This window comes from Fistularia commersonii, chromosome 26, assembly GCF_037954325.1.
Source record: "Fistularia commersonii isolate RoL2024-O1a breed Wild chromosome 26, RoL_Fcom_v1.0, whole genome shotgun sequence".
In the NCBI taxonomy this organism is placed as follows: domain Eukaryota; kingdom Metazoa; phylum Chordata; class Actinopteri; order Syngnathiformes; family Fistulariidae; genus Fistularia; species Fistularia commersonii.
The window spans coordinates 9,295,485-10,448,917 of NC_141309.1; the positions used below are offsets into that span (position 1 = coordinate 9,295,485).

Sequence of the window (1,153,433 nt, forward strand, 5' to 3'; positions counted from 1 at the left end):
GTTGTGTGTATCACGTCCATGCCCTGTGAGACTCCTGCCAATCGATTCAAGGTGAGAACTGTCGATTAAACACCCTGAGCCATGCTCTATACCTAACCCCAGGGTGATTCAAACTCTTACACACACACACACACACACACACACACACACGCACGCACAAACACAAGCATGCACACACCCACAGAAACTCAAGCTAACAGACATATACACACACACACACTCACACACACAGACTTCACTTGTCATCCATCAATACCTCCATCGGGGCTTTTATTGATCCCCTCTATCCAGCCTTTTCACCCCATGCAGTACAACATCAGGTCCAAGACTACATTCATGCAGGTTTAATTTCTGACAGATTTACAATAAAGCTCAAGTTATTATTTAACTCTTCCGGCTGCAGTGTGCACTTTGATTTAGCACCCTAGAAGGGGATGAGTTACAGCTGACACAGAGAATCTGCCGGGGCTGGAATGGTAGGCACCCGGTTCATAACTCAGCCGCCAAATGTGTGGTTAGTCAATCACTTGATCTGTAATCACAAATGCTGCCAGAAATTACATGAGTGATGAGCTGTAATAAAAGCACTTACTTTTCCTGCTCTGTCTCTTAAGTGTTATTGGCAGACCCCTCTTTCCCAGGGGGCCGTGGCTGTGAAACAAAATCCCGATATAAACTGCCTCATTGGTCGCTGCCTCACGCTCTCTCTCTCTCTCTAGTGCACTGTATGTGTGACTGTATGTTTAAACGCACGCTGCTTCCGCTGCAGTGTAATGCAAATTTATTTTTGACATTCTTTCTTCCATTCTTGGGTTACCTAGCTTCAGGACAAATGATCCGAACTCCAGTAAAAACAGCCATCCACGTCATTTAAACTCTAATGTCTGCAGAGGTGTATGGCGATGGTGAGAATGATAGCCTTTGGTCTATGTTTTGCCGGTGATATGGATCATATTTATATATCCTTTTTTTGTGTGTATCTCATGTAACTCAGATGGTCCTGATAAGTTACAGCATGTAACAGATTTGATCTTCTGAATAAGTAGTCAAAGATCCCACGGCTACAAACCTCTTCGAATGTCTGTGCTTCTACCATCACAGCCTTTTGCAGGAGGTCACTCATGACAGTTTTATTGATACACACCTCTGTAATAATTACATAGCATCTTGCATGCACTATTGATCAGGTCTATTGATAAAATCATATTTTACTGTAGAGGTCTGGTGATTTGATGCATTACAGCATAAATCTCTTCACACAAGCAGCAGAGCTGGAATTCCTTCTGCTGAGTGATTGATGTTCTAACATGTGAAAACACATACACACACACTCACAACCACTCATATCTATTTCTACCTGTTTCTTGAATGGAGAGTTAATATATGTGGGTTAATGACAGTCTAACAGGTAATCATATCTATATCTTTAGTCTATCTGTACTAATAGATAATCATATGAGGATGACTAGTGGAATCCCCATGCTCATAGAATGTGATATATAAGATGGGGTGTTTATGGAGTCACTGCTCCATCTTATCATGATTTATAGTGTCAGTGGTAGATGAATCTGCATGGTGGAAAGAGATTCAAGTCATTCAGAAGCTGAGTTGAATCGGAAAAGATGCATGTAGCATTGTACTCAGCCTGTCCTGAATATGAACATTTCAAACTGTTGCTTTGTTCCTTGCAAGGATGGGCGGATAGATCTTTTATGAGTTCATTTAGAAGAAAATTTCATCCCCAGTATTTATGGTAGGAATGCTATGATTCAAGCTTATCCCTGTGGTCAATGCGATGAAATGTATATGATTTCCCAGGGAAAAACATGCTCTATTTTATCATACTCTTTTTTTTGTGTTAATGAGGTTTTCCCATGGCTGTTTTTGACTTGAAATACATTCTGACAGAGGACTAAACATGGCGTTTCAGGTGTCAAGTATACGAGTGCATATGGTGTCACACATTAGCACCCTTTGATCCAAAGTAAGGAATAACATGATCTGCGTAATAAAAAAAGACTGAATTTATTACTATTGAAGGGAAGAAAAATATGCCTGTATGCTCCAGGTCAAGAAGCAGCTTATTAGACCATGTTTCCACTCTTGCCAGCATTTCAAAAGCATGTTTTCTTTTTGCTAAATTCTGAATCACTTGGGGGTAGTTTGAAAAAGCCTTTGGCGTACCAGTGACAGGCTGTTTTCACATTTAAGGAGCAAAAGGGACACAGGGAACATATTCATGTTCAATTGACCTACAATCTCCAAAAGCTGGGATACAGAGTTAATCACGAGCCCCATCAAGGCTCCCCCAAAGCAATGGCTCCTCCAAAATGTTGAACTGCTTGCCCGTGGCAAAGGAATGCCATTCTGCAGAGGACAGAGAGTGGAAAATGACCCTAATCGACCCTGACTGGGCATGGTATTGCATCATTAAATCATACCACCAAAACATGCACATAACACATAATGCTCACGTTCAAGATATACCTATATATACAACATAGCAGTGTGAAATGCTAATATAATGTCTGTAAAAATGCAACACTATAGCCAATTTGTTCCCCAGAGCTTGGGCTTGAAGGCAGAGCAAGACAAAGGCAGTTTTTAATCTTAGCAGGAAGCATTTCGTGGCGATTCTCAGTGACATTGTGATTGATATAACTGAGTAGTGTATTTACTGAGTCTGACAGGATAGGAGAAAGACACTGTTTTCTTCTCATATGTATACGTATCTCCCTCCATAAATCACTGCCAATGGGATGCATAAATGTGCATGATCAAATACTGTAAGGCTCCAACTCGGGCAATTCCACTTTGACCTTTATGTTTGATATTGGTCACTGGTGCTAAATGCATGCCGTGACCTTTCTTGACCTTGAGCTATTTATATGTAAAAGCTGTGAAGTCTGATGTTTATTCAGACAGCATACTGTATGTGAGCACAGACACACTAAACCAGAACCGTTGGAAGACAACAGCCTTTAAAGTTACACATTCTGAGCATAAGAAGTTTGCGTTATTGGTAATGACCATCAAATGAAGAACATATTTCTCATTTCGTCTTCATCACTTTATGTCTTTATTGCTCTGATTCCATTACCTCTTGCCCAGCAGCACACAATGTCTGTCCTAACCTTTGACTTGAGCCAGTGCTTGAAAGGTTTTGCTCTTTGCCCTCTCCCATTTGACCTGTCTGAAATATACCTTTATAATTACCCTTTTCACTATCAAACACACATATGAGAGGATAGAGGGGCAGGAGGCCAAAGTCTGTCCTGTGACCTTTTGGCCCTTTGTTCATCCATTCTGCTTGGAGCAAGGGGGCCAGCTTCCTCCACACCCCACCCACAATTCTATACTGTATTAGTCTACATGTCAGTGTTATTGATGGTGCTCTGGAAATATTTTATTGGTCAGTCGCAACCTTTGACTGGGGCAATGCAAACACTAACTCCCCTAAAGCTCCTTATTGACATGGATATATATATATGATCAGATGCCTAATAGAAGTATAGATTTAGAATGACTAAAGACAGCCATTTGGATTTTAACACTGGGGTCAGTATCGCTTTTTCTTCTGTGCATATTTAGGATCAATAGGAAAAACACAGCTTTTTATCATGAAAACTTTAACAAGTTGCTTGCAAAACATATTTTGTGATTCGTAGCGATAAATACGTGGTGTAGAATTTATACTAAAAATGGGATTGTTGGTGGTGCAACACGTGCCAAGTCCAAACTGCAAAAGGAAAATGTCATATTATTTCACAAAAGTGTACTCTAATCTCTCTCCATGCTCCTTGCCTGTCAAGTTATTCCACACAAGTCTCTTAATCAAAAAGAGTGTAGCTTGCATTGAAGCATCCACAATTAAGCCCGACCACAGCTGGACAATTACCTTCCAACTAACCTTTTCTGGAGGCACTTATAAATGTAAGGACCTCTGAGTATAGATGCGCCCTGAGTAGAGCAAGCACTTCAAGAGGGCAGACGGAGAGAGAGTGAGGGATGTAAGACATGAAAATGGAAACGGAGAGACAGGCAGAGTTGGAGAGAGAAAGAGAGAAAAAGGTAGAAACTGAGAAAAAGACAGTATCATGATGAGATTACCTAATCCTATGTCTGAGAGCAGTATTTGAGGGACCTATTGGTGTCAGACATTAGGGGGCTTTTGGGAGGTTTACCCAAGAGAGGCCAGCTTAGCAGGAGGATCTAGTGGAACACCATGTGACCAGTCCTCTGTCCCCAAGCACAAACCTCAGTCTGCAGCTTTGTAAACAGTGATAAATTGATTGTGGGGAGCTGATGAGATTTACCTGCATCCCAGGTCATTATCACATCGTTCAGTAATTCAGTCCCAATCATCCTTGGCCTTTTAATGATTTAAACTCTTTTCCATGTTGTAATTGTTAATGCAAGTTATAAGATTGCCTATCAAAAGGTATTTGCCAGTATTCTGGTGGTTAAAGATATACCAGAATTTCCAATCTGCTGTCCCTATAATAAATATCAAAACATTTTTGCTGATCATATTTGATTTCCTAATATCTTTTCTTCAAGCAGTTGTCAGTGTCTCAATCTACCCTACTGCACATTTGGGTGAGTTTTAGCACTACATGATATCTGATCCCAAAAGCCCGGCAGGGCAGCCACAGCAAATCAACAATGGATTAATGGATCTGGTTCTGCACATAAATCTCTGTGGGATTGGAAAGCATTCGAGGACAGTCAGCCTGTAGTGGTGTGCTTAATGTTACTGGCAGTTTGGGTTTCCCATCGTTCAAAGCTCTGACAGGGTAGTAAAGATGTGGCAGCGTCTTATGTCTGCATTAAATCAGTGAATGTCAGGAATGCTGAAATGTCAGATTGCTGTGCTGAGGGCACAGTAATGCACTGATCCGTTGGTACATATTTGTTTGTAAATAACTATTTTCCATTATCATTAACTTACACTAAAATGACATCGCCATCACAACCACGGAAAAATATATCTGTTGTCGGACATGCCCTTATTCAACGGTGTCAGTGCAACCCTTCACCCTTAGCCTAGTGTGGTGAGGCCTTACCATAGATCACTGTGGTTAATAGTTAGCTGCTCCTGCAGGTGTGTAGGGAATGGCAGTAACTGCTTCTATTACTGGAGAGAATGACCCAACTCTCACAGCCCCCTCCAGACAGCACTGTCATTACCCATCCATTGTGAGGCCTGAGAGGGAGCTGTAAGTATGGCAGACTTATGGCTTTGTTAGAGTGACTGGATGATGTCCTGCGCTTCAGTGCAGGATAAGGTGGAGCAGTGGCATGGACGAATAATCAGATGGACTGATAGAGATGAATCAGGAACCCTCTGACACAACACCTCAACCCCCCGCGTGTGAGTGCAGTGTAGGCTGGAGGGTTGGAAGGTTTGTTTGGCTCTATTTTTACAAGAAATGGGTTGATTTGTCTTAGGCCATTACCGTCTATTACTGCTGCAAGTCTTGGGGAAAAGGTGGGAAACGGCAGATGCTGGCATTCTGCCTAAAGAGAAATCAATGAAACAAATTAATCCTTCGCAGGCAGCGGTGACACAGTAATCCATCATTCAGGGGGTGCTTTTACACTCTGAATCAAGGAGCGAGGCAGGAGGGTGGAGAAACTGGGGGTTCAGGGTCTGTCTGCTTCTTGGTTGTGAAGAGGTGGGGTGAAGTGAGACCAATGCCCTGGGGGACAAGGGCAGACATCCACGCTCCATAACACTGGGGTAACGGTGGGTGGTGGCGAGGAATCAAGTAGCTCTGAGCCCTTACTTTACATCTTTGAGCTGCCTCTGGACATACAGCGCAAGAGGCGGAGCAGACGAATGTGAATATAGTCAGCCAAACTGCATCATGGACATGGTCATGGCTTACACATGCGCCCACACATATCATTCCTGTTGCATATTGGTTTCTGCCTGCTTTTACCACAAGCTGACGTGTAAGCACGATGGGATCATTTTATCATTTATTTAAAGTGGACTTAGAGGGATTATACTGATGGTTAGCGTTGAGGCATTGTAGAAATGTTGAACAAGGGAGGGAGAAAGTGAGACAATGTGGAGGAGGAATGTTCACAAGATATTCAGGTCGAGCAAAGATTCGAAGCTGTCAGATCTACAGCTTCATTATGTTAGGTACGGTTTTTCTCCTGTTTTTGAGCCGTTAGCGTTTTTCTCCATAACGACCTGTTCTTTGACATGATGCTTTAGCACATATCCAAGTGTTCCTACCTACATGCGGGAAGAATCCACTGCTTTCTTTCCTGGGAGGCCAAAACAACACAAAAAAGCAAAAGCTCCAAAAGCTGTTTACACGCTACTGGATTCTGCTTTAAAAAAAAAACAATGAGACTGCAGGTTGATCAGTATGGCTGAGTCATTTGATTAGCAATCCTCTCAAGAAATATTCCTGACCAGACCAAGATCCATGTGCAGCAGCTGTACCCTCCAATGACGCACTTACCAGCAGAAATCAAATAATATATCAGTACATTTGGGATTAAAAAAAAACAGAACTCATATTTTGAGTTTGATGCGTTTTTATTAAGATATTTGCTGTGTTGCAGTGTGTTTTAGTCATATTACATCACCATGGAGGCAAGTTCAAGAAATAGATCAACTGAATTTTACTGTATCACCAAAATGCATCAGCCCTGTGGTCCATTGTGGTTCAACTGCAGTTCTGCTGGTTCTCATCGGCGGTGATTGTCTGTGTTTTTATTACAATGACTTGTGATGGAAGTTGGCAATGCTTGGAGAAACCGGGGTCGTTCCTCAAAAAAGTGAACAACTAGAAACATTATATGCCTTGTCATCATAATAGGAGGTGCCACTTACCTTAACTACCCTGCCGAAGAGGAATACCAGTTTTTTTTATCTCCCATAATACACAGGTGGTAACAGTCTGTGAAGCAGCATGTTAGAAAATCAGAGAAAATAGTGGGTGGAGGACAGAGTAGGGAGGAGTGAACGAATGTGCTGCGAAAAAAAGGAAGGAAGGAGGGAGGGAGAGGCTGACATTGGGCAAGGGTGGGAAGCGGCAGAGACGAGTGGTGAAGGGAGCAGCAATGGTCAGAGAGTGAAGAGGAGGCATGGAGAGAGGAAAGGGGGCGAGGGTGGGCCAGCAGTGATGTGAAAGGATGGAAAATGTGGGGATATTGCAGTAGAGCGGGTGGTGTTAGGGAGGCAGAGTGAGAAATGTTGCCGGAAATGCTGGAGCCAGCAGCGTGTGTAAAAACCACACTGCAACATTTCTCATCCTTGACATCACTGACAAGCTTTTCACACACATACACTCGCTCACTCACACACGGACACACATAGGGAGAAGAAGCATACAACCACACACACACACACACACACACACACACAGTGCACTTTGAAAGTACTAGGGTGTAACATTCTAATCTTTTACACACTTTTCTCTCATACTATTTTTCTTCTCTTGTGTTAACAAGGCAGATGTTGGGGATATTGAATTTTATCCCAGCATGTACTTTAACATTCCCACAGAAAACACAATAAAAGATGGCTGTGTGTAATGAGAACTTTCTCCAACTCAGACTAAGTGAGAGGAGAGAAGAGGTGAAGAGTCACGGATATGAGGCGAGTGGAGGAGGAGAAGGCGAGAAGATTGTTGTGGAATGTTTGCAGTTCTGGCAAGAACTCTGCCATCTCATTTGTCAGGGCTTGACCCCATTTGGGGTTAAAGGTCAAAGGGAACATCTGAGAAACTTACTTAGCCAATACACACTGGCAAACGTGTAAACACACAAACATGTACGAGTGCGTCAGTGAGAATGTCTCTGCTTTGCGCTCCTTCATCAGTCTTTCTCGTACGAGCCAAGTGCATTTGTATCACTATTGTCCACTTGTTTAGTTCATTATTTTGACCTCGTGCTATTTTAAATATAAGCCACCAGTTTCCCAAAGAGCGGGATTATCATGGAAATAACAAATCACTTCAAAGGAATTTAAACTGCAGGACTTTTAATTTCTTAATGGTGCAGCTTTAAGTGAACATTAGCACATAATAAACACTCTTAACAATTTTAAAAGAGAGCGGTGTGAATAAAAGAGTTTAACTGTGAAATTTAATGAGGAAATCCTCTCCAGTTCAAAATTCATTATGTTAAGTTGTCTTTTTGAAGTGTTAATTAATGTTATATCTATTTTAATATGAGTACAATTGTCATTTGAGGGCTTTCATGCCAAGTGATACACTTATGCAAACACACACGCACACAAACACACTGCACCGACTTGTGGTATCACCAGCACTGTCCTATTATAATTCACTGTTCAATTATCAAACAACACTCGCCATAAATTACGTCTCATCCAAGTGTCAGTCCTTACACCACTCCGACACGTCCTGCCAGGCATCGGGACTCGTCGCTGCCGCGCCGCTCTGTGCCTGCAAGTGGACACACAGACACCCACAGAGTAACAAAAGACAAGGTTATTCAAACCATCCTCGTCTTCATACTGCTAAACTAAAATGAGAATTACGCAGGCAGAGGCACCACTGTATGACATTTTATTTTGCATCTTAAAATTTGTGAATTGGGTTTAATTGCACATTGTTAAAGCAGCTGACTTACTATGAATAGCAGTTCTTTTGCTCTGTTCTTGTGCTCTATCTGGAATGAAACAAATTGTTCTACTTTTTTTAGGTTGCAGCCTCATCTTTTTTTTTCTTCTCTTAAGACGTACAAGTCCCGTACTTGCTGATATTCATGGCTAGGAGACGCATCTGAAATCCTACATCTTTGTCATTCTTTGGCCAAAGACATCAAGCAGGTGCTATGAATAATTTATCTTAAGAGTTTCACACTGATAAGGTCACAATCTGCCAGGATTGGACACTGAACGTAGGGACGCTTTCACACCTTCACTTCACTGTCTCTCACACACCTGTGTCCATGCAAACACACGCCAGACACACCTTTCTGGTTAGAATACCAAAAGAAAATCTCCAAAAAGCTTTACTCACCATGTGGGAATATGTTGGCATTGTCAGACATTTAATGGCCTGTGTTACTCATCGTGTAATTGTCCACTAAACTGTTACATTTTATGATAATAATAAATAAAGAAATTGTAGTTCTTGAGTTAGTAAAACTTTATTTGCAACTTTGTGTCCCTATATGTCTTATATTTATTTGCGGCACAAAGTTCTTTTAGGGTTGTTAAACAAAAACACACTGGAATATTTTCTCTTAATTGCTTGTGCTGCTCTGGGTTGAAATAGTTTTTTTACTTTTGTTTTTTTTTTTTTCTCTCTGTGAAGATGTGAACTATACTTCAGCAGCAAACTCAGTCACTCTCAGCTCCGCCACACTCAAGCTTTAGCTACACTACATTTCTAATTAAGCCCCTGCTATTTTTTGTTTTTTTTCAGAGAGAGAGAAATAGAAAGAGAGGGGGAATACAGTGCTGATCATGTGCCACTTGGTTAACAACTAACAGATTTCAAACTACTAAGTAAGTTGATGTAAAGAGGCAATCCATGACCAGCATTGTAAACAATCATATTTGTTTTTCCAGCAAAAACCAACCAACTTTAATGAACTACACCAGAAGTGATTTGTCTCCTGCAGGAATGTGTCTCCAGCTCCAGTCTGGTAAGAAAAATGGGGGCAAGACATCTTATGAGCGATACGCACGTCTTTTTTGTCGTCTTCTCCTTTCCTGTTTCCTCCTTTGACAGTAAGTCTCGTCACATTCCCCACCCCCTCGACCACCACCATAACAATCGCGATACATCGTCAAATTGATTTGCACTCTCCTGTGTCCGTCGGTAACCTCGCCCTTTCTCTTGTTAACTGAGCTCTATTTCTACTGTGTTGTCGGATAATGTGAGGATGGGATGAAGGGTAATCTGCGTGCAGAATTCCTAAAGCTCCCTTATCCTTGTTGAATTTCTTAAGAATTCCACCTTTGCCCTCCGGTTTCCCCCTGAAATAAATTACTTTTAAGGGGGGAGATGCCTTTTATGCCCCCACGTTTCAGTAGCTTTTATTATTATCATTATTATTATTATTATTATTGTTATTATTATTATTATTATTATCATTATTGCTGTTATTATTATTACTGATACTATTAATATTAATAAGTATTAATATTTGTATTAGTATTATTTACATAGTCTTAATTCAATTGACTTTGTTTACGTTGTATCTCCCTTTGGATAGTTTCACAGGCGTTATAACTGGATAATTAATGAAAAAAGAAGAATGTGTAAACGAGTCTCCAAACGTGCGTAAAAAATGAATACAATCGACCCGTTCATGATAAACGACATTATTTATTCACGTAATCGTTCTGATCATTTCGTCATTTGCAATGTTGCGTTCAGGTGCCAGCAGTCACAAAAGCTCCATATAGTGGGAGCTTAGTGATTAATTCTGACAAACTGTTTCCCTGCCCTTTAATTGTACTTTATTTTATTTTAGCACTTGCTTCTTTTTTAAGCTTCGCTGCTGATTGATAGAGGCTTCCTTCCACGGCGGATCCCTGGAAAGCACACACACACACACATACAACGCACACACACACACGAATGCACACGTACATGCAAATGCACGCGCGCCGTTTCTCCTCATCTAACTCCTGGTGCTTAAAGTTTGGATTTTGTTGTCTGCTGCAAAAAAAATACAGTGTTTGCGCTGCGGAACCACCAGGGTTTGAGTGCTAATTGATTTATAATCTCCGTCTCTGGGACCATCCGAAGTAATTAGCACATGGGCTGTAAAAAAATAGAAAAAAAAATGATGGTTACTGAGCAATAAAGCCATTGCGCATAGCTTACACTGACAGTAACCCTAACTTCAGTCCAAACTCAAAGCTAATTGGAAAAGTCATTGCAGTTATTGTCCTCCATTATTGCCTTAGAAACTGTGGGCTGAAGGGATGGGCAAAAGCCACATTAAATTGATAAGAAAATAAACAAAGGGGCCGGTATTTACTCACAGGGCCTCCAAATGTCATCTTACGGACTGGAGGCTATTATCTCTTTTTAGGGTAGGAGACAACCTTAACTACTTGACACACCATTTGTGGGCCTGTGATTATTAATCAGACAATACACAAATGTAACAGCAGCTATCATCGTATTGCAAAAAATCGTCCGACTGTGTTTGTTCTATTTAAATTGCAACGTTAATATGCACTGCAGATACACGCTTTTTTTGTCTTATGGTTGCGGATTCAAAAAATAATTAATAGCAATGGTGTGCTTTGCCTGTTAAAGGCTGGAGTCTTGCAGGGCCTCCAGCCCCAGAGGCTTGATGATGGTTTGCACTATTTCTCACGAATGGCCTTTTCCATTAAGAGCGATTAGATTATGTCTATTGAAAGTTGCTGATCCATAGGGGTGGGGGGCAGCGGATAAAAGGCGATCTCAAGTGACCTTCTCGTCCCTTTCACACCAATCTGAGCCCCCGGAATCATTTGGGGATCAGATTTGGGAAAAAAAAAAAAAAAACGCCCTCACGCACAACCTCTCTCCTTCTTCCTCCCTTTTCAGTACTCAGAGAGAGAGAGAGAGAAAGAGAGAGAGGGAGAAAGGGTAAAGTCCAAACACACACATTAGTATAATAATATTATTATTCTAAAAATAATTGTACTTTCTCTTTAGAGCAATATACTTCATGACAATAGGTATATCCGACCGTTTAAAACATTTTTGTTTTAAATGTCGTCTAAAAGGGGGGAGGGGGTGCAGGGAAAAGTTTTTCCGCCTTCACTGTACACTCCTGCCTCTCGTCTCAGTCCATGTTAACAGCATCGTATGATTCACTCGGGTGACTTTTAAAGTTGCATCAAACGATGTGGGCTTAATGAAATAGACACGACCACTGCCCCCCCCCCCCCCGCGCAACACACACACACTCACACACACACTCACACACACTCACACACTCACACACACACATACACACACACACACACAAGCTGACCGAGTGAGACGTTATGAATCAACATACGGACCGTCGTGTCAGTGAGAATACGTAGAAAGCAGGTCCATGGGGGGGGGGTCCATAATCCGGGTTAAATTGATGTTTTCTGGTAATGAGGGCGGGTTAGGAAGCAATAATAAATCCGAAAAAAATATATATATAAATTGAAAAAAACTGGCCCCACACCTCCGAATGTAACAGTTTACCTCGAGCGTATATATTATAATGTACTTAACTTTACTATTCATGGGATTATGTTTAACTGACACACTTCTGCAGGGTACGGGAAAAATGCACTTCGTTGCAACAAGTGTAAAACTTATTTTCGCAGGATACGTGCGGCACCTCTCGTCTCATTCTTATCACAGAGAGGGGGTGGGAGTGGGGTGGGGGTGGGGGCTGCGAAATTCGAACATTAATTTATTCCGCTCGATTTCTTGTATTGTTTTAATTGTACTGGCAGATGTTGAAGTCGCCAGGATCAGCTGGATGTGGCCCTCTGGCCTGGCGTCCGGAAGCATAACACTCGTGTGTGTGTGTGTGTGTGTGTGTGTGTGTGTGTGTGTGTGTGTGTGTGTGTGTGTGTGTGTGTGTGTGTGTGTGTGTGTGTGTGTGTGTGTGTGTGTTGCACATGGACGTGTCCTGACCAAGACCACCCCCACCCATCCACCCCTGGAAAATGAATCAGGCTCTAAGCCCAGACAATGTCTTATTGACCCTCTGCTACGGTTATGTGATTACACACAATCAATAACAAACAGACCTCCACTATTTATAAATATTTTATATTTTGATATGTTTTGTGTTTTTCAATGAAAAAAAATGAAAAAATGGGTGGTGAGATGGTTGTGGGGGGGTTGCTTTGCACTCGTGACCTCAGTGTTTTCCCAACTGTTTGTAGGTTTCAGCCGCGATAAACGTTCGCGGTGTTTGCGGGGGGCGCGCCATGTCAAAACTCTGTGTCCATTCAAACCTTTGAGCGTCAAATCCAAAAAACAAACAAAAGCGGATGAAAAAAATAACTAATAATGTGGAATGACAAGATTTTGAAGAAAAAGGAGGCGGCTAAAAAAAAAAAACTCAGAAATAATTTACTACAGAAGAAAACTGTGTGTTATTACAACGTAAGCAACTACTAATTACTATTTCAAAATAGTAAAACCCCGTTGAACGATATTTGTCGGTGTTGTGATTATCTAAGTGACGATTTGCGTTTTGAAAAATTAAAAAAGGAAATATAGACGCGCCTCTTTTTACGAAGGGGACCGGGCTTGGTTCGGAGATGTGGATTACCGGCGAAATCATCAGTCATGTTGAACTTCATGCACCCAGAAAGGACCGGGGTAAAGTGCCACAAAGCGCCGTTTCTGCAGCGCAAAGCTGTTAAACGCGTAGTTTGCCCTCGTTTATTTTATATCACTTTTCATGACGATCCGCTCCCGACAAAATGTCACGTTGCGTTCCCCCCCCCCGACGGTCGGGGAAAAAAAGTTCCAGTAACCCCCCCTCCCCTCCTCCCTCCTCCAACCCCTGCGCGCATCCGATGTGCGTGATTTTACAAGAAGCCGTAATCTTATAACTGCCCGTTTTGCATCCGGTGATGGAGTAGCAAAACTCGCGCGTCGGGGGTTTGGGGGGGCGAGGGGGGGCGAAACCGTTGGGGGGTCTCCCTGCGTCAGCCTTTTTAATCTGGTGACACTAACGCAGAGACAAACAACCCGCTATCGATCTTTTCATTATGAACAAACAACATATAGCCTGTGCAGGTGAGCTGGACGGTGTGAAAGTAAGAGAGAGGGAAAAAAAACTACCATGTCCAGCGGTAACAACCCTGTAATAACATCGGTACTATCTGATGGACAAATCGGCAGGGTCGGAGGGGGGCAGCCGGGTGGGTGAGAAAAGCCTCGCCGTGCGTTTTATAACGCGGACGGAGCCGGGGCAGATGTCGACCGGTGCAAAAGTTGTGACTGTGACAGAGCCGGGGGGTCGGTGTGAAGTGAGGAGGGGGGGGGGGGTCCCCGCAGCCTGACGCTGGGAAGGGTGTATGGGTCGGATGGGTGGGGGTTGGGGTGGGGGGTTCCTGCGTTTTAAAGTCGCGTAAAGAGAAGCGGGAGTTTAAAAATAGAATTTAAAATTAAAAAATAAGGAGATGACTTGCCTTCTCGGGGTCCGGTTCTCAACGGCGCGGAGAGCCGCTCCTCCCGATGGTTTTCCCGCAGTCGCTCCCGCGTCTTCTTTTCACGCCCCGCTGTCCACTTTCTCCCTTTTCTCTCGCCGTTTCCCCGCTCTTCTCACAGAAGCATCTGTACCCCCGCTCCCCTATTCGCTGTCCCCCTCTTACTCTACTTCTCTTGCCGAGCCCCCCTTTTCCCAATCTGCGGAGTTAAATCTTAATGATACACTAACAGAAAAGGAGAGAGGGGGAAGAAAATGAAGAAGAAGAAAAAGAAGAAGAAAAAATCTTTGTCCGGTATAATCTTATTGGTTTCACTTTTTTGAAAAAGCAGGACGGACACTGCCGGGAACTTTTCAGCGGAGTGTCTGAGAGAGAGAGCTCTCTTAGTGAATACTTTACAAAAAAAAAAAACATCCCTCCTGTGCCTTTTCAAAGAGCGCACTTGCATATTTACGCGCCATTCTCTGCGCTAATACCTCTGTCTGCTGGGAGATTCCGTGCGCGGCTACTTTCTCTTAGTTCTCTGTTAGTTAAACCCCCTTTATATGTAAAATTATGCTTATTTTTCTCAAACGCTCGTGGAATTCCCCGGAAAAAAACAAAAAACTATCAGGATTCGCCATCATGAAACACGGATGTAGTTTTAATACTTTTTGTTTTTAATGACTTATTGTTCCAAACACTGGTGTGTCATTTCACCGTTAGACGTGCCTCTTATGCAAATTAAGCTCTTTTCTGTATTAATGTATATGTATATATTTATTGAGAGGGAGGGAGAGAGAGATAAATGCAATACGAGGCGATGGTTGGATGTCTTTGGAGTCAAACTTCTGCGCTTTAAACGGTCGTGTTCGTGGGATCCGTGCCCCTCGACGGGAGGCTTGTAATTGTACAATGTACGCTAGATGGCAGCGCGATCCAGACATTTTTTCTAGCGCTGAAAAGGTGGAAAGCTGCAGAATCCCTGATACCCCGCACAAAAAAAAAAAAAAATGAAAAAAAAATATCCCGAATAAATTCACACGATTTGGAATCAGTGTCGTTATTAAGGCGTAATATGAAAGTGGCTCTGCGACCTCGAAACCTCTATAATGTCGGTATATTCCTTTTTTGACACATTTGGCCGTGGACTCGGCATCCTGTTTGTGTAACACGCTGCCCACCATCACCACCACCCCCTCTTTTTTTCTATTATGCATCATTCTTTCCATTTACCTTTCCAATCCGAAGCTGTGAATTGTTTTAAGTTTTTCAATCGGCGAGGCTGTTTCGCCGCCGCGGACGCGAACGTACCGCAATGCGCATTGCAAAGACAAAAAAAAACATAGGAGATATAAACCCGCTTCTATCTGGTAGTGGCATCGGTTAATGTTATAACAAAGATGCCGCTTTGAAACTTTAGGGAAAAGAAAGAAAGACACACACACAACAAAAAAAAAATCTGAACCTGTGTACCCCTCGCTCCCGCTGCGCACAGTTTTGGAATTATTTGTCGTGCGTAAAAGCTTTGTCCCCCTGCATTGCCTTTACCCCCGATTTTTCTGCTATTCTATCCAGGGTTTCTTCCTCTTTTGGTGACAATAGACGGCCCATACTAATCAGGTTTCAAAGTAAATAGCAGCGCGGGGCGAGCTCAATGTAAATCGTGCCTGTCAGACCCCCCCAACACACACACACACATACACGAACACACACCCCACCACCATCACCACCCTCCTCCCCCTCCCCCCCTCAAGCCCCTCCAGTGGTAGATGACAACACTGCAAGAAATATCCGTCCTCACTCATCCGTCGGGTCCGGCGGCAGCGAGTGAGCGGAAACCTTGGGGTGTTCTGTTTTTTTTTTTCTTCTCTTCTTTTTTTCCGACCCCCCACCCACTCACCCACCCGAACGGGACACCGAATCGCCTTTTCAGGATGCGGCGCTTCCACTTGATCGAGCCGCCTCCGCCGCCGCTGCTGCTGCTGCATTGAATTTCACAGACCTTTCGTTCCCCCGGAGCGGAATCCCCGGCGCGCCACAGCCGCCGCCGCCGCCGCCTCGCTCGCTCGGTCGCCCGCCGCAGCCCCGGAGACACCCGCCAGCCGCGCAGCGACCCCTGCGAACCGCGATACTGTGGGAAAAGGAGCGGGATTCTCTCTCTCCCTCTCTCTCAACCGCATTTTCGCTTTTTTTTTTTCCTTGCCAGAGGAGTAAAAAAGAAAAAAAAATTGCAGACTAGAACCGGTGACTTCTCATCGGTCGACGGACATTTTTTGCAGTGAATTGAACGGAGGGGGGGGGACTCTAACCAATGGAGAGAAAGAGAGGGCTTGGCTATAACCTTAGCCTCCCATTTCTCTCTCTCTCTCTCCCCGACCCCCCCTCCTCCTCCCCTCCCTCTCTCCTCCTCTATGCAGGGCTCTGGCCAGTCAGTCGCCTTTGATTATCAGTCTCCAGCAGCCCCTCTCTTGGCTCCTTGACATGAGCACCATATAAGGCGCAGCGATCTCCATAGAAACGTGTCAGTTTCAATAGTAGTGTCAAAGTTCACTATATACAGACATTCGCGCAGATCCCCCGTTTCGGAAACATTGCTCTGCTGGTCCTCCCGTTTAAGCGCATTCTTTTTTTTTTGTGGGGGGGGTCTCTCCTTCTTCTTCTCCTTCTTCTTCTTCTTGAATATTCTATTAGTTGTTGGTGATTTTCTTTTTTTTTTTTTTTTTTTTTTTGGTATATTTTCCCTGCGTATCTCCGTTCCCTCCTGCCGGAGAGCGAGTGGGAAACTATACATGGGCACTTCGGTCGGCGACGCGGTTTTCTTTCGCTGCCGGGCGAGATGATGAGGTTTATTTAAGAATATAGATGTAAAAAAAGCGAGAGAGAGCGAGAGAGAGAGAGAGAGAGGGAGAGAGAGAGAGAGGAAGAGAGAGAGAGAAAGAGAGAGAGAATCCTGCTCTTCAGTTTTGCTCCCCTCCGACACGGCGCAGACGGGAGTGTGAAGGAACAAGAGGAAGAAAAGAGAAAGGAATTTATCTCCGCTGCACTTTGGATCGAGTGTCTTTTCAGCAACAACAAAAAAGGCTGTTGTTGTTTTGTTTTGTTTTTTTACTCTCCTTTCCTGCGTCCATGTGAATCGCTCCTGCCTTTTTAGATTTTTTTTCTTCCTCCATTGTGGCTATTTTATATCAAACTGCAATTTATTACGTCTGGACTCGGGTTTTTCCTGCAAGATTAGGGATTCTCCTGAATGGCTGACTGCAATTTCCCTTGGAACTGGCCTCCCGATACTTGCATATCCTGATCGGGTGCCTATTCAGCCGACCCTCCTCTACTTTGAATGTATTGATCGCGTCGTGCTCCTTCTCTGCCCCCCCGTATGAGACTGCGTGCACCGATTTGACTTTGCACTGCCCCGGTCTTTTTTGAGATCTCTCCCCCCCATCCCTTGTGTTTTTTTTTCTTCTCCTCAACGCTTCATAAACACCGGCGATCATTTCGCTTTACAGCACTTTCCGGGGCCGAGATATGGCAATGGTAGTTAGCGTCTGGCGAGATCCGCAGGAAGACGTGGCCGGAGGACCTCCGAGCGGCCCCAACCCAGCAGCGCAGCCGGCGAGGGAGCAGCAGCAGCAGCAGGCGGCGTCGGCGGCGCCGCACACTCCGCAGACCCCCAGCCAGCCGGGACCCCCGTCCACGCCGGGGACCGCCGGGGACAAGGGGAGTCAAAATTCTGGACAGAGTCAGCAGCATATCGAATGTGTGGTTTGCGGAGACAAATCGAGCGGCAAACACTACGGCCAGTTCACCTGCGAGGGATGCAAAAGTTTCTTCAAGAGGAGTGTACGGAGGAACTTAACATACTCATGTCGAGCCAATAGGAACTGTCCCATCGACCAGCACCACCGAAATCAGTGCCAATACTGCCGGCTGAAGAAGTGCTTAAAAGTGGGAATGCGACGGGAAGGTGAATATACATATATATTTTATAAAAAAATTAAATATAAACATTTCTCCTTATCGTGTATCTTATAGTAGGCGCACAAGGCTGCCATGTTGCGTTAAGGTCACAGGCTGTATGGCCGGGCATGCTGCAGTCTCCATCTATGTTTTTGAGGGATGTTCGCCGTACTGATCGCTCTCTCTCCCGTTTCCTCTCTATGTCTATGCAAGAGAGGACTAAAAAAAGGCCAGTTCAGCCACGTCCGTGTGTGAAGACCCCCACAAACATCGCTGCCCCCCCCCCTCCAACAAAGCGGATTGTCTGTAGATGACCCCCTTTTTAATATTTGATTTGGTTTTTGGTGCGGGTCTGAGCTGTAAGCAGACGGACCCGGGTCCGAGAGCAGGCCCTGTTTACATATAGGCGTTGGAGCAACGACAGGGATTGTGTGCGTATGTGTGTGTGCGTATGCGTGAGTGATTGTTTGTATACAGTGTACATGACCAACAGTCCCTTCCATTACTAATTCATAATTGAAGGCTACGGAAGGGGTTTTCAATGTGTGTGTGTGTGTGTGTGTGTGTGTGTGTGTGTGTGTGTGTGTGTGTGTGTGTGTGTGTGTGTGTGTGTGTGTGTGTGTGTGTGCGAATTGAAAATGGAAACACCACAAACCCACGTCCCTCTTTGCTCCACACACCTAGCAGACAGCCCAGACACGCCGCTGAACTTGTTCGTGGCTCATTGTTTTTGCCCGCTGCTGCATTACAGGCCACATAAGTTCCCATTTCGTGCCAAGTGTTTTATGGCAATTTATGCAAAGCATCCCTCATTTAAAATCTATAATTTATGAGGCAAACTACGAGCCCGCGTGCAACGTACGCAGCGCTATGTGAATGCTTTACTATTATTAATAACATTGGCCAAATCCATTTTAATCCAACTGACCTTTTCGTGTAACTAAAATCTATAATTGCCATAATATTGAACCGTAATTGTCAGTCTCATTCGTCATGTGTTTTACTATAATTAATTTACATAAACACATATGAAAATGTGCTTGAGTGTAATTGCAAATACAAACAAGTGTAGACTGCATTATGAAAGTGTGCGTGGAAATAATATCCATATAGTATCGATATATAGTCATGGTAGTGAGATTTAGTAGTGGGTTACATGCGTGTACGCGCGTGCGTGTTTGAAGTAGAAAGTGTTTGGACATTAAAAAAAATAATTTCCCAAAAAACAATTCTCCTGCGTCTTTGAACGCGATGAGTGTTAAGAGCGGATGTGGTGATAATCATTTATGCTATCCATAGATTTATTCGCAATAAAATAGAAATGTCAATATTTCTGTAGCGTTTTGGTGTTGCTGGACGCAACCAGCAGTTCCATGCAGGTTTTTCTGGGGGGGAAAGCGTGCCCAGATTGAGTGTGTGTGAGAGTGTGTGCCGTTTCAGAGCAGCAGCTTGACGCTTGTTCTACTCGTGAACAATGTTTATCAGTCCTGGATGCACATTTCCTCTTTTTCTCTTTCTTTTTGTCAGCGGTTCAGCGAGGACGAATGCCTCCAACCCAGCCCAACCCTGGCCAGTACGCGCTGACGAACGGGGATCCTCTGAATGGCCACTGCTATCTGTCCGGATACATCTCGTTATTGCTGCGGGCAGAGCCCTACCCGACGTCCCGGTACGGGAGCCAGTGCATGCAGCCCAACAATATCATGGGCATCGAGAACATCTGCGAGCTGGCGGCTCGGTTGCTCTTCAGCGCCGTGGAGTGGGCGAGAAACATCCCTTTCTTTCCCGACCTGCAGATCACCGACCAGGTGTCCCTTCTCAGGCTGACGTGGAGCGAGTTGTTTGTGCTTAACGCGGCCCAGTGCTCCATGCCACTGCATGTGGCCCCTCTGCTCGCCGCGGCGGGCCTCCACGCCTCGCCGATGTCCGCGGACCGCGTCGTGGCTTTCATGGATCACATCCGGATCTTCCAGGAACAAGTGGAGAAGCTTAAGACCCTGCACGTAGACTCGGCAGAATACAGCTGCCTGAAGGCCATCGTGCTTTTTACATCAGGTGGGTGTCCGAACGTGTTTATAATCACGCGTGGGCCCCCGGTGTTATTGAAAGTCAACGGCGTCCGCGTCAACCTGGTCACAAATCACCCTTTACGAGATGTTTATGTAGCCGGTGGAAGAGCTACTCTGTCACCACTTCGCTTTCATGTCCTCGCACACGCGTTCCCGTGTCACTTGGAGCCGCAGCGCAAGAGCGCGTAAACAAACCCAGGCTGCGGGAGCGCATCACGTCTGAGGCGCAACAGACAGACTTTATCCCCGTGTTTTCAGCGTGACATCCCGACAACACCCTCCGGGAGGGGGGTATGTGCCTTCCCCCTTTCCCATCGGCCGGGATCGCAGCGTTTCGCGGGCCGTTCATTTAAAGGAAACAGGTGTCAAATAATTACGCGTAAAGGTAAAATAGTTCCATCCGCGGAAGATTTATGACGGCTGACGCTTTGTGCAGGGTGTTCGTGTCTGCTTTTATTTCGTGTTTGGGTTTTTTTCTGCATGTAGAAACACGTGTCTTGTGGGACAGGAAATAATTCTAAGCAGACTGGGATCAAAAAAAAAAAAAAAAAAAAAAAAAAGATGGATGTTGACTCATGTCAGTGCATCGCTTCTATGGGACACAAAGCAAGACTTCTGTTGGAATTGTGTGCACGTGAATATATGCTGACCCGTTCATTTTATTAGAGTTGAGGATAGCAACACCACCACCACCACCACCTCCACCACTCTCAATACAGCAGTACAATTCTTAAGTTGCAGCGTGAATATTGATAAAGCTTCATAACAGGCAGACGGGGACCAGATTCCGATTTACTCACCCCTGTGTGTGTAATGTAGACGCGCCAGGACGCGCGGTTCCGTCCAGCCTGCTACCCACAGGGAGTTTTGTGGATGGGAAGAACCAGGACAAAGAGCCGATTCCACAGAGACCGGAGTCTGGCTCGGAACTTAGCACGAAGTTTGTCTCATCCCTGCCTCGGACTTTGACCGTTCTAAAAATAAATAAATAAGTCAATAAAATAACATGTAAAAAAAAATATGCTATTGTGAACACCATTTACAATTAGACGCCTTTGCGATGCAATGTTCCGTTTGATCGCGATGTTTTAGATTTTAATTGATATTTAATTAATTCCCCAATGCAGTTTCTTTAAAAAGCGTCCAAGCTCCAGTGGCTAAACTTGTCATGTAGCATTTCTGAACAATTACTGTTTCATTATTTCCTTAACGTTCTGGGCACCTATTAACGCATAGGTGCATTATATTATATTATATTATATTATATTATATTATATTATATTATATTATATTATATTATATTATATTATGTGCCTTTACTTAATTTCTTATTGTTTATTTATTGACTCATTATAAGCTACATTGACTTGGGATGTAAATTATATCAAACCTTTTAGCAAAGCCACCCGGATATTGAATTCCAAATGGGTGAATATCCTCAAAAAGGTTTCCCATCTTTAACGATCGGCAGCACTACACGGGGATTTCCAACTTGTTTTGAATTTCATTTATGTATTTGATTTTAAGATTGTCCTTATTTCGTGATGGGAGTTCACTCATGTGGTTTGCAACATGACAAACTTGACACGGCGAATCTTTCAAAAAAAAAGTTTGCCGAGAGGTCAGCGCAATAAATAAAAATACACACACATAAATAAATAAATCAGGTACTTGGACTGAAGTGCCGAACCGCAGTAATGTGGCAGCCTGCGAGATTCGCTTTATTTAGCCTTCAAGTAGTGTGTAACCGTGTGCGCTGACATATTTGACCATAGTTTCCTATCACACTGCGTTCAGAAAGTTCACACACACCAACAAGCCCCAGTGTTTTTTTTTTCCCCTCAACTGATCATTTAGTTTGGTTGATAGACTACTGCTGTCGGTGGCTATAACAAGTTCCGTGGCACTTTGCCAAGAGCAGCATGGATTATTTGCCTTTAATAACTTCAGTTCTGTCAGTATTTGATGCATAAATAATGGTGGTGGCTCCGCTATTTCGCCAAAGCCCGGGATGATCGTCTGACATTAACTGCTTATTCACTGGTGCACTTTGCCTCTTTGGTAACCTACATAAACAGTCGTTTGCAAATGTGCAGGCTCTGGCTCTACGCTCCCATGGCCCCGGCACATTGTGGTTGTGGGGTGCAGGGCTGCAGGCAGGCCTTATGGAGGACTGAGGCGGTGTCCAGCTTTCTGTTGAGGCAGAAAACGTTGAATGGCAGCCTATTTCTCTCTCTCTCTTTCTGTCACTCTCCCTCCATTGAGCGCAATCCTCCCCCACGTGCAAAAATTGGTATTTTGTTTTAAATTTTGCTTTAAATGTAACAATCGCTTTCCAGAACATATGCTTGGATTTGAAAAAAGGGACACTTACTCAGCTTTAATCCAGTGGATGACGTGTGTGTGTGTGTGTATTTGTGTGTGGGTGTGGGGGGGGGGGGTGCATACATGGGGGTTTCTGACGACAGGAGCGGGGGTCACAGTAAATCACCCCGCGATTTAAGCGATGCCACCCCCCTGCTCTCGGGTTCATAAGGTTATGGCGTCTGGCCATGGAGAGCAGCAATAACCGAGGGATATTCTTAAAACCGTTGCTGCAAGCCGAACCTGTTTGCAGTGCGTTGTTTGTGAGGAATGGGAACACACACAGACGGGTTTTTTTTTGGAGATCCCACGTTGGGACAAGGATGTACAAAGGGGGTTTACGGTTCTCGCGTTTACAGCCGTTTTAGACGCGGCAGAATGGGAGGTTTGAAAACAGCTTTCAGTGGAACAGCCAGACGCGTCATTGGACAAAAAGCCCGAGATGGTTGTTGTCTATAGCGGCTCTCTCTGCTGCACAAACACACAAACGCATAGAGATGGATAGAGAGACGCACGCACACAAACAGACACACACACACTCCCTGTGACTATTGACTTTACCTCCCTGGAATAGATGTGACGGTTTCCAGCGGCCTGCGGAACAGGCTCGGCGGAAAAGCGGGCCAGGGGAGGTCTATGGAGAGAAGAGCCGGCGGAGTGATTTAACAGCTTACTGCGGAGTAATTAGGTCACATTACAACCGGCGCAATTTCAGACTCATCGCTGCCGTTCATGTTTCCTTAAATCTTGACTCTCTAGAGTCCGGACATTTTAAGAGCAACGGCCTTTTCTCGGGCCCTGGCGCCCACCTCCCACCTTTGCTCCACCACCCCCCAACCCAAAATACACCCCAGTGTGTGCGCTGCACCGATTTGTATGACACGGAGCTTCTTGCTTTTCTATTTTCTTGGTGTTTTTTTTTTAAATATATTTATTTTCAAAGCGACTAAAGATATCCTCTGCTGACCCTTGCGCCCTCACTCTCCCCGCACCCCCCACACCACACACACACACACACACACACACATCACCCCACCCACAACCCCCTCTTGTTTATTTTGTATGACAGTTGCACTCGCTCAGTATGATGCAGCATGTTTGGGCAGCGTGTTTGCTCATTCCACTTGCTCAATATCCACGTAAAGGGTGATGGTGAACGATAACCGAGGGTTGGCGGCTTTTTTCACTTCGATGTAAATATGACAGTGTGAGGCACACGTGCCAAAGCTTGACCCACGCGTGGCTTACGCATATCATGTGATTTATTATTTTTCTTTTTTTTTTTTTTTTTAAATCTACCATTACATGTCGAGGTAATGATGGAGTGAAGTGAATACCTCTTATGTTTTTTTTTTGTTTTTGTTTTTTAACCACGGTCGTGTTGCGCTTTCCAGCCACCCCTTAAAAAAGCTTAGTGGTATTTTATCCCCCCATTAGAGCAAAATGACGTCAGTTTAAGGGGAATTTTTTCAAGTCACGCTTCTGGATGCAGAGTATGTGACCGTTTGTGTGCGTGTGTTTCCCAGACGCCTGTGGCCTGTCGGACGCCGCTCACATCGAGAGCCTACAGGAGAAATCTCAGTGCGCACTGGAGGAGTATGTGAGGAGCCAGTACCCGAACCAGCCCAGCCGCTTTGGCAAGCTCCTGCTGCGGCTGCCCTCGCTGCGCACCGTGTCCTCGTCAGTAATCGAGCAGCTGTTCTTCGTCCGCTTGGTAGGTAAAACTCCTATTGAAACCCTCATCAGGGATATGCTATTATCCGGGAGCAGCTTCAACTGGCCTTACATGTCCATCCAATGATCCTTATATGAAAGTGGAAACAAAAAGAGAGGAAAAAGGACCAAAATTCACCACCCTCAACCCCATCCTCCTCCAAGAAGACTATATATAGGACCTTTTCTGAGACACTTGGAAGACATTACTTTTTTTCTGTCTTCTGGAACTGAGATGGAATACATTATGTACAGAAAAATATTCGAACTGGACTTTACACCTGTGTAAATCCGCCCTCATCTTCAAGAACAATACTCTTCATTTTGTAAAATACTAGTCTTTATTTTCCTTTTTTTGTAAAAAAAAAAAATACAAATAAAATGAAAAAACATCATATGCGCAGTAAGAAAAAAAAGAATCCAGACTTAGCGGGAAAATAATGTTTCCAAGCAATTATAAAAATTGTCCTGTGTCTATGTACCTCTCTGTTTTGTATTTTTTCTGGTTCTAAACCAGGGTTTCTGTGATTCTATACTAATAATTTTTGATATAACCTTTTGCTTCTTATAATGAGTGCGATATATGTTGTCGAAGCTATGTTCTCCAAGAATTAAAATTGAAGTGAGAATTTAAAAGCAAGAAAATAAAGAAATTTAGACAAATAAGAAACAGTCTAATCGCTATGACAATATCACCACTGATGGTTGAACTTTTTCCCCAATTGAAACGATGGACCTGCAACAGCAGCAAGCTGATCTCCAGGACATTTTTACTGAAAGGACGTCTGGGGCGCCTTTCCCCCCTCCCTCCCCTCTGGCCATGAGTGCGTGTGGAGTCGATCATCAGTCAAAGAGGAGAGACATGAAAATCAAAAGCACTTTTAATATATCATTTCAAATACATTTTGTTTGTTTCGTCTTGAAAAAAAAAAATTCATTGTTTCTTGAATTTTATTGGTTGTTGCCTTCAATTTGCTTATTCCATGATGCAGCTTTTTTTGCAGAAGGGTCGGTTGATGAAGTTGTGTGATGGTGACTGTACTATTAAAAAAAAAACAACAACAAATAGGCAACGATTTGTGTCGTCCTCGAGCATTTTCCTGAAAGTGAATGTCCAGAAGCACAGGCTTTTTTTTATCATGTGACCGGGGCTCCTCTTTCTCTTTCTCTTTCTCTTTCTCTTTCTCTTTCTCTTTCTCTTTCTCTTTCTCTTTCTCTTTCTCTTTCTCAAACTCTCTTTCTCAAACTCTTTCTCTGTCTCGCTGAGAAACACTGCAGCTCATCTTCCACTGAAACCCAAGTCTGATCACAATGTTTGCCCACGCACTTGTGAAAACGAGGTGATGCACGGGATTAAGTGTGGTGATAACACAATAAGTACATACCTAACATTTTGGCAGAACCAAAATGACATGCCTGTTTATGGGAACACAAAATGAGGCGGGGGGCTTGGGGTTAGGGGTCTAAACGTGAGGATCCACAGCAGCGAGCTCTCTGCCATCCTGCGAGCACATTCATGTTTAATTTTTTTCCAGACAGCCAGGGAAGCCTGCGCAACACCCTCAGCCACCTCTACTCTGCCTCCTGGGGCTTATCCAAGGTGATCCCCCACCACCACAACCTTCTATAAACCAAACAATACTGCGCTCATCCCCGTTTAAAAAAAAAAAGAAAGAAAGGGAAACAACTACCTTGATAGAGCATGCCTCAATATTGATGTGGGCGTCGTTTTGGCAAAAGGGTTAGGGCCCCGCCGCAAAGCTGCTGTGATATGCGTGATCAATCTGGAAAATGTATTTTACAGCATGTAAGCCAGTCGATAGGAACACCGAGTGTGATGCATTGTGTGGGAATAGAGTGGAGAGAGAGAGAAGGAGAGAGAGAGAGACTATGGGAGACAAAATGAGAGCGGGATGGGGGTGTGTGAGAGGGGAAGGCAATCGTGTGTATCTGCGTGTGTGTGTGTGTGTGTGTGTGTGTGTGTGTGTGTGTGTGTGTGTTAGAGAGAGAGAGAGAGAGAAAGAGGGAGAGAGACCTATGTTGAGAGTATATGTGAGTTAGTGCTATCGAGACATATATATGTTGGTTTGATACGTTCACAATATAATGAGTTTTTCGATAATTGCTCAATGTGTTAGATGGGGTACATGGGCTTCCTGTCTGTGCGCTGGTCTCCCTCTGTGTGTGTGTGTCTGAATTCACGACCACCTCTCAAGTTTCCATGTCTCCATATTCTCTGCAAATGACACAGGAAGCCCAGTTAAGGACCCAGATCTATCTGCGCTGTCATAACAGCGTTGCACTCACACCTTGAACGTGATAAAATTGCGAGGCGTTATGATGAAGATTTTTTTTTGTTGGTGTGACAATTATGAAATTTGGTTGTTAGTTCCGCCCTTGCAATCATCAGATGTGTTGCGTGTGTCTTATTGCCCACATCCTCAGCTGCTGACTGGCACTGGTGAAGGGACAGGCGGATGAGAGCTCGTTGCAGTCTGGATTTGATATCACCATATATGTCATTCGCCTTATAGGGGTTGGTGCGCATGCGCGTTTCCGTGCGTCGACCGCCTCATTTCCACGGCTTCAATACAAATGTATTAATTATCACGATCGGGCGAGAAGCCTGTGGTGCTCCGGGTTCAGGAGCCCCTGCGATTGTCCTCAAATGCTCCCGCACAGGCAAACTGTGTTTTTTTTTTCCTTTTAATTCTCATGATGAATATCTCTGGAGCCATATTGGGGCCATTAGCTCCAAATCGACGCAGTCGCAGCGCAGCGCGGGGGAGAGGGGGAGGGGGTCAGTGTTTAAGACAACTTGTTGGTCCTATAGGCATCTGGACAAACACAAACCTCCTTATTTAATTGGTGAGGATGAGTCTATGTGGAGCTCCGGGGCTAGTGGGTGTGGGGGGGCATCTTTCTGATTTACTCCGAGGGCAGAGGATGGTGTCTAAAAATAACAATCCAGCTATATCCAGCAGAAACAGATCACTAATGAAGAGCTGGAATTATCGGCGTATTTGTCTTTGGGAATGGCGCTCGTTTCCCGGAGATATTGCCTGCGGGAATAAATGTTTGTTTGTCAGGGAACGACCGCGGCTTTCAACGTGACCATCGCACCGGTCCAGGTCGTTTTTTGTTTTATGTAGCTCCGGACTAAATTGTTTGCTGGGGTTATTAAACGCAGCTTTCAGCCGATCGTCTCCACATAATGTATTCTAAATCCCTTTTGAGTAACCATCTTTTATCCTCTCGCTGAGAGCATTTTGTTGTACAATTGTTACACTACGGGCTATATAAAGCAGTAGTTGAAAGCAGAAATGGTGGCATGTGTTCCTAATTAAGGTTTCAAAACACACCAGGACACACAGACGAGCGAAAGATTTTTTTTAATTTTTTTTATTTTTAGGCTCTGGGCCGTTTTTGACGCGCCTTTGACAGACGCGCAAATCAGCGCGTTCAGGAGCGCTTTCAAAATATAGGCATAACGAGTTTCCAATATCAACCATACTTTGGCTTATTGCTGCACTCGTCATTCCCAGACCCTTAATGCGATGACAACGTTATTAGTACTTAGATTTAATTGAATAAGAGGGAACGGCAAAAAAGCTACTTGGGGCGACGTAAGTGCGCTGTCAGATTGGGCTCTAACTGCGGTGGGTAAGGGAGATGGATATGTGGTACACTATAGGCCCCATTTGTGTCTCTGTAATTTCGGAAACTCCGGTTACCAAGTGTTACTACAAAATGAGTTCAACAACCATTTACCTTTGTCTGGTTTCATTCATCAAACCACAAGTGGAGGACTCCTAACACGGGTGGGGGGCTATTTGTTTGCTTTACACAAGCAGCTGGGTGCGATTTCACGTTTGAGATATCTGTCTGAAAGCGAAACATTTATTATCCTAAGATGTCAGCGGACCTATCCCCCCCCCCCCCCACACACACACACACACACGCACACAAGCCCCCTCAATGCAAGTCGACGGTTTTGCGCGGCGGTGGAAATATCCTATTGGCGTTACACGTCACTTCATTTCACTTACAGCGGCCCATGCGTTTCCCGGTCACATTTGACAAATACTGTTGTTTTGAGACAATAACCATCTCCAAGCACCGGCTCCGCCTGTGTGAATGGGGGCGCTCTGAAGTATGACGCGGCTTATTTCTTACATTGTCTCGGCTTTAACGGCGATGACAACACGGGACGACAAGTGCCTCGCCGTGTTTACCACTCGCTCGCCTCGGCTGCGCAAGATGGCTGGCGACGACGCAACCGAGCGGAGGACTAATGTGTAAAATTTAATAGACGCTCCATTATACCCTCGGCGTGCACGGAGCTGGCGTACGTGCACGTGTGTGGAGCTGATAGGCCACCCTCAAACACTGCCCTATACCATGTGAAATAGGTTTCCCCCCGACTGTGGACGGTGATGTGAGAGGCGTCCCCCATCACCTTGTGTGTGACTTTACGCGCGTGTGCTCATGGAAGTCTCATCTTTATGCAAACGCCAGATAATATTTTATTTATTTCATTTTTGATTTTTTTTTTTTTGTCCTTCTTTTTTATGTTTTATTAGATTTATTTTAACTATTGAGATCCTGCTCTGTGTGCGTACGGACATGCTCCTTGTATCTCCGCGCGTAAAAGCGTGGCCCGGGTATGGGTGGTGTGTGTGTGTGTGTGTGTGTGTGTGTGTGTGAGTGCGCGTGTGTTTGGGGCGAGTGTGACTGTGTAAGCGGATCCCTTTGTGTTGATTTAGGAAGACGCTTGCTGTATATAACGTTCAAGGCTGATAATATCATTGCACGGCCAGATAAATAAAGCAATGGCCAAAACCATCGGGTCAGCTATCGATCCGCTTTCTCCTCTCCCAAAGAGAGAAGGAGTGGGGCAGGGTGGGAGGTGGAGGAGAAGGAGGAGGGTGGGAGGGGGTGAGAAAGCGAGCGAGAGAAAGGGAGAGAGACCTTTCTCATTAGCATTCCACAGCCATGGACTAAACGCTGACAACTAACAGAGATATCCAGCTCTACACCACTGCATGCATTTCCCCCTTTTGTCCTCTTCTTCCCCCGGCCCTTCATTTCCAGCGGACAGATCTCTCATCACAGCCAACACATTCTTATTTATGCTTTCTCCACTCTTTTTTTGCACGAATGGACCCCGTGCACAAGAGCGAAAAAAGGGCTCCCAGTAAAGGAGAGAGAGAGAGATTGAGAGAGAGAGAGAGAGAGAGAGAGAGAGAGAGAGAAAGAGGAGGTGGTGTGTGTGTGTGTGTGGGGGGGGGGTGATGTTGTAAAAGCTTTGCAGAAGTGACAGCGCTAAGCGCACCGGCTTTACTTTGGAGAGATTGTGTGTGACTTGACAAAACACAAGTGGGGAGACGTTTTAAAATTGCAACCGTAGTGCCATTATGTAGCCTGGTATGGGGGGCAGCTGGTGGGGGTGGAGGGGTATGTGTCTTTATCAAAATGTTAAGCGACATCTATTTTTATTTCCAGGTAGTTTAGTTGGTATATTTAAAAAAAAATGAGTGGCTTTATTTTCTTAAAAAAAAAACTTATTTGCGGGTGTCGCTGAGATCTGTAGAACCGAGGAAACGCACGTTAAGGGTCACCAAAGTGAAAGTCAAAACACAACAACCCGTCGGACGACCTTTATTAAAAACTTTTTAGGGGGTGAATAGATCGGAGGTTTATGCGGGCATTCCCGATGACATCATCTGAACAAGCCTCTGTCTTTTGCAGATGATTTTGCAGATATCTTAATATGCGTTCAAGTCTTGCCCCAACAATGACAGCTGTTCATCTGATCGTAACTTCTTTCAAAGTTCTCTCCCCTCCCACCCCCGGGGCCCCCGGTCTCTGTCTTGCTTTGTTGTTTTAAAATATGCATGTCTCTCCGGAATGCCAGTCACGGGTCCAAACTGTGTGTCCCAACCTCCCACATGATGAAATGATCCTTTTAAAGCGGGGCTCAATATGTCTCAATCTGCACTCCTCTTCCCTCTCTAAAGCGTCTGGGCTCCGGACGCGCAGGCCCAGAAATATATTCATTAAAGCGCGCAGTTTTTTTTTTCTTTTCTTTTTCTTTCCTTTCTTTTTTTAAAGCGGAGAGAAAGAAACGCTTGGATCAAGTCGCACTTTGTCAACGACGGATGGATGAAGATTCACGGCAGGAAAACAAAAAAGTAAGACTCGTTTTGACTCTCTCTCTCTCCCCCCCTCGCTCCCTCTCTCTCTCTCTCTCTCCCTCCCTCTGCCAATCTGTCTCTCCCTTCTAAGTGTGTGTGTGTGTGCGTGTGTGTGTGTCTTTAGCACCGTGTTCCGCGTGTTCTTGAAGCGGAGAAAGCCAGGGGGAGTGAGTGAGTGAGAAAGAGGGAGAGAGAGAAATGTGAGAGAAAGGGGAGGAGGGATGTAAAGTATATACGTAAAAGTGAAAGAGGATGGACGTGTGTGTGTGTGTGTGTGTGTGTGTGTGTGTGTGTGTGCGTTCGTCAGCGCAGAGAAAAATTAACCAGCACGTGTCGTCAAACTTCAAACTAAAGTATTGTGCGCGTCGTGCGCTGTATAACTGCACGTTTGTGCGCCGCGGCGCGTTTACACCGTGTCGAGAAAAGTAGTCCATGAAAAATCGGAGGGTAGTTTTCTGTTTAAGTGATCCGGATGGAAACTGTGCTTTAAAAACGGTAAAAGAAAAGCGCTAATGGGATGAAACAGTGTTTGAAGCTGGGGAGACTATTAATTCCTGTGTGTCAAGTTTGAAGGGAGGGTCTCTTAGCAACAGGTGACGGGATTATAAAAGACACGATGACGTAGTAAACGTGGATACCTGACGATTAACCGATCAAGTAAACGCCAACTTTACTGACAATTTGGAAGCAGTTAACCCACTCCCACCCCCAACCCCACCCATCATGCTATCATCAGCATCCCACCCCACGGTGCTTTCAGTAAAATCAAAGTAAGCAGTACATCCCATCATAATCCGCCGCACTAAAAAAAAAAGGCAAACACTCACACACTAACACACCGGAATTGACTGTCATTGGGAGATCTGCGCAAACAAATTGATTTTAATGACTGTGGTCGTTTATTAAAATCCAAATGCATTTTAATGGACATCCCAACAGTATGATTATATCAACATATGGGCGGCCGTGCAGCGAGGCCGGACTTACATACCTGATAACGCCCGGGTTTTTCAGCAATATTTACGGCTTCTCTTTCTAATACACTCCAGATGGTGTGTGTGTGGCTGTGCCACCGCAGCCAGGGAGCCCTGCGCATTTTTTTACTCTCCAGCATTTTGTTCCAATTACATCAGCGCTTAGGAGGACTTTATTGGTTGCCGATTTTTGGTTTGATAATAATAATAATAATAATAATAATAATAATAATAACAATAATAATGTAAGAAAATGAATGCCTTTTAAACAAGGAATTAACATGACTTGGGACTTGGGTGGGCGTCTTTGCGCGTTCGATCACGAGAGAAGGGGAGTTTCTCTCGAGTCACTCCACCCCCCACCCCCCACCCCTACACACACACACACACACACACACACACACACACACACTTCGCGGTGTGATGAATTAATATGTTATGAAGACAAAACACACAGGCCGCATTCACGCCCGAGCAATCTTTGTTGTCCTCCGTGCGGGTTTTCAGTAAGTCACTCAGGCAGAATAATGCTCGGAGGTATAATACACTGAGCCTGGATCGTCTCTCGCCCCCCACCCCCCACCCCTGATTGATCCACTGACAATAAATTGGACGGCTTTTTAGCGCATCCAGCCCCCTTTTCCCCACTGAACACGCGTGGATTCCATTTGTTTGAGGATTTGCTCCGTCGACCTCATTCTTCGCCTAGATATTATTAGTATTTGCTAAGCAACGCCGGAATGAAAGGAATCCCGTCTAATGTTGACAATTATCCATGTGTCACACACGTTCACCTGATGATCTATCTATCTATCTATCTATCTATCTATCTATCTATCTATCTATCTATCTATCTATCTATCTATCTATCTATCTATCTATCTATCTATCTATCTATCTATCTATCTATCTATCTATCTATCTATCTATCTATCCATCCATCCATCCATCCATCCATCCATCCATCCATCCATCCATCCATCCAGTTTGTATTTCTGTATTTGATGTGTCATCGGTAAGGTCTCCCGCCCAGTGGTTCGCTGTGTTGCTCACCGGCAGCTGTGGTTCTGTTATGATTGACTGAAATGATGCATTGAAGGGTATTTTTCATCTCTGCCACGGGGAACCTCTCCTGACAGTGTAAGGTTTCCTATTCACTCCCTCCAGCCCATGGCTGATCCTCTCTCTCTCTAGCGCGCACGGCCACCTCAGACGACATGCGGCATGTTGATAAATACATGTCTTTTTTTTTCTCCCTCCATCTTACTCAGCACCATCCATCAAATTTGTATGTCCGTGTTCCACTGCCGCGCCAGAGGGAAGGGGAGGGGGCGGATGCCAGTAGTGGCGCAGAAATGCTTTAAATCACCAACTTGGGATTTCCTCTCCCTCTCTCTCTCTCTCTCTCTCTCTCTCTCTCTCTCTCTCTCCACGCAAGATAATGATTTGATCGTTTGCGGCGCGGTGCGGACACGCCGACTCGCGGGATCTGGTCTGCGATCGGCGGAGGCGCTCGGGGGTTGTTGTTTTTTTTTTTTTTTCTTTTTTTGGGGGGGAGGTGGTCTTTTGTTTGTTCTCCGCGAGTTAAAAAGAAAAAGAAAAGAAAGGAAAAGAAAAAAAAACCTCTTGCACTATAACCACCGTGTTTTGATCCCAGTAATACGGCGGACGGAGCATCGCTCTGCTTTGCCCAACGGCTTTGGACGACTCCACAGAAGCCCACCCCCCGTCACCCCCGTGGTTGTGGGGTCTTTTGTGGCCCCCACATACCGCCGCTGTGATTATAGAAGTGCCTCCTCTCCCTTAAAGAAGCAAAGCTCTAATCCAGCCTGTGCCCCCCCCCCCCCCCCCCCGCACACACACACACAACCCCTCCACACCCACACACACACCCCAGCCTGCTGGATTGAAATGTACGCGGGGTGCGCGGGGGCGCGCGGAGGACCGAGTGGGGGTCGTCGGGAGCGAAAAGGAGAATGGGAGGGAGAGTAAAAAAGAGGAGGGGGGGGGCGGTGTGGCCCTTTCCGTCTTTTTGAGTGACACGACCCCTCTCCTCTCTTCAAAGGCCAAGCAGAAATAAACGCATCTCATTTGAATGGCGTTTTTTTCCACCACCAGGATTTCTAGAGCGGGGACGTCTCTCTCTACCTCCCTCTCTCTCTCGCTCTCTCTCTCTCTCTCTCCGTGTGTGTGTGTGTGTGCTTATGTTTTCTCTGGAATATTCAATCCAGGGATGGTTTCAGTGGCGGGATATTCAATAGCCCTCATCTCTCCACATACATCATCCCGCATCCAGTTTGGTGTTTTTTCACCGTGCTCCCCCAACAAAATCACCACAAACCACTCACTCACACAGACAGAGAGACACACACACACACCGCCACCAACCCCATCCAAATTCATTTGCATCCGTTGATGATATCAGTAATGAATTGCTGGCACTGCATGATGCATAGTGGGGGGAGAAGGCTCATTTGGATAGAACTGGACCGTAGAGTGGACAGGGCCCTAAAGGTCAGGCGCCCATTCATGTCAAGGTGGCAGGGGTTCGTGTGGTTTTGAGTGCAGGGGGGTTGCCAAGAGAGGCTGGTTTTGAAAGTGGGTAATATTCGAAACAAGTGAATGAAAAGGGAGGGGAACCACAAAGCTCGCCATACTTCAAATACCCCCCCCCAACATTCTCACTCTCTGCAGCAGGGAACGAGGTCCTGCAGAACCCCAAGCTTTTGGAACGTGACGATCTTCTCTAACCCATCAGAGGGTTCCACCTGACTGATAAAACAAGGCTCAGGTGGACAGGACAAAAATGGCTGGGAGAAAAAATGAATATAAATATATCTATCTATATACATATTTTTTCTTTTTTATATACATTAATATATGTATATATATATGTATGTGTGTGTGTGTGTGTGGAGAGAGAGATATCAGCAATATAGGGCTCAAACATTTAGAAATAAAGAGATAAAGGGGAAAAAAATACAAAAATGCTTTATGTGGTGGGATAGGTGGAATATTGGATGGACTATCATTAGAAGTTTTGTAAAAGGCTGTCACACCTTCTATATTAGTTTTTCATTTGGTATGTGTCATTTCTTTTATTGTACAATTTGCAATTTAATTTATCCCCGGTGTCAGGAGATTTATTACATTATTATATTCTCATCGCTGAAAAAAATAGGTATATATAAATACCAATAGAAATTTGCAACATCTGGTAAACAATGGCTCACTGTGCAAGGACACCTACAAAACGTGCAAGTGTGGTTCATTTCCCCTTTAGTTAATAAATCAATTAATGCAGTCTCCTGCCGTGCACACGCCTCAGTCACTGGGCACCATATATCCCGAGCGTCCCCCCCACAAACACACACATAAACACACACAGACACAGTTTATCACTTCCTCGTTGTGCGTGTATAATAAAACGAGGTGAGCAGGGGAGTCATTTTTTTCATAGGTTTTTTTTTCTAAGGCTCCGGCAGTGGATCTACTTCTCAACGCGGTGTAAACTTTACTTTCCAGCACGGAGAACGGCGACGGATTACCGGGCGCTTTAACCGGGATGAAAATTGTCGCAAATTGCTGGTTGTCGAGGAGCGAATGACAGGATAACGAATATGAGAGATTTCGCCTGCGACACCTCGATTTATATATCACTGCAAAATCCCACTAATCAATCATACGCCTTTTGTATTATTACACCTTAGTGTGCTATTTAATTAATATGTCAACATTTTATATTTATTTTAACCCCCTCCACTTAACATGTATTTTTAAAGTGCCATTATACAATTCCCATCCCGCCAAAAGTGCGCTGAGTTATCCACAATGATCCCCAGTTTGCAGCAACTGTAGAATTGATGAATAAGGAAAATATCATATAATATACAAACCTATTCTTATTTACGTATTTATTCATATTTGTTTTCCCCCCCCCCTCCCGTCCAACCCCCTTTCGTTCTGGACTCAAACGAACAACAATAACAAGAGTTGGATAGAGCTCAATAATTTTCTATCTATCTATCTATCTATCTATCTATCTATCTATCTATCTATCTATCTATCTATCTATCTATCTATCTATCTATCTATCTATCTATCTATCTATCTATCTATCTATCTATCTATCTATCTAATGTACATAAAACATATATATGTATATATATATATATATAAAGACAGACAGACAGACAGACAGACAGACAGACAGACAGACAGACAGATAGACAGATAGATAGATAGATAGATAGATAGATAGATAGATATGGCATACACCGCTGCGCAAAATAGTGCCTGGGCGCTTCTCGTGTCTTTTTACCCCCTACTTTCATTAGTGCTCATCATATTGTACTCAGTATTACCCAGGTTCACTGCTGCAATCGTCTGCTTCGTATACGGGCATTAGGAATTTTGTGCGTTTTGTTTTGATTTGTTTTTCTTCGCTTGGTAGAAGTGGCGTTAGTTTTTCGATACAAGGCTATTTATCAATAATGGGAAATAAGAGGTTGTGATGGAGAGTCAGATAATTGATATTTGGGTTTTTTGGCTGTGGTGTGGGCAAGATGAAGTGGGGGATCCCGTGTCCGCTCTTCCTCCCTCGTCATGCGTTCTGGCGTGACAAGTTGCTGTGTTTTGCGCCGATCGGTTCACCTCCGGTCTGCGTCCGTGACGCTTGGCGGACTTCGACTCCGGCCGTGTGGATGAGTGGGTAGGGTGTAAGTGTGTGTGTGTGTGTGTTTGTGTGTGTGTGTGTGTGTGTGTGTGTGTGTGTGTGTGTGTGTGTGTGTGTGTGTGTGTGTGTGTGTGTGTGTGTGAGGGGGGGGGGGATAACTGAGGCAAAGCTTCAGCAAACCCACATGCCTTGCGCTGCGTCATGCGTCCTCCGCCCCACCGCCACCATCCTCACCCCTCTCCTCGCTCGCATGATACTTTAAAAAAAAAAAAAAAAAATCTCCCTCTCCGCCTTTCCAACCAACCTCCCCTTGTTTGAAAGAGCGCTAAACCGCGACTCCTTTTTTTGCGGTTTCCCTGCGCGCCGCCAAGCGTGTAAAAGCCACCCTCTCGCTCTCCTCTCTCAATCCTTCACTCTCTCTCCGCGCCTGTTATTGTTTCTACCTTTGTTTGCTAGATGGCGCCCTGCGTTATGGGACCCTCTGACACGGGAGCCGCCCCGTATCCTCTCTGGTCTCTGGTCTCCTCTTTCCTTTTCTGTCTCCTCTCTCTTCAGCCCACACAGCGCCGCGTCCGCACAGCCATTTTTCAAGCAGGAGTCTCAGCAGCTGCTAACGACTCGAACACACCGCTGTGAGCGGTGGGGGAGTTTTATAATTGCATTATCCTATGTCGACTCACCCTCTTCCTCTTTTTCTTCTTCTTTTCTTCTTCTTCTTCTTCTTCTTCTTCTTCGTCTTCTTCTTCTTCTTCTTCTTCTTCTTCTTCTTCTTCTTCTTCTTCTGTTTTTGTTTGTTTTTTTAAGCCGGGGGAATCACATCGATTAAAAGCAGTCATCAGTAATGCATTTGATTTGAACGTCAAGTGATAACTCGCGCAATATTTGGATCTCGGTAATTAATTGTTTGTTTGTGTAACATCACGCGTACGGAATGTATACTCTAATTGGAATATGGATTATGAGGGAATGAATAAAACGCAGTAATTACGCATTCTGAAATAATTAATGTCGTACAAATTTAAATAAAGACAGGGCGACTTCAGAGACTCAAAATCCGACTATATTTTTACTGCAATAAAAAATACCGATCAACGATTTATACTAAAAATGTCAAAATATTTTAATCAGGATGTTCCGGCTTCTTTATGCTCAATCTTTTTGCACAATTGAACATAATAGAACCTTAATATCATGATATTTACCATAGCAAATGCATCTTTATTTTATTTTATTTTATTTTATTTTATTTTATTTTATTTTATTTTATTTTATTTTTCAGCAATCGGGCCGTCCAGCCACCCATATAATCTGTTTTAGATTGGTTGCAACCGAGGGAAAAAAAAAGTCTATTGCATTGTTTGCTGAGTGGCCCACTCTGCTCTGAGATATACTGCTGCAGTTACACTTTCACTAAATAGCGGCTTGTCAGTGTCTGACGTTGATGAATGTGTTGGAGACTTGGAGAGCCTTTTATAGCTGTCTTTAAAAAGCGCCGTGGCCCCCAGACCGTCCGTGAACACATCAGGTGCAAAAGGAGGAAAGGGGGGGGGGGGGGCTTTTACACGCACTTAACAAACATTTGGAAGCAGCCACTGATGTCAACTGGAAACCTGCACGGTGAAATCGACTGTACACCTTTCCTTTTCTGCTCAATTCTGTACTGCACGACACCTGCCAGGTTATGCGACATACATAACTAGATATTTATATTTTAAGAGGATTTTCCCCCAATGAATCCAGTGTTTTCTAATGATCAGCCACTGTAGTACCACATATCTTCATTTTTCTTTCCAATACACAGCCAGACACATACACAAAGCGTATGTTCTCTTATTTGGCTGAAGATAATGGGCTGTGTCTTTGTACAGAGCTAAAAAGATTACATATAAAAGTAGTAGAAAGAAGACAAAACGAAACTGTTACTACACTGGAATTAAAGCTTTACGTATTATCCTCAGTTTATAATTGTATCAATTTATATAGAAAGCAGGGCTGGCGATGTGGGTAGTGTGCGGAAGGCCTACGCGCGCGAACACACACACACACAGACACACACACACACACACAGACACACACACACACACACACACACACACACACACAATTTGTATTGTCTTTCTAACCACAGGCATGGCTGGTGTGGCACAGCAGGCTCTCTTGTAGCGGATACCGCTACCGCGCCTTTTCCACCTGCAGCACCCAGAGGACACACGCGCGCGCGCGCGCACACACACACACACACACACACACACACACACACACACACAGTCACGGGTCATCTTATTCGACCAGAACTCGGCAACACGTTATTAAACCGGCGGTGAAGAGGAGCGGGGAGCATTTCAATTCTTCCTCTTCTCCTTCTTCTTCATCTTCTTCTTCTCCTTCTTCTTTTTGGAACGGGCTCGGACCTGTCATACATTATGAGTGTTTGACTAAGGCTCTCTCGGTAGTTGTTTTTTCCTCGGCTTAACAAGCCATCATCTCACGCTTGAACATAAAAGATGGAAGTAGCGAGGTGATCTCGCAGGCAAAGGGCAGGTTATAGGTTCAATTACGGGGGAATAATGCATGGGGACCAAGCGCACCATGACCTCCACGGAGATTGATCAGAAAAACACACACTCTAAAAATAAGAAATAGATGACTAAATAGACAAAAAAAAAGCTAAAAACGGGGACCGGCTCTTTGTTTTGGCTCAGTGTGTTGCGTCTTTGTATCCGCACCGAGGCCTAGAGCCCCCTCTCTCTCTGTGTCTCTCCCTCTCGCTCACTCTCTTTTTCTCCGAAATCTACTTTCATTTCTTTCAAATAATTCCACCGGCTGAGAATTTAATACCACCCCAACCTCTAATTCAATCCCCCCTCTTTTTTGACGTCCCTTTCTTTCCTCTCCTTAATCGAATTTGCCACATTTAAGCTGCTGTGTGGATTTTTTTTTTTAGGCATAAGCAGCCATTTGGGGTCTCTATCCCCCCGGAATGACAGAGAAATACCGAGGTTTGTCATCATTTCTTAAGTAGAAAAACAAGATATTTCCCCGTCACAGTGGGATTTTAACGAATTCAAATATCTCACTGCCTGCCTGTGATAAAAAAGGTATGGGGATTGTTAAGTAACTGGCTGTCAGTGTAGTTAGCGGTGCTCTGATATGGACGGTGGCTGCAGAGCCTCATCTCTTGGGGTTTTAATTAACAAGCTGTCTCCAAGCTGTAGAGCTCCATCAAACAGCCCCCTTCCTCTTCCTCCTCTTCCTCCGCCGCTAAATCCTCACCCTCCTCACTACCTCGGGCTCTCTGTAAAACTTTTTTTTTTTTTTTTTCCAAGACAAGGAATCAACTTGTTACTCAAATTATGATTGAGTGCACAACTTTCATCATTTTCTTTCTTTCCTTTTTTTTTTTTTTTTTTGCTTCCTATTTCCAGTAACTCAAACGCATAAGAATTTGTCTTCAACGCGAATCCCAGTTTTTTTTTTCTAATATTGGAGAAGGGAGCGGTTAACCTGATGGCCGCCGCTGCGCCACCGGCGTGACAATTTATAGATGAAGGTGAGGGTGAGTGGAAAAGTCGTGCGGAGACGAAGGAGGAGGAGAAGGATGATGAGGATGAGGAGATGAAAACAACTTGAAGTGTAACCGAGTGGCCGTTGTTGACATAGACGCGCCAATGTAAACGCCGGGCGCGTCTAGATTTATCCGCGAGAGCGCAATCGGGGGATTCAGAGATTTATCCGCGGTGGAAGCAGACACCACCACCACCACTACCCCCTCCTCTTACATTTTTCTTTCTTTGGATCCTTCCCTTCAGCCGGTGATAAACTTGGTTCGGGGTGGGGAGAGGGGTTGGTGGGGTGGAGGTGGTGCTCCCAACTCGGCCCAGACTTGGGGGGGCAATTTGATAGCAAGGTAAGGTCAAGACAGTGCGCTGTCCATGGTGCTGGACTGGGTGTTATCATCACATTAGACAGGACGAGTTTCAAATCGATGGCAGCCCCGGATGTCTGGAGACCGCCGGCAGGTCCGAGTTAAAGTCCTAACAGGTCCCCACCCCCACCACCACGACCACCGCTTCCTCCCCCCCGACAGGTCAAACACCTCAAGACAAACACACACACACACACACCTCTGATGCAGCCCCACAGGTCAGCAGCGCTGGGGTGGAGGGAGACAAGCATCGACCCCTTGAAAGGCTCGGAGTGGAATTTATATTTTAGCACCGTTGTTGTTCTGCGGATTCTGCGAGTCACCTTATTTCACCTTATTTCAAACTCATCACCCCCAACTTATTTACATCACCATGACCAACCCGCATGTCATAATAAAAATGATAATCATAATAATGATGAATCCGCCACACGCAGTGAGGAGAGGTCGAAAGTTTATTTTAAGTCAAAACTTCTCCTCTCCCCCTCTTCGATTATTTATTGAACTGTTATTACAATGGTATAAATATGGATAACAATTGGGAACTAAAACGTTTCCCGGTCGAAGGCTGAGATATTAATGCTTTTCATCTGTGCAAGAACAAAGAAGATAATGTTTTATGCATCTTTTGATTCATTAAGCTCACACAAAGAGAGAACAAATATACGTTGTTTTTCATTTGTAATTTTCAAATGAAACACAAAGCCATTATCGAATCATCTACTTCTGAACTCCTGATGCTGGAAATCCGATACTTAGGAAATAGGAAGTTGGAGTGTTGAGGCGAAAGGGGTTTTGTTTCTTCGTGAGCCAAAAAAAAAAAAAAAACACGGTGGAAAAGAAAAATAAAGCCGCTCACATTTTGTCACGGTGGCGATGGTTTATAAGAAAGAAAATAACAAACAAAAAAAAAACAAAAAAAAAAAAAAACAGTTCGTCCGACGGTCGTTTTTACAAATATCTCCGGCGGTTTTAAGAGACAAAAGTTCATGTGAGTGCGTGTATGTGCGTGTGTGTGTGTGTGTGTGTTAGAGAGAGTATGACAGCTCTGCAGCGAAAGGGTTGGGAGGAGAGGACAGGAAAGGAGAGGAAGAGGAGAAGAGAGGAAGAGGCCAATGATTAGAGATTCTGCCAATCTGTCACCGCCTGACAGCTTTTGCTGGAGGGATAAACAGCAATAAAGTGGAGTTGGCCGCTGTGTTGTTAAATTTACACATACACACACGCAAGCGCGGGCGTGTGAGAAAGAGGCTCGCTACCGGAGGAGCAGGTAAATTCACTCAGCTGCCCCCAATCCTCCCTCTCCTCCTCCCCCTACTTCCCCTCCACGCCTATCAGTGCCTCTGACTCCCCCCACCTAGCACGTCAAATCACCCCTTCGTGTGTCACCCCCCCCTCACACACACACACACACCCCACACACACACACCCGTCACACTCTCACCCCCACCCTCCCTGCTGACTCAGGTACCAAATGGCCGGTTGGTGGGAGAGGCAGATGAGAGGAGGAGGGTTGTGTGTGTGTGTGGAGGGGGAAAGGGGGGGGGGTAGACGGTAACAAAGTATAAAAAGTGGAGGATGGGTGTGTGTGTGTGTATGTGTGTGTGTGTGGGTGGGGGGGACTTCAGGCCCAAGTACATTAACTCGCTTAACCACGGAGATTCAACAGCGGGGCGAGCTTCACTTGAGGGGCCTCGCAAGCCTCGAGAGGCACATCAAAACACACACCTGCCAACAACACACACACACACTGTCAGTACAACCGATCTTTGAGTCCAGTGGACGGCGGTAAGTTCATCTGGAGAAGGGTGGGGGTGTAACGGAGACGCCCCCGCCCATCGAGTAATAACAGCCCAGCTCTACTTCTTTACCCCACGCACCGCAGCGGGATGAAACTCATCTATAATGTGTGATTTAATATCACGCCGCGCTCGTCTTTCTTTCCTCCTTTCTTTTCCCAAGTTTCTTTTCGTCAGATGTGTATTTAAAAAAAAAAAGAAACAAAGCTACACACGGACAATAAAGATATTTGATTTCAGATTTCAAAATGAGAAATGTAATTGAAAAGCGCTTCAGTACACAATTTGGTACGTGGAAGTTGAACGCCAACTATATTTTGGCTTGAATCATTTGTAATCTGATACGAATACAAATACTAATACTAATAGAACAATAAAAAATATACATTGTTTTTATGGAAAATAATTCAATTGAAACCCCACTCTTGTCACTAAGAATATTTTTCCCTAATAATACTGACATCTAATCAATATAGCAACACGTCCACCGACAGCTACGGTTTACTCGATTGTAAGTGTGTTTAAAAATGTAAACAATTCGTTATTTCTAGAGCAAGACTTTTTAAAAACCACATTGTTTAAAGGTGGGTTTGTTCGATTTATTTCCGGCGTTAAAAAAACAAATGTTTTATTTACACAAGTTGAAACGTGGATTCCCCCGGAGTTTGTAAACGTATTGACACTGAGAAATATCTGTTTGATTTTATTTTTAAATTACAAATAAAATAAAACCAATAACACATAACCTCAGAAAAGTTAATGACCGAATGAGATTCGAACACGCCACTATAACTGTAACGATTCCACGCATTAAAAAAATAAATAAAAAAATCGATTGAGATTCTCGAAATAACAATTCACATAACGGCTGTTCGATACATCTACCTTTATTATCGAATATCGCCTTCAATGATGGAAAATAATCGATTAATTAATTCATATTTTTACATTTTAACTTTTTAGCCAAGATTGGTTTTCTTTATTTTCTGCCACCGTTAGAGTAGACCTTTAACACGGGAAATGCATCAGTCGGTTTTATATATACTTTATAAACTGATATAAACCGTAAAATTTATAAACTCAGACAGTCTTTTCCGCCACTAATTAGGGAGAATCTTCAATATTTCAACCGGCATAACACAGATACACACACACACACACACACACACACACACACACACACATATGGAAACTCAAAGTTGATATAAAAGGCCAAGAATATCAACAATGACTGTCCCTGTGTGAAGTTTACAATCATGTCCCGGTTTAAGTTCCTGCGTCCGCAGACACGATAACAAGCACGACTAAAGAAAAAAAAATCGATAAATCGATATATTTGCCATGTGTGGGAGAGCTTCTGTTAAAGTCAAGGTCCCCTCCCCCCTAGCCTGAGGAAGGGCCCTCAGCGAAGCTCCTTCCTGTCACTGTCAGCAGGACAACCCCCCCCCCAAAAAAAAACAAAAACAAAACAAAACAAAACACCGGGTTCTCTCCCGGTAAGTCAACAACCGGGTGGGGGGGGGATTTAAAACCGGAACCGTGAGCTGCGCCCCCCTTCCCCACTCCACACCAACCCAACCTCCCATCCCCATCTATCGCCGGGGCCGAACTCAATCCCGCGTCCTAAAACTCTAACCCAGTTCTTCAAATGTATTGCATTTCAGAGGGTGTGCGTGTGTTTTTACTGCAGGAGTCTTTAGGCCGGCGGAGCATCAGAGGAGGTGTAATTGAGGGGTCGGTGAGGGGAGAGGGAGCAATTCTCCGACTGGAAGCTGCTGTGAAAGTCCTCCGTGAGGAAGACTGGGCGCAGTAAAACGGCGCTGCCAGCAGCTGTCCGGGAAATAAAAAAAAAAAAGCGCGGTTGGGATCGGATGGACCATTTGGCCAGTGGAGGAGGAGGAGGAGGAGGGTGATGGTGGAAAAACTGTTGGACCACCGCAACAAGTTCATATTCGTCAAGTTAAAAACATAAAATAAACAGGGGATTATTACTGCGTTATAAACGGGTTCACGACAGGTGAGTCTGAATACCTGTGTCGCTTGAAATGGAGTAAGTTGGTTACGAATCAAGCAGGCACCTCGTAGGATATACAAAAATTAAACTTGATATTTTAAGGATTTTTTTTTCAACCTAAGGGGCGATTTGAATAGCGCCGGGCCCGGCAAAGCACAGATGAAGGAGCAACACCTGGGCCCATGCCTTCATCCCTTTTCTCTCTCTCTCTCTCTCTCTCTCTCTCTCTCTCTCTCTCTCTCTCTGGTCACACACTTTCCCGAGTGTGACGTCCGTGGCCCCGAGTATTGTCTCAGTCTTATTAGAATATGGAGAGAGGAGATTGAAGAGGAGTTGTTTCCACTGGATTAAATGGCTTCTCTGCAAGTCAATGAATATGTAATGACGTCTAACGAAACCGGCCGCTGAGTTCTACTCGGGTACACAGAGTCTATATTAGAGAGAGAGAGAAAGAGAGCTCTTCTGCGAAGGAAAGAAAGAAAACACATAGTATACAGAGAGCCCGGGGGGTGGAGGGAAAGAAAAGAAGGGCCAGAAAGAGAAGAAGGGATACAATTTTGAATGCAACTCTCAGCTTTAAGCCAGGCATTCTCTCGCTCTTTCTCTCTCTCTGTCTGTCAATAGATGAAAAAAGTATTTGCTCACGCATTGAGGGAAACAGAGAGATGGTTTTTCTTTCGAGTCAAATGCGAATTCTCATTTCTTATTGTCTTTGTTTTGTATTTTTAACCTGCTTTGGAAATATTGTTTCTGATAAGCAGCAAAAAGGTGATTGTACCGAAGAGATGAAGAGAAGGAAGGAAGAACGGAGAGGCTTCAGCGCGATTGTTAAAGATGTTTTTTTTTTCCTCTCCCCTTGGTATACCCGATAAAACATTGATTGTTGCAGTTAGTTGACCCGTAAAATTTGGGGGTTAGTTTTCTCTTCGGAGCTGAGCATATAATTATGCAAATAGTGATCTGACAGTGATCCGCTGGAGGAGTGCTGAAGAAGAGTGTGTGTGTTGGGAGGAGGAGGAGGTATGTGTGTGTGTGTGTGTGTGTGTGTGTGCAGGGGGTGGTGTCAAAAGGGTGAAATTCCAACTTTCCCTAATGCCTGGTTCCTTTTTTTTGGAGGAGAGTTCATCTCGGAGATGGGATGGCTGGCACATCAGAACAGGCCGGGGCGGGCAGGCGTGACAACAAGTCTCTGAGGCAAAAATTGAAATATCAGGGGGTGGCAGCGCAGTGGATGGGGGGTGGGGAGGGGTGGGTGTCCACAACTTCTCTTCCAAGGAGCCCACTCAACCCCCCCAAAACTGTGACATTACACACACACACACACACACACACACACACACACACACACACACACACACACACACACACACACACTCCTACAGCCGGGCAGCTGCTGCACTGTCTGATACGATCTAGTGCGCAACCGCTTGTAACCGGACGCACCGTGTGAGGGCGACGACAAAAGCCGCGGCGACTGAGAGCCATAATCAAATCAGTCATAGCCATTATTCACCCACGGGGCTCGGCCCAACTTCCACATAGTGAAAAGACACAATTTCGTGTTCACTTCGGGGGCCGCGGAGATGGATGGGAGTCACACCCCCGCAGACACCAGGAAGGCGGAAGTTTTGGGGAGGGACGCCTCCGTGATTAATCTGACAACTCAGACCGCCGTTTGAGGATAAACGGGGCGTCAGCTCGGTTATTAAGTTTGACAAATCCAAATAATATATATGAAAACCCGCACAAAAGATGCCTCATTATGACTATAAGGCTTGAAAAGGCGGATAATTCCCCTCTGCCGCGTCGGATATTAGTCACCTGCCTCACTTCATGCGCCGCCATTACTGTGGGGGCGGAAGTCCCGCTGACACATCCGGTTACGAATCCTTCAGGTTCCGCTGCCGAGCCGTTTAATGACAAAGCGGAGTCGTGTGCGCGCTTTGGCGCGGGTGCGTGTGGCCCAGACGCCCCTCGACTACAAGAAACGGCCCCGACGCCTGCTTTCCACTTGTTGTCGGTGGGGGTTCACGGGGGAACTTTTCTGAAAGATTTAGTGAGAGGGCGTATAATGACCTGATCGGTTTCACCATGTGAGAACAAATGATGCCGTAAACCAGGCTGGAATGTGGGTTGAGTTGGGTGGTGGAGGTTTCTGACAGAAACAGGAATGACAGATTATTGCTATTATAACACTTTTACTAATAGTTAATTCTTAAAAAAACAAACAAACAAAAAAAAAAGCTCATCTCTTTAAGCCTGTCCTCTGTGACGGTTGTCTTACTGTTCAACAAAAACAGCAACAGTACGAAAATAAATAATAAAAATAACAACAACAACAACAATAATAATAATAATATTCTGTTGTGAGAAAGTAATGGCGAGCATGATGGTTTAATACCAAAGACGTATACTTCTTTGTGCAGGTCGAGGTCAGATGTGGCTCAGGATCACTGTCAGGTGGCCCTTTGCGGATGTTATGTGAGATTCAGGTTCTTTTTCACCCGCTGCTCATCTCGTTTTACTCTGTCAGCTTCCCCCGTCTCATTTTCCACGGGCCCCTTACTCTTTAAAAATAGTTTTTTTTTACACATCTACCAGGTCCACCGTGAGGGACGGACCAAAGTCAGGAAGAGATTCAGAGAATAAGCAATGAAATCTCAGCAATTACATGTAAAAGTTCACTTGAAATCAGGGGCAGGGGTGCGCATATATAAAGCTACAGTGGAAAGAGTTATTTATTGTTGCTTTTGACAGATTGGTAAATTAAAAAATCAACTGTGCAAAAAAAATAAGAAATAAACAGAAAGACTCATGTTGAGGAAAAATAGTGAGGTATTTGAAATTTAAAGAAAGAAATGTGACCCAACAGTTTCATCAAACTTAAAGTTAGTCCTGCAAAGGAATAAAAAAAAAAATAGATGTCCTTAATCTAATACAGTATGTAATAGGCCAGAAATAAATAATATCCAAAAGAGCAGTTGGCTGAATTTGTCCATTTTTATTAGCAGATTGCGCTTTGGATTTAGGCTGCTCTTACATCTTTCCTTCCATTCAAATATGACTTACTGGATATTATTAAAAACAGTGCGCAAAGCCTTGTTTATTCCTCAGGCAACAATATACAAATTATGGAGTGAAAAATGAACTGATCGTGGCTGAAAAGCAGAAAGATGAGCACTGGTAGCTTGAAATGAAACTCATCAAATCAAATAATAAGAGAACTTCTTTGCTGAAACCTGGAGAGATCGGAATCAAATTAAAAGGAAATTAGGCCTGCAACCATCATCCACAGTTGTCTCATTACAGCAGAAAGATAATCCCCGAAAGCCTTAAACCATACACACGGTGGGCAGGAGAGCCGGGATTTCAGTGTAATAGTTAAACAATAGTGGAAAAAAATGAAAGCACATATTTGAGAATGTGTCCAAGGTATCACACGATTTAGTCTCCTGTTTGAGATTTTACTAATGTCGTGACATATTAGAAATGTATTCCGTTAAGCCTTGAGTGGTTTATAAAACATGCCAGTCTGGTTGAAAAATGTTATCATGTTTTTGTCACATAGTCAGATTAAGTGCAGCCGAGCAGGAAGTCATCTCTGTCACTTCTAAATACACACAAAAAGGACTTTTGTAGAAGAGAAACCTAGATCCATTACATTTCTCCAACATCCAGGGAACTATCGTTCAGGCTTAAAATTATATTGAAATCTTGGATTTCTGACACATGTCGTGTGATATATTGAGACTTTCGGTGGGATGAGCTGGCTTAAGGGTCCTGTTACAATGACATATCCTGTTTGAGGCCTGAATTAAATTTCAAGTCCTGTTGGAGTCTTGAAATTTTAAAATTCAGCATGTGTTACGATTGTTTGATTTCTTTCTCAACATTCCATTACCTAAAGACAAGGAAAAAAATGTACACAGAGAAACATATGTGCATTTTTTGGCTTCAATTTAATTAGAAAAAAAAATGCACAAGAATAGCAGGGGTCATGATAAAATTGTAAACATAGTTAAATTATAAAACACAAGTTTAAAGGTCCCTGCTTTTGTGTACAATTTTACCAATTAAAGAGTCATAAAAACACAGCCTTTGTTAAAACAAATGTAAAGCAGTATTGAAGAGTGTGTCTGCTCGTTGTTCAAAAAAATTATGGTGAATGAGAGCTAAAAAGAAATAAATAAATCGAGCACAGACGGGGTTTAAATGACGTCTTACAGTTGGCAGAAGACACCTTGCAGCATGAGTTAAGGTGGTCCAGGCTTTAGGACCGTGGGGGGCGGGGAAGGACTTAGCAGTGCAGACTGTAGGGCAGGCGGGGCATTAGCTCAGTTCAGGCTGATGTCAAGACAATTAGAGGTGCAGCACAGAGCATTGTGCACAGTGCCTGTCAGCCTTAATCTCTGCTGCCGTGGCCTGTACCCGCAGCTAGGCCACAGCCCACGGGAAGCACCAACACTCAAGCCCTATTGCTTTGACAGTTGCACTCATCTAGAAGTAATGCAAAATGTTATTGTGATGTATACACGATGACCCCGTACTCTCGTCTTTTTTACGAGGACGGGGATATGTTTGTGCAGAGCCAGGGAGGGCCGGTTCAGAAAATATTACACTCCAGGTTAAGTGTAGAGGAAATAAACTTGGAAAGACGGACAGGAAAAGAATAAAGGAGAACGTGAGCTATAACTTCAATCTCTCTATATTTAAGGACTGTTCATTTGCTCCCCTGCCACTCCTCCCCCTACACTTGATCCAAGTGAATATCGCCAGCCCTCTACAAATCTTGGTGTTTGTTTTTTAGGGAACTGCTACGAGTGGTGACAATGTTGGACGTCTCCTCTGCTTCGTCTTCCTCTTTTGCCTCAAGCATCTCACCAAAGAACTTGAAGATGGAGTTGAAACTCATCCAAGAAGTCAGCTCTTGGCTTTCTGTGCCTACGAGTGAAAGACACAAGGAGACATTATTTTCAGGCAGTGGGGAAAGAGGAAGCGCATGATGACTATTGTCTTTGTGAAACTTTGTGTGACAGTGTACCCACCTAAAATGGTAACACAAAATTAACAAAGGTACTAATCTCATCACTCACTCAGTACATTTTATCTCCATGCTGGGGCCTTATCCATGAGAGCCATGGCAGCCTATGACCTATCAGTCCAGTGGGACAGGCTTAATATGTTATCCAAGCAGATACCTGATAATCAGCACCACTGCACGCCCCTCTTTCCATTTCAGGACTTCTAACAGAACCTGAGTTATGCACAATGGGCGTACTAAGCAAAACCAGTGGAGCGGTAGTCATTCATTCTCTTGAAATGATTGAGGAAAGCCAAGACAGAAGCTGGGGTATGGTAACTACCTCGCATATCAGGTGGTCTGGCTGTGGCCACGGGAGGCAGCAGTGCTGGGTTTCCTTCTGACCTCTTCTAGGTTAGCAGGTTCCCAAGTTTGGGCAACATTGAATCTTGAAATCTAGTATATCCACTTAACGTCTACTTAAGAAGTTATGATTTTACTGGCCCACAAGTTGGACGGGTCACAAATGACATGTTTTTTTTATTTTTCCCTCCAAGCCCGTGGGTCCAGTGGGCTGGCTATGAGGATCATTTGTGGTTGTAGTTACTGCCTGACTTGCAAGAGCTCGCTAACAATAATGCAGACAAATAATGGCTTGTTTCTATGCCTTCTGGCTGAAAAACGAAGCCACTTATCAACACAACTGTTACTCGACTAAAGATACCATGTTAAGGTGCATTTCTGGCGAAAGATTATATCCAGACGGACCAGGAAAAATTGTAATTTTTATGCAGACAGGCGGATGGATGAATGCAGCCAAGTGACAAGATGTTTTTGCTTTTAGACAATTATCCATGCACTTGTTGGTGCCTGCACTTGTATGCTGATGACAAAATAAGTAAAACTGGTCCTTTTAATTTCCGCAAGTGACCGCCTTAAGATAAAGGAATTTGGGTAGTGTGAAAACCACAGGAAAAGTTTCAGTCTCTCTGTATTTGTCAAATCAGTAGTATATTAAAAAATATTGCTTCAACCCTGGACATACTTCAGTGTCTCGCTCCCCACCTTCCCCCCTATCCTCTCCTCCGTGTGCAAAGGTTCGAATAAAAAAGGCCAGACCTCAGGGATACGATTAGGAAGCAACTTAAATGCTTTCTCACAATTGATAGGCCTCTGATGACCACTACACGCTAACTCCATGTTTATTAGATTGACCCCAGCCTGGACACATTAATAGACATTGTGCAAGTATGGTTCCTGGTGGTGTGTTTTCCTTGTTTGAAAGACTTAAGGAAAGTTCTCTATCAGTCTAAAATAAGGAAGTATGTTATATATAGTTAATGCTTCAGACCAAATTTATTGGTCAGGTCTTCAAGGAAAGCAATAAAGAAGCACTCTTGAGTGTGTCAGTTACCTGTGCAGGGTTCAATGTGGTGGGTGTCTCTGTTAAACAATAAGAAAACTCCCACACCTGCAATGTATTACTTATATCAAATTCTAGGCATTATGGTAACCACTCTTTTCACGACTCTGATTTTAACTTGTGTTTTGTCCTTTCGTTTTTACCGGCAGAAATGATCAATGCCGCAGCGCTCTCTCGTTCACCCTGAACTGGTGGTGAACTCCTGCGGAACACCGCCAGCCACTCCAACCTATCCCATCGCAGTTTGGGGTCACCAGGGGGGCGTCTCTGTGCCAACATGCAGATGAGTCTGTGCCCCTTCGATGACTCTGACGCTAAGCTCCACCCCTCTATATGACAGCCTCTTTGAGTTGAGATCCATCCTCTTTACAAGATATACACACATGCAGACATAAACTTGCTCTCACACAAGCTTAAATAGACCTATAACAGTTTCCTTTAATTGCTTAAGTGTGTCGAACCTAATGGATTATGTCAAAGCTTGAATGTGATCGCTGATTTAGAGGAGGGACCCTAATGACCAGGCTTCACTGGCCACTAAAAATGGGGCAAGGGAGATGGAGAGAGAAAGTAAGCATGACAGAGGAGGAGGATTACCTCATCTATGCCACAAATCAAAGTAATATCTTAAAAGATGCAGAAATCAATGCAGTGCAATTATATGTGAAAAGTGAATCCATAAACATCCAATAAATATTTTACACAAGAGTTCAGTTTCGAAACGAATACAATTTTTTGACTGATAAGCATGCCCTCCTTTTGAGCAAGTGATGTAACATATTGTTAAAACAAGGATTAAAAGATGACAAAAGCCCTTAAACTGTAACGGATACTATTGTAAATACAGATATGTTGTATTAAAAGTATTACTTTTAAAAACAAAGTTTCCTGTCTATTTTGTGTTATGTGTTATTTATGTCTTTTTCCTTTTATTTATATTCAAATTACTATCAATGAGGTTGTATGTGCAATTTTAACATGATAACTATAATTGTATTACTGTCATCAGGTTATCATAAAAGCAACAATATCGTCATTTATTAAAAATGCAGTAATGATCATGTTATTGCGAGACCCATAACACAGGGTATTGTCATGGGAAATGCAGAGAAAATGTATCTTTACTTCCACAGTGTGTTTATAATAAGCATGAGGCAATGGCAAGCTTAACAGAGACGATGACTGCAAGTAGAATAATGATGGCCGGACCCTTGAGGTGAGGAAAAAATACATTCATGCACATAAGAGTTCTGTGATAAAGTCTCACTATAATGCATGTAAGGAGCATGGCATGGGGTGAAAGCTCAATTTCTGTAGTACAACAATACTGTAAAGTTTAACTCCTAACGTGTGCGCCCCGTGTTTGACCATTCTGTGAGTGTTGTCTGAGCTGGGTAAGGCTGCCTCATTATATGACAGAAGGAGTATTTGATCCTGGATATTTTGCCTCCTCCTCTCTGTCACAGCCGCTGGAGCCCTCTCAAAGTAATTGACTGACTGTTTGATCTCCCTCTGACTACATTGGCACAAGACACTAAGTCACATATGCGTGCATGCACTCACACACAAAGGTGCGTGCGCACACACACATGCACACACACACACACAGATACTCACACAGTTGTGCAGATTGTTTACTTGCAAGAATCCACAGCAGAATGGCACACGCACACATTCAATCACTCATACATGTAGTTCATGTTATCTGAACTCTTCTGAAAATACCTAATAGTCACATGACTAAAGATCCCCCCCCACACACATGTACTTACCCACACACACACACACACACACACACACACACACACACACACACACACACACACAGTTGTGCACATTTTTTACTTGCAAGCATCCACAGCAGAATGGCATGCACACACATTCAATCACTCAAACATATAGTTCATGTTATCTGAACTCTTCCTGAAATACCTAACAGTCACACGAGTAAAGATTCACTCACACTCACACGCATTCTCTCACACAAGCACATGCAACCACGCATGCAAGCACACACACACACACACACACACACACACACACACACACACACACACACACACACACACACACACACACACACACACAAATGCCATTGTTATCATTTGTGTGCAGTGAAGTAAGGGAACAGAGGAGGAGAGTGTTAAGCTGTTAAAAAGGGAACAAGGAAACTCCTCCATAGCTATGGGCCATGCTTTCTTCCCTCTGCACCAAACACTGCATGCTGTTACAAATGGTAATCTGCTCTGATTGTCACAAATTTCAAAACAAATGCTAGGTGACTGAAAAGCCAAAGTGACGCCCCGAGTGATACTCCAACAGAAAGCCTGAATCAAAGCATGCCGACTATAATTAGGTTCCATCTGGGCTACATTATTTAAAGGCGCACCAGTTAATTGCTTGTGTACAAATGGCCTATTTTATTTGAATCAAACTCTTTTTTTGTGATTCGTAATTACACTGATGCAAAGCAGGCCATATCTCTTTACTACATATTCAAATTATTGAGAGGACTTTGAGGCAAGGGAAATGTAAAGTGATGATACTTTTCTTTGATTAAATTGACTTTCTTTGAACAATTATGAGTGCTTAATCCAATATATTGACATATGAGTTAAACATTTAATAAGCTTCAATTAAAAAAGAAGATGAACAATGATTTAATAATGGAGTGAACATTACAAAAACAGAGTACCTAACAGGACTGATGCACATGATATCATTGCACACAGAAGCAAACACTTTTCTCATTTCCATTCGTCAAAGTTTCATCGAGTATCTTGCATGAACAGATTATTTTCTTATTGACTTTTTTGTGATGGAAACCTGAGCTTTGTTTTATCTCGATGTGATGCAATGTAGCACAAAGTGCTGTGAGACCAGGCCGAATGTAACCTTAACTGGGCTGCTGTTCTTGGAAACTATCTGTTGCAAGGATCAGCAGCGGGGAATCCCTATCTGTATCCTGGTTGTTACAGACAGATTTCCACTCCTGATGCTCTCTTATATTATGTGGTTGCCTATGATCTGTGCACTGAATGTGCAGATAATGAGCGCATGTTTGTGTACAGTCATCTATGCATGTTGTTATTTCGCTTGCCGACATTTACAAAGGTCAAGAAATGTCTTTTTGTCCCACATGACTGTTGAAGGGGGAAGACCATGTTACTGATGGAGCTTAGGCTGCATAGAGACCAAGCTGGGGACAGCCAGTCCGATGCACAATAACTTTGCAAAAACATGGAAATATTGTCTTTACTCAAAAACAAATTCAAATCAACTTTATCCTGCTCCCCAGCACCATCAGTCAATTTTTAAGGGTTGAACACACTCATGTTAAACCTCTGTAACATAGATACAAAGGTATACTTAATACTCCAGTATGAATTTAATTTTTGATGAATTATAAGTGAACATGGTACTAAGTGTTCATACTACTGTAAGGAATATAATCAATACTGAGGTTATTGCATCACACAAGTAAAGCCTCTGAAGCATCTTAAACGCAATTCATTTTGAAAGCTCTCAGTAAGTACAATCCGTGCCCCCCCCATCTCCCTTGTACTGCTTTTAATTACTTTTCCTATTATTGTATGTTGCGGTCTGACAAAAAAAGGCAGAACTCATTACATATCCAGAGATGAGGAAGTTGAATCACTAGCTAAAGGGGCTGCTGAGGGTCTCTGCGGTTACATAGAATATAACACAAACAGAAGAGAGACATAGCAAAACAAAATTCAGTGAATGGCAAGGAAAATCGCACTTTGCATTCCATGCAATATTTGGAGAAAGAGCAAAACTTGACAACTGAAAGAGCACTCAGCAGAGCAAATTCCTTTACAAAGGGCAACGTGAAAGATGCAGTTCTTCTGTGCTTGACAGTTCTACCCTGAAATGTAATGGCTTCTTCCTTGGCCTATGGCATGCCACTGACAAGTTTCAACAAAATCATAATGGTACTTTTTGTATAATTCTGCAAGAAGACAGACAACAAACCTACAGACGTGGGTGAAGATATAACCTCCTTGGAAGAGGGAACTACTACAAACAAAGACGCTGCGGCACTGTAGTCTACTTTTTACTTCTTTCTCCTTCAGTTTCCTCCCTTCATCCCACTGGCCGCCTCCCTTCCCAGACACGGAGACATCATTGAGTGGTTTTTTTATATTTATGTGAATGAGTGGCCTTGGCTGTCAGAAAGGACCCTCGCTTTTATAGACTTGGAGCAGAGTATTTACAAGATAACCTCAGTGCAAGGACAGCACAGGCTATTTGATACCAGTGTCAGACTCTCTCCTCTCCTCCTCAGTAAAAATCGAAAGCCCAAACATGCCCTCGCTTCAGACTGAACCACTCAATGTCAGTCCTTTCATTCTGTTGTACATTAGTTGAACCCCTCTCATGTACATATATATCTATATATATATAGATATATATGTATATATACTTATGTATACTTTATGTCTGTATTGATTTGAGGTAGATAGATAGATAGATAGATAGATAGATAGATAGATAGATAGATAGATAGATAGATAGATAGATTACATTAAATGATCAGTTTGTGGCAAGCATGCAATGTTTTTGTGCATTTGCCTGTATATATTATGTGACAGAAAGATACATTTGCAAAAGATTTGTAGTGAGTGTGTCTGAGTAAAAATGCATGTGAGGAGGGGCCTTGCTGGGAGTGCCACACAGACATTAGCACTGTAAACAGTGCAGGACTCCTTCCCTGTCCGGGGCTTTTGTTCCATCTGCACCACCATTGGTTGGGACTTAAATGGCAAACACTCTGGGGCTGCTAGCTCGCCTGACACGGTTTTGTTTTTGGCCTATTGAGGGGCAATGGAGAGCTTCTGTTTCTATGCCCAGGCACAATGTGCCTCAAAAGCAGCATGGCTGAAAAGAGAGGCCCCCACAAAGATTGTCCATTAATGGAGGCACTGCATGCATGTGTATATGTGCACCTACATACACCCAAATTCACACACAAACAGTGAAACACACACTCTTGACGATGCCTAGGCAAGGGTCAGGACAGACAACCTTGCCATACACACTGATGGAAATGGCACTGCTCGTGTATTTGTGCGCATCAACACACACACACACACACACACACACACACACACACACACACACACAAACACACACACACACACACACACACACACACACACACACACACACACACACACGCACTCCTTGAGTCTATATAACCAAATCCAAGCCAAACCACACACTTGCCACACCACTCCACTATTCTACACTCACTCCTTGCTCCAATAAACACACAACCTCTGCGGCACTTCATCACAATGAGGTCTGAAACCCACACATGCACAAACTCATGCACCTCCCTGGTACCTTCAGAACAATACCAAGCATAGAAAAACACTCAAACACACACTCTCAATATGTGACATACACACATCATTCAGTCACAAATGAGGTGGAGGAGGAGGAGAAGGGTAATAGAGGCCCCTTTGCACCTGTAAGAAAGACAAGCCACATTCTGAATCAATGGTCACATAATAGACAGTCTGCAGTGTGAAAACCCCCATCCACACAAGGCCATAGTGATCACACACCTTGTACAGACCGTTACCTCATCTAAGAGGGTATGTAAACTCTAAAAGAGATAGATAAAATAACCCCTAAAAACACAGGCACATGCAGAATATTTATGTATGATCCTTATGACATTGGAAGCCATATGATATGCTAAGATAAGGATTCAACACCTTTTCAGCCCTACATCCACTTCACTTTCACAATATAATCCACTGGTGTGGCACTCTGTTTACTCTAAATGCTTCTTTTACAATGAAAAGATACCTGTTGTGCATGTATTTACAGTAGTAACTCTCATGCAACCTTTTGATACCATGCATTGTTACATACAGAGTGGGGATGATAGTATATGTGAGTTGGAGAAAACAACGCAGCAGAGGCTTTTTGAGATGAGGAGATGAGCAAAGAGGAGTGAGGTCAGGTGGGGGAGAAACAGGGCAGGGGTGGAGATAGCAGAGAGTGGGTGTTGAGGGCGGGACAGGTCTGAAATAGATCACTTAAAGGAACAAAGTGTAATTAATGGGTCGCCACCGATAAGAGGGCTCTGGTCCTATCTGGGAATGTGCTAATGGAGTTGACACACACTCAACAAGATCAGTGGACAACACCAAATTTGTGTGTGTGTGTGTGTGTGTGTGTGTGTGTGTGTGTGTGTGTACGTGCCTACACATATGTACATGCCTGTGTATGGCTGGGTGTGTGTTAAAGGACAGACAATAGATAAACAGTGGGAGGAGAAGACTGTTAAAAATGGTTTCCTCCATGACAAAGACATGCCAACCTTGCAATCAGAGAAAACCCAAACGGAAACAAACACACACACACACACACACACACACAGACACACACACACACACACACACACCTCTACATTCAATCATAATCCAAAAAACACATCTACGTGAGTAAGCTACCCAAACTCATGTAGATGTCGAGGTGCAAATCAAAACATGAGTGATGTTATTACTCTTGGCTAACCAACACACCTTCAGCTGCAGGGATGTGGTTGTTTACGGAGAGATGGAGGGGGAGGAAGCCGCTTGGTCAAGAGAGGGTCAGACCTGAAGTGTTCTAAGTGAAGCAAATTGACACAAACCTCCCCTCAAACTTCCTGCCTGCGTGTGTCCCTGCGTCAGGGGAACCCGGGTGGAGCCAAGAGAATTCTGAAAAATACTTGTGTGTATGTAGTGCTATGGTGAAATCTCTCGGGTTTGGAGCCTGGCTCAGGACGTTGGGGGAAGGTCTACAGGCGCCCACGTGCCTTGGAACAGTGAGAGGGCCTGTGATGGACAGGGCAAGACAAGAAGGATTTCCCCTGTTTGTTTGAGAGAGTAGAACACACACTCACACTCACACACACACACACACACACACACACACACACACACACACACAAGTCTGTCTCTGGAATGGATTTTGTGTGTATATGTGTGAGCCATGAGGGGAGAAGGTCAGGCATCTGGTTGGTTTTGTGTGTTGGTGTGTGCGCCTGCGCACCTCCCTCAGGGTCACAAACCCTGCGGCCATCCACTTCAGTCTGCTTTAGTCGGACAAGCCAAGGCCAACATACAGCCTGACTTAATAATTGAGACCTCTGGCTTGCGCCACGGATAAAGGCTCAGATAGCTATAATCAAAACACCAATCACATATCTTACATCTTTATGGAACACAAGTATTCATATAATTAAAGTCACCTTGACAAATCAATAAGCCTGGAATTAAGTTAATGTAACAGTCCTTAAATACAAGGGCATGACCCATGACAACAGGATGCTGTACACTAGTTGAGTCATAGATGTTGCTATCCTATGCTATCTTAAATGTCAACGGCAGACTGAAAAGTGTATTTAGTGTAAATGATGTCACGTCTGGTGGTTAAATGGGCAGAGACTGAACTCCAAACTGTCAGGACAAGGGGAGAACAGCTTCAAAGACTTAAACTCAACCCCTCTCCCGCACACATGCACACACAGATATACACACTGACGGACAGTCCATTGCTCCCAGCATATCTCTACTTTGTCCTTGGACTGTCTGAATACCACTGGAGGCAAGCATGATTTGAGAGAGCAAGTGGGAACAAGAGAGGGAGACAGAGAGAGGTGAAGAAGAATGAAAATGATAGAGGGAAGGAGAGAGAGAAAAGATGTGCCCCTCAATGACATCTAAAGAGATAACTCACTCTCCAGAGCTTCTTTTCTTTTTTGCTTTCACTTTCCCAGGCAGCCCTACTTCCACATAAGGCCTCAAACGTGAGTGTGTTAAACTTTGTGTACGTGCACGTCAGAATGAATGACTGACAGAGGTCTAAGAGGGAATATAGTCTTCGTGAAGGTGAAAAAGGTGAAATGTTTTTGAATCACAATAACATTATCTAAAAAGCTGCCGTGCAATGTAATTTGCATGCTGAATACAGAATATTGTCTCTAACTGCCGAGGAAAAAAAAAACTGCCTTCTTAGCCAGGCATCATAATGGTTGACAAAAGATAGTGGATTCAATTATAATTAACTACACAGTGATGCATGAAATCTAGTTTGTATGTTTTATATTATGTATATAAATGTCCATGTATATACATGCCACTATCCTGTGAAACTACATTTAGATGGCTTCTCAAGAAATGGTGTTTAGAATACCAAACAAACAACAGCTGGCTGGTCCCTTGATTGAAAGTTAACTTTGGGAAAACAAAGCACTGGGCCACCAACAGGTCAAAACTATGTTGAAAACACCCAAACAAAACAGTAGGAAAAGACAAAGTGGTCTATTGCTGCTACTGTTGTCAGAAATTCTCCCCCTTTGTAGGCACAGACAACTGTGGGGAAGAGTTAACCTTTTGATAAGCTGCTTCGTGTCCCAGCTGTATGCATTTTTCATTGGAATGTGTGAGCCAGAAAGAGAATAATTATCTCTTCTCGTTCCGTGGAGAGGCGAGGGGTTACAGCCCCAGTCTGGTCTTCATAAATGAACTAAGTCCTGAAATGAAGCAACACTGATGAGGGGAAAGAGGGAGAGGGAGAGAATCTGAGCTATGGTAATTTTCTAACCCTGAAGTGAAGCAAATGCGCACTATCAAACTTTCTTGGTTTTTCCAGTGGCCATTTGAAAAAGATGCACATTTACTATGTAGGAAATTGCGAGATGAAGTATTCATGAATCAGAACTGCAGCCTGATATATTTATCATTATCAAATAACAAATAATAAAACTAATGTGGACTGAGAAAAACAATCAGATTGAAGTAAAGCAGGGCAGTGGAAAAAAAATGCAGCAGTTTACTAATGTGGCAAACCTCCAGATACTTGGAATGTACTCCTGAAATAAAGCAATGTACTTATCTACTTTGTTACCATTTATGTAAAGAGATACATTTTCATGGGATAATATGTTTCTTAAGCTGAACATTTTTTTTGTGTTTTGTGACAAAACTTTTCTAATCAGTACAAGAACATCCAATTATTGCAATATATTGATACATGTATTACGCTCTGTTAAGCAAACTGGGTAACGGCACTCAGTGAACACTATAACCTCCAGATGAGTTGTAATCAGCACCCTGACAGACACAACTGGGGAAACACATACAATTTTTTTCCTTTTTAATAAAATTATGTGTGACAGCATCGAGTGACATCTCACCATTTATCCAAAGATAAAGTGGGATTGGCTTTGTGTTGGACTTATCAAACATACTGTAGAAGCAGAGACAAAACATTTTGAGCATGCATTAGGGTCTCCTTGTATATGTTTCAGGGTTGTTGGACAAAAAGAGAGCCAAAGAGTCAGTGATGGATGCTCAGAAGAGGAGAGTCATCTTCTCAATTCTCAGTTTATTGACTTGTTCAATGAGAAATGGACAAAAGTAAAAGGAACAAACTGTTCAATAACCTCACACTTGTTAGGAGGAAGGGAAGCACCTTAAAAACACAAAAGGTCAAGTTGAACTAAGCAGGAGGGGAACACTGATAAAATTATGTACAGCTCTGGAAGCTTGATTTGCCCCCCATTCACAATGTCTCACGAACAAAAGATTTAGTTGACGATATTTTGGACTTTACAATATTGGGCAATAAAATTAGCAAGCATCTTGTTTAAAAGTATAGACTTTTTTTGCCCCACCTGCTTATGCAAAAGAAAAATGACAATCTGAACCAGGTTGGCAGGAACAGAAGTGCTGAAAGGAATAGAATAAAGGAGGAAAAAATATCCTCAGTCATAATTTAAACAATCCGTAATCTTCCAGTGCTCTGTTTTCAATATATAATTTATGACTCTCAATTCAAACACAGCTTTATCTGCACTCGGCTGCTAAGTGATATGATTTCAGTTTTTATAGCACCCCTTCACCCCGCCCCATATCCCATTCAATCCATTACAAACCCCAGCCCCTCTGTATCACAGGCTGGTGCGATTCTGCACGCCTCATGCACTGAATTTCAACTGTACTGCCCCCCGAGGGCTAAAAGTAGCATATTAAACCCCTCCCTAACCCCATCTCTTTCCCACCCTTAAGCATTAGCCCTTCACACATCTTTAAGCACATGCATTCTTACGTATGTTTGCTTATAGCCATTGGCATGCACATCCTGTATGCTGCAAAAGGCAGGGGCTGCCTCATATTTTACAGCAGTTAAAGTTTCTCCCAGTATTTATTGCTGTGTTGGTAAGCAGAACTGTCCCATTTCAAAGTAGCACATTCTGACCCCTGATCACAGCCTCTCTGATGACCCCATAGCTCTTGCTGAGTCGTACCAATGCGCCACTTAGGTTACTTTGGTTTAATGGCAGCTTTCATCTTCTCCCCCTACATTCGTCAAGCAGCATACATGCACTCACACATACACACATGCACTTATACGCTGCAGATAAAAATATACATTTCTTATTGATCACTGTGCCAGGGGACAGTCAAGGTAATGTTCGTGCTCCTAAAAAAAGTGCACTTGACACAGGTTGTAACCAATAATAAAGGTCTAATGGTTTTCCAGTCTTTAGCACAGTGATCAATGCAGTGCATAAAGTGTTGAGCATTGCAATATTGATAATATCCAATTGGGGACATTGAATTTGTATTTGAAGTGATTAGAAAGGGTCTGAAATGAATATAGTTTCTTATGTTCTTGAAAAGATGATAGATAATGATAAATCATGTTGTCACAGCTAGTAAGCTCTTTTGAGTGATGCTTGTTTACTCAAGAAATTCTTGACCAGAGTTGAAATGTTAGCCAACTTAAACCAGAAAACCATCATTAAAGAGTCCAATATACTCAGTATGAAATATCAGCTGATGGACTTTTCTTGAGGTTATTAGATTATTTTAGTGCTTCAAGTGCTTGCCTACTTGAAAACAAACACTTTATGGACAGTTAACTGTGAATATCAGAACCCAGACTAAAAAAGCTCTTCATAAACGTTTCATTAAGGAATATGTAATTTTTTAAAAAGCCCAAAACTGCCAGGTTCAGCTAGGAGAGCAAGGCCAAAATAATATGTGCTGACAGCACTGCCCACAGCAGCCCAGTATTAAATTAGAATAGGCCTAATGTGTTTGACAGGGATTCATGTACCCCTCTTATTAGATTATAAATACTTGCTTTGGTACTTATGTTTGCCTTTTAGCTGACAGCACAAAGAGGGAGAGAAGAAGACATACAGGGGAGAGAGAGAGACACTTAGATTCAGCATAAACACCATGTGAGAATGTGGACAGGTGGTCAAGGCCTGATAGTCTTTATGACCAGGCAGCTACTTACTTGCTCGCATCCTGTCGTCTATCCAATGATTATTTCACTAAACAAGCAGTATGGTGATACACTATAGTCCATGGAGTGCTCCATTCAACGCCATCTCTTTGATTAATTCACACCTTAAACACTATGTTTACTTCGGATTATACGTTTACCTGAACTATTACTATTATTATTATTATATGCATAATTGACCTTGTGTATCTATATAATTAGTTGCTTTCTAAAGCAAAAAGTGAGTTTTGCAAAAAGCATATTCAATTGCATTGATCAGTATCTCTAAGAACATGATTTTTGAAATTAGTTATTTGGCAAAGTACCGAGTTAGGTTCTCATAAGGGGCAAGGATTTACTGCAGGTCTGTTCCTGTATGCACCCATGACATTGATCACAATTTAAAAAGAACCTCAAAACCTAGTTTTAAGTTCTTTGATGGTATGATTTACTACTGTCATTGCCAATAAAAGAAACATTCTTACTGACTCACACTGTAAAAATCTGGTCTACGGTCATTACGTTATGCTGCGGATAGATTTGACTTCTGTGATGAATTCCTCCTCTGCTTTTCTCTTCTCTGAAACCCTCTCCTCTTTTTTTTCCACATTTAATCTATTCATCATATAGTGCTACCTTCTCCCTTCCTTCAGAATCCTTCTCTTTACTGATTCTCTGCCATCTCTCCTCTCGTCTTTTTTCCTCAGCTATCTGCCTACATAGTGTTTGCGCTAGCAGAAAATTTCCACTTCGTCTCGAAGGGGAAATGCGTTTTTCTCTGCTTTGCTCATCTCTCCTTCTTCTTTTGTATGTTTTCCATGCTGGCAATACCTCCTATTTCTGCATGCAGCAGGGAGAGCGCTCCGTCTACGGATGTCCCATAAGGGACCTTACAGTATGATGTTACAATCTCCCCACATCCAGTGGGATCCTTTCTTGTACATTCTCTCTGGCTGCTCTTTTCTGTTTCTCTCAACACAACGTCCATGCCCTTATTCCTTCTGCTTCTCTTAACTTCCTACTATCCTAACCTCTCTTACACACTTTTTAAATCAGATCATCTGACTTTTACCCCTTTGACACTTAAAAATTGACATGCAGTCTCCTATTATGATTCATGTCTGTCCGTCTGACGCTTAAATTTCTCTATCTTCGAGATGGTTCCTCTGTTTTATTTTTATTTTTTTCCTGCTGCTGACTAATGTAATTCAAATTTTTGACAGTGAAATACAATGAGAAGCACAATATAAATTCGAAAATAATTAATGTCAGCTATAAAGGTCTTTTGAGTTATTACTAAAATGGTTTTTTGGAGATTTGTTGGCCTGTGGATTCTTATATCTATGTAATACATATGACTATTTCAGAAATATCCAAGACGTACTTACATGTAGGTACTTTTTCTTCCTGGTATAAATGAAGGGGATTCAAAATTATGGTGATTACAAAAAAACAGTGCACAGTTAATCTCTGACAATATAGAGGAAAAATTGATACATTGCTCAAAAGATTTTGTACCCTCTAATCACATTTAAATATGAGCTTGAGTGTCAAATATTAGCATATTGTCGTGAATAAACATGCCATCACTAAGAAATTTGGAATTCTTAATTTAATCTAGAAGGTTATGGAAAATGCTTCTATTTGTCGAAATACAAGCAATGAACTAAACAGAAAAGCTGGTGTAGTTTTTTGGGTAAAACTGACTTGCCATCTATGGACCAGGTCTCTGGTTAATTTAGTTTACAAACAAATGAGTTAAAATGCAGTTCTTTATGGAGATTAATATTTAAGCCTTTAAATCCACCTCACAATTTCATTTAATTTACCTGGATTTCTTTTTCTCTTTTCTAACAGTTTATACCCGAAATGTAATAATTGGGGGCAATGGACTTATTGTATGTTTGCGTGTGTGTGCGTGCCTGTCTGTGCGTATATCCGCTCTTACCAGTATGGATTTTGTAACTTGTCAGTGGCACTTTCAACATAATGAAGGACAAAAAGTTCTTTCTGGTGCACACTGTAGCATGTAAGCATGAAACAAAGACGAACACTGAGAGTAGGATACAGTTTAAAATCATTTCCCCTTTCTAAATGTTTCCTTTTTGCTGGGAATAACACTAGGGACAAAACCTAGGGACAAGGATGACGCATATGAAGATTCCAACACTCCTCTAAACACATGAAAATTTGAACTGTTCTTGAAAAGCCCTCTGCCACCATTATGGTTATGATACTGTATCTATCATTCTTTTAAAATATGGTTCATTTGGGGAATTAGTTTTATAACCTTCCATCCCTTCTCTATAACCCCCCCAAGGGGATCCAAATAACCCAATATCGGACACCAATGTGTAATGCAATCCCTCAGTGAAAATGATGAGTGCAAAGTACAGATAGGAAAAGTTTGTTGAATACATACACTTTTACCAAGGATATGCAGACATAAGATATACATTCACAGGCACACAGACACATTCACACATGTCTAATGAGTGATTGGTAAAGGATGTTTGTTTGGGTGGAACTTGAACCTGTCTGTGCCCTAGGGCCACAGCTAAGCAGGTGTTAGAGAACACACACATACACACAGCGACACAATAACACACAGAAAGTGAGAACTCCTGGACATCTGGGTAGGGCGGCACAGTACTGTCAGACTCACAGGAGCTGTCACACATTCCAGGATTAAAGTGACCCCAGAGCTGAGGGGGGCACACCTGTGCCATGGGAGGCCCCTTGTATGTTGAGGAGCTTTTCATAAGACCGCTCAATGTGACAAAGTTGTGGGCGTAATTTGCACTCACTCACTGTTAATATCAGTACTTTTAATGTCTCTCTGAGCTACCTGAACAAAGGAGTAAATGGGTAGACGAGACAGAAAGGATGACAGGAAAGCTTATCTTAGAATAATGATTGAAAAAGGCTATTAAATTTGTATGTCTGTATGTTAAACAAGCCACAAGAGTGAAAGGCTAGTTCCAGGCTGGTGGCCAAAGCTTTGTAATGCTACCAAAGTCTGTGTGTCTTTCCAGGGCTGTACAGTGAGCAGATTTGCAATTTACGCTGCTATGAGCAATCACCAAAGCCAGTCACGTATGCATGAGAGCCGAGGCTCCTGGGTTCCTTGCAGAGTTGCTTGGCTAAACTGTGAGTGTGTGTGTGTGTGTGTGTGTGTGTGTGTGTGTGTGTGTGTGGTGGGGGGGGGGGGGAGCATGGGTTGGGTGTATATGTGGTGGGGCAGGGGTGTCAAATAATCCAGACAAGGATAAAATCTTCACTTGCTTATACCCTGTGTGCACAATTATTAGGCAAGTGATTATTTTGACCCTATCATCATTTTATCAATAATTTCCAACTCCAAGCTGTATAAACTTTAATGCTTATTGGATTTCATGCGTATCAGCTAATGTGCATTTGTGTACTGAGGGACGGTCTGGCCTAAGGAGATCAACACCCTATTTCAAGGTGTGCATAATTATTAGGCAGAAAAAAATGCCAAAAAAGAGATTTAACTGACTCTGAAAAGTCAAAAATTGTAAAAAGTCTTTCAGAGGGATGTAGCACTCTTAAAATATTAATATTATAAAAGATACTGAGGCATGACCACAAAACCATCTAACATTTTGTTGCAAATAGTCAACAGGATTGCAAGAAACAAGTCAGGAAGAAAAGATGTGATTAACCAGCAAAGATTTGAGAAGAATCAAACATGAAGGTAACAGGAACCCATTATCCTCCAGTGTTGCCATATTCCACAACTGCAACCTACCTGGCGTGTCGAAAAGTACAAGATGTTCAGTTCTCAGAGACATGGCCAAGGTAAAAAAAGGCCGAAACCCGACCACCTCTGAACAAGACAAATAAGTTGAAACATCAAGAATGGGCCAAGAAATATCTGAAGACAGATTTTTCAAATGTTTTATGGACTGAGATGAGAGTGACTGTTGACGCACCAGATGGGTGGGCCCGTGGTTGGATCAGTAACGGTCACAGAGCTCCACTTCGACACTGATGGCAGCAAGGTGGAGGTGGGGTACTGGTATGGGCGGGTATTATTAAAGATGAGCTTGTTGGACCTTTTTGGGTTGAAAATTGACTCAAAATCAACTCAGAGACCTACTGCCAATTTTTAGAAGACACTTTCATCAAGCAGTGGTATAGGAAAAAGTCTTTCCTTTGATTTTTATGCAAGACAACACTCTATCACATGCATCAAAGCACTACACTGCATGGCTGGCCAGTAAAAGCCTTAAAGATGAAAAACTAATGAAATGGCCCCCTTCTTCACCTGGCTAAAACCTTCTTGAGAACTTTTGGGCCCTTCTAATGCAGGAAATTTACAGTGGAGGTAAACAGTACACCTCTCTGAACAGTGTCTGGGAGGCTGTGGTTGCAGCTGCACAAAAAGTTGATTCTGACCAGATCAACAAACTGACTGACTCCATGAATGGAAGGCTCGAAAAGAAGGGTGGCTATATTGGCCACCAAGGTTTTTTTTCTTTTAAATTTACGAAATGTTAATTTGTAAATTTTTGAGTTTGTTTATTATTCTCACTTTAACAGCTGAAAATAAACAAGTGAGATGGGAAAGTCTTTGTTTCTAATTTAGTTGCATAATAATTCTGCACACTAATAGATGCCTAATAATGGTGTATATTTAGATATTATCCTAAGAGAGCAAAAACTTCACGGTTATTTCTTAAATGTTCAGATTTGACGGTTTGTTAACATTTTGGATTGACTAAGAGCAAAACAAAAACAAAACAAAAATGAATCCTCAAAAATACAACTTGCCTAATAATTTTGCACGCAGTATAGGTCCTTACCACAAAGGACAGGTGATGACTACCCAATGATACTGAGTATTAATATACCATACATACTGAAGGAAATTTGAAAGCCAGTCAGGAGACAAGTTCTGAATACTTTCATTATTCAGATAAACTTTGACAGGTATTATATGCAACAAATGACATTCTATCATTAAGCACATTCATGAATCTTATATGACAATCTCTTCTGTGCATATGGAGCATCTTCTTTTTGTTGAAGTGGTATATTACTAGGTATACTTTGTAGAACACTGGATTTACTTCACCGTGCCAAAAAGCACAAGTGTAATCCACATTGTTTATTTAACCTGTGCTAATGTACACATAAGGAGTTTTAAATTTATGCTGTTTGGCCAATGTACAGCATTACTGAATCCCGCTCTCACCTGTAGGCACAGTAATCAGGATGCCAAAAAAATAGAGGGAAAAGTAGTTTTATAAAGTCATTTTGGTGACAGTCCTAAAAATATACAGTTATTCTTGGATGGAGAACATGAAGAAAATTGTGCATATACATGCAATTTGACTCCTCGCCAAATTGTGAAACAAAGACATTATAGTATTACATTAAGTCAGGCCTCCATGCTAACACTCAGCAGCTCAGGTAGATCATGTTGTAGAGAGGGGAAAATGGGGGACTTTGGGCTTGTGGGTCCTGTCCTGCCCTCGACCTGTAAATGCTGGCACACCCGGTCCTGCTGCTGGCTAAATAAAGAGCCCCGGGGTGGGCTGGACTGGGCGGCAGGAGAAACAGACACAGAGTCGGCATTACCCAGTTAATCTCATTAGGGAGGCAGTCCTGCCAAGCTACCAGGGGTCAGCCAGAGTGCCACGTCACTCACTGCACCTTTGGCACTCCCTACAACCCCCAGGCAGGTTTGGGCTAAGACTTATGGCTAGCCATGGTGGGGCGTTGATGGGTGGGTCTTGTTATAAAGATGGGTAAGAAGCAGTATTGCTAAGCAGTTGGGGTAAATCAGAGGTTAGAGTCAGTGGACTGTCTGCGTGAATTATTTTCAGATTTTGATGGCAAAGAAGAAATGGGATAACAGAAACATGATACATCCCCACCCCCTCAAAAATGTAGAAAGATTGTAAGAAATATGTTGAAAAAAATACAATGCAAATGAGACAGCCAAATGGAAAACAAACACAAGAGAAGAATAAAGTTAAATTGTGATGGACAAAGATATGGAGAGAAGAGGCAAAAAGAGGATGGAAAACCACCTCTGCAGCTTGTTTTAATGTATTTACAGCAGATTGCATCAGGGTGCTGTAGTTAAAAGGGCCATCACCATCCAGAAGGGTCATTTGTAGTGTGATGAGTTCCTCTTCCTTTAAAGAGGATGTGTATCAGCAGGATCATGACCAAACACACACACACACACACACACACACACACACACACACACACACACACACACACACACACACACACACACACACACACACACACACACACACTAATATACATATATATAATTGTCCATTAATGAGATACAAATGTATATGAATATATCCTCAAAGGAAAAAATAAAAAGCAAAAAGCCAACAGTGTCATAAACCCTTGCTAAATTCTTTCCTGACTCCTCCTGCCTTGCTTTTCTTTTTCTCCTTCCTTTCCCCAGGGACCACAATTTAGAGGTGATATCAGCGTGGCACAGGGGGTAGGACAGGTTGTCCTTGGTACTGAACATTTCTGGTTTGATTCCCAGCTGTTCCTAGGTTGTTGAAGTGTCACTGAGCAAGGCACTGAACCGCTAACTGCTCCTCTGGTGCTGCCTTCCGCTCATTGTTCAGTCATGATCGGAAAAATGCATGGCTCAAATTTAGCTGACGTTGCGCTTTGTGAAAAACTGAATGTGATGAATAAAGTGATTTCTCCTCAGTGTAAGGGGTAAATATAGTGGGTTTGGAGATTGAAGCACTGCCCATCTGCACAGACAGACAGGGTCATAAATATTCACTATCAGTATGACCAACATTGTGGACATGACCCATGACTATCCCCCCTTGGCCAACAGAGAAAAACTACCTTTATGCATCTAAATCTTGTCAATCTAAGTCTTTTGGAACTCTGAAATTTGTTTACGAAAGTATAACTGTTTGTAATAATCAGGCTTTAAATAGGATTTATAACACTTTTTTTATTTCTTTATTGGAAAAGCACTCAACTCAAGCACTTCAACGCATGTTGCTTTATTACAAAAAGCATAGTAAGCAAGTCATGTATTCTGCAACTTTAAGATTTACAAACTCCAAGGTCGACTAGGAATGGCCAACTGGACAGAGTATAGCATCTGAGAAGGATCTTGAGTGGGTGCCTCAGCTGTCAAGCTGGTTATGTTTTAGCCTTTGTATAGCCTTTGGAGACCTAGAGGTGAGCTAATCACCCTTACCCTCCTACATAGGGGAGGTTGGATTTTACCCAGTGGAATCAAGATAACTCCTTCATGACAAAAAGGTATAAACCACAGACTGCTCAAATTAATACTTTTTGTTCACAAGTTTTTTTGCAATAAGATTTAAAAGCCTCAGTTTAACTGCTATTGAAAGAAGAAAATGCAGACAACTTCTACTGTACTTATAGATATATAGTAAAAATTATTCTCGACACTAGAAAGGTGGAATCCAAACCTTCATTCTAGTGCAAAGCCCTGGCATGATCATTTAACTTAAATGTTCTCATCTCAGGAACAGGGCTAAAAAGTATACTAATTTCTGAATCCCAGAAGATGCCCTCCTATGTATTTTGGTATGGCATTAAAATTCCTTATTTGTACATAGGTATTGTATTTATCCATTCAGTTTTCTTTTACAGCTAACAGTATTGTACGCTGATTTCTGATGTCCGACTAAATCAGGTCCTACGCGTTCCATTTGCACCAAAATGGAAAGTGATAACCATTCATGCACAGGCAATGCAGATGCTGTATGTCTTAGTTTAATTTTATGAATTATACTTTCAACATCCTAGGCACAGCTTCAGCCATTATCTAAAGGACATTTAAAACAAATTGTAATCATTTTGACCATGCCTACGTAAACACTTTCCTTCATTATGATGCTATAATGACCTTTGACTGTCAGATAAGGGTTGTAACTACAAAAGAAAGTCCTGCTTAGCCAGGGACATGCAAAACCATTGACTGAGTTATGTTGTTTCGAAACCCAATCTCATTAATGTAATTCCTAATATGGAGGAAACATAACTCGAATGGAGAATGTGAGACAGAAAGAGAGGTAGAATAGACAGACTAAAGCAAGCCAAGTTAGCCCAACTTTGAAAGATAATAATAGGCGATAATAAGTGACGGCTATTTGACTGACAGCTTGTTATTACCCGGATGGCTAGCTAACTGGCTTGCTGCTTAGCCAAGTGGCAGGCTGGTGTGTCGGCCTGTGTCTGGATTATAGCACGGAGTTTATGTCATTGTTGAACTGTACTCAAGACCCAAAGAGTGTTTAGACATTCCCTGTAAACTGCGCATAAGAGCATCCACAGCATATCAAAGCTCCAATCAAAAACCCTCCTAAAATAGGCAGAAGACCATGTAAAGTGGGAGCCAGCTGACTAGAGTGCGAAGGGTGCTGAGGGAAAGGCTGAAAGTTCACAGCTTCAGGCAAGCCCTGTACGGTTTTGGGCCCCAAGCCAAGGCTCAGATTGGGATAAGCTCCTGATGGTTCCACTGTGAAATGGGATCAGATGTGGGACAGAGGAAGGATCGAAGGATAGAGTGGGCTTTACAGCATGAATAGGCTAGAGTTAGTGTTGAGATTTGAAATTGTTTAACAAACGGCTGTTGGAATATACTGCGGAGACCATGGATGACTGAAATGTAGTTTTATAGGGATGACACATGGCCAGAGGATTTGTTTTCTTTCAGTTAAGTTTGCTGGAACAATACAATTTGATTTGACTGCATTACCTATGCCAGTAGAAATTATAGAGTGAACAAAAGTTATATCATTGATTAGCTATCATACAGTTCCAACAATCATACAGCACCTAGTTGACGGTATTTCATACATTGAATGACCGGATAGTTGTGGTAAACACAGAAAGTAAAAGTTAAGTTGTAGTGCTTCACTGTGCCTTGGGGCCTATTACACAGCAGGTGCCAGAGTTTCTTAACTAAAAGCTGATCAAGCAAAACTTACTGTTACCTCAGTGGAAATAATCCACAGTTGAAGAGTAGGAGTGCTTATATCTTCTCAGCAGGGAAGAGAAAAGTAAAAAGTACAGGAGGAGAGTGGTGCAGAGATAAAAAAAAATAGTCTTTAGGGGAGTGAGGCTCTCTTCACTAATTTTAGTGGGGTGAATAGTACAGAGTTCAGATTAGTGTCAGAACATGATTTGCAATAAAATGCATGCGCCACTTCTGAAAATATTTTCAAATGGACGACTTTCTATGGGATCAGGCTGCTGATTTGATTCAATGAAGCTGTTTTCCCACATCAATCATGATCCTTCTTTTTCATGAAAAAGAAGTCAAGGTCATTAAATTAATCACCAATCACATAAATATATGATGATGTTGAATATGTTGTACATCTAGCTATTTCCATGTATAGTCACCCAATGTAGTTTAAATGCATTTCCCAACCCTAAACCTATTTTATGTCTCCCCGAAGAGAGCATTGTTGTATTTACATGTGCATACATTAGGTGCAAATGATGTAAAGCTTGAGTATGTAGTGGGATTGTGGAAAATTATTAAGAATAAAATCCACCCTTTCCCAATTCAGAATCGGTCGTTACCGTTACACATAAAAAGAGAAAAAAAACACACAAAAATGACAACCTCCATGTAAACAGGAGATGAAACCTACTTATTAAAAAAACCCCTGTCTTCAGTGAGTATGTTTGTGCAGAGTTGTAAACTTGAGTAGCATCGACTGGAATGTAAGCAGGTTGGTATTATCATGAATCTGTGCACACTTACATGCACTGAGTGACTGTGAAGCTCAGTAGAAGGCGTATTTGTGCCTGTTTATGTGTGAGCATAAGCAAATATATTTGTAGACAGGTGTGTTTGATGAAGATATCAGAGTAGGAGAGCCAAGGCAGCACTGGAATGCTGAGGAGAACTGGGGGTCCCAACAGCCAAAGAAGGGGATGTGTCACACTATACTAACGTATACAAACATCTTTTATGCCCTCCATTCCCTGTCGTGGCCTCTGCTCCTTCTATATGTGTGGCACAGAGAATACTTTAAAAGCAGAACTACAAAACAGTCAGCCAGGGGAATGCTCTACAGCTACTTTACACTCTTCTTCTTGCACATTTCTCTTTGCCTTGTTCTTCAGCTTCTGCGCTCTTTTTTTCTGAGTCTAACTTTACGGAGACCCTGAAACAACTTAAACTTGCACAAGCTTCCCAAATAAGCAACTCTATCTCTGTCTCTCTCGTTGCCAATGAGCAGAGGCAGAAGCCCTGTGCTCAAAAGTGATCAATTTTTAATTCCCCACCAGTTTTTCATGTTGTGTCAGTGAGATATGTCATCAAACGGGAGCCCTGGGGAGGCTCCGTGAAGGAGGAAGAGGAAAGGGGTGGAGGGAGAAGACGATGGAAGTGCAGGTGAGGAGAGCAAAGATGATAGAAGGAAGGGAAACCAATAGAGAGAACTGAATAAAACAGATCAATGTTTACAATCACAATGCAAGCATACTTTTTTTGTTTCATTGTTGCTCAAATACCTAAATAAACCATTTTATCCAAATGATATTAATATGAAATATCATAAAATATATTTTTGTATCCAGTAACAGGTTGATTCCTTGTGTAAGTTTATTTGCAGACAAGTGTTCACCCAAAATGGAAAGACGAGCTGACTTAATCAAAGCTCAGCTGATTAGGTCTCTTACTTCGATGTCACCACAGCTGCCTGGCAACACACTTTCTTGCTTTAGAGAACTGTACTTACTGGGCACAGTTGCAGTTGAAATTCTGATATTTGTGTCACAGTTGTGGTGGTGGTATTTTGCTTGTGCAGCGAGCCAATTGAGCTGACTCACATACTGCCTGTTTGTTCTGCAGTTTCTAGTGACTTGGGGTGTGAAAAGGAGCAGAAAATCTAACTGTTCCATATCAAGGAATATTTTTACTACTGCTAATGTGACTTAAATACCTTGTTCCACAGCTGAGTGGGCTAGCACCTGCTACAAGCAACAGCTAGCCTATTACAGCTGAGTACAGAGCTGTCGCTAATTTTCTGATTCAATTAGCATGCCTCAGAGCTTTCCAGGCTAATTGCAAACTACTTCACAGTTACCTCTGATTAATCACTGCCCATCTGCAAGTCATTGCACACAGAACTTGGTGGAACAAATCTGTGTGTTCTAAAATATCATCAGAGCAACACAGAGTATCTGAATAATTTGCTGTCTCCAGTTGGTCACTGAGAGGCCCTGATGTTATGTTCTAATCCTGCCAGGAGCATATATTTTTGAAACATCAAATGCAGATAAACACGTACAGCCTATTACTAAAAGGTTTCCTAAGGTTGCCAGTGTCTCCTTAAAACTTGAAGTACATAGATTACAAGTGTATGATGCGTACGCTAAAACAAGAAAGCCATAAATCTATGCTATGAATTTCACTAACATATCCTAAAGTAAAAGGTCAGAGGGAGACGTGCGAAGTCTGTACTCTACTCTATACCCATTCATTCTCAAAGCCTGTTGTATGGCGCAAAAAAAACTGACTGCAAAGGCCAGCTGATGCTCCACCAACTTCAACTCTATACACGGCACACCAACATAATATATATATATATATATGTATATATATATATATATATATATATGTATATATATATATATATATCTGTTTGTTTGTTTGTTTGACAGAATTTACAGTGTAAACACATTCACAAATGTACCCTGTGACCATGTGAACTTGAGCAATCTCACAAAGCCTGTAGACTGTACACCTTTATACATGGGAGCAGAGACTGTGCACATTAACAAAAAGGTCTTAGAAACCATAGGGCTCTCACAATAAAGACATATTTTTTTCTCCCAGCATTATATTTTATTCAAATATGCATCCCTTCTCCTTCAATGAAGTTAAGAAATAGTACATGCAATCTTTAAAAATAAAATGCTTACCCTCAACATTTATCAGTAGATTATACATGTCTTGATCACATTTTGCAATCCTTTAATTACAAACCTGCTAAATTCAAACATTTTCAGCTGGTTGACCTGATACTGTATTATTTCTAACCTTACCCAATAGGAGAAGTCAAAATGATGCAGTCTAGACCTGGAGGTCATAACCCTTCTCGAGACCCACCAGGAGACCCATCACCTCTCCAACCAAACCAGATCAATAGCTCTGTGATGTCTGGGCTGTCAGCCAGTGTTTGCTTGCATTGACCTTTGGAGCTGATGAAGAGTAACATAGGACAAATGATAAAATAGACTAACACAAATGCAATGAGATAGACAATGGGGGTAGATGTTGGACAAGATTGGCAAAGATACAGAGCTGGGAAAGAGAAAAGAGATGAAGACCAATATCAAAGAAAGAAGACCAATACCAAAAACAAGGGGGTGGAGTAGAAGGTGAGGAAAGCTCAAACAATGAGGAAAAATTACAGAAGGAGGTTATCATACAAGTCAGTCAACTATAGACATGCAGCAAATATGGGCAGGGCACGATGCTCTCAGTCCCACACAATCCTCGCCTGTGTTCGCAAACTGAGCTCTATACACAATCTAAAACCAAGGTCACAGCCATGTTTACATAGCCTTTAGCCCAAATTACATCATCCAGATACAAGCCTGCTGGTTGCATCCCAATGTCACTGACAGTAAGTGAGTTGGTAGGATTGCTATCCTGGTAAAGGAAGAAAAAAGTGAACACGCTAGTGGACAGCAGTGTGTTGGAGTCAAAAAGAGAAAAGTTAAAACTAAATATGAATCCATGTATTCTCTTCGCAAAAACTTCAATACACATATAATCATGTCTTCTCCTGGGATGTTGAGCGGGGAAACATGATGTCTGTTGTTACTGTCTCCCAATTATGATCCATACCCAAGTGGCAAAAGAGGAATGTAATATCAATATGTAAAGTCTCTGATTTGGCCGTGATTTCTATGGCTATAATAGCTTATTGACTGGCACAAGCTTAAGTATGGCCGACCTTGCAGTAGTGACCAATCCCGCGCCTTTAACACTTTAATCCAAGCATGTGCAGCTCAGTTACCAGGCCCTTTATCTGGTCAGTACTCAATCTTAATCCAACTTTCTAGCTTTGGACAAACTCTGAACACACATATCTTCTCACCATCCTCAAATAGCTCACCTCTAATAACCCCAAATTAAGTCCATGTCATCAAATTACTCATGCATCATACAGGCATTTCCCTTGGTGAGCAATACAAATGCTGTTCATTAGAACTTCAAAAATCTGCTTGTTTGCAACCATTTTCATCACAGACATTGACCCTGGCCAGATTGGCAAAATGCAAAGCATGTACGCTGTCTTTGAAAAAGCACAGGTACACAGGTAAACAGGTATAGGCTTTCAGGATGCTTGCAAAACTCAATTTCAAATTACTTGTCCTTTTGTATTGTATTAAGAAATCCTCAAACCGTTTATTTTCAATGATACAAAGTGAATTACAGTAAAGTCCGCACTTAAATGCTTATCAACTTCAACAGCGTGGATCATGAGTAAAACACTGCAATTATGATTTGGTATCATAGGAGTACTAAGGGTAAATAAGTCCAGCTGAATGATCTTTGATATTGATATAAAATGAATTTAATCAGTTTTTAGGTAACAACTAGACCATACAGTATAAACTTTCAATTTAGTACTATTAAGTACATATGTGTAATGAAAAATTATCTTTTTGCTAATTAGATTCTTGCTTGTTTTTTCCGAATTAAGGAAGAAAGTTGTTTTGGATAAGATTTGCTGCTCAATTAAACTGAAACAATACAGCATTCAACCACCTGTTGGTTTTTCGCATTAAGAGAAAACAAGGAGAATATGAAAAAAACTGCATGGTAATAGCCTGTTGAATCTTTGACGATTTCAAAACGTCTTTGTTTTGAAAGTCATGAAGCCATTTCCAAAATACAAAGAAGAGGAAACAAATGGAATGCAAAGAAGCAGATAAATCAAACGAAGAAGTGGAAATAGGCAAGTTGTGGTTCTTGGTTGAGAGGTCAGAGTAAAGTCACTGCTGCTATGCCTGCTATGGGCACTCAGCTGGAACTAAATGTGGATGCAACTGCTGGAACACTGCCAGGAACCTCTCACCCTGCTGTGCTTTCTCTCTTTCTGCTCAAGGCTCAACAGAGAGTGGGAACTTACCACCACGTTCTCCACAAATCCCATTCTCCAAATCCCCCTCCTCACCATTCAGTCAATCGTTCAGTCATTCAGCTAAACATTTTCATTAAAGCAAGCACAGTGATGATTTGACATGGATATGACATTGAATGTGATGACAATGAAGGGCAGAGGAGTGAAGATATCTGGCAAAATACAACACTCTTAGCTTTCATCACCTAACTGAGAGGGTGGTCATGGCCATGTGTATGTTTTTGCAGGACCACCATCTCTTCCATGTCTGGGAGAGACAATGAGGGCAGTAAGCAGGTTCAAACAGCTGTGAATGAGCTTGGTGTCATACACCCCATCCCCCAGGACAGAGGGAAAACACACACACACACACACACACACACACACACACACACACACACACACACACACACACACACACACACACACACACACACACACCCCATCTGTGAAAAACCAACACATGACAGAGCAAATAGGATTACAGTATGGAGGAAGGCAATGAGGATGATGCAAACACCATAATATCATTTCCTAGAAGGGACATGGGATGGGGCAGGGCAGTGTGGGGTGGGTTAGAGGTTTTAGAGGGGGGGGAGGTTCAGAGGCTTAGTTGGTCAGGGTTCAGACATACAGTGCAATGATCTAATGGCTGTCTCATTTGTGCACCAAAGCTAAGCTTTTGTTTTGAAATAGATAAATAAATAAATAAATAAATAAAAAAGATTCTGAAACTAGGCCAGTATTCAAGAGATGAAAAGCAACGCAAATAGCACACAGGCTGAATGAAATGCACTACAGTTCATAGTGTCTGAACCTTTTTTCTGAACCCCCAAAATAAGTTATTCAAAGAAAGTATGTGTTATTCAAATATATATATCACATCTTTTGTTTTAAAACACACACATACACGCGCACACAAACGCACACACAAACACACACACACATACACACACACACACACACACACACACACACACACACAAACACATATATTTGTTACAGTTCTAGTTATTGATTAAGTTTAAAGATCTGTTTTCATATAATCTAAAATGCGATTTGTTTATGCCCCCACTGTTTGGAGGTTACGTGCCACCATCCACCATCAGACTTAAACCCTTTGCCATGGACAACATGACAAATATAGAGTGTCAACTAAGATTAAATCCTACTGTTAAATCCTTCGTGTAGCCTGTCATTCAAAAGAAACACTTTCATATCACTTTATTATCATGTGATTTGTAAACTAATATTGAATGTATTAAAAGAGATTATGGTTGCATTAGAGGATTAAAGGTCTTTTAAGGAACCAGCTATGACTATGATGATCCCTCTATCCGTCCATCCATACACAACCTACATTCAAATATGTAATTCACAACAATCTTGCCATGAATGAAAGATTACAGGGTGATTTCAACAACTGCTCTACAAAACAATCAATTTCTCACTCATCTATCCTTTCATTCACACGAGCATGCATGCATGCCTCTGTTGAGTGGTTAAAGAGCCTGTCTGTGTGATAGGAAAAGGTTGATCCTGGGGCTAGGCAGGGCAGGAATGCCAAGCATGGGTTTAAGCTGTAATGTAAAATTTATGTCAAAAGGCTCATCGAGTATAAGAATAAAGCTCTGTGTTGGGTCAAGTTGGTCAGGCCTTCGGTAGGAACAACTCAGATAATCTAACTTGAATACATCCAGAACGGTCCACAGGAGCCAGCCTGACATGTGACTGGCTGCGACACCTCATGGTCAAAGTTCAATACAGATTTCAGCAAATCTGAGCATGCACGGCATGAGCTTATGTACAGCAAGGGGAGGGGGCATGGCTTGACCTCTGATCCTTACCCGTTAAGACCCTTGAAGTTTTTTACCCTGACCTAGACTTGACTCCTTCATCTGGGATGTTAGCTATACTAATTACTGGCTGATAGCTGCCTGGTGCCAAACACAATTCACCTCCCCCCAATTCTCCTCGACTCTGCTCTAACAGCTGGTGCCAACCTCACTTAGCACTCATGAAGTGTCTCAAACAAAGTGCGAGCATCCTTTGTTCACTCTGCTCTTGGCAATCCACCTCTTTTGTTCAAGATTTACTTTTTCTGTAATCTGGTCACATGTTACTCTAAGGGCAAAGTTGGGGGGAAAAGGAAGCTTTGCTGTGTCAAATCAGAAGATCAACAAGCATTCACTCTGAAAGAAAAATACAGTAAATTAAGTGGGATTAAAATAGCTATATGATTGGATTTGGGTTCTGCATCTCAGAATTCTGACCCCACCCCTTTCCAAGTAAATGACAAGTGACAGTTCACTTAATGGTTGGAAAGCCTGTTAGGATCCGAGCAAGCCAAGTTAATTGTTGCATGGACGGACACAGAGTTGTCAGCTGTTTTAACATCAGTTTCTAGGGAAAGAAACTCGCTATGCATAGCCAATGTATTTCCAGGATGTTCTAAAGCTTTCATTACCAACCAACCCTCTGTGCTACTTGTCTATGATTATCAGTGTGTGTGCTGCACATATATACTTAAGTTTGCTTGGGTAAATCTCTGTAGACCCAAATGTGTTGGAGTATGTTAGAACGCATATCGTTTGACTAAGGAGGTGGTGGCGAAGTTTAATATTTCTTGGTCTCTGGTTCACCTATGAAGCACAACTGCAATCATCTGGGAAAATGTGGAAGACATGTTAGTGTTGTAAATCATGTAAAATAGAAGGACATACCAACTGTCGCTCAGGTGTTGACTGATTTTGCCAAGCTATATTAACAGAAGAATCACTTCAGTGGTGAACAAACACTACAGACATGGAAGCAGTGGAACTGAGTGATCTAAATTAAATTTAACAGCTTCAACATAGGAAAATACAAGATGCTGCATTTATTGTCGGACTGTTTTGAGTGTTGAAAAGTCAGCTGACACAGTTTAAAGGTCAACTCAAGGTGCCTAGAACAGTGACAAGCCAGTGACAGTCAGAGGATGTTGGTGGATAAACAATATGGTTAGGGAGAAAAAAAACAGCAAAAAAAAAAAACACTTGAGGATTTGAAGCCATAGTTTTAGTGAGAGAACAGTATAGTCTATCTCATTACTCCAAGGCACAATAAGCACAACAACTCTCCAAGCACTTTATAATTGCCGCTTCCTAGGCCACAAACAAGCTTTGATTATTAACCCTTACTCCTTACTTCGTTCAGGGAAAAAAATCTTTCTCTAATTGCAACATTTCTCGAATACGGGTGGAAATAATTTTCATGGGTTGTTTGTCTCCTGTCTTGCTGGTTAAAATTGTTTTTTTTTTTATCTGTCTGTAATAAGCACATGGAATAATCCTGGGTCACACAACATATTGAAAGCCCTGTTGGTTGTGGAATCTACCATTTAGACTGAATAATTATATAAAAGATGGCAGAAAAAATGACAAATACAAATAATAAATAAATAAATATAATTAATTCCAAGGAGGATTCCTCCCTCAAATGTATATGTCATTGCAAATAGGTGAAACCAAAATATATCCTAATTCCTTGGATATTTTCTATTTTATTGATTCATAACAATCATATCAAACATGGACCTGGTTACCTGTTTTCTGAAGAGGGGTATTTTATTCTAGAGAAGAAATATTTCTAGCCTTTGCTGTTACACACATCAGTGCATAAAACACAAACGGATCTGCCTGATGCTGGGTGTTGGCATGAACTCTCAGCAATTGGGTATAGTAAGAGGAAAAACTGTGTGCAATCTTGTGAACAGATTACAAAAAGAAACGAAAAGTAACATCAAAATTAAACTTTTATTATACATTAATGAACAAGTTATCCCAAAAAAATGTTCCAAGAGGCAACAAGTTAAAGCTTTCTTTCTAAATGTCTCTTTTTTTGTGGTGGTGAGGCACTGTGAACTTTAGAGGATTAATGGTGACACTCTTACATGATTACCTGATAGATTAACCTCTCTGTGCTAATCTACTTTATCCCAGCAACTAATTTCACCTAGCGGTCGCACCTGTGACAAAGACTACATGAACAGTCAAAACATTTAAATTAAAGACTAAAATGGGATTACATATTCCAGAGATAATGACTGCATGATTTAATAACATGTATTGTCAAGAAAAGCTTGATCAGTCAAGAACAAATTTTGAGATATAAGTGGGAGTACTTGGGATTTTATTTCATGTTGGTTATTCTCCCATCTTGCACTGGTGAGGTCAATGCCATTATCATCATTGAGGTATTGTAACCTGAATAACAGGACTGTGACACTTGCTGGGTGGCATCTTATGCCTTGCTAATGTGGGTGGGATGACACTTGGAGACTATAGGATGAAGGTGATTCCTATGAGTTATAATGCTAGCACTGCTTAGGATTTGCTGTGACCCACTGAGGCTTATTGGATTAATTCCACTCCGCCGATTGCTCCCACAACCAGTGTACAGGCAAACAATCCCAGGAAGTTTTTTCTTTGCTTTTTGATGAGAGCACAATGTAAATCGGGTAAAGAGTGATTGGAGACAAAACGCTTCCCCTAAATTTTGCTTCATAGCTTTACTGCAATTACTTTGCAATCAAATGTGATATATTTATGGTTTGTGCATTCTTTTTCTAGGTAGTCTGCCACATGTTGAGGTCAGGTTTCTAAAGGCAGGGCAGATTAGAGCCTATATCATCTCAATGAGAAGAGGCCATATGGGCAAATGAGATCCATGTCTGTAAAACACTAATCTGGGGATGCCCTCTGAGTGACCAGGGATGGACACTACCCACACGAGCTAAGAGGCTTGGGGAGTCCATAGCAGCTTGTGGCCTGCTTTACTGTATTCTGTACGTTAGCTCCCCCATCTGACCCTGAGTTCTCAGAGAGCAAAGAGCTGTGCCCTGCTCATGAAAGAAGATTGAAAAACAGAAAGTAAGCTAACACAACAATCTTCCTCCTCTGCACTGGAGCTACTCATTCAAAATTAACAGACATCAATATTCTGAGTTTGTGGAAAGAATATCATTACTTTCAACATAATTTTTGAAATTATAATAAAATGTATATTTAAAAATCGTGCCTTGAATGGAATTGATTTTTTTGAGAGTATGTCCTTAAGTCACTCGTGCTGGACTCAAGATAAAGGGCTTAGAATATATAGGCTTGAATTATGCACATCATAGATATAGATGTGTTTACTTCAAAAAAAACTTTATTAAAAAAGTATACACAGTTATTAATAGGGTGTCTGCTAACATGCTTTATATTCACCCCACGGCAAAAATTAAGTAAAAAACAAAAAACAAGGCAGTGGGAGGTATAGGATGGAAAAAAAATGTAAGAAGAAAGAGGAGAGGGAGGGAGGGAGTGGGGGGGTTATTTTAGATTCTGTTCCAGTGATTGGCTGTGAGGTAGGGAGTAGAAGGACAAATGGACAAATCTGAGGTGCTAATAAGAGTGAATACAGAACGGCCCTCATGGGCAAATCTGGCACTAAGATGATAATGAGATTATAAAACCCCACTATATTGCAGCAAATTGTATAAGTGTTTCATTGAACCTTGTTGAACTTTCATTTATGCATGCCAGGCTCTTTCCCTTTTTGTCTCTTCTTTTTCTCCCCCCCTTTTTTTCTTTCCTTGGGATGATGGGTAGAGTGTGAGAAAGAAAGAGAGATTACAAATGCCTCCTGGATAGAGTTTACCTAATGCAGGGGTGAACAGAAGACCACAGACTATTTTTTCCAGACTTGCCTTTTGTAAGCATAATCAAAATATTCTAAGCTATTAAAGCAATGCCATTCTTTGTGAATTGTGATTATCAGTCTTCATCTCTTGTCAGCATCAATTTTGATATTAAGTATCTATGGCAGTAGGATGATGGCAACACCATTTGAAAACAATATCTATCCCTAATTTTATTTTCAAGCAACTGAAAACATGGAAAAGCCCCAGCTTTGTTGCTGTTAATCTCCCTCCCTTAAAGCAAATATAAATGCTGGAAAACCATTGGGGGTTGGGGTCTACCATATTTTTTCCACAGTCCTCTGTTGAATAGCATGAAAATCTACACTCATTTTATTTTATTCACTTCTTCCAAGTCACATGTAAGATATAATAAATCACTTGGTTTTACTTATTCAGAAAATACATGTGAGATAAAAGATCTGAGAAGGGGTTAGATTGAATCAACGGCTGGTTAAACAGTCAGATTTTAGTCCTTTATCATTCTCAATAATAAGCAAGAATAAAGATTCCTAAAATAGTATTGCCAATTGTCCTTATGCTCTACAAAGACCTTCTAAAATATCAGCATCTAGAACCCCCCATCTCTGCTAAAGAATGATTTATTGTTTAACTGTGACCAGCCTGTGCAATTATTACCTTGACATATTGATTGAATTCATTTCTTTCTTTGTGTGTGTACATAGACAAACAAATGGGTAACACTCCTCTCTTGGTCCTGCAGGAAGGGCTTGTCTATTGACAATGTCAGCATATCTTTGATGATTCTGATCTGGGGCGAGATACTAGTCTAACAAAAATCAAAGTGATGGAATTGATCAATAAACAGGGACAGTTGCCTAGAAGGGAATCAAAGCAGTAAATTAAAGTAGTCAAGTGTTTGATTCAAACACAATGTCCCAGTGAGAAGGCAAATTACTGACTGGCTTGTCACCATGGAATAGAACTCAACATGTTTGTATCATGTTTATACCTTTTCGCTGTGGTATTCAGTATTCTATCCCATTAAACTCCTCAGAACAGAAGAAGACACAAGGTGAAGAGATGGCAAATTAATTTGTCACGGCACAATAAGGTTTTTTGTTATAATGAATGCTATAAAGCTGTCTAAAGGCAGGAAATATCTATCTCCATTTTAACTGTGATTGTTCTGTTCTAAAGTTATTGAGACAGGCCATTCACTCAAAAGTGTTGTAAGCATCATTTGGGTGAACATAATGAAGAAGGATATGATATTTTTTTGTTATTGTGTAAATGAGTGGGGGCTGATTTGCTGAATTTCTCAGAGAGGGAGAGAGAAGGACAGAGAGTTAACTGGTAGGTGCTAGGGTTTAAGTCTTGTTCAATGAATAAAAAGGTTCCCCAATTGCTGTCTTCAATTGAATATAAGTATTTTTTTACATTTATTTCATGTGTAGATATACAGAGAGACACTAGATCAGCATTAATGCAGTTTTTCATCATCATATTGTTAATTATCTGCTCAACCTATAATCATTCTTAAAAGTGATTCCAATCAAATTTAAATTTAGTTGAGTATGATGCCATTTAAAGATGAGTTGTGTGTTTGGATAACAGTGGGCAAAAAAGTTTTCTTTTACAAAACAATGTGGTTGCGGTTTCTCGTCCATCTTTCGGTTGACTTCTATAGCTAACCACAACTTTGCGGGTGTCAAGAGCAAACAGTTGGGTTTTCCCTGCGGCTCCATATCACGTGCTGAGAAGTGCTTGGAGTCCTTTTGAAGAGAGAAAATGGGAGGAGGGCAGAGCAGAGGAGACATGGGGCGAGGCCCTGTGTGGGCAGCCTGCTTGTTTTGAATAAGAATCAGTTCTCCATGTCCAGCGTGAATCCCACGTAAGCACTTCCGACTTTTAGCGGTCCAATCAAATGTGAAGGATTTGAGTAAAATCCCTCTTGTAAGTATAAGCCCCTAAAATATTTTGTTTCATGGGAAAATAAGTAATAGCATAGGAGCAACAAGATGGAACAGGAAATTATCATGGGGTTTGTTCTTTATTTATTGAAGAGCATGCTCTTTTCTATTTGGGAACATGTCTTCTTGATGCCACATTCTGGCTTTTATAGGATCCTTCATCTTACTCTTAAAAAAGTGTCCTCCCAAAATGTGTGCATTTTCACACGGATATATCTATAAGTACAGTAATATATACACAGCATATACACTAGTGTGTGTGTGTGTATATGTATATATATATATATATATATATATATATATATATATATATATATGTATATTTTTTATTTTGATAGAGACATGTTTCATATTCCGTTCAATATGTAAAGACACAATGAAGAGATTCCACTTCCCCAAATCAGCTAATTGACACCCCTCCCCCATCAGTCTTCATAGCACATCCAAGCATTGCTCATGTTTACACACTTTGTGCAGTCCACAGTTTGGATCACTGCAGGTAGATTCTTGAAATCCTCCTTGTTTGTCCGAGTGTTGCAGAGCCAAACAATGAAGCCCTAGCTCAGACCATATCCGGTCCGTTTTCCTTTTTTTATCCGGCCCGCAAAACTATTTTCTTTGAAAAATTTAGTAAGAAATTTCAATCAATATTGAATTTAGAAACTCCTTATTTTTTCTTTTTGTTTAATTTTGTATGGATGATTACATACCAAATAACGTCGGTACCTTTATATGATCATGACTGATTTTAAAGTTGAAATAAAATGCCAAAAAATGTAATTGTTTCAATTTTCCTTTTGTTCAATTTACATGATACCGAGTTGGCCCATGCATAAAAATCAAATAAGAAATGTGGCCCGGCAGTCAAAATAACTGCCCACCCCAGCCCTAGCTGCTGCATGGACGCTACTCAAGTAGCTTCCCCTGCTCATGGTTCATCCATAATTGGTAAAAGGCAGAGAATATTTTACTGCGAGGTATTGATAAAGTATTAAAAATAAAAAAATGAATAAATTAAAAAAAAAATTACAGTATTCAATGGACAAATCAAAGTTTTGAATGAGTACACAATCATTTCTTTCAGCTTTAATGCTCCAATATCTTCTACTTCAACCAAAATCTGGATACATTAAAGTTACAGTTGATGTGAAAATGGTTTAGAAAAGTCATTATGTCCACAACTGTTCTGGCTATAATCATGTGTGTGATTGTGTGTGTGTATAAAGAATATAAGTTATGCTGCAAAAGTTGTCTGTCAGCTGTGTGAGAATGTAAATGTTTGTACTGTATGGACAATTTGTAACAGCCAGATTGAGCCACTTTCTCTTGCTATATCATTAAGATTGGGTAAAGCTCAATTTCTTTCCATTTTAACTTAATATCAAGGTAATTTTCACTTGAGGACACATATTCCTCCTCAAACTATATCATTTTGTTCTATGGAAAGCTTTGCATGAGAGCAAGAAAAGAACATGCATCAAAAAATTAGACGTGTTACAGTATCCACGTTGTGAAAGACAATGAAAGTGAGTCTCCCTCTGCAGTCTATTAAGAGTTAATTAAAGCCTTGTGTTAGGATGCTTGTACCAAAGCAGGGATATAATTAAAGCACAGGTAAGACATTAACTTACTTTTGTTAGCCATTAATCAGTGTTTACCTTCAGAGAACTCACCCTTTGTAATTAATAATCAGCTTTGACAATGAATAATCACCCCACAGCAAATTTTATGTGTAAGTGCTATTAAGTAGATTTTTTTTGTTTTCCTCCTACACATTTGCGATGGCTCTTTAGTGACCAACCAAACAAATTGTGGTGAGCAACCAAACAATAATCCCACCAGACATACATGAACCAAGGAATAGTGGAGAAATCCCACAGAGTAAAACAAAAGAAGACTAGGTATTCCCTCCAAATGCCTGTCTCTGATTTGGCCCTTTTGCGCAATGCGTTTTTCCCCCTGGTATGAAGGTTTGTGCATTGATTGGAAAAGATCATTGTTTGTAGTTACTTTAAGAAATACTCAAACAGTGGAAAAATTGTATGGAAAGTTAGTTGCTTATTTTCTTTGTATTTAGCCTGTGTTCAGTATCAAATAATGAATAATGCTAAAACTTCTTCAGGTGCTCATGACCAAAGCCCAAAGCCAGAAAATGTCCCTCTAGGGAGAATAAATTCCTTCAGGAGAGTAAGAAAAAAACAGGGAAATTAAAAAAGAAAAAAAAGTCAGAGGGAGGGAAGCCAGTCATATGTGAAGGGATTGAGTCCAGGTTTTAATGGAATTAACACCAGAAATGGAGATGTAAGCAGACACCCCTGTAATGGGTTATCCTCCATCCTTCTCTGAGCACTTCTGCCGTGTCAGTGTGCCATGACTGTATACCAGCGTTGCTTCACAGACGATTAGGAAAAACAGACAAGCTCCACGTCTTCCTAACTCCTTCTGCCAAGAGTTTACCAGCATGGAGAACACAATCATCATATCATCACTGCACCACACACTGAGGCAAAATGCATGTGGAGGAGGGGAGAAAAGGATGCAAAAGCAAGTAAGCGACACGGGGAGCGCACAGAGGAACAGATGCAGAGGCAGAAAAAGAGCAAAGGCATGACTTGTCCTTCATTCCCATTAGGCTGTCTGACCATTCCCAGTGCTTATGTCCAAGCAGACATCCATACTTTGTTAGCTGTCATACATCTTAAGTGTGTGTATGTCTGATCACATGCCATCTTGTACAGCAGCCCCATTGCCTCGGGCCTCGCTCAGTTTGGCTACACAGAGGAGCCATGGGTCTCACTGTGATGTCGGTCTCCATATGCACAAGATCTGTACGTATTAGCAAAATGGTGTTCTTTGTAGCTCAGATATCACATGGTCAGCTGATCAACTGATTGACATATACCCCTCAATCACCCCCCCCCCCCCCCCACACACACACCACATAAACTGACAGAAGAAAAGATGAATGAAGTTATATTTGTGAGTAAAAGAAGTGCTGGAGACTGATACTCTGACAGCCTCCCCTAAATCTTCTCTCAATCTTGTCACCTCCAGTGCTCTGTTGTGACTCTCGCAACAATAGCCGCTGCCTGTTGACTTACCAGGAACAAGGATACAAAAATGACAGAGTAAACCTTTGACATCAAATATTGCCACCAAAAGACCAGAGACAGACAGAGTTGGCAGCTATGTAAAATAGCCAGAGATTCACATCTCTTAGCTTTCAGTAGACCAAAATACTGTATGTTGGCTTAAAAGTTTACAGCCTATTTTCAAGTGTCAGTCAATGAAAAAAATACATCCCCTGAAGAAATTGCATTTGAATTTGCAAAGTACCAAGGGTTTAATATTGATGGCTAGCTGACATTTTGAACTGATTCACTGGTTGAAGTCAAAGCCAACCACCTTCACAGCACCATGGAGAACACCATGCTACAATGTTAAAGAAGAGATAGCTGTTTTCCAGATGCCTCCTCTGACATATGAAGCATGTGAAAAATGACCTATACATTCACCATGATGTCACCTTGGGACAAAGGAACGAATACATCCCATTGTGCACATGCAGGACCTGTAGATGGAAGATGCAAGATTGAATATGGAGTGTGTTGTCTTGATATGTGCTCAAAACACATTTTATGCTTGAAGGAAAACAAATTAAAACAGGTGTTCTACCTATTAACATTAATGCCACTGGAATGGTCCTGATTGTTTTGTCAGCTGCAAAGGGACACGCAGAGCAAGCGGGATGGGACGTCAGAATGAAGCAGGTCTTTTGTTAGGGCACACTGACATTAGGTAATGGAGAAAAAAGAATTAGTTGAGCCAACTAAATGTGTAGGAGAGATGATTATGTCATAAACTGATCAGTTTGTTGATATCAGGTGATTGTTGGCTGATACAGCAATGATATGAGTTGGGCTTAATTGAATCTAATCTGGAAATATACGTATAGCTTGGCTAACCTTTTGTATCTGTCTGCGTGTTCATGCATGTAGCCTTGTCTTTTGTTTCATTCTTCAAGCAACACTGCAGTCATCATCCTACCATTGGTTATGTTTGGGATTATTACAGTGCTCATCCATAATCCTACATTAAGGACAAATTCTCATGATGACAATGACATCATCAGAGCCAGTCAACCATACAGAGGGCACAGAAAAAGGAAGCCAACCAACACATGAGAGGATTATTAAATACATGGGGCAAATATGATGATGAAAATGTATGCAATTTAAAATATGCTAAAAATAATACAAATATAAAAATAAAATAAAACCAGTTATTTCTTTAGTTTGTGGTTGTGGGGCTCTTTGTTGCAGTGTATATGTGATTTTAATGTTACTCTTCCCTTGCTTTACTTTCTCTGGCAGTGACCCTTCTCAGTCAGTTGTAGTAGGAAGTACAATCAATACGTCACCAGCCATTACAATAAGCCCACAAGAACAATATGTGTAAAGATAGATGCCACCTTGCACTGTCAACCAAAATGATCAGAATATGTGTGTGAAGGATGAACAAAAATCATTTTAGCATCTATACCTACCACATTTAATGTACAATTTTTAGAATGGCATTTTTGGGGAACATACCTGTAAATAAATGCACTTCTGTCCCACATAACGTGATCCTTGGGATAGTTTTGTAATAGTTCAACATTTTTACTTCCATTTCACATGTACTGGTACATATAATTGACATATGTTGTCAATATTGAGCTAACATTGACAAAGTCATGTTACCTTGTGTATCATGATTAGTTAAATTATGAGCCAGCAAATAGTCTTAGTTAAAAACAAACAAATGTTAGCAATGATGATGTTAGACATTAATGCTATTACTGTAAAAGTGTGTTGAGACAATATAGGTGCCAACCTGCAGAGACTCGGGGGCAGTCTGGGAGCATGGGGTCCAGTGGTGTGTCGAGGGGTTCTGGACTTGATACCCAGTTACGACAGTGCTAAAAAGAAATAAACATATAGAAGATTTAATGTTAAAGAATAACTATAGTGAGAAGTAGCTTGGACAGCATTACGTCTATGTGGGAAAAAAAAAGCAAAAAATATGACAACAAAATATATGCGATTAAAAAAAATGAAGTTTATGAAGGGAATACAAGTTGATAAATAAACGGTGCCACTGAAAGAGTAGTTAGAAAAGTGTATAAGGTGTGTGTGACACTTGGTGGTAAAGTGTATATGTGGCTGGTTGAGGGAGGACCGGGAACAGAATTAGCAATTAAAAGCTCTCTGACATGTTGTTCAGACGTCTCCGCTTTTGTTTATTGTGTTGAGACCCTCCATGGTGAATCAGTAGGTGCCCTGGGGGAAGGGTGTCTGTCCAGTTTGCTGACCCATAACCCCCTTTAAACACCCCGTGTCCTCTCGAAACTCCCGCAGTTGACAACTCTACTGTCAGAAAAAGGCGAGCACCTCTTTATCTGTCTTTGTTGTCTTTATCTTTCTTCACAATGTTTATGTGAGGTGCCCATTATTTCAACTGACTAGGTTGAATTCAACATAGTAAGCCTGAATCCCAGTTACAAGCTTCAGAATGGAATGAAGTTAGTAAAAGCTAGGTATTCTATAATAACTGATTATGCATCATGTTGAATTGAGAAACAAAATCAAACAAAAAAAAAACAATGAACACACAAATGTATTTTATTGTAAAATAATAATAATATTATTAATAATAATTTATCCTTTATTAATACCCATGGGGAAATTCGTTCTCTGAAATTAACCTATCATGGATGAACAGTGAGGAGTTGGGTGACATCCACCAGCGCCAGGGGAGGAGTAAGGGGTTCAGTGTCTTACTTAACAACACTTCGACACACAAGGAGGAGCCAGGAATCGAATCAGGGATGTTCGTTTCAAAAGGCGATTGCTCTACCTCCTGTGCCACGCCCCCCACAATTTATTAATAAATTATAAATAGTATATACTTATTATTTATCAAGTATATCAACAAAGGTACAGTTGATAAATGCTTAACAATGGGTGGGACTATGATAAATGCAAACTACTGCCCCTGTGCTCTGTTGGAAGGGGAATTCTAAATAAACTGAAACATCCACCAACAGTGTATGATTTTACTTTTATTCCTAATAATTTGCAAAGAACAGCATCTGAAGGTAAGGCCTCAGGGGCCGTCCGCTGCATCTGACTAATGTGACATTTCTTCAGCTAACTAATGAAAAGGACTGACATAACAGTGAGTCGAGGATAAATTAGTCAGCATTGTAAAATCTAAGTACATTAAATAAAACGTTATTTAATACATCAAACAAATGTGCAAAAGGTGCATAATATGATGTCAAAACACATTTATTAATCGTGAATTAAGTATAACAAACTGTTATGATTGAATAACTAAAAATCAAAAGATTGATTGGAAGTAAATGATGTGCTTGTAATGGAGTGAACATAATGTGTTATCCAACTCTAGACAGCTGCAAGTATCTTTTCCAGCAAAACATTTCAGCTTTAAAGTGGTTTGAGTCAGCAGATGACAACTTATAGTGTGTTTTTGTCGTTTTAACTGTGCACTGTTTACTGTTAGGCCTAGGGACAGGGAGAAAGGAAAAGGGAGAAAAGGGAAAGAAGAAGGCTGAGAAGGAATGCTTAGAGAAGACGTTCCTTAGATAAGATAAAAATTCAACAGAAGAAAGAGAAAATGTAAAGAGATTAGACTGTGTAGCTGACCCTTCTGAATCACTGCTTATCTTCTCATGTTTACTTTCACCCTAGTCCATTACAGTGTTGTGTAGGTTTGTGTGCGGTTGCATCCGCGGGTCATTGGTTGAATTTTGGGGTCTCCAACATATATGGATAGTCTTGTGAATCAACCGCAGCCTTTTCCATGTTTATCCTGCTTGACCCTGACAGCGAAGGGACTGGAAAAGTGAATGGGAGCTATCTCCCACTTCAACTTCCGCAAAACACACAGACACACGCGCACTACTTAAATGCCAAGTTCCTGGAATGACATTGCGCATGCACTTTTATGTTGGCGTTTGATGTGCGAACATACAAATGTCATGTTGTGTTCTGTATCATAGGTATACTGATTTTCAATAGCTGACTGAGGGTAGGTGTTTATGCAGATATTGCAAAGCAAACGTATTCTTTCACTGTTTGTTTTTTTATCCCCCTCGACTTTATTTCTCCCAAAGAAATATAGAAACCTATTTTGAAAGACATTTTTAAAATGAAACAGCTGGCCCAAGTAACACAATCTTTATCAAATAAGCAGATGGAGAAAATCCCATTAAGGAATTTGTACAAAAGTGAATGAGTCACAGAATCTCCACAATTGTGAAAAAAATGTTTTTCCCTAACCAATGATAGAGAGTTTAAAAGGAACCTCAGTACAAACTTCACCTGAACCTTCTATCTATAATTTCGTTTTTCATCCTGTCGCTTTAAGTGCTGGCAGTTGAAGGGGCATGCCAGGAAGAGTCAAAGGAATTGAAGATTTATCAACTGAGAGATGGGAAAAAAATTGAGAGGAGAAGGATGGGAGGGAATTAGTGTTGGGAGAAGATGACAAGTCATCTTGTAAATAGTAACATATTGTGTATTTTCAGATCTCTTGCTTTGCCCTGGATGTGTTCTCTTCAGAGCCTGGGCTTGAGGGCAGCACAGCAAAGAGGCAGTGGGGCTCCTTGACTGCTACATCAAGTGTCTTATTGTACCTCATTTAATTCATTCAGTCTGTCTGGAGAAAGATGTCAGCTGGATTGTGGAGCAGTGGGCTGAAGGCAGCTGAAGCGAGGGAAGGAGTGAAGTCTTTCAAAGGGCTCTCCTCCCTCCCCCTTCACCTCTACTGTCACCACCAGTGGAGGCGGGGAGGTCGGGGTTTGAATAGATTTGTCAGGGCAACAGCACACACATGTGCACACAAACGCTTGCATAGATGCACAAACACAGTCCCAGAGCTGTGGAAGACCGCAGGCATAACAGCAGTCACATAAAGGCAAAGCCTTCTGGCTGGGATTAGAGGACAGCGACAAAAGGATGGCACATTACATTGGCTGCCTCTGACGCATAGCATCATCACTTCAAGCAGCCTGTCCACTGATCAATGGCGCCTTGAAGAAAAGTAGTCAGAGAGACAAATATGTAAACAGATTTGATTCTCCATCCACCCATGTTTCTCTGTGCATGTGTTTGAATTTAAGATGGATGAAAAATTTACATGTAGCTGCACATTCAGCACTGCTCTCTATTATATGAGTATCATCATGCTTTGCTGAGGGTTTGAACCTTTGAAAGCAAAGGTTCAAACCCTTAAAATGGCCAGTCAGAATTTACTGTTTAGCACTTAAGCTAGTAACTTGGCTAAAATCATGACCCAAGAGATATAATTGGCAAGTGTTATCTTATGTTTACACACAGGTATTTGCTGACTTTTGCAGGAGCAGAAGGCAGCATACTTATACAAGCTCAAAGAGTAATGGATAATATATGGCACTACAGTGATGACCAAATAGATCACTCAAAGATAAGATAAGATAAGATAAGATAAGATAAGATAAGATAAGGAGCTGCTGCAACAGGCTGCCGTCTTCCAGCGCCATCTTGAAAAAAAAAGAAAATCTTGAAAATCTTAAAATGACCAAACAATATTACATTTCAATTTATTAAAAAGTTAAAAAATATACTTAATTTTCTTGAATGTCATCTGGAATTGGCTGAAACTCCCAAAAAATCATGTATGAAGGACAAGTGGTAAAGTTAATGAAGCACTGATGACAATACACTTTCATCCAATCTAAAGGTAGAGATAAAAGCTTGGTATTGGGTTCCTGGATTCATTTTTTCTGAGGGTCAACAGGACTTGGACTTGTGGTAGAAAGAAAGAGTTTTCAGCACACAATAGTGGTCCTCTAAACTATGAAATATGACAAAACCTAACATCTCAGATAACAGTCCCTTGTCTTGGTCACTCTTTATGACTCCTTCTCACCTGCTCACATTTCTCTCCATGGATTAGGATGGTTTATTCATGATCATGGTGTACCGTGCATGTGTGCATGGATGTGTTTGTGTGTGCGGGCGCTGGGCAGGCCACTAGAGTGTGACAGCCGGCCAGCACAGTGACAGGAGACACCTTGGAGACAGTGACAGGCTGCCAGCTGTACACCATCATTCGCATTTCTCCCTCATTCACTCCTCACCAAGCTACTGATATATTTCCACAAACACATCTTCATCTCCTGTACTGTATTTACATTCACTCCATACACATCCGACCTGTCTTTGTTTTTCCTACGATGGATGTGCCCAGTAGCAGTCAGCAAGATTTAAAAAATTGAACATTTCTTTGCCTTTTTTGTTTTCCTGCAGATTTAGTCAGTAGATCAGCCTTCATAACCCTGACTTTGCCAATCCCTTTTCCATCATATGTTCTTTCACTTTGACTCTGTAACTCCTGTAACTTTTTTTTTCTTTGCAGTGATGTAAGCTGCCCCCCATCCGACCTATATGGTCTATATAACCTGGCACAGCAGGTGCTGATCTCGAAATCCCATCTCCTCTCTTTTACTTCACTCTTCTCAATGCGCCACCCTACCATCCAGTGACCCCTTGAACTCCAGAGGGAGGGAATTATCTCTCTGTCCAAGGAGAACAGAGCAGCGCGCTGCTGGGTTGCCCCGACCTCACATGCACCCACTCGTATGGGCACCCATAGTTATACACCAACCAGGGCATTATAAGGGTCACTGCTAGCTCCCTTCTGTGATATGAAACACCATCTGTGCTACTTTCTTTGAGTGTGTGCGTGTTAGTGTGTACATCTTGTGTGCCCATGACCAGAGTGAACAATGCTAGTGTTGTTTACAGTGAAGATCCCACTATGTTTTGCTACCTGAAAGAAATTTCCCTCAGGAGCATCATATATATCCCCTCTTGGGGAATGTCTGTGTTCATGAGTGTCTGTGTTTTAAACAGCACCAGATATGCATGGACTTGACGTGTATGGATAGTGTGCTCATTGAAACATACGAAAACTGAGCCAACAGTAAGAATCTCTGCATCCCAGTAGGATATGGGATATGTCTACTCGGTAGAACACAAAGAGACTGACCTACGAACTGACCTACGAACACCAACGAACTGACACACAAAAAGGTTTTGCATATTAGTGTAATGGTCACTGATAGAACTTTATTTTACTATTGTTTTACTTGAATTTTGTTATTAAGAAATATTTGTCTTAAAGAAATGGTGAATATCTGACATCTATAGGTGTACAGATTTCTTGATATTTCACCTTTCATTAGTTATAACATTGAGCAGAGAATAGATTTAGAAATGTTTCTTTCTCTTTGTATGCGGCAAGGGAAAAAATAGGAAACAAAAACGAAAAGACTTGTCTCATTGTCCTACCAGCAAAAACAAGGGTTATTAAAAAATACATATTGTTCTGAGTTATCATCACAAATAGAAAATCACTTAAAATTCCATTTATGCCCGGTCCCACACATCCCAGCTTAAATGAATCAAAAATATGAAAGACTAGTCAATAAGGGGGATGGCTAAATCTTGAATCGTCAACACTCAAAATATCACATAAACATATGCGTGCACACACACACACACACACATTCACACCTAACTATTTTATGTGAATGTAATATGAATGTAATAGCCAATCAAATAGAAGTGGAACGTGTGTGTGTGTATGTGTGTGTGTGTGTGTGTGTTTGACATTTGCATCTCTGGCTTTCAAGCAGCTCTGGTCTTGCTTGGTCTTCATCTTTATGTGCATACTGATGGAGCCCAGGTACTGTGTTAGGTGCAGAGGTCACACCAGAGAGGGCAAGTGCTAAACTGAGGCTACCACAATTGCACATGTGTTCAGGAATACCAGCTAACATGGACACCCAGTTTTACATTTAAAATACATGCACACAGGCACACCTGTGCACAAGCAAAAAAGAAGGATTGACTGTCTCCTTTGTTTATTGACATACACCTGCAAAGAAAAGACAAGGCTGATAAAGAAACTCAAAACATGGTAAAATATCCTTCATTCAATACCAAGTGTAGTTGTTGATGAAGGCCAAAGGTGGAGGTCAGCAGAGTTCTGCTGAGGAAAATTTTGAAAAAAAGCACACTCTGTGTGACCTCCTCTTATAAAAGCGTGAAATAAAACAATGTAATACCACGCTCAGGACACCGTGAGTTAGCATTGTTGCTCGCCTGTGCATGTAAATGCATATGGTTGATAAACTTTAAGGTTTTTACCTGTTGCATCCAGTCTTGGGTGCTTTTGGTGGTTTCTTGTAGCCAGATGTTGTGAGCTGATGCAGTCAAAGCTACAGAACATACTCTGCTCTTCAACTGCATTTCCCTCTGATTCATCTGCAAAAACAATTATCAAATTGTTGTTGGTAGTCAGTTTTGCATAATTTAAAAACCCTCAGTGCTAAGAAAAACACAGTTTCCTTCAAAGAACATTTGAACAGCCTACTAAGGAAGTTTATATCTCTAAGTATTACAATTCACTGTCAAACTTCTATAGTCAGTTAAATCCTTAACCAGGAACAGACAGGCTAGTAGACCTCTTGAAACAGGTGGACAGAGATTCAGGCTGGTGTATAACATACTGGCATCGTGAAATATGAAAGAGACACTTCGCTATAACATGTCCTTGTCACGTACAGCGTAAATCTCCATCCCTGGGCACGTTCAGATACCTTGGTCCTCATTCTTAATACCCTTTTCCTTCACATGTCACAGGATGTGGTGTCCACAGGCCCATCTTCCTTCCCCCCCTCTGAATGTCAACGCCAAGGAAAATGTCACACAAAGGACTTGTTACCACATGAAAATAGACTTCTTACAAAGCTGGTTCCACCCAAAGGAGAACCGTAGTCAAGCCTTTGGGAAAAAAAAAACATTTAACTGATACATTTAAAGAAAAGAGTAACAGGACTTGTTAAGAATAGGTTAACAATCACTTACTTTAAATATTAAGTAAAGCCAGGGAAAAATGGAAGCTCTAAATCATCATCCTCTAACTGTGCCAAGTAATACACACCACCTCGTAGTATCATTTGAAAGGCCTTGCTAGCTTACAGAACGAACTACTGGACTTGTGTTTTACTAGAAATTACCTTGATGTTAAATAGCTATTAAGGAAGGAGCATGATCAGTGCAGAGTGTGGACCTCTTCCCAGCCGAATTGCTAATTGCAGTGTTTTATGTAAGGGTGCTTGCATCTGACATTTCTTGCCATGCCTAAAACCATCTCATTTGCCTGGATTATTGATGCATTCATTACAATTGTCTTTCTGTGGTGTGGAATAAAAATTGTCAGTGCCTCTACTTCTTACTTTTGATTATATATAATATTGGAAAAATAATACAAAAATGAAAATCTCATTCACACATGCTTGTCTAATGTCAACACCTATAATCAAATAGGAGGCTTACAAATACTTTGCTTCAAAAGATTGTTTCAAGTTGATTGCAAGTCATGATGTGTAATGTAATCATTTCAAACCTGTTCCCAAACAAGCTTATATTTACTTTGTAAAAAGGCTATATTGGGACATTAGGAACACAACTCTTTTTCAGCAACAGACTAAAAACATACAACTAGCATACATCACTAAATGTGTGAGGAAAGAATTGCTCTTCTAGCAAAGCCTAGTAGAGTCAGTTCTGTGCATTACACCTGCAGAAACATGTCATGGCTGCACCTGGTTGCACAGTAATTTGTGGACTACGTGATCAAAGAGCTAGGACCAAAACCAAGGTGAAGGCACATTTGCAAACTTTCTATCAAACATGTGTTCTTTATAGTTATTTCTGTCTATACATACAGCAAACTATTTTGGACTCCGATGTGCAGGGTTAAGAAACTGCTGTGTAAGTACTTTTTTTACTGCAATAAAAGTCATTAAACTGCAATTACAAGAAAATACATTGATGGTGTGATCTCCAGCAGCCGAATACTGGGGCGAGTCGACCTTGGTTCAACCACTTTACTATCTTGCAAAACATCCTGAAACTCAAAAATCTGACCCAACCTTTCATGCATTCCTTTTTATTACATACTCCCACTAATTCTTGAGTGAAATACAGCAACTTGGGTTAACAAAATAGGTTTAAGGGTGTACCCTACTCAGAATGTTGTCACAGTAGGGTGTTTAAGAGGACTTGGATTAGGGCAATTTTAAACTGATCAAAATATTGATTTATTTTCCAAGAGATAAGGTTAAACTTTCCCAAGAATTTATTTAATTCAAAATTGCATCCATTTGTTTTTCATTCGACATATTACCTATAAATATTTTAGACAGTCCCCTTTCAAAAAGGGAAACAGAAGATTAACACAAACAAAAGGAGCTAATAAGGCATCATTTGATTTTATCTTATGTTAAGCTATTTGAAAACTGCAACCCCCCCCCCCCCCCCAAAAAAAAAAAAAACACAAAAAAACATGCTTGATAAGATATTTTAATCAGTGAACTACAACTATGGTTGACATTTATTGCTTTGCTGAGATTACACTACCAACCATGCTTAATGCAAGAGTAAGTGCTTTATCTAAATGAGTGGTTTCTGGAAAAGCCTTTGGTTAAAAACTATTCTTTGTGCGGCATATTTCTATTCATGCTATGTTTGGGTCAATTACAGAAGCCAAATCTATCTTGGTGGCATATGAATACATCCTCACTAGCTCAGCTAAATTAAAGTAAAATTGAAAGTCATATGTGATCCAGCAAATTTGGTTTCCATAGCAGAGGCAGTAGAATGGAGGGCAGAACAGATCGAGTAAAAGCCATGAATGAGAGGGGAACTTGCATGCAGAGAAAACAACATGTACATGTATGCACACCTTCATGCCATCAGTAAGAATTATGCAGTTACACATAAATCAATATATACCAGTCTCTGTGTAGCTTCTTCAACCACTCTTGGTTGAAAACATTCCTCTGGCAGAAATGGGCCTCTGGGAACAGCAAAGAAAACCTTTTAAAACTTGAGGTGTCTGTCAAGCTCCAGTTTTCTGGCATAGGGCAGATGGGTAAGTCCTTCAGTATAGAGGCTTCTAGCAAGAGGCAAGGAAACATTAAGATCGTGGAGTGACTGCCCATGGAAACCGCCGAGCAGCTGACTTAGATCCAGTCAAAACTATGGCTCAAACTGACCTCAAAACAGTCTAAGCAGATGGTAGAGTTCTACATCTCCCAGGGTATTCAACGTAAAACAGTCATACATTCATTTTGAATGAATAATTTTATTTTAATATGAGTAGAGGACTTTTACTGTGGGAGTAGTTCACTGGATATCTCTTGTATATTCATACTGTAACAAAGCACGGTGACTTGCGACAAATGGAGTGCAAATGTCAATTTATCATTCAAGGGAGGCTGAAATGTACAGTAGTTTACCAGTCATATATGGTAGGCAGACAAGAAATTAACTGTGACCAGGGGAAATGTATGAGCCTAACAATATCAATGCGTTTAAACCCAAGTACAGATATTGTTGGGCAGTGCAGCCACTTTTACCACATTTTGACAAACAGGCATTCTACAAGTGACTTGTACTGTAGTTTAAAATTAAATGTCGACTTGCTAAAAGATAAAGAGATAAACAGAAAGACAAACAAACAAACAAACAAACAAACAAATAAATAAATCACAATCGCTGTATTAAAAAAATCACAAACTTGAATTTTGAATCTCAGTTCAATATAAAGGACTCCTTGTGGAATACCATGTATAAATTGAATTTCCATGGAACTAAAGTGCTACTGTGCAGTTGCACAGATAATGGGGAAATGCAGCCTACTCTGAGAAGGAAAATACATCTAAATATTAGTGTCAAACAACAGGCAACTTTCATTTGTTTCCTAATCAAGACATTCTGGTAAGAAGTGCTTTGCACTGTAAATTATTTTTCACACTTCCACAGTGCTCATACAGAAATGGTACGTGCCAATGTTACCACTTTCACCTCACAGCAAGACTCCCCCTGATTCAAATAGATTGGCCATCCGAAGCACTTCTGTGTGGAGTTTGCATGTTCTTCCCGTGACCATGCTAGTTCTTTCTGGATTCTCTGCTATCACTTATACTATAAAAGAATGCAGTGGGTGAAGTCAAGGCTACACTGTCGGAAAGTGGGAAAGGGAGACCGAGTGGTTGGATATAACTATAAGTGATTGTTTACTATTTAGAATTTAGAATTTAGAATTTCTTTATCAACCCTCTATCTATGTCAATTGTCCTTGCTATAAACACAAACCATGTCTTATTCTGTTCTATTGTAATGTAATTTTGGACACATAGTTCCTTCTAATCATTGTTCTAAGATATTTGAATGCTGCTGACAACTTACAGCTACAGGCAGAGCCAAGGGTCTCATCAAATCCAGTTAATTTTTGATGCCACCTCAGTCAAAAATAAAAGATCAACACCAAGTAATATCAGTCACTCTTTCTGACAGCTCTCACTGCCTCCACGCCTACACACATATTGGTAAAAAATAATGACTCCGGGAGAGACCCCATTACGCAATGGGGCCGTCAGCCACAGTGATTTTGAATCCCCTGAATTTCATGTTTTATGAGCCACAATGACAACTGTAAATGGCTGTGATTTGAAACAATATCTATACATATCTTGTGCCATTGGCAGGTCAGATTATAATCCAGATGAACCTTACAAGTCACACTTAATTAAACCATTAAGTCACGTGCATCAAGTGGGTAGGGATGTAGAGCTGTATTACCCAATGACTTATTAAGAATTTTTACACCATGTAAGTCTAAGTTAGTGTTAGACTTCTTTATCCAGACAATGCCACATGCTGATCCTCTATGTTACCACAGACTGTAGCTTTAACAAGGAAACAGACCAGCTGTTGAGATCGTCCTTGTATCAGACAGGCTAAATGAAAAAGAAACATTTGGAAATATTTGGTGAGCTAAAACCAACAGGCAGATGTAGAGACATTAGCTGCCTCTTTCCTGTCCTTTTTTTTTATGCTCCAGCAGCTGGATATGTAAAATAAAGTGCAGTTGTCAGTTGGACACACGAGGCACGAGTGTAACAAACCATAAGAATGTGGAATTAAACTGTACATTGTAGTGGACATTAAAAACTGTGCAAAAGGACGAGAGAGAGGGAAGCAAGGCGATATGGCACATGTAAAAGGGATGGGAATGCTAAATAAATATGTTTCTGAACGCATGTATCACTTTGGAGATCCTCTAATCTTTTGGCCAAATTCATAACTACAGTATAAGGAATAAGGATTCCTGAAACTGGGGTTTTTAATTTGAGTCCCATGCTCAAAGGACAGTGTCTGTTCATTTCAATACCTTTCATGAAAAGTTTTCCAGCAATGTATTGCAGTCCAATGTATTGCATCAGAGTTTTTACACCACTGTGGACAAAAATGTCCTGTTCAGTTGAAACTGTCAGGGCCATTTTCACATCATAATTTAATTTGCCACAAATTAAGCCTTACATAAATCAATTAACCAATTTCTGTTCAAGCTGTTTTCTAACATTTTCCTCACTGTGAAATATTGACATTGCAATGCTATGTGATAACCTGCATGTAACTCAACCTGGACATACATGTTCTTCTGAGATGTAATAAAAAAGTTGAGTCAGAATTGATGATGTAAGTACGGACTCAGTTTAACTGGATGAACCATGAAAACATTTTTGTTTCTTCCCCACTGTCTTTTATGCCTATAAAGCATTCATTTCTGATTTCTCTGCTGAAGATCTGATTGCCATAGAAACCCATAGAAGAAAAAAAAAAATCACAGACTTCTGACATCCTGGTCAACAGTTTTTCTGGACCCCAAACTTAAGTGCCCTTACAAAATGTAACACCTAGATGTTACCTACATCAAAATTATCACACTGATGCAGACAAACACAGATGCACATACACATGGGGGATTCTCAGACCCTTGTATCTGAGATATGGCTCTCATTGAGTAGGATTTAGTGCTTTAAGCTGCTTCCTGCTACAAAAGCCAGCTAATCGTCATACTATTTGTTGGTGCAAAATCTTATTTTCACCAGTGACATATAATGTGATATCCAATGGTTGTGTATAGAGAGGTGTGTATAAAAGGAGGCAAGTAGGCATTAAAAGCATTCATATTTATGTTTAATTGACATAAATATTGAGAAATCATTTAACAGCATGCAAAGCTAATCTCTGGTTGAGATAAATACTTAATTTTTCTTCTTTCGCTGTGACGGTCTCTTGCTTGTGACTACTCTGCTAACGCTACATCTAAATACTGGCAATAATAAAGACAATTATTTAGGCCTTTGATAATTATGTGTCAAAGGCAGCGAAAGCCACAAGATAATTAGGCGAAAACTGAATGGTAATCCACAATGGAGATTCCCGTGGGGAGACAGGCAGACTCATCCCTAGAAAGAATGGAGACCAAGAGAAAAGAGGGAAACAGGCAAAGACAGAAAGATGAGAGCTCTTTAAGGGGCCTTGCATGCTGTCAGATAGTCAATGTGAAAAGCCACAATTATACATAGAGAGTGAGCGCGAACAGAGAGCAGCAAACAACAAGAAGGAAAACAAGAGAGGGAGAGAGAATGACAGAAAATGAGAGAAAATTAAAAAAAAGGACAGAGAAAATAATGTTAGAAGTCAGCAGAGACTGAGTAGGCAAAGGGGAAGGGAGGGGGGCGCCCTGTGACTATGCCATGAATAGACAAGACATCCACACGAATGTGGTTGTGCCATGCACTGCCAACAGCCGCAGATAATCTGGGACTACCCACTGAGCACTGAAGCACTGCTTAAATATTTGATTGATTAACTTTCCTATTGTTGCCAGAGAGTAACAGGAGAGCATCAGAGATGCCAGGGCAAACAACAAAAAAGACCAATAAACATGTATGTGGTTGAACACTGAAAGGTTTGAAAACACATGCGCTAACACATACACCCCCATAAATCTCAATGCTCCCAACATTGGAACAGGAGGACAAACAAACACACAGAGACATGTACACAGTGAAAGCATAGGCTCTGTAAAGACAGTGACAGAGACTGAAAAAACAAACAAAAAGCCTGACTGATACTGTGCAATTTTCTTTTACCATAAATAATGGAGTCGAGCATAACGAGAAGTTAAGTTGATGGGTCTACACTACTTTGATAACGTATTATGTTCAAATATACGAAAGGTTTCATGTACTTGACTTTAGATAGCTGTTAGTTTATCGCAGGCCATTGAGAGGTGGGAAGGACTGAGGGTGTGGTGTGTTCAGCTGCTGCACCAAACCTGTCTGTGACACATACACACACATAAACACACTCATCCCTGTTCGACCCTGGCTGTGCAAACACAGGCAGCTGGCCCCCTGTGCTACAACACCCTCCACAGGAAGAGACAACACCGGCGCTTCCTGTGGCTTTGAAGCAGCAGTCCCAGGTCCCCTGTCAGTCCCCTGCTTCCTTTGTCTTAACTGCAGGAAGGAAGCCCTCTCTAGCACGATGCCACAAGGCCCTAGGGAGCAGATCGGAGTGTGTTTGTGTGTTTTTTGGGGGACTACGCAGAGGGTTTGCTCACTAAGGTCACATGCATTTAATCTCTGAGTTTTTCCACTCTGACTCTTCAGTCCGTGAACTCTGCAGGGGGAGTAGAAAGGGAGGGAGAGAGCAGGGGAAAACTGCAATAACTTCCTCCTCTCTTTTTTCTTTCCTCTCAAAGCTTATCGGCACATGCATGATGGGTGGAAGACAAGGGAGACTCAGGGGAGGTACGGATGTACAGATGGTATGCAGAGAGCCTCTTATGGGTTAGTCCCTGCCATATCTGACTTTTGTGACTTGACGGCAACAGAGTCAGGGTGGCGGGAGTTTTTGCATGTCTTAGTATGAGTGAAAGAATGGCAGAAAATAGCCCCACAATCTTCCTCAAAATTTTTAATCTACCCATAAAGAAATTTAAACAAACAAAAAACAAACAATAGAAAAATAAGATATGCATACATGCACACACACACACATATGTACACATGCACTCATACAAATGCACACACGCGCGCGCGCACACACACACATAAACATACACACATCAGTTGTGAGGAAAAGGAAGGCCAATAAATATTTACTGACACAGCAGAAGTTGAGCATGGCTGCCCAATGATAGAAACAAAAGGAAGAGGATGACCAGCAGCATGCCAGGAAACCTACCAGTCACCGGCGCTGCACTTCACTTGTGCCCGCATGGAAAACAAGAGGAAGACGGGAAATGAGGATGGGTTGGAGGGGTCGGCGGGGGTTGAAAGCAGGGGATAATCTCAGTTGTGTGTGGCGAGTGGTAATGAACAATAAGGGAACAAATGCTGCTCACACTGTTTCTTTAATATTAATTTCACTAGAGGTTTATGAGCTGGTAAACTGTTTAATGCATACAGTCAGCAATATTCAATTTAACTTTATTATACTTCTTTTGCCATGTGGTATTTTATTAAATTACTGTTAGTAAGTGTATTCTTTATTTAGTGGTCAATTTTCACTTAGATTTTTGTTGTATTGTTCCTTACAAAAAGGCTTCCTAGTGTTGAATTGCCTGGCAACTTTTTTTTTTTTTTTTTTTTTTTACTGAATTTAAATATGACAGAATAGAATAGTGACACACATGTTCAAATATTTATAGACTTTTTGATAGAAACTACAACTAAACTTTATCAACATATATAAATCGGTAATTGTTAGTTATACCAAGTTCTAAGCAGTTGTTTTTTTTCTTTTTTTACCTACAGCACTCATAACCTTAAAAGAGACGAAACAAAGTTCTATAGCAATAGCAGTTAAGGGACTTCATACATTGTTTAGTGACAATTACAGAAATATTCTATGGTAGTTTCTAATTAAGTAACATTCCTTGACAAAAAGAAATTGCAATAAGGCAATTAATTAAAGTGCGGTGTTAATTAAAACACTGATACAATAAGCAAACCGGAAAAAGGTATATTGATAGACAATTTTGTGATCATTCGCAAATCAAGTAAACATATTAAAAATTTGGTCTTCAGAGAAAAAAAAGAAAAAGTTACTTTTTGCACTCTAAATAAAGTCTAGGCCTCTCCTGGCTCTTCTGCCTTCTGACTTGCCTTTACTCTCCCTCTTTCAAACTCCTTCTCCTCTTTTTTTGTCTTCCTCCCTGTCTCCCTACCCTACGGCAATGCTGTAAAATAGAAACCTAACCTCAATATTTTTCCTCACGGTGCTGGGACTTGCTGGCCCATTAAATTCCCCTTCCCATGTGTCAGCTTGCACATTTCCACCATGAAATTTTCGTATAATTAAAGTTTCTTAATGATTTATAAGCCATAATAATAGGCGTAAGTATTTCGGAGCAGGTTAAAGGGACACTCTTTAAGTACTCACTGGGGGATGACCCTGTTTTAACATAGTTTCGGATGGGTAACTCTCAGCCAGAGACGAGTATGGACAGTGTGAGGGAGAGTGGCATTGACAGAGCGAGGGAGGGGGGCAAAAAGGCTTAACAAGGGTGGATGGAGGGGGAGGCAGAGACCTTTGTGTCGTAACTCAGGGTGATACTGACATCTAGGCGAACCAAGGGCTGTCTGAACCAGGAAGGGAGGAGACAGAAGAACACACACGCAGCGCAAACATGTAAGGATTCGTATGCTGAGACTCATATGATGAGGGGAAAGTGATCTGTAGTAAAGTGACAGATACAAAAAATGAAACCAGCAAATAAACAAGATGGACATTTTTATTAATTTTTATCAATTTAGATAAACAAAAAACAAACAATGAAAAATGCACACACACACACACACACACACACACACACGCACAGAGGATATGGAGGAGCAAAAGAACAAAAGTACCAATACAAGAGTTAATGTCTAAATAATGCATTTTCTTGACCACTCACAAATAGACAAAGCAGCAAGTATACACTACACACAGATGTTTGCTCTCTGCTGCCTCTCTGACAGCAAACCTGATATGATTGCCACTTAGGAAATCAGTGTGTTTTCACACCACTCTCAGCTCTGCCAAAGCTAATGTGCTAAATATCCATCGGGTACTGCTGTCCATTTCTGATACACACGCACATACACACATGGACACACAAAGCCTTAGGGGCTGATACACACTGATTCCTTGTACTAACTGAGCCTGCAGTTATCATGCAAGCCAAAATGTCAAAATCAGGTGTCGACTAAATGTTTTACCCAGTTACGATGTGGAATATTCACCCAATTTAAAGTGAGAAGTTTTAAGATGTGTTACATATTAATAACTGTGGAATGCCATTCACATTCTTATCATGATACAATTACCGAAAAAAAAAGACATTTAAAAAAAAGGATGTTTCCTGAAATCCCATTGTTTGCTTTGTCAGTTAATCTTTGAAGGGGCACAAAAGTTCAAGTTGATCTGCCTGGACTGCTCATAGCAATATGGAATGCACATAAAATGAAAAAAATAAATAAAATAAGGATAGTGCCTGCTGACATGCACATAACTAACAAATCAAGAGTGTGTATGTGTGTGTGTGTGTGTGTGTGTGTGTGTGTGTGTGTGTGTGTGTGTGTGTGTGTGTGTGTGAATATGGGCTGCAGGACTTGGCTTCCCATAGGACATGTTTAAACTTCTAGGGCCACCAGACCCTGATCTGAGAGAACCCACTAATGGCAAAAGTAAAGTAAAAAAATAAATAAACTAAGTATGGGGACAGAAAAATGGAGAGGAGAGGTAAAAGACAGTGCTAAAGAAAGTGACAAAGACCACTCTTCCCTACAGTTATCATCTTCTGCTTCTTCATATTTGCTCATCTTCTGTGCTGTGGAGCAATGGGGAAAGAGACATCCCAGAAAAGACACACGGAAAAAGCAGTTCTGATCTCCTTCTAGACACGTGAAAAAAAAGAGGAAAAAGGTTCTGATCTCTTTCTACTAAAAGAAGAAGAGTGAGTGAGGGAGGGAAAACTACAAAAGGCCAGCGGAAATAAATGGAAATATATAACAATCTGAAATTAAATTCTCATTGCCACAAGTTATGATTTAAAACAGCTTTTGAACAAGAGATGAGTCAGAGGAGAAAAAGGGGAAAAAGGGTTTAGGCCATTTTACAAATTGGACAGGCTGGGAAAAATCACAAGTTCATTTGTCAGATCATGAAAATTATTATTATTATGCCTAAAGTAATCAAGACATTAGATTCAAAGATAGAAAACAATACTAAAATGTGGTATGAAGAATATAAAGGAATTACATTTACTGATTAAACACACACAATAAATCAAACAAAAGTATCTCAAACATTTTCAGTGGTACCGGTGAGAGATGTAAAATAATGAATAATTATTGGTAAATGAATTAAATATAGAATCATTTTCCATGTATAAATATGTTGTCATATATTTGTTGATTTAATAACAATATAAATCTGTACTATCAGTCTTAGTCTAGCAAAGACAGCGACAGTCAGACACTGAAGGTAGAAATTTTGGATGAGTTGCTATAGTTCTTGCAACAGTTGCCAAATTATTATTTACAAATATAAACTTATTAATACAGCAACCAATGACCATAACAATATACACAGCAATTACAGCATTAAATGAAACCTCAGCAGTGATTCCCTTGATAAAAATGTAAAATTTAGAAAAAAAGTACTGCACTAGTTGAAGTGTTTTCCAAGTGATACTGTTGATTAAAAACAAAGCCTGAGAGGTATGTGAGCACACGCACGAACACGCACGTGTGCGCGAGCGAGCGCGCACGCACACACACACACACAAATGTGCTGAACTCCATATACACACAGAGACATTTCAGTATAAAGTATATTATTAATCTTGTAAAAAAAGCAATTAAATCAAAGTGGTATATAGCCTGAAGCTATGAGGACTGTCAATTCTGCTGGAAATGCCACAGAAGATTACAGTTAGGTTTGTGGATTCCATCAACCCCGTTTTTGATTAGGGAGTCAATTATTTCTCATTACTGAAGATGCTATTTCGGAAAAAGACCTTGTCAGTCAATCACGCAAAAAGTCCTCGAAAAGCGTGAATAAACCATTAAACAGATGGGGGGCTGGGAGAAAGCACACTGACCCTTTTCCCCACCCAAACTCCTACTTGTAGTAAAATTACCTTTTTAACTATTACACCTCTGTCAGGTCTTTGTCAACGTATGGTAATTAGAGGCTTCACTGGAGAACATTTGAAAAGAAAACAGTATATTTATTAGTTTATCTTGGAGAAAGGCATTTACCCAGAGCCGAAGGTAAGTTTGAATGTGGTGATTATCTTGTCATTTTCAGGCAGTCTGTCAAAAGTGTGATGTTCGCATTAGGTGTTTGTATGTGTGTGCTTGTCAGTTTGAGTGAACAATCCCATATATGACTCCAAGTAATATACTGTTGTGTGTTTGTGTTTGTGTCTGCTAAACAAATACACACAAAATATATATAGGTGTGTGTGTGAGTGTGTGTGTGTATATATATATATATATATATATATATATATATATATATATATACATACATACATACATATATGCACCCACCTACCCACCGACACACACACACACACACACACACACACACAAACACACACACACACACACACACACACACACACACACACACACACACACAACCGCTTGTGAGTGTTTTCTGTGTGTGAGTGCTTTTGTGTGTATACACGTGTGTGTGTGTCTGCGTCTTTGGCTGCTTTCAGTGCACATTTCTCCCATCCTCTTTGTTCTGTGTTGGGTTTGACACCTTAAAACAATAGCAGCACTTCAATTCGCCCAACCACAACCCACTACCATGTACATGCTGCATTTACGTGAGCTGCCAATTAACACTGTTCAACACCCGTCATCAGCTGTCTGTTTTAAAAAAGAAGAAAGAAACAAAAAACAAAACAAAAAGAAAAAACCAAAACCCTAAACAATTTTTGCTTTTCTCATTACTGAAATACTGGAAAAGTTTGAATCCCCATTCTTTTACTGTTATATAGTAAGGTGAATAAGAATAATTCACAGGAAGCAATAACATCACTCAAGGCGCAAGTTAAAATGCCTGTGAGGCACGAAAGTCCTTGCAGTTTGTGTCAGTAGTGCAGTTGCTATTGTTGTCCCCTTTTTACCCTACTCTCTCTTTTAGTTTGTCAACCTTTGTCTAATGCTATGCTGGGTGAGCTGTGCTTGGCGTCAACAAGGCAGCCAGACGATGTGGCGTGACCCATGGGATCGAGGGGCAACATAAGAAGAGACATGGAAAGGGGGGGCCTGTCATGCTGAGAGGGTCTCAGAGGGCTGGAGGTGAGGAGAGGTTTCTCGGAGATGGCTTTACGCTCTTCTCCGTGGTCCAAGCCCACATTAGCTCGCACCCCTGCGCTCTCCACACAGTAACAGCGAATGAGGACAGAGGGGTCTGAATGGATGCAGAGCACTGGCCCTGGGTGCCCTTCTGCCTGTCTGAAAGTAGATCTGTGTCATCCATTACAGAGAATGGATTGTTTTTTAACTAAATGCAACACATATAGGAGCATAGGCAAAGGCACACAGAAACAGACAAGTTACACTTACACACAAAACACACTTCCATCGAAAACCTGCTAAGGAAAAGAGAGGTGTAGCAAAGGATAGGCAGTGCCCCCTAGTGTTTTAGAGAAATCAGCCCAAATAAACTAACCATAACCCTGAGCAAAACCACAAAAAACTGATACAGGAAACAAGCAAAAAGAAGAGAGAGGAGGGGGTTGAAAGAGGTGAGGAGTCAGAATTCATGAGTAGAGTTTCATCAGAATGTGGACAACGTTTTGATGATGGTGGGTGATTAATACAGAAGTAGCGGGACAGCGGGATGACAAAGGAAGAATGTAAAAATCATGGGACGAAGGCTAAAGGAAAGTTAAGGAGAAAAAGGTGGTTATTATACATGTGCACTAGCTGTTGTTGCTGGGTCAGGGTGAGGTAAAAGATATCTGACATGGCTAAGATGTTTTGAATGTTTGAGACCGAGGGAGTAGAAGGGGGAGAGACGCATACAGGCCATGCATAAAGCCGATGTCAGGGAAGTCCAGAGGATTCGCTGGGTGTGAAGCCACCTAATAGGAAAGCAGAATTTATATGAGACAGAGACACACACACACGCAAGCATGCGCACCCCTACACATAAAAAAGGAATGAATTATTTGGCAATTGGTCATGAGCCTTATGGCCAGTGATATGATGGGGGAATAAACATTACGATTGTGTGGGGTTTTTTTTGACAAGACCTTTTGGAGCCAAATCAACATACTTGCTCAATGAGACAAACAGTTATACATGAACATGAATATCTTAACAAAACAGCGCGATTGTGTACATGCTTCTCTTTGACCGAACAGAAGTTAGAGAATCATATTCCCACCATGAAAAACGGCCTACCCTTCAGTGAGTTCTGCAGTCAGCTCCCAGCCTGCAAATACATCAAAGGCTGCTCAACACCAGCAATCTCTCCGTTGCTCGCCTTCTGCCTTCTACTCTCTACCTTCTTTTTACTCTTTCATAACCCCCATCGTATTTCACACCACATAAAGCCTTAAAATGGCACATAAAACAGTTCATCTCTTTTCACTGTCAGCTTTCCGGGCTTAAAAAATTAAATATGTTTTACTACAAGTACATAACTAAAACACACCCCTGGAAAAAATTGCCATAAAGGATTCAAACTGGGCTTTCCAAAAGAGTTGAAGGATAAAGAGTTGGGTATAGATCAGCTAAAGAGCCAAAATGGGGTATTTCAAACTCAAGGAAGTGCAGAAAATAGCAAATGGCTAATGGTTTTCCTTTCCCATCAATCTTATTGATGTTGCTTTAAACACGGGGAATACCTGTGAGAAATAAAACTACCAGTCTGCAAGTGATGCACTGACAATAAAACAAATCTTAGAATCACACCTAAAGTAGTCGTAGGTGAACAAATTAAGAAAAGAAATCCCAAGAGTTCCAACAGTGTATTCAGTGGACTTTAAAAGACAGAAAAAAGAAAAAAAACTACAAATCACAGAGGGAAAGGGATGGACTTTGTAGGCGAAGATGAGAGAAAAAAAAGGAAAGATAGAGGAGCGGAAAGGGGAGAGGGGTTTAAACTTCAACCTTGGAGTCACTGGGTTCAGTGACATTTGCACCAGGAGCCACCAAGCCATTCTTTACAGCTTTTCAGAGGAAAAAGAAAAACTTGCTTCCATTCCTTCTCAAGACTTATTCTTCCTCCTACATTCAATGTAGAATTAATCCATTGACAAATTTGACAGCAGAGAAGACAGATGCACGGACTGGACTGAATAGCAAATTCAAGAAATGGCTGCATGACAATTTGCCAGCCCATATGTGATCACAATTTCTCTTATATAGTGTATGCTTTCTTAAGGAAAAATTAACATAAGGGTGGAAAAAATGACATGTGACAGGTGATTCACTTGAACTGTCAACATGTCATAGACACCACATTCAAACCTCGTGTCATCTGTGTGTATTCGTCACTGGTGATGGTGACCAAGGTCATAACCAACCGACACATCCAGACAAAGCAGGTGAATGCTTTAAAATACCAGACTGGAAAAAAACTGGATGTGAAAGCCTGGCAATAGTGAAAAGAGTCATGTGGGGAAAAGGACAGACAAGAGAACTTTTGTGCAAATATTTTTGGTGGTATTAGAAAATAAACAAGGAACTTTTCTTTTTAACTTCATGAATATTAACTTCATTAAATTATATGAGAGAAAGGTGGCGAGAGAGAGAGAGAGGGATTCAATCAACTAACAAATAAAAATAGAGTGTAAGGTAAAAGAAAAGAAAGAAAAACTACAAGAGGCGAGAAAGAGCAAACAGTAGAAGAGTGATAGAAGTTTAGAAGGATGTGAGTGCATTACTATTCTCCCCAATCACACACACACTAAAAGCTAACAGGAAGTGCTTGACATTTTTAGAAATGGGGCAGGGGGCAGAGTAATGATCAAGGAGTGAAGGGTAGTTTTATTGGGAATCGAGTGGGAAAGGTAAAAGACAATGAGTGCCAAAGAGAGGTGTTAGACACATGGACAGTAGTGTCCGCTAGATATTAAAATGTGAATGAAAGAACGAGAGGGGTCTGAAGAAGAGGACAGGGAAGAGAGCGAGACCTTGCCTCAGAGGTAATGAGCCGAGGGGAAAGAGAGAGGCAGACAAAGCGGCATACTGCACTCACACAGCAGAACAAAGAGATGAGGGGCATTGTGGGAGTCTGAGCCTTGTGCTGCCAGTGACGCCATGGTGGATCAACGCATCATAATCAAGGTCATAGGAGTGTTTTTCCCTTTAATACAACTCATTTTCAACCTCTGTCAACCTGACAAAATTTGAAAGAAAATGAGAAAATATTTTCTGAAAAAAAAAGAAAAAAAAAACACATTAATTATTGCGCACGTTGTTATTAAACGAATTGATTCAAAATATTACTATATGCTTGACATAAAATCCAAAACAAAAAACTATAAATGCAATGATAAATATGTAAGAGTCGAGAGAAGTACTTCTGTTGAGCAGCTACGATGTAGACTGCTGTTTTAAGAGAGAAAAGCGAGAGGTGGGGTAGAAATAACAAAAACAAAAGTGAGACACAGCAATGGGAAGGAGAGCCTTTTCTTTAGAAAATCGCAAACCGCAGAGTCGTCGGTGAGGCGACCAAGGCGGTGAGGACGAACAGGAAAGGATAAGGGATTCAGTTAGAACACAAACTCATATAAGAGTGTTGTACATTTTGAAATTTCCATTTGATAATGTGCAGGTTTTTATTGGTTTCATTTTGTCAAACCAAGACTGATCACTTTTTGAAAACTTAATCAGAGATTTACCTCAGAGACATTTGAAAAAGTAGTCTAAATACAATTAGGACTTTTTTTTTTTACCTTGTTCAGAATCAATGTCCAAACTTATGAAGATACTGTTCCTTGACTTTATCCCTTTACCCTTTTTCCTGCTTTCGCACATTTTCTCTTTTTCCTCTCTCTCTCTCTCTCTCACTCTCACTCTCTGTTTGTCTCACTTCCTCTGGCAGGTCTTATACACCAGAGCTAAAGCTGAACTCGAAGTAGCACTGTCTCCAGGAAAAAACAAAGTGATCAATGTGAGAAGGCACGGGGCGCTCATGGACAGGCCAATCAATGGTAGAAAGAACCTTGCCCAGGGCCTTATGCAAATGGAAGCACGTCCCATAACCTCGAGAGTGAACATGCGCACTAGATCAATGGGACGAGGGTAGGACCTTACAGCAAGATCAGCCACAGTCAGTAAATATGTATGATGAATCCCTTAAGATTTAACTGAACTAAAATGAACTTCAACTAGCTCTGCTTCTCATATAACAAAGTGGAAGAAAAGACATTGCACTGAAGACATGCAGTATGATGTGAATGGAGGAGGACATGAGGAGTGTTCCTTTGAGCCTTTGTACTATGATGTGCTGAGGCCAAATGGATATTTCATTTCCTTTTCTCGAAGCTGGGGGAAAACAGATATACAAAAAAAGGTGAGAGGTGACTTGTCACCTCAAAACCATTATATTTTAGATATCATGACCGAAATTACATCATCCTGGCAATATCTGTGTGTTTGCTTTGCAGAATGAAGGAGAAAAGGGATTTGACAAGATAGAACCATCGATTTTTGGATGAAGAAATGTTAGTCAACACAAATGCCCAAATGACAATTATTTAATATTTGTGTGGTAGACTGGTAAGAAGAAGGCCAATAATTTATAGAAGGTATGGTAACAGCAGAGACTGATGATGACATACGTAGTTGCTCTTCTCAAGTTACGGAGAAATGAGAAGGAACAGTATTATTAAGAAAGCAATATCAGATCATACGCATTATCTTTTTATAATAATAGTAAAGCTAGTGTGTAACTGCTCCTTTTTTAATTGTATATGTACAAGTGAATTACGTTGAGAAGAATATGACGCATGAACTTGCAATCACATACCCTGTGGTGCTGGCTAGAACGTAACCAACAGGATTGACATTTATCACTGTGGAAGAGAGGTTTAATTTTTAAAACTAAATGTTTGTGATCTTTGCCTAAGTCTACTCAGTGATATCGGGCATAAATGTAACACAACATGGGTTTGTTTTACCAGCCTTCAGATCCTGAGAATGTGGAGGCTAATGAGAGGGTTTGACTATGAGGGTGTATTGGAGATTTGTGATGTTAAAATTATTTTTCATTGCGATTTGGAAGGGATTTTCCACTTAATGTGTTGATTAGACTGTATGTCCACTGAGTGAATCTTGAGAGTTACATGAACTCTCCAAATCCACAGTCAACTCTCACATTTACTATATTAATGAAGTTATTCAGTCAGCAGTGGTTTTAAAAGGGGTGGAAATGTGAAGAGAAACAGAAATTGCATTTGTGAAGTTTTAGATATTACTCAGAGACTCAAACTGTCATCTTCTAGGTGATATTTTGATAGGAAGATGTTGACTAAAAGTAATAGCCATGACAATGGCAAAAAAAAAAAAAATTCTGATTCAAAACCGCAATGAGTGCCACAGCAATACAGGTCCCAATGAAAGCAACTTTGCAGTCATCTTTACTTGGCCTCTTTAACTATTTTTGACAAAACCTAACCGAAAGATAACTATGTGTTAAATATATGGCTTGATTTATGAGCAATGGCGAAGAAAATATATATAAGATGAGAGTCCCACAAACAATAAACTTAACCTACCATTCGAAAGAATTGCGAAAGAGAAACAATATATTAGAAACATTTCAAACCTCCACACTTCTTCAACCCTGCAAATGTAATCTTGAAACCAAAGGTGCTCCAGAAACATGGAGAGAAACACCAACAAAGGTGCAAATAATGGCGTCTTACTGAAGGGAATACTTCACAAAGCCTATTGTGCGAGTATCCTTTTCAGGCAGCAAACCCGCTGTAATTTGGTCTGCGTCATCTGCCTCTAGTCACAATGCAGCACTACAGCTTTGAAATGGATGGCAAATGAAGGCCATTTGTACATAATCACAGAAGATAGAAGAATTCAGAAACCCTACAATGTGTTGTTGAGGTGGAAAGAAAGACCTTGGTCTATCTGTGGCAGCCAGCACAGCCAAGGTTTGGCAAGGAGGTCAGAAACAAGCAAATCAATTCAAATCAAATCAGCCTGCTAGCCGTGACATTTAAACAGTTCAATTTACATCCTTATGTTAAGAGGAGAGCCGCTCTCTAAGATGCCTATTCAGTCACAAAGAAATTAGATGTCTATATTTCAGGCGCCTAATAGAGCAAATATGCTGTGCCTGTGGTGTGGAAGAAACCATGTCTTTTCATGGTGTACAAAGGGCTTGGTATTGTCTGTCATTATGAGTGAAGCACAAGAACACAGAGAGGGATAATATACATAATATAGAAAGGACTGGAAAATAACACCATACATGATATGTGTCTATTGTGACACACATTGCAAAGACACACAAGTCAGACATGACATTTACTGCATGGTTGTAGGCAAAATGTAGGAACCACTTCCCCCAAAACAGAGAGCGTGCGTCCAAACACACACACACAAGCACAAGCACACGCGCACGCACACGCACACACCGGCGCACGTCCATAGGTCCGGACACACACACATGCCACACACACACACAGAACCGCACGCACACGCACGCACGCACGCACGCACGCACGCACGCACGCACGCACACACACAAACACACACACACACACACACACATACACACACACACACACACACACACACACACACACACACACACACACACACACACACTTTCTAAGAGGTGATGGTGTATGTCCTGAGGGTTGTTGTCCTGCTGTGCAGGCTGGCAGGCACTTTTGTCATGGTGGTCCTTTTGTTTCACATCAAACAAAATGCCACAGCTTTGCATATGGCTCCACTAATTTCTGCTAGTGTGCCCCAGCCATTTATCATTGCCTCTCACCTTATCCTTCTCTCCTCCCCTAACATGGCTCTGATAGCTGTTCAACACCAAGCTGTTCTGCTTAGGATGATGCAGGCTTCTATGGGCTAATGCTGACACACAGATGTGTACACATGTATGAATGCAGATGCATACACCCATACACTCAGACAGATGTAACCCAATCAATATCTGCGTGCCCACTTTTCACACTTTGGCAGAGAGCAAATCACATCAGCACACTGACATACTCACAGGAAACTGCAGTACTACTGCACTGTGTGCAAGCCTGTGAGCTATGGAAAACCTTGAGATAAAAACAAACAGACTCTTCATCCATTCCAAAAGCACAACACAGGATAGTAATCAGAGTTTTAAAGACGAGTGAGATGTACTGTACACACAACATTCAAAGAAGGGGATTTTCAGAGCCTGAGTATGGATGTCTTCACAGGGAGGATAGTTATATTGGCAAATTAAAGTGATTTTTGTCTCTCTTGCATGTTGACTTGGGGTGAAGGTCACATTGAGAGTTTAAAGAGAGTTTAAAAATAGACAGAAATGTGGACGATTGGCACAGTATTAAGGAAAACATCACCATTTTTTGGTGAACAAACACATTTATAGCTTGGAACGTAGGTAGTATAAGAGGACAAATATCGGTTTCATGTCTGTACATTCAGCAGAGATTAGTCCAGAATGTGTATAGTTGAAGTAGGCAAAAACACAGGAGACATGGTGCTAAAAGCTTACTTCCTTCAAAGTGACACATAAAATATGTCTTATTTATTGACATGCTAGCCACTCAGGAAAAAATATCTACAGACTGACTTTGTTGCTCTCCACAATTTGATTCAGCAATGTTTTGATCAATTAGTGAACTTCAGCCATCATGACCTTCGCAAGCGCATGCAGACTGTATATAGGAGATGGGCATTGTTCAATTATCAAAGGTAGATGTTGTTTCTATAACCAAGAGTGAGGTTGCTCTTGGGTAGTCACCAATACATTCAAAAACTGCTAGAAAATGTTTGGCGTTAAGGAATTAAATTAAAACTTTGGTCAGTTCTATTAACTACATGTTAAAAAAAGCACCTGTTTGTAATGTAATGTTTGAAATTGTTCTTTTAGAGACCACCACAACCTCGCATGAAATAAACTCAGTTGAATTACCAGTGTAAAAACATAAATTATGTCATTTACCATACTATGATATAGAAGAATATGATATAGCATGAACAACAGACCAATGTGTTCTGATGCTTAGATATTTAAATATACTTATGAACAATAAATACCTTACATTTTACAAACAAAACAATATCAAACGACAACATTGCATGGGTATTGTTGGCCTTAACAAAACCAGGCACTGAATAACAAATTCATGATTAGAATCAGCAGCAAAGCCAGAAATCAGGCATTTTCCTGCTATTAATAACTAAAATCCATGTTAATCTCTTTTTAGGCAGAGGTACTTGTCTGGGATTGTGGCGTTCAAATATCATGTTCCGGAGCATAGTGGGTTTTCTATTTTTTGTCCTTTTGTTCATTGTGATTATAAAGGAAATATACAAAACGTATAATTAAACCATATCTTTTTCTCTGTTCATAAATATTTTACCGAAGGCAAAACAAAAAGTAAACCAAAAAACAAGCAAAAAAATACCACACCATTCAAAAACAATACTCTAGATATTTTTTTTAAATATATGCTTTATTTGGTGATATCAGCAAACACCAAAATATGACATCCTAACTTAAATATGTGTAGGATGTAATTGGGAACAAGTGGGAGGACTAGCTGTAAGAAATTGAAACAGGAGTGTTTTCTGCTACACCATGTGTTGCCATGCCAGTCATGAAGCTGTTCAGGCCACTGCCAGACCCAGAGTATAGCACAGAGGGCATAGTGGAAGAATGAGGGGCTGGCATTGAAGACGGAGTAAATCATGAAAAAAAGGGAACTTGAGAATGGCATAAATCATACTGTAAGGGTCTCATTGATACAAGAATAAAGAATAAGTTCACGACCTGCTCTTCCAAACGCACACAAACACGCACACAAACACACACAGAAAAAAAAAAGAAAAAAAAAAGTGGTAAATAAATAAATAAATAAATAAAATATTCAACTGATAAGTTTAGAAATAACCGGATCTATATAATCTTTCATTTATTTTTACTACATCGAACATCATAGACCATATCATTACAGGGCAAAGCTGTTACCTTCCAAATAGCCGAGTGATATAAAAGTAACTGCTTAGAGTTGTAAAGATTCACCTGGCAGTGTTTTCATCTCTGTCGTCTACCACACACCAGGTTCATCAGCAATATCCATTGGGAGAGAAAAAAATATCCAGATCTGTCTGTCTCACCTCAAGCTGACACTTGAACACAACGCACGCATTTGTGTAACACACATGCACATGAAACCAAGACAGAAGATCTTGCTGTATTCATCATAGAGTGAACCAGATGGCACTATGAACAAGGTGCAAAAATGGTATTGGTTGAGCATGTACTGTATGCATGTGACATGTTCACAGGGTACTCTTCTGTCTTTAATTATGTTTTTGAGGGGCTTTTGTGGCGACTGCTTATTTGGCACCCACATTTTTGTGACGTGGGAGATGGATGCATTCTTACATAAGATCTTATATAATGCTGTCCTGTCCTAACCAATAAGAGTGCGCCTTTTTCACTATGTGAGCAGAAAGGTTAGTTTGGGTTTGACAGCCCCTCTACACTGCAACTACTACATACACTTACCAACCCGCCCTCAACTTTAGGGACTGCAGAAAGATAAAAACCAGCATACATGCCTATGTACAAGGAGACAGCAGCATTCTGCCTCTGTCTGTTTTTCTCCCTTCAACCTTTAACCCCCTCTTTCCATCTGGTTCCTTTAGATTTGTAGGTAGAGAAATTTTGATCTGAATACAACGGGTTGACCAGTATGTGTAGATGTTTTAAAAGGGCAGCCAGAGAGTGAGTCCATGACTGGGTAAAATTTTGATGGATAAAGAGGAATGCCTGGTCTGAAAAAGGTATCAATCAGAATCAAGGGAGCAAAGAGAGCTGCAAAAGTGACCTGAAATAAAGGGAACCAGTGACAACTAGAGAAAGATTTTAAGTGTCAAGAGGTGGGAAAGGCAAGGGAAAGTAGAGAAAAGCATGCGGCCTATGTCTTGCAGCTTATGCAACTACTGTTAACTTACATTTGACATATTGATAATTAGTTAGCGTATACTTAGGTGTTTTAAAAGTGATCAAATTCCAATGAAACACATGAGCACACCACACAGGGTTGAATATGCTTTGGAGAGAAATTAATGGTTGATCAGAAAACCATTTATTAACTGTAGAAGGGAGTAGTAATTAGCCCACTGACAGCTTGTTTTCACGGGGTCTTCTCATGTGTCGAACAGTTCATTCCATAAGGCTCTGCTCATCTGCTTGTGCACATACTTCCCATCCTATCCCACTGGACCAATTTCTTCACAATTAAGATGATGGTATGTATGCATGTGTATGCATGTAGATGTGTAAGTCTATGTGAGTTTGTGGAGAGAAATTGCCCCTTTTCAAAGCACCACACACCCACACACGCACACACACACACACACACACACACACACACACACACACACACACACACACACTCTTACAGAGATGGTTTGGACATGTGCAGAGAAGGGATAGTGAATATACTGGCAGAAGGAGGCTGAGGTTGGAACTCCCAGGCAGGAGGCCAAGAGGAGGACCGAAGAGGAGAGCTGAAGGAAGGAGTGAAGAGGAGTGAGGAGGACTTGAAAGTTAGTTGATTTGAGAAAAGAGGATTAAGAGAATAAGGTTAGATGGAGGCAGATGATTTGCTATGGTGACACCTGAAGGGAACAGTCAAAAGGAGAAGAAAAGGATGCCACACACACACACCTCTCTATCCATATATAAATTTATACACATACATATAGAGATACATACACACACACACACACACACCCACACACACACACACACACACACACGCAATATAAATACAGTATGCACTGTATATATGCGCTATGTAGCGCTTTGGCCTCACAGCACAAAGGACTCTGGTTTGAGGTTTGAGTCCGACTTGTGGACCTTTATGTGTGGAGTTTGCGTGTTCTCTCCTGTGTCTGCGTGGGTTTACTCTGCATTCTCTGGTTTCTTCCTCCGGTCCAGAAACATGTGGCAGGTTAATTTGGAAAAAATGGGAAAATTACCCCGAATGAGTGAGTGAGTGAACGTTGTCTGTCTGTATATGTGGCCCTGCGATTGACTGGCGACCAGTCCAGGGTGTACCCTGCCTCTTGCATGATGGGATAGGCAGCAGAAAAGAAAGAAAAGATGACGAATTTTCAACGCTGACAGCAGAAGCGAGGATGGTCTAAAAGGAAACCCAATGATTGCATTAACATACAATCACATTGAATTAATTAGCTCAAATTACTAGATTTTGATGTTATCTTTCACCTTCTGCATCTACTGTATCTTATGCATTTAGAAATGCACTCAATGCATTAGTGCTTGCTTTAAGAGGATTTTTATATGATTCTGAATGAGAGAAAGCAGTGAGAACCTTCCTCAAGCCTTCATGAATCTACATACACCCAAGCATTCTAATGAAAGGAAACAGGGAGGAAAGTTAGATACAAATACATAGAGATACTATAGATATCTTCTTTAGGCAGCAAAAATTCTCTAGAGATTTGGAGGCTGTCATGGACAAAACACTGCATGAATATTTAGCAGCCAAATTAAAATTACAAAATGCCAAACAAAAAAAAGAGAGAAAACAGACTATTCCTGAAAACACCAGTGGGATGAGTGCCCACCTTTAATCCTCTGCAAGCCGTATTCTAACTGTCTCCTTCTTTCTAAGAAGAGACAAGAGATATGTCCTCAATAATATGACAAGTTGTTGATCTACATGTAAATCCTCCAGATCAAGAAATCAGCAGACTCGTAATATATCCCAGCTAACACATCACTGTTTCATGGGATAGTGCCTAAACTGTGCGGCTCTTTACTGTAATCTTAATGCTGATACAGGTTAAAAAATTGCGATAAATATAAGTGAGATTATTTCTTTACATCGCTGCTTAAGTTCACAGCGCAGTAATATTTTGTTATGAATTGTATATAGGTGTGGTGTAAATACAATAAACAATTTATTACAGCATTGCCAAGAAACTGTCAATTGCTGCTAGAGTGAGTAGTAAGCCTATTACAAGTATCTTACCTCACATGTTGATTTAGACATGTTTGTTTATTTGGGACATCCCTGTTTTTTCAAGTTGCTCCCTATAAAGTGGGGTAGGTTAATTTTCCCCTAATTATGAAGTAGTACCAGGTGCCAGGTATAAGATGAACTTATTTTCAGGTCTCCTTGTACACAAGCAGAGCCTGTCTCACAGACAAAGGGACTACTTAGGGTTCTTTTTATGATCTATTTTACAAAGTTAGCTGACAACCAAATATGTGATATTTCGATAGCTGGTTAATAGGTGTATATGGCTGTAGTTTATTGATTTTAAACCAAATAATTCCCTAGTCTTTTACTTTTAGCACTGCATATGCAGACCAAGTTATATCAAGTTATGTACTTATGGTGTACTGGTGGTTAATGCCAGCTCTGTCTCTGCCTATTTTGGACTTTATACCCCCATCACTTCTACAACCTTCATTATCTCATTACAGCTAACTCAATTCTTGTTATGGTCAATATATTATTTACATGCAATTAAAAATTTTGTAATGCAGCCTTTGGATTAAAAAGTTTATCATATAGTTTAGGAAAGATTTCATCTAAATTGATGTTGTACTACTTCTTTGGCATCTCATCATTTTGGCAAAGCAAGGTGGTATAGCTGTGACACAGTGTGAACCCAAATTAGCACGGACCTTAGACAGAAGGAAAGAAAAGGAGGAGATGCGCTGCTGCTCCCCACGCACATCACTGCAACTGCAAACAGTTGAGTGCAAGAGGGCCTTTACTAAACGCTACTCCAAAGGAGTTTGCTCAACATCTATAACAAATACATACAAATAAACAAATAATAATTGATATTCATTAATATATATTTTTTTCTTCATTGTTCTCCCTCCGCCCCCCCACCAAATTCATGGTGAACTACGGTGAAAATGTCAGCATAATGGTACTAATGCAAAAGCACATACGAAAAAGTATATTTTACAGTACAATATCCCCAACTTAATGATTATTGAGCAAGTCTAGAATGATTGGAGAATGAACATATATCTTTCATTTTTTATTTTAGGATGACCAAACTTTTGAAATGCAATCGTGCTCTAGCAAGAAAAGAAAAAAAAAAAACACTATTTATTTTTTCTTTCTTCTTTTCTTAAACATAAATTGCTTTGACTATCATTTCTTTTGGGAGAAAAAAATCATTCTACTACTTCTCACTTATTCTGATTTGGCTGGTCCATATTAATCTTAATGTAGAATGTTATATTTCTATGGAAATATATTATGTAAACCAAGCCCATATCAAGCAGCAGGTCTAAAACATTCTCTCCATTAACCTCCCCTCATTCAAACAAAATTATGTAAGAACAACTCATCATGAAGATGTTAGCTACAGGCACACTAAAGCCTCACTATCACGTAGTTCTAGTCATTAAAAACTCTGACAGAAAAGAAAGTGATGATCAATATCTTATGCCAAATCCCACAGGAACATCAACAAAATTAACCAAAGAGTAGAAAATGAAGCATTAACCTCAGAAGCTTTCATATATCCTGCAAAAGACCCACTGTGGGCCCATTTGGCTGAAGGGTTCAGTTATAAAGTCAACAGGACGGCCAAACTTTTATTTTTGCCCTCCCCTGTGCACCATTGATTCCTTCAAATCCATTCCCCTCCCACCATCTTTCACCCTATCCTTACACTCTCTTAAGTCAGGGAGATCAAGCAAGCTCTGCTGTAGATAAGCTCCGCAGTTGGTGTATTGTCATCCTGACACTTCCTTGTCTGGTTCTCTTTTCCTCCTTTTCCCAACTATTTGCGATGTGAGGAAAAGGTTGATGGCGTCCAAAGATAAATATTAAAAAAAACTGGTCCAGTACTTAAATAAAAATAATTCTTTTGATTTTCATTTATTTCTCGCAAGCCTAAATCTCAATCATCAACTTTTTGCTCATTGTTCCTGAGAAGTCTGATTTTGGTAATGGTCTCAATGTTACACCTTGGTGTCTGGTGTGGTATACCGCTATGGAGCTGGCTAAGCGATGTATATACTGCATGCATCATCAATTTGCTAGCTGAAGCTGAGTAAATGTGAGTTGCACATTATTTCAATTCCTGAGTTTAACCACTTCGTAAGTGACAATAGTGACATGACTATTTATCTGCGGGATAGTGAGAGGTTGAAGGGATAAGGGGAGAACTGAAAAACTCACCAGCTCAACAAAAGACAGCCCTCCATAGCTATGGGCTATGATGAAGACGTTTTTGGCGTCTGCTTTTGATACAAAGTGGTCCCACACATAGAGCACATGTTCCTCAGAAGAGCTGTTTTCCTGCAACAAAATACAACAATTTCAATGTTAAATCTATAACTATAAAATGCTGACAGGATATATTTGAAACACCTGAACGAAACTCTGACAGTCGCTGAAGCATTAAGTGAGTTACCGATTCAATTGCAATTCGACAGATTAAAAAAATCTGCACCTTGGGCGAACCAAAAAAGATAAAGGTATAAAAGTGAAGAAAAAAGAAGAGGTGGCCTGAGGAGATGTCTATAAAGACACACTTGAGCGAATCAATAAGTCTTGCATATTGCAAATGCCCTAAATGTAAAACTCAATAGGCTGGGTGACGCAACGTTTAAATCTTAATTTGTAACCCATTGTTCAATCAATGGTCCATTTATATGGCAGTAGAGGCATAATGGGAAGAAACTTGGGGAAGGTCAAAGGAAAAACAACGTAGGGAATCTAAACACATGCAAATGTAAAACACACAGTTAAATACATTAAGGCATCAGCACATACATCAAAAAACAAAATAACCTCCATATATTTTTTTTTACTCATCTGCATAGACATGGCTTCACAGGAAACACATGCAAATAACACACACTAAAAGACTTGCGCAATTAACCAAAGTTGTAAGCACTTATCCAGGACTGGAAAGAACAATAGTCAAAGTAGAGGCTAGAAAAGGGCATCCGATAATGAACTTGTGACATTGATTAGAAACTTTGATTTCCTATTAAAGTGTCTGGTTCACAATACACAGACCAAACATTCCCATACACTCCCTGGAAGGACCAGTATGTAAGATATCTGTCCTTATAGACAGCTGAATGGAGAGAGAGAGACAATAGAGATACAGAGATTATGAAAGTGCGATATGAAGCCAAATCAGATAATTTGTAAATATGAGGGAAATCCCAAAACTGTTGAAACACTGTCCTTTTTTACTTTCCATAATAGTTCCCATTTTTCAGCAGTAGAAAACAAAGTGTACATGCATATTTGCAAGCACACACATGATCACACATAATTTATGTTCTCCACAATAATGAGAAGAAGAAGAAAAAGAAGAATACAATGTGGTTAATAATCTTTGCTGGAATGCATCTATTTTGCACAACCTCGCCTTGTATGTACTTGCCCCATTTGATGATGTGCTGATATGTGTTTTGGCTGCTGTGTTTTTCTAGAGGTAAATTAACCTGTCAGAGAGTTTGTGTTTACTGTGAGATTAACACAGCGGTTGTAGTGTCAGCACCTACCTCCATACACCGAGAGTGATGCAAGAGCAAGCAACTCCTCTCTGCCCTGCCCTTCTGCCATCAACACTGTGGGTGCAGGTTTGCCCACGTGCATGGAAGGGCTGGCAGTGAGAGAGTTGTCTTTCTGAAAGGCTGCTACATCAAAGTTCTTTGAAGTCTCCCTCCCCTTCCCTCTGCCATGTCACCCTTCATCTGTGAAGCCCAGTTTATTAACCTAACTCCCTCCCTTCCTGCTTCCCCCATTTCTACCTTTTCTCCACTAATACTGCATATTCTTCCACACAGGTTTGTCCAACTCTCCACCCAGCTTTTAGTTACAGTACAACATGACATAGAAACTGTTTTGCTTAATGCGTGTTTCATACACTTTTGAAGAGTAAAGTAAATATTTCTGTTTGTATCTTCATGAGAATAATTATTTCAATCTGATTATGTTCAGCAGGTGAACGGGCCAATGGTAGTGACTCCATCATCCCACCTCACACACTTACGACATTCTTCAACCTTCACACAACAGAACAACTGACTGGTTGGCCAGGCATTGAAGTAAATTAACTAAACAGCATTTGCACAGTGTTGCAATTATTTCTGGAGGTTAATCTAGCTGTGGGGGAAGTACACTTCCTTCTGATACAGACTTCTAATCATTAGTTTTATTTTAAACATTTCTGTCTGTGTGTATTTGTTGTGGCTCCCTGCATCTGCAAACACTCTCAGACTAGTATCCCAAATGGACACCTGTTGCCAGCATCGTTCCAACGATTAATGTCAAAGGATACTTTGGACAGTTTTTATGTGTGTATTTGCATATGTGTGGGTGGATGGGTACATTTGATCTGATGTGCCACTCAGATAAATTTAAATAGTTTTTTCTCGTGTGTTCCAAGATCAGATGATCTACATAGGCTGACACTTAACCATTATCAAACCTGATGAAATCCAAGTGTTAGAAATCTGAGGCAGACACAGAAAAAGAAGATACAAGACAGAAAAAAATTAAAAACAAACACCGGATAAAGGCTAGAGCTGTCTAGAAAAACGAGACAACACTGTGTAAGATTTGACCGGATATTTATACTCTGGAATTTGCATGCAGACGCAAACATACACATTCATCTGCCAATGCATACAAAATAAAATGAACATGTATTTATTATACTTCATCATGAAATTCCATGCTCACAGCTCTCCATGTTATAGTCCCCTTTTAAGTGCTTTCATCACACGGCTTGTGATTAAAGCGGTTTATTTTCTGAGACAGAATACCTCAGCCACGGTAGAAATAATGGCAACACTTATTTCAACTTGTGTGTTTGCTGAAATCCTAGGGCTGTCCTGAGTCAGCTCACCAAAATGTGGTTTGAGACATTTGCCATTTCTTTCCAAGTAAGAAACAGATCAGTTTATGTTGCACCTTGTGTCCTCTTAAAAACAACACCAATGTTTCCTACGCAATCTTGTGAATGACAATCTACCCGACTTTTGGTAGACTTGACGATCTACCCCACTTTTAGTCCATAAGTGGTCCCCAATGTTACTTCTTTGATGAATGTGCTTCATTGTACAGTTTCAAGATTTCAAGCTCTTTCCCCTTAAGACAATAAATCACAATTGGTCGCACGCACGCACGCACTTTAAGAGTTTTCCTGTCTATTACTTGCCTTGCATTTATTCAATGTAATGAGAGGCTGGGAAAGAATAGTGGGGAAGAGCAGAGCAAAGCGTTGCAGCCAGAACAACTTTAACAGCAACACAAACCCAGTGTCTAGCCAACACGGGAAACAATGAATTTAACAACAACACAAAACACACACTGGCACACAACCACTTCAGACCTCCATGTTTTATCTTTTAGTCAATCATCAAAAGCGCACAGGAGTTAGGATGTTCAGCAGAAGCAGAAATCTGTAGATGGAATGTAATGAACAAGAGCCATTTTATTTTCAGACGCAGACAATGGGAATCAATGATGTGAGGACATAGTTAGCCTTACTGGTTGGTCTTATCTTGCTTGGGAAATCTGAAATAAATTGTGATGCAGAAAACGTGACATAAAACCACGCATTAAAAAATAAACAATAAAATCCATGAGCTTTTTCATTTTCAGCGACAAATGAATACACAGATACAAGTACGTTGGACTGTCTAGTTAGATTACCTGTCAAGCTTTTTCACTACCTTCCTCAAAAAACACACACTAGTGTAATCCTTTTTGGGTTCAAGGAAATACCTTTTTCAAATGTACCATGAAAATTGAGTACAATCTGGTGATTAAATACAAAACATTAAATAAGATAGTACATACTGTAATTTCCGGAATATTGAGCGCACCCCAATATAAGCCGCAACGGCTAGCTGATCGCTATCTTGGTCTTCCTCCTGCACACTAAAACCGTCAAAGTTGTCTTCTTCGGTGTTGGAGTTGAACAGCCTCAGAATTTAGTGGTCATTTCATTGGTTCGATGTGACGAGTATAAATGTTTTAGCGACCTGAAGCTCGTTTGGCCTCTCCCCAAAAAAATCCATAAATTAGCCGCATCGTTGCTTAAACCATAGTGTTCAAAGCGTGTGAAAAAAAGTCGCGGCTTATCGTCCGGAATTTACGGTAATTGTATGGTTTGTGTCAGCAAAATAAATAGGAGTAAGTTTGTCTGTGTGTGTCTATGTGTTTCATTATGCACCTGTTAGCAGCTGAATTCAAAACAATGTTTGGGACAAACGCTTCTTCTCCATCTCCTTACCTTTTTTTAGCACTTCTATCATCTCTTTCTTTCTTTACTCTCTTTTAAGACAGAAAAAAAGGAGTGAAGCTGGCAAGAACCTGTCAGAGATTTGATGAGTCTACTAAAATGGTAGAAAACCAGGTATGGCGCAATAGCAGCAGAGATGGGAAAATGACTTTAGCATTGTGGGTAATTAGCAGGTACAGTAGCTACGGAGAGTCTGGGATATATTGACGTGAGAGAGAGAAAAGAAGAGCGAGGTGAAAATCATGTACAAGACTAACAATAGGGGGTTGTGAGCATATAGGAGGGAGAGAGAGAGAATGAGTGGTAAAGCGAGAATTGTATGTGTTGTACAAATTTGCAGTAGGTGAGTATTCTGTATAAGGGAAGGTGAAGTAAGTGTGAAGGGGCAAGCACTAAAGAGTGCATGTCATCCCACGTGCAGATTAGCTTGCACAGACTGTATACAATAAAATAGCATGACCTTGGTGGGGTCAGTCTGCTCTGACAATATTTGCCAAGGCATTGTTTCAAATCAATAACTCATTAACAAAGTACAAAGGAAGTTGCTCTGGGTTTGTGAGATTCTTTATTAGAAAAGAGCGTCTGCAGGCCAGAAAGGTCATCATTGTGACATCTCAGCTAGCCTCACGTTGCCGCCCGGATTGTCAGGTGAAATTACTGCAAGCCATTAATTGACATAAGGCAAAGGAGAGCGGGCAGGCAGACAAGGCTGTGTTTGTTCCAGGATGACCCTGAGGTGCTGTGTGTGTGTGTATGTGTGGGTAGACGCGTGCATGTGTGCGTGCATGCTTGTGTGTACGGGCATGCGTGTCTTCTTTTTTTTTTTTTTGGGTCAGCCTGTATCCACAACAGAATTTTGTGCAGAGAAAGAAAGAGAGGGCTCAGTGGGTGGGGAAGTGGTTGGGAGGGCAGGATGGATGTGTTTGATGGTTGACCTAACTAGAAGATTGGGAGCAGGGATCTGAGACCAGCTACACTGTTTCTGCCTTGAGCAAACACACAAACACACAGGTATACGACTACACAACAGATGCACTTCACAGAGGTACTATAATTACATATACATGTTTCTCGTAATACTAATGAACACTAACTAGTTGTGTTGCTTTTTAATCACAAATTTTGCACTCCATTTTGAAAACAGCCACACATAGGTACCACCACCAAAAAGAAGTTTATAAAAACACATCTTTACTGGTCCCCAAATAATACAAATCACATATAAACGTAGCATTGAGGTAGTTTGTTCTCTGAAGTGAGCATGTGAAGTGCTTTCTCATCCTGACCAGTGCACCCCATTGGCAACATTGGCAAAGTTTAGAGGTAAATCAAGTGCCTACCTGTCCTTGGATTCACTGAAACTTACTTCTTAGCATCACAGAAGTTAAATGTTAAGTAAATCCTATCTGTATAATTGCTTGTGGGCCACAGATTTGGGCAACACAGTGTGAATGTGACAGAGAAAAAAACTGACAAATAAGTACAATGTTAAATGTATTTACCAGCATAAATAATTGTATCTAAGGCCTTCTTGTTCGTCACCACCGCTTGGTGTGTGTTCAGGTTTGTTTCCATGTGTTGCAATGAATATCAAAGATACTGTAGAACATGTTTACGTCTTCTAAACACATACAGGAGCATGGGTCTTTGGCCCATGTAGACAGTGCAGCTGGGAGTAATAGGCCTTGTTAAGGTAGGATCTAAAATGTTCCTTCCTTCCCTAGGAAATACACTCTCCCCAAGAGCCTTATTTCCACCCACTAAGAGAACATCTTACATCACTTCAATGACACAAGGGATTTAACAACGCCTTGAGTGCAAACATAATCACGCCACCCTGAAGTGTGCCTATACTTTTCTTTCAATCTGATGTTATTGTGTAATTGAAAAGTGGCACGATGCCATGTATCTGAAATTGTTAAATCATATAAATTTGCCATCCTTGAAGCTGAGTATAGAAAATACTCCACAAAAACTGTGGGTTAAAAAGGAGAGAAAAGTATTTCAGTCATTTACGAAAAATAAATGGTACTTAAAGAAAGACGAAGCGCTTTTTTTTCCCCCTTTGCTCTTTTTTCCCCTTCTTCTTTCTAGGGGCTGCTGGTCTAATCCCAGCCAGCCAGCCTTGGGTGAACTCTGTGGAAGCTTCTTAAGCCTATGAATGTGCCTTTTGTTCCTGCCATTCCTCCGCTTGGCTGACAGAAAATAGCTAACTGGATTACTGCTAAAATTCAGAGTAAAGTGAACTCCCAAACTTCTATATGGCATAGGGCTAAGAAAGCAACCACCCCCCTAACTATCCTCATAAGCATCCCTCCTATCAGACTTTCTATCCTTCCATCCCTCCCTCTCTCTTTTCTCATTCCCTCCTCCATCAAACATCCCCCTAAACATAGCCCAGTGGTGTGTGATCTGGAACAGAGTAGAAGAGGGATTAGATAAGGTTGAGAGGTTGCACACTATGAACCTAAGGCTAAAAAGTAAGAATCCTAAAAGCAGTTAAGAGTGTATTAATGTGTGTAAGGAAGCATATTAATCAACTCAACTTTATTGGGCTCCGATCTCTGTGTGTGTCTATATAGTGTGAGTCATAATGTTGGATTGCATTATATATCAAGGAATGGAGGATTATATTTGAATATGTATTTGAGTGTGTGTATTACTGAATGGCTGAATGCAGGTGGTCTGGCAGCTCAATGGGAATTAGAGAGCGAGGTGCAGAGGTTTGTGTGAGTGTGAATGTACATGTCTTGGGTGGGTGATGTTAGAAAAGATGAAAACAGCCCTGCAAAGAGAGTTTGATTTGATCCACCACCTACCCTTCCTAATCGAGGTAAAAGAGGACACACACACAAACACACTTGGAAAAACCTCAGCACTTTTTTTTCTCCACTTCTGCTCTTTTGTCTGTATGGGTGTCTTTGCAGATCTGCATGTGTGTGACAGCTTATTCTTGGGTAGACAGAGGTAGAGCTGTGGAGAGTAGAGCATGGCACAAATAGGCGTGGACAAGCGAGAGGAGGTCATACAAACTAACAACCTGCTTACTTTTGGGTCAAAGGGCAAAATTCAAGGGGCACCAACACAGAGCCAACCCGTTCACTCATTAATCTTTATTCCGACTCTTGCAGTCCCTGGAAGGGAAAGTGTATTTGTCTTGAAAATATAAACCTTTAGTATGACCCCTTGATTTCTGGATAATGACAATACTATAATGTAGGGCCTGCTGGCTTTAAATAATTTATAGAGAAGAGTTTGTAAAATAATTTCAAGTTGAAAAATAAAAAGGTGACATAAAATAAATAAAATAAAATGAAAGCTAGCACAAAAATAGCTTTTTAATGTCAGCCGAAGAATTTTCTTAAATTCCAACTATCTATTTGTCTTCAACTGCATCATATGAAGATAAAAATGAAGAAAAAATGCCATGACTGCTTAACTGCACAGAACTGGCTAAACAACACAGTCTCAAAAAGGCACTGCAGCTGTACGATGCCTTTGGCTTTATGCATCTTATCTGATCTGACATGCATTATGCAAACATGAGGCAAGCAAGGCAAGTTCAATATCAAGTTGTGAATAATATCACATGCTTCCTTGTAGGTTAGGGAAATCATTTGGGGGGTATATTTATAATCAATGGTAAATTACAAAAAGCTTAAGTCTATGGACAAAATCAAGCAGGGGAGTAGAAGACAAAGGGAGAAACAAAGAGATACTTTTTTTCCATGTAACACAGTCTACAAGCTTTATCTGTTCCTAATATTTTCCAATAAAGGCATTTCAAAGACAAAGAAATTAAAAACTTTCCCTCATACATATGGGCACCATTTTTTAATGATGCAAAAGGCCACAGTATTAATATCTGTATATGTAAAACTTGAGGCCCTCTCTAATCATATCAGACCATTTGGAAAAGAAGCTGTAAATGGAGTTTTGTCAGGGCTTTATTGCTGACAGCGTTCCGCGTCACTCTTACTTCTATACAATTTTCTACTCAGTTCTTCCAGCTGTGGAATTCTAAGATGATAAAAAAAAAAAATTAAACACACTGCGGTTAGCAGTTTTCACAAAGTAAATATTCCCTGTGAAAAGTGGTTTGCTCACCTGCAGAAACAAAATAGGACCAGATGACTGAACAAATTCTTTTTTTTTTTTAGAATTAACACCTCACTGTACGCACATTCATGTTGAGATTTTTGTGTTGTGTCTGCAGAGAGCTTAGGTTGGTTGCAGTGACTGCGTTGAGTACAAAAACCCTGCTATAGGAACTATATAGTGCCGGAAGGTGATGGTTGTTACTTACTATAATTACTGTAGTTAAGTCACAGTCGATTCTCATTATTTAACATTGCCCTACAGTAATAATACATTTGAATTAATCAATAAAATTGATTTATTGCCTCGCTCTAACTGTTTCAAATGAGTATCTCTCAACTTACAGATGAGAAAACAAGATAACTAAAACAAGCTTCCAATCAGTAAATTCACAATTTTCACTTCAACGCCAATTTTGTTGATCTGTATTGCGAAGTTTGTTGGTTATGTGACTGGGGATCCAGTACACATGTAGACAAGTGTGATGGAGTAAGATAGTGCTTCAGATAATTTCCCCACATTTCAGTGTGTGCAAAAGGAGGTGAGAAAAAAAAAAAAAGCTTGTGTTGACAGGTCACAGTCGACTCGCTAGTCCCAAAGAGTCCCCAGCTCTTGTCAGATATTCCAGACTCGGGTTCTTAAAGAACAAGCATTCAAGTTTTTATGTATTACTATGAAAATGCTCTCTTTGCTCAAGTTTGGACACAGATAAAGGGTGAGGACATTCTCGATGGCTGTGCAGAGCCAAAAGAAAATATCAATCTTATACTGCATCGATTCAGAACATGAAATTACTGTAACTGAATGAGTGCTAGTAAAAAAACTAATGCAAACGGCTAGGTCTTTGTGAGGCAACAAGTTATGAATTGAATGCTACAGGGTAATACCTTTTAGGTTTATTTAATTTTGCATTTATTTATTAATTTATTTGCAAAGGAAATATGTCTTTGCAATGGGTAACCTCCTTTGTTTGACTGCGCACGTGTTCCAGACACATGTGTGTGTGCGCATCTGTATATGTGTGAGCATGATTAGAGGGTTTACAGTCGGTGTCATATGATAAGAATTTTGCAGTGTGTTTACAGAGTGTGTGTGTTGGAGAGATAATAATCCCAGTGGTCAAAAAAAGGAAATGGCCAGAGCTATACTGACCAGCCCACCGTCTAAGAGAGAAAAAGGGATAAAAAGAGGAGTGGAAGGTAGCCATGTGGTTAACACTTGCTCACTGAGAGGCAACTGGAGCCTGGCCAACCTCTTCACACACAGGCTGACCACACAAGAGCCTTTCTCTCTGCTTTCCATCCTCTCTTCCTCCCTCATTACTGAACATTTCCTTCTCCAGCCTTCTAGGACTAACCACCTCCCACTCCCATCAGCTCCCCACCTTTTTGCCTCCTGAATCTCCACCAAAATTGCAAAAAATCCTCACTCACATATTCTTACCTATGCCTTTAATCCTACCTGCTCCTGTGACCTGCTTCTCCATTCCCTTCTTCCTACTATGTTTCCATTTGTTGAACACCTATCGTTTTACTGCCTGCCATGGCGCACAAAATACTTAGTTTCTGGCATGCTTTTTTTCTTCCCTTCATCTCTACGACCCTCCTACCCCCAGAGACGTACCCGTATTGGGATCTGCTCGGTGTCGGTCTCCCTCTGTGGGTTGCGGTACTTCTCATAAAATTCTCTCTTCTTCTTGCCATCCTTGTCATCTTTGCGCTCCTTCTTTTCAACAGGTTCATCGGAGGGATTGTTGGGACAAAGCAGAGCGGAGGAATTGGGTGTTTTCTCCACTTCTATGTAGTTCTCATTTGGGTTGAGGACTATTACACTGTAAGCTTCCTAAAACAAAAAAGGAAAAGAAACAAAGAAAAAGGATGTAGAACTACATTTTAGTAAATATCTCAAACAACATTTGCATCATTTAGAGTTCCTATTTAGTTTCCATTATATATTTCAATTCATGAACTTAACTAGTTACTTAAAATGTACATGTTTGTATCTCACTGCTATTTCTCTTCCCTCTCTTTTCCCCCTGTTCATCTAAGTGTTTTTATTTATATTATTTTGTACATTTTTTTACCCATAACAATTCAAATCAAAATAAATTTTTGAGAACAATCAGCCAAGACAGCTACCTAAGTTATAAAGAAGTCAAACGAACAATAACAACAAACTACAGACATTCATTTTCTCCTACAAAAAATAGATGAGCACTGTATTTGGTGAGCCTGCAAAAACGAACTAACTAAATAAATAAATAAAATGTGACATAACTAGTAAAACCCTGCTTGGGTTTTTCTTTTCCTTTTCTTTTGCCAGTGCAGCGCAGGCAGACATTTCAAAGCTCTTTGGTCTAATTCTTTACTGCCTCTGGGGAGCACCAGGAGTTTAATATTATGGTCATAATTTATTGTATTTACACAGGGAATATTATTCAACATTACAAATTTGGAACATTTTGTATGTATGTGTATGAGTGAGCGAGGGAGTGTGACAGACAGATTCTTAACAGGGTGTGTATTAAAATAGCCTTATCTTTTCTTGTTTAACAAACAATGTATGGTCAAGGATATATGTATCTCTGGGCTTATTGGTGCAATGAGCCCAGCAGTAATAATACTGGAGTAACAAGTTTAAAAATAAAAAGGAAAAACACTTAATAAAGTCAGAGGGGAGAGTCTCTGCGGGAACATGCTTGAAAACTAAACTGAGGTATAGGAATTTAAGGACAGTGAGTGATTTTGTGACCCCAAAGTGCATGTGTCATTTAATATCGAACGCAATTGATTCCATTAACAGTAAACCTTGGATTTGGTCACAGCTGCACACAAGACTCTGTGTGAGTGTGTGTGTGTGTATGTGTGTGTGTGTGTGTGTGTGTGTGTGTGTGTGTGTGTGTGTGTGTTCTGTGTGTGACACTGAGTGACACTTGCTTTTTATCTATGTTAAAACCTTTAAAAATAGCACTCCAAAAATGTATTTACAAATAAAAGACTTAGAGTTGAAAAAAGGAAAAGAGAATACCTCCATGGAAAATTTATAGGCCTTACCAATTAGATTTTTCTAAAAATGGGAACATTTTTGACTTACGATTTTAGATAAAGAAGACATCTGACTGAAGCAGACTGAAGAAGAATAACAAATGAGAAAGACAGAGGGGAAGTGCATTCTGGAGGAAAGAAAATGTTGTTGTAGCCTGTAATGGCTTTTTCAGCTCTTACGAAACTTTAATTAACTGTGTTTCTCATTACAAGCACTCCAAAACTAAAGCAGGAAATAGACGGATCTCCACTTTATTTGGTTTGTGATTTTTACATCCCAACTGTGAGTACAGATAAAACATCCCAAGTCTGAAATATGTAAGCTTATGCTTGAGGAGAACTGTATCCAGGCATGAGTACATACATAGACACACAATAAAAATTATGAAAGATATCAGCACTGACAAAGATCTTTAAGAGATGTGAGAGAGAGTTAAGAGAGGTGACGTCGCTCAGCTGCTTCGAAGTAATCTGAAGGCAGCACATCCTCTCTTCCTTAATAAGTGTTAACAGAGTGTGCTTGTCTTCTGTTGACGCACGCATGTGTGTGTCCCTTCTGTGCCCATCGATATCAAACCTGCCACACACCCTTTCCATTAGCACCAGTAATGTGTTGATAACAGTAAAATGACACTTTCTCACTTATTTTGATTATAAAATTCCTTTATTACTATAAAATTTTTGATCCTTTATTTAGAATTTTCCCCCTTTAACTGGTCACATTTGCAATGTCAAACTCACTCATAAAGTTGTTTTTCTTAAACATGTTGTCCCAAAAAAATCTCAGCGATTGAATATATTTATTTTAGTTCTTAAGAATATCCCATAAGACTATGGAGTCTAGATGAGATGAGTTGCATTTCACTTTACTTTATGCTGAGGGACAATTAGGGCAATTTAGCAATTTATATCGGGTTGTACTACCTGTAGTTTAATGAGTTAGTAAGTATAAAGACTGGTAACCCAAAAGGAGTAGAGCGCTAATTGATGAGGAATCATTAGAAGATACAATTTTCCCTCAGACATCACAGATACATTTGCACACATATAAAGAACATAAGACACATGAGTGCACATGCCGACAGATGGATGACCAGATGAAAAAGGAACGAGAGTGAGGGAGGGAGGGACAGGCAGAGGAAGTCTAACCAAATCCACACCAGCTTTATGGCACTGCCCACTGGTGGCAGCCCGATAAAATAACGGTCAAGATCAATTCAGTGTTAGACGAAATTCTTGTTAAAAAAAAGAAAAATAACAAAATTAATATGATCAAAAAATTATAAAATGTCCAACGTGTAAACGAAATATCTCTAAAAAGAATCTAACTTCCCAAATCACAGAGTAGGCCAGATTGACAGAAAGAATGCTGTTTCTCTAAACCGGTACCTCTCCTTTCATGTGCATTCCTGCTAGCCCCTAATCCTGAGTGTGAAACCCAAAGCCAAAGGTTAGTGGTTTAAGCAACATCAGTCCCCGTATTCTGATACGAACCCTGAATGCCTAACAATCATGTCGTCAGTGCCCTTATTCTCCTCATCCTGGCCCTTTCTGGTCACTAACTTGTTTTTAACCTTTGTAATTGAATCTTTAAATTGCCCAAGTAGCCTGATTCCCAACCTCTGGTCGCCTTGTGCTCACCCAGAGTGGCCTATAGCCTATAACCTTGGCTTTGGTGGGGCTAACACACCTCACCAACTAATGGTACTCACTCCTTCATCTGTTCAATCACCCACAAGGATATTGCTATAAAAGCGACCAGTGTTTGACATTCTAAGTCTGGAAGCAGAGGACCTTTGAGTCCACGCCATGTCAAAATTCCCTGGGCTAGTTGAATTCAGAGAGGTCTATGTTAATGTCAAGACAAAAACTACTTCCCAGTCAACCATTTCATCCTCTTCATCTTCCCTTCAACTGACTATGTGACAATAAGCAAGTGGACTGAGGAGGATCAAGATATCTGGAAACTGTGAAAATAAATTTGAAATGAGACCCTGAAAGTGATTCTGAAAAAAAGGAACAGATTAAAATAATAATATCAGTGTTCTCTTAAAAATGATGTAACCTAACAGATTGATGGTTTAAAAAAATAAAAATAAAATTAGACATTCAGACTATCCTTTCACAGAGCTAATGCTTATCATCCATGTCCTGCTGTTTTTTTGTGACAGCCAAATCTTACCTTCAACCTTTATAGAGTCAGAGCATTCAGTCTTTGTGTTTCACAATAACTATCTCACTCATATACATATGCACACTGAATTCATAGGCTAAATCTGATTATTGTGCGGTGATGTGCTGTCAAAGTCTGAATCTATAGACAAATACACATGGCAGAGCTTGGGTCATCCTGCTTTTAATACCTTTAAATCTCTCTCACAGAGATTTCTTACGTTGTGTCGCTTTGCCTTTGTCCGATATACACACACTGTCTTGAGTAAAACACACAATTGCAGTTCCACAGAGTTGAGTCAGTCTTGTCTTTCTGTTGTAGTAAGCAGTCTAAGTCTCTTCCCATGCCCTGTGGGTGCCCCTGTGCCACCACCATACTGAGCCCCTGCCCTGGGGCCAGCGGTCAAGAGGGTTGCCTCGACCCCTCTAAGGGAGGGAAAACCAACCCCCATCATGCTGCTCTGGACGCTCCTTAGCACTCCTTTGTCGGCCTGTCCTGCGTCAGATGCAACAAAGCGCAACAAAGGCCGCCGCTGCTACGGAAACCAGAGCTTGTCTCATCACCATGAAGAAACCCTTCATCATCATACCATCTAAGTAAATACTACCTTATGATTTCTCAAAAAAAAAAGACCTTTTGAGAATCTAAATGTCATCAAAAATAAATTAAAAATAGAGTATGAATTATAAAATGAACAGCAACAATGAGAATTATTTCTGATTAATTAAATTAGGCCTAGACGTTTACATGTTTCAATATCTCCCATTCTATTGTCATTATTAGCTCATTACTGGTGTGTGAGTGTCTCTGTGTTTGTGTGTGTGTGTGTGTGTCTGTGTTTGTGTGTGTGTGTGTGTGTGTGTGTGTGTGTGTGTGTATGTGTGTGTGCATGTGAACGAGTATACAAGTGTGAGGGGGAATAAATAAGATGTCCCTTTAAGACAGCAGAGTCCCTATTTTTGTAGTGGTGTTGTAATGAAATGAAATGCTCCTAATGTGCAGGAGTGGGAAGAAAGGCGGCCAAAGTGAGAGGTTGTTTCATCTTTGCGTGCAGAGCTTGGCAAAGCTTTGATGTAAGAGCTCTCATGTAGTGAGCAGGGCTTTGGGCACAGGGAAAAGGACAGCACTTGACAGGTACAAAGCATGGCTGATAGTGGTCATGGGTGTGTGCAGTAAAAAAGGTGGATAGTATGATTGTGTGAATCTATGGTCTTGTTTGTAGTTTGCTGAATAGGCGTGTATAAATACTCCTTTTAGTGCTGTACTTGTATTTTAAAACATTTCTTTATCAAAGTTCATGTGCTTGATGGCTAGGATTTGATGTGCAGTTTATGAGTGGCCATTAAAATGTGCTATTTGGGAGCTTAAATTATTAGCTTGTTATCTAGAGGCGGCGTAGATCAGGGCATGGGGTGCTGTCTGTTCTCGATAGTCTTCAATACATTTCCTAGTTTCTGCAACACGCAGCTCCTGATTCGCTTCCGTGGTTTGACTGACAGTGGAGAAAGGGTCACCCAGTTTGGCATACCCAATAAGATGAGAAGGAAGGGAGAGATGTCTGCAGACTGCAGTCACATTTCAAATCCAAACAAGCCACAATGGTTGACCGAAGAAAAAGGCAAGCTGCAAAAGAAGTTGCCGGCATTTTTTTTTAATGATTTCAGCTACTTAAGTATCCCCTCCCTTCATATTATACTGTATATGTGATGTAAAGCACATCATTCATAATCACAAATGATATGTACAACGCTCCCAAGTAATGAGGTAAGAAAGCGCTGAGAGAGGGTAAATACGGTAATAGCAAGTGCACACTCTTCCTCTGTCAGGGCCACCCTGCTTTGTGTGACCTTGTCTGTCTCCATCTCTACATGAGCTTTTCATCCATCTGATCCCCCTCTTTCCTCACTCTCTCTTGACTATTTTCCCACTCCCCTTCTCCTTGAGACTGAGATACCACACAGATCGCACACGACTGTCAGATTAAGTCACGGTGCCCCCCTTCTCATTTTAACACAGCACCAGTCTTAGACCCCCCATACCCTCGGAACACACAGCTATGCTTCTCCAAGAACAGAGGGGCAGGAAAGTAGTTGCTGTACCTCAGGGACAATGAAAAGACATGTGTGGATCTTAAGGGTGATGTGAGAGGGTATGAGATGGGACTGTCATCAGCTTGTCAGCACAAAATCCATCATCCTCTTAAGAACAGATAGGATAGGGGGGGCAGCTGGAGTGGAGCTCAACTTTATTTGATATTATTTTCAAGTTATTTTACATAACCACAACATTATATATATACAGAATGGATAAGGGGCAGGAATAGCAAGACGCTAGTATACATGTTACTCAGACTAACAACTGCAATGCCTACATGAGAGATGAATATCTTCCTTTTACCCGACATTTCTAAATTCAAGAAAGCACCCAAAACAAATGTTTATAGGAAAACCTGAAAAATGCATCTTTATCTGCCCTGTGATTAAATTAGTAAAGTTAAATAATTTAAAATTGAAAAAGTTAAATTAGAAGTAAATGATTTAAACAATTGTCTACAGTATCTATCTCCTCTCATAAAGTGCAAACATTCAATTAGGTTTCTCTGAATTTACTTTTCACTTCAAGTTCAAACACTATATTTAGTGTTTGCTTCCACTAATGTATTCTTGAACCAATTTGGACAAAGTTATTAAGACAATATGGTAATGATCTATTTCTTGATCTCAATGAACAAAAATGGTTTCAGTTACAATAGAGGCTAACCTTTTGAGCTAGTCAAGTAGTTGAGCCTGTAATAAGCAGCAAAGTTTTTAACCTTGGCATGATTGTCTGGGCTCATTTGGAAATTGTTTATATGTGAAGCTGAATATTCATAAATTAGTTCAAAGTGGAGCAGTGGGGTGGAGGAAGTGAAGAGAATAACACAGCATCTGATCCCTGATGCCTCGGCTTCTTTTCATGCTCACATTTACATTTCTTTCTCTCCAATTCATTGACTATTTTCTCTTCCTATCTTGGTCCTACCAACCTGTTTATCTACAGCACCTTAGTGAAAGGTTAGACATTACATTCACACAAACATACGGAGTAACTCATCCAGTATAGTGCCTTGTCAGTTTATCTGTATATTTAAAATGTCATTGAATGTGTGACTTTATTCAGCCACTATTTGTGCTCGGTGATTGATCAAGGGGAAGCATTCAAGTGGATGGACAGAACTTTTCACATAAACAAACACACACATACGTGCAAATAGAAGAACACAGTGTCTGGCGGCCGCTTCATCTGCTCTCACCATGACACACGGAGGGAGGGCGCAAGGTTTGGAGTGGGGGTTGCTAGATTGGGGCTGGATGTAGCATTAATCACCTTCCAGGTGGAAATTGTTACTGCTATTGATTGTGCAAGTAAAAGTTACCAAAGTCATTTGTCAACTTTTTTATTTATTTTTATACAGGAACAGTATTTTACAAAAAAAGAAAAAAATAACTGAATGAAACCCACAACCCTTATTCAGAGCTGTGTGACTACAAGTGAAATTAGCACCATAGTCACTTGGCAGTATTTTAAATGTATGAATGTTTGTGAAAGATTTCAGTGCAATTTTTCAACAATCGCACCTGGTAAAGAATAAACAGAGAACGATTAAGATGAGAGAGGTGTCAACCAGGATTGGTGCACTCATGAGCAGGCAAAAATAATTGCGTAATAAATTAATGACTCCATGGAATAGAGTTTAATATCAAAGCAAAAAAAAGTACTTGACACATCCACATTACAGGAAATAGAGTAAGTACGAAGGATCATAAGCCCATACAGGAAAAGCTATGGGGAAATAAATACAGGAGGATTATTCTGATGCCGTTAGCATTTTGATTTATACATTCTATATTGTCTCCCCTAAGCATACACATGTATTTTTAATGAGGGTACAGAGAGATATAGATCATGGAATGATAGGTGCATCCCAGCCCTCCTGCCTAACTATTTAATGTATAAATCAAGGAAACAGGAGAGCAGAGGCGGAGGCAAAGGCAGATATGCTACAAAAAAAAATAAATTAAAAAAAAAAAAAATATATATATATATATATATATATATATATATGAAGGGAGAAAACTGAGGCAATGTTGTCCAAAAAGGCCAGTAATAACAGCACAGGAGGAAAAAAGACAAATACTGACCTCAATGGGCATAGAAAGGAAAGAGTGCAGTCCTACTGTAAATCTAGATCATGATTACAATTCATTTGTGAAAAATATAGAAAAAAGTCCTTTTATCTTTTCAGACATTTGTAAGTATTGAAAAAAATTATGATTTTTTTCAAGAAAACAGAAAAGAGTGGGCATATTTATTGAAGTATCTTTCTTTTTCACTGTCTGGACAGTAAGGTGCTGACAAACATGAACACATAGTGGGTGTGAGAGACATGGCCATATGTACAGAGTGTGCCAGCCAGGGTCACTGGCATGACAGATCTGAACATTAGCACCTGCATGGGCACAGACCTGCACTCAAATTCATGAAAGAGCTATAGACAATTCTGAAGAGACATACAGTTTATCTGTCTGAAACATTTTCCGTTCACATAAAAGCAAGCAAACAAAATGTTGTCCTGGAGTTTGCTGTTAAGCATGTGTCATTTGGGGTAGATCATGAGGAAGCTCATTCAAAACGGCACTGTACTTCTTTCATTGTATTTTTATGTTGAAAAACCCAGGATGGATGCCATTTCAAAGAAAATTTGAACTGGTAAGATCTGAGATTGTTCTACTGATCCCAGGGTATTAATCTTTGTGAACATCCCAGGAAAACTTTGACCTCTTTAGATCAAGGGTTGAATCAGAAGCTGTTCACCCATGCCCTGTTATTGTGAACTAGTGCAGGAAACTGGTGTGCAATGCAAAGCATTGCTGCGTAAGGTGTTTAATATATTGTGCTCCATGTCTGATTTTTGCTATACCTTAATTATTTTTAATATGTATTGTGAGGGTATTGCACAGTGATGATAAATTTAATTTGCAAGACAGCAACAGGGTACAATGTTAGCATGCTAAAAACCTGAATGGCACAAATACAAAGACCCAACAGACCAAAAGGGACTGACTTCTTTCTAAGTGGCAACGCATCCTCGGTTCTTGAGTCAAGGAGGGTTGCCACAGTCAGTCGCAAGCTGTGTTTCAATGGCTAAGGGTAATTACTATGGGTGTTCTGTCTTGTTATTTGCCCTGCTTATTTTCACAGGATGGTACCTAGAAACAGAGGTGGTAGAAAGTGTGTTTGGTGTGTGTGTGTATGGTTGTGTGTGTGTGCGTGTGTGCGAGTGTGTTCCAGCACATTTTCCATAGTGTCATTACCACATGGCTGGGTTTATGCTCCACAGCACACACATGGGGCTACGCATGTATGTTGGAATCCCCTTCATCCTTTCACCATATGGCTAAATACACGTGGAGAAATCCATGCTACAGCAAAACCATGCATGGAACAATAGACATTTTCCTATTAACCCTGCGCAGCCTTCAAAAACGGTTGAATGCGATTAACCATGGGAAATGGCTGTAAAACACATCTACTCTCTCTGTCTACACTTCTCTCTCATACACATACTAATCCCACCCCCCCACCCAACCGTCCCCACAACTCTTACTAGAAGGTCTTTCAAATCTTCTGCGTTTTTTTAAGACCACCTGTTGCCCATTATTTTTACATACTGCTTCTCTCATAAATCATAACACTAGGTAATTAATCAAGCTGTCAAAACAGAGACTGGAGGTCACCTGGAGGGGTCGAAGGTGGTTGCAGGGCCGATGGAGGTCAGGGTCACACCACATTCCTCATTATCAAGTTGGGATAGGAGAAGGGACGAACAAACAAAAGCAAAAGCAGATGGGAGGAATGAAAAAGAGCAGGAGAGACAGAGAGACAGAGAAGGAGCAATTGACAAAGAAAAAATGAAAGAAGCTGTCAGCTGCCTTAAAATGAAGAAGGCAGCAATTGGGAGACAGGAGACAACACATAAAGAGACTGGGGGAAAGAATGGAGAAAAAAAGAAAAATGACTAAGAAAAAAAGAGAGCGGCACATCTACACAACATTCTTACTGTATATACCTGAAATTGGCTACGGAGGAGGAAAAAGAAGGAGTACAACTGGTGTGGCGTCCTCGAGAAAAAAGGAAATCGGCTGTGGAAGTATGATTGTTATCTTATTCTCTGTCCTTGTGAGCATGTGTGTGTAAGTGCACGTGTATGTGCATGTGTGTGAGTGCGTGCATGTCTGCAGATCAAGAAGATAAGGCAGGCTGATATCTTTCTGACAAGCGTGTGTATCGATGTCTTAGACCGTTGATAGGAACAACAGAGACACGAGGGCCACAGGTCGAGAGTGGCATATCACCGACTCCACCACGTACTGTTGATTAGATCACTCTGAAGAGAGTTACGCGTATATACACATCTGAAAATAATTTAAGAAAGTTAGAGAAAAGGCTGAAATAGCAATGCTCTTGAGTCTGTAGTCATTTTTATAGCACTGATCTAGCTGTTATAATGTTTGAAAAGTAGATGAAGTGGTTAAGGTTTCACAAGGTTTACTTGGTGATATAAATTGCTGTCAACATAACATTAGTTATATGTTGGATGTGACAAAGGGAATGCCTCTATAAACATTCAGCAAGATGAAAAAGCAACCAACCAAAATGCTCAGTGGGGGCATGACGAACTGCGAAAGCTAAGTGCAGTGATGACAAGAGGTTATGATTAAAAAAGAACAAATTATAAAGTGCATATGCCGTGGAAGTACTCAGGCTACATTCATATCCCCCTTCTCTTGTATGGGGCATCAATTCACAGGCGCGGCTCATTCTTTCAAAAGCATCACTCTTGAATGAGGTGCCGACCATTGCGCAAAATTAGCTGTCACCCTTTCCTCAAAATCTTTGTTAATCTTGTTTCCAGTGTTTACAGATTTATCAGCACATGCATCAATGTCAGCTCCTTGGTTACTGAGATGCATTTCTTGGGAGAAGATATAATTAAAAATGTTTGGGCTATGGGGGTCGAGGAGAGGAGTTGTTGAGGAGGTAGAACGCTAGGATGGGATGGGGGTGTCTGGGAGGAAGAAGATGAAGTCTTCTTCTCCTTGTGATACTATTTTTCTGTAAAATTCAAACACGATAATTGACAAATTGACTGAACCACTTTACTTCCGAAGAGAATTGTGTTCTTTTTTGATCACTTGAGCGATGACATATGCTGCTTACTCTTTTTCAAGGCACTGGCTATTCATTCATGGGGTAATATCTCTGACTTTCCAATGATTTATCCTCTTTGATGCTCACCTAAAGCAAGCCTTCCTCAGAGCATGAGAAATGGCTCACATGACTGACAGGAAAGGCGAGAATGGTCATCATACCACACACAAAATGGAAATTTGAGGGAAACAAATCTGGATGATTACATGAAGCAAACTGAGTAAGAGAAACATTTAAGTTGCTCAGAGAATATAACTCTAACAATATGATATATTATACTACATCAACATAGCGTTTCTTATTTCCATAATAAAAAGTAAAACATTACTTGTCCATTTAGCCTGTGTAGAGGCCACAGAGACATCATACAGAGGACATTTGACATCCAATCGTCCGTCTCACTCAAATATAAATATAACTGTGCACAGATACAAAACTACACACATAGCCTTCTGGGATTTCACATGCGATGCCAAGACATCCGGGAGAGCTGTGCCGCAAAACTCTGAGGTTTCAGGGCTGTGTGGACAGAACTCCTTGTCTCAGACATGACAGCTCAGGAGACAGCTACAGACATTGACATACACATGTTTAAAACATAGTGCATAAATGCAAACTCCTTTTGAGATGAGTGTCTTTCCCAAAAGAGTGTCAAAGAATGTAACATGGCAGCATTTGTATGCCTGAATATCTATAACATAGATTGAAAGGACGATCCCTTGAGGAAAAAACAAAACAACACAAAAGCCACCAAATAAACAAAAACAAAACAAACAAAAAAAAAAAATCTCACCTTGTATTTTGACATGCTAATATCAAAAGATCCAATCATAGAAGACAACTTTTCCAACTTGTCTTGAATAGTTATCTTTGAAATACCAACTTATCAAAATGGGAAATAGCAAAACTGTTCTTTACTGAAACTCCCAGGGCTTAGGGTACAGAACCACGATGACAGACTGCAGCCATGGGGTTTTGGGTTAACAGTAAGGTGGTCTAAGCTGTAACATTTTACCATGTCTGATAAAACATGTCAGCAGAGCGATTAGAGCTTTTTATCCACGCTCACATATTTTCTCCTCCTTCTAGACCTTTAAGTGCGGTCTGGCAGGTTTAGATGGGAGGTTGTGTATTCCCCCTCTTCATTAGTGAGAAAATGGACTCTGGTAAACGCTTGTTAAAGCCCTTACCTACACTCCCCCAGTTAATGGGAGTGATCCATTTGTGTCCGTTTCTGCCTGACAAGGCTTTACTGGAAGATTAATAGTGCGGTGTCAGGCCACGGCCACCCTCTGTCCCGTTCTCATTTCCTTTCTTCGGGGACGCACACATGAAATAATGGAGCCCTGTCTTTTGTTGTAACACCATGATTAGCCAGGGAGGAAAAACGTAAAGGAATGACAGAAAGGGAGAAAGAATAAAGCACTGGAGACAGACAACAAGTTGGCTATGGGAAAGCCCCCTTTTCTTCATGAAGTGTAGGTTTTAGGGCTATGAATTACAGGCACTTAACAATGGCAGATTGATATTAATTAATCTCCATATGAGGTGAAGACAGACATAATTAATCACTTATGGATGATTCTTCAGCTTAAAGGCCTGGCTTTATCTGGGCAAGATCCAACAAAAAGTGTGGAATGGAATGCAAGACAGAATATGAGACAGAAGTAGAATAAGAGGACAATATAGCGAAAATGATAGTTAAAAAAAAATAGAAGAGTGAGAGAGAGGATCGGGCTGATGTCCTTAAGAGGTCCATCCAGGGTTTTGTCTGTCACCCTTGTTGGGGATGATACTGTCAAGTACACTACCTCTTCACTGGCTGAGCAGGATAATAGTTCTTAATAATTACATGAACATTCCCATAAAAATACTGTCCTGTCCAGGAAGAGCAAGTCTTGTGATAATAACCCTATTTGTTATTTGGTCATAAGCTCAAAACTCAAGATGAATGAGTGTGCTTTACTTTGCAGCTTGCATAAAAAAAAAAATCTTAGATTTCTCAAATGGGCATAACAACAACTTAGTAAATACACAAATACAGACAAAGGCAGTAACCTGCACACTCCCCCTCCCCACTGCCCGAAAAGCACCCAGACGTACACACACACACACACACACACACACACACACACACACACACACACACACACACACACACACACACACGCACACACACACACACACACACACACACTTGGTGCCAGCAGAGAGTAGGGTGTTTTTCAAAGCAGAGTATGGGGGATTGGGGTTGGTGGTGCCTCATTAAATTCTTGGGATTGTCTAATTGTCTTTTGCAGACCTCCGAGAGACGAGTACATTATACTCATTGCAATTAACTAAACAAAAGAGCTGAACCGCCCATGCGCAAGGAAGACTGGGATGGCAGACTAGGCTAGGTCTGCCTTGTCCCCAGCCGTCCAGCTATCCAACCAGCAGAACAGACCACAAACACACACTGCCGGAAGAGTCCAGAGAAGCATTAAAGAACAAGAGAAAAGATATGAATGAGAGTTAGGGTGAGTTGAAGAAGGAGGACGGTGTCTGTGCTCATTTAAGACGCACCTTTGTGTTGGACCTGTCTTGTTTACTGCACTACAGCTTAGCAGTGCGAGGGTCCTATTCAGGGTCCAGGCCTTTCAGAAGCTACTGAAGGAGTCCTTAAGCCCACTTAACTACCATTTTCACACACTCTGCCTGCTCTCTTCTTTGTCCTTGCCTCCATTACATCAAACGTAGGAACAAAAGTGGGGAACAGAAACTGGGGCTGGCAGAATGGCACCCATCACAAATATTAATTTGAAAAGGTGTTGGTGAGTAGAATCCACTTTTATGCACAAGGACAACTTGGGATTTTTTTTCTCTAACTTGCAGGGAGGGGAGGGGAGTCGCAATGAGCTTGGTTTTCAGGTTAAAGGGGAGGCTGAGGACTTGCTGCACAATTATCTAAGAATAAGGGGCTTGAGATGTGGCACACTGCAATAGCCTGAGTACATGCATAGAAACACAAGCACACACTGCCTATTAAATAAAGTCTAACCCTTAAATTGGGCCTCATTCACTTGTCAGAGACTTTAGGCACAAAATCAAACTAGATGAACACAAGCGGACGAAAAGCTCATGCAGCTTCACTTAAATTTAAGGGGGAATATACAGTACAATTCCTCTCCAAAAGTGCAATTAGCAACTTACTGATGTACTTCTCTGACAATAACAACCAGGTTGGCGGTCATGGGGAGTATTGCATATTCATCCTCAAAAAATTTCATCACGTCTTCATTTTATTCCATTAAAACACTGTGACAATCGTATAACTTTTAGCTCGTTCATCTGGCACTAATGTCCACTCGCCCAAACGAGGAATTGATGCTGAGGTAAATTTTCTAAACATCAAGGTTATTCAGATTTCTCCAGATTAGTTCACAGTGGCCTTAGCCAGATGGATGTTTAATTAGATAAATGTTTGTGTCAAAGATGAGAACATCTCCTGTAGGTGTCTCTGGGAAGTGCATCAAACAATTGGATGGAGGGCCAGGAACTTGAAAACACAATACATCAACCACGGCTTCTTGGAGACACAAAAACAGACAAAAAAAGGCCAACACCAGTAAATAAATCAAAAGAGGTGAGTGGAATGCTTTAGAAAAGAAATCATTTAAATGTAGTTCTGTGAAAGATATGTGTGGACAAGTAGAACAGTTGGAAAATGGAACCTTTAAAAGTTGAAAAATGATGGTTTGAACATCATATAATCCATGGCATACCACTCTTGATGTGATTAGTTCAGAAATCCACAAGTTTCAAGGTTAATGCCTCATTCAGTTCAGGTTAAAGAGGAATGTTTTCCCTGGAATCCTCTGTTAGTCAGAACACATGGAAAAGCCGGTTGAAAAGTTTATGCTATTATTAATTACAAACGTGATTATGCGCATGTGCACATGTGCTTACAGTCACATACATGTGCACGCAAACAGACACACGTACATACACACACTCATGACAAGAAACTTCCCAAGTTCACACGGTCATGGCGAGAGAAGTGGTATGTTGAAAAGCCCATCCTGAGGGTATATCGGTCTAATCTACAGGAAACAAGCTCCAGTCTTGCACCACCACAGTCTCATATCCACTCACACTCCAGGTATCACTGACGGTCAATCAAGCCCAGGCCTGCCCTGGCCCTCGCTCCCAGCAGGCTGGCTCTCACCCAGCTACTCTGGCTGACCCCTCAAACATGTGGTCAACTTGTGCATGGCAGGCCCTCTGCACTCAGGTGTGGATGAAAAAAAAGAGCAGTAGCTAGTGCAGAATGTGACAGTTATGCCTCAAAATTAAATTTGGATATTTGTAAAGTAAAATTTAAACTGAACTATGGAAAAAGAAAAGGATATGTGTATGTTAAATACAAGAGGGAAATTATTTCTTGACAAATGAATTAAATTACTTTAAGATCTGTTTTTTCATTGCATTCATTTAGATTGTATTCATTAACAAAATGCTTTTGCAAGACTTCTTCTAACCCGTTCTTTTGCTTTCCCTTCCCTTTCTTTCCCTTCTCTGTCCCTTCTCTTCAATTCCCTTGCTTATGAGACGCAGGATATGATAGGATGATTGCTAATGTTGCCTTGAGTTTTGACAACATGATCAGCCAGAGCGAACACCCTCAGAACACGTCTGATGGGATATATATGAAAATGCATAGGAGCTGCTCATGAGATGTATGTGGTTACGCCAATGCCTTTCCAGCAGTGTAGCTGCTAATGAGATGATCAGGTATGAAAGACCCTTTATGCTACAATTTACATTCTAACACTCTCCAGTGGTGATTAGTGATTTTTAGTTAATGTTTTAAATAAGGAGATCACTGAATGAGAGACAAAAGTGAATTTCTTCCATAGGATATGTTCTCTGCCTTGCTGGTTCACAGGACTCTGACAGTAAAGACCTCGCTGTGAAGTGTTTCAAAAGGAAATATTTATCTCTATCAGTACAATGGAACAACCACAGAGAAGCCTGTCACAAGCTAAGGGATTTGTTCGGGGAAAAGTCTCACATTTTCGATGCGCTGATTTGCTGTCTCTGGGTACACTCTGGGCTGGTTGTCAGTCGATCACAAAGCAACATGTAGAGACATACAAACTTTCACTCTCACATTCACAACAGTGGACAATTAAGTCTTCAGCTAACCTACTGCATGTGTTTGGACCGTGGGATGAAACTGGAAAACCCCATGGAAGCACATGGAGAACATGTAACTCTACACAGAAAGACCCCCGTCATAATTGAAGTAAAAACCTTCTTGCTGTCAGGTGAGGGAACAACATGATGTTGCATTTTACATTTGATTATTTTCAAAATAGTCTGAAGTAAATTAACGTAAATTGACAAATACTAGATGTGTAAATGTATAACTCAGGACCAGATTGCCCGCATTGTGTTTATATCAAAAAAAAAAAAAAAAACTGTTAGGCACTGCCACACAAATAGAACAATCAGCTTATTGAGGTAGTGGGCAAGGAAGCTAAAACCATTTAATTCGTGGCAAAAATCCCTATCAAAAAAACAAAAAGAAAAACTCATACTCCTAACCAGCTTTTGATGAGCCGATAGAAAGTTGACTATGTTACTAGACTGAGGAAGAAACATTATAGATGAAGAAAAGGGAAGGAAATTGAAAGACAGAGAGGTCAATCTCCAGGTGCTGAGTAACAGAAGTTACTGGAATGGTTTTCCTGGAGTTGTTTTCTTCATCAACACAGTGATACTTAAACAGTTCACATAACCGCTTTGTTCCTACAATTTAAGGAAATTAAAAAAGAAAGAAAGGGTGCTTAAGGAAAAAAAGTTGTTCTCACTGTCATTACATTTGGAGAATGAAGAAAAGTTTAAAAAAGCAGCAGAAGATTTAGAAAAAAACAATTAATTCACCTTATTCAAATGAAACTACACGACAATGAAAGTTTCCATGTTGACATTATTGAATGTTTATCACATTTTCATGCCTTTACACGAGCAAATGGTGTGACTTTATGTTTTCAAGCTCTCTATGTATCTAACAGCCAATCACAGGAACACCTTGGGTTTCAATGCTTTTTGGAAAAATGTCCACTTGCATTCAGGTATGGACTGACTTGGCTTAAGAAGTTGAATGTCTTTGTACTTGCATCTTTCTCAAGAATACTGTTCTCTGTGGTGCTTGGAAGAAATTTCAATGAATAACACAATGAGGCTTCTGGCTGTCCTGTGTACTCCCATTCTAGATTTATAATATTTGAGAACATCTAAAGGAACTTTTCACAAACTTGACGAGAACAATCATTTACAGTAGATTCAGGGATTCACTTAATGGTCAGCTGGGGTCACACTGAAATCACCAACCAATAATTAAAGATATCTTTCATTAAGTAGTAAAAATATGTCCAAAGATCCAAAGGACAACTGACAACTTTAGTGTTGCATGAGAATATTTACACAGATTTTTTTTTCTAGTCTATTCAATATCATAATATAGGATTAGCCTGACTCAAATTTCAAATTATATTTCAAATACTTTTATCTATGAGTGAGTATTCACTGTGTATCCTTAAACAGACAAATAGCAGCTTATAGTACTTTGCAAAGCAGCGTATCAAGAGCATTAATTTTAACATACATTTTAAACATAGCAAGCTTGAAAAAAGCAGAAATATAAATCTCAGTGCTAAGAGAGTAGGAAAAAGAATGAGCAATGAAGGTTAAAAAAAACACATGGATAAAAAGATAATAATTGAACACACCATTTGCCATCTTAATTTTTGTGCGAAAGGTTTAGTAATACAATTTTTTTTTCATGTGTCACAAAGACAGTTAACAAATAGTTAGCACATTAACATAATTCAATTTTTTAAAGAACCTCAAAATGTCTTAATAAATCAAACTAGATTGTGAGGAGTATTGAAAATTGTGTTTTCTTTTACCTCTGCACACACAAATGATGAAATGAATGTATAAGAAATGTATTAGAAAAACAAGTAAATATTGTGTAGTGTCTTAGATATAAAATGCTAACTAAGGATGAAAAAAGGAGAAAAAAAATGTTAGGTGAGGATACGATCATGGCAGTGTATCTCTTGGGAAGCATAGTGGGTGTTTTGATGACAAAGCTGTCTTTTTTCCTTAGGCCCTCTGTAACTGATCTCTTCAAGTCCCTCAGAACCATGCCCTTGATCTGGGCAAACTGTTTGTGTGTGTGTGTGCGGCATGGGGAAGGGGGATATCTGCTCTCATAATTTTTGAATTCATGGTACTGAGTCACAGATGGTATGGACAGCTACAAATTTTCCAGCCATCACCTTGTTTACTTACCCAAATATATATATATGTGAAAAAGTGACATTACCCACTCTACACTAATGAGTACTGAAGGGTACAACATGCAGCAGAAATAATGGCAGTCTCCATAGAGTCTCTATGGTGAGGTTGCGTGGAGAAAGATTGACAGCAAAAGTAGAAATAACTTAAAAGTCTGAAAATATGGAATTGAAAATAAAATCTTTGATAGTTCACGTCTATAATTGTAATCAACAGACAGACAGACAGACAGACAGACAGACAGACAGACAGACAGACAGACAGACAGACAGACAGACAGACAGATAGATAGATAGATAGATAGATAGATAGATAGATAGATAGATAGATAGATAGATAGATAGATAGATAGATAGATAGATAGATAGATAGATAGATAGATAGATGGATAGATTAATCTGTGAGAGTACCTCTAACCTTACAGTATAGTGCCATCTATCTATCTGATCTGGGACAACAGTCCCTAATCCACACATCTGTCCTACAATCTGTTGCCCAAGTTCTATATCGTCCAAAAATGCATCCATAAGAGAGGCACTAGTGAGGGGAAAAAGGGCCTACAATCAGAGGCAGGGAAATGATAAAAGCCCTAAAGAGATTACATGCAGACAGTGACAGTTTTAGGGGGAGAGGGATGGTGACATGGAGAAAGGGGAAAAAAAGAGAAAGAAAATCACGTCTGTCTCCACAAAGCCTGTTGTATCAAAAGGAAGCATAACAGCCTGGAGCAAACGTCTGCTCACCTGCCAGCCAAGTCAAACCGATTCCCTCTCATTCACTTCACTATCACACATCAACATAATCAAATGCAAACATGAGCAAATGAACATTTTCAGCATCAAATTAACTACCTAAAAACATATGTATCTAACTAAGAAAAAATATATATGTCTCTACTTCCTGAAAAAAATTAATACATTCAAAAAGTCTCTTGGTACAAGAATCAATCTGTTTGTGGACTTCCCTGGGTGGTGATATGGGATGGGATGCTAAGCTGGGTAACCACCATCCTTGGTTCATATGCAGGTTCCAGTTCAATCACAGTTCACACATACTCCCACCTTTTTGAAGCAGCATTTCATCAGCTAAGGATCATGATTATTCAGGGTAGAGAAGCATGGCATGCCATCAATACAACATCTGCCCTTCCTCCCTGCTGGTCTCTCTTTTTTCATGTACAGATCTTCCTCAGAGTTAGTGCTTCAATAGTAAAACCCATGTTATGACCCTTTCTGTAGATCTGTGCCAATATTCATTCTTTTGCTGCTTACTTTGCAGCCCATCAAAGGGTAAAAAAGGCACATGCAAGTGGTCGGCATTGATTTGACAATGTGGGCCAGTCTCTTGCTTCATTATGTATTTCATTTTATAAAATGTTAAAAAAAATAATTTCAGTATACATCTTATTTAGTTGTAATGTAATAAGGTAATAATGTAGTTGTGAAAACGCAGTTGTGAAAACGCAGTGAGAAAACTGATAGCAGTGAAGATGATGTTATACCATGTAGCTGGTTGCTAAATCAAAAACTATTGTTCTGTCCTATTGATTTAAATTTTTGCACAAAAACTATTAATACATATCTGCCTGATGTAAATGTAAATTATTCAATATTAGCTCATGTTAACCAACTTTCAGGTTGACCACTTACCAAGTTATTTATCATCCGTTATTATTTCATTTTAGTCATATAAATTCAACTTCATCGATTGGTCAAACCACCTTCTTTGGCATCTTTTAGCCATGTTCACAAAATGAGTCGATTTAGTTATATGATAGCATTTGATCAGTTAATAGCATCTGTTAGCATTATTACCATCTGCTTCCTATCTATAAGAACCCGTCAGTCATATCTTAGTTATTTTAGCCACCCTATAAGATGTGTTAGCACCTGCTATTCATGTATGAGCATCTGACATTTGTGTATGAGCCTAACTTTCCTTTATAAAAAATGTGAACAAAACCACAGGATTACTTGAATTACGTAATTCAAGAAATTATACTACCCCAAAAAACACACACGCACGCACACTTAGGGCCTGTTACACTGTCAGAAGATAGAAATTTGTTCCTTCTCCAAGGGCTGGGAGAAAATAATGACATCAGTCCGTTCTCCCAGCCCTGGTTCGGGAGTTCTGGCAGCTTGTTCTCCTCTATTGTGGTCTCACTTTTTTTCTGTTGTGGTGTCCGAGGTCTACGGTGTGATTGGTAAGAAATTCGTAGTAGGCGTGGTTAATGCAAAAAAGCAGAAGTCTTGTCATTCACACCTTTTTGCAGGCTGGGAGGGTTCTACAGCAAAGGACAGTGTTTAGGATCAAAGTATGGGTCGAAAAATCTATCTGACACATTTAGTAAGGCAGTTAAAACACCAAATGGTTAGTAATTCTTGGAACAAAGTAGCTCGAACATTGTGCACAGAGAAGAGCAGCATTTCTTGCAAAAGATGGCAATACCTTTGCCACAAAATTGCAAAGGCCAAATGGCACATGCAGGGAAAGAAGAGCGGTGACCCCAGTGGGAGCAGATCGATCCCAGCACCGTACAGCTCTTTGCACCGGCTCAACAAAACAACTACCAACATGACAGTTTCATTCTGCCATTGTCGCCGTGCTGTCCATTACCGATTCAGATTCCAATTCAGGTAAGTCCCCTGAATTTGTACCTTTGTTCTCCAAATGACTCACACATAAGACATTCACATGGCAATCCCATTCAACCAAACCGCTGCACAACAACTCACTAATTAATATAACAAACCCTTACAACTTGGCCCGATGCCTAATCCAAAACCAAGCATTTAAAATACCAGAAACTCCTGACAGTCTGTGAGGACGGAAGAGGGCTCTTGAATGAGAGGAGAATCATCTTCAAGGAGAGAAACCAAGTACAGTTGCCACCGTAAGATTTGACAACAATTGACCATGACATTGACAACCATAGACTGAGAACCATTATAGACATAAGGTTGCTGCATTGTTCTTGTATCTGTCAGATTTGCCATATGCTTCACATGCGTGACATGTGGGTGTGGCCTATGAGGACTTTCCAAGAGTTTTGCTATTGAGTTTCTAGTGAAGAATGAAATGTCAAGGTCAGACCAAACTTTGTTCTTGTTTTTGCCTTGCTTCCTATAGAGTATGATTTCTTGCTTCTTGCAGAGTATGTAGAAGCATTTAGAAAATAATAGCGACAATATTATGGTATATTCCAGATTTGGGGAAGAAAATATAGGTTTCAGGATCCAGGACACTGAATAATACGTAAGTTAAATAAATAACTATATGCCAAAATATAGGGGAGATCAGTTTTTTTTCCATTAAGAAATAAAGTTTACAATATACATGGTACAAAACCAATGTAAGGTTTTCCAGGCATTGCTTTGGCCTTCCAAATTCACGTATACTACATTAAATCGTCAAACCACTTTGCTGCTGAAATGCTGGACAAAAATTAACTTTTATGCATTTATTCTGAACCAGGTCAGTGAAGAGATAACACATTGATTTCATTTGTTTGCAATTTAGAAAAATGCAAGGCAAGAAAAATGTTTTGAGAGAGTCACATATTAAGATAAACAAACTGCCATGTGCTATATTATACCTCTTAGGGGCCAGAGGTTGAAGACCTTTTTTGTTTTCTCAGTCCCTGCAGCAAACTTTAGAACTAGCTTAGCTACACAGTTTTAGTAATATTAATGTCTAAACATAACTGTGATCTTTGCAGGGACATATTCTATTGTAATATATTTATAGGACTGTGGGGTTGATAATTCACATTTTGAAACACTGACCTTTACATTTGAAGCAGAAGAAAAACAAAAGGCCTTATTTGCAACACAAAATACAGAGTATATAGAACTGAGGATAACTGAATACAGTACATAAGCAGAGATAAATAGAATGCGGTCTCGGGGGGCACGGGCCGATGTCTCCCTGAGCCAGACTCAGGCGGCACGGGTCAGTGTCTCTCGGAGCTGGTCCCAAGTCTGGATAAATGCAGGGGGCTGCGTCAGGAAGGGCATCTGGCATAAAACTTGTGCCAAACCTACCATATTTTTCACACTATAAGGCCCGCTACGCTTAAAATCCTTAAATTTTCTCAAAAATCGGCCATGCGCCTTACAATCCGATGAGCTTCATGCATGAATTCTTGTTCTGCATACTGACCTTGAACAAATATAATACATACTTTATAAATTATTGTGCACTGCGCTTGAAAATCTGTCTAAATGTTTTAGTTCGACTTTGGTAAGCAACGAAGCCGCTCCGCTTGATGATTGTTGGATGATTCCCACCCGACACAGGGACGTTGTATTAAAGTTGGTCACGGGTTGAGTATGGGTTGCAAAGTCAGACAATGTTAGATAACTAATTAGGTAGTGCTGGAATACGACATAGTTCCAACCTCACACTAACCAGGTGTCTCCTATCACTGGCAATGATAAATCTATCATAGAACAGAACGCTTACCTCCTCCACTTTTTGTAATAACGTTATGCATTGTGCATAAACAGAATTGAGGGGGGGGGGGGGGCATGGTGCAGGAGGCAGAGCTATCATTTTTGTAATCAAACATTCCTGGGTCGATTCTCCTATTGTGTTGAAGTGTTGTTGAGCAAGACACTGAACACCAAACTGCTCCCCTGGTGCTGGTAGATGGTAGCCTACTGCTCATGGTTCATCCATGATGGGTTAATTGCAGAGAACAAATTTCCTCACAGGGGTTAATAAAGGATAAATTATTATTATTATTACTGTACATTTGTGTGTATGAGGACCCCCCAAAAGGGCACATGTTAAGAGACATCATTACAAAGTGGAATTCAAACTCAAGGCTATCAGTCACACACTAGATCATGAGGATAGAGCAGCCGCAAAAGAATTCAACATAAATGAATCAGTGGGACGGAAGTGGAGGAAACAAGCAGATGAACTGAGCCTCAACAGAGAAGACCCCATAGAGTTTCCCAGGGAACAAAGCGAGATGGCCACAGATAGAGGACAAAATTGAACAGTGGGTTATTGAATGAGTGAATGGCTTGAATCAAGTTTGACTAAACTGACTATTTTGTTTTGATTTATATACATTATGTTTTATCATGCACCTTATAAGTTAGATGAAGTGATACAGAATATCTCGAGAGATGAGAGTGGTAATTGGTGCAGACTTCAATGGACATGTTGGTGCAGGGAATAGAAGTGATGAAGAAGTGATGGGCAGGTTTGGTATCCAGGATAGGAACGCAGAAAGATGGACAGATGGTGGTAGACTTTGCAAAAAGGATGGAAATGGCTTTAGTGGATACTTTTTTTCCAGAAAAGACAGGAACATAGGGTAACTTATAAAAGCGGAGGTAGGAACACGCGGGTAGATTACATCTTGGATAGACGAGGTAATGTGAAGTAGACCGGTGATTGCAAAGTAGTGGTAGGTGAGACTGGAGCCAGACAGCTTAGGATGGTGGTCTGTAGGATGACGGTGGTGACAAGGAAAATCAAGAGAACAGACAAGAGTACAGGGAGATACCACGTAAGGTAAAGATAGCGGTTGCAAAGGGAAAACAAAGGGGGTATTATGACTTGTATGCTCGGTTAGACAGTAAGGAGGGAGAGAGTGATTCATACAGGCTGGCAAAACAGAGAGATAGAGATAGAAAGGATGTACAGCAGGCCCGAGTGATTAAGGATAGAGAGGGAAATGTATTGATAGATGCTAGAAGAGTGATGGGAAGATGGAGAGAGTTTCTGGCTAATTATTCAACAGGATCTTAGAGAGAGAGGAGATGCCTGAGGAATGGAGAAGTGTGATGGTGCCCATTTTTAAAAATAGGAGATGTGCAGAATTGCGGTAACTATAGAGGGAAAAATGTTGATAAGCCATACAATGAAGTTATGGAAAAGTGTATTGGAAACTACACTGAGAGCAGAATCCAGCATTTGTGAACTGCAGTATGGCTTCATGGCTAATAAGAATACTACAGATGTAATATTTGCTTTGAGAATGCTAATAGAGAAGTACAGAGCAGGTCATAGAGAGCTGCATTGTGCTTTAGTGGACCTAGTAAGAGGATGCAACAGGGTGCCCAGAGAGGGACTTTGTTATTGTATGAAGAAGTCTGGAGTGGAAGAAGTCTGGAGTGGCAGAGAAGTTTGTTAGACTGGTGCAGGACATGTATGCTGACTGAGAGACAGTGGTGAGGTGTGCTGTTGGTGTAATAGAGAAGTTTAAGGTGAAGTTTCATCAGGGATCACCTCTGAGCCCCCTCTTGTTTGCAGTGGTGTAGGAAAGGTTGACTGATGAGGTTATCCATGGACCATGATATTGTGATCTGTAGTGTGAGCAGGGAGCAGGTTGAGGAAAATCTTGAGAGGTGGGGTTATGCTCTGGAAAGTAGAGGAATGAAGGTTAGTCACAGCAAGACAGAATACATCTGTTTGGATGAGAGAAACCCAGGTGGAACAGTGAAGCAACAGGGAGTAGAGATCAAGAAGTTTGAGAGTTTGAAGTACTGAGGGTCAACAGTCCAGAGCAATGGAAAAGAGGTAAAGAAACAGGTGTAAGCAGATTGGAATGGGTGGAGAAAATTGATAGAAGACTATCAGCCAGAATGAAAGGAAAGGTGTATAAGACAGTGGTGAGACCATGAATGCAGTATAGTTTTAGAAACAGTGACAATTACGAAAAAACAGGAGGCAGAGATGTAGGTCACAGAAATGGAGGTTCTTTTTGGGAACGACAAGGATGGATAGGACAAGGAATGAGTCCAACAAATGTTAGGTGTTTTGGAGAGAAGGTCAGAGAAGTCAGAATGAGATAGTTTAGTAATGTACAGAGGAGGGATAGTGAATATATTGGTGGACGGATGCTGGAATTGGAGCTGCCAGGCAGGAGGTCTACAGGAAGACCAAAGAGAAGATTTATGGATGTAGTGAGAGAGGATATGAAGTTACTTGGTGTGAGAGAGGAGGATACAGGCTTAGATGGAGAGGGTTGATTCGTTGTGGTGACCCCTGAAGGGAAAAGCCGAAGAAGAAGTACTTAACTTTTTTGTGATACTTTTTCATCTACAGTTTCACCGAAAAACTAGAAATATCAAAAACTAAGAAAATCGTGCTTGATGTAATCAAAGGATATACAAATCTAAAGCTAGAAAAAAAACAAAGTAACGTAAGAGATCATAATTCAGGAATAATCATTTAAACTTGACACCTATAAGTTACTGATAAAGTTCAAACACATATATTTTGGATCAGTACCCTGCATTCCAACAACACTCAGGGATGTTTTGACTCACTGTAATTTCTCATTTCCAAATCCTTAGTTTTTTGGTTGTCAATCTTAGAAATAGACACTTTGCCCAATCCTTACAGACGGATTCTTTTTTCAACTGTATCTCTGTATGATGTGAGTTGTCCACCTGGAAAATAATTTCGTTTTGACGTAGCAAAGAATCAAAAGAAGACAAACAGCTGAAAGGAGATAAGGACAAGCTGCCAAATCAGGATTAGGCCAGTTGTGGTTGTGGAGGGTACATTTGACAAGCATGTTAGAGACAGATTGAGGAATAGCTCTAAGAGCTCCATTAAACATTACATCTGGGCATTCACTAAGTTAACCACATGAAATTAAAATCACATTCTGAATAATTGCATGGAACCTCATTTAGAACATATATTGCATTTGAACTAGCATTAAATCAGGTACAAACATTTAATCAAGTTCAACATAAATAAATTAATCAATTTGAAATGAGACAGTGAAAAATTAAAGAGGCATAAGAAGCATTTTTTTAGTCTCCTTTTAAAAGGGAACCAACATATCTAAAATTATTTTGAACATTGAAAGTGTGACACTAAGAGAGAAAAAAATAGAAAAAGAAGGACAATAACTAAGATAGATTTTTCTATCTAAAATATGTCTTTTCCAATTTACTTCATACATTCTGTGAATTTAAGTTGTTATTCATCTTCAAATGACACATGTTTAGAATCTGTGAAAGTCCATAAGACTTTATGGAACATTGAATCAGTTGCTATATATCTGATTGAATGATCACATTAATAGATGCTAGAGGACATACTCATAATTCTTAAATTTTTCAGGTTTTAGACAGATCATTGTGTGGACATCTTTAGTCCATAGAGAGACCACAGTCTGGAGCATGATGGATTCTAATCATTTGAGATTTTTTTTCTTTTTAATGAGGTGATGTGAGCTCAATAGAGGTAATAAGTTAATTTACATACTTTATTGATCCCTTGCAGGGAAATTATGGTTCAACACTCCATTGTTATGATTACACACAGGTCTGACATACACACACATGCACAAATGGAACTTGCAAACTTGAATCCACTGGAGATGGAGATGTGTCAGGTGACAAGGCAGCCCTTCATAGCCATCTGGGAAAATTGTAGAGAATCAGCACTTTGCTCAAATGCACCTTGACAATGCTCAGGAAGTGCACCTCTCCAACTCCCAGTCCACACTCGGTATAGAGTGGTCCAAGCAAGTCTTGAACTGACTACGCTCCGGAATCCAAACTGAGTCCCTATGGTAGCTGTGGTAGTGTTAGTGTTGTTACCAAGTAAATCATTCCTAGGTTAGCAATAACCCGAATAAGCAAAAAAGGTAGCAATACCCTTCTGAAAAAGCTTAAATTTTCACCTCAACACTAGGTGATGATAATTTATTTATTATTAAAAAGATCTGCTACAGACAGAATGAGAGCAAAAACAGTATAGTCAGAGAATGATGATGATGCCATTTTGTCTGTTCTCATACTTTCTATTTTTCCACCATATGAGATACAGGATGTCAACAGTATGTTTACTGCCTCTTAGTCTGTCCATGAGGGAGATGCAAACAATACATTTGTTCAAAAACAATTAAAACCTGGCGAGCACAAGGCCAGTGCAAAACTCCTAGTTGCAGATAGAACTCTCCTACAATGTCTCCGCATAATCTTGTCTTGTAAGACAAGGTTGTCTCAAAAGAATACAGTCCACATTTGTGGATACTCTGGGCCCCTCTTAGTGTCGCTGCAGAATAAGTTCCCTGAGACCTGTTAAACACAAAGTACCCAATGCGGTGTTCCTGATTCATTGTTCGCACTTGCAAGTACAATAGGCACTTTTTGTCTTTAATCTAGTTGTTTAAAATACTTATATCCACTCAGAGAGCCAATGACATAAATGAAAAAAGGACATTGTTTCATGACATAGACCATATGGATGAGGATCACTCTTATTTGTTAGAGTCTATGTCCTTGTATGTTAAAGAGAAACAAATAAATTTGGCAGAGTGTGCCACCATAGCCTCAGACATTACCACCCTTGGGAGTTCATCATGCTCTGTGGAGGAAAAAAACAACTCTGGTGTGGTGGCCTATATCAACATACAAAGATGGTTGGGGTCTCCCAGGTTGTTCCATTGGCTGATCAGATTGATTCTAGCATCTGTTGTGTCCCCAACAACCTGGTACCTCACCGGCTCGCAATATCTCTTCCATTCGTTTTTGGCAGCAGCTCTTGGAGGGGCCTATTTATGACGCTTAATAACCCAATGTTTGGAAAGCCGGACCCTAGCAAAATGAGAATTTTAAACACCAAGCCATTCACTGTGTTGTACTGTTGTATTTGGTTCTGATTACATAATGCAGGATCTTTTCCCATATAGACACTCTAACTAATGAGAACTATAGATATATTATAACTGCAAGTGAAAATAACTACAATGCAGTAAAAGCTGTAAATTATATTGATATTAAAATTTTTGACGGATATCAAAATTCCATGAAAAAAATAAAATAACTTAAAGAAAATTATAATTTAAGTAATGAACTGAAGGAATATATTATAATTATATATTTACATTTATAATATAAATCATGTATTAGAATTTGGTGTTAAAAGAGTATTCAGGAGACAAAAGCATTTAAATTACTTAGTCTTTAGTCTTGGTGGGATTGCTGAATAAGCCTTGTTGTTTTTTTCCTCAAAAATCCCAGTAATAGTGATAAACTAAATTGCTGAAATGCTAAAATTTTGTCTGTGTTTTTCCAGCTGTGATAACAATTTTTATCTTTGTAAAATAACATTAGCAAGAAATCAAGTTACTAAAGAAAGAAAAGTTACTGCTGTCAGAACAAGGGAACAAATGGCTCTTTGGATCAAACTGGATGATTGGCAAGATATCCACACAATGGATTAAAGTTCTGCTGTCTTTTAAACCAGTGACTCAGCTACCTCAAAGGTGAATCCGCTTTCCCTGAATGCCAATCATCAGCCAAAACATGCTACTTCAATCTTTACATAATTTGGTTTTGAAATTACAAAGAAGAAAAAAGACAGAATGATATAAACATACAAGCATTCTCAAAGCTCAAATACTTTGACTGTGTTTACACACACACACACATACCTGTCTGCCTGCCTGCCCAGCCGCACATGCGTACACACACACATGCACGCACTGCACTTTGCTTTTCTCATTTGGCCTCCTCCACTCATCTGTATTTTAATCTTCAGAGGAGAGTTCAGCGAGAAGTCAACAGGCATATAAGAATTAGGGTTTCTCTAGCAACAGTAGCATGTTCACACAAATCTACTGGGACACAGAACAGAATGGTGTAGAATGAAGAACTAGGCAAGGCAAAGAAAGAACACATCAGCATTTTAAATTAACCGATAAAAAAGGGAAAATGTTCACATAAATAGTACCTTCTTCTACTTATGAAATCAGTGAGTAAGGAAAAGTGCACAAACACACATAACACCTTTAAAAATATAGTGGAACACATGAAATGAAAGAGAGAAAAGGGAGAAGTGAAAGGAAAATGAGAAAGAGAGAGATCTGTATATAGGTTATTGCAGTCTCACTGCACCACACTTGAATTTAAAACAAGAACCCTGGGCAGAGCAAAGAGCAGAACAGAGCAAAGACAGAGAGATGGCATGGCAGGAGAACAAGTGGCAAGCTAATAGTGGAGGCTTACAGGAAGCAGGCAAGAGAAGTGGTCCTTAATGAGATATCTTAACTGAAGAGCAATGACGAAAAAGACGAGGTCTGGAGGATGACAAAAACCAGGTTATGGAAAGCATAACTGTTGATGTAGAGTGCACGAGTGCAAAAGCATTACTCCTTTGTCAGTTAGTGCTTGCTACTGTTTTTTGTGTAATGTAGAACGTGTACACCAAAGACATTTTTTTACATAAAGTGTGCCTCATTTCATTTTTTTTCTCATTGTTTTAGAGCATGTACCTATAATTTACTTTGCGTGAATTTGTGAGTGTTTGCACACAGATTACTGGTTGTGCGAGGTTTGGACTGGTGCATCTCTCTAATTGCTGGAGTTAGAAGGCGATTTCTTTGATCTGGGGGCTGTGCTGGGCCTCAGCAGTCGCTTCGTTGGGTGGTCTTCCATCATGCTCGGCTGATCACACAAGCAGCCTCACTATTGGCTGCCTGGCAGGCCCTCCCATCAGCCTCAATACCACACGCCTCTGACAACTTCATTATTCTGATTCAACCCTTCAAATCTTTTCTGCCATACTCTACTCGGCTAGCAAAGGATGGTCAGTGCTTGTTCACCTGACACACGGGACAGAAAGAAGCCCTTTACTCAAAGTATGAGGAAGAATGATAAGAAAAATCGGGAAAGAGAGAAAAAAAGATGATTTAATTAATAAGCTTTGTAAAGCTAGAGACACAAGATTAAAAGGTAGAACTTAAAAAAACAAAATTGCTGGTCAGTTTTAGCCTTATTAAAATATTTGATATCAACCAAGAATTTCACAACTGATGTTAAGAATAGATAACACAGAGTCTCACCTTTTCTGTTTTTTTTTTTTTTTGTTTTTTTTTCCAAAACAAGATGACAGAATTTCAGAGACTTAACAGAAGTAAAGACCATAGATTTGTCTCTAGACAATTGCTTATTGAAAATGATCAACTCTTTGAACCAAATTGAAGTCGACTTGTGAAACAATCCAAGTACTTGTAATACTGGGCTTTGGAAGCTGGCAGGGCAGCCAATCCAGGTTTACTGCAGTTGTAGCTCAGTGGTAGATAGTGAACTATTGAACCCTGTCCCTGCAGCTAAGACCTGATAGTGTTGCAGGGTAATTAGTGAGTCACAAGGATAAGAGGGAGAGAGAGAGAGAGAAAAAAAAAAAATATATATATATATATATATATATATATATGTATATTTCTCCTCTGCTCCACTGCTACTCCTTTTCATCTCTCATTCATGAGCCCTTGGTGGTGCCCTTGGCATTGGGTATGTAAACTATCAACTCATACCATTACACACAGACTCAGGACTGGCATTATAAAACTGTACCAAAGTCTGCATAATGAGCAAAAAGGCCTAATGACATTGTTTCAGGAGTGAGGCTGTGTGAAATATAAATTTCATTTTTTTAATGCCAAATCTAAATCACATCACATGATCTTTATGTTTCCGTTAGCCCCAATGCCATCCAATTAAAACCAAACAAAACAAAACAATGTATGGCAATCGAGCTTTTCAAAATCCAATGGGGGTTTGGAAGGGTTATCAATTAAATGAGAAAAACTTTAAGCACTTAAAGGTGAGATTTTTGTATTGCTTCTCCTTGCATCTGTGCTTGAGACTTATTTATTAGGACATATAATTTAAATGAATGCTGTTAGACATTTCACAGAGGAACTGTGGAAACAATGTAAATACTCATTTCTCATCTGTTTCAATGGACAGATTAATGTACTTGCTTTTTTTTTTCTTTATTTAATCTCGACTCACTTGTATAACTCTGAAAGTCAGAGACTTTAAAAAAAAACTGTCAATAAAAAAAAAAAATACAGACAACTCTCTAAAAAAATATTGTAGGACTAATTCAACCACATAGTGGACTTTCTGATGGAAACACCGTACAAAAAATACATGAGATATCACTGAAATGAACTCAGCCATTTTCTAAAAACAAAAAGTTACAACAGTTGTCATTTTTCTATGATAGAAAAAACTGCATTATTGAAAATGACCACTGGCAACCATATAAGCAGTTAATCCACATTGTGCTATTTAGGTGCATTTGATATAATTGAAATTTATACATAGATACATTTATTGACTTTTTTGCACAGTCATTCATGAAACATGAATGGAAATATATATTGTGTATTGCCTTAACAGGAAAAGATGGTTGGCTGGCAAGCTGAAAGTCAACTCAATCCCACCTCCTGCTGAGAGGGAGATGAGTACTGGCTGTCACAGGCCCACCACCTGAATACAGCACAGAAAGTCAAGAGAAGTCAGCAGTAAATAAGAGCGTTAGAGAGCAGAAACTATATGGGGGAGGGTAACAGATCTAAGTGTGTTTTTGAGGAGTAAACAGATGGAGTAAACACAGCACGGGGGGAAACCGGGGACTCCCACTCAATGTGTCACTGACACTGCAGCTCCATATCAACAAAGTGTGCAGAGGACAACATGCACATATTCATATAACATAATCACACAGTGTTCATTAATTGGAAGGGAGCAGGGACCCAGAGCAACTATGAAGAGCAGTGACAAGCGCACAGTGAACAAGCTGGCTGATAGAATGTGACATTTCTAATGTCCTAGAGCTTTGGTTTCAACAGGTAGCCTGGTATGGGCTGTTGAAAATGCAGCAGAAACAAAGGCAAAAGAGTGGGCACCCCTCCAATCAGATGGTTGATGGGTTGATCCCCCAGTTCCTCGTGTCAGCATGTCAAAGTGTCCTTGGGCAAGGCATTGAACCTACAGGTGTTCCCAATGGTCCTGTTATTTTCTAGCTTGACACATCTGCCATCATCCCTGTGTGAATGGGTAAATGTGAAATCCAGTGTAAAGTACTTTGAAACCGCAGGGTGATGAAAATGCTCTATAAGTGGAGACCATGCATTACGGCTCATCTCATAGCCATGGTCTGAAAATTATCCCAACTCCCATTTGCAATACTTCTGTTTCCAATGCTCTCAGACCTGTTTGCATGGTTTGACTCTGCTGCTATATGCCAATGGACCAACACGGCCTGTAGGCCTGTTCAAGAGAGAGATAGGGAGGAATAGAGAAAGAGGGAAGGTAGCCAATTAAGATTGGGTAATGGGACAGCGGATGTGAGAATGTGTGAGTTGTGCACAGTTATATGGGTGAATTCCTGACTTCAAGCGCTTATAATTGCACTTGCCTGCGTGTGTGCATGTGTGTGGACCCACAGGCTGTCCACATAGCCAAACTTAATTTAGCAGGCCAAGGTTTTTAACACAGGCCTGAAGCAATAGCCAGCGAGCTAGAGTTGAACCAAAGAGACAGAAATTTATGGGCACAGTGCACTCCAAAAAACCCTGGAGATCATTCGATCACCCAGAGGGTGAAGAGAACTCATTTAGTCATTGATGGCCAGTGATCTCATCCTCGTGGTCACATTTGACCGTTAGGCACTTTATTGCAATAAAGCTTTATGGAGCAAAAAGTTTCTGTTAAACTTTGATGACCTTGACAGACGACAATATGAAAAGAGGTGCAGAGACCATTCATTTAACATTGACTAAGTCACTGACATTTCCGAAAGTAAACATTTTTGGGGAACTGCTGATGATAAGAACACAATATACAGAAAATGGCTTTTAAGTTTTCACAACAGTTGAGAACTAAAGTCCAGCATGTATCTAGTTTACAAATTGCAGAAAGGATGTCACCACAAGTTTTTATGAGACAGTCGGGTCTGATGGGATATAAAATGCTGCTGTAGGACCATTACGAGAAATAAAGGGTTTTCACACAAGTTTCGATTCTCACATTTGATAGCACTATCTGAAGTAGATACTGATATCCAAATTGTTGTCAGTGACAAAAACACAACCGGAAACAGTTCGAAGACAAGCACTACATCTTGATCACAAGCGTGAACGGGAATACATGACTGGGAAATTAAAGAACAAATTGTATTGTACTGTATTTATTTACATGTGCCAAACAAGATAAAAAGGTAATCACATTTGCCTTTTTATGTGCAACTGTCCTATGATCTAATGTTACAACAATTGGATCAGTTACAAACAACCTGACATTCTGAACTTGGAATGAGGTGTGTGTATTGCAGAGTTGTGTGGGACAAAGTTATGTGTGTATCAGATCACACTCGGTGAATCACAGTGTCTACAAGGTAATATGCTACCAGCTTCTCAGCCAGAGCATGACCTAGAAAGGGAAAACACACAGCAAGGGACAAATCTGTCACATGGGCTCAATGATTTTCTCTCCCTTTGTCAGAAAAGAGAGTGAGAGACATATGCAAGAAGAGTGATGGAGACAGTGAGAAAGAGAGCGGAGACTTCACTCAAAAGCTAATTAAGTCATTTGAAATTGCCACAGAGGGTACCTGTATGCAATCTAGCCAAGGCAAGGGGTTGATGAGGCTTTGCAAGGCCTCAGGCTAACTTCAAAAAGAAGGAAAAGGAAGTGAATGAAGAACAGAGGGAAAGGTGAACGCAAGAGGAAATAAGTGAAGTGGACCTTTTAATTGAAGCCAAACTTGAAGATGGATTGTGAGTCTGTGGCTCTTAAAGTTTGAAGCAAGAGTAAGGTTAAGCATGCCCCCTCATCAGAGTATGTCTGAAGACACATAGGTTGTCGCTGGGGAGAATGACATGATAGGGAACTTTAGGGATGGACAGTCAGAGGGTACTAAGTAATACGTATTGTATATGTTTGTGTGTGCAAATTCATTCACTGAAACTTGCCTTCAGGTGTTTATATACACATATACTGCTGTGTCACCATTATTTTGTAGAACACTTCCTGCAGGCCTGTGTATGTTCATATATCAAAAACAATGTTGGCTAAATATATTGACAAAACAAAATAAATAAATGTGAAAAAACGCTGACTGATCAGAGCGAGATAGCCTAAAGTGGCCTATCGTGATAAAGTTTGCTGAATATTAAATGGCCATTTTAAGCATTTTAAGCAATTGTATAGATTATATGAATTTAATGGCATAATTATGTTGACAAAGCATTGCAGACAGCTAAGAACATCTTAAAAATTAAATAAAACAAAAATACTGGCACAGAATCAGTTGGACAAGATAACATAAATGTATGCATGAAATATAAAGAGTACATGATTGTCTGATTTAATTGTAAAACGTGATGAAATAGCCATGGATTCTTTCCAATAATCACACTATGCAAATGATTTGGTTTAAGTTTAACTTGCAAAAGACAGCGGTAGATGTTTACGTTAAATGCAAACACAGAACAGCGGGCCAGATAAAGCAGTTAGACAATGAAACAAGTGATAAACTTGGAATTAGTTCAATTCTCAATATCAAACAAAACACTCACACACAAAAGCAACAAATCAGACGCAGATGAGTGTTTTGTGCCCTAACACGCATGCTGTCACAAGGGGCATGCTGGCAACACCAGCGACTGAACTGGGTCAAACACTCCCACACAGTATAGACTGCAGCATTGGCAGCATGGTGATCACAGGAGAGGGCAGACAGGAGGCTGGATGTAGAGTGATTGGACTTTTCTAGGTCAACTCTCTTGACAATGCACCACTGTCTCATAATGTGGTAGGCTAAAGGACAAAAGCTATGTTTGGCCTGACATTACAGCTACATGTTCCAAGATGAATACCTGCTCTCTCTCTCTCTCTCTCTCTCTCTCTCTCTCTCTCTCTCTCTCTCTCTCTCTCTCTCTCTCTCTCTCTCTCTCTCTCCTCTCTCTCTCTCTCTCTCTCTCTCTCTCTCTCTCTCTCTCTCTCTCTCTCTCTCACACACACACACACACACACACACACGCACAAATTTTGCAAAAGTGAAAAATAGAGAGAAATACAAATCTTAAATCTAACAAAATGCACATACTGACCCAAAACACTATACATCTACTGTATATATGCATTCAACCTTCTGTTGGAAGAGATGTTTGAGCAGGCACAAGACCAATGAATTGGGTTCATCTCCTCTTTTCCCAACACTGCTCTAATAATGCTGTATGCAGTATATCTCGTCTCTGTAGCCTATAGAGAGAGATCAGCCCATGGACTTCAAAGAGGTTGCAACTAGGTCACCACAAGACACTGCAGTCAGCAATAGCACAGTCTTTGGTCTGAGACATCTCCTTTCTCCCTCTCTCTCCCTCCATTCTAACCATGACACTAACTCGCCCGTTGCTTTCTCTCACGCTAAGTTATTGTCACTACTATGTTACTACTTTATCAGTTTACCGCTCCCCAAATGGGATTTATAGCTAGTTCTATACCTAGAACTAATGTTCTAAGTTGATCAAATGTTAAACAGGTGATAGGAGAAAAAGGGGTTGTGACTGGGGCAAGAGACAAGAGACATGAAACATGCTGAGTGAGCACCTCTTTCAATCAACAATGTCTCAATGCTGTTACTGATAGGGTATAGGCCACAGAAAAAAAGGACTCTTAAAAACCATAAATCTTCCATAAATAAAGTATGTGAGACAAACCATATAACTCTGAAAGACAAGAGACATGTGAGAGAAAAGTGGCAGGAGAGAGAGAAAAGGGTAGTTTTGAAGGTCAAAATGAACAGAGCTTTGCAGGGTCACATTACCTTTTTGAACATGGATCAAAACAGCTACAAACATTTTAAAGTAAGTGAGCCTGTCTAGCCCTACATCAGCTGGAAATTGTACTTTCCATGCAATTATATGTGATTTTCTATTTATCAAAATTACTATAAATTTGACCTGTTTTCCTACTATCAACAGAGGGATACTTTTTGTGAAATTTACATTATTTACACAGTCCACAATCAGAAAACAAAATTCATAATCTTATTGACAATACTTCAAATAAGACAAGATAAGCTTTTCTACTGTAGAAGTGCACAGCTTGCAAATGGTCATCTCTGCAAGGAGAAGTTTTATTTCAATAACGTCAGCCCTTCCTTCAAGCCAAGAGGAGAGTATGCACTGTTTAAATATACCAAGGCAAGTGTTCTTAGTATAAATTCAGTCATTGGCTGTCAATTACTGTACTGTATAGTTGAGGGAATATTAAGTTCTGTGTTTCTGACTTGTCACCTTTATCCTTCAGGTAAAAAGATCAGCATTTCATGGTATATACAGTTTAAACTTGTAAAGCTGCAAGCTTTATGTGTATGTACAGTGTGAGTGTATGAGTGACTACATGTCTTGTCACGTTTTGTGGTTTTGCACTGCAGCGTATTGCTTTCTGAGCTAAGCTTGACATTTGTTTGATTGACATCGGGGGCTACAGCTGCACAATGGCATATGGTTACTGGCTGCTAACCACTAAAACTTGACATCATTGCAAACAAGTCCGCCAAGAGTGGATCCGTGTGCTCCTGAGAGGGCTAAGGAGAGGCAGACAGACTTCTGCAAAAAAATAACTCAGGCAATGCGATACATATTAAAGGGTAAAGTAGTGAGACCATAGTAACAAATGATGGGTTTAATATAACACATCACTGTGCTGGTTTAAGAAATTTCAATCATTTTTGGTTTTTTTTATGTAACGCTAAATGTAAATCATTTTGACATGGGAGTTGTATCACATCTAAAGTCTCTATCACCTATGATAGAGACTTTAGAAACCATCTTTGGTATGCTATTGTGCAGGCCAGAAAATACAAAGACAGAGCCATAGATCTGTTGTCTCAAAAAAAAAAAACAGGAAAAAGGACTCTGGATAAATTTGATCACTGCTCCTATGTCTCTCCATTGCCCAAACCTTATCCACGGCCTGAACCTACTGATGGACAGCAATGTATCAGTGCCATCTTTAAAATGCATCCTAAGCTTGGTTTTCTCATTGAATCAATTAAGCCAAAGGGCTAGTGATAGATACAAACATTCTACATATGTTAAAAGTTCACTATTTCTTAAACTGAGGACCGCAAAAAGTCAAGGTCTGAATTTTTATTTCAAAATTCTATGGAAAAATAGCAGCACATCCTTCCAGCATTTATTTTCATTTGTAACCACAGAGGCACAAATAAAACTATGAACAAGAAGATTTGTTGCTGTTTGCCTGTAACCCTGGTGCATCCCCAGGACCTTAGTAACCCCCATTTAAGCAATGAGTTTCCTCTCATCGATCAAAGTGTGAACACACCGTCCAGGAGCAAGACCTTAGAGCACAATTCAACTGTAATCCAAGAGATGTTCAATATCTGTGTATGCTAGTATGCCTGTGTACATGTGTGAATGTTTGCGTAGATCCGAGTGTGTTAGTAAGCATATGCATAATGCGTTTACATTTACTGGGTAACTTATCTGTTCAATACCAGCTTCCAACCAAGCTCAATCTCTTCTTGGAATATCCACACACAACCACTTTTAACACTAACAAACCTGCTTTGATGATTGTGTGGGGTCAGTTTTAAAAGTTGCCAAAGATTGAATATGCTGTTGTCATTTTGCTGCACGAGCTGAAACATTTTTGAGGTCATGGAGAGTTTGCATTTTATTCATTTATCTATTTATCTATCTATTTATTTATTTGGTGTGTGTGTGTGTGTGTGTGTGTGTGTGTGTGCGTGTGTGTGAAAGAGAATGCACATGCCTTTTGTGTTATTGTGTGAGTATTGGCCGAAGAGGAGTGTTCCCAGGGAGAGTCCCGGGAAGAGTGATCCACTGCACACTGCCTGAGGCCCTCTGGAGGAAAGACTAAACAAGACCTTACCATTGGGACTCACACACACAGCCTGCAGCTGCAAATGACCGACCACTCACACACAAAGAACATACACACAGACAAACATAGTAACAGAATCCTTTTTGATGTCCTAAAATAAAAACTATTGGAGGAAAATTTAGAAAAAAAACAAAACAAAAACAAAGAACAAACAAAAAAGCAATTTTCATTGGCTTATAAGTGTACTTCTTTCAAAATCAAATAAATGTATCTTTTTCTGTTTTCAAATCACTTTCCATCTTCCTCACACGAACAGTGTATTAACAATGATAAACCAAACCACCACACAAAGCTAACAATAGGCAACACAATATTTTTCTGTGTCTCATGAACAATCAGTGGGTGAATGTATGTTTGTGCAATATTTTCCATGAACCCTGAAATTGTTCAGAGACAGGAGCATATACCTAACTTTCCACTATAGAAATTTGTCTTTTATTAATCCCTGTGGGGAAATTCATTCTCTGCAATTAACCCATCATGGATGAACAATGAGCAGTAAGCATGCCATCAACCAGCACCAGGGGAGCAGTTAGGGCTTCAGTGTCTTGCTCAACAACACTTCAAAACATTAGGAAGAGCCAGGAATCGAACCAGGAATGTTCAGTTCCAAAGATGATTGCTCTACCTCCCGTGCCACGCCACCCCCACTGTGTAGGATTAAAAGTAATTAATGACTATAAAAGAAGTTGACGAGTAAGAGCAATTATTATTTTCGTGCAAAGATTTTTTGTATTATTAACTAGAAAGTGAAAGATCATGCATTCTTGGTTTACATGTATCAGTTGCATCTACTGACAAATATTGATCAGCACTTTGGTCATAATTAATCTTTAATAACTATGATTTAATTTCTTTCACTTCTATGATTCACAAGTACATTTTCTCAAAGTTTCCTTGGGATACATATCTGTCCATTTTTATGTGTTTTGTTGTTTTTATCGCAGATCCTTCGATAGATGACAAACAGATGCATGTACACGTGTGTGTGGGTGTACGTGTGTATTAGGGCTACACAAGTGAAAAATTCTTGATAGAAATATAGCATTTATCCTTTTATGCATTTAGAAGCAATAAAAAATTATGGGTTCATTTTCATTCTTATTTATCTGTGTCTAGTGAAACAAGCATTTTCCAAGAGGAAGCCTGAGGATGTACATATTTTCCTCATATCATTCTCTAACTGACAAATGAAGGATTCCTGCCAAGAAAAACTCAATGAGAGTACAATCGATATACTGCACAAGGTGTGCGGACACACATACAAACACAACTACACGCACATAAAGCACAAGATAAGGGATGATATATGATTACCTAGACTATATAACAATCAGCTAAATTCCCACTAACAGTCTGACACATATACATGTTTATAGATTACGGGAGCATGCAGAAGCAAACATATATAAACTGAAAGCCAATTAATATGCAAATAATTTTCTTCCAACAAGGACAGGATTCTATTGTTCATCCGGACATTTGGGGAAAGATAGATAGATAAATAGGTCTCTAGATATCCAGCTTGGACCCATGTTGATGAGATTTCAAATCCTGCAACATTGCTGTTAGGACAGGGAATACCAGCACAAAATAATGTTTTCTCTTCCACTGATCAATTTTTAATTTGGCCCGTGCAGCCGAGCCCTTGGCGGGCCTAGCCCCGGTAATTATGGTGGGTTATTGACAGCTGCCTTCCCGCGGGAGGCTATTTAAAAGAGGTTTAACCCCAGAGCAAGTCCAGGCCGCACACCAGCCTTTGAAGGTGTCAAGTGCATTGATCTGAGCTGTGGGATGTGCTGGGACCTCTCCACCTGGAGGTGTGTGTATGGCTGTGTGTGTGTGTGTGTTATAGGCATGGCTGCTATTACATGGCCATGGCAAGGTGGAGCATCTTTTGACCCCGAAGCATAAATGTAGGCAGGCAGGCATGGACTCACATATATCTATCAATCTATATCTATGAACATACCTACATACATACACTTATATATATACACACATACATGCACACATCACCTCGATCTAACCCTATTCTCTGTATCTTCTTTATCTAACTTCATGCCCTTCTATTTCGTCTTCCTGTAGACCTGCCTGCCCAGCATCCTTTTCATTTACTCTGGATCTCTCGCATCATACCCCTGACACTTTTCCCTACAGTTGTTCCAACCTGCTTAAACATGTTTTTCACCTCTTCTGTATGCTCTCCATTGCATTCACATATTCATATAAACACACACACACACACACACACACACACACACACACACACACACACACACACACACATACACACACACACACACACACACACACACACACACACACACACACACACACACATCCTTCTTCTCCTTTCGGCTTTTCCCTTCAGGGAAATTCACCACAGCCTTCTCCATCTAACCCTATTCTCTGTATCCTCCTCTCTCACACCAACTATCTTCATATCCTCTCTCACTATGTCCATAAATCTTCTCTTTGGTCTTCCTCGAGACTGCCTGCCTGGCAGCTCCAATTCCAGTATCTGTCTACCAATATATTCATGCTTCTCTGACCTTCTTTCCAAAACATCTAACATGTGATGTTCCTCTGATGGACTCATTCGTGATCCTATCCATCCTCGTCACTCCCAAAAAGAACCTCAGCATTTTCATCTGTGCAACCTCTAGCTCTGCCTCCTGTCTTTTCATCATTGTTACTGTTTCTAGGCCATACAGCATTGCTGGTCTCACAACTGTCTTGTACATCTATCCTTTCATTTCCCACTGATAGCCTTCCATCACATTGTACCCCTGACACTTTTTCTCTACCCATTCCAACCTGCTTGAACCTGTTTCTTTGCCTCTTTTCCAATGCTCTGGACTGTTGACCCTGAGTACTTCAAACCCTCAAACTTCTTGATCTCCACTCTCTGTAGCCTCACTGTTCCACCTGGGTTTCTCTCATTCAAGCACATGTATTCTGTCTTGCTACGACTAACCTTCATTCCTCTCCTTTCCAGAGGATACCTCCACCTCTCTCGATTGTCCTCAATCTGTTCCCTGCTCTCACTACAGATCATAATGTCATCTGCAAACATCATGGTCCATGGAGATTCCTATTAAACCTCATCTGTCAGCCTGTCCATCACCACTGCAAACTGGAAAGGGCTCAGAGCTGATCTCTGATGATCTCTGATCTCCATCTTAAACTTCTCTATTACACCAACAGCGCACCTCACCACTGTCTCACAGCCAGCATACATGTCCTGCACCAGTCTAACATACTTCTGCCCCACTCCAGACTTCCTCATACAATACCAGAGTTCCGCGCAAAAGCGCAATGTAGCTCCCTCTGACCTTCTCTGCACTTCTCTATTAGCATTCTCAAAAAGCAAAAACTGCATCTGTAGTACTCTTTCTTGGCATGAAGCCATACTGCTGTTCACAAATACTGACTTCTGCTCTCAGTCAAGTTTCCACTACTATTTCCCACAAATTCATTGTATGGCTCAGCAACTTTATCCCTATATAGTTGCCGCAATTCTGAACATCCCCCTTATTCTTAAAAATGGGCACTATCACACTTCTTCTCCATTCCTCATGCACCTCCTCACTCTCTAAGATCCTGTTGAATTATCTAGCCAGAAACTCTACCGCTGCCTCTGCAAGACACTTCAATACCTCCACAGGTATATCATCAGGGCCAACTACTTTTCTACTCTTCATCCTCTTCAATTTTACTAATCTCTGATAGTTTGTTGTCTATAATCGTAACCTCTTCTACCTGTCATCTTTTCATTTTCCTTATTCATCAGCTCTTCAAAGTACTCTTTCCATCTTCACATCAGTCTTCTAGCACCTGTCAATACATTTCCCTCTCTATTCTTAATCACCTGGGCCTGCTGTACATCCTTTCTATCTCTATCTCTCTGTTTTCCCAGCCTGTATAAATGATTCTCTCCCTCCTTACTGTCCAACCGAGCATACTAGTCATTATACGCCGTTTGTTTTCCCTTTGCTACCTCTATCTCCACCTTACGTGGTATCTCCCTGTACTCCTGTCTGTTCTCTTCAGTCCCCTCAGTGTCCCACTTTTTCTTTGCTAACCACTTTCTCTGTATATGCTCCTTCACTTCCTTATTCCACCACCAAGTCTCCATATCTACTTTTCTTCCAGACAATACAGAATACTATTATAAGTTACCCTATGTGCCTGTCTTTTCCGGAAAAAAGTGTTCACTACAGCCATTTCCATCCCTTTTGCAAAGTCCACCACAATTTGTCCCTCTGCGTTCCTGTCCTGCATACCAAATCTGATGATCACTTCTTCATCCCCTCTGTTGCCTGCATCAAAATGTCCATTGAAGTCTGCATCAATTACTACGCTTTCATCTCTGGAAATATTCTGCATCACTTCACCTAACTAATTTCAGAACTTCTCCTTCTCCTCTCACTCACATCCCACCTGCGGGGCATAGCCACTAACAACACTGAGCGTCACACCTTCAATTTCCAGTTTCAGACTCATAAGTCTATCTGACATTCTTTTCACCGCCAGAACATTCCTAACAAACTCTTCCTTCAAGATAACTCTTACTCCATTTCTCTTCCTGTCAGTACCATGATAGTACATCTTAAAGCCTGCTCCTAAGTTTCTAGCCTTACTACCTTTCCACCTGGTCCCCTGTACACAAAGTATATTCACCTTCCTTCTTTACCTCATGTCGCTCAACTCTCTACCTTTTCCTGTCATGATCCCAATATTCAAAGTCCCAATTCTCAAGGAGCCTGGACCCTTTCCGCATCTCATTCATGCTAAGGTCAATGTATGATACACAGCAGACTCTGACAAACTTGCACAAGTTGGGCATGAGGGAGGACCCATTGTGCAAGCTCTGTGGGGAGAGGGGTACCATGGCACACATCCTGTCAGGGTGTAAAACAGCACTTGCCCAAGTGGAAGATGCAAGTGGTGCCATGACAAGGTGCTCATGACACTTGCTGACACCCTGGAACAGGAGAGACGCAAGAAACAACAACCATATGGGAGAGCAATACCATTAATCAAGTTTGTAAAGGAGGGACAAAAGCCGCCAAACACAGCAACAAGAAGCAATGCTGCAAAAAGCTGAGTCATGAGAAATGAAGGCAGACCTGGCTGTCCAGACAACCCTGAGGCCAGATGGAGTACTGTGTTATGAATAGGCAAAGAAGATCATCCTCATTGAACTTACAGTCCCATGGGAAGAGAGTTGTGAGCAGGCATTTGAGAGAAAGAGCGCCAAATACCAGGATCTCTTGCATGACTGCAGGGGGAAAAGATGGCATGCATGGCTCTTCCCAGTCGCGGTAGGATGTAGAGGATTCCCTGCCCAGTTAGTGTGAGGAATGCTCACAGCCATTGGGGTGACAGGAAGGGAGAGAAAGAGGCAGCTCGCAGAATGGGGGAGGCAGCAGAAAGAGCCTCTTGCTGGTTAGGCAGCAGGAGAGAGGATCTTAGCTGGAAGCCAGGAGGAGTTGATGGGCAATGATTTGGCCACCACTGCTGACCCACCAATGTTGAGGGTGTTGCGGTTCAGGGTTGAAACACCAAGTGATTGCCGGTTACCACCTGATGACATCAGCTCTCCCTGGCCAAGGCTGCATTCACTAAAACTGAATGAAGGAGAAGCATCTTTGGATGTAATTGTGATCAAAAGACAGGAAAATGGGCAAAGATCAGTTTTACAATCTACATCCTTTAATCCTTTCATTGCTTTTCTTTACATAAAGGAATTTAAAAAACTCAAACCTGAGAAATGCTTCATTTTTGATATGAATGATTTTTAACATAACATTTCAACATAACCTAATCTTGGTCAACTGAACAACAATGTACAGAACATCTGTTATGTCATTGCTATAGGACAGCTGGTAGTAAAACGGTGATGAGAATCAAGCAAAGTCAATGACACTCGTCGGGAGTGTTAAAAAGCCACCAAATGATGTTACCTTTTTCACTTCACAGTTGTTACAAGTCCATTTAAAATCCATTTACCAGTAATATAGCGGAAAGCAGCAGCAACACACTAAATGCGTATATGTTCAATGTTGACGCAGGAAAAGTTAAAAATAAGCCTCTAAGTATGACATCTATGCAGATCAAGGTACTTGATCACACCTTTCAATCTTTTCTACTTCCTCAATTATTCTAGATATAACCTCACAATCTACTCTATCCTGTCAAACCCAAAGTCTCCCACCCTCCAACCACACAATCTAAGTCTCAGGATGCAGAGCTGTGACAGGGCCAGAAGGTAATGATACAGCTGCCATGATGCAACAAGCAGACCCGTCGACTGTCAGGAATTGAAATCATGAAGGAATAAGCTGTCATTAAGAGGCCTTCTCCCAGAAGTGGAGCTGTCAGGTGCCTGCCTTCTGCCTACATTTTCTCTTTCTCTCTCAGTCTTTCTCTCTCACTACCGTCCTCTCTCTCTCCCTCTCTGTCTCTCTCTCTATCTACCTCTCTCTAATATCCTTTGCCAGACCCACCTACATTTGCAGTCACTACCTTACCCTCTTCTCACTTCTCTCCTCATGCGGCTACCCTCTCTGTACCCCTCTTTCCTGTTCTCTCCCAACCAATCATAAGCCCTCTTCCCCTCGGCACCTCAAACTCCCTCTCCCCAAATCAAATTCCTCTTTTCCAGCTCGTCCCTCAGCTCTTTGGATGTTGTGGGAGCAACGTCCTCTCACCTGTCATCTTACCTCTAGGCTATTAGAATGGAACCAGTTCCTTATGCACTCTTACTTTCTCTTGCTCACACACACACACACACACACAAACACACACACACACACACACACACTGCAGACATAGCAGAAAGAAATTCCTTTGCCCACATTGTACATGCTACTTTGCTAAATGCTGTAAGCATATAAAACAGGGCAGTGTGGATCAGGTGATAAAGGCTTCGTCTTGGCATTGGAAAGTTTCTGGTTCAATTCCCGAGCTCTCCCTAGCCATTATGTATCTGAAATTTAGCATATACATTTTGACCGGTAATCAATGTGTCATTATCATGTACAAGATAATAAAGAAAATAGACAGCAGTATGCTAAATACAGAGGGCAGCAATCGGCAAAGGGAAGTAAACCATATCTAAGACGGAAATTAACCCAAGATTTATCCCAAAATGTGGATCTGTTTTCCCACAACACTTGATCGGTACTAGAGATTTGATCAGAGAGAAAGGCTTATAAGAGAGTTCAAAGAGCATAGTTGAGAATTTTTGTTGCCACACACTATTATTCACAATTTATCTGCTCTGCATTTACACACATAGCTACAGACATGTATGTTGTGTGTGTCTGTCCCTGAGTGTGCTTTGTAAAGCCACAAGCTCTTGCAATATTTCCCCAAATGCACTTCAGTTGACCCTTTGCTGCAGGCTTTGAATTTCCAATCAACTTCCCATGAGAAACTTCACAAGAGCTGCACTCCAGGCTACAGTTTCTTGCTACAAAACACATTTTATTAATGGGGGCCAGATGAAAACATTAATATATACATTTGCTGCAACACGAACAATGAATCCAAGAATCTACAGATTTGTATATCAAAAGAACTCATCATGACCAAATTTACGAAGCCATACAGCACACTACAATAAATATTTTAGAATTAAATGTTTTTTTCTTCCATTTGTGCCTGACTAATAGTGAGAGAAAAAATATTATTTCAGCTTTTTTTGTGAAATTATGTAACATGATTCTTTCATTGATGTAGTAATTTCTTGTGTTTAGCGGAATAAAGTTTGACATGGTGGGCTTTTTGGTCCATTGGTTAGTGTGCAGTAGTGTGACATAATCTGTCATTTATCGACAGATTAAGGCTTTGACAATAAAATCTCAGAATTCAAAAAAGAAATATTACCGTCAATAATTAGATGTGTCTGTGTTGCACTCCCAAATGAAAGATACAAATTTACAAGTGAACAAAAATCTGAACACAAGATGATGCCAGATTGAAATGCTGTTGAGCTGTTTACATAAACTTCTTTGTCAACACCCTGCAGCGGTCACCACAGCAAATCAACTTCCTCCATCAGGCTTATTCTCTGTATCCTCTTCTCTCACACCCATGCTTAAATGAAAAACCTGTGCTTTGTGAGCCACGTCATAGACTTGATTTCAACACCTGTCTTTGTCTAAATAATCAATTTTGTTCACGTCAGCAAATTAGTTGCTATTCATGTCTACTTGACAAAAGTCTGAGACTTGACTGCATAATTTGCATATGCTCCATGAGCCCTTTTTAGCACCTCATTGCAGAGACCAAAGAAAAACTCATATTGGGTTGTTTGTCAGCGACTATATGACTGTCTATTATAGTGAGTTTGCCTGTGATCCACCAGATATTCCCCAGGATCAGTCTTCAGTCCCATAGCTGGTGATATGAGGAACTTAGATACATTACTTTCTAGCACAAATTGAAATGATAACATTGAACAACTACTCCTCTATTGTAATACCCATTGCAGCTTTAAAGCACTTCACATTAGATTGCATTCCCCTATTCACACGAGGGTGGAAGGGTTACCATGTCAGACACTAACCGGGCCATTGGCGGGGGAAACCCAACCTTTTGATTGGCACCCCCCCCCCCAAAAATCGTACAACAGCCCCCCTGCCTGCTACTATGTCACTTCTTTCAAATATTTGGCTAGTCATTTCACTAATGACTCCCGCCTTCTCTGTCTGAAGAGGAGCTAAACATTAAAATGTAATAATTGTTGGGTTGAGAAGAACATCAGCAGCCTCTTGGCTCTGAATGGCACATTTCAGCAAGAGTAGTCTATGTCTCTGTCACTGTAATGACTGTTGGCTAGACTGCCCTTGAGGTGGATTCCCCATGGTTTCCCCCCTTTGCTTGCTCACAAGATGATACTTGAAATTCATCATAACACTGTTTTCTGTGTGTCTAAATTTAGTTCAGCACAGAGGTCTCCCCAAACTGTGTTGTCATTCGTGACATATTTTCACAAAATACTTTCCAATGCTTCCAATTTTGCATACCTGTTAACAAGATCAAATTTCTATCTGTCTATATGTTCGTCATATTACAGAATAAACTAGCAGTCGTTCCTGTGCATTCACTTTCAAAAGACATCCACTAAATCTGATGGCAACACAGACTGACCCACAAACATATCCTTAATAGATGTAGACAGAATGTATTGACAGTAAATGTGTAAGACTGACTTTCCTGAGTACACAGAGTATAAGGCCTGTGTGTGGTAAATGCCTGGATGATGATTTGTCAGGGTGTAAGAACACGGTTTCTCGTTTACTAAGATAAATGAGCAAGACTCGCACTATGCACACCAAGCTCTCTATATCTAGACTGTCAGTTCAGCTCCTTGCAGTACAACACAGCCTTCAACTGCAATCCCGGCCCTGATAAATGTAATTCAAAGACAGTCTCCGGGTAGCTGAATCATCCGTTAGCACACATGGACAAACAGGCATGCAACCTAAACCTCTCCCGTTGTTGTACACAGCAGGAAAGGGCTTTACACAGCAGTGAATGTCTTTATGGCATTCAGATGGACGAAACAAGAGAACGAGGGGGAGAGCAGGATCTCTCCTAAGTCAATTTGAACAGCAGGACAATGAAATTGCACAGGTTGTCATGGCCTGGTCTGACAAATGGACAGCGAGATCAGGATAAAAATATTAATACAAGGAAAGACATCTTTCGCTTACATATATACATTATATATATATATATATATATATATATGTGTGTGTGTGTGTGTGTGTGTGTGTGTGTGTGTGTGTGCGTGTGTGGTAACAAAATAAAGACAAATTCCCATTCAGTATTTATTCTTCTCAGTTCACTCACCTTTGAATATATACAGCTACATTTATGGCTACAAAATCGTCTAACAAGAGTCCATGCTAATATTGGCGCCACTGTTTATTGAAAGGATCAGGTGATTACAGTAAAGATAATAAGACGATACACTATTCAAAATACACACTGGCACCAGTGAAATATTTATTTCCTGTTATCATTTGCTTTTGTAATTGTAAGATATTGGGGACCCCTGAAATTGCCTAGCCTCACCCTAGGAAAAAGGTTGTGTTCAGTTTACACTTGTGTAAATTGTGCAACCAGGGAAAATAAAACTCTGTCTGAGCTGACAAACCACACATTATAAAAATCTCATGAAAATGTCCATAGAAATATAAGGGAAAAAATTGAATGATGCTGACTTTCCACAATGTTTTTCACCTATTTGAGCCATCATCCATATCACTTGGACATTGTGGTTGCCAGGGGCCACATGATAAGCCCATCACATGCCCTTTTCAGTTAGAATGACAGACAAAAAAAACCTTTAAGTGTATTAATGTTTGAAAATTTAAAACACAAGACAAGCACATCTGTGCGCAGTGGACTCAGTTTCTTAAATTCATGAATCTATCTTTTCAAAACATTTAAAAAGGAACAACTTGGATCTAAACCGAAGGTAATGTATAAACTGGCTGAGAAATGAGCTTCAAAATGTGTCCCTACCTCAATGGCTCTCGTAATGAAGGGGACTTGTGTTCCCGAGTGCAAGTCCTGGTTGATGATGAGACTTCGGGCCCACTGACCGGCCCGCACTACACCACTGCCCTGAATCAGCAGCAGTAGCTTGGAAGGGTTGGACAAGGCATTAGGGCTCATGTAGATAAAACTGGAGGGCTCATCAACTGTTGAATCAACCTAAGTTGTGAAAGAAAAACATAAAACAAAAATAAACTTGACAAATCCTACTGAAAAGGACCATAACCAAAATCTTCTCAGACAGCAGACATCAACAATTTTATTGTGATGTCTTTTTCTTGTTATAAATGATTTCAAAGCCCCCTTCAAATCCATATTATGGAAGCTCTTATGTTTTTCTGCCTTTCTCTCTCAGTGTGTCACCTGATAATATTTATGAGACTAGGTAGTGGGAGCATTGTAACAAGCATTAGTTTTTGATGAAAACTGCCTCTGTGGATTCTGCAATACACACGCTCATATGCTTCACCACACTAATCATCAATAATCTTGGTTAGAAAATGGCCTTTGTGTAATTAAAACTGAGGCACAAAGTAATACAGATAGAAAGAGAGGCTAAGTGAGGGAGTGTTTGTGTGTGTGCGTGCACTCCATCCACATCCCACGCGCCTTTGCATCCCTCCCAAGTATGCCTGCAAGAATCTCTAAGGAGACAAACACTGTCCATAAAAGCCATGGGTGGCAGCTGCAAGAACTTAATCCAAGCAGACAAAGAGAGCCGAGTGGGGGAGAAAATCTTACCCTTTATTCTTTGGTGCTCCCTCATTCCCTTTCTCTATACTTGGCTGCAGTTAATCTTCTTAAAATCTGTGGTCACAAGTTCAATGCAACGCAGGTGGACAGACCCACCACTAACACACAAATACACACACACTGGATATATACTCTGGCGGGTGGGCAACAGAACCACAGGACAAAGCCATTTTCCAGAGGAATAATGATATAAATAGGCCAGGCAGATAAACTGGTAAAAGTGTATTGGGGCTAATGAAAGGCAAGGAGTCCCAGGCTAGATGATTTATGGACACTGTTAGTGCGGCTGCTAACTCTGCTATGCCTAACATCCCTATAAATGCAGCTGAAAAATTATCACACCTTTTATAGACAGAAAAAAAAGGCATGGAGAGGTAAATGGGGGCAAAATGAGACAAACATGCTTTCAACAACAAATAAAAGGGATCAAGTGTGTGCTCTGAGCCTGGATGAGCCTGGCAAAGAATAACTCCATGATAGCAAAGTAAAAAGGCCCTTCAGCGCAAATGAATACAAAACAGATTAAGCATCAGCATGCGTCACTGCAGTGCATTTAGAATGACACGTCACAATACAGTTAATTTGTTGAGGAGACACTTTTGCACAAAGGATATGGGCAGAGGAAGGGATAATAGAAACTGAGGACGTAAGAAAGAAACTGAGTGACATAGAAAGACAAAGGCTCCACGTAGAGCTGACTGCTCACAATATCTTCTTTACCCCTTTATTTATTTTTTAAAACACTCACTATCATAATCATACTCTGAAGCCAAAGCATTTATGTCAATTTTCATATTCAATACTCCACCATTTAATCTTCAAGGCCATAAGTACAAGAGGGAAATGCTTCTTTTCACTCTGGGTATGTCGGGTACTTACTGGTAGGATTGCTTTAGTCATGTTGCATTTTTTCTCCAACAGCTCGTAAACATACTGTGTGATGATCTGGAGAGGGAGAAAAACAGCACACACACGCACACGCACACGCACACGCACACGCACACACACACACACACACACACACACACACACACACACACATTGAGAATGATAAAATATAAATTAATATTTTGTACCACTATTGTTATAATCCTATGATCTATATTGTATACCATGTCGTTCCAACCCCAGGACAAAACGTTCATGGTTTGGTATATTAACATATTTCTAATCCTTTTACCTTTTAATCCCTTCTATCTTTTCTTCTATACACATCTGTCCTCATACAGAAATAATAGGAGCAAGACACCATTATGCTTTACTCGGCTCGAGTTGTCAACAGTGCCTATTGAGTACAAATAAAGACAACTGAAGTTTACAAGACTGCTAAATGTCATTAAGTGTTTCTTAGCTGAATAGGGGAGGAAATGTGGATATGTGTGGTATATTCAAGAGCAATAAACCCAATTGTAGTTTAGGAATGTTATAAAAAAAAGAGGTGAAAATCACCATTAAGTTACAGAGGACAATACTCATGCAATGAAGTCAGAATATGAGAAAGATCAGCGGTTACACAGTGGTGAATAGCAATCCATCAGGCAATTTAGAAAAATAAGTCAAAGATCAAAGCGATGATTTTGTTTAATCACATATCCCATTGCTACTATAGCACTGCAAATTTCCTTGCCGTGGAACAAAGAGTCTATCTAACTATGCATTTTATATGGTTTGTGTATTGCATTAATGTTGATTTATTAGAAAAAGACTAGATATTTAAAAGAATTATATAAAACTGAACAGAAATGCACAAAGTGCAAATGAAAAGGGAAACACCTATGTACTGACCAGTGCACAATCTGATTACCTTTCAGTAATCCTTTAAAAGACACAGAAAATCAATCAACAGTGTGCAAATAAGAAAGTGGTCTATGTCCATAAAATGAACTGGTTAACTTCCAAAGATATTTGAAATAGAATGAATGAGAAAGTGCAACCATTCACACAAATGCTTTTGGAGCTTCATAAGGGCAGATGACTCTTTCACACTGAAAAAATTACAAAAAAGGCAAAATAAAACTTAAAAGTACTTTAATTTCAATATGTAATCTTTTAAGTGATCGGCATAACTCAATCTTTCTCTTTGATACAAAAGAAATTGATGGTTATTCATTACTAATAAATAGAATGCCGTGCACACAAGATACATAGTTGGACTTTTTACAGCCAAAGACATCAGATTTATTCAAATGAGATCTAGCTACCATTTGACCATATGAAGGAAGGAAAAAGCTAGAGAAGCTAAAGAACCCATCGTGCACCAACCCACCAACAGCTAATTCACTAAAATGTCAACCAGACTGATGAAGACTGAAATTATTTTGAGCCTCAGTATGCTAGTGTTTAATGACATCAATAAGCCTCACAGGAAATTTAATTTGCACTACGTTATTTGTTCAGTGCCTCAGGTGGCCAAGCACCATCTGATATAGAACAAGGAAAAAGACGGGTAGAAAATGAAGAAAATCCATGAGTTGTCCAGCAGGAATGTATATTATGAATGAGAAAATAAAAGTAACCTAAACATAGATATAGGATGATTTAAATCTTGGGGTAAATTGAAGCCATCTTACTTCAAGGAACAAGACCCAAGCCAATCAAACCTGAGAGAAGGTGAAAGATTGATTTGTATTTTACTTCAAATGGATTACATACAGGAAAAAAAGGTTTAGAAACAATAGGATGTGCTCACAGTAGAGGAACAAAAGTCCCAAACAGATATATGAGCACACAAGCCAACATCCTTCTGTGTTTTTCCTCAGTACATAGCAGCTGATCAGTACATTAAGAAAATCCTAAACTAATAACAAATGTATCAAATGCTATATTAGTGGTTTAATGAAATGCATGCAGGAAGCAATGCTGAGTAAGTGCCTTGAAAGAAGGGACTGGGTGATATAAGAGGCAAGAGGGGTGGAATTGTTAAATAATACTAGGATTTGGAGAGACAAACAAAATGAGGAAGTGTGTTTGAGAAAGGAGATAAAGACTGAGAGCAACCAGAATCAATTCAAGTAGATTGGTTTCTTAGCAATAAGAATACTTACAATGTCAAGTCCAATTTACATTTTATTTATGTACTTAAATTTGTCTCAAGGGGTGTCAGTCTGTTCAGCATATCACTAACGGCAACTGAATCGGAAATTTTAAGGGCTGTCTCCAACAAGCACAAAATCATGTTTGTAAAGCTAGTTGCAGTCACCTATAATGTGTAAGCAAACATGTACAAAAATGTTGTTTTCATAGAAACACAAGACTCACACATCAGGATTAGTATTGAACATCTGCCTACCCATAGAGAAACAAACTTATGCTCATTTAATTACCATTAAAACTTCCTAGATGATCAAACAAATGGAGTGTGACTTAAAGAACACAGAGTAGGTTTGAGGTGAAACAGATTAAAATACTCTTCAAATGTGCAACTGGACAACAGGGTAATGATGTTTTGTACAATAGCAAGAACGTTTTTATTATATCAGTGCAGGAGCAAATCATGGAACAATATGAGATAGACCTCATGCGCTGAGGTCACTCTTGTCTGTTTTTTTTACTTGTTGAGGAAGCAATGTGGTGATGAAGCAAGAAGAGAGGGATCAGTGAGGAAGGAAGGGACTTACATAGGGCTAAGAGGGAGGATCGAAGGAAGACAAAAAGGAAGAGATGTAGAGGGAATCCCCAGAAGCCACAATCTTGTGCCAACTCTTGTGGTGAACAGCTGAGTGGAGAGGGAGCTGTGGGAGGCAGGTTGGATCAGGGAGAGAGAACTGTACAATATGTGGCCTTGATAAGGGGCCTTGAAGTGGGTGGGCTGTGACTTCAGCTGCTTGCTAGCATCTGGACATCCACATAACAATCTCTACATCACTCTCACACAGACAGGCACACATGCACGCACATTCACACACACTGGCTGAGGTCTTAATGAGGATTGTTGATGAGGACTGCAAGTCGATATCTTTTTTTTAAGTTCCTCACTAAACAGAGAGAAAGACCTCCCACGTTAGGTGTGCATATGTAAGTTATTGTGTGTGTATCAAGCTTGTTGCATGTCCTTTCTGTGATTACGGTCATCATGCCTGGTTTGGCTAACCACACCTGAGGGGGTAAGGAGATGATCCTTTCCAGGCACATGAAAAACAAACATGACCAGGGAGAAAAAAGAAACTGGAAGATAGCAAGGAGCTGAGAAATACAAGCTAAGGAAGAGGAAATGATGATAATATTGAGAAAAAAAAACAAGGATATTATTTATTTCTAAGGGTTTAGGGTAGATAGAAGCTTTATTGTTTTTGTCTTGTTGTTTTTTTGAATAGATGGTAAATGTATTTTCCCCAGTATTTTCAGGATCTGTATTCTTGGTTAAGGATGCTCAGGTTTCAAATCAGTGCTTCTAGGCATGAGGAACATTTGTTTGAGCACATGTTATTCTTTCATACTGGCATATTTAATTATATTCACACATGCACACACAACAAAAATTTCAATTTGTCAATATGTTCCTAAAACCCAATTTCATTGTAAATCTGAATAGTAAAAATGAACGACCAGGACAGGAGTTGCAGTTTTTGAGACCCTCCAATTCAGTCACCGACCCAACCCACATTTGGACCATGGAGAGTCACGGACATCGTGACACTTATCTATTTTCAAGGTACAACAAAATGAATTGAGGAACAAAAAAAAAAAAGTTCATTGTCTGCCATAATTATTCCTGACAAATATACTGACAACCCCCAAAGCAAAAACCTTGAGTAATTATTTCCATATAGCTTGGAAAAATGAACAAAATTAAGTTATTGTAAAGCACTTTCAATCATGGTACTGCACAAAAAAGACATAGATAAGAGTGAGACACAATCAATCACAATAAAACATTAGTTCATTCATTTATTGCCTAATCCACTATCCGCAGTCATGGTAGGAGTTGGTTCGGAAGTCTTTTATTCACCTATTAATTGACCTACTTGTTTGCTTGTAAACCAAGTTTTGAAGAAGTTTTGAACTGGAAGACTTATATCTGTAAAAAAAGACAATGTATGTTGTAGCACATGCGCTCTTGGATGATCAGAGAACTACTGGTTAGGGCACAAAGTCTTAGCACTTTTAAAAAGCACACAATTAGCATCCTGACTGACTTGAAGCATTGTTTTATGATTTTCACAAGTATTGTCTTGTCAGCCAAACAGTAAATTATTCGAAACTATTTGAACATAATATCCTCACTTCAGTATGTGTTCATTCTTCAGAAAAATTCCACTAGTCCAATTATTAACAATTCTCCACTGTTTTCTTAAAACTAGCATGGGATGGACATTTTGTAGGTAATTGTCTTGCTGAGATTGGCAGTTGATGCCAGCAGGGACAATACATCTCTGACAGAGAGCAGAATTCTGGTATGATAACAGACATATTGTAAGCGAAGAGCAGCACTTGCTCCGTGAACCTGATAACCTGGTATATGGTTTTGAATAACTTGTTCAGTAAAAGTGCTGCATTGCATTAGTATTGTGCATTTTGCATTTGATTCCTTTGCAGTACTGTCTTTATACAGATGTATATTAGAATAATTTCATCGTAGTTTTGAATAGCAGAAATCTGGGCATTTCCTTCATTGCAGTGGACATTGATTGACCATGTCAATCCTTCATGGGGACCAATAATTTGAGGTTGTGTAAACCCGTTTTCGTGAAATTGATGGATTGACAGTAACAAAATTAAAAGCAAACAATATGGCTAAATAAACAAATAATTAAAAACAATGTACAGCATGCAACTCATGTCTGAATTTTAAGAAAACCTTCAGCATTTGAAAGACTAGCTGCAAACTTTCAAATCATTTCATACTTATACCATGGGCAGATACGTAAGGCAAAACAAACAAATAAACAAACAAACAAAAAAAAATTGTAGTATTACACTTAATTTTTGTGCATTTCATGTGTGTAACTTCCAATAATCTGTAACAGCAACCACTTGAATTTCAATTAGGTCTTACATTATATGTCAACAAGATCTTTAGTCTCACTGTACGTTTTCCAGAACCAAACCTTGTAAGGTGTTGCTCTTGATTTTAAGTGTCATTCTGGAAAATATCACCTGATAATTGCTAGATCTCCTCAAACCTCTGTTCTCCCTCCTGTTCCAACTGTATATCTCGTCAAGCTAGATAAGTTGCCCTATTCCTTGCTATTCTCTTACATCTTCACTATTTCCACGATGCACCTTGTTTCAGGTCTACATGACAGAGTATCATGCAATCTGTAAAGAGCAAGTATAGCTATGAAAGGTCCAGAAGCTCATTGTACGGATAAAGATCCTTACACAATGTTCAATTCATCTGAATACTGCATCATACTGTACTGCATTAAAGTCTAGCAATGTCCTTGAGTGACAGTTTTGTTGTTTTTTTTAATGCATCTTAACTGTATCTCCTTAATGACGAGGACATTTTATGACTTATATACTTCATAGGGGCCCCTCATTTAACTCATTTGGAACCATCACTTTTGATTACAAATTCTAATGCTTGAGGCCGCTGTCAAAATTGTATGTGTAAATCTTTATACTCTTGATGTACTCTGTGTATGTGGCATTTGTATGTCTGTCTGCCCGCAAGGAGTGATCTCTCCACTGAGGTTCCACTTGAAACGTATCTATCTTTTCCTTTATAAAAAGCGATTTTTCTTTTACTTTTTTTTTTTGTCTAGGGGGAGTGGGTGTTTTCTCTGTGTAGCCATTAAAGGTTATCTGTGTTTGCTATTATGGGCTATATAAACATAATTGACTTGACAAATTGTACAAAAATATTGGTAGAATGGCAAAAGAAATAAAAGCTGGGAAGAAAAAGGAAAAAAGCAATGCTTTTTAAGAGTTGTCTGCAAAGTAGCAAGTAAAATCACTGGTAAAACAAATTGTCACGAAAGAAGGGGTAAAATGAAGTTTTCAAGAACACAGGATAAAGAGGGGCTAGTGATGCATTCTTCTTCTCCATACTGTATATGGGGGCCTAATCACTATAGCCCCACATTCACAAAAAGGGCAACTCTAACTCAAATGGTACACATACCAATTTTGTAGATTAAAACAAAAAAAGGCCAGCATTCAGGAGGAGTGTAAACCAATTTCACAGAATTGTCCAAATTTCTCTTTATCTTACACTGGGGAACGGGGAGGAAAGGCAACAAGTAACAGAATTTTCTCCAGTTGCAGCCTCCTCTGACTTCTGGGTCAGGAACCGAGAATACCACGATTATGTACACCAGATGCGCATGATGACATTCCTTATTGTAACCTGTGGCGAAACATACGGTGCTGATCAGGATCCAGGGGTTCCTGTGTATAGGCCATGGTAGGCAGATAGATTGTAGGAGGCTGCTAGACAACTCACGGACCCTAAAAAATTAAGCCAGAAAAGGGTTACCGCAACAGTTGTCCATTTATTTCAACTCTGAGGAAAAGTGGAATCTGTAAGTAGCTGACCAATATCTGACCTTCAGACCAAACACCAGCCAAATTATGTGGATCAAGAGATCTTGACAGTATGCTGCCCCAACATGAACAGAAAATGTTGAACCAGATGATGATCCTATTACTTACTACAGAAGAATGAGCAGTCATACCTAAACCGCAGTGAACTTAGCAGCAAAAGAGGAGGAATACAGAGCTATATCAAAAACCTATATCAACATGAGGTTTCATGGATGTGGAGGTCATGGAAATATATCCCATATTTGTCCTACCCATGTGTGTAAACATAATTAAGAATATGATCCAGAGGATTCGGGACTACATGTACTTCACAAAAGGACTGTGATTTCTTTCTTGAGGATCTCAATTAATACAGATATAAGACATAATGGAGGCAGGTCTGAGTACCTGCAGGCACACAAAATTGCACAGACATGAACAAATGGTTAAATACAAACAATGATAATGCTTAGTATATGTTAACATGAAAATACAAAAAAAGAAGACACCCATAGGTTAATATTTATTTACACTTTATTTATTAGTTCTGTAGATTTAGGAGAAATCGTCTGCTCTCTTTGTTTTGATTCCTTTTCAATTCAAATATGGATTATCCCTGAAACTGCTGAAAGCCTTGATCCTACAATTCAGTCTAAGAGACAAAGGGCTCATTGTTGTATACCATTATTCAGGATGCAACACACCCAAAACCAGAGGGGGTCAAGACCAATTCAAGACATTAAGCTGTTCCACCCCTGCTTTTGCAGTTACCTTCAGACCTATTCTTAAAAACGATTTAGTTTTAATTAGTTTTGTTTGTACATTATGACCTATGTGCTTATCCTGATTCAGTCTTAGTCTGCTAAGTCGATGATTGGCAAACCTTTCTTTCAGAAGGATGCCAGAGTTTTGGTCTGCAGTAACATTGCAGGCTATATTGGAAAACCAGTTACCATCCAACATGTGGTATTACATGTATAAAGAATGTAATCGCCTTCACAGTGGTTTGGCAATTTGGCACACTGTTTTTATTTTTCAAGATGGAAAATTCTGATTAACTTTTAAAGACAAAAACTTATTAGATATGTTGAACAAATACCTAAGTAATCCATTAGAGGACAGAATGGATACTGACAACATCCTGTTTTAGTTGTTCTAAGCCCATGATTAGAAATAATGTTCTCTTGCAACATAATTAATTTATAATAGCAATATATTAATTCATGACTGAGTGGAACTCTAACCCCTGTACAACAACAGACACACACACACACACACACACACACACACACACACACACACACACACACACACACACACACACACACACACACACACACAGACTTTCTGCTTAAAACTATATTTCCTGATCCGAATCCAATTTCCAAAAGATTAACACTTTAAATGTTAAAAATTCCAGGAAAATGCAGCTTTTCTTTTCTGTAATACTTACGTAAACATCGTAAATGATTTACGTGCCTCAAACGTTTCCATTTTTTATTACATCTGTATCATTACCCAAAAAATTAGTTATGTTTGTTTGATATTCTTTTCTGGAGTTTAAGACTCTGAATTCCAGTCCCAGCAGGTGGACCTTAGGTCTGAGACGTCCGTCGTAGTTATGTACTGAAAAGTAGGTGGTTTTGATTAAATCTCAAAATGGAGCTTCATTCATTTCATAAGAGCCATGTGTACTGATACACATGTGAAGCCCTACTCCATGTGCTATTCAAGATCCAAGTGTTTAATTTCATATGTAGAGTGTGGAAACGTGTTTCCCTTCCATCCATCCATCTTCCCCTGCTTATTTGGAGTCGGTCGCGGGGCAGCAGTCAGACCAATGAGGCCCAGACCTCCCTCTCCCCTGCCACATGGTCCAGCTTCTCTGGTGGGACCCCAAGGCATTCCCAGGTCAGCCTGGAGACATAGTCTCTCCTGCGTGTCCTGGGTCTTCCCAATGGTCGCCTTCCATTGCCAGACATGCCCGTGATACCCCCCGCGGGAGGTGTCCTGGAGGCATCCTGACCAGATATCCGAGCCACATCACCTGACTCCTCTCTAGCAGCAGCTCTACTCCGAGCTCCCCCGGATGACTGAACCTCTCACCCTATCTCTAAGGGAGAGCCTGGCCACCCTACGGAGGAAACTCATTTCAGCCGCTTGTATCCGCAATCTCATTCTTTCAGTCAATATCCACAGCTCATGGAGCTGTGGGTGCTGACAAGGAGAACAGCCAAGGAGAACAGCCATGTGACACTGCTGTAACAGATATGACACCCATCCTAAAACCATGTTTGCCACTGACAACATTGTTGTCACACAGCTGGGATATGAGCTAGAGGGGAGGGAAAAAGTTTGGAGTGAGTCAGATGAAGTGATGCAGAATATCCCAAGAGGTGGGAGAGTGGTAATTTCTGCAGACTTCATTGGATATGTTGATGTAGGCAATAGAAGTGATGACGAAATGTAGCCAGAAAAGTGTAGCAGGCAGCATGGGATGGTGGTTTGTAGGATGACAGTGGTGACAAAGAGATCAAGAGGACAAAGGCAGAGCAGAAGACAAAGTGGTGGAAGCTGAGATGGGAGGAGTGTTGTATGGTTATCAGGGAGGAGTTGAGAAAGGTTCTGGGTGGTCAGGGAGAGCTTCCAGATGACTGGATAACTACAGCTAAAGTGATAAAAAGGATATTTTGAAGAGCTGATGAATGAGTAAACAAGAGAGGGAAGGGTAGAAGATGTAACTATTGTGGACCATGAGGTAACAGAGATAAGTAAAGGTGGAATGAGGAGAGCATTGAAGGGGATGAAGAGTCAAGAGGCAGTTGGTGCTGATGACGTAACTGTGGACGTTTGGAAGTGTCTAAGAGAGGCAGCGGTGTCTAGAAGAGGCAGAGAAGGTCAGAGGGAGCTGCATTGCGCCTTTGTAGACCTAGAAAAAGCATACAACAGGATGCCATGACAAGAACTATGGTACTGTATGTGGAAGTCTGGAGTGACAGAAGAAGGCTAGACTGGTACAGGACATGTATGTGCGCGGTGAGACAGTGGTGAGGTATGTTTTAGGTATGACAGAGGAGTTCAGTCAGCTCTGGGTCCCTTCTTGTTTGCAGTTGTGATGGACAGGCTGACAGATGAGGTTAAACAGGAATCTCCCTGGACCATGATGTTTGCAGATTGCACTGTAATCTGTAGTGAGAGCAGGGAGCAGATGGAAGAAAATCTAGAAAGGTGGAGGTATGATCCGGAAAGGTTATTTGCAGCAAACAAAAGATGTGCTTGTGAATGAGAGGAACCCAAGTGGAACCATTAGGCTAAAAGGACTATAGAAATAGAAGGTGGAGGATTTTAAGTACTCAGGGTCAACAGTTGAGACCAATTGAGAGTCTGGAAAAGGGATGAAGAAACTGCTTCTTCAAGCAGGTTGGAACAGCTAGAGAAAAGTGTAAGGAGTAATGAGTGATAAAAAACAATCAGACGGAATGAAAGAAAAGGCATGCAAGACAGTGGTGAGACCAGCAATGCTGTATGGTTATAACACAGTAGCCTTAAGGAAAAGATAAGAAGTGGAGCTGGATGCAACAGAGATGGAGATATTGAGGTTCTCTTTGGGAGTGACAAGAAAATAGATTCAGAGAAGCCAGATTGAGATGGTTTGGTCATGTTCAGAGGAGGGAGAGTGAATTTATTGGTAGAAAGATACTGAGGTTGGAACTACCAGGCAGGAGGCCTAGTCGAAGACCAAAGATAAGATTTGTAGATGTAGGAAAAGAGGACATGAAATTAGTAGGTGTGAGAGAAGATGATTCAGAGAATAGGGTTAGTTGGAGGTTGATCTGCTGCGGTGACCCTTGAACGGAAAAGCTGAGAGAGGAATGAGAAGAATGAACATCTTAGTTAAATAAACCATGTCAAATTGTGATATCTAAGAGTTACTTATACTGTCCATTAAAATAAGTCATATACAACATTTTCAGCTAAGCATGAGGCACGGTCATCCACATGAATACATGTTGGATCCAACAGTGAAAAAGTACCCTTTGTATAGGCAATCAGTGGTGAGAAAGACTAGTTATGAATACACAATCCAGCTCAAAAATGGGGGAAAATTATTTGGTTGTGTCCAAGTCATATTTAATACGAACATAAAATGTTCTTAAATTAATTTACTGCCCACTTTCATATGTCCGTAGACTCAGTCTGAAGATACACTTTAGGACACACTTGAACATCCAGGGCACAAAATTTATTTTGTAAATTTTAACTGATACATCATTTTTGAGTATGAGCTACGTGCTTAAGTGTACTTGAGACAGCAAAGAAACCCATTTTGTGGCACAAACACGCATACAATCTTGTCCCTCTAGTCCACTGCCTTCTCCAAAAGCCACTTAGCCAAAGAAACTACAAACCTAAGAGAGGCATCAAAGCTATTTATATAATGAAACTTAAAGAGCTGCTCCATTTCATATCATAGGCTACACCAAGGAAAGAATTTCCTCTCCGACAGGGAACAGAGGGGAGGATGAAGAAAATAAAATCCCCGGCACAATGCTACACAACAGTGGCAACAACAGCAAATCATACCCAGAAAAAGAGAATGCAAGAATGAGAAAGAGCATTAGGCAAAAGAAAGGTTGTTTATTTTAAGTCAGCCTTGTGTACCGACAGAAAATGGCATTAAAATAGGACTCACTGATGTGAGTTTGTGATCTGTCAGTTCATACACAAGACAGAAAGAGGAAGAGAGAGAGAAAGGAATGTGAGAGAGAAGCATTATTCCCATGGGGTGTCTGTCGCTCTTGCTTCTGAGGAGAGCAGCTCTCAGGGGAAAGGGAAACTTCTTTGACACAGACTGACAGAGTGTTTACACTTAGCGTAGATATCCCTCATTCACACTGCCTCTTATCTCTCCATTTAATTCATATCCTAATCGTATCATAATGATCTCTTCAGGTGTTAACTGAAAAAGTCAGCAGAGGGCTTATTCAAATTTAAGTACCGTATGCCATCATGGGTCAAATGGTGGTGACAGATTCAAGCACTGTAACCACCATTCTTTGTGTCCACTTGACAAGTCTTCCTCTTTCCTCCAGTTTCCTCCTCCTACCCCACTGCAAATATTAATAATATTAATACATAACAGCTCTCAGCAAAGGTAGTAGCAGCAGCTGTTAAGCGTTTGGGAATGGAGATGTGATTGTAGTCAGTAAATTAGGGCAGACAGCTGTCATTTATGTTCCATCTTAAGAGAGATCTCATTAGCTTCCGAACAAAAGATCCATGACTGATACGGGGATTCCTGTTGATTTAAGTACAGTATGAGGGACAGTCTCCAAGGTTCCCAAAATGGATTTAATGCCGGAGGCAGACTTGTTAAATGACTTGATTTTATTTCCCTGTGTGCTCTTTGGCATCATCCTCCACTATGTTTTTGTAATTCAAATGTGTATTGGATAAACAAGTTTTCCCTCTCAATTATCATTGTTTAATTTGTCTTACCACAGTTTCATAAAAATCTGAAAATATAATAAACAAACCTATGATCAATTGCTCATATGCTCACGCATACATTTACCCATCCTTTTAAAAGTTTATTACATGGCTATCTACTTATCTACTGGTGTGAACAATCCAGTGTTGTTACATATCAGTGTTATGACTGCAAATTAAGTTTGCAACTGAACTTATCACTGATAATTTAATCGTGTTAGCTGAGTTACTTGTTGGTTATGTATAAGCTTGAGATTTCAGTGTTAACAGTGACTGTATCAGCCTGCCATCCCATAAACATTTTGCTCAAGAACACTTCAATAGGGTCTTAGACCTTAGCCAGGTGGTCACTACTGTGACAACACCCATAAATCAAAACCAGAGGGTGATTGGAGCTAAAAGACAGCAAAGACTCAGTGTAGAGTATAAATGAACAGGCAGTGAGAAAGAGAGACGAAAAAACAGAAAAGGAGAGGGTGAGAGAGAGAGAGACTGCTGTCTAATTCAGCCATCTGGCTAGCTTTACTTCATTAAAATATTTTGGCTGTGTGTGTGTGTGTGTGTGTGTGTGTGTGTGTGTGTGTGTGTGTGTGGTGTGTGTGTGTGTGTGTGTGTGTGTGTGTGTGTGTGTCTGTGTGTCTGTGTGTGTGTATCTGCGTGTCTGTGTGTACACACACAAATTTGAGAGTGTCTTCCATTCCACAGATGCAGGCAGAGCAGAGAAGAATCCTCATTTATTAACAGCTTAATAGAGCTCCATCTGGGCTAGACCCTATATGCTTGTGTTCTATCAGAGAGATTCATCACCGAATCCTAGGGATTAGACTACAACTGACACCTACATAGGCTGAAGTGACCCCCACTTCACAAAGAAACACTGTTTAGAAGGCATGCAGTGTGTTACAATTCTAACTGCCATTATGATAACAGAATAAGGTACAGGAAATATAGATTTCTAGTTATTTATTTATTTATTTTCCCATTTCTCTGGGAGGGTCATGTTTTGATATGTCTGTCTTAAAAAGACTACAACTTACTTTTTACTTGATACAGCATGTTTATTACTCAGCAAAAATGCATGTGTCTGTTCACTTCATCTTGTGACCTACATCTTGCGATCTAACATGGACATAAGTGGATTTTTTAAAACTGTGATTTTCAGCACTGCTAAGAATCCTTGTTTTGCAACACAATTTGCTTCAGCTTTTTGTTTACTTTAGAGGCATGGCAGATCCAGGTGAAGTGTATCACCAAGTAATACTTCAGGGTATTTCGGCAAAATCTCTATACATTAAAAAGGGAGAGGCAAAATTTACTCAGTACACTAGCAAAAAGACTTCTCATTTTTATGCTGTCCCTTGGAGGCCATCACACCACCATAATCACTCTCCCTATTTCTATCTGTCCCTCCATTTAGATGAGACTGAAGTGCAAATTGGACAGCTGGTGCTGTGATGTGTCTGACAATATAGTGCCCCCCCACCAACCCCTAAAACATACAAATACACAGATGCTCACTCACACTCATTCACCCTCTCTCTCTCTCACACACACACAGCACAGCGTCATTAAGATACAAAGAAAATGAGGGGAGGAAAAATATGGACAGAGGTGTTGAGAAAAAGATGAGACAAAGTAATGTGAGCGAACATTAGAGGCCAATGATGGTGCCATACTACTCATACAGCCAGGGGCAAACATATGCTCCCGCATCATTGTGCCATCACTCCAAGTTCTCAACATCCACTGTGGCCAGTTCCTTACACTTACTCGGGCTGAAAGGGTCACTGAGGTAAGATATATAGGCATATATAAATGACATTTTACAACCATAATACTCAGATACCCTCAAGTTACAGGAACTAATTTAGGAAAAACATCTCCACATAAACTTGAGCCAAGATATCCATGGTGACCTGATAATTACTGACAGACTGACTGTCTTCGTTTTTATAATGACTTGGGAATGGAAGCTAGTTTTCCCAAATACAACATGTAATCCAATGAAATCAAGAACTAATATGAAGTAATTCAAGCAATGGCACCTTTACCTGGGTCCTATCAAGGAAGTCGAATCTTATAAAAAGGACCATTGCAAACCTGCACATAATAAACAGATGCGATGCATGAACGGAATATTTGGCACTGCTCAGATTGCATTTTTCAATGGGGAGATCACGAAAATACAGACAAAGTAAACAACCTGTGGAAAAATCTTGGATGTGGCATCAGGTAGGAATGTTCTGTTAATGTTTTTAAGCAGAGCTGCAGACAAACTTGCTAGCTGTTGCATATTGATCCCATGTGCAACAGCTAATATTAAGTTGTTGAATTTTGTTGCTTGACAGTAACTTTTTTCCCCCAAATGTGTGTGGCAAGGCTGCGTCTTGTTTCGTGTTTCTGCCACACAGCAAGAAGGTTTTTGGTGCGATTCTAACAGGGGATGTTTCCATGTGACGTTTGCATGTTCTCAACATCTCCGTGTTGGTTTGCTTTGGGTTTTCCAGTTTCCTTTCACAGTCCAGACAGACCTAATTTGCATTTTTCATGGAAAATTACCAACAGTAAGAATAAGATCTTGTACAGAAATGATGAAGAGAACTAAAAAAGAATACATTTGAGCTTCGATGTCTGGAACTATGTGCAAAGTATGCCAAGAGTCGTGAAAACCAAACATAAACAAGTATGCCCTTATGTCACACAAAAAATAAAATGGCTTGCCCATCACATTCTTCAATAATCTAAGACAAACAATTGAGTGCTTTTGTCTCCTCATAAAATATACTAAAAATATTACAAAAAAACAAATAAAAGCATTTGTATCTTTTCCAGAAAGGTTCAGTACTGATTTTTTCTTGGACCACATGTGCCCAAAAAATACCTGGCAGATAATATGGCTTATTCGGTTGCCTCTTTCTTCTCAGTCAGTTTATCTCCAGCACATCTCATAGAATATATAGCCTCATTACACAAGCTCATATCAACACTGATTAAGTGTTTCCTCTTCTTCTCTTCTGAAGATGACGCTCCTGTCATTTTCTTAATCATATGATGAATAAAATTTGCATCCGTACTGCTTGATGATTATTTGCCTGCTCTAATTGTTTGGTCATCCTTGGATGCGTGAGTTGGCTTCATTTAAATGGGTGTTATTTCAGGGCCTCTGCTTGCCTACAACCAAATGTTCGTATCAACAATCCTTTCAGATGGTGGTGAGTTTGCTGATGCTGTTAACACAGGCTGAGCAGAAGACACGAAAAAAAAAAGCCTTCTACTCTCAAAGGAGAAACGGTAAAATAAAAACAACCAGGTAATCCTACTAACGGGTCTATCACTTGGCTTTGAACTTCAAAGAGTGTGCAAAACAATTAAAAGCAATGTGTGTGTGTGCGCGCGTGGGCATGCACATGCAGAGAAAATAATATTACAAAAGAACATTTGTCTAATTATCATAATGTGTACAGCATGGGGTGGTACTGAATATGGGTGAGCTTAGGATTCAATATATGGTTCAGCTGGAAGACCACAGAACTCCAAGAAGGACTTCATTCAACTTCACATTAATCAAGCGGATTTTTACCTGCAAGTGTTCTATCATATATCCCAAAAATACAAATCCCTTCCAGTCAAATCAGGCCACAATTGAACATGTTTATAAAATACAGGCTCTGAAAGGTGAAGTTTGCACCCCACCCCCCCATTTCAAAGAATCTTTGCAGTTGCAGATATTAGTGCACGAGAGTTAATGTGTTAATGCACTGAAAAGAAACTGCCTTATATGACTATTACAGGATTGTCAAGTAGTACCCTCACAGTCAAAAATGACTGCAGTATATTGTGAAGAAATGTATAAGACGTTGTAGACAGAATAGGAAAAAAAAAGCTTATGTTGTTACTTAGTGCCCTTAGCAAATGTAGAAATAATTTACCTCTCCAAGTGCTTCATAACGTTTCTGGTTCCAGCGGTGGAGATCCTCTCTGGCATTAAAGATAAAGGGCTCTCTTGTCTTTATGTGTCTGAGCTGGCCATCTGGATAAAAACAAGGCACAAAACTCAATTATGGATTGTCTGATTGTGTGCGTGTGTTCATAACTCTGTAAGCAAAACTATCCGCATAATGTAACTAGGCTGAGGTCTATTCACATATTAGGATGAGCTCTTACCGGTCGAAACTACTGACTGATAAGCAACAGCTTTTGGGAATCATGTTTGGATATCATCACATATTACACAAAATCAAACAGATCATAATTTGAATTTAATCTGAAAAGTCATAAGACAGTAAAATTATGTTAGGATGGTTTGACGTGTTTAGACAAACAATTAACCTTGGGCGGCTGAGTAACTACAAGGCTCATTTTCTTAGCAATGAGCCCATCGATCCTACAGTTGACACTGAGACACAATGAAACACTTAGCAGTCTTAAATTGAATTATAACCTTTATGACTTTTTGAGAATTTACTGGAGCTAACTAACTGCAGAAATACACATACTAAACCCAAATATCCAGAGGGATCGCATACTTTCTTAGTTATTTTACAATGGGTTGAAACCCATCTCAATATAAAAATTACAACTTTTGAAGATGAAAAATCCATAAAGTAATCATACTCATTCATCTCCCCTCAATTTGGGCCTGTTTTCAACCCTATCAGTGTGATAAATTTTACATTACTTCTAAATAATCAATATTATAGTACTTATTTCTATGCTTAGTTGTGAAGCATGTTAAACCAATCTGAGAATGTCATCATATTGCATTAAAAACAGATTTTTGCCTGTAAGGTAGAGCAGAAGAAGGGTAAAAAGTTGGGATAAAGCAGTGTGCACAAAAGTACCTTGAAGAAAATCAATTATGCATTCATGGAAGGGTGAAGATCTAAACATTACTGCCTAAGAGAAGGAAAAGAGGAGATATAATGAAATTCTACAGGGTGCGCATGTGCATGTGCATGTGTATGTGTGTGTTTGAGGGGGGGTCAGCTCCATCGCCTCCCGAACACATCCTCTCTGAGGAATAACGTTTTCTCAACTTTTTTCCTCTTTTTCCGTCATAATTAGCATTCTGTTCTCAATTTGGCCGCTTAATTAGGTGTACATAACCTTGGATTTCCAGTAATGGAAAACTGGAGGGTGAGCGAGATGAAGCCATCATCTTCAGTGATTAAGACACCTGCAAACAGCCTTGTCTGCATTCACATCATTACATGGTCAAATTAACATTTTTGGTCCACCTGTCTCAAGCAAAAGTAACCTGGGTGTAGCTCTAGAAATGCATACAAGCCAAAAGTAACTGCGTAGATATACGAGACCACACCACCTCAGGGCCACCACGGCTTTAATAGAAATTCTATCCTTCAAAAACAGGGCTGACTGGAAACTGACAAGACATACAGGTAGGTATGGACATATATAAATTTCAGTGAGACTCTGGGTAGAGATATATAGAAAGGGAAGTTAAAAGAAGAGTGGGGACCGAACCAAACAGAAGAATAGACAGGTACTCTCTGAATGTGTTTCTTCTTCCATGGGACACTGAGCTGGGACTTGAAGGCGGAGTAGCGAGCTGGCACAATGATAGGTGGGGGTTAAGTCTCTATGTCTCTGTTCTTAGGCAGAGCGAAGTTATGCAAATGCTCCGTCAGGCAAAACGCAAGGCTGAGTAGGTTTCTGACGGGCCGTAGAGTACACAACATGTCCCCCACTCAGCCAGCCAGACAGCCAGCAGTGATACTGACAGAGAACAGAGGGGGTAAGAGACAGAGAAAGACACTACAGGGGAATACTAAGAGCCAAAGCCAACACCACCCTTCAAACTCAGACCTGGCCATGCTAATTCTAAAGAGGCCTTTCTATCACCTGAACATCAACCAAATTTGGGGTCCAGGTCTGCTTTGCAACAGGTAAACACACCTGGAAACTTTGTGTACCCCTGTTCCCTCGAAAACATCCCAACACAACTTTAGTTACCAATTTAAGAACACTAAATAAAACCTAAAATATTTCACCCAATAAGACACGAGACCAACAAAATTCTCTTTAAATCTCATCAACATCTGAATACAGCATGATTATATGTTTATGTTCTCTTTTTGATGGACGGACAGCTAGAGCAGCTTTATTTGTCTATCAAATTATATTATCATTAAATCTTAAGTAGGTTGGGCTATTTAGCAAGAACAAGAGTACTGACACAGAAAATGCTTTAAACAAGAGGAATTTGTGCATTTATTTAAACTTCATTAACAAAAACATTAATAGTTAAAAGGCTGGCAATCAAAAAGTCATATTAGCTTGACAATCTGAAATAAAGAGGCATAGGCCATGAAAAAAAAAATTCAACTTCAAAAAAGTCAAGTGCTCGCAGCTGCTGAAATGTATCCAGCTGACCCACATATTCCACAAGTGCACAAGAGATAAGTTTAATTCACAAACAATAAATTGACCAATTTAATGAGCAACTCTTTCCATGCTTCATTGTAGTCTCTAATTTATGTGACAAGTTAAGACTGATAAGTGAAACGTGTGGGACTGGGCAGAGATCGTTGCCAATATAACTTCCAAACATTTACAAAGAGTTCCCACTTTTCAGGGACTTTGAAAATCTTAATATGTTAGCATTACAGTAGCGTCACCATTCCAGCTAAATGGCTTGTTGACTTTGTCCTAAATCCATCCATCTCTCGCTTATCCGGAGTCGGTTGCGGGGGCAGCAGTCGGAGCAGTGAGGCCCTAGACCACCCTGTCTCAAGCCACATGGTCCAGCTCCTTTGGGGGCGCCCCAAGGTGTTCCCAGGCCAGCCTGGAGACATAGTCCCTCCAGTGTGTCCTGGGTTCCCCTTAGTCTCCTCCCAGATGGAGATGCCCAGAATACCTCCCGCAGGAGGCGTCCGGGAGGCATCCTGAACAGATCAATGAGTCACCTCATCTGACTTCTCTCTATGTGGAAAAGCAGCTGCTACTCCGAGCTCCTCCAAGATGACTGAACTTCTCACTCTATCTCTAAGGGAGAGCCACGCTGCGGAGGAAACTCATTTCAGCTGCTTGTATCCGCTATCTCGCTCTTTCGGTCACTACCCACAGCTCGTGACCATAGGGGAGGGTGGGAACGCAGACTGACCGGTAAACTTAGAACTCCGCCTTTTGGCTCAGCTCCCTCTTCACCATGACAGTCTGGTACAGAATCAGTATCGCAGCAGACGCCGCACCAATCCGCCTGTCAATCTCCCGCTCCATCCTTCCCTCACTCGTGAACAAGGCCTAAATGTAAAGTTTATATGCTTGCCCCACGAATATTTTCCAGTGATTCTTTCCATGGGCATTATTCTACAATTCAAATATCAAATATCCTTCACAACTGAATGTTGTGACGAAAAGTAATCAGCTGATCCTGTCAACAAAGTTTTCTGGAAGAAAATCAACAGCTTACTGTTGTCATAAAAGCACCATCTGTGGTGTCATCTATCCAATCATTAATTTAGAGAAACTGTTTGTTTCTACATAATGACAAACTAGGTATAATTATGAAGACATTTCTGTTTTTGGAAGACAAATTCAAGCAGTGATTTTTTTGAGTTTTGTCTACTTGCACTGTTTCCATAATAACCGATTGTTTTGGACTTTTTTTATAGATTTATGAATATTCACATTGTGGTATTTGGGTTTTTTAGTTTGGACACTTAGATATGTACTTACACTCATTGAAGGCATATTCAAACTCCTCCAGAGTTTTAGGGAAAGTAAATGGAGGTTCATCTTTCTTCATAAGTTCATCTAAGTCTATTCTTGACAGCAAATCTGAGGGGAAAGAAAAAACAAAGCATCAAAGGTGAGCAGGAATGACTGGATATAGCCATCAAAGATTTCGGTTTTAGTCTTAAAGAAAATAACACCAGACAAAAAGAAAAAAATGACAGATTTTACTTCAGTAAAGTGTCCAAATTTTGTGATGTGATAAAGCAACAACTATGCCAAAGTCCCCAGCCCCTTGCAGGTTAAACTAAAACTTTTTTATCATTTGCAAGTGTCACCAAACCAAAATGTCCATCAAATGTCTTATAAATGGATTCAGTCGAGGAATAATTTCACACTTCAAAATGGAATGAAGTGCACTTTTTTGATTTTCACATAAGGAATATGTATTTACAATAAAAAAAAAATTAAAAGATCATTAACAAGATATGAAGACATTATGAGTATCAAGTCATTAGTATATTTGAGCATATTCAGAACCGTGAAATCTACAGCTTATCATCAAATCTTCTAACATTTAAGACCTTGGACAGATCATGAATTTAGTAAACACAACTTCAGAACCTAACAAATTATCTAGGTAAAAATCATCACTTCCTCTGCAACCACCTCTCTCCAGGAATATTGTAGTCATTAAAATTGCTCACACTGAAAATGTGTCATCTTGTCCTGTATTAACCACTGTAACTGCAAGGCCATTATTAGAGTGATTCTACCTGTTGGTGTATGGGGCTACAGGGAACTTAGCTGAACCTTATTGTGCGTGAGCAAAGCTATCGTTGTGATTTTCACCTTTTAGTGCAGTACTTTTTTCTTTGTCCTCCTGGCCTGCCACCTTGGCCATGGTGTTCTGCCACATGTACAGTTCTGGGCTCTGTCCAGGAAATAGTCACTGAGCTGAATCCTGTCGTACACAGTGAGAACAACAAAGATTCATCATTACTAGAGCAGAGAGATGAAAATACAAAGTCTGAACTCTTGCCTTGTGGAACCCCTCAGGTACCTGAGTTACTGTAAATACGAAATGAGTGAGGCGTCCGGGAGGGGTCCTCTGGGACGTGACTGCCCAAACTAGCGTGAAGATGACAACTAGTTGAATGGATTTCGGCCGTTTTCAATCTTATGTGAGTTCAAAATAAAAAGCTGACTGAACAATAGCCGTGCCTCGTTATTTCTAAAGAGTAAAACCGACCATTTGCGACAATAACAAAACACTTCAAAATAAAAGTCCGTGTGACCAAGTTATCCTGTGTCTCCTTATTTGAACTTCATAGATTCCATTCTAAGAAAGATTCCCATTTAGCTTAGTAGCAAGTGTTTACATCGGGGTTTAAAAGAAAGACATGATAACAGAGTTGTAACGTCATCACACATTCCCTTCAGTTATCGCACCTGTGGGTATTTATATATTCGTAGCGCGACAGTGTCGTAAAAGTGCAAGAAAATGCTTTATTTCAAGCAGTCATGAGGCTCCTGTGAGAAAACCTGATTCCGCCTTAAACGTCAGACTGATGACTCGCGTTTATATAAAAAAATAGTGTCATATGAATCCCCGCGAACGAAGTAAGAGATTCGTGCTTATTGTTCACGGGGTGCAGGGGTTCAATTTAACAGTTCAAACATGCAGACTTGATATTTTGACTCACAGACCATCAGTACAGGCCACTGTCCGCTCGCAGCTGCTTCCATGATGTTCCCAAACAGGAAGGACTCTGAGCATAACAACGCATGGAGAGTGTGAAGCTTCCGGGTTACCAGGGCAACGGACTGCAAGGATTATTTAAAGGCACAGTACCACCGCAACTGCGTCACTTCATGTGTCGGAGTAGTGTTTTTTTTTTTTTTTTTTTTTTTTTTTGCAGCCTTTTTGCATATTCAATTAAGTAACATATTTAGTTTAAATTAGTTTCTTAAGAGATCATTTAATGCTAAAGTATTGTAGCGTGTGGTGGGGAGACTGACTGATGGAATCCCAGAATCCTTTGCGGTTACAATGCACAACTGTTGGCATTGTGAGATGCCACCTTGCGTTTTCCCTGTTGTTGAATTAAAAATGTTTTTTTTTTCAAGAGAAATATCCCATGATCACAGCATCCTTATGTCTATATGTTACATTGTATTATCCCAGCTCACCACAGTGTATGCTCCGGGGAAATATAAACCAGAGGACCACAATTCCCTGAGAACAGGCTACATCAAATAACCTATACTGTTAAAATAGCGGTGAGTCTGGCAAACTTTGTTCTATGACAAATTAAAAGCTGATGTTTTGCTTTCACAAATTGACTCCAAGTAATTTGTGTTTGTAATGCCTGGTCACGACCTCCAGGTTTAGGATATGGGCAGATATGTATTCTTCTGAGCAAGGATACATTTTAAGCCATCAAAGATAATCTGATGTCACCAATCAACCATTATATGAATGGAATAGAAAGTTGTACTTTACATGACACTATGACAAGACCAATTTTATCCAGTAAAGTCTGCCATAAAACTCTGAATTATTAACTAGAAATTATACATCTGTAATCCCTTCATTACAACGTCATTACAATGTATACATTGTTAGATCTATTGTCATTATTCTAGTTCTTCACATTCATTCTCATCTTTCATTTCAGGGGCAATGGATAGACATACAGAGAAATCTGTGTGCATACTTACCACTGAGCAATGGGTCCCTCTGAGTAGGATGGCACAACACTTAGTGCTTCAGCAAGAAGTTTTTGTGTAGAGATGCATATTTTCTCTATGTCTGTGAGTTTCTTTCAGGGTCTCCAGTTTCCCCCCACAATTCAAGAAACATGCAGTAGGTCCATTTAAAATTTTGAATTGCTCAGACATGTGAATGAAAGAGTGAATGGTTGCAAGTCTCTTTATGAATCCCTGTGATCGACTTTTGACCAGTTCATGGTGTACTCTGCCTCCCACCCAGTGACATCTGGGCTAGGCTACAGCTCCTCCAAGACCTTGAATGCAGGATAAGCCATATAGATAATGAATGAATGAATGAATGAATGACTTCTGACTAATCTGCCTGTATCCCAAAACTAGCTGGATCCAAAAGCTAAACAAATAAATAGGTACTGGTAAGAGTATTCAAATTATGTTATTTAAAGCAACATGTTTATGATTGGCAAAAAAATCACAATAAATGCAAGGTGACATCATGGAAATAGTTTTTAGGACAAGGGATTTAATATTGGGATATAATTGCCTTTGTATTTCGATTATAAGGTAGAGTTTCCAAAATTTAGGAATGGGCACTATATATATGTAAATATGCTCAGAAATGGAAACATCAAGGGTCATGCTGGAAGATAGGTATAATACTCTTATGCTTGTGCACAGCTCAGGGAGGTAGTGAATTGTTTTTATTCATTAACAGACACTCAAAACCTCTAAACCTCAAAATCTTGTATTTTGTTTGGTTAAAGTCTGCTGTGGAAAATATACAACATTATGACAGCTCTCAATTGCATTGGGGGCCAGCATCAAAATACCACAGCTGGGCATTTCATATGAATATGTCATTTGAAATGCATATATGCCAGCTTTATATTTTGTTAGATTTGAGGGAGCAAAATGAAGAAATTAGTTATGTACAAAAAAATCTATTTACATTTTATAGTCTCCAGTCATTCAACCCACCCAACCCCTGACTCTGAGTGCAGATAAGCAGTGTAGATAATGAATGACTTAATCAATGAATCATGTATTGATATGTTATACATGCCATTGTCAGTCTTGCTGACAGGTGTGATCTGAACCAATCACCTGTCTTCACTTTGACAACAAATGCATAACCCTTATTAAGTCCTGGCAAGAGAGACGTAAAAAAAAGGGTAAATCAAAGATTTTTCACCCCCTTTTTTGAATACAAAAACACTTATCTTACAAGAGCAGTTTGGCAAGTCAAATACCTTTTTTTGTATCACCCAAATAGAAGTGTTTTGTTATGTTAAATACAGTACATTTACAAAGACTAATGGGCTGTTGTTGCATTTTAGCTTTTATTCTGAGATAGAGGCAGAATTCATTTGCTGAACATTTTGTTGTCTTTTATATCCTCTAAGTGGGTTGGCAATCATAATCTTGGTACATTTGCATTAGAAACCCGGTTAAAGAAAGGAGAAAGCATTTCACTCTGGAGCTGGAAATGATTTTCTGCATCTCTCTGACGAATTGCACAGGGTGTGCAAAAGCATTTGTAGACTGAAATTATAATCTCGTCTCATAGCTTAATCCCTGTTTCCAAATCAATTGCGAGAGGAGGGAGCAAAATGTGTGTATCGTGAAAAAAAAAAAAACCCTAAGCTAACGTGAGTTGTAAGTCATTGTAAATTGCTGACCAAACAAATGCAACAAATAAATGATCATGAATTGAAGATTTTCAAAAAACATTTTTGTTATAAAAAATATCTACTCCAATTACTGTCTTACATACAAACAACTAAACTAACACAAACAGGCTTTATTAAACTCTAAAATAAGTCTAGTTTTAGGTTTGCACAAAATACTGACAAGAATTACAAAGAGGGAAGGATTTAGGAATAGATTGCAATCAAAATGTACATTATCTCACTTGCCACTTGGAATTTGATGTTTGCTTACAGGAACTAGGAAAAAGTATGCTGACACCAATGTTTTAACGTTCACAACCATCGACGATCACACAGTTCCATCTTGTCCCAGCCAAACAAATCTGGGCTTCCCATTTCCCAGAACTGATTTCTTGAGCTGTGCTCCAAAAAAGATGAAATGTGTCTGATGCGGTGTAAAAACGCACAGAGACTTCTCTGAAGGGTGTGCATAAAGAGGGAAGAGCCAACTCCCTCACTCTTTTTGTTGTTCCACAGTTTCTTGTCTTCTCCCTCACACACTAAAGAAAACACACAGTATATATTGCGGTATATAAGTATGCACTCACACACAACACATAACACACAAACACACAAACACACATACACACTCACTCTGCCACCTTGAGAGCTGCAAGTGCATATTACAAGCAAACATTTACAGCATGATAAAAAAATCCAACTGCATGGACTGTTATTGGGCAGCTCTTTTATCGGATAGTTGCAGTCCCCCTTGGGTCTGCTCTGACAGTGTCTCATCTGCTTCAGGAGGGTGGCAAACAAAATAGGCTCTTTGAAGTTCTTGTACCATAGCGTTGTCTTCCAGCTCTGCACCATTCTGCATCTCCCACCTGGAAAAGACAGAAAAGTAAGGAATGCAAGAATAGTTTCATACGGAACATTAACTCATTTAATACCACCAAATAATTATCTAAATCGAACCCACGTCTAAATGTAACCCACACAGCTTAGTTTGTGTCTTACAGTCTGGAGTAATTCATTGTACCAAAACATGCTCTGTCATATAGAGAACACTGTAAATCTCAAAAGTAATGCTTCAGCTCCATACATCCATTATGATACTATCTTATAAATGTTGTGCAATGCATAGTTTGTTACCCAGTTATCCAACACCAATCCAGATACAACCTGACAAAAACTTTGAAAATGGCAAACCCAAGGCAAATTGTTTTTTGACTGTATGACTCTTAACAACTTCTGTAGTGTATGAATACTAATACCACTAAGAATACAACTATTATGCCAAATACTTAAACAATTATGTTATGATTTTATACAAATAAGTTATGTCCAAATTCTATTACAGTTTTGTTAAGATTGTTAATTTTGTGTCTCTAATTGTGAGCTGGGACTCTTCACTTCACATATTTCAGTTAGCTGTATGATATTCTGTTTTTGTTTCATTGAGATGTAAATAATAGATGTGTCTTTGTACAATCTCTTGAGATCTTGTAATGAATCTCCTGTGTCATTAGTGTTTTACTCTGTGTAAGTAATTTTCTCCATTACTTTGTAAAATGTCGCATCCTGTTTTACTGGCTACTCATTTATTTTTACAGAATAAATCAGATATTTGATTCCTGCCTGTAGCATTTAGGCCCATCTTCCTTTAGACACCTTGACATCTTGGCCTCTTGCTGCACTGCATTATAAGCATTCAATATCTGTCTGCATTCCACCAGTGAAAAGATGTATTCAGCTGTGTGTGTGTGTGTGTGTGTGTGTGTGTGTGTGTGTGTGTGTGTGTGTGTGTGTGCGTGCGTGCGTGCTTTTGGCAGCAATTTGGCAGCAATGTAATGCTTCCTAATCATCATCACAAACTTCATCATCATCACCATTATTATCATCATCTTCATCATCTAAATATTTCTCAGGATACTGGTTGATTACTGTTTAATTATGGTGCCATAATTCAACCATCAAAACAAGACGAAAAAACTGGAGGAATTTTGAATTACCATATCAGGGTCTTGCTCTCTTTTCTCTTAATACTGTTTGGGTCAGTTTCATAGCAGTGTATTTTACACCTAGAACCTTTTACTCTCAGGTGCCCACACTTGCAGAGCTTGCTTTGCCTTTCCGTAACACTGCCGGTTTGGATTTGTATTTATGCCAATCTAGCAATAAAAGCCATTGTGTAACAACTTTTTTATGCTTCATGCAATTCTTGTTTGGCTTCCAAACTTATAGCATGAAAGATACCTTATTTCTTCTCTGGTGTATTTAACTGTCTCAACATTTATCTGTAAATCACATTTTCTAATTTTTCAAGCTCCAGAGTGTCTGGAGGACCTCAATATAGAGACATCAAGGGTAGTCACGTTTATCGTAATTCATTCTCAGTGATTCAACAGAATCACTTGACGAGTGACTGTGGTCAATCATATCCATATAGAGACATGGCTCAAGGCTGCCTTTGAGGTGCAGCAGTACACTCCCTCCAAAAGGACAGAAATATCTGTAAGACTGCAAATGATTGCATTTTCATTGCAATCGCTCTCTCCTTTTATCCCACCCTCCCTCCTTGCTGATTCTGTATTGTCGCTTCAAACATGTGCCATACAGTTGTGCATTTGTGTGTGCAGGAGTGCAGTGTGCATGTATGTGAGCAAGAAGATGGGAGTGAAGCACAACTATATCATGCATACAAAGAAGCTGGTCTTTCTATGCAAAGCAATTTAATGGAGTTTCAGCCTCTGTCATTATATGTTTTGGCTGCATCAGAAATCTTCTTTCTCTGCTGTCCTGACAATGTCAGTGTTGTAATTACCGCCTCTTTGCAACAATAACATAGGTCTCCTGTCATGAAATTGTATTTCTCTTCACACATGTCTACTGAGTTTCAAGGTTCTCTATTTTCTGACTACTTTGAGCTTAAGTCTGATATCAATCTTTCCATCCATCACACAGCAAATGGACTGTCTTTCAAACATGGAAGAACAAAGAGAGGAGTTGTCATTTCTGCTTTTTCCTGTGAAGAAGAAACTCATGAATAGAGCATAGTCTTGGGGAAAAATGTCGTTGATGATTATAAACAGTCCAGAAAATAAGCCATCACAGAATCCAAATAATTTTCATACAAATACATTTTACACAGTGAGGAGAACAAGAATCTGAAGGGAGAGAGGGATGAAAAGAACCAGAAGGTATGAGGTGAATAAGCGAGCGAGTGTAAGCGGAAGGAGGACAGGAAGGTACGCTAAAGGTTTTTCAATGTTTAATTTTCAAATAGGATTAAGCAGAATGACATTTAGCTGAAGGTTACAGGCTCAGCATTGTCTTAGCTGATATTGATATGCAGGAGGCGCCCTGCTTGTCACTGGGACAAACACCATTGATGAATGAGAAGCCTTTCCCCAGGAGGGTGTTAAGTGCAAATTTGAAATGAGAGAGAGGTAGAGAGAGAAAAAAGAATCAACATCCACATGACAGAGATGGTATTACCATGATAGTTGCAATGTACACTGTCAATAGATAATGTTACCAACAGTGTAAATTGTCCTGGTAAGTATAGGTTGTATATTTGGTGAGATTGGTTGATCTTGTGTTGAAAATGAGTCAGAAAATCCACTAGGGGCCTGGTGTGTATCTAATTTCTACAACTATATAACAACATTGCCTCTTGGAAATGCATAAGTAGGCTGAAGTTGACAATAACTTCACTTTATCCTCATTTCGGTGAGTTTCCCCTGGAATTTACATCTTAATAAGGGAAGTCTTACCCTTTAATTCTTACAGGCTGTGCTCATTTTTCATGCATTAATACAGGAGCTGCTGACTTGGCTATTCCTCTGAATACAGAATAGGACACACATATTAAGACTCATATTTACAGGATTGATGCCATGGGATATTGTCTCTGAGTGAGATGAAAAGGCTGGTACCGATGTGTTGCCATCTGAACATCGATGTAATCTGTCCTAAACATGATAGGATGCAGGCACAAGACATCCTTTCTGACTTTCAGTTGATTATAAACAATGATGGGAAATAAATTAAGTGCGTAAGCCTTGCTCGGAGAAACATCTGACAATCAACTTGCACACTAAACTCACTTAACAGCTTCTCCAAAAGGCAGCGGCTTTCAAACTGAGGGTGGTATGAAGTTGGGGAAGCGAAGAGGGCAATAAAAGAAAACAAACAGAGAAAACAGAAACAGAGACAGATGAAATATATATGGAAAAAGTGAGTGAGCATGGAGACAAAGTGCCTAAAAGATCACCAGAGACAGTGTCCAGTGGCTTCCTCTACTGCTGTCAGAGAGCTGAATGCTTTCTCTCAGAGTGTGGGGTGTTTGTGCTGAGCTGGATGCCCTGCCTGCTCTGCCACTGGGACCGCTGTTTGTTTAAAAGGCCTGCTTGTCAAACAGAGAGTGCCACCGACAGCCAGACACTTGGCTAAATGACTCTGACAGCAGCCTTAATCAGAGGCTTTGCACATTGCCTAAGGGCCAGGAGGATCCATCATAACCCAAGCCTAAATATTTAAAGTGCTAAACTTTCCAAAGGTCAGGCTTTTCCAATACGTGTCAGGGCAACATGTGTCAGAGAAGTAAGAAGAGGAAGAAAAAGAGTGAGTGAGAGAGAATAAAATAAAATGTTTTCATGCGTCTCAACTGTTGTAAGAATATCTTTCAGGTTTTTACTTGAATCCAAAAACTAAACTATTCCCCAACATTTATTTCTTTGATTAGTAAGCATATTAAGATTCTGTTTCTACCTTTGAAACACCTGGACCGCTGACTGCGCTGAAAATCCAGATAAGGCACGCTTAGAGACTCCTTGGCTTACAAGCCTTAGGCTACAACTTAAAATAATATATTTTAAATGTAATAGTAAGGTGCTCTTATAAACTGCTATTTGTCTACATTTTCAACCTTGAAGTATACATATTTTCCCGGTAACTAGATGTAATGAGTTGAGTATATATGAAAAAGTTCCGAAAACCAATATGATATCTGAAAAAATTTACATTTTCAAGTTTTCTCAGCTATTATATACTGCTTAAAGATCACAATTAAAACTGCTGAAAGATCACACATAAAACTAAGGGTTAACCAGATGATAGGCTCTGACGGGTTAGGTCCTTGATTTATATCGTCAATGGAAAGACACACGTACAGTGTTTCCTTCTCTGTGACACAAGCTTTTTTTATGCATAAATATCACTCAGTATAGAGAGATCGCTGTATTCCAGACCATGGATACATCTTAGTTGACCTTTTAGAGCATGCAGTGAACAGCATCCAGCAAGCATAAGACTTGACCCAAACACTAACAGCTGACATTCAGTATTTTTGTTTACAGCAAATGTTTTATCCAAAGTGTTTCTATCTGTGGTATTCAAATTTAATTTTAAACATGCGATTAACATCAAACTTTATTCTCTCTCATTTAATTACCCAATATATTCATAACTTTTATCAGAGAAATACACATATTTTGCAGTGAATAACTGGTGTGCAATACAAATCTAAATGCTTTGACATAAAGTTAGAGAGAAAGCAAGAGATTAGTCACCCAAGAAAATAACAGAGATAAGTAACTATTTGAAAAAACATTAGAATCTTGTTCAGTGGGGGTAAATGGCAAGTTCACAATATGGGGCAAGAGATCACCACTCTGGCTCGATTTCCATTGGAAAGCAAACATCCAATTCAATTTAGATATGTGCCTCTGCTAGACCATGAGCCAGAGGGAGATTGTAACTGACAGCCATTGGACAGCTGGTTGGATTTGAATATTGACGAGACAGAGACTTGACAGAAGGGATTATGCTCTACCTTCTGACTTACTAGCCGCTACACTGATCCATTCTATTGTCAGATCAACTCACTGTCAGGTCTACAGTATGTTCCTGCAATGGTGCCACTCAGTATTAGGCCATACCTAAGATCCATCTCAATCTAAACTGATGTCCACTCAAAAGCCAAAAGAGATGTACTAAATCAACAAGGACAAAAGAAAGTATGCAACATCAAAAGCAAATCGGTTGCAAAGTAAGCATGAAGCAGAAGCTTTATTCTTATTCTTGAGAGGATTGACATGATTAATTTTGTAGTGAAGCCAACTAAATAGATCATTTCTGACATCTTCAGTTTCTGCCAAAAATTAAAAAAATGAAACCTTACCGGGAAGTACCCACTCACACAAGTGCAAAAGTCTTCACCAAACTACAAAACTACTAAACATTTTCAACTACCTCGAGGTAGAAGGGTTGAAAGAGAGAAAGAAAGAAAGAAAGAAAAAAAGAAAGAAAGAAAGAAAGAAAGAAAGAAAGAAAGAACAACTAAAATTATAGTAACATTGTTCGGCAAGTTTTCATTCACTGTGTTTCCTATGCAAGGTCTACATTGAATGAGTAAAAATGTATGAGTGGCCATTTTTATCCACATACACTCACTCTCAAACACACACACAGACACACACACACACGCGCTTGCGCACACACACACACACACACACACACACACACACACACACACACACACACACAGACACACACACACACACACACACACAGGTACAAAGACAAATCTATGCAAGCAAATCTTCTCTGGAAGCAACACGAATCCAACGCAGCTGCCTAAGGTGAAACAGCTGTGATATGGATCATAATACCTTTTACGGGTTTATGTTTTTGTTATGATTATTACAGTTATTTTTTTGGGTTGTGTTCTACAGCATCCCTGCATGCATTTCAGAAGACGTCTTGCATCCACAAATCTAGAAGATGCGCCTTTACAAGATGGTGCAGCTCAGGTGGCTAAAGCTGTCATCTTTGAACTGAAAGTCCATGGTTCAATTCCCAAACCCCTCCAAGCCTGTCAAAGTGTAATTGAGCAAGACTGACCACCTAACTGCTCCCTGGGCACCACTCAGTGGCTTCCCACTGATCATGCGTCATCCATGATGGGTTAAATGCATAAGACAAACAACAAGGCTTCTCAAGACAATTTCTGGTTTGATTCTGACGGGGGCCTTTTTGGTGGATTAGCTGGATCTCCTTTTTTCTGCTTGGGTTTTCTCTGGTGTGAATAAGAGCGATATATATGACGACTAATACTGGATGTACCCTCTCTTTTGCCCAATGACAGCTGGGATTGGCTCCTTTCCCACTATGACCCTGACTGCAGGATAAGTTGTATAGATAACGAATGAATTAATTTTGATGAGATGTGACCCAATTGTGAGAGCCTACTGTAGATATAAAATATGACATACATTTTCAATTATTTCTTCATTCTTTTATCTGTCATTGTGTAAGGAGATTATACTGATCACTGTTGATCGCCTGAAGAGCCAGCAGGGGTCTAGTCAAAGATCTCTCAGGTGAAGCTGTTGTAATGTACAATAATCTGTAGCATGCTAATGGGTCAGAAACATCAACAAATGAGGGCAAACCTGAATATCTGAATGATGTTTCCTTAAACAAGAAGCCAATTATTTTGCCCCTAACTTTTGGCCCAGTTTTTATTTAATTAAACAGTGCTAACTTTTTGTGCTTCACTCAATAGAATTATTACAAGGATATAACTGAAGTATTTTTTCTGTTGAATGGTGTGATAATAAAGCTGTTAGAGGTGGAAAGAGGACCATGTGTTTAATAGGAACCTGTATACATTCTACAGATACGGGGGCATTGCTTCATGTGTCTTCATGTATCTTCCTTTCATTCAATATAACAACAATATATCATGCTATTTCAACAGATGTTTTTACAGCACACGACAGAAAAAAATCTAATCCCTCAGCCTGAGTGTTACTAGCGCGTTCCTATTCTCTCCAGTCATTCAGGGGAAAGTTTGTGTAAATTTGCAGTAGCTTAATTACTGAATAATTTAGACCATGCTCCAAATTAATGTAGACGTTTTCATATTAATGTGTTTGCCTACCGATTCCACATTTATTTGTACTGCGGACAGGAGGGTAGCAATTATCAAAGCATATCATAGCAGTTGTGCCGGTATTTCAGACATCATTAGGCTGCTTGTCCACCATCGTGTGACAGTGAGTACTAGTCTGTTAGACACAGTTTGGCACATTCCTCAAATAGACATTCTATGGCTCACTGGATAAGGTCTATCAAATATTTCTCTGGGAGCAAGGGGTGACAAGGCTTCTTTGTTTCTAAATAAGAGAGTCCTGATTTAGAATGTTTGGTATTTTTAGATGGATTCCTACATGTACAAACAAGTAAGGGGGGGGTTCAAATACCCAAACACCTTGAAAGTCAGCAGAGCCACTGCTCTTTGGTCAGTGCAGTATAATGGCTGAGTGGCTGAATACTCCATGTATACCTGAGTCCTGCAAAGGTCGCGTGTGGCTGGTAGCTTTCTGCTCCTTTAATTCCTCGTTCAAACCAAACCCTCCCATTGTACCTCACATTTCTTCTCTATCTTGTCTTAAGTTGCTGTTGTCTGTGGTATTATTTATAAATTTGTACTTTTGTTCTCCTGTCTGTGTACTCAATTGAGGGTTGAAATGCTATTTCAGTCTTGTTTTGACTTTGATTTGGACTATCTGCTTGGTCTGTCCACAGTAATGTTCTTTTTAAGAACTTTTTGAAGCTCCTAACTTTCACTGGAACATCACCATAAAGGATGTTGTTACTCTGAGATTGTGCAAGTTCTTGTGTAAGTGTGAGTGACCTCCAACTTGCCTAGCCTTCTGATCATTTCAGTACGGCTCTGTGCAGTGGAAGCCAACCGAATTGTCAGCTACAGAGTCCTCTGTGCGCTTGATTACTGTCTGACAGCAACTTCCCATCCAAGGTATATTTATGATGGAAACAAGGATCTAGTAATACTTAATTGACAGACAGAAATTATCAAGCCATTGTTTCAAACCGGAGTGCAAATGGGAGTCAAAGGTGGAGGGGGGTAATTTTACCCTCCCTAACAATTATCACAAAACAAGGACATCCACAAAAGGTTTAACCTGTCAGTAGCAAGTTCCATGGGTTTCAGTTACATATAACTGGAAAGGCTCTTCCTCCTTTCATACTATGAGGACATTTCTGCAAATCTGTGTCATGACAGGTTTGTGAACCTCAGAGCTATAGAATCTGACATGACCCTGAAATCTACTCTAATTTCTGATGAAGAAGGTGATACAACCTCCAACTTCACTATTAAATGTCACAAATAGTCTTTTAAATACAAGAAACAGACTATCGAATTATGTGGCACACATAATAAAAATAACTTTTAATAATTTGCAAATGAGGAATGAAGGTCAGCCACAGCAAGACAGAGAACATGTGTAAATGAAAAGGAACCAGGTGGAACAGAGAGGATGCAAGGAAAGGTGATGAGGAAGGTGAAGGGGTTTAAATATTTAGCATAAACTGTTCAGCACAGCAGGGAAAGTGAAAAAATATAAGGAAACAAGTGCAGGAGTTAGAGGAATATCAGGAGTTATCTCTGACAGAAGAGTGGCAGCAAGAAAGAAGCGAATGGTCTGGAACACAGTGGTGAGTCTAGCCGTTCTGTGAGGCTTGGAGATGACTGCTCTGAAAAAAAAATAAAAACAGGATTAGAGCTAGAGGTGGCATAGCTGAATATGTTGATATGTTCTCTTGGAGTGACAGGGATGGACAGGAAATATGTGCCACGAAGACAAGGTCAGAAATGCGGTTTGGACATGTAAAGAGGAGAGAGAGTAATTATATCAGTGTTTTAGATGGAGAAAAAGGCAGATGCAAAAGGAGAAGAAAAAAAGAGGAGATTTGTGGATGTGACAAAGAAGGACTTGTTAATAGTGGGTGTGACGGAGGAAGATGCAGAGGACAGGGCAAGATGGAAACAGATGATCTTCTGTGGCAACTTATCGATAGGGAGATACCAAAAGAAGAAGAGGAAGAAAAGAAGGTGGAGCATTTAGTCTTGAAACTAAATTATTTACACAACTGAACAATTCTCAGCAAGCTGTCCCAGTTGTTCTGTACCTTGTGTAGTATCAGAACAAAAGTGGACACTGTAAGACAGGCCCATGCATGCACGTACGCATGCACGCACATGCACGCATGCACACATACAGATAATGTTGTCTTTAGATTTCTTGCGTGGACTTTCAATAATGTCATCTTGGGTTTGCTTCTAACAAAAAAAGGTGACTGCGTACAAAAGATCCAGTATTCATCAACACCCATCACACCAAATAAAGCATTACCAGTCAGTAATAGTTACTATTATTGGGACACAGAAGCCTGGTGGGATCAGCTGCCACTTTTTTGTAAACACCAAATGTGCCAGTAAGTTCCCCTGTTTCTTTTGTTACATGTCTTGGATTGATTTCCAACTACAAAACAATTATTTGAGCTGACTGATGGGACTTAACTTGTCAAGGTGAATGAAGATTGATGCGTACCAACATGTTTTGTTGGTGATAGAAGGGATAGCATGCATGTTGGTAGTGTTAACTCACATTTTAGTCATGCTAATTTTATCTGCGCATTAATCATTTGTGTGCTCAATGATAATGCTGAATACAGCCAACTAAAAATGCATAATACATCAATAATATTTCACAAATAATAGTTTAATAGTGCCTGTTTCTTACAAAAGTGAGTCAAGATCTCCGGGCTCACCTATATGTTGATTTGTGGGTTTTACCCTTGTTCCAACAAAAAGTGCTGATGGCTGTCTAAAAAGAAACCTTGATAGAGTCTCAGAGTGGGAATCTTAAATCCTGTATGGAATGGTAGAAGACAGGTAGCAAGCCAGTCCAACGTCTTTGTACACACCCCTAAATCAAACATAATAAGATGAACAGCTCCAAATGTTGTTTGAACATTTGACACATTGGGTTTAATTCAAGGCACCCAAATGCCTAGATTGATTTTGCCTCAGCTGTACTAATGGTCCAAATCTCTTTCAAGAAATCCACTCTTTTACTCCCTTCTTATTTTGTGAAACAGTCATGACTAGTGCTACTTCTACTACTACTAATAATACTACTACTAATAATAATAATCATAATAATGACAATAGACAGTTCTATTATTTTCCATACAGTTTTTGAAGCATTTTGTTTATAATCAGTGATTAGTCTTTATCTTATCACAAATCAATATATTGCCCTTTCCTGCTGTCCAAAAACAGCTCAAAATGTCTACAGCCTTGGTTTGTTTGTTTCTTTCAGCATTTCCCTGCAAGTGCCTTCAATTCTCCAGACCCCCCAGATGATCCACAGGTCCCCAACTTACTTTGAGGAGTAATAATTAAAGCATCTTTTAACATATCATCTCCCTCTATGTCTTGTGGCTCCATTTGGGACTATTCCTTTAAACATTGTCACCAAATACATAAAATATCACCCATGAATTAATGAACAAAGATGTTTCAAACAAACAGTCAGTATCTTTGGATTTTCCCTGCACACAGATTCTATAAGCGCAAACACTGAGAACAAGCATTCACTCATGCAATCTCCCCACTGAACAGTGTACAGAGGGAAAAAAAAGGATGTTGGTTGTGATTTTACCTCAGCGTGCTACCAGGAAATAGCCCATTACTTATTCAGTGCCTTCTCTTTCTTATTTGTGCATATATAAACTGTCAAATCTACTAAGGCGCGTTGAGGGTTGAGAAACTGCAACTTGCTCTCAGACAAAGGCCTCGCTCAGACATTGATCTGGCAAAAACTTCTATTCAAACCCCATCCACATATTTCCATGCTACTATGAATAAATTGCATATATCAGAATACTTAACTTGTTCCCAGATTATGTAGTCGTTTTGTTGGTTAGGTTTTCAGTGTAGCAGTTTTCAGGGTGGTAAAGGGCTGGAAAGTACAAGTTACTGGCATGCACTAAGCCCATCATTTAACACACAAATTCCAATTGTACATAAGGAAAATGAATTACATTAATTGCATAAAATGCGCTGTTAATTAAAATGAAATAACTAAACAACAAAACAAAACAAAAAAACAAACTTAGAGACTATATCTGATGCGGAAAATCAAATGCACTATATACTATTTAAAGATAAAGTGACAAGTCATAGGTAATCAGATCCACTTGTCTGTGATTAACAGGATATTTTTCATAAAGGCTGTTTGCTGCCACAAATATTCAAGTTTTGGCAGGAACAACACTATGCTAATGACACTCCCACACAATGAGACAATGGTATATCTGTTCCGAAGCACAAATCCACCTGTCAAATAGGTATTGTCTACGTACATCTGTTTTTTCAGTCGTAGTTGGTGTTTTAAAAGAAAGTCTATACAAGCCACTTAATTAGATTTAATTATTTTCAACATTACCCAAAATAATTCCAAGGTTACACATTTAAATAGTATCATTATTGCCATATGCAGATATAAAGATCATGAACTTGTTCAGTGCACTGTATAGGACACGAGTACAGGGAATTTCACAGGGAGCATTGGCTCGGCGTGCATTTGTCTTCTTAAGAACAAAAATGACTCCAGATGAATAGCTGAATCCCACTCAATATCATTATGCATTTGAGATTCAAGTGAATTGTTTGTCAAATACGAGTGAAAAAAATAAATAAATAAAAAAGGGTTCTCAGATGAGTTGCAAATGCACACTTACAAGTTACAATTTGCATTGTAACTCATTGACCTTTAAGTTCTCTTCCTACAGATGAATACATTAAACAACAATCCAAACATTAATCTGAAACTTCACTACTTACCCTAACCAAACCAATTTGCAATATATTTTTGGAATAGGCTCAGTTTTTCGATAAACTATCTTAATGTGTGCATTTCATTAAAGCAACTTTTTGTCGCCAATCTTTGCAGTAACTGTTAAGTTTAAATGTAGGCAGTTCTGTAAATACGGAAGTGTTTAGGACTTTTTCGTAATGAGATTATTAGTAATGGGCTCCTGTGGTTTGCTGGGCCTGCAATGTACTGATTAGTTCATGCTGACGTTGATCTCACCTTGATATGCATGTGTGTCTTTGCTGGAAAAGCCCTATTATTTTGTATCAGATCAGGGCAATATTCTCATACCATTTCAAACGTTTCATTTTCTACCATGCTAATGGCAGTTTTAGAGGGTTAGGGAGATAAACAAATCCTCACTGTCACCTCATTTAATATCAAATACCACTTAATTATAGCTGTATGTGTTTTCAAATACTTTGCATAATTTATTGTTCTACTCCATCCTAATCTCCAGATCCTTATCATGTGCTCTATTTTACCCTTTCTGTCCTATAATAAAATTATAACACTGTTTCTCAAATTCTTTTGCCTTTCTTGGTGCCTACAGCAGTGTGAAGGAGATAAGAGAGGCAAAGAAAGGGCATTTTTAAGTTGTGTGTCGCCTTGCAAGGATTTATTGTGTTCTGTAAACTCAGTGGAACTTACACACTCATCTAGTAGTGTTGCATTTCTTACAATCAAAGTAGACATTGTACAGATGGATGACGAGAGTCATGAAAAATCATCACTCATTAACATATGTCCTTAAAACTAGAATACACATTTTACATAGTAAATAGATAATTAATATGTCTGTTTTCAAAGTGAACTTTATTTGTGGACAGTCAAGGAGATTTCCTGATTTGGATATAAACAGTAAAGACCAGTTTTTACATAATCATTGTAATGCGCTAGATCATTATTATATTGATATTAGTTTTATTATGTTATAGCAAGATGTCAGTCTACTATATTGACAGGGAATGCACATGAAATCTGACCCAAAATTCAATGCAAAGCTCACTGAAGTTAGATTTAGTAAAGTACATTGCTCGTCTTCCTGTAATCACAATTTCTGCTTGCATTTAAAAGGCAAAAAGCATTATTTCATTACTGCAGCTGCTGAGATGATGTGTAACATTATTGTGTGTATCAGATAATAGACTGAATTTCTTGAAATTAATTAGATATGATTCATGATTATTCATATAATTTAGCAAAAGAAAAGGGAAGCTTTAAATAAGAAACCAAAATCTGACTATCATTTTTGACAGTAAGGCAACAAGTATAATTCAAATCTAATTTGGATATATGCTCAATGAATCTTCTTATGTCAGCAAACAAAATACAAACAAAACAAACACATCTTTTAATGGGTAAAGTGCCTTGCTTTAGCAGCACTGCAGAAATAACGTCATTGGATTCATGAGGTAAAGGAGCCACACACATACACATAGACACAATCTGTTACACCTCAGTCAATGAGTCTTCGTTGATGTGATTTAGTCTGAGATGTTGCGTGAATACAAAACAAGACGTGTATGTGGTCTTCTTCTCTACAGATTCAGGGGCAGAAGCAGTTCCAGTATTACCATAACTAGGTAATGGATGGAAGGAGCATGCAGTTGTGAATCCTCTCTATTGGCCTTCCATCCTGGCCCAGTCGATGGACCAGACAGGCTGGAGCTTAGTATATCACATAGATCGCAAGGCTGGACAGCAGAGCTGACAGATACAAGTCAATAGGAAAGTTTTACTTTTGAATATTCACCATAGCACCATAGCACTAAGTCAGGCTGCTTATTAGTTGGTCAAAAAAACATGGTTGATCATTAGTCCTGCTAAAAAAACAATTCCTCGAGTATGAAAGAAAGAAGCAGCCTCAAATATGTACACATAATTCTGCCTATGTTAATGACAGATTCTCTAGATTGACTGACCAATATTGGCATGTAATGATATAATGACATAGTTAGTGTAAGTGAAGTGAGTGTGGATTTAAAAATCAAAGCTCCACGCAGGGAGACTATACTCACTGGCTCCTAAATAAGGTGTTCCATTTTAGTACCATGTTGATGCCTCTATTGCCTCCTAAATACTTTATATCTTTATGGCATTAAATACAAAGCTGTAAATGTTTCCTTCAAATTGATAGCCTAGCATGACAGAGTTACCATACCATTGTGAGAAACAAATTGCACCTTTGGGCACCACTACCCAAAGGTGCTCTATAATGACCTGGGGACAATGGATATTATCTAAGACCCGTGAATTTCACATTGGCAAGATACATAACTGAGATTATTCTTGTCAAAACCTTGTTGTGGAAATTGGACTTGATCTTTTTTCACATGAAGACGGTTTGCCTCGCATCCGAGAGGCTTCTTCAGTGCGGATCTGTAAATAAAGTCCAGCTGCCACGACAAGAGGATTATGACAAGAATTTACTATGACCTGGATGACTGAGAAGCTCCACAGACATCTGAGATTAAGTGACATCTTTGAAATGAGCCCAAAGAAGATGGGTCCACTATGGTCACAGTGGGTGGGCATGGACCACAAGAAGCACAGATAGGCTGCAGTGTTCAAATGACCACCATCGGGTCTAAAAGAATTGTAAAAGGACAAAAATATCCCATACACCAGTACTTCATGACCATCACCAGCCTCAATTATGATACAAGGCACAATGGATTCACGCTTTCATGTTGTTTGTGAGGGTGGGGGTTTACAAGAGATTGTTGTTTTTTTGATGTTCTTCTCATAAGCTTATTTGACTCAGGTCGTTCCCCAACCTAGACCACAGGAAAAGTTTGTCGATTTGTAAAAAAGATAACCACTGGATGTATACTTAAAATTTAAAAGTGACAATGTTTTCATGTTAGTCTCCCTCAATACCAGAAAGCTATTGGCATCTGCCATGCACCATCATGTAATTCCATGTTCAAACTCACATTTCTCCCTGATTTGGATGCTTGCTTTTGTTTTTTGTGGATCATTTTGACCATCCTAGATGACTAAATACATAGGAATTTTGTTTTTGATTAGATATGTGTGTCATGAAGCATTGAAGTAGGTGTTCCTTAATATTGTGAAAGGGGAGTATAATATTGCATATTGAAAATTTCAGATGGACACCTCTAAACAATTACTAGACAGTATATTGCTTAGTCTAAAAAACCATCCATCATACACGGTACAGCCAGTCAAAAATATTCCCTATAGAAAAAATAAATATATTGCAATCGAGCGTTTTAAATGTCAAGGCAATGGAAACCAAAGGACTGTACAGTTACATAATGATTATTGCAAAACTTTCCCCTCTCACGCAGTGTGGCTGTAATATGCAGTGGATGGCCATGGGGGTTCATTAGTGAGAACAGGCTGCTGTTGAAAAGCTCCAGTTTCACCTCTGATCCCAGCTAATGTGATTTGGACCTGAGATTGGTGGTGGAGAGATTAGATGCTAGCTTACCTCAGGGTGGGAACAAGAGAAAGAGGCATACATCAATGTTGTTTGCGTTTAAACTCAAAAGTCTCCTTACTTCTAATTTGCTCTGAAATGTCTGCAAAAGTTACAAGAAAGCATTCGACCTGATTCATTTTCTGAAAAGGGTAGGACTGAGTAGATGCTTGAAAATCCACTGATTTAGACCTTCATAACAAATCAATTGGGCTGTTGCGATCAAGGCTGCAAAGTACAGGAAATTCTACCAATGACAGCAGTGTTATCATTCTGTTCTTAATAGCTCATGACTCACCCACATGACCAATACTGCCTGTTGTAATGTCAGGCTGTTCTTTATTTCATTTCTTTTTCATTGCATCTCTACTGACTGTCAATTTTTACTCCATCCTTTCAAACCTTAAACCTCGACTATTGTGCCTCTGCCTCTTTCGTCACCTTCATTCCTTTCTCCTCCTCTCATTAGGTCATAGTTGTGGTGATTTGTCAGTGTGGCTGTGTTGATTAATAGGTTGGTGAAGCCCCTATATTAGGGGGCTGTCAGCAGGGCTCCACAGTGCCAGGGTTGTCCTGCTGTGCTGCCTCACCACCCAGGTGGCCCCATTTGGGCTAAATGAGCTGTGAAGGGTCCCGGCTATGCCCGCATGCCCCACACTGAGATATAACGCACAAACACAAATAGGCACAAACACATGCGGACATACATACACAGAGACACATAGCCCAAAATGTAGGCAGACATGCAGGCACGCTCACATACTCAACACCCTAGCTCTCACTGCCACGCACCCCTGCGTTCCCACATGATTTGTCACACTCCATCAATAGACAATAAGTTACTGCCACTCTAGCCTGTCAATGGGCCTTGTCTTCAGCAGACCCCCGCTATAGTGTCTCTTAGCCCAGGGGAGTGGGAGTGGGAAGGGGAGCGGGTGTACGGGTTGGAGGGGAAGCAGGGAAAGCGAGTGTGCAATAGTTAAGGATGAAAAAAGACAGCATAAGATCTCTGACGAATAATGAAGGAAATACAAAAGAAAATTAAGTAAGTAGTCGAATAGACGTGGTAAAAAGTTAACGCAAAAGATATATAACAGACTGCTTTGCTAGGCATCTCATATTATAAAGGATGTAAAATGTATGAGACTAAAACTGCAAATGCATGTGTGTTGTTTAAAGTAGATCAGGCGCTTGAAGCCCTGGAGCTAGGAGTCAGAGAAAACTATCAGAATGAATATATTTTCTGTAAACATACTTTTTGAGACTTAAGTGACTGAAATCAACTAACCCTAACTGGCATGCAGACTTCGCTTACACACGGGCCTCCTCAAGAAGCGCACTGCTGTGAAAACAATTAATGTTGACCTCTAAAACTGGAGGCTACAGTCCTGCAATCCTTCCTACATTGCAATTACTGCTGACTAGCAAGCAATCATTTTCAACTTTCGTCATCAAATACACTTCATTAGCAGCTTATCCATGACAGACAGATAGGACAGACCCCCAAGGAAAAGAGAGTAAGTGGTATAAAATTATTCCTTTAGAGTCCCCTTTATGAATAGGGTATAACATAAATATAGTACTGTGCTATTAGTTTATCAGTGACTTACACATGATTGGACATCTGGAGGAAGAACAAAAGTGTTATGCTGTTTTTTCTTCCAGAAAATACAGTTTCATTACACCAATGGCTATGCATTATAATTACATCTGAAGTGATTATAGTCATTATGAAGTCGTTATTTCTGAGACTGTTGAAGATATGAAAGGTGGATGGATACACTGACTGAATAGACAGCTGTTACTGAAGATGTAAGTAACAGACAGCCCTATCACGCTGGCAGTATAGACGACCATGAAATTAAGACTCAACATATAGCAATTACAATGACAATGAGCTTTGTTAGACTTGTCAAGTATCAATCCAACACTTGCCAGGCAGCTTTCATATCATAGCTAATAGGCGGTTGGCTGGCCAGGCTTTTGCCAACCACTGAACCTAACTATTCATATGACAGCCCTTGTCATTGACGTAACAGTAACACACATATCAGTTACATGTGCCCCCATGCAAATGAACGCATTAAAGAGGACCCTGAAGAGTGGAGCGTGGCCAATAAATCCAGCCGGAGTGAGAAATGTAGCCTTTGCCATGCATGTCCAAACCCATCTATTTAACCTAATTACACATACCATACCAGGTAATAAAAGTGTGCGTGCCATCAATTCTGACATCTTATCCATTGCACTGCAAGGGGCGTCTATCTATAAATCTGCGGTAAAGTGATTTTTTGTGGACGAGGAGTCTGTGAAAAGATGCCTCTTCCTCTCTCAATGTGTGTGGGACAGCAAGACACAAAGACGATATAAGTTTGACATTGGCACATAGTTATATATATATATATATATATATATATATTTGTATGTTTGTGTTTAAAAGCAGGACCGTCTGCCTTTCAAACTATCTATGCAGAACTCTACTGTTACTGTATTGGACTATAATACCTGTATTGGCTCACATGTCAGCTCCAGAATCCAGGAGAGCCCACACAAAGAGCTAAACCTGACAATAGAGTTCAACTACCCCTATTTTCTTAACAATGTCATGCATAGTGAAAGGACAGAAAAACGAACACCCTTATTCAGATAAAAGTAAAACATGTACCCTATTTTTGACCACCGACTGAATTTTCTAACCAGATGTTTCATTTTTTCTTTGATGACAGCTTTGTTCCTAAAGCTGGTGGTTGGGGGATTGAGGCTGCAGGTACTTTTACTTTCTAACGCCACAACCTGAGACCACGGACAATTTCTTAGCCACAGGCTTCTGGAGAAAAATATACATTGTCACACATATTTCACTTGGATTCTTGTCACCTTTGTCTGCTGCACACCTGAGCAACACCTGACCCCATTTCCACCTATGAATGTGGATACTTAAAAGGGAAGATAAAATTGCTAAGGACAAGCGGTGAACAAAAGAAGGTGGTGGCAGGGTTGAAAGATGAAAGGCTATGATCCCGCAGAACAGAATCATATTATGGAAAGTCGTACCTGTGAACCTCTTCTACTTCTCACCTTCTGTCTAAAGGGGGAAATTAGAACTAGTCTTATAAAGGGACCGTATACACTGCCTGTTGAGTGATTAGAGACAGTTATAAAAGAACCAACTTAAGAAGGTATTCAAAATATGAGTAAAAATTATACCCTGTTAATAAACCACAAGCATGCCTCAACTCCTCTTTAACTCTTTTGACATTCTGAGCACACAGCTTCTCTACAATTTCCTATTACCTTGGGAATAAAAGCTTCATAACAACTGGATTTCTACCTCTGGTTGCCATTCTTGGAATTTGACATAAAAGTTAATCCATCAAACTCTACAAAGAAAAAGCGTTGCTGTGCTTTTGTTGCACATGATTACTCCAGTGCCAGAAAATACACAGTCTTAAATGTTACTGACAATATAATGTTTTGCAAATTGATTTGTGACTGATTTATCTCACATAAGCTTATGACAATGTTTTTGGATGAGTGTGGGCTTTATGTCTCAAACAATTAGAGATTCATAATGCTGGTTAAGAAAAGCTGGTGGTTTCGCATTAGTAGCTCTCACAAAATCAGGCTGCTGTTGACTTCTGTCTCACTGCAGTTTGTAAATACCAAATCTCAGGATAGTCAAGTCCCTTTCTGTCTTTCTGTGCCTCTCTTTCTCATACGCACCCTCTCAAACACACACACAGACACACGTGCACAGAAACACTCATGCAAAAATTCAAAGATTTGTAAACAGAGGCATAGTGAACAGTATTATTCATGAATATACACACATCGCACAATGGCAGATAAATGGTGATTCGCTGTTGGTTTATGAAGATTATGCTCTTCTTTATTGTCACATGTTTGCTGCATTGTGCCAAGACTCTTTACAGATCCCCCAGCTTCAAAGCTACTCCATTGCAATTGTTGTCTCAGTCACCTATTATAAACAACACATTTTTAGAGAAAAGGCCATAATTGTGAAAAGTGTGGCACAAATGGCTTTGTAACATTACTGTATGTCTGTCTTCAATGGACCCATACACAAAACCTCTGAAAGCTTACAAATTGAAGTCCTGCTTTTATCCAGCATAAAAGCTACGTTTGCAATTGAGCTTTGCTGCTATACCTTTGCTCGACTTCACCCTATCCTCTGCCTTGTTTCATATGAGTGCACAACCACAATGGCTAGAGTAATGGGTCCAAAATGCCTTTTCCTTGAACAAATCACTTTTGTGGGTCATGCACAGGTAACTTTGAGACCTCTTCAAGTTGCTCTGACTATTGGTATTACTAATTCTTCTATTTCTCTCTATTCTAAAAATGTAATATTCTGCAGTTCTTCATTGGCCACATTATTTAGCATGGTCCATGACAAAACACACAAATAAGCAGGGGAAAAAAAAGCAGTAAGATATAGGTAAAAACAGAAAACAAGGGTAGGGGGGAACACAGGTCAACTACAGAGCTTTTTCCTTGTCTGAAAATGTCAACATCACAGAGAAGCTGTTCTCCATCAGTCAGGCGTGCTAGTGGGCTTTGAATGTTTCACTGCTATAAAATGAAATTGGGTTAAAGACAAACCAAAAGCAATTTAAAAACATTGTGACAGGAGGGTTGTGGCCTCTCATCTGAAATGAAGCTTCATGCTTTTAGTGCCCAGGTGAAAAGTATGACGCACATAGTTTAAGTATTTACCTGAACTTTCTTTACATGTTACTGTTTACTGACAAATGGTCATGAACAATAAAAAGTGACCCCTCTGTGCTGCTGTCACCAGCCACCTTTCTTTCTTTCTAACATTCTTCATTTGCCAAATAATTCAAACTCACATCCTTTTTGAGACCTTGTAATGCTTTATTGTTGGCATGCACCAGATATAAAATGTTTCAGGAATATGAACACATGTGTGTGTACATACATGCATGTTTAGAAGCGTGAGCAAGCTGAAGACAGTGGCCACTGGGAAATCAAGGAGCACTTTGTCATGCATCCTTAAATGTATGACACTGTGTCTCATGAGACAGTGCCTGATTGGTCTACGAAGCATCGAAGAATGACGGGTGAGTGATGGCCTCGAGAGGATTGTGTGCATGTGTGCGTGTGTGTGCGTGTATATGTGTGTGTGTGTGTGTGTGAGTGCGTATGTGTTCCAGTATGTTTACTGGGGTTAGAAACACAGGACAGCATTGTGACTTGTCTGGGTGGCACCCTGTCAAAGCCAGCTGGCAATTTCTTGTAATGTTGCCACAGGGGAGCTGTTCACTACTTTTTAGTCTTGGTTTTCAAAATGTATACAATAATAAACTAACAGTCTTATGACTGTTAGTTTAAAATGAGTTAAAAAATGAATTCACCATCAATAACAATGCAGGTTGTCAAGCATGTTTGCTTGAACTGATACAAAAACATACATTTTAACTTTCAGTTTCATCAATGGATTGAAACCATGAAGTTCTGATAAAGCCAGGGAAAAATAAACAAAAATGATAGCAAATGTGTTTCAATATGGCCAATTTCAAAAATACCCATCATGCTCAATGAAAATTAACAAGGTGGTTTTGATTTATTCCACTGATGTCCCTGTACAACTAAGCTAATAACAACACAGCAACAAAATGAATATGATAGACCACTAGTGCAAATGAAAACCTATAGTGCCAAATAAAACTTTCTTAAAAACTTTTAATTGATTATTTTTTAATTTTCTACAGTGATTTACAACATTTGGCTTGAACATAATATGCAATTGTTTCATTGTGATGATTACACATCAAAAGTTGTTTTTAAGACACACACACAGAGTGTGGTACTGACCTAAAGACGCAAACAGACCCACACCTTATCCCCCTCTGTCCTAAGTCTGAATGGGTCAGGAGGACAATAACTTAGATTTCTTCCATGGTTGACTTTTGTTGTTTTTTTGACAAGTTTCAAAAAAGACCATCAAAACTTTTAATAGTGTAAAACAAAGCAGCAGAAAGTGTTACTGCATCAGTATTATGATGATCAACAAAACTATAGATGACCATTTAGTTTGGTACCATCATGCCTTAACAGTTCTAACAAAGAAAAGAAATTGCAATGGTATAAAAAAAGGAGCAGCTATAATACAAATCCAAAATATCAATGACTCAAAAAGGTCATTGATACCATGAAAGATAACAGCAGGTCAATGATGTACTGTGCACAAAAAAATGACCAGCATTTCAACTTCAAATGCTTAATTTATTTATTAGTGTATTTACTTATTTATTTACCAAAAAGATCCACACATTGCACATATGAAAAAAAATCAACCATTGTTATAGAGCTAATATTCAATCATTTTGAGGTTTAGGTGCATATTCTGCTTGGCTGACACTAAAATTATTGTTTGAAATATGTCTTGCCAAACATAGTAAGTTGCATTACATATATCATGTGGCTGGAAGAGGCCACATGGAAAGAAAGGAGTATTGGTACAAACTTTTGAAAGACCTTTTGTGGACCTTTTGTGGGTCAATGGGCCAAGGCTGAAGTGTCTACATTCTGCTAATCAGACTACTGACGATTCCCACTGCACAGATATTGGTACTATTCATACTGTAATATTATTTATATTTTTTATAAAATACTGATCATTACTGGATCACTGCAGACACATCATTTTAAAAATCTTTAGACTTTTTTTAGGTAGCAAATCATCCATAGTGCCTGAGTACCTGAGTGAGGTGTATCTGGTCTGTCTCCCATGTGCATTATACCTTATATGTTTAAAGAGATAACTTCTTATTACCCATAAGTGGTTATTTGACCTTGTGTGAATATTTATATTTATTTATATTTTGGGATACGGTTTCTAAAAATAAAACAACCAAGAAACCAAAAATATGATAAAATCTATTCAAAACGAACCATCAGCATTTCATGCCATTCATGGCCATTTGATAAACCATTCAAAAGGCTTCAAAAGTTCAATGTTATACTTCTAATTAAATTTCTCTCAATCATTGGAGAATTTTGATACAATGTGATGCCTGACAATAGAATATAAATAGAAGTGTAAATCGAAGGTTGGGTTTAATAGTACAAAGACTTGTTTCGCCTCTAACTTGCTCTAGGGGACCTCTGTGAGGTCTGTTGTGGATATGAATATCATCAATGATAAATACATATCTTTCCCAGGTCTGGTTTGTGCAAATGTAACCAAAGTTCAGAGTATGAGTTAAACTAGTATGAGATGAGTCTTAAAAGTGAGACTGCGTCATGTGAAGGGGATTAATAATAAACTGTCAAGTTTCAAGATGTGTATTATTCCTCCAAAAAGCTTGAATCAACTTGTGTACTTTTGAATTCAGTTCACGTAAATAATATAATATATAACATATATGAATGACTAGATAAGGGTTCCTCCAAACATCGCGTGCCCTATTCATTTTGCAAAATGTGGCAATATATTACAATTTCTAGATACTTTTAAATAAAAAATTGCAGATTACATTTTGATAAGTCATTTAGTTAATTAGCACATGTTTTAGAGATAAGGTCAGAGAAGCTACACTGGGATGGTTCGGTCTTGTACATAGGAGAGAGAGTGAATATATCGATAGAAGGATGCAGGGATTGGAGCTGCCAGGCTGGAGGTCTAGAGGAGACCAAAGACAAGATGTATTGATGTTGTGAAAGAGGACATGAAGTTAGTTGGTGTGAGAGAGGAGGATACAGAGAACAGGGTTATGGAAGAAGTTTATGTGCTGTGGTGACCCCTGAAGGGAAAAGCCAAAAGGAAAAGAAGAAGACATTTTCACTGACCAAGATTGACTGTGGCAGATTGTGATATACCAACTACAGGTGTCATTGCTTAGAGAATACAGTATAAAATATATGTATTCAAGTGAACAAAGAAAAACAAACAAACAACAAAAGATGATGAAAGAAAAAAAATACTATAAAAGAGTAAGGCTCAACACCAAACTACAGTTCATTTCACAAGACTATCATACATCATTGTCGCATTTTGCTGGTGATGTTATGCATGGGGCATCTCTCTGATATTAATCTGAGGTACTAAGAATATAAGAAAGATGCAGAGAGCCCGATCAATAACTATTTTAATTATGCTACAATGTTTAAGGATGGATTTCTCATTTAATTTGATTATTTGCCAACATGCAATGTTGTTTGCGCTAAGACAGTGTATGTATGAAAAAAAAACACACAAACAACAAATTAAAAATGTTTGTATCAGAGGTAATGGCATATATGGAAAGAGAAATACATAAAAAGATGTTTATCAATTTATAATAAGCTTGTAGTCTTGTGAAATGAAATAAGAAGGACTGTCTTAATCTCCTGCTATATAAATCATGTGAGGCTGCAGTGAAGAAGAGATGAAAATCCAAAATCAACAGGGGGTAGGCATAATTGCCAAGCATGTCCTTATATTTACTATCATTTAATACACTGCTGGCAGAGCAGACAATAGAATGTCATGTTTATTTCTAGTTTATTTTGTCGCAGGATTTTTTTTATCCATGTTGTTGTACAAGGAGTGGCATGGAGTGAGATTGAATGTTTAAGTAGTATCCCTGGTTTCTGGTTCTGATAGATGTACCAGCTCTTACCACCTGAGAGGCAGGGGGGAAGACAGAGTGAGGGAGTGAGGGAGGAGGAGGATTTACGCTGGCACTGCATTTTTGTCCAATTAATAGATTGCAAGCGTGTTGCGTATTTTGCATGACAAAGGAGGGTAATATTAAACTGCCATTTGTAATGAAAATGCACTCTGCAAATTAAAAAGTGCAGAAACCCAATTTTTCCTACCTCTTTAGGAAATAAACAGTCCTTAACCAATTAAAGCACATTGTAATAATTCAGTGATTTATTGCAGGTTGTTTAACTTTCAAAACTGGGCTAACCTATATTAAGGTCACAATCCATCATGTCTTGCATGGATTGCTGTGGCGTAATGGCTGTTGTATTAGCTGCTTTTGATGATAGTATGAAAGAAGTATTAGCACTTGTCAACAAAACTGCTTACAACATAACATTAGCATGCATGAGCTGGGTCGCCTATTCATTATCTTGGCAGCTCCACACATACGGATACTGCCTTATAAAACATTTTGCCAGGCTGAGAGCACATGCATACTGTTTGGTTTTGTGATAGACTGGGGGGCGCGCGCTGGTTGCAGTGCAAACAGGCATAGGAAAGATGTAGCAGCCTCTGTAAGACACAAGTAAAGATGGGAGGACGAGTAAGGTAGGGAAAGAGGATGAAGGATGGGATGGATAGGGAAGATCAATCTCCATCTTTGTCTTGATTACCCTCCTTCAATTAAGCCTCAGTTTCTGTGTTATAAACACACCCAAAAATGTCCACTGGCTGACAGACGATAAAAGGGAGGGAGGACGGGGGGACAGAATGGATGAATGTACTAATAACAGTGCAATGTAATGTAAAAGCTACCATTTTTTAGAGTTCAGCTGAGGCTGAATGATGACTGGCAAGAAAAAAGGTAGAGCCAGAAGAGAAAAAGGAAATGCATAGATGTAACAGAAACTTAGCTGTTGAAACAGATACAATACGGAATAAGCAGTAACTGATTTGACAGACTGAGATGATGAGTGGCCTGAGAGAGTTACATTTGAAAGAGAAAAAAGGGAAAACAGATGTAAACACAGAGAAAGAATTACAGCTGAAGGGCCCAGCAGGGTAGCGGCAACAGAGAGAAAGATGCATAGATGCAGGGCGGTGTGACATGGTGACATTTGCCTTCACAAATGGGCTCTCTGGCTTTAGCCACACAGTCTGCTGTGATGCCCCCCAACTGTGAGCCAAGAATGCACTTAGTTCAACAAGAGCAAATGAATAGCCCTGTTTTGACTTCTACCATTACAGTCCTTCTCCCTGATAGCTGGTGCTAGGCAGAGTGGGTCTTTGTTGGATCACAGGGATCCCTGCATGTTTAAATACCCCTGCACCATGGTCTAATTAATGTGTTAAATTAGCAGGTGGATTCTGTATTAAGCTTCTATTCTGCAGGGCTGATTCTTTCCTTCTTCTGTTTTGTCATTTCATTTATTATAATTTTGACGCATTGAAAAAAATTCAAGGGACAGAATCCCTCAAGTTGTTCAAGATAATATCTTACGATTAGAAATTGATTTTGAAGTTGTTTTTTCTAATGCTTATGTCATTTTGGTATTTTGAGTTATTGGAGGAAAATTGGGAGTTCTAAAATTGACCCATATTCTTTACATTGCGCTGATAATATTTCATGCGTTCACCAACAAAGCCCATGCAGCATATTTTTTTTGCCTTACCAACAATATCACTAAGAGGCTATTTAACTTTGTAATTCATCAGTGACCTTATTGAGAGACTTCTTTACTCTGAAGCATTAAAAAAATGTTTATTATTATACATGCAAGGTATTTCAAGTCATTCGTTTTGACCTTCATTTTGACATTTGTTCTGTCGCAGTCATCACTACAGATCTCAAAACACAATCTGTCTCTGATCACTCAATTTCTCAACCCACTCTGCAAGTGTTGATATTCAAATGTCTCCTTTTTCGTCTGTAGATTCAGCTCCCTGATGATTCTTCACGTGCGTTTAACTCTCAAACAACCCCTCATTAACTGTGGCACACTGAGCCATACGTTGGGCCAAATTACGAAGCTTTGACATACACAAACCAGCAGGGTGGAGGGTGGAGGGATGGCGTGGAGTCGTCAGAATAAAAGGCTGGGCTCCCTACATGGTCTTCTCTAACTATAGATAATGGCTGCCAACATGTTTGTATGGTCTTTTACGGCAATCAGCACTTTCACTTTTAGATTGGGCTGAACAAGAGTGGGAGTGATAAGGGTGGAAAATGGGGGCAGAGCAGTAAACACAGGCACACAATTGACCCATCAAACACACAGATGGTGAAGCTGGTACACCTGGTCATAAGTTCTTTTTTTTCTAGTTTGTTTGGCATATTTTTTTCACTGGTTTAACTTTAATGATTATGTACGGTCTGCATTAGTGGAAAACTTAAGAGTGTTGTCCGATTAAGCAGGCTTTCGGTGAATTTCTTCTCCAAAAGCATTCAAGATTGTGAGTGGTTAATTATTTAATCTGTGACTGTATAAACATACACTATTCTATGTGTATTGTAAAAAAACAAAACTTGAACATTTTGGAATTTTGCACAATATTTCTGGCCTGCTCCAGAAATGATGCATAAACAAAATGTAAAAAGTGGCTATACAGGCTTAAATATTGCAAGCGTCCATTAAACAAAGTTTTAAGAAGGCATAAGGTAGTTCCTAATGCAGTTAGACAGACTTTTTTGGTGTAAATAAAGGCAAAACACACACACACACACACACATATATATATATATATATATATATATATAATATAATATATATAAAAATATATTTAGAATTGGCTGAAACTCATTTTTAAATAACTAAATCTGAGACATTCCCCCTTGATCCATTTCTAGGTGATATCTTAAAAATAAAGGAGCTTAATTTACAGAAAAGGGGTAGTCTTAAAACAATGCTAGCAGACTATTAGTGGAGTTGATAAAACCACCCTGGGCTTCCATTTATAACAATGAAAGCTGCCAACACCAGACCATGCACAACAGTGACACATGATCAAAACTATATCTTTTGTCATACTGAATGGCGGTCAGTACAAATGGCATCAGATCAGCATTTTACTATTATCCATTACTATATTCATATACAAACGTGGCAAAAAACGTAAACAAAATAGTGTACAGGATTCTAAAGCTAAAGACACCATCGTGACAACTTCCACTTGCCCAGAGTGGGCGTGAACTATCTATAGTTTGTGTCATTTGCATTATATTCTCAGTGCTGCCAGTATCAAGCGAGCTTGGAATAGAGATTTCTTACGGAATTTTTAGACTTTTTGAAGGATTGTTCCATAAAGCAAACAGAGAAACAAGTCAGCAAATACATAATCACTACTACAGCCAGGTGATTAGTCTTTGTCAACAGTTCTACAGTGGTAGGGATATCATGGTGTTTATGGGCACCTGGTTGCCAGCGGGCAGCCAGTGAGAAGCCTGGAGTACAGTTCTAAAAATAGTATTCATTATTTAATATGCAACTTCCAGTTTTAATATGACTTATTAAATGCCATTTTAGTGTTGTTAGCTTCTTTGGATTTCTTACCTGATGGTGGTAAGGGGTATAAACAGAGCCCTGGTGCTATGTTAAGTGATACTAGTACGCAGTAATGAGGCAGTATTTTGATTTGGCTTGTAACAAAGTATTCATCAAAAATGATATTTTGCAAACTAAAAAAGCTGTGATAAATGAAAACTTTAGCTTTTTTTATATTGCTAGATCAGAAACATGATTTGACCTTCTAACTGAGGAGAATTTGAACAAGCTCAAAGGACTGACATGTTGACATTTTTCTGCACAAAATGCACAAACTACAATACCCTGCATATTATTGAATCCAAATCTTTCAACCCATAACCAACCAAGTTACAGTTGCTGTACTTAGTGCATATACATATGATGCACTGAGTCTCAAACAAGATGGGATTTACTGAACATGTCTGTTATCAACTGTATGCTCAGGCATATCACAATAATACTAAGCATGTGAGAACAAGTTTTGAATGACCTCAGCGATTGACTAAACTCAACATTGCCATTACAAATCAGGCTTCATTGAACTGTGAACTGATAATCCCTCATCATTGCCTCTCCGTGCACGTAGCAGGGCAATCAAATCAAAATGTGCCCTAATTTGACAGTTGCTATGAGACTGACCTCAGCAAAATGTGAATAACTGCCCTTTATTATGAGTAAGAATAGAGACTAATTCTACATAGCTTGTCACTTCTGACGTTATGGACCTCAAGGTTTGGGGGGAGGGGTTCACACCATATGCTCAGTGTATGACAGTTCCATCACAGCATTTAAGTGTGTAGTTCTCCCCGTGTGGTGATGGGCCCAGTGTGTGTCTATGTGTGTGTGTGTGTGTGTCACAGATGTTACAGTCTTGGGTCTGGTGCAGATGGCTTCAGGCATATTCAACAGTGATCTCTTTCGTGTGGGAACAACAGTCTTACACTCTGCTGCTGGGACACTGTTTATAGCATAGACACTGACAAATACACACTTGAACATTTAAAGCCACAAATACCTGAAAAGGCACAGCACACAAAATTGACTGAAGTAGTTATTTTTAATCTGATTGACATAGTGGGTCTGCTGATCACTACATGAAAGAAATGACAATTCCCCTAAACACCTTCTAAATTAAACTTCTCAAGAAAACAAAGTATATCTGATGAATTTGTGCAGTAGTTCAATAACTGTCTTAAAATGTCAAGACTCCACCAGAAAATTCCAGTATTTTAACAACCAAATGTCAAGCATTAATATTCTGCCTATATTACAAATCTGATTTAAAAGATGGCACTACTAAAATTTAATTTTGAAACGATATACAGTATATGCAGTATATGCAGTATACAAATACAGTATATATATATATATATATATATATATATATATATATATATATATATATATATATATATATATATTATATATATATTAGACAAATGCCAAAAACATTTTTTTGTTATGGATACTAACTTCTGTTAACGTCAGATATTAAGCCAAAGTACTTTCATAGAAACTGTGGAAACTTGGCATTTGGAGGAAAAAAAAGAAAAGAAAGAAAAAACAGGGACAAAGGAGAGCGCAAGACTCTCCCCCTTACACTCTCTCTCCCTGCTTCCTCTTGTTTCCCCTAGTCTGTCACTGGATAAAGGTGTCCTCTAGGGTTTAGAGAACCCTCAGGGGATTTGTCTTGGTGCAGAGTGCCACCTTGTTGTCAAGGCAGCAATGACACATTTCTTTCAAAGCCATTCTTCACAGATGCTCACAGAGGAGAAACATCATTTCCTGATGCATCGCCAACATCAATGCATTGCATCCAAAGATAGTTTCTATGATATGTATGATGATGAAAGGAGGAGGTAGATTGGCCAGGGGCCAAGGAGCTTATGACATAAGAGTCTCGTCGCTTAGACATGACTGCCTTCTGGCATTTTAGCAGCTGCGAATAGCCTAGGCTTAATAATGGATTATAATTCCAAGAAGTTAAGATTAATGGTCATTCTTGCATTAGATATGAAAATAAAAACATGTGCATGGACTTATGCATTTACAAGGAAATAGGATCACCATTTAACCAATGTGCTGTTAGATAGTAAAAAGAGTTTTTATAAACATGTGAGTGATCACATTGGGGGTGGCGTGACACAGGAGGTAAAGCAATCGTCTTTGGAACCAACGATTCCTGGTTTGATTCCTGGCTCCTACAAGTGTGTTGAAGTGTTGCTGAGCAAGACACTGAAGCCCTAACTGCTCCCCTGGTGCTGGGCGAAGACAACCTACAGCTCTTGGTTCATCCATGATGGGTTAATTGCAGCGAACAAATTTCCCCATGGGGATTAATAAAGGATAAATTATTATTATCGGCATACAGGTCCAGCGTCCTTGTCGCACCATTTTACTGGATGAAGAAAATAATTAAATAGGGATTAAATAGGGAAATGGAGGATGAAAAGCAAGAGGAATAGAGAAGTCAGGAAAGACTGAGAGGATGATTGTTGACGGGACATCTGGCAAAGGATTGTACCATCGGGGAAGACAGGAGGGAGATAGCAGCCATGAGTACTTGACCTTCCACTCGTCTGACTGGCAAAATCACACATAAAATTCAGTCAAAAACACACACACCATACAAACGCAAAAATACGTACAAACAGTGTGCAAAAAAGGTTTCCAAAGAGCAAAGAGAAACACTGTGAAGGTGAACAACATGACTGGTAGGGTGCTGACACTTCAGAGATAGAGGCCAGGATAAGATCATTGTCCCGCCTTTGGGCTGGAATGGCAGTGAGAGTATAGTTTGGTAAGAAACACACTCTAAAGGAAAAACTTTGCATGTAGTTAAATACATAAACAAGTCTGCATGCACATCTACATACACACACGCTGTTTACAAGCACACACACAGATGCACATACAGTCACAGTGTCTCTGGGACTATGCAGTGAGTGTCAATGCCTGCTTCATATGTGGCCCCATGCATAAACAATGTGCCCTCAGAGATAGTAGAGTAATACTATGGCCCTGAGCACAACTCCCAAGAGCCTTTCTACCCTCTCCATAACCACTACAAGTCTCTCCTTTCCTTCTCTCACTTCACAATTACAGAGAAACAATACTCCCAGGAAGACAGAGGAACAACCATTGTGTAGGAAGGAATGACAGAAGGAAACAGAAAACGGACAGAAATACATCCTCACTCATAAGCACTAATGACATTCAGAAAATGCAAAGAAAGCAGCTGTGTAATCTTCATTTGTGAGATTACCAGTAGATATATGGGAAAAACCTGAAGTGCATATACATACCAGGTGTATCGGATTGATTGTACTGTTAGTCCCAGCTTATCACCATTACAGAGATGAAGCTGTGCCACATACTCATACAGGACCACAGCATGTTTGAAAGATATCTATTCAAACTAATAGCCCTCCACAATTTCATGTTAATATATTTCCATTTCCATACTTCCAGATTGCAGAATGATACAACATAATAGTGATTCAGCTTCTGTAGACTTCATTTTTTTCATCATTTTTGCTGTTGTTCACATCTGGTGCCAGGTCGGTCTTTCATGAGATAACTCCTCTGCTGCACAGGAGCACATACATTTTAAATTTCCTGCAGTAGAAACGGCAGTTTGATTGAAATAAACATTAGAGAAAATGGGTGGTTACAACTTGTTGCATGGCGGTGGAGAAAAAAAACAATACTACTAGCAGAAACTTGTACCACACCTTTGCTATAAAATTGATGGCCCCAAAACTGACCACACTGAAATCATCTAGAATAATAAATTGTCTAAAACAAGAGTACAAATTGAACAGATCAACAAATATATAAAAGGGTGAATGTATAACGATCATAAGTTATTAATCCCTCTTTGGGACATTCCTTCTCTGCATTTAACCCATCATGGATGAACCATGAGCAGTTAGCTGCCGTCAATCAGCGTCAGGGGAGCAGTTGGGGGTTCAGTGTCTTGCTCAGCAACCTTTGACACAATAAGAGGAGCTAGGAATCGAACCAAGAATGTTCAGGTCCAAGGATGATCGCTCTGCCCCACGCTGCCCCATCGCATACAAAATCCTTTTACATGACAGCAACAAGCGACATGACATCTGTATAATGGCTTAAAGTTTAAACTGCAATAGAGAGACAAAACTTAACATGGGAATTAAATAAACTGACGAAAAATGGAAATTTAAAGTTAAGAGGAGAGGAAAGCTGACTGAGGAGAGAGATGGAAGTGAAGAGAGAGAGGCGGATCTGGGGATACAATAAGGAATGTCCTCTGTATTGCAAAGGAGATAATTGAGATATCCAACTCTTGAAAAAAATGTGTTATTTCACTGCTGCTGAGAAGAGGGAGAACGGAAAGAGGAGGAGAGATGGAAGAGGGGGGAGAGGAAGAGAGAGGGAGTCTAGAGTCTGGAGGGAGGTGACAGTAGTGTATGTGGCTGTGCTGTCTGTCTGACCTGATTGCAAATAAGCAAAGGAGCTCCAACACGGCCCAGAAGTACTTCCTTGTGCACACAACCCTGCTCTCTCACAAACACACACAGCCTCCCCCTTTAATAAGGGTGCTTAATAGTGGCAGCACACACACATGACAGCGGTAAAATTTGAACAAGTGCATGTGTGTGTGTGTGTCTGTCAGTCAGTGTGTGTGTGTACATGAACACGCGCATGCACAGATACATGTAGCCATGAGGAAGGGGACAAGGCAAAGGAGAGGGTTGCTCTAGTGAGACAGCAAGGGAAAAGGGGAAGAGGGGGAGGACGAGAGGGAGGAGAGGAGGGAGGGGCAACAGTGGGTTTCCGAGACGCATTTGCAATTTAAAACACGGTTCGGTATAATGAAAATGTAAAGCAGTGGTTTTATTTTATTCAGTGTGGCAGGTTCAGATTCCCAGAGAAGCTCCACTTGAGCAATCAGTCCATTAATAATTGAATTTTGTACGGTTGCAGTGCGTGTTTGTGTATGTGAGTGTGTGAGTGTGAGCGTGCACACATGTACACATATGCGCGATAGAAGTGTGTAAAAGTTAATGGGACAAACCTCTCCTCTATCTCCACCTGCTGACCCTAATATGAAGCGGCCAATTAGAGATCTTTATTTAATTGCTGAGCGACATGTCCTTGCTACACACTGCTGCCATGCTCTGCCAACTACTGGCACAACAGAGCTGGGGCAAGTCCAGACACATACAGGCTTGCATGCATGCATTTTCACACATTCACACATTCTCACAGACACATAAAGAACCACTAATGTAAGAAATATCCTGATGATAATTCCAGAAGCTGCACGCTATTTTGACTGCGGCACTATCTTACATCCTTACGCTGGACCAATATGTTTATACATTTTTTCTTTGATGTCAGCAGCATAAAAATAACTATGTGAGCAGTAAAAAAAATACACAAAATTTCCAATTATTAGGTTACCTATAGAAACCGGTAAAACTTTTGCGGTAACTTTTACTAAAACGGTAACACATTTTTACACTGGGCGAGAGAGGGTTTGATATATTTTGACTGTCACTTTGAAAAATATATTGTGTGGGATTGCTAAATTATACATGAGTAATACATGAATATGTTGCTAATAGTTTTCTGATCAGATATATGTGAATCGGAGTACCTTTAACTGCTGTGGCTTGTCCTTCTTGCTCCCTCTCATTGACTGCTCTTTTTATCTCATGGGCCTAACTTCCATCTCTCTCTCTCTCTTTCGCACTCTCCCTCTCTCTCTCTGGCTGTCAGAAAGTATCAGATCAGTAGTTAGATCCATGGCTGAGGCCGTGCAAGTGTCTCTGCTCACAGCACTCCACCACAACACATCATTACAGCTGACAGCAGGACTTCACAATATACTGTATGCTCACACACACAGTCGAGTTTATGTGAATGTTTTCATGTATTCTTCAACCTCTGACACAACCAAATAGACACATGCAAAACCATAAAACAATCAGTTTGTACACATTTGATAAAGATCCTGCTGTGAAGATCAATTTTTTGGGATGGAAATTCTCAAAAACATCTGTTGGTCTGGTTTCATAAGATGATGCTGTAATAGACAAATTTGGTTAGAGAGGGAAAGTCCTTCTATGAAGTGCTGTAACACAACACACACACACACACACACACACACACACACACACACACACACACACACACACACACACACACACACACTTAGACATACAGTATTTAATCTAACAGGCTGTTTTGATTGGCTACTCAAAATCAGAATAAGGGGGGTTCAAGGGCTGGAGGGGGACCTTGATGGGTGAGCAGAGTGGGAGGGACTGGAGATTTGGGATGCAGTGCTTGAAAAAAAGTGCCCCTCCCCTTCTGGTTAGATGACAAGAGAGAGAGCGGAGGGAAAAACAAAACACACTAATCTCCTGGCTTTGCAGGAAGCCAAACAGGATCATTTAAGCAGCGGAGTTAACAGGAGAGAACCAGGCTTCCTGATTTGCAGCAAGCAGCCTTGTTCTAGATAGAGATATTCAGACTGTCAGTATAAACTGCTTCTGTTTTCGTTTTGCATTTATTTCAATGCTAGACTCAAGGCATAAATTTTTCATCACCTGCGAATCTATGAATAAAAGATTAAAAAAGGAACTGAGAGGGGAGTGGAGAGGAGGGAGGGACACAGAAAGAGAGAGAGAGAGAGGGAGAGAGAAAGGAGAGCGAAAAAGAGAGGTATAAAAAAGTCGAAACACATGTGGTGCGTGCTGTGCAACGTGCGAGCGCTGTGTGCATCGTGAGAAGGTATCCCTCTCTACTTTTTATGTGCCCCCACCTGCCCAACTTATCACTCACCCACCATCCTTGTACCATCATCCCAATATACCTCTAGGAAGAGCGCAGTGGCTGCAGTGCAAGGTAAAGATGCTATAATGAGCAGCAGGCAGAGGAGCATCTCACCTTGGCTTTTTATAGGATTACCTGAGAGGTGAACTCTCTGCTCTGTGAGAGCATTCATCAGTATATCCTCTCTCTCCCTCTCCTTCAATCTCACTCTCTTGCTCTCTCCCTGCCCTCAGCGGTCTTTGACAGGCAGGGCAAGAGTGAGATGTTGAAGACCTGCCGGAAAATTCACTGCAATACGAGCAGGTTCAGGTATAGGTTAAAGAAGGGAGTGAATGAGAGAGAAAGAGGAGGAAGAAGAAATGTAAGGATATTAAAGGAATGTGTTGTTTATCTCAAGCTATATGTTCCTTTTCTCTTGATCTTGTGAAGCACTTCACCTCACATGGGCAATGGTTATTAAGATCTGCATTCTCTCACACCATTAAATTCTCACTGCCCACCGTCGTCATACAATGACAGAGTTCTAGCTTTATTTCTGGATTAATTTACCAACTGCAGGTATTTCCAAATTTAATAAAAAGCTGAAAAAATCATCCAACAATTCAAGTATTCACATTCAAACTGTGACTGGACATACCGTGAAAGAATAAGATGAACTATTTGTTCTTAGGTGTACATTGAATAATGTTATGAGAGCATGTGAGCCTAGGGCAATGTGCTGAAACTCACTTTTTCATCTATATAAATATTACAGTTTGCAAAGCAGTAAAAGTAATATGCATTAAGTGTAAACAGTTATAATAAGACACATTCATAATGAAAAATCTTTAACTGATATAATACTCTGTTGTTTTTAAGCCTCATAACAAATGTAAATGGTCACACAACAAACACACATACATTCAGTGTAGTTGCAGGGATTATTCTAGAGGTGTTGCTAAATTTTTCATTCAAGCTCAAGGGGTAAAAATGGTGTCAACTTACAAGTCACCCCATGCAGTTTCAAAGTGGTTTGCTGGAAAGCATTCACCCATTCACACACACACTTGCGCATCAATGGCAGCAGAGCTGGCAGACAAGATGCTGACTGACCTTCCTTGGTCCAAGAATCTGTCTAATATCTATAGGTCTATAGTTTACTCCTATAGTTTTCCCCTTTCTAAATTACAAACCAGTCCCTCTAATGTTAGGGGATAAGGAAATACTAGCCATGATCTCCTTGCACATTTCCTCCAATACAAACAGCATGGGGGTATCATAAATCACTTTGGGTCTTTCACTTTCCCTTGCAAGAACATTAATCTTATTGGGACAAAATTGGTCGTGTTTCCTTCCTGATAAGTGAACCATCAAACTACCACTGCTGCGGGACAACTGTGTTACTGGTGTATTTTCCTCTAAAAGGATATAAGAGCCGGTCTTTGGATTAGTATTTCATGGTTTTGCCCAAATTACAACCATTGGGTAATGACTTGATGAGCGATTTGCACCTTCAAAATAACAGGTGTTTGGACACGGCTTTCGCGTTAGAAAATCAATGCATTCTTCAAAGAATGCAAGTGCTCACAGTCCATCCATCCATCCATCCATCCATCCATCCATCCATCCATCCATCCATCCATCCATCCATCCATCCATCCATCCATCCATCCATCCATCCATCCATCCATCCATCCATCCATCCATCCATCCATACATACATACATCCATCCATACATACATCCATACATACATCCATTATCTACCACTTATCCTGCAGTCAGGATCACGGGCATGCTGGTGCCTATCCACAGGGCTGCATATAGTGACAAACGACCATTCACACATCTGGGTAATTTTTCCAATGCCTTCCAATTAACCTCCTGCATGTTTTTGGACTTTGTCCATACTGTCAATACCACATATTCTAACTAATTTAACAGAACTATTTTTGTTACAGATTTGGAGTTAGGACCCACACACAGGACCTCAAAACGGACAGGGCTCATAACAAGTTTACTTTGGTGAAAAGGTATATGCAGACCGGGTAGTGGGACGCGAGGGGAGGGGGTGGGGGGGGCAGACCAGTATGCTGGAGAGATGGGTCTGACATGTCATTGAACCTTGGATCCAGAAGGAGCAATATGGTTTTCATCCTGGCCGTAAAACAGTGGACCAGTTCTACCCCCTTGGCAGTGTCCTTAAGGACACATGGGAGTTTGCCTAACGAGTCTACATGTGTTTTGTGGACCTGGAGAATGCATTCAACCATGTCCCGTGGGGCATCCTCTTGGGGGTGCTCCGGGAGTATGTGGTAACAAACCCTGTTGTACGGGCTGTTCGGTCTCAGCCAGTGAGGTCTTTTGTCATCAATTCTGTTCATTATCTCGAAGGACAGAATTTCTAGGCACAGCCAGGGTGTTGAGAGGGTCTGGTTTGGTGGCCTCAGGATTGGGTTTCTGCTTTTTGTGGGTGATGTGGTTCTCTTGGCTTCATTGGACCGTGATCTCCAGCCATCGCTGGAGTGGTTTGCAGCCAAATGTGAAATAATTGGGATGAGAATCAGTACCTTCAAATCTGATGGTTGTCAGCTGGAAACAAGTGGAGTGCCCACTCCGGGTAGGGGAGCCTAGGTATTTTAGAGGAGTTTGGGAGTAGGGGAGCCTAGGGAGTTTGGGTATCTTAGGGTCTTGTTCACAAGTGAGAGAAGAATGGAAAAGGAGATAGACAGGCAGATTGGTGCACCATCCGCATTAATGCGGACTCTGCACTGGTTTGACCAGGGGAAGAAGGAGGTGAGCCAAATGGCGAAGCATTCAATTTACCAGTAGACGTTTCTACTCTCACCTCCTTGGGGATCCAGGGAACTGAAATTAGCTTTCTGAAATCTATTCCTTTTTTTAAAATTTTTTACTGTCTTTTTCATTACAGTCATCTTCTCAGAATATTAAAGAAACTTCAGACATCACTCCATTTACTTTATCATAACTACTAAATACATCATTTGACTTTTCCTTAAATAGATACAAGCAGGTGACTCCCCTGGAACCATGGCAATACTCAAGAGCCGAAAATAAACCACTCTGATGAAGATCTTCCACTGTTCACAAACTTGACCCGACATCATTTGAAGACGAAGCTTGACACCCAACCTAATACCCATCTACAAAACTCGAGACAAATTGCTATATTACACCAACTCAATGCAACTCAGTTTGATTGACTGCAGCAACTGCTGAATGGCAGACAGATAGCTATCAATTAAACATAAAAGCTACATATTTTCAACTTAAAAAAAAATAGAAAAAACAGAACAAAACACAAGACTGAAGTCCCAATTTCGCTACAGTGAAAAGATAAAAAACAGAGAGATCTAGCCTGAAGGATACATAATGTGTATTCAAACAAAGTAACTAATAGTAACAACACAGAATAGATAAGTTGATATGGTTAATATGAGGTGTGGACATTGCTGGAGTAAGTAATCATGTTCTGTGTCTGGGAATAGGCAAGTGAGGAGTGTAGGCGAGGTTGCATGGTAAATTACCGTAATAGATTCTGAACAGTAAAACAGCAGCGTGGATTTCCTAGTTTGGAGGAATAGGCCCAGGTGCTTTCAAGCATGCCGAGGGGCTTTGGGTCTAAAGTTAAAAAATAAAAGGAAACAGCAACAAACACACCAAGAAACAGTCAATAGACCAGAAAACCATGGTAAAATTTAAGCTGATCGCCATTGTGTTGAGTGTCGGTAGTTTGAACTATTGACTGTAACTTATGTGCAATAAACAGTCACATTCACTAGGTAGTTTTTTGGGACTTTTTCAGCTTTAAGTTGCAAGCAAAGTAACAATTAACATCGATGCAAGGAATGTGGGGGTATAACTTGGCTACACTTGATTAAAAAATGATTTAAAAAATCAGAAAAGGTATCTGCAAATGTTCTTGATTGTTGGAGGGCTGAATAAGTATTGTGAAGTCTTCCAACATGATGCCACCCACAAACCGTGCGTACCACACCCTCACCTCCACCTTACGTCATCACCTCCTCACCTCCTCAACATATTGTTGAATCTGGCAGCTGTTGTCATCCTCCCTCTGTCATCTCTTATCTGTAAACCAGAATATTATCCCATCCATCCTCATTTTGCTGCAGTCTCAAGCTAAACCTCAAGCCAAATACTGTGAGCCCTCCTCCTAAAACCATCTCAGTCAGGAATAAGGGTGAAGGCCATGCCAAGAGGAGTTGGCATCAACCTGTCTCCCTACCATTCCGGCTTCCTCCTTCTGCCAGCTTGCTTAATCAAATTATTCCCATCAGCCATGCACACACAATCCTATTTCTCAATCAACTTCCCTCTATCCCTTCTGCCCCTTCTCCCCCCAAAGTAAAACTTGCTCCCTCTGCTCTGTTTCGCTTCCCGCTTCCCACAGACTGTGTAAAAAATATGAGGCTGCCGTCCAATTGGCAACAAAATGTGTGTTTACATGACTATTTTGTGCTTGTGTGTCTTGGTATGTTTGTGGTTTTGCTTGCATCTACATGTTTTTGCATTGGAATGGTACAAAACATCACATTGTAACAATGGTGGAGGCTGCAGTTTCGTCCTAATTAAATTTCCCTCCTTTTTTCTGCCTTCCGGTGCGTCCGCTTGCCCACACTCCAAATGTCAACAAGATCTGGGCACATGGAGTGGCATCTGGTGCCACATCACCCAACGCACATGGATACAAAAAACCTCACAGCACGCAGACTTAACCTGGAGCTACGCCAAACCAGAAGCTACTCACCAGCTAAGTGCCACAGCGCCAGTCAAGTGCCCGGTCGGCTGTGCGCCCACCCGCATCACTCACACACATACACTGGCACTTTTAAACCCCGATGGCCCTCCGCAATGACAGGGAGACAGAAGGGCCTTGCCTTGCTGATCTGCTCCCTGCCCTAGCAGATGCTCAAAAGCTCCCCACCTAAACCAACGGCCAAAATGTATTTCGCCACTATTACGGGCAGTCTGTAAGTGACAAGTAGAGTGTGTGTTTTATCATTAAAGCGCAGCTGAAACAGCTCAAGTCAACACAGCTTTGATCAAACGCATAATAGTACATGTGTATATTGTTGTATGGAATACACGTGGACATACACATCATTACACATACACGGTTGAAATTGTACTCCAGTAGACATATAAAAATATACAAAGAGCAGATCTTTAGACTTTTACATCACTCAACCCCTGGCCCTCAGCTGATGCCTTATACACAAACACAGACATGCAAACACACAAATTCTATTCTGATGTACTCCATACTGTCTTTGTATCATTAGAGGCTCTAAACCAGCATGATCCTCTCAGCTATTACTTTTCTCTGAGGTTTTTTGCAGATTGGACTATTTTCTACAAGAAATACAGTAAGAGACATAACTTGATACTCCCACAAACCAACCGGTCATACAGCTTGAAAGGGAAGGGAAAAAAGAAAAATAGTAATGGCACAGGTGACCAAGAGCGAAGCAACAGAACTCGAGTGAAGCAAGAGTGGAAAAAAATGCAGGTATTTTAGTAATGACAGCAATAAAATAAAAGAGGCAACAGACATAAAAGAGGCAAATGATTACGTTATGTATGTGTGTGTATTGTGTCTTGTTTTTTTTTTTTTATAAAACAAAAACAATTCACATACAACCCCAGCATTATGGGCCCAATTTTACTCTCCTTTCCTCTCCTTGCCTCCACAATACATAACATACAACTCTAAATCTCAAACCAAATCTCAGATTTAAAACTTCCAAATTTTTTCTTATGATTATTACATATTTTCTATGTGTAGGGCGAAGTTGGGGATGAGGTGGGGGGCTGGGGTAGTTTTTTTGACAGGATGTGACTTTTAAAACAAAAAGCATTAAAACAAAAACACTTAACATTTTATCACCACATGATGTGATGTATTGAACTGAATGTTTATTATGAGAAATACACACAGTAGTTGCGTGTGTATGTGTTTTTAGGATATTCTGTAATGCACTCAAGGTTGGTTGTGAATTGTGCATGACACTGAGCCACCCATGGGCATTCACAAGTACACATGTGCAGGTGTCTTCTGTAAGAAACCCACTTAGTGTGTGGCCTCCACTTAAGAGGGTCAGAATGTCTGTATCTGTGCAGTCACTCAAACACCAAAGAGAGATAAAGCAAATGCTGCAGTCCCAGCTAAGCAATGCCAGGACAGGCTGAGGGGTAAGAGAGAGTTCATTAAGAGATTTCAAGGCACCTGAAGTTCATTTGTCTCCCCAAAGCATCAAAACAGGATAATAAGGACAGGGAACAAGGGAAATGGCAACAGCAAGTCATGCCTTTGATTTTCTTTCTTTTACAATTCCCTCCTTTAAGTACCAGGGTACTTTCATCCTTATCTTCTACTTTTCTCTATATTCCAATATGCAGGTTTATTCGGGGCAAACCTGATTTCTTGCACAATGTCAAACAAATAGAAGAAAAAAAAAAAAGGATTCATAGTAAAGTGTCTCTTCTTGGTCACTTCCTTTCAACTGTCTATTAGAGGCATGCCGTTCAATTGTGTTTTGACATAAAGTGGATTTTAAAATATGACAGAATTTTTTTTTTTTTTTTCATTTGTTGAGGTCAGTGTAGTTACATATATAAATGTGGATCTCTTACCTTTCATATGGCCTGTGCAAAGGCTAATACGTATGCTTTTATAATCCTGCTGCTGGTGTCATCCAAGGGTCACTGCTAGACATAAGGCAGTGTGACAGTGGGGAGCCCCTTGCGGAGTGAGTGTGTGTGCAACTTTGTGTGGATGGATTAATGACTGTGAGTTTATATTTAGTGCTTGTGCCCCCCCCCATCCCAGTGTGTGTGAGTGTGTTTGTGTGTTGGTCATGAATTATGTGCAATGTATTCCTGTAGAACTGATTAAGACACACACCTCCTCGGTGTGGTGGGACACCTGGTCTTAGTGGGAAAGTGGGCCATAGGCCACCATGGCAAGACAGGAGGCAGAAAGGGAGAAGCAGAGGGAGGCGAAGTGAACAACGGGGAAACACAGTCATCTACTTCCGCACCAAGAGGACTTTTAATTTAGAAATGATCACATTATCTCAAAACACATGGCTTGGATGGAGACCTGTACCTGCCAATTTATTAGGTAAGTGGGGGTGGCAACTTAGTGGATGTGACTCACCCTAAAATCTCACAGATTGAGATAATGAAGAAAACCAAGAATCAGAAGAAAACATGTCAGGGTTACACAAAAATTATATAGCTGTTAACAAAGATAGTACCGAACAACTCTCAAGTTCTGAGCACATGTAAAATAACACTAATTTCTCTTTTTTCATTTTGTCTTTTTCTTTTGATTATGGCTGCTCCCTTCACCACAATGAATCAACTTCCTCCATCTAATTCTGTTGTCTGTATCCTTTTCTCTCACACCAACTAACATCATGTCCTCTATCACTCCACCCATAAATATCCTCTTCCGTCTTCGTCTAGGCCTTCTATCCTTCATCTGTACATGGCCAAACCCTCTCAGACTGGCCTCCCTGACTTTATCTCCAAAACATGTAACCTGTACTGTCCCTCTGATGAACTAATTCCTGATCCTATCCATCCTCGTCAATCCCGAAGAGGTCCTAAACTATTTCATCTCTTCTACCCACAGCTCTGCTTCTTGTCTTTTCCTCGATTAAACAGTCTCTAAACCAATATAACAGGAAGAGAATCACTAAGTCCTGCTAATCAATTACCCCAGCCTAAAGGAAAACCTGCACACCAAGTTAAGGAGATATGGCCAGTCAAGGTATATAGAATGATCTAAATAAATAGCCGAAACATCCAGCCTCTGGTATCTATGTAAATACAAAAACGGAGGAAAAAAAATATGTTGTTTTCTCAAAAGTTTTCCCAATGATTTGCTGCATGTCTCAAATTATTAGCGAGGGGGAGGAACATATGTTACTAAGCTTTCCTCTCCTTGTTTCAGTCCCTGTCCTACTACAGTGGCATTCAATGAATTCGGCAATTCCTCCCCTGGCTTATCTTCCTATTGGTTGCTGAGATGCCACCCCAAAATCTTATTTCTGCTGGTTAGAATTATGGCCACTTAAATGTCCAGGCATGGCATAGACCAATATTGCTCATGTACACATAAGCATTTCACATTAAATTTTTATGCATTCATTCTGCACTATAAAAGAACCACATCAATGCAGGCATGCAGGCACTCATGCACACACAGACAAAAACACAGAGATTAATTGCGGTGTCATTCCTGTGTAAATAAATGCCCTTTCTAGCCGTACTCAGCAACGCTCCCTGAGTCAATCTGATCTGACCAGACAGGTAAGTCAGACACTCAGAAACAAGGTTGCAGCAGAAGAGTGAGAAGCAAGTAAGACTTTTCCACTTTTTTCTAACTGTACCTGGCTGTTTGTCTGTCTGACCACATCATAGCCTTTCTCTAGCTCCTTTGCCCTCACTTTCATATTCACCAAGCAGATGGATCAGTTGCCATGGTAACAACTGAAAGGCCAGGATCTTGTAGTCTATTAAGAAAAGTGAGGGAAGCATTGGACTGAACAGTGTAGGGAAAATGTGAAATGGAATGTATCGGAAGGACAGGGATTGATAGAAAGGCAAATATCGAATGACAAATCACTTGATTGTTCACCGATGATACAGTGTAATATTTTTCACATTATCCAAGGAATCTGGGTATATCTTATAAAGTATGGCTTTCATGATAGTGTCTTACGGTCTTCCTGGTGGGCTTGCAAGACCCACATTTTTTGTCATGATAGTAAGATCCTGCCTCAATCGATACGGGACTGAGTGCCTGATTCATCCAGTTTATCTACTGCTTTTCAGCCCAGTCCATTTTACCACTGGCAGGTTATTTTAATCTGTGATATCTAATCTGTTGATGGTACATCGTGTTGAGGTCTTCCATGACATCTCTTTTCTTACCCCCCAGTCTCTGTCTTCCTTTACCAGAGAGACTGATTTAGTAGTTCACCAGAGGGCAGTCCTCGTGCAAGTGACCGCTCCTTCTTTAAAGGGGATCTGACAGCATTGGTCCTTCAGTATTTGATGATCATACTGCCATTGACAGGTGAGTTACAGGTGAAACCTTTTCATTGTCAAATATTTCTGATCAATTTGTGTTGATGGCTGGAACTGACCAACATTTGATTTGTTTGCTCTCAGTCACCAAGGTCATGGTTTATTCTAGTCAAAATCTATTTGTGGCAACTGAACTTGAGTTTCTTCTCTTGAAGACGCTTCCCCTCACATCCGTTGAGGCTTCATCAGTTTGACCGGATTTAATTTGTTCCTCCATCCCATTTTTTTTCTACTGTTCAGCAGCACTATTACTGCTCGAATGTTTTCTACTTCAGGTCAATCAATATGCATTAATATTGTTTTAATTGTGAAATATTAACCATGACCTTCTTTTCTGTACAAAACAAAAGACGAGAGCTGGGCATTTATCCTTCAAGTTTTAGTTTTAACACAAAATTTTTCTAATCAACAATTCAATAAACAATTACTAAATTAAATATTGAAATGTGATCAATAAAGACTAATGACCAAGACTTTGACAAAAAGGTTTCCATATTTGTAAGCCTAGCTCATTGAAGCATGGCCTGCAATATCAAAACAAGGGAGCAGTCGTTGTTGCTCTTTGACATCTGAAATCATATACATGGTAGAAATTCAGTAGCAGAAACAGAGCGAGTGAATAACTGAGACAGAGAAAGACAGAGAGAAAAAGAAAGACAGAAAGATAGATATAGAGAGAGCGAGAGAGACAGACAGACAGACCATCAGACAGACTCAAAGGGAGTGAGAAAGACAGAGAAAGGGAGAATGAGGCTGACAAACTGACAAAGAGACCCCTGCGGCTCACACTGATGTGTTTGTTGTGTTATATTAAATTAGAATGAGTCCAATATTAAAATAATAACATTTACCTCCACAATAAATGCATTGGGTTCCAAAATCAATACCTCTTTCCTATAATGCCAAAGTATTATTTCAAATAATAATAGTGAAGTTGTTGCATTATATTGGCATTATATTAAAAACCAGAGAAGGGCATGCACACATTATAGATTAGATAATTTTGTCTCAAATGTCACAGAACGTGTTCCACTGTTCCCAAAAGTGTTAATAGAGTTAAATTGTTAATGAGATTTTTATTGAGCTTGTTTGTTAGTTCTGTTTAATTGTTTACAAGAGGCAATGCGCTGATAAGAAAAGTCTGTGCTCGCCATGTTTAATGTACACATAGAGTTTCTGTAGGTTTCAAAAAGATCAACTGAAAAGCTTACATACCATCAGGGTCACAATCTAATATTAGATTACATTCATTTTTAGATCATTGCAAAAATGTGTTATGGATATGTTTCTATCAACTTACACAAATCATTGGATGTGATGTTCAAAAGCTGACATATAGACTTGCAGTCGTTCCAACTTGGATGAAAGAAGTATTAAGCTATGGCTGCTTAATGCTGCTGTGGCTATTCTTCCTTAGGGGACAAAGATATACTTTGTATTACAGGCAGGAGTGTGTTCAGGTTAAATGACCCTTTTGTGAATTAGATGGATCCACTTTCTGGATCCAGAAAAACCGATACAAATGACCATTTTTTTAACTTCATCTTTTACCATCAAAATTTTCAGAAAGAAATAAACTAGAATAGACTTAGGTCTACATACATGTTACTTGCTATATCATTACATCCTTCATAAGCTCTGTGTATCCATGATACTTAGTACTTGGCGTTCAAAAAAACTCATTATGTCCTCTGAAGAACTGTGTCACATATCAATCTGAAAAAAAAATCACAGGGGCACACATGACTTAGTGAACTAGAATAGACCTTAAATATTAACCTTAATATTAGATTAAAGTGATAATTGTGGCATCTTTGATTGGAGTTCAAACATGGAAAAAAGATGATAGGCATCATGGGAATTGAACTGTGAGTCCTACTGTTGTACTGTCTGTGGCCAGACTTGATGAGCAAAGGAACTAGAACTAAATTGTGGGCACAAGTCTCCTGTCCGAGAAAGGTGAGATCTCAGTGTGAAATGATGAGACAGAAACCAGGTAAAAGTGGATCATTTAGAGGAGACTTTTAGAGCTAAAATTTGCTGTTTGTATGTTTCAAACATTAAGCCAACAACCCTGCAAAAAAGTCTATAAAACACACACATACTGTACATCCACATGCATGCGCGTGCGTGAAGGGCTGTAACTACGACATGCTGATGGACTGACGTGCATGTCTGCACACACACACACACACACACATACACACACACACACATACACACATACACACACACACACACACACTGTCTTTGGGTAAGATAAAGAGACTGAAGAAGAACCTACAACTTTCAAATAAATGAAAGTTCATTGCAACAGCTGATTCTCATGTGAAACCCTGTTGAGTTGCAACTTCTTTTGTGATTTATATTTTTATTGTATTTAAGCAGGTCTCAACATTTTACTTCCTCTTATTTATTTCAAACACCTCAAAGGCAGGCCTGTGAAAACAGTGTCATGAAGTGGTCCTAAAATAGGTTGGGGACCACTGACTTCAACTAGAAATTCCTCTTTAATGCTCTGTAAAGTAATTGCAAAGTGAAATGTTTACCAGAGGCTTTTTAGAAAATGTATCCAAACATATTTGGAGCCATTACATATGAAGTGCCTATGAGTAAAGGACTGAAAGAATCCGATAAGCTCTAAATCTAAACAGGGCCAAAGCATCTGCCTTAATAATAAATGTGCCATGCTAAAAAGGTTACTTGAACAGCCAAATTCAAATTTAATTGAGGCTGTGTGTTGAATAATTAATCTTTTTCCCAGAGAACACAGAGCACACTGGACAAGTGAATGCTGAGTGTCCAGAGAGACAAGGAGGAGAGAAACAGAGGCAAAGATAGAAGGAACATAGGGAGGAGTGTAAGCTGTCAAGCCATTTATTTCATGAACACTGACTGAGCATAACCTTCTATAAAATAAGATATAAAGCATAATGTGATCCAGCACATTATCACCCTGGTAACCAACCATTCAATGTATTTAGCCAGAGAAGAGAATAATGTAGTCAACATTTAAACAACTGAACCCAAAGGGCAAAACAAAACAACAATAAAACACCCAAATGAACTAATCAAAGGCTTAGTGGGAGGAAAAAGCACCATGAGGTAATGTTGGGGATTGTTCTTGTTACTTATGTTGTTCGGGTACAAAGCAAATGTAAAGGGGAGTATTTAACATTTCTTTTTAATGTTTGTTTCACTTGGCCTCTTTCTCATTCGTTGTCTTCTCTCGTCTTCTGTAGGTATTTCAGTTGGATGCATCATCTTAGATCTCTGCCTTTTAATGCTGACTGCAGCAAATCTTTTGAGGGTGACTACAAAAGCAAGCTGGCAGTAAACTTCTCCCTGAAGGAGAAAGAGAGTGTTGGTTGGGATCTCTCCACTCTAGGAAATCTCTGTTATGACACAGGCTGGTTGATTTGGTCAATGTTCATATCTATAATGGTCCAAAATGTATTAACCACAACCTATTAGGTACGTAAACACCATATATTGCTAACTTTTATAGCAATTTTATTAGAATTGGCACTGTTGACACCGATTTTCTGCACCAACAGAAAATGCAAAAGTCTCAGTTCTCTTGATTTTCCCCCCTCACCTTCCATCTTCCTCCTATCTGGCTTGTGCAAGTATCAGGCAGCTCCTCTCCATTGTTGATCTGACTGGGCTCTACATTGCTGAGGTTGCGGATTGTTGCGAAGAGATGCCTCTGTCAGAAACGTGCTTATCCTCCCGCTCTAGCCGCCCTCTTATACATAAAATATCAAACATCTGAGGGACAATATGCTGACCTGCTTTGACCCCCACACATACGTATGCATACATACACGCACGCACACACACACATATACGCACACACACATGCACAAACACTCGAAAACAGAGACGTGTGAGCACAGATGGCATATAGTGACGCACACACAAACGCTAAGAGAGCTAAAGTCAGCTCACATCCCCCATTTGTACGTGCCCTGACGTTTTTTTCCATCACCACCGCTTCCCTCATGATGTATTTGCGACATCTGGCGGTGCTCACCATATTCATGGGTATCAAGCTCTTCATGGGTAGAAAGGAGAATGCAAGACAGGGAAAAGGGTCATGGTTGCCTTGAATGGTAGTTAGTCAGAGAAAGGGAGTAAAAAAAGACTAGGACGGAGCGAGGGAAAGTAGACCTACTCATGGGGTATATATATAAAGATTAAATGGCAAATATACTGAATTGCGCACCATACAGCGCCAAGTATTTCAAATTCCACAGCAAAAGGCTTGGGTACCCCCTAGTGGGCTCCCAGCAGCAATCTAGTACTTTCGCCATTGAAGGGTTGCAGGGGTGCGTCATTGGGCTTCCATGAATCGATAGGAGTCAGAGGTCAACCTTCTTGAGTTGCAGTGACATCATGACAATGGGACACTTCTCGAGCCTCAGAAGCACAAGCTGATCCATTCTGCTGATGCTAAGGCACCAGGCCTCTCTTTTCCCACACATTCACATCCTCTGCCAAACAGGGAGAGAGGGAGCAAGGGAGAAAGCAGAGGGATGAATGTGTAGACCTCACCCACAGAACCCCCATTCTCTTTTTTTCTCTCCCTCTTTCTTTCAGGGGCTAGATTAGAGAGATGGCTTAATTCTGTCTAATTATCCACCCTTTCCCTCTCCCTGCATCTCACCCTCTTTTCCCCTCCCTTCCCCCCAGTGTGTGTGGATACTAATTAGCTGATGTGAATTGTATCTACTATACAAATAGACTGGGCAATTATGTGAAAAAATTACACTCCTGCCTTTTAAAATATAACATATTTGTACCCCTCTGAGGTTGTACAGAAAAAATTAACTGTCTTTGTAGTGGACCGGTCTACAGTATGATACCTAGAAAGACGATATTCATCACACATTATCAAATTGCTTAGAAAATGGTAAGACATAAGACGAAGCCTGCGAGCGTTAATACCCTTAACACTTAACTACACTGTTGATAGACCCAACAGCATTACTGCAATCTCTACATTTGAAACATCTAAATCATCCTTTTAACTTTATTAACTCACCAATAAAAGATATGTATTCAGTCATCCATTCATTTGCTCTATGTAACAATGCTGCAATTATCTGTGAGAGCATTTGTATATAAGCTTGTTATATGTGCGCATGCACATTACATAAGCAGAAATCACATTAAGGAGATCATACATTGCTGTTGAAAGTACTAATTAGTTGGTGAGCTGAGGGTGAGGAAACTAGGCAAAGGATCCTTGTTACTTGAACCATTGTTTCCTAATCCCCTCCACACATTCATAATTCATTCCATCATGGACAGCGATGATATAGCAGTGCTCATTTTGTCTCTTTTACTTTCTCTCTGGTTTAGGAAATTATGTTTTTCCCCATCTATTTTTCATTCTTGCTGTAAGGTTTCACTGCAATCATAATACAATGTGCAAGTGAGAGATGTTCGCCTTGGGACCCGGCTGTCGGGCCATTTGACAGCTTCATCTGTGGTGTCACACTTTGATCTTTCCTGTCACTGATATCCAACGCCCCTGAACATGCATTTGCCCCCCTGCTCAAATAAATAAATAAGTACGGTGCTGTACAATGTACAGCTAAACCAGGTTATTTTCAAGCTAGTTGGCTGTACATGTCACCTATGAACAGGCTCACCTCCACCCTCACCCATTCTCCTCTGCAGTGAGGTAGATGCAGCCTCTTACAAATGAGAGTACAAATACGCACATGCGCACATGCACGTACACACAAAATATACAGAAGTAACAGAATAATTCCATATTGTTGCTTCCTATGCATTTAATTTATATTTCCAAAGTGCAATATTACAGCATGAAATAGAATAAGAAATACAGTTGTTGTTATCATATAAAGTGCAACACTAAAAAACCACAGACAGAAAAATACAGATACACCTGGTATAATTCATGGGTAGGGTTGTGATAGAGAAAAGCAGATAGCAGGAGGGAGAGCTAGAGGAGGATTGATTATGATCTGTGCTGTCAGGTTTGAGATGCTGAGATGTCAAAGATATCAGGCATATCTGTTTTCAGCTACATGGATACAGAGAGACAGATATCAGCCAACACTGGCCTCCTACAGCAGACAAAAGACACAGCCACTAAATAAGTGGGAGTGATCCAAAAGTATCACCTCAATGTATATGTTAATGACATGCCCTATCTATCTATCTATCTATCTATCTATCTATCTATCTATCTATCTATCTATCTATCTATCTATCTATCTATCTATCTATCTATCTATCTATCTATCTATCTATCTATCTATCTATCTATCTATCTATCTATCTATCTATCTATCTATCTATCCATCTATCTATCTATCTATCTATCTATCTATCTATCTATCTATCTATCTATCTATCTATCTATCTATCTATCTGTCTGTCTGTCTGTCTGTCCATCTATCTGTCTGTCTTTTGTCTTTATCTTTATTTCTATATACATAAAATCCATCAATTATATTGTACAAATTAACCTTCATTTGCATTAAACCTACATTAATACACATTTTTCCTAAGTGATCCATTCTTCAAAATGATATACAGCTATTAATAAGAGTTCACAATTACTGAGAACTTACAAGCCAAAAAGAATTACAGAAAATGAACTGCTGACACAACAAATACAGGATTTTGACACAGAGGACTTTCTTAGTAGAACTTTATGATTGACTTTAGCTGCTTTACCTGACCTGACTTGATTTGATATTTTTTGTGAACTCAGCTAGCAGGATCATTGTTGCCATCCCTCAAAGACATAAACCACCTGCCTCATCGGCAAAGCGTCCTCGATTGTGAGCATCGCCAGCCACCCCGCACACAGTCTGTTCAGCCTCCTGCCCTCAGGGAGAAGGTACCCGAGCCTCCGTGCCCGCTCCACCAGACTCACCAACAGCTTCATACAGCAGGCTGTCAGGATGCTGAACTCTCTCCCAACTCTTCCACTCCCTCCTCTCTGGCCCCCCCAGGATGCCGAACGCTCTCCCCGCTCCCTCCACTCTGCCACTCTGCTCCCTCATCCTTTCACCACAGAACCAGAAGATTGTATCTGTGGGCACTTTATAGTAAATGTTTATAGGGTAAATTTTATTGTCCACTTTACTGTTAATGCGCACATTACTATCATTTTGTTAATTTCATGTCAACGTGGGATAGTGAGAAACGTCTTCTCGATTCTTTTGTATGTCTTACATACAATGTGGAGACATGGACAATGAAGCTGACTTTTTTATTTATATTATATATTTTTATATAACTCCAACATACAAAATGCAAAATCTGCATATAATCTAAAATGAGAAACTTCAAATGTCTTCTGAATTGTTTGCAAATGACAGCTTGTGTCCTTGAATAATAATGCTGCGCGTTTTATCAGTGTGCAACATGAAGTCACCACTTTTATTAATCATGTCACATGAGAGCATGTACATAAGCGCTTCCAATACCCATGAGTATAAAGTTCAATTAAAGTGCCATATTGCAGCACAAAACAAAACTGCTGTAGATCAGGAAGTTATTGCACATACAGTGACTGCAAATGCAGAAGGACTTCCATAGGATGGTAGTAAAGAGGGTTTACCTCCAACACTAATTCTGCCAGAACACTGTCATCACATCTTGGACTTTGCCCTGTGCAATATGATTCAGTTTCGATAACAGAATTACAAACAGCCCAAAGCTGTTTTCAAGCAATGTGGAATGATAATACGTTTAGCTAGATGTTTTACCCCTGCTGGCAAAGCACAAAAGGATTGTGATACCTGTCTACTGCTGTCTCACAAATGTAGTATCTATGCTACAACTTCCTTTACTGATTGATTTTTTTCTTTTCCTCACAATTTTAAAATACTGACAAAGATCCTGTAATCAGAATCGTAAAAGACAAGTGGGAATGGACTATTGAGTAACGGTTTGAGGATGAGCATGTTTATTTTGCAAATACCTATGGAAGTTACAGGCAGTTTACCGTGTTTACCTCACACAGATACAGACTAGATATAGACTTGCACATAAAGAAGAATCTCCTCCAAATTCCAGTATTGTTGGGGGATGCTTGGATGCTAATGGTCTCTTCACTAGCCATGTGACCAGGTCTTTTGAATGAAAACAGAAACATAGAGGGAGAGATTGAAACAGGTGAAACATTCGCTTCTAACACATTTAGGAATCACGGTACAGTATATGCATGAGTGTGGCAAGTGAAAAATTGGAAAAGATTCACTTTAAGAGAAAGTGCAGATGAGGTTGGGTGTCAACTTCTACTGTAATATTTACATCTTGACTTTGTTAAAGTACAAGTACTGAATTGAGAGGTAGAGGAGAGCTATATAAAAAAACTCTGATAGAGGCTCAACTTAGGAGAAAGAATAACTAAAGGGAGGGTTTAAGCTCAAACTTCCACGGTCTCATATGAAACACTGTAATATGCACTGAATTTATGGATACTAATAGGACTTGAGAAGGATAGCGAAAACTCAAAGTGACCCTCACTACATGGTAAGAGCTTTGTCAGTGTTGACAAATAACCAGTTACAATCCAAATGTCATTTTGAGTACTTATGCATATGCAGGTACACAAAACCAGTCAAACATGACACACTAATTCACACAAAAAAGGGAGTTATGTGTTCGTCCACACAAAAAAAATACCTTCACAACTCTTGACTTTCAAATTAAACAGAAGATGAAGAGGGAACAGATTAAAAATAGGAATACGGATAGGAAGCAAAAAGTAATCTAAAAAGCTTTTTCAACAATTGCCATTGGCATTTTAATTGATTAGCCTGTTGCAGTAAAATATGCTAAACGTTATAAATCTCTGTTCATAGTGATGTAAAGGGTAATGCAGTATCTATACTACTGCATTACCACAGGAAAAAAGACACATAAAATAATTCTAGCAAGCCACGATATGCATCAGAAAATCCATCAAGAAAACAAAATGTCTCCAGTGGCGAATTAATTCAAACAGGCTAGTCTCGGTAATCATTGCAAAAACATGTTTTAAAGAAAATTAATTTAGTTCTGCAAAGCCAGTTCACAACAGAAGAAACTCCTTTGCCATAATGTTTGATAACTTTTCTTCAATTCCTTCCTTTTTCCTTTGTCTTCTGTCAAATACAACTTGGGCGAACACTGGAAGCCGTCACATCAAGGCCATACCCAAAATCTTACAAAGGGATAATACTGCAGTTGGATTAAGTGGGGAAGCTCTCAGACACCCAACCATCATTTACACACAAAAGCTGTGAAGACTATACAAAAAGGAAAACCAAACCAGTTTAGACCTTGAGGAAAAGCCCATTTTGAAACATTATGGCAGTTTTCCATTAAATAACCTAACCAACATATATTCATGAAATCCGTTGAGTAGCAGACAAATCTAAAATAAAACTATTAACCCATCAAAAATAATATTACAATTGTAAATTGTTTTTTCTTCCTCTTAATATGGCATGGGCCATAACATCATTATTTCTACTTTGTCACATTGTAGAAGATTGTGAAGCCCATCATCCAAGACAGAACATAGCTACTCCATGGTTACAACATGATCACAACCTAGTGCTATAAAAAATACTCTCATCTTGTCTGGGAGGACAGATTTACACACACCTCCAACATCAGCAAATGCTTTAAACCATCAACATCATAGAAGCAGGATAAGTGTGTCCCCTTTTTAAACAACCACTAGGTGAAAAGCCTTGCAGTCAACATGCTGAGAGACTACCAAGTGATCAAGGACTTTGAAAAACATGACCAAAACATGGTGTTTTATTTTTTTTCTTTCTGAGAAGATACCAGGGCAGGAGGAAAGGTGGGGGTGAAAGAAGGTGAAAGATGACATTTAAAAGAAACGGAAAGCTACATTGGCAAGGGAAATTGAAATTGGAGGGAAAGAGGGAAAAGCGAGTGCAAGCACAAATTTGCCATTTGCCACCAACTAGCAACCAGCCTGTTTACAACATAGAGCATATGCTGATTTATGTAACTCTGTTGAATATCAAAGTTGCAGGTATTTCACTTAGAATTGGTTCAAGGAATAGTGGGTGGAGTTAATTCTGAATGATTACAGCTGTTGTTGTTGTAAGCATTGCTGAATACAAGAAATGCATGTGGTCTTCTGATGTATCTGTGCGCATTAAATACTTTATGGCTTAATGTTTATGTTTAATGTTTATTTTGCATTTTACTGCTTATGTATACTTTATTATCATTATTTTGTAAATCTCATGTCAACATGGGAAAGTGAGAAACATCTTTTCAATTCCTCTGCATGTCTAGTGCATGTAGAGAAATTGACAATATAGCTGATTTTAACTTTGACTTTGATATTGAGGTTTTACCTGCGAATTACTGACAGCCAGTCCAGGGTATACCCTGCCTCTTGCCCAAAGACAGCTGGGATAGGCTCCAGCATCCTCTGCCACCGAGTGCAGGATAAGTGGCAGACGATGGATAGATGGATGGATGGATGGATGGGTTTACCGATGTTGTGCTTGTGTCAATTTACATTATTTTGGACACCAATGTAGTGCAGATTCTCTTTCCATACATCACTTCTTGAATGTCAAAGTTGATTTACATTTTCCTCCATCGAATGAACACTCATATGTCTAAGTATGTAGTACATAGGAGTTAATTATATCAAGTAATGAAATTGCTTCACAGGTGAGAGCAGAGAATGATAGAATGAGTGGCATGCGTATCTCCTACATAAGAAGCAGGGTACAAACTATAGACAATGCTAAAGAATCTTGCTGCATGTTTGTTTTCTTTTTTTAAAGGAATGATTTTCCACTTAAAAATATTCTTAAGTATGGCAGGGTCATTCTCATTGGGAGAGGTATGAATAAGAAGCATATAGCTGAAAAAGGAATTTATGACAAGTATCTTCAGAGTAATGCCTAGACTTTTGGGAAGTTTTAAACCCTCAGTATTTTAGTCAGATACAGTGCAGATATGTAAAGACATGTACTAAGACAAGTGCAACTCAGTGCTTAACTGAAATGGCACCAAGGGAGGGAATTGGGGCATCCCTTTTTCAGGTGTTGAAAGTGTGTCTTAATAGGTCAAAAATGTGAGTTTCTGCATATAATGATATGTGTGTATTCACCTGAGACAAAAGACAAAGAGGGATAATGAGAGCCAAAATTTTGACAAAACAATAAGCCAGCAACTGTCGTGATAGTTCATGTGAAAAGGGTTGAGTCAAGGTGTAGCAACATCCAAAAGCATGCGACAGCAAGGCCTGCAAAAAGCCCAACTATTGTATCAGTGGCAAAAAACGGTCAAACAGTGGTCACACGTGGTCACTTCCAATCCCAACATGGACCATGAAACGAGACCGTACTGTGCAAAAGAACTAACTTTTTTCTAAATATGTAAATATCACAGTTGTATTGTCCTGTACAAGGGAAGCTTTGTTACGCTTGAGACTGTGAACCGTGTGGGAGTCTAGTAATCAATATTTGCATAAATATATTTTGTTAATGAAATATTTTTCTTAATATGTGACATGTAAACTGAAGACTGTAACATTCACAGATGTACCTTATTTTCTTTGATTAACTATCAAGCATTTGCAAATATAACACATTGGCAATATGCTGAATTTATAAATTGTTACAGTTTCTTGCTGTTAAACCAGCTCTGTAATTACCTGAAGGATATTTTAATTGTCACATGTTCTACTCTTAATATTAGTAAACGCTTAAGCTCATCAAGTGAGATTGATTGGATAAATCGGTCAGAATTATGGCTAAACACGAGGCCTGCCAATCAGCAATGTGTAAGTGAGCTTGTGGGTTTTTCAGTCAGTGTGTGTGTGTGTATGTGTGGGGTTGGCTGGGAATGTGCCAATGCATGAACACATTTTCATGTTTGTTGGGAAGTGTGTGCACACAAGTGTGTTTGAAAGTATATAGGGCTGACAGCTGGGCTTGTTCAAAAGGCTTACCAAGCATTCTGCCTGTTTGGGGAGCAACAAGCACACAGTCTATCTGAACAGGGATCTTAAACCTGTGTCAACATTATAGTACAACGGGTGTAAACATCCACTGAGTCAACATACTATCTTGCTCATTCAAATGCAGGGGCAGCTCTGATACATATGAAAGTAATAAACTGTGATTGAAGAGAAATACAGTCACATGGAAACAGCATTGGTCAAAGAAGGAAATCTAAAGTAGTGTATTTAGGGATATGCTCGGGATGCTAGTGGCAATGTGTGGATGTGACACTTTGTAAAGTAAGAAGTCCATGGGTCCGTGTGTGAGTGTGTGTATGGTTGTGTGTGTGTGTGTGTGCGCAGACATGCACGTCAGTCCATCAGCATGTCGTAGTTACAGCCCTTCACTAAGTCCCAGATTAACAGTGACAGGCAGAGATCCCTCTAATTATCTCTTCCTGGACCACATGCAAATGGCAAAGCCAAGAAGAGAACAGTGATTGGCTGGGGCAGCCTGTGTGCTACTGCCGGTCTAATGAGCCTGGCGACAGGATACAACCTCGTGATGTACCACCTAACAGACCACTGCCGTTACACAGCCTCACACAAGAGCAAATCCGCATTAAACTCCTGCATTTGATTTACTAATCGCACAGGACAACAATTTTGCAAAATATATAAGTATATAAATATCTGTCTGCTTCCATGATACAAAAGGTTTCTTTTACTGAGTTCTAAGATATCTATTTTTTTTGACAGCAACAACAAATTCATAAAAAATGTATTAATACTTCTACATAGTTTAAACTCCAAATCATGAAAAATCTGATATTGGTAGTTTCCTGCTTAACATTGGTACCAGTACACATCATGTAATGACTATACTGTATTGACACAGTATACACAGACTGTTTTTATTAGGTTTTGGATTCAAGTTTTCTGTTTAACCCTTAACAATCCACCAATGCTATAGGCTCCAGGTATACTTGCCAGAACAGAACTTTGAAATAAGAGAGGAGTATACTGATGGACTGTGACAGCAAGCCATAGTCTGGCTCTTGATGAAGGACTACTGCAGTCAGCTCAAAAGTCAACTCAGTAAATCAGCAGGAAACATGGCAACAATGTCAAATAGTCCAACATGTCTTGAATTGGTTGACAAATCTATCCACTGGTATCATGGGTAAAATAATAAATCATTGGCTGAAAGAGTTGGTAAATGCCAACAGAAAGTGGACTTGCAAGATTATTTAGGCAGAACTTACCACAGACCATCGCAAAGTTAGGCATGCTGACTAAATGGATGTAAACAAGTAAATAAATCTCAAATAGAACAATTGACATTCACATGTCACCTGGAATTCTGAGTTTAAAACCATGAGAAGTACATCTCTGAGGTGCTACACACTGTCAAGATGCATACATCTCACCTCCTGGGCCTTTTTTTTTCCCAAAACAAGTCAAAATTACTTAAGCTAACAATTATTAGCTTCAATCTTTAAATCTCAAGTGACATAATTCTATGTTTTATATTTGCTTTGGTACCGGGACAATATTGAAATCGTTATTATCATATATACTGATATGATTCTCTCCCCATAGGAGACACTTTTGAAAAACAAATAACCTCTCAATAGTAGATAATTTCTCATGTCTAAAATCATTCCCCTGTGGTAATACTATACTGGAATTTGGTTTGTGACTGACAAGAATTGCCTACTTTGCATCATCCCAGCAAAAGGATTTGATAATCATTGAGGAATTTCTTGAGAAATCAAGTCTAAAATCAATAAATACATATATAATTATTTTTTGTTATACTACGATGATGATAGCTGTGCCTCTTGAGCCAAGTTGCAGTAATCAAGTCATTCAGTAGAATACGCCTTACTTGTGTGTCACTCATCAATTTATGAGACATGCCAACATGTTAATGATCTTCCAGGTAAGTGCAAGGCATCGTCATGAACTGCCTTTCAAAATACCCATTAATTAGATGTCTATCTTGAGCACAAAGTGACCTACTTTCAACGGGTGGGCAACTTTCAACTAAAATATTTTGAACCACACATGATTTAATGTAAATTGCACAATAGGTGATAGACAGAACTCTTTCTTCATTTCACTTGACCAGCTACAGTACACAAAACCTGCTATTATATGAGGCATACATTATATTTTCTGTGTTGTAACTGGTACGTCTGATGTTCCCTCTTTGTAATACATGGTGGTTGTTAGAAAAGAGTAAAGCGGGCATGGAACTGCTGAATCAATGCTCATTTTACATTCATAAATCGGACTTAAAAGAACTGCATGTTGAAAGGTTTCTTCGCAGGCTCCAGTATATGTTTATGTGTACAAAAAAACTGACTGCAGTAAGGAGTCAGGTACATTACTCTCTGGTGAAACTTTGAAAGAAAAGGAAAAATATTATTACTACATGAGTGAAAACACCAAATCATATCTTCATCAGGGAATATATCGATTTCAAATTTGATGAAAAAAAGATGACAACTCTAAAATGTTTTTAGTGAAACCACAACTTTCGTTGCTTAGTTCTAAAATGTATACTGTTTCATAGAAAATAAAAAAGCGAGCAGTAATGACTGATGTCTCTGCTCTTTGGAGTAGTTCAAGCATGGCCGTTCTGAGACAACAGATTTGCTTTGACCCTCTTGCTCGTTTTTATAAGAACAAGACAAATATCTGAGATGTATCACAGCTAGGCATCATGCTGGAGATGAGAGGAAGTAAGGGGAGACTGAGAGATAAATACAACAGTGGCAAAGACAGAGGGTGGGGGAGAGAGGTAAAGTGGGGCCTGCCTGCTTGCCTGGCTGACAGTTGACTCTGTTGGATGTGACTTTCACAGTCTGCTGGCGGTTTGTGTGGAAGCCATCACATCTGTGACTGGCCGTATGATTAATGAGCCTCTCAGACTGTCTGTGCAGGTTGAGGAGGGGCCATGGCCTTATCCCAGGCATCACTGATTTATTCGTCTTTGGGGTAAACTTCCAAATATCACAGTGAGTAAAATATAAAAGTGACCACTCACACATGTAGGCTGACACATGTACACCCTCCATTCAATTTTTGTAGAGCAGATGTGTACGCACAAAGACAGCCATGGAAAAGTGCACAAGCCCATCCCTCTCAACAACACCTCTCATCTCTCCAGCACCTGCTTACAGCTAATGAAAACCTCAATGTGACAGTGCAAATACAAGCACTTAATGTATAACCAAGCACACAAAAGATGTATTCTGTCTTCAACAACACAAACTCCTATCCTTAGCTGTCAGTCAGTGGACACACACACCAGACGATAGATGGGAGAAGAAAGAAACCCTTCCTCAATGACACTACCGCTCTTCTGATTCTGTAAAGTGACAAGTCTTTTGAATTTCTGGCCTCCCAAGATGGGGGGGGGGCTGATGATGACTTTAAAGAGTCTCTCCTTATTTTTGGCAACAACAGCCAAGAAATGTCACTTTGATTGACCTTGGGGTCCTTCATTATTGTTTGATCCTTCCGAGATTAGGGCAACCACCTGCTCAAAATGGTATATCAGAATCACCCTTTAAGTCAAACAAGTTATTCCAAAAACATTTTAGGTTCATAAATGTGAATTACTGTCGGTTACTTCTCACTTCCAAATACACAAAGCAAACACCAACCACAAGTGTAGAGTAGGGCCATTAATCCAGACACATTGAGATCTAGCTTCCTAGGTTGATCAGCGTCCACAGAGAGAGACGAACAATCTGACATATTTGTTTTTATTTTATTCCCTGAGAAAAAGGCCCGCCATATGGCAGCACCCAGGAACAGATGGCGATTGGCCACTTTCTGAAAGCACAAGTGTCTATCGTGCAATTTAAGGAGTCGCTCAAGCAAAAGAATGGCATAGACTGGCATTTTTCCACAAACTGCTATTGTTATGGACCTGAGGGGTAACAACACCAATGAGACAATACTGAAGAAATGCCTTGCTGTTCAGTACTTACATTGTAGCTCGCCATTATACGCTACCATGCACAAGGCCAGTGCTACCAAAGGCACCATATTACATATACTATACAACTAAAACAGCTGCCAACACTTTGACTACAATGGTAAAGATGAGTAATTAACGAGTAAATAACCTGTAAAACAGAAATATTCCCAATAGTTTTGTGTACTTAATGTTACAGGATAAGTATCAAGACAATGTTAAGAATGCATGAATGGCCTTGGATATTAGCAGCTTGTGATGGAGTGTAGACCCTCTCCTGTAAGATTTGTTGCTTCTTCTCTCAACTAACTAGCCACACCTTATCAACCTAACCAGAGGAACGTTTCTGGTATGGACACCCACAAGCAAAAAGGACAACCATGGTAAAAGGAAATTAACAAAAGGTACTGGCACCAGCAAAGATAACAAAAGGTGTAATATAAATGAGTTTTCTTTAACGATATTGAGAAGTGAATAATGAATAATGTATTGATTTTATAAAAGATGTAAGATAATTATATGTTAATATTTAAGTGCTAGGGATTCATATAGAGCAACTGTTTGGTATAACATTCAACTGATTCATTGAATTAGTACCCTTCTAAGACTTGATGGGGAGTACTTTTCATTTAAGTGTTAAAGGAATATGGACATTTTAATTTGCAGATCGTGAGAATGAACAGAATACATTGTATGGTATTTCTTTAAGATGAAGGATCAATGACTTTATCATTCAAACAGATTTTTTTTGTCATTTTGTCAGTAATTATCCTTTATAGCTGCTAGATAATGATGATAGATGCACTCGAGCTGATCTGAAGTAGGGCACTGTTGATCGTTCTCTAGAGGTTTGTCCATGAACTATCTCTTTGTATGATTAATAATTATATAGTATATGCCATTTAACACGTATATATTGAGATGCCTATGTGAGCTATTTTAATTTTTTCATAATTGACAATGTCAAATTAAAATATCAAATCATTATTTTATTCATAACAGTAACTTAAAGCACAACTAATCTAAACAAGAGAGGAGCAAGATGATCCTTGAGTAAACAAAATCAGTATGTTTCACAATCTAAAGATGTTGTAAAGCTGTTCTATTGGTACATTTATACAATATATCTGTACAGAACCTGCCAATTTTGAAAAAGCTATGATGAAAAAGGATAGTAAAGCTAACTTTATGATGGCTTTTAGCTGACAGGAGACCAGCTTTTTTCTTGCTGTCAGTCTGTTCATCAGCCATACATTTTTTTTTTCGTTGTCATTGTCATTCATCAAACAGCCCAAGTAACTAACTGATTATTCAGCCTCCTGGCCATTCAGTCAAAGGACCTTTTGTACATCACTAATCCAGCTTAGTTATTCCTTTAATCATTATTCCTAACATCATTGTATTGAACCCTTAGCTAGCAACAAGGCAAATTAGCAAGTTGACCTAACGTTGTTCATAAAATAAACAAGCTAAAAAGTTTGTTCAACCGCAGGCCATTTATCTGCACAATCAAACTGCTTGTCTACCAAGAAGAAAGGTCTGCAGTTCTACCCTGGGGGTCCTGAGGTAGAATTAATCATTCTGGTTTCTGCTGAAAAGCTCAATCTGCAGATGATGGATGAGCACCCGTGTTGAGAGAGCTGAAGTGACAGGTGACAAAGAAGGACACACACACACACCTGTATAAATCCACTCTCCCTCTTGTCTGGCCCCATGCTACACTGTCAAGGTAGCAGGGTGAAAGTGTTTGTGTGTGTGTTTATGTGTCTGCAGGCAGAAGTGTCTCAGCATGTGTCCTGCTCTGCTAATGAAGTCATCTGAACAGTGATTTACCATCCTGAGCGTAAAAGCCTACTGCCCTTAACTCATAGCCTTGCTCTATTAGAATGTGATATAAACCCTGGGCACAATAACTGTCCTGCCACTGTAACAATATATAGGAGGCCACTGACCATTGGGCCACATTGCTAACTCACACAGTCTCGTCAGCGAAGAAAATTATTGGCTGTGTAAGCGGCGGAAGTCATCCAAGGTGACTAAAACTTATAGCAAAGAACGCATTTTATGGCGTATGAAAAGGGCACAACAACCGTTTTTAGACAGTTTTAGAATGCATCATTATTATGAGGATTTTCATAGAATGTCTAAGATGGTATCATTTGGTTTGTTAAACAACCGGAGACAGTAACACAGTAATTGTTGTAACATAGTCTTTATAAAAACAGTCGAGGGCACTTCAGTTTATGTTTATCCAGAAAATATTTTTTATCTTCGCTAACAAATGCAGCGGTGGATCTGACGTCAATGTGTTTACCCTGTGAATGGCCTTTAATAGCTTGAGATATTTTTGACTTTGAGATGACTGCGAGAAAGACTTTGACAGCTTACATGTTGCCAGCCGCGAAACTAACTTCCTGCTCTTTGAGAGTATCCAAAGCAGAACCAAAACCATTCTCCAAATCCCCCATGAAATCTGCTCCTCTGCCCCAACAAAGAGAGGCTAATGAGGCAAATGACAGAATCTCAGACATTTTGATACTGAAAGATTGGGGTGAATTATATAACCTTTACCCCCTCCCACTCCTGTCCATCCCCATAGTTTTGGGTGTCCTGTCAGTTGTGACTGCTTACTCACTTTCTTGCGGCCTCTCTCCCTTGTTATGTCAGTCACAATATCAAACTGCGAGTCCAATCTCTTTTTTTCACCCCCTCTCCCTTCCTATATAACTTCATATTCAATTCATTCAGCTTCTAGTCATGAATGTCCCACAACTAATTTGGTTCAGTCAAGCAATGAGAGTATCTGTTTTATCATGCTACAAAACAACCTATATGGGGCAGAATGGTGGGAGAGGAGAATGTGGGTGTATACAGTATGTGTGTGGGAAGAGTAGACGCATGAACAAGATAAGCTCATCACGACACAGCACAGAACTGCGTATTTCACCCTTATTAGACCTGTGTCCTTGGCAGATGCAGAGCTTGCCCTTTGTTCGAAAAGTGTGTGTGTGTGTGTGTGTGTGTGTGTGTGTGTGTGTGTGTGTGTGTGTGTGTGTGTGTGTGTGTGTTTGCATGTGTGTTACAATGGCAGTGATTTAGAATGGATTGGGCGTAGGCGTGGAGACAAGGTGCAGTAGCCCCATGGCTCCCTGATAGCTGGCAGCATGACAGCTGTGAATGGAGAACAGGGAACAGCCTGAAGTATTGCCATCTAATATGTGTCACATACCTGCATAAATATTTATACCCGTTGCAGAGCAGAACAGGAACGGACTGGGGGAAACCGAGGATTGGGCACGATCAGTAGACTTGGCTAAAAACCTCTTCAATCAGTTGACACCAGGATTCCATCTAGCCAGTTTTTTCCACCCTTAACTATTACTTTGTGTTTCTCAAGGCTGGAGAACCTTGAGAATCTCACTCACAAATATCAAACATTTTTGTCACAGTCACATACAGTATGTGCATGTAGGCGAGAATCCTTGGTTCATCCCACACAATACATTACAAATATCCTGCTTCCATAAAGGTCCTTTCACAGCTTGGCCTCCATTGTGGGAGCCATATTAGCACTTGACCTTCAAACAAAGTGGAAGTCTTAGGCTGATAAATGACAGCTGAAACTTAAGGCAAACTTGTAAACTTGCAAAAGTAAATGTGACTGCATCGGAGGACCGACACTACGACATTCATTCATACTCACAGCTGTTTTGTCATATACTGTACTGTGTATCTGTGAACCAGCACAGCATTACACCAAATAAATGTAAATTACATTTCAACTGTCTTTCCAAGTCAGAGATAGTAACATTTTAAGGGTTGCACCAGCTCAAACAGTTCCTCCTAAGTACACATGAATGATTTCTCATGTGTATTTCGTAATTTAATACTAGTAAGGTGCATTGTGATGGATGCTGACGGCGACCAAGTGCTACCTTCAATAGTTGTTTAGTGTTGCCAGTGCATTCACCTGGAGTAAAATATTCCACTTTTGATTTTGGAGTGGTGGGAGCATTTTTTGATGTTCTTATGTGTTTACAAAGGGGTTTCTAGGAGTGATTAGTTTGTTTGTTGCAGAGTGAAAGTTGTTTTAATAACAAATTAAACTTTGCATGACAGACACCACTAACACCTTCTGAATAAATCAATACATACATACACTTAAATGCACTTAATTGTATTCTATCATTGAATATGGACATTAAAAAGCAAACTTAGCACTTGCTAGAAAGCAACTATAACTAGGTATGGGATTATGTAATTGTTAAAAAACAATTTTGAGATTTTAGGTAGGAAAAAGCAAAATTTCATTACACTAAATATAACCAATAACAAAGCCACGATGGCCTAACAAGTTTTTGTAAAATGTTACGAGAAACTTTAAACCGTCCATACTGCCAAGTGAAAACAAGGTAATAGCAATTTATCTAATGCAGAGAACCTTTCATTTAAGTGTGAAAGGAGTATGGAGAACATTTCAATTTTCACATTGTGAGAAGGAACCATATGCTATTTCTTTAAGATGGAGGATCAATGACTATTTCTAACGGAGAATTTTTTTGTCATTCTAACATAGTAATTATGCTTTATAGCTGCTAGATAATCATGATAGATACACTAGATCTTGTCTCAAGTCCAGCATTGTTGATTGTTCTCAGGAAGATTTGCCATGACCTGTCAAAAAGTATGATTCTTTGTGTGAGCAAAAATTATGTAGGATATGTCATTTAACACATGTGTATTGAGATTCCTACATGAGCTATTTTTTCACAATTGATAACATTTAATTAGTTTATTCATGTTGGTTTCATTAAGTTTAATGCCATTTTGTGGCATTACAATTTAAAATCATTATTTAGTTCATGACAATAACTTAGTGCACAACTAATCCAAACAAGAGAGGAGTGAGATAATGCTAGATTAAACAAATCATTATGTTTCACAATCTAAAGATGTTGTAAAAGCTTTTCTATTTGTACTATTATACAATATACCTGTACAGTACCTGCTAATGTTGAAAAAGCTGAGCTAACAAGGATTGGAAAGCTTGCCTTATTATGGCTTTTAGCTGACAGTGAACCACCTATTAATGCTGTCAGTCAGTTCATCAGCCATTCCAAGCCATGTCAAACACTCATGAAAATATGACACAAAAAATATGCACTCATGCAGACAATACATGTACTCATTGGTTAATAAGTGAACTGACAGTTTTACCTGTTGGCCAGCAGAGTTTTGAAGGTGACCTGGCACATTCCCTGATAAGCTGGCAGCAGCCTTGCCCAGTCCCAGGCCCAGTCAACCACAGCCCTCTGTTGATATATGAGGATAGCGTATTGTTAGTTATTAATCAGGGTTAATAGCATCAGTGCATTACTGCTCCAGCTGGGACACACTAACAAAGGAGGAGGGGGGTCCACAGTACAGACCACCGACACATGGCGATCAATCATGTCCACACAAGAAGGTTTTATTCCAATAAGACAGCAATTAATTTATAAATCCATTTGGTGGGATGTAGCTATCATTTATAGAAAGATAAATCAATTTCGGGAGGGAGACATTATTCTTCTAAATGCCCCGTTTTAAACACAAACGCCGGACACACGCATGCACGCATACAAGCATGTACACACATGCACACTTGCACGCACACGTACACACATGCATGCATGCACACTAGACCCCAACCAGATCATTCTCCCTTTAGTCTGTTCCCACTCCTTCTTTCTCTCCTTTTTTTGTTGAATTAAAAACACACACATGGTACTGGCAACAAATTACAAAAACAAATAAAAATCAGATTGCTTTAATTGCTACAATTTGACTCCTCACTCTGTGTTGGGTTTTCTTGACAAAAGGAGAGGGACTTCCCCAATTTCCTCCATCCATTATTTTTCTGTGATCCTTCCTCATCGGAGATTGATGGATGTAACTTTTTGCCCCCCTCCCAGCATTCTATTTGACAAACATCACAGGTACCTGAAGCGTTGAAGGCATTTTAATCATTCTCTTAATAAGGTGTTTCTATGCAAAGCTATGCAGCTTGCTGTGATAAGCCAAAAAACAGGCCTTAAGATTAAAATGTGTCTGTCCCTGAAACACAGTATCGTCAACCCAGCTACTATTGCAAGAGATCATAAATTTAGAAACACACCATGTTAAAAGTACAAAGACAATACATCTATCTGGGGGAAACACCAAACTATGCTGATTGTTTTTAACAATACAGCATTGTTTCCCTTGGCAGGAAGATGAAAAAAAGAGTTACTTGAACCTCTTAAACTAAATTAAAAATACCTGTAACAAGGCATACCAACTTTAAAGAGTGCAAAAAAATAATAAAATCTCACAATTATAGAGAAGTGAACCTGGTGGCCCCCTTGGGGACCAGTTAGGGGTAAGAGGGTTCACAAGCCACAAAGAGGCACACTTTAAACCTGCAATCTTCTTTAACATACCTATTTTATAGGAAAAAGAAAATGTGTTTGATTTGTTAGATGCTCTTCTCTTCCTCCCAGTAAAACTTCTTTGAAAAGGCAGAGAAGTACAGATAACAGGGGAAGAAAATCCCTGAAAGACCCAATGAGAGACTGCTACCGTATCAGTTCACCAGAGAGTTAAGAGCTCCTAACCTTCAACATTAAACTTCTGGCCTTGAGAGAAAGAACAAAAAATGACACAACTGTGCAAATAACATGCTTGCACAGTAGAAATTTAAAAGACTTGAAGATTTGCTAAAAAACCTTAGACAACTATTTTCATGGAACTAAATGAAAACTGAACCCAAAGGTTTAAACCAAATAAAACAGTGAAATCTTGTGCTTTTTTTAACCTACCTGATCTAGCCTTTTCCTTCCAATTTGGTTGTATTGATGGAGGGGGTGAAAGGATGCATGTAGGTAGTCATCACGTCCATGGTTAAAGGTCAACCATGGAGGAGAGTCACTGGGAGAGTCAGTAGTTGCACTCAGTTTAGCCATCAATAATTCCTGTATACCAGTTCAGCAGGGAGAGAGAAAGGATGATCGCAAGATATACCAATGATCTAAAAATAAAATACCTCAACAATTGAAACCAAGAATAGAAAATTGATATCATTGATAATAAAAAGGTTTTGAATTGCCAAAGAAGAGTGTTCATATTGGATTCACCAGATATAGGATCTTAACAGATATATAGGTATATCTTTTGGAGTATTACCTTTTTTGATGAGAAAAACAAACAGAACATCTGTGTCTTATTTTTTCTGGTTTGACGTTCTTATCAGAAGAGACAAAATTAATAGAAAATGTGGCAAGTGAGGGCAGTCGGACATTGATATAGTCTGTTAGATTGTGTGTGTGTGTGTGTGTGTGTGTGTGTGTGTGTGTGTGTGTGTGTGTGTGTGTGTGTGTGTGTGTGTTTATATGTGTCTGTGCCTGTGTATACATGGAGTTCCTGCTGTGATTTCACCATATTCCCATCCGTCAGTCTGACATGGCCTCTAAAACTCCTCTCCCTCCACCACACCATTAGCACAGTCTGTCCCTGACCTGTATGTACTTGCTTCAACCTTGGGTAGGTAGAGGCACTTAAGCTGAGATGAGGGCAATCGCATTCATATTATATTACATTTCCAAGCAGAGCTGTTTATGGACTCTATTGGAAGTGTAGCGTAATGTACCGTTTTTCTTCTATTCAATGCTGTCACAATTAACTGTAGAACAGCTTAATCTACCCCTTAACATACTATATTTTGAGATACCTACATTGTATGTATAATGCTGTAACAGAGGGATATTTCTTATTTTTCTCTTGTCCTACAATTTCATGATTTGTCTAATTCTCCTGCTGTGCATGGAGCATTCATGCAAGCAGATTATGTTTTTCCCTGTTTCTGTATATATGAATATAACTTTGGTTTGAGTAAAAACCAACTGGCTTCATATGTAAGATTGAAGGGGAAAAACAAGGAAACCATATAGACTTGAGGCTTTTTTTCATTGGAAATAGCTGAGTAATAGAAATCTTTCATAAACCATGATCATAAATCATATCTAAAATGTTGTTTTTTTGGCAAATGAGGAAACTGTGTGGTTCCCTCTTCACTACATGTGGGGAGAGGATACCACAGGAAATCACTCAAAGTTTTTACCCTTGAGGTCAGCTGAACAACAGAGGATCTGAAAAAAAACTACTGCATAGAAGCAGCAGCCCCAGTCCCACCGTCACCGCCTATTTGAGCAGCCTGCGGCCTCAGGCCAGCAAACACCTAACTGTTGGGGAGAGGGAGTGCTTCCCTACCTCATTGCCTCGAATGATGTGATAGATCTGCCTTAGGTAGTCGGTGCCCTCTGCTTTGTGGCAAATCTCCAGCAGCATCAGGCTTATTTTCTGCTCAGTCAGTTCAGCTAGAGCAACACTACTTTCCCTTCCATGCTCAGATACACTAGGATACAATCAGAGGTAATATTGATGGGAGACAGAAAATACAAAATTAGAAAAGACAGCAGAGCAAATGTGGAGATTAAAAAATTAAAAAAAGGGTGGCTTATCACTTTTACATGTAGCCTAAAAAGTACTTTTGGGTGTTTGGAAATGATAAACTGATACATTGGTTTAAAAGGATTTTTCTTCCAGAAACTAACCATTCAGTTCAGGGGATAAATTGGCTTCATACTGAATCTGGCAAAAGATACAAGAATTTCTTGGTAAAAGAAAATAAAAAGGAATGAAAGTGACTGATATAAACATAAAAACAGTTTGTGTGTGTGTGTGTGTGTGTGTGTGTGTGTGTGTGTGTGTGTGTGTGTGTGTGTGTGTGTATGCAGGGTCGTGTGTCAATGTTTTCATGCATGTACAGCCCCCAACGCTGGCATCTCCCCCAACATTTTCCATCTTGTATTGATGGATATCACAAAAACAACTATTAAATCTTCTTCAAAAAATTCTTGTCATGGTTCTCTTCCTCTCTTCCCTATTCTTTCCCTCTCTCTCACTTTCTCTCTTCCTTTGTAATTATAAGGTGGCTAGAATGCTGTTGCCTGTCAGCCAGTCATTGGCTACTTGACATTGAGAGTGACAAAGGAAGAGGAGTCTTGTCTCATCCATACATCCCCTCATTCTTTTGCCTGGAGGCCTGGTGGTGATGTTGTCTACGATGGTGGCTGTGCATCCGTGTCAGCACCTGTGCTGTATCCTTTCCTGTCCATCACTGTGCAGGTGAAGCAGATGATTGGATTCAGTCAGCAGAGTGATTAATGAGGGCCCCTCCGGATTTGGGACAGCCTATCAATCATGTCATTAGGGCCAATGTGCCCTGAAAGAGGCAGACCTCCGCCAAGGAATAACTGCATTCATCTTCATCTGTGTATGCATCCCGTCAGCCCAGCCAGGGTCACCATGATGGAGAACAATAATCTTCTCCTCTACAAATTACTTTGCAAAGACAAGGTGGGTGACTTGGGGAGGGGGTTACAGTTGGGAAAAGAGGGGAAAGCGGGATGAGGGTACAGGGATGTAGGAGGGCTTTGATGGGGCAAATGTTCTTTGCAGAGGCAATTACTATTGTCCCTATGCTTACCTATGCACATGCATGCATAAGACACTAGTGAATAAAGTGTCATTTTTTTGAGTTATTTCATCAACCACAACTCTCTCTCTTTCTTATTGTTACCCCCCTCCTACCTTCTGACAATGTATTCTGATTGTTTACAAGCCAGGCGTCACTTCCCTGTGAAGGTTAGTTTAATGAATAGTAATGATTCCATTGAATACATCCGACAGGTGATACATAATCACTCTTCCTTCAGTTTTCTACCCGACCCCCTCCTCACCTCTTCACTGCCCTGTCTCTTTACAATCCCCCATCAAACCTCCTTTTCCTGTCACTGAATCAAAGACAATTTGCTACAGCTTCAGTGGTTTTATCTGTTTCATGATATCACTATTTCTTTTATTTCTGAAAATTATGAAGATGCTTCCTATTTAACAGATGCTTACAGAGGTTTTCATTATGAATTGAGCATCAGAGATTCAACTTGCTCAATTAAAACAAAGTGATCAGCCAAAAATTAAAAGGTCATTTTCCCATTGCTTCAGTCTGCAGGTCATTCAGTCACACTATATTCATGAACATGATTCCACAAAACAAATGTAGCCGAGATATGCCAATTTGATGCACTATCAATATTAGGTAAGGCAAGTGATGGATTACACATATATTGCATAGTGAAGATTGCAAAAATCATTCTACAATGAACCTCTCACCTATCTGAGCAAAGTCTGCGGGACTTTTGGAGCTGCATGTTGATCCACTTTGGTCTTTTTTCCTCCAGAGCCTGCAGCACCTTATGCACTATGGCTTTGGGAACACCCTGAAATTCATACAACAGATGTAAATGTTATGTATATGTAAATATAAATACATCATTATCTATATAGCTCTTGTCCTGCACGCAGGGTCAAGAGGGGGCTGGAGCCTATCCCTGCTGCCATTGGGTGATAGCTGGGGTACACCGTAGGCTGGTTGCCAGTTGTTCACAGGGCCTCATTCAAATACATACAACAATTCATTCTCATTCAAACGGGGGGTAATTTAGTCTTCAGTTAACTTACTACATTTTTTTTATTGTAGGATTAAACCAGAGAACACAGAGGAAACACACAGACATTTATGGAGCATGTAAACTCCACAAATGAAGAAGATTAAAAAAACTAATCAGGGCTCTTCTTACTGTGAGGCAGAAGTTCTAACCACTGCATCACCCTGCAACCCATATACATACACATACATACATACATACATGCATGCATGCATACATACATACATACATACATACATACATACATACATACATACATACATACATACATACATACATACATACGCATAAATAGATATAGATAGAATAGATAAATAGATAAATGTATACATTATTCAAAGGTTTGTCTACCTTATTTTGAATGCCCATTGAGGCCCGGAGACACTCAGCCACCAGGGCAAGATGGTCCTTGGCCTCACAGCTCAGGCTCATGCCACTAATCTGTTTCAGTATGTCTGGGTCCTCTAGACTTCGGATCAGGCAGTTTAACAGGACCCAGAGTAACAAACCCACCAGGCGAAGCTGCCGGGCATACTGGGAGAGGTGCTTTTCTGCCACTCGGAAGAGGTGACGGATAGGAAGAGGCAAGGATGTTGCAACAAGAGGCAGGTTTGTGAAAATGAAGGACATGGCTTCAATAGCAAGGGATATGGCAGCTGCAAGGAAAATAAAACATTAGCAGTTTGTTCAGAAGAAAAAAGAAAAAAGAATCAAAGAAAAAACATTTTTCAATACATACTCTTAGTCTGCTTTTTTTTTTCTTCCAATGGAATGTAGTTCCATGCCTTTGGTATTTTTGCCAGGACACTCTCTGGTACATCCTGCTTGAATAAGGCTCTTCTTGGCTCCTCTGTGGTCGCCACCATGGTAACCAAATGTGTCAGCAGGACATTAGTAGTCTTGATGATAATTGACCGCACACAACTTATGACAACAGGGACTTTCTGAGTTGTTTCTAAAAAAAAAAAAGAGAAAAGACAGATTATGTTGGACATAATCACAATGAGGGGAAAAAACAAAAAGACAAATAACAAACAAAGAAAAGAACAAATGGGGTTAAAAAATTAAGTTTTTAAATTACTATGTTCAATGATACATGTTGAATAATTGGGAGAATAGCAAGAATGCTTTATTATTGTTAGGGGACAGTGAAATTGATACAGATCAACTTTAAGGGGAAGCACAATTCAACAACACAACAAATACACCGTAACATGATGAACAAGAGGGCACACAAAAAAGGATGAATGTCTTGTAATCCAGGTCATGTAAGTAAGTCAATCCAGGCAGTCTTGCCTGCATCATCACACTCCAGTTGTCCTATGGGACCCCAGCACAATTCCACAGCCAGCCAAGATACAGTAAGTTATCCAGCCCAAAGGGGTCCACCCAATTTAATGTGCCCTTAACACTTCAAATGGGAGGCAACTAGCAAGCTTTCCTGCCAGATTTATGAGTCTGCAGACACTTTTGAATAGAAAGAAGTCATGGTGTGCTCCATGCTCACCACAGAAGTCAATGCTCCAATATCCATTTTGAAGTCCAAGTTTAGTGACACATTAGATAAAATTGGTTCTAGCCACTTGAGACAATGAGCTTTTCTTGTTTTTTTTTATTACACGAGAGCTTAAAAGTGATGGCTGGAACATACATCGATGGATATAGTGGTAGCTTTGCTTTGTGATTCATCCCTTTCTTTAACACAACGGACCCATGCAGCATCTCAAATAAGAGCTGAGGCTGCATGCACTGTCTTATACCAATTCTGTTACACAAACACCAGATATTTACAATCCAATTGGCAGCGTTCTGACAGGGAACATTTGCCACTTGTTGAAAGGGCTGAATCTCAGATTCACAACTTCAAACTAGGCTGCAAACTACCCATAGGTACACATCTGCCAAAAAAGCACAGATAAAACAAATGTTGTATATTAGGTCCCTTTGACTTTGGCAAAGACCCAGTTCATGAAGAACACAAACAGAATTGATGAAGCCTTTGAGGAGTCTGAGACTGAAACATATTTCATGTTTTGTATAGAAGGCACGCAAACAGCTCAAAGGATTTCCAATCACTTGTAGCCTCATTTCCAGAACACTGAAATTGGCTTTGCTGGGGAGCAACACACTGTGACCCCCCCAGAAGGTGGGAGAAACTTTTGATCCCAATGTTTTTATAATGCATAATTCAAAAAGGGGTGGCACAGTGGTTAGTGCTTTGGACTAATTGCACAAAGGACCCTAGTTCGATTCTGACAATAGACCTTTCTGTGTAGAGTTTGCAAAATATCCACGTGGGTTTCCTTCCACAGTCTAAAAACATGTGATTGACTGGTGACCAGACCAAGGTGTACCGAGTGAAAGTATGGACACTTGTACTTTCTGTAATGTACTGCATAAGTAAACCTGGCTCATTTAATATACTAAATGAATACATTTCTATTTTACGTAAGCCTTCTGAATGAAACATTCCTACATCAAACAATATTAAAAAATATTCTAATGCTCTTTTTGGTAATAGAAAGTAATACTTTAAATTCAGATGCTTGCAATCAAATTAAGTATAAAGCACATAGCATTCACTGCTCTATTCCATGTTGTTCATAAATAGCAAAGCAGCTATAGCATGAGACTGTATGGCTTTCATGGAGGAGCAGCAGCAGGAAACGCAGCAGTAAAACTGAAGGTGACACACAGCTGTGAGCTACAGTACAGGTTTGATATCGGAAGCACTGTGAAATCCTCTGGGATGCCTGTCAAGTATCTGACCTAAGATCCATTGAAAAAGACTTTGCTGTAACAGGAATGATATAGCTTGCTGACACTGAACACTTTGTGGCAGGTGAGACCTAGACCTATCTTTTAAAATCACTCCACTTTCAGATTTTTTCACCATAATATTGATTTGTGTATTGAGCTTTGAAAAGAAAAAAAAATCTCACTTCATCTTGTGTGATGAAACACTAGTGTAAGTGGAGAAATGATGAAACTAAGGCTAAATTCCATGAATGTTATCTCCGTGAGGAAGTTTAAAAACAAATAAAGGTATCTGATATCCTGTAACCAAAATTACAATACAAAGAATAACTGATGACTAGATGATGCCTAATATATAAAACCTGTACCAAAGCCGCAGGGAAAAAAGAAAGCCACCTAAAAACTGAAGCGAATATCATACTGAAGTCATTATTTACAGTAGCTTATGTCTGCAAACTCTAGGGAAAGTATAGAAAGAAATATTCTAAGCAAGATCACTTGTGAACATTTTCATAAAACAATATTGAAAACCGCAATATAAAAAAGATACCAGTTACCAATTGTTGTCCCAGTTAATGTAATTTTCATTTGAGGACATTAAATAGTTATTCTTTAATGTTTGGATGCATGGGTTCAACGCCTAAGAATCATGATATAACAGTAAGAACAACACAGATAAGAATTTGCACTACAATGTCAGAAAGTAAGTCTTGACACAAGCCGTACCTGCCAGTGTATAGAGATGTTCCCATAACTGCGCACGCTCCAGGTATGGTTGAAAGGCCAAACCCAAGGCCTTGGGAACATGATTCAGGTAAGTGAAAATATTGAATAATGCTACTATGAAGGCGACCCTTGCCTTACGATTCTCTGCAGACAATTCTTTTTCACTCTCCTGGCAAATACCTGAAAAGCAAATACAATAATTTTACTTTTATGGCACTCTATCAATTAATTTCTGTCAATAAATTTGGATATTCAGCAACATAATCTCACAGACTAGCTCAAGGAATGTGACAAATAGGAAGTCATAACTAGATTTATATGCTGTCATTTCTAGCCCTAATTTTAACATTGGTTTCATTTCATTGTAATTGTACTTTTATCAAAGTACAATTAATAGAAAGTGAAATCAAAAACACCTCAAAGTAGATGAAATATTGTCATAATTCAAAACATTTTATTGACAATCATATGCGTACAGATGAGGGTACAAGTATGGTAACTGGACTTGAATTTCTTCACTTGAAGATGTTTCTCCCCTCATTCGAGAGGCTTCTTCAGTAAATTCAAGTCCAGTTGCCACAAGAAGATTTCAACAAGAATACACCATCACCTGGAAAAGTACAGGAAAAAAAAAGTCATTTCAAATCTCAAAAAATTGTAGCTTTTATAACGAGTATAAAACACTGTCTAAAATTTAGACAGTGGTCTCTTCACTGTGGACACAATGCTGGACCATGTGAATTTGGTGCCATAGAAAGGACAAAGCAACAGGTAACCTATAAGCCCCTTTTTAAAGTCTGTGGGCCCTGGTTAAATAAATTCTTTGACAGCCTACTCATAAGCAAATACAAATGGCAAATTCCTCAACAGATGTCAGAGGAGACAGTGCAAAGACAGGGACACATCAAGTAATTTGAAAACAAATATTTCATGTGAGCTTATTAACCCTCTCAGGCTCAAATTAAGTTGTAGTTGCAGGAAAAATTTGATATTTGGCTGTCGCAAATCTGCAACATCTGCCTGGAGAAGGTTAATGGGTGAAATAATGACATTTAGGGCGGCATGATGGCACAGTGGTTAGCGCTTCAGCCTCACAGGACCCTGGTTCAATTCCAACAAGGGGACCTTTCATTTTGGACTTTGCATGTTCTCCATGTGTCTGTGTGGGTTTCCTCCAGGTTCTCCAATTTCCTCCCACAGTCCAAAAACATGCAGCAGGTTAATTTGAAAAAAATGGGAAAATTGCCCCAAGAGAGTGAATACTTGTCTGTGTGTATATGTGGCCCTGCAATTGACTGGCAACCAGTCCAGGGTGTATCCCGCCTCTCGCCTGATGACAGCTGGGATAGGCTCCAGCATCCCCCGCGACCATGAGTGCAGGATAAGCGGCAGACAATGGATGGATGGATGGATGGATGGATGGATGGATAATGACATTTAAAAAAACACTAATTAAAATAAAAACCTAAATCTTTGAGATGGGGAATAGGGAGGTATGTAATACCAATCCTACAAAATAGCCTTTTGATTTCGTCATATAAAAGATAAACTATTGGAAAATGTCAAGGCCATCCAATCTGACACATGTTAACAGAAAGGGGGAACAAAAGGCATTGTGGATTTGAGAGGAGACAAAAACACATCTGTGATAGATGAAAGGAAAAAAAGAGAACAGAAATAGCTGGAAAGGAAAAAAAAAAAAAACAGATTTCAAAGCCCCTGGCTGTGGGATCCACAGCACATACAGTAGAGACGGGAAGTGAAAAGGAAGAGGTTTTGACAGGGTGTCCTTGTGGGGCTTGCTGTCTTGCACAGGGCTCACAGTGAGGGTGCATGTAACCCACATGGTTGTCTATATACAATATGTGCTGTGTGCACTTCTAACTGTATGTGTATGTGAAGTTGAAAGGGGTTGATGAGGAAAGGCCCATTACTACAGTGGTGGCAGAAATCCAGCAGTCTGTTAGTCTGCTGTGTGAGAGATGACAGCTATTTGAATAGAGTGTATGTAACACAGCAACACTGAGGGGGATCTTTGATGGAGGACAGGGAAGCTATCTTCTGACTAATGTTTGAACATTTTAAAATGACAAGGCTAATTTTTAGTTACAGACCAGAGCCAGTTATATCACCGAGCCTTTTACTGAATCGGGCAGGTAGGAAGCACACTCAAGGTCCATATGTGAACTGATATGCTGTCCGTCTGGCTGCTGCTGTGTTGCTCATATTTCGCTTTCATAATCAAATATGTAGCAAATAGCATCAAAAGGTCACTTCTTGTTAGACAATCTATTAAGTGGAAAATTATCTATTTAATATCACTAGAGTCCATGTAGTAATTGACTGTTAAACACAGCAAGTAGTTAATTTTTATCACTAGTTTGGTTACAGTTTAACAGTTTGGTTTGGACTTAAAAGACTGATAGTATATTGCGTTTACAATGGTTTTCTTTGGATGACATGTTTGCAAGCCAAAACCTGTAAAGGTAATCTTTTAAAAGTTCCATGTGATTTCAGAGGTTATTCTGAACTGTTAAAAGTGGCTTCCTTAGAAAATCAATAAAACAAAGCATGATAACTTAAAACAGATATTTTATCAAGAAGATCTCAGTGTAGAGCAACAGATGAACATCTCTGCTGAATTTCCACCACAGCAACAACAACCATAATTCCATATTGATTTCTCCAATGCATTTCCAGTTCTTCATCTTTGTATTCAACCTTCATACAGAGCCAAAACACACACCTGTTTATCCTCCAGTCATCCATTCACAGGGGCCTGTTCTGTAAATCTTTGGAATGGAAGAAGGCTTGCAATAAATGAAAATGCAACATGTGTGCATGTCTAGCTATTGGAAAATCTGATCAAACAATGTTTTATACAGTCACATTGTGGAGACTCACCTTACACTTATGAGTCAAAAGCAAGAATTACTGATATACTGATGTCAGTCAGATTGTAGGAGACTGGGCGCAAAGGTAAGGTTTGAGTAGGGGTCTAGCTTTGTAGTTTCCTCCGAACAGACAGACACTTGAATGTACTTGTGTGTTCACCAGTTTTAATAGTTTCAAAAGAATTTGAAACTATTGTATTAAAGAGATATTATACTGCAATTATCAAATAAGTACCCAAAGGCCTTGTACAGATCTGATTTCAATATGTATCCTTGGTAATCTATCACCACTCAGAATTCTGTAGCACCCCTGGTAATGTGACAAAACATTTGGGCTGCTTTGAGAAGGTATTCATATCCAATGTCAAAGCATTCTATGAGTAGCATTTATACAAATAGCAAAAATGAAAGAATAGCATATATTTATGAAAGCATATATTAATAAAAGAAAAAAATCAAAAAAAGCTAACGTGGTCAAAAACTGACAATCTGATAATCTGACAATTAAACATGCATAGTGTCATAAAAGCCATTTGTTTTCGGTAGATTCTGATCAACCTATTTAGTCAATTTGTTTTACAAAGTTTCATGGTTTAGTAAATGTGCATGTGACTTAAATCAGGTATTTATTTTAGTGAGACTTGTTGGAGCCTATGAAAGGAAGGCACACAGTGTCCTGTATCACTGTTTTCTACTGGTAAAAATCAACAGTAAATCTAATTAATGCAACTAGGAAAATATGTAAATGTTTATTAGCAGATGAGGCAGGTGAAGTAAGATCTGATCACAAGAAGGAATCCTGAGCCATATGTAGACAAACATCAGATTAGATCAATCAGGAAGCATTTTAATATCAAGGCTGAAAATGTCTTAAAAAGGCTAAAAGTTTAAAGACACTAATAATTCAAAGTGAGATGTTCAAAAACAATTTACATCCAAACATTGGTTCTCAGCTTAGTGGCTCATGGGCAGTGGCTTATGGTGGTGTAAGGATTCAGTCAAGCTGTTCCCTCCGTCTTTCTGGTTCTTGGTTAATTAGCCCGTCACTGTGATAACGCACAAGAGTCAGCGCTTCCAGTATTGATTTACGGCTGTGTGCAAACGCATTGCAGAGCCTCTGAGCCAGACTCAGATTGAGCAAGAGAACGAGACAGCAAGAGTGGTTATTAATGAGGTCACTATAATTTGAATTAATGTGCGAGTGCACAACAGTCTTTAAAGGTTAGACTGTTGCCAGTGCGAAGAATACAAGAAGGAAGGGAAAATCTTTAAAGGTCAGCATGTGTGCTCCACAGGCCCAGTTGAGTGTTTATTACTGCACTCTATTGATTTAGTGATGATGATGATGACCAAGGTGAAAATAATGACAATAAGGATGATGATGATGATGATGATGATGATAATGATAATGATGATAACCTCATGAAATACAGAGATCTCATCTATAGCTCCAAAGCTTGAGTAGAGACTGTAGAAAATAATAATGACACTGGTAAACACCTATCAATGTACGGGTTTTGCTGAAATATGAATATATAATTCCAAAAAATGTTTAATATAAAAAAAGATTTACAGCTAAAAGATGTACAAAACCTGCAACATATACATGGATACATAAAAACGTCTTCCTACAAAAATAAGGTAAATCAGTCCATCTAGTTCAGCAAAAGAGGACTTACCAGAGTTTTCCAAGAGGATGTGGGTTAAGTGACAGTTTCTGTGAAGGAGTAGTTGCAATAACATCTTTGGATTGTATCCTGGGTCAGACATCAGCAACCTCAGATGGCATGCAGAGGTTACCTGGCCACCTCTGGAAGTGGAGACAGTAACTGTAACTTACATTTGCCAGGCATTTAAAAAGATAGCAGACTACAGAAAATAAAAACAGAGGAGGGATGTACAACACAAAACTCAGATTTCACACTTTATATGAATTATTATGTGTAAGCAGGTTGGAGAAATGAAATAAATATTTATGCTACAACCTATAACATTTTTTAGCTGCTACACTCCTGAAATCGGTCCAATCTAAACAAATGTCTTTATTTTCACCTTCTTGTATTGTTCACCCGAAAGGAATTAGCTCTAATCCTGACCAGCAAAAAGCAAATTAACATTTGGGAGGCAGCCAAAAACATGGATATAGAGCAGTACTCCTCTCCTGCATCTTTTGTACAACCAAGAGACTACAGCTAGTTGTGGGTAATGAGCCATATCTTTGGCGAGACTATATGCACATGCTTGTGTATATGACGCTCCTTTCGTGTATATGCTTATGACTCTTTATGTTTGAATGTGTAAGAACATTCTGACATGTGTGAGTCTGTATGTTACTTTATATATTTCCATAAAATCTAATGGAAGGGAGACACAGACAGAGCTTGTCTAAGGAGCAAGGATGAGGGAGGTTGTTCATGGGGTGTCTGCCCAGAAATTAACCATTCTGTTTGAGCAAGAGACTATAGAGGGGAACACCCTGCTGCTTGACTGAAGAAAAGTATGCCTCACTCTGACAGTGCAATTTATGATGTCACTGGGACTGAAATTCTAGAAGAAATTCTCTTTTAACCACTCTGATAAATCTACACAGCTACACCAAGAGAATCAACTGACAAAAGAAACAGACAAATAGAGGCACAGGAGACAGAGAGAAATTTCACACTAATGTATATATATGCATATCTTTACTCATATACACATATATCACTCGTATATCAAATGCTTTAAACCAACAATGCTAGATTATTTGTTTTGTAATTTTTACAATTTATTACTGTTAAGTTTAAAAACCATCACAATGGGTTTTATTTTGCTAGGCTAGAGAGGATTTGCCCATCATCACCAGATTTTAGAATACTACTTTTGGAACTGGCCATTAGTAGTTTGCCTCATACAGTTGGAACCAGAATAGTGATAGAAGCAAAGAAATTTACAAAAACAGACTATTTCCTGTTCTTCAATACATTAAAGCAAGAGTGACTTTGATTTGTGTGCCATCAGCATTCAGTGACATCACCTCTGGCTGTGAGGGAGATTAGAAAGGTGGAGGGTGGAGTAAACGGCGAGGGGATGAGTGATTTACTGCACCACAGAGGTCACAAGAGTAACTAGACACACGTGTACATATATTGACATTCACAGGCATATGTACACATACACACCACCATATTCATTGCTGATGCTAGTGTGTTGGATTTTCAGTAACTATCAACATAAACAAGATCAGTATCAGTGTCAATGATAGCATTTATATTGTTTTCTTTTTCTTTTCTGCATGCATCTAAGTTATATTATATTACCACAGTGACACCGATATGGACTGAAGCATTCAACAAGATATAAGCCTTGATATATGCTTGCATGTAGACTGTTGAAGCAGCAACAACAAAACAAACACACACACAGACACACAGACACAAATACACTCACCCACACAGACAGACACACACACACACACACACACACACACACACACACACACACACACACACACACACACACACACAATCAGCTCTTTACATGAGGTGTGACCTTACAAATATGTGCCATTTGTATGATAGGTGATGGATGGTATAATGAGTGTAATACCTACTCTATGTCCTGCTCTATGAAGAGTTCAGGGTTTACAGCATTTAGCCAATGGTGTAGAGCTCTGTCGGACTGGCATGACATGGACTCCCCTTCAGGACTGGTCATAAATGTCCTGTAGAAACACAGATTGATTGTTTCAGTCTCACATCTCTATTGTAAAGGTACTACTTAGAATACAGAGGCAAAAAAACAACCAATCAAACTAAAAACGAAAAAACAAACAAACAAAAGAGAAAATGTGTTTAATTTGCATTGATTAATTTCAATTTTTTGCTTTTTAAAACTTGTCTTTTTTTAATTTTTAAAATCTTGTCCCTTTTCTTATCATTGCGGGTCCAATTCAGCAACCCTTTGCACATTAAATGCAATTCTACATTTCACAGCCCTGGTCAGATGGCAGTATATATGATATAGAATACAATTTATCCATCCATTGTCTAACATTTATCTGGGATCACAGGGCAGCAGCCAAAGCAGTGTCCCAGATCTCCCTCTCCCCTGGCCACTTGGACCAGCTCTTTCGGGAGGATCCTAAGGCATTCCAATGCCAGTATAGAGACATAGTCCCTTGAGTGTGTCCTGAGTCTTCCTCCCAGTTGGACATGCCCGGACCACCTAACCAGGGAAGCATCCTGGAGGCATCCTAACCAGATGCCTGAGCCACCTCATCTAGCTCCCCTCCGCATGAAGGGGCAACGGCTCTACTCTGACCCCCTCCAAGATGGCCATGCTCCTCACCCTGTCTCTAAGAGAACCTGGACAGCCTGCGGAGAAACCTCATATCAGCCGCTTTGATCTTGTTCTTTCAGTCACGACCCACAACTCGTGACCATAGGTGAGGTGAGGATAGGAACATAGATTGACTGGCAAATTGAGAGCTTTGCCTTTTGGCTTAGTTCATTTGTCTTATTTATCATTTGGGCGGTCCTCTTAAGCAAAACTTCGTCTGGTCCCTCACTCAGGACGTGTTTGCCTTGGGTGACCCTGCCAAGGGCATAAAGCCCACAAAAACATAGCTCCTGGGGATCTCCGGGAAACACAAACCCCTCCACCCCGATAAAGTGGCGGCACAAGCAGGAAATGGTTTCGTAAACTTTAAAGTCGAATGAACAAATTGAATGAGTACCAACCTATAGAGCAATGTAAAGGGTGCTGTGACAATGACAAGGATTGTCAAGAGTTGTTCGCACAAGCTGTGGATTTGGAGCGACCAGTCATCTGCAATTACTGAAGAAGGGCTTGAATGCAGCAAAGGCTTTGGACTTTCACACACACTCCACATAAACTCCTCCATGTACAGTAACACTGCTGTGATGTCATACCTTAGATGGAGCATAAGGGAAAAATACAATGATGTTTAAATGAACACAAAAGTGATTACATAGGAAGATCATTCTATACATCCCAGTCCCTAATGCAGTTTTTAAGTGATTTGAAACCTTACAATTAAAACCAAACAATTACCACTATTCTTTTTAAAGGTAAAATTGCTTCCCATGGGATTCAAGTGAAAATTGTTTGTGGCACAAGACCTGTCAACTTTTCCTATGCATAATGTTCCCAAGGATACAGATCCCAAACAATTTTGACTGCCATGCTCTTGTTAAGTCATAGGTAAATAAAAATGATCTTTCATTGACTGGGATGTACATTTTGGATCATTATCACATTGGATTGTGAAATTCCTCATCTCCAGCTTTTAAGGGTTAACTCCCAGAAGCAATTGACATTTTTCTATTAATTTCCCTTATAGTCCTAAGCCCGATAGCAGGCCTGGCCAACCCACAGCTCCCGAGCTGCACGTGGCTGTTCATGTCAAATTTTGTGTTTGTTCGCGATTGCGCAAGTGCTCAGCTTAGAGGGAACATTGTACATGTAATGTAAAAAAAAACAAAACAAAACACATAAACACAAAATTAAGCTCGGGAGCTGCGTGTTGGCCAGGCCTGCCCTTAAGCCTGCCAATCATGGTAGTTCAAAATGGTTAAGATTCCACCACCCTGCTTTACTTGTGTGTTGTTGTGTGGTTCTCACAACAAAGTTGCATATTGATTACATGATAGATAATGTGAATACTTCAGGTTTATTTAAAAAGAAAACAGCATTATTATGTTTTCTGCACCTTTCACCTAAAGATATTAAAAAAAAAAAATAAGGAGGGTACATTGTTGCTGATAGAACCCTCCACACATTGTTGGTTTAGTAAATTTCTGATTTAAAGATTAGAGGAAACTATTTTGTTTTGGTCTTATCTGTGGCTATTTCAACTGAGATAAATAGACTTTCAAATACACTGTACTATGTGAAAAGAGTACTAGTATTAGTACTAGTGTACTATATTGATGCACTGAAAGACAACATCTTCAAACATTAACCTCTTCACTTACTTTATGGCATATCAGCATCATTACATAGCAATTTTATTACCACATCCTCCTGGTGACTTCACAGTTAAAATTGTAAAAGTAATACTGGTATGGGATTACTGGTATGGGATCAAAATAATCGCCTGTAAACAAGAGTCCTCAATTGGGAAACTTTTTCCTACCGCATCTCGTAATCTCTGATCTTCTCAACGCCTTTTAACGATTTCAAAGCACAAAAATAAACTGATACAAGAGAGATGAGGTAACACATGTTAAGTATCCATGTTAATGTTAAACATATAATAAACGTAAGGGTGTTTCCAGAAGCCATCTGTTTAGTCTACCCTTGCACAATCTCATAACAAACAGACAACACTCAAGGGTCTTGAAGAAACAAACTGGATTTTGTTTTGACAACATGCTTCAATTCATCCCTATCACTATTTGATTATATGAGGAATGTCTGTGGTTGTTGTCACTATTCAAGTTCACCATTCATTTTTTTTTTTTTTTGCAAATCAATTTTGAGGTGTGATGAGAAAAATGTAATCAGTGAACAGAACAGATAAGGAGAAAGTACCTGATCTGCAGGTGTCTCTTGTATGATACTTTTGCCCTGGCATATCTTTGCACCACCACCTGTAAGGTCTCTGACAGGATCTGGCCTAACACATCCTTTGCATACTGTGATGGAAGGACAACCCACAGATCACTACGCAGTCCACAAAGGAAATAGAACCACATCTGCACAGCGAAGGAATAGCGCTCACCCTGGGGGAGAAAAAGGTAGATGGAGATATAGAAGGAGATGAGACGGGGATTAGAGATGAATACATAATGAGGACAGTGACAGTGAAAAAAAATTGAGATCGAAAATAGAGGATGAAAAAGAGAGGGGGTGACAAAACAAAATGCTGAAAGTAAAAGAATAAAATGATGCATGTCTGTCAGCGCTGAAATATTTCATTGGTCATTCCAACTTCAAGATACATTCTTATTGTTGTTTTGCTTTTGCTGAACTGGTATGATAAAATACTTCTGAGCTAAATAAGACTTAACTGGTACACACTCCCATGCACATCCATGTTTGTGAGCAGAAATGTCAAGAATTTACTCCATTAAGTACATAAAGAATACAGAAAATGAAATGAAAGGGCAGAATAGAAGGCATGGGCAGGTGGGAAAAGCTGGCATACTGCAACCCTGTTGAAAAATTTGCAAAAGATTAAAAATCCCCTTGTTTAACCTGTAAAAACAAATTGTTCCAGTGTGTGGTAGAGATTGCATCACAACCAAACTCCATTTGTCATCAGCTCTCATTTTCTTACCACTTCATCTCATCAAGCTCATATTCTAGTTTTGTCCTTCCTCTCCCTCCCTATTCACCCTGGGGCAAAGCATTTAGGGATTGGCTAGTGATGGGAAGCGTGACCATGCTCCACGTCCGGGATTAGAATTCCATCCTCTGCCTGTGGACTCAGCATCAAGAACTCTGACATACATTGGATCCAAATCAAAAACAGCTACAGCCACACTTGTGGTTTCAATGTTTTATCTATTCATTCAACTAAAAATCTTTTGAATCTGCAATGTAAATTATCAAAATTCCAATAACACAACATGAACCAGCCAGACTTCTCTGAATCTAGAGGAGAAATTGTGGCTGGAATAAATCTGAAAATCTGGCAAGTAAGCCTTATTCAAGGAACATAGAAATAGACATAGAACATAGGAACATTGTCCCATCCAAAAAGGTCTGTTGTTTCAATAACAAAAAGCCATGGATTAACAAGGACATGAAAAGCCTTCTCAACAAGAAGAGAGCCTTCATGGCTAAGGGCCACCAGAACCTCACCACTGTCCAGAGGGAGCTGAAGAGGAAGCTGAGGGAGGCAAAACCAACTTTAAGGAGAAGGTTGAGTCCAAGATGGGACAGAGCAAAACAAAACAGGTTTGGAGGGAGGGTGGTGAAGAAGATCACCGACCTCCTTAGCCTCTCACAACTGCCATAGGCTCTGCCCCACCACCACCACAACCAGCAGCTTCTCTGGACAACCCCCCACACCCCATCATCCCATCACCTCAAACTTGGACACAAACATGCCCCCCCCCCCCCCAACTCCCCATCCCTCCGCCCATCAACAGCTGTCAACTTCCCCCCATGTCTGTGGAGGTTCCCAGTCATCAGGTCATGGTGAGTTCTTGTCTCGTTCTTCTTGTCGTGGCAGCTGGGCTTGGATGTCTTCACCTGGGGACGTTTTGCCCCTCATCCGGGAGGCTTCTTCAGTTCAGAACTGGGGACGCCTCTCGGATGGAGGGGGTCTGGTTGCTGCGAAGGGAAGATTTTCCCCCGAATACAGACATAACCACTACCATCCCCCCCTCCCCTGCCAACCAGCAGCTTTCTCGGATAGCCTCCCCCCACCCCATCCCCCTGAATACTGACACGGCCATATCTCTCCCCCAACCTCTCCCCAACCACCTCTCAACGGCCACAACGGCCTGGTAGTGGGACTGAGCTTGGACAATCTTGGCAGCGGGGAGGGTGAAGGACAAACTTGGAGCTATCCTTGACAATCCTTCGCACCCCCTGCACGATGAGCTGTTGCTGATGGGCAGCTCATTCAGCCAAGGGCTCATCCCACCCCGGTGCAAAAAAAACGAACACTCCTTTGTGCCCACGGCCATCAGACTGTATAATAGCAGTCTGGACAGCACACAACTCTGACTGGCCGGAGGTGCATCTGTGCTACCACTACCTCAAGAGCTCACTCATTCACACACGTCATGTCCTCATTCTGTTATCTATTTTCATCCTCGTTCTTGTCATTCCATTTTCATCCTGTTTATCTATTTTTATCCTTGTTGTTGTCATTCTGTTATCTATTTTTATCCCTGTTGTTGCCATTGTGTTATCCATTTCTATCCTTGTAATCATTCTGTTATCCATTTTTATTCTTGTTGTTGTCTTCATCCTTTTAATTGTCTCTTTCACTTACATTTATATTCATATTTATTGTTATTGTTGCACTGCTGTGACAAAAGAATTTCCCCTATGGGGTTCAGTAAAGTATTTTCTTACTCTTACTATTAATTGTGGCTGATCTTTAGAAAAATGTCTTATAATGACTATTACAAGAAAGCTAAAAATATGAATGTGGTTGACCTTGGATCCAGGTGACAGAACGATAATGCAATCAAGTTCCGATATTCAATACACAATAATATAGTGATGTCCAAAAGCTAAATTAAATGCTGATTTCAAGAGTTGGCAGCACACCCACACATGCATTCATTTGCACAGATGCACACAGGCGAGCTTGAACAAAAGCACACACCTGTGCACAGAAGGTCTGTCTGACATCCCTGACCTGGGGAGGGTAGAAGGAACAAAGGAAAAAAGGCAAAAGGAGTGTAAAGTAAGAAAGTCAGGGAAGGTTTAGATTGGTTTAAGGGCATAAAGGTAGGGGAGTTCCAGGGGCCCTATGCTATTTCCAGACAGTCCCAGTGTAGACTGCAGACTTCAGACAGCTGAACCCCTGGAGCCCCCAGGGCAGCATGGAAGCCACAGATGTTCTCAGGGAGCCGAAAGTAGAAGGCTCCGTTAGAAGAGGGAGAGTGGGAGGTAACTGTGTATTGTGGGAATAAAAAGAACAAGTCAAGCCTGAGAGAATAATTCCTAGAGTTCCCCAAATTCTACAGAACAGCTTTCTAAGACACATGGCAATATACAGTAGCTGGAGGGGGTGAAATGGATTTAAAAGTTTTATAGCAATCTAATTTGTGTTTTTTTTTTCACAGTAAGGATATAAAAGTCACATTTAATGAATGAAAATTCAACTCAATGAAATTATAAATGTCAATACTCCAAGGACTCATGACTGGTCTACAACACAAACACATAAAATTGGGTACAACTAATTTTCTTCTGTGAGCAAATATGCCTATAGTAGTAGAATATTGACAGTGTGAAAATATCTTCCAAATGCGAGATTTGTAACAATTTGTCATGGAAAACCAAATAAAACATACCTCTAACCAAAAAGTCCACTTACAATGGCAAGAAATATATTTAAAAGCTGAAACAGTACAACATTGATATATACAAAAAAATCCTTGTGGATAGTAATAAAAAAAATTTCAACGGAAGAATATTTATCCATCATTGATATTTCAAATTATCAGCATGGTAGTTACATTATTATTGAAGCACAACAAAACATTTATCAGTCAGATTTGGCACAAGACATTGTCCCCTAATAGATAGAAACACAAACCTAGTTATAACAGTGGTGTGTGTATAGAGTTTAGTTTGGAGAAAAGATACATCATGCTAGGTTTACAAACAATATAATCCTGAAACAGAAAGAATGACAGGCAGACCAATAGGGCCAATAAACTGAATCAATCATGTAACCTGCTTTGGAGGGGTACCTAAACTAAAAATAAACTTTTCTCATGTTCACATTAAAGACTTTCTAACTTGACACCCTCTTCATTATTTCCAAAGTATCAAATGTTTTGACTTGATTTAGTAAACAGGTGTTTCCATTAAGGTATAATTATAATACAAGCCTCCAACTCTTTGGAAATCTTATATTTTGACTGATCCATTGTTGCTGCTCTTTGAATGCTTTTCCAGAATCCAAGCTAAAAAAATATGCAAGCAGTAGTTAGTTATTCATTATTCATTATTCATTATTAAAAACTACTGTGGATTTATCACAAAATGTTCACTAGTAAAGAAACATTTTGTTTGGTTCTGTCATAAATTCTTATTTTGTGCTTTATATTATTTCCAGATGTACAGATATGGCTTTGAAAACTGAAAACAATTAAGTTTGTTCTTTAATTTAATTTAATTTAATGTTTTTGTGGATTGGGATGAAATGTTAAAAGATTTTTGGGACACTTTACCTCATAGAGGGGTTTGGGGTCAGCCCAGTGGTGGCTCTCTGCATCCTGAAGAATGCAGGTTGAACAAATATTGCTACAGTATTGGGTCAGCTGGTCCCTTAAGGCCATGACTGCATCTTGGTACTTCTGGATAGGAAGCAAAGTCAGGTGTCTAGAGGAAAATAAATGAAAATAACAAACATTGGGAATTGCAAAATGAAATACATGCTGTACACTAAATCTGGAGCAAGAGGAAAAAGGGTCAGTACAATCAGACAAAATTTTCATTATTAGCTGTAGCATATATTAATCACTCCTTCCCTCTCACATTCACTGAACATGAAGTCAAATGTTTGCATGAAAAATCTGATGTTTTCTTATATTTTCCCCAATGTGATTTAAATCTGCTGTTTGTCACTATCCTGAGAGGGCCAGGAGTTTAACAAAGTTGCAACATGAAGATGTACTGTCCTGTATGAACGAATGGGATACTAGGTAAGTGAAGGTAGAGGGATGTACAAGGTGTGAAGTTACACAACAAAAGAGGGCTAATAGCACAAGGGATGCTTTGAGAGGAACTATGGAAAGCAGAGAGGAAGGGGTTACATTGAACACTGATGCTCACATGGCATAGAGAGCATGAGTGTCATTACCGTTTGTCAGTCATTTATTTAATTGCTATTTGTGGTCTATATTCTATCTCAAAATGTAGCTTTGCAAGCTGTCTGTTAACAAAACATTATCTCAACCTCAAAGTCAAAAATCACAAGTGTCGGTAGTTTAATTGGCAAGCTCTGCGCTCGTTGCTTTTTTCATGTATAGTAGATAATTTAAACTAATGACTACCTGTACTCATTCCCTCAGAGCACTGCAAACTTGTGCATAGAACATTATCATCAGCACTTCATGAACTTCACCAGAAAGGACCAGTAAAGTTCCTGGCGGTGTTCACTTGAACATCGATGAGTGGAAGACAGCAAAATTTCACAAATGCCATTGACCCTTGATTGGTAGGTTATATTTTTGGAGCACACATCTCAGTGCCAGTCAGTCTTAACATTCTGATTTTCATCTTTTTTCCCATCCATAACAGAATCAATCAACATTTCATGGTGGGTGTTTTTTTCCATAAAATGTGGGATAAGCTTTAGTTTCATTATCATTATTTTTGAAATACAAGGAAAAGAGAAATAGTTATGGCCTTCATTCCATGTTTCTGCAAATACTTGCCAAAATAATTCCATCCTATTTAAACAGCTATATTCTAATGACTCCTTATCAAAAGTCACTTCAATGTAAAAAAGTGTTACGCTGTCCATATTCATACAAACAGAGGTAATATCACAAGCTTTTAATAACTCAAAATGACGGAGGAGCTATAGATACCAATACAACATCGGAGAGATATGAGATCATTTGCATAGAGGATCAGTAGGCCAAAATTATAGCGTTTTGCTCCTTTCATTACCTATCCCATAATGACTAAAATCACATACATCCAACTCAGAAGAAACACAAAACTTCTACTCACACTTTTACTGTTGTAGTACTTAAATCTTTGAGCACTGCATGGTAATGCTCTAGCCGCTGATGTATGTATATACAAGTGGCCAACAGTGCAGGCAGGTTCTTCACAGGTGCAGAGGATGGTACCTCCAGGGCCCTCTCCTCTAATCGGCCCAGCATAGCAAACGCTGCCCTGCCACATGCCTCCACGTAGCTTGACTGCACCTCCAGGAGAGGACTATCCCGACAGGCTACTGCCAAGGGCAGGAAGGTCTCCATTTCGACAATGATTGAGCCACAAAACTAAGATTGGAGAAGAAAGACAAGAATAATGCAGAAAAAAAAATCAGTTAGAGAAAAGCCCCTGAAAAATAAAAAAAAGAAATATAGATTCAAGTGGATAAATGGCACATCTGTTAGCCTACCACTGAGCGAGCACTCAAATCTTTGGTCTTTAAATTATATCATAATAATAATGTTGCAGACAATATACCACATTGTTTGTCTGCAATAGCAATTAATTGAAACAATTGCACTTGATTTGCTCTAGTTTGATTAGAAGAGGGTTTCACGCAGTTATTGTGTTCAGGTGCTAACTGCCAGCGCTTCATTTTTTTTCAAATCATTGTGATTGCCATGAGGTGACTAAACTGAATGTTTACTTTTGTCTGAATGCTTCAGTTGATGTTGTATGTATTTTATAGATAAATAGTCTTCTCTTTCAGTGAGGAGAGCTAGCAAAGGAGGACTGAAAACCCAATTCTGCTATTAGTTAAGTGTAATTCACTTGATTTTAATCGGCAGTGCCGTGCGGATTAAAATTTAAGAGGCTAATCAAACATTAAACAAATTTATGTTATGGTGTCTTGACTATTCCCTGAAAAACACTACTTCATCTAATGTTATTGATGCCCAAATAAATTGAAAGGAAGATATAAAGATACCAACAATACTGAAAAGCATATGATAGCCTCGGGCTTCATTTTTTATCAAGATACTCTCCTTATCAACTTATCAAAATTTTGATTCCAGTACAAAAGTACAAAATAACTTTTGACTAAATATGAATATATAGCATTTTGATAGTTCCTTGTGTTTGCAATTAAGTATCTACCATGGACCAAACATTTTGTTTTTATGCAAATCATAACACACACTACCTAAAACCATTTCCTCCAATACCCCATGTGCTTCCTATTGCCTCACTGTAAGATGATCTGGCAGGTTCCAAAAAGCTACACATGTGGGAGTTCAAATCCAAATTGATACACAATTCTTGTGAGATATGCGTCACCCACAGCTGGAAAAAAGTCTTAAAACACACTATATTTCACAATCCTCAGTACTACTAAGACAAGTTGTGCTGGGAAAAAGAAAAACAGCATAAATCATTAAACCATGCTAGAAAAATCAAACAGGCTCATCCAGTATCACTCTCTTCAGTGTAATCCAAGATTCACACACTTACAGTACTGACAGACTGGGAAGTTCAATGCTCTGTCAGATCAGAAATTCAGTATGTATGTGTAAAATTGATCAAAACTAAAGTATTTTTGCACTGTACACGCTATAAAAGCTCCCGTTGAGGTTCAAAGGTATGCGGAAATAGCCATTTGAACAAAGAAGTCAATATCTAACTGAAAATCATTAGAAGAGAATACAGTTTAAAGTACTATAACAAATTAGTGATATCATTGAAGCCAGCATTATGCAATGGTGACTCAGATACTGAAGCTAGTTCACAACAAAAAAGCAGAGCATAGTCTGCACATATGAATATTTATTTTCAAAATACTGACTTACCATAATGCCTTCAAACTAGCTATGTTTCATTCATAGATTGCGTAAAGTAACTTGTTTAGAGTAAAAGTACTGTGCCTTTAACCTTTGGTCTGAAAGTGTCTATTCTTTGAAACACTGAGCCAGATTTTACCGTTATACAGGTTCTGAGACATTGATACACATTCCATCTTGAAAAATTCTCCTTAACAGAGGATATTCCTTATCACTCAAAAGAAAACATTAATAAGTGTCATTGAATTCCATTTTGATAAGTACCTTGGCTATCATTTTAGGAGTCTCTCTCTCTGAGTAGGTTTGGAAGTCGTATTTGAGTTGATCGTTGCTGTCAGGGACCATGCCGTGTCTGTCTATGGTGGTAAGGGTAAGTGAGTTGTTTCCTGACAAATGTGAGGCTTCTTCCTGACCCAGGCTTCTGGTACAAACATCATCCAGCACCACTTTAACACAATGAGCCATGTGAGGGGACAGGCCCTTAAATGTTGGCCTCCAATCAAACTCCACAACCTGAGCCTGCAGAACAGGAAAATGTTCAACAGTTAAGTTATGAATCAACACCATTATGTACAGTTATATATAAATATGTACATCATAGACATAATCCTAGTCTACATCAACAAAGAAAATTGATTTGCACATTGGCAATGACAGAGTGGCAACACTAACCCTATGTTAAATAAATGATATTCAAAAGAAGATTTACATGTTCTGACAAAATTTCAAAATGAAATAACAAAAAGTCATGCATGTAAAATTCTTACCTCTGATATGCCAAGAGATGGTCCCGTTGTGGCTTTCTTGCTGTTTACCGTAGTATCTAAGTCCTCTTTAGTCTTTTTTAAAATCCCTGATTAAAATAAGAACAACTTTCATCAATGATCTTATATGAAAAAATGTTATTATACACAGAAATCACTACAATTAAAAATTGTATATTTTAGAATTTTAAAATTGGAACAAATAATGATAATTGTTGAATGCTTTTCATGTTGTATGATCAGATAGAGTTCTGCATCAGATCAAGCTGTTGAATAATAAAATCAAAAATGAACCCATGACCACAAATATTGAACAGTTATCACATGCACAAATGCTACAGTATGTTAGGAACTGTCTATTACAACTAAAAAGAATGTAACATTATTCAGCTTAAATTTCTCCATTTCACTAACTTTATATTGTGCAAAAATCTTTACCAAATCCTAAGTGGGAAAGCTACAACGTGTGCTGTGACTGCACTATTCAACTACTTATTAAAATGAGACACCAGAAACTTGCTGTACTGATTATACCTCAGAGAAAGCCAACAAAGCGAAGAGATGCAAATGATGATGGCGTTACAAGTCTTACTTTAAGGCTTAGATTTCATGGTAACCAAGATAGCATCAAGCATATATATCTGGAGTATTTCTATGAAAGGAGATGAGGCTGTTATGTGAGACTGGATGTTGGGTTGGATTGCAATTAAAAGCATGAACATCAAGGCCAGAGTATCCCAATCAGAAGGCGAAGCATGAGACCCCAAGCAAGGCAACTTAGGCAAAAAAGACTTGGAATGGAAGAGGCATGAAGCAGCAAGCACATCACTTTTTGACCTTTAAGCCCATCTGATGAATTTCTGGTAATTAAGCCATTTGATTGCTTGGAATTAATGAGTTGGATAACTGCCCTTTAAAGGCTGTTTACCTCTCTGTAAATTGAGCCTTTCTGCAAGTCTTGTTTTTGTAAATGTAACCTTTATGGAAATTACTCCATGCACCAAAAGCTTTCATTTAACATCTCTGGAGCACTAGTTCAAAAGGCAGGAGTGATATAGATATTTAAGGGATAACTTTGTCCTGAAATATTTCATTCTTTTCTGTGAACTGAGACATATGGTAAGAAGAGTAACAACTTGCATATTTGCAGGTTAAACATGGATATTTATGTGTGTGTGTGTGTGTTAAGATATGTGTTTGTTTGGATATGTGTGTCTGTGTGTAGTGTAATTGTGACAGACAACAAGCAAACATGTAACTGGACTCTAGTCATCTACCCATGAAACATACAATACACACATAAGCATTGTGTATTTCTCTGATTATAAGTATTTTACTAATTGACCACCTGTTCGATCGATTTCTGCAAATTAGCTATAAAGTACTTGAAGGTCTAAACATTCCTCACAAATCAAAGAGGACATAACTAAAGACTTTACTGTCATATTTTATGTAGCTTGAAATTGGTCAAATTAATTATTAAATACACCTCAAAAGTATCAAACAGCACTTCCGCATTTAAATGTGCTGACATGTCTGAATGAAATATTTGCCCATGTGTGTATTTGAGGGAATGGAGTTGTACCTTTTACACAGGGAGCCTCCCCAGTGCAAATAATGAAGGTCTTATTTGTGACAAGCCCCTTTACATAGTCTTCAAACCCAAGCAGTGAACAAGCTAGCTGGGTTAATGCCCTCAATTGGTGGGCAGTCATATTGAAACTTCTGCTTTGAGTAGGAAGTTCCATTGGTGCTGTGAAGAAAAAAGGCATAGCGTAAAGGGGAAAAAGAAGACAAGTAAATTGTATTATTAAAAATGTATAAATTATTATAAATTGTATTATTATAAATTGATACAATTCACAATTCAGTAACAAATAAAAGCAATTTACATCAATAGGATTTCAACCAAATTCCCAACCTACATGCACCCACAATCACCCCCAGTCTTGCCTCGAACAAAACCACTTATAAATATCGACCCATTCATGTTTTCCCACTGCACAAAATAAACAAAAAGAGAGTGAAAAATATGCAAAACTTTGCTCTCCAAGAAGTCATGCATGCACATCCTTGTCTCTTGGTACAAAACTTTTTTTTTTTTTTTTTTTCCCCCCTAACCCAGCAATGACCCCCTTGGCAAATATGGATTTCCCATTTTGGAGGCTGCCAAAGCCATCACCCAGGGGATGTTCCGCATTAAGCTAGAGAATGGGTGGTTGGGAGATGCGTTGCCATACTCCCAGACACATGCACAAATACTTTTGTGTGTCCGCTTAACTGAGCTCCTCCACTCCAAAGACATTTGGGAATGGATGAGCTCAGTATTAGCCTTGACTATGAAAGCACAGCGATGATTGCATGTTGAGAAGGAAAGAAAGAATGGTGGTGGTGTCGCGTGGGAGGATTGGGGTGAAATAATTGTAACTTTATTGCCTCTGGATCCTAATGTAATTTTGTCACATTGTTAAACAAAATCTGACGATATGACAACACACTTTCCCTAAGGATACATGGTTTAATCATGCATGAGGATTGACACAAACACTGGGTGTGTGCACGGGCCACGTGCATGCCGTGTGCTTGGTGTGTGCTTACATGAATGCATAAGAGTGACAGGAGTTTCACTTTTGTGTGGGTGTACACAAACATGTTTATGTATAAACAATGTAGGTAATTATTAACAACCTGATTTGTAGAAGATGCTTTCTCATACATTTTCACATCTGCTTGTAGCCTTGCAAGATAATTTCCACTCTCCAGCCAGACTCTGGTCATCATGGGTATAGTCTGACCTCAAGTTGCAAACACAAAATAACCATTTGTGTTTGCAAGTCCAAGTGTATATGTCTATCGATGTTTATCTGTGCAATGTTGCATTTATGAAATCACAAATGTGTAGCAGTACAATTATGTGGCATGTGACTGCATATGTGTTTTTTTGTTTGTATGTTTTACTGTAAGTGTGAGTGTGTGTGTGTGTGTGTGTGTGTGTGTGTGTGTGTGTGTGTGTGTGTGTGTGTGTGTCTGTGTGTGTGTGTGTGTGTCTGTGTCTGTGTGTTTAATTAAGCTACAGAGGTCCACAGCTTGGCAACTCTGTGGTAATGGGGTCCAGAGGGAGCTTGTGCTTCAGAGACTACCTTATACTGCATGTGTACATGCATGACCTGCCTGACACTCACGTGCCAGCTCTGCTCTGCAGCTTGCACATTGACTCATGCACCATTAATCATATCTGTTTCTAAAATAACCAGCAAATCAACTTAGAGTATTCTTTGATTCAGTGATGGAACAAATTAAAGCTTTCAAAAACTCAAAAGAGAGTAATCCACACTGAATGAGATGGCCCATTATGAGATGGAACTACCAAATTCTCAAAAAGCTCCAATTTCCACACATGTCAACTGTCCCCACGGGGGACTAATACAATAATAAGTGTAGAGTCCTTTAAACAACACTTCATCTTGATCATCACCTTTTTTTGACCATCTCTGCTTTCGTCCTTCTCGGCATCCACTCATATCATCAGCCTATGAACTTCACCATATTATACTTACCCATCATCTTGATGTTTAGCTGCTTGCCACAGCCCCACATCAAGCTACCTTACAGAGATATTTGTCGTTGTCTTCCTAGCCAAATAGCCCTATAGCAATAGCGGTCTAGTCTACAGCCATCTAAACGTCATTATATCTTTGCCACAACGGTGAGGCCAAATCGAGGCTCTCGTAGCTGGTTGATGGAAAGGGTGTGTTTAAAGGCACCCAGGTGTGTCATATAGCATTTCATGTAGCATGCCCCATACAGCACAGTGAATAAGGGAACTAGCAGGCAAAAGGGTTCAAACTAAGGTCACTATACAAAGAATCAATAAGGGAAGGCAAGGGTTGAAAACAAGGAAAATCATGGGGTTATAAAAGAGCTCCTTATATGATTTTATAGTATGGATGATGTTGAGGAGAAATAGGTGTTTTGCTATTCTACTGTGATGAGTGTCAGATAAGATGCCATAAATGCAAGATATTATATGTAAGCTGGTCTAAAGATTACAAGCAAAATGAGTGATATTTGCGAATTTGTGGGAGAGTGGGAACAGTGGTCGGCAGTGGACACTCAGTTTGTAGCTTCTTAATCGTGACAACAATGTAATAAAAAGGGGGAAACAAAACCAAACGGAGTAGGTATATTGGTGAGCCATCAGTCCCCTTCTTGTCTGTTGGTTCTCCTGTGGATTCTACTACCAGGTCTAAAACATGCACACATTCTCTCTTTCTCTCTCTCTCTCTCTCTCTCTCTCTCTGTCTCTCTCTCTCTCGCTCGCTCACTCTACTGTTTATAAACACAAACACACCCACAAAAACACACTGTTCTTGACTGGCAGATAACAGGCAGAGGAGAGAGAGGAGGAGATCTAGAGGAAGGGAAAGGGTAGTGGTGTAGCGGTAAGGGATGAAAACATGGGGAAGAGAAGGAGGGAAAGAGACAGAGGGGCGGGAAAAGGGAATTCCCTGAGCAGTTGTTATTGATTCCAGTGTTTACGGGCGAATAGTTTAATGCCGTTTACAAAACAGAACAGATGCAACCAGTGAGCAAAAAGGTAAACAATTGCTGTGTGGCGGGCTGCCAAATCCCCAGACTGATGTATTAAACTCACGGTGAAAAGCATTTCCCCTTTGGCTGCACTTATTGCCACTTCATTTCCTCTTTGCTCAAATACACATTCTCTCCTTGGCTCCTTCCTCTCCTTGCTTCTCTTTTCTCTCTTGTTCTCCCATTTATCTGGAAAAAAAGAAGGGCATAGTATGCTTTTTGCTGTCTGGCTATTTTCTGTCCTTCTCTGACCCAGGAGGCCCAGTTCTTCCTAACAGAGCCATTAGTAGAGGGAATTGCATGTGTCTGACATGGCCGAAAACCAATTATTAGACACTTTCTACCAAATGATACCCAAGTCTTCGGGGAATGGGCAATCATGCAATAATTTAGCCACTGATTTAATTTCTCTCCAGCACAGCATCTCTCCCTCTCTCATCCTCTGTCCCTCATCTCCTCTCTTTCTCTCATTCTGCTCCTCTGAAGTGTAAATCAGACCATCAGAATGGTGGTCTTCTTCTCTCTTGCCATACTGCCAAATTGGCCTTCAGTTTTTTTTTATTATATGATCAAAGTGTATTTGTGTATGACCAACATTTGCATCTGGCCTCAGCAAAATTTGATTTTGGTGACAAGCTAAGTGGGAAATCCATGGTGAGCTATTTTGTTTAAATGTTAAAAAGAAAATGTCTCAATCCAAAATCAAAATTTTTTTGGCCATATCATAATGGTCATGTTTTTTTGTTTTTTCTTTTATTTTTTTCCATTTTAACATTAATTCATGAATAATTTAAAAAAATCATTTGGAATTACCTTTAGCTTCTTTTTCAGTACTCGACACCACAAATTGATAGTAATAACTCACTTAATAAAAAAGGTAAACGCATTGTATCATAATTTCTAAGAGTATGATAATAAAACAGTGGCATATAGAAGGACAGCAATTTTTTTTTAATTGTCCAAACACAACATTCCATGCAACTTATTCATTTCAACAACAGCATAGTGTTTTAAAAAGTGTATTCCTCCATACAGTTTCTTTAATTCTGCTCATGTGCTGCATTTGAGCATTTTTATATTACCTGAAAATGTTGTATAAAAAAATCCATAGCATGTGAATCAACATGAAGAGCAAAATTTATACTGCCTTTCCATGTATTTAAGGTAATGAGAAGCCTTTATCTGAAGACTTTATCCCCTACGCGAATGAGTAACTGGACTCTGACATATAATAACTAGTCGAGCCACCACTGGAAAAATTAATTGCTGTAAAACATTTGTGAAAACTTGTGATGAGCCCTCTACATCTGCATGGAGGACTTGTGCCTCAAAATTCTTCCAAGAATTGTCTTAATTGAGTCACACTGCAATGTGTTCCTGTACAAACTGCCCATTTATGATCTTTTGACAGTATCTCAGTTGGATTAAAGTCAGAATTTAAGGTGTTCCATTGCTTTTGCATTAGTTTTACTTGAGTGTTTTGAATACTGTCATACTACATTACTTGACTGACACAGACGTTCTTCAAAAGGATTTTCTGAGAGTGGTACCAATTGTTCCCCCAGTTATAGAAAGTCAACTAGGTTCAGAAGCAAAAAAGCCCAAGACCATGATACTGTCACCACCATGACTGACTTTTTGTATTACAGAATGTTCATAGTCTGGAATGCAGTATTATCTTTAAGTAAGCTTTTAAGGGAGCACTGTCTTCTAAATCATCCTCTTTTCAATCAATAGTCTACAGAACATCATCCCCCCAAGTTCCAGGGAATCATTGAAATATGAGACAAGCTGTGTAAACTTTCACTTTAATAAAGTCATTCACTTTGTAAATAATGAAGGTGTTAACATCACATCTTTGTAATACAAACTACAATGAGTATTGGACTTAAAGGGAATTGGATCAGTCGCTACTTCACATGCTCCCAGTGCACTTACATAGACCACAAGCCTTTCTCAAACTCAGCTTTCACTTTGAGATCATGTAGACAGACACCTGTTGTATCTTGTACTTGTGTGCGCCCAGGGTATGGAAATCTGCCGATCAAACAAGGTCTGTTCAAAGCTGGTGTGATGCACACACAGACGCTGAAAATAGTACCAGGTACATGCTTCGGCAGCTAATAACAAATACAACTTGGTCTGCAAAAAACTAAAAACTTGCAAAATATGATATTTTTTAAAAATGGCAATCGCAAGAGAGGGACCTTTTGTTGTTTTTTTTTTGTTTTGATACCTAAAGTTTTGATTTGATACCAAATGCTTTTTCCATGGAAAGTAGGGTGTTCAACTCAGAACCTCTTACTATAAAGGAGCTCTTTTTTTGAAGACAAAAATTTAAGGCTTCATCTCAGAACTCAGAATGCCATTAAGAGCCCTTGGTATCATAAGAGAGCTTTTATATGAAGCAGCTGGGTTTGAAATTGTTGAAGGCAATGCTAAATTGGGTTCAATTCAGTCATATATATCTATAACCCAAAATTTAATATGAAAATCAAAAAATTTGCGGTCAACTATAACTGAACCAATGTGTTGACTGATTCATTGGACCGTCTAGCTTGATATTTATTGCATGGGGGTTGGTGGGGAGGCATAAAAGACATTTTTTCTGTTGCAGCATCTCAATCAAATTATTGCTTTCAAAACAGGATGTTTGACAATTGGAAGAAGCTTTTCTAAAAGTTTAAAAAGTCCAGTGAAAATATCTTACCTGACGTCCACTCAGTGAGATCATATACTGAATTCTTAAAACAGCACTGCACTGATGTGACTGAACTCCTATGTTGATTATGTTTAGACCATTAACACCTTGAATGAGGTGCGGATATGTTAGACGTGGAAATTCCTGCTTGGTCTAACATGAAAAAGGCAAAGTGCACACACATATTTACAGACACAATTTAATAGCTACAGTGACAAGGTGACCAAAGTCATATTACTACAACCTGCATCTCTTCACTAATTTGCTAAACTTGTTATTGATACTGACTGGAGTTTTTCAACACCATTCACTTGATTCAAATAAACTTTCCATGGCAGTTATACATCGCTGTATGGCAGCTATGTTTTTGTTGTTGTTTTGACACCTACATACTGCTTTTAGTCATAAACTTGCATTAATGGTTTTCCATTATCCATCCATCCATATTCTTCTGCTTATCCTGCACTCAGGGTTGTGGGGGATGCTGGACCCTATCCTGGCTGTCATCGGGCAAGAAGGCGAGGAACACCCTGGACTGGTCGCCAATCGTAGGGCCATCTATACTGACAGACAACCATTCACTTACTCATTCAGGAATGAAATGGAATACTGTGTTTATTTGTTATCCATGTACAAGCTGGGTTGTTAATGGAATCCTTTATAGCCTTTTATGTTGCTTTCTTGGTAAAAAACAAAGATTTCCTAATGGAACACTGTTCTTCCATGAACTTAAAAGAGGTTTTCTTTTGTAACAAGCCACATTTACCATTTATTCCGTTTTTATTTAAACTGCTAGGAATGGTGAATCTTACTGCAGGTTATCACAAAATAAAAAATAAAAAATTGTTGCGATATGTTTGTTTTTCATAAGAAAGTTATTCACCGATACCATTTGGAAAAGATTTCATTAATACATATGGTTATTCCAGGGTCTTTAAAATAATAGCTTTATTCTGATGAGATGCTACTTATGCAATTATTGTCACATAGTATTGAATTTTCAGAATGAAATAAGACAGATATAAGACAAAAATGTTTTCCATTGCAGGATGCTATATAGTCCTTCACACAGTATACTAGACTAAATATTCTTAGTACTTGCGTCACCTGCCATTTTCAATTACATAATTCTGAATGTCTGAATGAAGTACATCTGTAAAGATATGCTGTGCATTTCCTTCTGTCTTGTTATACTGAGTGTCCATTCTTTCTAGAGTTTCAAGCTAAGGTTGTGAAACAGGGTCATGCAGGTGAGGTACCTTAGGGTTTGTGTGTGCATCTGTGTGTGTACATGGGTGAAAGGAGACTACAAACCACACTGGACCGCCTGCTAGGCCCTGTGACAGCCAGGGTCCTCATCGTCAGTTGTGGCCGAGTGCCCACTCAGACAGCCTTATTATGGGAGACTTCCTGCTGTGATTTCCCAGCACACTCACAGGCGGAAACACACACAGGCAGACACACAGGCGGACACACACACACACACACACACACACACACACACACACACACACACACACACAGATGTACACAACACACACACACACACACACACACACACACACACACACACACACACACACACACACTCTCTCTCTCTGGTCTCTTGTGGCTTCCTCTTGGAGCAGTGTCCAACTGGGGCACTGCTCTTGCCCTTCACAGAAGGGTAAAGTAGTAATATTTGATATCTCAATTACGATGCCTTCCTAAGAGATGAGTATAATAGTGATGGTGGTGTTTTTTGGTATTGACATATGAGCCTGGCAAACTTTATTCTTCATTATATTTGTTTCTTTTCATCCTTCGATGTCTGTCCTTGTTTCTGTCTTTCTTTGTGGTGAATATTGACAGTGAGATAGTGGTTAATATTTTTCTCGCTTCCTCTGCCTACTTGAACCGAGCAGCCTGAAAGAAGAACACAGAGCAATGTATTGTCTAGATCGGAGCATTTCATTAAAACCCACTTGTTTAGTGCCCTTGCTCACATTATTGTTTTCAAGCCCTCGGCGAATCACATTGACTCTTTATCACAAAGTGCTGGCTGCTCTCAATAAGCAAGCCATTTTTGTCTCTGCTTTCCCAATAAAAGGTGCCAGCAAAATCTTCATATCCTTGAGCTTTTCAAGAGATACACAAAAGCCATTGTGACCACTTGGAGGAAACAGGGGAAAAATATAAATGGCATGCACAATACAGATTCTCAAGGGCCATGAAACTTATTCTTTTCTGTGATTACACTGGAGCCGTGATTTAGTGGTAACTTTCTTAAACAAGGCCTTCTCCTTCTCTGCTAGGACAAGGAAGAGAGTGTATAAACAAGCATCACCCATAAAGAGAAAGCACACACACAAACAAGCTCACATGTACACAAAGGTACACAAAAGCCCCCTACCTAGCCCATAATTACGTAGCAGTATGCAGGTGCACATCCCTGGCTGACAGTGTGTATAAACTCAGGCAGAGATATGATCTAGTGAGGAGCTGCTCTTATTAAATATTAACAAACGCCATTCCCAAGTAGCCTCAATCCCCACAAGCACCTCCAATGCCAGCCAGAGTCTCAGCCTAGCTTTCTCGTGTGACTACAGAACCTCTTTCCCCACTGAATAGGCTCCTGTGCTTTCTCTAAGAAAGAGTTCAAAGAGCCAGAAAGGGTAGAGAGGAGGCTGTATTTGGGGGGATGTGCTTGCCATACATGTTCTAACTCAATTTTTTTTTATCTATAGGGAGCTGCCAACATCGTCATACAGGGAAATTAGTGAAAGTGGAATTCAAATCAATGCTATCAGAATGGGGCTGCAAAGTGTTTGAACAGAATTTTACAACCTTGCCTTCACCCCTGTGGTCTATTGTTAGGGAATAAATTGTATGTGTGTATGCAGGGAAGTTGGAATGAAAGCTTTTGATGTCCTACAAAAACATGTATCTCCAATGCATACGAATGCAAATTACTGATGCCATATGGAAATTTAATGATGCATTTTTAAAAAGGAGATATTAAATGACTCCTGATCACACAAGTAGGTCCATAATTAGAGCGCGCGCACACACACACGCACACATACACACACACAGGCAAACACACATACGCACACACACACACACACACACACACATGCATGCACGCACGCACACACATTTGAGTCTGTCAAATTATCAGCTATGTGCACAAGTCAAATATTGAAAAGGTGATCAAAACTATCATGCAAAGCTACCTGTATAGACACTCAAACACAAAGATACACTCGCAAAAATGTATTTGTTGCAGTGGAGTGAATGCAGAACAAGAACATCTAGCTTAATTATGAGGGGAATTAATTGCCTGTACGGAGGGACTGTATCAAATAACATATTTATAAAAAAAAAACATGCAGACAGGAATTTGCACTGTAGCTTAGAGGTAGTAAAACCAAAACTAGTACTTAACACTCTTGTCCTAAAGACCACTGACACAGCAGATGATGTATCCAACCAAACAATCAAACATTTTTCAGAAATAATAAAAATTTAAAAACGCACATACGCACACATATCATATAATTCAGCACAGCAATTCACACAGTCACACACTTACACAGACTTGGCCCAACCACTGGTAGACAAACTCAGTGAGGTGTGTTCATAAGGTCTAAAGCCTGCATTGTTCCTGACCGGTCAACCTGTCTAAACCACTCCCCACTCTTACTGTTCATCCCATTACACTGGAGAAACTACAAGAAATGCGTAAAGAGAAGAAAAGAAAGAAGTGAGATAGGACATGTATGTGGAAGAGATGGCAGAGAGAAAAAAAAAGGGGGGGGGGAATGAAAAAGAGGTTTTGAGACCCTTCACATCTGTCTAGGCAGAGCCTGCCTTTGAGCCAGAAGGGTTAAAAGAGGAGACAGATCTTGCCATGAACGCTGTTAAATGGTTCAGTGGTTTGACAGTGGCTGATGCTACAGACAGTGCTGCTCCCCTGGGAGCTTGCACAGTCTCCCAGGCATGGCTCTTATCAAAATATACCTACTCCCTGCTTTTACTGCAAGAATAAACAATAACACAGCAGGGAAGTAAGGGTAGATCTGAAGAGTCATTGGATGCTTTTGAAAACAGAATCACTTTTTGTTAACCTTACCATAATTGCTTTGACAATTATGGGCGTAGCATACAGTATAGACAGTAAAGTGTGAAAGCAGATTACGTATTATCATTCAGGCTACATAGTAGCTATGGGCATTTAGTTTATGTAGTGCTCTCTCTCTCTCTCTCGCTCCATCTCTCCCTCTCTCTTCTGCTCTCTCCATCTTTCTCTCTTTCTCTTTCTCGCTCTATCTTTTTTTTTCTTGGGAGGGGGGGCATCTTAAAATATGAACACAAAAATGTAATCCCTGTTGTAGCCCTCAAAGCTGTGTAGCAGCTAATAGTCACACACATTCATATACACACACAAACACATAAACTTAGTGCAGGCAAAACTGCTCCATTTTACCATCATTACACAGCACAGGTCCCCCGCTCCCTTTGGAACAGTGTTCTGCCTCCGGTGCTACATTTGACGGCTTGTTGAGCGGCACGTAGGTGTGTAGCCTCGGTCGTGTTACGCGATCAAACAGCCCAACTGACGCATGGCCAATTATCTTGGCTGCCTCCTCTCATCTCACGTTTAAGTAGAGAGACAGTAAAAACCAAAGAGGGAGATGGAAAGAGAGAGATGGGGGGGAAACATAGGCAAGGCTGGTGGTGTGTTTATCGAAGAATGGCAGATGTAAAAGCACTTTTCTCCCTGTTCCACAGGGACACAGATACAAGCACCACTTTTTAAAAATGACAATAGCTTCTACTTTTTAAGCTGTAGTATTCATATACAGGAAACACACACATGCATAGACACATACTGTATATGTGTGTGCGTGTACATGCATAAGTGTGTAAATGTGTGTGTGTGTGTGTGTGTGTGTGTGTGTGTGTGTGTGGGTGTGTGTACAGACAAACATTGGATATTGGCTAGAGTACTGACTTATAATCCACACTCATCACTATTATAGACTATTCAACTGGCAAACCATGTTTTAATGTACTTAAACAAAATTCCTTTGCCTCCTTGATTACTATTCCTTTTTTGACAGTGTGAGGCAGATGGTAAAGAGAACAAGCAAAATTAAGTATTTACAATGGGAAAAGTAGTTTTTGACCATCACTTACAAAAGCATTGTCTTTAGCTCAATAAAAAGAAAAAATGGAAAACATGATGAACAGGAAGAAAATATTCTACTTTGAATAAGACAAAATCAATTGAAAGGCAAATGGGTGTGTATTTAAAGACTGTTAAAATCATATAGAGTATGACCCAGCTATTGAGCTACTTACCTACAGTTGCCCGGGACCTGGATGAGTATTTTTTGGTTTTGCCGCATGGTATGGTGTTGTCCCTCAGGGCCATCTCTGATTCTTTCTCCATCAATGAGGCTAATTCACATGCCACAGTATTTAGGTAGACTGCATTGACGAAACCCAGAATGACGTGTGGCTCTATTAGTCTTGAAAGGACATTGAGTTCCTCTGTCAGGGCCAGAGTTAGAGCTGGGACCAAAGAGCGAAAGCCTACACTCAGTCTATCAAAGCCAGTTACACCTCCTGGGCTGGAACTTATGGCAGAGTGCAGAAGAGTCTGCACAAATTGGCTCCTCAGGCCCTGTATTAATAAAGGTAATATTCAGGTTTGAAATAATCTGTGCCTGTTTGTCACACAGGTACAGAAAACTGAGGATTTGGAAATTACTTTAAATATATATTTCTTTAAATCTATACAGTGGATTCAGTAATATTCACAAGATGTTTCATCACTTTACTATACCTGGTAATATGTGAGCACTTCGGAATCAGGGTAAAGGAAGTAAAGCTGTTGCAGACAGCGGATCCGTTCACTGATGGAAAGAGAGCAATGTTGTCCCTGTCCTGAACACTCTGTGCTGTTCGAAGACAGCTGCATCAGCAGATAGCGGCGCAACTGGAGACGCACATCATCCCATGCCTCCTGGATCTTTTTTAAACACAAAAATGTGATTTTAATCATAAAATATGAATAGCATAAAGCATACAAGTAGGTAAAATAAGACCACATATGTCAATTTTCTCATGTAAAAGAAACATTTGAACTCAAATAAAAAAAATACACATTTAAACAAAAAATGAATATAAAACATTCATCACCTCAAGTGAAGAGTCATCTCTGACTGAATGCACCAAGTGCATGGAGGAGGAAGTTAATTGAGGACAAAGAGAAGAGGACAAAGCAGTCGAAGAAGGGGTACATGGGAAGTAGATACCACAGCAGGATGACAGATTCTGCAAAATTTGCAGTGTCAGCTCCTCTCTCCCATCTTCTTCTGACCTCAGGTAATGTTGCTGGGAGGAGCAAAGGAGGAGTGATAATGTTAATACCGTGTAATACCTGACGATAGCTGTGAACATTGCAGTTGAAATCATAATTTATCTGCCCACAGCAGTGCAAAAATGCTAACGCTACAAGACAAAGAGTAAGAATAAAAGAAAAATTACTCCAACCATAGCCTTCAGAAAAAGGAAAAATTTGCAGATGAAATCACCATTAGCTGTGACTAATTTAAATTTCTTAAGCCTATAAAAAAACAGCTATAATATATAATATATGATTATCATTTTAGAAATATGCAAAGAATCCATTTATCAATTTCATCATAATTATGTATTTACCAAACATCTGAAGAACTCCATTAGCTCCTGATGCCCTGTATTTACAAACTTGGTGCTACTGTGCATTCTGAGGTTGAACCATTGCAAGCACTCTGAAGGACTTGGTGGACGCTCCCCTGACCTGGAGTCTCCCATTTTGGACTGAAGCTCTATCAGCTCCTGTTCAATTCTAAGGGACAAGAAGAAAAATATGCCGTATAAATCTAAAAGTTGAAACCATGCACAAAAAAGTTTTTTCAAACCATCAAAATGTGTGTATTTTAACTCATTTGGAAAACAGCCAATCCATCTAATGCACATTCCAACTAAATTGCCAACTAATCTTTCCATAATACTTAATCAAACAAAGCTCAAATACTAAGATCTAGTGGGATGGTGTGTGAACTGTTGAGACATAATCAAAGACATCAAACACGCAGAAGAAAAACATACAAAAGGAACTTGACAGGCTCACAAAAGCATCTGATATTAAACATAGGAATGGACCAATAGTCAACATCATATTTTGTCACTCTCTAGCATTCTCTTTCTCTTGCATGAGGAGATAGGTACTGATGCATCTGCAGTAATGAACATACTGATATCAGCAGATAAATGGGTGCTAAGCGTCTGGTGTGGAGTGGCATTATTGGCATTAGAAAGAATGTGAGACATTTTGCCATCTCACATCTTACTTTTCCTTGACATACAAACACTCCCTCTTTTGAATTTAACATACTGCATCAGTTATCCTCCTTCCCCTTTAATATGACAGATTAGAAATGACATCTTTGGGCCTACCCTGCATAGTCATTTCCATGCAAATCAACGCATTTATATTTGCCAATGTAAGACCTTGTGGGTCCTTTACTCTGTGTGTGTGTGTGTGTGTGTGTGTGTGTGTGTGTGTGTGTGTGTGTGTGTGTGTGTGTACATGTTAAAAGATGCATATCTTTGTATGTATGTGGTGGATTACATGCCTGCATAATTACCATGCAACACTGCTATGAACATTGTTAACATATTTGTATTATATGTTCAAGATGCATTAATGACTGAAAGAACACAGCAAAACATTTCATGGACTGCAATGTACTAAAATAAATACTTTGGTGATTAACTGCTTTTGCTTTTGCAAAATGAAGAAAAAATATCCACAGACATATGACAGTGCTGATGTTAGAATAGTCATACCTACATTCTTTACATTCAAACAAGACAGCCTTTCTCTGTTTCTTTTAGAGATGTGATTAACAAACTAGAGTAGTGAGATAGAAAATAAAGGAATGAAAGGCTGATGAGATGCTTTTAAAATGTAAATCGACACTATCACTCACATGGTAGACAGAGTGCTTATACTTTTTACCCTGAATTTGCATATTTTAGCTTGTGATACATCATTTGACACGCTAAATTTGTCTACAAAAATACAATGTCCGTTTGACTCAACATTCAATATTCCATTGACTAAAAGCTTACATTGAGCATTAGAAAAAAAATAATTACTGCATAAAGATAATATTTATATACTGAACATAACCCAAAAACTATGTGTGAATATGCAAAAAGTTTCTATTTCAATAGATACACAACCTCTGCCATTTCCCCATCACACTGCACATCTCCTAGTGCTGGTCTATAAACTACCTCCTGCCTGCTCCTGGACCATTAACGTATCCAGATGTCTTACAATGGCAACACATCAAATAACCGTTCAATCTGACACATTTTCATTTCAGAGGGGAAAATCGCAAGGGGATAAAATGTTATAGACTGTTACAAACCACTGTGCTCTCGAACGAACACTGCCTAATGCTATCATTCTCTCCATTTAACTATCATCCTCCCTTTCTTTCTCTTTAAGTGAAGCTAGATGATGCATATATCTATAGCTTGACAAAAACCTGCTGACAGAAACCTTGATTCTAACGTTGATGTTACTGGATTGATTTTTATTTCAAACCACACGATTTACACAATTCCATAAATCTGTCATTAAACTAACACGCCATTAACTTTGTTTCTTACCATTTATATATGTAGTTTATATGAGTATTCTATTCATGGACCTTAAAAAGTAGGTATATGCCTATTGTTTAGGAAAGATTATGCCCTCAAAACAGATAATGTAAGACGAGAACAGCTAGTTTTTGAGGGTGGTAAAATACAACTTAAGCAATATGTCTGTGGCGGTTCTCAGTCATCGAGGTCAAGGTCAATACTTGTCAAAAATTTCTTTTTGTAGCAACTGGACTTTCTTCCCTTGAAGATGTTTCTCCTCCCTAGAGGCTTCTTTAGTTGCAATGTTTAGCAATGTTCAAGCTTAAACAGCACAACTCAAAGCTGCCTACTAAGAGTAAAATAAACCTGAAGTACTTCAAACATCAACAGGAAAGACAGTTCGGTTCACTTGTATTACCAATAACTTTGCCTTCTTCTGACCTCACTCTCTCTATGGAAATATAGGAGTGCGTTTCGGAAATATGAACCTGGATAAATTAGGCTACATCTTTATGTTTATAATGACTTTGCATACAACATACATCTGACGGAAATGTACATTACAGAAGGTGGATTTAATGTGACCAACTATGTTTTTAGGTAGATTCTGTCTGAGCACCTAGTCTATAAAGATGTAGTTTAAATTGGAGCAAAGAGACCTATGGTGGTTTATAGTTTTGGTTTTGGGCTCCACCCCAGGACTTCCAGTTGACAGCAGGTTTCAAATGGGCTTCCATCTGTACCTCACTTTCGAGCCACTCTAAAGTTCATTAAAATACATGCAACATTAGCCAAGTTTTTTTTATCTAGTAACTGGACTTTATAACACAATTTAGGTCAATTTCAACTGCAGCTACCTGGGGCATCAGGACATCCACCTTGTCAGCCTGGCACTGTCTGTTTCATATCAATCCCATCCACTATATGTAGACATAGACAAGCCATGGGACCATATATTGAGAGGAGAGATATAATCATCCATAGTATAAGCTAACTCTTGGCTTCACCCAAATAAATACTATGCTCAAAATGGTACATCAACTGGAAACTCCTTTTTCCAGTTGGCACTACACGTTTTCTCTTCTCCCTTTTTATCCTCTCTTCTAAAAACTCGTACTACATTTTCTCTCTGAACTTGCTCCTTTCAATTACCTCTCCTTAGGGCCTTGTGCCGTATATTATAAAGTCAATGTGGATGGTGTGTGTCAAGAAGTCCATCCAGCTCGCTACAATGTTGTGACCTTTTGCCCGCCAGTGTGAAAGCTACCTGCAGCCTAATCGACTTGCCAGGATTAGCTCCGAAACTGATGATTTCTACCACCAGCAGCCCTGATGCCAGGCAATGAGACATAAAGCGAATGGGAAAAGAGAAAAGTTAAAAAAAGGCTAGAAATCAAAGCACTCAGAGGAAATAAAACCACTCAACTGTTTGAGTAAATGCAGCACAGGATGAACTCGTAATGGCAAAAAACACAGCAGCAGACCTTAACAAAAGACACCAAGAATGAGAAAAAAAGACAGAAAAGTGAGAGGAAAAGGATTCTTTAGACCTCTTGACAAACATGTCAATCATTTTGCACTTGCTGATTGACAGATATACACTCTGGCTCTTGTTCTGTAGAAGAGAAATCTAATTGTTTCTGGGGCCAGTCTTGCTACAGTCGACACCATAACCCCCACACCCAACCCCCCCAATCTTCACCACCACTGAGAGAAAGAATGGGAGCAACGGAGGTCTTTTATTAGATATGATGGCACATTTCACAGCTCCCTGACTTACAGAAACCCAATCCTGCGATTAGTCAGCGCTTTGACGTTATCTTAAGTTCCTTGTCAGAATTAATTTAGTGTGGGTGGGCTGCTGTGGGGCTGTCTGCCTGTCGCACTCTGCTCCCCTCTGCTTGCCTACAAGAGGTGGGGGTGGGGGGTTGTAGGCAAAGGAGGCATAAAGATCCCTTTCAAAAACGCCCAAGCTCTAGTCACTGCCAAAGCAGCTGCTTAAGAACTAAATATCTCCTTCATCAAAGGGGCCCATTCTGCTTGGGGAGGAGAAATGAATGGGTTTGAATGAACAGGCTGTAAACAAATCCTATGCTGGACAGGCCTGTCGCCCACTTAGTGCCCTCAACCCTCAGCCCCAAGTCACCCCAGACCCAGACACTGATACCAGAGAACCCATACAGCTATTAACTGACAAATCTGTCACACACTGCTAAACTCAAAATCAACCCCACACTGTGTGGACTGCAGATCCGTATATTTCTTCAATAAAAAAAATAATAATGGACAGCAGATTTGACATACTTCTCCTTTGCCGAATCCTGATTACAAAATCTCGCAATGAAACTTAAAAGTATTCGTTAGGTATCTTGATCAAAATTGACAGACAAGTAATCAGAGCCATTTAGTTTGAACGTGTGAATACAGAGGCATGTCTGTAATCTTTTGGCTTATGCTGACACTTCATTAGAGGTCTTTTCCTGAAGACCTACAACTCCCCACCCAACCTTGCTCCACACCACTGTCCCATCTGATGAAAACTAATGGATTACAGCATTTCAATTATCGGGGTGCCAGCTCTGTTGTCAGCCTATCTTAATCTCCTTCAATTAGGGAGCAGCTCTTGGGCAAATCTGAGATATCTGAGAAGCAACCGAGTCAGTTTGAACCCAAAATCAGGTTGAAATCCTTCACAGGTGTAGGCAGCTCTGTCTCCTCTATCTCCCGTCTTCTCTTTCCTCTCCTCTACTTCCGTAATTTGTATCAGACACTGATAAGTCAATTAGGCGGTAGGTGAGTGAGCTGTGAACTTGAGTATATGAGGGTGTTGATGTCTGTAGGCCACCCTAGTTGAGGAAAAAAAGAGATCTGCAAGGTCTAGTTTTTCAAGACATTTCCTCGTAGTGAAAGGGGTATCTTGAAGAGACCCGGGAGGAAATTAGCTGCAACCTGACAGAGATACTGGCCAGTGGTCCCCCACAGTGAGTGGAGGATTGCCTTATTTTTAGCCCTATTCTCCATTATCTAGATGCTTTGTTCTCATAATGGTTATCCCTTTCCATCTGCAGAACACAAAATAACCCTTTAATGCTTAGAAAGCAGAAAAATGGCCCGGCCTTCTATAATAAGCCTTGAATTACCTACCCAAGGGTTTTCGTTTCAAGATGTGGAATCCTCAATTATTATGTTCCCATTTAGACGAAAGGAGGAAAGAAAAAGGGAGATTGTGGGGGGAAAGGGAGCCAGAGAAGTGGGGGATAAGACCCAGACACTAATGGTGCCAGAGTGAGGCTTTGTTCACTTACTACATTTAGCCCACCCTTCATCATGTGCCCTGAGCCTTAAAACACCACAAACGATAAAAGACCAAAAATATAGATTTCTATTTTTCTTTTATCCTTTTTTCCTCCTTTTTATCAGTCTTTTTCTGAATTACCCATCCTGTCGCTGACAGAAATCCCTCATTCAGTCCTGAGTTACAGTGCACAGGAGAACATCAAATGAATGCAGACATTTTTAACTGGGCAGGCATATGTAAGATGTCTTCTTTTGAAAAATTAACCGCATTGTATGGCATATATTGCACTGAACTGATCAGGGTGTATTGCATCTGGGGTCATACCCAGCTCACAAGGTTATTTTGGGTATATTGAAGGCTGTAACAATCATGGTCAATTCACTACTTGTAAATCGAGACTGCACCCCAATGCTGAGGTTAACAGTTGTTGGAAGTAATGACCAATTTTAGTCTTCCTCACATAGTTGTCATTACCAGAGCAGAAAAAGTGTTCCAGCAAACATTTTATCACATGTGACTCTTCAATGTACAATCAACTATTCAGCTACAAAAAACACATTTACAGTTTTAATTTCAGGGCCATTATAATTAGACTTTAGATTTAATTACTAGATTTTAGACACAAGACAGCATCAGCCAATGATGATCATTCCCATTCCTCCACAGCAGTGCCACAGGGGCACTTTACTCTTTATAGTGGATAATTACAGATGAAAATATCCTGTTTCAAATCTGGTAAGGAGTATATGGCTAAAAATGAATTTTATTTTCTGCAGACATTTATCAAGGTTCCCCTTGATCAGCTCCAGAGACAGAAATCTAGATTCTGTTCAAAATGAATTTGGGAAATTAGATAAATTAGATTATTCCTCACAACAATAGAACAGAATACTGAGTCTCCTTACTGTAAATTAGCTGACTGATCCAGCCAGCGGAATGGAATAATGTCTTTCAAGTAAATAAATACAGACAATGTTAATTTTACAATCACAAGAAAAGATAACGAAAATGTGTGATGCCAAATTTCTCTACGATATATTAGTAAACTGAAACTTGTGTGAAAGTCCACTACACAGACCATTGCTTGTAATTGAATTTCAATTCGGCTTTAATAATAGATTGAATGTAATAAAGAAAATATTACTCATGATGAGCCAAATAGAGAAAATCTTCAACTATATGGCTTATACGGCTTATATGGCTATATGACTATATTGTAATTTTTTTATCATGAAAGAGGTATAACTCACATAGTCATATTTATTATGTGAAATAACTTTAGATAACTGAAAATAGTGTATCATACTTTGTACCATTATTTTTGACAATGTTTTAAACTTCTTTAAAACAGTACAACCAAGCTTGTCTCATCCTTAATTGGTTGAGATGTCGCCCTCTGGTACACAGTTCTTCTTGCATGTTATTTTACTATTCAACTTCAAATCATAGCTTATAAAATGAATTTATCACTCGTTAAGAACAGAATACAATACATAGTAAGGGAGGGATGATCAATACATCATCAAGACAGTCCTTTGGCTACTTACCTGTTGGCATTGATTTTGAGTTTTTCCTCTGTGTCTTTCAGAAAGTCTTCCAAGTCCAGCTCACTGGAGATCCCTGGAACCAACAACTCAACCAACACATTTTCTTCGGGAAAATCCCCTTGCCAATCCATACTGCTTTGTTGAGAGGCCGAACTAAATTTAAATGAGAGAGAGCGACAGGTAGGGTTGAATGAGAGAGAGAGAGATAGAGAGGCAAAGATTACTGAATCAAATGAAGAAATCATAAAATGAAAAAAATGGCAATGGGTTCATCATTAAATCAAAATTGAAGAAATCTAGACTGTCATGTAATCGCAACATACAATCGTGAAACACACAAACACACGTGCGCGCACACACACACACACACACACACACACACACACACACTTACTCAAATTACTTGGTTTCAAGTAATATGAAACTTTCTGAAAAAGAAATATTATAATTGGTTTCACAGTCAATTACATCTGAAATAGAAGGCAGCTACCAATCAACAATATTGATAAAATGCACTACTTCAGGCTCATAACCATGCTCATTTGCTAATATAACAAATACTTGATAGAATAGAAAATAAATACACCAAACATACAAAAAGATGACATGCCATTCAGTTACGTGTTGAAATAAACAATTCAAATCCTTAAATGTGTGCTGGTACTGAGAGCAACCTTTCAACTCTGCGGCCCCAACCATTCGTGCAAACAGCAAATCATACCAATGCAGCAATGCTGGGTCTCATATCAACATTGTCATCAACACTAGTCAAGTGGAAGGTAATGGAGAGTGTCTGTGTCAATTTGCCTCTCTCACATTCCGCCTTTCACCCTTCCTCATCATCTGCTATGATTTTAATAATCCCTGTCAAACTCCAAACACCTCCCTGCACTCTGCTCTGCTGCTTCGCTACAGCATACAGTCTATGCCACTCTCCCTGACAGGGCAGACAGGAAGCTCAACATTCATTTAGCCAACACAAAGGGAGGCCTGTCCAGCTGGACAAATATTATTTTCCTCTGCTGACAGCCTCACCAGTTAAGCTTGTCCTTTATTATTTCTCTCTCTCTTCTCTCTGTTTCCCCTCATAATCACACTCCCTTTGCTTCACTGTCTAAAAGGGGGTCTATGAGCAGCCATTGCTAAAAGGCAAGACGATTTTCAATCCATGGATTAGGAAACTCAACATTGTAATTATATGGGATGAGCCAGACACGGTGTGTGTGTTGGTGTGAGAGAGAAAGAGAAAGACAGGAAGAGAGAGAGTGAGAGAAAGAGAGAGGGAGAGATCAAAAACACAAGGGAGTTGTACAGGAGCTGTGTGTGTTTATCAGGTGTTTCCCTTATGGTTTTCAAACATATCAGCTGTTGAGGAATGCGTATACTGTATTTAAGTCTACATATGCCAAAATTGTCCAAGCTACACACAGAGCTTTATTAGTACAGTGGTACTTGAAATCATGTTGCAGTGTCATTAGCTCTTTCCAGATGTGGCCTGTGTGTTGCAGAGTCTTACAACAGGGAGAACTGGGCCATTTGCTAAGATGCTGGCTGCCAAAGACATCAACTCCACAGTTATTACAACACAGGGATCATAGATTCACATGCACATGACACAAACACATCACTGTCCTATCTCCCTCACTCTGGGTGTTCTCTGGGTAGTCTAACACACAGTAACATTTACAGTAATGAGTTTGTACTGAAATATTTAGCAGCGCATCCCCCCGGGCCACCGTTTTCAAGCTACTAAGAGCATGTCAAGCTAAAGTCAACATTATTTCAAAGATGGTACCCATCAGCACACTGCAAAGGAGACACAATAGATTAAACAGGTGTGTATTATGAGCTCGCAATACTAAGAACGTCTTCATTCTTGCCCAGAGGGGAGCTTGGCTTGACTGTCGTTGTTTAATTCGCATAGTCCTGCGACACTGCTTAGCTTTTGCACTTTAAGTTCTGTCTCCTTAGTAGTGGGGTTGGAACGTGTCTAGCCTTGTTTGCTGTGATACAGTAGATTTTTATTCAGTTCTGCAGGCATATAGTGGAAAAATTGATCTTTTTTTTCCTTTAGGGAATTATGTGGACATAATACTTCTTAAAATATGTTATGTATGATGTTCTTGAAATTGCAGTGCAGAAAAATCACATACCTCTGTGTTTAGCCTACACAGAGGTGATAAATACATGACCTAATTCCGATATAACATGATGCTGACATTTTGCAGAATAATCATCATCATTCAATGATATTAAAGTGCCTTGAGTAATGAGTCAATAACAACCTTTGAAAAGAGGACAACACTTACAATGGTGAAGTTCACATTATGTGGTTTGTCTTACTCCTGACATACCATAGGATGTTTATAAAATATATACTACTAAGTGTGTGGTGACATTTTCAGTATATGAAAATTTAAAAAATGTATCTGCAGACAAGATATATATGGTTAAATTAATTATACCTGTACTGACACTGCTAATGATTTTTTAAATGCGCCTTTACAATATATATAAAAATTAATACTGATTTCGTTTAACAGTTTGTTTATTGTCTGTATTTTAAATCACATAATCCAAAGACATCTCAGTCTGTCACTAATTATCAAAACACATTATGAATAATCATTCATTTTGAATGTATTGCATAACGTGTCAATTCATTAGGGAGGGTAAATATTTTGAGATCCCCCCATTACTTTAATTTGTATTTTTACAAGGACTGCCAGCCATTGCGCTTGATCACTTTGAGATTGCCTTTAACAATATAGATTCTTACCTTTCATAACAACCCTCTTTAATCTTCTCTCGATGAAATCTTAATCCTTTAGAGATCCAAAATGAACATCGTAAACTATCGCCAACTCTAACATTGATGCTAAGAAATAAACATGTGTCAATATCAACGCAGCAAATAAGTCACAGGGTATTTAACTGTAATACTAATGAATCAATGAGGTAAACACCAATGTGGGTTCATAAGCATTATATCTTTGGAGACGTTATGTTAAAAAGGCCAGACGACAGGAAATACTGTCGCTAATCAATAGATACTGTAAGGTTTACGATTATTTTCTTGTTTTTTTTTTCTAAGAGCAAGCGTCCGTGACAACAACCTGGAAGTAACTCGGTGAAAACTTCCGCTTACAAGGAACGCTCCACTCCAAAATGAAATGGGGGCTTAGTGTTCTAAAGCGACAATGAAAACAGCTATTTCCAGCTATTCAAACAACATTTAGTACAATAATTTACTTAAAATTTAATATAATTTTAATTTATAACGAAATATACTTGAATTAATATTTATTTTCCAAAAATTAACATATTACTGTTTTAAAAACACCCCCCTCTATCTAAATTCCCTGTGCCGCGGAGCCGTCAACACATGGTAGTTATGGGCGTTGAGCTCGTACAAACGTCTCAACGTATGTCAAATGTTTGTCAAATGTTTTGTGCAACGACGTCGAGGTTACACTTTGAGAAGTTAATCACATCGTAGAACAATTGTACCGAACACACGGAAGTTTTTGTTACCGTGTTGGATAAAGGGTTGTTTCGAGTTTTGGCGCGTCAGCTCGTAACTACAGACACAAACATCAGTGGCATGAACAAGGTATCTTCTTGACCGGTTGTAACAACATTGAGAAACAGACTTCTAGAAAAACATTTACGGTAGCCGATTTAGTCAGCTGTGTGCAAGACTACAACTATATTGTTCGCGATTTTAAATACATAATCCAGAAAAGGTCAGTGTTGTCTGACCAGTCCCTGTCAATATCAATATTAAAGTAAAATACCTGCTTCCCTGTTTTTGTCTATTGCGTTAAATTTTTGTTGGTTTTCATCATTCTATAAAACCAAAACTTCTTCTTGATTAAATGCATTGAATTATATACAGCTTGCCTTCGGTGACTTGTATTTCCCTCTTTAGGATGGAGAGTTCCAGACATGTTTTCCAGATCTCTGGGATCAAGATCCGAGATACTAAGAGACTTCTGATCCAGGGAATTCATGTTTTGGGCGGAACATATATCGGGGGCTCTGTAAGTGCATATGAATATCTTTAAAAGCGCTTCAGGAGAAAGTGTAAGTTAATATTAGCTAAATCACAAAGTATTGTTTTAGTCCTTCAAATGAGAGTCCAAGAGTCTGAAGCAGAAATGAGAAAGATCCTCAAGTCAAGATAGTGAGCTGTGTTTTAGCTTATGGCAGTCATTCAGAAGACAGATATTTGTTTTTATTCCTGTATTAAAATGCTTGATGAAATTGCATGGCAGTTACTTTTCACTTCATCAGAGACCTTGTGATTAATGAATGTGTCTGGAGCTGCCCCAAAACTGTCCTGGGATCTTGCTAACTGCAGGGCATGGACCTGTGAATTTTAATTATTTTTTCGATGCATCAAATTGAATACTTTTTATCATGCTGTTGCTGATGCTTGCACCTTTACTACCATCCATCCATCCATCCATCTTCTTCTGCTTATCCTGCACTCAGGGTCGCGGGGGATGCTGGAGCCTTATCCCAGCTGTCATGTAGCGAGGCGGGGCACACTCTGGACTGATCACCAGTCAATCACAGGGCCACATATATAGACAAACTACCATTCACTCCCTCAATCATTCGAGGCAATTTTACCATTTTTTTTCCAATTAACCCGCATCTTTTTTGACTGTGGGAGGAAACTGGAGGACCCAAAAGAAACCCACGCAGACACGGGGAGAACATGCAAACTCCACACTCAAAGGTCCCCTGGTCGGAATCCAACCAGGGCCAAAGCACTAACCACTGCACCACGGTTCCGCCCCTACCTTTACTACCAAGTTTTATAAAAATCAAGCCACCTCAAAGCAGGAAGGTCCCCAATTTGATCCTGAATGGGGCCCTTTGGTCTCAAGTTTACATTCTCTCCTTGTGTCTGTTTGGGATTTCGCTGGGCCTCACAGTTTCCTCCCACGGTCCAGAAACATGCTGAAGGTTAATGGGAGACCCTTAATTGTCCAGGCTAGTGAATGGTCGTTATCTCTAAACGTGACCCTGTGAACAACTAGTGGCTGTTCCAGGGTGAACTCCGCTTCTTGCCCAATTACATCTAGGATAAGTGACATGGACAATGAATGAAAGCTGGTAGAATTTACATAATGCTACTATCAAGTAAAAAAACAGTCAGACTAAGAAACCAGTTCAGCTACATTCTTTCGGCAGGACTACCTCCTATTCAGGATTTGTAGGCTGCAAATTTGTATGCAAACCAGCTTTTTTCAAAGTCACGTCTTAGTTTGACCTTCTGCAAATTCATATACTGGTGAAATTGTTATATTCCAGATCTACCAGGATGCCAGCACCCACCTCATTGTTCCTCAGGTTTTGTCCAGCGAGAAGTTTTTAGCATCCTGTGCTGCAGGTTTGTTATACTATAATTATCATAAATGTTCAAACATGACTCATCCAATATCATGATAGAATAATCACCTTTTTAATCAGTTAAATATGAAACAGTTAAATGCGGCTTTTTTTGATTATGCAATTAGCCATGAATCTTATGCACCCCTGGCAACAATGTTTTTGATACAACAGTGTTTTTGACACACACACACACACACACACACACACACACACACACACACACACACACACACACACACACACACACACACACACACATATATATAAAGGATGCTATGATGTGATTTGTGGACTGCAATGTCATAAAGCTGACATGTTCCATAATGGACATTTTGATGAGGCTATTGTGTTGGTGGGCTCAAGTTGCTTGGGACAGACCACTCAACTGTAAAGCATTATAAAATACACATCGATAAGTAGAACTCGTGTTCATTCATTTTATTCTTTAAAGAGTTTTACCTTGAGCCACATGTTTCACATGGTGTCAAATAGAGCCCAAGATAATTGTGGGTTCAGTCATGTTGTTGGAATTATTAACATCAATTGATTTTGAGTATTATCATCTATTTGAGCCCCTTTGTGAAAACCCTTGTTCCATTTGGATTACACACATGACTAAACTTCTTCCAACTAGTCTGTCACTGTCTTATTAATTCCAAGTGGTTGCAAATGGCCACAGTCTTTGAGGAATTTGAAAATAGTAGAGTAGTTCTTCGTTTTTCTGAGCTTTACTTATTGCAGCTTATCAGTTCAACAATTGATAGAACTCCACTATGGTTATTTTTAGATGGATGACTTTATTTACTGTTGTAACTGCTTCTCTTTCACCAGGAAAATGGGTTGTGACCCCCGACTTTGTTTTAGACAGTGTTAAAAATGGTTCCTGGCTCCCAGAGGGACCCTATGAAGTAGCCATTTCCACAGGTGCTACGTCTTCCCTCTATCCTGTTAGACAGTGGCGGGAGAAGGTGGGCAGTGGAAGAATAAAAGGGGCCTTCCAGGGTTGGAGGGTTCTTCTGATGGTCCAAGAACCCACGCGTAAAGCCATGTTCAAACGGTGAAGTAACAAGCAGCAAAGATGCTACTTCAAAAATTAAAATGAATTCATGTAGTTTCATAAGTGCTCTTGCAGATAGCATAAATTGAAAACATGACCATTTTAATATATTAATATTGCAACAACTTCTTCTAGGCTCCTAAAAGCAGGGAAGGCCAAAGTTTACAATTGTCCTCCCCCGTCTCATGCTTCCATCACTCATGTCATGGCTAAACCGATCACTCAGGATGCAAACGCTCACAATGCTCCTTGCTACCCTGTCAGCTACATCGTCCAGTACCTTTTTGGGGTAAGTTTAGTAAACCAAAGTAGAAGAGATGATTAAAAACCATAATGGCCTACTTCTAGGAGGCGGGAGTCACCATAACATTCCTCAAGTTTTTCTCATTTTGTTTTTTATTATTCAAATTAATATTTGCTTTCTGAAATCCTAAAACTATGTCCAGAGCATTTAGAGTAACTTATTAGTACCTCAAATGACAGTGGGATCCAGAGTCTCTGGTATCTTAATCATGGAGTGCAAGAAATGTTTGGAAACCTCAGGTTTATTTTAACATTTAGCTTGTTCAACACAATTTTTATGAGGTTTCAAAAATGCATTTTTTTTGGACCTTTGTGTTTTCCTTTATAAACTCTTTTTTTCTTGGCAGAGCAATTATGTAGATAAGCATTTCAACAAGGATGACAATGAATCTGAAGGGGCCATTTCTGTGGACCATGACTTCTTCAAGCTACAATCAGACCTCAGAGACTATGCCACACATATGGAGGTATTTTTTTAATCAATGCACTACTTTAACATAATTAAACAAAGTGTTTAAATTATTGGTGAATGAAATGTTGGTAAGTCTACATCAATTGGCCTAAATCTGTTACATTTCACATAGTTGATATTATTTCTGTTTTTGTTTTTTGCCTTAGGGCCGACCAAGACTCTGCTTTCTTGAATTTCTGGGTTTCCACGACCCATACCGTCCACAGTCACAGGTAGACATGAATATGTACCCACATCCAAGTCCTTGATCACTTCTATGTAGCTCTAAAATATCCATATGTTTCATAAAGAAGATCAGGTCATTCAATTTCCTTTATGTCATTCATTTCAATGGAAAGTGGCATCCAGTGCAACGATGTATCATACGCAGGTCACTGATTTAACCAGCACTGTCAGCTGATCTGAGAGCTTTGATTGGCATGCTTATTAACATTACCCTCGGCTGTCCTAGCCATACCTTACCCAAGTGAATCTCCATCAGATTGCTATTATTAGTGCCCATGTATTTCCATTCTTTACTCTTTGAGTCTTCATGTTGTTTGCCAATAACTGACAGTCGGGATTGACCCCTTGTACTTTTGATACTTATTCAGTTCCAGTTTCCATTAGCCCTCTGCCCTTGTCTTTTTCACTATTTCTGCTGTCCTTTTCTTTGAGTGCAAAGTTTCTTCCTTTTTCTTGCACATACCCCTCATGCTTTATCATTGTTGTACTTTACATTTAGGCAGCAGAAACAGACTTCGGTAATGTTGGCACGATGATAGAGTGCGGTCTCTTCATAGAAGCCTTAGACTCAATCAGAAGTGCAGTGTTCCCAGGCCAACTGCCCCCGGCACCATACCTGGTCTCACTCTTAGACTATGCACAGCAGGTAGGACCAGAAATATCACACTGCGTAAAGCCTGTTGTACAAGCCTCAATGAGATGCTTTACATATTTCTTTCTATGCAATATTTTTTAGAACTTAATATCTGACATTGTAAGAATCCACCCTTGATCAAACATGCATTGACACTGGACATGCAGTGTTTTTCAATCCACCTGTATTGGTTCATTTTGTCACAGGGTAAAGCCACAACTGTTTTCCTGAGAAATTTCCAGGAGGTCATGTATAACCTGCTTCTTACCAATCCTCCATGGATGGCTCCACACGCAGTGAAAAAATATTTTACCCAGGTGTTACAGTGTCCACAGTGTAAGACAGGCCTGTGGCCTTTTCTAAAGACAGCAATCAGGTAAACTTCTCTTGGAATTCATTTCATCAAATAGTTGAACACGCTATCGAATTTCCGTCCAGAGAATGCTAGTGGGGTGTGTGTTTCTATTTCTCTGCAACAAATGCACACACACACGCACACACATACGTGAAGTTGAGCAACTGTTTTTCTTGTCCTAGAACTGAGAAGATGGCAAGTACATTAAATTCCCAAAACATTTTTTTTTCTCATGTGGTCTGTTTTCTTTTTGCTTATTTACAATTGAGCACTTTTAAGGGAATTGAGAAAAGTAGAAGAATGTGTTTTTGTTCCAAACCAGCTACTGCCTGTCCGAGGAGATTTCTTGCCACCAGCTCCCCGGACGTGGTCTGCCAACGCTCTTACATTTTTACAGTGACATCCTGGCTTTTTTTTTGAAACTCTTCCAAGGGGAGCTCCACTCTATCTCTACAGGGTAACAACTTAAGGACTTACTTGTTGGGTCTTTACTAAGAAATCTTGATAATGGTATTTTACTTCCTTTATCAATGCTACAAGTAAACACTTCAAAGTAGTTTAACAGGTTTGATAAAGTAGTTGGTTGTCTTGACAGTAACTCTTAATTAATACCGGATAATTTGCTTATATTTATGACTGTTGAATATAGTATTGCCTCTGAAACATTAAAACCATGTGTAATACTTTTATTACTTACTCTACATTGATCATTTATTTTTTATTCATCAACCTCAGGGATCTCTTCGAACTTCAGGGAAAAGGAGCCTCTCAAATGTCAGCATCAGGATTTTTGCTTTACCTAACTTTCTGGACTATGTGGGAACGGTCCACTCTATTATCAGTTGCGGTGAAACAGCTTGTACAGCTTGCAATGCAAGCTGCCAAAGAGGTAAATATTTTGGAATATATCATTCTGACTGTGTACTGGTTTTGACATTGTATTTTCAATGTAATCAAGTCATTTCAGGTTAGTGACAGTCCCCCAACCAGAATTGTTTTTTGCATTAGTTTTGAATGAGATACTATTGTTATTTGTCTCCCCATTACACAATAATATGCTCCTTATCTTCACTGAAGGCCTACACTGATGGGGATGAAAAGGAGAAGATGGATTTGGCGGACACACTTCTTGACCTTCTTTCTGTGTTGGTTGAGTTTTGGTGTCAGCAAAACATCAAGCTGAACAAGAACCTTGTAGATATGGGCCTGAAAAACCTTGCAGAGCATTTTGCCAACATCTGTCAGGGTATGAGCAGATAGAGAAATAACCAATTTATAGACACTGTACTGTGTCTTCCTCAAAACATTAACACAGAAATAACTCAAAATCAAATTATAGATATCATGATGGAAATTACTTGAGAATAGTCTGTCTTCTGTCCTGCAGATGTGTCTTCCGTGGTGCTGGCAGACCTGGTTGCCCGAATTCCCTCAACCAGGCTTAAGTTGGCAATGGCTGATGCCATTTTCAGGAATCTGTGCTATGCAAATGGATTCACAGTTGGAGATGACCCTCTGTCTATTAAGAAAGTAGTGAGTGATTGTCATTTTATTTTCAACCAAAGTTGCTTTTATCAGGCCTGAGTATTACATATGTGTAACGAAGAAATTTAAATTGTGCTACTCTTATTATTAAGTCATTGATAGTATAAATATTTTTTCATGTTTAATTTATCCACTGGAACATCATTTAGCATCAATATAATTCATGTGAAATAAGAAGTTTGGTCTTTAATTTATATTAAAAATTCAATTTGACATAATTACTCACTTAAACGTTTTTTTTGTTTTGCTTCTGCAAAGTTTATGAGAAGCTAAAGAGGCGGATTTAACTCCATTCAATAATGATTGTGGATTGAATTTTAGTTCTGCACTATAAAGCAAAACAGTGTATGACGGTTTGTGTCTCCATAACAGAAACACAAACTTTGCATTTTCGAGATACTTTTTAACCTTGTGTGTGCATGTATGACTTTTGGCAGGTGCTGTCGTACCTGCCTGCTCTCGGAGTTTTCGCTCAGAGCCCCAGTGGAGCTCACAGCAGGATTCAAAAGACTTTCTACAGCTGCAGCAGCCTGGTCACCAGCTGCAGGTTGGTTACACAGAGTGGTCTAACTAGTTGTCTGGTCTCATATACGTGTATCTCACAATAACGTGAAAGAAAAACTGTAAAGATAGATGCAGTGGTTTAACATAGACAGTGACTAGAACTAACTATAAGTGCATTTTTATCCTCTAGATTTTTCCACATCTGTGCCATATTCAAGACTATGATACATTGATTTGTATAGTTCTTTCCTATTTTATTTTTTCGTTCGTTTCAGGCATCAAAGTAACGTCTTTAGACTTTGATAGAATGGTCAAATTTTGTCTTTCAATATACTCTGTTGGTCAACCCTTATTAGTATTGACTGATTCCATAGAAGAATTGATGGCCATTATATTTTGCCAAGAACTGCACCATCAGTCTGTTCTGTCTACATTTCCATCTACAGTTTTTTCCCATTTAGATGACTTGTGTTACAAAGAGTGTCAAACAAATTGGGTAATAATGAGCAGGACAGAGAGAAATGTGAGTGGGAAAGAACAAAAGAACACCTGGAGTGAGGTGATGTGTGTGATGGGGGGTGGTGGGGTAGGGGGACATGGGGAAAGCCAGGGAGAGGCAAATAGAGGTCAGGTGGAGCATGAGGAGTTGGGATGTGATGGGTCATGTCCAGGTCTGATCTTATCTGTGAATGCAGGCTGACAGGGGGGTTACAAAGGAAGGATCGTTAACAGATAGATAGTCTATGATATCCCATCAGGCCTTTATGTCTTTTATTATTACCACAGGCTCTCAGCCTTCACCCTTTTTTCTACCACACTTAATCTCCCCTTGCATACTAAATCCTTCTTTGCCATCTTGAATGCAATATCACATACAAACACACACACTCTCTTACCCCATATCAGACATCTGCTTCTTCACCAGCAGGTAGCTGGCTGGGAGAAGGGCAGGAGTCACAGGGGAGCAAGTTCATGTAAAGGCTACTTGTTAAAGTACTGGCCTGATTCTCTCTCATTTCCATTTATGCTTACTTTTTACTTTTGTCTCAGACCAGTTTGAAGGTTGTAGTTTATTTGTGTGTAGACAAGAGAGAAACTGAACAAGGAATGCAATGTGTGTGGAAGAGATAAAGAAATGCCCGAGGGCAAGCAGAATCATTTAACCCTAAAAGAAATTGAAGTGACAAAGTCAGAGTTAAATTTAGAACCCACACCACAAGTAAATGTTTATTTGCTCCTTCTTCATGGTTTAATTCATACACTCCTTGTCATCATTGATGGTGACTCTTGAGAGTGAATTTACACATCTTTTTTTTCTAAACATGTATAAATCTCCCACACCCTTCATTCTTTAAGCATTCTAGTGAAAGGCCTTGTTCGTTCAGCCAAGAAACAAAGGGAAACTTTTATCCCCAGCAAAGTTGTTTAATAATTGTAATATATTGTCAAGCGTAGAGAAGAGGTTTAAAACAGTACGAGTGGCACTGCTTTATTGAGGGTCAGGCCTGTTTGCACCTTTTATATTGTTGGTAGAGAAAGTCATGGAAACTCATGGTATAGAGAATGACCTATACAGGTTGGCGAAACGGAGAGATAAAGATGGAAAGGATGTACAACAGGTCCGGGTGATAAAGGATAGAGGGAAATGTATTGACAAATGCTAGAAAAGTGATGGGATGATGGAAAGAGTACTTTGACAAGCTGATGAATGTGGAAAATGAAAGAGAGACAAGGGTAGAATAGGTGACTATTCTAGACAACAAGGTAACACAGATTAGTAAAAGTGAAGTGAGGAAGGCATTGCAGAGGATGAAGAGTGGAAAGGTAGTGGGTCTTGATGATATGTGGAGGTACAGAAGTGTCTAGGAGAGGCAGTGGTAGAGTTTCTGACTAGACAGGACCTTATAGTGTGAGAAGATTCCTGAAAAATGGAAACGAAGTGTGATGGTGCCCATTTTCAAGATTAAGGAGGAAGTGCATAATTTCGGCAACTATAAAGGGATAAAGTTGATGAGCCATACAATGAAGTTATGGGAAAGAGCGGTGGAAACTAGACTGAGAGCAGAAGTCAGCATTTGTGAACAGCAGTATGGCTTCATGCCTAGAGTAATACAGATCCAGTATTTGCTTTGAGAATGCTGATAGAGAAGTACAGAGAAGGCCAGAGGGAGCTGCACTGTATTTCTGTAGACCTAGAAAAAGCATATGACAGGGTGCCAAGATAGGAGCTCCGGTATTGTGTGAGTGGCAGAGATGTATGTTAGACTGGTGTAGGACATGTATGCTCGCTGTGAGAAAGTGGTGCAGTGTGCTGTAAGGGTAACAGAGAAGTTCAAGGTGGAGGTGGGACTCCATCAGGGATCAGTTCTGAGCTCCTCCTTGTTTGCAGTGGTGATGGATAGGCTGACAGATGAGGATAGACAGGAATCTCCATGGACCATGATGTTTGCTGATGATATTGTGATCTGTATGAAGAGCAGAGAACAGGTTGAGGAAAATCTAGAGGTGGAGGTATGCTATGTGTGTGAATGAGAGGAATGGGAGGTGGAATGGTGAGGCTACAGGAAGTGGAGATCAAGAAGTTGGAAGATTTCAGGTACTTGGGGTCAGCAGTCCAGAGTAATGGAGAGTGGAAATGAGGTGAAGAGACGGGTTAAAGCAGGTTGGAATGGGCGGACACAAGTGTCAGGTGTACTATGCGATAGAAGACTATCAGCCAGAATGAAAGGAAAGGTGTACAAGACGATGCTGAAACAGTTCCAATGACGAAAAGACAGGATACCGAGCTAGAGGTTGCAGAGATGAAGATGCTAAGATTCTCTTTGGTGGTGACCAGGATGGATAGGATCAGGAATGAGTCTATCAGAGGCACATGTTAGACGTTTTGGAGAGAGGGCAGAGAAGGCAGAGAAGCCAGACTGAGATGGTTCAGTCATGTATAGAGGAGGGATAGTGAATATATTGGTAGACGGATACTAGAATTGTAGCTGCCAGGTAGGAGGTCTCAAGGATGACCAAGAAGAAGATTTATGGACATAGTGAGAGAGTATATGAAGGTAGTTGGTGTGAGAGAGGAGGATGCAGAGAGCAGGGTTAGATGGAGAAGGTTGATTCGCTGTGGCGACCCCTGAAGGGAAAAGCCGAAAGGAGAAGACAAAGAAGAAGGTAGAGAAACTCATGGTGTTGCATTTATCAATAGAATTCAAGATGACTCAGTCGACCCCCTTTTTGTTGTTGTTGTTTTTAACTTATACGTATTATATGAGAGATGGCAGGTCTGCCTCCTGTGATGGCTGATAGCCTGGTGATGTAAGACACATTTAATCAGTACTGAGCTGACAGACTAACTGTTGGTTGTGCTTAACTGTTAAGCTGCCCAATGGACTTGCTGTCTAACTGTGGCAGAGACTACTGTTAACAGAGGGGAAGCTGTAATTAAATGTATGTATCCTCCTGCTGGCTTTACCACTCTCAATGGAGGGATGTTATCTAATCAGCATATTTGACTATGCCCCTACTTTACATACTTTTTTTTACTCAGACCTTGAGGCTTAACCAAATCTTTTGAAAAGCCCCTGATTTTAAGTTTATCCACTTAATTTGTAGTTTTTATTGTTTGGGCTTTTCATTTACATTTTAACCAAGAAAAAAGTAATAGTCCCTGCTTATGACGGCACTGGTCTTCCATTTTCTATCACACTCTTGTTTTTTTTCTCACAAGTTTCCTGAGAGTGGGCCACTAATGGCGCACACTGCCTCAGGCCCAGAACTGATAGCTTGGCAACTGACAGCATGCTGGTCTCCTAAAGTAAACCATGTGAAAAGGCCAGACCCAGGAATGTCCAAGCTGGGACCTGTCAGCTTCCACACTGGCCAGTCTCTGTGGACAGGGGACATGTGGGTGGAGTTATTTGAGATGAGAGTTACTTTGTCATCACAGTAGACACTCCTATGGATAGCCTCTCTTTCTCTCTCCGTCTCTCTGTTTCTGTCTCTCTCTCTCTCTCTCTTTCTCTCTCTCTCTCTCACTTACTCTGACACTCTCTTTCTCTCTCATGCACACCGACAGACAGAGCTTGTCTCATCTCTTCTCCGCCTTGTCCCTGCTAATAACAAGCAACGTGACAGGACGCGTTTCCTCCTCACTGCTGGGAGCTCCTTCCTGGCTTCTGAACAAGCCAATTACCAGCGAACAAGCCGCTTCCCTGTAATACTGATGGCACTCAGCTTCAATGTAACGTGCGTGGATGTGCACAGGAATATGCACACGATACCTGTCAGGCCTCATGCTGGCAGATCTCACATACACACTCCTAGGACTAGTGACAGCCCACAGCTATTAGCACGCCACTACTTTGAAGAGGCTTCACTTTCTTTTACTAGTTATTTTTCCTAATTCACTCGCTCACATTGAATTCTCAGTTTTTGTGTTTGAGGCGTTAAGTGGGAGGAAAATACTTTGCAGACAGAAATGGAGTGTTGGTGTGTGTGCATGTGTGATTCACCATGAGGTTTGGACAAATATTGCCAGATTTCATATATGATTATACAGAGAGATAGAGGTGAATCTGTTAACGGTGTGTCAGACTGCATTGATGCCCCTGCTACCATACATTCTCACTCAATAATACTGAAATGGTTTGGAACTAAAATGTTTTACTTGTTTATCTGAATTCTCATTTTATATAGACATAGCTTTTATATGTCTCATAGGAGATCAGCTTTTGAAGGAAAGGGCTTTGCTGAGACTCAAGACGCCTTTTTGCTTTCCTGAACAATTAATGCAATTTCTGTTACATTTATAATATAGCTGAACAAAAAAAAAATCTACACTGTTCTTCACAAACCTTTTGACTGTCTTTTGTCCCTGTACAGAACCCAGGGTACTTTGCAGAATGAATCAAGCCTGAAGAAAAGCAACATCCCCAGAGGTCTTAACAGAGTTAATGCCGCAGGTATAGCACATGCATGCACACATTCACACTTAAATGTTCCTGTAAATTTATCATGCCTGGACATTTGGTGGATGAGTGCAATGAACTACGTTAACAGTAAAAAGTAACATTATTGCATTGTCATCATTTCCTGTGGAATCAAAAGAACATTATATATGAATTGATTGATTAGGCCAGAACTATGCTTCCATTTAGTCACATCCATTGGAAATTACCCCTCGATATTGGCCTGTCATTCATGTAATGGACATTGTCAGTATCCTATTACTATCTCTGCAGTACACCTGCACTTCCTTGTTGACCATTTTCTTTCATTCATCCACCAAAGTAGGACAAATGTACATTAACTAATAAATACAAGAAATGGATAAAAAGGGTTTCTTATACAACACATACAGCATCTTAGCGTGTAGAGTTGGCCTCAGATCAAAGTTATCGGGATATTAAATGCAGCAATTATGTAGCTTTGCAAATATACAGCTGTTGCTGTGGTAGTACTTCCTGCAGTTAAAGGGATGGCACTCTGTGTGAACTTTCAAAGATGTCAGAACTCATATTTCCCCCCTCCACCTGATCAGGCCTTAGTGTGTGTTTGTGTGAGGGGTGGGGGGTGGCTGAGGCAGTAGACTCTAGGCTGTTGGCATTTGTTGTTTTTCCACTACGTGATCTCTATACTGATGCGGTCGGCATTAATTTTTGATGAACCATCGGCACCGCATCCTCCAGTCTTGCGCTCTCACCCCCACCCCCAACCATCTTGCTTTCTCTCACCGTTTTTTTTCACCCCCACATGTAAACTTCCTTTCTTATATGTTGCACTTTGCCTTTCGCACATCTCCCTCACCTCCTAGAACCTTGTTGTCTTTGTCTAAGTAGCACAGAAGGTTTAAGGGATTTGGGATAATCCACGTTTCACTTTGATATTTCCCTCTCAATGCTAAGCAGAACGATTAGTATGAATGTATGTGCTGATATATATATTATGAATATGCCTTTTATGGAGGGGGACAATGGGCAGCACCGGCACACCCTATATATCAAACATATATTTCTATATGTTTATCTCTCTCTCTAGATATATATTTTTTTAATTTATTTATTGATATATATATGTATATCGATGTGTGTGTGTGTGTGTGTGTGTGTGTGTGTGTGTGTGTAACCGTAACTAAACACTAAATAAAACAGTTGTAATTAAAATGGAAGAGATAGGGAATGTTAAATATTTACTTTTCCATAAACCATTAATATCGGTCTTCAGCCTAATTGATAAAAATTAAGTTTTTATCCACTAGCTGCTGGACCCCTGTGGTGGGGTCAGTTCAGTTCTTCAAACTGATGAAGGAGTCCTATTGGGCCTTTCTGGCCAGTGGGGCTCCGGAGGCAGCTCACAAGTACCGGCAGGCTAAATGGTATGCGGCTTCGGTGGTCGCTGAAGCAAAATCTTGGGCGTGGGAGGAGTTTGGGGAGACCATTGAGGACGACTCCCGGAGGGGCCTCAAGGAGATTCTGGTCCACCATTTGGTGGATGGACCTTCCAAACCCCTCTATCAAGTATCACTGGCAGCAACACTTATGACTGTGAGCAAACCCCAGTGCAGATAGGTTGTTTTACTTTGGGGTTTGAGTCCCATTCCTACATTAAGTTAAATCCAAACCTGAGCAGAGGCTGACACAGTTCAAACACATTGCAGAATTCATTGTACCCAGCAGTACATTCAGCTTATCTCTCTTGTCATCAGATTTCTGGACATTGAAGGCTGCTCTGTCTGTTTTGGAAAACACAAACATTTTTATTACTCTTGGTAACACGAGAGGTAGTCATTTTTAAGACACATGTGAATCCCAAATGCCTGCAATCCCTGTCAGAGCACACTTCCCAAAAACATTCCTTAAAAATAGCATTGTTTCAGGTTTCCCCAGTTCTTTGTCCAAACACTGGCAGTCCAGACAACACTGCAGGAGTGTAGAGAGCAGACTGATGGGAAATTAAGAGCATCAAATATATTTTACATGTAACTTTTCTATTAAAGTGTGAAAGAGGGAATTTGAAGAAAAGGACAGGCAGATTTATCCATTCTGAGCTTGTAAATGCTGAGCATGCAATTACGCCTTTAATATAGCCGTTGTGTCCAAATTGGAGCCATTAACTTGATTTAACAGTCCATGGATTGGCCTTGGCATTTGCAAGAATGTGTACACAAGGCGTGTAGTGGAATGGGTGTTTAATCACAGCATTTTAGAGCCTTGTAATAGGAGCAAAAACCATGTAGAACACTAACATGCCACAAAGTACACCTAACTCGTTAAAGCCTGCTTTTTTTCACTGATGTTCACTTTGCTGATTGGTTTTGAGTTTTGCATTAAAAATACTGGTTTCATTTCCTTGATTGACCTCATTGGGGTTACTGATTCTGTGCACCATTTGGATACACTGCCTTGCACTGCTCTTGTTAAGGTGTAATATGTCATTTGTCTTACCAATACTACCTCTGAAAGAAGTGTTACTTAGTCACCATAGTTCAAAGGATATATGGCAAGAATTGTATCACATTTAACTTTACCACACATGCTCTGCAGCTCACTTCAGGTTATCATTCATTCATTATCGACACCACTTATTCTACACATGGGGTTGCGGTGGTGCTGCAGTCATACTTCATGTTTTGAGTCATTGGTCTGTAACCAGTGAAGGAGAACCCAGAGGCAGAATATGAAAAATTAACTCACACAAAAAAAGATATTCATGATACTCAAGTGAATCTTTCTTTTTGTTTGTTTGTTTGTAATTTTGTATGTTTGTAATTTGTGTGTTTCAATGGGATTTCATGCAATATAGTACAATCATCTAAACAAAATAAAAATCAATGATCATTGTTTATACATAATTCTATGTTAAATTGTGCTTTGGTGACATATTATAGTCACTGGACCTTCTTCAAAATGGTCAAATTTGTAATTCACATTGTAAAATGAGTAATCAGTTGTACAGCAACATCAATATTTCACATGCATAATAATATATAAGTGAAGTGTTCTTTATTATATATTGTAGCACATGTTTGTTGGTATATTTTTTCTTGAGATGTTTATAACTAGGAAAGAAAAAAAGTTTGCTTTTCAAGCCTTTTGCCTGGATTTGCACTTCCTTTTTTGGAGAAAATACACAATCCTCCTTTTGATAAACAATTCTTTTATTTTCTGTTCTCCTGTTGTTTTTCAACTGATTTACAAATAGTTGATGGCATCAAATATTTTTTTCTGTATTCTCAAAGACTCCTTGAGGAAAGGACTCCTTCAGGATAAAGAAGATCCAGCATTTCCAGTATTTTCCCACTTGCTTTGAAATGCATGTAGTTTCCTCCCTCCCACTCCACCTCCACCTCCATGCCTTTTTGCCCCAGTCTGCTTTGTGTGCACTGGATTGGAGACCCTGTACAGACTTGGTGTCCTGGGGAGCGCTAGTAAAGCATTTATTATGGCTTTGCAGTCATGTATTATGCTGGCAAGCACAGAGCCACTCATGCTTGGCCTTTAACTTCTCTCTGAAGTTCAGCCATACATGAAAAGAGGGAGCTGTTGCCCACTAATGTATTCCTGATTTCATATTGTATCAGAAAAAGTGAGGGATGGGGTAATGATTTGGGGGAAAAATAGGGGGAAGAAAATTTTGTTTAAAAATGTAAATGGAATTCTTGAGGGTTTTTTCATGCCTGTTCACTGGTCGTTTGCTGATTAAATATCACGTGGTGACACTGCTGATGCCCAGTGGAGCTTTTGAACCCTGGATCTGTGAAGAATCCTTTTTGAGGCTTTGTGCGTGGGCTGTCTACCATAACTTCCTCTCAAGTAACAATTTACGGGTAAGCAGACAGGAAGCCAGACTACACTTTCACCACTATATTTCGCTCGCCAACTATGCCGATATAAACTTTGGGCTCTGAATTTGAGTGGAGAATCTCTGTATGAGGAAAAAGACTGAGGAAAATTTGCCCAACTCTCAATCTGATTTTTTTTTTTTTTTTTTTTTTTTTTTTTTCATACCCGTTTGCTCCCTTGAAAGATCTCCCACTTTTTTTTCTCTTCAGCCCTACTCCTTGATTCTCATCCTCATTGGTGGGTTGAACTTTTGTAGGTCAGGCTTTTTTATGCAGTTGGGAACACTTCTGTGGCATTTTATTGGCGTGTTTGCTTTATGGAGGGGGACAATGGGCAGCACCGGCACACCCTAATTTAAGATTCTTCTGTCTTCCCTGTGCTTCTCTCTTTGGGATTTGTGTGTGCGCTTGTGTGTGCGTTTGTTTGTTTGTGGATGTGTATCCATGATTTGTCTATGTGTTTGCACGCGTGCATGCTGTGTGTTGTGTGTCCTGATCGAAGGAGAGACCCTCCTCCACAGAGCTTGCAAGGGAAACCAAGTGGAAACCGTGCTTCAGATCCTGGCACTTCCTGGCACGGACATCAATGTTAAAGGTAAGATTTTCTCACTTTCTCGTTCTCTGTACCCTTTGCTTGTCACTATGTACCTTCACTGTTAACTCAAGGGTTTTGCGAGGTGATTAATGTTGGTGGGGGGAAAAAAAATGACAGCGTGAGTGCGTCATCATTGAGGTTAACCTTTCGATAAAATGTAAAGGGTGTGTCTTAAAGAGCTTTGCAGCTTAGCCGTCTGGGTTCTTTGCCACTTTTCTTAATTTATTAAATTACTTGGTATTTAAGAATGTCTGTCTCGTGTCCCTTTAGGTCAAACATAATGACTATCTGTCTTTTATAGATTTTTCAAATTTATTTTTGAAAGGTTTCTGACATTTTGTAAACACCTTTTATCACAGTTCAAATTGCCGTGCCTCTCACTAGGGGCTAATGTAAGTGCCAATACCGAAAATATGATCAGGCAGATATATTTATGAATCGGTGAAATTATGGTCACTTTTAAAGATACCTACTGAAATGAGGCCTGTTTTGATGTACAAGACAATTTTTTAAAGCAGATGACAATAAATTGACTTTTATTCTCTGGATGTATTTATTTTTAACTATTTTTAGTTTTCCTATTATGCTTTAAAAATTTTCAGAGGCATGCTCAAATTTATTTTCAATGCTAAATGTTTGATGTTTTAGAAGACTTTGATACTTGGAAGCCTGAGTTAGAAGGTTCTTTGTCTCATAGCAGTAGAGATGTATAAAATCAACATTTTATCATGCTATTTTATCATTTAATTACTTTAAACTAAACATAGATTTAGGGTGATTTACATTGTTTTTTTTTTTTGTTTTATCTTATTTGGTGAGCTGTCTGTATTTGCATCTGTTGAAATTTTAGACCATGCAGGCTGGACACCTCTGCATGAAGCATGCAACCATGGCAGTACTGAGTGTGTGGAGGCTTTGCTGCACCACCACCCTGCCCCAATCATTGATTGCTTGGTGGACGGAGTCAGTCCTTTTCACGACGCTCTACTGAATGGTCACATGGATATCGTCAAAATGCTACTGGAGAATACAGGTCAGCATCACCAGTATTATTAAGCTGGAGCATGTTTGGACTTTCCAGGCTAACTCCAATTCAATATCAACACTTTTTCAATCTTACGCAATACTTTTTAAAATTATAATTAGGTGTTCATCACCTATCTAGTTATGACCCTCTTGTTATGCAGAACATGGATATAAAAAGTTCAGCTTGTGTTACACTGGTGTTGCAGTTGAAACACTGAAATCAACACTTAAGATGTGGCTACCGCATCGCTTTTAGAAGCCAAAATGTAAGTTATCTTCCAAAGAACATGACGGGAGTTCCATCAGATTTAGTTCCAGTTTGTCTGCATTTAGAATGACCTTCTTTTAAATCCATTGCATCCTAATTTCTTTTGCATCCTGAACTGATAATTTAGGAAATTTAAAATGCTAGCTTTTTTGGAAATAATATAAGAGCATTCACTAATTCAAAAATCTTTGATAATTTAGGAAATTTAAAATGCTAGCTTTTTTGGAAATAATAAAGAGCATTCACTAATTCAAAAATCTTTTGGGCAATTTTTTTTTGTATCCATGTGTTGCTTGTGAAGAATCCCATTGTAGCCAAGAGCTACTAGTCTTAGGATCATTTGGAACGAAACAGTCCATTAAAAAAATCTCAGAAACAATTTATTACTTATGCATCACGTTCCCAGGTTTAACTACCGGTACATATCTAGCTGTATTTTCAAGGTTTATATTTACTAACTGGATGGAATGTACACAGCCATGACCATATGCTATCAAGCAATCCATCCTCCTTAAAGGACTTGATTGAATCAAATGGTCCCCGCAACAGTGACAGAATCCTGTAATGCTAAATTAAAACACCTTCATCTTATCTGTAGTTGGCTGCGAAGTGAGCTAATATATAGAGTGAACCATTCTGCCACTGATTAATTCCCATTGTCGGGGTTTCAATTTGCTATCAACAGATACAGTTGAGCTTAGTGGCACACCGATTCCTGTTTTTGACTTTGCCCAGATTAGTTTGGTTTTAAAAACCCTCACAATAGCAGAGCGGACCTAAGCATGATGTGAACAATCATACATTACCATCATACATGTTTGTAATTAAGAATTGCTCAGAAGCAGCATAGTGGTTAAAGAGTACGCTACACTGATATCAGAGAACTTTAGATTTAGTTCTTTTTACTCAGTTAAAAGTTACAATAAATCATCTGTCTGTACCTTGCTTTTTGCACTTCAGTCATGCTGTACAATTGATTTTATTAATCCAGTAAAAAGTTTTTACAGCATTAAATTGAAAACGTATTTGGTTCGGACGGTTCTTTATAGCTAAGGGACCTTTGATTTTTAAGCAAGGTTTAGTTCAGTACCTAAACACAAATTTGAATTATAAGTTGGTGATGAAGAGAAATATTGAAATTATCATTACGTGTGTTTTTACTGCATTAATTTGTGATCATTTATAGATTTATTTTCTTCTTTTCCATTGATGTTTTTCTGATTGTGTTTTTTTTTGTCACCTCATAAAGTGTCTGTTAAAAAGATTAATGGCGACAGAAGTTGCTGCTCGCAAAATACAGGCTAGTTTGCGTGTCTGCATATTTTCACGCCAGATACATTCTGCACTCATGAGGGTTGAAGTAGCGTGACGGGTGTTGGGAGAGGGTGATGTAGCTGGGTGCAGCAGGTGTGTGTGTTTGTAGGGGAGGGCTTCCGCTGGAACAGGGCTCCCAAGTAACATACCTCTGCCTCTGCTCACTTCTCCGTTTGACTAATTATAGTTAATTTGATTTGACTTTCCCATTAACACATATACATATTCTGTCCTCAAAAAATAAATTGGACTGGGATTGTTTAGTCCCGGAGAGGAAACAAGCGAACACTTTCTTTCCTTCCTCAGAAACAGGAGGCAGAGCAAATTAAAAGAGGCCACAGGAAAAAGCAGCTATCTCTTTCTCTATAAAATTGCACAGGACTGTGTGTCAAGCAGGCCAGGTCTGTTCACAGGGACTTAGCAGAACAACAGGAATGAGAATACTGTCAATTTAAATTACCTGCAGGCTTCGACATTATACTTCTTTTCTCACTTGCTGTCTCCTGACTATTTGCTCTTACCTCACACCTTCATGGAGGGCTGTTTAAAGGCTACAGCTAAAAGTTGGTGGGAAGGTGTTCCTCTCCACTAAAATCTTGTAACGTTTTTTCCCCTGTTGCCATGGAAACAATCCATGCATTGGGGTTTTTTTTTTCCAAATGTTACTTCTTGAAGTCTGTTAAAGGTGGAAAGTTTTGACTTCAGGGGCCCCATCCAACCTGGTTGCTATAACCATGTATCTGTTGTTTAGACTTACCGATACTTTATACTCCAGCAGGTGTTTTTTTGCTTGTGGCTGCATTTCAAACACTCATATATTGGGCTTTCTTTACAATTTTGGCCACTGTCCCACTATAGGAAACAAACTACTGGACCAAATGCATTTCCATCATTTTCTTTAGGTATAATTTCACAGAGTTTATTATTTTTAGTACCTGCTTGATTTCTTGAAACTATATTTTTTCAGAAAAACATCTATCCTGTTGTACTAGTTGTTTCTGCCAGACAGACTAAGCCTAGTTGGCAAGGTTTTGTTAGGCCAGAGAGGGCAATACTGACACTGGCACACCAACAAAGGTTTTATTTGGGAATGATCTCACCCCTTTGTAAGCCTGTCTGCTTGGACTTGGAGGCCTTTGTGGGTGTATAGATTGTGATAGGGGGAAACTGTGCATGTGTGTGTGTGTGTACATGTGTGTGTCTGTTTTGAGGGTGGTGGAAGGATCACACCACAACCCCCTCTACCTCAGTCCCTCTAGGCTTGTGGAGCTGGCAAGGAAAGGATGCCATGGCTGAGGGCAAGGCTAACTCTGCTCTCCCCTCCTCTCCCTATTGCCCAAGGCCACCCCACATGACCCTGTGTGCAAGAGTGGTTGCATGTGCGCTTGCATGCGTGCTTGAATTGGTGTGTGTGTGTGTGTGTGTGTGTGTGTGTGTGTGTGTGTGTGTGTGTGTGTGGGATAGCATTTATTTTTGCGGCTTATTTTCAAACATAGAATTGGCCTTGTTCTTGTGTTTTGGTGTGTATATGCATGTCATCATATTTTTCCTGAATCTCAAATACTGTAATGAGAGAATTTTGGCATGTAGTTGTTTCTCTGTGTGTGTGGGTGCGTGTGTGTATACATATGCACGTGTACGTATGTACGTGTACGTATGTGCACGCATGCATGTGCTCGCACTGATATCTTCGTGTGCTGCCTCCTCAGCTGGTAGTAGTATTTAAATATTGCAGGGTGGCCAGGGCAACCAGTACCCCTGATTGGAATGGAAAATGACCTGGAGCTGTACATTACAGACCTGGCACATACATACACAACTCACACACACACACACACATAAACACACAGCAAGGAAACATGTCTGTGAGTAAAGGGGGTGGAGAAATAAAGATTTGGGTCTTTAAGCTGTCATTTCTCAGTCTTAGGACAGTATTGGCTGTCTAAGACAGGCTAAACAAGACTTGTGTTTAACTTGTCAGATTGCTTGTTCAGAATATTGTTTAATTAGATATTATCGCATTTGTGACTCTTCTTTCAGTATCTCAAAATTTTCTTTACTTACACATACAACACACATGCTTCGTTTAGCATCCAATGGTCCCCGCTGATACTGATACATGTAATATACATTTTACAAAAATATATCATTGTTCAGTGTCATCAAAAACACATTGGGTTTTTGTCCTCATTTAGGGTGCACCTGTGTCGTTCTTTTTAACACATATTTCTAGACAAAAATACAGATTACTCTTGCCATAGCCATGCTTATGCACTCGTAACATGCTAAAAAAACATTGATTCCACTATATATTATTTTCCCTTTGGGCTGTGAAACAGCAGCTGCAAGGAGCTTAACACTAGCACTATCGGAGATGAGGCTGTGTTTTGAGCCCTTGGCCTCACTTTTGAGGCTGTTTTAACTTTAGGTTTCTCCAGGCTGCATTGCAAGGACTTTTCTTGCTGGGAATTTTCAACTAGATCCTTCTATTTCCTTACTTCCTTTCTCACTCTACCCTCCCCCTGACCTTTATTTCCCCGTTTTTCAGGTGGTTGCCAGAATTAAGTTTGGAGCTCTGTTTTAACAATCACTATTCATCAAGAGGAGGGTGAGACCCTATAAAGATGAGGGACAACAGCATATCAAAGAATGGGGCTAATGATTTTATAATGTTTGACTAAAGGATTCTTGCAAACTATCTTGTTCAGCACCACTTTAATTATGTACAAACAGGCACATATTTCAGCTCTTTTCTTAAACCAGTGTAGAATACATTTAGTGAGCATGAAGGCCACTGGGGGTAGATTCTCTTTGAAAGAAAGGGCAAAGGCCAAGGAAAATGTAACCATTTTGTTTAATGCATTTTCATGTATTTTGCTGTCTCTTTCACCTCAAGGTCCAACTGGACTTTTAATTCAATATGTGTATTTGCAAAGTTATAATTGAAATTGGTGAAACTGCAAGTGTTGAAAACATGCTCCTTCCATCTGCAAACAAATTGAAGTTCTAATGTTAAATTTGTTTCTTTTATTTGCTTCTGGACCGATTGAAAAGAAAACAGTATGTCATGGATCAGAGATTATTTTCATTGTGTTTCAAGAACTCTCTTGTGTGCTCTAGCCCTGAACTTATATCATCATGCACTGAATGAGCACAAATTTCAGTACTATTTTCTTTTTCCCAGGCTTAAATTAAAATATTCATCAGCAACTACAGAGAATTCAATATCAAATCAGAAAAAAATAATATAGTTATACAAATAATGATAGCACATGTTATTTTTGGACTTACTTATTTACCATTTATCACAAAGAAATCAGGGATGAATATTGAACAATGAGTATTTCTTGTAGTGGCATGGAAATAACATGTAAAAAAAAAAAAAAAAAAACTATCCTTTTAAGAGGGGTGGCTCAAATGATTCTTTATGTGAAAAGCCAAAATCGTGCTCCAGATCCACAGTTTATGTTGCAGATATCAGAATTCACATTAAAACCATCTGTAAATCAAGGAAGCGCTGATATACATTTAAGATTCCATTCAATTCTAAAGAAAATTCCAATGTACATTTTCTTTCTTCCATGAAAAGCAAATGACCCTAACATTTCATCCCAGTAAATTATATTCAAGTGAACTTTGCATTATTCTTGAGCTTCTGTCTCACAAAAAAAGACCTAGGAATTGGGTTAGCCATCCCCTTATCCTGAATGAGGTAATCAGTCAGGTCTGGGAAGAATTCTTCCAAATTTGGCCTAGAAATTCACTCGACTGTGGTGATCCAACTTTACTTTCCAAAGGTTTTTTTAACTGTACAGCCATTTTTGTCACTTAAGTCCTAAAACCAGTCTTGATCCACAGTCTATGCATGATAATTATGTGCCCCCAAAATGAAATAAAAAAGTTTTTTAAAAAGCTAAACCATTTATGATCCAGTGTTATGGCCTTTTTGACTTCTGCTTTTGAATTTTCCTCTTGACGATTGTCCAGCATTATCTCAGAGATGACTACTTTCAATTTTTAAATATAAATATGTATCAGATACATATAAATACATATCAGAGCCAAGTCTCAATTAACCATTCATATTTGTGACAGGAGAGAAGGGGAATAAGATTGAACAGAAGAGTGCCTTTTTGTCTAATGTGTTGGAGACCAAGAATGCATAAAAAAGCAGTAGCAGAACTTACAGTGAATGCAATCTTGTCTGCTTTTGTTGGCTCTAAACTAACTAGTCCTCACCTTCAAATTAATTTTTGTAGTTCCGGCGCAGACTTGCACCACTACATAAAAACCTGAAGGGCATACTGTCAATATTAATAATTCATAAAATTTGATTTGCAAATGATACAGACAATCAAGGCTGCATTTCATCTGCAGCTTCAGGCTTCAGTGAAGGCCCAGTAGTAGTAGTTGTGCGGGTCCAAAAGTTGTGATTTATTGATAAGGGATTTCCTACGTTGAAAATGAGCCTGGCCATCTGCCACTATGAATTGGTTAATGTGCCACCCACTTCAAAGATTGTTTTGTCCAGGTTTGCATATGTGAAAAAGTTTTCAGGTTTCAAATTGTCACTCAAGTTCAGTTATTTATTTTAACATTATACCCCTCCGCAGGATGGCAGGCTTTTCACTTGGCTGTGAAATATTCCCACTCAGGTCAGCTATAATGTTCAGTAGAAAGTAGCCTGATCTTAATATGATCGTCACTCGAGTATTGTTTACTTAACAATTCTCTCTGTAAGAGAAGTACAAGTATTGAGAGAACTGATGGAAGTTAGTCTACAGGTTTTTGTGGCACTTTCTCTTCCTCACTAATACAAATGGGGTTTCTTATAGCCCCTTGTAGCCCAGTCACATAGGGATAGGGATAGTGGAGGCTGTCTTGTAAGGTGGTGAAGCTTATCACAACCTATTAGACAATTCATTGCATTGCATTTTTGCTCAAGATTAAACCAACAACCTTTCTGGATTAGGAGATGACCACTCTCTCCACATTATATGTAGGTACATGATAAAACGTTATTGGAGCAGCCATGGATATAAATAAGTTCTCTTCAAGAAATTACATTAAGATATGACTGACAATAATAATATTGCTTTTATTTGTGAAGCAACTTTTAAGAATAAGTCACAAAGTGCATTTCAAAATTCCAAATATTTTGAGTTGTTTTTTGTCAGTTCAAAATGAGAATGCTCTACTGTTAATGATCTGCCACAGAGAATTCTAATACCTTAATTCAACTAGAATATAAAGGACAGTCCGTAAAATTGGTAACTCCCCTTGGTTATGCATGTGATGTATCATAATTCTTTAGTACCGGTAAGATTGTTTTAGAGTTCAATCACTAGATTGCATTCTTGATTTTACCTCTCTGATCAAAGTTTTTTTTTTTCTAAGGGGCAGAGCTTTGTGTCTGTATAAGGTACTTACTGTCTGTCCTTTTGCTGACTATAGTTACAAATTCATTTGTCAGTATTCTATTTGAGAAACTGAGATGTTTGCAGTTATCATTGTCATTGCCACTTTCATGGTGGCTTCATTTTGATTGGCAAGCTAAAAATCGAAACTGTAAATCATGAACTCGAACATTTATCAATCTCACAAAATCTTCCCTATGTTATGGCACTAGCTGATGCCTAATAGGCCCATTGTACTAAAGAGAGCATCAATGACTTCTGGCCTGTATATTTCTTTATTCTGACCCTGTGTACACAGAAGATGAGAAAACCCTGTTTGGACTGTTTCAGACTCCAGATGAATGAAATAATGGCCAGCATGACTTCAGACTCAGTCATTCTGCTTAGCAATAGTAATGCAACTCAGTGGTACTGATTATGGGCCTTTCTACAGTGGGACACAAACATTTGTTCGGCGACAGGTGTCTATCCCTGTAACATGGTGATGGAACATAATAAATGTGCTGATGATTTTGCACAAACTCACATAGCCTCCCCTCAAAAAGTGCCACTATTTTTCAAACTTTCTCAGTCTCATGATTCAAGTCAACACTGCCACTGTGGTGTTCAGTGGTACTGCTACATTGGTCTGTATCTGTTGAACTCCCAGGAGACAGACCAAACTGCATTAGAAATGAACACAGGATTCACATGAACAGATCTGTCTATCTGTAAACCTATGCGGTAAAAAGCATATATGAGTCTTCAGTTTGAGAAGCATGTAATTGTTAATTCCATGATTTCTAAATCTCTATCCAACTGTATTGGTTTTGCTTCTTTTTTTCAAACTCTGTACATTATATAAGGATATGTAATTGGCAATGCTTTACTCATATTGTATTAAAATAGATAATATACTCTGAGTATTTCTTTAGTAGCAATTAAAGGTGTGATCATCTTTATGTGTTTTGTAGACAGGTCATAACAAACCATACACCACGATCATCAACCAGAACAAAGTTAAAAATATTCACAATTTTACTTTATCTGCATAAAGTATCAAGGTAACGGTTTTTATACGTTGAACTGTCGTTTTTTTAAGAGCATCACTTCTATGTGCTCCCACTGCAGTAGTCTTTGCATGGATTAAAATATCCATCTATAGTTTTTGTTGCAAATGTTAAAAGACTGAGTAGACCAATTAAAAGGCTATTCTCTGTATTTTAAAGAACATTTTATCTGCTCCACTGTCTGACAGAATGGTGACTACAACTGGTTGAGCAAAAGTCCTCATTGAAACAAAACCTAAGTATTCTCAAGGCAATATATATTCCTGTACTACTTGTCGATGAGTGGTTAGTTCTAATAAGACAGAAACCCTTATATTTGGCAATATAATTACAAACATGTGTTCAGTGCACCCCTTGAAATTCAGGTCTTGCTTTTGGCCAGTCCCTGTGACTAGAGTATCAACTAGGGGGCTGTGAACGTTGTCAGCCCTCCAGGTCATGGTCAACTCTTATTGTGGTAACTAGACTTGGTTTTTCTCTGTGAAACTGTTTCACCTCCACAGTAACACACACACACACACACAAAATAATGGCAGCAGACCTGCCACGGAAGGCGCTAGCCAGAGAAGGAACTGGGGATTTAGTGTCATGCCCAAAGACAGGAGGAGCCAGGGATCGAACAACCAACTTTCTGCTTGGTGTGGTAGGGGTATTTTTTTTATTTTGTTTTTTTTTTTGCAGCAAATTACACAACCAGAAGCTAGTGTCCACCTACGCTTTACACAACACAAAGGCCCTTCAAGAGGCTAGGGTGTCATCTGAAAACTGCACACGTATAACTTCCTGGACAAGAAAACAGTTATTCAGATGCATTTCACATTAGATTTGAAGGTTCCCTAAAATTGTTGTGTCTGCAATATTTGGCCACCCTGCCTTTCCTAATATTGGCCTCTATAACGCATATCAGGAATAAAAGCTCAGCAAGTTCTTGACCTCATTCCTTTTTGTAACATTTTTTTGTTTCGTTTTGTTTTCTTATTTTTAACGTTTTTCATTTGCTTTCTTGTTTCTTTCCTCTGAATGTCAAAGTAAGGCAGATAAGGAAAAATGCACCTAAAGTATTTTTATTGGTATCAGTTTCTGTCCGTCTTTTATTTATTTATTAAAATTTTTGTCTCGTGACAAAATTTGTCTCACCTCGACAGTAGCTGCTTTGGTGCTACACATAGTTTGCCGTCTTGTTTTTGCTGCAGTTTTTAGTCACAAGCTACAGCTCCCTGTGGATGTATGATGCTGTGCCCCTGGCTGCAGTTCACACACTCACCCTGCCTCTCTTTTTCAGGCAGCAGGGGTGGGGGGGGATGTTTACCATGCTGTGGTGCTGCCTGATTCCCAGCTTGTCTTCCTCAGCCCAGCCTCAGACCAGAGACATAAAGAAACATAGGGGGAGGGAGCTCTGCATCTCTCTTTCGTTCTTTTTCTTCCCTAACCCCCCTCCCTCTTTTTGCGCCAATTTTCCCCTCCTCCACTCTTGCTTTTATATTTCTTGTCTTCGCCTGCCCTCTAAAGGCCAAAGGGCTTCGCTCTTTCTCTCCTCTCTCTCTCTCTCTCCCTCTGTGTGTGTGTGTGTGTGTGTGTGTGTGTGTGTGTGTGTGTGTGTGTGTGCCTGCCTGCGTGCGTGCGTGTGTGCGTGCGTGCGTGCGTGCATGCCTGCGTGCGCACGGCCAGAGACTATATCTGCCTGGTGTATTAGGCAGGGGCTTTTACTCGGCATGTCTATTCCCTCCCTTACCCGTAGCTTTTAGAACTGGGGTCTTAGCGGGGCATTTTTGCATTCATGTATACACACACTACATGTACATAAAGGATGGTGTAATTACCCTGTACTCCCATGTAATCCCCCAGGTGTTATATCTATCTCCACTGCAGCATATCTGACGCCCAATGCCAACACCTGGATTCACTTCAGTCACTGTCCCGGCACCGAACCGTTTCCAAGTCTCAAAACTGTGTGTGTGTGTGTGTGTGTGTGTGTGTGTGTGTATGTGTGTGTTTGTGTGTGTTTGTACGAAATGCAAAATAACAAGTGATGCTATTTCTGTGATTTTTTTTTATCTTTTAGGTAATTATTATTTATAGGTGATGAAGTCATGAAATCTGTATACAATGTAGAGCTACATAAAATCATATTTCATAACAGATAACACTGAAGAACATATGTTTCTATTTTACAGCAGAAGAAGTATAAGTATGTTACCAGGGAGCTGAATAAATAGTCATTCCTGCAAAATTACAGACTGATGCTTAATTCTGTAAAATTAGAGGTAGATGTTTAATGAAAACAAAAGTAAAAGTTTAGCAGTCTTACAGATGGATATGACAAACACTAGGCAGTATGCAGTGACACACACATTTAGCTCTCCGGCTGGCAGTTTACCATCGAACACACATCCGCCCAGACAGTCTTATAAGCTTTCAAGCAAACCGACCCCAGAGCTCTTCTGTAGGGTCCCTCTCCTCCCCACACCAGTGTCATCTCTTTGGTTGGAGCCTGCCTGTCAGCTGGTTTTGACACAATGACAGCAGGGTACTCTGGAAAACTGCCTTTCAGTATTTCTTTCTTTATCCATTTTGTTCTTTGTTGTCTTTCATAGCCCTTATTGCCAATTGAACAAAAATAAATTATATCTCGATCTAAGGATATGATATTGTAACAATAGACATTAGAAAAATAATGTGTCTGTGTATTTATGGGAATATCTGTGTATATATGGGAATATATATGTTTGTGCAATTGCAATAGCACAAACATTACGCTCAGATAGCCTACCTTAGTCTTTTAGAGTTTGGCTAACAACCCAGAAATTCAAGTAAATGAGCATAATAGAGAATCCTATGATTCATTAAAATGTAGAAATGTTTCACTTTAAATTATGTGCATCTCACAATGGCGGTGAATTGGATTTAGTTTTTTTCTATTTAGGTTGGCAGCTGCATGATCAAAAATCTCATCCATACTGGATTTATTTTCACATGAATGAAGCCTAAAACAAATCTAAGGATATCGTATCCGTATACCTTTTTTTTTTTTGTCCAACCACACATTCATTAAACACATTTGGTGCCTCGTTCAGGGGAAACAATTCTTACAATGTTAATCTAATTATGGAGTGTAAAAGTGGCATTTATTGAGGATACATTTTATTTTAGCAGCTCTTATTGTCTCATAACAAGGGAATCATTTTCATTGTTCATTCTGTACATAAAAAAAAAAACATGCAACAGGATTTCTACCATTTAAAACTAAGTTATATTTTTGGAATTGTATTGCTTTATTAGACATCCATTCATCCATTTTCTGCGGATTTATCCAGGCTCGGGTCATGGGAAAAGCAGCCTAAGCAGAGAGGTACAGACATCCGTCTGCTATGCTGTAATATACCTACCTGTGGTCCACACAGCATGAAGCTTCCAGATTTGATTCCAACTGGGACCTTCCTGTGTGACTTTGCATCCTCTCCCCATATCTGTTTTTTTCCCCACTGATTTGTCCAGTTTCCTCCTACAGTCCAAAAATAGGTATCAGGTAAATTGGAGACCCAAAGTGCCTAGGCGTATGAGCCTATATGTCCCTATATGTAGGCCTGTGATGAACCGGTCCGGGATTTACCCCGCCTTTAACCCAATGATAATTGGGATAGGCTTCAGCCCTACTGCCAGAGAAGCTGTATAGATAATATACCTATTACCATTACAACATATCATGAGATTTTTTTTTTTAAATAAACTTAAGCATGAAGCAATTAGTGTCCTAGTTAATTTTCTTTTCCCTCAATATGAGAAAAAAGTTAAACTTGGAGAGAAAAAAAAAACGTCAAAGCTGTCCTCTTTTTAGCCAAGCTTTTGTAAGTGACATAGCACTGCACGTGTCAGTGCGGCTATACCATAGTAGTGGTGCCAAATTGGAGTGTTCTAAATGACATGAACATTCTTGCAATTAGTCATACCGTGGCCTGCGTCACACGTTACTGATGCGTCTATTAGATGAGTGTAACAGTTAAAAGTGCTTGATGCTGAAACCTGCTGATTATGACCTACTGTGAACACCTTTCTCCCTCTCGCCCATACATATCCCTCGGCTTTTTCTCATGAAGCCGCTTTGATTAGGTATACGGTCTTATGTCCTTGACTGATGCCCCAGATGCCTGACCTCTGCATTTGAAATCCCCTTGCTTATGTAAAAGTGTATGTACATTAATGGTACAATTTATGCAGATTGAGTTTTTTGCTTCTCGGGCTTAACGCGCTGAGATGTAGATGAGCACTGACCTTCCTAGCTATCAGCCATGCTCTTCATGATAATCTCATACTGCTACAAACAGTGTTTGTTCAGTGTCACAGAGATACAGGATGACAAGGATTTTTGGGATTCAACATGTCTTAAGTCATATAGATCCACCTTCATTCTTTTTTGTTAACATAGCATTTGGTAGGTGTATAGTGTGGCTTATGACATGCTGTACCACACGGAGACCAGTTCTTAAACATCATGCTTTTGCAGCCACTCTGTATGTGTCAAACAGAGACCGCCAGCTATGGTATCAAGCAGCCTTTTAGTTGTCTGTGTCACACCAAGCCTCCACAGAGCTGTAAACTCATTCACAAGTGGCAGGAGCAGTGCAGAGGTTGAACAGTCAAGTGCCATCAAGAGAGGGTTGCCACAGAATATGTCTATCTGAAAGCAAACAAAGGGCTTGCACTTGACTCGACCCACTCTGTATAGGCTAAGTGCTTACAGGCCTGCCTGACACTGGAAAATGGCTTTTCACTCTGAACAGACAAAACACAAAGTACTGATATTTATCATAACTTTTTTGCCTTTGTAAACTAGAAATAAACCCAGTTGCCTTCAGCTGCAGTTCTCATGTGAAGTGGAAATGTTGAAAAAACAACATAAACTGCAAAGTCTTAGTCACTGGATATGGTTTGAACATGAGGACACCAGAGTTATATTTGTGTTATAAAAATCCCTTTGTGTCTTCAGTGTCTTTTATCTGACTATAGTAATGGTGAATTATTGTCAAAATCTTCATGTTGTGGCAGCTGGACTTGAATTTCTGCACTTGAAGATGTTTCGCCCGTCATCCAAGAGGCTTCTTCGGTTCTAATGGCCAGCGGGGAGTTTCCGAAAATAGCAGTTGTGGGTGGTTCTAGGTTATGATAGCTTGTTATGCATATGTAAGAGTTGATCAACAGAAACTAGGTCGAAGAGGGTTGTTATGCTAATGGGGTGACGTTAGGTGGGGACGAAGGTACAACTTTGGAGGATTTACCTGGATTAGAATCCAAAAAGATGAAACCAAACTTCTCAGAATGTGAAACAAACAAGTGAAACCTGTTGGATCACATGGCCTGAGGCTCATGTGGAAGTTACCGGGGTCTGGTTCTGGTCGTGGATCTTTCTGGGTTGTTTGGAGGATGCAGATGGGCCTGGTCCATGTCTGTTTATCCGTCTTGGTATTGATCCCAGTACAGCATTGCATGGTGGTGAAAGGTTGTGCCGAAGGCCCCCTCCTCTGTTTAGTGATGATTTTACGTTTTGACAAAGATGGCTTCATTGACTCCTGTTTTGAACCATCTGTCTTCTTTGGCCAGAATGCGGACATTCCTGTCCTCAAAGGAATAGCTCTTATCTTTCAGCTGTAGGTGGACTGCAGAGTACTCTCCTGAAGTGGTGGCTCTCCTGTGTTGAGCCACCGTTTTTTGGAGAGGTTGTTTAGTCTCCCCAGTGTAGACGTCATCCCAATCCTTAGTGTAGGTGACAGCATACACTACATTTTTGATCTTATACTTGGGTGTTTTGTCCTTGGGATGCACCATTCTTATTCACCATGACCTGGATGACTGAGAATCTCCTCAGACATTAATGTCAAATGTTCTAGGTCTGACTAAAGAGAACGCAACTTTATTCAACAGTTATTCAAGTAGTTGAGCTTTCAGGTGTACTTGTCCTTCTGATTTCCTTTCTTTATTGGCAACTCTTGTGAACCCTGGAATCTCACCTAGGTGTGCTAGTGTCAACAGGAATAGCCTCATTGAACCTCTTTACTTTTAAGTTTCCAACAAGATGCACATGAACTTGATATTAAATGTCACTGTTACAGGAGCCAGAAATTGAGTCATAATTGAAGGCTTCATCTACTTCTTTCTGTTGTCAGAATACATGGATCTTAGTTAAAAAGAGATCTGTTGTCCGCCAGGCCTTTCATATTGGGTTATTTTTCTCTGGAATAATAAAGCTGCTTTGTACAACTTACTTGACTTTATTGGGTCAATTAAATATAAACCTAAACTGATATTTTTGATTTAGGCGCTTATTATTTCAACTTTATGTCTCTCTACTTGTAACTTTACCCTCCTAGCAGTTAAGTCTCAATGGTGAGAAATGGCTTTCAGCCTCAGTGAATTTATTACAACTAGTAATCAGAGCCAAAACCTGCCCTACTGATGACAGTACTTTGAACTTTCTCAAACATTACTTCTCTACTGTATGTTTTACAGGCTGTAAAGATCCTTGAGACAAAATTGTAATATCAGGCTGTATAAATATTTTTTACTTGACATTACAGACATGGTTTTTTGCAGGTTTGTCAAACGTAGTGGGTCCCCATGGTGGTATTACTGATGATAACTGTGAGCTTGCTCACAGCATTACATCACAAAACAAACAGGAAAGAAAGTGGCGCATCCATCAGATCACTAGCCCTGTGTGCCTGTTTAACCAAAACAACATAGCCTGTAGTATCACACAGGTATAAGCTAAAGCTAGTGCTAAACTGAGCATAATGTCCTCTGTTGGTGCTTTCAGTCCAGTGGGGGCACAGCTGTGCACTTGAACTGCACTCAACTGTTTGTGAACAACAAACTACTTTGTGTGTATTCTGGTGTGGGTAATGCCTTTGTCAGGGGCTAATTGTTTTGAAGTGCTTCTTGTTCTGCTATTGCCGTATGTCTCATCATCCAGGTTTGATAACAGTTCGGCACATATATCACAATCTCACTGCATGTATATGTTGCCAGGTTGGAAAATCTACAGTTGACCGTCAACTAAAACAGTAATTCTTAGTCACAGTTAAAGTTCACTAAATGTTTTCATTTAGTGAACTTTTATACAAAGTAACGTCATTCTGTTCTCCATGCCAAAAAAAGCTTTGTGGTACGCAACATGACTTGCTCTTTTAATCATTTTTAAAACAGTTCACTGATACAGAATTTATGATGGAGATAAAAAGCTGTTTTGTGTTATTTGGTTAGAAATGATCAGCATAGTATAGTGACAGTATAGTCTTTAATCAAATCAGTAATGTTTTTTTATTGATTTTTTTACCTTTTTTTTCACTCCAGGCTCAAGTCTGCTCCAGCAGACTGGTGGAGATGGACGAACGGCACTGGATCTCATCTGTGCAACAAGTCAGAGGGATGCACTTCTCCACAGCGCACACATTGGTGACTCTAAACTGAAAAATGACACGACAGAGGTGTCGAACAAGATCCTCCTGGAAGCAGGATGTTCTCTGCTGGCACACCTAATTGTCTCCTACCAGCAGGAAAAAGGCCTACTTTGCAGCACACACCCCAGGGACAAGAGCCATAACTTAGGATACAGGTTGTCCAGTGTCCTGGCGACACACTCCTTCCAAGAAGTAACATTAGGATGGACAGATAAACAAGCAATGAGGCTGGTGGCAGATGCAGAGACACTCTTAGAGCTTAGCAGAGGACATTACACTGGGCTTTTGTCTCCAGCAGTGAAGGAGTTCAGAGGAGAGAAGACTTTGTTTCTAATTGCAATATTAGAAGAACTTAGGTCTCTAAATGTGTTAATTGATGCTATTTAGATTAACTTCATTATTTTGAAGTATTGAGATCATTTTGCACCAATTTTATTACATGTATGACGTAGATTTGATATACATCTATATATATATTTGTTATTTTTGTTAAAATACTAAATAGTTTGTACTGAAAATGTCTTAGCCCGGAAATATTCCTAAAGAATATATTCAACTACGGCGTTCGGTAAATAATACCATTTGTGTTGAGTGCTACTACCTCAGATCTTGTTTTTCATATATAGTCTTTATTTGCTTTCTCAGGCGCAACTGCCCATTATAAAAAAGTAAATATAATTTTAGAATGTTATACATTTTTTGATATTTCTACGTACTTTTTTTTTGTATCATTTCTGCTCAACTTTTGTGGATTGATGTGAAAAATAAATCAATGTTGCAATAATTCAAACACTTTGAAGATAAAAAAAATATTTAATCTCATTTTTCTCAGCATACATCAGATGCATTGAATTCTTTAAAACCAAAAAAAATAAAAGATTACGTTCTTGTAATATTTTGCCACAATTCACCCACACCCCAGTTGTCACATTGTTTTTCATATCCTGAAACGTCACTGTTTGGGCACATGATGTCGATGACACAGGCAGGCAACATAGCAGGCAAAAAAGTAAATAAAAAACATCTTAGAAAATAATGCAGGCATACACCTACTCTACAATATCATCACCAGACAATCGTCAAGCATACTGTATAAAATATAATGGTGAAATGAAAACATTATTTACAATATTATTCAGAAAAATAAATAGTCTCATTTCTAGTTGGTGGAAATAAAAGTGCTTTATCCTTTGGAGCTGTCAGTCAAATACATTCCTTTATTGAAATGATTTTCCACATTGCACACAATAAAAACCCTTTGGTTTGCTTGCAAACACTGCCAAAACTGAATGGGAAGTGGTTTTTAAAGGCAATACCACACTGGTCACCAAAATCTGCAGTAAAATGACACCATACAGTAGTAGACACATAGACATCAGGTATTCTAACCATCCCTTCTGGCATTATAAAGTAACATCCTTCTTGAACCACCGAGTGGGTTTGTTGAGCAGGCTATAATCAGTCTGCAGTACTACTCTTCAGGGGCATTCTGTTATAGTCTTTCAAGTGGATTCCTCAAAACAACAAAACAAAATCAATGGCCCTCTAGAGTGACAGATCCAAGCTTGTTGATATTTAGGCATGCAGACGGATGAGTAGAGCGGACAGTGGAGAGCAGGAATAGGTGGCTGTTGGACAGAGACTCGCAGCAAAGAACAAGAGTCACAGCAGTCATAGTATAAAGACAAATGGAGAGACAGATAAAGGGGAAAACGCAAGAACAAAAAGATGAAGCAGAGAGGAAAGATGCAGGCAGTGATTGTTAGCATAAGAGGAGATCCCTTCAAACGTACCCAGCACTGTGATCTTTCAACAGATGCTCAGCACAAAGCTCAGGGGAGCCTCCCTTCAGACAGGGTCACAACCCTGCACGCTAAAGAATGGGGAAACCACATTAAGAGAAAATGGCGAGAAGTATGATGGGGACACTAATCTAAAATAGTATTAAACACCCAAACACCTCTCTCCCCAACTCTCAAATCTCAGGCCTCTCTGACTTTAGTCATGCAGCAAATTATAGCTTATCTGACCATTGTCTTTCACCAGCAACAAAATCAACACCAAATAATAAGCTTGCAATTCTGCACACAACAACCACACAAACAAAACTGCAAGGGAAAAAAAGCATAGCTGAATGGCAGAGAAATCACAAAACACTCCAAAAAGAAATATGTCTATAATTCCATAATTGTCTATTAGGCAAACAGAAACAAGTGACATTTGAAGCAGATGAGCCTCTGCCTCTAAAAAGTTCAGATAGGGCAGGTGGAGTGAATGGGAAGCAGCATCAAACAGTGCATGGTTGCAAAGTGAGTGTGTGCTCGTGTGTGCGTGCATGCATGTCTGCCTTTGAGAGAGAACGAAAGTGAAATCTAACGCTTTTATGTAGGTGCACATAGCTGAAACATTACTCAATAAGATATCTTACAAACAGTTTGCACGCATGCTTGTATGTGTTGGTGTGTGAATCTAACTGTGTGTGGCCACAAAGGCAAACGCATCGGAAGATGAAAGAAATGGAGACCAGCCTTTCAAGCAAGATTAGGTCTGTAGCTGCCGAAAGGACTGTCTGCCTGGTGACACTCTGCATAGACTGGATGACATCTACATTAACATCATGACAGAAGGCCCAGTCTGCTTCATTTCCCACTGGGAGATGAAGGTGTCTGACTGACTGACTGACTGACTGATTGACGGTTTTGATATCTATTTAATGCATTAAATAAAGCTACATAAAAGTAAAATGACCATCTTGTCATTATGGTGAGTGTCTCAGCTACCATACTAAGTTTAGTATTTGACTTAATTGACTGTTCTGTTTAATCCAGAATGTTCCTAATCTGGGAGATGAAAAAAATGATAAAGTTTCAGCAGCTGCATAAGCCTTGGCATCATCAGTTCCCTTTGTCCTCCTGGTGAACATTTTTAGAAGGTAAAATACAGCACCTTGATTTACTTCCACTGCCCGCTGTGGTTTATTTGTTTGGTTCGGAATCAATTTTTATTAAAGCGCTGACAGATACCACAATAAAGTTGTCCTTTTTTCTTTGTGCCTGTATGTGTGTGTTTGCATGTGTGCACGCGCATATGCGTGTGTGCGCGCGCGTGTGTGTGTGTAGAAGGACATATCTGGAGGCTACTGCTGTAATTGCTAATCAACTTGGCTGGCTGTGTTAAGTGGAGACAATCCAAATTACTGCCACTGAGCATAACCTCATTACCACATCCAAGAGAGGAAGTAAAGACAAGATACTTTAGTACAAAAACAATTAGAAAATATTCCAGAAATTGTCAGAACATTATTAGCTAAAAATGTGTTTACTGCAGAGAGATAATGTTGGATGTTATTGTAAGGCTTGTATTCTGATAAATATGGATGCACTGAATATGTCTCATCGGAACAAACTTCTTTCACTTCCTGTTTGACAATTTTTTTCTTTTCTTGGTAACAGACAGCGTGCTTTAAGCGATCAGAAGAATAAAGACAACAATTGAGGACAGTATTTCACATAGCTTAGAAAAAAGTAATTCTAGCCCTCCTTCTAACTGTCTAAAGTCAATGAATAGCATAACATCAAATGTTTTTTTGAATGACTTGTTTTTCATACAAAAATTAAAAATGAGAAAACTTCTGTACACTGAGAAATTTAGGGCAAAAAGGGCTTTAAGTGAGGTTGAAAAAAAAAAAACAAGAGAAATGGAATGATAGTTGAGCCACATTATTCAAGAGATGCATTCCCTGCTTCTCGGTGTCCACTTATATATCCAGAGAGGAAACACAGAGAAGTGTTGCTGGGTGGACACACTTATCTACCCAGGGTTGTTTTTCTTCCTTTTATTTGGACTGGGATTGGGATCCAGTTTCAGCTCTCGGTACTGCACCTGTTAAAACACACACAAGCAAGCATGAAGGCCCACATACACACACAAACGCACACACACCAAACACACATAAGCACACACCACCCGGTCAGGTGGAGAGAGCAAAGGATGCTTGAATAGCACAGGAGCCCTCAAGAGGCTGAATGATTCCAGCTGTGTGGAACAGTGGCCTCAAGGAAGGGATTATACACTGATTACAATGCATACACACATGTGTGAACACACACACACACACACACGCACGCACGCACGCATGGACTTATACAAACGTGAAGAACGCACACGGAGAGATGTACATGTGCATATTCTATACACACAAACAGCGTATGTACACTGAGCTCAAAATACATTCATGTTCAGACACACACACGAACACATGTGCACAAACTCACATGCATACTTCAACAGATGTGGAACAGTGGCCTGAGGGAAGGGATCACACAAACAAATAGAGAACAGGGCAAGGGCTCATGGGAAAGCTTGGACAGACAACAGAGTCATCGCAGCATGGCAAGCTGATGAGGGGGGAAAGGGCAGAGGGATGGGAAGGAGACTGAAGATTGGAAAAAATGCACTCTAACTTGCTAAAAAGTGAAGCACGAGTTTATCAGCTTGTTACCAAATTACTATCTCATTGCCGCTCACGTGCTCTTGGACTTGTTTGACGCAGGTTGTATCATGGTTCATTTACAAATTAATCATAGAATGAGTCATACAAAGCAGGTGATAGATTAAATGGAAAAGATGAACCAATGCTTGGTGAAGTTGGGGATACAGATGGGACGGATGAGATAAGATGAGATTAGATGTACCGGTAATGACATACAACAACATGTCACAGAAAGTTCTGAAGAATGTTTCCATTCTTGCACTTGGTTTCCAGAGTTTTGCAGGATGTGCGCTTTAATTTACTGAAGGTTTTGTGACAGCTCATTTTGGTGAACACCTTAGTGAGGTACATGATACTTGTTTCCTTTAACATATCTCTTTCTGAATTTGTTAAATTGAGGCAGATCTGACATATCTAAGATGAATATCCCAAAGTGCATTTGACAGATTATAGTACAGGTAGAACATACATATGTTTGGATGTCTATAGTGTTAGTGTGCTATGTTACTATCTGAAAATAGGTTACCAGAAAGTACTCCCTGTGACCATTTTGATAATACGGCCTACCTTGTGAGGAAAGACAAACAAATCGTCATTTCTTAGACCACTTTATCTTGTAAATTGTCTAGTTCAGGTACAACCTTCTTTTAATTCCTCTCTTTAACTAACTAACTGAAAGGCTTATTTGACCTAACGCTGCCTGCATCTGTGCCACGCAATATTAGTCAAACCAGTCTGATGACATATAATAAACCAATACAGCATTTTAGTAGGTGGGGGCAAGAAAAAGACAAATATAGATAAATTTAAAGCAACAGTTGGCTGCAACGTTTATCTATAAGTGCTTGCAAAGAACTCAGGGTACTCACTTATTACCTATGGACAGTTGTGAACAGTATCATTAGACCATGATCTGTTGATTATAATCACTAGAGATGTTCTCACACCTTTTTCTGAAAATCAATTCATTCCACTCATTCGTGTTACTCTACAAACAAAGACTTTAAGAGTATTACATAAACTGTTCTCAACTCATGGACACTCAGACGCAAGAGCATTACAGGGGCTCTGCATCGACAACCAGACTGTCACTCCGGCAGTCTCTCGCATTCAAATGTACACATATGCCCGCATACACAAATATAGTCGCTAGGCTAGACAGTTTGATGTCGCTGACAAGCACTAGCCACTGGATCAGAATACTAATAGAAAAAAAACAAGACTTAACAGTCACATCACCAAAGATCCTGTATTGTCTCTGGGATCGCTCCCAGGCTGATGTACTGTAGGCTACTCTGCCTGTCTGACTGACTGACACCCTCTCTGATTCTCCAGGCAGACAACAAATTGACGTCAGTACAGTTTTGTCTTATGGTGGGTCTGTCTGCTGTGGACGCAAACAGCAGCATCTCTCAGCTCAAGCTGGGAGAAGCCCAGATCATTTGTCTTCTACTGGTTCCCACTGTTGAAACCTCTCACGATCCTTTACTGGTAACGCGGGAAACCAATATGTTTATGCATGCACAAGAAAAAAAGACAGGAGAATCGAATACAAGAAAAATAAATGAACATTCACTCACTCACTCGCTCGCTTGCTCACTCACAAAAACAAATGCAGGGCAGTTTTCTGTAATTTTTTGCAGTTTAAATCTCATTCAACATGCAAGAGGTCAGTCCCTACAGTAGTGGTTAGCAAGTACAACAGAAGTGTTACTAAAAGTCTCACTTTCTACAAGGTAAACTAACATATTTTTAATCATCTGACTGTGTCTTAATGATATCCTATATATTCAAAAAGAAGAAGGTCTTTTCATGTCAATCGAGAAATTATCTCGGTTGGGGGAAAGACGTGGCAAGATGGAATAGAAAACAGATCAGTAGAGGAGGTAAAGATACCAAATAACAACAGGAGAAAAGGGAGACAAAATGAGAGCAAAGAAGACGCATTGTGAGACAGTGAGAGATATGCTGACATTCAGATGATGACGGATACTGTTCTCATGTGTGTGTGGTTCCTTTTGTAGCGCTGCAAACTAAAGCAAACAACAGAGATAAAAACCCAGGGGACACATTTATAAGGCACCATCTTTGTGTGTGTGTTTGTGTGTGTGTATACTAGTAGCAATATAGTACAGGTAGTTTGGATGACTAGCTGTGATCAGTGACACCGATGCATCATTGGAAGAAAATATGACTAATTGGCTGAATAACCCAAATTATTCAAGAGTGACAAACCTGGGACACCTTCATTAAGTATATTGTTACACAAATGTTTTTGTTTCTGTAAAAAATGCACATGGAGTTATACCTGTATAAAAATCTTTCTATCGTGAAAAGCAACTCATGTTTACTCATCTTTGCTACAACTTCAAGTAAATGCTATAGATCCAAAACTGGGACAGGTACTCTATGGGAACGCACGGCTGTTAGTGGTCCCATTATAAGGCCAAACACCTACAGCAGCAAAAAGAAATGCGGCAATTTAAAACTGCATTTTGACATACCTGTCCAAACAAAAAGACTTTGTGTGTGCATACAAACAAAGAAAAGTTTGCATGTCAGTAAAAAGTAGGGTTTTGTTTCTTATGAAAAGTAGCGAATGGGATCAACAAAAAGAAAGGGTAAGGGGGGAAAAAAATATCTCAATCAAACAAGAGTTTTCTCTGTGAAGAGCTGCCAGACAGGAAAAATAGGACTCATGCGTCAATGGTTCAATTCCACCTTACAGGTGACAGGCCTGCCTGATGCTATACCCTTGGCTCCCCGCTCACCTCACCTAATAACATATAAACATACACACACAAGCACATGCAGGCACCGAACCGATGCAGACAACAAGAGCTAGTTAAAGTCAAAAACAGAAGAAAAAGCAGAGGAGGCGAAGAGAAAGTGGGGCGTTAGCAAAATAAAAGAAGCCAGAATTGGGTGAAAGTAAAAACTGCGGTAATGCGCTAAGAACATAAGCAATTTGGTAGCGCAAGGAGGAAGCTTAAAGGGAACACAGACAGGAGAGGCAGTGGGTAAAGACCCAGTGTTGCTCAAAGACTATGCCACCCTCGTTCCCCTCCTCTCCTCTCCCAAATGTTGACAGTACAAGTGCAAAACAGGCTTTGAAGTATGCTATGCTGAAGGGGCGTCGTGTACTATGCTTCACTTAACAGTGTTAGCCACAAAGCATCCCAGAACCTGCCTCTCTCAGTGCCTCTCATTCTCTCTCTCTCTCCTTCACTCATTGAACCTTTGGCAGTGTTTTGATTTTGCCAGTGTGGGCAGACAGACAAGGCAAAAAACCAAGGGTTATGGGAAATAAAAAAAAAAGGCAAATACCAAAGTTGATGAATTAAGTCTAGAGAGGGAACAACATGGGAATTATTTTATATTGTTATCCTCCCATTATTTTGCAAATTCTATTCCGGTGGCTGCTAACAGATCATAAGGGTTATTAAATGTTTTCAGGGTTGCACAATTCTGCATTCCCAGACAGTGCTTAAAAACTTATATCTCTTTTTCAAGAAGGAACAGATATGTCAAGGTGAGATAAGCCACAAAGAAAAGTGACAAGTGCAGCAAATGTTAGGGCAATTAATCCCCCTTGTGAAATGTTTGATTTGGTTAAAAAAAAGTGGGTGGAAAAACAAAGGAGAAGACTGAGTGACCAACAATAGGAATAACTGACAGCATCTGGCAACTTGTCATCTTGCCTAAACTATCCCGCTGCTGACCCCTTGACAGTCAAAAGGAGTTTGATCCTCAGTAGAGGAAATTGTCAAGAAATATGAACCAAACTTCCAGGTCGTTTGTTAAGCTCATAATTGCAATTCATGCTTGTTTTTGTACTGGGGTTTGATCCAGCTCTTTTACACCAATCATAAAGGGCCACTTGGCATGCTAATTGCCTTGGCCCTACTTATGTACTCTCTAGCTTACATGGCTAATGGTGTCGTAAAACATACTATTGCACTGACACCTCCCAAATGCCGGGTAGGGAATATGTAGTCCAATAAAGGTGCTCCGTTTGGCCTTGTTTAATAGGACATGAAGGATTTCCTGTTAATGACCATAAAGATAGCTTATGTTGGTCGATCCAAATCAGACATAAGAAATTCTTATTCGGTGAACAGTGACTCTCCCACACACACACACTCGCACACACACAACTAACAATGCCTTTAATATTGCTGAGCACAGAGGGACAAAATGATTTTATAAAAGAGATCAGGCTGTATAAAGGTAATCGTTATAGCTTTTATGTATGATGGTGGATTTTTTTTTTTTTTGGGGGGGAGCAGTTGATTGTGCAATTATGGACTCACTGTCACTATTATTTGAAACCTGGTTTACTGGAGTGATGTTACTGTTTTAAATAGAGGATTGTGCTGTATACAAAACATTTGCGGGTCTTTCTGCTCTATCTACTCAGGTCAATGAAAGTAAAGAAAGCGGTGTCTAAAAGATAAAGTGCACTGCAGCTTTATACATTATGACGGACTGTGGTCTAGTGTGGTTGCCCTTTGTATATAAAGTCATTAGAACCTCATCAGTTCTGGTTGCACTGAAGCGACTACAAATGATGTGGAACATTGCACTGAAACACCCCCAGCCCACCTCACAAGCACCACTGCTGGGAGAGAATGTGTGAGTTGGGTCACACAGGGGCCCTGAAATAGCACTTCATTAGTCATCCAGGGTGTCAGGAATAGTGGACCCCGGCACCAATGCCAGTAGATGCCATGGACACATGCCCATGAGGGGACGCTCCATTTGGACTCCAGCACCTCTCTGCATCATATGAGCCTCAGGGGTTTAATCCCCACAGACAGCTTTGACCTAGTAAGGAGGAAGGAGGCAATGAAGTGAACCCACCACCGGAGACAGCAGTGGGATGCACAGCAGAGCAGAACGTTCTTGTCTGTTTTTAGGCAATGTCCACAGAGAAGGGTGTTTTCACCGGGAGCTAACTTTTGAATAGGGCGGATGAGTGAGAAAGTATCTCGAGGAAGTCTCAATTACAAATGAACACCCTCTTAACTTTTTTAACTTACTCTTTATGATGCCAAAAGACTACTATGCCCTTACTAATAAAACCAACTACCTCATTCAATTGCCAACACTTTCATTGTCTGCCTCTATTACAGCCCCCCTATTTCTACATCTATGAAAGTGTGTTTTCTGAATAAATCTACTCTTCCCTGCTGTTTTTCTCTCTCACCATCATTCCTCAATGAGCCCAAAATGGTCAGGGGAAACCTGGAAACAATTACCATTCCTACATCTGCAGCGATGACTGTTTCAGTAGTGTAACAGTAGCACTTACAGTATAACTTATACAGTAGGCACATCTCTAGCGGTATGGGCACCAGACTAGAGCAATGTGTCTGCCCCCGCCATGAGCCAGCAGGCCCTCATTAGGGGCCTTGTAAAGGCCTCATACCTACTGAGCTTGGGCCCCTCTACTTCTCTACCCCCTTGTGTTCCAGGTGTGTCAGGTGGTTGCACCTCACCGGAGGGGACAGCTTGGGCCCATTTGAAGCGAGGGCTACCTGCCTCGTGCAAATCAATGGAACAAGTCCCACAGGACCGTGGATCTGTAAAACTACACGGGGGCTGAACGGGGAAGAACAGGGGTGTGTGGTGGAGCACGGATTATGACCCTGTAAAGATGAAAGCAGTCGTGGGTAACAAGCGATCAAAGAGGTATGTGTCAGCACTGATGTGGCAGGGAATTGGTCATATCAGAGGCCCTAGGTCATTCAGTCTAAATCTGCCTGTTTGTGTATTTGTATGTTCATGTACATGTGTGTTAAATACAGAACAGCAGGGCTTAACAGCCACAGTGGACACCAGTGGTGCTGGATAACACAGTGACTTTCACAAGCTGCGGCTTAATTGCGGTATAAACTGCACGTTGTCGTGGGCAGCACAGCACGTTACCAAGTTAACATACACACACGTGCACCTTTACACACCTATATTTCACCTGACAAAGTATATGCAGTCTTAAGCCACAAAGTTAATCTGATCTCACGGTTAATGTAGAAGCAAAACCGCATGGGGCTGGTTAACTGTTAGTTTACACTCCATTCCAATTATTAGCATAGCTGGCAAAAAAGAGCTAACTGTAATTGTGTGTGAGTGTATATGTATGGAATTAATCAACATCATTAAATGTTGAGCACTCACATTACTTAACCTTGCTATCCTGTTACATTGTTCCAGTTACGTATGTGGAAATTGAATTGACTAGGAAGCAGTTAATAGAAAAATAAAGAGATTTTATGGTTGAAGCACAGATTGTGGAACAAACGGTGAGTTCATGACCAAAAATGTATGTAAGTACAGGGCATGGGTCAAGCCAGCTGCTGAGATGAGGGGAAAAAAGAAAAACAAAAACTGAGGAAGGCTGATAAATAATTTAAAAAACATGACCCTTGCCCATTTATGACTGGCAGAGGGGATGTCAAAAAGATTTTTTTTAATATGACAAAGATAAAAGTGAAAAGTTCACTCACCACTTGAACATCTGAGGGTACTCTCGACAGAAAGTCTAGGAGTTCATTGTTATCAATAGTGTAAGGGTCTCGCAGCTTCTTTGTGAATTTATTCACACCTGCAGAGAGAGAAAGAGAGAGAACTGAGGGGAGCAGCGCAGTATGAAAAATCACAACAATTATACTGGTCTTCATTTCTGCTGCACATAAACATTTTTGTAAAATCAGCTCAAGACTCAGTGTGAGTACTATGCACAAAAACCAACTTGTACCCAGGAACTGCATCTCTCTAAGACTGCAACTTTGGTTATTTCATCAAGAACAAGACTGCAGAGGATAGCTGCGGACACTTTGTCAGCTTAGATATTTAGCTATTGTGGTAAAATTTGGCTTTGGAGCACCCTTGCAGTGCCAAGACAACAGGGACATGAACATTTCCCTCTTCATCATGCCATTAGTCATCACTTCACCCGTTTTCAACTAAAATTAAAACAAATAAAATGTTATAATGTGTTATTCAGCATGAAAAAAAGGAATTCAGAATACTTTGATCCGTTTTAGTTGAATTAAAATGGACAGAGACTCATTCTGAATATGCACAAAGGCAGAAAAAGGCTCCACTTTAAAACCCTTGCTTCAGATAGAATAATATATTTTGAGTTTTTTAAGTCAATAGCATCAATGTCATACTATAGCTATTGAATGTAAAAGCAGACTTACATGATGTGTAAATGCAGATGATTTCAGACAGTAACTCACCCCATGCAAGTAAAATATATCTTAAAGGAATGAAGTAGATGATGACTGTTGCCACTCCAAGAGCCACAATGGCAAGCCAGCTTAAGAAAGGCACAGTCCAGTTAAATGTGCTAGAAGAGGAAGAAAGAGAGTTGATTTTAACATTTTTTTACATTTTTACACAAAAGGAAAAGTACTACAACAACACGCAGGGAAAAATGTTCAGGTAAATGCTTTCATACCCTCCCTTTGGTCAGTACTGTAAGATGAAAATATATACCCAAACAAAGTACGCATATTACTTTAATCCAGGTTTCAGTCATAACATTAGATCTGGCCTGCACTTTGCCTTAAAGAATTGTAACATAAAAAATGAATGCTAGAGCCCCCACATATTCAGCAATGTACTTGAAATGAAGGTGTTTTGTGCGCACAGCGACGAGTGATTAAGCTGTTCATCTTTCAGGTAGGTCAGAGAGGGTTAAGTGTGAGGTGATGGACAAACTGAAAGTCCATCTGTTTGTCTTTTTGGCTTGTAGTCAAGCTGGCAGTGTTTCCTGAGAACAAGTTATACTCAGTCTGGCAAGGGGAAGCGGGGCAACCTGGCATTGTAGAAAAAACACTGGGTTATGTGGAACGGGCCACAGCGCAATGGGCTGGGTGCCTAGGAGCAGGCTTACGACTCACTTCTTTATCCTCTCGCCATAGGAGGCCACTTCATCCAGTGCATTCTGCACGCTGATGCACACGTCCTGAATGGCATAAAGCTTGTTCATGAAACCTTTTCTCTCTGAGTCCTGTGAGAGTACAGATATAGTTTTAGACAGGGAGAAATAAAGGCAAGGGTGAAAAAAAGGAAGGGGACAGTGAAGATACCGTGAGAGTGGAAAGGAAGGAGCGAAGGGAAAGAAAAGACAGAGGCAAAGGCATCTTTGAGAAAACAATGCATTTAAATAGCGTCAAAGATTTAGAGAGGAGCCAAATCATCGGATATCCTGCTTGAATTGCGTATGTTCATTCCAGGCAATAATAGAGATAGAAAGTCGGCAGAACCAATTAAAATGTTTTCCTCCTTACAAAAGCTCACACAAAAATATGAATATGTGAATATAACCGCAGAATTAAACTGAAAGCTGAATGGATGCATCACTGTTTAGGTGCTCTATCTTGTGTTGCCAAGATAGCTAGGAATACCAGGCTGTACCCTCATATTCCACTGGCTTGTACACTGTAATGATGTCACAAGCCACAACACCACATTACATTATCCGTATTGATGCTGAAACGCACCATGAAAAGCAAACTCCTCCTTTTTAGCTTTTAATGATTGAAAACTTGAGAATATTGTGTGAAGAACAGGGAAAACCGCAAAGTAGGCAGGCGATCAGAAATATCTTATTCCCTTCCTGCTGAAACAAAGTTAGGAATTTCAGGAGACATTAAATAGTGAATAAGCTGCCAGCTGACTGACTGACAGACAGGGATGAGATGGGTTTGGATAAGATGAGGTCTAGGGGAGTGATCAAGGAGTACTGAATGACATTACATCAACATGCAACATGAATGTTGCTGGATTTCATTGATGGGTAAACTTCATAGACAAAAATCAAGCATTACAAGGAGCACAAAATTCCCTTTTTCCCATTAGTAGACGATTCCTTGGGAATATGAGTTTACTGGTAAAGTGAAAAACTTGGGTTAGGGCCTCATTGAGGTCATGTAGAACCGCGTAACATAACATGCAGAAAATAATTCCAAAAATGTCAGTTTCTTTTCATTAAATGGTTATTGTTGTTTTTGAAAAAGGATAGCATATTTGTGATTGTGTTTGCGTGTGGATGGCGTGCAGATTGAGGTGCATAGCTTTAATATAGCTGAAATTGTGAGTATTTGCAAAATGAATCAAAAGTAGACTGTTTTAAATAAAAGTTCAATATGTTACAATTGATTAAGAGCATATGGAATGCTTTATATCTACAAACCCTTCCTTTTCTTAGACACAGAATGAACAGCAATGTTTGGGCTATGTTTGATTGAGGTAGATGGACATTAGATTAGAGACATAAACCTCTAATTCTTTTCATAATACCCAAAGACTGTTGTGAAACAGCCAAAGAGATGCAACCACTAGTACCCCAGAGGCCATAACCACATTTCTCTCCTTGAACCTTCATCACTACCTTCCCACTGAGACTCGGAGAAACCCTCACTGCCCCAAAGCCGTCCTCTTCCCTCTGCATCCCATCCAGCATCAGATAATGTGAAAAATGAGCCATGAAATAGTCAGAGTCCACATGTCCTCCCCAGAAAAACCACAGTAGACAAAAAGATATAATTAGTCAGCGTCCCTAGGTTATTTTTTCATTTTTTGCAAATATTTTACAACACTGCCTTTCTTTATTCCCCCTTTTCTCCTCCTCTTCTCAGGCCTCTTTTCAGAGTCCATCTGTTTTTCATTCCTCGCTCAAACAAATCTCATAGTGTTGAGGCTACGATGATGGGCTGGGTTAGGCCGAGCTGAACCAGGCTGTGCCTTTTCAGTTTTGGGCCTGGACTCAGGGGAGAGAGTTTGAGGGCCAGGGGAGTGGTGTGAGAGAAAGAGCGGGGGTGGAGAGAATAAGTCAGAGGTCATCAGAGCATAAACTATTGCCACATGCCCCTCGGACTGCGGTCTGACTCCTATTTCCTGTCTTCAAACAAGACTCAGGGAGGCGGGAGGCAGCAATAACATAGCGGGCCATGGAGAACCTTGTTTTCCTAGCTTCCCCACACACTGTGCACATATGGAGCGAGGCAACCTGTTCTTTTAACGGAACCTAATATGCACACAAACACACATGCATGCATCACACAGCTATTAAGTAACGTTGATCTGCACACCTGGTCTCACTCTGTAACTCTAACAATCGGACATATACGCCAACAAACATTTGATGGACAGAGTCCAAAACCCTTTTTCCTCCATTGCAGGACGAGCTTCTTTTAGACTGTAATTTTATCTATCTTTGCTGGTTGAGAATGAACTAATAGCAATGATAAAGAAAGAGAGTATTCAAATGTTGCACTCAAAAAGAGACCCCTTTAATGCACTCCGTGGAAAGTTTTTTCAGGAATATGTTGAACACTTACGTGATAATTATGGAACTTTCTCAGTCCCACCAATCATCCGGTCAAAGTCAGGGCTATTAACAGAGACTTGTTGATTTTGTTTCCATTTCTCTTCCCGTGCTTGTCTGCAGGATTTGTTGAGTTTTTTTTAAGAGACCTGAATGCAAGTCTATTAATATTATCTTTGCAAGACCTCTTTCTATAACTTACCAACCAATTGTATTCATGTTAATGTTGTGAGCATGTCACTAATTTATAATAGTGACAAGAGTGTTCTGATGAATTATATTGTATAGCTTGAAACTTTTACACAGTTAGTGTAATAAGCCTGCCTAATGACTTCAACATCAGGCATTTTAATAGACTGTAACTGTAGGTTTGCCTTTAGTGCGTTATGCTGATATGTTACAGAACTACCTGTTCAGTTTGGGAGCAACAATTTGTCACTGCAGTAAGATTGCAGAGCATTCAATCGAGAGCTCGAGAAGTATGGATCTATGCAGGTATGGTAAGTTTCCTTTTTTTATTTGATTGTGTAGTACTCATAGATGAAATGTTATGAATGTTTCCAAAAAAGGTCAATGCAGCGCAAAAAGAACAATAGCTGACTTTAATGTACAAAATATTTTCACACTACAAATGCTAAATTATTGGAAAATAAAAACTTTTGTGAGAATACCAAAATATTGAATGTAATCTAATTGATGGGGCTGGAAAAAAATATATAATGAAAATAATTGTCAAATAACAGATACAAATATTCTATTTTTGGATGAACAATGATTGAATATTTCTGTTTCAACATATATTTAGTTATTTTAAGAGAAGGAATATATGGGACACCAATACACTCCAACATAAGTTCAGAGTGTTATCATAGTTCTCTGCGTTGAATAGAAAAAAAAAAAAGAGATTTGAATTTTTTTTCTAAATGTACCAGAAACTCCTTGACATTAGTTATCTTTCATCAGGCTTGGGAGACAAAAATGTAGTTAGTTTGTGTCCTTTGGATGAAGAGCTGCATATTTTAATTGTGTGTATTCCAAAGAAAGACTTTTTGCGGTGATGTCTAAAGTTTGCATCATTGTTTGAATGTATGATATAAAATCTGAGCCAAGCAGCCATCAGCTTAGTACATAGCCACCAAGTGTACAAAAGTGTGGAGTAGGTTGCACCATGAGACTGAGCCCATCAAGGAAGACAGAAGGGAAGGCTCATTAAAGTGATGTGAGCTGTTTGCATGTGTTAGATGCAGCCCTAAGTGACACCATGGAGAACTGAGGGTTATACACATACATTGAAACAGCTAAGTCAGGCTAACCACAATGCTCTTTCTAAACTGTGGAAAACTCCTTCGACGCTTGATATATTATTAATCACTTGATATTTACCAATGAAACAATACAAAAAAGGTTTGGTGTACTCAGCTGCTCCATTTACTTTACAGAAAAAAAAAATGGCATCACAGCAGAGTACATCCAAATATGAAAAGTGCAAAGTGAGCTGATGTAAACTTTGCAAAGACAGTTTGTTCTTCATTGACCCAATGCCTCGAGCAAAACAAGAGAGGTCACTGAGGACTTAGCCCGCGACTCAAATATCTGTCCTATATCTACTAGGGGGAAATACGGAGAGCCGTTTGAGACCGCTCTAACCTCTGATCACCCTCCCCAGTTGCAACATAAATATGATAAACTGAACAGTTATGATATAGCAGCATACAGTATATCTCATCACACCACAAAATGGGTCTGAACACAAGTGGCCATTGCTCATTGCAACTGTGCTAAAAATTGCACCTGTTTTCTTTGTTACTCTTGCTCACTCTAGCAGTAAAAATTGAAATGTCAAATAAAACATGACAGAATGCTAATACGTGCCTCCCGCAGGGCAAGTGGAAGTGAGCTTGTTGATTTTGGGGCTACAGACTGTCGACATATCTCCTATTTTCACCCATGAAAAGAAAACAACAGGTTGTTGTTGTAATTGTTGGGGGCAGTGTTTTTTGTTTGTATTTTTTTTGGGGGGGGGGGGAGTCAAATAAAGGCACGCAAAAGTGGCAGTCAAGACTATTTCCAAAGGCCAATAAATAAATAAATAAAATGATGAGAATGTTAATAAAAGTATTCAAACAGCATCTACTATTCAGATTAAAAGTATCGCTATCTACTCTTGAAAAAATGATCTAGGTAAATTAAGGTCATATATTTCTATATGAATTTTAAATAAACCCAAAGCATCTTCCGCTTGGAGGGGCATTGTTGTTGGTCTAGAAAGTGTTTTTGAACACGCCACAGCAACAAAAATTGATTGAGAATCTAGAGGACAAACATTTCCGTTGATTTGTTAAACATGAGTCATTACATGGCTCTTTGAATGTGTAGTTGCATACGTGCTTTGCATCTCTTTTACTATCATGAAACTCACACAATTGTAGAAGACACACAAAGCTTCAATCAGAGCATCTTCAATCTCTTTGCTGCTGTATCCAGTCATCCAATGGCACAGGTAAGCTAATTGCCCTCTTACACGTAATGCAAATGAATAATGGAACACTGCATTTCAAAGTTCTTGCAGCAGTGTAATCTTCTTCAACATAGTTACTTTGATTATCTTGTTCAGCTGTCGGAAACCTATGGCTCGCGAGCCATATATGGCTTTTCCGGTGACGGCATATGGCTCCCGGACAATTTCGAGTTGAAAAAAAAAAAAACAGTTTGGAACTGATTTTAACGTGCTTGTGACATTTTTTCATAATACTGTCATTTTAAAGTAAATAGAAATTAGATTTGAAGATAAATTTCACGGGTCACCCGTTGGTCGGGTCGGGAACCAATGGCTTCCGAGCATGTCCGGGTCATTGTAAAGGTGAGGAAATCAATTTTAGAAGATAGCCAACTAACAGAAAAGATGGTGAAAAGAAAAAAAGGCAATGATTACCATGCATTCCAGGCAGCGTGGACAAAGGAATTTGCATTTGGATCTGCGGTATGTCTAATGTGCAGTAATAAAATCGCATTGATGAAACTGTCAAATATAAAACGACACTTTGAACAAATCCTTTCAGCACAGGAGCCGCATTAAAAGTAAAACATATTTAATTTATTATACATTAAAAATACTATATGGCTCTCAATGAAATATATTTTAAAATATTTTGCTTTTATGGCTCTCCCGGTCAAAAAGGTTCCTGACCCCTGATCTAGTTGATAGATATGGCGAAATGTATATATATTGCAAGCAGCACTGTTTACGAGGAGCTGTTTGACACACAACGTACCGGTGGCAATGGAACCTTGAACGCATGGCTACTTTCATTTTGCATTTGTGAAAAAAAACAAAAGTCCTGTGTTATGATGCTTTGGTACAAATACTTTCTTTGTTTAAAGTGCAGTTGGGGAGACCAATAGGCAAGTTGGCAAATGTAAAAAAAAAAGATCACACTCCTGATACTCATGGATCAACCAACCGCATCAACTACTTGGGAAATTCATTATTTAAAAAAATGATAAGGCCTGTATCTTGTTTACACCGGCTAGGTCGTGACTAAACTATCTCCTCTTTTGTCTTCTCTTCCTTTCAGCTTCTTGCTTTTGGGATCACCAAAGCAAATCATCTGCATCCATCTAACCCTATTCTGTGAATCTGCTTCTATCACACCTTTGGCAGATCTATCTAAATAACAAAAATCAGCGATTAAGTATTTAATCCTCTGTTTGGCTGTCTTGAAAACATGAAATCATACTTTTGGCAGGAAATGACAAACAGGTTGGCAAAAAAGCAATGTGAGTAACCTCAGACACCCTTATGTGACCTGACACCTCACCAGTACAAGCAAGAGGCGGATAACTTTTTACAGTCATACTGATAATATAAATGGTAAAGTAGTACTGCAAATACTGCACCCCAACCCCTGCATCTTTTTATCAAACATACATTAATATCTGTTTTGCAATCGTTCTGAGATGTGTTGCATGTTCCCCTTGTTCTCAACAAACTACTCTCACAAAGACAAAGGTGTGCTCCTGTGCCCCAGTAGATGAAGATCTGAGTTATCTGTGTATCAATGAGTCGATCACTATCAAATATCATCATGGCCATAGGACTTAGTTTCTCTCCTTGAAGATGTTTCACCTCTCATCCCAGAGGCTTCTTCAACTCTGAAAGACTATGGGGAGTTTCTGATATATAACTGCCGAGGAAGGGGGTGGGCATTGGTCTAGGTTTACTATGCACATACATGTTTGCTCCCAGAGAGTCAAAGTCATACTGTCAGCTGAAGGTTGACCAGACAAACACAGTGGTCCCTTGTGCTAATTAGTCCCTTCATTTAGTGCACTCCCTAAGCACAGATAAATATACACAAATGTAAAAGATGAGGGAGTATGCATGAGAGGAACACAACTTGTTAGGGACTCGTTTTCAGTTTGACCTCTCCTTTTTATCCTAAAAAGTGAGGCTTTTGGTATTATTAGAGTACTTGCCTCAAATGTCTCTGTGTGGCAGGAGGTTGTTTGCAACTGATCTGATCATCTTTACCCACCTCTCTGTGGGGCTTCTCATCACCAGCCACTCCATCAGGATCAAGGTCGGCACACACACACACGAACACACACACACACACACACACACACACACACGAACACACACACACACACACACACATAGCTACTACCGCCCCAAAATTTACGTGCTTGATAACTTTGCCTCCTCTCCTCCTGCTGAATAAAACTTGATTCCCGCCCACTCTGCCCTATTCCTCCCCACCTTATCTCACCTCTGCTCCCCTGCTCCTACACTCTCCTTTCCCCGTCCTTCCCAGAATCTAGTCTGGCAGAGTGTGATGAATGGGACAACATTACTCTTGTCCTCTGTTGGCCTGGTTTAGCTGCGTCTCCCCCTACCTGTCTGTCAGTCTGGCTGTCTGCCTCAGTCTCTCTGTCTGGGTTGCTTTAAAACACACGGTACAATAAAATATAGACCTGTTTTTTGTATGCACCGAATGGAAATCGTAGGAAACCTTGGAAGATAAGGATAAGAAATTTTGCAGAGATCATGTTTATGAAAGATAAAGATTTTTTTTTATTCTCCAAGGTGGTATATATACATATATCCACGGGAGTTGCATCTCTATTTCATTTCCTTCTTTAATTCAGATCAATATCTATACAATATTGAAAATATATCAATCAATAGCACCAGTAGATTACATGATGGTTGGAGATTGCCAAGGTCTTTAATTCTCTAGTTAACCTCAGTGTACCTTTAATTACATATTCATAATCAGTGAGGTTCTGCTTTAACATCAATTGTTTTAAACTTTGTTTAGGGAGGTTGGAAAAAATGTCAGAGTAAGAGTGCATTGCTATGAAGTGAAAGGATCACATCTTCAAAAAAAGGAAATAAAATATGCATCTTCTCTGCTCATTACAGATTTATGACTCTTGTTAAAAGAAAAGGTGGCGGCTGCCTTCTAACATGTTTGACTTTCAAATTCAGACGACACTACTGTCAAGTGTTGTGTTCCACATTCGGTCCAATGAGAGACTTGGAGAGATTTACTGTGTGCCATTCTCAACACCTATTCGGCAAAAGTCTCTAAGAGTTACTTTGGTTGCACAGAGGAACTTCTCACCTACAGTGCCACCGATGTTCATTGCAATCCTTTGATGCATAGTTCATCAGTCAGAAAGTTCAGTTGATTTAGATGCTCTTGTGAATGTTATTCAGAACAATAACATTTGGGAGAGTTGACATTGTTGCATTAGTCATAATGAGCACTGGGACTTAACCTTGCAATATGAAATAGTTTTTCTGTTTTTGCTGTAACTTTAAAAACACACACACACACACACACACACACACACAAGCAAACTAACACTCACACACATGCACGCACACACGCACACAATAAAAAATGTGTTAAATAAAAAATAAAAAAAATCATAGAATCACCCCTCCACACACCTTCCACATACATATTCACACTTGAAGCATCCATTATAAAATGAGTTACACACTGACTTGAGCAGAGCCCACACACATTAACCCAAAACATTCGAAATGTTAGAAATATAATTAGTGCCTCTCCTGAATGACAGGGAAAATGGACAGAAAAATGTATAGGATATAAATATAGATATTTAACAAAACAAAAAAAATGTGTTTGTAAATCAGCAGTCATAATTGAATCACCAGCAAATGAGCAATTCAATATCTCATAGCCTTTAGTCCCTCATGCTAAAAGCTGTTAAGGTACTGCACTGTCTATGCTACGACCATCAGCTGTATTGCACCACAGGGAGGTCACTTACATGCTAAAGGCCTGTTGGAGTTACCCGTTACCTTCTAGAGGGGGCCGTGCTGTTACTAGGTTAAACGCAAGCGTGCAATAGGAATTATGACTGAGATGGAGACAGGGGACAGGCATTTTACAAAGACCCTGACAAGACAGAGAACACCACACAGACATTGAGAAAATAGTGTACCCAAATAGTTTAATACACACCAGGAGGAGCACCAGAAACACACACACATGCCCACTTACCACCATTGCTCGTATCCACTCAAAGTGCCATGAAGCCAACATATCCTCAAGGACATTGTTTTTATCACGGCAGTCTTCCCCAGGGCCTTGTTTAGGATCCTTGTGGATAAATTACAGTAAGATTTTCTCTTTACTCCAGAGAGATATTCAAATGTAAAATGTTTTGAGAAAAAAGTTTATTTACAATTCATGTCTTTTAGTAGGTGGTCCGAACAGTAACTAATGTATGTTTTTTTTTTTTTTCCCATCATCTTTGGTGATGAAACTTAAACCAGCTTTGGATCAGATATAAGACAATTAGAATTGACATTGATTTGTATACAAATTCAGTTTAGATAGTAATAATATTTGTTGGATGGGGTGCATAAGGTTCATTTAGAATGCATTATGGCTTATCTGTCTCCTAAATGTCCATGCAGAGGAGTAAGTAAGCAAGAACCTGTGAAACAATAGAAGTTTTAACCACAATGAATAGATAAATAAAACGATCCATATCAGTTGACGTAAGTAAACATAATAAAAACAATTGTCTTAAAGGTGATGATTCGTTCAAAGAAAAATTTGATTAAGGCTCATTGTTCTATTGAAATGAGAGGATAATAAGAGGAAATAAAAATAAACCACATTAAGATAAGAAAACTGAGGCAAAACATTGAAGCTTTCAATTTATTCATTTTTTATTTAAAAGAGCACCTACTGTATATATACACGCTCTTCAGTGACACTGGTGAGCAAAGCTCCAATATACTGGTAAACTACAAAAATGGCCCAGGGATAGAAAAGGGAACACAGTTATATTTCAATAATATGAAGCCAGAATTAAAGCAAAATGCAAAGCGACTGGAGGAAAGGGGGTGGGGGGATGAAAGAAGGGAGAAAGAAGACAATGCAAAGGGTTGTATCTGGGGGGAATAGATATGGAGAGAGATGATCCACCTGATCTGTGTGTGTGACAAAGGGGAAAAACAAACAAACAATGCAGTGTATTTTGCATAGAGAGACAATACTCCTTCACACCCCTTCCACCCTCCTTTTTTTGTTTTCTAAACCGTTCCTCTATTAGCCAAACATGATTAAAATGCAGTTCCAACCAGAGTCTCTGCTGAACAACTAAAAAAGCCAGCGAGATGGAAAAAAAAGATGAAGCGAAAAAGTCAAAAAAGATCTTTTTCAACGTTGTGCTTTTCATCCTTCACAAGCAATGAGAAGAAAAGAACATAGAAATTCAATCTTTTCTCCTCGTCCCCTTTTCCTCTGTCTCTATCTCCCATTCTCTTCAGCAGCTGAAAAAAAAACTCTTGATATGTGAGGACGACCCCACTGCATTACAAGCTCAATAGCTTCCCTGGAACAGCATTTCTGTCACACCTTTCAGAGAATTGATATAATTCCCAGGGCTCATATTACTCCAATTACTTCAATAAAGTCCAATTACTTTATGCCAGGTCGCTATCTGTGTGACAGGATAGGGCCATGACTGGGACCAAGAATGCAGTGCTGGGTCCAGGGATGTTTTTTGACATTTGCCATTGACAAGTAGTTATATACATGCCAGAGGCTCATTGATAAACATGTGCCCACTGTCTGTGCATGAGTAGTGCCTACAGGCAACCGCTTCACAGGTGAAAATGGCTGCCTCAGCACCATAGATGAGAAATATAAAACGATATAGTGTTTAAGAAGAAGGCCGTGGCAGGAGAAATGAAGACAAAGGCAGTGATGTGTACTTTGTCTTAAATATAGACCGTAAAGTCACCTGTATGACAATGTCTTACAACCATTTTAGACTAGTACTTTGGCGGGTATTGTCACATCAGCACATGTGGTGTCATCTAAATGTACATTACTGGGGAAAAGGAACGGATAACCAGAATTCCTGCAATTTCTCTGGAATTGAAAGTTTCATTTCGGCAGATAAACTCAAATAGAAAAGCTGTAAACCATCATGGACAAATTAACAAAAGGCTTACCTGACAAAAATAATATATTGTGTGTGTGTGTGTGTGTGTGTGTGTGTGTGTGTGTGTGTGTGTGTGTGTGTGTCTAATGCAGGAAATCATGTATCACATCGTTGTGGGCAGAAAAGGCCTCGTGCAATGGGAGATAGACAGAGAATTAAAAAACTTCTCTTTTCCTGACTGTTTCAACATAGGCTTTATCATGATGACACATTGATTTAAATATTTTTAACTGTTACAAAACATCAACACCTCTGAACTTTTTGGTTGTTTTTAATCTCTTTAATTATAATCCTGGACATTTTATATGTAGTAATATAAATGAATAATTCAGTTTGAAATATTCAAAATATTAATTCAGTATTTCAGATTGAAATATTATTTCAAATAAGCAGTAATAAATCGTAGTCAATTTGTTCCAAAAAAAAAAAAAAATCTGGTATATTTTTATGGGCTAAACAAATTTCTTGTTTATTTGAGACAGTCTATTCTTAACAATACTGTGCAGATGAGAGGAGACATAGAGAAAATTCAAAACTACAGGAAATGCGAAGGTACCTCATGCTACGTTTGTGTGTGAGAGAGATACAGATAGATAGACGGAGGGAAGGAGAACGGGAGTGTACTGAGCAGTATGCCCGTGAGCAGGACATGATTGCAGTGTGTATCTTATCTGTGTCAGGTCCTCCTGAGGCTAGTGGAGCCTAGCTGAGCGGAGCACAAGCGCTTCAGTGACCAGTCAACCATGTGAGGGTAATCTCCTCGCTCTTTCAAACCCTCTCTCTCCCTCTCTCTCTCTCTCTCTCTCTCTCTCTTTCGCTCTTTCTCTCCCTTTTTCCGGTAAGCCCACCCTCTGGGAGACTGCTGAGCCACTAGACAGATGAGCGTGACTCTTGCACAAAATACACAAACACATTTACACACAAAAACTGATGCTGAACCTAGAGGTGATAGCTTTGTGCTCAATCTGGACAGGGAGCCCTCAGGTAAGAAGAAACATCACAGGCTACATTGCACACTGAAGCCCCTGTAGCCAGTACCCTGTAAATATAGTGTAGGCATGAGCTGAGTGTTTCTACTGTCTCACATTATCATGTCCCGCAGTGATATATAAAGGGACAGACAGACCAAGTTAGAGTATAATCCTGTAATCCTTGATCTAAATACAGTCCATCCAATCCATCCCTGTTTTTTTTTTTTTTTTAATTACAACAGGTTAAAAATCTGTTGAGATTTTTTTAAATATGGTATTCGATAAGTGTGAGAATAATCAACTATCAATAACTATATGCTGTTGACTGGAAACACTAAACAGTCGGGGAGCAAGATTATGTTTCAGTGGTTCATGTTGATTTGGATCAAACAGAATGGCAGGCTTTTTCCATTAATGTCATTTGCAGCATTAGACTTGATAAAAAGGAAAAAAAAGGCAAGCTGTGCCCCAATGTTATAATGGTATAATGCTATACCTTAATCTTGATCAACACTTGTGTATTGTAAGAGTGATATTTGGGACCCTCAGCATCCTTTACATTTTGAGTTTCAGATGCTTCCATATGGCCACAGATTAAGTTCCTCTAAAAGAGGGACTAACAGATACAGATTCATAGATATTAACACAGATATCACAGACATCAACTTCCTTTCTAAGTTAACATAGTGATGGTGATCTTTAGAAAATTTGAGCAGCGAAGAATGTATTGTATGCAGAATTTTCCAGATTGTTTTGACTATCTGCGGATAACAAGGCCCAATCTAATACTTGTGTATTAAATGAAGTGGCACAAAGTGGCACAAATTAAAATATATTATATAAAATATATTTATGCGCATATTCTATTTTTTGTGATATCCAGGATTTTCATGTTTTTTTAAACTGCAACTCCATAACACTGTTGATTTTGATAACATTTCACAAGAGTTTAGGGAGTGTGTTTGTGTGCGGGGTGGGGGGGGGAGTGCAGGCGCGCGCAGGCCTTGTGTATTATTAAAACAAAACTACAACGATGGGGAGGTGAGTAAAATAAGAATAAAATTAGTTCACATCTAATGTTCTTTCATCGTTCATGTGCCTGCCTGCCGGTGCATGGTTGGCTTTAACAACTTAGCCGTCTTTATCAATTAGTCTCAACGCTGGACTTTCATTAAGATTAAGTGACTAATATCAGTGCTTGCTCACAAGAAAGACACTTTTCACGTTTCCCCAACAATCTGTTAAGTTAAAGCACATGTGGTGATCCAAGGAAAAAAAGCCTGCAAGGGGTCCGTATGCAATGAAAAACAGGTGGTCTATTTTTTGGCCATGTAATACCCCATTTAGCCTCTGGAGCAAAGGTTATCCAGCTAATAGCTGCCTTGTGGTGCAGTGGGAAGAGCTGTGCACATGGCCGGAGTAAACATCTGGGATGAATTGTACATACTTGCAACATATGCTTCAAGTTCAATTAAAATGGGGCCTTGGCACATTTATTAATCTTTTTTCCCCCCCTTTCCTCTCGCTGTCCTTCTCTCCCTCTCTTCTTCCATCTCTCCCTTATAGGCCTGCACCATAAAAGGGGTCTCCTTTGACCCGTCCTTCAAAGTTACTCATACAATCTGAAGCTGTACCTCATGCAAAAAAAATGTAAAAATTCCTCATATCCAATGTAAAAGACAAATTTGTTAGCCCTTGAAATTCCATTTGTTCTGCACTTAAACGGGTTGGAGCGAGAGAGAACTGTATGTGCCTAGATGAAAGAAAAAAAAATGCAGGGGAAGGGACAATTGAGGAAAGGGTAGAAGGAGAGTAGGAGGAGAGAAAGATATAGCAAAGAAAAAAAAAAAACGCCCCCTTTCAACTTCTCTACAGCTCAAATGAAATGCTAACAGTTGAAGGGAGCAATAGATCAAAATGTATGAAGCCAGAGTTGGTAAATTGTAGCCTTTATGTTAGTTGTGCTATCCAGCATCCCAGCCCCATGTGAGCACTGAGAGCATGGCCTGTGGAATAATCAGTTTGGCACCAAATCTGACAGAGGCCACACATGCCGCTGTGGCACCTCATTTCAATATAAAAGTGCAAAAATGTATTTCACATAATCTGCAGCTTTTCAAATATCTGTATTTGTATTTTTTTTTTCCTGAGAGGAGGAAGGAAACGTGGTGATGGAGGACAGACATAAAGGAGGGGTAAAAGAAGGTTCAAGGTTGCCTAGTGCATTTCTTCAGTCATTGGCCCCTTGTACATTTCAGCCTTGGAACTTCACAGCCATGAAACTTTCCTTCGGCATGACTGTGAGAGAGGATGTAATGCTCATGTATCTTTGTGTCCTCATTACCCGAATGGCTGGCTGGCTGGCTGGCTGGCTGCCCTTCTGGTGGAATGACTATTTGACCATCTGCACTATAAGTGTGTTTTTTTAACCCCTTTTCTGCAGACTTGAACTTGCAACCCTTCAAATATGTGAGAGGTTGTTGCGAGGTTAGAATATCTTTAGTAAATTCAGCATACAGAAAGTCCTCAGGCAAAATAATTTTCACATATCAAATTGCCTGGTCAAAGGCCTTAACAATTACCGTTGGAAACAGCCCGAGCTTTCCTTGAAATAGATTACCAAATCAGACCATGAAAATTACCACATCTTAGCCTACTAACCTTTATATTGCTGGAGTGTGGCTGTAAGGCATCCAGTTACAGCCAGACTACTTTTAGTTTCCAGAATTGCAGTCAAGGTACTTTACGTTTTTTTTTTTTTTTCCCAGTCAAATAAATGGAGTAATATTTTTATAAGTGCGGCTTGTTTGAAAATTGTTAGACTGGAGTATTGGTTTAAACATTGTCTTCATTTCAAATATGTCCCACTGGAAACCGCACAAATAATGAAGACAGAGCTGTAGCAGTATTGGAATTACTGTTTACAAATGGAACATTGATAAGTACTGTGTCCTATCCAGTTGCATTTGTTTCAGTAGCAGTTCCTACAGTGTAAACGAGCGGAGGCAGTAAAGCAGCCACCTGTTGTTACCTGATAGTGTCTGGACAAGCCCAGATGCTGTTTTACTGGGACATAAAGAAGTGGTGAATGGACCTAAATAGCTAACTAAGCACTTTATATGGGCACATGTTCTCAGGAAACAGGGTTGAAGCATGACGGTAGTCATGTAAATCCTCCAAAGTGTTATGTGTAGGAAGAAACGAGCATTGTGCACCTGAGTGAAATTAAGTTATGACCAGAGCAACACAAACCACGAGGAGGAAAGGTGTAGAAGGCACTACAAAGAAATCTTTTCAAAAAGGTTAAAAGGTTGTACAATCTTTGTACATGTGTTTGTGCCTCAGGCAGTTACTACAGAGGGGTGGAGATGGGAGGGAAAATGGAGTCATTTAATTTGCTTGTTTGTATTTCGAGCCTGCGCGGCAGCGTCATCCCTTCCAGAAGGCAGTGTGTGTGTACACACACACACACATGCGTGAGTGTGAGTTCATCCCTAACACATGATATAATTACCTTGTCATCTTTGTCAAAATCCTCATCCTCATCCTCAAGCAGGTCCTCCATTGCTTGCTGACAGTTCCAACAGGAGGATTATAAAAGAGAAATAAAAACATTAATGCAGCAGCTGGTGCAGATAAACATTAGATAGCACAGGGTGAACATCAGAAAAGCCACAGAGACGTATTAAAACTGGTTGGTTATGCTTACGTCTGTGAAGAGTTTCTTAATGATTATGGAAAGCAAGCAGCATGCACAAATATTGGGCTGTTTTGTGCTAATATGTCAAGCGCTTCGGGACAATTTAGATTTTACAATTTAATTTTAGAAATTAAGGTTCTATTGTCCAAAATGTTGACATGTCTAGAAATGGAAGCAAATGCTTTGGCTTTGAATTTCAATAGGCTGAGGATTAAAGTCTATTCATCCACTCAAATCACATAGCACAAAAGCATTCAAATAGCATTCAGCAGGATGAGATGACAGAATTATTCTTCTTCTGATTTGGTTCGGTCTCCTCTGACCCGCTTGACCTTTATGCTCGTCTCTCACCTTTACCTCCCGATTTGGTGAGTCATCTTTCTATCATTTCATATTCTCTCATGGAGTCATACCATGCGAGAAACAAAGAAGAAAAGCCCGCAGCACAGAGAGCAAGTCACAAAGAACAGCAACTATGTGCTTCAGTGGTCCAAAACCGATGAAACTGGAGCTGCTATAGCTCTGAAGCCCCAAGATACCGCGATGCATACCATGCTACACGAGGAAGAAATGACAGAAATTCCAGCGCAAACGATCAGGCGCACAAACTCAAAGAAATCATCCAAGTCGTAGCACATCCTGTCTCATTTGAAAATTCCTTAGTAATTAGTAATGAAGCTGCTATTTTTAATTTGAATTATCATCCATATAACCGAAGACCCCCAACATATGTGAAAAGGATTCGAAGACATTGATGTCTGGACATTAAACAGTTCGGTCCACCACATTTAGCGATATCTCATAAATCAATAACACCATGAACAGCCTATACTATTCCGAGTTTAAAAAAACATCCCAACCCCCAGCTGTCACTGATGTACTGCATTACCTGCCTCAAGCCCTATAAACTTCCATATGGACTTCAACATCGCAGCCACTAACCGCGTCCAGAGGAACACACTGAAAAATAATTTCTTAAAGCAACACCGGCTTTTTTTTTTTTTTTCTTCTTGTTCTTCATTGAAATAAGTGAGAAAACTATGTGGCAACTGACATAAGCCTCTTATGTAAATGCAGCTTTCCTCGCAAACAAAAAAGGAGTTCAGAAAAGCAGAGTCGAGAGAGCGTTTTCAATGGGTTTGCTGTGTAACAGTGGATGCATGTGCTTGTGTGTGCTTTATCAATAGCTCAGAGTCACTTGGGCGAAGTGTAGTCTTTGTCAGCATGGTGCTCCTTGTACAAAACTACATGGGTGTAAAGCAACTGGTTATTCCCAGTTCACCAAAACTCTATCACTGTTGAGACAAATGAGCTCGACAGTTCGCGGTTCATGATCTGTTTGTTAATACGGAGTACGTTCGCTGCAACGCTCTACACATCGAGAAGGGGAAGACTCAGCGGAAGCGACATTTTTAGAAGGGGATACTGTAAAATGAAAGCCTTCTGGCATCTCTAAACATAATTGTTTATAAAGTCATCATGGTTCTTCCCAAATCCTTTCACCCACGCCAAAATTCAAACATAATGGATTCCTTCACACTGAGGCTTTACTAGGGCATGTCTGGCACATGCTCCGAACTTTAAACAAAGGGAATGAGCATGAGCTTGCTGGAGAAGCATGACCTAGAGAGACAGTGAGAATGATAGAGTCGTTTGTCTCCCCCTGCTCTCACCTCTATCGCCTCTGGTTACAGAGAGAAGTCATGTTTCCTGAGATGAGACACAGTGTAAAATTAATAAATAAAAAGACATGGAACATGTCATCTGCCCTGAAGATTGCCACGGCTAAATGCACACACTGAAGCTACTGTCTCAAGGAAGGAAGATATAAATTACAACAGTGCACCCGATGAATTCTAAATATCTTCCTTTCTCTGCCTCTATCTTTGTCTGTTTGTCTCATTTCTTCCCTCTTTCTAAGACCTGTTTGCTATATGATATGATTTGTCTGTTTATCCCACCATTATCATGTTGTTTGAATTACTATCATTACTGCATGGCGGCATGAAAGCCATGCTGTCGACAGAATCGCGTCAAGCTTGCCTGCAGAGCCGCTCCAGTCAATTCAATATCAGGTGGGGATTAACATATTCAGACCTATTCAAATAATACAGGGATGATAAAGGGTACTCTTACAGATTACACTGTGGCACACAAATTCATATAAAGATGGTGATAAAATGAAATAAACACAAAGAAAACAACTAAGTGCATTGACATTGAGAGTTCAAATGGCTGTAAAAAGATATATGGATACATGCTTGGCCTCACTGGCTCAGACCTAAAAAGCTAATTTACAAGAATTAAACTCTGTAGGTTTAGATCTCAACACAGTCCTTTATCGTTCTCTGATAGGGGACTCTTCTGTTTTACTTCTCATCACCGCAAAGAGAAATCACCTGTTAAAATTAACGGAAATAAACACAAGCATACAACGAAGTCTCCTTGATGAATAATACACCAATTGATGCTCAGAGTTGTGATTGTGTGCGGTTGATTAAATGTGTTATCCCACCCGAGACAAGACAAAATACTAGGCACAGGATAACAGAAGTGTCTTACCTTAGGTGATTCCGAAAACATTATTCACGCACAATAGTCATAATACTCAAGATCTGCACGTACGTGCTAATTCACATTAAGTATCACGAAGGCACCGAGTATCATTCGGTAATTTCAGTTTACAGTGAAATTTTCGGGGGTCAAAATCAACAGGCGAGGTTATCTGAACGTGGTTTTAATATATGGTAATATATGGAAAGTTTTTTTCAATGAGTAAATAGACTTAGAATTTGATCAAAACAAAAAAAATTATGCTACTGTAATGATGATTAAGATAATATTGAGAGAAGAACACTGCTGTGTTGAAGGCAATTTCAGATGACCCCATCCAGAATAAGGTCAGAGACAGGTTGAGCGATAACTGAATATCCATTTTATCCATTTTAATGAGCATTGGGGGGAAGTAACATGTGCTTTAGCTAGCGTTCATCAAAGGGCATAAAATATCATAGCTGATGTACTGCACAGGGCTCAAATGCAAGCTGTAACAGCATTAGTAAATATACAGACGGTATTTTATTTTTTTTGTTGTTTTTTATGTACTCAGTAAATTATTTTATTTCATTTGGGCAACTCTAAAAGGCTCTGCAATTTAGTGAAATGATCGACAGTCCAGAGAAGAATAAATGTGTCTTTGCTGTCTGTTAGTCCACTTTTCAACCAAAGAAAGTAAATGCATCTTAGACTACTGCAATAATGATAACTGCAATATTACAAAACTGATGGTAGATATTGTTAATGATAAACAAAGGATGATATGCAGGAAAATACAGCACTAGCTGGTTTCTGATTTACACCGCAATTTACTGGTAAGTAAAATTGATCACTCAAGTTTCATTGTTGTAGTTTGATGTTTTAGTAAAAAAAAAAAAACTCTATTAAATTGAAAACTGTATTTTACAAGTACTGTAATTATGTTGTGCAAAATTTCCAGTCAATTTCTGAAATAGTATAATTTGTCAAATATTTTAGTCATTATCGCCAGCATAGAGTCTAACTCTTAACTTAATGGGTTGTCATATTTCCCATTTAAAAACTAATATGTGCTATTCACCATTGGGGCCATTGTGAAATGTTATTTTTTGGCCAAATGAAGTTGTGTCCTCAGCCTTTACATTCACAGACAACAGCACCCCTAGTGTCATTCTCTGGGACAGTGCTTGATCTTCATCGATGTCTACTAAGTGTATATAGATTTTACTCAACTAATAGAAATACAGGTAGTGGAGAATTGATAGCGAATGGAACAATAGGAGGAACAAACAGATACTAACAGATACATGATACTTTGTATCTCAAGATGATACCAAGAGAAATCTGCAGATATCTCCTTAACCTGCGTGATCATCCCTAATTAAGAGGATCCACATTTATTGTGTTGTGACTCCACTTTATGAAAATATGCAGGACAGTTTACTGCTAACCTGACAAGTGAGAAAAAGGCTGCGGTTAGTTTCTCTCTGGATCGATAAAACAACTGCAGAAAGAAAGATGCCCCGCAGAGGAAAAGCAAAATTCTACTACCTGGACCAGCATTTTGACTCTTCTTTTTATAATGCCTTGATATTCATCCCTCTCTCTCTCTCGCTCTCTATGACCAGGCAGAGTTCCGCTATCTCCCCTCCTAACCTTCCCGATGACAGCCGCAGGGGGAATTGACGCCAGGGCAGACATTCCTACGAACATGAAGATATTCCTTATCCTCCTTTTTTCTCCAATGCCTCAATCCCTCCCTCTCTCCAGCCTCCTGCTGCTCGTTTTCTTTGATACGTGAGGGGGTTTTAACCTCTCCAGCTGCTGAGGTTTGGCCGACTAGCTGGCTGGGGGATCTTAAGGCCCTACTTGGTATGCACTGTCCATGACTGTATGGGCATGTGTGCATGTGTGTGCATATTGCCTACACCACGGTTTCTGCAAACTGAGGGAGGGCTGTGCGTCTGATAAGAGCTGCTGGCTGAGCTTGGCTGACCCATGCGGGCCCCTCACAAGCTGTCAAAGCCCTGGCCCTCGGAGGGGGGCCCTTCCATCTGCACTGCCCCAGTCAGGGCTCACCCAGCAGGGCACTAGATAGGGGTGAGGCCAGGGTGCCAGCGGAGCGGGAGTCTGGGGGCGGGGTGAGAAGGGCAGCTAGATATTCATGAAAGCAAAACAGAATCTGTCTCAATTGGAAACTATGTTTTAGCATCGCTCCTTTCAGTCCACAATCTCAACACATCTTCTTCAAAGCATATGTGCTGGAAATCAAGACAGAATGTTGAGTGGGATATGCGGCTGGTGTTCAGAGGGAGCAGCTTCCCTGCTCTGCTGGAATTGTTCTGAGTAAAAGCAATACATTTTACAGTTAAGTTATTTGTTTTGTCCCTCTCAGACTGATGATACCACTTTTTATGACTGTTTTTTTACTCATACTTTGTAAAAGAGAGCTTGTACAAACTTGATATTCCTCTCTATAGCACCTCCAATTTTTTAGCTTATGCTCAAGGTTTTTGTGCCGCTTGCAAAAAAAAAACTTGCAAACAGATATGTAGACAAAGCAGAAACAACAAGCAGTGGTGCAGACGCCCTGAGCTGCTGATGTTGTTAGTAAAGAACACAGATAGTCACAAAGGTTCAGTGAGATGAATGGAGTGAGACAAATGGATGGAAAGGAATCGAAAAAAAAACAAACAGACGAGATGATGAAAGCGAAGGCTGGGAGGATTCTGCAGTGGCATTCCTGATGCTCCCGATGCTCCCGTCCTGCTTCAAACTCTGCCCGTCGCCTGTCTTTCTGCCTGCCATCCTATCTGCCAGTTTAGCAGAGACAGAGAAGGAACGAGTGGAGCAGAAAGGAGGAGCGAGGAGCAGAGATGATCGTGGTGATGTCAGGGTGGCACGGGGGAAATCAGCGGGGCACAGGCGCTCCCAGTTAAAAGTGACATGACCTTTTGATTTTGTCACCTGTCACCAACTGCCATGTCTCTGCACTGAGGAGTGTCTGCCATCCACTACTGCTTTCCTCTGCCTCCATCTCTCTGTTGCTTCTTCTCTGTGCCTCTTTTTTTATTTCCCCTCTCCCACTCCATCTCCTGTTCTCGTTTGCCTTTTCTTACCAGAGTTGTAGTTTCGGGGGGAGTGGAGGCGTGACTTTCTGGAGGAGTTCAGGTATAATAGGCTGTATTTCCTCTTTTCTTCTAGCTTTCTTAATATTTACTCTTCTCTACCTGCGTTGTACGTGGCTCTTAATGAGGGCAGATGTCAAGGCAACTGTGTTTAGAGACACACTGTTTTTTTGAGATACAAAATCAGGGAAAAATATAGAATATATAAAAATGGGAATGGAGTCTTGTTATAGAAAAAATACAATGTTCAAATGAAGCCAGTTTTTATTATTGTCTTGTAAATAAACCTTGGTCTTTTTAACACTAATGATAGTACACTGCTGTCACACTGCCTGTTTGAGAGTCAGGAATATAAATATTATAGCCGAACATATTGCACTGTATGCATGTTAAAACAAATACAAAACCTGAATTGAAAAACATTGGTTTGTTCGATTCTAGGGTGATCAACTGTATTAGTAATTTTAGGCTTAATGACAATTTTTGTGGGAATCAAATCTTGTTCAGGATTCAGGGGGTTTGTGAACACATCAATGTCATCCGCTCCTTACTGTAAGAAGCATGACTGTAAGAGTTGTTTCAGGCCATTCAAGTCTTTTCCTCTGTAATGGGTCGCTGAATTCCTTTGGTTGAATCTTTGTAATGGTCGGAAGCTAAAGGATAAAGAGGATGGTTCTCTAGTGTGACAAGGCCTAATTGCCCGTCATATTGTGGTGGAAAAAGACATCACAGTGTTCTGTATTTGCCCTCTATGACAGCCTGCACTGAAATTAACACCTTCGTAGCATCTGCTTAAAGCCTTTTTAGGGCAACAGAACAGCAAGGAATGAGTTCTACTGGGATGTATCCTTGTTTGTTCATGCCCATCATATACACTCATTCAAATAGACACACACATGCAAATACGACACTGACCTAGAACACTCATGCATGCATATGCTCGGATGCATGCATACACTTGCAGCATTTTTGTCTCACTACCTGCTCTCTGGTTGACCAAGTCTGTTCCTACAGGCAGCTTTCTTAACAACTCATTTGGGAACAAACCTGAATCTAAAACTGCTCCAGGTTTTAAAACAAGACAGAGATGCAGTGGGTCATGCCATTAAAGCGGCCCTCAACCTGCCAACAACAGGGGACTACACATAGACATCTAGCATAAGTGCTCTTCGATGAGTGATTTCCAGTTGTATAATTTTCTGTGCAAAGTCAAAAGCTTTGGAGGCCCTTCTCTGCCTCTGTTTATTTGTTTCAGAGGGCATGTTACAGCAAGACATGCAGGTCAGGTAACAGTGTTGAGGAGTTGGGGTTCATAGGTCAGAGTGCTACATGATAAGAGAGGAGGTCACTGACCCTTCTGGTGGATCACCTCCTTTAATCGCTGTTCTAAGGGTGCTCTGACTACTTAGCAGGTATTGGTCAAGGTTGGGGCGAGGGTAAGGAGTGCTGATCCGAGATCTGTTTGCAAAGCAGCATGTAACCACACAACAGGCAGTGACCCTGAGCAGTGAATTACAGCATGTAGAGATACTGCGTTTGTATATCAGCAATGTTGAAGGGGCTATGGACTGTGTTACTGTGTAAAATCAGGGAAAAGTCCTCACATTGAACCCATCCAATGAATCAAGGCCCTTCAGTTGATTAGGAGGTTTGGATTCAAGTGTATCTTTTTTTTTTTTTGGTTTTCTCTCTCCTTGACCTCAGCAGAGATTCCTTCAGCATTACCCTCACCCCAGACTGCTGGAAAACCACATCACTCCGGATGCTGACCCTTGTTCGGCACAGCACAATACTTTAATTTGGTGCACTGTTTAAAGTAATTACGATCCCTCTTCCCCTCGTTTTGTTTTCTTGTCTTTATTTTCTCTGCCAAGTGTGGGAGGGAAACACTGATTTGTCCATGACTTCAGCTTGATAAAGATTCAAAAGGGGAATCCAGGGGTTTCAGGAGAGGAAGCATTGAACAGAGATATTGTATGCTCTCACTGCGCCCACTTCCCCCCTGCATCACCAGAGATTGGGAAAGTCTGTCTGGAAACAAATAGGGACAGGACTCAGGGAATAGATGTCTGAAGGTGTATATTGGACAGTATTGTTTTCATATATTTTTTTGCTATTACAAATGAGAATTGTTTGTTAATATACGTGTATTGTATAAGATGTGTTTGTATCATGATATATATTACATATATTATACATTAGGCATTAAATTGCAACTTAGATGTACTGTGTACTATATTCATATTACTGTCTCTTGTTCACTCAAGAGCTCAAAAAATGGGAGAGAATTGCCCATGCATTGCCTTTGTTGCCATTTAATGTTCAGCACAACTGTCACATCAACTTAGGATAGTTGGTGGTGATCTTGAATAAATAATATCACTTTTATTTGAAGAATTTTTGAACAAAGAATTGCTGATGCTGAGCTTAAATGAATGATATTACTTTTATTGAATGAATTCCGGTTAATCGGTCCTGAACAAAATTAATCATGTGTATAAATGTATAAGGAGCACATAGACATTTTGATTATGCTTATCACAAAGCAATTGCTGAATTTTCACACACTCTGAATGACAATACACACGCATGGCTTTGTCTGGGTTTAGAGTCACTCGAATGTGTCAGTCTGTGTTTGCATGTGGTACTACACTATGTGTGAACCTCAAGTATAAGCCGTGGATGAAGGCATACAGAATTCACAAAAAAGGTATATTGCACAAAATGATAAATTCACATATACTACAGTAGCACAAATGCTTTAGCCTCATGCACTCACTGGCTTGTCTTTCAGACATTTGCAAAACTGCTCTGACACAATACATGAACTGAAACCACTTCTTATATATTACCCAAATTGTGCTCCAAAAACACAGTGGACACTGAAAGAAAATAAAACACTCAAACTTGCCGTAGTTGCACTCATGGGAAAAAAAAACCCCACAGTTTTGCTACTGTTGATCGTTCAGCTAAAGCGGCATGTTCAAGAAACGTTTTAGAACATAAGAAAAGCAGACACTCACAAGGTACTTATACACACACAGACCTGCTACACACATACACACACACACACACACACGCACACACACACACACACACACACACACAAATGCTGCATAATCAACATATTTTTATATTATGATCAATTCTTTAAGTACTTGAGAAAAAATAGCAAAAAAGCCCTTTTAAGGGAGAGAAATGCAGTTATAAATGAAGTGGGTATGTGAATATAATGATAAAGTACCAGAATATGTAACCTTTGTTGTCTCATTTCAATTAGGACTCGATTGCCAAAAGAATGTCATTAGGTCTTTTAAAGACAAGCAGAGAATAGCAGGTAAAATTCATCATGCTGGGTTTTGTCTGGAGCAATATTTGTTCATCAAGCAATGTCGCCATCTACAGGTAAGACATATTACCTGAATTCCAAGAGTCATTCTATAATTAAGTGTTAAATTTTGGTCAATGAACATACTTAGAGATTTGAACTTAACTTTGTCTTAACTGTCTCTTTCCAAAGGCAATCTACTAAAATGCTTACCAAAAATTATTGCAAAAAAACTGAATAACAAAAGGATTCCCTCAATGATGCATTGTATCAAATAGCTGATTCTTTTTAAATTAAGAAATAGGGAATAGTACTCTGTATATAGATACAGAGAAAATGATGTGTACTAGCTAAGCATGCAAATCTCTTTTGCGTGCACATCCATGAGTGCTTTGCTGTTCAGTACATTTATCAGAATTGCACTAGTATGTAAAATAATAAACAAGATTAGGTTCATTTTTTTTAATCTGTAAAAAAACAGTGAAACCTGACTAGAAGTTGAAGTTAAAGAAAAAAAAGATACAATCAGATTTTAATGAGAGTGAGAGAAAATCCAAGGTTGGATTTTTTTTGTTTTTGTTTTTCAACTCAGTCTTACAAAAGGCACTTATCGAAATAAATCACAATATTGTTCATGTTCTCACCGTGGTTCGATTCTCATACTCATTTTCACAAGCTACTCAGATGTGCCTGACCATGATTAAAACATGTCAGTGTGTGATACCTCTGCTATGACATATTTTAATTGGTATGTGAAATAAAAATAAAAGAATCACAAACACAAACAGTGAAGGGCCACAGCACTATTTCTCCCCCTTCTTTGCCTCAGAGAAGGAAAATGAGAAACACTGAGAACACAGCTTGTAGGGAAAAATGTTTTGTTTTTTTTAAATTCCAATAAAAGCAGGTTTTTCCATCATTCTAATTTTACAAAAATTGCTTTAAAGGATTTAATACATTCAAGAAGAAATTTGACGACTTAAAAATAGTGTGTATTATGGTTATTGTTATTCTTTCTTGGGATATATTTGCTGACTGTACTGATTGCACTAGTAAAATACTGATTAAAATGAATGAAATTACGTGTGGAAATGTATTCATTACAGAAAAATGAACATTCCCATAAAACAACGGTGCCACAGAGTTAACCTCGCGTCGCGTGCAATGAAAAAGGCTTTTTCAGTGAAATGAAAGAAAGGTGGAGGGATACGATGGCACATGCAGAGATACTCACCACATCTTGCCTTGTATCCTTGCCCGATGTGATGAGGATATAGTTCCAAACCATAGGAAGCAGCAAAGCCATCGGAATCATATATAGCTCGAAGTTCCAAACAACGACAACAAATAGCTGGAAAGAGGAGAAAGACAAAGCCATAAGAGAAAGAAAGACGTTTAAGACATTCAAGGCCCCTTACGGACCTTCATGAGGCAAACACCCTCGAATGTATGCTAACCACATATGTGATTAAAAACCATACACATTCATTTGCATAGCCATTACAGAGCAGTGGAAAAGTAAGATTGCTGTTAAAACAAAGGTACCATTCTGGTGTCACTGAGCTTAGGTTCAACACTCTGACCTTAAGGCTTCATGGGCCTTCAGCCGAAGAGGAGAATGATGTGGAGGATGAGTAAGAGCCATCAGGGCCTCTCTCCTTCATGCCAATCATCCCAGGGGCTAAGGTCATGTACCGTTTCAGCTGCAGCACGTCAGAGCTGACCCTTTGATACTCAACCCCAAACCTCTGCATCTGACCTGAAAAACCCCACACCCTGAGTCCCTAACCCTGTCACTCCAAGCCCCAATACCTTCTCTCCTTCCCCAAAAGACTTGTATGCCCCATCTCTAACCTCCTCTGCACCCATCTGCCAAAACCATAACCCCTATGCCTCCCCTCTCATCACAAAACAAGTAAAGTACCATCTGAAAATTAACCTTTTCTTAAACCCTGGATTTGGTTTTGGCAGGTTTCTTTGGCTCCTGACAACCAAGTATTGATGTGGAGGACATCTGTGGGAAAGGAAAATTACTAATGATGTGGAGGCTTATTATTTCATGGGGGTGTTGCATCAATAGTATAAGAGACTTGCTTAGGTGTTTTCTCATTAATATTAGTTGATGAAAAAGACAATTTTTTGAAATGTGACATAAAATAAACAATTTGATTAAATTTGACTTAAATTTACAGCGTTCTATGGAGATTGATAAGACAAAACATTCTGAAAAGGTGAACCCTTGCTTCTCCTGAATCATTAAAATAAAACTATGAGGGTAAATTATTTGAAATCATAAGTTGTGTTGAAAATACGTTTTTGTCCAACAAGCAGTTTTGTCGAAAATAATTGAAGATAGGTGAAACCGAGAGCATTTCTTAACAAGAGCAGATAAATTGGCCTCTGCACCAGGAATGATCCATGCCGTAGGGCTGAAAATGATGAATAAAACAGAAAAGGCTTAATGATCCACAATCACATTTAAGCCATTTCATTCTTGTTTGCATTTCTGTGGTTGCTCATAAGAGACAGAGATAGATACAGAGAAAAGAAAAACAAGTGCTGTGATTTTGATTCAGAATTAATATGAATATGATTTTCAGTACCTCTAAAAAGAGTGCATGCAATGTAAGCATGCTCTTACAGTAGCTTAGCCAGACAGACTCACACTGTACACATCTACTCCTCCTGCACCGTCAGTTATTCACTTTCCTTGCACCAACCCCCGTACGAACCCATGCATCCGACCAACACCATGCACAGCAACAGCAACATTTTATTACTCAACTCATACCCTTCTGAAACAGCTTTAAAACTCATACTCAAACTGGGAAACTAACTCAACTGAAATGAACTAGAGGGCACATGATATACAAATAACAAGCAAACAAAAATAGGATGAGACATTTCTTTGCAAGGTAACTCTTACTGGTATTAGTACAAAAACCAAATCTCTAAAAATAATAAATGATATTACTCTCATATCTACAGTATATTTACAAATGCCTAAAACAATAGGAAAGTAAAAAAAAAATACTGACTATTTGTGCATCATCTTTTACAAATATTTTTGGATTATTATTTTTTTAATTTGCTTATTATTTTTCCGAAACAACATTGAGAGGTGGACCAGAGATTTTGATCAACAGTCTCATTCTTCCAAATCTAACCACTCCAAAAGGATCTGGCTGTCTGTAATTACTATGAACCAAAATATGTATAATCTGTACCACTGACTGATTAATCTCTAATGAAATGCCATGGAGCAGTTATCTGAAATCGCCCAAACAAAGCAGCTCACTTGTTTCAAGCCTGTGCAGTAGAAGCTGAAAATAAGTACAAAAATCCCTAACATCTTCATGCAGACTGTCAGTTGCCCTCTTTACTGTTGCGATATACAGGACAGCTATAGCGTGCTGTTTTCACCCTGCTCATAGTATTGTTTTCAAACTGTGGACAAATTAATGGCACATTACCATCCTGATGTTTGTATGGACCTCAAAACATCTTTTTATATTTAAAACAAGTCAAGCTTTATTTTCCATCCGCCTGGGGTTGTTTAACCTGTTGTCGCCCCTCATTCCTGCTCCATTTGGTTATAGTAGCTGAGGGCGAGGATTTGACTGGCAGCTGGAGGAACCAGACACCCAAGCTCAGCAGTGGCCAACCCTGCCCCGTCTCCATGCCCCCCGGCAGGGTAATGGGGGCCCTGCAGTGCCTGGACCTTTCCAACAAGACTGGTCGATCATAGCCACCCCCCATTGCTCCCTACACCAGATAGCAGGCACTTCGCCTGGGGAAGAGGGAGTGGGAAGGAGCCCGCTGCGGATGTCAGTGACCAGAGGAAGACGGAGAAAAACAGGACGAAAACGTGCTGGATCGAGGGGAGAGAGAGGGATATACTAAAATACTAAACTAATCTCCAGATGTAATCAATTCAAACAATTACTTTTTTTGTGTCTGCAGATGCATCACAGAAATCTTAATTGTGAAGTTACACACGATCTCTCACACACGCGCTGATACTAATGTAGAGACAGAAGAACTGATAGACACTTACCGTGTCACATTCATCTAACTCTGTCTTTTCAAAGGGATATCGATCGAATGTACACTCTCAAGTTATTTGAGTTTATTAGCGCTGAGGTAAATTGTTTATTTTTGTCTTGAAAACTGTTCGTTTTGAAAACAAAATAAGGTCAATACATATTTTGCAATTAAAAACTGACTCAAAAAAGACAATTACAAACAACATAAAAACAGCATAAAAATAATACTTGTGTTTCAGCAAGTATTCCGTCAAATATAACAAATTTCAAAACAAAGCACCGGGCTCTTCACCACTGCTGATTTTCATTTCACTTCAAGCGGAAGACTAAATTTACCCTATGTGAGCTGAAATTTTAAAAAAGTGTAATTAAAGCAGACAGTCACAAAGGGGAACAAAGCAACCATTGTGGATTAATTTTAAACATTTCATCTGAAATAACTATAAGCAAAATCAGCGAACCATAGAATTTCAATAAACTATGCAGTTGGGTTTTCATTGCAGTTAAATTCTTTGAAGCGTTCTTCAATTTTAAGAAATCCCCAAAACAGAAAAGATGTCAACAAAATATAAAAGTAAAAATGTTTTATTCAAGCATTCAGTGCACATTGAGGGCTGTATCTTGCATTATTTGTTTCAAAACACAACCCCCGTCCTCACGGCTCTGAGCAACGGCACTATGGGAGGGTAATATTCAGTGCTTTGGCTTACATTAACCACACACCAGGCAAACTTTCCCCTGCTCTGTCTCAGTGGAGTGAAACTGAAGTTTAGATTTCAGACTTCGCCTTTATCTCTCTTACATCATTTTCCATGCTGGCACTAAGTGTTGCCAGATAGCAAGTTTAAGTCCTGTTAAGTTCGATGGAACCGCAGAGAGGGAGACTGTGTCCTGTTTAAGATCAGACCTACCTTTGCATCATTCAGTAGTGCTAGACTGCCCCCTGCTGTACTGCTGAGGAACACGCTATGGGTATCGTGCACAAGCACAGACTCAGTATGCTGACTGAGTAAAAAGTAGTTTTGGTAAAGGAACTAATGCACAAGCAAGTCATGGCTTTATTACAAAGCTGTAATCTCAGACGCGCATCAAGCAGAAGCAACAACACGTTGCACAGCTTCAATAAAAGGCCTCGTGCATTTTGTTTAGTCTTTACCTATGACGATTAAACCGACTTGGTATTCAGTGTTGGTCGTGCCACGATATTTCAACTATCGTTCATTTTGCAAATCATGAGAGCGGTAAAATGTGAAGTATATCTTTCAAAACTGTCCCTTGCTGTGGGCAAAGACGAACTCCCGACTTTAAAACTTTTAAAAGTTAGGCAGGTTCTTTGAAGAGAAGTCAAAGGAGCAATTTAAAGAGACCTGGAGTGGTGTGTAACGCTGACTGCTATAGCGTCTTTACACCGTGCGTGTGGGTGTGTGTATCAAACTGCCAGACATGTGCAAACACACACCCACACAGATATACACACTCCAATAGTTGCTTCTGTACCTGTCTTTGCTTTTCCCCTTTTTTTATTTCAGCAGGGTGAATTTTTATCTAAATGCAAAGCAGGTGATAGGTGCTCCAGTTTCCTCTAGAAGTAGCTCCCTTGTCTGGGCTCTCTTCCTGATAAGAGTCCTACTTTGCCTGACATAAAAGAGCCCGGTATCATTTCCCCTGCCTCCCCAACAACCCCCAGCTCGCTGCCCTCGCCCTTTCCCGAGCTTCACAAAGCTGCCTCTATTTGCTCCCAATTCAGGGCCCAATTGCAGATAAAGTTACAGCAAATTTGTTTGGAGGAAGAGCTGCTGAGGCCTGTGGTCCCTGGGGCAATAACAGCCTTGTCTTGCAGGGGCCGTGGGGAGAGCTGGCAGCAGCAGAACAGAACCAAACACCACTCAGCCCCACAATGGCCTCAGCTTTCCAGGGCGGAAAGCAAAACGGGGTAGACTGGGGAGGGACAAGGATGGATGGACAGATAGAAGAAGAAAAAGATGGTCAACTTGCAGATGTAGAGAGAGGAAGGTGCTAAACCCTAAGACAAAGAGACAGAGACACCCATACCCGTACGCACGGGACGACATGCACAAACACCCATCATGCGGGACAGGAGGTTACTCCAGTCCAGTCCTGTCCACTGTGCCAATGCCTTAGGCAAAGCTGCCACGGTGTCTGAATCACCATCAGGCTTGGTGGTTGACAGCAGTGTGGGTGTGAGAGAGAAAGGCTGCATGTGAGACTATGCAGTGTCTCTCTCGCATACGCGCAGCACACGCAGCATTTATACAAATCGCAGCTGGCACTATGCGCAATTGGCGTGGCAGATTGCGAAGAAGAACAGTAAAGAGATTTTTAGAGTGCTTGTGAAATGAATATTGTGATGTTGCACTGTGTGTCAACTTCATTTTGACGCACTGTATACATAAAAACTGTACGTTGCACCTCTTGAGGCTTTCAGAGCTTTAAATAACATACACATTTGTGCGGCGTAGGCTGAATGGCCACTGATCCACCTCTGAGTCCGGGGCCATTTTAGATGGTTAAATGTTACATCTGTCCAGAAAGACGGCCCGACGGAAACACATGTGCGCATGTGAACACACACATGCCCATAATCGCACACAGCCGTACACCTTCATGAATGAACCACCTTGGCCAGATGGCCCACCATAAAAACCCACTTAAAGAGATGAGCGAAGTGATTAAGAGGCCTCTCAAAGTGAGGGAGGAATGAGAGAGGGATGAAGAAATGGAAGGGAACGGAGGGAGGGAGTACCTGTGTAGAGAAGTCCTAAATACTCTGATGCTTTTAGCTAAGTGCATACTCTTACGCTAGCAGACTCACAAAAGGGTGAAAGAGGGAGGGGAAGAGAAAAAGCACAATGACACCTAAATTTCAGACTTTCTATAAACTATAAAACACTGTGTCCTTGGCCTAGATACATCTTCTATCATCACCTGAATACTTTAAATTTGAGCAAGTACAATGAGAATATGAATGGTGGGCACTGTTACTTGGAAATGGATGTCCTATTTGCTGTTTGAAGAGCTGTACAAGAAGGCTCCCCTATCCAGTCTCTATTGTCCCATCTCTATTCATCTCTATTCACCATCTAGAATAGCAAATCTAAAGTGACCTTGTTTTCTCTATGAATTCTTTGACACTTTTTGTTTGACATTTTCATTTATTTCTAAAAGATAAGACATGAGGACTGCAGCCTTATGCTGCCTTAAATGAGAGCAAAAGCAAGACTTTACATTCACGAGGCTCGCATTCAAGCCCACTTACCCACACATAGAGGGAAATTGTTAACTGATCAATACTATTGTCTCTGCCGACCCATGTCTTAAGATGATACTCTGCCCTCCTATGGATATGTGCATGCACATACAAACAGATTAAAATCCTGTCAGACAGACAGATTTAGCTAATGTCTACTATCTACTGTGGAGACTGTAAATGTCCCCACAGTGAAAGGCTGGGGCAGGGCCGCTTCACCTGTCCTGAAGCTATTTAAGTCAAGGCACCAAAGCAGACAGTTTAAATGTCTGTTCTGTCATCTATAGGGAAAGAAACCTCCACTCAAAGCCCGCTAGGAGAACGTCGCTCACTGATAGCTCTGCTGTCCAATTATGTGTCACCTTTTAATACCAACCACAGATGACACGGGGACATGGGGAGAATGAAGAGCAGGCTTCTGGGGAAAAAAACTCGAAAGTTTCCATTTTCTAATGTCTAAAAGATGATCATTTAAGATAGAGTTTACTTTGTTTTCTAGGCCTCTAGAAGTGTCAGGGTGTGTTTATAGTGTTTAGGTTGCAACATGGATTGAAAACTCATACTTGTCACATCGTATACCAAGCTGGAAAACTTCAAATTAAGCTTGTCATGTCAAGATGCTCTAAGACGTACTCATATATCTTAATAAATAGTACTTATTAAAACAGGTATACTGTAAAGGCCATTAAAGGTTCACCAAGAAAAATATGCAACAAGATTGTTTCTTTTTTTTATTTGTTAGCAGGACTCTTAGCGGGAGATAAGGTGAATAAACTGCTCTTTTCCTCTCTTTTATCTTCCGATCTGCACATATATATATACATGAAAATATATATACACATAATTTCCTTTTATATATTTTTTCCTTTATGCTGGAAAAATATTTATTTCACTATCCAATGACATGATGTAATACAGTCAGGTTTTTATCAGCCTACCACAAATGCACAAATGCTTCGCTGTGGAGACTCCCATTCAAAGCAGCTGTTGATGTAGCAGCCTGTGTTGATAAGGAACATGATGCAGCGGCGAACTCGATTGAAGTTGCGCAACAACAGCTAGAAAGAAGGCAAATACAAACATTGGTCACTTAATGGTAATATCAATATCCCAACATTAATAATCATAATCATAGTCATAACACCATGATTATAACGCATGGTCTATCATCAATCATATATCAGACAAGACCTATTTAGCCCAAGAGCATATAGGCATCCCTTTAAAACACCTAAAATCATATTATGGATTGTGAGATAATCTTGGTGTGGATATCCTTGGGGTGACCAGAAATAATGTAGTTTCATTGTTTGGGTACAAATTTGTAATTACAAAAGTCAAAATAATTAAAGTATAATTGCAAAATTGTAAAGCATAGAAATTTAACATTGAGGATAAAGTATTAAAAGTCAATTTGTTTATTTTTGAACCTCACATCCTTGTTTTTCAAGCATTTATAACAATTTACCAACTTTTTAACCTCTTAATTCTCACCTTGTTAAAAAGTATACGGCAACTAAGTGTTTGTCATTTTAATGAGTTAACTAGGGCATTGATTCACAACTCCAGATTTGCAGCTTTGACCTCACTTTGGTTTTAATGTTGCTGAATTGCTTCAATTAAAATCCCAGGAGAATCTGTGGTATCATCGGTGAGACAACTTTATATTATAATGGATCAGCATATTCTGTGGGACAACGTATACTTGTCCGATTGTACGATTTTTTTAAGTCAGCTCTCACCAAATAAAGTTAAAATAAAACAATAGCAGTTTCCACAGTCTTTTCTAGATCCTTCTCCCTGATGGCCATTCAGGTTTTTGGCCAAAAATAAGAGAAAAATAGCCAAATTTACTGTTATAAATAAACACCAACCAGCCAATCAGGTCATCACCAGGAGAAAGTGCTTCCAAGGGAAAAACTGTCTCGAATATTCTAGGCCATTATTTTACTCTTCGGTGGATTGAACGTGCATTCACACGTTCAAATGCATACTATGTTGTGAGTATGTTTGTAGCTCTACACTAAAGTCTAATGTCTTTATGTACGAATGCTTGCATGTGGTTAGGGATGTCTTGGTCGCTTTGATACTAGATCTCCTTATTTCTACGTATAATTAATGTGGACCACTTTATTGAAAAGCTGAGGATGACTGGCGGGCTTCTGGGGACACATAGACCCTGAGGACAATGAGAATTGGAAACATCCATTTTTACATTCCTTAGTGAATGCACTTGATGTATATTGTACGTTCTCTATTCTTCTGAGTTTATTACAGCCACAACCGCTCTGATAATGTTTCATAAATGTAAAGAGTGCCTTGAGTTATTCTTTCAAAACACTTAAAAAAATGCAGAAGTCATTTATCAAGTCAAATGTCATAATTGCATTTAATGATTGCATATTACAGTCAGCTTTTGTGAAATTCCCAGTTTTAGATTTTATTCTCTTTTGTTCCCCTTCTTTTGCACGTGCATGCTTTGACGCTAAGCAGCGATTACGACAGGGGGGCCCCGAAACCGTGAAAAAAAATCTCTCATGAGGCATCCCGCCGAACCAGCCCGTGACAACATCATTGCAAGATGGTGACATGGGTCGTATCTATAAGTCAGAGGTGAAATCGAGACCCTGCGCTTTGGAAGCAAGCAAAGAGAGCGCCACATTGGATGAGGCAGGAATAGTGTGGAAAGAAGAGAATAGATAGCACATTGATAAAAGGGTAGTATGGGAGTTTTTTTGTTTGTGTGTGTGTGGTGTGTGTGTGTGTGTGAGAGGGAGTTTGTGTGCTCGCGCATGCGTGTCTGCAAGTAAATAGTGCCGTGCTGGGACTGAGCTCAGTTGTGCATGGTGCAGCATTGACTGCTAAGCCCAAACGGTCACTCATATGACATGTCTGATGTGGGCCAGCCCCTACTATTCAGTCTTTTGTGATGCCGCCACACTGAGCAGCGTGACAATGAAGTGCAAAGCAGCAGTGGCAAAAAGGACCAACTATAAGGATGGCCAATCTACTTATGCACCCCAGAGTTGACAGCTTGACATTTCTATTCACCACTCAGAGTGGATGTGATGGGGGTGAGAGATGTGAGCGGAGGGAAGAAACAAAAACGAAATGCTGTTCTTCCTTCAATCACCTTGTTGTATCTTGCCTATACAGTTGTTGTGCTCTACGAGATGCCACTCTCTGGGCTTGTCGGTGGAGATTCAGACAGTTAGGCATAACGGGGGGTATAGTGGTGGACAAAGACAAAGTGAGGTAAAGATATAAGCTTTTTCTGTTGACGTACCTGTTTGGACACTCTGGGTTCCTCCTCAATATACTTCTGCTCGATGGGAATCAGCGTCCTGAGACCAGCCTTCACCTGGATGATGGAGGAAACAAACAAAGTGTCAAAGCGGCGGTGAGACTGAAATGATTCAAAAAGACAAAGATGTTGAAAGTCATATGGGATGTGATGTCTTAGTTGAAGAAATAATTCAGAAGGTTTTTTTTGACACTTAATATTACTGAAGCCACAGTGAAGAACATACATACCCCATGTTAGAGGGAATGGGGGAGAGGAAGCCATAAGATGGCCGCCAAAAGACATAAACAGAGACGGTGAATGGGTGAACAAAAGATACTGTGAGGGAGGCTTCGATAATTAATCCCAACACCAGGATGAAGGACGGGGGATGAAGAAGAGATTGAAGTGCGGGAGGGAGCCAAATAGACAAAGACAATAGTACTGTATAGGGGGTAAAGTTGGCAAGAACAACAGAGAAATGAAGAAAGACAGCAATAGAGCGCGGGGAACAAAAAAGTTGCGAAAATATCAAAATAGTAAAAGAAAGACTTACAGCATTAAAAATCACATCTATTTCAAGATAGATGACCCCTTTTGTTGGCCCTGTCAGCTCCTTGCTTTTCAAGGCGTAGGCTTTACGTTCTCCATTTTGGATCTGTGGGAGAGGGACATGACAGGCGTCTGTCTGGCAATACCCGACTGAATCGGCTCCCCAGGCCACCTTTGAACCCCAGCTGCTGGCACTGACAGGGAACCCAAAACAACTGTGGCAACTCTGACAAGTACCTGTTCATTACCCACTGCAACTCAGCTCTGTCAAATAGAAATTAACTATCCTGGGGAATCATTGTGTACCGCAGCGCTTGGCTATATTAGACACATAGTTCTTCCGCAGAATATGTATACACATTTTTTTTCAACTATAAGAGACACTCTTCTATCTTTCTTTTGCTCCAAATGGTGCCGTTCATCTTTTGATCAGTGCCATTTTCCTATCGCGGTCTTTCTTCTCACCTATCAATCTCTTTTTTTGTTTTTTTACTCAACTAGTCTTATGCATATTTCTTCCTCCTGTCATAGCTTTTTCCTTGTGAAATAATAACAGTCTCATCTGTGGAGTTGCAAAAATAACCTCTGCTTTTTATATCTTCCACGGTGTGTTTTCACTCTATCTGTACCTCTATGTTCTCTGTACTATCCCCAAGGGAAAGAGAAAAAATACACACACTGAGCTCTGCCTTTGACTCACATTTAGTAAAGGAATAGCCACTTTTCCAAGGAAGTCTGCACTTCTGTCTCGGTCCTCGTCGTAAACTGTGACCTCAAGAACAGAGTGGATGTCCTTCACATTACTGGGTAACACACAGAGACAACACCAATGATCTATTTACAGAAACAGGCTACAAATGGAAAGGTGTCGCAAGATTAAGAAGCTTCTTTTGGCATTAGAGACACACGTATAAAAACAAATTTAAATCTGAAATAAAAACACATGGAGGGGATTCAGGTGCCATCTACTTCATTTACATAAATGTTTAAAAAACTAAGATACTGTTCTACGTTTGAAAACACACTATATCACTGCAAGAGCTAAGTAGTACTTAAATGTGCAGCACAGTCGTGTCATGTTAAAAAAAACTAGGCTAGTGAGAAGATGAGTGATGTTATGTATAGAAAAGAGGCTAGGAGAAAAATGTGCACTCAAAGAATTAACTTGTCCCATCGCTGGGAATTCTATCTGCTTGGGCTACATAAAAATACATCTGATGAGAAATTGTGTGAGGCTTGATCCACATAAATTTTAAACATTAGTCATCACTATATATTTTTTGGGAAAATGTATTTTTTGAAAGTATCTTCCTTAAATGTAGGCATTTAATACATTTGTTAAAACTAAAGAAGCAACACTACTATTTCTGGTATTTCAAAATTATTTTCAAGTTCACTTGCCATGGATGTAATGTCGCCTGTTTTTGTTATTCAGACAAAAGGGAATTATTGCAAAGAATTATTATTATTTTTATGACTACACTATTTAAAACTTACAAAGTGAAGACTTTGTTCCACTCGGGATTGAGGTTTTTGTAGACAGTGTGTGTCTGTAGCCGGTCGTTGCTCAGCTCCACCACACAGAATGGATCGCTTTTACCTACAGCATATGGAGGAGAATAAAACATTTTTTAATCAGCATGTTTTTGCTGAAAACACAGAGTATGACATGAAATGCAAAAGTGTTACCGTTAATTATTTTATCAAAATAAAATAACTGAAGTGATTCAAACTACTTTTGTTGGTCTTAATCTCAGAAGGTTTGAAGCATAGTATCCCCGTAACACTAAACCCCATGACAGCTCCAATACCCTGTACTTATCAGAACAGAAATAACATAATTCTTTCATTTCTTGCCCGAATGCCATATATATACAAATTTATTTATTTATTTATTTATTTATGTAATACAACACTATATCTGTAAAACAGCTGTAAGATTCTTTGGGAACATTTACAACTAAAAGATAAGCTCTGGGTGGTCACAGGGTGGGGGGTGGAGAGGAGTGAATAGCTCGTCTGGTGGACACAGGGGATAATGTGGCTCAAAAACGTAAGGAATTTAAGTTGAAACAGACATCCAAGCATGGGAGCAAGAAATATAACTGATCTGTGATTAATTCTATGCATGCTGTGTGGTGGTGATACAGCAATGCAATAAGTATTTGCAAAATAAACAAATATATATACATTTACTGATGACGGAACAGCACAGCAAAAAGACATGTTTCAATGCTACTTCTAAATTCGTTATTATTTAAAGGCAGGAGTATTTTAAAACTAAAAATTATATCTAAATTTTCTAAGAACATATCTTACTTATCAAAACCCCCTACTAGAATAGAGTTACAAGAAATAGTAGAAAAAAAGACAGATTAGTAAAAGAGAAAAAAATACTGCCATGGTCTTTTGATCCCAAAATGATAAAATATTGATACTCTATGTGAGTACTTTGAAAATACTTTGAATTTCGATTTTATTTTATTCTTTAACTTATCACAACAGCTATATCAACAAATTCCATCACAACTTGTGTTGAATTATGTGTTATAGTAAAGTGATCCTTCAGGACGATAGCAAGCGAGACATTAAAGAAGCAGAAGATATAAATGATATCACATGCTTTTTTACAACTCTGGATGATAAAGTACTTTGGTCTAATAATCAAAAACAGTGATGTGCCAGGTGTATTTTTTATTGTATACTAGAATCTCACATTTACATATTTTGAACAGAGATATTAATATGTTCATTTGTTTCTCTCACCTTGCCCCCTTTTAAACCACATACCTCCTTCAATTCCTTCAAAATTAACTACATCAAAAAAATCATTTGGATTAATTTCCTTATATCCCCTTTAATCTTAAAGGTTAGGAAACATTTCTGCTATTTGTCTAAAGCTTTTAACTTAAAAAGGCTAGGTCAGGGAGTAAAAAAAAAAAAAAGAGCAAAATAGAACATGTACGATGCAATAGCAAAAGAAAACATTGGGAGAAATGAATGACTAGCGCTGTTGCATAATAGCACTCAATAAAGTCAGAATTAAGTTCAGAACCCCCATATTTCGTGTGTGTGTGTGTGTGTGTGTGTGTGTGTGTGTGTCTGTGCGTGTGTGCGTGTGTGTGTGTGTGTGTGTGTGTGTGGTGGAATGGGTCTACTCGTGTGTCATGGGAAGTGTGCCTGCGAGAGACTGTCATTGATTGGTGTGATTTTCTTCAAATGTTGTGACAAGGGCAGGACATTTAGTGGGTGTGCAAAGTAAATGTCACTGTGATCAATGCTGAGCCGTAGGTGTTGCCTCTCATATGTGATTTTTGAGATCTATTGACATGTAATGTTCGAAATGGATATTGACAGCTATTACTCTTGCGGAAGGGAAAACAAGACACCTTAAAATTGACAAACAAACAGTGGCCCAAGAAACCTATGTCTTAAACCATCTGTGGGTGAAGAGCCGGCAAAAAAATTGATTACTATGAAATTAAGTGTTTTGTGTGAATATACAAATATAGGTACACAAAAATAATCATATTGTGGTTGATTTTTATAATAACAATAATAATAATAACAATTGCTATTACTATTAATAATAATAACAATCTATTCGTTTATAGTAAATGGTCTTTTGGACTATTATAACCACAATCATCACAATCATGGACAATTATAACCACATCAAATCAAGTCAGATTAAATTTAAATTATATCAGTCAAATAAAGAGATACTGTTCCTCCCCCATTTTCTATCTAATATTCTGTTTTCAATGACATGACAGGCTATGTTGCTGAAGAGATTCAGTTGTCATTGGCAATGAACTTTCACCTTATTGGCCGCCACCACCAGAGGGAACTGTCTTAACCAATTACACGCTCAGGTTTGAGCGCTACTCTGCAATCACCCAGGTAATGACTGGGTAAAGCTCCTCCCCCCTCTGGGTCTTGTCTTTCTACTGCTTCTATACATCATTTTACTGGTCTTGAACTTATTTCTGCATGCCCTAAGATAAATGTGGAGAATGAATATGGCACAGAGCTGAGGGGGCATGCTGTAATTGCCTTGCAGAGCGCTTAAAGTTTAAGAGAAGTTGAAGGTTAAAAGAGTGAACATAACCTTGTTTTTTAACAATATCATCCCAATTAATCATCATTTTGAGTGTTAATTGTAAATCATGTGCATTTTGTTGCAGTTTCTTATAAATATTTTCATCACTATGAATAGGCACTGGATAAATCAACATTGCTCTACAAAAATGCAGTGATGCTAGAGCTACAGTGTGTATGTGTGCTTGTGTGTGTATGTGTGTGCCATGTGTGTGTGCGTGCATGCGCACGCATATGTGCATGGCTATTGAAATTGTCCAACAGTATTGCATCCACTCAGAGGGAAAAGAGCTGGCAGACAAAAGGGATTGTTGGTTTAGAGAACTATTTTCAGTTATCCTTCTCAAGCTGAAGAGGAGCTACTCCACAAAAACACTTCAATTAGAGAGAGAAATGACCAGAGAGAGAGAGAGAGCGAGTTAGAGAGAGAGAGATGAGAAGATTAGACAAAAGAGGAGACAAACAGGCAACATGAATGGGAAAGAGATGGCGAACTCTCTCGCTCTTACTGACCTCCTCTCTCTGTCTGTCTGTTTGTCTGTCCATCTGTTTCTCTCACCTTGCTGCTGACCCTCTCCTGGTCAGAGCTGTTAAAAAGGGTGTTCATGTGGTGAGTGCTCTTATACACCTCTTAGATAGTTTTTGTTTCTGCCAGTGACACACACATACACACACAAACACACACACACATGCACACATGCGCGCGCGCGCACACACACACACACACACACAGAGTAATGCATGTTTGCATGTGCGCATGTATACACTCCCTCAGACAGACAGACACACACACACACACACACACACACACACACACACACACACACACACACACGCACACCATTTGCAAAATAGAAATACGCTATTGCCTGGCTCTTATCTGTATCAAAACGGAAAAAGAAAAATCTGTTTGCGAGCATTAAATACTTCAACCACATTTCCAAATGCTTAAAACCAAATGTCCGTTATCTGAATCAACAAATCCTATGTGAGAAAGAGGGAGAAAATGTTCAACAAACAGTCATAATATTTCCAATGTATTTCTCCTCTAGCTTTTTTTTTTTTTCTGTGAGACTGAATGATGAGCTATAAAAGGAGATCACGGTCCAAAGTTCTGTTCCGAGTGAAATACAAGCCAGAGAACCATTAGCCCCGCAGTCTTGCTGCTCCGGTCGATCAACGCGGTAATCCAAATCAACCATTCCTACTTTGTATGTAGAAAACTCTTGTCTTAAGCACACACAGACACACACAATTCCCCTACCCCATCCTCGATAATAGAGTGAAAAACTAGGCCTGTCCACTGTAGACCTAATTAAAAGTAAGAATTAATGGAGAATGCAGGATTCCGAGAGAGCAAGAAGAGATGGTGCTGGGGGGGGGGATTTGTTGGTTCAAATGAGTACTTCTTCTCTATTATTCAAATGAGGAGTCTGCATCTTTTTCTAAAAATGCACAGACAAATTTGGTGTCCTGCAAAAAGTAGACTTTAACTCTCTCTGAGGATTCTTGCAGATGATCATCTTTCAAGCCAAAATCACACGGTGACTTTATTCTTGGCTAGATTTATAACAGATTGGTGGTAAGCTACACTTTACAAGAAAAAGAGGTTAATGTCCAGTTGTGAGTGAATGAAGAGAGTATCATGTATAAAACATTACAGCTTTTGTCATGGTGCATATGTAAATAGAAATCAAAATATCAAACATGTCATTTTTAAGAGAATACATTTATTGGCTAGAATATGAATTATTTTGATCATGCATATACGTACTACAGAGGCTACATTCATGTTGTTTACCAAGTTTATACCTGTGACATCCGCTGCCATTAGTCCCTCAGCTCTGATGACTTTAATCTGCACAACGCCGACATCTTTCAGGTTGTGGAATGACCTCCACAGGCTCTGAAAGATAACAGGAACAGGGGTGAAAGGTCAAAGAAGATGCCAAATTAGCATTTACGAGAAAGGGAGGTCAATGTCTTGACATTTCATTAAGAAACGAAAAGGGTAAAAAATGTCCTCTAACAGTATTTCTTTGACAATGGAGAGCTGGCATTTAGTCAAGTCTAACAGAGGACAAATGACTTGATTAAATTTCACGGAAAAGCAAGTCTTGCACATTTCAAATGTATCCCAGCTTTCTATTTGTAAGACCAAAATGTAAATGACCTGATTTCCTTCCGGATGGAATATTAATGATAAGTGAATATTAAAGTTAACAGCGAAAAAATAGGGTATATGTGAAGAGAAAATAATTGGGGTGGGGGGGGGGAGAAACATGGAATAGGTTACAGAATAACGTATAATAAAGAGACTAGTGCAATGTACATTATAGCTCTACTTCATGTGAGAATGTACAACAAACTGGCTTGATTAACCTTGTTGTAATGTCCGTTTGCCAAGCGGTGGCTGCTGTGTTTTCAGTTAACGTTACCTTTGAAAAGAATTTAAGCCACAGTAGTCTGAGACCATTACAGCATTCGTCTTTTAAATAAAACATGTTAATTGGGTTTTATATATCAGTGATTGCCATCCTTTGGATCTGGATAATTTCACTGATAGAAATGGCAGTTGTTCACAATTTGTCCCTACAATGTTTTCTACTGTTATACTTTGAAAAAGGTGCTAAGAGGATGTACAAAATTTCTATTGTTATTATCAACAAGACCTAACACATATGTGAAAAATCTGAAATCTGAAATAAAAGAGTACGAGCAACATTTTTGGATGGAATAAGAGAAGTGTGGCAAAATGCCATGAATTATTATAGTCAAGAAATTTTTACATTTTATTTATTGAGAGGAATCATTGTTTCCATCTTCTATTTGTGTTTGCCTGCCTCATGGTAAGAGGAAGAAAGCTGGGCATAAATCAAATAAAATAAGATATTCCACAAGAAGAAACTATCCAGTGAGACAAAACCGCAAAGTTGATGTGAGTAAACACATGCTCAGTTTTTTGGTTTAAATCTTAGAGTGTTAAAGCTTAGAGTATAAAAAGTTAGCTCCCACTTAGAACACACAATCCGACTGGTTTTTACGATTTACGATTAAAATAACACCTCAGGACAGACTCTTGAGGACTGTATATGATATTAAGTAATTTAGTCAAAATGTGATCAATAAGGGAGGATCTGTGAACATTGGTAACTGTAATACTGTTCTTTTATCTATCAGGTCCAAATGTAGAATTACGTCAAACATTTCCTTGGTACCGGTACTTATTGTAGGTCACACAGTACTACAGACCATTTGCACTTTACCTGTTGATCCACCAGAGGGCTCTCTCAAAGTACAAAAATTAATTTTGATGCATTATTGGCCTATCCGTTAACTAAGTTAAACACTTAAAGTGTAGACCTAGACTGATCAGGGAATGAATTGATATTGGTTGGGGATCTATAATGAAAACAGCCAAAAATTCAACTTGCAAACTTACAAAATTCAATTTTTTTTGACTATTCTTTCTGAGTAATTTGACTATTCTGGAAAGTGACAGTCATTTCAGGAATAGCCACAACACACAGACCCAGACACAAGTACACAAGCACACATTCTATAGTTCACACCCAAATACTCAGGTGTAAACACATGCATAGAAAACCGACCAAATTGAGTAGCATGTCGGCATGTCTTAAAAGCAAAGTGGAAATGCACTTCACTTCAATTTATTTCTCTCTCTCTCTCTGGAAATAACCCCTTCCATCCCCACAGGAGTAATTATAATTTAAATCTCAGAGTCAGGCCAGGCTACAGACTTAATTCATTATTACCAACTCTGTCAGACTGCCTGTTTCCAGCGATATCATTGTCCAAAAGCTCTCTAAAGGAGATGAGAGGGGAGAGTGTGGGAAAGAAAAAGAGGGGAAAGACTGTGTGTTAAAGAGAGAAAAAAAGACGTACAGAGAGGGAGAGAGGAGGGAGCTCTCATTTTAAGGCATGATTTGTCTGAAGATACAGCTGCTTGTTGTGATTACTGGGGAGCAGCAAAAAAGAGAGACTTGGAGAGAAAACGAGTTGGAGAAAGGACACGGCAGTAGAGATACGGGTTAACTAATGGCCGGCGCGTTCAAGGGTCACTGTTTGCACATCCTGCCGACAATCAGACATCAGTACTACTCATGTTATATACAAACATGATATGTGACTTCACAGTATACACCGTCCATAGGTGTGAGGTACCGGCATAAAGCCTACACGCAGCATATAAACCATGTACGATTTTTCCCAAACAACATATATATATATATATATATATATATATATATATATATATATTCCTGTTTCTTTTTTTTGTAGCCTTGATCCATGACTCAGAAAACAAAACCATCCCCCACAAGGATTTGAATCCCCATCAGAAAGGGTAGCGAGCAAGAGATGGACAGATAGACAGAAGAGACAGGTAAAGAGAGGAGATGAAGGGAGGCAAAGACCAACCCCCACTCCCTCAATTTCCACATCCCCCCACACACGCTATGTGTTGCAGGGTGCATACGATGAAATCAAGAGGATACAGAGGCGATGAAAAGGAGGGAAGAACAGAGGATAGACAGAGGGACATAACAGGCTTTTATAACCCAAACCTTCACCCAGTGTGTGATTGACAGACACTGTCACTGTGACATATTCGTCTTCCCGCTTCTGCCACACAACACAGTCACAGACACGAATGAATCAGAGCCGCATAGGCATACGAATCGCTGTCATTTTTGCATCATGTCACTTTTCATCAGAGCTCCAAGTAACATTTCACACACACATATACACACAGACACAGACGCGCTCAGCATCTGCCCACCAGCCGTTCAGTTCAGGGGACATTTAATCAAATGACTGCTGATGCGGTGAGATATGAAACGCTAACAACTGCCTCCTCAATGGGCTGCTGTTTTTCTCTAGATCATTCCCTCTGCCACAATCGATAATACTACACAACTGTATACGGTATAAATTACTGGAAATATATACACTGAATCAGACATATTATTCAAAAAGGCGAAAAAGAAGCAGGCCTCCGACATATACCACATCATGCAACTCGCAGGCTTCAACATTGGCCACTACTTTCATGTAATTCATCTTTTTATGCGATTTATTGAACATCGAAACCAAAAGGCAAATATACTGTCCATGCAATATGTGCCACAAGACCCTCCATTGCTTGTTGCCATACAGGACAATAGATTTCACTTACACAGACTTTTGCGATGCAAACATACTGAGTTTTACATATGCCATATAATCAATGTTACATGAAAATACTATCTGTCTGTTTATAATCAGTTTAACTTAAAGTCTCAAGTAAGCTCTCCATTTGTCCAAACCTCTTGACCACTTTAATGACTTTCTGTGAAGGTTGTGTCCTTCATCCTCAACTCAGTGCAATGCATCAGAGAACGAGAGAGGTACTGCAGGTATGTGTGTGTGTGTGTGTGTGTGTGTGTGTGTGTGTGTGTGTGTGTGTGTGTGTGTGTGTGTGTGTGTGTGTGCATGCGTGCATGTGTCTATCCATGGGTGTGCCCATCCAGTTCAGTGTGAGTGTTTGCCACACAAACATGTGAGTGGGTATTGAAGTGCCACCACTTCAGCTGAGGTCACCATGTCCTCCTTCTCTCATCCACCCATCTTGTGGGCATCTCAGGCCCATTAAGAGCCATTAGTGTGTGTGCTCTTTTGCCATCATAATACATAAATCTCTGTCTCTCCTCTATCCTCCCGTCCCTCTCTACTCAGGGAAACAGCAATTAGTGATGAAGGAAAGGTTACTGTGAGCAATAGCACATCTAAGGCAATTGTCACTGAGTGTATTGCACCTTGTTGCATACAGCTATGCCACTATCTGCATTCAAAGTAGTGTAGCTATCCACACACATACTTGAAAGCAGCCACGATAGGTCCACAGAAGGGTGGATAGGCTGACCCGAAGACTTGACCCTTTACTAAATGAGAAAGGCATTGACAAGCATGATACTTATTTGAAAAAAAAATATATATATATATATATATATGTGTGTGTGTGTGTGTGTGTGTGTGTGTGTGCATGTGTGTGTGTATAGCGAGAGAGAGATAGCATAATGCAATGCAATGCCTTAGTACAATGCAACAAAGTAGAAGAGGGGTGTTGCATGCTCACATGTGCATATTTTTATGAGTGTGTGGGTACAAAAACCGCATGATGGAGAGAGACTGCTATGACAGTTCTAAGATTATTTAATGAGGTTGCCAACGATATTTGCATTATTATAATGTGTGTATAGATATCTGTTGTATATCTTTACATTCCAGCACAAAAGAACAGCGAGCCACAGTGCTGACAACAGCAATAAGCAGAAGGGTTTTTACTTTCTCCCTTGTCATTCTCATTTGTGAAAGGGATCAAGCCTATCCAGCGGTTGTCATGACAGTACGGTACTTGTATTGTTTCAACAATACCCCACCTTTTCCTAAAATTACTGTGACAAGTATGTGCTGTTTGCATTCATTTGTGTGTGGCTATTTGTGATTAGGACAAATTTATGTCAGACAGCTGATAAAGAGCCATTAAAAACAATTGCCAAAGCATAAGTATAATTTGAGGGGAGCGGCGTGGCGCAGGAGGTAGAGCAATTATCTTTGGAACTGAATATTCCTGGTTGGACTCCTAGTGTGTCTAAGTGCTGTTGAGCAAGACACCGAAGCCCTAACTGCTCCCCTGGTGCGGGTGGACACCATGCCTACTGCTCATGGTTCATCCATGATGGGTTAACTGCAGAGAACAAATTTCCCCACGGGGATTAATAAAGGATAAATTATTATTATTATTATTAAAATACACTCACACGCAGATACATAGATACACATCGGACAGATTTGTGGGTTTGAGCAGCACCATGATATTAGTAGAGGTACTTGATCTTATACATTTTCTCTGAAAGAGTACATCTTTATTAAATTACCAAAATGAAAGAGCACCGGTCTGGAGAAATATGTTAATAAGGTAAAGCCCATTCAACTCTTCAACCCGACCACACTCAAACCCTCACTACTGGCACTTTCCTCCACCCTGTATTTTTACATCCCTTCATCTAACAGGAGGGCCAGAGTGACAGTGGACAAAGAGCTGATGCTGCTTGAGAGCGCCACCGAGATGGGAAGAGCTGGTGAGAAAAACAGGTAGGAAAAAGGTAGGCGAAGGAAAATGTCTCGCCTTCAGCCGAGCAGAAAAACAAGGTCTGCGCGAGTTGCGAGAGAGGTGAAATAGCTTTTTCTTTTCATTTTACACGCATTCCCTTCCAGGGCAACCCTCACCCCTTACCTCTCGCCCCCTATTACACACACAAACAGACACACACTCCCTGCTTTCATTTTGTGACTGTTAAGAGCCGCTGTGTGTGTGTGTCGGTCCTAGAGCTCCCCCCTCTGATTAGAGGTGGTTGCTGCAGCCCGTAGGGGAGTGGGCTACCTCCCATGGCTAGCCAGAAAGGCACCATCAAGGTTATATAGGTTGTGACACCTGTGTTCAACAGGACATACTAACCACACTGGGGGCTATACACAAAAATACACCTCACCCTGGAGATGTATTGTTGACTGATATTAGAGCACAGCCTGTAATCCCACTGATTCTAACAAAGACCAACAGCTATTTGTTGTAGAGTATGTCAACAAAAAAACTCACAGTTTAGATTCACACACAAGGACGGATAAAGGTTCGACACATATCTGCCCTCCAAGAATACCCTGCAAAAGTGCAGTGTTGCTAATAAAAATACATCACAATGTAGCTTAGCTGTGCAGTCTTATATTGAAGTGGGAGCAGTAAGTCAAATAACAGTATGTATTGTGTCATATGATCAATCAAATATGACCAATACTTGGTATTTAGCATGAAGAGCATAATTTCCCACTGCTTTTTAAGAAGACCTCAAAGGGCTCTGTCTTTGAGATTTGTACGTCTGCCTCCAATGCGTTGCATCTTTGAGCAAACGAGAGAAGACAGAGTTTGAAGGGTTAACAAGGATAAGACAAAGACATAGGCTGAAACCATTGTGTTAAAAAGAGGGCCTCAAGAGCAGATGGGGCCTACAGGCCCCCCTCACTCGCTCTGTTTGACTCTCTCTCTTTTTTTTTCAACCAGTGGCAACTGGTTAATATGCCAAGAAATTTTATATCCAAATGAGTGACCCCACATGAATTAATCATAAATGTACATCACAAACTAATCTCAGCATGATATTGATGTGATGATCACAGTGCTGGCACAATAAATCATTGCAGAACAAACAAACCAGCAAGCACTTTTTTTTCCCAAAACACCCCATCTTACTGCTGCTTGTAATAAAATTGTGATTTACTTTGTGTTATAAAGACCTCACTTTGCATTTTTCTCCTCTTGCCTCTGTACACCTTATTATGTCTGATTCACTCACAACTTTAAAATCTTGCTTGATGGATATTCAATAAATTTGCCTCTGAAATGGAAATAAAACGATGGCAAAAAATACAAATGACTAGAACAGATTGAATTTGACTGAACCAGGATTTTAAAACAACTGGAGACTTGGAACATCATGAAGTTACTTTAAGAAATGTCAAGCAGGCTCATGACACTCAACATTCTGTTGGTTAACCTGAACAATGCTTACTCTTTTCATAGAGTCATCAAATCAGGTCACATTAAGTAATTCGATATGCTTATAGAATTCACATGCATAAGAGAATAAAAGGTTAGTGCGTCACCATGCATGTTTGTTGTTCATGTTTTTCCTCAAACATACTGAGCGCAGGAAAAGCGGAAGAAGATGGATGGATGGATATTAACTAATTTTACTTGACCTTAACATAATTCATTCATGTAAACTGGAGTAACTTCTTCAATCATACCAACTCACATATCTCTGCTTTATCTGGTGTCTCTCATGCGGATCATCCAGCATGTTGACTGACAGGTCTGAGATGGAGACGGCAGCTGATGCTGTGAGTGTAACCAGCAGAACCAGCAAACCTTCCCCTTCTTCCAGCTGCAGCTCCAACTTGTGTGTGTGTTCTTTACTGAGCAGGGATAGGTCGATGGTACACCTAGATCAGATACACACATAAGAATAATGGGGAATGGCAGAGTTATTATTAGCAGTTCTGCAAAGAGTTCAACTGAGAAGAGTTTAGCCGAAGCTGATATAAGTCTACTGTTTAAAAAGGAATTATTTTTTTGTTTAATATTTTGCCAAATTCTTAATAAGCCTTGAAAAAATAAGAGGTTCACCAGCAGCTGTTACTCGAATTGACTCAAACAGTTTAATGCTGAAGTGCCTTTGTCTGACGTTAAAAAAAGGCCAGGAAATGGCCAAATATTCATAATGGTTTCCACTAACTGAGGAAGTCTATATTATGGTAATTCATAGTGTGTAATTAACTAGGGGTTACCATGAAATGAGACTCAGAATAACAGATAACAGATAATGACAGGAGGGGTTATTATGCAATATTACAATGTAACACCTTGACGACTGAATGGGCAAACAAAGCCAATGAGTAAAAAATAGGCCGTTACAATTTATAATTTGTACTGTTTTAGTGATGCAAAAACATGTAGCATCCATTAGGGAGATAACTAACAACTTATCTTATTCTTCAGGCAGATAAGCCTCCCTTTACATTGCTCATTTTTACAAATATAGTATTTCTTAAATCCAAATGGCTCTCATTTTAATATTTTTAAGTTACTCATTGAAAGATATGTGCATCATATGTTCATATAAATATGGTGTAATTGCTGCTATCATCTTGGTGTAGCTACAGTAAAAAAATGGTAATACTTTGTGTGTGTGTTTTAACTTTCTGTACTGTATGTGAAATATTGAAATGTACGGAGGTGGCAGTGTTGTAACCTCAGACTAACCCTTCTGTGAAAACAAAATAATGGTGGATCTTGAACAGAAAACAAACAGTTATTATAGAGAGATACAAAACAAGACGCCCCCATCTCCATCCCGACAGCTGCACACCTTCCCATGAAGTCGTCTTTCTTTCCAGCATCCTTGTCCCAAACTGTAATGTCAACATAGCCTCCCTGCTCCTCGTACATGTGGAAGTCAAACTGCTCTCTCCATTGAGGATTCAGAGTTTTGGGGATTGTCTGAGAGGACAACAGAAGTAAATGAACTTAATTTTTTCTATCGTATATGAAATTATGCAGATGCATGCAATACATTATAGTCAAAAGTAGACAACCGCTATTTAAGTCAAAGTGAAAATTCCACAAAATTGTACAGTGTGATTTCTTCCCGTGGTTGCGCACATTGTATTTCTGGCTGAGAAACAGAGAAAACAAATTAGACAGCAAGGACTTGCTGTTTCCAGAAGTAGTCTGGGGATTATCAGGATGTACCGAGAGATTTTTTCTTGTTTATTGAACACTTAATAAAAGAAGCAAAAAGTCCTATCCTTTTGGCTGTTCCGCTGAGAATAAAAATAAAGAAAATGTTCTCAGATGACGGTTGCATTACCTTGCTCTTGTACTTTTGGTGACCCATCCGGAATTTGACATAAGGGTCACTGAAGCCATTGGCATCCATAGGCTGGAGGCATCGACCTTCTATCAGGCTGATGCTGACGATACCTCGCCACAGCTGTGCCTTTCTGTGCACATCCGATAGTCGCATGCTCTGATACTGCAGGAAGTACACACAATTTGAACAAACATTTACACACAGAAGAATGTGCATGTTTACACACACACGCAGGCACACGCAAACACTTTGTGAACAGAAATAACACGGAAAGATAGAAATGAGCAGGCAAAACACACATGATTGTACATGAATATCAAATGAAATACTCAAAAGCCCTTGGGTCTGAGCTCACTTGTCATATTTCAGTTATTTAATTATTGTCATGTTTCTAAAAACCATGAATGATTTCTGGAAGACTAAGACAGCGTTGCTGTCGGATAGTTTCAGAAGAATATTTACTCTTATTTGTAATATCTTATTTGTATATGTAATTTTCAACTTTGGCATCTTTGCCAAGTGTCGGAACCAAAACGTACGCTGCTTCATTTACTTTCTTTGTAGAGAAAGAATTAATATTATTAGCATTTGGGAAGCAAGTGAGGCTGTGGAACTCAGCCAATTTAAAGTTCAGAAGTCTTTTATAAATTGACAGCATTGCAAACTTAAACGGATGATGTTAAAGTCTGCATTTTTAAACATTTTTTGAACATTTTTGCAACACTTACTTGCCTATTTAACCTCACTTTGAATCGTGTCAGTATCCCTCACTAAAACAGAAAGCAGAATATTTATTTGTCAAACAATTCCACCCCACTCTCTCTCATTCTCTATCCTGCCTTCTTATTATGGAGAATTTATTAGCATAGCTTTTGTTTTGGAGATGAATTTCATTAAACTCTGAACAAACTCTGCCTCACAAGTGGAGGCCTTTGATCTGGAGAGTGAGCCTCTTAATTTTCATCCTCCAGACATTAAACAATGCAAATGGCTCAGTTGCAATACAGCCAACCTCCCGTGCAGCTATTTTCACAGCTATCAATTCCTCCTGTTCACCTCATGCTATTGCATTGTATGGTAATGATACAAGGTTGCTTTATGTTCTTTTATGGTGCCATTTCAATTTTTCTGCATAGTCTCTGAAAAAAAAAAAAAAAAACACGCGCTTGTTTGGATTGGGAGTCCATAATACTCTGCCAGAGCACAGCAGGATAGAGATCATGCACATTGATGTTCAGGGGATGAAAATCTCAAAACAGATTTAGTTTAAGAACTAAAACATGGTTCAACTTTTGTCACCCCTTTAGAGGGAGAAATGCATTTCAAGTGCCCAAAAAAGATTTTTGCCTTGTGGTAAAATTAGAGAGAACTGGATTTAACATGACCGTGACTTATAATTATTATTTCTAACTACCTCTTGAATATTTTTTTTCCTGCTGTGGATCTAATACTCATACATGCTTCATTAAAAAGAAATGGCTGTATAAAAATAACCGTGTACCGTTCGCAGCTGAGCATGGAGACGGGGAGGTGGGGAGCAACTCAGGAGCAGTGTCTGTCTTGGTAGGGTACCACAGTCGCTACTTAGTATTTGAGAGTTAATTCCCGAGTCACAAGTGGGGTGGCCCAGTTAGGAAGCTTCAAAGACTTGGTTTGGGAAAGCGCAATATGGGAGGATGTCTGCCCAGCTCCAACCAACCAGGCATACTTTAAGTGTCTATCTGTGTCTCTTTGCAGTTATCATTGGCTCAACTACTAGTGGAGCAGAAAGAGGACCCTTTGAATACTTTAAGGGTTTAAGTGGTTTAAAAATTTTGGAGATTAGCTAGAATCAAAGCAATGGCTTGACAATTGTTTGGTGTCAAGAGAATGACTTCAATGTAATTTGAAATTTAAATTCAAATTCAAATGTACTTATGTAAGGAAAATGTTCAAAATCTATTTTGAATAACTCCATGAGCTGATGAGTAGCAGCTTCTCAATCACCCTTTATTCCTTTCAACCTGGCAGGTGACAAGAATCATGAAAAAGTAACGATGTAGATGTAGCTGTAGCTGTAGCTGTAGCTGTAGCTAGGTATTAGACCGCCTTATAATTCTTATAATTCAACAGACATTTTCATTGTGCAGTGGATTTCATGAACAGAACAACTCTCAAAGCATTAAAAGCTGATCTGGAGCTTTATTTTCTCACAAAGCAGCTGCAATATACTGTGCAGATCAGGTGGAAGAATGTGAATATGCAGTACTATTGGGTAGAAGCAATGGATTAACAAAAAGATGTGAGAAGGCAAAGCTGGCATTTACATGTTTCTCATTAAGACTGGTGATATCAAAAATAAGAAAAAGAAGAGGAAAAAAAGGTTTAGAACATTTGCTAATAAAATGATAATTTGGTTGTGCAAGCTATTGAAGCTATAATCATCTAAATGCCAACCCAAAGACACTTCAAGAGTAACATACTGATAAACTGACTTTATTATTAAAGTTTTGATTTGTTCCTTGAACCTGTATTATGCTTATGGCTGAAGTTCAGCTTCTGTGCTATTCAGAAAAGAGGGGTATACAACCTCAGGTGATCTCAAAACTGATGATGCTGCTTTTGGAGGATAACGCTGCTCATTGGGGAATTAAAAACTCCAGGTGCTTTTTATGGAGGGATGGAGCTTGAAATCCAGAGCTATTGATGTGAAGATAGCAGAGATGGATGCTTGTGGAAAATGACAGACAGATACTAATAGCAAGAAAATGAATCCCATTTAAACTGAAGATGTGAGGAATATGAACATTTTTCATAGTTCTATCTTGTTAACCCAAGCATGAAATGGTAATGGAAATGATTCCTGATGCCTCACTGTATTGAATTGTATTGTGTCATATTGTATTTTATATTGGGTTGACCTGACTCACCGGAAAATCAAGCTGGTCCAGGTTTCAGCTCACATGGGCCCTGAAACTACTGTTTGATTTTCACATAGTTCAAGTTTCAAAACACAATGTTGTTCATGGTATGTATTGCTCTGTCATGGTCAGTGATATGTTATTCACCACTTGATGACAATATTGATGCTGTTCCTTGTTGTATACTATCTATTTATAATTTGTAGCTCTCTTGTATTGGGCCCACATTTGAATAAGTAAAGGAAGCTGTAGATTGTTTATTTTACTCCAGATGGAGGCTGACATTGTTTTACACATCCATTGTTAACAGATCTAAATGTTATATGACCCAAAGAGAGTGAATGGAGTTTCTCTATAAAGGTCCCATTTTTTTTTTCCAAAACAAAATGCATGACAAGGAAATTGACAATATCTAGAATGGTATCAATTCTGTGAACTCTGACCTTGGTTTCTGTATTCACCTCTTCCAGCTGTTGAGAATTATTCAGAATAATAGCAACTTTGAATTTTACCAAATAAACTTCCTGGAGACTCTCCTCTGGGGAATATCACATTTGTATAATTCCCTTTAAATGAATGATCAATCATTTGTGTATCATTTTATTTTACTCTATGAGAACAAAAGCTACAGACATAAGCATCACTTATATTTTTGGGACGAGGGGTGGTTAAGCTGTATTTGGGATTGGATTCCAGAGCCGCAGTGTGATTTATAATGGCTGCCAACATTGCTATCATTAAGTAAGTGAGCTTCAAATAATTTAATGTCAGCCATAGGTGAATACGTATTAAAAAAAGGAAAGGATAAAGTATCCAGCTAAACATTAATGGCATGAATTCCTGTGAATAGGGAGACAGAAATTGTATAAAATAAGTATAAGGAAAATAATGTTGTGTATTTAGAAGGCCAGAATTAAAGGGTAGGAGCTTACATTTACACTGTTACAAGTTTTATTTTAAAGTTAAAGAAAAATATGGTGGGAAAATTTCCTAATTAATGCTAGCTTTGTCACTAACTGGAGTTCTTGCCCTGCTTCGGTTTGGTTTGGAATTTTTGTTCTGCCAGGAGTACCAGCTGAAATAAGTTTACAATGAAAACTAAAAAGTTGATTTAAAAAACTATAAAAAAAACTGATCATACAGGGGAAAATGGTATAGGAAACTGAAGGGCCAGAGACACTCCATCCACAAACCAGGGCATCACTGAAAAGTATAGGAGGGGTGATGTGCAGTGTGGCTGGTAGCAGGGTTATAGTACAGTTAGAATTTTTTTAGGATGGAGGGTTACATGCTGTTTTAGTTTACCTTACTAGATCGTTTCCAGTTCCTTCTCAAAAGCATGGTCTGAAAATGAGACAAAGCGGTTACAGAGCACCCTCATGGTCTCCCACTTGCTGCAGAGGTTAACTGGCATGCAGAATAAAAAATGTTAGCCATACCCTGGTGCAGGGGTTTGGGGTGAGGGATGGGGTGGAAGCTAGATAAGGTAGTGCTATCCTTCATGCAAGTCATGTTAAGCCTGCAAAAAATGTGTTTACGTGCTGTTGTTCATCATAAGGCCTTGCCTTATGAGGTATTTTCATACACACACATGCATTCTACTGCTAAGTATGTTGTATATATATACATACAGGCTAGCTGCAGAGTATGTCTCTCATACTGTTGAATTAGCATTTTTGAACAACACTGATTCTAAAAATGTGACTGTAAATAAAATGCGTGTACAACTGAATGCAATGATTTGCTAATCTTTTTTGTAAACAATACAAAGTTGACCTGCTAGACACTAGTTTTAATCAACTTAATCAACTTCATTTACTATATACATCACTTTTTTTTTTAAGTTAGGATTTATGGGATTTAAAGCATCTGATTAGGACAGTACACAGGGTTAGATGTGAATTGGTGAAAGGAAATAGAATCATGATTTGATGTTATAGAGCCTCCTCAAAACACTCAGTCATTCATAAGCTTGTATTGGGAGATCTGACACCTTCAGAAAACAATTGGAGGTCAAATAGACGAGCAAACTAACAATAATGTTGCTCTACATGCTTTTGTGAGAAATTGGGGTGTTTCACCATATACTAAATAAAAAAATGATTCAGAATCTCAACAAATCTTCGAAAGTTCAATCACTTAAGTGGAAATGGGTTGGAATTATTCCCTTGTCAAGAGATATTATTATATGGGCTCGGTAATAATTTTGTGCAACTCGAAATTCTACCCTTCAAGGCACATGGCACAGGAAACACTGATGGCATCTTTGAGCTGTCACTTTTCTGAGATGGACTCATGCAAAATGGTAAACTATGCAGTCTGATTAGTGCACTTTACAGATTTATCTAGAAATCATGGACCTCATTGGCGAGGGTACAAAGAAAAATCCATGTTGGCAAAGTTGGTATCTAGGATGGGGGTGAATTTGTACCCATTGCAGAGGCAATTTGTAGTTCTGTTAAAGCAACATTGATTCTGAGAGGTACATACTCGAATTGAGATGACATCTTTTCCAGGAATGTCTGCTATTTTTTCAACAAAACACCATCAGGTCACATTCCCAAAGATGTTAAGGATGAGAGGCTTCATATTAAGAGTGCAGGTACAACTCTAGCTTCCTGCAGTCTAGCTGCCCCCCCATAGAAAATATGTGGAGGGCATTATTTCACAAATATTTATAGCAACTGAGACCTTTATCTATCAGTCATTATTCATCATTTGCCAAATAAATTACTCATTTGGAGAAAACATTCACAGAGTTTTTTGTGCTCAGTTGAATGTGTTCAAACAGAAGGTGCTGTAACACATATGCCTGCAATAACTTTTTTGAAACATGTTGCATAAATTGAATTCAGCAGAGGCACGTTGTTGCAAAAAAATATATCAGTTTGAACAAGTTGTTCTTGTACTATGTCCAATTGATTGGAGAGTAGAGATGTTTAGTAAATTATTGCATTCAGGTTTGATTTACATTTTTTTCAAGTGTCACAACTTTTTTAGAATTAGGGTTGTAGTTTAATTTGTTAAAAGAAAAACTACTTACTAGAACTGCTTACTAGAAGTAGAGCATTTTTATCAAGTGAAAACAATATGTAATATATCCTTACTTTTGTATTTCACTTATTCTTGCAATTTCTGTGTTTCCCAAATATCAATTCACATCATGTGTAGAACTCAGGGGATTAGTATAAAAGTTTATCTTAAACTTCCTGGACCAGTAGATGGCAACAGAGAGTTTCATCCAAAATGCACTCCTATAACCTTGTACTCGTTTTCTTCACAGTTGGAGAAATCCAAAATGATGCTTAACCTAAATAGAGTTTATTTGTTCAGTCAAATGTGCACTCTCTGAACTACAGAACTAAATAAGCAGCAGAATTATGACATCAGATCAAAAGGAATAAAATATATCCCCCATGACTCTGCCTTGTTCTGGATCAAGCATGCAGGGGTCCAATTAACCAAACAAATAATTGAACAGCAACTCTGAAACACTGAGCGCATCCGCAGAGGCATGAGCAAACATAATTAGAGAAGAGAATGCGGTGCTCTTTCAACATGGACATTTTACATAGAACATATTAATTACACTTGTCTTTATGCATATGTTTTTGGTGATTTGAAAACTTTCCAAAGACTGAGAATGAATGAAGCCAGACCATCCCACTTTGTTGCAGCCAGCTTCACTTTTAGGATCCCCATATAACGGATCAGTGCCATAATATGATAAAGTATCTCCTAAAACGTATATCAATTTCTGTTTATGACTTATATTTATCTACTCTGTGTACTGAGGGAGGCATGTAGCGCCGGAGCAAATAAAATACGAGGAAAGATGCCTCTGAGAAGTTTAAATACAGAGGCAGAGAAAGATGCACAAGATTTTTCAGTTTTCTTACAGCATCCCTCAAGTCCCCTTCTCGTGGTGAGAGAGTGACAGCCAGCTCAAGGCTGCCCAGGTTATCCTCCGGGTATTGGGGATCCTTAAGATCCAATATCACATCCAGTGCCCTGCAAGAAAGTACAGTCAGTATGTAATAAAGTCCATCTGTAAACACTTACATGAATATCATGCAATAACACCAAAGGACTCCGCAGAAAATAATTACATGATTTGTAGACATGAAAAGCCACCTAAATTTAACTTAAGGTGTTCATTTCAAATTTGGACTTTGTTATAAGTTTTTTAAGTGAAAAAAATAGACTTTGACCCTACATGTAAATGTGTGTGGCATATGGAAAAAATTAATATCATAACAGTTTATCTAGAAATTTCCATGTCATCTCTCCCTGATTTGATGAAACCTTATTCTTCCGAACCCTGGTGCTCTAAGTTAAGCAGGGCTCTGTGTTACTAACCTCCCATCACAGCTACATAAGGCCTTTTTTTCATTGTGACCCCTTCCTTGGGAATGCCTGTCTTGCATAACATATTCTGATTTTAAATCCACCTTAACCATATAAAACCACTTTTCTGAGATCACCTAACACTTTGTATTCTTTGCTATTATCCTCGAGGGGGGGCAGTTTGTGTCTCAACATATCTTTTCAAACAAACAATTATGTTTAGAATTTTCTGCAGTTGTTAATAAAACTGCAATCTTCCCAATGAGTGCTGCAAATCTCAGAATGTACCTTTTTTTTTTTATCCATCAGATTTCTCTCTCTCTCTCTCTCTCTCTCTCTCTCTATTTGATTCAGATCTTTTTGATATATTTGCATTTCAAAACATCCAACTGAAAGTATTAGAAGTTTGCAAGGTGTATTATTTATATACAGGTCTTTTATACAGTTGTTTTCTTTCGCTGGTCTTTGTCATCTTGTTAAAGTTTATGTTTACTAATAATTTCTACATTTTTGTTGTGTTGTTTTAGGGGATTTCTCCTTTGGGCTAAAATATTTGCCCTCTTCCTAATGTTATACTTTGTACAATCATGGCATGATGTTGTTTTTATATCACTTTTCACAAAATATCATAGTCGGAGTAAAAAATATAAACAACATCCATGGAGAGCCCTTCATGTAATGGATTTATGTAATATAAGACAATAAATTCATCACATATCAAAACAAAAACAATTGTCTGATTCTAAATCACACCTCATATATCTTTTATTACGATTATTACAATTATTTACATTGCTCTAAAATAATCGGGAAGATTTAAATTTGGTTTCTAAAGAGTGATGCAAGAGAGAAGTAACTGGTTAATTTTCCAGAGAAGAAAAGTCCCATAAACCCAGCTCATTTATCGCCTTCAGAAAATATGTTTTGTCTCATTATGCACCTGCGCAGAACTATGAGGAGAGATGTTGGTAGAAGGGGAAGGATAATGGATGGATAAAACAAAGTAAAACAAAGACAGAAACCTCTGATGCTCCAGTGACTCCAAGTAGAGATACGCTGAGCCCATGAAATCATCTTGTAGTCCAAAGTCATAGTCGAAAACCTGAGGACTCAACAGAGATTCATATCATGTACCCTGATATTGTTTCTATACCATCTATTCAGAGCTAGCTTTCAGGATAATGTGCGATGGACTATGTTAAGATGTTACCTTGACATAAAGTGGGTCCCTCAGGGTTTCGACCAAAAGGCTTACTCTCTCATCCCACACAGGGTTAAGGTTCTTATGGATGGTTTTACTCCTAAAAACCTCCTTCCCCGCAATCTTAAACTTCACATATGGATCGCTCGTTCCTGGAAGAAAAATACCAGACACAGAGAAAAGCAGTAAAAGACACTAAAGGGTGTACAAAGGGTATCTGAGGATCTTTGCAGAAAAAATATAGCAATATAGTCTATAAGCAAGGAGATCATCTTCTCCATATCATGTAATGTAACATTGTTTCATTTATATCCGGACTGATATTACCATTACATCAAACCCATCTTTCTTTTTCCTCATCAATAGCTTTGCACCCCAAGACCAAAAAATAATTTATGATATAATAATGACTTAAAGAGCTCTGCAGGATTACATAATATATACAGGTATGTGATTGTCCCATGCACCATTGCTTTACAAGCAATAGATGGCGCTGTTGACTTATATTTGTTTTCTTATCATACTGAAACTTGTGTGCAGCAAAACAGCTAAACAGCACACACACACGCACACACACACACACACACACACGCACACACACACACACACACACACACACACACACACACACACACACACACACACACACACACACACACTCATGAGGCTCACAGCGTCATGGTACTTTGCGTATACTGAGAAATTACCATTGATCATCATCTGCATGTTCATGTTGGTTTCATATCCAGAAAATTGAGCAAGTGGAATGTAAATTGGACTAATTATGGACATTTTCCACTTACAGACATTTGCATGCACAACAGGAAAGATAATTGTCGACAGGAATATTTTAGAAAGGGTGTTACTCAAATCCAACTTATTGTCTTCAACTGATGTTTAATGTATGTGACATATAATAGTGAGACAGAGCAGATGGGCTGACTCATAGATTTTATCAATATTTAATTTTGCTCTGCAGTTTGTTTGTTCTACAAATTCTAATACTTGGGGAATTATTTTCTTTCTAATGTCAATTTTGCCAGAAACCCTCTTTTCAATAACACAAGTCCATATTTCTTTACAAATATCAACATACTAACTCAAATATTTAATCACTTATCGAATCTGTATCACTAATCCAATTTCCTGTTTCTTGTCTTTGGTGATTTGAAGTTATTATACTCCAAATCTTTTATGTGACTGACTTCAGAGAATCTCTCTTCATCAGTGGGTATGCTTTTCTTCATATGTACCATTTCGTCAGCCAAAGCCTTTTCATCTCATCTGTGTTTCCAATATGAATACATGAAACTGAGCATTATAAATAACAGCTTCTGATTCATTTAGAATTCATTTACTCCTTTTTGGGCTTTTCAAACCACAGTTGTATTGTCATACACCGTGGAAAATATGATTACCAGGGAAATCTCACCCGGAATTGCAATGCCATTATCATACAATTTGCACTTTGCAGCAGTGCTATCCTTTTTTTTTTTCATTATCTTTAAAAAACAGAACATTAACAACAATATCATTCCTTACAGTATATAAACCCTGTTCACTGGCTTTTGAAATGACCATGATCTAAAGCTGAAACACTGTTTGCCAAATATGATAATCTGTAGGGTTTTCTGTGAGACAGCCAGAAGGCTGGCAGACACTGAGGACAGCAGTTGATAAAAGACTGAGCTCTCTTGGTCTCTTTTTGTTTAGCTCACATCCATTCATGTCAGTCTTGTATCAATACAAGGACAGCAACTGCGAATGTATTATAGCAATAAACACAACCTGAATTTTAACCAGATTGACCTGACCATAAAAAAGATTTCTATTGATTTAAATAATCTTTATTGTTTTATTTGTCTGTGGAGTTTCTCAGTCATCCAGGTCATAGTGAATTCTTCTCGAGATCTTCTTGTCTTGGCAATTGGACTTGAATTTCTTCCCTTGAGGATGATTCACCCCTCATCCCAGAGGCTTCTTCAGTTCTAATACACCTATGGGGAGTTTCTAAATATAAGTGTTTTTGGGCAGATCTAGATTAAAGCTAAAAAAAAGAAGGTACAACATGTTTGGAAAGCCTTGAGATCCTGTGGCTACTAATAGGGTCTTCGCCAAATCAGAAACCACCAGACACAGGAACGTATAACAGGAGGGAGACAACAACAAACGAAAGAACATCATCATACCATATGTTGTTGGTGTTTCAGAGAAACTCAGAAGGGAGTTCGCACACCATATACCCGTACATTTTAAACCCCACAACACCCTGAGGCAAAAACTGGTGCACCCCAAGGACAAAATACCCAGGCATAAGATAGAGAATGTGTTGTGTGCAGTCACTTGCACTGAGGATTGTGATGACGTCTGCATTGGAGAGACCAAACAACCTCCGCACAAACGGACGGCCCGACACTGGAGAGCCACCACTTCAGGACAGGACTCTGCGGTCCACCTGCACCGGAAGGACAAGGGCCGTTCGTTTGAAGACAGCAATGTCTGTATTCTGGCCAGTAAACACAGATGGTTCGAGAGAGGAGTCAAAGAAGCTATCTTTGTCAAAACAGAAAAACGTCTCTAAACAGAGGAGGGGGCTTCAGACACGACCTTTCACAAACGTACAACGCCACACTGGGATCAATACCAAGAAAAATTTGCACACACGGACCAGGTCCATCTGCAACATCCAAACAACCATGAAAGACCCACCACCAGAAGACGTCCCCGGCAACCCCCACATGAGCCTCAGTTTTGTGTGATCCAACAGGTTTCACTCTTTTGTTTAGCTTTACCTTTTCACTCTCCCAATCCAGGTAATCCCACAACCCCCTTTACACCAAGTTTCTGCAGATCAGCTCTTCCATTTACACAACAAGCCACCATAACCTTGACGCGCTGAAAAAAACCCGGCAGTAATATTCGGAAACTCCCCATAGGTCACTGAAGAGGCCTCTCAGAAGAAGGGTGAAACGTCCTCAAGTGAAGAAATTCAAGTCCAGTTGCCAAGACAAGAAGATTTTGACAAGAATTGTTTTATTTGTTTTTTATTTTGTTGCATGTAAGTATACCACTTGACCGTTACTGCTACTGATTTTTACTGATCAGTAAGATCTGTTGCACAAGTTTAAGAAAATATGTTACACTTTAAAGACAGGAGAAAAATACCCAGCAATTACTTATTCTAATGAGGTATAACTGGGAAAAAGGTGTATAGCTTATTTTTGTAAAACAACAAATTTACTTATTTTCGCTTACAAAGACTGAACAATAGTGAAAAAGTGAAGGTGACAATTAACACATAAACATGTGTTCTTTTGCCTACTTTAAATAAAATACATGTCATGATCTCTACTAACTAATAGTAAATGAGGAGCATCAAATAAGTGGCACAAGTCAAATTACAATTGCATTAAACATGTTGTCACAATCTTCAAAAAGAAAATGACAATAGATCAAAAATGATCAGATGAGTCTAGAGCTTGATATAACCTTTCTGCAATAAAGGACATTTCAAGGACATCACAGAGACAAAAACATTTTAATACAAATGGAGAGAAGAGAAATGACATTGTGACATAAAGCAAAAACATCTGTAAAAATGGAATATGAAATATCCAAGCAATGTGACTGTGCAAAAACAATGACGTAATTAAAAAGAATACAAGTTGCATCATGAACATATGGTGTTACTGGTTGAGGTAACAACGCCCCAGCACACACACACACACACACACACACACACACACACACACACACACACACACACACACACAGACAAACAAACACATTGTTTTACACTCACCCAGAGATACTGTTTCTCCTGGATTAATTTTCTCAAGACACACATCACTGACTCTGAGTCTCATTCCTCAGTGCCAGTTATATGATGCCATAATCATGTAAACTGAACAATGACAGGGAATCAGTTGATGCTGCGGGTGGATGGCAACATAGAGCACCAGAACAGCTTCTGACAGCTATCAAGTGTTTACATTTGTGTCACAGCTTTAAAAAGACTTTATATTATAATGGCAATTCCATGCATAATTATATATGCCAGTATTCTTTTCTAAAAATTAGAAGCCAGTATTTGAAATCTTCTAATGGAGGGATAGTCACGTTATCAAAAATGACAATTTAAGACTCATGATAAATAAACAAAAATACTTTCTTCATGATATGCAGGGGTTTATGCATTTCTATAGACTGACAACACATGACAATATTGATGATAAAATAAAAGAGGAATAATAACAGTACTCCACTGTACTGCTTTCTTCCTTGATTTAAGACATTCTAATTTTATTTTTTTATTTTGAAGTTGTTGTTCAAAGAGGCTCTATGGTGCAGTGACTAAAGAGACAATCATGAACCTCAAGCAAGGATATGAGAAGGATACTTCCAGGAAGGTAGCTGAAAATATCCAAAAGTCTCCAATTACATGAACATACAATCTCTGCGAGCCTAGACTTGAAAAGCAATTTTCATAAAAGACTGTATTCAAAGAGCTCAGCAGATAGTGTCCAGTTTCATGAATTTGTTATATAAAGGATGTTCTTTTCCAATTTCTTAGGTATTTATGGTCATAGTTTTCAGTTTAAAAAAATAATGTTATATGTTATATGTGGGGAGGTTCCCTGAAAAAATGCCCCCCCCCCAAATGCTTCACATTTTACTTTGTCCTACTTTTGCAAATTGTATATTGACACACCACACTATGAAAAACACTAACACTATGTTTTGATGCATTTTGCCAAAAACTCAATAGGAAAAAAAATCACACTGACAAAGGGCATTTTTTACAAAACTGCAACTGATACTGTATAAATTAATTTCCCATAAAATAAATTACTGTTGCTCTTAAAATGAACCACAGGGCAACACTACGGGAATATCTTAGCTGAGGAAAAGAGATAACCGCTGCGGTCAAAAGGATGAAAAATTGAAAAGGGTTCCTGTTCATGATAATAGTCTCTCCGTCACTTGAAAAACTATCTTTTATAAGAAGCTATTTCAGTGCACTTGTTGCAGAGTGCAAGCATAAGATGACAGTGCACAGTATGGTACTGATTTAATAAACAAATATATCCTTATCTATCATATGACATGATACTCCTGCGCTGAACAATTAATTATTCTGCTTCCTCATTTTAATCATCAATCTGTAGACACTCATTACATATTCATGATCAATAGCTCTCTGTGTCAGAATAGGGCAGACAAAGGTTCTTAATTATTAACAAATAATACATGAGGAGGTAATTATATTTCCCCCAAGGATAGTGTATTATACTAAAAATAAGTATTACATTCAGTGACCGTGAAGAATTCCATTTACATATTACTAGGTTGCTTCAGCATTTCTTCTGTATAGGGATCTTCTAACAAACAGATAAAATAAAATAACATATTTAAACACTGCATCCAACATTTACAGTTTTCAGACGATATTACTTCTGTAGATGCTATTGCCTTTGAATATTTCAAATAGATATATTATAACTATTGTAGAAGTTGTATAGACAATTTAATTCGATAATTGTGGGTGAAAGAACATAATAAATATGGATGACATGCTGCCTGCTGATAGCATTATGTAAATATCTATCAATAATTAATAGTGTCAGAAGTGAATCCAGGATTCAGCCCAGCTGTTCAAGTAGTGTTTCTATGAAAGAATGGTGTCTTTGTAAGAAAATGTGATGTCATTTTCTTATCTTTAAAGGTGTTAGTCTCAACAAGTTGACCATGTGACCAAGGCCAAGAAAACATTTGCACAGAAATATCACTTATTTAAGATAACAAAAAAGCGCAATGATATTGCAAAAAATATAGAAGGACACAAAAAGATATTTCAAATTGATGTGTCTAGTCAATTAAAATAATTAAATACTGCACAGCCTTGTTTTTGATCATATATATGCAGAATACATTTTTAGAAGACTTTTCAACATCTTATCATGAAAACGTACTACAGTATATTTGCACAAGACACTCTTAGCAAGCATTAAGTAGGTTTGGTCCAAAAACATTAGAATACCGCGACCCTTGGGTCGTCAATTTTGGCTGTGATATAGGGGCATTTCATAAAGCAGTATTTGTTGGTCCTTCGCCTGCAACTGGGAAATGTAACGGATTTTGTTAAGCACAACCAATGTTACTCCCCTTTACCTTATGTTGTTCATTTGAGAAAGACTGAGGTGAAAACTATTGCAGATGTCTTGGCAGGGTCCCTTTTTCAATTTGGGTAGCCTTTCTGTCTCCAGTCTTTTAGCATGTCGTGCATGAGCTTATAATACATCATGCATGAGCATACTGTATAATCCCCTGTTCCTAGGAGGTCTTGAATAAGGATATCAGATATTAAAAAGTATGGTAATAACACATCGGTTTCATTGAGAGTGTGACATTATGCTCCTATTTTTGCTTTTTTCTATGACCGATTCTGTCAGTGTATAATGAGTCATCACTACATTGAGTTAAGGGTTCTCCCGAGTATATTCATGGAATAGTAACGTGAATCAAATAGAAGTGATTTGTCAGAATTTTTCAAAGTTTGAGGATTGCTTCTGGTCCGCCTGACAAGTTTCATGGAATAATCTCCAGCAAGACCAAGATCATATAAAAGCTCATTTGATCAGGATGCTCAGAGACTAGATGTCTTGCCAAGTGCCTGAATGCATCACTCTGTGTTCTTTTTAAAGAAAGTATATCATAAACCCAAAAAATCCATCCAATCCTCTAGGAAAGAGATGATTACACATGCCCTGCCCTGTTTAAGTGAAAGGCAAGACATAGTGAAAGACATTAAGTTACAGTCTTGAGTATACTGTGGATTGGCCAGGATGTGATTAGCATTGTCTAGCATTGTAGGCCAATCTTAGTGTTTAGTGCTTATACTTGTCCAGTTGGGGATTATAAATGTTTGATACTCATTTTCAATTATATTGGGATGCAAAGAGGCAAGTGTGTAAATGGGCAGGCTGCAAAGACAAGAAAATCCTTGCGTGTTACTGACAACTGCATAGAGAGAATTGTGTTATAAACAAATGTGTTGAGAGAATATCTCATTACAGTGATACACAATCTCACACTTGGATACCATCGCTTTTTACTGAAAAGTTTTGTTCTTGAACCTACTCTGTCATTTATTCCACAAAATAATTCCATACTTATATGCAATATGACTTGTTGCAAGTGTAAAATAAGGTCAGATTTGGTTTGTTTGCCTCTTGAATTGCAGTTGAATTAGCAGAAATTAAAATATAGCAGGTGCAGAGTAGGCTGGAGTATCATGTTATGGGACAGGTGAGAATTCTGTGAAGGGGCTTAAGGTTAAATGACAACATGCCAAGATGACGGTCCTGCCAAGAAGTGCTGGCTCTCTCACTGCTCACATATCTTAAAATACTTTTATGTAGCAAACATAATTTTGTAAATGGGCTTTCAAAACCAAGAATTAACTCTAATACCTGCTTACTGAGACATTTAAATTTCCATGGTGTACAATATTTCTTTATTTTCAATAATGAAAAAAACTATAACCATCCAGATACTCATTGTTACCAAAGATGAGATGGTTATTTGATTTAATTTACAAATAAATAGAAATATCTGTAAGGTCATGTAAATAGCTTAGGCAGGAACCTCCATCTCCAGGGAGGACTAAACATGGTGAGATTTATCTTATGTAATTTTCAAAGCGTCAAACCCTTCACTGTCAACTTACTGCATGTGCAAGCATGGTTAGAGGCCAGGGGCAACAGTGCTGCTGCTTGTAAAAAAAAAAAAAAAAAAAAAGGCAATGCACTATTTGTGGCTCTAGGGCAGAAGAAACCGGCTATGGGCTGACAAATGTCACTCCAAAGCATTTTCAAGATGTGGAAATAGCAAGGACCTCAACCATCGCCCTGTGAAACAACTCAAGAATTCCCTTCAGCTATAAAGATATTCAATTATTATGTAATCACATGGACAGCTATTAAGCCAAATAATTTAGTGCTGTTGTCATAACCATCATAAGACTATACTGTGCTGTATATAATTCAATATTTGAACAACATTTTCTTTTGTACTGTATACCAGTACTTATTTTAATTACATTTTCTTTGAATTTCTTTGCATACATTTCTTTATGGACCTTTTCAAAGACCAAGTTCATGTAACTCGGACCAGTATATTTTAATTATCTGTAATTGGCTCTCGCATCTCATTTGAGCCCACTACTTTGTGGTGAGTGATTGCCACTGATTTTCCTACGTTTCTAAAATGTATTATTATTATTATTTTGTTGTGATTTGATGTTATTATTCTTGTTCTTTGTTCTAACTGTATCTAATATTATCTTTTTTATGGCTATTTTGTCAAAATAGTTCCATTATTTTTACTAGAACTTTATCAACCTTATCAGAATTGGGACCATGAGATTTTTGCTTATGAACTATAAATTATTCTGTGTATTCCTAAAATGTGATTAGAATAATTTGGGTATGTTTGTTCTCATTCATCTGATCAGGATTTTTACTATTTAACTTATAGGGTTGTTACTGGTGTTGGATTTTTTCAAATTAAGTGTAAGAAATACTTGTGGGTAACCCCTCTTGGATCTTTTGTCCTGGACTCCAACACACTTAAGAACAAACAATATTGGGCAAAATCAATCCCCAAGTTCTGCAGTGTTGGATTGCACAAATTACAAGGTTTTTCAAGCATTGCAAAGTATTGTCTTGAACAGCAACCAGATGACAGGAAATGTGTATTTCAGTCTGATTTTCTAGCTCTAGAAAGAGAGCCAGCCATCAGCCGTCAGCCATGGTCACCTTAATGTACATTGCAGATTTCTTAGATTTGAAATCAAAAAATATAAGCAAGGGCTGGTATAAATGTAATTACATGTATGGGAACCAAGATAATGTAACTCTGGAGGGAGAGAATGTTTTCAAAACAGGTAGCAACCAGTCAGATTTTATTTTTTTATATAGATTAAGGCTTTTCAAACCACAATATGAAATAACATCTCAGAGCCCGTGTAGGATGAGTTGCATCAGACATTTACAAAATTGCTTGTTTGGAAAAGAGGGAAAACTTTGTGTATGTGATTCTTTAGTATTCTTAATTCTCAAATTTGAATTTTGGACTGCAGAAATAGATGGTAATGCATTGTAGGAGGAAATTCCTGCATTATCAATTAAATATGACTGATGAGAGAGCCTAGGTGATATTATGTGATGATTATATGTGATGTATTTAAGTATTTAACTCTACATTGTATTTAACTCTACATTTCAATCAGAGAAATATATCAACTGAGTTATTGTCTATAATTAACTATAAGAGTATGAGTCTCAGCTCCAAGGACACATTGGAGCTGCAATAGTTAAGAAAACGATCATAAATATATTTATGAGCAATCAGACAATATTTCAGCTCAGTTACATTTTATTTAACTGAGAGGGCTATGGGAAAAAAGTATCTGTATTATAATCTCCAAGATCCGCTGCAAACAAAAATAATTCGTGTTCAAATTGTTTATAACTTTAGATTCATGAAACAATAAGAAAACTAAATGGCTTTGCCAAAAAACCTACGTCTTAGCTCCGCTCAGCCTGATAAGATAGATTAAGATAGATTGGTTGTTGGAAAACCCATCAGTTCTTTCTCTACTATTGCACTTGGCCTGGATGAATGGTTTAAAGAGTTGGCAGATATGACCAGCATAGGTTATTACTTCCAAACAAATGGCTACTTCTAGAACATTACACATTGTGGACAGTCTTCACGAAACTAATGAAAGCTGCCTTGAAAAGGAAATTCAAGGCCTGGAGTTACTGGTTCCCAATGTACCGGTCTGATTAAAATCCTGAAGCTGTTCGGCACCACTTCAACAGCAGCCCTGAAAATGGACTAACAGGCCAACAGCTACATAATAAGATGGGGGGTTGTTTTAAAATACCCTGAAACCCTCACCAAAAATCCATTTGTGTAGGCTACAAAAAAAAGGACATGAGTTCTCAGTTCCATGAGAAAGGAACTGAGAAACTGACTTGACAAACTTTTGTGAACCCCGGTACATGTAGGAGGTACAGAGTTTGGTGCAGAACCATGACATCAATCATCTGAAACATCAGTAAACTGTTGGCGGGGTTTCTAGGGTTAAGAAGGACAGTGCTTGGATGGGAAGCAATGCCAAAAAATTGTCAAATGCATCAAAGAAGGAAAGATCTGAAAATTTCTAATGTATGGAAAATGTAGGTGGTGGTACAAGATAAGAGTAATGAGCCACAATCAACAAGGCAGGTATACAATGTATTTAGACACTATTATCAACATGAACATGGGCTTGAATGTGGAATATGCAACAACCAAGTCATAGTTTCCTTATCGGAGCCAAGAGTAACACACCTTCTAGTCCTCAGAGCCTGCATTGGTGATAGGTGTCAGAAGAGAACTGACGGCTCTGCTCTTCTCAGAACCCTAGGCTTCAGCACATCCACATCTCACACCCACTCAGCACCCAGTGACTACTCAACTCCAACACTGTCACAGGCTTCAAGCAGAAGAGGGACCTTAAAGACTTAGCAGAGGAATCAGAAAGAGGGACCTTTGGCTATTAGACTGTAGTGCGGGGGCAAACTAGGGCCAGCTGGAGGAGAATGATCGATGTTCCTTTGCCTCTGAGACGTTCCTCTTTTGAAAAAGTGAAACATTTCTTGGCTCCAAACTGGTGACCTTGCAACTGTTCCAATGGTACAATTGAGTGGCATCAGGCAAAAGTGCCCTGCAGCTAGACCGATCTCTGCTGAAAAAACTTAAATAAAAGTGTATGTATCAGAATCACATCACAAGAGGGTATTTTTTAGGTGATCTTTGATGACTAAATGGCTATCAATTCTCTTCCTTTCATGAAACTGTTTTAAAACTATTTCATAAAGACAAAACAAAATCATCTGATGGCCATAGTATCCATGGGCTAATTTAGATGCTGGTGTTGAGGGATATTTGTTGACATAGTTTTGGCAATAAAATCTTCTGTAACAAACACTCTGTTATGAGTGACTGAATGCAGGCCACTGCTAGTCAAATGTTGCTGAAGGATGTGGCTGTGACTAGACCCACCCTAAGCCTGTTTTCCACAAAAACCATGGTCAGTGCACGGAAAACCGGGCCCAGACATAGACAAGGCAGCACGTAGGGGGATATTTTTTTGTGTTAGGCACACAAGGGATTTGGGTAGAGCACACAACAGGAAGGATATAACCACAGATATAGAACACAAAGCTCCCAGTGCTATGTTTAGAGAAACTGATTTACATTTTGCACATCTCTGTGTGCTTGATTAATTTCTCTTGCATAAATGACAACACCTACAAAAAATGACCTTAAAGTGACAGAGATGCTTGCATTGGTTAAATTATCAGCAGCATCAATGCCACACAAGTAAGTAGGTTGGTTAAAGGCCATTTGAAATACAAACCATCATTCTCTAACACTGACTCTAGAAAATAGAGCACATCTTGGTAAAGGCTAGATAATTTTACATAAAAGAACGCTACCATTTTGAAAGTCATTACAAAATTTACTGATAGAGGCATTAATTAAATTGGTAAGCATGTTAATAGTCAAAGGAAATCCTTGGTAATTGTTTTTTGACTATTGCAAAAGTCACAAGACTAATTGAATTCAATCCACTACATTTGTCTCCCTTTCCCTCTATAATGCTGTCTTGACAGGCTCAGGACAGAACTGATGAGCTCTGTGCTTCACAATTCATTATCCACAGGGATGTTAGCCAGAGGAAGCAGGGGAACTATTTCATACAAGATGACCTGTGACAGCTGTAATTTCTACTTGGAACTCAGCAGTTATATCTTCACAAACCTCTACTTCAGTGTGCTTCACTCAAGCCTCACATAAGTCTCAAGCACTCTAGACTCCCCCACTAGAAGGCTTGAACTGTCTTCAATACAACACCTGGATAATTAAAACTTAAACAGAATAATGTGCTCTTGCAGTATTGGTGGTTATTCGAACGTTAATCTGCATTGCATATAAGGTAAAACCGCAATCCCTCCAAGATGCGAGAAAAAACTCTTGAGCAACTACACTTGTTTGGCATCACATATGTTAAAACTTTAGTTTACATTGATTAACCATTTTGCCAGTGAGCTAAAGAAAATACAATATCAATATCAAAAAAGACATATAGACAATTAGACAAAAGTCCCATGTTTTTCTGTGTTTTGCTGGAGCCAAAGTAAAATTTTTCTAATTTTTCTAAGGAATTGTGCTGAATCATTCCCTCTTCCCACACAGTCAATGGTTGTAGACATACCGGAGCTATAATTCCATAAAATTGAGGACAAGTGGCAGAACTAAGAAAGAGACGCCTGATTAAAAGAGTGGTTAAAGACCAACATTTCTGAGTGTAAAGAGAAAAAAAATAGAAGAAGGTAGAAAATAGAGTTAGGGATCTGTAAAACAGTTAAGATGACTGAAAATGACTGTAGCACAAGTTTAGCAATCTGCACAGACTTTACTACATTTAAGAATGAGAGCGGAAAACAACTCCTACCTGTGCGGTCTCGGATGGCGAGGTTGTTTCCCTTCTTTAGGACAATATCCAGCTGATACATGGCTGGACTGGGAGGACGAGGGGGAGGTTCTGCATTACTCGGACCCGCTATGTTGATGCCCTGCAGAGAAAAGGACTAACCTTAGTCCGTGATTGTAATTGTGCTTGGTGATGAGAGGCTTGCCTGCAGGTGCTGAGCCATGGAAACCAACTCGGTCAAGAATTATAGTTTTTATGACCAGGTTATTGCCTGAGTGAGTTTGGAACTGTGAAATGATTCCATCAAGAGCACCACACATCACGTCACTGAATGACTTAATGCGGTATCCGTTCATGGGTGTGGTGCTATAAATCTTCCCATAAAGATTTCCAGTTTTCTTCATAAAGGTTTCCATTTTTTACTAAAAAAAAAAGCAGAGTATGGCATATCTAGTGGCAAAGACATTTCAAAAACAGATTAAAACAAAGCTTGAATTTACTTGGCCCTATAGACTGACTCCCCTTTCAAAAATATTTGTGAATGCAGCGGCATGGCCCGGTGCTTGATGATATATACCCATAATCGCAGGTCTGTATGAAAGCAAAAAGTAGGAGTTCATGCACAATACTGGTGTACACATGATGTAAGCCTGGCCTGCAATCATATTGCAAAAAAAAGAATTGTTGTCACTTGATCCTCCAAGGTCTATATCTAAATTAAATCACATACAAGAAATGTTATACCAAAAAATGTTAAATTATTTTTCTAACATAAAAAACTGATTTTTTTTAAAGATACAATGAAAAAAAAATGTTGCTTGGAGTCTGAATCATTATATTTCATCTGTTTTGAAAATGTTATTGACACACATTGTTGTAATGAAACTTACACAAACGTGTGTATCTTCCAGCTCAGAAATAACATGGTCCTTTTGAAAAAAACAGGTGGTTAAGGTACAAAAGATTGTGATGGATGAAGATGTTTTTTTAATTAAGAAAAGACACACTTCAGACACACAAAGATCGGAGGATCTGTTTTTCTTTGAAAGTGTGCTCCAAGGAAAACCACTGAATTACATAATTAATTTCATATGTGAGTATATCAATTCATCTGAGACAGCATGAAATCTCCTTTTCTGGGCATTAGAGTTATCTCTGCATCCCTGAGGTCAACGCTGTGCTACATGTTGATGGGGAGCTCTGCTAACTGTCTCTGTGGCTCCCCTTGGAGCCATTAGCGAGTCCATCATGATCTACATAATTATCCAACATCTAGCACAATCTCTTTAATCTCATAGGTTCCCTGATTTTGTCTCTTTTCCCCATTAGTCAAACCATGCGTGGGCACCACTCTCATGTCTTTCAAGCTGTCACCCTCAAAAGGGCCACAAACTGATAAAAGAGATTCAAGGAATTGCAAGTGGTCCACTGGGAGGTTGTGAACAGACTATTAATACTAGCACAAGTGTGACTCCCACATGACAGAAGCCAATGAGCCCTGTAATCTACGAAAAGCCAAAACACAAGATCAAGATTTAATTTCTCTAAAATGAGAGAGCAATGGAAATGTTACTGACATATATACTTCCTGCTTGGATTTTATTAGTAGTTCACAAAAATGATGACAGCATTGGTTTCTCCAAAATGGCTGTCTTTTTGAATGAACTGTTGAATTTCTTTATTTACAGATAAAAATGGTCAAATACAGGTAGCATGGTGGTGCAGTGATCAGCACGTCTGCCTTGCAGCAAGAAGGTATATGGTTCAACTATAACAGGTTGGCTTTATGTTTGATATTTGCAAAACTCTCCGTGTCGGTGTTTGTTTTCTCTGGTTTCTCCCCAAAGTCCAAGAACATGCAATAGGTTCACTGGAGACCGAAAATTGTCCAGAGTGCTTAACTTGTTGTTTAAAATTCTCTATATGTCATAGTGATCAACTGGTGAAGGATCCAGGGTAAACACCGCCTCTTACCCGAAAATTAACTTAGGGGTGCTGGTTAATAATTGTGAATGTAATAAAATATTGATCGCTTTATGATGTTTTGCTATCCAAAGAGACTTTAATTGTCTGATGTGTATCATTTCTATCAAAGATTATTTTGAATGAAATAAAACTACTAAATGCTGAGACATTTGTGATATTTAAACTTTCTTTGTGAATCAACGAGTAATTAACATTAACTCCGATATAATAAACCCAGGCCAATTCTTCGCAGAGACAACTTAAAAATATTTCAACAAAGTCAGTTATTTATGATGTTTTGCTATCCAAAGGGACTTTAATTGTCTGATGTGTATCATTTCTTTCAAAGATTATTTTGAATGAAATAAAACTCTACTAAATGCTGAGACATTTGTGATATTTAAACTTTCTTTGTGAATCAACGAGTAATTAACATTAACTCCGTTATAATAAACCCAGGCCAATTCTTCATAGAGGCAACTTAAAAATATTTCAACAGAGTTAGTTAGACCGTCTTAATACTAAGGAGACACATTACCTTGATAATTTTCATATCTTGGATAACAGATACCACAAGCAGGCAAGCATAAGATTTGCTGTGGTGTCAAGACAAAACATCAAAAATGTCAGTAATAATAAAGCCAAAGAAGTGTTAGCATACAATTGTTATGAAACCAGCAGAATTTCTGAAAAAAATAGAACAAAATTAAATTAACAAGAAAGTATATCTAATTCATTTGATAAAATGTTCAGTGGCTCAGCAAATATATGGAGAAATATAATGTGAACAGTCTGGGTCAAAACACAATAAAAGCTGCATGACTGGATAAGTTAAAACAGAACTCAAATGCTTTTGCAAAATACTGTGTCACTTTGTGTCTGTAAATGTAATATGATCCTATGGATTTGGTGATTCATCCTTTGGTCTGTTAAAGTCACTCAGTAATCAACTGTAGACTGTGGTCAAATGGTACCAGCAATGAATTAAAAAAAAAAAATCAATATCCGGATTTGCAGTTATTTTTTTAAATTTGGTGTTTCCCATGAGGAAATACAAGAAAGCAGTAAGATCCAAGCAAAGCTCTAACCATAGTATCATGTACACAGGTTTTTTTTTTGTTTTTGTTTTGTAAATGCCACAAAGAAATGAGTAGAGAGCTCTGTTCTAGACTGATAAAGAAAACATAACTGCTAATCCAAGTGCTAGTAATCAGCAACAAAAAGAATTGGTGCAAATTTGATGACCCCATGTTAGATTAAATTCCATTTTATAACTCACCTTCAATTTTAGTAACGATGATTCATGAATTCAATGGCCCTTGATGCGGTATTACGACTGGTTGTTTAATTTTACTTTACTTTGACTGGTTGTAGATCTTGGCATTTCTGAACAAAGCAGTTTTTGATCTTCAGCCTTTGTTAACACATCGGAGAAATCTAAAATTATCAGAACACAGCAAAACTAATTGGCTGTTTTGTTTTGCAGTGTCAGGCTGTAGAAGTGCAGCCTGCACTGTACATTTTTAATGGAAATTAGTTCCATTCAAGCAACAAATGGCTTTGACCCAGAAGGATTCAACTGCCAAGCACTTTGAATATATATTTAAACTGTATAAACACAGTATATAAAATGTTCTAGGTACTTGAGTGCAAACCTTCCTGTAATGACACACTAACTGATTTTAAGATCAAATTCTTTGAATCAATTGCAGCTTGCAGTCAACAGAATACCTTTATGACAAGGTTCAACATTACATCAACACATTCCTTCTCCATCTCCATCTGCCATCAACAACACCATCTCTCATGGCAACTGTTTTAATAGTTGCATCGGTGTGTGTGTGTGTTTGTGTGTGTGTGTGTGTGTCTGTGTGTGTGTTTGAGTGTGCGTCAGGTCCCCTCCAGGGCCTCAACACTTGACCCAGACCAGTTTTCATACCCAACAAATTCCTACATTACCCCAAATTTTACCCATTTACTACTGTTCTGCTCTCTGAGATGGTTCGGTCATGTACAGAGGAGGGATAGTGAATATATTGGTAGACGGATGCTGGAATTGGAGCTGCCAGGCAGGAGGACTAGAGGAAGACCAAAGAGAAGATTTATGGACGTAGTGAGAGAGGATATGAAGGTAGTTGGTGTGAGAGAGGCGGATACAGAGAATATGGTGAGATGGAGAAGGTTGATTCCCCTGAAGGGAAAAGCCGAAAGGAGGAGAAGAAGAGGAAGAAGCTACTGTGCCGCTCTGATAACAACCCCACCACACAGCCAAAAACAATCCCCAGCAAGGTTGTGATGGCGAGCCTGGTAATGATATAACTGGAAAACATTCTCCAGGGCAAGGCTGCAGGTTCTGATCATGTAAGCTCATGAACCCAAAAGTCCTGTGGAGGCTGCCCAGGATGATTGTCAGCCAGACCATCATCCCCAAATCACTAACTATGATTTTGAAGGATATTGGTATGGATGGAGCTCCATGTCTGTTTTGTCATAGGTAACAGTGGACAACCTCCTAGGATAATCTTATCCTAATATCTGTTCATACTGTACAGAGAATAGGGTTAGATGGCGAAGGCTGATTCGCTGTGGCGACTCCTGAAGGGAAAAGCCGAAAGGGGATGAAGAAACTGTACACCTTGGATTTCAAGATCGAGCTTTTAATCGTGTCACCCACCAAAACTTCCTGACTACTTTGCTTTGGTTGATTGCATTTACAAAGGGTAGGAGTACAAGAAACTCATTTAAATTAATTCCTCAGGTAAAGTGGCCAAGGATGGAAGAAGCTCAGATCTATCTATCTGCTGATAATAAAGAGGACACACTAAGTTTCCACAAAAAATCAGATGTCTGTATCATCTGCTTGCATATCAAGTGTGGGGAGAGTGGGATAGATTATCAGGATTGGCTGCATTGTGTTTCTGAGCAGCTTAATGCAGTTCAGTAGAATGGAGGCCTGTTTCTTAGTGCTGTGTAATTCCTCTTCTTTTTCTTTCAGCTGCTCCCTATGGGGGGGTCACCACAGTGAATAATCTTCATCCATCTAACCTTATTATTTGCATCATCTTCTCTTACACAGACTGACTTAATGAAGTTTTAGCAGGGCATCAACCACATCACCTTCATCATCAAAGAAAAACTTCCCTCATTGCAACCACCTGTTTGAAATGCTACCCTCTGGTTGGCCCTACATAGCACACAAAGGGAGCATCTTCCCCAAAGCCATCACTAACCCAACCATCACAAAGAAAACCCCAAATAAATCAACACTTAAATTCCTCCCATACCTGTACACACCTTTCTCAGCTAATTAAAAATAAACACAAGATTTAATAACTTTTAAAGTCTCTTGGAAATACTCAAGTATTAAGTTTCAAATTCAGCAAATACACAGAAATAGTTGATGCGTCAAAGTTAATGCTCGTATCAAACAAACATTAGCCGCGCTCAAAGACAGCAGTGGCTGGCATTAACATGCAATTTTGTCTTCAGTTGGATTGGATAGTGTTGGTTAAGTTTTTGAGAGGTGCAGTTTCTTTTGACTGTAAAGGGAAATTAATACAGAAAATACATTTTTTTTAGTTACAAAGCCATGTCATTTTATTTAAACCAGAGTTATATATTACCTCATCTTCATGACTTACCATGGCAGTGATGTTTTCATGTGGGGGGAAAGTCTATATTTAGCCTTGTGCGACATTTTTCCATGTGATAGCAAGCAAGTTCCAGGTTTTGCACCTTCTTTCCTGCTTTATGATTATCAGTACCTGCTATATTCATTACTTTGGGTGTTTTGACAGCTCTGTTTAACTGACCACGATTGTTTGATTTCATCTAAAATAAGGTCAGGTAACTGAATGTTTTTTAACAAAGCGTTGACAAAATTAGTTGAGCTGCAAAATTAAATCACGCGACACACCACTCCACATATGTGTCTGGTTATCAACTAAATCACTAAATATAGGACAAGAAACTGACAGGTAGGTGACAATAGTTACACAACTGTAGTTCGCCTCTCTGCTTTGGCTTACAATTTTTATCAGTGAGGTCCTAGCTAAGGCTCAGTATTGGAACAGACACACTTTTTTGCATGAAGTTCAGAGTAGAATGGAGATGACAAAATCGAGATAACCTGATAACTGCACTCCTCGTAATTTCATCCAAAAAAATTGAACTAATCCAGCACTGCTCGTCTGCTGTACAAGAGTTTACACTGTAAGCATTTCACCCCAGTGCAGGACTAAAAGAGTGCTTGCATGGAATAAATTATTGAGGTGTTTTGGTGAGAGAGATGTCCTGGTTGTTGAAATACACTGATTGGTCATTCTTGTTGAGAAAGTGCTGCGTAGCCTTCAGTGAGCAGAAAATCATGTCATCAAATATCCTTTTGTATTTGATATAAGATTTCAAATTAATTGTCACCAGAAAAAATTAATAGTGTTCTTAAAATAAAGGATTAGTTCAAGTTAAGAAAAATAATGGTATTAACACAAATAAAAGCCAATATTTCTCATTTAAATTGTTCTAAGATAGCAGCAGGATATTAGTCTGGCAGTTGTAACTGAAATCTAAGTTAAAGGGTCTCCTTTTATCAAGTAATGACAACCAAGTCATTTTTGACAGGCTGTTTTTATCAAAGGGATTCCAGTAACAGTATTTCCTCCACTGAGGATCAGTGATTTCCCACTGCCTGTTGTTGAGCTGAAAGTTTTTGTGTGGGAAAGCCTGCCGTTACAAGTAAAAAAATGGAAAAAAGAATATCTGAGCTGAATTGCTTCCTATCTGCCTCCAAGGATCTCCCACACAGCAGGAGAAGTGCAGTCGACCATCCTGTCACATCTCATCTTCTCATCTTATGTTGACAAGGGAAATAACGGTCTCTCTGGAGTCACTGTTCTGTGTAATTGTCATATTGTGAAATAAGAAAGTAGCTCCAAAACTACGATCTTTGGAATTATGAATGTATTATAAATGTTTTTTGTAATTCATAAAACAGTACAATAACTAGGATGCCAACCTACTGAACAAAGTATTCAGACCCCTAACCTCAGTGCACCCGTTTTTCTTTGTTTATGCTTCTATGAAGAAAACTGGACTGAAACTCAAGCGTACTTGAGAAACTACATAAGGTTTATAAAAAATATCAATTTATATTTAAATGATCAAAAGTGAAATTAATTGGAACAACAACTAGCACCTACATTTTTCAAACAAATGTAATCAAGAAGAAAGTATGACATCTATGGATGCTCTGATGTGAGCAGAGCCCACTGTCAGTGAGCCCACTGTCTGTCAGTTTAGTTATTAATCAAGATAATTTTGTGCGGACAGTAAAGCAGATAAAACTCATCATAGTGAGTTTTTTGTATGAAATTAGTTAAATCCAGACTTCATTTTTGCTATCTGTGGGTTAGTGTTTTTGAATTTCCTAAACATCAGGATAAACAGCTGCCCTGCTAGGTAGAAGCTATCAACAGAAGCCAGCATTATGTTTTAATGAATTAAACCAGCATTTCAGAGCTGTGAATTTCAATAAGGCTTATATTTTGTAGTTCTCCAACTATTAGTTAAAGTACAGAGTATGGAGCATCAGTCATTTTGATCCTCAAGCAATTATACAAAATTAATAAAGGCAGCTTGTGCATCAAAATTATTTTTATTTATAAAAATTGGATCTCAGTTAAATCCAAAGCATACATTTAATGATGGTGCATGTGCCATTATGTAATGGTCTTTATTTGCTTTAGCAAAGCTGTGGAGAATCGGCTCATGTAAGAATGACATGGACATACTAAATACGTCTGGTTCATGCCTCATACTGCTGTTAAGTCTACCATAAAATAGTAAAGACTAAGCAGAAAAAAAGCAAGGACTAAAGAGGACAATGGCCGATAAACAGAATGACTGGACAATAAAGAGGGAGACATAATCTCCCTCTGTGGACTGAATTCTTTGGAAGCATGTTGTGCCTTCTACTAAAGCTTTCTGCGGAGAAACGTACATGCATGTGTTATATAACACTACAACAAATCTTGCTGACTTGTACGTGAAATAACAGTCTTGAGGAAACACAGATGTACAAGTCTCGGTGTTCTACATTATCTCAGCTTTGACATCACCCCAGCTGCCCTTAATCGACTAATCTGAGTGCCACATTAAGTGGCATTAACCATTTTCTATCCTTGCAGATAGAATCTCTCTCTCAGTTGTTGTAACAGATGTTTGTCTTGACCCTGTGTGTTGCAAACTGCTTAAATGGAGGATTGTTCAAGAGGCCAGAAGAGCGCAGAGGCCTTTTTCATTAGAAATTCAATGATGTGTAAGATTAAGTTATTTTCTTTCAGCGTGTGCATGCTTACATTTGCATTCTAACTTCTAGGTATTATACTCTTTATGGAGGTTACACATTATTGGAAGGCTGGTTGTTGATTCTGGATTTCTATTCATTGTTGTCTATTTTCATGAGGCAGATAAATCTGTGATTTTCAAGTCTTCGAAATCCGTGTATCTTTTTCTCAGTCTGCCTCATCAAAAGGGGTCTTGTGTAAAAATATCTGAAAATGGAAAAAAAAAAAAAAGTCGAAGATCATAGAACTTGTTAGAGTGGCATGTTAGAATCCAAAGACTGCACAATGGTTAACACAGAAAATCCTTGATTAAACAATTTTATATGAGGGTACTCAATTAGTCTCAGTTAAAACTGCTACAAAGTCCACCTCAGCAGGCAGGGTGGGGAGCTGAATGATACGACCAGAAACAGACTTCTTAAAAGTTTATGGAGAGTCCCACATGAGTACCTTTGAATATGGTACACCACGATGTTTAACAACCCAAGAGAGCTTATATGCTTTTGCAAAGTACATCATTGTTTTAAAATAACGAGAAGTATTATTTTCCAAGGGTTTGCTGAACTTCCACTCACTGACACTGTTCAGTCAGACTTTTTTCCATCACAATAGGATTAGTTGTTGTCTATAGGGATTGGGTTGTCTATATGCCTGTGTTTCTGCAGCGTGGGGATTATTGTCATTCAATTTCTCTTTTATTTAATTTTCATTAAAGTCACATTCAGGCAAATTCAGGGAATTGTGACGCACATTGCCAAATACATAAGCACATTAAAACCACAATATGATATGATATGATTATCATCTTTTCTATATAATTATAGATAGAAATGTAAACTGAATATTTTTGTCATTTAAATTAAAATTAAATTAGAGTAGGATCTTACATACACACGGCACTGTCAAATTTTGAAATCACAGAAGCTAAACAAGAATTAAAATCCAGGAAAAACCTTTCAATTTTAGAAATACTTGAACTAGTGAAAGAGCCAACTTCTCAAATGGTGACAAGACTACAAGTGATATATGTACAACATGAAGGATCCGATCAGAGGAGTAGACACATGGATCAGAGAAAGGCTCGTACGGACTGAGAACTTGATACATGGAGGAAAACACAAGAGAAACAAAAAGAAGATACATTACCACTGAAAAATAATATCCAGCAAAAAAATTAGGTTGGCCACAAAGCGAAAATCACAAAAGAACAACACAGAAAATGCTCTAAACAATATAGGAATCAGATTGAAACAGAACATGGGAGGCCATCTTTTTACCTCTGGCCAACTGTGTGTTTCAATAAAATCTCTGCACTGCTCAGGAATGATCCCGGAGTCCAGCAGAAGTGGAACTCATATAATAGGTCTGTGAAAATAATAGATATGTGTTGTCTGAGTCCTTGGGGTGACTTTTCCTTATCCGTGGTCTAGGGATTGATATCACTTTTTGCAAAATTTCAAAAGAAATTCGGTGATACAGTGTGGGCCAATATACACTTTAATTTTGCATCACTCAGATCCAGTTCCACAAACATAAGAAAGATATTCTGCTGCATGACGATTGGTATGACAGATTCTGTGCACTTGCTCAAAATACATAAGTATTAAAAACACATGAGGCATCGATTTGCTTGTAATTGTGCACATATTAATGCTTGAGTGGCATCTCTCTTCTCTGCTGCATCAGACACCTATACAAGGCAGCCAGTCTTCATAAATAATGAAGGGAAAACATCTGCCACTGAGAGAAGAGGTGGGTGAAGTGAAACAAGAGCAGGGGGGAAAAGTAGCATGTTTAAGCCAAAGAGAGGATGATTGACAGCTTAAAAGAGAAAAATAGAGATGGAGATTGATCAATGAAAAAAAAACATCTAATTGAAAAGCTGTATGAACAGATGGAGTCAGAGAGGAAATGTAATAAAAAAGATGGAAAATGAAACAAAGGGATAAGAAATTGAGACATATAGACATGCCAATAAATGCTAAAAAATTGAATTTAAGGGATTCCAAGATGTCAAGGATCTAGCACAAAACAAAGATACTTTCAACAGAAAGCAAAAGCAGGTTTTTCCTTTGATTAGATATCCACAATGGAGCTGGATGTGGAAACAAACTGAGCTGTGAGCTTCAAATGTCACTGATATCACACAAACAGTGGGGAGTCCTGCATCTAGAGCAACCTACTACCCAACAAGAAACAGCTCAGTGCCACTTTGAGCTCATGCTGGCACCACTCTCTCTCTCTTTCACACACACACACACACACACACACACACACACACACACACACTGCACATGCATGTTGACCCAATCAATGCTGGCACAGCAATTTACTAGTAGACCAATGTGGCACCAAAAACATTGCTGATGTGCCCTATTCTGAAGCATCTACACAAAAAGGACAATTTAATATGTGCATATTTTATTTTATTTTATTTCTTGAATATAGAATAAATTTATATGATTATTATACTATCAATAGAATCAAGGAATCTGCACAAATAATTAAAATAACTAATATCTTATATGACAGATTATATCTGCATTTTTGTTTGGCTTATTTTTTTGCAATTTTGGGGAAAGGTGGTTTCATACCAATTTGCCAAATACTTGGAGTTTGTAAAGTAGCCTTGAACTCAATTTTTGTGAAATCAGTTGTATATTTCTGTAAGTTCCAAATATGAGCTTAACAAATGGAAATATAGAAATGATATTTCCTGTTATTCTGTGAAACATTTCAACAGCAGTGTACTCAGAAAAAAAGAGATTGGTATCAACTTTTTCATTTATTAGGGCTGCACTATCCACTCTAAGGAGACAGAAGGGATTCTGTGTCTAATCTCTTGATGTGCTTGCTTATTTGTGCAGATGTCTCGCTGTTTGCCGCCAAAGGTGCATTCCCTCTGGGTGTCCAGAGATATGGACCCCCATTTGTTATAAGATTCCCTACTTTAATTACATTTAACAAACACTTTGACAATGTCTCAGAAAACATTGTCATTTACTAGGAAAGACTGCTCTGACAGCATAAATTTAACTTCCTGGCTTGTCATGATTCAGAGTGTAGATCTGATGGAAAAACCCGTTTTCTCTTATACTACCACACACTTCAGAACATGTCATGATGTGGAAGAGGAGTCATTGTTAAATAAACTGAAAACTTTCAAGGATAGAAAACAGCGAATTCTTCAATTCATAGTGATTTTAACCCAGCTTCACCTACTCAGTGAAAGTTAAGTGAGTTTGACCAAGTGAGTTTCTATTAGAGTCTAAAAGCAATTGGTCTTGTTTTCCCTTTTGTTTTGTTTTTGTTTTTGTTAGCTTGTTTTAGCTTTGCAGTTTATGTACATGAAAATACATGTACATTATGCACATGTATTTTCAGTGGTGGTTGTAATTAGTAGTTGTATCAATACCTGAACCAAAACAAGATGAGGTTTATTCTGATACACAGATAGAATTGATTTTTTAACTATTTATATAGTTGAAATAGCTTTACTCCGATCGCTCTCCGAATTGGTGCAGTGATTTTGTGATTCTTTACCGAAACTTCATGACAGGGATTGCAGTAAGTCAAATGGAAAAAAATCATTAATTCAATCCATTTGTAGCTGCAAAGTTTTACTGCTGAAACTTTCAGATATAATTAAGGATTACATTCAAAATCCAAACTTTCAAAATGAATCCAGACAAATTTCTATTCCTTAAGATGTTTAAATTATTGACATTTGTTTGATTTGTCAAATTTTATATTACTGACTTTTCTGCAGACATAGGCATTTCATAATTTGAAAAAAAAACTGAAATTAAAGCAACAATAACATTCACAATAATAAAGCAACATATTCAGTCACACCATATTACTTATGTTTAAGCTAGAAAGATAAGTTGCTGCTTTTCAGTCAGCCATTTCTTGGAAAGGAAGAAAAAATTTTTGGTTGTCACTTAAACGGTAAAGTTTACAGAATCATTTGGAAAAGTTTTTTTTTCTTTTTTCCCGTTGGCATCCAAACACAGTAGAATATAAATACCTTTACTAATGATGAACAGGACATCATTAGCTGAGACACGCTTTCACTAAACCTTTCCTCTCTGCCATATTCAGACAATCTAATATATTTTTACATGCTGTGGTGTGTTCTCTCACTTTTTCTAATCTTTGCTGTTCTAAGCCTCCTTTGCCGAAATCTTCCTTCATTCCTTTCATATAATTTTCCTCCCGTAATTCCCTCTTTCCTGACAACCTTCTCCTCAGTACCTGTTGTTTTGTTCTTATGCTGGGCACGTTCGGCACCCAGCCCTCAAAACAAGAATTAAGGGACCAATACTGCAGTTTACAAGCCAGGCAACGCAGAGAAGGCAAGGGTTATGAATCAAATCTGTAGAACACAATAGGCTCTTTTTACTAAAAAAAAATACTCTCTTTTCCAATCTCTTTCATGCTTTAGCCAATTCAACGATATTTGACATGGGTGGAGCAGGAAATACAGTCACTATTTTATGTTCTTAAACATGCCTTTCCCTTTTTTTTCATTTATTTCTTGCAAGACTATAACTTTATATATCACTGATCATTTCCATGCTATTGAAAATAAGACAAAACATTCCCTGTCCACCTGTGCGCTACTGTTTACCTCACAAGCAAAGCAGTTACTTATGGAAATTTTGTATGAAAATCTGTCTGACATGCAAATTTGTGAACATTTCATTGATGTGCAGCACATTTTAATCCCTACTGCTGCACCTCCCACAGCTGTCTCTTATCCCCTGTTACGCTTAGAGGGTAAGAAAAGAAAGCTCTTTTACAACCAATGCTTATCATGACATTGAATGCAGCATTTAGAATAGTAGGAAATGAATACCTGGAATAAAAGCAGGTTAACAGCAAATCAGTATCTTTAAAGTGTGTGTTTGTGTGTGTGTGTGTGGGTGTGTGGGTATACCTACAGTGAGGCTTCGTCCTGCAGCTGAGAGAGGTATCATGAACATCCAGTCACACAAAACAATTCATTGTACTACTGCAGCTGCCAGCTAACTCAGCTATATAAGATGCACACACTCCAGTCGTTCCGTACCCTGCTTACACGCACACAGACACATACACGTAAACATCCCAAAGAGCAACCAGCTGTGTTATTCACAGTCACACAGCCTCACAACTCAGCAGACTGCTCTCTGTCTCTCTCTTGCCCTCTTTCTCTCTCTCTCTCTCTCTCCCTCTCTCTCTCTCTCTTTCTTTACCCTCTCTCTCTCTCACACACACACACACACAACTGTACAAATCCATTTGGCTACTGGTAAGACACAGAATCAAAAAAAAGACAGGGACACCAGCAGTCAGGAATCTTTATACTGTATGTGATAGGCTCACTGTTCATTCTCTATATATGTTTTTGTTCATTTCAAATATACTACTACATTTTCACTTCTTGTAGTTCTTAGGACTAAGTGTGAAATGTAGCTTATTATAATGTAACAGCATATTATAACTTGCAAAGCTAATGCTCTAAGTGCCAGTCATGCCAGTACCACTTTTCAAGAACAAGGAAGACATGTAAAAATGTAGATATACAATAGAGGAATTGAGGTAAATGGAAATAAGCGTTAAAGCTAGACCAGGGGTTGGCAAACTTTTTGGCTCAGGGGCCACATTGACTTTTTAAAATTTGACAGATGGGCCGGGTCACCACAAGGTACGATACATGTAAAAGAAAAAAAAAAAACATTTGTTAATAGTAAATATCAGACTTGTCTGATATTTACTTTGAAAATAAAACAAGCTTGGTTTTGAGGTTTCGAGGAAGACCAAAGAGAAGATTTATGGACGCAGTGAGAGAGGATGTGAAGGTAGTTGGTGTGAGAGAGGAGGATATGGAGAATAGGGTTAGATGGAGTAAGTTGATTCGCTGTGGCGACCCCTGAAGGGAAAAGCCGAAAGAGGAAGAAGAAGAAGAAGAAGGTTTTGAAGGCTCTGACGTTATCTTGCAGATCATGCGCAAACCAGTTTTTCCCTTGTAGCTTCACGTCCAGCTCATTCATGTGTGTCAGTATGTCCACAATAAAGGCTAAATCACAAAGCCAATCTTTGTCATTCAGCTCAAGAAAATTCTCAAGTGTTCTCAGGTAGCGCCAAAAATTAAATAATCTCCTGTTTGAACTCCCACATTCATTGATCCACTCATTCTCATCAAGTATGAATTCTGTACCAATCTTTGGCGGGCCGGATTAAAAAGACCAACAGGCCGGCTGTGGCCTGCGGGCCGTAGTTTGCCCTCACCTGAGCTAGACTGATGGAGGAAGTGTGAGCCACAGTATGATTTCATGCCAAGAGAACTACATATATATAATTTGCTTTGAGATTGTTGATAGATGAATGCAGAGAGGGTCACAGGGAGTGGCACTATAACTTTGTAGATCTAGGAAAAGCATATGACAAGCTGCCAAAAAAAGAGGAACACCAGTACTCTATGAGGAAGTCTGGAGGGGGGCAGAGAAGTGTGTTAAAGTGGTGTAGGACATCCAAGAGAGCTGTGAGACAGTGGAGAGGCGTGCCATAGATATAACATAGGAGTTCAAGGTGGAGGTGGAACTGCATCAGCCTTGAGCCCCTTTTTGTCTGCATTGATGATGGACAGGCTCACAAATGAGGTTAAACAGGAACCAGCATGATGTTTGCAGATGACATTTTGATCTGTAGAGAGAGACAGGAAAAGGTGGAGAAAAATCTAGAGAGGTAAAGAGAGGTAAAGTATGTCGTGGAAAGGAGAGGTAGAATATATGTGTGTAAAGGAAAAGGAACTGAAAAAAGGGAGTAGAAATAAGGAAGGTAGAGGATTTTTAACACTTAGTGTTAACAGTTCAGAGCAATGGAGAGGTTGGAAAAGAGGTAAAGAAACATCCGCAAACAAGTCAGAACAGGTGGAGGAAGGTGTCAGGTGTGATGTGTGATGAAAGAGTATCAACCAGAATGAAAGGAAAAGTGTATAAGATGGATACAAAGCTTTCTGGTGTTTTAAGCCCTTACTGTTATGTAACTTAATAGAATTTGCTGTTAAGCCATATAAGAACTAATACCTCCACTTCTAAACTAAACACCATCAAAATATAATTCCAGCTGAAAGGGCTCGCTTTCTTCACATCATACTGAGGTAGGTCAGCCTTGTTATACAATATCATGGATTCTCCTCTTGTGAGAGTGGAAAAGCTATAAATAATGAATAGGTCAGTTGAATTTCTCTCCTGCTGTCTTTGCACTTTCCATCCGCCTTGCTTTTATGCCATCTGACTATCCATCTTTGCCATCACACCTGTAGTGTGGTCCTCACTCAGAGTCATGAGCATAGGAAAAAAAAAAGATAGCCGGATCATGGGTGAGAAACACACAGAAAAATAAGTGTTTTAGAAAGTATAAAAGTTGTGAAGATGTTATACTGCAGAGAAGATGTCAGGTGGTAGATTTTGAAAATGTAAAACTGGAGCCGTGACTCACAAGCGAAAAAAGTCAGAGGCAGGTATGGAAAAAGCTGCAAGGGAACACACTGGAAAAAAAAAGGACTGGAAACATAAATACATAAAAGGTGATGACATTCAATATAGAGAAGGAAATTCTGGAAGGGAGAATACACAGTCACTTGATTTTGTCTACACCTCTTTGGTCTCATCAGAGAGGCAACAAAGGGTGAGTATTTGGCCAGAGAGAGGGCACAACAACAGGGGGGGGGTACCGCTCCTCTTTCCGGCACTCCCTCCTTTGCAGAGTCATGACGCTCTTTCCAGGCACAGCGAGCCGGCGAGGCTGTGTGTTTCAGTATAAGTGTGTGTGTGTGTTGGACTGTAAAGATGGCAGCACACAACAGCTGTCCCCATCACATGTTCTAGCATGAATTTCATTTGGCATTTGGCCACCTGTGGGCAGGCGCAGAATTGAATTCAACTCGGTTACTTCATTCAAAAAGCTCAGAGCACAGGAATTAGAGATTTAATGAAATAATCATTGCTTTTGATGCGCCCTCAATTTATGAAATATTGAAATTTATAAATAAACCATCGCAGGAAGGTTTGAAAGAGTTTTTGTTGTATGTACTTATTCCATCATCAAATCATACTCTGTCAAGACAGAGACCGAATCTTTACTATTCAACACATTAAAGAAAACCAACCAAACAGACAAATGAAAAGGAAAATTTCTCTACAGGTAATAAACAAACACAAGTATCTATCAATACATCAAGATTAAAATGCATGAGCTGGTTAATTTTCAATGTAGCTTGAGCATATGCAGTGCATGCAAACACATATGGCATAAACAAACATGTGATGGTCCTATCTCTGCATGAGGCGCTCTCATGGCTCAAAAACCAGTTTGAGCAGTGTGCACCATCTGTCTGCTTGTAGCTCATCACACATCACAGAGCATACACTATGCCAGGGGTGGGCAAACTACGGCCCGCGGGCCACATCCGGCCCGATGGTCTTTTTAATCTGGCCCGCCAAAAATCGATACAGAATTCATTCTTGATGTGAATGATTGAATGATTGGATCAATGATGAAGGTGGGAGCTCAAACAGGAGATTATTTCATTTTTGGAGCTACTTGAGAACACTTGAGAATTTTGCTGAGCTGAATGACACAGATTAGCTCTGGGATTTAGCCTTTACTGTGGACATTCTGACACACATGAATGAGCTGGATGTGAAGCTACGAGGGAAAAAATGGTTTATGCATGAAATGCAAACAAACGTCAGAGCCTTCAAAAACCAAGCTGGTTTTATTTTCAAAGCAAATGTCAGACAAATGTCAGATTGGTCTGATATGTACAGATAACAAATTGATTTTTTTAATATTTTTTTATTTGTATCATATCTTGTGCTGACCCAGTCTGTCTGTCAAATTTCAAAAGTCAATGTGGCCTCTGAGCCAAAAAGTTTGCCCACCCCTGCACTATCCTCACACACAAATATGCAATGATAAAAGATGTGTGGCTGCGGAGGTAACAACAGGACTCTGCAAACAGGGTTTCTTAGTGAGCTAGAATTCCTTTACTGTGTCATAGATAGATGGACACACACACACACATACACACACACACACACACACACACACACACACACACACACACACACACACACACACACACACACACACACACCAGGGAAAAGTAAATTCTTCCCCTCGATCTATAGATGGTTTCGAGTGGCTGCCCCTGCCTTTTCATCTTGAGTTTCTTTTACATTTACACATTGAGTTTTACTTCCTTCTCATTCATGGGCTCCAACCTCTCTTCCTAATGGTATGTATTACTTTGGACCCCTTTCATTTTTTCCACTCCACACTTCAGTGTCTTTGGACAACTAGATTTTAGAGTCAATACACAAGATTGGACTTCCCAAACCAAGCAGTTCATATAATATATATTATATTATATCATATAATATGAAGAACAAAATGTAGAAAGCCATCTGAAAAAGACGATATGGTTGGAATATGTTTCATCTGAAAATAACAGTATCCATTTTTGTGTAAATATAGACGATAAGTGTTTCGCAATCATAATCTTGAAAGGTTGAAGACTGCTTTGAAAATGTTATGTCTGAAGTTGTCACTATGACTCTTATCAAGATAGGGTTATATTATATCAAGGAGTGCTTGATTCTTCAATTTATTATTTATTCATTGATTTATTTGCAAGCACTTTATGAGATGGAATGTCATTGTGATCAGTGCTGTGACTCTGGGTATTAAGCACTATTAATGATTAAATCACTATTGAAACTCTTTTGGATTAATAGGATTGTTGTGTTTTGTGGCCAAAAACTTTAAGGGACGATTATATGTTACAAAAGAAATATCCTGAAATAACATTGAATGTGTTGTCCTCATCCATTATGTCTTTAATTGAATGAAAAATAAAATTAATCCAACATCAAACTTGCGGTAGTTTTTGTAATTTAAGGTTAGTGAAGCCGTATTTACACTTATGGATTTATTTTGATTATCAAAAGAAAAGTTTAAAGAAAAAGACATATGGCGCATATTTTGACTCAGCCACATAGAATACTTTAGATATACACCAGCTTGATTGTTCAAATAAGTTACACTAAATGCCCTCAATAATTTCATAGGTATGTTTTAGGGAAATGTTTGCAAAAAACAAATAAGAAGGAAGAACATCAAATCATTTAAGAAGTATGTGCTTAAGAAGCACTGTAGTATTTTTTGTCTTTTTTCACAATATGGAAAGATGAAGATCACAAAGTATCCTTTTTTCAAGTAGAAAAAAAAGGCTTGATCTACTCGCCCAGTTTCAGACTCCTTCTTTAGTCTCGGACTGCAATAAATCCTGACTGCTTGGATGTTAACAATAGATAAACTTTGAAGATGCAAAGAGTTCATTCATTAATCCTCTTCCTTTATCTTTTTTTTCTCATGTTGATCTTGAATACATAAAAAATTCTGGCCAGTGTGTTTGTGTGTGTGTGTGTGTGTGTGTATTTATCTAGTACCTTGACTTTCGAAAGCACAAGTAATTTCACAGCGCCACGAATATATCTTTTCACACCAGATTTTTGGAAGAACATTCCAAACAGTGAACAGAGAGCTGAGACAGGTTGGCTAATTTAAACACAAGATACAAGATCTAGTGATGTGATTGCACATCCCATTTAGAAACTTTAAGCCACCCTTGGCATGTTCTACCCCGTCTGCTTGGGTTTCTTCTGGGCTCTCTGGTTTCCCCTCATAGTCCAAAAACACAGAAGGGCTATTGAAAAAATTGGGAAAAATTAACCTAGTGTATGAGAGAGTGAATGGTTGCTTGTCTCAATATGTGGCCCAGGGATTGACTGGCAACCAGGGTGTTCCCCGCCTCTCACCCAAGACAGCTGGCACAGACTCCAGCATGCCCGCAATTCTAAGTGGTAGATAATGGATGGATGGAAGGATGTTTTTGCCATCATCCGGTATCAATTACATTATCCGGTTGTCTGCTCAGTTTCCAGCTTCTTTTATTTTTTTGTTTATATTGACTGCGTTTTGCAATAAAACATAATGTGTTGAAATGCAGTCTTTATGTTTTTGGTTATTAACAACACAGGTGCTTGGTAAAATTGTGGAAGATGATTTGTTTCGCCACAAATTTAACAATAAACTTTGGTTTTGCATTACAAGACTAAAGAAAGAAAGTACGCTCCTACGGAAATATTTTTGAGGCCTACATTCACTACAGGTGAATATTGAAAATGTTTGCAAATTAAATTCTATCCATGTTCAGGTGAACTGTATTAAAAACGTACATACATTTTAAGTCATAAGGCAGAAGTACAATTTAACTTTATCCCATATAAAGCATGTGTAGTGTTGAAGTCTGCAACTTACAAATGTCTGCAGCCCTTGTTGCTTGAATTGTTCAAATTTTGCTTGAATTGCTTAATTTGCATAATTTACATTTCATTCCTGTCACTTGTCAAAATCCGAGAGCAAATACGCTCCCAAATACTATCATAATGTATGCAGAATTTTATTTTTTATTACAGGTAAGCTATAATAATCAAAATTTCATATAATGAATCAGTATAATATATGGGTTTCACTTTTTGAAATTAGTAAAAAAAGATTGAACATTTTCATGGTATTCAATTTTTTTGAGATACCTGTAGTTGTCCGCTACAAAAAAGCTACACTACAGAAAAACCCGTGTGTAATCCACATGGCATCACCATCTATATCTGGTGAAAAAAATCAAAACAAGTTAGCACACACATTATTCACTACATATAAAATATAAAAAGGTACTCCTTCTAAGAAAGGAAAAGTCTTCCTTGAACAATGTGGGATTTTTCTCCCCCGCACGATGTGTCATTTCAACAGCCTACACTTCAGGGCTGGAAAGAAGCCCACACTCCAAAGAAGAGCGTTTGTAGTAACAGACCTTGTGAGTCATCCTCCTTCATGATAGCAACACCCACAACCATACTCATAAAGCCACCGACGTCTGTTATAACCACTCAAGGTCCTGAAAAAATGTTTTAGAGCATTTCCTAATTGGACTCTTATTCTCTTGAAACCATAGGGTTTGAGAGTGAATTAGATGCCACAGCAATCTTTGAGAGGCAATTCAGGCAGAAATGGAAGTGACAATTAGCAGACCAATGCGTAAAGTAAGAATTTTAATCATGCATTTTTGGAAATAATATTCTATTATTTATTAAATTTACCTGATTTACCTGTTTGGTTTTTGAAAAAAGAACAATCGCTGTCAAAAAAAAGGGACACGGCTGTGGTTTATGAACCCTATCATCAGTCTGATGTGCAACAGCTAAATGGAAAGACATGAAGTATTTGAGGTGCTTAGGTAAAGAAAAAATATAAACATCATTATCAGAGTAAGTCCTTTTCGAATAGTTTCATTGGGATTTATTTTTGGATTGGAATAAGTCGCTGCTTATTTATGTCCCATCCCACGTGTAAAGTGACTCAAACTTCTTCAATGCTTACAACAGGGTCCTAAGCCTGATAGCACTGTGCTATTAATATCAACCATATTATGGATGTATCTATTCATGGTTTTCCCAAGGTGTAACCTGAGCAAAGTCATGCAAATATGATACAGTGATATTACATTAATACAGGTCGGCAGCTAAGACGGGTGTAAAAACATGAAACACAAAAAAACCCCTGCATTTTCTGCTCATTTGGAATCGTCTTTGGAACCAAACATTCCTAATTCAATTCCCGGCTCCTCCTAGTGTGTCGAAGTATTGCTGAAAGAAGACACTGAACCCCTAACTGCTCCCATGGCCCTGGTGGACACCGTGCCGACTGCTCATTGTTCATCCATGATGGATTAATTGCAGACAACAAATTTCCCCACAGGGATTAATAAAGAACAAATTATATACCACTTTTGGGGTGAAACATATCCATCTCATCTAAGTATTTCTGAGATATAAGGATGTCTGACAATAGTAAAGGTTCAGGGTTTTGAGCAGCTTCTTGGTTGAAACATATCCATTTTCATCGAAGTAATTTTGAGATGTAAGGGTGGATGTCTGACAGTAGTAACAGATCACGGTAAACAAAGCCTTCTACTGCGTGGTATATTTATATCATGTTAGTGAGATAACATATCAATAATGCAAGGGGATGTCGTACTTGCTGTCAGCAGTATACCATGAATAAAATTTTCACACAATGCCTCGAACTGATGTCGTTCAGAATAACATGGCACTTTTCTACATTATATTTTACAATACATTGCACTGTGAAAGACTTAACTTACCATTAATGTGGAGTTCATGGATAACTGAATTAGTCCAACGGTTCACCACGAAGATAGGATGTTTCTGCATGGACATGAATGGATGGAAGACAATTTGTCTCTATTTTTCTTCCTGTTTAGAATGTCAGATGATGTGTCAACAGCAGAGGTTCATACCAACAATAATCCTCGGCTAGATTCATTGCTTCACAGGTCACAGAAGGGAGCAGCCTGTGAAAGTCAGACAACTAGATAGATGAAATAGATGAAATATCTAACGCTGAGAACTGAGGTGAGAAGGAATGCCATCCTACTCACACGTCTTAGTATAGAATTTTACAAGTCAGAAGGACGCCAAAACATTTCAGGTTATTGTCCTTGAGTTGACAGATTGAGATACATAGATGAAGAAAAAAAGAAGAAGTGGGTGGCGAGTACCAAAAACATAGAGAAAGAAATAAAATGAAAGTGATGGGTGTGAGGAATTAAATGAAGTGAAATGAAATGAACAGCAAAGCAATGACAAGGCAGTACTTTATATAGACACTATGGCCTGCGGGGATAATCACAACTTGGAAATAGCAGCCACCTGTTGGATATAGTGGATGGCTGGCAAGTCTCTGATGGGAGTTGAAAAGCTTTATATACCTGCTTTTATCAAGCATAGACCAATGCACATTAGGATTATAAACACTTGACACATCACTAAAGATCACACTGCACCAGATCACTTTCAAGTTCTTTCAATACTTCTCTGTAAATTATACTACTGTCATATTGCTTTTATTTTTGTTTCTGTCTTTTCTCAGAGTCACCTTAGAGTCATCAAATATTTTCCTTTTTATTTCAGTCATTGAATGTTTAATGAGTTTCAAAGTGAAAATGAGGTTTGCACAGTTTGAGTCTGGGTCTTATTTTTGTAATCAGTTGGCAAACTCTACATTTTCTATATGATAGGTGAAAATGACACAACAAGCATAATCTGTAACATTCTAAAAAGCAATTGACACACAATGAACACAGTGAAAAAAATTGTTGCCACTCATGCCAAATTGGTGAAAAAAAAACAATTTGCTCTGGAATTTAAAGGACAACAGATTGTTGAAGTTACAAATAACACAGGGAGGCACTTCTTCCAAAATGGTGTCAGTGGCAAGGCTGTGAGAACCCAAAAAGTTCTGAAACCAAGACTAGGCAAAGGAAAAAATCAATCCCAGCTGGATTTTTAGAACTTAGTGAAATATGCAGTGAATCTAAAATTACTGCGGAAATGGAAAACCAAAAGACGCAATTTCTTGATAGTAAGAGCGACACACATCAGTGACGCCAGCCAACGCCTGGCTGTGAGAACTCAAAACACAGCCCAAAACAGGGGATTAGGATAAGCACCACACTGAGCCTGAAATCTGGTGTGGAAAGGGAACAGCCACTTATTCATAGAGAAATCTAAAATGTGAACAATCATTATATAAAAGCACACATCTCTGTTTCTATTGACAGCACTAAGACACCCTTGCATGGACTAGAAACAAACCTATGACCATAACAAACCTGACAAAATTATTTTGGATACTGATTTGAGGTCTATAGAGAAAAACTTCTGTCAACTGGGATGAACTTACATGAAAGCTACTTTTGTTATGCATTCAGTATTTTATACAAACTTTACACATGTTTTATTATTGAGAACATTTACAGAGATTCATATGAGTGACAAACAAAACACACAATCTAACGTCAAAGAATAAACTAGAAATGTTTTATCTGAATTTTCTTGGAATTTACGTCCTTTTTTCCTAAAACAGTTCATTAAATTCCATAAATAAAAATGATTTTCCCTTCCTTTGCTGCGGAAAGGAAGAATAAATATGATGTGAAGATCCAGATTACAATCAGTGAGAGTAGGGGGCAGAAACATTTTCATTTACTTTAATATCCTAAATATATACATATTGTTGATATATAAATCTCTCTAGTTTGGAATAAGTAAAAATTGTAACTCTGATGACAAATATCAAAATAAATATAACATTTAGATAAATAAAAATAATTTATCCTTTATTTTATTTCTCTGCAGTTAAACCATCATGGATGAACCATGAGCAGTAGGCTGCCGTCCACCAGCTCCAGGAGAGCAGTTAGAGGTTCAGTGTCTTGCTCAACAACACTCCAACACACTATGACAAGTCGGGAACCGAACCAGGAATGTGACAACTGATTAATTTAAAAATTGAATTACAATGAGAGGGAGGGAGAGAGAGAGAGAGAGAGAGAGAGAGAGAGAGAGAGAGAGGGAAATTGAATAATGAGCAGGAAACTGGCAGAGGTTTTTAATTCTGGAAGGGAGATCATCTTGAAGCCAAAGTCCTAATATAATTTCTTGCCTTTTTTTTCCTCTCTTTTGAGGTCAACATCTGCCTTGAACCAGTAGGTGGCACTGAATCTCTACAATACTCTGAACAAGTCAGCACCAAATCACAAGCACAGATTATGACTCATGATATTTTAGAAATATGTAAAAATATCCTTAATGCTGATATTATGCTGACAGGGGGCACTAACTCCCAGTGCGTCCTGCATGGAAAGATAGCATCTGAGAATTTAAACCAAAATTTGGTAAGAGTAAAGATGATCAGTCCATCAGATACATTGCTGCTGGTGATGGGGTTGTAATGATGATAATATGTTAATGTAATGAAGTAGTGCCTAAGAATTTATTTGCACTGGACACAAAAATATGGTACTTGACCTTAAGAATAAGGGTCCAGAAGTTGAATGGAACACAGTTCTGATATTTGGGAGTCGATATGGTCGATAACACTGAACAAAAAGAGAAAATAGCTGGCTCTGTCATGCTTTATACATTCAAGTAGATACTGGAGATTTTTTGTCAGTCTGTGGATGCGAGTGCCATTTACGTTTTATGTGACTTGCTGGAGGAGTGGCAGCATCACTGCCAGCTGGATCCATAAATTCATCTCCAAGGCCAAAAACATCATTGGCCATAACGTGAATATTTGAGTCAGCAAGAAACATCAATCAGTGAAAAAGCTGCCTTCCAACATTGACAAATCATCAACCCCCACCCACTGTCTAATCTGCCCACACCATACAAAGGGGATAGTTGACAAATTTTCCAGCTGACTCACACAGTTCTTACAAACAAAAATTACAACTGTTGTGACTGCTCTTATCACGCATTTATTAGTATGCAATTTTGATCATTTGATAATAGTTTATCCTTTACTAATCCCCGTGGGGAAATTCGTTATCTGCAATCAACCCATCATGGATGAACCATGAGCAGAAAGCTGCTGTCCATCAGCGCCAGGGGAGCAGTGAGTGGTTCAGTATCTTGCTCAACAACACTTTGACACACTAGGAGGAGCCGGGAATCAAACCAATTTCCCTCTTTACTCATCTGTCGAATTATAACGTGCATCTTTAAAGTGTAAACATTGTTCTGTGGTATGCAGTTAACAGTTATACACATAATAAAAACATGTCTACCTCTTCACCCATATGCACACACACGGAGCTTATTTTTTTCCCCTTTTTAATTGCCCTCTTTGTTGTTTGCACCATCTGGTTTGTAAGTATTTAGTTTAAAATGATTTTGTACTCAGATTATAATTCTTTTAGAAATCTCATTCTGTTTTGTCACGGACTGGTATCGAGTTCTGATTGGATTTTGGATGAGTCTTGGATGTTTGTTCACGAATGTGACACAAAAGTTCTTATCGCCTATTTTCCTTGAGGGATATTCCTCCCAGCATGGTCTCCTCTCACATTTCTCCTGTGATCCCGGTCTTGGTTTCAATGATAAGTGGTTTTCCTTTTCAAGGAAAAAGGTATTTCTTTGCTTGTCAATCTTCATCTCCATAGTAGGATCCATTATCTGTTTCATTCCCGAGTCCAGAATTCTACGTCTCTACACTCTGAAACTCCCATGACGCGACACCAGAGGCAACCTGGATGCAGCACAGTCATCCCCTTGTAAATAGACCACTTAAAATGCCTCACCTCCTCAGTGATTTTGCATTTGTGTCAGGTAATTTCAAAAATTCATGACATCAACATGGATTAAAATCTGTGGATCAAGTCTGACCAATGCCATGGCTTAGCCTCAAAAGGCTATCTTTTGGAATAGTTAGAATTTGTTGATTTGAAATTGGATACATTTCAGAGAAACGGGATATTAAATTGCAGCTTATTTTGCATTTCCAAAGCTCAAACAAAACATGTATGTGTCTCTTTGTTATTTTCACACATTCCCTGACCTCAGTTTCCAGTGATCTTAAAAACCTTTGGCATTGTGGCACCGGCACTGTGTTGAATGATAAAAGGAAGGACAGACAGAGAAGCGACAATAAGATGAGCCCGCCTCGTCCGCTTTGACCACTCAGTCTGAAGATCAAATAGGGACAAAGGCTGTGGTCTCATTTTTCCAATTCTCATTCTAATCAAACATAGATCATTTGCAACTCAATTAAAGGCCTATATCCTCGGCCACAAGTGGATACTGAATGATTGCAAATGAGCTCCCCTGAGGCATACATAAAGCTGTCACAACTGTTATCGAGCCAGTTCATTTTGAAGATGCACACCATTTTGTAAATGTTTATAAACACTGAATGAAGCTTGAATTTGCAAGAGTTTTATTTTATTTATTTATTTTTTTGTTTGTTCGTTTGGAACGCAAACCGTGGCTTTACTTGTTTAGGTTTGTCTGAATATGTATGTGTATCTAGAAGCAATGTCCCTCCATCCATCCATCTTTCACTGCTTATACGGAGTCAGGTCGTGGGAGCAGAAAGGCCCAGACCTCCCTCTCCCCAGCGAAAGGGTCAAGATTTTCTGGGGGGAACCCAAGGCATTCCCGGGCCAGCCTAGAGACGTAGTCTCTCCAGCGTGCCCTTGGTCTTCCCCGTGGCCTCCTCCCAGATGGACATGCCCAGAATACCTCCCCCCAGAGGGTCCAGGAGGCATCCTGACCAGGAATCCTGCCCGTGCCACCTCATCCTCTCAATGAGGAGGAGCAGCGACTCTTCTCCGAGCTCCTCCCTAATGGCCAAACATAAGGTGTAAAGGTAGCATGGCCAGACTTTTATACAGGTGTAGGTTTAATGTTATCATGGTATTGATGGGAAGAGAAAATGAGTCGGCATTATCTTGTAGAACGTTTTGTTAGGAATGTTCAGAAGATGAAAAGAGTGTCCAATTGACCGATTCATCTGAAGCTAGAAATTAAAGGTGTGATGAAATGATGCAGAATCACCCCAAATGTTGAGTGGAATTTGGGGCAGACTTCAAGGGACATGTTGATGCAGGCAATAGCGTAGATGAAGAAGTGATGTGCAGGTTTGGTATCCAGGATAGGAACACTGAAATAGCATTAGACTAAAAAAGGGGATGGAAATGGTTGTAGTGAATTATTCTTTCCAGAAGAGGCAGGAGCATAGGGTACCTTATAAACAGAGGTAGGACAAGAAAGATGAAAAGGATAAAGGTAGAGCAGAGGAAAAATTGATGGAAGTTGAAAAGGGAGGAGTATTGTATGGCTCTCAGGGAGGAGTTGAGGCTCTAGGTGGTCAGGGAGAGCTTCCAGATGACTGGAAAACTAAAGCTAATGTGATCAGGGACACAGGTAGGAGAGTGCTTGGTGTGTCGCCTGGAACAAAAGTTGATAAGGAGATTTGTTGGTGGAATGAGGAAGTGCAGGAGAATATACTGAGAAAGAGGTTAGCAAAAGAGAAATGCGACACAGGGGTGACTGAAGACAGGAGTACAGGGAGATTCAGCATAAGATGAAAGTAGAGGTGACAAAAGGCAAACAATGGCCATACGATGTGTTGTATGATAGGTTGGACATTGAGGAGGGAAGAGATTGATGTAGGACAGGGTGGGAAAGCAGGGAGATAATGATGGGAGGGACATGCAGCAGGTACAGATAATAAAGGATAGAGAGGGAAATGTTTGAACAGGTGCTGGAAGAATAATAGAAAGATGGAAAGAGTACCAGTTTGTACCATTTTGAAGAGCTGATGTATGAGGAAAAGGAAAGAGAGGGAAAGGTAGAAGTGGTGACTATTGTGAACCACATAGTAGCTGAAAGTAGTAAAGGTGACGTGAGGAGGCCACTGAAGAGGATGAAGAGCGGAAAGGCAGTTGGCCCTGATGATACACCCGTGGAGGTTTGGAAGTGTTTAGGAGAGGCAGCAGTAGAGTTTCTGGTTTGATTATTCAACAGGATCATAGAGAATGAGAGGATGCCCGAGGAATGGAGAAGAAGTGTGATGGTGCCCATTTTTAAGAATAAGGGAGATGTGCAGAACTGCAGTTACTAAAGAGGAATTAAGTTGATGAGACATATAATGAAGATATGACAGCAGTGGAAACTAGACTGAGAGCAGATGAAGTTAGAGAGGAATCTCCATGAACTGGGATGTTTGCAGATAACATTATGATCTGTAGTGAGAGTATGGAGCAGTTGTAGGTGTGTCCTTGAAAGGAGAGGAATGATGATCAGTCACACCAAGACACAATACGTGCATATGAACGAGAAGAACCCAAGTGGAACGATGAGGCTACAGGAATTGAGATAAAGAAAGTAGATGATTTTAAGTGCATAGGGTCAGTAGTCCAGAGCAATGGAGAGTGTCAAAGAGGTGCAGAAACATATTCAAGCAGGTTGGAAAGGGTGGAGAAAAGTGTCAGGGGTACTATTTAATAGAAGATCATCAACCAGAATGAAAGGAAAGGTTTACGAAACAGTTGAAAGACAAGCGATGCTGTATGGTTTAGAGACAGGGGGATTAAGTGAAAGATAGGAAGCAGAGCTGGAGATAGCGGATATGAAGATGTTGAGGCTCACTTTAGGAGTGACGAGGATGGATAGGATCAAGAATGAGTCAGATCAGAGGGATAGCACAAACTAGATGTTTTGGACATGAGGCCAGAGAGGCCAGGCAGAGAGTGTATGGTCATGTACAGAGGGATAATGAATATATACAGGACTGTCTCAGAAAATTAGAATATTGTGATAAAGTTCTTTATCTTCTGTAATGCAATTAAAAAAACAAAATTACTTTTTCATGATATTCTAATATTTTGAGATAAGATTTTTGACTTTTCTTAAGATGTAAGCCATAATCAGCAATGTTAAAATAATAAAAGGCTTGCAATATTTGAGTTGATTTGTAATGAATCCAGAATGCATGACATTTTTGTTTTTATCACAATATTCTAATTTTCTGAGACAGTCCTGTAGGTAGAAGGACGCTGAGGTTGGAACTGCAAGGCAGGAGGCCAAGAAGGAAGACCAAAGGGAAGGTGTAAGGAGGTAGTGAAAGAGGATCTGAATTTAGTGAGAGAAGAGGATATAGAGAATAAAGTAAGATGGAGGAGCCTGGTTTGCTGTGGTGATCCCTGAGGGGAGCAGCTGAAGGCAATTTTATATTTTCATATAATATCATATCATCCCTTTTTTTCCAGAATTGACACAACGCTCGTGTGATTTTGCTATGGGGAATAGAGCGGAGCACAGCTGCTCATCATCTTCAGTAAATCATAATATCAATTACTTTGGTTTTCAATTTTCTTTTTTTTTGGCTTGCTCTGTTGAACACAGGATTAAAAATTCACTTGGTAAAACACAGGGTAAAAATTCTAAAATAGTGAATAGGTAGCTTAGCTACCTGTCCTAAAATGGTCAAATTATTTTTACTTAAATCACTCAAATAAAACTCCACTAGTAGACAAAAGCCCAGAAATCCTGTGCATCATAATAAAGAGACAGAAGTATAACTCAGTATATGCTCATGCCAAAACTCCCCTCTAAATCAAACTTCCAATGGAAATTATGATTTTATGTTTGATAATGCAGGAAAGAATTCATTTACAAGAACATACCAGAGGACAAGTTAATATTCAGCAGTAGGCTATGCCAATGCTCCTGTGTGATGGCGAGGGACAACATTTAGTTACTCACACAGTCACTAAACCACTACTAACTTATTCACAAGACAGATATTATCACTTTGTTTTCATCGCAACCACTTATAATAAAACTTTGTGCTACATTATTATATTCTCATTATGTTGTTACTGTGGCACGAGAAAGCCAAACAACTGTGATCGATTTTGGGTTGAAAATTAGATAAAATTAACTGAAATTTCCTTGGCCTATTTTACCTCCAAATCACTGAAAAAATACAAATAAATATACTCTAGAACGATTAGTCATCAGTTGTTGATTAGATCATTACATACTGTATTCCAACACTTTAGAATTATACTCACAGTAACCTTAATCTCAGCAACCAAAAGCAACTAACGCACAATTTTGCCTTCTTCCACTTGAATTGTATCTACAAATGCGGCTTACTATTGCATTAGTCTACTTTAGTCCTTTATCACATGCCGTTCACACATTGACGTGACGAAAAAGGCACACCTCAATGTGGGAAGCAGACACCCAGACACCCAGCCCTATAAGACACTCAATCACAAAGTGTGAACAATTAAAAATGGTGTCAGTCATATTTCTCATCTCCACTATGTTTTCTTTCGTATTTTCTCCTGTCCAAGAGGCACCTGGGAAATATCAATCATGGGCTTGTCAGTTGGAACTCTTAAGCCATGGTCCCTTGGGCTGTGCTGAACATGTATTTAAGATGCTGACATTGGACAAGGCAACAAATTCTTTATAATGAGGTGAGAATGCAAAACATATTTTCCTCCTCAGGATGAATGACTCATATCAATGGCTAATATAATTTGCATCAGTTTAAAACACCTATGTATTGGGTCATATCAGCACAGCTAAATTAATTCTCTGGAGATTTAGACAGAAGCACAAAAAGTAATTTGGTTTTAACCCTTACAATGCACCGTATGCATGAAATCAACAAAACACTGAGGAAATTGCTGTAACATCCCCTAAACCTGAAAATAAACACAGATCCCATTCATGCTGTATTATCAATAATTGTGACCAATATCGACCCTCATTCTATAAAATGAAAGCTACCAGAAAATAACCTTATTTACCATCCTGTGGTTTACAAAAATTAGGTTCCACGTCACTCCAAAAAAACGATGCATGTTCTTTAATTAACTGATGTACACAGGGGACAATTACATGAAGGCAAATACCCACAATTAGTCTCTCAACATGTTGGTTTTGTAATATACGTGATAGAAAACTCTACATTACCGGTTTATAAGATCTGACTATTTTATTAGAGGTAAGCAAAGCAACAAAAGCTCAAATTGGAAGCAGAAGCACTGAACAAGTATAGCCAACTGAGGACAAAGTACACAGAATATATGCTTGGTTCTGTTGTGTGAAAAATAAATATTTGACTTTGAGCCAAGAAATACATTGCTAAACCGTTAGAGGTTGGAAAAGATCCCTTTCCTGGCCACAATCAATAACATTGCACTGAAAATACTCTCGACATGCCACATTCATGCGATTACTAGGGTTATTGTTGCTTCACATTATCTCAATATACATAGGATCAAAAGTGAAAGAATGCACCATGTTAGAAAATTAAAATGTTGTTGCCTTGCTATGCTTTTACTTGAGTCAATAAAGTTCCCCAGTGTCAGAGGCAATGATCTAACTAAGACATTCAATCGATATCTGAAACTAAATAGACACTAAGCTTTAAAATGAAAAAAATTAAGAATCTTGCATCTACAATTGATAGCATCTTATTTGAGATGAGGTATATAAAGAAAACACTATGTAGCCCAAACTCATTCGTGAGTGAAAGTGAGTTCCATCATATAATATCCATCCATCATAGGACAGCTTTCCATCGATAATTTAGATGGGGCTGGTGCTGGACTGGATGACACCACACATAAATCATCACTATATCACAGAGCATTACTCTGTTGGGTGGGAGAAATTCCTAACCAAAACAGGACACCCATCAAGGGGAAGTGTAAAAAAGAGAAAGAAATAAAAGGATATACAAAAATATATTCAAAGAATAGCAGGTTTGAGCCTTGGTTAAAGCTTTGGTTAAATATGGAGACAACATACAGTATGTTATAATGAGAGTGACTAGAATTGATATCACTGGAATTAAGCTGATTGCCTCATTAGTTTAGATGTCTTGGTAACATGGTCAGATTCTGTTTGTATCTTTACTCAATCACTCTGTGAGAATAGGATGAGATTAGGATGTCTTTTCCAAGACAGACCCTAGGGCAAGATTTGTTCAGAATCAATAAACCTAATCGAATGACCCCTTGATAAGACAAAGAATGTAACAAAAGGGAAGAAGAAGAAGAAGAAGAAGAAGAAGAAGAAGAAGAAGAAGAAGAAGAAGAAGAAGAAGAAGAAGAAGAAGAAGAAGAAGAAGAAGAAGAAGAAGAAGAAGAAGAAGAAGAAGAAGAAGAAGAAGAAGAAGAAGAAGATTTTGTGACTAAATGATATGTTTTGAAAATTATAAAAAGGAGATTGGGAAGAAATTTAAGCCTAGCCAGGGTAGATGACTTTGGCAAAAAAAATATATGATCTGCAAAACAAGAAGAAAAAAACATTAAAAAAAACACCTGGAAGAACCGCTTCTGTTTTTCTCTGAAGTCTCTTTTATGATGGTTAGACGGTGCCCTACTTGAGACCATCACTCAGTAAACACAGACATTCATCACCACTGTCAGTATCCAGTGTCACAAAAAAGAGAAAGCAAGTAAATGGAGATGAGCAGACCGTATAAATCACACACTACATGCATGACTCAGTCAGAAGCAAACTTAGTAGATAATCTAAACAGCAGTAAATGAAGGTCCAGCTGAGGCATGCCATGTGTAAAACTCAGTGCATTGATGTTCAGGGACTATGTCCACAATTGTGGAAAATAAGTTTTCACACATGGCAGGAGAAGCCACAAAATTTAGGACGCATCTGATAGAAGCGGAGCTTCAACCAACTGATCACTGTGAGCATCAGACACATCGGCAAATATGTATTTAGCTTCCATAACTAAAAGGTACTTCAAAGCAGATTAGAACACAATACAAAATGACTGATAGGGTCCAGAAATCGAGCTTGGGTCTTGGATTGACAAAACTGAAGTCAGACTTCATTCAAATATTTGATTACTTCAAACCTGACTCCATCATAAAGATCTGCAACGAGTTCAACTGAAACACCATGAATGCACCCATGTGAAAATTCATGTTAAGACACTGGTAATAAAGGTTATAAGTAAATAAGTTCAGTAAAGATAACAGCATCTATTTAGTAAACCGCAGCGGATCGTTTCGATGCAGCCTGGATATGAATGTGCAACAGCCATATCGAAGTTGAATTAAAACGTAACCCAATAAGATTCACTTGAATATGGGATGGAAGATTGGACCAGGTGTAAATAACTGCATAAAAATTTAAACTATCCAAATTACTACAGGCTAATATATACCGACTTTGTTTGTGTACATCTGACTAATGAAAAAAGGTTGGTGAAGATTTTAACAATTATTTTAGGCTTAATCAAGTAGTTTCTCTGAGTAGAAAAACAGAAGTAGCAGAGACCATAAAGATTGCAATTTTCTTTTTCCCTGGGAATTGTCTAATTTATTTTAATTTCATGGTCCTGAAGTCTTCATTCAAAGTAAATATTAAAACTAGTTATTGTCCAGGGTAGCTATGCTGCACTGCATGAATCCATCCACTCTGTATCTATAACCCTTATCCTACAGGGTCATTTGGGTGACTGGGGCAAGTTTGAGCTGACATTGTGCAAGATTCAAAGTACAGCTCGGACAGCTCAGCAGACAATCACAGAAATGAGATGGGAACAACTGTTCACACATAGAGGAAATTGAGCTGCCAATCAATCCAATGTTCCTCTATCAGGTCATTGAGTAAAAGCTAGAATAAGAAAAATCCTCAGATAGAACAATAACATGGGAACCCAGAGCTCACAACTGTACAGCGGTGCTTTTTGCAATGTAAGCAGCTCATGTCAAATATGCTTATTCTAGTTTCATCAAGGAAGCAATGACATGGACTTGGCATTCTGTCAATCATTCACTTTAAGAGCATGTTTTTCTTGTTATATAGGGCATTTCTTTTGTTTTTTTTTCTGATTCTTGCTCTCATTCTGCTTTTACATTTATGAGATTCAACTACTGCTTACGGGGGTACACTTGAAAAAGGGATCGCTCCTGCTCCGAATCTTATCAGGCGAGGATTACATAATGACACAAAAGTCAAGCCCCTCTCTCTCTCTCTCTCTGATAGTATTTATTTCTCTCATTCTCTATCGTCTTGCACGTTGGCTCATGTCAGCTGATTTAGGCCACAGAGCATCAACCTTGTAATCCAATCAAGACCTGCCGTAGTTTCCTATCAACCAATTATCTCATAGCTGTTAACCTAAAACCTCCCTGTCAATGTCCAGAGGACCATTCCTTCTCCCTTTACCCAATGCATAGCCTTGATGGCATAACTGCATAGGATTTTTTGGTATATTTTAACATTCCTGTGCTCATTAAATGAATGACTTTCTCCGTGTAATGGAATTTTTTATTCTATAAAAACTGACTTTTATAGGTAAACCTACATAAACACTAATGTTTGGTTTCACAAAAATATCCATTCCAGTTATATGAATCTTCCTTTCCCTTTTAGCTCTTTCTTTCAGGGGTCGCCACAGCAAATCCTCTTCCGCCATCTCATCCTATTCTCTGTACCCTATTCTCTCACTCCAACTAACTTCATGTCCTCTTTCACTGCATCCATAAATCTCCTCTTTGGTCTTCCTCAAGCTGTAAGAGGTGAAAAATATAAGCATGTCTTCTCTGGATCTGTTAAACTCCATCTCCTTTCATATCCCTTCTCCACTGTATCTCGTCTAATTTCATCTTCTATCCTCATTTATCTAATTTGACCTCATTTTTTTTATCAAATTAATCTAATTTCAAAGCTTTTCACATTATCACATTTGTCACTCTTTTTCCTTTAAACTCCAAACAGTGTATATATATTCATTATATGCAATTACACTTCTGTCAGGTGTGAAGCTTTACTTTTGGACATGAATGCTTGCTCATTTTCTTTCTAACTATGTGGAAAATACAAAACATCAACAAGAGAGAAAGAAAATACATGTCACCAGACAGCAACCCTGGGTTCACTTTAAATTAGCAAGAATACTTCAGTGAATTATTTAAATGAACTAGTCAGAGCTGTGATGAAAAAGCAAGATCAATTTCAATAGAGCCTACTTCAGCTGAGTGCATTGACTGTATTTACCCCTAGATATTTAATGGCTAAGAGATCTTTGGCCTGCGCTCCAGCAGGGAGAAGTGTACTTTCATGCTAAATCACTTTTAGACAGGAGTCTGAATGATGCTTATGAGGCAGTTCTGGAACACTCCAAGATCATTGAAATGAAAAGCTTTACATCAATTGCTCCCACAGAAAGAGAACGATAAAGCAAACACTCAGAAATGTTGTGTGTTTGATTTGTAGACTGACAGTCCTGACGGCAGAATATTATCAAGGCGGTACCATCCCAGTAGAATTTAAATTGCCAATATTTATCCATATCAAATGTGATAAATATCATTTTGTGTATTGTTTTCCTCGCCATACAGTTCATAGCCATCACAATTGACTCTTCTAATTACCCTTTTTTCCTCCAGGAGCTGCTGCCTCAGCATCTTTAATGGTGCCACATCAATTCCCCCACACTGCTGTCACTCTAGTCGATATCAATTTGTCAACTGGTTAATTTTAAATGAAAGGGAAACACATTTGCTCTTAAGAAGGCAGCGGCTGATGCAGGCTGTGGGCCAAGGGCAATGTGACTGATGGGGTGAAGAGAACAGTGGAGGCCACCGTGTGTGCGTGGAAATATAGTGAACAGGCAAATAGAGTTGATTCCATCATAATCTGGATTCATGTTGAAATTATTCTAGAAACACACACGGGGGCCTTGGGTTTACTATAAACAGTGAGGAGAAATGCTCTCAAATGGAGCAGCTTGGATAGGTGGGGGGGGGTGGATGACACTGGCATATTCTGATAGTAAATCAAGGGGGCCACGGGAAAGAGTTAAGAATGGAGCACATCACATGATACAGGGAGCAAATACATTGCTGCATCGTTAGTTCCTTTTAAAGGAGTTCTCAGAGCAATGCAAACGTATCCTTCTTGCACTGGCTGCGTCTGTTTCGGATAAAACCCTCACATCTGATGATCTGATGGTTTTCCAGCGTGCCAGTCTACTCACAGAATCACTCGCGTTTTTACGCAGCCGCTCCTCCTCTCTCATCACGGCGGCCGGGTCCACCACCAGTTTCTCGAAGCACGCCGAGCCCAGAGAAGAGCTCTTCTGCTGGTACATGATCAGCTCGGACAGTTTAGGGCTCCCATGAGCCGTCAACTCGGGCTTGCTGCCCGTTGCTCCCGACGCTGCGCCGAGGTGCTGCGGCAGGGGCTTCCCGCCGCTGGTGCCCGGGATCGCGTCGTTTCCAAGAGGCTTGTCGCCTCCGAAAGGCACGGGAGAAGGGCAGCATAAATTGGGCTGCGACGACGAGAAAACTCTATCCAATTGTTTCTTTTTCCTCTTGAACATCCACAACCCCGATTCTTTCTTGCTTCCCTCCGCGCCGCCAAAACCCCGACGCTCAGATCCCAGTTTAGGACTGAGCCACGGCTTAGTTTTCTCCTGAAAATTCTTCCACATCCTCCGCTGGTAGGACAGAGACTCCTGTCCCTTCGACGGGCTCTCGTCCTTTGCAGATTTTTGCTCCATGGTGCCGGTGCAGCAGCCAGCCAGCCTGAGCACAGACAGCAATGAGACGACTTCAGTTAGGCTGCAGCAGCTCGGAAGCACTTCCACTGATGATCAGTTTTTGCAGCGCCAAGGAGACGCAGGATGAAGCGAGGGACTCCTGCAGAGAACCTTGTGGAGGGCTGCGCATCCAGGACGCTCTTTAAAATGTACACCTTTTCCGCAAAGATCCTGCAGAATGTCCAAAATTGCAAGGTGTTTTTTTTTTATTTTTTTTTCCTTTGTCCTTGCTCTTTCCAAGCCTGCTTGCAAAGGGTTTAGTCAAACTTCCAGTCAATTGTTACATTCAAATGTTGACGCGCCTCCCTCAGGCCAACCGTGCCCCTTAACTGGATTTTATGTGAGATTGCATAACGCAAAAAAAAAAAAAAAACCTTCAATGCATCGTGGTAGAATTTATGATTTCATTTTGGATGCCCTGCTACCACCTCCTCTCCTCATTTTTATCTTGTAGTTTTAAAATGCGCGGGCGTGACACTGTGCGTTATGGTCCATTATATTACTCTCAGATCGTGGCGGAGCTGAAGCTGCCTAGGAGGATTTTTTGAGTCTTTACTTGTTCTCTTTCTGTGAATTCTTCTACAACACAGCAGCTCTATCTGGATAAGGTTTTGCTCTTCAAATAGGCCAGGCTTCAGTGAATGTTATCACCCACATGCAGTATCACACAGGCAGCGAAGAGCAGCCTTTTTTTTCTCCTTTTGGATGCTTTGCTGCTCCAGTGTGCATAATAACATCTCACCCTCTGGCCTTTTCATCAGTGCTGGCTGGCTCCGTCCTTGTTTATATGATACGGAAATTCATATTAGCAAACACACTGTGCATTACAAAAATTAAATACCATTCCCTGTCCCTGTGCTTTGCTGTTAGATGGCATACAATATGCGAACATACTCAGATCACTCAGATCACCTTGCAAGCGGAGTTGATGAAATAAATCAGACATAATTTCATGAACTCCATCTACTCACTCTGAGGAGAAGTGTGAGTTATAGGCCGATTCTGCTGCTGGCATCACCATTTATCCGAGCTAGAAAGTGATAATATTAAGTTCATACTGTTGGTTATGAAAGGTGTGAGTGAGATTTCACTTCCACTATCAAGGCCTTGATCATCTAAAATATAACAACAACAACAACAATAATAATAACAATAATAATAATAATAATAATAATAATAATAATAATAATAATAATAATAGTAATAATAATAATAATAATAAAAGTTGAGTTGCATTCTATTCATATCTTATATTTAGAGTTGTGGTATGCTGAAACAGCAGGTCAAAGTTTTGGTGTTAACTTGGATAATTTTGCTCGATAACAATCTTACAAATTAAATCAGGCATTGGCAACAAATCGTAGAATGAAACAATATCAGCCATTAATTTAGGGAGATAAAAAAATTTGAGCCAAGGAAATTCTTTTGGGCTGGAATTTACAATTGTATTGAGCGCAGGCGTTTCTCACTAATTATATTGGAAGAGATAGAGAGAGAAATAGAGTGTAACAGTGAGGGGGGCCAGAGAGTGAAACTGAGAGTGGGTGGAAGAAGACAGAAAGAAAGAGAGGTGTTGGCTGTAAATCAACTTACATTAAGTGTTGACTAGTGGTTAGCTAGTGGTCCAACAACAATTAAGCAAGGACATTCAAAGTAAGTGGTAAAGGAGTGAGGATTAAAGTGGCTTTACATCACATCTACACAGTCCATGCAATAATTTGCCCACGTTTTACTCACTGATTTGGTGAAATACACAATGAAAAATACATTTGAAGAGAGGCGATACATTTTAAATGCAAACTACCTTTTAGTTGATATGCTCCTTGTGAGTCTCACTCCCATAGTTTTGTTAAAGATGAAGCATGTAGATAGAAGAGGGGAAAACCTCATAGTTCTCAAAAGCAATCACAACATGTCTAAAAGCCTTGATTGGTGAATCAAATACTATTTTATTTCTTAGAAATTTGGTACAACAGAGCTTGGGGACAGCATTAATTGTTATAATATTAAGCATGCATTTTGGTATGTCAAATGCAATCAGTCATAGAATTTATATTTTAAAAGGGGGAGGCATTTTACAGGTGAAAAGGGTGCTATTTGCCAAGTTCATCTTTTGTGGATGCAAATTTACTGACAGTAAAGAACATTACAGTAACTCTGGTACTAGGAAGCAAAATACACCACACAAACAAACTGTATATACAAAAGAGACAGCTAGGTAGAGGTACAGAATTATCTTTATGTTATAATAGAAAATAAGTTAAAGAACTCTAAGTAAAGTACCCATCAGTCTGTCTGGGTAATTTTTATATCTAACACCAACCACTGTTTTATTAAAACCATGCCTTCGGATTAGTCACCTTGCCCCACCCCTGTGAGAGAGATAAATACTGTTTTCAGCTGCTGATGGGAAGGAAATAAGGTTTGGAACAACCAGCGGCCTTTCCAGTACTGTTGTGAATCACAATGATCAAATTAATCCTTAATCCACAATCGCGGTAGGCAGGATGACACAGCACGCGAAGGGACATAAATTCACTGAGACCTGAGAGTATGAAAACCAATGCAAAATATCTCACCCTGTCTTCGTCATACTTCAGAGTAAATGACTGCCAGTGAAATATGGAAGCCTTTTTATTATTTAATTTGTTTTTAGTCTTTTAAATGTACTCTTCTGATACCAGAGTGAACTCAAGAAAAATGAATAAATAAATGAAACTTTTAAAACTTCTTCTTCTTCACCTCAGCTTTTCCCTTCAGGTATTACCACAGCAAATCAAACCTCTCAATCTAACCCTATTCTTTGTATCCTCCTCCCTCACACCAACTACCTTCATAACATCTCTCACTACGTCCATAAATCTTCTCCTTGGCTTTCCTCTTGACCTTCTGCCTGGCAGCTCCAATTCCAGCGTCCGTCTACCAATATTTTCACTATCCTTCCTCTGTACATGACCGAACCATCTCAGTCTGGCTTCTCTGACCCTCTCTCAAAACATCTAACATGTGCTGTTCCTCTGATAGACTCATTTCTGAGCCTATCTAACCTCGTCACTCCCAAATCTTCATCTCTGCAACCTCTAGCTCTGCCTCCTGTCTTTTTGTCATCATCACTCTTTCTAGGCCATACAGCATCGCTGGTCTCACGATTGTCTTGTACACCTTTCCTTTTATTCTGGCTGATAGTCTTCTATCGCAGGCAGCAGGGAGAACAACAGCAACAACATCATGGATAAAAATGGACAACAGAATGGAATAGTAAGGGTGAAAAATAGACAATCAAAACTAAACCTCTTTTTCACGCACTCCACTACTCTTCACTGTTGACCTCAAGTGCCTGAAATCCTCCAACTTCTTGATCTCCACTCCCTGTAGCCTCACCGTTCCACCCGGGTTCCTCCTATTCACACACATATACTCTGTCTTGCTGCGACTAACCTTCATTCTTCTCCTTTCCAGAGCATACCTCCACCTCTCTATATTTTCCTCAACCTGTTCTCTGCTCTCACTGCAGATCACAATGTCATCAGCAAACATCATGGTCCATGGAAATTCCTGTTTAACCTCATCTGTCAGCCTGTCCATCACTACTGCAAACAAGAAGGGGCTCAGACCTGATCTCTGATGAAGTCACTCCTCCACCTTGAAGTTCTCTGTTACCCCTACAGCAGACCTCACCACTGTCTCACAGTGAGCATACATGTCCTGCACCAGTCTAACATACTTCTCTGCTACTCCAGACTTCCTCATACAATACCGGAGTTCATCTCTTGGCACCCTGGCATATGATTTTTCTAGGTCTACAAAACACAATGCTCCCTCTGGCCTTCTCTGTACTTTTCAATTAGTATTCTCAAAGCAAATACTGCAGCTGTTGCACTCTTTCTTGGCATGAAGCCATATTTCTTCTTCTTCTTCTTCTTCTTCTACTTCTTCTTTTGGCTTTTCCCTTCAGGGGTCACCATAGCAAATCAACTTTCTCTATCTAACCCTATTCTCCATATCCTCCTCTCTCACACCAACTACCTTTATATCCTCTCTCACTACGTCAATAAATCTTCCCTTTGGTCTTCCTCGAGACCTGTTGCCTGACAGCTCCAATTCCAGGCATGAAGCCATACTGCTGCTCACAAATGCTGACTTCTGCTCTCAGTCTAGTTTCCACTACGCTTTCCCATAACTTCATTGTATGGATCATCAACTTTATCACTCTATAGGTGCCGCAATTCGGCACATCCCCCTTATTCTCAAGGGGGATGGACACCATCACACTTCTTCTCCATTCTGCAGGCATCTTCTCACTCTTTAAAATCCTGTTGACAAATCTAGCCAGAAACTCTACCACTGCCTCTCCTAGACACTTCCATACCTCTACAGGTATGGAAGTGTTTTGATTGCTTAAAAATACTTTAAACCAAAGGAAGAGACAGCACAAAGCTCTTAATGCTCATTGCCGTACACGCTTTTCAAATACCTATGTAGGTATTTGAAAAGCAGCTTAGTGTGGCTATGTAGGTATTTGACTTGATATGGGTGTTTAGTGTATAGGGTTTTGTCTTTTGCAAACTAACGTAAAGACTTGCAGCATTTTTGCCTGCTATGTTTTGACAACTTAAATCTCTGAGTAACTGAAAAGCATGTATTTTGCTTCAACATGTCTGCCCATTTTTGTCGTTCTCTATTTTGTCCATCATCATTGCTACACACTTACAATAAGAGCCCACTATCCACTCAAACAAGTTATGATAGGCTAACTGTGCAACATTAAAAAAACAAAACAAATACACACACACACACACACACACACACACACACACACACACACACACACACACACACACACACACACATACACACACTGATTACTTGTCAATTCTGCTTCATTTAGAAAGTTATTTCCTTCAAGGAAGTCAGTCCAAAGAATGAGAGGACATGAGGGAAGCCTATCATCTCAGATCATGCATCAGGAGGAAAGTTTTTCCTGCATACACTTATTACTTATATCACTTGTCTTAAATAATTCAAGGGCATTCTGTGCAAGTATAGCTAAAGTTGTGTTTTATTCTAGCTCATGACATTACACTATTGTAGACACAAGGCATCCCTTATCCACTCCATTACCCCAATAAGAACATCCAATAATAACAATATAACAATAGGACAAAAAAAACATTATAGCAACCATCGAAAATAGTTTAAATATTAATAATTATCTGAAGTCAACATGTAGTAAGCACACAACTGGTCAGTCAATAAGCATTAGTATCAAAGACGAGCTATTGTCCAGATTGAAAACATCATTAAATGATAAAGCATAAGTGGAATAAAAATCATATAAAGACAATTTTCCTTGGAAATAACTATTAAAATAACATTTTGATAGTAGTAGGGCTATTTAATGCATCTTAATGTCCTCTTAGATTGATCCTCTTTACAAATAGTGTACAGCTAAACCTGAGATAATCAGTCAGTGCTGAGGGCTTCTAAAAGATTCAGTATGCAACTGTTGCTCAATAATATAACCTAAAACTCAATCATTAACAGCTTGATCAATCAATAAAAGCTGAAGAAAAACCCTGATTCACCAGTCTAATGACCTCTGGAAAGAAAATTATTATAAAGAAGGTCCTCGGGGAAATGACCCAAGTCCTACAAATTGTATTTCAATAATTACGTGTCTTGAAATGATTTGATCTTTATCTAGTTTCTACTATAAGCCATCACATCAAGAGTGCATATAATACTATAAAGGGTTTGCGCACACACACGCACACACACGCACATGCACACACACGCACGCACACCCACACACACACACACACACACACATACACATACACACACACACACTTCTAATTCTGTCATTACAGATGTTATTACGGATGATTTTTTCATTATAAGTTTTTATAGTGGTAAGAGCTTGCCCAGGTTTGTCATTGTTACCTTCCTGTCTTAAAACTTTCCCCCAGCTCCCACAGTCTATAGCATTAGATTAACTGTTATCATCCTACACTACTTGTTAACTGAGCTGTAAAGAAATGACAGCATTGCCTAGAAGAATACTGGTTTGAAATTTGGGAGGTGGCAGATGATTAAACTTCAGCAGGAGGTGACAGAGCTCAGCTCAGCTGTGGATAAATCGCACAAAGAGTTGAAAGATCATGTAAATAATGCGTTATATGCTTTGACATCCAAAGCCCTCTAAAAGGAAAATGCGGTAATTGAGAATTTTACATTAATTGAAGGCACACTGAAGATAAAGTACAACTTGGATTTTTTGGCAGAATTTCTAAAATATGAATTTCCCCATGTTTGTAAATGACAAACACACACACACACACACACACACACACACACACACACACACACACACACACACAAACACACACACACACATAGAAACACCTGACATAGGAGGAACACATCAAATGTTATTTAAGTTTGTGAAATGAGCGGTGATCAGGTTTAACTAATGATAAATAATCATTTATTGTTATGAATAATAACATTAATTTATTGTCATCAATAAATATAATATGATAATATTTTATTCTTAGTATTATTATCATCATCATCATCATCATCCACTGGCTTGACAGGTAAAGACAACTGTAATATTTTTGGGGTAGGGTATTGTAAAGGATGGGATAATGTCCCCAGTCTGCTCTGTGCTGTGCACAATTTGAGCTTATGCACATGTTCATATTTGACAACAGATTTTAATTTTATAGCTCCTAAATGAGATCAGCTTATCAGGCAACCCCCACACCCACCCACCCACACAACCACCCACATACACATACAGTAATTCAGCAACAACTCGGTGCTTCTGATTGTCCAGGGTGGTAAATCAGTGCAATGGAAGCACATTAGCTTTGGAGCAGTGGTCCAGCATGCATCATAAAGATAATTAAAAAAGGGACCAAGAAACTGGGTCATTTCTTTTATTATCCTTTCTGGGTATCCAAGAAGCCAGTGCAATAGCTCAGCCGTATCAACTCAATACTAAACAAAATGATTGTATTTCACATATCTGCATGGTTCACAAACAAATGTGGTTCCCCAGGGTTCTCCAGTTTCCTCCCACAATCCAAAATCATGCAGGATATGAAGCCGGACCGTTGTGGAATTACCGGTAATTGGAACAATTGGAAAAATGGGAAAAATTTGAAAAATTGGAATAAATTGGAAAAATTGGCCAGATGTGTGAATGAGAGCGTGACTGGTTATTTATCTCTATATTTGGCCCGTGTACCCTGAGTCTTGCCCAATTACAGCTAGGGTAGGTCCAGCATTCGCCCAACCGTGAGCCCAGGATAAACGGTATATAATGGATGGATGGATGTTATAATGTGATAAAACAGATTGTACTACAAAGAATTTCTAGAGCCATACAAACTCAAAGAGAAGCACACTTAAAAGCGTTAAAGGCCAAGCATATTTGGCAAACAGTTAAGCTGGTAGATCCTGCAATTGTAGGTTAGACTAACAGTAATAGGTAGCTGCATTTGGGAGAAAAAAGGCACAGATCACAAAGCTGAGCAAAGTCAAAGGCATGAAGCCTACAATTCTACAGTGAATGTTACCAGCTTGCTAAATTGCAACAAATAACTACATAAACTTTTTTACATTTTACATTAAACTTTTTAATTCCTCTTCCCTCAGCCGCAGGGAATCTTCAATCTTTGTAGTTACTGCTAAAAGCTAAGACAATTTATATTTCATTATATTTCTTATTCTTCCTCCTTTCCACTATTATCTATTACTGTCATGTTTTCACTTGAAACTCTGGCACAACAATTTCCTTCGGGATTAATAAAGTTGTTCTCATCTCAAACTTGTTGCTTGTGTATTCCCCCTTTATTCTATTTTAGCAGATTTGACTTATAGCAGTGCAGACACTGGTGATCGAGCTCGTACTTTACATGTACAATATTGAATTTATTTCACCGACAATAAGTTTCAATGTAGTTTTGCGATTATCTCAATAATTTTATTTTACTCATTGGTCATTGATAACAGAAATAAAGCACATATTGAATTGTTTGATATTTCTTCAGTAAAGCTTTTAAGTCTAGTACAATTATGGCCAGTGACCTTTCCATGATACTACAGCCCAGATCAACACAATGCTGTCTATGTCATTTAAATCCTTATAGGAAAATACAAATAAACTCTTTTAACAGTTTGAAAATAGTAAATAACCAAAGCTGCAGAGAAGGCATTTATCTATTTTTCTGTATCACAGCTGAAATAATTTAAATTATCTATAAATTACGGATAATTTTTCCATTAAATGAGTGCATTGCACTGTTGCCGCTGGCAAAAGTTATCAGAGCAATCTGTATGGAAACTAGGTCACTGAGGATTCGAGAACTATAAAAAGATCAGTTGACAAAAACAGATGAAACATGGGGTGCAAAGCAACAATCTCCAATAGATTCAGGAACAACAGAATCTTGCATTGCTGGCCACCTAGAGGCTCTTTGAAATATCCACAAGCCAAAGCTTTAACAAGGCCTTATCTGCAATTTTGGTCATTATAACTCAAAAACAAAAATTAAAATGTCATTCCATTTTCGCTAGGAACAAAATTCAGTGCCACGAAACCTTGAATGAGTCATTCATCAGTAAACAATTGTGAAACATGATTAAACACAACTTACTTATTTACGTTGTTAATTATTTTTCCTTTGCTCTTCTGTGGGCCAAGCTTTACTATCATAATGACCCATTCACCCCTAAAGTGAATTAATAATTACTTAATTAATATTAATAATCAAATAATTCATTTATAGCAGAGAACCCGAACTTGCAAACATCCGTAGCAGGTGTCTATGTTGTAAACAACACAATATGTTTGTTACAAACACTGTGTTTTCATAAATTTATTTAATTAAGGGAGAGTTGCTAACAAGGGAGAGACATTTCTGATACCGTTATTGAATATTCTATAGATACCAAACACCCAGTAAGTGTATTTTGAAGTAAAAATGACCCTAACAGGCTTGAATTCACATTAAGCATGCTTGGTGGCTTCTATGGTTGCTGGGTAGTTGCAAGATGTTTGCTTCTGTTGTGGTCTCTAGTGTCTGAAACCTGCAACTTTTAAATGTATAACCTTTTAATTGTCATAATCAAATATTCAGTTAGGAAATGTTTACCGAATATCAAACCTCTTTGCCAGATCACACTTGCGAAAAGGTCTTGATCTCAAAGTTTTGTTTTTTTTTTTACCTGGTTAAATAAAGGTTGATAAACACCTTTTAAAAGCCAAAGAAAAGGCAGAAGCCCTGAGGATGTAGATACTCCATAGTAGATCAACATCCACTCCAAGCAAATGTACAAAAATGGCCAGTCTAAAAAAACATTATTGCAGTGATTTCCGCAGTGATCAAAAGTTACTCGGAGGTGAATAATGCAAATTCAGAATTAAATGTATCTTAATCTTTTACATCCTCCAGTATTCAATCATTGGTGTTTGATCAGTGTAAAACATGCACCTCCGATTTAACGTTAAATACAAAGTTTTGTCTTTAATTTTTCATCATTGTGTAAATATGTATTCCATACTGAATATTGTCAATCTCATAATCTGAAACAGTGAAAAGCCAACATCCAGTCCTGCAGCTGCTCAAACAGGATTATCACAATGGTAGGTATTGTTGGTAACCTTCTGTCATCGGTAAGTAAGTATGTTCCAAACTATATATATGTCAAGTTAATGATCGGCCATATTGTGTTCACACAAAAACCTTGGGAAAAAAAACCTTGAACACACACAAAACCTCTAAAAAGCAAAGTCAGACCACAGGGGAGAGCTTACAAACATTGGAACAACATCTCTCTGATCAAAAAACCTTGACGCATTCTCCTAGGTAAATGTATAAGAGGATCATGTTGGTCAAATTACATAATCCAAGACCTTGACCTGCCAGGTGGAAATATCACAGAAAAAGGGAGGTGAAATATCAGGAGAGCAGCGAATATTTATAGACATCAGAAAAAAAAACAGGAACGCATACAGTGTCTGCAACTAAGCCCAAACAATGTCTGAACAGGCAGGGGGCAATTTATTTTCCTAATTCTCTTTAATCGGCAACTTTATCATCATCTGCCTTCTACGTGATGTGTAAGTCCCATGATGTCAAAAAGCTAGATGACAAGGTATCTGTGTTCATGTACACATAACATGTAAAATAACATAACATCTTGAATCTGAGATTTGAAGACTTTCAGCAGCAATAGTGCTGCTACATGATGATGTGCCATTAATTCTGTCCAAACTGCATATTATTTTTTGTCTACCTAATTTTACTCCAGAGATGCTATTTTTCAGTTTTGTCTGAAGGTAAGAAGAATCAGGCAATCAGATATCTATGATGTTATCCACACTGCAGAACTGGCTACGAAGGGCACCACAAAACCGGGAAAAATTCACCTTCAAACTAATTATCCATCCATCCATCGTCTGCTGCTTATCCTGCACTCATGGTCGCAGGGAATGCTGGATCCTATCCCAGCGGTCATCGGGCGAGAGGCCGGGTACACCTTGGACTGGTCGCCAGTCAATCACAGGCTCACATCTAGAAACAGACAACCATTCGCTTACTCTGGGCAATTCTCCCAATTTTTTCCAATTAGCCTGCTGCATGTTTTTGGACCGTGGGAGGAAAACGGAATTATTTAATTATTATTTATTACTATTTAATATTTAACAATTTTTTCTAATAAATCTTAAAATGGAAAAGCCCACATTGACTCAAATGTAAAGCAATGGCCTTTTAAGATTGCTGAAAATGATAATACCAAATAATTCCCTCCTCTTGCCCTGATCGGTACCTGCTTGCTTTTGGTGTTTATTTGTAATTTGTTAAGCATGTAAATTGGGTGACATGCTATCCTATGAATTAAAGACTATGGTTAAACACCTAGCTAGAAAGCCATTCGATTTGTTTTGTAAGTAAATCGCTGATAATATATATCACCGATGGAGGGGTGAGCGATATAAAATCACTGATGCAGTGGCTCCTCTGGCTAGCAGGATACACTGGAAAATGATCAGGCAAATATAATACCCTCACAAAATTCGCCAAATTGAATACTTTTTTTAATGCTGTAAATACTTTCACATGTACATTCGATCAGTTGTTAAGAATGATAGTCAGCAGAAATTTAATTTGAAAAAGAAAAAAATAAGGCTACCCTCAGACATAACACAAGTTCTCCATTGATATTGTATCAGGAATTTTAAACTAAAAGGAATGAATAAGAAATGAGCTACATTTCTATAAAAATAGCCACTTTAAAAATGACAGGACTGTGGACAGCCTATTTTAAACAGCACAGCTGTGCATCAAAAGGGTGATGGCTTGTATCTTCATCTGATGCTGAGCCCATTGCAAGCGCATTTCCCAAGAGCCCATGCTCTAGATCTCAAATTTTCCCCTCTTCCTCTCAGTTCCTCTCACTCTCTACCTCCTATTAAAGCCCAGACAATTTGACACGACACAAACCCTCCTCCAGTAAATAAGAACAGGGTGAACTGCTCAATGAATCACCACTCTGCCACTGAGCACTCCACCAAGGAGCCTTCCATCAGTCACTTTGTTTTAAATGTAAGAAGAACAGATGGAAGGAGCTGGACTTAACAGGAAAGAAAGCAATGCATAATTGATGATTCTCGTAAATATTGGAAGTAAGCTCAAGAGAGATAAAAAGAGAGGAAAAAATAAGTTTGATATCGCACCATTGCACAAGATAATTTAACCTTTCGATCTTATTCAAAGAATATTACTTAATAATAACTTCAAGTGAATGTGTTTGTACATTCATAATAAATTATATTACGCGTAACCCCAATTTTCATCATGGTATTAAGATATCTTACAAATGTAAGAGGACCAAAACAATTTCCAACAATTCTGTATACAAAAGTAAATGAACCAAGATTAGATCCAACACAAAGGAAAATCAATGAATGAATTTTGCTTTTTCCATTATTGGCATTGTACATCTCTGTCTTCAGCATTCAGACATTTGGCCAAAACAACAATATCTGCTAGTACATCTGCATTGGGCTTATAAAAGACACTATTTGTGGCTTATGTAAATCTTTAAGGTATTACTTTAATCTCATTATCCTTAGTGGTATAATGAAATCCAGACAGTGGGGAAGGCCAACTCTATTCAAAAGATAAGGAAGTGTTATGCCTCCAGGATGAAGAGTCAAACATGTTATTTACCACTAGCAATATATTTTGTGTTTGACTCACAACATTTAAGCAGTGACAGAGTGTGCAGAAGCTCATATTATGTCCCTCTTCAGATGAATGCTTTGGGCCACTGCAAACATGAACTACCGCGGTGTCAATCTGAGATGAGATCCGAAGAATATACATCTAGAGATATTAACTTCGGGCTTTCTAGACTTTCTGTTTCTAAGTGTATGCCAATAACTGCAGATATAGTAAAGTAGGATTCAAAGAAAGACTGCAATATTTTGTTGAGGAGGTACTTAAAAACTGATCATTTTCACTTTACCAGCAGTTTAATAGTGCATACTGTATGCACCAGGGTCAGGGAGAGTAGTCAGTTCCAGGTAAACCACACCTTCAGATGGAAAACAAGTGAAGCCTTTTGATTTATGTATCTAACCAGACATTTCCCTGCAATTCAGTGATATTGAATGGATTTTTTTGTAAATAAGTGATTTCAGTTTATCAGGATATAATGGAGTTGAGTTAGCTATGTGGAAATCATTGTTGTTCCATTTTAATAGTATGGCCTCATTTCCATTTTCACTCACCTTGATTGCATGATTATTCATTTAGTAACTTCAACCTCAGGATACTCCTTAATGATGTCCCTTTTCTTTTTGAGAGATTTCTTGACTGTACTTGGTGCCATCAAGTCCCTGTGGGAGATAGATGCAATCAAATCCTCCCTTCACAAGGGTGCATTTTGGAAGGAAATCAGACACATCTTAAGCAGAATTGGAAAAGTTTAATGACTTGTGATGTCATTGAGTGAGGAGTATTTCAATTTTTTCATGTGTATTCTGTGGAAAGTGAGTCCAACCAAAGAGCACACATTAGGATGATGGAGTGTTTCTTACTTTTCATCCAGACTATCTATTGCCTCTCAAATTAATCTACTTGTTGTTGCATAGCATAGACGCACATATTTTTTTACATAGCATAGATACACCGGCAGTAATAGATTGTTCCATCAACATATTACACCTATATTTTTCAGATTACTGTTTGAATAATTGTAATGCTCTGCATGTTACACACATGCAGTTCCACTCTATTTCTGTGACTATTCAGGTTTGATACACACATAGATGGTAAATCTATGCCTTCATAAGATGATACAGAAGATAGGGGATGAGCTCACCTGATACAACAGTGAGGGACTTCTTTATTTTGTGATTATATCAACTTCAAACTTTATGTGCCAACAAGTTGGCTGTCAGTTTTTCAGGTCCAATACTAAAAAAAAAAAAAAAAAAAATTAAAAAATAGATTAAATGAATTTACTCAGAGAACAGACAGGGAGCCACTGCCAGACTTCCACTTCTAAAGCAGTGACAGACTGTACTGCCAGACAGACCGGTTTCTCACCATGCCACCTGACAGTTGTGCCAAAGTCAAGAAGGACCTCACAATAAATTGGCAATGTTCTTCACGCTAATTTAGTAATCATAAAATTGTTTTAAATGCATGTGCAACAAACCGTTATCATCCACATTAAGATGTAATTACAGCAACAAGAAATATAAATTTATCTATCTATGAGTAGATTCTTATGGTGTCTAAAAAAAATGTTCTTCTTTTCCTTCAACTTCTTACTTGTTCATAGTTTAAAATCCTGTTTCCCTCATGATCTCTGTCATTTTCTTTTCATGGATCATCTTATATTTGTGCTTATAATAACTGTGTCTGATGTTTGTATTTATGTACGTGTGTTTCAGTTGACCATTATTATAAAAAAGCAACCCTCTTTATATAAAGGTAATCCCTTTGCACATGCATGCATTACATATGAGAGAAAACGTGTGTGTGTGTGTGTGTTGGGGGACGGGAGCTCCTGATTTGTTTTGCTTTCTTATGGATGAGATGAACTTTGAGCTACATTTTTTTCATTGTTTGAAAATTGTCATGTAAATAAAGCCAGATTGATAGGCTTTATCAACTTTGATAAAGACCTAGATTATTTTCAATTAAGGAAAAAGGGTCTTCTATTTGTAGGTTTATTTTAAGAGTAATACATATGCAAATGGAACAATTTTTTGATCGACATATATCATTGATTTTCAAAAATTAAGATTATAATGGCGATTTGGAAAACCGCTCAACCAGTCAATCATGCTAATCAGATTCTAGTTTTCTTTTCCTTCCAGCCCTTCCGGTCTGGGTTCCCTCTAACCCTGGTTTCTGCATCCGCTTCTCACACACCAACTAACTCAATGACCCTATTAACAATATCCATGAATCTCCTCTTGGTCTTCCCCTAGATCTCCTGCCAGGCAATTCCTAGTTCGTCTCCCTCCTCTAAACTTCCAAGATCGATCAGGCGCCGGTGACGTCATTGAAACGTAATAGGGGAGAAAACGAAAGTGAAGTTTTTCTGAGCTCCCAGGAAAATTCTCTCCGACGGTAAGATTTGCTCTTAACTTTGCTCCTTTCTTTTAAACTAAAACATTATAATAGGTCTTCGCATGGCGGTAGTCACCTATTAGAGGCACATTATTTAACTCAATTGGGTCGCGATTGTCCTCCCGTGTTCTACAACGATCGATCTGATAAGGTCCGTTTCCGATCTAAATGAATACATTACCTATAAAGAAAGTTGTGGTGTTCGATACACTAACACAACAGGTAATTGGGAAATGATCAAATATGTGAAACCGTTCTCGAATACAAAAACAAAAGCAGGGCCTCATAAACACGATGTAATGCAGATACATGAAACAATTGTCTCTAAAAAATTGCATCGAAACTTTTCACCTAATGTCAAATATCTACTCTTTCCCCCCCCCCCCACAGAGCTGTGGTTGTTTGCAGCTTTGACAGATCTTCATTCATTGGCCACATCTGTCAAACATAATGTCTATACACTTTTTTGGGTGGGAGGTTGTTGATGATGGCGCTTCTTTTCCTGGTGGAGAGTTGGAGTCCTCTCAAGTACCCAAAAAAGGAGGAGTTTACACCATGTACCATGGGACCAGTGTCAAAAATGCATCCAGCATCATCATAAATGGCTTTAAACAATCCACAGGCGGCATGCTTGGAAAGGGGGTCTATGTCAGTCGCGATATTAAAAAGGCAGCCGGTTATCCACGTCATAGTAGCTCTTCGGACCGCGTTGTCCTTATTGTGCTTGCACGTCTTGGCCGCGTCAAACGTATTGACAAGGATAATCATTCTATGCAGTTAACATGGCAGGCAAATGGCTACAACACCGCCTGGGTGCCCCCAAATTGTGGCATGCAAGCCGTGCCCAGCGGCCTGGAGGAGGACTGTATTTATGACCCCAAAAGGGTGAAAGTCATAGGCATTGCAAATGCACCCAGCCCCAAAATAAGAAAGGACCTTGAAGAGCTTATTGCAAAAAAGGTTGACAGTCACAAGAAAGGAGCTTCGGCCGTGGACACATGTACACTCTGTATGAGGAAGACACAGGAGGGGTCTAAACACATCAATCAAAAATGCTGGCAATGTGGGGAAACCATCTGCATCCTGATGTCCAAGCATTTTTGTAAAGCCAAGGGAAGCCAAGGGAAGAAGACGGCTTGACAAAAAAGGGGACTATTTCCTCCCAGACATAAGGATATGAAGGTAGTTAGTGTGAGAGAGGAGGATACAGAGAATAGGGTTAGATGGAGAAAGTTGACTCGCTGTGGCGACCCCTGACGGGAAAAGCCGAAAGCAGAAAAAGAAGATTTGCTCCCAGACATACCTCTCTTTTACCTATAATTTTTGTTTTTCAATGAGGGCAATTTAAACCGCTTCCCTCATTTCTTTTAGCCTTCACCATCTATGAAATCTTTGGGTTTAGGATTTCAAGTTTCTGTGCACTTTATGTATTATGTCTCAATCTGTGCTGTTTTCTCATCATGAAAATAATCAATAAAGACAAATTGTTTCTGCAAGACTATGTCAATCTGTTACATGTGTTTAGGTCAGATACTCAAGGTTTGGAATAGCTGAAGACAACATCCCACAACATAACCTAAACTCCAGCCACTGCTCCATCAAGCTGGCTAAGTTTGTGGACGACACCACAGGACAAGGACAATGATGAGTCAGCTTATAGAGACACGGTGTCCCAGCTAACAGCATGGTGTACAGTGCATAACCTGCAGCTCAACATCAACAAAACAGTGGAGTCGATCATGGATTTCTGTAGACACTCAGCCACACACATCCCACTCCTCATTAACAATTCCGCAGTAAAAGCAGTGGACTCTCTGAAGGTCCTGGGCACCCCCATCACCTGTGACATGAAATGGAAGAATCACGCATCAAGAGTCATCAAGCGGATGCACAAAAGGATGTTCTCTCTTATTCTCCTCTGCAAGATGAACGTCTCCCCCAACGTTTGAACCCAGTTCTCCAGAAGAAGGAGTACCCCGCCTCCTCTACCCACACTGAAGAGATTGGAACGCATCGAACAGCCAGTCAACCCACGGGACACAAACAGGAATCCATGAGTGTTCTGCATGAAGGTAAATCCAGGCAGTGGGCTAAGAGGGACAATGTGGGAACCCTCACATGCAGTTCACTGCCTGTTCACAACCCCTCCATCAGGCCGCAGGTTCAGGTCCACCAGGACCCGAATCACCAGGAATTTAAACATTTTTTTTCCCCTGCAGGCTGTAACAATCCTCAACAGATCTTCGTAACCCCCCCATCCTCCACCATTCCAAAAGGCACTTGCCATTCTCATTGTTTATATATCCAACTTAAATTGTATGTATTTCTTAAGCCCAAACAGTTTTTTTGTTGCTAAGCCAATGTTTCTGTTCTAATAACTGTTATCTTAAATTTCACATTATAAAGTCCTGTCATACCATGTCAAATTCCTGTGTATATTGTAAATTTGGCAATTCTCATTCTAAATATAGATGCTGATATACAAAGAAACAATTAGATTCATGACCTAGAACCGAGTGGGGATGCAACATTATTAAAAAAAAAAAACTAGAGAAAGAGTTTAACAGAATCCGTTTAAATAAAGATTTATTTAAAGTTAAATCTTGATCTGTCTTTTAAATGACCCCACAAAAAGAAAAAGAAAAACTTGCTCAGTTGGTTAGCAATCTATATCCTAAATATAGCAACGATTATCCTGACACAGACATGGAGTGAGGTCGGCATTATACTATGCATGCTTTTTTCTGCTATAAAGTAAATAAAAAGGAAATAAAGGCCCCGATACGGTTTTCGAAACACAAGGAAGTCGCACATGTTAACACGTCTGTTTTGCTTTAATTCGGACGACAGGTTACGTCTTAGCTAAGAAGTGAAAGCAAAAGTGAAAATAGTGAGCAACTATTTCAAAGGAAACGAGAAGGGTGTCCTCACATATGTAAGTATAATAATTTCTACAAAGAAAAATTAAAACACATTTACATAGAAACTGGTTTAAGAGTCTTACGTCATGAATGTGTAACCGAGGGTTTGTGAAAGTTGCCTGTTCCAGTAAGATATGATACAAATGTTTTCTGCCTCGGGCGGAGCGGCAGATTTTACACTATCAGCTTTGAAATGTGTCTTCATTATAACTTTCAGCTAAAACTGAATTAAGTCTCCTTTATTACTTTCAGCTAAATTAAAATGTTGTCATTTCTATTTAGTGCCGAAGATTTACTATGAATGGACCCTTGAGCTTTGCGACAGCTTATGTCAGCACACGGCAGACTATATAGTTTCTAATTAATATTTGTTAGTTTATTGTGGCTAATTTTATCGACCGTTTTCGCGTTACTGCAGACAAAAACCAGTGATCTAGATAGTTGTGATTCATAAAAAAAAAAAAAAACGTTACGACAGGAGCTTGGATCTGACTGGAGTCCGAATTGGGTGCAACATTGCCAGGGTTACACGACTCATATGGAAAATGAAAACCGCAGACTGTAAATCCAAATCAAAATCTGATCAGAAACGTTATATTCTATACATTGGCTTATAAGGTTTCAATTTTTATCTGTACAGGATGTCTGTGGATTTCTTTGGTTGGGAGGTGACCTATGATGAGAACTCTCCCAGTTTCCTACTGCGGGCCTCCCAGGAGCCCAGAGACAGTGGCATCTATACAATGTACCATGGCACCAGCGTGGCCAACGCAAAAGTCATTATCTCCCAAGGCTTCAAGCAGTCACCAAGTGGCATGCTGGGACCCGGTGTTTACATCAGTCGTGACCAGAAAAAGGCAGAACGTTATCCATTAAAACTTAACCCATCTGACCGCGTGATCCTTGAGTTGAGCGTGGATGTTGGCCATGTCAAACGCATCGACAGGGACAACCACCCTATGCAGTACACCTGGAACAAAGAGGGCTATGACACCGCCTGGGTACCTCCGAACTGTGGCATGAAAGCCGTGCCCAGTGGCTTAGAGGAGGATTGTGTATTTGACCCGCAAAGAGTGATGGTCGTAGGTATCGCCAAGGCACCGAATACCGTGCTCACCGAGCTTCAGCAGCTTCTGGCTAAACGTCTTTCAAGTCCTGGTGTTACTGCAGACATGTGCTCGCAATGCAAGAGAAAGACAAAGTGGAGTCCTCACCACATCAAGCAATCATGCTGGGGTTGTGGGAAAACTATCTGCATCCTCATGACCAAGCATGACTGCGTTAAATAATTGACGATTATTAAGAAATAAATAAAGAAAAAGAAGAGAGAAAAGGAGCTGCAGGTGTGATGCAGTGTCAGAAGCAGGGACTAAGAGGAGAACTGAAGACAACCAACATCCCGGTGAAATCAAACTTTGCAAACAGGTCTTTGTTTCCACATTTTGTGTAAACAAGACCAATGGGAGAATTTTTCATACCTTTTGTCGACAGTCTCATTCTTGATTTTAAGTAAACATGAATGTTTTACAGTTAACGCAATCATCAGTCAAGCTGAGACAATCTGTACATGGAGCTGAAAGCCTTTATTCAAGACTCAATGTGAAAATTAATCATGTACTATGGGATGTATTTTAATGCTTGAAATCATTTTGATTTTCGTAATTGATGCATATATCGCTCAGCAGTTTTGCAATGCCCATAATTGTCATTAAATTTTAAGAGACGTGTAATGTTGTCATTGATAACCAACTTCATGAACATTCCTTATGGTCACGCCAGATTCAGGATGAGCAGGCAAGCTGTGAATGAAACTCGAGGAGTCGTTGATTTCCAGACATTTTGGCATGCTCCAAAAGGACCTGCAAAGATGATGCAAGATATACAAAATAAACGCTTGATCAAAGTTAAAAAGGAATTTCAGAGAAATTTACAATAAATGTAATGATAGTGTTCTTAATGACGGTATTTCATATTTCTTTCAATCATTTTATGATACTTGGACACAGATTTTTCAGATTAGACTAAATTAATCTCTAAATATTGCACAAAGGTATTAAGCTACTATACATGTTTGTATTGAACTGATGACCCACAGTAGGAAATATTGGGCTCTGAACTGAAGGCAGGGTTGTTCTCCTGAAGGCTAGTGAGCATGTTATATATGCAAAGATGTGTCTACAAGACACAGTAAAGCAGGTCCTTGTTTTGAGGGGCCAGAATTTCTAGTATCCTCAATGATTGCAAGTTCATGCAAACTTGTATCTGTTACTCGATAACTGCTAAAGTTATTTATAACTAATATATCTGTCATTCCATCACTGGAAAGGACATAATCCTGCATCAGCTGGTATGGGTCCTCGACAGGGTCCTAATCTTTAAATTGATCTGTCAGTGAGGACCAAAGAAAACAAACCAAATACCGATGCCAGATGACCAGAGTCAAATCAATTAGAAACCGAGTAATAACTTCCAGCCATGAAAAGCAGCTGTTCAGAAAAATTCTGCTCTTGCTTGTATCATTTACTAAATAATATATTTTTTTTCCCATTCTTATCTTTAAATCATTTTTATAGCTATCTTGCCTTTTTGCAAAGCATTCAAATTTCCACAAGGCAGTTTAAATTTGATGAACGATGAGTTAAGGCAGCAGTGATCTTACATTTATTAGCTCCTCATCGTTCTTAAAATGCAAATGCCTTAGAAGGTACCAGCTGGCAACCTGTACCACAGTCACTGGGAAGTCTTGAGTTGGGACATATACAAGCCTTTCCAACAATCGCCTAGTTTCCCTGCAAAAAAAAAGTGGTAAAAAAACATGAATGGTTACTTGCCTCATCAATTAATCAATCCATCAGACTGTCAATCATTCATGATGGCCATATAATATCAGAAGTGATCACTTTCAGTTGCAGTTGTGGAAACACTAGCATTGATGTTTCCCTACTGGTCCTAGCTTTTGATGATAATTGTCTTACATATTGTAGATATCTTACTATGGTATGGTTTCTCGATCTAGACTCCACAATAAAGTTTTATAGAATAGAGTAAAACTTTGACAAACAAGGAATTGACCACTTACAGCAGAAAGTAGACAGTGCAAGAAAAGTTATCAAACAGAAAAACTTAGAATAACAACAAACAGTGTTAACTATGTATACATATATATAAAAACAAACAGGCGGGGCTTGTATTAACAACTTGCACCTAAACAATACTAAACAATATATAAAGAATACTAAACAATATATAAACAGTGTAGTGGTAACAGTAAAACCACCTCCTCTATTGATGACCAGCATCAAGTAACTAAAATACTTTTACAAGTGGGATCACGACTTACAAGTGAGGTCTTTTTTTTCGCTGTCAGTGCTCTGCTGACTTGGATGTAGGTATAAGGTACATCAGTACAAACTATTAATTAGAACGAGGGGTAGCCAACGATACAAAATTATGGAAAGCTCCAACTACAAAAATAATTAGCTAATTTGTTCATATTGAAAGACAAACAGAAGTAGCTGGACATCAACTTTTAAAAGTAGACTGATGTAATCGGGATTTATTTGATCAATTTTTATTTACACAGAAAAGGCACAGACAAACACACTTCTTGTAAAAATGCATTCAGTAGCTGAATAAAGGAATTTAAGTTGAACAAGGGGAGAAAAACCTACCGAGCACCCATCTTTGTTACGTATTGGAGCAGAGCCTGAAAGAGGAGGGCCACAGGGGATGAGCCCAGTTTCAAGACCTCTGTGGTTGCCTCTAGTACCAGGTCCTTCCAGTCATTCCCTGGCACACCTGCCTAAAAAGTAAGGACAGCCACACAAATACAGAGGATAAGGGATAGCACTGTGTTGAATATTCAGCAAAAAAATAAACAGCTTCTGACAATAGGTAGCACTGTTTCCATAGTATAAAATGGCCTCTAATTTTCAAACTTGCAGTTTTCTGAATAGGTGATTAAACATCTGACTGACTATTCAAATATTGTGATATTCACACTTTAGGCAAAAGAATAAGACTGGGAAAAGTATTTTCTTGTTGTTTTTTTTCCATTGGGCTGGAGGCGCCAAAACTGTTTCATGAATATATTTTCATTTAACTCTCATTGGTTAATAGTTTCAGATAAAACAACAGAGGTTTAAATGATCACATGCATCTCATGAGATCAATAGATCAACAGGTCCGTCAACATATCATTAATTTAGTTAAACCTTTACTTGTGGCACTTGCGACCTTGAATGTGTTTATTGTGGCAGATATACCTTTAGGAAACATACAACATTAATACTGTAAAAGTTTTTGACGATAGAACTCATACAGATTTATTTAATGTATGAGAGATCTTTATATTATCTTGTGAACAAACTCACCATACAAGCTCCTTGGGCAAGCAAAGCGAGTCTAAGTAGACTGGCTACTTGGCTGCTGTACAGGCCAAGCTGAGAAGCAATTTGCAGACTCTGTCTGTAAGCCATAACTGCCTGAACAAGCAGACCCTGGCTACGATACACCTCAGCCAGCCACTGGGAGTAAGATGAGAAAAGATGAGAAAATAGTGATGAAGCAAGGGTGCATAAGACAGTGTAAATAATATATTGTAAACTTTTGGACAAATACAAAACTGGTTGGATTATCCAGGTCAGTTGTTTAGATTATGTAATGCCATTGGCTTCCCTGCTCCTGATGTGATGAGCAGTGGCAATTGAGATACCAATACTGATTAACCATTTTTTTTCCCTCCAGACCAAAACACATTTTGTTCTGTCAAAATAGAGCATTTTTTTTAAAACTGTATTTAAGTGTAAATTAAAATTACAGAATCTAAATATTTTTTGAGTTTTTTTGTATAAAAATTATGTCAAAAAGATCCAAGTGTTGCAAATTGATTTGGTAAACTGTTGATATTACAATGCATTTATATTAATGTTATCTGATATTGTGACCGCCCAAAATCTGAGTATTTCAATTAGAACTCTCTCATTTGTAAGCAGTGATGTTCTTCTCTACTGTTTTGCCGCTCAATAGAGGGCAAACAATAATAAGTTTGTCACTTGAATGACTTATGTCATTCCCCACTGTGAAGAGGGGAGGCTGATATGGAACTCTATTCATATGGCAATTACTTAGCACAGCCTAGATGCTCTACTGCTTCTTTTGCCTTTTTATGTGCAATGTAATTGTCTAGGTAAAAGACAAAATCGTTCTCCCTTTTTGATTAATTAAACAGGTGAATTAGAGTGAGTCAAAACTACCAACGTGCCATTTTAGCATTTAGACAAATTACAACCTGAAAACAACACTATCTTGAAACCATGCAACATTCTGTATTTTGAATTGACTGCCTTGTCTATGCTCTGCATTTATTCTTAGCATGTGAACATAGTGGTACCTGAAAATACTGAAGACTGAGGGGTGATGGCTTTTTACCTAAGTTCCACTTACCTGCCACGCCCCAACATTGGTTGGATTCACCATTACAGTGGTGTTAAGCTGTTCTAGCACAGACTGTGGTAGATGAGCACTCCCACTGGTCTCAAGAAGGCGCTGACACTGTACTTGTCTCAGTAGCAGCATCACTGTTGGATGTTCTGGAGAAACATTAAGCACCTGGGAATAAAGCAGACCGAGCTAAAGAACTACTGAAGGATAGGGGGAGTAACATTTTCCTTTGCAGATCATACATGTTTGATTAAGCCAGTAAGTAGAATAATAAATGAACATCTGAAAGCAACGTTCAGAATGTTTACGTACGACAAATTGTAATGATACCACACCTGTGAACAGACGATTTCTGCCTTTTCTAGCTGTCCCTCCAGCATGAGTCCAGTCACAGCCTGCTGCAGCACCCAGCTTTCCAGAGACTGGGCTAATGGGCGCTCCATCTCGTCCATAATTTGTACTGGGATACAGATGTTTTGTCACTTGCATGTTTTAAACACCGAATCACAGAATAGAAAAATGGTAAACATAACAGTACACCCACCTTTCTCAGAAACCACTGTCATTAGATTTTGCTGTAGTCCTTGTCTGCGAGGAGCAGAGCCGGAGAGATAACAAGATATGTTTTCTGTGTGACAGGCAGCCATTAATCCTGCCCATGTTGCTGGATCATCTGAAAGAATGTAATTCTTCAAATTAGGGTAACAGAGCCTCATGCTCATCTGATGTACATGTGACTGTCTGTGTGTGTGTGTGTGTGTGTGTGTGTGTGTGTGTGTGTGTGTGTGTGTGTATTCATTGACCTGGACAAAGAAGCACAGCCCTTTGCATTGTCTTAAGGGCATTCTTATGACTGTTCTCTCCAGAGTGTCTTCCAACAGCCAGCTTGTTTACGCCACTGTACAACAACGCCCTCTGGAGGAAGATTGGTTTAGTCATTTTGTGTTAAATCCTGCAAATACTACTATAAAGGGGATGCACTTTTTAAGTCATCATATTAATCGTACAACAGATTAGTAAATAATTCCAACAATGTGAGTTTTTACTTGGGTTAAAATGGCACTAGACTATCTTAATATTCATGTTTTTTTTACCTTTCCTTGGGTCATACTGGAGTGACAGGCAACATGACCGGCGATTGAGCCTCCCTAGAATAGATAGGAGACACATCCAACAGTAGTACAACATAAATGAGCAAGGTGTTTTTTTATGACATATTTGTGAGAGCAGTACGTGTATTTGTGTGTGTGTGTGTGTGTGTGTGTGTGTGTGTGTTTATACTTACATTTGCTTTCTTGGGGTAGTATTGAGGTACTACTCTTGATAGCAGCGCCCAAAGGGACGGGTTACCTGGATTGCTTTTCATGGCACGGACATCAATTAGACCATTGTAAAAACTGACTAGCCTAAATTAAGCACTGTAAATATTTTTGCACATACAACATAGATCTATAGTTTCTGTCAGTCTGATTTTCTATCCAAAACATGGAAATCATTTTAGTCAAATTAAAATTGCAAAATTGTGAAATTTTGATTATATCCTTTATTCTATTTAGGTACTGTACTAAAAGAAAAAATACAAATCATTCATTTGAGGCTGATTAATTATTGATCCTACTGTATATAAATAATATATTTTTTTCCAACTGTACCGGTTTTTAATACAAAACATCATTTAAATATCATTTGTATTTGATATTTCAAAAATCAAACAAACATAAAGACTTTTTTCACTTCTTCAAAGTAAGGTTAAGGTCAAGTTTGTCCAGCTGCTTCAATGAATTTCTGCAAATGAATATGCAAGTATATCCTCTGTTGTAAAGTTTTTATTTTAAAATTTTTATTTGCATCTCACCTGTGTACTGCCTTGGAAGCCTCTCTTTGCACAGCAGTATAGTTACCCTGCAAGGCCAACAAGGTGCAAGTGAGTAGACACCGCTGCTCTACAACGCCACCAGAATTTGTGCCTTGTTTAAGCTGCTCAGTCAGTGCAGCAGTTGCTAATGTTGTATCATTAAGGACTAATCCAAGGGCACACAAGCAGAGAAGAGACTCCGCGACTGGCTCTCTCAACATTGAGCTATGGAAAAAGAGAGCAGAAAGTCAATTATGTTAGCATGCAGTCAAGTAAAACAATCAGCTATGCCATACTATTACTTGGCACTGCTGTGGAGAAGGGTTTTGAATGGCACAGATACTAAAAAGTTCTTCTTTGTGGAGATTATGAGGCAATGTTTTCAAGCCAATACCAACAAATCAAACCATATTCAATACCTGCTCAAGTGGGGATGGTTAGGAAAACAAACTAATCATCCACTGATTTAAACATTATACTTGACTCCCCCCTATGATAAGTGATGCACTTAAACCAGGCAAAACGTAAAGAACAAAAAATTCATACTCAAATCAAAGCTGCAATCATTGTCAAGACATGACTGAACTTACCATTTAAATAACAGAGTTTTTGCTGAATCAATTTCACCCTGCTGATGATGCAGCAAGGACAGGGCTGTCAAGATGTAAGCAGTTTCCTTTTCATTGGAAGCCAGAGTCAGGGCACGCTCATAGGCTACAGTTGACAAATAATACTGTTAACTGAAAGTCACTAGAGCATTTGCACATACATGCAGTGCAAATAATTTCAGTTAAGTCTCTCACCATTGATGCTCTCCGGGATGAGCCCTGCTCTGCAGCAGGCCAGAGCCAGTCCTGCAAGCTCACTAATCTCTTTTAGTGGTGTAGAATTGTACACATGGACAGCATCCTCCCCCTGACCTGTATTACTGTGAGGAATATTTTATTATTATTTTATATAAATATCATATTTTAGAATATTTTAATATGTACTAAAATTATTTAAACTTTTGAAAATTTGAAGTGATTAAGTTTTTATCCATGAAGTTTGGTTGGATTTCTTGGGCTGAAATATTTGTATTCCTATTAAGTAGTAATAGCAATAATTTGTTACCACAAAGCACGGCCATAGTTGCCCAGGGCAAAAGCCAGTTCTTCAGGGAGAGACATGGACTTAAGCAGTTGAACAGCTCTGAAATAAAAGAATTATTAGTGACTATATACCAGGGAAGGTGGTCATTATATTAGATAAATAAGAATATGTCTTGGTGGTAAATGTATATTGCTTTGAGAACATGGACAGACACCTTTGATACGCTTGTAATGCCTGTCTCTTCAACTGCAGATGCTCATTCATGTAGCCCAGCAAGATGAAAGCATTGGGATCTGACTGAATCCTCTCTGAAAAAAAGAGGTATGTCATTTTTATAAATTGCATCTCAAATAACTCTAAAATGACCCAAATAACATTAGGGATGAGACGACCTGCATATCTAAGAGTGCACCTGTGTACTTTGTGAGGGCCACCTGGGCAGCAGAGATGGCGTTCATCTGAACTATGTTATAGCGGAACAGTTCAGAGTCCCTATTGTTTTTATCCAGCAGGGTTGAACACACCCAAAAGGCATAACCTTTCACTCCTTCTGTCTGCCAGGGGAAGGTGAGTGATAAATAGATGGCGAGGAGCAGGGAGGGAGAGAGGGAGGTGATGGTAGGTTAGTCACGTCTAATGTATAAATAATTGTACAAAAAGTCTTTGACCTAAAAAAAAAAAAAAATGGTGATACAATAATTTTATTATCATTAGCCAGCAAAACAGTAGTATCCTGTTAGCAATTTCAATTATTTCAGGAGTTTACGCACATGATTACTGAGTTCAGTGGTGTGCCTGAAAAGATCCATAGTATCATAACTTTCCACTCGCTCTGCTATCAGGGCCTGAAAGGAAGACAAACATATAAAACCATTAACATGAAAAAGTAAACTTCATCAATCTAATTGTTTACTGAGATACACAGAAAACAATACGTCTCATTAGATAGCAATCTTGAAATCTTTCCATCACTATCCATCTCTTAAATTGTATTCACAACCTCAAGCAATACTCATTCTTTAGCAGTTAAGCAAATATTTTGTAGTTTATATTATAAAATAATGAATCTCCTTGTTAATCACATATTCGGATTTGGTTACCTGTCCAATCCAGCAGTTGACATACAGGGGCTCTAAGGACTGGGCAATCTTGAAGGACTCATGTGCAAGCTGTGAGGGGAAAAAGGACGTGAATTGGCAAGCTACAAAATGTTGTAAATACACATAGAATTTGAAACAAATTTAATAACATACCTCAATGTTGTCTTTCTTCAAATACAGAGTACCAAGATTGGTCCAAGCAACAACATTCTACAAAAAGAGAGACACTCAGTAAAACCCAAAATGTAAATTTAACATTAATTACTCGAGCACATGATTGGCACATACATTCGGCTCGACTTGTATGGACTTGATGTAGCAATGCTGAGCCAATGACAAGTTCTCAACCCCTGATGAGATACAGAGAAACAAAGAAGATAGTTAATATTTCCTTTGGTATAGACAAGGTATCTCACTTTGAAACATTCATAATTAATATCCTTATTCATCAAGTTTGTCATCACACACAGGACCACAATCATAACACCCCATAATTTATTCCTGTTGGTAAACTTAATTTTGAAAAGGCAAAGGAACATAGTCCCTTTGTTCAATCTTTCAACCTGTTGAAAATTAAACACGAGAGCAGGTTATCATTACCATTACTCATTTCAATCACTCCAAGGGCATTCCAGAAGCAATGGTTCTTGCTTTCCATCATGATAGCCTTTTTTAAACACTGAAAAAGGGTAGAAAAAATGTAAAAGGAATTTTCCCATCATATAGTCCCAAAAAAGTGTGTAATATTATATGATTTACTTGCTGAGCTTTCTCTAATAGCATGGATTTGCTGTTCTGGTCTTCCTCCATTGGGAATGTTAAGTTAGCCTGGCGGTAAAAGTTGAGACCAAGGTCATACCAGAGGCTGGGGACCTCGGGCATTAACTTTAAAGCATGACCATAGCACCTGTGGACAATCAATATGTATTAACTATATGTATTAACATGTTCACTGAGTATTCATTATTCTGCTTCTTATTACAGATTTTAACAACAGTTACACCACAAATAGAAGACAACTATAAAAATCTCAAACCATGTTAAGGAATGTATTCTCCCATAAAGGGGCTAGAAATATAGAATGTAAGTGATGGCTCATAATTCAAACACTCTTAAAAACATTTTTGTGTGTTTGTTTTTCATACCTCTCTCCTACTTTTAGTATCTGAGCTTGGTTCAGAATGTGGAAGCGAGTAGTGGGTTCCAACCCAGCCAGAGGGGCTGGCATATCAACCTGGGCTCTGTTTGGAGACACTGTATGGACAGCAGTGCAGGCATCTCCCAACAATTTCCACAAACAAGACAGGTCTGGGCGCAGTTCTGCAGCTCTAAAAAGAGAACAACATTGATAAAAGGTTAACGGATTAGATCTGAGATACCCTATAACTCAAACAGTGCAAGAACTAACAAAGTAATTATTTTTATAGGGGCAGGTAAGATTGATTTCATTTAGTACTTGAAGAGGTTCTGGATAGCTTGTTGAATTAAGTCAATGGCTGCCCCATCTCTGTAGTCACCCATTAGGTTTTTCGCCAGGAAGAGCTGGCACTCCCCAAGACCTGGATAATAATAACATAAATGGTAATATCAGATTTGGACAACAGATGAACAAACAACAAATTTTACTTAACAAAAGGAGGAGGCTGCAGATATGACAACATAAAATGTTACCTTTCAGAGCAGGAATGTAGTCATGGTGTGCTGTTATGAGCAGGTACTCTGCAACTGCCTCTTTGTACTTGCCAAGGGTCTGTTTGATTGCTGCAGCTTGATATACACTGTAGATGGAGGATGGTTGAAGAGAATGGGCTTTACCAAAAGCCTTCAGAGATGCTGTGAAACTCCTGCGGTTTAGGTAGGCCTCACCCAAACACTCCCAACACACCCAGTCCTCGGGATCTGCTCGTAGAGCTGCTTGCAGACTACAGACATGAATAAATAAATAACTATATATCTAAACACCTTGCAGGTTAACAACGTCCAAAAATTTTACTGTCCAAGACTTGATAGTCTTACTCAGAAATAGCTTGTTGATGCTCTCCAACCTTCAGGTAGTAAAGTCCTCGTCTCATCCAGGCCCATTTAGCTGAACCAGGAGTGGCCTTCTCAATCACTGACTGGAGTATTGCTAAAGCCGTGTCCTGCAATGCCGGATAAAGAGGAAGGTGAACAAGAAGGGAAAGTCATTAAGTTCTAAAAAAAAAAAAAAATGACAAGAAATGGTACCAAAAACCACATTCGACCTGTCCAAATTTTTATTTATTTATTTATTTATTTAACACATGACCTACTTACCAAATTGCTGTGTGCCATACTGAGGTCCACAGAGGCAGCGCCTGACTCTACGTCATCATTATCTAAATCAAAGGCCTTTTTATAACAGCCTTGGGCCCGTTCAGGATCATTTGCCACCTCTTTATAGTAATGTCCAAGGTAGCGGAATACACATCCAAGATGAGGGTCCATTTTTGCAGCCTGAAATGGATACAATTTTACATTTTACAAGAAAACTCCAAATTTCATGGTACAATTCAGTCCAGCTTTCACTCTTATATCACATTGATCATGCTCGATTGCTCATGAGAAAATCTGCCCAACCAGTCACTTGTGACCTTGGATATATGATCACCTCCAAAATATTAAATCACAGAGCTCTGTGACAGAGCTAGAAACATCACTTATATATGGTAGGGGATCAAAGAAGAGTATCAACACATAGAAAACCATTTGAGATCATTTAACCTTTTTTCTCTGCATACAGAAATGTGGCCCCAAACAAGTATGGAGCTGCCAATTATGCCAGCATATGTTTGTTGTAATCAACGTATCAAAATTTAATTGAATTGCAATAACAAAAAAAAATGAAGTTAACATTAACCTTGAGCAAATGTGTGTGGGTTTTACGTCTGTCTTTACGGGTCTCTTCTCCCAGGGTCCAGTACAGTTGACCGAGCAAGAAATAGTACTCTCCACAATCTGGGTTTTGCTCTAGTGCCCTAAGGAAACTAACACAGGAAAGAGCAAGAAAATGAACGCAGAAAATCTAATTTCTTTGAAGGAAATTAATGTTGGAGAGCTAAAACAGCGTTTTGTTACAGAAGAACTCTGTCTGCTGACAGAAAATAGTAAATCAAAAATAAACTAAAAGTAAAAACAATAGTGCACTCAAATCTGATAATGGTTGGCTGCAAATGAAACAACTTATTTTAAAATTACTTAATATAGAATACATCCTCTATAAAATAATTAATATATTCTTAGCTGAGCAGAAAAACAGAAAAACAGAACAGAAAAAAAATCTGTGGCCTCATTCATGCAGTTTTTCAGCAAGGCTCTAATACTTAAAGACACTGAGATCATTTTGATTTTTAAAGTATGAAGTGTAAGAAACAGACGACGAACCTGAGGGAGCGTGGAGGGCACCATATTTTTCACATTTTATTGACTATGTTTTTGTGTCCTTCATTTTCATACATTTTTGTAAACTTCATGTTCACAACATACTTAATTGAACAAATAATCCACTTACAATGAGACAAAGAGCATGTTCAAAAGTGTGAAAATACAGGACTGTCTCTGAAAATTAGAATATTGTGATAAAGTTCTTTGTCTTCTGTAATACAACTAAAAAACAAAAATTACTTTTTCATAATATTCTAATATTTTGAGATAGGATTTTTGTGTTTTCTTAAGCTGTAAGCCATAATTAGCCATATTAAAATAATAAAAGGCTTGCAATATTTCAGTTCATTTTTCAATGAATGCAGAATGTACGACATTTTTGTTTTTGTAATTGCACTACAGAAGATAAAAAACTTTATCATAATATTCTAATTTTCTGAGACAGTCCTGTACAAGGAGAGAGGAAATGTTCAGAAAAGTAAAGTTTTACCTTTTCTCTGCCAGCTCCAACTGACCCTCAGCTAAGTGCACTCGTCCTTGTAGAGAAAATCCCTGTGCCAAGTTTGGATTTGAAGCCAACAGCTGTGACGACACCTACGGGTAGAGAGATATAGTTGTTAAAAGTGACAATGTCACTTAACGTTGTAAAAAGAATATGTTTTTAATTCACTTGATATAAGTGGATGCCTGTGGCGTCAAAATGAATTTGATAGAATAGAGCTCAAACATCTGGTGCGTAACCTTAAGTGCTTCATCAATCTGTCCTTTATTAAGGTGTGCGCGACCTTTATGAGCTACCAGAAGTGCATCATTGACAGCATTTGGGATCTAAAATGAAGACAAACGACAAATACAATCAGAGCACATTTTGTGGTGCAATTAGTCAAATATCACTTCTTACTTCAGTAAATCCAAAGTTGACTATTAACTATTGTTTGTGAGAATCTGATAGAACAGAGTGTGGTTTACCTGTGAAAATGCCTCCAAAGCCTGGCCTGATAGCCTCTCCTCACCAGTTCTGACTAAAGCTTCTAGCTTCAACTTTAGCAGATTGATCTTCAGATCATGATCTTCAGTCCCACATACTGCCAGCCCTATTAGAACACACAGACACACGGTGAAACCAGAATCTGCGCCAGCCCTTAAACACCACTTTGCTCAAGTACACTGAGAAATCCACGCAAATTACTTAATGAAAAGGTCTTATTAAGTGTACATTCTTTGTATTTTTTGGAACAATACTAGATGCGGTTTGGATGCCAACTGGATGAGAAGAATGCTACACAGTGGACCAAACTATACCTCGGGAACATGATTCTGCACTATCTGAGTATCTGTGCATTTTCAGCTGAGCCTGAGCCAGACTGAACCATCCTGGACTGAAATCCATTTTCTTCAGCCCTAATCAAAAGAACATGAAGATTATAGTAAGCACCATCAATGCCATAGCAATCACCTTTTAAATTTAGTTATTCTTATATGAATTCATCAATACAGAAGGCCACAAGCAAATTACATCCTGCTTAATTTAAAAAATAAAAAAAGAAAGAAAAAAAACTAACCTCGAATGAGATCTGTGGCAGCATCTTTATACCTTCCTTCTTGAAGTGCTTTGGTACCCATTCCCAAGTGACCTAAGCCACTGTTTGGAGCCAAATCAAGCAGCTTGGCAAAACAGCTGACTGCATCCTCATTTAGAATACCTACAAAAAACAAAAGCAAACATGTTCTAGGATTGCCTCCGCTATTGTTGAAAAACATTCTACAGCACAAGAACTCTCTAATTGCATATTCCAAAGATTTCCCAGGAATTTCTGAGGGAGAACTACGTAAAAGGGAAATTATATTAACTTCAATAATAATTACGAAATGCAATAATGACAACTTTGGTCGAAATATTCCCAAAGCAGATATTTTATAATGAAATCTAGTTTGTGACATCATAGTGGTTCTATTTGGGGGGGGGACTTATCATACCATGTAATTCTAAATGTCAAAGCATTTTGTTTGAATGTGTAAAAGAACAACTGTCTTTTTAATTATGCAAGAAAATAACATATAACCAAACCTGTTTTGAGGTAGTGGGAGCAAAGGACTTCAAGAGGATAACTGTGGCAAGGGTAAAGGGCTAGCATGGACTCACAGGCTGTTTTGAATTTTTCTTTTTCTTGTGACAGCTACCAAAAAAAAAAAAACAATTGTGAGAGACCAAATGTGAAAGTTCCTATGGAAGTACTCCATATATTATTCTATATGTTCCTGATTTTTCTGAGATTTTTTTCTGGGATGAGATGAACAGAAACAGAGAAAAGCAGAGGCTCTTACTTGAGAAAGACATTTGATATATTCAGCTGATGTCTTCCTGTGTTGTTCCCCTGGTACAGGATCCATGAGAGCCATGGCCTTCTCAAATGCCACAATTAACTGATAAATGCGGATGCAAAATAAAACAAAAATCACCAGTCAAAACTAGTGTTCTCGATCACGATTATTATATTTATAGATTAATGAACATGAAATGTGAAAATCTGAAAGGATAATTCACTGCATGTTGCTGCATTAAAAACTCTATTTGGACAAGCCTTACATGGTTTTGAGTGTCAGTGTCTACCTCCTTCTCATGGAGGCAGTCTGACAAAAGCTGGATCATCTGTAGCCATAACTGCAAGAGTTCTTTCTTGTCTCCACCCTCATCCTCCTTCAGGTCAATGAGTACCAGCCAAACTTTTGCAAGCTATGTGCACAGATGCAATCATAATCAATGTGTGGAAAGAAATGTAAATGAACATGCATGTCATGACTTAACATACCTTTGAGTATTCTTTGTCAGACTGATAGATATCAGACAGTTTTCTGATCACTTCAAAACATTTATTTTTGTCTGAGCTGTGGAAAACATCATAATCACACACTGAACACATTGAACATGTTTAAGAGAAGCATGTGAAAAAGCACAATAAACATCACAGAATGTGACATTAACAGGTATTAAGCAAAAAAAAAACCTCTAGATCTGTTTTAGAGCTCACCTTGCATACAAATCAACAAGCTTCTGATAGGTATTTGGCAGTTCAGCTTTAAAGTCCCATTGGTCAGTCTTCTCATAGAGATTTGCCAAGCCCTAAATCAGAAATGAAATGTTATAAACTGAAATGTTATAAACTGAAATGTGTTAAATGTTGGGGGTTTGAGTGACATGCAATAGAATACGAAGGAGAAATGACAATAGCAACGGTCTCCAGGGATTTTACTGCCGACTCACTTAATACAGAATGTAAAAGACTGTAAATATCCCTGAGCCAAATATTGATGTATTACAGTACAATCAGTTTCCAACCACCACATTTTCCATACTACCTGCCATGCCAGTAGCTGCTCAGGCTCCAGCTCCACTGCCTTTTTATATGCTGTCTGTGCCTGATCTGGTTGTTCCAGCTCAGAGGCTGCCAAGCCGATGAAGACCCATGCATTATAATTGTTTTTCTCAAGTTTCAAAACGGCCTGCAAATGCATGAAAAAGAGCAGTCAAATGAACAATGCCTGTTAAACCTCACTTAATACCCAGATTTCTTGAAAAACAACATATCACCACGTTGCAGAAGACCCTTGCATTTCTGATAGCCCACCTTGCAATGCTTCAAAGCCTCTTTGAACTCTTTGTTTTTTATGGCCTCTCTGGCACTTTTCAAGGCAGTTTTTACTTCTTTCCCGGACATCGTGTGGTTGTCTGATGGAGTTCAAACATATAACTTTGTCATTATCCGACGTGGCTTAACAGATACATGGAACCGCAATATGACAGCAGTGTTAAAAAGATGCAGGATGCTGTGTCACGCCTTCTGAAAACGAAACAAAACAAATAACTTAATCATTGCTGTTGATGTGGACTAGCTAACCATAGTTAGCAGTAACGTTAGCTTCTTTGAGTTTTCCCAACTCCGCGCACTTCTAGAGACAGCCCATTCCGTGCATTAGAAAAATATAAATATGAAAAGGGTTAGCTTTACAAACATGATATACTGAGATTTGTGACAAAGTTGGAGCCAACCACTGTTGACGTTCTGTTGTACCTGCTGTGCTCGCACTGGCGCTGCAATCCACAACACGGAAATGAATGACAAGCAGCTTCTGAGATTTTCAAAATAAAAGGACAAATTCGTGTCATTGACGTGTGCTCCTTTATTTCGTACCGATAACCAACACGTTGAACGATACACTGAATTCTCAAGTTGTTTAAAATGCTCCTCCGCGTACTTATTCAAATCGACTCTTTATGTTTTCTATCTTAACTATAAATAAAATGTAGAAGAAATACCTTTACCATCAGAACGTGGAGTAAAATGAACAGTGTCATAATTGCTACACATAGCTGAAAATGCTAAAAAATGAGAGCAAAAATTGTATTCCACATTTAAGTAAAGAACATTATTGCAAAACATCAAAATACTCATAGGCAAGACAAAACTGACGGAAAATGAAACAATACTGTAAGAGCCACATCAAATGTTCAAATGTAACTATTTGTAAATCCAAAGAGGATTTGATCAGTGTTTAAGTTCTTAATGAGCTAGTGTTTGGGGGGAAAAAAAGGTGAAATAAAAATCTTTCAGCCTTAATCAAGGGTGGGCAATTATTTTGGGTGGCAGGTCACATTTCTTGTTTAATTTTTATACACAGGCCAACTAGATACCATGTAAGTTGAACAAAATTAGAATTGCAATTCAAATATTTACATTTTTAAGATAATATTTTACAATAATTGATGATCATATAAATGTACCAGCATTATTTTGCATGTAATCCCCATAAAAAATTAAACAAAAGGAAAAAATAGGGAGTTTCTAAATTCAATTGACTGATTTCAAAGAAAATTGTTTGGTGGGCCGGATAAAAAATCAAAACAGGCCGGATGTGGCCCGCGGGCCATAAAATGCCCAGGTCTGTCCTTAATTGTTAAATATATTCAAGTACAACATAAGTCCTCCATATCAAATGACTGATTTCTTTCATAATGAGATCAGCCCTACCCTAAAAAGTCATAGAGCCACCTGTCAATGGCTCTCTCATTAGCTAAAACATCTTTTTGCCAGTCAACATGCCACCTGAGATTAGCAATGACGTTGCTATAGTTTTTCCCAAGACTTTGCCGCCAAGCACCAAATTCTTTTTTATTGTAGGTATGGACAGTGGCAGAGACTTTTGGATAGTCGACAATGCTGCGTAACACTTTATCCAGATTTGCTTGCAACGCCGGGAACTGGGAAGCCACATTATGCAGCTCTTCCTTATCTTTGGTTAGGTCTAGAAAACAGAAAGACAAAGACTGATTGAATCTTACATTATTTCCCTGCTCGGATGAATAGGATGGGTTTGTTTGAGTAATGAGAGAACAGTTTCTGAACAACTCACCAAAAAGCTGCGGAGCTACACTTAGGCCATCTGCGTAGGCAATGTACTTCCACTTGCCACGTCTTAGCATGTATGTAGAAGCATTAACATTACAACCATGATATTCACTGAAAACCCAGTCTGGACGCTGTCTTTTGTGGAAAATGCTGTATTTAGATACCAGAGGAATGAGTGAGTGGCCACTGAGATTACTTCCTCCCGAAATATGAGCGATTTCTGCAAAATCCACAAAGATGTGTGGGTTAAAATTGAACTCCAACACTCGAAATCTGCCAGACATGTTTTTCAATTGCTTTTCGAATCTGAACTGTCAACATTTTCAAATGACCTTTTCTGTATTTCTTTACAGGTATATAACATTATATATTAATTAAAAAAAAACATTGGAAACTTGTTTTCTGCCTCCTTACCCAGGACAGTAGGATAAAGATCAACTAAAGATACAAGTTGGTTGACTTGCAAGCCAGACATTAGTCCAGGGCCCATGATGAGCAGGGGAACATGAGAACTGCCCTCAAACATTGACATCTTGTAGAATTGCCGGTGTTCCATAGCCAATTCTCCATGGTCAGATGTGAAAATCACAACAGTGTTGTGAAGGAGGCCTGTATCTCTAAGTGATGAAATGACCTGGCCTAGTGACAGAAAAAGATTGAGAAATGCTTAACGGGTATACCATTACACCATGTCATAGAGGAAATTCAACATAGGAAACGGTATTAACAATTATAATGTTATAACAATTCATTTTATGGTATTAAATAAAATCAGTAAAATAGGTAGTGCCACACACATACATGTGTGTATGTATAAGAGGGGAGTGGATCACCTTTTAAGGTTTGTGCCTTGTCTTTCAGAAAAACATAATTTGTTAAACTCATGATCAATCACTGGAAACATAATGGCGATTAACTAACCCAGCATGGCATCTGCTTCAGCACACATAGCATAATAAAAGGCCCGTATCCTTTTGACTTCATCCGTGGTAAAATTCCCACTGCAGTTTTTGGTGAAGGTGGAATAGTAGTCAACGGGATGCATGACAGATGTGGGTAGCCATTTAGGAACAGATACTTGATTGAAACAAACCTGGAGGTTGAAAATGCTGTTACAGTTGCATCATTAATTCAAAAGAGGAAACAAAATTAAGTTCTGCAAACAGCAGAGAGGAATTAGATTGAGGAGGAGAATCAGAGAAATCTTGCCTTTTTCAACCAATATGGTGAGGTTAGGAAGGTGGATCCTCCTGCAGTTGGCCCAAGAGATTCAGTTCTGTAGGTGTGAGGTAGATTGAGTCCAAGGTAAAGAGCAAATGGCTCCTCGGATAATGTAGCTGTTTGACGGATCCACTGAGTGGCCTTGTCTGTGTTTTTCCAGTCTACTGTATTGACTCTGACTGTGGACAAGTTCCCAACAATCTTTGTAACAGGCCGGCCCTCTTGGCTCAGAAGAAACTTCACGTCTCGTGTCCAAGCCTCAACTCGATTGCTACACAAATCCAGAAGAAAAGGAAAGCATAAAAGAAAAAAAGTCAGAGGTATGCAAAATAGGAAATAAATGAGAAGAAGCATTTCAGATTTTGTATATACTGATCTGGAAAAATAGGGACCCAGGTTTAGTCATTGATTCGTTTATGACTCATGTTGTGAGTTCATTTTGCATTTTTTTTTAATTATGTGCATCCCTGAGGTTGATTTTAGTTTGGTTTACCAATTTAGTCAAATACATTTTCTTGTTAATGATGACTAATCAAAAACACATTTATGACAGATTCTGCCTACCTGACAGAGTGATCACCGGAGGTGTAATCCAGCTTGCCTAACATCTTTGTACGATATCCATTAATTTCCAGCACATCCATCCATGTTGTTGCATTTGTATCAAGGCACTTGTAATTATTCCATGACTCAGTTAGGTGAACAAACTGCCCACTCCAGACAGCTGAAGAAACAGATATTTGAATAATATATACACAGCTCATGTGATTTCATAAACCCATTTAAATATTGATTCTGATATTTAATGGCTATAGCCTTGTTTTCAAAATCTGTTTACTTTGTGTCACGACATTCAAAAAATTCAAAATGTCTGAAGGAGCGGTATCACAGGTCATTCCTTTCTGCTGCTGTTAGTACAACCTTCACTGCTCAAAAAAGACAACAATGCTAATTATATCATGTGGAATATGACAACTCTCATCTCAAATATGTGCACAAACTTATTTGTAATCACTGTCTACACTAAATAAAGTCCACATTGTATATATTCTGACTGATAATGCATACTTGAATACAAGTTTTGTATTCTATTTCTTACCCCTATAGTCAATATTTCTGCACATTTATAGTTGTAACAATGTACATTTACAGATGGATTTGTTTTTCTGTACACTGTAGCAATTTCAATCAATAACTAGCACATTCATGGGTGGTAACTGTTTTACTGAATACTCGATCACTACAATCATCCACTCAATTGTAAATGTACAGCCACGTAAAGGCATTAATGCTATGTGTAACATTGTGTACAGCATGTTTATGCTCCTATTTGTTTCTTCTATCCTTAGTGTCCCTGCTGATGTTAACAATGGAAAATTCCCCATTGCAGAACTAATGAAGGATTGTCTTATCTGGCTTGATGATGGAATACATTTGGTTCATCATGATGAGAAGAGAAATTTAAAATCAACTTTAACAGCTACACTTCTTCTTTCGGCTTTTCCCTTCAGGGATTGCCACAGCGTAGCAACTTTCTCCATCTAATCCTATTCTCTGTATCCTCCTCTCTCACACCAATTACCTTCATATCCTCTCTCACTACATCCATAAATCTTCTCTTTGGTTCACTATGTCCGTAAACCAATACTATATGGCCAAAAGTATTCACTGACCTGCCTTGACTCCATATGAACTTAAGTGGCAGCACATTCCTAATCCATAGGGTTCAATATGACGCTGGTCCACCCTTTGCAGTTCTAACAGTTTCAACTCTTCTGAGAAGGCGGTGCACAAGGTTCAGGAGTATGTTTATGGGAATTTTTGACTGTTCTTCCAGAAGCGCATTTGTGAGGTCACACACTGATGTTGGACAAGAAGACCTGGCTCTCAGTCTCCGCTCTAATTCATCCCAAAAGTGTTCTATCAGGTTGAGGTCAAGACTCTGTGCAGGCCAGTCAAGTTCATCCACAACAGACTCTGTCAGTGATGTCTTTATGGACCTTGTTTTGTGCATAGTCATGTTGAAAAAGGAATGGGACAGCTCCTAACTGTTCCCACATAGCTAGGAGCATGCAATTGACCAAAATGTCTTGGTATGCTGAAGCTTTCAGAGTGCCTTTCACAGGAACTAAGGGGCCAAGCCCAGCTTCTGAAAAACAACCCCACAGCATAATCCCCCCTCCACAAACTTCACACTTAGCACAATGAAGTCAGACAAGTACGGTTCTCCTGGCAACTACCAGACCCAGACCTGTCCAATAGATTGCCAGATGGAGAACCACAATTTGTTACTCCAGAAAACACGTCTCCACTGCTCTAGAATCCGTTGGCAGCATGCTTTACACCACTACATCCAAGGCTGTGCATTACCCTTGTTGATATGTGGCTTGGATGCAGCTGCTCGGCCATGAACACCCATTCTATTGGAGGTCTGCAGCGATTGACTGCAGAAAGTTGGCAACTTCTTCACACTATGTGTGGCTCAGCATCCGCTGACCCTCTTTCATCAATTTACATGGCCTACCACTCATGGCTGAGTTGCTGTCCTTCCCAAACACTTCTATGTTTTTATAATACAACTGACCTGTGGAATATTCAGGAGTGAAGAAATTTCACGGCTGGATCTGTTGCACAAGTGGCATCCCATCACAGTTGATTTTATAAATTTTTGCCCATGGAGATGATAGGAACACCCGATTCCGATTTTTTAGATGGTTGAGGGAATACTTTTGGCCATATAGAGTATTTTCACCTCACAGTAAACCAGTCCGAGTTGTAGTGATGTGTGCATGTGTATGTGTGCATGTTCATGGGTGTGTGTACAGTATATATAAACTCAAACACCTGCTCTGGATGGGCAGCAGATGGGTGAGTTGGTGTAAGCACTGCTGAAAGTGACTCCAAGCTCTCTGAGGAAGTTTATAAATGGCAGCTGAACCACTCTGCTGCCAGGGTCAATGGTCAGCCTTCCATCCTTTTGAAAAGGGGGGATGTACAGTTAATATTTTAGAGCAAGAGAACAGTTGTTAGAAAAAAAAACTTCTATTTGCTATGGTATCCTAACAGAGTACTGAAACTTTAAAGAAAATACTCACAAATGCATCACTCATCACCATCACGATATTGGGACGCGTCCAGTTTTGGCACAAACTCTGATCGTATAGGGAGAAAAGAAAAATTAAAATCAATACTTGGTTGTTCATGACTGCGTTTCATTTCCAGAAGCGTTACACTCCTGGGGGACGACGCACGTAGAGTTCCAAACATCCTGTTTCCAAAACGTCAAAAGACTTTTCAAAATAAGAGCCGATTCAGGCGGAGCCTTAGTTTCTCCTGCAATTACAAATAATAACCTCTAGCCAGCAGCATTGACCCTCTTAATAATCTTTAAGGCTGCTGTTTGTTACTGTCAAAGTTGCATAGTTTGTCGCTATGATTGTTTAAAAAAAATCAGTTTCTTGAGTAACAAACTAAATGATTAAATTAGATTTAATTAAATTGAACTAGATGGACCTCGTTGTGGTACTGTACGCCTCGCAAAAAGAGAGACGGAAGGACCTCTAATTATCTAACAGAATTTGTGGACTTTCGTGAAAGTTGTTCCAACATTGGAATCTCACACACATATTACCTCTTGGATGAAGGAGGCCAGTGAAGGACTGTACTGATCAACAGGTGTGATCCTAATTTATTTTATACACCATAATGTCCACGGGGTGGCGTTTCACGTCCTTGGAGTAGTCCTTTCTGCAAACTGTGACTTTGCCACAATGAAAATCCCATTCTCAAATGCTGATTTGGGATTGGGATTCTCAACATTTGGAAAAAGAGGCTTTGTGGAAGTCTGCACCTACTGCTCTTTATCCTCAACTGGGGGGGGGGGAGGGGTTGTAGTATCTATGCCCCACAAGCAGTGTCAAAATGCAATTATGTTAGTGTTGGATATGTGTGTGTGTGTGTGTGTGTGTGTGTGTGTGTGTGTGTGTGTGTATGTGTGTGTGTGTGTGTGATTAGTTTTGGCTTACTTAAAGCTATATATTTACTAAAAAAAAACAAAGCAACAGTAACGCAAGATCTTAGGGCAGAATGATCATAGGGCATGGATGGATTTTTACAAAATCAGAGGTTACTGGGGGTTCTTTTCAAATGTTTTTGGGTCAGTCAGCAGACAATGTTGCTGAACAAGGCGGACTGGCTGTACTGGCTGTTACCTGCCTTCGAAAGCGGCCTCGACTTTCAGCTGTTTGACCAAACTTATCATCTGGCCCCCTGCCACTCTCTTCTCTCAGCCTTGTTCCAGAAGGCGGAAGGAGGGGGCGGCGAAGCCCCAGCGCATGCGCACAGGGTTGTTTTTCACATCATCAGTCGCTTAAAGTGAGCTGAGCTACGAGGTTTTCCTTGTCTTTGACTGGAGACCATCAGGCGGAGAGGCGGACGATAACAGCATCCATTGCTGTTATTTAGCCTTCACACAGCTCAATGAACTGCTTACAAAGAAACCACTGATCGTGCCTACTGCTTTTTGCAGGGCAGAGATACTGATCAGTGTCTAAAAACTGCATTACACCTTTTTTACGAAAGTATTTTTTCATAGACACTTTTTAAATATTTCTAGGTCTCTGTAGCCTTCTCCCTTCCACCATGGTGCTCGGAAAGGTAAAGAGCTTCACAGTAAGCTACGACTGTCTCAATGACAGCAACGTCCCCGTGTTTTCCAGCGGGGACTGTGTCTCAGGGAGGGTGGTCATCGAAGTTACGGGGGAAATCCGTGTGAAATCTCTGAAAATCCACGCAAAGGGATTTGCGAAAGTTCGCTGGACTGAATCGAGAAATGCTGGATCCAACACTGCCTACACGCAAAACTACACGGAAGAAGTGGAATACCTAAATCGCAAAGATGTTCTGATCGGACACGAGAGAGGTAAGAGTGGGTCTACTTCTCCGAGCAGTAGTTTGGGAGAAGCTGCCTGGGATGCTGTTTGTGTGTGTGATGGTGCAAGCCAAGGATGCAGTCCTGCTCCATGACACAAACTGCTATCTGTAAGCTTTACATAACAACAAAATGTAATCTAAGTCTAGATTTGGTACGTTTGCTGACACGCAGTGTCTTTCAAGTCTCCATCCTCACTTGTGTGAGTCAAGGTGTCAGAATGAATGACAGCCATACGCCAGCTGTATTTTTCACCAATTCGAGGAGGCAGACGAAAATTCTAGACGTTTTCGAGGCACTTCATCGCTGTTAAAACCCACAGCAACGTGTCCACACTCTCTGTTACAAAATTTTAACGCATTGCAATATGATATAGGGTGTTTCTTTGTGGTTTTTCTTAAGTTTCCACCCATTGTTCAAAGCGGTTCAATCCTGTTCAGAAAACTGGACCGGGAGGGGGCGGAGCCAAAGAGTAAGCCCCTCCCCTGGCTCGCTCTGATTGGTGTAGGTGCGCATGTGTGTCCAATGACATCACTCTTTTGCAGAGTGACAGAAAATCCCGCAACTTCTTCATAAAGGAATTATACTAAACTCTACGGTCCAAGTAATGCATAAAAAGCCAGAATATGCGTAATATCTCACCTCGGTCTCTGTTTGATAGCTATTGTTGAAAACACGACTTGCCCCCCCTTCATAATGTTTGTTCTTAATGCCCCCCCCTGCATTTTCGTTCATTTGGACATCAGTAATTTATAAGAACGGGCGCCCAAATATTTTAACACCGTAATACTTTCGACTGGCCCATTTGTCGCTCGGCTGTCGAGGATTTTGACACTCCAAGAGCGCTATTCGGTCACGTCCTGTGTGGCTGGTGTTTTATATCTTAAAGGATTCGCTGTTTTTAAAAGACCGCAAAGGTGTGTTATAACTATGTAAAATAGCCTTTCCTGGTGTAGGGGGGGAAAAACAGCTGGAAACAGCGGCGGTGGATGGTGTGGGAGGGAGGCTGGCTCAGCGGCGGTGTCGCACAGTGAATGCGTAATGAGAGCAGGAGGCTGTGAGAAGCTGCTCACACCGGTTTAGGCCGGTCTCCTCCTGCTGGAGTCTGCAGTTTGACTGACAGCTCCGCACTTGTTTACCACACGGCTGTTTGCTGGAGGGAGGGAGTGCTGAGCTGGCAGAAGCAGTAGCACACTCGGCCTGTAGATCCAGCTCTCCAAAGTCCCTGTCCTGTTTTCTTTCTTTTGATGAATAACCATGGAAAATTGCTGTTTTTTAACATCTATGTGCGGTAGTTTCTTGAGCCCAGCTATAAGGGAAAAATAGTCTTGAGGAAAACAGGACAAAGCTTGGTCTTTGTTACAGACTTTGTTTTTGTAGATTGCGGTATTATCATCGTCCTTTAATACCCTAGTTTGTCGTGTTGATCGGCATTCTCTATCGTACATGCATTTGGACATGGTTCTTTGTTTCCACACAAGCATTGTTTTTTTCACTGTTGTATCCCAACCCTCTTAGACCAATCAACTTCTAAGGTGTGAGCTAAATAGTGATCTGCTACTTCTTCCTAATCACAGACAGATATGATTGTAAAATCCATTTTTATTCTCTTTTGTCTCCCCCACCCTGTGTTTGTGGTATGACTTTCAGATGCCTTCGTAGAGCAATTTACACAGGTATGGTATACATGTGTTTGGAATATTGTCCTCCTTGTTTTTCAGAGGATGACAACTCTGAAGAAGGACTCACCACTATCCATTCAGGAAGACATGAGTATGCATTCAGCCTAGAGCTTCCACAGACGTGAGTCTCCTGATGTTACACCTGTGATGTGTATTATCCCTCAGCTGTATTGTCACTCAAATGGGACAAAAGTCATTGTTGTTGTTTTATTTTCCTCTGTTTTTTTTTTCTGTCCTGCAGACCTCTGGCTACCTCTTTTGAAGGGAAGCATGGCAGTGTGCGCTACTGGGTCAAGGCAGAGCTCCACAGGCCATGGCTCTTGCCTATGAAAACCAAGAAGGAATTCACAGTGTTCGAGCACATTGACATCAACACTCCATTATTGCTGGTAAGTTTTTTTTTTGTTTTTTTTCCCAGACTGATAATGACTAAAGAATCCATTTTTAACATTTTTTGCTTATTCGTCATTAATTATTTTCAGACCTTTAACAATTTACATACTCATCATTATAGAATTGTCAAATATATTTCAAAGTTATGTAACTTGGAGTGACGCGTTCACCTAATTGGACTGCTCTTTTGTTAATTTCCTTTTAGTCACCACAGGCCGGCACGAAAGACAAGACTCTTTGCTGTTGGTTCTGCACCTCAGGTCCTATTTCCCTAAGTGCTAAAATTGAAAGGAAGGGATACACCCCAGGTAAGAATACATCATGATACTGGTTGGTTTTCCTTAGATCAGATAATTAACGCAGATATCGCACATTACAAAGAATGTCATTTACAAAACAATGTCATCATAAATTCTTTTCTGTCCTATTCCAAACTCTGCAGGAGAGTCGATCCAGATCTTTGCAGAGATCGAGAATTGCTCATCCCGAATCGTGGTGCCAAAGGCAGCCATTTACCAGACGCAGACTTTCTATGCCAAAGGAAAGGTGAAAGAGGTCAAGCAGTTGGTGGCCAACTTGAGGGGAGAGTCTCTTTCCTCAGGCAAAACAGAGACCTGGAATGGCAAGATGTTGAAGATCCCACCCGTCTCACCCTCCATCCTGGACTGCAGCATCATCAGAGTTGAATACTCCCTCATGGTGAGTGCATTTTTGTAGCTTCTAATACAAATCAATGCCCATTCTCCATATTCCCCCATTTCAAAAACAAGATTGATACAGTCATTGATATTATCATTTTTGCATTACTCTTGCCATTGCTAAACTCTTATGGTGAAATGACCCAGCTGATTCAGCATTGCCAAATCTGAGTCCGGGATTGCACCAGGTGTTACCTCCACATAGTGCTAAGAGCATTATCCCAGAATATCTGTGACAACACCTGCCTGGAGCTTGCTTAAAACCTTTTCCCCTTTGAACAGACAGCTACTAGGTTGATGACTGTACCTTGCATAAGCGACTGACCTTAAGACGTTGACCCACATATTGACAAAGTAGTTCGCAACCTAGAAAGCCCAGCCATTGTGAGATCTGTCTCACAGTTCACTGAAAGGATAATGGATTAAACCAAAACTCAGTTCCAGTCTTGTTTTAACCATCCACAAATGACTTATTTAATGCTGGTTTTCTTGTGTGCTTAGGTATACGTGGACATACCAGGGGCAATAAACCTATCCTTAAACCTGCCCCTAGTTATTGGAACTATCCCTCTTCATCCCTTTGGTTCACGTACATCCAGTGTCAGCAGCCAATGCAGCATGAGCTGGCTGGGCATGGGTCTGCCTGAGAGGCCTGAAGGTAAGATGGATCTTGTTGACAAAAATAAATTAAAATATATATTGTTACAGTTTCGTATAATTCTCATAAATGCTAACACTTTTAATTAAACTTTCTCCGTAGCTCCTCCAAGCTATGCAGAAATTGTGACAGAAGAGCAGAGGCAGAGTAGTCTGGATGTTCCAGCAGCCCGCGAGGACCTGGACGGACCTCTTTTCGCCTACATTCATGAGTTCCGCTTTCAGCCCCCTCCTCTGTACTCTGAGGTCAGCAGCAAATGGCATGGAACATTTTTTTTTCCATTTCTGTTTCCATTCCAGAGTAAGTTAAATCAATTCTAAATAATCTCTCATTTTACTCACCAGATCGATCCTAACCCAGATCATACCGGCCGCACAGAGGTGCGCAGGCTTGATGCCTGTCCATCACGCTGAGGATCATCTGTCACTTTCCCCGAATGTCTCGGGGATCCCAAAGTAACCTTCGGGAACGTTCCAGCTTTGTTAACTTTTCGACATAAAGCCGCATTACTGAAGCGCTGTTGACAACAAGAGGAAAACAAAGAATTCAACCAATCAACAAAGACTGGGACTAACACCCACAGCTGAGTTGGGTTGGTCAAATCTGGCCCTGCCTTCCCTCACTGACAGAGACCGGCGGCACTGGTTTGGGCTATCGTTTCCTTCATGTGTGAGTCTGCTGAGGGTGGAATATGTATAGATGTACATATTCAAGCAGTAAGAAAACTCCACTAGTAGCAAGGAGGAAGAATCATCAAAACTGTGCCTCCTTAGCTCCAGTATACCGCCGATTCTCTCTGTACCCATGGCACATAAGGACATGGCATCTCACACAAAAAGAATGGTCGCTCATTTCCGGTCATTCCAGACTGCAGCAGAATCACCATCAGAAAATGGAATGAAGAGAAAAATCCAACAATCCCCACAATAAACCACCATATTGTGTATGAATGAACGCAGCACTCAACAACAAAGCAAAGACTAGGTCCTCCTGCCTCATTTGGGATTTTGTTTTGCACATTTTATTCTTTACTTGAGTTGTGTGGCTCAGTTTAATGAAACATTTGATAAATCACTAGTAGTTTGGTTGCGGGCTTGTAAGGCACCAGACTATGATGATAACACTGCAAGATAAACTTTCAATAATTTCACTTGCAGAACATTGAGCAACACAGAGAACAGGATTTGTTTTTTTTTTGTTTGTTTTTTGTTTTGGAGGATGGGACTGTAAAGGACAAGAACAATGCACTGAATTTTTCAAAGAAATATTATTTTCTCTTTGTGACATTTCCTGCGCAACGTCTAACAATAAGACTTGACTTACACAGCAAATCTGCAACGTACTCCCTTCACCTGGAAGCTTTTTGACATGTTGCCTCATTAGCTTGGATCCAAGTTTGGCTTCCCTCCTCTGAGTTTTTGTTGTGTCACTCTATTCTTGTTTTTTGCTCCGATCATAGAATAGATTTTAGCCTTTCTTGTGTTGAGATTGCTCTGGATTTGGACAAGGGGGGTTGCAGACTTGTAGTTGCCTCTCAAATTGAAAATGAAGACGCGTGTGTCTGTGTGTATGTGTGTGTATGTGTGGGTTTGTGTGTATTTGTGTGTATGTATGTGTGGGAGGGGGATGAAACAGATAAGAGGTGGTACATTGTTAGGAGGGAGAATTTCCTCAGTTTAATTGACTGTAGCCCCTCTACTTCTAATCTCAGGGCAAGCCAGGCTTGCATAACTGCCCTCAAAGCACTGTCTTGCATGGTCTTCTCACATTCCAAACAGTTGGAAAATAGAGAAAAAAAAGTTTTTAAATTGCACTGTTAAACAAATGATTTTTTTTTCAAACTTCTAAAATGAGATAAGACCCGAAGAGACAGGGGGCAGATTTCTTAGATGAATCACATTCCCTTTTTGTCCTGCTGCACTTGCCCATTTCATTCAAACACCTTTTTCGATCAGTACCAGACCAGTGAAGCCAAAATGCTTGTAATTAGAAAAGAAGAAAAAATGTTGTTAAAAAAAAAAAGGAACAATACTGCTTCTAAATTTTTGGGAGCAAACCCAGCACAAATGTAAGGCTGAGGATGTTGCTAAATGACTTTTCAGACTGGTCAGAACAAGTAGAAGTAGTAGGTTGATATGAGTAATACATTGGTTTTCTAACTCATTCAACCCAGAAGACCAGCTGAAATGTAGGTTTGACAAGGTCAGGAAAAAATTGAGCAGCACTTTTTTTTTTAATTACAGAGGAGAGGAAGAAGCATTAAAGCATTAAAATGGTGAAGGTCTGTGGAAAAACATTTGGTACTAACAATGCTCTTACGAGAGAATTTTACAGTAAAGCAGTGTTGTGTAGGACATGAATGAAATATTTAATCTTTTAAGATTAGTTGTTTTTATGTTTACATTTTAAAACATAGCTGGTGTGTGTGTGTGTGTGTGTGTGTGTGTGTGTGTGTGTGTGTGTGTGTGTGTGTGTGTGTGTGTGTGTGTGTGTGTGTGTTCCTGGCGATCCAGCTGGCAACTAAATACACCGCTTCTGACAGTAACTGACTGCAGATCATTCAAGTGATCTTATCTTAGTGGCCTTGACACAGAAAAGACCTGATGATACTTCATTTTTCAGCATCTATGTTGACCGTCAGTCTGCTTTTCTTTGTTTTTGTTTGTACCCATCTATATGTTTAAAATCTTTCCATGTTCATTCAAAAGGACAAAAAGGGAAGAAGAAAAAAAAGGCAAGTTTTGTAAGAAGTTATATCTTGGACAGGCGTCTTTATTGTTTTACTTAAGCTGAGAGGCGTTGACAGTAATTTTTCCATTCTTTTCTGGGCATTTGTATAGTTTGCTTCCTTGTTGTAACAAGCAGCATTACTGCATTAGTCCCCCCCCTAACCTCAAGCTTGGGGTGGCAGCTGTTGATCAGCGTTATCCCTGCTATGAGAAACACTTAGTTAACATGGGATAGCACACAAACAGCCAAATCTGCTCTAAATTGTATGTTTTATCCGCTTATGTTAGCTTGCAGATCTTGTTTGGATTTTTCTTAGGGAAACTGAATCAAGCTACATGGTAATGAATAAGCTTACACATATGTTTCAGGTTGGTCAATTCCATAGTCCAATTGCTTGGGCTTCTGAGTAGTCCAATGTCAAAACTAAGCTAAAATCCTGTCCTGAAAAAAGGGCGGGAACTGAAATGTTCAGAGAGAACAGGGAGATGGGATCTGAAACATTTTAGAAACAAAGTGCAATATCACTCACTGAAATTTCTTCATTCTCCATTTGTATGTCTATCCTTTTTTTGTCAGTTAATCATGATGATGTATAGATATTCTATGAATATACTATGTTCTGACTGATTTAATCCTTTGTCTAGTTCTTCCTTTTGATTTGAATAAATATTTTGTTTGAAAATACAATTAATAGTGTTTATTTTTCATGTGAAGCTGTGTATGTTCCTGTTTGCTTACATTTTATAAAGCTCAAGTTTTCAATATGTTCAGTCATCTTGAACATCAGTTGAAAGCATGAGCTCACATTTTAAACTTTAGCGCAGAACTGCCCCCAGTGGTGGCTCTCAGTAATAGCAACATTCATGCAGATGCTTTCCACATTGGACGGACTCAATTTTATCTGTTGTGGTTCTGTCGAAACAGGGACATTCGGTTTTTAAATTCCACAGAACACAGTAAGGTCAACCCCAAAAATGATGCCCATGCATGTGGAATTCCGGTCTTTGGCAGGTCTGTATTCTCAAAATGAATCTTTTTAAAGTTAGTCCACCTGATATGATCGATTTGAACAGAGAGCTTTGGGACAAATATGGTTTAAATGATGGTTTGAACTCATCTCTCTCTTTCTGACTGAATAATTGCTATGCTGTCTAGGATTCAAGGTTAAGTATGGAGAGACACTGGACGCTGAAACCATTTTTTTTTTCTTCAATATGGGGTGACCCAGATTACCATATATTACAGATCAAGTCTTGGACAATGATAGCTTTTCTTATATATCTAAAAACCCTAATCGTTGATGTCATTATTTGGTGTGTTAAAGGAAGCAGCCACCTCACTGCACCTCTTTCGAAGAAGTTCCAAGTGAAACTCAATCGTGCCCCATGGCCATAGGCCAAGTGACCCCAGGTCACCATATAGCAAACAAGTGATTTATTGATCTCTGTTGCTAAAAAAGAAACACAACCTCCCTACAGAGCAGCAACTGTGAATGCATTTACTTAAATTTAGTATTGACAAAATAAGAAAAGTTTTATATACTATGATATGTAGTGGAAAACAGTGAAGGTTTAGGTTGAAGAGGTATCAGTTAATTCTGAAGTAAGTAGGTAAAATAACAGAATAAATTGTAAAGCGTGAAGTTAATCAAAATAGCTTGAGTTTTTTGTATGTGGATTTACACATCATAGTTTGATATTTATTCATTTGTTTAATGTCATATAATATATGACTTTAGAACATTGCTGCTGTAACTACGCCTCCTCAGATTCATGTAACAGTGGCCACAAAAAACTTGTTTATAATGTTCTACGGGTTATTTTGTAAGCAGTTAATCAATTTTAATTGGAGAGAAATGGCTACTACGTCATTGCCTAAAAGTAATTGATTTTTATTGGAAACTAGGAGCACATATGAACACACGCTCAGCAATCACCGTGCACTACCATCCTTTGGGAATGGAAAGAATGTAAGTCCCGAGGTCAAACTGAAACAAAGTTCATCAAGTGAGATTTGAAAGGTATGAAAATCACGGCAGTTACGTAACAGAACCTGTGAGTTAGATTTTCCCTGTTGCACGAAAGAGACAGACCACTTTCCAATCCTGACATGTTAAATGCAATGTGACATTGACTTCACTGGGAATTTTAGCAAATTAGCCCGCATCAGTGATGAGTCAGCAGCCATGTCAGCTTTGACCAAGCACTTCTCTTTGCTTTTGTCCCCCTCAGCCCCCTTTGATTTTTGTGGACCGGGGCCTTTGTGGGTATCTGACCCCTGTGGATTGAAAAAAGGAGGAGGGGATTATTGAGGGAGACCATAGATTGGGTCGGTGTGCATGTATCTGTGTGACTGGGGGGAGTGTTGAGTAGCAAGTGCTGATGCTACACAGGCCTCAGCTATTTCCTCACACAAGTTAATCCTGCTACCCAGAAGCCCCTTTGAGCTAGAGGTTTTCGGCAGTGACCAACCATGTTTGGCATAGATAGCGACAGTGGGAAGGAGGCCCCCATAAGCATGCTTGCCAGTGCCACATCATCACTGTGACATAATAGAAATAGAAGCACACACACACACACACACATCATTGCTGCTATCAGAAACAGAGCGCTGCACTCATGTAAGACCATGGATTCCTTGGAACAATTAAACCCACGTCATTACTACAAGTCGCCCAATGTTGTAGGGGATGGGTCAAATGTAGAGTCATCAAATGTAAGATACTGTAGTATAAGGTTTGAATCCACTGGAAAAACAGTAACAGCTTGCATATAAGCATTACAGAATTATATTTGGAGGTCAGAAAATATGAATTGGATCAACATTCGCTACTGTTTTGCCACTTGTGTAAAAAGAATGCAAAGTGACAAAGCACTTTATTCACTTGACTAACATGGATTTGTTTACATATCAGGCTCAACTGGGTGAGGTTGTTTAGATTCACCAGAGGGACTATAAGTCAGCCCTATGTGGCCCTGAAACACTTGTAAACATTTTGCCTTTATATGCTGATTTGAAACTGTATATAGCATTGGTCTTCCTGTATTTAAAGAAAGGTCGTCATGTTTCAGCCACGCATGCACAGAGGTAACAGTAGCACTTCAGCCATCTGTCTTTACCCCGCTGCAGTATACAGACACACTGTTTTACTCATCAGGCAAAAAAGACAGAAACACACATGAATCCACAAATTGGAGGGGGGGGCGGTGGTCTAAGGCCTTTTTTTTCTCTGTGACTGGTTCATTCCAGATATAAGCATGTCTGCAGGAGGACGTTGACAGTATAGGCTGTTGCTATTGCATCACTGAAAACAAAATTGTTTTTTGACCTTGCAAGGAACAAGCTGTTTGCATCCACTGAATACACCACGTTGGAAAGCCAAGACACCAGATAATAACAGTGACAGTAAGTAGGGTTTCCTTCATCCAGCCGACCTGGAAAGATAAAAACAACATCAGTTTAAAAATAACATTGGAGACCTTCCGTGTGTGCATTTCATCATTGCTGATAGATTTGTCATTGGTCATTTTACTACAAAAACATTTCAACTGATTATTATTACAGTGCATGCATATCCACTGCAGCTGTGGAACATAAACAACATCTATCATTCGTCCGTATTTCAAGTGCTTGAATCTAAGTTGGTCCCTCCATGAAAACAGATGTCAGATTCTTCCTCTAAGCTTACCCTTGAGGCTCCAATGTCTGTTCTCACCTCAACTGATGAGTCATGTTTGCTGCACACCATGAACACAAAGTTGTTGCTTTATACATGAAAATAAAGAAGTGCATAACAGTAGCTTTGGCACAGGGGTCCTGGTGTGTCAGCTCATCATAAATTAAGATTGTTTTACAAATGGAAGATCTTTTAAATATCTGCAATGGAGCTGTACAGACGTCTTTTGCCCTTCCATGTATAGCATTAGCAGGAACTTGATAGCCACCGTGAAGTCCCCATACCAGGACCCCCGTCCCCGCCATACCAAAGTCCGAGCATGGTCGAAATTCCATCAATAAAGGCGCACACGCACACACACGCATGCACGCACACACACACACACACACACACACGGAACCTATGCCCCGAACCTTTATAACAATAGCTGAATTGCATCAAAACATTAAATCCCCAAAAAGTAAGGTGGTAAGAAAAGCTTCACAATGTCCTCAGCACAATTGTTTGAACATCACATAGACATCTGCACAAATGCACAAGCTCACATACACACACACACACACACACACACACACACACTGCACTGGTATGTTTGTAACTCTGACACAGCACCCCAAGTTCACTGCTACTCGCCGCTACTTGGCATGAAGCCCTACACAGTCCACACCTATTTTTACATCAGCTAGAAAATGGGCAACCATCAACCTTGGGCGGTGAAAAGGAGAGGTCATGTTCTGAAATGACTGAAAATAGTATTAGGTTGCATTTGAATTGTCTACAGAGAAATACTGTAGGCTATGTTCCGACTGGCGCCGTCTTAATCTCCCAATTCAATTGTGAGACATAAAACAGACATTGAAGGAATCCAGCTTGAAAATGGCCATGGCAACTGAGTCATGCAAAGACCAGCAGAGGGAAATAATATCTGCTGCTGTTACATATTTATTTCTTTTCCGGATCAAAGAGCCCCTAGCTGTAATGTTACTTTGGACCAGTTCCATTGAACTGTCTGTCTGTCTGTCTGTCTGTCTGTCTGTCTCACTCTCGCTCATTCCGTATGTGTTTTTCCAGATCATGTTCTATTCACTCTCACCCAGACGTTTTGGCAGATGTGTTGCCAAAATTTGCCAGAATGAATAAACTTATGAATCAGGTCACTTCAAGAAGCCACGGAGAGGATAACAGCAGGCTGGAATTATAGCATACCTCTCACTGTGCCACACAACATGAAGTAGAACATGCAAAACAGATTTCTGCGCTTCTCACTACAACAGGCTGGGTAGGTCGAGGGTAGAAATGGCAGCTTTCTCCATCACTGATATCCTTCCGCTGTTGTCACGTCACTAAGGATGTAGTCAGATAACACAATCAACAAAATTATGCAAGGGGTATAAAGAAAGACTAAACCGTCTGGTACAAACCACAAGTATGCAGTAATTAATATCATGTTAAGTGCTAAATTAATAACACAAATAGCTGGGTGTCAGGGGATTTCTTTAAATAGTGCCAGTATCTATGGCCAATTTGTAAAATAGGAGAGGAGTCAGAGCATAAGAGCGAAGAAGAGTGAGAGAGAGACAATGTACCAAATCTAATGGCGAGCCGCAAAGCCAGTCATAACTGTGGCAAACTTGGAGCCTTCGTGTCTTTTTGCAACTCCCTCTCCAAAGTCCTTGGTCACCTTATGTCCCGAGGAATGCTGTTTCACCACTTGTCTTATTTTAAACCGCTGTACCCTGTGGAAGCTGCTCAGTTTCCATTTTTAGCTGTAGCTGACTCATAGCAAACTCACTCTGCTCAACTGAACCTCTTCCTCTTGATGCTTGCTCCAATTCTACTGAGTCACAGGGAGCAAGGCACCCCTCCCTTCACCCCTCCTTCCTGCTCTGACCTCCCTCCGTGTGTCTGACTCCTGAAAAACAACAGGTGCAGCGGGGCCTGCAAAGGGCGGGCTGTCTGGTTGGCTGTGTGTCCAAGCTTTCCAGTCACTCCTTGCTGTTATTTCAACCCCCTCTCCTAAACATGCAGCACATTGGACCCCTCTAAACTCCTTGCCACTCCACATTTATCTCTGCACTTGTCATACCTCGGCCTATAATTTTCCAATGTCCTCCATGTAAGATGCACAGTGATAGAAATGTTCTAGATCCTGCCTCTTCCGGCCAGATTTGACAAATTAAGTATATAAATAAGGCTGGATAAAACATTTTTTTAAAATGTAAATGTAAATGTAAATGCAAATGTAAATGTTTGTAAGGAACAGGCATGGTGCACAACATTTCTGTACTGTTTCAGTTTAATTATACATGTGTTGCCTTTCGATCAGTAAACTGCTCAGTAAAATCCTTTCAACCCATTCAGGAGAAGTAATGCAAACAAATCATCGGTTGGCTTAAAATGCATGCAAAGGCATGAAGCTGCAGCGAGAGCCAGTCATAAAATGTGTTGCTACTTTTCCACACTGTAACTCAATTTTTGCTCTTACTTTTGAGATATAATTGGGACAAACAGGTTGTATTTGATATTTGTATTTCTAAACAAAAGATAAGAGACTTGTTTCTTTCTTACCTTATACTAAATATTACCAATTTAATTTTTTGATAGATCAAAGTCTTGTGGGATTAAGATAAAAATCAGCGTCATATTCTATATTCTTCACAATGAGTGAAAGCTGCTGAAGTATCAGTGACATCTCGGTTGCAGATCAATTAACTCACTCAGCTACTTGACCGTATCTTTTACCTTAACATCTTTTGCCAATTTTTGGTCTGATGGTCATCTGTTTTGCACAATAAAAGAAGCCTTATTACGATGAGCGGCTAATACCCAGGGATGTGTACGAGTTCAAGGAGCTGCAAGAACTCATGACGGCACAGTTTTTGACACGCCTGTTAAAGGCCATGTAGACATATCTTAACAGTTTTGATTACGACACACTGCTCAAGGCTGCAAAGGTAGCTGATAATTTACATTCTTCACATAAAATCAGGATACGAGACAATTAGTGGCTTCTTTAAAAAGGGGAATAACGACAAAAGAGTCATTGATAAATCAAGGATAAGTAGAACCTCATCAGTGAACTTCCATACTCTAGCTCATGAACATTGGCTCTTTCCCTTCCCCGGTAACGTCATGAGTACGGGAAATCTAGTTCCCCAGTTCTACAGAAAAGAGAGGGATTAGGGTTGCAAACAAGTCACGTTGTCATGTAAACCCTTGAAGGGTTGACTCTGATTCTGCTGCAGGGGTGCTGATAAAGCAGGCTTAAAACTGCTCACTGATTCTGTATCACAGAGGATGTTTGCTGCGTGAGGAAGGTGTGGCTAAGACACCTGTTACAGTTCCCACAGGTACAGCATTGGGCCAGTCTGTAATTGGAGTCAATCTGCATTAAACTGCTGCTTTTGATGCATCTGATTGAAGGTTTTGATCACATTCAAATTTCAAAATAAAACATGGTTGTAAGAACTAACCTTTATATTGGACATGTTGCTTATGCTGTAGTGCCTGAATAGCGATTGCAAGTTGTAACATTTCCGTTAGGAAAGGATTTGGGCTATGACAAGGTGATGATGAGCCTCCCCTTATATCTCTGACTTGCTGCAGAGTCATGGAGGCTAATATCACTGTGGAGGCTCAGTCGTGACTGGAGGCTTCTCTCTGTAAGCGGTCATAAATCGCATTTCAATTTCACAGCATTTTGAAGTAAGAGTGTTCCGAGAAGAATTTTCAGGAAGCCTTGAAAACTTTTTCTGCTCTTTTCAACGGGAAATATGTCCAATAATAAAATTGAATCGCTTTAACACTGACTTCTTGGTCAAGGAGAGTTAGGCCAATGTTGTGTTAAACTGGGTCAGCTGACAAGTATTAACTTCAAAGAAATATAAGAGGGAATGAAAGGTATTCTGGATGTGCCAACAAATGATCATATAGACACAGTTCGCACCACATGGTTTATATCGGCAAAAGTCCACTATTCATGGGGCTCGGTTGAAAAGTATTCAATTACCTCTTGATTTTCTTTCTGTGCTCAACACGGTTCTACAAAATTCTTTGCCCCTGACTTTTCCCATGATTTTCAAGAGGAGACTCCTGAGTCGCTTTAGGACACAGGCCACCCAGTCCGGTCTGCTCCAGTTCTGTGAGTCATCTAATCTTTTGGAGTGGCTGCTAAAAAAAAAAAAAAGAAAAAGCCTTTCTCATTTCATCCAACTGATTCAGGTTTTGGCAGCCAATCTCTTTCCCTCCAAATGGGGAGAGACGCAGCATCAAGAGCTGCCGTGTTCATCCTCACTTTGAGTGGACGGGGCGGAACGTGACACACACCGTATCATCTTCTGACCGTGTCTCTCTGCTCAGTGGATACCATGAATATTGCAGGCAAACGATTTCTTCGCAAGGTCAATGTTAAAAAAATCTGTCTATTTTTTTATGATGTCCAGCTTTTCCGACAATATTCAGAATTCGATAACTGTTGAGAAAACTAGATTTCAAACCATCGAAATTGAGTAAGGAGACTTGAAAGTTTCATGACTTGTTTGTTCTGATGCAGCCCCGCATTGTCGGCTTACATTCTACAAAATCATTCTTACATCATGCTGTTTGAGGCAACATATTTTATCTCTAAACCAAGTCAGAGACGGGCAAAACAGGAATGAGCAAAGACGATTCAAAGAAAATGAGTAGAACCAGGGAATGTATGTTTTGGAAAAGGAAAGAAAATAATCTGATTTAAATTCCTTAGTCAAGAGTCTGACTGCAAAAGCCCATTCCCTGTAAACTAGGTAATGAGAGGTCAGAGATAAAGCATTGAGAAATGCTATCAAAAGCTTGATAAATCACGAGTTAAATGTCAATATTAATTCTAAACAGCAGCATTTTACTGCATTTTAGCTGAGTTGAGTTGTAAAAAATACATCCTAGGTTAGTGTGGAGCAGTTTCGAGCTCATAACTGAATGTGATCCCCCCAAATCAAGAAATGCATTTGTTTTACCTATTTTGTTCCTCTGGACGATATATGATCACAAGTGCCTGATAAAAAAAAAAAAAACTGACAATGAAAGCATTTAGCGCTTCTATGATCATTTTAATTCACCTTAACTTCTTGGTATTGTTATTCAAGGTGAAGTATAGGGACAATGTGAGAGGAATCAGTCTATAATGCACGGAGTATTCTGGCCTCTCACTGTGATCGTATTGGTCTAAGGAGAATTCAAGGAATAAAGATACTTCACTTCCCAAATGAAAACAAAATTTGTGCTTCTGCTTTGGTCTTTCCTACTTACAGTAACTCCATTGTTCTGTGTTGTTTCATCTATGACTGCCTTGCTTTTGCCATTTCTACTGTGACACACAATAACGGAAGTTGTTTTCATATGCAGTCAAAACCAGATCAAGCCTGTTGCTCTGCCTGACATTCTTCCTGTAACTGATGTGTGTTCAAGGACTTCTGGATCAAACCGGCTATTTCTCTGGGGAGCGGGAGTAATATGGTGCCTTTCTCTCCAAGATGTGTCATTTCTGTCGTCACTGAAAAGGTCACATGTCTTTCCAATGAGATCACCCGAGGATCCCTCTGTACTGCTCCTTTGACTTTCTCTCTATTCCTTCCCTCTTCACTGCTGTTTCCCTTTCCATGGGTCTGTTCTCCAGTGGGTGTGTCCGTAAAGTGCTGAAAGTGATATCTGGAAGACATATAGCCTACTTTACCTCTTATTGTGCTTAGATGATAATCTATAGATATCATATATGGTATCTATAGACTGCATCTGCACCCCTGAGGCCAGAAACTGGTCCTTATGACTCATAATCGTTTATTATTTACTTGTGAATGAGGGACAGGTCTGAATCAAATTTAAATGGTACATCATCTATTTGTCTAAAAAGTACACATTTTGCAAATCATAATTTAAAACAACTTTGGTTTGCTGATGGTAGTGTCATTTATTTTTTCCTGTTTTTGTGTTACACAAATAACTTTGAGTCACAGAAGCCAGAAGAAGCCAGAATGCAGAATATAGTTTAGGTAGGACCCTGAGAGAACCCAGTAAATTTTGAAGGAAAGGGTGATTAGAAATCGAAAGACAAAATAAAACACATCAACAATTATGTTACAAAAAAAAAAAGTAAAAATAATGACTATATTGTTTAGATGTCTTCGTTGTGTAACCTGTTAACAATTCCATCTTAATCAAGAAAATCAGCAGCCATCATTTAAAATCTATTTGCTTTAACAAACCCACCTGAGTCATTGTGTTGATGCTCTTGATGATCCTTGAGGGGGGTCGCAAAAAAGTACCTGGTATCACATAAGGTGAGAGGAGAACAGCAGTTGCCACAGCAGCAAAACAACCCATCGGCAAAAACTGGTTTCAGCCTGCTCGATTCTGTGAGGTGTGAAGCCAAAAAGTTGGAGGAGAGTTGGGGCTATGGGGTCACAAAAAGCCATTTAAAAAGCTGGCCCAGCTTCTGATGTGACTGTTAGTCATGGCTTGGGTCTCTCATTAAGATCTGTATTTGAAGTAAAACACCTCCTCACCTGTCCAAATGCTAGGACTATATTGGGCTGCAGGAAAAGTTAAAACGTATGCCAACTTTCTGTCACATAAAAAGAATTCCTACAGTATAAACAGTCATGCATGAACGCATTGAAGATATACTCATGTACTGCATGCTTGTCTTGAACATTTTTGGGGTTTGCGTACACAGACAAATACACACAGTTAATAGATAAAATGCTTGGATATTCATGCAAAAGCAGAAGCAAAAATTTTGCAGAGCCGTCAGTCCTGCCAACCAGACTGCATAGTGCGAACAAGGCAGGGTGTCATGCACAAACATGATCTGTTAACTTGGCTCCATGCAGTCTTTATCCTCCCCCTTGGACTACCATGTTGACAAGGCAATCTCTGCCTCCTACTTGGCAGAATCATATTCCGGGACAGTGCCCACTCCAGTGTGGCATGGGGGAAAAAAGTGCATGAACAAACAAAACAAGAAAAAACATTTTAAGCCTCTCGCTTGAAAAGTCCTCCACCTCTGCAATACAGCTGATAGGTGCTGCTCTTTCAGTAAAAAATGTACCAGCTGCACTGACATCAGGCATCTACAGTACGGTTCAAGATAGCCTGTTTGCCCCAACACCCCTGGCTAGACATCCATAAGCGTATTCTATAATCTGCCTGGCCTCTGGAGGCATGGGATGGAAAGAGACAGAAGGTCATGCTGTCTGACCTGTATCAACCTTAAAATAAAAACTTTGTCAGAAAATGAAGGCTTCTAATTTTAAAATGCTCATGTGATCGCAAGTAAAGAGCCATTTAAATGATTATTCCACACATTTGGAATGTGTTTACTCCTAAATAAGAAAAAGACTGGCAAGAAGACCACAATTATTAGAGTAGCTTTCCACAACATACATTATACGGTAGGTCAATTCTCATGCAAAATCTTTACAATATCATATTTGGGGATCATTAGCTTTACAATTTTATATTTAGGAACATTTTATAGGTGGTTAAATAAAACAGTTTAATAATTTGCTGAATTATTATTGATGCTTTGCTGGTCTTTGTGCTTGTTTTGAGAGAGGTGGATGTATTCTGCCCAAGAGACTTAGGGAAGAAAATTAATCCACTGAATGTATAAAAACATTAATAATGAACCACTTAGATGTAGGAAAATTGATTTTGTTGCTTTAATTCTAGTCTTCAAGCTAAACTGACTTCCACCATCCATCATCTGCCACTTATCCTGCACTTGGGTTACAGGGGATGCTGGGGCCTATCCCAGCTGTCATCAGGCGAGGCAGGGTACACCCTGGACTGGTTGCCAGTCAATCGCAGGGCCACATATACAGACATTCAACCATTCACTCACTCATTCGAGACAAATTTCACAGTTTTTTTCCAATTAACCTGCTGCATGTTTTTGGACTGCGGAAGGAAAGTGGAGGAAACCCACGCTGACACAGGGATAACATGCAAACTTCGTGCTGTGAGGCCGAAGCGCTAACCACTGCCCCACCGTGCCGCAAACAAACTTAATCAAATAAATCCTTCTAATCATTAATACTTTTGTGAGCCCTGTTTGTTTACTGTACAATTTCAAACTATTTTTCCCCACTGTTCATAAATGTGGAATAGAATGGTTGAAAACCACTGTGAATTACAAAAAGAATGAATGAACCATTAATGTCTGTGGAGGTTTTTAGTCATCCAGGTCATGGTTAATTCTTGACAAAATCTTCTAATGGGGCTTCTTTAGTTCAAACTCACCATTGATAATCAAATGAACTGACCAATTATAAAGAAAGTGGTATTAAACTGTAGAAATGATGACATCAGGCATCAACGTCTTTCTGATCTAAAGACTCAAGAATAAACAGATGCTCATAGTTTCCTAACAGTTACACCATTAAACAACTGAAGTCATCTGATACTTTAGAAACATTGTTGGCAGTGTAACACACTCTGGTGCTGGGGCGTTGAGTGTGATGAAAGTGACCATGAATGACAAGATACTCTAGAGTTACTGGCTCCTCAGAATTATAGATGCAGATACTCTGAGCTCATCCTTGAAAAAGGTCATCATTGTGCCTCCCGGTAAGTTCTCATTACTGTGTTGTCTGTTATTGCATAACAAATAAACATTATTGCTTTTATTATGAAAAATGCAACCTTTATGATGATCATTTCTAAAATCAGCCACTGCATGTATAAAATACAAAAAAAAATGTTCTCTTGAAGAATTTCATCTAAATGTTTCCTTTGAAATAATTTGTCAACAGATTGTATTACATTGCACGCATCCAAGCATTACTAATTTAAGCTTCTGCTGGTATGGATTTGTGACAAATATATCATAGATATGAGAACTGTAACTCAATTGTGTAATACACAAAGAAAACTTGGACTCCACCTTATCCTGAGCTTGTATTTAATTCCTCAGAGGTCTAGTCGGATACGTACATTGTTTATGTTGGGAATCAGACTGTTGCCTGTTATGCAAGTAAGGTATGTACACATGACAGCAAGTATATAGCATTTGACGTATTCTTGTAATTAAGCACTAATCCGAGTTAATTTCCCATATCGACTTGGAAAATTGGCTTACATCATGTTCGAATTACTGACAGAGAGCTGATTGACTGATGACATTACACTTATACTACTAAGTCATTTCAATTGAGTTACCTGGTCTACTTTGTAAGATGTTTTGGTGTTCATGAACTGCATTTAACCTTTTGTGTGCACTGAAGCTGAATACAATGAGAGAAAAGTCGACACTATTCGAACATGTAAAAAGATGGAACTGAGATGCCACATGGACAATCTTTCGATGTTAAAAACATTTGGAAAATAACTTGATAGATCAGAGGTGTGAATACAATTTGGGGTCTTTTTCTGTTTTTAATTTTTCCCGTTCAACATGTTCAGTTCCTTTTTTTTGTATCTACTGGAGTAATGAAAAACTGTTGCTGTTAAGCATTATGTGGGCTACTGGGCCACCCCGTCTGAGATTACAGTAGATATTGTCTGTTCCAGTAAGAAGTCCGCTTCCACATTTTCCATTTAAACAAATTTAAGTGGTCGATTAATTTACTGACATTAGAGAGAGATGAGACAAAGTGAAGAGAAACAGAGCAGTCAAATTGTAACATTATCATTTTTCAGAAAATCACACCCATCTATTTAACTGTACTTGTCATCTTCATTCAGGATGTCACAGCACACCTGAGGGTATTCGTTGATCTGCTGCAGCTTTTCTGACAATTTTTTCTTTTTGAAATAAAACACATTTTGTAAAAGGTGAGCTGAGTGAGCTGTTGAGAACCAGCTTTCTTTTTTCATGCAGTCTCTGTTCTCCGTTCTTTACTCCAGATTGATCTAGGGTTCATTAAGCAAGAAAATGAAAAAAAAATAGATGTTGCCTTATCTTTAGCTCTTTGGGTGCGCACACACACACACACACACACACACACACACACACACACACACACACACACACACACACACACACACACACACAGCCAGAGAGAGAGAAGTGAGTTCCATACAAATCTAAACATCTTGAGGAGCCCTGCATTCAAGTGACCGCCTCCAACTGATACCACAGTGACAATTCCCATAACATTTTCATCATCAGACAAATCAAATCATACTTGTCTTTAAGCCTCATTTCACGGGATTTGACCTTCCAAATTGAAAAGACCTCTGGACCATACTGACAAATATCACCAGAGGCACCGGTTCATTTGATTAAGCTGAACATGTAACTGGAGTTTAAGAAAAAGATGGTGGTAGAACCTCTGACAAACAAATGAGCACCAAAACATTTCTACAATGCATAGCAGGTGGTAACCCAGACAAGATTAGTGAACCATGCAATCAGAGTCAGATGAAGGAGACAGTTCATATCAGATGCCAGACACTGTGTTAGAACTATTAATTTCCATGCACTCTGCAGGACCAGTTACTAGACTAAACAAACCAAGCCAAGCATTTGTCAAACATCTGAGATCAAGGATAAGATGAGCTGTGCTTATACCTCATTCTGTCCATCATAGAGAACATACCTTAGATAGACTATTACATGCACATTGCCTTCACAAATAGTCACATTTGTTTGTTTTCGACAGCTATTGTTTCAGAAGACTACAAGCAGTTTTCTAGGTTTAGAGTAGTGTTAAGGACTGTCTCAGAAAATTAGAGTATTGTGATAAAGTTCTTTATCTTCTGTAATGCAATTACAAAAACAAAAATGTCATACATTCTGGATTCATTACAAATAAACTGAGTTGCAAACCTTTTATTATTTTAATATTGCTGATTGTGGCTTACATCTTAAGAAAAGTCAAAAATCCTATCTCAAGAATATCATGAAAAGGTAATCTTTGTTTTTTTAATTGCATTACAGAAGATAAAGATCTCTATCACAATATTCTAATTTTCTGAGACAGTCCTGTAGTGTAGTAGAGTACAGAATAAATGATTTTTGATTTTTTTTTTAACAATTTTTGTGTAGTAGACAGTGCTGAAATAGTGATACTTAGAGCTGCTGTTTCTGTTGACTCGTCTTAATCTTTCAATAGTTGCTTTTTCAGCCCGGGTTCAGACACGATATCATTGTACGTTTTTTTGTGAGCTGCTGCTCGAAAAGATTACTGTGAAACCAAACTGAAATGATTCACGATTTTTTTTGTTTTTCAGTCCATGGCTCTCTATTGCTTAATATCCACACTAGTCCTGAATGATATGATTTGAATTGAGCAGTGATACAGATTTTAATACACACACACACACACACACACACACACACACACACACACACACACACACACACACACACACACACACACACACACACACACACACACACACACACACACACACAAACAGTTACTTTTGATACCGTTTCAACAAGCATGCAATATATCGGTCTAAATAGTTTTTCCTGATGGACATATAATTGAAATTATATGTTTTATAGCTAGCACTGTATCAGGATGCATCACGGCATAGAAATAATTGCGTACGTGTAATTGACTGAGGGATAGAACTGAAGCAGGACCTTTGTAATAATACGGTTACCATCAAGAATGTTTACAGTGTAACTACAAACTATTCGGAGCAGGAGATACCAAACCCAGGGGTAGATACAATAAAACAGAGGAGTCTTGTTGAATGCATGGATTACTCTTGGCTCTTATTTCTCATTAAAGCTATGATTTTTTTTCCAACACTCCTACTCTAACGGTTGCACTTTGATGGGCACAGTAAAACAAAAACTGTACTGTGGAAACTAACATCATCACATTTTAATTTGAGTGAAGAAACACATGCTCGCTACAAAAATCTACTATCTGCAAACTTGCAACATCATGCAGATTCACTATCGTGTTCTTTCTTGAGAAGTTAAAGTGGCACGATGTTGTGCAATCCGTAACAAAGCTCAAAATTGGAGCTGATGGAGCACACGGGGTAACAGGTGATTGCGAGGGTCAAGTTCATGCCGGTTTCCGGATCAAAGTTGCTGTCATGCCTGGAGAAAAAAGAAAGAGTGTTTGCTCACATTGTATGTTCATACACACTTAGTTATTTGGAGAGCAGATCCAAGGACTCACCTTTTCAATAGAATCCCATTACGTGTAACACAATGGTTCTAGAAAGTCAAGAAAATTGAGTTTAAAACATTCATTTATCATATTCCTGTCCAATTTTGTTGACATTTTTCTGACGCTGAGTCATGGCTCTCTGCCCCTCTCAAACAATGCAGAACAGGTTTGTGAAATTCCTGTGAGGCAGCAGTCATTGAAGTGATGACAATAAATTATCATTAGAGTATGACCTCTAACCCGCAGAGGCTCACTTACATAATCCAGAGACATTCCTGCGCTGTAGAAAACTGTCTCAATGTAGTTTGACCCCTAATAAAGTACACTAAAAGGCAAAGATGAATGAGCAAAGTAAAATATACCGTTAATTATTTATTAACAATGTTACATAATTCCAGGCGCCAGCAGCGCCAATTGCTATCTTCTTTGCTGAATCTCTAATGAAAGAAATACAAATGTACACTCAGAAAACTGCAAAATCTTGACCTCTATACCTATATAAAAAAAATAGGTTATTATAGGTTTATACACATATAAAAACAGATGTACAGTTAAAAGTATCACAAGTTTCATATCAAACATCTATATGAAAATGTTCTATTTAAAACAGTTTTAGTGCAACCCCCCCTTCCAAAAAACAAAACAAAAAAAAAAAAACAGAACAAAAAAACTTTACAATATAAAAATACTGTGCTGTAATCTTCCAATTTGATATGAACACTGGGCGACATTAGGATTTGTGATGGAGGTGTTAGAGGTGTGTGTCTGCAATGGGTATTCTTCTGAGCTCCACAATCTGTGAGTTGGTAACACTTCCTCCATCATGGCTGCCAGGGATGGATTCGTTGTCACTGACATTAAGGCCTGTTCCTGAAATGCATAGCAATCAGAACAGGAAAAATAAAAATATAAAATTTGCATTGAGTCTGTTCTCACAAAATGTAAAACATGTATATATGAGAGTTGTAATGTTCTTTAAGAAGTGCATCTGTTACCAAAGTAGCATCAATTACTGAATATATGGAGATTAAGAATACGCTGAATTGTGTCTGAATACTGATGCAAATTAGATGGAAATAAATGGAAGATACTACAAACTGTGTTGTGAGAGAAGTAGATGGCAAAACAAAATGAATAATTTAAAGGTTATTAATTTAAGTGTGACATTAAATTCATTGGCACATGATATGCACACACACGCACATGCTTGTTTGTCTGCACACATTACTTGTATGTTGTGTTTTCAGTTTATCTCATTTTTTTTAAATGCTTCTAGTCATAGAACCCCAAACAAATGCAGTCAATTTTTTTTACATTTTTTATTTGACTGTGCTTCAAAATACTAAGACACTTACTTATGTCAAAATCTTACAACTTGGAAAGCACATGAAAGAAGTACGTGAATTGGTCCTGTAATGTGATGTTGGTAACGTTTAATATTAATCAAAATTATAAAACAGTAAGACACAAGGAAATGTGCTTTATATACAATATATTTGACAATACTCAATTAATCTATGTTTGATAGAACATAGAAATGAACGAGAAATGAATCCCGAGGCACCTTCTGAGTGTTCTGACAACATAAGCATGATTTCATGCAGCCCTCTTTTGTGCAATGTGCTAATGTACCTTAGCGTCAACTTGTTAATGGTTTACTACCAAATGAAGTGTGTGAAGAGCCTCATTACAACGCCACTTACTGAACCTTTGCGACAGGTTCCTATTATGTAATTCTGATGAGCAAATTATCTTTAAAGTCCACAGGTTCAAACAAAACTAAGTCATACTGTAAGCTCAGCTTGACGAATATGGTCACTATGGACACTGGGCAGATGTGTAACAGATGACATTTAAGTCCATGCCAGGTCCCCCCCCCAAAAAAAGGAGAACCAAATACTACGGCTGAATTGAATTTTTGACACATTCCTCACATTTATATTCTTGAAATATGAACAACTAATCATGTGGCTGTGTTTTAGAGCTCCAATAAATTCCCTTTTCTGTGGGCTGGTGTAAGAGCAACACATACTGTCACACTGACTCAGGAAAACAGGAGAAGGTTGAGAAAAAGATTGCAGCAGAAACTACCAGCCCCTCAGTGGTAATGAAGTATCCATTTTTTTGAAATACGAATCAATTTAGATTAATGGTCTGAAATGCCCTGGGATCTGATTCACCTTTCCACCACATCTTCCAATCTATGACAAAGTACTTCACTGCAAGGCTATCCCCTCTGGCTCATCTATATTTATCAGCATCCTCCTGAACTTCCCCTTTTTAGACTGCACTTTTAAATTGTCAGTTTTATTTTAATCTCTTTGGAGCTAAGCTTTGTTTGTCTTGGATGCGTGACTAATGTTATCAGTGAGCCTTGACTTTGTTCCTCAAGTATTTTATTATTTTATGGATTTAAGTATTTTATTTTAGTATATTATTTATTTTAATATTTTATGTCTCTCATTTATTTTATTATCTTATGTATTTTAGTATCTTATTTATTTTTATTTATTTTATTAGTTAGACCAAGGTTGAATTTTTTTTAATGGAAGCATTTACAATACAATTAACTAACTAGCTCTCTTCTCCTGCAGGTAACTGATACAGGGGGTTTGATTTTAGTTTTACATTTCCTGTTTTTGTCAACTGGAAGATAAATGTCAATAAAAGAATGAAATAGATAATTTTTCCGACATGTAGTATAATTTTTTTTTAAACTCAATTGTTATTTAGTTTTTCCTCTACCTAAATATGACAGGTACATATACCACGTATAATAAGATGACGTGATCACGTCATGATATGATATAGTAACAGAAATATCGTTGGTGAATCCAAAGGGGGGGAACAAAAAAGACGCCACATAGGTAATCTATGATGCTTATGTCCGTTACCAGTCCAAAACTTTTTGAGTCCAACCTTATTGTATTAGTAAAGACATGACAGGTACCCATCATTTCGTAAAAATAGGCCTCTGAAGTCTTAATAAATATGTAATTCACTCCATCTGGTAAATGTCCCATACTTTTTGGATCCATATATTATATGGAGGGTGATCCAGTTTTAACCACCTGATAGTTACGTCTTTTAATGCAGCTGTGAGCAACTTGTTTGGGAGGTATTTTCCATCCTTTCTGTCTCTACCCATGGGGTTGCTGCCAATAATGCAGTTGTAGGGCTTTGTGGAATGTTCCGTTTAAGACCGCTTTGAGGGCGTCAAAAACTTCCTTCCAAAATAAACTTAGTTTAGTGCAAAGCCAAAATATATATGTGTGGTTGGCAATACATTTACCACAATTCCTCCAGCATGACCTACCTGTCTCCTACATGTCTAAGCTATTATTTCTGATGTTCTGAAAAACCTGATTATTTCTTTCCACTTGAATTTGTTCCAGGAGTTTGAACTTGTGGTCCAGTGTGCCTCAATGCATATCTCCTCCCAGGTGTCTATTGATTTGTCAATGTTAATTTCCGCCTCCCATCTCTGTCTTATTTGTTGGGAGTCTTGTGTATGGGTAGATAAAGATATACAGCTTACCGATTATTTTCTTTTCCCTATTGTTTATTGGTGCTATTAGGAACCTTTCTATGGAAGTAGGTTTTCTAAGTTTTTCCCACTCCTTGTGTGTTGTCAGAAAAGATTTTAACTGTACATATCTAAAAAAGTCTGTCTTCGGGAGATCAAATTTAATTGTCAGCTGTTCAAATGTTATGAGATTGTAGTCCTTGATCAGTTGATGCAAATAGATTAGACTATAATCTATTTTCTATCTATTATTTTTCTATTTTTTATAGACCATATTCTAAAACCAGTATCTAAGTTGTTAGGGGTAAAGTCAAAATTTGATTATCTTATTTATTAAGCATGTTTTACCCATTAAAATAGTGGTGTCTTGCTGAAATTCATAACACTTTATTTCGCACAGTGGAGAGGTTTGTAAGTGTCTGAAGGTGATATTTCAAGTATTTAATATTGGTGAATTCAGAGGAAAAATGGCTTCAATGGCAGCAGAGGGGTTTGGGGTCAAAGGGGGAACGATGACACAGATATCAGATCAGTGAATGCTGTATAAATACACTATGGGAAATACAAACATTGTTTTTTTCACAAGGCTTGTTTGGTTTAGCTATAAGTCATAAGACAGCCAGAAATAAGTGCTAAGTAATAAAGGCTATATCTTTTGGATGGAATTCTGTTTAACAACAATGAGCAGGCTGCTACAATGCACAGTATCTCACCAGTTTTTAAGGCAAAAATGAGATCGTCAAAGTCCTGTGACTCCTCATCCGCTGTGACCAGGTTGGTATTGATGAAGCCGCCATCAGTGCTGTACACCCCCATCTCAGGGCTGTGCTTAAACATACTGCTGGTTCTCAGTGACGCCCGCTCCCAATCTGCTGACACCTGACAGACAGAGCGCATGCACAGATTAATATACACTGACAATGAACTGAGAGGACTTGGAGTAAATCTGGTTTGATCGAGGATGACTGAGGAATACAGCATTATCAATAAAAAAGAAAAAGTAATTGAATTAACTTTTAACGATTTGTGTCAGTGACAGTTTGAAGTTGTAGCTGCAAAATAGTATAATATTAACAATATTTCATTGGCACTTTTCAGCACAATACAGGACTGTCTCAGTTAAAAAACAAAAATTACTTTTTCATTATATTCTAATATTTCTGAGATAGGATTTTTGAGTTTTCTTAAGATGTAAGCCATAATCAGCAATATTAGAATAATAAAAGGCTTGCAATATTTCAGTTGATTTGTAATCAGTCCAGAATGTATGACTTTTTGGGTTTGTAATTTCATTACAGAAGATAAAGATATTAATCACAATATTCTAATTTTCTGAGACAGTCCTGTATAGCTGAGAAACTTCACATCTAGTTCATTTATCTAAACATGTGGTTTATTCCAGAGTCTAATTTCAGGTTCTGCTCTCTAGACTTCATATTTGAATCTTCATGTGTTGTTGATTGGAAATGATTCAACTCCCAGAAACCCAAGCTCGACATCAATGCAGTGCAAATACAGGACAATCTTACTCTCAATACGCTCACGAAACACTCACACACATGCAAATTTAACTCAAAGAATGGCCGTGTCCGTCAGCCATGAAAACATATCTGTGATGAGTTGGGGTCAGGAAGAGTGCACGCTGTCCAAGCACTCCAAAGGTTTAAGGGCAACCAACAAGGTCATGGAGAGTTCAGAGGTTGAGAGCTAGGTCAGTGAGTTTAGGTTTTCATAGTCAGTCTGCCATCCCTAAATAGATGTTTCCAGTAAACCTGGGTTACAAGCTACTCAAAATGCTTATAAGCACTTTGAGAAGAAGAAAAAAAGGATAATTCACGGAAAAAGTTGTGTGTTTTTTTCCCGAAATGATCCCCTGCTATCCACCTTCTCTTTAATGGAAAAAAATATGTGTCTGTTGACTTCAGTGTGTTTGTGAATCTCTACCTGATTTGCTGCAAACACATGCTGTAAACAGCTCTTACACACATTGTTAGAGGTAAAAAAAAACCTCAGTAAGATGAATTTAGCAACACCAAGGAGGTAAATCTCCCCCACACTGCTTTATGGAGAACAATAACTAGCTGCCATTACATTTAAAAACAGCCGTTGAGCTCTAAAAAGTTTTATTCTTATATTTCTTCGAAGCAGTATGAAATTCTCGATCAGCACCATACAATCACAAAACTCCATGCAGTTTCCCCTCCCCTAATCTTTCTATCTTATCTCTGTAACCAAGCTGTAGAAAAATCTCAGAGGCAGGACTGTGCGCTCATGAATAAAACAAGATTACTGGATTCCCACTGAGAGGTTGAGAGAGGATAGGGTGAGAGGGAGGGGCAGGTGAGCTGAACCTGCCCGTTTTTGTTCTTTGCCTCTCACCAGAACAGTCCTTATATCCTTGTAGGGAATTCTCCAGGGACAAAGTTGAGGAGGCAGAGTCAACATTGTAGTGTGTGTGTGTGTGTGTGTGTGTGTGTGTGTGGATGTGTGTGAGTGAGTACAGTATATTTTCATGTATTCAGTGTCTGTCTACACAGGACATACTGGCTTGACAGGAGCAATGGGGAGAAAGTTAAGAGTTGATGTGGGTTTTAGTAAAATCTATGGTGAATATTTGTGTATGCAAAATTTGTATGAAAATGTTACATAATGAGTCAGTCACACCAGAAAAACCAGGGTGAGAGGGAAACAGAATGTTCCTGGTTGAGTATGCTCAGCTGATGTGAGAAATGTGTTAAGGAGGAGCAGGAATGGGCAAATCAAGCCATGGGAATGAGGACATGGGAAAAGGGAAGAATGGACGTGAGAATGAGGTGAAGACTTGGGTTAAGTTCCTGAAGAAAGGAATAAAAAGGTTGGTGAGATATGGGGAGCCATAGACTCCAGGAAGCTTTAGGAGGGATCATTAGTTTGGACATACCATTAAAGTTGCTATCCTAGGTACAATCATGATCTAAATTGCAAATTAGTCAACAAGACACAACTTAGCTTTTGGGCTACCTGTGAATTTTTTGCAAAACTTGTGCCAATCAAATCACAATGCAAATCACACATGTTACAGACAGTTTATCAATTACTTTGTTTTAACTTTAAAGTTATGTGCTTGGATCAAAGTTCAAATTAAAGTTGCAGATCTATGTACCTGTACCAAAGAAATAAGATACATACTATACATATAACCGTGTTTGTACTATGTTTCAAAATTTCATTCAAATTGCACTGTTTCTTATATATCTGTGTTTTTAACATATCCTCGGTGTCTGACCTCTTCCATGGCACTGATGAGGTTTTGAGTCGATTTGCTGATGTCACCACCGACGGTCGTGGGTCCTTCCCCCTGATAACTGGAGTCCGGGCTACCATGGCTGCTCATCTCCACGGTGTAACTTGCTTTAGTTGGCCAACACAGCTGGTTATGCATTACAAAATACACCAGAAACACATACATGCCCTGTGGGGAGAAAGGAAAATCCGCTTTAACAAATCAGTCCTTCATTTTCCACAACCCTTAAGCTAAGTTCTATTCAAAATAATTCATCAGTAAATTGCTTAAAAAAAATCCTTTGTGATCGGGTATCACTTCATCTTTTGACTTTGACATTATTGGTATGGCACCTTGCCTCTGCCACTTCCTCTTCATTATCAAATCATCTCAGTGCACGGAATGGAGCTGTGAATTACCCCCAAATAACCACCACGTGAAACACCACAAAGCCACGCAGTATTTCACAACAGCAGTCAGTGGGTGATGACGGTAACGACAGATGGAGATGAAATGCTTTATTTTGGAACAGTCATACTGAATGATATGTTCACCAGGAGATATAGCAAGCATAAAGTCAGTGGTGATTCTTGCTGTTATATCTATCTATCTATCTATCTATCTATCTATCTATCTATATATATATATATCTATCTCTCTCTCTATATATATATATATATATATATATACACAAGCAAGAATCACCATCGGGTTTATGCTTGCTATACATCCTGGTGAGCATATCATTTAGTGTGACTGTTCCAAAATATATTGCATAATTTCTTACATGTTTTATTAATTAACAAGGAGATTAATTGAATATTGGATTGAGAGAGTCATTATCATGTAAGCAGACCCCTGCCTCTCAGGACATGTCTATGAGAGTACAAGAAATAATAGAGTATAACAGTAAGATACATTTGCAGGCAAAGTGATCATCATTACCTGAACTTCCAAGGAAATTGACATGGAATGTAAAAGTAAATAGCACTGATGGTTGCAAACGACTTTAAAAAGAGGCCCCCTTCGGAGGAACAGTAACAAGAATGTCTATTGGCAAACTTTGAAATGGGATCATTTGACTTTATGTGCTTAGTATGGATCATTAGCACGAAATGAAGTTGGGGGACATTACATTAATGTAAATGCCCCTTGTCAATGAAGACATGGGAAGCAGGACAAAAAAATTGAGAAAGTGGGGATGAGATTGAATCAAGAGAGCAAAAACATAAAGTAAGAAAGACATGTATGAGAATATAGGAGAATGGCTTATTTAGGAAAAATTAAAAGTTAGTCAAGCAAATCAACATTCTCTTATATTTTCTTCTCCTTATAAAGTATTATTGTAAATTTTACAAATTAATCTTAACTCTTCAAAAGACTCATACATCTAGTTGTGGGGAGTTGTGGGCCCAGTTTGGGCCGAGTGATAAAAATCATCATCTATTATAAAAATAAAAAAAAAAAAAAGCTGATTTCATCAGTTAAAAACGAAAATAGGAGTGAATGGTGAGGAGTATGTTGACCAAAAAAAGTTAAGTTTTCCTGGCAGAGAAGGCAGCAGAGCATGGGGAAAACAAGGGGTAAGGCAGTTATCATTTAATTATCCTCCTTTAATTTAGCCTGATGCGGTATGGATGTGGATAAAAGGCAAAGTAAATGTGGTCTGTACTCTCAAAATATTTGATAAGAATTTGATAATTTTAGTAAGAATGATGGGAAAAAAAAACTTTGTACAAATGAAGGAACTGAGACTTTCAGAAGCACTTCAGTGAAATTTGGTCAGCTGGAGAAACAAATAACATGATGTCATTGCGGAGAAACGGTGGGAGCTCCTAAAACTAATGGCAGATTAAACATCAACTGCTGTCGACATCACTGCCCCGCATAAGTCACTCTTCCAGTAGAAGTTTACTTTGGTGCATCACTGTTGCCTTTAGCAGGGCGATGTCAAATATCACCCTGGGTTACCACAAGCCTCATGAGGCACACTTTACAGGCATATGATGTATGTGTACCAATGACATAAGACATCCCAAAGACCAGAAAGGGAAAAAAAGTCATATGGTTTTTAAAGCCAGCATTTGACAGGCATCAACCTTAGCAAAGTGAAAACACAATATTTGCTGAGGGTTCTTGTTGACTATATCGTATGCATTTACACCACAGCTTGTTAAGCAATCTTAAAATTAACAATTAAACCATCCAGTTATTACTCTTCCTTAACTTCCTTAACCATCATTATGATTTTTTTTTCACAATATAATTTTATAATGTGTCAAAAACATGTTCTTGTGGTACAACATGGGTAAATGGGGGGAAATGGGGAGATAAAAAGTGAAAATCAAATAACAAGAACCACTTTTCATTGGTCAACTCTCAAAAAATCCCAAACCTACTAACTGTTGATAGATGCAATCCATTTTCACTGATACATGATCTAGCTATTTATGAACCAGGAATTATATTATTAACATTATCTTGTAATTCTATATTTTTTGCTTAATGTACCGTGGACACCAAATTGTATATGAGGCACACTGCTAGAATTAAGAGAGGGAGGAGCAAATTCAGTGTGATGCAAACACACATGACTATGGATGCTTTACTGATGTGCAACATATTGACAACCACCCACTGGCTGTGGACGGGAAATATCCCAACAAATAAAAGAGGTTTCAAAGTGAGTGAAGCAGAAATAATATTGACTTACCTGCTACCAATCTCTCCAGGATATAGGGTCTAATGAAGTTTGTGAGAATTTGGTAAACATCAACTACCCATATTAGTTATTCTGGTTGCCAGACTTGTGAAGTTAACATACTTGTAGTACAGCAACCGTGCATACACTTAGAAATTAATTAAAACTGCATATGAATACACAGAAAAATATACATGTAAAATCGTCATCATATAAAGCCATGGGCTCACCAAGATGCAGTTAAAGATGACATAGAGGATGAGCATCCAGAGGATTCTGTAGCCCATGTGGAGTCCTGCCCACAACCAGACTAGAGAAATGAGTAGGAATAAGTAGAGTACCAGCGGCACCTCTGGGGTACAAAATAACAGAGACAAGAGAATAACAGTATTAACATAAAAACAAAATCAGCCAAATTATTCATAATTCTTAACAAAACTACCATAGACAAGGAACCGGGACTTTTAGAAGTCTAAATATTTTTTTTCTTAATTCACTGTGCACAGAGGGTGAGACTAGCTGCTCACGTGGGGGGTGGATCTGCATGCTAAAGATTGATTATTGGCTTACTTGAACAATTTTCTCATCATTTGAACTCAAGAAGACCCTTTTATCAAAGCCCTGACCCATCACCGGTGGTCAGAACATATTGCATTCTTTGAGCGCAGATCACTATCAAGTAGGTATGACAGAAATCATCCACTCCAGGCAGGCATACAATTTTCAGCACTCAGAATTTGATGTTGCTCAGAATTATAAGATAGAAGAAGAAGAATAAGAAGAAGAATTACTTTTTTAAGAGTCAGTGCCCAAGATATTTTTAACTCTAGAAATAGCAGAGATGTGTATAGCTGTACAGTTACTTTGCATATATAGCCTCTTTATTGAATACAGGATTTACTGAATTCTACAGATTAAATCGGCTGAGTAGAAAATGGAATAGATGTATAGAGATCTAGATGGACAGAAGTGATAAAGTACCAATGATGTCAACAAACAGGCATTTTATTGTATTCCTTGGTTTTTGAAGAGGCCATGCATCTTAACCAGTTTAAATTAAACCAAGGAATACAATTTTATTATTTTAATTATAGATAGACATCACACTGTGCCTTATTATTGGCATGATACCAACCTTTACAATTATATGGTCAAGTCTACTACTTTTAAACCGTGACATTGTAGGCACTGGCTGCACCACGCCACGGGAGATAATGGATTTAATATGGACCTTCTAATCTTAAAGACCAAGAGTATGATTTCCAAATTTAGACTACCGGGTCACTAGCAGGACAGACTGCATACTTCGCAAGTAGGATGGAAACATGGGGCAGAGAGCCCATGTGTGTACCTAAAGCAATCCCGACAGTGCAACCTCTCTCCACCTCTTTGTCAGCTTCATGTGGTTCCGGGTTCTTGTCCTTTTCTCTCTGCTCCTTCACTTTGGATTTCTCGTTGACATTGCCATGTCTCTTTCTGTCTTCCCTCAATTTTAATCCCTCACTCTCTAGATCTTTGGATTTTTCCAGTCTCAGGATTATTATTCCACTTCCAGTTTCCTTGGCATATGTCCCTGCATTCAGTATTCTATAGTTTTGGTGTTCTCTGAGTTTATCTGTTTTTCTGAACAGAAAGTTTTGATTACTTTTCCTTCTCCCTTGCATATCTGTCTCAGTCTCCTCCCAGCCTGGTTTGATTTTTCCAACCATGTAAGCACATTCCAGACTGTGGACAGGACAGCGCTCCCATAGAAAGAACAGGTTCCCAGAGCCAAATGGAGACAGACTGCAAAATGCTGACAGACTGACTGGCTGCTTACTTTCCTTCCACATAGAAGATGAACATTGCAGCTGCACATTTTCATGCATAATGTCTTTGCAGTTGTAGATACACATTCAAGTTGTGTGTAAGAAAAATACATGAAATTGCCATTGGGTTAAATAATAAAAGCCCCGATGATATATTGTATCTGGGAAAAGAGGTCTGACAACACTTCACATCGGACAACACAGACCCAAGGGCTTTCAAATGAGTAAATAAAGGATCATGAATCTAAACTACAAACATCTGTCTGGCATGCAATCACCAACTTCATCAAACACACTTGTTTACTTCTGCATTCCAGGTCAATCAATGATCAAAGTATAGTCAGAGAACACTGTGATCCAGTGCAACAATAATAGTTTCCATTAACTGCTCAAGAAAAGAACATCATGTCTTGGCAAAACACCTTGTGATGTCAATGTGGGACGTGATAAGGGATTATTATTCCTCTGAAAAGTCCAACTGTTTTGTCTTTTGCTGTAAAATACTACTTTGAGAGCCTGTGTTTGCTTGCGTGACTGCACATCAGGGCAGATATTCTTGGATTAATTGACATCCCCTCACTGGGTATATCTCACATCACAAACAGGTTTTATGGTCATTTAGAGATTAGCAGCTTACACATTTTTACACATCACTCTTAGAAAGGAAATTTCAGACCTAACAGGTATTAGCTATGTCAGAGAAGTACAGCAATGCCTAAGTGGAAATGTAAAGAAGAAGCATTAATGATGCAGTATGATCAGAGGAACACATGTATGGGTTTATAAAACAAATGTTGGGAAACCTAATTAAAGGGCAGTTGCAGTATTTTTCAATAAGTTCTGTGCTGTGCACGTAGTGGACAGTCATAGCTCAGCGACAGTATGGTTGCATATCTCACTCTATGTCCCCCTGCTTACACAGCCAAAATGAAATTACTTTTGAAACCGATCATATGTGGGTAGTATTAGGAAAACCTTGTGGTTCACAGATATTTTTGAGTCGTGTGGTCGACTCACATCATGCATATATACATGTAAATATATATTTTGCAAGGGTTTAATATTTCCGAGTCCTTTGCACATGAAATAGTTTGTTTAAATGTGTGTACTAACTTGCCTGCTTGTTGTTTGCTCATTACCTGTGCTGTTGGTGCGTCCTCGATAAATGTCATCATAGGACTGCCACTGATGAGTAACCTGGTAGGCGTGGATGAATATGACCAGAACTGCCACCAGACAGATGAGAGGCACCAGTACTGCTGTGCACAGAGCTGCATAGATGTTTGGAATGAAGCACCTGAACAAGATGGAAAGAGAGGGGAAATTGAGATTTCCTCAGAGTATATATATATACATATAAAAAAAAAGAGTTGCGTGTAGGCCATGTGCGGCAGCTAGTGTCTCTCTAAAGTCTCATTCAAAAGGTTATGCTGCTTTCAACAGTTGAATGTTTAAGCTTTCATTTGTAGAATGAAATAGCATGACACCTGTTTGTTTTGTTTTTTAAACAGTCAGTAATCAAAGTATGTATTTTCTGTACTAATTAATAATAACATTTAAAGAGACAGGTCTGCACTTTCAAATGAGGATGGTTAAATCTTTTGTCACACAGTCAATCTTGTAAAATGAAAAACATAGGGTAATCTTTCATGGTGTAGTTTAAGTAGGTGGCATTTGACGATTTAGTAGGATAGCCATATTACCGCTAAACACAACGTAAAATATTGATTATACATTTTTGCATGTCTTATAAGGTGCACGTATTCTATCTCCTCTATAAAGGGTACTTCAAACACAAATGGGTATTACAAAATATTTTCAACATTCATTCCAGTTAAAACCTTGTTTCCTTAAGTTTCACAACCAGGATCAACTCAGAGAGACCCCTGAGCCAGCTAAGAGGCAAAGCATTCTTGCTCCAAAGCATGTTTTTCAGTCATCTGAACATTGAGGTCACCCTACAACTAGAGCAGCGTAATAATTGACGTCAAAGATAATTACAAGCAGGCTGTTTTATTTTCCTTCTTTTTTTTGAAGGATGAAAGAACTTTTACGAGAGCAAAAGACATTATAAAAGGATTGAGTGGGGGGGCTGTGGTTCGAGATCAACAGCTAAGATATCAGGGGCAAACTAAATAAAAAAAAAAGAAAAACAAGAGGGATCAGACGAAAGCATGTTGCTGACAAGTTGTGAAATTGTTTACTAAAGCTTGAGATTAATCATATAACTCACTGCCAAATCATGCATATCAGAATTACACTTTATTTTTACGTAGTCTCATCCTTTTATCTATTTTCGTGATGGTTCCCTATCATTTTTCCGGAAGATCTCAGGAGTTGTTTCCAAGCTTCCGTCCTCACAGATGCTGGGAAGTTCAACATCTTCCGATAAACTTTAACTGCTAAGCAAATATAAAAACATTCATGCAGCTTTGTCCTTTTCACAACTGAGCATACTCCCTTGTTTGGTGGAATTGTGAAAATAAAGATAGGTGCTGGGGTTTCAGACTTTAGCAATCTCAGGAAAAATGATTGGTACAATGCTAGTCATAACAATACTTGAAGTATGCCAAGTGGGAGATGCATCACATATCACATCCCAGTCAGGCTGCAAGACTGTGAGAGAGGATATTCTTACTGTACTGTTGTGGTCTCAGGGGGTGATAAGATTTTACTGTCCTGAAAGGCTCAAAAGACACTGACATACCAGTTTTCCCTGTAAAAAAACATGACTGAATTTCCAATTGATATTTTTGTGTATTTTTTATGTTCTTCTGGGGAAAATTTCTTTATAAACACTTTTGTATTTGCTACTTTTGAATTAATTAACGTGTGTGTATTGAGTCTTACCCACTGTTTGTAGTGCTGTTTTTTTCTTTTTTGAGTGTGTCAATAAAGAAAAATCTTAATGCATTATATAGCAATTATAGGGAGTCCAACAGCCAAGACCAAAGGGAGATGGATTAAAGAAATGTGATAACATTACAATTACAAGTAAAAATATGGTAACAAGTGTCTATCATTTGTGACAGTCCCTCTCCTTGATATATACATTTTCACAGATATAGCAGAAGTATATAAAAAAAAAAAATCAATGAAAAGGATTGTCGTGATAGACTATATACATGTAGCCAATGGATGCGTAATGTGAGACTATCACCTCTTAAGTTGTGAAAAGACCAGAGGCTTTTTGTTTACAATAAAGAAGGTAAAGAAAGGTGAAAAGCATAGGAGAGACACAGACAGAGAGAGAGGAGGGTCAATACAAAGCCTTATTCATTTCATCCCAGAGGAAGCCATGCTTCCCAAGCAACTGAATACTCCTCTGTATCCTTGAATTTCACATGTTTACTCTCGCACACGTGCACGCCCGCGCACACACACACACACACACGGATGCACGAACGCACGCATGCACACAAACAGGAAGGACTCATGTACACTCAATCCTAAGGATAAGAACCACACCTCAGACTACAAGCTAATTTTAGATGTGACTTTAGCTGTCATGATCACATCAGACTCTTGCCTTGAAAACCTGCATTCATGAAAAATAAAGGAACCTGTTGAGTTCACATCATTTGTACTCTTAGAGGGTGGGAATGCCTACCCAAATAAAAAAAATGGTTATATGAGGTCTTCGCATGTAATCTTAAAACCTACAGTGTTAGGAGTTCCTTCTTGCTCCTTGCTGACTGAAATCTTCCACCGACACCTGATTGGGTGAGCTACCTCCTCATATGATGTCACTGGCTCAGGTGCTTTCTTAAAAAAGAAACTGGTAGCACTATGACTGCTGTGGGTCACTTTTAACAATTCCTTTCTCAGAGGAGAAATTGGTGGGGTTTAAAAGAACTGAACTTGCAAAGACATGTGGCTTTACAAATATGTATGCGTTCTTTGTGAATTGTTTTACACTGTCCACTTACACATCCCCTTTCACCAGTCCGTAAACAGCGTGTATACTCCACCCAAAGCCTCCAAGCAGCACGATTACCAGAACGATGATGACTAGAGCTGGAAGTCCCCAGCCTAAAAGGAAGTATAGCAAATATCGACGCTCTGTGTGCTCGTCATTCATCACCAGCACTTGCCAGAAGTTTACTGCCTGGAGAAGAAGAAAGAAGCAAGTTTTTTTTTTCAGTTATTATGACAATAAAATAATTGACATTTGACAAAACAAAACCATTCACTGACTTGTAACAAAGGCCCTTGATATTGTTGGAAAAAACATGATTATCATCATGTCATTATAGATGTAATCTTCATGTAATAACATTAAATGCACTTATTTATTAACATTATCAAAAGCAGACTGATAGACAGGCAGACAGACTTGCATACAAAAACAAGTAAATTTTGCTTTGTAATCCAAGAGGCTTTGATGACCTCCTTTCATCAGGTAGATGGAGCGTTTTATTTGTGCATAAACGCCTTTTGCACCTGTTGGATCATTTGTTTGTTTTTTTTAATTGAAAATGATAAGCACATCTACAAAAAAAAGATGCATTATTTTTTTTCCCCCTTCTTATTTGGCTGGCAAAGTAAAGCAGTTCCTAGTGATTTGTTAAAAACATTTGGATCTTTAAAACTTTACTCTTTTCTCACTTTATTAAGGATGAAAACATTTGAGCCTCACCCAGTTATCCCACCTTCTACGCTCTTTCTGTTTGAGGAATAAACATTGATGCAAGGATTTAAAAAAATTAAACACAAAAAACAAACAGCTGAGCATAACTGTCCATCTGACAATAAACACATAAGCAGGAGTCGTGCACAGAGGACACGGTGACGTAACTAATGGCACGAGAACGAATTATGACAACCAACTCAGATACTCAGATAACCTCCGACTCCCTTAAAATCGTAACATAGGAGTGCGCGCACACACACACACACACACACACACATGCAAGTGCACATGCATGCGCACACGTAGACCACAGAAATCAAACAGTTATGTAAAAAAGCAAAGTCTATAAGATACAAGAAGGGTTGTGTGTTAGAAGCTTTGTTATAGTTAACAGACCCCATGTGTTTTAGTGCTTTTAGAGATAATTTTCTGAAGTGATTGCTTCCATCACCGGATCTTGATACTTGAAATATATAAAAATAAGACAAAGATTACCTATGCAAGGTGTACAGGATTAATATGCTTTCTAACTAATAAGCTTAACAAAGTATTATGTTTATGCTGCCTAGGTTTGCTAAAAGCTGATCTAATCATTTAGATTTTGGAACATTCCCTTTGGTGTAACTAGTGGAGCATCCACTCTGTGGACTGGCCAAGTAATTCAGTGTGGCATTTGCAGGAATGCAGGTGCTACCGCCATCTGTTGCAGTAGAGTGTACTGAGGCGAAAAGCAAAGCTCTCCAACTCTTACCCACTGTCACAAACATTGGAGACGTCCAAGGAGACGTCCCATTTACACTGGAGTTGGAACAACTTGGGGTTCCCCAAGAAGAACTAGAGTATACTAGAGAACTAGAGCCTGGGTTTACTTACTTAGTCTGATAAGCATAGGGGCAATGAAGATGTTGACAATGATGACGATCAATGATAAGCGTCTAGAATTAGAACACTGATAGAATAAATACAAGCTGTTTGAATGATTGCCCAGTGATGGTCAACCATCAATTAAATAATCTACTTATTCATATTTTTTCATTGTTTCGGTTGCACTATACCTCTACACTTTTACAGCAATAACTGTTTACATATTCATTTACTGCCACCACCACCAATTTCAATTAGATTTTTTTTTTTAATAATTAGCTGTCGAATTGACAACCTAGCTTCTTACTTGCACTCTAAAAGTGGTGCACAGACACTGTAGATCGCATTTCAGACTTTGGCACGACCCTGCTGAATTGAAAGAGTCAAATGGTTTTGTAATATTATGCAACCTCTCTCTTGGCTGCAGCCTGCAAGCCTCAGCAGAAAAATGTGGCCTGTAATGTGATTATGTTATTGGCTGGTTTCCAGGCATTATGTCAGCTCATATTACCAAGACCAAATTTCAGATGTGCACAATCAAAAACAACCCTACACCCCGTTGTGCTCTGCATTATTGATTAAGGCCTTCCCCGTGGTCTTAGATGGATTTTGGATGCCTATTCATATTAGCCACTATGGAGTGAATGGAAAACTGATCAGGGAAAAATGAGTACAACTCCAAGATGGATACAGAGACATCATTGAGGGCATTAAAGAAAGAAATTTGACTTTTGACAAAAGAAAAAAAGTACCATTTTTTTTGGAGAAAGATATAATCTAAATAAATCAAGGAGTGATGAAAAACACCATGTGTATTTCCTACTTTCCATACATGCTATACTAAAATTTGACCTCCTTCTGTGGTGAATTACATTTCTACCATTAGATCACATCAGCTCTGCAACATTTTAACTCCTTCCATGTGTCTAACTTCAGCTTTTACCTCAAAAGAGTTCTGAGCCCAACGCTGATTTCTCATCAAGTGTCTTTAGCACGCTTTAAGCCACAGGAAAGAGCTAAGCCTTTCTTCCCTACTATATCTCATAGGTCATCTGTTTAATATTAATGGAAAACAACAAACCCTAGCTATGCACAGTTATTTTATAATGTTGTAATGCAATTGCTGTCAATCTCCATTAGCTTATTCAAAGGCCTAATTTTATAATGCTTCTCCTGGAATGACATGTGCGCCAATCGAGATTATGTATGCTACATGAGCGATACCTATGTTCATCTTATAATGTTAAAAACTGAAAAAGATGGAGGCTTAGGGAAAAAAAAGACACAGCAGATAGAAGTATGTACTCATGAAGGAGGGTAAGTTTAGTAAATTACGAGGATGAAGAGTGAGGACAATTAGTTGCAAACAGAAAAATCAAAATACAAAGCTGCAAATAAAGTGGACTCCAGAGAAGTGATCGTCTTCATAGGGGTCGATAACATAATCTTCATCAAATTCCTTTTCTCCTTTGCAGACCACAGGTCATCTACATTGTCTATAACATTTTAAACTGGTTTAGACCAGATTTACAATCTTGTTTTTTTGTTATCTGGTTCAGTATTGAATTTTTGTGTGAAAATTTGAAATATTTACTGAACATTAACAATGTTAAAAAAAAGTAAATCTTTTTTTTTATCTTATGTATATTTAAGATTCAGGCTGTGTCTTACTAACTGTGCTCTTGGTAATTATGTAACCTATCCCTCAAAAACAGGGACAAAAATACAGGCATTATGGTAAAGAGGAGGGGAGTTAGGGACTGCCTGTGGCAAGTGTTACCAAGTAGTACCAGTCTCGGGTTATAGGTCACGTCAAGCAGCTTTTTGATACCTTTACTACGCCTTCAGATGGAAACCAAAGCCCGAATGGTGTAGGAATGAACATTCACAACTTAATATGGAGAAAATCCTTATATACCCAAGGAAAAAAAGGAAGGAAGAGAACCCTGTTTTTGCCAAGTCATGGGGAAAATGAGTAGGAGCAGGACAGGAGGCTTTGGAAATAGCTTTAAAAATAGCTCCGCTTCAGAAATCATGTAAGATGTGACAAAAGTGATGGGCCTGAAGATACCCTGCATGTGTGGGAGTATATCTACAAAAATGATGTGCAAGTACGTTTAAATATGGTATGGAAATTTATGACATAATTTGGTGTCACCAATACTTGATCTTTTCAATAGCGGTAGCCACAGAAACAGGGGCATTTACATGTGATTAATAAAAGAAAGAATGATATTCAAAGATGTAAGGTGATGTAAAGTTAATGCTCTCAGCATTATTATTTTTTATTGTGTCAAGTGAGATATGTTATTACCTGTATAAGCATCCAAAAGAACTGACTGAGGTGAAAATAATGAGAGAAGAGCGCCAGAGTAGCACAGCTGTCCTCGGAAAATAACCGGCCACGGAAAGCTGAAACCAGGAAACATATCTGTGAAGAAAAAAGGAGAGAAAAATATTATAATTTGACTTCATTCATGTATACTGTGATGCACAACTATGTATGATCCTTCTATAATAGGAATCAACAAGTTTTATTGCATTATCTGTTATTATTGAGTCTTCATAGAGACCATCTTAAGTAAGAGCAAGTACATGGGGAGTAACCCTGAATATCTGTATTATCAGTCGATCATATTTCGCACGAGCAAGGTTTTGGTTTCTTTATTACCTGAGCACCATGCATGCAACAAGCTTTTTAATGCCCAGGAAGCAAAACAGAAACAACAACATCTAGAGTACTTATGAGTGTCAGCTTTGTATGCTTCCAATGAAAGTATTTTCAGCCGTTGTTTTGCTTTTCTCAAAATAATAATCGGCTAGGGCAGGCTGAGAGTGGGTTCTGTATAGGAGAAGACCTCAGGGCTAAAATTAGCTTTTAACCTTTGAAACACAACTGTACCAGAAACCAATACGGGGAAAAAAAAACATACTACTGTCAGTCAGAGAACTTCATTAAACTTTGGAACTGAGCAAGCATAGTTGTTATATAAGCTGCAGCTTGCTGTCCCTCTGCCACTGCACTAGACTGGAAAGAGATTAAATGAGGGAGACAGGGAAGAAATTATATACATATCTTCAGGCGGAGGAGAATGCCGGACTTACCATATTTTGTTGTTGTTGTGCCTTTCTTACAAACAGTTCTGACAGAAGGCACCATGACCCCACATTATCTGATAGATATTTTGCAATCTGTGATTCCTTAAAGTTTTGACTAATTTGTTTGGCCCTGATTGTCTCTGTAGTAAACAGGTAATCAGACATAATTTGCTGGGACATGACCTGTTTTTTAAAACTTGTAGACATTCTCAGAACTTATTTTGTGTGACTGTGTGAAAGTAATAGTCAGTGACATGTCACTTGACATTGAAATCAAACCTGTCTGACTTTCAAAATTACCGTGCTTATTTTCTCTTACCCGGTTTTCTGATTTTCAGTTCATTTGAATCTGTCTTTCTGTCTTCTAAAAATGAGTCCATCATTTCAAATATTTATCCTGGCTTTCTCTGGACACCAAGTGTGGAAAAACCATTAACAACCAATCCTGTTGTTTCCAATCATAGGTGAATTCCCCCTTTTCAGAAGGGTAAAAGCCAAGGTCCCTGGCCTAGAAGTCACTTTCACATGCACCAAGTCACTTTCACATGCACCATCCAGGCCCTGCAGGGTGTGAGTGGGAGGGGATGGCACAGGAAGGAAACCCATGTCTTGAATGCCGGGAACAGTGCCTTAGAGCTGACACTGCTCAGGTGGCCTATGGGAACAAAGATTATGCTGCTGGGCTGTGTGTTTTTGGCAAGGGGCACAAGCTTCATATGCCCACAGGCACAGCATGACACACTATCCATCCACTCAAAAGCGAAACAATGGGGGAAAGTACCCAGTGACAAATGCAAAATAAACATTTTATTGTTCAACGCATACCCGTGAGAAAACACGTTAAGATGTATGCTTTTTGAACACTCATACATATCAAACACAGGACATCAGGCCTGGTCAAGTAAGTGCTCACTTGATACCAACTTGCTTTTGCAACAGCAAAAAAGACATGTAAAATAATAACCTAATTATCTTTGATTAAATGTCACTCACTCACCCACACACACACACACGACACGTGACCTTATCATTTTACTGATTTTGTGTGTTTAAAATAATACTCAGTTCAGACTTCTTCAGATGAGATAATGATGGCTTTGAATTGCATTTACAGATGTATTCATGTGTAGCTGATGATCCACAGACGTGCAAATATCCCTGCCTGCTGACACACTGTTCAGAGAAAGTGGAATCTCAGACAGCACACTTAACGTATTTGTTAGCAGATATGTTTGACAACTTTGCTGGGTCATGTAGATAATTGCTATTTTATCTGTAAGTGTGTCTAAAAACACTAAGTGTTCCGCACAGATAATATAAATGGGTGCCTACAAATAAACACTAATGACATTTGTAGCTTTATGTTATGTAATTTTGAGGTTAGAAGCTCCATGTGAGCTAGAGGTGATTTGCACAACTAAATTTCTGACATTTTATCAGCAGAGTAGCCGGGACTCAAATTTAATATGCAAACAGGCCACTGTGCGTTCATTGTGTTCATAGTAATAACACACAGCCTAATACCAGGTTACTAAAAACAAGATAATATTATATGATAAGAGTCATTGCTAAGTTGAAACTAGTGTTGATGGACTACGATTTGAAATAAGAATGGAAAGCTGGGTGCGGCTACAAGAAACCCAGGAGATAATTATACGGAACAAATACCATGACAAAGTCTAAAAAACGTAATAGAAACTGAAAGACTAAGCAAAAGGTCTGTCCAGCCATCAGAGCTGAGACCCCCCACATTTCTAAGTATGTAGACATATTATCACAGCAGAATTGAACAGTCCACATGACAGTTATGTAACTGCTGCTTTTTATGCAACTACCTGTTAGGGAGGGTTTAACCTCGGGATAACCTGAAATACATACACTAGTTCTGTGATGGCGTAATCCATACTTGTGCTTTGGACGTTGTGATGACACATCATGGTTAAAACCAAGTCAGGTTTGTGGGATTAAACAGCATATGGGGAATAGTACTATGAACTGTGGAAGGATTTATACAGATACAGCCTTTTAAATGGCAATCATCCAAAGTTAGCTAAGTAGGTTTGGAGGTCAAAGTTTCAGCACTGGCTATTGTTCATTGTTCATTGTGGAAGTTACACAGGTACATTTCAGCACAGTGGAAATGATGACCTGTAACAGTGAATACATGAACAGGGTGGAGAGCCAACAGGTGTGGATACTGGGGTTTATCGGGCCAATCAAGGGGCAAGTCCTTTGTCCCCAGTACGACTTGTCTTTTGTGTATGACTCAAGGAGTCAACCTGTCTAGACCTTCAGGCTACCAAATTACAGCAAAGACGGGAAGGCTCAGCAAGGCTATGCATATATGTCAGCGCTGTTTGTTTTATGTGTGAGCTGACATGTCTGGTAAAACAAGAATTAGAAAAGCACATACACGCTCCATTAACTGTAGATATTTAAGATTCCGTTGTAAACAAAAAATACAACCCCAAAAACAAAAAAAAACTGTGATCTCACCCGCAATGATTTCATGTAACCCATAGAAATTACAAGAAAGCACAAATGTTAACAAGCAGGAACCCTGAGGGAGGCTACATGGAAGCCATAACAAGACCCCGGCTTGAACCCAAGAACTATAGTGTAACCAAACGGCTACCTCTCTGAGTCTTTGAGTCGTCAGTCTCTGTCTCTCAGAGCTTTTCTTTATTTGTGGCTGTAAAGCAAATGAGAGAGTGTCTTTTTTTCCTCTTTAACCTAGATAATACCCTCCAACAATTCTCTATGCATTTAAAAAAAAGAATTCATTTTACTTCAATAAACATGCAAGGTCACTCTTGAAAATAAATCACAATGTGCATTAGAATTATTTTATACAACATCGAATAACGTAAAATTTGGCTCTAACAAAATAAATTGAGTGACTGGATATTAAATATAGTACTGTAAGCCTGTCAGACCAAACTTATTAGAAAATTTTGCAGTATCTTGCTACTCAGCGGAATTATTTGGCTGTTGCTCTTATGTTACTCTGGTGGTTTCTGCTCTCATCCTTCCAGTGAGTTTTGCTGCTGATTGATCGCTCCATACGCTGACGCTGTGGAAGCTGTGTACCAATGTGGCTATAAATAGAATCTGCCTGATGCATTACATCACTGGGAGAGCGGGGCCTTCATTGTCTGCCGGCCAAACTAGCCATCTATACTTGTGTCCAAAACACTTAACCTCTACCTCTTCCCTCCTTCAGGCACCCTCTTGCCATCTTTCTTCTTCCCCCAAATCCCTCTGCATCCCCTGCAACTCCCCCAACCTCCTCATTCACCTCCCCCTTCTCTCTAACTGCTACCGGTCTGATCTAGCTCATTCCAGCCTCAGCCAGCACCCTGGGTGTTTCCTCCTTCAGCCTTTGTCAGAAAGAGATCAGAAGATGATCATATTTTAGGCTCTTCCAATGCATTTAAGCTGCATTGTTATATCACACCATCTCTTCCATTGCCCAGCTAAGAGATCCTGAATATTTTACAGACATAAATGAGACATAATTATTGTAGATACTGTACAACTTTAACTGTGGGTTAGTAGGAGGGCTGTGCTCTGTTCTGCAAAAATCATCAGTCTCCTCACATCCTCACTGTTATACTTTTTGCCAATATGCTGTTTATGTGCTGAAAGTGCACGGGACAGGCAGTTGCAAGAAGCAGGTCACATGAGGATGGCTGATAGCTGGGTTAGTAGGCCAGAGTATGTGCAGAAGAAACACAAAAGTACACCAACCTAATGTTGGCTGCAGAGAAAGATGTTGGGGAATAAAAAGTGAGTCTACTATGTACGGCTAGATGCTGACCTCTGAGAATAACATTGATTTAACCTCCTGGGTGTGAATTGCCTAGTTGAATTTAGAAATTAAAGAGCTACTGCTAACGTATAGTTTTTTTTTTTACATTTATCACCATATAAATCACGACATACCTAGTAAGCATCCTGATATGGTATGTCTTTTTTATTGCATTTCCAGTTGTTTAAGGTCAGACTGTAGAAGTAAAGTTCACAGGTGTTTTGGGTTGAACCTCAGGCTGTAGCATACTTGCTGAGTCAGCTGTTGGCAAATAAACACCCACTCCCCTCTGGTCTGTTTCACATCCAAACAAGCATGACACTATCTACACTGAGCTGCGCACACAGAAGAACAAGCAGTAATGTGTCTATGCTTAAATGAAGCAGTGAAGGACGCTATCACAGGCGACTGCCATGTGCTCTGGGAAGGCCTATTTCCTTAATTAATAATAGGTTAAGAGTCTCCATTATTACCTGCATACTTCTGTCTCTAGACCCATTTCCTGCAGTCTGGACATTTGGGCAAAATACATTTAAATAACAAAATATTACTGTATTACAACGATTGTACTATAAATATATATTCACTAACTGTTAAATACGGGAATATATATAAATATATTTTTAATCCAAGTCACTGTAAGTCATAAAAAAGCTAAACCACTTCATGTCTCAAGCGGCCTTTGGTCTTTTACCAAAGAAATTACATCACAGTAAAAGCAACAATTTACACTATAATTTATTTTTCTGGATATTGTTTCAGGGCTCATATGGATTACTGTACAAAGAATCTGCGGCATAAATTTAGCTGGATTCCAGCATGCCTCCTCTCACTTTTGTTTATGTTGAACCAAGAAGTGACAGCTCTAATAGCATCTGCTTTTGATCATAACATGTCTACTTTAAGGATACCTATTGAATTTCCTTCCTTAGCATCTGTGGAAAGCAGATCGAAAATTCTTTTGGGCTGCAACGTGCACAACACTAACACACTTGGAGTTATGTACTTTCACATAGATATAAAAACACCATTACCAGCTGCTTAAGGTCAGCTCCCTAAACAAACTCACTCAGTGGGACTTCACTGCTCTAACCCTGACTCTTTCCGTGCACATACTTCTGTGAACACATTATGTGAGTGTACGCCAAACCACCTAGATTCAGAGCACAGCTATGCTAATTTCAATTCAAAAAATAGTAGGATTTTTACAATTTTCAACTGATGACAACTTTTTTTCTAAGAATAACGACACATTTTTAGTGAGTAGCTCTGCATTATCCTGTTGTTAGATGTTTGAATAAATAAGCTTTCTTAAAGGAAAACCACTGTAAAACACAAAAACAAACAAATCAAACCAAATAGAACCGTAGCAGAAATAATGTACTTTAGACAAGATAAAATTACCCTCTTTACTGTAAGACTGATAGATATTTACTGTCAGAAAGGTATGCTGAGTATGTCACAAGTTTTTTTTTTTTTTGTGGAAATACACCTGACTACTGCCTATATCACAGGCATTACTGCAAATCAGCACAAATTAACTTTTTTGAAGTGTTGTATTATTGCCAACTGGGTGGTCTGGTTATGTGTTTACCATTTATATTTACGTCTATATGTATGTCTTTATTTATGTCTATGAAATAAATCACATCAGAAACCTTAATGTAACCTCCAAACAAAAGCAGTTCCATCCATCTACGAGGACATCAAGGTTCTTTTGATGCAAAATGTCTAATTGGCTCAAAGTATCAAAGAGTAAAATGGCACGGATGAAGTATTCACAGTCAGATTTCTTTTCATGTGACTTTAATGAAAGTGAACTGTGCTTTGGTTCTATCCATCCATCCATCCATCCATCCATCCATCCATCCATCCATCCATCCATCCATCCATCCATCCATCCATCCATCGTCTGCCTCTTATCGTGCACTCAAGGTCGTGAGGGATGCTGTAGCCTATTGCTTTGGTTCCTCAATACATAATCAAGCTTTCACACATGGTACAATGTGTTTAATGTATTCAACGGTGACCGTCTAGTCAATCAAATATGTATAGCCTGTATATTTGTGCAAAAGAAATCATTCCAACAGTAAAAGAAAGTTTGTGGCAATAGCAAAAAAAAGGCCAAAAAGGCCCAGTCATATAAAGAGTGAAGTTATAATCAAGGACTTCATTCAGGTCTGCAGGGTTCGCCTGACGCTGGCTGTGGAGGTACAGCGACCCCTACAGGGGACAATGACCAAAAGTTGGAAATGCATCATTGCAACATTGTGAATGTGTGTATGGTCAGAGTCTGGATTTGCTAGGTTAAACAAGCAGCAATTAGTATGTCAAAGCACCATTTGTGCAGACTTATATTTTCCTGTGCATGCTTTATGGTGGACATATGCATGTGCTCCAACTACAAAATGTGACAAGTATCATGCTGAGTAAATACATTCACGCATAATAGCACAGGTTTTGGGAAATATTGCTGCGTGTGGCTAGAGTTCAGTTAGAGAGCTAATGAGATCACAATGAGCAGCATAAGATTCATAATAAGCATGGGACAAACTAACCAAGTACAGTAGATGTCAATTACAGATTACAGGATCCCAATGAATGCAGAACAATAGAGCTTATTATAGCACCATTTGATTGCCAGTGCTTTCCTCTTTTTATCCCTTCCTGATTTTGTGGAGGAAGTCAGTAGACTACTTTTCACTTGAAGCTCAAAATATGGCTGAGTATTCATCACACTCTTTTTTTTCCAAAATTTATAGATGGTTTGAGCAAATCTTCTGCAAAATTAATTGAAATAGAAATATAAAATTTAAGGATAAACAACATGCACAAATAATCATTACAAGTACAATGTGCAAATAAATTAAAAACCACATTAAAAGATTCCAATTTATTTTCGCTAAAACTGCAAATAATGGTTTTCAACCACAATACCAGTGATCTTAATCATTTCAGGTTGAGACATTTACTTCTTGCATCCTCGAAAGTGCATTTCACTCTTTACATAAAATTCTGCCATTTCAGGCTGCCAAACACCGACAATAGAGCAGAATACTATAGAGGTCTGCAAGCCCTTCGATGTTATCACTCGTGGTGTCAGCAGCCTGTTTGATAAGTAGTTGTCAACAAACTGAACTCAGTCACTCCACAGAATCAGGTCAATGGGACCGTGTGATGCAAAAAGGTCAGAACTTATATGATCATATGACTATAAAATGTGCGGATACACGAAGCAGCAAGATATTAAACATACTTTAATTTAAACATTACAGAAGTACTATTATTTAATATACACAGTATGCATGTGCATTACAGCATTAAACTGTGGACTATAATTACAAGTGCTTATTAAGATCTTTATGACTGACCAAAATGTTTGCCCATCATTGGCTGATTGTAAAGTTGTGTTCTTGGACGCGTCCTTTTTTTTTGTGGCTTCTCAGCTTCTAGACAAAGCGAAAGCTCACAACAGAACCGGGACGTGGCTGTGACCAGGTGATAAAGTCTACAGTACTTTTTTTGGAAATAGAGTAAAGTTCATGGAAGTGTTTCGAGGGTCACTCAACATTAGGGCAATCCCCGTTAAGAAAAAAAAAATTAGACACTCCCAGAGTCCAGAGAGGGCAATCTTTTATAGCAGGGTAAATGATTTGGGGAAAAATAGAACTTATTGATAATGCAACATCTATAGTCTGCTGGAATCCTGTGCAATAAGTCAGGCCTTTTCACTGACTGCTATCTAATTTTCAGACTCAAAGGTGGGCTACCTTGGTTGATATTTCCATTTTTCTCAAAGCAGCCAAACAAGCATAATGAAATGGAGAGGGAAAGATTGCACAATTAGCATCTGTGACACATCAAAACCAATACTTTTTATCCTTCACTGTTCCTTATTGGAAAAGCTTTTAGCCTTGTCCTACCAATCTAATCTCTAAAAAGCACAGCACATAGCAATGTGTTAAACTGGTCGTGACCCTTTGTCACTTATGCCTGGAAAAATCCAGGACCCCCCATGGTCCTTGAAATATATGAAAAAAATAAAATGATAAAAAAAAAATAAAATGATATAAAACACTGTGCCTGGCTTACATAACCAAATCTTCTGAAAACAAGTGTTTGACCATCCATGACAATCAGGGCAAAATAAGGATGGGGCAGTAAAATTTAGAAAGTTAAGTATATATGCTTTATGCAGTGTTCACACTTTGTCATAACAGCATATGCCAAAAAAATGTTTTCAAGTTTTTTTTTTTTAAATCTTATGTGATTGACCTGAATATATACCTACTTTGAATTTCGAATGCCATAAGACTGCACAAACTATACTCTCAGGAAATATATACTTTGACGCATGCAGTGACTAAGTTTGTTAACAAGTAACAGTGTAGCTTTCAGCTGGCAATTATTAACAATTTAGAACAATTTAAAATATAATAATAAAATAGCTCCGTTGGAAATCCCTGTGTTTGGTGGCTCACCAAGAGTCAGTGGACTGTCTGTACCCAGTTTAGGAAAAACCAACATGTAAAAATATTGACACTGGTCAAACCCATGAGTCACACAGGATGTGCCTATCCACTTCCACTGGGATCAAGGGAGAGAGAGAATGAGTCAGTAGTACTGGTGGCTTAGAATGTCACAGCCCCCAGCCAGAAGGATAAACGGGTCAGAGAACAGAAACATCAGAACATCAAAAAAAGAGGTGAGAGGATATTAAGATAGAGTAGGGAGAGATAATGTCATCTATCTGTTCAAAGGAAAATTCACTGCCTGGATCCATTTCTTTAATAGAAGCTGACCACGTTTTGGAGCCAATGTGTGGGGGCACAAAATTCTAATCGAGTAACATTTGGATGATAGATAAGCCTCATTTAGATGTCATCAAAATCAGAGCTACTTTCTGCAAATTGTCATCAAGCCAAAGTGTTGTATTAGATGTAAATATACCTTGAGGGCAGTGATTTTAAGTTACAAAAACCTCAGACAGCTATCACATTTAACCTGGAAACCAATAGCAAAATAAGACTTAAAACTTACAACATACTAGTATCAACAGGCATTCTAATTATATTTGGTGGAAATTACATTCGGATTATTCCAAAACATTGAACTTTAGTTAGTTAACAACATAACTTGAAAAGACCTGAAAAATAACAGTCCTCTGAAATCAAATACTTAATGAATCAATAATTAAATGTCTCATTCCTTGGGTCAACACTGATATTCATTCAAACATCAAAATCTATCATCCTGTTGGTGTCAAGCTGCCTTCCAGCTGGAACAGTCAATTTCATAATTGGGTTTGACATTTGGCTACATTTTATGTCCAGCTAAACACATGCACAGATTTAGAAAATCTGTTATGTTTAGAAGCTTGGAAATTTTATTAGGACTTTTTCTAAACGCATACCATCATTTAATAATCTGTCAAAGTACCTATTTTCTGAAAAGGGTGATAGAAATGTGACTTTTAAAAGAAACTCCATTCCCTGGTGTATCCGGCAAGTATACAAGTGAAGAGAGTAACAATATAATTATATATAAATATATGGTGAATCAAGAACACTAAATAAACAAAACCATTCCTATAAACTCCAAACTTCATGCTGAAATACAAAATGATTGGTATATAGTCTCTGACATAAATGAGAGAAAGATATATAATAATCTTTTTGTTTCATAATTTTGTCATTGATTGGCCTTGATGGGAACAGACACACTTCCTCAGGAATGTGACTCATTTTCATTTATGATGTTTATCATGTCAAAAAAACAAGTCTGGGCCTATGTTATGAAATTTATACATCAGCTTTCCTTAAGAGCTGAAGAACCACTCTTCTAAAAACTAAATCCATCATTCCTCGACCCCAAATACACACCCAGGAACGGAAGACACAAACTTTTGGGAATCCTTACAGCAATCACAAGGCCATTATTGTATTCAATGGCAGGAAGTGAGGGTGGTAAGTGTGACGTGGGGAGAGGTTAGTGTTTCGTGTGTGAGGACGTGTGTTTGTGTGCATGTAGACTGAGAAGTGAAGTTCTGAATGCTGGATCTGGTCCCAGGGCTAACAGGAAATCCTTTATAACCAGAATAAGCGTTACCTAAACACCTCTCAGACAAATGAATAAACTAGTAGAATGACTTCGGTAAACACTGAAATGGCATTTGGGAATGGCTCTCTGAGATGGGGAATGCTATTGAATCACAATTTGTGGGAAATTAAATTGTGTTTTGTTAGCGTGGAGTTCAATATTCGATCTTCTGTTCTCATACTGAGATTTGATAGTTAATTTGGTTTTTCAAAGAAAATAACAGCTTGTGAGTTTTGTAAAGTCTTTAACAACACAATAGGGATAAGGGGATACATAAATTAATGAACAGCGTGTTTGCATGGCATGGCAATAGCCAGAGTAATACATGCCAAATTATGTTAAGAATCTTGTTGGACTTGGCTTGAAAAGAAACATAAGATTCTGTCTTTGACTAAGACGATTTAGAATTTGGGAAAATATACAGTGGGGAGAAGTATTTGATACACTGCTGATTTTTCAGCACTTGCAAAGCATGTAGAGGTCTGTCATTTTTATCATAGGTACTCTTCGACTGTGAGTAACTGAATCGAAAACAAAAATCCTCAAAAAGGTTGTTTGATTTTTGAGTAATTAATTTGCTTTTTGTTGCATGACATAAGTATTTGATACATCAGAAAAACAGAACTTAGTATTTGGCACAGAAACCTTTGTTGGCAATTACAGAGATCAGATGTTTCTTGTAGTTCTTGACTAGGTTTGCACACACTGCAGCAGGGATTTTGGCCCATTCCTCCATACAGATCTTCTCCAGGCCCTTCAAATTTCGGGTTAGGGTCGCTGGGCAATATGGACTTTCAGCTCCCTCCAAAGATTTTCTATTGGGTTCAGGTCTGGAGACTGGCTAGGCCACTCCAGGACATTGAGATGCTTCTTACTGAGCCAATCCTTGGTTGCCGTGGCTGTGTGTTTCGGGTCACTGTCATACTGGAAGACCCAGACCTGACCCATCTTCAAGGCTCTTACTGAGGGAAGGAAGTTCTTGGCCAAGATCTTGCAACACATGGCACCATCCATCCTCCCCTCAATACCAGTCGTCCTGTCCCTTTGCAGAAAAGCATCCCCACAGAATGATGTTTCCACCTCCATGCTTCACGCTTGGGATGGTATTATCAGGGTTGTACTCATCCTACTTCTTCCTCCAAACACGGAGAGTGGAGTTTAGACTAAAAAGCTCTATTTTTGTCTCATCAGTCCACATAACCTTCTTACATTCCTCCTCCGGATCATCCATATGGTCATTGGCAAACATCAGATGGGCCTGGACATGTGCTGGCTTGAGCAGGGGGATCTTGCATGCGCTGCAGGATTTAATCCATGACGGCGTAGTGTGTTCCTAATGGTTTTCTTTGAGACTGTGGGCCCGGCTCTCTTCAGGTCATTGACCAGGTCCAGCCATGTAGTTCTGGGCTGATCCCTCACCTTCCTCATGATCACTGATGCCCAGCGAGGTGATGCCCGAGACCGAGGGAGATTGACCGTCAGATTGAACCTCCATTTTCTAATAATTGTTCCAGCAGTTGTTGCCTTCTCACCAAGCTGCTTGCCTATTGTCCCGTAGCCCATCTCAGCCCCGTGCAGGTCTACAATTTGATCCCTGATGTCTTTACATATCTCTCTGGTCTTGGCCATTGTGGGGAGGTTGGAGTTTGTTTGATTGAGTATGTGGACAGGTGTCGTTTAAACAGGTAACAAGTTCAAACTGGTGCAGTAAATAAAGCAAATTAATGGAAAATAGGAGGGCATCTTAAAGAAGAACTAATAGGTTTGTGAGAACCGCAATTCTTACTGGTTGGGAGGGGATCAAATACTTGTGTCATGCAATTAAATGCAAATTCATTACTTAAAAATCATACAATGTGTTTTCTGGAATTTTGTTTTAGATTCCGTCACTCACAGTTGAAGATTACCTATGATAAAAATTACAGACATCAACATGTTTTGCAAGTGCTGAAAAATCTGCAGTGTATCAAATATTTCTCCCCACTGTATATTTTCCCAAATTCTTAATCGTCTTAGTAAAGGAAGGAATCTAATGTTTCTTCTAAAACTAAGTCCAACAAGGTTCTTAACATAATATGGCATGGAGTACTCTGGCTATTGCCATGCAAAATGCAAAAACACTGTTCATTAATTTATACATAGACATATATAAGCCTACAATCCAAATAAAAGAGAGAGTGTGGTTAGAGATGCACAGACCCACAACATATACACGGGTGATGTTAACTAAGACCGTACATACACACTGTGTAAATTTCCACTCTACAGACAATTTTCAGTTGTCTTGCAGACTACAGGGCAAACTCCTGACTAAAGGCTTTACAAGCACTCCCTCCGAAGTAACAAGACAGCCAAGCACGCACGCACGCACGCACACGCATGCAGACAAACACATGCACCCCCCCCCACACACACACACACACACACGTGCATGCTTGCACTATGTGCCATTACTTAAAGTGAGGGTTTTACTCCTAGAGGTGGTGGATGAGATATATTGTTTTTTCTGCATGAGGCAAAATTTACAACTGGCATTGGCCATTGTCTGGCCCCATTGCATGTGTCCTTTTATTATTTTTGCATCTATTCTATACTTTTCTAAGATAAAACAAACAATATATGACTAAATTGTATGTCACTGTTTCAATGAAAATGTTACAATGGATGATTTTGTAGCCTCGACTGTTATTGCTGAGTCTAGAAAACCGTCTCAAGCAGCTGAACTGAGTTTTTCACAACTATTTCACTTTTTATTTTCATCTATTACTCTTCAGTTTGTTGTTAGTCAAGATGTTTTATTGATATAGTCAAATTTCTGATCATGTATCTTATCACAAGAGGTGGTAATAGTGGATTTCAAAATGACTGATTTTTGGAAATGGTAGAGTTTCAACCTGAATATGGATAATGTACTTGCATTAACAGTCTGGTAAGACGATTTTATGTTTTTGCACTCTTAGATCACTTTGTTTAATTGTAATGGAACATCTTAACTATCTTTGGTCTTCTAAATTATATTTTCAACCTGAAACAAGCAAGGAAAATATCAGTGCATGCCATAACAGTCCAAATAAAAAAGTAATAAATGTCACATCTGTTCCAGTCTTTTTGAGAGCTGTAATATTACTGTTGATCCTCACAAATGATTGTTATAGAGAGAAATAGGTTGCCAAAGACTGAGAGCAATTTGTTTGATATTATTGGTGGTGCATTTGACAGTTAAAGTCACAGGTGAGGAGGGAGATTGGGTGAGTCCTTCTACTTCAGAACACCGTGCAGGCTCCTTACAGATAATAGATCTAATCGATATGTACCTCAAAAACTTTCCATTGCCTCTTTGGCAGTGAATAAAACAAGCTACCAAATAAACAAATTGGATCAAAAACCCATGAAGCACAATCCACCAACAAATGCGATGTGAAAAACACACGAGTGTTCCAATGTGATTAGCTGAAGCGATCCTTTGACGTGGCATCTATTTTTTTTTTTCTGTTTTACTTTAAAGGTTACTTTATTTTGTAATCTGTCAGAAAATAGGCAATAAACACTAGAGAGAACTGGTGAGCTGAGGAGGCCTCTGCCTCCAATTCAACGAATCAAGCTCTTTTTCGTATCTTTAAAATAAAGCACAAAGATATCGAACATAAAACTTGTTTAGAGAAGAGAGCAACAAGAAAGTATTAATTTAGCAGAATCTGCACAATTTGCATTATATTTTGCAAATATATCCCTTTGTACACAATGACCAGATTAGATTGCATGTCTTAATACAGTGTCAATGTGTACACTCTATTAGGCATTCAACATTTCAATGTGATAGTCAGGAATTCAATCAGGCTTCATCAACAGGCCTCGGCTAGAAGGCAACAGAACCCCCCCACCACACACACTAACACACACACACACACACACACACACACACACACACACACACACACATACACACACACACACACACACTAACACACACACTAACACACACATTTATTTAAGAAACTACAAGATATCAAAAACATGGTTATCCAGGAAGATGACCAAACCATACAGTGAAGTATCAACAAAGAAACAGAAGAGGATGGAATTTTCCATTCAAAATCCTTTTAGGTCCAGGGGCTCTTTCTGGGCCATAAACAGGTCGAGCCCAAGGTGGTCAGCCCCCAACGACAGCCTGCTTTAGTAGGGGCTCATGTTTGTCAACCAAAGAGAGGGGGAACCAGTGGAAAATTACCAGTCCCGCACTCACGCACACACACAGCTGGGTCCAGCAGAGTCTAACCAGAAGCTGCATGTCTGTCTAGCTCACTGCTTATGTGACAGCTTGCGTTTTAAATGGGGCGAGGGTGCGGGGGGGATGGTTGCGTTGTCAGGACGTGGCAGCCCGCAAACTACGCAACAAATGATATTTGATGACGGGGTTTTTCACGTCTCTGCAAATTTCCAAGTAAAAAAAAAGTCTAGAAGCAAGTAAGGGTGTGTGCATGCATTCCTTCTGCATATGTGCAATGTTGGAGTATACCTATATGTATGTATGTATGTATTATTATCATTGTGCCAGATAATGTCATGCTTTGAGCGTGTGCATATTGTGCATTTTAAAGCAAGTCAGATGTACGTCCTACTTCACTTAGATTTAAAAAGTGTAGAGAAGATCAGCACATGCAAATGACAATGAATGTCAGCTACTGGAGGAATTAACATGGATGACATATAAAAATAAAAGTATTCCCAAGCAGTCATTTATGAGTGTTAATGCTTCATGTGCACTGCATTGCAAGTCACTGTACTACTACATAAGGCAATCAAAGCCGAACAGTATTACCTGAGTCCCAAGGCAGCTGAGCATCATGTGAATGAGTAGTTTGGCTGCAAACATGGGGAAACGGGAGCATAACATGTGGGATATAATGGCCAAGGCAAAGCCTGAGGAAGGGAATGTGGAAAAATTAAGCCAATATTAAAAACATGAAACAAATTATGAATACAAATTAATAATAGCTTCTTATGTTTGGATCATGATAATGGGGAATGCATCACAGAGAAAGCTGAAGAGAAATGCATGCGGGCAGTGGGGAGAAATGTGCTAAATGTTGATAAGAAACTACAGGAAAAATGTGTTTTGTACCTGAGATGCAGATAAATCCTGAGGCGAAGAATGCCTCATTGTAAGATGCAAGAGTGGCAAACTCTGCGTAGGCAGCATAGATAGACAAGTGGGAGCAGGCACATTCCACATAGTTCCCACTCTCTTCTACCACCCTGCAATACTGGCCATCTGATGCCCAGCTTTAGGAGAGAAGAGACGGGCGTTGATAAGGAGGAGAGGAAACGATGAGAAATTAGGAGGAAAAAAAATGCACCTCTGTGTAATAACACAGACAACCCAAACAGCAAGGGAAAGCAATGAGACTGATACATATTACGATGATCATTATCAGCAGGCATTATCAGCATGTTATTTCTGTCCTCGTATTTACCATCAAAGTTATGAAGAGAAACTTTGTTACAAATCAGGGTTATTATAATGACGTTTGTGTTTCATTCAATGATGACAACAAGACTAGTACTAATTGAGCAAGTGTCCCCTTGTGATCCATGATTTCATTTCGGCTGAACATCCATAGAAGTGGGAGGACAAACCGAGAACTTTGAACTTTTTGGGTAAATATTTTAGATGACATTCAAAATCATAATGCAGGTTGCACTAAGACAACCAAGACTGAATATTAGGTGTGGCAATATATATAATATACATGTGTCTGTACTTGATTACCTTGCAGTTGTTTGATTCCAGAGAAGGCACAAAGACTGGCCTGGTTTAATTTGCTGAGCAGCAGAATGGATACGATATATGACTTCATTACCATCTTCAAGGGGTCGTGACCCTCGGCCCTGCAGGCTGACTGAGAATACCTTCATGTGAAAGGAGAAGAAAGGGGACAGGGTTATCGGGCTTTTCCAGGAAATGGTTGAGTGTAAGATGCAATACTGCCATCTGGTGGTTAAGTCAAATTCCTTGCCTTTCCATTGAGAACGTTAGTTGAATTATCGGAGAGAAACCAGTGTTCTGTACGAAACTCCGTCATTTGGATTTGGCTGAGGTTGCTACAGTCACTAGTTGGGAACGTTGGCACTGCAAGGAAGACATCTGGGAGCTTGAAGAAGTCTGTATTGTGACCCCTGAATTTCTGTCCATTGATTTGTGTGGGGTACCACTGGAAGGCTGAGATGGCCATGTATGGACATGTGTTAAGGATGGTTCCCCTTCTGAAAAAACACACAAAGATACATGATCAAAATACATTTGTAATCGAAAAGAAAGACCTTGTCTCATAATGTAATACTGATTTGCTGCAGTTTACAATTCAAATTAGTATTCTACCATAAACAGTGTAAACTTAGAAATTCCCAGAACAAATATACAAAAAGAAACATATTCTGTATAACTGATGGATTCTGTTTTTTTTTTATGTAGGGTCACTCACATCTCACATTGGGTCCGTGTGAGAAAAGAAAAGGCAAATCGCTCAGTCACCTCAGCGAGATGACTGAGGCCCCGCGTGTCAACCCTGCTGGGGTTGGACAAGGCACACAGAAGGTCATATGTCAAATTCCGGCTGCTTTCTTGTAAAGGGGCCTTCTCTGCCAATTTGAGAACCTGAATGAAGGAAAAAAGAAATTTTAATTGTACAAAGACCCTGGCTCCTTATCCATCACATGTTTGACTTTTAGCCTCAAGCTTGCGTAACTATTTCAGTTTTACCGTGTCAACACAAAATTTTTCCTTCCCCACATGATTTTCACCCTGGTAATCCTACTTAGCAACATATAATTCATTTTTGCTTCCTGCCATTGTGTCTTGCAGTACCCACACCCTACATATTAAATTACTGTGGTGCCTTTGCTTGTCTTGAAACCACGCAAACTAAGTATGTAGATGGACATCAGTGAAGTCGTGATAGTTGGCACTACATCAGCAGCACTATCATCTTTTGATATGACAGACCTCTTCCAAAACTTGTAGGCGTATATAATAATAGTAATAATATGATTCATTGAAGATGATCTTTGCCATTTAACAGGCTTTGGCAGAAAAAAAATCTGAAAAACATGCAGTGGGGACTTTTTTTTCTTCTTCTTCAATTATTCATTGTCTACTTTCAAACAGAAAATTAAGAAATTAGGGTGACGGAAAACAATAATTCTGTTTGGTTTTCAGCAGTTTTGTAACTCCTTTTTACACAAAGCAGAAGTAATGAGCATGATGACACTTTTTTAATCTGTTCCAAAACTTAAAGTAGAATGACTGACATTTGCCTCACACATCAAGTAAGCTTATGTCCAAGTATAATGATTCTGTCTTCGGTCTTCTTTCTTAACCTACTTACCTTCCCCAGAGCTTCAAGCACAGCAGTCATCTGCTCATGAGTGAGTAAAGCAGTGACTGTATTGATCAATCCTTTCAGCACACTGTTCAATAAAGGTGTGTCAAGAGGCTGATGGAACGGTTCCAATAAGACCCACACAGCTTCACTTGCTGCATTTGACACCAGTGTCACATTCGCAAGCCCAAACTCAGGGTGCACTCTGGTGCCTCCTGTTGCGTTGTAAAGCTCCACTTGAAAGCGCTTAGGTGTGGGTGAGGAAGAAGCTAGAGCAGGAGTAAAGAAGATGTCCAGTGTTGCATTGTAGTGGCCCACATCAAATGTCAGCCTACCCTTGTGCTGAGGAAAATCCATTCCTGCTTTAGCAGGATGGATTATAAATGGACCCAAAATGTCCTCCCTGGGGAGCTCCTAAAAGATAAAAAACGACATTCATTTGAAGCTGGAGAGAGCTATGTACAGTTTGCAAAACAAACAAGAAAAATGCACAGTGCCATAATGATCAACTTTGAGTTGCACATACAAAACAACTAAACAAAAGACTAAACAAAACTATCTTTTTAGGTCTGACCAACATGAGGAAAGTAGATAGCATAAACTAGGACCCCTTTGAAAATGGCTTACCCTTATAAATAAGCTTATATGATAATAATTTGTGTGTAAGGATGCTCCAGGATAAAGAACCTCCAATATTCCAAGAAAAATAAATAGAGGGGAAATGTAGAGTAAAATAAAACAACCATTCATGTATAATTTCACGATGTACGCACACATATCTAATAGTAGCAGAAACAGGACACAGCACAATTAACTTTCTTCTTTTCTAACTGGATTTGAATGGCAGTTTTATCAGGGAGCCATATTAGATTAAAAAACGTTACAGCGGAAATTCATAGGACTGGTTGAACAAGTTCAGACATGAGCAGACAAATTGCATTCAAGCGGTGGCTGAGTGCTCGACCTTGGTATTTCCAGACACACATAAACACATCTTCTAGTCAAAGAAAAATCTTGAAACAACCATCTTTGACACCAGCATGGGATATTTCTGTATGTCTTGTGCACATATGCCTGTTGCATTACAGGTATATGAGATTTTAATAACAATGTAGGTCAATGTTTAACGAGTATAATTTGTTTTGTGACTTACCAGTGTGCGATAGTTTACAGACATGGCTACAGCAGTGCTTGCTCGCCTGTAGATCTGAAGACTGAGTCTTGTAGTCATCAGTGTGGCGATGGGAAGTCTGTGGCCCACACCAAAGTACACAACACCTTGTGGATCGTCACTCTCTGCCAAGGTGATGTTAGCAAATCGGGTGGTCTCATTGATGGTGGCTCCTGTGCCCACTTGAAAGATTTCAACCAAGAACCACATCTGGTACTCCGGTTCCTATGGCAACATAGATAAATTGTCTTATTTTGCTGTCCAAAGATTTTCCAAGTTAAGCAAGTTATTCCCTCAAGATGTGCCAGTTCATGGCTTACATGAACAACGTGTAAATCTCAGCCAGAGGCTGCTTTGATAATATGCAAAAGGACCTCTACGTTTCTCTTACCTCATCATCCTCAACTTCTAGAGTCAGGACACAGATTATCTCTCCTCTCCTACACAGCACAGTGCCAGAGGTGTGCGTCAGCTGCTGGGTTAGGTTGACTCCATTATTAACAAGTGACAGAGTTGCCTTATTAAAAGTAGCCCTCCAGAAAATGTTCAAATCCTCAAAGGCTCTGGAACACAGAAGAAAACATGTAAGATAAGGGAGCAATACATGTCATATCACGTCTATGATCCAGATGAAAATTACCTGTTTTCCTGTCTCTGCAAGTACAGCAAGGCTGTTCTGTTCTCTGAGTCCTCATCTATAACTTGGCCTGTTTGAGAATCAACACTGAATCCAATAATTCCATTATGAAAGTCACTACCTGGAATGGATTGAGGGATGCATACAGAAAAAAAAAGAGGAAACACACATGAGAAACCATAATTTCATTCAAATCAAAACTCAATAGCAACTTGATAGGTTGTTTATAATCTATTTCCGCTGTAAATCAGAATTATTAAAAAATATACTCCGTGTGGTTAATGTGCAAGAGCAAATGTCAAGTGGTTCAAAATTGTAGCTGGGGACTATATATCAGTGACCTCATATTAACAGGACTATTAAATGGGATGAGTGTAACAGGAGAACACAAAACCATTAATTCAAATAACAAGTGCATGTCAGCTGTTTCATTTGATTAGACTCCAATAATGCATACGGGACTCAGTACATACTGAACAAATGATGACGAGAACAGAGCATGTTTAATACATACAGATAGTTTATATCACTGAAAAACTTACAAGGTCTCATTTATCTGAATATTTTATCAAATACCAGAGCAAATCAAATGAAATCAAATTTTATTATTTTACCAAGAATGGTGATTCTGGCAAAAGGCCCAAAGCCCTGGTCTGAAGAGTCAGCGATCTGTGCCCCTCCCTCAGGATCACTCAGGTAGACGAAAAAAACCTCTGGTCCCTCTGGCTCTGCATCATCCAGGATGATGAGGGTAACCTCTGTCTCATTCTGCCCGGCCTGGAAGAACACTGTGGTGGACTCCAAGACAAAATCCTGATTCTCCACAGCTAAGGTCCCAACAGGCTTCAGAGTGAAGGGGAAAGGCACTGTACTACCACCTGGATGATGTCAAATAATATAGTGATCAAAAAAACAAACAAACAAAAAGTATAAAAAATTGTATACAAAGAGGAATTTTGATTGTAAATGTATCTAAGAGATACTAATTGTAAATGAGCTATGGATCACCTCCATATGCTTGGACTTGAACTCTCACGGGCCCTAACACACCATCTGACCTGTGCACCCTCAGCACCGCTCGCCGCTCTTGTTGACTCTCCCCATCCTTGTCCTCGGGTACTTGAAGCACCGCAGGTCCGATACTCAACATTCCGCCGGCCACGTCGCTCGCCACGATGGTTATGGTTCCCAAACTGTGCTGCATGTCAAGGCGAGGAGAGGCGTTTACCCAAACCAACGAAGGAGTGAGAGTTTGAACGTCGGTTAAATTCACATGAAAATATTCATCAGGCTCGGAAACTGAATCATCAAGAATAGAAAGATGGATGGAGGCATTTGTTTGGTGAGGAGAGTCGAAGACCAGATGGCCCTCTGTCACTGAGATGAAGTCAGCTCCTTCTGCTGCAGTGCCTGCTATTGTTGAGAAGGACAGGCGAGTCCTGTTACTACGAGAGCCAAAGAGTTTCTGTACATAGAGTGTTATAGTCTGAATATCCTCTGCGATAACCAAATGCCGTGAATCAGGAGAAAACCGAAAGACTCCCAGTGGTTCCACCTCTGCAACAGTAAATCCTTGCCTATGCAGGGAAACAGAAAAAAAATAAACTACAGGATGTTTTGCAATATATTTTGTCAGACATTGGCCAACACCACACAAGATTCCTGAAATGTTTCACCAAAACAAGTACATGTATTTGTTGCTTAAGTTTCATGCAATAATTGCAGAAAGTAAAAAACAGTGATTTTGTCCAAATAACTTCAGACCACTGTGAAATCAACCTACCTAAGCTTGACATTACTGGATGTAACAGTGCTGGAGGTGACTGCAGTGAGGTGAATAGCATAGGCAGCTGGCTTGGATGCATCAGCAACAGCTGTCAGAGATATGGTGTTTGTCCTCTGTCCATGGTCAAAGGTCAATGAGCCTGCATATGAGGAAACATCAGTTGATAACAAGACATTTCGGAATATGTGCTGATATTACTTCTTTTATCAGTTCATCTGTTAGTCTTGTACCTGTGCTGGGCATAATAGTTCCTTGTTGAAAGCCAGGAGGTAACTGTCCTGAAGGATACCCAGCTCTCCACTGCACTGTGAGGTCCCCAAAAAGTCCTCTTCGAGTAACCTTCGCTTCACATTCTCCTGTTTCTAAATTTGAAACCCGGAGAGCCAGGGAGGCAAAACCAACCTGTGCAGGGAAATTTACACCATTGCCATCTTACTCCTTCCTTAAACATTAAGTGCACTTGACGAAAGTTACAACTCAAAGCTACGGTAAACAACAAAACATGCATAAGGGGAAAAACACTGTTGCTACCAGAGGGATGTATTTGTTGTGAAAATGTTGTATCAAAAAGGTCAGTCATGTAAGAGCCTGTTAATAAGTTCAATGCATTAGCTCCTGTGTGGAACTTTTAAACAGCTTGACAAGAAACAAAAGTATCTTGTGTTCACATGAGGCAATCTCAGCACTTATGCATATATAAAGATTTCATGTATGTCTTCATTTATATTAGACATTAGTGGAGAAGTATTTTCAAAGTGTAAGGCAGAATATGACAATATTCACCATGTTGTAATTGGGAAAACATTTCCACCAACACCACTTGAAAAAAGCTATATTCCAAAAAGAAAATGTTATATATAGAGGCTTATAAAATCGTTGTTCAATATAGAATAAAAAATAAATCCATTAAAATATTCAGCACATAAATCTACTGATGAATTATGACTGAGCATGGCATCGAGGACCTTGCATTCAGCACCCTTTCAAAGCGCAGCGGCACAGAGGAGGAGGCATTGTGAATACCCTAAAAACAAAAAAACAAAAACATACCTCTGAGCTTGCGGCTTCTTCAGGCACAGTCACGGTAGCGATGCTGGTCTCATATTGAAGTTGAGGAGGGGAGCCAAGTAAAAGAGAGACCATTTTTACATCAGTAAGCTCTATCATAAAGGTGCCCCCCACTGACAAAAATGCCTGCCATAAGAAAAGCAGAAAAACATTTTAGAGCTTTATTTTGTTTGGAAACAAAGTGATTTTTTTTTTTTTGTGTAATTAAACATCCACTTTTTACCTGGTTGCTGATGGCAATTACGACTGTTCTGAATGCTTGTCCCTCTTCAAACAGTAGCCTTCCTTCAGCTTGTCCTCCCAAAATCACCTGAATGTCCATAACTTCCTCCAACCCTCCACTAATCCTATAGCCCACACTCACATTGCCAAATTGCCCTCTGAGCCGAGTCACATTCAGTATCAGAGATCTGATGACTGCTGGGCCTAATCCCTCAACAACGACAGACTGTTGCCCAGGATTCAAGGAAAAGACACCATGTGGTTCATCATTAGCAAGGACTCTGAGGAGAGGAGTGAAAATTAGAATTAATTCTATATATGACTACTTGCACTGAAATTAATGTAGCTTTTTTTTTTTTGTTCAATGGAACCATCAGGACACACCTGATGTGGGTAGTGACAAGGGTTGAGTTGGCATCAAGGGAAGCTCCGCCTTCCACAGCTGAGAGTCGAACGGTGTACAACTCCTCCAGCTCAGGTACATTGTCAGGCATCAGACTGAGGACTATTTCTGCCTCCCTTTGACCTTCCAGGATGACCACTGAGCCAGAAAGTGCAAGGAAGTCACCTGTCGTGTCAGAATCACTGTCAATCTGCCAATAGACCTAAAAGAAGGGCAAACATCGGCACATGTAGCAGAATGATTGACAAATGAAAATTTTGTTCAAATGAACTTAAATCAAACAGATTTGCATTACTTATACCAGGAAAAATATTTTCTGCTATATGCTGTGACAAAAATCGTGTCAAGCCTGCAGAGGAAAAATGTTCTCGTATTAAGGTTATTTCCGTTAAACTTACCTTGACATTGCCCATAACACCCTCTCTTCGTGTAATATACAAGGAAATGTTCATTGGGCCCTTTCCTTTGGTTGATTCATTGTAGACACGTTCCCGAAGAGCATCTTCAGTAAACCGGACAATACCATTTGGATCACCAAACTTCTCAATCTGCCGAATAAATAACTCCTTAATACCAATACTGACACTTGCTGTTAGATTTCACTCTGCAAAAAGGGCTGTCAGGTTGTAAGAAGCCTAATTGTTATCTTTGTGGAATTACCTTTACTGTTACAGACCCAGCCTGTGGATCTATATCCAAATCCCCAGACAGGATCCTGAGCTCTATGACAAAAGTCTCCTCTACCTCCACTTCACCATGGGGGAGAATTCTCAGCTCTATGGTGCGCTTGCCTTCCTCTCCATCTCTGAAGAAGAAGGACTTATTCAATGGCTCTCTAATGTCAGTATTAATAGACGGAAGGACTTCTTTGCTGTTGGGGCCAAGGATAACCCAGCCAACCTGTCATGGGTGCAAAGCATATGAAATTAAAAATCTAACCAATGAACAGCAAATAAAGAGTAACCAAGTGATTAAGGTAAATCTAGTAATTTGATTTCCTTACTGTTGCATTGCCCACTAGGCCATCTGCTCTTTCAAAAACTAGGTTGAATTTTTGAGTGTAGTTTGGGTTAACCACGGTAATCAGGCTCTCATTGAGGAAACGCACGACCCCATTTGGAGAGTCACTCTTCCTTATGGTAACCCTGGCAACGTTTTGCGGGCCGAGGACTCCACCCCCCGTAGCTCCGAACAGCAGGACTTCAAATACCTCGGCAAATTCACTGGAGAAGACAATTTCAAGTTTGAACCATATCTAATGAAATACGAATTTAGTAGCATAAATTACCAATCATATTACCTGTCAGTGTCATCTGTAAGAGTGACGTTTATGAAGCTGGTATTTTGGCCATGGGTGAACATCAGGGAACCATTGATCGGGATGTAGTCAAGGTAAGGAGTTGCACTGAGTCCCCTGGTAATAAACTGAACTGTGACCACGCCATACAAACCCACTCTCCTCACCACTGGAATTGACAAAGTGCCTATATCCTCCTCAACTGAAAGAGACATTCCATATGTAACACAGGCTATACTTCTCATGTATTTTCTTTCACATATGGCATAATATTTATGCGTTTACCTGTGATGTTGACAAAGTCATGCCTAAATTCTAAAATACCCTCCACGTTGTCATTTTCCAGTATTTCCACAGCAAGAGAAGAGATATTCCCAAGCACTGGAGGCTGGTCTAGTTGGAGACCAAACTCCATGACAGTGTAGTTCATAGCACTGACCAACAGGGGAAGACACAGAATTATCTGATGATCGTCACATTAATGCAGTATATTTACTATGATTGTAGATACAAAGATGGACTGGGATACTAGGGTCTCACTTGAAATACTGGTAAATAAAAACACACAAAATTCTATTATAAACTGGCACAGTGAGGCATCACAATAACTTTGAAAACCAGTACCTGGTATTGACAAGATCCACTGAAGTAATGATAAAAAAGAACATCTCGGGCTCTTCTGCAAGAATGTCATCATGGATAAACAGTGAAACTTGCAGTGATGCCTGGCCTGGGGTAAAAAGTAGACTCCCTGAGGCTGAAGAAAAATCTACTCCACTGACGGCGGTGTGGCCTGACGTCTTGTATGTTACCAACACGCTGCCAAAAGTACCAAGAGAGCGGATAACTGTCACATTTACCTAGAGAAAAAAAAAATACAGATGTAAATTGTGTTAATTTACAGTTTTTCATTTGGCAGTATATTAACATTTTATTTTTCACTGTAGCCAATTCTTTACTCACTGTCCCCTCCTCCTCTATCACTTTGATTCGGCCTTGAGACAAGGAGAACATTCCATAGGGATTATCACTGGCTGCCATTATAACCCTGGCATTCTGTGCTGCTGGATTGATTTCCAGCCCCAGGGTAGCCGATGTCACAGTAAGCAGGTATTCACTGCGCTCCTCAGGTACATCATCATCCACAGCCTGAAATAAGAAGAGGGTATTTAGACAGTGTTACACCTGATAATAGCAGACATCCTAGAAGATTGCAGCTATAAACTCATGCAAGATGCATCTGGGTACAAACTGAGATCCAGTTTACATTGTAGGTAGGTCTGGGTTGTACATGACTACATTTGTTTTCAAGTCTTAACAACTGTGGGTCATAGGTGACAATGACCCAAGGCTAGATCCAGTCATAAACATCATGACTTACCATTAAAATAATGGTGGCGTGAGACTGTCTGTCCATCATGGTTACAGTGCCAGAGATTTTTTCAAACTCCGCAAACAAAGGTGGAGTGATATTCCAGTATATCTGTACCTCTCCAAACACACCTGGTCCACGAACAAGGCTGATAGAGGCAATTTTTTACATTTGATTCTTCATCAATAAAAAAAAGCACTGGACTCCAAGCACTCTCATCTCCCTTTTTTGTGTACCTCACCTGACAACCGCACTTCCATTATAATATTCCCCAGGTTCTCCAATAAAAATGCTCTTTGAGGACTCTTCTATTCCAACCATCCCCAGGGCAGCCTTGTCTGCCCTAATTGTGATAGTAGCCAAGCCTGATGAGTGTATAAAAAAAAATCAAGGAGAGAAGAATACATCATAAAAAGAGGCAGAGCCAATCAAACAGTTCAAGAGCAGAGCAACTTCATTTTCTTGATTACTGACCATTTAAGGGGTCAATAACAGCACTTTTGTCACTTGCAGGAAACAGACGGAGAGTGAAATGTTCCTCTCCTTCCAGCAGAGAGTCGGCAAGGGCTTGTATTGTAAACGTCTTCATAAAATCAATCTAGATGGAGTAAAAATAGTCCTCTATGGAAAATATCTGCACGAAACTCGCACGTAAAAATATCTTGACAATAAGAAAAAAAATGCACAATTGAGTACACAATGCTATATACTGTAAATAGACATGACCACCACAATGCCTGGTGGGACAATAATGAAACTTCCATTTGATACCTTAGTGAAGAGAAGTGTTCCATTTAGTGGCGAGAGGTCATCAATGGCCTGAGCTTCCAACTGCCACACCAGTTCCACTGCTCCCTCACCTCCTGCACTCCGCAGCACGGTCAAAGTCGCTATAGCAGCTGGATCACCAGTAAACTCTGGCTCACTGAGGGTAACCTTAAAGTAGACCAAGGAAGCCTATTATTTTCTACATTCGAATATAAATCACATACAGTAGGACACCTAAGACAATTCAGATCACTCGGACGAGGTTTGAAAAATGTTGTTTGTTTCACTTTTTCCACAGTGTACAAATGAATATACATATGTCAATGTCAATGTAGAAACGATAAACTGCTGACTGGAAAAGAAAAAGGCTGACCTCTAATGTTTGAAATCGAAATTGTCCCAGAGGAGAGTCATTGGAAGGAATGCTGATGGTAACAGAGGTCAATTCTCCAAGTCGAGCACCTCCAATCACATGTAATAAATTTACTGTGAAGTTCTCCAACATCTCCACCCATTCGTCATCCAAGATGGTAATGGCTATCAAGGCTTCTCTCTAAAGACGTGGTTCAAAATGAGTATTTCAAAATATTATTGTCTGTTTTGAGGCAGCTATGAGCAGTAAATTTGAGAAAACCATAAATGACAGCATAATATACTGTAAAAACAATGATGCAATCTTGTGATTTACTTGTCCATCTTGAAAGGTGATGTTTCCAGATGTGGGGTGAAAGTCATTAGAATTAGCGGTAAGGGCCTCAGCTTCCCAGTAGATAACTAGTCTTCCTGTTGTACCAGCAAGTCGGGCCACTTTCAGGTGGACAATGTTATCTGGTGGTGGTACTTCATAGGCTACCACACTTCCAGGTATGTCCTTGAGAAGACATTTAAAAAGTTTGTTTTATTGATCATTTTTAAAAATCTATCTGAATGATCACACCCAATAAATAATCTAATGATTTTAGCTGAGCTTTTTCAGTTGTTTTTCAAAGTTGAGAAGAAGCATGTGTGGAGCAAAATAAGACTGGACATTAGAACTTAAATAACCGTTTTGAACTTTAAATTGCTTTCAGTTGTATATTATGGGTAGTCACCTCAGAAACACTGAATTCCAGAATTCCACGAGGATCATCATTCTCCTGGATGATTATTTCAGCCACTTCCATGCCAAGTTTCTTCACAGTGGGCTGACCTGGTCCATCTGACCCTTTAACTAGTTCCACGCTGGTGATATTTATCAAGAAACTCTCTGCCAACTCTGGGAAGTCGTCCTTAGAAAACCAAAGTAAACAGTGCACAAGGGGGCAAATGTCAAATGAGTAGATGCATTCACTCAGAAAAATATGCTTTGTATCTAGCTTGAGATTTGTAGTTAAACAGCTGCAGTCCAATGGATTTTAAGAGACTGATACAACTTTTCTTCAGGCCAACTGTATATCAACTATCCGTTGTAGTTGAAATATTTGGAACCTACACTCCATAAATCAGAAGGTGAAATGGCCAACAATCAGGGAAGCTGATAGGAAAGAAATAAGCAGGGGCCAGATAAAGAAAGACAATGAGGAACAGGAAGTCAGGACAAAAGCTTTACGCTTGAGGTCAAGGCTGTTAACAAAACTTGGCATAAAGTTAAGAACATGAAGATAATTCTTGACTCACACACTGGATGGTGAAAGGTAAACAATGAAATAAAACTATTCTTAAATATATTTCGTTGATTTTATAAGAAACAACACAATTATCTGCATAAACTAACTAATTCCAGGATTTTTCTTCCCTTGTCTTAATGTATTTTGCAACTGACAAACACATGTATTTATTCAGGTAAAGCATTTTAGATATTTAGCTGCTATACTTACTGGAAGAATTGGGACCATTACAAGGGCAACGGTTGCACCATCTACCATAACAATGGTATTACTTAGGGCTGTGTAGTCCTCTCCGGCAGTAGCCTGGTTAGATGGTGGCTGATGCAGGGCCGGGCCGGTCTGGTAATTTATTTTCACCTCACCGGTGGAACCATATTCTCTGACTATGGAGAGAGTCACACTGACTGGAACACCTGCAATTTGGTGGAAATGGGGAAACCATCTGCATAATCGAAAATATCTACATATGCAGTTTACAACCTTCACTCCTTTGATATCTAGGTCTACGTCGAAAACACAGACTGAGAAAAAAATAGCTATCAAAATTAAAAATAAGCTCCCTTTTAGTAGATTTTTAAGTCAACAGTAATACTGTTTAGTTTTTTACAGAATTGAGGCGAGGCTTGAGACAAACATCTTCATTCCAGTTAAAATAGACTAATAATGAAAAATCATTAACCACATATTATTTTGCTGAATACAAATTCTTACTCTGGGGTTCTTGTGCAAGTGTAAGCTCAGAGTCTAGGTGCCACCCAATCACTCCATAGGGTGAATCATTTGGTAGGATGGTGAGTTGAGCCTGTGCCCAGTGTTTGTCAATTACTGCAGCTTGTTCTGGGTCCTGCAGCCCGACAGTGATAACGTCCGTGAGGGTGATCGTTACACTCTCACTCAATTCTGGTATAATATCTGCTATTACAGCCAGTGAAATGATGGCAACTGACTGTCCCTCTGAAAATGTTACCTGCGACACAATGTAAAATGTTACTTCCACAATTTAAGAAGTCGATCATGTTTCGATGTAATGCATTGTTCATTTTGCGAAGCATTTCATTTTCAAATGTATGCAAGTAATGAATACTCACGACCCCTGAAGTTGGGTAAATATCTGCCAGACTCCCATTGGCAGCCCAGTGAACCGTCAGTCTCCCAAAAGTTCCCCTTTCCCTTTTTACAACGAGGGAGATTTGATTATTTTGCTCCAACTCTTCTACCTCCATAGATACAGAATTCTGCAGTGATAAAATTTTTCAGTATTAAAGCAAGTTGAGTAAATACTTCAAACATCTCATCATTTTTTCAGGGTTTCAGTAACTCGACTTTTGACATAGTTGCTGTATTGTTGTGTCTGCTCGGAGTGCATGCACTGGTTATCTGATATTAGAAGGTTTTGCTATTTGCCTGAGAAAACCCGATCACTCCATGGGCATCATCGTTGTTTGGGATAACCACAGTCACTCGGCCTCCAAATCCAATCTCTGCTCCACCTTTTGGATTCTTCAGGCTGATATGAAAGTATTCCTGCATCTCTGGAATGTCATCATCGATAACATTTACTGCTATCTGCAGCTCACTCTCACCTGGTGAAAAGTGCAGTTCGCCAAAACTGTGTGAATATGAGGAAATGTGGAAAAAAAAAAAAAAAAAACAATTAATTATTTCACCTCCTCTGTAAGTTCACCTGCACTGAAATGCAGATTAACTTAATTTGCCTTAATGTGAAAATACAAATAGATTATAAAACAGCTTGATTACCTTGGTAGGAAATCAGATTGATTGGAGACAGATATTAATTCATAAACTGTGGAGCTGTTCTCTTTAGAGGAAGCCAAGAGGATCTTGGTGGTGTTGAGGGATGGGACATTAAGAGAGAGGAATCTAAATGCTGGAGGTGCCCTCAGTATCATTGTGAAGAGACTGACATCAGATCTCCAGGAGTAGAGTGATGAACTAGTACTACCAGCAAGTATGACGTGAACTATGAGAAAGAATACAATCTTATTGACTCAATAGAAGTATACATTTACAAAGGAAGGATATTATAGTCTCATAGTCACTTACTGACTCCTGAAACAGGCATGAACAGATGAATAGAGTTGAGGCCTGGGTGAGGAATGGACTGATAGATCTCAGGTAACTGTTTCCCGGAGCCCCACCGTAACACCTCACAGGATGGAAAAAGACCTTGAAAAAGATTCGAGCATACATAAGGTCACACATAGATTTGCATTCTTCCACACTAGAAAAGTACATTTAGTATAGATTTATCTGACTGACACACCCAAAACAAACTAATTATAACCCCTCAGCCCCACTTTGACCACCTCCATATGTGGCATTTCCAGCACAATAAAAAGACAGAATTCAACCAAGAAAATACCTTGCAACATACAGATCTATATATATGAAATACATATAACTGAGTTTTTTGTGTGCCTCCCCAAGTATTGCCAATGTTTTGTACTCTCAAAGGCATCATCCAACAACTACATGTTCCTCAACAAAATGAACTTTAGCAGGATAAATAGTATTTCATAATTGTTAAAACATCACTTCTTTCTTAATGTATCATAGTTTAAATGGATAAAACCTCCATGTCATCAAAACAGGTAATCTCTGCAAAGCAGAGTAATCTACATTTAATTAAATCCTCAGCACTATTACAATTCAAATGGAAAGTGGAGGTAGATTTTGCGGTGTGTCGGATATAGTAGACGTCGATAATATTTTAAGAATAAAAAAGCATGACAGTTTACCTTCAGTGACAATCAACAAAAGACTGTCCTCTGCTGTTGTGCGGACTGTCTCTACCTGCCTGGCTCTAGCCATAATTGGGAGAGGAAGTGGATTCTGAAATCTTGCACTGGTCCATTGAAGTAGGAGACAGCTGACAGCCTGTCTGTCTACACACACTACCAAGTATGAAACTGCTGAATGAATGAATGGAGTAACGCTGGTGATTTCTTCTTCAAAATCCAGGGTCTGGAGAAGTGTGAAGGAGCCTCCAGTCCAAACAAAAATCTGTAGCGTCAAACAAACAAGGAAAAGACATAACATTTCTCAAATTGCAAACTACCTAATGATGATATTCAAAAGTATCTGAGCACCACTGGAATAATATTGTTCAGTCTTTCTGAGGCCCTTTTGAGTAGTTAGTCTCACCTGGCTTGACATTATCAGGTAATCTCTGCCTTCAATGGTGAAGTGTTTTACTTCCAAAGCCTCCACACCTAGGGTTTGTTCCTATATAAAACAGATTGCATTAATTGACATACAGAAAGTAAGAGCAAATGAAATATGTAGAAATCTTCATATAAACAATGAGAACCATGATTGAGACTTTACGCACCAATGTGAAATTGAGGTCTGGCTGTAGTTTAAAGATGCTTAGATTTGAAGCAGGGGAAAAAGGAGGGCCACCATGTGTAATAGCCATGTATGAGGAGTTATTAGATGCAAACCCAACACATGAACTTGGGTCCTGAATCCTAATTGACTAGAAGGATCAAGAAAAAGGATTTTTAGGTGACAATTTGGATGCTAACATCATCACAGAAAAATAGATATATGAAAGGTTATACATATATGATGGTTAATGACCAGTACTATAGTTCACATACCTCAACTGCCACAAAAATACCCTGCCACTGATAGAGAGTAGCCAAAGTATAAGGGTGTCCAACAGATGGAATTCGATCTAGACGCACAGCGAGGATGGAAGATGCTTTTGGAATGGAGCACCAAGCAGAGGTGGGGGCATCCTCAAAGCTCTGGTAGACACCAATCATGGGAAGATGACCCTCTTAGAGAAACAAATAGTAGGAAAATCATAATTTAGTGAAAGTGAATTTTTGAGCTTGGGGCAACCGATTGCAGTTATGTTTTGCTCTCACCAGTGGCAACAGCTGTGTCAGATTGTGTAAGCCACTCCACGCTGACAGCTGACTCCAGGCCATTACTCCGAGACACAGTAAGGAAAACTGCTCCACCTCCTTCAGGTGCCACCACTTCTGTGTTTGTTCTTAGCAGAAAACCAAGGCGCATCAAGTTATTTGTACAAAGTTTGAACAAGGGCTTGGTAATGATAATAACAACATGTATGTTCTAACATACTATAGAAAAAGGTACTTAGTTTTCAACAAATATCACATTTAATGGTTTTGACATTTAAAAGAACATGAAGATGACAACTGTTAGGCCTTCAATGGTATCAAACCTGTTAAGAGTAGGTGTGATTCGGAACAAGCCAGAGGGAGCAAGGTTCTCCAAGATGGTGGCAAGTAAGTGGATTTGGTCACCAAGTCTTGCACCTCCCTCCGGGTTGGAAAGGGTCACCGTGAAGGTTTCATTCGCTTCAGGCTCGGCATCCAGCAATGCCCTGATCTCCAACATCTGAAACGGCATTTGAACTCATACCATATTCGAGCCATCACAATATTCTTACATGCTAGAAAAGTACATTTAGTACAGATTTATCTAACACACCCAAAACAAACTAATTATAACCTCTCAGCCTCTTTGGCTCTGTTCTCCTCCATAGGTGGCATTTCCAGCACAATAAAAAAAAATAGATTTCAACCAAGAAAATGCCTGACAACATACAGATCTATATATATTATATATCTAGCTGAGTTTTTTGTGAGCCTTCCAAAGTATTGCCAATGTTTTGTCCTCTCCAAAGCATCACCAGACATCTACATGTTCCTCAACACAATGAGCTTAAGTGGAAATAGACAGTATTTCATAATTGTGAAAACATAAGTTCTCTCTTAATGTAGCATGGTTTAAATGCATATGACCTCCATGTCATCAAAACAGGCAATCTCTGCAATGTACGTTTACTTTAATTAACACAATTAATTTACCTTTTGTAAAGTGAACAAAACCATATCAATATTCAGTGGCACATAATTTTGAAACTTCTCAAAATATATAGTTTAATTTGTTTCCTCTCACCTTAAACCTGACTCCATCATCAAGTACAATAAACCCTTGAGCTGGCATGAGATCACGATCTGCTAGGCTCCCATTCGCGTCAGTTATGGTAAACTGAACAGTTACAGTGCCAAACGTGCCTTTCTCTGGGTTTCGAACCACGTAGAGGGTAATGACGCTCTCACTTAGCTCTGACATAGATGTTGGCTCCTTCAATAACAAAGGCTTGCTGGTGTTAAAAGATATGACACCATGTCCATCATCGCTGGCCAGGATATTCACAGTTGCTGAATGAAAACAGAAGGATGGGTTGAAATCCAAGTAATGTATGGGTTAATGGGTCAAAAAAACATTTTTAATGGTTTTTAATAAAATAGAAATGGTCTCCAAATGACAATGTACCAAAATGCTAATGCAGTATTATCTCTTTTTTGATGTTCTTTACAGTTTTCTTACATGCTGTTCACATACTGACAATGAGGTACCCTTACATAACTGATCTTTCAGTTCAATTGCATTGATAGTCCACATTTCCATGGTTATCTTTTCTGTTATTTACCTATAGTACTGGTACCCAACTGCAAACCAGCAGAAGGCTCTGCCAGAATCAACTGGAATCTTTCTGCTCCTTCGGGAATGGCATCGTCAATGATTTGCACCTCAACAAACTTATGCCTTTCACCATCAACAAAATGGAGCACCTGTATGGACACAGGAGCTTTCAGTTGTAATCACATCCTGCAAGGCCAGACATTCATGCTATACTTTATTCCTTATTAGTGGGTAATTGTGAGTCTGCATGGTTAATGTGTAAAGCTCACAGTTTCACTTGTGTTGTAATCCAGTCCTTGCTGAGCTTCAAGGTTCTGAGCATAAAAGAGAAGAGAGACATTTCCATATGTCCCCTTGTTCCTGTAGGCCACGAGTGTTAACACTCCGACTGTTTCATTCACTTCAAACCTGGAAAAAGAAAAAAATTCTGCATGAGAAAATCTTCATCACATTTGGTGTTATAGAGCATAGGGGATAGTCTTACATTGTGTTTGTCCATTCGATGACTCCTCTAATTCCATCATTTGCAGCAATGCTGACCTCTGCCACCATACCATTAGTGTCTACGTCAAAGAAGAATTACAAGAAGATATAAAGGTGATTTATAGTAATTTTGCCTGTGTAAATGTTTATCTATCCTTAGTATACAGTAATAGAAACTCCAATTACAGATTATGAAGGTGTACTCCAGAGCACGGGTGTCAAACTCAATTTCACCACAGGCAACACCAGTTACAGAGCTGCTCCATAAGTGCTGTTCGTCCTAATTGTAACCATATTATATAAATGACTTTGTATTTGATTGGTATTATAGTTTTTCTAAAAATAATTTTAACTGATGGAAGACTACAATGAAAAATGAAAGGAACTTCATTTCAAAATAGTACAAAGACAATTCAAGAATGAAATTGGGGGAATGCATTGAGAATTTTATGGAAAATGTACTTGCTCAAAAGAGCAGAGAATTTGAATGGACAAATTATATTTTATACATGGTCTAGCTAGTGATAGAGAATCTGAGTTTCTCCATTCCACATTTAAGCAAATGATTACAGCTACAAGGGTCTCTTGAGAGTGACTTGGGAAGTTTAGCAGTTGAGCCTTTCAGGTGGACTGATTTATGATCCCCCATGAATTGTGTTCTCTATGGCCGAGACATTGAGAGGCCAGCAATAGGTTTAATTTGGCTCTCTCTCTCCCCTCACCACATGAAAAAAATCCCCAGGCCCTCTCAGTTTCTCAATCATGGAAAACATCAATCTCACTGTCCAGGCCATAGAATGTCTGCAGCCTAAAGAGAAACTCTGTTTACTGTGTGCCTCTGGGCAGAATACTGATAATATTCTAGGAACCCCCAAATGGTACACTGACTATAGTATTCAGTCTATTCATCACTTTCTGGAATTTATCATTCATAGTATGCTTCTGCAGTTTGAATTATGCAGAAACGGTAGCAGTTACTACAGGGCTTTCTCACGGCACAGTTAACTACAATGTCAAAGCTGGTAGCATACTACTATTCCTGGAATAGCAATAAAACTACATGGTATGGCAAAACATGTGAGCTTATGAAAGTACATTTTACCTGGTAATGTACAATGAACAACCTCTACTCATCAAACAAAGTGGTGAATAATTGGGAGAAATAATAGGAATAGAAGGAGAGAATGATTTCAACATTTTTTCCATGTATACACAGACGGAAAATGTAACTGTTGAAATATAAATTATATCAAATTTGAAGTATGACTTACCTAATTTTGGAAAGGTGCTGAGGGTTGTAATAAGTACCGCTGAAGTTATATTCACCAGGAAGTACTCTTGCAACTCTGGAATGTCATCCTGGAAAAACAAATAGAAATGCGTTGTTCATTATATCATATTTTCTTTCAGTGTATTAGCCCACTGTTTGGTAAAAAAAATAATGGAATTGTATCTGATTGTGCAAAGCTTAAGAGATAAACCATGGCCCATCTTGGTGTAAAAAACATGCATATATATTTACTTGCAAATCAATGTTGATGGATGGATGTATGATACACTATGGATTTGAAAGCAATGTCTTTACCTCCAATATTCTGACAGGAATTGCTACTGAAGTTTGTCCATCCTGAAGCATCACATATCCAGTTTCAGCGATGAAGTCACTCCCTGGTTCAGCAAGAGCACCCTCAACCCGGGACAGATCCTGCAGAATGCCTCTGACAACCTCATAGGTAATATTAATGGCCCCTGGAGAAAAAGGTTCAGGGAAAATATCGGTAAGATTAAGAGTCAAAATGTAAACTAAATGTATTGTACACAAGGCATTTACAAATTATAAAAAATATTTTAATATATGCAATTGTAAACATTTCCAAGACTAAACTTTTCTGTGAGCTTCAAAATTTAGTATTAAATTTGGCTTCCTGACCTGATGATCCAAACTCTCTGTTGATGTAAATATGAATGATGCGGTCCTGTTCCTCTGTCGTCACTCTTAGTGATGACTGTGCAATAGACAACATCCCATATGGTTCATCACTCGTGTCTACAGTCACCACAGCTTCACTACCCTGTGCATCAAGGGCAGCATGGCCTGTTTCAGCAATTCCTAGATCATCGTAGTGCAAGTCAGTGTTAGAATTTTAGAGTTTTGACACATAAGGTTGAAATTTTAAAATTCCTTGTTTGAAATGTTTTTTTTTTTTTTTAAATCACACAGGTACTTGTCATTTTACCAAATGTTTGTATTCTGGTCAAAAACACCCTGTATTCCTCTTTATCTTCTGGTGCAGCATCATCAAGAAGCTGAAGGATTATGTAGTTATCCAACTCTCCCTGTGGGAAATACACAAGACTAATGCTCAAGATGTTAAATTGCTGTTTTACTAATGAAAATAAAAAAGGGAACCAAGAAAAACAATGCGGAGATTAGCAAGAACATATACCGCAATATTACATGAATGGTATTTGCCTGTGTCAAATTTTAGTAAGTGTATTTTCACAATATTTGTCAATTAAGTTCCATAATACACACCTCAGCGAAAAAAAGCTTCCCTGAGGTGAGAGAGAAGGTCCGGTCCACTCGGAGACCTTGTACGTTCCATTCCACTGTGACATTACCCAGACCTGGAGCTGTCCTTGAAACTAGCAGAGACAATTTTTCACCTATAATAAAACATATGATAGAGTTTATGTTACATTATTACAATATTTTAATTATTTCAAAGATGACTTGGGTATATAACAGTGTACACTTCACAATCAAACACTTTGCAACTGAAACTCACTACTCACCTTCTCTGGTGACAACAGAGCGAGATGCTGGATGGAAGCTGACAATCCCAGCAACATTATCATTGGCCAAAATCACAATGTTAACGGTATCAGAACTGGGAAGGATTCGACTTCCTCCCTCACTCTTAACAAGACCGATCATGAGGTTCTCATCTTCCTCTGGAACTAAATCATCTTTGATCACTACCTCTACTGTCTTTTTGAGGTCACCTGTAGGCAGAAGTTAATACTTTTTCACTGAACATGCAACCATATAATTGCTCTGATTACTGTTGGGAAAAAAAACAAAAACACCTCTTAAAGCTATGACCAGAATTCTAACCTTCATCCGCCCCGTCATTTCAGTTTGATAGGTTATTTTAAGTTGCCATGAATTAATGTTTAATACTTAAGAGATCTACCTACCATCAAAAACCAGAGTGCCTCCAGTCCCTGTGAAGTCAGAATCAGGTGTGGCTTTTCCTCCAACAAACCTCCACTCGACAGTTACATTCCCCAGGTTTCCCCCTCTCCGTTCTATTACCAGTGGCACCACCACCATAGGTTCTTCTCGAACCTCTAGATGAAGTCCCTGATTTGTAGCATTGGGACTTAGGCTGTATATCAAAAATACGCCAAACGCATCTGAATTCATTCCAATTGTGATGAGAACTTTATCCGGATGACCAATCGAGGGCAGGTTCTTCTGTGCTACAGTCATATTCATCACCCGCACCTTCGAATGACACATGTTTTAGATTTTCTCAGGTGACCCGTCAGATACGAATTGAAAAAAACAAAACACTAAAATACCACAGCGATGATTTACCTTCAGCATCTGAATACCAAAACTTTCATCCATTTCAGGGAATTTATCTGTCAGTATTGGAACTGTAAGATTTGCAACTCGTGACCCATCCTCCATGAAAGCTCTTTGAGCTGTCAGACGGGTGTAATCACTCCCAGCGGTAGCTTGGGAACTGAACAGTACATTTGCTGAAGGGACATTTTTTGCATAAGTCATGACTTGGGAATCTGTGCTTAGCTGGTCTGCCCCTGAAGTCACCCAAGTGCAGGATGGTGACACTGAACCTGTTGAAAGGGAGAAGGCCTGACAGGCACGCTCTCTCAGGCATGTAGCAGCACATGCAGTCAGAGGGTCTTTCTCTCCAGTGATATTAACAATCCTGTGAGGTGGTGTGGCTGGAATGCCTTGTTCTGGAAACTCATAGTACATCAGCAGGTTCTGTCCTTCAGCCTGAGCTGAGGCAACCGGGTCAATCTCAAAGGTACTGTAAAGGATCTCCAAACTTCCAAAGTGACCCCCTCTAAAAGTGAGAGAAAAAAGACAAATTAATGTAAAAAAAAAAGGTTTAACTCTTGATAAATACAAAAATGTAAAAAACTAAAATGGAGAATAAATAAAAAAATCACTATACCTCCTGTAGACAGTAATATTGGCCATATAAACCCCTTCTAAGGGCTCTTGAATGCGATAAACAGACTTTTCAAAGTAAGTCGTCCCATACGGGTTGTCATTTGCAGGCACTTTAATTTCAATGGATCTTTCAGCTCCTAGGTTCCCACTGTTACTTGCACTGATCAGCTCTACCTTAATTATCTAGGAAAGACAGGATATGAAAAGATAGAAAAAGAAAAAATATATGGGCATTGTGTTAAAGACAAAACACAAAGTCATTTCATAATTCAATAATCAAAACCAGAAGACATATTGGACGCTGCACCTTTAAACGTGTCCTATAAGTGGATGTAAAGTGAGTTGGGATAGTCAGCCTGCAAACCTAAACCCTGATATATTTCAAAACTCACTTCTAAGAATCAGAGTTTTTACATTTTGACTCCACAAACAATAGCACATCTGTGTTCAGCAAAGTCTCTGGCCCCTCACTATCTAAAACCTTTGGCAAACCTTAAATAATACTATATATACACACACACACACACACATATATATATATATACACACACACACACACACATATATACATATACATATATATATACACACACACATATATATGTGTGTGTATATATATATATATATATATGTGTGTGTATATATGTATATATATATAAAACCACATATATATATATGTGTGTGTGTATATTTCAGTAAATATAGAAATGTTGCTGGTCATTTTAATGATTTCTGAGGAATCACAACATGGAGGGATAAGAGTCTTCAGTGACTTATTCAGAATGGTCATTTTTAAGTTCACTGTCTTACCTCTGTGATTTCAGGAACATCATCTGCTAAGACCTCAACCTGGAGGGTCTTCAGGGTTTCACCAGGAGCAAAACTCACTTCCCCCGTTGTGGGTCTGATATCCCCCACTGCTAGTTTACCGTTGACAGTGGCCTGCCACTGGACCAAAACTGTTCCAATAGTGCCAGCATTACGAATTATGGGCAGAGTGACTTCGACGGAATTAGTTCCTGGTTCCTCTATGGTGCTTGAGACGGCCTGGAAAACTAGGTGGAAGTAAAAAATAGCACCTTGCTGAATAATTACAAACTGTCCCTGTCATTTATTTAATTCAAAACCTCTCGTTTGACAGCTGAGTGATTATTGTAATCAAAAAGAAGAAAATAACTGACCAAAAGAACCAAATGGATCATCAGAGGGCAGTATGGTGATGATGGCACGAGTGGTTTCCCCGAGCAGCGCTCCTCCTGTGGTCTGGTTGATGAGCTGGATTTGAAAGGTCTCCTCAAGCTCAGGAACCATGTCGTTGATGACATAGATTGGAACAGATTTGCTAGACTCCCCTTCAAGAAGGACTACATCAGTAGAGGCAACACTGTAGTCTTCACCTATATGACACACATGCAAACATATTTAAAAATTGATGTCTTTCACAAACACAGAGAAAAAACTTCTGACATACTCCCCCCATTACTTACTAACTCTTGCTGTTAAAGGCACAGCTCTGAACTTCACAGAAACATCAGCGAATATTCCTCCAACACGTGTGACATTTATTATGGGACCCACATAGTCCTCAGCCACGCTTACAGCAGGAGCCGAGAGTTGAAGGATACCAAAAGCATTATCACTGGCCTCAATTATCACATGGTTTACAATGTCAGTCTCTGGCCCCAGCGAAGGGGAGTTTTGAACTGAAACAGACAAAAAGAGGATAGAATTGTCATAGAGGAAACATGATTTTTTAAATCATTTCGAAGGGAAAATCTCAGGGAAGGCATCAGCATCATACCAGGCCTCTCCTGCTCTCCTTCAACGAGCTCAACGCTTGTCAGTTTTACAAACACCGACTCATCTCTTTCTGGATCGTCATCATCCAGCACTCTTAGTGTGATGTTTGCTTCACTCTGATTGGCAAAGAACACAACAGAATCTAGGAGAGGGACAAAGTCCTGCCCCTCAGTTGCCCGGCCCAAACCCGGTGTCCTGTATGGTGCCGGGTCTGCCTCGTTTAATGTTCTGAACATGACTCGCACCTAGTTGGAAAAAGAAAAAAAAAATCTGAGTATGCATAAATGTCAGTTGACAGTTACAAAAAAGTATGTTTCTAGTTTTTCTATTATATTAAATGCTGGATAAATGCACAATTATAATTTTTTATCACATATTCCACTAACAGGAATACTGTTAGTCAAGTAACTAATTGATGACAATTTAATTTTCAAGGCTGCTTCATTGGGACTCACCATTCCCATCAGACCTCTCTTTCGCAAGATAGTGAGGGTGACAGTTGAATAACCCTCTGGGAGTTGAGTAGGCCTCGTGGCTTTCGAAAATACGAAAACACCATACGGGTGGTCGCTGGCAAGCACAGTCAAGGTAGCAGAAGTTCGGACACCCAGGCGACCATGGGAGACGTTAACCAGGGACACGACAAAACGCTTGTCCAACTCAGGGATTTCATCCTGAGCCACAGTGATGATGATGTTCTCTGATGTCTGACCTATCCCAAAGGTGATGTTACCAAAGCTGCTAAGAAATTCCCCCTCAGAGCTGGGATCAGCCCGCCAAAACACAGTCACATTAGAGAGATCGCCAAAAGACCGATCCACCTAAGAGACAGAGAGAAAGAGAGCAAGAGAACAACATTGTGTTACAATGAAATATATCTCATTTCCAGGATATTCTTATGTATCAGAACATTTTTGATTATTAGAATTGGTTCTTTGTAAAGTTAAAGTCAACTTTATTGTCAACGCTACCGTATGTTTCACGTATAGAGAGGTAAATATCACAGACAAGTTATGACTACTGCAACAAGGTTATGAGTCAGGAAAAAGTTAAGATGCTTTAAGTAAGGGTGTTTCAAAGAGAGATACGTCTATACATTTACCCTTCTCTTGGGGATTTACATTTCAGAGAAATCAAGAATTAGAAAGAAATCAATTTTTTGCCAGCGTGAGAATTTTTGTAAACCTACCTGTAGAACCACAGAGCTGTGTCCATCCTCCGGTTCAGTCCCATTAACAAACAGGGAATCTGGGCTAAATTGAAACACTCCATGGGCGTCATCTGAAGCAGCAATGGTCACTGTGATATGGGACGCAACGCCTAAACTGGCTGAAAACATAATACCAGATATAGTTGTTACATTACATTACATTGCATTTGGCAGTCGCTTTTATCCAAAGCGACTTACAATAGAGGACATAGGGACTGCAAATACACGATGCACAGGAAATATACAGAACAGGCATTGTTACTTTATAGATAGATCTGGTAACAGCAGGCAAAAGTATAACTGCAATAAGATCCATTTGATTGAGGGTAAACTGCTTTGAGACTTTGTTTTGATTTTTGTGTTATTTTATTTGAACAAATATACATCAAAATGTAAGGACCATTTGCACTGCATTGAAAAAGAAACCTTTGGCTGATAATTGAAAGCAAACTCATTACATCATATTTCCTTTTGTTTTGTTTTTATACATTCATTTCCTGAGGGGGCTATTATAAATACTGTAATGCAGGGCATTTTACTCAGTAGCTCTGTAGACAGGCAGTATCCAAGCATTGGAGGCATTTGAGAATTCTTTCCAGCTTACAAAGAGCTATTTGGACAGATAGAGTTCATAACATGAATAAATATTGGATCAGAAATAGTCCTTTTAGCAAATATCCTGCACCTGATCTATAATTGATCTTAATCTCAAGACATGGGACATTGAGGAGAGAGAAATGAATGTTGGTTTTGGGAAAGGTAGAGAAAAGGCATTAGGGAGGGAGAGACTTACCATGGTGGTGATAGGATGGAAGTAGGAAGTCAGAGTCACTCTCACCACTACCACTTCCTTCACCATACAGAAACTGATCAACTGAAGGACCACACACCAGGATCACACAGGAGTCACACAGGGTTTTCAAACCAGAGGGAGGGAGATAGGAAGGACGGTTGGTAGGTCGGTTCAAGGGGAGCACACAGTGGCACACAATTCACAAAAAAAAATTAAAATAGTGGGATACAATACAGCTTCAGTTTGGCTCTCCATAAAAGGAAAGCAACATCCCAAAAACGAGAAGGAGACAATGGTATAAGCTTGATCTCATGTTTCTCACCTCCGCCATCAGCATTGTAGAGTTCCACTCTGAAAATCTTGTCTAGTTCTGGGACAGGATTGTCTACGATCCGGACAGTGATGAACTTAAATCTTTCTCCCTGAAGGAATTCAAGCATGCCTTCTACTTGCTAGAGAAGAAACAATACATAAAACATGAATCTAGTTAAACCAGCAAAATGCGGAGAGCTACAAACAAATGTTAAAATCTTTACATTTAGCATTGAATGTATCATTTCTATAAAATAAATAAGTATTTACCTCATAGTCTTCAGGGCTGGAAGCTGTGAACGGAGTTGTCCTGTATCCAACCATGACCCTTGCCAAAAGGCCCTGGGCTCTGGCTACTAACAAACGTACTTGTCCATCTTCCTCATTGACAGTAAGATAGACCGGCTTGACAGCTGGGGAGATCAACCCCTCGCCTGGGGGGCTGAGTTGAAATTGCAACAGACCTGCAAGTGTGTGAATGTGTGTTTAATCAATGCTAAAAAGAAGACAGAGGAGGTTAGATATTCTGCTACAATAAAAAAATATCAAGATGGAACTAATAACACTGTTTTAAAGGTGTGTTTGACCACATACCATAGGGGTGGTCACTTGCTGTGACAGTTACAGTGTTGACTGAATTATTGGGGTCAATGCTTGCTCCACTGGTGGGTGTGGAGCCTGGCTTTCCATCACCAGACTCCGCTGCCAACAGTGTGATCTGAAAGGATTCTGCCAACTCTGGAAGGTTGTCGTCTAGCACCAGTAGGTTCAGTACCTAACACGATTATGCAAATAAATATGTATGCCAGGTTGATTCCTTTAGTTTCTGTTAAATATCTGCCAGTAATCCTACAGACAGCTACTGTTTAGTGTATAGTGTATGTAAATTTGAGAATTTGGAGACAGCCCGTAAACAAATGGGCAAATGGCAAACAGCAAACCACTAGGGGGAGCTAACTGTTAAGATTCATCCATCCATCTTCTGCCGCTTATCCTGCAGTCAGGATGGGGGGGTTCGTGCTCGCGCCTATCCCAACTGTCATTGGGCGAGAAGCGGGGTACACCCTGGACTGGTCGCCAGTCAATTGCAGGGACACATACAAAGACAGACAACCACTCACTCACTCATTCATTCAGGGCAATTTTCCAAACTTTTCTAATTAACCTGCTGCATGTTTTTGGACTGTGGGAGGTAACTGGAGAACCCGGAGGAAACCCACGCAGACACGGGCAGCCCATGCAAACTCCACACAGAAAGGTCCCGTTGTCGGAATCAAACTGCACTGAGGCCTAAGTGCTAACCACTACGCCTCTGTGCCATCCCCTGATAAGATTGAGTTCCGTAGAAATAAAATATTGAAACAGGCTAGTTAACATACATCCATTATCTACTACCATCCTGCAGTCAGGGCCTGCTGGAGGTTATCCAAGCTGTCATTGGGCAAGAGGCAGGGTACACCCTAGACCCAGTCGATCACAGGTCAGCACATAGACAAACAACCATTCACTCACTAATTCACAGGTTTCGGAGTTTTTCCAATGTATTCCAATTGCAGACATTGGAGAACATGCAAACTCCACACAGAAAGGCAATTCTACGGGAGTTGAACGAGGGTCCTTCACGCTGTGAGACGGGAGCACTAATCAGTGCGCCACCATGCTGACCCGCTATTTAACATACTGTTTATATTGTCTTACCACTATATTTATGATTCCAAGTATCATTAACAGTCATATTGAAGCATTGTCCCAATAGATTTCACTCAAGGCAGTATTATCTGGTTTGAAGGTTGTAATGATTGAAAAAAACAACAAATTTGTACCAAAATCACTACAAGAAACAAGGAAAACATAAATTATATATTAATGGATAATGTTGTCCATGCTAATTTTTGCAACACAAAAGCTAGCTATAGTGTTCTTGCATGATGTATTTCAATACTTTTTGTGCATATAATTAATTTAGACCACCAAAGATATGAACTAGAGGCCTAGTTGAACACTTGATAAGAGGTTGACACACAAACTGTGAGTTATTCTCGACCCCAGAGCACATACCTCAGAGCGCTGTCCTGGCATGAAATGTACAGCTCCAGTGGCATTAACAAAATCCTGGGCAGGCATCTCATCATCCAAGATATCCAGTTGGCTAACAGAGTAGTTGACATAAACATGGTCTAAAGATCCCCGCATGCGCTCAATCACGCAGGAAACTGTGGAGCCCTCCTCTGTGGTCTGTGATGGCAAATCAGGTAAAGTAAAATGTCAATTTTGATTAAACCACAGCAAAGGAACTAATAAATACTGAATACATTTGATAACTGTTTTATTAGAGTTGTGCCAAAATAAGCTACTCTGTCCATGTTCTTTAGGGATTTCACCCAATACCAGCATAGTATCGGTATGATTTACAGAGGAGTACCTGATAGTCCAAATGCCTTTACATCCTTTTCTACCCAAAGGGAGAACTCAATTTTCTGATGGAATGCACTAGCCGTGCCATCTGTTGTGGTTATGTAGATGAGCAACTAGATCTACCTCTCAAGTGTTGGAACTCCCGATCTACTTCTACAGGCATTTCCTGACAGGTAGACCTGCTGCAGCCACACCAGCTGTCGTCCTACTAGAGAGGGGCCAACCTGAGAGCCCACACAACCATTCCAGCTAAATAAGGAGGAACGTGCTTTTGAAGGGCATTAAGACTAATGAAATATGTAGCAGGACAGTGGCTGATAAACTAGTGGGGTTTCATTACATGTTTCCATGGGTATGGTTTTGGTGTAGACAAAACTGGATGATGAAGCAGACATCCGATACTTTAAAAGTGATGATGTATGCCTATTCAAGGTACTGGATTTACTTGCTTTGTTTTAGACTATTTTCTACTTCTATGTTTGTAGCTTAAATATTAATAAAGTTAATTCCACTACTTGCTGGTGGATCAATATCATACACTTACATCAGGTATGCAGGCTCCAGTAAATCCAAAAAGCCCATTGGCATTGTCACTTTTCATGACTCGCAGAGTGGCAGTGGGTCTGGGGATGGGGAGGCGGGCACCACCACGCACTGCGACAAGCTGAAGATAGAACACCTCCTCACCCTCTTCCTCTTTATCGTCCCTAACTTCCACCACAAATGACTTCTGCCACTCCTCCTGCAAGTATTTTAGGTAACCTGAAATGTTGCGCAGGTCTATTTTTGCAGGTTGAGTGTGAAGTTCATGGATGTGGCTACGGTTCAACTTAGTCCTGTACAAGCGGACATCCTGGAGAAGGCCCGTATACCTCTGTTGGCCCGTTGGATCTGACCCGATAAAAACTGGAGCAAGTCCTAGAGTGAACGTAAACAAAAAAAAAAAAAGTTATGTTTTTTATTGGCAATTAACTTTTCATACACACTGTGATTATGTTTCTAATAAATCTAAAGAAAGCCCAATTTCACATAATATGTATGTTACGATATAAATATACTATGATATGATGGCTATAGCTGGTAAAATTCAAGAAATGGTGGATTAATTCTGCACTGGTCATATCTTTGGCATCTACATAGAGTACCTGAATTTTTTTGATTCGTGCCCTAACCTTGCCTTGACCTTAAACCAAGTGGTTACTCTCAACCGACTTATGTTTTTTTTTTTCCATGATTTACATTTTGTTCCAAAAAGGGACATCATTAAAAGATGGCCCACTGACACATACATTTCAAAACTACTTGAAAAAAAAAAACAACAAAAAAAAAAAAAAAAAACAGGAGAAATGCAGGGAATCTGCCACAGTGAGCAAGAACAAAGCTCCAACACAAAGCCATCCATCTGCAGATTGAGTTACCAGTAGCACATAATAACACATGACATGAATGAAGATTGTGTGTATCTACTGCGTGTATCTACTGCGTGTATGTACTCCGATTGAAGTGTATCTACTGCGATTGAAGTTAACCGAAGAACTGCTGGGATATGGTCCAGCACAGGCTGTCACTGTTGTTTTCAATAATTGGAGAAAAAAAGATGAATACGATGCCAGCTATTTCCCTTTGCCAGTAACAATATCCAACAGTGCCGAGGCGAAGTGTTCACTCAAGCGTTACAGAGACTCAATAGTTCTGAACAAAGAGGAAAAGACAGGGGCATTTGGGGGTTTGCGTGTACATCTGTATGTAGGAGTACACTTGTTGTCATATGTGAACAATATAAAAATATAAAACAGATATGAGACCCTCTGTCCGTCAGCCGCCTACAAGAACGGGTAAACAAAATCACACGAGCAGGCTATAAAACTTGCACATAAACGACTAATAGCACAGTCAACATGGGGTTGTAAGCCTAAAACTGGGATTTGTGTCTCTTTGACACTGACCATGGTGCTGAAACAGCAGAAAACAAAACAGTCAGGCCTACACAGTGAGAGGAAATTTTGACAACTTACAATATGACCAAGTTTTTTTTTTTGCTTCCAGTTATTAATTGTATTTCTATGTAATATATTGACAAATTAACTTAAACATCAAGCATTTCAAAGGGACAGGAAACAACTAATTCGCACTCTATTATTAACTTTTGTTAATTTCATGTCACCGTGGGATTGTGAGAAACGTCTCAGCAATTCCTCTGTATGCACAGTACATGCGGAGAAATTAACAATAAAGCTGACTTTTACTGACATAATGTAGTTCCCAGTCACCTACTCAATCACCTAATTACATTTATTAAGTTAATTTTTTTTTTTAATGTTATAGTGCAGCTCACCTTCAGTGATGCCCTCTCCTTTTATACTCTTCAGCCCTCCATGAACAGGGTTCCCATCCAGGAAAAACTGTATAATCCCATCATCAACTGTAATGATCAAATGCAACCATGTATCATCTTCTGCAAATGTGGCTCTGGTCCATGCCACTTGAGTATTGTTTGATCCAAGAGCTGTATAGTACAGCATAATGGTCACATGAGACTCATTGGTATGGACCTTTACTCCATAAAACAAAGTCCCATCTCTGGTCCCTTTCGAGAATATGAAGCCATCAGTGTTGGATCTGGGAACTAGCCAAGCAGAGAAAGTAAAGTTGCCAATGGCAGGGGGGGCATCTTCGGAAGAAATGGTACCATAAGCTCCTGGAAGGCCAGAGAAAAACCACGTGTCTGTGGCAGAGTGGTGCCTTCTGGCATGAGGCCTAAGCTCAACCTCATCTGGGAAGGATGCGAGAAGGAGCAGATCATCCATTAGGGGAAAGCCGTTGGGGAAACGTCCTGACACAATCTCCCAAGCGACCCGTACATCACCAAAAGTACCCTGCTCTCTGAGGACAGTAAATGTGGTCACATCAGCCATTTCATCTTCTGACAATACATCCTCAGCTACTTCTTGGTCCAAGTTTCTGTCACTGATGGTAAAAACACCAAATGGGTCATTATTGAGGGGAATGACCAGTGAAGCATCGAGAGAAGTTTCAGCAAGTTGTCCACCGTCCCCGGGGTATCCACCTTCACAATGACAAAAAAAGAAAAATGAACATGAGTTTTGCCATTTGATATCTGACACATTTTAACATCTTGTTTGTCCTGTGCTTACCAGATATATTAACCAGCCTAAGGACAAAAGACTCATTGAACTCCGGAAGGTTATCTGCGATGGCCTCCAGGACTATTGGCTTTGAGTTCTCCCCAGTGGTGAAGGTTATGGAGCCAGATGTGTTGGTAAACTCCTCCTTTTCATCCAGCGGAGTGATTGAGTCATTGGAATAAAGTTGCCAAAAGACTGTTACATTACCAAAATGACCTCTCGCACGAAGGACACTGGAAGAGATGACAAATCAATAACTTTAGCAATCTGAAACTATAATTTCTTTTAGAAAAAAAATGTCCACTTGAACAGGAATTTGTCAATAAGAGATATGTTGTATGTTAATATTATTTTCAGTTATTTTCCAAATAAAGCTGAAATCGGGGAAAATGAATGTTGAAACGACTGATGTAAAATGTATGAGAATGTTAAAATTATTAAAAGATGCCTCTTTCTTACTTGAAATAATTGATTTTGCCCTCCTCAACGATTTTTTCTGTTGACTCCAGGGAGAAGATCCCATTGGCATCATCATTTGCTTCAACCACCACAGTAGCTGTGTCCGCTCCATACACGACAGCATCCCCTGTGTACACAAATATGATCAGGTGACAATTTTGCTGACATGGACATGTTTATGGGTATGTATGTGTATATATTAATTTTTATTTTGATTAGATTGTTTTTTCTTCCATTCACTTGAAAAATTCACATGGAAGATAATTTAATGACTGGTTCGATGGACAGATGAACATTATGGTTGATGATCGACAACAGGGAAAGATTCAGCTGAATGAACACTGACAAAATGCAGGAGACTTACACAGGCACATGCTTCAGGTTGCTAGGCTACAAGAGCACTGAAATAAGTATGCAATTCTTCTTAGAATTAAAAGCGACAAAATAAAGAGTGTCAAGGTCCTAGTCTCAGTTTGATTAGCTTCTAGCAAGGGGTTACTGACTTAACAAGCACTACACAAAGAAAAAAATCCCAGAATAAACCTGATTCCAACCATTACTCTAGTGTTCTTGGTGTCAGTAAGTAAACAGAAAAGGGGCAGTGAAGCCCCCTTCCTTTGTGATTAGGGAAATCTGGCATCTGGTAATTAAGCTCCAGTTGGAGCCTGCTGATCTTTCCTTCCAACCCATGTTACACAATACTAGGATTAAAAGAACACACAATGATACTGCAGAAGTTAGCTTCTTCTAAGAACAGGGTATATATCTTTATTGATTGCGGATGAGACTTTCCATCTTATATGTACTACAAATTAAACTACTTTGAGTTTTATGCTGGGTATATTCAACCTTAATAGATAAATTCGATCCCTCCATTTTCTGTAAGTGATTCTGTGCGCACTGACAAAAGAAGTTGGAATTACCATTCACACCTACGCTCCTCAAAAATCTCTATTCACTTTCTGTTTAGCTGTCATCCCAATCTTTCCTGATCTGGTGTTGTAATTTACAGTCCTTTAAATGTGTCATTTTCCCCCTGTCTCAAAGGAGGTATGTACTCACCGGTGGCATTGTACAGGACAATGTAGAAGCGTTCGTCAGTCTCTGGTATGTTGTCATCCTTTATGGCAACAGAGATAGTCTTCTTCCATTCCCCCACATCATACACCAGTTTCGTGTCATTGCTGAGCAAGGTGAGGTCATCTGGTGATGCGTCACCGTACTCTACCCGGTACATCACTGTAGCAACAAAGTCTGCCCACCCTGCCCTAAGAACAGTGAAGTTGGCCGCACCGCCTTCCTGGAGTCGTACAATTACAGGTTCTTAAAAGAAGAAAAGAGACTCATTAGAATCAAACTAGATAAAATGGAATGCCTAATTAGTTCAAACATGGAGATATTTGCAATCATCTTTCAGGTTGTTTTTAATTCACGGCAAAACTATTACCAGAAAAATAAAAGGGGTCATCATTTTTATTAATCTGTAAAGTGGTGTTGATTATGCCCCCTAGTCTTGCTCCGCCGCTTGCATTCACCAGTGTAATAGTAAAATGCTCCATGTCCTCTGGAATCTTTAAGAAACAAAAAAACAATTTTAAATATCTAAACTACAATCAAGGTCATTTTGACTTTAACTTATAATTATACCTCATCAGGTTCAGAGTGAATAGTGAGGTTCTTCATGTACTCTCCCTCTTTGAAGGTGATGTTACCCTGGAGTGGACTGACATCTCCGGACAGAGCAGGCTCCAGGACCCAGGAAACAGACACTTCTCCATAGCGACCCCTGTTCCTCACGACAGGGTACACTGCTGTAAATCAATATATAAAACAAAAATCTTTGACAACTATCTGCCCAACCCACAAACATTTTGTCATGCCTCCACATAAGTGGGATCGAAAATACTTTACAACTGATATTCTGGGACTCATTTATATATCTGAAGTTCTGAGCTATATACTCACAATTCTTGCACCTATGCTAAGAGTGAACAATGGTATTACATTCCTGAGATGCTAACGCGCAGCAGATTGCTTTAACTTTGTACGGGAAGTGAAATTTCTCTTTCAGCATCTGGACAAAGCATTAGTTAGGGGCCTGAATTTTATGACACAAACCTATATCACTCCCCAAATACACTTAATGCAAAGCACTAGAAAGGTTCATTTTTAAATCTAACTGCATTGTAAGTTTATAACATTTTTACATCAGAACAAATTTATGATTTACACCAGTTTTATATTTAGATGAAATACTACTTTATATCCAAAAATATCACAACTATCTCCAAGGGTGAGATAAGAAAGTACCCTGGTGTATGTCATCGGTCTTGCTCTCATTGATGGCCACTGTCATTCCAGACTGAATGAACTCAATGACCCCAAAGGGGTCATCATTCCTTCGCACTGTGATGTTGACCTCCCTGCGGTTGCCAAGGCGACTGGGAGGAGTGCTGTGGCTACTAAGTACCACAGAAAAGGTCTTGTCCAGCTGTACACATATAAAATACAAACAAATGGGGACTTAAAAATTACTTTAGATAACTCATCCAGTTCCTCTGTGTAAAACGTTCAGCTCATACTGTAATAAATTAAATAAAATACAGATGTATATCTTTTCACATTTTCTGAAAAATCTAAAACAGTGTAACATAACAAATTGTCTCTACCTAATTGTGATTTCATGATTGTGTGTAAAAGCAATCAGTTCTTGATCTCTAAGCTATGTATTGATGAAATTTAATTGCCTTGTTTGAAAAGATGAAATGGAAAAAGAGCTTTGCTTTTTTAAATATCTAAAATACAGTCAGTTTTCACTTGACTCCAGGATAAATGTTATTCATTAAAAGGAATTGATTTTCAAAATTTCAAGATAAATATTGTGTTGGCCATATTCTCACCTCAGGCACCCCATCGGGTCTTGCCACCAGCGCAACCACTACCTCTCTCTCACCCGGTTTAAACTCCAAGATTCCTGTGGCCCCGTAGAACTCAGCATTTCCAGAGGGCATGACAGTGTACCGCACCAGCTGTTTCAGCAGCTGTCCTTGGGTTCTGACCACATGGAGCTCCACCGCCTCACCCTCCTAGATGTAAGTTTGCAGATGCAATAATAACCAGAGGAAATAACGGTATGTTACACCACAAAAAAGACATCCAAGAGAAAGGCTTATAGTAACAAAGTTCAATTTTAGACTTACGTTGATTACCCAAGGACCTCTGGATAATGGCGAGAACTCAAATACTCCACCTGGGTCATCATTCTCCATTATAACAATCACTCTACTTGTAAAACCAGCTTTCAGGATCTGATTTTTGTTGTTACTTCTGTGGACAAATTCAAAGAATTTATTTAGCTCAATTTTGTGTACTGTATATCTATATGCATGCATACTATATATACGTGTGTGTGTCTACATATATATACATATATATATATATGCACACACATACATACATATATATATATATATAGCTATAGAGAGAGAGCTATAGAGAGAGCTGTACAAAACAATGATGCTGTATGGTTGAGAGAGAGAGAGAGAGAGAGAGAGAGAGAGAAATAACCAGACTCTTTAACACAAAGTTAAAATGTTTTTACAAGCTCAGTATAAGATGGCCACTAGGTACAATTCAATCATGTTGTTCAAAGACAGTTAACAAGATTGAATACAACACTCCAAAAAAAAATTTAAATAGAAGTAGCATGCAGACTATAGATTATTAAAATTGATAACATACAAGCATTTATGAGAAAAAAGGCAATAGCTTTTGCCAACCGAATCTCATTAGGCAACTAAGGATGTAATTTAATTAATTCATGCACTTGAAACAAAATGGTAGGTCTGCATTTGCTGCATTTTTTTGGTATCGTTTTTGTCATGAAGAGACATATCACCCTCTATCTGTCATTTGATGTGTCTCACTATATCAACATTAGTTGTAACAGCTCCAGCTATTAAAGAGCCAATTATAAAGTATGCGAATCAATATGTTATGCAGATTGCCATTGCTCTACTGAGGAAGTTCTGTTGTGTTGTAATGTGTGTGTTGAAAAAAAATCCTACATAGGATTTGAATTTTCTAAACAGTAACTAGGGAGATACTGTGTTGACTCCACAGGAGTGTAACTGTACCGGTAGTTGTTCAAGATAATGGACCCAAAACTACTCCACATTCCTTGGCACCTCTCGGCACATGGAATATCAGTATATACATTTGAGTGTGAATGAATGAAGGGGTTAAGTGTGAAAGGCTTTGTGTGGCAATACAGTCGAGGACTACACTTTATAAACAGAACACATTGACAATAATAGGCAAATCAGAGACTGTATAAAGTGCTCTAGTCACAGCCAGTTCACTGCATGCATACAAACATATCTGTCTTTCAAAGGGGTCACAACTGAACCCGGTTAAATTAGAGCCCAACACATAAAATAGATTGTTGTTTACACCCAAGAATTACTTTCTTTTTGATTCCGCTTTTTCACACCATCCTAATGCCCCTCATCCCCACATCAACCAAAGATCCCGAAAACCATGAAGTAGGCCCTTCTCTGGGAAACAAAGTCCTGATTCAAGATACACAAAAGGCCGAGGTTCACTTCAATCTCCACTTACCCAAAGTACACTATAAAGCGTGCAGTTTCCACCCTGCAGGGAGGAGCGGAGGAAAGAGAGCTGCTGTTCTCATCAGAACATAGACCAAGATTATCTCACCCAGGCAAAGCGCACACACACACACACACACACACACACATCTCCAAAATTCTAAGGTTTTTGATGGAATGGAATGAAGCTTAAAAATATATAAACAAAAACATAATATTCAATGCTCCTGTATTACATTTTTAGCACAACTGCATTAAGTATACTGTATGTCAGTTCGCCTTCTTACCTATCCAGAGTGAGCAGAAAGGTCTCATTGACTTCTGGTATGTCATCAGCTAGGATGATGAGGTTGATGGAAGCATCGCTTTGCCCAGACTGGAAGACGACTGAGCCATTTAAAGGCTCCAGATCATGAGCAGTTACATCTTGATGGTTGGTGCCCATTGGCTTGAGACTCCAGAACACAACTGCCTGACCATCTGTCCCATCACGCCTAAGAGGGAGGGTCACCTGTATATAATACATATTTCGAAATATAAATACCATACCACATACCAAATAACATTTAAAAAAGTAGAATGAACGTAAACCCCATACATGCATCATGTCACCTTTAAATACTGCTGCTACTACTACATATTTCTTGTTTTTGTAACTATAGGTTCATGTGAGTGGATGTATACATCAGTATGCATCAATCTTATTGATACAATACAAAATTATTCTTTGTTTAATTGGGAAACTTGACACAATATAACCTTTGTATAATAATGCAACATTTCAAATCTACAACTCTGTTGATTAATGAGAAAGTATGTATGACAATTAAAGTAGATTTAATGTCTGTCATGCAGCACAAGATTAATTGATTTGAGAAAATGTTTTGGATTCCAGTATATATAAACAGAGGATTTTCTTACCATGCTCACATTGCCGTCCTCAGGTTCAAAAACAACCACTGTGCTGTTAATGGTAAAACCAATTTCCCCATTTGCAATGTCTGGGGTGACAGTGAGTGTTAGGTTTTGAGGTCCCCCAAATCTAGGGCTGTTTGAGGGAATTCGGGTTTTGACATCAAGAAGTTCCAGGGCATTTAACTGCGGTACAGAAAAAACAACAACTCAGTTTATACATTATTCAGACAAGGAAAGCCCAATAAGGTGCATTCTGTCATGAGCCAAATTGGTCAGTCACTCTATTCAGGATTGTCAAAAGACCTACATTTAAGTGTGTGACATAACTGTTGTTTTAGAGAATGCTAAGGAGACTTTCCTTCTCCTTTGTATTTTTTCTGCCTCTATCAAGTGATGTTCTTACTTGAGTAATGTTCCCGTAAGAACATACAAACCATTAACTCATGCAAATAAGACACTTCAACTTTGGATGTAACTTGTCTGAATTCATAAATAATAATGAAAAGAACATCTTTCTCAGATGTACCATCAAAGCAGTGAATAAAATTTAAATATCTAAAGTATGTAATTACAACATATATGTTGCTCTGTGTAGGTTTTCATCATTATTACCTGTATCAGAAAATTAGCCCCATTCTGCAAAAAAGCATCATTCCTGATTGGAAGTATGATGTGGACTGTCTGCTCATGAGAAAACACCACATTCATGGATTTGCTAACATTCAGAACTTGCTCGCGGGCAAGCACTGGGTCTATTGGACCTGCAGGAATGTAGAGGGCAGTGAAAGTCATTGACACAGCACCCATCATGCCACGGTCTCGCACGAGGTTCAAAGATAAAAAACGGCCCTCGGGTTGGCTTTGGATACTTTGCTCTTTTGCTGGATCAAATCCAAATACACCATAAACATCATCACTGTCCTGGATGTAGAACACCAACTGGAGAAAGAGTAGAGAAGGGCCTCAGTAACTATATTGCATTGTATGTGTAAAAGAGACAAACTTCCAGAAGAGGTGAATTAAGGCTTAACATTTACATCAAAATGCATTTACTAAATTCTGTGGAATACATACACGGCGGAAGGATAGGAGAGAAATAGGGAGAAAGTAAAATAGAGCCCAACAATAGTAACACAGAGCTCTGTATTACCTTTAAAAGGTAAATGGTCTCAACTGATATAGCGATTTCATACAACTTTACTCTAGATAGCACTCATCCAGTCACACACACTCACTTGGGGTTCTGTTTCTTGCACAATGACACTGAGGATTAAGAAGCATACCTTCCAACTGGAGGATGCCTGCGCTACATACTGAGCCACAGCTGACCCTTTAGACACCACCTGTGATAACTTTTACTCACTGCTAGAGAACTTCTGCTGAACAGACTAACTATGGCATATACACTCGATATAATCTAAATTCTCTAAATCTTAAAAAAAACATCCAAACTCAGACATTCATTTTTTTCATGAATTTCTACTTAGTAAGGACTAATTATACTCAACTATTCTCCACCATGGCACATACCCCATATGCTCACAGTTTAAAATGGTGGCATGTGGTAATGTGACAGAGGCAGAGGTTCTTAACACCTAATAGCATTAAACTAGTAAAACTACTATCTGCCCACTGATATAGTAACAGGCTTGGTTAAAGATGATAACTATGAAAAACACTCAAATTTCACCAAAACTGCTCGCTTACTCTCTCTCTCACACATACACACACACGAATGCACATAAACAATTGACGGGAACAACTAATGAGTGACTTTTAGACATAATTACAGGTTTGCCATTGAGACACACATACAACATCTGGAGGATATATTCTCTAAAAATTATGTTTATCTAAAATTAGCACCTTTAACTAACTCCACAAACACATGGCTATTCAAAGATCCATTCTTTACTAACCTCCATGGGTTCATCAACTTCAGCATCCCCAGTTACTGAATTAGGGAGCAACTTTAGCAAAAACGCTTCTGCCTCTTCAGGCAGGTCATCTCCCACAATATTTATAGGTATCACCGCCATCACATGGCCGGCAGGAAATGTCACTGTCCCCGCCATGGGCCACAAATCATCCAACACTGGAGACGGATCACTCGAGTTTCGGCTGATTGTCCAGTTACAAGATACATCACCATAGCTCCCCCCATTTCTCACAATGGTAATACCATCAAATCTGGGGAATGATGAAAAGAAAAAATGAGACAGCCGTATATATTCTTTTAACATTTTGGGACACTGCCTTGATATTTCAATATATGGCAAGAACCATGTCACAGCACTTAGAAAAGGCAAAATAGGCAAAATAATCAAGCCATTTTTAAACATATTAACCTTTGTGTCAAGTCTTCATTGATGCTGATAGGCTCAATGACCACGCTGCTGCTGATTGACAGGACGCCGTGAGGCTTATCATTGGGCTCGATGGTCACTAGCACAACATTGGGTGAAACCAGCACAGCATCTCCTCTGATGGTCTCCTCCAGAAGGATCAGATGGAAGGATTCTGCAATTTCTGGCACCTCGTCATCACTTATATTAAACAGCAGGCTGAACTTGTAGACAAATGGCGGGAATGTAATGGTTCTGACTGACTGCAGGTCCAAGAAATCCACAGATGGTGTGGCACTGCCAAGTCCTTCGGAGCTTACTACCATGTAATCTACAGCAACCTAAAGACAGCATAATAAATGCGAGGACAGTATACTCATACATATATTTTGGTTTACATATACATATTCATACATATATATCTGAGTGCAGCTATACTGATAACTCTTCATGTCTTTGCTTTTTTATGTGTTTATTTGCTTCATATGACAAATCCACAGAAATATATTCAGATGCATGTTATTTCAGGAAAGCTGATCACAATGTTGGGGGAAAAAAAATGTACCTCCGTGTCAGCAGAGCCAATGACTTGCCCATCCTCGGTCAGCTGACCACGTGTCACATAGAGAACAATGACTCCGGCAGATTCCGGTACTATCATGACAGATTTAGAGAACCTCAGTGGACTGTCATTACGCAAAATTCTCAGCTGAACAGCGCTGGCATTGGCCTTGAGATGTGCTCCTCCTGCGACGCCTGTTAGCCTGATTGTAAACACCTCATCATCCTCTGGGATCTGAGTAAAACGAATGAAGCACATTTTTGGTTAGACACAACTGACAAGAGTATGTGGCAGATTTCACAAATTAAATATGTCTACATGGATGTGAACTCAGGTTTTTTTTCTTTCCTGATAAGATGGCAGAAATGACACCTTAAAGTAGCTACAACTGAGTCACCTTCATTCAGCTTTTCTCAGATCTCTAGTTAACCAATATGTGATGTGTGAAGGAAGTTTAACTTGGAACTATTTACCTGGTCATCCCGAATGAAGATACTGAAATGAGCAACAGCATGTCCGACAGGAATAGTGATGTTGCCTCTATCTGGACTGAGGTCCTCAAAGGCAGGGTTGGGACCTCCAGAGATCTGCAAAAGGAGATTTCGAGGTCTACTTTGGATCATGTGAGTCAAATCTTATTGAAAATGTATTTCTATTACATATGGTTTCTGACACATGTATTATATTTAGATCTTCTATCCATCCATCTGTTGTCAACCGCTTATCCAAGTCAGGTTAATGGAGGATGCTGGAGCCTAATCCCAGCTACCATCGGGCGAGAGGCAGGGTACACACTGGACTGGTCGCCAGTCAATCGCAGGGCCACATAAACAGACAGACGACCATTCACTCTCTCATTCGCACATCTTGGCACTTTTTTAATTTAGGTCTTAATCTCCACAACGACTTAAGAAATTACTTTCTCAACATTAAAAACAGCCTACTTTGCATCTTTGTTTCAAAGTGAGCCAATCAAATTTGGCACTGTTCTCTCACCTCAAAGTTCACTGTCACTATTCCATAAGTCCCCTTCTGTCGAATTAAGACAAGAGGCACATACTGGTTTCCACTTCCTGATTCATTGACGATGATCTCTTCAGTCTTGGAGGAAGAGGGCGACACCAAAAGACCATTAAACAGAAACAGTGTGGCCACGGTCAACATTTTTACGGTACATCCATGCATTTTAAAACACAGTGTAAACAAAGCAATTCAATGTTAAACTTAAAGTATTTAATGCATCATACTTTATCATTCAGAATTTGTGGAAAAATGGAAACAGCGACTGATCTACAAATAATAAAACAAATCTGGAGGACTTAGATTCTTACCGAGTTAAAGGCAATGATTCCAAAGGCATTGTCATTGGACAGGATGGTTATAGTAGCCTTGTTTTGTGTTCCTACAGTAACACCATTGGAGGAGCTCTAGAGAAGGAGGGATTCAAATGCATACATTACAAATACAACAGATACAAACACATAAACTATATTGAAGAACACATTGCTGCTCCCAGCCATCATCAAATCCTGATGTTTAAACTCATGGAAATCAAGAGAGTATTCCTCACCCACAGCTTCATTTAATTATTTTGCCCCCCCTGAAAGGCAATTGTAAGGAAATACAAAAACAGGAAGTTCTGCTCTTAGCTTGGCTAATTTGTAAGTTTACCTCTCAGTAGGACATCTCTTTATTCTTGAGCTGTGCTCTGTGAATCAGCACTAAGAACTGACTAATTTCGAGCCCTCAGTGAACTATAATTTTAACAATGAACCCACAAGAACACCATCCTGTCACTTATGCAGAGAATGTTTCCCATTTTTTGAACATAATTAAAGAATGAAGAAAAGTCACTCAAGAATTTCGACTTTCCAAAATTGGTATTAGTGAGCTTACTCGTTTACCAGCTATTGAGCAACAGCTGCAGTGCCAACTGTGGGCTGACTTCTATTTATAACACAAAATACCTTTGAGTCGAAGATTGTACCTGTAAAATAACCACTTTTATATGTTGAATTCACCAAACTATTCAGAGAGAAGTGGCATTCTTGTGTGTGTGTGTGTGTGTGTACAAGGACTCACATGTGCCTTCATGCACATTTATATCTGATAATATGAGAGCAGCAAAGGAGTAAAATGAGAAACAGTCATGGCCTCTACAGTCATCTCCTAATTTAAACATTTTTAGGCTGTAACAGACGGTTGATTTCACCAATAAGCTCTTTTAGGGGTCAGGTCACAGACACAGGATGCAAGCACTTACGCAAAGTCATGCCAGGACATTGGTCACATAAACATACATTATCTTATAGACGCATTTACATGGATGTATATATTATATTTGAATGTGAATAGAGATTTGGAATACATGAAGATTTTCCATTGTCCTTCCTTTCTGGTCCTACAGCCAGTCTGCCCATTCCCAGCTTCTTGTCATACAACTTAAATACCCCAATGAAGACAGTGAGTCAAGTTCACAGAAAGTCTTACAGTAGTATTTCAGCTTGAAATTTTTCATTCCATCTAGGTTCAGTTTTCCTCCGGACCTCCTGCTCCCAATGTGTCGGGCATCTGTATTTCTAATGTCTTGGACCATTGGCATAGATTGGCTGAGTGTTGTTACAACAAGAGCTTCAATAACAGTTTAAAGTACTGTCAGCTGGTACCAGAACCATTTAACATCCCATCATCCACATCTTGTACAAAGTTCTATAATACTATTAAATAATTCTAGCTCTCATATCAAAAAACAGTAGTGTTACTGCCAACAAAATGTTATTTGATATAATTTAGACATATCATTAAATCAAATTTGTTTAGATAAACCAAATAGCACTGCTAATGGGATATTGAAGCATTCAGATTTTATAAGAACGCTGGTACTATTCTACATTTGATTTCAGATCACAATCTTGATATGAAAGCCTCTCAATTAAATGACATTTCACACCGTGCCTGCTTTGCAACAGTCCAAGTAGGATGCATCTACAATAGTTCTAATGAATTAGACACTACTACAACATTAAAGAAAAAAAAAAAAGAAAAAAAATCAGACACATATCTGCCAGACAACCTGTCAATAAGGGGATAGCACAGCAGTTGGTTCGAAGCTTTGTCTTCCCTGTTGTGTAAATAGGAGGGCCAAGTGGGCCTCTTCTAGTCTTTCCCCCTTTTAGTTGGGTAAACACAGGCTTTGTTATATAGAACCATAGACCACATTTTTTTTCCTAAATTCTATATTAAATCAATTTGATGAGACTTAATATTCTTGTTAGATGTTCACCATTTTTGTGGATTTCTGTACATACATTAAAAATCAATGATCACCATCAATGATATTTGTTTTTGTGATCACACTGTCAAGACTGTGAGGGTTGCTCCCAAAATTCATCAATCAAACTTGACAGCTAAAAGCTACATGAAACCATGGAGATATCAACTGTGTGTAAGGCATCACTGGCTGAGGGCGCATTCTTTTGAGAAGGATTTACAATGTAAACACAGACCATTTGTGCATTAAATTTTTTCACACTATAGTTTACTGTATTGTACATTATTAGCAGTGAAATGGACTTTGTGGAAATACTGTACAATGTCAACAAAAAAAATGCAGCTGTAGATTTTTTTTATTTGAGAATTACTTCACCGTGGACATGTATGGGTAAACCGCTAACAAATCAAAGTAAAGGAATACATGATGCAGCAACCATTCATAGACACAATGTGCCATGATACAAACCAATGAGGGTAACAGAATGCTAAAATCTGTGATTTTGGAAAGCATAACTGATTATACTAAAGATACTATTGGCAAAGTCCAGCAAACAGGTATTGTGATTTGTCAATTTCTGAAAAACAGCAAATAAGCAGCAGCAAAGAATTACAGAATCACTTTTTTAAAAACTGGTTTGCAAAAGCATCTGTAACTGGAACCCTTTCAGATGATGTCTGTGTTATGCATTCTGACAACTCCTGTGGAGAAGAAACAACAAAGAACCTGCAGTTCTGGGCTGCCTGGGGCTTACTGGGGTTAATAACCCCCTTCCTCATTGCTTAGTAGATGGGCCAAAGGTTTAAGACAGTCAGGAGATAAATTAAAACAGTTGAACTCAGGAAAGGAATCCTGTAGCCCCCCCCCCCCAAAAAAGAAAAACCACAATCCTGTAAAAGGGTAGGGTTTGGCCAGTTAAGGAGTGTTATACTATAAGATTCAAGTTGGATGAAAGAACTGGACTTGGAAAAAAAAAAGATTGAGTTAGGGATTTTTAATGTCATCACTGTATATGTTTGTTCCCCTACACCTGAAGAATATGTATTTTGCACCACAATGCTAGTATTGGGATCCCAGGTCGTGTCTGTGTGCAGCTCCTTTCACCTCAGTCTTTCACCAGTGACTCAGATTGAGCAGGAGAATGATTTCAGCTGGGGTGCAATGCACACCAGCTCTTTAGGCTCAGATGGTTTTCGAGAGAGGGTACAGCCACATGGACCCCTCTCCTGGATTCCCCTTGTCCCTTCTTGGCGGGTCTTCATCACTAAAGTAAGATCCATTATCTCTGTTTCATTCCCAAGTACAGAATATGCCGTCTCCGACTAGGCTTCTTCCCTCGTCGGTGTATGCTACCTGACCGGACCCTGCGTAGCTTCAGAGGGTTGACGTGGATCCTGCAAAGCCCTCGTTCATCCCCTTTGTAAATAAACCGCTTAAAACACTTTACCTCCTGTGTCTTTGTGTTTTGGGTGAGGCATCACCTCTGGAATCATGTCTGCTAGATTTACAATGGCATATCACCAATTTGTGTGGTTTCATTATGCAGGAAATCTTTCCAAAAAACTTCTGAAAGAACTGTAAATCTACAAATCTATTATTGCTATAGATGCAAATATGGAGAACTATGGTCTTTTACCTGTATTGTGAGGTTGAAGGTAAATGTCTCATCAGCTTCTGGCAAGTCATCATCCTTTACAGCAATGAATATGGTCTTACTAGATTCAGTGGACAGCAGAAAGGCTGCAGCATTAATAGCTTCAAAGTCTCCAGTGTCGGCTCCTTCCAGCTGGAGGAAGAAATACCAGGTTAGCTGCATCTTTTTAGACAGATGAGAAACAGGGGTGATGGTTGGACAAGCAACATTTTTTTCAAACCTTTACAGCAGAATGAGCATTTGATTTGTATGACAACTGCTTATATACCGGTAGTACGCAATAAACTTGCTTCATTTGAGTATTACTTGAAAGCCCAAATAACTAGAAAAGAGCAATAAGACACCAACTTAACAGCTTTCTACTGGCGTGGCTAGCAAATCTTGTGAGGAAAAAGGAATACTGTATTTCTTGTCTAGCAAGTTAAGGTATTGCGCCAAATGAATACTGCCGGTTATATAACTTCAGATAAGTTTGGCACAGAATAAATAAAACCTGACAGTAAAATGATTGTATGCCCAATGCATTTTTTTCTTTAGCTCGTCCAGTCAGTATGTATTTAGTTATTATTCTGAGCCCTCTAATCAATCAGAATATTCAAATCATGGCTTAAACTCTTCATCATATTGATAAACTCTGTACCAGTAAAAAGGCTGGTCAGTTCTATTTAACTAAGATGAATATGTTCAGTAAATGTTTACAAGTAAAATAGACTTTATATGGTGTGCGGTATTGTTTGAAGAGCTCAATTAAGTTTATTGTACATTTATGACACATAACATATAAGTGTGATGAAACTGAGACTAAATACCTAAATGTGGAAAAGGTAAATCAAAAGCATTAGAGAGAGGCTGCTCAGTTTCAGGTGAAGATAAAGATAGTAAGACATGGAAACACAGTTATAGTTAAGCTTGTCCTGTTACCTACCAGAACCAGAGCAGTCACATTTACTGGGTCTCCTATTCTCCCAATGACAAGTCGGACTACAGCTGTGCTGCTCTCATTGACGACAAAGTCGGTCTGTCCAAGAAACTGCAGCGAGGCTCGCTCAGACGCAGTGCCAGGGGTGGACAGAGCCAAAATCAACCCAGCTATGAGGACAGTGAGCATTCCTACAGAAAGAGGTAAAAAAGAAAAAGTTAAGAAGTATCCAGTATGAGGGACAGACTATATGGAAATCACTAAGGCTTTTTGGACAGACAAAATATGATATAGTTGGTAAACTTCAATGTCTGTTTAGCCAAAGCACAGTAAAAAAAAACTCTACAAAGACCAAGAACCTGAGCCGACCACTGGATGTGAGTCCGGATAGATAAATTACACTTTACGGATTATTGGGGTTTATGTCTATTCCATTTGTATCAATAAATGCCTTTCTGAAACTGATTAAAAACGACAAAAGTGTTATGGCTGATGAATGAAGGAAGTAATTTGAAATGGCAGTTATTTTTACATCTGTTGCCCTGCTAAGCTGGGGATCATTATTTTACTGTTTGTGTTCTTTTTCTTAATGATATCAGCACAATGAGTAAATTGTTTTCTATGTGGAGGAATCGTCATAACATCACAGTGACTCAGGAGATATATTCTGTAACGTAAATTGCTTCATCTTTTTCCCCAAGCATGCAAGGCTTTGGACTCTGAAGACAGTATCATCAGACAATGAGACTTTGGGTGAGCAGGAAATAAACCACATCTCCCAGTCATCAAGAAAAAATGGAGGTAGGCTATTTGTTGAGCTGCTCCTGTTTGCAAGAGCGAGCTTTACACAATAGATTCAGACATGAATTAGCTGCGATAACTTTCAGAGGCAACACAACTAGACTTAAAAGACAAAATTCCCTATGCACATTTCTAGTACAAATGTTGTAATTGGATGTCAGATACAGAAAACAAACCAAATAAAAAAATGTTGTAGACTTGTTCACTTTCAAAATGATTTCAACACACCAGTGTAATATAAATTTAATGCGATCACTCATGACATTTATTAGCAATTGTGTACTGGCAGAGTTCCTCCTTTTTCCTAATTACTTTCCTTGCCTCCTCTAATTATCCTCATGACTTAGCTTTCCTCCTCTACTACCCTCTGCACTCCAAATCCAAACATCCTCTCTTCTTCTGCTCAAATCTCTCACCCAGAATAATCTTAAGGCTGGATGGAGTAGCTGAGGCAGTTGTCATGGTTAACAAAACAACACAGCATGACAAGAGGGGTGGAGTCAGTTGAATACTAAATTGTGGCCACTGTGTTTAACCTCTCTACCGCCTTTCACCACCCCATTCATGATTGCACATCAAGGTCTTGCTAGAGGTATAAAAACATAAGGACCTTGGGAAAAAAAAAAGAAAGAAATCGGCATTACAAGGCTGAAAAAGTAACATCAGAAACTGTGATTGAAGTAAAGCTGTTTGCCGCCTTTTTCACAAACCGAATTCTTTTGCTCCGTTTGACACTGAAAATAAATGTTTTCCCATTGCTGTTGAATTAATCTGACTTCCTTAGTATTTTGTTTAATAGCAATCACCACGTAATTAATTTAGACAGAAGGACATAAAACTAAATCTGTATTTCCAATTATCTGATTAAATTGGAATCAATGCATACATATTATGGTAGGGGATGTTTCGTGTGTAAGGGTGATGATTTTTGTGCTCTGGCTTGCGGATGTATGCATGTACATGAATGGCATACACCCACCTTGTGTGAAGGTTCCTGGGAAATCCATTAAAAAAGGATTTAGAGCTGGTGGGTGGTGATGTTGGACAGTGGGGAACAGAGAGTTGAGGCCAAGGGGGAAGAGGTGTGTGAGTTGATAGACAAAAAGAGTAAGGGGCTAAACATCCTGGTAATTACTCTGCTCCCTTTACTCGGCTGGGAAACTTCCTTTCTCTCTAAATGAGAATGAGTGAATAGCAATAGTAGCTTGATCCTCAATTAACATAGTAACATGTAAATTTCGGATGTTTAAATACAATAATGCAATATGACCTCCTAGATTGCAATAAATAACAAAGCTCAAAAACTATATCAAACAAAATGTATACAGAACAATGTCGAAGAACTGATCAGAAACCAAAATTGTAAAAAATGTTAAATGAAAACTCTATGTTCTATGTCTGTCTTTATCATTGTTATCGAAAATATTCCAAGTATACTAATACTAAAGAAAACCAACGAAAGTAAAACATATCAAACTAATACTTGTCCAACTTATAGTCACATTTTTTGGTCTAGCTGAACATCACAACCCTGGCATTTAAACCACTTAGATGGCTAGACTGATGCTTTACTTTATTATACAAATCTTTCCCTCTTCATGCTTTTTTCACATTCTAAACCAATTAAGGCAAAAAAAAACTCTCCAGTCTGATGTTTCGTAAATTAAAAGTCCTTGCCAATTGTGAGAAATGGGAATGGCAAAGCCAATGAGGAATTTTTGTACAAGCCAACGCCTGTAGAATGAACAACCTGGTGGGTGCCTTTACTCGAAATGATTAACCCTGAGAAGGCTTTCACGAAGACAAAAGCCGCATGTAGTTGGTAACATTTTCCAACTTCCAGCATTTAATCAAATGTTCCATGACCTCTGTTAGTTGTGGTCCTCACTAACTGGGTTCAGAGGAGTCTGTGGTTGTTAAGATCACCTGGACGTGAACTGAAATCAATTCTTAATGTCAGTTTGGTCTGGCAACGTCACAATCAAAGTCCACCACTTGAAACTTTTCTCTATAAATAACCACTAATTTCAAATCAAGCAATGAACAATCAGTATTCATTTAACCTTGGCTCTTGTAAGAGCTCTGTTCATGATTTTAAGGACAAAAAGTCTTGATTCCTGCAAGTCAATACGATTTTACCCTGACCTCTTCAACCAATTTCAAAACAGAATGGTGGCCCATTTCAAAGTCATTGACCCTGATGCTATCCACCCTTCACTGGGACCAATAGAAAGCAGATGCTTTGTTGATGGTAAAAGTCAGTTATATTAGTGACAGAATAGTTTTGCCGGCATCATGTGTGGTGCCAAAGCTGACACCGGGGGTTACAGGGGGACCAAGGATATGTCAGTCACAGCAAAAGCTGCATGGAGAGTCTGGCGCAGATCTTTGACATTGATAAGGCTGTGAGTCAGAGCCCATGGAGAGACGCCTAAAGAAGCTTACGAAAGTATTCAGGACTCAATTTCATAAATGCACACATGCATGTGTGCGTAGACAAATGGCTTTATTTAAAAGATCTGCCACAGATGCCGTGAGCATTCAAAATTCAAATCATTCATTTGAATTACTATCTTTATCACTTATGGACTGACAAACACAAATATCCTTTGGAAAAGAATATTTTTGTGAAGGGAGAAGCCTTGGTCTCAGCATTAAAGCCCTGACAGAAGCACAATCAATGAAACTCTATTCAGGATATATTATAATTGACATTCTGAAATGGTGAGTCTTTGCTTTTATGATGCACAATAATTAATTAACCAAGAAATACATGAACAACTATCATTTTATCAATTTAATAAAGTTACAGTATTTTCAGTTCCACAGGATAAACCAAGAAAATGAGAATCAATAATAATAGACAATATTTGACAAGCATCATGCACACAAAAATAACTGTGGCAGATAAGGAATACTCAATCATACAGTAAACCATCATAAGAAAATACCATACAGTTGAGGAATAATTTCAATAAACAAATAAAAAAATCGTCTTGATTGTGGTTTAAAAGATGAAACCTAATCAGCTTGCCTGAAAAGCTTTGGTAGGCTGTTTCTGAAGTGCTTAGATGACAAGGCTGTACTTTGTGAGGAATCATTATAAAAACACCTACTTAAAGATCATTGGCTGTGCTTTGGTATAAACTAGATTATTGTTAATATAACAAAAATACTGAAAAAGAAAGGAAAAACCTTAAACATGCTAAGGTAGGCTTTATAGTAAAATTCAAAAAATTTTGAGAGACCTGGATGGATAGAAGAGACACTTCTGTTAAACTTTAAGTAGAGACTGAAGATAGATTGAAGACAGGAGACTGTTGTCTGGCTCAATCCACAACATAGAGAACTTTCAAAATTCAAAACCGAAATTATTTCACAGAAAAATGCAATTACATAAAGCATTTCTCATGACAAGAAAGCAGACATGTTGACCGATTTGAAGGGGATATAGAAATATAACATCAGCAATGGTACACGATATCATGCTTGCAGGAAGTGCAAGGAAAAACGGAAAGCATGGAAAAAAAATGATAGTGAATGAAGAACTGATTCCTCGGAACACCAATAGTGATGTAAAAAGAAGAGACGATTATAATGACAACAGAAGAAACAACCACTGCTTGTGCTTGTTGAGTTCAAATGATAACTCTCAAGACTCAGACCTGTGATACAGACAAAGTTCTCAAAGCAGTAAAAATAAATAAAATCACATGATAAACTGTATCAAAGTAGAAGTTGATATGAAGGATGATTTCAAAAATGCAGTTACCAGAATCTTTATTTAGTAGTACTTTATTGTTAACTTTACAAGCTACTGTTTCTGTGTAATGGCACAGAAACCTGACAGAATTTTTTTCGAAATGGGTTTATAATTCAAGAAAAATGAATTCCAAAGAAACTCCTGGAAAATCTTGGATGAGAAAAATTTAACTTAGATGAATCAGATGAATTACTTCAACTAATTATAAGAAAAGGGGCTAAAAGGATATCACAAATTAATTCAAATGACAATGAATATAAATACAACTGACTGGTCAAAAGATTGGACAAATATTCAAACATAAACATAACTAGAATACAAACTCAACAAATCAGACAATGCAAGTGCAAACATGAAACCATTTAAGGGATCAACTTGGTAGATACACCAGGAACTGGCAATCCTGATGAGAACTAACTGACAAGGTAAAGGTGAAGGTATGAACACACGATGCAAACGCTGGTGAGACAAGGAACACATTAAAAACTGTATAAGCACATGACTGAAAATCTTTTAACAAAACGGTCAAATTACACACATGGCTAAAACTAGGAACTATCTAAAGTTCATATTATCGAACTGAAAAGGTCCACAATTAAACACAATCCAGTTATACACTTGGAAAATCAAAAAGGTACTATCATACTAATGTGTGATAAAAATTGACAGGGCCGAGCCAGATGACTGTTAACTGTTGAAAAAAAAAAAAAAAAAGAAAGGGTGATATCTGACGTCTAGATGGAACTTTTCGTGTTTTTCCCAAAAGATAATACAATGAAAATGCTCAATAATGAAAACTACAGCATGTTAGCAGGAGGTTCTCCAAAAAAGTTAAGCTTAATCAGGGGTTAAGAGAGATTTGCATAGCAGTGATCTTGGACATGAGACTTTATGGCTTATTGGGTATGACCGGGTCTTACGGGAAGAGGGCTGATACAGAGCCAATAACAGAAAAAAATAAGTACATTTCTCAGTTCTTGCATTTTTCTGGTAAGATCAAGAAGAGGCTTTTGAGAGCTCCTTCGGAATCTTTTCTCTTATCTATTCCAATGTCTTTTCATTTTCTGATTTACAGAAAATCACATATCTCTGTTGCTGTCATTGAGCCAGGGAATAGAACTATTGTATTTAAATCAAGGGGAGTGTTGGAGTCAAAAATGTCAAAGACTGCGGTTAGAACTTGTGACCCAATGCTTTCCAAAGAATTCCATGGCAGGAACTGAGACTTGCTTGACAGAAATAAGGAACGGACATGCATTTCAGGGCAAGAACGGATGAGAAAAGGAATCTTAGCTTCAGGTATTCAGAGCAGTTCTTAAGAATCTTTGCTTTATCTGTATGTTTCAGTGAAGTTGAGTCAAAAGATTTTAGGATGTTCAAAGTAATTCGTCATTTATGTAAGAAAGCACCAGATCTAAAGTATGACCTGTGAAATACCAGGGGTCTACATCTACTTGTGTAATAATAGAATACTAATATAACTGAAAATATTTGGATACAGAGATATAGAGGAACGATTCCAGCGTACATTAAAATCACTGAAGACTAAAATCTTGTGGTATTTTGGCATATAAAGTGAAGAAAGTTTAGAGTCTGAGGTAATTTAAGAGGCTTTCAAATTACACGAATTAAGGGAGTTCTCTCATACAGAACAAAGTGAAGTACTCCAAAGGTTCTAAAAATGTCAAAAAGGGTAATTCGTCACTTGAATAAAACCACCACCCCAACTCTATAGTCAGTCAACCTTGGATAATGTGAAAAAAATTAAAAGTAAAAACTAAATTACAGAGAGATGCTAGAGTAAGGGGGGGCTCAATCATTTGATAAGAGATGTCATTATTGTTGCCCTTGGTAACATCTTGACGCATGAGTTATTTTTTCCTTTCAGAGCTTGCATTTAAAAGGCAAAACAACAGTATTAGAGAAAGAAAAACAACAGCATCAAGAAGGAGGTAGCATTTTCGGGAACACAGGATTAAAAGTCTTAAGTCTTAAGTCTTCTTTTTGCAGACTTACTGAAAGAGCAGGACCCAGGACGTCTTTGAGATAGTATATGTATTGTAAAGGGGTATTGGTAGCGGACAGATAAAACTGTAGTGTTCATTTGAATCACAGATCAGTCACAACTATTGGACACAAAAGTGTAATATGATAAACTGCTTAGTACATTGGGGTCGGGGGGTGGAACAGTAAGGTTTTCGAGATTATGGTAATAGGCCAGGGAACCAGGGAAAACCTATTCTGTCTATTGAATACAAAACACCGGGTCTGATCTTTTTGCTTCTATCAAAGTCTTGCAGGTTTTTGCTTGACTGGGCGGTTTCAAGAATTCAAAGTTTATATTTGTCAGATGTGCAGCAGGGAAACATGTTTCCCTGTGCAATGAAATTCTTTTTTGCTGTCTAGAGTGAATGTCACATACTAAAATCGAAATATGAATTGAATACAAAATTGTACACAGAAAACAAAACAGTAAAAAGGAAGCATGTGAAAAATCCAGTGGACATTTAAATGCTGCAGAAATGTTGATGTAGATAACACTATTGACTATTTTTTACTATTGTGCCATGGTCAGCAGTGGTTATACAAATTAAATACAAATATTATACATTATATTATACAAATTATTGAAAAGTGAAAATTGAAAAAGTAAACAGTCAAACACAGACAGGAAATAGATAGTCCATGGCTTTTTGACAAGTTTGACAACTGTTGTGCCATGTCAGAAATATGTATGCAAATTGAAAAAGTACAAATTGAAATGTATACAGTGAAGTACAGCTTATTGTTCAGATATAGATCATGACTGTAAACTCCTATAAGAGAATAAGGAGTCTGACGGCCTTGGGGTAGACAGAGTTCTTCAGTCTTGAGATTCTACATTTCATACTTCTGTTCCTACAGCCAAAGGTAGAGGTTTCAACAGTACATGCTCGGGGTGGCTGTGGTCCTTGAGGATGGAGGCAGCTCCATCTTGGACTCTGCAGTAGTAGATGGTTTGTCAAGAGGGCAGTGGAGTCCTGGTGACTCGGACGTTTACGCACAGTGGGGCTGTCGTACGCTGTGGTGATACAGCTCTCAACAATGCAGCTGAAGACATTGCCGAGGATCTCTGGAGGCTTGCCTAACTCACTCAGCCTCCTTCGTCCCAGGGTGCATTATGATACATTATAGGAGAGGATGTTTACGTATGAAAACTGCTGGCCTTTTTCAGAATAATTTTGATTCCTACAGCACCTAACAAGCAATGTGGTACAAAGTCACGAAATTCTAGGCCTATCTTGTTAAACCTTAGCTTGACTTTGATGACCATAGCAAATGACATGAGGCATCTGACACATTTTTTTTAAGTTTGATATAAGAAAAGAATGTTATGTTATTTGTAAAGAAATGGACATTGACCTTTACAACTAAGTTTCCTTGTGAAGGGTATTTACAGTAGCCACAGGAGTTTGCTATACTCACAAACATCCATCCATCCATCCATCCATCCATCCATCCATCTATCCATCCATCCATCCATCCATCCATCCATCCATCCATCCATCCATCCATCCATCCGCTGCTGCTTATCCTGCACTCAGGGTCGCGGGGGGGTGCTATCCCAGCTGTCATCGGGCGAGAGGTGGGGTACACCCAGGACTGGTCGCCAGTCAATCACAGGGCCACACACAAAGACAGACAACATTCACTCACTCACTCACTCACTCACTCACTCACTCACTCACTCACTCACTCACTCACTCACTCACTCACTCACTCAATCAGGGCAATTCAGACCCAATGTTTTCTAATCAACCTACTGCATGTTTTCAGAATGTGGGAGGAAACCGGAGAACCCGGAGGAAACCGACGAAGACACGGGAGAACATGCAAACTCCACACAGAAAGGTCCCCTCGTCAGTCCTTCGTGCTGTGAGGCTCAAGTGCTAAACACTGCATCACCGTGTTGCCCTACTCCCAAACAATCTACACATTAATGGTACAAATGCATTAGCAATACATGCAGTCACATAACCATGCATGTAAAGCATACCTTATTACCTCCTCACTCCTCAAATAATCTCTCTCTGACTTCTTTTGTAAGTACAAACCAAACTGATTCAATTCTAATGACAAGGAACATTGACAGCCAGGGCAGGTTGACCACACAACCTTTCAGCTGTTCTTAAAACAACCTAGAAGTGACTGGGACCTGGTTAACAACCATTTTGCACTGGACACCATGCGCATAAGTACTCCCACATTAACTATCTATTGGATATCCCTGTCAGAGTTACTGGAGGAGTGTCTGGTTGCAGGTGGTTCCTGAGGTTAGCACTCAGGACTGATCCCTCTAAGGTTTCTCCTAACAGGACCCTGTGTGTTGTAATCTTATGCATCAATTATGCATTACCACTGTTCAATGCAGATCTTGTAAAGAGCAAACCCTTGGGATACCTATGTATGTTGAAATTATCAGTTTAATTAACAGCTACATTGGTCAACATCTATAATCATATTACTAACATTTCACTCTATATTTGATGATTTAAAGCAGAAAGGCATTACTTTGTTTTTGGAAGAAGACATATATGGGATAAAAGTCTTAATCAAGGGTTTTCTATTTGGCATCCCTTCCTAGAGACTACCCTGTGCTTGAGATTGCCCTTGGTAAGGAGTTTGTGGCTATATCTGGCACTTATGGTACTTGCACGCACGCACACACACACACACACACACACACACACACACACACACACACACACACACACACACACACACACACACACACACACACACACACACACACACACACACACACACACACACACACACACACACACACACACACACAGAGTCCCCAATTGTCTGCTCATTATGGTTTCCTAATTATTCCCAATTGCATGGTGGGGAAGGGGGAGATTCCTTGTACCAGTGTTGCAAAACAGCAGGCTGTAAACACTGGGAGGCGTGGAGTGGCATCTCATTCATAAAGTTTATATCACTGGTTGGTTAGCTGGAGTCAGTCTGGACACAAAAGTGACTGCTCTGTAATTAAAATGAACTGCTATTGCTAATTTACACAAAGAAGGAGACACTCATTCCCATAGGTTGACAGAGGCATGCGAACACAACTGCACACGCATTTGCAGACAGAGAATACAAAACCTATACAGTACAGTACATCACAATGTATTTGGTATTGTAATTTAACGTGTTTAAAATGTATGTGCAGTGGTTGGATTAGGAGTTACACTGCAGATTACATATCTGTACATATTAAAAATGTTGCTTGATCAAAAATGGAAAGGCTTGTCAGTTCTCACAAAAAAGTAAATTTAAGCCCTAAACCCCTAATAGGCAAAATGAAACACAGGAAAATTAATGGAGAAAAACATCACATTGAGTTGATGAATGGGTGTTAAAATGCTTTCCTTAATATGGTGTATTATTACTGTTTGTATTTATAAGTTTCAAGCTATATATTTGACCAAAACCACAGTGCCTCCTCTGCTCTGTTTATTGGATTGTTTTCTATTTAAACTGCACTCAACACGACGCAATGCCACCACTCCAATGTGTTTTTTGGGCTTTACCTCAGTAACCACCCACCAGCGGCATAGCCCTGGCTGCTATACACGGTCAACTCAGAAGCCCATAATTGCACTTCACATGTAGTTTCTCCCTCCGATATTTTTAGATCAGTGAATGTTCTCGCTATACAGAGAAGTTGGGGAGAAGAAATTAAGAAACTTAATAAGCGAGTAGAGCTTAAACATACATCATTAAGTCTGACAAAAACTCTCTGTTACTCAATGGGCTTATTTTGGAGAGCTCTGCCCAAAAAAACAGATTTCTATTTATTTTGTGGGGGAAAAATAGAAAACCTACCATTAGTCAAAGTTAAAAAAGAGGGGGGGGGCTCAAATGGCATTGGGCTGAACTACAGCCAAACTATGCCCTTCCACATAAGAAGAACTAGAAAACACGAATGAATACACAGCTAAAGAACAAAAATGCATGAGGTCAGTCTTCCAGCTATTGTCACCGGCTACTTTTCAAACCAAGCATTTCTCCTTCAAGGGCAAGAGGCTGCCAATCACATGTGCATTTTACTGTGAAAAAGAAACACAGAGGGAGAGTTTTCTGAGGTATTGTCCACAAAGACGTGGTCGGCTGCTCTTAAGTTGAGCCAATGGCATCTCTCATCCCTTGTACTAAAAACAAGTTTTTTTTTTCCTCCTACTTAGTGGGATATAGTGGAAAGGAGGGATAATAGAAAAAGAAAAGTGGTTCCAATTGAGTGGGAACTAGTGCTTGAGCAATATAGAACATTTTTCAGTTTGAGCATTGGCTGACTGATTAGCCTGTATGACACACAGTGACAGAGGCAGACAGGAAAGAACTTCCAGGGGATTAAATAAGACTGCTCTCCACAGCGTTGCAGACCATAGTGCCAAATTAGAAAGGGTATTACTTCATTGCATGTAACTGGTTGGGCCTGGATGAAATGCTAATTGCATTTCAAAAGGGTTCCATAAAAAAGGAGACAACTTGGAATGGGGGTGTATTTTCCCTAGAAAAGAAGCGGACTCTGCAATTCACTGACTAGCACACAATTTTAAGAACCGGGGTTTTGTTTTCGCCTCTTTGTCTTGTTACGTTGTATTCATTTCTAACTTTGCCACAGTTTCTGTTCTTTTGTTTCTCCCTCTCTTTTGGCAAGCATGCCTATGCTCGAACAAAATCCAAACCATCCTATTCAGACTACTTCTTCTTTTCCGAACTCTATCAGTTGTAAACAAAAACATTGCTTCATACACGTCCACAGCACAGTGTCAGCAGGATCTCTTTTTCTCTGCCTTGAAAGGAGAGAAAACCAAAGGGCCAGGTTTAAAAGCTGTATTTATGCCAGTGGATTCTTGACAGAGTAAAGCTATTGTGATTCTAGAGAACAAAATATGTCATTTGTTGTTTTCAACATGTTTTACTCTTTTTGTTATCGACAATGCAAGGGGCTGACTCATGTTCACAAAGTTCCCATGATATTGATATAAAAAAATAATGATGGCTTATAAACCAGGAACTATAGGTTATATTCATATTTACTCTAATCTTATCTCAAACCAATAATTGTTCGCAAATTTAGTACAAAGCACATGGCTATATGCTTTTACCACATTCTGACTGTGCTCAAAACCTCCATCCAAACATCATAATTCCCCTACTATGGCAAAACCAGACTACAGTGCGAAAAGCTCAGGTACACGTGGAAAGAAATTTAAAAAAAAAAAAAAAAAAAAGCAAAATAAACGAGTAAATTGAATCAAATGAATCACACATGTTGATGGTAGATTGATAACATTTCAGCATTTCAGCTGGTCCCTGGCATGTCAACCTGTCCTGGCTGTAACAATTCAAAAACCCGGCTCAGTAAATAAAAAGATTGACAGAAGATGCCTTACAAACTTCTACAAACAGGGTCTTTAGAGAGAACAGTGGAAAAGTTGATGATCTAAGTCAACCAGTTCATGGTTGAAATTTAAGAAGATACCCATCTTTTTCCTCCAACTCACTCTCTTATCTTCTGTTTTTCTCTCTCACACAAACAACTGCACATTTATGCAATCAGGATATTGGACACAAGGTGAGGTCAGTGAATCAAAATCTAGCGTTCACACAGCCCAGAGAGTGCAAGAAACTGACTTAACTGTCAAATTCAGTATGGGATAAAACAAGTTAATCGCTCCGGGAGTTATGAGGAATGCAAATACATGTTTTCGTCTGTCCTGTAAACGAAATTTCATTTGTAACCGGGTCTTGCCAAGCTAATGTGAAACAGCAAAATCATTTTCTTCGCTTTGTCAATGTTTTGACCTCTGAGAAAAGGATGTTGAAGTCTGTTATTCCATCCCTACCTTTTTTCATGCAATTTGCTGGACTGAAGCACTGGGGCTAAGGTTTAGCTGGATATTCTTAACAAAAAAAAGGTCAATACATTAAGAAAGGTCCATTTGTTTTTGTAATGTTGTTACATGAGGGGCACCATAGCTACAAAAGGCTTTTACATGACCTTTCTTAGGTCATCAGCTTTACTACGGTCTCAAACGGCCAATGTGTAATTTGAATGGAGACAGTAGACAGCTGAAGGAGGGCGCAAGTACAGAATATTACAGTGAGTCTGTGTTGTTATGACCTGGTTTGTGGGTTGGAGCAAAATGGGGATAAACACCACAAAATGAAGGGTTTTATTCATGCTAAATAAAAACAATAAGTTCAAGTCTGGGGGATAATATACAAAAGAAAATGCATCCATGAGGGTGCCAGTAGAAAGAGTTTGTGTATCCTCTGCAACCCAGGCATGCCTTACATCCCCACTCTCACAGATGCTGGCAATGCAGACACTACAAGCACCACTCAACCTCACTTGTTCCCTTATGAAAGTTGACAGCGAGGTCAAGCCCAGGGGTTCACTGCAGCAACAATGCTAGAATCTTCTCCCCGGGAACAATATGTGGTTGGTAAGGCCCACTAAAGCGACCTCAAGATTGTTGGCCTTCTTCAAGGGCCTATGACGTTTCCTGTTCGCCTGCTCCAAGCACAACAACTAAAACGTGAAACAGTCTCCTGTTTGAAGCCATGAAATATAAAATGATTTTTGGAAACAAAGCTTTCAAATCATTGCTTTAAAGCACACTATTAAAGACTACTTAAAGATTATGATACATTATGATTTCTTAATGTACCTTCAGTCCATCTCATGAGAATAAGAGAATGAATAGTTGCATATCTCAATGGGTGGCTCCAGGATGAGCTGTCAAAGTGGTTGAGGGTATATTTTGCCTTTCACACAACGTAAGCGGGAATAGGCTGAGGCACCGTTGTAACCCTGTGTACAGGATATGCGGCATAGACAATACATGAATTACTAAATCTATGAGACTTGTAACCAGTTTCAAGATCCCAGTCAAGGTAAACAACAGAACCGAGTGTAAAGCGCCATTCAGTCAGTTCAAAAGAGTGCCTTTTCTCAAATTTTGCATAAACTGCAGGTGATAAACGACGCGTCAAATAATGCTTAGATGGGTTCCATAAATCCTCAAGGACTGCAGTATCACGATACCCTTGTTTTTCTTGCTATGGCCAATCTAAATTTACTATATTCGGTGAGACACAAAACACATTTTTACCCCATAAACACAATAAAATCTAGTTTGTTTTGTTTTTTCTTCTGGTGTCTCATCTTTTTAAACTGGCCTCTGTCTTAAATGATATCTTGGGTTTTCTATATCTCAGCTGTAATGTAGGAGGAATCTTTTTCCAACAATGTAAAATGTCCTGTTCAATTCACGGCTTCATACTTGAGCTCAAACATACAGCTAGTAGACCCCTTTGCAATCACACCACAAGCTACAGTGAGAAGGTACAACATTATCCCTTACAAGATGCTGAAATTAAAATTAGAGCATAAATAAAAGCAGGTAAAGGTCTCTTGCTGTGAAACTGTGAAAACCAGTAATGGGGAACAAAGGGTCACTTGACAAGAGAATATAAAGAAATATTGGATTTGACAGCTGCCAAAACAGACTGTATCAATGAAATAGATTTTCCCCCCGAGAACTACTATCTGTATGTTTGCCCGTCAACTTTTTAGCCATGGGAAAAACCGTAGCCAGTCATTCCAGTATCCATACAATAATAAAAAAAAAAAAAGTTTACATAGGAAACTAAAGAAAAGTGTGTTGTAGTGTAACAAGTGACCTGTATATGGTCCCTTTCAACTAAACTCTACAAATGTTCCTTATTCAACAAATGAAGACAATCATGACAGTGATTCATGGTTGCCGGACATAGCCTGTTGCAGAACGGCAAAGGATTCCTTCATCAACCATTCCCCGTTTCCCCACGTCGGGAATACAAGCGTTCTCATTCCCTGAAACCATCAATCTCATCCAACGCACAACATTCAGCGCCTCTGATCAATGAACATTCTCTATTTATGGCACTGTCCCTCTTTTGTACTATGCAGCCATCAGGAGGGTGAGACAGAAAGAGTGAGAAGCAGGCAGTAAAACAGTTTCCGCCCAGTGAATCACAATCAAGCCCCCACACAGGCAACTGGAGGCTGACCCCTGCCAGGCGATGACATAAACATTGACAAACAAAGGACCCAGGCGCTTTACCAAGGGGATATCTCAGAGAAAGAAAATCTAAATAAAGGGAAGGACATGCAACTTTGTGATCATAAAAATAAATTAAACACAGGTTTGTGGGGCACAAATTAGGAACGGAGCACAAATTAGGGACATCTCAGAGCAAGTTTCTTGTCTTCTCTCCAAACAAAGGGAGCCGGGTGAAATTCTCCGACTGAATTAATTATTTGATTTAGTTTCATACATTTCAGATGCTGTTAAACAACGGAAGCATAGTCGCTGAGGCCAAGCAGGTGTAAGGGCTGAACGGCTACTGAGGCAGCTCCCTCTCTTCCTCCTCAGTGAGAAAAAGGATTAAACTGTGCTGAGGCACCACAGAGGAGGCAACAAAAGAGATTTGCAAAGGACGCACCAAGATGACATCATGTCAAACCAGGAACATTCAACATGGTCATATTCAATTACTCAAGGACCTAAAACACAATTAATTCAATTTGTTATTTTTGCACTTCTGCAAAAATATACCAGACCAAGCAACAGAATGACAGGCACAACTCGTTTACTTGACTCTGATAGCAATACATGTGCTCCACTTAAAGTGTGCCAAGATTAGATACGGGTCCGAGTAAGCCTATAACTTAGATTAGTCATCAGAGCATTTATGAGAGGGCCCCGGAATCTACATGTGTGGTAGTTCCTCTTGCATTTTTTGTTTGATTTCAGTGTGAGAGAAAGGAAAAAACACACACATACACACACACACACACATACATACACACACACAAAGCGCAGTGATCACACTGGAGATCCTGGTTGTAACCATGGAAGCGTTTGTCTCCTTCGTCAATGGGCTGCCCTGCCATTCATTGACTGATTGCGCTGAATCAATATTTAGGCTTTTCAATTTTATTAGCTGCTCGGGTTGGGATGGGGTGGGGTTAAGGGGTTTGTTGGCACGGTGCAAAAAGGAGGAATTAGCATCAGCCAACTACTTTTACGCGTTTTCTTATTGAGGTGTACAATATGTCTGCTTGAGCTGTCCGGTTTTATCTACCATTGACGATAGCGCGGTGAGCCATCCGTAACTGATTCAGTTTGGGAAGAAGATTTCAAAACTTTGAATTTGTAAACTTAAAAAAAAATCCTGATTATTATACATACTCAATAGTTTTCGTTTTCTATTCGTGGAGACGACGGGTCCCCCCCTCTTTTTTTCAGAGAGACAGCATCAATCATTTCAACTTACCTGACACGTTGCTTGGTCTCTCCGTCCAAGATAAATTACAATTATATTTTCTCAGTTGGGGTGAACATCGATAACAGCTCCTACGCTCCTTCTCTTCTCAAACTCCAGCCAGAGGAGGCATCGGGATGTGCTGTTTACAAACACACCGAGCGCCGGGTTCTTGCCGGACAACATGAAAAAGACGCGCGTATTTGAACGGGACGAGAGCCGGTGAAAGAAGGAGCACAGCGGCTCCACGCTGCGCCGAGATCCTGCAGTGGGGCGACGAAACACACACACACACACATACATATATATATACACACACACACACACACACAAACACACGCCGCTCCGTCCCAGCTCAGAGATTAGTCACTGACGCTAATGAGACAAGATGTTTTAATCCCGTTTTGTCTCTCAAGGGCGCCCCGTGTGGAGGTCGATGGCGCCATCCTGTGAGCCGAACGGTGATGACAACCCTTTCAATGTTCTCACTCAACGACGTCAACTGCACTCCATCGTTCTTATTTTTTAGCGAAAAGAATTGTAAAGTAATTTCATGCATCTGTATGATGATTTTTTTAAAAGTCGGATGGGCATAGATGGGAACATACAACTATTTTCTTATAGTTCAGGCAGTTAACTGAATTGATTTACTTTCCGGCTAACTTGGAGTATTTATTGAAGAGACTAGTTATGCTATTTTAAAAAAAATGAGAACAAATTTGTTTAATAATACGCATAAAAAATCGGACAAACGAAGCATCACTTTGCTGCTTCAGGTTTAGACTTAAATTCCTTGGGACAAAACGAGAGTCTGCGTTCCCTGCGCGATAGCGACATCTCGCGATGAAAAGTGTGTTCTTTCGAGTCTTCACTGTTCACGTCATTACGTAATGTTCTGTTGACGTGGCGTGAGCAGCAGTGAGTCTACCAGCGGCGGCTAATAGGTAACCAGCATCATCCTACGGGGAAGGTGAGACCGTAGATAATCTCACGCAATTATGGACAGATTTCGGGACCTCTGATTGAACACCTATCGCAATTTCAGGTAAATTTGTTTGTTCAATTTCTCCACACGTAAATATTTGACATAAAGTGATTGATCGAAGCGTGGAAACTTTATCCACGGCATAACATTAATTTGACGCTAGTTAGCACTAGCATAGTCTTTTCAGATGGGTCCAAGTTTGCTGATGTAGACTTCTGAAATTATTTACGATTGAATGGCACTATACATGACAAACCTGGCATTTGATCCAACCACTAATCTAATCTTAAACCCAACCAGTCGAAAGAGGCGACTATACATTTACTGTACGATTATTGTCTTGTGGCAGGTCAAAAGACACTTCGGTAACTCGCGTTAGCATTAGCTCTACTGTTAGGTATTGGGTTTTACAGGCCACTTTGTTTTGCAATAAATAACAGACACGGGTAAATGTTTCTCCGGGTGAACTGTGACTTAATTACTCCCCTCTAGGAAATTACCGATGAGAAAATAATCGCTTTTAAAATCCAAAATTCGAGATTGCTAGGCGCTAGCTACATTCTCTATTAAATAATACACCAGTTATACAGCTAGGTAATCGAGCATTTGCTTTTTTTATGTGTCACATGTTCTGTGCTAATTTGCTGATGTTACTGATGAGTCCAAAGTTAAAGATCGGCTGAAAGAAAAGTACTGATTCTGACGCCACGCACAGACCGATAACACTCCAGGATGACAGAAATAATTATATCTACGTATTGGTCTTAAATTTGTTGTAACTGGGAAAAGAAATCCCAATTTTATAAGGTGTGTATATATATGCAAAGAGTTCCACTCCCACAACAACTCTATATTTTTCACTAAAAGCCTCAGATTTGTGGAGACAGATGAGATGTTTGAGAAACATAATTCAGAAAGCAATCAGCATTTTTGGATTGCTGGAAATGGGCCACTATCAAAACATGCTCTTCACCTGAGAGGCTTGAGAGTCATCCCAAGGTAACACATGATTACACATCACTTGGGTCTTAATAACGCATATTGAATTTGGACCTATAATGTGTTTTTAATTCCCTACTGTCATCCCTAGTGTGTTTTTTTTTCTTCAGTGTGATTTGTTTTGTTTAAGGTCAACATGAAGTAGCTAATGTCCAAACTGTTGAGGAGGAATTTATGTAGTATTTGTTTAAAAATGGGCAAATGTAATTAGTTTGAGCCGTTTGAAACATTTGATGACCTGTCACTTAGGAACATATCATTTTCTCTGGGCATAATCATTCAAAAACAGTCGTTGCTGTTGCTGTTCTCTCTGCTGTCTATTTATTCATGGATGTCTTTTTCTATTTTTTAATTTTCTTCTAATTGTCTCTTTTTGTATTTATATTCATATTTATTGACACTAACTGTTACATCGCTGTAACAAAAGAATTTCCCCTGTGGGGATCAGTAAAGTTTATCTTTTCATAAAATGAAAGCCTTGGTGCTTATTGGTGTAGAGCTATATACATGGGTTGAATGAAACTGGTATTAATTAGCATCTCATATCGTCACTACAGTCTTACTTGAGCATTTGGACACAGTGGTTTCTCAATATTTGAAAAAGTTAAGATATTACCCTTTGTTACTGTTAATATAGTAAATGCTTGTGAATTATCGGCATGTTCAGGTGTCATCTTAAGAAGACATTGTGGTCTGGGACTAATTTGACAAAAATATTTTTGATGATGAGAATGTTCCAATGGGACTCTAAAACTTCTGTGTTTTGTCCAGTTTAAATTTGTGTGCCTCTGTCTAACCTCAGTTTGAGCACATATTTCACATGGGCAGTAACTGACCATAACAACTGCTTAGTACACCGGATGAAAGACATACAATTTTCAGATGAGGTGCTGCTTCATGTTTGTCTATTTTTGTTTGTTGTGTATTGGTTTGCATGTGTATGCATTTTTTATGTGCTTGTGTTCAAAAATCAACTTTTGTCATTTTACATACTATGTAGCTTTTGTATCTGTTCACACCCATTTTATCAGGAACGATAGACGTGTGATATTAGAATAGAATAAAAAGAATGTGCCTTTTTCATCCCACAGTGGGGAAATTTCACAGTTAAATTGTGCTGAAGCAAATAAGTAAACTCAACTGCGCTCAACCTGTAACCACAGGAACCGGTTTTCAATTTAAAATCATCATTAGAACGCAAATGGGGATAGAGTAGGTAATGTTCTCACCACAACGAAAGAGTACTAGTTGGCTATTTTACATAAACAGAGTACCTTTATCAAGGTAATCATCAAGTACCTATTATCTAGTGTTATCCAGTTTCACAGATGCTTGTATTTGCCATTCTGTCCGAGGATGACCTCCTTTTTTTATGCTGAACATGCACACCTTATCCAACAGCGCTATGTAGTAGGTGTAAGTGAACTTGCATGTTGGTAACAGATAACTGTTGTTGATACTATATATTTTTTTAACCAATGTATCACAATAGGTCCATTTGAATTACAATCATTGATCAAGCAAAACAGTGCCATACTAGGAACTAATATCCCCAAAATATTAAACTGTTGTAAAAAATTACCTAATTTCACTGTGACAACTCGGAACTCATTATGTGAATTTTTCTTAGTGAATATAGTGATGTTTTTCTGAAAAACCACAAGTTCGAGGTTTTGCTCTCACGCCAGTTTTTTTTCTCTCCCTAGAGTGAAAATGTCCAGTAGAAGCCAGCACTATGGATTTCACACAGCCACCGTGGTTCAGTCTGCAAATGGTGGTCATGCCTACCTGTTTGGAAACAACAGTTCAGAGAATGAACTGTCAGAAGAGGATGCAGATACTTACGAGCTGCGGCCACGTGGCAGAGAGAGGCTCCGGAGGAGCACATCCCGGGAGAGGATGGACGATATCGTCTACTTGTCTAGAGATATCCAGGATGGTGACACCCTGAATAGCATTGCCCTGCAGTACCATTGCTCAGTATGTGTGACACACCATGTGTTGTCTAATTTTTCTGGTTGAAAATCCTTACAATTGCTCTCTTATCGCTATCTGTCTGTTGTTTCCCCATTCTCAGATATCAATCATATGCACAAAAACAAGACCCTAAAGTGTCTTTCAGTCGTGGGATATTTTGACTGTGACCAACCAATTACAACCAATTCTAGAAAGGAAACCTGGGAAAATTGTTTATTAAAGAAAAGTTACAAAAACATTGGTGTTCAGAAGAAGAACTGATTATGGAAATAAATATAATACATATAAACCTATCCAGTGTATTTACGATAATTTAAGTTGGGCCTTGTAGTGGTTAAGTGATGAGTCAGTCAACAGTATTAAACGTTTACAAAAAAATGTCTATAAGTTATGCACACAGCATTGATCTGGCCAAAATTATTATTGTTAAATTGAGATGATTGTTAAAATTAAATATTTTATAAGTTAGCAAATATGAAAAATGAAATCAAAGCTTTACAACTTATCAGATCACTGAAAGTACGGGGGGAAAAAACCTAACCATTTGAAGCTGAAGTAATTTCTAAGTAATCATACTTTGATATCAGTCTTGTATATACCCTCTGTAAATAATAGATCAGGATTTTATTTTTTATAAGGAAGGTGACTGCAACTAGCCAAAGATTGAGTTAAACATATTTAACATCAGACCGTTCATGGAACTTTGTGTTTTTTATGCAGTACATTAAAATTGCACTATTTTGTGTTTTCTAGGTAGCTGACATAAAGCGTGCCAATAACCTCTTGACAGAGCAGGACTTCTTTGCCCTACGATCGGTCAAGATTCCCGTGAGACGCTTCAGCATGCTGACCGAAACTCACAGCGCTGGACCTCTCAAATCTTCATCACCCACAGAGTCCAGACGTATGCCCCAGATCTGCCCCAATAGCTCTCTTCCCATTGAGTCCTCCACGGACTCTTCTTCTTCCACGGACAGTGTGGAGGGCTTTCTAATGGAGAAGGACAAGGACATTGAACGACTTGTGAAATACACAGGCCCATCTCGGAGCAGTCTGAATGAGGTTGTGTCCTCCTTAACACATCAGCAACAGCAGCCTTCACTGCAGAGGGAAGTTGAGTACAAGCCGACACAAAGAAAGGACCCATATTATGGAGCGGACTGGGGCATGAGATGGTGGACAGCTGTGGCCATCATGCTGGTTGTTGGCATTGTTACACCTGTGTTTTATCTGCTATACTATGAAGTTCTCGTGAAAGCTGATGTAAGTCATCATGACATCTCTACGCCAGCTGCTGAAGACATCCATGCAACACATCCCAATGGCTAACTTTCACCTTTCCTCTTGGAGAAGACAGTCTTGTAGAACTCATCATGCTGGAAATATGGCCTGTTGCGGCCCGCAAATTCCAGTGCAGCATCCGAAATCACGTTCAACACTTCATGCTCGATAACTAATTTACACTATTTCAGTTTAAGCTTTAGTATACCTTTTTGAATGCATCCTCATCTCTTGGGCACATGTTCCCTTGGTGACCAGTGGTAACTTCAAGGTCACACTTTTGCCACTGTGACAATACACTTCGATATAATCAGACACCTCAGTATGTATTCGATGGATCGGCAGGACTGCTGTTTCTGTCCAACATTATGAATTTGTCATTGCTTTACAATGCACCATGGCCACTCTATATTGGTATCAAAAACATTCTACACCATGACGCCTGAAAATTTATCACAGTTCAGTCAGACGGTTCATTGTCAATTTTCCTAAATGATATGAAGAGAGTGGAGTAACATTTTGAACAACTCATTTTCCATCAGAAAACATGGCCTGCTGTTGACTTCCATGTTCATGGTGTGCATTAAAAAAGGAAAATTTAGATTTAATTTACAAAAATTTTGCCACGGGGGTATGGTTTAAACAACAAAGAATAAGAACTAATAAACATGAAGATAGAAAAATGAAATCAGTATTTCAAGATCTTAATGTGTCTTCACAATGTCAAATGTCATGACTTGTCCCTTATCAACGGTTACCATATACCCCAAAGTAATCTTCATCTTGGATACTATCGATTGCTTTCTGAAATTTAAAAAAAAAAAAGTGTTTTCTATGCTATCATAAGAGTAATTTTTTTGTCAAATTTCAAACACAGCAGTCGTCTGGGAAGCACCGAACATGGTGTGCTTGCATAATTACACGGATAAACAGTGTATGACAACTTTTTTTAAATTCCAGAGACCTGATAAAACTGGGTTAATGTTCCTTTCATTTAACTGACTTGGTACATCAATGCAATCTGTCTAAAATGGGGAGTCACTTTTATATGGTTCAGATGTTTAGGTTGACTTTTATGAAACAGCCACATTTTGGAATTGTTTCCTATATGCCAATGAAAGTCTGTATTTATCATTGATTCTGCAAGCTACTTGAGTGGTGGACAACAATATGTAGTTTTCTATTACACAGTGATAGGTCTTTGGTCTTACAGCATTATCAGGATATTGTTTTACTTCATTTATTACAATTTCTTCCCAACTGTGTATATATTTTCCAATGCTACTTCGTGTAGCCATTGTTTAATTAGAATTAATTTATTTCAACAGTATTGTGCATTAGAATTTATTTACACCTCAGTATTGTAAGTCACTAGTTAACTTATACTTCAGAATTTCTTTGACAATGTTTTTAGATTGCCTGGAGAGAACTGCAGCATAAGAAAAAAAAGGAAAGAAAAACATTAGATTTGTATGGACATTTGGGAGTGCATAGTATTCCCATGACTTTTAATAATGCAACATTTTAAACTTTGTCATGGAGCCCTTTATCACAGGTCATTCTATAGTTTATGGTAAAGAATCACATGTCGGTGACAGTATGTGCCTTTCAACCTGTGGAAACGTGCTACAGGAACTGAATAAATCTATTTTTAATTATTTCAAGTTTTCACATGGTTTGGCATTTCTTATTTACAGTTAAGTACTCTACAAGGCAAAATCAAAGTACCACATTTTAACAGTCTTTGAAATAATCGGCAATATTTTAAAGTATAAATAATGTTTTGCATACAGTGTGTGAGGGGGCTCTCAGTACGTTGCTTCACCATCCATGTTGTCATCACTGTCAGCAGCAAAGTCTTCACCATTGTCAAAATAGCTTTCAATGTAGTCATTTTCCTAGAAAACAAACAAGATGATTAAATCTGGGTTATATGCATGAGGACAGGAATAACTGGATTATCTCCTTTTTTTACCTCTTCAATATCCTCCTCGTATTCTTCCCCTTCAAGTTCCTCCTCCTCGTCTTCTTTCCTTGTGTTCTTATTTGCTTCATCGTCTGATTTTTCAGTGTTCCCGTCATCTTTCTTTTCCAGTGCCTAAGATGTTTACATTTATATCAAAACCATTAACAATTTTTAGAATCAACTTTGATCAAGGCATCCTAAGATGATCGCATCTTATTCGTGATACTGCCCAGGATGAAATTGGGAATGCTTACGTCCAGTTTATTCAGCATATCCGAAGCCTCTTTGGGGGATAACTTGATTTTCTTTTTTGTGCCTATAGAGAGTAAACATTTAGTTAGCTTATTGCATTATTATTGTACAGTAGATGTGGAACATTTGAAATACCTGCTTTAACATGAGTTCTTTTCTTTTTTGGAAGTAATTCTTGGGGGAAGAGATTCCAGTCTAGAAATAAACAGTATAAATGACTTATTCTTTTCCTCCATTTGTGGAGGAGTATGTTTTACAAGTACCTGGAGTCCATTCCTCATCCTCCATTTGGGTTTGCTTCAGGTATCTCTCTGTGTATTTCTCCACCTCTTTCTCATGAAAATGGGAGAAAGTTCTGCTTCAGCACACGCGTCTCCTTTTATGTAACTCTACTAACGATGATTTGTCACAAGCTCACTCTTGCTCGAGTATTTCATCAGAAATACAAACTACTGTCATCTTGTTTATCCTGAAATATAATGTTTTTTTAAAAGACTGCTAACGGGCAATAACAACTGCAACTTTAAAATGATTGTGTTTTTAGTACACACACATTGCTAAAAGACAATCTCGTCTGCCCTGAGGAAATTCGTGACAGGAAAAAATATAAAGTAAATCATTAAAGGATGAGACAGTAGCTGTAACACAATGTTCCATATAAATCTCTATCCCCTTCTCTTTTTTTCTTTGGATGGGATGCTCAGTTAAATGTCTTGGTTCCTAAGTGCTGCATTATCGTCCCTCACAGTAACTACTGTCTTGCCATTTTGTCTCCATTGCGTATCAAATTCCGATGCATTGCTCTCGTCCTCACCTGTTTTGTTACTTTGAAGCTTGATGTTGTGTGGAAGCCGTTGCATCGTTCCCCTCATCTCCTGCTTCAAAGCAAGCATATAGTCCTCATCCTCACCGACTTTGAGAGGAACAGGCTTAAAATCGGTGTTCTGAAAGGTTGAGCTATGGGTCAGAGACATTCCTTTTCGTTTCAATACACAGCAGCGGAATAGATTGAACCGACATTGCGCGGTCCGAATAGTAACAAATGGTTACATGGCTAGAAATGAGTGAGACAAGGACATTGAAAGTACAGCCAGACTTGATTTTAACCCGACAGCGAACGGGGCATAAATTTGGGATAGCGATGCATGGGAAAATTTAAGAAAAAAAACCCAACATGGCATCATTTAATCATTTTAGAACTACTGACATTGATGTGTCATTTGTCAAAGTAACCTCTGTGATCTATCCATTTGTACCCCGGACAAAATATCATTGTTTCTTTTTGGTTGAAGATGGGTGCATCATTTTCAAATAGTTTTTCCCATAAAAGAAATCCTTAAAAGTTCAAAAAGCATCCATGTTCTGATAGTAGTGTTTTTGCATAGCTTGAATATCCATGTACTTAATGAAGCAACAGTCATTCAGCAGGGGAGCGGCTCATACTCGGGTTGGTGTTATTTGATGAGAATCAAATGACACATCAACGTAACAAACACCCCAATAGTCGTCTTGGACACGTCTGCGTGATACTACCATGGGATTAGTCATCGTGTGACATGTGCAATATGTGTGTATTAACTGTGAACTTACTGGAAACAGCGGACTGGGCCCCACCCTGGCTTCTGGCATGCTGCCCCTGCCGATGCCCAGAGCTTCGATGTTGAAGGTGAAGGCAGCAACTCCCCGGCCCTTGCCTGCCATGGCTGCAAGCTTCAACTGCACCTGCGGCACAATGTCCACATGCTGACACATTAGTTTGACTGCTAAACAGGTGTGGGAGTTGAACATAAGTTCATTTGACATTTGTGGAGCCTCTTTTGCCTACTACTTTACCAAACTGTGCAGCCCAACGATGCCCATCCGTGAAAAGAGAAAGAAAGAACGAAAGAAAGAAATCATCACATTAAAACCTGAGAGACGTTAATACTCACTAGGGGGGGAGGAAGTATTGGTCCTACCAATCTGGGTACTTCGGTGGCATCGGGCTGTACTATACTTCCGTGTTTCTACTTTTCTCACGTACTTCTCATCAACAATATGCGAAAAAACCTCTGCGCTATTTTGTCAGTTTTGTATCGAATCACAGAATGTGTCTGGAGGGGAAACATCTACGCTTCCAGGGTTCGCTATTACCCGGCGTGGACGTTCACGACGGTCAGCATGCGTAAATGTGGCTTGAATAGACCCCGCCCATACGTGAGCTAATGTGGGCGCGGCTTAAGCTCAACCAATGGCAGGACGTCTTTGAAGGACGTCATCCACAAGTTCAGCCAATGAGAGCCGCCTTTCCCACACGGGTGTGTCAGCGGCCACCATCGTTGACCTCAATGAAAACATATCACCCCGTGCTAGTCAAAAAGGCGAGATTCCGCAAAAATCATCAGACAGCTCGACTCCCGCATCGGTTTACCTCCAAAGGTGCATGAAGCGGGATGTCTGCAGCCGACTGGTACGCTCACAAATCGCTCGGAGATGGACTCTTCTGGATCCAGGAGCGATTTTATCAGTCCGAGAACCGGGCCAACATCTGGCTGCTCCGCGGCTCGCATCAGGACGTGGTCATAGACACCGGGCTGGGCTTGAGGAGTTTACCTGAGTACATCGACGGCATGGGGCTGCTCGGCGAGGATCCGCAGAGGAAGAACCCGGTGCTGGCCATCGCCACCCACGCCCATTTCGACCACTCCGGCGGTCTGCATCAGTTCCAACAGGTGGGCGTCCACAGCGCAGAGGTGGATGCCCTGGCCAACGGAGACAACTACGAGATGGTCACCTGGCTCAGCGACAGAGAGATAGCGGAGGCTCCCAGTCCCGGATGGAGGGCAAGGCATTACAGAGTCAAGGCTGTGCAGCCCACACACATACTGCAGGAGGGTAGGTGGTCAAGGCTGTGCAGCCCCCTCCCCCCCCACTCCAACGGATCTGGGATCAAATAAAACGGTTCCTATTTGCTCGCGTTTAGGGAGGATGACTGCAGTGTGCACCGATTACGTAATATCGAACCCTTACTGGCTCATCTACCTACCAACCGATATCGGCAGTGTGGTTAACAAAACACACACACACTATCTAAAATATACAATATCTGCGGTATGCTTATAAAAAGGCATAAAAAATTTAAGTCGGAATATGCTGTCAGACAAAAGGTGCGACTTCATGAACACCATAGAAACTCTGCAGAGACAGGGCAGCTTCTGTTGACAACTGCGAAATGTGTGATGAGAAAGAAGTCCTGTTTACAAATTAACTGTAAATTCAGAAACTGTATTTCATGCATGTGCATACATTTCTTGTTTGGACTATATTGCTTTCATTAAAGTGGGAAACACACACGCACACAATCTCACAGAGTGGGACAGAAAAGGCCTAAAGTGCAGGAGTTTTGACCATGTGGTTTGTTTTAGCAATGTTAGCCACATTTATTTGGTTTTGTTGTTTTTCACATGCTTATGACGCTATCGCTCCAAAGTATGATGCGTTTGCTCCCATCATTTCAGCAAAAGAGTGGTATATCTGTATTCTGAGGACTCCAAACGTTAAATTCGAAATTTGTGCACGGACTCGTTCTGCTGTGTCAGAGTTAAGACTGCAGTGCAGGTGGAATATCCCATTGCATCATGCTCTAGTTTCCAAGTGCATTGTCTGACTTGTGCCTGAACTGAACCAAATAATATAATTACAACCTGAATGCCTGCAAGTTTGAAAACAATGGCGTGAATTTTCTGGATTCCTTCCTTGTCACTGGCACAAGCATTTGTCTAATGGCTGAATGGCTATAATGATAATCGCTTCATAGTATTTGTCAGTTTGATTGTGATATTATTTCTCCCTTCTCCTGTCCAGGTGATGTCATCAACCTTGGTGACAGACAGCTGACAGTGCTCCATATGCCTGGTCACTCTCGGGGCAGCATCTGCCTTCATGACCGCGAAAATAAGTTGCTTTTCAGTGGAGATGTTGTGTATGACGGTGCCATGATTGATTGGCTGCCATACAGCCAAGTCAGTGACTATATCAGCAGTTGCGAGCGTCTGGTGGGGCTGGTGGACAGTGAACAGGTAACCTTAAACACAACGTTAGGTCAATAATGTGAGTCGTTCATAGGTTTAATCTCATAATACCGCAATCTCAAGATGATGGTATTAAACGGAACTTTTACTTTTGCAAACCATTACTTCAACCAAATCACAAGTCATGTTGTACTATTAACACTCTCTTTAACTCCAAAACAAATGTAGACTAAATCATTCTGAAATGTATGTATTGTATATTGTATGTACGTCATTTAATCATAGTATTGTTTCTCACATCAAATGAACAGGTTGACCAAGTCCTTCCTGGACACTACAACACCTTTGGTGCGAAAAGGCTCAACCGAATTGCTTCCGCTTATATCAGCAGAGCTGAAACCTGCCCTGCAAAGTTTTCCACCTTTGCTTGGAGTACACTGGCTGGAGTAGCGTTGCGGGCATTTAACCCAAGGAGTGCCTGCTAGTGAATGACGATCATGGAATTTTAGGAGGAACAAGTGCACAAAAGCAAATTGTATGGGTATAGAAATGTCATGTAGGTTTTAGAAAGTGGGCAGCACTAATTATCTGTATGTTTACATATTATTTGTCACATACTTGTTATCCAGGAGAAACCATATGATTGCCAAACTTTCAGTAAACACGTGTCAATAATCAGCATAATAGCATAATTATAAAGTGTATAAAAATAGAACTCTGTTAAGTGTGAAAATGTATTGCTCGGGTTTAACATTATTATATGTACAATTTTATACTTTTGAGCAGTTGTGAATTTACAAAAAATAAAATTAAAAAATAGCACAGCAAAGGTTACACTGCATGACAAACAGAAAGCAGGAGCTGTGGGTTTACCTCTGAGACATTTGAAACAGAGTCACTATGGCCAATAGTAGTTCTCTATGCATATTCCAGTCCTCAAGGAAGACTCAGCATTGACTACCTCCTATGTTTGTTACAGTGCTTGGTTATTTTTACTAATCCAAGGCTTTGGTGTTGAATGATTGACAATAAAGCCTGTTCTACCTGCCTATGGCAATGTTCGTGTGAAAGCCTGTTTTAGCTTCTGGAGGAAACTACAGCGTATCTTCACTCGATGACATCTCCTTCGGGGATTTGTGGCGAAAGGGGAAAAGAGAACCAGAGCAGAACTGAAAAGAATACAGTTTGATCCATCAAGTGCAGAGATCTGAGTGTATACACGATCTGACTGCAAGCTCTCTTCCACTGCAGGTAAAAATAAATATTGCAGAAGAATATCCTCTGGGCTGCTATTGTAGTCTACTATATTGTATTTAAAAATAAAATAAGTGGTTTTCACCATTTTTTGCCGCAGTCCCAAGCAGGAAGAAAACCATATTGCCCAAAATCAGGGGTATTCCAAATTGGGGGGCAGGGTCTTAAAGACGTTTCCTGTACTATCAAGCCAATTTTCACATATCAGAAATTTAGAAATAGCAATATTTGGGCATCACTGTCATACACAATCATCAAAACAATTATTTTTGCAAATTAATTGATTGCCTGTTTAACATTTCATACTTGCATTGAATTCACGGGAAGACCCAAAGCCTGAGTTAGAACTCGTGCTTTGAGTGATTGCTTTTTTGAGGTATAGGTATGAAAATCTGGTCAAATTCAAATTGATAAAACGTTTATTATAATGTTATCTTATTTAAACATGAGTTTACCACATTTCTGTCTTTATGTTCATCTTCTGTGATGACATACACATGCAGAACAGTCTGCTAACATGGAAAACTTGAAAGGTTATAACAATCAATGTTATCTACCCAACAGTTGAATATCTGCATACCATCTGTTTACATAATGATTATCACATGTCAAACATAGCTGCATTTATCACAAAGCATCAATAAGGTAATAAAAGACACAAAGAGGAGGTTTATTTGTTAATTTATAAAATTAAATTATAGAAACAAATGCTATTTTCAAGCATTTGCTGATTTTATTCAAAGAAATAATCGTAAAAATTGGAGTCACAAGGATAACTGTCACTAAATTAAAGTTCATAGTAAACAGCAAACAGAAAAAGCGGTTGAACGGACTTGAACTTTTCAACATAAATTAATCTCAAGTCACATAATTCTGTTTTCAACAGTTGTCTATATGGCAATGACTTGCATGACAGGCAGTGACTTAAAACTACATTGCCGTTTAGTAGGTAAGTACTCAGTTTCATAAAACTTGTCCAAAGCCAAGTCCAAAGAAAACAAAAGTTTCTGTGTTGCATAACATTAAACTGAATGAGTTTTCACATTTTATTGGACCATCCAAAAGCAGTGAGGCAGCATAACATTCTAAATATGGCTTGTGTTTACTTTACTTTATAGCTTTAGTTTAATTCGGTTTGCTTTAGGGTTTCTTCTCACGGTACAAGTATTACTGATGTCCAATTATGTTGATAGCCTGTCAAGAGAGTGTTGATAAATGTGTAAATGTAAAAACTAGAGCAGACATTTTTACCCTGAAGAGATCACAGTTATAACCAGTACAGTAAATAGGAGCACTTGCATTGAGATAAATTCATCGGATTCATTGTGTAAATCACCTCAAGTAGTTTATCTGAACTGTAAGTACAACCATGCAAAATTAAAAGAAAGAATAAAGACTGCATAGTAATTTGATATTTTGTGAGAATATTAGCTGTTAAGTACGCTGCAGTAGATATCACAGTATAGGCAATTGACAACAGAACTCTCCTCCAATGATTGTTAACATTTTAAATATTTTTGAATTATTACATCGCATTTTCCTCTTGCCACATACTCATAGGCTTTATAATATTCACACAGCAAATCTTGTAAAATTCTCCATCGGAAGCATCCAGTCAAAATTCTTAGTGCATAAACAGAAATAACCTTCAAATAAGAATGGTGAAGCGGGGATGGATTAATGAACAAAACGAAACGATAAACATCTCCAGTTTCAGAATCTGACTTAAAAGATGGAGTGTAGGCCTAGCGTGGCATTTTTACAAGAACAAAGTCTCAGTTCTTTTGAATCACTGTCTCTCGAGCAGCATGACCCATATTTTTTTCCAACCAGACAGGCTATCTCCCATAGAGTTTTTTACTCTTTTCAATACTGGCAATACAGCGAAGTGTTGTCACCTGCAAAGTCTGCCACCTGGGGTTTGCATTAGAACACATTCCAGTTTCCCCCACGTGGGACATCAATGATCCATTTCCCAAGAGGAGGCAAGATAGAGGCAATGCGTTCACCTCATAGCCATGCTCATGGTCTAGTCGGAGGTTTGTTTGCATTAATCGGCCAAGTCGAACCATAGGGGAGCACTATTCAGGCTCTAACTTATTTGTCGGTTGTTCACACTTGACTTTGCAGCCAGTTGCGGGGATCGAGTCTGGCCCTGAGATTCCTGAGGCTGCGTCGAGCCGGGGAAGGCCTTGAGAAAGGAGAACACTCTGAAGATTCAGGGCTGTTGCTGCCCTCGCTGTTGCTGGAACTGTTGCTGGAGGTGGAGCTGGAGCAGGACAGGGTGGTCTGTGTACTGTGCTGAGACCTCGGAGAGCAAGAGGAGCTGGGAAGCGGGCTGAGTAGCGAAGGGGGAGGAGGCTGGCAGGGGCACTGGAAGGCTGCACCACTTCCATATCCCCTCCCTCGAAGGGTGCTAAGTTTAGCATCCAGTGACAGAGTACGTGGCCTCAGACGGGAAGGGGAAGACGACAACAGAGAGAAATTTGAACAGGCATCGGGCCAGCCATGATGGTTAGAGCAGGGACTGGTGCTGCAGTGGCTGTCGCTATCTGAGGTCAAACTTGCATCTGAGGATAGCAAACCCGGCTGTGGGCAGCGGTGAGGACACACGGGGCTGTGAAGCAGTTTGTTGGGGTTGCATGTGCTATTGCCAGAGATGCGAGACATACAAGAACGAGGGTGGCAGGCATTTTTGGGAACATTCTCCTCATACACAGACATCCATGGGGGACTGCTGCCCAGTTGGCTGCGGAGCTCAAGCTCCTGCATCCTCCGGGCCAGGATGTCTGAGACGGTGCTGCTGAGGTCACCTGACGACTCAATAACTGAAAAGGAGATGCAGTAAAAGTCTTTGTTATACTGCAGAGTATAGTTTAAGGGCAGGGTTAAGAAAAAAAAAAAAGAAGGAAAAAAAATCATTCAGAATTGAGTTTTGAAACATGTAACTGAATGTTTTAGAGCACATGTAACTGTAGTCAAGTTTGAAATTGTAATAGATGTATATAAATAAGAGGTTTATCAGACTGTACTTCATTTGGTAAATCATATTGTATTTTACATTGTATTACTCTGCATTTTTACTTTGGATGGATATCTGAAACAGTGTATTACAGAAGCAAACAACTCCACTAATAATCTCTGCAAGATAATAAAAATAATAATGATAATAATGATAATAATAATAATAACAATAATAACAATAATAATTTCTGCAACATTATAATACTTAGAAATTCTGAGCTGGACAATGAACAAAATTAATAAATTGTATTTTCTGTTATTACAGTACTAGCAAAGACCTATCTCTTCAAAACCAAATCTTCAAGCATATCACTGTGTTCGTCAAAATGCTGAAAGGAAAGAATTCAGTTTTGTGATGCTTTGCGGGATGCAAAAATACCCTGGATTTAGTCTATATTTTCCCATCATAATATAACCTAAAGTGGGGTCCTACTTCTGTTACTTCACCTGTCGTTGTAATAGGATGAGAGAAGTGCGCGAATCTCAGCAGACACGGCATTATCCTGTAGCAGAAGACCCTCACAAGAGGGTGTGGCAAGCGGGGCTGCCGAGGGATTAGGAAAACCACAATGGAAGTAGGCAAAACAAAAAAGGGGTGGAAAGGACAGGTGTGCAACATATAGAATAAAGTTTTTGTGTGAGCACATTGAGATGTAAGGATAAAGGGGACACAACCGAGGAAAAATGGACACAAAAGGAAAATTTAAAAAGACAAAGGAGCAGGGAAAAAGAAGACAGAGTGAGTTGGCGTGTCAAAAGCAAGATCACCTCTATATAGAACAGAAGAGTAACTCAGACTGTGAGTTTGAGATAGTGAGGACGAAATTTTAATTCCAGCAGCAAATCTCATGCATATTGACCAAAATGTCCTAAAGCTGCGAACAGTCACATGCAATGCAGACAATTATTTATTTCGGTTTCTCAGATGAATGCAAAGCTAGAGTGTTGTTTGTTTATTTGTTTCTTGTTCTCTATTATATACCAAGTAGTCAGTCCATGTTTGGAGTCAGTCCATGTTTAAGTGATTAGGGGGGAAATCTTACCCATTTCATGGTATAGAGAGCCTTGTTTTGGTGTGACAGGGGCTGGTTTCCTTGGTGATGGCAATTCGATTTTCATTAAGTCATCACAGCACTGCTTCCACTGGCCTGTAAATTGGAAAACGATGTCAAGAGGTTGATCATAAATGTACAAAACAAGATGTGCTTTAAATGGATACCTGTGGAGCACACAGCTTAAATTATATGATGAGTGGATGAGGTGGGTGTGCATTAGACGTGGCATTCTAATGGTTACATCATACAACAAACACTTACTCATATCATAGAAATGTTGCCAAAAAGCCTCCATCCACCGATGTGTGTCCTCCCGGCTCTCTGTTGTTAGCGTGTGTGTGACTTCTTCGCCTCCATAATGGTTACTTATACAGATATTTTGAACTTTACTGTGAGGGTCTTTGTCTGACGCGCGTATTCTTGTCTCCTGGAAAATTGAGGTGAAAAGAAATGTGATGAACACAGTCATACAATGTAACAGGTAATCATGGCAATTGTATATGTAAATCTGCTGAAAATAAGCCCTTGCTGGTAAAACTGCTAATTACTCTTCATCCCAACCGTTACCCTAGCAATTATGCAACAAAAGGAACATACTCCCAATTCCCAGCTCGTTTCCATATATGTCAAACTACTAACAACCGCTAGATGGCAGTGTTGCTCCTTTCATGCCACGCTTTCCCCAAGCACTTTGGATCCACGGCGCTCGCAAACAAAGGATCATACAACCCTGATCTGACTGACTTGGCTCAGGGTCAGCTGTCTGCAATGGGTAAGACACTACAAAAGACTGAGTGAGTCACTGTGGAAAGAATGAGAAGCAGATAGACACCCACTTGCCGAAAGACAGAAGAAAGAAGATGATTGAGAACCCGACTGGATGACTGGCTTCTCTTTATTTTGCTTTTATAGCTGGAAAATATACGCAGATGAGACAAATGCAATTTCTGATCGGGTGGGGCGGGCTTTACTGACTCATGACTGCAAGGACTCTATGGGGATTGTAGGTTACTTCATTCCCTTTGGTTGTTCCAATTATTAATTCCAGTGCTGACCTTATTGATTGCAATAGTGAATGCTGGCTCAACGTTAGCCTCCACATCTTCTTGCCTGTGGTAGCAGAAAAGGCTTGTTCCTTTGAGAACAGCATACACATTTGTCCAACTATGAGGATCACCGCCCAGTTGCTGCAAGGCAGAGAAAAAAAAAAAAGAGTTAAGTAACGGAAGATGGGAGAAAGAAGTGAATAAAATGGTGGTAATCTCTAAAGCAGAGTACAAAAATAAAGCGCGCACAATCGAAGCCAACATACTGACTAAAACATACTTACCGTAACTTTTAAGCATCCGCATATCATCTGTTGGGTCATACAGTGAGGCTGACTTGCAAGGCGGCAGCACATGCTTCCGTACAATGGCAGCCAGTAGGAACACTCCTCTACAGGGATGGATGGGCATATATAAACACCATTAATAAAATATCCCGACACTCACAAGCAGGTATACCCAAACGCTCACAAAAACACCAAACCCATAGCGATGGTGCGTAAAAGACTAGCAGCTGCAAGGTCTGTCATGCAATACAGCAATGAAACTTTATGGTAGGCTGAAGGGCCAATGAATAAAACACTAGGGGGTCTGTCTGTCTGAGGGTCCGTGCCCTTGTTAGCCCACATCATTACAGCTTTACGCGGCAGTCACCTCGCTAGCGCAGCCTTATTACTGTGACCTTGACAATAGCTGTCTGTCAGGGAAACGTAGAAGGACAGAGAAGAAGGAGAAGGAGGAGGGGGAGATGTGGTATGGTGGGGGAATTATGACAATGCAGTAAAGAGAAAAGAGGTGATGATAAGCGAGAGGACAAAGAACAGACAGATGGTTGATTTGGCAGAGGAAAGAGATGGGGATAAGACAGATTGATGGTTCTGCCACTCACCGTTGCCTGAGATGGTAAGGTCATGTGTGCGGAAACTGTCCTGGACGTGTGACAATGACAGGGTAGTATGAGCTAAGAGATGGTACTTGGGACCCCTGTGATGACAAACAGGAGAGTAAAAATGTATTTGGTGTTTCAGCATGAATGTATGTATATCAAAGCAAAGTATTTAAAATCTCCCTTCTGTCTATGTTGGTATACTTACGGTACAGAAGGAACTGGCAAAAGAAGGGGGGATGTCCCTCCGTTGCTGACAGGGCTACAAGGCCCTGGCTCCATCGCCGCCCGCAGTTTCTTTCCAGCTGACCGACCCAGTGAAGAGCTAAGCTTACTGGCCAGTTTCCTGGGTGTGCTGCCTGCTGAGTAGTCATCCTCTGAGCAGCAGCTGTACAGCTCAACACGCAACTCGAAACCCGGGCTGGCTTCACTGCTATGAAAAGGGCACACACAAAATGAGTATGACTGTTCCGCAAAGATGCTAAATGGTTTATTGTGACATCATGCCGATTACTTACAATACAATGGTGTTATCAAAGCAAATATCAGTGAGTGTACGGTCCACTATCACCATGTCAGTGTCAAAGATCTCGCCTCCCAACTGCAAAAGGCAGAACACTGCACATCGATGCAGTTCTTCAAAAGAAAAAAGAAGGGCAGAGAAATATACACAAAGAGTTAAGTGACAGATATAAAATGACATTGGTTACAATGTGTGAAAAGAGGCAATTTTGGGGGCATTTAACAAGCTTGCATTTGGCTGCATCACGTTAAGATAATTTTGATCTTCAAAGAAGTCATTATCTCCATCACCCAGGATGTAAGTGACATTCATAAAACTTTTTTATAAAAGGATAGAGGCCAGGAGCTAGAGAGGTTATGATTGTCTTGCATCTTTCTTTTCTGCAAAATGAAATACCTCTACCCTCTTTAGACTCCAGAAACTAATATCATGAACATCTTTTCTGTGCGCATCCTCTTAAATCAGAAATCAACACTTCATATTTGAATTTAACATCTCAAATATATCTCAAATAATTAAAATGTGACTCATCATGCAGGAGAAAACGTTTCTGATTCTATTTTCTGCGATTTCCCTGTACTTTTTTTTTCCACTTATCTCTCGTGAGACATACTCCCATTGCATTTTAATCCCCGACACCCGGTTATACAAATATATACTACGCTCTCACAGTTCTGCAACAGCCTTGCTGATAGTTACTATTTCCCAGACCATAGTTACTATTTCTCACATCATTTATACGATTTCCCCACATCATTTTTATCAGTTTCACCACCTGTTTTGTGTGCAACATTTACTTCTCATGCCTGTATTCTATTGATTAATCTTTTGTATACTATTTCCCACATAATCTTTATCTGTTTTCACCACCTGTTTTGTTTGCAACATGTACTTCTCATGCTTTTTTACGTATTCTCTTGTTTACTCATTTGTATAAAAGGGACTCCCTAAACCAATAAATTGGAGTCCTGCTGGATGACAAGCAGGCACAGCCTCCCTAACCTTCAACACAACAGGCCTTCTCCACTATCGGCCAGGAGATACAGACCCTAGCCTTGGACTGAGACGATGAGGTGAGCCCACCGCTGAGGTTTCCGGGGGACTCCACCACTACCTCGCCTCAAGACCCTCCTCAAAAAAAAATAATCACGCTTTAATTCTTCTTGTGCTGAGGTCTTCCGTTGATATCAGCATGTTTGATTACCTTGGTTCATTATCCTTTCTTAGGAATGTACTCTAACACCATTTGTATGCTCAGCTCCCTCAAGTAATTCCACAGTGGTTGAAAAGGGAGAGAATGAGTAGTAAGACTGTAAAGAATTCTTCCCTCACTGACCATATCAAAGATAGGTGAGCCACTTGAAATATACAGCCATTGTATCAGTTCTGTATCAGTTTCATTGTATCAGTAATGCTGTAAAAGATAATATATTTACATAATACAATAAAGCTGACAATTAAATCAAGAAAAATATTATGGCTCCTTTAATAAACAACAGACTCGACCTGCTTTTGTTGACAGTATTCCTCACCCTACTCGTAATGACCCAGTTGAGCCGCTGTACAGCTGTTACTTCTCGGAGCCAAGAAGCAGAGCCAACAATATTGAGCACTGGGTCAGGTTGTGCTGCCAGGATGTTCCACAAAACATCATTTTGTGTTAAGTGGAGATATATAAAAGGAAAAAAAGATTGAAATAATCAGCAACAGGCACTGTGTGACAGTTGCTAGTACTGATTGGATAAAAATGTCATTGTGAATGTTTGTGTCGGCATTTTTTTGTGGTCAGCAGTTTTTTTTAGGATTCGAAGGTAAAGGTTTTTCTCTACAGATGGTCAAATATTGTGACTTGGGTACAAAACTTCTGGAATGGCACCATTCCAGGCCCCCACAAACTGGTGTGTAAATAAGTTCTACAGTCATAAATGTGCATATGCCACTCAAATACAATATTCACCTCCTTTGTTTTTGAAGTACTCTGTGTCTTTCCACATGAGGGGGATACGGAGATCTGCAATGATAACAGGCAGGGTAAAGTTTTCATTAAATAAGTTAAATTAGACATATAGGGATATGTTCAAAATAATTCATGTTATGAATATCAGGCTTCTTCTCAACATCAATATCTTTATTCCTTAGGAATGACAATGAGTTTGTCAAGTCCAGGATAGGCCAGGCCCAAAATTATAGACATTAGGTATTGGCAGTCCACAAATCAACAAACCCATCCTATAATTGAATGACAACAAGCAACTAAACAACAGCTTTTTTTCCCTGTTGTGAATTCCATCCATGACACAAACAGAGCAGCTCAATAATCATTCATTGGATTGCCCTCGATCATACGGTGAGAGGCAGCATCTGCAAGTCCCCATGTTTACAGACAATAAATTAAACTTCCTCTCATGGATAGAAAGCTGCTTCTAAGCTTGTGCTTGACAAGAGGAGCTGTGAATTAAATTACAACGCAACAGGAATACTGATTCTATTTCCCTTTCCTCTTCTTCTCACACCAGTGGTGCATTTCTAATTTCAAGTAACCCTCGGGTTTAAAATGTCCTCAGTGTATCAATTTTTAATAAATAAGTATTTGTAATTGTTACTTGCCTGAGATAGCCACTTTTCCTTTGCATGGGAGTCGTTCATCCATTGGTCCGGCATCTGATGACCTCCGTGTGACCTTTTGCATGACCTGAGCCTCCTTCATCCTCTGCAGCTCTGACATGTAGGCCATGATACGAGTGCTACAGGTCTGAAGACTCTTGGCTGCCTCCAAGGCCTGGTCTCTCTGCGAGCAGGCTGCCAACAGCTTGCAGGCCCCATCACGCATCCGGATCTCGTGATCAATTTTTTTCTGGATGTCACTGTCCTATACGGAGATTATAAGAAGAACAGGGAGAGAGAAAGTGATTGTATTAAAGGGAGGAAATCAGATAACTCAATGGCCCATTGTGAAAATAATATATTTAAAGCAGACGTGTAAGAAGAGGGAGTGAACGTAAAACTAGGCATGACCTCTGAAAGTGATGCCAAGGAGGTAATGTTTGTAAAGAAAACATGATATGAGAGAGTACATCTGTTGCAGATTCCTGGTGTCATGTGGTTACATTAGTGAGGCGCGTCTGAGAGAACTCTGGAGCCCTAACCCTGACCTACCAAGCCTTTTCCCTGCAGTGCAAACACAGAGATGTTGAATCATTAAGTGGAGACATCCAATTCACTGCATGCATCCGCACACAACCCCCCCCCCCCCCCCCCCCCACACACACACACACACGCACACAAAGCTGCATACCTCAAGTACAAGAATAGCGAATGAAGCCATGAAACAACGAACATCTGCAGTCTGAATAGAGAACCATGTACACTATATGTATACTGCAAACCTCTAGAGTAAAAATTAAACAAAGAACAGAAGTAATCAAATAAATATGCTTACAAATACAGCCCTGCCATTCCTAGCAGCAAGACCTGTCTAATCTTATATTACTATTCTAGACTGTAAGATGAATTTTAAGTTGGTGGAGGATTTAAACCAAAATGGGATTTTCTCTCTGAGGGGGGAAATCCATGCCCTCTTTAAAAAAAAAACACATGCACATCCATTCCCAAAACAGCTAATAAATACTCTGTCTGCTCCATCAAACAGCTGTTCAGTCAACAGTATTGCCCAGGAGCAGACTGCATTATAGTTTGCAGTTCAGGATCTTAATCTACAATATAAATTGTATAATTTCACCTGCCAGCAAGAATGTGCTTATCTCTAAACATGCAGATGGTTCCCACTGCTATTAAAAAAACAAAACAAAGAAGGCTATTCTCTTGAACACTTGTCAAAGAATATAATTAGTATCATTCCCTGCATTTGTAAATGAATAGAATGACTTTGCCACTCGTTGCTTTGAGGAAATCTCCTTTTAGCTCGATCTGGTCATTTGATGTTATTCATTTTTTTATCATGATCACCAACACAGACATTGACACAAGTGAATTTGAGACTTACTTATGGCTCATCATATTTATTACTTTAGACCTGATTGATCGTTCCTGGATACTACATTCTATTCATTGATTTTAAAATAAATTTAAAGGCGGGTTGAATTACAAGATATTATAGAATATTTAGTAAATACTGTATATATCCCAACAATGCCGCCTCAGGGGGGCACAAGCCAGTTTGTCTCTGAGTTGGTCCCAAGCCCGAAATAAATGCAGAGGGTTGCGTCAGGAAGAGCATTCGGGGTTCAAACTTGTGCCAAAACTAAATATGCGAGGTGAACCTGTGACTCTTATATCGGATCAGTTGGGGCCTGGATTAACAACCACCATTGGTCCTGATGGCCTACAGGAGACCAGTGGAAACTGGGCCAAAGGAGAGGAGGAAGACGTGAGAGCCAGGAGAGGAAAGGCAAGCGCCTGGGTCTGAGAGTAGGGACTCTGGACTGAATACAGGAAAAGCTAGAGAGTGAGTTGAAATGATGCAGTGAAGGAAGGTGGATATGTCAGGAGACTAGTTGGAAAGCTAGACGCTTAGGAGCAGGCTTTAAGTTTTACTATCATGGTACTGACAGGAAGAAAAATGGAGTAGGATTTATCTTGAATGAGAAGTTTGTCAGGAATGCTCTAGAGGTGAAAAGTGTCAGATAGGCTTATGTGTCTGAAACTGGAAGATGAAGGTGTGATACTCAGTGTTTTTAGTGGCTATGCTCTACAGGTGGGATGTGAAATAGAGGAGTAGGACAATTTCTGGAGTCAGTTAGATGAAGTGATGGAGAATGTCCCCAGAGGGGAGAGAGTGGTAATTGTTGCGGGCTTCAATGGGCATGTTGGTGCAGGCAATAGAGGTGATGAAGCAGTGATGGGTAGGTTTTGTATTCAGGATTGGAGCACAGAGGGACAGATGGTGGTTGACTTTGCGAAAGGATTGGAAATTGCTCTAGTGAATACACTTTTTAAAGAAAAGGCAGGAACATAGGTGGACTACATCTTGTATAGAGGATGTTATTTGAAAGAGATAAGTGACTGTAAAGTAGTTGTAGGTGAGAGTGTAGCCAGACAACACAGGATAGTGGTTTGTAGGATGAATCTGGTGACAAGAAAGGTAAAGAGGACCAAAGGAGAGCAGAAAACAAAGAGGTGGAAACTGAAAAGGGAGGAGTGTATGGTTTTCAGGGAGGAGTTTAGAAAGGCTCTGGGGAGTCAGAGAGAGCTCCCAGATGACTGGACAACTACAGCTAATGTGATCAGGGAGACAGGTAGAAGAATTCTTGGTGTGTCATGTGGAACTAAAGTTGATAAGGAGATTTGATGGTGAAATGAGGAATTGCAGGAGTATATACTGAGAAAGAGGTCAGCAAAAAAAGAAGTGGGACACTGAGGGGACTGAAGAAAGTAGGCGGGATTACAGGGGAATACAGCACAAGGTAAAAGCATAGGTGGCAAAGGTCAAACAAAGGGCATGTAATGATTTGTCTGCTAGGCTGGACAGTAAAGATGGACAGAATGATTTATACAGGTTGGCAAAACACGAGATGAAAATGGAAAGGATGAGGTTCCAGTGATTAAGGATAGAAAGGAAATCTATTGACAGATCCTAAAGGAGTTATGTGTGGATGGAAAGAATACTCTGAGGAGCTGATGAAGAAAATGAAAGAGGGAGGGGTAGAAGAGGTGACATTTGTGGACCACAAAGTAGCTGCGATTAGTAAAAGTGAGGTGAAGAGGGCATTGAAGAGGATGAAGAGTGGAAAGGCAGTTGGTCCTAATAATACAAAGGTGGAAATGTGGAAATGTTTAGGAGAGGCAGTGGTAGAGATTCTGACCAAATAATTCCAACCGATCTTAGAAAGTGAGAAGATGCCTGAGGAATGGAGAAGAAGTGTGATGGTGCCCATTTTTAAAGCATTCTTGAGCAGCAGTATGGTTACATGCCTAGATAGAGTACTACAGGGGACAGCGTGGTGCAGGCATTTAACCCATCATGGTTCATCCATCTATGATGGGTTGCATGATACAGCAAGACCAAATATATGATAGGATTTTTTTTGTGTGAATGGGACGAATCCAAGTTGAATGGTGAGGTTACAGGAAGTTAAAGAATGTGAAGGGTTTTAAGTACTTAAGGTCAATAACTCAGAGTAATGGAGAGTGGGAAAAGGTGAGAAACAGCCAGCTTCAAGCAGGTTGGAACAGGTGAAGAAAAGTGTCAGGGTTACGACGCGATAGAAGACTATCAGTCAGAATGAAAGGAAAGGTATACAAGACAGTTATGAGACCAGCAATGCTGGTGGGATTCTCTTTGGGAGTGACGAGAATGGATAGTATCAGGAACGAATATATCAGAGGGACAGCACATGTTACATGTTTTTGAGATAAGGCCAGAGAAGCCAGGCTGAGATGGTTGGCTCATATACAGAGGAGAGATAGTGAATATATTGGTAGGATGCTGGAATTGGAGCTGCAAGGCAGGAGGTCTCGAGGAAGACCAGAGAGAAGATTAATGGACATGGTGAAAGAGGATATGAAGTTAGTTGGTCTGATAGAGGAGGATACAGAGAACAGGGTTAGATGGAGGGGGTTGATTCGCTGTGGCAACACCTGAAGGGAAAAGCCGAAAAGAAAATAAGTATTGTATATATCCAAATGACATGGTGGAGCAGTGGTTAGTATTTCCGCCTAACAGCAAGGTCCCGAGTATGATTCTGATACGGGCCCTTTCTGTGTGGATGCATATTCTCCGCATGGCCTTCCTCAGAGTTCTTCAGTTTCCTTCCACAGCCCAAGAACATGCAGCAGGTTAATCGGAGATCGAAAAAATTGTACAGGCATGTGAATGAGGGATGTGGCTGAATGGCTGTATGTCTCTATATGTGGCCCTGCGATTGGCTGGTGATTGGGCCATGTGAACCCTGCCTATCACCCAATGACAACTGGGATGGGCTCAAGCCCCCCTGTGACCCTGACAGCTGGATAGGCTGTATAGATAATGGATGACTTCATGTATATATCTCGTGTTTGTATCGGTGTGTGGTGTCATTACTGCTCCTCTGTCTTACATATTGGAGTGTAACACAGAGTCGCAGATGAGAGCGTATTGCTGTTCAACATTTACTTCTAAAAGTATTAGCTTTCGGCAAAATTTATATTCTTAGCAGACAGAATTAAAACCTGTTGGATGAAAGCATCTTTAGCATCTTTTTGATCAGAAATGAATTACAATAAATATAGGTGACGGACCCAAACAATCAAAGAAAAGCAAGAACACCCGCCAAGTCATTTTATTAAACGTACCAACAGTATAAAGATGTAACGGAAAAAAATATGCAGCATCATCACAACATCCATTCTACTTTATCCATGATCGAACTGGCATTGTACAATTACTGTAAAACTACATGTAACAAAGAGTAAACGTTTTTCAAAAATCTGGCATTCCGCCTGTGGAAGAGGTGATAAAATCTGGAATTGAAACTACTCTCCGAGGCCCACTTCAAAGCAAAAACACTAACAACTGTTCTAGAACTCTCATCAAACGCCATTGGAGGAAGGAGATCATATTGGGGTGTGGGGGATGAAGAATACAAATGATAAGTGATGATAGAAAAGAAATGGTAAATATGTTGACATTGTGTCCCTTTTAGGCTACACATATTGACACAGTTACATCCACTTTTAGAAATATGGCACCAATGAGTCTAACTGTACATGTTTACTAATGTTTACTCTGCAGAGACAACTGAACAAACACTATGAACAATCTGTTATCCCAGCACTCTGCTTGACAACTGTACATTCAGTATTTCAGCTTGAATGTTTCTCGTTTATCTTCATTCTCTGTACACTTGTTCCCCTCTTATGATTCAACACTTTCTAATCTAACTATTAAGTTTCTTCATTTGGACTCTTTTCAACTTCAATTTTTTGTCTGATGCAGTGTAAACTTCAAAATCATATTTCACATTATTATTAATTAAAATGATTCACCTCATGAACAGCCAACTGTAGTACACATCAACTGTAACAAAGTGGGCCTGCCAGATTCTAACAGACAGCCTAGAAAGAATTTGTAAAAACATTTGTAGAGCAAGTAGTAATCCACATACAAACATTTTATTAAGAAGAATTGTTTGTCAAAGTTATTTGTCAAAGTAACTCATCAAACCTTTTACACCCTTTTCCCAACCTGTCTCAATAGGTTGGAAAAAGGCTACGCCACCTTGTACTTCATGTAGCTATACTTGAATCTGTTCCTGAAAAGCAAACTCTTCAAAGGTATTCTACTCAAGAATAGACTTTTAGTTCACGTTACTCTCCTAAAGTTAGCTCAGAAAGTATTTTTCTGTCAGTTGCATGACTTCCTGCATAATAGGATTTTCAGCTAGGATTTTAAATGCATCACAGTACTGAGACAGAACTATTACAACTGAAGTGCCTACAATTTTAGGAAAATGGCTTGTCTTATTTGATCAAAGTATAGAATTTCATACCATCACAGCAAAACAATGACAAAGAAATCCTCTATGAACTTGCAGTGACACTTGCAGTTACGCAACAATGACCAGGATAGAGACAGTAAGATAAGAACTGCTATTTTCTGATGTTAAAACACATACAATGCCTTAAAAGTAATCTGATTATTATATTATAAATCAATATTACAATATATTTATATTAATATGTATTAAAGTAAATCAGGTTGCATAATCTATGCCTAAAGCTCTAACAGATGGAGCTTTTCCAGCATAAAACAAACTTCTATTCCTTATTTTGCCTCATGATTGAAAAGAAAAAATAAAACAGGCACTTCCAATTAGAAGATGTGATTTGTGAATTTCAGGTTACTTTTTGTATTATCTAGGAAGACCAATCAAGAATGTCTGGGCATGTATCGTGACTAAAACAAGGAGATCCTAATTTTGCAATACTTCCTTGTAAAATCCTGACATAATATAAATCCTTAAACGAAATTGTTTCTTTTAGAAAACCCTTGTGGTTTGGGTTATAAAAGTAAGTATTTCATAGCAGCATTTTACCTCACTTACACTTGGGTCACAAACTTCATCCATGTTTCTTCAGGTTCCTTCTTGTACACAAATATAGATTACAGTGGGAGGATTCATATAACAGGCTCCTCTTCTGTGGAATGGTTTACAGTTTGAAGCACAGAGTTTCTATATTTAAGACTAGACTTGAAACTTTCTTTTCTCACAAAGTAGCTGGTTAAAGTTGCTATAGGTTTTTCTGTTGATAATAACAGTTATCCTCTCCCCTTGTTTGTAAAATTTTATTCATTCCATTTCAATGGATAATAGTTGACAAAATAATAAGAAGGCCTCTAAGAATAACTCAATATAATTCAACAGCACCACAAATTATAGGTTCCAGAATGGCTGTCACAATAAGGCAAACACCTCTCTCAAACAGATGAAATAAAAACTAAGCATTATAATGCTCGCGCAAGGGATTATTACAGGGTTGTGGGACTGCTATTCCATTTGGCTGTCTGTCTGCCTGAGTGTCTCCCTGAAGCAACCAACCCTCAGTCCCATATCCCTCCCATTAAATACTATATGCCGACTGCCACTCATGGAAGAATCAATCAAAATCAATGTTTTATGAAAATTGCACAAAAGGCCGGTCACACATGACTGTAGCAGCTGACATTAAATACTGCTGGATCTGTTCAACAGAAATGCAAAGCCAAACTGGATGTCCCTTCTCATGATATTGTATGTCGATATATAGTTGGACCCCAGCTTCCTCTGAATGTCAACTGTCAACTGTCCTTCTTTAGACAGAAAGAAATAATAAACATGTCTAACATGTACAGAAAGCCTCAGTGCAATCCTGCAAAGATCTGTCAGATTACCTTTTTTAATAAACACTTCAGTACATTGTTCCTGATCTGAACCTTCAGTTGACACATTGCTGCCTCATCAATTTCTGTCATCCTAGTTTTAGTTATATTTGGACTTAATGCAACGTCTCAGTTTCAGTGCTTTATTCTGTTGCTGCAGCTACTTACAACGCATAATTTTGGTGGTCTGACTTATTTTTCCAATTTTGATCAACTCTTTGTCTGTTTGTCAAGTCTTTCACCAACAGTGATGCCAGACTGTGTTGGAGTCCAAACTCAGGTGACTTTTTTTACCCCAAAAAGCTTAAACAATTATCCTCGTCTCATCGGACCAATGAAATGACCAGGAAATTCTGAGTCCGTTCAACTCCGACATCGCAGAAGACAACTTTGACGGTTTTAGTGTGCAGGAGGAAGCCAAAGATAGCGATCGGCTAGCCGCTGCGGCTTACATTGAGGTGCGCTAAATAGTCCAGAAATTATGGTACTTTGGGCCACAAAAAAAAAAATTAAATCTGGAATAAATAATCTTTATAGCAGTCACATGGATATAAACACATACTACATAAAATGTAGCCATGTTTCCATCACTTTGAAAGTTTAGATAGACCAAAATTGGTTTCCCTGGGGAATACCTCTACTGCGATCCCAAACATACTTTTATCGTTTTAAACCAACTCCCGTTTGATTATGTCATTTCCAATTATTTTCATCACAGAGAGCGTTTTTGCTCTTACAAGAGGGTGGCAATTTCACACATTTCTGGACTGTGTCAGAAGATTTGCTTGTTGGGTCGATACAAGAGTGACAGACAAACAATGACTAATTCTGAAGAGACGCAGGTGTTGGATCAGTGGGCAGGGTCAGAGAAGCTAGCAGTCAGTGACTGGAGGGGGAATGGGTGGGGGGTAACTGGGACACAGTGTATGTTGGCTATGAATCAGATACACAGAGGGGGCCTGGGGGGGACCACTTTTTTTAATATCACTCCATACTGATTTTGAACAGTCTGTGTTTGCTTTACATGGGATGATGAGTTGGACTGATGCTGAATTCCGTCATATGAACAGAAAGGAAGAAGGTAATAAAGGAAGAGCGGATAGTTAGAAAAGGGAAAGGGAGCTAGGGAATAAGATGAAACAACAAATTTTCAATGAAAAAATATAGTGTAATGATGGGAAATGGGTGAATAAAACAGAAAGGTAAATTGATAAGAGGTGTAGAAATTGCATGGCAGTAATTATGGAAAAATATGAAAGCCCAAAGGTGGTTTGAGGTTAGGCAAGAAATATTGCAGATCTGAAAAGAAAAGAATATAAAAATAATTGGTGGAGAGGCTGATTTCTCTGGGAGGTAACCAAATAAAATAAATAAGGCAAAAAGTGTGTCGCTGTTATGATTTAAGACTTACAGTGAGGCAAAAATGTATTTAGCCAGCTACTAATTGTGCAAGTTCTCCCACTTAAAAAGATAAGAGACTCCTGTACTTTTCATCATAGGTACACTTCAACTATGAGAGATGGAATGGGGGGAAAGAATCCAGGAAATCACATTATAGGATTTTAAAATGAATTAATTGGAAAATTCCTCTGTAAAATAAGTATTTGGTCACCTACAAACAAGCAAGATTTCTGGCTCTCACAGACCTGTAACTTCTTTATTAAAAGGCGCCTTAGTCCTCCACACATTACCTGTATTACTGGCACCTACTTGAACTGGTTATCAGTATAAAAGACACCGGTCCAAAACCTCAAACAGTCACACTCCAAACTCCACTATGGCCAAGACCAAAGAGCTGTCAAAGGACAGAAATAAAATTGTAGACCTGCACCAGGCTGGGAAGACTGAATCTGCAAGATTGGTGTGAAGAAATCAACTGTGGGAGCAATTATTAGCAAATGGAAGACATACAACACCACTGATAATCTCCCTTGATCTGGGGCTCCATACAAGATCTCACCCGGTGGGGTCAAAATGATCACAAGAACGGTGATCAAAAATCCCAGAACCACATGGGGGGACCTAGTGAATGACCTGTAGAGAGCTGGGACCAAAGTAACAAAGGCTACCATTAATAACACACCACGTCGCCTGGGACTCAAATCCTGCAGTGCCAGACATGTCCCCTTGCTTAAGCCAGTATGTGTCCAGGCCCTTCTGACATTTGCTAGAGAGCATTGGGATGATTCAGAAGAGGATTGGGAGGATGTCCTATGGTCAGATGAAACTAAAACAGAACTTTTTGGTAAAACCTCAGCTTGTCATGTTTGGAGAAGAAAGAATGCTGAGTTGCATCCCAAAAACACCATACCTACTATGAAGCACGGGGGTGGAAACATGCTTTGGGGCCGTTTTTCTGCAAAGGGACCCAGACGACTGATCCGTGAAGGAAAGAATGAATAAGGCCATGTATCGTGAGATTTTGCGTGAAAACCCCCTTCCATCAGCAAGGGCATTGAAGATGAAAAGTGGTTGGGTTTTTCAGCATGATAGTGATCCCAAATACACCAACGAAGGAATGGCTTCATAAGAATCATTTCAAGGTCCTGGAGTGGCCTCGCCAGTTTCCAGATCTCAACCCCATAGAAAAATCACCATATTTTGCAAATAAATTATTTAAAAATCTTTTTTTTTTCTCATTCTGTCTCATAGTTTAATATTACTGGCCTCTCATCTTTTCATCTCATTGGTGGCTGACTGAATACTTTTTTGCCCCACTATAATTAAGAATTGGCAGCTTTCTTAAGACTTCTTGAATTAATCTAGTTTCTTCCAAAATCAGCAACTAAACCATTGTCAACCTGGTAGTGTCCCTGAGAAAATGACTGTTGGTGTATTAACAGGACTTAGCCAAAAAAAGAGAGTGGTCTGACACAGAGCATTGGTGTTTTACGCGAAATGTTTTTGTCAGCATACAAACACTCCTATGTTGACAAAGCCAATTTGCAGGTGCAAAGAAGGTACCTAATCCAGTACTTTTAATTTTGTGTTTTCTAATTAACATCATCAATCATAAGACAGACACGAACTCCAGTAATTTCATGAGCATTTGTCTGTAACAAACAATATACCAAAAGTAATTAAGTGAATGTAATCAATTATAAAATATCACTAAACTAGTTAATAATTCTGCAGAAAGCACATACTCTACGCATAATACAACTGTAATTGTTCAGCAGGTAATTTGATGCCTCAGTAGAAACCAGATGGTCAATTCCTCTACTACCTCTCTGTGCCTGTCTGGCTGCTTGTGTTGATCCTCACCTCTATGTCTGGGGGGTGCGAACACGCACACGCACACGCACACGCACACGCACACGCACACGCACACGCACACGCACACGCACACACACACACACACACACACACACACACACACACACACACACACACACACACAACAACAAAAACACACACACACACACACGTGCAGGGGACTTGACGCCCTTGCAGATGGTGTGTAATGGTTTGTTTACAATGTGTTGTTCTGCATGAGTAGGCTTTCCTGTTCAGATCACTGACCCCTTGACCTTTAACCTCCATCCCTTCTGGGACCTCAGAGCCAAAACTAAAACACAGGGTTGAATCATGGTGCTAGCTTTTCATCAGCATGCTGTAGTTTGCTTTGTACAAAAGCAGAATAATGAGTCAAATCTGTACTGAGTGAGTGTCACAGAGGAGTCCAACGGTCGTTGCTGTAATATTGCAATGACATTACTGGATCATTACTAAAACAGCATTATATCATTACAAATACAATTCAGTACCTTGGGAACTCACTGAATGGAAAAACAGTCTTACTATTTACACATCCCACAGTTCAAATCGGGCTTTGGGGTTTGCAGCAGAGGGCCAGTTTTGTCAGTCTTTGTCAGTTGATGGGTCCACCATAACAAACTAACACCCTGTGTGGTTCTGACTAAGGGAGATTTGGTTGTCCTCAAAGCAGAGCTGACATTGAAATGGAACTCAATTTAAAGGCTGTTTTCTTTAGCACTAATACAAGCCATCTCATCCTCCCTGCTGCCTCCCCAGGTTGGTCTGTTTGCCAGAGAACAGGCCATGGCTATCCAGCCGACCATTGAGTGGTTAGGACAGGCAACAGGAAAAAAAACCCATAGACAAGTGTGCTTTTGGTGGGATAAGGGCATAGATGTGCAGACAACAAGGCTAATCATATAGCCCTGCTTTCCTACCAACAAGAGGAACACATGAACAGACATTCTCTCATATTTGTAATTTCTTATGACAAACATGTAGATTGACCAAAATCTACTATCTGCTGTTTGTCTTTTCAAAACACAAACATTACCAAGATTTGCAGCTTCTAGACCACTCCCATACACCAGGACTTTACAGACCAAACAGCTGGCTTTCAATTAACAAGCCACAACTATGTGCCTCGCCTTCCCCTCCACCCTCTTCCGCTACTTTCTGTCTCTCCCACACCCACACTGCACTACATGGTGTAAGAAGTTAGTGCCTGTAGAGTGAACCGAGAATTAATGACATCAAAATGGAAAATCTGCAGAGAAAAATAAATGAAAATTCAAATTAAGGATGAGGGGTGATGGACAAAACAAATGGATAGATTAGGTTAGAACTTATAAATGGAAGACGTGATGTGACCACTAAGATTAGCAACAAATTAAGTGACAATGCATATCACCACCAGCCCTCTGTAAAAAAGATACAATTATACATAGTAATATGTTAGAATGGCAAAATTACTCACAGAGGACATACCCTTTACCCAGTTAAGGAAAATTAAATAAAAGCTGAACATCAAAAACAAATCAAATTCCCTCATAAACAGTGATCGAAGTTACCCAACAAAATCCCAACAATGTTTAAGACTGTAGCAGCTGTAGAGATGCCCAGACAAGACAAAAAAGAAAATTGTGCTGGCTACTGGTTTGGTATCTGTCCCACCAGATAGAGTGTAGGGTGGGGAGAAACAGCAACCACATGTAGAGTTTGCATCTAAAATATACAAGGGTAAAGCTGGCTGCAAAACAGTCCAGCCTTTTCCTTGCCAGGTCTTAGCTAAAACACACACACTACCAGGGCACTTTCATATGGCAAAATGTGTCTGCATGAGCTTGTTAAGGTGCCAACATGCTGATGTCATCATTGAAGTGATTCCTATAGAAGCACCCTCCCAACCCCTAAAGCGTATGCATTCCATTACTTGCTAACAAAAGAAATGGTTTGAACTGGAGGAAAACTGGATGTGTGTGTGTGTGCGCATGTATACAGTTTGTGTGTGACTTTGCAGCCAGCTTAAAGGCAACTGTCATATCTTAATACAGCTGGTCCCTGCATAGAGTATTGTAAAGTATTGAAGACAAAATGATGTGCAAGAATACATTGTAAATCATCAACATGTGTGTTCTATGCCCATTTTTGAGTATGGCAATGTCGAATTTTAAGCTGTAAGTGAGTTTTAAGCTACAAAAGAGAGCACACACACACACACATAGACACGCACAAGGACACGCACACACACACACACACACACACAAGTGGTGACTGCAAAGTCATCACTTGAGCAATTCAGATGCACGCTGAAGCTTAATGATCTTAAATTGCTGTGCAAACACAATTACAAACACTAGATCTGCATTATCATATAGAAGCACTGCAGACTGCACGAATGTGAGGACAATGTATAACCTGACATGTTCAGATACAATACCTAAATATCAAATGCTCAACCAACCAAATTATTGAACCACCCTTCACCAGTAAAACAGTTCCATGTCATTCTGTGAAAAAATAAATAAAATAAAAATCCATCCATGTAAAATATATTTCAGTTCTAGATAAAATCTGGGGAAGTTATAAGGCACAGCATCTATGACATTTTGGTGGGTACTATACCATGTGTGATTGTATATCCACTCTATGACTGTGTGCGGTCTCTAAGTATAAACTCTGCAGGCCAGCAGAGTATAGATTTATGAAACAGTGGGTGCAGCTTCTAGCCTTGACTCATAAATAACTGTTGACTGTAAAAGAGATATATATTCAGCTTCTGGGGTACTTAATTATGTGTAAAAACCATAATAACAGCAGGCCTCCTTTCGTTTTCCTCATTTCAGGGCTCACAGAGCCAGACTGGGTATATTCAAAACACAAAATGGTCAAATATAAAAATTTAATAACATTACCGTCAGAGTGCTAGAAAAAAAAATAAGAAAAACAAAAAGGATTATTTAGATGCCAATAGAGCAGAAAAAGTAGTGGATTATCACATTTTATATTGTCTTCTGAAAAGATTACAGGCAAAGAAAAACCCATTTGTCACAAAGCAGTCTCTTCTGGATGTAACAGAAACTGAGAAATACTAATGAGTGCCATTGACAGACCACACTGGAAGAGGCAATTCCTGAATTAAGAAACAGCACACACACACACACACACACACACACACACACACACACACACACACACACACACACACACACACACACACACACACACACACACACACACACACACACACACACACACACACACACACACACACACACACACACACACACACACACACACAGTGCAACAACATAACGTCATCAATGACAAGTTGATACTGTATTATTAACTGATTAGCCAGCTTTTCTGGAAAGCCAGCAGCCCATACAGTGAAATGAGGGAAGAATTTACAAAAGAACTGAGTATGAAGGTTTTCCCAAGCACTTAATCAAAGACTGCGTTGATCTGTCTCAATGAGAGCATCAACTCTTAATGCGAAGCTTGGCTCACAAAGTTTTTAATCATATTAAAAGATACACACAAAGAAGCACTGCTGTGAGGTTACAATGCACTGTGCAGAAAATGTTGACACAATCTGTTCTCCTTTTCACAAACATCTTCATTCACTAACACATCAACTTACCGTTTCAAGATAAAAATGTTAATGTTATGAACAAAAGCAGATTTTGTCATATTACTTTCACACAGACATGGATGGGCAGAGAATAAGTAGCACAATGCTTTACAAAATGTCTTAAAAAAATGAAATTAAGTCATCTAAGCCTAAAAACAAACAAAGTGGTCTTGTCTATAATCAATACTGTAGAAGATATGTTGGTTTAAACCTGGCATTAGATTGAGCCTCCATATGTATCTCATGTATTATCATTATTTTTGATATTAACCTGTATTAAACAAAGTAAAAAAACCCATTGAGAACCAGCATATCTTTTGTAAGGGTAATCTGGCTGAGGAGTCATATAGCCAGTTGATATGGGGGCTCAGAAGATCTACAATGAAATTAAAATGTTTATAATTTCCTTGACTTTTGGTCACCAGCAGGAGGCAGCAATGGATTTTTTGGGCCCAGTCATGAGAACAAAAAAAACAAACTGGTCTTGTTTTGGGCCAACCAAATTCCTTTGGCTAACAATCACTAAAGGAAAACAAGAAGATGTATGCAAATCAATACTTAGCATATGTACTCAGGGGTTAACAAATCTGTTCATTTCCAAATTCATGCTGATGATGGACAGGTATCTTCTAGTTTCAGCTCACTCCAAACAAAGACAATGCTCAAGGGAAAGAAGTCAATTTAAAAAGTAGGATTATGAGCTGTTTCTAAGGCAAGACAGGCCATTGTCTACATTGCATCAAGCATGGATTATGACCCCTTTATTGTGAGTGAGATCACATCACTGACAAACTAATATTCACTTTTGCACTGCTTGGTCTAGGCCGGGATATTCTGCTATTAAAACATTTCCATCACGCACAAAGCAGGAACAAAAAACAATTCCCTCTGTAACTGTGTGTTATAATATTTCCCTAAAATCCTCTCTAATTAGCCCTAAGACAAATAACTTTTCGAGGTTTAAGTACTGAGGAAGATGAGGATTATAGAGTGTGGAGTGCAAGAGGTCACAAAGCTGCCATCTCTTGACAGAGTGGCATCCCAGTTTGCCACTAGAATGTTAAGCCCTTTTACTTGTGCACAGGGGGGGGGGAGACCAGTTATCACAGTCAGACAGGCTCCTCCCAACAATTGCCATTTACTACATTGTAACACATTAATTCATATCTCATTAGATGGCTTTTTCAAACAAGTGTATCCTTTCTTACCTATTGATTAACCGTTTTAAGAGCTTGACACCATTTTTGTGTCAAACACAGAGTTTGCCTCATTAATCCTAAGCTTTTCTCCCTGTCTGAATTGAGACGAGGAAATATGCACAAAATAGCTCAGCGGCCTTAGTCAGTATTACGACAGGCCAAACCCCTCTCTGGGTCTTTTTTTTTTTGGTCTTTTTTTTTTAACCTTTTTTTTTTCTATCATACAGGGAATCTATGCACCTGATGAGTAGTTCAAAACATAATGCGTCAATAGATATCAGTAGATTGAAAAACATGTTTTATTTCAATACTTGCTGAGATAAAAACAGAGCTTTATAAGGTCTTCAATTATTTTTGTTTGGTAAGCCTTTCTTAACCTGCTTACCAGGCCAAACAGTGGTCGTTATCCATCTGTATTTTAATAAATAAAAAGGGAGTAAAAAAATCTGTAAACTGCAATCATCTATACTGTTTGTGTCTTCTGTCCTCGTTTATGATACATTCTTCATACATACTTCTGTTTCTCAGAGCTTGGCACTTGTGGACTTGCTTCTTCCCCCTTAACACCCGACTAACCGATGGCTCTGCAATTGCAGCAGCTGTTTTGATATTTATTTATTATTGTCTTAAGTGTTACCTTAATTAGACTGTAAGACCTTGTGTTTGTGCCTGTACATATATACATGCATACATACATATATGAATGAAACTGAATGAGTTATGTTCATGAGAACCGTTAAAAGATGAAAGGGTAAGTCTTTGTTTGATGTAAAAGGTAATAAAAAGAGAGAACTACACATGTCTGGATGGGTGTTTCCTTCAGTCACCAATGCCTTGTAAGATTTCTGCAGTAAATGTGCTCAATTATAATATTCATGAACCTAAAGGACTTCAGAGGTTTGTTTGAGCAAAGCTGAATATCACTAAATTGACCCTTCTCCCTTCACCCTCTGGGTGCAATGACAGGCAGACAGAGACAGGGAGAACAAAGGCTCTGAGCAATATTGGCAGAATTTTTATACTATTACAGGAATAAATCCTTATATTTATTGAATGGACAGATTTATTGCTCAGTTACATGTTACTGCTATATGGCTACTAAAGGTAAGTAGCAAAGGCCTGAGAAATGTTGCTATCAAAGGACAACAAAAGTATTACTCTTTTTCTTGCCATAATTAGGGATTGCCATACTGACATTATGATATGAATAAAGGTTCAGACCCACTCAATGACCCCTTGTTTGTCACTTTAGTCTCATCATCCTGCTACCTGATCACACTTTCATCCTTGTAATGCTTATTTGATTTCCACATTAACCCTTAAAGTCTCTGCCAGTGTGTGCTTTGCATATCTGTGTGTGAGCAAAGTAATCTATGTCAGTTTGATAATATGCTTTAATAAAAATTCAGTTGGGGAAGGCATGAACAAAGATATAGGGCCAGCTGAGATTGTGAAGTGAAAAGAACAGCTGTCTCAGTCCTCCTGCACATCTTGGTGGATTCAGTAGACATTAACTTTAAAACCCCACAGGACAAAGACACGAGTTAAAATCAGAAAATGGCCCATTTGAGTCATACTGTGATCTGTCAGTATATATCTTAATACATATCTAAATTCAAAGAATATTTCAATAACAATGGACATATGGTAGCAGCTAATGAATGTTTAAGGCAAAAATGTGTAAAACTTCCAAACATGCATTCTATGTTTTATTAAAATTATTTATTGATAATTTATTATCGTGCTTAAGAATGTGTGAAAAGATTGAGATTTATATGTGACATGGCTTAAAAGTCACAAGCATTTTGACTAGAAGTCAAGTCACAATGTTCAATGAAATACTGCTGGTCATCAGTTTATGGGACATACAGACACTGACTCTTCAGTGAAGCCGTATTTAGAACAGCACAGTTCTGTCCTGCTAAAACTATCTCACTACTCAGAGTCATGCGCCATTAGTGTTCTCAGCCTTACATGCGACACACAATACTCTCTGTCCTGTGAATCTAATATACACAAGCAAAAGCTGAGCACATACGTGCAGCATGAAGTGTCTGTAAGTGTAAAGCTGAGTTTTTGAATTCCTTTAATCAAATATATAAAGCTATGCCAGCACTTCATCAGATGGACACTAGGAGACCTTCGATGAATAATCTATTCACTTAGATTTACACGGAACAATCCATCCATTTAAGGGCAAACGATAGTAAGTTTATTTGTCTGCATGCTATTTCATCCCCTCTACTCTTACTGAAAGCACAAGGGCAATTCCTCTAAACATATACAATCTAATTATGCTTAGGATGCAAAGGTGGAGCTTCAAATGAAAACACACACACACATGCACACACACTGAGAACCAGGTATTATACAGCCTGTCACACTGCCCTGTAAAGTGACTGACAGCTAAGCATCTGCTTCCTCAGATTATCGTGACAAATAGACGTGGACTTGGTCTGATTGTGATCCGCTGCCAGCAGCTCTACATTAGCTGCTTGTCTGATTATCTGTCTGCGGGACTAAGCGCTTTCCTCCATGACCATCTATCCCTTTACAATCTCTGCATCATCAGGTCATCACTCCTGTCTGAGTGTCTAACTGTGTCCCTATACACCTGTCTTCTGTCTGCCCTTGTCTCTAGGTTGATTTGTCATAATCAAGCCAGTTCTTCACTTTACCTCATACACGATATGAATAATATAGATCTGTTCCTCTCTGCCCCTTTAACAGCGTGTGTGCATTTCCCTCTGCTCTTCATATTGAGGCACTTATGTCAGGACAAATCCACTGAGAACTCTTCTAAAAGTAGTGGATAAAATGGGACAGAGCACTACCAGGAGAGCTCTGACATGGCACGTCAGGAACATTTTTGAAGTGGCTTTGTTTAGTGTATGTTTCTGTCAAGAGGCCTGAGACTGGAAGAAAGAGAACTGAAGCTCGCAATGAGGGCTGTGAGCAAGTAAGAAACTCCAAGAGAGTGTATGAATAAGTTTCTGTGTTAAAGTTCTATTATTAAAGTAGGTGTGGAGAGCCAATTTTGTGGGGCAACACTCCATGGGAAGCTAATTTTCATAATACTCCTTGGACACTCAGCAAGCAGTTGCACACATATAGCAAGCTCTGATTCAACATTATTCTTCTGCATAGCTACACAATACATGGCGAGTCCAGTTACTCAGTTACCCCCCTGCATCTCAGTAGTTAGGTAGACCAACCTCATCCTGGGAAAAAAAAAAAACAACCAGCAGCAAAAACAAAGGGGCAGAAGAAAAATGGTGGCTGTACACGTGACAGCTGAGGTGAATTAATGCTGGTGAGGGAAGAGAAAGAGAGACAGATACAAGCAGAAGAGACAGTCAAGATATCCATCTTTGTAGAAAGTGAGAGAGAAAGCCGGGTGGTCAGAGACTTGACTGCAGCTTCTCTGCAGTAAGTGGTTATTGATTGTAAGATGAGGGCCGGAAGATTCCAGAGGTGTCAAACAGACACAGGATCCCGGCTTCTACTATCGTTGTGCAACTACAAATGCAATAGAATACCAATAGAAATGCATTTTATCAGCAAATGCCAACATCAGTTTGTGTGTAACATGAACAAGATCAGATGGATAGCAAAGGGCACCATGCCACTGTAGAAAAAACACTGGGGTGACAAGATACTGTGTACCATTGCAGGGGAGAGACTCTGGCATGGGTGACCTTTTCACTACTAATGATCAAGGATGGTTGTATTTGTGCAGCAGGAGACACACACTCAGCACAGACCATGTGCTTTCAGCTTTCAGACGGTGCATGAAAGCATGCAGAAGGGTACTGGCCCACGTGTGCACTGTCTTCCAAGAATAGAAAGATCACATTTTGCTCTTTCATTTTGTAATGAAGGTGACCTTTTCAAATGACAGGAGACAAACTCAATTTTGTCCATTTTGCAAAATGAGCAGCCAGTCACTGAATGAAGGGGAGGCAATAAACAAAGATGTGCCAGCATTTTTCTAACAGTTGTGCAAGGATTAAATTTCACTGGTGATAGAAAAGTTGGAATTGGTCATAGAAGCTGGTGGCTCTTTAAATGTTCTCGGGCCAAGAAACCAGAATAACTGGCTCACATACGCACTCAAGGTCTTGACCCAATAAGCTGTTCTTCCATGGAAAAATCATCTTCTTGAAATAGAAATATGAATGACCAGGAAAGAAAATTTGAGACCCATAAAACATATTGAATGCTCAAAAAGTTATTTAAAACGGCTATTTCTGAACGACACAATCAAGACATTCAGGAAAAAAATAGAAATAAATTATGTTCCTTGAAGAGGGGAAAAGTTGATGACAGGGAATTGCAGTAACATCACACTTGACACATTGTTAGCACATTGTTCCCACTAGGAGAGGCAGGGCGAGGTGTTGTCACAGTGCTGCCAGACTCTATCAGATGACAAAAGTCACCCTTTAATCCTTCAAACCATGAACACACAAACACGAACACACATACACACACAAACACAATCCATTATGAAAGTGCTAATTTATCAAGTGTTGAATGTGCTGATACCCCTAAATTAGTCAGTCATTACAATTGTATGTGCAGTCAAAGTAACTATTTTCATTAATTATGGCCCCAGCTATGCAAGACCTTGAAATTTAAAAATATCTTTTTTTTAGTGGAAGTTATCAAAATAGAGACTAATAAGCCAAAGTACTTAATTTGCATATATGATCCCTTTCACCGGTTACTCTCAGCTGTGAGACACACAAATCAGCTGGGAGACAAATTGATCAAAATGGCTTGGCGGTTCAAATCACATTCTGTATCGGGAATTCAGATTTGCGAGTCAAGTAAGTACAATCAGTTTCACATTCTTAAACAAAGCTGCGCCGATCACACCGGTCGTTGCTCCAATCGGCATATGACCCAGGAGGATGCCCTGCGATGCCCCACTACACTTTTAGCTCCATTAGACGCCATCCTATTATTGGACGCGCCAAACTGAATGAGGGCCGGACCAATTATAACCGGTTGCCAATGCGGCCCGACCCTCAATCTCAGTAAAAGACATGAATCTCACCTTCCTTTTCTTTGAGTTGTTCATCGTGCTCTCGGTGCAAACTCCGTGCGCCAGAAGTGGGAGGTGTCCGCACGCGGCGTGGAATACCTCAGCTCGGATTTCCCTTTCAGGCAATCGCACATATGTCCGACGGCAGATGGCCGGCACTGAGCCCGCAACTTGTCAAGAGATACGTTCAATCTGAGCAAAACGCATAGACGCACTTGGTTATTTGTGTCCGAGTCTGCCCTGTCATCGCTGCGGTTCCCCGGCTTTCCCTCCCCCGCCTCCTCCTCCGGCGGCGGCGGCTCCCGGTGCTCTGGTCCGGGCTCACAGCAGCGGCAGGGCGGATAGAGAGTGACCGCCGGATGGACCAACGAGAGCCTCTTCTGAGGAGGCGGGTGCGCTGGCAAGTGTGTACGTGCGCATGTGTGTGTGAATCGTCGAATGCGAATGGAGTGTTAATTCTTTCTTGGGGCTTCCAGCGGGTCGTTAAAGAACATCCAGGAGAGTTGGGTTGTGAAAGAGAGAAGGACTTCTCGATTTCTCCGAGATTTCTGGAATGTGGCGAAAGTCGATCCGCAATCACGCATACACGCACTGACGCATGGCGTCCCTTTCCACGGGGGAGGAGGACGGAGTCCGAGCTGTTAAGGCGAGACAGGCATAAGGAGGATCTGACGTTTGACCAGTGTGTGTGTGTGTGTGTGTGTGTGTGTGTGTGTGTGTGTGCGCGTGTGTGTGACAATCTACTGCCTCCTCCGCCCACAGAGGGAGAGGGAGACGATTTTAAAGGTACTGTATGACTCAACTTTTTCTTTCCCATAGCACCGGTCAGTTGGTGTGTTGTAATGGGAAAACATCATTCTCTCCCAACCCCACCGTCCCACTCACACCCACTGGTTAAGTTTATTACATCAACTGCAGGCATGTAAATATAGATGTGTCTTGGTTTTTTTCCCATGTAGTGGAGTTTCAGGTGCTACAGTTAGTTATTGATCGTATGGGATATGTGATTTAAGTAGAACAATGAGGTGTTAGTGTCTTGTTCGTCACGACTGTAATTGCATTGTCTTAATTTCTCCCCCAAACTCCTTGAAAGACTTTCCAACTTCAAACAATAAGGATATGTCATTGAGAAGGTGCTAAAAATGTAAATCTTCTCAAGGAATATATTTATCCTTATGTATGTACTATTGCTGCATGATAAAAACAAAGATAATTCTCATGATTAACAACTATATATTAGATCACAAAAACAGTTGACTTGTCTCCTGTAGCTGCAGCAGAGAGGACTTTGTTTCCACTACATTGCATGTCCCTTACCAGTTGCACTGCAGCCAAACAGTCATGAAAAATTATCTCTGAAATGCTACAAATGGACAAAAATCTGATATTAGGAAACTACAATGTACACCAGTAAGTTTAACCATCACCTCCTTAACTGTGGTCTCTATAAATCTAAAAATATACTGTGTATGTAGTGCTTGTTTGTAATTGTACCGACAGTACAACTTCTCGTAACAGATTAAATAAAAATTGTAGGATGTCTTTTATTGCCCAGCCGATTCGAGCGTGCTGAAAAGCTGCTGTGCACTGGGGCACTTTGCCTTGTCAACGGGTGATGTATGAGAGTGATTTGCGGGCAGGTTAAAATGAAAATGAGACGGGCAGGACTTAAGTTAGAGAATAAGGAACAGGGATGGGTGGGTCGGCTGACTCAAAGGTGGACTCTAGGAAATCCGCACAGGAAAACTAATAGTGGACTATCCTGAACATCATTTCCAAAGATAAGTAGAGTGTAATGAAAATAAACCACTCAGGGAAATAACAACCATGCATCAAACAATGTTCCTATTTTTTAAAAATATTTTCCTAAATGGGAAGGATGGAGGACATAAACATTTCAAAAATTAAAAAAAAAAATCTGATTTGCCCATTGTGGGTGAGTAGAAAAGTAAGGCAAGACATGCAGTCCAAAAATGCAACAGATGACATGTAGGAGGGATTAGATGGAGGAGGAGAGAATCAGTATGTGGAGAGTGAAACAAGGTCTCGCTAAATGATGCTGTAACACATCTGTGCATTTGTGCTGTGTTTGAGAACAGTTTTATAACTCTAACCATGCCCACAGCAGAGGAGAGGAAGCCTTGTCATTCACATTATCATCTGTGCAGGGAGAAAACATGTCCAACACAACTGAACATATCCTCAATGACTTACACGTTATTATTGAATATTTTGCCTCTAACCTATAGCTCCCTCTCCTAAGATTTTTGTGTCAGTAAGCAAGTGATGCAAAAACAAGATGAACCTTGATAATGCAGGATTTAGAGCTAGAAATGTACTGCTGTTAATCAGATTAAGGTTGCATCAGCAGGTAGCAGTATCAAGCAGGCAGCCAGAGGAGAGCGGTCAGAGATAAAAATATACACACAGGTCACTTGAGGAGTTGGTGCTGACGGTGAAATGTGTGAATGACAACTTTTTCCACTGACCAAGTTGTGACTATATAAATTATGATTATTATTCTTGTTGATTGCTTAAAAACATATGCAGTGTGCAGATTTATCATCAGTCATGTGATCAAGAAGTCAGATTTCCCTTACTTGCCCCATGATGTATTACTCAGTGGGATTAGTATGTGAATTGTATCATCATTCAGTGTCATTCAAACCACAACCCACAGAAAGAACAGGTAATACTCCAGTCACACTAACCTTCTTGGCCCACTCTGTCTGTGTATTAAGGCCTGCTGGTGACAGACTCATTGACAAGACTGGGTTTCATGAAGAAGCTTTTCCTCTCCTCTGCTAGTGCACACTCTTTAGACCTCTTTCATCCATAAATACATTTAAACACATAAGGTCCTTTTGCAGTCATGTACTTCCCTATTCATGTTCAGCTGGTTAATACATTTCAAATCCTGATTCCTTTCAATGCCTCTGTTGGGGAATACGTAATAAAGAAGCTTGCCAAAATCCAATTTTCATGGTGTTACACAAAAATGGGTGCATTTGCTGTCACAAACTGTCAAGGAAATATCTTTGTTTCTCTTTCACATGTTCACTGAAAGAATGGTGATATCGAAAATACTTAACTAAATACAACATTTGTAAGAGAACATTACCGTTCTTGTGTCTTGATTGATATGCCTCAGATGTCACAGTTACAAACTTTCACCTGAACTGTTTTCTTCTCTTGGAATGTTCCATGTGAAATGATCTAGCTTGACTTGAAACTCTTTTGTCACACAAACTAACCTCATAGTTTAGTATGTGAAAATAGCAACACACTTTGCTGTTCAGAATAGAATTCTAGAATGAAAATGCACAAACAATTATCTTAAAAAATGACATATTCAACCTATCATCCCAATCCCATTATGGGGCACAGGAACAAAATCACCCTTCTCACTACTCATCCCCGAACAGCATAACTATGCATAAATTGTTCATGTCTCACAAAAACATGCAGTGACTTTCACCCAAGCCAGTATCCTGTTGAATAATTTGTGGCCCTTTCTGTTATCTAAATACAAACATACAGAGAAGGGACTGGAGAGTGATAAACAGATGATACATCACAAAATGGCATTTGAGTTGTAATAGAAAAAGAGCATACTTTTGACTGCATTTGCAACTCAATAAAATGTGTGCAGCATGGCTTACCAGCTGCAAATACAATCCTTTGATAAGTGCATTCCTAGCACAATGTAACCAAGGCCTGTTACATTCAACCTGTTTCAAATGTAACAATTGCATCATCTAACTATCTACAGCACAGTGAGGGAAAAAAGACAACTCAATGGCAGTATTATTCAAAGCTATAAATACGTGACAACAGCAATCAACAGCTGAGGTCAGCAAATGAAACGGTGTGAGCTCCATGTGTATGCCTTTATACAGTCCTGAAATAGTCTCTCCATAAACTACATAACACTAGGCAACCATGCAGTGTCCAGTGACATACTGACCAATGACACAATGATTCAGAAAGGCTTGTTGTAACAAGTGTTGATAGGTGTCCACAGTCTATTCATCTGTTTCAGCCAACCTGTGCATCCAATGCTTCTCCAGGAGACCAATAGAAATCCTATTGGTTGTTGGTCAGTTCAAACAAAGATGCATTAACCTGTTCATCTCTCAAGGATAACAAGCTTAGAACACATAAACAGGGATATGTTGCTCTGCACATGTTTTACCATTTTACTGGTGGAGGGAATGAAGGAGGACACTTGTATAAGTTCAAGGGAGAAAAAAAAAACATTGGGGTGTCATCCATTTTAGCTCAGGGGCCATATGGAAGAAAATCTATTCTCAGTTGGGGCCAGATGGGTAAAATCATGGCGTATTTGCAGTTTCTTTCATTGAAAAATTGCAGCTCATTTTTGTACTTTGCAAAATAATGTCACAGGCTGGATTAAACCTGTTTGTGGCCTGTTGGCTGCATGATTGACACCCCTGTAACTAGATGGTGTCATACATACTGCTTTCATATAGAACAGCATCACCAAACGTGACCTTTAGCTTTGCACTAAAAGTCTCAAACATTACATCATCCAGTTTTGTTCCACTGATCTCATCATGTTGAGAAAGGCAAGACTTGTTTTTTGGAGGAGGAGGTGTTGTTTGGGGCATAACAGCTCAGTCATGCCTCTAGCACCTCATGCCACAACAAGAGGTGCCTTTTCATAGCCTTGGCCCCCAGATTGTGCTCAGTCTTGCACCCCATCTTTAAACCTTACAATTTCCCTGAAAGTTCATCATTGGCACTCATATTTCCTTTTGGAATCATATAACTTTTCAAAAGGTAAATGATTACTTCCAGAAGTCCCAAAACAATGCAAGAATTCCCCTCCTGTACCACTATAGACATGATGCAACCATATGCTCACTTTGATCACTTATTGCATGATGCAAATACTAAAACAGTCACAGTACTTCTGGTAACCTCTATGGTAAAAACTATGTATGGAAAGAGACATAAAAACATTGTTGTTGTTGTTGTTGATCAGATGACCCTGGTTATGCTTGATTTTTTTTTCTAAAACAAAGCTTTGTATAGGTTTTGCAAACACTGACAGACCTCTTCCAGCTGGCAAATATCCACGAGTATGCACATACCCAGTGGCTGGGCTATGGACCCCCCCCCCCACACACACACACACACACAGCCACACCCCCCTTCACCTACTTTAAGCGCTATGTGATTCTCCCTGCACACCACAATTAATGAAGTTATAGTGTTGCCAAGAGTCTGTGATATAAACACACATTAATAGTTAATCTTACATACATCGAGCACATAATTACGAAGACATCACATGCATAGAAGTCCCTGGATTTAATACCGGCTTGCACAGAGCCACACTGAGCAGCATGCATCCTAAAAGCCAAAAATTAAAGAAATAGAAGCATTAAGTGATTCCATGTGGAGACACATAAAAGCAAACTCTATAAGATCAATTAAACACATTACCCAACACTCCTTTTGACACCAGAGTGTTTGCATATATTTTCAAAGACAAGTGATTCAACAGCCTGTGCTGCCAGCCACATTTCCAGCACATGTGATCTTTTTAATTACTTGCATATCAAAAGAACACAATATTTTAAAATAATCTAGTTTGGAAAGAGTTATTGCGAACTTGTTGACACTCTAGCCTCAAATTTAGCTTTAAATCTGCTTCTCACAAATCCAATCTGCTTTGATTTGACCACATGCATTTATTCTCGAAAGGCACCAGCAGCTTCTATTTATATCGTGTTTGCAAAGACAATTTCTAGAACTTGCTGAACAGTAATCTGTAATGCAAAGGTGAATGCAGAAAGGGGTGAAAAGGGGGTTATTTAAGACGAAGTGACACTGAAGGTAGGGATAAAAGACTGCAAAGAAGGGTGGGTAGAGGCAGGAAGACAGGAGAGCAGAGTAAGGAAATTATCAAATATTTTCAGGCAGACAGAGCACAGCGAGGGAAGTGAGTAATACAGAAAAACTGAAAAGGTGTAAGAGTCAGGTTGCGATTCCAATAACAACACCTGTTGTTTAAGCTCTATATTTTATCCAATCTCATGCCTGCTGTTTTTCAAAGGAAAGCTGCTCAAGAATCAGCATCTTACTGATCCCTGCTCACACAGTGTGCCCATTCAGACCTCCTAATCACCAAAAGGATGATGGCTGGAGTGAGGGCTGGAGGGAGTATGGGGGGGGGCACGAAGGGTTAGCAGCTTTGTATGGAGGTGAGGTGAGTATAAGTAGACCTGAGTTGGCAGGAAGGGGGGAAGACTTAGGAGCCAGATTTGTGGTTCCATGGAGGAGAAGGGGGCTTGGAAGGGAGTGATGGGTGTGCATGATGTGATACAAAGCCTCCTTTCTGCTCTGCCTCACACACTCCATACTTGCTTTTGGCACTGAGCACTGGAAGAATTGGAACCTACAGTAGCGACTGATGCCAATGACAGACTACACCAAACAGACAACCCACACACACACCACAGTTAAAAAGCAATTTACATCACACTAAAAAGTAAGTACACGTAGCCATTTGCATAAATTTAGAAGGAAAATATTTGTAAGAACATGAGCAAAAGGACCTCTCAAATATACATTTACAGTGCAATCACTGGACTTCAAACCAAAGTCCCTTATTAAATCGAAGTCTTCTGCTTGCTTACAGTCTTGGTTTATTAACATTTGCAAATATTTACTCAAAAGCATGCTCATGCATGCGCACGCACACGCACACACACACACGCATACACAGCTGGGTGTCAATGAAGTGCTCCATTCAGGAGGAATGTGTTTTGGCTCAGAGATGACGGTGTATCTTGTATCACAAGAAAGTAAAGGCTGTTAGCTTTAGCAAAACTATCACTGAAGCAGGCAGGTCTGGTGTAATTTAGGCTAACTAAATAAGCTCACAGCAGTACCATCTTAGTCAAGACACAAGTGTCAATGCAGAGGAGAGCATCTCATATAAAAACCAAATAAAAATGAAAAGCACAAGAAATTAAATGGAATAGGAAAATGTATATGTGACAGATTGTTTATCAAAAAAAATGTAAATGTCCTATCGAGGTACAATATGTGTCAGGGAGTTCTTGTCAAAGGGGTTCTAAATATTGTACATGTTGCTCATGTTAAACAACTAAAGGAAACACCACAAAACCTCATAACCATACAAGATTAAAAATATCACTAATATAATGAATAATGGGCTTAAACTATTATGGAAGCAAAATGATAAAAGATAAAACCATGTGTCAAAACCTATTCATGTTTTTTCAAATGGTTAACCACATCAGTATTTCAAGCAGTTCAAATTAAGAGATCTGTCACTTCATCAATGTTCATATCCATCTTTTATTGCTCAGAAAATATAATACAAAATAATTAAACTTCCCATCCTTATTGAATTAGACACCCTTCTGTTCCAGAGCTTAAAGATATCTTAAATAATGACAAAAGAAGTGACGTTTGAGGCCAAAACATGTTTTGTAGGCTCGCTTACCTTCAGCTTTAACCAACTTCAGTTCATCTTGAACCTAAGTGGACATCTGTGCGAGACTTGTGAACTGTTGCATTCATGAGAAAGGGATCAACGGACAAACCAAAAATACGATACCTCTGGGCACAGCTGCGATTGGTGTGGAGGGACAATCAAGTACAGCTCAAGCCTGTAACTGCAGAATACAGCTGAACCCTGTTAATTCTTGTTTTATTGTTTCACCAAAGTCAAAACTGTTCTTTGCTATGAATACAAATTCATCATCAGGGTAGAGAATGATATGACATACTAAGATACTACCTTATCGTCCAAGTGCTGTATAGAGAGCTCAATTGCTATCACTTTGACCTTTGGCCCTCACATTTAGAAAGTATCAATTCAGAAATATAAGCAGTCAACTTCTGGGGAAAATGATTAAAAGGGTAAATGTCCAACTGATCAAAGGCCACCCAGGTCATTTAAACAGATCTTTCTGAGCAAAGAAAACAAAGCACTAACTACTGCATTGATCGCCACTGAGAGATTACTGCTCAAGCTCTCTTGATTATTTGATTGGAGTTCAGAAGAGGGGCCACAGCCAACAGATATTTCAGGTCTGTGGAGGCTTGAATCTGCAAAGTTATCTGAAGCATGGTAACAGCTATATTTAGTTTCGGGGAGCGTGTGAGAGGTCGTACATGAGTCAAGCAAGAAACTCCCACCTGACCTACCATGTAAGCTCATAGTCAAGCAAGTTAGAGGTTTGGCTACCTTTGCAATAAACAAGTTGGGGTCAAAGTGGCCGTTTCTTTCCAAAAAAGACCTTCAATAACTATACTTAACAGTACAATTTGTCTTGTCCTTCAGATTTAATAGTAAAAGCACAATATCTTCAGGGACCAAAAGGAAAATACTCAAAACAAATAGGAACCAGCATTTCTCCATTATTTAGTAACACAGATAATACAACTCTGACAACATGAAAAAACAGGTATGTAATCATATTATTTATTGTGTATTTGATGCAGATTATAAATTGGTTTTATAAAATATATGATATAATTTACATTCCTTTTGTCAGGCTTAGATATTTTATGAGATTATCAGTTAAAGTCTGGACCCATTAGCTTTTTGGTATTTTGGGTCCATGCATAAAATGATTTAATTCAAGAGGAGTGGGGTTAATTGCTTAGCATGCAAACTCCAGTTCCAGAGGCCTCCGTAACATTATACATATTTCATGTTAAGACTGTTCTTTCCCAAAAGCAATAAAATGAACAGCTGACTGGGCTTTGCTCTTCAGCAGATGACCATCTCAACACACTTATTCCCTATGCTTTTATGTAAGTTTCATTTTAAACAGGTCAATGATATAGTGGAATATCAGTGCAGTGTTCTAATTCCATAGTAATAACAACAGCCGTGAATGGAAAGAGGAATTTCTACAATATTTCATTAGATTAAAAAGCATTAAGCGAAGGACTGTCCAGACTTGCTAAGGGAATTATAACTGTTCATGGTCATCAGCGACTCACATAAGGCCACATGTATGGAAACTATTCAGGCAGTCATTTTTACAGAGTTTCTTCAACTTAGTTAAATGGAATAATGTCCTTCTGGACACTGAACTTTGACACAGCCATCAGTTAGTCTGTTTGGTATATAAAAGTATCATGCTGGGACTGATTGAATCACTACATGACTGTTGGAGAGAAATTGATAAAACATAAGTGTCTCCGTGTGACTGAAAAAGAACCTATTAAATAATGCCACAGTGACATTTATTCCAGCAAAACAACAGGACATTGTCATTACATAGAACGATTGTGACATCACAACAGTGTTTGTAGGAGGCTAATTTTCAATTTGCTCTTCATATATTATGCCTCCTATCTAAAACCTGTCTTATTTCTCACTCTACTTTAACCATTAGGTGATACTATACATGGTTCTGCATAGTTCTTTGCATTCACCTACATCAAAATGTGCACTGTAATGCCAAATTACATATCATATCAAGAAATCTCTCTGTAATTGTACAGTTGGATAATACCAGGTCAAACTGCATAGAAACTTGTGTGTGTTGATCAATATTTAGTCCCACTTACGGCTCCTGCTGGGTGACTCTGACCCAGGAAGTCAATACATACACAGACAGCAATGTATTTCAACAAACAATGGATAATATACATAATGAAATGCTCAGCAAAGCCATCTTTCATTACAATATAAAAATTCAACTTCAAAAGAATTCTAATGTCTATATAACTGGTCATGCCATGACACATTGCAAGAAATCTGATCAAAAAGACTTGATTACATCAAGTTTTCATATGGAGCAGGAAGCAGAAAAATTGGGAAAAAAATAAAAAATAAAGGTGAGGAAGGAGGCCAATAGGATGGGAGGTATGTAGAGGAAGACTGTGCAAAAATAAAGACAAAAAAAGATCACCGTATCCGGTTTGCTGGTGACAGGAAATGGTGTGTATATGTCTATTGATGGCAGTAAGTTCAGTGACATCATGTTGTTGCTCCCAGTGGGAAACAATAATTGAACAAAACCATTTCCTGTTTCCCATAATCTGTTTGTCCTTTGAGGGGGATCCTGCAACCTAAAACTTCATAAAAGTGGCTAATAAAGAACTGTGAAGGCCTTCTAGATCAAAAAAGGGGGATAAGAAGAATGAACAGACCACTAAAGCAAAGAATGCAGTCATTCCTGTTGTAACAGACCTGTTAAAACCTGAAGAGCACAAGTATTTCTTGTACTGAGCATGAAGAGAACATAATATCAGTGAGCTCTCCTACTGACACACTAATTATAAATGCCTAAGGAATGCAAAAACCTTAATTCATGTCATACCTTACTGTTTTTTTAAATTTTACTTTGCAAATAGCAGACACTTGTCTTCTGTGATGAAAAGCATTAAAAAACAAAGCACTGTGCATGTTTGGAGAATATCATGGGTGTAAATGGAATGGGAATGGCATTCAGGTACATGTCAAGGCAGGGGAAGTCCAAAGATGGAAAAGAGAGTTCATACTGAAATAAGTGTATGTAAAGATCATCGAACAGGAGGCTTAGAAGAGACCCTGCAGGATAAAAAAAAAAAGCCAAATATGTTTTTCTGGAATTACTGTTAGACTGTGGGTCGTTCAGCTCAGCCACATACAAAGAATCCCTTTCTCATAAACCCACCCAGGCAGCAAAGACATGATGGGAGGGAAAGCAAGCAGGCGCGTGAATGAGATAAAATGCTCATTTGAGTTGAGGAATAGCATGACTTCAGAAAAAAAAGTAAATATCTTTTGCCTCCTAACACTGCTCTGTATCGGAATCTGACATGTCAACTTGTTTGTCAGAAGAGAGAAGTGAAGAACATTTTCCCACAGGGTTGACTCAGTGGTTCACGTTCCCATCTTTGCAATTGCAATTACAATAAACAAACAAAAGCATTGACAAAATGCTTTAGTAAACATTTTCAGGCAAAAACAGCTGGAGTATACATTGCAACACAACACCCTCGATTTGCTAGTCAGACAAAGTGCCACGTTTATGTCCGTACAAAATAAATGTCTCCATCAAAGGAGTCTTTGTATTAGGTTATAATAACTTGATTACTGCCTGATCAACTGGTGGTTCAAAGACCTTGTAATTGGTGTGTGGCTGCAGTGCATTTCCAACTATATTTGCTTAAAAAAAAATTGCAGAATATCACTTTCACATTATCATATAGACTCAAAAAGATATGAAGTATGAAATTTGAAAACAAGGAATTCGGAAACATTCCTAAATACCCTCAATAAAATACTTATTCAATAATATAAAGCCAAACTGCTTTTCCAACTTCTGAACATTTTTAATGGATATAGACCCATTTAGATTATGGAGCCAGAAAATTAAATTTAGCTGATGCTTCCTCTGAAATCAATCTGACAGAGTCTCAACTAGATTAAGGGAGAGAACAGAAGTTTTCTTGGTCTGTTGCTTATAAAGTTGGAGAACAGTGATTTGCAGCCGTGGAGCTGATGTGTTGCGTTCAGGGACATTGTTGTCATGTGTCGGAAAACGTCATCTCCCCCTCTGTCGGAACACAATAACCCCTCACGACTCACCACCACCCACACCCACCAGACACATGAACACGTGTGGACAGACACTCCCACAGGGACTTATGAGGCCCATATGTGCAGCTGTGGACTGCGCGTGAACCCCAGTCTCCCAGAGGAGAGACATAGCGGGAGCGATGGATGGCATGTGGGGTTGTTTTCGGTTTGCTGTCGTTAAAAGATTCGCCATCTGCGGAGGGCAAAGACCCCGCCAGTATCAAGGCTCACTGGGATGTCCCGCACATGAGAGTCTTCAACACAAGCCCTCTGTAAACTCAACAAACACGGAGCCACAGCTGCAGGCTCAGTCAGAAAACAAAGTGATGTACTGTGTACTGTGCTCAGAGTAGTCGAGTCTGAATATAGATTTCTATTAGTGAACCCGCTTAAGGCCGAATGCTCATTAGATAAAAGGGAAAAGTAAACCACCTGACTGGACGTGTATTAGTTGACTGCATTGCAACTGGAGACAATACCGTGGGTCAAAAAAAAAAACAAAGCTTACCTGTAAACTGAGAGCGATCTGACGAATATACATCATATTGAGGTCCTGTAAGATCCACAGTTTTTCTTCCATGTTTGTGAATTTGTCAAGTGGCATCCTTGAGTGAAAAATCCACGCGTGACCACTCCGAAAAGTTAACGACTGGATTACGAGCAGCTACCTTGCAGGTTCCGAAGAGATAAAGTTCATTGTGACTGCGTTCCCCGCAATGGACGCGTACAAGAATGCGTAAAAGTTCCTTTCCTGGGCCAAAATAGCACCAATCGCCGCGAGGTAAGCCGGTGAAGGTTGCGGGGATGAAAACACCGACTGAGCCGGAGAAACCCTGTCCATTGACCCCCACCCTGTCCGTCGTATTCTTCTTCTTCCCTTCCTTCGGGCAACAAAGATCTTCTCAGACACCCACAGTCAACACCCAGCGGCAGCGGGGAAAGAATGGGCCCTTTTAAAATGCAGTTCTTTTCTTCTTTTTTTTTTTTGCTTTTTTTTTGTCACTGCGCCCGACTGTGAATGCCGTTTGTCCTCCGTATGACAAGAGACCTCCTACCGCAAAAGGGCATCGCCTCTGCGGGAGCGGAGTGTACAACCGGTCCACTGTGCGCGCCGAGGCGCCCCGACTCCGCACTCGGTGGTGAACTTAAACACGAAGGGAAGGGGAGAGAGGAGCAACAGCAGAAAACTCCACGCCCCTTTTAGATAAACAAATAACGAATACCGCACTACTCCATAAAGACAGTTCTCTTGGCAAGCTTTTATCTGACTAATAAATTGCGGAGTAGGATCAGGCGTGGCAGATGGTTAAAGATGCGCTGCCATGGGGGACTTTAAGTTGATCCTGTTTACATTTTTGATATTCAACAATTGGCGTTTTCAAGTTTGTTTTCCCGTACAATGTCTGCTTTTAAATACATGGCGTCGCATTATTCAATCAAACAGTCGTATTGTTTTGTTTGGTTTCAAATAAACAAAAGATTCAATTGAATGCTGGTGCTCCTGTAGGATCTTTGTTGTGGAAGGGTCTGAACCTCTTGGTCCAATTAACTACATATTTCATGTGACATGAAATTAGGGTTGAAGAAATGTTTAAATTTTTCATAAATCCTTTGCAATATTAATTTGGACCTCTACATGTGATTTTTTTAGTTTACAAACCAATGTTGCCCAGACAGATTTCCACAGAAGTCCACAGTCCAAATAGGACACTAGTGTTGGTAATCATAAGCAGATAAATGTGTCTGTGTCCAAGAAAAGACTATTCTCATTTTATCACCTTTCAGATTGTCTTATTTTTTTTCTTCTTTTTCTTTTGGGTGGATTCCATCTGTCCGCAAAACCAAAAAACTCCTAAACTCTACACCATGTGATTTTCAGCTTTAGCTCCCCATATGTCCCGGGGGAAAACTGATTTACAGCTGTTGTCACCTCACAACACACACAAAACTTGGAATCACAAGGAACTAATATTTCACCCCTGCCTTTTTTGTACCCGAGACTGATAGAAATGGTGTTTGTTTATTCCCTCTTGTGATGTGAGGCCAGGCATGCATATAAGCAAATCCCTCAACAGGAAGAGCATTAATTGAAATACCCCCAACCCCAAATACCTAAGCACTGGAGTGGACAAAAGTATCTCAGCGGGTTACTGACTAATTTCAAGAGCTCATCAGCAGGACTGGGATTTCTTAAAGGAAAGTTGAATGGGGGAAAAGTCATAAATGACGTGTGACCACACTCCTCCTTGCTCAATGTCCATATGGCACTCCATCACACTGTAACACACCCGCTATCTGTCTTTTACAGAGGCAAACAGTGAAAACAAAGCTGCTGTAAAAGCCCTCTCACCTCCAAGGAGCATAGCCAGGGGCGCCAGTAGAAAGCTGGGTCACTTCCCCGAGAAATGTCTCCACCCTCAGAGTTTAAATACCCCGACTAATCTGTCACAGACACTGACGTACACACAGTAGAAAGGAGATTTATTGTTCATGAGGTATAAGAAATGATTGAGGTGAATGCGCAGAGGGAGAGGGAGTTATGGATGCTCTGTAAGTCATTCTTAGACTTAAGTGCACGTCTAAGCAGTGGAATGAAAATTTGCAATGTGTAGCCAAATTTCTGTGAAAGTTTATCTGGCATGGTGCCAGGCTAGGGGAAAAAAATATTCACTTAACATGACCTCAAACACCTTGTACAGGGTACTAAATTCTACTGAAATGGGTGCAACTCATAGAAAGGGAATTTCAAGCCTGACCAAGAAGCTGGAGAGAATTTTTTTCCCTCAATGTTCTCTCTCACCATTATTCTTTATCATGTCTTTATTCGCTATGAAAAAACATTACCAGATCATTTAAAAAGAACTTGCGGCAGACAGTCTCTTGGTAAACACTGTCTGACAAAAACAAGTTCACAGAGACAAAATCAAACACAGCGCAGCTACTCGCTCAATGACATAGTATGTTTGGCAGGCAGGTTACTGACTAGCTCAGATAGAGAGCATTGCAGCTTCTTGGCTGGAGGCCACAGATGAGGAAAACTCAGGTATTCAAAGGCAGTAGCGAAGGTAGCAGTAGTGGTTAGTGAAGAGAGCAGAATAAGTGCTTCTGGCATGATTATTAGAACATATCAAAAACCACTCTCATCAAGAGGAGTGATTAGTAAACAGAAAAAAAATATATAAAAAGATTATGAAATTAATTGACATAGTCTGAAATACACATAATCTGTCCTACGTATGAAAAGGCTCTCTAATTTCTAAACAATACCCTGTGTGTTTCTTGTTTCAGACCGGATACATGGAGGAATATGGAAAACTTCCTGTCCACACACCTTATCAGCCACAGGAAACATGTTGAGTTTTGATTCAAAGGACACTCCATTAGCTGCATGACCGACAAACACGTTTGTAGGCAATTGTTTGAAGTTCATATTTAGGTGAAGCAGAGCTCAAGCAGTAGAGGGGCATCTATTTGTATAGCGGGTCACAAGTTTGATTAATACTTAGCTCATATATGTTGTCATATATTGAGAGGTCTTGATAATTACTATCCATTATGTGTGAGTAGGTGCATGGGAGAGTTTATACATTTGCTTTGCTTGGTCATTGAACCAGAAAGTATGCTACAATAATCCAACCCTATGTCATTACATCTCAGCGAGACAGTTTTAACCCATTGGGATTTTTTTTTTAAGTGAGCAAGTCAGAAACACAAATAGATTGCAGCCACACAGTCAGCAATAACAAAAAAAAAAGAAAATCAGTAAAAAGATATAAAGTGATATCTTGTACAAAAGTCTGAGAGTTAAGCCAGGTTTTCTGTATTTCAGTGAGAAATCAACAGTGTATGAACCTGGAATGGTGGTAATATTACTTAAGTTAAGTGTGAGTGCTGCGTTGTAACAAAAGTCATCGCTAAAACTATACACTACTGGATTTCACATTAAGCGCCACCTCTTGGCAGTCCGTTTTGCATCCAAGTCAGTTTTGTTTGAGATTTACACATTATCTGAATTTAATAACAAAACAACACTCAACAAAAGAATGTCAAAACACACAAAAGTCACACATACTCACATTGTATACTTAAGATTGTATCTGGTCCCACTCATTAGAAAGCAATGTATAAAAAGTAATTTTCAGCCTGTTGATCTGTCTCCTTTCGTGGTTGGTATTTCCTTTCAAAAATATTCATTCCGCGAATGAACTTGTTTTAGAAAAATCTCAGCAATTAAGTTAAGAGAGTCACGGTTCATGCAATATTTCAACAATGGTTTCTCAACCATGCACATGCTTGAGCCGCATAATACATTGTTTCATTATCAATACAACAGGGCACTCATGGGAAATGGTTGCAAGGCGAACAGCACCATGTTAAGACGAGTTGGTTTATAAAAAAAAAAAAAAACACCACTCTATACCACTGGACTACTATCCACCTGCTCCTTAAAACAATGGAAGTTACGAGATTAAAATCGTCCCTGACCAATTAACAAGATCACATATAATGAAATGCGTGCCAGCACAGTAGCATAGTGGTTAGCACCTCCACATCACAGCACAAAGAGTCCTACTTGAAGTCCAACAGAGGTCTTTCTGAGTGTGATTTGCTCCAACAGTCCAAAACATCCTGCTGGTTCAACTCGAGACCAATAAATTCCCCAGATGAGTGACTAGGTAGTTCTTTGTATGTATATGTGGCCCTGTGATCAACTGGTGACTGGTCCAGGATGAAGTCCGCCTCTTATCCTTTGACAGCTTGAGTAGGCTCCAGCACCACTGTATGCAGGCTAAGCCATATGGATAATCAATGGATCAATGAAATGCACTTATAATAAAAATGTTCAACAGACTGGAAAGGATTGTTTTTTAAAGGCGAATATTTGAAACCTGTAACTTGAAGAGTCAATTTTTCCCTCCAATGTCATGCAGCTCTTGCTCACTACCATCATAGCTTCATTCAGTTTTTCATAGTCATTATACTATTTCCCTAACTTAGCCGTGGAGATTGTCTCTCTCAACACTAAAGCTATAAGTACTTTTTGGCACAGAAAACCCCAATAGTACATTCTGTAAAGTAATAAAGTATGCCAGAAAAAAACAGTGATCCTAAAACTGCTGTCTGTGGGTCTAAAACAACCAAAAACACTCCTGTGAGTCCTTTCTTTCTCTGCAACTTTCTTCAAAGAAGGGAATGTAGGCCTTGCATCCAAACAAATTGTAACTATCTTTTATGGTGCATTTTGATGGTGTAGTACCAGGCCTTGCCCTGGGGGGCTCCCTTCTTGGTTGAAAAATCTGCTATGACAACATATACAAAACAAAACAAGGAAACGGTTTTGTAGATTAAAATGTGTATTTAAATATTATATTTTAGAATTTGAAATGTTAAAACAGTCAAGAAAATAAAACAGAAACGCATTAACATCCATTTGATTCTTGACTGGTAAGAAATAAAATACATTCATATTTAATCAGAAAGTCAAATACCTGTATGTCACTTCACAGCTGTGAAACACAACTTCCCCAAAGTCTGATCTTCAAAATTGCAGACTCTAAGCCAGAAATAAAAGCTATGCATGTGTGACTTGATGTAGCGACATAACATAGCAGGGAAATACAAGAAGGGCTGGGCCCCAAACCACAACAGAGGTCCCTGCCTGTAATCGAGACCTAATCTGAACAACTCCTCCCACACCCTAACACCCACTCATTCGACTGAGACATATTCAAAAACAGTAACCCACACTTACATACACAAATACACACCAAAGCATAAACAGAGATGGACAGACTGTGAATCATGTGGAGGGAAATTGTCTTCAAAGACACAAGAATGTAGATTGCAAGATCTGCATTCTGCATTACTACCAGGCTCTTTGCATTGCTGGAGAGGGCAAATTTAGAGGGCAAAAGTGAATCCTTCACAGTATTTATGCTTTTTTGTGGTTAAACACTCTTTAAAGTTGAAGGCACAATGACAAGGATTATTTCATTTTACAAATGGGCATGATAACAAAACCAAATTCAAATAGCTGTTCAGGTTGTGAAAAGATGCAGACAGAGTGCGGCAAACTGCAAAAGGAGTGATTTGATTTCAATTTCAGTGCCTGCATTTCTTGCTGATGTATTTTTTTGAGAGGTGGGCACATTTGTGCTGATTTTATTTAAATTTGTAGGCAATGTGTAGATATAAAAACAACTGAAATATTTAGTGATGTCTTCATCATTTTATGTTAAATAACTCCCATTGCTTAGCATAAGGTCATATCCAAATGCATGCTCCCATAAAAATTTTATACAATTAAATAACTTGGAGGAGAACATGAACACAGGTGGAAAGAAAAATCCTCCATCAATCCATCTTCCCCCACTCACCCAGAGCTGGGTTGCAGCGGCAACAGCCAAACCTCCAGACCTCCCTCTCACAAGCCACATGGTCCAGCTCCTCTAGGGGGACCCCAAGGCATTCCCAGGCCAGCCTGGAGACATAGTCTCTCCAGCATGGCCTGGGTCTTCCCCGTAGTCTCCTCTCAGATGGACATGCCCGAAATACCTCTCCCAGGAAGCGTCCAGGAGGTATCCTGACCAGAGGCCAGAGCCACCTCATCTGAATCCTCTCTATGCAGAAGAGCAGCGCCTCTACTTGGAGCTCCTCCTGGATGACTGAACTTCTCCCCCTATCTCTAAGGGAGAGTCGGCCACCCTGCAGAGGAAACTCATTTTGTCCACTTGTATCCACGATCTTGCTCTTTCGGTAATTACCCACAGCTCGTGACCATAGGTGAGGGTGGGAACATAGTTTGACCAGAAAATTGACAGCTTTGCCTTTTGGCTCAGTTCCCTCTTCACCACAACAGACCAGTACAGAGTCCACATTGGTGCAGACGCTGCACTGATCCGCCGGTTGATCTCTATCCTTCCCTCACTCGTGAACACCTTACTCAGGCCATCAGGCACTCGCCAATGAGCCCCGCCCCCCAGCCTGGCTCCTGAGTAAAACCCCGGTGCCCCATGTCCGGGCAAGGGGAAAATGGCTCCAATGATTATCTTCTTTATGGGAGTCTTCTGAGCCACATTTCGTCTGGTCCCTCGCTTGGGACGTGTTTGCCTTGGGTGAACCTTCCAGGGGCATAAAGCCCCCAACAACATAGCTCCCAGGGTCCCTGAGATGTGCAACCCCCCCCACCAAAGTAAGGGTGCAGGGAGCAGCGGGGGAAGAAAAATCATGAATCACTGTTTTCACAGAAGTCTTTTACATTAAAACAGTGCATTTAATTACACAACACCCAGCCTTTGTCAGAATAAAAGTATTTGAATATCATAGGGCGAAAGTCAGGTGGTTGTTTTATGGCAGGCGCCAGATCACAGATCACATCTGTTTAAGTCAATGACAGGCGTAGGGGGGCCGCCTTTGAAACCAGACGTGTGATCCAGAAATCCCCCGGGGGGTTAGTCCTCAATTACAGAGCATGACAAACCTGTGCTGACAGCAACAGTTATAACTCAGTGATGATGTATTGTAAATGTCATCTAAAGCCTACCTCCTTATTACATTTATCTGTGCCCATCTAAAAGCTCAGAATTTCTAATTTCTTCAAAAGTAAAATACTGGGCATGTTGTGACAATGGATGATTAATACATGTAATGTTTGAAACAGCAAAAAGATGCACAAATCATAGGGAAATTTATTTTCTCTTTCCACAGAAAGACAGATACCGCAATAACTAGCGGTACTAGCACCTGACTTGCATCGTCATCTTGCTTCCCATCATGACCTCATGGATACGTGCCCACGCACGCACACAGCTACAAAGACAGAGCACGCCGGCTGTTTCCCAGACTCAGAACTGCTTTTAAGGAATGCCACCTCAGCCGGTCACCAGAGACTACAGCATCTCATTACACCCTGACGAAGCAGCCAGCTCAGTGAAAGAGACACTGAGACATCAGGCAATTCATCTCCATTGATCTCTACCTTCAGGGTGAGGGGGCTCAGTGCAAAAGATAAGTGAAGCTTTAAAGGGGATAAATACACCAAGAAACTTCACCTAGTACTCAGGCAGCTGATCTTTTAAAATGACTGCTAATGAGTGCCAACTGATTTAATAGTGAATGTAAAAGGTAAAGGGACCAGTTAGGAGAGAAATGTGTCTTAATTGCCTGCGAAACCTGAAATGGTGCAATGGCTCCCCCTGCAGAAAATCAGCAGCAGAGCAGCAAATCGTTTTACAACATGGAATGTCACAATAAACCAACCACATAAGAGTCATCGCCCCCTTTTTCCCTACTTTTCTTAATTATAAAAATTTGATGACTGATGTACATACATTTTTCTTCTTTTTTTTTTTAAACAAATTATGGGTTTAAGTGAGAGGAACGGAATACTGGGGAACATTTATTTCATATGAAGCCAGACTATGAGCTTCACAGCCACAATGGGTATTTAATGAAAAGTGAGATGGAGATAAAGGAAGCCAAAACAACACTGCTCCTGTTAATCAGTGGTTGGACTTGATTAAAGGAAGAATAAATAATATCTGCTGTATCAAATTTTTCACTTTATGTCAAAAGCCTACTGGAGGAAAAAAAAAAAGTCTGTGCAAGCGGAATATTGAACAAAAATTTCAATATCTGTGAAGGAATGTTTATAAAATTCTATCTTTAGAATGGATAGATAAAGGAGTATGTCTCAAAGCAAATAAAGTTTTTAAAGGATACTGATTCTTCAACGGGGAGAAAGTTCAGAGGCAGTTGATTCCATTACATGAACTCAGTTTTTGTTAATCAATGGCTTATCTTTGAAGTGACATCACTATACTCACTCATGTCCCCTATGTGTGATTCAGCTCAAGATGATCAAAATCATTTTTATTTCTTTGCTTTCAGAAAGTGAGATGGGCTTTGTTGGAGAATATCCTCATGTGACTCTGGTCTAAATGTTTACACAAAGACCCAAAAGAATTGGGATAACAAACATCGTGCATGTTAAGAAATATTGTGTCAAACAGAGATAAGCAGGAAAGATTTCACACCATCACCAAGCCTCTTAATCATCAATTTCACCGTGGTGGATCTTAATTTCCATTCAAGCAAAAGCAAGGTAAGGTATGGCACATTCTATAAGCAAACGAGCTTCACAGAAAAAACGAAAGAATGGAAGAAATGATAAAAAAAAAAAAAAATACAAGCAAAAGATTCATTGGGTGCTGTGAGAGTAATAAAACCGAAAGTCAATCAAATTTTAGTGAATTAACATGCAAAACAACCACAAAGGGGAATCATTGAAGAATGACAAAAAATACCTTAAAAAGAATGTACAAAGAAGGTTCCTTGAGGAAGCAATGTGAAAAGAAAGGTTTTTAGTTTCAAATGTATAAATGTGTTTAGTTGCTTCACTTGGAATCTATTTCAAATTTTGGCATTTCGTGGTACCTTAACCACATTACACTCACTTGTATTTTGGAGTAAATTGAGCTTAATCCAGATTTCAGCCAATATATTTGAGTTTGATTACGGCTCATTCAGCATCCTGCTAGATGGATGCTACTTTTCTCTCATTTTTCAGATCAGAGAAGGAGGATTAAGACTTGGGGCCATTCAGACCTAGAACTAAGAGAACATGTTTTTAGGCTGATGGCTTCCTATTTTATTGTTATATGTAAGGACAGAAACCTTGCAGCTGCCCAAAAAAAACTGGAGATAAACAGAGTACTTTTACTTCTGACGTAGATCAAGGTAAAAATCCTTCAATCCTCTTCGATGATATGCTCGTAAGAACAGAAGCAAATATGCATCTTGTAACATTAATGAAATACTGCTTCCCTTGTGTGACTCAGTATTGGCACTAAACTCCCTATGGCCCATCTTGGCCAGCAGCTCAGTACTCAAAGTCTTGAAAATTGGTCAAGTAAATTTCATGTAATCCGGGTTTAAGACAGAACGTCACACAAACAAATATCCACAACATAATCTGGTTAGAGGATGAAACAAATGCTGAGACAGAGGGAACAATTCAGTTCAACACAGCCAAGCTCTGACAACATCGTGTGAGCTACTGAGCCCAGTAAACAACTTATTAAAGCACAGGCATGCTGGCAGGGAGGAGTACACTATGTAGCACATGGGAAAGGCAAACTGCATAATAGTCCCATCTGCTCACATAAAATCAAACACCTGCTCGGCATCATCGACCGGAGTGCAACATCATTGTCACAGTGGTGGTGCCCCTGCGCCCTCTACTCCAAACAAAAACATCCAATGATCTCCTGGTTGCGCCACTCGGTTAAAAAAAAAAAAAAAAAAAAAAAAAACCCTCCTCATTAATGCCTCCTTTCAGATACGTTTTGGAATAATGGCAAACTGCTGCACAAGATGATCTAGTAATTTTTGCACTGTGCCAACGATGCAAATTCCAAACCATGGGGCTATTATTCTGCTTTACACATATATGAAGGTGACAAAACGCAAACTCATGTCTTTGCAACAGAATCCTGAAATGAAACCAGTAGTACACAGAAGCACATATGTATGGAAATAATAACAGATGTTGGAAAAATGTGGACCTTAAAAAGAAAAAAAAAAAATGTAATTCTTCAATAAATTTCAAAGACATTGTTTCAGATTTTCTAGTACCCAATCATTCTTTAGTCCTAACACATTTTTAATGTTCTGTTGATGTTGATAGTATTTAGAGGAAAATTCCTGCTGATTTAGATGATAGACAGACAGATATTTATGGTATTTTCGTGTGATTCTCTTAAATTAAAAAAAAAAATCATGTTAATTTACTAAAGGAAAGATAGGTAGAGTAATTCCTCAATTACCAAATAAATGCTTGATTTAGCAAACCATAATCAGAGAGACATGCTGACATACATTGGGATAATTGACATTAAAAGAAATTTTTTGTAGGGATTCACATCCAATCTGTTTAAAAACACACAATGATACACACATGTAACCACTCTTTACAACACAATACTTTCACTTTGAAAAGTTGTATAAGACAGCAAGGCTCAATCCCTTTCACTATCCAAGTTTTAATTTCATGTATTAGATCAAGGTATGAAACCGTCTTTGCACAAAAAGCAAGAGAGGGAATAGTTAAAAAGATGCAGCAGAGAAGGCTGACATCGCCCTAATGACTGGTTGAAAGTGAAGGTTAATGACTTGTCCCTGTTTACACGCAGAAGTGAGAGCATATTTGTGATGGATTTAGATATAGTGAAGGTGACTGCACTTCATTTTTCTCTCACTGCCTCCACTGGCTTATCCTCCTGATATTTTTTAACTTCGCTATCGACCAGTTTGATTCTCATGGCAACGGGATGCAGAAGAATCCATGCATATCTGCCCTGAGTGTAATTTTTTGATGGTATGTCAACAGTGTGTAAAAGAAAGTCAGAGAGAAACAATGGTAATTATTAGTGTAAGTGTATGCCATGATGTATTTGACAAGAGGAGCATTCTTCTCAAATAAATAAACGAATAAAAAACAAGGCCTCTGGTGTTTCGAAGTCCGGGACCATAATTCAAAAGGTGACAAGTAATGAAAGCTGTTCATTAGAACCTGTGTATTTTTGTTGTTTTGTCAATGTTTAACTGAGCCGCATTCAATGGGGATCTTGTGTTCACACAAGGAGGACACCTTTGGCATGAAGCAGTAATATCCATTGTATAGGGATAAAGACTAAAGAGGTCTTTTTCAGTTTATCTAGGGCAGGAAAAATGGGTTAGTGCTATAGAACATGACAAAAAAGGGCATCCTTTCTCTTTTTTTTTGTTGCAACATCAAGGGACCTGAGCCTGGAAGAAACAAGGTGGCCTGAATTCTACAGGTCTCCTGGGGAGGGGAAGCTTTGAGGTCATGAAAAGTGGTGAAAGCTCTGAGGAAGGTGAGCAAATCACTTACTCGCAGATTTGTTTTTTTAATGTAGAAAATTTAAATCACTACCTTACTTTCCTCTATAATTAGCTGACTGCACCTCATATTGTGTGTGTGAGAGGTGTTTTTTTTTTTAATACAACAGGGACTGAAGCTAAATCCCCCTCTGTTAACATTTTTCTCAGTTTATCACCCAGTAAAAATAGTGAGAAAAAAATTGCAACAGCTCTGGGTTACAGTGATAGCAAAGCAAGATCCACTTCATTAACCAAGGTTTTACATGAACGAGACAGGTTTGATGATGCATGGAGGAGGTTTCCCATCTGGGGATGTTAGGGGGCAGGGGGTGGGGGGTATCTAGTGATTGTCACCTCCATCTATCTCCTCATTCGTCTCGTTTCTAAGTTACTACCGGTGACAGCCTTGCTCAAGACAGCACATGCTCGAGAACAAAGCATCGCCTGTGTCTGAGGCAATTCAACGGAATAAACTGCTCTGCTTAGTCATTGAGTGTACGTATGTGCATGCGCGTATATATCTCTGTGTGTAAAACAGACCCCGACAAATCACATTTGTAATGAATAAAAAATAGGAATTTATGGCCTCAAACCACAAAGGTTTGAATGTTGACAGGTTTTGCATCTGCAGACAAATATGAAGATCCAAACATGTGTGAACTGGATACTGACAGTCTGCATGACTCACTTCTGGCGCTCTTCTGTATCAGTCCTTTGTTCGATCCTTTGTTCAATGACAAGCTCTATAATGGCTATTAAAACTCAGCTATATTAGACACCAACTGCCACATACAGACACAAATGGCAAAAATATGCACATCCATCATACACTGGCAGGCTACTGTTTTCACTCTACATTTATTGAAAACCCAAGAGGTCCTTCAAATGTAAGATTGAATGTCATTGCAAGACTGCGACTGACTGACAACACACACACACATACACACGCACACACGCACGTGCGCGCATCACTAACAGAATACATCCAATTACTGCTGAGCCCTAGATTTAATTTTAGTGAGAACTATTTAATATTTTACTTCACAGTCACTCCGAAGATCAAGACTTTAAATTCAAAACATGAAACCAGTTAACAGTTTGTGTGGAATTGCAAAGATTAATCTCTGACTCCAAACAGTCTCATCTTTTCCTTTGCCAAATTCATATTTTTTACTGACTGCAGGCTCATTTTATCCTGCTGGAAACTGCACAATCCTGACTAAGAGTAGGGAGAACCTTGAAAAAATGTTGTAAACTTAGATATGTTGTCATTAAGCATAAAAATTGGTAAGAAATTTCTGTTTGATATCAAAAAAAGATTGAACAGCATGTATCTAATACAACGGTATTGAACATTTTTGATTGTTGAATCAAAGAATCATTTATGCAGATACTTTCAGATTTAAAGCCACCTGGATAATCATTTGGGATTCAAGCCAATTTTAGTTGTTTTTTGCAAGCACCTGTTCATCTAGTAAAAATCTAATCATTCAATCAATCAATTGTGCGGTCTATGGTGCGGTGAAAGGGAAGATAAAGGCTGAGGAATATTTGGTTTCTTCAAGTCTGCAACCTCAGTGAAACTAAATCCTACACAAAGACAATTTAAGAGAGCTTATGGAGGTATGATTCAAGTGATTTTACCTTGAGGTAAAAGGTTTCTGAAAGATACACAAATTTTTGGAAATCAAACGCGCTAATCAATTGTTAAAATATCACCTTTGGGGGTAGCCTTTCAGTGCTTTCCTTTGTCCTTTAAGAATTACAAATGACATTTCTGAATATTTGAAATCTAGTTTCCATCCATCTTCACTAGGTAAATACATATCTTAATGTATTAAACACCCAGGAGTCAAGAAATGTGAAAACATTGGCAGGCCTGTACATTACATAACACTTGAGCAAAGGGTACAAGACCATAAATTACACTGGAATTATTTTCACAAACTAACAGTCTGACTAGGGTGAGTTTATGATATGACTTATGACTACAGCCAAAAGGTGTTTCATTTGCAATGTATATTCAGATATTTTGATTTAATTAGCAATCTCTAGCACTGCCTTTATACATTTATAAAATGGTATGTGGTGACACAATGTACCTTAATTGAAATGCTGATGTCATTGTAAAGTTGACTGGTTATGATTGTGATAATTCAACTCCAAACTAAACAAGTCCCAGTCTTGAAGAATATCTGCTCACAGCACAAAAAGTGAGACCTCAAAGTGGACTAATTATGGTTCTTCACAACAGCTGATTTGTAACAATAAGTTTTTTTTAACTTTCTTTTTATTGCACACTTGCCCATTTTACAGGTTCTCTTTCCAACTTCTGCGTGAGACAGATTTATGTCTCAATAAAGCCCTTTCTTTCCTTTGAAAATGGCCAAGTTGGTGAAGCTTTCACAGAGGCAGAATCATTGTCCAACCCTAACCAGCTGGTGGTCGCCACAGTTGTCTGAACTACAGACCATTCTTGAACCAAGTGCACAGCGCATTAATTAAAGTACGGCTGGTAATTGGTCACTCCAAGAAAATGAACGAAACAGTGTTACGCAATTATCTAAGAAAAAAAATCTAGTCATACCAAGATTTAGCCCCATGATGCTGATCCTCAGGCTCTCTGAAGCAAGTTTTGAATGATTTGTCTGGCAGGAACCACTCTACAGGACTTATATAAAGCTGTGAATAAACGTCTGTGTCCTTCAGTCTGGCGATGAGAATATAGAAGTGTCAGTGCATGAGGACATTGTGAAAGAGTGGGGCTGATGTTGTGTGAGTGTGTGTGTGTGTGTGTGTGTGTGTGTGTACATCTATTTTTTGAAATAAGAAAGAACTGACCTTCAGGGATTTCGAAGCTCAGTCAATGATTGAAGTAATGCTTAGTTTAAAAGGATTGCCAGCGTCAGTTTGGATCACCATGAAAATGAACAAGTGAAAGACTGAAACAGTCTGAGACTGATTTTTTTTCCATTATCCTAGTTTGTTAAGGAAAAATAGCTGCATTTTGTTAAACTTTTAAAATTCAAGAATTCAAGATAACCTTGAATAGTTGGATAACAAGTAGGTTTACACTCATGCATAAACCAGACGCAGCAAGTCTTGTAGCCTACCGGTAAATCAGATGACATTCACGATGGCAACAGATGATCTTTATCTGTTTTTGTGAAAGAACGTTTTTATATGAGAAATTTATTTCAAATTGTGCTCAGAGATAGTGGGTGGAGTGGCTTTAGAAAAAAATATTTTCAAAATCAAAATGCCTTTGTTTCACTGGCAGAAAAGGCTTAATAAAGAAACAAAATAACAAACAACAAAAGGCAAAAGTAACAGGATCAGCTGCTGGCTGTAATTCTGTTACAAAACAGGTCTCTGTCAGCCCTAGAAAAGCAAAATCCGTGGTCAATAATAAAAGTATGGACAACATAAATGAAGTATAACACATGAGTTAAATAGTTAGATTGATAAAAATCTTTAAATAAATACCATACTTGAGCTATACTCTATCCTTCAAAAACCTATGAACCTAACTGTTCAGCCATTACCATGGAAACTATAGCAGGAGACTGGCTGAATATCACTCACAAGTAGAAGAAAATGAGATTAAACAATTTTTCATTTGTGTTAGCACTCAGAGGCAGAGTAGAAACAGTGTTCCACAATGATGTGCACACCAGGCTTGTGTAATAAAAGTTAAACATTTGCAAGTTAAAATGTCCTACAGCATACCGAGAAAGCATCCAAGCACACGGCCCCAATGGCTGAGCTCTGTTCAAGAACGGTCTGAGAAGAGGTAAACCTATTCCTAGCATTTGCCTTGTTTCCCTGCCATGTTCAGCATACTACAATCTCGAGGGTGCACACACATACTTTATAATTTAAACAGATTTAACCACTAAGGAGCAGTCTCACAATAATTTGGGAGATTGCGCAAACAAAAACCCATACCATGAGTCTCAGGGAAGGGTGTGTAGGCGAGTCTGTAGAAAGTTAGGGCAATACTGTTTTTCAATAAGTCTGGTGGTGAGTATCTACTCATTAGAATGGACCCTTGGGCCTCTGAGCTTCTTTGCATGGCATTTCAGGCCCTAGAACAGGGCCTGATTTTGGACCGTAGAGCAGTAATGGCGCATTGTTCTCTGGGAACACCGAGGTGCCTTGAATAACTCTGGGAAAAGCTTTGGCATTCCTTGAAAGAAACTTTTCTGAATAGGTTCATGGTACTTCCTTTTCACTGTCTAGAATGTTGCTCTGGCAACATATATATGACCTCTCTCGAAGCTGTTTGTGGAAAGGCAAACATATGTGTGCATAAACAAGCTTAGTTCATCACAATTCCTGCCAGGCCACATTAAAACCAGGAAGAAACCACACAGAGGATGCTGAACATGAGGTCACTCACAGTGGAGGCTTGCCTGTGTGAACTATAAACCATACTTCTACGCATCTGGAGAACACATACACATGGTGGACACTATCACAAACTGAGGGAAAGAACATGAAGTGGCATCTGTTTCTCCTGATAAAAAAAAATATATATATGTCTATTAGAGCACACCAACGGCGGCGGAAGAATAACAGTGTTGAATTTGGTGACTGACCCAGTTCCGTGAATGCATAAAATAAATACATCAGAACGACAATTTAAAATTAGGTTGTCGAATTCTAGTGCCATTAATACACCAAGGGTGGGCAAAGATATGCTAAATGATGGGAATGCCCAGGATATATATTTTCACCAAAGTAACCAGCAGGTCAAAAATGGAAACCTACTGGTGAGTATGTGGATCTTCAGGGTGGAGAAGAGCAAAACCAACCAAACCACGGCCCAAAGTTGTAAAAACTTTACTCAACAAAAATGCCAGATCTTGCCATATACACTCATACAAGATGGGGGGAGAGTGTGGGTGGATGGGTGTGTCAACACACACACACACACACACACACACACACACACACACACACACACACACACACACACACACACACACACACACACACACACACACACACACACACACACACACACACACACACACACACACACACACACACACACACACAAACCACTTCCCTGGCCAGGCATAGTTGGTGGTGGCCACAGTTGTGTAGACTTGTGGACACTATCCTTGAGTTAAACATAACAGAGATTGGAGCTTTAAAATAAGAGCACATTTAGTCCTGCATTCATAATAATAACTGTCATAGCAATTCTCCCACTGCATGCCCGGGTGGCATCAGCCACAAAAAAGCGAAGTTGGAGATGATGGAGACAAAAGCAGAGCACAGGCATGCAGATGGCCTTGGAGAAGAGAGGAAAGATGTTAAAACCAGATGTCTATTCCACTCCTGCTGAGAGCAGAAGGCAGAGTATTAACAGGAGAGCAAACAGTACAGATATATGAATCAATGTCACATGACCATGCAAGGAATTTATTCGTTTCTCCATATATTTTGTCACTCATCCATATTAAACTGTCATTGGATGATGAGCATACAACAGTGTCATTCCTTACCGATCATGCAGAGAATGGGGAGTCAGAAATCAACCAGACTGTCGAGACGCTCTCGAGATTATGCAGAGACTTATATTTATATAAAAATATCTAAATCCAGCGTATTATTGAAATAACTATTATTTCACATTTGGTTATTTTAATCTTTATCATACCAATATATCAGTAATGTGTAAATGCACACACACAAGAAAAGGAAACTATATTACTGAGCAATGACTGTACACTTTGGAGTTAACAGTAGAGCCTTTGTTGTCTTTATCAGCTATTTGACCTGGGGGTGCAGCCATTTTTACATATTTTCATTAACCCCAGTACAAGCACAAATGTTTGCGAGCACACTGACATACAAACAAACTCAGCGAAAGGTTTGTTGAGGTCACTTGCTTCATTGAAATGCTGCAGAGTGGCTCCACAGTAGCGTAAAGAGTCCCTAAGAGGGGATCGTTAACAGAGACACACGCAGTCAAAGGTTCAAGTGAACTGGCGGAAATAAGATTATAAAGATAAGGAAACAATTTTTGTTTTGAGGAGCAATCTTTAGAAAATACAGAGACAGAAAAAATAAAGGGAAACTTTTGTTGTTTACACATCATGTGTCACTGACACTGCATGTGTAACAACGAGATTGGTTTGTTCAACGGCCAAAACCACAGCATCATAAAATAGGTCAGGTTATTTCAATTATTTATAGTTTGGTGAAGCTAATTTTAGGAAATCTCTTTGGCCTCTTCCCCAAACTAAGATGAGTAGATAGATGTGCTTCTCGTCTCAGTACGAACAGGCTGAAAGAGGGGAAGCCCCAGCTCCAGTTAGATGCCTAAGCCTCTTTTCAAAAAGTACATGTAGTGACTTGTGCTTTTACTATGCTGTGAAATCATCTTACATTGCAAAACACCGTCATATTTTTAACAGAATACATGTTCAGAGATGTTCTTCTGACAAAAGCACAGCACATAAGCCAAAACTAGCTGGTCAGGGAGAAAGAGTCCAATGAAGGAAGGTTACCAATACTGTGAACTAACGGTCACTGAGGTCACCTGAGCACCAGGGTCATGGATTTCTATCTCCCTATTGCAGAAACAAAGAGAAGAATGCCATCCATCTCCATCATCTTGTTCCTTTGAGGAAGACGGTTTGTTCCTTTAAGCTCATCAAATGTACTTGAGATTTGAGACTTGCATCCGGGAATCTTTCAGAACATGTGCCAAAATGCTGTTAACAACACATCTACAGTCTGGCTCATCAATCACGGCCTCCCAGCAATTACAGCAAATAATGTAATCACGTGACTCAATGCATATCTGGATTGAATATATTGCTTAGGGATTTTTTTTCTTTCAAGTCATAAAACATGTGCAGTCCTTATACTATCTCAGCTCACTCTTCATTTAACATTCATGAAAGAGATGCATTAATAATAATATTGAAGATAAATATTCAATTCATACATTGCTCAAAGAAGCACATCCCTGTTTTATTTGATAATTGCTCATCCTGCACACACCAGAGAGTTGCATCAGTTCATGCAAAAACTACACGGGGAAACACAAAAGATAATTTACTTTCACCAAAAATTCCTGACATGCTTAACTACCCTGACAGAACTACAACTGCGGGAGGTCTAATGTTTTATTGGAACACAAACCAGCGTGTCAAATATCAACTCCTACTCCATCAGAAACCCGATCTGGGTAAATCTGACTGCAAATCAATACACTGTAGTGTGACCAACTTCCCAGGGGGCTAGGAATATTTCCCATGATATGAACTATATACAACTTGTAGACATGAACTCGCAATGCCAGGGAAATGTATGAGAAACACAAAGTGCACACGGAAAGGGCGTATCGCAAAAGCTTCAGAAAATCAAACAGAGACCAAATCAATACCTTTTCTTTTCCATTTGCCGTGTTGTACCATCAACAACTGTTAAGTATCCTCTTACAATTTATGTTGTCATCTGCACAAATCGGACATATGTAGCCATGTAAGAAATCGATTTAGTTTTGATTTAACGTGCCGAAACAGAACATTCCCCACAGTGTCCCTCTTAAAAAGGAGAACCGCTTAGGGTGCTAAGGTGTATATTCACAAGGAAGTGGGAGAGGAAGACAGAAAAGGGCCATTCAAGTGAATTGGAGGTTAAAATAATAAGTGTGGCCTGTCTTTCTTGGTGAGAGGTGGCTAATGTGAAGCAGATGGAAACATGGCATATTTTCAGGGGGAGGAAGAGAAAACTTGCACATGTTCTAATCAAGAGATAGAACGGCAGAGAGTAATATACAAACAACTTTCACTTCATTCTCAACTTAATGTGACGATGATCTTTGACCCCTGTTGGTGACTGGATGACACAACAGCAGAGACCCATGCAGCAAAACAGAAACACAGCACTGTCTCGGGCCCATTAAATATTGCAACAGTGGCAAAAAGTTTAGCAACAGCTGAACAAGTTGAATTTGAAACGATTAAATTACAAAACCCCGCTAATATTTTTAATGAACATTATAACAAATAGGCGCAATAATCTCATGGAGGTGCCAGCAACGCAGGGGGGAATAATTACATAACACCGGGTAGGAATATTAAAACAACATCCAGGGAGACGAAAGAACACATAAAACAAATTTAAAGGGATCTCATCTCATTCCTTAAAAGCTGAGATGCACTTTCAAGTCTCCACAGAGACACCACTGATTTTTGTCGGCGTTATAAAAACAACGCTAAATCACTTGGAAACGCTGCAACTAAGAGCTTTAATTTGATGCGCCGCCGCTCCGAAGTGCAACTTTATTAAAAAATAATCCTGGAGACCAAAACAGAACACGGTAAAAAATAAGATTAAGAGTGTGCCAAAATTTGTAGGGTTGGTAGAAGAGAAGAGAGAGAGACTCCAGTCGGTGTTGGAAACACGGAATCTCCCACGCCGAGTGGGTTCAGAACGAAGCGGCGGCGGAAACTGCGGGATAATTGGTCTCACCTGTGATGAGTTCAGAAAGACGCTCTTTCTGAACTTCCCTCGCCGTATCTCCATTTCAAGGGCAGAGCCGCGGGCAACGGTGGCTCTCGCTGTTTGATTCCGGCAAAACATCGTCTTTGCTTTCTGGCAACTTCACAAATAGACCTGCGTTTACTGTATTTGCTGAGCTTTAAGGGAAGCGCTAAAGGAAAAAAAAAAAGAGCCGATTCGACAACTGCCAAAAGCAGCCGAACGGATCCAGGTAGCACGAAACGGCCCCACCGGCGGACTTCCCGGGCGCTTTAAGTAAACCCAGAAACAGGATGAAGGTGTTTTTTTTTTCTAATGTGGAGGCGCAGATGAAAGAAAAAGAAGAAGAAAAAAAAAGATTTAGCGAGTTTTCGTCCACGGCCAACTTTTCTCAACAGAAGCTCGCGCGCGTCCACGGTGTCACCCCGCGCCGCGCGCAGCGGAGGCGGAACTTCGCCCTGCCCAGTTTCCGGAGACCTCTGCCGGTCATCCGAGCGGCGTGCACGTAGCGCACAGCCATTTCAACTTGGCAAGGGAACCTGTTTGTATCGGGGACTTGGATTAATCTCTGACCCCAGATAAGTGCATTGCTATTCCAGGTGCCGTCGGAAGCTATAATTGGACACATTCGTGTGCCAGCAACACTTAAAAATACAGTAAATTGAAGCAATATCTGATCGTGTGAGCTTCATTAGACTTTCCGCTGAGGGATTTTGCAGCACATCATAACGGGAGGGCCACTGAAAAACCAACGCCGTGACCTGCTAGAATTACACGTTTTGCAAAAGTTGTGTTTCACAGAGACTGACTACAGAGGGGCATTACATTTCATTACAGTCATTGAGCAGACGCTTTTATCCAAAGCGACTCACAAAAATTGCAATTCAATAACCAAAAATCCAAAGTACCAGTAGTCGTTATTCAGAAGTCATCACCCTGCCAAATAACCATCTCAAAACCATATACATACATTTCTTCAGTTTTTTTTTTGTTTTTTTTTCAACGCGTGGGCTTTGCCCTCCTGGTACATCATTTAATTTATGAGCATGGCGTTAGAGGAATGTGAACTACGATTAGTGGCACCGTAACTTTACTGGACCTGCTGGGAGTGGAATTCCCAAAGGTCAGAAGGTCACTGACAACCGGTCTTACCGAGGCAGAGGTGAGATTAACTGTCAATGGAAATTATTGAGTAGCTGAAGAAGATGATGAGACACAAGTGCACACCTAATTGGAAGAATGAGGGAAATGCATGATGGGATATATCCATGACATGGGATATTCCATGATATCCCAGTACTTTAACATTACAATAGGTGGTCATCAGTCAGTGTTTAGGAAAGCCAGCTGTGTATTAATGACCTATTAAAAAATGATTGCCTGCATCCTTCAGGACTAAAGGTAGAAGGTACTTTGAGACCTTTCTCAGGAACTCAACACATATTTACGACTTGCTTGCATTTTACATGCAGTTTGAGTAATTACAGTTATTGAACCAATGTACTTGGGTAGAAAGTGCCACATTACTTTCTAAGATATAAGATAAAATACAATCAAATGAATATGATCAAATTAAAATAAAATACAATATGATCAAAGTGCAAAGTTGTATTAATGGAAAATGAATAAAATGTGTTTATTACAACACTTGTTTGAATATATATATGTATATATAATTAATGTTAATACATGGCTGTAACTTTGACCCTGTGAACCACAGTCAGTGCACAATTATACGCAATAATCCAAATGGGTTATTTCCTGTTTCACAAACACCTCTTAACTGGACTTAATGGTGTTTGCACCACAGTCTTTAGAGTAATTGTGACTGTATTTTTGCAAAGTCTGCGGTTGGTCTCCAGAGAAATGAAAGGGGCTTGTGCAACCCTCTAATCCTTCCAGCCCCTCCCCCTCCCCAAGTATCTTATTTGAGCAGGATGTTTGTTGATGTTACGAGTTGAGTAAATAGCTAAAGGCGCTGCAACTCATGGAGCAATGTGATCTAACTTGGGTGTCTATGTGTTTCCTAGAAGAGACTATGTGAAATGTAGATTATGTTTACATGCCTCTTGCTGCTTTGGTCAGTGGGGGGTAGACAGACAGCATGGAGCAATGCTTTTCCCAAGCAAGGTCTGACCCCCTTTCAACTCTTACTGGGCTCCATCGAGCCCTTTGGGCAGCTCACTTTGCTGCAGAGTCAGGCAAGCAATGGGCTTATGAGCAGGCTTTGCTGTGGCAGATTTTAAATCCATCTGGGAGGAAAAGATAGGTCTGGTTTATCATCCCTCAATAAAGTGCATATTCTATTTGGGAATCCAACCCACTATACTTTCTCCTGTTACCATTCGTCTTTTAGCCAACCCACAACCAATACAGAAGTGACAGCACGGAGAATAAAATACATCACTCAACCTTGACACATTTGGCTGTAAAATGCCGGCCACTGTCAGTGCCCAAAGCGTCCATGTACCACTTGTAAAAAAAAAAAAATAAAAAATCATGAAGTCGCATGAGGATGACGTTAAGGTATTAACAGAAAGGAGGCAACCATACTATCATATCCTATCACAAATCTTAATTTTGTTTCTCTCGCTCTTACACCCTCATTCACAGAAAAACTGATTGCCCATCAGTTTGGAGTCGCAGGAGTAGGAGTAAGCAAGCTGATCACTAGTATGGCAAACATAGGAATACGCTTTCTTTTTATAGGATGAATGTGCCTGAGGCCCAGCAGAATGATTGTGGCTTTTTGAACGGCAATTATGTGGTTTTCTATATTCTAAATATAACTTACATACAGTTCTTGTAACCATTGCCCTCCTTTCTCTGCCGTTCCTACATTATTAAACCTCAAACATTCCAAGGATCAGTGCCACGACAGCTTGGGGAAAAAACAAAACAAAATGAAAAAATAAAGGGTGAACAAACCCAAGCCTGAGGCCAAGTAATTGCGGGCATGCACAATAGTCCAGGTAATACCGAATTTGAAGTGAAATTTTCCACTCGTCTACCATGGGTCCGGAACATTTCCACTTGAGGAAATGGCAAAAAATGGCTTTGTTTAGGCTTTGGATTTAATTTTAATTCCTGCCATCGCAAAATTATATACACATTTTCATTATCATTTATCCTTTACCCAGGATAATGCAAAAGGCATTAATTGACATTTTTTTCTTCAGGGCTGACACAATAACACTCACGTGTATATGTGCTTGTGTGTATACAATAGAGACATAGTTACAATCCAAATAATGCTTAATTCCCTCTGGCAGAAATGACGCTGAAAATTTTTGTTGCTGCAGTATAAACGCAACCAACTATATATCTAGATATAAAAAATGATTCAAAATGAACTGTTGGATTGCATTATAGGGAAGATTGTGGGGTAGCAAAATAAGGGAAGCAAAATAAACATTTTGTTGTGTCGCCCCCAAAAGTTTTTTTTACCTATTTTTGAGATTGCAGACCTAACGTTAGCCATCTGGAATGTAAGCAACTATCATTTCTAATTCAAAATGTTTTACCAGAGGACACAACCAAAATAAAATAATTATATTTTCTTTTTTGAGGTGTAAATCGAGAAAGTCCAGCCCTCCATTATGAACAGACTGGGAGAGGTCAACATTCCTTTTGACTGAAGAGGGCCCTCTGAAGACAATGGTGCTTACATGAAACAGAAAAAAAAGGCAGAAATCCTCAAAAGAACCAAGCATTTGTTTATCTAGTTAGTTGTCACAGGACGAGATTATACTGTACACTGTTTCGGGAGAAAGAAAATAGTATGAAAACTCATGGAGGCACTGGAGTTTGTAGGCTGTTTTTCACCTCCACTCAGTGACGGTGCGTCTTTAAAAAGCCATGGCAATATAACACTAAAGTTCGCTCAAAAAACAGATTGATGAGTGCAGAGTAGAGGCTGTACCAGACTGCAGAGGTCAGAGAGGCTTGACTAGAGGTTACAGCCAAGCCACAGATTCAGTCAGAAACAGAGGCATTGTTTTTGACCAAAGTGGTTTATTTAATCATACCGAATATCTATCTGTTCTGTGTTTTTTTTGAAGACATTTTGACCTGCACATCGGAAAGTATAGCCAGTGTCAATTTGTCTCACTGTTGCTGTTGACTTACAGAAAATAAAAGAACCCCTTTTTGATCAGCTACTGAAGCAATTGTGTCTGCCCTACCATCTGCCAATCACTGTAGATGTGCAGGAGCTGTTCTTGTGTTGAAGATGCTGAGGTCAGCTACAATTCTGAGATGAAGATGCTGATATACAAGTGAATAATGAACTAAAAGAAAATGTAAATTTCATATTCCAATGAAGTTGTGGACTTTCGGTCATTTGGTCATATCAGGAACACTTCTAACCCTTTGATGAAGCACAGGAAGACTTTGGGGTGGTTTTGAAGGTCTACAACCTACCTAGTTTAAAGGTGGCAAAACAGTGTTAAAGAACATCTCCTGCAGATGAGCTGCACAAATAGAACTGGTCATGTGTCACACCAAAGGCACCATCTATCCATTATCTACCTATATCTTGCAGTTTAAGTCTATTCCAGCTGTCATTGGGCAAGAGTAGGGGTACGCCCCGGAAAAGCTGGCCGTCAATCACAGACAAACATTCACTGTCTCTTTCACACATCTGGGCAATTTTTCCTTTTTTTTCCAATTAACCATCTGCATGTTTTTCTATTGTTGGATGAAAGTGGAGAAAACCCAGACAGACATGGGGAGAACGTGCAGAAATTATGTAGGAATTGAACCTGGGTACTTTGTGCTGCAAGGCGGATGCACTAACCACTGTAACACCGTGCCACTCCCAAGGGTCCATGTTGAGGCAGAAACACTTAATGTAATTTGGAAACAGGAACGTCTTTAGAACATCAGGATCTGCTTTTTGATCAACTGTTCGCTGTCTCAAGACGAGTTTGACATCGGACAAAAGCCCTTTTCACATGTATTGCAAACACTTGTGTGTTAAATTGATATTAGAATGGAATAAAATGACTGCTGGAACATGTTACTCTGTTGTGAGGATGGATCAGCAACAGCTCTATGTGTTATTGTTTACTATTCCAAGAATGGCAGCAGTTGAAAAAAGTCACATCATTGGAAATGAAAAAGTAGACTAATTGACAGATGAAGTCATAAAAAGGAGGCAGTTAGAATCAAAATAGGCTTATTAAAGTCAGATTGAGGCCATTTGTGGACAAAGGTGCATAATAAGTGACAGTAGCATTGGGATAATTCTGTGAGGTCATTTACACTGGAAGGAAAAATCTGAAAAGAATAAGAAGTGATGAAAACAATACCTTGACTTGACTTTTTAACACTAATTGTCATAAAATTTCAATGTAAAAGAAGAACACAACCTGAATCACCCTGTCATCTTACCAATCATGTGTATGCGCTATTAAAAATAGATCTTAATATGAGAACTTTAAAATATCTTGCCTATTACCTGCATGGTGAGCATTTAAAAGCTTAATTTACAATGTCTTTTAAGAATAGAACGAACAGTACAACGCTTGCAGCCACGCTTGAAATATATGTGCCAAATAAAGAGGTTTATTTCAAATCGGGTCTCAACAGGTCAGATAATCATTACACTGAGATGGAAAGGTGCAATACAATCTTTTAACATGAGGGAAATATGGACTTGAAAGGAAGCCCATGAGGACACAGTTAAGCAGAGTAAGGCAACGAGAGTGAGGAGAATATAAGGGTATTGAAACATTGCTGAGGGCATGAAATGCATATTTTAGTTTTTAGGGACTTGAATGACAACTTTGAAAGCAATGGCAATGTCAGTCTTTAGAAAAAGTGGATGGCTAAATTTGTAAGACAACAATGAGGGTAGAAAATAAATCCAAGGTCAGGAAATATAACGTCATGGACACCGGTCACTCTAAGTTCGGTCATGTACAGAGGAGGGATCGCAAATATATTGGTAGACGGATGCTGGAATTGGAGCTGCCAGGCAGGAGGTTTCGAGGAAGACCAAAGAGATTTATGGATGTAGTGAAGATATGAAGTTAGTTGGTGTGAGAGTCTCTAGAGAATAGGGTGAGATGGAGAAGGTTGATTAGCTGTGGCGACCCCTGAAGGGAAAAGCCAAAAGGAGAAGAAGAAGTAGTCCATATGACTCTGTGACAGTGGTGTCCAGCAGAAGTCACACTAACATACCTGACTAGTATCATCTAGTAGCGTCAGTTATGTATTTATGCAACACTTTGTACAGTGGGAGTCGAGGGCTGCTGATCTACAATGTTTCCTCCACATAGTGGCCAGACTCTACCTTTGAGATAGGGGGAGAAGTTCGGTCATCTCCTCCTCTGTATAGCGAGGAGTCAGATTAGGGGGCTCGGGTATCTGGTCAATATGCCTCCTGAACGTCTCCCAGGGGAGGTATTCCGGGCATGTCCATCTTGGAGGAGACCACGGGGAAGACCCAGGACACGCTGTAGAGACTGTGTCTCCAGGCTGGTTTGAACCATGTGGTGGTGGAGAAGGAGGTCTGGGCCTCACTGCTCCAGCTGCTCCCCCCACAACCTGACTCCGGACAAGCAGGGGAAGATGGATGGATGGATGAATGTGTTTTGTAAGACCATAAAAATGCAAAACCATCAATATGATTTCCAACTTGGTTTGATCATAGGAAAGACAACTTGCATCATCCATGACCTCCACTTAAAGCTTGTCAGTCTGAAAGGGCTGGGGAAGTTAGTGAGGGTTTTTACGTCTGAAACCGTAAATGAATGCAGCAATTCTCTAGTGACTGCTCCCAGACTTCAGTGCTGTTACCAAGGTGACAGTTCACCAAGAGGGAAGGCTGCATTATATTTAAATTTGCCGCTCTTCAAATTGTGCGGTTTCATTTCACATGAATACTTTATGGTTTGTATGATATTCTTGTAATATCTGACCATGAAAAATATGGGTGGACATCAAACAGTGTGTTTAATGCTCTCCCTTCATACCAAGAAAATTCCAGGTTTACCTCCAATTGCATGTTTTCACCCTGCCTGCATGGTTTCTCTGCCTTCCTCTCATGGCACCAAAAACATACAATCAGTTAATTAATGACTACAAGATCTCCATATGTGTGAATTCTTGTCTTCTCCATGTGTCCCTGTGATGGATTTCCCAGACCTTTCACCAAATACCAACTAACAATAGCTCTGGCCACTTTATAATGGTGTGTTGAGGATAAGCATGAGAGAAAACTACTGAACATGACCTATTATTTGATATGTAGAGAAAGTCATACAAAAAAAGGACATAATTTGGTTATGTCAATAAGGGTCAGTATTGCTACCTGTAGAAGTTTAGTTATTACTCAGTGTATTAAAATATTCAGGGTTCTAAAGTGTGTAAGTGTATTTGATAATTCTAATTTCCCCAAGAGCTCATTGCTATTCTGTTTCATGTCCACTCGTGCTTCTCCTTCCTCTGTTGCAGCCATCTTCAAAAATCAAATTTCCCACAGGCCCCATTGTGGCCTAACTCAAGTCTGGCAATTCCTCCCACAAAACACATGCACTTCATTTCCTCAGCACTTTTCTCTACACCCTAACAGCACTTTTAGTTTTTTTAGTAGGTCAAAGAATTCGTATTCTTATAGTGATTCACTTATCAGCTACCTATTGCTTTCAGATGTGATTTCAGTGGTATGTATCCTTAGGAGCGCTTATACTGGGGAAGTACTAACTGCAAAGTGTATTATAAACTAAATGTACAATACATACATGGCATAACAATGATTTTATATTTTGCAGAAATTACAACTTTCATTTCACTGACCAAAAAAACTGAAATGCCAATTTTCTCCAGTTATTTGCACTATGAAAAGCTTCATCCTCTTGACAGATCAGTAGCATCTGTCAGCTCTGAATGCAAATATAGTTAATCTAACCATAAAACAACATCTCTGCAGGTTTCCTCTTCACTGGGTTTTTCCTCTCCTCTTATCATTTGATGTACCGGTAGCTTGCTTGCTGCTTGTACTGATGATCGCAGCACTTTTCATTAAACATCACGTGGACTCAGCGACAGCCCAAAATGTTGAACACACAATACATCTGTTGGAATTTGTGACATTATGAAATCACATTTCAGTGTCATTAGGTCACAGGTGGTGTACAAAAGTCATGGGCAATAATTTTGATTTAGTTATTTAACCTTGCATCTCAAGGTTTTGTCAACAGTAACCAAAAATGAGTAGGAGATAAGAAAGGTTGAGGCCCAGACATGATGTGACATTGATATTTGTTTAATTGTACTGCTATTCTTTGTCTTTGGTCTCAAGAGGCATTCTCAACTGGTGTTTTTTCAGGAGTGTCTCTCAAATCTAATGGACATTTAATGATCTCAGCTCTACAGTCAGCAATCTTGCATAAAGTCACCCTGAAATATTTACCAATCAGTGGCAAGTGCAAAAAAAAAAAAAGAAAAAACTATGATGGATGTAATCCAATTTTAGGCTATGGATGAGTGAATGCCTCAGGGAGAGAAGAAAGAGCTTGAAAGCCTCGAAATATAGGAGTGATGTACAATATCATCTATGTAGAAATCACCACAGGGAAAACCCACCTAAAGTTTGTTTCAAACTAATTCTTAAGTATACTAAGAAACAGGAGAGTAAATTTAGTGGTGAAGATTTTTCTATGCACAATTGACACTACTATATTATACTAGTCTAATATGCTAGTGTGACTTCTCCTGGACACGACTGTCACGGAGTCATATGGACAACTTCTTCTTTTGGCTTTTCCCTTCAGGGGTTGCCACAGGGAATCAACCTTCTCCATCTAACTCTATTCTCTGGAACCTCCTCTCAAACCAACTACCTTCACATCATCTCTCACTACATCCATAAATCTTCTCTGTCTTCCTCAAAACCTCCTGCCTGGACGGACCTCCAACCGTCTACCAATATATTCACTATCCCTCCTCTGTACATTACCGAACCATCTCAGTCTGGCTTCTTCGACCTTCTCTCCATGACATCGAACATGTGCTCTTCCTCTGATACTCATTCCTTATCATATCCATCCCGGTCCCTCCCAAAGAGAACCTTAGCATCTTCATCTCTGGACAACAATAAACATGTCTTAAGATAGTGCTACAGAATATGAGCAATGATTCAGTAAGAAACTTGAAGTTTTTGCTCTGATACCCTTTATTTCATCTATTTACAAAAAATACAAAACTTGTCCCCTTGATGATGGGTTCACACAACATACAAATCCATTATAACATTTTCTTTGAAAGTAGGACATTTGTTAGGCACAACAGGGAGGGCGACTACGGATGCAGATGAAACCCAGGGAAATGTTTAACGTTTAAGTCTCTTGCATAACATTTCAGTTTTGTTGCGGTTTCATCCAGTTGGCAGCTTCTTTGCGTCCTTGTTTCAAACCCTGTAAAAAAAAAGAAAAAGGGATGATAAAATACTAAAGAGTGTTCTTCGAAAGAAAATCAAGGCCTCACCATTTTTTACTAAGCTGGAATTTAATAAAAACCTTTTACGAACTATACTAGAAAAACCTCACTAACAAGAAAAAAACTCCAAGTTACCCATTGCATTGTATAGCGTAATTGTTACTTTAATGACTAAACTACTCACTAATAGACATGGCTTGTGGTTTATGGGACTAACTTTAAAGATATTGGCACCAATGCATTCATGAAACACACTGGTTTTTGAACCAGTTAGCTGTGGAACACCAAATCAAAGCTCATGCAAAATTTATTAACAGTTTATTACTTCTAATTAATTGTTCTGAAGCACACATTTTCACCAAAACACAGCTAAACATTAGAACATACTACAATATTGCTGATATTGATATTGATATTTGAATAAAACGAATCCAAACAATACCTTCATCAGCTAGTATTCTTTATATATACCCACCAACTGAATGCATCCAATTACTGCCAGAAAACTACCAATGTTAACTGTTCTAATGAGTTGTTTATTTGTCAAATAAATTACTCATCAGCTAGTATTATAGGACTGTGATTTCAACTTCTGTTAGAGACAATTGGTCTTAATTTGCTTTATATCCTCTCGGTTGTATACCACCTTTCTTTTCTGAAAAGAGGCCACATCTTTAAAGCAATACGATTATACATTAGTATGCATAACACCCAAATTGCCCCTGGCTGTTATGTTAGGTAATTAATCAGGTAAATTTCTTACAAAATTTTCCTGATCAAACTAACAGAATTGCAGAAAAGAAAAATGATGTGAAGGATTTATATCTTTAAATTGTACCCAAACTGAAAGTGGTATTAAAATGCTACACTGCTGTAAGTTTTCTAGTTCTTTACATGACACAGACAATGTAAACTACACCTTAACTATTTTATTTCAATGAGTAACCAATAATAAGTTAATTGTCTCTGGCCACATACCAAGTAGAATCCAGTGTGATAACCACTCATGTACCAGGAGATGAGCATACTGCCCAGTGCCTCATCATCCACCATGTCAGGGCTCATTGGGGGAGGGGGAGGGATTATCTAATGAAAGCCAAACAAAAAAAATAAAAAATCAGGAATTGAGAAAATAAATACTGAGGACTGATATGTTATAAACCACAACTATCTACATTAATAACAAAAGTGTGGACAGTCATTACATGTATAACATAGATATAGCAAACTCACCGGTGGACTGAATGGCATCATGGGATGCCATGAGGGATGTACATGATCACGATCACCCGACTGTCTTCTCCAACTCTGGTAACGTCAAAAAGTAAAAGATGCATTCAATCTGTGGACTCATGCAAACTACATAATTGGTCACATTGTTTAACTCTATTGCCTAAGCTTATGTTGCATTACATATCCAAATATGTTTGATACAAAACAAAGTACTCCTCTCAACTAAATGCCTTTTGTTGTCTTCTGTAAAACCACACCTATCTGTTTGAGTGAGGCTCTCAAACTCAATATAATTTTTTTTCTAACAAACATCACGTTAATTGTTTTTTCATTCCTTCATTCATCATCTATCCCTTATTCTACACTTAAGGTTGCAGGGGATGCTGGAGCCTATCCCAGCTGTCATTGGGTGAGAAGTGGGGTACGTAGACCCTGGACTGGACTACCAGCCAATCACAGGGCCACATATAGAGGCAAAAAGCATTAACACTCTCATTCACACAATAGGGCGATACCCCCATTTTTCTAATTAGCCTTTCATGTTTTTGAATGTGGGAGGAAACTAGAGAACCCAGAGGAAATTGTGCAGACATGGGGAGAACATGCAAACTCTACACAGAAAGACCTGTGGGAGTCAAAGCAGGGTCCTTTGTGCTGTGAGATGGAATTGCAAAAAGGTCTGAAACCCCAGCAGGTATCATAATGGTTGCAGAATAACAAGGTAGGTACAGTCAGACACAGATGATGAGTGGAGTGAAGGGGCAACCCCACCCTTCAAAGGGTAAATGGTGTGTGTCTCCGAAAAAGGGCTAATTTGGGCTTGGGATATGGACGCGGGGCGATGGGGATATGGGGTGATAAGAAAGAGCTTAAGTCCAGAGTGCTAAAGTAGTGGTAAAATGAGTGAACGGAGGGAGAGAAGATTTCATTTATCCAATGACATAAATGTAAATAATACAGGGGGAGCTGGGTAAATTAAATATAAGTGTGCAATGATACCTGAACCTATAAAGAGTAAGCTACCCAAAACTTCAGGTGGAGAAATCCCAGAAATTATCAATTGCAGGAAAAGTCAAAAAAGTGCTCAGGTCTATAACCATAGGAGGATGCAAGATTAGTGACTGCAAGGAGAGGATGTCTTGTATTCCCCTCATATATTCATATAAGTGAGCTATAAGACAGCCTCTGGCTCTGACAATACTCTCACTGTACTATCAGTGATGATGGTAGAATGGAAAGAAAATGCAGTAAGGGAAAAAGACAGGTCTACTTGTAAGGGTTTACCTTGGAATGTTTATGTGAAGTGTAAGATAACGCTTTGCTTGACTGATGGGAGTATTGACGGCTTGGAGTTCAAGTGTACATAAACTTCAAAAATTCAAATCAAAGAAAAGATATGCTCAATTTAGTGGAGAGCATGAGTGTCACAAACCCCACCACAATGTTTTTTACTAGGCGTGTGGCATTTCATGGGAAGAGTTCAAGGTACAGCAGGTTTATTCACTTCAATTTTTTTATTTATTTTAGTAAGCAGTGAACTTTCCAGGACAGGGGAAAAACAAAGGAAAAAGTATCAAAATACAAGCAGCAGCTAAATGCAGACACTTATGAAACTTTGTAGTCTTTTAGGCAACCATAAGAGTTGAAATCTAAAACAAGCAATCCAGATTATAGGAAAAACATGTTTATCACCACTATGTTTGAGAGTTCATGTAGGAAAAGGGAAAGGCTTGAATGTCTGGTTGACGATCATCATGATCGGCTGTATACCTGAGCCAAAATTGAACAGAAGGTGTGTGAACAGACCAGTTAAGGATTTGGATACAACTACTGTAATCATGCTTATTCTTCATTGGAATATGAAAAGCTTGCTTACTATTGGTTGAGATGCGTACTGCCACCTTATTGTGATGGAGGGGTTTGCATGTCCTGGGGATCCCCAGAAGCTATGTTGCCGGGGGCTTTAGGCCCCTGATAGGGTCATCCAAGGCAAACAGGTCCTAGGTGAGGGACCAGACAAAGTGTGGCTCAAGAAGACCCCCAAATGATGAAAAGGTTTTTCCATGCTCAGGTGTGGGTCACCAGGCTCCTCCATGGAGGCGGGTGCCTGCCAAGGATCCAGGAGGAGCAATGTGTTTTTCATCCTGGCCACTGAAGAGTGGAACAGCGCTACAAGCATAAATATGTAGTAACTATGTATGATCAGTTCCAGAGTATGGTTCGCATTGCTGGTTTTGAGTCAGACTTGTTTCTGATGAGGTTTGGACTCTGCCAGAGCTGTCCTTTGTCACCACCAGCTCCGCTGGAGCAGTTCACAGCCGAATGTGAAGCAGTCAGCATCTCCAAATCTGAGGCTGTGGTTCATAGCCAGAAACAGGTGGAGTGACCGCTTTCTGTTGGGGAGGAGATCCTGCCTCAAGTGGAAAGGTTCAGGTACCTTGGGGTCTTGTTCACGAGCCAGGGAAGGATGGAATAGGAGATCAACAGGCAGATCAGTGAAGAAGAAGCTGAGCTTAAAGGCAAAGCTCTCAATTTACCGGTCAATCTACGTTCCTAACTTCATCTATGTTAACAAGCTGTGGGTCGTGACTGAAAGAACAAGGTTGCAAATCCAAGCGGCTGAAATGAGCTTTCTCTGCAGGGCTTCCGGGCTCTTCCTTAAGAGATAAGGTGAGGAGCTCGGCCATCCGAAGGGGCTAAGAGTAGAGTTGCTGCTCCTCCATGTGGAAAGGAGTCAGAGGAGGTGGTTCAGGCTTGGGTTAGGATGCCTCCTTGTGAGTTGTTCAATCAGGAGAAGGCCTCAGGGAAGACCCAGGACATGCTGGAGAGACTGGGCTTGGGAACGCCTCGGGATCCCCCTGGAGAGCTGGGCCAAGTAGCCCGGGAGAAGGAGGTCTGGGCTTCTCTACTTCTGCTGCTGCCTCCGCAACCTGATCCCAGAAAAGCAGCAGAAGATGGATAGATGTATGGAAGGATGGATGGAGACAGCTTGTACTGGGGTAAAACCAGACATATCTGAATCCAGGTAAAACTTGGATTGGATGGAACATGGATTTACTGCTGTATGGGTATATAGCAAGGAGGGCTGGAGGGAGAAGTGTTTGCCTTTATACAGTGAGGTACTCCATAAAGAACCTGGAACTGGAGGTAATACCACTCTGTGATTGCCAAACACGAATAAAACCCCTCAAGAAAAGACCAATATGGAGGCTGCGGAAAAAAGCCAAAGAACATAGGACTACCGTTGCTGGGTTTAAGGGAAAAGGCTGATTATAAATGATTAAAAGTCAAGTAAAAGGCTGCCATTGAGAGAGCTGTGAGGAAAGTGCCCGGACAGGGACTACATTGGGTAGTGTGGTGATTTTAATGGACTCAATAAATACTGGCAGTGTGACAGAAGAGAAGCAGGTGGGCAGCTAATAGTGGGGCCCTTGGAATTTAGTATGTTTGAGCATGGTGGTGGTAAAGAATAGATACCTAAACAAGGGAAGAATCCGCACTGGTTCTGACAGGTCTGAAACATCGGTCTGACATTTGAGCGTATACCAGGGAGGAACTATCAGGACTTATCATCATCAAGTAAGGTGTTAGATAAGAATAAGAATAAGAACAACTTTATTAATCCCGAAGGAAATTGCTGTGCCAGAGTTACAGAAAATATAACAGTAATAAATAATAAAAGAAAAGGCAGAATTAGAAATAAAAATAAACTATAAACTATAAAGTGTCTCAGTGAAACTATAAAGTGTCTTAGTAAACAGTGATAAAACTATAAGTGTCTTAGTAACAAGTGAGGTAAGGAGTGCACAATAGTATGATAGAAGGGAAAATTGTAGTGTAGCTGTTATGAGATGAGATGAAATATTGCACAGTGTAGCTGTTATGAGATGAAATATTGCAGTTTCTGAAAATTGCACAGTGAAATGAAATATTGCACAGTTTGTTTTTTTTTAGGTTAAAGATAGGTTTTTATGGTTGCCAGCTAGATATGTATTTCAATAACAGCAACCTTTGACTATATTGATGGGAAACAGATTTTCTGAAGGAAAGTAACAGGCACCTGGTCAGTTAAATGGAATAATGGATATTGAATCACTTGACTGTAAAACAAAGACGGGTATAAAGCATACTGCATAAAAATTCAGAAAATGAGGAGAAAGAGTAAACATTAATTCTGTGGTGAAATGATGAGTGTAAGGAAACAGTGAAAAAACAGAAAAGAGGCATTGAAAACATTTGGAATAACTTTTTCTTTCAAACAAATGATAAAATATAAGCTTGCCTAACCGTTGTGAGAACACAATAAGGAAGGATAAAGGATACATTGACGAAGGAACTGCTGTTCATTTGGATGAAGAACTTTGGTTAAGTGAGGTGTGGGGAATGATAAAGAGGATCAGGGGGGAAAGAATAGAGGGGTACTAGTCAGTGTTGTCTGATGAAAAAAAATGCTCTAACAAATAAGGAAAGAGTAAAATTAATGGCAGGCAGTTTTGTTAAGGGATTCAATAATTCAGCTGAAAAGGGAAGTAGAAAAAGAGACAAATAGAGTTTGAAACCATGGAGACAATGGGGAGAAATAAGAACAACTATGAGCTAGACATTCTTTTCAGCATGTCAGAGTTAAGAAAGGCACAGAATCAAAAGACTGCACCACGAAAGGAATAAACACGCTTTTATCATGGAATCTAACTGAATTAACTGTAGAGAATCTGTGACTGTTTTGAAACACATTGTGGGAAGGAAGGAAAATGCCAGGGTGTTGGAAGGGGGAAATAATCCTTCCAAAGAGAAAGCCTGCAAGACACCAACAGCTTGCAGACTATAGGCCAGTTACCTTGATGTCAGTGGGATGTGGTGAATGAGAGCTCAAAGTAAACATTAGAAAAGGAATAGATCCAGGTCAAATAGAAACACTAAGGATCTATTGATGTATTTCAGACCCCTGAATATACATGATATATACTTCAGATATAGTAAATACAGTCATGTTTGCAGTGTTCTTTAACATTGAAAATAATTGTGATATGTTTCTAATTAAAAAAAGTAGACACACTGGCAGAAAAAATGACAGGTGCCATTTTTTTTTTTTACTTGACTGACTGAAATAAATACAGTTTGTGAAATAGTTGTCAAACCTTGTCAACCAGACCTAGCTTTTCTTCTTGAAGATATCTTTTAGAAGAAAAACTAAGTCCAGTTGCCATGATTTGATTTGACTACAATTAACAATGACCTGGATGACTGAGATCCTTCATAGACACATATTTGAAAGACAAAAAGTGACCATAAAATTTTGCAGAATAGGGCAAGTGGAAAATCAGTTAAAAGTATTTCAGGGTCAAGAACCAAAATTGATCAAATGAAATTGATAACATCTTTCTTCTGGAAAGAAGAATTAGAGAGCAGTGACTGCTGAGAATAAATGAAGATGGAAAATGGACGGCAACTCCAAAAATGGGATTTCCAGGAACCTGAAGAACAGTCAATGGCAGTGTTGTCAAACTGACCAAGGAGGCGCTCAGTCATTCATTCTCTATATCTCTCATTCAGTAATACAAAGATTCTGGAGTGTCTGCACTCCATGACATTGTATTAGTTAATTCTAACTGACATTGGATAAGAAGCTGTTATGCCTTGGACTGGTTGGCAGTCAATCAAAAGGCTACATCATGTGCCATATAACTATTTTTATAAACATTCACAGTTACGGCCGCATCGGAGTCTTAAATTAACCCAGTTCAAGTTTTACACCTATTGGAGGAAACCACAGAATCTAGAGAGAATCCATGTGTGAACAAGGACAACATGCAAATTGCACATACAGACATCACAGTCGGTCACTAGAATCAAATTGCAAATTTTTGCACTGTTGGGTGGGAGTGCTAACCAATGGGCCACCACCACTACATTATGAAATAATGTACAATATGAAAACTACAATACAATATGAAAACGTTTGAAGGAATATTACTCTTTTAGAATAATTATATCAATCAAAATGCAACTACATTGCATATAGTGGGACAGTAGTTTTGTGTCCACGATAACAGAGGCGGGGCATGTTTTGTCTTACCTGCCTGAAAGCTGGCATGGATGGTGGGCCAGGAGGAAAACCAGTAGTCCACATAGGAGGGGGTGCTTTGTTAGTCTTGGGCTTTTGGGTTTTATTGTGTAACTTTTGATGGTGATAGTTTGGTGTAGTGGACCTGTCACTCTCCTCTGTTGAAGATTCTGCCTCATTTACCTAAATGATAAACAAATGCCCGATAATTGACTTTGTTGTGTAGCCGGTAGACTACACAAAGAGATTCTTGAATATTTTAGTCTATTCTGTTTTGGCAGTCAAGTAAAGCAACAAAAAGGGCAACTGCAATGCTAAAAAGGAACAACAAACCAGTAAGGGGAACATAAGTCTTTTTTTTTTATTTATTTCTAAATCCCCATTTACTCATTTTCCAAATCCTTTGGAGTTAGGGTTAATACCCATAAAGAACTAACATGATTTTAAAGCTAAATATATTGTGTAATTTGCATAAATAACTTTTGCTTGCTTAATCTGGGCAGAGAACCTTCACAGTGCAAGTTACAAATATATTCCCACATCTTGGCAATGTACAGCTGCCAATTCTGTACTCAAAGAGTTCACTTCACTCAAAAACATAAATGTTATGTGCCAAAGATGATTAGTCAAAGAGGGTTTCAGTAAGTAAAACACAGAGTTGCACCTAAATGATTCAGTCTAATACTTTCCTCACACATCTATCAAAGCCAGCCTAACATGTTTTGCATTTGAATCCTAAGATGTCCACATCTTGGACATTTGAGTATTTAATACTGACTGAAATTGCTAAGATGACCAGACATTTAAGTAAGTTAGCAATCGATATATATTCATTCAGAAAAAAAAAGACAAAAAGAAAATGCAATACTTTACATTAGTTATGGCTTCATCGTGACCTTGGGAAACCTCTGCGAGCAAGTCTTCAAGATACTGCTCCTCCTCATTACCATAGTCTGTATAAACGACGACACAAGTCCCTTTCATCTTGTCTATGGAAGAAATGGTCGCAGCATACAGTTGGCCATCCTCTGACCAGTACGCATTGCAAGAATCCCCAACATGCCACTGTAATGAAAATGTGTTATGTTGAATAACAATACGCATTCAAATTATTCAAATATACATGCAACATCTTCTGGCCAAAAAAGTTAGTTAAGACAAGACTAGACTTCAGACTAGTTGAGAATATGCAAAAATGCTATGTTAAGCTGATATAACCAACATTACAAAGCGTATCTTAACAATTTCTCGCAACAAATAAATGTGAAAGCCTTACTGATAGCTTTTAGCTAAAATGTCTAGCCTTGTTCACTATGCAGCTAACATGCTTTCAGTTAGCCCCAGAAATATTTCGACAGTGACACAATCTTCATGATTCGGGCTCTGCATGCTACCATATTGGATTTGAAATGAAACAACTACAACAGAATTGAAGTGCAGACTTGAAGGTTCAATCTAGAGGCTGAACAAAAATATATGATGAAACAAGTAGGAATTGCAGCTATTTTTAAACAAACGCTCCTCATTTCGGGGGCTCAAAAGTAATTGGACAAATAAACATAACCCTGAGTAAAATGTTACTTTTCAATATTTTGTTGAGAGTCCTTTGCAGCAAATGGCTGCCTGAACTCTGGAACCCATAGATATCCCCAAACGCTGGGTTTCCTCCTTTGTGATGCTTTGCCAGCCCTTTATTGCAGCTGTCTTCAGTTGTTGCTTGTTTGTGGGTCTTTATGCCTCAAGTTTTGTCATGAGCAAGTAAAATGCATGCTCAATTGGGTTGAGATCTGATGATTGCTGAATATTCCACTTCTTTGATTTAAAAAAACTCCTGGGTTGCTTTTGCAGTATGTTTTGGATCACTGTCCATCTGCACTGTGAAGCACTGGCCAATCAACTGTGCTGCATTTGGCTGAATCTGAGCAGAAAGTATATCCCTATACACTTCAGAATTCATCCAGCTGCTTCTTTCTTTTGTCACATCATCAGTAAACACAAGTGACCCAGTGCATGCCATCACACTGCCTCCACCATGTTTTACAGAAAAATGTGGTGTGCTTTGGATCATGAGCTGTTCCAATTCTTCTCCAAACTTTTTTCTTCCCTCGAATCTGTGGTCTTCTGTGCACATCCAGGTCTTTTGGAATTCCCAAGCTCACAAGTGCACTCTTTCTTTTTCAGAATGTACCAAACTGTTGATTTGGCCACTCCTAACATTTCTGCTATCTCTCTGATGGATTTCTTCTTTTTTTCAGTCTCAGGATGGTCGGTTTCACCTCCAATGAGACCTCCTTTGACCGCAGGTTGTGTGTTCACAGCAACAGCTTCCAAACGCAAACGCCACAACTGCTTAATTGATGATAGTTTACTGAGGGAAGAGCCCATGCATCCTTGTTTTTTTGCAGACTTCTAAGTCAATTGTCCAATTACTTTTGGTCCCTTGAAAAAATGGCAGCTACGTATTACAGAGCTGTAATTCCTAAAACTTTACTCCAATTTGGATGTGAATACTCTCAAATTACAGCTGAGAGTCTGCACTTTAAGCCCATATTGATTATAAATTATATATTGATTATAATTGTATCTTGAATATGTTTTCATATTCAGCTAAAGTAAGAAAACTTGTATCACTTTCCAAATATTTCTGGCCCTAACACAAGTAAGAATTAGCAGGAGATGCTGGCATATTTATAGCAGCAAAGATGCAATTTGAATGCAACTCATAAGTAATGCATGGTTTTCAACATTGATATAATTTACAAAGATTTTTAGAGACCATAAGCAGACTCAGTTCATGAATGAAAGACAACAAATCTTATAGTGACATCAATGCTTTATTGCCATAGGTTCATTGGAAAATTGGTGTTGCAACCTTCCTGACTGGCTCCTACCTGTTTTCATAGAGCTGCTCTATTTTCAACTGCCAATAGAGGCCCCGAAAAAAACCCTTACACAACCACACATTTCCAGAACAGCACCAATATTCATTGAGTAGAGATACAATATTGTTGTGATTGTAAGCCTTGTCATTATTTGGTACTGTTCCCCTTCTATACCAGACAACACCAGGTAACACTCCTATACCTTCCCAACCATTGTACCCCCTTAATCTTCCCTGACTGAGTTTTAATTGAAGTTGAATCACAGCAATTTCCTAAATGCACCATTTCTTACACATCTTTGTCTCTTAATTACCGCTTGGGCTTACTCTTTTTGAATAATATGCAGAAATAAGTTCAGTTGTAGGGGTTTAGATTTTCTTCTTTGCACTTCTTTCGACATAACACCACTTTTAACTTTGTGTTTTAATTGAGTCTTCCCTTGCTATTACAAATAAAACCGTCTTTTATTTTACTGTCAAGTAATTTGGTATCCATCTGTACATTTAACTGTTGAACGTGACATTCAAATTGCATCATAAAAATATACGAAATCAACTTTGTTATTGAAATATACTAGAAAATTATCCTGAACCTTATTGGTGCACTTTTCAGTTATAAACATATGTTTTGGTTTCTGGGACCAAAGTTAGATTCAGAACAAGTTCTTTTCCTATATTTGCATCTATTCTTTTGCCACTTCCATAACTGCAGTGCCACTGCATTTAAGTAACGTGTCTGCAAATCTTGTTGGATGTGAAGACAAGTCCTCCAATCATCAATGACAAAAAAGGTGAATATTCCACCATTATCTATGAGGTTTAAATAAGACATTTGAGAAAAGCCCTTAAAAAAGCACTTTATTACATCTTCTAAGAGAGCTGAGGTCTTTCACTCTGCCTGGCCCCAATGTAAAGCAGAAAGTGGTTTCAAGATTGAGCAGTTGATTTTCAGTTAAGTGCTCCTTTCTTTGGAGGTCTCTAATGCATTTCACAATTTGTGATCATGTCCGATTATTGCTTTGCGCAGATGCACTGAATTACGTTATTCAGTTAATCCAAATGACTTTAAATTATACTAGTGAATAGAAGCCTGCAACTTTTCACAAAGACTACAGACTTTGATATATCACCTTCAATTGCTACTACCCCACACACATCAGTTAAGTTAATAGAGACATTAATTTTTCAAACATTTCCCATTGATTCATCTGCTCCCACCCGAAAAAAAACTTAATACCACATTCCTGATCCAATCCCCTGAAACAAATACCTATGAATGCGATGTACCACTTTTAATGTTATTTGCAAAATGCAAAACAGTGAAATTCACCAAGCATTTATACAACGCGATGCATTTTTCTTTAATGCGTCCCACTGGCTGGGAGAAGCCTACATGAGCAACAATCGGTGCACTACTGCTGCATCATCACGCTTCAGCAGTTAAAGAGCAGATAGGATCTATTAATTATACATAAATTGATCATAAAACTGCAATGGAATTTATTGATCAATCAGGAAAAAACAGGAAAATTACATATTGCCAAGTAAGTTGCTATTTATAAATCACCTGTTTCTACATATTAAGCTTGTTTTCTGTCATTTTGTGATCAAAAGGATTCTGGTTGATGAGAGAAGATTGAACTCCATTAGACCTGAGTGAGAGCAATCTGCGAAGGAGACATATTACTATAATAGTTAATATTTCCTGTTTGGTTTAATATCATTAGTGGAGCATGGCAACCAAAACAAATTTTACAAACACCTTAAATTTTATATATATATATTTTTTTTTTTTAATGTATTATTTTTACATGGTTGTGATGGAAACACAGTGTGACATGCCATTCAGTCAGTCAGTTATCCATCTGTTCCCATTACAACTAAAATTTACTCTCCTCTAGCTGTAATTTCTGATCTGCTCCTGGTCTTCAGAATACCGAGCAGGCTTGCCATTATCAAGTATGTGGTTCTTAATTTACATATAAACAGGCATTTTGAACCCCTTTAGTTGACACAACTGACTTGGATTAAGGTGGACATTAAACTTAACATTAGTTTTAGTGGGCCTCCTTCCCTGAATACATAACTTCTGGTTGACAGTTTTCTAAGTGTGGGACAAGTTATCTGGCAATTCCAACGCGAAACTTCACAGTATGTCTGTGTGTATCAAAATACTTGTCATGCAATAAAAATGCAAATCAATTACTTAATAATCATACAATGTGATATTCTGGATTTTTGTTTAAGATTCCATCACTCAGAGTTGAACAGTACCTACAATAAAAATGACAGACCTCTACAAGCTTAGTGAGAAAAGCTGAAAAATCAGCAGTGTATCAAATACTTGTTCTCCCCACTGTATCCAAGTTCATCCATTCTTTAAACACATAAATTTATCAGCATTTTAACCTATACTTTGCCCTGTAAAAACATGAAGATATAAACACAGTGTACACGCTACATAGTTGTCTCATTAAGATTAAATACACCAAGTCAATTTTTTTTACAAAGCTTATGTACAAAACACACTAAAGGGAAATCTCAACCCTCTACAAAGCCAGATGATCATTTTAACTTCCTACCTCTTTATTTGGTGTAGCGTTGGTTCGTTTCCTGCCTTGCTTATTCCTGTTCTTGCATTTTTTTTCTGGCGGGGGTTTCTTCAACGCCTGGGGCTCTTCTTCCCCCTTTAGGGCAGTCTGATGGAAAAATAGGAGACAAAGAGTGAAACGAGTTGAGAAACAATTCAAATAAGAAACTTTTAGTGGCGTGACGGAGCACTTCGCTTACCTTGAAGGATTTAACGGCCTTGTCATAAGCTTTTATCAACGCCGTGTCGTCCCATATGTCCGAGTCGTCACTCTAAAAAGGATTGATATAAGACATTACAGCAAAACTGACCCCGTCTCTGACAGAATGCATCGTTAACAATCACTGGCGACAATTTCTTTGTTGTTCAGACATTCACACTTCGGGTTTTTGTACTAACCCATTTAAATCTAAATGTGCGCTCATTGTAACGCTGACTACAGTTGTCTTTGTTTGCTAACCAATCCAATCCAGCATCGGCATTTGGCTTAGCTAGGTAGCTAGCTATGTCATCAAAAATAGCATTACGTCTTAAAAAAGTTAAAAAATAAATTCTTCTAATACTTGAATCTGCATAATAACCCACCTGCCCAGCACCGCGTGTGAAAAGAACCTCTTTGCAGCCATTCGCCATGTTATTTATCTTTTAATTTACACTGCCAGCATTGAACTACTACACGCGCAACGTTGGTCGACGGTGAATTGCGTCATGACTTTTCTGACGCATAATTCGGTCGACGCCGCGTTGGCCAGGCAACGAAATGAGTTGTACTACTAGACTGCCCGAAAACTAGACCGTCTAACATGTGATTGTATTTTTGTCAACCAAAAACAACTAAGCATTATAGTCTTAGAGATGAGTTCGTCTCTCAGTTCATCGGGTGCAAAAATAGTGGTTGCCGCGTCCAGCGATGAAAATCATCCTCCAGAAAACATGATTGACGGGTGAGTGTTTCCCCTTAATTCGTCGCATCTGCTCGGCTATAAGACAAATGTTGTATTTTCGTATTTATCAAAGACGCCACAACGATTTGGATCAGTGATGGCATTCGATGTTAGCAGTTCATCATTGACGACGACCTACTTTTGTGTCAGGGTCCATGAGAAACTGTGTCATGCAAATTTTCACATTTTTGGTGTGCATAACCCGGAGTTGCTCTTTCTCCTTTCGATACAGAAATCCAAAGACGTTTTGGTTGTCCACCGGGATGTTTCCACAAGAGTTCATCATTCGATTTCCCGATCACACCAAGGTCTCCTCTGTAACAGTTGACAGCTACAACGGTATGTCACAAAGTCACGTTAGAAAGCCACTTCGAAACAATTTAGAAATTGTTCCGTTGTATCAGTATTGAACACACGCACACATACCTCAAGTTTTGCTCTATATTGGGGTATTTCCATGAATGATTTTATGGAGCCAATATATCAGTCATCCAAATTCTTTGTGTGTATTACTTTTTCAGCTCAAGGTAGAAGGTTAGTGAGCATAGTCCTCTGCTGAAGGTTAAACAAAATAAACTATGCTGCTATTTTAAATACATTTTCTTTGAAATTCCACTTGATTTTCATTGCATCCAAAACTAAGGACATGGGAAATGACAGGTTGGCTCATATACCAGTACTTACTCCTGGCAAGCCTGCTGTAGTGTTGTTGAGCGCTGAACCCTGGCGCTACTCAGTGGCCTCCTTCTGCTTATGGTTCATCCATGATGGGTAAATGCGGTGGTCAAATTTCGCTGATGTGCTCCGTGTTTAACCAAATGTAACGAATAAAGCAATATTTATCTGTGTATCTTTCTATCTTTCCATGACCAAATCTTTAGTGACACCAACAAGAAGTGTTCTTGAACATATTGAGTTTTTTCAATAAATTAGCCATTCCCATTGTTTTATATTTGGTTAAAAAAAAGTTTGTTTCAGTTTGTTTTGCATTCCATGAAATACAGGAGTGAACAGTTGACATTTACAGTGGTATGTGTTCTCTGAATGAATCCCTTGTTCCACTGTTTGGTTATATCTTTTGAAGTCGAATAAAACGAGTGTGTTGAGCGGGACGAATGACATTTTCCCCTTGTTTTGCAGTCAAGCACCTAAAGGTAGAAAGGAAAACATCACAAGATGCTGCCCAATTTGATTTTGTTGGCGAGAAAGGTACAGATGACATTTACTGATTCACTCACCACCTGGTTTCTATCCAATACAAAATTAGAAAATTCATCAAGTATTTACATTTCTTGCAGAATTTCAACATTCAGAAGAACATCTTCAGTCAAATACAATTTCAGTACGTTGTATATAAAGATTTTCTCATGTCAAGTCTTTATTTATCTTTACATTCATTATTGTATGTTTGAAAGGCAAGCAAGTAATTCACAATGTTGCTTTTTACAGTTAAATGGGACCAATGCAACCCACCTTCGTTTCACCATCTCCTCAGGATATGATCATTTTATTTCTGTGCACAGAATAAATGTACAGAATTGACAGATGTGTTCATTAAACACCACTGGTTTCAATTTATATATGTACTCTATGGATTTTTTTAAATGTATTTTTTTACCTCAAATATGCATGCTTGCGTGTGCGCCCACACACACACATATCTGTTGTAGCCATCATGGGGACTATGGTACTATTATTACACTGCACTGATGTATGAAAAATGCATTCATTTGTAAAATCGGGGAGTGTGGATTTGATCCAGAAGTGTTTTTCCAGTATTGTACCACATAGTGCCATTTTAAGAGGGTCTTGTGAATACAGTATTTGCTCAAACTCTATTCAAAGTGCATATTTAATGTTATGGATCCAATTATGAAGGTTTTATCTTATTTTCACCTGTTCTTAGTAATTTCCGAACTGATATTTGGCCAAAGTTTAGAATATAACAGTTGGATTGTGATGAATGGCAGAATGACTTACAAAGGATTTATTCTCTCTGAGAGATAAAGTTAATTAACTAATTTTGAGCTGTGGGAGCTTAAATTGGCATTTGTACATCTCACCCCCTCCCCTTGTGGAGAATTTCTCCTCCCTAGAAAATGGAAACCAAGGGTGATGCAGCTGGGGGTTGGGGGACCAGATGGTTTCCCAGCCAACCAGCGAGTCTCTAAAGACTGCAGGCCTTTTCACACAAAGTACTTAAACCACCTTCTGTACTCATATCCTCCACGTATAAACACACTTGCACACAGACACCACCTCCTATCTACCTTCACTGCCGTGTCAACTTATCAGGAGCAAAGGGGTTCAGCAGTATATGACGACCCTTTGGGACTCCCTCCCCAATTATTTTGCTGACTGCAGAGGAGCATGGGGATTTGCTGAGGTTGTATAGTTTGGTCTGCATGCAAGACTCAGAATAAACCAATAAAAGTAAGAAATACATGCCTGAATAACAAGACCCTTGATATTTTAAAACAACTAATTGCTTAGGGATATGGCTAAGATATAGCACATCTGAATTTGTGAATGCAATGAGTAATGTTGGCAAGGCAGAAACGAATACAATACATTGACCCATCTATTATTTACCAGAATCGCATATTTGTCATAATTTAAGAGTTTGGGGTTGAAATACAAACTCCTTTATTGTAGAAGTAAAATTACTTTTTCTGCTATAGCTCAAAGTGTGAGGTTAGCAATTATTTGTTGTGAATGTGCATACAGGGGTCTTTCTTTGTATGATGAACGGGTTTGGAAGTGAGTCTCCCAATGTTAATGAATTCACATCCTTTTGTGCTAGACTGTCACCCGATCAGGAGAATCACAGCAGGATATGAGTGCAAGCATTATTATCATGTCACAGTGGGGTTGGGCTAAATTATCACCCATGGCTGTCTAACTGCTGTCCGATCACAGTGAGACATCTGCTGGGCCACAGCACTGTAAGCTCAGCTAAGTTCAGGTTGTATATGAACGATTGTCCGCTGGAATATCTTTTTTACATTTTAAAAACAAAATCTTCCTTTGGCTATTCTACCAATAAAATGTAGTTAATTACAGATTTATCTTGATAATATAATTGCAGGAAAATATTGGATCCACACTATGCTAAGAATAACAGGAAAGTTATCTTGTGTTATCCTTCCTCCCTGCTCTGTGATATTCTTTTATATCACAGCTGTTCTGTGTGGTTCTCCATTCATATCAAACAACAAGCACTGACAAAAGGCCTTAATTTGATTTCAGTTCTGATTTGGTCCTATCAGCTCAGTTATGACAGAGAATGAAATGGAGAATTAGATGATTAGACAAGTGAGGAAAACTCATTATTTAAGTCCGAGTAGAATAGCAACTAATAAATGATTGACAAATACTTCAGTTAACTAAATACAAAGTTCTGAGTCTTAAATTTGTGAGTGAAATTTTGAAAATTGTTTCCCAACAACATAAAATGTCACCTAGAAAAGCAGCAGACTTACCTGACAAGGAAATTACTTGTCCCCAACCATGGAAAAAAGAGTAAAGAGGCCAGTATATTTGAATTTGCAGTAAGGTATATAGAGGGGATGTTCACATCGGTAGTCTCTTTGAAGCACTTACAAATGGTAGTGCAAGTTGAAAGATATGCATGTTTTTCTTTATTGCTTATATACTGTAGCTATTAAGGTACTTAATATCATATATAATTCCATTACACTAAACATATTTCTTTTTTTCTACAACCATTGTGGCCATACCTGTCCCAATTAGCCCACATTTCAGTGTTCAGTGAGATCACGTGCAGCAAAAGACCTTCACTCAGTTTGAGCCCATCACCATTTTTTCTCCTTTCAAATTTCTACTGACCAACTTTGGCATTGTATTCCAATCATGCAGCTGAACAGCCTCATTACAAAGCTCGCCACACGTTCTTGACCATGTATGCATATTTCTGCCTGGCAGTCTGTGTAAGTGCATCTTTTAGTATTTTGTTGGTGGGCTTGATAACCTTTGATTCACACACTACTTTGGCATTTTAGAAATTGGAATATATCCATAATAGCACAGACACTTTGCTGAAAATTCTGCTGCAAGGGAGCCAAGTGGAGGTCTTCCAACTATCTCTTATATCCAGTCATTGCATAAACATTGTGGGAGAGTTGTAGAGAGTTGAGATGGATGAGGATTTATAGCTATGTCACTTTTCTTTCATTTCATTCTCTGCAATTTCAGTACATTTTGATCTATTATTTACTTTTTGAGCCCCATTGATGTCTTCCTGTCTGAGATACTGTCACACAGGGAGATCACAATTTAAATCCTCAAATTTGCATTTTCCACTCCTGTCTGTGGAAGTGTTCTATAATAAACATTATATTGATGTCCTTGCATTTTTGCATTAGGTACTGACATTTCATGGTGCAATAGCTTTCAATTTTATTCTGTTTTTAATGGTGGGGGAATTCATGTTGCTTTAGCATGTGTTCAGGCAAACCCAGTCTTTTTTAGTGATACTTTCTTTTGATCTCAATTATTCATACTCTTCCATCAATCATAGCTGGGGCCATAAACTGATGTGTGCAAATGTGTTTGCACCTAAAGGAAAATAATCTACAATGGACCAGTGTTTCATTTCTTTTATTTATTTTCTCTCATTGCTCCACCATGTCTGTATGCATTTTGACCCATCACAGTGTTCTGATCAAGATGGCAAGCTGTAAAGCTGTGAGTATTCCTTAAGCAAAATGTCATTAAAAATTATAGGATAACTCACAATCATGAATTGAGATTATGATTTGAATATCAAGGTCACTGGCCAAAGAGAGCTTCATATTTAGCATGTTCAGATATATGCTTACATCCCAATAAATGTATGCTAAAATGAAAATTAATTTTTCTTTTATGCTTTTATGAATCTCATAGTCTTTTACAATCTTCCAGTATTTTCATCATTTTTAATATTTTTATCCAACTCTAAAAAATAGAAAGTGAAAGTAAAATAAAATATTCTTAGGCCATTCATTTGATTGACATGGAAATGTGTATACAACACATCTAGACCATGCTGACAATATTTGAAAGACAAATTTTCTTCAACATTGAGTTTGACTTCATTATGCCTTATTTTGAAGTGTAGAACATGATCATGCATGGGTAAATATATTATTCCAAAATGGTCAAAAATAAACTTATGATGCACAGGCACTAGGATGCTATGTCAAAAATAACTTGTCCATCAGAGAGACTACTACAGAAGCATCTGAGCTGCATATCATGCACGTAGCGTTACCTTTTCACACATCTTTCACTGTCAATTCATAATGGTGAGACAACAACGGACCAACTATCATATTTGTGATACAAGGAAAAAAATATAACTTTTTGAACTTTAAATAATTTAATATTTACTTCTGAGCAAAGGTAACAGTGCCGACATAAAACCTATCTTGGAATACATGTGTTTCTTGTGAACTGGACTGCTCAATATCAATTATTCTAGTAAAGCAACAAAACAATGTTAAGCTCTAAAGACTGATTCCAGTTGGCATTTTTGCAATGCCTCTTGTTGTTTCAAATGAAATGTATTTAAGGGGAAAAACATGAAAAATGTGCCAGTATTGTTTATACTCAGATTTTTTGTGACTGTTCCCCTCATATCTCCGTGGCAATAACGTCATCATAAGTTTGTAATCCTGAGTTGTAGTTAATGCTCTTCCCCAGTTCTGCTTGGGTCTCCAGTTCAGTAGTCACCTCCCTCAAGATCCGTTCCAGGTCCTGATTCTTTTTATGCATCTGTAGATAGTTAATCTGGAGCTGTTTCTGGTATTTGATGACCCTGTCTTTTTCCTTGTTCCATGTTTGCCTCTCCTTTTCGAAGCTACTTGCAAGCTTTTCTTGAGCTTCCTTCTCTACTCTGAGCTGATGCTTCAATGTCTCCACTTCCGTTTGAAGAGATTCAGAGGAGCTTTGTCCAATGCGCTCCTCCCCCTGGCTCCTGGCAGGGCAGAGTGTGCCTGCGCTCATTCTCTCTGAGGCATGTGCGTGATCATGATCCTTAGATCGAAAACAGTGTTGTATCTTCTGCTCATTCGCCATCCCCACATCTAGTTGAATATCCTGAATGTCTTTCTCCAGTTTGACCACTTTCTCTCTTAACAAATCAGCCTCATTCTTCTTGCGCTGGAGTTCATTTTGGCATACCTGAATTAAAAACAAAGAAAATTAAGACATATACAGCCAGTAATAATAATGTCTCATAGTGCTAGCATTTCGACAGATACAATGAAAGTATAAAATGAAGTATCACAAAGCACTGCAATTATGACTGCCAAAATATGGCGGTAGGAAAACGTGGAAAAAAAACATTTAGTTAGGGTATCATCTTCTATCTTACTGTTCTTAGATAAACTGCGAACACTATTTGAACTCAGATAGTATAATAACACATTATGATCTCACTAACCTCTACTTCAATAGTGCGGGACTGGAGCTTTTCGCCATGGTCTTTATTTTGTATCTGAAGCATTTCCATCTTTGCTGTGATTTCCTTCAAAGATGCCCTCAGGCTGACTATTTCATTTAGCTTGTGGCTGACATCCACTTGGCAGTCTTTCAGTTGCTTTTTCAATAGGGAGATCTCACCTGTCTTCTGGCACACCTGCATTTAGACAAAAAGAATTATCAAGATGAGCCATTCCCGCATTTCTGTTTTACTCCTTATTGGCACAGAAAACAACCTCTGGGAAACCATGGCACTAATCCTACATTAACTGTTTTGATTTTGTCAAATCCATTTTAACTTGCAACCTTACTATTTTAATTCTGTATCTAGTCCCTTGTCATCACACAGAGAAGAAATGTGAACTGTATCTACCTCTTGTGCAAGAATCATACATTATTACTATTACTGTTAGTACTACTACTACCACCACTACTGCTATGAGAGCAGGAGCAAAAAAGGAAACTATTTGTATTCAGTGGGGCGCATGAGAACAGAAATGTATAAACCCTAGGTAAGATTAAAATGTTTTATTAAATCAAAATAACTACTGAAAAGCACAGGGCTCGTTACTACATTCCATTTCCTGGAAGGGCACTTATGAGGACAGCTTAGCACAGTTTGTCCAGCGAAGAAGCCCGTAGCACAAACCTTTATCATTTTTTCTCTCTAGAAAGGTTCCTTGGAGGACACCCTTTCATGTTGTCTTGTACATTGTGCAACTCGGAAATTCTTGTGAATGTTGCAGAGAATCAGCACAGTAAGGCATGTGCTACTATGTTTTCAAATTAAAATGATTTTGTGATTCCAAAACTTACCTCCCACTGAGTTTCCTCAAGTGCTGGAGCAAGCTGTATGCTTTCTGCTTCAGAAGACCTGAGTTTTAGCATGACAAGATCCTTCTCTCGGGTTAGTCTTAATACATCTTCCTGAAGCTTCTCTTTTTCTGCCTGCAAAATGCTTGATTCTTATTAATTTATACATGGAGTTGTGCAACATATACAAAGCTTGGTTCAAATATGGATTTTGTGGGAAAGGGAGAAGGTTTTGTGGGCTGACCTGGAGCTGGCTGACCTGCAACTTAAGTGTTTGCTGGGTTTTTGCAGCTACCTGAGACACTTGTTTCAGTCTGTTGGAACATTGTTGTTTTAGTCTATCCATGTCATCATCACAACACTCAAAGACATGGTACGTGTTAGCCTCCTTCTCCTCACAATTTCCCTGTTGAAAAGTGAAAAAAATCCAAAGGGGATGGTTCTCATAGTCTGACTAAAGAGGAGTGCTGATCTTGATGAAGATCAAGGTTGACAAATGATCGCTTTCTACCTGTAAGTCCTGTAGTTCAGTATCCCTTTCCAGCAACCTTTGTTCCAAGTGTTCAATCAGTGACTCATCTGTGGTAATAGGAGACCTAACTCCTCCCAAACTGTCAGAGAGAGGGCTTTGCTCATCTGCAGACACTGAAGATCCAGCGTCACCATTACCCTTCAATACCAGACCCCTGGCCCAAGAGCTTCTGTCAGAGCTGGCACCGTTCCCACCAGCCCATGGAGGAACTACTGGTTGCAATGCTTTGTTACGACAGTGTGGAGGAGCTGAGCTGCCTTCACTTTGACTGTGAGGACCTATGGAAGTGCTAAGGCTGCCACTGTTGCTGTGGGTACGAAGGCTAGACAAAGAGTTGCGCCCAGAGTCAGAGAGATTCCCTAAAAAGGAAAAGAAAGTATATTTTATTGAATGCATTTTTTAAACCCAAATAAATCATTTTTAGGGACACAGGCAGATAATTTTAAATACCTGAGAAGGTATAATGTTTTTGTCTTATGTCTGGACTTTTTGATTTCTCCAAAATGTGATCTAGGATGTTGTGGTCCGTCTCTATGGAGGATGTACTCTTGGGAATCACAGTCTTAAAGGCAGTGGAATGCACCAATGACTTCTCAGCAGTGGTCTGGAGAGTGAAATGACACAGTCAGTAGTCTCCCTTTTTTTGAATTTTAAATATTCGGCTATATTCAGCCCGGCAGAAAGCAAGCCATCATCTGCTTTTCCTGAAAGGTCAAAGACCAGCGGATAAAGATTATAATGACTGACTTATAAGGAGATATCATCACATGCTGGAAATGAACAAAAAAAAAAAAAAAAGGAATTGACTACTTCCAATTACGACATTAGAAATAGAACTACTGAAGGATGCAGAATTGCTTCCATACAAGCTGGCTATATTAGACACCAGAAATTGTTCATAAAATTAATTAGACTGCAGTAAGAGAAAAAGAAATGTTAAAAATGAACGTACTCCCCCTACACATCTTTAGAGGTACCATACCCCTCTTCCTTTTCTACTCTCCTCCCCCTCCTCCTTGCACCTCTCATCCTCCATCCGTATGCTGTCTCAGGGAAGATTAATAGCCCTTTTCTATGATATTAATAATATGAGCTACTGCTGACGTTTAAGAGGTAAAGCTTGTGAGCTCAGCATTCCTTCTCAGTCACTGCGTGACGAGGATATGGGCTGGCTTTCCTGTTCTTTTTTTTTATTTTCCCTTTTTTCTGTCTCTCAAACACTCATTGGCCCCTGATGTTTCCTTTACAGCTGCTTCCTCGATCAACCCACACTTGCCTATGAGAAATAAAGATCTAATGAAGAAGAGACTCACTTTCTCTACATAATCTTGGGGAGAAATCAATTCTCTAAGAAGATCGAGGTAGTCTTTGGCCTTAATTTGCCAGGTGGTGATTAATAAACGACAATGATTCAATACAGGCTTTGCAAAATGTGTACTACCCACTAAATTATGTTGCATTTCCTTTTCTTTTTTTCAACAAATTTACATTGAGGTCTTCTGAGATTGTTACCTGTGACATCAGTTCCAGTTTAGAATGCATTTCATAACTAAGCTGGAGGGGAAAAGTAAATATATTCTCCCGAAGCCAACATTATAGAAATAAGAAAATGTAAATAGCAATGATGCCAACATTTGGTTTAAAGAGGAGACTGATGCAATTCTGATGTGTGTCCACAGCTTGGACAATATAGGGCATGGAAAAAGATATATTATTTGTTACGATATTTTAATTCTATTTTAAGATATTAAGGAATTTAAATGTCCATTGTCATGTTTTTCCTCAAGGTTGTCACTTATCTCACATTTGTATGAGTCTCCTTGCCTTGGTCTTTTAGACTTCTGCCAGCAGCCAGTTAGTATAAAGACATGAGAAATAACTCAATGTCAAGAATACATCCTTGGCAGGTCTGGAAAGTTTTCAAAATAAGTATCATCATATTGTGGTGACACTAAAGGGGATGGTTTGTCTCCCACACCAGAATTGAATTGGACTGGACTGATGGGCAAGGTAAGATTGCTATTAAGGTGTTCATGGTTTGACATGTGTCACTTCAGTTTACTGGCTGGAAATACTTGGATTAGAAACTTAAATCTACACTGGCTCATCTCATTCTTACAACTTCCACATATGACTAGATTTCAGTCTGTAGTAAACACTAGCTAATGTAATAATACAACTTTGTGTCTACTGATGAAGATGTACATCAGCTGGCCATTCAATTTTTTCGCAGAGGCAATTTTCAAAAGCTGACCACGTATTTGACATGTAGGGAGTGATTTTAAAGTATCTTAAAAGGAAATCATGTAACATTGTGTCCTTCGTCCTTGTATTAACTCAGTGTTAAATTAGTTTCTGTGCAAATTTTGGCTGCCTCAAGATTAACAAGGTGCCTTGTAAATTTGTTTAAAACACAATTGTTTGGTAAAGGATTTCATACAATTGAATGCCTCTTCAATGCAACTTTGATTACACCATCTGACGACTGTCATTAAGGAGTTTCAGGGGAATTTAGACACAGTTGGAAATAGCAAATTGTCTTTTCAAAGTTAAAATGAACAACTTGCCTATCTAAACCTCTCTAAATTGCAATTTATTCTAATTTTCCGATTTTTTTTTCCCCGTTCTTTCATTCATTATCTTCACTGCTTATGCTGCACGTAGGGCTGCAGTGGAGCTGAACCCTACTCCAGCTGTCACTGGGCAAAAGGCGGGGTAGACCCTTGACCGGTCACCAGTCTATCATAAGGCAACTCAATTTATTTTAAAATATACAAATTAAATGTGTAAAAATGACAGTCTCTTTTAAGCTATCATGTCTAGTCTACATAATCAGCCTAGACATACCACTTTTATTTAAATAAATTTTGAAATAGGCATACTACTCTTCTTACCATTTCATTACAGTTCCCTGATAAGAGTCGCAGTTTTGGTTTTAGCCTGTCTGATTCCCCATCTCTGTTGGTTCCACCGTGACCTGCTAATCCTCCTCTGTGGTGTATTGACCTCGATTTATGGTCCACCTTAAATGGAACAACACATTTAATCCACAAGCAGAATAATGTATGTTGTTGTCTTGTCTCTTCTTAGTGAAATATTGCAAACAAGTCATTTGAAAACATGCAGGCTGACCTTGATGTAGAAAAAATCTTCACTCCGCCCTGACCGGGAGTGAGAAAGGCCTTTTTGGGCTTTGGAAGGAGAAGATGAGACCTGAGTAAATCCACACTTCAGTAACCCATCAAGACTGCAACCTCCACTTTTCTGGTGGTGGTTTGCTTCCTTTTTTAATCTAAACTCAGATGCTTTGCAGTGTTTACTGTTGAGGCTGTTACTGGTGATGAGACTGCTGACACTCCCCATGGTCATTTAAGCACAGGTGAAGAGGTCCTGGTGTCGAGTCTACACAATGGTGAAAGGAAGACAAGGCTTAGGACCCTAGAGTTGTTTCGTTAAGTTTTTTTTCAGGAGCCTCATCTGCAAGGTAAGAAATTAGAAATTCAGAGAACATGGTTTGCAAGAATTATTTTTTCTAAAGTTTCCAATTTTTGTCACATCTTAACTTTCAATGCTTCTGGTCAAATAAAGACATACTGTCTTGAAACAAATGGCTGTTACTAAATTGGCTGGGATTTGAAGGTCTTCCTTAATGAATCAACCCTTCGATTTACAGGACCATTTAGGATTTGCTTTTGCATAGAACGGTAGTATTGATCACTGAGAAAAACATGGAATTTCCATTCCTATAGCTTAAATTACAAATGTACATGCATTAAAATATCTTTATTAGTATTTTCAACATTCTCCTTAAAATGTTTCTAGTGATTTATTTGCAGAGGTAGCGGTGCTCTTTTTTATTGCCCCCACATCAATTTAAAAGGCAACCAGACCCCAAATGTTGCTTGCCATGATCTGTAACCCACAGGGAAAACTCCCTCCGTGATATCCTGCCGTGGGTGTGTTTGGCTTGTGAACACTTCAACCACCTGCTTCTCTCCCTTTAAGCAGTTTATGATGACCAAAGCAACAAGAGCACAGTAAGCAAGATTGACTGCCTGCCGTAAAACACAAAAAGGAACACATCGAGATTGTCACAAGGATAGTCCAAAATTTTGTTGTACTATGATGGTTTAAAGATACATCTGACTGTCTGTGCTTAAATGGGATAGATGAGGACCAGAGGGAAGGCTGATCAAGTATGCCAATTTTCATTCATGGTGCAGGACATACAAAGTTGGATGTTTTATGACAAGGAGAATAGGGGAGACTGACAGAGATGAAATGGCAGAATAGGGTTGATAGATTCATGATAGAGGGGAAACAGAACCCAATATTTACAGGTTATAATATAGAAATGGAAAAAGAAATATACCATGAAAGTATCTAAAGCCTTCCAATCATAAAAGTGTTACAGTAATTTGGTTTTGTCCAGTGCACATTAAAGTTTACGACCAATTAGCTTTCCTGTTATTTGATGTACAATTGTACATGTAGAAAGACAAGTCTGGTTGGCATTATAACGTTTGGATATTAACACCCTTAACTGATAAAGAGCAAAACATTAAAACAAATTAGTTTTACTTACTGTCTGCTGAGACTAAAAATCCAAACATCCATCTTCAGCAAGGCCCCAGCAGTCATCTAGTCCCAGATAAACTGATCATGCACAAATGTGTTTCTGTGTGTGAATGCCCTTGAATGAACCAGCAACAAATGCAAACATCATACTATCAACCGAGCCAGGAGGGACCCTGACTGTTTTGTGGAGGGGGTGGGCCTTTGTGGTCAGCTCGTACCCAGTTTTGCATTATAACTGACATGTAAATACAACTTTGTGTGTGTGTGTGTGTGTGTGTGTGTGTGTGTGTGTGTGTGTGTGTGTGTGTGTGTGTGTGTGTGTGTGTGTGTGTGTGTGTGTGTGTGTGTGTATCAGGACCCCTTGCTCCACCCAGGGGAGTAAGTGTACAACATGTGCACCCATAGAACCGGCGTGTGCCGCTCAAGTGATTAACGCCCAGGCTTCACAAAAGATCTTTTACGCCCACCATGACCCCCCTGCCCCCCCTTCTCCCAGCTATCACCCAGACACCTCCTGTTTCTGCATCAACTAAATGTGTAATAACCATTCATCCCGAATCTCCCTCCCTCCCTGTGTCTCACACAGTGCCCTGCACCCACACTGAACAAACAACACTTCATCTTGAGGTGAAAAAAAGCCCACTTGCTTTCTCTTTTTTTGCTCTTTGTCTGTTGAAGTGTGCCACTCTTTGTGTGGACGATTGTGTGCCGGTTGATGTATTCTACCCAAACAGCCCAGTACCATATTTGAGTGTTAAATAAATGACTAGTCGTCACAATAAGAGTCCTGGAGAGCTTCAGTTTTACAGTGATTTACCACCGTCCTGCCTCTAGGCTGTTTGTTCTTACATATACCCATACAATCTCTCTCTTTCTCTCCCAGAACACACACACACACACACACACACACACACATACACACACACACACACACACACACACACATACACACTTACACGCTCAAGACTCCTTCTTACACAACTTTTACGCAGCCATAGATACACACTTTACACAGTCTCATTGCTGTTGTACAACTCTCTCTTTGGCATTTGATTGTTCAGCATCCCACAGTTTCCGCTGTTGACGCTTACATTTTACGACAGCAGAAAAGACAAGGTACTGTTTTCCAGATGACCAAACAACAATAGCTGACAATATATATTCTCTAAGGTCTTACACATGTAAACCCCATACCATTTTTTTTTCTTTTATTCTCAACAAAACACCTTGAATATTTGTTCAGATTTTCTCTTGAAAATGACAAACGGATCAATTGTATTTTAAACTTACAGTTTAACACTTCATGTTATTGACTGACCATATCTTTTAAGATCTTCAATGATTTTTCTCTTGGGCAGCCTCACCCTTTGAGTTCAGCTTACTATTACCATTCTATGATTACTTATTTCTAGTGCGTGTGTTTGCAGTGGCTTAAGCGCTTTCCTTTTCCCAGTAGAAAAATTGACAATTTTACTTCTATTCATCACAAAAATTGGTGAATAAGTGGTGATAAGATGATAATAACAACATGATTTTAGACCTTCAGTGGGATGGGATGGAAGTGAACCAATGTGTGGGGAAACTCACGTCTAATCTCATATCTGACTGCCTACATGTTTTTGTCAGTACAAAGGTTTGCACTTTTTGAGGCGAGTATCTGTTTGTGTGTGTGCCAAGATTGGTGTGTGTGACTAAGTATATAAGGGCAGGCTGTTATCCTAGATTTTGAGCTGCAGCTGACCTGCCTGACACAAAGCCCTGTCCATGCTGTACCAGCTGACAATGCAACCACCCCCCTCCACACAGACACACTCACATGAACACAATCTCTCACAGCATAGCCAATCCATTATTATGCCAAGAGAAGGTGGCAATGTGGTCTAAAGCCTCAAGATTTATACCTGTCTCTCAATGACCGTGAAAGTTTTGCTCTATTTCCACTCTACCTCACAAGTGCCCCCGCCAGATGGCATCACTTTAATTCTAACTGTCTGCATGGTAATTTTCAACAGATGCATATATAATCTATCTAGTTCAGTTTGTCTGTTTTTTTAGGTCAGTCTTGGACAGCTGATTGTTCTTTGTGCATGTATGCATTGCAGTCTTAAGTTATTAATCCATTTACATTTTTTTATTTAAAGGCAAAAGAAACAACTTATCTATCACTGCTATAATGTTTTTGCCTGTCACCTTTGTAGCCATGTTTAATTTTTGGTAGTTTAGTTTCATTCTTTTATCTCCAACACAAAAAATTCTGACAAAAGACAATTACACTAGAAAAACCTTTGGTGACTATATAATCGCATTAAACATCTTTGAGATGGAACTTTTTACTATACATAAAGTTGAATGATTTGTTAAGGAAGTTTGTACGTTGGGATCAAGCATTACAAAAAAGATATCTTGAATGTTGGCTCTTGTGTTGGTAATTCTGGAAAAAAGATACACTGAACTGTCCATAAATCATTATCACAGTTACACTGACTAAGAGCAATTCATTCCCACTGATGAGTAAACTGTCTCTTTTATTCTGTTCTTGTTTTAATGTGAACTATAAAATACAGAACTGTAATGGGTTGTTTAATTGGCAGCTGTTAAAAATATCACATAAAATTTAGATGACACATCTAGAGATTAAATTATAGGAGAAGCACAAATAGTTTGCCAATACTAAATAGTCATATAATACATAAATGCTTGGTACTTGGAACAAATACATGGTACACATCAACTCTGGAGGACTTATCTAACTTAAATCAATGTCGATATTTGTTGATTCTGTAAATGCAAATAGCTGAACATATTGGTATTCTCGTGTTATGTAACATATTAGATAACTGGAATTGATCTGTATTCAGCCCCAATATGAGAGATGATTCCCGTGCGACAATGTAGTCTTTTCCATCATCCTAGTTATAACACGATGGAAACTCACGTATTAACGTGAACAGACAAGGAAGCAGCCCATGTGTGATTGGCACTACATCGTAAGTTTCCAGAGACTGACAGTGTAAATAATTGAGCGGCAATATTCTGTCTTTCTCTCAAATCCTCCGTCGAGGGCCTAGTTACACACAACCATGCAGTCTTTCCGCTTTGCATCTCTGCCTGTGTCATGGGGATGAATAATGTGGCATCTGGCAGCAAATCAAATGGGAATGAGGTGTTGGGGACAGACAGCCATCTATCTTTAACTTTTACTCCATACACATCCAATGACAAAGACCCCTTCCCTTCCTCCATTACACACACACACACACACACACACACACACACACACACACACACACACACACACACAATGACATCCAATAGCACCTAATTGGGTAATCTATTTAGTCCATTGTAAAGGAGGCTGTGCATGAAAAAGGCCTCAGTGCTGAGAAGCATTGAATACCAGACACTCATTACTGTCTCAAAGTGAAGAGATGGAGTAGCATCCACGGACAAAGAGAAAGGCGTGGAAAGTCAGGGTGCGTTTGAGAGATTTATATTCTGAGGATCGCACTCTACATTATAAACTGATACTTTTGTGTTGTTCAGTTGAAGGGGTTCAGACGCCGATGAACATTTTAAAAGAGCTTGTTCATTTGAAATGTCGTAGTACAACAATTATCACTCAACAGTGCAATCTCAGTATTTTGGTAGTGATGAAGTCCTCTCTTTTAAAACAGGCTGGCATTAATGCACTCAGCGTAAAGTGGAGCTACTTTTTGGTTGATGTGCATCTGAATGAGACATAGGGTCAACTAAACAATCCCCCTTTTTGGATATTTGGAGGTAAGGATATTGTCTGCACTGCTGGGTTTTTATGGCCGCTCCAGTACCATTTGTGTAGGAGAAGAATTTGCATAACTTGACAGCTGGAGTATATAGAATGTAATGTTTTATTAATAGAATCTAAATGCGAGCCTTTAGCTGTGAGGATATAAATTTTAAACATCCTTAAATTAAATAATCTCAAATTTCCCTTTTTATATCGTTATCGAACTGAATCCATTCATGCAGTATTGATTATTACTCTATGTAAGATAAGATAAGATAAGAACAACTTTATTTATCCCGAAGGAAATTGTTGTGCCAGAGTTTCAAGCAAAAACATAGCAATGATAGATAATATTAGGAAGGAGGGAGAATAAGAAATACAATAAAATATAAATTGTCAAGGTTAAGGCTATGAAGTGTTTAAGGTCTTAAGTACAAAGATTTGAAGATTCCCTGCGGCTGAGGGAAGAGGAATTAAAAAGTCTGATAGGTATGTGTATATGTCTACACTTTACTGTAAAGATCCAGACTTTTGGACTGTGCTAGAATCCATCCTAAAGCAGGTTTAAAAACTTGTGTCGGTGCTGTGCTAGACATTGCCAGCTCCATGAAAGTCATGAAATATTTAACTCCGAAGCTTTTATCCTACCCTGAAAGCAGCAAAATAGTGTTTTGTATGAAATGGACAAGTTTTATTATTTTTAGAGGATTTTAAATCATCACCTGTCCAGCATACTTGAATATTTATCTTTTCCATGACCCATTACTTGTTTTAGTAGGCTGTATCATTTATGCATGAAATGAAAGCCTCATAAATATTTACCACTTTCAGCCTATTATACAATGTGGACCATAAAATTGCATCCTAATCAAAAATTATATTTCTCTATGTTAAAATAAGCTGGAACATAGACATTTAGTGCACTATTTCTAAAAGGCAAGCATATGCATGTTTTTGGTCTGAAAGAGAATCACAGTGGAATTATGAGCCTTGGTAGGTGGAAAAAAATCAGACCTTCCCAGTACTGGGCCCAATTGACCCTGCAAGCTGAAGACTCAGTGATAAGGTTGTCATTCTTAAGCATAACTGTCCTCCCATCCTCCTAATCTTCTGTGGCAGTGTGTGTAGATGGTGTAATGGGGGAGTATGAGAAGATACAATGAGCTCACTCTCAGGGATGTATGTAATTGAAAAGCAACTTGAAATTTGAGCTGGAGGTGATACTAAGTGTCATGCTACAAAATAAAAGCAATTTTACTTTCCAATGGGGGATTGCTCATTTTAGGACAAGGGTCTATGGTTCCTTAAAAAGATCGAGGTATCAAAAGAATCTGTTTGATTTCATCACATTTAAGGAAAATCCTTTTTTTAACCTTTCAAGGGGTAGAATATACTGGACTCTTCTCTCAAAATGCTTCAACACAATTGTGAGTGCTACAACTTACAAAGCTGCAGGAATGTTGCACATCAGTGGCACAAGGCTTCTCTCATGAAGGAATGCTGTATTTGGGACAGTTATTTTAAGAAACCTCGACTCTAGCGGGTCATAAAAGCTCCAATGGTTTGTCACAGTCTATAGATATGAACTGGGCTTCACTCATTCCCACAATACAATTTTAAAATACCGGTATTAAGGATATTAAATATTCTGTCAAGTTACAATCACAACAACATAGAGAATTCTGTATTGAATAATAGAAAACAAATAACTCAGAACTATGCAGCTTCAAGACATGACAAGGGGGATTTGTTTTCATTCTAACTACTTATCTTTTGGAATTTATTACTCCCTTTTGTTTTTCCCTGTACATACAGTACAGTGCTGATGTGATGCTGGACAAAACTGAATATGCACTTAACAATTTACAATAGTGCCTCGCAGATTCACAGTCTGTTATTATTAGCACTGCACAGGTGGGACACTGCTTAAATTGGAATCACACTAAGAACTTTCCTGAGCAACTTTTGGTTTAACAGCAAAATAAATATGATGTGATTCAACTACCTACTTTAAAATCATTGGGTAGGAAACACAGACATGCTCAATTCATTCAAACATTCTGAAAATATCTACAATTACCAAGTGCCATACCCCTCTTTTTCTATAATTTTTGCATAGGGAGTATCATTTAAAGTCATCAAACGCTTCAGATGATCCTTTAGAAAATGGTATTGTTTGTACACCGAAGGCTGACTTGATACAGAGAATTAAAGACAATTTCCTTGAAATAAAATAAAACTTTGAACAAAAACATTTCACTCTTTGCAGGAATTCCCAAAACACAACCGTACCTCCAAGCTTTTAATGTAAAATTCTGTTGATGGAGGTAACTGAATTCTTCAATGCTAAGGAGCTTTAGTTTCACAAAATGGTAAACAATCAAACTTGAAGCAAGGTATGGACTGATTCTGCTGAAATAAGACATATTTACAAAAACTAAACAATATAAGACAGCATGGAGGATTGTCAGAGGATCAGATAAACCACAACAGATGATATTCTAATTTTCTAAAATAGTTAGGCTTTAAAAGCACACTAACGTCATATCATAATACCCATAACTTTCATTCTTGCTATACTGTAAGCAACCTACCTCCATCACTTCTACCTCCAGTCAGCTGTCGTCAGTGTTGCGGTCACTGCCTCTGATGCTCACATCCATGAATCACGCTGGACCAACCACTGTCAGCAGCTGGTTAGTTTGCAACACTCATGTTGAGGGATAGAGATATCTACTTTGGTTGCTGCTTTTCTCTTTTGGTCCCACTCTCACCTCCTTTTCCCTCCTGGTACTGTGCTATCAGTCCGTCCCATCTCTCATTCACAGAACACTCACATTCCTCCATAAACATTCTCTTTCTCCCCGCCTTCTCCATACAGTGCATTCTTGTCCCCCCCCCCACTTCTGAATTCCCTCCCACTCTCTCCTTCACTCAACATTAAATACTCCTGCCCGCCCTCCACACTCTTCCTGCTCGGCCGGCCCTCCTCCTCCCCTTCTCTTTTACTTGAACATCATGTTTGTGTGTTTTATCATTGTCATTCCTTGTTGTCTTAATCACTTCCTCATACTCCACCTTCATTTTTCTGTCTATTCTTGTTTAACTGCAAAAAACCTGAATGCCTATTTTGTTATTATTATCATTTATATTTCATGTGCCAATTTGTCTGACCATGTTAATGTGAGTTTGTGCATTTTATGTTTGTGTGCATCTGCAAGTAATTGATAAGTGGCTCCTTGGTTGAGAAGTCATTGAAAGTGGTACCCACAGTACTCTACCTCTGTGGTTTTACTCCGCTTCATTATTAGAGCAGATGCCTTTAGCACTCACTCACACTCAGGGGGTAGATCTGTTGTGTTTTAAAGATTGTAGTACAGGCATAACCTCAGCATGCTGTCTTGGCAGAATTGCTGTTTGTTATGTGGATACATCTACCATCTCTCCTTTCAGACTCAGTTTTGCCTTTTATGTGTTCATCATTTTTTGTTGAGTCTGGCTGCAAGCCATTCTTGTTTGTGTCATGTCACTTTTTCATCTCTCTATGTTCTTTTGCATTTTCCCATCCTTTCTTGTTCTCAATCTTTCCCCTCAAAAGTCTTTATTACTGCTGCATTACAAATAGAGGTCCTACTTCCCCTTCTCTCACAGTAAGTATAGTAATGTTATGTTTAAACATACTTGAAGACATTTCTGGCAGGGAACAAAAAGGAACAAGATTTGCTGTGTGGGCATGTTGAATAGAGATATGCAGACTTTCTTCAGTGTTACAGGTGAACCAATTTGTCTTAAAATTATACTTCTCCTTCTGGTCCGGATAATAATAGACCCATGTAATCATCATCCAGAGACACAGATAGGAGCATCTTTTAACTGGCTGTCCCTGACACTGTTTTCATGTTTGATTCAAACCCATAATGTTTGCTACCAAGGTGTCCTTCAATGATCTTCTTTCAAAATTCCCAACAGTATCATTACAAATTTTTCAGCCCTTGCCTACTGCTATACCTAAATATGTCTATCTTATTCTTCCTGGTCTGTGTATGTGTATGTGTGTGTGTATGTGTGTGTGTGTGTGTGGGTGTGTGTGTGTGTGTGTGTGTGTGTGTGTGTTTGCTAATAACAAATATAATCTTTTTGCTTGCTTGAAAGTCTTCTCTGCTTGCTATTTCAAGGCCACGAACCAAGACCATATCTGCCTGCATGAGGGAAGGTGTGTAGAAAACTGTTAAGAATGGTGTGTGTTTATATATAATTTCATGGCTATGTTTATACTTTGAATGAATCTTTGTACCACTACCACTACTGTGTGTATCCATCCATTTTCTGCTGCTTATCCTGCACTTAGGGTCGCGAGGATGCTGGAGCCTAGCCCAGCTCTCATCGTGCGAGGGGCGGGGTACACTGACTAGTCTGGGCACCAGTCAATTGCAGGGCTACATGCAAACAGAAAACATTCACTCGCTCGTTTTCCCAATCTTTTTCCAGTTAACCTGCTGCATTATTTTGGAGTGGGATGTGGGAGGGAACCCACACAGAGACAGGGAGAACATGCAAATTTCACACAGAAAGGTCCCCATGTCGGAATTGAACCAGGGTTCTCTGTTCTGTGAGGCTGAAGCGCTGATAGCACAACAGTCTGCGAATTTTAACGTTGGGAGGTGTATAGATTATATATGCATACTGTGTATGGTAAATGTTCATATAAATACATTTTACTATCCTAAGCTCAAAGCAAATATCTACAGCTTAGATTTGTAAAAAAAATAAAGTTGTTTGCTGTGAAAGTGATTGAACAAGTGTGATGACTCATGTGAGGTTTTTTGGGGGGGTATTTTCTGTACTTGAAAGAAAATCACAGGCTGTCAAACTGGGAATGAGCTTTAGAAATTGATTGAATTTTATGTCAGATTTGCTCATCCAGAACATGCCTCCTTTTCTTGCCCCAGTCCCATCTCCCTGCTCACATCCTCTGTCACCAAGATGATCAATAACTTGTTGAATAAAAAAAAAATCCTGCATAAAGTTGTTGAACCAGCTGCTTCAACAACTTTATGCAGGATTTTTTTTTTCTGACCCCAGTGGAGATTGGGTGTTCAAGGCCACACACACACACACACACACACACACACACACACACACACACACACACACACACACACACACACACACACACACACACAGATACACACAGATAACCATTAAAATCCAATTTCTTATGTAAGCTTGATCTCTATTAGCACATATGCCCTTTTAGAAAAACTGGATGATGCATGCAGCTGAACATGAATCGATCAGTATACAGTATACGCCCGTCTAATCAAGTAAAAATAGTGTCACAAATGGAGCATATGTGATTTATAGTCCTTGAATTAATAATGCAGCTTGAGTGATGGAAATTATTATGTCACATACGCTACTGAAATAATATTCATATTTAAAAAGATAGAATTGGTATTTATCATGTGACATAATCCTATTGACTGTGATGACAAAAATGGACATACCACTACAGCTGTAACAGATGAGTAAAACAGGTAATTTTAAAATTAAGTATCATGAAGTATTTAATTTTTGCCGCTTGCTGGAACACGGTGAGCTACATAGGTGATGCTGAACATGGGTTGGGTGCCTCCTCATATTTGCCAATAAGGCATGCAAAGTGTCCTAATGGTCACTGAACAGAGGAAGATTGTCAGACATCTGAGAATGTTACTGTGGCAGTATATCTCTAAGACTGGCCGCTGAATAGAAGTTTGTTATGCAGTGACTGTAACGACAATAGTAGTGACATACTTGAGCTTTGGATTCCATCACTGAATTTCAGATTCTTAAGATTTATTTTTTTCCAAAACATTTTCAGTCAAGTTTTCATTGAATGACAGACCTGCTTGTTTGAGGAACCACATGCACAACTCAAACAAAATAAAACATCAACAATCTAATATGGCAACCACGGAGAAGCTCCAAAGTGGAACCCAGGTGGCTTTTTCCAATGTTATCTTGGGTGGTTTTTTTTTTTACCATCCAACCAGTTACTTTTTAGTGACAAGCTCACGTCTCTTGATATAAGTCACCAATGCTCTGGCACGCAAGGATTTTGAGAGGACTAAAGTCTTAGAGAGACTTGATTTTTGTTCCTGTCCAAATAATGGTGGGGCAGACTGGCGACAAAATTGATGCTGTCTGGCAGCAGCTAGGTGTTATTTTACAATTCCCTCAAGTTATGAGTGAAATGAGAGCCACCGCTGGTATTGTCATTTGGAAATGTCACCACGGGTAATAGGGTGGTCATCAAAATAAAGGATAATTTGTAACTGTATGATATCCAAGATACATCACAACCATGTAGGGGATGGTATACACAATGATTCTGTAATGTAGAAAAAACTACTAATGTGTCAATTGACCAGAATTTGAAAACATCTTTCTCATGAAGCAGTTCAGCAGTAAAGGATGTTTTTGTAAGTCTCATCAGCTATGTTGGTTTTCTGTATTTTTGTTTTGTAGGAATTAGTGAATCTAGCTAAGCTGGACACAGATGAGACAAAGATCGTGCCCCTCTGTGTGGCAGCGGCAACATATTTACAATCTACCGCTACACTGACCTCACATAAGTTTTCCACTCCACAGCAGCTTGAATGGTATCAAATATGTGTCTCTGCACTGGGAATCTGGGGTTCACCCAGAACAGGGCTGAAGTCATTAGGAAAATTTTACAATTAAAAAGTTGTATTTGACAAAGAGACTAGATTGTATTATGTTTGAAATAATGGTCTTCATTACTTTATAAACACTTTTTTTTTTTTAATCATAGGTTGCACATATACATTTAAACTTAACATAATCATTCGAAAAATTATTTACGTTATATCTACCAATCCCCGTACACTATATCTAAGTCCTTATTGGAAGATGTAGATAATTAAAATTGACAGATACAAACCAAAGCTCTTCACCACAGGAACTGAAACACTTTTAAGTCGTAAACAGGTAGCAGTGACATTGATGCGTTAGTTTAATCACAGTGAACTGCTCCCTTGAGCTCTCTCTGTCTCTTTAACGTAATTTCTGCCGCTGACTGAAATTGTTTGTGGGCCCAATTAGATCCTCCATCTTTTCTACCATCTATTTGGGAATGTTCACCATTCCAGCTGGATTCATTCAGCCCCTTGGAAAAAAATAGTGTGCTCTGCATTTGTCTGATGTACTGTAGGTACGGCTCCACTAACAAGCTGAATGGCCTTCGGTAATCCTTAGGCCTTTCTGTCTGTAATGCTTTTTTCCATTTCTGTCAAGGCTGATAGCTCCACTGTGTTTTAGCATGTCCACCTGGGGCTCAGCAGAAGGGCGAATAGCGATAATATTGACGAAAGTAGTTGTAAGACACAGATGAATTATTTCACACTTGAAAAGACAGGACTTGGGGAGAAAAATGGACAAGAAGGGCACAAATAAGTAAGAAATTAGAGTAAGGAAAGAGGGAAGAAGCCACGGTAAAGCTTGAGTGCACAGAAGTTCGGCTTAAGCTAAGACTTTATTGATTCTGTTGGCTTTGTCTGTCACTGCCCCAGAGGACACAGTTGGCCTATGATGTATTAGCCTCTTCATCTTCTGCTGCGGCAGCAGCAGTGTCAGGGAGTCAGGTACTACAGGGGCCTCCTGGTACGCTGCTCGTACTGCCACGACAGGGCAGCCTTCTGACCCATGTTCATCACAACTCCTCCGAGAGCTATTGGGAACTAGAGAGAACCAGAGACACACTCGCCTGCTTGTTGACCTATGAGAGCATGGCTTCCCAAAGAGCTTAATAAATCTCCAGTGCCCACTGCCAAAAGAAACATACAAAACAAATTTGGCATTGATAATTCAAATCCATATAAAAATTTGATTTGCATTTTCTGTGCGACTTGTCCTGCCCACCCTGAGATATTAAGCGAGACTCTGCACACATGTACACACACACAACACACACACACACACACACAGATGCTCATACACACACACAGATGCTCACACTTCAAAGCAGCGATGGCTGTCTCTCTCTGTGCAAAGGCAATTTACTCTCCCGGAGTTCTCTCTCAGCATATAAATAAGCCTGGCACCAAGTGGACAGAGCGCACAGTAACAGCCTGTCAGGTTATATGAGGACAATTAAGATGCCTGTCTGTCCCACACTCTTGACAATCAAACTATGTGAGAGTACAGTATGCATTAAAATATATGAAGATAACCATTCTGACACTATGAACACACACACACACACACACACACACACACACACACACACACACACACACACATAGACATACACATACACGAAGGGGTTTGCAGCACTGATTAAATGTACTTTGCTCAACACCTTTAAGCCCCACTTTGAAGAGGGTATATTTCATCAACAAACTTTCTGTATTGAAGATGTTGCTTGCAGTGCCTGGGCAAGCATTATCTTCGTGGACAAAGAATGTATATTTGACTTCAGATACATTTATTGGGGCCATCGCACTCATCAGCTCATCTCTATACGACTTGATTTCTTGAATATGTAAAGGTGAGAAGTTAATTTTAAGATAGTGGTCTGTAATAGAAGCTTCCAGCTACTGTTTCACCCTCATTTTACCTTTCAGACGTCTACTTTCACATAATACTATTAAGTCCAGGGGTTAATAGAAGAACTGTTGCAGATGATTTGAATTTTTGATGCACAAGTGAAGAAGTGCAAGGATATCGCTCTGCCCATATGTGGCACGGATTGAGCACAGCCAGTCACGCTGACTAGCTGTCTTGTCCACCAGGTGTTATTTGCTGCAAATTTCACAAATTGTCACAGTCTCTCCTTGTGGTTATCTTTAGAGGCACTCAACAGTTAACTTTGCAGGAGCCAATAGGGATTATATGGAGTGTAACTAAGCTATGAATTGCAGTGAGGAACATAATCTAGTAGTGTGAACAGAATAGTTGTACCCAAAATACCCCAAATAACTCCTCTCTGAAATCTGTAATCATTCACAGTAGCAGTTTTAGCTGGTTTCTGTACTTTCCTCTCAAGGTTTATCCTGTAATCTTTTTAAATTCTGAAAATTGATAATATAGAGAAATGCTCTGAAATGTCTCTCAGCAAGTGGTTGTTATTTACAAAGATGCCAGGCAGGTCAAAAACAGCTATTGTATAATTAAGTGCCCATAAACACTGGAAGGGAACCATACAAATATGTTAATACTTGTTAAACATATTTAAGTTTGAGTACCTATTTTAGTAAAGTGCTTAGTAAAACCTGGATCAGGACATAGTTCATGCCTGCATCTTCTTTAGACTGTTGTGTTTATTCCTACAAACTAATTATAAGCTGACGCGTTTGTGTAACCCATTCTCTTTTGCCTCTTTATATTTCTGATCAATATCTGTATCTGAGTACGTAAGATATAAATTTACAGGATCAGTTTGAGTTCATCATGGTGAAGATACATAAAAAATGGTAATTTAAATCATCTGCAGAAGCGGAACAGAATGCACATAGGCTGCTTATGCGCTTCACAAGGGGGCACTGTTGTCATTTATTTCACAAATACAAGTTGGTCAGATTATTTTTCATTTTCCCTTTCTTTTAGATGATATCATACATGAAATAAAATTATGTTATTCCTTGTAAGCAGGAGAGGAGTATAGCACCAGTTTCCCTGTCCCCCCCCCCCGGTTAAAATTAGCTGAGTGCTGATACAGGGGGCAGTACCCCCATTGTGCCTGCAGCACCGGGGTCCCTGTTAATTTCTGAGCTCAGTGGCGAGGCAGTCATTATCTGAGGATGGGCATCTACAATGGGTAATTATCCCAGGAAAAGGATTTCAAACTGTGGAGAAAATACTGCTTTCAGTAAAGGGGCCTGAATGCATAAAACACCGGCTACTATTTAGTCACTGCTATTATTATGTCTTTCAATCTGCCTTTTGTAATGCGCAGTTATGGTTTGAACCAACTCCAGTCAAAACAATTTCAAAATCACCTTATTTTCAGTTTATTCCTCATCAAAATTGTATATTAACTACTGTTTTAAGTCTATTTTCCTAATGAACTTGGTTGCTGGAGAGATGTGATAATAGAGTGTAATTTGAGGGACCGCTGAATAACAAAGAGAGAACAGACACAAGCATATAAGTATGTGCATACCGGTGGACACGGCTTGTACATAAATAATCTAACACAAACACAAACACAAATGCAAACTCTAACGCAAATGCAAATGCAAATGCAAATGAAAACACAATGCAACGCAAATGCAAATGCAAACACACACACACACACACACACAGACAGATTGTTCTCACAAACACAACTTTTTCAGAGCGACATAAATGAAAAAAAAATTGAAGCTTAATAAAAAAATAATGTAAAAACGAACAGAAAACTTTCTGTGTGATGACCGCTGACTTTGAATTCGTGAGCTCTTTATGTTTCCCGAGGACAGCTTATTGAGACACATTTCAAACACGCATTTGACATTGGTCGTCTATCAGCACATGCTGTCTTTCTTTCACACAGCCATTAATGTTTTTGATGACTTGGGAGGGTACTCAACCTTGATAAAATTATCCACTTTTGTCAGTTATGTTATCCAAAGTCAGAATATAATTTACTTCATACTTTCATGTCAGTATTATCTCTGCCCTTTACATTGAGATCCCCATTGGTGACAATTTCCTTTTGTTTGAGGGAATTTCATTGGTAAACGCTGAAGCTGATGACCAAAAGTTTAAACAGAAATTCAATCAAAAGCCATCTGACCCTTCAGTATAAACTAATCGAGTAAGAAATTCTTATTTCTACTTCATATCTTTTTAGAAAAAAAAAAATCAGATTTAGGAGAGAGTGGACTTGTGCTGTGCAGTTATCTTAAATAAAGACCACCATATTTGAGCAATGGAACATTATTGACAAATTGGAGAGGCTTCACACACATACTTAAAGACCTACACTCTCTCACAATCCACTCTTGCCAGTCTCAGAGATAACTGACCTTTGTGGGCAAGTGATGAAGCGGGCAGAACTTGAAAAATACATTACATCCTCATAAGGTTATCTCTCATAACTAGATGAAAGTGAAATAGAATTTAAAAAACAGAATTTCATGCCAGGTCAGGAATAAGCAACAGTCAACACTGTTCTGATTTATTTTGGTATACTGATTTAGCTTAATATAATTGGCCATACGGTCTGCAGAACACAGGTGATTTACAGATAAGTAGGTCTGCGCAGAGTCTGGGCCAAGCTAATGTTCAGCCAGTAACGTCAGCAGTTGGTCTCCTTTTCGTTTCAACTCATTAGACCTGAGTGCTGCAGGGTATTGGGGCTTGGAACTGTTGAGCTGCAACTCTATGGCAAGTTTGGCCCTCTGGTTATCCCCCCGGCCTCCACTAAAACTGGTGAATGTGTCCGCAGCTTTTATTCTACAGGCTGCTGGAACATCTTACCCACCCATGAGTGAATGTGCTCCAAGGCTATTGTCTTTCAAAGCAAAAATGAAAACATTCATTTTAAACCAGCGCATTCCACTGGTTTGTTGCCCTTATATCAATTATTTATTTGATTACATTTTTCTCCAGCATTGTTCTCTGTCCTCGTATTTTGATGACATATCACATTATATTATTTATTTGCTCGTGCTTACTTATACCCTGTCCTTTATCTTTTCCGCAATGCATCCACATAGGTTTTGTGGTGTTAACTTCTGTTGTTGCTCATGGTATGCATCACATTATGCTTTCACCCGCAGTGTTCCATTTGAACTGGGTTTTGTGTGGTTGCTGACCAGAGCAAGATTACTAAAATCCCCCAAACCTTTCACGTTCAGTTCAGCACAGCACCATAATTTAGGATATCTTTACCTCGTCACAGCTCATTCCCCATCATAAAGACATATCAGCGATATGGTGTTAATGGATTGAGTGTCCCAGTTGACCAAAGATTAAAGTTGATACTCTGAAGAAAAATGCTTCTCATGGGCTAATATACCTGTCTACAAGTATTACAGCTATTGCTTACTGTAGTCTACAGTTTGTAATATATTCATATTTACCGACATTTAAAAAAAAGCTATTATGTCACATAATTAATCATTTTGCTCTGAAGGCCAACAAGGAGTATGGAAGGTTTTTGAAGGCCATAGCCATGGATTATGTGTTCGGCACATAAGGCTTGGTTGTTAAATAGAGGAAATATGCTGCCATCTGGTCCAAAATTTCCCATAAAATTAAAGTAAAAGACAAGAAAAATTGCCCTCCTGTTGAGACAATGCATTTGAAAAGCAATTTCCATGAGAGGGAACTACCAGTCATTTTGATATTAATATTATATTTTTGTCCTCACTCTTAAGCTTTCATCACTATTTGCAGTTATAATTTCTTTCATTGGACTGTGCCTTTTCAGTGAATCCCTCCCTCTTTTTGCCTTCTGTTTCTCGCTGTTTATCTATTGATCCATGCATCTTTCCATGATCTCTTTTCATTTTATGGAGGTGTTTTTTGAAAAGAGCGGCATGCCATGCTTGTAATAGCAGTATTGAGACTAGCAGACACTAGGATTTATTACTTCTTCCATGAGGCTCTCTTCATATATATATATATATATATATAACATATATTTTTTGAGGATTCCCAGATTACCCGGATGTTTAGGGAGTGCACTGGAGTTGTAACTTTGTTGATCTTGGAGGTAAGGAAAATAAAAAGAATCAATGGAAAACCATTGCTACTCTCTGGATATGTCAAAACAAATGCTGATGCATCCATCTCCCAAGACAAGGCAAGATAAGGCAAATACATTAATATACATCTCATCCATTATAATAGAATCTCAAGGAAGTCAAGAAAAACAAACAAACAAAAAGCCCCTCAGAGCAACATTAGTGTTAGCAGTGAACAGTTGAAGTTCAAGGACTAATCCTTATGGCACTCAATGTTGTAAGTTTAACGCTCGAGCTATGCCAGAAACCAAAGTATTTTCAGTTTGATTTTCCAATAACCTCAAATAGAACCAGTTAAAGAGGTGCAAATTATTTTGCAGCAACAAAGTTAAGGTGGTTGCTTTTATAAACCCTGATCAGTTTTTTAGCTCCCCTTGTTTGCATTTCAAACTAGTCTGCAAGGTGTCAGTGTGCATATTTTCTGCAAGATAGTTGTTGAATTGTGGTGTCTTTTACCCCCATTTCAAGCTGTGGAAAACTAATGTAAGTAGTTGTTTATCTTAAGAACATCTTTTTCCATGCAACCTAAACTCCTCTGAAAAAGTATGATGACAGCATGTTAATTATTTGAGACGATGAATTATTTCCTCGTGATATTGCCAAGGTTTTTGCAGTTTGTGGCGTTGAAAAACTATTTTACAGGTAATGTTTAAAGAAGGTGGCTTGGTGGAAAAACAGTGATATCTAATAAGTTCTTACAGTTATTTGGTGTTTTGGCTCCCTTTACAATATTATGTGAAAGGGGCATTGATGAAATGTAAAACTAGTTTTCACATTGATGCTTATTGAATGCATAAAATGGCAAGGGACTACCCTTTTGCATTTTAATATAGAGTTCTAATAATAGAGATTGCTTATGGAGATCAAATTGTATTTTAAGTTTGTTGTACACAAATATGTTATACCTCTACAGTACAGTCTGCAAAGTGTACTCTGCTTACAAAAGACACATTTGGCCGCAAAGTTATCAACAAAATTCAAATTCTGGAATTAAAACTATCCATTAGCCTCTTGACAGATGTCACGATGAATGAGAGTTTGGCAACATGGAGAAGACTTGGTAAAAAGAAAAGCTCCTTCTTTAGTTAAGAAAGTTGGAAATCAGTGCTTTGGTGCCAGCATCTATCATCCCAGTCACATTCAAGAAAATACTTGAATGGTCATTATTCTCATCTGAGTTGTTGACATGAATGTTAAAATCAGTGATATGCACAAAGGAGCAGTCAGTAAAAATAAGGAAGAAGATATAAAAAAACCTTTGAGAGATACCGTACTAACATGAGCTTTTGAAACAGCATTATCTATAAGCTCACACAGGACAATTACTCAACTTTACTTATAGAGCACTCTCTGGGTTCCTGACATTTTCTTGCCTGCACACCAAAGAGTCACCTCTCACTGGTGAATGACATGATTGTGAAGTCAGCGGAAGTGGAATGTGGAGGCCTAAAGTCTAGCTTTGGCATTTAGCAGTCTCCCATAAAAACATTCATTGATGACCTAATGGTGATGAGAACATTTGTTTTTGTCTTACTAGAAAAAGAGTCAGCTCTGACAAGGCCTTTGTCAAAGAAGCCAAAGAAGTGGTTGACTTATTCCACTTTAAGCTTGGACTACACTTTCTCACTCCAAAGCCTTTGTCAGATTCCAATGCGTTTAGTCACCCTCATCTCGTCATTTTTCGATTAATTGGAGAAGCACCTATTTCCAGCTGCGGCATCAGTGGAGGAACATTTTTTCTCATTCAGAACAAAAAGGTGTGGAAATTAGAAACTCTGCTTTTATTAAGGTCAGGTTTAGATATTGATGCAGACGTTGACGTAGACATGACGCTCCAGTTTCGTCAAAAAAAGACGAGAAAGGGGTTCTAATGGGTCAGTTTGTGACGCTAAGGATATCTTCCCCCTAAGTCAGGTTGTTGACGCGTCAGGAGCGAGAACGTGTTCGATTGGAAGGTCCACTACTTTGACAGCAACAAAGCAAACACCCAAATGCTATAGTAATACTTCTGGCAATTTTACTGACGGGCACAGCCATACTTACTGAAATTACAACTTGGCAAACAAGCACAATGCAATTGCCAATCTACAACTGTAGTTTTAACAACATTATGACCTTCCAAGGTCATTCTAATCCCTACTTATCTGATGGGGGACCACAACAGCAGTTTTAGGTACCACAGAAAACAATGGTGAATGTAGAGCATTTCCTTGTGTGGGCATTCCACCAAACTACAGCTCTCCATTAGCAGCCTATTAGAGGAAATCAAAGCAATCTGAGCCGAGGAAACCATATGCATGAAGACTTTTATGATATTAATGTTTCATTGCCGGGAATCCTTCTAAAGACCGTACAGAGTATGCTTGCAAACTGTTTACAAGGCGGAGGCAGGGCTGTGACACAACATCTTGAGCTTTTGGTTGGAGTTCATTACTGCAAACTTTCAAATACTTTGGAAAAAAAAAAGGACTGCAGTACAGACAAACTGCCAAGAATATTCCAGAGGCAACGAAAAATTACATTCAGTGGCTGTAGATCCAGAGGGGATTCCAAGGATTAGTCAGGGTCTGCTCACCCCTGGCTGGGGGGTGGGTGTCTGATGATTAAAAACCTGTGACCCTGGGTTATTTTCTGAAGGCATGTTCAACAATTCAGTTAATGATGTTTTTGAAGATTGCAAATAAATATGTCCTGTACAGTGTATCAAAGAAAGTTGCAGTTTTATTTCCCTGCTTTTCATTTTCCTCCACCTGCAAAACAGGTGAGGTAGTTCAACGGGAGTAATCACGACCTATTCTGTAAATCCATCTTCAGAACTATATTGCCTGTTTTAACCTCAAAGGCAGCGCCCGAGCTGTGTCAGTACTTACAAAGAGGATGCAAAAGGGCCTTTTTCCCCGTTTTTATAATGGTCCTTGCTCTTCTCTCTTTACCTATCTTCATTTTGCCTCCACCATGTCATTGCTACATGTTATATATCACTCCCTGCATGTCGTTTTTCCCGTTTCCCCAATTCTCATTACATCTCAGTTTCCATCTCTTCCACCACTGTGCTTCTGTTCAGCCCCTACTTTTTTTCTTTCCAATTCTGCCTGATGTATGTTTGTTGGAGGAGGTGTATTGACTTGATATTAGATTTGTTCAGCACGTCCATCTACCATCCACAACTGCTGGAGGCCGTGTGGTGGTCCTGTGGGGTTGAGTTTGCTTGTTGTGGAGTATGGTTCTACAGCTAAGACCCTCATTCAGAATACAAACCTGGAGTTCAACTCCTCAGAGGCGTGTGTGTGTGTTTTTGCAGGTGCCTGTGTGAGTCTATTTGTGTGTGTGTGTGTAGTGTGGTCACCATTGTCTTTTTACGGTATTCATCCTTCTTTCCCACAATTATGTCCCAATTCTATCTTATAACCCCCCCCCTCCCGTCACCCAGCCACACACACACACACACACACACACACACACACACACACACACACACACACACACACACACTCACTAATCACACACACAATGCTTAATTCACACTTTCCTCATTACATCATATAGTATACAAACCCTCGATGGTACAATCGCCTTGGGCAAACACCTAAAAATACAAGCTTCACTATATGATGTAAGGTTACACACACACACACACACACACACACACACACACACACACACACACTCAGATACTGACATACACTTGCAATACCATTCTGAAATTCCCAAAGTTGCTTACTTAAATGATATTATGGTCTGTATGTTTGGCTTACCCAGACTACAATAAATGAATCTGTGTCCAAACTTTCACCACAGTTTTTGAGTTGGACTTCTGTTTTTGTTTTCCTGTCGGATAGTTAAGTATTTTAGATTGCTGAGTCTTTCCTCATAGTTATTGAATGCTCTGTCTATATTGTGTAATGTCAAGACACTACCTCAGTAGTTAGTGGTCATAATTCATAAACTGCGAAAGCAATAAATGTATTACTCATTATGATAATGCATTTTTATCAATATAGTTTGATTCGTTGACATGTCCTCTCAATTTTCAAGCCCTGAAAATCACATCATTGCAAGACCTTTCCCAAGGCACTAGGATATTCAAAGCAAGTTAATATTATTTTACTGATGATAATAATATGAGTGTTAACACTGGAGTATAAATAAGATCACCACAACAGCGGTTGCAGGTTTGCTGGAAAAGCAAAATACCATGTTTTACTGTAATTGATGACGCACTACTCTACAGTATTTCATGTGCCGAGTAATTTTCTAATTGGATAAGGGTTCCAAGTTGTTGTGCAGGAGCGCAGCAATCTCAATGAGGGAAAGCACTTGCTTATCAGAGAAAACGAAACGGAATATGGAATGTAATGAATTATGAACCTTTTATCTTACGTAGGGTTCATCTTGAACTGAGTTGCAGAATTATTAAGGTATCTGTTTTCTCAGAGTACTTATCAACATTATTTGAATTTTTGGTTTGTTCATTGTTCATTTATTTATTCAAGTTAGTCTCTGTTGTTGTTAGCCTTTAGTATCCTCCCCCCGTTTACTACATATTACAGGGAACTCCTGCTGAAACATGCACAGTTCATGTAAATATGATTATTTGACTGGAAGACACCCACATCAAATTACATGCTTATATATTGGCCACTTCAGCAGTGCTGCACAGAGACATGGACTGCATATATTTGCATAATGGATTTTCACACCACATAGTATAATGTATGAACGTAGGCTGACAGATAGTTAAAGTTGTTAGATAAGATAAAAAAATAGTTGGAATGCTGGCACAAGCTAATTTCTATTTCTAAAATAATGTTAATATATATAACTGAAAGGCTAACAGCCTATTTAGAAAATACTGTAATCGGTTCATCACAGTCCTGAAAATGCAGAGTGCAAATGTAGCAAAAATCATGGGGTTTATTCCTGACGGTTTTATTTTCTCTTTTTTTTCTCATGCATGCTGCATCTTAATGAATCTTTCTCTCACAATTCAAATATATATTTCTTTCAAAGAAAGTGTATAATTCTTAGAGCTGCAATAACCAGAAAAATCATCTCATACAATTTTAGATGACCACAGGCAGCAAAAATAAAGAACCTCTCACAATGTGTATGTCATAAACATGTAAACGCACTGGGCCAGGAGGGGCAAGAGTAATGAGAGGCTGTCTAAGCAGTCAGTCATCATCTATGCCTTTAAAATGTATAATTTGCCAGGGCCCCTACAAAGTATATTGGTTGCATTATAGCGTAGTGGTCCCCAATTTATCAATAAAAGAACCAATGTGTCACTTCAACAAACACACAGCCAGCTTTTGCATCCAAGATAACCAGACCTGTCATGTGAATTTTATACTGTGTCTTCTCTTTCTCGCTCTCTTGCCTTTCATTTTAGTCTCTGGAAATTTGGATGAAAGTCTCCTTGGCCACAAAGGCTCCTCATTGACAGAATACATTTTGCTATGCAGTTTGCATCCCAAAATCTTGAAACAACTTCCTTTGTTGCATCATTTAGCATTTATTCTATTCTATTCTATTCTATTCTATTCTATTCTATTCTATTCTATTCTATTCTATTCTATTCCTTCTGCCTAGTAAAGTTAAATATGGTCTCTCTGGTACCAATTGTATTCTTATTCACTCATGTTTTTCAATAGAGCTTGTCTCTGATGAATTTTAATTCTGTCATTTTCTATTTATAAAACACATAATGAAAGAAAGAAACCATATAGCGCAAGCTCTGACCAAAGAACTTGTAGGTTATTTTTTAATATTCTTCTGTGATATTAACACATTGGTAGGAAACAGTAAAACTTTTGACGGATAAATTCAGAGAAAATAAACAACACTTTCACCAGTAAGGAAACATACAATCCTTATGAGTACGAAACTTACATTGTTGTATATTGTGTGCAGACACACAGGTTGGCTTTGGATGTGCAGTAAATGCCAGACCACAGCTGTGTGAGATGCAGAGATGTCATCACCAAATCCAATAAGAGGAGTGGAATTTCATTACAGATGTTCAGCCTGGATATGATGGCTCCATCAATAACCACCTTACATGTGAGAGGCAGGAAGATGTGCGTGACACAGTCAAAGTTGTATAGCCATAGCAGAATCCGTATCGTAGCGTTTTATAATTCCAGAAGTGTAAATTCTTTTTTTCTCCTACCTGTATTCTTTTCAATGCTTTGCTCCTCCAGATTCCCACTTTCAATGTCTTCTCTTCGCCCTCTCCTACTTTCACCTTCACATGTGACAATAGAAATATCCAGTCCTTCTTCATTGGAGCAAGGAATTACTTCTCAAGTTGTCCGGTTCAATAGTACTGTCCACTCTGTCGCTGACCAGGATGCTCACTAAAAATATACGACCAGTTTTAAATTTTGAGTTGTAGTTTTCCTGTCATGAGTCTGTCATTAATTCACTTCTCTCAAACATTTTCAGCAAGTCTAAAAGGTTGGGCGTTAGCTTTTCTCTGTGTAATTGTGTTTCTTGTGACAGTTTAAAGTAGTTACTATTTGAATGAAAGGGAAACATTTTGTATTTTTCACAAAACGTTCATCATAATCATGTATTATTTTCTTTCCTCTAAGGTCAACTTAAGTGAGATGCAGTCATTGCTGCTTCATTTTTCTTGTTGTAAAATGGTGATATTTTACTTCTGAATGTAATACTGTCATATTTGTGAAATGAAATATACATGAAATGTAAACCTTTCTAAATCTGACAGAGTGCAGATGCTCCAATGTGCCATTTCAATATTATGGTTTTCTGATTATAATGGATCTTGTGAATGTTTAACCATCCCCCCTGATAATCAAATGATTGAGAGCACCGCCAGCCAGACCACTTGAAAGTTTTGTTCCAGCTGTTAAAGTAATAGAAAATTTTAAACAACTGTCATGATTATTATACCTGACTATCATACTTACAGATACATGAGACTTTTGCCTTTTCAGACTAAAATAACTAAAGGATTTCAACTTTGCTCTCAACAGTCTCAGTTCCTGAGAAATCCTTTGAATCCAGTCATACCAAATCAAGGTTTTATATCTACTATCATGACTGAATGATTGCCGAATAAATCTGAATAATAACTGGAGGGAAGGAACACAAGTAGGTAATTAAACATTAGAAACTGTTATTATTGTTAAAAGTTAATGGCTTATATTAATACTAAGTACTGAAGTGTATACTTAATTAAGTATTGCTATTACCTCAATGCCCTTCCTCTTTGCTGCATTTTGCAACTACTTTCTTAACAGAAATGTTTTTTGAAATGAAAATGAAAAGTAAAACACAATACAATGAACTCCTCATGGTAGAAAACTTGCGCATAGTGTCAGATGAGAATAGAATAGAATAAAATATGATTATATTCATCCCACAGTGAGGACATTTAAAAAAAAAAATGAGGAAGAGCATCCTCCTCTGTTTGACAAACACCCATGGGAATTAATTATTTTATTGTTTTGTGTTACTTGTTATAAATCCTTCTTCACTCCTCAGATCCCCCCAAAATGCGCAATCTTTGTAGAAAATGAACTTGTATAAACTGCCAAATACCAGCAGTTTTATCAGCGCCCTTCTTATTTTTTCCATCTTTGTCTTCACTGATCTGTCCAATAGAGTAAAATAAAGGAAAATCCTCTTGACAGCCTTAAGTGAGTAATCTACCCAAAGAGCCAGGCTTACTGGTGTTGCATCTTTCTCTTTTTAATCACTTCAATGCCGTGCAACTTCCATTAGTGCAGTGTAGCAGGTCATTCCAAATGGTTGAAAAATCAGAAAAAAATTGTAGAATAAATCAAAGAAATAAAGAAATTCATGTATTTTTGTGTGAAGAAAACGAAATCTGTGACCATTATCTCGTACTGAAGTTTTTCAGTGGTATGTACTGCACATAAACTATAAACACTATTACAATTTCTTTTTAAATGTATTTCATTTTGGTTTTGTATTCTTTGTGCATCATTGCTACAGATGCACACTGTGGTTGGGATTTTTCGACCCAGACGTTGAAAGATCTATCATTCAAGGCGCACGTCACAGCGGTTTAGACAGCCATTAGTGCCTGCCATACATATTTATCAAGAATCAACACATACAGACTGCATATCAAACTTGATAAACAGGAATTTATATCACATATCCGGTTCTGTCAGCTGTGGAATAGATATATTTCTAAGCACATCTGTATCCATTACAAAACATTTCACTGGGGGATATTTTTCAGCATGAAACAATGCACTGTTCTTTCCTCTTGCAAGATTATATAAGGACTTTACTTAAGAACAAATCATTACAGACGTTTACATCACTTTCTGTGGAAATCTCCTAACAAAGACAGACTTAAACTCCAAAATAGCAGATGAATCACATCTTTTCAGTGACAACAATCGTCAGCACCATAGTCATGTAAGGTAAAGTCCAATTGCATCATGGATATCGGAGGAGAAAAGAACCCCAAAAAACAGGTGGATGAGCACCGAATGGAATGATGGGAACCATCTGTGATTGCAGCCTTTCTAGCCCCATGCCGTAAACCATCTCTCATCGCCATGTGCAGAATGTTGATAAGAGACATCATCCAGCTGACTCATTAATCAATTGTGAAGCTACAGCTACCTGCCGCTTTCTTATTCCCATGACCCCCAAACCTCTTCCATTACGTTTGTCCTCTGGTTTTCCTCTTCCATCCATCAGTAAACAGAAGAAACAAACCAGAATCCACAAGGATTCCTTTCATACACACGCACACACACACACACACACACACACACACACACACACACACACACACACACACACACACACACACACACACACACACACACACACAATATATATATATATATAACATTTAGGCAGGCTAGAAGTAGCACGTAAATCGACCCTCCAATGTTCGGCTCCAGGAACAACAGCTGTGACCCCTTGTGCCATGTGACTTCTCCATGCTATATAGGTATAATAGAATTTTAAGAGTTTTTCCCCCTTTTTTTAAACTCCAGGCACACAGCTTTTGGATATAGAAAAGCAAATGCCTTGGCTCGGAAGTCTAATTTTGTCTTCAAACACAGCAACGTCAGGATGCAGGGACCTGCGGAGCATCTGCCACCTTGTACTTTACACCTTCCCCTCCTGTTGTACTCTCTGCTCAAGTAATGCACATCTCTTTCTGACTACTCATTTACTACCAATACCAACTTATTCAAGTGTTCCTCAATAAAAGCAGTTAATCTAATTTTCTGTTCTTCCCCTGCTGTAGTTCTGAACCAGTTATATCAGGCATGAACTCTTACATACCCTCCTAAATTGGCTTGCGGCCCCGTCCCCCCCATATAATATCTTTTGAGCTTCTGAAGAACTAGAGATCTACTGTTGTTTTTTTTTTCACTTAAACTCAGATCGACTCAGGGGAGTGGAAAGTGAGGAGAGCAATGAGTGTAAGATTAGTTAATTTGTTTCATTTACATTTCAAAACCCCTTTTTAGACAACCCAATATGTCTACCACATTTGATTGCTTTTTCCACACGATAGATCACTCACATTGTCCCATTAACAGAGCTTATTTTTCTGAAAATAAAGGCCAAACAGATGTGTGTTTTATATATGAAAAGAATGGCACAGTTGTCATCACAGCTGTGAAAACACAAAAGCAAGAGAACTTTTGGCATTCATTTTGCTCCATGATCTCAGACTATGTAAAATACAGGACGGAGTTCACTCTTTTGTTATACTCATGCATAAGTACTGTGTGTGTTGCTAATGGATATTTTATTGTAAACATTTATGGCATACTGTTTATACAAAATGAACGGGATATAAATGTTTGTGGTGTCTCCTATAAGGGAAATGCTAAAAGCCAGTTACTGCTGACAAAAGGGTTGAACATGACATATAACACAATGATGTCCAACTGTTTATAACTTCACTGAGTTTTAATTATCAGCTTGGAACAAATGCAGCAGTCTTTTCACTGCAGACTCATTCGCCCATAATTATTCAGGCACGATGTTAAAAACATATGAGGAACTGCAGTACACAGAGGTCAGTAGCCTGTAACATATTATATATATACATACAGGCCCAGAAATATTAGGACAGTGACACAATTTTTGTTATTTTAGCAGTTTACTAAACATATTCAGGATACAATTATATAATCAATATGGGCTTAAAGTGCATACTCTCAGCTGTAACTTGAGAGTATTCACATCCAAATTGGAGCAACAGTTTAGGAATTACAGCTCTGTAATATGTAACCGCCTCTTTTTCAAAGAACCAAAAGTACTTGGACAATTGACTCAGAAGGCTGCGAAAACAAAAAAAAAACGAAATAGCAAGGGTTCTTCCAAAGGTAACCTGTCATGAGTTAAGCAGTTAAAAGGTCTGGAGTTGATTCCAGGTGTGGTGTTCGCATTTGGAAGCTGTTGCTGTGAACGCACAACCTGCGGTCAAAGGAGCTCTCAATGGAGGGGAAACAGACCATCCTGAGACTGAAAAAAAGAAGAAATCCACCAGAGAGATAGCAGAAATGTTAGGAGTGGACAAATCAACAGTTTGATACATTCTGAAAAAAAAGAGTGCACTGGTGAGCTTGGGATCGCAAAAAAGGCCTGGACGTGCACAGAGGACTACAAGGGTGGATGATCGTGGAATCCTTTCAGTGGGGAAGAAAAACCCTATTCACAACATCCACTCAAGTAAAGAATCCTCTCAAGCAAGTAGGTGCATCAATATCTAAGTCTACCATGAAGACAAGACTTTATGAGAGTAAATATAAAGGATTCACCACAAAGTACAAACCATTAATCAGCCTCAAAAATAGAAAGGCCAGAACTTTGCCAAAAAACATCTGAAGAAGCAAGCCCAGTTCTGGAACAGCATTCTTTGGACAGATGTGACTAAGATCATCCTGTAGCAGAATGGTGGTAAGAAGAAAGTTTGGAGAAGAATTGGAACAGCTCATGATCCAAAGCACACCACATCCTCTGTAAAACATGGTGGAGGCAGTGTGATGGCATGCATGGCTTCCAATGGCACTGGGTCACTTGTGTTTGCTGATGATGTGACAAAAGAAAGAAGCAGCCAGATGAATTCTAAAGTGTATGGGATACACTTTCTGCTCAGATCCAGCCAAATGCAGCAAAGTTGATTGGATGGAGCTTCACAGTGCAGATGGACAATGATCCAAAACGTACAGCAAAAGCAACCCAGGAGTTTTTTAAAGCAAAGAAGTGGAATATTCTGCAATCACCAGAGCTCAACCCAATTGAGCATGCATTTCACTTGCTCAAGACAAAACTTAAGGCATAAAGACCCACAAACAAGCAACAACTGAAGACCGCTGCGGTAAAGGCCTGGCAAAGCATCACAAAGGAGGAAACCAGGTATTTGGGTATATCTATGGGTTCCAGAGTTCAGGCAGCCATTTGCTGCAAAGGACTCTCAACAAAATATTGAAAAGTAACATTTTACTTAGGGTTATGTTTATTTGTCCAATTCCTTTTGAGCCCCTGAAAAGAAGAGTGTTTGTATAAAAATAGCACCAATTTCTACATCTTTTAATCATTTATTTTTGTTCACCCCTTGAATTAAACCTTAACCACTTCAATTCTGTTGTAGCTGTTTAATTTCGATGTGGTGGCACGCAGAGCCCAAATCATGAAGATTGCGTCACTGTCTGGGCCTAACTGTAGATGTCAAATCATACAATTATTCATCTACCAAAAAACATTTTAAAACCAAAAGCATGCACGTGCTGTAGGAAAAGGCAAAGCAAGTTCTTGAGCATCAGTCATGGGGTCTGCACAACATTATCGCTGTATTGCATTATGGACCACTGAGCCTGTTCCGTCTCTGGCAGCTCTGCTTTATCCTTGATGGATTTCTCCCTGTGAAATTGTTTAATGTTGATGTAAGATAAAAACCTCTTACTCCAAACACCATCAAACCGGATAGGCGGATGGATGGATGAGTGGATGGTTGGATAGACTGATGAATTGATAAGAATATAGCTTGATAGGAAGATTGATTGATTGATAGTAGCTGGTAAACGTCTACATAGATATGTGTTATAATTACAAATACCTATAATCTTGTCCATCAAATATAGAAAGGTGTTTGAGATATGTGTGTGTTGTGGAATTACTTCAGAGAGCATATTGGTGCACAAAAAAAAAGGTTGGGTTAAATACTACTTTGTATATCAAATCCCAATTTTAATTCTGATCATAATTGTGAGACTGTTGAAAAATTCCTTAAACATTACAGTAGTCCATTAAGACCAAGCCAAATTACCACATGTTGTGACTCTGGAAATTGCTATTTAAACAAAACATGTCATTTTAAATTGTTTTAAATAGTTCACGCTTTGTTAGATTGCCAGAAACCCTGAGCAGTAATCTGACCAGTGAAGGTAATCAATTAAATTTCCATATACCAAAGTGTTCATTCGAATCACAATATGTAAACTCATTGTGATCAGAGTTACATGTTGTTCTGCTGCAGAGAGTAAACATTTTCACAGACAAGCCAGCAATTAAAGTGCAGTGGCAATAATGCAACATACATTTGCTCCAAGGACAAATTAAAGATGTAAAATTGTGGAAGGTGCGAATTTCTTTTCAGTTCAGTCATGTTTTTTTTTCTATTTTCACATAGAAGATCAGTGTGAATAGTACTTTTGATGTATAAGTTCTCTTTTTTTTCTGTCAGTATCATATATTGCATGAAGGAAATTAAATGTCCTTAAATCTTATTTACAAATAATTGTGGGTTAGATAAACGCATCAGTTACAGTTACATTTGAAGCAGTTGCAGAATAGCTAATACACTATTAAATTATACATGCACAATGTGAACTGCACTACACACACATATGCACAATCATACAATATAAATATGTAGTTTATGTAATATATGAAGTATATGGAGTTATAAACATGAATAGATCCCTTCATTATGCTACTCAAATGGAAAAGAACTAGACCGAGTCTGTGTCGGTACCTTCCAAAGCTAGCAGAGTGTGAAATCCCCTCTCTGCGTTTTCACATGCGTTTCCATTTACTTGCCAGCCTGCACTAGAAGGATAGCTAACACTTAATTTGGCTTCCACAGACTGCTTAATTTTTGTAGATATGAGCTACAGCTGAGGTCTGGAAAAAAGGGATGAAGCAATGACTGTTTGTCCCCCATTTGTCACAGTGGCGTCACACCAAGTCCTAAGTAATGACTACAACTAATAACAACTTAAACAAACAAAGGCCTTGGTGAACTTTTCAACAGGAATGATTTTATCCACCAAGAAAGCAAGTGTATGAATTTATATCTGACATGTTTTTAAACATGTTCATTGAGCCAAGGTTGTTCCATATCGGCTTGATTTGCCAGAAGGACCAGTCAGAACACAGTTTTAAACCCTAGTTTGTAAATTCATTCATTTAATTTTTTTTTTTTTTTTCTGCAGCTAAACAGACAGAAGGATCTTGGCTAGATCCAGCTGTTTTTTGTTTCCAGTCTTACGACACAGCTGAACTCTCCCAGTTCCTGTGTCGGCTCTTTCTTGGCTTTCTGGTTTTCACACACAGCCCAAGAATATGCAGTTGTTCAACTGCTGACTTAAATTTTCTTTAAGATTTAGTAACAGACTGAGTAGTTTTTTTTGTCTCTTGGAAAGGTGGAATGGGTTCCAGCATCCCATGTCCCTTTGTGCTAGATAAGTTGTAGTGATGAGGATAATTGTTCTTGTGAACAATTTTCTGCAATATGTTCAACCCGCTTTAGAATTATTTGGGTTAAATATGTTGTTAAACATCAACAATTGCCATCTTTGAAGAAACAGAAACTGAAATAATGTGAGTTTATTTTCATGTAGAGCGAACAAAAGACACGGAGGATACATTTTATGGCTGGTAGGAAGGCACAAAAGGCACAAAAAAAACCTCCACTAGAGAATGGACTGTGCAGTTCTGCATAATCTCTCCCAGGGGTACAAACAATCTGAAGGCAAGAAATCAGCAACAGAAATGGTGGAGATTTGATGCATTTGGTATAATGCCTGCCACACAAATTTTGGTTTAACCAGATGGAAATTCCAGGGGCACACTTCATACATCCAATTACAGTCGTTCTAATAGTTGGAAAGGTGAGGCAAACTGAATCAGAAATCAGAGTTCAGTTTTCATTCTATTTGCCACAGTTAGAGCACAAAGGAGAGGTTTATCCTGTTTGACACCATTTTTTATGATTGGTTGTGTGTACGACATTACATACTGTACAGATAAAAATGCACTAATGAATGCAGAGGGGAGCATTTAAAATTCTGTGCAATAATTAAAATTCCCTGTTGATGTTGAATATAAAGTTCTTTGATTAAGGTTGTAGCGTTGGATACAGCATTGCCATACAGTATCCAACAACAACAACAATAGCTTTATTTGTAAAGCACTTTCCATCAAACTTATGTTTAAACAAAACAAATAAGAGTAGGACAAAAGGACATATCATTCGTTTATTTTTCTACTCTATTGTGTGGGTTGCGGTGGGGCCAGAACTCTCAAATTTACTTTCTGCCTTTTCTCAGACTGTGGGAGGAAACTGGAGAACCTGGCAAAGAACCCACATAGACAAGGGGAGAACATGGAGACTCTACACAGACTGGTCCTTTGTCAGAATCAAACAAGAGACTCTCTTGCTTTCAGGCAGAAGCACTAATTACTGCGCCAATGTGCTGCTCATATGTATCTAATTCATTCACCTGACCAGACACATCTTCTCTACCAGCATGTGGAAAAATAAGTCACTAAAAGCTTTTGAATAATCATTACAATCCATTATCATCAATAATCCAAATGCAAATTAATTCAGCAAAACCATGGATATCTCTGTAATTTCCACATGGCAGACACAAGTAACAGTTTTTTTTCTTTTTTTTTCTTTTTATATTTTTCCTCCAGTTGTATTTGAGGACCCCTTTTCCAGGCCACAAAAAATGACATAAGAATAAGAATAAGAATAAGAATAAGAATAAGAATAAGAATAAGAATAAGAACAACTATATTTATCCAGAAGGAAACACTTGCTATGATATTTGCAAATATTAGATGCTTTGGAGATAAGGTCAGAGAAGCTAGACTGAAATGGTTTGGCCATATACAGAAGAAGGACAGTGAATATATTGGTAAAAGGATGCTGAGGTTGTAACTGCTGGGCAGGAAGCCTACACGAAAACTAAAGACAAGATTTATGGACGTAGTGAAAGAGGACATGTTGGTGTGAGAGAAGAGGATACAGAGAATAGAGTTAGATGGAGGAAGTTGATTCGCTGTGGCGAACCCTGAGGGGAGCAGCCGAGAGGAAGAGAAGACAACACAATATTAGCAGCAAGACAATATAATCTTACTGACGTAAATCCAAAATGAGCACTTCCCATTCAGCCTGCAAATAAACACAAGGATCAGGGCAAGTCTAAGTGCACATATTTCTGCCACACCTCATGTACACAGTACACATGACTTTATATATATACATATATATGTAATGAAATAAAAGCAAAAAAATAACAAAAAATGTCTTTACTACTGTGACTGATTTAGTAGAGTTCCTTTCTCACCACCACTATTATTTTGTATTTCCTGCGCTCCACATATTTGGATGCTGCAGAAACAGACAAGCACATTCTGGGTGCCTTTTTAATCTGAGAGCGAATATAACTTGTACAGTTTAGTTTATTTGTTGGTTTATTTTTTACAGTTTTGAAGGTCAATAAAATAACTTCATTTGTTTCGCCTTGAAACACATGAAAGGATGTGAGATCATCGATTTGGTTTCCCTTCTCTTAAGTTCTCAGGTACTTTTTTTGTTTTTTTTTCCCAGTGAAACCTTTCTTTACCATAAACCAGCTTATCATTGACTGCATAGTTTGCATGTTTGTTTAAAAACACACGTAGGTGTCAATGTCTTTGTAGCTATGAACTATCAAATGGGATAGTTTGATGGAAAGTGCAAAAAAATCTCTTGTTGCTGGATCACACTGCTGCAGCCACTTCACAGAATTCAAGTGTAGCTTGGTTTCCCCACTTCTTCACAACAGTGGACTTCATTACACTCATTAATGACTGAGAGGAAAATACATGAAAAAAACTTTTATCACTTATATTTGTAAAATGTTGACATGCATACCTTTTGACTCAGAGGAAATTTTCAGTAAGAGCCATCTTTTGAATTATATCTCACCCAGGTTGGGTAAGTCTGTTATTAAAGATTTCCATCTTAGTGAAACAAAGTCTGAAAGTTTTCTTATCCAAACCAATCTTGTCTTGGTACAACTGCTGAAGCATTTGCTTCCCAAAAGACTGAAAACTAACATGATCCCTTGGAGTTCATATAAAAGACATCAGTAGAGAGAACACCTCTTGTTGGTAAATTGATTTTACCTGAATATTGACTTTGAATCAGAGCTCTACTCAAAGAGTTCATTACTTGTGTATTAAATTGAATTCCATGCAAAGACCTTTTGCTGTGACGTTTTGGTTTTGGAGCTGAAATAGATGGAATTGTTGATGTGACACACTTATGTTTGTAAATGTAATGATATGTGATATATGATATACAGTATAACACATCAAGTGAGAAAACACCGGTTCCTGGACTGAAAATTATCCAGCTGAGAAATTAAATAGTCTTGGTTTCCCCCTCTCACACAAAACTGGTTAAATGCCCTCACTACTGCAAGGGAACTTTTCAGGGGCACCTGGGAAATTGCTTGATGCATTTCTGAAGTTAGTGACCAGGTGGTTATGTATGGTTTTCCTGAAAAATGTCATTACAGTCAATTACTAAAACTATTCCTTCCGATTTCACACAGTATCATATACTCCTCTTCAGGGTATTTCTCAGGGACCTTCTTTGCTTTGTCAAATGGAATGATGTTGTCTGTGAAGCTGAGGTCCTGGTAATCCCTTATTGAAGGCCATAAAGACATGTTTTCTACCCAGTTGTCTGTATGTAGTAGCTGCTACCTATGTTTCCTTCTGCTGTGATTTTTCTTTGTTTTTTTCTTCACGTATATTTAGCTTGACATGTTGTAACCTTGTTCCTCTTTGTTAGCTCTTCAATGGGAGACAGGTAGGATACTGCATGCTGCATTTGTGTAAAAAAAAAAAACATTGTTACGCCTGTCTGAGCAGTGTACGCAGTCAAGACAACTAAAGCTTGGCACTTTTACTTACACCGATCTCACTATGAGACTGCTTTGTTCATGAATCTTCTTTAAGTGTTGAAAGAATCAGCTGTATCCCCACAAAATATGCATATCATAACAAGATCTATATCGGAAATGGGTGCAGTGTCTTTGCTGCAAAGCTATGGGTCTTAGGAGTTTGATTTTTTTCTTCCTTGTTTCATTGCGAGTTCCAGGTCAGGCTGGCTACCACTCTCAAAAACTTAATCAAAAGGTAGAAGGGAAACTGGCTGCTCTATACTATTTTAGTAAACTTCTAAACATACAGTTGGGCGGCTGTGACACAGTTGGTAAAGTGGTTGTCCTGCCAAGTGAACGGTTGGCAGTTAGATTCCTCCTGTCTGCATTCTGAGGTGTCTTAGGACAACATATTGCAATCAAAGTTGTTCCTGATGGCCTAGCCTTACATGGTGGTTCTGTCAAGATTATTGAGTGATTGGATGAATGCAATATTTGATAATTATCAGATAGAGACATCTGGGAATAGATGTCTCTATCAAATCATTCAATTCTTTAAAATATGCAATGCCGGCTCAAAATGATGCCTCAAAACTATACAGAAAACAAACACACGAATGGAAAAAGAAAGCTAAACTAAACTAAACTACAGTAAAAACTACTTAGTTCCCAACCCGGGGCCAATCATGAAGGTGTCAGTGTAGCTTCTGGAGAAGTAAATCATCATCAAGGGTCATCATCCCACAATTTTCAGGGCAGCTTGGTGTTTCAAAGAAACACTTGAATTTTTTAAGGTGCCTTTCGACAAAAAATGAAAAGCCAAATTAAAACATGTTTAATCTATTTGTTTCCGCTATTGTTTCGTCAAGTTTAGACGGTGCTCTGTTTATGACTAAGTTAGACATCAATATGCACAGATCCCCTTGAAGATGCATGTATATGTTGAGAAGAGACGTAACATGGTACATAACACATAAGTAACATGTGCAGAAAAGTTTGTGAAATCACCATTGATGTAATGAAGAAATTTGATAAAGGCTTTGTAGATTATGATATAGACTATTTAGATGATTTTCTTTGTGTGTAACTGTTTAACTTCTGCTGAATTGCTTTTACTTTGGGGTATTGCATTTCTCTGTCATCTTCTGTGGATAGCTTTAGTTTCTCATTTTGTCTTAGCTGTTGTAACTGTTTTTACTGGACTTCAGCAATATCCATGGATGTCACAGAACATCATTTCATCTACAACCCTTCAACATGCCCTAAATTGTAATAATCAGAGTACTTGGGAGATGTATGTATCAGTGCCTAAAAAACATCTACAATGATCCAAAATAATGAAAAAAATAAACAAAAAAAAAAATGAATTTTGTATGAACCTTTGATGCCATGTCTATAAATATAAGATGACGTTAAAATAATTACCAGACACTTCATGTAAATTACAGTTCACAGCCAAAACCGTCTGCAATTTTTTAACATCTCTCTCCTCTTAGACACTTATTGACTATATGGTAGATTATTTGGTGATATTTAGGCCTGTCAGAATACTCATGCCACTTCCATGCTCAACCCAAAAGCTGTGACCTATCCAGAGGTCTGTTCTTATCGATGAACAGTCCATGTTTTTCACCGCACTGCAGTTCTGTTGAAGCACAGGCAGACACAGGGGGCATTCTTGCTACTGATTTATTTGAAGACGTCTCTCCAAATCCACCATGAGAACCTCACAAACACACACAATACTGACAAGACAATATAGCTCAACATAAAAGAACATGCACAGCATGTAGTATAAGATTTACTGGCGTAAAATCTATACGAACAAACAAAAACTGTATTGGAAACATGCTTATTAGGGAGTAGGTAAGGAAGCTTCATGTGATTCCAAAAGATTTTTCATCTTACATTAATACTTTTGACCATTTTGAGCCCATCATTGAGAAATAAAGTTCCATGCTTGCTGCCAACATTTTGTGTACTCCTCATGCAAAGAGCAGCGCAACACAACACCATTCAATCTAACATATATCAAAACAAAGCCCTACTTCTCCCCAAAAAATAAAAAGATGTTAAATTGTTTGAGCGTGCACAATTTCCAAATGGTGACGATGAATAATAAAAAAAATTGCAAATTCGGTACAAATTCACAACACCTGCTCAATAATTACTACTCACCTGACAAACTTTAAAGGATTTCAAGACACCATGGCTTTTGTAATCATTGTGTGAGGTGTGAAGCGGTCACTGTACTTACTATTATACAAATATATATGAATTTAAATACTAAGGTCAAACTTGTGCTTTATACCACCTAGATTTATTCTTTTGACATTGTGGGGTCTTGGGAGTATTTCCCAAAATGTTCAAATGCAAATAATAATAATAATAAATAGTAATAATTGAGAACTGATGGATGTCTTCACTCTCAAAAACCCTGCTGGTAATTACACTCCTGGATCTTAACCTCTGGTGTCACGGGGGGTAAATGAAGCAGCACACGTAATAAGTTTCTTTACAGCTGGATGTAACAGCAGACACAGTGGTAGACACTAACACACTGACACACACATACATACAACATACACGCACCCTTCACACTGACATTAAAACAATTGTCATCACATTCTCAGTGGACACACAGCATGATAACTCACACACAAGTTATGGCTTTCCAAGCAGATTTAACTCATTTAATCTTACCTCTGTATACATTCTTTGTCATCAAACCTTTATAGACACATGAAGACCTTCCATTACAAGCAAATCTTTTTCAATCACATACAGAGTCAGCATGTTGTCAAGGTACTGTAGATATCATTAGATTGAATGGGATAAAGGAGTTGATTATATACATAAAGACAGAAATATACACATGTGTTTGTAGATGTACGTGGCACATACACCGCCATCAACAACATCTCAAATGACCAAAGAACCATTTACTGGTAACAATGCCTTCTTATATTCTTTTTGCAGTATGCTGGAAAGGTATACTGTGGGACCCAAAAGAAAGCGCTGTACGGTAGATTGCGTATGGTCACAGACACTATACCAACACTTAGAACACTGAGTAGGCTTTACAGTTTAGAGTTTACACTGGTGCTGAAGAGACATCGTATAGTCACCCCCGATTCCCAATGTTGCATTTTAGGTCTCTTCATTCAAGCCATATACCATTTCAAGACAAAATAAGTGTGATTGATAGCAGAAATATGTCCCTAATTCTTTTCACTCTACCTCTACACCATTTGCTTCTTGCTCATTCCTTTCCTCTCTGCAAACATGTCATTTGTGTCAATTCTGTCTTCATTTGATCATGTTGTTCTTTCACGCGCTCAGTCCATTTTGTTGCGATCAACACAGTGCAGAGGTCTTTGACAAGATCAGCTTCCGGCAGCTTCCATCTGAAGTGTCTCAGTCGGACGGGGAAACAGTCAGAGTGGCTCGCATGGCTTTACTGAGCAAGGGTCCCTATTAAAGCCATGTGTGTATAGTAGTGTCATCCCCAACATTCACAAAAAGAGAACAGACAATTTTCAGTATGGACATAATTTTCAGCCTTTCATCCTTTTTGTTTTTTTTTCTTTGTTTGCTGCTTTCATATATGCAATTTTTGTCAAATGCCCAGAGATTCAGCTTTCTTAATATCAGTCTTAGAAATAACACCTTCTGCTTTTGGGATCAGCTTGTGGGAGGATGACCTCTTTTCCCCTCTTGGCACTTTTATAATGCATGTTGAGCCAGGACCAGAGCCAAACCCAGGCTGGGAAGAAGAGCCCAGACATTGGCACACAGAGAGGCAGAGTGATCCTCTGGCAGGAGGTGGGGTTTACTTGGACCTCTTGGTTCGGGATTCTGAGCAGATAGAGGGATGCACAGAGGGAGAGAGAGATGTGTAAAGGTTAGACATGACTCAGACACTTCTGAATCCTCCTGTTTTGGCATTTGATGAGGGAGAGGAGGAGACAGGGAGGAGGTGAGACAGGACATGGTCCAAGCTGATGAGATGTAGACAAACATGAGTCTGAAAGTCAGAGTAAGAAAAATAAATTACATGTAACCACAGGAGAACCACTTTGGCACGAACATGGTGCCAGTATTTGATCCACAAAATGTTTTGATATGTGTAGTATATTTCAAGCCCCTGCTGCTCAGTATGCTCTCTGCTTCTTAAACAAGTTGGCAACAAAGGAAAGCTACTTGTGAGTACTTTTTCTTTTTTTCTTAAACTCTTTTAGGCTGTGCCAGCAAGTCTCTAAACAGTTTTTAAACCTATCATTATAGACTTTATTTACAAGAAAAAACATGCTATGAAGCCAAACACACCACTGAAGCAAGTAGCAGCTATTGATTCATCTCAATATTGTATTAGGCATAAATTACAGATGTTACAAGACAACTTTTATGTATTTGATTGTGTACAGTTGCCAACATAAAAATATCGTTGTTTTGCAAAGCACACAAAGGGCCCCTTTTTTTTAACGTGAAAAGCACTAACAAAATGCAGGTTACCAGAAGGGTAAAATTGCAGAGCAGTAGGAACACATCCGTTTAGTTCTTATATTCACACTACAATGCCTTTAATATGTACTTTTCAACCAATTGTTACTATTTTGACTACTTTTTCAATTTTCTTGAGATCGGGTAATACAAGCATTGCCATTTGCTTCCCTGTTAAAGCAGTGTCACTCAATTTACGGGGAATCATTTTCAGCACAGCAGTACTGAAACACATCTTAAGAAACATGAAACATTTGTGCTTCTCCTCCTCTCCCTTCTCCACCATCCCATCAAATCATCCTCACCAAGGTAACCTATGCAGAAATTACACTTCAGCTCATTTCCCAGAACACTGACAAACCATTTACTTGGATGTTATCTATCTGGACCTCATCTACAAGAACAATGCAACATATAAAGAAAAAATAAATAAAGAAACAGAAATTTATTGTTGAATTATATGAGCAGTTTAAGTTTTTTTTTTTTTTTTTTTTACTGCTCCTGTTTATCGAGAGATATAGAATGAGAGAACAAAGGGGGGTCCAAAAGACTCACCAAACCATTCTACAAAAAAATTAAAAAAAGGAAGGAGGTTGCCAAAAAAAACGCTATGTTAGCTTGACAATACACCGACACATCTGCAACTAAAAGCCAATTAATTAGCAAGGGCAGTGATGTGTAGCAGCAGACTGTTGACATTAAGCCAGATCTCTTACTGGAGCCAATATGAACACATAGGCTCAGGCTGAGAAGGTACAAATATAAAAACATAACTAAAATACACAAACATATGCCTACATTCTTATACCTTGTAAACAATGTCATTACATGGACTCATTTATTTACACCTTTACAATAACACATCCAGAGAAATAGGAGATGGGAAACTTTTCGCTCAGTTGTTGACAAGAAAGTACCCTACTCGTAACCGAGCAGGTAATCACACATGTACTTTAGACACACACAGTTTTCATTATCGACTGGAACATTTGCAACACCATAGAGCTGCTTTTCCCAGGGCTAATTATCGAGCAGATTTTTCCTACAATCAATTCCACACAGATGAACTGAAAATAAGCACATGACAGTGCTATATGGAAATACAAGCAACACTATCTTCCCAGGAGTAGCACTGTCAGAAAAGGGATTGCAAAAGGAATGTTTTGAAATGTAAATCAAAATTTTGATTTACAGACACTACAGAATGTCTTTCATCAACTCAGCAGAATCACATTAAAATATAAGAAAACTTTTTCTGGCTGAAAAAAATGGGAATTGCGATGGCTACCCCTCTGGCATGTGATGCTCAATACTGAGTGCTCAGCTTAGATTCAGCCAACATGAATTACTTACTGAGCATGAAATAAAGCTCATAACCAGTTGTAGTGATATTTGGAATAATTATACATCTTACCTCACTGACTAACATGAAAATTATTTGTCACATTCAACTTATTCTTATCTTTAAGATAACCATCCATCCATCCATCCATCCATCCATCCATCCGTCCATCCATCCATCCGTCCATTCATCCATCCGTCCATTCATCCATCTGTCAATCCATCCATCCATCACTTTGCCCAGAGGAGTCATACACAGAAAACCATTCTTCAGCTTATGTGCCGTGGAAATTGGACAAGTTTTAATTGGCAGCCGCAGTTGTCTGAGAAAGCAAGGCCTCCGAAAATGTCCCCACCAGCTCCCTCTCTAATTATCAACTTTCCTGCTTGAGTAATCACACATCTTATTGTTTCCTAATTACCATTTTTACAATAAATTAAACGCCACACTGCAGCGAGACAGGAACTGAGCAATGTATCAATACAACCCACACACTCTCCTCATTCTCATACCTACACTTTTCCTTGTGAGTTTTTTTCTGTTACTTTTCCTCTCCCTTTTAGACTATTTTTAAAATTTCAGTTTACTTAACTTCCTCCTTTGGCTGTATCAGCCATCAAAATGCTTAAAATAGACAGTCATTCATAGAGGAATGCTAATGTATGTTAGTTGTTGCTTTGAATACTGCTTGTGTGTATTTGTTGTATTGAGATAAAAAGGCTGCAGAGGCTAAAATCAACATCACTCCAGTAACAAGGTTTCCAAAGTGCACTGTTATGTTCTCAGTGTCTACACTGGGAGGAACACATCATTGGTTTTACCCCACTAGGCAGCAGAACACATCACAAACACTGAACAATATGTCATAATGACAATGGCTTAAAAAATAACTCCACAGCTCGCTCAAAGGATGAAAAATATATTTGAAGAAACATATCAATATTAAGCTGATGGGTATTTTGCTATCCTCTTCAAAAAAAAAGCCCAAAAGAAGTCTATAATAATATGGTTCTTTTGTGTTTGACATTTAAATTTTAACAAAACCAGAAGTGCAGTTCTATTACAGGCCAAATGTACGTTTATCTCTCCAACAGGCGATGAACTCCCAACAGCCAAGTTGACTGTTACAGTTTGTATTCAGTGGTCCCTGGCCCGCGGCCAGTATTTTAGAGCTTTTAATCCAGATTGAGACCCCCACCTCCTATTTCTTTCCCACTTTCATTCTGTCTGAGAGAAATGTACAATTTCAACCGAATGTCATCATCTTGGGTGTAGCACAAACTGTGTTATAATAAGATGTGTGTTCTGTGTGCCAATTGCTTTAAGAAGCATAAAGATTGAACGTGATGTGAATATGGATGCTCTGACATGTTAAGTATGATGTTTCTGCCACTGTACAAATTCTTTGTTCAAGGAAGCTAAGTGGAGGAGTGTTTTTATGGTCGTTTATATAATCGGCCAATTCAATAAAAATGTATGCAAAGAAGTGACTGGCAACTACTTAATATATGGCTATATTTGTACCAACCAAAGGAAAATACGTTTATGTATATTTATATACATAAATGAGGAGCTGGACACACAATGTGACAAAGTCCCAGATGAAAGTAAAAGGGTAACAACACAGTTTGCCAAAAAAATGATTCACATTTGTGATATACTGGGAAACAAACAAACAACTTACCTTCAAAATGGTGACAAAGGGAGGTTCTGAGGTTCCTGTTGACCTCTCAGGCTCCATTTTGGTTGTTGCTGGAGGGCTTGTATTCTGCATGTGGTCAGTCCAATAACCAAAGGCCTGAATGGCGTTTCCTGAAGAGACACATCGTCAAGTTTTTAAGACCGTTGTCCGAGCAGCTAATGGGAAATGGTCTCCACTTTAATTGCACTTTTGACACCTTGCAGTTTCAAAGCCCTTTGCTCTGGGACTCACAATAACCTGGTCATACAAGCGCTCACACACCAATGGCAGTAGAGCTGCAATGCAAGGCCTCAGGGAGCAACTAAGGATACAGATAGAGCTGGGGATCGAACTGCCAACCTTTTGACTGGAGGGGCACTGACTCAGCCAACTGAGCCACAAACACCGCTGACAGACAGACAGCTCTAAGTCAACCACTTGGTCCCCTGCCGAATCTTTGGCAAGGGAATCAGGCAGGAATTTGAATGAATGTGGAGGGAGGAAAAAACACTTCCGAGAGCCAAACTTGCTTCCTCAATAGGCTTGAGAATTGTCCGCCAAAGTAATCAAAAACAGCAATCTTAGATTTGTTTTTGAAAGCGGAGGGCTGCTCAACATTTTGCTTTCAACAAATGCCAGCGCTGCCTTATGTTTAATATTTTAAGCTGCGCCTTCCTAATGAATATCTAACATGTTTATGCAATTAATTTAGCTGGTAATTATCCATCTATAAGACAACCCTGTGGGAAAACAATGGACACATTTATCAAGGGTTCATGTCCTTGGCTCACTACAAGAACCCTTTTATGCTGTTACAGTCACTTTCAAATCACAAGAAACTGACCAAATAATGGCCTAATGTTGAGATGATGAACTGTACTTTGTTTTCGCGGTTACAGTGCATTGTAAAATGGAGTCTTTAAAAGACAAGTGAATCAGTCATCTCAAACACATAACAGCTTGTGAATGCACATGCACGCTTGTGTACTCCCCTTCAGATGTACTGCAAGTATTTGTATGTGTGTACTATAAGTGCATGTGTGAGTCTCTGCAAAAATGTGATAAATCCCCGTTCAGTCAGCTTTTTGGTTAGATATGGTAGACTAGGGGCTGAGTACCTTTTCACTGCTCATCCGTTTAAAACATGAGGCTTGTTTTTCTTTGTTCAGCCAGCGAGAAGGCAAGGCATGTAATTGCTTGGCATCCACCTCCATTATAAGTTCAGCTTGCAGAGATGACTTCAAATAGATTTATGTGACTGATCAAATAAAAAAAAAATGCTAAGACAATCATATTTTTCCCAATGCTAAAACAAATCTATTTATGCATACACTTATGCATATGTATACATGTATGCATATATAATTTTTATGGACAGAAACACAGCTCTAACTCAGCATAGCCCAGCATCAACACTTCCTCAGCATCCTCGATATACAGCCACGTGAATTTCTTGCATTTTCTTTTCTTTCTTCCTCTGGGGTATTGCAGAGACATAGTGAATGTACTGTATATACTGTACAAGTGTACAACTTAACCCTTGCAAAGGCCCCCATTGCATTTCTCATTTAGTTATTTTTATAATCATTTTAAATTTCAATAATTTTATTTATTCATTTGATGTTTTTTTGACCTTGGATTTTTTTATTTTATTTTTTTTGAATATTTTGTTAATGCCTTGTAGGACATTGTTAATGGTCTGTATTAAACCCATCATAGATGAGCCACTGAGCAGCACCACTTAGGGATTCAGTGTTTTTCTAAAGAACACATCGGAGGGTCAGGAGGAGAGCAGAATTCGAACTGGGAAAATACAGGTTCAAGACAACCCCTTTCACCACCTTAGCCACACTGCCCCAATTCTGGTAATTCAGGGTGCTTCTGAAATGCAAAAGCTCTACTAGTGAAGCCAAAAAAGGCACTGGTGGAGTACTAATGAAGTACTACTGAGAGACGTGACGATACACATCAGTCAGTATTGGCTATTGCAAGCAATCTCTGCTCAGATTGTATTCAAATGGGTAATAAAGTGATATATCAAACTTGCTGGAGGGTCTCTAAATACAAAGTTTTATTGAACTCAAATGTTCCACTAAGTGATTAAACTCATTGCCAAAAGCAGTTCCATTTTTTAACGACTCATAGTAAGTTCAACCTTAACCCCAGGGCATAGCCTACAATTCACTACCTACTGGGACTGATTGAAGAAAAGATAAAGATGGAAAGAAGATAAGGAATAGAGGTATTGCAGAGGGAAACCGGGGTTAACATTATGGTTGAACTACCATGTCATGAGGTGTGGTTCCTGTCAAACATATAATACGCATTATACAAGATAGCACACACTACATATATATTAATATAGAGAGGAGATGCTGCAGTGAAGAGATACTGCATTTTTCTGTTTTTTTTTTAGACGCCTTCTCTGCTCCCAGCCTCATCCTTCATCCTGCACACTCAGCTAAAATGGTACCCCAGCAATCTATTGAAATGGTCTGAAAGCCTTCTCCACACAAGGAAACATGTTAAAGGGGATGGTGTCTTGTAGCAGTGGTTGCCTCACCATACCAATGAATAACATTGCTGGAGTTTAGCTCTGAAGTGAGAGATGCCACTGTATTTTGGACAGGTTGTGTGCTATGCGTTTGTTGCACACGTAATGTATTCAGACATATTATTTTTATTCAAATTGTCCAAGATCAATTTCTTATATGACATTTTCTCCTGTAAGGGAATAACCTTTAACCTATGATGGACATCAAAATGACATGCAACTGGTGTCTCTTGTATTAAAGTCTGGGCAGATCTTGCTAACAGGAAGGTTGACAAAAAAGAAGACAATAATTACAAATGTGTAACCACGTAATCAGCAGGCAAACTGGTGTCCAGTCATAATTTACATTATACTTTTAAGCTTATAAATTTCACTACGACTTAAATAAGGACTATTCAAATGTATTCAGCTTAAAAAAACTAATTTCCCAATGAAATAAAAAAGTTTACTATAAGTTTATGTAATTTATGATAAACAAATGTACTTTACAAATATAATCTTGTCCATGTTGATAAACTGGATACCAAGTGCCTACCATTCTGAAACTTTCAAGTATTCTATACATTTATTCCAGTTATCACACTGACAACACCAAGGAACAGATTTTGATATGAGCCTGTCAAGGCTGCATTAGATTGAAGTCCATGGTTGTCTTTACTCTTACATGACGGGAGTGCTATATCACATCCTTGTGCTCATATCAATATTGCATGAATATTGCACGTGCATAAGTTATAAATACATTTAGGGTGCATGCAGTAAGTTTGGGGGTAAGCTCACTTAGGCATTTGTTGTCGATGAAGCTCCGCAGGAAGTTCATACATTCCTCTTCCTGATTTCCGCTGCCCTTACAGGTGCACCATGGTGAAACGGTCCAGTTGGTAAAGCTGCTGTCAACATAGTTGGGAGTCATGTCTGTCCCTGCAAGGCCATCCGTGCACAAACACATACATATACACTCATTAGGATGGGTCACTAATGGACAATAATGGACTTCATTTATTGCAGACAGTATATGGACAACAAGATGTTAGTCATAGGAATGGAAACACTGTTTGAGTTTATGGGAAGGTGAAGTATGCCGTAATGCTTCATTTTAGATGTAAAGAGGCCATTATGTTTTGAATATTTTGTAAAGTAGGTGCTTTAGTAACTGTTTGCACTGTCTGAATTTGACACTACTGTACCAAAACACTTTACTTTTTAAAGGTCCCTGTATGTTAGTGCTTTCACATGGAGTCGGGTCAGTAAGCATTTTTCCAGAGAAATCCAGAGAGCTCCATGGTACATTATCAGTTCATTCTGTGCGATTTATGACACATGGTGGGAAGAATCAAATGACTCTGAAAAACCGATATAATAGTAACCTATTTACTCTGATGGATACAGCTGAGCTTAGAACTTTTCACCTTTGTGATGCCACCATATCTTAAACAAGGATCAGTTATGGGAATGACAAATACGTGTGTACTACTCTATTATCAGAGGTTGAGCGATATTTAATATGAGCGAACAGATGGTCATCAAGTGTTTTAATTAAGTAAACACTGTCTGTGTCTTCTTTCTCTGATTAATTCTGTTAGTGAAGTGATGTCCAGTGCGCTAGGGGACATCTCAGGCCAGGAGGGAGAGAGACTCACTCTTGTGCCTGCGTCAGGATAAAACTGAAGAAAGAGTCTGCTGTGACACAATTTCTTCATCTCTAGACCTAATCATCACTGTTTATCTCCCAGTTTATCTGGAATTAAGGAAAATATTAGGGTAGGCTAAGGAGCAATTCTGTATGATTCCCAAAGGTCCCCTTCGTGTTTCCCTTTGCCAAAACAGCAATCCCTTGATCATAGTAAGGCTTTACAACGTTGGCCTGGCACTAACCAATAAGCCTTGTGTAGGAGGCCAAGCAGGCTTGGTGATTGTCCTGGTTGGGACAGGTGTTCACTGAGGGCTGGTTACTTCGGCAGTTTGTCAAGAAATCAGCCAGCCTAGACCTGCACAACAAATACGAAGCATAAGAAAGACAGAGGATGAAGCAGGAATAATTTACATTATCCATGTATATAATAGTTTTGCATATGTACAGGTATATGTACAAACACACTCACTCACTCTCCCACTCACTCTTACCTGGTCACTTGCTGGATAATTACAGAACCTAATATCGGCAAATTCTACTTTTAATAATCTGCCAAATGTCTCCAGCATCAAAAGGAGAAATTCAGCGAAATCTATTTTCAGCATTCTGTAACAGGTGTCCTGGATATTAACTTGTCTCATCGATCAGTACCAACAGGCTTTTTATTATCTCGACACCATGCAACATACACCAATGATAGAGCGTATGTGTGAGGATGAAAAAGATGTCATGCTTGTTTGGGCCAGTTCTTCCATTATTATCCTTGACATCTCAACTGTCTCCAGAATCTACTTTGTACACAAACCACGGGAACCGATAAAAATAGTGTGTTTTGTTTCGGTGTGTGTTTGTGATAAGAGCTTAAAGTCTGTGGAGGCCCTCAGGGTGGCATTGCTAATCCACTTAAGTAGGTTTATTGGGAGAAGCGTGTGCAAACTTGGTCTGTCTGTACTGTTCACATCACAGCTGCCCACTAAGTGAATCAAAATCTATTCCACATTACTCTTTCTCCTTTCCTCTCCATCTTTCTTTCTTTGTGTCATGACTCATTCACAAGGGCCTGGTCTGACCACTTTTTGCAGCCTTGTGGTCAAAGGTACAGTAATGTACTGCAAGCTATCTTGCTGCCTATGTGAACCAAGACAAGAATCTATGCACAAACACAACTTAGCGCTTTTTGTTTTTTAAAGTTAGTAATACATGGAATATTATAAATAAATCATTTTAAAAAAAACATAATTTTCAGACACAGAAAGGCACATTTCAAATACCTAAAAGCAGTGACATAGATAAGTGTTAGCTTTAACAAGGGTTGGAGGCACCGTTTGCGTTTCATACATTTAAGATAACAAATAGAGCATCAGAGACTATTTCCTTTCTGCTGAGGTTTGATCGTTCAGTCAAAGGTTTCCTCTGTCACTTTGATGAGGAGTGCAAGGGTTACTTATTTTTCAGTTGCCTCGACTTACTAGACTTAGATATGCTTGCATTTGCATTTAACAACTGACACTGTTCACACTACACATACACAAACGCGTACTGATATTTCAGTATGTGTGCCTAGCTTATTACTTTCTCATCATTTTACTGTGTAGCCAATGTACTCAAAATTACTGTCATCTGTGCAACAGGTGTTGTGATGTTATTTGTTCGAGAGACAATCTGGGGAATGTTTTTAATTTTTCTGATGACATTTTTTTCAAATGCTTTTGACAGTTATTCATAGAAATAGCATGAACAGATACATAAAATTAATTGCACCTGCACATTTTCATTGTTTATTTCGATCTTGAAAAGCATGTATTTCTATTTTTTTCACAGGAAAAATTCTTATGCAGGAATCTTACATTCAAATGGATGAGCAGTAATAGTATGCCTTAGTCAGTGAAAAAAAGGACAAATGCATCAAGCATTGATGTCTCAAACTATTGATAAAACAACAATATGCAAAATTCCTGGCTTAGTGTGTTGAAGTGTTGTTGAGCAAGACACTGAACCCCTCACTGCACTCCTGGCGCTGTTGTTCAGTAGCTGCCAACTGCTCATGGTTCATCCATGATTGGTTAAATGCAGAGAGGAATATTCCGCAAGGTATTAATGAAATCTAAAATAATCAGAAAAAATATAAGCAGACTGCCGCATATCAGAAAATATACATACACACTGTCGTTAATTATGTTTTTCCCCCCTAGTGTCGCTACTTGATCACACATTTATCATTGTGTGGCTTTTCAAAAAGTTCTGATGGTCATTAAATGGATTGTAATAACTGTGCTGTTTTTATCTAAAACACTACATTCTTTGCTCTCACTCAAATAGACAGTGTTCTTCTAAAAGAAGAAGAAGAAGAACCTTGAGATAAAAGCTTCTGTTGGTACTAGATCCAACGGCTGCGGATAGAGAAATGAATCCTGCTGTTTTATTGTGTTATGAGTACACTACTTATTTGTCTCCCTTCATGTTTCAATTGCCCTCTTTCACAGCGGCATTGATGCAGCCAGTCTGGTATGATGGGCTCGGGGCTACCAACAGCAAACCCACACACATTTATTCCTTCATTATCTACCGGTGATCTTGCACGCAAGATCGCAGGGAACCGTCATTGTGCAGTACACCCTGGACCAGTTGGCAGCCAATCCCAAGGCCTCATATAGACACATTCTCAAATAGCATAAATTTGATGTTTTGTGATGTTTTTTCACAAACTCTTCCCAAAAAAATAGTACTTGACGCCTTTGTGGGCATGCAAGAGATAGCGTACTTTATACAACCACTAGATTTGTATAGTTTCAGTAATGATGTGGCAACACAATGACGAGGGAGATAATAGTTCGTAATAATCTGTCATTGACAACTCTGACAAGCATCTTTGTTAGTGCACAATAGTAATGGCACATCAAACAGATGTGGGTAGTTACAGATTTTCCTTTATCAGCCCGTCTTCCAGTATTGCTGTAGCTTTTGACATGACTGTCTCATCACATCACAACTGTTCCTGCCCTTGATGTATATTAGATCATTTGGTTGCATCGGTAAAAAAGTTGCGCTTATGCACAAGCAAAGCTCTCAACCTGTGTGAAAATGCAGCAAAGCCGTTTTGTGATCATGAATACTGAGTTATAAGCAAATATGCTTTGACCAAGCTCTCTCACCCATTTCTGTTTCTGTTTCAGTGAAACAAGTCACTTTAGTAAGCAATGGTAAATACTATACTCCACAAAAGATAGAACTGTTCTATTGTGTTCACATAAAGTAACCTCTATATGCATATTTTTCCTATTCTTTTTCATACGAGCAAGGGGTTCTTTTTCTTTTGTGCTGACAAAGAATACGAATGTCAGACTTTGGTAGACAAGGCAAAGACCACAGAAGACATAAAAAAAAAGAAGAAATACCATGTTTCATTTAAGTCATGGAATTCTTTCAAACAATGACGACTTAAAAACCGTAATTTAAAGTTTAGAGAGGTGTCCTGAGTGTTCAGACAATGGTGTTCCAACACCGGTACGCTGCATATTTCATAGCTTCCACAGGCTTTCCTTTATACCTCGATGAAGCGACACTTGCGGCTGAAATTGCAGGCTGTCTCACTCAACAGGGTTTTATGGTCATTTCAACCACTCAGACCCTAGGGAAGTGGCACGGGTGCCCCACAGAGGTAGTATTCTTTCAACCAACCTGACACTTTAAACACAGTTATTCAGCTAAGTGCTGAGTGCTTGTCCATCCAACTTGGCAGTAATAGAAAACTAATGGGTTTTATATGGATTCTTATTCCTATCATTTGATGCCTGTGACAAACAATGTGACTCAAATCAGATGAGTGGCAGTCTTGGAAACAATTACCTCATGAAGGAGGGAAGCAACTGCAAAAAGAGTTATCAGACTCCAAAGTCCTCAAATAGCCTCTATTCTGCATAAAAGGACAGTCAACCCATTCCAAACAAATATATTTTTTTTTTGTGAAATTCAGAGATTATAAAAATTGCTGGTAATTTTTCAGTGGCTTATTTGGACTGTAGACTGTAGTTGGTACATATTTATCTTGCAACAACCATGGCCTTGTGAGAATAAATGAATCAACAATGTATTTTGTGGGAAAATACAAATTGATATCAACACATCCCCATGCTGATGATTTAACCAGACTAGAGTTGGTGCGCTAATGAGTAAAAATCACAGTGAGGTTCAAAGACCTCAAATTTTCTGCATATTGTTCAATTTTTTCCATCTATTTTTATTGTATATTTTACATGCTAAATTAGTAGAGTAGCTGTCTTTATCTGTTCTGTTTTTCATGTATTTCTTTTTCCTGGGCTGCTCCTCTTCTTTAGTCACATTACCATAAACGGAAGAAAATAATCTAAATACGGTGATATAAATGTGATGGAATTTACATAATCTGTCCTTTGGAACTCACATTAACCCCCCTAAATATATTTTGAAGTTATAGACAGCTATAATGCTGATCAAATTTTTGTCGTTCTGAGGTTGCTGTAGTGGCTGCTTTATGTCTATGACATTCTGAAAGAAATGTTTGCATGGCTTTTCTTTGAAAATCACATGATTTCACCACCATCAAGTGAGGATATCTGAATGGTCTGTTGCAAGTTGATCATCGACAAATATGGGTTGCTCTAAATTCTATTAAATGTGAAGTATTGCTCTTCATCCTTATCGCTCCAATCAGTCTTCAACTGAACAAGGCTGCAGAGACCAAATCACTCACATGATCTCTCCTCTCCTCTCCTCTCCTCATCCATCCTGTCATCTCCATTCTCCTCCTTTCTGCTGCTCTCCTCTCCACTCTCTGCCCCTCTCTTAATAATACCTTGTTGCCACTTCCACTGATTACATCACAATATTAAGTGATCATATGCAACGCCAGTGTGACTGAATGTGAATCAAAAGGATTCTACGGCCTTGCGCGTCCTTTCACACCTTCTTGTTCAGTGCATTGGCAAACAATGCATGTTGACAGCCTTGAGATTTCAATACAACACAGTTATGACATAATTATCAGCTTTGTGCAGAATGGTTCATTAATTCCTGAAAATTATTATGAAAGCCAAAAAATGCACCAGGAATCTTGAGGAGTTGTGGCACCTGTAAAAAGACATTATTTTGTAATACCTCCAACAATTCTTTTTATTTTATGTTATGCTTGCTTCTAGTGAGGTATCTGTACTGATGTAAATGGTCAGAGTCAATAAACTTGTTCCCTATATCTATTTAGAGTTTACAAAATCAAAATATTTCGAAGACACCTGGCCAGAGAGAACAAGGTTAAAAGTTCAGACTTATTTGATTGAGGGCCGTTTGTTATTTGACGCTTCCTCTGTTTGGAGAACACCCATCCTAATCAATTCAATGGTACTCTAAGTAAAAGACCTGATGACCAGAGACGGAGCTACAGTATATAACCCTGTGAGACAGGAAGATCAAGAGAGATGTCTACATTGGCCGAACGCTCTCCAGGCAGATCATTGTGCCTGTTTGATGCTGTAGTTTTTTAATAAAACCTTTGCATAGAAACAACGGGATCTTCATCATATTCTACATCATCACTTTTTGGTAAACTACACTAGTTATGATGATGAGTTCACATAGTCCACTCATGGGCAGATGGTAGGGTAATCTGTTTAGTGTTTTTTTACTAATAGTTGTATGCAAGAAGTTTGGTTGGGCTTTTCAGGTGACAGTCAAACCATGTGTGATCATATGACCTGTTAAGCTGTACGGATAAGCTTAACAGTTTTTGCTTTTCAAACAACCATGTTGGCGCACAAAGAAAAAAAATCTTTCAAGGAATAAAACTCTATAACCTTAACAAAAAAAGGACTGGAGGCATTCAAGACTGCAAAACTAATACTAATAATATCTAGTAACTACTATCTACCTAGTGCAACATGAGTCAGTTTTGCTGGTTTTCAAATGCAACATGATTTCTGACTGACAGGAGTTTCTGCAAGGAACAAAAAAGAACGTGAACACCAACAACAACACTTCAACAGGCTAGGAGGAACACCGTGCGAGAGAGATACACCCTGTTTATGAGGGCTGTATAATTGACAGGAAAGACCACTAGGATATACAAAGTGGAACATGTTCAGCACTTCTTAAGCACATCAAATAATTTTGTAAACATGAAGGGCTTTCTAAGAGAGAAAAATGAAGGCATTTCTGTTCCTGGACCAAAATGATACACTGGACACTTTGCAAGAGCCAACCGCAGCGTGAATACCACTTTCCTTTTCACCTGCAGGTGGCAAGGGACAGAAGGAGGTGGCCTTAGACCTCACGCTGGATGGACAGAGAGACAGTGTACCACACCTGCTGTTGTTGAAGAGACATGTAGCCTAGTAAACAGCATGAGACAATGAGACCGGCACAGAGGCTGAGACTCCACAAACAACAACTGCTGTGCTTTAGACACTAAGACTGCTGAAATGTTGGATATGTTGGGGAATCATGATTTAACAATACTTTGGAAATTTGGAAAATATAAGTGGCCAATTACGATGCAATGAAATGCAAATAGTGGCAAGTTACAAGTTATTATTTGAGATGGAAAAAACAGATCTTACTCAAAAAGCTATGCAGAAACAGATGCAATTGTATTTTTATCAACCACTGACAAAAGCTTTGTGAGGAAAAATTCTGTAGATGCAAAGAACAATAGATTAATTATATTCAGGGAATACTGAGTTTTTATCTCTCAAATGGCCTGTCAGAGACAGGTTCAGAGCCTATTTGTTTTATGCTATCTCTGTGACAGTATATAGCAGTGTATCACTTGTGTCCTAAAAACAGCTGAAGTGAATACAGCCAGCTGACTTCAATATAACTTTTAAGTATCATCCAGGAACAAGCAAAGCTTCCTTTCCCATAGATTTTTGAGCATGGACTTTAAGAAGATAGACCTTTGTCACATTCAGTCATACACAGAGTACAACATCAGCAAAATTTGACCACTACATTTAACTGTTCATGGATGAACCATGAGCAGACGGCAGCTACTGAACTGTTCCAGGGGAGCAGGTAGGGATTCAATGATTTGCTCAACATCACTTCAACATGCTAGGAGGAATGTTTGTTCTAACCCTCTTCGCCACGCCAAGCCGCCCCTTTTAAGTTACCCCTACTTCATGAAGGACTGTGAAACATTTAGTGCAGCTGATATATCAAGAATAAGAATAAGAATAAGAACAACTTTATTAATCCCGAAGGAAATTGCTGTGCCAGAGTTACAGAAAATATAACAGTAATAAATAATAAAAGAAAAGGCAGAATTAGAAATAAAAATAAACTATAAACTATAAAGTGTCTCAGTGAAACTATAAAGTATCTTAGTAAACAGTGATAAAACTATAAGTGTCTTAGTAACAAGTGAGGTAAGGAGTGCACAATAGTATGATAGAAGGGAAAATTGTAGTGAAAATTGTAGTGTAGCTCTTATGAGATGAGATGAAATATTGCACAGTGTAGCTGTTATGAGATGAAATATTGCACAGTAATTTGAACTATTGCACAGTAATATTGTAGCAATTTGAATTCTATAGGATCCATCCAATTATCTACTAGCCTTATGTCGAAAAAATTGCTACAGATAACCAACCAGAAAACAAAGTAAAAGAGCTACCAGTTATTGCAGACACATTTGCATGATCCTATCATACACTGATAAAACAGAAAACAAACAAACAAACAAAAAAAAGGAACAAATGTTATAGCTACAAAGTAATACTGCACTTAACATTTTTAAGCCACCAATATTTTAACCATGTTTTAGGTGGGTGTGATAAATACTGGATATGTAAAATAGAAAGGCATAATGTCTGTGTTAATACTGTGTTGCTTCCAGTGGTCTGACCATAATACAGTGTCTGTGGCTATTTGCTCTTCATTGTGTATACACCTGCTTTCCCACAGTGACTCATTTGGGATTCATAGTCAGTTCTCTCAAAGGGCAGTGTGAACTAATGGCATTCAGTTAAAACAGAAGTCAACTTACAGTTATTGTGCAAGAAACTTTTACCCAATTCGAAGTTTTGAATAGGATTAAAAAAAAACATCAATCTGAAACTGCACAGTCTTAAAACTGACCTAAATTTGAGTTCATTTTGAAACCCACTATTTGCATTTTGAATCCCGCTGAGTCTTTTTAGTTGATTATAAAATTATCTTGCTTTTGTTTTCTTTTCTTTCTCATTTTTTTCTGGTTTGTTTTTCTCCAACCCCTGTAGATCACAACTCTCGACAGACAATCATGTTGTTGGAATTCATGCTAAATCAGGGGCCATCCACACATCCCAGTATTGTCTGTGAGTTAAGGGTTGAGCAGATTATTCAAGGTTATCTGAACTCCCAGAATACTCTCAGAATGAGGAAGACCACACAGCCTACTCAAACATACTAAATGCACAAGCCAAGGAAATTGAAAAATCAAGTCAAGAAAATACAACAAGGTTACCAGTGATTATAGAAAAAAGTGAAAACAGGAGAAAATATTACAGGAGGGGCCATGGAACTTTCCATTCATAAGTGCAAATAGGTGGTTGGAAGAAGGTGGATTTGGAGTGAAGGAGCAAACCCTAATTGAAACATTCGAAACCACACATAGACCGTCCTGGCGATGTATCTGAACTCCTATTGATATTGTTTGCATTAATAATAGATATAGTTAGAGGAGGAGATTGCATGGGAAAGGATGGTGCCTACTCACTAATGACCACAACTTTCCACCATACTATGTTCCCCAGGAGATTACAGTTTTGAAAGTAAATGGGAATATACTAATCCATGTATGGAAATTAAATGCACATTCTTTTCTTTAGCTCCCGCACTATCCCTCTCAGCCCTTCTCTTGCTCGCCCTTGCTTTTCTCTCACTCTATTTACCACTTTCATGTGCAGCAAGTTAGCTGAGCCTATCTCAGCTGAGGAGCAGGCATTTCTCCAGAACGCTGCAGAAAAATGTTGTAAATGAGGGGAAAGAAGAACCAATTGGCACATGGTTGACTTGTCAAACCAGAGATTTACGATGTCAGAATAGATTGTCATGTATTGTAACAAAGGAAAAGACATGGTCAAGGTAATACCTTTAGCATGGAATTTAAAGAGAAGGCAAGGCCGAGCTAATGCGAGTGTGCACTTTACTTTTTCTGGTTTTGAGAAATCAATATTTGAGCCACAGACCTTGATAACAAAAAGTGTGTTGATATAAGACAATTCAGATCAGTCCTTAAATCCCCAAACATGATGTATTGGCCTTAGAAATGTAGCCAAACATTTAAGGTTTAAAGCCTTCATTGAAGAAAGTGATGGAGTTATATTTAAAGCACTTAATTGTATTAGCTATTGACTCACAGATCCATCGGTAAAAGACTGTCTCCTCACATTGCGTTTTGGCAGGTTTGCAATGATCCGGTAATTCAAATACTGAAATGAGGCAGTGATTAATGAAGAGAATTTCTCAAGAAATCCAAGGGGTGAGGTACACCCAGTCGCAGGACCACATATACAGACAACCATTCACTCTGTCATTTGCACATTTGGGCAACTTTCCTAATTAACCCGCTGCATGTTTTTGGACGTGGGAGGAAACAAGAGACAACCCACCCAGTATTGCAATGTTGTTTTAAGTGAATGTATGCTTTTTAAATTCACAAACTTACAGCTCTCAAAGCAGTTCTTGGTTTTTTTCAGTTCATATGACAGATCTGTTTGAAGAACCAGATCCTTATCCAATGTTACATCACTATTGCTCTGGAGATACAGTGTGTAACTAACTCGACTGACGCTCTTCACCCTGCGATATCTGAACAATTTACCAGCATGTGGCAGCGGCTAAGGCCAGCTAAATGACTTTGGCCCCTCATTTCTGCAGCTGGGTTTTGTCAGGCACTACCAAAAGGTTTGGAGCATAATTGAGTTCTGGAAAGTCAACGGAATGAAAAATACGACTTTCTTCCCAATCACATACTAATGAACTGCTTCTTCCTTGAGAGTTGCTACCAAACTTTCTTGTAAGGATTTTATTCTTACATTCCCATCTCTGAAGCAGTGACAGATGTATTTTCCTTGTACATGACAAGCAGGTGAGGTCCTGTGCATGAAGCAAAACAAATACATAACCACTACACGAAGCATAAACATATTTTTACTGATTTGTATTTTTCCCCCTTTGCAAATGAATATATTTGATTTAGTCGTTCATTTATAATTATGGAAAGTTTCACTGATTTCTTCTAGATCCTATATCATCAGTGCCTTCATCATTTTGCTGAGATAATGATTAATTTTCATGTTTGTGTAGTTTGTGCATTGCTTATTTAATTTCAACCATAATCCTCAACCATTTGCTGTGTCTCAGTTGCCTTCATTAGTATTTCCTATATACTGACTACTGCACAAAGGGCTGGGGAGATTTTTCAAACATTTAAGAGACTGCTTTCCCTATTCCCTAATGCTCAGAACACTCTGGGACACATTCACTGGAAAAAGCTGAAAGAATATGGTGTTAGCATCGCAAATCCACTATGCTCATTTAGAAACCAGTGTAAAACCGAAGACTTATCCAGAGCTCCCCTCCTGTGGTAGGTTGAAGTAGAATAATACTAGAGAGCAAGCAGTTTATTTTGTGTGTGCATGAGCAATCTATCTATCTATCTATCTATCTATCTATCTATCTATCTATCTATCTATCTATCTATCTATCTATCTATCTATCTATCTATCTATCTATCTATCTATCTATCTATCTATCTATCTATCCATCCATCCATCCATCCATCCATCCATCCATCCATCCATCCATCCATCCATCCATCCATCCATCCATCCATCCATCCATCCATACTTACATATATGGAGAGAGAGAGAGAGAGAATACTCCCTGTTCTCTAAACAAAAGTGTCCCTCATACTATACAGCTCAATGATGTGGGTCAGGATACCTGTACAATGATCGATTGTCTCTCACCTCTCTTCTTTGAAAAACCAGTAGCCAAAAAACTCAATAAAAAGAGCACCCAGCAAGTCTTAAGACCAGAGGATATAAATCAAAGAGAGTGTTGTATTGATCCTCCGGACAGTCAATACCCTACACATATAACTCTCAATGCTCTTTAGGTTAGGCACCATCAGGCTTATGTTTTGTAAACTATCAGGGAAATGGATGAGGACTTTCTTTGCTTCACACATGCATATACAAACATGCAAAAACAGCATATCCAAATATAGCCCATTGTCACCCTGTGGATTCAGCAGTCCTCAAAGAATAGGTGTTGGATTCATTGGAGGCTTGGTCAGAAGACAGCGTGAAAAAGCGCAAGGCGAGCAAGCAGGGACAATTGTCTGTGCAGGATTATGGGATAAAATAACATAATAACTGAAGCAGAAGTATAACAAATTGTATGAAATAAGAGCATTTTCTTTTAAGGCGCGCTCACTGTCCATCTACTATCCCTAGATCTCCACAGTTTGTCAACAATTATCTCCCTTGAGACTACGAAAAAGTCAAAATCTTCCAGTACAATATGCCACCTAAGCCCGAGCCAAAATTATATTGAAATGCTTTCAAATATTTATTTGCGCTCTGGGCTTTATCCAGACAATATGAATAACCGCAGAAGTGGAATCATAATAAATTTGGCAGTCTTTGTCGTTGAGCTATAAAAAAAACAAACTACGAGATTTTAGTAATTGCACTAAAATATGACTCAACAATGGAAATTTAAAAAGGGGGGGGTCTGTTTAAAAATAAACATTGTAATGTGTAGCAGAGAAAAGCTTTACTTTTAGATTGCTATAAAAATCCACAGCTGTGTGACCAAACTTTTGACCCCTACTCAATGCAACAGCTTTGCAGCCTGGAACAATTCTCCGTAATTCTGCTCTCTCGCTCCCTCTCTGTCTCTCTATCTATCCATCTATCTCATTATGTCTGTCCTCATACTTTTTCTATTACCATTGCTCCTCCTCTCTCAACCAGTTCCCCTTTTTAAGGCCGACAGACTTGGAGGAGCATGGCATCCACTGTCTGCAGTCAGACGGGCTAACCTGTGTGCAGGATAACTGGTGTAGAAAGTGGTTAATAATAGTGAATAATATCGTGTTTTTGACATCAAGACATGAAAATAAAGAACAATTTTGGAATATCTCACAGGACGGTGGTGTTCATAGACATTGTTGGGTTATGGGTGTTCAAATCAGAAAACTCAATGTCTTGATTTAATCGTATCGTCATAAAGGTGAAGTACTCAAACAATAGATTATTATTTCAAGCCCAAAAAGGTCATATGAGAGTCTGTTTGTGTTAAGGGTGTGTAAGCAGCTGCAGGGTATTAGTGAGTGAGTGAGTATGCCAGTGCAGAAAGAGTGTGTACATGCTCATCGATCTGTTAACCTCAGTGGGACATTGCAATAAATGAACTTAATATTCTATCACATCTTTCACAATACTCAGGTGCACAGCCAACACCTGATGGCCTGGAGGTCAAAGCCAGCGTCTCAGCCCGAAAACAAATTACACATTGCAGGCAAGCAGGTAATTATCAAGACAATCATAAATTGTGTAGAGAAGAACAGATAGATTTTCCCCTCTTGAACAGTTTGGTGAGTGAATTCTGTGATGGTAAAGAGGAATTGGGTTTTTGCCTTTAACACTCAACCTTGAGGGCCATTCACCTCTATGGGAACAAAATAATGGCAAGTAACGCAGATAAAATTCTGGGAAGGGATGTTTATGTTTAGCTAAGAAGATTAATACTATTTTATTTTCAGACTATAAAGTATTGATAATCCTAACAAATGACAGAAAAGGAAACACTCTGTCAATCCCATGAAAAGAACATTATGTATATTGACTATTATTCACATGGTGCAATATATTACCATTTAGGGCACAAAAGTTAGTTGCTAACCCATATCAAATTGCTCAGGTTTTCATATTACATTTGTAATTAAGTCTACCACCAACACCAGAACTTTCATACAAAAAATATAAATAACTAAAGACAGAAAGAATGAAAAAAACACTCAGAACAGCATTCATTTCTGAATCTCCATGGACAACTATTCAGTGCCTCATCTTTAATATCTCTTGATGTTGGGTGTCGGGCGGCTATTTGGTTCAAAACAAAAATCGCCTTGGCCATTCCTGATTGTTTTTAAAAAAATCCTAGCCAATAGTGGTGCTGGATTGTATTGCTGGCCTAATCATCTGTTACACAGGGAAGTGGAAAATTAGGTTTTCCTTTCTAATGATTCTCACATCATGGGTATTATTTTTAGCATTGAACTTTCAAGGGTCTAACACTTGGATGAACACCATTAAGCTCATAAATGGGCTTTTAAATGCTTAGAATTATTCAAATGTACCACACTTTTTATGCTATTAGACTAATGAATGCCTTTAACCGGCCGGCTGTGTCTTATTGATGGTAAGACAAATGCTTCAGGAGGATAAGAAGATCTTGACAAGTGATTGGGCAGAAAGTACAACCACTGTATCACCTGCTCTTGGCAGCACTAATACAAGGAAACATGTCACGGCTGGCTAGATGTGAATTGAATCCGGCTGCTTGAATCCAATAGAGGCACCATGCAGGCAGAGTGATCTACTAATGTTTTTTGCAGCTTAATTGAGCGTTGTCCCTTAAACTTAGCCTCACATCTTCATTCCTGCATTTAATAACTACCGTTTCTCTGAAAGTCTAATTACTTAGCTGGCAAAGTTTCAGTGAAGAAATATAAAAGTTTTGAATGCCAAGGGAGGAAGGTAATTGCCATCAGAAAGAAACTCTGTGACATAAATTTAATTCCCACCCACCTCTTCATTTCTCATCATAAGAGATTATGAAAATTAACAATCAGGTATATTAGGCGGTAGTTCCTCTCATATGTAAACATGTAATTTTAGGCTGTTTTTCGCACCCACGGGGCTTGGCCGGGCACAGCCCGAAAGGATGACACAGGTCCCTCTTCCTCTGGGCTCACTACCCATAGAAGGCGTCAAAAGGGTCGTGTGCAGCGTGAGTCCAACCTCGGCTGCAGAAGCTCTTGGTACACGGAATGTGTACATATCCGGTGGGGAAGGAGGTCGAGGTTGAGAGATTCTGACCTGATATAGTTGGACTCGCCTCAATGCACAGCGTGTGGGTCTGGAAGCAGGCCTCTTGAGAGGGGCTGGACTCTTTTTTACTATGGAGTTGCCCCCGGTGAGAGGCACCGGGCGGGTGTGGGGATGTTCATTGCCACCCGACTCAGCGCCTGTACATTGGAGTTCAACCCGGGGGACGGCTTCAGGTGGGGGGACAGGCTCTGATAGTTGTTTGCAGCTATGCACCCAAGAGCAGTTCAATCTACCCACCATTCTTGGGGTCCCTCGAGGGGCTGCAAGAAAGTGGTCCTACTGGGGACTCCCTTGTTATACTGGGCAACAATCGTGCGACTTGGAAGGGCGTGATTGGGAGGAGCGGCCCCCCAGGCCTGAACTCGAGGGGTGTTTTGTTATTGGACTTCTGTGCTCGTCACGGATTGTCCATAACAAACACCATGTTCAGGCGTAAAGGTGTCCATATGTGCACTTGGCACCCATGCACTTCAGGCCGCAGTTCTTCGATGAACCTTGTGGTCGTGTTGCCAGGACACCTTGGTGAAGAGGGAGGCTGAGCTCTCAGGAGGCACGGACACTGAGTCCGTATGGCCCATCTTCTGTGCTTCCATTGTTGAGCAGCAGACTGGAGTAAAACAGTCAGAGCGGCAACCCCCAGTACCTGCTGGTGGACCCCAGTGGTGAGGGATGCCATCAATCTGAAGTAGGAGTCCTATCGGACCTTTCTGGCCCGTGGTGCTCCGGAGGCAGGTAACAGGTACTGGCAGGCCAAGGAGCATGCGGCTTTGTTGATCATCGAGCCATTTCCCAGGCGTGGGAGGAGTTCCATGGGATTCCAGTGGGCTTTGAGAAGATTCTGGTCCACCATCCGGTGGTTCAGGAGGGGAGAAGCAGTGCAAAGGCACCACTGTGTACAGTAGGAATGGGACTCTGCTGACCTCAACTCGAGATGTTGTAAATCGGTGAAAGGAATACTTCCACTGATACTAAGACGTCCTCAATCCTGTCAATACACCTTCCAATGAGGGAGCAGAGTCGGGGGACTCTGAAGTAGACCCGTTTATTTACAGGGCTGAAGTTGCTGAAGCAGTCAAAAAGCTCTTCATTAGCGGGCCCCGGGGGTGGATGAGGTCCGCCCTGGGTTCCTCAGGCTCTGGATGTTGTAGGGCTGTCCTGGCTGACATGCCTTGTGTTGTGTGGACTTTGGGGACAGTGGTGCTGGACTGGCTGACCGGGGTGGTGATCCCCCTTTTTGAAAAAGGGGATCTGAGGGTGTGCTGTTCAAAACATTTACAATCAAACTAGAGTACACGCTTCCAAACTGTTTTGCTAGAATGACGTCTACTGCTGGTAAATATTGGCCTTTCCTTTAACTTCCTCATCCAAACACACACACACACACACACACACACGGAGAGGAAGAGAGAGAGAGAGAAAGAGAGGGAGAGAGTGAAAAAACAGAAATAGAGACAGTGTCACCTGCAGAGAGAGTCCTGTCGGCAGACCCTCCGTAGTTCCAGACAGTTGGGTTTGTCCTTATCTTTATAGGAGCAATCAGGCACAATAGTATGCCTGCGTCGTTCAGCACAGCCTTCACTCTGGCAGGGGCAGAAGAGCAACCGGTGGCTAAACTCAGTGGGAACACGGTCCAGGAACAACCTCAGAGCTTTGTGACAACGCTTCTTGCTGCAGAATTCACCTTTGTTGGGGCCCTCCTTGTTACAGGTAGCGATGTATGCAGAGCGGTGGCGCTTGCAGGTGCCATTTAGATTGCAAGCTTTTGCCGCATCAAGACAGGGGTTGCAGGTTTTCTCAGCATCAGCACATTGGAAACCTTTTGGAGCGACTGTGAGCATCCCTGAAAGGAGGCATAAAGACGAGAGAGAGCTCAGTAACTTTGTAAATTTGCAAAGGGACAAATATTTAGAATGTTTTGATAATACTTCAGCTTTCGATGTCTTGATAGCACTGATTTTCAGATATATTTGTCATAACAGAACTTCTGAAGATCATTCTTAAAAATATTTAGGCGGAACGCTTTAGATTCATAAAAGGATATATGCTGAAACTGATACTCAATGATAATGGAATATTCCGCATTCTGAGTCACCATCATCCATCTGATGTAGTTGACAGTCGGCTCTGCGGCAAAGTTCCATCAACAAACAAAACAATAATCCTTACACCTTTGCCCAAATTTGAGGTTCAAATGCCTTCAATATCACCCATGCTTCTCCCTTTCTCTAAACAACAGTAAACCACTTGAGAGATGGCAGTAGATAGCCAAGATCCACTGGAACCAAATTATTGATTTGGTCCCTTTTAGACTTTGAGTAACATATGAATGGATTAAAAGGTGAATGCAAACTGGATATCATTGAATCCTTAATGCCTGGATATTACTGTAATGTAGTGTCATAATATTAGCACATCATGGTGTTGCTCCCAATAATGGATTAATGGATACATCATAACACACATGAACTAAAAAAGAAAAAATCCTTATTAAAATCTATCTGAAATTTTATCATATTTATATGAAGTAGGCAATTAACAGGACAGAATATTTGATGCACTAAATTAATGGTGCCTGATCGACACTGTGGTTAATGTTTTGGGTAATATGTTATGGGGCAGCTGTTCTGACTCGTGATTAGCATCTTAACTAATGAGTGTTTGGAGCACCATTTCAATGAGGTCAGTGATTGTTGTTTTTTGTCCGTCTATTGGTATATGTGCCAAAACACTGATTAACTGGCAGAGAGAAAACAGATGTGCTCGTGACTCATCACACCAGGACATTTATTCTTTGAGCAGAAGTCCACCAGGAGTGACTCATTTCAAATACTGGTTCATTGTAAAGTGGTCAACACTACTTTAATTCAATATTGAACTGAACAAATGACTAGTTTTTTGAATGGAAAATTAGCACTGAGAAATAATGGAAAACACTATAGCATTTGCTCAGAATGTGCAATGCTTAATAATCTTATGCTGCAGTACAAGCTGCTTTGCTCAACTGCTCCCGGGGTCAAGTTTTTTTTTTCATCACAAACTAAAATATTGAAGGCTACACATCATATCTGTGGAAGTGAACCCCTTTTTTCAGAGGATAATGATATTTCAAAGGTCATGGCCACATGGTGACATGCAGAGAGATTCATCACTTATTCAACAGAACCAGTCTTACTGTGTGTCTATCAGGCTCCCTGGAACTAGAAGACACTTTATTTTCGGTGAATGTGCCATAGAAGCTACTATGTTTCCATGTTGCGAATCGTGCATTATCAATCCTAGAAATGGGGATATACAGAACACATTGAAGTAGAGGACCACAGCCTTCCAAAATTAATGACTGTGGTTTCAGATCATGTCAGATAAAACAAATCCACTGCCACCGAAATATTGCAGAGGTAGAATCTAAGGATTTCATCACAGAGAAGAGAGGGCATAATAAATCTAGCTTCCATTAACCAGTGTTTTCATTTAGATATATCAAGGTTAAATGTAGCAGGAAGTCCCTGAAAAAAGACAGGAAAGAGACATGTTCAACAGATGAAGGTACTTAAAATATTGCAGCGTTCTTAGCTATAGTGTAGGGGGCCACCAAGGAAAGCAATTCTTTTCTTTTGTTCAAATAATAATATCTATTTTAGGATACTTATCAAAATAAGGAATTCTATCATAAAGCACAAACTTGTTTATCTTTGTAGTCTCTGGAGGAAGCGGATAAACCCTCACAGCAGATGTCTACAATACAACATTCTCAGTCTTTTGGTGTTCGGAAAGTGACTGAAAAGACAGAAATAATTCCGCTCAGATCATTGAATGATGCCACGCTAACTCAAATCAAAGCTCCCGAAGATGATTTAATACAAAAAATCAGTATTACCAAAGTGGAGGAACCCAATTTATTTTTGATTTGAAAAGGGAAAAATGTTGACATGAATGAGCTGTGGTGGAACTAAAGTTGGCCAAGCTTGGATGGAGAGTGCCTGAAGGTGGGGTCTTGCTGGAGGAAAGATTTTCAGGTTTCGTTACCCAGTGACTCAGGCTACATTACATTGATGGATTGCGGCTTCTAAATCTCCCTTGGCCATCTGCAGGCTCTAATGTGGGCCACTGGGGGGTCCAGGATGAAAAGAAAATACGAGAGGGATGAACTACTAAGTTTTATCTGTCCAAGCAGGGTTGGAGAAGCTTTACTGATACAATGAACAGTTTTTTTTTTCCTTAAATTTGATCTGGCTGCTGAGACTGAATTTGGTACTCAACCTTAAAAACATGCCTGGATAACACCAACATACAAAACCACCTGATGGTTGGGATCTAACTACACACACACGCACACACACACGCACACACATGCTCACACACACAGATACACGCATGCATGAAGAGGGGAAGAGGGCAAATAAGTGGATGTGGAAATGGATGTACACAGTATAGTGTTGCAAACTAATAATTGATTTTCCAAGTGCATTATGATGAAGGCTCCAACAAATATATTCCACAATAATGTGAGGAGAAAGAGGCTGATAAGCTAATAATAACAGTCATATAAAAATGGAAAAAGCTTTAAGAGGGGAGATGAGACTTGACTAGTTGATTACAACAGCTGATCAAGACAGATAGGGAGATGAAATGAGAGGACAGATTGGACAGCCACTTACAGAGACATGCTGGAGTGCTTTCAATTAATCTAGCCTAATTCAGGAAAGATGTGCAACTCTTGTTCAGAATAATTAACCTAACCCATCAGCAGTGCAATCAGCAGCTCACAATGGTTGACACAATTACCTTGCAGGCTGTTATACTATACATTAATAAGCAAACGATGAACGGGCTGAATGAGTGAACACATAGATGGGTGGGCGGTTGCATTGATTGATTAATCGGTGCTACAGACATAGGACAATTGGTGTCATTAATGCTGAAAATGTATCTTGGAATACACAGCAATACATGTTGGATTCAAACAAGATCGGTGTATTACGCTTTAAGCGAAGTGTTGTGTGGCACATGGAAATGATTTGGGGAGCTCAAAATACCAATATTAAGAATCACCTTGAAGTGAAATGTAGTCTGAAAGTAATGTTAAAAGTGGATTAGGTATGACTACTTCTGCTGTCACATAAGATCTGAATGTGAACGGGCTCTTGTTAGCAATCTCTTCGCACCCAGAATCAAGGGAATTACCCATTTCTAGAGTTTATCTGTTTCTGCATGTATTGCACACGTAAGCAGAAGGAAAAAAAAAAAACAGGTGAGATGTAAAATGACAGGCAGAGCGTTGAATGCTAAGATATGAAAAACACCTATAGGAAGAGAGAAGAAGAGTGATTGAAAATTACCCGAGACCTGTGTCCCAGGGAGAAAAAGAAAGTGAGATAATGGAGAGAGACAAAGATGGAGAGGTGATAGAGGTGGACTGAGTATATATGAATGAGAAGATAAAATGTTCACTTTATGTGGATTGTAATGCATTTGCTTAGTGTATGAGAAGTAGCTGCTCAGTAATTGCACTGTGTCAGCTTAATTTAAATTCTGCATTTCATATATCATTTCTTACTCGCAGGACGCTGCGCTGCTGAGAGGAGTGCAGCCCAGGTTAGAAAGAGGCTTTCGGCACTGTGTATGTTCACAGTTATTAGGAAAGGTGCCAAAGTTTGAATTTAATATAGTCCTAGGTGAGTATGCAAGAGCTTGTTAGAGAAGTCTTTAGTCCAGACCCCGAGGAGCATGTCAAGCATTTCTATGTCAAAGAGCTCATCTGTCATTATCTCTGCGCTTAATGTCACAGCGAGGTCGCCAGAGGCAAGAATGAGGGCACAATGGATCTACAAGATCATCTCCCAAAGTCTTAAAGAGAAAATTATTTCAGCAGGTGTCATGGGAAGATGACCAGAACAGTTCATGGAACACACTACAGGATCAACTAAGTTTTACCTCTGAGGATAATATCTTGCTGCTGAATGAACCAGCACGAGCACCGTGGAGTGGGATTGACAGACATAAAAATGATAGGAAAAGGCAAAATATTTGGATTTGAAGATTAATCAGTGAGGAGAAGACAAGTAGGAGGGGGATCTCTGAAGGAATTCGTAATTATTGTAAACACATTTTTAAACACTCAAGCTGTTTATGAGCATCTGCCTTGGAACTGAACCTAGTGGAATTCTAAACTTCCGGGCCCTCAGTGGGACACTGTTATCTGCATGTTGTCCTGACTGCAACAGTCAGTTTTGGTAATGCAAAATGTGCTTTAAGAAGTAAAATGAGTTATAACACGTGAGCTTGTGCAGTTTTCCTGTCCATACATACACACGCGGTTAAACTGAAACAAAAATATGCGCTCTTTAATGTTGTTTAACTGCTGGCTGTTACAAAACAACCCTGCTGGGTGGACTTTAAGTGATAAGTGTCATTACCAAAACGGAAAGAGAAGTGAGGCCTGGCAAGCGTCAAAACTAAACTTGAAGTGATTACAAATTTCAGACAGAATCATCTGTCAGAGAAACAAGGCAATATGAATACGCGCTATCACAATCATGAGCACAATCACGCAACCAATTATGCATAAACATTATTTTCAGGCCCGATCCTCATCAGATTAATGGATGACACTTTCCCAGTGTATTTGCTATGTGACTTAAAATGTCAAACATTTTAAAAGGCATGCCGAATATGGCAGTTGAACTGACCCTTTTTTTTTTCCAGCTATAGATTTTTGACTTTAATTGGATGCTGGGAACACTGAGCTGCAGGGTGAGAAGCTTAGCGCTGATTGTTAGAGGGTGCGGCTAAAGGATATTAAACTTAATTCCTGGAGGGACCCCTGAATTCATGATTCTTTGCTGCCCTCTGCTCCATTAAATAAATTAGCTCAGCACCAGGTCAAAAGAACAGAATGCACTTCGTGCAGTAGCATATTAACAATTAGGGTTAATGATGTATTTGCATGGTGTAAGTATTATGGCATTCATTTGGGCTTTGATAGGATCCTGGTGTAAATGATTCCCCATCACATCCTTCATGCATGATATCTTATTGATTTAAAACAGGCCTATTGACTTTTGTGCAATCCTTGCCTTGGAACAAAGAACATACTTTTTATGAATTGTCAGTCATGCTGCATGAACACAATTTTTTTCATAGTTTGTAGTTCAGGTTCTTAATTACACATTCAAGAATATAATCGCCCGACTAAATGATAATTATTTTTTGTTTTGTTGAAGCCTGGCCCCTCATTAACAAAATGATGCTTGTGTCATACAAACTGGAACAGAAATACGTTTGGGAACAAAATGGATTCACATTCACTTTCAAACTCAATTGGGCAAGACGTCGACTGCCAGGGACACGTTTGAAACTAATTGCAAAAGCACTTTTTACCTTCTATTGCATTGCGTATGCACATCATCATCTTAGTGTGTTATTGGACGCACACGCATATACATATGTTTTCTTTTTCACATTCAAACCTATGATTTTTATCCTTTTGAAGATCTATTATGAATAGTACTATTGCCTTTTAGGATATTTGTATGAGTTGAGGAAGTTGCGTAATCTCTTTCTTTCTAATTCGGCACCTTAATCACTCCCCTTCCACTGAGGATCAGTTGGAACATATTGTTCTCTTGCATGTCTTAATAATTACAATCTCCTCTAAAAAGCCAACAGTAAAGCCCCTCCATCCCCATCTCACTTCTGTTTGTCTCTCTGACTATGTCTATTGTGTAAAGGGGTTATGTTGATTGTAAATTCTTGTTTGTTATTACAAGGACCTGTCAGTATTCAGAGAATTAGGGTGAGTACGCATAGCTATTATCATATTTCAGCAGCGGGCTCATTCTCAGTATTCGTGGTTGCATTTTATCACAGCTGAAAAAAATCTATAGATGTTTGTCAGTATTTCTCTTGTCTTTATTTGCAGTTAGTTCTCTGTCTTGTGTTTCTAGCGTGGCTGATGTCTGATTTTTCAGGGAAACGGTTATGCAAATGGCGAGGGGGGTTAAAATAAAGTAACAAATAAAGTAACAATTTGCCTAGCAGTCTTATTAGTTTAGCTCTATGTTAAACCTGCTGAACCTGACTGTGATTTACAGTGATGCATTGCATTGCATGAAGAGTCCAGGCTGAGCAGACTGTGTATATCCATGCTTCAAAATGAGAAGGTTTATCTGCATATTCTGATCTGATACTGATTTAACACTGACCAAGCATGAACATTTTTGAGACTGATAAAGCAGTTGAAAGTACTCAGCATTGTCTGGGCTCTGATCTGTTCGTGATCGGCATGTGAGCGTTCTCCGATCATGTTATGTCCACCAAGCAATCATTCATGAAGGTTGTTACAAGAAAGGTGGCTCTTGGCCACAAGGGCACAAGCAAAGATCATTATGTTTCCAAAGTCTAAAGGCAAGCTACAGGTGAATAAACTGTCCAAAAGCATGACAAGGTCCAGTTGTAGAAACGATTTTTGTTACATGTGACCAGGATGACAAAATGGAGGACACTCAAATCAGTCCTTAGGTCATAACCGCTATTGAAGAAAAGCGATCCGCTGCCCTTATTTAAGGAACAGACCTCATAGGAACTGTGGTCATATTATGTGTGGGTTTGCGAATTAAAGATATGCAGAAAAGTAGGTAAGGCTGCACTCTCCCTATAGAAAGAAAGACCAGATTAAAATGGATTTAGGTATCACTTGAACTTTTGCAATGAATACAGTACTATTGGAACCTTGTTCATTTCTATCACAAGCTCTGTCCCTTATCTTTCTTCCAGACAAAAACGTATGAAATAGCAGAGATTATTTTTCAATTTTCTCCTTTTCTCCTGAAGCATATACATTCTCCACTCCTCATCAACCTTTCGGATATCTTATACTCCCCCGGACTCCTTAGAGTTCATAGATTTGATTACAAGTATTTTTTGCGAGGTTAAGTAATCAAAGCATTTTATATAAAACATGTGTATAATTAGTTGTCTCTTTGATTGGGATTTTCTTTCATGGCCACATTCAATAACTCTGTCATCAGATATTATAAATATTGAGGAAGGCTTGCTGAATAGATTTCTGAGAGCGTAGCCAACATTTCACCTTGGGGACAAAAGGAGGTAAACTGAATCCAAATGAATACATTAATGAGTCCCCTGCTGTGTCTTAATATGCCTGGGCACACCAGGCCACACTTTACCACACAATTTGAAATGCACTGATAGGCTTAAAATGATCACTAACACTTTTACTATTACTTGGGTGTTAATTAGTGGGGTGTCTCAAAACTCAAGCGCATGATAAAACAAATTGGCTATTTTGGGTTAAATGTAATTTTTGGATTATAATAGTGGCAACTAATAAGACCACTCATTATAGTTAACGCAATGTTTTTGTTAATTTTTTGTTCATCTCTGCTGGTCACCGTATGCCTCCTTCTTCATTATAAAGGCGATTCTCAGAAGTCTGTTTGTAATTTCAGATAAACAGCAGATTCATTAGGGACAAGGGTAAAGCTTGAGAATCTGCCTGCCAAACTTTTTTTCTTATGTCTATCTGTAAGATATCACATTGCATTTTTAGGTGTCTGGAGAATCTCAGTCGTTCAGGCCACGGTTAATTCAAATAAAAATTTTTTCAGTTTGGAACTGATGAAGCTGATGAAAAATGAAAAGTCTTCGAGAGAAGAATCTCAAGTCCAGGAAAAGACTTCAACCAGAATTGCACTGAAAGCATTTGTCACTAAAGTGCTATTTTTTTCATTTGTCAACTAAATGGGAGATTTTTGTGTCCATTTGGGAAAATTGGACATATTTCGGGGCAAACTACATTTGTCGAATTAATGAATTCTTTCTAGCTGGAGAGTAGACTTCCAGCCCTAAGTTAACTCACGGACAGTGTAAAACCAGAACCGCTGCCCAAACCGCCATCCTCTGCTCAGCCCAGGTGAGGGAGTGTTGTGGAACAGACAATAAACCATTACTTGTTCCATGGAATACGCAATTATTCTTACCACAGCAGGGCCGCTACAGACTGCTGCAGTGCCGTCAGCTGGCCCAGAGCTGAATAAAGAGTAGATGTGCTTACAGCCCTCTTTCAAAGTCAAATAACATTTTAATCATCGTGGTATATTTTTTGAACATTTCTGGAGGGGACTTCTAAATATTCAGCTGCAGGAAAATGAGGGAAAAAATGTACTTTGGGAAGAATTATATATTTTGTACTCTGTTGTACCTATTAATTCAAAATAAATTATCAAAAACTTTTTCAGTGGTTGCATTTCTGGATAGGTGCAATCTTGCTTAACCACAAGCTTTGTGGCAATGTTCCCATTTTCCCTGGTTATCATTATTGTAAGGTACTATAATATCCATAACAGTAATTTTAATACATTTACAAATCCAAGTAATGTTATATTACTTGGCTTTTTTTCAGGATATGGATTCCAAATAGGTCAGAGTATGACGATATGTAAGTCAGCTATGTATCAAAATGCAAAACACGACTTGAGATGGAAACTGCAGAGATCAGGAGTCATGCTGTTGACGGCGGAAAGCATCATTGTGTGAGTTTTGTGTCGGTCACTCTGTGCAGATGGCAAATATTTTCAATTTTGACCACTTCAACATCTCTTTGAAAACACCTTATGGTGGAATAGTAGTTTAAAACTGGCATAGAGGCTCTACTAGTGGTGCTGAAACAGACACGATCGGTTTCAAAATATACAGGTTCAGTTTCAAATGGGGCCATTGAACAGGGTACATTTAATTTTTTTGTTTTCTTCTTTAGAAAGGAGGGGGAGTAATATGGTAGTATCACTCAAGTTGACAAGGGTTGACCATTTTGCTTGGTATCCGCAATCTTTCAGAGGTTGGGGTTTTAAGCAGCTTAGTGTAAATGCTGTCTTCATTGACATTTATTTACACATAAGTCCCTTAAAAATCACCGAGTACTTTCTTAAATTCAGAAATAACTTCAAGATGATTTGTGATCTAAAGATAATCACTTTTCATTATTAGGCAAAATGAACATTTTAATATATTAGGCAAAAACAACACAGCATTTCTTCCATTTCAAAATCACCATATAAATTATAATTCACCTTTTTTCTATATCTATTCTAGCAGATTCCCCTTCCTTTAATGAGTCAAGGATATAATTTGAAAACTCATGTCTTGTGTAATGAGCAATTCTTTTGGTTCTTACCAAAAATGCAAGATAAAGAAAAAAAAAGTGGTATTAAATGAAAAAAGTCAAGTGAACTTTATCTTGAAAGAAATAATGAAAGAAAATGACTGTTTCCAAGCCTGAAGCTCTACAAGCATCCTTCATGTTTCCAATCACACATTTTGTTGTCTTTTCACAGCATTAAACATTGTAGCCATGTTTTATAATGAGATCTGCATTGATCGAAGATAGCATGATGGCAATAAACACTAAATTAAATGCCTTGCTATCGTTTCTTTGCTGAGTGTTAGGCTGTTTGATTAATAAACCAAAAAGGATATAAAACTGAGAGAAACATCAATAACTGTGGAAAATGTAGGGTTTGTTATCTGAGAGTATTTTGTTTAATTCCATAACTTCACAAGTCACATGGCAGCTTGGCAATAACAAGCACTGAGTCATCCAATGGCCAACAAAAATAAATGTATGGCAGGCTAGTTTAAATTGACATCTCTTTACTGACCAAGCTCTTTGAGCCATTCCAACTATTCTATCCCCGAAGAAATCTCTACACGCAAACATAACCGTCACATTGTCACTTGTCTTGAATCCAGTGTATATTGGAAATTGGAATCACATCTCTTACCTGATGAAATGGAGGCCAAGCGGAATGCATCAGGTTGTCGGTTGGGTGCTACTGGTTCATATGGGGATGTATCATCGATATCGCCCCCTGTGACAAGAAGTATAGCGAGAACTTCAGTACACATGGTATTACTGCAAAGTATGTTGATTTCTTTGCAATGTGTAAGACAGCCGGGTAGAGAGCCATGCTGCCATTAATCATCAACAGGAAATATACAGCACCATATTCATACATATGTACTACATATTTATTCAAAATTAGCACTACAACAGAATCCCTCTCTTTAAATTTTACTCACAGAAATACATGTTATGTACACACTGTTTTAATGCGATGGGTCAAATGAGAGCTGGTTTGGGGATAAAATGGAAATTATTGGTCATTTCTCAGTATTTGACAATCTAAACAACAGCTGACTTGCACCTTGAGAGATAATTTTTCTTCAAGGAAAAGGGATGTTCATCATGCTCAAATACCTTCCTCATTTGGTTTTGTTTGGGGGTGCATTTAAGGGATGACAGCCCAAGTAACAAATATCCCTTGCTTATGAAACCAGAGCTGTTTTTAAAAAAGAAAAACATTTTAAAAATCTAATTAGCACTCAACTGAGTCTCCCATGTGTCTTCTCCTCTGTAGGCCCTAATCCTGCGTTTAAAATTCATAGCCATTCAGCATGATTGAGACAAACTGAGACAAACCCTCCAGTGTGTAATAGCTTTGCATTTGTATCCCAATAGAAACACGGGATGGTGTTGGGAGGAAAGCTTGGAAACCTGCTGCTATAAATGAGAAAAATCTGAAACCTGCAGGTACAGGACAGCATTGCCGGACCAAAGAATGTGTAGATCCAGTAAATGTATGGAATATATGTAGATGGCAGATATTCTCTTTGGATGCCTTCAAAGCAGTTTGCAAACTAATGAAATAACAATAGGGATAATCAGCAATCTAGAAAACAGAAATGAAAGAAGCATTTGAATTGTTTATAGGATATACTTAATGACGATACAAGTGGATCCCAAGTTGTATATCTCAGACCATTAAAATGAATCAAAAGCAAAACATAGATGTACACTGGCACACTGATAAGGGGAATAGTTAAACCTTAGTTAAAGGAAAAAAGGGAAAACAAAATGACTAAAACACATTTTCTATCATTTGTGTAGGTGTTAAATTAAATGAACCTCAGACATGTGCAAATATTTGAATTTAATACGGCGTAGTTTTAAATCTCCTGTTTAGATCCATGTTGGCAATAGTAGCAAGATAGCATGGATGGGTTGGTTGCTTTCTTTGAAAACTTGGTCTCCAAATAGCCTAGTGACATATTTGAGGATTGCATGGCTGTGTGACAAAAAGAAGTAGCCCAGATAGTTAAACCATCAGAATGAGAAAGGATATATTTTTTCAAATGTCATCAGAGCAATGGAGAGACGAAAAAAATCAGAAAAGGGGAGAGAGAATATGTCCAAATTGTTTGAATGCTATCTGTTATTGTGATATTAAAAGATTTATCTCCATTAAATTACATTAAATCTCCAGTACCTCGCTGCATTTCTGCCCGCTTTCTATATCTCTAACATCTGCTACATTTCTTTAAAGAGACTGGAGAGGCTACTGGACTTCAGATTTCAGTACGGCTAATTACAACAATTACCCTCTGAATCTATAGTGCTTCAAAACCCTTTCAAGAGATCATAACTACTACTCACTCAGCCAACAACCACCTTAAAAGAGGGGGATGTATTCTACAGAATCATGAAATGCCACATCCATTACTCCAAGAACATGTTCAATAGCGCAACACAACATGGAATAAGGGCTCAATCTTTTTGCCAAAAGCAAAACAATTTGTTATAAGCTTGCTTACCACTTTGTTCATGTAGCTGTTTGTGATGCCTCGCTGCACAATCAGCCAGGAACCACAAAGTGTGAAGTCACATTCAATTTCATAAATCAACTGCATAGTGTGTTATGAGTAGCCTATAAAATACAATAGTTGCGCTAGATGATTAATTCTGAATATTTATTTAAGTGTTTGGTACAAGCCAGGATGTATTCTAAAGTTGCTAAACACAATTTAATCACGTGAACCCTTAGGATACAAAACAACAACCTCAAGAGGCCTTGTACTTTAAACACACACACACAAACACCCACGCATGCAAACACACACACGCACGCACACATGCCAGAGCGTTCTTGCTCACTCACACACACATACACACACACAGACACAAACACACACACACACACACACACACACACACACACACACTACTCTTTGACAGTCACCCTGGACCCAATTATGCATTCATCAAGTAATAGAAAATTCTTCCCAGCTGTTTTATGATAAGATGTTTTTAGCTGCAGGGCAACAACTTATCGTTGTAATTAAGCCTCCATTTGACTTCATTTTCTCTGACAGTATGGAGCATGACTGGCACAGTTCAGACAGACAATCAGGCTCTTTCCATAGTGACTGCATAAGAGTAATATTGCTTTAATGAGCAACAGATTCACAGTACTCTCCTTTGCCATAAGCATTATTATGAGGCTTTTAGGCACCTTCACTCATCCTTTTTTATGTATTATCAATGAAGCTAAACCCCTGAGGTTATAGAAACCGTTCAATAGATTTTTCGTGACATTCTCTGTAACCTGTGTATGACTGGAAGCAAAGCCAGTTTTAATAACTGTCATTTATTGGCACCCTGGAATGATTGTGTTTAATATTGACTGTATGTTTTTTCTGTGGGCAAATGTGAAAAAAAAAAAAAAAGATTTCGAATACCCTTGTTACACATTGCACCAATTACAGCAATTATAATAGAATTCATAAGAAAGCTGCCTGGGTTGTAATGGCACAAAAGAATGCTAGGCACAGCCAAGCAGCCTGGAGCACAACCAGAGGTTCTCTGCATAGCCCTGTGGGTCAGACCACTCAAATAATAACAAAAGGTGACCAAACAATTGCCACTAGAGCTCTAAGAGATCGTATATGAGTAGTTACGGTTCAGTTTGCAAAATTATTTCTCAAGCCCACTTGAGGTCTCTAGAAATGCGCCAGACATAATGTTGCATTATTTTGCTAAACTGAATACGAATGAAGTGTAAAGTGTAATTTGTTCATTTAACAACAGGGAAATATAGCACAAGGATACCATAAATCCATCTGTCTGTGGAAAGTGCTGAAGTGAGTAAGCAGCCCAGGTGTTGAAGTGATTCTGAAAATTTCAATGTAATTTCAGCCCTCCAAAGAAAATATTTGATACAAAATGTGTCAAGTCAAAATTCCTTTGCAGTGTGGCGTATTGGGCAAACACAGCTGAGGAAATTAACCCTTTCCAGTATTCCCTTTGGCAATTTTAATGTAATAGACAGTTTCACACTCACTTACTTAACTCTGCATTTTAATACCTCCTGCCAGGTATTTATTGTTATATGTGGTGTAAATCCTGAAGCACATTTGGTAAAAGTGTGGTACAGCAGCATATCAGAGAGAACTTTGATAAAAGGGAAAAGGAGAGCTGCTCCATATATCAGCTTCTCATGACTAATTTATATCATATTTCTAAATATAATAATGTGAAACCCCATAATTTCGGTAGTTAGACATATACAACAAATTCAATTATTAAAATCAAGCAATATAAATATTTGATATGAAATGTGATTAGCACAGCTTTATGACTCCTCTGGTAAGTGAAGGAAGACAATGCAAGTAATCTAAAAAATGTGTGAAGGAGTCATTTTATTTTGTGCTTCGTATTCCTATAAATGCATTGAAAAGACTTGCTTAACAAGCTCTTTCACTTAATGATGCAGAGAGGAAAAGAGACCAATGGACGGGGAGAAAGAGAGGGAGAGAATTAGAGTGGTGGCCATGCTTTGATGACTGCCGCCAATCTTGGTTGTTGACTTTTGTGATGCACATTCACTCAGCGCCCCTGTGAATCTTCCTGCCAGGAGTAATGTCCACATCATAACAGTATTCACTGAACAGAATGGTCCGTCACTCACTCTCCTCTTAGATAGTGAGGCTGAGAACTCACTCTGCCATAAAATGTTCATCTAAACCGCGGTGCCTATTCCTCATTTCAGTCACACTGTAAACCAGCGACGTAGTGTCTGCGAGTCATCTTTGCACAGAAAATCATTAGAAAGATTTACTGGGACACAGGCCATTTGTTTAGTCTTCATATTTCATTGATCCTACACCGATTTTAAAGTAAAGGCTGAAAGGGGGTGACGGTTTTAAAAGGACAAGGAAATTGGGAACTCTGAAAGATCTTATTGATCAAAACATGGAGCTATCGACACGTCCCTTCTTCTGTTTATAAAGCAGCCACCTACTAAGCATAAACTGGGTCTGCGGCGCAGGGAGTGAGGATGAAGAAAGGGCATGTTCAGCATGCAGGATGCTGTTTCCCTGCCCTCCTGACATGCAGGGCAGCCTGAAAAAAATGTTTTGCTCATGACAGTGGATGGCTAAGGTAATGGCCGGTGACTGCTATCATTGCTCATAGTAATGATAGTTTCACCTAGGAATACTTTGTACCTCCTCTGTACCCCTCCCCATTATTTATCTACCATCCTGCCCTCCTGTCCTCACTTGCGCTCTCTCCATTTCTCTTCTTCCCACCCCGAAGTCGATCATCATGTTTACAGCATATTTACAATGTCTATTCCCTAAAACATTCTTCAGTACCGGTGGCAAACTTGTAAAATGACCGTGATGCACTGGCATATTCCGAGGCTGACCTTTGCAATGCTGACATTAACGAAACCCTGGAAAACAAATCATCCGGCGTAATTTACAGGTGAACTCTGGATTTCAATTCAAAATTCATTCGGTGTCTCCGTTAGCTTGTAAAGATGAGAATGTCGCTCTGGTTATGGTCCACTTTTTCAACTGACGGGGACTTGATCCAGCCAATTAAAGTGCTCTGAAAGATTGTCCAAATGATCCCTGATTCTTGCACAGTTCCATATGAAACTCATGGATGTTGAAGGACAACTCAGTTTAAATGACCAATTCTACTGCTGATGTGAAAAAACATTGGGCCTGCAACCCCTTATACAATTTATTCTGAGTGGTAGCGACCGTATCCTTTCTATTAATGATGTTCTTTATAGATTCAAAGGTTAGAGTTCATTGCCTCACATTGATACAGCCTTATTCAAAGCAGAAACTACTCATTATCCATCAAGTGCAGATGCATTGACACATTGAAGAGAGCGTCCATTTTCCGTTAGAAAACACAATTAACAGGTCACCATTGGAACCATTGCTGCTGGGCCACTGAACTGCATTAGATCGCCATCCAGTTGAGGATTCTAAACAGAACATTGCCGTATACTGTCTGAGAGGCGGGCCACAGCAGCAGAATGATTTGAAAATAAAATTGTCCCCTTAGTGGAGTTGCAAGGCCTTCAAACTGAAACAGATTCAAAAAGGCATGTAATGTATTTAGAATTTTAAAACATGCTTTTTATATTGTGATTCGTGCAGATATTTCAAGAGGAAACATTAAGAAACGCTTTGTGACAGTATGAGTCACAATGACTTTGCATGGAGTCGCTCTGTGTTTAAGTGTTTTTTCAACAGTAATGCTGTTGTTTCATAACGCACACTGTCAATTTTAAAACCTTTTCAAACATTTCAAAGCGCTAGACCTCTTAACTTTTGGACACTTCCTGCTCATAAGTGTCTGGAGCTTGTCTGCTATTAGTACAATTTATCGTTGCAAGTCATGGACACAGAACCCGCTGCAGCTTAATGGTTCTCTGATGGGTCTTCACTTAGCGTTGTATAAGCATGTATTCTGTCGCAGACCTTTCAGTTTACTTTTAGGTTTTGGTTGATTTTGCTGATTAACAGTGACCAAAGCTTTTGGGACGATGCATAAAAATGATGAAAAGGAATATAAATGGATGATACCACTCTTAAGATCCTTGACAGTATCAACTAGGGAATATGCAATTTAATGATTGTTGAAGTTGGTAAAGTATGAGGGCAAACCATTCCGTTTTTGGCTGCTTTCACTTTGGCATCAACCTTGCATGCAACAAGGTAACAAGAAATTTGCTTTTGTTGTTATATGCCATTTTTGCTTCCCTCAAACTGTTTTGAAAATCATTTTTATCACTTTCCATAATCCCATGTACAATAGCAACTGGAATGCATACTGACACTTCAATTCAAGTAAGCACTGGGGCCAAGTGAGTTAAATATCTGCCTCAAACATCAAGCAAACAGAAGATGCAGAAGTTCTACTTAAATTTTTGACAGGGAGAATTATAGAAAGAAAACATTTATTTTGAAAGTAAATGATTACAGGTACATAAATGTAAATATTGACTTCATATGTGCTGAGGGTTCTTCATCCTTTTGTCCTTGAATACAGCACAGCCATAAATGCAACACTAAAACACGGGATAGTCAACATTGTTGAAAGTCCCTAAACAATGATGTTCTGTATTTTTTCAATCCTTTGAGAGAATCAAAACACTAATAGTCAAGTTTTTAGTCATTAACTATCTTTTAACTTAAACAGATTTACGCTGTCATTCCGTTTTGGAAAATATAAGCACACCCCTTGAGTAAGGAACTTGACTTTAGAATTGGTCTAATTCAAACTGAATTGAATTTTTAATTGTCTTAGCAAAATAAAAAGCCGCATATTGGGCCCGTGTAATTTAAGACAACCAATACATTCAATCTGTTTCGATTATTGAGCTGTCTTACAAACGATCAGAGGTAAAATTATAAAACCGTTAGAAGTATTTGAAAACATATTATCTACTTACATTACTATCACTAAAGCTGCAAGATAACCCCTGGCAGTAAACTGCCAGCAATCTGTGTGCAGTTTGTGGGTGGCTGGATAGAGAAAAAAGGATTGTTTAGACCCGATCCCCAGGCTACATCAGCTTTTACCAGATACAATGGTTTAGCTCTTGAGCTTGAGGGGGCAACTTCCTGCCTCTGGTCAACGTGGACATAAAATCAAGCCAAGTCCATGCCAGGGTAGGATTTTTCTTTTTCTTTTCCCAGTTTATGTCAGCTTTAGGTTGTGACAAAATGGCCTTGTAGAGGCAAAACATGTTAATCCTCTAGTCATCAGCCATTATACTTCATACAGGGATTATCACATCTGCAAGAATTACACAGGCCTTTACAAATTCAGGTCCCACTCATTTCCTTGATTTCTTATTGTCACATTTACCTCTTTCTTCTCTTTGCATCTCCTTCCTGCCTGAAGCAAAATGAAAGTTTGAAAAAAAAAAATGTTTTTTTTTTTCTTGTGTCAATACAGGATGTAAGAGGTGCTTTAGTAACATTTTTGGGAGGGTCTATTGGGATTCAGCTTGTCTTGTTTGTTTCCATAGATGGGTGTTCTACATAGATTGTTTCCAGTTAACGGGGAGCTTGCTTGACCTCGCAATGGATTGTGATTAGATTAAAGCTGCACTGTAAGAGCTTTTCATTTGCGTTAAAGTGGGTTTTATCTCTGAGGGCGACAGGGCCAAAATGGGACATTGCCGAGAAGCATTTCTTTGGAATTGAAACATGAGACGTATGAGGGACGTGTCGCCAGCACAGGAGGTCTCAATCCTAGACAGCCGGACAAGTGGCATGATGTATCAAACACTTTGACTGTTGCAGCTATTTCTTTGAATTGAGACAGAAAGGGCCATTGGAAGAGGGAGGAAGAAGAGAAACATCTTTTGCCAAGAGAGCAGAAAAGAAGAGAAAAACGGTAAGAGTGGGAGAAGGCCTAGGGAGCCTCTGTGTCATTCCATTTCCCTTGAACTCATGTCAGGGACCCTCTGCTGCTATCAGTCTGATGAAGTGTAGCTGGTACTATGAGCAGTCAGACTGGCGAATTACTTCACGGATCAAAACACAAAACCCAGAGTGCTCAAAGCTGAAAGACTTTGCAAAATTTTCACCGTTACCCAACATGACAAAAAAGCTGTGTGCAATTTTTACGTTTTGACGGGGAACCACTTGGACTCAGGTCATCACATGCACCAACCTCATGTCCCAACATGACAAATTTGCGCTTATGTGAAGGTAACATTTCCGCTTGATCCCAGGTGTGCAGTGCTACCATTTAGTTGTTTGTGTCCTGACATGAAACTCTGCTTGCTTTAATGCCAGTCAAGGGGACTGCTTTAGTCCTCCAAATGTGCTACAGTGTAAAAACCAAAGGGTCTCAACGTTACAACAAGAGTGCTATTTTATGCCCTGCATAAGTGGACACATAAGGGCCACTGAGCGATACAATAGTAACCTAATTACATAGTAATATGGAACACTTTAGGCGAAAACCAATAAGTCTAACATAACAGGTCTACCTAATGTAATCCCATTATTGTTCCATTACTTTGGAGAGGGTGAGGAAAGTAGGAAAGCATGTATTTTTCATCCAGGCTTCAGAGCATCACTTTAAGAGGGCGAGAGGGAATAGAGCATCAACAAAGGGCGTGGTGAACATCTTTCCTGTCGTTGCTGGGAAAGCGTAGCACTACTTGAGATTGGAATCATCATTTAAAATACATTTGCAAATGTGGAAAATATTTTTTTGTTGATAGAGGTATCATGTGCATCGACTAATATACATTCCATCCCCGACGAAAGTTCTAAATAATTTTAAACATTTTTGGCAACGTGTTTTGCGTGCTTTATAGTTGATACAAATGACATTGAGTGCAATGACTACTCTTCGTGGGACGACTAGTCGAGGTGAATATTTGGAAAAAATGTGCTCATTTCAAGCATGCAGCTTTACATAGAGTCAGCAGGAACTAAAAAGATGACGTCCCAAAACTAGTCTTATAAAGCCAATGCGCTTTTTGTTTGGCGACCTCTCAGGCGCTGAGAAACACGGAGCCAGCTTCCTACCTTCAGTGAGTCCCATGTGGATGGTCCAGTAGTTTTGCAGACACTGCAGCTCCTTTTTCATACCCCTCTTACATCTGCAGTCATACAGAGGAGTAACTTGCAGCACTCCCAAGGCAGCTTGGCACTCCCTGTTGCTGTCTAGCATGGCCTCCTTCTCCTTGCCCACAAGGCACTGGCGCATCACCCGGTACCGAGAGCTGCAGTGAGGGTTCTGGTTGCACATTTCACTTGCCTGGATGCAGTCCACCCATTCTGACTGAGCCCCAGGCCCAGACCCAGTGCCTTGAGGTCCAGATGCGCCATTAGCTGAGGACACGAACAAAGATGAGGAACCATCCAAGGAACTTGCTGTCTCATCTAGGTGGCGAGAGAAAACGTAGGGGTGTCAGAAAATCGGTACATGATTTGTGAAATTTGTGCGTGTAAAAACACAAACCGGCTTTAATTCTTGTTTTGTTGCCGCAACATGCTCAGTGTGAGGGCAGTACACAGGTTTGATGATTTGACAGCATGCTCATGAATGCAGAAGCGTTATTAGCAGGGCAGTTAAATCCTTCACGGCCCACTGGAGTCGACCTGTGGGAGGCTCTTTGTCAACAATGTATGTCATGACTGGGGGATTATATATATTTGTTCGTTTTTTTCATTCAAAACGTGTCACATTTGTGTATATGAAGCTGCCAAATTACATCAATTTGCAGTATTTTGGCATTAAATTAAAAGCAATTTGTGATTTATAATCAATCTATGATCTATCTATGGTCATCATTAAGATGTGCTCTTGTTCAGTGCTCATATGGTCATAAAATGAGCTTACAATGGGCACAGGCAGGGATCCGTAGAGGAGAGACAGGTGTTTCTATATGACAGGAGTAGATTTACACACCTCCTCACATAAACCTAAAGCGCTGACCGATCCGTGGGAAATGACAAGAGAGCCCCCTTGTGGAAAAACAGGGAAACTAAGCGGAGAGACGCCGCAACCGGAGAGAAACGTTAAGAGACACAAGATGAACTGTGGATGTTTGCCATCTATCTAAGGGATTGGAAAGGCTGGTAGGAGTTTGTGGACGGCAGGAAGGATCGTGGTCGTGTCATCTTGTCGAAATGTGATGGTAAAAAAAGGAAAAATGAATAAATATGATGATTAGTTTTCTTTAAAAGCACAGCTGCATTGTGCAATAAAGAAAAATGAACCTTAAACCTTTACTGTAGAGGCTGACGAATCGATGTGATAGTGAAGCATCAAATACAACGTGAAGCTTATCAGAATTTCACTGCTCGTGATTTTAATATTTTAAATAAATCAAAGTGGGGGAAAAAAAATCAAACAAGTCTGGCTTCGGAAGTCACACATCCAACTATTGTGAAACAGTCATTTTTGCAGTGAGCATTTTGTTATTACATTAATTCAAGCCAACTTCCACATTTTACGTCTCACCTGGACGAAGGAGGAAGATGTGAAGGCACATCCACACAGTTACAGACTTCATGTTTGAAGGGGGGAAAAGGGAGACTTGGTGTCCAGTAAGTCTAGTATTTCCACCGTGTGAAAGGTTTATTCCCCTCCGATTTCTCGACCCAGGCACAAGTAAATGGGAAAAAAGAAGATAATCAATAGCTTCAATCAACTCCAAGAGTCAGCCCTCCTCAACCTTCGCAAATCCTGGCTTCAAAACAATAATCCACAGTTTTGATTCACTATTCTAAACACGACGCGGTCAAATCCCCCGGATTCGAGAGGAAAAGGGAAAGTAAAAAAAAAATAAAAAATAAAAAAAAGATAAAAAACGCCAGGTAGTCAATCCATGAAGGCAATACGAGGTCCGTTTACGCTGCGATCGAACCGACACAAACTTGATCTCTGCACATTCCAGGAGCTCCTTCGTCTCTTTCTGCTCCTTGGAGATTATTTTTCTTCCCCCCACCTCCCTCAGAACAAAATTGGGTTACACATCTGGAATGCCAGGATCTGTCACGAAGTAGAGGAACTCATGTGAAAGCGCTCCAAGATGCTGCGTGTGCGTATATGTGTGTGCGCGTATGTCTATATATGTGTGTGTGTTTTTTTCCCTCCTCTGGCTCTCCTCGCAGTGTGTGTGCGCTCCTCTGGAAGGAAAGGACGCTACCCTGTACTGCCAGCGTGTCGAGGCATCCCTGCACTTTATAAAGAGGAGTTCCCAGGGGAGCCAGCAGAGGGCGATGTCGGTGAGTACCCTCATTGGAAAACGTGGGGCTACAGTCACACCGATGCCCAATAACAAATGTTTCCCCCCTCTCCTGCATGGAGATGTGTTTGGGTAAGATGCACATTAGTTACCCCTGCGATGAAATGTGTGATGTGGTCTGTGCAACGGGGACTTCTTAAAAAAAAAAAAATCAATTGGACTCATACTTGATATCCTCTTCTCGCAAGATCTTTTGTTTGTTTTAAATATATTCAAATTCAGATGCAGCGTTTGCTCCCGTTGGTTTCATCCACGCCATAATGACATGAATTTTATACTCGGCTTGTATATAATGCCTCTTTTATTTCAGTTTTTTTTTTGCATTGAAGCAAAATCAAATTATTTTTTTCTCCCTCTCACTTCAGTGCTGTAGCTCCACATAGCTCATAGAAATTCACAAATGGTTGATGGGGGCAGAGTGTGATGATAGACCCAACAGCGGTGATGAAAATGTCATAATTCATATCTGCAATATCCCAACACATGACATGTGTGTTTCCTTTGACTGAAAGCTAGATTTAAGAAAAAGCGCAATGCCTCATATTCTACTTTTTCTCAAAGGAGAGGAGCAGACAATGCCGCCGAATGTGTCATTTTTCAGAGTGGCTACATATGAAACAAAATGACTTTGTTGTACATCATCGCTTAAATACTGTCCAGGATTTCATAAATCTTTAGAAATCTTGGAAACAAAGTCTCTATTTAGAGGCGCTGACAGTGACAAACGGCAAGGCCACTGACTCATAATGATGTTTGACTGTCAGCCCAGGCTTTTCCTTCCAAGAGGGAAAAAGAAGTTGCGGTTATAGCTACAAAATCAGACTCATTCTGCCCGTATCGGCCCGGGCTCATTGTCATCGTCTCCTCAGAGCCCCCCAGAGTTTTGGATCTGTGTCATTATGAGGACATTCTAAGACATCACCCACCACCATGGCTTATATTAAATACATCCTGCGTTTGGTACTATAGTGACTCTCTTTTCTTTTTTTTTTCTCTTTTTTTTTTTTTTGATAAAAATTGCCATTCCCTCAGACTGCGGCAACACTGTGCCTTTCAGAGCGCCATCCAAAGTATGAAACGTTATATTGTGTTTTATCAAACAATATAGCAGGCATTTAGTGTTCCCAAGTAATTTGTTTTTATCACAGACGAGCCGTTACATGAGCTGTCTAAAGTTTACAATTGCTTAGAGCAGTTTAGAGGAGATACTGTATTTCTCATAACAAAATGGAGACATTAAATCCAGAAAGAACCTTTAACTGTGAACACAGTGAATAAAAAAAAAAAAGCTAAATTTGCATTATGCATTCTTTATCACAGCACTGTGGTGCAGTGGTTACCCTGAACGCACCAGAGGTTTCTAACCTTCTGCATAAACCTCATTCCTTCCTCTGGGTTTCCTTTGCGTTGCTTCCGCAGACACAAGTATAACAAGTTAATTCTTGATTTATTTTTCCAACTGGTTTTCATGTCTTTGTGCGTTTTGAGATTGACAGGCGATACATTGAGGGTCTTAACAAGTAGCAGCTCAAGCATGAGCTAAATCCTTCTGTCTTGCTTTGTGAGTCGCCCCTCTCTTCTGAAGGTGTTTAATTGCTCTACAGTGACTTCATTAATGTCTGCATTTTTTGTGTATATAATTAAAGAGATCCCACTGAGTATCACACACACACACACACACACACACACACACACACACACACACACACACACAAACACACACACACACACACACATACATACACGTGTGCATGCACAATACATTTGAATGGCATCAAAAATGACAACTATAAGGGAAAGTATTTGCACAAACCTGCACAATCTGTACATCACATACTGCTACTACAATATTTGGCCTTTCTTTTTAGGGAATTAGGAAATGTCTCCAGTGTTTTTGATGTGGTAAGTACAGTTGATGACATTATAAATTTATGAAATACTAAATATTTGATGATACAAGTAAATGTGACAATGCACATGTTTAGTGATACAGTAGGGGGGTGTAAAAATGACCTCTGGTTCAAATAAGAGGTAAGGATTTTGAAATAAGTAAAGACTTATCAGAAATATTTGAATAAGATGTTTCTGTATCATTCAGAACTGAATAAGGAGAAGGCAACACCTTATATAGGTGAAATCCTAATGATTTAAAATAATGCAGTGACTGGAAAAAAAACAGCCCACATGCATAACATGTATTTAGGTGATGGTTTGGAATTAAATTATGTTGGGTAGCGTTAATAGGGATTGCTTCCACTCACATCTTTACAAACACAGGATAGCTCTAGTTCACCAGAGAGCAAAGGTTGCAGTACCTCTGTGGTCATGCCTATTGGAGAGAATCCAGATAAACTAAAACATTCGGCAGACGTGCACATGCACAGGTCCCCCCCCACCTCACACACCCACCCACCCACCCACCCACACACACACACACACACACACACACACACACACTAAATATGGATGATTAGATTTGGCATTATTGGCTAATTAATGTGAATGAAGGGAGACCTGTTCAGCATGCTTATTAGGAGATACAAGAACCTGCGCTGAGCAGAGAACATGACAAAAATTTAAGTGTTGTTAATTCCCAGTAATAAATTAATTAAACTAGCGCACTGCAGGTCTTCCTACTCATTCTTTTTTTATTCATTTTGTGTAAGAGAAGCTAAACACGAAACCTCTGCTTTGGTGTGCTGTCATGAATTATTGAATGCTGGGACTTGCCTCTGCAAGACATGTTTAACCCAGTAACACCAAGTGTAATATCTTTGATTCATGAGTCTTTGGGACCTCTATGAAATTAGTGTAATTTCTTTTCCCTTAAAAACCTGCTTAGACGATATGATGGGCTATGCGTTCTGATAATATGACCTGTCCTAATGGCCATTAAAATGTGATTTCACATTTCATTTTGTTCCCCTGAATTTTACAAAAATATTTATTGGTGAACTTGGATACCTCAATTTAGAAACAAAATAGTGAAATAACCATCATATCTTTTATGAGAATTCGTCTTCGAATTCCTCTAATACTTATTTTATGGTAAAACTGGTTAAAAAAATGTGTGTACTGAAGGAGATAGGCTTACAATATAATCATCTGTAAATCTACAAAGTATAATTTCATTGCTTCACTATTTTTGAGATTTTGTATTCACTGATCAAGGGTAACGCGTCCTACATTATTTAAATGTGTATAAGGCTGTAAAATATTGAACAAGAACACCAAGTTCAAAATAACTTGAGGAGCTTAACAGGTTAAAATGTTATGCTATCCATTTTGGTTGATGAACCTGTTTAACAAATACATAAAAATGAAATTAAGCTCAATGGAAATCAAACTTCACATATGCAAAGTGTTTCCACTACTTTCATTTTCTATACATTTCTATGTCCAAATAACATACTTTAACACTCCAAGTTAAAATGGAAAATTCTTGCAATTATTCAATGGTTGTGGCCGTACTGGGTTAAATTTTTCACAATTTTATGAACCAAAATGTATAATGTGTCTCATTATAATGTGAAACTTCCACATAGCCCATACCACTAGAGCCTGCAGTCATTTTCTGATCAATCTGTGCCAATCAATGGAATTAAAAAGAACCAATTAAATAAGTCAATAAGTCAATTGCTGGTAAAGTGAAAAGTGTCGTCATTGGCTGCTTCACATTATGGAATGGATCCATGTATGAAAAACTGTCATGTCTTGTTCATTCTTGAAGAAATACAAAATTGATTTTATTCCCACACGCAGTGCAACATGCCTGTGTTTATACATGCGTCAACTTTGTTTTGCATTGTTTTGATCCTCTGAGGAGTACCACATTTCTGATGTGACCTCAGCCTAGACTCTCTGGAGGCTACTGACCAATTAGATCCATTTGTTTTCCAGGCATTTCAGACATTGTCCATTTCTATCATATTACTGTGAAAGAAATTGAATTTCCTCAGATGCATTTTGTGTTTCTTAAGTGCTAATCGTTTCTCATTGGGAGTGTAGCATTTCTAGCTGTGTGATCATACGAAAAAGTCCAAAAAGGAGGAAATGGATTTCATTTTAATGTTCACTTATTCACATTGATTTTATTTCAGAATCTCTCGAATCATTAGTCTGTCAAAGGAAACAGTATTCACATGCTTATGTGGTCATCACCAAAAGACAGAAAATACCATTCTGACATGCAGTACACCAACTTTAACAGCTGCTCGTATCATGCTGGGCTTCTCCATCCGTCAAAATGAAATGTTCATATTCAAGATAAGCTATTTCTGTTAAAGGTGCACAAAAAAATAAGATCTCTCCATTTCTTTCCTTCTCCCTGTGCTTTTTTCCCTTTTCTTTAGTGTTATGTGCAAGGACATCTGTGAATAAAATGGCAGTTGCTGGTTCAATTTCAGCAAACGGCCATACATATTGGCACAACTACCCCATCTCATTAAACACGCCATGGGTCCCATAAGGGATATTGACAGGGACTTCGGCTCTGCCAAGCTCAGTGAAGGTCTTGGCATCCAGTATGAGCAGGAAAGTCCCCTTTTCCTAGAAAGAGGAACAGAAGGGTGAGCTGTTGCAAAGCAGAAGTATTTCTATTCATGTTTCAGTCTTTATAGAGTGTATCTGTGTTACTGCTGTCTCCGCTGAATTCAAACCATCTTACAATACACCGTCTGTCAGTTTTAGACAGTGATTCAGTAAGGAATATATTCTGTTGTGGATAACTTTGTTTCGTTGCAGTTTTTAACTTACTTCTCTTGGTGTGATGATGACTGACAAGACCACTCCATCATCTTCCTCAGTAGCTTCAGGCGAAGCAACAAAGACAGGCTCAGACGGGAACAAACCAGGATAACGCCACACCTAGACAATGCACATTACATAAAATTTTCTTAACTCTGAGCCATTTTGTGGTACGGCACTTCCTATTTATCACTCCAAGCAACATGTATAAGGCAGCAAACAATTTTGCTGCAATGATTCACAGCCACATCAACAACAGAGTCTCTTTGAACTGTTTTTGATTTAACACAACCTTAAGCTCCTTGGTATGAACATCCATCTTAAGAAGGGAGTCACTGAAGGCATGTCCAAAGCCGCAGGCGTAGAAATAGCGGTAAGGTCTTCCATTGTACTTGGCGTAGTTGATCTGAGGGAACTCGAGACCCCCATACTGTAGCAACTCATCATTGTGAAGCTCCTCATGGGTCATGTACACCTGGAAGGCAATAATTTCCCTCTGGCATGTAAATATTTGTCAAAATCTAAGTGCCTGTACATTCTTATTATATACTGTACATTCGAACTTTTATATTTCATCAACTGACTACAAAGAACAAAGTTATGGGCTGAAATGTAAAATAGCATTTAAATAAAAAACAAGTAAATTGTCATGTTGGAAACTTGCACAACTTTCATAGCTACAGTTGATACTGACATTTACAAAAGTAGAGAATCAACATATTTTAATTTTTTTGTCATTTCCTGTTCACTTTTTGTGCCAGAAAACTTTTGCAGATGAGTTTGTATGCGTCTGTGTTCAAATGCGTGGGAAGACTGCATGCGATTCATTAAAAGGCAATTCTTCTATTCCTTAGCTGACTCTCATTTTGACAGAATTTTAAGTCATGAAATTACCGTCCTGCCGACACTACCCTCAGCGTCTCATCAAGCTGGATAATTGCAAAATGTGTAGGAGTGGATTAGCTGTACTCATCATGATTACGGGCCTCATTGTTTACTTACTTCTTGTAGAACTGAATCAAGCGAAATACGTCATTTAATCTATTACTTGATGTATCAGGTAGACACATGGGAACATGCTTAGTCTCACCTCTCCAGGTTTTGTCATCTTTGCCGTGGCTTTGCCATAGTGCAGGGACACAAGATTTTGGTCCAATGGCGTTTTCCTGTCTACATTCAAAGGCAAGATGTATCTTCTTGGGAGGTTTCTGCACAATGAGTTGTAAAACTGACAAAAACAATCAGCATGAGTAACACCGTGAGCCGGACTTCTTTCAGTGTGATGTTAAAAGGATAAATTCTAATACATATGTGTCTACATGTATTTAAAAATCACCTTGTCCATTTCCTCCCCCGAACTTCTGCGAAGGTTCTCAATTGTGAAGTCTCCGATGATCTCACCATCATCTCCGCAACACATGTCCATAACCAAAAAACCATTGTCCTCAAAAGCGTTGATTTGATGCAGCGTAAACATGGGTGCTGCGTAGTATCGTACGTCACTTTTCTGTTGAAACACGCCAACTGGTCACTGACAGGATCCCATTAAGGCTAAAATACTTATCAATGTTTGGACAAACAAAAAAGCAACTGGCATGTCACTTTAACACCAGTGTGGAAACTTGCCACTGTTAATGTTAGTTATTGTGTTTTATTTTCCCATTTAATGTTTCACACTTAATGATTATGGAGTGTAATGAGATGAGAAAATTGAGAGTAACATTGGCAGAGGAAATGCTACAGCATCAGTGTGCCTTCATCCAAAGAAATGAGGAAAGGTGTCATCATGCTTCAGGAGATTGTTGTGTCCATTATGTGCTTCGTCCATTTGCACTTTGGTGTATTGTCTCATATTCACCCACCTTTCCGGTGTGGCGGTTGATCAGGTGGAAGACGGTGTCAAACTGGGGTTCCCAAGTCATGACTTTGTGAAAACTCTTTCCCTGAATCCTGTACAGCATGAACTTCAGCAGATCCAGTTTGATTGGTTGCTCAACAAATACAATGTAGTTCTCTGACATGACTAAAGAGCCAAGACACACAACAGAGGAAAAATTTACATTCAAATTTCCCTGTAACCCAGTTTGTCTTGAGCATAAAAGGAGACTCCTTTATATGACTGTACGATCCCGCATTGCACACCCACTGCTATTCTCCCTGTACCTATATTTGTTCCTTGACTTTTCTGTCTTCTTGGAGTAAAATCTGAGGGGAAAACAGTTTGTTGGTGTCTAAACAAATAAAGAAAAAAATATAAACTCCCCGTTGACTATAATTCTGGTACAGAAGTAATCATGTGGTGTTGAAAGTAATTGTACAATTTTTCCATCTCTTGTTATATTTAGTGGTGCCAGACAGTCTGGAGAAGCGAGGGTGGTCTGGGTAAAATATAATCAGAAAAAAACAGTCGACCAAGTCACACTTGCTGATTGTTATCCGCTTCTTGCGACATTATCAGCAACTCCACCAATGGCTGTTTGTCTCTGCTAACTGGCGACAATTACTGTCATATCGGGGTGAAATAAATATTTAGAATAAAATAAATAATGATAAATATTCACCCTTTCAATGCTCAAAATCAATGATATCTTGACTCGGTCCGTTAAGTTTTGAAAGCATTTGGCCATGTGGGTATAAAGATTGTTTAAACTTGAATTGACCAGGCTTATTTTTGCTGTACCTTTTTAAAATTTTGGAGAGACTAAATGAAAAGGGGAGCTTGAGTGAGACACATTCCTAACGACAGATACAGATAATTAAATGTGAACAGAAAGACAAAGGACAAGTGATTGACAAAAGGAAGCAGGGTGATACTAGAATTGAAAGCAGTAATTAGAGAAGGGGAAAAACTCTCTAACAGAATTAATTGACTGCTGATAAGTATAAAACTGCTCTTGCAGACAACATAAAGAAGCTATGCCCTTGTTGTCCTCACCAAAGCTGTGATAATAGCTGGGTTTTGTGGGTTCTGCTGCACGAATAGAACAGATCACTTTGGCACCACTGAGGTCAGCTGAGTCTTCTTTAGGCTCTCGCTCATCAGGAGGAGGCACACGTATTATGTTATAGAAGAATCCTGAGAGGGAGTCAAAACAAAGATATGACGTTAGCAGGCCGCTAACACGGATAGTGCATTTGAGGGAATAAAAAAAGGACACACACAAAAAGACAACTTGAAAAACAATACCAATTTACCGAATGCACGGGCGTGCGCAGACACATATATAGTCATTAAATATCCTAGGAGGACCAAGAATTTTTTTTGGTTTGGATGAAAACAGTATTAATATAAGAATAAGAATAAGAATAAGAATAAGAATAAGAATAAGAATAAGAACAACTTTATTTATCCCGAAGGAAATTGTTCTGTCAGTATATATTAGTAATATATATATATTAGTCGTGGCAAAATGGCAGTCAAGAAAAAACATCCAAGGTATATGTTTTTGTACCTGAGAGTGATGAAAAGCTACAGACATATGTAAGTACAGACAGGTGTGGGCAAGGGAGCAGTGCTTGCAGGGAAGTTACCGCTTCTGCCATGGGAGTTGCCCATGTTGTACGTGGCTCCTTCAGAGTCATAATGCGGGTGAGCTGTGGCTGAGTTGACAGCAATGTACTGACTCCAGTCCACCTAAAATTAGATCAAACCAACATCATGTTAGATGTCCTTCTTATCATATGCATGATAAAACTTATCTCACTGCATGTCTGCATGTCTTACCTTCTCCTTTGTATCCAGACTCTGAGGATCAATTCGTCTCATGTAGTTGGTTTCGGTGCTGACGTAATAGTCGCCCTTGTATTTTACAAAGTTCACGTTGGCATTATCAGTGGCCTCTGTTTACAAATACAGATACAAAGTATTCTATATCACGGAGACAAAAAGGTTATTCTCACAAAAATAACAACATTTCTGTTCAATGTGTCAGACAGTAAGTGTCATGTTTTTCTTTTCTGACTGGTACACATTATTCTCTCCATACAACCAAATACTGATTTATGTTCCCATTACCTCAATAAAAACATGTTTCATTGTAACAGTAACTGGGAAAAGTGATGCACAAAACACCTCACAACACAGTGTGCCCTGACATGAAGCAAAATAGAGAAGAAAATGTTTTGGTTTTTTTTTCCCTCTACATGTCAGATGTTTACTTTGCCTCTGGCAGAGCAGCCTTCATACCTACAGTATATAAACAACTGAAAAGAGTAGTCTTACAATGAATTTGGCAGTGTTGCATTATGATGGAATAAAATGATATCCACATGGGAATATACAGTGTACGAAGACGCGGCACATACTTGGAATCTGAAAGCGTGAAAAGAACCTTGCAAAGATGTTCTTGCAAGGGTCGGGCATGGCCAGTGTTCCAAATTCTGACACCACAATGCGGTTTTTCTCTGAATTGAAGTTGTAAGAGTCACTTCGCAGGAAGCGGCTGCTGTAGGTGACCTTGCCATCGCGTATGTGAAATCTGTGCATCAGTGCCATGCCGTCAAACCAGTGGGTGTATCTGGGAGCAAAAAAAGGCAATTAAATTCTCACTAGGGCACTTGTGGGGGGACAAAGCCGTGAGTGTGATGTGATCAGTGTAAGACAATGGAGACACTGAGAAATAGTTCTCTGTGGAAGGGAACTGAATTCCTTCATGCCTATAGGGACAAAAAAATCCTAATCTTTTCATGGTGGAATTCAAAATAGCCTCTGGGGCTTAACATGTTTGAGGCTGACTCATGAACTGAAAAATGTTCAACCAAAGCCTTTTTTTTTTTCTTTTGTGGGGTATTAGGATCCTACTGGTGTAAGGCGACAAGGAGGACTTTCATTAATTACAAAAGTCACAACATTTTTGCAATCTTATTTTATTTAACGTTCATTAAACGTTTAATTTTTCATCTATATATTGGTGTTTGTAGTTTTTTTTTCAATAATAATCTTTGACTTTAAATTATTTGACTTCAACTACAAATGAAAATCACATTTCCTTTGATGCAATGATACACATCTATATTGTTTTGTCCTCAGTTGTGGCTTGCTGGGATTTCTTTAGTTGTGCTCAAACGGCATTGTGGCCTTTCCAAACTAGTTTCGAACACATTGAGTTTCATAAAGATAACACACAGGCTGTATTTTAAGCAGCTTATGAAGAAGTATTTTCTTGCCACATAGGTTTTTACTGCTTTAAGAACAACAAGTGAACCTACAATCAGTCCCATTTTATTCCAAAACAAGCAAACATCTTTGTGGCTAATTAATTTACTGTATGTCTCTCAAATGACAAAAAAATGGAAAATATGAACATTTGTTCGGAGGGTTTATATGTCCCTTTAAAGTACTCAGCATTGGTTAAATGTTTTCCTTAAATTGCCAAGCCATTAAAGCTCACTGAATCAAAAGTAATTTATGCAATATGCAGTATTGGCAAATAACTCCAGGGATTTCTGAACAGACATTCCTCCTATTCACATACCAACATGGCTTTTCTGCAAAAAGTGTCATCAGCCATTGGATGAATAAACATAAATATGCCCAGAGAACCTATAAACCTATAAACCTATAAAGTGAACTATACCTGTCTTTCCCAAATTCAAACTTCCCAGGGCCATTTCTTAGGAAACTTCCATTGATCCAGGAAGGAATAATCCCCCTGCTGGTAGTGGAGATGGGATCAGGTGTCTCATCAACAGAGCACACAAGAGGTGCCAATCTCTCGAGTCCCTTGGCCTGTGGACATCTCATCCTGCTGGGAACTGTAAAATAAGGTAGGATACAGCCTTTTAGTTGTTTTAAAATAGCTAGAGAAAACTTTGGCCTTCAAACCACACATCCACGCACACATACACATAACCAAACCTGCTCCCACTCCCACTCCCACTCCCACACACACACACACACACACACACACACACACACACACACACACACACACACACACACACACACACACACACACACACACACACACACATAAGCGCACACACAAGCACAAACGTACAAGTATAAGTACAAGAACAAAACTACACACATACTATATACAGTCTTGTGATTCTTTTATAGCGTTAACACCTTATGCACCTTAGGACAAGTGTAAGATTAGAATCTTAGATTTATAAGACAGCCATGTTTTCTTATTAAAAAATTCATGGGTCTGAGAATATCATTTTAGTTATAATTCAAGCTGTCATGACAACATTGCCTACCATCAATAAAGTGAATCTTGATGAATCACTTCGATGAAATTATATCTTGATATAATTAAATAGAAACAATCATCCTTTTTTCCGTGTGTGTCCATGTGCATTCCAGGTATTTGTTTATTTCAAAAATAAAAGCAAAATAAGATGATTGGGAACTTACTCAAGTAATAGCTGCTGTCTTTTAATTGCTATACAGCATTACGTAATTGGCTCCTGTACGTTTGAACCTATGATTCCCTCAGATCGTGAACTACGGATGACATTTGCTCTGTCGTATATCTTATCAGTTACTCAATGACAATTATGACAAGTAACCTCTTATCTCAGTGCATATGTGAACTGTATAGTTTGTTAGAGTCATGTCAGCGGTGGTATAACTCAGTACAATCGTTCTCTACAATGAGCAACATGCTGAAACCGGAAACTTAGGTTCTTTTGCTCCATAAAATCATACCCCAATGAATCAAAGGAATGGCCTGTTGTTAATATTCAGGACACCAAAAAAGGGCAATTACGGAAAGAATGTATGAAAGAGACATTTAAAAAAAAAAACTTAAGGGTTTTGCAGTCTCTTATGATGTCTTTATATGCTTTGTATGCTATGTTTTTTATAATATTGTATTTTATTCCTTCTCATTAACATAAAACTACAGCTCTGATAAGCTCAGAGCTGCTTTGCATATGGTTACCTGTACGTACAGTCAACCATTCTTTTTTCATCACATTTTCATCTAATCTCATTTTCAGCAGTGATGAATTTACAAAAAAAGTATTGCATTAATTGATTATTGTCATGATCTTCAGGACTGATGTATTACATGGATTTTGCATTGAATTTATTACAGTATGCTTTCTGACAGTTTGGTACTTATATTTTGTATTGATTTATTTTATTCCTTTTTTATACGTTTCCAGCTATTTCTTAGTATGTCAGTTTTGGTTTTCCTTCATCTTTAGTGTCCCAATATTCCTTCGAGAGCCTAGCAATCAGTCCCATCAGACATCACACAAGGCAATTACTGGCAGATATAAAGATATACAACCCATCAATGTCATTTCACAGCTACTAACAATTTAGTCTTCAATTAATCTACACAATTTACAAGACTGTGGGGGAAAAGTGCAGTACCTGAAGAGAAACCACACAGGCACAGGTCAAGACCCCAGTCAACTAATCATTGTATTCACGAGCCACTGAGACAAATGTAGATATTACAGAAGGAGGTGTTTGGTCAAACAATGATGTTTGGTATTAACAGTCGTCTCATTGGTACTAGTTGTCCTCATAGTGATGTTTTTCACAATAATAGGAAAATTAAAGTTCTGAGATTATGGCTGGGGTGTATCTGTGTTTTGCCCGTTTCTTATCTAATACCTTTTTTTAAATTGTGTAATGAACACCATAGTAACTGCCATCAACATTTTTATCGTTTTTATAATGCAAAATGCAAAATAAATACTTTACCTTCACCTTTTTTAGTCAGTATGCAAAATTAAACATGATGTACTTATGTTTGTTTCAAACATGTAAAGTATACTCTGTCTAAAAAGATGAAATATTGTCTACTTACCATGAGTTGGTGGCTCATTGGTTTTGGGCATGACTGGTTTCATTGTAGACTCAACAAAACAAGACGCCTGATATATAACCACACAAAAGAAAACTTTGAACCCTTGCCCTTTACCACCTTATTGAAGGAAACTATGTTACTAGAAACTGTTAAAACAATATCACAATACAGAATGAATGACAATGTCACATGAGACACTGGTGATTTCTCCACGATGCAAAAATACTAAAATTATAATATATACAAGAAATACGCACAACTTAATTTTACCTTCGACATGTGAACTGTGGCTTGGCACAGTGGTTACTCTTTGGCTTCACAGCCCAAAGAACCCTGATTCGATTTAGACAAGGGGACCTGGATGTTAACTGTGGATGGAATACAATGTATTGATTCTATGTAAGTAATTACTTTTTTAAGATTCTTAACTATATAAATGAACTTCATAATTTTTGCCAAACATGTTCTCCTTAAATTGATGCCTGAGGAAATATTTTCAATTTAATACATTTTATATAGAGGCTGTAAACAAGAGATATACGGTCAAGGTTATTAATTATATTGTCAATAGTAGCTGGGCTTATTTATAACTATTGCTTTTATTATGCACACATAAAATTATGTCGATGAAAATGACCTTCAAATTATATCCAACAGAATAATTAGTTTCCTTTATCTAATATCCCTATACATTGTCTAATCTATAGTTCCATTGAGTCACTCGGTGAATAGGATTCATACACTTTTTACTAAATCTATTTAGATATCATTTCCACTTAAAGTAAATGTCAGAACATGTTGCAGACCAATTTCTGTTTTCTATATTGGCTGCCATGCTTTCTAACACCTCTGAACTCTTCCATTGATAACTTCAGCTTTGTACAGTCTGAAAAAAAAAGGCCATTTTCATCTCCTTTGAAATCCACAAGCTCTGTGTTGAAGATGGATGCTACACTGGCATAGATTCTGCAATTCTCTAGAGCACCACCAGAGGAAGGACAATTATTTTACCAGAAAATAATTTTCCTTCACGTGTATTTTCAAGTGAGCAATGCTGTCAAAGACATCAGTCTAAATCTGCCATAAATATTCAGTTTATTGAGGTCTGGTAACTGGAATGACTGAGGCACAACTGTGACATCATTTTGATAAAGATAAAATCATTCGAGTGACCTCATGCTGAATTTGCCTGTCAGCCAAACAACATCACAGATACCACTAACATGCTTGATCATCTTACATCTTTGTAGTGAGCACTTTGTACAAGAATCCTGTCATTATATTTACCTGAAAATGATATAATCATCCACTGACATTTTCCCATTAATTTCACCTTACTTATATCATAGTTCATATGAGAGCACTTATTGCCACTATCTATCTATCTATCTATCTATCTATCTATCTATCTATCTATCTATCTATCTATCTATCTATCTATCTATCTATCTATCTATCTATCTATCTATCTATCTATCTATCTATCTGTGCTGCAGCTGCAGATTAAATGTTTAAGTGTTTCTTATTACAAAAATGAGAAAAAATCAGACAGCATTAAGTTAGACATTATGTGGGGTTTTACAGCATTCACTCATGAATGCAGCAAAGCATACATTAAAAGCATATTTTTGCAACATAGTTTCTCGACTCAGAGAGTTAATATGTAGATCTTCTGTAAAATGTACATTGTATTTATTCTACAGTTTTGTGTGTGTTTGTGTGTGCCTTCCTTTATTAATATTCTGCATTATGTGTTTTAAGAACTACACTACTACAAGCTTAAATGTTCTTTGGGAAGTGCAAATTCTATTCTATTCTATTCTATTCTATGTGGCTAATTATGTGAGTGTTATCTACATTGTCATGGTAAATGTCACAATGATTGTATACAATTTCTGTGACATCATTCAATGTAACTGTACACAATCTCTGTGACATTTTCCATGACAAAATGGCACATAAAGTACATCTTGAACAAACGTCCCAAATTACCCACCAATTGAGTAAAAGAAAGTAGTCATTATTCTCAAAATCACTTAGCAGGCTGCATTCACCCACTCCCACAAGCCCCTTCTCCTGCTGAGGCTTTCCTTGCTCAATAAGAACTGAAAACCTAGCATGTACGTACAAGACCTGTAGGAAGACCAGTTGGGTCATGATGTGCTTGGGATAATTAAATTAGTATTTCCCAACAGGGAGTTTCTAAGCGATGATTAATGCTGAACAGCACCATAAAAAGCACAGGAAAAGAGGCATCCACATGAAATAAACAAATGCACTACAAAAAGAAGCAAAGGCAGCCTTCTGTTAACATAAAAAAGGAGAATGATAAAAGCAAATCAGCAGCACAGCAGATGATGTTGAAATTTCTTCAGGCCTGCAGCTCATAAGCACACTGCCTTCAGGAAATAAGGCATCCATCGGGCAAAAAAACAGTGTATTTTCAAAAGCAAAACCAAATGAAACACCATTTTAAATATTATTACATTATGATCATGACATTATTCTCTTACGGTGGAATCTGTAATTCAAACCAGCCAGCTGTCCATTCTAGTAGTTGTGGTAGTAAACAATATAAAGAAGTGTACCAAGCAAATAGACACAGGTTAAGTTGATTACTCTGTACCGCCACAGTAATATTTTACATAATTGTACATTTTCTCTCCTTTGCTCCATGTGGGGAGCACAGTACAGCCTTTACCACCTTAGTGATATAAATCAACCATAAACTTTCCAAAGTGTCATTCAGAGTTCAGCTGAGTTCTGGTTCCTTGAACACACTTATTTCTACCTGTAAGAAACCCCTGTGGAGGTTTCAATAGGTGGGATATTGGACATTTCTTAGCTCTGAAACTTGTAAGATGTTTCAAGCCAGGTTGATATGTCTTGTAGAAAAGCAAAGGTGTCTTGTGTCATCTGGCCATTAACAAATTGATAATTACAAGGTTTTAATCAGAATATGGGAACAAGAGTCACATATTCTAAACACTGCGCTGTGGCAAGATTAACAATGTTCAAATTTGAAGAGTAGCTTTTAATTAATTTCATATAGCAGCTGTGGAGGCACACATACTAACAGCCAATGATGCATTTGCACACACACAATGCTACAAACACTTTGAACAAATGTGCCAAAGGTTGTTATGTTGCTGTGGAAGCCTTTCATGCATTTTTCATTCTTTCAAGCATATTCTGCAATGTGAGAATGAATGAGGTTTCCAAGCCAAACTTTGAAATATTTTTTTAAAATAAAGCAACTCAATAGATTCAACTGATGTATACAAACCTATTTCCTATGTTCAGATAATATTGTACAGAAAAGTAGATAGAGATTTTTTTTTTTCCGCTTAATGAGTCATTTTACAGAGCTTGGATGGGGTTTCTCACAGCAAACACAGACAAATTACAACACGGATTTTGTTCCCATGTTGAAAAATAGAAACTCATTTGGGTAAATAAACAGATAAATTGTTCCATCTAGTGGCAGACTGAATCACTAAATGATTCATGGGCAAAACAAGTTGTTGCTGTCTTATTTCTGATGAAAATGCATTTTATTTCTGAAATCTTTTTGCACTGCAGCCCAAGGTTCAATTAAAGCAGACGAGGTTTGATGCCACCCCTGTGAATCACTGAACTGTAGGATGTTCCATTTGAACAGGTTGTACTGACTCCTGTTGGCCACCTTTTAGACTACCTGTTTACTGGCATAATGACTTGCCTTTATTGGGCTATGTAATATTATCCAAGTAGCCTTTGACAGATTTATGATGTGGAAATGCCAAGTCCCCTCCGGCCTGCACACTCCTGACACTTTCATAGCTAAGGAATTGTGTCTCTGTCCTCAAGTTCATATAAATTATTGAAGTTCCATTCAAATAATCATGGCACCAAGTCAGTGAATTAAACACTGCCTTTACTAAAATATCAAGTATGAATGAGTGGTATGATTGAATGCACTGGTTGAAATCTATTGCACTACTCTAATACTTTGTAGAATACCTGAACAAAAAACATTATATCTGTTCTTTTTTTTCCACCAATTTCACCACCTGTTTCTCACTGTTCTTGCTATTTGTCATGCCTATCCCTCTTGGTTTGATTTTCAATTTGTGTTTCAAGGAGAACATGCTCAGTGCCAGTAATCCAGATGCTGGCTTCCCATGCTGTTATGCAAGCATTATATTTGCGATTTTCATTGAAAGCGGCATAACTATGTAAAGGTAAAGGTGAACTGAAATGCAGAAAAATATTCTTTAGAGGTGACTTGGAATTTTAACCCAGTATTTACTAACATACATTTTACATTCATATATCCATGCTGTCTTGAACATGTCTTATGCTTAGATGTAGACTTGTTGCCATCATAAGGTCATGAGAAAGTTTCCAGAAAACACACCTAAGGGACTTGTCAAACATTGATACTGACCCTTACAGCCATTGGTAAACGTAACTACCTGAAGGTCATGACAAACCAATAGGACTTGATTTTGCCATGTTGACAGCGGGTGTTGCCTTTTGAGAAAAGTTTAAAAAAGAGCAAGTTTCCCTGCTGCCCCTCAGAGAAGCATCACTCATCATGATCCCCATTGTGTTGGCCTCTGTGCTCATTGCTAGCGGTAAGAACATCTGGCATTCTTAAATTTTAATAGGGTTTCGGTGTTTGCAAGTCTGTCAGTGAATGTATGTGTGTATACATAATATTACTGTGTACTATGCAAATGTTCACTATAAAACAATGATAGTTTGATCAGATGTGGGAAATAAAAGTGCTTCAATGATTCTCCAACTCTAATTTCTTTTACATGTTCTCCCTCAGCCCTCGGGTGCGGTACCCCACCAATCCAGCCTGTGACTGCTCGTGTGGTCAATGGTGTGGATGCCAAACCCCATAGCTGGCCCTGGCAGGTATACTTATGCCTAAACACCTGTCAGTACTTTTATACCGTCACTAAAGCCTCACGTGTGTGTCTATGGGCCCTGGACCAGAGGCTATCTAGTTTGCTGTCATTAGATTGTTGGTTTTGATATCAGTCAGCAAAACATGCAGCCTACCTATGCAGTCATCCTTTAACCTGGGTCTTACAAAATGTAAACGATTATATTTTTTTCTTTTTCCTGCTCTAGATCTCTTTGCAGTACGAAAGGGATGGAGTGTGGAGGCACACATGTGGGGGAACTCTGATTGCTGACAACTGGGTCATGACTGCTGCTCACTGCATCAAGTGAGAAAAGCACAGGAACACAGACACTAGGACACAAACACAACTACCTATTAAATACCTCCATACCTCATACCTATTAAACACCTCCATTAATCACCAGTGCAAACACCAATGTATAAAAGTTACACTGCACCACACTACTTTTATATTTCTATCAGATTCAATTGCTGTTTCATAACCCTGAAAGAATTGGGTCTGGGCAGGTCACACTACATTTTGAAACTACATAAAGTAGTATACTCAAGATCATCACTTGGACTACTGCACAGTTCAGAACCTAAAACAACATTTGTTTGACATCATATATTTCAACTGTGAAGTAAATTTCCTTTCTGTTTTGTCCCCTAGCTCCAAGCTCACCTATAGGGTTTATGTGGGCAAATACAACCTGGTTGTGGAGGAGGCTGGCTCCAAGGCCATCCTGCCCGAAAAGATTATTGTCCATGAGAAGTGGAACCCTATTTTTGTTGCTTTTGGGTAAGTAATGTCCTGTAAGGTGCAAAATAATGGCCAAATCTCCTTAAATAAAGTTCATTACAATGTTATATTTTCTGTGTCAGTGTGAGGTAAGGCTATTTTTCATGATTTATCACCTTTGATACAACTTTTCCATCTTCATTTGTCTTACTGTATATTACTCAATAGTGCTAAAGATGATACATGTAGAAAAAGAAAGCAAGAAAAAGTTGAATCAACTCTCACATTGATATATTGAATTGCCTGCCATCTGAGAGCAATTTTTTGATTCTTGTCTCATGTAGTAATGATGTTGCCCTGATCAAGCTGTCTGAGCCCGTGACGCTCAGTGACCAAGTGCAGTTGGCCTGTATCCCACCTGCTGGCTCTGTGTTGGACAACCAGTATCCCTGTTATATCACTGGATGGGGCAGAGTGTACAGTGAGTTACTGTTTATGGAAACTTGGCTTGCATTTGAATTGCAGTTTTGTTAATTTTGGTCATGCTGTTTCATCTGTTGAGGTAGTTTACTGGGGTGGTGGCATGTTTGAAGTTATAAGCACAGTTTGGCCCGCGAGTCTAGGGGGTAGAGGGGTGTTTAGGGAACAGTTTATATTTGGAAATCACAAGCAAAAATCTTTTTGGGTGGATATTGCACCTAAATTGAAAATTTGGGCTGGAATGTGAATTTAATGCTTGAGGAAATGCTGTGAAGTAGAACTGGCAGATGGCGAGAGTTGGAATGATGGTAATAGACTGCCTGTGTGTTTTAGCTGGAGGCCCGATTGCTGATAAACTGCAGCAGGCTTTGATGCCTGTGGTTGACCATGCCACCTGCTCCCAGCCTGACTGGTGGGGTTTCGCTGTCAGGAGCACCATGGTCTGTGCTGGCGGGGATGGAATCGTGGCTGGATGCAATGTAAGTTTATCACGCTTAATGGCCTGAATGTGTGTTTCTGTGAGGGGTGACTGTTTGTATTGTGTGTGTGCGTTTTTATAGTAGCTATAATTTCATATTACTTTAGCTAAACAGAATTATAATTATACTGTAAGGTACATTAGAGAGAGAATTTGTTAGTCTTCATATTCAATACATGGTAACATGGTTTATTTTTTTTGCTTTTTTTTGATCACGCTCATTGCGAAAGTTCCTATTTCTATCAGGCTTACAAGAAGTGAGCCTTATGTGACTATTTCTACCAAATGAATAATTCCAGGGTGACTCCGGTGGCCCCCTGAACTGTAAGAACGCAGCAGGTGCTTGGGAGGTTCATGGCATCGCCAGTTTTGTCTCTGGCCTGGGCTGCAACTACGAGAAGAAACCAACTGTCTTCACTCGTGTTTCCGCTTTCAACGACTGGATCAATCAGGTAAAAGGAATCAAATGCAGTGTTAATAAATTATTTTTTTATAGTTTTCTCTTTCTACTAATGACTCCGTCCTTTACTTTCGCAGGCCATGATGAACAACTAAAAGATGATGCGTCAATAAAAAAAAGACTTAGTAACTGCAAGCATTTGTCTTGTGTGTCATTTGATTGTTTGGATACCCACCAGATTGTATCAAAATCTCTCATTAGATAAACTCACATCCAGATGGATGGTAAAAGAATTTTAGGAGTCTTTCTGCCTTGCTCACTTGACCGAGCTAGAAACAATATCAACAAATGCCCAGCAGATGTCCTCAGAAAACCATGACAGGAAATTCATTCTGACAGCATTCCATAGCAGGACTGTGCAGGATGACTAGTTCTGTTTGGATAACAGCACCAGCAGATTAATAGGATGCACTCTAAAAACACATAAAATATGCAGATGATCAAGATAGCAATGCATTGACATGAATGCATTATTGGGTTTCTATCCTGAATGCTGTATGTACCGATTACTAAAATATGAACCTTTATAAATATACCCTTCCCCAAAACTGATCTTGTTTGCCTCCATACCCTCTAAGCCAGAGGGCTTTGTTAAACCACATCTGACAGCTGTACCTTCACATTCTTGTTCAAACAGTGCTCCAAAAATGAAGAGGGCTAAAACGGCCATGCTGAGATTAACACCTCTGTCATGTTTCTCACTGTTAGTTTGATGATGAGAGAAAGTGTGAGAAGAAATTTAAAAAACATTTTATGACTGCTGTTCTCTATTCTTTCATCATCCTCCCCTGTTTCTCCTGTAACATTTGGAGGAACCACATGAAGACACAAACACTGCCCAGTTTTTAGGGATGTGCAATTTCCATTGCGGGGGGTTGGGGGCTCTCTGATATGATCAGTCAAACTTCTGAGGCAGCTTCCTCTGAAGTATCATCTGTGATCAGTGATCGCTCCCATCTCAAAGTCCAACTTTGAGGACTGTGCCATCCTGCCATTAACTACATCAGTAAATACCTTCACAAGAGTTTTTTAAGTGTTTGTTTATCTTTAATGCAGCATGAAATGTTGAACAGATAATCTGATTTTGTATCTGAAAGAGCAACTCATAAAAGCGAATAAAAAGAAAGCGAAATTGTAATAAAGGCTGTTGATGTTAATCACTGGAAAATGTTATGGAGTAAACAGATGTAGAATGAAAATAACACAATACCCCTGGAGATATCCCATATTTTTCTCTCCTGGATATCAATTCTAGGCAAAATAGTGATGTAGTGGATATCTATCTCTTCAAATAACAGAGAGGATCTGGCCTCTTTGTTTGAAGTTTGAATGTTCTCCATCTACTGATGCAAGTTCTCAAGTTTACCTCTGTAGACCAACAACATATAGAAGATTAATTGGAGGCTCATAAATTGTTGATTACTGTGCATGAGTTTATGTATGTAAGTCATAGGTGTCAAACTCTGGCCTGCGGGCCAAATTTGGCCCACACTGTAATTATATTTGGCCCACAGTTCCATACCAAATGACCATTAGAGCTGGCCCGCCGGTATAGTCTACAGTGCATGTATCGCTAATTCTACAAATCCAAGAATTTTCTGCTGGTGTTTTGGCACGAAAATCACAACAGGACCCATAAACGCCCTCTCCTCTGTGTGCAGTAGTCATAGCAACCTTATGCTAATACTGGCACCTTGCCACTTAGGCCGAAAACAGGATTTTGCATGTGTGCAATATTAAGTCATATATTGTATAGTATTAAGCTATGCTTGTTCCATATTTAGTTTCAAGCAAAACTTGTTAGGGTCAATATGAAAAGGTTCATTGTTATATCTAGAGGAAGATTTTTTTCAATAAATATCAATGTTGGCTTGCGACTTTGTCACAGTTTTGAATTTTGGCCCACTGTGTATCTGAGTTTGACACCCCTGATGTAAGTGAAAGTGAATGAGTGTATATCTATATAGGTGCAGTAATTGACTTGCTATTGATCCAGGGTATGGTCCTCCTCTCACCCAGTGCCAGCCTGATGACACCAATCAACACTGGGAGCAGTATAAGAAGTATTTACCGTCAGCATTCCACTGACTTCATCTTGTTTTGAAATTTTTACCCACCACCATATTCTTTATTGCTTCAATCTACATGCATTTGTGCTACTTCCAACTACTGCTCGAATCTGTTTCTCAACAGAACTTTTGTCTGAAGCCAGTGGAATGGGTGGGTGGCTGAGGGATGGAGTGGTACTCAAAAGAATGCTTTGTCTTGGGGTACCCCTGCCCCTAACACATGCACACACACACACACACACACACACACACACACACACACACACACACACACACACACACACACACACACACACACACACACACAAGGGGGAGGGAGATGTATAATCCCCCTGGGACACCCTAATGTTGTGCTGAATAGCAATAAGAGAAAGGAGGCAACAGTTTTTTTCAAGTGAACTTTGAAACCCACTGCCCCAATTAATTATGTTGCTGTGAATTTTCAAACTAAACCTTGCAAATGATGTCTGAATGTCCCAGATGGAGAAAAACTTGAAGTCTGTAGTGTGCTCTGATTTTATTTATGTGTTTTTTTTTTTTATACTATACATGCATAATCCAACATATTTCTAAAGCATTTGGATGAGATATGAACAAGAAGATGTGTTGCAGAAAGTGATTTTATCAATATTAGTGTATGATACAGTTCCTGTGAGCTCTCGGGATCCCTTGACCATGGGATTCTCTGGAGGTGTGAGAAGAAAAGCCCTTGATGGGATGTTCCAACAGTGTCTTTCTATAAACAGCACTGTAGTGACAGTGAAGGGGGGAGGGAAGGAGGCAGCAAGACGGGGAGGGACCAGGGAAATGATGAGCAGCCACACTGACAGGATCATCCCGCCCTGTCGCCCTGCACCAGTCAGCAGTACCCGGGAACCAACCAGGACTCCGTCATCCTGCCTTCATTACCAGTCCACTGGTGCCTGCCCGCGCGTGCAGATGGGCCCTGTTGATCAAAGGTAGGTCAGTTTGATGACCTACTTCCTGGAAAAAGTTACCGCTTCACAAATGGTTTGTGTAAGTTGCACAAAGACACGTGCTCGTTTTGAAATACTGTCTGTAGCTGTTTTACAGCCGAGCAAAGTCCAAGCTAAGGAAACAAAAACCATAAACTTGGACACCACAGGGACAGTTCTCTCATGCATTTGGAGGATAGGTAACACAAAGTAAGTAAAGCTTTTGTTTGTAAACAAAAAAGCACATGTTGTCGTTGATTGACCAATTATAATATGTTGCTGGACGGTACTATTTTCCTTTTTGTACTACGTGTGAGGCATGCATAAGTAATATTAGTTTGAGTTTTGGCTGAGAGACAAAGAAACATGCTTCTCCACAGGCTTTGCAGAGCTCATTCATGCAGATCTATGCCCAGCAGTGCCACATATTATGTAGTCTGAATCATGAAGTAGAGTGTCTTGTTCATGAATGGATAGGCGGGTCTGTCACCTGAGACTGAAGCCTTTCATTTTGCCCCTAGGAAGATGATACATTATGCATAATTCACCAGGGGACTTACTTGGTTCTTTGGTCTCTATCACTTGGCGTTAACGTTGTTGCTGTTGGCATGGTCTGCATATTTGGCTGCTCTTGTAAACAAGCGTTCTCCAGTGCATGTGGGTTTTGCATACATTTACATGGATGATGTCGGCCCGCACAAAAGGCCTTTATGCAAGTCAGTGACACCACTGAAAACCAGAAATATGCCATAGCAAGCTTATATTTAGTTTAAACTTTGCAAATGAGCCACACAGCACATACTCATTACATAATACATGTTGTTATTTGTGTATAAATGTAGCCAAGGGGGTGAACACGGCTGACTTCAAGAGCATGTTAGCTTGTTGACGTTAATATGGGACTGATCTTTGCACTTTTAAATGTACCTAAACAAACTGTAGGTGCTTGATAACATTAAGTGAGTAAGTGAGATGAGATTTTACTGATGGGATTAAATGCAACTTTACAGCAGATCTAAGCTCAGACTGAAAGCAGTGAACCCCAAAAGTATTTGATCTGTCACACTTAAAGTTGTTTAAACATTACCCAGAGGACAATGTTCTCTTTTCAGAGGTTTAAAGCATGAGTAACATTGACATATTTGAGCAATGCAGATATCAAGAGCTAGGTTGGCTACTACTATTTTTTGTCATTTTATTACTTGATTGATGTTTGAGCACCATTTTTCCACAGAGATTACAATACAACTAAAGCCCTGTTCTTCTCAGAGGAATGCTAGACTCACTATCAAACACACATTTATTTTGTGAAGAAATAAATTATTGGCACTAGCCATCACATTGTGAAAGCAAAATGCATCACAGATTAAATGAACGTATCCTACAAAAAGCGAAAAAGAACTCTTGCAGTGAGGACATGAGATGAGCCATGATCATCTATTTTGTGAGGGCTTATTTTGGAAAATCTTTTGTAATATGTGACCATGAATTACCAGAGAGAAAAACATGTATGTTTGTTTTGATTGTCTGAAACGCAGATTGTGTATACTCAACAGAGACACGGTTCATTATTCATTATCAGTTGACTTCCCTCAGTTTTTCTAGCGTACCATCTCTCACCTAATCATCTAATCATCTAATCGCTTATGCATTTCTGGCTCCCATTCTAATTGAAATTGTAAACTGGAGCCTTTGCTGTCTTTTTGCATCTCATAAGACATTTTTCAGAATGGAAGCACTCTGCACAGCTTTGGAGGCTGTTAGGGGATACTGACAGTAAGCCCTCTTAGTAGTTACAAGAGTGATTTTCCTCTCAGTGATGCTTGCACTATCCTGAGAGTGACCCATCTGCTACAAACTTCAAGTGCACTAGGAGCTGATGAAATGCACTCCGACTTTGAGTTATGCAGCTTTAATTGACCGTCTCTTAAAATAGCCAACGCAGAGAGCAACATTAGTTATTGGTTATTCGTAGAAATTAGTTTTCAACTGCAGATTTGGATGGATGTTGTTTTGATCAGTTGTTGAGATGGGGGAAATGATGAGGCCTTATGTGGAATATATAGTGAAAATAAAGAGAGGCAGCAAAGGAAATCAGGTATTACATAGAAGTAAAAATCTCTCTCTCCCACATACACATACACATACACATACACATACACATACACATACACATACACATACACATACACATACACATACACATAACCAGGAATCTTCTTTTTCACTGATAATTTCTGTGCTGTCTGGCTATGTCAGGGAAACAAGATTAAAAACAATGTTTAACATAGAGCTGCAGAAAAAAGGCGTCATCGCGTCTCTTCATGTATACCTATCACCAACTTGGTATTACCCATAAAGTCATTTTACCATACACATGCAGTGTTGCATGATAGGATCATTTTAACTTACTGTACCTGATCTTACAGTTGATTAGTGTTATTTCCTTTCAGTGTTTCCAGAATAACCCCACTTACTTGCAGGTGCCAGGTATGGGTATGCTGTTCCATGTTTAGTTTCTGCAGCGATAAAGCCACCTTGGCCAAGTGACTGAAGAGAAAGTAATCTTTTCTGAGCTGATGAACAGTGGACTCAGGAAGGCCACGTGACAAGAAAATTAACTGTGGTCAAATACGGCGTATGTGTGTGTGTGTGTGTGTGTGTGTGTGTGTGTGTGTGTGTGTGTGTGTGTGTGTGAAAGAGTCCTGTGTGCACAGGCCTGTAAATTATCTTCTTGTGTTTTCTTTCAGAAATAAATAAGAGAATGGACATGAATGGTGTGACACTATTTGCAGACCCGTCTCAAATATATCTTCCCTGAACTCTGATGTGACCGCTGTGAGTGTGGGGGAGGCAGTCCAGTTGGCCATGGAGCATGAACTCAGGATGGGTCTGTCTGTGTGGGCCATTATAGCCATTGCTTGTAACTCTGTGGTGGGCGTTCTCATCCTTATCCTCTTCGTCATCCTCTACAAGGCTTGCAAGGTGCCTTCGCGTCAAGAGAAATTACCTGTTTTCACTGCAGAGCCAGAGGAGAACAAGTCAGAACAGAAATATTTGATTGTTGCAGCCAGGATATGACTTGGATTTTACAGCTATACAACACAGAGAAAAAAACATGTTTGTTTATCTTCAAGTACTATGTTGTTGAAGACCCAAGAATACAATGTTCATCAGTCAATACGCCTTTCTGCACCATCACCATTATCGACTCTATTCTCTTCTCAGTACTGTTATAAGAGTCGTGTCAAGACCAACAACAACAATCCGACCCAATCCTCTTATCTCTGCTGTGTGTCGCTGGGACTGCGCATCTGTCGGTCTGTTTGCTTTGCACAGGCGGGCCATGATATCCCCTTCCATTCCATTTTTTTTTTCATCTCTTCTTCTAAGAAAAATTTGAAATAATTAGTTTACAGAGAGTTAATCATGGCAGAGTAGGGTGAGAAATGGAAGAAGTAAAAAGGGAAATTGGCTTTATTTCACAACCACAGCTCAGCCTTTGTCAGCCACAGCACTAATGATACAAGGGAGAATGCAAGGTTGGAAAGGGAGATGGGTAAAGGACAGCTACTGTATTTGGGGATGACATAGTGCCAGCTAAGAGAGTCACATAAGGGCTGCTTTGAATTGTTCTCTACAGAAAGCCAAGGCATCTGTTCAACTGTTTCCATTTTTGACACCAGGTCTGTTCCCACGATCCTGGCTCCTTTGAGGTTAAAATCAACATGAAAAGTGACTTGTGCCCCAATGTGCCTCTGATTGTTTTTTTTAGCTTGTCTTAACTGATTTTTTATAGACATCCTTCAACAGAGACAACAGAATTTGTGGAATTCATTGATTATAATGGAAATTATTGGGATAATTTGGACTGAGGGGAGACAAGAGGGCACCAACATGTTTTACATTCACATCACGAAAATACCCAGTGCTGCATTTTCTGCCATCTGTTTTCTGTAATACACAGCCTCTGTATGACAATGTATTTCATAGTGAGAAGCATTAAAAGGAAGACCTGATATTTTGCAGCCACTAAAATGTTTGATTTCAATCATTGGATACTTAACAGGTGTGTTTTACATCATTACTTTTGTCCTATTTTCTTGGTATGTATAAAAGTCACTTGATCAGAATTAACCTGTCAAGTATTTATTTTGTCTTCATACATTTTTACTGATAGCATGTTATTGCTAAATAAGCGCGAGAGGCTTCCGCTTCCTGCACTGAGGCAATCCACTGAGGATATTTCTCTGAAGTAACATATTGACTTCAGTGGTAAATCGTAAAGTGTTGATAGGCAACTGCTATCAGAATGGAAACTTTGAACTGCTGTTATATTTTTTAGTGCCAGCTTTCAATTGATCTGAATTAAGATATAACTCAGATCAATGATACAACTCTGACATAACCTCTTTGTGGCAGTGCCACTATCACTATCTGATCACTGGAAATTAAATGAAACGGTAGTAACTGAACTGCACTTCATAAACCACCAGGTGCTGCAGAACCACTCCGTATTAAATCTGGTCGGAAACATTTTCTTTATTAAACTAAAGACAGCAAATGGAACATCATACATTTTACTCCTGAGCTGCACCTTCTGAGGTTAAAGTACTTGATATTTTGCAACTTCAGATGCTTAAATCTCCCAAATGTATGTGGCAATAGTGTTGCTGTTAACAAACATGATCATCTGTAGAGATACTACACAGCAGGCCAAGGCCAAAATTATTGCTTAAAATTAACACCCTGCCACTTTAAAATTTTTATAACATTCTGGCAGTGGGAATTAAGTCTGCACAGTTACTATATTTACTGTTGATATTTCAAACCTAAAGGATAATAGGTCCACAAGTCTGACTTTGAAAGTAAAATTCCCAACTTTTTAATGTGATATTTACTGTTACAGGTTATTATTTTCTTGTTTCCTTTTTTTACCTCCTTCTGTATCATAAAGGTTCTCTCAACTATAACGGTTTGAAATATTATGTTGGATTTTTTTTTCTTCCACAGATAGGACTTCAGATTTAATGAGCTTGTAATTGGAAAATGGTTATGAAGGCTTCTTTATAGCTGTATTGCATGGGTATTTTTTTTCCTGTTTATTTAATTCGACTAATTAGCAGACACCATACTGTAATCGCTCACTTTACCACTGAAGTCATGTTTGCTCAATTTTCCAAGTAAGCTAAGCTTAAAAGACAGAGCAAAAGTAAAAAGCACCCATTTCTTAAATGTCTCCCAGCGATTTAAGGCAACACGGATAGAGTTTGGACAACATTTATTGTACACGTCTGCTGTTGAGATTAGACATAACAAATAAACCATGTTACTTCTTATTTTGGAGGTTGAACTTCACAGCAGCAGTGCAGAGATGCAAAGCAGTCTGTGGTTGGTGAGACGGAATTCAGTCAGTGAACTAAATATTATGTCATCATCGGTGCAGATATTACACAGGCAGAGATTACTAATAAACAACGGCCAGTAATCTGCTTCTCCATCTGCACCGCTGGAAAGGTTGCATAACTCACATCAGTGTGTGTATATGTGTGTTTGCACTGGAGCAAAATTACCAAGGGGCCAAATGTTAATCTACGTTTTGGAAATTCATGTGCATGCATATACTATGCGGGTCAACAAACTTAGAATTTTATGCAATCTGAAATGTAATTTTGGATCACCTAATGGAGCACTGTGTGAATTTATGCGTTTGCATGCAAATATTGCTCTGCACACATGATTATGCACAATAATATGTGGCCCTGTCTCCTCATTTATACATATGAATAATGAAAGAGTAATTACTGGCACAATATTAAACATATTTAATCAGATGTTTCATGCCAGTAACCCCATAGAGCCACAATCACTCGTCAAACCCGCGTGCATGCACGCATTCATCAAACTGATATAGTATAATTTAATCAGTGTTCATTTTGTACCAGGTCTAATGAATGACTAAAAAGCTAAAACAAGTAAAACAACTTCTTCAACATGAATATATGAATGCAGTTTTATTTCATCTACTGAAAAAATAATTAAAGACTGAATGCTTCCTTAATATTAGAATGCTGCCCCTTAAATATGCTACTGAAAAGTGCATTGTCAGAAATATCTGAAATGTTCACATATCATTGTCATTCGCCCAGTCGAAATCTTCCCCTTTCCCTGCCTTCTATTGGAAGCATCTTCGATCAAGCCCCCTCACTGGTGGCTGCACCGATGACTGATCGCTGCCAAGACCGCCTTTCCTCTCAGTTAGTGCGTCAAAGCGTGCCAATACTGCCCTCTAGTGGAGATTTAAGTAAGCCAATGGGCAGTTGTATTATGGTTATTTTTATGCAAAAAATCTCTTTATCTGGTTGTGCAGAAGACATATTTTTATAAGTTATTGAATTTTTTTATCAATGTCTTCTGTGTTGTGAGAAATTGATTAATTAATGCAGAATTAGTTTTAGTTTGGTAAACAGCAGCCATCATATTAAGACACACATAGATTACTTGTACAAATGATAAATAACAGGAAATATAACACAGATAATAATGCTTAATATGAAGAAGTATTTCAAATTAATACAACAAGAGTGTACATCTTAACTTCAGCCCAGATCATTTTGATTTATCAGTTAAAGCAAATTAATGGTGCTTGGCAATAACAAATTATGAAGCCACTGATAACTTAAGTATGTTGATAGATCTTACTAAGACATCAACTGAGGGATATTAATCCAAAGGCAGTTCATTAAATGCAATCCATTCAGTTTGGAAGATTTCAAATACAATGTTTGTTTCAGGACAATGAAGATGCCTTTAAGGAGTTTCCCTTAAGGGGTATTTACAAATCATGAAAGTTTCATCATGTGACTTCTGGATAATATAAGTGAGTATAAGCAGCATAGCAGGTAAAATAGCAAATTTAAAATGATAATGCATGCTTCAGTTTATTGTGAAGACCTGAGATGCATCTGTCTGGCCTACATATGCGTGATCGTGATCTATTATTCAAACTTTACTAGATAATTTGGTCCTCACATATATTAACAATGATGAAATGCTAATCCCACTGGGTTGTGAAGTAAAATGAATTAAAATATACAGCAGAGATGGTTCAGCAGGTGCATGACCCTGAAATAAAGTGTGTTATAAAACCCAGCTCCCTTTGTTGCATATCAGTCAGTTTTTGAATTGCTGTTCCTGAAATGACAATCCTGTCTAATAGAACAAAAAAGAATTTTGTTTTGACATGCTGACTTGATCATTTTAAATGCCCAACAAAGTGGAACTGCCAACACGGCTTCTATTAACTGCTGCATTTAACTATAACAAGTAAGGCCCATTATTTGTGTCACTTTGGGAAGTATCGCCAACAAAACGCTTTCTATAAATCAAATGTTTTTGTTAATTGTTCATCCTTATTACATGGCACAGCAGGTCAACGTTTCAAGCTGCTTGTTCCAGAGCATCTTTTTTTATTATTTTTAAATCCATTCATTCAAAAAAAATTACAATCAGTTAATAATGCATACATTTGCCTCCATTTGCATCCATTCATCTTCGACATTCCGAAATGTATAATTTATTATTTAGAAAAATAGAATGTGTCTCCTTTTATATGCCATCTACCCATTAATTCGTGTACTGAAACCCAGAATGTATGACTTGATATAAACATGCATACATACACATGCACATGGCGCCCTCTGTGGCATTCATGTTTGCATGCCGGCCAAATGTACTGCGGAGAGCAAAGTAAGAATTTCATTATAGGAGGACAGGTTTCCACACAGTACATATGACAATTAACGCAGTGAATCTAGTATAAATTTGGTGTGTGTGTGTACATACGTATATATATATATATATATATATATATATATATATATATATATATATATATTATGTCGTCACAATGGAATCATAGGTATATATATATGTATATGCGCACTTTATATATACACTATATATATACAATACTATACATACACTATATATACACTATGCTATACTATATATATATATACTACACTATATATATATATACTATACTAATTATATATATAAATATATTTATGTATGTATGTATGTATATACATATATATGTGTGTGTGTATGTTTGTGTATATATATGTACATACACATACATATGTATATATTTTTATATCAGCTTGTTGTATATGCGTGTGTATGTGTGTGTATCACAATCACAATACTTAAGTAAATCCTGGTGGGTCATTTGTTACGTTGCATGGCCCCATCCCCATAAACAGTATAATAGAACAGAACAGATTAAAAGAAAGCAAAAGGAAAGAAATTGACCACATTAAGGCAAAGAGTATCAAATATAAGAAAATAAAAGTTGTCTGTATATTCATTATATTTGTTTTTACGATGAATGGAATTCATGCATATTTTCTTAGTGATTTATCACGTTTACTATCACTGCTGTACCGTTTCCAGTCAAACGTTCTTTTCGAGTGCCCCTCCCATGTATCAGACTATACTAGAAAATTGCATTAATTAATGATTATTGATTTCTCGCCCCAGCACGCCGGTACGAGTGACGTTGCGCAAAAGGGCCTCCCAGACTCTAACTTGGAATACCCCATCCGGAAGTGGGTGGTGGAGTCACCGTCACCCAAGTGGTCACACCACCATCGACACACTGCCTGCTGGGATGAGGCTCGCTGCCGGAGATTACCGGAGATCGTTACGAATCTGATCCCCGATCGCCCCCTCGGACACACAAGTTGTCATCAACGACCGCTCGCAGATCGGGAGTACCGGGGAGAAGGCGCCGCCGAGATGATGGAAGAAATAGACAGATTCCAGGTGCCGAGCGCCGTCCAGGAGGCGGAGATGCAGGCTGAGATGCAGCCGCTGGTAAATCAAACCTGTGGGTGGGGGGGCTTCTACATTTTAACATTATAACTGTGTTTACTTATGTGATAACACTGTCACTTCGGCCTGCTGTTGCGTTACTCCGCGCTATGCGATTCCGACACGTTTAGCCATATTGGCCGATCATCACAGCTCATGTGTCAAGTTTATGTATGTATTTATTTATTTATAGAATCAAGAATCAGGAAGTATGGCGTGAAACCGGCGTTTTTAATACAATACTTAGCGGTGTATTTCCTTAAAATTGAGCGTTTTTAGCCCGTCCAGAGGTGCGTCCGGTGTTGTGCTGCGTAGAGAGCAGCATCCGTCATGTCTGGCGAAAACAAGCACTTCCATCCCGACACCATCACCGCAACATCCTCAGCATCACGCAGCAACTCGTTCCGACCCTCGACTGTGCTTCCAAGACTTGGACGAAACCAAGGTTTTTTTTGTTTTTTTTTCTAGCCGGGAAGCGAGGCGGACGTGTTTTGTCCCAAAACCTACCCCGAGTGAGGTGGAAAAAAAAAAAAAAAACCCTGTGGGTGATTTGATGCGCTCCGTGGCCTGCAGCGGGGCTCGGGGTTACTGCAGCCTGCGGGGCGGCCTCCCCGCCGCGCATGGCCTGTCTGTCTGCCGGCGTTTGCGTTCCCTCCTCCTCCTACCTCTAAGTTGTCCCTCCATATTATCTATAATTTTAGATCCTCGGTCCACCCTAACGATGAACGATCCAGGATCACCTCATATTCCAAAACACTTGGGCATGGTTAAGTTATATTTTGTCTCATATCACCATGTTATCATTACTGTCTGGCAGCAAAGAGTTTCATTGTACAGCGAAAATTAACATTTTGGATCATGGAATGTAACTGATGGGTAGTGGCTCTTTCAGTGACTTATTACCATTCTTAATCTTGTCAAATAAAATGGAACCATATGGCGGATGACAGGGTTGTGTGCTCAGCTCTCGGGGTGGGGGACCACAGAATGACTCGCAGTGGAGTACAAGCACTATACTTAGGTCACAACAAGAATAGTACAGCAAAACTGCAATTATTTACACTTGGTAAGGCCATTCTTCAATCAGTAATGAAATGTAAAAGAAAAGGAATTGTTTGTTTTTTTCATTTTAAAACTATGATGATGAAACAATATCTTATCGTATCCATTCATTGACCTTGACTTGTAGAATTATTTATTAAAATGGACTGTTTAATGCACTGTGTCCTATTGATCCCCTGTGCTGTTGTCAAAATTGAATTATGTAAAATAATACTATTCTGTTCATATTGCAAAGTTCCTAATCGTGGCGTTCACTAGCATGTAAACTTAACTTTACTCTTATATCTGCATTCTTGTTATTGCCAAGAAACACATACTGGGTGATGATGATACTCGTAGGATGGGGGAAAGTAAAATGGGAAACACTGATATTCTTCAGTACTGTTGGAGAAGTTGATGTGCAAAATAGCTTTTCGAATATCAAAAGTCACTTTTGATAAATTTTCAGGAGCCCCCCTTTATAATGTTGATGTTAATCATCCAACAGGTCCTTACGACTATACAGTCTTTAGGGTTATCACACTCTGGCATTGTTAAGCTGAAAAATAGCTCAATTTATATATGTATACCAAATACTGGTCAATTTCTCATCAGTTCTATTTTACCTCCTGCATGTGGTTCCTAATCCTGATGACAGTTGCTTAGATCCATGTGATTCATACTTGCATATTTTTAATTATGTGACGATTATTATAAAAATAAACAAGTAGATCATTAAACCTGATTAATAAAATAAGTTAGTTCTGAAATAATCAGGATCAGTTGTATAGTCAAAGTTATTTATTAGATGTTTCTGTACATTTTAGCATAAAAGTTTATTTTTTTAATATTTGCCAAAATTCAACATGCTTTAGGTCAGGGGTGGGTAATTATTTTAGCTGGCAGGTCACATTTCTTATTTAAGTTTTATGCACGCGCCAACAAGGTATCATGTCAATTGAATAAAATGAAAATTTAGATAAACTTAGATACTTAATTTTTTTGGCATGTTATTTCAACTTCAAAATCATTAATGATCATATAAATGTACCGACATTATTTTGTATGCACCGTAATCATCTACACAAAATTAAACAAAAGGAAAAAATAAGGAGTTCCTAAATTCAATATTGATTGAAAATACTTATTAAAATATTCAAAGAAAATTGTTTGGAGGGCCAGATAAAAAAGCAAAATGGCCCAAATGCCCAAGTGTGCTGCAGTTTCATCGGTGACCCAAAACTGCCCAGATGTGTGATGGAAAGTGTGATGGGTTTTATGCCTCTATGTTTGGCCCTTTGACTGACCGGCGACCAGGTCAGGATGTATCCTGCCTCTCACCCACTGACAGCTGGGGAAGGCTCCCCACAACCATGTTAGTAATACAGATGTTGGATGAATGTATAAAACTGGGATGAATATGTAAAACTGAACATAAGTTCAAATCGTAGTCATAGCTTCCTGGACTCACAACAAATCAGGACCGGCCATTAGAGCGGTCGATCTGTCTATCACATTTCATGGAGTAATCCAGCGCAGTACTATATGATACAAAAAACATTGATTTTTAATGCATACCTCATCACAGTGCGTTCCACTTTATCCTTCTATCCACTTATGTGTCTCCAGGACCCAGCTTCGTCCACAGCCTCTGAGGCGGACTCCGACACCAGAGAGGGGGAACCTGTCACCATTAACTACAAGCCTTCACCTCTGCAGATGAAAATAGGTGAGTGGGTTTCATTTCTGCTTTTGGAAAACCGGTCATCGTCTAGTCAGCTGGTATTTTACAAGGCGCCCGCTGTTGGCAGATGCGGGTTCCGGCGGGATATGAATCCAGCATAATCTCTTATCAATCCCGAGGTCTTAGCCAAGGCTGTGTACCGAATTTGTAGCTGAGAGGGGCGTTTTAATTCTCACTGTGATGGGATCTGAATAGTGAGGATCAATATTGTAATACAAAGTAAACCAAAAGAGGTAAGACTTGGGGGTTTAATCATCCTTTTATGCTACTATATGATGAGGTCAACAATCTGTCTTATTTTGGAGCTTCAGCAGATGATTAAAAAACACAGATTCTTTTAATCCTCTAATATTTCCTCAACATATTGCCTGGCATAGCTAAAAACTTGTACTCACCATTTTGCACGCCGAAACAGCTAATCCTTTAGTTGCTTGTTTAATCCAAAAGGGAGTCTTATTTTTTGAGTGTTTTTGTTCATTGTAGATTTATATGCAATGACCTCAATTAATGAATCGTTACACTAAATGGAAACTTAGTGTGTGTGTGCGTGAATGTCAGCCATGCTGTATTGTACATTTAACACTAACGCTTTATCACATTATTCTTTTGATAATCTTTAAATGAAAAAAACAAAAAACAAAAGCGCAACAGGAACTGTATTGCACTACTTTACCACACCATACTGCAAATGATTTGAGCAAGTAGATTTTCAAATACATCCCCAACTGTGTCAATGAGGAGAAAGGATACTTATCTGCCCCGAAGCATGTTTTGCGGTGAGCTGCATTTAAAATAAAACTGTGACAATGTGAAGTGTGTCATAGTGCTGAGCAAAAAATTAAGATAACTGAGATACAACCCGGACTTAGAAAATTGCAATGCAAGAATAAACCTACAGGACTGTCTCAGGAAATTAGAATATTGTGATGAAGTTCTTTATCTTCTGTAATGCAATTAAAAAAACAAAAAATACTTTTTCACAGTATTCTAATATTTTGAGACAGGATTTTTGAGTTTTCTTAAGATGTAAGCCATAATCAGCAATACTAAAATAATAAAAGGCTTGCAATATTTCAGTTGATTTGAAATGAATCCAGAATGTATGACATCTCTGTTTTTGTAATTGCATTACAGAAGATGAAGAATTTATCACAATATTCTAATTTCTAAGACAGTCCTGTATTCATTCTTGACAATATTTGTCCAGTCAGATAATAAAATTGAGTGAAAACGTGGGTGTCCGAGGAGCAAAGGACCTGTAAAGAAATGGATGTACACAATTTTTAGTGTGTTAGTCAATCCTATGGATTTTGTTCCTGCTGATCCATCAGGCCACAAAGCATTCTACTTAAGAATGAAACAAAACATAATTCATTCGTGAACATTGAAAAAATGTGTTGTTTGCTTGCTTTTAAGACTACTCCATTTCACTAGGCGTTGCAAAAATGGTCATTTTCAATCTGCTGTAGTTTTGTACGTCATTCTTCTTGTGGTTGTGTTTGTGGCACAGAGAAACAGAGAGAGCTGGCCAGGAAAGGCTCATTGAAGAACAGCAATGGTGTAGGAAGTCCAGTAAACCAGCAGCCCAAGAAGAACAATGTTATGGCCAGAACACGGTAACCATTAGTCACTTCAGTCTAAGGAGACTTTTAACCTATCCACACCTCACCTTCCCTGAATGGTTCATTAAACTAGAATCTTCCCTTCCTTCCAATTAGATCATCCTGATATGCAACATTGTAGTGTTGTGGGAAACTATAGCAAGTTAACTAGCATGAAAAATAACATTTCTCATTGTTTTTTGACATCTGATGTATATTTAACCGTTAAGTCAACAATAATTGTACACATGTAACTCCCACGCAAAATGAAATAAAAACATATTATTTTGATGCTCCACCGGGAAATCTGTGTTCCCGGAAAGTCGAGGCTGTACACTCCCAACGCAACACTAAGTAATATCAGATCATTGTCCAGGTATATACTCCTTTTTGATTTGCTACGGAGCGTGTTTTAATTTCAAATTATATTTTAATATCGAGACACCCACTTAGTCGATTCAGGTTCTGATTCAAAAACCAATCACTGTTGCTCTAATTTAAACAAGTTTGACTAGACATCTTTACAATCAAGACGCTTTACAATAAAGCTGCATGATAGTATTTTATAACCCTCTACATTTTTATGCATTTTCTTTATCCAATAATTCCTGATAAACGAAACCATGCTTGACAATAAATCATTAACATAATTAATATTTGATTTCAAAGCACATCAATAATACATGAACAAATTCTCTTTACTCTTTAGTACTTTAGTTGGAACTTCTTATTTTTTCTTATTTTATTTTAATTTTTAATTTTAAGACATTTTATTTTATTTTAAGAAATGGTTAAAGTCATTCTCTTTCTTAAGACCTTTGTTAATTTTATAAATGGGACTGTGAAAAACTATATTTATTCATGTCAGCAAAAAAGTAACTTTTGTGCAAGAAGTGATTAGAGTGATTGTTGTGGTAACATTAGAGAAGTCTCAAATTTCTTATTACATTACTTCACATTACGTTATATTACAGTCATTTAGCAGACGCTTTTATCCAAAGCGACTTATAAAAATTGCAATTCAATAACCAAAGATCCAAAGAACCAGGAGTTGTTATTCAGAAGTCGCCACTCTACCAAATAGCCATCTCAAAACCATATACATACACACATTCATTTCTTCGTTTTTTTTTTTTATTCTAGCCTCAATTTATGATGGCATTTCATATCTTTATTTTTGTGTCTCATATATGAAAAAGAAATTAATTGATGTAAGGGTTCTACAATTTCCAAGCTAAAATAACTCCCTTATTCTCCATTACTCCTTCGTCAGCAATGATGTCATCTGGTCTTTCTTGTTTCTTTCTGTCTGACTTTCTTACCCATGTCACCTTCAGTGTATATCTGTTACACCTTATCTCCCCTATGTATTTTCTTCAATAACACCCAATTTCTTACATTTCTGATCACTATTATGTACCCTACCTCTCTCCACACAGGTTGGTAGTGCCCAATAAAGGTTATTCCTCTTTAGATCAGAGTCCAGATGAGAAGCCATTGGTGGCCCTTGACACAGACAGGTAAATACTGCAACTTCTTCTCTTATACCTTTATGCTGTGCTTGTACACAAACGCATAAATAGTGTTCTTACTTTTATTTTTCTCTTTCAGCGATGATGACTTTGACATGTCTAGATACTCATCCTCAGGATATTCTTCTGCTGAGGTGGGCTCTCTTTTGCTTTATTGTTTTCCCTCAATTCTTTTTAACTAGCTTGCTCCTCCAAACTTCATAGGCTAGTTTTGTTGCTGCAAGTTGCATAATTCAGTTGCAGGTGCAGTTTAAGACAATATGTATAAATATTAACAGAAAGCTAATTAAATGGCATGTCACATTGCTTAAGCTCCTTCATACACTAGACACGATATAGCTATGAATAACAGATCGAATTTCAGACACCTTAGCATTTCTTTCTTCCTTACCTCCATTGTTTTCCTCTTTCTGGCTGGTTTGGTCTCCAAATCTAAAACCTGCCAGAGGAAGTTAACTCAGGTACAGTAAGTGATGTCACCTCATAAGTCACTCAGTCTCAACATTACATAATTATAAGCAATTAGCAAGGAATGCACCATGACAACAATATTGTAGTGTACAATGGGTGAAGCTGAGCAGTGGTAGTTGTTTGCCGTATGGTGCGATAATGTTTACTGCGGTTCAGTATAAAAGGACAGCAAATGGCAAGACTAGAATCATAAAAGTAAAAAGGGAGGGAGTCTAAAGTGCTGATAATGCTTTGTGAAATGTGAAATGAGTCACGATGTTGGAGACAGGGTGATGAGTTCAGCTCTTTTCATTCATATGGCAAATAAAAAAAGATCCAAAAATAAAGTAATGTGAGCCTTATGGCTGTTAAATACCTCTGTGATACTGAGGCTGCTTTGGTACATCCAGATGTATTCATTAAGTCAAAACACGCATTTGAAATATTTTTAGATCCCTTTTTTAGGTTTCATATCACTTTTTGTATCACCTCTCTCTACCTATATAATAATGTTTTTTTTTAAATCCTACATCCTAATTCTATTAGCCTATTTTCAACATGCAAATTGCAACATAACATTTGCCATCACAGTTATGGCCAAACTATTATTATCAGTGTGAGCAGTGTGCAGTGTGATACATATGTTTTCCATTTTCAAGCAAGGATAAACATCCAATAGCTCCAAGGCTGGTATAATGTATTTGATGGAAATACGTACATCCCATTACAGAACTCGGTCATTCTTGGCGCTCAATTTCTGCTGGACTGAATGAAAATATGGGTGTAATTATAAATGAAAGTTAATTAATAAGAGGGTCTAATTCATTATCTTGGCGGAATCTGCAAAGTGAAGAATAAACATGCAAGCTCCTCTGTTTGTCTTGTAGCAAATCAATCAGGATCTGAACATCCAGCTGCTGAAGGACGGTTACCGCTTAGATGAAATACCAGATGATGAAGACCTCGATCTGATTCCACCAAAATCGGTCAACCCTACCTGCATGTGCTGCCAGGCAACTCCCTCAACCACCTGTCAAATACAGTAGCCCCGTCCTGCTTTTAACCTCTGACCCTTCCCTTTCAACCTGACATAATCTAGATATTCATTTGCTGAGTTAACTTCATCGCCAGAGGGGCGAAAGTGAAGCATTAGTAGATTATTATAATGGCAATTTAGTGATATGTTGATGATGGCGATGGCGATAAATAATTCAATTAACAGACAGGAGGTTTTGGTTAAAACCGGGCAAAAAAAGGTCATTAAACTATTCAACATGTATTTAAATCAGTCAAAGTGATGGTTTCCTCCTATGGCAGGACGTACGCTCATGTTTGACAACCCTTCCTGATGAGAACGATGTAACCCGACAGAAGTGGACGTCAAACAAATGGTCAAATGATTCTATAAAATAATTTTAATTTTCCCTAAAGTATCAGAAACACCAATTCTGCTTACTTGGCTGCTTTGTTTACCTGAAATTTTGGGAGTTGCATTTTGTATTTTTTTCCCTTTTTATTTCAATACTTAATTTTTTTTTAACTCGTGTGGTCGGTATGATTGTGATGCGATAAAGCGGAGATTTTGCGTGTGGACAGCTGTCTTGGTTTCCCCAAATAGTGGCTGTTAGGTGCAGTATCATTTTACTGTACACAGTTGTTATGTAGCACAGGCCAGTTCACTGCACTCATTCACACTAATTTTACACTCATTCCCTTTCCTGTCTTTGCCTGTCTTGAAGTGTGAGACTGAATGTAGGGCTGTGCGATAAAATAATCTAGTTTGTATGAGCTAATACTGATCAAAGAATGACTCATTTCACATCATAATGCACCATATTATCAGCAAATCATTGGTGTTGATATTAAAATGGACTGTTGGCGATGGCCCGAAATGCTTATGATTCAAAATGTGACATATCGTCCTTACATAATCTGCAAATGTTGTATTTTTATGAGTGATCTAGTTCTTATTTTGCCAAGTGAATGTGGATATTTTAAGGAGCATTATATTTTTATCTGCGACAGTCAATAGGCTGTCATGTTAAGAATCAATATAATAGTGTCTTAACTTGTTAACTCTACTACAGGAAAGACTCAATGTTCTCTACCAAAAATTTACAAAAAATGTGAGTATATAGGTCGTGCTTATCACCAAGGTGTGTTGTGATATACATCGGCACCCCTAATTTTAAATTATGCTTGTGTCATAATTGACACTATTTACGCAAAATTCCTTTCATTTAAACAATGCTTATATTCTTCTATGAATAGGTTTAGGCTTGCACAGGTTGACATGGACTACGAACTATTCTAAATTATGCTGAGGACCAAATGAACTAACCACTTTTGACATCAAATGTACTGCAGTTCAATATTCCTAATTATCCGAATATATCCGGATATAATCAGGTAGATTATACCGCACAGCCCTAGAATTTCTGAACTTCAATTGCTAAAAAATAAATGCACGAAGAGCACTGGATCAAATATTTGAAAGGATGATTATAAAAATGATTTTGCACATTTGATTTGACCCCCGTTCTACAGTGCCATCGATTGCTACTTTTCTGACACCGTGCCTATTTTTTTTTTTTTAATATATGCACATTTTGTTCATTGTTTCGGGCTCATGTCGATGTACCCTGTCCTCCAAGAGAGTCGACACTGAAGTTGAGTGTCTTCAAAGGGAAGATTATATATTGTGGTTGAACATGATGCTCTCGTAATTCCTGCGCTATTGAGGCCAAAGGTGTTACTTCCGCCATATTGTGTTACTGAACCTGGTGATCATTGGACTCTCCTTCTTTTCCATTTCTATTTTTATGCCACAGAAGGAGCATAAAGGTTCAGATGCCTGGAAGAATTTAACCCTCTCCTCTCTTTCTGCACACATAAGTTTGCACGCGTTGTCATGAAATGACGACATAAAAGTTGGACAGCATCTACTTGGCTCTTTTGAGTGGCGCGAACAAAATGGTTTTGTAATGACAACATTCAAGACTTGGGGCATTAAAATCTTTCAATTTACAGCCCTTTAATCCGCTCATTATTTGCAGTTACAGTATGCCTTAAGTACCAAGAAAATTAAATGGCATGAGTATTTATTGCCATCCTGATTTGTTAATTTTTTTTTAAATCGACATTTCCTGTTTATTGATTTTTTTAAGTATTTAGACATGGATATTGATTTTCTTAATATATATATTTTTTCCCCTTTTTTTAATGAATTTCTTGTAAACACTTCCATTATGGTATATTTAACAATCTTATTGTTATGTGATGTGTATGAAAACAAAAAATAAATAAACAAAAAGTTTATGGACCACTCCATATTTGACTTTCACCGTACCTTTACCAGCATCTCAGTTTATCAGACACAGGATTTCAAAAATTTTAGACATTTCAATTGTAAGCTTATTTAACAGGCATTAAATAAATTAATGCAATTAGGTTCCGTTGGATGTAAATAATAACTTGATATTTAGAAAGAAAATATTTTAATGATAAAACAGTAGAGCATTAATTATTACATGGTTATGTAAAATGCAATATCTTAGGGTTTGCATTAGCAGTCCCTTATTACAGTACGGTAGCGTCAGAAGTAAGAGCTTCAATTGCAAAGGCACCAACATTTAATCACAGTTGTCATAATGTCAGAAAAAACAGCATTTCACTCAATTAATGTATGTATTTTGTGTCCTCGGAGCTTTTCTACACCTAGTACTACTCTGTCCGGACATGTGAATGCATTATATGGCAAGTATAAAAAGAAAGCTTATTACACCAACAATGATTCTGGCTCCTCGAGTGGACAAATAAAACCTCTCGTCCCATTAGTACTTGTACAAAAGATTACCGGACAAATGATAAATACATTGTACCAAACAATGACATAAAAAAAAATAATAATGCTACATGAGTAATTGATTGATTAAACAAAAAAAATTAGTCAAGCGTGACTTGAACGGCTGAGTAAGAAATAAAAACCTGAAAAAAAATGGCTTGTGTGAAATGTTGTGCTTCAATATCGCCACCAGATGGTGTGATATTGATCAAATGACCGCCAGTCCCTGATACAATGCAATGTTAGGACACGCAATGGCAAAAATTGAGTAAACATAAGTCAGGTTCAATGTACAACAACTAGCACTGCCGCTTGAAGAGTGTGTGACGAAACCTACTGACATTCGTTCAGGAAATCCGTAAAATGTAGAAACCCACTAAAAAAATTCACCAGAGGACGGACCTCTTGTTTACAGCTTTAAACATTTTTCGTTTTTTTTTAATTTTTTTTCTAAATATAAACTATTGTAATTAACACCAAAGAGTGTTTATATTGGAATTGGGAAAAACATTGTCTCACATACATTTTTGAAGAATATCACAGGCATATCTTTACGGAAATATTGACACCATTTTAGCACGGGTAGATAACTGCAGAAAGTAAATTTTAAAGGTAAAGGTAACTGACTTTTAATATACGTATCAAGCAAATTTGCCGTAATGATTAGCAGGTACACTGGGATGTGACAACATTTACGCAATAAAGAATGCCTCGACCTAAAGCTCACAGCATACTTGACTTACTAAGCTCAAAGTCAAATAACATGAATTTGAATATCCAAGCTCTGTAATTCTTTACAATTATCCATTGTCTTATGACTCTCTAATAACACTTAACTATTCTATGCTGATAATCATCAATCTGTATTATCTCTCTATTTACATGTCAATACTGCTAAACTGTACATAGACATTAGTCTAGACCAGAAAATGTGTGTTTCTGTGTGCAATTGTAATTTTCATCCCCGGAGCTTCTTCACCGAACCTTGAATACCCCGGTTACAAAATGTTGCAGTCCTTTAATAATCGACAGACCTCTGAGTGGATACATGTAGTGCCCCAACAACTACGAGCACAAAACTAGTTGGATGACAGATTCTTCTGCGTAACCAATCCCTTGCACAACTAACTGTAAAATAATTACAAAAGATAGATTGACTTTAACGGTCTGACACTGAGTGACCCACTGAGTGAGATACTGAGTGACCCAGAATAAATACCACAGCAGAGACTGAGGAAAGCTCTCATTTGAGCTCAGATTTGTGGTTCTATTATCTTTCCCACAACGTTATTTGTATAGTGGTTTGGCTGGTTGCATCTGAATTGACCAGTGGGCGTGTCACTGTTTTAGTATGCCTCCGTGTCTGTATTATCTACCTGCATACGTGTACATACAGTAAGCAGGTGTGTCTCACACCCCAGGGGGGCTTTGGTCTCCAGAGTCAGAGGACGAGACGGAAACGGAGAAACGGCGCCTCTTGGCCGCGCTTGAGCCCTGGAGCATGCTGGGGTGGAATCCTGCGTGACGTCGGGCGTGTTTTGTCAGGTGGTCGCTCCTCATGAAGCACTTGTCACACAAAGGACAGTTGAAGCGCTTCTCTCCGGTGTGTGTGCGGTAATGACGTGTCAGCTCATCTGATCTGGAGAACTTCTTGCCACAGTCTGGCCAGGTACATTTGAAAGGGCGTTCACCTGGGGAAACACACACACACACACACACAGATCATTTCTCTTTTCTAGCATGAGGCTCCTTTGGTTGCACACAATAGACCAACCAGTGATATTCAAAATTCAGCCTAATATTAAAGGGTATTGTGAAGTGCTTTGCTTTGCTTGGACAAGGAATCGAACTGGTGCATTCAATCAGATCAGGGTCTCAATTAAAAACCTGATTTGATGGCAGACATCAACACAGCAGCTGAAATAGACAGTCTTTTGTGAGTGGAATGCCTTTTGGTTTAAAATATCTTTTCCCGAAGCCGTTCTTTTAAATCCAAATCTTTGGCTTTATAAATACAACGGAGAAGGAAAGTGAGCCTTTGAGCTTTTGAAAATTCGTTGGGCGGAACCGAGTTTAAGAGACTTAAGACACCTCGCTGTCGGTTATTCGGTCAAGCTGGTGGAGATGTTTTTCATTACTCTCGCTCATTACTGCATCTCCGTAGTGGCACAATAAGTAATACATTCACAATTGAAAACCAATGCCTAATTGATTGATCAGGAGTGCTAATTGTTGGGCTCTGAACATTGGTTTTAATTCCACTACTATATTTGATCATTCAAAAGGACCAATTGTGGAATCGGAATAAGAGGAGATTTAGAATCTGCTCCCATTTGATCACTTATTAACTGACTTTTTCTTTTGCACCGGTTGTAAACAACCACAAACATTCAAGCTTATGTGCACATTTAAGGTCAATAGAGTTAAGAGCTGTGCTTGTTTTTTTTTTAGTCGCCCATTTGTGTCCAGGTATGTGGCGTTATCTTCTTGTTTCAATATCCAAGCTCTACTTTGAAAGGCAGTACAAAGAAAACTCTTTCAGTGGGGGCGACAAAATCAAGTCGCAGGGAACACAAGGTACCGAGTTTCCCCAAACAGTTGAAGGCAACATAAACCACGCATTCTGGGAACAAGACGGTTTTGAAATCGTGAGTCATGTTAAGGGCTGGCTGAATAAAAAAAAAAAAAAAAAAAAAAAAAAAAAAAAGACTAGAAATCTATTACGGCCACCCCTCCTCCTCCTCTTCTTCTTCTTCCTCCTCCCAAGCCACGTGCTTCACTGAGCCACATGCCTCCTCTTGTTTACAACCTCGGATAAGAGGAGGGCGGATGGGGATGACGTATAAGGAAATAGTGGTGCAGGGTGTTACCTCCAGACGGGAGCATGTGGGGACACCAGTGTCGCAGTGACCTACAACGTAGCCACCGGCCAACGTGTTGACATTTAACCCTTGCCACTCGCGTTGTCGATATTATAGCCGTTGTTATTTTTTTTCCACGAGTGGCGCAACGCGAAGATCCCGTCCGATCGCACGGACACTCCGTAGATGTTGGATCGTGTCGGTCATAGGGGCGGGGGCGTTGACATTATGGTGCACACTTTTCGCTGCCGTGAACTGGCACACGCAGGTTTGGCGGCTGTTCCCGAAATGCACCCTGCCCGTGGGAGGGAGGGTGGGGGGGCGAGTGGGTACGGATCGTGAACCCCGCCCGCGGGCGCGCCTTTTAGTCACGCCGAGGCGCGATCCAAGCAAACCACGACCCCCCCGCACCTTATTTCATTAATCCCCCCACTCATTGGCAGGACCGCGTTTTCTTTCACTTCCTCCCCTTGGGTCACATTGCACGACGAAAGCGCGGGCCGGGCGGGCGGCTGCGTGTCGCGCCGTGACGCAGCGATGACATCATCATAGGTGGCGCGGGAGATGTACTTAAATAGTTATTTTTTTCTCTAATTTATTTATTTATGTATTTATTCGTTTACATCTTTATGTTCATTTTTTTCTTTTGTTTTGTCGTCTTTTAAGAAAAAAAAAGCAGCGCCAGTGACGTCACTCACGGTGTCCAAGTCCGAAATGACGGCATCGGTTTCGCTGTCGCCCACAGAACCGGGCCGGTGAGTTTCGTAGGCGTGTCAGTCATCGCCCCAACTTACCGGTGTGGACCCTGAGGTGGGCTTTGAGGTGGGACGACTTGCCGTACATCTTCCCACAGCCGGTGAACGGGCAGCAGTGTCTCTTCTCGGGCGACTCCTGGATCGGTGCGGTCTTCTTGCTCCGGGATTGTTTGGCCGCCTCCGACTCTTGACTGTCACCGGCGTTCAGCCGGCAACTCCCCCGCTCCGCCTTCTCCTGCGAGCCGACGTCGAGACATCTGCCGGCCCCGGGGCCGCATTTGTTCAAGTCCAGCAGAATCATCGCCACCATCAGTAAAGTCCGGTTCTCCTGGCTCTCTTTCAACATGTCCTCTGTCCGCCCCGGTGTTCGGCCGGGGACGCGGTCCGCAGAAATATCAACCTCCGACATCACTGAACCGAACCCGGAAGACAGGAGGAGGAGGAGGATTCAGGAGAGAGAGGGAAAAAAAAAAACAAGATTTTAGATATGATCTAAAACAAATCTCGGAGGATGATCGCAGCAAGTAGTTCCACCGCAGTCTTCCCTGGAAACATGTGGTTAACCATCCACACGTGTCATTCTCAATGTGACTGTTCCGCAAAGGCAGCCTTTTCTTGTGGAGGCGGACAAACAACCCCCACCCCCCCTTCAAGGAGGAAAGACAGCCGGGTCCCAATCAACCGCCGCCCCCCCCCTTTTCAATCCGTTCGATCAGTCAGAAGCGACATTTAGAAAGCAAGATCTTGGGTCGGCGTTCATCCGGTCTCTCCTCTGCGCTCCCACTCATGCGTCAACTTGTGCCGTCTCTCTCTCTCTCTCTCTTTTTTTTTTTACAGCAAGCACCACTTCTCTCTGCCCTCAACTCCAAGAAACAATTTCGCGGAATCCCACGGTGTCATAATAAAGCGAGACGACGATTGGCTGGAAGGAAACGTGACTCCATTTGGAGGAATCGTCTGTTCCTGTGCGTGAGTGATGTCCCGGTGGCCAATCACACGGGGAAAGTGGGCTGCGAGTGGGTGGCACCGGTTTGGTGCTACTTCCATGTGCACAATTTGAGTGGGAAATATGGAAATCGTACCCCGAAACACGTTTTCTGCCAATGTTATCTCACCCAAGCACTCAAAATAAACACCCAAAACACCCGTTGCTTGATAGATGACGGTATTAACCTAAAGAAAAGCGCGTAATTAACATCCCCGGGTGAAAAATATCATTATCGAACGGCTATCAAATGTATCGTAACATGTAATTAATGCTGATATGAGAGGAAAAAATGGCTATGTTAAGAGAAACCTGTTCTGCGTCGAATAAAGCTCCTACAGCACAGTCCGCGCCTTGGCGTCCCCGCTTTACGCCTTAGAATCTGGGCGTCTTGTAACACTATCACCGTGTCCGATACTTTTCAGAGGACTTGAATGTAGCATCACGACGGGCGGACTCAGTTCGTATCCTCACAGAACCCCGTTACCTAAAAATGCCTCCGGTTGTGGGAATTGATGATGATACCACCCAGTTGGTGCGGCGGAAACGAGACACATGTCTGCAAATAACTGCTGCGGCAAACAACCGAATCGACCTCTGTGGTCATGATTTGAACTTAAATCTTATAACTTGTTTTTTTTTTTTTTCAAGAGACATGTTTTGATTTCTGAGACTGAGGCAAGACTGTGACCCGTGGGCGGGTCTCACTTTTTGCCCCAGTTTCACAACCATGGCTGCTTCCTGAGCAACCAAAGCAAAATAACTTTTGTCAAAGTTAGACTGAACTTGACCGCCCAGTGGGGTCATCTGGGGAGGGTCGTTTGAGGCAACAGCTTGTAGTATGTCTGTGTGTGTGTGTGTGTGTGCCAGGACCAGGTGAGGGTGAAGACTGTGTATGTCATTGTGATACTTGAACGTTTGTTTACCTCGCCTGGCACTGTGTTGTCCCTCAATCTTCTCAATCGCTCAGCCTCTCCTAAAGCCAGGCCAGCAGATGGGTTTCTTTAAATAGTTTTTTTTTTTTCCCCCAATAAAATGAAAACCACTTGAGGTCTATGTTTATTTAAAACAGTTTGACGTACACACTTTGGTTTGTTCAGCCACCAATAATATCACTGTACGAAGCCACTTATTTTATACCTCTGGGGATCTTTGCGACAACCGGCTGTAATAACTTATGATTCCCGACGGAGTATTTTGTGTGGGGTTTAAGTAAACATCTACTTTTGTTTCCGGTGTGTTTTCAGTTTACAGGGCAAGTTCCTGAGATTTCCAACACAAATAAGTGGGTTGCAGTGAAATATGAGGAGCGGCCTTCTAATGTTCTTTTACTAACAATTGAGACATGGCAGTTTTCCAAAGCAGGAATAACAGCCGGACTATGAAACTCACCTCACATGAACCCCCTCGTATATCAGCTAGCCAAGTGTTTAATAGTTCTGCATTTCCCTTGCTTCCTCTGTATGAGCTGACCCTTTAAATCCCACACATGAAGATGTACCGGAGTTCCTTTTCTCCCTCAAAAACTGCTATGACAGCAGTGCCCTTTGGTGTTAAGAGACGATGACCCGTGAGTTAGTCCACTGGCTCAGCATACACGATATTCACAGTGGCTCGGGCTCAGTTGTCGCCAGCAACTGCAATGTGTGATCACAGATTTTAAGGAATTTACTTTCAATCGCGTGTGTATCAAATGTATGATATAACAGCTGTTGAGGATCTTTTACAATATAGAAGCATGATTGTACTTTAAAACCCTCTACATTCTTTTGCATTTTCCTCATACAATAACTCCTGATAAACGAAACCATGCTAGACAATATATCATTGCCATCATTAATATGTAATGTTAAAACATGTCAATAATACATGAAGAAATTCTCTTTACTGTTTAGTACTTTAGTTGCAACTTTTTGTATTATTTTAAGACATTTTATTTTATTTTAAGAAACATTTCAAGTTTCTCTCTTTCTTGTGACCTTTGTTAATCTTATAATGGGGGCTGTGAAAAACTAGATTATGAAACAAAACGTTTCCTTGTGGGTTTACCAGGCATGCAGGTGTATACTTAAATCCAGTCGAACTGTACTATGAAAAACAACTTGTGTTTTTCAGCAAAATTGTACCCATTTATCCAAGCCAGTTTTTCAAAACACGTAGAATAATGACAATCTATTAATCCATAATTTGACAGGTAGACAGACATACGTTCAAGTTCACAGGGGTGAGAGAGACTGCATTGCAGGCAGACCACTTGAGAGTGTAACAAGACACTGCGGTTAGGAAAAAAAAGAAGAAGAAAAAAAAAGAGGGCTCCCAGTACAGTGGGTGGTTCATTCATGGACAAGTTCCTAGAAAATCCTACTCAGTTTCTTAGGGTGTGGGTGGGGATTGAGCAACGGTGCCTCCAGCCGGTTTCTCCCTGGCAACTGCGGAGGCATGCCCGATATGTCGTCTGCTTGCAAAAAGGGACATGACTCAGATAAAGCTGAGCAAAACAGCAAAAGGAGAAATGCACCTTGACCCAAAACGCTCTTTATAAGGCGAAACTCAAGTTATTTTTTTTGGTTCGTTATCGCGATGTTTTGCTGTGCGCATGTGTTAAGGAAATGCGCAAACCTTGAAAAGTCATCATGAGGAGTCCGAGCAGGATAGAGTCATTTCCCGGGGCTCACGTATACGGATATGTGCACGTTTTGCGCGGCGCCCCCACCTCCGCAGTTCCAAGAAAAAAAAAAAGCGGGTTGAAAACTAGTGTCTTCTGGGGGGAGGCGGGGAACCCGGGGCCGCCTCCACGCTCCTCCTCTCACAAAGGTTGTAAACATTTTTCCACGCGTCACGTCCAGGTCACATGTCAGTGTTGACATCTGTGTGACGTTCGTGTCGAACACGAAGACGTTTTCGAGTGCGCGTGCGCGTGGGAGGCCAGAATGCCACGGAACAGAATGTCCTGATCCACGGGCGAGAGCCGCGCTGCGTGCACGGCCAGGGCGCCGGCGGTTGCAAGTTTCAAAACAACAAGAGTTGAGCCTTTCTTCTTCGGGTGGTGATGACTCCACTTTTGGGTTACAACTGTAACCGAAACTCTGACATCATGTGGCCATCTGTTATAGCATTGAGATGATATTGATGATGGGGTATGATGGCTTTGTCTATTCATACTAGACATTCCCTGTATATTTTGTCCAATTATTCCCGCTACAAATGTATCAAGGTGTGTACATTCTCCAAAAATATTTGTTTACCCAAAGCCATGTAATATCCACAATCTATCTATCTATCTATCTATCTATCTATCTATCTATCTATCTATCTATCTATCTATCTATCTATCTATCTATCTATCTACATTACATTACAGTCAATTAGCAGACGCTTTTATCTAAAGTGACTTACAAAAATTGCAATTCAATAACCGAAGATCCAAAGTACCAGTAGTTGTTATTCAGTAGTCACCACTCTACCAAATAGCCACATCAAAACCATATACAGTGCATACATACATTCATTTCTTTGTTTTTTGGGGGGGTGTTGGGGCGGGGTGGGGGCTAAGTGCATTTAGTGGGGTAGTGCTTGGTGAAGAGGTATCTATCTATCTATCTATCTATCTGTCTATCTGTCTATCTGTCTATCTATCTATCTATCTATCTATCTATCTATCTATCTATCAATCTATCTATCCATCTGTCCGTCCGTCCGTCCGTCCGTGTATCTATCTTTAAATATTACATTATAGTCATTTGACAGATGCTTTTATCCAAAGCGACTTACAAAAAGTGCACTTCAGTCACTGAATATCCAAAGTAGCAGTAGTCAGAAGTCAGAAGTGACCACTCAACTGAATAGCCATCTCAGAACCGTGTACATACATACATTCATTTCATCGTTATCTTTTTTTTTTTTTTTCCCGGGTGGGGTTTAGGGCTAAGTGCGATTAGTAGGGTAATGCTTGATGAAGATGTATGTTTTCAGCTCACGGCGAAAGATGGGCAGCGACCCTGCTGTTCTGACCTTTTTCCGGAGTTTGTTCCACCACTGAGGAGCCAAAACCGAGAAGAACCGAGACCGGTTCGATCGGCAGCCAGGGGCTCTGAGTGATGGGGTGGACGGTCGCCCAGAGGTAGCAGATCGGAGGGGACAAGTAAGGACATGTGGCTTGACCAATTATATAATTTTAATTGACAATTGATGGTTGAGGATTGATAATTGGGTCATGGGGTCGGCTTATGGCTTATGGTGTGTTTAGCTCTTCGTAGCTTGTGTCTTTTTTCATATTGTTCCCTTTTAAAGCAACTTGTCCCAAGTATGGGTTGTCACATTTCATATATATATTGTAGCGAGTCAAGAATGTTGGAGTTTATGTTGATGCTTGTTTTCTGTGGGATTTTAGGGTTGGTGGGAATTTTGTGGGTGTTGTTTGGGGTGCAAGGAAGTCTTGGGGGAATTGAGCATGAACAGTTAGTTGTATTTCAAGCTTGTGTGGCGTGGCTGTGGCCAGCAACAGATATTGCTCATTAAATAGATGTTTTACCGTCACACAGGTGTTTCACCGACTAAAATGCTACTGTATATATATATATATTTTCATGTGATTTAATCATTCAACTGGGCATGATGATGGTAATTCATTCCCTCCAGTAATTTCAACAAGCCTGAAAACATTGTAATTGTTGCAATAACACAAATTTCAAGAAACAGGCAAGACATGCTATACCAATCTATTGTTTATTTAACAATGCATGCCAGACATTATCCAATTCACATGTAAGAATACAGATTTGTATTTGCATCCAAATACTCACTACTTTGATTTCATATTATAATCTCTCCCTATGTGTCTCTCTGACATCTCTCCAGGTTGTCTCTGTACAATCTGCGTGGAAGAACTGCATGCATCTGAAGGACATTAAGAGAAGGGAGGAAGGTCCCTAGCTGTTGTAAAAGCACAATGTCAGCAATTATTGCAGAAAAAAACTTGTGTGTGAACTTCTCTAACTTGCGTTTCACAGGAGTGAGAGAAAAGCAGATCTGCTAATTATCATTATCTGCTCATGAATCCACAAAACTGTAAGCTACAGTATAGGAAGATATTTCAAAAAATACTGTACACTGAGTTTCTGCTATCTAAGTCTGTGTGGGCATGCCTCCCTGCTGTTAGTGTCATCTACATTTCTGGGATAAGGTCATGTACACACTCACACCTCCTTTTTTTAGATTTGAACCATAGTATCTTGTGCATCAGCCATATACCAAAAACATTAATAGAATCATTTACATATGGGTTTGAAAATGCCGTGATCATGTATGCATTCTTCTATATCTGGCTTTATGGGTAAAAATAATTTCAACGTACTACCACGATCGATCAAATAAACCTACACCCTGACATGACCATCTGTTTTCATGTTTAACTGAGTTGAGTATGCGAGCTTTGCTCAGTTAAAGCTGTGTTCTTTAGCACTAGATGACAGGTCAGGGAAGGAGAATGCTCACTTCCATTTGGTGTGGCAACGTTTGGTTTGGTTCAGCATTTTAGGGTAGACTGTGAGTGACCACACCGCCCTATTTTCATAAAAGAAACAGAACTCCTCCATTTTGAATTAAAACTCCCAAATAACATTTTCGTGCCAATCGATTATATCAACATTCATTTATAATTCTATTGCTATTACTGAAGACGTGAAACAAAAAGAAGGAGATTTCTTTGCAAGTCACTAAGATTCCATGTAGGACTTGTAACGCACAGTGATTATAGTTGAAGCCTTCTAGTGAAGACAGATTCAAATCTCTCTTACTCTTCCCAGCTTTCTTCAGTAATGATTTCTCAATATACTTTCTTGCATCACTTGAGTGTTGTTGTCCCTGAGTTCTAAATTTGGGTCACTCTGGTCTGACTAACACTTATACTCAACTCCGTTTCTCAAGAAAATTTAAAATCATTTGCATCTCACATAGATATTTAAAGTTGTTTTGAGTCATTGTGGGTTATTATATGTATGTTCAGAACTTCAGACTGGACAGACTGGGTTGTGACATATTGACCAGTCAAATGATTAAATCAGGCAATACACTGAGTGCTGCAACAAAATTAATGACCTCAGGTTGCTTCTCATTTTCATGTGCAAACAGTAATTTCTTCAACAATTCACATGTTTGTGTTTTGTTGCATTTAAATAAATGTTCATAGTCGAGAATAAAATCTGCTAATTGTATAAACCTCTACTCTGTACATCTGATGTACTTTAAGACAGAAGATTAAAAAAAGAAATGATGTAAAGGCTAGTCATTCATAATACCCATTAATATCATAGCATTATGATTAGGAGAAAAAAAAGAAATAAAATGTGAAAATAAAGATATTTCATGGATATCTGATTCACTTCAGTCCCCACTCATCCATGCCCAGTAGGCACCCGAAGTTTGGTATACAGGCAACTACAGTGCCAAGTTAGCTTTTCCTTATAAAAGTCTTAGAGGCTGTTTGAAAAAACATACAATAAAAACTACTTTAAATACTCTAGATGTGATTAAAATGTACAATATATCAGACAATTCTATGTTTAATAAATAGTATAATACATCTCATTTAGTGCACATAGATGGTCATCTTTAATTTAAAAGCTTAATTAGAAAATACTTAAAATTCGACAAAAATATCACTGAGAGGATATAAATATTAACTTTGAAATTCAAACAGGCATTTACTGTAATTATATGTATTGAGCAAGAATATGTGAATAAATAGAAGCCATCTCAAAATATATGTGACATAATTAAACTGAATTGTGTAAAGGATGAAATATAAAACAAAGATTAAAATAACCAGTAAGAATGATAGTAAAAGACCAGTATGTAGGATTTAGGGGGTGTGAATGGGAAAATAATCTTTTAATATGACAAGCAAATCATGTTTGTTGTTTTGTTTTTTGTTTGTTTTTTTTTATATTTTTTTTTGTAATTTTCAAAAGAGCCCTTCATATAAAGTGAGCATTTTTCTTCCTGCAGAGCACCCTCCACTCCCCCGCCCATTTTAAGTCCCTTTTGAATGTAGAGACTCAGCTCAGGAAAAACAAAATGCAAACTGTGATTGTTGCTACAGATCTGAATCAGCTATAGATGTGGGTGCAAACCCTTACAAATGTGCTTGTTTGAACCCACACAATGTTCTTACTGTTACCTCAACAAAGTGATGCCGTGCCTACTTCGAACTAGACCTTAACCATAGGTGGTGACGCATGTAATATCATCTTTCTTTTTATATTTTTTTCAAAATAGTTTTATGTAACGGTTCTGGAAGGCACTATCACACGTGTGCAACTCACATCAATTCTTCAGATCAGGAAGCAACAAGGGGATTTAGGCTGTTCAGCCTACATGACTCAAGCAGAAAAAAGTAGATGTAATTATGGAATATACACACAGATATATACATATATATATATGTATATATGTATATATCTGTGTGTATATATATGTATATATATGTATAGTACCAGGGAGTGCAGTTCAGTCAGTGGGTTGGTTGCACCGGTCGCTAAATGCTACACACTGGTCCTTCATTTTCTATTATCTTCACAGAGATATCAAAAGAAGGGCACAGTCTCCTCCCGTGTCTTTTGTTACATTAAAATATAACAGTGTCAAAACACTGATCTGGCTTTCATAATATGTCACTGATGACCCCATATTTCCTCCCTCATATTACCTAAAGTCCATGCCTTTCATATATCTTCTCTAATATGCATATACTCAGCTTATTTTACACTTTTAAATTGAGTTGGATGTAATATTTTATATCTTTCTTTTTGGAGCAGAAAATGCCCAGCATCCTCCTATTGATTTATATATAATTTATATTGGGATTGCTTTATCTGTGAAATGCCATCTTTTAAAGTTTTAAAGTCTCTTTTTGTGGCTCACTTAAAAAAAATAACGAGTAATGGAACAAATCAAATAAGCGACAGTTATGGAAAACATGAGGGACGGATACATAAGTTGTACTTGGATGTAAATCCATTACAACATCATGTTGCTGCCAAAACCTGAAGGAGAGAGAGCAAGAATTCTTTGGGTGGAATATTTGGTGTCAGTTACACTCACATTAGTTTCACCTCTGAAATATGTTTATAGCGTCCCTCTGTCACAATTTTAGGCAATTGCACTTGTTAGATCTGTCAGATCAGGTCTAAACTAAGGTTTCTTTGCTAGTGATATGTACAAATTTACTGACCATATGTGTGTAAACATGTATTTGAATGTGACTTGCCATTAATATACATCCTCTGCCTCTTGTCTTTCAAAGCTTCTCCTCCTTCTGTAAATTTGACAAAGCACTATGCCCAGGAACATAACCTGTGAAAAACTTGACCCTACTGTCTTCTCTATTTTTCACAATTACTGATTTTCCCTCTTCTCCAGAGGCTAATTCAACCTGGCGTTTACAGATCCAACACCAGCCGGGACAGATTACTGACGGCTGACAGCTATGATTAGAGACACATGATAAAGTAATGACCTTTTGACCAGAGTCTGTTCAAACACTGCTTTCCATTTCTATGTGAGCTGCCAAAACAAATACAGCCATTTCTGTATCTAGAACTTTAGTTTACAGACAAAAACTAGCGCTGCCACTTTCCTTTTCTAGCAAATTATACCATAATGTGTGAAAGCTTTTAATAAATGAGAAAAAAAAGACAGTTATCTTAAAGAAGTATTTGTATATCCAGAGGTAAGTTGTTGCCATAGAAATCAAATCCAGTGCAACTAAGACATTCCTGATGTTATCAAACGCCTCACTGATTTATTCTTAAAGCAGCTAGAAATATTACCATCTTTCTGTCTGCATGTGCCACCATCTCCCTGCGTGGTATTAGGATTGTATGAGGAGAGAAAGTTTACATGACATTAATGAAATCTATGCTAAGACAAATGGTGGATGTTTTTGTTTCATTTTTCTCTCTCTGACATGGCAGTAGCTGAATGCATATAATGCATTAAAAGCGACAAACTTTCTTGAAACTAACTTGACTGAGATATGATGTGACAACACAACAGATGCCCATTTGACATAACGGTGGTCGGTGGAAGACAAAACAGTGCACCTTCCATTACGATAACACCTCAGTGACGGTTAACAAGCTACAAGAGGAAGTAAAGCTAGTCTAGAGTTATAGCTCTTTGTTTCTGACTGGTGCACGGAAGGACTCCTACATTGCCCACCCCCCTCGCTACTAATCCAGGAAAAAGTTGCCTTCAAGCACTGACTATGGAATGAATAAATTTGTATCGACTGTACTAACCTAAACCGTGAGTGAATAAACAGCAGATCTGGTCCAGATCAAGGTCTGTGGGCAACTTCGACCTGCTATTGTGTTTCCTTGGCCCTTTCTCTTGTGCCTATCAGTGTGTGAGTGTGTAGCCTTGTCACGTGTAGTTTTGTCTGTCAAAGCTGCGGAAAGCTGACGGAGTAGCCAGTTTCCTCATGGAGAGGCTATCAGTCTTAGCTGTGTCAGGGCGTGCTCCAGACTTGCTCCTGAGGAAGGGGTTTCTGGTTCCAGCCAGACCCCGGCCCACTGGCCCAGGCCCCCTGTCTGCCCCTAGACCTGGTCCCCTCTCCATCCTCTCACTCACTGACAGGCTCTTCCTATGCGGAGGGGCCAGTGTGAGAGAGGGATGGGAGTCATCTGAGGAGCAGCTGTTTGCTCGCTCTAACCTTGAGACGGGGGAGCAGAAAGGGGCCCCGCTAGGCCCGCCGAGGCCCCCCAGATGAGGGGTGTCGGGGGCTGGAATCAGGTCCTCAATGTCATCTGGATCGGACTCCGTGTGACTAAGCTCTGCCTCTCTCTCTGGGTGTGAGGAACCAATGTCTGACGGCTTATCAAAAGGGAATGACGTGGATCCTCCTGGGGAATTTGAACGTTCTGCAGGAGTGTACGGAGCTGAGACGCAGCGTGTATCGATGCAGTCGGTGATGCTGGTGTACTCCGCAGCTTTTACCGGGACTCCTGCCCCTAGTCCACCATAACAGCCCCTCGGGGTGAACATGAGGCTGTGGGATTTCACCAGAGGGGGCTCATCCAGGAAAGCTGTGCCAGCTGTGGAGAGGTAGCGGCTGCTCTTCGAGCGCTCAAGCAAACCTGCTGAGGGAGGTGGGGATGGTTCCATGTCCCAAGGAGGTAAGTTGGTGTCTGGTAGGAGATGGGCTGAACATATTGACAAATCAGCGGCTGCGCTATCTTCAAAAATGGCTCCGGCTGTTGAACTACTGCCTGCAGCGCCCTCCGAGTGCCTGTCGCCCAAACCACTGGGTGCAGCAGCACCGAAATCCCGGCCTCCTGGCAGCACCGTCTCGATAATGTCCGACTGCAGTGAGGAGTCTCTCTGAAGAGGCGGGACCACCCTGAGAGGATCCAGAAACACCTCTGCGGGCCCCACCTCCTCTGAAGTCGAGACATAAATATCTATGCATGATGATGGACGGTGCTGCTGGGAGACTGACAGTGTTGCCAGGGGGAGGGGCTTAGACTCCTTGGGGGCGGCAGCTGATGATACTGACTGAGAGCTGTTAGCTCGATGGAGACTAAGCGAGCGTTCTTTGAAGAAGCGTTCGGCTCGTTCGGCTCCGCTAGCACGTTCTCCACCACGACCACCCCCGACATAGAAGGAATGGCTCCTTGTCCGTGTAGCCATGGTAGTGGGAGAGGGAGGAGACATGGAGCCCTCAGCTGTTGCCTCCAGTGCCTCCTGAAGGCGGTAGGCATTGCCTTCTGTGCTGTTAAAACTGCTTTGGCGTAGGATATATGCTGCTTCAGCACATTCACCTTGGCGGAGGATATACGCTGAATCTGTACAGTCAGATGATGTGCGGGAACGTACTTTGTTGACTTCCCCACGCTCCACACCTGTCACACGCTCCAGCGCGACGGCTATTCGTCCGATTAGCTCCTCCATTTGTGCCAGGCGAATGTCAACAGTTTGCAGCGAGGCCTTCATGAAGTGCTCCCTCTCGTTGACTTCTTCCAGACGCATCGCCATGTTCTCCACTCTAGCGGGAGCGGGGGGAATGAAGGGCAAACATGATGAAAATTCAATATGGAGAAGACAGAATAGCCAGAGAAAATGTCAGACATATGTAGTGGCAAAATAGGATACAACCCAGCAGATCATCTTCTTTGCAATGTGAACAAAGAAGGTAGTTATTCAGTGAAAGGTTAAATTAAACTTTTGGCACATCGATGGCTAACCTCTCAGAAGTCACTCTTATCCTCTCATCATTAGAGGAATGGAATCGGTCATCTTTCTCTCGAAAGTACTCTTCTATGCACTGTTCCTCAAAGTCATGGACTTTCTTCAGCTCATCCTCTGTGATGAAAAGCTCTGTAGAGACAGAGTTTTGGAGTATTAATTTTTCACTATTGTGGATTTTATTGGGACAACATTTCATATGTCTGTTTTCACGTTATCACAAATAGTTACTTCCCACTTATTAACTGCGTTTTGCCACTCACTCAGTCCATAGTCCCTCTCATCATCATCATGTTTGCGCCAGCGACAACACAGGTGCTTCAGGACCATGGTTATGTGGCTGAAGATGATGAGCGGTGGGGGAAGAACTGGCCGCTCATGGAATGTCATAATTAGCTGGTACCGCTGGAACTTCCACACCTGGTTGGATATGGACTTTACCTCAAAGAATGTGTTACTGTCGTGACAGACAGTCATGGAAAGAGATACAACAGGAACCATGAAATGTGTCAGTTGCTTAACAGTTGTTATAAAATACTATTTGAATATTAAAATTGAACATGTTTGTTAACAATCCTTTGTGTATACAATTGCACAAACTCTCTGTCTAAAAGACTGGTACATATTTTGGCGAAAATTAGATACTCCTTACAATTATGTTTTAAAGTCATATTTTTAAAGCTTTCAGTCATGGAGTTCAAGAACAGCCACATAATATTTTAGTTTTGCAAAATATAAAATTTTAAATGATATCCTATCATGATTTTTTATTTAACAAAAACTGTATATTATTATTATTAGTTGTAGTAGTAGTAGTAGTAGTAGTAACAGTGGTAGTAATAGTAGTAGTAGTAGGGGTAGTAGTAGAGGCTGTAATAGTAGTAAAATTAGTAGCATCTAGCATCTTAACAGAATATAGGGAGGGATTATATATGGAAGTTATTACAGAGAGGTTACATACTTGAATACGGCTATGAGTAGATTGACTAGCAGGATGTTGGCCACCAGAAGATAGCAGGCCATGATGGCTGGGACAATCCATGCACCTGTCTTACATGGAGGCATTGCAACTATCACCCCATCATCTGTTGTGACGTTCTGCCCGCAGGGGGCTGCATAGTTTCAGAAAATCAAACGCATACAAAAAGGGGTTACAGGAATAATGTACAGGTGAACTGTAAGTACAGACTTATAACATAATGAAAAACTTCCATTTAAAATACATGAATACATAGATACAATAAATAAGAAGACATACACATGCATAACACTGAACATTTAATCAGAAAAATTAAAATGTGAGATAAAGACAAATAACAACTTATCATAATAATGCAAACATAAAAAAACATGCACATACTCTTACTTGAGCTGCAAAAAGACTAAAACAAGACAAACAGACCTGAAAATACCAGACAAAATGAACAACTTCATATCTTGCAAACAAACAAGAAGCATAGTTCAGTTTTATGCTTCTTTTCTGAAAGAGGGGCTGGAAAGAGTTATAAAAGCTCATGATCAGAAATGTGCATCTCAAAAGAAAACACAGAAGAAATACATTTATCATGTATCAACACAATCTGTGTTCCCAATATATTTAAACATATATTCAATGTTTAAAATATATTGTCATCTATGCGTGCCAGAGCTATTTTCAGCAATGGTTGATTGTTTTGAATCATTTGAAATGTATTTAATCTACAGAGAATGTTTTTTCCATCTATGATGGTTCAGTTGCTGTGCTTTAACTGGGGAACATTCAGCATCTATTGTTGGTTTGTTTGCCTTTGAGATTTATAGTCTAGTCATGCTCATCTTCACTTAATGTTCAATTGTTTCACACAATGCAGCCCAAAGACAGAGAACTGAAGTAATTTTCAAGATTTTTACCCACTGAAATTTAGGATTTAAGAACTCTGACAACTGAACCACGTGAAAAAACAAATTATAGATGATGGAATGTGGCTGATAAAAAAATGTTCAGGCTAAAGATGCGTCATTATCAATTCCTGCATGGCGTGGGTTCATTTGAAGTTGATATTGTCTCTTATTCAATTAAGCTATATGTGATATCATAATGACTTCCCCTATATGAGAGACACTGTTGATATGGCAGGTTCACTTCTTCAATTGACGCTAAATGAAAGTTTTCAAAAATCAAGGGAATATCAAAGTTAGTATTTTGATAGTTCACCTTGTTCTAAAAGCAAAAACAAACAAAATGAAACTGTAAAAAGAAAACATAACAACAAAGTGTTTCTGCCATTTAACAGCCACTTCCAGCCAGTGCCAAAATTAGCTAGGGTAAAGTTGCCTACAGGATGTGGCCTCAGGTCAGGCTACTTATTAGTGAATTAAGTACTTTTTGGAGAAGGGTTGTCGGTTCTTTGTCTTCTAAATCTCTAAATGTGTGGAGTTTAAAAAAATGCCACTGATAGACAGTAGCTGACCCAAGATACCAAACACAAGTGCAACTTCAACCTTAGAGCATGTGGAGCTGCATGCACACTTGTGTCCTTAGTGGCCTCTAGTGGTAAGAGTAAGCATGACATGGTGTTAATGTGAGGATGATGGAGGGGTTGGCAGGTAAATGTAATTCAATTGAGGTCTTTATCTATAGATTTACTGGGATTTTGACAGCACTGGGTAATGTGGGATGGACCATTGCTACGCCAGGTTCCATGAGTTCGAATGTAATTTTCGACCAGCCAGAGTTTTTCATTCAGCCTTTGCTGTAACTTCCTACTATGCATATCTGAAACAAAGAATGAAAACATTATTTCAGATCTCTTCTCTTTGGGCCACTCCTCCCATTCTGTACACGCCATCATACATATGGACAAAGTTACTGTTGTTCTCTGAAACACTGCTTACTTTAATATAATGCATCATTAAGCCACGTTTCACCAAACACGCACACACACACACACACACACACACACAGACACACAAACACACACACACACACGCCCTCACGCACACACACACACACACACATTTAAAGTTCAAGATAAACTAGCTCATTGATTGTCCTAATAAAATTACCACAAGCGTATCAACAGCTTCTAAAAATAACAATCATTATAAATCTAGAAGCAGGAGTTATTTATTTTAAATGCTATATGTATATATTGACTTGTATGTGTTATAAAAAGACCCATCAAGGCAACTTCAATTGATGGAGCGATTGATTCATTGAGCTAGTGGAACTGCGGAATCAGCATTATTTGGAAGGTCCTTTGAGTCAGAAACTATTAGCCCCTTGCTTAAATGTATTAGAATTATTCAGACTGTGACACTCTGGCATCTGACTTACGGTCAATCTGGTCTGCAAAGACCTCTCCATAGATCATCCAGTAAGGCATAAAGAAGATGTTTCTTGCTAACATCCAGGATGGGTCTTCATTAGGGTAGAGGATGGCCTGCCGTGCCACCCCAAAGCTCATCAGCACCACCAGCATGATGATCACAAAGTACATCATGTCGATCATCTGACAGAAGGATTACCAAAGCAAGTAGGAAAGAAAGAGAAAGGAGAGGAAACAGTTTATAATAAAAATATTAATGGAAAGGACATCCATAATGCAGAAACATTCCAATAAGTGAGGAGACAAAAAAAAAGGGAAATATAGACTGTAGTATTCAGCAAGTGTGCTTTGGAAGCACTTTGCTATTTCACTCAGAGTCTTAATCATTCAGCCCACCTTCTGTTTAATTTGTCCAGGGATTAAACTCTATCTAACTGTAGTTAATTATCCCTAACTTATTTTAAAAAGTTACAGAGCTGATATGGGGGTAATTCCTTTCTTCCTAAATTCCACAGCCACATGTGTGTTCACACAGTTAGTTTAGTCACTCTCTACCGCTTGAATGTAGTCAGCCTTAAATAAAAATAAAAGTATATGATGCAACTTCCAAGTTTTACGTGAGTTGCCTCTGTAGAGGACCAGCCGAAAGCCACTCATTACATAGTCGACTTGCAAATGGAACTTTGTGTTTCTTTTTTTCCTTTCTCCTTCTTGAAGGGATTTGACTTAAAATCAGTTGCAGTGCTAAGAAATGAATATTAATCTTAAAATGTCCCTCTCTTTGTTGATTGTTGCCTGATTGTCTGATTGTTGAAGCTTAAATAATCATAAACAAATTTTATAATGTTGCTCAGAACATGGTCAGAGACGATTCAGGGCATCTAAATGATTATTTCACTGTTTTCCTCTGGTCTTTATGTGAGATGCTCTAATCTTTGAGTCTGTGAGATTTAATAGTGCAGTGTGGCTCAATTTTTGCCCTACAAATATCAAATGTTTTCGACATAGTGGTGTGGGTTATGCGAGTGGGAAAAGTCTGACAAAAACAAAGACAAAATAAGATTAGATGTGTTTCAAACATAAACGATGAAAGAAGGAAGGAAAACACACAAAAAATCCAAACTCTCACCATCTTTCCAATCATCATCACATAAGGGCCCAGGTACTTGTTGACCCCAAAGATGTCAAGCAGACGGATGTACCAATAGATGATGTTGACGCAATAGATCACTCTTCCATAGCTCATGAGTGGTGGCTCCTGGAGACGTAGAACCATGCCGACAGAAAATATGAGGATGGCCATGAGGTCTGTGATATTCCAGTACTCTTGAAGCCACACCTTGACCTTTTGCAACAACTTTCCTGGCTCGGACATAAGGATCTAAAAGGAGAATAAAAAAAATCAAAATAAAGGGGAAAGGAAGACAAGTATAATTGCATAAATTCATCGTTGTTGTGGAATATAGCGAGACCGAAATGATGTTCCGAGAAAGAAAACAAAAATGGAAATTCATTGTATCGCAACAACCATCAGAGGGCAGTGTTAGTTTACTAGTCAGGGTATTGAATTGCTGTTCAGTGAGGCAGTGTAGCAGCTGAAAATAATGTGGCACAATGATTTATGCATTTCATACACTCACAGCATAAACACAACCACTAAGTGAGGCTGAAATAAATCTCAAATGGCCACATACCAGCATTTTCTATTTACTTTATCCCCCTTACCCAATCCCTGTGCTCCCTCTTGTGTTCTCTATCATCTTTACATTTGCTATGCCCTCCTCACTTTCTTTATTTAATATATGCTACTTGATGATATGGAGGCAATAGTTAGCCTTTGCCCTCAACCGCACAACTTACTGTAAAGTTAAACTGTGTCAAATAAGATGGTGGTATGGTTTGTAATTTCAGTTCATTGGGCAGGAGAAGGAAATTCATTTTTGGAACTCAAAACATGCATATTTGAATGAAAACAGTGCCAGGGCTAACTGTACCTCTCTCATTTTCTCAATCCCATTGGTGAAGATGTAAGCAATGACTATCCACTCTTGAGGGGAAGGCCATAGGTCCATTTTTACGAGGACAATGTAGTTGAACAACATCAGGTAGCCCACATATGCCATCTGGATGAAAAGGAAACAGTGGTAACAAGTGCAATGGTCATTTTTTTCGTCTGAGTTTGTAAGTTTTGCTTTGCTTACATCAGCAAGCTGAATATCAGTCAATTTCCATTCATTTCAGTTGGAAATAAATAGGCTGATGGGCTGCTGTGAGGAGGTACTCTGGTGTAAATGTGTCACAGGAAATATTAGTCGATGTTGTTGAATTTGGGAAACTAACTGCATTTTCTCCTTGGTGTTCTTCAGATGGTATTATAGAGATTCAATGTCATGGCATGTGATTGCTGTTCTTCCACGCTTGGCCTGAAAAAAAGGCCTCCTGTGGTCATACCTATTTAAATCCAGAGCAGCGATCCAGTTTCTAGTTTTATTGCACTTGTATTTACAGTACGGCTTATGCAAGCCCAGGCATCTAAAAATAAATTAATGAAGAACAAGACCTGCTCAATAAATGTTTAAAATATTTCTTTGCTCTTTGGCTCTGAGAAGTATCTCATTACTGCCATACCAGCAGAACATGAAATAGACCATATTAGTCCCATGAATATTTTGTTTGTGTGCTGTAATTACTGGGACAGAGATTCTGTGGTGAACAATACATCACAATTCAATGAGTAAATAAGGTAAAACACCGCACATGTCATGCAAACAAGTTGATCCATGACTCCAGTGAATAAAATTAATCGTGGAAGTTAAGCTCTTAAACCTGCAGGAAAACAAAAGAAATATCTAGAAAAAGACTGAAAGTGGTTTCAAATATAGACTGTATCTAATGCCAGGCATGCACAATTCCAGACCGGACTTTAGAATATTACTCTGAAGTAACAACGCTTAGGATTCAACTTCAATACAATTACTTTACAAAGTAAACTGCAAACTACATCCCATCACAAGTCTTACATCACATCTTGTACAATTTCTGAAGAAAAATACTTAAAAGATGTCTGTGGCGATCATACTTCATATCTGTCAATCATGGTGTTGTCCAAAAACAAACTTGTCTAAAAAGAGCACATAATAGGATGATGCACTTTGTAAACAGAAGCTGGCTTTAAGAGGCAAGACAGTGATAGTGGTATAGAAATACAGCAGAGGTAGGTCATTTTAATGAGGTAGGAACTGACCGTGTGGAACCAAAACTTGACGATAGGAGCATTGTAAAACTCGTAGATCTTGCGTCCCATGGGGATGAGGCGGTGGCGGTTCTGAACCTCTTCAACATCTTTCTTTCTAGATGTCTCTGTGGCTACTTTCCCAAGCATTGCCTGAGGTAATGTCAACCGCAATGGGAGCAAGGAGGGGACGAGAATGAGGTGTATGGGATGACGGAAGTTGGTAGATAGATTGAGGAGTGGGGAAGATTCAGAGAGGGTAGAGATAAAAATAAAGAATGGAAAAAGGTGAGTATCAGAAAAAAAGAGAGCAAATGGACACCGGATAAATGATTATCTCATTGGCTCCTGAACAATTTCAATAACATGATCAGAGAAGCAAGCACAGGCAATGTCGTCATTCCAAAATGTGAAATATGTGTTTGAGGTGGATTGTTGGGTGAAGGCTGGTAACACAGGACACGGACACGGACACTCATGGATTGTGTCTCAGACAACAAGAGCCAGAGGAAGACAAGATGATGACAGAGAGAAGACAGAGAGGGAGAAGAGAACAATAAAACATAGATATCTTATTAAAATCTGGGACACATGTCCTTATCCATGAGAGGGGGTTCAGAGCCCACTGTTTTAATGGGTCATGGTTTTCATGTCAAAGCAACACCAGACCTCTGAGGGAGTTTATGCATCAAAATTGTATTGTGCGCTAAGATGTGCTGCAAACTTGGACCAAAATAATGTTTGCTAATTATGCTAATGCTAATTGCTGATGATTCTTAAGTTTTTTTTTTTAAATATTTGAAATACTTTGCAACACGTTTCCGATTCCTCAGACTGATACACATGCAAAGTGTGAACAGTATCAAAGTACATCACAATAAGATCAACAAAATATCAAAGGAGCTATCACAATTACTTTTGGAAACAAGCCTGCAATACTATTTTTAGACTGAACGTTGGAACATGTCCCGTAAAGGTTTTGTCTTTTCAAGAATCGAGGCACACACAGACACGGCCTTCACTGTGAGCAGATACAGATGCTAGTGTGTAAATCACACCATGCCTTTACTGGACTTAACATGCACATTATCTGATCAGTAAGTGGGAACAAAATATCACACAGGCTATAACATTAATCACAGTGTGGTTTGACTAAAGCATCTAAAAATAGGACAATACAATCTCCCTCTGTGGTGTAGCAGTCTTGTGTTTATCTGTATGAATCTCGGTGCGATTCATATGTATCTCACAATGCATTTGTACAGTCAGAAGCCAGGACAAATGGGACTTAATGCAAGTGCATCCTCTGGCAGATTCTTTGTTCAACACCACAGTGTTTTAAGGACTGTGTGTGCAAATGACCCGTGACTCTGCACTGGCTTGCTGGCTGTGTTTAATGCAAATGGAGAGTATGCACAGTGGTTCTGAAAGGTATTCAACTTCGATTCAATCAGTTAAGGGCCACAGATCCAGTTTGTGTATTAAAAATCTTAAATCTAATTGTACTGCTGATTTTAGTACACAAAATTGATCTAGTTTTCATCTCCAGAACTGATTGGATTGAAATGGAAAATGTCCAAATTTTGTTGTACATCCATGTCTATGCAGATGGACCAACTCTTCCGCTGTGAGACGGGAAAAGGTGCTCAGACACTGCATGATTTAAGCTCTGCAGCAGCAGGCGCACATGGTTATATAATGCAAATCCAGGGCCTCCCATGCTCAGCAGCCCACATGCTGAGTGGTATGCTGCAGCCAGCCATCACTGATGTGAGAGAATGAGGGGCAGCAATCGGCTAGCATTGTACTATACCTCCTTCAGAACAGAAGTTGGAGAGAGAAAGAGTGAGATAGAGCGTGTGTGTGTGAGAGAGAGACAGAGAAAGAGAGAGAGAGAAAGAGAGAGAGAGAGTGCTGGAGAGCTGGAGAGGGAAGGACTCATGAGAAGCAGGGGATCATAAAGTAGGAGAAAGCTGGGCAGAGAACAAGAGGGACTAGAGGGGATGCAGATAGAAATAAAAGAAAGAGAAAGATGGAAGGAAAACATACACAAGGAAATCCACAAGCGGCGACAGACTGAGACGCTACAACTCCAAGACCATGTCTTCGCTGAGACGACAAGAAACAGGATTGGCCAGTTTATCTGGAATGTCCAGGTGGCCATAATAGGGAAACAAAAGTGAGTGAAGAGAACTGTGTGTGTGTATTTATGATGTGGTTTATTCAGTGCAATCAGAAACAGCCCTAAGAGATAGTTTGAAAAGTGCAAAATATATGGGCCATGTGTTCAAAGATGTCTTTAACAATCTGAACACAGCATGAGTGTACTGTTCATCATATAAATGTGTATAGAATCTGAGATGCAGGGCTGAGGTGGGTTCTCTCACCACGGAGTTGTACTGCGCCTCACAGTAAGATCTTACTGTGAACTCCATGTCTTCTTCCTCCTTCTCCTTGACTGGCTTCTCAGGCTCCTCCTCCTCCTTCTCTTGCAGATAGGCATCCTGATCTTGGGGCATGTAGGACATCTCGTCCTTGTTCTTGAACTCCAGGCTGAGGATGGATGGTGGTAGAAGCAACCCTAAGATTACCTGGTTGTGGAGGAGAAGAAATGAAGATGAACTACGGAGACATTTTTGGAGACAAGCTGGAGGCGGCAGCAAGAGAGATGGGATGAAACTGTACAGTTTCCTGAGCAGCAATGGGGAAATTATTACACAGATTCTGGAACAAACAAATAAACCATCGTTCAGCTCTGATGTTGTGACACTCATGGGAATTAGATGTAACCTCATGAACAGCATTCCATTATGCACAACCGGCACTTGCTTCAGTGAAAATACTTTACATTTGCAAACTCGTGAGCAAGAAATGTAATTTTGGAAATTTATTAAGCCAGGCATTAGTCCAAACAGGTGAAAGACGGTGTACTGCCGCATGTGTGGGACAAATATCCACAGCAGGTGCTGGAAAAACGCTTACCGAAAAAACACTCTGGATGCCAAAGAAAGATTATTGTTTTATCTCCGGACGCAACTCCCTTGTCACATTCGTAAGATTAAGGTTTGTTTAAAATTCGCCCTCTGCAGATTTCCAAAGACTAGGAATACGTTTAATAATATTGTTGTTTTAAGTGACATTAAAGAACTTAATAAACATCCAAACAGAACATTAATCTCATGGTGAATCACTGGTGCAGTTAAATACAAGTATATCACATTCAGTGTGTAGGTAGCAGTCTTAGCTTCTCCTGTCATCAGTCATGTCAAGGAAATGAATTGAAAAATGTCAACATTTTCTGAAACGCAATGACTGAAGAAATCAATGCACTTGTCTTCGCCATCATTTCATAGCCTCCGGTCACCATATTCTGAGTTACAGTAGTGGGAGATGGTGCTGGTTGTCCTCTCAACTACAGATGTGCGCACACATTATTTTGACAATGTTATTTGCTGTATGTCATGAACTCCTGGGGGCACAAAATCGTTCTGTCCATCTGCTTCAGTGAGCTTGCCTCAGCGATGTACTTTCTCTCTCCTCCTGCAAAGGCCAAACCACACTGCCTCATTCCAGCACATTAGGGAGACCCATGAAACTGTCTCACTAGTTATATGAATAGGTGTGAATTCCTCTGTCCCTTCAGCAAAAGCCAAAGGCATCTCTTCATGAAAAATAACCTCAGCCATTTCAGCAGGTACCTACCTTGGCCATAATGCAGGAGGTCTGGAAAAAGCATGTGAACTAAAATGCCCTAACACATTAATATCCTCATACTTTCCAGCATCAATGATTTGAAAAGCACCAATATGCATGGGTAATCTTTGAATCTGTTTTTTTTTTTTTTTTTTTTTTTTAATAGATGTTCTATTTCTCTCTGTCTACAAAGTCATGGCGGAAAAATGCATGTAGCATGTAACAATAACTAATTATTATCAATAATATTTTTAAATTTTCATGATGGCTTTATGTATTTAGCATGGCTCTGTTGGAAGCTGGATTTATAGTTATTTCTAGCACTTGCTACTGGTCCTGTCAAACTGGAAAAGTGACAAATGAACAAAAGACTTGAACATATCAGCTACATCTTCACTTTTCAACCTCACTCAGTTAGTCGGTTGAACAGTGATAAACATGATAACCAAGAAGATGCCTGAAGAGTCAACTGGAATGGATGTTTAACCACATGGGCTGTGATGTATAATATATGGATGTAATTTTTTTTTCTTCATTTCTTAAACTTAAGTGGTTATTTCTATCGCGGCCTTTAAAAATACTTGGTAGGCATAATGGTCTCGAGCTGATTCTTCTCATCTTTGATTCACATTGACATGTGACTGGCTTTGGGGTTCACAGTCTGTCTTTGAATTGAACATTTTCAATGCCAGAAATCCATTTTTCAACATTTGAGATACTTCAGTCCAAAATATTATCTTATATTTTTTTTCTGAATAACTGATTTGGGGAAAATAAGTTGACTGATGGGACCTTTTCAGACCCACAACAACCACAAACACCTTTAGTCATTAAATTATTAATTATAACGTTCAACGCTTTCCATTGAACATATATTTAATCATAATTTATCCTTTATTAAATTCATTCTCTGCAACGAACCCATTATGGATGAACCATGAACTGACGTCAACCAGTAGTGTCTTGCCCGACAAAACTTCAACGGACCAGGGATTGAACCGGGAATGTTCAGGTCTGCATCCTGCGCCACGCCACCTCCAAAAATAAGGGTAAAGTTTTCAACTATCAATAATCACGCCTTGGATAAACCTCATAGGCTACGATACTGCCACTGCACAAAGCTAAAATACCTTACTGTACTCCGGTAGGATAATGTACGTGATAATACGTGATATATTTGGTATTCTGTCCAGGAAAATAATTGAGTACATTGCCAAACAATTATTTGAGCATTCCTGCGCAAACCCCAAAGGCTGAAACACAGTTTATTTAATCCAGTGATAGGTTTTTTTCTTTGAATTTTAATTATCCCAAACATATGCCCTAATTACTCTACCTTCAAACCAGAGTTTTTGCGCATACGGAGGCGTCCCATCCACATGTCAGTCAACAGCATCTGACTGCAGGTGTGAGCAATGAAATCTCTATGTTTGGCTGCAACTGCCAGTTGCAGGCAGGTGGCGTTGCTCCAGTTCTTCAGCTCGTAAGTCAGCAGCTTCATGGCCATCTGTTCATCCTGTTTATAGGACTGGTCCAGGAGTTCCACTGCCAGCTGGCCAAACTCTCTAGGAAATGATGTGTAGAACATATAGATTTACACAGGGATATCAACAGTCAAATTCCCTGTCTTGTCTTCACAAGTAAAACAGCAGTAAAACCGACACAGAGATCATTGGCCATCTGGCCAAATCCACAGATAATTAAGTTTTATAAACGCTTTCATTTACAATTTAAGAGATACATTTATTCAGTACACAGAATCAACAAACTGTGTGACAGAATAACAGATGATGCTGGATGTGCCTATCTAACTACAAAAAGTCCAGGTATTTCGTAGAAAATTCAGACTTTACATTGTTCACTGTTGTGTTTGATGCAGAATAAATAAATCACTAGTTGTGACGATGCTTTGTGGGAAAATGGCTACCTACCATGATAATTTTGGCATACATAACATGACTATTTATATGAAGTTAAAATTAAGAAAAACAAATTGTAAGTAATCAAATGATCCTTGATGGAAAGCAGCCTAATTCTTTTTTTTTGGGAAAGTTATAAAACATATCAGCTCAAAGACAGACCTTTGAAAATACGTTTTTGTGTCCTGGGGAGTGTGGGCTTTTTACAGCAGAGCTTTATTTGTTGCATCTAAAAGAATTGCTCCCAATTAACAGTTATTTCTGTAGCCAGAATTCATCTCTAGGTGATTACCTCCTCTTCAAATGCATATCCTTAAATAACGACAATGCATGTTATTAGATATCTGTATGTATGTCGCATAAATCCCATAGGAACCTGGAACCGTCTTAAGCAGGTCATTTTTCATGGAAGGAGGCAAGTTTATTTTTGTGTGCCTGTGTCTATATGTGCTACAATTTGGCAGTAAGTGCTCCAGTCTAGATTCCCAGGAAGTCTCCGCATTAATCATTTACAGCACAGAATCTTCTCGACAGATGCTCGATTTTAAGTTAGGATGTTATGGGGTTACCCACCTGGAGTTATGGTTCAGTTCCTGGGAAATGTCATCAACCATGTCATTCTCAGATGCCTCATGTGCCATGGCCTTACAAAGTTTACATGCCACTAAGGCCTTGGCCATGGCTTCCTCACCGTGCTGCCAAAAGAACAGCGCCATTTTCTGACGTTTCATGAGCACAGCCCATACCATCAGCTCATGGAAAGGGAAAGGAAAATGGTTGATTTCAGGGTCATCCAAATCAATGTCCACCTCTTCTTCTCGTTTACGTGTGGTTTTTTGACGACCTCTGCGGATTGGCATGTCATCCTGGTGTGATAGGGAAAAAAGCGAGACACAGGTTCATGGATGCTTCCAGCAGATATTATTATCCAATATTGGTCCTGAACTCCATATTTTATAAAATGAGGATGGAAGACTTTGAAATTTGTTATGGCTTGATCACAATGCACAGGTTTTGAGTGGCCATAATATTCGGTCTCCAATTATGTATTAATTTTAAGTTTTCTGTTGCAAATAGTAGAATTCAGTGTTTTGCGGTGGAGTGCTTCAAGAAATACTGTCCCAGATTTTCAGTTAAAAACAATCTGATAGGACTATTTTACTTATTCTCTTTAACAAGTGTGATATTCCAAAGGCTTTTGGTCATTTCTAATACGGAGAACAAATAGGCCAGTATTTGTCAAAATGACATGTCAGCATTTCTTGCTTTCAGCTACTGACAGTTGTAGACATCTGTAGATTGACTTTTCATACCCCTAGAGTGCTGCCTCCACGAAGACCGATAAACTAATCATGATTCTTGACAATAACAATTTCCACTCTAGTTCTGCAACAGTAAGCTTGAAATTTGATGGATATGTAGAAAATATTAGTTAGAAATGTAAATCAGTTGATGTCAGCTGTGTGTAGTGTATTCTCTTTCATGTACAGGTTGTTGTCATCATGACTGAATCAGTAGAGTGGACTGAAATGAGTATTTCACTGAGCAACAGAAACAGATGTTCACAGCCACAAACACAAACAAAAACAGGACTGACAGGAAGTTGAAATTTCAAACAGGCTTTATGCGCTGTATTTTTATGATGTATTCACTACGGATACATATGATACCACAAACCATGCATTATGTAATCCTTGAAGATCAGTCATTCTGTATTCGGTTAAATATCACTGGGCTGATCTGTCATAGATGTCAATGCGAGTTAGATAGTAATACTATCCGAAACACATAGAACAATCATGTTGTCATAATCTCATTAAACTGAATTCTTAAAGTAGTGTGAAATGTCTGATTTTATTTATTTTTTTTATCTTTTTTTTTTTTTTTCCTCCAAATAGACCGTTGTACTTGCTCAATAGTGAACACAATTCGCATGCAAAATGAATAAATATGTCTCATGGTTTTCCTCCGGCACTTGGTACGAACTTCAGTATTTGGAGGGCATTTAATTTTGTTTATTTATTTATTTACTTCGAGGAATATACGTATAAAAAAAAACAATATACTGAAATATATTTTGAGGGAGGGATAGAGTCAGATTAGGGTTGAGGAACAGCAAAGGGGTGACTGTAAAGTAACCATGATGACACACTCACCTCCATCCCCAGCAGTTTCAGGGCTTTGGGCTAGAAAAGCAACACACACATAAACAAACATAACAGCACCTTGTAGAAAATATTTAATAGAATAAGTTACTATCCAAGCAAAGCGCAAACTGACACATATTCTGAGGGAAATGCCATCGGTGTTCAGTTGAGCAATGGAAAGCAACAGGAGGAGAGAGCTTTTTGTGCTAATATAAATGACAGTATAGCAAGCATATAGCAACCACCTCTTGCTGTTGCGTGTTTGCATGTATTAAAACAGAGTGTACAGTACTGCATATCTGTATTAAAGCAGGGCATGTATGAATTATGCATTCATGAGCCATCATCTAAGTTGGTAAAAATAACTGGTCTCCTTTGGGGATTTCAGATATCTGCATCTATTAAAAGGCTTTGTTCTTTGTTAACATGTGTTTGTGTGTCTATACGTGCATATAACTGCACATTCATTTCATCTTGGAAACCATATTTAAATTGGAACCGACTCTCTCTCTCATTTAGCCTTTTTGCTCAGTTTCAGTCCGAGTCTTTGCCTTTGGTTTATCTGCGTCTTTCCAGGTGCTTTGTCACTTTCACTGCATACTTACATTAGGATAAAACGATAAAACAGCACACATGTACATAAAAAGAGAGAGAGACACACACGCACGCATGCATGCACATGTGCGCGCACACACACACACACACACACACACACACACACACACACACACACACACACACACACACACACACAAACAGATGCTCATGTGGAAGCACAGGTTTACCATCAAGCACTAACATAGCTCAATGCCAGCAGTGGTTTGCATTTTTTAAGACCAGTCTTCTGGGAAATAGGAATTATACATCAGGTTACAATATATTCCTCATCCTGTATTGAATATGCACTTTGTTATTAATGTAATCACTTCTTTGGTTGTGCAACCCATGTTCATGGGTTTGAACTGGAACATAACACTTTTTTCTTGATCACTCTTTGTGAGGTGAGAGTGAAAGATGAAGGCAGGATTACGAATGTTTGCCCAGCTGTTGAATGAATGTTTGATAATTGTAGATGTAGATGTGTGGAATTTGTTACACAAAACACTTCCAATGGGGAGGCGGGCCTCACCAGCAGGGGTCCACACAGTTGCAGGAAAACCTCAAAGAATGTAGGTGAAGCCACATTACATTAGCTTTCAAATGGACATATTAATAGAGCAGCCTTTGTGTGTATTTTGTTTATGCCAAAGACTTTTTTTCAGCATTAGATACTAGTAAGTGCTTTCTGAGATTGATTTGCAACAATACTAAGCTATCAAGGCTTGATTGCCCAGTGTTTATTGGATTTTTAGTAAACAAACTGAGACTATAATTTTAATGAAACTATCATCTTGGTAATGAGGTCTATTACAAATTTGGAACTGTTTTATTGCAAGATTGGTCACTTTAAGGAAAGCAGGAAACTCACTGACAGCTTGATTATGGTCACTTTCTTTGTATGATTTTCTTTAGTGTCTGAAAATATGTGGAGATTTATGTTGACTCAATTGCTTGCCTAAAAAAGATGACATTTACAAGATTATGACATTCTTTGGGTGACAAATTTGATGTTCATCGAGCCATAGAGGTTTCCACTTTACAGTCTGACATCTTCTTAACTACTGCAAATTGTTGCCTTTGCAAAAGATCAAGTCATCAAAAAACAGCATACATGATACAATATGCTGCTGACATGTCTACAATATTCTATGGTGAGGATAAGCAGAATAGATGATATGTGAATGAATAGATGATTTTTTTCATTCATTGTTTCCTGCTCTTATTTCTACTTCTTGTGTTATGGAAAGCATCTATTTTTATTATTTTCATTATTATTAATAACCTCCTACTCAATCAGCCAACAAATGCAATTTTCAGTGTACATTTGAATTTACTGAATGCACACCTGAATTAATTTCTGTCCTTGGGTCGACAAACTGTAATTTCAGTCATTCTATAAAAAATATCTTACGTTTCCAATCTTTTTCTCATCTGGGAAAATTCAACCCCAGAGTTTATTGTGTATCCAACAATCCATGTTAAAAAGCTTTTAAAAGTGACATTTTCATGCAGATGAGAATATTTCACTCACCCTCTTTGGTCCAAAGAGGTTGTGGTACAAAGTCCTGAATCTCTTCCTTGTGTAGTTGCAGCGGTATGCTCCACCCATTAGGTATTCAATAACCAGTCCAATGTCAATGAGGCTGATGCGGTAGTCTGGAGGCAGATTTCCCTAGAAAACCAATCATGTTAACCAGTGGTAACTCTTGCCAATTGATTATTAAGGGAACATAAACAAAGGAACATTAGTATAAATCAAATCTCACAGCCATTCACTTAAACAAAATCCATAAAACTGTTTTTGGCTATGAAAGTAAACATGATTATTGGATTCACCTTGAAGTAGATCCAACTGAACCCTGGATACTCTCGCTTGGGAAGAACACAATGTCAGTGAGTATACCGCACGAAAAGCATGATCAGGGCAATGAGGAACACAAGAATTCTCAGGTAAGATCTCTCTTCCAGCCTTTTCTTTTGAGTGCTGTCCTAACCAGATGGTTATTTAACTTTGGAAAATTCTTTTTAACTGCAGATGATTGTTTGACAATTGTTTTTGTTATGTAAAATATATCAAATTTCAAAAGTTTGTATCTTATTAGGCGGAAGACACAGATGAAATCTGTGTTTTGCCTTGACTGGCATAAAATGAAGAGAGAATGAAAACCAACAACGTCAACAGACAGTCAGAAAGGTAAAAAAGATTGATCATTTTTTTTCAGTAAGGGATGTAATTAGATCTTCACAGAGAGCAGCAAATAAAAAAGAAGAATTGGTAATGGCTTATTAGCCTGGAAGAGAGGAGCAATATCATGTAGAGACAGACAGATAACTATTATAATGGGGGAGGGAGGAGGGTTGCAAAGGCGATAGAAGTCTTTTTATGTGAAGACTATAGCCTTGTCAACAATTGTTTCCAAATCCTAAACCTTGGATACTGCGGACATTATCTTGACCCCCCACTATTCCTTTGACCTACATCAGTTACTCTACATCCTACCGTGTTTTCTCTACTGAATCTGCAGGTTGTGGTTTTGCAATACAAACAAAAACTGACTCCATAACCGAACCAAGGTTGGGAAAAAATACATATCTAATGTTAAAATAGATTAGTGCACTTCAGTGTGGTCTAAAAGGAATAGTACATCGCAAAATTCATTTCATTAATTATAATATCCAGCTATTAATGTCATACCTAGACAAAGTTAATTTATTTGCTGGCAGGGAAACCACCTAGAAAAAAATTATTTGCTTTGGACTTATTTTATCCCAGTCAAACAGGAAGGAGGATAAGACAGCCTTTTCACAGTGCCTCTGCAAGCTTTTGCTGAATATTCCTCTGACCAAACACTTGAGACATTATGGAGTGGGTTGGCTGCCTCGACCAATGTAACCATGTCTTATAGCACAAATGGTAAATTATAATTAGTAGATAGGAGGACAAAGATGTGTAGGTTAAACACTCATGTTTACTGCAACATTTAGGGAAAGGCACTTAATGATGAAATATCAAAGGTAGCATGGTTTTGACCTGTGACAAAACAGTTCAGAGCAAAATGATCCTGGAGTATCGAAAGAAAAAAAGGCATACAACAGTTGGAGGGAACAGTTCTTGTAAGAATGAGAAGTTCAACAAGAACTCACTATGTCCCTAACCTGTTTTCACATCTTTCCCTGCTCCACAATCAGCTGTCAGAGATCAATGTAGAAACAGTGATTTATGACATTTACCAATTACTTTGAGGACTTTAAAATATTAAATTGTCAGAGGAGTTTGACATGACTTGGAATTAGACACCCGCAGTGGCTTCTGTTCATTTACAGATGGTGGAAATTACTATTTGTTACGTCATCATCCTTATCCGTGTTTGGTATCCATGGATTATACCAATGAGGCATTAGTGGGGCATTAGAATTATTTTTCTATGAATTCGGCTGAGAATGTTTGACACGTTATTATTATGTTAATAGTGTACGTATGTAGGTGCAGTTGAGCTGAATTGCTGCCCACCAGGAGGGTTTTGCAGACTAAAAATCCTAATCATCGGGGTATGAAGTTATTGACTGAAGTGGACTTTTTGGACCACATTGTTGTCAGTACTCGTAGCTTATTTCAGTTCTCTTTTTGTTAAGGTCTACTCAGCTTAGATTGTCTTTAATAAAAGCCCACCAAGACATACATCTCCAAGATTATATTTTAATTTTTTTTCCCTTCCTGAGACATAAAATCACCATGGGCCAAACATGGGCCATGAAATTACTTTGTTTATCCACTGTGCAGTTTCCTACATGTCAATTTCCACTTGAGAAACTGAGGTCTACACGTCATGTCTAATGATTCTGCTGTAAAGGATTTATCCTTTACAGAAGTTGAAGAACTACCTCTGTCTTAATCAGAGTGAGCAGTTTTTCAAATGCAGAAACCACAGTCTACAAAGGTGAGTGAGCAAGAAACAGTAATGAGATAGGAACTCAATCTGGAGAATACCTATAAAATACATACAACCACATAGAATCAGGCCAACAGTAATCCATACTTGCTGTATAACAAACAGCTGAACTAAAAAGCATGGGAATGCATGACTGTATATTGCAGGCTCGTAAAATGGAACAACATAGATTCTCCAGACCCCGTTCAAACCTCTGTTTTGTTTGAAGACAGGCTGGGGTCAAAAAAGGAGTGATTGCTGCATCTAGTCTTTTAAGCATTTCCCCAATGAGCATGCAGTGTTACTATAATCAGTAATACTTTAATTAATGAACACCTCTCAGTGCTAATGGTAATACTGCTGACCTTTTCATCATCCCTCACAAGTGTGATTACTCTTAATTGGCATGAGGTTAAGGCCTGTGTGTACTTTTCCAGGCTGCTATTTTATCACTGATAATAATCAAGAAGTGTGACATATACATCAAGGCAAACTAAACAAAAAAAGAAAACACAATTGGAAGATTTTTGTTTTTCATCAAATCACAGTTCTTGTCTATGTCATCAAATTATCTTTGAAGTAAGGCAAATATGGTTAATCGTAATCAAATAGCTTCAATATGAAAAAAAATACATTTTCGTTATTCACATTTCTTTAGCGAAAGCAAAGGTCAAAAAAAGCATTGATAATTAAAATGTGTAAAAATAAAAATAATCTATATTTTTTGTAACCAAGCAAAAATGAAATGAGCACAATTGGTGTCTGCTCAGTTATTCCTTTTCAGCCTAACGTTCATTCCACTGCAGTCTCAGTTTTCTAAAATTCAAAGTCTGCAAATAAAATTATATTTAATACATGTATTGTTTGCAGTGGTATGGCGTGCCTTAGAGAAAGAATAATGTAAATAGTGAACACGACATAAGAGTCATGATAGGCATGAGAATCGTGCATAGCTCTACAAAGCCACTGCAGCCTGCAGCTCCAGCTGAAAGAGAGATGCCAGCCTCTATTTGCTGTTAGAAGCAACGTGAACTATAAAAGGTTAGGCAAACAAATATAAGCATAGTAACACAACAAACAGCAAAAAAGCAACTAAGACATTATGTAGTCACACATGTTGTCTTTAATATATACATTAAGCCAACATTCTCATAAGGCAGGGATGTAATTCACAAGTTTTATCACACCTTGATCCCACATCACTTTCGTTTAGCTGATGATTTAAAGGTTTTTTCAAAACATCAAGAATTACAACTATACAATTTGGTCTTATTACTGGATTCTGCAGGGCCTTTTTTTTATTTTTACAAATCCATGTTCTCACAGAAGTTATTGATATTTTATATATCATTTAAATATTAAATACATTTGTTGGGTCAACTTTCATAACCCTATTGACAACGAAGTGTAATTAATACTATTACTCAAAGTATGCTAGCGGCAGCAATATGTTAATGCTGTGATCCTCCACCTTGTGTAGAATGGAATTCAAACTGGAGTGCAGATAAAATTTTAAATGCTGCAAAGCGGACAACACATAGATATTGATGTTTGTACTTTATATCCATGGATCATAATTGTTTGCCAGTAAAAGCTGTGATACGGTTCGATAGCGTTACACCTCTACCTTATGGTGTACCTGTAGAAAGGCACAGTTAAAAGTGACACGACTGATGGACATACCTTTTTGACATCTCTCACGAGGTGGTACAGCGTGTTGGATGGTCCATGCCTCTGTTGAATAACAAACAGAGAAAATGATATAAGAACTGACCATGAGCGCTTTTGACAACACTTGAAATTTACAAAAATGAATTCAGCCATGCATACTGCTTGGCAAACTGGGTCAATTTAAGATATCTAGTTGCTATTACCGTGTTGTATAGCTCCTCAAGCCTTGAGAGTGTGAGGAAACGGTGCATGCTGACTCCATTTTCAATCAGCAGCTTCACAAAGTCCACTCTATCCAGAACTAAGGCATCGAGCATTGCCTGCTCCAAAGAGCCAACCTACAGAAACCAAAGTTCAGGCAAAAAAAATTATGCAATTCATACAGCATACATTAAGACACCATTGCACTAAGTTGTGAAATAAAAAAAGTTCTGCAATTTGTTGTTTTACTACTCTCAATTTGAAATATCTTTACTTTGACCGATCAATACAGTATTGAATATTTGAGTGCTTTATGTACTGCGATATATATATTCAATACTCATCAGTAGAGCCACACTTAATCTAGAAAGTAATAAAAATGGAATCCGTAAAATGGATTGATGTCCTTTGGCCTATTTCATATTTTCACCGGAGGACTACACGTACAAAATAAAGCAAATTTATTTTTGAACTCATTTACTTTTTAATATAGAGTTCTTGTAGTATTAGATTACTATCAAATCTAGGGCCCTTTACAAATGGCTGATCCTGAGCTTTGCTTTGCTATTGACTTTCTAAAGTTTTCCTCCTCATCATCACATACTTTTAGAAGCACTGCTGGAAACCTGTATCAATAATCATGAATAATGTAATTAAGTTTAACCCAAGCCCTGCGAATCCTGTTGACATATCTGTTGTATTGTTATGTGTATGTTTCTTACAGGCCATTGCTGTCCATAAATAAAGATCTGACTGCGGGCGATGTCGACTCTGTTCCATGCCAGAGCCAAACTCAGCTGGTCAGGAGCAGAAGCGTTTGCACCTGAAAGAAGAAATGTTTTGGATTTTTACTCACCAACAATGTGATGCAAAGTCTACCAACACACCAATTACATGATGTTCCATTTCTATTTATCTGTTTTGGGTGTTATTGTGATTTGTAATCTACCTGACAATGTTTTGTTATCACATTTAGTGGAAAAGAATAAAATGTTTACATTTCTATCTCTAGTTTTCTCAGTTGCAAGATATTTCAGTTTCACTTCTCACTGTGTAGATCAGTGTTTTCACATACAAGGCAGTTTTCACATACACTGATAAGTAAAGACCATGTGCAAACTTTCTTCACTATAAAAAAATAATATACAAAAGCTACAATGATAAATTTACACGAGCATGGAATAGCAAGTGCTGCAATTTTATTTGTTGAAGTCTTAACAATACAGGAAGATCCATTCACAGTAACAACAACTAACCATAAACATAAATAATGCACATATCCACAAGCAAGAGTTACCTAAAACTAAGAAACTAAGACATAATATCATTAGACTGAGCAATGTATTCTTCAATAAATTATAATTCCTTGCATGTAGACAAGACAATAATTTTGATAAGCAAGCTAGAATTGCAACTGCTCAGCCTCTTCCAGCTTCATGGGCTGTACAGAAGTACTGGAAAGCCACTATGTGATTTCAGCCAATTAAATAAGTAGCTGATTTAAGTCAGTGCGCCTTTGCCTCAGCAAATCCTGTTCTGCCTGAAGGCATGCTGAACTGTGGTGAGGTGACTTTATGGACCCAATCCTCAAGTAACTGAATATAGTAGACAGCAATCAGTCAATGGAAGCAACCTCCTCCCCAGCACGCGTCTTAGTTTTGGTTCATTTCCTGTTCTGGAAACACTCATTAAAATCGGTATCTCATACACATTCACTCTTGTTGTGTTGTTCCTGCTGCACTGTTTTGTTGGGCTTCAGGCAGAAGCTTAGTTTTTCAGCGCAGAGGTTTAATCCACTGTTATGAAAGAATATGAGGATGTGACATTGGCAGGATTTTATTTTACACTGGAAGCCTTCATGTGTCTCATTCACTCAGCGACAGAATAAGCCTTATATGCAAAGTGAACCTCATTTTATTTAGCATACATGTTGCCTCCTTTTCAGGCACGTCACTCTTTCCTTTACCTTCTTCAATTTCCTGCTTTCATTTACATCTTTTTCTCTTGTCATGGGTGTAAATGCCATGTCTTCTCAAATTGAGAAATTAATAGTGCAGAGAAGTTAATTCAAATATAAGATCAATGACGAGATAGAAACAAGAGAACTCATAAATCGATTGTGTTTTCAAAAGAGGGGTATCGAGAAAGTGTCTTGAATGAAGCAAAAGATCAAGCATCTGATGCATGGACTGAAAATCCATTTTGACTTCAACTCATGAAATACATTCTTTTTTTCCCTCTGTCCTCCGAACTTTTCCCTGTAAGGCTGTTTGCGAGACTAAGCATACAAACTGCTGCAGACCTGAGAGGAGGAATCATGCAACCAAGATCAATACAAACTACTGAACAACCAGTCGAAAGTATGGATCCATAAATCTATGATTCTCTGTGTGTGTGTTCATGTGCGCATGTGTGTTTGTGCGTCTCTGTCTGTGAAAGGAAGAGTATGAGAAGACGGGGTGATGGGAAATGAGGGGGAGTACCAACGGTTCTTGAGGCTAATCTCACTGTCTGCTTTTGACAAATTTGCAGATTTGTTAGTCAGCTTTGTCCTAGTCGTGGCTAAATCTAATATTTAGAATGAGTATATTCTTTGTAGAATAGTCACATAGTTGTGTTATACCCTTAATTTTAGGTGCCTCAGTGTATGATGTGATTAGTCCATCTATTTCAATCAATCCATTAATCCATCTAATTTTAAAACAAATAATTTAAAAAATTCAAATGATGTTTTTTTTATCTTTATCTACCACAATTGCTGTAACACACAATAATGTTACTGCATTATTCTGAAAAAACATGGAGATGTTAACATGATGCCAATTTTTAGTTGACAAGGAGATGATGTGAAAATTATGTCAATTTTGAATGTTGATTTTAACAAATACAAGCTTTTTGTAGAGGTCACAAATTGAATTGAATTGAATTATCATTCTTATATATGTCACTTAAAGTTTACGCGTTCATGCATGATTTTCAAGAGCTGAAAAAAGTGAAATACCACACCAATACTGGACAGGACAACATTTTTAAGATTGATATATGACATTGATGTAATACCAAAGGCTTGTAAGGAGATGTCAGCTTTTACATTTAGTATACCAGAATGATATGTCAGAGGCCTGTTTTTACTCCATTGCGAGAAACTGTAAAAGTAAAGGCAGAGCTGTGATCTTTGAACATAGTAGGACAGTGGAAGATGCACATTCTAAAAGGATTTCACCCCATTCTGTGAGCAGAAGCATCCAAATAATAACATCCCTGGAGGATGACTGTGAAACACATATCACTTACTGTGGATACCTCTTGAAGCACATACACGCACAAACACACACGTATACACTAACATTAACACACACAGGCACCTACCTTTAAGTAATGCGGTCAGGATGGCAAGGTCAATGTCTTGGTGACCTTCTGACCCCATCCGAAAAACTGTTATCTATGAGACAGGAAAGGAAGAGACTGGATGAAGAGTGGCCAGCTATTGCTTCAGCTCAATCCAGACAGGGTAAAAGAACACTTAGACATTATTGTTGTCAAATTAAATTCTCTAAAAGACTATGGCAAAGGTAAAAAATAGGTAAAAAAATTGGTAAAAAATAAAAGTGAACTAATGCTTTTTTTTTTTTTTCATCATTCATCACAGAGGACCAAACTGCTCTCTTTTTGAATGCCCAATCTTACTGGATCAGGCTACAAGGTTATTTTCTACTCCAAAGCCAGTTTTAGCGTATCCTCTGGGTGGATGACTTTTTATATCTTGCATGCAATGAACTAATGGTTTAGTGGATGAAAGCCAAGGTTTTCTTGAGTGGGAAAATCAAGAAATAGGATCTCAGATTTCCTGGATTTTTTCAACCGTACTTGGTTAGACTGAGTATGAGTGCTGCTGTTAATGTGTGTGGGTACACATGGACTCATGTGTGAAGGGCACCTTGAGGTAGCCATGTAGGGGAGAATGCGTGTTCTGAATGCTTGACAAGCTCTACTTCTAATCCTTCCATCCACCCATCTATCTACTCTCTAGCTGCTCTCTTCACTGCAATGCATCTCCCTTGCCATCTCACCCCCCCCCCCTCTAAATGGCTTCATTTCATGCAGCTGAAAGAGACTGCAGTTTCTGCTGCTGCTGTAGCCGCAATGCCTTGGGCAACTCTGCATTGTTGCAGACGAACCATCTTTCATCATGTTGCTTCACCTCTATTTTCCCCACTTAATATTAAAAAGCACAAAAGTAAAACAATTGACATTACTGCTAATGGTTCTTTTTCATCCTGTCAATTAATTGTTTGGTACCATACTTATTCCTGAGAAAAAGGATGTCACACATTTTGTAAAACCTCACAATTGTGAGTTAACCAGGCATACCTAGAGACATTTTTTTTCAGATGACTGGGATGAAACAAGCTATCTGCAAGTAGCTTACAGTGCTCATGGTAAGATGCGGGTGCGATAATATGCAGCTGTCACACACTTTTGTCCCCAGAGGATGAATCTAACCTCAAATTAAATGTTAATGCGTGTGTGTGTGTGTGTGTGTGTGTGTGTGTGTGTGTGTGTGTGTGTGTGTGTGTGTGTGTGTGTGTGTGTGTGTGTATGTGTCTGTGTTTGCGTCTTTGTAGTCACATGGCCAAGTCAAAGATCTTTCTTCAGGTGAAATGTAAGTGTAACGACATGAATAATTATTGATCGAGGTCCTCACGATTAGAAACCCGAAAGAGTGGTTGTTGCAGTGGATAATTTGATGTGCTGTGACGTGAGTTAAGTTACGGTGTTAAAATCTGTGTTGTTATAGATTTGTATTGAATGGTGTTGCTTCTGTCTAATTTGTTATTTGCCCTCAGTCTTACAGAAACAGTATTTGCAAAGCATGTATGGAGCAAGCGATCACAAATATAGTTATGTTAACCAAATGCATATGCTTGACTGTGTGTAGGTACTCACACTACCTCTTGGAACGTGAAAGAATGTGGTCAAATCATATTCAAAAGAAAAAAAACAGTAAGGCAATGACAAAAACATTAAGGCAATTTATGGTTTGCTAACACCACATTATTTGTACAAATCCCATTTCTCTGTTTCTTAATTCTATTATGTTTTTATTACGGAGTTTCTGAATCACCAAAAACTTTAGTGAGCATGTGTACACTCACAGGAACAAAAACATGTACATTTCTCTTCTGTTTTCTGGTTTAGAGATGGAGCATTGCTATGAAAGAAGGATAATTATTATCAAAGATGTTCTCCTTCCTTCAGGCTCTGTCCACGTTTACCTCCATGCTAGTCGGACCTCTATTCTTTCAACAACATCCCAGTGGCAAGCTACTTTACTCCTGCCTTCGATTCATTGTCTGCTCTTTCACTGTTCTTTTTTTTCTCTCCTTCCTCCAGTTATATCCCCAAGGTGACTCTCTAGATAGGTGTTGCCTCTTATCATAACAGCTCCACAACACAGGGGCTGAGAGACACAGCCTCTAAGACAATACAAGGTTGCTAATTCAATTTCACAAGTCATCAATGAGTGTGCAGAACGGTAAACAGTCAGGTTCTCCCAAATCTACTTTACAATAAAGGTGAAACTATGCAAGGGAGGGGAGGGGGAGCTTTAAAAATTACAGCGATGGTTGCTTTAAAATGTGTTTGAATATTCTATTATACCAGCTGAAAGTATGCTGACATTTATCTGCCTTTAAGCTGACACTCATCACATCAGGAGTCAACATGGAAGTGGAAGGGCAATTACTTCACTGTGTCACATTCAGTCTGTCTTCTCAGAAGAGTAGAGGAAAAGAGCGGGAAGAAAAGCAGAACAATAACAAATGGGTGAGGATGGACAGCAGACAGCAGGAAACATGAAGTGGAAGTAAAGGAAGAAGGAAGGAGATTTGTGTAAATGCATTCAGGAGAGAAGTGAGAAAATTCTAAAAGATGGGGTGGGGTCATTGTGTATGACTTTTGTGGGATTTTCAGTTCATGACAGATGCTAAATGCTTGGTGAGTCAAAACTGCTTTTCACACTGCAACAAGTCAAGCTGATTGGAAAATACTCATGATTTCAGCCCCTGCTGATTTTGCTACAGAACTAAAAGACAGACATGAGTCATGACTCATCACATACAAGTATGTGCATAAGTGTTGCTATTTTTTGTGCGACTGCAGGAGCAACCAGAACTCTTGCAAATGGTCTGAAGTGATTCTTTAGTCCTTTTAGTCAATGTTTTTTGGAGAAATAACTTATCTGGAGGGAGTTACATGACAACTTAAACAACTCCGTTCCTCTCGTTATCGGTTTCAAGAGCTAATTTTCATATATGTTCTCCATCTTTAATAGAAAAGATCCTTTTCCCTATTTACTCCCACCAGACAGCTGTCCAACTAACCAACTCCTACTCATCTTGTTGAAGTCACTATTTTAGCCTCCTCCTCCTACTCACTCTTCACTTTATATGTCAAAAAAACAAGGAGAATTGTCGGTTGGGGATTTCTGCTTAATATTTAAAATGAATAGAGCACACGCAGACCATTCTCCATTCATTAATTAATGCCTGGATGGGAGGGACCAGGATATCCTTCTTGTAGCCTCAGAAGAGAGGAAGAAGGAAGACTTGAAATGTGGTGATGGAAGAATACAAAAGCACCTCTCATTTTACAAGACCTAATGTTATTCCAGCACTTTTCTAACTAAACAAAAAAAAAGAGAATAGGTTTCAGTGTTTCTGATGTTTTCAAGGGGATAATGGTCACCGACTTCAAGAGCAAAGAACGATCGATCCATGGGATTTCTTAAGTCTGTGGTCAATTAATGTAGACTTGAAAGGCTTATTAAAATTTTGCTCATTTGAGTTTGTAAATAACCTGAAGAGAGATCCTCCATAATTATTTCCAAAATTAAAGATCAAAACAATAAATTAAACTATCTTGAGCTTTTAGCAAAATGTGAATTCATGGAAAGTTTGCCCTTTTGCAACAACTGCAATTCCTCCTCCTCCTTACCCAACTGACCTTAAATGAAAACATTTATTATAATATTGTCTAGAATCTTAGGGAAAAGCCCAGTTTAATTCAAAATTAGTATGTAGACAAAGGTACTGAGAGTTTACAGACTTACAGATGTTTAAATGTAGCAGTCAATGATGTTTAAAGTGTTATGTGCTTATTTTGAATACGAAGTTTGTGATAAAGGAAATCATAGAGATATGGAAATAATTCATATGTTCAGTGGTGGCAATTTTAGGTTGGTTTGAAAGCTTATTTCTTAAGGTAGCCAATGTGGTGAATAACAGAGACGGTGTGAACAGTGGGCAGATAGCAGAAGTTTCTAAACTCAGAAAAATTTAAAAATAGGTTAGAGGGTGCTGGCTCTTGGTAAGACATCAGAAAATAATATACCCTGGGTACATTGTTTTGTAGTTATTAACAGGAAAAAAGGCTAATCTTTTGGTTCCAATATGTTTCTTGTCTTCATTCAGCAATCAATGTAATGTAGGCAATATTCTAGTTCTCTGCCACATCTGGGGGAATTATTTTTGTATAAATTATTTTTTTTTGGATTTGCATAATTGACTATTTATGCATGTGATCACCTGACAGACAATAAAACCACATATTATGTGAAATATAATATAAAGCGGCACCAAAAATGCTAGTATGAAGCAGCTTGTTAATTTGAAATCATGATACCATAAGAGAAGGGGCGCCTGTGTAGATTTAGTCATATGGGTTTGTAAAGACCTGCAAGGTCAGCCACAGAAAACCCTTTATCATGATAACAGGCAACAGGCCACATATTAACAATTTTAGTCTTAGAAGTCTTATCATAACTATGATTTACAACAAAAAGGGATAGCTGTTTCGGTTACTATCTGAAAAAAAAAAGAAAAATCAAGATAATTTATTATGCTCCAAGATCAGTGTCTGCACCTTCCTCTTCAGTTCCAGGGTCAGTTGCCGATGACGCAGGCATATCGTCCCGAGCAAGACCTTCTCTCCTGCATCAGCAACGAGTGGAGAGGAGCGACATTGCACACCAGCCTCCAGATCTGCAATCACCACAGCAATTGTGTCCAATCCCGCAATTGCCTCCACACTGCTATGGTATCCTTGCAAACAATTCTCTGTATCAATATTCTTGGGCTCTTATCTGTTGCTTCTTGTTACTGTCCTCCTCTCCTCTTAAATGCCTAACCTTGGCATTAAGGCATCACTCATGTCCTGCATGGCTTCGACTGGGTCCAAAGACAAGACAATCCAACCCTGACAGAGGATCTTGTCTGAAAGCTTGTCCCTCTCTAGTTTGTACTTCAGCTCTTCCGTGAGCTCCCTCCAGAACATGCAGCACAAAGCAAATTCTCCCCGACCTAAGTTTGCCGCGAGAGTTTGGAACTCTACGGCGTAGACGGAAACAGTTGGGCACCCTATCTTGGGTGTAGGGGCCTGGAACCTGTATCATCAAGCAACATACAGATCACTAACCTGAAACACTAGCCTGAACACCGTATAGCTGTTTTCCTCTGGCTGGGTTCAAACTGTGGTAAGACTGGATACACCAGAGCCCCTTACAAGTGGTCTGGGTGGGGATATAAGATATCTTGGCTGCACTGGACCAGAATCTGCTGGGTTTGAGGTCAAAGACACAAAACCACACTGCAGCATGAAGCCGTGATACTCTGAGAACCCTCTGTCGTAGGACTAGCCAATGCTGGCTCTCAGGCAGAAGCGTTGATACAGGGGTTGGTGTAGGGTTTGATGGAGCAGTGGCACCCAGCGCAGTGAGCTGGGAGATCAGAGTGCTAATCTGGTTGATGAGGATCATTTGCTGTTGGGTGAGCTGCTGGAGCTGGCCAGACTGCGACCTCTATACATCTGTGACGTTTCGCTCCACCGCCGCAGCCTGGGTGAGATGCTGGGTATGTTCAATGAGCAATGGCTCCTGTACTTGGTGGGCTTGCAGTGTCTAGATGACAAAAAGGCTCTGTCGCTGGTCTACCAATTGCTGCTGGGTCCATGCTGACCAGATCTTCTGTTGCTATTGGGAGATCACCAAAAAGGCCAAGGCATTGGTCAGGTGAACACCTCATACCAAGCCAGACCCTGGGACTGGACCCTCCAACCAGCTCTATGTTGCCGATGTGGTACGAATCCAGGTGCTCAAGTGGGGCCACAGCAGCTGCATTGTCTACCATCCTAGGACAGACAGCAAAGCTCCTCATGAAGCATGTGCACTGTTTCCATGGGCAAGGTGGGCCAACAACTGTGGCTTTTGTCTTTGGGCCTTACATTGTAGGTGGCATCCTGAAAACTTGCCCCTTGGTTCCTGGACCCTGACCAGATTGAGCATGTCATCAACACAACTGTGGTGCACCTCCAACTTCCCTCCTAAATCCAGCGTATACACCGAGTATACAACGTATCCACGATCAAGCCATACTGTCTCCTCTGATCCCCCGCAGGTGGCTGATGGTTATCCCCAGTGGTAGGTACAGTGGCTGCTGCAGGTATGCCGCCAAGATTGCGGGTTCCAATACCTGGTCTATAAAGGGGTATACATCCGAGGAGAGCATCTAGGCTTCCTGGACCCTCATTATGGATTCTGGGCTCCCTTGAGAGTTCTGGGAGTTCTCTTCCACTGCTGCTGATGACGGAGCCACATCTGCCTGTGAGACGTGTCCTTCGCCATTGGTAATGAACGGAGAGGTGCATAACTGCACACCTGCCTCCAATTCCACAAAAACCACCACACCGCTAATAAGCTGGTTCAGCAATCCACTCCTTCACCAGATCTTCATATGGTATCCTCGCGAACAATTCCATATTTTGCTATTCTTGTACCCTGTTCTGTTGCTTCTTCTCGTTTTCCATTGCCAGTATTAAACGCAAATTAAAGCATCTCTTGTCTCCTGTGTGGCTGTGCTTCGGTCCAACGATGACCCAAACCTGACATAACTATGTTTGTCCTTGGTATGCCTTGCCTTTGAGATTCTGTCCTTGTTTATTTCTACGTTGCTCTTCATCCTTGCTCATACACAAGTACATATGTTTGGCTTTTTGAAGATGACAAGCACATCAGTGAGGAAGACAGAAGTATCAGACAGCAGGAACCAAAATAGTCTAACTAAACTGCTCTCTTGCTATGATGACTATAATCCACTCTGGCTTTTTGAGATCCTGCATGCTGCATGGATAATAACAACTGAGGAAGTGTCTGAGAGAAGCTAGAGTTTTTATGCATCACATACAAGAAAGATTACTCTTACTGAATCCATTTTCAGGAAGCATGCCACCAACATTTTAAATGATGGTTTAATGATTTATGGCACTGTTAAGAGTATACAGTAGGGTATAGATCACTGTTCATTAATTTAGGAATTTTTGTCTCTTGGATAGTGTTATGTATTTTTGAAGGCACAATGTATTACATGCATACATTTTTGATTTTGATACATTTCAACATAGAAGAAACCCTGAAATAAGTAACACGAAAATATTTGCCAAAATCTTTTGCCTGGGGTTTGCTTGGGAAATGTATATTAACATAAGTAAATTGCAGGGAAAATTGCCTTGGAAATAAATAAATGCCTCATTAATATTTAATGATATTTCACCCTCGGACACATAAAAGATCCCCATGAAATTATGATAAAACATTTACATTAAGAAATCATGCATAAACCACAAAAGTATAGTCTTCTCTTGTTTTTATCTTAAGTTTTGGATGATGAACTTGGAATGAAATTGCAATCCGCTTGTTGAGCTAGCACCCCTGATCATTGGCAGTAATGAACAAAATGCATCTAAACATCTGTTAAATTTCGAGATAATAATGGATGGCGAGACAAAGCTGATGGACTATAATGTTACCAATAAATTAGACAGTTGAGTTTTATTCCTGCTTAATTCCATTATGACACTGGTAATTGTTGTGTAAGTACAGAGAGGCTATATGAGATTATCTAGACTCTACAGCTGTTCCTGCTGAATGATTCACACCATTGTTCTGCTGTGGTGTATTGTATTCAGATGATCCATCAGCGTGAGCATCAGTCAGCTCCTGAAACCCCACTGCGGATGCAATCAATACACTGAAATGCTTTAAAGGCATGAAACATGCTGGGCTCCTTGCCTTATAGCCTGGTGGAGCGATCTCGACATTACCTATTGAGATTGTAAACTTCATTCTAGCTCATTAGAAAATGGTGAAGCATTTGTTTGGCAGAAACAACCGTCAGTGGAATTACAGGCAGCACTGTACATTATGCTAATAGTAAGAGAATCTATAAAATAGTTCAATGTTACAGAGTTGATATACAGTAAAACAATCAGTGGTGGACTGCACTTGAACCACAGCAAACAGATGGCAGACATAAATAGAAAATAAATTAAGGCAGGTCATTTCTAGGATGTTGCAATGAAGCTGCTATCTAAATATAGCTCAATTGTTTGGTCCACTGACAAAATTAACCTATAAATAAATTGTCTGTAGTCAATGGAGGGGTAGAGCATTTCCCAGCTTGACATTGCACAGCATCTGGCAGGCTACTTTTACATGACAGTCTTCCAAAGAGAGCAAGACCCCTGAGGTTTTGTGTCATCTGCATTTTACAAAAGATTTTTCTTCTGTTAAATGCAAAACGGAAGCCATTAAGACCCAAGGATCATCTGAACATTTAGACATACATTTAAATTGACTTGACATTATAGGTCATTAATAAAAGAAGGGACGATAACTGCTACAACGAAAGTTTTCGATGAAAAAAGCTGATTATGATCAATAAGTTCTGTTCAAATTGCTGCTGTTATCACACTTTTATGAATTTAGATTTAATGCTGTGTATATATGTGTGTATATTACAGTAAGTGATCCATTTATATTTTCCGTAGCTGCAGTCCCTTGATATATGTCTGACAACATGTATGTTTGAAGAAGATGCTTACCAGCTCTTTTTTCTTCATGCATTCCATGAGAATGATGAACAGATGCTGGGCCTGTGTGCGGCTGTAGGTGAAAGTCTTCTGGATAGTCACCAGCAACTGGTCTCTCAGAGACTCATTAATTATGCTTTGGGAAAAGAGGTGTGTAACAAAAGAAGAGACGGCATCAAGAATGAGGTCAGGTAGACAGACAGAGAAAAAAAATTGAAGAGAAACAATTATATTTGATTTGTTGTCATTAAGTGAAACCAAAGTTGACTGGGCTTCTCAATGCTGTTATCTCTGCGTCATTGACGACGAGTCTATTTTCATCTGAGCTTGTGGAATTTGATGTGTGTCTCATGAGGAACATTAACAAACATTCTATTGTGTTAAAAAAATAAAGCATGCAATTGTGAGTTTTAGAAACCCCATGTGTTTTCTAAGCATCTGAGCCATTTTTGCATTTTATTCTAATTCCCATAAACATGCATCAAGAATAAGATGATGTCTTACTGTTTACCAAAACCAATCCATTCATGTCTTGGAATTTGACCTTAGATTATAGCTAGTAATGTAAGCGCATACCCTCCTTCCTCAGAGTATTTGTGTCCGAAGGCCAATATGTCTGAGGCTCTGCCACTTCCATCACACACCACTACAGGGACAGGAGGTGTGTCCCTGAGGTACTCCAACACTATGGAAATCACATTAGGGCCTCCTTCAACGATCAGAGCCACCACAGGTACACCCTGACCGATACCTGCACACAAAGAAAAACAAGACAGGGAAAGTGGGGTATGAGGGAATGTTTGGAGGGAGGAAACCAAAAAAGGGAAAAAGAAATGCCGTTTAAAAAAAATGAATATACAAAATCAAAATTTCTGAACTAAACCTTTGATGTTCTCTTTAATGCCAGGACAGAGCACATTTTCCAGCTACGAAGGGGAGGCTTTGAGACATTGAACCATAAATAACTTTGCAGCCCACTTTGCATTCCTAGTGTGGCTGTGCTTGTGTGTGTGTGTGTGTGTGTGTGTGTGTGTGTGTGTGTGTGTGTGTGTGTGTGTGTGTGTGTTTGTGTGTGAGAAAGAGAGAAAAAAGACAGAGACCATAGCCAAATCAATTTTCTATTCCATGTATAATTCCTTCATTTCTAATAGTCGAGTGTGATTTATTGAGTATCAATCTGAATGATGCTACTGAGTTTTATTGAGTAGGTTTTAAAGACATTACATTACATTACAGTCATATGTCCAACGTTTTTATCCAAAGCAACTTACAAAAAAAGAGTTCCTACAATTATTTGACCTAATCTAACTCCTGTCTATTTTCTTTTCATTCTCATTCTACAATGCCACTGAAAATCACCTATAAGACCTAATAAAAGCAGAAACCCCTTTTTTTTCCATACCCCTTTCCGTCTTCCCTTATTTGGCTTTCTTAGCCTAATCAATTTCCTCTACTGCTCACACCGCAACCCCCTGCCCCCTCCAACTATCCACTTCTCTTCCTGTCTCCCTCGTTCTGGTGCTTCCATCTAAAGCCACTCAATTCTTATCCTCTCCCTCTCAATTTGTTTGATGTGGCAGTATTTTCTGCCAGTTTTTTTGGCTCCTCTAATTCAAAAGCTGTGTAACTACCTGAATATCCCCACCCTCCACTCTCATCAAAGTCTGCATATTTCACAGAGGAACAGCATACTCTGTCTTCAAACATCCAGACACACATAAATATGTGGCACACACACACACACAAACACACGTTCAGAGGCATGCCCAAAACCATAACACTTCGCCTCACACATGCAGCCTCATGCAGCCTTGCAACAGGGACAGTTACATAAGGAGAATATTTTAGGGGTCTCGTCAACTTCAAAGTGGTAAAACGTCACTGTTCCATCCACGAATAAACAACACACAAGAATGTGAGACAGAATTGGAATTATAGTTAGTTAGCGTTATAGTCTTGATTCATTTTTTTTTTTTTTTTTGCTCAGCTCTCTAGCTTTCGTCGTTTCCGGCATTAGTGAACTGCCTGTGTTCGTGTTGTGTCAAAAATTGATACTGAGTACTTGTGCTCTTTTGAGGTGATGCAGGGGTACCAGTGAGAGTGGGGAGCAGTGGGAAGCACAGCTGTGTCAGTTAATTGCAAGAAGAAAAAAATCTGCCTTTAAGCACTGAGACCTACTCAAATGGAGCGATTCACATTTGAATAAAATACACAAAATGTTTTTTTCTTTGTCTGATGCTCCCATTATGTATTTTCTGTAGCATAAAATGCTGTTAGCATTCAAAATATTTTTCATCCACGAAAAATATCCTATCCTATTCTATCTATTGCACCTCATTGACACGCACTGTATATGAAACAGGAAAATATTTCATTTGATTTGAAAAATACAACAACAAAAAAGTCCATAAAAAGACCATAAAAAAGGTTTATATCATTCTTGCTGCATTTAGATTTTTTTCATTCTTTCTTTGTTTTACATTTAACATTCTAAATGGAAAGTGGAATGAAAATTAACAAATTAATGAAAACTTGCAGTGTTTAGTGCTTGCACCTCAAAGCTAGACGGTCCCTGGTTTGATTCTGACAGGGGACGTTTCTGTGAGGAGTTTTTCCCTGTGTCTGCGTGGGTTTCCTCCATTCTTTGGCTTCCCCTCAGTCCAAAAACATGCAGTAGGTTCATTGGTGACCCGAAACTGCACTGATGTGTAAATAAGAGAGCAAACGCTTGTATGCCTCTATATGTTGTCCTGTGATAAGTTGAAGGGGGACCCCCTTGACCAATGACAACAGGAATGGGCTCCTTGTCCCCAACCACGGCAAACATAAAAAAAAAATGAAAAAAAAGAAAAATATTAATGTATACTTTTATCATTGGTCCAAAATCTCCTTTTCAGTTGAATGAGGACAACACATATTTGAAAGCCCGCAATGTGACAACACAAGCCAGTACGGCTCTCATTTTAGACAATACATTTAGAGAAGATGCAATTGTTCTATTTGGAGTTTCCATAATTCATTGTGTGTACAACAATGGTAAGGTGTGCATACGGGAAAAGCATTCTCGAAGACAAGCTAAATCTGTAATAATGTCCCAGCCGAGGCTGTGGTTCTATCATTTATAAAATTACCAAAATTAAAGGGTATCAGTTTGACTGCTATAATCCAAGTTACCAATGTGAAATAAGTACAGCCGTGACCTGATGCTGTTTCACTGACATGGTTGTAGATATGTCAGTCAGTACACATGTTATATGCCTTTTCTTTTTTACCTTAAAGAAACAAAATTTAACAATCAAAACCAAAATTTGTTGCATTCATTTTGCCACTTAAATCCTTAGGGATCCAATCATGAGCTAAATCAAAGGGCTGTTGAGTGTTGGTCCTCTCCGATCCTTCAAGCAGTTTTTCTGAAAGAAGCCCCTCTTCATGAAGAGATATGCTACTCCATGTTTCTCTTTATTTACAGACTATTAAGTGGTCACAATTATTTATGCACAGTGCTTAAAATATTATTAGAAGGATGCTTAAGAGGTTGTCAAAAAACAGCTTACTTCAAAACAGGTTTTTCACTGACACACAACTTGAAAGTCATAACTTGAAAGTTACAAAACCTCTTGTAGAAATTATTTCTATCTACATTACTACTTATTAGTATTATATCATTATGCAATTTTTTAAATGTGTACAATAATATTCAGCAATGACAAGTTACAACAGGCATTTGTTGCGTTAATGTACATACTTAAGGTGTTTTTATTCCAATAAAATCTTTAGAGATGCAGCTACGAAGGAATGTTTATAGAAGTTTTAACAAATGCCATATTTTGCTGAAAATAGCCCAATTATTTCATATGAAAATTTCAAAATGAATACTTGATAACTATTATTGTTCAACAAACACATCAAGTCTTCTTTTTTTAGGAAGAAATATCCTATTCTATCTCCTATTTCCTCCCTTCTGCAGTAAAAGTAGCTTTGCATCATTCGCACACTCCAACGCATCAGACAAAACAATTGTCAAACCGTTGCTTTCTCTGCCTCTCTTGTCTCTTTGTATGCCATCTATTGTTTTAAGCCAGTGCCCACACTTTATCTCTCGGGTGGGAAGCTTGCTGGGAGAAGTGAGAAAAACCAAGAGGGAGAAAAAAACAGAGAGAAGTATGCATTGAACTCAATGGATATAACTTTTTACATTTATCCAGTCTGCGAGATGCGAGAATGATTTGCGATGTGAGGGGGATGATGGGTCGGGGCATGTAAGCAGTGCACACATAACGTGCTTAAATTGTGCTAATTAGGAATGGAGCAATGAGTCATCTTTGTGTCTCTGTGTGGGGTTGTAGGTGTTTGCATGTGCATACACTTGACAATGTCCTTGTACTATATGTGTCAAATTAGCATTAGCATGACCAGAGGAGGTGCACTGCAGTATGTGGGTCACTATCTATGCAGCCATCATGGCATATGTGACCAAAAAATAAATAAAAAATGAGGCACCGCCCCTTGAGCAGAACTCAAACACAGGATGTTTGGGGGAATATGACTCAAAGGGCTTCAGAGTTAAAGGTTAGCGGGATACCGATAACTACGAGGACAAGACTTCTTTAAAACCTGTCCCTGTGTTTTGTGACATCAAGGTATTTTGTTATTTTTCCCCAACAAAGAGGCTGATCATTTTAGAGTCTGTCAAGACTAAGAGGGAGAGAATCAATAATGAAGAAAGGAACAGACTAGGAAAAGATATCATCTGAAAGGAGAGCACAGGCAAAGTGATGCAATATTTTGGTTTGTGTGTGCACTGATACAATTGGAGTGTATTTGTGTGTAAATGATTATAAATCTCACATTATCTTCAGACATTCACGTGCTGAAAATTACAGCATGTGAAGTGATATAAATATAGAACAAAATATTATCCCTTAAAAAGAGGCTGATGATGATTCTTCAGTAGTCATGGGTATTTATTGGCTCCAACTGGGTGAGCGGCCAGTATAACTTTTGCTTGCCTTTTTATTTCTTTGACAAATATTACCTTTTTCCATTCAAGCACCAAAGTTCTTTAGTCAACATTGATATTGTAGAAAAGAACAATGTAAATGGTCAACATCGCAATCAATGTCATATCTGCTGGATACTTTCATGCTACCTTTTGTCTTTTACTCACCCTGCTTTGTTCCTGTATGGTATCTTTTCTGTTCTGCTTATAATAAAAAGTTTTACACAAAACGAAAAATAAATACATGAATGAAAAGGCTATTTGGCAGTAATCACCTTCAAAGGGACAAGGTTTTTTTTCAACATCTGTCAACATTCAAATTTGGTAGTGAAAGTGTTCTGATATTCAACTAGGCCCCTGTGGGAGTTTGGGATCTTTCAACTTTGGGCAACCTGATCAGAAGTGATCAGTTCCTGGGCTGTGTCCAAAACAAATCATTATATCCTGAGGGTCTATGCCCCCCTCCGGTCAGCCACAAATGAATCGACTTGGTTTTACCGAAACCTATTACCAGTTAGCCAGTTAGTGTAATAATGTTTTGTATAGACTGTAATATCATGGAGTGTTTGCAGGAAATTATTGGTAAAGGAATACAATACACAAAGGGATGAGTGGGATAAATACACAGTGGGATAATGTGAATAAAGATAATAGAGCCAACCATTGAATGTTGAAATCTAAGGTATTGTTTAATCAAATGTGAATCAATTACAGCCTTTTTTAAAATTGTGGTTTATTACACTAAAAGATGAATAAATAGACTGTACGGTGCTGAACCTTTACACTCCATGGGACATTTTCTGAGAAACACAATCACCAGTGAAATAGGTTGATAGGATCATTGGAGGAGAGTGGGATTTTGAATATAGCTGAGTGAAAATATCTCAGCCATCTATATCTGGCGGCCCTTCCTGCAAAACCATCCATTTGGCTATAACGTTGCTGGTCAGCCCATTTGTTATATCTGCCTCAAATCAAATTGATGTTTTGCCGTATATACCAGTATTTGTGTTTGTGCTAATCACACACATTTTCAAGGCTGCGTCTGTCATATGGCCCTAGATTGATATTTGTTCTTCAAATCTACAAACCCTTCCTGTAGCTGTTCAACCTATTTACTGTATCAGAATTAAAGAAATTGTCCTTCATCTCCTGTAAAAAGATTGCTATTTGGAAGTTAACTGCTTAGCTCCTACTCAGTGAAAGCCTCTGAAGATGATTGGAAGTTACTCCTTTAGTTCTGCGGTTTATGAAACAAAACGTGAGATTCTGGCTGTGTAAGAGTGACACTGTTTTGGAAAAGAAAGTGAGAACATCAATAACTTTGCTCCTTGTGTGATGACACCCACCCAAGCTACTGAAGATTTGGCCAAAAAAAAAAAGCCACTCATAGTACTTGAACAAAAGCAACAAACACCGTGCATTTCTACTTGATTCGGGATCATCACAAATCTGATACATGTTCTTCCTGTGACAGTTTCACTAATTTCAAAGTTTTACCACAAGTGGCCAGACAGTTTTTATACAACATAACTGTTGAGCAGAGATAAGCGGTTTGTTTAGATTAACTAGCGCCATACATACAAATTGCCAAAAAAGGAATTCAGTCATACATGAAAGTTGACTTGAAGCATCTATGGGGAAGGTTTTGATAAATGATCTGATGCTGTTTATTTATTAACTGTAAGAAATTCATTACTGAGGATTGCACCAGTAATTCGATCCGCTCGTCGTCATAGGATGTAGAATTCTACTGCAACAGGGGAAAAATTAATCTGAAAGGTTTTGCTTTCATGTATTCAGCATATTGGATGGCCTCTGTTAGTGTACAGAAGTACTCTCCTGTTGAGATCCGGACATGCTCTCGTTTTCCAGATGAAGCACAGTTCACATCATTGAACATTCCCTCATATTGTTACCACTCCAAATAACATGATGTCACCCATGCATATTCTCAACCTGAGACTGTACCTGGGGTAAGCCTTGTAGTAAACCCTCCCTGGTGTGGGCTCTGTTATCTCTGAACCACAGGACTGAGCACTCCAGCAGTTCCTGTTTATCACTTGTGTTTTCATTTTTTCGATTTCTTTGTGCCTAAATGTGCATGAGCTCCCTTGTCCCCGCCATGTCCTCTTGTTCTTACGTGACTGACATTTTTAATAAACTGTGCCAGACAGAAATGCAATAAATACAGCGAACCCTTACTAAACCAAGAAAACTGACCTGAGTGAATATTTAAACGATTATGGTTCGGATAAAGTTTTGAATACCTTCCCGAGGTCCAAAATATTTTCTTAGAAACAAAAATCAATGGAATTTCTACGTACCATGCACTATTTTCCATGTAATTTCTCTTGTGCCTTTGCATTACTAAAAACAGCAGTACTTTTAAATTTAGATGGGGATTAGTCACATGACAAACTCCAGGTGTGGGACACAATTTAAATTAGTTGTAAAAGTGGGATACTCATGTTGAAAGACAAATTACAGCTCTACTTACAAAAAGAATCAGCACTTTCCATCAACCATAATTTTACTATAACCTCCTCTGTATTGTCCACTCCACAGCAGAGGTCAAGATGTCATTGTTAATCTGCAAGGCAAGGCCCTATACTTTCTTGATTCAATTACCACAGCATCTTTTGCTCTATGCTGTGATTAATGTAACTGCTTCCATAGGCAGGTCAGTGAAGGATATACAGCAGACACAAGTGCACACACACAGGCAGCTACACATACACACATGCCTACATCTGTGCACATATTTAATGCACAAAGTACTCCTGTAAATCTTGTAATATATGCTGAATGGAAGAAGGCACACTCAAGGTGCCTTATTCATACTTGTCCTTTATTCTTGACTTAATCTGAACTTGCTGAAATTACTAACTTGTGTCCTTGCAGAGTCTGTAAAGTGTAGTTTAAAATTGCATGAGCACATAGGAAAATACAAATAAGATAGATTAGTACTGTTTTTCCTAATTGTTCATTTTACATTGAAGAAAAAAATAAGAAAAACAATCAAGGATGAAGCATGTCGTTCTTCCCTCCTACTACTATTTCACTGTCCCATCTCAGGTTATCAGTGAAGACCCATCAAGTGTACATTTAATCTCTGTGGCGTCAAACCACTTGCTCATTTAAATTATTTTTTCTCTCCAACTTTTTTTCATTTTTTATTCCATTTCCCTTCACAGTTACCTAGTTCGTTTCTAGAGTCTGTTGTGTGATTAAAAGTCGTTATTCTTCTTGATACATGTAAAAAAAAAAGTGCAATGGAGTTTTGGAGAGAGACTGGCTTCTGCCACTCATTTAATGTATTTCTTCTCTTATCCTTTGGTGTGACATTAAGTAACAACTTCAAAAGGTTGTGGGCGAAGTGATAGTAGAAAAAAAGCGTTTTCAGAACCAGCACATCATTAGGGATGTTTAGTATGGATAATGGCTTTTTCCACCATTATTACGTTGATTCAATGAAAAGAGCTGCAGCTATAAATACATACACATACTTTTTGACCCACATGAAAAAGCCTATTTTAGGCATGGCAGCTCACAAAAGGAAAATAACCAAATCAGCAGGTGAAAAATATCACGAGGCAGTCAATATGCTCTGCTTTTGAAATGGGACCAGTGGGTTATAAAGATGCTAAGAGAATGAAAAAAAACAACAACAAGTAAAAACAAAAACTTATCTTACTGTTTGTATATTGTAGTACAGCTATGATAGTATAGAGAAAATTATACAGACTTAGAAATGGTAATAACACTTTACAGATATCTTCTGAAAACAATGCAGGAACAACAACCCAAACAAGTCTATCTTTTATAAAAAGAAATCTCAGTCATTTTCACCATTCATTTACATCCATTACATTTAAAATGAATACAGTTGAATGTTGATTAGAATTAAGTGTAAAGTGTATACTATATAAAGTATAAATAATATGATATATATGATTGATATACAATGATATACAATATATGATACTCAAGAAGGTTCTCATCATCCACTCGGATATTGTCTTTTATTATTATCTTTTATGCAAAGACCTTTTACCAGTTTATTATTGCATTTATTATGTAAATGTATCTTAGACAATTCATTATATATTTTGAAGTATACCATAAAACGAATAGTTTAAAAAAAATCAGACATATCAATCACGACTTAAGTGGCAGAGACCATTGAGCTTGTGTCTTGAAGTCCACAAGTTCTTTGAACAAACCGATTATAGGATTTACAATATATAAACACTAAGTATTGGGTTAATTTGCAGGAGGATTAATACCGCTTTTATTTTTCTCCATCAGTTTGTAAGATTATGCAACAGCTGAAGACCCGGTATTAAATATATTGCTTTTTTGTAAAAAATAGATTAATATGCTCAGCTCTCCTGTGACTTGTCTGAAAGCAAGACATTGACTAGCTTTATTGAACTATGGGAAATTAACCTTACCATGGTAAATCATCCTGGTTGATAAAAAAATAAAATGAATAACATTGTTGGAGATTCAAAGTAATCTGGATTATTGTGGTCTAGATTGAGGCTGGGTAATCAAGTAAATGATATGTGAACAGAGGGTCAATGTTGCAATCTGGTGATAATTACTGCAGATCGCATGACTGAACAGGTACTGTTACGTCAAAGAATTGGAGCAAATCAAGATGACCGGTGTCCAAGCTCTGCATGTAATATTACATAGCTATTTATTTATCTATCTTTTTTATTACCTGGCCATGATCTGTTGCACAATCATCTGGATTACTTTGAACCTCCTGTGATGTTATTATCCATCCACCATTTCCATAAGTTCCCAAGCCATGTGCCCTGTCTTAAGTCATTTATGTTGTTTGCACCACACAGAACAGTACTTTTGACATTTTTCTTAGTTTTTCACTTATGTCAATGGTAAAAATTATCTTTCACAATCAAAAATGTGCAATAGGGAGCAGACAAAAGAAAGTAAACATGTTTAATCACTAGGAGTGTAGTTGAATGGGTTTAAGAGATCCAACAATGTGTTAAAAAATGTGTTTGAAAGGTGTCTTAACTGGTGATGGGAAACTGAGGAAAATGAATCCACACCAAAATGTGACTGTTGGAGTTTTGCAAGCTTGACCAAGACCTGAGAGACCCATCCCAAAGAGGAAAAACAGAAAAAAAAACACACAGCAGGATTAGCCATTGACTCAATAAAAATACTGCAGTGGGAGATTATGCACATCTATCAACCACATTTCTTGTATGTGACAGCAGCATATGTGACTGTGAGAAAAAATAAAATACATAGCGTACATAGCATACACATAGCATACAAGCATACTACATATTTATATAGATGACCCCAAACCTATCCCTAAATGTTCAGCTATCAGACCTAAACTATTGTTCCACTCTTTTGATTTCTTTAAACTCAGGACCCCAGGCTACAGCTGGATCCCATAAAAGCCTCACTGCAAGGAAAATTGATATACTCCTAGAATGACCATGGACAGGTAATCAAATCAAGAAATGGACCTTGCCTGCCAACCCCTCAGTAGGGAATGAAGAAGGAAATTATGCTGTACATTACATCATACTGACATACTTAATGTAATAGCGTATTTAGGAAGCAGCATTACATGGAAAACAAACCTGTGTAATACAACCTGAAGTCCTGCTCCTATAACATGAGAGCACATTTTTCGTAGCCAGACCTACTTTACATTTATTATCTGTAGTATGCAGCTCCCAAAATATTACACTTGTGAATAAAGTATCACAAACTACATTATACAAAAAACTGCAGAAATAAAGAACCGTATGGGAATTCGTTTAGCTCATGTCAAAGGGGAAATTTGGCAATATATGGCACCTGTTACAGTCAAGAAAAACACGGACATCTTGCTTTCAGCCACCCCTTACCAACCACAGAACTTAGCTGGTACCCTTTCAGTAACAGGCTAACAACCATCCCCTGCCATTTTTGTATTCCTGACAGTGGAATTAATCAAAATCAACCGGCTAAATAAATAACAGACATATTTCAAGGAACAAAGACATTTACAACATAATAAATGTAGATATTTCAATATGAATAATGGGCGCTGGTATCTCAAGACATTTTTGCATGAGCTCACAGGCAAATTTATTGTGGCTTTTAATGTTAAAAGATTTCTTTGATGAAGATGTATTTTGTAAATCTTTTACGTATGTTGATTATTTACTTTCTCTGTCTTTTCGATTAACAGGATGGTTTTCTTGGGGATGGTGAGGACAATAAGAGGGTAGTTTTGGATGAGTTGGATGATATCTGAGGTGTTAACACCCAGACGATTTTATGAGGAAGAAGGGATACTACAGCTCATATTGTGACAAATTTGTGACATCATTTTGTTTCTTCATGTGATAAAGTGTTGGGCAGAGCCAAATAGAGTGGAATTACTTACCTGGTGTCATTAACTTAGTGATATGACTATGAATCTGTAAATTAAAAACCCATTTTTATGCATCTTCTGTCAAATGTTCTTGTCGTAAGATCAGTATAGATTGCTGTTTTCACAATATCATTAACAGCCTATTTCTTCATGGACGTGTCCAGATATGTAAAGAAAATTGTGAATCACCAAGTCAAACTGATGAAAAGGAGGGATTTTGGATAAGACTGACTGATTGATTCATTGACTTCGAATGAAGATATTGAAAGTATTTCTCATGGAGTGTTTCTTAACCAAATCTTGAGAGGTTTGTTGTGAAAAACAGACTAATGAGCTTTTATAGCTTTATTGCCACTGTCACTGAGAGCATGGTGATATTGTTCATCTATTGTTCACAAGTGTTTATGATGGGTGATTAAGACATTGATTTAAAAAAAAAAGTTAAGTAACAGCAGATGATGATTTAGTTTGAAATGTTGAATGAACTACTCCTTTTTCTCCCTGTGAGGGGGGTGGGGTTGTTCAACTGGCATTTCTATTTCAATGCAGAATACATACTCTGTCAACAAGGCAGCATGGCAGCATGCCAAAAGTCAGGGTTTCATTCACTGAAAAGCAAAATCCAGTCAGAAGTCTGGAACTCATTGGGTTTATATTTAGTCCAACGTATAGCAGCCTCATGTCAATTTATTCAAATAAGAAGAGGCTCCACTACTTTTATCTCAAACCAGCAAGGAGCTTCAAGTGTGTAGCTCTGCATGGAGCAGAAGATGATGTCAGTCCTAAAATACACACTAAAAGCTAGTAATGGATTTCAAGATCCATGTTTTGTTTCAAATGACAAGAAAGGGTCTTTGATGGTAAAGCTTTTAACTATCAATAATGACAGCATGATAATTTATACAATTGATGCTATATGGGCCTGCTAATTTGGTGCCCATAAATTGTCTAATTCCCAAAACAGATGACAACTGGAGCTCGGGTGAGGTAAGAAAAAGCTGACAAGCTGACAAAAAGCTGACATGATATTCACTGGGGCCGATCCATAGTTGTGGGTGTTTCCCAAGACAGGCTGTTCAAGTGAAAGGATGCATGCTGGTTTAACAGACGACAAGCAACAGACTTATAGCTCAGTTGTTTACCCCTTTGACTTAAAACCAAATTCTCCTTTGCATTAGTTTCCTCTGTGATCTCAGAATAGGTTAAAATATTTCACCAAGGATAGAACATTACCATTGTACAGTGCTTCTGATGACTGCATGACGACTGGGCGTCCCTTTGCCTTCCCAGCCCCTTTTGTATGAGTCCAGGCATAGGATGACAAAGGGAAGTCCATAGGTCACATGAATGGGTCATGACCAGAAACATAGAATATCTGAAGTATATTGCTATTTAGTGACCCCTGAAAACCCATTTTGGAAAGTCTCTGAAATCATGGATTCAAAGAAATTGCTACTATATCTATAAGTGTTAAATTTAAGATTTACATATCACTACGGGAGAGCATCAATGATCAGTCTGGCAGTGAAAATAAAGTTGACAAACACAAGGCTAGATTCATATACTGTTTTCAGTCTGTCAGTTCAGGAGCAACTCCTGCCAGGCTTTCTTGCACTGATGTTAAAAATAAGTGCAGTAATGCCAAACAAATCCTCGATTTAATGGGTCTATGTTGACAGCAAAAGAAGACAATAAATAATTCATGTCTGCAAACACAATTTCTTTGACCCAGGTTTGTTGCCAAATCTGACACAACAATACTGCAAATGGCTATTGAAATTAATTTAGGGATGGCAGAAAGGCTTAAGTGGTTGTGTGTGGAAGAGAAAGAGGCAGAGAGAGACAATGTCAGAGACAGAGAATGAGAAAAAAGACAGAAGAGAATACATTTTGTGTTACAACTCCATTTCAATTGTGATGTGTGGACACAAAAATTTGAGAAACGCAATGTGCCATCGTCTAAATATCCTGTGCATGTATACAGAATCTATCTATCTATCTATCTATCTATCTATCTATCTATCTATCTATCTATCTATCTATCTATCTATCTATCTATCTATCCATCTATCCATCTATCCATCTATCTATCTATCCATTGCATATGTACATGTGCATACACATATATCAAGATATGTGTTATTGTATTGTATAAATGTGTAATATTTATCTACCCTGCCATCCTTTTAGAAATCACATAGTTTAAAAAAACAATTTTTCAAAATGGAGATACAGAGAATTCTACACCAATGCAAAGTTTAGCGGAAATATTTAACCACTCATGTTTATAATATCCTTTTAGTTATGCCTGTCAAATTATAGGATAACGCAGAACATGTCAAAGTACTCTTTTATCTGTGGTGTTGTCTTCGGGATCTAAATACCTGCATCAAGCCAGGCAAACATTCTGAAAGAAAAGATCCGTCCTGACCTACCTTTCATTCTTTCATGTGTTGTGTCTATAGTCTTGTCATTCTGTTTGTATGTTATTCTTGCTGTCTGTAATGTGCATATTATAAAGCTGATTTGATTTTTCTATGATTTTCATTAATTTTTTTGGGGGAAAAAAATTTAATCTAGGTTGCCAGAAAGCTTTGAAAGAAAAAAATAAACCTGTCCTGAAGGAAAGAACAGTTTCAAAACCTCACACATTTGAACCCGAGATAACTAAAAATACACTGTCTGGGAGCATGTGCCTAGTATAAGGAAGGAGACATTCATTTAGCTCAATGACAGAGTTTGAACCTAATTAACCCACAATACTTCTGTTAATATAACAAGGATTATTGTGTCACTTTGCTGTTATCACTTTAGGTGTCACTGAAAAATACCCCATCTACCGGCAATTTGGGTGAAATAGGTCACATATGCTATATTCCACTCACGTGTGTTGATCTTCTGCAGAGAGATATGTTTTTCGAGCTGGCGCCGCAATTTAACCTCAGCACCATACTTTCCTGTGGTGCCATTGTCTGCCAGGATGAAATGTGAGTGGAGGCTGTTTAGAACGGTCAACTTGCTCATAGGGTTGGACATTGTCTGGTATGGACGCACCACCTGGAAAAACAAGACAACTTTGTGTGACCTTCCATACTTGTGCACTTCAAAATGTATATGATATGGTAGTAAACCATTAGTACACTGAATAAAGGCTCCAGTGGTCGTTGATGTTTAAGTCTAGGTTAAAAAATTCTTAGTTATAGTAACGTGTGAGAATGCATGAAGTCCAAAAAATATGCATACAAAGGCAAGGCATTTGGACCACATGTATATGACTATTACTGTATTATCTTACATGTTTTGTTTTGCTGGGGCAAAATCTAGTCCATGAAAAAAGACACTCATCTGACTGCAGGCTATGCACTTCAGACTAACCAAGTGTGAGGCAACAGCAATTAATCATCTGATTTAAGCCTCCAACATCAATTGGCTCACTTAACTAGTTTGCTCGAGCTTTGTGCTGCACACTCCCATGACATTTAACTCTAACACAACATTGGTTCCTCAGACTTCAGTGAGCTGTCCATCCCTCCCAGAAGGGGTGTTTCTCACAGTAAAGAAGGGCTTACTCAGCGCCTTGGTAATAATCAGTTCAAAGGGATTTACAGGGTCCAGTACACTGTTGACTGACTGGTATTTCTTCACATACGGTACTTGCACATAAAAACCTCTAGATCTGGAGCAAAAATCTTGCATTTAACAGTTTAAATATATGTTTCATCAAGCTTCAAAAGAGAATATCAATATGAAAAAAAATAAATACTTACATCTTTGCCAACAAGGTCCTCCTGATTTTCCACAATGCCCCAAGGAGAAATTCCTATGGTGCAAATCTTTCCTCTCGACTTAGATGCATGGTCTTTCAGTGCATCGCCTACATGGCGAATCACCCCTATATTTGAAAATATAAGTATGTGATGAAAAACAAACAAACAAAAAAAAAAGATTAAAGATTAGGCTGCTTCTTTCACATTAAATGCAGTTGATAAGAGTTGACATTAGTGTTGAGGTCTGCTACTCTCAGTCAGTAATTGGGAAACCAGCTATAGGCAAACATCAGAAGATATCATATGACCTCATTATGAAATCATTTTAAAGCTGTAACTTCTCAAACCATTACTGTAACTGAATCTCTGCATGGAGAGAAATATGTTATATCTTGCATTCCATGAAAAAAAGTATTTTTTTAATATTACAGTCAACAACCACTTTGACTGCCCACATGGAGTCTTATAGATGACTGTTTAATAGCTAATAACTTCTGGAGAAATTTCCTCTTACACAAGTTCATGGACACACAATTTATATAGATAGGGAGCTGAGCAATAAAGCACATTAAACATCCAATTAAATATTATGACACACAGACAAATAGAGGATCTTTGTACATGCCCTGTATCTTATATTTCCATTTGCAAATGTAATCAAATTAAGACTTTTTTTTTTAATCACATGTACTTGACCTGTATTGACCCCTCCAGTGAAGATCCAGGCTCCGGTTGTCATGGCAGCCTTGATGAGCCCTTTGCCAAAGACCTGCTTGAGTTTGGGCTGTAATTCAAAGTTTTGCAGTCCCCCATGGACTGAGATTAGCAGCTTGGGCAGATCCAGCTGCCACTCCTTGGTCATCAGGTGGAGCAGCAGGTCAGGCTTAGTGTCATAAGACACTCGCACATACTGCAAATTATAAGGTATGAGAGAGACCAGTGCATTAATATCCCAGCATATTTCCGCACATTAACATAAGTATAAGAACAATCATGCATACACACGATCCATTTTTGAAACAATAGCTTGTGAAACAAAACTGTGAAATAAATGATAGGCCCGTGTTTCAGCGCCCGAGTGCCAAGTTTTCATTTTTCATTCCATAAACATTTAGGACAGATGTTTTATAGGATTTGAGGACTACACACATTCTAAATCTACTAACAATATTTCCCAGATGAGAGACTCGCCTTGACCTGTGTCTTGATGAATAATCTAATACTTAGAATAAATAAGACCAATTTAGCCATAATCATCCAAATTCCTTGACTGCTGATGTGTGATGTAACAATGGGACAATGTGCTTGTAAACAGCTTGTAACTTGCTTGTAACTTTGAATTACAAACATCATTATGGTGGTGATTTCGTATTTTGCAAAAGCAGCTGTTATCTGGACAGTGTTAGTTCACCTCTACAATCTGACAGGGGAGAGGAAACAATTGTGATTTCTCTTTTCAAATGATCTCTAAATTAATATTTAAATTCTGTATCATCAAAATGAAAAATCAATTAATTTCCACATATGATACAGACCAAAGTTTGAGTGAAATTCCCTTTGCCTACCTTTGGTCTTGTACCAATGTGTTGTTATATGACAGTAAATACTTTATCTACCTTTTATTCATCTTCTTTCAAGAATCTGAGCAAGTAAATAATCATGTTCAGACATGCAGTTGTGCTTTTATGTTAGATGCCATTTTGGATAAAATTTCCTCATATCATTCCTTCTCATTTGCAAGTTATACAACACATAGGGTTTGCAATGATTGGAGGATTAATGGTGACATAAGTTCTTTTTTCTGTTTATCTGTTTACTTTGCTTTATGTTGGTTTGTTTTTCTTTAGGGAGGTTTTATTTCCTTTTTCTTTTTGTTTTATCTAAAAAAAATCAGAGTTACAGAGGACAGAGGACTAATCCTGTTTTCCAATGGAATTCCCATATCACTGGAAGCATGCCATTGCAACACGAACGGTATCTTTCGTGTATTTTTGTCATTGCACCCATATCAACAAAAACAGAAGAAAGAGGGATATTTTTCATCAAATTCAAGTTGGAATCTTGTTAATTATTTGTTATTAAAACCAAATATCAGAGGATCACTTGAATCATTACCTACTGAATACATTTGTGAAATGGGCAGGGTAATTTACCCATACATTCTGTCATTTTTACACAAAACAGAAGAGAATTGTTTTCCACCAATTTCAAGTCTGTTACTTTTCACTGATCCATCCAAACCTTTCAGGGGATCGTCTACAATGGCTTGCTTTGGGATGTTGAAAAGTGCTGTTTCTCCTGGTAAATGTTAATATAGATGTGTTAACAGATTCACCATGGCTTTGTTGGAGTGTCCCCCTCCCTGGAACTCGATGGTACCAAAGGCATCAGTGGGGCTGAGCTGTGTGTGTTTGCTGATCGACCACTTCTCGGACAAGCTGTCATTCTTGGGCAACTGCTCTGCCTTATCATTCTGAGTGGAAGAGATGCCTGGGGGTAGACCAACGTGTTGACCTATCAGACGACCACAACAGCACCTGGATGAGAGGAGAATGTAGGTTTGTCAAATTACATAGAGACCTAGACTGAAATGAAGCTAGGACTTGAAACAAATAGGAGTAGAAGAGTATGAGTGTGTCTGTGTGTGTACTGGTGCGTGTGCACGCATGCGCACACACAGACACACACGCACACACACACACACACAAATATGCATGCGTGGCTGCGTGTATGTATGTGTGTGTGATGTATATTTTATCATCTGGCTGAGTGCAAGAACATCCATGCTATCATAGTCATTTGACTGACAATAAGGTGAAGAAGGCTGAGGTAACAATCTGTCACTTGATTGGGAGAATGAGAAAATATTTTGTAATTGTAGAGACCTAGCACACTTTTATCAGTTTTCTCAGTTAATCTTCTGGTCTTATCTCCCATGTCCTTACAGGAAAATACAGGAGTTGGCAGAATTAGAGTAATACGAAATGCTCTTCTCCTTCAGAAGCACTAAAGATATCCAGCTCAGCATTTCATCTTCCAAAAAGTAATGGGGTCTTTAGGCAAAAGGGGAGACAAGAGCAAGCGATTCTTATTTCATTGACACGTTTCATCTGTTTAAGTTTGCCTCCTTCCTTCTCCTTCCACATTTAGGATGCTTTATACTATAACTCAGTAGGATTTTTTTCAATTTTGTATATTTGTACAGATTTGAAAATTTTCACTGAACCTGCTTTGAATTGCACAACAAGAGGGAAAATCAATGACCTCTTTTATCATCCTGAAGTATTCTTATTGTTATTATTTTGGCTACCAACTGTGATAAAGGCCTATACATATTGACTTCTAATGTCAAACTATACTCAAATACTAATTTATGTGGCTTTACATACTGACCAAATCAGGCAAAGTTACTGTGTCATTATTTTTGTTCATTACATGCTCATTATACGTAGGGGTTTCCCTGTCAAGATTCACACTCTTGTTAATATGTTGATGATGGAGGCTTCCAAGATGAGAACATTATCATACATTTTAATAAACTAAATCTATTATGCTCATTATCTTCATGCAAAAGCTGCCTATGGCGCACCCTGATGCATTTACAAGCATAAGTACAGGGCAAGTGATGTTTTACTGGGTATCTATTAGGAGTTCATGTAGAAAACACAAATTGGACTTGTTTATATAGTAGTTTCTTCATTGCTATTTGGCTTTTTCACACACTAGCAGCAGCAGAACATTGACATGCAAGGACACTTTGAACCAGTTGAAGGGGAATCAAACCAGCAGCCCAATCCGAAAAAATCCGACATGTAAATCACGATCCAATATATTATACTAGCATCATTAAATAGATAAATAGGTAAATTAATAAACAAATAAAGCCAATGACAATGTCACAACAAAATCCCCAAAACACACTCGCCAAAATCACATGCATCATCTTACAAAATAGCTGGATCCACACCAGCAAACACCATGTGCACACAGTGCAAATTATGCAGGGGCTCTTATCTGCCTCCTAAAAGATGCAATTAATGCTGCTGAAGATGCACTTCAGATCAACATTTTATACATTTAACTACAAAACCAAACAAATTGGCCATGACATCTATGCAGGAGAGATAGAAACAACCAATTATTTTAAAATGTCATCAAAAATGTAAGGGCGATAATATTGTTAAATTAGTTAAACAGAGCTAGTTAAGTACAATAAAAATTAAAAATTAAATATTATGGCCTTTGGACTTTCCAAAAGGGCTTATTATTGACTGAAAACATGGGTTAATGTTGAATCTAAACAGACCCATTGGTGAGGAAAACTGAACATAGTTTTTGTAATTGTAGAAATATCTTTCTTGCTGATCGATTACTATACTGTATATCTCAAAATTCTAAAATACATGTGTTCTCATCTTTTCTACTTTCATCTCCTTTTCAAGAGTCTCAGATTACAGAGTGGAATGGGCATCATCTCAGGCGGTCATCCTAATAGCACAGTCGACAGAGCCACCTTCAGAGGATGGACCAGGTCACGCAGTATATCAAGTTCAGTGTGCAATCCAATCCATCACACTCCAACAAAGTGAATCTGAAGAAATCCCAACCAGTAGATGTAGAAGAAAGAGAATTTTTTTTTCCTCTTTCACTGGGAATCTTTTCATCGTAACAACAGGTCCAAAGTTCAGCAACATTTGATGCCAATTATGGACATGAGACCTCCTGTAAACTGTGCCCAGTTGGATATCTATTTGAAAAGACCTTTCCAAGAGTGGAAAATGTAAAACGTGTGAGCAGCAGTCCTTCAGATGTAACCCCAGTTTAAATGAAAAATGGTCAACACCATCTCCACCCCAGGTCCAAAAAAGATAATCAATAGACATGGTAAGCCAACACAAGAAATTCTGTCTGTGCAAAGCTGTTTGTGGACAACCATGGCAGAGGCTATGCATTGTTCAGTCAAGTACTTCACTCAACATATATAGACCATCTCAACAAGAACAACTGCAGAAAATCCATTAGAAAATATTTTCGTCATGTAATAATTTATCCTTTCTTGATCCCTCATTAGGAAATTTGTTCTATGCAATTAACCCATCATGGATGAACCATGAGCAGTAGGCTGCCGTCCACCAGCAGTTCAGTGTCAACAACACTTCCACACACGAGGAGCAGCTGGGAATCAAACCAGGAATGTTGGGTTCCAAAGACGAGCACTTTACCTCCTGCACCACACCGCCCCTAAGTGCTGTTGGTTCATGCAACTGTGACTTCCAAGCCTATAGCACACCATATTTTATTGTCTTGGCTATTAATTTGAAGGATTTTGATAGAATCAAAATTAAGTGTATGGACCTGTGTTGTACAGCATAGGAACAAGCATGTGTTTAAGTGTGTTTGTGTGAGCAAGATAGACAGAGAACTTTCAACACTTGTTATTTTCTTTTCAGTAAAGGGGTTGTGACAAGTTAGATGCAAGTCTATCCAAATTGTATAGACTTGTCTCATGTGATGCAAAGACATGATGTTTTTTTTTAAAATGAAAGAACCTATTTCTGAAAGAGCTGGGACCATACTTTGCAGATTTAGATTTCCTTTCTAAGATTTGCATTGTCACTTACCTATGGGGGTCTTTGGCGCTCACTATGATATGAACACATTCTCTTTTGCTGAATGCTCTTTCTATCCACGATTTCTGTGCCTGTAGAAAAGAGAAGATAAGTATTCAGTCAGTGACTTCAAGGAAAAGTTGAGAAGCTGAACCAGAGACAATATCATAAGTAACCCCTTGTTTGACTATTTACAAATACAGAACAGTTTTTTTTACACTTCCACTACTCTGACCAACTTAATATTGAAATCCAAAACATTATAGGCCTGATTTAAGAATCATTTTGAAAATGGCACACAGAACATGTAATCCCACACATACAATTTACATGTTGATAAAAGACAATTTGTGATTTTGCAGTTGTCCTGGACTGGTGAATGATAGGATAATGAGATGAACATATTTGCTAAAAGGCAGTTAATCATTACAGAATTTCAATACTTACATAATCATATGCAGCAAGCTGAGTAGGTGTGTGGATACGTATGCTAGAGTAATTTTATACTCTTGGTGTGCACTTTGTGTATATTTCTATCTATGTGCCATGTGTCTTATTGTATTCCATACACAGAAACATTTTAGGCTCCAGTAGTATGTTGCCAGTGGTCTGGTGCAAAAGTGATATTGGGCTTTCATGTCAACAGCAGGTCTGAGTGACAGGGAGACTGATAGAAGGCAATTATGCAGTGACATGCATAAGCATACTGAAGAGCCACAGTTTCTGCCTTCAGCACATGAACCATTTTAAAATACTTATACATCTTTAGTTAGTGTAAGGTCAAGTCTGAAAAACTATCTCAAAAACGAATTTAAAAAATAACTTATTGCTGACTGTGAGACTTAAAAGCACTGTGTTTCAGAGATTATGCAAAATTTAAACAGCGCATATTATATTTATTGCTAGTTTATAATTCATAGGCTAACTTCCTGGATTGACATCACACTTCCGGGAAAGTGAACTACATTTGTATAGGATTTTGTGTCAACAGAGCACAACAGCGAAGATGGAAAACAAGACAGAATGTCCGTACACAAGACAGCCGTACAGACCAGACCAGACTAACAAACCCAAAGCAGAGGACATACAGGCCTGAAAACAAAGGACAGAGCTTTTTTTTCCTGCTGTTCATGCTGGGAGAGCTGCCCTGGCTTGTCTCCCAGCCAGCAGAGCTGAGACCTGCTTGTATAGGGCTTTCCCCACCGCCACAACTACAACAACACACGCCCCATCCGCCTGACTGGCCCTGTCACACCACGGCACGCCAAAACCCACCGCAACTAGCCACAAAGAGGCTCGGCCTGTTCACAGGCACACTTACCCTAACACCAGACTTCCCACGATTAAGCATTACTCTGGGGGGCTGGGGGGCTGCGTTTAGAGATCACCCTGGCCACGATGACTCAGCGGGCCACCACAACGCCCCCAGCCCCATTCTTTCTATACGCTGAACTTGTGTATCCATCCGCCAGCTCATCCTAGTACAAACTAGATCTGTTTAGTTGATGGGAGCAGAGTATTTATGAATTGATTAGACTTTACAAAATGAATTAATATATCACAGGAGGTTAAACACTTGATAAAATGCAAAAAAGGCTACAAAAAGGAGAAGAGGTTCAACAAAGGAACCCCTCGTAGCTCATCCCAAGAGAGGGATAGCTTCTCTTCTTTTTCTAACCCAACTTCTTCAATTCCCCGTCCATTTTACCATTTGCCATTGTGTTTCTATTAAAATGGAAAAACACATTTGGGTCTGTGTCATACAGTTGCATCTCTTTGCATCGCGCCGCCTCTTATAAGTCCTTGTTCTTGCTTATGAGAGTTGACATTTCATGATGAGATGGCATGTCGCCTGCACTCCATTGTGTAATTAAGATTTATCATTTGTAAAGAGAAACTGTCGCTTACTCAAAAACAAAAATCATTGGGAAAAGTATTGGATTGAATCTTGTGTGTGGAGATGTGTATGTGTGTGCGCACACGTGTGTGTGTGTGTGTGTGTGTGTGTGTGGGAGAGAGTCAAAGGAGTGAGTGCAGCAAGTGTATGGCATCCGTAGAACTTAGAGAGAAGCATCAGAAATGCTGTTTGGGGTCTTGATTCCATTACACTCAACCTCCAACCTCTCCTCTCCCTCTTCTCTTACCCCACCCTCACTATTGTATCTTCTCTTTGGCATCGGTACTGGCTGGGAGCTGAGATGAGAACCATACCCAATCAACTAATCACCTCGAATCCTTTCCTTTTACCTTTTACCTTTTTTTTCTCATAACAGGCATTACTGTCGTGAAATTCATAAAGCACAACTAATAAAGCATGTGTTGCCTTTCACTGTATACAATAAGCCTCGATTAGATGTTTTGTAAAATTAAAAGATTAAATACAATTTGTTAATTCAAATGCCTCAACATGTGACTTTTTTTCAATCAAAGGAATCTTTCATTATATCACTGTATACAGATTCGACTACTGAAATGAAGCACAGTCAGCTGAGAAATAAAAGCTAATACATGCACGCACTCAAAGGGAAAAGGGTAACAATATGATTGTATAATTGATATATTTTATGTATGATTTGTAATTATTATTATTTCTAATGACCAGAGGTGACTCTTTGACAGATTTCTGGAGATGGCGATCATCTACGTGGTAATCAGGTTAAATCAAAAATGAGACATTTACAAGGAACAATTACAACAAGAGGTACAATCCCATAAGAACATGCCAAAGGTATGGTATGAAGACCATGCTTATAAATCAACAAGCAGTATTGATGCACATTTTTATCTGTGTTATCTCAAAGACATAACAGATAAGGAGTAATCCCTTGCAAGAAAAGTAAAAATAGATTTACAAAAAGACGGATTCTTTCAGAGCGAGAGAAAATGCAATTATTTTTCTCGAACAAACATTATATGAGTTGAAATTGAAAACTGATCACAAATATATCTTACGGTATATATGAACAAAAACTGTCTGTACCTTTGAAAGATCACAACTTACCTCTTTTTCAAGAAAAGCTGCTTTGAGGCATTCCCTTCATTAGTAAGGTTGACAATAAAGTTTTGATGCATACCGCTATCTATTAATAACGTAGAAGAACTGGTTAGAACGAACAAGGTAAGGTTGTCTCTCAGTCCACAGTCAACTCTGGTGCAATTGCCATTGATGGAGTTTGAGTGTATGTGTGTGTGTATGTGTGTGTGTGTGTGTGTGTGTGTGTGTGTGTTCGCACACGCACGCATCTGTTCATAGCACTGAAGATGCACACTGAGCCAGCCCTAAACCACTTGAAAAATAGTCAGTCTCCTCCTCCAACCCAACTTCAAATTATCACAACTGGCTGCCTTTCAATACAAGACTGATGAGTTAGAATATTTTTTAACTGTGCATATCAACGCAATTTCTGTAATGCCAAATTCTTCTCAAAGCTGACAACTCAGAAATCTGTCACCTAATGTTCTTGAGCAGCTAACCTACTTTCTACCTTCTCTTTTTGCATGCTGTTTACTGTGCAAACTTGCATGTGTGTGTGAAAGAGAGAATGAGTTATCAGGTTTGTTATTTTTCATGTGTTTCAGCAACGTTTCTACCGAAGATCAAAACAAAGGGGTGAGGTCATTCAGTCATTTGTCTGTCTCAATGATTCTCTCAAACGTATTGAAACACAGACAATGTCTGTGTGTGTGCAACAACGTGGAAGTCTCGTAAATAAAACACACCAGTGGATTTCAGTATTCATTTCCGCAATCTGAACGTAACAAAGTTGTCAATACATAGTCAAACAGTGAAACAGAGTACTTCTTAACTTATAATATAGTGTCCAATATTTTAACAAGCAACAATCAATCCCCGTAATCAACAATCAGAACAGACAAAAATTTATTATTTTTATTATTTTTTTCTTCCAATCAAGTCCAAGTAATTAAAATGTTTTAAGTGTAGTAAAAAATTCAGATACAAAAAAATATGTGTCCTCGTACTGTATATCTTATTCACGGTAAATGGCATTGTAATAATGCTAGTTACGTTTTAATTCACTGCACACTTGAGTAACATAGAGTTAGTGGGTAGAGGGTAGTGAATGAAGGATGGCGAGGGAGTGGGTAATGAAGGTCTTCCTATTGACAACTACACATTTTCAAGTGGGTGTTGAAAAACAGCCTTTGCCATTGCTTCGGCTGCTTCTGTCACTCCCCTCCCAAACCCCTGTCATATAAATTCATGATAACTCATTTCTAAATTGTGTTGTTAATTAATTATAAATGTCTTTGAGATCCATTAAAAGGCTTTATAAATTATTACCATGTGAAAGATCATGTCTGGAACTCTTAAGATTGTTATCCATATGGTAATTTAGCATTAATATAGCACACACATTAATATGCAGTAAAGATGTGGGTTGTGGGAAATTGTTAGGCTGTCTCATACATCAAATGTATCTAATAAATGACCAAAGCAGTTAATTCCAAATGTTGTTTGGCAACAGACCTTTATTGGTAATAAGAAGGGTGAAAGACTGTTTTATCCATAACATCTTTCCATCTTGGTTTACTTTAGGGGATGCCACAGGGAATCTAACCCTATTCTCTGTATCCTCCTCTCTCACACCAACTACCCTCATATCCTCTCTCACTACGTCCATAAATCTTCTCCTTGGTCTTCCTCTAGACCTCCTGCCTGGCAGCTCCAATTCCAGCATCCATCTACCAATATATTCACTATCCTCCTCTGTACATTGCTGAACCATCTCATTTTGACTTCTGTGACCTTCTCTCCAAAACATCTAACATGTGATCTCACTGTTTCTAAACCATACAGCATCGCTGGTTTCACCACTGTCTTGTACATCTTTCCTTTCATTCGGGTTGATTGTCTTTTATCACATAATAGTATCCCTGACACTTTTCTCCACCCATTCCAACCTGCTTGAACCCGTCACATCACCTCTTTTCCACACTTTAAACTGCTCTGGACTGTTGACCCTAAGTAATTGAAATCCGCCAACTTCACTGTTCCACCCGGTTTTCCTCTCATTCACACACATATACACCATCTTGCTGTGAGTAACTTTCATTTCTCTCCTTTCCAGAGCATTCTTCCACCTCTCTAGATTTTCCTCAACCTGCTCCCTGCTCAATACAGATCACAACGTCATCTGCAAACATCATGGTTCATGACAATTCCTGTCTAACATCATCTGTCAGCCTGTCCATCACCACTGCAAACAAGAAGGACTTCAGAGCTGATCCCTGATGAAGTCCCACCTTCACCTTGAACTTCTCTGTTACACCTACAGCACACCTCACCACTGTCTCACAGCTAGCATACATGTCCTGCACCAGTCTACCATACTTCTCTGCCACTCCAGACTTCCTCATACAAGACCAGAGTTGCTCTCTCGCCATTCTGTCATATTTCTGGGTCTACAAAAGTGCAATGCTGCTCCCGCTGACCTTCTCTGTAGTTCTCTATTAGTATTCTCAAAGCAAATACTGCACCCGTAGTACTCTTTCTAGGCATGGAGCTCTAAGGCTGCTCAAAAATATTGACTTCGGCTCAGTCTAGTTTCCACTCCTCTTTCCCATAACCTAATTGTATGGCTCATCAATTTTATCTCTCTACAGTTACTGCAATTCTGCACATCCCCCTTATTCTTAAAAACAGGCGCCATCACACAAGATCCTGTTGAATAATCTAGTCAGAAACTGTACCACTGCCTCTCCGAGGCACCTCCATACCTCAACAGAAATATCATCAGGACCAACTCCCTTTCAACCCTTCATCCTCTTCATTGCCTTCTTCACATCCCTTTTTCTAATCTCTATTACTTTGTGGTCTACAATAGTCAAACCCTTCCCTCGTTTTCATTTTTATTTTCCATTAGCCTTAATCACCCAGACCTGCTGTACATCCTTTCCATCTCTATCTCTATTTTTCCAACCTGGATAAGTCATTCTCTCCCTCCTTGCAGCCTGTAAGTCATCGTACGCCCTTTGTTTTGCCTTTGTCTTTACCTTAGACTGGATCTCCTTGTACCGTCTGTTCTCCTCAGTCCCCTCAGTGTCCCACTACTTCTAACCGCTAACCACTTTCTCTGTATTTACTCCTGCACTTTCTCATTCCATCACCAAGTCTCCTTGTCTACTTTCCTTACAGACGACTAACCAAATACTCTCCTACTCTCCTGTAGTTGTCCAGTCATCTGGAAGCTCTCCCTGACCACCCAGAGTCTTTCTCAACTACAACTTGAAAACCATATAACACGCCTCCTTATTCAGCTTCCACAAATTTGTCCTCTGCTCTGCCTTTGTCTGCTTGATCTTCTATGTCACCAGAGTCATTCTACAAACCACCCTCCTATGCTGTCTGGCTACACTCTCACCTGATCTCCTTCAGATTACCTCAACTTTACAAGATGTAATCTACCAGTGTGCTCCTTCCTGCACTCTTCCAAGTTACCCCATGTTCCTGTCTTTTCTGGAAAAAAAGTTTTCAGTGCAGCCATTTCCATCCTTTTTGCAAAGTCTACCACCATTTGGCCCTCTGCGTTCCTATCCTGGATACAAAACACGTGCCCATCAGTTCTTCATCCTCTATTGCCTGCACCAACATGTCCATTGAAGTCTGCACCAAATACCACTCTCTCATCTCTGGGGATATTCTGCATCACTTCATCTAACACATTCCAGAACATCTCCTTCTCCTCTAACTCACATCTGACCTGTAGGGCACAGCAACTAACAACAATGAGCATCACACCTTCAGCTTCTAGTTTCAGACTCTTAAGTCTATCTGGCATTCTTTTCACCTCCACAATATTACTAATAAACTCCTCCTTCAAGATAGCTCCTCCTCCATTTCTCTTCCTGTCAGTGCCATGATAGTAAAACTTAAAACAGACCCCTAAGCTTCAAGCCTTACTAACTTTCCACCTGGTCTCCTGGATACACAGTATATCCACATTCCTTCTCTGTCAACCAACTCTCTACCTCGTAGTCCCAATATTTCAACGTCCCTACTCTCAGTCCCAGACTCTTGCCCTTCCTCTTCTCTCTCTGCTTCTGAACACACCTTCCTCCGTTCCTTCTTTGACCCACAGAAGCTCAGTTTCCGCTGGTACCCTGTAGGTTATTGTCACCAATGGCAGTTGTTGTTAAGCCGTGCCTCAACCGTATGAGATTCTTACATTTGATTCGCATATAAGTTTTACGCCGGATGCCCTTCCTGACGCGACCCTCTGCATTTACCCGGGCTTGGGATCGGCTCAGAGGCCCTGAGGCTGCATTTTTCCATCTTGTTTAACTACTTAAGTTAAATTAAGACCTGCTATTGCAACAGATTCTGTCAGTATCTGAAAATACTAACAAGTCTGCTATTAAGAAACCCACAACATATTGTGATATTCAAATATTCCCAAATTTGATACAGTGTCAAAAAACACAGGATTATCTCTGTTTGGTTCTGCCTGATTTTGAACAAAAGAGCCGTCAATTGATGATTTGCACATCATTCATTTTTTTCATAAAACATACACCAAATTACATTTTATACCAACAATTACCATTGAAGCAGTAATTGCTCTTTATCATTATTTCTGTGATTATTCTATTTCTTACAAATGTTTATGTGGGTGGATATCGGAAAGAATGAATGTTGTTTTCACATTAAGAATGTCTTTTGCTCTGGGAAATGAAGGACTTAATGAGCTTATAATGGCCTTAATGGGCTTCTTCCATTTAAAACACCCATTTAAAGGATGAGATGAGCAGCTGAAGATAGGTCATTTGGCACACTCCCTCCCTTCAATCTAGTCCATTGGACATGATCTAAATGCATTTATGCAATGATGGTTTGCCAGATGGAGATCAGCATGTGTGAGTAAAATTATGAAAACTGTGAAAGAGTAAATTTGGAAGGTTTCAGTAAAGGCATGACAATAATACAGAACTGATACTATTAAAAAAAAAACTATAAAAAGAGTGGTATTACTACTGAATCTCCCAAGTCAAACTTTTTACATTGTCAACAAGTATAAGTTATGAATGTTCAGATTATTATGATTGCGTGTTGAGCCCTACATTTCTCAGGGACTTCTGAATATCTTAGTAATTGTTTGTTAATTTGCAGAACAAGATCTCTGAAGATAAAGTCATTTGTTTTAAAACAACAGATCAATGAATTAAATGAAAATGGAACAATGAAACTACAAGCAACATCACAAAAACACTTGGAAACTGACACAATGGTTGGCAGTTGAAAGTCCAACTTCCTTCACACAAAAATATCACATTTCTTGTACTCATTTGCTCATTCTCAAGTTTGCCCGTTGTTAATTTATTTCTACAATGTTCATCATTCTTGCCTTCGCTCATTTATCCAAACTTACCTTTTCATGTGATGCTGCATGTAGCAAGTTAAGTAGGTTTCAAGTACAAACCAAAGTTAAATTTAGTTGATGAATGGAACACACTTTTGGTTCTTTTTGCCAATGTGGGTGGGCACACCTCTGGTCACTTAGAGCCTACCCTTTAACCTATTAGGCCAGGAGGCAAATGTGTGCATAAATGTGAAAAACAACATTTTCCATTTTTGTTCAGGTCTTTTCTCGGCCGCTTGAACTGGCAGAAAGCTGCTAAAGTAGCAAAACAAAATACAACCTAGAGCATGGATTTGATCCGGCTGACTGGAGGAGACAGACAAAATGTGAAGCCCACAAGACACCATGTGCAAACGTAACCAACCGATCCTACCTCGTAATCAAGAGCCAAGTGTAAAAGTTGTAAACATCAGTTTTGGGCCGGGAACGGATCAGATTGTGAATGTCACAGAACAGCAGAAAGAATCATGAACACCATATTTAGAGTGGAAAGAAATTTCCTCTGAGCTAATTGCTCACAATTTCGTCATATTCAGCATGTCAACCACACAGCACCATGTGACAGCTTATAAGAAAAATAGAATTGCATCATTATCTGTGCCATTAACCGAGTTTGAAATGTCAAATGATAACTGCTGGAGTCTGAATATTTTGATTTCCAGCTCAGCTTTGTTAGTGGTCGAATCAGTTATCTCAATTCATTTACAACACTGATAGCTGAATCTGTAAGTAATCAGTGTCTGACCCTTTGGATTACTGCCCTTGAGACGACCTTCAGTTAAACAACATGAAATTGGGTTTTCTTTTACTCTAATGGAAGACTTCAACAGCAGGATATGCTTTTCTAGATTGGTACAAAGGTTTATAGAGTGACTTCTATATAATTTATAGATTTCATTGTGGATAGGTCATATATAAAACAAATTGTAAACCAGTATGTCTGTTTCATTCATTCCTGTACATATACAGTGTGTGATTTATATTAAGAGGAATCTTAGCTAACACCGAAGACATAAATCAGTCATCTCAACATTCATTGAAACCTCTCGGTAACAAAAGATTTAAGTGCACTTCAGCAACATGAGGCAAGTTTCTAGCATGCAAATGGAAATCAATGTGTGATTTATCCCGGGGGTCGGAACTCTCATGAATAATATGATGAAATGATTTGAGAGTGGAAAACAAATATGTGTGAGGTATGGTAAAGGAAAATTAAATGAGAATCTGAAGAAATAATAAGCTTATACAAGAAGGACAGAGACACAAAGTCTTAGATTTATCAGTTCTCTATGAAAATCTTATGTTCCAGCTTTGGACACTCAATTACTCTTTTTTCTCTCTTGCAGCAAGAAAATGTTGTTATATAAAACATTTTTATTTCAGTTTGGATTTTTATATGGTTAGAAAAAAAAAATCCTGCAATGTGTTTTCACATTTTCCTCATCCCATTCCTGAAAGAAGGAGGGAAATATCACATTTAACACTCATGATTGTTTATTTGACATCCCATTATTTTCCTTATTGCATTATGAAGCATATCACATAAAAAGCTACATTTGTGAAAAAGATAATTTTCCTGTCGTGTTTGACAGCGTTTATCATGGTTCTTATTTGAGTACACTTGCACATGTGCTGATGTATTGAATCTGAGTGTAATGAGAGAACGCTTGCTGTTTTAGCTGCCGTCATTTCCAATCCATCTCCTGAGGCTAGAATAAGCAGCTCTCTTTCCCACAGGCTTGTGTTAAGCCTAGCTGAGCATCTGGCCATGCGGAGTCTAATCAACATTGGCATTGCCATTCTGTCTGTTACAGAGGGAGGGGGCTCTCTCGGCTACGGTTATTGGGGGTTCTCTTATCAGCATGAGGGGGAAGAGGGAGGTCATAGGGATTAGGTAGAGACAAGAAGAAGGTAGAGGTAGATGATGTGAGAGATGAAAGGTGAGACAGCCAGAGTAGAAAAGGCTGGACTGATGTTGATGAATAAAAAAGTACAAGGAAAGAGAAGCGAAGAAGTTGATGTGACAACAAATATATTATAGAAAGGAGTCAGTATGAAGAGCAAGTCAGAATGGTTTGTTTGAAAAAGGGCTCAATTTTTTCACCCAGCTAAATTATTTCATTGTCATTTAATAATCCAAGCAGTTATCTTGCAGTTATCTTATCTTTTGCTCTGTTGTCTGAATTCTAGAGGCACCAGTCTCTCTGTATTTGGTTTGTTCTTGGCTGTCTAAGTGGAAAATGGGGTGGAATTTCCACAAATGTCTACTGAGGTGCAGTCACTTGCACTATTCTTTTTAGAGAAAAATAAAAATAAAAACAAAAAACTACTACACACTATATATTTCAGAATGTGCCAAAAAATGAAGCTTGATGATGAATGCAGGTACATCGCTATTATAAGAGTGTGAAGTGCAGAGAAACTCACACACACACACACACACACACACACACACACACACATTTTACTTAACAGTACATTTCTTCTTTCACTTCAAACTGATATGAGAATCCAGACACATTTATTTAGAACATTTTACATTAATGGATTAAGATTACTGTGAGAACTGATTGAGTTTTTTGCTGGGGTGTAAACACTATAAAATATCCAGAGGGAGAAGAAAAGAAACAGATCATTTTTCTGTGTCAAGATGTGTAAAGAAAAGTCGGACACCTAACATCAGAGGGAAAGTGAGACAAGCCAAGGAGGAATGATGAGAAACAAAGTGTGCTAAAGTGAATAATGTAAGACGAAAGTGTTAGTGAATAGCTACTGAGCTTTCTTTTTTTATTTTTTTATCCAGACGTTTATTGAACAGAGGAAACTGCATTAAACCTTATATAAGATACAAAACAGGATGTCATGCATATTGGTTTCTAGCCAGGGCTAATTTGCAACCCCTGTATGCCTTTACGATTAAATGAAAAGTTCAAAAGCTTATGTAAAAATGTACAATCAAGTTAAAATACAAAACATTTAAAAAGCCAAAAATGGAAGACGAGTTTTTTGCACTACACTACTTCGACTACTGCTTGTTGCTGCCAGTTCCTCAGCTAATTTGATGAAAAATGCATTATATTTGTTTGCAGTTTCGAACTATTCAATTTATGTTGAGATTACCTTCTTTCAGAACCCTTTGAAAATAGATGTGTCTGTGTGTATTTTTGTAGATATTGATCATTTGAGAATGAGATCTCTTTTCTTCATTAGTTGGTGGATAGCTTTATTCAACCGCAGTAAAAACCCTGAATTGTAGACATAAATTCGCCTGAAGTTATGTCTACATCAAATCTATACATTTTTTTGTCATTGTAGCAAAGCAGGTTTGTCTCAAGAAGTAATTGTGGTATGATAGTTAATATTTTGTGATTCAATTTCTAAGTTTGATATTTGTTCTCAGAGGTGCCTTCTGTTTAACTTAAGTCTAATCTGGAATCTTTCCGGCAATGTGTATGCAGGATTTGTTTCGCTGCATGTATTATGATGGGATGACCTGAGAGAGATAGTTCTGACTTTATTTTTGGACAAGATTCACCAGCATGGAGTGTAAAATCACAGTTGAGTTGTCCAGGATCAGTCAGCAACTTCAAAATGTGCATATTTGCCGGTTCCCTCCCACCGGTGGAGACACGTGGCACCAGCACTGCCCCATCCAGACCTAGCTGTAAAGTCCAGCATGGACAGACCGGGAACAACCCCCGGATGCCCACCTCCCAGTCCAAGAGACCAGATTCACCCACATCCCAGCATGTACTGATTCCATTTAGAATAGTATATTCACTGGCTCGGTGCCTCCAGTGCAGCCATGCCAAACTGAACCCCTGTACAAGGGTTGAGTTGTATGTCTCCACATAATAAGAGAGAAAACTATACATAGCATTGGACAAGCCATTTGCTTCTATTGGTTATTTGTTTGCCACATTTCTACCGTAGTATTCGTTCTGCAAGGAGACAGACCAAATATCAGTGTAAAAGTAAGTCAGTCTTGATGTAGCATGACATGGTGCCACACAGTGAAAGAAAAAAGAGCAAAATATGCTAAAGAGTAGTAGCAGTAAAATAGTAAGGAGCAGTCACCTTACAGATTTTGAAGCATGGAATTACATGTGGAATTAAGTTACTACCTCCAGACTCTAATTTGTGTATTGTTTCATCAAAATACTTATCACTTGAGAACAGTGGAGGATTCAGAGAAACATATATTTCACTAGTCTTGTTCTTGCTTTATATTTCCCACTTATCTCAAGAACAGTTGAACCAGTTCGATGACAATACAATATAGACTCTGCATGTTATGCCCATTACCATGAAATGTCACATGTAGGTTCGCAGTAGCAGATGTTACACACCACTGTGCTGTTGCATGTGTGCATGTGCCAGTTTGAGTGCAGCAGACAAGAAATGCTATACTATAATGATGCTTCAGGTGCTAAGGTGGCTCAGGCCAAGAGCTGTGAAATTGTCTCTTGAGGAACCCCAGCCTTGTTCATAGGGATGGTGTGTGTGTGCGTGTGTGTGTGTGTGTGCGTGTGTGTGTGTGATTGGGACACATACAAGATATACTTTATTGATCCCCCACAGGGGAAATTCTTTATATATATAATGCTGTGCTGTAGAACCCCCCTGGTATCTCTTCACTGATGTCTCAGTCTGCTTTATCAATGGCATCAATTAATCATAGAGGTTATGTCATAGGTGGAGCGTGCATTGTTGCTATTACTTCATTCTTAAAATCACAAGCTGCAAACTGGTCAAGAAGTAGAGATTCATATGTTTCGCTTTTGTTTTTCTTCCCCAACACAATTTAAAATTGAAAGTCATCTGGCAATTTATAGTCACACATTTCACACAGGTCAAGAAAATTACACTGAAAGGCAGCTTTTTTACAAAACTGTTATCTGTCATGACATGACTGGTTTTAAGCTGAATCTGATGGCAGATGTAACATGGACTACATGAAGGCATTTTAAAAAAAATGTAAATATATTGAGAAAATATTGCTTCTTATTAGATAGCAATGTATCCCATCACACCAAAGAAATGCTCATCATTCATTTCCTTCTCTGTTCAACATGACATTTTGAACACACAAGTATAACAGCATCTGTGTTTTTTTCACCAAAATTGATATTATATTCATGGTTACAATTCTGAACTAGACATGAATACCTTTAAATTAAAGTTAAGAAAGTTAAAAATGGACGTTGGTCACTCTAATAAGAAAAAACACATCATTGTTCAAGCTGTGGATTTCAATTGAACACAATCATTTTTAGACCTCTTAGAATATCAAATATCTCATTAAACATTATATTGACATGAAAAGACAAGCAGGTGTACAGACAGACACAACACACACACAGAAAGCACATACGCAAGCACACAACCTTTATCCATCTCTTTTTCCTGCCTCTCTCCCTGTTGTTTCCTGCACAGCGGGAACAGCTGACAAGTTTCCTCTACTGGCATGGCATCAGGATTATTTCACACATGTAAAGAAAAACACCTCTACAAAAACAGCATAGTCAGGACATCCTGTTATATAAACATTCACTCACAAATCCATCACAGATTATTAGTGTTGTAATGAATAATAGATATCTTTTGTCCAACTCTCTGTGGAATCTTTTTTTTTTTTTTGATCCATGTGCAGTTTGATCGGTGAATAAACTGAATCTGACTCCTGTAATTGAGACTGACAGAGAGACTGAAGAAAACAGATAGGTAGACAGAACGAGAAGTGGGGAGAGGATGGAAGTCACTGCCAATGTTGGTACTGCTGCCAGAGAGAAGGGATATCTTATGGATATGTTGGTTGAAGGAATACTTTTCTTCCATCTGACCACTTTCCATTGACCAGCCCCCCTCAGTCAATTTCATATTTTGTACACACTCAGCACTTTCAGACATAACTTTGACTTGTTTGAATTGTTCTCCTACATTGTGTCCATGGTGTGGGTCTCTCTCTCACCACCAGATGCCCCCAGTTTATTACCTGCTTCATTCAATTATCATTTATGCCAAGCTTGCCGTCTTTGTATACTTTCTCTCCAACTTTTGTTATCACAACTGTGTCATTGGCTGACACAAGAAGTATTGTTTACCTTGTGTATTTCAGCCCTGACTGAGCTTTTTGCCTGTCCCATGATTTTTGACCTGTATCGGACCCTTGTCTGAATTATTTGCTTCACCGCCAACTATTAAGCTATTCATCTCCTGCAAGTGAGTTCATACTTTGACTTTGCATTTTGCCTCTTCTCCCTTGTAATTGTTGCTCTTGACTGTGTTTCCTGATCTAAGACTGTGATAGTTTTCCCAACTGGCAGCCCAACTCGCCAGATCCTAAAAGGCCAGGACGGTGTTACTATGGATACAGAAAACCGGGGGGGCAACCACCCTTCATGCTTCCTGTGCCCCCCACCCCTTCCTATCAGCCCCAGGTATAGCTTGAGTGAACTGGAGTGGTAATCTCTGGAGCTTGCCTACATGCGTCAGTGCTCTGTGTGGCACCAGACACACATATAAAACCAAAAATATGCACTCAAAATAATATAAAAAAAATAATTACATATTTACCAAGCAATGTTTCTGTTTATGGGAATGTCTAAACATCATAGAATTCTCTAAATATCAATTAAATGAGGGCGGGGAATTTGACAACAGCCAGGATCTGTCGGTTTATCTCCTTTTCCGTCCATCAAACACAATTTTAAATGTCAGGTGATATTTGACAAGCCTGGGAGGGACAGCACCCTTGAAGTTTACCAGCATTAGTGAAATGACAGTGATTTACCAAGCAGTGAAATGAAAGGTTAAACATTTAACTCATACGCAATACCACAGAATGACTGACGTGAGGGATGGACAGATGATTGATCTTTTATTTATTTGCACAATGGGTGTCTGAATCATTAATGGAAACATACCTTTAAAGACGCCGTCATCTTTTAAGGATGAGAATTCCATTAAATAATGCCAGAAAACAATTGCAGCTCTCCTTTTAAGTCGTCTCTTCACTATACACACTATGTGTGCATATAATATTTCTAATTACATTATGAACGATTCAAACTTGATCTGATTTTTAGTAGTTGTGTTTTAGAACATTAATAAAAGACGATTAAGGCTGAATCATGTCCATTCTAAAAGTTAATAATTCAAAAGTGTTTGTGAAATGATAAAAAAAAAAAAAAAACATGCATATACTATTTATTTAATGATGGATTTATTTATTCATTTATTTAATTATTCATTCACTCATTTATCTATTTCAATGCTGGCATGGCATTTCTGGGACATGCTCTTTTCCAGGGATGCGGCGCTTTATTATCTGCGAGCTGATTTAGCTGTTTGGCGAGAAATAGTGCTGTCACAGGTGGGTCCAGATAAGATAAAGAAGGACTTCGTCACTGCTTTATTAACTGCAATTCACACATATGCATTTTGCAGGAACTTGAGAAAAGGAACAAAAGAAAAACAGGGGGAAAAAACACTAGATATCCTTGGATATTATCATTAGTGCTACCTAATCTGTCATGGGTTGGCCCTGAGCAGTAACACCACATTTGATTACAGATTAAAGGGTAAGATCTGCATGTCCTGTTACACAGTCTGCAGCCAGAGATTCATCTGTGTGAAACAGATCTATTTTATCTGTGTTTTATCTGAGTGGTCAAAGCGACTCCAAAAGAAAAGCTCTTTCCTGAGACCTGAGCCTTAATCCTATTGTGCCTGTTCCACAGTCTCTGTCCCTGTGAGAGAACGTTACCCCTCATCTGATCCCAGATCAGATTTTTCTGTAGTCAGAAGTAATTAAGTTGGTGGTTCGATTGCAATGTAATATCACATATTAGATCACATTTAGACAGTTTAGTAAAACGAAGCCCTGTCTTTATTGAAACAAATGGAAACAAATGCTCACTGGCTAGCGGATTATGATAAAGATAAATATAAGATATAATGAAAAACACACTTAAGGCTCCAAAAGCAATCACTATTCATGCACTTTGCTTATTTGTCACCTCACAGCCCTGTGAGTGTCTTCAGAAAAACTCCAACTGACAGAAAATTTCCATCAACTATACATAATCGAAGACAAGAAAGCTAATTTTGCGACCCGACAGCAGTTTCTACGTGAGAACATTGTTTGAAGACTGCAATCCAAAATTACAAAACACACACGTCAAACACACCCATTTTTAACACCCTTGTCTCGTTGTGACACACCAGGTTGTTCTGTCCTGTAGATTCTCAGTTACAACTTCACTATGGGATACTCAATGTGCTTCATGGCAGATCCACAGACGAAGCATTTTTGAAGATTTGCCAGTGAGTGGGTTGATAAAACAGCTTTCAGGATATAGAAAACATGTGATCGCTCCTTTATATTCACAAAACAACAGACTGTTATGTATGTCTCACTGGCTAAATGGTCAGCACTGTCTACTCTGCAATTTTTCCTTCTATGTTAATTCTTATTGACACTTATCTGCAAAGACACTGAGGGAAACAATTGTTGCTATTCACTTTGCAGGTGTCAGTGTAAACGCACAGCTGGTTAAACTGAGCCAGCATAAATGCTGCAAAAGGTCTTACAAAATTAATCCCAAAATCTTGAATTGTTTCGATAATTGGCACCCCAGCAATTTGAAGTCAGTGGTTGAAGCAGATTAAAATCAAGGAACAGCATGTCATTGTGAAGAAGAAAGAACATGGCAACAGACAGAGAGGGTGACAAATCCGTTTTCTTGTATGTGTAGTGAAGGGAAAAACGAAATAGGTATTTGTGAAAGGTGTTAGTGTGATAAAACTGGGAACAAAAGCATTACTTTCACTTTCACAGGTGAAATAGATGTGAAAGTCAGGATGATGGAAAAGAAAGAAACTATTTCTTGTGGATTTGAGCAAGACCCAAATAAGTTATGTATTAAATGAATAAAGTAAATTGTCTGAACAAGTGTGAGACATGCAAAATGGGTTGTAAAAGAAAATCTGCTTCTGTGGGAAACTGTGTAGGTGCATTTGCATTTGAAATATGTCTCACACTTCTTCAATTCTTTTCCAAATGCTTTATCAGTACTATGGTTGGTATTTTGCAGTTATGTTATTTCCACCAGGACAAGTATCTGGACAATGTTTACATGTCAAGATATAGTTTAAAAGTATAGGAGACATTGTGTCTGGAATAAAACATTTCAGTAAGTTACATGCAATGATAATGGATACAAAAACTGGAACTCTGTCATGTACAGACATTTATGTGGTTATCCTACATCTGAGTTCAGTCACACTGGTTAGTAGACTTTCAAGGGTGAATATTGTCAGCTGAATCGAGTTTCTGTGAAAGTTACTTCTGTTAGCTGTCAAACAGGCAGAGGCAGTCAGCAATATTAATTATTTAGTAGGTGTCAGTCTTTAGGCTCTCTAAGTGGTAGTTCCCATTGTCGCTGATTTCTTAAATAGAAGTTTGACAGAACAATCAAATGTGAACACCAAGATGATGAAAGAGTGCTATCAGTCTGATTAGAAAAACCAAAACCACATTATGGAATACCGCACAGAACTCTTAATACCTTGTGGAAGTTGACTCAGCAGCTTATTAGGTGATATTTGTGCTCAAAAACCTTACTATGGTTAGGAGCAATTCTTTGCAGCACACAACTTCTTTGATGTATTTCATGTATGAAGAGGGCATTATGTTTGCATGGTGGTTCCCTTTGTTCAGAATATATCAACTGACAAGTGGGTTTGAATTAATCCTGATGCTTGCATTTCCCTTTGTATGTCATGTGTAAATACAAAGTAGCAGTTTGCCAAAACTTTTACTCCTGTAAGGCTGCAGGTTTAACTTCAACTGTCAGACCAATAAGATGACCAGTAATTCAAGCAAATTATTACAAACGCAGTGAAGAAAGGCATGTCAGTCTTAATCTTATTCATAGGATGAAGATCTTGTTCTTCACAGTGCTGTGGTATGTCTTCTAAGGACAAACTGAGTTGGTCATTTTTGTTTTTTTTCTTGAGTTAGGAACACAGTATTTATCAGAACACTGACGCATTTTATGTGTCAGTGCTCTGGTGTCCGTGTATCTAGACCGTGAGTAGGTATTAATTTTTGTCTTTAACGTTTAGTGGAAAAATAGGGACCATTAATGATTATTTCACAACTGTTTACAAGCTGAGTCAAATGAAAACTGAACAAATCCAGACTCCGTTTGTCTAGAACATGTTCAGGAGAACCACCTCAGCTCAATATCAAAATGAACCACAGCCCTTGACACAGAAGATGAGTGGAAGGAGGACAGCAAACCTCAATGAAAAGGATGAGCCTTTTCATTTAAGGACAGTTAGAGGACGCAAATGGTAATTAAAACAGATCATGAGTATTGTAAATTAAATTGTATGAATGAAAGACTCAACAAAAATAATGTGTTTATTTTCAGCAGAGTGAGAATGCTGCTTCCATGTTATAAGGTCAGACTTAAAGTCATAGCAAATACTAAGTTGTGTTCCCCAAAGCAATGTCAGGAATAGTTTTGACATTACACTTGAGCACAAGTCACATGTCTTAAGTCTCACATTTTGTCCCTAAAGCAAAGGACAACCTTCTCATTTTCCCCAAATTATTCTCAGTTATATGCTGCACACACGAAGAACTCCAAACTAACATGAACACTATGTCTCTTACTTTCATTTAATTAACTTTTATAAGAGCTTTGGCAGAAAACTAACACTGTAATTTTTAGCAATGAATATCACAGAGTTCATAAAAACATTTCCATTTGAGCAAGACCGTCTTCACAACATCTTTATATACACACAGTGTCAGCATTAGAACATGGCGTTCTAAATTATCCGACCATCATAATGGGCAATATATCATAAATCCTTTCTGTATTCGTTAACGATGAATGAAATCTGTGACAAAATTATAATACTAATTTGACTCATTTCGATAGGTGGATAAATAAAAGCATAAGAAATGAATGCAGGAATTGAGACCATGAACTTTTCAACATGACTTGGCAGGACAGCTTCAGTATCGTGCACATCTACTGAATTGGCAGAAATATTATTGCTTTGCAAACAGAATTCATTAGTGATATTTTGAGTCATTATTAGGAAAAGGAGAACAACACACTGTCAAGAAGAAGCATATTTGCATGCTGATTTTATTAGTTTCAGCTCCTGTAGGCTATAAGGAAACATGAAAACCAATCAAGTGAATCTTGAAACATTATGTAAAGCGCTGAATAGGCCTTTAGCCCAAGCCTTTGGCAATATTCAGATGCCTCTTCTCAGTTTAGTCATGAGTTGAATGAGTTTGTGTCTCTCAATAATATCATGAAAGGCAAATTTCTGAAAAAAATCATGGGGGAGGACAAATGGCCGTCCCTTTTCTTGTTTCCACTCCATTCAACTTCCCTCTTTATCACTTTTACTGTACGACTGTTTGTGTCATCGATTGTGGCTGGATAACAAGAACACAAACCCTGGCACCAACTTTGAAAATTCACTCGAAAGAACTTCATGTGCACATAAAACCATCACAACTGACATCTATCCCATGCGTTTCTCTTGACTGTATGTACTGTTGGGTTTCCTTTTAAAGTGTTTCTTCTAAATTGCATTGTCAACAGTTGCTGAGGGATGATGTATGCTGATTATGAATGTCCATCCATCCATCCATCATATGCCGCTTATCCTGCACTCAGGGCCGCAGTGGATGCTGGAGCCTATCCCAGCTGTCATCGGGTGAGACTAGTCGCCAGTAAGTCTCAGGGCCACATACAAAGACAGACAACCATTCACTCCCTCGTAAATACGGGGCAATTTTCCCCCTTTTTTTCCCAATTAACCTGCTGCATGTTGAACCAGGATACTTTGTGATGTGAGGCTAAAGCGCTAACCACTGCACCACTGTGCCACCCTAATTATGAATGTGTAAATTTCACTTTTACACACAAATATATACATATTGACCATGTAAAGAAAAAGAAATAAACTGCTTTCTTCATATGTATTTTTTATATGATCATTTATAAAATATAGATATGAAAATATAGACAACTCTTAATGAAGAAACCATTATTCATAATTTGCTTGTTACTGGAATGTATACTATGTTTTCCATCAAATCATCTTGATTTACACAATAATATTTCTCACATTAATCGTTTAAATTTGACTTATTTTTGGCAGCACAGTGGCTTGCGAGACCCTGGCTCCATCTTGACAGAGGGCCTGTCTGTGTGGAGTTCACATGTTCTCTATGTTGGTGTTCCCTATGTGTTCGCTGTCTTTCTACAACACTTAAAAATATGCAAAAATATGCGGATGATTGATTCGGGACCCTAAACTGCCCAAGTGAACGTGAGAATGAATAGTTGTATGTCTCTACATGTGGTTATTGCCTGGCAACCAGTCCATGGCAGACCCTGCCTCTGTCCAATGACAGCTGGGATAGGCTCCAGCCGCATGCAACCATGAGTGTATTGAATGAATGAATGAATGTAGTTACACCAACATACACAGGTGCATCTTAGTACATGAATAATGCAATAATGAGGGAAAAAAAACATTAATTCACTGATTTTAGATCCGTTTATATTTCTCTGATTAATGGTGTTCAGAGTCGTAATGCATTGACCTCACCAATCATGAGTGTCACATTTAGAAGGACACTCGCGTGAATAGTTTTCTGGCTCAGTCCTAGTGTGACATAAACATTATGTCAAGGTGTGTCACGGGGAATACTATTTGTATGTGTGGGTTTGCGTGTATGTATGTATGATGTTTTAGTGATGTGGTGAAGAAAGGGTGAAGTAAGGACGTAGAACTTTTTTTTTGTTCCAATATGCGTTTTCTGTTGTAACTCCAACTTCTTCAAACAATGAGGATCAGAGTCAGATGTTAAATATCCCCACAGGAAAATACATTTTCATCCAAAAGCATCTTTCCTGCTTTCAAAGATAATTGCCGGTTTGTGTGCTATTTGTCCTAGCTCAGTAGGGATTTGCATCATGCCCTCTAACTAGACAAAGAGGAAAGGGCCTGTATTAACATCATTACACCAGCACGAAAGATCTCCTTCAGTGAAAATATACAAACTCCCGTTAATTAGTGAGTCAAATGAAAGTGAGGAGAGCAACAGAGAGAGCGAGAGAGAGAGAGTAAGTGAGAATTTGTTTTAAGTGCTCTAAAATTACCCATGTTTAAAACTGATTATGCTTAGTACACACCTTTATAGAGATTCATTCTTGAGCCTAATAACAATCTGATCAATCACAGAATATTTGGTCGATCTACAAGCTGAGAATTTGAATGGATAATAACTGTTTAATAAATATGCTTTGCACAATCTTCCGTTATTGATATTCAGCAGCAAAATTGTAGTGCACCGTTAAAAAATTAACCTTTGCATCACCATCACTAACGCAAATAATAAAGATTGTGACATTCCATGATAACCTGGTCATGATAAAACCATGGTATTTTATCTTGTCATAATGTTTAGACAGTAGTTTTGATTGATACATACATGTGATTTTAATGTGTGTGCATCTATGGACTTGTATTCATTTGTCGTTGGCAGATGAATATTATGCCGCTTTTATATCAAATAATTACTGTGTAACATATAATTGTTACTTAAATAAGAAAATCAGTGTCAAGTTAACATTTTCCACCGTGAAAGTGATACCTAAATATGAAACACAAGCCCACAAGCCACCAACACACACACACACACGCACACACACACACACACAAACACACGCGCACACGCACACACACACTCACATGCACACATACTCACATACATACACAAGTATTCACATGCACACACATGTTCATATGCACAAATGCACAGATGCACACAGATGTGTGCACACACACACACACATATATATATATATATATATATATATATATATCCAACACAGATCATTTAGTGAATTATTGCATTTTTTACTCAAGCCATACACTTTCCAGCTGAACTCATTAAATACAAGCAAATGCCATGACCTGGTTACATATTAAATAAGTTGGCTTTACATTTTGGGTCAGCAAACCCATTATTATCAAAGTGTTCGCACTCTGTGGGAGTTGCATGTCACAGAAGTTAATCTAGTTGTCTGTCAGCTAGGTACCATGGGATTGGTGATCCTGCCTGAACTCAGTTATACAGACACACCAACTCAGTCCACCTCGTATTATATTGATACTGTACGTATGCACAAACACACATCTTTTATATTTTCAGGCAAAGTTTTCCTCTCATAAAATAATTCAACTTCCACTTCCACTGTTGATCTCCATTTTCTGGTCAACCATCTCCTTTTCTTGAATTTTATGCCATTTTGCCACACTGTTCTGTCAGATTTCAGAATGTTAAATTATCAAAAGCTTTTGACAGCTGCTTGCGTGGTTTAGAAGATGCACATTATATAAAAGAATGCAAACATAACTTTTAAGAATGAATTTCAAGACATGGTAGTGGAACTAACCCTAAATACAAAATTAATGGGATCAGCAGCAGTCATTAACAAAAAAGGATTAGACCACATGTTAAAATTAAATATTTGTTTTAGTTATCTTTAATTATTCTGAATTGCTTTGTTTATTTAGAAACAATAATGTTTCTGTAACTATGAATTAAAATACTATATTGTAAATCATATAAAACTAGCATTAACTTAATACAAACCAATAGAATAATTTGCTTTTACCAGAAGATCTGTAGATACAAAATGAGCTCCAGACATTACTTTGTAAACAAGTATGTTGCAGACATGTTTCTGTTTTCTGTTTACCATGTAACCTGTTTACCATGTCCGCTGTCTCACACCTTTCTAATTTGATACGTTTCAATAAGCAGTTTGAAAACAACAAGTGTGTGACAGTACACTATTCTAGGATTGAAATTTCGACAGATATAGACAATATGATGGTCTTTTGTCTTTTTGTATTTATACTTTCATTTATGAAGTAATATTTCACAACTGTTTGTAATAATATTTGTGAGTAACAAAGTTTCTCCTTTTATCTATCTGATTTAGATATTGGATAAAAATGTCCATGCATACTGTAACACTATGCACACACAGTGCATAATTTAGTTTCTGCCTTCACTCCTACAAATGAAATTCAAATGAAACAGTAAAGTCCACTAAAAGATTGTTTTGTTAGCCTCATCATTTCATCACATGTTCAGGTTGAAATAAATTTGATGTGTCGAGGGAAATTACTCCACAAACTCTGCAACAATTTTATCCATGTATATCAGTCACAGTCACATGTGAGGTCTGTATAAATCTTACTCGAAAGGTTGGTGCACAGGGGAGGAAGAGACAAACATGCAACCATACAGATTCAGTAGCCCTCAGATGTGACCCATCACAGAAGCTACACGCATGAGTAGTTTCTAAACATACATCAGACAAGTGTGGACAATTCACTGCAAATGTAGTGGAACTAAGTAATTCTTGCATTCAGGCAGCATCAGGCACTCATCAGCTTCCCTCTATATTGCTCAGGGTTTCAGCTCAATGAGCTGACTCATGCATGTGTTCCAAATTTTCCAAAAGGCACTTCAGTTCCTCCGTTGGGCAAACAATACTTGTGTCTTGCTTTTCCATGAAATAAAGCAGATTATTATTGCTGAGGTAAAATTTAATTACGTTTTTAAATAATCATTCACATGCTATTTAATTGCATTGATTGGTTAACATGGTTGACTACGTGTTGTGTTTAACTCTTCAGTTAAATGACCTGGACCGGACTTTTGAACACAAGTAACTGACTCAGGGTTAAACAGATGTGTCAGTGCAAATTATTATGTTTTTGTTGTCGGCTGAGGGCACGAATCTTTTCCTGAATCCGAGATGAAGAGCCACTGGCACAGGCAGATGACCTCTGAGCTGATAGGACAGGGTTAGGGTTTTTTTTTCCAGGCGAATGGACTGGGCAAAAGCCACATTGTCACTACATGCTTTTCTCCCATGCCTGGGTTTTCCTGATAAGACCAAGAGTGCTGGCTGAGGATCAGGCTTGTGAAACTTCCCTCTCTCCCCTCTTTTTTGCAAAATGGCTCTTTCACGCTTTCATTCATTACTGGGGTTTCTCTTGCCATTTTGACACATCCTCCCCCCTTCGCCCTGCCCTGTCTTATTTCCATGCAGTTCATCCCCTCTAGTAATGAAGTGTACCAAATACGGTACCATGATCACTTATTTCATACCAGGAGTCGGCAAACATTTAACACCAAAAGAGCCATTTGGACCCGGTTTCCACGGAAAGAAAACGCTGGGAGCCGCAATTACTCAATATTTTGCCTACCTGGGGTTGAAAGTCTCGACAAATTGACGGCGATTTGGAGGGTATACCGGCTTCCGCGAGCGTGACGTTTATTTTGAGCGTCGAGAAATAATGAATTTAATTTTTTTTTTAATATTTCAAGATCACAATAATCCTCAAATTTAGAACTAAAATTAAAAATGGAACTAACACAAAAGAAATACACTTCAATTAAATAGTTATAATTTTTTTTTTTTTCCCAAGCCTTTCGGAGCCGCAGTGTAAGGATGAAAAAGGAGCCGCGGGTTGCCGACCTCTGTTTTATACACTCAGGGAAAAAAATAAAAATAAAAATATTTTAATACAAATAATATACAAGCCCTTTCTCACAGTGTTTGTGTTTGAAATAATCAAATAAAGTGACTGTTAGAATTTCACTAAGCTTTCATATTCTTGGTCATTCCTTTATTTTCTCAATATCACATGGAAGATGTACTGTGGTTTCACAATTACATGTGCCCTGACCATGTTTTTCACTCTCGCGGTATGTCTTGGTGGTGCAGACAAACCATAATTAAACCAGGGACTTACTCCATCTGATGCTCTGCTGCACCGCTACCATTTGACTACCACTTTAATTGCTTTTCTCCCCTCTATTCCCACCACACACCCCTGCCCCATTCTATCAATCTATTCAATTCCATGGGGAGAAATTCCTCCATACAAACATGCAAATAAGGCAGCAATGGAAATATTGTGTCTGTGTATGTGTTTTGTGTGTGTGTCTATTTGTGTGTTTAAATGCGAGCACATTTGATCAAGTACAATGAATGCCCACACTACTAAGATGCACACATCAGGATGTGTGCAAAGCAAGCATTCTCTTGCCTTCTCGATAAGCTGGTATGTGTCCATGAAACAACCTGTGTGTTTATCTATGCACCCCTTGGTGCAGGAGTGTAGAATGTGAGGTTTCCCCAAATAGCTATTCTCGTTTACAGCTTCTCTGTGGTCTAGGCTTTTTTTATCCGTTGCCTTACTTGGCAGAAGCTACTGTTCAGCACCTGACCCTCTTAACCAGATGCAGTCAGTCATGTACATCCAAATAAGCGATATCTCAGGAGAGGAGACCTGTAATGAAAAACTTGCTAACCTCCGTGTCATGAAAAGAGTCAAGATATGGATGGTGATGTTTTATAAACATAACGTTTTCTTGTGCTCTTTGGGGTCAAGGAATGGCCTCACATAAAAAGATATATGCCATGAGAAATGATGGGACAACCTCTTTCAACACTGTGTTTCCACAGGTCTGTTTCCGGAGTCAGTCATAGCCCTCCCTGATTGGTACTACTACTAGACACTCAATTACTGTGATATTTGCTTGATGAAAGGATTTTAAATAGAACGTGAATATTGAAATCATTACAATATTTCAGACAAAATGCAGTCTCAGGGCGGCATGTGCCAGTGTCTCCCTGAACCAGCGTCAGGGGGGCACAGGCCAGTGTCTCCCTAAGCCAGTCTCAGTTCCCAGATAAATCCAGAGGGTTGTGCCAGGAAGGGCATTCGGCGTAAAACTTTTGCCAAAACCAAACATGCAAATCAAACCTAATAATCTCATATAGGATCGGTCAAGGACCGGGTTAACAACGATCGCAGTAGATACCGATGACCTTCAGGGTAGCAGTGGAAATCAGGCTACTGTGGGTCGAAGAAGGAGAAGAATCTGGGACTGAGAGTATGGACTTTGAATATCAGGACTATGACAGGAAAAGGTAGAGAGTTGGTCGACATGATGCAGAGAAGGAAGGTGGATATACTGTTTGTCCAGTGGACCAGGTGGACAGGTAGTAAGGCTAGAAGCTTAGTAGCAGCCTTTAAGTTGTACTATAATGGCACTGGCAGGAAGAGAAATGGAGTAGGAGTTATCTTGAAGGAGGAGTTTGTTAGGAACGTTCTGGAAGTGAAAAGAATGTCAGATAGACCCATGAGTGTGAAACTGGAAATTGAAGGTGTGATGCTCATTGCTGTAAGTAGCTATGCCCTACAGGTGGGATGCAAGTTAATAGAGAAGGAGAAGTTCTGAAATAAACTAGATGAAGTGATGCAGAATATTGCCAGAATGAGAGAGTGATAATTGATGCAGGCTTCACTGGGCAGGCTGGTGCAGGGAATAGAGAGAATGAAGTGGGCAGATTTGGTATAGACCTAGAATAAGCATATGACAGGGTGCCAAAAAAGGAACTCCGGTATTGTCTGAGGAAATCTGGAGTGGCAGAGAAGCATGTTAGACTGGTGCAGGACATGTATGCTAGCTGTGAGACAGTGGTGAGGTGTGCTACAGAGGTAACAGAGATATTCAAGGTGGAGGTGGGACTTCATCAGGGATCATCTCTGAGCCCCTTCTTGTTTGCAGTGGTGATGGACAGGCTGACAGATGAGGTTAGACAGGAATCTCCATGGACCGTGATGTTTTTAGATGACATTTTTATCTGTAGTGAGAGCAGAGAACAGGTTGAGGATAATCTAGAAAGGTGGATGTATGCGTTTGAAAGGAGAGGAATGAAGGTTAGTCGTTAGTATATGTGTATGAATAAGAGGAATCCAGGTGGAACGGTGAGTCTACAGGGAGTGGAGATCAAGAAGTTGGAGGATTTCAAGTACTTGGGGTCAACAGTCCAAAGCAGCGGAGAGACGTGAAGAGACGGGTTCAAGCAGGTTGGAATGGGTGGAGAAAAATGTCAGGGGACGTATGCGAAAGAAGACTAACAGCCAGAATGAAAGGAAAGGTAGACAAGACAGTGGTGAGACCAGCAATACTGTATTGCCTAGAAACAGTTACAATGAGGAAAAGACAGGAGGGAGAGTTAGAGGTTGCAGTGATGAAGATTTTAAGGTTCTCTTTGGAAGTGACAAGGATAGATAGGATGAGTCTACCAGAGGAACAGCACATGTTAGATGTTTTGGAGAGAAGGTCAGAGAAGCCAGACTGAGATGGTTCAGTCATGTACAGAGGAGGGATAGCGAATATATTGGTAGACGGATACTGGAATTGGAGCTGCCAGGCAGGAGGTCCAGAGGAAGACCAAGCAGAAGATTTATGGAGGTAGTGAGAGAGGATATGAAGGTAATTGGTGTGAGAGAGGAGGATACGGCAAATAGGGTTAGGTGGAGAGGGTTGATTTGCTGTGGCGACCCTTGAAGCAAAATGTCGAAAGGAGAAGAAGACAATATTTTAGACAACTTTGAGAGGAAGCACAAATCTGTCTCGTCACATTTCATTCCCATTGCCAAAGTCCACTAATATTGACAGATATAAAATCATTTTTTGCATGAAAATGTGTATTTAAATCCGGATTTTAGTACTAAAACAACACATACCTCAAATAAATACTTATCAACAGAGGAGTATTTCACAATGTTAAATCATGGTTCAATGGCATCCATTTCGCCAACAACAGTATATACAATTGCAGTGTTGTGCAAGACAACTGTTGAAAAAATATCAAACAAGCATGAAATGAAATATGGAAAATTCCTTCAACATTCAAATGAAAGGTATCCAAAGATCCAGTAAATTATCATCTATTTTTGAACCAAAATGAGTTTAGGTAAGTTATCTCACTCATGTTCTCAATTAAAAACCTCCAGCTCAATACAGCAGGAATGTTTAACTGCCGCTTTGCCTCTGACCAACATGATGTCACAGGAATAATGCTCCATTACATAAGATTGCTTGCAGGATTGGAATGAGAGCTCTGAGGCAGAGCACCTGCCAACAATCCAACAGAGCACCGGGCACAAATATATCATTATACAGACTTCCTACTTCCCATTGTTTGTGCCTTTACCTTTCAATTCGTTCTTTTATTCCCCTCACTTATTTGCTTCTGTCTTTTTCCTCTGTTGTTGTTTCTCTTCTTTTCTTTCCTATTTTTACCCCTTCATCTACAGCTCTTTCTTTCTCTCCTGGGAAGAGAAGCATCCTACTTTTTCCCTGCCTTTTGGGATCAGACATAAGGCAAGCAGTGAGAGCAGTGCTGTCTAAGTCTTTGGTTGTCCTCATAGAGTGTATAATCCTCTTGATGTCCTGCCACTGTTGTTGCATACTCCAGGGGGAGGCGCGGTGTTAAAATATCCATGTACATGCTGCACTAAGTATCTAGGAACAGAAAGAGGTAGCACAAACATTTGGGAAGGAAAAAAAAAATCGAAATTCTACGGGAGGTAGAAATTTGATTTCTGTTGTATCACTAACCACCTTCGTGTTAAAATTTTCTGTGTTCTCTGCTTGCACAAATTAAAAAAAAAAACAGAATCTAAAGCTAACAAGATGATCTAGCTCATTATGTCCTGTGAAAAAAAAACATCAGGATGACCCTTGTTTGTTGTGTGTTTTTGTTTTATGTAACTGTGATGGAATTTCTTTTTTTTTTTAATGGACTAAAATGAATACACCATACCTGAGCTGTCTCCTGCAGGACTTGAGGGAAAAGGGATAAAATATAAGGTGTGGAGGGAAATCCAGCATAACTATTGCAGAATTTTTCAACTCTTTTTGCTTGGGGGCATAACAACAGAATGACTTCAGTGCAGTGTGAAAATAAAAGAGGAATAAAAAGAAAAATTGCTGACTACATTTGCAAGATATTTAAAAATGAATTGGAGAAAGACTGAAAAATATGACTGAAAAACTATGAACAGGCTGCAGAGATAATTTTAAGCAGACTACATTTTGGAGACCAAAGTGGAGTGCGGCTTTAGTCACCCCTTTGTTGCAAAATGACAAGCGTACCCTAAGGGTACGGGGCATTAGGCAAGCTCTCCTATGGAAGTGAGGGATGTAAGATGGAGAGACAGTAGTGGTCTGACTGGAATAATATGGGCACAGTGGTGGCACATATATTAGGCATGAAAGGAATGGGGAGAAAAAGGGAACATGGAAAGTTAGGGAAAAGGAGGGGGAGAGAGAAATACAGAGCTGAGAGCGTGAGAAGGACTGAGAGAAGGACAAAAATAGCTCAGTGTGGCCATGCTGTTCATTCTCATTTTCCATGTCCCAATATCCAATTTATGGCCATGCACACACACACACACACACACATCTCCCTTTATGTACAAGTGCACATATGAGTACACACAAACACACACATACATGTGCACGTAGATCATATGCATAGAAAGAGTGAGAGAGAGAGAGAGAGAGAGAGAGAGAGAGAGAGAGAGTGTAAAATTTCCCTTTGTGATGAAATGCCTTTATCTATTGTTATATTTTTTGAAGAAATCCATTTCATTTTTTCAGTCCAGTTTTCTCCTCTGTTTGGTAAGTGTAAAACTGATGACATACTGTACAAGCCCAGGTAATATTAGGAAACTTGTGGAAGCACACTCAATACATTAGGTAGTATACATTTATATTTATCTTGTTTGAATGTGGTTTTCTGTTAACCTTATGAATACCATAAGTACTTTAATAGTGATTCTATGCCTTCTGTTCTAAATCATCAATAACAACTAATTAGTATGCTTGGTATTGAATAGTGCAGCTTTAAAGCAGATACATAAATAGATCTGGAGTAATGAAGCTTCCAAGTATTGATAAAAAAAAGTATGGGCAAGAAAAACAAATAATTGAATAAAACAGTGGGTTCTGCTTAAGAAACAATTCAAATTGCGAGATCATGCAATGCCACAAATCTATACAAATGGACAAAGGAATCCACTTTTAATATAAGAGTAAGATTTCAACAACAGTGTGGTTGATTCCTCAATACAAACACACCCACTGACATCCACTGTTGGTTTATATGAGATTAGTCATATGCAGTCATCTTCATTCTAATTTAAAAAGTGCAGTTGGATAGCCAATAAACTGTTTACCCACTGGCAGGAAAGAACTCAACCCACAGGAACAATTTTCTGTTTTCCATTTGTTCTCATACACACAAATAAAGGTTGTGTTTTTCAGTGTTTTTTGACTAGTGCAATTTCAAAATATCAAATTGTGGTCTAAGAAACACGCTGGTGTATACAGGATTTTTGCTTTAGAGATTTTTTTTTTTTTTTTGGTTACTACTTTTAACGATTAGAATCCAAATAATTAAAGAATTGTCACGTATGATGCCCGCCTTCGTCCAGCTTTCTGTTCTGCAAGTGCACTTAGAAAGATTTATATTTTTTTTTTCATTCTATTTCTCTTGATTCCGCTTTTATTTACTTTTCCTTCATCTATTTCTTTGTCTTTTTTTTGTTTGTTTTTCCTTTTTTAGAGTGTTCGCTCATAAACAGATTTCCTGTCTCAATATACTGAGTTTGTTACTAATGCCTCAGTACAATAAAAAAGGTCTGTGTGGGTTTTGTACAGAAGTTTGAGCTACAAGGTTTGAAAAGATGAAGACTCTCAAGGTGTTTCATGTTAAAAACATATAACATCATCAGAAAGCAATCTAAATTCATATTGTATGACTCAAGCAAAGCAAAACCACTTAAACAGAAACATAGTTTTGTGTTTTATCTATAACATTAACAACTTTTATTGAAATGCATAATCGCTCGTTACTGCTCAGGACTGCAAAAATATCAACAAAATTTTATTATGTTAATTTGTTTAGATTAAAACATATCATACTGTACTTGCAGTACATACTTGCTTAAGTAATTAATAAACCCAAACAGTATCTATACATAGATATACTGACTAATTTGTGAAACCGTCAGGTGGGTCGGGGCTAGGGGCAAAGGGGATTAACATGAGATGTGAAAAAGAAAGATACAGTCGGAATCTGAAATGCACAGAAGCAGTTGGGATAGATTTTTATGTATGAGCGTCTTTTTGTACTTTATTCACAGTTTAAGAATTGTGGTTTTGTGTACAGATGGTCTTCCAGGACCCAACAACACCTCTAATAAAATCCCAGTCATGTCTGTGTGAGCTATGTCCATTTAGCTGTAGAGAGAATCCACTTCCATTAAGAGTATTATCAGAATCAGAATCACAAATACTTAATAGATCCCTGAGGAAATTGATTAGTATTAGAACTGTTACAGTGAAGTAAGCAAACAAATTACATTTCTGCAATAAAACAAGATTCTCTCTTTTCTGCTTTTTTATGAGCAATGGTGAATGGATTTAGAGGACACACAAAAATAGTGTTCAACGTACGTAACATTCATGCCTGTGTGTGTGTGTGTTCACAAATTCAGTGACAAGAAAGCAAACTGGTGGGGATGCCTGGGGGCTGGGGAATGTACTGTAAAGCTGCCCCAGCATGATTTAAGAGGCCACCAATCACATATAACAACGTGGGTCAGATCACCAACAATGGAAAAAGAAGATTTGTGAGCATCAGAGAGTGTGCAAACACTTGAGATAGGAATGAAAGGCACATGCTGACAAAGAATAAAGAACAGAGACTATAGGAGATATATTTCAGCATGGGCATGGTTTGAAGTGATACAGAGATAATGAAAATTGTAGAGCCAAAAAACCAAGTGTGGATTCCCCCATAGTTAATACCTTAAAAGAAAACGTGGGGGGGAGAAAAATGATTCAAATCCTCTCCACCTTACTAGATGTATCACAGGTGACCCACATGCTGCAGTTGCAGTATTAAGTTTAAAGACGTATAGAAAGAGGTTTACTCATTTTTCTTGCACAAAGTTGACTTTTAGCTCGAAAAAATTCTCTTTATAAGTAAATGATCAGTTGCTGGTCTGACTTAGTGACATGAAACTGGAGTGTGATGGCCATTAAAGTGATTATTTAATGATTGCAGAGAAGGTGACTTGCAATCCGCTGATATACTCCATTATTGTCAGCATGAGGGCTGTTTTTTTAGTTTTTTTTTTTTTTTCAATATTTGCCTGTGCTTTCAATAAATTTGGCATGCATTAGATGCTCCAGAGATTATGTACCAGAAAAGCAACACTGACCCCAACATTGTGTTGCACATCTGCAGATTTTTCCTGAAAGATTCTTTTATTTGGTTTGTTAAACTCACTGTTATTGTTTTTTTTTTTATCTGAGGTTAGTTGATATTCAGTTCTAGAGGTGGAATGTTTAATGTTTAGCTGTGATCTGTGGCTGCATACATAAACATTTACTTGGCTCAGATTGCCCCTTTAACACACTGTCACTATATCTGTTGCCTTCTCTAAGGCACAATATTCATGCATTAAAAGATTCTAAGTTTTGTCCTGATTTTTTACCATTTCATGATCCACCACTTTAAAGCAGTAGCTAATATATAGCTGAAGAACTGTTTGAATGATAAAGTTAAAATTAGTTGAGGAGACTGCTGCATTCACAGAAAAAAAGAGAAAACATTTGTAACATAAAAGTTAATGATCAGAAAGAACCCAGCTAGCAAATGTGTCCAGTTGGTTATTTTAATGTGGATAAGAATACAAATGTAAGAGTAGTAACACATTGTGATTATTTATCTGAAGCAACTGCTTCTTAATGACCAGCATCCAGGTGCATTTATAGCCCAAATTCTTGCTATCACAAATTGGTTTACCAGGCAATCAAACAAAACTCATTGTTTTAACGCTAAGCAATATCTTCCCTGAATCTACCTTCATGCCAAATAAACAAACACAAGGGTTTCATTAAACTTCAAATCCAAGCCAGTTAGCTCAGTGAATTTCAAACTGATCTTTTGAATCTATGACTTCTCCTCAGTTAGTGGATAGCTACTGAATAGAAATTCAGTGTCTGCTTGAAAGTCTCCCTCAAATATCATTATATGGATGACTTTCACCGAATACGAAAACTCCAAAAATGCCTTGGCTTATGTGGTGCAGCAACTGACAAAGAAAGGAAAGAAAGGTACAGTTCAAGAAAAAAATTATTATATTAGACATTGCATAGGAGAGAGAGGGAGCACTGTGTTCTGTTGCCATCTACATGACAGCATTTTGTTAGAAGACAGTTCCTGTTATAAGGAATCGGATTCTCTTTCAAAACACCTACATAAAGAAATTGATTCATTCTTCTTCATTTGGATGTCACACTGTACCAGCTCCCTACACAATAAAGTGACAGACTTATCATAATCACCCTTTCTATTGGGAATAGAACATTAGCAAACTCCTCACTCTTTGTATATCTTTTTTCCACAACACTTAACAACGATTGATGTGTACTGCAAGAATCAGTGAGGAAGAAACAAGATGCCAGAAAAATTCAGATATCAACATTTGAGCAGAAACACCAGAGGGGAAAAACAGTGGTTTTGTTTAGTTAGAGGATAAAAATTTGACCTATGATATCATGTACCTCAGAAAAACAGTATTAATTCATCAATATGCATGGATTTGCAAAAAACTTTCATGAAAAGGGATGACTGAAAAAATGGACACACACACATGCATGTACAACAACAAATGCTTTCTCACATAGACGCATGCACCCACACCCACACAAATACATGAGCACATATAAATTATTAAGACTCCCACATTTTCAGGCATCCAAAGATGGGTATGACTTGTGGTTTATTCCCGTGAGCTCAGCTGATGTTTTAGCTGGTGCAGCTCTTTGACCACTGATCCCAATTAAGGCATGAATAAAATTTTGTTAAACATTTAACCTTGGACATCTGTAGTACCATCCTTGGCCTGGGCAAGGTGTTGTTTTCAGACTTGCTATATCAGCTGTATTGAACACCAACATTTTAACAGAACTATGAATATTCTCTTTAACAGGCTTAGTTATTCACATCTATTTAGCTGGGAGGATTCCCAGCCAGGTAAGTCAATGCAAAAGTTTCAGTGCAAAATCTCTCAGTATTTCAGGAATCTTCTGATTTCACCTGACACAGTCCATAAAGATCACAGAGTCCTAGAAAAACCTTTAATGCTGTAAGATCCACACAGACTCTGGAAAAAACACAACGGTGTCTGGAACTCTATTCACCATTTTTATTATCTCATCTTCTGTCCAGACATGAAAGCACATTCTGCTTTCATTTCAACAATGAGGTTTTGCTTGTTAAAGAAATTATAAACCAGACAGGAAAAATTGGAAAAATTCCAGCATGCAAAAACAAAAATGAACAACTTTTATATCAAACGAGAATAGATAAGAACTCAAATTTCCGCTACCACAAGCATCTTTCCCAATAGTTGTGTGTATGTCCTATGTCTTCTGTCTTTCACTTGTAAAGCGTCTTTGAGTACCATGAAAAGCGCTATACAAATCTTATGTATTACTATTATTATTATTATTATTATTATTATTATTATCATTATTATTATCTCCTCCTGAAAACTTGGTGTTTCCTAATAACAGTAAAGTTGATATTAACAAGCATGGTAAATGTCCTACCACCAGTTTCGAGCCTCCTTGGTTGTTGACATCAAGCTAAGATATACAGCATATTACATCATTGTGTGTACAAAATAATAATAGTAAAGAAGTTCAGTCCCTTGTGCAGCAGCGGCATTTAGGCCACACATCTTTTCATCCTACCAGCTCAGTGTGACATGCTGAGCTGTCTCTGTCCGTGGTGCTGATATAAACTGGGACTAATCCGTCTGCAAATCAGTAGACTGTCACAGTCGCTGTGATTGGCGATTTTCAGTTCAACATGAACAACAGCTAAATTGATGACACACTCTCAGTATCAATATGCCTTCAGTTCTCTCCAATGATTATAGTACCTTTGATTTTATTCCCATGAGAGGATGCAATTTCAATACTCTTTTCACCCTCCGCTCTCACCTCACCGGGCCTTTCATTATCGTAACAGCCTTAACAATTGTATGTGAGTGATTAAATGGAAATTTATGGATCTTAGAATATATTGATTTATTCTTGACCTTTTGATTGGCAATAAAATCAAACACAAACATCCAATTATGTATGAATATGAGCTAAATCCCGAAAACCCACCCTGATAAAGACATACAGTCCGACCACAACTGAATTTACGCAATTGTTCAGTGACTGAGATGCATACAGCTTTAGAGAAGGAAGATACAGTATTGTCAGATACTGAATAAATACATCCTATAGTCCCTTTACTCTCATGGCAAGAATTTCCCACCAGAAAACCCCTTAAATAATACGGTCATTGTGATATTTTTATTGTGGGCTTTACTCCTTTGTTTTTCTGTTTAAACATTTTTTCTTATTGGCTTTATCAGGGCTAAAATTATTCATATTTTCAGATTTCCAGCATTCAATTTTTATTCCAGATGAGGCCAATATACTGCCTTCAGCTTCATGTAAAATGAATCAATAAGAAGCCCCCCAAATTTTTTTTTGTTTTTGTTGTTTGTTTGTTTTTTAATTCATGTGTCTGAATGAGAGCTGAAACTTTGTTTTGGAATAGTAGCAGAGATGCTGCTTTTTCCAACCCACGATGATGTTAATCAGTAGATTGTGATGACAGTTATGATTTTAATACAGGAAAATGAGCCTATAAAAGTATCCCCATTCCTCATTTTTGAAATCACAACCCAAAAAAAATCAAGTGCTTCGATAATGGCCCCCACAGCTTGCATTTATTAAATATATGCATCATATATTGTCTCCCAATTCCAGTGTCGTTATCTGTACCAGTATATACAGTTCTAATACAATATATAGATGCTTCATGACCTACGGTCCTAATACATAATTAAATAAAGAAAGATTTATTCTATTCCCCCCTGATATTGTGCAGGTCAAAGGACAGGGTTAACGGTTCATACATGCTGCTGATGTCTGTATGTATAGCTGTTCTGACAGCAAGCTGGTAACTGGGTGAATGGGGGAGCAATATGCATTGCTGTTTTTTTTATACTGGTATGAGTGACATTTCTTTAGGGAAAGGTAGACATGGATTGCAAAATTATACATTTATTCAGAAAAAGGAGGTCCTTTCAACTTCTATCCTCATTAATGATTCAGTTACTGAGTGGATCGTACATACTATGGTGTCTGTTGTATTCAGGGCACATGCATTTTGTTACCAAAACATAAACACTTGTTTAAAGATTGAGATGATTTGGGGGAAAAAAAAGAAAATATTTTCATGTCCATTGAACTGGGGTGTGCCTGGTAGGAATTTTGTCCTTGTGTGCTTGGTGAACCAAATGGGGTGTTAATTGGCTGCTTATGTTCTCATAGTGCCTCATTAGCGAGATAATGTTTCAATTGTAATATCATAAATGAAAGATTGCTTGTTAATTGAGACACTAAAATGCAAGCTTTTGTTAAGGTACTCTGCAGGGGGAACACAAATGGGTTATCAGCTACTGCTGTATGAAAAACTAATTTACAGTATTTTAAACAAATGTAATTAAAAAGACATGGTGTCCAAAGACACTCTGTGTAATGATTTAAACTAACTGAATTATGCACACAACATTCCTAAGGTATGACTATTATGAATGTGTTGGTGCAAAATTGCTTAATAGATAGATAATCTATAAATTTCAAGTGCTCTGTAATGGGAAAACATCCAGAATTGCAACGATTTGTTGGAACGTGATTACAAATCACATTTTGATAATTTTGTGTCCAGAAGGGGTATGATGCAAACATTCTCCTCAACTTTACAATTTTCTTTCCCTTGCAAACCTCTCGAAATCCTGCCTTGCCAGTTAAAAACCATCAAGGGATGTTTTATGCACAGTATAAAAAGATCTGTAACATCTGCAAGCAATTACCAGCCAGTAAATGTACCAAAGTACACTGCAAAAAACAGTACACTATATAACTAACCATCACCAATAAGATAGATGAGTTACATACAGAAATGCATGTCAGTGTGTGGGCGTGTGTAAGTAAATATCAAAAATGGAAACAAGGATTGTTTTGTGCACGAACATGCTTTTTGTCAATTTTCAATCTACATAGCCATTCATTCATTAACACACTGGGTAAAATCTTACTACCCCCTTTTGCCAAAATCCACCGTAAAACACATAGATCATATAAAAAAAATGCAAAGGATCCCTTTATGTAACCCACATTTATTCTTAGCATTTGACAGATATATATTTCTGGAGCAACATCTGATCTTTCATGTATTTTTCATGAGAGAAGATTACATATTACATGGTCTAGAATTGTGACGAAAAACAAAAAGATAGAAATAGGAAGAGGACATTGTTATGGAAAGAGATGCTAACAGAGAAAGGCAATGTCAGAGAAGAAACCAAAATAAAGAAATCACGTAGACAAAAAGGATGGTGTAAAGGTGGAGATGATGGGCAGAGAACAAGAAGAGCTCCTCTCAGACTGAATGATTAATGCAAGTGTAAGGGTATCTGATCCATTACTGAAAAGCATTGCAATGGTGGTACATTGTCTTATTTTCTTAGAGGGTATGAAGATGTCAAATCAATAAGTAATATTAAAAAAATGTCTGATTTGAAATCTGCCAAAATACAATAGAATTATTTACCAAGGAGTGGGGGGTTCATGTAGACATGCGTTGCCCTTATGGTTGCTTTACCACATTTTTTGAAAAGCTAAATCTTTTGAGCAGTATGTTCACAGGGTGTACTCAAAAGAACAGCTCACACACCAATGGTATTTCAAATGTAAGTGCATATGATAGTGTTTTGGACAACACTTTACCCAGACAAATGCCTTTAAAATGATCTAATAAGGAGCTCTTTCAGTTAACTCTTGCTGTTATCAAGATGTCAATACACTCTTATCATTTAAATTAGATCTATTGTATTTCCACATTTTTACCTCAGTGTATTGGTAGTGCTGGTGATTAATATTATGAAATAATGTTTCATGTTGGCTAATTATTCTGCCTTAGAGATGACTCAGAGAACTATATAAATCTGTCAGCCTCCAGATATTCTCAGTAATTGACCAGCTCTATCCCTATTCAGTTCAAAAGATACAATAATTGAACTGCTTCTGAAAACGTGTCTAAAGACACTTGAATTGCTTTGACCAGTCTGTAATGGTATGACATTTATTTTAAATGTTTGAATGTGCTAAAATAAAAAAATGCTAGAAAACTTTTAAGAAAAAGAAGTTTTGAGACATTTGGGAAAATTACATTATAGTGACTTGTCCATACTGTACATACTTACCAAATAACAGGACAGACTCTGTCATTGTTGTGCAAATAAAGCCAAGTTTTCAACCTCACACTGCCGAGCACTCAGTCCCAAGATACATCTCAGAGCTGTTAAAGTGAGGCATGATCTTGAGGCAAAAACATTTAGAGAGGAAACTGAATATTCACAGCTTTATTTCCTCTTTTCTGCACACTGGTAATGCAAATACATCTGTGATCATCACAATACATGCCAGAAAAAGCTTTTTCAGAATGCTGCTGCTAGACTAATCAAAGCTAAGAGCTCAACGCTCCAATTTAGCACCTCTTATTTGCCTTCTGGTACAGTTTAGAATTCAGTTTACAATTTTATTAATTACCTTTAAGGCCCCAACTGGGCACCCAAAGATATTTTGCACTCCCTGATGCTGTGAATACCTGGTTGTCTTTCCACATCCAGAGACAACCCCTACATCTACCACCTCTAAACCTGGTCCTTACTCCCAGAAACAACCCTATTGAGGAGATCAGATAAGCAAATTCCCTGTCCTGTCTATATTCATCTTAAAATCATATTTTTGTAGCTATGTTACACCTATGACTTTCCGAAACAGGTTAACATAGTCTGACTTTCATTTTTTTCCTCCTCATCAACCAATTAAATTTTTCATTTAGTTTCTGTAATTGTTTTAGTAGTGTGTTTCATTTTGATGCGTTTTATTTCCGTCTTGACCTTTCAATTGTTTTAGTTGTTTTTATTGTATCAGATATGTGGATGTGCCTCTAAATGCACTTTGAAATTTGTTGTTTTAAAGCGTTTATGGGGATGAAGGTTATTATTATTTTTAGGAAAAAAAATCTCACAACATAAAGGGGAAGACTCAAACAGGGTAAAAAAGAAATCAGAGGTGAAGACATTGAAGTCACCAAAGGGTCAAATATTTTTCCCTTCCATATCTCTGTCTGATATTCTTTTGACATTTATACATCAGTCTGTTACATCTACACACAGTATCAGGTATATGCTCAGTATTTGAAATGAAGTGTCGCAAGTGATTTGATAAATATTAACTCTTGGGCCTAAAGTGGGACAATACATGGGACCAGCATAAATTTTATTCTGTTTGCTTATCCAGGAGAGTGCACTTTGACTTGACTGGATATGCTCTCGGAGATACTGAGACTATAACTTCCCTGAACTGATTGAACTGATATTTTCTATTAAGATATACAACAATAGACTCAACTAAATGCCTATCTTGATAAAAGAACATTATGTAATGTTTCCTCTGTTTAAAAAAATGTCAGTGAAATTAGAACTTTGAAAACAAACCTAAAATAAAAGATTGAAATAATTAAATGTACGATGTGTCAAAATTGTGTCATTATTTTGTCATTAATTTCAGTATAAACTTCATCTTTTGTCCACTGCCATTTTAGCAGTTATAATGTCATCACTTGGGATGAAACCCTGACCTTTGAATATATAATCGCTTCACATTAATATGAGGCTCAATTCTATCTTTTTAAATGAAAATCATAAACCAGTCACATGCAAGCGTGAGCTATTTTATCAGACTGGAAGCCGCAACTCCACCAACTAAACTGGCAGTCAAAAACTCATGTATAGATTGGTTTCTGTGCTTTATGTACATCATCATAGAGTTTTGTGGCAAACAGAGCATTGGTTGTCTTCACATAGTAAGCCTCATCGTATTGTCAAATCCAAATCAATAGAAAAATGTTCAGTTTCCACAACAATGCTGCAGGGCGTTGACAATGTGCACACACATAGAGTCTCTTATGTATACACTCTGTTTCTGGTAGGTGTATCAGGACATTTGATTGCAGAGAACATCAGAAATCAATGGACTGTCCGGAGAGTCAAATGGATCCGCCCCCCAATTTGATAGACATCTAACATTTTCTGAATATTTGGTTTAAATCTGGAATTTGTCTTCCTGTGAGATACAACCGCTAATGGACAGCTAATGTGCCTGTGTTTGCACCTGATATAATGTTTTCCTACATGCAGCCTCTGCGATCACCTCAATGGCTACATGTCACTGAAATGACATGAAATTATAATTACTGAACAAAAAACAAATGTTACGTCACATTGCATTCTTTTATTCTTGTATCATTGATTGTGTTTACACACACGGGTCTATTAAGTATCCACTGTCCTTTTAGCCACAGTGGTTCTAGATTGTTATGTATTTGAAAAAAAAAGGCATTTATTCTCTGTTTCTTTCACTCAGTCACTTACAGAACTTGTTTTGGGTTTTTTTTTCAGCTACAGCTGGTTCTGTAGTAAATGTGTCATAACTGCACAAACCTACAAACTGACAAAAAATCTGATGAAGATATTTTCCTGCCCAAGTGAGAGAGAAAACATTTCTCTGAGCAGACTATTTCTTTTAGTGAAGTACACAAAAACGAGTAGATAGATAGATAGATAGATAGATAGATAGATAGATAGATAGATAGATAGATAGACAGATAGACAGATAGACAGATAGATAGATAGATAGATAGATAGATAGATAGATAGATAGATAGATAGATAGATAGATAGATAGATAGATAGATAGATAGATAGATAGATAGATAGATAGATAGATAGATAGATAGATAGATAGATAGATAGATAGATAGATAGATAGATAGATATAGAGAGAGAGATCTAACCTCAACAGTTTGGTGCTTGCAAGAGTTCCTCGCATTTGTCCCTTTTTCCTAATTCAAACATATTCACTTGGAGGATACTTATTGTTGTTCCAATTATTGTGATACTTAAGTGATACCAATTATTGTTCACTTATTGTTGTGTGATGTATTTTGAAGGCAACACCAGGACGGGAATAAAAACAACATCTACAAAATGTCACTTTCATGTGAAGGTCAAATTTCTGTGTATGTCCTAAAACAGAGGCATAAATTATATACATATTTATTCAAAGCTGACTATTGATTTAATCAGAAACATGCAAATGCTTGATGTGTGCGTCCCACCATTCTGGTTGTGTGGTTAAACATCAGGACAAAACTGCTGTATAAGGCATTTTGATTAAAGAAGATCAAAGGAGATGCATTCAAGACCTCCAACAATGGTGCTCCTCACACAGTTATAAAAACTGGCTTATGGAGGCAAATTAATGAATAAAGATGAGGTGTTTAGCAATGAATGTCTGAAAAAAAATAGGCATTTTGAATTTTTAGAAGCCACAAGCCATGTGCAATACACAGATTAACCCACACAGCTCCAATGGAGATATTGGACCATTTTCTCTCTTTCTCTCGCTCTCGCTCTCTCTCTCTCTGTCTCTCTCTTTCTCTCTCACACACACCTGCACATACACACACACATACGCACACAAACCTTGCATTCCTACTTAAGTGATAAAAATGGAGAAATTAGTCCAGCAAACTTCATATCCATGTACAAAAAAATCTTGCATTTGATGTTACAAATACAGATATCCAAAACTCAAAGGCTAACATCAATAATTACTGATTATCACCCCCCCCAAATCTAAATATTTTCTGTTTCCTCATGGTCTCCTTTACTACTCAAATGCTTTTTTCTTTCCTTCCTTCTCCAAGCGTCTACTTTATTATTATGCCAGCTTTGATCATCATCCTTTCAGCGATACTCTTATTTCTAAGAAACCACTCACACCCTCAAATATGTTTTCATCTCGTGTCCATTACTTATTTACTGTTTTATTTTTCTCTCTTTCAGTCACCAAAATCGTGAGTTTTCTTTTTCTTTTTCAACCATTCTTCTTTTATCCAACATTATGCATTATCCGTGTCTCCATTTTTGTCCTTGCCTAGTTAGAGCATCACTCTACTTGAAAACATCTCGGTTCCAAATCAGTGTGCTTTCATGCAGTCAGTTCTGCCTCACTTCTTTTCATTTTCATTGACACAATGCCATGCTTTTAGATGAAATACACAAGAAAGCTGCAAATTAATGTGGCATATTTCAGACATTCATTTTCTATCACCCATAGCTTCACACCTTTCTTCTTCCCTTTCTTTGAAAGTGACACATACCATAAACACTGATACATTCCACAAAACATTTCCTGGGACTCTTTCCCACTCTTTCTATTAAATGTGTTATTTTACCTTTAGCAGCCGTACAGATGGCAGAAACGCTGCATGGCACAGTTTTCTGATAGTCCAGTTGATTGGTCGCGGTGCGTCCAGTTGGTTCATGATGCCCTTTCTTCACAGTGCAGCCACTGGTGCCTGGAAGGTTTCCCTGGCCCCAGGATTAATGTTGCCCCACTAAGGGGGCAAAAAGGGGAGAGGATCTCCAACTCCGAGTGCAAAAATGCACACAAGTCCCAGGGCATGACCCCTCTACTCACAACCATCAACCACTAATGCCAACGCCACCACTTTGATACATTTACTTCCCAAAAAGATGAGGGTTTTACTTTGGCAGCTTTCCCCTGCCTACCTGCCCTCACTATCTTCAGGCCCGCAAAAATCCAAAGAGTCCAAGTCAAGCCAAAGCTGGAGTATCAGGGACATTAGATTCCTCTTCCAGTCGGCTCTGGTGCAAGAAAAAAATTAACGCGCTGGAGCATTTTCCCAGAGAAGAGAGCAGAAACGCACAACAGAGAAAAGAGACCTTAGTGTGTGAGGGATGCAGGTGGAGGAAGAGAAGGAAGAGAGGGAGGAAGAGAGAGAAGAGGTGGAGATGTCGAGAAGAGGAAAGGCAAGCAGTGCAGCGCAGTATAGCATATAGGGGGATAGGAGAGAGAAGGAGAGCAGTGCAGAGCGCATAAACTGAGCCGCCTGACAGGCAGAGGGTTACATTTGAAGCTGCATTTACACCACTGTCTCCAAGATGAGGGAGAGGGAGACAGGGAGGGAGAGAAAGAGAGAGAAGGAGGAGACATAAAACATGATCCAGATATTATTGACAAAGAAGCTGAAAGCCAAACTAAGGGGAAAAGGATTCAAGAGGAAGTCATTTCATTGGGGTAGAACAAAGAAGAGGCAAAATTGTGATTATTTTAAAAAAAAAAAGAAACTACTGTATGGTTGTCAAAGGGAAAAAGATTGAACCGCTGTCATTGTTCTGTCTTACAGAGCAAATTTGTTGGCGCTTGTAGAAAGATATATCAAAAGGAAAAAAGAATGATGCTGTGGCAGCTAAAAAAAGTATGACCTACTTAATGAATTGCATGTTAGACATTGCACATTTATGAATAAACCACTCTGAAGGACGACACACAGTATCAGAGCTGTTTGCCATGTCGAGACTTGGTATTTGGTGTAAATATTTGTTGACAGTTACACTCGCCAATCAACCCAAACATGATGGACACTGGCAGGTGCAATTGTAACATAAATATCAACTATTATTCACCTTACAAATCAGGAGTCACAATGTGCTGGCTGATCAGTTATCTAATAGAATAAAAAAAGACCATAGATATTCTCCCAATGCTTCGTCTGGGAACATGTGTTTAAGTAATGATATAGAGCTGTGTTTGCATGAGTTTATAGATAGTATGAATTTATTTTTATTTCTGAGGCTAAGCCAAACATAAGAAATTGTGTGAGAGCAAACACACCAGATTAATCACTAACATGCCTTACAATCATAACAGAGCCTAAATTAGACAATGAAGTAGACATGTTATGCATGTGAATCGGTGTTCGTGGTTGCGGGCGTTGGTGCACATATGTGTTATTTCCTATAACTAACAAATTAGAAATGTCACATTTTGAGCCAAGTGGCGCTTCCACCTCATCAATAGGGAACAGCGAATTATGAGGGGTTAATGTAATCCCTAATGTAAGAAACATGCTATTCTAATTCTATTAGCATGAGCTGAGGAAAAACACTCATTTAGTCATCACAAGATTTATTATTTGATTAGGATAATGATTTGTCACCTCCTAAATGAGTCTTGAGTGACACTATGGGACAAGCTGGGGCTCATCTGCCATTCCAGTTCTCCTGCCGCTGCGAGGTGAAGAGCACTGGACTGAGAAAGTCAACTCGATGAGAACGGGACATTGAGCGGGTAAATAGACCCAATTAGTATTTTCTTCCTTAATTGTTCTCAAACTGCTTTACAACACCATTTATTTCATATTCAGACACAGCTGGCTTGTAAGGAGGGTCTCTGATTGCAGCAGTGTATTTAGTAATTAAAAATGTGCTCTGCCTTTTTTCATTTCCATTAAAAATAGAGATTTTACTCGGTGAGGAGGTTTTACTTTGACAAAGAGAGGGACATTAAATTGATACATTGCCGATACATGCGGTGAAATGCAGGCATTTGTTGTAAAAGGATTAATAGTGATGATTTTGTGCACTCTATACCATATAAATGGTATTAAGAGTTACCTATTTGGCATGCTGTTAAATGCAAGGCCTAATCCATCATCTATTTACCACCCAAAAAAAACATATCACAGAGATGGAAGCTATTGCCCGCTGGTGCTGTTTAACCTCCATTTGTGTACCCATGTTGCATGTAATATTATTGATGTAAAGCCTCAGCTACATATTTGTTGTACAAAGACATATGTGGCAGGCATAAAAGGTATTTATGATTTAGTTGCAGAACTAGTGACGAAGCAGCCAACGGTTTCAACAATAAAACTCCTCCAGACTAATATTTGGCATGAAGAAACAAAGTTGAAACTCACAGTGGGGACAGAAAACCCTGTCAGAGTTGTTTCTTTCAGTTCAAACGAGTTGTTATACATAACGTGGAAAAAAGATTACATTAGAAAAGAAATGCGTTTGTAAAAGTAAACCTAATTTACATCTTAACAATTGTTAAAAAGCAAATAAATAAAAAAAAAAAACCTCTCCAAAGCCTGGCTTTGGCAAATGAAGTGGAAGAATGTGATATCATACATTTGCATATTTCAGCTTCATCACAGATGAAAGCATTAAGAAGAAGACAAGTTGTATCAACTCTCATGATGTGACACAGTTTGAGGAGGAAAACGTGTGTGCGTGAAAAGAACCACAAGAGCTGAGTGAAGGGAAAAGGCAAACGGCAAAGACCCCTCCAAGCAATGTCTTCTCACCGAAGAAATAAATCTCTGCCTGCTTTGAGGGAGGACAAAGCATTTGCACATTGAAGGTCCATTAGTCGCTGTTTGGAAACCAGGTAAATCAGGCATTGGAATGACCTCTGGATGTCCGTCCAGGGTGACATTAAAGGTTTGATAAAGTTCTTACAGCTACCAATAATTCACCCATCATTGGATTTCACCGTTCTTCTTCCCCAAGCTTAATGTATCTGTGAAACCATCTATCCCTCCCTCCATCCATCCATCCATTATCCGCAATGCTGACCCTGCTCACAGGGTCTCAAAGGAGCTGAGCCAATCCCATACGCATTCAATTCATTTAATGCCTGTATCATATAGAAATCAGACATTCCTGTTATGATGTAAAGCAGGACATTTATGGAAAATAGTGCAATTGAAAATCCCAGCAATGTCTTTTGTTTTACCATCTGTATTTTCTTTTCTGCATTTTTCCGTCCCTGATTAACAACGATTTTTGTCCCAAGGTAAAAGCGTTCTAAAAAATAGTGATTCACATATGGCTATAACAATGAATTACTAAAACACAAAGTATGTGTGCTTAAAAGATACAAGTTGAAAACAAAAAAAAAAAGTTCTGCAAATAAAATAGAGCTGGAATGCCCATTTAATCAGTTTTAACTTTCAGATGTTGGCTACCTTTCCAATGAATAGTCTGTTTAGAAAATAGGACAAATATCCAGGTGCAGCTTAATATGAAATATGTTACTGCAGAAGGTAGGAATAAGCACCATGTTAATTTGGTTGCTATGATTACATGACACATCATTACATACTGTCCAAAGCCAGCACAAGCATCAGTAAGGAAGAAATGCTGTATTAAAGAATTACAAGCACCTAAGATACATATTCTCTTGTTTTTAGTTTTCACTGCAGATGTAGTATACACAAGTGAATTGTTATAAGTAACAGGAATTTAGTAAGGCAATAAGCCCCAAAAACATCTAGCCATCACTCAACTCTCCAAACTCTCATTCCTCAGATATGAAGCGTGCTAATAAAAACGGCAGAATCCTGCCAGCCATATTTTCCTGTTTACTGGTTTGCTAAATTTAGTGTGTCTTTATTATCCCCCAAGAGTGTCTCCATCTAGTAACTCTTTAAAACTATTTGGGGACAAGGTCATATCAAAACAAGAAATTAGCGCACAATTAAGAAACTCTAATATTTTTAGCATGCTTGAATTTGTGAAGGAAGAAGTGTGTGTGATCTTAACTTCATCTGCTGCTGAAATAAAAGCAGATATGGTTCAAAGCTTTCGATGACCGCACGCACTTATGAGGTCCACTTATAAGTTTAGAACTGTAAAAAAAAAGGCTGAAATTAAAGGTAAATGCAATGTACAAAATAACACATATAAATTGTAAGTTGTTGTTCCTTGGTTGTCTCAGGCTAGCTTAACTATCCAAGTCATTTGAATAAACATTGTGTGGATAAATGAGGCAGTATTAAAAGCTACTTAACATGTGAAAACATATGAAATTGTTTTTCTGGAAGCGAAATAAGATGCATAGTCAGTTACTGCAGGCATATTTGGTATGGCAATTATGTTAACAGAATGTCTCCAATTGTTTGTATTTCTGTCAAACATTATCTAGTTGCTGTGTCTATTCATCATCTATAACAGCAAATCTGGTTAAATATTTTAATTAATAAGTTGAGATACCACCTCACAGTTAGAGAATTTTTTGCCCTGACAGCCAGAGACAGACAAGAATATCCACCTCAATATTCCACAGCTCCCTTCTGAACCGAGGCCTCAGAAATTTTGTCTGTCAACTGAGTCACTGTGGAAATAATGTTTCTGACTAACTCTGTCTTAGCATGTGTGTGTTTGATGGAGAAACAAATGTGTGTTAGTAAACCTTCACCCTGTAAACCCCCTCCCTTGATTCACACTTTCATTTCACCCAATAGGTCAGTAAAGCTGAATGCATCACCCTGCGTTATCTCTTTCCAAACTCTAGATGGAAACCTTCTAATACACATTTCCCAGCTTATGCTGACACATTACATCAAATGATCTCATCCATTTTAGACATTATCAGTCTGGTTGTACAGATTAAGGATAGAGTCACAGCTTCCCCGGCTCCTGAAACTACATTTATTAGTTAAATCTTTATTGCCTACGTTTCTTTAAAGAAACATCTTAAGAATTACTCTTCAGCCACCAGAGGGCATCAGCTCAACACCGTGCAAATGGTGTGTTTCTTTCATCTCATCACACTTTTTAGCCACACACACACCATTAAAACATAAAAGTATGAAAAACATTTGCAACGACCTGGATGAGATTTCAAATACTCATAGTTCGTTTCTCATCACTGAGAGCTTGAGTATAATGATGAAAGCATAATAACAGATACCCAAAATCCTTTTACTACTGTCATGTCCCCCTTCATTAAAATGTACATACCAAGAATTGCACAAGTTGTGTATACAAACAAAATAAATGTACCAAGAGTGGTCATTTTATATATGCAGGTTTCATCTTAAGTAAAATATATACATGTCCATGCATATAATAGCTGAATGTGTTGTAGCCCACATTTCATGAGACTGCTACAGGTACATCTTTTGACACCGCCACCCGTGACAAGTTTGAAAAAGAAATCCATTTCCACTTGTCACTCAAGCAAAGACAGGCAACCCTCTTGATCATTGAAAATGCAATTCCTTAGGTCTTTTGGTCATGATATTTGTGTCAGAAAAGTAATCAAAACTACTTTTTTTAAATAAACTATTTGCTGAATTATTTATGTGTAAAGGGGCTTGTTTTTGCTTTATACCACTTTATGATTCTTTTGAACTTGGGTTGCTGTAGGAATAAAAAGAAATCAATTAACTCCCGATGGAGTTGTATTTGAGAAGAAATCTCCTTTGTGAGTCAGAGCAGTTAATAAACACAACTGAATCTGCATTACTGTTAGACCAGCATATAGGATAACCTATCAAGGAGAGGATTTAATTTGTGCGTCTGTTACTGCACTGAAGAAATGGCATATGAACTACAATCCCCTCTTCATATCACAGGAAATATATGTGTGACTATATGATTTCAGTCATTGTTGCTGATTAGGTGCATATTGACAGTTTCCTAGTAAAGAATGACTGAAGATTATGGAAATCAGAGCTGTCATTTGTGGATGGATGGGGCCATAATCATAATCAAATATGGCTTCCTCTAAGTCTTTTCTGAGTGATGTGCATCCCCTTGAGGAAAACTGGCTAGTAGCAATTCAATATCTATGTGCACTCAAATGCGCGCACGCACACACACACACACACACACACACACACACACACACACACACACACACACACACACACACATAGCAACCTCCTACTACTCTTCTACTCTTGCCCTGAGGAAGCAGGAAGACCTCCGCTGAGTCGGGTAAAGTCTTCCATCTGGAGAGGGACAGTAATAATTTGCCTATTGGATGGTCGTCCAAAATTCACATTCTCTCGCTCTCTCTGTCTGTCTTTGAAATATTCCTTCTCTAGATTTTGGTACTCATACTCATTTTTATCCCCAGAGATCATTGCCTGAAATCAACTATGTCATCTGTGAGTTGAGTAGAGTTGAGTAGAGTAGAATAGAGTAGAGTAGAGATACTTTATTGATCCCAAAGGAAGTTAAGGAAGTTTAGGAAGCTGTTTTCCAACTCATAACTGATTCTCAAAAAGGCTTGTACAAACCATTTCCTCATAAAATACATTTTGCATTCCTCCCAGTAGTTGCTAAACTTGCACAGTGTCTTTACATATCTGTATGCATATGTTGACAAACAGCATTTTTCTCTGTTAACTGAGGCATATCAAACCAACAAAGTCAATGATAATCAGTCATCAGGGAGGTTAATGGAATTCCATTGTCCTCAGTTTATTAAGCTATTAGACTGTCTTGGCTATATCTTTAATGACTTGACTATGACTGACAGCACTTACTCTGAATTATTTAAGTTATATCACTCTTGCTGGGGGGTGGACAACAAGTGCACGTTAGCATTCAATTCTAAGGAGCTTGTTAAATAAAGAAACATATATTAATGTTAGTGTATATTATTTATCTCAATTCAAAATGTCTGTTGCTTGGCTTGTACAATCATATAGACATAGAGTAATTAAATGAAAGAATGTACCTAAAATCTGCAAAAATTGTTTTTGTAAAACATCATGTTGCCTTAATTGATTTTAGACCTTTACAACACATCAACACTTAATCGTTTTATGCTATTTGACATTTGTGTACACGTAACTGATATGCGATTCCTATAGCTATGGCAAAACATGTGTTATTACTAATGTATTGAAAATGATAATCCACCACCCAAACGTAATTAGGTCATCCTTATCTGAAGTGATCCTTTTGAGCAAATTTAAAATCATTCTTCCTTGCTAAATATTGTATTAATGGCACACACAGGCAATCTCAAAACATGACACCTCTGGCCTTATATCACAATTAAAAAACTGGACATAAGTATCGGATCTTGTCTTAAGCCCATTGCTAGTGTTTGTGACATGATGGCTTACAGAACCTTCATCAAGAATCGCCATCATCAGTTTTGCTGCTGCATACTGAAGCAGCACTGGCTTCCTAAATGTCATGGATTCTACTTGTAGGCCCACCTCTCAAAATCAGATATTACTGAACACATGCTAAATGCAAATACTACATCAGTAGGACTCCTTTTGTCATAAAACTATACTGTTGCTCACAAATGCTAATTTCTGCCCTCAGTCCACTGCTCTTTCCCATTTAATTCATTGTATGGCTTATCAAGCTGATTCCTCTATCGTGACCAAAATTGCACATGTCCCACTTGTTCTTAAAAATTGCTACCAGCACCTCCTTTCCCCAGGCACCCTGTAACTCTCTGAGATCCTGAACAATTTAGTCAAAAATTCTACTACCGCCTCTCCTAGGCAGTATCATACCTCCAGAGGTGTATCATCATGTCCAGATCCCTTTCCACTCTTCCTCCTCTTAAATGCCTTCCTGGAGGCAGAGCTGGATGTAGCAGAGATAAAGATGTTGTGATTCTCTTTGGGAGCGATGAGGATGGGTAGGACGAGGAATGAGTCCATCAGAGGGACAGCACATGTTCGATAATTTAGTGATAAAGTCAGAGAGGCCACACTGAGATGATTTGGACATGTACACAGGAGAGACAGAGACTATATTGGTTAAAGGATGATGAGATTGGACCTACCAGGCGGGAGGCTTAAAGAAAGACCAAAAAGGACATTTTGAATGGTGTGAAAGAAAACATGAATTTAGTTGGTGTGACAGAAGAAGATGCAGAGGACAGTTTGAGATGGTGGTGATTTGCAACACCTGAAGGGAGCAGCCCGAAGGACAAGAAGACAAAGAATATGAGCAGTGAAAGAAAATATCTTCCAGATTTGTCCCTACAGCCATTAACTGATTTTAATTTAAGGTAAGCGCATTGGGCCTCATGCTGTGAGAAAATCGACAAACAAGTTGTATGACTAAGATAGAAGACCATTAGCATAATTACTTTAAAGCAGTGAAATATCCAAAGACATTTATGTGTGAGACCCAGGAAACTGCATTTCCTACAAAGTAAAGTCCAATAATGACTAAAATCTGACAAAATAAAATGTTTTTAAAAGTAGTTACAACACAATGTTCAATGTGTTAGCAAAAAAAGCCTCATAGGATGAAAAGTGTGATCATGTTTTTCCAGAAATATTTGATTGACAATTTGGTATATGTCAGTATTATCGAATATACAGCCTGTCAGTCCATTCTTTAAGAATAAACACTTTTTTAACTAATTTGTCTGAGCCTTAAAAAACACAACAAATAAATGTACAAATCAAAGCACAGTAATAGGTAAGCATCTTTATTTTTCATTGGGATCCTAACATTTCTTTAATGTCCTTACAAGAATTTCCAGGCTATTATGGGAAAGATGGAGAACCCATAAGGAACCCATACAGACCTGATGAGATACATGCAAAAGCCACAATCAACCGTTTGAATGGATCTGAGAATCTGAGGCAATAGTGCTAATGAGTACCCCAGTACACTGTAAAAGTCCTAATTACCAAGTTGCACTTAGCTGAATGAATTACTTAGTGTAATGAGAAACATTACATCATAGTCATGACCAAAATGTAAAACTGTAAGCATTAAAAAATATATCACATCAAAAAAAAAACAATATACCGGTAATATATGTTCTAATTTGTAGTGAATGCATAAATCTTGATCCGTTGATGGGATGGTAAGACGTTCCGATAAAAAATGTTGTATAATTCAAGCATAAATGCTTAAATTTACGCTGTGTGCACAATTATTATGCAAGTGATTATTTTGACCGTATCATCATTTTATCAATAATTTCCATCTCCAAGCTGTATAAACTTGAATGCTTATTGGATTTAATACATATCAGGTGATGTGTTTTTGTGTACCAAGGGACGATGTTGCCCAAGTAGATCAATACCCTATTTTAAGGTGTGCATAATAATTGGGTAGATTCTCCTCCTCAGGAAAAATGGACTCTGAAAAATCAAAATTGTAAAAACTCTGTCAGAGGGATGCAGCACTCTTGAAATATCTAAGATATTTGGGCGTGATCACTGAACTATCAAATGTTTTGTTGTGAATAGTCAACATGGTTGCAAGAAATGTATCAAGAAGAAAAGACAAAAATTGACCGCAAAAGATTTGATTTTTAGAAGACCCTTTCTTCAAGCAGTGGTACAGGAAAAAGTATGCATCTTTCAAGACAACACTTCATCACATGCATCAAAGTACTCCACTGCGTGGCAGGACAGTAGAAGCCTTAAAGATAGAAAAAACTAATGACGTGGCCCCCTTCTTCACCTGATTTAAATCCTATTGAGAACTTTTGGGCCCTTTCTTAAGCAGGAAATTTACAGAGGAGGTAAACAGTACAACTGTCCGAACAGTGTCTGGGAGGCTGAGGTTGCAGATGCACAAAAACTTGATTCTGACCAGATCAAAAAAATTGACTGAGCCCGTGAGTGGAAGGCTTGCGACTGTTATCGAAAAGAAGAGTGGTTATATTGGTCACTAAGGCTGTTTTTTTTTTTTTAAATTTCAGAAATGTTTATTTGTAAATTTTGAGTGTGTTTATTATTCTCACTTTAACAGGTGAAAATCAACAAGTGAGATGGGAAAATCTTTGTTTTTCATTTAGTTGCAAAATAATTCTGCACACTGATAGTTGCCAAATAACGGTGTACATATAGATAATCTCTTAAGAAAGCCAGAACTTTTACTACTTAAATGTTCAGTTTTGAGGGTTTGTTATCATTTTGGATTGACCAAGAGCGCTGTAGTTGTACAATAACAAAATGAATCCTCAAAAAAACAACTTGCCTAATAACTGTGCATGCAGTGTGCATCTTTGAAGAGGCAAACAAAAATTATTTCCTTATAAAACACTAAAACTTGAGTGAAGTTCATTTGAGGATTGTTGCATAACTGGGCATGGACCACTCACAAATCCACTGGGATCTGTTGTGGACAATTAGTGTCTATTTGTGAAAGTAGACTCCACCTTGGAATGGGCACATGTTTTTGTCCTCAATCACTCTGTATGTGTGGGTAGATGTCGGCAACGGAACAATCATGCCTAATATGAGTAGGATATGAGTCCTGAAAAGCATCTTTAAATTGTTCCCAGAAAGGGCATAAGGACAGTATACAGTGTGCTGCGATAACAAGAACATTGTCCGTGCAATTTGCAATGAATAATGCATAAGGGTGCTAGCAATCTTCACAGAGGGGACTGTTTTGCAAACCATCCTTTTAAATTTCCCTTCTAATAGCATTTTACTTTGATAACAGCCAGAGGTCAGTGATAATCACTAAATGTCAACAAGACACGAGTTGAAAGTAAACCGTAATTGTGACGCAAACAATACCCCAAAGTTAATGTTTTAAAGACTTAAAGAGAGCCTTATATTCATTCATCATGTTAGAAGAAGACATGTTTGCATATCATGCCTTAATATAGTACATAAAGAAGTACTGCAGCACTGCAGCTTGTCAGTGTCACGTAAGGTAAATTTGGCCTGAAATATCATTTCATTCAATAGTATATCTGTGCTTAATCTTGTGTTATATCTTGAGTATTTTTTGGCACAAGGAAGAGCAACCTATGTAATAGCGACTCATGTAAAGTGATATTTAAGTCTTTGTAAAACTCTGTGATCACTGAAAGAAGGATTAAGTGCCTGGGAAAAAAGAAAAAAACATCTGCTTCAGAACTGCAAGTCTCTGCACAGGGCATATGAGGAAGAGTTCTTAGCGATTCAGTTCTCTGTTCAATGAAGCAGAGAATTACGACAAAGAACCATGAAAAGAGAGCTTCTATGCTGGGAGACACACTGACAGAATTGGAGAAAAGCAATCTGAAAAATGAGGAGAAGCGAGGAGAGGGCAGAGAAAAATGTATTGTGCATATAATCATTGTTGGACATTAATTCCAAGAGGCTGTACCACAATATGACCCTATTAAAATAACTTTAATTCTTTAAACACAAATGAGGCTCACAAAAGGACTCCTCTGTGTTTTTACCTGTCAAGCAATAAGAATATATGTATACATGCCCCTTTTAAAGCAATTTAATAGTAATATATTACCTGACCTGATTAAATACCGATGAAAAATTGTGACGTCAGAGTAGCATTATCCACTGAGTTGCACTCATGTCATGTCTTTCCAAGATTCGATTTTTTCCAATACGGTTATCAGAAACCGCTGGTTCAATTTGCAAGGCTTAACTCTACAGATCTTAAGACTTCAGGTCTTGAGTTTCATGAATGGCCCACTGATATGATCAAAAATCCTGGATACTTTGTTAATTACATCCTGGCAATGGGAGTTTAGAGTTCTGTTGAGGAGGTGGTGTTTGCTTTTGTTCCTGCACACTAGAGAGAAGGTCTAGCTCACAAAAAGTTCTCAAAACAAATCAAATAAAGTTGCTCAATTAAATATCATTTGGATGCAGAAAAAGACAACTAAATCACATCCTGAGTTAATCAATGTTATGATCTTAAGTCCCAGTAAATGATTTATTTTAACATGTAAATGTTGGCCATTCCTCTTTGTGTTGTGCATCATTCAAATGGCAGCAAAATCATTTTGTGGTATTGCAAGTTACAGGAGAAAACTGTCATTTAAACTGATTTTTTGTTTATACCTACACTAAAAGAAAAGGAATGGTTTTGGTTGCACCTTTGATCATAACCAGACCAGAAAAATACAATTTTAAGTTCAAAACTATCTCCTTGCTGCGTCCTATTTAACAAACCAATTAAAACTCAAGGCCATTTATTTCCCACTGAACACAGACCTTTGCAGTCATTTCATAACAAATGCAAGCCTGGCACTGAGAATGCGACTGGTTTGACCCGACAGGATCGTCACTTCAATGAAAGATGACTTCTATAAATACATCTCAACAATTTATGTTTTTACCATTTTTACAATTAACATCATTTTTCACAGCATATTTAACATTTTCATGAGATATCTGAGCTGGGCAAATGGGCCATGAAAAGTAAATTCCCTGTAATGTTGTCCAGAGCTTTCTCTCCTGGCCTATTAAGCTGCACATGGTAAATGATAAATAAATCCACAATAATAGGCAGGCTACATTTTTTAAAGTCATGATTGATACGTTGAAATTAACTGAAAACAACCAGTAAATGTTTAACATCTACAAGGCCATGGCATTAACTAAACTGAGGAGGTGAACATGTTGGCTAGATTTGACTGTCAGGTGCTTTACAGTGAAAAAGCACTGTCTCTCCATAATGTGCCTAAGGATAAGGTTATATAAGTTCAATAAGATATATCTGGAAATTCACACCTAGGGCACTTCAGAGGAGATATGAGGTATGCTGGAGAAAATGGGGATTATATATGAATATTTATTTTTAACTGCAAAAAACAATTCAAGGGGAACAAAGAAAACCTTTATTTTATGTCATTTTTTTTTTGGGGGGGGGGGTTGTTGAACCTCAAAAATCCAGTATATTTATCTTATGTTTAATGACTTTGTAATGATTAATCTAATTTGACCAAGCAATTTAAGAAAACAATGATTTGTACAAATAGCAAAGATTTTGCACATTTTTATGGGGCTCCTTCTTATCTTTATGAAAATGTATGATTTTGCCATGTGACTCAGGACACGTTTACTTTAAAATGATCTAAATGAATCTCTGATGGTTTCAGAAATAGATCACAAATATTCCAGTAACATATTGTCCAGAATGTTCAAGCAAAGAACAAAAAAAAAAACATTAAAAGGGTCATGCATATCAAAAATATTTTGACATTTTTCACATGTGCAGTTTGGAGGTTAATTGCAAAGAAGGATAGATTTCTTTGTAATAAATGACAGATTAATGACAAAAAATGTGAAAACAGGAGTATGCAGTAAATATCTGACAGGACAGTGTTGAATCAGGGACACACCGCTCAGAGCACCTGATACTGCGGTTCACCCAAGACCCCAGGTGACACACAATTTATGAGTAAATTATGTGTGCAAACCCCTTTGTCCCCAGAAAATGAAAGTGGGAATGCAAAAATATAATCATTGCAAAAAAAAAATGGAAAGAAAATCTTCACAACCCAGAATGTGAAACACCACTTGTGTAGGAGTCATAATGATTTCAGGAAAAAGTTAATCTTCATGCAAGTGTCTCAGTTTGAGTCAGACAGCAGGATCATCCATCAGCACTATCTGTTGCAATGCAATCCTTTTATACATTCAATTATTTATTTATTTTGAATAAATTCAGTACTCACTAGAGACAGGAGATCAGTGTTGTGCCCATCTTTTAATACCTGTAGCACCCAAGTTATGTCAGTGCAGGGCTCAGCAGAGATAAAACACAAACATACACACTAATCTATAACTGCCAGATTAGCTTTACTGCTTGCTGATCTAATCTTCTGAGTCAACAGAGCAATGCTGGCATGGCTCAGTGTCAGATACCACTTTAATGAACAGTCCCTCATTTCACCCCAAGATGAACAAGAGTCTAGCATCCTCAAACCTTCATTTTTCACTATTCTGGCGTTGCACTCAACTCTGGCTAAATATGTCCTTGATCAGTTGAAATATTTATCAGAAGATGTGTAAAGATGAGAGATGAGTAAAGACGAAGGTGCAGTTTTTATTTATCTCTTACTAAAATGTAATTTCCAAATCTTGAAAAATATTTAGAAGCCAGAAGCAGAAACTGAATTGATTTTAATTAAATAATTCCCCACTGAGAATAAAGCACACTTTTGGTTCATTCACATTCAGGCTAGTTCTGACTGAATGCTACAAGCATGGAAAGTTTCGAGTTTGTCCTGAAATTCAGGCCTCAGTGCTCTTCTGTGAGGATGAAACCAGTGAAGTGAATACAGCATGGCATAACTGCAAGGTTGCTATGGCAACATAGATATAGTGTAATTACCATCTAGGTGGTTGCAGTAATAAAGCTAAGCCTACAGTCCAGTGGCCCCGCAGCCACTAGTAATAGCTTTTATGGCAACCATTATTGCCACATCACTAGACCAGGAAATACATATATACATTTTGCCTCAAAGCCCAGTGTTCAAGGCATCAGACACAAGAGCTTCAAAGCATCGCTTCAAAGAGAGGTTACAACACAGGTTTCACATCAACAGATCTGTATTTAAACATCTTCACATTTTTATCAAATAAAATAATTTACATGAAAAAGACAATGTTCGTGGTTCTTGGGGTTCCTGATTTTAGGTAGGGAGGACAGGACTGATTGTTTTAGCACCTCCACCATCTAATGATCAAATACAGAGTTTTCAGAATCAAATTTCGAAAACCTTGCCGAAAGTTTCCCCACTGACTTCAGAGGATACTACTCTTTCAGTGATTCAAGAAGCCATCAAGGTCCAACAGTCACAATGCGTGATGTAATAACAATGTAAAGCCAGTCATATGTAGTTAGCGGGTGTTTTAAACTTTCACAAAATACAGTGTATTCAGTTTAGAGTCGATAAACTCAAGAAGCATGTCACAATGTTGGCAAAACATACTATAAGGTTGAGATAAACAGGCGTGACCCTGCAACACCGTATCACCTGGATCTTGTTTGGGAACCAAAATGCACTTTATAAATCATTTAAACTTCTTTTGAAGTTAAATCATCTTTGCATTATAATTCTGAATTCAAAATGAAGGAAACAGGTAGCTCCTTAAGTGTGTTGATCTTGAGAATTATCTGTTTCTTTACATAAAAATATCATTATACAAGTAATATTCATTGAAGTATTTCTCTATTTTCATTTTTTTCATAGACATGTCATATTTGTGACATACTAAAATGTAAAAGTCAAGAGCTATGTCTTTTGTCAAATATTTTTTGAAAAGGTAGAGGAAATCGGTCCCGTTCTTTTCCTTTATTTTGGAATAATATAAAATCTGCAATCTAATTTGCCGTAGCTAATGGAAGCTGCTCGAGCAAGAGGCATTACTGAGCATCTCACACATTTTAGCCTCCGCGTCCCTTTCTGCCTCCTTTCCTCTCCCTTGTGCAAATGAGGACAAATAAGCACAAGGAATTCAGAGTGAGGCTGCTTATACGAGGTTTTAATAAAGCTTTGATCAGAGCACATGCTAGTAATCTGACAAATCCTTGAAGAGCACAACTCAAATCAAATTCTTTTGTGAGAGCCTATATATAGCCTTGGCACGAAGTCAGAATATTTATTTCAGTCATCTTTAAAATCAACTTTTTATTTTCCTCTATCCTTTAGTTTAACAAAGGGACATTTCTGCAAACATGCATAATTTATTGTTTCCCCCCTATATAAACAGATACAGCATATCTATTTATATTAGATAGATAGATAGATAGATAGATAGATAGATAGATAGATAGATAGATAGATAGATAGATAGATAGATAGATAGATAGATAGATAGATAGATAGATAGATAGATAGATAGATAGATAGATAGATAGATAGATAGATAGATAGATAGATAGATAGATAGATAGATAGATAGATAGATAGATAGATAGATAGATAGATAGATAGATAGATAGATAGATAGATAGATAACATGTGTGTGAATGTGAGCATCCCACTTCAGCTAGAATGATTTCTTGACAAAGGGTGTCTTGCTGTTCCTCTTTTCCCCTTTTTTTATGTTCTTAAATAAAATGGGAGATGAGATTATACAGCTGAAAAAGCTGTCATTATTCCTTCCCTCTTTTTTTTGGTCAAATGAAGAAAAGCGATTTTGGGGGGAAATGATAAGCAGAATAATAGGCTATAAGAAGCAGTGAGAAAGCCTATTAAATTTATTCGAGCCCATAGTACGCAAGATATGTGATGATTATAAATTGCAATGCTTATGTTTCCCTTAAGGCACATTGATGAAAATTGATGAAAAGCATCTACTGATGCATTGTGATTAATTTAACTAAATTTCAGTATTTAACAGGACAGAGAAGAACTGTGAGGGCAACTGCAATCAGGTTTTAATTAACTTTCTAAAGTGGAGAGTATCAGTTACTATATAGTTTTGGAGGATCATGATTCATACCTATTGGAGATTAAAAAGGATATACAGTAAAACACGAACTGTTGATTCTTCATTTGGATCAAAGTTAGACAAGACAAAAGCACTTTTCACAAACACAAACACGACGGAAGTCTGACTTCAGTGCGGTTCCTGAAAGCAGAGTTTCTGGGAGTCGGAGAGTCCCGTTGTCCCTACCAGGGGTTCACTCAGTGCTTTCACTTGAGAAAAGACAACATCTGCAGTAAGGCAAAGGGTCCATCTGCACCTACAAGCAGCTGATAACGCGCTATATTTGAGACAACACCAAACACTGTGTTGTTGGAAGCCCAACCTAGAATGCCGAGTCCACTGGTTAAACAGGAGCATCTTCACTTCACTGACATACTTATCGTGTCTTCTGTACAAATGGACCATTGTGAGTTGTGCTTTTATCAATTAAGACTCTCTCACAACAGAAGTGGACAGTTTAATTGTATTGTATTGGTTTCTGGTGTCTCTTAAACTGTGGATCTTATCTAGGGAATGAAGGAGACTGCTATTTTAAAGGAGGTTTTGATAAAATAATCACGTTATGCTACGTATGAGTGTATGCAACCATACGTTATGTATGTTTAAATCCTACGATCTTCCTTGCCGCCAACCAAAAAAGAAACTGTAATGATCTACCAAGGAGGGAATGGAAGAAAGGAAAGGTGTCAAGTCAAATTTCAGTGCTGCAAAAAGAATGCTCTCTCTCTCCACATGGCATGAACACGTAGATGAACACATACACACAGATAATGTCTGCCAGGTCAACTCTGGTCATTAACTGAGTGCGGCAACTTGTGAAACCATTGCCCAAGCAACAAAAGCTTGCCATGCGACCTTATCAAACCCTGCCCTGCTTTCCTTTTCAAACCCCTTTTCCTTTTCATGGCTTTATTCAATTTGCCCTTTCTATTTTCCTGGCACCTAAAAGTTCACCATACACATCCTCCCTTTGAATTCTATGTTGGGGAAAAATTAAGCTTACGCCACACAAAGTCGTTTGCGTGTGTGTGTGTGTGTGTGTGTGAGCCAGTGAAAGATCAATTTGTAATGTTCTTAAACGCACAGAAAATAAAATCCAATAGCATACGAGCAGCTGCTCTTGTTTCCTTAAAACATGCTCTGTGTCATCCATGCATTCCCTGACTATACGATGCCTCCCACCACACTCACAATTTAAATAAACTCTACATGGTGCTCTGGCTGTTTCTAAGTTACTGTTGCTACGGATGTCAGTCATGATGCACCCTCACCGCCGTCAAATAGCAAGCTTATTTGTAATATGGCCTGCAAATGAAACGTCTTAAGCAGATTAAATGTTGAGAACTTCAGCCGGGCTTTGGGTTTGTTCTGAGTCAGCCAGTCCTTGCCTGATATCTGAAAGTAAAATTAAGTCTCTGGTGAGACATGGCAGGCACTGAGAGACTTTTTACTGACATGTGCCAGACTTTCAATGAAGCTCAAACCACTCACCAAATTACAAAAATAAGAACTTGTTTCATGTTGCTATGCCCTGGTCTATTTGGTGCACTAATGTGCATCCACTGTTGTGTGGGAATTGATGAGTTCACATTTTCACACATTTACTGCTAGCCATCTGCCACTAACTAACATTGCTCAAGATACCATTGGTTGCTTTTTTTTTTTTTTTAAGTTTGAAAGAAGAAGGGGGTGAGCAAAGGGCAGCCTTTTCCAGCCTGCCTGCTCACTACGTCTCCATCTACTCACAAAAGATTTGTAAATGCCACAATATAGTAAGAGACATTGCCATGTTGAATGGTCTTGAAATCAGTGGTCGCTTTTCTTTTTAAATATTAGAATCTTGTTGATAATAGCAATATATTTCTGCGAAAATAAATAGAAAATACATATTAGTGAAGATTTAGAGACATATTGTCTTTGTTTCTGAACAAGAGGTTGACAGTAATCCTCATTAGACCAATATAAGGCCACTGTTAAAATGAGATAAATGAGCTTCAGGATTATTTGGTGTAAAGCTCCGCTGGAAGGTGTAGTTATAGCAGGTGAACTATCAGATTGAGGGGCAATTGTTTTCTTGCTGAGACTCAAAATGAGGCTCATTACAACAAAAGTACATGTGAATGGTAGAGTGAGCTCCAAGGACATTCAAACCACCATTCACTCTCTGACTGCTAAATTCTTCAAGGGGGAATCCACATGACATGCTGATTCACATCTGTGAAAACACACATTTAAACACACAAACAAAATGACATTTTTGTCTTGCTAGAAGCTGTATGAGGAATTTTTTAGCTGTGCTGAGCAGACGGTGTTCATGATCCACAGATGGCTGATCTGCAGGGCATTTGTATGGCATCAAATACATTAAAGAGAGTGTAGCTTTTGGACGAAAATGGAATAAAATCAAACGAAAGCAATGCATTGCAGATAATTGAAGCGCAAGAGAAACATTCTGAGAATATTTAGTTGAAACTGAACACCATTTCAGCAGCAGAGATGCAGTATAAACTGAGCAAATTAAACATCCGCGGCAGTCACTACCCCTATATCAAACAGAGCCAAACAGCTGTTTTGCAGAGTCTACAGATCATATTTATTTATCTGTGATGAAAAAAGATGCAACCTTTGACTGCTGGTCATTTCCCTTTGATCGAGAGCAGCTTTCTCTGAAAAAAGACTGGCTGAGGACAATGCTAAAGTAAAATATTTGTTTTGACTTATCCTACAGATGAACTTCAGCCATCATGCAATGCAATTTTTAGATTTTAGTATAATGAAGTTAATTCATTCTTAAGTAGTTACTTGTAAAACTGAAAACAACGCACACTCATAACCAGTAAGCGACACCAAGTTAATCACTTTGTATGTGGTGTTGAAATAAGATTATCAAAGTCCAGAAAAAAAGACTACAATACCTGCTGGCATGAATATGTTAACAGTATAACACCGGCATATGGCATAGAAAGTTGTTTGCAAGTATCTTGTGTCTTACTTATTGATGCAGTAGGGTGGTACTCCTTTTTAGCATGTTTTACTCCTTGGCCAACTGTGGCTTATTTCTTACACATGTCATAAGTTGCCTTCACTCTATAAGATGTGCAAAAGCCATATCGAATATTGAAGAAATGAAAAGAAAATATGTATCCTTTGGTCATTGCTCTCTTACTGGTTCAGTGTCTTTACAAATGGATTTTACTACTGAAGATTACATTTCAGAACATTTACATGTTATGTAGGAACGCTGTAGTCAGGCTAAGGGCATGTTTGCGTAATGAACCAGAGCGAGGTAATGAGACCCCCCTCAGCCCCCTTTAACACCCTGCTAGTACGAAAAGAGATGTGAGTACTTTTGGTTTATAATATACTACTTTCTTTGCTGCTGAAAATTTAAAAGAAATCGTGTTGTTGACTCATTGTCAGTCCCAATACAAGAGATGAATTATAGATCAAGTTGCAGAAGAATACATTATGTCAGAACTTCCTGAAAACATCCTCTGGGGAATTAATCTCCAAAATATGAAATGAAATCATATTCCAAAACAATCTGGATATCATGCTGGCCAATAAAAAAAATAATAATTGATATAATTTAATCTGAAATAATTGGCTCCCCTCCTAGCCTGCTTTACTTTAGTCTGTTCATTGTCCGTACCTGTCAATTAATTAGTCCTATAGACACTTTGGATTCCCTGTGTTTTTACTCAATCAGCTCCCTGCCTGTTCTCATTTCGCACAATTTTCTTGTGTTATGAGATTAGTTCCGCTTCTCTTTTAATTATTTCGAGAGTCTTGGTATTATTCAGAGCCTCTCTTGTTTGCCAGTTTTTATCTTGATAAAATTTTGGTCCTTGACTTTGATTTCATAGTGCAATTTTTTCTAGTTTTTCTTTTTTTAATTTGTAAAACAGCCTTCTTTTGTGTTCTAATTCAAATTATCGTAACCAATTACAAGTTATTTACTCGTGCTTATTTATATCCTTCCTCCAAACCATAGGAGATAAAAACGTATGTTGTATTTTTAGGCAATGATGTGCTCTCTATGTGAAAGGTATAGAATATGAAAATGGTAATGTAGCTCTGTATAAACTTATCACTGTCAAATTTTCCTTTTTTTACCAGGGAAAATGTGGCATTTACTGTAACTGCAGTTTATCCATTTAGTCATAAATGTAAAAGTCAAAAGGTCAGGCTCTGCTTAGTCCTTAAGAAGTGTTGGCAATCAAAATTAGTATTGAAGTAGACCAAAATTGTCCTATCCATACAGTTATCTGTCTTAGAAATGAAAGTTCTGCAGCTGCGAGAAAGGACTCTTGTCTCTATCTTCTGATTTGGCTGACATGTTATTGTCATGCAATTGTCACGGCTAAAAAAAATAATTCTTCTTGGTAGTATTAGTATGGCTTTTATAAACTTATTTGGCCTGAAAGATGCAAAGAAAATGATTGGGGGTGGGTAAGCTGGGAAAATCAAAAGTTCAACTCTAGGAGGGGTCAGGCTGGAAACATACTGCTAAATTTATCTCACCCACCTGTCACCTGAACACCAGTTGAGTGCACATCCAGGTAATTAAAGCGAGGGATTCTGTCTCCACCTGATCTTCTTTTTATTTTGGGATCAATAACATTCACAGAGAACATGTTGCCTCATTTGCTCAAGGTTATCCACCTGGATTCAACACTCATACATGTTTTGCTATCCAACAACCAAGCCCAAAATATAATTTCAAGTCTTGTTTGCTGAACAAATCTGTTTTCATATGGGCTTGATTGGTCCAAAAAAGAAACAGGATAATGAAATAGAAATTATGATATGGCCAATATATCATTCATTCCAACAAGCCATATTGTGTCTAGTGTTTATTTGAGTTGGACTACATGAATTTATCCTTTTGGATGTTTTTGCCTGAGCCTATAGTAACCATGCTTAGTATGACCATCCACACATTGCAGTTTATCCCCACATTAGTAGTATGCCAAAAACATTTTATTTCTTTATTTGTATCTTGTGAGTTCTTGCTGGTTTTTGGATATAATCAAGTGGCCACCCAGTTGTGCCACTGATATATTCAACGGCTCATTTTTTAATCATTTGCCAGGCATTCTCATGGGCATCTGCTTTAGGAGGTGTTGGTTTTTTCAGTTTGTGTTTTGACATAATGTATGAGCAAGGTCTCAAATCAACACAGGAGCTTATTCTCATTTCCTGAGTATGATGTGGAGTTCAAAAGCCGAAAGTGGCAAGCATGGTAAGCAGTGAGTCTTCGTGTATATCAAAAATGATAAAGCCCACTGGGCCAAGACAAGTGCTCACCGCTATATCTATGCAGTTACATAATTACTCAAAGGGTTGTCACAGTTTCAGGTCCCTGTGCTGAGCCTGCCTAGGTTACATTATCACAACCAGTTTTTCTCCACTCTCAATTGGAACGAATTCAAATTGGACAGGCACATCTGGCCTGGCCCTGGTTGTTCATCTATTTCATACCAGTCCTCTTTGACCAAAATAGCAGGCTCACAACCTCCTCTGTTTCCACCTGAACTTTGCGGACACCTGACATTCAGATCTTGGAGAGGTATTCAGTAAGAGTCAAGTTTTCCTGCGCTCACCAATCTCTCCAAAACATTCAGTACTGCACATTTGACCCTGGTGTGGAATCAGTTTCCTGAACTATCTCTGTGGACAAGCTTGATCCCTTCACCCATGCCCCCAAACTTGCCTGCCATCTGTCTTGCCTTCTCTGATTGTGCCGGCCGCCAATCACACTTTATTCAACCAGCTGCCATGTTGTGAGCAGAGCCAAATCCACACCACCTCTGGTTCCACATCGCTATGGACATTGTCACAGACTTTTCGGTACATCTCAACAAACCTGGTGCGACCGTGATGTGCTCAAGTCACGACTCGGGCGGAAAAAATGATTTTCTGCAACCTGTGTGATTTCTGCTAAACCCAGTTCATTTTGTGCCTCCTCCTCCACTGTCTCTGTCTCCAAGATGGGACCAGTTTTCAGTTCACTGCTGTCACTGCACACCTGCATTCAGTCTCAAAACCAGATCCTCATCATCTCCACTCACCCCAAGAATATAATAATCCCATCTTGTCATCCATTCATTCCTACACTATCAGCTTTCTAGGACGTTACAACAGATTATCGTTGCCCAGTGGCTCTAATAAATTTCCTTCCCTAAGTATTTTGACAATTATATAATGATCTGGATTTCTATGTCTGTGTCCTTTACATCTGTCAAAGATAATTATGGCTCCGAATAGCATTGCATCTACTTGAAAAGCACAGTCGCTGCCCCCTACTTTAAGGTACAAGTTTCAAGAAATTTTAAATCCTCTAAACACTCCCTCACTAACCCTCTAAGTCTCTCTTTATGTCTTTCACTCATGTCTTGTTTTTTAAAGGACAAGTGTATGCTTTGCATCTTTGCTACTCATTCCCCATTTCCAGTGTCTACCTTTCTGACAGTCACAGTCAAAGCACATGCAAGCTTTCCCTCAGTAATTCACAGGTAAATATATGCACCTGGCCATTACAACAGCTAATGATTTCAAGTCACCAATGATTTGAGACCAGAAGAGGTGGTAACATTCTGTGGATCATATCCAAGCAACTGAAACCCCAGAGGGCCAGACTTTGCTTCTTTTTTTGGTACACAAACACTTGCACACTACCATACACAATGGGGGGAGCAGAGGTGTTTTGTATTAAAAAATATCTGTCCTCCAAACAAGATATACTTTAAACTGTTTAATCGAAACGTATTTGGGTTCCTTGATAAAAGTAGTTATCGGCCCAGCAAGAATGAGTAAGTGAAAGAAAGTCTTATTAAAATGGCATTTCCTCAGAAATGTTACATTTTCACATTTCAGTGATGACTGGGGCAATGCTGGAATACTCAGAATGGATTGTTTGTCTCCAACTGAGCATCTCTGTGGTCAGTTCATCTTAGATGTTGCTTCCAAATACAGTTGAATTAATTCTTGAATGATTTCTACCAGTTACCTGAAATACCAGTTATACATTGCAGAAAGAGAATGTGTGTGTGTGTGGGGGGGGGGGGGGGGGGGGGTACAGATTGTAACAAATTAAAACAGGAACTTTTTTTTTTCAAATATAATAATAAAATAATTATATTATATATTATAATGATACATCGTGTCACAGTTGTATTTAAAAATTGTCCATACACCTTTACGCTGTATTAAGTCAGATGGTATTTTGCACCATGCACAGAAGGATCAATGAACAAATCAGACCTTTAAGCTTTTGTCAGTGGTTCTATCAATATTCAGTGAATGATCCATTAATTTCTGAGCAGTATTTAGATGAAGATGATTCCAATTTTATTTTAATGGCAATCCTGACAACTCTGTCAAGCTACATTTTCTATAACATTGTATTTCACCTCAAGCAGAAAAAGGAACATTACTCCCATTACTCATACCAAAGTGTGATTAATTAATTTAGCATTAAAGCCTTGAGTAGTTTTTACTGACCTCCAGAAGCTGCTAAGTCAGTGGGATCATTGCCATTCCTGATAAATAAATGTTCTGACCTATTGTTTATAATCGAGCTTCCAGATCCCTTTCACAAAACGGTTGTTGCAGCACATTTGTCATCAGCTTAAATGTTACAGTATTTTTTCACCACATTTGCTTTGACACCTTTTTTGCATTGGACACAATGCTCATTATTGAGTAGGTAAATCAACCACTGAGTGGCACAATCACAAATATGTATGCCATAGAATATGTATGCTGCTAACATTATTTAATGCATATCCATATAATGTTAGTTCTGGAGAGATTGGTCACTTTGATGATTCTAAGCAGGAAGTACAGACCAACATGATACATGTTACAGCTGTATGTGAGTAACTTATATGGAGTATGAGAATTCTAAGATACACTTGTGAAACAGAGCTATAGTTATAATAAGTGAAGAAGTGAAGGGTATACATAAAGGCTACAGGATTTAGTTTCCAGGGTAACAGGTGATGGGAAAATCTAGAAACAACAGCACTGTGTTAAAGCAGTGACTTGCTTTGTGAACGCATGCATTTTATTGCTTAAAATGTTGTTGAGCATCATAGAGCTATTATTTTAGTGACACCAATAGACAGGTCCTCTCAAATCCTTTACCATATTTACCGTATAACCCCCCGCTGCTACCTATTTACCAAGCAAAAGGTTTTCTTCAAATCCTGTCTTCTTCTCTTATTTCATTTTGGAGAAGCAGGAAGCAAAGACTTGTTGGCCTCTAGATCTTCAAAGCTTCTTACCGGTGGCTGCTGAGAATTGAGAGCCCCCCTCTTGGTGGACCCCCCTCTGGAGCTGAGCCTCTTCCACGACTCAGAGAAACGCCCCCTCGTGGTTGAGCGTCCTGGCCCAGACGTCCCAGATGTAACAGATGGATCTTCCCGGGTGGAGAAAGGACGTTCCCTTCGCAACTCTCTCCGCTCAGCCCACTTCTTGGAAGCCATTGGTTTAAAAGAGGTCAGACAGATTGAGCAGACTGAGGAGCCAGGCTACGTTGGGGGCTCTTCTTCATTCAACAAGTGCCACAGGTGGCATCTTCATTGACTTCTAAACTGTAATGTAAACTGAACTACTCTGATTTGCTATGTCTGCGTGGGTCCCCCCTTTCTTCAAGCCTTCCACCCAATCCGGGCAAACTTCAACCTTCCACTGTTTCTTGGACTTCTTCCTTTCTCTGATCTTTCGAATAAAGGGAGAGTCAAGTGATCTCCACCTGTAGAGCTTCACTCCTGTGGTCTTCTGTCCTTGTTCCTTGATATGAGAGCCAGAGAGGAAAAGGTACCGAAAACAGAAGGTGCTCTCTGCACCCTGTTGCATGTACTATCACTGTGGCTCAGCCGATGATGCTGTTTTCCCTCCTCACAGGGAGAGAGAGAAAGAGAGAGAGAGAGAAACAGAAATACACCAAACGAGAGAGGGAGGAGGGAGAGTGGGGAGGAGGGATTGGGGGGGGTTGAGATCCGGGTGAAGGGGATTGCAAGAAAGGGACTAAATAATAAACAAGAAGCTTATACAATGTTCAGAGAAAGCACAACAAAACAAAATGTGAGACAGCGAGATAGGTGGAGACGGCAAAAACGCAAACTGAAAAGGAAAATGTAAAAAAAAATGGGGTTCCAGTAGAGCACACAGCTACTTTGAGCTGACTGAGAGACACCCTGTTCAGTAAGTCAATTTTCCATTGTGAGCGCTGTATTGAATACCCACAGCACCTCAACTTCCATCTTCTGCTCCCATTGCTCCCTCAGCTTTTATTCCCTCCCCTCTTTCAGTTTGGTGCAATAGTCTCCCCCTTTTCTTCATCTCTCTCGTCTTCCCCTTTGAAGTGCACAGTTTTCAGTTAAACCACCTGAGCCTGAGTCTCACTGATGCAATTCAAGACAAAAACACAATACCAAATAGCCCCCGCAGTAATATTTTCAGCTGTTTTTCATCTTTCACCTCTGAGTCAAAGACTTCAAATTCAACTGATGGCTGCAGCATTGTGGGGTCATGGGGGTGACAAAAACAAGCAAATCTGAATAACTTTGTCAGGAAGTGTGGCAGTTGTTCTAAGAGTGAATCTGGTTCAAATAGCTCTTTTGGTCAAAGAAGATTAGAACATTATTCAGGGACAAAAGGAGAAGATGAGAAATACAGAGGCAGTGACATAACAGACCAAAGACAGGGAACCAAAGTAAGAATAGGCAACAATGTCAGACTCCAGAGACATTGTCGCAGTCGCTCTCAGCAACCACTCACCACCTGGGAGAACACTTGTATGCATGCGTGCGTGCATGTGTGTGTGTGTTTGTGTGTGTGTTGAACTGTTTAAGTGAGAGACAGAAAACAAAAAAGCTCAACCGAAGTTCCCTAAAGGGATGAAAGTTAAAAGTATGTGAAAGTGGCAGTGACGGAAGAAGAGAATGAATAAGACACCAGGAAAAACAAGAGTAACAACAGCTAAATGAAATTGGAAAAATAAATAAAATTCAGCAGTCATTAATGTTATCGATTACACCTGCACTTGTAATTGCGGGTTTAAAATATTTGCTTTGATAAAGAGATCTTTAACAATGATGAATAGAGAGACATAATTACCTTTTTGAAGGAAATTGAATGGAATTTTTTTAATGATATTGTGACTTGATGATGATAAGAAAACAATCAGCCTTTTCAGTCTTACTACATACATAAAAGTGACAGATAATGATTATTACTATTACGAATTGGAAGCACTTTAGAATTATGATTTTTTTGAAGGGGAATTAATAATAATAGCAACATTATTATTATTATTATTATTATTTAAATCTAAAAATCAGTTGAAATAGAATAGTTCATCCAAAGAAATTAGAGGTTTTCATCTAAGTTTTTTTATGCTCCATCATTACCTCACTCTATTTTATAATTTCTTTAAATTTGGTCATTTTCATTAAAACATAGAGAAAAGCAACATCAATTTGAAATTTTATAGCAGAATAGAAAGAAAAACACCACAAGTATGATGCAAGGTCATTTCTGTTCACAGTGCATCAAACACACCACAATCAAAACTGCTTTTTCTGCAGGGACTATTTATAGAGAAGCAGGAGGGAAAGGTGCTTCTTCCACCATGCTAGTTTCGTTTGACCGAGACTCAAACTTCTCTCATTACTTGATGACAGCCTGTTAATGGTCTATATGCTCCTTTATGCTGCAGCGATAATGCCACTGAAAGTTCAAACTAAGTAAGTCCCTCCTTTCCCTCAGCATGTGGATGGGGCATTAAAAAGGAACTAAATGATTCCTTTGAGCATCCATTTTCAAAAGTCTATTTTCGTGTTATGAGAACATTTGCAATATCTCAATTTTGTTTCACTAAGGAGATAAAAATAAGGATGGTTTAATAGGCTTAATAATTTAATAATTAAGTTATTGATTGCAAAGTTACTGAAAGGAAAGTCACTGATTGTATCTTCTTTTTGGCATTTCCCTTCAGGGTTCGCCACAGCAAATCAACTTTCTCCATCTAACCCTATTCTCTGTATCCTCCTCTCTCATCCTCGCTCTTCATATCCTCTCTCACTACGTCCATAAATCTTCTCCTTGGTTTTCCTCCAGACCCCCTGCCTGGCAGCTCCAATTCCAGTATCCCCCTACCAATATATTCAATATCCCTCCTCTGTACATGACCGAACCATCTCAGCCTGGCTTATGTGACCTTCTCTCCAAAACATCTAACATGCTGTCCCTCTGATGGAGTCATTCCTGATGTTATCCGTATTCGTCACTCCAAAGAGAACTTCAAGATCGTCATCTCCGCATCCTCCAGCTCTACCTCCTGTCTTTTTGTCACCACTGTCATGTACATCTTTCCTTTTACTTTGGTTGACAGTATTCTATCACATAGTGCCCTTGACATTTATCTTGACCCCATCCAAGCTGTTTGAACCAGTTTCTTATACCTCTTTTGCTCACTCTGTTGCTCTGCATTGTTGACCCAAAGTACACAAAATCCTCCAACTTGTTGACCTCCATTCCCTGTAGCCGCACTGTTCCACCCAGGCTCCACTCATTAACACACACATATTTATTCTGTCTTACTGACTAATCCTTCATCCTCTCCTTTCCAAAGAATACTTACGCCTCTCAAGATTTTCCACAACCTGTTCCCTGCTCTCATTACAGATCACAATGCCATCTGCAATCATCATGGCGATTCCTGTTGAACCTCATCTGTTAGCCTGTCAATCACCACTGCAAACAAGAAGGGAGCTCAGAGCTGACCCCTGATGAAGTCCCACCTCCAACTTCTCTGTTACACCTATTGCTCACCTTACCACTGTCTCACAGCTAGCATACATGTACTGCACCAGTCTAACATACTTCTCTGCCACTCAAGTCTTCCTCATACAATACCAGAGTTCTTCTCTCGGCACCCTGTCGAATTCTTTTTCTAGGTCTACAAAAACACAATGCAGCTCCCTCTGATCTTCTCCATACTTCTCTATTGGAATTCACAAAGCAAATATTGCATCTGTAGTACTCTTTCTCAAAGCAAATACTGCATCGGAAGTACTCTTAAAGTCACTGATTGTATATAAAATTAAAATATCAAAGTCTGACTCGATGTTAGCTCCTGGGCATGCATGATATTCTAATGCAAGATATAATTTCTGATTATGTGTGCATCAAATATGTTTGGCAACCTCTGCAAAAATATTTTGAAAAAGTACTTGGTTTATCTAAATATCAGGAGTTTCAGTTTAGTAAACCAATCCATACAGATTTTACATACAAATGTGATAGTGAATGATTTTAAGTCCCTCAACGTGGCCCTACGACTGACGAGCAACAAGTCCAGGGTGTACCCTGATTTTCACCCGATGGCAGCTGGGAGATGCTCCAGCATCCCCCATGACTAAGAGCAGAATAAGCTGTAGACATGGATTGATGGAAGTTAAGTAGGATGATCTTCTCTCATCTTTCAATGACATTCGTCAGCTATTCATCAACAAAGTTCAAAGGTATTGATCCAGATCTTGCTACATACTATTGAAGTGTTGTAACACTAAAGCGTTGTAACACACACACACACACACACACACACACACACACACACACACACACACACACACACACACACACACACACATACACACACACATATAGAGAAATAATGGAGCTAGCTCTTTCCAGGACTACTACTTATCTACTGAAAACGAATGACGCATTTTTTTGATAAAATGAAAAGACATTTTTTTTTTACAAATAAATATATGATTACTCTCTGTATATGCCAACAACATTTGAGAAGCCAAAAGGAAGAAACGGATAAATCCTATTATTGATAACCTGACTGAAAAAAGAGCATAGGAAAATTTGACGCAATTAAATTTCAGTATGTAAATATCGTTGCCTTCCGAGCCTCTCCTTTTCTTTTACATCAGATCTTCACCAATACAGCTTGTTTGGTTGCCATGGTTATAAACCAGAATACACAGAAAAAAATGCTTCATTATAATCTTTCCATATATATCCACCAAGGGAACTCATTTCCCTACTCCAGCAGCAAACTTTTTGCATGTACTGTTTGTGTGTGCAAAAACAGACACAATTACAAATGACTTTATCTCTTCAGATTCTCTGAATGTTACAGCTGATAGAGTGTCTGATACTCTTTGACAACAGTGATCACATACCAAACACTGTTTTGAGGAAAGTGTAAGAGAGACTGAACTTTAATACAAGAGAAAAAAAGGATTGACTGATGGGGCCAAAGGAGCAGCCTGCTTATTTTCAGCTAATGAATGCCAGAAAAAATCCCCAAAAATGTATTTTTTGCATGATTATACAGTAAATGTTGCGGTAAATTCTTGGTCATATTCATCACAAAACAGTGATACCACCTAAATGGTTGTCTAAACAGCTACATGCTTTGATGGAATTGTGTCAAACTCTGATTAACATGATATATGAAAAGTTTGAAAAAAAAAAGATAAACATGCCACTTAAGCTGGCGTAGGAGTTAATCATACAAAACCCAAGAAAGGTCATTCAGTTTCTGCAGAACAAATAATCATTCTTAGTTTATTAAAAATCATTTCAACATTTCTAACTGTGTGGATGATGAAGTATATCTGTTTCCAGAATTATCAATTGTTAGTCAAAAAATGTTTGTAAAGCAACTGAATTAATAACTATATAAATGAATTATGTTGTAAAGGTAAACAACATTTGAAAAAAAAATGAGGTGTCATTATTTTATGTGCTCAATATATAAATTAAAGAGTCTAAAATAAATTATTCATCTGCTGTTCATCAGTACCTCATCCAACTTTCACATATTCAGAGATTATGTTTCTCTCCACAATCTGAGCTTTGAAATGTTTGCCTCTAAAACCATCTCAGTATTTACCAGACAGTCATTTGACGATATTAAAGTCGTCAAAACTGAATAAAACTGAATAACATAACTACTAATGTTTCAACTCCAAACTGTAATATTCATCAAGCCATATAAGTAGAAAAGTGGCCAATGAGTGTATTGTGCATATGTATGTGTGTGTGCTTTGTGTAGCAGAAGTAATTCTCTCTTATCACTCTGTTGTTCATGTATGTCAAGAGTATTATACATATCATCACTACAGAAACCTGAGGTTAGGAATGAATTAGTACAATGATAATGAAAGTTACATGAAGGTATGATAACACTGATCATTTGAAAAAGATTGTGGGGAAGCAGAAACATGTTTCATACCTTTATCTCCGTACACAGTGGGGTCAGAACTCTTCTGTTGTGCGATTTCCTTGTCATTTTTTTCCTGGAGGATGAAACCAAAGAGAGATTGACAAGAGAAATAACCAGCTGTATTTCAAAAGGACGCTGAAAAACATCTATGAAATATTAAATCAAATACATTGTTTTTTTCATGATTTACTAATGTATGTGACATAAAAAGATAGAGATTCTGCTTTCACTGTTTGTGAAACTGCAAAAAATGGCTTTCATTTGATTCTTCACTGAGGGGTCTGTCAGAACTACAGCATTCATAATAGAGCTATGATGCAATATATTGAAAATATTCAAACAAAAAGGGGGATTACAAAATCCTGTTCTTATTTGCATTAAACCAACACATTCTTTAGATCACCCTGTCATTTCATATAAACTTCACCTGACTCTTTCCTCTTTCTCAGATAAATTATGTTAGAAAGCCCTGAAAGAATGAGTGAGTGAGTGGTTTGAATATATATGTGGCCCTGCGACAGATTTAATTATTTTTCTTTCTCTTAATATGATGTAATATGATGTGAGTGATTTTTATTTTTCTTAAATATAAACTCAAGGGATGTTTTGTTTGTTTGTTTTTTGTTTTGTTTTGCATTTATCAACAGTATTTCATGACGGAAAACCTATGCAAGTCGCATTGCCAAAGAAAAATTAGCAACTAAGTAGTAGTGGCCAAATTGCTCTCCCAGTTCAGGGATCGTGATTTGTTTAAAAGCAGACAGTATTGTAAAAAAAAAAAAAAAAAAGATCTTAGGAATATTCATCTCAAAACACGGTAATGGTTATGTGCAGAGCATTTTATTATTATTATTATTATTATTATTATCATTATTATTATAGGAGCCAAGTGAGACAGGCTGCTGGACACTTCAGCACTCAAAAGCCACTCCTTGGTCCCTAATAAGATGAAAGATTTCACTTTCAGACATGAACAATCACTTACTCTTGCTGTTCCCTCTGCAATTCATGGTCTTGCATGTGACCAGCTCACTCAAACCAGCCAATCAATTTGAAAATCAGTATAATGAATTCTGCATCGCCTCATCCCTGAACATTGTAGCCTGTGAAAACTTTCCTCCCCACAATTCTAATTTTCCATATCCTCTCATTTTTAGTTTTCACCCGGTTTTGGATCATGATGCGAGACACGGCGTTGTGATTTAAACTAATATACAAACTGTCTTCTTTCATGAAATGAATCTTAGTTTAGATGACAGAAAACTTTATACCAAGAGTAAGATGGCTGATATGTTTGGTGCACTGTTAATTAGCTTCTGTCTCCTGTCATATCTGAACACTAATTACTACTTCCTCTCTCTATGTGACAGAAAGGTTGGGGATGCATTTTTAAGCAGGCTGATGCCATCAATAATTTACACACAGCATCCACAGACTATCTGGGTGTTTCTGTTGGCCACAGTTTGTCATTTTATCTCGAATATGTTGGCTTTGCGTGTCAAGCACATATTTACAGGTAATACTCAATGGAGTATCACCAATCTTAGCAGTCAGAAAACGAGGATCTGCACAATTAACACTGTTGCTATATATCGCACCTTTGACAACTGCTGTATAACCAAAAAAATTAGATGCCTCCACAAACAAACATATTCTCTGTTTTTAACCTCTGTGCAGCAGCTGTTTAACTGCTGAAGACTCGAGAGACTGCCATATTATAATCATAAATCAGCCAAAAGTGAATGAAGCCTCCTGAAGCGAACTGTCAGCAAACTCCTACTCATCTCTCAGGGTGTTTGACAACATTCACAGTGACGGTTGGGGGACCAACAATCCTGAATATGCTCACAAATGATGCATTTGTGGTAGAGCTGCTTTTAATGACTCACTTGTGCTGGCACTCCACCACATACCTTAATGAGGGACAGCTCATCCGTGTGTGAATGAGAAGAAGAGACTTGCTTGAAGGCAAGGCGCTTTCCATGGAGAAAAGACCAAAAAGCCCAATAAATTTAAATGAAAAACCAAACAAACTTAGATATGCACAAATACAACACAGAACGCTAACACCTCTGGCCACGGCTTAATCATCTGACCTTTTGTCAGACACACTTTTGCAGTGGAGTACGGCGAGAACCAGCATATGCATGTACTTGAGTTATTTGAAAGACTTCATGCACTTAAGACGCGTGAAGATATAAATGACAAGATCACCAAAGTTCTGGGGCAGAGAGCCCCTAAAAAGCATGTTCTGGAGAAACTGTGCTAAATCCATGTTTTAACAGACTAAGGAGAAGGCTATTGAGGATGATTTATACATAGAGAGCATATGGTTGCTTTGGTGTCCAACAGCCAACAGATGGAGGAACAAAGCAAGAAAGAGGGACTGTGGTGCCAACAATCATTTATTCAGCAGCCCACCACTTCTTAGCATTGATCTGTCATTACAGTTTACTTAATGCAGTATTTATGAACAACAAGCAACAGACAGCAAACCAAATGTTGCACTCTTACTTTTGACAAATCAGTGTCCTCATATCTTTTTTTCTCAACTTTGACTTGAAAAAACAGTCTTCATAAGAGTAAACTTGCCTCGTGACTAGCATACATATATCAAGTACAGACTATAGTTTTGTGTCCATCTCAGCAATTCAGTCTGTCAGATGTCTTACCACTATGAGGATCTCAGAAGCTCCTTTGGGAAACGCTTCTGTGCTTTGTCTTCCTTGAATTTTGAACTTCTAAATCTTCTTCTGGGGGAAAGAAAAAGGCTTCTTCTCTCGTTTAAATATAAAAAATGCAAAGTTGGACCATTTTAGGAATAAATGGAGAAAGAGGTAAAAACAACAAATGATTGGAGGAGGAGAGAAATGAAGCTGTAGATGTAAGATGGACAGCTCCAGGAGTCAGAAGCCACAGGTGGGCAAGACATCCCTCTGATAGAGGGGGCGTGTGGGAGATCAGGGTGTGACGCAGCCTCCGTAGGTGTGTGCATGTGTATGATACTGTCAGTCCTTGGAAAAACACATCTGCAGGTCGAGGGGAAACACAGTGCTGAGGATTAAAGTAGTATATTAAGGGTTTACATCACATCATCGTCAGAACTGGATATCTCAATAAATGTTTCCAAACAATATGAAACTCAAAAATGTGATGTATTAAACATTGAAATTATATCCGTCCCTGAAAGTGAAGGAACGAACAAGCTCTCATGTAGCCACCATACTGTAGATATTAAATACATTTTCAATGTGATCCCATCTTTTTTTGTCCATGTATAAGATTAGATAAGGTTTTCTTTGTTCTGTCTGGCTGATTCATCTGTATTCTGCAACCAACTGTGATGTGGCACAGGGAGAGAAGTAGGCTCAAGCTGATGAGTGACCTATTGTGGGCAAATCTAGCAGAGGTCCTGGCTCACTGAGTGTTCAGCCGGTTGGAATATCAGCAGCAGTGGCACTGGAGTCAGAGTTTCACTGAGGCGCTCTTTGGCGTAAGGCTCAATGGAGTGTGTTGCCACTTTTCCGCCGGATCCTTTGAGCATCTCCCTGGGTTGGGTTGCTAGGCGAAGGAGCTATGGAGTCCACACACCCCAAATCTCCCCCAATACATGCACACTGGTATGCTGTTTAAAGGGAGGAGGTTTAATGATAGCAAATAAACTAAAGTAAACACCAGGAGGCTAACAAGTGTTAATTTAGTATGGCGCTTTGCCATGAATTAATGAAGAGATCATTCAGATGCCACAGCAACAGAGAGGAGGAGTTGTCTTGTGGGCCAGAATTAGGGGCCATTGATTATTTTAGGGCCTGGTGATGACTCTCTGTTGTCTGGAAACGTTAGAATGACATAATGTCCGAGTTTTCCCGGAGATATCCCTCCAAAATATTTTTGTTTTTCCCCTCTTTAACTGTTAAGTCTTCAAATCTCGGTTATCTAAATCTCTCCCCGGCCATTTGCCACACTATGCTTGCTTAAGTTCTCCAACCCTCTCTTCTCCCTCCACGGCTTGTCAGCCTGTCACATCAGCTGCAAACTGGAACTAATCACGGCCATGCTCATTTACACGCCACTCCATCATGAAAACCTTTACATCTGCTGCATTCACAACAGTTTCCTCTCCGAGATAAATCCACCAGATACATGGAGATACGGATTTAGGGGATGAGTTGATGCACTCCGTAAAGCAATTACAAGAGACAAAGTATCCAAGCTACAGTAGCTACTCATAACAGTAAAGCAAATAGTTATCAATCGCATGTGGCTTATAGTGCGAGTCCATTTGACAGGATTGTTTTTACAGATATTATTAATAGCCTTCATTATGGAGACAACAACAATGGTGAGCAGAAGTATGAAAAGTATAAATACTAGTGATGGAATAGAGAATACCAAATAGAGCGATCAGCATTGAATCCGCACCTCAATTCTCAATTCATGATTTGTCTGTATCGCATTAGATGGAATACAGATTGCTACTTTGATGAAAGACTGATGATATGCCACTGGATCCTCAATGACACCTTCATCAATCTCCTTTTTTCAGGCAGTTATCTGCTACCTAATTACAAGAAGAAAGACTGAAGAAAAGCTCAAAAGTATTGAATTATGTAACTACTGCAGTCAAATCAGTGGTGACTCAAAATTAGTTACCAACCACAAACAGATACTCAGCTGACTGGGTGATTGAGAGAAATAATATCACAACGTACAAAGCTTAATTTCTTTCGATAAATATTCTATTTCCTAAGATGCCTAAGATGCCAGGCCATTCACTTGTGGCCTGTTGCTATGATTTTGAAAAGGAAGCTTTGGAATACATGATAAATAAATTGCCAAATACACCGGCAAAATTGTCAAAAACAAAAACAGTTCTGTTAGACTACCAGATGTGAATATTCATCTACATAAAAATACTGTATCACCCTTTTCAGTGTTGACAGAAATATGTTATGACAATTGACCGGTATCCAAATGGTACTTAAATATTGGCCAGCACTACTCTCATATTTCTCTGGCAGTTTAGGTGGCCTCAATTGTCCCTGTGGGATGTAAATCATTTTTCTTAACCTCAGTTATGATATGTATCAGCGATCAGCACATTCGAATATTAGCTACCACAGTATGGATGCTTTGACCACATATCTGTAATATTGCATTTAGATATAAGGAAAGCCAAAGACATTTACATTTTTGTCACATGCATAAAAAAAGGTCTCAGGAGCCTAAATCATCTACTGACTCATGTAACACAGTGTGGCTTTAAGAATCTCACGCTGAGTTTTAGCATTTAACCAATCACCTATTCAAGGCCTAAACCACATCATGTAGCCACACTAATTGAAATGCAGTCTAAGCACTTTGAACGATAAACAACTGCATCATAATCCCATTTTTATTGCATTTCTTTGGGGGCTTATTGGCCTGTATCGTGCTGTGTGGAAAGAAAATTGCATTTTTTTCTTGTAGAAGGTCTTACTGGGACAGATCCAGTCATATCAATACTTACACTGGATTGATAGCGACCAATTGGGTTAATTGGAAGGGGAAAGCAATGAGCCACTTCATGCTGACAGGTAGTTAACTACAATATAACTATGGTGGGAAATGAGGAAAATGTTGTTGAGGGAGTAGTACATGTATAAGATAAGATAAGATAAGATAAGATAAGATAACGCTTTATTGATCACCACAGGGGGAATTTGAGTGTCACAGTAGCACAAGAAATAACAATAGCCGTTCACTGAATTACTACCAGGACTCAAGTTAAATAAATAGCAAATAACTGATCTCAACCGAAACTGGAAACCACTACAGAAGTCTTATTCTGCTGCACCAGGCCTGAAACAGTCTAGAATGGGGGTGTTATCAAAAAGATCTGTGATTTCCTGTGTATGTGTCACTTTGTTACTACTAATGTGACATTAAGCAGATAGGAGATGCACATAATTCCTCAGGGAAGTGGACACTAGAAGAATGGTTGTCATAGAAATGGACCCCTGCATGGCAGTCAGAATTGTTTAATTATTCAGGACCACCATCACTGAGCACCAGCAGGGAATCAGCTGGAGTCACTGAAACGATGGAATGAGGAGATCATATGATGTGGCCCGTTTGGAATCCAGATAAACTTGCAAGTGATAAACTGTTGGGACCTGAAACTCTGAATTCTGTTCTTGAGGATTTGGCTGAATTTCATCACATTCTATTTTCTTTCCAACATGAAAATATTATTTTCTCCTTCCTTTTTTTCTAAAGGTATTTTAATAATAATGACCTGAGAAATCAAATAAAGATAGAACCCAAATATGTTAAAGTAGAATAAAAGAGGCCATGTGACTGTAACTAACCCTGACAGAAATAAAGTATGATAACTCCAAGCTGATCTCTTGACATCTTTGGCAAATCACAACCTCCATTTTTTTTTTTAATTTTCAGAAATTCATTCATTTAATCTGTACTGCACATAGGGTTGTAGGGGGGGCTGGAGTCAATCCCAGCAGGTACTGGGCAGGAGGCGGGGTAGACCCTTGACCGGTTGCCAGTCACGGGGGCCACATTTCGAGCCATACAACAATTCAATGTACTGTTCACTCTTATGGTCAATGTTGTCTCCAATTAACCTGCTGTGTGTTTTGGACCTCGGTAAGATCTGGAGAAAGCCCACCCAGTAAGGTGGAAAACAAGCAAACTCCAGACAGAAGAGTCACGTCCAGGTTATTAGTGCATGGAGACTTTTTGCTAAGAGGGCAGATTTGCTGACTACTGTACTGCCTCACACATACATTAAAAATTATACATTAAGAAACTAGAAAATGATTTCTTTACCTCTGGACATCTTGGTAGTCAGAGACAGATGTATTTTTTTTGTTGATTTATAGCATAATAAAACCAGAAGCTAGCAAAACTGGATTGATCTGCTAAACCACTAGCTACATTATTGAGCATTGTGTGGACAAAAATAAATTTGCCAACAATGTCTACCTTATCATTTCCACACATGTAATGTTTTTCTGTCCTGACCAAAATATTGGGGAGAAATTATCTGTGGGTTAAATAATGAAACTGATCAAATACCAGACTTGCTGAAAATCTTCTTTTGCGGCAGACATTCATCATGTTGGAAGTATAAAAACAGGTTTAGCTGATTTAGCAACATTAGCTAATGTCTGGCCCCCTTATAGATGAGCCAAACTTAACTTTAATATTCACTGCTGTGCATTTACCTGCTTCACAAGCAAGTCAAAGCATGGTACTATAATAGCTTTTTTCTATTTCCATTTATTTCAGAGCAGAGGTGAACCAATTATTAAAGCTTAATGTCAGTAAAAAATTAACTGGAGAACCTTGACCAGAGAATTATAAGAATAAATGAATAATTACAGAGAGATTGCCATTTCAATACACACTTCGGAGGATTTCATCAGAGTATATTTTATCATTATCGAATGTAGCCAAGCCCGAAGGCCTTTTGGTAAACAGATTTGTTATCTAAGATGTCTTCCATGCCCTATATTGTGGTTTTATCCTTTCAAAGGATGTGAGGATTTTAACATAATTATAACCCATGACAGAAGAAGAAAAAAAAAAGAGAAAAAAGAAATCTGTTGGAATGTGCCACACATTGGGATTGTTTTTTATACTCTCCTGAAAACAATTTACATTATATTGCTTAAGGCTGCCACCCACTCTCAAGCATACACTGACACCAGTAACATATTTTTAGTCTTAGCCTCTAATTGTAATAGCACAGTTCAAAAAACCTGCATATTGCACAATTACATCTCAGCTGTAAAGAACATTACGTCCATCCTTGCAGCATAGCAACAGGAAGATTTTTTTATCAAATGTCAACCTACACGGTGGTGTCTGCTGACCAAACGATGTGACTTTATATATTTCCAGGTCACGAACATGGCTCAGAAGAGATAATTGGTAATGAAATACCTTGCTACTGTGATTTTTTTCCCTCCAAATGACTGATGATGGAGGCTGCAGCATCCTCCCCATAATCATAATACAGGAAAACTATTTTATATAGTTATATATTTCACACAGTGCAGTGTAAATTGACTCTGTCTTTTTGGTTTCTATATTGACAAGAAGTGGGCATGGTGGTCTGCACTGTTTTAGGATGCACATATCTTTAAACGGTGGCAGTTCTGTATCCCTTGCTTGTCAAGGGTTCTCTCAGATTTATCTTTAGGGACTTTAACAGAAATAGTTAGCACTCCTTTGACAGAATGAGGCAGGTCTCTTAATTAATACATCCATTTTTATAACCTTGCCTCATTGGCATACTGACACAAGGTGCCCCTCAAAAGGTCACCTTTCCTCATTACAACATGTCTCTACTTTCCTTTCGATATTTTGTATTTTTGAAGATCTATTACTTCCAGAGCTTCTGACATTGCAATAGCCTTCTTGACATGAAAAAAGTTTAGGACTGATGAGCAAAATAGAATTTGCCGGTTAGATTCAAGCTGCAGTGTTGCCATCTTCAACTTGCATTAACGTTGTCATTATTCATGTGAGGAACTACAGGACAAGGATGTGAAGCAGGAGATCGTCATAAGAGCCAGCCTGCCCTCAAGTGGTAGAATAAGTAAAGTGAAACGCATATGGGATCCAACTAATTTTGATTTGCATTAGTTCGGGCCTATAATTTGTGGAAAATCAAATACAACCATAACACAAAAGCATAAATGTTTATTTCCTTAAAAAATACGGTTCTAAAGTTCTCATGTTTCGAGATATTTTTTTTTTTCCCCACATCATTTTTCAATTTGCAAAAATTACAAAATTACTAAATACGAAACCTGTTTGACACTGACAAGAACAGATTGAGTGAATAATCATATTTACAAAACTCACTTAGAATTTAAAACATTAAGAACTCTGTGCATCTCAAAAGCATCAATCAAACAAAATGCAAAGGTCAGAAACGTTTTGCTCTCGTACTTTCCTCACTTTAACAGAAGAGTGGTTAAAAAGGCAACAAGGTAATTGTCCTCTGTAGCACAGTTACTCAAAAACTCACACAGTTACACAGTCACAGATAGATACTTAGCGTCGCTCAGTGGGGGAGCCCTGCTCACATCCAAATAGCCTTTCAAAGATAGCATCCTGTAAGATTTGACATAAACCTTATGTCATAAAGCTGGTATGATATTTTACATTTGATGCTCGTTACTGTATAGCTGGCTTGCTGTCTCTCAAAATGTATTCTGTAATTACAGCATATCTCAAGACACTGTTTTGGCAATAATGCACATAAAAGATGCTGAATAAGGCAGATGAAAAGTAACATTCATTTTTTTTAAGAATATAAAAAAAATGAGGAAAAGTGTATGTATATTTGTGCAGTACTTGTAGAGATAAATAAAAAAATCCAGTAGGTCCATTTTGGAATCCACTTAAAGGTGCTTCATTATTTTGTACAGCTGCACTATGATCAGAGGAGGTTTTCCAGTTTTACTTATGACAGACAGCAACTAAAGAAAACGGGTGTCGGGATTAGTCGGGAAAAACGTGATGGCCCGCATACTCTCTGGAAGTGATGAAGTTAATTATTTCTTGATAATTTGTAAATTAGATAGCAATAAAAATCAAATAAGGCAAATAAGCCTAATTAAATTCACTGCATATATGAATATGGCTTGTTCTGGCTTGAATTAAAATCACAAGTCTCAAAATAAATAATCTTAACAGTAATTACAACTACACTACTGGCTCGGATTTATTAGGCTTTTGTATTAATATCTAGATTAATACTGCTGTGAAATTCTCAGTTGATATGGTACTTCTTTCATTATGACTATTTGACCTGAGCACTTAAAACCCATCCTAACAGTTCTGGTCAAAAACCGTCTCAATTCTGGGATGACATACTCATAAAATATCCTTCCAACCTATGTGAAAGCAATACACTGAGTTCTGCTTTCATGCATTCCACAGCAATACACCAGGACGGAAATGCTGACTGTTGCTTTGAATTATTTTTCTGTTGTAAAAAATAAAATAAGAGTTAATGAAAGCTCCTTTTGATTACTTTGGCTACGTAGGCAAACTGTTTCTAGAGAAGAAAAGTGCATTGACTCAATGGCCAAAGGCATGCTTATACATACATATACAAACAAAATCACAAACACAACATCTTTGCCATCATTAAATTCAATAAATTAAATTTCAGCAGTTCACATTCATCATCTGGTTGTGTCTGTTTGTGTCTCAGTATGCAAGCATGTTTGTGGTAGGTGCGTTATGTGTTTCACATCAGTCATTGTTGGACTGTGGCTTTTTTAAGCAGCTCCAGGTCTTTGCGTTTTTGAGATACAGGTGGTGAACAACCATATGATTCCAGTCCAAGAGGCAAGTACCGCTCCTGCAGCCCCAGGAAGTCATCCCCATGCACTGCTTTGAGTGAGACCCACGGAGGGGATGAGGAGCTGCCTTGGAAACCCCAGAGTGCAAGACTCTCTACAGTGAGAAACATCAATGACAGATATATATATATAGTATATGTATATGTGGTAAGAAGGCATTTTCCTGACAGAAAAGTAAAAAGACAAACACAGGAGGGAGTAATACTAACCTTTACTGTGCAGATCAGCAACTTTTGCCAAACCAAAGGAAACAAGATACGGAGCTACAGAGTGCAAGTCTTCTGGCAGTCCTCGTGTTGCCATGAGCACTATAGACCTATTACAAAAAAACATGTCAATCAAACAATTCAGACGAAATTGGCAACTTGTACCTAAAAAGAATAAACTAAAAAAAAAGAGGCAGCCTACAATCCAATACATTTTTCTCCCACCCACCTCTTTGGTGCGCCACTTTTAAGGAACTGTTTCATCCGCGTGTCCAATTTGGAGAAGGAGTTTTTTTGGGTGACTTTCCCAGAGCAGGCATCCACAGTTACAAGAAAATACCCAGATTGAGAGAAGGGCATTTTGACGTCATTCACCTGAAAGGGGACATCAGAGAGAGAGAGATCATACAGGTTCGAGTATTAATTCTAATCCTCTAATATGAAGGCAGGATGTCCAAAATCAGCTCACAGTGATAAAGGAGCTGTTGTCTCTTCTCTGTTGCTCTTTTCTGCTGAGAGACTTGATTTGTGTTTGGAGGTAGGGCATCCATGGTTCACTGGAAAACACAAGCTAAGAAAAAAATGTAAGAAGAGTCATGGGAGCCTCTGAGTATTTAGAACCGTTACTGTATTTCAGGATGCGAAACAGTAATTGTGTTTAGAGTACCTATACAAACCTGTTTTGCTCCACAGCCCTTACAGGGTTGTGTATTTAGGGCCGGCATTGGCACCACAGCTGAGGGACTTTTTGTGTACTTGGGATAAGTTTTGGCTGTGCAGTTACACGTCACTTTTGAAGTTGTAGTAGCCAAGACTTTCACTCTCTCACAGCCTTTCACTGAGCAATAGCTGTAACCGTCACGACCATGCCTAGCCCGAAGGTAGAGCCACAACAGTCTGGGGGGTTGGGAGCAGGAAGAGCTGATCAACATCATGTGTCGTATTTCAGATGGCTCAGTCATTATTTTAAAACTTGTAGGTCAATGCAAAGCAATAGCTGGGACCACAACAAACTCAACTCTGCAGTGCAATATATCTGTATCATAGAGGGAAGAAAGGAAGGATGAAAAATTCGGTGGATGTTTTCTGCTCTCACCCAGCTGTTTTATCAAAGAAGTACTTCCTCTCTAATGGTTTCTTCTCAAGTTCTGCGAGAGATGGCACAGTGCCGTAGTCTGTGATGTCATCAAAGGTGTTGCTTTGTCTATCGTTGATATCAGCCATGATCTGAAATGTGGTGTCTGATGGGTAACAGAGTCCAACCAGTACCCAGTCATCTCTGAAAAATGAAAACAATGAAATGTATATGCTTTGCTGTTAATTGCATTACCCTAAGAAAGATGATATAGCCCCCATAAAAAATAAAATTATCAAGAAGCTCACACATACTGGCTAAATTAAATCTGGCCTGTCAATGGTGCAACATAAGTCCTGTACTATTAATAAGTAATGCATAAAGATTTGCCTTCTCCTAATGCATTACTATTCTTAAACTTTTTTTCAAAAACATCTGTGCATCTATGTTTAACAATCTGATCCTCAATGCACATAAAAAAGACAAACTTCACAGAACCATGGAAAACCCAACACACAGTATAAAATGAATACTCTTTTGCATGAGAGGCAGTTGTGTGAGTTTGTATTCTTATTCATGAAATGTTAAATATGTGAATCAAATCAATGAGTATCCATGGTCCTATTGTCAAAGTGCAACAGCTTCTTAAGATCTCCCAGAGCTTGTGTAATTTCATTCTTTTGCATAAAAAGGCAAAGGAATAAGAATAATCACAGCTTGAATATCCCTAATAAACACATGTTTTTGTGCCCAATAAAAACATAATTTCAGTGCCGAATAGAAAGTGGTTGCAGCCATTTTTCTCCTCACACTCAAAAATTATTGTTGACTCACTTGTCAAAATTTATAAGGGAGAGGACGACCTCTCTGGGTGCTGGTCCACTCCAATGTAGAGTATAGCTCTTACTCATCATCAGGACAGGCTGGTATTGTTGTGACACAGAGCCCTGGCTATTGATACCCCTCAGCACAAGAGGAGCCTTTGGATATTCATCCCTGTTGATTGACAGAGTGAGACTTGGAGCTCCTTGGGTCTGAATGTATACCTGAAGTGGAATACCGGTTTATGGAGTCATTATATCGGACAAAACAACGAAGGAAAATGTTGCAGATCACTTTCTCCAGTTTACCTGAGAGTAGCGACCACTACAGATCACTCCATTCCACTGGGACATCGTCTTACAGCTTGGGTGCTGGATCAAGAAATTGTCTGCCCTGCCAACATATGTGTCTTCGTAGCCAGTTACTGATCCATCTACGTCATGGAAGATCGAGTTCTTATCACCATCAAGATCATTCTCTTCAAACCACTGCCCAGGACGACCAAAGAAAGTCCGTAGACCCACCTGAGGATGATATGAATTCAGATTAAATTTGAACATGCTTTTGTAAATAAGCAAGTACTTAATTTAATTTGTACTTATTTCAAAACACAAATGTGCCACAAGACATTGCTACATAATGGCGGCCTTGACTGCTTTACAAAAAGATTTACAAAACAAAAAAAAATCAAGTGCGAATTGAAGTATCACGTTCATATATAAAAAACTTCAATATGTACTAACAGAAGTCTGAAAGTTGAGTTGAGACAAGTTGTTTTGTGGAGTGAGCTGCCAGGTATTCTTCAGGTTAAATCCAACTGCACTGGTATAGCGCTCAGGGGTGGGAATGAAACCACGCAGGGTGCTCTGTGTGAGCCGCACAGGACCATCATAGATTTGAAAACCTCTTATTGGAAATGTCCTAAAGCAAATGCAGAGAAGCAATTATCCATGACAGAGAAACACAGACAGAACCTGCAACTAGGTGAAGCATAACTGGAAAATAAGCTTGAGCATAAGTAACCAAAATGCCCAGGTAAATCGATTTTTCAGGAGCCCCAGTGAGTGTTTTAACCAGTACTGCATGAACTGCCTAAAATATCACTTGAGGTCAATCAGTCAAGACAGAACTTCCTTTCACAACACCAGCTCCAGTATAAAGCAGCTGCTGCCGCCTCATGTATCCATCTGTCCTACCACGTCGCTAGCTCACTTTTCCTTGTTTGTTTTTCCCAGCATATTTTTCTTTGCCAACTCCTCTCACACCAACTACTGCTATTTCCTAGTCTAGATTTTTTCCCTCAAGCCCTAATGTTTACCTTTCCTCTCTTGATCCATGTAATTTTGCCTCTCACCTATTTCTCGGGAGTGTCCTCATCTTGTTATCGATTCCTCCTAAACCCCAGTATTTATTCTGTCCTCCGTTGGTTCCTCTGTTTCGGCTTTCACCCACAAATAATGACTGTTTCACCTCTTGACTCGACCCTTCATCCTTAGGGTAGCTGCCATCACTGAAAAATGAGAATTTGATTTAAAAAGGTATTCTGAATTTGAAAACATATTTTTGGCAAATCAGAACAAATGGTATGCATGTAAAGCTTATCGAATGTACTGCATTGTGTTTGCATCTAAAAGACAAAAGAATTGAAGAATTCGCTGATCTATAGATCCCCCAACTGAAACAGGCCAATGTGGCATCACTTAGTATTTTTCCAGCGCTTACATAACAGTTTTAACCCAAGTCAGTTCAGTCTATGTGTTTTCAAAGTCTGGAATTTAAATTCTAAACACACAGGTTTTTTATCAGCATTTTTTTCTTGTTTGAGGAGTTTTGGCCTTATAACTTATAACAAAATAAATTATTTATCTTATCTCTAGCCATAATTCAACAGTTTAAAGTTTATTTTATTGTGGAAAAAGTGAGGCATCAGTGAATAAAAAGAGGAGAGAAAAAATTGAATTGTTTGGAATTTCAATGAGTAAACATGGTATTTTTGTGACCATGACTGAATTCAAACGGTCTTCTCTTTGCTTAAACAGGAAATCTGTGGTTCTTGGCAAGTTAATGTAGTAAGGAAAATAAATTTGGCTGAAAAGTATCATAAGCCTGATGTGTGCAGAATGACTTAGTATAGATCAGTGTACATACCTGGCAAAGGAAAGTCCAACTCCATTGTCTGCAAAACTGTTCAGAGGAAAAGAGGATCTCTATTACAAAATATCTGTTTCTGAAACAAAAAACACAAATGTATCCAAGGATAGAGAAGTTGGGAGTATTTTGTTACTGTCCTGACATTAGGGAAAAATAAATAAGGAACAAGTGGTAAAATTATAATTAGATAACCATCGAAAATATCCAAAAAAAACTGTAAAAGTATCCAGTAAATATTTTAAACATTGATTCCATTGATAGCATTTGCCGGGGTAAAACATGATAAGATATTTCTGAAGCTTTGTCATGGAAAGTCACCATAAATATTTTGGATGGAACTGCATATTACCCATGAAATATTTCACCATCATGATTAATTTTTCTATGATGATGACATACTGTTTTTTTTTCATTATAAATATCTCTGTCATGTTGCAGCCTATAAGTCGTCTCACCCAGAGTTCTGGATAATGATGTCACCACCACGTATCCATGCTCCCAAGTCATTGTTCTTAAAAGAGATTAGTGTGTCAATTATAGCTGCCACACGAGGAAGGCGAGGGTCAGCATCCTGGTGAGGCCGGAATCTAAAGTTGAACATAATCAGAAATTGATAAGATCAATGTTGTTGTTTACATGCATGCCCTGTGAAAACAAATTTGAATGGTGAATGGCAAATCACATTTTCAAAAAAAATATCTAGGAATTCAGCCAGTTTGAAGTTGTTTCAATAGACCGGCATGTACACATGCACAAACGCCTACCTACACTAGATGAAGAAAGGGAAAGAGCAAAGGCCTTTATTGAGTCCCATCCAGTCATGCATGCAACACAACATCAGAGAAATTTAACCACTACATTAAACCATCATGGATGAACTGTGAGAAGCAGACAACCGTTGAGCAGCACCCAGGGAGTAGTTAGAGGTTCAGTGTCCTGCCCAACAAAACCTCAACAAGCTAGGAGGTGCTTGGGAATTAAACCAGTAAATGTTTGGTTCCAAGACAACCATTCCTTAAACATAAGTCACTCTGTCCCCCAAGGGGTGACATGAATTTTCTGGAAACCTAACCCACCCCATCTTCAACCACTTTAGTACCAAAAAATGTGGTGTCTTAAGTGTGACAAAATAGTCAAATAAAATAAACCATTCTTACACAAACAAATGCTCAACGGATCTCTAATTTTAATAGTCTTTCATTGAAAACTGAAGCTGATAATCATTATGATCATAAATCGAATAATCTGTGTGCTGGTTATTCAGAATTTTGAAATCTCCAATTATAGAGCCTGGAAACTGCACACAGCTAGAGGCTCCGATTGTTATTTATCTAACGAAAACTAATGGGCAAGTAACATTTTAGAGGGAGATGTTTAGTAGAAATCCAAGCTGAAAATGGCAAGATTCAATTGCAAAATACGTGGGTGAAAAATACTTCTCCCAAAAACAGTATTGCTTTTATGTGTTTTATAAAGAAACCATGGCTTAGTTTTTCAGACAAGTTCTGATTAGGGCCCTTTTATTATGCTTGAGATACAATTAATAACCAAGAATATGATGGAACATGCCTTTCAAATGCCATATCTTGGAAAAGGATGTTTTAAAATGTTATGGCAACTAGGTAACATTTCAAGGGAACATATTAATCTTTAAAACCATTAGGAAATTGAAAAATATTATATAATTCCATGTTACATGTGTAAACACGAACACAGCTCTCTCTGATAGAACATGAGCATATATTAACATTTAAACCACCTCCATGCAACCTCTGCACACATTCAAAATGTAGCCAACAGTCTCAATGGATGCATAGGATTTTTTTTCCATCTACTTGAGGTCTGAATATGGTGAGGGAGCTCAAGACTGGACACTGTGTGTGTGAGCCCTTGTTTTTTCTGTCAACAGAAACCTGCCAGACACTCCACTAAAATGCAACACTGTATTAATATGGTCATCTATATATCCTAGTCACTTAGCATATCACAGAGGAAACATTGTAAAGGAACCAGCTATAAATACCTTTTTTATACATGTTTAATAACAGTGGCATATACACATATATTAGAAAGCCACAAATGACTTGATATATAAATACTGAGACAGATACAATGTCCAAGAAATAAATACATTCTTGAGACCAAGTAATGTGTCCTTGTCAAAAAAGTTGACAGAAAAGTTGTACAGATGACATTATGTGCTTTAAATCTGTTCACTCATGCACACTCACCTGGCATTATTATCCAGACACAGGTATTCCCTGGGGTCAGCAGCACTTGCATTGGTAGTCTTCACTCCTTTATCAATAAAGAGTCCCGCCTAAAGAGGCAAAAGTGTTTTTAGTAAAAATTAAAAAAAAGAAAAAAAGAAATGATTTCCACAGTTATGTATAGAAATCAGGCTAGAAATTGTCACAGCTTCCTACTAGAGGGACAATTAAACGAAAACTATTATGCCATCACATCTGGTTAAACAAGAAGTGTTAAAAATATCATTCTCGTAACATATAGGAAACCATTATATTTTTATTTTGTACTACGCAATGTGACAAAAACATTTGAACATTTCCTTCCCCTTGAGTCATGCTGCCTGTTGATTTTGGTTACCACAGACTTTCTACAAGTGCAGTGGCTCGCTCAGCATTAGCATCAACCCTGCAAAACTAAGCAAACTAAGAGACAGAGTTGTTATAGATAATGAACTAATGGCTATTAGCAATGCCACTTTTTGTTGATTCTGTTTAGGTGGAAAAAAAACAGAGTATGATACTCTGAACTACACGGACCCACTTTGCAGAAGAAAGTAGTGGTGGCTCGATTAGGAACTGGAGTATATATATAAATGGCCTGAAAGTAAATGTAAGTGCCTGGAACATTTAGGTTGACAGAATATTGCGATATTGCTCAATTGAAATTACTAGTGCTGCATATTCTACAGTGTGTGACAAGAGGCGATAATATAAAGTATAGAAACTAAGGTAACTCAGTGAAAGAATCCCTGTTGTACAAGGTTTGGAAAAAAGTTGGGAGAAAGGTAAACAGTATTTCTGTGAATCATTTATAATGTGTAGGAACATATTATGTATATTTACATACTTTGGAACACATGGATTAGTTTTATATGTTTGAACTGTTTTTGTTGCATGAGTCTTGTGTATATGGAAACCTCTGCAGTGAGTTGATCTTCCAGTATAAGTGAGGTATAGCCTTAAACTTCAGGGCTCCTTCCTCTATAAGTGAGGCTGCTGTGGTCAGACTGGACAAAGGACTTACAGTTTTCCTCCCTTACTTCTGTCATTTCATAACAGAGAGGACTATTGTAGAGCCCTTTGGCATGTGGGTATGAGTTTGTGTGCCTATGCCTCCACATGGCACGAACCAAGTGAGTAAGCGCTTATGTACAGTGCTTTGGTTATATATACATATTATAGTACTGCATTTTTATAAATTGTCTCAAGCAGAAATGGTTAGAATAGGTTGAACAAAAATACCACTGACAATACCTTAAAGTTAGAATGAACACGGTTGTTGTAGAAAATCCCTAGAGGAGTGAGTTCAGCTTTTGTCTCTGGTACCAACCCACTAGATTCTCCAGTGGAGGAGCTATGAAAAGCAAACCATATACCAGCATCCTGGAACGAAAAACATAATAAAGGAATACTGTAGGTTGAGAAATAAAACATATCATATCCATGGCTGAAAAGCAACAAATGAATAAATCAGGGTAGATCTTCAAACCATTTGTACGTGAGAGATTAAATTGGAAAATAAAAACAAAAATCAGAATAAAGCAGAACATCACATTAAATGTGGCCTAAAAAGGCATCTTGTAGGTGGAGGAGTATACACAACCACAATAGCTCTTAGATTTGTAGTTATCCGTCACAGACTAAGAACTTGAAAAACCCAAGTATACCATCAACCATGAACATGACCCCCAAGAGCTTCACACTGTTTATATTAGATTTCCACGTATATTACTGCGCTCAAGTATCAGACACGAAAGGCTACGAAATCCCCTTTTATTGATGGATCAATTTTTTTATCAGCATGAAAACAATGAATATTTCATTTTCACTGTGTCAAGTTCAGGAGAAGCCAGAATCCACATTGTCTCACAGCAGTTTATTATCAATAATAATAATATAGTGTTATTACCTGGGAACCAGCAGCTGCATTGCTGATAAGGTTGTTGTTGGGGTGGGTAATCCAGAATGTGGAAACTGCCCTGGGCCATACATAGACATACACAAAGAAAAAAATGTAATATGAGGATAGTACTTTGGCATAGGGAAGACTATGAAGTAACTGATCCTTCAAATAATCCACTTCTCCAACATAAACCTGATACACAAAAACCTTTGCCAACACACACACACACACACACACACACACACACACACACAGACTAACAGGCCTCACACCCACAATAACTAACATCAGCATGTCTTTCACAAGTACACGCCCTTTTTTTTTCTCCGAAAAATGTCTTGTCCAGAAAATTCTCACACTTTCATGTTTAAAATTTTAGGACATCAATCATGTTTATTTTCCTCAGGAGCAATACAGTACAAATCATTATGCATACTGTAAGGAAGTTACCCTACATTCTTAGTGGGAGTGCAATGGGTTGCAGCTCTTTATAAAGGTTATCAATGAGAGACAAAAAAAATCTGCCTTACACCATATCCATTTACTATCCATTATTAAATATCCATTTATTATTACTAAGAGAAGATATGAAGATAATACTTCATTGATCCCCATAGGGGGAATTTAAGTGTTGCAGCAATAGGGGAGAGGAAAGGTATTAAAGACATTAAACAATAACAATAAAAATAAATAGAGATATTAAAAAGGACAGAGACAACAACAGTAAAGGGAGGAAAAGAGATAAACTGCTATACAAGGACAGGAGTAAAGTGATGTGACTGAGTGACAGTTGCAGGAGGTATTGGCCATTAGTGCAGATGCAACTCTGGTCTATATTTCCATTTTCTAAATTTACTATACCTCTAATGAGAGACGAAAATGCTCATTGTCTTAATCTCTTACTTGCACTCTGTGCTGGGTGAAGGAATGTAGCCCTTGTAAACTTTGTCCCTGATACTGAGGCAGAGTGTTTCATTGCGATCGGTTGGAAGCAGAGACCCAGGTCGAGTCAGCAGGCCAAGGTTGTGGTAGAAAGTGTTGCGTTGCTCAATCCCATCCTCAAGGAAGAAACAATGACCCAAGGTGTCATACCCCACAGTGTTCTTGACCTGGTCAGAGAAACGGCGTCACAGTAAAAAGAAAGAAGATGCCAGTTAAGGACTTTACGCCACGATTCTAGATTTGATTGACTTACTCTGTATATTGCAAATGTGGTCATCCAAAACAAACACCTGATACAAGCCAAATTTGGGTCATTTATTTACTCTGTGAGTGAATCTTGGGGGGCTTCCCAAAATGTAAAAATTTATACAACAGTAGGCATGAAAATAAACAGCTAGTGTCTGCCTCACCTTTAGTGTCTTCTATGTCTGTCAGAGATTGATACACACATATTTACTTGGGACACTTCAGGGGACATTTATATTTATACCCCATTCACACATGCAGTGAAACCTTTAGGCTCTCTTGACTTTGCCCAGATGGTTTAGGTAAAAGCAAATATCAGATCAGACATTAAACTGACTTTCACCAACCAACACCCTTGTGTAAAGTCTGTGTCTCAGTAGGCATTTACGATGAGAAAGTGTGATATTTATCATGTGGTGGGAATCACATGAAAGCATACCTGCAGAAGTCCAGCAAGGATATTAATACAGACCGTAGTCTTAACATATCTTCACAAAAATAATGTTAGCTTGATAACAAGTTTGATGATCCATTAATATTTGATCAGTGCTTGCACTAGCAATAACAATAAATACAATAACAATAAATCTAAATATAATCAAGCAATCTGGTTCCCAACAATTGTCATCCCTACATTTCTAAGACCATTTTCAGATAGGCGCTTCAAATATTCAGTCATAATCGTCAATAGAAGTGAACAATTGTGAAATTCATCCCATCCATTTTAAAAATTCAGAGTTTTTTTAGGAGACAGATATTCATATCAATGTTTAAATTAAAAAAAAAAAAAAAAAAAAACTCTTTTTTTTGTTTTACTGTTTTTTGCTGTACAATGTACGTGAGACTCCATGGTTGGCATGAACAAAAACATTTACATTTTTATCTGAGAAAATTACTTTTAAATAAAGTAAGTATTGATCATTCAGCTGCTCAGTTAGAACATTTTAAGATTTTGAGGGGTAAGGAGCTGAAGAGAGAATTTTAAGAAACCGCTGAGGAAAGAGTGGGAAACAATGATTGGAGGACACATGGTATTACTGTAATCCCAAAGTGATGATTTATGGGCCCTCTTTTATTAGTGTCATATCCTGTATGAGTGGCTGCAAGAGAAGTCTGAACCTTTTGTTTTCTTGTGATTTTTAGGAGGATTTATTCAGGGTTTATTCAAAATAGATACTTTACTGACCAGCAAACCATTGGTGGTGTGGATGGTGAGACAACGAGAGAAGGAGTGATGTATGGAGAGTCCGTCTACGAAGGTAGGCTCCCAGTAGCCTCCCTTTTGGTCAACATCTCCACACATGTGAAAATGGAGGGGGTAGCGACCATTTTCTCCCTGCTGACCCATGTTCTTCAGCTCCACATAAGACAGATGCACTGATGAGAAGTTACCAAAGATCTGACATTGCAAAACAGAGACAAAGTCAAAATTACAATCGATCACACAGACTGTGCAATATATAAACAATACACATAAACTCCACTGGCCTCGTGGAGTGTAACATTCGTCGTGTCTTCAATCACAGTTGAACAGAAGAAAAAAAAATGTAATGCGATAGTCACTGAAAGTGTCAAAGCCACACATTTGTCTGTTGATGACAGATATTAACAGATATTAATTGTACAAAAAAAAAAACGGGACTTGCTCTTAAATAAGCAGAGTTTCCCCCATTTCTGCCCTGCAATTGTCGAGATTTGCGACAGTAAGCGACTGGCCAGACAGACTGCCAAAGAAAGCAATGCAGGACTACAGCCACAAAGTAATTCTGGAATGAATAAGCCACCAACTTTGTACTTGTAGACCAAAGGGGAATCTGTCTCTGAGTGCTTTTGTGGATATCAAAGAATTTACTATGTGTTTTTTTTTTTTATTAAAAGGGAATTGAACTATCCCTCAGGCTAACTGTAACACAACCACATGCACAATCTGCCTTCTGCTTCTAAGTCTCTTTTCTCTCTCACACCAACTCACATAAATCCTTGTTTAAAAGAGAAAGGTGAGAGTCTCTAGGCTCTAAATAAATCCATAAAAAGATAAACTGATGAATGAGTTCTTTTACACACACTTTCCGTACAGGCATCCATTCACCAAACGCGGATGTATTCTCTGACAAGACCAAGACCCAACAAACACGACAAGGTAAAGCAATGAAGAGTAAAGCAGACTGAGGTTTAAGAGCAGGAGTGGCTTGAGAAGGTCTGAAATCTTTTACATGGGGAACAGTCCCTCTCATTTAGCAATGCGTCAACAACATATGCAGACTTTTTCTCCACAAAATTTCAGATGATCTATTTCTTATAGATTGAAAAAGAGCCATAGAATGTAATGCAATGCATAAACATACAGTCGTACATGAACAGCTACAGAAGTAAAGCACTCAATATGAACAATATGTAGGGACTGTCTGCTGGAATATAAAACGTGCCAACAAACACACCTTGATGTGGCCTCCATAGGTGTCATGGCTGAAGAACTGGCACATGTTTCCGTAGCAAGAGTTTTCCATTTCTCCACGGATGAGAATATTTCTGGAAAGCAGAGCCACCTCAGCACGCATGTCCACCCCATCTATGATCTCTCCAACATGGTTGTATAAAGGCTTTCCTGATCAATGAAGGCAGGTAGAATAAATTTGATGAAAACTTTAAAGTACTGTAACAAAAATTAGACTTTTTTACACACACACACACACACACACACACACACACACACACACACACACACACACACACACACACACACACACACACGCACATATATATACATACAATGAACATACATTTAACCATAGCATAGAGAAATAGAATAAAGAACACAGGCTGCAAAGCTGTTAGAATGTGTAGATGTTGAAGCATCCTGCAAAAATAAAACAAAAATGCTGCTCATATTTGTGGGCCTTAATCTGTCAACAACCAAGTAATGCCAAGCAGCACCACATACACAAACACATGACCACAGGTCAAATTAAACAAAACAATGGGATCTGTTGAATGTCTTCTGTTAAGACGGACTGATGCCATAAGGAAAATGAATGAAAACAAGATCATCCAGTGCCTAGTGCAAAAATACCATTAAAATGCATCACCAATCACCTCATCAGACCGTGACAATTTCCAATACACACCCAAAAAAAAAAAAAAAAAATGGAATCTTCACTGACATCCGATTACTTCACTGAGATCCATTTGTGGACACATTCTTTAAGAACTGAATGTAATGCGTCCTAGGGCTAGATTGAGGGGCACTTGATCCCAATGACTGCCTCTGTCTGAGTGGAAATACTCGCTCTGTCTCTCTCTGTCTCTCTCTGTCTCTCTCTGTCTCTCTCTGTCTCTCTCTGTCTCTCTCTGTCTCTTTCCTATTATTCCAAAGACATCATTCCAGTAAGATGGTAATCATGTATTGCTCTCCAGTCCTGGATAATGAGTCTGGTGTCAGACAATAAGGTACACACGTAAGCATCAAGCAATAAATTGATTATCTAAGTCCAAACAAATTAACCCATTCTTACCTTGTATTCTGATCTGCCTGCTGGTACAGTGTGGGCAGTGCAGCACAGTAAACTCCTCAGCTTGATGCATAGAGTAGTCTGTGCTTGCAACAACAATTTCATTTCCCGGTTGCCATGTCTGTTGCACTTCATCCTGCAAATTCAGCACCACCTGGTCAACAGCATCTATTTGGAAGCCAGAGATGGGGAAGCCTAGAAGGGCATAATAATGAATAAAACATATGAGCAATAACAACGTTTGAGGCAAAGTAGACAATAAAAGTGGCAGCTGCTTTGCCTCTATCTTTTATATAAATTGTTTAAAAACTTTTTTTTTTTTTTCCACATTTGGATCCATGCTTTTTTGAAGTTTAAGTCATAACACAAAAGAAACGAACAAGGACCTCCAAAGAACTAAGCACATCCCTTGTGCCAACACCCTCTATCACTGGATTAAATATTCTAAGTCAGCTAAATGGAAACATTAAATGAAAAAAATTTGCATTTGTGATGTGTCTTAACAGGGAAAGATAACGGTTAGCAACACATACTGAAAGGTATTAAAGGGAACCCTGCCTGGGAGGACTGATAGGCATAAATAGGCCTCAGTGTTTGTCTGATTCTAGAAGGTTTTGTTAAAAAAGCGTGAAGAATTTTTTATTCTTTAAAAATTGCAATTTAGAACATATTTTAACCCAGGGGCGCCGCCATTGTTTTACTAGTCAATGCATGCTGGGTTGATGATGTATGTAGTTTGCTTGAGTTAAATTTGTGTTACCAAAGTGTTAACTTTCGCTCAGTAAGGTACATTATTTACCCCATTGTGCTGCTTTTTGGTGCAATTTCTAGTTTAAGGAAAGTATAGGGAACGATACAAGTCTACACGGCCTTTCAAGGGCCAAGAAGAGAAGAAAGGAGTGGGAAATTGCTTTTAAACTTACACAACTTCCTAAGGATCCGCGGCTATGCTCTCACCGCTTCTTGTCAGATGCATTGGAAGCTGACATAAGCTGCTAACAGAGCTCACCAGTGCTTCTAGTTTTAAACGGAAACTACAGCCAAACGCAGTGCCTACAGTTTTTGTTCACAGACAGACAAAAGGTCCTTCGGAAACATGTGAAGAAATGTCACATGCAGGAGACACTGGATATTCTCCTGCAAGGACATCAACAACCTGCTACTGCGGAAGTGGCATCTGATAACAAAAGACCGGGCACTGGTGCAATAACAGAGGAAGATGATGATGAGTCCCCTGGTTAGTCCAGCGTTCCATAAGTCTACAATGAACAGCTGATGACAAAAAGTGAAGCTCCATACAGCAGACGCTCTCTCTCTGTCAGCATAGCAACACAGTTGCCACACACACACCAGCATTTCCTGACTCTTGCCGCTTCCAGTCTTTGTTCATCTTCATTTTGACTTCAGACTCAGCGTTATCTTCTTCGCTCACTTCTCTATCCCGTTCAAATGGGAAGGGCTGCATCGATGCTATGTTTTTGCAGCTTAGGGTAAAATGAATAGGACTGAGCCCAGTTCAACCTCCTGACGTCACTACCCAGTCAGCATTGTTATGTAAACAACAGTGGCAGCCTACAATCGAAAAGGTTTATACAAACTAAGATTTGTTGAGAGATTTTATTATAATTTTTATGTAACTGGTGCAATTATTGATCAAATAGGACAATACCATCTTTGTAACCCTTTAAACCACTTGGTGCTCTTCAAAATAAAAATAAAAACGCTTCCCCGCCATTCATTCACAAGTGTTTAAAGTGTTATTCTTCAAGTGTTATTCACACAAGTGTTATTCTTCCTCCTTTCTTCTTTCTTCCTCCTTTCTACTATTATCTATTACTGTTATGTTTTTTTTCTTGAAACTCTGGCACAACAATTTCCTTCGGGATTAATAAAGTTGTTCTCATCTCATCTCATCTCAAAAAGGACAATACACTCAATACACAATACACTTTGTATGTTGTTTCTGGGTGGCGCCTTCAGTCATATTTGTAATTCCCAATCTTCTGCTTTGGTCTGTTTTTTATTTCAACAATATGCTGATTTTTTTTTCCATTCAGATGTGATACCTACATATAATGTTTTATAAGCTAATGGGACAGCCCCTAATTACCGAATTTAGAATATGGTTGCATGGTTACATTAGCTTTCTACAGTCATTCTCAAAGTGTTTTTATCATGTAGGAGTCCCCAGTTTATTGGGAATGGCTGATAATCTACACAAAATATTCCTATAATATAAAACATTTTTATATCAAACAATCAGAACCACCCTTCCTCGACAGACACTTAAAGAAGTCTCTACTTTCCAAAGTAAAGTCTGGAGAGTGCACTGTCTCAGATATCTTATTTCACACAAATTTCTGTTAGACATGGTGGTGGTTAAACATTTTTGCCTCCAACTAATGCTTGGCCCTAAATGCATCCCTCATGTGGGATACTATATTTTTAAAGTAGCTAGACTGAAAACTAAAAAGTCATTAGTCACTTGGGGGTTTTCAAATTAAAGCTCTTAACTTGAACTGATTGGCTACAACTACGCTGTTATCTAAAAATACTTTTTTAGCATTCCGTTTTCTAAAACTAAGGCAGATGAAGCAGAGTTCCATAACCGTTACTACACTGAAACCGTGCCACAGTTGGATTAAGTTTTACAAGGTGTGTGCACATATGGTCATGAAAAATAAACACCTCAATGGCTGTGTAACTGTGAGTACACCTGCCGCAAGATCTGGTATTTGTTTGAATGACAGGGCTTTAAACACATAGGTATAAGAGTATCTTTCAAGTTCAGATGATTGATCTGTCAGGGTGTTGCCATGTGGTAAACCTCATTCCTCACAGAATCACCTCATGATGAACCCTGAAGGTCATTTTACTGTAAGTGCTTCCATCAAACGAAAAGACAAACCTAACCTTCGACCACCTTTCACAACAAATTCTCACTGACCAGTAAAAGGCAACCATGAGCAGATGGAACAGAATTGAACATCTTTCCAGAAAGGAATCAAATGAAAGATCAGAGGGTTATTTGCAATTGTTCTCAAAACTTAGATTCCAAGTGGATTCTATCACTTAGTGTTTCCTCACCATTCTTCCACTCGCTGTAAGCAGTGACTGAGAAGCCCACTCCATCCAAGGTGGTAAAGTTTCGTCTCACCAGAGCTCTTCCTCCAGTATCGTGGTTTTCATGTTCCCTAACGCTCTCAGAACATGACCCATTACCTCCTCCAACCACAGAAACCAAAGCCCACGCTTGTCTAAAGGAAAGTGGGAGAAAGTCAGATGTGCAATTTTAGCCTAGCATACATGTCAAAGTACACCAAATAAACTCAATGTTCTTTGAGAGGTTATAGTCAATCATCACATGCAAATCAACACAGCAGGTCCCACAAGGAAACTAGATCAAACAATTTTTTTGGCACACAGCTTGCATTGCTTCTTTTTCTTTTCTAAGTGTTTCAGTTGCATACACTGTGATACAGAATACAATAGTGATTCCTGTTCTTTTGTTTTGTTTGAAGAGTGAAAGTATAAGAGCGTATGCGACCACTTGTTAGTTGAGTAAACCCTTACTGACAATATTATAAGCTGTAGTTGTGGCATATGTAGAGACACCGCTAAAAGATTACAATGAATACAAGATATTTATTTTATGAATGACATATGTGGATTTAGACTGTGTCCTAATAAGCAAGACAGCTTTTCTGTGTTTTAATGTATGTCCTTCCATAGACACGGTGTTGGCTATATTACAGGTTATGAAGATGTTTATCAAACACACGTATATACATTATCCAATTAGAGTACAGGTGTTTCAGATCATTATGCACAGACACATATGTTCTACAAAATAGCAGTAAATTGAAAACCACTGAGAGTATGCCAGAGGGCAGAGTAGAGGTAGACTTTAAATGCCATGAAATAATAAAAAAAAAAAAGAGTTGTCCTTCAATTCCAGAAAATCCCCCCCCCCCCTTGTTTACAATTATAAAATCGCACATCAGCCTAAAATCATTTGTATGGTGGAGCTTATGGGTGTGGATGGCAAAGGGGATTGGGCGTATCACCGAAAATAAATATTGTGGCGCAACAAGCAGCCTGGGGAAGTTAACATTACCACTCATATTCAGTTCTCCAACATTAGCTGAAGGGCTGCCAATAAACAAAGTTTTGTCAGTTCGTGGGCATATTTCAAGGCAAGTATTATCCAGAACAGTCCATAAGCGTTCCCTCTATGCTGCAAAATTTATATCTGCTAAGCACTGGTAATAATACCCAACATTCTTCGCAAGACAAACACATACACAATAAAAACAATTTATGAGGTGTCCCATTTCCAAAATGCTAATGCTATCTCCCAAATTCTGCACAATAAAGTTGACTGTGAATGGCACAACTCAGCAATTCATAGCATGGTTAACTTTACTGGTAGTCCACCCATCCATTGTCTCCTGCTAATCCTACTCAGGGTCACTGAGGCCTATCCCAGCTGCCATTGGGCAAGAGGCAAGGCACACCCTGGACAATTTTGGCCAATTTTCCCAATTTTTCGAGTTAACCTGCTGCATGTTTTTGGACTGTGGGAGGAAACCAGACAACCCAGAGGAAACCCACACCGACACGGGGAGAACATGCAAACTCCACACAGAAATGTCCCTTGTCAGAATCAGACCAGGGTCCTTCGTGCTATGAGCCCATAGCTCTAACCATTATGCCATCATGCCGCATATTGGTTAACAAAAATAAAAACAAAAATCATTAAAAAAAAAACACACAAAACACACACAAGAATCAGGCTAACCTTAGAATCTCACTTTCCATCAACAACCACTGAGAACCTTTGGGAGCTGTTATTGAGGTTATTAATGCCAATTTGTCATTTACTTTAAGAACAACGATAATTGACATACATAAAAACAGGATCCACCTGGGGATCCACCATCCCATAACACCCAACATAATCTTTTCAGATGCTGCTGATTGCAATCTGTTTCAGTATTGCCCAATTCATAACACAAAGAAATGAAATCAAAGGCAAGAGATGCAAAACAGCAGGAAAAAACATGAGCACATCTTCTTTTGGACTTGTCTCATTTTGGTGTGCATCACCATTTAAACAGACATTTTATTTGAGCATAGAGAATTAATTGGAGGAGAAAGATAGCCAGTATTACATAGTAACTGTCAGTCTATGACTTTGTGTGAAAAACCCTTCTGACTGAAGAGTCAAAAGGGAGGGGTCAAAGAACTCATTGAACTGTACCAGGAAATGTGGTTGTCCCCACAGACAAACCAAAAGAATTTAGCTGATAACAGTTTCAAAGGATAGCAAATATTTAGCTCCTTTTAAGAAGGGCTGAATGTAGGATTTTGATAAATCACACTCAGGGGCACCAAGTGGCAAAATACTGATGAAATGAATTTAAGTTTGAAAAAAATAATGTTAAATCCCATAATTTCCAGATTATTGAGCGCACCATAATATAAGCTGCACTGGCTAGCTGACCGCTATCTTGGGTTTCCTCCTCCGCACTAAAACCGTCAAAGTAGTCTTCTTCGGTGTTGGAGTTGAACGGCCTCAGAATTTCTCTGTAATTTCATCGGTCCAATGTGACGAGGATAACTGTTTTAGTAACGTGAAGCTCGTTCGTCCCCCCCAAAAAATCCATAAACAAACTAGCCACATCGTTGTTTCAGCCACAGTGTTTAAAGCGTGTGAAAAACGTTGTGGCTTATCGTGTGGAATTTACGTAATGCAAGTGTCAAAGATGGTTTTACAAAATGCTCCAGCTACATTCCCTGCTGTTTTTCTTCAACTGCCACTAAATACCTCTAAACTGGTCTATCATTGTTACCCTTAATCCTGTAGAGTCAACACTTTTATCCCCCAACTCTTACAGACAAGTCACATAACCTAACATAGTGTGACTTTAATGAGACTTTAAACTGCATGCTGTCTGTGTGTACTATGTGCTTCCTCCTGCCACTGGCAAATGCACAGAGGGCTGAGACAAGACTCCTTTCTCCAATAAGTTAAAAGGACTAAGGATTGCAAATGTGACCTTTCAGGTAAAGACAAAACAATACTAAAATTACGCAAGGCCATTTAAACCACTGTGCTGTAGATAATGAGTGAAGTTTTGTGTGCTGCCTTGGCAGCCAGTCCCAGAGCTGAAATGTGACACTAGAGATTTTGTTGTAGCACTTGGCCTTCCATAAGGCAATTTACAAATAACTAAAGAGTGAAATGCTATATTTAAACCTTTCCATAGAAAGACATGTTGGTATGTTTAAATGACGTGAATGAAGTATCAGAAGCTCTGCTCTAGCATTTAATTCTAGTTTGTTTCCCGGAAGGGAAAAAAAATTAAACAATATACATTTTATGACACAGGCCGGTTGACATCCCCTGTCCAAATTTTTTCATTTGAAGTTCAACAGAACAAGCTTGATGGAAGTAAAATCTCCTGAATGGACACATTTTGCACAAATCCTGGAAACTCTCAGACCATAACCCTGTTATCCGGTTCATGCTTCCTTTCCTGGCATCGCAAGCTGCAGTTGAAAAGCAAAGGGAAACTAGAAGAGGAATGACTAGGAATGATTCAAGTGAGAATCCCTAATGAACATTTTTCCAGATAAAGGGGGCATGAGACAAATGCTGTTATTGTTTGTGAAAGTGTAGAGACATCAGAGTAGCGGATAAAGTAAAAACATATCAACATTCTTTATCAGCCCGTGGAGAGCAAAACTCAAGGATTTGTGAAAAACAAGGAATCATGGAAAAATAACACAAACGGACTAAGTGCTGTGCAACACCCTGCTGTATCTTCAACGACTGTATAAACACCTATTCTCTCACACAGACAAATGACTCAGCAGCTATTAGAGTATATTCTAATATACATTGGATTAAAAAAAATATTCTTTACTGACATTTCTTCTGACAAGGAAGAAAGACAAACCTTTAACAAAAAAGTCAAGAGTGTTATTAGAAAGATTTGCCACAAATATGAATAACCTTCTGCTTTTTTATCTACTGAAAGCACTGTGTAGTTCAGACAAGGGCTGGCAGCTGGGCAGGGCATGTACTAAAAGACACCACAACTTGATTTAACAAGACTACTTTCTATGCAGTTATGCTCAAGCTGAAAAACTAAATATCTATACAAATTGAGCAAAAGGTAAAATGCTTTGGCAGGATTCTATAGACCGGTAAATGTGTGCATTATGGCAAACACATTTATTTTCTTATTCAGCATATAATATTTCATACGGATTTGGCAGAAGAATAGCAAAGCTTTTATCCCATGAAACAAATTTTCTCTGACAGGCTTTTGAGTATCTGATCATATTACATCCACTCTTTCATCCATTCTCTTCTCTGAAAATGTTTTCATTCGCAAGGGAATTGAAGCAGAATTGTATGAATATCTCCACTAAGGACCTTCTGGTAACACATTATACAATTCTTATGGACCTGGTTGCAAAAATGTCAAGTATAAAAGGGTTTCAGAGAAATCCCAACTGTAATGTTATGAAACTAACTTTTTAATACTGCCTTTGATTTAATTCTATGGTGACAATCTTTTATGTGTATTGCCTTGCTTACCTGATTCTGACATGCCTACACTCAAAGTGAGATCCAGTTTGCAATACATTTATATAAGGGTCTTTACATGTATCAACGGCTGCTGGTATTTACCTGTATTTGAGGTCGTGGACAAAACTGCTGCCAAGAGTCTCTTCAATTGCCTTCTTGGTTTCATCAAGAAGACTTTTGACAGCTGAGTCTCCAACAGCTAGTGTGACAATGCGACCTCCGGGCAGGGACCTAAGCAGCTGGGTGAGCCGTCGACTATCATTACGGGATTCATGGGTGTCATAGCGCTCAGAAAGGAGTACGGCAGCTGTGTCTTGATCTACTACACGCAGGTTTATGCCTCGGCTGAAATTACGCTGGAAAGCGTAACCTCCCGTGGCCAAACCAGAGGTTGGAATGCTTCGGGTCAGCAGAGTCCAAGACACTATCTCAGTGCCATGTAGTTCCAGAGTTCCACCACTCATAACACCAATGAACTTACGTCCAAGACCAGGCACTTCGGGTATATCTTTGTTGTCAGAACGCCCAATAAGGGTAATGGTGGCATGAGAACGGTAGCGACATTTGGGTGCACCAATGTGAAGGGCTCCTCCATCTTCGATAACGATATGTTGGGTTCTCACGGTTATGTTTTTGGAACCATCAGCATTGTCTGCAAAAACTACACGACCTGTGAGGGGTCAGACAGTGATAAATGAGTTAGCTTTTCAATTTATTCAATTCAAGGTCATTTATATTAATTGGACTTGGATCTGTGAAATTGCATTTTTTAATCTGAATTCATCAGTCATAAAAATTCTGGATTTTCATGTTCTTACCTCCTAATTTGATGGTAAGTGAATAGAAAGTTGCAGATGCATCTAATCTAAACAAGTCTCCCCTCCTGACGACAATAGCCTTCTCTGGTTGGTGGCCTGGGGTCCAGCTACTCAGTGATGGGTTATGGTCAGGGCAGTTTTCTAAGATAATCAATCAATAACAAAACAGAAACTCTCGTAATCCTGGAATCCAATAACAAATCTACCAATCAAGGCAACCTAACACAATATCCATCCATCCACCTGCTTGTCCTGCACTCAGGGTCGCAGTACAGGGTTGCTGGAGCCCATCCCAGCTGCCATCAGGCGAGATGCAGGAGCTGGACTTGTCGCCAGTCAATCGCAGGACCACATATACAAACAGGCAACCATTCACTCACTCGGGCTAATTTTCCCAATCGAACCAGGGTCCTTTGTGTTGTGAGACCGAAATGCTAACCACTGCGCCACCATGTCGCCCCATAGAACATAATACTTTCTGTCAAATACGATTGATTTTTTTAAAAGATGAAAAACAAATCTGTAAAACATACCATCCAAAATGACACCACTTGTGAGACTGAGGGTGAGAATGAGAGTGAGGAAGAAGGCACCCATTGACAATCCAAAACAGATGAACGTGTTCTTTCTTTGTTGAAGGCTCTTAGCCAACTCCCTATGCTGGCTATCTTCTGACAAACTGAAAGCGGCTTCCTGTTGTAGCGGGGGACCATGCCGTTTTATTGGTGGTGGTGGTGGTGGAGCTTTGGCAGGAGGTGGTGAACGCACAGGAGCTACCCGCCCGGGAACATAACCAGGAGACCTCTGATGGCCATGGGGAGGAGCCACAAAGACTGGGAATCGGGAAGGGCCATCACTTGTCGGCATGGTATAAATGTCTGCAATTTGAAAAGATAACACAAAGAAAGAGAAGAAAAAGCTGTAAGTAAAAGAAAATAAAATCGCTTGATGTGCACTTAAGAGAGCAAATCTTTCCAATGCTAGAAATAACACACCAGTCAGCTTTGGTTCAATGCAGAATCATTCCTGGTTGAGGAACACCGGACCGGCTCTCTACCCTTGTGGAGTTATTGGTGGAATTGTATTGTTATGGTCTATCATCAGGTCTACATGTTTTTGCACCTGGAGAGTGCACAGGGCCATATTACTTGGGGTGTTCCATGGGGGAATTGCTATAGAACTACAGGACTCTGAAATTTCAGCACAATATGAAATTTGTTTCCAGTGGGTATTGGGCCCCACTGATACTGTTTGTGTTTTTATGAACAGGATGTCTAGGCAAGGTTGGGGGAGGATAATGCCCTGTAGGAGTACCTCAAGATGGCCTCTTGCTTCCTTTCTGTCAGCATATATAGTCCTGTTGGCCTCATCACACCATTACCTCCAGTAGGCCTTGGAGTCTCCAAAGTCTGCCAAGTGTCTAGGTCTCAAGATGAGAATAAGCTCCTCAAATACTCTTCATATTTTTTCCTGTATTAATGAATATCATTTATAAATCACAATAAATTTCATGTCAAATAATAGTTGTTTTTTAACTTTAAAAGAAGCACTTTCACAAAAGTGATCTACTGAACAAATCAGTTGTCAAAAATGAACAAAAATCTTTGTCAACAGTAAGTTATGCACAAAAAAACTTTAGAATAAAACACTGTCATTTCTCCTCACCTAGTATATCCAAATGAAAATGGGGGGCTCAGAGTATCCAGCAGTAGCCCATGTAAGCACAATGAGAAGGTAATAAACACAAAAAGGTTGCTTTCAATGAGGAACCCAAGAACAACATAGTGCACTTTAAAACTGCTCCCCTCAAGAGTCACCACAGTAATCTGTCTGCCTCCATCTGACCATATGCATCCTCTTCTCTCACATCAATAACTTCATGTTCTCTTTCATTTCATCCATTAATCTCCTCTTCCTCCTGACTGGTAGTTCCAACCTCAGCATCCCTCTTTCAGTATATTTAATATCCGTACAAACTACTGATAACTAATCTTTACAAGTAACAATTCTGGCAGAAGGATGGCAAATCCATTACAGCTCAGTAATAATAGAGGTAAAATATATATGAAGGGAAGTGATAATGGCAATCATTTACAACTCTATTAGCTGGTGGGGAGGATCAGTCAAGGTAACTCATATTAGCCAAACTGCTCTTAAAATCTCTATGATACATTTTCCGATTGCACTAACTGAACGCATGTATAAAGGGGTGACAGTCAGGGTCGGGCTTTGCAACCCACAGTTGATAATGAAATTGCAAGGGTTTTTAGCCCAATGGGCAGCTGCAATGGTGCATTGGAGAATTTTGACACAATAGCGGTTGCTGATTTTGTCACCATCTGTCACTTGCTTATCCAACCAATTACATGACTGGATTTAGCAGGAAGGTAAGAATTCTGACATTTAATCAAAAGCGTTATTGAGTTGTGCTGCAGTGATGCATTTTGGAATCACTTCTGAGGAAGCCACCATGTCTCCCGCTGTGTCTAGCCAAGCAGATTTTGATATTGATCTGCAATAGTATCCAACAGTACAAGTAAACCCTTCTCCACAGTTCTGCTCATTAGTTGGCCAAAAGTTCAATTAATCCCCAGGTTGAATTCAAGAGAAGGAAGACATCTAAACCAGAAAAAAGAACGACATAGAACAAATGAGTTTGAAAAAAAAAGGAAAAATAATCAGTGATGATTGATGAGCCAGTCACAAATACATTGATCCTACTGCCAAACAATATTTCAACTGTCCTCACTTGATTTTTGCATCTCTTCATTTTTGCCTTTACTGATGTTGAAACAGCTAATGCATGGGTTTGATAATAATGGAATGTATTTAGATTTAGCTGTGCCCAGATTGTAAAAAGCTGGCATAGCTTGAAACTCCTGAAGCTAAATGGGTTTTCTTTGTCTTGCCTCATTGTTGATGCTGCATTTTCAGTGACAGAATTTTACTGTTTGCTCAAACCTTCAGCCTCAATGTTCGTCTGCAAAAAGGGCTCACACTACTTCCTGTGTCGCTGCTGACAACAGCAATTCAAAATAAAAGAAAAGTGTGTTGAAAATAATCAGTACTCTTAGTTTCCAATTCTGTCACCATTCCAGCCCCAACCTAAAAGGGACTAAAAGATTAATACGGCAGATAAAAGTGACTGAAATGAGTTTCAGCAGATGGGCTTAGCTATACAGATAAGGTAATGAGCTTAAACAGTTGCAGGGAGCTGAGATAGGCCCATTGTGCCTTTGCAGTGAGTATGGTCAGCTGAGATGTCTGGAGCATCTGGTAAGGATGCCTCTTAAGACAACTACGATCAGTATTGTTTTGGGCACTTTGGACTGTCAAGAGGCACCGCTGACCCAGGGATTATATATCTAGTCTGCCAGGGTCCCCTCGGGAGGGAACTGGAGGCCAATGGTAAGGGGAGGAACATGTGGAATTTCATTCTACTTTTACCACAACCACAGCCGTTATAAGTGGATAAAAATAGGAGGACTGAAATCTAAAATCCAGTCAAGTTTTATTATCAAAAAAAATAAATGTACTATATTTATTTTTATTTCTTAGACTTGAGTCTGTCTAAAAGTTTGTTGTCAGCAATACAAACTCAATCATAAGCAGTTTAAAGCCATTGTATTTTCTCCCATGTTAGCAGTGCACAACAATATCATGAGGCAGATGTTTGTAATTCTTGTTGGAGAAAAGAGGTCAAAGAAAAGGAAGAAGACACTGGTAAAACCAGTGGGAGTCAAAGAAAGCACATGCTTCTGAGGAAAAGGGCACAGGCAATGAGCCAAGCATCTTGCTCACTGACTACCAATAATGGTCCTGGACTAAATGGACAAGTAATCCCTAAAACATATTGTCATATGACTGCTTAGGCTTATATTGTGTGACAATGGCTACTTTTGTCCACAATAATGAAGAATAATAGATCTTGACATTCCTGAAATAATGTTAATGTAGCCATAACAGATGGCATCAATTAAAGTAGGTTAGGAGAGTTCCAGCGCTAGTCCGACTGAACATCAGAGGTAGTGAACATTCAGCACCTAGTCAGCAATACATATGCAATGTTCATGACACACACCTGTACATACACACGATTAGAAGTACAGGAAATGACACTGCAAGAAAAAAGGCTGAAGTTGAAGTTCTCTTTAAATCAAAGATAATGTAACAACAATGGCATTAATTCTTGCTTTTACTGTATAACTGTCATGGACAAAATATGTTCAAACAGAAAATGTTCCTCTTGTTATTTCCCTGAGTGGTTTCTGATTGTTTTTGGTTTTAAACTACAACTTTTCTTCAAAAGCCAATTTGAACAAAAGAAATCTTTGTTTATACAAATGGTTTCAGAGTCACGGCATGTCAAGCCAAACCACAATATATAAAACAGGACTCCAAGACATAAGCCTAACATCACTTTTCAATATGAACCATTTTGCTAATTAATTTAAATATATTAATTTTTCCAAGTCAATGACAAATAACCCAAGAGTTTCACAGTCAACAGTAGGGACACCAGTTGGTATTTTACTGAATAATGTCATATATATGTGGTTTACATTTCTTGCAAAAGGGAGAAAAGTGGGAAATCCTTAACCTCGGAAAGCCAATTCCAGAGGATGCTGACAGATCAAATGATCAATTTATCATGCAAAATCCCGATTCTAATCAAAAATGGAAATTCTTCACATAAAGATTCCTGTGGTTGCTCATCTTCCCGTTCTGGATCTCCTGCATTGGAGGATCTTCCTCTGAGTTTGAGTCCGTCAAACTCACAGGGAGCACCAGGACAGGATGAGTCCTCAGGCATGAATCTTTATAACCCTATCTGAGGGTATGTTTTTATTCACATTCCTTCTCCATAAAAGGGGCCAAACCAATCCCACTCCTCTGTTAATAATTAACACATCACTGCTTGTTGACAAATTCACCTTAAACTATTCACGGTATGGAAATTGAATTGACCACAAGTTTGGAGCTCGTGAACATGTATTTTTCAAACTGTCTGGGATCCAGCATTCCCTTAGTTTTTCTCACATATTTTTCTGAGCTACTGAATTTCAAACAGATGTGAAGGAATCGCTGGAGAGTCAACTTAGGACACATCATTGCACATGGCTCTAAACCATGTTTCAAATTTTTTGATCATTTACATTGGCAGTAAAGTCATCTGTGTATACTTTGAAATGCACATGTTTGAATCTCTCAAAAAGTGCACAATCTATGAGCGACGTAAAATGGAAATCACTGTTGGGGAAATTAAGTAAATTAAAAGACAGACTGAAATAATTCATATTCATGGACTGCATTTATGTATTAAACTCTTTTTTTTACTTCCTTTTTTATGTTCAGTCTTTGAAAAGAGTAGAAGAACTTGGTACCAATAGCGCGATGCGGAGGTCAGACTGGGTTAAAAGGTAGGAAGGTTTCACGTCTTTTGTTGATTATTTACGGCCGAACCTGATGATTTACGGTCTTGTTTTGGTCCCATTTCCCTCACGTCAAAGAGACGTTTGTTGAAGGAACATCGGAGAGTCACTGAGATCTAAAAGTACAGTCTTGCGATTTACGGCTACCTGCCTTATACCTGGCGAGCGCCGGGACCGACCTCGCGTTGGGCTCGTTTCCTAATTAAATGCATTTCTCCACATTGACAGTTCAGGGGTTATAGTTGGAACACGTAATGCTAATAAGAAACAAACTACTATACACATCTGCTCGGACCCTGTTGAATTTATTGAGGGAATGGTGCCAAAAAAAGACTGATTTCAGTATCGCCTCCTTCCTGGTCGCGTAAATACAGACACAATGTGAACGGTAGTGCGGGATCGTGAGTCAATTTACCGTCGGTAAGGCTGTCCGGCTCCTCTCACGCTCTGTCCATTCGCCGGCAAAAAAACGCTAATTTTGGCTTTGTTGAGACGAAAGAATGCCTTCTCCCTCACACCGCCCGCTCTCCGTGTCCTCTTTTAATACACACTTTATCTTCACATGGTGTTTTTTTTTTTGTTGATGGGCTGTCGTCGACCCACCGAGATTCGAGGAGAGAGAGAGAGAGCAGGCGCGGCTTGTGAGCGAGGGAGGGAGTCTGGGTGCGTTCAAATGCTGTCGGATTTTAGGAACTCTAAGGGAGATATTTGCAGATTGCTGTTTTCGTTTATTATTATTATTATTATTATTATGGTTTCAGCTTATGTGCTATATTTTAATTCATTTTTGCTATGAGAGCCGATCTGATCGAGAACTCCTTTTTCTACTTATATTCAGTCGTATGTCCTTTAGCATCATAACAGAGCCGCCTCTATAGCGATCTGCATCTTTATGCCTCGGTGAAAGACATCGAGGTCCTTGAAAATCAATAAACAGCAGTGCAAGACTGGGATATAATTGTGGTTGTCATTTGGAGAGAAATTTAAAGGTTATGCATTATAATTGATCATCAATACAACTTTAAGCATTGGGTCTCTTAGATAGAAGTGTCTTACTCTTTGATGTCAGAATGTCCAAACTGGCAACATTTGTAAGTTTGCGGACATGAATTATGGCAATTATGCATCAAATACTTCACACTTCAAAGTGTGTGAAGGTGAGAAATATTTGTCATAATAACCCAAAGAACTACTACGTGTTCCACGAAGCGCCTTTAGGAGCGTGGACTAGTGGGAGGGGCTTAAAAAAAATCAATCCACAATGCCACCTCCTGGAGACTAAACGACAAGAAAGGTTAAAGAACCTTCCCTGGTTCAGCCAGTTTGTAAAACCTAAATCAATTCTTTAAGCAAGGCATCATGATAATCCTGCCTGATAAAAGTGCAATGGACAAGGATATAAAGACAAGGAACTGATCCCATCCCTTGCACATCTCTACATATAAATGTGATCACTTTGCAGGATTTCCCTACATCCCTTTCTGTATACTAACACTGAATTCCAATATTATTGTTCCTTTCCTTCCATATTCTGATAAGCAAGGGCATGTACTTGATGCAAAGCAGTATGAAAAGATGTTGAGTACAGAAGGGTGTGCCATAAACAGATAACCTTCTCTACCCACATGTAGCTAAATAGCAGAGAAAAAAGAGGAGAGCCAAAATATTGTACCAAGACTATACGCATACTGATGCAATCAGAACAAGTGGTGCCAATCATTTACTGTAGAAAAACTTAATTATACAAGATTGCACTGTATAATCAATTAAAACAATTACACTGAATTAAATATATGCCTCAACCGCCTATGAAAAGTTCAGTCACAAATTGGGGTGCTTCACATATTTTTTATTATTTTCTACCCACATTTTCATTACTTTAATATTGTTATACATATTAATTTCCTTCTGTATTGAAAGATGCTATACAAAAATGTAATAAAATTATAGACGATATTAGTCCAGGTTGCCTGAAAAGTTAAAAGAAAGATCTAACAGATGTAGTGTTCAGTGTAAAAGAAGATACAGTAAGTGTGGTAATGATAAGTGACAGGAAATTAAATAACAGGCCTCATACAAATCTTATTTACAAAATGATAATTAAAAAAGCACATCTTGACAAGACAGAAGTTGGTTGTGAAAATGCATTTTTATAACAGCAGACAACAGTTACCAATCCTGGTGGACCTTGGTCTATCTGAAAAAAGATTATTTTCTATTGAACTGTCAGTGATAAAACCTGAAGGATTACAGTAGCACCCATTACTTTATTGGGTTATTGTCGCTTAATATTTTTGAAACCCTACATCACTATAGGCTCTTGTGTAATACAGGCATGTGCTTGTTGTGTAGGCCTAAAATATGGAAATATAGCCATACGCGGCATGCAGTAGACCTCTGACATTTGCTCATAAAGTTTCTGATTACAAGTACAGTAGAGCTGGATTGTTTTGAAACTCCTGCTTTTAACAGCAAATTGTCAGTGGATCTAAAAATATCATGCATACATAAAAATGAAAGTAAAAATAAATAATCCAATAACGAAAACATCAGTCTATAACAGAGGCAGCATGGAGCAGAGCCACGTCTGTTGACTTAAACAGTCAAGATAAACACAGTATGTAGAATATAAAGGGTACTCATCAATATAAAGTCCAAATAAGCTGAGGAAAACAAAACTGCTTCCAAGCATAAAACTTATTTTAATCCCTTGATTGAAAAATCAAGATTGTTATCAACCTTGAACTGATAATAGATTTAAACCAGTCACAAGAATGATGGTCACTATTCAGTCCTGATTGGCAATAGTGGTATATATTGGTATATATTTTAGAATTGAAGTCGTATCTTCTTTTATTAATAATTCCAAGTATATTCAAAATACTGGAAATTATTTAAAGAGGGGTTGTGAAAATATGTCGCAACGATCCCTACATTTTAGTGGTCAATGATGTATAGCCTTAGCCCTCTAACAGGCTACGCAAGAATCTAAAGAAGCCTTATCTTTCCCCACATTTAAAGGGTATCATCCTAAGTCTAGGAATGAGAATCAGGTCTGAAGATGTTTCCTATGAAGAGAATACTTTTTTCTTATTCAATGTCTCTGCAACATTATTCTACACATTTGGCAACATTGAAATGGATACATCTGGTCATTTTGTCTAGAACAGTCCTTCAGTGACAGCTGATATGTGAAAATACCACACTTAATATATAAAAATATGAATAATATGAAAAATAAAAAAATATCTGTGACTGCAGTGTGTAGGACCAAACCTGACTTCACTGTCAGATGGTTTCCAGTTGTACTGGGGAGTTTAGCCTACATTAGTCCAGTCCAGTTTGGAGCAAGGCTGTTCCTCAGAAGCCCTTTGGGCCTTTCAGAGGTCTCCATTAAGGACCAGAGACTGTTCTTCATGAAAGGCAGGAAAATGTGACATACACTCTCTCATACACATGTTGTACACACTAATTTCTCAAGCATCAATGCTGTACCAATGTGCAACATGAATCAGAATCAGAATCTGAATGGACAAATAACAGAACAAACGAGATCTTAAAAAGAAAAAAAAAAAAAGAAAAAAACAGCAACAATGGGTTTCCGTAAGATCACAGCTGCAGCATGAGGAGTGTATGGCATAGCCAGGCTCTAGCCTGGCAAACAGGAGTGCCAACAGAGAGAGGTGTTGAAAAGTGACTACTTTGTCACCCAAACTTTAGCACTGCACTGACAAACAACACTTCTACCTGCATCATTTCACAAAAAAAAAAAATCCAATCCACTGCTTACTTCCTCCTCCAAAAAAGCTTTTATTCCAACTCCTCTACAAGTTTACCAACTCATTTGCAACAAACTGCTTGAGTCTTTCCAGGTATTGTCCATAGAGTTCCACGTCATTGTGTCCAGCTCCTTCAACCCAGAGAGGTTCCACTGGACGCTGGCAACGTTCATACAGTGCCAAGCCATGCGAGAAGTCGATGACCTCGTCTTCCGTACCATGGATCACCAGAACTGGAGATGTTACCTTTGAAATCTTGTCAATACTTGAAAGAGAGAAAAGAGAAAAGTTAGGTCAATGCTTATAAAAAGAATATTCTACTGCCTACATGTGCATGAGCATTTTTTTAGACGTTTCCTTTCTTTTTCCATTTTTACTAATGTTCCCCTCAGCTCCACAGCCTGAAAAATAATCTTTATGCCAACACAAAAATGAAAAAAAAAAAAAACACATCAACACAAAAGGACTCAACCTAAAAAGATAAAAAAGATTATGACATGGTTTTACTCACAACTCAAATTCAGTTGACTGACAAAAAAGGACTGAAAGAGCCACTAATGCATATTTAAGAAGTTAATCAATTAGTTGTTAACCAGTTAGTTGTTAACCAACTAATTGATTGAACATCTGGCAGCAATGTACCCTTACTTTTCACACCTGTGAGGCATTTTAAAAGTCTCTTTATGGAGGAGTAAAGTGACTTGATTTTTTTTGTGCGTTTTAGGAATTAGTATCAGCCACCATTTCAGGTCACCTGCACCATGCACACACTATATCTTTTAAAATCACAAGTGTTACATTCTTATCGAAAGTCCTTTATTGTGGCAACAGAATTTCCTCATTTGAAGACGTTTCACCCCTAATCTGAGAGACTTCTTCAGTTTGAATGATCTGTGGGGAGTTTCCAAATATAACTACCAGGGTTTTGGGCTGGTCTAGGTTATGGTGGCTGGTTATTTAAACGTGGGAGTTGATCGGCAGAAACTAGGTCTAGGGGGTTGTTATGCTAATAGGGGTGTCGTTCGCTTGGACAAAAGAGCAATTTTTGCAGGATTATCTGGATTGGAATGTGAAAAGGTAAAGCTAAACAAAGGATTGTTGGATCAAAAGAACTGAGGCTCATGTAGAAGTTACTGGGATCTGGTTCTGGTGATGAATTTTCTTCTGGTTGTTTGGAGGGCGCAGATGGCCCTGATCGGTGTGTGCAAATCAGTTTTGCTATTGATGCCAGTACAGCGCTATACATTTGTGAAAGGTTGTGTCTGAGGCCCCCCTCCTCTGTTTAAAGATGTTTTTTTTCTGTTTTGACACTTCTCTTTCTCTAAATGTTTTCATTCTGCTGCTTAAAATCACATAGATTATCAGTCATCAGGTCTCCAACAAAGTTATGTTACAAATAAACAGAACTGCTTGTCTTCGTATCCTTATATGTAATAGTTACAAGGTTATTTGGTTCACAGCATGTCAGGCTTCATGTTGATTACTGTCTCAAAACAGGTAAAATACAGTTAAGTGACCCTATGGGGCGGGCAATTATTTTGGCTGGCGGGACACATTTTTTGTTCAATTTTTATGCGCAGGGCAACAAGGAAAATTGCTATTCAAATATTTAATTTTTTTTTTTTTGCATTTTATTTCAACTTTAAAATAATTACAGATTAATTTGTACGTAATCATCCATACAAAATTAAACAAAGGGAAAAAATAAGGAGTTTCTAAATCCAATATTGATTGAAAATGGTTTGGCGGGCCGGACAAAAAAGCAAAATAGGCTGGATGTGGGTCGCAGGGCCATAAAATGCCCTGGTCTGCCCTATGCTGTGATTACAAATTACTTACTCACCAGCTCACAGTGACTTCTTAATTTTTATCTGGCAAATTATTTTGCGTTTGCTACTTGCCAAGTACTAATTTTTGACAGTGAGAAGAACACAGTGAAAACCTACTAGTACTCGGTTTATCACAGCTGTGTTCAGCACAATGTACTTTTAAAAGTAGCTCAACAAATGACATGTGTACAACTTATTTGAATGAAGGAACAGGAACATTTTAGGTCACCCTCTGTACGTGATTCTTAAAACTCGTCACCTGGCCTTCAAACAGGCCATATGTCTATGAAATTACTCACTTTGGGAAGGCATCAAAGCAGTAGGTCTTCTTTGTGTCAGGGAAGGCCACCCTCATGCCAGAGGTGAGTGGGGAGTGGAGGACGACTGCTGCACTCTCATAACGAGAAGCCAGGTCCACAGAAGGCACAGTGCCGATGCTCTGGCCATACACAATCACATTTTCTGGGCGGATGCCATACCTGCAGGAACCCAGAATATGATTACACTGCTAGTAACTAGATATACACAAGTAAAATACAATTAATCTACATTTAAATACATTTAATCTACAGGGTATCACAAAGGAGGAAATAGGGATTTCTTAAAACATATAGAGGCATGTTTATCCAGATTTTATTTAGCACATGTGGTATATTAGTTCACTACATTCACACTTATTCATTATTGTATTGTGTCTAACATCCTATTTTCTAGTGAATGTTTCTGTAGTTGTGAGACCTTCACGTAAGTATAAGGTTTAACTAAAAACCAGAGCCAAATACCTTGTTTGAGTGAACATACTTGACCACTAAAGCATATTGCTATTCTTAATAAGAGATATGTCCTTTTCAATAGAACTTGGAATAGAAAAGATGCAATTGCAATAATCACTATGATAAACATACTGTGTGTAGTATGTATGTACAGTAGGTCTTCTTTTTATGCTCATTGAAAATAATGCTGAGGATCTTTATATGATTCATGTGAAAGGAAAAGAAAAACAGATAATACTGAAGAAAGTCTAAGGAAAAAAGAAAAGAAACCCAGCCAAGGGAATAGTGAGTACAATTAATTACTGAGAGGGGCATCCAGTTTAGTCCTCTTTATGCTGTTTTCTGTCATCTGTGGTACATAGAAAATGTTGCACTATGGATTCAGCATGTTAATGGGTGATTTTTCTGCTCACCTTTTTTATGGCAGATCAATTAATCTACGTGGGATCAAAAATAATTATTTTGTAATTAGGCATCAATACTCTCATTCTGAGATGGCATGACAGAAAGAGCCTCTAGGCCACAAAAACTATGTATAACACATTACTATGAACAACTTGAAAGAATGGCATTTCCAAATTAGAGAAGTGATGGATTTTGGACAAAATATATGTAATCAAGATATTAATTACAATAAATACTATATTGTAGCAAAATAGAGTTGTTTCAACACAAGCTGCGAAATGAGTAGCTTGTGGTTTGACACCTATTTGTGTCATAATATAAGTCATTCCCTAAGAAAACACAATGCTTAATTGACTGAAGCTATTATAGCCCTATAAGCACACAAAGATAAAATGTGTGATAGTATTCTCAGGATAGTCAACCAGATGATGAACGTCAATGTGGTCCTGTGACTTAAAAAAGAAGGGCAAGCGGAAATAAAATTAAAAAATATTCACTGGAAAGACCGAAGAAGAAAAGAGAGAAAGTAAAAAGCGACAAGAAGGCATTCCACGGCTGATTATGGAGATCATGACCCAGTCTAGCGATCAACTAGTCAGCTGACGATCAGAATCTAAGTCAAAGAACACTGTATCACTGTCTCCTCCACTGCACTGCAGGATGGACCAGTCTACGGCCATAATTGGTCCCGCCATAACTGCATCGTTCCATTTTTAAAATGAAAATCACCAGCCTCACAGTCTGACATTACAACCATTACACCACTTTAGGGTAATTAAAAATATTGGATGATGCTCTGTAGACCAAAGATAGGTCTTTCAAAGTAGGAACATCTCACACACACACAACTATTACAAAGGTGTTGCACATGCTGCTATCGAGGGTGAAAACAGTATCAGTGCAGGAAGGTCATTGTTAGACAGAATGGCAATAGATACTGATGTGGGCTAGCTCATGTATTTATATTTAAAAAGTGTAGACTGGTCTTCACTGAAAAAATAATTGTGAAAACTCCTGACAGGAGGATTCATCATGAATTCTGTGGAATGATTGGATGGAATTTGCACAATAGATGGGTTGAATATAGCTGGCAAACCACACCATTAAATGTTAAACAGTACTCAAAATTTCAATTCAGCGTTTTATGTCAAGATTAAGTATGTTCTTGGTATTAGAAGAGACACAGACACAAATGCATTTATATATATTTTTTCAATATATAACACCAGTTATACATGGGCTTGCTCTGCCTTTCTAATCACTATAGTATCTAACTAGAGGTCAAAAGTGTGGCTTTACCCAATCAAAAACATATATTTTTGCATTTCTGTCTACTTTTTAAGGTTAAGTGTTATGTTATTCAGGTTCAGATCAGGTGAAGTTGGACTTCAGTTTTTCCCTTATGTATGCAATACTGAAAGAGACAAAATACATATCTTTCACTGACTCAAATGTATTTGTATATAGTGCATAAATATTCTGGATCAAAAAAAACAACAAAAAAAAACAATGAAACCCTCCTTTACCCTGCTGGGGTCTACAGTTTCATAAATGAACAGATGATAAAAAGTGCAAAAGATTTTGAAGTTTCAGGATGCATATTCACCTTTTTGTATTAAAATATACTGTCATCTCAATATCAGGCTGCAACTCAGTTGTTGGTCAATACAGATTCAGTTTCAGAGCGAAGAGAGTAAATTGGTTGTTGCAAAAATATATACATAAATATATATATATTTTCTTGTTTCTTGTACTTCACATAGAGTTCACATAGGGAACTGACAAATGCTGAGTAAGTGTGCCTAATTCGTCACTCAGAAAAGCAATGTTGCTGTAAACATTTAACTGAAATAAAATTATTCTTTTTTTTTCTTCTCTGCAGTGCTTCCTGTGTTTTACTATTATGACCAATGCATTTAGTGTTTCCTTTGAGTCTAATATTATCTGATAGAATTGCCCCAAGATTATCTAGTCAGTGCATTTCCGAATACGCTGAAACAGTTCACCATATGTACGGTGCCAGTGATGTGCAGTCAGTAGAGGCAGGGGAGGCCGGGCCTCACCTGTCATCGTGGAAAGAAAAAAAATGCAAAATGAAAAAATAAATTAAATAGTTATATTTATTCAGTGATTTGTACTATAAAGTTATTTTCCATGGAGCTTCACCATTTTTAGGTTTTTTTTTTCAAAATTGCTAAATAAAATTCACATTTACCGCTCAAATATGAAGAAGAGACGTGCGGTGATGAGGTCAGTGCCTCAACAGCCAAGAACCTCACCGCAGGTCACTGCATGATGCAATAGTCATTCAAGAATATACTATGTAATAATATATAAAGCCTCAAGGGTAGCCTATTCAGGGGAAATGATCAGGGCAACAGCACTCTGCTCTAGCTCATATTGCCATTCTTAGTCTTAATTTGTTCAATCACCTGATGTGATAAAACTGATTGTGTGTTAAGATGTTAAAGATTATGTTGTTGAAGACACACATAGAAATAGGAATAGTAACTTGAACTTCTGGCAAAAGGTCACAGTTCTGCTCTCAAGATACAGTCTTAAGATCAGTGTGGTGTGTTCTTAAGAATCTATCCAGGGATAGTCATGCAAAGAGGAAGATAGTCAAGAACAAGCTCCTACCAACCCTGCCACACACTAACTCACTAACTACCACCACCACCCCACACACACACACACACACACACACACACACACACACACACACACACACACACACACATTCCCACCCACCCCAGCCAGCAACAGCAAGCCTTCAATTTGCCCTTTTGCTTGGGGCTTGAATAGAACCCATTCCAAAGTAGCAGACCAAGCACCCCTCCTCCCCAAAGTCCATCAATTTAATCTGACACAAACCCAATCTACAAGGGGCCAGATCCTCCTCCAGTCCACTCCACTTCTCATCCCTACTTGGTTGCCCACCTTTTTTTCCAAACTACTTAATATATTCTCATCCCAAAATAGTCCCTATGATAAGATATTCCATGGTATCCTGAACATATGCACAGCGATTTTATGGGTTAGTGTACCATAGCACATTATTGTAATTTTCTGGCAATTGCAGATGTGTGAAGATATAGCTTGATCATTAGTAGGTGTTTAGCAGCCAATTTCTCAAACGATTTTACACATTTTCTGACTATCTGAATGAAACTGAATTGGATATTTGGATACGAGGCATGTTAGACAGAGAGACACAGCTGCCTTTTAATTTAATCACTGTGGGTTTTTGAAGGAAAGAAAACAAATCATGCAGTGTTTGTGTATGTTTGTGAGAATCATCAATCAATTCATCCATTCATCATCTATACCGCTTATCCTGTAGTCGCCGCTGGAACCTATCCCTGCTGTAATTGGGATAGGCAGGTTGCCAGTTGATCACAGGTCAACATACATCTTGGCATACAACCAGTCACTCCCTCATTCACACGTTTAAACAAATAAGGGTCTCCAATTAACAAACTGCTTGTTTTTGGACCGTGAAAAAGGAAACTGGAAAACCCAGAGGAATTCCAGACTGACACAAAGAGAACCTGCCATTTCAACACAGAAAGGTCGCGTTGGGATTGAGCCAGTAGCTTTCTTGCTGTGAGGCACAAACCACTGTGCCACCATTCCACCCTCATTAATCAATATTGAACATTTATGTATTCAATATATAATATTAAGACTCATCCTCATCATAATCATTGACCAGGAAGAGAGTTGTATTTTTTTATGTTTTTTTCTTGGCCTATCTGAAAACTCATTGGAAGTGTGTTGCTACGCTACTCAAACAGTAGCCATTGTTGGTCCGCCTCCATCTCAAGAGAGCATACAAAATGACAGTGCCACTCCGTGGAGGAACACAAAGCAAAACAAATAGTGTGCTCGCACATCCACTTGTTATTATATGTAATAGTGTTGTCATGGAGGCTGTGGAAACCTGCTGACGCATTCAATAACTGAATCATCAGAACCACTCCCTGCTCAGGTAAACTTAGTGTGTCATCCACCCTTGCCAAGCACACTAAAAAGGAATACGCATTGCTGATTGGTTGACCAGGTTGGTATCTACTGTGTGATAGGTGAAAGATAATGAAAACAAATAATATACAATAGATACGTCTACAGTTCAGGAGCTAAATACACAAATATCAAGCATGATTATAAGAGAAGATAAATACAAATTAAAAAACAAACAAAAAAAATCAGTTAATTCAAGGTAATCAGAGAAGGAAACACTACTTCAGGATAGGGTAGGAGAAAGTTTGGAAATACAAGAGCTGTTCCTTTGTACTGAATGCATCTGATCAAAAAATAAATGCGAAAAGGATTGAGGGCTTGAGACAAATACAAGGCCATGCAGCAGTGGCAGTGGCCTTTTGATGTAATTAACACAACCTTGTTGACTTATGGTGCAGAGGGGTCAAACTGCTACTTGACTATGCTGAATACCATGGCAGTTTTCTATCACTGGGTCGTCAACATTTAAATGAATCTGATAAATGATTTCATAACAATACTAAAATAATGACTCGTAAACGATAAAATGATAACCATTCATTATCTACATTGCTTATCCTGCAGACAGGATAATGGGGAATGGAGATTGGGGCCAATCCCAACTGGCTGAGGTTGGGGGTTGGCTGGTTACACACAGCACCGGCTAGATAACAGGGCTATATAAAATGAAACAACAAAAACACTGATAAAACATTAACTAAACAAAAATGCATGGTTGACAAGAACACTCCTGTCAGACACACCTTATTCTATTCTATATTCAGGAAGACCATTCTCCCTCTTCATTCAACTTTGTCACTGTAACTTTGACAAACCTGATTGTGTTGCTATTCATAAAGTAAAAAAAAGTTCCAATTACAGAGAGCAAATGATTGTGGGCACAAGAAAAGCAGGTTGTTCTTAACAACATTGGCCTTCTTTGTGTTAAAAAGGATCCTTGTATGACGAAGAGGACCTGATACAACATAAGTCAATCACAGAGAAAAACTGAATCACAGTTGTGAAGCACATGTTAACCAAGACTCAAATACATCTGAAAAAATACTCCTGCATTTGCCAGCATATATAAATTGTGTTGCACACATCACACACCAGCATTGACCTTGATAAAGATCAGTCTGGGAGCATTTATGGAACACTGGCAATAGATAAATAAGTGCAAAGAGCATGTTACCTTTAAAAAAAAAAAGAAAAAAAGTTCAGCAACAAAGTAAAGGAGAATAACATTAGATAAGAAAAAATGCAATTTAAAAAAAAAAGTGCAATTCAGTAGTGAAAGTTCTGAACAACCAATTATCCATCAGTGAAGACGTGGGTCTTTATCAAGACAAGTAAAGTCACTAAAGGGTGGGTTTCTACCATTCATTGCCCATCTACAATGCTGTCCTTTGATTATTTCTAATAAAATACAACAGTTTTTAATATTATACATAAGACTACAAGTGACATCATGACAATTTAAATATATTAGTTCCCTACAAATTGGCCACAAATGAAATGAGAAATGAAATGTCTGCAAGTCACTAGGTCCAGTTGCTTTTAAGTCAACAAAAATCCCATTTAATTAGAAATGACAATGTGTTTGGGTGGCTTTTCTGATTAACTTTGTTACACAAAACCTCGAAAACCCTTCTTTTTTTTTTTTTTTTTTAAGCAAAGCATTTTATATCCAAAATCATAGAGGCAAGGACACACATGCATGGATATGTGTAGGTGTTTGCTGAGAGACTAAGTTTCTCAAGACAGTCTCAATAATATACTTGCATGTGTTTTCATCTTGCTTTATGAATGCGTGCGATATTTTGATGACACTGTTTAGTTGCACAAACTTTATTTGACGACTGCAAAATTTGCTTATATGCATTATTTTAGACAGATTCATTTGGATTATGAACTTGAAATGGATGTGTTAACCTGGATGTTTTGTCTGTTTCCATTTCGGTCATCCCCATTTGATTTGTCATCTCTTTTCTAAGGCATTAAATGATCTATGTTTAGCAAAGAATTTGCGGAGTATGAGACATTTAACATTATATTAAACATTAATTTTCCCCCTAATCCCACAAACTGTAAGCAAACCAAAAATCAAAATCCTTTTTAGCACAGGCATTTATTTAACACTTTTAAATGCAGTTATAGTACATGACTCTTGGTCATGACTACAAACTTTGTAGACGTCACAGTGATCACAATCACTGGGCTGTAGACCGGCATCCCCTCCATTGCGTATTTCGCAACAGAGCGCACAGGAAGTATAGATAATGTTTTGGGTTTTTAAGTTGTTGTTTTTTGTTTTGTTTTTTTTTATCAATTTGAAAGATGTTTAATTTAAAAAAATCAATGAATTCTCTCCAAATTGCACCCTTCTTGCATCTTGGCACATGTAAAGAAACTTATCTCGGACACATGACAAGTTGCCCTCAAAATTAAGCCCACAAGCTGACAAAATTGTTAAACAAAAAAATACTAAATAATCTGTATTAATAATAATAGCTCTGTGCTCCTGCTGATTCAGCTTTTTGGTGAGTTGTATTTTATGCACTTAACATTTGTGCATAAATACACCGGTCGCCTAATTTTATTTCAGTGCATTTATCCACAACACCTTGATAGCCAGTCCATAAAAATATTGTTTTAAATGAAAAGGGTTGAGCATGGCTGCTCTGTGTGGCCGTCTGTGGAAAGGTTCAATCATTTACCCTCCATCCATCTATCAGCATCATTGTTTCTGCTTACCGTGATCGGAGGGCCTGCCAGGCAGCATCTATGTCAGCGTACAGGTTCTTCTCTGAAGGCTTCCCAGAACTGGCCCCATATCCCGAGTAGTCATAGGAGAATACATTGCAGTTGATCCGGGAACCAAGACCGATATAGAAGCTGCTCATTTGGCCCAAGTCCACTGCATTTCCATGCGAGAATAATAATGTGTAGCGGGCACTTGGAGAGCAGCGGACAAACATACAAGCAATCCGGTTGCCTCTTGACGTGCGTGTCATGAAACACTCGATGGCATCCTTCTCGCGTGATGAGTACTGCCAGTCAGCCCGGTCAGAGAGGTGCAGCGTCCATCTACTGCCACTCTCATCACACATGAGGCTGTAGGTGGGCTCTGGGGGCAGGAAGGCCAGCTTAGAGGCTATCTTACTTGGGCACGGTGGACAGCAGAACAAGCAACATAACTCGCTTAGGGATAAGTGGTTCATCCTAAAAACACTGATTGAAGAGAAAGAGAAAATAGTTAGAAACAAATTAAGCAGTTCCATATACAAATATCCTAAGAGAGAAAATATACTGCTCAGCTTGTCCAATCAATTTAAATAAAACATATATATGAATACAGCATAGGCTCATGTCAAAACAATCTTGGAAGTTTGAAACATTTTTTCCCTTATCAGTTGAACATTTAATATTTGGAGGCATGGCCCTTTCAAAATAGTCACTCTATGAATGAGGGTCTCTTTCTGCTTCAAGGTACCAAAACAATTCAACAATCAGTGTTATCAGCCCATAACTGGATGTCCACCTAATCTGACATATTCTAAGCTCTTGGCGAGTATATCTGGCCAATTGTGAAGGCAATTGACCCAACTTTAAACATGGCTGGTGATAAAATGTCTTCCAGGAAGGCTATGCGTCATTGCAAGACATCATTAAGAATTTCCTTTACAGATCAACTTGTAATTTGACTCTGCATTACTGAAGATGCAATGCATCATTTTGAACAGAGTAATTTCACATAATAACAATGTACAGCCAATGTAGGAACTATACTATATGTAAGAACAATCTTGAAGTGTGTTGAAAAGCGCAATTGTTACAACTGCACCTAGTATTTATTTCTGTGTCCCATCACTAAACTGTAATTGTAATAATTGTTAAATGAGCTCCTTAAACCATTCCTGCAAATGCTGAAATTACAATAATGTACTATGGTACACGAAACCATAAACTTTATTCCTATTCAGGCGTTGCTTTATGTAACCAAGCATTTTCATGATCTTCCTACATTTTCCCCACAAAAAAAACACAACACAAACCTCCCAATTGCACCATGGTGCTGCTACAGAGCATCAAAGTAGTCAAATATGTGTTCAGCTACTGTGCCTAGTTTGAGGTCTCAGACCACAGTCTTCATCCTATTCATTTACTACATGCCTTCTGGCAAACACTCTCCAACTATCATGTGAGGGTTAGCATTCTCTTGTCATACTGTGAATTAGGAAACGCTTGGCCAGTGGATCTCCTAGCTGATCCATTAAACTCACAACTTTACAAGCCTGCTACAGACATGTTGGTGGCAACCCTCATGAACCGGTTTGCATTAGGCATACATTTCTGCTCTTTAATTATTGACTACATTAAGAGCCTCCGAGATCCCACTGTGTCACTTTCCATTTTAGTAATTTTCTAAACCAGAGAAAATTTGGCCATTTGGCTGCGGATACAGGTACAGTTTTCAAAAAATCATGTAAAATTATGCGTATTCCTTCAACAACGGGCAGTGACTGATAGTCATTCAGAGTGGCTACATCGCTGCGATTCCAATGCAACACGCACCAACTCAATACGTGGGGGAGAGGACTGTTTGCTCCCCATTTTGGTCAATAAAGTCCGCAATTTCCCCTCTGTGAGACAGAATGGAGCCATTGATTTACTGTAAAATGGTGGTGAAGGCAGCCGCGCATCCAGAGATTACACTGATTCACTTCTGGTTCGTTGAGGTTTCGTTTTCAATTGCCAGACACCCTTTCATCCCAAGTAACCCCTGCTAATTATTCCGAAGACACTAAACAGACGAGCACGCCTGGGTTTTTAAGGGAAAACACTCGCTCAGTAACATACCAGGACACCGGTGGTTATTTTCTTTGGATTTTAAGGTGACGGTAAGGGTCAGCGTCGCCGTGGTCAGGTGTTGTTTACGCGCAGAGCCAATTAATGTGTCTTCCTCCTGACGGCGGTCGCTTCACAGGGTTTTCGCCAACAAGATTATTCCGTGCTCTTGTTTTCCTCGCTGCTGTTGACACTTCGTCTCTGTAGTACGATCCTTCTTGGCACGACAGCTATAAGTTACTATAAGCTAACCGCTCCGTCCTGTAGTTCAGCTTCAACCCGTCGATTCGTCTCTCTGTGGTCATGGGATCCGGAATGATATGGTTGATTCATGAAAAACGTCCTTGCATTTCGACTTGAACACCAAAAAAAAAAATCCCCAAAACGCTGATTTTATAGTATTAGAGTTGGGCTACCAGAACGGATTTGCCAATCAGTCAAACGTAGTGTAAGTCGTCTACGAAACATCGCCGGTACCCCTGCGTTAATATCCCTCTGTTTGCTATCCTAGCTTGAAGCTTCGGAGAGGCGGTGATTGACAGATTCGCGGACCACTAGCAAGAGGCGTTCAGGGCGGCGCTGACAGATTCAACGCGGATGTAATGTACTTTGAATACAGCGTCGGAGGCGGGCCGACGTTCATTTCTATGACAAACTGCGCTAGTGGGCTATGATACAAATAGGTTCTTAATCTTCAATTGTGTGTGTGTGTGTGTGTGTGTGTGTGTGTGTGTGTGTGTGTGTGTGTGTGTGTGTGTGTGTGTGTGTGTGTGTGTCATACATCCGGGTATCGCATTCCGCGTTGTGGCGATGGCTCCCAACACGCATGCGCAGTGACATACAGCTGACTTCAGCCAGCTGTGTATTTGAAACAGTGCGATTTAGCGCGTTTTTTTGAAACGAGGATTGATATAATCTGACATGTGACAAATTCGAAATAAAAAGTAATGGATTATTGGATGGCGAAGAATGGGGGCTTACATTACTGGGAGTGCTGAGGGAGGAAGACGGAAGAAATATGACAGTAGCCATATTTCGAAATTAAAAGCAATTAAATGAGTGAGTGTTTACATAATCTTAAAGTTTAACAGATCATATTCTTTAGACCTTTCTATTCGAAATATAGATTGAGGAAGACTGGGGGAGATGTAGAACTGATGCAGGTAGGTTTCTTTATCAAATATCTGAATAGAGACAAAGCGATGAAGCCGTAAACCCCACAATCCACATCAAATAAATCAGACAAATGTTGGCTTGTAACAGGAAAGGCGTAAATGGAGTGAAGCTGAAAACAGATTGTGAGTTGCCATATTTCGTAGAGCTGCATCCCTGTGAAGGGAATCTCTGTTGGGCCCTTTGAAAGCCACTTCAGTTGCAGCCCCACATGTGTTGTTGCTTTTGTTGGGTTTCACTCCAAAAGTTCACTTAGAAGCATTAACCCACTTTCAAGTTTGCAGATAATATTGGAACTCAAGGTCACATAACTGCAGCCTGGGTGAGACCCAGTGCAAATACATGTGCATGGAAAAAGAAATTTTGCAGTTAAATGTGGCAGGAGTATTTGTCTCAATCTCATGGCGGAATCGTGAAACAGCAGGTAAAATCACTGCAGCAAGTAACATGCAGAGGCAACACAAAAGTGTAATAGCAAGCCTAAACAACAACCAAGACCCAGAACATAGCTGTAACAATAATGTTGATGAATAGCCTAACCCCAGAGATAAAATACATATGGACAATGCTGCAGCAGAATTCCTAAACATAACAGTTGTTGGGAAAATGACTGCCATCAATGTCTGATGTTAATACTGCAGGAGAATACCAAAAGTATCATTCAAAAGGAAAGGATGTGAGTCACAGTGAGCCCATAGTGAATGATGGGAATATGTCCATCAAAATGGGGCTAACAAATATTACAATTTCCTTTATTTAGTTATTTATTTTCAAAGATGTATCCAGAAAATGTGGCGACAAACATTACTGGCTGTCAAAATCAAAGGATATTTCATTTACAAAGAAAGATGTAATGGAAATATATAAAAGTGTAATTAATTAAAAACAATAAACTGAGGTTCAATATAAGACTTGATAAAAATAAGTAGTTATTGAAATTTGGGTCAAAAAAGAAACTTGAATAATCTCAGAGATTTAAACTGGAATACCCCCAATAATTGATCATTTAACCTTTGTGAAACATGAGAGAAGTGAGATCAGAGACTGAAGAAGTAAAATACAGTGTAGTGTAGATTGTTACTGAAGTAAATATTAATCTAGACTTTTAATTACATCAATACAGAAATAAGCACTATAGTGGCAACAAAATGAGACAGTTCCTAAAGCAAATTTAAGTATAAGGGAGATAGATTGATCATAGACTGCTGTGGTGCAGTGAGACCAACTCAATTTTTCACACTCAGGAGAAAATCAGTTACTACTAATCTTTTCCGTTTCAAAACCTCACTTCCTCACCCCGTTCAAGTGTCATGCCCTAACTCTGTTGTCTTTTTTTATCCTTATTGGTCTCAGCCCACTTACATCCTGCTTATTTTTGTTGATTTATTTTATTCTTGTCATTGCTATTTTCACTTTGTTTATGTTGATGTTTAGTTTTGATTGTCTATTTTCACCATTTCTGTCTTTTTTTCCCTATTCTTTTCTTCATTCCTATCCTTGATGTTGTTGCTGTTGCTGTTCTCTCTGCTGTCTATTTAATTGTGTATGTTTGCCCTTTTTTTCTTTTTTTTCCTTTGCTATTTTCTAACTGTCTTCTCTAATTGTCTCTCTATTTATATTTATATTCATACTTATTGACACTTATAACTGTTACCCTGCTGTGATAAAAGAATTTCCCCCATGGGGATCGGTAATGTTTATCTTATCTTATCTTATCTTATCTTATCTTATCTTATCTTATCTTATCTTATCTTATCTTATCTTATCTTATCTTATCTTATCTTTCGGCTTTTCCCTTCAGGGGTTGCCAGACAAATCAACCTTCTCCATCAACCCCTATTCTCTGTATCCTTCTCTCTCACACCAACTAACCTCATATCCTCTCTCACTACATCCATAAATCTTCTCTTTGGTCTTCCTCGAGACCTCTTGCCTGGCAGCTTCAATTCCAGCATTCGTCTACCAATATATTCTCTATCCCTCCTCTGCACATGACTGAACCATCTCACTCTGGCTTCTCTGACCTTCTCTCCTAAACATCTAACCTTTGCTGTTCCTCTGATAGACTCATCCCTGACCCTATCTATCGTTGTCACTCCCAAAGAGAACCTTAGCATCTTCATCTCTGCGACCCCTAACTCTGCCTCCTGTCTTTTCCTCATTGTAACAGTTTCTAGGCCATACAGCATCGCTGCTCATCCACCCACTCCAGATTTCCTCATATAATACCAGAGTTCCTCTCTTGGCACTGTGTCATATGCTATTTCTAGGTCTACAAAAACAAAATGCAGCTCTGACCTTCTCTGTACTTCTCTATTAGCATTCTCAAAGCAAATACCGCATCTTTAGTACTCTTTCTAGGCATGAAGCCATACTGCTGCTCACAAATGCTGACTTCTGCTCTCAGTCTAGTTTCCACTTCTCTTTTCCATTGTATGGCTCATCAACTTTATCCCTCTACAGTTACCGCAATTCTGCACATCCCCCTTAGTCTTAAAAATGGACACCATCACAGTTCTTCTCCATTCCTCAGCCATTTTCTCACTCTCCAAGATTCTGTTTAATAATCAAGTTATAATCTCTACTGCTGCCTCTCCTAGACACTTCCATACCTCCACAAGTATATCATCAGGACCCACTGCCTTTCCACTCTTCATCTTCTTCAATCCTTAATCACCCAGACAATGGACCCTAGACTTATTGACTGTCAAACATATCAACAGCAAGAACAGTTATTCAAACGCAGACAGACATAGAACACACTAAACAAGATAATCAGGTAAAGTTACTATTCATTTCAGGGCAAGAGATATATTTGACTATATTTATACAATTTACATTTTTTTGGAATGAGCAGACTTGGTGCAAAATTAAAGTCTGGTTATTTTTGTGACCATGCATTTTAGCATAAAATGCAGGAACCATTTTGTTCCATTTTCATTTGCAGAAGACAGGAGATGTGCACATTTAAGATGTTTGCCACCCACCAATAACACAAATAAACAAAATTAAAACAAATAAATCTAGTATGAGACTTCCAACAGATTGAAGACACAAACACTTACACTAACATATGAGGAGTAAGCCCCAAACAAGGACAACGGGATCAGAGGTCCATTGGTCCACCAGAAAAAGAGTGAAAGCAGATGAGAAGCCATTGATGAGATATGCCTATGGAGGTTCTCATTCATCCAGGTCAATGTTAATCCTTGTCAACATGTTTTTGTGGGAACTGAATTTGAATTTCTTTCATTGAAGACATTTCACCCGTAATCCAAGAGGTATATTCCCATAGATGGGATAATTAAGATTTGCCGTCTGTATGAATCCATTAGGTGGATGTCTCTACCTCCGCAAACAGCCGAACAATGACAATTATGCAGTTTGAGATCATGTCTTTTGGATGATGCTTGGCAAATAATTGAGAAAGTGTGCGGATGTAAAGAACATTAATAATAATAAAGATGATAATGTATACATTTATAATGTGCTTTCAAAATCAAGGTGCTGTAAAAACAAGATAAATCAAGAGTAGGAAACCATGAAATTAAAAGAAGAAGTCATATTGACATTATTTTGCTGTAAGTCAGAGCTGATGATGTAATTGATGATGTTTGTATATAATGTACAGTCTTTTTTGATTATTATGACAGCCTAGACTTTTGGTATGTAAATTCCATTATTTATTGGAGAACAGATTTTTTTTTTCAGGGAGACATGAAATAATCCAACCAGGAAATTATTGTCTACATAATTTCAATTAAAATGTAAATACTTTGAAGAAAGCCCTACGAAAGCCCTATGATTGAAAAGTTATCTGCATGATAACTTCTTCTTTCCCATGAAGCGCCTGCCTACCTCTGAATGATTACAGGCCAGTAGTTCTCACTCCAATCATTATAAGGTGTTTTGAGAGACTGGTGCTGGCCCACATTTAGAGCAACATTTGGAGCATCCCCTGCAATTTACATACTAGCACAATAGGTCCACCTCAGTCACCATTACTCTCTCTCCCACCGGGAAAATAAAGAGTCCTACATCAGGATGCTCTTTGTGGACTAAAGTTCTGCCTTCAACATGGCCCGCACCCCACCCTCTATGACTGGCTCCTAGACTTCCTGACTGGCAGACCCCAGTCCATCACGATAGGTAATAGGACTTCAGCCAGCGTCATCACAAACATTGGTACTACTCAGGAATGTGTGCTCAGCCCTCTGCACCCTGTTTACACAAGAATGTCACTTCCCACAAGAACGACATCATCCAGAAGTTTGCAGACAGCACCGTAGTGATAGGACACAGCACTTTCAGGGACGAAATGGCCTACAGGATGGAGGTGGCCAGTCTGGTGTTATAGTGTGAGGACAACAACCTCACCTTCAATATGGACAAGATGAAGGAGATGATAGTGGACATGAGGAAGAAGAAGAAACATCATCAGCCACTATTTATCCAGGGTCTTGAAGTTGAAAGAGGGAGCAGTTTTAAGTACCTGGGTGTCCACATCAGTGAAGAACTCCGGTCCCTCAACACCATGCAGACGGTTAAGAGGGCTCAACCGTCTGTACTTTCTATCGGGGGATGAGGAGGTTTGGCATGTCGCCTGAGATCCTCAGCAACTTCTACAGTCGCATTGTTGAGAGCATTCAACCAGTTGCATTACTGTATGTATTACTGACCACAAATGCCTGCATCAAATGGTAAAGACTGCAGAGAAGATCACCAGGACCCGACTGCCTTCTCTGTAAAGAATTTACCACCATAGAATCCACTAAGAGAGCTTCCTCCATCACCACGGACCATACTCACCTCAAACATGGACAGTTCACACTCCTACCCTCTAGCCGAAGGTACAGAAGTGTGAAATGTAGAAGAACAATACCAAAGCACTCGTTCTTCCCAACTGCCATTAGACTCCTGAACAACTGACAGGAGACAATAACCATAGATTACCACAGGACAAGTCTGCACTTTACATCCAGCACAACCAGTGCTGTACTCAACTGTTCAACTTAACTGTTTATTTAAACTGTGCATACAACCCGCACCTGCACTTTGTGAATTTGCACGATTGGTCAAAGCTGGGCACAGCTTTAATTTACACATGTTGTTCATACTCCTCCTCCTTTCAGCTTTTCCCATTTCCCTTTCCCTCACCACAGCAAATCAACCTTTTCCATCTAACCCAATTCTCTCTATCCTCCTCTCTCACACCAACAAACTTCATATCCTCTCCCAATACGTCCATAAATCTTCTCTTTTGTCTTCCTCCGGACCTCCCACCTGGCAGCTCCAATTCCAGCATCAGTCTGCCAATATATTCCCTATCCCTCCTCTGGACATGACCGAACCATCTTAGTCTCTATCCCTACTCTATACATGACAAAACCATTTCTTTACATTTTTTATTATTGTTTACATGTCTGTGTACCTTTTACATTTCCCAGCACTGTTTGCATTTTCCTTCACTGTTTATTTCTGGTTACAACAGTATGTTTATCACGACCTATCTGGTTGCAGTGCAGATGCAAAAAATAAGAATTTCATTATCCACGAAAACACGTTTAAATTGTATATTTTATCTTTATGTCTTTTTTTTTTGTTTTTGTTTTTTCATTATTTGTTTTGACCCTGGAATAAGCCGAAGTGAATAGTGGCGGTAACCGTTACGTATACCACGTGACTAAAAGCAGGAAGTGTATCCGCGTTGTGAAAATACTTCTTCCGGGTCAAATCTCCATATGGATGGTGGTGTATCTTTTTTTTTCTTAGCTTGGCTAAAGTGATACAATACGGTTAATATACGGTTACTAAACGAGATGAGCTCTCAAAAAGGCAATGTCTCTCGGTCACGAGGGCAGAAATATCAAAACTCAGTTGCCTTCAAAAATGACAAATACGGAGCATCTGTGCAAGTAAAGGTGCGAATACTGTACTTGTTGACCTTTTTTGTTTTCTATGCAAGAAGATCTGAGACATTCCCAACATGTCTAATCATGTGATCGTATTTGTAGAAGGCAAAATCGAAGGTTCACGACGGGCTCTGTCTACACTGCAAAGATGTTCTGGAGTGGAAAGTCAAGTATAACAAATACAAGCCTCTTACACAGCCTAAAAAATGGTGAGTGTATTTCACGTGTTTTCAGCAGTCATTCTAGAAATATCACTTTTGCTATTGTATATGTATGCAGTAGGCTGCCATAAAGATATCTCCTAAGTAATGGACACGGAACGCATACTGCATGGATGATCATTAAAAAGTTAGTCAGGTCTTTCATTTACCAACTACAATGTAACATTTGCACATGCAAAATATATACATGGAATAATACTCAGGCATTCGTCCCTCCAAAGATGCACACTCGTTCTTCCTGGCACCACAGGGTCCTCCCTGGCCAGATGGCATCAAGCCCATACCTCGAAGAGGAAGAACCCTTACCTTGGATGACTCCTATTGCTGTTAAACCTATGAAAGCAGAAGTAGATGCTGAACTTTAGTAGTTACAAGCAAGTTATGTAAAACACTATCAAATTTAGGAAGCAGGATTCAAGCACTTCTAGTGTTGTATATCTGTGAATTCTCCATACATGCCCTCAGATATAAAGCCTTCTCCCTATAATGAATACTCTCCTCATGAACTAGCCACTTACAGAGCCAACACACTAAAACATATACAATTATTTTTTGAGAAAGCTATAAATGATTTGGTTACTATGTCATGTCTGAGTGGTAACATTCCTGACACAATATGTTGAGTTTTTAGGACATATTATGATTTAAAACATGTTTTATTGGAGAGAACGTATACAGACTGTCCACCTTTGACAAGGATAAAAAAGAAACTTCTCCAGAGCCACCACAAGAGGGGGATGTATGCCGCAACTTAGGCACCAAAGTGTTGCATAATTTTTATATAAACAAAAGGAAGTTAATGGTAATGGCAGGAATTTTCAACCTCCAAGACTTATCTTTGCTATTGGCAAACTGGATACATGACTGCTTTCAGAACTCTTTTCCTTTCAATGTGCGTTTTTATTATTTGCTTTGTTGCGTGTGCCAAGAGACACTCATTAACAACAAAAGATATGTAAGGTACACCCCAAAAATTAGCTGATTTCCCCAAATTTGGTATCAGATCAAAGATGGTCACCATTTTTTTTTTTGATGACAAGCAATTTTTTTTAAATTTTATTTTACATTGAAGTAAAAAACACAAAATTCCATATGGCTTCACCTTTGACATGCATTGTGAAAACTTTTTAAACTTAGTGACTTTTTGTCTTGATATTTGTGGTCTTGCTGTTCTGTGTTTTGTTCTTTTGTATTTTATATCTTTTTTTGCTGTTCCTGTTGCACTGAAATATGGAAGTATGAATTCAGAAGCCCTTCAATCAGCAAGTGTCAGAAGGGCAAATGCTCCCTTTACCAAGAGCAAAATAGCTGGTATTTTGATCAGTCTGTGTTTTTGTCTAATATGTCCATCACAGCTGTTGAAGAAGCATTGTACTTTTTTAGCTCTTAAAAACTGTATTTGTTCATTTTGCCTATTTCAGTGTCAAGTGTTCTCAGAAGAGTGTAAAGGACGCTTATCACATCATATGCAAGCCCTGTTCCACTCAGCTAGAGATATGCTGCAAGTGCGGAAAGAAAGAGGACATAGTTATTCCGTAAGTTCTCCTGTATCAGCTAATTACAAAGGGCTCATACACCTGCATTTTTTAAGACTGATGTTCTCTAAATGAAGTGCCATAAGTACAATAACCATCGTATTTAAAAGTAATCAAGACAATGTATTTATCGGGGAAAAAAAACATTTGAAAGATGTACAACACACAGCCTAAAAAGTGTGATTCAACTGCCTGTAATCCATCCATCCATCCATCCATCCATCTTCTAATGCTTATCCTGGATCAGGTCGCGGGGATGACCAGGCAAAGCAAAGAGGCCCAGACTTCCCTCTCCCCTGGCCAAATGGTCCAGCTCTGTCTGAAGGATCGATAGGAGTTCCCAGGCCAGCCTAGAGACATAGTCCTTCCACCATGTCTTTGCTCTCTCCTGGGTCCTCCTCCTGGTTGGACATGCCAGGAACACCTCACCAGGGAGGTGTCCAGGAGGCATCCTAACCAGATACCTGAGCCGCCCCATCTGACTCCTCTCTATGTGGAGGAACAGCGACTCTACCCTGAGCCCCTCCCGATTGGCCGAGGCTCTCACTCTATATCTAAGGGAGAGCCTGTACACCCCTTGGAGAAAGCTCATTTCAGCTGCTAGGATCTGCATTTTGTTCTTTTGGTCACGACCCACAGCTTGTGATCATAGGTGAGGGTAGGAACATGGATCAACCATTAGATTGAGATCTTCGCCTTTCGGCTCAGCTCCTTCACCAGGACAGAGAGATGCAGAGACCACATAATTCTGCCTATCGATCTCCTGTTCCATCCTTCCCTCACTCAAGATACCTGAACCCCAGGGCCCCACCACTGAGAAGCTTTCGGACTACCTCGTCAATTTCAGTCCCAGAAAGAGGAGAATCTATCCAGAGTCCACTGCCTCTGCTTGCTCATTGGAGGATGTGTTTCAGGATTGAGGAGACCTTGGGTTTCTTCCTTTCACTGATCCACAAAGTCTTGGGTTGACATCAGCAGCCCACCAATCTGCCACCTCGACAAGGCACAGAAAATGGCCCACTCGGGCTCAATGTCCCCAAGGCGAAGGGAGGCTACTGTCTCGTCCACCAGATTGAACCCCAACATGCAGGCGCTGAGTCGGGGAGCAATCAGTCTGACACCTAGTGAGAACCTCTCATGCATAACCTCAGGCTTCTTCCCTGCCGAGAGGTATTATTCCATGTTCCTAGAGTTAGCTTCTGTAGCAATGGATCGGACCAACAAGGTGCCACGTTCTGGCCACCACCCAGATCACATCGCAACTAACCCTTCCTATGTGTGGTGAGCCCAAGGGAAGGGGGACCCACATTGTCCTTTCTGGCTGAGAACGCCCGAGCCACACGGGGGCAGTCCCGGCCACCAGGCACTCGCCATCATTCCCCATCTCTGGGCCTCCAGAGAATGGCCCCAGTGAACTGCATCCAGGCAAGAGAAAACCAGGTCTATTCGTCTTTTTCATTATTTGAAGTCTTCTTGAACCACGCTTGGTCTGGTCCCTCACACAGGACCTGTTTATCTTGTGTGACCCTACCAGGGGCATATAACCCCTGACAAAATAGCTCCTGGTGATCAATGGGACATGCAACCCCTCCAGAATGATAGATGCAGCTTGAGGAGGGGCCCTCCCATCATGATGCATTTGATTTTCCATACTAATACAGGCATGATGGAATAGGTGCTAACAAATATTACCATATCATATTCATATATCACACCATTTATGTTGAATATATTACTAGTACATTGGTACAGCAGATGATAACTTTCTTATTTCCCATCACAGAAGTAAGTCATGTCAGGAAAAGACCAAGGAAGAGGAAGTTGGAGAATGTGACAGTGAAAGGCAAAGAAAAAAGGACATGGATGCCCTTGAAAATGAAGATTATGATGAGTTCAGTGACTTTACCGATGAATGACATGAATTCAAAGACTGATTTTAAAGACAAGGTCACTTGCATATCCGAATGTGTCCTAAACCAATATTTACCAAAGAAACAAAAGAGACAATACAACCAGTGGACCTATTGACACTTTGGAACTAAATTTGATTTATATAGATTATGATGTTTGAGATGTCACTTTACTAAAGCAAATTAATGTTTCTGGCTTGGGGCAGTTGATTTACACTGATAGTTTTAATATTGGCGTATTGAAATGATTACTCATTCATTCATAGTTTTGTATGCAGTTCTCAAAAAAGTAGTTGGTTTAAGAACAAAATATAATAATGCTCAATGTATAGGAAGTAAAACTGGTCTTACTGCTTGCAGACATGGGTCTCCGTCAAGATTTAAACTGAAATTCGAACTAAAATAGCTGATTCATTTAATTATTATTATTTATATCGCCATTCTGTCTTAATAGCATTGTTTCTGGTAACTATAGAGGTCTCTACAAAATGTGCTGCCTTTTCAGTAATTTAACCGGTTTTATTAACAGAAAAAAATATCATGTTGATCAAAGTGAATCATTTATATATATATTTATATATATATATATATATATATATATATATATATATATATTTTTTTTTTTTGATGCATGGGTGCAGATGTGTGGATTTTAACTCCCCATCCCCAAGAAGTTTGTGATTGCAGTTTTAGCTATGTTCAAAAATTAGTTTTTTTAGTAACAGTTTCAAATGATTAAAAATTGATATTTTGTTCAACCGGATGTCTGGAAAATGTCAGGATGAAGATGTGACTTAGTTGGCCAAAAATGAATAAAATGGACATCATTTTGAATGTCTTGAAACTTGTTGCAATAATTGCTACAAAAGTATTGCAGTTTCATTTAGTTTTAATTAACCTGGGAACAACATCTTTTCAAGAAATAAGGGGGATATAAGTGTCCATTACCTTTTAAAGTCAGGTTTGGAAATGCTTATATTGGAGTTAAAGTGTATATACGTCACAAAGATTGTGTAAACAGCGTTCCCTGACCTCAAGTTCTCCTTTACTTAATTTGTTCTAGCTGTATTTTCAGCTTCCCTTTACACTTCCAGTACCTTGACTTGTCCCATTGGATATATTTCTAGGACAGCACGCCACTTCGTTTTGACTGGGTTTGACTTGTTTATCATCATGGGACCTTGATACATTATTTACCTATGTTTTTAACACAGATCATGAACTGCAGATAAATAAATCTGGAATGGTAAAATTCACTTTTATCAGGTGTCATATTTTCTTCACGGGGGGTTCTCACTGGTTAGACACAGTCTAGTGTTCAGGCTTGGGGCTGGCTAGTGGCCATTTTTTTTTTATTTGTTTTGTCTCTTTTTTTTTGTTTTGTTATTTATTTTCAATTCACACTCTCAGGGTTGCAGAGGGGCTGTGACCGATCCCATCTGGTGTGCAGTGGGGTTCACTCACCAGCCGCCAGTCTAACAGAGGACCACATAATGTATAGAGATATGCAATAATTCACACAATCACTTGCAGGTCTGGGTAATTAAGAGTCTTCTTTTAACAAACTGAATAATTTTGTACTGTGGGAGGAAACTGGAGAACACTGAGAAAATCCAAGCAGACTCGGGGTGAACATGCAAATAGATCAAAATCAGGAACCTTCTCAATGTGAGGGGGAACCTTTCCCGATACTTTGTAAACAGGTTAACAGCAGTCATCCCATGGATCATTAAACACGATGTATTTTAACTCTACCTAATGTGCTATTAATGTTTGTCTTCATGATGAAGACAACACTGAATCTAGTTTTACCTTGCCTGGATGCGGGTCACTGGGGTCCCAATCCGGAGCCAGGCCCGGGGGTGGGGCTCGATGGCGAGTGGCCTGTGGCTTAGCCTTCACCCATGGGGCTCTGCCAGGCACAGCCTTTAGGAACAACATGGGTCTCTGAAGAGGAGGGCAGAGCTGTCAACTGATCACCGCTTGGTGGTGAGCTGGCTGTGATGGTGGGGGAGGATGCCAGTCAGACCTGGCAGACCCAAAAGTAACGTGAGAATCTTCTGGGAACGTTTAGCAGAGTCCCTTGTCAGGAGTTTCAACTCCCACCACCAGCAGAACTACAACCATGTCCCGAGGGAAGCAGGCGACATTGAGTCCGAATGGGCCATGTTCCGTCTGTCTTCATGAAGAAGACAACTCACTTTCATGAGTGAGTGAAGGATGGAGTGGGAGATCCATAGGCGGATCAGTGCGACGTCTGCAGCAATACAGACTCTGTACCGGTCTGTCATGGTGAAGTGGGAGCTGAGCCAAAAGGTGAAGCTCTCAATTTACAGGTCGATCTACATCCCCACCCTCACCTATGGTCACGAGCTTTGGGTAGTGACTGAAAGTACGAAATCACGGATACAAGCGGCAGAAATGAGTTTCCTCCGCAGGGGGGCCGGACTCTCCCTTAGAGATAAGAGTGAAATGTTCAGCTGCTGCTCCTCCGCATAGAGAGAAGCCAAATGAGGTGGCTCTGGCATCTGATCAGGATGCCTCCTAGACTCCTCCCAGGGCAGGTATTCTGGGCATGTCCATCTGGGAGGAGACCACGGGGAAGACCCAGGACATGCTGGAGAGTCTATGTCTCCAGGCTGGCCTGGGAACGCCTTGGGGTCCCCCCAGAGGAGCTGTACCATGTGGTGGGGGAGAGGAAGGTCTGGGCCTCACTGCTCTGGCTGCTGCACCTGCAACCCAACTCTAGATAAGCGAGGGGAAGATGAATGGATGGATGTTATTGTACTTTATGAATCCCTTGTGGGAAATTCCTCTCTGCGTTTAACCTAGAATGGATGAACTATGAACTGTTGGCAGCCAACTGGCAGCACCAGGGGAGCAGTTAGGGGTTCATTGTCTTGCTCAACAACACTTCGATACACTCGGAGGAGCTAGAAATCAACCAGGAACGTTCAGTTCCATGGACGATCGCTGTACCCCGTGCATCACGCCGGCCCCTCAATCGTAACATAATTTGAATTATTGATTTGAACCTGATGTTTGGATAACGGCATGTGTTTGCGAAAAGAATGGTAGATGATAATTTGCAAACCAAAATATATCTCTGCCCTGTGCTCAAGGCAATTATTCGCACACACCTCTTGAATGTTCTGTGTAACAAAATGAAATCTTACATATGTAAACATATTACATTTTTTTCTACTATTTATAGAGCATTTGTAAAATGTGGGTCACTGAAAATAGGATAAAGGATAAATATGATTCATTTCATAGTTAACTCAGACAAAATGCATTTTTGAACAACTTTTCCAGCTGAAAGGTGACCAGAAAACATGTGTCATGCTCTCGTGGCATCTCAATTGATGGGTAAAAATGCTTAACAGCTGACCCCTCTTCCAATTCATATTTTCAGTGTCCAGGGTAAATTATGGGTTCATCTCAGCGTGAGAGCAGTTGAGGTGATTCGGGTCATTCGTCTTCTGGGCCATGGTGTTGGCAGGATCACACAAGTTAATGTGTTTCTAGGAGATAAGCTGCCAAGGGGACGGCTCTCTGGACAATCGTCATTTTTGGCCAAAGTTCACATTAAAACATAAATGGGTGACCTTTGTCATATGTGGACTGCTGAATTCTCAAGTATTCTGCTTTAAAAAAAATCCTGTGTACATCAGTGGTCTGGAAGTGGGAAGGAGTCCCATGTTTCTTTTTTAAAGGCTTGGTTCATGCATTCCTGCAACACTGAATAAAACATGGTTCAAGTTTGCATTCTTTTTCCTTAGGCAATAATTCCTTTGTGCATGGTAAAACTCAGTGCTGTTCAACTGTTCTCTAAGGGTTTCTGGCCATCCCGTCGGTGTAATCCAGTAGTTTGCTTCCACAAAGCATTGAGATTTTTCATGGTCTAGATATCTGAGGATCCTCAGAACAAATCAACTATATTGATTTTTTATCAGTCAAAAACAACTTCATTGCTAGAGTAGGAACTTTGCAATAAAGTGTTATTCTGAAGAAGGGGGTGCAGAAATAATGGGGCAAGAGAAAGTTAACTTTGGAAGGATTGTATCTTTCTGTCAAATGCTTTGCTTGCATTGTAATATGTTATGTGTATTTTCATATTCAAAACCTTTTCAAACCTTTTCCAATTATAAACAGTTATTAAAATACTGCACAACTATTAGGGAGAAAACCTATGTTCTAAACATGGCAAAAAGCGAGATAAGTGCCCAACATTGCCTTAGTCCAGTGAAATGGGAACCAACACAAAAGTTTGCTGATGTCTTTCACATTGGGCTGTATTTAGTTAATTCGGAATTTCACATTTTTGAAGTTATTCATCGAAAGAGGAAGTGGCACATCATATCAAACGTTAAAAAATGGCTACAATCGTTTGAGGCACAACCGTCCCTCGGGCCTCACTTAGACATTGAACGCCTTTCTGTCACCTGTTGCTATAATCTTACATGTTTGGCCACAGACACACGCAAGCACATGAAGACAAGTGAAGGAGATTTACTTGTTCCTTCACAGTTCTCTTTCTCAGGCGGATTAAAGGGTAAGACAAGCAGCATTTTCATTCACTCTTGAGTTCTCATGCCTGTCACACTTTGACAAAGGAATTTATAAACTTGGGTGTTTTTTATGCAGTTGAAACCGGATACTGTGCCCATTATGTCTTGGTTTCACTTCTCTACTGCTGCACTTTAATTCGCCTTCAAAACATCGAATACTGACGATTCTTTATGCCGATTTTTTTTAGCTTTTTAAATTATTGTGAAGCCAGGTTAAAAGGATTTAAAAACAAATAAATAAAAGTAGGGGGTGCAGTGCGCCTCAGGGATGTCGTTTCCAGGTGACATTGTGCGTATAACACTGGTCACGCAACACAGTGCGACAAACACGCACCAAAGAAACAGTGCGCGGTTCGCAATCTGCGGACTTAGACCCAGCCAGTTGAAACCACAGCCCTTTTCCTGTTTCGGAGCGAAGAAATGCTGATTTTAAGAAAACCCAACAAATTGCGTAATCGATGTAATCTCAAGATATTCGTCGTATTGGAAATATAAATGAAATATAAATCCAAAACATCCTTTCACTTTCTCTTAAAAAAACACAACTCTTAAAAAAAAACACAAGGCTTTGCAGTAACTTTCGCGATCTGATGAGCGTGCCACGCACGCACATACACACGCACGTACAATATCTTTGTGCAGCCTCATTGGTAGAAGGCGATCATTTTCGGTTAGGGCGTCCCTCTGCATCATCGGCGGCTCCCCCTCCGAAATATATCGAGTCAACCAGACATTGCTTGTCTGTATCTCCGAGAGCATTGTCGGACGTGTCAGCCGCAACCATGGCGAACATCCACCGACCATCCGAGCCCGTCACGCAGATCTACAGAGGAACCTTCATCCACGCAACCCGACAAGACCCGGTGCAAATCCTGGAGGATTCGCTGCTAGGGGTGAACTCGAAGGGAAAGGTGTGCCTCTTTCAAGTGCTCTCCACTTCAGTTGGAATTTGGTTTAATATTAACCCCGTGTGTATCTTATGTGATGCTGCAATCTAATAATGTTTATACTGCGCTTATAGTCATATATTACAAAGCAGTTTCAAATTGCATAATTTGAATATGTCAAGCTTTTTCTTTTCGAATTGGTTGCATTTATTTTCATTGTTCCCAGTGGGCAACATTCCAAAAAGTTTTAAAACCTAAACGTCAAACCTGAAGTAGCCTCAAAAAAGGCCATCAGAAGAAGATTGTCCTTTTTCCTTACTTAACAGCTTTATAGAATAATCCTAGGCGCTATGGTGTGGATCTGACAAGCCTAGTCAAGGCAATAATTGCATCTTTATAAAACACAAGTAGGTTTCGGGAAATAATTACACTTCACATGTGTTGCTCTTAAGAAGGTCCTCCTTCAACCCCTAGGGACGAGAGATTGTTGTGTTGTGTTTTTCCATCATAGCAACTGGAAAAATGCTAACACTTTTTGATTACCCATACTTTAATTAAATCCCCTGATAAGTGTGCAATGAACCAAATAATCTAAAATGTTTTCAAACTCCACAAATCATATCAGCTCCATGTCCGTGTCAGAGTTAATTAAAACAGCCAGTAGTAAGCAAACCTTGACCTGAGCCGAGTGGAAAGAATTGGCATTCCTTTTAGTCTGTGCCGAGATGCAAATCTTACAGAGCTATTTTAGCAGCAGCTCAACGATAAAACAATCTCGCCTTCAAACACTCTCTGATCTACTCTCACTTTCGTTTTCTCCCTCTTGCCTTCTTTTTCAGACCAGCTCAAATTCAGTATTGTGCAATACTTTTTGACTCTGTATTCCCCCTACATCCAAAAATACACACAGGATTCTTGCTTCAATTCTCATTTTCATGAGTTGGAAAAAAATTACATTTTTAAAAATCTACAACATGGTGGTTTGCTTCCGCCTAACAGCGAGCAGGTCCCTAGTTCCCTCCCTCTGGCAGCTAGGATAGATTCCAGCCTCCCTGCAGCCCTGAGGACAGGATAAGTAGCATAAATGATGAATGGAAAAAAAAATCAGATAACTTCAAGTTATTTTTGAAGGTGCAAACTTTATACATTTAACAAAATATTTCTATGTGCAATGTTATTATTGTTATTGATGGAATTAATCCCACATACATCTGAGTTAAGTCAAGACTCCTCTGAGTGCAAATAGGGACACAGGTTATTTCACTGGCAAAAAAGCAACAATAAAAATCTGCCATCAGATTGCTTTCGTTGGGAAAGGCCAGGAGCTTGACAAGCTGTCTCGAAACTTTGGATTCTGCCCCTCTGACGTCATTCAGCTCGCAAAACAGTAAGCATTTAAAACTTCCCTGATCATATAATTTTTCCATTTATTTGCATCAGCATTTTTTAAGTGGGTCATTGATGTCAGCATGTTCATATGAAACTTTTCTGATGTTTTTTTTTTTTTTTTTTGCAACGCAGTGAATTCTTTATGCCAGGAATGGTAGACACTCACATCCATGCATCCCAGTACTGCTATGCCGGCACAGCCCTGGATATGCCCCTGCTACAGTGGCTCAGTACTTACACCTTCCCAACAGAGTCACGCTATAAGGACTTGGGGTTTGCACAGAAGGTTTACACTCAAGTAGTGGTGAGTTTACACACGTGAAATACATGGCAGGGTAATTTTCCAAAGGCATGCACAACATCAATAAAAAATTTGGCACAACCTTCACCTTTCTCAATATTGCAAGGTGCCTCAAGAGAATCTAAGACTGGAAATGAGGTGACCAATCATATAATTGGACACAGGAGATAACTTGTCTTTATGAAGTAATATGGTCTTTGTGCTTCACAGAGAAGGACTCTTAAAAATGGGACAACTACCGCATGTTACTTTGCTACAATACATACTGATGCCTCTCTCCTGTTAGGCAAGATTGCAAGTAAGAAGCTACTCACTCAAACCTGAACACACGTACACTTGCTAGATCTAGAAAATTATCATTTTTGGTCTGACATTGTCATATCCTGATATTTTTTAATGCCATATGGGATTGTGGAGGCACTGGAGTTATAATCAGCACTGCAACTGTGCATGATTTACATGTCACCTGGCTTTCTTTGATCGGTTGACAATGTTGGATTCTTGTTTGAGGTGATTGTGGCAGTCAGCTGGTGTGCTTTCTAACCTATGCGGAAGAAGGCTAATCTATTTTCCCTCTGTAACCATTAAGAGCTAATAAAATGACTTATCAGGGAATACACAGCCAATACTCAGCCAATAGACAGAATCATATCTTCATCATAATGTTTAATGATGAAGCCATGCTGGACTTCACACTGGTTAAAACTATTTAACTAATTCAACTTACTTTCACAATTCACTCAATTTTTTGAGATTTTTTTCAGTATTTTTATGTGTATGTGCATGTGATTTGTACTGTGAAAACAGACACTGATGATGTTACAATAAATCAAAATATGCATTTTTGAAAGACTATCTCCTTGTTTTTCTCTCTCTCATTCACTAACTCACTCACTCTCTCTCTCTTTCTCTCATTCTCTCTCTCTCACACACACACTTTGATCGTCTTTATCATTTAGTTATTTTTAATAAAAAAAAATGGGTTTTGGATCAGCAGTGATGTGACATCTGTCATACAAGTGTCTTTTTTGACAACTCTGACTACCTTAATTTGTGTGTCCTGGCTGTTTATGCTGCGTCATATGTTAAGGACTAGAAAATATTTGCACAAAGTCAAGACAGCTCCATAATTACAGAATTTGCATGATAGACTTTGGCCCTTTCCCTATTTTTCTCACCTCTCCATAATTGTATTCAGCAAGTGTTTCAGTCATAAAATTCTATGTGAGCCATGTGTATGCTGCTTTCTGTACTTCTATTATGGTAAATGTGCATACATACAAAATAACAGTTTCCTCAGCACACCTTGTTTTAGCCTGAATGCGAGCTTCTGAGCGTCATCTACCCAAAATGGTTCAGAACTTTGCGTCAAACTAGGGAAATCATAGATCATTATACCATAGTGTGTAATAAAACTGAAATAAATATAACATAGAACAAATCTTGTTAAGAATAAATAGGTAACATTAATCTCTTTCAAATATGAATTATATAAGAATTATTTATCCAGAGGGAACTGTAAGTGTTATACCAACTGGCAAGTTACAAATATTTTTGAAACATATAGAGGTCGCAGAGATGAAGGTGTTGAGGTTCTCTTTGGGAGTGACCAGCAGGGATAGGATCAGGAATGTGTCTATCAGAAGAACAGCACATGTTAGATGTTTTGGAGAAAATGTCAGAGAAGCCAGAATGAGATGGTTTGGTCATGTACAGAGGAGGGATAGTGAATATATTGGTAGACGGAAGCTGGAATTGAAGCTGCAAGGCAGGAGATCTCGAGGAAGACCAAAGAGAAGATTTATGGATGTAGTGGGAGAGGATATGAAGGTAGATGGTGTGAGAGAGGAGCATACAGAGAATAGGGTTAGATATAAAGTTGATTCGCTGTGGCGACCCCTAAAGGGAAAAGCTGAGGAGAAGAAGAAGATTTGGATGAGTGTATAAATGACATAGTTCATGAAGTCATATCACAATATCTTTGCAATATCTTACATCTGATCTGCAGATGATATGGGACAGCGTGCATTGGTTGGCAAAGTGTGCATGGACAAGAACAATTCTGTGCAGCTGTACAGAGAGACTACTGACGAGTCTACCACTGAAACTTGTCGGTAGGTGTGGTCATTCAATTTTGTGAATCATAAAGAACAGATTTTTCAAAATTTCTCAATCACAGACACAAACAAGTTCTAAATATTGTTTGCTTCTTAAAGGTTTATCACTGAGCTTTTGGATAAGAAGGTAATATTTTATGAAAAATAATTCAAAATTTGATAAGAATGTAAGGTCTTCTGTGTATTGTTAATTTAATTAACTCTGTTATGATACTGTCTCGTCTCCTCTGGTGTTTATCAGTATCCTCTCGTGAAGCCAGTGGTGACTCCTCGCTTTGCTCTGTCCTGCTCAGGAGCCTTGCTCAAACAACTGGGAGAAATTGCTAAGAATAACAATCTGCACATTCAGGTGGGCCAGCTTCGCAACCAAGCCACTTCAATATGCACAAAGGGAGTAGTTGCCACTGAGACTGTTTAGCTCACAATTTCCAAAGCAAAATGCTGATATGGAAGAATTCTGTAAAACAATTGGCATTAGTCTACATGCACCTGTATCATCTACAACTGTTAGAAATGGGTATTATTTTCATTTTGCAGAGTCATGTTAGTGAAAATTTGGAGGAAGTAAAAATTGTAAAAGAGCTGTTCCCTGATTCAAAGTCATACACAGACGTCTACTACAAACACAACCTGCTAACTAATAAGGTGAGGACGTGATGTTTTTTGTTTGAAAAATAAAAATTATATAATAATAATAATAAAAAAATACTGTGAAGGTCTGAATATTATTTATATTTGTTGTGTTGATGCCACAGACAGTTATGGCTCATGGCTGCCACCTCAGTGATGAAGAGTTGACCTTGTTCAGAGAAACAGGGGCCTCCTTGGCTCACTGCCCCAACTCTAATATCTCGTAAGTCTGCCTGCTTCATTGAAAAAAAAACATACAACTATATGCAACTTCTTCTTTTAATATTCGCTTTTCTTTTGGGGGGTTCACCACAGGGAATGATCCTCCTCCATCCAACCCTATTCTCTGTATCTTCTTCTCTCACACCAACTGACTTCATGTCCTCTTTCACTACATCCATAAATCCTCTTTGGTCCTCCTCTGGACCTCTTGCCTGGCAGTTCCAATTCCACCATCCTTCTACCAATATATTCACTATCCCTCCTCTGTACATGACCAAATCTTCTAAGTCTGACTTCTCGGGCCTTGTCTCCAAAACATTTAACAAGCGTTGTCCCTTTGATAGATTCGTTCCTGATCCTATCCATCCTTGTCACACCCAGAGAATCCCAACATCTTCGTCTCTTCTACCTCGTGCTCTGCTTTCTGTCGTCTCTTCTAGGGTCACTGTCTCAAAGCCATGCGGCATCACTGGTCTCATAACTGTTTTGTGCACCTTTCCTTTCATTCTGGCTGATATTCCTCTCTTGCACAGCTCCTGATACTCTTCTCCACCTATCGCAAAGTACTCCTGATACCACTGTACACAACACATTTATTGCCAGTGAATCTTAGGTTATAATGCAAAGGATCCACGTAACAATAGTGACAATATATTGTTTTAGGCCATTGCAATAAAGCCAATGAAAACAAAAAAAGTATAATATTGTTAATGGTATTTCTTCTGTAATCAATTAGATGACAGTCATGGCTTTTTCATTTGTCCTACCCAGGCTGTGCAGTGGTTTGCTGAATGTCCGTAGAGTCCTCAACCATAAGGTTAAGCTGGGGCTTGGAACAGGTTTGTATACGAAATTTTCCAACCTCACATATTTTCAAGATCCCTTTTGGATCCTCCCAAGAGAAATTGCACCATTATGATACCTTGAATTAGAAAATAATCAGTGTGATGTCTTGGCACACTGATCTGCCCACCATCAGCAGGTTGTTTGATGGGATGTTTCTGGTCTGATACATGTTGACATCTGGTCTTAAATTATCAATTCAGAAGTGGAGAAAATTCAGATATTTTGAAATTGAGGTTTTTGATACTTCCAATGCATGATGGGCTTTCATGCTGTATGTGCTTTTATTTTGATTGTGTTCATTTGTTTTGTTCTGCAACAGACATTGCAGGTGGCTATTCCATTTCAATGCTGGATGCTGTTAGGAGAGCTTTGGACACCTCTAAAGTTCTGACCATTCAGCACCAAGAGCAAGATACACATGAAACACTCACCTTTGAGGAGGTGTTTAGGTTGGCTACACTGGGGGGCAGTGAAGGTAGGACTTGTTCAGACGCTAAGGTTTCATTATTTGACTGAAAGTTACAATGAAGAAAGTAGGTAAGTTTTAGTATCATGGCTTCCCAATAACAGCCATTTATCTTACCAAAAATGTTCCTACTCACTCTGGGTAGACTCTTATCTACAGGAACAACACAACAACCAGACACAATTTTATCAACAGAAAGACGTTTTTTTTTTAATCATTTTAATCATTCTGTTCCAGCTTTGTCCATGGATGATCAAATCGGCAATTTTGAAGTGGGAAAAGACTTTGATGCTGTGAGGGTAAATGTAGCTGCTCCCAATGGCTGCATCGACTTCACCCAGTGTGATGAACCAAAGGTAAAACAATCAAACTGTTGGCTAAAAAGAAATCTTTGACAGGGTACTCACTCATAAATCTTGTAACGGCATCTGGACTTGCGTAACTTTTTTGTGTAAGAGGTTTCACTTCAGCAGCCTTCACTGAACAGAAGAAGCCTCTTGGATGAGAACCACAATATCTTGAACAAAAATAAGCAATTCCAGTCGCCACAAGAGATTTACCGATAATTGTTAACAGAAACACCAAATTGACATAAAAATTGTGCAACAGAAAATAATTCAAGGCTCTTGTCGCTTTAATTTCAGGTCGTTTTGGAAAAGTTTCTGAACTTGGGTAGGTACCCAATCCAGATAATTTCACACTAGCTACCTAGCTACTTTCTCTCATCTTACACCCTTCTTTTGTGAATACTGTTGTGCTGATTGTGCAGCCCAATAAACTATCAAATTCATGCACTAAACATTTGTTACCCCCATGTACCCCCTGCAGTGGGGAGAAGTCCATGATTTACATGCATAATATTTATATTTATATATATTTATTTATTTCTATTAACCCTACCCATATAGTAGGACTGATTCATCTACTGTATATTTAAATATGACAGCTCTCACTCTGCAAATCAAAATTCCAAGGGAAATATGTCCAAGTATACGGATTGTCCCAAATTTTTATTGTATGTTTCTTTGCACTGTATAATTAGGCATAGCAGTAGGAATTTAAATGAGTTCATTTGTCATTTAGCCTATGTCTCCTCAAAATATCCACCATTGTTGCTGGTTAGCAGAAGTGCACTCAGCAAATTAAACTGCTGACGATACATTCTTGCAAAGTGGTTTATTTCGTGCAGTTACTCATCACTTGCCCAAGGCTTGTCTCTGCTTCCCCCTTTCAGGTGATGATCGAAACATCATGGAAGTTTATGTGGCCGGAAGGAAAGTTGTACCGGAACAAGGAACAACTGAATAAATCCTCTGAACATCGTCACTTGTCCTTTCAGCTGCACTGCTGTGCTATTGTTTTCATGTACTGTTGGGACAAAAAGGGATTTTAATGACCAAAAAAAAAAAGTTTGATTCTAGAGGATAGAAAGAGAACAAGGCTTTATTGGCTTGAATATATAGAATATATATTTGAATGTAGTCTTACGGCTTTATTACTAACAAAATAAGGGATTTTTTCACAAAGTGAGCAAAAGATTTTTCATTTACCTAATGTGAGATCTGAGTCATTTATAGGAATGAGTTTGAAAATCGTCAAACTCCTTAAAAACTAATCTAATTTTATGTTTTTTTGCGTGTTGAGAATCTTATGTTTGTTTTTCTTAGATTTGCATTATCTGTAGATATTCTCATATTGTTAATGTTAAGCTCTCCATGTGGTACTAAAAGTTAACTATATAGAGAAGATTAAATGATACATAAGGATCAAAATCTTAACTGTCAGAAAGTTAAAGTGCACTATTGTCTTTAAATTATCTTTTGTATCGCCGGATTTTGTTCCGGTGCCTCACATGCCTTCTGTCTGCGATGATTATCTCCAGTGGAACGATGATCTGTGATTAGAGGACAGGGATTTGAAGAACACTCTGCACTCCACTTGAACGAATCAGTTGCAATGATTTAGAATGCAGGGAAAAGGAAATCAAAGTGTCCAGTAAAATTTCTCTCTGAACAGACGTAATGAATGTATTAATGGATATCCAGCCATTCCAAACTAGCCAAATCCTCATTAAATTTCATGTAATTATTCAACTTGGTTGATGATGGCTAAAGTGTTATCGCTGTGCCTATAATCAGTGATGTACTGATGTTCTTTTGTTTTATTTAGTTTTTTTTAAACTCAGTTGATCCTCCAAATTAAATATAGTTTTGTTTCATACTTGCACCAATTAAACAAATCAAATACTAATATAATAAAACCTGTCTCCTTTTTATGTAATCTACATTTCATTTTTCTCACCATTACTAGATTACTAAGATAAGATCATTAATCATAATTAGGTGAAATCTAACCATTTCAGCAGCTTAAACACCATCAGCTGTCTTCCTAACCACATTTTACCCTGTGTTTGTAAAGTACATTACAAATGAAATCACGTGTATCTGGGGTCCAAACTATGATTATTGACATGAATTTCATAGGCCAGGAGCAATATGCTTTTTAAAAAAAGATCAGAGACACCTTCATATATTTTTCCAAATATTAAAAATGTTCTTTATATTGAAGTATTCCTTTTTTCAATAGCAATATTTTCTAAGACAAACAGAACATAACCAAGCTACTGTCTCCTTTGTAGAACTATACTTGAATCAGTTTATTTTGCAATGTGTCAATCAATTCTGCCTTGCTTTTTAAGCCAAGGTAGCAACCTTGCTAAATCACAATGTTCACCATCTGGCCCAGACACCAGATAAAGCAACAAAGACTAGCCTAACTGTCATATGTCACTGACACTGAAGCCTTTGCACAAGGTAAATGAGAATAGTCAAACTTTTACACTGGGGACAATGAGTAGTGAAATCACAGATATTCCTAAGGAAAACAGTTCACATGAATATGGTGTTAAGCTGAAACTTTGCAAGGTAAAATGTCTTGTGAAACATACCAGCAAAAAACCTGAGGCAGTGCCATCTTTCCAAAAATTGCTTTTCTTTTCTTGATGATTACAGGAAACAAAATGTGCAAGGTTCATTTCAAAGGCAGAAGTCTCTGTGATCTGCCTAAGATGAAAAATGCTTGGAAAGCAACCAGATGCCCAGAGAGAGAAATCTTTATCTGAGAATATGGCTTCCTCTGACGGTAGGATTTTCACAGGGACTGAGTTATGTAATTATGCAATCATATGAGGTATAAAAGCATTACATTACAATGAGAGTATTTTCATAGGTAAGACAAATTTTGAATCAGCTATTTAAATGTTTTTCACAATGACAAAATGTCCAGGACAGCCACCCCCCTATGGACCCTGAGATCCGGGCCTATCCTGGTGTCAGCTGTAGTGCCACAGCCTTCAAGAGCATAGTTACTTAGTGAACCCACACCGGCCTCTCGCATAATTTTGTAAAGTAATTTATACATAAAATTATCTTTATTCTTTTAGTATTTTAACTTTCCTCTTGATGTTCACAAGCTACCCCATGTGCCTCCCAATTTCCCCGCGGGGACAAATAGTTTTTCTGATTCTGAGTCTCTCCCTCCGTGGGGCTCGCAACTGCAGCCCTTATGGCAGGGGGGTTCTCTTGACCGCACGTATCAACCCCACCCTGCACAATCTGACCTCTCTACACCCATTCCCAAGGCTGCCTGCAGGGTCTAGGGGTGTTGTAGCAGCTCTGGACACGCAGCTCTGCCGGTCGAAGAACTCTTGATAAACTGGTGGCGGGCCACCCCCCCCTGTACATCTGACTGCATGTGACCATAGGCCCACTGAGTCAGGCTCTATTTCACCAGCTAAACGGAACAGCTCACAGGACTTCCTGCCCCGACTGCTTAGCTCCTTACCCCGTAGCCCTGGTTGCAAACACTGTCCAAACCGCCTCTGTAAGGCCCCTACCAAAGTCCCATACTCCCACCTCTTTCAGTGAGACACTGAGCCAGCTGCAGCGCTTTACTCTCCGTCAACCACCCTTCTGCACGGGCTAACCATTCAAACTGGGCCCGGAGAGATTCCCAAGTGTCACGTGCTGCAGAACTCTGGGTCATCCATGGCCGAGACAATGCCCGTCGCGGCGCACCATGACCTCTACAATCATTCTCCGCCACGAGAACAGCTTAAGAGTGATGTGAATCATAATGACAAGATGTTACCTCTGCAGAGTACTGATGGCAGGTTTGGGACTTATGTGTTAAACTTGCTTGCTTCATTGTTTTTGCTTCTGCACAGCTGGTGCTGTGGAGGATTATTCAGCGGAATTACCTCATGGAGAGAGGGTTATGACCCCCAACCTATTGGCCAAGTGGAACAGTGATTGCATGTTCTCCCCACGCCAGGGTTGGTTCTTTCCAGGTTCTTCAGCTTCCTCTTACAGTGCAAAACATTAAGCAGGTTTATTATGAACTCATATCTATCCTTAGGTGTGAATGAGTCGTCCGAAGCAGGGAGGAGTGGCGGGAATCTCCGATGTGACGTCACGTCATACGCATTAGCCAATTTCACCATGGTGTGTCTCACTGGGTCTCCTGGCTGCCTGTGTAGACCTGAACTGACAGACCATCTCCTCCGACGAGTAATAAGCACCACCATCCTCCCCGTAGGACTCTCCTCCATCCTCACCGTCGGTCCTCGCCCGCAGTCCATGCTACCTGTCAGCTAACAGGCTAACTCCAGGAAAAAAAACTGCGACAAAATCAGCCAGGACACCCCCAGTCCTTCGAAATCACTTGTGTCACCGGTGTAACACTTCAATTTGGACGTCCGCAACGAGGCTTTTACTCCAAATGTGGTCACTTTATTTCCAGCAACCTATCTGGATATAACTGTGCTTAGCACAGTATAGCACAATGTGCTAGTCTCCGCGGTTCACGTCACTACCTTAGCGTTTTCCAACATTCCCGCTCCAACCCCGGAGAACCCGCCCCCCGCACCATCTCCACCAATCACCGGGCCGCATTCTATGTGACAAACCTCTCGTCCAGTGATCAACGAAGGATTGAAGAGTGACACATCAACAGCCAATAGCTTCTATTTAAGGTCGCTACAACACTTCAAGTAGACAGTAATTTGGTGTGTGTACTGTCCTTTGCACGTACATTTGTTGTTGAGAGAATAATGCCATGGAGATGTTTCCGTTACTACACCGCCTTCTTCCGGTCTCGGGAATTGCTGTTGAAAAACTAATCTAGTAGGAGACTATCATGGAGCAAAGGTTACTTACTCCTCTTGAAAACTGTCAAACATCGTCTTTATTATATCGTAGATTATGGTACCTCCTCTCCACGTCTGTCCATACATTAAATTGGTTACTTTATTGGTCTTAAATGGTAGGATCATAAGAAGACTTAACGAACAAAACAATCATCTTCGACCTTTTGTGTGCATGGCAGGAAAAATGATAATGATCGCATGAAGTGTCATCCGTGAAAGCCGGCCAACCAATGAAACTAGTGCGTTAATCTTCATTTCCTTTCGTCTGTTCCCTTCAGAATGTCACCGCAGTGAATCATCTGGCTGTGTCTAAACCTATCCTCTGCATCATTCCACATTTATTTTGTTGAATAATATATGGCATCTACTAACTGAACATTTTCATTATATCTACATTTCTAAATGCTTTTGACTTTGTTTTTCTTTTAATTAAAATGCACGCCACTGCACTTGTGGTCCCCATTAATTATCGAAGTCATACACATCTGGCTGACTCGATATAGATTCTTCTGCTCAAAAATAATGTGTTTTTAGAGCTACATGACTTCACCTTTTTTTGGCTGTACCACTGTTTGATTGAGACAAAGTTTGTGTATCAACAGCAGGAGGAGCGATACTTTCAAAGTGTGGGGATGACAGGAATCTGAAAATATGCGTCTCTGAGGGCATCCAGACCACATGGTTGTGCACTCTCTTAACTATTGTCATCAGGCTGAGAAGTAGGTATTTTATTTGAAAAAGGAGGGCAATTGAAAAAACTGCCTTTTCCTTTCAGGGACAGCACTCAGACTTACTCTGTCTATTTACGATGACAATAATTGAAGACAAATACGTATGGAGAACTGGGGAACCAGTGCATGCAGTTTCTTCACTGTTTACAGACTTTATTGTTGCTTTAAAAACACTTGAGGACATCGAGTTTGCTTGGCTGTGTTCCACTGAAAACACTTGAAGAGGCTAGGACCCGTTCCAAGGCAATGAAAACACAAGACAGACTGTTTTAACGAGAACGCCATAGTGTAAGAGTCCAAACTGGATAACAATCGCAAATTTCAAAAGTTTGAAGCAAGGCACACTTTATGACATGATCAAGAAAACAATCATGTTTCCCAAACTTTAAGATAGAGATGCAGTGGATTCAAAGCTCATCACTTCAGTTTAATATTGCTTGTGAAATGATGGACTGACAATATGAAACTAAAATGTGAGAAACAAGAGTGAAAAGTGAAATAGATGAGTTATATCGCTAAACAGCAGATTATTGCTGTAATTGTCTTGAGGTTTACTATATACATTGTCACATTTAGAAATTTGGTAAATTTAAAGTAAAACCTTCAGGTTCAAGTAATCTGTTCCATTTTAGAGGGGATGTGAATTTCCTTCCAGATTAACTTATTGTCCCCAAATTCTTTGCTTTTCAAAAGCAAAATGAAAGATTTAACAGATGAAGAAATCTGAAAACCCCCATAAAGAAAAAAATGACAAAGAAACATGGCTGAAACAACTGCAAAGTTAACCTGCATGAGTAATATGTATCACCAGAATGTTGTGAGCTTTCTTTTTATTTTAGAAGGGCCTGTATTCCCTCTGCCTTTAGCTGCTATCTCCCTCAGCTCCAATGCATGTCCGGTAGATGAATAGATACTGACCTCTAGTGGCATGATCTCACTACCAAACATAGCTTCACAAATGTCCACATCATTCTAACCAAGAAGGGAGTGTTTATTATTAATTGCATCAAAAACGCAACACCAGTACACTTTTTATACTTTTCTTTCATCCATAGTTATTCGATATTGTTCCTCCTCTTTCTCACCCATTCTTCTTTCCTGGTTTCTTGCTCAGATTATGGGATTATGGAGGTCTCCAAAACATCAGGCATGGGAGAATTGAGCCATCAGCATTGTTTTTGATCTGATAAGAGTGTGGTGAGAATCAAGACTGCTATCATAGTTCTTCCATCAACAAGGAGAGGTTGCCTCATCTCACAGACCCAGCAGCACTGTAGAAAGCCAAACACTGCCAAATATCACCCAGTATGTGATCTTCCCCACCAGGAACCTCATTTGGACCCCCCACAGTTCACCTATCAGCCCTGGAGTTGAGGACGCCATCATCTACCTACTGGACCGGGTCTACAGCCATTTGGAAAAGAGGGTGAGTACTGTGAGTGTCATGTTTTTTGACTTCTCCAGTGCTTTCAACAACAACCGTCTGCTCTACTGGGTGAGAAGATGACAGTGATGAAGGTGGACTCCCCTCTCATGTCCTGGATTATTGACTACCTGACTGGTAGACCACAGTATGTGCACCTACAGCACTGTGTGTCAGACAAAGTGCTCAGCAACACTGGAGCCCCACAGGGGACTGTTTTATCTCCCTTCCTCTTCACCCACTACACCACGGACTTCAGCTACCACACAGAGTCCTGTCATCTCCAGAAATTTTCTGATGACTCAGCAGTGGACGCAGGAATCAGCCAGGGTGATGAGGTTGAGTAGAGGGCTGCTGTGGACAACTTTCTCGCGTGGTGTGAGCTGAACTATCTCCAGCTCATTGCGGCAAAGATGAAGGAACTTGTGGTGTACCTCAGAGGGACCACAGAGTCTGTGACCCCTGTTTTTATTAAAGAGGACGGTGTGGACAATGTGGTTGACTACAGTCAGTACCATGATAGTAAAACTTAAAGCCTGCTCCTAAGCCTCTAGCCTTACTACCTTTCCACCTGGTCTCCTGGACACACAGTATATCCAGCTTCCCTCTCTGCCTCGTGCCAACCAATTATGCCTTTTTCCTGTCATCGTCCCAATATTCAAAGTCACTACTCTCAGTCCCAGACTCTTTCCTTAGACTCTTCTCTCTGCTTTCGAACACACCTTTCTCCTTTCCTTCTTCGACCCACAGTAGCCCATTTTCCATTGGTTGGTTATCAGCACCTATGGTGGTTGTTGTTAACCCGGTCCTTGACCGATAGGGTATGAGATTCTTTGGTTCGATTCATATGCAGTATTTGGTTTTGGCACAAGTTTTACACCAAATGCAACCCTCTGAATTTATCTGGGCTTGGGACCAGCTCAGGGAGGTACTGGCCAGTGCCCCCATGAGGCTGCATTTCATATATATATATATATATATATATATATATATATATACATATATTTACACTCACACACATATACTGTATTTATTGTGTAAGGTCATTTAATCTATGTAGGACATCTTATGGAATAACAATAAATTATTAGGAATTGGTTTGGTTTGTTTCATTATAGGTCTCTGATTATAACAAATACACATAGATACAAAAATCAGACAGTCGTATGAAGAGTATAACTAAAATACTTTCTATGCTGATACACATACAACCAAACATTTAAACATATTTTTCCAAAATAAAATTTGTTTGTACTGCCAGCCTATAGTTTTTATGCTGGGGTCGCTACAATATATTGGTTTGTTTTTGTCTGTATTTTGTAATCTGACTATAATTAAAGAAATCTTGGCCCATGCTTGCCTAGCTTGGGCAAAGCAGGGAAAAAATTGTGCCAGGCACTGTGCGACAAAAAGATGTAGTTTCACCAAAGTGAAGTGCACCACCCGGTGGTCAAGGAGCTCAAATGCGCAAGCAAATGCAATGGCCCTTTCTTACATAATTTCTCAGTTACAGAAGTTGACATCCTTCATGTAAGCAATCTACCAGAGAGGCGCAAAGATGATTTCCACATCTTTCATTATGATAAGAATACACAAATAATAAGGAGGTAAAGGAAAAATAATACTGTAGCGAGTCATGAATATTGGGGTTTATGTTGTTGTTTGTTTTCTGTTTGATTTTGGGGGTTGCTGGGATTTTTTTGGGTGTGGTTTGGGGTGCAATAAATTCTGTTGTTTTTTTTTACCTGAAATTGAGCAGGAATAGTTAGTTGTATTGCAGGCTTGTGTGGCTTGGCTGTGGCCAACAACAGCTGTTGCTCATTAAATAGACGTTTTACCGTCACACAGGTGTTTTCCTGACTAAAACGCTAAAACTGGTGTTACAAGTAAACTTACTGTTCTATCAGTTCATCTGGTAGAAGAAAAGCTATCCTCGCTAGCACAGTGTCCTGATGGTATGATGGATCGTGCGGTGTGCATCATGATAATGGAGGAGGAGGAGGGAGAAGAAGGGTATCCTTGCTCTACACCGGGTGGGAGAGGACAGTTTGACACTCGTCGTCGTGGTTTCCATGCTCAATTCTAATTGTTAGCTCATGTAAGTGGCTGGGCTGATGAGCAAAAAGCCCTCCGGCTCGCCCTCTTGTCTGACGGACGATGCTTTGTCTTGCCTGCTGCTTGTAGACCCAAGTGAATTACAGGGCACTTACAGGTGTACTAGGGCAGCACTTTGGACAGTGTTTTCCTTCAGAGCTCTCAAGATCTGAGCAACATGGACGTCAGAGATGTGGAGGGGAGTCACTGAGGGCCCTGGCAAACGATATTGAGGGGCTTGACATGGCGGGCATATGCTCACATGCTCAACACAGTGCAAATCGAATTGGCATGGGACCAGTTTCCCAGAGCACTTTCCCCTCCTGATCTGTGCATTCACACCCACCTACCTCACCCCCACACCCTGACTGACGCCCTGGAATATGCGCTGGAGAGAGAGATAGTGGTGGTCACTGCGCTACAGGGTGCTACTCCTCTGGTTAGAGCAGCTGGGGAGTATGATAAGACTGTCCAGCGGCCACCACGGGTGGAGGAGGTGGCTGAAATGATCAAGGGCCTCACTGGCTGTGGAGCATTGCCAGCAAACACAGGCAGCAGTCCAGCAGCTACAGTTGAAGGACCAGGCACGCCTCTGACGGGGCTGTGGTCGGGTTGGACACCTGCGAGAAACTCTCCTTCCATGGTTAAGGCGGCGGGAAACAGAGGGGGTTCACAATAGACGGTACGCTGTATGACCCCACAACAAGGTCCTGTGCACTACCAATTCAGCACGGCCTTGTCCCATATGACTGCGGAGAAAGAGGGCGGGACTTGGAAGTGTGTGTGTGTGTGGGGGGGGGACTTCCATTTCAGACTTTTGCCATGTTCCATTCTGCTTAGACGGCCATGCATGGCCTTGGTGAGCACCGGGTCAACAGTCACTGTGGTGCGGCCTGAGGTGGTGCCTGTGGGGATACAGCTGGAGAGCACAGCAGTTCAACTCCGAACAGTTACTGGTGAGCAAGCACCAATGAAGGGGAGGGGCCTGCTGAGAGTCACAGTTGGGGGGCGGACCATGACACCCACGGTGTGGGTAGCAGATGTACAGGACTCATGCATAACACAGCTGGACTTTTTGCGGAGAAGGGCTGCCAGTTGGACCTGAGTAAAGCTACCCTGGGTTTTAGTGAGGGACTGGTGGTGAATATGGGGGATCTAGATACCTGGCATACAGCAGTGCTGCCTTCAGGACCCCACACCTGCTACATGGGGGCGAGCCATCAGATAGGGCAGGAAGTTACATGTGACGCAACCCTCCCAGATGTTCAGCGATGGCCAGAGCAGGCCACATGCCTCCCAGCTGTTCTTGCAGGCACCCTAAGGCCCCCAGTACTGAAGACTGGGGCCTGTGGAAGTATACCAGTTTGGGAGGAGAAAAAAAGCAAAAGCACTGAATGAGATATGGCAAAGGAGTGCAGAGAACCTCAACACACAACAGCAGGAGCAGCTTTGGCAGCTATTGACGGAGTTCCACGACTGCTTCTCCGGTGACGAGGCGGAGGTGGGTCAGACCTCCCTGATGCAACACTCAAAAGATACAGGCACTGCAACACCTATACGACAGCGCCCACGCTGCCTCCCCTTGGGCCGACAGGAAGCAGCAGAGCAGGCACTGGCCAAAATGCAGCATGCGGGCATCATTGAACCGTCTGAAAGGCCCTGGGCATCCCAAGTGGTTAGTGTGCCAAAGAAGGGGGGCGATTGGCACTTCTGCGTCGATTATCAGCGGCTCAATGAGGTCACCAGAAAAGACTCTCATCCCCTCCCACACGTCGATGAGTGCCTGGATCTGGTGGCAGTGTCCTCCTGGTTCTCCTCCCTTGAAAGGACTGGTGCTTCATTCGGACGAGGGGGTTAGATGCGAGCTGAACGGGGGGTGGACGACAAAGACTGGATGGAAGAGCAGCGACAAGACCCAGACCTGCAGCCCGTGATGTGGGTGGAGGCACAGGAAATTTTGAGTCCAAAGTGTATTCCACAATATGTTCTCGCTTGGACGTCACAAAGACCTGCGTCACCACTCCACCCCCAGAGTTACGGGTTAGTGGAGGGGTTCAATTGTACTGTGGGGGAGCAGTTATCCATGCGGACGTCCAAACACCAGCTAGACTGGGATCTGCACTTACCCCTGTTTTGATGGCATGCTGCACAGCAATCCATATTGGGGAGTTGAGAACACCAGTGGAGTTGGCCTTTGGAAGGTCTCCAGATGCGCCACCCATCCCCACTGGTCCGGCCTACACCAAGCAGCTGCAGGATTGCTTGGATTCAGCACGCACTTACGCCTGGAGGCCACTGCAGGTTGCGGGCGTATGCCAGAAAAGAAATTATGACTTGCATGCAAAGGGACGTCACTTCACAGTTGAGGAGCTGGTGTGGATCTATGCGCCGAAACAGAAGAGGGGCAGATCCCCCAAACTGGACAGTCACTGGGTGGGGCCGTGTCTCATCCTGGAGCACATGGGAGAGGTGGCTTATCGGGCGCAGCTACCCTCCTGGGTGCGGAAGGTAGCACTACACCGGGACCGGCTGGCACCCTGCAGGGGCTCCGCGACACCTCGGGGAGCCACGGGGAATGCCACACCCGAGGGACCGGGTCCGACAGCCGGCCCGGAGAGTGACATGAGCGGGGTACTGCCTGCAAGCCCGGGACCATCCACGCTTCCTGTTGGCAAAACAACCCGGACTCAAGATACCATAGAGGTCGGCCAAGAAGGAGAAGACATGTGCCGCCGATATTAAGAGACTTTGTCAGCGGGGTCGAGGACTCCACTAAGGGGGTGTTAGTGTAGCGAGTCACGAATATTGGGGTTTATGTTGATGCTAGTATTCTGTGTGATTTTGGGTGTTGCTTTTTTTTTTTTTTTTAACCTGGAATTGAGTGGGAATAGTTAGTTGTATTGCAGGCTTGTGTGGCGTGGCTGTGGCCAACAACAGCTAACGCTCATTAAACAGGCGTTTTACTGTCACACGGGTGTTTTCCTGACTAAAACGCTTCAATATTTTCAGAGGAGCATGCGCCATACCTGCTAGTTTAAAATGCTAGATCTCTCTATGCCTACATACCAGCACTGAAAGGCAGATATTATCATAGTTTACCATTTGACGTGTCAAGTAATTACGAAGGAAGAGGGAGGGCGGCCAGTAGTTTCGTGTCTCCGTGTTCCCAAAACTCGGCACATTCTTGCGTCGAAATCAAACGCACCCGGAACGATGACGTCACTAAATGGAGACCGGTCTGCCACATCGTCCTGTATTTCAGCTAGCGGTGAGCCCAGTTTACAAATGTGAATTTCACCTGAAGAGGATGGGTTTTTACTCTTTTGTCAGTAAGTAAAAAAAGAAACAAATGAAATACTAAATATTCATGAAAGTAGTATAGTTCACACTAGGTGGAAAAAGGTGTGAAATCCTTGTGTTAGGATTTGTCAGGACTTTTGGGCTCAGTAGTTCATAACGCTGACAGCAGCTAAACGTCAGATAGCTGATTTGAGACTGTGTTGATTTGTGTTTACAACCCTATCACATTCTCTTCAAAAATCGATGTGAATACAAACGACGGATTGCCAAAACCACAGTCCTAAATCCCATCGAGTTGTTATCAACTCAACAACGTAAATACTTTCCAATTAAAGGTCATGATGGCGAACGAGGAAAAGGTGCCGAAGAAGTCAAAACTTGCCGCTTCAGCCGAATGATTGGATGAAAAGGATAGTTATGAGAAATAAGTTATCAAGTTGAAGACAATCACCATCATGGGGAGGTAGGATTGCATGACGTTCACTATTTGTCTGGCTTCCGAGGACTTTGTGATGAGGCTTTTCCGTTTTCTCTGTTTATTGACAGGATCGGCTTTTCGTGCCTTTTCCCAGCCTCATGGCATTTCAGTCTGCCATCCCACGTTATTCCCCGCGTTTTAATACCTTCATCTCGACAGCTCTTCTATATTGGCCTGGTGTTCTGCCTCATTGGGGTCCTTTACCTGTTGCTTGCAACGGGAGAAGGGCCTTCAAGCTGGATGAGAGACGAAAATCCTTTCCACAGGTGAACTAGAAAATGTGGTTTTTGTAATCACTCACAACATTCTATAAATCTGATACTATGTTGTTCTTAAAAGGCACTTAGCAAGGGTGACTGACGTGGAAGCAACGGACACAAGTGATCCCTATTTAAACTATGGTTTAGTGGTGGACTGTGGCAGCAGTGGCTCCAGAATATTTGTGTACTACTGGCCACGGCACAACGGGAATCCACACGAACTCCTGGATATTCAGCAAATGCGAGATCAACATCGGAAGTCAGTGGTCATGAAGATCAAACCGGGTACGATATCAAGTGCTTAACTGTCAAATGAATTATCCAGAAGGTCGAGAAAGTGCAAACACACTTTATTGTCAACACTTTTGTTATCTAACTTAATTCATAGCTATAACACAAGGCGACTTGTAGATATGCTACTTACACCATCATTTCTCCTTTAATGATTTTACGGGCCTTACTTGTGGTTTCGTCATTTGTTTTTGTTTCTGTAGGCATTTCAGAATTGGCTAAAACGCCAGAGAAAGCGAGTGATTATATCTATCCACTGCTGAGCTTTGCAGCCCGACATATTCCCAAACATAAGCATCAAGAAACACCCTTATACATCCTGTGCACAGCTGGAATGAGAATCCTCCCTGAAAGGTACACGTTCCTCTTTGAGCATTCACGTAGAATAAACAAAACATTTCATGTATCTACATGTAAATGTTGCTGCACAGAAAAAACAACATTGTAAAGTATTTGTTTTATTTCCTTTCTCCTCCAGTCAGCAGGAGGCTCTTCTTGAAGATCTTCGAACTGACATCCCTGTCCACTTCAACTTCCTTTTCTCTGATTCCCATGTGGAAGTTATTTCAGGGAAACAGGAAGGTAAATCAAAAGTGTAATCCAAAACAAATTATAATCAATACATTTAACTTAAATGTATTTGTAGTTACAGTTTCATGATGAAGAGAAAAAACTTTTTTCTTACTTTTTGGTTCAGCATTAGAGCTGTTATTACATAAATGTTATCGTGGTTTACAGGTGTCTATGCATGGATTGGAATAAACTTTGTCCTTGGGAGGTTCAACCATGTGCACAATGGTAAGCACTCAATCAGTAAATATTAACATCATGGTAAAAGTAATATTATTTCAGAAGGTACTATTGAAAGATATCTACATGTTAAATCTCTAGTAGATTTTGTGTGGGGTACACATTCGATCAAAATTACAGTCCCATATTTCATCTCTCCTTCCTGTATATCTTTTTAGATGGGGACGCTATAGTTGAGGTCAATGTCCCGGGTAGTGATCAGCAGGAGGTGCTCGTGAGAAAAAGGACAGCCGGTGTCCTGGACATGGGTGGGGTCTCCACACAAATCGCTTATGAAGTGCCCAAAACTGTAAGCTTTGCTTCTCCACAGCAGGTTATTATCCACAACCAATTCTGTTTTTGTCCAGTCTTTGGTTTTTATCACTCACCCTATATTCTTCCCCCTTCTTCCAATCTCTGTCAATCCCCATTAAATCCTGTACCCTGTATTCTCCATTTTTATCCTGTGGAGACGACCTGCTCTCCATTCATCACTTTTGAAGGTTTACTGTAAGCCTGCTGCATGAACAAAAGCAGGATATAGGACTGAGAGCATGAATTCATTTTGTGAAATGTTATTAAAGTAACATGTTGTGTATTCTGCTGTTTAACATCCTTTCCATTTTCCATTAATGCAATATGATGATCACCCGATGCACATGACGATCAGAAAGACTGAACTGTTACAACAGAGTTAATTGTGGTTAAGATGCTATAATAACGAATATATGGGATGCATGTCAGTAATGTTAATATTATGGAATGGCAAAAAGGCTTGGGAAATTTATGATGAGGCTAACTTATGTTTAATCTCTAGGAGGAGGTTGCAAAGAACTTATTGGCTGAATTTAACCTGGGATGTGATGCACATCGCACAGAACATGTGTATCGAGTGTATGTGTCAACCTTCCTGGGTTTTGGTGGAAATGCAGCTCGTCAAAGATATGTGGAGAGCCTAATTAGAAATACAGCTATTCAAAATAGGTGAGACAGTGAATTTATTTAAGTTGCATTATTTTATGAATACTTTCCCTGATTATTAAATATACTTGTTAATACTCTTCTCATCAGGCTCTTAGGGCAGCATATTGGTGAGATGGCAGAATCTCCTTTAGTGGACCCTTGTCTCCCAACGGATATGGAGGATGAGATTGATTCTCCTACACAGAAGCTCTTTCTGCGCGGAACAGGGGACTTTGACCAGTGTAGACAGATCCTTCAACCGTTTCTGAACCGCACCAATGAAAATCAAACCTCTTTAAGTGGTATCTACCAGCCAACTATTGACTATAGTAACAGCCAGTTTTATGGCTTCTCTGAATTCTTCTACTGTACAGAAGATGTGCTGCGCATGGGTGGAGATTATAACGCTTCTAAATATGCTCAGGCTGCCAAGGTATGTTTTTCTCACCAGAATACTAGGTGCTTTACTTTCATTATTTTTAGACCCGATGAGTAACTTACAGTTACTTGAAGTTCTTTTACCTTTTAAAACTGAATGTGTAAATACACTTTAAATCAATTGATGGGTACCTGAACAACCTTTTACTGAGTAGAGTACTAACATCCTTTAGATTTTCTGATGTACTGAAGCCTCTAATCTCCTAATGCTTCATGGTATCTTATTGCTTGAAATTTTGACCTGTTTTTAAACTGTACAGAGTTACTGCGCCACTCAGTGGAGGATTCTGAAGGAGCGCTTTGACTCTGGCTTGTATGCCTCCCATGCTGATCTTCACAGACTCCAGTAAGTCACAGTTTTTGAAACTTTGAGATGACCTTCTGGGTGTTGAGCGGTGGCATTGCGTTTATTTCTACAGGCATCAATGCTTCAAATCAGCATGGATGTATGAAGTGCTGCACACTGGCTTCTCTTTTCCAACCAGTTATAACAACTTAAAGACTGCTCTTTTGGTTCATGATAAGGAGGTCCAGTGGACTCTAGGAGCTATACTTTACAGGACACGGTTTCTGCCTTTAAGGTAAGTTAACTTTCATTCTATGCCCTTCCTTGTGTTTCATTTTTCCATTCCAACTGAAAAAGTATTCAAGTATTTCAGATTCTAATGCTTTTGTTTACATATTTTAGTATAAGAATACTGCTACTATCATATTCTTTAAGATTATCTGTTAATTTTAGCATTTTTTTGCTTTTAGGGGTAAATTAAAGCAATCTATTTGAAAATACTTTATTATGTAATCTATGTTCAGCGTTGTGTGACTTACTCTGTCTCAAATATTACAGTCCCGGATTTTAGCTTAGGAACTTAATAGATTTCGAAGAATTGAACAGTGTCTTTGGTCTCCCCCAGGGACATCCAGCAGGAAAGCCTGAAAGGAGTTCACTCTCATTGGCGTCACAGCTTCTCTTTCCTCAACAACCACTACTTATTTCTGGCCTGTTTCTTCATTGTGTTTTTGTCAATAATGTTGTATGTTCTAAGACTTCGAAGAATCCATCGGCGTGCAGCATTGCGCAGTAGCCCTTCCTCTATACCATGGCTTGAAGATGGTCTTGGCTCACCAACACTGACTATCAACCTCTAAGTGTTGTAGATCATGTTCATGGCAACATGTTGGACTAGTTGTATTCCAGCCTTCACTCCTTTTCTTTGCTGATTTTGCTGGCTGCTTCCCTAAAGTCCCAGGTGCTCAATATTATGTGTTAGAGTCTCGATGAGCCCACCAAAAAGAGTAAATGGTACAGGAACTCTTGTAGAAAATCCAAGAACTATGGGGAGTATTCTGGCCTTACTGTGCCATTATTCTTATTGGTGTTTAATGTATTTTTATTTTGAATTGTTTTTTAAAGTCTTTTTCCAAATCACATCTCCTTTGTGTCATAGCCCACTCAACATAATGAAAATGGCAGCTGCCTTATCAATTTTCTAATGATAAATATAGAGCGCCTTCTCCCAATAGAAGACCCTTTATATTTGATGTAGATCTTCAGTGCTATGAATCAGAAAAAAGTCAAAATATCAATGGTTCTTTTGAATGAAACACTTTGGTACTTGGGTGAAAAACTTAAATTGCGTTTTGTATACATGTTTGGTTATTGGACACTTAATGTGCATGAACACAGCGATATTTTACCTATTATATGATAGAAGCACTTGCTGTTTCTTCAGAAACCTCAAATGCAATATGATTTATAAATAGTGGAAGATGCACTATATGTTGGTTAGAGTGTACGCGTTTATGTGTACATGCCTTTCCCACTTTTTCTTTTTTTTTTGCCTCTGATATTGCAAGACACAGACCTTAATAGCTATACAAGTGCAATACATGTCTTGTCACTGTTGGAAAATTCTGTAGACCTTCAGTTTTTCTGTCTGGAATGTTCGTCTCCATCAAAGCCCTGCTGAAAGTCTTGTCTTGGTTTTCAAGAACACTGTCCGAAGGTTTGATGCTGTTGCATATATTTATGTTGGGCTTCATTTTCAGAAGCTGTCGTATCACTGCTGGGTTGTAAATGAAAGCATAAGCCACATTATTTATATAAAAATAGTGATGTGAATAGTTTGCACAAATGATTGCCAAATAAGTGTTGTCACAGTGCAAGACAGTAATAAAGGTTTTATGGTTTGTTAATGGTATTTCTTTGAATATTCTTAGTTATTCTGGTCATGGTACTTGTTGATAAATCTTATAGAGGGCACAGGGCGTTTTTTAAATTTCATGTTAATTATTGATCACAACTTCTAAAGAACAAATAAGCCATGTCTTTTTCCAAGTGAATCTGGAATATCACTGAAGGATTGTATTAATATAATGCATTGAAGAATGAAAGTTATTTTTTTCTTATTTATTTGGCTACAGCCTGTTTATGCATGGGTGCCACCCTTCTCGATCATCCTTTGCAACTGTGTTTTGTATTCAACAATTGTACCGAGGATAGCAACCGGTCTTAGAACTATGCCTCCCTCCCTACAAAGATGTGAGTATAAGGTGTGACTAAAACCACTGCTTAAACTCCTCATGACTGAAGTTCTAAATGTTGAGTCACAGAAACAATGCAGTTTGTTGAGTGTGTTAAACTTGGGTTTCAGCAAGTAGCAAGCATAGGTGATACACAGCTGTATATTTGATACATCAAAACTACAATACTCTGCAAGTAAAGACGATGGCTATCACATGTACTTCATTCAAGATAAGATAAACTTTATTGATCCCCATAGGGGATTTAAAGTGATCTATCTATATATATATACACACGGACACACATAAACACACACACACATATATAGATATAGATACAATACTTTAATCAGAAAAACAAATAGAAAATATGACCGTAATGTATCCAAGTGATAGGATATAAAGCAGGATTCACTAGATCTGCTGTCTTTGTTTTCAAGTTGGCACCCAAGCGGTCTCAAGGTGAAATTCAAACACAAAAGCTTGTAATGAGATACACGAGGGGGCTGCCAAAAATAAGAAGTACATATTCAATTATTGAGAAGAAATTTAAAGAGAAAAGTGCACTTGGAAATAGAGTTTAATAAAACACAAACCTTACTCAAAAGCTGAAATAGAAATGCAAATGTGGTACCATCATCTAACGTCACTGTTCCCTTTGTAACCACCACATGACTGTTCAATGAGATAGTATACTTGTCTTTTCAGGTCAGGTTGTAATGAAATATAATTTTGTGTTTTGTGTGATTTTATAACCTGACGTTCATTTTCCAGGCCTTTCTCTCACACTTGAAGCTTCAGTGTACGCTTGCTTTCTAACATAGTTAAAGATTTGTTTATTGGAGGCTGGTGAAAACGTTAACCCATAACACATTGCCAAAACCTTTTTAAAGACTGACTTTTCCCCTCAATTTTGCAATCGCATTCCTGGATTCCATCGTCACTTAAGACGAATCTCAAAATGCAAAGTGTTTATTTTGCATAGTAAAAAGTCAACCCACTTTTACAGATGCAATCTGATAGGAAGACGAGGTCTGCTTATCTATCCGAGCAGAAAAGTTCGATCACTCTTTCGTGCAACCCATTCAAAAGTCAGAAAAATCCAAATAGACAGTTAGAGCATGAGAAACGCCGCCATGGAACTTTTCATTGGACACCTCAAAAGATGAGCCCGCCCTTTTCTTGAGGATCTGGAATATGATTGGCTGAAGTGGACACGGAACACGCCCGCACTTGGTACGTCATTCGGATGCTGGCACTCCACTAATAGTAGTGACGATGTTGTGGTTAGGGCAATCCATGCTGCTGGTAACTCTTTGAGCGCTACCAGTGCAGACCACCGCCTGGGAGAGCTCAGCCTCGCATGGAGGTGGGCTCGAATCACAGGGTGGCAACGCTGGAGATGTCGCAGATCACAAGCCAAGAAAATGAGCCTTTTAACAGCGACGGAGACTACGAGAGCTTGCCACCTCATGTCTCACTAACGACCCACATGACAGCGGGAGCCGTGGCAGGCATACTGGAGCACACGGTGATGTACCCCGTGGACTCTGTCAAGGTAACCCGAGTGGAACATCACATCTTAAACGCCCACGGCCGGTTGTTCAACCCGCAGACTCGTGGATACGTCTCGCTTACCGACGTTAGCTGTTCAATCATGTTAAGTCTTGCGATGCATGGTTAGCTTCGGCGTTAGCTAATTTAGCGACAGCTCACGCGCATCCATTGAATCGAAGAAAGTCGTCGAACAGGCTGACAAAAGCCACTTTAAGACATATTATCACAAAACAAGTCCGTCGCCGGTGTCATCACTTAGTTGAAATAACTATCGACTTGCTATCAGGGCTCGGTGAACACGCCCGGTCAATCATTGAAATCGTCCGTGAGGGGGAAAATTCCAAAGTTATCCGCGTTTTGAATCACCCACCGCTTCACTGTCTGGAGGTTATTTGCCGTCAAGCGAGGGGAAAAGAAGAGCAGCTCGGACTCAGGGTCTGTTGAAGGTCAATCGTGAAAACAATTAAAAACAGCCTTGAAAGTAAATTACGCACTGACCTGTTCTGGTGCTGCAACCTCAATGTCTGCGTGTTCGCTTTCAATCTTCTTTCTATGTGCGAGGAAACGGAACTTAATGCTCAATCTTAACTGATTAACAGCACAAATTAGTTGACAAGCCAACCAAAGGTGTCGAAAGTATATTAAGTATACACACACGTGTATATACATTTTTGTATTCGAAAGACATGAGTCACAAAGTTACCTTTCACATGTTAGAACAAGAGATCTCCTTTGTCTCTTAATATTTCTATTAAATATGGGGTCAGTGGTACCGTCGCCATCAGTGTTTATCTTCTGATTGTGCAGTCTTGATAACATGAAATAAAATAAAACTTGATATTTACATAATGTCTAAGATCTCTCTCTCCCCCCTTTTCTCTCCCGCTCACTCCGTGGAAGTCACTCCTCAAGTGCACATTTCGTTAATTATTTAATAATTCATATTTTTTTCAAGTAAAACGACCTGAAATGCCAACAGATGTCCCCATTCGAATGTAAAGGTGTGATTACAGAGATGCTCTTCCCGTGATTGTACGAATCATTTAACCGACTGTATCTGAATGGTGTCGGTGACAGTGATGGAGACTTAAGCAGTTCTTCATCACATGAGCCACGATTAGAATATATGCCTCTCACCCCCTAAAAAAATGACATTATTGGCTTTAAGCCTGTGTCTACAAGTGATTGCCAAGCTTTGGTATGTTTGTGAACTTTGCCCTCACAATCCCCACTCTTCTTGTTTGGCCTTTGTTTTCCAACAATGTTGGTGTTTTCAAGACATTATGTGACAGAATAAATAAAACCACGTTGATGTGACATCAACAACTTTTATTCGCATGGAGCAAGAACAGTCTTTCCTTTGGCATTACATCCTCTTTACTGTGGTTTCAGACACAAGGAATCATACTAAACTAACCCAGGGGCCTTTACTTCATTACTCAAATATCTTTTGTCATTTCCTGTCATGATTTCTTTTCGAATTGCGTAAGCATCTCATGTTTGTCAGAGGAATGTGTTAAATGGTGAGTGAGTCAGACTTTGTTCGGTAATTTTTTTAATTCTAAACTTACAAAAGAACCCACCTTACTTCCTCTTCAATTGCATCTATTTTTACAGATCCGACCACAGACAGTTTTGAGTGTCATGAAATAAAACTATGGATTAACACTGCAGGTCTTGGTGGCCAGTTTCATTTTAACTGCCAGCTACTTTTTTTTAATGTTGTCCTCCCTAAGATATAGAAGGAGACACACCTATAGCTGGGGTTAATTGTAGGGGAGGGGTGGTCTTATCTGTGTTGCACACACTTGACATCAGCCCCATGCAGTAAAGGGTGTGTGTGCGCAATAGCCTCTCTGATAAGTGAGCTGTCAAAGCCCAAATTTGTCGGAGGAAAGATGGAACACGGCGTTTTCTAAATCGTGTTCTCATATTTTCAGTTTCACTGTGGTTATTATTGTTTATTTTTATGTTTATAGTCTCCGCACTATTTTGACAAAAACACGTCACAAAGTGGGAAAAAATATCAGTAAGGCAAAGTATAAAGATACATGCACTTGGTGTGCATGCTGCTGTGTGTGTGTGTGTGTGTGTGTGGGGGGGGTGATCAAAAGAGCTGTAAAAGACAGAGTAATCCCCCATAAGGGTCAGTTATAAATGACAGTTTAACTCTTTGCTGTACATTGTGTCACTTTTGAGATTTAACATCAGACCGGATCTAACTTTAGTTTCTTCTTGCAAAATCTCAGATTCACCATCTTACTGTGGTACTGTTTTTGTCAGCAAAGTAGTTTGATTGAGTTGTGAGTTACTGTGACTCCCTCCTCAAGTTATCACTTCAATCTTTGTAAGACTCTCTTATAATCCTACTTATAGTGGAAGGTATTGGTATTCAAGAGCACCAAGTCTATTGTGGATGTCGTGATACATTTCCTGATGACCAAATGAATAACATCTTTATGACTTGGTCAGTGTCGATGGGGGAGGGGGGGCAAAATAACGAGTCTGGTGTTCCTGTCCATCATCAGACCAACACTTGGCAGTGTTTTCATTCCTGTCAGCTAAAGATTATTTTGCCTGTTTGAGAATGTCATGTAACTTGAAAGGAAAGTTCTTCAGCACAGTTGTTAAACTCTTATTTGTTCTCAAAGATTATTTAACCTTCAGGCTATTTATAGTTATAGTTGTCAGTCAATATTATTTACAAATTCTTGATTGATACGCCTGAATATGAAAAACTTCGTCTTGCCTCAGTCTTCAAGAGAACAATGTGTTGTGCGGAGCACTAATGCAATCACAAAAACCTCAGACATAAACTACCCTACCAGGTTTTGTATGCCCAAAGTTCCCAAATCTGTATCAAACGGAAATGTAATTGATACTTTATTGTTAACACGGAGGAAGGAAGCACAAAGGAACACACTGAGGAAGATAGACTTGTCCTATCTCCTTAGTCAGCTTCTGCTCCATCCTCACAAATAAAAACAGGCTTTGTGCTTTTCTGATAACTTGGCACGGTAGAATAAAACAACGGGCCTCCCATACCAGCCACAGGAGACACACATCACTCAGACAGGACGTCTGCTGCCAAGAGCACTTATTGTCAGAAAAATGTGACAGCATTGCAGGCAAAAATACATCAAGAAACCACAATTTCACTTTCAGAAGTGTCAGCTGTGAGTGTACACTTGTGCCCATAACATCAAGTCTAACACATATGGACTGACCTATAATTGTTTTAATGAACATTTTTATTTTTTCCAGACACGGATGCAGAGTCTGCAGCCGGACCCAAATGCTCAATATAAGGGTGTATATGAAGCTTTGAAGAGGATTGTACGAACAGAGGGGTTCCTCAGGCCTCTTAGGGGCCTCAACATCACCATGATGGGTGCAGGTCCTGCCCATGCGCTCTACTTTACCTGTTACGAACGAGTTAAACACTCCCTAAGTGACGTCATTAAGAGTGGAGGCAACAGCCATTTAGCCAATGGTATGTGTTTCCACATCCCAAGCACAAAATGATTGTCGCACTTTCACATAAGAGGCTCGGCTTAGTGGACTGGAGTTACAATAAGCCATGGTAATGAAATATCCTGTTTACAACAGCTGGTATAAATAAAACCATACCCTCCGTCACGAATAATCCAAACAAGCTTTCTGGGATTTGTCGGTACAAACCCGACTTTTCTTGCTTGTAGACAACAAGGTCTGCTATATCAAGAAAAAAAAAAAATCATTTAGCCAGCCTCGGTTAAGCTAAATCTGTTATTGGTTACTGATTCAATGCGTTTTGACTAAAGATTTACGTAATGGTTCAACAGGTATTGCAGGTAGTGTGGCCACTGTTCTCCATGATGCCATCATGAACCCTGCTGAGGGTAAGAGCCTTGTGTAAATTCAGTTTTCATGAAAATAATGCCCTAGGACTGTGCCCCTGGGAGGTGTAATGATAATTTAGGGTATTAATGGAATTGCAGCATTTAGAAAAGCCACATCAATTGCACAAAAACACTTTGTCCTCTTGGAAAATATTGTATCTATGACTTCAAGACCTAAAATTTCATTTTTCGGCACAGCCAATGATTTTTTGGGTCTCAATTACATAACAATAAATATTAGAATTATTTATGCAGTTTAAAGCAGGCTATGGTGCCGGTATCAGGTCATCTAATGGCTATGCTCCCGATGGCATGCATTCCGATTGTGTGTTGCATTGACATTTTGTTTTCAGATAAGCCTAATCTAATGGATCTGAATAATACCAATTGTAATCTGTTTATTATGACATTTTAACAATACTTTATTGATTTCAAATTTAACTTTGACATGAATCAGATTTCCTCTTCCACAAATATTATAACATTGGTCAAGCTGAAGTTTTCAAGTGGCTATTTTTAAAATGCCTCCCTTTGTCTTGTTTATTATTGTCTATGAGTGAAAGTATGCAATATAGACTGAATATTTTGACAGGCAGTGACTGTGTTCTTTGCTTTCTTACATGGCTCAGTAGTGAAACAGAGGATGCAAATGTACAACTCCCCTTATCAAGGACTCTGGGACTGTGTTCGAACAGTCATTCGTGCGGAAGGTATCGGAGCCTTTTACCGCAGCTACAGCACCCAGCTGACCATGAATATCCCCTTCCAAGCTGTTCACTTCATCACCTACGAGACCATGCAGGAGCAGCTGAACCCCAACAGACACTACCACCCTGGCAGCCATATTGTGTCAGGAGCAGTGGCAGGAGCAGTTTCTGCTGCCGTTACCACCCCACTGGACGTTTGTAAAACACTGCTTAACACTCAGGAGAACATTGCACTCAACTCCATGAACATCAGTGGGCATTTAACAGGAATGGCAAATGCCTTAAGGACAGTGTATCGTCTTGGCGGTTTGGGTGCCTTCTTCAAAGGGGTTCAGGCTCGGGTTATATATCAGATGCCCTCCACTGCCATTGCTTGGTCAGTATATGAGTTCTTCAAGTACTTCCTGACAAAGCAGGAAAGACAGGCAGGACCTGGTACTTTGTAATGGAAAGGGTAGTTGAGCAACTGATGCAAGAAACCTGATATATGAGGAAATACCCTGTCCTTCTCTGAAAGGGAAGTCGACGTAAGGGTGGTATGTTGGAGAGCAACTCTTCTTAATGTCTTTTCTTTTTTTTTTTGGTGACAGACTTCAATTAGGATTATGTTGCACGAATGGGTTATGGAACAGTGATGGTAATCCTTCTAGGTCAAAACAAAGAAGAGGTTAAATTAGAGAGGAGCTGAGCTGTGACCCTTTTCTGCCTCTGTTCCCCAAACACCAGACACAACTTTCTATGTTGTGACCTTATAACTATGATGGCTCGAATAATGTTTATGGCTCTTAATATTGGAACTTTTTATTTATTTGGTTAGCTTTCTGGTGCTTGTATTTTAAGGATGCAGAAGAAACACATTGCTATTTGCTTGTTTTATTTCACTGTGTATTTATAGAAATCTATTACAACAGACTTCTTTTTCACTACAGGGAAGAAGGAAAAGCTGCCCCTTCCAAGTGCCTCTTAACTCCTTTGCTCTTATTTTTTAAAAGGCAAATCTTGAATCCCACATTTCATTTTCACAGTCTAAGTAGCACCAAAATTACATGCATTACATGCAAGAATGCATTACATACATTCTTGGATCTCTACATTTTGATTGGTCATATTTGTAAACTTATCATACATTAGTGAATTTTTTTTTTTTTTGCTTCATTTTTACATTTACATTCCTACTTGTCTAGCTGTTTAGTTTGAAGTGTTCAACGTCAGTTCTCATATGAGAGTGTTCTGTCTTGAGCATTGAGGTGTTCTTGCTCAGGTGGGGCAACTGTTCACTTTCTTCAAACAACAGTGTTAAATCACGCACAATAATAGTCTCATATAAAGAATATTAGGTGATGTAGAAATAAGGCAGCTTGTTTATAGAAAAACACAAGCAGAGTACACGTTCATTATTAAGAAGGTACAAAGTTGGATCAATAAGTTACATGGGATGGTGGCCTCATCTCAGCCCTTGCACTGGTGTAATCTTCAGCCTCTAAGGGACCTGTATCAATTTTTGTGTCATATTGACTTTCAATCTGAAGGTTGTATATAAAATATTTTCAAGACATAAGTTTTGCTGATACATGAGCGCTATTTGTGATATTCACTTGTTGCTTTATACTCGCTTATTTTTTTACAGCCTTTAATAATGTTCTACTCTGTATTTAATACATCTCCAGATAAGGGCTGGATTATATAGACAAATAAGAATGTCATGATATTCAGAAGATCATTTTTCTATATTGTTTGCTTAGGTTTTGAAAATATACACATTGTCTAGCCCGACTGCTGACAAACATGCAAACCAGCATAAATCAAGAGATTCACTTGTTTCTGATTACTGATTACTTTTTCTTCAATTTGTCAAATTCTGTAAGTCTTTCAAACCCATAATTCTCTACTAGAACAATTTCTAATGTACCAAAGACATACAATTTATTCGTTTAGCTTTTTTCTTCTTATCTGCTCTTGACGCTACCGTTTGCATGATCCAGAAATAATGTTGTCATTGGCCCTCATTTAGTTTCAGAGATGCTCATGAATAACTTTTCAGTTTTGATTTTTAAGTTACTTGTTTCATTTAATCCCTGAAATAGTTTAACTTCTCCAAAGCATATACACAACCATAGGCAGTTGAAATGAAAATTGTATGTGCTACGTTTTTAGTCTGTTTAAAAAAAAAAAAAAAGATCGCAAAGGATTACATTTCAAACCAAATTTGTATTGTTCACTCAGACTGTTTTGTTTTTTGATCCCATACTACAGTAGCCTTGCTGTAGGGGGTCGTTTGAGTGGACGATGAATTTGGTGTGTTTCGACAAAGAAACAAAATATTGTGTAAAATAAACTGAAAATATTTCAACTCAAGTACAGCAATGCAAGTAAGAATAGCTTTTCACTTATTTTCTATGTAATTCCAATGGAAACAGGTTGCCCTCCCTGTTGCCATTTACAACCTGTTATTCCTACACCTTAAGGCAACATCTGTGCCCACCTGTCAGTTTACAATTGTGTTAGCTGTGCTCCCATTAATTGTGACATGCTTACATTTGGAGTTGATGCTGCTCACATGCTCCTTGACATGAAATCATAAGAATGTGAGGATTTTCCAAAATGTTAACGTTTTATGCTGTTAACGCACAAGTGAAAATGAAATGGGTGGTGGGATGATATACAGTAAGTTGAGTGCCAACTACAGAGAAAGAAGTCAGACCATGCAAATATGAAATTATTGTGATATGATGCTGCTACAGTTTGTAACACTGGAGCTGAAATAAACATGCAAGTGAGAAATGTGGTTTATATCTGCACAATGTTTTTTTTTGTTCATGTATTTCCTTATCTGAGCCTTGAGGAAGATGTGTTTGTTTTGACAACTGAGACAGCCATTATAAGAAACAAAGCTGAGCAGTTACAATTAGATATTCTTCAATTCATTTCAGTGTGGTATTTCTGATCCAGATTGAACAATCACAAGGATCAATTTGATTTAACCCAAAACTGGCAGTCAATCATCCAGCCAGACATTTTTTTAAGAGAATAGTGCTATTGTGAACTCGAGGGATAAGAGGTGATTTTTGGTCATTTTCCCTTGACTGTTTTCCTTTTTGTTATCCAGGGTTTGAGCGGAAGTGAAGGCATTAGCAATGATTAGTTCAGAAACCATTATAACCAGATCATAAACAACTACAGCTCTCCTGAGTCTGTTGTTTTTGGACAATATTTCTAAACCAAAAGTACTACTGAAGTTTTTGGTTAAGATCAACTAACTTTTGGTTATTACTATTTCCCCTGTGAGCAGGAGTACCAGCAGAGGTCAGTATAGTACCATTTCAAGCCTGGCTTTCAATACAGTATGACTTTTTCAGAGCAGCACCAACCTCTTCGCTTTCTTTGCCACGTGGACAGATTTTTTTTTTATAATAGATATGTGTAAACAATAATTAAAAATATTTTTTGCACATGTAATCACATATTTGCATCGTCACACACATACCTCAAAGTATCTAATTTTGTATTAAGCTATTTTTTAGTTGGTGCTGCCATTCTAAAAAATCCTATGCTGCTCCTGCTGGATGTCATTGTAATTTTGCTCTGAAAATCAATGAATCAGTTCATGAATATTTAATCGATCCTCCTACTTTTTCTTCTTTTGTTTGAATGAACAATATTTTGACATCAGCAGAAAAAAGCCAACAAAAAGTATATCCCCAGCATTAGGCAATGGTCTGGGAGAAGTTAGAACCTTTGAAGAGATTAGTGCACATACCTAAAAACAAAATTATATAAAGATGTTTAAACAACTGCAAATAGAAACCATATTTAAGCGCACAGAACTATCTAAACCCTTATATCCAATTATATCAAGTTATATGAAAGCCTAAACTTCTATGATTTCCTCTATCATGTTAAAAAAAGTCTTAATCAAGGACTTGGTCATTAACCTGCAAATGTAAGAGACATAAAGCACTGTACATTAGTATTAGGTTGGATGAAAGAAGCCCGAGGGTTTCTTTATCTTTACTTTGTAGAATCTAGCAAAAAAAGACCCATTTCCCTTTCACTTGATATCAAGATGTTTGTATAATTACTGGATAATAGATAATATCAGTATTTCTAGATAGCCTGTTTGCATACTTCCTTTTGTTTGCATATATTCATTGGTTTCTTATCACTTGGGAATCTGTTTTTTTCCTGACAGAAATGAAAGCTGATGGTATAATAGTGCAATCTTCAGGGCTGTGGCAATTGTTGTGCTTCATAACATGGATGAGGAAGAGAAATCTTCAGAACAAAACATATTTCCTGAATGAGAGGTAGAACAAGCACAGGTCCAGTTGTCACAATACTAGTTAGCAGTGGATCATGACTTGGATTTCTGAGAATCTTTATAGAAAAAAATAGACTGACTGATAAATTGTAGATCTGAAATCTCGATAGCAATAAAAAAAAGACTGTTCTGTGTGTTATCCCGTGTTACCTCATTGATCAAAGCGGATTAATTGAAAAGTGTTGCTGATTGGAAAAAGAAACACTGGGCCTCTAAAGGCCCCTATATGGTTTTGGTCTGTGAATCTGATTGTTTAGATATTGGTGTTTTATTTATACATATAGCAATATGTATTGACCAATGAATCTAGAAATTTGAATCAAATTTGGAGGGATTGATTTGGGATTGTAGTTTTGATTGTTGTTTGATTGATGTTTATAGTGATTATATTTTTACAATTTTTTTTTTATCTCAATTTTTGGCATTTTATTGTACATTTCTAGATTTGTGGGATAATTAAAGGAATATTCTATTCTATTGAGCCAAGGTGTAAAACTGAAGAGGCTGGAGACATTTCTTACTGTGTAGGATTGTGCTCATTTATCCAATCTATTAGCAGTGACTGAAATACAGCTATTATTCCTGTCACCTGCACAGTTATAAATGACAGAATAAGTTTGTAATGTTGTTATAAGGGTGAGGGTTAAGTAGGTACCTAAATTTATCCAGAAATATTTGTGCTGTACATATGCATGCTCACGTATGGACACATGCTCACACACACACACACACACATACACACACACACACACACACACACACACACTCACACACACACAGGTTCAGATCAGCTGATTAGACTGATTCACTGGTGTCTGCTGTGTTTACCAAACACTTAACTGACATTCCAACCCACGTGTTGTCTGCTTTAACTCGTTTTATTGATCAAACACATCATGTCCTGATCCATTCATTTACTTGACACTTTCCTCTCCTCTTTGTCTCAAATATAGGTCCAGTTCCCAGGATGTCTCATGTAACACATAATGTTATTAAAGATCTTTTGAACATAAAGTGTTCAATTACAAAAGACAGCCATTCGTCATCATTATTGATTAATCAGGGGTCCCCATTGGTCCCCAACAGTCTACATTTGGTAATTACTTACAATGACTAATGTGATATTTAATTAATATTTCACCAAAAGAAAAAAAAGATTAAAAATGAGCATACAACATTCATGACAGAGTTGAAAACGGCATTGTGTATATTCATAACGAATATGTAATGCTAGTTTAAAATGATCATTATTTTCAGCATCATTGGAAGAAGATTAAAAGCATGCTCTAACTGAATGCTAATAAAAATGACATAAAATAACTGCAGTGCCTTGATTTGACATTAGATGGCCAGAATGTATTCAGATATTCACAAGTCATGGACCATTCAAGGAAGGGACATAGAGAAGAGCAGAATCAGCAAGAACAGCATAACGTGCCAACACTTGAATTAGAAATGGAATTTGAAATATCAACATGGAGGAAGATAGAAGGAAAAAATGCAAAAATATTTATCAAAATGACATAACACTGGACAAAAATTTATCTTGTGTGGAGAATGTGTAATGAGGCATTAAAAACCCCCTTAACTGAAATGATTCCATCTGAAGGAGCTGAAGGAAGCGGGAGACTGTCTGGTTACACGTTTGACCAGAACCATAATTATTTCCCAGGCCATTCAAGTCCAAGTTAAGTTTCATTTGACTCACTTAATTAAAAAGTTTAAATTTGCTTTTAGGAATTAATTCAGTGTTTTTTTTCTCCTCTCCATCATCCCTCTGCTCACTCTGTAGTTATGCCTTTTTAATGATCATGTATTAAAGAGGAAGAAGATGATAAGCATGGGAAATGATACGCATACATACCGGAATCATGTTAAAATAAAAGTAATTGTAATCTATAGACAAAAATTGTACATACCTTGGTACTTAAAGCTCGTCTCCCATTTTAAATCATTACCAACAGTTTCTTGAGAATGTTATCATTAGAATCTGTATTTGAATAGGTGAGTCCTTGAAGCACATGAAAAAAGCCTTTTTCTAGGGTGAAAACATTTCTAGGGTGAAACTTAGCTTATGTTTTAAGTGCTGGAAAGCCCATCCGATGATACTGATTGAAGAATAAGTATTCATGATCACACAGGAGGCAGCTTGTAAGGCCATTGTTACTGTTCTTAAATTAAGAAGTCTGAACAAATATGTATGTGAAGCAAATCCATTCCCACTCATGAGGGAAAAAATGCAATACCAGTGCGATATCTCTTTGAAAACATGTTTTTGTCCATAGAGACACTTAAAATCAGGGTTTCTATTACAAAACTGCATTTTGTTTTTACTTGACCTCATTGTGCTCTTGGTAATCTGTTTAGTTATTCCTGATGATTGTAATTTATTTTACCATTTCTATGAGGGTACAGGCCTGCAGATAGGCCATGTAACGATGGACAAAAACAACTTATCTGAAGGTTTTATCGCGATAGAAACAGTGAGATTTATTCAGACCTGACATGCCTTGGAACACGTACACTGGTGTTGTGATGCCGTTGTCCCCGTTGTGTTTAGCTTTTGCCCTTGTCCATGAGCAAGTTGTTTATCTGAAGCGTACAATGAAAAGCCTCCTCTGCCCATGTCCTCTGTCCTTGTCATGCTTTTCTCTAATCTGCCCCATCTACAGTAATCTGTCTCACTACTTTATGTCTTTATCCCACCGATAAGAGCAATGGAAAATTACGACTGACTGTTCTCCTGCAACAAGTTCTCCCTGTTTGGTTCTTTCTCTGTCTCCCTCCCTGACACACTCCTCTCCTCACAATCAGTATTAACCACTGGAAGATGTAAATGGAGCGTTCTATCTCAGGGCAGGAGATGAAGGCTGCTGCTCCACTGGGAGGTAACATGAGGGATCCAATTACACCATCAGAGGAAGTTTATGATTGTGGATGAAAGATTGGGGCTGTTTTAAACGTCTTTATCAACCCCACCAAGTTTGTCAGACAGTCACGGCATATTGGAGCACTGACAAAGATGCCTTTGTGGTCGGGTTTACCTTTCTCCTCATCTCTTGAGAAGATCTGCTTTTTTTTTCTGGTATCCTCGAAGAACATTATAACAACCCATGACCGCAGAGTTTGATCAAATTCTCACAAAGATAAAAATGAATATAACCTCCATGGCGAAGAACCTTGACAAAGCTAGTCCTGTAATTTTGCTAACAAAGTATATCAGACTAAAATATGTTTCCACTTGCCTCTTTGGCATTTCATAGATCCGTGCACAAAAAAGAAGAAAAAAAAGATTTGCATTCTTTTAGCCAAAGCAGTGCCACAGTATTAACCAGTTCAGCAGCTAAACTTGGCTAGTTTGTGTGTGTTTTTGTTTTCATAGAATACAACAAAATTGGACTCTTTAGTCAAAAATTTGCAATACTAAATTTTCATATTCAAAAACATTTTTGTACATCGTCATACTGTATGTAGAGTGAAAATTCATCACTCAAATATTTCAGGTGGAGATAAGATAGTAAAGCATTCCTCCGTTAACTTGGCCCATCCAGTTAATCCAGGTGCAGAGGCGCTCTCTCAACCTGCTCAACAAAATGGAAGAGGATGTTGTTTTTAGCGCGTTTGTATTTGTGACTCACTGTACCGTGTCTCTCTGAACCCCGAGGAAGTGCAGGTATTACAATGGCTAGCACAATAATCATTGTTCCTCTAACCTTCAACTTCACCCTTCAACAAACTCCTTTATCTGATCAGTATGTTCATATGTGGCCCGACAGCTAAGAGACACTGAGCGATACTGTCAGATTTTCAATGCCGTCAAAACAGATGTTATCTGCCCTCTTTATGTCTAATTACCTGTTTATTCCAAGGGATTTGCATGAACGGCATAGTCACTGGTTTTGCTGATAGAAACTCACTTTTCTGTGAGGAACTCCTCCAACTTTGCAATCTATGTTTTTTTTTTTTTCCTATTCGTAGCGGTACAATAAGTTTTCAGCTGTTTGTGTGTTTTACAAAGTACAGATAACGCAGTTAACTTTCTCTCGATGTTCACCTCAGTGGATGGTAGAACTAAATAAACAAACCGTAAAGTGTTTGTCACTCTAAAACTGATTGAAGTTGATTGACACTTACAAAAAAGGGATGTATGAGAGCACTGATATAGCTTTCTTCAAAAAAAAGATAAAGAAAATGAACAAAACAGGTGATTCCTACATTCTTATGAAGGCAAAATGTCACAAAATCAGACAGGTCACAGGTATGACAGCTGCCATATTTTCCTCTCTCCACTTCATCATCCCTCTACACACTCTGTAGTTATGCCTTAACAAACCTACATCTCCTAAGTATTTAAATCCCTCATTGGTTGTCTTATCAGCTCTACTCATCCTGATGCAGCAGCATAAATAGTTTATATCTCTCTCTCTTGCTCTCTCTCACACACACACACTCATAGGCACACATGTACACACACACACACACACTCATTCTTTGTAGGCCATGCATTTAATGATACTTCAGGTGAACGTGCCAATTCTTGTGTTTCCATGATCTGGAGTGTCCACAATCTATTATTGGGAGGTCATCAAGTACTGATCTTTATTTACCCTATCTGCAATTTTTATTTCTGAGCAGTTCTTGGATTCGGCCGGTAGGAATGCATTCTGCAGGAGAGGTGGTGTACATGAATGCTCTCTGCAAAAGCAGTAATATTCAATTAGTCAGAAAACTTATGACGTGAGATTTGAGGGCCAGTGGTATGAAGTACTGCTTTGTGTCCTGTCAGACTTCATCAAGGATTTTACCTTTTCTTATTGTTTGGAAAAGTATGTTTGCATTTCATCTATTGTGAACACCTTGTATACATAGTATTCTGAAAGAGCCACAGGATTTAGGTTATTTTTAGATGGATTTTTAAGGCATCAGAATTCAGAAACCAGTCTACCATGTAATCTTTTTTTAGAGAAATGTCTTAATATACTTGATGAAGAATACGATTATTTACACTTTATTTCACTTGAAGGTGCCGCCTCATGTGGAAGTGACCTCAACTGCTCTCCATAGGGCATACGACGACAGATGCTTCGCTATCAAGATAACAAGTCTCAATACATCTAGCGACATTTGAAACTCTCCAAACACTTGCACACATCAGGCCATATGAGGCTGAAGAGTGTCCTCTTAAAATAGGCCACTGTAATTGAACCAGATTGTATTTACATTCCTTTAGCACACGATAAGTGAGTCAAAGGAAGCATGTATTGCTTCATGTCACACTAAACCCACAATATAGCCAACTTCAAAGTTCACACCCCAGACATTTGATGGTAAAACGTGTACAAAAAAGTTTTTTATTCATCAAAAAAAACAAAAACAAACAAACAAAAAAAAAAACATGGCTACGCTCGCATAAAAATGTACTGATAAAGAATATAGTAGGGGGTTCTACTCATAATCAAAATTGCCAAATAAATCATCTGGATCTGATTTATCAAACCAGAGGTTTAAAGAAAACACAAAATAGATCAAGAGTAATATTCATCTGCATTTAGGATTTTAGTGGCATCGCATGTCTTTAAGTGTTATTTGCAAGAAATAGAATGCTTGAGATAAACAAAGATTGTAACAAAGATCCAGGACAAATATAAAAAACGTCCGATGAGAATGATGAGGGATCATTAACATAGTGGACTTCCCACATAATTTGCATGGCATGTAGCAAAGAAAAGTCAATATTACACTTTTTTTTTAAAGCAATAATAACATGTCTTCATCACAAATGCGCATTTCTATTCTTGATTATTGTTTTATTTGAATCAATTTTATCACATTGCATGACTTTTAGTTTGTCTTCTTAGACGTTTACTGTTTGATATAGACAGCTTTAATATTATCCTGACCTAGATCACGACCCCACGTCACCACATCCACCCCCCCATTCCAAAAAAAAAACATCTGAGGTGGCAAACTGTGGTTTGAAATTTTACACAGTAACTTCTCTCATGATGTGACCCAGCAAAATCAGAAGAGCTGTTTATCTCCAAGTAATCACATTTAAGGCTCTTTAAAGGAATCAGGTCTCATTCTTTGGCCTGCATGTGCAATATCAAGCTCATCTCAATCATGCTGTCTTATCTTTTTGTGCACTCTAAATGCACACAACTTAAATGTTTCAGTTGCTGAAGTCCCTCTGCCGCTTGTAACGGGAAATGCTTGAAAGTGCCTCAAGGATGGATTCGCAGAAGGTCTACTCGCGTGACAGAATCTGGCCCTCGAACTTTGGTATTCACAATAATAACATACTGTATGTACTTTCGACAACAAGTTAAAATAACAAGAGAATCGGCATTTGTTCAGCTGAATTCACTGATAGAGGGTCATCTGTTAAAACACCTAGGAATGTTTGTGTCCTGAATCAGGATCGGCACAAAGCAATTCAAAGGCGATAAAACAATCAAAAGATATGAAAATCGAAACGCTTAATTCATATCAACAATTAGGTCAGAAATTTTACAATAGCTCTGATGATTACAAACCAAAGTTCCATACATGAGTTCACCATAAGATTGGTCCCCAGGGCCCACTGTAGTCCCACAGGAAGGGTCGGTATTGGTAAGCTTTGCAGAAAGTTGTGATTAATGAAGTCTGGGCCGAATCTTCCTTGTACAAGCCCTTGCAAAACTCTGAGGTCTGCTGCTTTCTTTTCGTCTTATACCTCCGGTTCTGGAACCAGATTTTCACCTGGGTCTCAGTCAGTCTCAAAGTGCTGGCCAGGTGAGCTCTTTCCGGGGCAGACAGGTATTTCTGGTGGTTAAATTTCTTCTCCAATTCAAGTACTTGGAGGTGCGTGAATGCAGCTCGGGAGCGCTTCTGTTTTGCTGTGGATGTGAAGCCACTGGACTCTGAGGTACTGGGACAAGATCCATCAAGAGGCTCTGTGAAGCAGAAGATATGATGAAGTCATTGAGAAGACGCTGAAAATGCAGGGGAGTTATTATCAGCATTATGATAATGCCAACGATAAGCAATCCGGTTTTGCCACTTTACATTACATCACATATTATTATAACTTATCATGAAGCATGCCTTCTTTTTAGAAAATGTTTCATGTCTCTAAGAGGTTGTTTAATGAACATGTGTGAACTGCAGACACTCACCTGTCTGCTCTACTAATGTTGATTCTGACAAATTTTCTGATTCTTTTCTCCAATATGAAAATTGTTCCTTCTTCTGCGAGCAGCATTTCCCATTGAATCTTGGGGTGTCTTTAACAGACAGGATGTCGTCTATGAGGAAAGAAGTCAAAGGTTTGACTGTATCAGACATTTTCATCCGGTAATCCACAAGGCATGGGCCGCTGAGTGTCAGACGTGACAGCGTAGCAGCGGTGTATATCCTCTCAAACACACACACAGACTACCTTTATACAAGTGCAGGGGCGGGACTTTTCAGACTGACAGAAAAGTGGAGGAGGCGGAGTGTAGTACTTCCTGTGATAATTCCTCAGAGGTTTGATTCCACATGACCTCATGTGCGGACCAGATTGAAATATTGTACGGAAAAACATCTCAATAAACTTTAAAGTAGTTCAAACATGAAAATAACATTAAAAATACTGTCAAGTGTAGGATTTATACACAGTAAGCCGCATTTTTCTGAACTAAGACGCAAACGCTTATGATTACGACAATCTATTCTGCTGATTTTAAACTACCAGCTATGTAATTAGTCTAAACTAGTCTAAACTCATCCAACAAGTAATTCTACCTTTTGTAAGGCTGTAAGTTAATTTTTTGCATATCTGCTGCTTTTGAAGGTCTGGTGATTTCACTTGCACCTCACGGATTGAAGTATGTGGTTCTGTTAAACTAAACTGATCATCAGCATCAAAAACACTCACTTTTCACTTTAAAATCACGTTATTCCCACTTTTAACAGCCTAATTACAGGTTTTTCTTATTATCTGCGGCAAAGTAATGAGAATGAGAAAATTAATTTCAGACCTGTCAAGCAACAGCCACAATAGTCAGATGGATTTGCAGCCTCTACTTCATGCATCCCTTAAGTCATGAAACCTATCCTGATGTCTGGGCCAACAACGGGAGTGTGTCTGAGGGAGGAGGAGGAGGGGGCTCAAGTGGGTGGTCATACCTACTGGTGCACTAATGATTTTGGCACATTGAGACCAGCTCCTGGAAGGATAGCCATTTTTCGACGTTGTTTATTTTTTGTGCGCTTTGTTTTGGTCTGACCAATCACCACACGTCGTGTCATTTACTGCCAGTGTCTGAGTTCCTTTGGGCATTCATGGTTCATTTGGAAAAGCCTGAATTTCAGGATGGTAAACATCATCCTCAAGATGCTCCCAGCCTTTACCGATTCCCGCGGCACCGAGCCGCCACGCACCCTCATGATCAGTGGCTGCTTATCTGAGCTCTAAAGTGCAATAGCTTATGTGTCTGTCAGTCTAGTTAAGAATTACGTGAAAGGTGCTAAAAGTGACCAATAAAACTGAGTAAAGTTCTTACTTTTGTTTTGTGTTTTGATTGTCATCATTTAATGCATGTGCAAGAATTATAGAGGCAATCTGTTTTCTCAGCTGCTGTCCTGTCAACACAGCATTAAGATTACCTATATGATATGTTTAAACTGTGGCTGTGAAAGTTTGTTGAATGGTAAGCACAAAATGCCTTCATCCCAAAGTCTAGACACGGTTACTCCATCACATCACACTGTCTACTGCCATAGACCTTATCATCAAATGAAACTAAATGAAAGAGAAGGTCCAAGTCTCCTAAAGAAGTGACAGGTGACCGCTCCTGTGTCTCATCAAAATACAGGCCTGTCCGGTGGAAACCACTGCTTGGTCTGCAACAAAAGTGTTCTGTTCACTGAAAAAGGAAATGCACGTTGTCACTCAATAACTGAAGCACAACAAAACCAGCAGTGTGAGCTGAGAGTGAGGGTGGAGCTATCATACATTTACAGACCTATATACATACATTCTTCCTTTCCTCAATATCACTCAATCTGCATGATTATCTACATGACTGTTCATAGCTTTGAAAGCAATGACGTTTTCTCTCTGTTTATTGCATTTCAAGCATTCACCCCAAGATGTTCAACCGCATAGTTACGCATCTGAAGTGACATAGTAGCACCCCTGATCTTTCAGTTACAGAAGCTATTTGTCTTCCACAGCAGGTAAAATGTGTTTTCTTTGAGTCACAGCAAGCTGTTATGCCATCAATCTTCTGTTGTTTTCCTGCTAAGTCTTTGTCTTGCAATGAGTAGCAAGGTTCTATTGTAACAGTATGTCTGTCTGACTAGTATTGCACATCTAACAAATGTTAGGTTGGTACATTAGGATTGTTACACAAGGTTTACTCTCTGTGGAGGGTGTGATGCCATGTCTCCGATCAGAAGCCAGGATACCTTTTATTTTGAAAAACACTTTTATGCAATAGGGTGTGAACAGGATGAGAGTAAACTGCTTGCAGGCAGCGAGTCAAAATATAAATGGATCGAGGAATATTTGATGATTCATTAAGCTGCGTCAGCGATTCTTTTTTATCTTAAGTTGACAAAAATGTAGATTTAAAGCTGAGTCACGCGCTGTCTGGGCTTTGCTCGGGTGAGAAAGTGATGTTAACAGGACTCTAACGGTGCCGTGGTCAGGGGTCACTGACATAACATTTATAAGATAATGAAACATCTGAGTCAGCACATGGAATTGGTGGATGCCTCCAACGACATTTTGAAGTTAAGCTCCAGCAAACTACGGTGCATTCAGGTTTGAGTAATTTTTGAGCAAACATTGTGATACCCATTGTACCCAAACGTGACCGTCCCAATTATTGGCCCCAAGTGGAAAACACAGAGTTTGTACTGATAACAACTCAAATTATTTTCTGACCGAAACAGTCTTATGTCTTATCAATTTAGATAATATCCATGGCAGCGTTGAATCAATATTTCCCTTGTGAGGGCTTCTGTGACATAGCCTATGCAAGCCCCCACTAGAGGGAGCCTTATAGTCACACGTTAGCAGAAATGTTAAACAATAATGATTGTGATCAAAGATTGCAAAAGAATTTATGACATCATGTCATTACATGACAATATGATGTGCTGTCATGATGTTGCAGACTCATCTTTATGAATCTCAAAACACATTGACGTCTTGCCGGTTTTCAATGGTGATCTCAACAACAATGAATTAAAACCAAAACAAAACACAGAATTGCACTTATGGGTCTATTAAAGGGATGTTTTATACAGATAGAATAGATGACGTTATGCCAGACAATGAGTTTAGACCTTACACCATAATGTTAGACTCACGTCATCTGCAGGCTGAGCCTCATGAAACGTGAATCAAGGGTTTGCAATCAACAACCGTCATTTGGGGAATTTACACACCCTCATCTCTGTATTTGTGTTTGTGACTGGAATTCTCAAATACATTATAATGCTTTTATACTACTTTTTTTTCCTCCCTCTGGATGGTTTGCCCGCCTGTATTTTGCATTTTACACAGCAAGGTATGAATGGCTTGTTGGATGAGTTCTGTCCACTTTATTCATATTTTGTTGTAGTTTGTTTTGTCTGGCTTCTCTTTGAGCTGTTATAATACATTGGAGGAAATGGAGGAAAAATGCAATTGATTGTGCACTCTTTTCAAAAACTGGGCAATGAAGGGAAGGGCAGATAAAAATCAGTCAGTTGTAAATCACTGTCTTCTGTGTGGACACAAACCATGGGGGGTTGGGGGTTGGAGGGCGGCTTGTATTATCTGATGCCTTCAAGTGTCTAATGTCTCCTCTCTGTCTACAGCTTAGTTGTTATCAGAGTAGAGATGCACAGTGGCTTTCTCCACCTCCTCCTCCCAGAGGAACCCCCCCATCCCCCATCCATCCCACAGATTGGTAATAATCAGATATTAAATAGTTTTGAAACATCCACAAATTCACTCAACTTCACAACGTTGTATGCCTTTAATTATTTTGTTATTTATTTATCAATTTGTCAATCAATGTATTAATTTGTTTGTTTATTTAACTCACTCTCGGTGTGATGTTTTGACCCGCAGCACGGCGACTAATTGAATAACCAGATGGAAGTGAGAGAGGTTCAGCAACGATCACGTTTTTCGGCTCATGTCAGCTGATCGGTGGTCGCCGGTTCGACCGAGTCGAAGAGTCGCCGTGTCTGCAGCTTTGTTTACCGAGCAAAGTACTGACACGGGCTCCACAGCCTTATCTGAGGTTTGTGAAAGAGACAGTCTCTTACAGGGGGACTCTCTCTCTCTATATATAATTATAATTATATATCCACATATAATATAATATAATATAATATAATATAATATAATATAATATAAAAATAATAATTCCTGTATGGTGAGAGAGGCATTCAAAAGTAAACGTCTATAACGAAAATAGTTCAAGCAAATCCCACCTAAAACCAGCACTGTGCGAAAACAGGTGGCTTTATAACATGAAAAACGCGCCTTGTATTTACTTTTTATAATTATATGACCATTTTCAGAATTGTGCACTATTATAATGATAATCCTAAAATCCCGGAATGACTCATTTAGATAAATATCTATAGACTTGTGTATATGTTTTTATAGTTTTCCTTTTTTCTTTATAATTTGCTTTTTTATGTATAATGACACTTATTTTATCTTGCACTCTTTAGTAGGAGCTGCTGCAACTAAAAGCTATTTCCCCATTTGGAATCAATAAAGTAATTCTGATTCTGAGAAAGAACAGTCCGCCGGCGTTTGTATACTGTTTATACACGCGTGTCCCTCTTCTGGAAGAGAATACTTCTTAAATCTAGAAGATAATTTGAAATAGAAGCAAAACTGATGATGAATTAAGGAGCATTTTATTTATAACACATATCGCAGATGTAGGTCCTCTTCATCGGACCCTCTGCCGGAGTATATTTGTCCCCCCCAGCTTCCCGCAGCATCCGAGGAGATAAAACGTCCCTCCATGTTGCCATGGAAATGGCTGGAAACACCGAGGTAACCGCATCCGGACACGCTGCCGGGATTATAATCCGCCATCGCACCGCACGGCGGTAGGCGGGCCCCGGTGCCACACGGCCTCCCGTCCCGAACCAGCACGGGCACCGCCACCCTCCTCGGCGCGGACGGGAACCCCGCCATCTCCAGGGACCGGTCCTGTTTCTGCCGCTTGAATTTGTACCTCCGGTTCTGGAACCAGATTTTAATCTGCGTGGATGTGAGTTTGATGACCGGGGCGAGCTGCTCCCGCTCCGGGGCCGAAAGGTACCGCTGCTGCCGGAAGCGCCGCTCCAGCTCGGACACCTGCGAGCGGGAGAAGAGGACGCGCGGCTTCCGGCGCCCGGTAAGAAGGTGGCGGTCAGGGGAGGAGCCGTCACTCCCTGCAAACCATGAAGGAAAAACTTTTTTAAATGAAAAAAAAAAAAAAATAGAAAATAAGAATTCTATTGATAGCACAGTATTAGTTTATAGTCAACAGTTTAACTTGGAATACGTTTAAACTGCCTTTAGTTAAAGCACTGACTGCAGGCTTTTATTTTTTTCAACGTTTTCTAATTTATTCAGCTAAAATCAAACTGCATGTATATTTGACTTAGAATTATGAAGGCATTTAAAAAAAAAACATTCCACGGAAATCCAGAGTTTACTGTGATCGTTTTTTCACTGTCTGGTCTGAACAGCAGGTTTGATAGGAAGCACATTTCCTCAGATTTTATAAGAATAAGAATAAGAATAAGAATAAGAATAAGAATAAGAATAAGAATAAGAATAAGAATAAGAATAAGAATAAGAATAAGAATAAGAATAAGAATAAGAATAAGAATAAGAACAAGAATAAGAATAACAAACAATAACAATAACAATAAGAACAACTTTATTTATCCCGGAGAAAATTGTTGAGCCAGAGTTTCAAGTAAAACAACAATAATAAATAATAGTAGGAAATTGTATAAACAGGATAAAAAAAGGGGGGGGGGAATAAGAAATACAAATAAAACTATAAAGTGTCAAAGTAACAAGTAAAGGCTATAAAGTGTTTTAAGGTCTTAAGTACAGAGATTTTGAGATTCCCTGCTGCTGAAGGGAGAGGAATTAAAAAGTTATGAATGGGTTTTTACTAATACGTGGGCTTATCGTATTTATTTATTTATTAACTTTATTAATATGGACGAAACTCTGGTCGATTTTCCCTTCTTTTATTTCAAATATCACCCACACCCATACAGGCTGGAATTAAAATCCTCAGCCAACATAACCTCGCATATACACCATCTAAAACAATTTAGATCCATTGCTGCACATATCTTGCATCGAGAAAATCGATTTATAGCCTATATTTATAAAAGTTACTTTCCTTGCCTAAAGAATAAGAGGAAAGTGTAAATAAACTAATTGGATATGGTAAAATTGACGAAACCTGTAATTCAAGTGTATGGGCGAATATACAATCTAAAAATGAGCTGGAAGATACCAGGCTCTGAATGAATTGTACTTTATTTATTTATCTTCTTCTGATGTTGTTGTTTTTTTTTTATTATTATTATTTTTTTTTTTTATTTTTATTCTAAATAACACCAATGGCCGAGGCTGTGCCCCCCCCCCCCCCCCCCCCCCCGCCCCGCACACACACACACACTCAGGTACATAAACACACCGCCTTCATCCTTATCCTCATCATTATCAGTGCGAAGGCCAGAACTGCTTTGACATGACATTTCCTCACCCTTTTCATGTGCCTCGTCTTCCTCCGCCGTCTGAGAGCCGCGCTTCTTCTCAGCCCCGGGGACGCAGGCCTCTGCCCGCCAGTCACGCAAGCCGTCTGTCCGGAACGCGTCGTGCGTGTGATGCGCGTGATGCAAATGCATGAGAACAAGTGGGCTAGACGTCAACAAGTCACTGTCAAAGTCATGCTGCTGCTCAAGCCGCAGAATATCCTTGACTGAGAAGGGTGTGTTGCTGGAGGAGATGGGATTCATCCCACGTGTCAGGCGGCTCTGCGTGACTGTGCGTGATTCCACGATGCTGCTGCAGCAAAGATCCCGTGGGGCTTTATATGCATCCCACCCCAACCCCCCCAAAAAGAGAATTCTGACTGACAACCAGCCTGCAGCACCTCTTCCTCTCACCTTACACTCGGACACCCATCATCACATCCACCCTTCAAGGTTTCTGGAGTGGGGGCGGCGTGGTGTGTGTGTGTGTGTGTGTGTGTGTGTTTTGGGGGGAACGGGGGGTTATTAGAACCCCCCGTATGAGAACATGTTGGACAAAAACAGGATGCGCCGAGACGCAAAAAGTGAAACCCTCGATCCACAAATTGTAAATAAACCAGTCGACTGGTGGTCAGAGGTTGGAGAGAAGATGGGCGGGGGATTGAGAACTGATGTTGAACAGCTTCTTAACCTCAACATTGTTGTTCAGACTCATTATTGGTGTTTCCCAGGACACAACAAACAGTAACTTTACACCTGCTGTTGTGGACGCGGCGCCAGCCCGCGACGCATGACTGAGGAGGAGACTGAGGGGGTTTTGGGGGGTTTGGGAGGGGGGGGGGGGGCGGCCCTTCCATGACATCGCTGATGGATCCTTTGTTTTGGAAAGCTGGAGCCCCCGAAATGCAAGTCTTTTACTAGTAATTCAGTTAAGAGATTACACATTTGACTGAGTTAAAGAAGATGTTTTGTCCAAGAGGATTGAAGCTGTGCATTTTGGGGCTCAGCACATAAACAGAACCCCCTCATCTCTCAACGCCAACTTTTATCTAGCTTTAGTTGCGCCTTCGGAAGGCCATCAGACCACAGAGAAGAAACAATGTTACTTGTGATGCTCGGGTAATCCAGTTTTTTAACCCTAGAAACGTTAAGATAAGTAACACCATCACTGACGTTGAGTATATTTTACCCAATACAGTATCCTGGATGAAATACAGTTTTCATCAATTTATAGATGGGTCGATGGGAGGAGGGAAACAAACATATAATTAATAACATCGGTGAGCAGCCTGAAGCTACCCAAGGACCCATAGAAGTCAGACAAGGGCAACACAATGAAAATCACATGACGAGAATTGTATGGGTGAAAATCACCCAACGTTAGTGTTCTAGGGTTAAAAATATTCAAACAAAAAAAATGTTGTGTAAATGTTACCAAACTCTTCAGTATAATTTCATGAAACATTTTACTTTTGAACATGTTGTCTCCTGCTAATGTAGGAAACTGGAGAAGAGGAATATGTTGACTCAAATCTGATCCAAGCTGTTTGTCTCTGTTGGTTTACATTTGTTCTGATATCTAACCTCTAATTCCACAACCTTCTTTGATGTGATGCAACACCGGCAGTCACTCAAATCGATGTGGTGTTTTCAATGGAATCTTGATTATTTTAATTCAGTGATGGAAAATTGAACTACATGCCGTTCATAAGAGGTCAGAACTTAGACTCTTTTGTCAGCAGCGCCCCTATCTGGGGCCATCAGGGCAGATTAAACATTTTCTCTGGACAAGTCAGCTTTACCTCGTCAGTTGTTTGCACGACATCTCAAGCAAAGACGCTTATATCTCAGAAGCATTTAACCACTGACTGCAGTGCTGGGGGGCTACTGCTGCCACTTTTACACTCATACCACCCCCGCCCCCCAAAAAACTTAGCAAGCGACTCATAGACCTGACGAAACCTTCATTCATTTAATTTATCACTTAATTCAGATCATGATACATCCCTGTTGGCAACTTTGACATGTCTATGAAATCAAAGAAAAACTCTCATATATGTAACCCCTACAGTCTAATTTGAAGCAGGCAAATCAGGGGGGGAGATAGTATCCCCGGCAACAAGAAGAATCACCCGTCAGACAATCAGAGGGAAGACTGTAATTTTTAAACGGTAATTTTGGTTCTAAGTGATTTTAAACCCGTGATTCCCCAAACATCACTACTTTGACCTCAGAGCTTCTGTGGTTTAAGCTGAACCCACTTGAAGTGTACGACTATGAACACCAGGAGCCCTCATTTCCTAACTTTATCCAAAAAGTCCAAGGATTTTTCCATCTGCAGTTGAGCTTAGAGTAAGAGGCTACGATTTCAGTCAAAAATGTAGATTCATCTGATTTTCTTGAGCATAAAAGAAAAGCAGTGTTATATAACCATGAAAAACTTGGATCATAAAAGTGCCAGTTAAGGAAAAAGGTCTTTTGCTTTACTACAGAAATACATTACTGATGGATTTTTTTTAAAAGGTAACTTAAATTGTTACATTGGACTGTTAGGGGCACTTCTATTGTAATAATGATTCATTATGACGATATTAGTAATGATAAAACGCTCAGACAAAAACTTGTTCAAGTTGAATTTCTTAGTTCACCGAAAATAAGATTAGCCACATAGTATAAACAATGCAGTATTATTAAAGGAAAACCTAATCATTCATTCTCTATAACGCTTATCCTGCGCTCAGGGTCTTTGGGGTGCTGGAGCCTATATCTGCTGTCATTGGTTGACAGCCGGGGTTCGGCCACAGAGACGCATTCAGAACTAAACAACAATTCACTCTATCATTCAACCATCTTGGCAGTTGGAGTCTCCAATCGACCTGCTGCATGTTTTTGTACTGTGGGAGGAAACCAGAGTACCCGGACAAAACCCACATGAGATTATGCCCCTGGTTGGAATTGAGTCAGGGACCTTCTTGGCAGAAGCGCGAAGCACTGCATCACCTTGACCCCCTTATCAAGGAATTGTTACTGTATAAATGGTCACATCCTGTTCAGCAGTGTTCATTTTGAAACTGCAATCAATGGATGCAAGGTTTTATGCAAGACAATGTGTATAAAGTCAACCTTACTACAGTAACTATGTATAGAGTTCAAACAAAATAAGAACTTTGAGGTTCATTTTTATTTTTTTTGTTTGAAGTCTAAATCTTATCCTGCAATCCAAAATCAAGTAGAAAACATGAGAATAGAGCTACTGATTTATCCCTTTTAGTTGATACCAGCCACCCTTTAGATTAATGGTATGTAAGTTAAGCAAAAATTGAGAAGTCTGTGATGGTATTCATTGATTTGATATCTTAAGATTTTTCGCTCAATTCCATTGTCTTTTTTTCATCGTAAGGTGTAGTTTTTTGTGCATGGCTTTTGTTTTTTGACAACACGCCCACATTGCTGTTTATTTTTGCATATCAATATTTTATTTTCCTACTACATAAAACAGTTTGAATTGCATACATACAAAATTGTGCTCTACAAAAGTGAAAGTTTAAATTGCACCTTTATTTGAAATGAAAGGTATTTAGGTTTCCCTAGAAGAGAAAAAAAATTAATTAAGATGTTTTTTCCTGTTTCAGCTTTGTTGAAATGAAATAAAAATCCAATTATTTAATGCAACTTTGATATCCAGATAACCAAACTGAGATCGTACACACTGCTGATCAGATGTACTGTGTGTATGAATGTATGTATGCATGCATGCACAGGCACAGGATCTACATGTTTATTGTAACAAATACACGTACATGCAGACACACACATGAACACTTCATATACATATGTATATGTTCATGTGCATATATATATATATATATATATGTGTGTGTGTGTTTGTATTTGTTTGTGTTCTTAACAACCTGTATCCACTTATTTGTTGATTGAGATTGACAGAGATCACACCTTTGGTGACAAACCATGAAACCTGATCATCAAAAGCAGAGATGAAAAGACTGTTGGAAGTCATCTTTGAATGGTTTGACATTGTGGTATTTTCAAGGTGTCCAATTTGATGAGTAAATTGCTTAACTGCAGCAGGAGTGTCATCTGAATGCTTCGAGCAATCCTTGGCTGAATTTCTGCAACTCCTACTCATTCAATTGGAGGCTTTCCTTTTCCACCATATGTCCCTTCACTGTAACATAAGCCGAAAGTACAGTTTTACCAGAAAATACCCCCAATTCATCATACAGATAAATAGAAGGCTGATGGCACCTGAAATAAGAGACAGTTTTAGCTTTTCTGCGTGAAATCGAAGAAGGCGTCCTGTCTTGAATGTGTTGTAGACTATACTTTCCTGACTGTTGAGGGACACTGACTCCTCTATTAAGGAGAATGAACTTTCAGTTACTGACACATTCACTTGTCACAGGAAACATTATACTTTCCTTGCAGTCACTCATGTGGTTAATAAACATAGAGAAACACAACACAATATCAGCAGGTGTCCAAGATCAAAAAAAAAAGAAAAAACCTAACCAAAACTCCTAATACTATTGACCTCTGACCTTTAACGGGCAGTTTTACAGACCCAAGTTCAGACCCATTTTCTTTGTTGCTGTGTAAAAGGTTTACAACCCACAAGAACAATCTTTACTTTCAGAATAGCAATTTTGCCCTGGAATAGATGCACTTGAACATAAATATCATTTAGTTCCAATAAATCTTTGAACACATAAGCACTTGTCAGTAGGTGGTGTTTGGTGAAGGAGGCCCATGCTTTGAAATATAACTACTTGAAAAAATGCTTCAAATATCTAAGTACTTTAACAGAGTCTCTTTTACAGTTATTCAGTGATTTATGTAGGACCAGGAGATATGAGCGTGAAACATATGTTTTTACCACTTGGGAAACAACAGAGATATAACAAACAGTATCACTTATTTAGATTGAACAATGATATCAATATTTCATTCAGTTTATTTTATCCATGTTTTGTTCGCAATGTTTTTCTATCAAGCAGAGATGGTCCTAACCCAACCCGCAAAATGAATTTTGAAACAATCCAAACAAAATGACCAAAGGACAAATTAAAACAATTTGTTAATTTAACACGGTTGTAAGTTGTAAATAATTGTTTTCTTGTGGGGACAAAATCATTAACTTGTTCTTGCAAAGGAATAATCAGAAAAGAGTGTTTAATATACTGACAATATAATCTCATGTGCACCTTTTCCTTGCTGGACAGTGAACTTGTGCAAACATGAGGGTATAATGACAAGACACTGAAGCCATCATGTGATCAAACAATGCTCATAAAACCTGCTTCTGACACCATCTAAAGATTATGACAGCTGAAAATTTCAAAGTCATCCAGTATTCACTGGTTTACCTGTGGATTTATAGAAAATTTCACAGACGCATCTCTATTTAATGTTCTCCTTTCAGTCACTAGATGTCTCTGCTGCTCTTTACTTTTTTCTAAAGACAGACAAGAAGAATTCATCTACACTTGTATCCATAGGAATTTATATGTCACAGCATGCACAATGTCCTTCACAACTGCACACACACACACACACACACACACACACACACACACACACACACACACACACACACACACACATCTTTACATAATTCTTTGCATTTAACCCATCATGGATGAAACATGAGCAGCTGGCTGTCATACATCAGCTCCAGGAGGGAAGTTAGGAGTTCAATGTCTTGCTCAAGAACATTTCCACACACTAGGAGGAGTGGGGAATGGAACCAGGAATGTTTGGTTCCAAAGACAATTCCTCTACCTCCTGCACCGCACCCCTACTTATGAATTTATGCATATTACATGCAAGCACACATATATGCATAATACATGCAAGCATACATACACACCACTATGTGCACAAACTACTACATTTGAAAGCATTCAGGGCCATTTTAACTCCCCTGTTGTTGTGACTGAATATTAAGCTCAGATATTGCCATCAGTTTGATTAGTTAAGATACTTAGTGCAAAAAATTTATACTCAATTGCAGTCATGTCACATACATATAAGCGATCAACCTATTATTAGGGCTGCAAAAGTCTTAGAGTAAGGGTTGAACAAATACCAGGACCATAACATGCAAATAGCAATGAATAGAAATACTTGTTTCATTTCCTGTCCCTTCCGTTCTAGCTCTTTCTTCAGTAATATTTGGTCTAATTTTCTTGCCATCCATTGGTATTTCCCCACGGAAATGAAGGGATAGTGATAGCTGGTAAGACTGGAGGGGATCTAATCTTTCATTGCTCTCAGTCATATTCAATTTCACTGCACATCTAATTTGTCACACTCCTGATGAATATGCCACAAGTTTCATGGAAAAGAGAGGGACATAATTAATATGTAACACACTGGGGGAGGGCAGAGACAATTTGCAGTACCACACTAACTGCAGTGCATTGTTCACTTGAGCCCCATCAAATTGCAATAGCTGTTAGCACTGTGGAGTCACTGTTTTCTTCCTTAGAGATTGATCAAGTGTTACTAGCAGTTAATGTTTTTCATCTCCCCATCTTCTAAAAGCAATAGAAGGATTAGTCTATAAGCTGGGTTTGCTCTTTCCATCATCGTGCTGCAAAAATGAGAGCGCTGTGCTTGCAGTATGTGCTTGTCCATGCACAAAACACGCAGTCATTGCTGATATATGAATGTCTGATCCTTGCAGCCAGGTGTGTTTGCGCCGAAGCTTTATCCAACATCACCGTGAAGCTTAAGTTTTCCCATTGTTGTATCTGACAGCACAAATGGAGAAGTTGTTCAATTTCAGCTTTAAAAGCAGCATGATTGAATTAAAAAAAGAAAAACACAAGCAGATGGTATGAATTGCATCTGCATAATGATGTTCCACTTCGTCGTTATTCATTTATTCCTCTGGTTGTGACTCTCAGGGTGGTGATACACTCGGCAGGAGTCCAAGCAACAGGCAACAGTGAATAGGCAGGGTCACAAAATCAGTTCAAATTTTTCCTGGCAACGAGAGAGTTCTGTGTGTTGAAAGCAGTAATTCCATCCCAATTGCTTGTAAAAGTTGCCCATAATGTAGCTGCAGCTTTGTAACAGGCCACAAAGATGCAGTGAGAGACAAAATTCTAAAATGTCAAAACAGAGATAATTTCTGAATCGTCTCAATGTGTCAGAACCCGCAAATTAATTGATGAGTGAAGAATGATGTCTCTTTAAAGTTGGAGATGATAGAATTTGTGTGTGTGGAGCTGCAGCATCACCTATCCATGAGACTTGAGAGCTGCTGATGAGAAAGCCCTTCAGGACTCATCTCTAAATAGGCATGAAATTATATCTGCCTCTGACTGAGATTAGCATCCAAGGAACCTCTTGCGTTCTGCTCCCACTTTTCCTCAGGCCCTCAAACCAAACAGGCACTTTGCAGCTTCAGCTCGTTTGTGCTCAAGTTTAAGAAAGTTCATTTTCAGTAGAAATTTCCTTGTGGGTCCTGCTGGTTTGTCACACATACAGCGCTCTGAGAGGAAGCTGCCAAACATAGCATTGAAATATGCTGTCTCTAACACAGCAGCTTCATTATCATTCATCTAAAAGTGGTCTAAAGTGAAATCACAATCTTTCTTTCTGGAAAAGTGATGACTCATACGCAGTAAGAGCAGAGTAAATGGTCTCCACTTAGACAGCGCTTTCATCACCTTGCGGTTTCAAAGCTCTTTACACTGGATCGCATTCACCCATTCACACACACACACACTTACACACACACACACACACATACACACACACACAAGGAATGGCAACAGAGCTGCTACAGTATATAAGGCGCTAACCAGATCATTGGGAGCAACTAGGTTTCGGTGTCTTGCCCAAGGACGCTTCGCCATGCAGTCAGGATGAGGTGGGAATTTAACTGGCAACCTTTCAACTAGAGGGACACCCAAAGGTGCCCAGCTGCCAAAAAGGAAAAGTATTTGCAAATTTAGTGCAAATTCATTCAATGTGATTAAGACGGCCTTGTCTACATGCTCTTTATTTCCGAGAATAGTTGGTGAATTTTGTCAATGATTAAGACCTAGGTACTCATTACTATTACTATTACTATTACTATTACTATTACTATTACTATTACTATTACTATTACTATATAGTAGTAGTAGTAGGAGTAGTAATAATAATAATACCAATGAGAATAATAATAATAATAACGACAGCTTGGATAGGCTCTCGTCACCAGAAGTACAGGATAAGGGGTATGGATAGTTAATAGAAGGATGAATAATGATGATAATAATAATAATAATAATAACAACAACAACAACAACAACAACAATAATAATAATAATAATAATAATAATAATAATAATTTAACAGTGAACAGCTGTGTGTCTCTCTATGCTCATGTGGACAATGTTTACATTTTGAAGAAACTTAGACATTAAAAATGATCATAAAAATCTATTTGGAAATTGATTGGGAGTCAGCGATGTTATTTCGCTCCAGTGTTATTTTTTCTCCAGCGTCTTAAGTGTCCTGAGACTTATTGTATTTCCTGTATGACGCAAGAGAAGTCAGCATCACAATACTCTAAATGAATGAAGAAAAAAATACTGATGGTGGCTTTTTGAATTATGAGCATAATGAGGGGTAGTATATAAACAAAAGTAGAGGTCATGAAGTGAACCCTGTGAAAGTCTGTATTTCTATTGTATCCTCACCACAGAGCCCCTATGAAGGACATTTAACAGTCTTAGTGAAGTGATGGTTTATGCAGAGGGACTTAATCCACACAAAATGCTCAACATTATTACGGTGGGCTTATTTTGAACTAATTAAGAGAAGTTTAAAGGAATCCCAACAGCAGAAATCCCTGTAATTTATCATTTGGTAATATAGCTTTTTAATGAGGGGAAAATTCCACAGAGGTGGAAGAATAGGGTGGTTTCAGAGCATATCAGATAGGATTTTGTCTAGAGTTTGTCTGATCTCATGAGACTCCATATGTATTCAATTACTGAATTATCTAAGTTTCTATGCTTTGGAAAATCTTAAACCTTTCTGGACGAGGAGTGGATTTTTCAGTACCATGAATATTTAAATGGCAATTTTTGAGCAAGTTGTTTCCTTAAAGATGAACTCTTTACACACACACACACACACACACACACACACACAAACTTTATTTTAGGGGGTTGGTAAATGCATATATAGATAGCCATCAAAAGGCTGGATCTTATGTAAGTCATTGAAGTGATAAAAAACAGTGACATTTCCTGAGATGAACTTCAGCTCCTTTCAAAGATGGAATAAGTGAAAAGGCTCAGGGATGATGATTTATATAAAATGACTGCCGTAAAATTTCTATAGTAAAGATAGCTTGGCACGTACAGTATTGTATCCAAATCCAAGTTACCTATCTAGTGAATGAGTCAAAAGCAATCTGTTGAACTAGCATTGTCTGGCTACAAACCTTGATTTTCCAAAAGCAAGGAAGTCCTGCACATAGTTTCTGAAGAGTATTGTGCTGAAGCTGTCAAAAACTTGGCCATGGCACCGGTTAAACTACACATGGAAAGAGCGTATAATGGTGTACTTGAATATTTTTCATGAAGTTATCTCTCAGCCATCACCACAATTCTGTTTTGCAGTGTTTTATATCCCACAGACTGATTCGCTGATTGATTTGTCTATCATGCTGACAGGAGATGGGCATTTGCAAGAAAGATGTGGGCTCAGACAGGTTTTTGCAGGATTTAGCCCCACCAAATCTAGGAGCAGAGCCCATCTGAGTCTCGAACCATGCTCACAGTTTGTTGGATACAGCGTTTCAGTTTGACTCTGGCTTTTAAACCTGCCAACATTGAGTGAGTCCAGGCATGTTACATATACCCATTGCAATGTTGTTCATTCAGTTACAGTGAAGATGCCCTAAGAAATCACTTGTAATTTGTTTTGAGGTTGATTTACGGGATTATCAGTGGTGATTGATTCAGGACTGGGAAAAAATATGGAAAAAGTATTTCTGAAGTCTCCCACAGAATAGTTGTTGGGCACAGTCTCAAGTACTTCTTTGACTGGAATGGGTGGCCCAGGAACTCAATGATAGTTGCATTAGATTTCAAGAATCACAGACTTTTAAACTTTTAAGTTTTTCTCAAATCATTTATCTTTTCTGATTTTAAGTCTGTTTAAACTTAAAGTGGGGTGCGTAATCCAGTTTTTGTATACAGTGTTTTGTCCAAGTTTTTCAATAGATCACATTGTCCTTTTTATTTCATTTATTTTGATTATGCACATTTCAAATTCTTTAAATTCCCAATTTAATTCTTATTTTATTTTCTTTTTATTGTGGCAAAGGTTGTGTTCTGGTTATGTCCTCTGTGGTAATTGTGTTGCAGCAAACACTGGCTGAAGTGTAACACTTGCTAAGTTGAAGATTATAGTATCTCATAAACTGTGTTCATCTGTTGTGTTACTGACTGTAGAAACTGAAAAGGCCCTTGATTTTAATTAAGTGTAAAGCGTGACTTTTAAGTGGGGTTGTAATTCAGGGGATTACTAAAGAAAAGCCTTTCTCAGTCAAACAACAGGACATTTAAAATAGAAATCGAAAAGCAAGCTGCATTGTCATTGTAAATGAAATTAAGGTGGTTTGTTGTATTGCATTTTCATGTGATATTTTGATTTGATTTACTGGTGTGAGGAAATTTTGCACATTTTAAAGCTTTTAGACCTACAGGGACCTTGAAGAAGATATTCCTATGTCTCTGCAATGTGAGTTTCTTCACGAGAAGATGAATTTGAATCTTTATTCTATTTTCACCAGTTTCGGTTCATAGAGCTTTGAAAAAAACACGAGTCAGCATTAAAGGGCGAATTAAAGTGATAGATTGATTCAAATCTGGGGATGGTTATGCCTCCAAATAAGCAAAAACAAAAACAGAGGAATATTTCATACCATATGCCAGATATGATAAATATTTTTATTTCTGATCAGCAAAAGACACACAACTGATGCATTTGTATCTTTCATGACTTCTCAGTACAGAGGAAAAACCCAAACATATACACAGTATGGGTATATTTTAAAGTGCAAGTCATTTACAGGGGTCAATCATGCGTTACATAGCATCTCAGAAACTTCAGTAATTTTCTTAAATCCTTAATAAGATTTGAATCTGATAGTAAAATAACTGTCACTTATATATGCATACAAAATAAACTTTACCAGTCACTGAAGCATTTTGATTTTGTTTGAGCATATTTATCAATCTATTTCAAGTCTTTAGAGGAAAGAGTACCATGAAGTGCCAGAAGTGAGGGAGTCTCTTAACTCACATGTTGGCTGGAGAAACAGTTTTGCAAACCTCACCACAGGTCAATTTACACTCGTCTAGTACCACCTGAAGCACCACACACTAGGACTGTAATCAAACAGAACAAAACTGAACGCTGTCTCCCATTACATTAGTTCTTTTTCCAAATAGTCTTCATGGGTCACATCACACGGGCGTGCCAAGGGTCCAGTTCAGAATTCAGGTACATTCTCTGAAATTACCATTGTGTTTGACTTGGTGAGGAAAACAGTCGCTTTGCCCTTGCCAAATATATTTGACACAAGGAATGTTCGTAGAAAATAAATATGGGGACATATTTGGACGTAGAACGCTACTGTGGGTTGATGCCGAGGTCACTGCTGAGAGATTGGAGCGGCCACAGGAGGCGGGCATCTGGACAGCATCATACAGGGAAGGAACAGTTTAGCAGCAGCTGTTGGGGTTTGGATTTTACCCATGAACAAAAGAGATGCACACATATGTATCAATAGTTCATGAAGAAGCCCTGGCCCTTCAGAATGCAAAACATGAATGGATTTTTCATTCACCAGCTAAAATAAAACATATTTCCTTTAAACACGTGCTAAATGTTTCAATGCCCTTTATAGTGGTTAAGGTGGAAAAAAAGTGCATTTTAACATAAAGTAGAAGGCCAGCATATACTACAGAGTGACTATAGCTCTTAACATCCTTTAGAATTAAGATATTCTCCAAGCAAAAGAATAAACAGTTCACAAAAACCACAGAGAGAGGGGTTTAGGCGAGCAATGCCTTCACACCAAGTGCAGTGTGAGAGCAAACACGCTGTGGTTTAATTCACACAGCATCAGCTGGCACTGAATGCAATAAAGGTCAATTTCTGTGTTGCTGTGAATCCTTTGTGTGTGACATTATTGCATAGTTTGGAATTCTTAACATAGCTTTTGAATTGACATGGAAAAATAAAGATCTCTTTGTCTGCTGTGAGTATCATTCTTTTTTTTGTCTGATAATTTCTTTTAGGGACCTACACAAGCACTGGATAGACAATAATCTCTGTACTGCAGTTTTTATGGCAATGTGCACAAAAATTACCTTGAGCCACTGATTATGTTTTTGATAAGAATGTCCAAAAACATCTCTGATGTCATGCAAGCACATGCATTAGGACCCATCTCAGTGACTGTGACTACAATATCTGAATAATCGCCCTTATATTTTCATCATTCGTCCAGAAATATTCAGGGATAAGGAGCTAGATTCTATTCAGCAATGAAATTCTATATGGCCTAGAGAAGTAATTGCTCACAAGAAATAGTTCACAGTGACTCATTGCCAACCAACGAAATGAGTTACATTGAGTTACTGTAAAATATTTTGTGGCACTGTCTGTGATTTAGCATGGTTAAAAATTGCTTCAACATTTTCCTTATTTTCAGTGTGTTTTTTGGGACATGCTGTCTCATGTAATTATCAAAAAATAAAAGACTACACTGATAATGCATGCAAACTAACAAAAGCTACAGAGTGTCCTGAAGCAGATTTTAGGCCTGAGCATTATTTAATCTAAACTTATGACAAAGCAACACAAAGCAACTGAGCTCTGAGCAGGACAGTCTTTTCACTGAGTATTCTTGCTCTATGCCTGCGACTGTACAGCAGAGCAATCCTGCTTGGTTTTGGCACAAAGTGAACCAAGTGTTGGAAAGTTGTAAACCTTATATCAAGGGTTCTGTTGAGGTCGACTGAATTCATTAATGGTCTCTTTATTATTCATTTATAACTGTTCATATACAGCATGGGTACATTCTACTGTACATTGCAACAATGCCACTAGGACACTGCTGTAAAAGAGAAGGAACCTACTGCTTTGAGGTGTGTCATTGTATCTCCCGTGTCTTTACTTTCCTAACTGTTCAATTTTTAATGTATCTACCAAAAATCTGTGTCAATCTACGCAAGGAGAAGCACCGCAAAGTATTGCAGACCTTTCCAGAGAAGGTACGTGATGCTGATGTCTGCCTCACTGTGTTCAGCAAAGCACTATGTTTATACTACCCAATATATAATACCCAAGCAATGCGTTAATAAACCCTTAACTTGACTGTCTTACTGTATGTACATATATCAGGGCTGTGAAATTTTAAAACAAAGTAATCAAAGTGCGATGATCGTCGAGTGTAACCTTTCCCTTTTTCTAAATCCTCTTTTAATTATGTGCTATTTAATCCTACAAATGCAGCCTTAGTCGCCAACAGGGATGCTGGCTGATCGTCTGCAGATGGTGAGAAAACATATCAATTGCAGACCATTTTATCTTTGCTCAAGACTCAGTTAAACAAGAGTTAAGATAAGAATAATTCTATATTTTTCATACAAGTCTTAGAACTTCCTCGAATTATAAAATAATGGAGTTGTAAACATGTACTTTAACATCATAAAAAACGACTGGATTTCCAAGACTATTTGTCATGAAGTGAAGGTATTATTTGACAGCCCTGATATAGTACGGATCAATAATTTAAAAATAGAACATATGATCAGCTCACTGTATGTGGATCTGCAGACAACTCCGTTGCATCATGTTGAAATCAGCTCTGCTATAGCAACACTAAAATGCGGTACATCAATGACGTAATTGAAAAATATCGAACTCTGGAGTGGGTCATTTAGCATACTGACTACATATTTTGATATTTCAAGTATGTTCGCTGACTGTAAGTGAACACAGAAAGAATACAGAGACTGTCGGTTGATATGCGAGATTTCTTATGCCTAATAATTATAATTGTGGCCGAAAATTCAATATTGATCGGACTCTAGGTTATACTGATTCAATTTTTAATAGATGTGCACAGACTCCCAGCACTGAACATGTGCATGTAGCAGCTCCAATGACAACCATTTTTAAGAACAGAAATTGTGTCAAATTTAAACTATCCTGTTTATTTATGGTCCCTCAAAACACCCATAAAGAAGATCACCTGACATGAATGACCAACTTCGTTCCCCTATGGCCAGCACAGAGTCATGACATGGGTCCCATTCAGTCAACAGAGTGTTAGCTCACGTTATCTTTTTTTTTTTTTTCTCTTTTTTTTTTGGCATCAAGCTCGTGTTCAAATCGGAGCCATGACTGAACTGTTTTTAAAACCTCTAAACTAATTTCAAACTACAGTAATGCATTAAAATAAAACATTAAATAATATAGTAGGAAAATAAATATCATTCCAACAAGGCTTTTTTTTTTTTTTAAATAGTCATTCTGAATCTTGACAATGGCGGCAAGTGTGTATGACGCCTTATTCGACTCAGACAAATGATCATCAGTCCAACACTTTGGCTCCTCTCAGTCTAATCGGTGAACGTGCTAATCGGCTACTGCACATACACTACTGCGTCACTCAGTGAGGAACATGGAAACAAAATTCCATGAAATATGGTCCCACTTGTACTGCAGAGCTCCACAGTCTTATATGCTGTAATATGCAAAATGAACTTTTTTTTCTGATGGACAGACTCGGCCATTTCTCAGATGATAATTTGAAAACACTTTTCCGTTCATAAACATGGCTATATCTGCAACCAGAAAAGAAAGTAAACAGCTATAAGTGATATAGATATACACAATTTTGGTTCTTCATGAATAGCATTCAGGGCAGTATGAAGTTTTTTGGTCAGTTTAAGGTAGCCTCATGAAGGTTATCCTGAAACCTCTGCAGACCTCACTCCTTGTGACCACTCATTTTAGAGGGCTAGCTATGGCTGTCTAAGATTACTTAGTTTACAGTACATTTACGAGTAATAGTGTCAGAAAATAGAAATGAAACTCATTTCCACATCTCATGCTCACAATATAACTCCTCTCATCACTGAAATATTAGTTACAAATACCAATAATATCTCATTTCTATCGATGAATAAATAATAATCCGACAACTAATCTCTACGAATGTCAAGTTTAGGTGATTGTGTTTTTGTCTTTTAAAGTATAGACTTGTGCTCAAGAGTTGGTAGCAGTATGGCTGTTAGTCTTCTTTTTTTTCTTTTTTTTTTAAGTTTGGCATCAAAAGACTTCTTAAGGATTCATCTCTGTCGGAGGGAAGAGGAGGAGTGAACAGATGCAACAGCCATATGTTCAACGATAAGTGTGAGTGGACACCTTGGAAAATAGTAGATGGATTGGAGGGGGGGGGGGTTCTCTCAAGCCTAAGTTTAGGATATACAACAGAGCAACAATCAAATTCTTATATCAATTCTACGGGCGGTCCGGCATTCCCTAGAGGTGCTTACTTTTTTAACTTCCCCTCAACCGGAGAGATCTTTCACCCCAAGGGAATAGAGGAGCATTCATTTTTGTGTGGAGTTTCTGAATTTCAGTGGAAATTAGGAGCTGTCACTGCCAGAGCGCTTTTTGCCAAAATGACTGGCAGAGTCTCTGTTTCGCAGATTAGGCTGGATCTTGTACATATGGGCACCCATGGACCAGCGCCAGCTCCCACGGCCCTCCACTCCGGTTGGAATGGAGGCAGCTGCAGCCACAGCAGTGGATGGGCAGGGCTTGTTCTGCAGCAGCTGAATAAGCATGGTCATCTCTGGGCCCAGCCGTGACACCATGCTGGTCCTAACACGGTCCACCGTGTCCTCATCACAATCCATCAGGCTCTGTAGCAGCTTCGCATAAAACCTAGTACAACAAAATAAAGCATCAGAGAGTGTCTTTATCATGGTCAAATACTAAAAAGGACATACGTGACAAAACCTGCAACACACTCCTTTTGTTCTCACTGGGGGCCCGAAAAGTCATATGGAATTTCTTTGTACAGTGTTTGCACATGTGCTGTGTATTCTGATGTCATCCATAAGGGAGGGACCTTCCTACTCCAGTCACTAAGCCTTGTGCTCCACCCTCCTTCCCGCCTGTATCCACTCCCAAAAAGCAATCCAACATCTATTACTACAACAATAAAAACAAAACACCCCGACTCGATATTCCTGTTTAATTTCATTGCGCCATATAAAAGGCTGTATTAACCAGTCATGGAAATGAATACAGCCCAAAGCCATCTGTTATCCTGCACAATGCTCTTATAAAGTTGCCACACCAACAGGATTTGTGCAATTTTTGTCTTATGAAAACACATAAATATGGGTTGATATTTCACACTTGGAAATATTTCTATGGCATTTATTAGAACATGCAATTTTAATTTAATTTGCAATGAGCCTGCGGCTCATCTATGACATTGAAACATGAAACGTTCGTCAAGTTGCTGCTTTCCATCAGAAAGCGCCGCAAACTTGTTTTATTTAAGAATTAACTGTGGAGGAGATCTCACCTATTGGGGAAATGACTTGGTAGCTGAGCCACTTCACCAATAGCGTCCGGATTTAATCGGGCAACAGTGCAGATATCCAGCTTGCTGTAACACTCCTCTTGGACTTCAGATATCATTCTTTGGAAGGTGGAGCAGCGGCGGATGGTGGGGAATACCTTCGAGGTGATGCCATTGGCAATGCACTTAAGGCTCTCTTTCACAAATGCTTTACCCTGTAAAAGAAAGCAGTGCTTCACACATTCTTGCCAGGCCATTTACACCCTTATAACCCCGCGCGGTTCGTGTGCAAGGAGAATTAGTGAAAATCACATGTGCCTTAGTGTAAGGAGTTTAGGTGAATACCTGAGTGTCAAATTTAGCAGCACTGTATAGGAAGGACTTGCAGATGTCATGCATGCCATCAGTATCACAAGTTGAGTTTTCCAGGCAGGCAAAGGCTCCGCAGCCAACTTGGAGGGCACTGTTGAGACAGCGTGCCACATCTGCTGTGGGCACAGAGAATGATCCATCAGTAGAGGAGCCAACAGTGGGTTCAGTGGTAATCGCTGCACAGTCATTGAGCTACTTTCACAAGGGTCACTGGGGTTTCAGCATTTAGAAAAAAAAAAAAAAAAGAAATGCATTGAAATACATAAAAAAGAAAAAATCACAGACTTTGATTAGTAAGAAAAAAAGACATGGGGCAAATAGTGACTTGACTTTGGACACCTCACGACCCTAAGAGCATCAGACAGTTTTTGGCATTACTTTGCTTCTTTTTTGGCAACCGCTTATATTCCACTATTTGGTTCTATTCAGCTGAGCTTGGATGAACAGCACCAGAAATACCAAAGAGTTTCCTGAAAATTGTTGGCATGCCTGGAGACACACATAAACACACTTATACTGCAGGCTTTCTCTCTCACACACATGCACAATGCCACCAGACTGAGACTCTCAGACACTATAAGTCACTGTTCTCAAGCTCCATTCGAATACTTACATTAATATCAACTAAGCACATGTTCAATCGCATATTCAGAACTGATCCCAAGCACATCTGCATAACGAAGTGGCCATCGAGCAAACTCGGTATGTTCTGCCCCTACTTTAAATCTTATGCCAAGACAGAGCTGTAAAACATTATCTGCACATCAGAGTACCAAGAAAGTTGGAACTTCTTAATTTTCATCCAAGAATCCACTGAGCTGGCGAGCAGTCTGACTCAAATCCTTTGTAATAACGATTAAGAAATGTCACAGAGGAGCCTAAGCCTACTTGGCAGGCCTGAAATCTGGGGCCCCGTGTTGACCTGCAGAGCCAGATAAAGTCTGCCATCGGGGACCAGAGATTGCTTTCAAATACATAGAGAGCTGCAAATATTTAAATGATGAAGCAATTCCCGCAGAAGAAACAGCCTCGCAGTTACCCACTGCATTTGATCACCGGAGCATACATGTTTTTTTTTTTTTTTATCAAATCAAAGGTCGGCATTCGAACAAAGACTCGCATATTGTTTTTGTACGGCGAAATATCCAGTAGGCTACGGTTGCTTTTGACTTGGGCTTGAACAGTGAATTATGCGATACCCATCAGATTGGGTTGCATCAATCTGCCCAAAAGAGAGGGGGTGGGGGTGGGGTGGCACAGCCTACTTCTTTTTCTGACTTGAAGCCTACAGAGAGGAGAAAAAATTGTGGCTCCATATGTTTCAAGCACTAAAAGCCTCACTATAATGCTGAGTAGTGGGTGCTCTGCAGCAGGCAAACCGTGAGAGAGAGAGAGAGAGAGAGAAAGAGAGAGAGTGAGAGATATCAGCATGACACAGCCTGCTCTCTCAGGTGTCAGCGCCAAGATCCATGCTCATCTGTTGCCGGCAGGACACCGGCAACATCCTCAGCCTTAATCCCGCAGCCTCCTTCACGAACCGACGCTCGTGTTTAGACAGCGGAGGCTGCATAGGCCAAAACAATAAATAAATAAATATAAAGAAATATAGATAAAAAAAAAAATGTGTGACAAGAAATCACATAGTATGCGTGCAAGATGCGGCGACAGGGGAAGCAAAGCGAGCAGGCACTCTTTGAGATATGCAGGCAGGAGCAGCGTGTTACTTACAAGGGCTATTGGCAGTGAAGCGGGTTCTCCTGGGAGAATAAGACTCGTTCTGATCCAGTTCGTTCGCAGATGCGTTCAGCACCATCAGGAGAAAAAGTCCGGTCCTCAAAGGCATCGTCTTCTCAACACAGATAACACAACTAAACGCAAAGAGACTCCTCCTGGTGTGTGTGTAAGTCATAAGAAATGACGCTCCAGCAGCTTGTGCGGCGCAGAAAACAAAATAAATGCAGGCTAGAACAAGTAGGCTGCCAGATATTTCTCTACATTGGACCCCCGACTTGCATGACAGACAGCAACGATGTACCGACTGCATGGGTTTATATGGGAGCGCTGAACATTACGAGCTCCCGGTTTGGACCAATCAACGCGCAGCATTTCAGACCGCGGTTCAGCTCTGCTAATTGATAAAATCATTTAACAGCTGCCAACACTGCTTTTCATTGTAGTGAACCGATCTGATGGACATATTGGTATTTCGCTGTGACTCCCTGGTGCTTCAGGGTACAATCGGAGGGTGTTTTCTTAAAATGATAAACAAATAAATAAAGAAATAAAGAGGAAAATGGCCTACGGATAACCCCAATGGAGATCCAGGGGAAATATATTGATTACACCCACCAAAGCATCATTATATATACATATATATATATATATATATATATATATATAAATACAAGGGACTTGCCAAATTTCTAAAGAAATAACACTTCATTCCCTCTATATAACTGTACATCTAATAAAGAATCTTTGTGTTTCATTTTAAGGATATACAAACAGTCTGTACACTCAGAGCAGTATTGCAGAACCGTCTTTTTTTTTTTTATGTATTTATTGCATGTCTAGATTACACAATCACCTCAAAGTGCATTTTTCTAAATGCTCAAATGACACAAAAGATAAGAAAAACAACAAGATTATATTGATATTACATCCAATGAACTCTAATTTCAAGTTTCAAAATAGCCTACTTAATATTTTGGACATCAGTCCGATGTGCAACGTACAAATTTAATTGAAACTTTTCCCTATACATTTTTACAAGAAAATGATGTGTTTTTCAACGGATTTCTTAAATGATCACTTTTTAAGATTTTCATCCAATAGCAAATTACCTTGTTTTAATTTGATCCAAATGCTAATTCCTTTGTGGATCCTGATGTGTCATTCACTGTTGTCAAACATAAAAGGATAGGTGCAAAAATCAACACATACAGTAATATTCAAATTGCATATCTTTTTATCACTGGCATTTTCCTGAGCCGTGCTTGCCTATGTCACCACTGTTGCTTTAACTCAGAAAATGTTCTCCACATGGAGATAAATTGTCCAAGTTGTTGAGATGATGTCTAGATAACAACTGCCGTTGACGCAATCCATCACTCCACTCTTCCCAAGACCGAAGTGTTCACTAACGTCAAGGCTCACCTCAGCAAATGAGGTGTGGCATCTGAACTAACATTCATTTTGGACCTTTTTGCCTCTTCACGACACTCAAAATGTATTTTCCATTTCATTTATTCACACACGGGAGATGATATCCAAATGTAAATGAGAAAAAACGTGTTGGTAATGATTTTTCGATGGCATTACAGAATTGGCCACTGTACTCGAGTTGTCCTCTGCAAGTGTTGACCCTAATTTTCTCCAGGATCATTGTAAGGGGTTGGGTGTACTGACAGGCTGTTGGCACATTTCCTGCGCCTGGGAATCCAAATGTGGGTCCCTGCCAGCTGCCCCACTAGCCTTTGAGAAGGAAAGATAATTTGAATATTACAAGCTTCCCAATGAGCTATTATCTTCCGCTACAGTTTCGCTATCAAACATATGACGTAAATATTCCTCTTTTTCTGGGTCTCCTCTAACGGAAAATAGGCTGGGTAAGTGACTATGTTTGAGACTGAATCTGAAATACTGTTTAGCTTTGACATTGGGATGCATTTATGGACTCTCCATATTTCCAAAACATGAATGAACTTTCCATTGCGACTTTTTATTTTTTATATAGAATGAGAGTCTCAAGAGACTGTTGCCTTGGTCTCCTCTACTGAAAATTATGTGCATAAAACAGCACACCAAAGACTTCTACTTGCTTATTGGTTATGTCAGCACTCCAAAAAAAGTGAAGGAAACAACAATGTCAACAATGTAAGATTCAAGATGCAGCTCTTGAAGTTATTGCTTCCCTGTGTTTTTCACACGAGCGGTGGGTGTTCAGTATGCCTCAGCTAAAACTGATGCGATTTG

At 39.2% G+C, this 1,153,433-nt stretch overlaps 32 protein-coding genes, 5 long non-coding RNA genes and 1 pseudogene across 70 annotated transcripts; 15 read left to right on the forward strand and 23 right to left on the reverse strand.

Moving 5' to 3' along the window:
* Window positions 1-6,540: 6,540 nt before the first annotated feature.
* On the reverse strand, window positions 6,541-14,302 carry LOC147218512 (uncharacterized). Its single transcript, XR_015108813.1, has 2 exons — window positions 14,147-14,302; window positions 6,541-8,435 (listed from the first exon to the last, which is right to left on the reverse strand). It is a non-coding gene; the product is annotated as an uncharacterized LOC147218512 (long non-coding RNA).
* Window positions 14,303-16,842: 2,540 nt separating this feature from the next.
* On the forward strand, window positions 16,843-25,315 carry nr2f1a (nuclear receptor subfamily 2, group F, member 1a). Its single transcript, XM_086174258.1, has 3 exons — window positions 16,843-18,110; window positions 19,631-20,158; window positions 24,063-25,315. The coding sequence occupies exons 1-3, from the start codon at window positions 17,672-17,674 to the stop codon at window positions 24,335-24,337; spliced, it is 1,242 nt and encodes a 413-aa protein (XP_086030384.1). The 5' UTR covers window positions 16,843-17,671; the 3' UTR covers window positions 24,338-25,315.
* Window positions 25,316-30,191: 4,876 nt separating this feature from the next.
* On the forward strand, window positions 30,192-51,128 carry LOC147218514 (uncharacterized). Its single transcript, XR_015108822.1, has 3 exons — window positions 30,192-30,443; window positions 48,641-48,906; window positions 50,426-51,128. It is a non-coding gene; the product is annotated as an uncharacterized LOC147218514 (long non-coding RNA).
* Window positions 46,815-203,387, reverse strand: arb2a (ARB2 cotranscriptional regulator A). 3 transcript variants are annotated; one of them, XM_086174259.1, is made up of 11 exons: window positions 203,303-203,387; window positions 202,445-202,556; window positions 201,596-201,697; window positions 197,827-197,927; window positions 181,820-181,885; window positions 180,155-180,346; window positions 131,694-131,912; window positions 121,880-121,999; window positions 94,678-94,794; window positions 88,292-88,376; window positions 46,815-48,774 (listed from the first exon to the last, which is right to left on the reverse strand). In XM_086174259.1, exons 2-11 carry the CDS (start codon window positions 202,509-202,511, stop codon window positions 48,614-48,616), a joined length of 1,230 nt encoding a protein of 409 aa, XP_086030385.1. In that variant the 5' UTR covers window positions 202,512-202,556; window positions 203,303-203,387; the 3' UTR covers window positions 46,815-48,613. The 3 variants fall into 3 exon arrangements, with proteins under 3 accessions (XP_086030385.1, XP_086030386.1, XP_086030387.1); XM_086174260.1 differs by having other exon boundaries at window positions 203,299-203,354; XM_086174261.1 differs by lacking the exon at window positions 203,303-203,387 and adding an exon at window positions 202,656-202,793.
* A 2,250-nt stretch (window positions 203,388-205,637) lies between these two features.
* Window positions 205,638-322,078, reverse strand: kiaa0825 (KIAA0825 ortholog). Of its 3 annotated transcripts, none has more exons than XM_086173878.1 (24): window positions 321,786-322,078; window positions 319,007-319,159; window positions 312,182-312,350; window positions 311,660-311,854; window positions 311,304-311,489; window positions 310,817-311,141; window positions 299,765-299,932; window positions 298,183-298,268; window positions 297,680-297,934; window positions 295,647-295,924; window positions 294,137-294,287; window positions 289,800-289,990; window positions 287,984-288,175; window positions 286,855-286,965; window positions 284,942-285,072; window positions 280,369-280,548; window positions 277,625-277,840; window positions 277,237-277,541; window positions 276,551-276,657; window positions 274,586-274,730; window positions 273,139-273,291; window positions 271,517-271,611; window positions 206,822-206,864; window positions 205,638-206,534 (listed from the first exon to the last, which is right to left on the reverse strand). In XM_086173878.1, exons 2-24 carry the CDS (start codon window positions 319,135-319,137, stop codon window positions 206,301-206,303), a joined length of 4,047 nt encoding a protein of 1,348 aa, XP_086030004.1. In that variant the 5' UTR covers window positions 319,138-319,159; window positions 321,786-322,078; the 3' UTR covers window positions 205,638-206,300. The 3 variants fall into 3 exon arrangements, with proteins under 3 accessions (XP_086030004.1, XP_086030003.1, XP_086030005.1); XM_086173877.1 differs by adding an exon at window positions 241,342-241,494 and having other exon boundaries at window positions 206,399-206,864; XM_086173879.1 differs by having other exon boundaries at window positions 206,399-206,864.
* Window positions 322,079-322,418: 340 nt separating this feature from the next.
* On the forward strand, window positions 322,419-356,028 carry slf1 (SMC5/6 complex localization factor 1). The gene is made up of 18 exons (XM_086173469.1): window positions 322,419-322,619; window positions 322,938-323,049; window positions 324,332-324,410; window positions 325,244-325,469; window positions 325,605-325,758; window positions 326,120-326,239; window positions 326,391-326,456; window positions 326,969-327,115; window positions 327,310-327,479; window positions 327,781-327,915; window positions 328,194-328,347; window positions 328,536-328,704; window positions 328,846-328,991; window positions 329,441-329,550; window positions 334,383-334,462; window positions 338,843-338,935; window positions 339,786-339,968; window positions 355,354-356,028. The coding sequence occupies exons 2-18, from the start codon at window positions 322,939-322,941 to the stop codon at window positions 355,845-355,847; spliced, it is 2,637 nt and encodes an 878-aa protein (XP_086029595.1). The 5' UTR covers window positions 322,419-322,619; window position 322,938; the 3' UTR covers window positions 355,848-356,028.
* A 524-nt stretch (window positions 356,029-356,552) lies between these two features.
* mctp1a (multiple C2 domains, transmembrane 1a) lies at window positions 356,553-475,791 on the reverse strand. 4 transcript variants are annotated; one of them, XM_086173465.1, is made up of 22 exons: window positions 475,019-475,791; window positions 439,215-439,335; window positions 426,653-426,795; window positions 426,465-426,544; window positions 424,995-425,106; window positions 422,401-422,439; window positions 418,193-418,357; window positions 417,692-417,822; window positions 416,579-416,765; window positions 409,518-409,611; window positions 405,102-405,204; window positions 404,305-404,407; window positions 403,609-403,710; window positions 403,056-403,130; window positions 400,708-400,827; window positions 393,690-393,806; window positions 383,279-383,335; window positions 376,834-376,932; window positions 367,866-367,975; window positions 367,200-367,309; window positions 366,462-366,559; window positions 356,553-359,342 (listed from the first exon to the last, which is right to left on the reverse strand). In XM_086173465.1, the coding sequence occupies exons 1-22, from the start codon at window positions 475,541-475,543 to the stop codon at window positions 359,271-359,273; spliced, it is 2,763 nt and encodes a 920-aa protein (XP_086029591.1). In that variant the 5' UTR covers window positions 475,544-475,791; the 3' UTR covers window positions 356,553-359,270. The 4 variants fall into 4 exon arrangements, with proteins under 4 accessions (XP_086029591.1, XP_086029594.1, XP_086029593.1 ...); XM_086173468.1 differs by lacking the exon at window positions 475,019-475,791 and adding an exon at window positions 460,779-460,906; XM_086173467.1 differs by lacking the exon at window positions 475,019-475,791 and adding an exon at window positions 452,449-452,600.
* A 9,668-nt stretch (window positions 475,792-485,459) lies between these two features.
* Window positions 485,460-489,342, reverse strand: LOC147218519 (uncharacterized). Of its 2 annotated transcripts, XR_015108781.1 has the most exons (4): window positions 488,984-489,342; window positions 488,391-488,498; window positions 486,024-486,168; window positions 485,460-485,513 (listed from the first exon to the last, which is right to left on the reverse strand). It is a non-coding gene; the product is annotated as an uncharacterized LOC147218519 (long non-coding RNA). The 2 variants fall into 2 exon arrangements; XR_015108780.1 differs by lacking the exon at window positions 485,460-485,513 and having other exon boundaries at window positions 485,902-486,168.
* A 655-nt stretch (window positions 489,343-489,997) lies between these two features.
* Window positions 489,998-494,787, forward strand: LOC147218520 (uncharacterized). Its single transcript, XM_086174396.1, has 6 exons — window positions 489,998-490,245; window positions 490,636-491,379; window positions 491,877-492,087; window positions 492,171-492,412; window positions 492,465-492,490; window positions 493,807-494,787. Exons 2-6 carry the CDS (start codon window positions 490,696-490,698, stop codon window positions 494,453-494,455), a joined length of 1,812 nt encoding a protein of 603 aa, XP_086030522.1. The 5' UTR covers window positions 489,998-490,245; window positions 490,636-490,695; the 3' UTR covers window positions 494,456-494,787.
* On the reverse strand, window positions 494,731-510,166 carry skic3 (SKI3 subunit of superkiller complex). Of its 2 annotated transcripts, none has more exons than XM_086173897.1 (41): window positions 510,128-510,166; window positions 509,684-509,784; window positions 509,415-509,558; window positions 509,087-509,178; window positions 508,868-508,943; window positions 508,645-508,791; window positions 508,383-508,481; window positions 508,126-508,234; window positions 507,620-507,760; window positions 507,360-507,458; window positions 507,027-507,151; window positions 506,799-506,885; window positions 506,548-506,651; window positions 505,534-505,660; window positions 504,951-505,130; window positions 504,672-504,796; window positions 504,327-504,577; window positions 504,112-504,214; window positions 503,801-503,983; window positions 503,415-503,562; window positions 503,256-503,334; window positions 502,944-503,005; window positions 502,809-502,865; window positions 502,656-502,724; window positions 502,326-502,400; window positions 501,968-502,109; window positions 501,770-501,863; window positions 501,577-501,654; window positions 501,267-501,391; window positions 501,054-501,177; window positions 500,464-500,688; window positions 499,894-499,966; window positions 499,703-499,756; window positions 499,412-499,523; window positions 499,153-499,281; window positions 498,944-499,068; window positions 498,612-498,776; window positions 497,540-497,692; window positions 496,838-496,968; window positions 495,826-495,955; window positions 494,731-495,025 (listed from the first exon to the last, which is right to left on the reverse strand). In XM_086173897.1, exons 2-41 carry the CDS (start codon window positions 509,771-509,773, stop codon window positions 494,948-494,950), a joined length of 4,710 nt encoding a protein of 1,569 aa, XP_086030023.1. In that variant the 5' UTR covers window positions 509,774-509,784; window positions 510,128-510,166; the 3' UTR covers window positions 494,731-494,947. The 2 variants fall into 2 exon arrangements, with proteins under 2 accessions (XP_086030023.1, XP_086030024.1); XM_086173898.1 differs by lacking the exon at window positions 510,128-510,166 and adding an exon at window positions 509,954-509,971.
* A 521-nt stretch (window positions 510,167-510,687) lies between these two features.
* arsk (arylsulfatase family, member K) lies at window positions 510,688-515,959 on the reverse strand. Its single transcript, XM_086173899.1, has 8 exons — window positions 515,779-515,959; window positions 515,528-515,657; window positions 513,248-513,407; window positions 512,672-512,954; window positions 512,384-512,555; window positions 511,877-512,101; window positions 511,467-511,682; window positions 510,688-511,358 (listed from the first exon to the last, which is right to left on the reverse strand). The coding sequence occupies exons 1-8, from the start codon at window positions 515,884-515,886 to the stop codon at window positions 511,081-511,083; spliced, it is 1,572 nt and encodes a 523-aa protein (XP_086030025.1). The 5' UTR covers window positions 515,887-515,959; the 3' UTR covers window positions 510,688-511,080.
* A 1,123-nt stretch (window positions 515,960-517,082) lies between these two features.
* Window positions 517,083-524,461, forward strand: arrdc3a (arrestin domain containing 3a). 3 transcript variants are annotated; one of them, XM_086173431.1, is made up of 8 exons: window positions 517,083-517,604; window positions 519,264-519,416; window positions 519,537-519,684; window positions 519,894-519,996; window positions 520,131-520,387; window positions 520,888-521,044; window positions 521,147-521,289; window positions 521,389-524,461. In XM_086173431.1, exons 2-8 carry the CDS (start codon window positions 519,292-519,294, stop codon window positions 521,455-521,457), a joined length of 1,002 nt encoding a protein of 333 aa, XP_086029557.1. In that variant the 5' UTR covers window positions 517,083-517,604; window positions 519,264-519,291; the 3' UTR covers window positions 521,458-524,461. The 3 variants fall into 3 exon arrangements, with proteins under 3 accessions (XP_086029557.1, XP_086029556.1, XP_086029558.1); XM_086173430.1 differs by having other exon boundaries at window positions 517,090-517,604; window positions 519,335-519,416; XM_086173432.1 differs by having other exon boundaries at window positions 517,090-517,610; window positions 519,278-519,416; window positions 521,389-524,450.
* A 2,105-nt stretch (window positions 524,462-526,566) lies between these two features.
* Window positions 526,567-534,449, reverse strand: LOC147218524 (uncharacterized). The gene is made up of 3 exons (XR_015108823.1): window positions 533,694-534,449; window positions 528,657-528,793; window positions 526,567-527,208 (listed from the first exon to the last, which is right to left on the reverse strand). It is a non-coding gene; the product is annotated as an uncharacterized LOC147218524 (long non-coding RNA).
* A 4,750-nt stretch (window positions 534,450-539,199) lies between these two features.
* adgrv1 (adhesion G protein-coupled receptor V1) lies at window positions 539,200-637,719 on the reverse strand. The gene is made up of 97 exons (XM_086174148.1): window positions 637,662-637,719; window positions 621,722-621,906; window positions 620,779-620,928; window positions 617,203-617,298; window positions 616,868-616,972; window positions 616,345-616,458; window positions 615,875-616,105; window positions 615,313-615,650; window positions 614,884-615,154; window positions 613,577-613,903; window positions 612,971-613,147; window positions 612,337-612,560; window positions 610,640-610,766; window positions 610,340-610,525; window positions 609,750-609,930; window positions 609,087-609,250; window positions 608,887-609,010; window positions 608,502-608,762; window positions 607,440-607,566; window positions 606,990-607,213; window positions 606,170-606,901; window positions 604,379-604,752; window positions 603,478-603,654; window positions 602,014-602,194; window positions 601,690-601,883; window positions 601,430-601,559; window positions 601,108-601,188; window positions 600,294-600,433; window positions 599,560-599,925; window positions 599,106-599,349; window positions 598,792-599,007; window positions 598,486-598,701; window positions 598,115-598,359; window positions 597,306-597,487; window positions 596,696-597,194; window positions 596,293-596,602; window positions 595,888-596,097; window positions 595,628-595,758; window positions 595,329-595,428; window positions 595,022-595,201; window positions 594,677-594,840; window positions 594,363-594,450; window positions 594,194-594,217; window positions 593,093-593,171; window positions 592,878-593,016; window positions 592,616-592,757; window positions 592,078-592,343; window positions 591,338-591,513; window positions 591,015-591,142; window positions 590,742-590,923; window positions 590,471-590,617; window positions 590,284-590,364; window positions 589,878-590,142; window positions 589,183-589,305; window positions 588,877-589,099; window positions 588,523-588,727; window positions 588,207-588,353; window positions 587,830-588,085; window positions 587,329-587,531; window positions 586,564-586,740; window positions 586,161-586,343; window positions 585,846-586,025; window positions 585,476-585,640; window positions 585,179-585,302; window positions 584,946-585,069; window positions 584,714-584,852; window positions 584,296-584,481; window positions 583,957-584,192; window positions 583,618-583,766; window positions 583,336-583,534; window positions 583,039-583,258; window positions 582,696-582,935; window positions 582,434-582,583; window positions 582,017-582,237; window positions 581,634-581,913; window positions 581,393-581,536; window positions 580,573-580,744; window positions 580,340-580,481; window positions 579,565-580,133; window positions 579,171-579,434; window positions 578,560-578,677; window positions 578,311-578,482; window positions 577,902-578,144; window positions 576,755-577,162; window positions 575,852-576,024; window positions 575,387-575,633; window positions 575,140-575,279; window positions 574,492-574,652; window positions 574,189-574,289; window positions 558,675-558,791; window positions 554,793-554,971; window positions 552,003-552,160; window positions 549,286-549,407; window positions 546,358-546,543; window positions 543,806-543,971; window positions 539,576-540,436; window positions 539,200-539,493 (listed from the first exon to the last, which is right to left on the reverse strand). Exons 2-96 carry the CDS (start codon window positions 621,902-621,904, stop codon window positions 540,318-540,320), a joined length of 18,630 nt encoding a protein of 6,209 aa, XP_086030274.1. The 5' UTR covers window positions 621,905-621,906; window positions 637,662-637,719; the 3' UTR covers window positions 539,200-539,493; window positions 539,576-540,317.
* An 847-nt stretch (window positions 637,720-638,566) lies between these two features.
* On the forward strand, window positions 638,567-644,351 carry lysmd3 (LysM, putative peptidoglycan-binding, domain containing 3). The gene is made up of 3 exons (XM_086173930.1): window positions 638,567-638,694; window positions 641,340-641,613; window positions 642,364-644,351. The coding sequence occupies exons 2-3, from the start codon at window positions 641,347-641,349 to the stop codon at window positions 642,937-642,939; spliced, it is 843 nt and encodes a 280-aa protein (XP_086030056.1). The 5' UTR covers window positions 638,567-638,694; window positions 641,340-641,346; the 3' UTR covers window positions 642,940-644,351.
* polr3g (polymerase (RNA) III (DNA directed) polypeptide G) lies at window positions 641,998-647,647 on the reverse strand. 6 transcript variants are annotated; one of them, XM_086173933.1, is made up of 9 exons: window positions 647,041-647,256; window positions 646,700-646,831; window positions 645,924-646,053; window positions 645,373-645,438; window positions 645,245-645,304; window positions 645,112-645,173; window positions 644,867-644,989; window positions 644,683-644,789; window positions 641,998-642,600 (listed from the first exon to the last, which is right to left on the reverse strand). In XM_086173933.1, exons 2-8 carry the CDS (start codon window positions 646,808-646,810, stop codon window positions 644,700-644,702), a joined length of 642 nt encoding a protein of 213 aa, XP_086030059.1. In that variant the 5' UTR covers window positions 646,811-646,831; window positions 647,041-647,256; the 3' UTR covers window positions 641,998-642,600; window positions 644,683-644,699. The 6 variants fall into 6 exon arrangements, with proteins under 6 accessions (XP_086030059.1, XP_086030060.1, XP_086030058.1 ...); XM_086173934.1 differs by lacking the exons at window positions 641,998-642,600; window positions 647,041-647,256 and adding an exon at window positions 647,520-647,647 and having other exon boundaries at window positions 642,810-644,789; XM_086173932.1 differs by lacking the exon at window positions 641,998-642,600 and having other exon boundaries at window positions 642,810-644,789.
* Window positions 647,404-650,176, forward strand: mblac2 (metallo-beta-lactamase domain containing 2). Its single transcript, XM_086173931.1, has 3 exons — window positions 647,404-647,983; window positions 648,953-649,167; window positions 649,431-650,176. Exons 1-3 carry the CDS (start codon window positions 647,542-647,544, stop codon window positions 649,602-649,604), a joined length of 831 nt encoding a protein of 276 aa, XP_086030057.1. The 5' UTR covers window positions 647,404-647,541; the 3' UTR covers window positions 649,605-650,176.
* A 593-nt stretch (window positions 650,177-650,769) lies between these two features.
* On the reverse strand, window positions 650,770-712,271 carry rtkna (rhotekin a). 3 transcript variants are annotated; one of them, XM_086174250.1, is made up of 11 exons: window positions 711,895-712,271; window positions 659,515-659,776; window positions 658,865-658,918; window positions 656,903-657,020; window positions 656,593-656,817; window positions 656,388-656,482; window positions 655,783-655,889; window positions 655,508-655,639; window positions 654,714-654,879; window positions 654,441-654,545; window positions 650,770-653,201 (listed from the first exon to the last, which is right to left on the reverse strand). In XM_086174250.1, the coding sequence occupies exons 1-11, from the start codon at window positions 712,003-712,005 to the stop codon at window positions 652,486-652,488; spliced, it is 2,091 nt and encodes a 696-aa protein (XP_086030376.1). In that variant the 5' UTR covers window positions 712,006-712,271; the 3' UTR covers window positions 650,770-652,485. The 3 variants fall into 3 exon arrangements, with proteins under 3 accessions (XP_086030376.1, XP_086030377.1, XP_086030378.1); XM_086174251.1 differs by lacking the exon at window positions 711,895-712,271 and adding an exon at window positions 692,000-693,117; XM_086174252.1 differs by lacking the exon at window positions 711,895-712,271 and adding an exon at window positions 679,917-680,506.
* An 8,807-nt stretch (window positions 712,272-721,078) lies between these two features.
* smn1 (survival of motor neuron 1, telomeric) lies at window positions 721,079-734,821 on the reverse strand. The gene is made up of 8 exons (XM_086174154.1): window positions 734,701-734,821; window positions 734,316-734,387; window positions 734,108-734,224; window positions 729,518-729,709; window positions 728,657-728,827; window positions 722,581-722,655; window positions 722,326-722,433; window positions 721,079-721,325 (listed from the first exon to the last, which is right to left on the reverse strand). The coding sequence occupies exons 1-8, from the start codon at window positions 734,746-734,748 to the stop codon at window positions 721,269-721,271; spliced, it is 840 nt and encodes a 279-aa protein (XP_086030280.1). The 5' UTR covers window positions 734,749-734,821; the 3' UTR covers window positions 721,079-721,268.
* Window positions 734,822-734,853: 32 nt separating this feature from the next.
* Window positions 734,854-736,637, forward strand: hspb11 (heat shock protein, alpha-crystallin-related, b11). The gene is made up of 5 exons (XM_086174138.1): window positions 734,854-735,059; window positions 735,292-735,398; window positions 736,200-736,268; window positions 736,358-736,401; window positions 736,509-736,637. Exons 1-5 carry the CDS (start codon window positions 734,971-734,973, stop codon window positions 736,599-736,601), a joined length of 402 nt encoding a protein of 133 aa, XP_086030264.1. The 5' UTR covers window positions 734,854-734,970; the 3' UTR covers window positions 736,602-736,637.
* Window positions 736,638-738,847: 2,210 nt separating this feature from the next.
* On the reverse strand, window positions 738,848-754,119 carry lzts1 (leucine zipper, putative tumor suppressor 1). Of its 2 annotated transcripts, none has more exons than XM_086173967.1 (9): window positions 753,826-754,119; window positions 746,020-746,289; window positions 745,782-745,910; window positions 743,338-743,491; window positions 742,867-743,246; window positions 742,600-742,761; window positions 742,359-742,490; window positions 741,505-741,699; window positions 738,848-741,242 (listed from the first exon to the last, which is right to left on the reverse strand). In XM_086173967.1, exons 2-9 carry the CDS (start codon window positions 746,254-746,256, stop codon window positions 740,694-740,696), a joined length of 1,938 nt encoding a protein of 645 aa, XP_086030093.1. In that variant the 5' UTR covers window positions 746,257-746,289; window positions 753,826-754,119; the 3' UTR covers window positions 738,848-740,693. The 2 variants fall into 2 exon arrangements, with proteins under 2 accessions (XP_086030093.1, XP_086030094.1); XM_086173968.1 differs by lacking the exon at window positions 753,826-754,119 and adding an exon at window positions 747,473-747,608 and having other exon boundaries at window positions 746,020-746,364.
* Window positions 754,120-784,746: 30,627 nt separating this feature from the next.
* On the reverse strand, window positions 784,747-829,872 carry LOC147218533 (GDNF family receptor alpha-2-like). 2 transcript variants are annotated; one of them, XM_086173677.1, is made up of 8 exons: window positions 829,177-829,872; window positions 827,736-828,092; window positions 818,822-818,908; window positions 808,485-808,863; window positions 793,131-793,243; window positions 792,036-792,176; window positions 788,705-788,832; window positions 784,747-785,033 (listed from the first exon to the last, which is right to left on the reverse strand). In XM_086173677.1, the coding sequence occupies exons 1-8, from the start codon at window positions 829,226-829,228 to the stop codon at window positions 784,902-784,904; spliced, it is 1,389 nt and encodes a 462-aa protein (XP_086029803.1). In that variant the 5' UTR covers window positions 829,229-829,872; the 3' UTR covers window positions 784,747-784,901. The 2 variants fall into 2 exon arrangements, with proteins under 2 accessions (XP_086029803.1, XP_086029804.1); XM_086173678.1 differs by lacking the exon at window positions 829,177-829,872 and having other exon boundaries at window positions 827,736-827,809; window positions 827,968-828,053.
* A 4,522-nt stretch (window positions 829,873-834,394) lies between these two features.
* On the reverse strand, window positions 834,395-842,512 carry bco2l (beta-carotene 15, 15-dioxygenase 2, like). Its single transcript, XM_086174397.1, has 12 exons — window positions 842,482-842,512; window positions 840,286-840,463; window positions 839,015-839,226; window positions 838,434-838,549; window positions 838,241-838,343; window positions 837,645-837,785; window positions 836,572-836,732; window positions 836,046-836,216; window positions 835,800-835,937; window positions 835,002-835,184; window positions 834,719-834,829; window positions 834,395-834,511 (listed from the first exon to the last, which is right to left on the reverse strand). The coding sequence occupies exons 1-12, from the start codon at window positions 842,510-842,512 to the stop codon at window positions 834,395-834,397; spliced, it is 1,662 nt and encodes a 553-aa protein (XP_086030523.1).
* Window positions 842,513-847,029: 4,517 nt separating this feature from the next.
* Window positions 847,030-849,696, forward strand: ela3l (elastase 3 like). Its single transcript, XM_086173737.1, has 8 exons — window positions 847,030-847,100; window positions 847,301-847,389; window positions 847,609-847,706; window positions 848,055-848,183; window positions 848,468-848,604; window positions 848,937-849,082; window positions 849,381-849,533; window positions 849,619-849,696. Exons 1-8 carry the CDS (start codon window positions 847,061-847,063, stop codon window positions 849,634-849,636), a joined length of 810 nt encoding a protein of 269 aa, XP_086029863.1. The 5' UTR covers window positions 847,030-847,060; the 3' UTR covers window positions 849,637-849,696.
* Window positions 849,697-861,175: 11,479 nt separating this feature from the next.
* fam219ab (family with sequence similarity 219 member Ab) lies at window positions 861,176-874,373 on the forward strand. The gene is made up of 6 exons (XM_086174328.1): window positions 861,176-861,446; window positions 864,114-864,213; window positions 865,739-865,844; window positions 867,269-867,349; window positions 867,441-867,495; window positions 868,699-874,373. The coding sequence occupies exons 1-6, from the start codon at window positions 861,369-861,371 to the stop codon at window positions 868,855-868,857; spliced, it is 579 nt and encodes a 192-aa protein (XP_086030454.1). The 5' UTR covers window positions 861,176-861,368; the 3' UTR covers window positions 868,858-874,373.
* Window positions 871,292-876,112, reverse strand: klf9 (Kruppel like factor 9). Its single transcript, XM_086174327.1, has 2 exons — window positions 875,311-876,112; window positions 871,292-873,346 (listed from the first exon to the last, which is right to left on the reverse strand). Exons 1-2 carry the CDS (start codon window positions 875,678-875,680, stop codon window positions 873,066-873,068), a joined length of 651 nt encoding a protein of 216 aa, XP_086030453.1. The 5' UTR covers window positions 875,681-876,112; the 3' UTR covers window positions 871,292-873,065.
* On the forward strand, window positions 874,986-876,601 carry LOC147218538 (uncharacterized). Its single transcript, XR_015108835.1, has 3 exons — window positions 874,986-875,068; window positions 875,183-875,271; window positions 876,109-876,601. It is a non-coding gene; the product is annotated as an uncharacterized LOC147218538 (long non-coding RNA).
* Window positions 876,602-880,964: 4,363 nt separating this feature from the next.
* On the reverse strand, window positions 880,965-984,381 carry trpm3 (transient receptor potential cation channel, subfamily M, member 3). Of its 9 annotated transcripts, XM_086174333.1 has the most exons (28): window positions 983,745-984,381; window positions 940,928-941,007; window positions 937,642-937,843; window positions 936,003-936,216; window positions 935,307-935,431; window positions 934,425-934,596; window positions 920,699-920,873; window positions 920,135-920,258; window positions 911,570-911,642; window positions 908,923-909,023; window positions 908,203-908,337; window positions 908,012-908,062; window positions 904,236-904,271; window positions 903,931-904,071; window positions 901,809-901,838; window positions 900,226-900,518; window positions 899,070-899,298; window positions 896,428-896,631; window positions 894,053-894,193; window positions 892,803-892,931; window positions 892,154-892,189; window positions 891,938-892,066; window positions 890,817-890,991; window positions 890,127-890,255; window positions 888,462-888,612; window positions 887,764-887,957; window positions 887,500-887,632; window positions 880,965-887,300 (listed from the first exon to the last, which is right to left on the reverse strand). In XM_086174333.1, exons 1-28 carry the CDS (start codon window positions 983,832-983,834, stop codon window positions 885,680-885,682), a joined length of 5,313 nt encoding a protein of 1,770 aa, XP_086030459.1. In that variant the 5' UTR covers window positions 983,835-984,381; the 3' UTR covers window positions 880,965-885,679. The 9 variants fall into 9 exon arrangements, with proteins under 9 accessions (XP_086030459.1, XP_086030457.1, XP_086030455.1 ...); XM_086174331.1 differs by having other exon boundaries at window positions 891,938-892,189; window positions 896,464-896,631; XM_086174329.1 differs by having other exon boundaries at window positions 891,938-892,189.
* Window positions 898,774-898,856, reverse strand: LOC147218540 (U4 spliceosomal RNA; annotated as a pseudogene).
* A 37,324-nt stretch (window positions 984,382-1,021,705) lies between the features above and the next one.
* Window positions 1,021,706-1,052,508, reverse strand: cemip2 (cell migration inducing hyaluronidase 2). Of its 2 annotated transcripts, XM_086174254.1 has the most exons (25): window positions 1,052,321-1,052,508; window positions 1,047,788-1,047,943; window positions 1,047,007-1,047,351; window positions 1,046,474-1,046,614; window positions 1,045,758-1,046,325; window positions 1,041,140-1,041,309; window positions 1,038,056-1,038,247; window positions 1,036,982-1,037,148; window positions 1,035,730-1,035,942; window positions 1,034,259-1,034,464; window positions 1,033,362-1,033,431; window positions 1,032,707-1,032,835; window positions 1,031,435-1,031,523; window positions 1,029,659-1,029,790; window positions 1,029,201-1,029,236; window positions 1,028,407-1,028,562; window positions 1,027,796-1,027,973; window positions 1,027,361-1,027,576; window positions 1,027,065-1,027,276; window positions 1,026,252-1,026,434; window positions 1,025,833-1,026,052; window positions 1,025,625-1,025,726; window positions 1,025,385-1,025,530; window positions 1,025,159-1,025,265; window positions 1,021,706-1,025,043 (listed from the first exon to the last, which is right to left on the reverse strand). In XM_086174254.1, exons 3-25 carry the CDS (start codon window positions 1,047,338-1,047,340, stop codon window positions 1,024,844-1,024,846), a joined length of 4,167 nt encoding a protein of 1,388 aa, XP_086030380.1. In that variant the 5' UTR covers window positions 1,047,341-1,047,351; window positions 1,047,788-1,047,943; window positions 1,052,321-1,052,508; the 3' UTR covers window positions 1,021,706-1,024,843. The 2 variants fall into 2 exon arrangements, with proteins under 2 accessions (XP_086030380.1, XP_086030379.1); XM_086174253.1 differs by lacking the exon at window positions 1,047,788-1,047,943.
* Window positions 1,052,509-1,053,733: 1,225 nt separating this feature from the next.
* abhd17b (abhydrolase domain containing 17B, depalmitoylase) lies at window positions 1,053,734-1,068,071 on the reverse strand. Of its 2 annotated transcripts, none has more exons than XM_086173823.1 (4): window positions 1,067,557-1,068,071; window positions 1,065,451-1,065,823; window positions 1,057,813-1,057,992; window positions 1,053,734-1,055,949 (listed from the first exon to the last, which is right to left on the reverse strand). In XM_086173823.1, exons 2-4 carry the CDS (start codon window positions 1,065,804-1,065,806, stop codon window positions 1,055,730-1,055,732), a joined length of 756 nt encoding a protein of 251 aa, XP_086029949.1. In that variant the 5' UTR covers window positions 1,065,807-1,065,823; window positions 1,067,557-1,068,071; the 3' UTR covers window positions 1,053,734-1,055,729. The 2 variants fall into 2 exon arrangements, with proteins under 2 accessions (XP_086029949.1, XP_086029948.1); XM_086173822.1 differs by having other exon boundaries at window positions 1,065,451-1,065,927.
* A 6,372-nt stretch (window positions 1,068,072-1,074,443) lies between these two features.
* On the forward strand, window positions 1,074,444-1,079,548 carry c26h9orf85 (chromosome 26 C9orf85 homolog). Its single transcript, XM_086173777.1, has 4 exons — window positions 1,074,444-1,074,638; window positions 1,074,732-1,074,838; window positions 1,076,272-1,076,385; window positions 1,078,169-1,079,548. Exons 1-4 carry the CDS (start codon window positions 1,074,537-1,074,539, stop codon window positions 1,078,299-1,078,301), a joined length of 456 nt encoding a protein of 151 aa, XP_086029903.1. The 5' UTR covers window positions 1,074,444-1,074,536; the 3' UTR covers window positions 1,078,302-1,079,548.
* Window positions 1,079,549-1,083,537: 3,989 nt separating this feature from the next.
* On the forward strand, window positions 1,083,538-1,091,984 carry gda (guanine deaminase). The gene is made up of 14 exons (XM_086174082.1): window positions 1,083,538-1,083,777; window positions 1,085,052-1,085,140; window positions 1,085,275-1,085,446; window positions 1,085,654-1,085,741; window positions 1,087,452-1,087,557; window positions 1,087,660-1,087,687; window positions 1,087,802-1,087,909; window positions 1,088,098-1,088,205; window positions 1,088,316-1,088,413; window positions 1,089,184-1,089,251; window positions 1,089,578-1,089,733; window positions 1,089,962-1,090,080; window positions 1,090,369-1,090,396; window positions 1,090,959-1,091,984. Exons 1-14 carry the CDS (start codon window positions 1,083,649-1,083,651, stop codon window positions 1,091,030-1,091,032), a joined length of 1,371 nt encoding a protein of 456 aa, XP_086030208.1. The 5' UTR covers window positions 1,083,538-1,083,648; the 3' UTR covers window positions 1,091,033-1,091,984.
* A 10,405-nt stretch (window positions 1,091,985-1,102,389) lies between these two features.
* entpd4 (ectonucleoside triphosphate diphosphohydrolase 4) lies at window positions 1,102,390-1,107,895 on the forward strand. Of its 3 annotated transcripts, none has more exons than XM_086174207.1 (13): window positions 1,102,390-1,102,507; window positions 1,102,814-1,102,941; window positions 1,103,025-1,103,222; window positions 1,103,296-1,103,501; window positions 1,103,711-1,103,861; window positions 1,103,986-1,104,089; window positions 1,104,246-1,104,305; window positions 1,104,476-1,104,630; window positions 1,105,114-1,105,280; window positions 1,105,368-1,105,692; window positions 1,105,958-1,106,043; window positions 1,106,117-1,106,278; window positions 1,106,609-1,107,895. In XM_086174207.1, the coding sequence occupies exons 2-13, from the start codon at window positions 1,102,934-1,102,936 to the stop codon at window positions 1,106,841-1,106,843; spliced, it is 1,857 nt and encodes a 618-aa protein (XP_086030333.1). In that variant the 5' UTR covers window positions 1,102,390-1,102,507; window positions 1,102,814-1,102,933; the 3' UTR covers window positions 1,106,844-1,107,895. The 3 variants fall into 3 exon arrangements, with proteins under 3 accessions (XP_086030333.1, XP_086030334.1, XP_086030336.1); XM_086174208.1 differs by having other exon boundaries at window positions 1,104,476-1,104,606; XM_086174210.1 differs by lacking the exons at window positions 1,102,390-1,102,507; window positions 1,102,814-1,102,941 and having other exon boundaries at window positions 1,103,103-1,103,222; window positions 1,103,364-1,103,501.
* Window positions 1,107,896-1,109,471: 1,576 nt separating this feature from the next.
* slc25a37 (solute carrier family 25 member 37) lies at window positions 1,109,472-1,117,160 on the forward strand. Its single transcript, XM_086174160.1, has 4 exons — window positions 1,109,472-1,109,775; window positions 1,113,039-1,113,267; window positions 1,113,599-1,113,655; window positions 1,114,285-1,117,160. The coding sequence occupies exons 1-4, from the start codon at window positions 1,109,581-1,109,583 to the stop codon at window positions 1,114,806-1,114,808; spliced, it is 1,005 nt and encodes a 334-aa protein (XP_086030286.1). The 5' UTR covers window positions 1,109,472-1,109,580; the 3' UTR covers window positions 1,114,809-1,117,160.
* Window positions 1,117,161-1,123,656: 6,496 nt separating this feature from the next.
* Window positions 1,123,657-1,126,079, reverse strand: nkx3-1 (NK3 homeobox 1). Its single transcript, XM_086174032.1, has 2 exons — window positions 1,125,838-1,126,079; window positions 1,123,657-1,125,615 (listed from the first exon to the last, which is right to left on the reverse strand). The coding sequence occupies exons 1-2, from the start codon at window positions 1,126,010-1,126,012 to the stop codon at window positions 1,125,236-1,125,238; spliced, it is 555 nt and encodes a 184-aa protein (XP_086030158.1). The 5' UTR covers window positions 1,126,013-1,126,079; the 3' UTR covers window positions 1,123,657-1,125,235.
* Window positions 1,126,080-1,130,582: 4,503 nt separating this feature from the next.
* Window positions 1,130,583-1,132,699, reverse strand: nkx2.7 (NK2 transcription factor related 7). Its single transcript, XM_086174398.1, has 2 exons — window positions 1,132,378-1,132,699; window positions 1,130,583-1,131,103 (listed from the first exon to the last, which is right to left on the reverse strand). Exons 1-2 carry the CDS (start codon window positions 1,132,697-1,132,699, stop codon window positions 1,130,583-1,130,585), a joined length of 843 nt encoding a protein of 280 aa, XP_086030524.1.
* A 10,706-nt stretch (window positions 1,132,700-1,143,405) lies between these two features.
* On the reverse strand, window positions 1,143,406-1,151,481 carry stc1 (stanniocalcin 1). 2 transcript variants are annotated; one of them, XM_086174291.1, is made up of 4 exons: window positions 1,151,187-1,151,481; window positions 1,149,432-1,149,571; window positions 1,149,090-1,149,301; window positions 1,143,406-1,148,437 (listed from the first exon to the last, which is right to left on the reverse strand). In XM_086174291.1, the coding sequence occupies exons 1-4, from the start codon at window positions 1,151,365-1,151,367 to the stop codon at window positions 1,148,137-1,148,139; spliced, it is 834 nt and encodes a 277-aa protein (XP_086030417.1). In that variant the 5' UTR covers window positions 1,151,368-1,151,481; the 3' UTR covers window positions 1,143,406-1,148,136. The 2 variants fall into 2 exon arrangements, with proteins under 2 accessions (XP_086030417.1, XP_086030414.1); XM_086174288.1 differs by having other exon boundaries at window positions 1,149,432-1,149,574.
* Window positions 1,151,482-1,153,433: the final 1,952 nt, after the last annotated feature.

What these genes read in the sequence shown, in the direction of transcription:
- stc1 (XM_086174288.1), bottom strand. Translation starts at nt 1,151,367, where the DNA reads ATGACTTACACACACACCAGGAGGAGTCTCTTTGCGTTTAGTTGTGTT. An exon ending in CTTCACTGCCAATAGCCCTT is followed by an intron (nt 1,149,575 to 1,151,186) that starts GTAAGTAACACG and finishes CTGTGCCCACAG; the next exon opens with CAGATGTGGCACGCTGTCTC. An exon ending in CTGCTAAATTTGACACTCAG is followed by an intron (nt 1,149,302 to 1,149,431) that starts GTATTCACCTAA and finishes TTTCTTTTACAG; the next exon opens with GGTAAAGCATTTGTGAAAGA.
- slc25a37 (XM_086174160.1), top strand. Translation starts at nt 1,109,581, where the DNA reads ATGGAGGTGGGCTCGAATCACAGGGTGGCAACGCTGGAGATGTCGCAG. An exon ending in CAACAGCCATTTAGCCAATG is followed by an intron (nt 1,113,268 to 1,113,598) that starts GTATGTGTTTCC and finishes ATGGTTCAACAG; the next exon opens with GTATTGCAGGTAGTGTGGCC. An exon ending in CATCATGAACCCTGCTGAGG is followed by an intron (nt 1,113,656 to 1,114,284) that starts GTAAGAGCCTTG and finishes TACATGGCTCAG; the next exon opens with TAGTGAAACAGAGGATGCAA.
- lysmd3 (XM_086173930.1), top strand. Translation starts at nt 641,347, where the DNA reads ATGTCCAGTAGAAGCCAGCACTATGGATTTCACACAGCCACCGTGGTT. An exon ending in CCCTGCAGTACCATTGCTCA is followed by an intron (nt 641,614 to 642,363) that starts GTATGTGTGACA and finishes TGTGTTTTCTAG; the next exon opens with GTAGCTGACATAAAGCGTGC.
- adgrv1 (XM_086174148.1), bottom strand. Translation starts at nt 621,904, where the DNA reads ATGCTCACTGTCCTCATAGCTGGGTTGATTTTGGCTCTGTCCACCCCT. An exon ending in TGACCCCTTTTATTTTTCTG is followed by an intron (nt 608,763 to 608,886) that starts GTAATAGTTTTG and finishes TCTTCTTTTAAG; the next exon opens with AACCTGTAATTGTACGACTC. An exon ending in AGGAGAGCAGGAGAGGCCTG is followed by an intron (nt 599,008 to 599,105) that starts GTATGATGCTGA and finishes TGTCTGTTTCAG; the next exon opens with TTCAAAACTCCCCTTCGCTG.
- entpd4 (XM_086174207.1), top strand. An exon ending in GACGAAAATCCTTTCCACAG is followed by an intron (nt 1,103,223 to 1,103,295) that starts GTGAACTAGAAA and finishes TGTTCTTAAAAG; the next exon opens with GCACTTAGCAAGGGTGACTG. An exon ending in GCTTTGCTTCTCCACAGCAG is followed by an intron (nt 1,104,631 to 1,105,113) that starts GTTATTATCCAC and finishes TTTAATCTCTAG; the next exon opens with GAGGAGGTTGCAAAGAACTT.
- cemip2 (XM_086174253.1), bottom strand. Translation starts at nt 1,047,340, where the DNA reads ATGCCGACAAGTGATGGCCCTTCCCGATTCCCAGTCTTTGTGGCTCCT. An exon ending in ACAACAGCTCCTTTATCACT is followed by an intron (nt 1,025,531 to 1,025,624) that starts GTGAGCTGATTT and finishes GTCCCCTTTCAG; the next exon opens with GTGAATGACGTCAAAATGCC. An exon ending in TGCTGATCTGCACAGTAAAG is followed by an intron (nt 1,025,044 to 1,025,158) that starts GTTAGTATTACT and finishes TTCTCACTGTAG; the next exon opens with AGAGTCTTGCACTCTGGGGT.
- gda (XM_086174082.1), top strand. Translation starts at nt 1,083,649, where the DNA reads ATGGCGAACATCCACCGACCATCCGAGCCCGTCACGCAGATCTACAGA. An exon ending in GGGTGAACTCGAAGGGAAAG is followed by an intron (nt 1,083,778 to 1,085,051) that starts GTGTGCCTCTTT and finishes ATCTGCCATCAG; the next exon opens with ATTGCTTTCGTTGGGAAAGG. An exon ending in TAAGCTGGGGCTTGGAACAG is followed by an intron (nt 1,089,252 to 1,089,577) that starts GTTTGTATACGA and finishes GTTCTGCAACAG; the next exon opens with ACATTGCAGGTGGCTATTCC.
- arrdc3a (XM_086173432.1), top strand. Translation starts at nt 517,325, where the DNA reads ATGGTGCTCGGAAAGGTAAAGAGCTTCACAGTAAGCTACGACTGTCTC. An exon ending in GAGTTGAATACTCCCTCATG is followed by an intron (nt 520,388 to 520,887) that starts GTGAGTGCATTT and finishes TTGTGTGCTTAG; the next exon opens with GTATACGTGGACATACCAGG. An exon ending in TCTGCCTGAGAGGCCTGAAG is followed by an intron (nt 521,045 to 521,146) that starts GTAAGATGGATC and finishes CTTTCTCCGTAG; the next exon opens with CTCCTCCAAGCTATGCAGAA.
- rtkna (XM_086174250.1), bottom strand. Translation starts at nt 712,005, where the DNA reads ATGTTTTGCCGGAATCAAACAGCGAGAGCCACCGTTGCCCGCGGCTCT. An exon ending in GCAACATTTCTATGATATGA is followed by an intron (nt 654,546 to 654,713) that starts GTAAGTGTTTGT and finishes TCCAATTTACAG; the next exon opens with GCCAGTGGAAGCAGTGCTGT. An exon ending in CTCTCTATACCATGAAATGG is followed by an intron (nt 653,202 to 654,440) that starts GTAAGATTTCCC and finishes TCTCCTTTTCAG; the next exon opens with TTATTGAGTCGTCAGGTGAC.
- smn1 (XM_086174154.1), bottom strand. Translation starts at nt 734,748, where the DNA reads ATGGCGAATGGCTGCAAAGAGGTTCTTTTCACACGCGGTGCTGGGCAG. An exon ending in ACGCTACACCAAATAAAGAG is followed by an intron (nt 729,710 to 734,107) that starts GTAGGAAGTTAA and finishes TTTTCATTACAG; the next exon opens with TGGCATGTTGGGGATTCTTG. An exon ending in TGATGCCATTCAGTCCACCG is followed by an intron (nt 722,434 to 722,580) that starts GTGAGTTTGCTA and finishes GGCTTTCATTAG; the next exon opens with ATAATCCCTCCCCCTCCCCC.
- nkx2.7 (XM_086174398.1), bottom strand. Translation starts at nt 1,132,699, where the DNA reads ATGAATCCCATCTCCTCCAGCAACACACCCTTCTCAGTCAAGGATATT. An exon ending in TGAGGATAAGGATGAAGGCG is followed by an intron (nt 1,131,104 to 1,132,377) that starts GTGTGTTTATGT and finishes CATGGTTTGCAG; the next exon opens with GGAGTGACGGCTCCTCCCCT.
- LOC147218520 (XM_086174396.1), top strand. Translation starts at nt 490,696, where the DNA reads ATGTCTATACACTTTTTTGGGTGGGAGGTTGTTGATGATGGCGCTTCT. An exon ending in GAAGCCAAGGGAAGAAGACG is followed by an intron (nt 491,380 to 491,876) that starts GCTTGACAAAAA and finishes ACGACACCACAG; the next exon opens with GACAAGGACAATGATGAGTC. An exon ending in CCATCAGGCCGCAGGTTCAG is followed by an intron (nt 492,413 to 492,464) that starts GTCCACCAGGAC and finishes TTTCCCCTGCAG; the next exon opens with GCTGTAACAATCCTCAACAG.
- slf1 (XM_086173469.1), top strand. Translation starts at nt 322,939, where the DNA reads ATGGAGAGTTCCAGACATGTTTTCCAGATCTCTGGGATCAAGATCCGA. An exon ending in CGTAAAGCCATGTTCAAACG is followed by an intron (nt 325,470 to 325,604) that starts GTGAAGTAACAA and finishes AACTTCTTCTAG; the next exon opens with GCTCCTAAAAGCAGGGAAGG. An exon ending in TTTCTAAAGACAGCAATCAG is followed by an intron (nt 327,480 to 327,780) that starts GTAAACTTCTCT and finishes GTTCCAAACCAG; the next exon opens with CTACTGCCTGTCCGAGGAGA.
- hspb11 (XM_086174138.1), top strand. Translation starts at nt 734,971, where the DNA reads ATGAGTTCGTCTCTCAGTTCATCGGGTGCAAAAATAGTGGTTGCCGCG. An exon ending in TGATTTTGTTGGCGAGAAAG is followed by an intron (nt 736,269 to 736,357) that starts GTACAGATGACA and finishes CATTTCTTGCAG; the next exon opens with AATTTCAACATTCAGAAGAA. An exon ending in TTCAGTCAAATACAATTTCA is followed by an intron (nt 736,402 to 736,508) that starts GTACGTTGTATA and finishes TGCTTTTTACAG; the next exon opens with TTAAATGGGACCAATGCAAC.
- mblac2 (XM_086173931.1), top strand. Translation starts at nt 647,542, where the DNA reads ATGTCTGCAGCCGACTGGTACGCTCACAAATCGCTCGGAGATGGACTC. An exon ending in CACACACATACTGCAGGAGG is followed by an intron (nt 647,984 to 648,952) that starts GTAGGTGGTCAA and finishes TCTCCTGTCCAG; the next exon opens with GTGATGTCATCAACCTTGGT. An exon ending in GGCTGGTGGACAGTGAACAG is followed by an intron (nt 649,168 to 649,430) that starts GTAACCTTAAAC and finishes TCAAATGAACAG; the next exon opens with GTTGACCAAGTCCTTCCTGG.
- fam219ab (XM_086174328.1), top strand. Translation starts at nt 861,369, where the DNA reads ATGATGGAAGAAATAGACAGATTCCAGGTGCCGAGCGCCGTCCAGGAG. An exon ending in AGGCTGAGATGCAGCCGCTG is followed by an intron (nt 861,447 to 864,113) that starts GTAAATCAAACC and finishes ATGTGTCTCCAG; the next exon opens with GACCCAGCTTCGTCCACAGC. An exon ending in AATGTTATGGCCAGAACACG is followed by an intron (nt 865,845 to 867,268) that starts GTAACCATTAGT and finishes CTCTCCACACAG; the next exon opens with GTTGGTAGTGCCCAATAAAG.
- polr3g (XM_086173933.1), bottom strand. Translation starts at nt 646,810, where the DNA reads ATGGCAGGCAAGGGCCGGGGAGTTGCTGCCTTCACCTTCAACATCGAA. An exon ending in GGCCCAGTCCGCTGTTTCCA is followed by an intron (nt 646,054 to 646,699) that starts GTAAGTTCACAG and finishes TCAACCTTTCAG; the next exon opens with AACACCGATTTTAAGCCTGT. An exon ending in ACGAGGAGGATATTGAAGAG is followed by an intron (nt 644,790 to 644,866) that starts GTAAAAAAAGGA and finishes TTTGTTTTCTAG; the next exon opens with GAAAATGACTACATTGAAAG.
- c26h9orf85 (XM_086173777.1), top strand. Translation starts at nt 1,074,537, where the DNA reads ATGAGCTCTCAAAAAGGCAATGTCTCTCGGTCACGAGGGCAGAAATAT. An exon ending in GAGCATCTGTGCAAGTAAAG is followed by an intron (nt 1,074,639 to 1,074,731) that starts GTGCGAATACTG and finishes TCGTATTTGTAG; the next exon opens with AAGGCAAAATCGAAGGTTCA. An exon ending in CTTACACAGCCTAAAAAATG is followed by an intron (nt 1,074,839 to 1,076,271) that starts GTGAGTGTATTT and finishes TGCCTATTTCAG; the next exon opens with TGTCAAGTGTTCTCAGAAGA.
- mctp1a (XM_086173465.1), bottom strand. Translation starts at nt 475,543, where the DNA reads ATGGAGCAAAAATCTGCAAAGGACGAGAGCCCGTCGAAGGGACAGGAG. An exon ending in AAGGGGACTTGAGGGATGCT is followed by an intron (nt 422,440 to 424,994) that starts GTAAGAAAACTG and finishes TCTCATTTTCAG; the next exon opens with ACCATGCTTTTGAGAAGGAA. An exon ending in ATTTTGACAAAGATGACAAG is followed by an intron (nt 376,933 to 383,278) that starts GTAATTATATCA and finishes TTTATCCACAAG; the next exon opens with GATCCTAAACAAGGCCCTGG.
- lzts1 (XM_086173967.1), bottom strand. Translation starts at nt 746,256, where the DNA reads ATGACCATGGGGAGTGTCAGCAGTCTCATCACCAGTAACAGCCTCAAC. An exon ending in TGCAGGTCAGCCAGCTCCAG is followed by an intron (nt 742,491 to 742,599) that starts GTCAGCCCACAA and finishes AGCATTTTGCAG; the next exon opens with GCAGAAAAAGAGAAGCTTCA. An exon ending in TTGAGGAAACTCAGTGGGAG is followed by an intron (nt 741,700 to 742,358) that starts GTAAGTTTTGGA and finishes GTCTAAATGCAG; the next exon opens with GTGTGCCAGAAGACAGGTGA.
- kiaa0825 (XM_086173877.1), bottom strand. Translation starts at nt 319,137, where the DNA reads ATGGATTGGCAAGGGGATTTTCCCGAAGAAAATGTGTTGGTTGAGTTG. An exon ending in CTCCTAAAATGATAGCCAAG is followed by an intron (nt 295,925 to 297,679) that starts GTACTTATCAAA and finishes CTCCAATCTTAG; the next exon opens with TTTTGTGGCTCAATCATTGT. An exon ending in CAATGGGCATTCAAAATAAG is followed by an intron (nt 276,658 to 277,236) that starts GTAGACAAACCT and finishes TATGAATTTCAG; the next exon opens with GGTGTTCCCAAAGCCATAGT.
- trpm3 (XM_086174329.1), bottom strand. Translation starts at nt 983,834, where the DNA reads ATGAACCAACTGGACGCACCGCGACCAATCAACTGGACTATCAGAAAA. An exon ending in AGCGCCAAAGACCCCCATAG is followed by an intron (nt 937,844 to 940,927) that starts GTAAGTGACAAT and finishes CCTCTCATCCAG; the next exon opens with GTGCTGTTGTGGTCGTCTGA. An exon ending in AAATACTCTGAGGAAGGAGG is followed by an intron (nt 920,259 to 920,698) that starts GTATGCGCTTAC and finishes CTTTTCCCAAAG; the next exon opens with CATAATTAATGAGTCTCTGA.
- nkx3-1 (XM_086174032.1), bottom strand. Translation starts at nt 1,126,012, where the DNA reads ATGAAAATGTCTGATACAGTCAAACCTTTGACTTCTTTCCTCATAGAC. An exon ending in AACATTAGTAGAGCAGACAG is followed by an intron (nt 1,125,616 to 1,125,837) that starts GTGAGTGTCTGC and finishes TCTGCTTCACAG; the next exon opens with AGCCTCTTGATGGATCTTGT.
- bco2l (XM_086174397.1), bottom strand. Translation starts at nt 842,512, where the DNA reads ATGCCCAAAACCAATGAGCCACCAACTCATG. An exon ending in TTCACGCTTTCAGATTCCAA is followed by an intron (nt 838,550 to 839,014) that starts GTATGTGCCGCG and finishes ATTTGTAAACAG; the next exon opens with AGGCCACTGATAATGCCAAC. An exon ending in CAGCTATTATCACAGCTTTG is followed by an intron (nt 836,733 to 837,644) that starts GTGAGGACAACA and finishes TTGGCTCTTTAG; the next exon opens with TCATGTCAGAGAACTACATT.
- nr2f1a (XM_086174258.1), top strand. Translation starts at nt 17,672, where the DNA reads ATGGCAATGGTAGTTAGCGTCTGGCGAGATCCGCAGGAAGACGTGGCC. An exon ending in AGTGGGAATGCGACGGGAAG is followed by an intron (nt 18,111 to 19,630) that starts GTGAATATACAT and finishes TCTTTTTGTCAG; the next exon opens with CGGTTCAGCGAGGACGAATG. An exon ending in CATCGTGCTTTTTACATCAG is followed by an intron (nt 20,159 to 24,062) that starts GTGGGTGTCCGA and finishes TGTGTTTCCCAG; the next exon opens with ACGCCTGTGGCCTGTCGGAC.
- ela3l (XM_086173737.1), top strand. Translation starts at nt 847,061, where the DNA reads ATGATCCCCATTGTGTTGGCCTCTGTGCTCATTGCTAGCG. An exon ending in ACTGCTGCTCACTGCATCAA is followed by an intron (nt 847,707 to 848,054) that starts GTGAGAAAAGCA and finishes TTTGTCCCCTAG; the next exon opens with CTCCAAGCTCACCTATAGGG. An exon ending in GAATCGTGGCTGGATGCAAT is followed by an intron (nt 849,083 to 849,380) that starts GTAAGTTTATCA and finishes GAATAATTCCAG; the next exon opens with GGTGACTCCGGTGGCCCCCT.
- klf9 (XM_086174327.1), bottom strand. Translation starts at nt 875,680, where the DNA reads ATGTCGGAGGTTGATATTTCTGCGGACCGCGTCCCCGGCCGAACACCG. An exon ending in CCACCTCAGGGTCCACACCG is followed by an intron (nt 873,347 to 875,310) that starts GTAAGTTGGGGC and finishes GTGTTTCCCCAG; the next exon opens with GTGAACGCCCTTTCAAATGT.
- abhd17b (XM_086173822.1), bottom strand. Translation starts at nt 1,065,917, where the DNA reads ATGAACCACTTATCCCTAAGCGAGTTATGTTGCTTGTTCTGCTGTCCA. An exon ending in TGGCAGGCCCTCCGATCACG is followed by an intron (nt 1,057,993 to 1,065,450) that starts GTAAGCAGAAAC and finishes GGGTTCCTGCAG; the next exon opens with GTATGGCATCCGCCCAGAAA. An exon ending in TGCTTTGATGCCTTCCCAAA is followed by an intron (nt 1,055,950 to 1,057,812) that starts GTGAGTAATTTC and finishes CTCTCTTTCAAG; the next exon opens with TATTGACAAGATTTCAAAGG.
- arsk (XM_086173899.1), bottom strand. Translation starts at nt 515,886, where the DNA reads ATGAACAACCAAGTATTGATTTTAATTTTTCTTTTCTCCCTATACGAT. An exon ending in TGGTGATGAGTGATGCATTT is followed by an intron (nt 515,658 to 515,778) that starts GTGAGTATTTTC and finishes CCTTTTCAAAAG; the next exon opens with GATGGAAGGCTGACCATTGA. An exon ending in TCCGGTGATCACTCTGTCAG is followed by an intron (nt 512,955 to 513,247) that starts GTAGGCAGAATC and finishes GGATTTGTGTAG; the next exon opens with CAATCGAGTTGAGGCTTGGA.
- LOC147218533 (XM_086173677.1), bottom strand. Translation starts at nt 829,228, where the DNA reads ATGAAGTCTGTAACTGTGTGGATGTGCCTTCACATCTTCCTCCTTCGT. An exon ending in CATCGACAACAAATGCCTAA is followed by an intron (nt 788,833 to 792,035) that starts GTGAGCTTACCC and finishes GTGTCTCTTCAG; the next exon opens with GAAACGCCATTCAGGCCTTT. An exon ending in CCTTTGTCACCATTTTGAAG is followed by an intron (nt 785,034 to 788,704) that starts GTAAGTTGTTTG and finishes CTATCTGCTCAG; the next exon opens with AATCCCGAACCAAGAGGTCC.
- arb2a (XM_086174259.1), bottom strand. Translation starts at nt 202,511, where the DNA reads ATGTGGCAGAACACCATGGCCAAGGTGGCAGGCCAGGAGGACAAAGAA. An exon ending in GTTATGAAGCACTTGGAGAG is followed by an intron (nt 181,886 to 197,826) that starts GTAAATTATTTC and finishes CTCCCTCTCCAG; the next exon opens with ATCATCACACAGTATGTTTA. An exon ending in CCGAGCAGATCCCAATACGG is followed by an intron (nt 122,000 to 131,693) that starts GTACGTCTCTGG and finishes ATTTTGTTGCAG; the next exon opens with GAAAACAGCTCTTCTGAGGA.
- skic3 (XM_086173897.1), bottom strand. Translation starts at nt 509,773, where the DNA reads ATGTCCGGGAAAGAAGTAAAAACTGCCTTGAAAAGTGCCAGAGAGGCC. An exon ending in AGGCTTTGAAGCATTGCAAG is followed by an intron (nt 509,559 to 509,683) that starts GTGGGCTATCAG and finishes ATGCATTTGCAG; the next exon opens with GCCGTTTTGAAACTTGAGAA. An exon ending in CTGACAAAGAATACTCAAAG is followed by an intron (nt 508,792 to 508,867) that starts GTATGTTAAGTC and finishes CTGTGCACATAG; the next exon opens with CTTGCAAAAGTTTGGCTGGT.